At 47.2% G+C, this 996826-nt stretch overlaps 10 protein-coding genes and 2 long non-coding RNA genes across 35 annotated transcripts in view; 4 read left to right on the top strand and 8 right to left on the bottom strand.

Moving 5' to 3' along the window:
- Positions 1–22485, top strand: part of LOC116944422 (C-Jun-amino-terminal kinase-interacting protein 1-like) — a 40379-nt gene extending 17894 nt beyond the window's left edge. The window contains exons 6-13 of one of the 2 annotated variants that reach the window (XR_004403097.2): positions 620–689; positions 912–1081; positions 3540–3649; positions 4640–4786; positions 5906–5976; positions 6609–6707; positions 10331–10470; positions 21830–22485. Coding sequence is in view for 1 of the 2 variants with exons in the window: in XM_032958017.2 (XP_032813908.2) it covers positions 620–689; positions 912–1081; positions 3540–3649; positions 4640–4786; positions 5906–5976; positions 6609–6707; positions 10331–10403 (740 nt within the window). In the remaining variant the exon portion in view is untranslated. Of the gene's footprint in view, positions 1–619; positions 690–911; positions 1082–3539; positions 3650–4639; positions 4787–5905; positions 5977–6608; positions 6708–10330; positions 10927–21829 lie in introns of those variants that run through there. The other variant, XM_032958017.2, reaches the window with a different exon arrangement.
- Positions 22486–106148: 83663 nt separating this feature from the next.
- Positions 106149–225272, top strand: LOC116944474 (uncharacterized). Its single transcript, XR_004403106.2, has 3 exons — positions 106149–106560; positions 203272–203345; positions 224690–225272. It is a non-coding gene; the product is annotated as an uncharacterized LOC116944474 (long non-coding RNA).
- Positions 225273–225537: 265 nt separating this feature from the next.
- LOC116944325 (SH3 and multiple ankyrin repeat domains protein 2-like) lies at positions 225538–601242 on the top strand. Of its 4 annotated transcripts, XR_012942522.1 has the most exons (30): positions 225538–227536; positions 282380–282583; positions 291797–291865; positions 305431–305539; positions 306101–306252; positions 310557–310724; positions 346128–346244; positions 353707–353784; positions 364287–364353; positions 387951–388047; positions 392065–392276; positions 403703–403858; positions 405997–406507; positions 465929–466128; positions 508311–508421; positions 522806–522878; positions 550420–550502; positions 555409–555533; positions 571896–572031; positions 573877–573957; positions 574926–574963; positions 577665–577688; positions 578149–578247; positions 579365–579491; positions 581676–582917; positions 585709–585881; positions 587232–588928; positions 591245–591394; positions 593238–596215; positions 596456–601242. XR_012942522.1 is itself a non-coding variant. In XM_076068526.1 (29 exons), the coding sequence occupies exons 1-29, from the start codon at positions 226598–226600 to the stop codon at positions 594019–594021; spliced, it is 8022 nt and encodes a 2673-aa protein (XP_075924641.1). In that variant the 5' UTR covers positions 225538–226597; the 3' UTR covers positions 594022–601242. The 4 variants fall into 4 exon arrangements, 3 of the variants coding, with proteins under 3 accessions (XP_075924641.1, XP_075924642.1, XP_075924643.1); XM_076068526.1 differs by having other exon boundaries at positions 593238–601242; XM_076068527.1 differs by lacking the exon at positions 574926–574963 and having other exon boundaries at positions 578144–578247; positions 593238–601242.
- On the bottom strand, positions 406332–410991 carry LOC142925564 (uncharacterized). Its single transcript, XR_012942523.1, has 3 exons — positions 410832–410991; positions 406906–406980; positions 406332–406475 (listed from the first exon to the last, which is right to left on the bottom strand). It is a non-coding gene; the product is annotated as an uncharacterized LOC142925564 (long non-coding RNA).
- A 6661-nt stretch (positions 601243–607903) lies between the features above and the next one.
- LOC116944326 (cadherin-related family member 5-like) lies at positions 607904–662314 on the top strand. 18 transcript variants are annotated; one of them, XM_076068518.1, is made up of 25 exons: positions 607909–608403; positions 611417–611523; positions 612221–612235; positions 612442–612644; positions 613579–613638; positions 615866–615949; positions 617223–617306; positions 622130–622255; positions 626272–626460; positions 627144–627231; positions 629385–629485; positions 629888–630085; positions 631998–632120; positions 639032–639098; positions 646381–646705; positions 646967–647121; positions 653120–653164; positions 653749–653793; positions 655515–655559; positions 655968–656012; positions 656875–656919; positions 657332–657376; positions 658430–658474; positions 658669–658916; positions 659651–662314. In XM_076068518.1, exons 2-25 carry the CDS (start codon positions 611469–611471, stop codon positions 660182–660184), a joined length of 2970 nt encoding a protein of 989 aa, XP_075924633.1. In that variant the 5' UTR covers positions 607909–608403; positions 611417–611468; the 3' UTR covers positions 660185–662314. The 18 variants fall into 18 exon arrangements, with proteins under 18 accessions (XP_075924620.1, XP_075924624.1, XP_075924633.1 ...); XM_076068521.1 differs by having other exon boundaries at positions 607916–608403; positions 646967–647028; XM_076068520.1 differs by having other exon boundaries at positions 607919–608403; positions 646381–646459; positions 646766–647121.
- Positions 662315–672406: 10092 nt separating this feature from the next.
- Positions 672407–723280, bottom strand: CSTF3 (cleavage stimulation factor subunit 3). The gene is made up of 21 exons (XM_032958026.2): positions 722976–723280; positions 718650–718751; positions 704328–704423; positions 691198–691230; positions 690156–690253; positions 688536–688602; positions 688276–688310; positions 687441–687567; positions 686133–686210; positions 685172–685334; positions 684329–684438; positions 683067–683183; positions 681352–681426; positions 680697–680840; positions 679805–679907; positions 679102–679171; positions 678542–678737; positions 678223–678379; positions 676600–676694; positions 675340–675400; positions 672407–672785 (listed from the first exon to the last, which is right to left on the bottom strand). Exons 1-21 carry the CDS (start codon positions 723000–723002, stop codon positions 672460–672462), a joined length of 2280 nt encoding a protein of 759 aa, XP_032813917.2. The 5' UTR covers positions 723003–723280; the 3' UTR covers positions 672407–672459.
- Positions 723281–744957: 21677 nt separating this feature from the next.
- BCL2L14 (BCL2 like 14) lies at positions 744958–781011 on the bottom strand. Its single transcript, XM_032958035.2, has 10 exons — positions 780801–781011; positions 769113–769368; positions 767681–768016; positions 767087–767228; positions 765396–765680; positions 763760–763896; positions 761895–762263; positions 753928–754037; positions 749885–750280; positions 744958–748282 (listed from the first exon to the last, which is right to left on the bottom strand). The coding sequence occupies exons 1-10, from the start codon at positions 780837–780839 to the stop codon at positions 748235–748237; spliced, it is 2118 nt and encodes a 705-aa protein (XP_032813926.1). The 5' UTR covers positions 780840–781011; the 3' UTR covers positions 744958–748234.
- A 6994-nt stretch (positions 781012–788005) lies between these two features.
- On the bottom strand, positions 788006–797520 carry LOC142925563 (uncharacterized). Its single transcript, XM_076068504.1, has 7 exons — positions 797209–797520; positions 796253–796414; positions 795690–795812; positions 795105–795138; positions 793441–794132; positions 792167–792386; positions 788006–791156 (listed from the first exon to the last, which is right to left on the bottom strand). The coding sequence occupies exons 1-7, from the start codon at positions 797449–797451 to the stop codon at positions 790387–790389; spliced, it is 2244 nt and encodes a 747-aa protein (XP_075924619.1). The 5' UTR covers positions 797452–797520; the 3' UTR covers positions 788006–790386.
- Positions 797521–806581: 9061 nt separating this feature from the next.
- On the bottom strand, positions 806582–822341 carry LOC116944420 (uncharacterized). 2 transcript variants are annotated; one of them, XM_032958015.2, is made up of 10 exons: positions 822093–822341; positions 818130–818307; positions 817037–817358; positions 815799–816049; positions 814838–814999; positions 814275–814397; positions 813690–813723; positions 812026–812717; positions 810752–810971; positions 806582–809741 (listed from the first exon to the last, which is right to left on the bottom strand). In XM_032958015.2, the coding sequence occupies exons 2-10, from the start codon at positions 818259–818261 to the stop codon at positions 808966–808968; spliced, it is 2712 nt and encodes a 903-aa protein (XP_032813906.1). In that variant the 5' UTR covers positions 818262–818307; positions 822093–822341; the 3' UTR covers positions 806582–808965. The 2 variants fall into 2 exon arrangements, with proteins under 2 accessions (XP_032813906.1, XP_075924618.1); XM_076068503.1 differs by having other exon boundaries at positions 822167–822341.
- Positions 822342–853475: 31134 nt separating this feature from the next.
- On the bottom strand, positions 853476–861553 carry PMCH (pro-melanin concentrating hormone). Its single transcript, XM_076068502.1, has 3 exons — positions 860878–861553; positions 859513–859615; positions 853476–854958 (listed from the first exon to the last, which is right to left on the bottom strand). Exons 1-3 carry the CDS (start codon positions 861244–861246, stop codon positions 854909–854911), a joined length of 522 nt encoding a protein of 173 aa, XP_075924617.1. The 5' UTR covers positions 861247–861553; the 3' UTR covers positions 853476–854908.
- Positions 861554–879426: 17873 nt separating this feature from the next.
- On the bottom strand, positions 879427–922217 carry LOC116944465 (insulin-like growth factor 1). The gene is made up of 4 exons (XM_032958094.2): positions 922064–922217; positions 891800–891929; positions 881106–881254; positions 879427–879673 (listed from the first exon to the last, which is right to left on the bottom strand). The coding sequence occupies exons 1-4, from the start codon at positions 922109–922111 to the stop codon at positions 879458–879460; spliced, it is 543 nt and encodes a 180-aa protein (XP_032813985.2). The 5' UTR covers positions 922112–922217; the 3' UTR covers positions 879427–879457.
- Positions 922218–952841: 30624 nt separating this feature from the next.
- Positions 952842–989077, bottom strand: RIC8A (RIC8 guanine nucleotide exchange factor A). Of its 2 annotated transcripts, none has more exons than XM_032958038.2 (12): positions 988784–989077; positions 984742–984789; positions 984136–984327; positions 983334–983488; positions 979787–980288; positions 970682–970776; positions 970017–970167; positions 968499–968594; positions 963982–964126; positions 961825–961969; positions 960807–960926; positions 952842–960471 (listed from the first exon to the last, which is right to left on the bottom strand). In XM_032958038.2, the coding sequence occupies exons 1-12, from the start codon at positions 988874–988876 to the stop codon at positions 960354–960356; spliced, it is 1860 nt and encodes a 619-aa protein (XP_032813929.1). In that variant the 5' UTR covers positions 988877–989077; the 3' UTR covers positions 952842–960353. The 2 variants fall into 2 exon arrangements, with proteins under 2 accessions (XP_032813929.1, XP_032813927.1); XM_032958036.2 differs by having other exon boundaries at positions 979778–980288; positions 988784–989075.
- Positions 989078–996826: the final 7749 nt, after the last annotated feature.

The following is a 996826-nucleotide window of genomic DNA, read 5'->3' as shown; positions in this document are numbered from 1 at the left end:
AATTTTAATCAAAGCCGCATTGAGAGTGGAGCGGCTGCTATTTTTTCGCGGCGTTCAAAGATGGACAGAATCGGAACAGGAGTCTTTATTTATCCTGGAGAAATTTGACGAGCTGTGAAGCTCTTTTTCACACATGTCCGGTCGGGGGCACGGGGTCAGAAGGTTACAACGACGATGCACTGTGGGATTTATCTTAGAACACGCAGAATTATAATTATTCGACGATCTCACGTTCATCACGGCTACACACTTGGGGTGCAAATGATACGAACTTACTGTAGCAATCCATTGAAATTGGACATCATGGCGTAGCTCCTGGATGGAAAGTTCAAAGACAAGCCACAGTCGTGCGAGTGTGGCCATCCAACCCAAGCTATGGGCCGCACAGTAAAACCACTGTGGCCTGCACTCCTTCAGTGGTGGAGAAGGAACAGAAAAACGACACCGACTCTCAATCTCCCGAAGCCCCTCTTGGTCGTCGCCAGCAAGCCTCGGCATTTGGCATGCAGCTCCTGAACGTGTTTGCCACACGCAAGTTTAGAGCGCACCGGACTTCAAACCGTTGTGTTTCAGCGGCAAATGTGTTCTTGATATCGGCGTTTTGTATTTTTTTTCTCAGGGTCATTTGGATTCTTCTCGTGTACCATCGATGGAATTTGGAGAGAACAAACCCACAGAGCCGTGCACAAGTGAGCATGTTTCATGCGTCTTCTTACTGAAATACCGACATCGCGTGGAACTTGCAAAACCCCATCGGCGCCGATGCCGGTGGTTGCAATTCCACCGACCCCTATGGAACTGGAGGCCACAATCGCCGTTGAAGTTCCCGCAAAGTCGTAACCCATTTCATTGATCCCCCCGGAGTGAACGACTGTGATAAAGAGTCCTCGTGTGCGCGCGCTCCGTGGCAGGTTCCAGCCCAGGCATGTGGACGAGCTGGAGCTAGATTCGGACGACCCCGTGTTTGTTGAGGTGCGATCGGCCGATGGCTGGCTGACGGGGTACAACATGCGCACGGGCGAGCGCGGCATCTTCCCCTCGCTCTACACGCAGAGGGTGCACAAGGAGCCGGAGCTACTGCGTAAGACATTCCCAGCGGGCAATTTTCTTTTTTTATAGACTCAACACTGCACATAGACTCAACACTCACCATAGACTCAACACTCCCCATAGACTCAACACTGCACATACACTCAACACTGCCCATAGACTCACACCACCCATAGACTCACCACTGCCCATAGACTCAACACTGCACCATAGACTCACCACTGCCCATAGACTCAACACTGCCCATAGACTCAACACTGCCTATAGACTCAACACTATCCATAGACTCAACACTGCCCATAGTCTCAACACTGTCTATAGACTCAACACTCCTCATAGACTCAACACTGCCCATAGACTCAACACTGCCCATAGACTCACACCACCCATAGACTCAACACTGCCCGTAGACTCAACACTGCACCACAGACTCAACACTGCCCATAGACTCAACACTGCCCATAGACTCAACACTGCCTATAGACTCAACACTATCCATAGACTCAACACTGACCATAGTCTCAACACTGTCTATAGACTCAACACTCCTCATAGACTCAACACTGCCCATAGACTCAACACTGCACCACAGACTCAACACTGCCCATAGACTCAACACTGCCCATTGACTCAACACTGCCCATAGACTCACACCACCCATAGACTCAACACTGCCCATAGACTCAACACTGCCCATAGACTCAACACTGCCCATAGACTCACACCACCCATAGACTCAACACTGCCCGTAGACTCAACACTCCCCATAGACTCAACACTCCCCATAGACTCAGCACTGCCCATAGATTCAACATTGCCCATACACTCAACACTGCCCATAGACTCAACACTGCCCATAGACTCAACACTGCCCATAGACTTAACACTGATCATAGACTCAACACTCCCCATACACTCAACACTGTCCATAGACTCAACACTGTCCATAGACTCAACACTCCCCATAGACTCAACACTGCACCATAGACTCAACACTGCACCATAGACTTACACCACCCATAGACTCAACACTGTCCATAGACTCAACACTGCACCACAGACTCAACACTGCCCATAGACTCAACACTGCCCATTGACTCAACACTGCCCACAGACTCACACCACCCATAGACTCAACACTGCCCATAGACTCAACACTGCCCATAGACTCAACACTGCCCATGGACTCACACCACCCATAGACTCAACACTGCCCGTAGACTCAACACTCCCCATAGACTCAACACTCCCCATAGACTCAGCACTGCCCATAGATTCAACATTGCCCATACACTCAACACTGCCCATAGACTCAACACTGCCCATAGACTCAACACTGCCCATAGACTTAACACTGATCATAGACTCAACACTCCCCATACACTCAACACTGTCCATAGACTCAACACTGTCTATAGACTCAACACTCCCCATAGACTCAACACTGCACCATAGACTCAACACTGCACCATAGACTCAACACTGCACCATAGACTCACCCCACCCATAGACTCAACACTGTCCATAGACTCAACACTGTCCATAGACTCAACACCACCCTTAGACTCAACACTGCACCATAGACTCAACACTGCACTATAGACTCAACACTGCCCATAGACTCAACACTGCACCATAGACTCAACACTGCACCATAGACTCACACCACCCATAGACTCAACACTGTCCATAGACTCAACCCTGTCCATAGACTCAACACCACCCTTAGACTCAACACTGCACCATAGACTCAACACTGCACCATAGACTCGAACACTGCCCATAGACTCAACACTGCCCCTGTACATGAAGTAGTTCCCCTCCTTCACCTCCTTCCTTTCCTCTCTTAAAGCCTCACCTCTTCTCCGTCTCCCATTCCCTTCCTCTTCCCTCGCCCTCTCCACTCCGTCCCCGTCCCTCCGCTGCCCTTTCGTGATCCCCAAGGTCCCCCCTAGCGCTGTCACCCGTTCCTCGGCCCTTGAAGCACGCCCCTGCCATGCAAATTGTTTTAACGATGCAAACGTATGTTACTGAGCCGTGTGTGTGTGTGTAATTGAGCCATGTGTGTGTGTGTTATTGAGCCGTGTGTGTGTGTAGAATTGAGCCGTGTGTGTGTGTGTAGATTGAGCCGTGTGTCTGTGTGTAGAATTGAGCCGTGTGTGTGTGTAATTGAGCCGTGTGTGTGTGTAATTGAGCCATGTGTGTGTGTGTGTAATTGAGCCATGTGTGTGTGTGTTATTGAGCCGTGTGTGTGTGTGTAATTGAGCCATGTGTGTGTGTAATTGAGCCGTGTGTGTGTGTGTAATTGAGCCATGTGTGTGTGTAATTGAGCCGTGTGTGTGTGTAATTGAGCCATGTGTGTGTGTGTGTAATTGAGCCGTTTGTGTGTGTGTAAATGAGCCGTGTGTGTGTAATTGAGCCGTTTGTGTGTGTAAATGAGCCATGCGTGTGTGTGTGTAATTGAGCCGTGTTTGTGTGTGGCCTGCCAGCTCATAAGAAGCGGAGGGATTGGTTTGAGATCTTTGACCTCCAATTCCTGGGCTCGGTGGAGGTTCCTCATCACCAGGGCAACGACGTCCTCTATGCAGCCATGCAGAAGGTGAATGTTCGTCATCGTTGGTATTTCCATTGTCGTCATTGGCATTATCGATATGTTTCTCACACTCTTATGTAAACCTGATCTCAAAACGAATTGATTTGCATATTTGGTTGTAGATGTAGCGGTTGTATTCGCCATGGATACACGCCGTCTGCTTTACGGTGGACGTTGAAGATCACGTGACATCATTTGTACCGAGTAGGCCAGCGTGGGCTGGCGTCCCGGTAACAAATTCGCCAAATTCAATGAATACCCTCGCAAAGTTACTCAATGTGGATTACGCGCCGCATAATGGCTCCCTGCTGGCAGAATAACTCCGACTTGCAGCCCAGGTGCCGAGTCACGTTTGTTGCCGCACAGGGGCAGCTGCCACTGGGGATGCCCACCGGATTGTCGGAGACGAGATGCGATGTCAGGCGCCTTGGGTTGCCGAAGCATTGGAGTGTCAATAAAATCATGAGAAAAGTATTGTCATTATGTAGACTGTAAAGCACTATTTTTTGCTACCTTTCATCATCAAGGGAGATTGGCAACATCATTCTTGTCTATAGTGTCTGCTGCCTTACTCCAATTCTCGCCGCAGTGGTGAGATGTTAACTCCCTCGCCCAATGTGCAGGAGGACGTGGCTTCAATCCCGACCCTGATGCCTGCTGCTGTATATAAATCCCTGTGGTCGGGTGGATTTTTCTCCGGGTCCTCCGGTTTTTCCATCCACATTTATCATCGACACGCGTTCAGAGTACTTGCCTGCTCTACATTTCCACGTGACAATCCGCTTCCGTTGACCTATCATTTGTGATAGCCAGGTCCCTTCTGAAAACGAGCTACCATTCAGCTCAGTGGGCCTTACCCGGTAAAATAAAAAAAAATAGTTTCGAACAAAACTGCCCATCGTTAACGTTCCAAACACCCACCGTATGGCATGCCGGTTGCTACCAACGTCGTATCTTGCGGCCTCTCGTTTTGGACCTCTCTCTGACGACCGCCAGGTGGCTTCCAGCCGTCGCGCGGTTGCCGGACTCAAGCCGACGTTGCCGTGCTCGTTGGAGGTGGGCGCGCGAGGGCTCCGCCTCACGGTGACCGGCGCTCGGCATGCGCCGGCGCCGCAGCGCAACGGCTTCCACAAACACAAGCCGGTAAAAGCGGTGCCCGGCGGCCCTTCACCTCGTCGCGGCGCCCAGCGTGGCCAAGTAGCGGCTCAATTTCATCGCTCACGGCAAACCGCAGGGAGGCTGTCTCGGTGTGGCGATCGTCGTCATCGGACACGGACGGTCACCGCCACGGTGGCTAGGAGATGTTAACCACCTCGCCCGGTATACAGGAGGTCGTGGGTTCGATCCCGACCCTGACGCCTGCTGCTGTATATTTGGAGTTTGCGTGTCTCTCTCTCTCTTTCGGTGGTCGCGTGGATTTTTCTCTGGGTCCTGCGGTTTTTCCCACCACACTGAGAATCGACGTGGCTGCTGGTTATAAATTTCCACGCGATAAGCCGCCGCGTCGGGCTATCATTTGTGGCCAGGTCACTTCTGAGAAAGAGCTATATAGCTCAGTGGGGCCTTACCTGGTAAAATAAAAACCCACAACATTTACAATCCGAGTACAACGTTTCGCTGGTAATTGTAAGCAGCTTCATCAGGCGACTCGCCATCACACCAATGTGCTGAAGCAATAGCCAGTTGGCACGTTTTGTTCACATGGCAAAATTAATTGTGTCGGGTGTGGTGGTGGGTTAGCGACACATTTATACTCACGTGATCTAACCCCAAAAAAACATTTAGTATGAACAGGACTTCGAAGGGATGCCGCGGTGGCGATAAGTTAACTCCCATGCCTGGTATGCAGGGGGTCGTGGGTTCGATTCCGACCCTGATGCCTGCTGTATATTTGGAGTTTGCGTGTCTCTCCCCGCGGTCGTGTGGACTTTTCTCCGGGTCCTCCGGTTATTCCCTCCACATTTGGAATCGACGTACGTTGAGAGCATAACGAATTAATAGCGGTCGCAAAAGCCTTTGACGCGTTAAATAGGCCGCGTTCGTTCATTCGTTCGCCGCGTGACGACTTCATTCGCCGGCCGTGTCGGGGTGGAGGAGGGGCGCACGACGCGACGTTTCATACTCGCGCGGCGATCCGACCCCAAACAAGGAAATCGAGTACGAATCGCAACCGTCACCGCCGCCGCCGCTGCCGCCGTTGTTGTTGTTGTTGTTGTTTTGCTTGCATGCGATAGACTCGCGCGGCATGCGTGTCCCTTGCAGATCAAGAACTTCAGCCACTTTTTCCAGCTGAAGAATATTTCCTTCTGTGGTTTCCACCCCAAAAACCCATGGTAAGCAGGTGTACGTGCGCACATGCATAGCCCTGGAACAATTACAGGACAGTATCTAGATTGTGATAGAGGGCGTTCTCATGGTCTTAGGGATCTCAATGGCCAACGCCGGTGATGATTATTTGAACCGTTCCTGGGCATCCCCTACGTCGACTCAGCCTCAAATGAGTACCAATGTGTAAACATGGCCACTTGGGAGACAAAGGCGACCGGGCGTGATGCTGGCCACCCACCCACCTCGTGTGCTGTGCCAGCCCTCACAGGTGCTAATCTCGAACAGCACTTGCCCCAACAGTCTGTAAGGGCTATCGGGGGGGGGGGGGGAGGGAATCTTTATCTTTTGTGTCGGCACTGCTGCTTGTCAGTTTCCAGGGAAACCACGTAGGGGGTGGGGGGGGGGGGGCGGCGAAATCCTTTCGGTTGGCGTTGGTTTTTCGTTGCGAAGCTGAATGCGGAATATTGGCACGAGACGATTGCGAAGTGCCACACATTTCAAGGATTGTCAAAGAATGCTACCGGTTGACACGCGATTGGTGAAATGAATCACGCGGTCGTATTTCGATTAATCGATGGGGACAAATGCGCGCAAAGGAATTGAACGTACCGCATGCTTTGTGTGCGCTCTTGGGCAGCTACTTTGGGTTCATCTGCAAGCACCCGGCGGAAGGCAGGTTCGCGTGCCACGTGCTCGTCTCCACTCAGTCCACCAAGCCCATCGCAGAGTGCTTCGGGTAAGAGCCATACGCACTCATCGGGGTTCGCTGAGCTGCAAAGGGTGAGACGTCGAGAGGCAAAGGATGAGTCCGGTTTGCGAGGGCGACCTGGGGCGGTTGTCAGCTCCGCGCAGCCTGGGCGGAGGTGGCTTCCAACGTGGCTCGCCTGGAATCCAGCAGCCCTGTGGAGGCAGCAGCGGCGGCGGTGGCGGGGGTTGGTGATTCAAACGTGGATGGCGTGAAACTCCCTTAGGCCCGCTGAGCCATGCAGCTGTTTTTCAGATGTGACCTGGCCACAAATGACAGCTCAACGGAGCGGCTTATCGCTTGGAAATGTAAAGCAGCCAAATGCTCGTAAACGCTCATTGATTCGGAACGTGGAGGGAAAAACCGGACGGCCCGGAGAAAAATCCACGCGACCACGGGTAGAACATGCAACTCAAAATATAGAGGCGTCAGTCTTGGGATCGAGCCCACGACCTCCTGTACACTAGGCGAGTTAGTTAACATCTCGCCACCAAGAAGGCGGTACAGCAAACGTGTAGACATAATAGAGGTTTTTTTTTACGGTTTATATCGCGCAAATATAAATGTGTCGTTAAATCCGCCACCGCAGGAAATTCGTAAGGTTTGTCACGTAAACAGAACATGCCAATTACTTACTAGTACAGCACACCGGTGTGTTGGAGAGTAAACCCACAGCATTTACAATTCGAGTAACGTGACGTTTCACCAGTAATTACAACCAGCATCATCAGACGACAGCCAGAATGGTGGAGAAATCCTCCTGTTTCGGGCGGTGGTGGGTTTTTAACTACACATTGATATATACACGATCCAACCAAAAAAAAAAAACCCCTCTATCATAGATAATATTGGTCACGAAAGCGACCACCTTTTCCATCCGTATGGGATAGAGCGTTTCCCCATCATGCTCGTAGGTTTTCACCGGGTGCTCCGCTTTCCCCCCATACGTAAGCACTCGTTAATTGGGCAAAGCTTAGGCAATTGTTGGTAGCACCAGCTCATTGGCTGGCTGGCTGGCTGCTGCTGCTGCTGCCGCCTTCCCACGCATCTGTGATTCCTCCTGTGGGCGCCACGAATAAAAGCCATTGATGTTTTCCTTTCGTTTTGTTTTCGGTTCTTTGCTCAGTCCGCTTGTCCTGGCGAGGGTCACGGCGGATGCACGTTGAGCGGTGGCAGTCCAGACCTTCCTTTCCATGGCGACAGACTCCAGCACTACTACGCTATATATACTACTGCACTATACTGCACTACTATACACTACTACACTATACACTACACTACTTTACACTACTACACTATACACTACACTATACACTACACTATACACTACACTATATACTACACTATACACTACTACACTATACACTACACTACTTTACACTACTACACTATACACTACACTACTATATACTTCACTACTATACATTACTAGACACTACTACACTACACACTACACTACTTTACACTACTACACTATACACTACTATACACTACACTACTATATACTACACTACTATACATTACTAGACACTACTACACTACTACACTATACGCTACACAATACATTGCACTGCTATACACTACTACACTATACTATTATACAATATTACACACTACACTATACACTACACTACTACACACTACACTATACACTACTACACTACACTACTATATGCTACACTACTATATATTACTATACACTACTACACTATACGCTACACAATACACTGCACTACTATACACTACTACACTATACTATTATACACTACTACACACTACACTATACACTACTATACACTACACTATACACTACACTAGTATACACTACACTACTACACACTACACTATACACTACTACACTACTATACTGTACACTACACATTACTAAACGACACTACTATACAGTACACTATACACTGCTACACACTATACACTACACTATACACTACACTCTACACTACTATACACTACTACACTATACACTACTATACAATACACTATACACTACACTGTACACTACACTATTATACACTACACTACTACACTATACACTACTACACTATTATACACTACACTATACACTACACTATACACTTCACTACACTATACACTACACTATATACTACACTACTACACTATACACTACACTACTATACACTACACTATACACTACACTACTATACACTACACTACTATACACTACACTATACACTACGATACACAGACTCCAGCTCTTCCTGGGGAATTCTCAGGCGTTCCCAGGCCAGCCGAGCGACATTCGTCCCTGCCAGCGTGTCCTGGGGCCGGCCCCGGGGTCTTCGCCATTGATATTAATGTCTTAATGTTATGTTTGATCAGAAAAAGAGAAGGAGATTGATTAAATTGCAGTAAATAAAAGCCGTTCAGCATTGTGTTTGCTCCGTTAATAGTGATTTCAATGTATCAAGCGCCCTTAAACCACGTGCTTGTTTACAAACGTTGAAGACGCTTGTATTTATCATGGGACCATTTTGCCCGTATCAAAGTATGAAAAGTAAGAATAGGTTAGTGTAGGCCAATCGGTTTCAAAGACAATGCATATATTATCAGAGTTTGTTTGCATGCTCACTGCAAATACTCTGTGTGCTTAATGCAAACGTGATTCCTTGCAAAAAGGAATCTATTTGGTGTCCGAACATCTTAACACCTCTCGTTTCATCGCCAGAAGGTGTGAAACCCCTTATTGTTATTTTTCCATACGCTTGTATTTCCATGCAGCCCTTCAGTGTAAATCACTCTAAACGGCTCTCTGTAATATTGTTAAGAACTCCCAGAGGTGCAGCTGCCACGTGCTGTTAAATGTCAACGTGTCATCGTGTCTCTTTGCTCAGACGAGCCTTATGAATGTTAATGCCCCTTGACAAAATGAGGCGGTGCTATTTTGTTAAGGCGTCAGCCCATGCCTCAACATTTTTAAAAAAACGGAAAAATACCCACGGCGCATATTTCTGCGTAGTATTCAACAATTAATTGTTTTCTCTCCTTCATAAAAAAACAAAAACCGTTCCAACGGTGGAATTGTTAATTGGGCGCGTCGTAAGCGAGAGAACAGGGCTTGCTTGGTGGTGGCTTTGCTGCACGTTGGCTGTCTGTGATCCGGCACTGTGGATGGATGGAGGCAGCAGCAGCGAGGTGGTGGGGGGGGGGGTTGGTGGATCGCCGCTGCACACAGAAGTTGTGAAACTCCCTTTGCCGCGGGCGTCGAGGACGAGCCCACACCCTGGCTCGCTAGGGGAGGGGAGATTTAAAAAAAAAAGACATGCGACTCCACTTGTTCCACGGGTACGGTATCGAGTGTTGCTCCCTCGCACGCGTGGGTTTTCCACCCGCGCAGATTACACCTCATTATACGGAGGGCCCCAGGCCTTTGGGGAGACATTTGGAGCCCGCTCACCCTGTGCCCCCCCCCCCGCTCGTCTGTGTGGCTCCTCCTGGTGTCTCGCTCGCTCGCTCGCTCTCCATGTGAGCGAGCGAGCGTTGTGCGGCTGTGGCGGCACAGTGTTGCACGTTGAAATTGTTCATCGCTTGTATCGTCAAAGACTTAATTGTGTGCTTGTCTTTGCTTTGTGTTGCAGGAAAGCTTTTCAGCAGTTTTACCACGACTGTATGGATTACAACTGCCCGGTTGAAGATATTTTTCTGGAATGAAGCTACGTAGCGGTGTACTACCTGTGTGCAGTGCACTTATATCACCAGTGCACGAATTTTCTCCTAAGTAAGCCCAATTCGTGTATGCATTCATGTATTCATACGTGAAATTTAAGTTATTTATGCGAGGTATGTACGGCAATCGTGGCACGTGTTTACCGGTCAAAGCGGCAAAGAAGGTGTTATTGTGCATCGACAGATCATTTTATTTTACAATCAGGGAATATCGAGGAGCTCACTATACTAGCGTGTGGATATCTGCACACACCACCACATGTGCAGCCATATCAGAATACCTTTTTGGTGAATTTGATATTTGATTTTTTTTTACAGTGGGACATATCACATCAAATCTGTACACGCCTGTGTGTGGAACTCCTCAGCTTGGTGGGGTGACCAATGACCTTTGACTCTTCACAGGGCAGGATTTGAGGAGCAATTTGCAGTGCATGAACACGTGGTACCGGCATGCAAGGGGAGGGGGAATTAAATAATTTTACAGGGGACCGACCGGCGGAAGAGGGTGGGGGAAGAGGGGGGGGAGTGGGTGAGGCAAAGGGGGAAGTGGGTGGGGCAAGGGGAGAAAGTGGGTGGGGTAAGGGAGGAAGTGGATGAGGCAAGGGGGGAAAGTGGGTGGGGCAAGGGGAGGAAGTGGGTGGGGTAAGGGAGGAAGTGGATGAGGCAAGGGGGGAAGTGGGTGGGGCAAGGGGAGGAAGTGGGTGGGGTAAGGGAGGAAGTGGGTGGGGTGAGGGAGGAAGTGGATGAGGCAAGGGGGGAAGTGGGTGGGGCAAGGGGAGAAAGTGGGTGGGGTAAGGGAGGAAGTGGATGGGGCAAGGGGGGAAGTGGGTGGGGCAAGGGGAGGAAGTGGGTGGGGTAAGGGAGGAAGTGGGTGGGGTGAGGGAGGAAGTGGATGAGGCAAGGGGGGAAGTGGGTGGGGCAAGGGGAGAAAGTGGGTGGGGTAAGGGAGGAAGTGGATGAGGCAAGGGGGGAAGTGGGTGGGGCAAGGGGAGGAAGTGGGTGGGGTGAGGGAGGAAGTGGATGGGGCAAGGGGGGAAGTGGGTGGGGGCAAGGGGAGAAAGTGGGTGGGGTAAGGGAGGAAGTGGATGAGGCAAGGGGGGAAGTGGGTGGGGCAAGGGGAGGAAGTGGGTGGGGCAAGGGGGGAAGTGGGTGGGGCAAGGGAAGGAAGTGGGTGGGGCAAATGGGGGGGGGGGGGAGTCAGTATGGCAAGGGTTCTGGGAAGTGGGTGGGGCAAGGGGGGAAGTGGGTGGTTGCAAAGGGAGGAAGTGAGCAGGGCAAGAGGCATTATTGGACTGGGGCAGGAGGGACAGAGAGTGATGGTGGAAACACAAGTGATCTGAAGAGACTAGGCACAGGGAATAAGGGCACAGAGTAAGAGAATCAACAGAGCATCTAACCCAGCTAACAGATTGCTGTGACATGCTGTCCAGTGAGATTACAGCTGAACTTATAAACTCTCCAGTCCTTGAAAGCTTCAGGAATCTACAGCGCCTGTAATCCAGCACTGTCAGGGAGAGGGTTTGTGAATCGTGCAAACGTCGTGAAACTCCCTTCCTGTGGGCGTCAAAGTGCCATATTCTGGCTCGCCATCAGAAGGCAGTACAGCAAGTGGATTTAATCTCCATCTATTATCATCTGTATGGGGATCGAGTATGACCCCGTCGCACAAGGCGTGGCTTTTCTCTGGGTGCTCCGGTTTCTTCCACACTTGCATAATAATGATGATAAACACAACTCGTCAATAATTGGCTGAAAACCATCTTTAAAAAAAAAAAACTCAATGCAACAGCAGGAGCTTACTGCAAAAGAGTCTCTGTGACTCAGTCGCACCTCCGATTAACACAGTTGGCTACGTGTGGTGCGAAAGAAGTTCAACATACATACATAGAAATATATATATACCTTAACACGCATGCTGATGAATTTAGCAAGAGTTATAGAAACTATATGCGCGTCTATGGAACAAACAGCACACTGGTGAAGCGGCAGCTACACGCGTATTTGTGCACTGTGACGGCACTGATGCCACTGTGACGTCACAGTATTGGCACCGATGTCACAATGACGTCGCTGTGACGTCACTGCTGGGCCACGGAGCGCACGCGTGCGGCAGCCGCGCACATTTCACGGCAGGCGGTGGCATTTTGAACGCCGCCACTCGTCAGAATCATAATCTTTTATACTGGAGGAATCCGATGAGCTATGAGGCTCTTTTTCACAGATGTGCGGTACACTTCCCGTGACGTCGCAACACCGGGTAGAGAGAGGTTTTTTTTTTTAAATACCTGGGTTTTGAAATTCTGTCGGCTGTCGGGTGACGATCCTCTCGCCAATCCGCCCTCCTCGATCCCACCAGCTCTTCATCCCGAACTGTGTGTTGTCACATTCTATTGCGAAATGTCTTCAGTGTTTTTTGTTATTTTTAGTTTTTTCGGTAAAGTCACGTTGAAGGGAAACAACAAAATAATAAAAAAAAATATAAAAAAACAATAAAAAAAAATTCTCACGACGTTTTGACCATAACTCAAATGGTCGAAACGTCGTGAGAATTTTTTTATTGTTTATATATATTTTATTATTTTGTTGTTTCCCTTCAACGTGACTTTACCGAAAAAACTAAGAATATGAATTACTGCAGTCACGAAAGCTTTAAATCAAAATTTGTTTTTTTGTTGTTTATTTATTACAATATCCAGCATAGGAGGCGTCGAACGAAGCTCGGTTTGATTTTGTTTCTTTGCCAAAGCCTTCGTCTTTAACTCGGAACAGTTATTACAGTTTCTGCACAAAGCACAAATTCGGCCGAAGTTGGGAATCTTGCCGCTTTAGTTTGTTGTCCTTCCCCCGCACCTCCGACCAGCACGGTTGGCTACGTGCGGTGTGAGAGAAGCTCAACGTCAGACATCAGTACATACGTACATGCTCTCCATGTCTGCGGTGGAGCACTTAGTTCCTACCTCGCTGCTGAACCGGATAGAATTCAACTCAAGAGAAAGCGGTCGGTCGCGGGTGATTGATGATCCAGCACTGACCGACCCACCCCAGGGGAGTCACTCGCTCCGTGGTGGTCGGTCACCTCCCTATCGCTCTTCTATCACGACCGTGATGCTTCGCTCGTACCATTTCTCCACCCACGTTGATTCACCGCTCTGTCTCATCCGCAACAACACTTCCCTGCTTCTTCCCTTGTGCCCGCTGCACTCTGGGACTCGGCCCCATCATCCCTCACTGGGGGGGGGGGGGGGCGGTCGATAAAATAAACACCGCTTTTTTTGCGAGAAAGTCAACGGTGGCTAAAAACCTACGGAGAAACTCATGCCCCCGCCATCGGAATGGGGAATTTCCAACAGCGGCTCGTGGCTGAACAAAAAAAAAAGCTGGAGAGAGGAGCACCAATTCCTCAACGGTCATTTCATCCGAAAATCACTTTTAACCTTGACGTTGATGTTCACCCATTAAACACGGAACGTTGGGGCCAACGTTTAGAAACCGACATTGTCCCAACGGTGTACGTTTTACTTGACAGGTACGAATTGTTCTCTGGAGTGCAGTACTTGCCACAGAATTGTGTTAACACGACACGCACAATCATTGCCGTCCAATTAAAAGCCACCTTTTTAGCGCCGTTATTTCGCTATCCGTTTGGCCGCGTCACATTGGGGTTTGCATTTCGCTCGATTTGCGATGCCTCTCCGGCGGTCGACGTTCTGACGCAGCAGGAGGGTTTGTTTTCAGGGTGGCCCCGAGTGGAGACGCGACCCGGGGGCGCGTGCCAATCATGGCCCCCGCAGCAGCTCCGAACAAGGCAGGAGGGCGGGTCGCGCTCACCGCTTCCCGTTTCCCAGAAAACGAAAAATCACAGAATTACCTGCGCACTGGGAATCTGTGTCTATCCCCCCCACCCCCCCCCCCCCCGCTTTGTCGTGTCCCTCACCGAAAATGTACAAAAATAATAGAGGTATTTACCCACTCTAACCCAAAAAAACCTCTTATGGATAATATTTGTCGCGAGAGGGCTACTACTTCGTGCGATCTTGCAAAAGGGGGTGTGCGTCGCCCTCTTGCTGTCTTGTGCACGCATCGAGGCTACATCGTCGTCGTCATCAATCGCGCAACCGCTCAACATACTTTAAGATATTGTGTAAATTTGGCGACCACCGATAAATTAATTGACGGTGCTGCTGCGGCTGCGTTGGCAGTGGTGCGCAAAGCACAAGCAACAATGGCACAACAACAAAAACTCAACACATTCGTCAATAACACTACCTTGAACGGAAACAATATTAAGGCCTAAAGCTAAGGCCCACTGAGCTATACACCTCTTTTTTTCAGAAGCGACCTGGCCTCAAAGAAAGTGGCTTATCGTGTGGACATTTATAGCAGCCAAGTGCTCTAAGCGCGTGTTTCTAAATGTGGAGGGAAAAACTGGAGGACCCCGAGAAAGATCCACGTGACCACAGGGAGAGAGACACTGCAAACTCCAAATATACAGCAGGCGTCAGGGTTAGGATCGAAACCACAACCTCCTGTACACCAGACGAGGTAGTTAACATCTCACCACACCTGTAGAGCTCGGCTAAATTACACGTTCCTCGATAACACCGCGGGCCTAGAAAAGAAAACATACAACTAGGGTGACGTTTGGGGCAACGGTCCTTTTGCATAGCAAATAAATCCTGCAAATCATTGGGCTCCCCCAGAATGCAGTGCTGTGCCCACATTTGGAGTAATGTGCTGGTCAGCACTAAAACAAATCGTGCGTAACAAAAAATAAAAAAAATGCTTGCTTTTCAACGTTCCAGTTTTGCTAATGAACCAAATAAACTACAAAATTTTCCCCACGTGACAACATTAATTGATTGGCTTCTGTCCGTCGGGTGGTGCAGGGTTATTAGTTGAAAATTGGCATTCTACACAACACAGTGGTCGGAACCCAAAAGGAACGAGAGTAATTATGCGATCCACATGCTGGCAAAGTGGGACATATTTAAACCTGGCCTATCGCCCCCAGTTTTTGGAAAACTCCGGGAGAAGAAATGTCAGTAGGGACGTGAAACGGGCCTAAGCCTAACCCTCGGGATATTGGAATGATTCACGTGCGGCTCATATCTCTGCCAGTGCAGGCTGATAGATAAACCGTCGTATGCATGGCAAGGGCCCATGTCTACTGCCGCGGAAAGTTGACATCTTCCCGAGTTTAAAATCGGCAGATATGTGAAAACGTTTCTACAATAAAACGGTTCATGGCGAAGGACCCTGGCCTGGATAGAGCAACGCGAGTTCAATTTAGTTGCAATTCACATCCTGGAAAAATATATTTAAACCCTGCTGAAGGATCCGAGGGGTGGGGGGGGGGTTGTCTAGGTCCAAATTGTGGCTTAAATAGGAAGGTGCAAACCCATATTTTTGGAGTAAAGTGATGCGGTTGAACTCTTGTGAGATGGAGAGCAGAGGGAATAGAACGTAGGATAGGGCACAGGTAAAAGTGAACACAGGGACAGGAAGGGGCAGAGGGAACAAACAAGAAGAGAAGGAGGTGGAGGAACAGGTGTAGACAAGCCAAACTGCAGCAGCTGTAATATTTCGGGTCTTAAAGAGCCAGACTGAAACATACCAACGCAGGATCCGCCTGAAATCCATCTTAACTTGGGGAATCCTCTACGTGTGTCGTGTTGAACACGGAGGCACACCGTTGACTTGGAGGCAACACGTTTATTCTGACTCCAGTTGTAGTGTTGAACACGGAGGCACACACTTGACTTGGAGGCAACACGTTTATTACACAGCCCAACGGGGCTAACCACATACACGTACACACTCTAGAACCTTACAGAGTAACGACTCTACTTTAACCGGGTACCTACAAAACCGGGTCAGTCAGTAACAGCCTGACTGACCCACGATGCCGAGCGGACACCGAAGATTGGAGAGACGTGGCGCCGAGGGTTGATTCTAGAGAACAGTCAAGAATGCTCTCGAAACTGCCCCTTTATGCTCCTGGGCGTGGCCTCGCTCCGCCTTCGGCCACTTCGAGACCTTTCCCGAAGGATCTCGACCGAGCATCACGTGTCCCTCAAGCCCCCCTCGGGCCCCCTTCACTACCCGGTCACGTGTCATCTCGGGTTCACCCAGACTACCATGTCCTGACTTGCCCTCTCTCAGGCCGCCACCAGGACTATGTCCCCTAGGGCCCGTTCGCACGCCGTACTCACTCTGGCCCCAGAGAGAGAGAGTTCCAGACGCACAGCAGCACTCTTATGACAGTGCCTGGCGCTAACACAATAGTGACACCCTTAACGTCACTACACGCGTATAAAGTGCATGACATTATTCTTCTTTTCCGTGTCGTAAGAGACTGGTGGTAGGGTGGTGGGGGAGTTCCGCTGCTTCATTGGGCACTAACCCTACCTCACTGGATGTGCCGTGGTCCTCACCGTGTTTGCTTCTTGGCACTGCGATGGGCTGGCAACACGATGCCGTCGAGCCCAGAGGCCCTAGCTGCTCGATTAGAGTAACTTTGCTCGGATCTCTGCGGTGGGGGGGGGGGGGAAGGAAATGCCAAATATATGCCACATCTCTTTTATTTTTTTTGTTTACACATCTCCCAGACATCGGCGACAAGACGCAAAAGCGAATTGTACTCTGGGACACATTTACCCATATCTCTCTGTCTCTGCTTGCCACGTGGCTACACGTTTCCGGTTATTAAGAAGTCGAACGGCGGTTTACAAAAAAAAAAGGTTGCCCACATTCAGATCTGCAATGAGATTCGTGGTTTAAGTTCGCTTTTGCGTCCGCGGCTTTTGTCTTCAACTTGAGAAAAATGAGAAAGGGGAAGGCTGATTTTGTTTGTTAATGATCCCCGCAGGAGCTGCATGTGAATTAACCCGAGACGACAGGCATGCGATAGTATATGAGCATGAGCTGTATTGACGGTGTATATAACAGTAGGCTACTTCTTGTAACTGGCTGACTTCTTCCCGGTCTCATCTCGGTCCGTACGTTTCAGTCGTGTATTCAGTTGTATATCCCTGGCAGTTGCTTTTATATCGATGCCATTCTTCGTTGAAAATGCTCATCAATTCCATTTCACCAACTCTGGAGTCCGATATATTTTCACCAATGTGAACGTTTTACGCGCACCCGTAATTTAAGACTTGAAAACCAATTTTTGTTGTCCGGTTGGAATCAATTATTATCATTTGCTTTGATCAGTTCTTCATTTTATTTGAATTTAGAGTGTCGTCATGGAATTTGTTATTATCAGTTTTCTGTTTCGCAAAGATTTTAGCTCTACTCGTGCTCGTCGTTTTAATGTTATACGTATACAGCGCTTTGAGATACTTCAATATGAAAGGCGCTTTATAAAATATTATTATGTCAATGGGTGAGTAACTCACCTGCGCACGGAAGGAAGGATGTTCTGTTCTAAACGTTCATCATCGTCGCACCTCCTGGCTTTGACACTCCTCGTCTCATCAGAGCATCACCATGTTACTCTATGGTTTTTTTTCGGTAAAGTCACGTAGAAATAAGAAAAAAATAAAATTACATAATAGCATACGACGTTTCGATTGCAACACAAGCAATCATCATCAGGTAGAGGAAACACATAACCGCAGATATATATACAGACCCTAAGTAGAGGGAATTAACACAGATACACCAGGGGATACTTAGGGTCTGTATATATCTGCGGCTATGTGTTTCCTCTACCTGATGATGACTGCTTGTGTTGCAATCGAAACGTCGTATGCTATTATGTAATTTTATTGTTTTCTTATTTCTACGTGACTTTACCGAAAAAAAACAAAGAGTAATTCCTGCAGTCGCGAAAGCGCCAAATCGAGTTTCTTCACCATGCAAGCCACGGTAGTGCGATTGTGGCTGAACGACTTGGGGAAAAGATCTAATTGCGATTTTTCTGACATATTGCGATTTGATTTGCGATTACATTTTTTTTAAGTCAAGCATCAGTTCAAAATTCACTGTGTAATAATAAAATGTGATGGAGCATTACCACGCGATACCATCAAAATATGAACCGCTCTATTTATTCTAATGCAAGGATGAGAACTTAAAAGATATGAATTGCTTCCAACATGTATTTATTAAAATGTTTTAAGTGAAATAGAACAATCAAACATAGAACAATTGTTAAGTTAAATAAATAAAGTTATAATATTTTTTTTAAACAATTCCAATAAGAAAGTAACATTACTTTTTCAAATCGCAAAAAAAATCGCAGCCTTTGCGATTTGCTAATCGCATTGTCGTTTCAAATTGCGATATCGATTTGAAATCGATTAATCGTTCAGCCCTATCGTAAACCACTGCAGTCTGCGCTCCTTCAATGGAGGAGAAGGAGGAGGGATAGTAAAAAACGACGCGAACTCTCAACTCACAAAGCCCTCTCGTCGTGGCTCGCAGTGTATCTCGACATTGGCATCGAGCTCCTGAGCCGTTTTCGCCGCTGACGTACGCGGCGGTAGAACAGAATCATTTCAAGGATGCTTGGTGCTATAGCCACGGTGCTGCAAGATGACCCAGCGACGGCAGTGTTGAGTTTAACTCCCCTCGTTGGGATTTCTCCGGGGGTTACTCCAGCGTTCTCTTTCTCCCCGGTTAAGTACGGTCGGCTTTGTACGGCGCAAAAGAAGTTCAACGTACAACCGATATTCATGATACGTGCATACAAGTCAAACACTCACGGATGGCGTTGGCCGAATATCCCCAGCACAGGAGCCCTCCTGAATAAGAGTCTTAGAAAATCAGCGAGGCTTAATAAAGAATGAGAGATTCAGTGAGGATTTCCCGAGTCAACAATTGGGATAATTATTATTAATACTCAACGTGAGATCATCACTGTTTTCTTAGCTTAAACACGTGGCTTCACTGGTGCATTGTTTACAATGGCCACTCGGGTCACATTGGCTCGATTTTGACGTAAGGATAACCAAACGTACTTATTGTACCCATCCCACATTCTCATAGCCGTACTAATCAGTTTGAACGGATGGGATGGAGACTGGTGTTGACTGCGATGGCGAGATGTTAACTACCTCGCCTGGTATGCAGAAGGTCGTGGGTTCGATCCCGACCCTGACGCTCGCTGTATATTTGGAGTTTGCATGTTCTCTCCCTCCCCGTGGTCGCGTCGATTTTTTTTTTCCTGGTCCTCCGGTTTTTGCTCTCCACATTTAGAAACGTGCTTTTTACAGTATTTGGCTGCTATAAATTTCCACGTGATAAGCCACTTCGTTGAAGCTATCATCTGTGATCAGGTCGCTTCTGAAAAAATTATTATATTGCTCGGTGAGCTTTACCGGGTAAAATAAAAAAATTAGTTCATAGTTTAGACAAAAAAAATCACTGGTATGCACACATGAATGCCTTCTTTGGACCGTGACTCTCTATAAATGTATTAGACGCGGGCGGATTCTGCTTGCGTGCGCTCTCAAAAGCCACAGAAGCAGGATCATCACGAGCGTCAAATAAATATTCGGCACCGTTCGTCACAGCTACGAAAAATTTCATCGTAATCAACACTCTTCCTCGTATCCATAAAAAATATATATATATACGCCTGTAAAATAACCTAATCGAAAATGCTAAATTGAAGTACAGGGACTCTTCTACCTGTGAACATTCGACTTACGAACTTTCAGAGATACGAACAAACCTGTCCGTATGTACAGTTGCCTGGTCGGTCCGAGAGTCGTAAGTTCAACCGCCGCGCAATACATGGCGGTGGTGGCATCTACATCTACAGAACATGAAGAACCAGTGGCATCTACATCTACAGAACGTGAAGAACCAGTGGCATCTACATCTACAGAACGTGAAGAACCAGTGGCATCTACATCTACAGAACGTGAAGAACCAGTGGCATCTACATCTACAGAACGTGAAGAACCAGTGGCATCTACATCTACAGAACGTGAAGAACCAGTGGCATCTACATCTACAGAACGTGAAGAACCAGTGGCATCTACATCTACAGAACGTGAAGAACCAGTGGCATCTACATCTGCAGAACGTGAAGAACCAGTGGCATCTACATATACAGAACGTGAAGAACCAGTGGCATCTACATCTGCAGAACATGAAGAACCAGTGGCATCTACATCTGCAGAACATGAAGAACCAGTGGCATCTACATCTGCAGAACATGAAGAACCAGTGGCATCTACATCTACAGAACGTGAAGAACCAGTGGCATCTACATCTACAGAACGTGAAGAACCAGTGGCATCTACATCTACAGAACGTGAAGAACCAGTGGCATCTACATCTGCAGAACGTGAAGAACCAGTGGCATCTACATATACAGAACGTGAAGAACCAGTGGCATCTACATCTGCAGAACATGAAGAACCAGTGGCATCTACATCTGCAGAACATGAAGAACCAGTGGCATCTACATCTGCAGAACATGAAGAACCAGTGGCATCTACATCTGCAGAACATGAAGAACCAGTGGCATCTACATCTGCAGAACATGAAGAACCAGTGGCATCTACATCTCCAGAACGTGAAGAACCAGTGGCATCTACATCTGCAGAACATGAAGAACCAGTGGCATCTACATCTGCAGAACATGAAGAACCAGTGGCATCTACATCTGCAGAACATGAAGAACCAGTGGCATCTACATCTGCAGAACATGAAGAACCAGTGGCATCTACATCTACAGAACGTGAAGAACCAGTGGCATCTACATCTACAGAACGTGAAGAACCAGTGGCATCTACATCTGCAGAACATGAAGAACCAGTGGCATCTACATCTACAGAACATGAAGAACCAGTGGCATCTACATCTGCAGAACATGAAGAACCAGTGGCATCTACATCTACAGAACATGAAGAACCAGTGGCATCTACATCTACAGAACGTGAAGAACCAGTGGCATCTACATCTACAGGAGATTATACAACTTTTAAAGCCATTCCCCGTTGTTTCGTGTACATGCCGTACAACATGTTTGGAATCGACGGGAGTAAAGTTGGACTTATGAACAAATCGACTTATGAACATACCTCTGGAAACTAACCTCGTTCGTAAGTAGAGCAGTCCCTGTACGTCCCTTTTGGTAACCAGATTGTCTTCAGTTTAATCAGCGCTGGTTTGCTTAAATTTATATGTAAACCGTTGAAATGGAATTCGCATCGGTAATATGCCAGTGTATACGAAAAAAAACCCCGTTGCTGTTCATTATTTTCATTTTATTATGTTCACATTTCAATGTCATTGTGAATTTGGACCAGGACAGAAAGTTTGCTCACGCTTGCTTGACGTTATTAAAAACAATCTTCATTCGACACAGGGTGAGGGTGGTGGTGGTGGTGGTGGGGGGTGTGAATGACACCACATTTGTGCAACTTTGAATCCGCGCGCGCGTGCAGCGTGAAGAAGCGGCCACTCCTTTACCTCCACGTTCCCCGGGGGGCACTTTTTGTGTTTCGTCCAACATCGCGTTCGAGCCGGAAGCCAGTTGGTGACCGAGGAGGAGGAGGAGGATGGGGTATGATCGTTGAAGAGTCGTCGTGCGGTTTGATGTAGAAGGCCTCGTTAAAGAGTCCCTCCCGGCTTGATGTACAAGGCTCTCGAGGCTGTGCATATCGGTGGGTTTCCCTAAATGCTCCCCAGCTCTTCCAGATTGCAGAGAGTATCCGTCTTTTAATACTCGTCGGTTAATTGTCTGTGTGCTTAAAACGAAACAACAACAACAACAACGCAAAACCACCACAATTATTAAAAAAATAATTATGGAACACGCCATTGAACATGCCAAAATAGCTCTTCAAGTGGATTGTGTTTTTTTTATTTCAATTCTTTTTTTAAACTATATATATTTCACCCGTAAGTGAGAAGGATGAGGAAGAGGAATTACTTGCTCAGACGTTTTGAACATACACAAGGAAGCTTGCGTTACAGCTGTAATTATTCACTCCGTCCTCGGGGGTTTTCTCATGGATCTGGAAGAGCTGCACACACATTGTATGCGAACGCTCGTTGCTGTTTAAGTGGTTCAAATAAAGGCCTTCCTTTCTACACACAAGGGTTGGAGGTATATATTTTGTTCCAATGAGGTGGCATCGTTTTGTTCACACGAATGTTTAGAAACGACCTACTCTCACGAGGACACATAACTTTTTATTTTTTATTTTACCAGGTAGGGCCCACTGAGCTACATAGATTTGTTTTCTTCAGAAGCGACCTGGCCACAAATAATAGTTCAACGATGTGGCCTATCATGTGGACATTTATAGAGGCCAAATGCTCCAAGTGCGTGTCCACTATAAATGTGGAGGGAAAAACCGGAGGACCCGGAGGAAAATCCACGCGACCACAGAGAGAGAGAGAGAGACGCAAACTCCAAATATACAGGCGTCAGAGGCGGGATTGAACCCACGACCTCCTGTATACCAGGCGAGATATTTCACATCTCACCACCGTGGCTAGAAGGGAGGTAACGTATTCCTTATTATGTGTTGTGGCATCATTGGCACTGCCAGTGACGAATGACCTCTTGACGTTGAATACCTAGAGACCCTGCAGCCAGAAGTTCTACCTCCACCATTATGATGTTCTCAAACGAAAGGAAACAACTTATTTTCGGGAAATGCGAAAACATTGATATTCTACGCATGTGGTCAATGACTATATATATATTTTTAAACCAATTTCATGGTTTCGCGAATAATAAACAGTTGCCGAAATCATCCGGCCATGCATTATTCACGAGTATTTTTTATTATCATGTAGTGCCTGTGCACAATTCAAATGCGGCCGTAAAACAACAACAAAAAAGTGACGTCACGCATAATGACGAGGACCGTGACCAGTTGCGAGAACACGAACGAGATTCATAAATATTTTATCATGTCTTGTACGAAAGACATCGTTCCATATTCACCATCTATACACACACACACATATAGAAACTTCATCACGATGCCATGTTTGGCAGATAGCCCCGCAGTTGTCCACTGCTCATGTTGTCATTTGTTTCCACGTTCCTCTGCCTTGTGCCGATGTGCTCAAGGAGTGAACCATCTTTGTGGCACCGACCTCTTGTGACGCCGTCGCCGCCAAGCCGTTCTCTGCGAGGTCTTCCTCTCTTTCCGGTTCCTTACAATTTTTTTTCCCAAACATCACACTCTTCATTTTCCTGTTGTCTATTCTACATGTGCGTCCACATAGTGCCAGTTTCCATCACTTCCTGCATCATCAGGTCTTCTTCTACTACGTGCAACATTTGTTTTTTTCTGACTTCTACGTTGGTTGCTCTTTTGGGCCCAGTTTAGATCCGACCCCGACACCTGTGTGTTGGGAGTTTGCGTGTCTCTTTCCCCGTGGTCGCGTGGATTTTTCTCCACGTCCTCCGGTGTTTCCCTCCACATTTATAATGATCAGCATCACGCGTTTCGAGTATTTGGCTGCAATATATTTCCACATCGTGATAAGCCACTCCGCCGAGCTTTCATTTGTGGCCAGGTCACTTCTTAAAACAAGAGCTATGAAGCTCATTGCGCCGTACCAGTTACAATAAAACAAAATAGACGCGGTATCTTTCCGTACCAATACATTGCGAAAGCCATTCTGTCAGTGAGGCTTAATTACCGTGATATTTTTTGTCCCACAGCTCCCACCCCAGTGAGGGTTGGCTGGCCAAACAGCCCAAGGCCCGATGGTGTTGACAATGACCTCTGTATGACCTATTCGGCATAACTCATCACTTTTTGACCAATGAAATAATGTACGGGTAGTCCCCGACTTACGATGGTCCGACTTACGATATTTCGATCTTACGATGGCGATATGACAAAATTGTAAAATATTTTTTTTTATTTCGCGCGGCAGGCAAACGCAGCAGCGTACGAGGTACAATACTGTAACTTTATCATCGCCATCCTCCTCTTCCGACAACTAAGTTAATGTAGCCATCAACAACCTAAGATCGTTCCAAGTATGCAGACGACGGACAGAATCTTGGTGAGTACAGTAGACTATGATACGTTACGATACGTTCAATGCATGTATGATACATAGCTTTAGCGATTTCATTTTAGGGTTACCACGATACGATACATAAGTTCAATGCATGTTAAAAAATTTATAGCAGATAGGATTGTTTCCTGAAACAAAAACTTTCTATGAAATTGCAATTCATATAGGTAGGCTAAGAATTTACCTTGTTTTTAATTTAAATTTCACTGTGCAATACAGTATTGTAATTAGTAAATACATACAGTATATAGTTTATACTCAGATGCAAGTCTGAAATAATCATCACATTGTTCTTTTCGAGTAAACCAAAGCATCTTCTCAGCCTGCAGTACCCGACTGAGCCTTGTCTCGGCAATGTCCTTGTGCTGGAGGACGTCAGATAAGAGGATGTTTATCGGTTTATCCTGGAAATAGTTGTAAGCCCTTGAGCACACCCTAAGTCGTATTTACGTGCCACTTCGTGTGACGTTCGCCTTGTTAATTGCCTTGGCGAGTGGGTTGTTACCAACCCCTGTTTTTTTATGATGTGAACTTGCATCACAAACAGTGGCGATGTAAAACTACATTATCAGTGGCGTAGTAACTACATTATCAGTGGTGTAGTGACTACATTATCAGTGGTGTAGTAAACTACATTATCAGTGGTGTAGTAAACTACATTACCAGTGGCGTAGTAAACTACATTATCAGTGGTGTAGTGACTACATTATCAGTAGCGTAGTAAACTACATTATCAGTGGCGTAATAAATACATTATCAGTGTTGTAGTAACTACATTATTAGTGGCGTAGGAACTATATTATCAGTGGCGTAGTAACTACATTATCAGTGGCGTAGTAAACTACATTATCAGTGTTGTAGTAACTACATTATTAGTGGCGTAGGAACTATATTATCAGTGACGTAGTAACTACATTATCAGTGGCGTGGTAACTACATTATCAGTGGCGTAGTAAACTACATTTTCAGTGGCGTAGTAAACTACATTATCAGTGGTGTAGTAAACTACATTATCAGTGGTGTAGTAAACTACATTATCAGTGGTGTAGTGACTACATTATCAGTGGTGTAGTGACTACATTATCAGTGGCGTAGTAAACTACATTATCAGTGGAGTAGTGACTACATTATCAGTGGTGTAGTGACTACATTATCAGTGGCGTAGTAAACTACATTATCAGTGGCGTAGTAAACTACATTATCAGTGGTGTAGTAAACTACATTGTCAGTGGTGTAGTAACTACATTATCAGTGGTGTAGTGACTACATTATCAGTGGTGTAGTGACTACATTATCAGTGGTGTAGTGACTACATTATCAGTGGCGTAGTAAACTACATTAACAATGGCGTAGTAAACTACATTATCAGTGGTGTAGTAAACTACATTGTCAGTGGTGTAGTAACTACATTATCAGTGGTGTAGTAAACTACATTATCAGTGGTGTAGTAAACTACATTATCAGTGGCGTGGTAACTACATTATCAGTGGTGTAGTAAACTACATTATCAGTGGCGTAGTAAACTACATTATCAGTGGTGTAGTAAACTACATTATCAGTGGTGTAGTAAACTACATTATCAGTGGTGTAGTAAACTACATTATCAGTGGTGTAGTAAACTACATTATCAGTGGTGTAGTAAACTACATTATCAGTGGTGTAGTAAACTACATTATCAGTGGTGTAGTAAACTACATTATCAGTGGCGTAGTAAACTACATTATCAGTGGTGTAGTAAACTACATTATCAGTGGCGTAGTAAACTACATTATCAGTGGTGTAGTAAACTACATTATCAGTGGCGTAGTAAACTACATTATCAGTGGTGTAGTGACTACATTATCAGTGGCGTAGTAAACTACATTATCAGTGGCGTAGTAAACTACATTATCAGTGGCGTAGTAAACTACATTATCAGTGGTGTAGTAAACTACATTATCAGTGGCGTAGTAAACTACATTATCAGTGGCGTAGTAAACTACATTATAAGCTCAGAGGGGGTGCGGCAATCGGTCAAGTGGGGTCCCCAATATTTGATTTGTCTCGCTCAGTCGCACCAAGGCTATTCTAAATCCGCGGGTCCTCTTTCCCGAATCACGTCGTCGTTAACGCTCACGGTCTCGAACATTTAACGCTGTAGGGGGCGCTCCATCTTCACGGAATGCGGCCCACTCCAGCTCTGCAGTAGTAGTACCTCTTTTGCACAAACCCCCCCCCATTAAAACCGCGTTTTAAAAAAGTTATAGTTGTTTTTTTTTTACTTTTGTTGAAAGCAAATCTCGTGGTTATCAAGGGGGGGCCCAAATCGTAGCCTTGGTCACCAGGAGGGTGGGGGCAAGGCACTGTACCCCACGCAAGCTACGCTACTGCATTATCGACAAGACAATCCCTTTTATATGTTTAGTCAATATGGGAAGGAATCTGGTATCTGACCTCTTTCCTGTGTTGGCTGACTCGGTAGCACCAACGTTCTTCGAGAATGACGACGCGACCCGTGACGGAGCTTTTTGTAGCGTCACAATACCTCGCCGATCTCGTCGAGGAGCATAAAGCATCACCACCACGTGGCAGACACTCTGGGGTCATCCTCGCAGCAGCCGCGGCTTTTGGCTAAGCCGTCGGACAAAGGCGCAGGTGACCGCGGCGCTTTCGGATGCGCTTCTGCGGCCGTCTGGAACGCTCTTCCTTGCGACATTAGCAAGCCGCTGGAGCTATGCACTTTGAAATCATCTCGATTGGAAACTTTCTTGAGAACTGCTTTGGGTACTCTTTGGTTCTATTGGGTAAAGTCACGTAGGTAAAAAAGTAAAATAACAAAAATCACGACGTTTCGGCCACAACACAAGCGGCCTTCATCTTTTACCTACGTGACTTTACCCAATAGAACCAAAGAGTATGGATCCTTGCAGTCACGAAAGCTTTAAATCTAGAACTGCTGTTGGTGTTTAGTTTGTTTTCCCTTCCCCCGCACCTCCGATTAGCACGGTTGACCTACGTACGGCGCGAAAGAAGTTCAACGTACTGCATACAGTTTAACGCGTAGGCTTTCGCGACCAATATTATTCATAATAAAAAAAACCCAAAACATTTATTATGAGTACTACATACAGATGAGCATGAAGGCGGCGGTACTCATATCCTGTTCATAGCCCTGAGCCTGGCGGTGAGAATTCCACATTCCTATGTCGGGAGGGGGGGGGGTATATTCATAGTACAACCACTTTTGACTTCCCCCCACAAACGTCCACTTATTTGTATCGACCCCGAACGCGTGATGGGCTGAGTCAACGCCCCATCTATGAACCGACCTCTGCAGCCTTTCCGATGTGCGCTACCGCTGACCGACCTGGGCATAGACAATCAATATTTGAACCAGCCTTGATCGACTCCACCGATGGACGAAGGTCCTTCCCGCGCTGTGCCTTCTCAGAAGTCTCACAGTGCAGTCAAAACTAAACCCACGGTTGCTGAGCTCCAGCTGCCAACAAATTGGGTGCCACGGTGGCTAGGAGATGTTAGCTTCCTCGCCCGGTAAGCAGGAGGTCGTTGGTTCGATCCCGAACCTGACGCCTGCTGTATAATTGGAGTTTGCGATGTCTCTTTCTTTCATCATCATCACGGTGGCTATGAGATGTTGACTACCTCGCCTGGTATACAGGAGGTCGTGGGTTCGATCCCGACCCTGACGCCTGCTGTATGTTTGGAGTTTGGGTCTCTCTTTCATCATAATCACGGTGGCTAGGAGATGTTAACTACCTCGCCTGGTATACAGGAGGTCGTGGGTTCGATCCCGACCCTGACGCCTGCTGTATAATTGGAGTTTTCCAGTCCTCCCCGTGGTCGCGCGGATTTCTCTCCTATGGTCCTCCGGTTCTTTTCCCTCTACATCAGAATCAACGTCACGCGCTTAAGAGTATTTGGCTCCTGTAAATGTCCACGTGATAGGCGCACTTCGTTGAGCTATCATTTGCGATAGCCAAGTCGTTTCTGAAAAAAAGGGCTACATAGCTCAGTGGGGCCTTACCTGGTAAAATAAAAAAAAGTAGTTTAAATAGTTGAATTGCAACAGCTCCTCTCAGCAGCTCCACGGACAGCCACAAGAGGGCGCCATTTGATCCAGAGCTCACGCGGATCCGTTACACCTGCCCCCCAGATAACAGTGTTCCTGGGTAGTAAGTGTTATTTTCTGATTGCTTAAGCCTAAAAAGTATAGAAAATCGCTGTTATTCCCCACAAATTTTGCTTCTGTGACCAGGACAATGATATTTCGAAAATTACCTATTTTCAATGAGAAAACGTGGTGTGCATTTGTGTCTTTCATTCACGTAAAGTCCCGGTCACAAAAGAAAAGTTTGTGGGGAATAATAATATCAATTTTCTATACTTTTGAGGCATGAGCAATTAGAAAATAACACTTACTACCCAGGAACAAAAATCGTGTTACGTAGTGTAATTAATGCCCATCAAACCGGTAACCGGTTCACAGTTGTCCACCTGTGTTTCACGGCTGCCTGCCAAATCGACCTCTGTCCTCTTTATACGAAATATTTCACTGGTCAATGTTTTTTTTTTCATCATCTGAAGGAAAGCCCATCAAGAGTTCCCGACCGAACTGCAATTGCGATCCTCACGTCTTCGGTAACCACCAAAATTCCATCAAATCGAGCAAACGTGACCGCGGCCCGACTGACGGCATCACCGACGCAGAGGTATCAGTGCGGTGAGCAAAGCTTGCACAAAAACAGCGGCAGACGTCCCCGCCGTTGACATCTGCAGCCCAACAAATCGCGCTGCCGTCATCCACGACGAGGGAAGAATGGCAAGCCGATGTTACCCTGCTCGCCCCCCCCCCCAGGTCACAGCACCACGTCGTTGTTCCGGCTGCGAAGCAAAGAAAGGGCCACACTGTGGCGTTGTGAACGCGAAAGTGGCACAGCGGCGCGCGCATACAACGCACACACACACACAGCAACGTTCAATGCGTCCCGTTAACGTGACGGGTGATTTACCAGCGGCTGCATATTGGCAATCGTCGGTTGGCAATCGTCGATTGGTTCACGTCGTTGCGTCTCTTTGTGCATCTCACTGCCGCCGGCGTTCTTGTGAATTGCACGCTGCCTCTCATGGACGAGATGAGGCGTTATTTGAAGAGCTTCTTCCGTCGCTTAAAACAATGAAGCAAGTGAGGGAGCACGTGACAACTCGTCTTTTTTTAAAACGTCCGGGTGAGAGAGGCACACCGGGATGACGTACTCAAAACCCTCGCTCAAAACCGAGCCGTAGCAGCAAGCCGCTTTGCTGATTTCCATCGGCGGCTCTGAGCCAGTGATGGAGATGCCACATTCACTTGCCGGGGGTCGATCTTTCTGCAGGGACATTCGCACATTGCAGTTTGCTCATGGTGCGATAGCTCAGCGCAGCGGTCCCAACTGAGAATTCTAGACGTCGACCTTTTTCAATATTTTTTTTCCCTGACAGCAGAGCATCGTGCTTTGATATTGTATAGAAGAGAAACCGCATCACATTTTTATATATATTATATATTTTTTGGTGGCGGGAGGTCTTTGAACCCCTTTATACCGACTGTGGCTATCAACGTCAGGATGTCGGCAGCTCATGTCGAGAAGCGCAACCCTCCGTGTTAGGGAGCAGCGTGCGGAAGCATATCTCACCGGAACACTTCTGAGATCCTTTCACGCGACCTCAAATCCACACAATATATCGCGTAGGACAGTGGTTCTCACACCTGGGGGTGGGACACGCCACCCCCTGGGGTTGTACGAGATGCCCTTTCTGGGGGTGCGAAACGTGGGCCAGATTTTTTGTAAGGTGAATCATCGAATACACAAATTGAGCACGGGCACGTAAGTCCAACTTACTTTGTTTTATCAAAGCCCTCTGTATTTATTAACATTGTGAAAAAATAAATCTCCGTCGCCTGGTACGCAGGAGGTCGTGGTGGGCTCGATCCAGGTCCCAATCACGATGCCTGTTGTGTCTCTGGAGCTCGCCAAGTTCTCACTCTCCACACCCGTGGTGGTCGGGTGGGTGTTTTCTCCGGGTTCCTACGAGTGTTTTTTTCCTCCACATGTAGAAGCGTGCGTTTAGAGGATTTTGCTGCGACTCTGAACTCCCACGTGTGATGATATCAGCCAATTTGATGAGATATCGTGTGTGCCCAGGTCGTCTCTGAAAACGAGTTAAGAACTAGGTTAGTTTACAGAGCAAAGCCTCCTTAGATTTTGACTTAAAACTTTGGTGACTGCAGGAATTCATATTCTTGGTTCTTTCGGTAAAGTCACGTAAATATAAAAAGAAGAATAAAAAATAAAGTGAATAAAAATAATACAAGTAATAAATAAATAAACTAATGTCGACAGTAGCTACTGTGTCTACTGTCTACATTAGTGGTTTATTTTATTTTGATTTACTTTATTTGTATTATTTTTATTCTATCTACGTGACTTTACCGAAAGAACCAAGAATACAAAGCCTACTTAGCCACCACTTTCAGATTATTATTACCGAAGTTGCCCACGTTGCAAGATGATGGCAGCAGGGTTGAATCTATCAAGTCAAGAGCGGAAGGCTTTTCTATCTAATGGTATTCATTTAAGTAAAATAAATTGTATTGCTTTGTGTTCTGAATAACACCAGTGGTCGTATGGGGGGGGGGGGGGGTTTGGGTGTAAAAATAAATTCTCTGCCGAGACTTTGCAATTGTTATAATTGTGAGCTGACGTTGCCACAGAGACACGTGAACAGTTGAAATGCCAACTTTATATTAACACCGAAATTAGCATCTATAAAAGTGTTGCCCCCCCCCCCTTCACATCACTGCATCTTTTCGTATGTTTTTCTGAGCACGTAATTGCATTTAATGAATTGTCAGTTAATTGGTTGTTGACAAACACTTTAATATAGCAATTACAACAATAAAAATAACCCACTTGGATATTTCATTTGCATGTCTCTATGTAATACGATACTAATTTTCATATATTGATATATTACAAGTATTGGATTGGATTATAGGTTTATAGGGGCGATGCGATATTCCAGCATTCACTTCACCATTGCATAGTCACGTGTCCAACATTAAATTGCCTCATTGGTATTAATGGACATCACGCGTTTCACATTTACTATTTAAAGATGAGTAATGAGCTCATTAACATTCATACCAGCAACACCCATAATTGGTTGTCATTAAAGGCATTGGACACACATGTCGTGGATTCCACAGAGGCGCACACTCGAACTTGGAGGCAACACGTTTATTCTTAACACAACGGGGTAACCATATAACCACTTGACCAGATAACAATATAGAGAGGTAACCACCACGCGTAGCTACATAACCACTCGACGTGATAACTACATACTCGGACCAGGGCGGCTAACTCTGAAGACTTAGCCGGCGGATTCCATCTTCAGAGACGAACAGCCATGATCGCGCTCGGGAACTCGGCCTTTATGGGCTGCGGCGTGGCCAGGCTCCGCCCTTGGCCACGCCCCCTTCCAGATCCTTCACGGAGACTCTGGACCCACATCACGTGTCCCTCACACCTCCTCTTTGGCCCTCGTTACTACCTCATCCGGTCACGTGTATTCTTGGGTTCACTCAGACTACCATACGACCATGTTCTTTGGTTCTTTGGGTAAAGTCACGTAGGTACAGTGAGAGAAAAAAGTATTTGATCCCCTGTTGATTTTGTAAGTTTGCCCACTGACAAAGAAATGATCAGTCTGCAATTTTAATGGTAGGTTTATTTGAACAGTGAGAGACAGAATAACAACAAGAAAAATCCAGAAAAACACATGTCAAAAATGTTATAAATTGATTTGCATTTTAATGAGGGAAATAAGTATTTGACCCCCCTGCAAAACATGACTTAGTACTTGGTGGCAAAACCCTTGTTGACAATCACAGAGGTCAGACGTTTCTTGTAGTTGGCCACCAGGTTTGCACACATCTCAGGAGGGATATTGTCCCACTCCTCTTTGCAGATCTTCTCCAAGTCTTAAGGTTTCAAGGCTGATGTTTGGCAACTCGAACCTTCAGCTCCCTCCACAGATTTTCTATGGGATTAAGGTCTGGAGACTGGCTAGGCCGCTTCAGGACCTTAATGTGCTTCTTCTTGAGCCACTCCTTTGTTGCCTTGGCCGTGTGTTTTGGGTCATTGTCATGCTGGAATACCCATCCATGACCCATTTTCAATGCCCTGGCTGAGGGAAGGAGGTTCTCACCCAAAATTTGACGGTACATGGCCCTGTCCATCGTCCCTTTGATGCGGTGAAGTTGTCCTGTCCCCTTAGCAGAAAAACACCTCCAAAGCATAATGTTTCCACCTCCATGTTTGACGGTGGGGATGGTGCTCTTGGGGTCATAGGCAGCATTCCTCCTCCTCCAAACACAGCGAGTTGAGTTGATGCCAAAGAGCTCCATTTTGGTCTCATCTGACCACAACACTTTCACCCAGTTGTCCTCTGAATCATTCAGATGTTCATTGGCAAACTTCAGACGGGCATGTATATGTGCTTTCTTGAGCAGGGGGACCTTGCGGGCGCTGCAGGATTTTAGTCCTTCACAGCGTAGTGTGTTACCAATTGTTTTCTTGGTGACTATGGTCCCAGCTGCCTTGAGATCATTGACAAGATCCTCCCGTGTAGTTCTGGGCTGATTCCTCACCGTTCTCATCATCATTGCAACTCCACGAGGTGAGATCTTGCATGGAGCCCCAGGTCGAGGGAGATTGACAGTTATTTTGTGTTTCTTCCATTTACGAATACTCGCACCAACTGTTGTCACCTTCTCAACAAGCTGCTTGGCAATGGTCTTGTCGCCCATTCCAGCCTTGTGTAGGTCTACAATCTTGTCCCTGATATCCTTAGAGAGCTCTTTGGTCTTGGCCATGGTGGAGAGTTTGGAATCTGATTGATTGATTGCTTCTGCGGACAGGTGTCTTTTATACAGGTAACAAGCTGAGATTAAGAGCACTCCCTTTAAGAGTGTGCTCCTAATCTCAGCTCACTACCTATAAAAGACACCTGGGAGCCAGAAATCTTTCTGATTGAGAGGGGGTCAAATACTTATTTCCCTCATTAAAATGCAAATCAATTTATAACATTTTTGACATGCGTTTTTCTGGATTTTTGTTGTTATTCTGTCTCTCACTGTTCAAATAAACCTACCATTACAGTTATAGACTGATCGTTTCTTTGTCAGTGGGCAAACGTACAAAATCAGCAGGGGATCAAATACTTTTTTCCCTCACTGTATATGATTTGAAGCTTTCGTGACTGCAGGAATCCATACTCTTTGGTGTTTTCGGTAAAGGCTTCAAATCAAGACCAGACTACCATGTCAGAAGGAAAAAAACAACGAGGCTGAGACCGATTGATGTGGCACCTTACCACTTCTGATTTCGGGATAGCCTTTTTCAGACGACGCGGTCCCTACTTTCCCGTGGGCAGATAGCCTTACATAGCCACGAATTAATGCCGGCAGGGCCACGAAGTTTGCTGAAAGACGGCGGATCGCCAACGCAGTGAGGACGTTGACGAGTCGGGTGGCAGCGGAGATGAAAGCCCCCCCCCCCCCCGTTGGATCGTTATTTTATTTTTTGCCGTTTTCACCCTCTCCGTCGTATAGACTTCAACACGCGCGGCGAAACGTGTCGGTGCACCTGAAAGAGGAGGAAAGAAGCAAACTAAATCAATGTTCAAACGGAGCACAATTTACTCGGCGTGACGCGGGGAGAAAATAATCGTCGGGCGTTGCCGTGGAGAATGCACGCAGGAGAGGATAGTCACAATGCGCCTCCTTGACGCACACACACACAAACACGCATCATATATTAAAAAAACGTCTCTCGAACTAACTAAAATGTAAAACGTATTTCGACGCTTATTGATTACGTTGAGTCGTCTATTAATATACGTGTATACATTGTTGTTGTTGCTGCTGTTGTTGCTGCTGCGCTAAACACGGATCCCATAGTGTAGAGAGAAAGAGAGAGAAAGAGAGAGAGTCCTTGCCTGTAAGGTTGGCTGTTCATTTTGTTCAGGGCCCCTTAGAATTGTAATTTTTTTTCTCCCGTTCACTTCTAGGCGTTTGATGTCAACGTTTGAGTCGTGAAAAGGATGCCTTTGTCGACGGAGAGCGTGGGATTAGTATGTGAAACGTGCCACGTTTTATTTCCTTGTGATATTCGTATATATATAATGCGCATGTAACGAGTTTTTAAGGCTTCAAACCTGAACGAAAATCTTTTATTCTCAGCGGGTGCGGTACACGTTGCCGTGGCAACCCGCGTTGGCCTTGATGCTCGAGTCAAGCGCACGTGCTTCATTTGGCTCTTTAATTTTAATTCGTGCCGTTTTTTTTTTAAAAAATGAAGTATTATTTATACATTATTATTATTATGGCAACATAAACACTTTGCGAGGGGGGGGGGGGGGAAAGACGTTTGATTAGAATCCAGCGAATTGCCCTTTGTTTTTTTTACGATTCAAATAACATAAGCCAAATTTTCTTGCTGTGGTTTTCACACCTGATGATGATTGCTTGTGTTGCAGTCGAAACGTCGTGAGAATTGTATTGTTTTATATTTTTATTATTTTATTGTTTCCCTTCTACGTGACTTTAACGAAAGAACCAAGAATATGAATCCCTGCAGTCACGAAAGCTTTAAATCAAAATATAAGTCAGACTCGTTGAAGTAGACGCATATCAAAGCATATTCTCTTTATTATACAGCATGGAATATATATTGGTGTGCATTTTGATCTGTCAATTTCCTGCAATACACAGACTCCCCTCCACACACACACACACAGCATCTGTTGGCAAGTCTAGATGGTGACAGCATCATCATCATCATCCTTTATCAATGATCGTGATCATCTTTATCTCATCATCTTCATCCAGCATCATCATCATCACATCTTTAATCCAATATTAATCGCCGTTTTCTATTCACTATCGGATGAGGTTATTCCCCACGGCATTTCCCAACTGTCACGGTGAATCTCACTTCTTGTAAATGAAACGAGCTGGCCTTGACTTTCGTTCCACCGTCAGACTCAAGGCCACGTGGTTTTACAATCGGAGGTGGGTGATGAAGCGTGGTTGGTGGTGGTGGCGACCTTCCATCGTGACGTCTTGTTGCCTGGAATCAAAAACCTGTCGGCCCAAACCTTTGCGTGGTCCGCGAGTTGGTGGGTGGCTGGGTGCGGCCGCCACCCGGGGGGAGGCAACGTTGAGTCGTGGTGGCCCTCCACCACCCGTCAAAGTGCTTCCCCCGCACCTCCGATGAGCACGGTTGGCTACGTACGGTGCCAACGGGACCGTCCATTAATGACGTCACGCGATTTTTGACCGCCCCTCCCCCTCCTCGTCACACGGCGTCACAAATGTCTGACCCCCCCTCCCCCCCCCAGGTGCGTGACGTCAAACACCCCCTCAAATGTGACGTCACAAAGCTCTGCCCCTCCCCCACAAAAATAAAACAAGCGAAAAATCGCTTTAAACTATTGTCATTGTAGTGCGTATTTAATGTGGCGCTGCACTCTGATGTTGTAGGAGAAAACATTTATTTAAAAGTTTATTTAATGAAGTAGAACGTGTTGTCTATATTTATTTAAAGTTGCGCATTTTGATGTGACGTCACATTTCTAACCCCCCCCCCTCGTCACACATCGTCACAAATGTCTGACGTCATTCATGAACGGGTGGCAGTAGTAGTTGCGTTCCAGAAGAACGCCGCCTTATGGAAACATCGCGTTATTATAAATTCATATTTATTTTTATATAGGGTTAAAGCGCAGGTCCGCGACAGCGCGTGAGATGACTACGCAGGCTGAGCACAGAGTGAGGCGCGTTAGTAGCGTTCTGAAGCATCCAGCAGCATCCCAATGCCTTGTGCGATGCTACGCCGGGTCAGCCGCACGACCGCTTATTGCTACTCGCGCTGCGACGTAGTTACGTTCACTCGATCGCGTTATATCCACGTTATAACAAAAATATACTGTGTTCCCAAGTGCAGTAGAACCCCTAATAACGACGCTGATCGGTTCCACGAGACCGGTCGTTCAGTGATTTGGTCGTTAATCGAGTACAGGAAACACGTTAGGCTTAATTCGTTACAATAGCATCGAATGTTCGCATATTTCACCCAAACAACGTAATTTATAATGTTTAAACAATGGATATGAATCCATAAAAATACTAACAACGTTACAAACACATGGTATTAAAAGAAACATGGTTAATCAATGCATTCATTAACATGTACTGTACCTACAACAGCCCGTCGTTAACAGGGGAATGGTCGGTAAGAGAACACATTGGACTCTATGCAGGCCCCACTATACTATACACTACACTACTATACACTACACTATACACTAAACTATACACTACACTACTATACACTACACTATACACTACACTACTATACACTACACTATACACTACACTATACACTACACTATACACTACATTATACACTACACTACTATACACTACACTTCTATACGCTACACTACTATACACTACACTACTATACACTACACTATACACTACACTACTATATACTACACTTCTATACACTACACTATATACTACACTACTATACACTACACTACAATACACTACACTATACACTGCACTACTATACACTACACACTACACTATACACTACACTATACACTGCACTATACACTACACTACTATACACTACACTATACACTACACTACTATACACTACACACTGGGCTCTACTGTGGCCCGTCGTTAAGCGATTCGTCCTTACAGGGGTGGTCCTTAAGAGGGGTTCTACTCTACATTCTTCGCGTCACACATCCAATTCGCGTTATGAAAACAACAACAACAGCCGCATTATAGGAGAGCAGACTGTATGCGGCAACGCATTCACGCGGAGGAAGTGACTGCATGCGCATCCCACTGGGCGAAGGATGGAGCTGCATAGCGAGCGAAGGTGCCTCCCAAACTCCCAATGGCAGCGATTTCGCGAGTTCAGCAAGTGACTTCGTTGAACGCGATTTGTGTGTGTGTCTGCGTACGAACGTTGAACGTCCTTCGCACCGCACGCTGACAATCGTGCTAATCGGAGGTGCGGGAAAGGATGACAAACACGAACGGCTGTAGTCTCTGGTGTAGGCAAATCAGTAAAAAAAAACAATGCATATTCGATCAGAGCATGATTGTTTGCATTTTCACCACGAAACAATCAGCAGACTACCTGCTGGATCTCCTCACTGTTTCGACGAACAAATGCGACCTAAGGTCCTCGCTCATTTACCAGCTTCACATGCCTTATTGCCGTTCAAAAACCGGAGGAAGGGCCTTTGCTGTTGATGCCCCCAGGGTCTGGAATGCTATCGCCAATAAACTGCAACTTGAATCGCTACCTGTGAGATCTGCACTCAAAACGGCTCTTGAGGAGCTGTACACCCCTAGCTGCCACTGCTTATGCAGAGTGGCCTGAAATCAAATCTTGAGTTTCGATTAAAGTGTGCTGATCTTTAAAGGCGCATTGGAAATTTTTGATTCTCCTGCTGATACTCCTGCTGTTATGGAGTGACTCATGCTGCCAGCTATGGCTGCAAAAAGTTTGGTCGTACATGTTATGTACATGGTTTATTGTTAAATTTGAATCACAGTTCCTGTGATTACTGTTACATTGTTTTATATCTTTATTTTGGTTGATTTCGAAAACGTACGGTTAAGCCATGTTTTTTTTTTAAGTACGGAGTTAGCCTGATAACTTTAATCTAAATTGTCTTACGGTTGTTATCGTTCGACTTGCATCCCACTGGGATTTTTTTGCACACAGCGTTGATGTGCGGTGCTTTTTTTCTGGAAGATCTTGCTGGGTTTTTTCCCTGGGTGCTTCTGTTGCGCGTCGTCACTTTAAGATGTTCTTTGTTCACGGTTCTGTTTGTTGCGGTTGCACCCGAGTCAAGAGCCGCATGGCTCACAGGGCTATACCTAACGAATGAAACTGAAATAAGTACTCTGTGCGTGGTTAAAGCAGTAACTTGATTCCTTGCAAAATGTTTATATTTGGTTTTTGAGCATCTTAACACCTCCTGTTTTATTGCCAGAAAGGGTAAGAACTATTCTTGGTAAATGTTGTGGCTTTGTTCTCCAACACACCGGTGTGCTGTACTCGTAACGAATTGCCATGTTTTGTTTTTAATGACAAACCTTACGGATTGGCTGCATCGGGTGGTGGCGGGTTACGCGATTTAACCCCAAAAAAACCTGTATTATTTAAAAGTGCACATAGCTTCAGTGGCTTGTCTGGGCTCGCCCGCTTCGTCCCAACACACAACATTCGTTTAAACGACGGCAGTGGCCAAATATTCCCAACGCAAGACCCTCCTGAAACGGATCTAGACTCATAGAGATGCAGACAGAAGCTTCGCTGGATAAATACATCACATTATTATTATTATCATCATCAGCAGCAGCATGATCATAGTAATCATTGTTTATCGATGTCAAGTCATCAACCTCGAAATGTGATGGGAATCGCAGAGGGGAAGAATGGAACCTACAGATTAACGGAAGCTCTTCCCCGATGGCTTTGGACCCGTGGATCGGAGGAGGGGCAGATGAGAGATGTTCCATTATATACTTAGTCTTTCTGTTTGAATAATAATAATAAAAATGTGTAAATCAGCCCGCAAAACAATCGTCATCAGTGGCGCTATGGCATGTGTAGTGCAATAGCGCCGGCTGGTGGACAGCAGCGGCAACTGTGGTGGACAGACAGTACACACGCGCCGGTGAGCGTGACCACGGGGTGTGTTGGCAGAGCGGAGGAACTGGGGCAAGGGTCACGGAGGACCCCATCTGGAGGCCCCCGGAACCTGCTGCTAGCGGGTTCGAGAAGGGAATGCGCGGTCAGGGCGGAGCCAGGGCCGCGCTGGGAGCATAAAAGGAGCCGAGAGCGGGGAGCTCGGGGCTGCCGGTTCTGGGAGTGGACTCGTCGCCATCGTCGCTGCCGTCTCCGCTAGATGTTGCGCTACAAGATCGTCGTTGGCTATTTCAGTCGGCGCCTGTCAGTGTTAGACGGCTGGTGTTGCGTACAGGCTAGGCTGAGCTACCGTGGAGAGTGTGCGGACGAGACCGTGGAAGTTGTTTACTAAAGAAGGTGCCTCCTACAAACCTTGTCTCGGAATCGCTGACACTACACATGAAAAGGCGGAAAATAGTTGTTATTAACATCAACGGGGGAAAGACGAAGTGGCAACGACGTTAGAAATTAACTAGAGAGAGAGAAAAGCCCACTTTGAACAGATGTGTTTTGAGTCGGGATCGTTTTCCTCAAACAGTCGGAGGGACGCGTGCATGACACGTGGACGGCACGGATTAGTGAAGGGGGCTTCAATTTTTCCTGTCAATTTCGCCGAGACGCCTCTGATAGATGCCGTTTGATCAATTGCTTTTCACACACACAAATACACACACACACAAATACACACACACAAATACACACACACACAAATACACACACACAAATACACACACACAAATACACACACACACAAATGCACACACAAATACACACACACAAATGCACACACACACAAATACACACAAACACATACACACACAAATACACACACACAAATATACACACACACACAAATACACAAATATACAGCGACGGTGTGAGCTGTCGCAGCAACTGCTGTGTAGATATCGGAGAGAGACTATGGTGCGGAGCGTGTTGCGTGCGCGGCACGGTACGTGACCCCACCGGTGAATGAACGCTTGCTCCGTATGTCCTTCCCCCCACGGTCAAACCGGCGCTCATCACCCCGGTAAGGAGCCGTCACAACTTCTCGCGCTGCGTCGCTCCTGTGTGTTTCCCTCCGTTGCAATATTCTCCAATAATGTACCGTATTCACTTTTAGTGCGTGTTAAAAAATAACAACAACAACAACAACAATAAGAACGATACTCAACACATTCGGCAATAACGTGCACCGCAGCCTTAAAACAACAACAACATAGTAGGTACATTATGAGACCTCCTTTGCAAGTAACAAGATATAGGAATAGGTTTTACCCTTTTAACTGATAGTGCGCTGTTTATGAGTTGTACGCCTTTTGGCGTCTTCTGGTCCAACACCAGTGGAGACTAAAGGGCTCTAAAGAAAGCCGTCTCGGGTGTGGACCAATCAAATTCAAGGACAGTGCATATTATTATCAAAGTTGTCTTTTTTGTTTGCATTTTGACTGCTTGTGTTGTGGTTATTGCAAACATGATGCCTTGAATAAAGGTGTCAGTTTTTGTGCCAGTTAAACGGGTAAAACCTATTCCTATAACATAGTAGGTGACGCAAAGAAAGGCCATTGGCCCGAAACGTCGTCTTTTGTTTCCTTTTAAGGCCACAGTGGCATGGACGAATGTGTGGAGGTTTTGCTGTTGTTGTTATTTGTGCTTGTGCACCACCATTACTTAAATAATGATTATAGACTTGTTCAATTGATGATGATGATGGCAGTGGAAACGACATTTGCGCTCAATTTGATCGACACATTGGCCACGTATGAAGACTATCTTTGTAAACGTGACAATGCTGTCAGGTGGTGGGGGGTTATAACGGCAATAATTCTGGCGTTAAACCACGACCGCGACTACCACCGCCACTACTGCCACCATGTGGCCTAACAAACAAAAAACGAATTACGGATCGTAATAGTGCGCTGAATGCAAGGCCGTAATTATCATATATATTTAAATATGCTCAAAATGTCCCCCCCCCCCCAATATATTGCTATAAAATTGATTTCTGTTTATGTGATTGTGATTATGGTTATACTTTATAAATCCTTAATCTCTGCCATTACATACAATGAAACAAGAAAAGGTAAAAAAGAAAAACAGAGCAATGTAATACAATATACACTATTAGACATTATTGTAAAAAAATACTAAAAAGTCAATCCTATGTGTTAGTGAATTTTTTTATATTTTTGGCAGGAAATGTCAGGAAAATCTTGTCAAATTTTGATCTTTTTTTTCTGGGGGGGGGACCCCCAGCCACCCTGGAAGATTTGGTCCCCCTCCCAATGTTGACTCCATGGCTACGGCCTTGGCTGAATGCAAAGTGCTGCCGAGTCGGATGTCCATATCGTTATTCGCGAGCGTGCGATGCGCGATTTTGGTTATTAGCGAATCGCATCTGGAAGTCAACACGACTGCATAGAGAAAGAGAGATAGAAAGTGATGCGATGAAGTGATTAGATACATTATTGGTCATGTTCGTGAATTTAACATCTTATTTAGCTATTTTTTTTTTTCAATATAATTCATTTAAATGATAGGTTCCCGTAGGCCTATATAATTATCCGCGACATGTGCTGTTCACGAACGTATCTCTCGCCGATAATAACGAGGAAACGCTGCACGTAAATTAATGATTTGCCCCTCACGTCGTCTCCGTAGAGGGGCTGTCGTATGTGCGGACGCATCGCAGCAGCAGCAGCATCAGCGATGGATTCTAGCCGGCACCTCGTGCCACCGCCACCACCACGCAATGCCTCTGCACGCCCAAGCGCCGCATGCATAATCCGGTGGGGGATGCGTGCGTGCGTGCGTCTGTGTGTGCACGTGCGCGCGGATTGCATATTGCGCGCAGAGGAGCGAGTGGGTGGCGTGGGGCGTGCACAGAGAGGAGTGTGCGTCTGTGTGTCTGTGCGTGTGTGTGTGACTGTGTGTGTGTGTGTGTCGACTCAGCCTCAAATGAGTACCCAGGGCGCGGTGTGTGAACAGCGACACTTCGGGAGACAAAGGCGGCCCGGCGTGGTCCTGGCCACCCACTTCTTCCCCCCCACCGTGTGTGCCTTGCCGGCCTTTATATGCGCTACTTGCTCACAGCACTTGCCCCAATAGTCTCTCAAGGCTATAAGGGGATATTTATCTTTTGTGTCGGCACTGCTGCTTGTCAGTTTCCAGGGAAACCGCGTGGAGGGGGGGGGGATCCTTTCGTGTGTCAGGGGCGAAAACGTGGAGTGGTTGGCGTTGGGTTTTCGTTGCGAAGCTGAATACGGAATATTGGCACGAGACGATCGCGAATTGCCACACATATCAAGAATTGTTAAAGAATGCTACCGGGTTACACGTGATTGATTGATTGATGAATCAATTAATTGATTGATTTAATGTATTGACCGCTCGGTCGTATTTCAATTGATCGATAGGAGATTGCCTACGAAGGAATTGTACATGCCGTTCAGACGCGGCGTTCGAGTGCTTGCAGACGTATTAAGTGTGGACGTATTCATGAAGACACGTGACATATAGGGGACATTTTCAAAAGTCGCCAAGAGGGCCTGCTCAGCAACACTCGCTCTAATAATTTTAATGCCATTCCATGCAGATGCATCTTTTTATAATAATACATTCAACTCGTAACGCGCGCACCGTTCGCTCCCTCTCCTAGAGAGACTCTGTGGCACCAGGAGAAATGCAGCAGAATCTGGATATTTACTTATACTGCAGGAGAAATCCGATGAGCTACGAAGCTCTTTTCCACAGCTGTCTAGTAGGGGCACGGGATCAGAACGTTGCAACAACAAACAGTACAAAAACACGATAGGAGTGCAAAAGTATACGAAAGGTAAACAAATCACTTTAACCAAAAATACAAATAGAACTGAACTTTTTAATTTTTTTTACCAGATAAAGCCCACTGAGCTATTAGCTTATGGTTTCAGAAGCGACCTTGCCGCAGATGATAGATCAGCGAAGTGGTTCGTCATGTGGAAATTTATAGCAGGCAAATACTCTCAACGCATGTTACTAAATGTGGAAGGAAAAAACCGGAGGACCGGGAGAAAAATTCACGCGACCATGGGGAGAGGGACACTCAAATTCCAAATGTACAGCAGGTGTCGTGGTCGACATCGAACCCAACAATTCCTGCATACCAGGCGAGGTAGTTAACATCTCCTAGCCACTGATGATGATGTTGATTAGAGAGAGAGGCATGCAAACTCCAAATGTACAGCAGCCACCGTCAGGGTCGGATCGAACCTCGCTACTGCGGCTTCCTTAATTGGGACGAGACGTTTACGGTGTTACTGCCTGGGGAAGTAAGGGTTTTTTTTTCTAGTTCATTTACGTGAACTCCATACGAATAAACACACGGCAATATTTGCCGAATAAGTAGCCCGCGCGTGTTCATCAATTTAATTCGTGATGCTGGCTTTTAAAAAAATAAATATCATCGCGGTATTTTGAATGCGCGATCGTGAACGCTGCCTAACCTACTTACATTTCTCGGGGTGACGCCGGTCTCAGCCACCCTGCACGCCTGCCACGCGTGAACATTGAAATGTTCACCCAGCACAGCAACAAGCAGATGTTTCAACGCGATTTGAATTTCCTCCCGCAACATCGTACGCGTTTAGACGCAAGGTGCATTGAGCATATATAGCCAATTGTAATAATTGGCATCGCTGGTTGTTATTCAACTGCGCTTGCATCGCTCATCAGAATGAAGAGCTCTATTGCCCCGTCCACTGGCAGTCGTCAATTAAGCTTCAACAACTCGGCTTCCTACCCGATAGGTGCACGATCTGTGTATACGTGACAATTATATATAAATCATTGACTAAGTGTGATCTCTACGCGGGCCCAGTATGCCATACGTACACACGCATACATACGTAAAAATATACACGTTCACAGCCATGCTACCTGCATGCAGTAAGTAGCGTATATATACCACGTGTATGTACGCGGAACTTCTTTCGCACCGTACGGAAGCCAACCGTGCTGCTAATCTGATGGGCGATGTTACACGCAGCGTAGCGAGCGAGCGCATTCTTGTTGGCATGCATGCGTTCATTCATTCGCCAATTAACTCTGATTGGGGGAGCAAACAAAAAAACATCACATGTGTCCAACCCTGCCCATACATCAGTAGATCTCTGCTCGGCTGGTGACGTGTGCGTGCGTGCGTTTTCTTTTTTTTGTGCGGGGAACGGTAGCGTAGTGGTTAGCGCTACGCTGCGCTACGAACCCGGCGACCCGAGTTCGATTCCCGCTCACGGCCAACATCACTGACGATTATCTGAACCGGTCCTGGGCCTCCCCTAGGTCGGCTCGGCGTCAAATGAGTATCTGGTGCGGCGCGTAAACATCGCCACCGGGGAGACAAAGGCGACCAGGCGTGGTGCTGGCCACCCACCCCCTCGTGTGCCGTGACTGCCTTCGCATGTGCTCGCAAGGAGCACTTGCCCCAACAGTCTGTGAAGGCTATACGGGGGATCTTTGTCGTTTTTTTTAAGCACCCTATGAACTGCATACTGCACGTGATATAGGCGTGATTTAAGATTCTCGCTACGTCCGTGGCTGTGTGTGTGGGTAACACCCCGATCCCTGTAGGGAGTTCATGCTAACACAGCGTCGCCTAGTTACCGAGGCACACAAAGACACAGATCTCCAGTGCAGCGTTCACAGACTTCTGGGGCAAGTTCTGTTAGCGACAAGGCCGTAATTAAATATGCTCAAAATGCCCCCCCCCCCCCAATATATTGCTATAAAATAGATTTATGTTTATATGATTGTGGTTATGGTTGTACTTTATAAATCCCTAATCTCTGCCATTACATACAATGAAACAAGAAAATTTAAATAGAAAAAACAGAGCAATGTAATACAATATACACTATTAGACATTCTTGTAAAAAAGTAAATAAAAAGTCCATCCTATGTGTTAGTGATTTTTTGTTAATATTTAGGGCAGGGAATTAGTTTTTAAGTTTAGATTTTTTTCTGGGGGGGGGGGACCCCCAGACCCCCTGGAAGATTTCGTCCCCCCCAATGTTGACTCCATGGCTACGGCCTTGGTTAGCGAGCACCTTTGAAGTCAGGCACGGCATACGAGAGGGTGGGTGGTGAGCCCACCACGCCCGACCGCCTTTGTCTCCCGAAAAAGCGATTATTTTGCAAATCGCACCAGGTACTCATTTGAGGCTGAGTCGACGTAGGGGATGTCCAGTACGGGTTCAGATAGTCGTCGCTGGTGTTGGTGGCCGTGATCCGGAATCGAACTCTGGTGTTTGCGGAGCACGTAGCGCAAGCGCGCTAACCACTGCGCCACCGCTCCCCGCAAAGCGCCCCCTCCTCCTCCTCCTCCCACACAAACACACACGCGCAACCACGAAGAGGTGGACGACACACCACGTGGTACACGACGCAGCAGCAGAGTAGCCTCAACTGCGCGGTGATTAAACACGGGCGTGCCAACTCGGCGTCAGGATTTCACTCGAGCAAGATTTAGAAGTGATTGTTTTCACTCTCTTTAGAATCGCGTCTGTAATAAAATATATATATAAATACGAGCTTTTACGTATGCCACGTAACAAAGGTATGCGATGTGGTTTTAATAGAGTGTCGAGCAGATGAAACATTGAATCATCTCTGCGGTCGCAGCATGCACGGGATATCAGGGACAATGCGTACTGAACACCAGGGCATGAATAATCACACCGGGCACTGTACATAAGGGGCCGTCCATAAATGACGTCACGCACCTAGGGGGGGTGGGGGGGGGGTCAGACATTTGTGACGATGTGTGACGAGGGGGGGGGGTTTAGAAATGTGACGTCACGTGAAAATGCGCAACTTTAAATAAATATAGACAACACGTTCTACTTAATAAAATAGACATTTTAATACATGTTTTCTCCAACAACATCAGAGTGCAGCGCCACATTAAATACGCACTGCAGTGACAATAGTTTAAAGCGATATGAAGCATGTTTTATGTTTATTTTTTGGGGGGGGGTGGGCAGAGCTTTGTGACGTCATATTTGAGGTGGGGGTCTGACTTTTTGTGATGCCGTGTCAGAGGTCAAAAATCGTCCAAAATCGCGTGACGTCATTTATGGACGGCCCCTTAAGCGCCATAAATACCGTGTTCATTAATTCACCGCAAGTAAATTCTCGCACATAAGCAGACGAGGTTACGTCTCCCCTGACGTATCCGTCGCTTCTCGTGAAACAAATGAACACGGCATTCCTCGCACAACAGCTTCAGGTCGTGCATCAATGCAGCGGCAACAGCCAAATGAGGCGAACAATCCTCCCAACCGGGTGTCGAAACGGGGTCCGCGATTTTTTGTTTGTTCCTTCGCTCGTCTTGAATCCACGCTGCTGAAAGGACGACCTCGCCGGCTGAAGTGCTTCTGATGCCCCTTTAACTGAGGAGGAGGGCGGCGCCGAGATGGATAGGAGGTGGTAACTACCTCGCCCTGTGTACAGGAGGTCGTGGGTTCGATCCCGACCCTGACGCCTGCTATATTTGGAGTTTTCGTGTCTCTCTCATCATCATCACGGTGGCTAGGAGATGTCAACTACCTCGCCCTGTGTACAGGAGGTCGTGGGTTAGATCCCGACCCTGACGCCTGTTGTATATTTGGAGTTTGCGTCTCTCTCATCATCATCACGGTGGCTAGGAGATGTTAACTACCTCGCCGGGTATTCAGGAGGTCGTGGGTTTGATCCCGAACCTGACGCCTGCTGCTGTATATTTGGAGTTTGCGTGTCTCTCTCTCATCATCATCATCATCACGGTGGCTAGGAGCTGTTAACTACCTCGCACGGTATGCAGGAGGTCGTGGGTTCTATCCCGACCCTGACGCAGGGATTCATATTCTTGGTTCTTTCGGTAAAGTCGCGTAGAAGGGAAACAATAAAATAATACAAATATAAAACAATACAATTCTCACGACGTTTCGACTGCAACACAAGCAATCATCATCAGGTGTGATATAAACAAATTATGATTTTTATTTAGTGACTTGTTTACCATTTTCTTTATTTTGCACTCCTATCGTTTTTTTATATTATTGTTTGTAACTTGCTGACCCGCCCCGCGCTGGACATCTGTTAAAAATAACTTCATAGCCCATCTGTTTCCTCCAGTCCAACTATACAGATTCGGATTCTGATCTAGCTCCTGTGCATATTGCGCCTGCCGTCGGGCACAAGAATAGACCCGTCCGCTTATTGATCAGGTCTTGGACACTCTCCACACCGAGGCGAATGCTAATTGTGAGTTACAACAAAAACGTAAATAAAATAAAAAACGGCCGGGTCGAGTAAAGAAACACAACAGAAATAGATTCACAGACGCAGAGATGTAGATGTCAGCCGCCTTATCGTGTCATCAGCGTGCCGAGCCGAGTATTACCCCTTTGGGCAATTTGGCCCCATCGGAGGATGTTGCTTTCAATTTAGCGGCTGCACGTGGCCTACGTAAAAATCCCTGGAGCGGTTCCCGAACGCAAACACGAATACCGACACATGGACGCCTGTTAAAACACACACTCGCACACACACACACGTGTGTTCTCATTCACCCGCACCTCCGATAAAGCACCGTTGGCTACGTACGGCGCGAACGAAGTTCAACATCAGAATCAGAAAATGTATTTATATTGCAGGAATACGATGAGCTATGAAGCTCTTTTTCACAGATGTCCAGTAGGGGCAAGGGGTAAGAACGTGACAACAACACACGGTACAAAAACACGATAGCAGTGCACAGTACGGGAAAGGTAAACAAATCACCCAAACACATACAACGACAACACTAAATCATCCCCATCCTACCAGGCAGAGCCCACTGAGGCATGAACTTCTTTTTCAGAATCAACCTGGCCACAAGTGATAGCTCAACAAAGTGGCCCACCATTTGGACATTCGGAGCACCAAAATCATCGAAATCATCTCGATGCGTGTTTCTAAATGCTGTAGGGACAAAAAAATACCCGGAGGGAAAAAAAATCCACGCGACCACGGGGAGAAAAATGTGCAAACTCCAAACATACAAGCGTCATGGGTCGGGATCGAACCGCCGAACCTTCTGTATACCAGGCGAGGTAGCTAACATCTCACCACGCATTGACAGACCAGTGCTGACTGGTGACAGTCATTACCTAACGCTTTCCCGTTACAGGGACAGCCGTACGTTGCTCCGTGTGGTGGGCCATATGATCGATGGTTCATCTTCCTCGGCAATCCTTCGCAGTGCAGGATGATTGTCTGCCATCCTCGTGGGAAGGAAGCGAGAGTCTTGGGTGTTGATTCTCACGATCGGTGCCCCCTAGCGGCGCTTGCTGACATCTCTTCAATGGCACGCCACCATCAGACGTGAATTCGTGTATGCAGTAATCCAGTCAGTGCACAGGGGTGTCCGAAAACGAATATGCCAAAAATAACGTTGAAGAGTTTCATTGGCATTCGAAATGCCGACGTAAATGTAATATTATTCGGTTTGCATTTTCATTACATTGGTTCAATATTCTCGAATAATTTATACAATTCTACATTTCGTCCATCATTCACCATTATCAATCTGTTTCGGCGTTCAAACTCTGAGACACGATATTCCAACACAGTTGTAGGGATGGATGACACAGTAGCATCCGCGATACGATGTTTAAGTTCTTAAAGGTCCCTTGGTTTGCTCGTGTAGACTAAACTCATTAAAAAAAAAACCTCTAAGATAAAAATGTAATGGTGTTAAATCGGGTGAACGGGTGAACTTGTCATTTCACATACATTGTGAAAAGTAAAAAAAAAGCACCAATCAATGTTGACAACAAACTAAATCGTATAAGTCTAATGCATAGAGGCATATCTAATTTAAGAGTCTGCTTCTCGTTGATATACAACACCCCAGCAAAGAGCCACTCCACGGCCATTGGATTCATCGATTGCTCAACATCTGCGACGTCCAAAACAGAGCTTGTTTTTGGGTTAGATCGCGTTAAACCCGCCACCTCTCCACACAGCCGATTAGTGAGGTTTGTCACGTTAACAGAACGTGCCAATTCGTTACATTTACAGTCCCGAAGATTCGCCAGTAATTACAACTAGCATCATCAGGCAGACAGGCAGACCTGTAACGTGTCTGCCTGTAGCGACGGGCGTATGCAGTCGTAAAAGAGGGGGTGGGGATCAATATTCAGATTCTCTAACCCGGCCGCCCCAACTGTTCTCAGCCAACGTGGACATCAGCTTGTAAAAGTTTGCTGATCATCACTCTGCCACGTGAAAGAAAGAAGATGCATTTCGCAATCGAGGGATCTGATTAAGGTTATGAGGGTCCCTACGTCTAATTGGAGGGAAGATCCTAAGTGTGCACGGTGCAGGCATTACATATTTGCAAAAGTATATATATATTTTTAGGAATTCATCAATCATATTTATTTATTTTGCCGACGTAACATTTATCAATGTATTAGACTCAAGGCAAATTCACGGAACATGAATCGCTCGCTGCACTCTCTTTCTTCAAATGGTTCTCACCAACAACAACCCCCCGCCCAAGAAGTGACGAACGCGGCCTTTGCTGCGATTCAAAGACGATTGTTTTAAAAAAAAAAACGTTCACTTGGCCGCACACTACCGTCGCATCGTGGAAGTCCTACACGATCACCCTCGAACGAAGTTTCCTGAATGACTGTAAGCAAGAGATAACGGTTTGAGGGTGTCACGTATAATGCTTGGCGAACATTTGTGTTCTTTTAAGTCTCCACCGTCAATAAAGGCCGACTGCATTTCACGCACGCTTGACAATTTGTGATGCGCGGAGGTGCGAGAGGAGCCACGGACAAACGAGAAGGTAGCAGCTAGAGAGTGAATCGGTGTCAACAATTGCCCAAGCCCTGCAGTCGCCTTTACATTAAGATAGTTTTTTTTTTGCCAAGTAACGAGTATTTATGCATGCGGGAGGAATCCTGAGTGGCAGAGAAAAGCCGCGAGGGGACAACACTCTATCCCATACAGATGCAACAGATGGGAAGGAGATGAGTCCACACTTTGACTGGAGATGAGTCCACACTTTTACTGGAGATAAGTCCACACTTTAACTGGAGATTAATCCACACTTTGACTGTAGATTAGTCCACACTTTGACTGGAGATGAGTCCACACTTTGACTGGAGATAAGAACACACTTTAACTGGAGATAAGTCCACACTTTAACTGTAGATTAATCCACACTTTAACTGTAGATGAGTCCACACTTTAACTGTAGATTAGTCCACACTTTAACTGTAGATGAGTCCACACTTTAACTGTAGATTAATCCACACTTTAACTGGAGATGAGTCCACACTTTAACTGTAGAATAGTCCACACTTTAACTGTAGATGAGTCCACACTTTAACTGTAGAATAGTCCACACTTTAACTGTAGATTAGTCCACACTTTAACTGTAGAACAGTCCACACTTTGACTGTAGAATAGTCCACACTTTGACTGTAGAATAGTCCACACTTTAACTGGAGATGAGTCCACACTTTAACTGTGGATTAGTCCACACTTTAACTGTAGATGAGTCCACACTTTAACTTGAGATTAGTCCACACTTTAACTGTAGATTAGTTCACACTTTAACTGGAGATTAGTCCACACTTTGACTGTAGATTAGTCCACACTTTAACTGTAGATTAGTCCACACTTTAACTGTAGATTAGTACACACTTTAACTGTAGATTAGTCCACACTTTAACTGTAGATTAGTCCACACTTTAACTGTAGATTAGTCCACACTTTGACTGTAGATTAGTCCACACTTTGACTGGAGATGACTCCACACTTTAACTGTAGATTAGTCCACACTTTAACTGTAGATGAGTCCACACTTTGACTGGAGGTTAGTCCACACTTTGACTGTAGATTAGTCTACACTTTGACTGGAGATGAGTCCACAATTTAACTGTAGATCAGTCCACACTTTGACTGGAGATGAGTCCACACTTTAACTGGAGTTTAGTCCACACTTTAACTGTAGATTAGTCCACACTTTGACTGGAGATGAGTCCACAATTTGCTGCACCGCCTTCCGGCATGGGAGTTTTGCAACATGTGTGCAGTGGCCCAACCCTGGTTTGCCCAGTTAGGTGCCGAATCTCATTGAGAAGATGAAGTACACAGCTGTTCCATTTCCATTTATTTTCATTCATAGTTCCATTTCTTTGGTATAGCCCTGTGAGCCATTCGGCTCTTGAATCGGGTGCAACCGCAACAAACAAAAAACAAAAACACGAACAAGAAAAACATCTTAAAGTGATTATGTGTGACTGTGCAAACAGAAAATACAGGAAAAAAACATAAAAATATTCCTGAAATAGCACTGCATACCAACGCTGTGTGCAAAAATCCCAGTGGGATGCAAGTCAAACAACAACAACAACCACAAGACAACTAAGATTAAGGCCATCAGTCTAACTCCGTACTACAATAAACAAAAACATGGCCAAACCAAAAATACATTTTCAAAATCACCAAAATAAAGCCATAAATGCAATGTAACAGTGATCATAGGGACTGTGACCAATTTTTTTACAATAAACTACATAAATAACATGTAACACCAAACCCTAGAGCCATATTTTAGGCCACTGAATAGCAGTGGCAGCTAGGGGTGTACAACTCTCTAGAGCAGTTTTGAGTGAAGATCTCATAAGTAGTGATTCAAGTTGCAGTTTATTGGCAATAGCATTCCAGACCCTGGGGGCATCAATAGCAAAGGCCCTTCCTCCGGTTTTTGTACGGCAATAGGGAATGTGAAGCTGGTAAATGAGCGAAGACCTGAGGTCAAATTTGTTCTTTGAAACAGAGAGGTGATCCAGTAGGTAGTCTGCGGATTTTTTTGTAAGTACATCGTGAATAAATAAGATCTGGTGCACAAGCCGTCGAACATTAAGAGATGTTAATCTCACCAACCTCCAATCAAAACGATTTGAAATTTTTTTTTATTTTGACTAGGTAAGGCCCACTCAGCTACATAGTAGCTCTTTTTCATAAGCGACCTGGCCAAAAATGATAGCTCATCGAAGTGGCTTATCATCATCATCACGTTGAAATTAAAAACAGCAGCGAAATTATCCTAAACGCGTGATGTTGATTCTACATGTGTAGAGAAAAGCTGGAGGACCCGAAGAAAATTCCACGCAACCACGGCGAGACAGAGAAATGCAAAACTCCACAAATATACAGCAGGCGTGAGGATCGGATCGAACTGAAGGGGCTCCTGTATACCAGGCGAGGTAGTTAACATTTCGCCACCGTGGCACCATCAACTTGAGGAGGAAGAGGGGAGATGTCACGCGATGGTGAAGCCCATCACGTACATAAGTTGTACCCAATGTTCTTGATGGCTTGAGGCAGCTAATTATTTGAGAAAACAAGAAAGGCTGCTCACTCAGGAAAGTTCCCGAAACTTACCTTATATATTTTGGTTTAACACGTAGGCTTTCGCGACCAATATTATTCATAATAAAGGTTTTTGGTTTAGATCGCGCTATTTATCAATGTGTCGTAACCCTCCACCACCCGACACGGCCAAACAGTAAAAAATGTGTCACGTTTACAAAGGACAAATAGTTCACAACTTTAGCCCACCGGTGTGTTGAAGAATGAATCAACATCATTTTAAATTTGAGTACGACGTTTCGCTGGTAATTACATCCAGCTTCATCGGGCAATTCGCCAGAATGGTAAAGCCCTCACTTGTTCCCGGTCTTAATATATATTTTGTCATCTCCTTCTCTCGTGAGAGAAGGAGAGACAGCTTGGGTCGTGGTCTTCATCTAGCTGTGGATTGACCACGGACGGCGATGATGATTGATGAGGATCAATAATGATGATTTAATGATACCCCACATCGCGAGTGGGACCTCATCATGTTTAAAACAACGCGACAACAATGTCGCGTTGTTCCATCCAAGTGCACCCACGAGTAGAAAACGGCATCGCGGAAAACTGCCGACGAAAGCTGTCCAACGGAAGTCGTTCTTGATAATTGGCGTTGTTACGAAGAAGAGCGCTTTTGACGGACATAGCAGCGATGGACAATGCATAATAGCACATTCGCCAAAGGAAATCGTAGAAAGGTAACATTTTCATTTCATGCAATTTTCCCACTATTAGCTATTAGTTTCCAAGCTACTTTAAACACAATTACTGTCCTCTCTCTCTCTCTCTCTTTCTCTGCCCCTCTGCATCGTTTACATTCAAAGATGTTTATTTTCAATAAATATAATACACACCGCACGTGTATTCGAGTGGCTGTATTTATTAAATTAGATATTGTGCATTTTTCAGTAAACCCCCCCCCCCCCCCCACAAATAATACGCAGCTTAACAAAACAAATTTTTTAGAGGAGTTCACATTTTGCATGGCTTATGCATGCAGTGCCATGCTTTAATAACGCCACAAACACGATCGGAATTTGCTCCACCACCGGACAAGTAACAATGCAGTGGTCAATAGAGTCGATAGTCTTTGATCAGCACTACCTGTATGTTGTTTTGCGTGCAACACGCACGCACGCATGCACATTTCCAACTGGAATTAAGGCAAGCAAGAACAAAGACCCCCCCCCCCCGCCCCCCCCCCCCCCCGTGTAGCCTTAACAGACTGTTGGGGCAAGTGCTGTTAGCGAGTAGCACATATGAAGGCCGGCACGGCGCACGAGGGGTTGGTTGGCCAGAACCTTTGTATCCCCGGTGGCGATGTTTTTTTCCACACCGCACCAGGCACTCATTTGAGCTTGAGTCGACCTAGGGGGAGGCCTAGGACCGGTTCAGATCATCTTCACCGGTGTTGGTGGCCGTGAACGGGCAATAACACCCGGGTCACCAGGTGCTAATCGCTACACTACCATTCCCCACAAGCAAGCAAACACACACACACACACAGGTACACACACACTTAGAGACACATAAGTGCATTTGCGCACACAAGACGCGCTACTTTAATTGGTGCTTCAGCTGCCAGTTTACCCACAATGCATCTGACATCACAGCCAATTAGTAGGTAATTGGACACCCACTAAGTCCTCACCATCCCTCCCCGCCCCACGCCGCCTTTCTTCTCACTCACCAACCATATATAAACCCTTGAACAGCAGCTTCTGATTGTAAAAATACAAATACACTTATCGACATTTAAAAAAAAAATCGAACTCCGAGTGTGGTGATATCGTGTCCTTTTTTCCCTCAGGTGTCTGAGCGACGTAAATTTGTTTTATTTCTCAGCTGAAGTCATTGAAGAAAGGTGGGGGAATTAACATTTTAGTGTCGTGTTCTAATCACTTCGGTGCGCATAGTAACAGGAATGTCAGTCACCACGTAGATGCGTGCTCAAGTGAATACACCAGCCTCACAATTGTTAGAAAATCAATTTCGCTCCTCACATATATATATAAAAAAAAACATCGGATTCAACTGTAAGACACTTTTTTGTTACATTTAAATTCCATGAATTATTTAAGCCAGCTAGACATCACAGGGTAGTCTTGGACTTTATTGTTGCACGTTTGAGAGACGTGCGGCTATTGTTTGAGAGACGTAGGCTATTGTTTGAGAGACGTACGGCTATTGTCTGAGAGACGTACGGCTATTGTTTGAGACACGTACGGCTATTGTTTGAGACACGTATGGCTATTGTTTGAGAGACGTACGGATATTGTTTGAGAGACGTCCGGATATTGTTTAAGAGACGTAGGCTATTGTTTGAGACACGTCCGCCTAATGTTTGAGAGACGTATGGCTATTGTTTGAGACACGTAGGCTATTGTTTGAGAGACGTACGGCTATTGTTTGAGAGACGTACGGCTATTGTTTAGAGACGTACGGCTATTGTTTGAGAGACGTACGGCTATTGTTTGAGACACGTACGGCTATTGTTTGAGAGACGTAGGCTATTGTTTGAGACGCGTACGGCTATTGTTTGAGAGACGTACGGCTATTGTTTGAGACGTACGGCTATTGTTTGAGAGACGTACGGCTATTGTTTGAGGCACGTACGGCTATTGTTTGAGAGACGTACGGCTATTGTTTGAGACACGTACGGCTATTATTTTAGACATACGGCTATTGTTTGAAGCACGTACGGCTATTGTTTGAGAGACGTACGGCTATTGTTTGAGGCACGTACGGTTATTGTTTGAGAGACGTACGGCTATTCTTTGAGGCACGTACGGCTATTGTTTGAGAGACTTACGGATATTATTTGAGACGTACGGCTATTGTTTGAGGCACGTACGGCCATCATTGCGTTGTTTTCTCCCTCAATGGTGTTTCAATTTCCATCGCGGTTTTCGAAGTTATGTTTAAATAGAAAACAGCGCTACGAACCCGACGACCTGAGTTAGATTTCTGCTCACGGTCACCAACACCACTAAGGATTATCTGAATCGGTCATGGGCCCTCATTTAGATCGACTCAGCCTCAAATGAGTACCTGTTGTGATGTGTAACACATCACCACGAGGGAAACAAAGGTGGCCGGGGGTGGTGCTGACGACCCGCCCTGGTCGCGCATCGTGCCGGCCTTCATAGGTGCTGCTTGCTAGGAGCACTTGCCCCAACAGTCTGTTACAGGCCATACAACGTCTCTTTCTCTTTTTAAAAAAAACTAATACATAAACGACACAAAGTGTGAACGTCTGAAGATTCCATTTTTTGTTATTTGCGAGCTGTATGATTCGTGTTCGCGATATAATTGGAGAGCTACAACGTACGGCCACTGTTTAGCTGCATTTAAGGAGGGACGGGGGTCACGTTCATCTTTTGATGGGGTACATCCTCGCGGGCGAGGCGACAAGCCGAGTGGAAATGGGATCTTTTCGCACCGCTGTCGAACAATCCCAGGTGCCTCTGGCTCAAATTTCGCACCAAATTGGACTGATCCTGCAGCACCAGATTTCAGAGTGCCCTCTCCCCCTCATCCCCCCCCCGCCGCCCCCGCAACTGCTGCCCACCACCACAGCATGAAAGTGAGTCCCAGCATAATTATCCCTGAAAGCATTTCTGGTTCGCTCCAGCCTCTGCTTGCTTTGTCACGTGCTTTGCTCGGAGTTCGCCAGCGAGAGAGGAGGGAGGGAGGTGGGACTGCTTGATAAATCTTTTAGCTCAAAAAACCAGGCGTGTGTTCGGAGTGTGAATAATGTAGCGCTATCTGAACAGCGCGAGTGGGAGCCCGTAGGGGATGTCTGTGTGTGGGTGTATGCCCCATGAGATTTTGTGCTCGTGTGCTCGTGGACGCGTGTTTGTCAGTGGCTATTCGTGTACCCATGGGCATTGGTGTGTATGCGTGAGTGTGTGTGGGGAGCAGTGGTGTAGCGGATAGCGCTACGCTGCGCTGCGCTGCAAACCCGGCGACCCGAGTTCGATTCTCGCTCAAGGCCAACACCAGTGACGATTATCTGAATTGGTCCTGGGCCTCCCCTAGGTCGACTCAGCCTCAAATGAGTACCAGCCTTCATAGGTGATCGCTAACAGCACTTGCCCCGAGTAATTATTATACGGGAAATCTTTGCCTTTGTATGAAAATGAAAGTTTACGCGGATTAGTGCTACGATTGTGCATCGCGCGCTGCGATGTTGAGTGTATACGTTTTCCGAGTGCTTTAGAATGTGCACGCGTGGACACATCATGCGAGTATGGCATGCAGGTGCACACGAGTAGCAATTCTCGTAGTGTCTAATGTACAGCCATGCTCACGAGATAGCCTTGTGGATTATTGCACGTGCACTACAGTGCAAGCCTGGTATCCCTTGCTGCCTGTGATGTGAAATAATGATCGGCGTGCTTAATTACATAAGTGTGCCGCCCATGGCCGTGGTTTAATGCACACCACCCAGCATCTCGATTTGTCGTCAATGTTCAAAACAAGAGTTTGTGTCCTCGATTTTTTGTTTGTTTGTTAATACCCCCCCCCCCTCTCTCTCTCCCTCTCTTAATTTCCGTAATGCAGACAATATTTTCGATTCCATCGCTCGCGTCCGCCACTGCGTCCCGTCGAGGCTGGAAAGTCGCGTCTGGTCTGCGTCACGAGAGGCTCTCCCTTCTGCTGTATCCCGGCCATCTGGATTCAATGACTTTTCCCCGGCCCAAACCCATCCCGAACTAGCAGCTGTCGCGGCAACCTGACCCCCCCCCCCAACCCCCCTCTCCAATTCAGTTGCCACACGTGACTGGCGATACTCGCGCAATCCAAAACATCCACTTTCTCTGGCGCATCTGCGAATGCTTTCTCGAGCACGTGCCCGTCGGACGATCGACGTCTCTTACCCTCCGCTGCTCCTGCGAAATTAATTGCGTCTTCACTCTTTGGTTCTATTGGGTAAAGTCACGTAGGTGAAAATAAAATAACAAAAAAATCACGACGTTTCGGCCACAACACAAGCGGCCTTCATCAGGTGAAGGGACGAGACTGTCTGGAGGACAGCGCTACGTGACTTTACCCAATAGAACCAAAGAGTATGGATCCTAGCAGTCACGAAAGCTTTAAATCTAGAATTAATTGCATCTTCCCTATCCTTTTCATCGGCCCGAAATCTGCTGCTGGTTTTGCACGTGGCTACCTTTTGCGGTTTTTTTTTAAACCCGGATTTGGAGAATTCCTTTCAGCCTTAAACGTCATCCTTTTAACGGCAGAAGCTGACAATTGTACCCTCCCAAATCCTTCCCGTTCGTATTGCCTGTGTTGACGTAGAGCAGTGCGACTCGTTACAAGGCCCCGCTAGCCAACTGTCGGCTCCTGGTGGCCTTTATTGCAGACCCTGATGATACACAAAGTGAAAACACCACCCCCACCCCCCCCCCCCCATCATCATCATCATCATCGTGCTGCTGTCAAACCCCCAAACATTTCAAATGTGTGGCGGCCCTCACCAATGATGTCTTATCTGCGAAAATACCGTCCCTCCCCCCCCCACCCCCCACCTACGAAAATGAGCGAAGAACACGCATGTCGAACATCTATAATTTTACATCGAGGTGAATGAAGCCAGTTAATTGCGTCAGGAGTGGTGGAGTGTCTCAAAGCGACGATGACTCCCTCCTCTTTCGTATTTTTTTTCCCCCAATTCATATTCAAGGCTCGGTCCCCGGCAAAGCGAGGCCCAGGAAGTGCTGGGGACTGAGGACGCTGATGTCGCTTGGACAGGGCTCGGCCTGGGACAACTCGCACGACGTGCCGAAGACAAGAGCCCTCTGACCTGGGGGTGCCGTCCATATAAATGACGTCACGCGATTTTGGACGATTTTTGACCTCCCCGGCCCCCCCCCCCCCCACTCGTCACACGGCGTCACAAAAAGTCAGACCCCCCACCCCCCTCAAATATGACATCACAAAGCTCTGCCCCCCCCCCCCCCACCCTTCAAATCGCTTTAAACTATTGTCATTGTAGTGCGTATTTAACGTGGCGCTGCACTCTGATGTTGTAGGAGAAAACATTTATTAAAAAGTCTATTTAATTAAGTAGAACGTGTTGTCTATATTTATTTAAAGTTGCGCATTTGGATGTGACGTTACATTTATCAACCCCCCCCCCCCCCTGTCACACATCGTCGCAAATGTCTGACCCCCCCCCCCCCAGGTGCGTGACGTCATTTATGGACGGCCCCATAGGCAGTGGCGTAGTAACTACATTATCAGTGGCATAGTAACGACGTCATCGGTGACGTAGTAACGACATTATCAGTTGCGTAGTAACTACATCATCAGTGACGTATAACGACATTATCAGTGTAGTAACTACATCATCAGTGACGTAGTGACGACATCATCAGTGACGTAGTAACGACATCAGCTCAGGCGGGTGCGGCAATCGGTTAGGTGGGGGCCCCCCAATATTTGATTTGTCTCGCGTGGTCGCACCTAGAGGCTGTTTCTATATCGCGGCTCCTCTTGCCCTAATCACGTGGCGTCGTTACCCTCACGGTCTCGCAAATTTAACGCTGTAGGGGCCGCTCCGTCTCATGCAAAATGCAGCCCCACTACCAAATGAAATAATTTTCATTAAAAAAAACCATTCAAACCGCGTTTTAAATAAGTATTGTTGTTATTTGACACCGTTGTGGAAAACGTGTTATGGTGGTGGTTGTCAAAGGGGCCCCAACTCGTAGCTTAGGCCACAAAGGCCTAGGCTCGAGCAAGGATAGAGACGAAGATAGAGACGATGATGTAGACGAGGTTATAGACGAGGATTTAGAAGAGGTTATAGACGAGGTTATAGACGAGAATTTAGAGGAGGTTATAGACGAGGATTTTGAAGAGGATTTAGACGAGGTTATAGACGAGGATTTAGACGAAGAAAGGAAACGATTTGGTGTTGTCGCTGCATTGGCAGTGGTGCACACGGACGATCAGAATCTTTACTTAGACTGCAGGAGGAATCCGATGAGCCATGAAGCTCTTTCTCATTTCTTTTACAGATGGTCCAGCAGGGGCGGGTCGGTAAGTTACACCGGCAAACAACACAAAAAAACAAACCCCGATAGGAGTGCAAAATAGAGAAAATGGTAAGCAAGTCTCGAAATAAAAAAAACAATAATGAATACATTGATTCATTCTCTCTGGATTGGGCAGGGCAGCAACACCAACAACAAACAACAATAACAAATAGGCAGCATCAGCGAATGCTTCCACGTGCCCGGGGGATTGGGCAACCTGGAGCATTAGAGCTGCATGCGGGCGGCAATTCAAGGAACTGCTTCAGCGTGACGTGATTTATTAAGGACCCACCACCGCCGCGTCTTCATCACGTTGCATTGCGGCTTTTGAAATATTGAGGGTTTATTTTTTATTTTTTTATTACTGAATTCGAGCAAAAAAATTGGCGCTTCTTGTCATTTTGGTTTTGCCGACCCCCCGCTAATCGATAGACCCATCTCCAAATGATACCGGTGATAACAGGCGTCAGAGGGCTATGCCTAGCCACCGCTATCAACTTAATACAAAAAAAGACCAAAAGCTTAATTGTCCCAGCCAATGTCCGACCTAACAAACTTGCATCATCTGTACACAGTACAGACACCCCGAGTCCGTAGGGTGGCGTTGCCACCTGCCCGGGACATTTATCTGGGACAAATCCCGTACATTGGCGTCTGTGTTTTTTGTGGGTGGCAGAAATTGACTTGTGCCGAGATCTGCAGGGTGAGCGCCCATTTGTGATAATAGACAGACCAACAGCTGACCGAGAAGCACGTGGGCGTTTTGTCTTACGGTGGATGAAGGAGACAACGCGGCACTCTTTTGGTGCCAATGGCCCATCGTGATTACTGGGTCGTGCTGCTGCTGTCTCTTTACCCGATGCTTAGACGCAGCGAGCGCACAGGGTTATAAGTTGGGCACGGCGTAGCGCCAAAAGTGGGTGACATCATGACACCCACTGATCAAAAATAATAATAATAATACAACGCCGTCCATTGCCTCCAGCGACCCATCACGGAAGCCGCTTGGGCTGCCAGCTTTAACGTACCCGGAGTGCCTTAGCACGCAGCACTCTTCTAAAAATAATACTAATTACATATTTTGCTTATTAAAACCTCCAAAACAAAACCCAAAAATATACTCCCAAGTGTCCCCAGGTACTCCTCTGTTGCAGTATTTGTCTGTTGGTAAACCGACGGTGGATTGTTACTCTGACACACACAAACTGCCGTCCGTTTGTTTGCACGCATTTCAGCAAAAATAACTCTGGCATACATCCATTCGGGAATGCGCAATCAACTCGTCCCCGCGGGGTTGATACGCTCCCTTTCCTTGTTATGTAACGGGATGATAATGGCCCTATTTCCAAGCCTGTGACAATTGTTCCCCCACTCCAATGCAGCGTTATCGTCTCGTGCCTCTTCCTCTCGGCATCTGTCAGGCAGCCACCACCTCCTTTCAGCGTCTTGACAGCGGCTGCTACCAACGCCGGCACCACCGCCGCCTTAACAAGCTCCGGATGCTTCGACGTTTTCTACCTCCACCTAATTTCCCAGCTCGTCGGTATTCTGCCACCTTTTCCAGGCATTGCGATTTTACTTCCAACCCCCCCCCCCTTCACTCCCGACCACATCACACCTGGGCGTTTCTCGGCGACTTTGGCGAGCATCATGGCTCCTCCGTGTTCCAAATTATGGTTTAAAATTGTGGTTAAAATTGTTGTTAAAATCCCAACGCTTTGTACTTCGCTGCAGAATGCCCTCGGGCTGCTATCCTCGTTCTTGACTGCTTGCGGCCAAAATTTTTTTTTCCATCTAAATTTGTGGGGGGGGGGGGGGGGATAAATGTGTGTTCTGTCCGTCTCGGGGTCTCTTCAATTTCATCCACCTTGATCAGTGTCAAAAAGGAAGTGACATCTACGCTGTAATCTCTTGAATTTTGTCCCAGCAATTTAGCCCACTTTCTCTTTGTTCGCCCCCCCCCCCTTAGCATCGTTTCACATTTCTCACCTCACCTGTGACTCCCTCGCAAGGAAACATTCGCCACGGTGTCCTCCATTGCTGTAGGTACTTTGAACTTCTTCCCGCGCCGTGCATGGCCAACCGTGCAAATCGGAGGCGCGATTTCTGATCCCGCCCCCCGCGTTAAAGTTGTCAAGCGTGGGGGACAGTTTTCGCGAGATGACGATGATGATGATGATGATGTCAAAATTGACGTTTAATTGAGAATCGTCAATTTCAATTTGCCAGGGTGCAGCTTCGACCCAAATGTATTCGCTTGTTCGCTGCCCGGCATTGCGCGAAGCCGAAGTTAAATGGATGCAATAATGTTCCTTTAAACCGCGTCATCGTTCATGTTGTGCCATTCACTGCGGCGAAGTGGAAATAAATGTTGTCCCGTTGGTACTCGGCACACAAAGTTTTGTTGAAATTTGTTTTGGGAAATGTGTTTTGTTGATGTGGTGGGGGGGAGTGGGGAAGGGTTATGCGGTCGTCACGGCAACGTAATATCCAATATTTGGTCGCTCTGAGCTTCTTCCAAGACGACGGGACAGTGTCGAAAATTAAGCCAAAATGCCCTCGAGTGGGCCCACTTTATAGCTCCCTCAAGTAGAGGGTCCTCCCATCAGCAGTGGAATGAGCAAGTATCTATTGGATCCTTTCGTCAGTATCAAGATGATGAAAAAATAAGAATAGGCTTTACCCTATCAGGCAATAAAACAGGTGTTAGGGTGTTCAAATATCAAATAGATACCTATTGCGAGGCATTATTACTTGCGGCAAAACAGGTTAAAGCTTATTCTTATTTTCTCATCATTTTTATACTGGAAAAAAAATGTCCCATAGACTCACCAATGATGATTAAAGGCGAAACTGGAACAATCCGTCTTCATAAAGGCAACGCACTCACCACAGTTAAGCTGCTTTGTATTTCATAATTTATACTTAATTAAAAATAGATCACGATCTGTTTATATTTATTCGAAGAGCAATGCAGGTGCCCTTGCTTAGCCGATATCCCCTGGGATGGGAAACCAGGTGATAGGGGAGGTCAAAGGTCAGGCCTACCCGGCCTCGACTTTGTTGCTGATCAAAAGCGCGTGCCGTGAGGCAGTTTAATGGTTTGGTGGCGTGCACCCGAGGTTGCATTAGTCACCAAGATACGTTTGCACACTAGTGTGAAATAAGGCCGTAGCCATGGAGTCAATATTGGGGGGACCAAATCTTCCAGGGGGTCTGGGGGTCCCCCTCCAGGAAAAAAAAAAAATCGAAATTTGAAAAATCATTTCCTGCGTAAAATATTTTTTAAAATTCACCAACACATAGGATGGACTTTTGTTTTTTTACAATAATGTCTAATAGTGTATATTGTATTACATTGCTCTGTTTTTTTTTCTTTTTTACCTTTTCTTGTTTCATTGTATGTAATGGCAGAGATTAGGGATTTATAAAGTACAACCATAACCACAATCATATTAACAAAAATCCAAGCATTGTTACATGAAGACAAGTCCAGATTTTGTTCCCAAGGTTTAGCAAATTGTTGTTTTTATTAACATAGCAACGCAATAATTATTTTTTTAAAAAATATTTCTATAGCAATATATATATTATAATTACGGCCTTGGTGTGAAATTAAATAGGACATTGTCACAAGCGGCAAAGTTGCACCGTTTAACTGCAGCTTCAGGCAACGATAAGGGTTGCGGTCTTGGCCCTGTGTCGTCCGTGCTGTGTGACACCATGCGCATTCACCATCACACGTTGTCATCTTGCTCAACATTTGATGGTGGACGTAATGTTTTATTTACGTACGAAAATAAAAAAAAAGTCCGGCATTAGCGTTCCTCGCTGACATTACCGAGGAAAAATGCGCGCGACTGAATGTGACGAAGCATGCAAGAATGCATTCGATTGATTACAAGTTGACAGAACTTTGCATTGGTAAACGCGAAGGAGTTTCCGTTCGTGAGTGGTATCAGCATTGCACGGCATGCGTTTGCGGGGGGGCGGTTGAGGGGGGACGTTCCACAGACCATGTTTACTTTTATTTTATCTCACCAAGTAAGGCCCACTTCAGGTACGTAGCAGCAATTTTTTTTGCAGAAGCCACCTGGCTAACACGAATGATAGCTCACCGAAGTGACTTGCAATCGTGTGGACATTTGAACTTCATGGCGGGACACTGGGGGTCCCATAAGCCCCCGGCTCTCGCATAAACTTTATATTATAATCTTGATTTGAAGCTGTCGTGACTGCAGGAATCCATACTCTTTGGTTCTTTCGGTAAAGTCACGTAGGTAGAAAAAATATAATCGACCGCGACGTTTCGATCGCAACACAAGCAATCGTCATCAGGTGGGACAACCACAGCAAGAAACAACTGGTAAAGTAGGCCTACTTCAGCAGTTCAACACGTAGGCTTTCGCGACCAATATTATTCATAATAACGGTTTTTGGGTTAGATCGCGTTTATTTATAAATGTGTCGTAACCCTCCACCACCCGACACGGCCAATCAGCAAAAAAAGTGTCACGTTGACAAAAGACAAATAATGCACTACTTTAGCCCACCGGTGTGTTGAAGAGTGAATCCACATTTACAGTTTGAGTACGACGTTTCGCTGGTAAATACTTCCAGCATCATCGGGCAATTCGCCAGAATGGTAAAGCCCTCGCTTGCTCCCGGTTTTATATAGAGCAGCAGGGTGACGTCATCACTTAACTCATATCAGGTGCAGTGATTAGAGGCGGAGGGGGGGGGGTATTGTAATTATATAATCGATTAGTAATCAGTCATTGGTTATGATTAGTAATGAGTTGTAGATTAGTAATTCTTTAAATCAAAATGTAATGTGTATTATTTAATCATACGCTTCCAGGCCGCACTACTTCAGCAGTTGAGCTGAACAAGCGAATGCTTCAGCAGTAGGCCTACTCCAGCAATGTTTCTTGCTGTGGTTGTCTCACCTGATGACGATTGCTTGTGTTGCGATCGAAACGTCGAAATCTATTATTTTTCTACCTGCGTGACTTTACCGAAAGAACCAAAGAGTATTATATTATAATGTAAGCTCAAACGTTGCTCTTTTTCACCGATGGGTTTGAAGGACGGTGGCAAGTGTTGTCTTTGTTAAACTACGCCTTTAAAACTGAAAACTTCTTACCTGCAGTACCTCTATTTAATTACACTATCGAAAAAATAATTCACACCCCTCTGTCAATCATCGTGTTTCTCAGTTGTGGATTTGTTAACACACTTCGTAAACAGTACATAAAACAGTACGCGTTTTCAGGGGCGGAGCAAGGGGGGGGGGGGGGGTGACAGGGGTGACATTCTGCTGTATAAGTGTACGACACTCGGTCTGGCGGATTCCGTGCAACTGCATTGTCAGAGTGTGTCGCCAACCGATGGCGTCTAGTTCAACAGCCTGACTCTCTAATCATTCTTGAAATTTAAATTTGTTGAATGTCACCCCGGCCTTAAATCCTGGCTCCGCCCCTGCGCGTTGTCAATGCGCTGTTCATATTGTGACAAGCGTTTATACCAATGTTACTCTACAGAGCAGTGGGTCGCCGCTCCTCTTATCCGCATTGATACGAGCGGTATGTGGGGACGATGGCTTAACCGCAAAAAAGAAAAACCGATCTGCACAGATGCATACGGACAAGAGAAATATTATCAAACAGGAGGAATTAACGGTGTTAAATGTCTGCAGGTAATAGGATTGCCATCGATTGATCCTGCCTGCAGACATTGGTAGGTCACAAATAATAATGAAGATAAGAGAGCAGTTTCACAGTCAGGGTCGGGATCGGACCCACAACCTCCTCCATACCAGGCGAGGGAGATAACATCTCCTAGCCACTGATGATGATGAGAGAGAGAGAGAGACACGCAAACTCCAAATATACAGCAGGCACAGTCAGGGTCGGGATCGGACCCACAACCTCCTCCATACTAGGCGAGGGAGATAACATCTCCTAGCCACTGATGATGATGATGAGAGAGAGAGAGAGACACGCAAACTCCAAATATACAGCAGGCACAGTCAGCGTCGGGATCGGACCCACAACCTCCTCCATACCAGGCAAGGGAGATAACATCTCCTAGCCACTGATGATGATGATGAGAGAGAGAGACACGCAAACTCCAAATATACAGCAGGCACAGTCAGCGTCGGGATCGGACCCACAACCTCCTCCATACCAGGCGAGGGAGATAACATTTCATAGCCACCGTGGTGCCCCTTGTGACGGGGGAGCGGGTGTGTAGAGATGCAGCACTTCGCATTATTCCCAGCGCTCCCATCCATCTCAGCGCAGAAGAGTCAGGGGAGGATGCATTGCTCACTTTTCTCCGAAATCACCCCAGGATTTTCCGCCCCAACCCCAAACCTATTGTTTCTCACGCACGTGTGTTTGTTGTTGTTGTTACGGTCGTGTTAAGTCTCTTCGTTGAAAGGATAATCATTGGGTGAGTGCGATTCCCACCTACTGGCGCACAAAGACAAAGATCCCCCATGTAGACTGCATAGACTCTTGGGGCAAGTGCTGATTGCGAGCAGCTATTGCAGCGTTCTTTACTCATTTTCAGAGGTTGGGCGAGGGGGGGGGGGCACTTTCGCCGATAAGACACCATCAGTGTGAGTGAGGGCCTCCACACGTTTGAAACCATTGTTGGTTTGACAGCAGCACGATAATGATAATGATGGGGGGTGGTATTGCCACTTTTTGTGTCTAGTCGGTGGGGGTCCACACGTCAGGGACCGCACTAAAGGCCACCAGGAGCAGCTGGTGGTACAGCGGGGCCTTGCCATGAAGAACACTGTCAGCCAACACGGCACACGAGGCGGTGAGTGGGTGGGTGGCTCGGTGGCCAGCACCACGCCCGGCCGCCTTTGTCTCCCCAGTGGCGATGTTTTCACTCACCGCACCGGGTTCTCGTTTGAGGCTGAGTCGACCTAGGGGAGCCCCACGACCGGTTCAGATAGTCGTCACTGGTTCGTAGCACGGAACGCTGCACCAAAACTCCGGGCTGGGTTGAAGCTTAGCTTTGCTTCGCCTCACTCCACATCCACAGCTGTCAACGTATCCAAATTGACCCCCCCCCCCCCCCCCCGTATTCCTTTGCAGGCAGGGAAATTGAGTTTTCATGTCCATACGGCGAACATCCGTTTCAATACGGGTAATAAAAATACGTTTTGTCTATTTGTTTGTGTTTCTCCCTTGTGATCGGACTTTGTAGGATGAACGTTGAGATTTGTAAGGGGCACGGGGTGACCAATAAGGGTCTGAGTTGCTCTGTAATAATGTAGGGCACTGATACGCAAGGCTGGCACGGCCCGGTTTTATTCATTCGGGTTTTAATAGTTTTTTTTTATATATAAAACCGGAGCACCTGGATCCTGCCCAAATCCAGTTTTATTCGGTTTTCATTAAAGTTAAGTCGGGATTTCAGTCGCACGCACGCACCCATTAGCGGCGTTCGTGCCGGGGCCCCGGGCTCAGCATGCCAATGCGCGCTCCAGAATATCGCCATCAAACTGTTCAGCGTGGCCACGTCGACCGCCGCCGCTGCGTCTGAGCGAAACTTCTCGACGCTGGGATTGATCCATTCCAGGTTTTGACGAACGGCCTGGCGCCCAGCACAAGTCGAGAAGCTCGTCTTCATCGAGTCGAACCTCAACGCGGTTCCACGACTACCCGACGGCCGACGGCGACGGCCGGCGACGACGCCGCCGAGTCCAGCGGCGAGAGCGACGACGATGAAGACGACGCGGAGGCGGCGGACGACGAGGAGGAGCAGGATTGAAGTGTGCACGAGACGCCGATAATAAAAACAGGTTTTTTTGGCCATGTTTTTTTGTTTATTGTAGTACGGAGTTAGACTGATGGCCTTAATCTAAGTTTTCTTGTGGTTGTTGTTGTTTGACTTGCATCCCACTGGGATTTTTTGCACACAGCGTTGGTGTACGGTGCTTTTTCAGGAATATTTTGATGTTTTTTTTTCCTGGATTTTCTGTTCGCACAGTCACACATAGTCACTTTAAGATGTTTTTCTTGTTTATGTTTTTGTTTTGTTTGTTGCTGTTGCACCCGATTCAAGAGCCGACCGGCTCACAGGGCTATACCAAATAAATTAAACTATGAAAAATCGGCAAAATCAGGTTGAATCCCATTAAAACCAATAACCCGATTTGTCGGGCAAAAAAAAAATCGGGTATGCACATGGTGGACACGTAGCCGGCATCTAAGTAGCTGCAACGCTGCGCGCAACTCAACAAGACGAGCTCGCAACTGCGGTCGTCACCTCCCTCCTTGGACAAGTCCTCCACCACGCAGCTACGCAGCTTTCCGAGACGCGCTTTGCCATCCGCAGTGGGCAATTCGTGAAAATGTCCGGCTTGAACCTGAAGAAGTATCTCCTCGCGTTAATGACGGCGAGGGCAACGATTGGGAAGGAATGGGAGGAGATAAAAACAAATGCACAGGAGCGCGTTTTTTTTTCTGACCTCGCAGGAACACCTTCGTGCCTCATGCTACGCAATCAGGTTGGGGATATGCTTGCCGTGGCATGACACTTTTGGGAGTTTCAACAAAGGAAACAACAGGGACGTGTAAATGTAAATTGTAGTTGGAGAGAGAGAGAGAAAGAGATATTGTATGTGAAATGGCGAGTGTTTTGGTTGGATGCGTGGCGCGGTGTATCGGGTTCCATTGGTTTGTATGTATTGATCGGGTTAAATAGATTTTTTTGTTTGTTTGTGTATGCTTGCGTAGACGGCGGTTACAGACCGGGGCCTGGCGTTATGGGAAATAAGAATCAATTAGGGATGTCAGCCGTGGCAGTGTGCGAGTGATGTTCTCAGCTGACGAATCTGTTTACTTATGTGTGGCCAATTGATGATACGGCTGTTTACCAAAGTGTGGCAAACAGACTCTGAATGGATAGATTTAGTTTAGATGTTGTCGATTGGCAAAGTGTTGGTGGATAAAAAGAGGACTCTGGGTTGAAAGAGAGAGAAGGAGCATTTTCATTATTTTTTCTTTTAGGGGGCAGGGGGGGGGCAGAGATTTATGTTACAGTAGAACCCCTAATAACGACGGTGATTGGTTCCACGAGACCGGTCGTTCAGTGATTTGGTCGCTAAGCGAGTATAGGAAGCGCACGTTAAAGCCTGAATTCGTTCCGATAGCATCGAAAGTTACCACCTTTCACCCCCCCAAAAAACTTGCTTCATAATATTTAAACAGTGGATATTAATGCATAAAGAGACTAACAACGTTATAAACACATACTATTCAAAGAAACATGGCTAATAAATGCATTAATTGATATTTACTGTACCGACAACAACCCATCGTTAACAGTGGAATGGTCGGTAGGCGAACACATTGTGCTCTATGGAGGCACTACACTACTATACACTACACTATACACGACACTGCTATACACTACACTATACACTACACTACTATACACTACTATACACGACACTGCTATACACTACACTATACACTACACTACTATACACTACACTATACACTACACTACTATACACTACACTACTACACTGTACACTAATATACACGAAACTACCCACTACACTATACACTACACTACTATACACTACACTATATACTACACTACTATAACTACACTATACACTACACTACTATACACTATACACTACACTATATACTACACTGTACACTATTATACACGACACTATCCACTACACTATACACTACACTACTATACACTTCACTACTATACACTACACTAGTCACTACATTATACACTACACTGCTATACACTACACTATTCACTACACTATACACTACACTGCTATACACTACACTATAAACTACACTGTACACTACTATACACTACACTACTATACACTACACTATATACTACACTGTACACTACTATACACTACACTACTACACACTACACTATACACTACACTACTATAGACTACTCTACACTACACTTCTATACACTGCGGGGCCCGTAGCATACGTAGCTACACTGTACACTACTATACACTACACTATACACTACACTGCTATACACTACACTATATACTACACTGTACACTACTACACACTCCACTCTACTCTATACATTCGGCTCGATGGAGGCCCGTCCTTAAGCGTCGTAAGCAGGGGTGGTCGCACAGTGTTATCCACATACATGTTTGAGTTTTTGTCGTTGCTATCTTTGCTGGTGCGCTACTGCCATCGCCAATTAATGTGTGACTGTGGTGATGTATGGTAAAACAAGCTCCATGGCGAATATGGCGTGGAAGAGGCCCTAGCGGCAGCAGTGGATTTACAAAGCTCTGTTACACGGTCATGATTTGTCACGATGCCCGTCCTCCACAATGAGGGCAGCCTTTGGACTTTAGAGAAGATACAAATGTTGCTAATTGCTGTTTAATCTGTAAATCTATGGCAGCATTTGCACTGCTATCTTCAGCTTTCGTATGGCCGCTGATCATTGCTGAATTATCCTAGGAGCAAAGGTAGCTACGTATGTCGTAGCTACGGGCCCCGAACTGTCAAGGGCCCCGCGCTATAAATGCTTTCAAGCTCTCAATTCCGGTTCAGTAAATGCTGCACTTGCTCTATTACTATAGTACTATACCGCCTTAATTTTTTATGAACGACTGGGTGTTTAGGGTTAGCGATTTGTCGTTTTATCTGGCTGTATAGCCAATGGGAAAATACAATTACTTTACTATGCAATAAAAAAATGTGTGTTTTAATATTTACGTGTTTATTTTATTTATTTTATTTAGAGCCCCTTTATAACATCATGCTACAGGCCCCGCACTCGCTTAGTCCGGCACTGCCGCTGATGCGGATGCAAAGCAACAGCGACAATTTCACATTCCACCACTATAATAGACACTTAATGAGATCCATTTATCAGGAAGTATATGTAGACGTACACTTATTGTATCGTAACACCATAACACGTATAACTGAATCTCAGTCATATGTTGCAGTGTGGTATTTTCAGGTGAACGATGTCATGCAGATGTTTACTTGCACGCGTACAAAATGGCAACACCGAATGGTATTCACAATAACAATCACCATCATCAGAGGCCACGTAACCCAGTGTGGTCAGTAAAAGACAGCCTGATGCACCACTGCCCCAGCGACATGTCAATGCGTGTTTTAATATTTGATCTCCGTTGGGAATGAAACCAGAAATATTACAGAATTTTCCGCCTCGTATCCAATCTGAACACCTTTCAGCCAGCAGGACTGAATGAAACGCCTTTCCTGCACTGAAAACATCTTTATTATTGAGTGCTGGACAAACCTTATGCCGTTAAGTTTCATTTTTGTTTTATTAAATGTCATGTTTGTGTACCTCACATCTTGTTTCTCAGATGCTTCTGCCTGGATCAGGTAAATTCCTTTCATTGAAAGGTTAATGGGGTCCAGGAATGCATTGCTAAGTGGATCTTGCCTTGACCTCACAAGAACAAAACAATCCACAAATGCAATGTGCCAGCAACATTTTATACAGGAGTGCATTCAGTGGTAATACTGTTTGATTACAATTGAAGGATTCGTCTGTGACTCGATAGATACTATTATAATATAACTATGCATATGCAAATCTAAAAAAATGGTGATCAGAAGACATAAACTTAATTATCATCAGACCCCATGGTGTAAAGTGCAGTATCCAACATTATTATTGTCCACTGTAGCTTCCTGGCCTTTCCATATGTTTGCCATGAAGAAGGCCCATTGCCTGAAACGTCACCTATTATATATACACTGTTCCTTTTAAGGCCATACTATTATTGACTAATGTTGTTTGAGTTTACCGGTGGTACCTCGTGTGGCGAGTAGCCCAGTGGCGATCACATTGACCATAGAACCAATTTGCACAATTGAAACATTTTGAATTCTGCAGCGACAGTAATTTCTGAACCAAAAAACCATTGTCAAAGCCCACTTGCTCTGTGAGACCCTTTGGTATACAGTGAGGGGAAAAAAGTATTTGATCCCCTGCTGATTGTGTACGTTTGCCCACTGACAAAGAAATTATCAGTCTATAATTTTAATGGTAGGTTTATTTGAACATTGAGAGACAGAATAACAACAAAAAAATCCAGAAAAACATACTAAGTCGTGTTTTGCAGAGAGATCAAATACTTATTTCCCTCATTAAAATGCAAATCAATTTATAACATTTTTGACATGCGTTTTTCTGGGTTTTCTTGTTGTTATTCTCTCTCTCTCACTGTTCAAATAAACCTACCATTAAATTATAGACTGATCATTTATTTGTCAGTGGGCAAACGTACAAAATCAGCAGGGGATCAAATACTTTTTTTTCCCTCACTGTATTATCAACTATCAGAGGCAATAATGGATGCCAGTACCACAGCCAAAAACTTCAACTTAAAATAACCACAAATGCATTGCGAAAATTAAGGTTCCATGTGGAAAAATTGCGTCAGTAAGTCTCGAGGTGAAGACAGGGTGTTAGCGAGACTGGATGCAAAGACAAGGTGTCAGCAAGTCTGGAGGGTCTTGGTTGGGAATTTCCCCAGAGTGTCCTTGGTTCAGAAATTCCCCAGAGTTTCCAAAAGAGACAGCGGGGGGGGGGGGGAAATCCCCCCCGGAGAATCCACGAGGCTATAAGCAGGGCAAGAAGGGATATTCGGGGTTTGTGGAGAGGGAGTCGGGCCATCGTTGCTGTCTTCACGTCGTCACTGTCTTCAAGTCGTCGCGGTCTGCTCGGTGATACGATCTCCACGTCGGCGTTATCTCACGACGACGGGGTCCTAAGCTACGTTACGTCAAATGAAATGAACCTCTAAAGTTCGAGTCCGGAGTCATTACACACGCAATTGTATGGATATGCGTTTTTGATTCTGTCTGCTAAGACATTAATCATGAATCACAGTAGGTGTTCATCCGTACGGCTAAACAAAGGGAATTGCGCTAATCAGCTTTAAATTTACTTGTTATGCTCATATTTCTACAAATGTTAGCCATAGCACTAGTGCACAGTGATTTTTTATGATGACGAGGAACAGGTTTCTCACTCATTTTATCGTTCGATAATTGATTTTTTTTTTACCAACATCGAATTGCAGGCAGGGCAGGGAACCTTTAACCTATAAAGTTACGTCCACGATATTGTACCTTCAGAACTCCTTTATTCTGAAGCCTGACTTTGCTGCCACCTTTGTGAAGTTATTCAACCATATCCTGAAGTTTACATCCATTGGTTATGTTAACTCTCTCATCAGCGAACTTACGTTCATAACTTCATGTTTGTGCATTTATGCCAATCCAGTTTTCACAAAATGTCTTCTATGGTCACCATAATTAGCCTTGATGAGATGTATACTCTTTGGTTCTATTGGGTAAAGTCACGTAGGTGAAAATAAAATAACAAAAAATCACGACGTTTCAGCCACAACACAAGCGGCCTTCATCAGGTGAAGGGACGAGACTGTCTGGAGGACAGCGCTGGAGTGGAAGAAGCCACGCTTAGATCACGACCTTTAAGCTGTGTGAGAAGAAAAACACAAAGTGCCTTGACAAAGGAATTAGCATATAATTTAGCATTGAAATGGCTCATTGAAATAGCTAAGTTTCATGTCAGGGATCACATCCTTCACAGATGGGATCAACTTCTTTGGTTCTTTCGGTAAAGTCACGTAGAATGAGAATAAAATAATAAATTGATAAAATAAAATAACACAATAATATTCTCACGACGTTTCGGCCACAACACAAGCGGCCTTCATCAGGTGAAGGGACGAGACTGTCTGGAGGACAGTTTATTATTTTATTCTCATTCTACGTGACTTTACCGAAAGAACCAACAAAGATGAATCCTTGCAGTCACGAAAGCTTTAAATCGAAAGATGGGATCAAATCACGAATTTTATGTACTGTGTTAAATCGAAACTAGATCTTGTGTTTGCTCATGATTTTTTTAAAATCTTTTTAGTGATACCTGCTATGTATGGCAAGGTGATGGTTTTGATTGGGCCCTCAGATGGTTCTTTTCCAACGGTTGGGGTGATAGCTTTACGGATTGTGTAGTCTGAATATCCATTCATCTTGAGAGCTTGGTGTACGTGTTCCAGTTCACTGGCAAGGTGATGACGGTCGGAAATACATCGAGCTCTATGGTGTAGAGTTTTGATGAGGGAATTCTGGGATAGATGGTGGTGGGAGTCAGGTTTTAGGTAGGCATCCGTATGGGTGGCTTTCCTGTAGACAGAGTGTCCCATTGAGCCATCTGGTCTTTTTCGATTAAAACATCCAAGAATGGTAACTTGCCATCCCTTTCCACCTCCATGGTGAATTTGATGGCTGGGTGTATGGAGTTGATGTGGTTGAAGAATTGGTTCAGAGCTAGTCGGCCATGTGGCCAGATGACAAACGTGTCATCCACGTACCTCTTCCACAAGGACGAACGTAGAGTGGATGCCTGGATGGCATCTGTCTCAAAATTTCCATGAAAACATTGGCTACAACTGGAGATAAGGGAGAACCCATTGGGGTACCTTCAACTTGTTTGAAGAATGTTCCATTCCAGTTGAAGTAAGTGTTGGTGAGGCAGTGTCTCACAGGGCCGGTACATCAGCATTCAGTCCTTGTTGGACCAAATCCTCAATGATTGCAATGGTATCAAGCACAATTACTTTGGTAAACAAAGAGACCACATCGAAAGTAACGAGCAAATCACCTGGAGATAGTGAGATGTCCTTCATTAGCGATACCAAGTGAGCTGAGTTGAGTACAGCTGAGGTGGTCTTACCAGTGAATGGTTGTAAGGTCTCAGACAGAAATTGGGCCAGTTTGTAGGTGGGTGAGTCAATGGTGGAGACGATAGGACGAAGGGGTGTCCCATCTTTATGGATTTTTGGTAAGCCATACAATCTGGGTGGTCTAGCAGCAGAGGGTTTTAAGGAAAACCGCTTGGTTGGTTCGATTAAAGATGCCGAATCAGTGATATTGTTGGTTTTCGTAACGAGGCAGTTGGTGGGATCTCTTTCAATTTTGTTATAGCTACCATCATTAAGTAGGTCCTGAATTTTGTTATTGTATGTGGTTTTGTCCATGATAACTGTGGCATTGCCCTCGTCGGCTGAGAGGATGACGATGTCATCTCTCATTTTTAATTGAGAAAGCTCAAAGCGCTCATCTTTTACTGATGTTGCTAATAGGTGTCTTAGCGTTTTTGAGGATTGCAGCGATTTCCGATCTTGCCACGTCTGCAGGAATGTGTCCCAAACCCTTAAGGGCTACGTCGACCTGGTCAATTATATCATCAACTGGGATGTGTTTAGGGGTGACTGCGACATTCAACCCTTTGTTATTTTTTGCTATTTTCTTTGAACCTATCTACGTGACTTTCCCGAAAGACCCAAGAATATTAATTCCTGCAGTCACGAAAGCTTTAACTCAAGACTTCCATAAGAGGTTTTTGGGCTATATCGCGTACACATAAACGCGCCGTAAAAGTCGCCACCACTCTACGCAGCCGAACAGGAAGGTTTGTCACGTAAACAAAACGTGTCAACTCGCTACGAGTACACCACACCGGTGTTTTGGAGAGTAAAATTCACAACATTTACAATTCGTGTACGACGTCTCGCCAGTAATTCCAACTAGCATTCTCAGGCGACACAAAGAGTTGTGGATTCATCCTCCTGTTTTAGTATTAAATACAATGGATAAATGTGGTCGTCACTGGTGAGCCAATCAGGTGCGAAGGTCAGAGAAACGGGTTAATGTATGCATAGAAATTACAATGGATATTGCCGTGGATATCCATCGCGAAAGACTACGTGTTAAACTGCGTTGAACTTCTTTCGCACCGTACGTAGCCAAACGTGCCAATCGGAGGTTGGAAGTGGCAGAAGGATTGGAGTGAGGGGATGAGTTATGGTGCCATCATTGGCGTTGCTCTGAGTGGTCTCTTGAGCCCGCGTTTGGCATTACAATTTGCCTAGATCAAATTATCCGGTGGGGAATTCTAGAACATCGAATTAAAGCCGACATTGATGCATCATTGTATTATTGCGCGTAGCTGCAATAAAGTGAGAAATAAACCCGTTTTACACGAATAGAGAAATCCCCACGAGCACGCCTGGCATTTGAAAGATGCATAATTACATTTCATTTCTCTTACAATAATTATTAGGCAATGCCACTTGCCTGAGCGTGTGATTTTTCAGAGGAGTGCAGGGTATTGATTACATGCAAATTGTGCGATATACAATTGGATGGAGGCCCTAATAATAGGGGGGGGGCGGGGTGAGGGATGGGGGGCGGGGTGGGGGGGGAGCGGGGTGGGGGGCCTAATGCCCAGAGGCTGACACTATGATCTGAGTCTCACCATCTCTATGTATAATGCTAACATATACATCTTAAATAATTAATAGTTTTTTTCATTTCTCGTTCTTTATGTCTGTGTGTGTGCACTGTGTGCGTGTGTCTCGTGGTGGCGCAGCGGTTACTGCGTTGCGGACCAGGCGGCCCGAGGTCAATTCCAGCTTTCGATCAATAACAGCGGTGAATATTTGAACTCATTCTGGGTCTCCACCAGGTCGACTCAGCCTCAAACGTGTACCTGGTGGCAAAGGCGGCCGGGTGTGGTGGTGGCCACCCACTGCCTCGTGTGCCATGGCGGCCTTCATGAGTGCTGCTCGCTAATAATCCTTGCGCCCAACAGTGTTGTAAAATAAATGCAACACACGTGCAGTCTGTTAAGGATATCTTTGCTTTCGCCTGAGTGTGTGCGCGATTTGACCTAATTGTTTTCGACAGCACAAGCATGCGATTTAAAACACATTCTCTCTTTTTTTTACGTGGAGTGTGAGCCAGAATTGACTTTAAAAAAATTTTTATTGAAGAAAAAAACGGCACCTTTCAGAAAGTAGAGCTAATTCAAGGATTTGTTGCTCAGCGCGTAAAATTATGACGGTATTTTTTTTTTATCATACGTGGAGATGGGATGTGAGATTTCTCTTATTGGCTGATTGTGTTATTTGCTTAAATTATTATTGAACAAAAAATAATATATCATATATTTTTTGCTACCTACGTGATGACTTTACCGAAAGAACCAAAGAGCATGGATTCCCGCAGTCACGCAAAAAGCTTCAAATCAAGATTAAATTATTATTACTTTTAAATGTCCTCGAGACAGTCTTGTCCCTTCACCTGATGATGGTCGCTTGTGTTGTGGCCAAAACGTCGTGATTTTTGTTGTTTTATTTTTTACCTACGTGACTTTACCGAATAGAACCAAAGAGTGCAGTCACGAAAGCTTCAAATCTAGAATTACTTTAAAATGCTTCGGGCGTCCGACTGTTTGTTATGGTTTTACATCGTTGTAAGTTTCAGCGGAGGGGTTGTCTCCGTACCTAAATCAACTTATAAAATGGAAAAGAAAAGAAACGAATTTGATGTCCCGAAGACAATCGGACGTGTTCGTCCCAAATGTACTCCACCGCCGCATCGTTTTCCAATTTGAAATGAAATCCCTCTGTAATTAATTTCAAATCCCAGAAATGCTTAAATAGGCCCGTAACGACGGATCCAAGCCTCGCAAGTGGCGACGATGCGACGCCAAGAAAAAAACAAAAAAACGAAATGCATCGCCTTCGGGTAGAAACCTAATAAGTCACAACACAAATCCTGTAAACTCTTGTGTCCGTTCGTTAACACCGTTGTCTCCCGACGGACGCGCGCACTTCAGAAACCTAATTGTGATGTCGGTTCTTTTTCTTTTTTTTTTGGGCCGTGCAGTGCGATTAACGTTTACTCTCAGACGCAGAGCCGGTGACAAATTGCTTCTCTCGCTAACCGTTGCGGACCAGAGGTCACTCGATGAGATCTCCGAGGTAGCTCTGTAATGTCCTCTTCTGGCTGAACATCACTCGCATACGTAGAGCGTGCAAATTTGATTATTTTGTTGCTGCTGCTGCTGCGTTGGCAGTGGTGCACAATCAGGAATGCCGAGAGGGAATAACAACCCTCCTCGTATCCGTCAAGAGCACTGCCCACTTGTTTATTCTTGAAGGCAGTCTTGTTTGACGAAGGTGTCGTTCGGAACCGGACTTTACTGGAAGCGATCTCAGAGGGTTGCTCTGTGGAAGCCACTTTCACAGACCCCCCCCACCCGTTCTCTCGCACAGAGAGACTGCAGCGCTCTGTGCGAGAGATCCGAATGCGTGTTGCATTTTCCCACGTGACGCTGATTGGAACAATTGAGGCCAAATTTGTGGAAAATTACTAAACATTTCCCCCCCCCCCTTTGTAAACAAACAAACAATCAGTGTAAATCAATCAATCGGTGTTTATTGGTTACACGAAAAACACATTTAGCCCATTACCCATCTAGTTTGCAAGGGAGTGCATTGGTGCATCAGCACAGAACATGAACACAATTGCCATCAGAGCGTTCCATACGAAGGAACAGGCAACAACCGAACAAAAACGTGTCCGGGATGCAGTCAAAAAGAAGTGCTTACAGGACAAACACATACAAATAAAGCCTTACTGTTTCATCAATTTGACACTGGCAAAAAGGTCCCACAGATATCACCGCTCAACCCGAGCTATTCATAATTTGATACTTGCATTGCCTTTGTACTGTTCGATTTTTGGCGTTCCCTGGTCTGACACTGGTGAGACTCGACCACAAAGAAGGCTGTCTCTGGTGTAGGCCAATCCAATCAGTTTCAAAGACAACGTATGGATAATTTTCAGAGCACGTTTGTTCACATGTTTTGCCACAAGTACTGTGTGCGTGGTTCATGCAGACTTGATGCCTTGCAATCGGTGATCTATTTGGTGTTTGAACGTCTTCACACCGATACTCTTTGGTTATTTCGGTAAAGTCACGTAGGTAGAATAATAATAATAGATCACGACGTTTCGATCGCAACACAAGCAATCGTGATCAGGTGGGACAACCACAACAAGAAAAAACTGCTGAAGTAGTTTTTTTTCTTGCTGTGTTGCATTGCCAGAATGGGGCAAAGCCTATCCTTAATTTTTTCATCAATACTAACAATGTCCAGTGCAGCGATAGAGCGCTTAAAAATCAAAGGGCGATCCATATTCGCCCGAGCAGCTTCAGAACACCCGAGTCTGAAACCGAGGAAAAGGGAAGGTGAGTTCATCCAGATCTGGGGCCCGCTCGTGAGTTCATCCAGATCTGGGGCCCGCTCGTGAGTTCATCCAGATCTGGGGCCCGCTCGTGAGTTCATCCAGATCTGGGGCCCGCTCGTGAGTTCATCCAGATCTGGGGCCCGCTCGTGAGTTCATCCAGATCAGGGGCCCGCTCGTGAGTTCATCCAGATCTGGGGCCCGCTCGTGAGTTCATCCAGATCTGGGGCCCGCTCGTGAATGTCACTCCAGAGACCCCCCCCTCTTCCTTCCCCGAAGAAAAGGGATCTGACACAGTGACGTGCGGTGAGGTCAATGGCTGGGGAGGCACTGGCTAGTGTCAGAGCCAGATTCACACACTGAGGGGGGCGTGGCCTCACTGAGGGGGCGTGTCTAACACGCCCCCCTCAGTGAGGCAGATGTGATAGCTGCTTCCCCTGGTGCTTTTTCATTGCAGTTTCATGACGAGACCAGCGAGCCTAAATATCTCTATACACATACGTGACATACGTTACTTGGAGAATAGAAGGCGAGGACATGAAATGAAGAGGTCTACAAACATTACATTGGTGGCATTCTGAGATAGTAACAGGCACGCGCTTATTGCCCGCGTTCCATCCAGCTACTGAAGGGTTGCGCAATCAGAGGGGAGGCTGAGCTCGTCGCTGCCTCACCTCTCGTCTCTTCCTGTATTTGCAGCGGAGCTCCGCAAATTTGCCGATTCTGACTATAAAAATGATTGGATTCGTGCAGACATGACATTTATAACACAGATCAGTGGAAACATCTTAATATATTTATTTGATTTGATTATTATTTTTCTTTTCGTAACAGCTATTTTCGTTGGAGTATGACAGGTGAGGCTCCGCCTCCCCTGCCTCCCCTGACCACACGTCCCTGAATTCTGACGCAACGGACCACATAACGCTATGGTCCCACACGACCGCGTTGCTTGTCTGTCCGAGCCGCCTATCCCGCTATGCACCACTCACCTGTCGCGGAAGTTGAACACCCCCCCCTCTCGCCCCACGTGGTTGGACGCGGGTGAGCGAATAAAACGGCATAGCCACCACGGGGGAGGCATTTGGCGCTCAGCATTGCATTTCTTTGTTTTCATCAACTCTAGAGATTTAGGTTCGAAACGGTGGGTTGATCATTATCCATCTTTAGGCGATGGTTTCAGGAGCAAAGCAAATGTTTCTAAAAACAGAACAACAACCGCGTTTTCAAAAGAATATATATTTAAAAAAATGTATTGCAACTTTACAAACGGGACCGCATAATTGTGAATTCTTACAAGTTAGAAAAAGTACGAATATATTTTTATAACGCTACACGTATTTTTTTACTTTTTTATACCAGGTCAAAAGGCCATTTTACTCTCTCTCTCTCTCTCGTTAACCATTGCGAAGTTGGAAAGGACCTCTCAGATCCATTCTTACAGAATCCACCAAAATGAGCTTCGCCCTTCCTCTTGGCCCCCATCTTCAGCTTGTAACTCCATCCTCCACAGGCGCTCCGCCCGTCTCAACCTCCACTTTACAATTAAATAGACAACTCTTCCTTGCAATGTTCCATTCCCGAACAAGCTGCTTCCTCGTCTCCTGCCATGGAATTCCTCACATCACCTCCGATTGGCACGGTCCGCACCTCCAATTACCGCAGCTGGCTACGTACGGCGCTAAGGAAGTTCAACGTACACACATACCGAATGTCGCTGTGTACATACGAATGATGTTTGCCCTTCGATAGCTGCATCCTGTGTGCCAGTACAAATGTGTTGCATACGAGTGCGCGTGTGCGTCTGCCGTAGGCCATGCGGGATGGAGGAGGCAGCGACGCAATGGCCCCCGTCAGAATTGGCGAACTCCGCACTGCAGCGCAACGGGGATCCCGTTCTCTATACGGGTCAGGGAGGGCATCGTTTTTCCTGCGGCAGAGTCCCACCGCGGTCACTTTTAGGGCCACCCCCCCCCCCATCCCCCCTACCCCCCAAGCTAAGCACCGTCACCTTGGGTTCGACTTCGGTTTAAGGCAAACGCACGGGATGACACGCGGCTACCGGTGGTCAAAATGTGGCACATTTTCTTTTTCGGATACGTCTGCAGGAGTATGACAATGCGTGGGTTCATTTATGAGTATCGGCTCTCAGGGCTCACACATCAAGCACCGAATGGCACGCGTATGATTTGTGTGGTTTTTCCGTGCACAAATTAAACGCTGTTAGATTCGACTACTGAGAATGAGATAAAAAAAAACTCGACACACATTTGAAACAATGCAAATAAAGTAGAGAGAGTTGAGACGAAATTAATACATTAATAAATCAAATCACGACCCTGTATTGCAACGCTTTGTCGAAAAACACTCGTAAAAATTGCCTACCCATTTCTCTAAAATTGGCGTGAGGAGTGATGGCCGGAAAAGCCTACGTGAACCGCATCCCCGATTTTCGATATCGTACGCCAACACGGACATTACTCCTTTCCGCAAGCGCCAATCTCCTAACACTGAAGTTGATGGGCCCCCATTCAAGCAATGGCCAAAAAGCCCACTGGACGTAAAATAGTGGCAAAACTGTCCTCCATCAGGAACTCAAATTGCATTTCCTGCCCACTTGTGGAAGACCATTTTTTTTGTCTTTGCCATCACTATATACGCCATGGCGGGGCTACAGCAGAATCGAGCTCACTCATTGAGCGACGAATCTGTTTATGAAGGGCGACTCGGACGGTAGGTGACACCAGTCGAAAAGCGTTTCACAATCACAGGTTTAAACAACAACAAAACGAAAACCAAAAAAACTTTTTTTTAACCAGGTAAGGCCCCACTGAGCATACAGTAACGCTTTTTCAGAAGCGACCTGGCTCTCACAAATGACAGCTCAACGAAGTTGGCTTATCATCATCACGTGGAAACTTACAGCAGAAGCCAATAACTCTAAATGTGTGACGTGGATTCTAAATGTGGAGGGAAAAACCGGAGGACACAGAGAAAAATCCACGCAACCACGGAGAGAGAGAAAGAGAGACACGCAAAATTGAAATATACACGAGGTGTCACGGTTGGAATCAAACCCACGACCTCCTGTATACCAGGCGAGGTAGTTAACATCTCGCCACCGCGAGGCTTAGTTGTCAAGGTGAGCTTTCCAAGCATCAAGTTGATGGCAGCGATTAGGCGATGCAGCTCTTGTAGGCTTTGTTTTTTTTATCACAGGTGTCAATACGAACGAGAAATATGGAGGAGGTCGTTACGAATTTAAGGTCATAAAGTATTGAATGCAGGTCGTTGTGAAGAAGGTCAGTGGCCGTGGGTCATCGCGAGCCGGTGGGGCCTGGCCATACGCGATAGATAGAGAGGGGGTGAAATTAAAACAAAAAATAAACAACACTTTCCCGTCCATGTTAAAGTTCATTAACAGCGTACGATTTCACACGATTGCAACAAAGTGCAATTTCACAAAGGCCGCTGTACTCCAACTGGAACCAAGGAAGCCGGTGCACTAACGCCTGTTAAACACCCGCGAGCATTAGCGCAGGGGATTTGCAAGCACTCATTAATTGGCCCAATAACCCCTCCTTGTATAGAGCAGGAAGAGGGGGGGGTGGGGTCAGGCAACCTACCACTCTGGAGCCTTGTCGCGACTGCTCTTCAAGGGACTGCTCCGTGACACTTATCCACTGAGGGCCGCCACCTGCTCGTATTCACCACCACGATGCATTGCGGCCCTCGACGTATCGAGTCGTTTTACCGAATGGGAAATGTTTTTTTTTCCATAAGAATAATAATAATAATGGCTGTTCTCGTTATTTTCCTTTGCCGACCCCTGGGGATGGGAGGACCGCAACGAGCTTCGGCGACTTTTGACGGCGCCTGTCGCCGCCTTCCCAGCTCCTCGTCGTCGTCGATGGCAGCGGTGACGCGTTACAAGTTCAAGTTGTTGGGTTTTTTTTTCTTCCTAGAGCAGGGCCAAGGGCTCCTACCGCTTTCTGCGAAGCGATGGCACTGCTATGCAGAGACTCCTCCACTTAGACTTGTGAACAAGTAGAGATGTCCCTGTACGGTCATTTGGTGGATGGGGAAGAACGCCATGCCGAAGGGTAATGACGTCAAAGTAATTGGCTGCGATGGTCTCTAGACCTTGGATGAACACGCCGACCCATAAATACGCCTCTACTTACGAACGAGTTAAATTTCATAGGTCTGTTCGTAAGTCGATTTGTTCGTAAGTCCAACTTCACTCCTGTCGATTTGCAACATGTTGTACGCCATGTACACTAAACACGGGATATGGCTTTCAAAGTAGTATAATCTCCTGTAGATGTAGATGCCACCGGTTCTTCACGTTCTGCAGATGTAGATCCCACTGGTTCTTCATGTTCTGTATATGCAGATGCCATTGGTTCTTCACGTTCTGCAGATGTAGATGCCACTGGTTCTTCATGTTCTGCAGACGTAGATGCCCAAAGAATATGTAGATGCCACTGGTTCTTCATGTTCTGCGGATGTAGATGCCCCTGGTTCCTCACGTTCTGTAGATGTAGATACCCCTGGTTCTTCACGTTCTGTAGATGTAGATGCCCCTGGTTCTTCACGTTCTGTAGATGTAGATGCCACTAGTTCTTTACGTTCTGTAGATGTAGATGCTACTGGTTCTTCATGTTCTGCAGATGTAGATGCCAATTCTCTTTGGTACTCGTGTTTCCTCTCCACTCTCTTGAAAAACTCGGTCCGAACAGGCAACTGGACATATGAACATATTTGTTCGTATCTCTGAACGTTCGTAAGTCGAATGTCTGTAAGTAGAGGAGTCCCTGTACAGTCATTTGATGGATGCTGTAGCAATGGAGGTCTGGGTCCGGGAGAGGGAAGAACGCCATGCCGAAGGGTAAATGACGTCAAAGTATTTGGCTGTGATGGTCTCTTGACCTTGGTTGAACACACCAACCCATGAAGACCACTTTGTGGGGTTACTCTCTGTGGCTAATGCATTGCTTTTTAACCTTGATGATTGCAATAATTGAAAAATACAAGTGCAAACCCATTACTTTGTACATGCGGCTTGAGCACAGTCACATGGATTTAATGTTACCGACTTTAGCACGTTTTTAAAATGACATGGGAAGGTGTTAAAGGTTGGTGTATTTAATGTTTAATATATTTGGCTAAATTAAATATTAAACGCACTCAATCCAGCGCCTTCTCTGTTCTGCATAATTTTGTTGAAGAATTATTTGTTTTTATTCCAGATGTGTAGGTGCATGTCACAGTGATGAAAAAAAGATTTTTTTCTACTCAAATAAACTAATCTAAAATATAGATATTTTACAAGGCAAGGCCCGCAGAGAGATATATTTATTTTTAGAAGCGGCCTGGCCACACAATTAGAGATCAACGAAGTGGCTTATCGTGATGTGGACATTTATAGCAGCTAAATACTCTAAACGCATGATCGTGACTCTAATGTGGATGGAAATACCGGAGGACCCGGAGAAAACCAACACGACCACGGGGAAAACACGCAAACCCGAACGCACGACTTCCTGCATACCAAGCGAGGTAGTTAACATCTCGTCCAAATGACCGTTGAGGCAGTGCTTAAGCTCCTGATTACAGCTCTGAACCAGTGGTAGAACTTCCACATTCCTACATCAGTGGGGAGTCTATCCAAATAAATAAACTGTTGACTTTTCTGTTTGCATGTTCACCAGAAGTACTGTGTGTGTGGTTAATGCAGACACGATTCCTTGCAAAATATTTCAGTTTGGTGTTTTAACATCTTAACACCTCCTATTTCATTGCCAGAAAGGGTAACGCCTATTCTTATAAAGTGGATCTAATTTCAGTGTAACACGCAGTAGGAGGCTTTCACGACCAATATTATCCACAATAGAGGTTTGTGGGTTCGATCGCGTACATATAAATGTGTCGCTAAACCCGCCACCACCCGACAGCCAATTAGTAAGGTTTGTCACATAAAAACAAAACGTGCCAATTCGTTACTCGTGCAGCACACCAGTGTGTTGGAGACAAACCCCACAACATTTACAATTCGAATACGACATTTTGCCAGTAATAACTAGCATCATCAGAGGAACAGCTAGAGTTGTGTCGGGTGGTGGCGGGTTTTAACGACACATTTACGTGCTCTAACCTATAAACCTCTATTACGGTTGTAATTTTATCGACCCCACAGGAATGATGGGCTGAGTCAACCCCCAACATGATTTCAACTTGCATCCTTCCCACTGTGATCCACTCGCTCTACGCCTGAGCCACCAGACCAATACTACACTGAAAATAACAAATATACAATTTTTACCAGATGGTGCTCTCTCTCTCTCCATGTGTAAAATTAACAAGCTAAGAAAGGGTAAAACCTATTATTTTGAGCTAAGATCTGGTGTCCTTGCTCGGTTTATTAATACATATTGAATTTTGGAAGTGAATAACATCCACATTTGTTTTGTTAAATGATGTTTATATGTATGAGATGAAATAAGATTCGGTAAATATATTTACCTCACAAAACTCAGGCTGGATTAATTTGCAAATCAAATTTCGACACGATAATTTAACATAATCATGTTAACGATAATGTTGGATCCACGTGTACAATATTCATGAACAACGCAGTGGTTGCCCTCTGCCCTTGACATAGGAATGTGGCATTTTTACTCCTGGTTCAGGGCTGTAAATACCGATAAGTGAAAACCAATTTGAAAATTTAGTGAAAACTTCCACACGAGCAACGACATTGTTTTAATTATTACCAATATATTTAATTTTCCCAGAATATTTAAAAAGCGTTGCCATAATTTTTTCATACAATTTTATTTTCCTCTGATGTGACTTGGACGGCCCCTGCCCTGTCATTGCCGCAGCATTACATCCCAGAGAGGTTGAAAACTAAAAAGCCACTGAAAAAAAAACAACGATCTGGTCTGGTGGGATGAACTTGGCCGTTTTATATGTTTTTACACACCGAGTGTTGTGTCTGAGAGTATACAAAATGCGTCGCGTGCGCGCAGTAAAAGCTGTTTCTGATGGGATCACGAGTTGTATGCCTTCCAAAATAATTAATGTTTTTTGTGGGGTTAAAATAAAAAAAATGCATTCATTCGCTTATAAAATGCGCGAACTGTCGGTGTGTCTGAAAAGGAAAAGTTTCAATGCATCAGCACGGTTAGCCCTGGCAGTATTGCGACGAAAAGGGAGAAGACAAACAAACAAAAAAAACCCTAGGTCACTTGTAGACATTTTACAACATTCACAGCACGGGTTGCCTTTGCCAGGTTGCTTGCTTGCGATAGTTCCAACGTAATGGCAGGAAGAGCGATGAGACGTAGACATTATTCACACGATGGCACTCTGTTTTTAATGATAACTTTCGTGACTGCAGGCATTCATATTCTTTGGGTCTTTCGGTAAAGTCACGTAAATAGGTTCACAGAATATAACAAAAAAAACGACGACGTTTCGATCACAACACAAGCGATCGTCATCAGGAGCTGTCCCCCTGTTTTTTTTCCTCCTGATGACGATCGCTTGTAGTTGTGATCTAAACATCGTAGTTTTTTTCCATTATTATTTCCTTTGAACGTATCTACGTGACTTTACCGAAAGACCCAAAGAATATTCATATTTTAATAAAAATGTAATCTCAATTTTAAATAAATAAATAATGCAAGAAAGAAAGAAAAACCCACGACGTTTCGATCTCAACACAAGCGGTCTTCATCAGGAGGAGAGAAAAGAGGGGGCCAAGCCTCCAAATGCAACTGGGTTTCCAAAGTGAGTGGGCAGGGAACGAGAGTTGCAAGGAGGAGCGCTTTGCGGCGCAAACAGCATGGGCGGGGCAGCCAGTCAGCCAGTGGCAATGTAGGAGCAGACAATGGGGGGGGGGGTGGAAGGAGGTAGAGATAGGGGGAGAGAGAGGAGGGGGTAGAGATAGGGGGAGAGAGAGGGGGGTAGAGATAGGGGGACAGAGAGGGGGGGTAGAGATGGGGGGGGGGGGCATTGCACCTCGCTACACACATCCACACTGCTGACGGTAGAGGCTGACAAGAAAACACAAATCTAGTCGTGGCCCAAAGTGGTTGATGACATCCTTCCAATGATTGCTGGGTTTATAAATTGTGTCTGTGTCTGTATATATGGATCGCACCAACAGGTGATCTTGGACACGGGTGTGTCACGAGAGGCGCGTGCGATTGATTGATAAACATCTCGCAGACGTGTCGGAGGGGGGGCAAACAAAAATCTGTGGAACATGCGGAGAGGGAAAACCGTGAACTCGAAGGAGGGGAGGGAGGTGGGGGGGGGGGGGTGGTGTGTGTGGGAGTGTGACATTAACATCGATGCACGTGCCGATTCGAGACGGATTTCAACTGCACACGGAGGGGACTTACGACGACTTTGTCATCCAGTACGGAAGCTGTGAACCGACAGCGATTGCTGCTGCTGCTGCTGCTGCAAATAATGAATGCACACATTGGTGGTATGCATCCAATAAATCATTATGTTTACCGCCGAAGAATATCGGGGCGGGGGGGGGGGGATGGGGGGGGGGGGGTCGTGAGCCTTACTAAATAATGAAGAGGGGAGCCTTTTGGTTTGTTTTCGCCGAAAGATTATTTCCACTCGCCAATTAACGGACGCGAACTTGCAAGCGAACGCAGTCGCTCGTGATGAACCAGAGCTTGCACGTGGAAGTCCTCAGCGCGCGTGAAGTGTGTCACGTGAAAGACACAATGTCATTTGCGCTGCAGTGCACGTGTATCCTGTGCCTCGCGAGAGGGGTGAGCGAGCGAGCGAGCGGGCGAGTGAGCGAACGACACACAAAGACATGGATCCATCCCCCCGTGTAGCCTTTAACAGGCGGTTGGAGCAAGTGCTGCTTGCGAGCTTGGACATGTGTGGGAGTGTACGCGCGCGTGCGTGCGTGCGTGCTTGCGAACAGCAGCACCAATGAAGGCCGGCACGGCACTCGATGGGAGTAGGTGGCCAGAACCACGCCCGGCCGCCTTTGTCTCCCCAGTGGCGATGTTTACTACACACCGCACCAGGTAACTCATTTGAGGCTGAGTCAACAAGCACGCGCGCGCGTGCGTGGAGAGAGCTGGATAGAAAGAAGCGGAGTGGTGTGTGTGTGTGTGTATGAGATCGGGTGAGAGGGGATGTAGCGAAGAGGGGGGGGGGGTGAAAGAGCTGCAATGCTCCGAGAATGACTCATTTCCGAGCCGCAGAGCGTGCTGCTGTGTGCGTGCGTGGGTGTGCGCGTGTGTGTGCGTGCGTGGGTGTGCGTGTGTGTGTGCGCGTGTGTGTGCGCGTGTGTGTGTGCGTGGGTGTGCGTGTGTGTGTGCGTGTGTGTGTGCGCGCGTGTGTGTGTGCGCGCGTGTGTGTGTGTGTGTGTGCGTGGGTGTGCGTGTGTGTGTGCGCGTGTGTGTGCGTGGGTGTGCGTGTGTGTTTGTGCGTGTGTGTGCGTGGGTGTGCGTGTGTGTGCGTTGTGTGTGCGCGCGTGGGTGTGCGTGCATGTGCGCGTGTGCGTGGGTGTCTGTGCGCGCGTGTGTGCGCGTGCGTGTGTGCGTGTGTGCGCGCGCGTGTGTGCGTATTCTGAACGTACGTCGCTCGTTTGCTCGCGTTACACCACCGCTACATCGAAAATGTCTTGCACGTGGCTTTAATCGCGGAGCTGCGGACTCGTTTTGTTGTTGCTGCTGTTGCAAATGCAAGCGCATCGCGTGCTTGTGCACAGGTACGCACTTTGTGTTTATTATTATTATTTTAGTTCAACCGGCGCGTCTTGCTACGTGCAGTTATGGTGACTGCGTGTGCGCGCGCCCTTAATGTGTGCGCGCGCATGTCTGGGAAGCGGTGGTGGAGCGGTTAGCATCACGCTGTGCTACGAACCCGGCCACCCGGGTTCGATTCCCAGTATGCACGCCGCTCACGGCCACCAACACCGGTGACGATTATCTGAATCGGTCCTGGGCTTCTCCTAGGTCGACTCAGCCTCAAACGAGTGCCCGGTGCGATGTGAAAGCGTCGCCAATGGGGGAGACAAAGGCGGCCGGGCGTGGTGCTGGCCACCCACCCCCTCGTGTACCGTTCCGGCCTTCATAGGTGCTCGCTAACAGCACTTGCCCCAACAGTCTGTCAAGGCTATACGGGGGATCTTTTGTGTACGTGTGTCAGTGTGTGTGTGTGTGGGCGTGTGTCAGTGTGTGTACGTGTGTCAGTGTGTGTGTATGTGGGAGTGTGTGTGTGTGGGAGTGTGTGTGTGTGTGGGAGTGTGTGTGTGCTTATGTGGGAGTGTGTGTGTATGGGAGTGTGTGTGTGGGAGTGTGTTTATGTGGGAGTGTGTGTATGTGGGAGTGTGTGTGTGTGGGAGTGTGTGTTTATGTGGAAGTGTGTGTATGTGGGAGTGTGTGTGTATGGGAGTGTGTGTTTATGTGGGAGTGTGTGTGTATGGGAGTGTGTGTTTATGTGGGAGTGTGTGTGTATGGGAGTGTGTGTGTGTGGGAGTGTGTGTGTTTATGTGGGAGTGTGTGTGTTTATGTGGGAGTGTATGTATGTGGGAGTGTGTCTGTTTATGTGGGAGTGTGTGTATGTGTTTATGTGAGAGTGTGTGTGCGTATGTGGGAGTGTGTGTGTTTATGTAGGAGGGTGTGTGTTTATGTAGGAGTGTGTGTGTTTATGTGGGAGTGTGTGTTTATGTGGGAGTGTGTGTATGTGGGAGTGTGTGTGTTTATGTGGGAGTGTGTGTGTGTGGGAGTGTGTGTGTGTTTATGTGGGAGTGTGTGTGTATGGGAGTGTGTGTGTGTGGGAGTGTGTTTATGTGGGAGTGTGTGTATGTGGGAGTGTGTGTGTGTGGGAGTGTGTGTTTATGTGGGAGTGTGTGTATGTGGGAGTGTGTGTGTATGGGAGTGTGTGTTTATGTGGGAGTGTGTGTGTATGGGAGTGTGTGTTTATGTGGGAGTGTGTGTGTATGGGAGTGTGTGTGTGTGGGAGTGTGTGTGTTTATGTGGGAGTGTGTGTGTGTTTATGTGGGAGTGTGTGTATGTGGGAGTGTGTCTGTTTATGTGGGAGTGTGTGTATGTGTTTATGTGAGCGTGTGTGTGCGTATGTGGGAGTGTGTGTGTTTATGTAGGAGTGTGTGTGTTTATGTGGGAGTGTGTGTTTATGTGGGAGTGTGTGTATGTGGGAGTGTGTGTGTTTATGTGGGAGTGTGTGTATGTGGGAGTGTGTGTGTGTATGTGGGAGTGTGTGTGTGTGGGAGTGTGTGTATGTGGGAGTGTGTGTGTGTGGGAGTGTGTGTATGTGGGAGTGTGTGTATGTGGGAGTGTGTGTATGTGGCAGTGTGTGTGTGTGTATGTGGGAGTGTGTGTATGTGGGAGTGTGTGTGTGTGGGAGTGTGTGTGTGTGGGAGTGTGTGTGTGTGGGAGTGTGTGTGTGTGGGAGTGTGTGTGTGTGGGAGTGTGTGTGTGGGAGTGTGTGTGTGGGAGTGTGTGTGTGGGAGTGTGTGTGTGGGAGTGTGTGTGTGGGAGTGTGTGTGTGTGTTTATGTGGGAGTGTGTGTGTTTATGTGGGAGTGTGTGTATTTGGGAGTGTGTGTATGTGGGAGTGTGTGTTTATGTGGGAGTGTGTGTATGTGGGAGTGTGTGTGTATGTGGGAGTGTGTGTATGTGGGTGTGTGTGTATGTGGGAGTGTGTGTATGTGGGAGTGTGTGTATGTGGGAGTGTGTTTATGTGGGAGTATGTGTGTGTGTGTGTATGTGGAAGTGTGTGTGTGTATGTGGAAGTGTGTGTGTGTATGTGGGAGTGTGTTTATGTGGGAGTATGTGTGTGTGTGTGTGTATGTGGAAGTGTGTGTGTGTATGTGGAAGTGTGTGTGTGTATGTGGGAGTGTGTGTATGTGGGAGTGTGTGTATGTGGGAGTGTGTGTATGTGGGAGTGTGTGTATGTGGGAGTGTGTGTATGTGGGAGTATGAGTGTGTGTATGTGGGAGTGTGTGTTTATGTGGGAGTGTGTGTGTTTATGTGGGAGTGTGTGTGTTTATGTGGGAGTGTGTGTGTATGTGGGAGTGTGTGTATGTGGGAGTGTGTGTATGTGGGAGTGTGTGTATGTGGGAGTGTGTGTATGTGGGAGTGTGTGTATGTGGGAGTGTGTGTTTATGTGGGAGTGTATGTGGGAGTGTGTGTGTGTGTATGTGGGAGTGTGTGTGTGTGTATGTGGGAGTGTGTGTATGTGGGAGTGTGTGTATGTGGGAGTGTGTGTGTGTACGTGGGAGTGTGTGTGTGTACGTGGGAGTGTGTGTGTGTACGTGGGAGTGTGTGTGTGTATGTGGGAGTGTGTGTGTGTGTGTATGTGGGAGTGTGTGTGTGTGTATGTGGGAGTGTGTGTATGTGGGAGTGTGTGTGTGTGTGTATGTGGGAGTGTGTGTGTGTATGTGAGAGTGTGTGTATGTGGGAGTGCGTGTTTGTGGGAGTGTGTGTATGTGAGAGTGTGTGTATGTGGGAGTGTGTGTTTGTGGGAGTGTGTTTGTAACGGTTAGCGCGCTTCGCTACGAACCCGGCGGCCCGAGATCGATTCCCGCTCACGGCCGACACCGGTGACGATGGTCTGAACCGGTACCTGGGCCACCCTTAGGTCGACTCAGCCTCAAATTAGTACCTGGTGCGGTGTGTAAACATCGCCACTAGGGAGACAAAGGCGGTCGGGCGTGGGGCTGGCCACCAACCCCCTCGTGTGCTGTGCCGGCTTTCATAGGTGCTCGCTAACAGCACGTGACCCTGTTACAGGCTATACGGGGGATCTTTGTTTGTGTGTGTGTGTACATGTGGGAGTGTGTGTGTGTACGTGTGGGAGTGTGTGTGAATGTAGGGGTGTGTGTGTACGTATGTGTGTGTACGTGTGAGAGTGTGTGTGTGTGGCCTCAACGTGCACATAGCCTGGCACAAGCGTCGTGGTGACGTCACCGCCACTTAGTGGCGAATGGCGGTTGTTGTTGTGTGGGAGTGTGTGTGTGTGTGTTTAGTGTGTGTGAACGTGTGAGAGAGTGTGTGTGTATGTGGGAATGTTGGTGTGTGTGTAAGTGTAAGAGTGTGTTTGTGTTTATGTGGGAGTGTGTATGTTGAGTGTGTGTACGTGTGGGAGTGTGTGTGAACGTGTGAGAGAGTGTGTGTGTATGTGGGAATGTTGGTGTGTGTGTAAGTGTGAGAGTGTGTGTGTGTGTTTGTTTATGTGGGAGTGTGTGTGTGGGTGTGCGTACCTGTGGGAGTGTGTGTACGTGTGAGAGAGTGTGTGTGTGTGTATGTGGGAGTGTTGGTGTGTGTGTAACGCCACCCTCCCTCATCTCTGCCCGCTGCCTTTCCTGGTCTCAGACTCCGGATCGCCTTCAATACTTCCTCAGCAGATGGCACCTCAGCCAGCCACTCACAGGGGGTGACTTCATCCAATATTTGAGGCACCGCAGCCTCAGCAGGGTCATCCTCACTTTGTGCCACGATGTTTTCCTGGCTGAGGGATTTTCCCTCCCCCAGGACCTCACAGAAATGCTCAGCAAATCTGCGAACCTGTTCCTGGGGGTCGGAAATTGGATCGCCGTTTTTTCCCCTAATGATGGTAATAGGTGTGGCGCTGCAGGTTACTTTTTTGATGGAGTTAAATAGAGATTTGTGATCACGGGCCACTGAGGCAGACTCCATCTCCTCAGCAACCCGCGACCACCACCCATCCTTGCAGCGCCTCACGGCTCTCCGAACCTCCGAGCGAAGGCTGCGGTAAGCCTCCTCATTCTCTGACGTGGGACTCTGTAGCCGATGACAGTGGGCCTGTCGCTTTTTCTCAACCATCGTGAACAACTCCTCTGTCATCCAGGGTGTCTGGGGAGGTCTGGACCGCGTACCCAAAGCAGCCATTGCAGCTGCATGAGTCACAGTCCTAAACCTCGCCCATTTACCCTCGACATCAGGAGGATGCCCTGGTGGTCCCCCTTTTTAAGAAGGGGGACCGCACAGACTGTAACAACTACAGGGGCATCTCACTCCTCAGTGTGCCGGGAAAGGTCCTGGCAAGGATTATTCAGCATCGCCTTGCCAGGCACGCTGAGGAGAGGCTTGCGGAGCCCCAATGCGGTTTCAGGAAAGGGCGGTCCTGCACAGATGCCATATTTTCTGTCCGTCTGCTACAGCAGAGGTGTAGGGAATTCCAACAAGACCTACATCTCTGCTTTATTGACCTGGTCAAGGCCTATGATACCATCAGTAGGCCTGGGCTCTGGGTCGTTCTTCGTGCTTTTGGAGTACCTGACCCTCTGCTCACGATCATTAAGGACCTTCATGATGGTGAGCGGGCCCGGGTAAAACTACGTGGCCGGGAGTCAGAGCCATTCCCTGTACACCTTGGGGTGCGACAGGGATGTCCTCTGGCTCCCACATTATTTAACATCTATTTTGACCACGTAGTTCGTGAAGCCTTCAATAGCTGTACCGGGGGAATCTCCATATGGTACAGATATAATGGGAGGCTAATCGATGCCCGGGTGCGGTCAAGGGATGGCTCCCTATTGCTCAACCACGTTATGTATGCTGATGACTTGGTAATAGCTGCTCAGTCAGAGGAGGAGTTGGAGACGCTGCTGCTGAGACTGGAGCGTGCCACTAAGAGGTGGGGCCTTACCATCAGCCCCACCAAAACCAAGCACCTGCCTGGGTATTTTGTACCATCGGACACTCCACCCCCACAACTCCCAATCGGTGATGGGGCAGTTGTGGAGAGAGTGGAGAGTTTCCCATACCTGGGCAGTGTGCTTATGACTGGCACCAGTTTAACCGCAGAGGTCTCACTCCGAATCAGTCGAGCGGCAATATCTTTTCATCGGTTGCGTAACGCTGTGTGGAAGCTACCTGGTCTGTCGCTCCGCACTAAGCTTCAGGTCTTCTCGGCCACGGTCATTCCCTCCCTTCTCTACGCTTGCGAAACGTGGACCCCCCTAATGGAACATCTTCGCCGGTTAGAAACATTTAGGCTGGCCTGCCTACGATCCATCCTGGGTTTAACCAGACTGGATTGTGTGAGGAGCTCACAAATCCTTGAAAGATCTGGGCAGGGTCCCATCGGTGAGCTCCTCCGGCAGGCAAGGCTGCGATGGCTGGGTCATGTAGCCCGCATGCCCAGCCACCGCATGCCGAAACAGCTTTTGTTTGGCCGGATTGAGGGGGCTAAGCGGGCGCGGCACGGGCTAGAGAAGAGATGGAGTGATGTGGTACAGGAGGACGTGGAGCTGAGTGGACTTGCCGATGACTGGTACCAGCGGTGTCAAGATCGGCCTCTGTGGAGGAGGCTCGTGAAGGATGCTACTGGGCAGTTGGAGGCAGTCGCCCTCCAACAACAACGGAGGGCGGAGGAGCGACGCTCACAACAGCGAGCGGAGCGCCGGGTGGCTAAAGCACAGCAGGTTGGCACAGTAGGGGGCACAGGTGGTGCATCAGCCAGTCATCTCAGTCAGTCGACCCGTGGCACCTGGGTCTGCCCCGTGACCTCCTGCCAGCGGGCGTTCGACACTTCACGTGGCCTCAGGGTGCACATAGCCTGGCACAAGCGTCGTGGTGACGTCACCGCCACTTAGTGGCGAATGGCGGTTGTTATTTTGTGTGTGTAAGTGTGAGAGAGTGTGTGTGTATGTGGGAGTGTGTGTGTGTTGGTGTGTGTGTACGTGTGAGAGAGTGTGTTTTTATGTGGGAGTGTGTGGGTGTGCGTACCTGTGGGAGTGTGTGTGTACGTGTGAGAGAGTGTGTGTGTGAGTGTGTGGGAGTGTGGGTGTGTGTGTGTACCTGTGGGAGTGTGTGTGTACGTGTGAGAGAGTGTGTGTGTGTATGTGGGAGTGTGTGTGTTGGTGTGTGTGTACGTGTGAGAGAGAGTGTGTGTTTATGTGGGAGTGTGTGTGTGGGTGTGTGTACCTGTGGGAGTGTGTGTGTACGTGTGAGAGAGTGTGTGTGTGTATGTGGGAGTGTGGGTGTGTGTGTGTATGTATGTGGGAGTGTGGATGTGTGTGTGGGAGTGTGTGTGTTGGTGTGTGTGTACGTGTGAGAGAGAGTGTGTGTTTATGTGGGAGTGTGTGTGTGGGTGTGTGTACCTGTGGGAGTGTGTGTGTACGTGTGAGAGAGTGTGTGTGTGTGTATGTGGGAGTGTGGGTGTGTGTGTGTGGGAGTGTGTGTGTGTATGTGGGAGTGTGGGTGTGTGTGTGTGTGTGGGAGTGTGTGTGTTGGTGTGTGTGTACGTGTGAGAGAGAGAGTGTGGGTGTGTGTGTGTGGGAGTGTGTGTGTGTGTATGTGGGAGTGTGTGTGTGTGTGGGAGTGTGTGTATACGAGTGGGCGTTCTATGCCTAAACTTACCCCCACTGCACGGCATGCGCACACGCCAGAACATCCTCGCTTCTAACGTCCCCTAAACCCCAAATCCCTCTGCCCACACACACACACACACGCGTTGATATATAATAATATATAAAATAAATATAACATATATTCATGCGTGGAAGAGAGAGAAAAATATCTTTGCACACACAGTTGCTTTTGAGAGTTGCCCTCCTGTCTTTTCTTTCGTTCTGCAATACACCATGTGTATTTATTTTTGTATTCAATTCGCGAATGGTGTTATCTGGTATCCGTTTTAACCCTCCGCTGTCAAATTGAGCGTTTAGGATGATCGTGCATTAGCCGATGTCCGCGAAACGCCGGGGAGCGCACATGGATACATCCGTGTAGAGAGAAACACACACACAGGAGAGAGAGAGAGGAGAGCGACAGCATTTCTGGTCCGTTCACCAGCACATCTGAAGGAGGAGGAGGTGGAGGAGGTGGTGGAGGTAAGCCCAAGGCATCGGTGCAAGCCGTTGCTGCACGCTGCCGATGCTCACGCCAATAAGGCGCAAATGCTTTCTGGTCTCTCTCGCTTGCCGCTCGGCCGCTGTCGATGTGCACGGCGAGCGCCTTCTGGGGCTAAAGCCGTCAAACGAAGACGGTCGTGGCCACCGGCGTCGCGCGCGCTCTCTTTTCGGCCGTCTGGAATGCCGCCTCTTCCCTGCGAGAGAGTATGAAGCCGCTGGGGGCTATGCAAAAAAAAATGTGTGTTTTTTTTAATCATCTAGATTTCAGTGCAAAACTAATTTCTTTACGAATGCTTTTTTTTGTTGTCTTTTTTCCCCGTGCGCGTGCGTGCTCCGTTTGTTGTCCTCCTAACCCGCCCTCAACTCCCCGCTTGGTACGGTTGGCTGGGTACGGTGCGAAAGAAGTTCAACGTACAACCGCGTGACGGGCATGCGTCTCCCGCATGCACACCGTATGTGCGCGCCCGCCGAACTGTCGAAATATCAAAGCGACGTACACGCGAACAGCATTTTTTTGCGGACAAGAGGTGTCGAAAGGCTTAACGCTGCGTAATTAATCACCCGCCGTGCACCAATCGTTCGAAACGTTGCACTGGGTTGCCGTTCGTCTTGATATGTGCTGCGCGATGACGGTGATGTTGTTGTGCATTGCAATTAATCCTGTTGCATCTGGTGAAATGTGATGATGACGGTGCTGCTGCTGGTGGTGGTGATGATTTACGATACGCGCATTTTAATGTCGCCACGCACTTAGCCTACGCTGCGTACGTTGCGAAAGAAGTTCGAACTACATACGGCACGTGCGTGCGAGGGTTACGCGAAGCGTAGTCTGTGGGGGGGGGGGGGGGGGGGGTTAGGGCAGTCGGGTGAAACGTCGGGCGAGAAGTTCGGCGTGTGTGGAATGCCCTCCTCTGCCTTGTACGCAACAGCGTTGGGGATGAATGGGTTGATGGGGTTTTGCATGCCCCGTATGATGCGTGTGGGTTGTAAGCCAACTCCGCTCACAGCATCCAGGATGGTTCTCTACCCTCCCCCCCACCACCCACCCAGACCTTTACACTGGGAGCCCTGGCATCAACAGCGGCCTTTAACTTCGTCACGCAAAAGCATCGTTCAGAAACAAGGACAAAGATCCCACGGGTCGGGGTCATGAGGCTTTTTCGCGAGTCAAGGTTAACGTCGAGTCTGCGCTGTCGTCAGCGGTGGCACTGGAGGCGTTCGTGAGACTTATCAGACAGTAGCTTGCGGAGCTGGAGGAATTATAATGTTATAATATACCGTTTTACAAAGTGTGTTTTGGCTGTGATCCTCGCGCGAACCTTGTGTATTTTATACGGGCAAAGGATTTTGATACGCAATACTTTCCAAAGTGGAAACAGAGCCACGGTTATAGCGAGATATTTGAACATGGGAAATTATACTGCTCACACACTTTCATGTTTAGCGTTTAATTATTAAAGCGTGGGGATATGTCTACGGGGTATTGGCTTATGCTACATGCAGTGTGTCTATATAGCTACTGTATTATCTCTCTCGATATATATGTTTATATATATATACACGTGTATAGCATGTATACCGTGGGATGGAGTGGTGGCGCAGTGATCAGTTCACTCCGCTGTGAACCCCGGACGCCCACCAAGTCCGATCCTAAACCAGGGCTAACATCAGCTGCGAGTGATATCTGAAAAGGTCCTGACCCCATCCCACCCCTTCGCTGACCGGCGTGGTGAAGTATGGCCAAACAAGCCGAGGCCTACATTCAGCATCAGCATGTCAACGGCGCTGTCAAGGGGTAGCCCCTTTAACTTTCTCCATCGGCTCCCCCCCCCCGACCTCCCGTGCCAATCATCCCCGCACCTCACCACGTGTAGGTCACACTCACCAACTACCCCACTCACCCGATCACCTCTCGTCTGATCCTCTCGCCCGGTGCTCTTCACTCGCCTGACACCACTCACCGCTCACTTTACCTAGCACGTGGCAGTGGCCATTTTATTTGCGGACGCTCGCCTGACCCTCACTCTCACCGGACGATACTCGCCACTCACCTGGCACGCTACCCTCACCGCTCACCACTCACAACAGACGCCAGTCGCCAGTCTTGCACGGGACTGACGCCGCACCTGACACACCATCCACACCACCGTCCCCAATTCTTCAGACACTCACCAACAAAAACAAAGACGTAGGTCCCCCCGTATAGCCAGACTGTTGGGGCAAGTGCTGTGAGCGAGCAGCACCTACGAAGGCCGGCACTGCACACGAGGGGGGTGGGTGGCCAACGCCACGCCCGGCCGCCTTTGTCTCCCCCAGTGGTGATGTTTACGCACTACTCCCGGGTACTCATTTTTGGCCGAGTCTACATAGGGGATGACCCAGAACCGATTCATCGTTGGCCGCGACGCGGGATTCGAACTCGGCTCTCCGGGTTCGTAGCGCAGGCGCGCAAACCGCTGCACCACCGCTCCCCACCTACAACTGACCCACTCACTCGCCCACCCACCCACCCAGCCACGTGACAACGTGAGGCGTCCGGTCCCGCGGGCGTCTTCCCCCCAGCACGCCACAGCGAGGGCGAGTGGACACGGTGTGAGTGTCGCGATGAGACCAGCAGGGGGCGAGTCGCTCATTGCGCGAAGCGGACCGGTCAAACTGGTTTCTTTGACCTATTGCCAGTGGCGAAAAAACCAAAATGATAATAATAGTAAGTGTGATAAAAAAATCGAATTCGGTCAAAAAAAATAACGTCGATATTTCATGAGGCCGCAATGCTCGCGGTGAACACGAGACCACGACCCTTAATGCATCCTCGTCACGACGCCGGCTCTTTAAAGAGTCGCTGGTTGCCCGGAGTAAGTCAATGCGATTCGAGCCGAGACGAAACCCAACACTGCCTTTTAACTATATACGCGCGAAATATTTTTTTGTTTATGTCCATTGGCCAAGTTGTTGGGGGGCTGTCCATGAGGAGATGGCCAATTGCCAAGGGGACTGACGGACAGCTAAACGAACAAGATGACTGTATTGTATATAGCAGAGAAAAAAACCCCTGATTATTTCGTGATGCTGCTGCTGCTGTTGCGTGAGACAGTGGGTCACAAGCACAACTATAACAACCCCAAAACAATTCGTCAATAACACTGTGGCCTTAAAAGGAGAAATTATATAAAATCGGCGACGTTTTGGGTAATGGCCCTGCATAGGTCACAACATAAATGTTTTTTTTTAAACGATAAATGTTTTCCCTTAAAAAAAATATATCTGTGTTATTGACGAATACAAAGAAATCTGTGCACATACTATAGTGCAGCCCTTTCTATAGACGTGGTGAATCTTTACCACCAGCCACACCCTCCGATACAACGGGTCCACTTTATGCCGTGGCGACTTTGCCTCCTGCTTATTTTTTGGGGGCCAATTCCCTCTGCCATCAGCGTTCTTCCTCGCTTTTTTTTCCTTTCCCGTAACGGGGCTGGAATCTAACGGGTAGAGGGCCACGAAATAGCGTCAAGTCCAGCGATCGTGTCACGTGTCTAACGACAACATTATTCCTGGACCCCAAAGTGCCACTGCGGTCACCAATCACAAACCTTGGACGACGCAGTTACACCACTGCCCGCTTTCGCTGGCCGCACTGACATTGGCATCACGTGCCATTTTATATAGGGACTACTCTCTGTGGTGTTGTCTTGGTGTTGTCTGGGACTGTTTTATTGTTTTTTCTGCCTTTCCCAATCTTGATAAATCGGATTTATATAATTAATGCATATTACAGTATAAATGAAATGTCATATTTAAAACTACAGTATATCCCCCCCTAACACCGCCCCACTCCCCCCCCCCCCCCCGTTATGGCAAATTAGCAGGTGCAGCAGGAATAATCCTTATCAATAACAGTACCATAAGCCACCAACTCTTTCATGGAACATATATTACATCTGTCACTATGGTCAATTAATTAAAAGACCTGATGTGATGGACGGTTCTCGTGAGGTCACACAGAGCCTGGCGAGTGTGGATTTGTACCTTCAGTGTCATCACACAATCATCACACAATGTCGTGCTGCGGAACATATGAGCTGGTCGTGTGTGGTGATATACTATTTATATTATACTTTTTTTCGTTCATCAGGTAAGGCCCACTGAGCTGTATAGCCCTTTTTCACAATCGACCTGGCGATCACAAATTCATAGCACAATCAACTGGGTTATCGTCGTGTGGAAATTTATAGCAGCCAAATACTCTAAACGCACGTTTTTTTTTTCTAAATGTGAAGTGAAAAACCGGAGGAGCCGGAGAAAAAGTCCACGCGACAACGGGAAGAGAGACACGCATGCTTCAAATATACAGCAGGCGTCAGCGTCCAGATGGAACTGACGGCCTCCTGTATACCAGGCGAGGGAGTTAACATCTCTTCACCATAACTTATACAGGGTGGCCTAAAAGTCAGGACACATAGGGTTGTTTTATTTATTTGAACACTGGCATCAAAACATTTTTTTGTATTGTGTATGCTTTCAATTAATATAGTATCGGTTGGTTTCGTACGGTGCGAAAGAAGTTCAACATACGTACATACATAATACAATGTTTTTCTTCCTGTGGGAGTGTCACTGTAAATCCGTCACTTACAAAACTCTGACCAAGAAGAACCCGGAATTCATTAACAAAAAAAGTCGTAAATTACTTTCAAAACATAATTCATGCATCATGCATTCATGTTCATAGAAGTCAAATTTGAACATTTGTTAAAATAAATGAAAGAACCTCCGTGATTTGTCAAAATAAGCATAGTGACCCTATGTGTCCTGACTTTAGGGCCACCCTGTATATAAGAAGCCATCTCACGTAAATTGCTTAATTAGTTTTGTATTCCAATACTGTACCATATATTTTACTTTGAAATAATAACACGTCAAATAGTAACTAAGCCGTGTAACCAGATTGTTTTTTTTTCGTTTTCAAAATTGTATGCCAACGTTGGTTGCTTGAGGTTGAGGCAACGTTGGGTCAACGTCAACTAACGTTGGGCCAAACTTGGTTGCTTGAAGTTGAGGCAACATTGGGTCAACATCAACTAACGTTAGGCCAACCTTGGTTGCTTGACGTTGAGGCAATGTTGGGTCAACCAACGTTGGGTTAACGTTGGTTGATTGAGGTTGAGGCAATGTTGGGTCAACGTCAACCAAGGTTGACTCAACTTTTCCATGCTTTTCTGGGAGCTTACTTATTCACTTAAATTTCAGCTGTCATACTGTTGAGCAGTGGCTTCCTTTCATTGCCTAATGGATTTGTCCCCTTAACATCCTTTTAAGAGGTCATTTCTGAAATTAAGCCTCTGACAATATTCCCGAATCCAAAATCCAGACGGTTTTGCCTTCTTAGCATTCCTCCACCAACCTTCCCTCGCTCCTTGCGCATGTACGGTACGTTGGGCTCCTTTCGCACCACCGTGCGTAGTCAACCGTGCTCATCGGAGGTGCGGGGGGAAGCACAACAAACTAAAAACATAAAAAGAAATCCATTCTCAATCTAGATGACGATTTAAAAGTGCCATAGCTCCCAGCCGGCTTGCTGAATGTCGGGAGAAAGAGCAGTTCTGGACGGCCGCGGGAGCGCATCTGAAAGTGCGTGACGCAGTCACCGTCTTTGTTTCGACCGCTCGCCAAAAGCCGCCGCTGCGAGAAAGAGCCAAAGCATACACATTTTTGAGCCGGCGGGAGGCGAGACAATGCATCGGCATTCGTGTGTTGTGCACCCTTATGGTAAGTGACATTGAAATCATAGTCCTGAAGGATTTCGAGCCACCGAGAAAGCTGGCCGGACGGTTGGTCAACCCAGCAGAGCGTACTGTAATGCCAAATGATTAGATCGCACGGTAAAATGTTGACCATATAGGTACGGCCTGTATTGCTGAATGAAAAACACAATGGCCAGCAGCTCACGTCGGGTAACACAGTATCGTTGTTCAGCAGGAGACAAAACTCTGCTACCATAGGCAACGACCCTTTCAATGCCATCAACCCTTTGGGACAAGACACTGCTAATCCCCATATTGCTAGCGTCGGTGTCCAATACGAATGGTATAGAAAAATCGGGGTATGCCAGGGACGGTGCCGTCACGAGTGCGTTCCGCAAAGAATCGAATGCGGCCTGTTCCGCGTCCCCCCAATAAAACATCACCCCTTTGGACGTAACGGCATGAAGTGGTTTGGCAATCGTCGCGAAGCCAGCAACAAAACGGCGGTAATATGACGCAAAACCAATAAAACTGCGAAGATTGCCTGCAGATGTAAGGGTCGGCCATTGGCTAACGCATTTGGTTTTTTCAGGGTCGGTAGAAATTCCCGATGGCTGACTATGTGGCCCAAATAGTGCACAGACTCACGCAGAAAGTGACATTTCTGCGGTTTGAATTTTAAGTTAGCAGTCCGCATTTTATATATATTTTATTATTTTATTGTTTCCCTTTAACGTGACTTTACCGAAAGAGCTAAGAATATAATCGCTCAAGGTGTTCGCCGAACGTGCGGCTAAAGACGATGACGTCGTCGAGAAAAATGAGACATGAGTCCCACTGGAGCCCAGCGAGGAGCAGCTCCATGAGCCTCTGGTACGTTGCTGGGGCCAAGTGGAGACCCATGGGCAATCTATTAAACTCAAAAAGGCCCGGTGGTATCCGAAAAGCAGTCTTAGGTTTTGACGCCTCGTCGAGGGGAAGTTGCCAAAACCCCGACAGAAGGTCCAGAGTGGAGAAATAGTGCGTCCCTGCCAGGGCATCCAATGACTCGTCCATACGAGGGAGAGGGTAGGCATCAGCTACCGAGATTTTATTTAGGCGCTGAAAATCAAAGCAAAAACGAAGACTGCCATCGTCCTTTTTGACCAGCACTATTGGAGCACCCCAGAGACTAGTGGAAGGAGAAATGATATCGGCTTCCAGCATGTCATCCACTGCCGATTTAACATGCTGCTTCTCCGCCGGGCTAAGCTGAAACGGGTTTTGTCGAATAGGGGTGGCGTCATCAGTATTAATGTGGTGACACAGCAGCTTGGTGCAGCCAATATTGAATTTGGATTTACTGAATATATCAGAAAATTCTCGCAGAAGAGCACACAATTTTATTCGCTGCGAACCGGACAGAACACCCGTGTCTGCGCAGAGCGCGTCCAACCATTCCTCATCCAATTTGGAAGGAGGTTGAACCTGTGGCCTGTCAAGCACGTGTCCCCCGACGCCGGTGCCCAGGGGCGCCAGGGTCGCGTGAGCGAGCACAGTTCCTTGCGGAATGACGGTTGTGGACAATCCGACATTCAACAACTGCAAGAACGGCTCCCTGTCAGCTGCTACGAGGGTCTGTGTAGCCACCAAATCCAACCCTTTAACAGCTGTGTTCGACGGCCCCAGCAAAACGCCATGTGCCAAGGCGTCCGGGGCTAGCGGTTTCTTTAATCGCAAGGGCACGAGCATTTGTGCTGCTGGCGGAATACGTACTGTGCCGGTGACGAACGCCTGCACAGAGGCATTAGCCCTGTGTGGATGTGCGGGTGTGGGCAAGAACGTCATCCGACGGCCCAACGGGAGTTCGATACAACCTTGATCCACAAGGATTTTAATAGGCATTTTTGCGAGAAAGCCAGTACCTAACAAACACGGCACGGCGAGGGAGGAAGAGTCCAAAATGGACCTGCCAATTTAATGACTCTGCGAGGTGCGATTGGCCCCCAACATTCCAAGAATGCCCTTGGCTTCCACTTCTGGTGGAACCACGTGATTCCTCGGCGGGAAATTCAAAATGTCCGTCTTGGCCGATGGCGGGAACATCCGCCTGCGGCTGATCTAATCCGCCCGCAGCCTCCAAGTTGATTTCGTCAAGAATGGAGGCTGCAGCATGTAGAAGTTGGGCGAGACGGCTGTGTGCTGCCCGGAGTCCGTCCCCCATGGCAGGAGGAGTGATCGGCTGCTGAGCCGGTGGTTGTGCGGTTGGCAATGTGCCGGCATTTTCAACGGAGTTGGCGGTTCCCGCAGATGAATCAGAGTTTTCTCCATTCTGACCTCGCATGTGGGCTGAACTTCTTGTTTCCAATTTTCAACCACTTCTGACTCCAGTTGTAGTGTTTATAATGACGAATAAACTTCTTATGAGGCACACTCTGTTTATTGTAATTATTCTCTTACACAGTCCTTAACACACAAAGGGGTATATGGTCCCCTCACCCGATACCCTAAGAAGGTAAAGCCTCTGGACTTAGCGGGACTTACACACAGGTCTCTTGCTAACCTAAGGAGGTACAGCCTCCTGTCTTGGTGGGACTTACTCTCGAGTCTACCGCTATCCTAGAGTCTTCCGGCTGGGACCTAGGGGAGGCTATGTGACCCACCGCTGGCCCGGCGGGTCTTGACCACTGGATACGCCGAGCCTTAGCCCTCAGAAGGGCTGGAAGGCTGGGTCCAGGGTCCTGGCTATCTTCGGCCCGGGCTTCGGTTTTCGTGTAGGGAGAGAATTCCCTGCGCTCTGCGTGCTCACCCTTCTTATACCCGTTTGTGGCCAGGTCTAACCAATCCCACATTCACACGTGGATCTGTCTGATTGGTTCTTACCAAACTGTGGCTATGATCCACTTCACCTCGTCTGACCCCAACCGTTATTCACACAGAGGTAATCCTCCACTGCCCCTTTGATACCTAGTGGCAATGCAGGTTGCCGAACAGTGAGTAGTTAGCACCTCTACACGTGCATAGTAAAGTAATTGTATTTTTTTCATTTGCTATACAGCCAGATAATACGACATAGTCGCTAACCTTAAACACCCAGTCGTTCATAAAAGTTGAAAGCGGTATAGTACTATGGTAATAGAGCAAGTGCAGAATCACTGAACCGGAATTGATAGCTTGGAAGCATTTATAGCGCGGGGCCCTTGAAACTTCGGGGCCCGTATCGTACGTAGCTACTTGTGCTACTACGATAATCCGGCAGTGCCCCCCCCACCTCCCCCCATCTTCTCAACGTCCACGACCTGTGCTGAATAGGCGCGAGAGAGTTACGCCGAGCCAACCGAGAGGCGGCGGGTCTCGAACCATTCCCAAGTAGGGACGGCGCGGAGCGGGCGGGCGGGCGGGCAGTTCGGTGATCCTCCAGTGGTTTTTGGTTCTTGTTTACAAGTCTCATCTTTACCTCCATACTTATTAATGTCTCATCAGCAGCCAATTCTTTTTTTGTGGACGAATCTGTCTTTTCTTCCCCACCCCCCACCATGGTAACATAATTCTGAACTTCTCATGAATTAGTAGCTAAATAAAAAATATATATGCATCTTAATCCTGCATTTATGGAGCGATTCATATTTGCTTTATTGCGAAAATTGGTTGGGAAGCAGCTGCACCTGGACACGCACACTCTCATAACAATGAAGAGTCACGCCACGGATAATGATCACATCACATATATGTACAGACATACATATTTAAATATAGCAATATATTATTTATATAATGCACCTGTATTGCATGTTGAATAATTTGTTAATAAAACAGATTTGCAAAGCTACAAAGGGGAATGGGGTGTGCCTCTCGGCTACAAACATTATTAACCACAACGTTATACATTTTTCATAACATAGATTTATTTTAATATATTATATACAGCACAGTTACACGAGTATAATATTGCGCAATTCAATGATGTTTCGTAAAAACAATGTGCATGATTATTTATCATCATCTTTATTATTACCACCAGCCACTCTATTGATTGTCATCTTGAAATCCAAGCTGACATCTCCATGGCAGTATGAAGTGATTATTATAAAGTAAGGTTCCCGCTTAGCAAGAGAGGACAAAGGTTTTCAGTCCGTGAACTCCGCGGACAGTGACAATTCCATCAAGGGAAACGTGGAAAAAAAAACGTTCTCACTGGCCGTCGGTATGAACGTAAAGTTACAACTTTTAAACGCAACGCAAATAAAAGGAACATTATTCTCCAAAAGTATATGTTTTTTTTATGGACAAAACTATTCAGGTACACGAGCACAGAGGAATATGAAAGGGGGTTGACGCCGGCACAAATCCACACATTACGGATTACGGTGCAATGGCAGACCTGTCTTACACCGCATGTTTCAATAAACTCTACAACCCTTTGTGTCTTCCTAAGCGCTGACACCCCTGTAGTAGAAGAAGAGAAAAAGGGAGGTGGGAGGGTAGTGCCTAAATGCCCAAATGTAAACGCACGCATTTATTGCTGCCGTTGTTCAACTCACAAAAATGGATACGAAACTCGTAATTTTTTGTTCTCTCGCTGATCCCACGTTTACCTTAACCGAGTAACCAATGAATCTCAAAGGTGCAGCTGACGTTTCACGGCGAGCTTTAGATCTCATCGGATCCCTCCAGGATTTAATAAATATTCGGATGATATCGACTTGCATCCACCTCTCCACCCCCGCTCCATCACACGCGCTCCGAGTGGTTTCTTCCGAGAGCTCTGTCCGTCGTTCTGTCATCCCCCCCCCTTCCTCCTCCTCTCCCCCCACCACCAAATACCACGCGCTGCGAAGCCTCTTCGCCATAAGCGCGGCGCTGTGAGACCTCGATGAGCGAGCGAGCGAGTAAGCTAGCAGGTAAGCTCGCCGGCTAGCTACCGGTGGCTGTCGGTGGGTGGCCACACCGGCGGCTGTCGAACGTCGCTGCGCCCGGCTTGACGGAGCAGCTTGTGGAGAGCGTTGGTCTTCAATGCGCCAAAGGTGGGATGTGTGGTGGGTTCGTGGTGGTGGTGGTGGTGGGTGGAGGGGTAGCGCGCTCACATGCTCACAGCGGAGTAGCGTTGCGTGTGGTGCACGAGGGCACGTGAAGCCACACAAATGGCATTGCCAGTTTGACAGGGAGGCTGGAGAAATCCTCCCTGGTCTCGGTGCCTGTTTTGGAGGATTTATCCACGAGTCTGGCTGTGGCCTGATGATGCCGGTCGTAATTTTGCTGGCAAAAACGCCACGGTACACGAATTGTAAATGTTGTGGTGGGTTTACTCTCCAACACACAACCGGTGTGCTGTACTTGTAACGAATTGGCACGTTTTGTTTTACGTGACAAATCTTACTAATTGGCTGTGTCGGATGGTGGCGGGTTTAACGACACATTTATATTTACGCGATCTAACTTTAAAAAAAACCCCTCTATTATGAATAGCATTGTCTTCAGATTCACGAGACAGAGAGCAAGTGAGAGAGAGATAGAGTCCTGTGTTAATGCAATTCGTGGTCACAGAGCCAGACGACCATAAGGTGTGCCTGTTGTCGTTCTCATTGAGATATCGTACTTGACCGAGCGAAAGCCATTCAGATGTTGCTGATTACGTATCGTCGCTGAAAAGTGCTTAACGTAAAACTTTCTAACCTGGTGACGAGCCCATTGAGACCCTTGGCGCGACGGAGAGCCGGTTAAGAGTCGCCATCTCGTCCGGTCGGTGTACTGGAAAGGATAGAGAAATCGAGCCGCTGGAGGTGTCGTCGTCGATTTGCGATTGACGCGCTTTGTGTAAACCACGTGTCGCGAGCCATTGTGTTTTGGAGAACGTATCGCACGGCGAACTTCTTTCGCACCGTACGTATCCAACGGTGCTCATTGCCCTGTGATGACGTGTGTTATGTCCTGTCGTCGACGTCGTATAGCTTTCCCCGGTGAGGTCTGCTAGAGCCACGGTGACGACCGGCCAGTTGTTTGCTTCTTCTTCTTCTTCTGCGGAGTAAGCTGTGGTTGGATTTTGAGTACCGTACGTAGTATTTAATGTGGGCCCCCACGCTGGCGAGATGTTAACTGCCTCGCCCGGTGTACAGGAGGTCGTGAGTTCGATCCCGACCACTGACGCCCGCTGCTGTATATTTCGAGTTTACATGTTTCTCCCCGTGGTCGCGTTGATTCTTCTCCGGGTCCTCCGGTTTTCCCCTCTCTCTCTCTCTCTTCACATTAAGAAACAACACGCGTTTAGAGTAGTTGGCTGCTGCTGTAAATGTGCACGTGATGAAGCCACTTCGTTGAGCTATCGCTTGTGGCCAGGTCGCTTCTGAAGAGAGCAATGTAGCTCAGTGGAGCTTACCTGGCAAAATACAAACAGTTCATCTTCCTGGTTCTTTCGGTAAAGTCACGTAGAAGGGAAATAATAAAACAGAACCGAGAAGATGAATCCCTGCGGTCACGAAAGCTTTACATCGAAATACAAATGTTTTTTTAAAAATATATTTATAAATCGTGATCATAGTAACGATGTTTATGTAAAGCTGCGGGAGATTCGAGTGGTGGTTGAGGGTGCTGATACACGAATGGTTTGTCACGTACGTACGTAGAGCATCCTCCACATCGTACGTGGACGACCGTGCCCATCGGAGGTGCGAAATGTTCGGTGATGTCGTCGCGACGAGATGTGGGAGCGAGTGACAGAAGCGACGACAACCCTTTTGAAAAGTCTCCCGCGATGGGGAATTAAACTCGCGCGCGGCTCCAAGGGCGAAGTCGGAGTGGTGCTCAGAGCCATATTTGTTTTTTTTTGCTTTGTTCCGAAGGAGTCTGGTGCAGGTTATGCAAGAGGGTGGGCCCCAAATGTGAGGACACGTGGCGTTATTTCATTCATTTTGACACTGCCATTTTTTGTGTTTTTTGTTGTTGTTGTTGTTTAAGGTCATGTTTTATCGGTGGTCGTTATTCGCGCGTATCTTTATTCCTCGCGTGGGGAGAGCAACTCCAATTCGTCATTAGCAAAACTCGACCGAGAACGCCGAATGAATTGAGCCAATTAAACATTCATTAATGAATGTTCAAAGATCACGTCCGTAACGTAAAAAAGGCCTACATTAATTTCAAAAGATAATTAATGCGTCATACGTTCATTTTCACGGAGGTCAGCAAAATAACCCCTTGGGATTTGTTGAAAATGGTATCATAATCCTTATGTGTCCTGACTTTTGGGCCACCCTGTATATAAATAGACAAAGGAAAATCTACGATTGGGCAATTTGCACTTCAGACCCTTGGAGTGTGCGCGTGATGGAGGCCAATTACTTGATCCAGGGCATTGCTGCAACAATCAGCCGTTCGTTTGTATCGAGACTGGAGGCTAAGAGATGTTAACTCCCTCGCCTGGTGTACAGGAGATCGTGGGTTCGATCCCGATCCTGACGCCTGCTGCTGTATATTTGAAGTTTGCGTGTCTCTCTCTCTCGTCATCATCACGGTGGCTCGGAGATGTTAACTACCTCGCCTGGTATACAGGAGGTCGTGGGTTCGATCCCGACGCTGACGCCTGCTGCTGTATATTTGAAGTTTGCGTGTCTCTCTCTCTCTCTCTCTCACCATCATCACGGTGGCTAAGATATGTTAACTCCCTCGTCCGGTATGCAGGAGATTGTGGGTTCGATCCCGATCCTGACGCCTGCTGTACATTTGGAGTTTGCGTGTCTCTTTCCCTCTGCTGGTCGTGTGGATTTTTCTCCGGGTCCTCCTGGTTTTTCCCATCCACATTTAGAACGAACACGCGTTTACAGTATTCGGCTCCTATAAATGTCTACGCGTTCAACTACTTCATGGAGCTATCATTTATGAGAAGCAGGTCGCTTCTGAAAAGAGCTGTATAGCTCAGTGGGCCTTACCTGGTAAGTAAAACAAATTGTTTAGAGAGCATTTGAGTTAATTCCTGAGGGTCACAGACAAATACACCTCTTGGTGTCCTTTGTTACGTGGTTAAAGAGTTTTCGTTTCCTAAAACAACTGCTCGTGTCCATTACAATCCTTTAACAAAATAGGAAAACAATATTCCAACCTGAATGAAGAAAAGAAAAAAAGCAAGCAACTCTGTATATAATCGCTTGGAAGATGTCTTCCCACTCGCCATTGGATCTGAGATAATTAACTTGCTTCATTGTGGCTTTTGGAGGCCATTTCGATGACTTCGAATTGTAAGAATTCTAAAATATCACTTCGCACGACCTTGGGTGGGGCGCAACTTGCTGTGACACAATGTCTTATAAATATACTGGCTGTTGTTAAGGTGTTATTTTATTTTCCTTAAACTATCCCTTCTCCCTGGCTCCGCCCCCCCCCCCCTCTCTTACCTATATAGCCTCGTGATACAACCACCTCTTTTGCCCACTTCAGCAGCTGCTTCTTGCTGTGGTTGTCCCACCTGATGACGGACGCTTGTGTCGCGCCCGAAACGTCGTGATTTAATTTGTTATTATTTTATACCTACGTGACTTTGCCGAAAGATCCAAAGAGCATGTTATAATTAGATCTTAATTTTTCACTTGATATTTTTCCTGAAGCGCCGCAGGGCTGGCTTGCGTTCGAGATTATTGGGGTAAGGCACTACCACACGAGCCTACGAGGATCTGCCTATCCGTAATAATCCCATATGATTGTACCCTATTTTGAGATAATCCCATGGACGGGTTAATTCAAATTAGATGCGTGCACTCACCGTTGAAGTCAGCGTGGATTTCCGTTAATTACAATTATTCCAGGAACGGTGTTCCGGATTGTTCCGGCTGAAATGAACCGCTGGTTGTTAAGAGATTTGAGCATTTTAGCAGTCGGCTGTCGAGGCAAACGCAAACCGTGCAAACGATACACGGGGCAGCGCGGAAACAACACGGGTGGGATGGCGTAGATGACGCGAAAGTAATTAACTCGTGATTCATATCGACAACCGGCATCGTGCCAATCGACCAGTTCCTCGTACGTGGCGAAATAAGTCCAAACACGCGCCACAATTACCTCGTCGGGTGGATCGCTGCGATGTCTGCCGCGAGAATCAGTCCGTCCGGGACACGGGGACAAAACGATGCAGAATATTCACAGTTTAACACGTGGTAGTAGTAGTAGTAATAAGCACTACGTAAGAGGGCTTTCGCGACCAACGTTATCCATAATAGAGGGGGGGGGGGGGTTAGATCGCGTAAATTTAAATGTGTCGTTAAACCCGTCACCACCCGACGTAGCTAATTAGTAAGGTTTGCCACGTATTAAAAAAATAACAACTTGGGGGCCGTCCATAAATGACGTCACGCACCTAAGCGGGGGGGGGGGGTCAGACATTTGTGACGATGTGTGACGAGGGGGGTTGAGAAATGTGACGTCACATAAAAATGCGCAACTTTAAATGAATATAGAAAACACTGTCTACTTAATTAAATAGACTTTTTAATAAATGTTTCCTCCTACAACATCAGAGTGCAGCGCCACGTTAAATACGCACTACAATGACAATAGTTTAAAGCGATTTGAAGCATATTTGATTTTTTTGGGGGGGGGGAGGGCAGAGCTTTGTGACGTCATATTTGAGGGGGGGTCTGACTATTTGTGACGCCGTGTGACGAGGGGGGGGAGGGGCCAAAAAACGTCCAAAATCTCGTGACGTCATTTATGGACGGCCGCTTGTAAGTAACTTTAAATGGCACATTTTGCTTACGTGACGAGCCTTACGAATTGGCTGCTTCGTGAGGTGGTAGGGTTGAACGATGCATTTTTATTTTAACCCAAAGAAAACTCCCTCTTATTACGGACAGTATTCGCTCGTCGTACAGCCGACGCTGCACAATGAAAATCGCGTTTTTGTTTTTAAAGTTCAACACCGCGGACTTCCGGCGGTCACAACAATCCCGTCGCCCTTTCATAGGCTCTCTCACAGGTTCTATCTCTCTTACAGGTTCAATCTCTCTCAAAGGTTCTGTCTCTCTCACAGGTTATATCTCTCTTCACAGGTTATATCTCTCTCACAGGTTCTGTCTCTCTCACAGGTTCTATCTCTCTCACAGGTTCTGTCTCTCTCACAGGTTCTATCTCTCTCAGAGGTTCTGTCTCTCTCACAGGTTCTATCTCTCTCAGGTTCTGTCTCTCTCACAGGTTATATCTGTCACAGGTTCTATCTCTCTCACAGGTTCTATCTCTCTCACAGGTTCTGTCTCTCTCAGGTTCTGTCTCTCTCAGGTTCTATCTCTCTCACAGGTTCTGTCTCTCTCAGGTTCTATCTCTCTCACAGGTTCTATCTCTCTCACAGGTTCTATCTCTCTCACAGGTTCTATCTCTCTCACAGGTTCTATCTCTCACAGGTTCTGTCTCTCTCACAGGTTCTATCTCTCTCACAGGTTCTATCTCTCTCACAGGTTCTATCTCTCTCAGGTTCTATCTCTCTCACAGGTTCTATCTCTCTTACAGGTTCAATCTCTCTCAAAGGTTCTGTCTCTCTCACAGGTTATATCTCTCTTCACAGGTTCTATCTCTCTCACAGGTTCTATCTCTCTCACAAGTTCTATCTCTCTCACAGGTTCTGTCTCTCTCACAGGTTATATCTCTCTTCACAGGTTATATCTCTCTCACAGGTTCTGTCTCTCTCACAGGTTCTATCTCTCTCACAGGTTCTATCTCTCTCACAGGTTCTATCTCTCTCACAAGTTCTATCTCTCTCACAGGTTCTGTCTCTCTCACAGGTTATATCTCTCACAGGTTCTATCTCTCTCACAGGTTCTATCTCTCTCAGAGGTTCTGTTTCTCTCACAGGTTCTATCTCTCTCACAGGTTCTGTCTCTCTCACAGGTTCTGTCTCTCTCAGGTTCTGTCTCTCTCACAGGTTATATCTCTCTTCACAGATTATATCTCTCTCAGGTTCTATCTCTCTTCACAGGTTCTGTCTCTCTCACAGGTTCTATCTCTCTCACAGGTTCTGTCTCTCTCACAGGTTCTATCTCTCTCACAGGTTATATCTCTCTCACAGGTTCTGTCTCTCTCACAGGTTCTATCTCTCTCACAGGTTCTGTCTCTCTCAGGTTCTGTCTCTCTCAGGTTCTATCTCTCTCACAGGTTCTATCTCTCTCACAGGTTCTATCTCTCTCACAGGTTCTATCTCTCTCACAGGTTCTGTCTCTCTCAGGTTCTGTCTCTCTCAGGTTCTATCTCTCTCACAGGTTCTGTCTCTCTCACAGGTTCTATCTCTCTCAGAGGTTCTGTCTCTCTCACAGGTTCTATCTCTCTCAGGTTCTGTCTCTCTCACAGGTTATATCTCTCACAGGTTATATCTCTCACAGGTTCTGTCTCTCTCACAGGTTCTGTCTCTCTCACAGGTTCTATCTCTCTCACAGGTTCTATCTCTCTCACAGGTTCTATCTCTCTCACAGGTTTTATCTCTCTCACAGGTTCTATCTCTCTCAGAGGTTCTGCCTCTCTCACAGGTTCTATGTCTCTCACAGGTTCTGTCTCTCTCACAGGTTCTGTCTCTCTCACAGGTTCTGTCTCTCTCACAGGTTCTATCTCTCTCACAGGTTCTATCTCTCTCAGAGGTTCTGTCTCTCTCACAGGTTCTATCTCTCTCAGGTTCTGTCTCTCTCACAGGTTATATCTGTCACAGGTTCTATCTCTCTCACAGGTTCTATCTCTCTCACAGGTTCTGTCTCTCTCAGGTTCTGTCTCTCTCAGGTTCTATCTCTCTCACAGGTTCTGTCTCTCTCAGGTTCTATCTCTCTCACAGGTTCTATCTCTCTCACAGGTTCTATCTCTCTCACAGGTTCTATCTCTCTCACAGGTTCTATCTCTCACAGGTTCTGTCTCTCTCACAGGTTCTATCTCTCTCACAGGTTCTATCTCTCTCACAGGTTCTATCTCTCTCAGGTTCTATCTCTCTCACAGGTTCTATCTCTCTTACAGGTTCAATCTCTCTCAAAGGTTCTGTCTCTCTCACAGGTTATATCTCTCTTCACAGGTTCTATCTCTCTCACAGGTTCTATCTCTCTCACAAGTTCTATCTCTCTCACAGGTTCTGTCTCTCTCACAGGTTATATCTCTCTTCACAGGTTATATCTCTCTCACAGGTTCTGTCTCTCTCACAGGTTCTATCTCTCTCACAGGTTCTATCTCTCTCACAGGTTCTATCTCTCTCACAAGTTCTATCTCTCTCACAGGTTCTGTCTCTCTCACAGGTTATATCTCTCACAGGTTCTATCTCTCTCACAGGTTCTATCTCTCTCAGAGGTTCTGTTTCTCTCACAGGTTCTATCTCTCTCACAGGTTCTGTCTCTCTCACAGGTTCTGTCTCTCTCAGGTTCTGTCTCTCTCACAGGTTATATCTCTCTTCACAGATTATATCTCTCTCAGGTTCTATCTCTCTTCACAGGTTCTGTCTCTCTCACAGGTTCTATCTCTCTCACAGGTTCTGTCTCTCTCACAGGTTCTATCTCTCTCACAGGTTATATCTCTCTCACAGGTTCTGTCTCTCTCACAGGTTCTATCTCTCTCACAGGTTCTGTCTCTCTCAGGTTCTGTCTCTCTCAGGTTCTATCTCTCTCACAGGTTCTATCTCTCTCACAGGTTCTATCTCTCTCACAGGTTCTATCTCTCTCACAGGTTCTGTCTCTCTCAGGTTCTGTCTCTCTCAGGTTCTATCTCTCTCACAGGTTCTGTCTCTCTCACAGGTTCTATCTCTCTCAGAGGTTCTGTCTCTCTCACAGGTTCTATCTCTCTCAGGTTCTGTCTCTCTCACAGGTTATATCTCTCACAGGTTATATCTCTCACAGGTTCTGTCTCTCTCACAGGTTCTGTCTCTCTCACAGGTTCTATCTCTCTCACAGGTTCTATCTCTCTCACAGGTTCTATCTCTCTCACAGGTTTTATCTCTCTCACAGGTTCTATCTCTCTCACAGGTTTTATCTCTCTCACAGGTTCTATCTCTCTCAGAGGTCCTGCCTCTCTCACAGGTTCTATGTCTCTCTCAGGTTCTGTCTCTCTCAGGTTCTATCTCTCTCACAGGTTCTGTCTCTCTCACAGGTTCTATCTCTCTCAGAGGTTCTGTCTCTCTCACAGGTTCTATCTCTCTCAGGTTCTGTCTCTCTCACAGGTTATATCTCTCACAGGTTATATCTCTCACAGGTTCTGTCTCTCTCACAGGTTCTGTCTCTCTCACAGGTTCTATCTCTCTCACAGGTTCTATCTCTCTCACAGGTTCTATCTCTCTCACAGGTTTTATCTCTCTCACAGGTTCTATCTCTCTCAGAGGTTCTGCCTCTCTCACAGGTTCTATGTCTCTCACAGGTTCTGTCTCTCTCACAGGTTCTGTCTCTCTCACAGGTTCTGTCTCTCTCACAGGTTCTATCTCTCTCACAGGTTCTATCTCTCTCAGAGGTTCTGTCTCTCTCACAGGTTCTATCTCTCTCAGGTTCTGTCTCTCTCACAGGTTATATCTGTCACAGGTTCTATCTCTCTCACAGGTTCTATCTCTCTCACAGGTTCTGTCTCTCTCAGGTTCTGTCTCTCTCAGGTTCTATCTCTCTCACAGGTTCTGTCTCTCTCAGGTTCTATCTCTCTCACAGGTTCTATCTCTCTCACAGGTTCTATCTCTCTCACAGGTTCTATCTCTCTCACAGGTTCTATCTCTCACAGGTTCTGTCTCTCTCACAGGTTCTATCTCTCTCACAGGTTCTATCTCTCTCACAGGTTCTATCTCTCTCAGGTTCTATCTCTCTCACAGGTTCTATCTCTCTTACAGGTTCAATCTCTCTCAAAGGTTCTGTCTCTCTCACAGGTTATATCTCTCTTCACAGGTTCTATCTCTCTCACAGGTTCTATCTCTCTCACAAGTTCTATCTCTCTCACAGGTTCTGTCTCTCGCACAGGTTATATCTCTCTTCACAGGTTATATCTCTCTCACAGGTTCTGTCTCTCTCACAGGTTCTATCTCTCTCACAGGTTCTATCTCTCTCACAGGTTCTATCTCTCTCACAAGTTCTATCTCTCTCACAGGTTCTGTCTCTCTCACAGGTTATATCTCTCACAGGTTCTATCTCTCTCACAGGTTCTATCTCTCTCAGAGGTTCTGTTTCTCTCACAGGTTCTATCTCTCTCACAGGTTCTGTCTCTCTCACAGGTTCTGTCTCTCTCAGGTTCTGTCTCTCTCACAGGTTATATCTCTCTTCACAGATTATATCTCTCTCAGGTTCTATCTCTCTTCACAGGTTCTGTCTCTCTCACAGGTTCTATCTCTCTCACAGGTTCTGTCTCTCTCACAGGTTCTATCTCTCTCACAGGTTATATCTCTCTCACAGGTTCTGTCTCTCTCACAGGTTCTATCTCTCTCACAGGTTCTGTCTCTCTCAGGTTCTGTCTCTCTCAGGTTCTATCTCTCTCACAGGTTCTATCTCTCTCACAGGTTCTATCTCTCTCACAGGTTCTATCTCTCTCACAGGTTCTGTCTCTCTCAGGTTCTGTCTCTCTCAGGTTCTATCTCTCTCACAGGTTCTGTCTCTCTCACAGGTTCTATCTCTCTCAGAGGTTCTGTCTCTCTCACAGGTTCTATCTCTCTCAGGTTCTGTCTCTCTCACAGGTTATATCTCTCACAGGTTATATCTCTCACAGGTTCTGTCTCTCTCACAGGTTCTGTCTCTCTCACAGGTTCTATCTCTCTCACAGGTTCTATCTCTCTCACAGGTTCTATCTCTCTCACAGGTTTTATCTCTCTCACAGGTTCTATCTCTCTCACAGGTTTTATCTCTCTCACAGGTTCTATCTCTCTCAGAGGTCCTGCCTCTCTCACAGGTTCTATGTCTCTCACAGGTTCTGTCTCTCTCACAGGTTCTGTCTCTCTCACAGGTTCTGTCTCTCTCACAGGTTCTATCTCTCTCACAGGTTCTATCTCTCTCAGAGGTTCTGTCTCTCTCACAGGTTCTATCTCTCTCACAGGTTCTATCTCTCTCACAGGTTCTATCTCTCTCACAGGTTCTATCTCTCTCACAGGTTCTGTCTCTCTCACAGGTTCTATCTCTCTCACAGGTTCTGTCTCTCTCACAGGTTCTATGTCTCTTACAGGATCTATCTGTCACAGGTTATATCTCTCTCACAGGTTCTGTCTCTCTCACAGGTTATATCTGTCACAGGTTCTATCTCTCTCACAGGTTCTATCTCTCTCACAGGTTCTATCTCTCTCACAGGTTCTATCTCTCTCACAGGTTCTGTCTCTCTCAGGTTCTGTCTCTCTCAGGTTCTATCTCTCTCACAGGTTCTGTCTCTCTCACAGGTTCTATCTCTCTCAGAGGTTCTGTCTCTCTCACAGGTTCTATCTCTCTCAGGTTCTGTCTCTCTCACAGGTTATATCTCTCACAGGTTATATCTCTCACAGGTTCTGTCTCTCTCACAGGTTCTGTCTCTCTCACAGGTTCTATCTCTCTCACAGGTTCTATCTCTCTCACAGGTTCTATCTCTCTCACAGGTTTTATCTCTCTCACAGGTTCTATCTCTCTCAGAGGTCCTGCCTCTCTCACAGGTTCTATGTCTCTCACAGGTTATGTCTCTCTCACAGGTTCTGTCTCTCTCACAGGTTCTGTCTCTCTCACAGGTTCTATCTCTCTCACAGGTTCTATCTCTCTCAGAGGTTCTGTCTCTCTCACAGGTTCTATCTCTCTCACAGGTTCTATCTCTCTCACAGGTTCTATCTCTCTCACAGGTTCTATCTCTCTCACAGGTTCTGTCTCTCTCACAGGTTCTATCTCTCTCACAGGTTCTGTCTCTCTCACAGGTTCTATGTCTCTTACAGGATCTATCTGTCACAGGTTATATCTCTCTCACAGGTTCTGTCTCTCTCACAGGTTATATCTGTCACAGGTTCTATCTCTCTCACAGGTTCTATCTCTCTCACAGGTTCTATCTCTCTCACAGGTTCTGTCTCTCTTCACAGGTTCTGTCTCTCTCACAGGTTCTATCTCTGTCACAGGTTCTATCTCTCTCACAGGTTCTGTCTCTCTCACAGGTTCTATCTCTCTCACAGGTTCTAATATGACATCCCGGCTCATTGCTGCTATCGCAGTCGGACCCAGCTTTGCCTTGGCCACCCTGCAACACCCTGAGGAAGCCACTGAAGCCACTGAAGCTCACTGCACTTTTAAACCTCGACTGAACAAAACCAAAAACTCATCCCTACTCTTTGGTTCTTTCGGTAAAAGTCACGTAGGTATACAATAAATCACGACGTTTCGGGCGCAACACAAGCGTCCATCATCGGGCGTGCAGTTTATTTGTACTTGGCCCCGTCCGCACCGCGCCTCCGATGAGCGCACCTCTTAGGCTACGTACGGTGCAGAAGAAGTCCAACGTTCGGCCGTGCCCACAGCAAGTCCCCGCGTGAGTTAACTTCACTCCCCAGCGGCCGAATCGACTGCCGGTCGCGTCTCCCGAGCCGCCGTTCACGACGGGACACGCTCCGTGCAGCAGAGCGGCATCCCACCGGTTCCGCGAATGGGAACTCTGCATGATCTAAGTCGCTACGTGAAGTTGTGTTGTTTTGCATACACGTTTGCCGGCGACTTGGGGCAACGTGCAATTCCTTAAATGTGCGCTTTGCCTGGCACAAGCGTCGCTGGTGACAACACCGCCACCCGGTGTGGAATGGATGTTGTTGTTGTTTGTTGATATATTCTTTTAAAGTTTCACGTTTCGCCTATTGCGTTCGGTTTAAAGGCGACGAAATGCGCGTTGCGCGCGGAGGGAAGTCGCCTCCACGTGTGCCAGGGGTCGTGGAAGCTGGAGTCGTCAACGAGGATGAAAGAGGAAGACGCCTTCGACATTTCTGGCACATCGGGCCGATGAGGCTGGTTGCTGCAATCGCCGGCGTGCTGAACTGGCAACTGACTGCCACGTTTTGTTAACGTGACAAACCTAACTACATTGGCTGTGTCGGGTGGTGGCGGGTTTAACGACACGTTGATATGTACGCGATCTGACCCACAACACCACCCCCCCCCCCCCCTTTTATTACGGATAATATTGGTCGCGAAAGACTACGAAGCGTTCAGCTAAAATGTGAATGAGTCAGACAATGTGGAGCAGTTTGCTTGACCCCCCATGGTGAGGATTATATCTGAACCCTACCCTGGGCCTCCCCTAGGTCGGCTCAGCCTCAAGTGAGTACCTGGGAGCAATGTGTATAAACATCGCCACTCGGGAGAGGAAATCGGTCGGGCGTGGTGTTGGCCACTCACCACCTGCGTGGACTTTGCCGGCACTAAGGGGCCGTCCATAAATGACGTCACGCACCTGGGGGGGGGGGGGGGTGGGGAGGGTCAGACATTTGTGACGATGTGTGATGAGGGAGGGAGGGAGGGGGGGTGTTTGAGAAATGTGACGTAACATCAAAAATGCGCAACTTTAAATAAATATAGACAACACGTTCTACTTAATTAAATAGACTTTTTAATAAATGTTTTCTCCTACAACATCAGAGTGCAGCGCCACATTAAATACGCACTACGGTGACAATAGTTTAAAGCGATTTGAAGCGTGTTTTATTTTTTTAAAGCGGGGTCTGACTTTTTGCGACGCCGTGTGACGAGGGGGGTGGGGGGGGGGGTCAAAAATCGTCCAAAATCGCGTGACGTCATTTATGGACGGCCCCTTATCGCATCAGTCTGTTAAGGCTACACGGTGGATATTTGTCTTTGCATAACCCCCCAACCGAATCTACGTGCATCTCCCAGCGGGGGAAGGGAAATATTTAAACGTGCAGCCAATCTGGCAGGGTTCGCAATGTTCCTGCCGCTAATGTCACCTTATTTTGACTCCTCGCATTTTGGACCCTGCCAGTAAAATATCGGGGGGGTGGTGGGGGGGGGGAATGCTATATATGGCAACCTCATCAACATTCATTACAAAGCTCACGACGCGAGATCCATTGCCTCGTGTTGCACCCACAAGACACTCACAGACGCTCACTCATGGATATTAATGAGCCCATGGACAGAGATTAACCGTCGTTGACACTGTCTCCTGATGCCCCTGCTACACTCCAAATTTTCCGCCGTACCACTCACCGTCCCCAGCATCGAAGATCCAAGCGAATGAGAACACGTGGCGTAGATGTTAACTCCCTCGCCTGGTGGGCAGGAGGTCGTGGGTTCGATCCCGATCCCGACGCCTGCTGCTGTATATTTGGAGTTCGCGTGACCACAAATGATAGCTCAATGCAGTGGCTCATCGCGTGGAAATTTACAAGCAGCCAAATTATCTCACGGCGCGTGACGTCGATTTTAAATGTGGAGGGAAGAACCGGAGGACCCAGGAAAAAATCCACGCGACAACGGGGAGAGAGAGACACGCAAACTCCAAATACACAGGCATTAGGGTGGGGATCGAACCCACGACCTCCTGTACACCAGGCGAGGTAGTTCACACCTCGCCACTGAGACACCTAGTTTCGCCAACCTCCCCACCCTCCCCCTAAGCTCCTAAGCTCGAGGCCCCATAGCCAGGCTCACTGAATATCCTTGCACATCGGTACTCGCTCACCATGGACGTTGCCTCTCTGTTATCACTCTTTATGCCTAAACAAGCTCCTGTAAAGTTCGTAACGTAGGCGCGTTCTGGCTTCTCTTGCGCGCCTGCCACAACGCGGTCTCTGAAGCCAATGGCTGTTCGCGTTCTCCGCTCATCGCTCCGCTTTTCTCTCTCTCCTTTTTGTCTTTTTTGCCCGTGAGAAATGCGTCGCAGAAGTGCGCAACATATTAAAGTAATCAATATTGGCAGACGTTCGCTGCGAATGCGCGCACCCTAGGAGGTATATTACCGTAAAACTTGCCCGCAGTCTGCCGTGACGGCTATTTTCTCATCGCTGTTTTCATTAACGTGTTTTTTTTCCGGCCGTTTAGCCCGGCGGGCAGAGGCAGCTGAGTTCAACACCGGGTTTGAGTGCGGGGGGTTTAACTCGGCACAGCATTCCGTTCGGGATCGATACAATGAGTACCATTCGTTGGAGACTATAAAAACTATATACAAAAATATATTGTAACAGTTAAGGCCTACCGAGCTATCAAGCTCTTTTTAACAGAAGCAACCTGGCCACAAATGATAGCTCAACGAAGTGGCTTATCATCACGTGGACATTTAGGGCAGTAGCCACGAAGATTCTAAATGTGGAGGGAAAAACCGGAGGACCCGGAGAAAAATCCACGCGACCACGGGGAGAGAGACACGCAAATTCCAAATATACAGCAGGCGTCATGGTTGAGATTAAACCCACGACCGCAGGGGTGGAGCCAGGGGGGGTGACAGGGGTGACATTCTGCGTATAAGTGTACGACACTCGGTCTGGCGGACTCCGTGCAACTGCATTGTCAGAGTGTGTCGCCAACCGATGGCGTCTAGTTCAACAGCCTGACTCTCTAATCATTCTTGAAATTAAAATTTGTTGAATGTCACCCCGGCCTGAAATCCTGGCTCCGCCCCTGCAAGACCTGCTGTGCTATGGATGTCCTCTCCCCCCGCGCCATAGGAATGTGGAATTTCCACCACCGGCACAGGGCTGTCGACGGGAGATGAGCACTGCCTCCGTGTTCGTCTGAGAACCGCACCTCCGATTAAGCACGCGGTTGGCTACGTGCTTTGCAAAAGAAGTTCAACACACACACGTGCACAGAAGAGGAAGTCGCTGTGACGTTTAGACGTTTTCATTGCACAAATCGTTGCCTTACGCACAAACGTCTCGAACGTCCGTGAAACAAACCTCTCCACCACGAATAATCCCCACCCCCCCACCTCCCCCCCGTTTGTCCCTAAAGCAAATCAATTAGCCACTCATGGCCATGTTTATTCAACTATCCTTTGTGGGTCAGCTTCATAAAGAAGGGAGTGGAGAGGTTCAATACCAAGATAGGTTCATCCTGATGAGGTTTATTGAAGCTGAATCTCTCTAATCTTGCCATTTCCATTGAATGTGTAGCGGGAGACGTGGCTACATTAAAATAAAATAAACCACGAGGTGACAGCGATTTTATGATGAATATTACATTTATTTATTTATCCAGGAGAACCACACTGAGTTGTAGGACTTCGTTGCATCAGGGTCCTGCTACATTGCGTTTTCATTTCGAAGATGTTTTCAGACAATAAATGATGATGAGTTGTGCTTCTCGTACAAGTCGGGAGGAAACCGGAGCGCTCGGAGAAAACCCATGACTTGCGCGAGGGCGCAACGCTCTATCCCCTTAGAGGTGGAAACAGATGGCGATTGTTCCACTTGCCGTACTGCCTTCTTTGAGCGAGCCAGTGTCAGGATATGGCACCTCCATACCCACGGGATGGGAGTTTCCTAATATTCGTGTAGTGCACTCACCCTAGTTTGCCCAGAAAAGTGTTGAAACGACTTTAGAAGATCAGGTACACAGCTGTACATCTAACCAACCTGCCCTCATAACGATTTTTTTTTTACCAGGCAAGGCCCACTGAGCTGCATGTTAGCTCTTATTCAGAAGCGACATGGCTATCACAAATGATAGCTCAACGAAGTGGCTTATCGCGTGGGAATTTAAAGCAACCAAATATTGTGATATCGGTTCTAAATGTGGAGTGAAAACCCGGAGAACCCGGAGAAAAATCGACGCGACCACAGAGAAAGAGAGACACGCAAACTCCAATTATACAGCATGCATCTTCAGGGTCGGGATCGAACCCAGGACCTCCTGTACACCGGGCGAGGTAGTTAACATCTGATAGCCACGATGGCGTTGGGTGGAGATCGAACCCACGACCTCCTGCACACCGGGCGAGGCAGTTAACATCTCATAGCCACGAAGGCGTTGGGTGGAGATCGAACCCACGATCTCCTGTACACCAGGCGAGGTAGTTAACGTCTCATAGCCACGATGGCGTTGGGTGGAGATCGAACCCACGACCTCCTGTATCCCAGGTGAGGTAGTTAACATCTCATAGCCACGATGGCGTTGGGTGGAGATCGAACCCACGACCTCCTGTACACCAGGCGTAGTAGTTAACATCTCATAGCCACGATGGCGTTGGGTGGAGATCGAACCCACGACCTCCTGTATCCCAGGCGAGGTAGTAACATCTCATAGCCACGATGGCGTTGGGTGGAGATCGAACCCACGACCTCCTGTACCCCAGGCGAGGTAGTTAACATCTCATAGCCACGATGGCGTTGGGTGGAGATCGAACCCACGACCTCCTGTACCCCAGGCGAGGTAGTAAACATCTCATAGCCACGATGGCGTTGGGTGGAGATCGAACCCACGACCTCCTGTACCCCAGGCGAGGTAGTAACATCTCATAGCCACGATGGCGTTGGGTGGAGATCGAACCCACGACCTCCTGTACACCAGGCGAGGTAGTTAACATCTCATAGCCACGATGGCGTTGGGTGGAGATCGAACCCACGACCTCCTGTACACCAGGCGTGGTAGTTAACATCTCATAGCCACGATGGCGTTGGGTGGAGATCGAACCCACGACCTCCTGTACACCAGGCGTAGTAGTTAACATCTCATAGCCACGATGGCGTTGGGTGGAGATCGAACCCACGACCTCCTGTACCCCAGGCGAGGTAGTTAACATCTCATAGCCACGATGGCGTTGGGTGGAGATCGAACCCACGACCTCCTGTACCCCAGGCGAGGTAGTTAACATCTCATTGCCACGATGGCGTTGGGTGGAGATCGAACCCACGATCTCCTGTACCCCAGGCGAGGTAGTTAACATCTCATAGCCACGATGGCGTTGGGTGGAGATCGAACCCACGACCTCCTGTACCCCAGGTGAGGTAGTTAACATATCATAGCCACGATGGCGTTGGGTGGAGATCGAACCCACGACCTTCTGTACACCAGGCGAGGTATTTAACATCTCATAGCCACGATGGCGTTGGGTTGAGATCGAACCCACGACCTCTTGTACACCAGGTGAGGTAATTAACATCTCATAGCCACGATGGCGTTGGGTGGAGATCGAACCCACGACCTCCTGTACCCCAGGCGAGGTAGTTAACATCTCATAGCCACGATGGCGTTGGGTGAAGATCGAACCCACGACCTCCTGTACACCAGGCGTGGTAGTTAACATCTCATAACCACGATGGCGTTGGGTGGAGATCGATCCCACGACCTCCTGTACACCAGGCGAGGTAATTAACATATCATAGCCACGATGGCTTTGGGTGGAGATCGAACCCACGACCTTCTGTACCCCAGGCGAGGTAGTTAACATCTCATAGCCACGATGGCGTTGGGTGGAGATCGGACCCACGACCTCCTGTACCCCAGGCGAGGTATTTAACATCTCATAGCCACGATGGCGTTAGGTTGAGATCGAACCCACGACCTCCTGTACCCCAGGCGAGGTAGTTAACATCTCATAGCCACGATGGCGTTGGGTGGAGATCGAACCCACGACCTCCTGTACCCCAGGCGAGGCAGTTAACATCTCATAGCCACGATGGCGTTGGGTGGAGATCGAACCCACGACCTCTTGTACCCCAGGCGAGGTAGTTAACATCTCATAGCCACGATGGCGTTGGGTGGAGATCGAACCCACGACCTCCTGTACCCCAGGTGAGGTAGTTAACATCTCATAGCCACGATGGCGTTGGGTGGAGATCGAACCCACGACCTCCTGTACACCAAGCGTAGTAGTTAACATCTCATAGCCACGATCGCGTTGGGTGGACATCGAACCCACGACCTCCTGTACACCAGGCGTGGTAGTTAACATCTCATAGCCACGATGGCGTTGGGTGGAGATCGAACCCACGACCTCCTGTACACCAGGCGTGGTAGTTAACATATCATAGCCACGATGGCGTTGGGTGGAGATCAAACCCACGACCTCCTGTACCCCAGGCGAGGTAGTTAACATCTCATAGCCACGATGGCGTTGGGTGGAGATCGAACCCACGACCTCCTGTACCCCAGGCGAGGTAGTAAACATCTCATAGCCACGATGGCGTTGGGTGGAGATCGAACCCACGACCTCCTGTACCCCAGGCGAGGTAGTTAACATCTCATAGCCACGATGGCGTTGGGTGGAGATCGAACCCACGACCTCCTGTACCCCAGGCGAGGTAGTTAACATCTCATTGCCACGATGGCGTTGGGTGGAGATCGAACCCACGATCTCCTGTACCCCAGGCGAGGTAGTTAACATCTCATAGCCACGATGGCGTTGGGTGGAGATCGAACCCACGACCTCCTGTACCCCAGGTGAGGTAGTTAACATCTCATAGCCACGATGGCGTTGGGTATAGATCGAACCCACGACCTCCTGTACACCAGGCGAGGTAGTTAACATCTCGCCACCGTGGCTCGAGTGGAGGCCCCTTCTGCCGCCTCGACGTCCCACGTGATGTAATGGTTCGTTACACAGAAAATGCATAAAATATGAATAAGCAAACCGAATGAAGACTAAGAGCTCAATAAGGTCTGGGTCTTCCGGCACAATAAATTATACGACCCGCCTTATAGACTCGATGTCTCTTCGCTCTTTGCTCTTCGGTCTTTTTTTTTTGGTGAGTGGTGGGTGGGAAAATTTCACATTCGACAATGCCTCAATGACTGTTCATTGCAAAATATATATATGCTCTGGACTGATCCACTTATATTGTGATGTTGAGGGGTCGGCATGGCAACAGAAACAACTCGCACTCTGGCACCCATGGGCAACGCAATGCGGGGAATAGAACGAAGGGTGCAGCAGGTCTCTCGGGATGGCGAGCAAATTCATCCACATTGCACGTGGCCAGTAAAAATAAGGCATGTTAAAAAATTAAACAGAATAAAACCACTGGTATCCTTAGTTCAAAATGCAGCTGTTTGTGGCAACGTTGGTGCGCAATATCGTAGTAACATTGGTTTAAGATAAAAAATAAAAATGATGATCATGATCAATCCGCGGTAAAAAATCCTGTGAATTCCTTAATAGCGCGTGGATGCGTGGCCGTTATTGATCCCAGTGTGGTAGGGATGTGCTTCCGATTTTGCGGTCGATGCGAGAAAAAAAGATTTGGCCCAGTTGCGACGATTTGGACGGATCCCAAAAAACAAAAAAAACAGTTTTCGTCACTAACATGACATCACGTCCACTGTTTCCCCACCACAAACCCGTGTCACGTTTTTACAAGCGACGTCACTTTTTGTGAGCCTGAAGACAGAAATATACAACAATGTGAAATGAATTTGACAACAACGAAATATTTTGATTTAAAGCTTTCGTGACTGCAGTGATTCGTATTCTTGGTTCTTTCGGTAAAGTCACGTTGAAGGGAAACAATAAAATGATATATATATATAAAACAATACAATTCTCACGACGTTTCGACTGTAACGCAAACAGTCATCATCAGGTGTGATGTTTCCCTCGTCATATTCACGAAACGTCGTGAGAATTTTTTGTTTCATATATATTATTATTTTATTGTTTCCCTTCAACGTGACTTTACCGAACGAAATATTTGCTTGCCTTAGTCTTTTCTTACTTTACCACATTTGTCTTTTCTTACTTTACCACATTCGGATTTGCTGAAAACCTCCCCAAATAGTTGGCACAATTGGCCACGTGCCAACTTGATTTTCACATCCAAGGCCGGGGGGAATTCAAAATCAGAATATTGATTTATACTGGAGGAAGAATCCGATGAGCTAGCAAGCTCGTTTTCAGAGATGTCCACTGGGGGTGGGTCAGAACGTTACAACAACAAATAGTAAAAAAAAAAGATAGGAGGACAAAGTATAGCAAAGGTAAACAAAATGACTTTAAAAATATACAAATAAAACTAAAATTATATATTTTTATCTTACCGGTTAAAACCCACTGAGGTATTAACTTCTTGTTCAGAAACGACCTGGCCGCAAATGATAGCTCAACAAAGGGGCGCATAGTGTGGAAATTTATAGCAACAAAATAATCCAAGTAATCTAAATGCATGTTTTTTTCTGATGTGGAGGGAAAAACCGATGGACCCGGAGAAAAAAAATCCACATGACTACGGTGAGAACATTCAAACTCCAAATAGACAGGCGTGATCGCGTGGATTTTTCTCTGGGTCCTCCGGGTTTTCCCTCCAGATTGAGAATCAACATCACGCGTTTTGAGTATTTGGCTGCTATACATTTACACCTGGTAAACCACTTCGTTGAGCTTTCATTTGTGATAGCCACGTCGCTTCTGAAAAAAATGCTATACAGCTATCTTAACTGGTAAAATAATAAAAAACACGTTCATAGTTGTACAGCGTAGTATTAACCGGGGCTGCCTGTGGGGCATGAACTGCAACAAGGAGTAATAAACACACTACCGCTTGGCCACATCACTTCGTAAAATTAAAGTAACCCTGAATATTTATCATCACAAATTCTCATTCTATCTTCATTGAGTTTATATAGCGCCTTAATCAAGGCGCTTTACACAGAATTAACAATGGTACAACGTGTGTATGAAGCGGTGGAGGTGAGGTGACTGAAATAGATGAGAGGGAGCGATGGGGGCAAATCTGCGACGCGCGAATTCGGTGAAAGCCACATGGATGACGGTAAATGACGATTAATGGATTGGGCGAATGGGGAATGAGTGAAAGCCATGCAATGGGAATTTGACGAGGGAAACGTAATCGGTAGTGGTTTTGAGGGGGTGGTGGTGGTGGTGGTGGGTTTGTGGGGAGATTAAGAGGTCGTGGGGTGAGCAAGGGAAAATTAGTGAGTTTCGAGTGAGCAGCGGAAACTAGCGAGCGAAGGTGACCGCTTAATGTGTAGCGGGAAGTTTGTTCCGGTGAATGGGAGGGGGGCGAGAAGAGAGAGAGAGCGAGAGAGCGAGAGAGCGAAATCGTGGATTGAGCACAAGGAGGAACAGAGGGAAACGGCAGAGAGTCGTAGTCCACCACAAAAGCGCCGTGTGCTCATCGCGCGCGCGGTGAAAGCCGTTTGGAAATGACACTACCTCCAGTCTGTCTGTAAGCACGTCGAAACGGTGACACTCCAAAAGTAAAAGTAACAAAAAAATCACCTCAGGAAGCATGTGACAAAACGGGATTTCATTTTTTTTTTTTCATTTTTTAATGCGCTCGCAGAAATATCGACCGCAAACGTTCGCTAAGCGAACCGCTCACCGGAAAGCCCAAAAAGTGGCATCGGAGGATAACATTTCATTCGCGCGTTTTTTTTTTATTTTGCCACTGGACCTGCTCGTGATACACACTTCACAGCCAGGCGCACTTGGCTCAAAGTCTGCAATAGTATCAATCGATACTCTTTGGTTCTATTCGGTAAAGTCACGTAGGTAAAAAAAAAAACGAATAGAACCGAAGAGCATGGATCCTTGCAGTCACGAAAGCTTCAAATCGAGTATCAATCGATACTTCTCCAATATTTGTAAATCCCCAACCTCCCTCTCGAGTCTAGATCGTCCGTCTTCTCCCGGCCCTCGATATTCCCCCGCTCCCCGTCCCCCTCCCTCCCCCCCCACTCACCACCAATTATCAGCAGGCACGAGGCAATTGGCGAAAATCCATGACCCGCACACACACTCAGTTAGCACTGGCGCTGGCGAAGCTTCTCGTTACATTGATCCGAGTCATTTGCAGCGAAGTTCTCCGGGCATCTCCTCTGTTGCACGAGGGAGATGTCTGGCGGTGTGCGTGGAGGAGCTCGGGGTGGGGCATCGTTTGTGAAGCGGCGTGCGCGGCTGCAAACGGCCCGCCCTGGCAAAGCACCGAAATCCACACAAAAAAAGCAAGCTGTGCGAGATCTGTCGCGGCGCCCTCACTTCTCCGCGAACAGCCGCCCCTGTTCGGCAAAACTGATCGCGGGACTGTTATGGCCACACCCCCTCACCCTCCCTCACCCACCCCCCACTGGATGGATCGTGCACGACGTGGAGCCTAAATGTCCATCCCCGTGGAGGTGGTACAATGAAAATGCGCATCAACGCTGCACTGTCTGCAGCAGTTTACAGAGGCGATGTCCTTGAAAACAATTAAGACGAACGCGACCAACGCGTAATCATCACGGATGTGGACTTTTTCGTCCACGATGTAAACTTTTTCAAAAGCCTTTGATAAGATTTAAAATAGGTCTGCGCATTTGTCCTTAAAAAAGGGAAATATATAATAGGCGACGTTTCGGCCAATCGCCCTTCTTCCATGTATGTGCTCACAAGCACATACATGCAGATGCTCCCGGTTCGAGGCACGTGGCGGCCCTGGTTAACACCGCGGGTGCGGGAAGAGTGCAACGCATGCGCAGCGCATCGAACAGGTCCGAGCCTCGTGGCGAGATGGTGAATGTCGAGGCAAGTCGAGGGTTTGTCCTAGGGCTGAACAATTAATCGATTTCAAATCGAAAACGCAATTTGTTAACAATGCGATGATCAAATCGCAAAGGCTGCGATTTTTTTGCGATTTGAAAAGTCATATTTCTTATTCGAATTGTTTATTATTATTAAAAACTGTATTTATTTAACTTAACAATTGATCTATGTTTGATTGTTCTATTTCATTTTGATTTAAAGCTTTCGTTACTGCGGCGATTCATATTCTTGGTTCTTTCGGTAAAGTCACATAGAAGGGAAACAATAAAATAATAAAAATATAAAACAATAAAATTCTCACGGCGTTTCGACTGCAACACAAGCAATCGTAATCAGGTGAGAAAACCACCACACCTGATAACGATTGCTTGTTTTATATTCTTTTATTATTTTATTGTTTCCCTTCTACGTGACCTTACCGAAAGAACCAAGAATATGTTCTATTTCAATTAAAACATTTTAATAAACACATGTTGGAAGCGATTCATATATCTAAAGTTCTCATCCCTGCATGAGAATAGACAGAGCGTACTCTTTGGCTCTTTCGGTAAAGTCACGTAGGTCGGAAAAAATATCGATCACGACGTTTCGATCGCCACACGAGCAATCGTCTCTCTCCCGCCTGAGGACGATTGCTTGTGTGGCGATCAAAACGTCGTCATCTATTATTTGTGTCCGCCTACGTGACTTTACCGAAAGAGCCAAAGTCACAAAAGCTTCAAATCAAGAAATATATAGAGCGGTTCATATGTTTGATGATATCACGTGGTAATGCTCCATCACATGTTTTACATCCATTACACAGTGAATATTGAACTGAAGCTTGACTTTAAACAAATGTAATAGCAAATTAAATCGCAATATCTGTCAGAAAAATCACAGTGACATATCTCCCCCAAATCGTTCAGCCCTAGTTTGTCCGGCCATGACATTCCAAAACTGTTGTGAGGAGCGGTGGCGGTTAACGGCTAGCGCTACGCTGCGCTACGAACCCGGAGATCCCGAGTTCGATTCACGCTCACGGCCAACACCCCCTCAGCCCCCACCCGTGCCGGCGCCGGAGCGTGCTGCCAGATCAGCTGCCCACAGCGCCTTATTATGGCGCAACATCACCTCGGGGGCGTACATGTTTGTGAGGGGCGCACCTCTGGTTGGCAGCTTGCTTGCGGTCACGTGACGCACTTCAACCAATCCGTGCCGCGTTAATCACACAATGACAGAATCGCAGAATGACAGAATGACAGACCTGGGTGTTTATATATATTTTTAGCGCAGCTGCACAGTGCTCGCTCAATCTCGCAGCGCAGAAACGACTCCGAGGCGCGAGAAGGAACCGTGGACAAGCGGAAAGACAGCGGCCAGGCAGTGAGCCGGTGCAAACATTTCGCCCGAGCTCTGTAGTCCCCTACTTATGGAAGTGTTCTCGGCCAATTAATTCGTTTTCACCGCAGCCCTATTGTGACGGCCTTGCCCAATGAGAATGGCGCCCATACGGAATGCAATTGTGATTTGATAGGACCGATAATGACTGCCCCGCGTAAAATGTATCAAACAGATATATTAGCGAATCACAATAATTTACTGTTGCGTAATCGCCTACATTCGATAATGAAACGACTCAATCAAAATGCCACCGGGAACAATTGTCAGGTCATTAAAACACGTTTTATCATTTAAATTGAATTTAGGACGTTAGCCAAAGTTAGAATTCACGCGCGTATGTTGTACTTATTTCGCACCGTACGTAGCCAACCGTGCAAAAAAAAGACGTGGTCACCCGTTTGGTTATATATACATAAAAATGCATTTGTAGATATGATAAGCAGAGGTGCCCAGTTAAAGAACCGTAAAGGACATAACTCGTCGTTCACGTTGTGATAAGGCGATGTCATCTGACAGAGAAATTAAGCGGCTCCCTCGGCACAAAACTTCACGGCCAATTCAAAGATGCAGAAAAACTTAGAAAATTTGCACGTGAGACAAATCCCTGCTTCCAGATCTCATTCATTCCGAATAATTAAAAAATATATATTTACCAAAACAAAGAAATTCTGCTCAGGCTATCAAACGTGTGAACAAAGAATAACTTGTCAGAGCACTGAGGCAGGCATTACTGCCGAGGCCCTGGGTTCCAATGCGATTAGCCACCCACAGTTCAAAAAGTCAAAAAGACTTAACACATTCCTCAACAACACTGGGTGACCTAAAAAGGAAAAAAAATACGTAACAGGTGACATGTCTGGCAATGGGCCTCATTCATAGCGTATAAATACACCAGGTTCTCAAGTGTAGCGAGTTAATCAACTGAACTAACAACTACGTTTTATTTTAACCTGGTAAGGCCCATTGGTTTATATCGCTCTTTTTCAGAAGTGACTTGTCCGCAAATGATCGCCCAACGAAGTGGCTTATCGCGTGGAAATGTATAAGCAGCCAAATACTCTAAAACGCACGTTTCTAAATGTGGAGGGAAACCCCGAATGACCCGGAGCAGAAATCCACGCGACTACGGGAGATAACATGCAGACTCCAAATATACAGCTGCAGGCGTCAGGGTCGGAATAGAACCCACGACCTCCTGTATACCAGGCGAGGTAGTTAACATCTCGCCACCAACGACTGCACTCATAAACTCGTGTTACTAATCTTGATTTGCAGCTTTCGAGATTTGCAGGAATCCATACTCTTTGGTTCTTGCGGTAAAGTCACGTAGGTAGAAAAGCAAAAAAATAATAAATCACGACGTTTCGATCGCAATACAAGCCGTCGTCCTCAGGCGGAAAAAAATCATCCAGCAGTGGAACTGCTGAACCAGTTTCGTGTTATTAAATTGTTTATATTTCCCGCTTACATTTGGACGAACCCCAAACTCCGAGAATTCACAAAAACATCCGCTTTGCCGGCAAGCGACGAACATGACAGTGCTGGGAGAGAATGTTGGAAGGAGTTGGAGTGCTACCTAATGCGGGAACAGGAACCAATAAAGGGGGATATGGCTGTTGCCTGATGATGCTGGTTGTAATTGATGGCGAAACGTCGTACTCGTATTGTGAATGTTATATGGTTTACTCTCCAACACACCGGTGTGCTGTACTAGTAACGAATTCGCATGTTTTGCTTACGTGACAAACCTTAATAAATTGGCTGTGTCACGTGGTGGCGGGTATAACGACACATTTATATTGACGCGATCTGACCCAAAACACCCCCTCTTATTACCGACTCGCTTTACTGCCCGGCTTCGCCCGGCACTTTGATTCTTGCCTTGGATTAATTTTATATTCCCTTATATTTCACTGGAAAACCCTGAAAAAAATTGATGCTTGCAAGAAAGAAAAAAAATCCGAAACAAATCAATTTAACTAAATCGGATGTTTTCACTCATAGGGAATTAAACCTTAACCAGGCAACTCGAAGGGAATGACGTGGCGAGCTGAAAAAAGTCGATGTCCCTTAGAAATTCCAGACAGCAGAAGCTGCGCAAATTTCGTGACGTCAGAGCTCAGCGTTCGAGAGTTTTTGTTGCTTCACACAAACAGATGTATCTTCTGCTTTATATTTAAGAGCGAGCTGAAATTAGTCGCGTTGACTTAGAACATCGAGACAGCTGTGCCGCGCATTTGTGCGGGATACACGGCCCTACGCGGAGGGTTTGGGTGGGGGGGGGTGCGTGACGTCAGCAGGCACACTGCGTGACGCTTCCGCATGCGGGTGACATCACAGATGTGACGTCACCGCTCACTTGCCGTGCAAAATATATCCATTATTACTCGCCCCCCCCCCACCCAAATACAAAAGTCTATTTTTATACGTTTTGCATTGTTTACAGTCTGGAAGCTACCTACATGCCAAATTTAAAGTTTTTTGCATGTTGGGAAGTATGCTAAACATTTCGAACAGACACACATATTCACAAATTTCCCTTTTATATATATAGAAGATGGTCGCGAAAGCCTACGACGTGTTCAACTAAAATGTGAAGGAGTCAGACAATGTGGAGCAGTTTGCTTGACTCCCATGGTGAGGATTATATCTGAACCTATCCTGGGCCTCCCCTAGGTCGGCTCAGCCCGCTGTAAACCCTAAAAACCTCGAACCGAAAAACCTACATTATAGATTTGAAAATGTTCCTGCTTTTGTTCCATGGAGCCCACTGTAAACCCTCAAATTCCCCTGTCACGTGCTCGCTACCGTCGTATTGGCCTTTTTGGCTGGGTTTCCATAAAAAAAACAACGAGCTTCCACGCTCAATGGGGCCCTTACTCGACCTAGTCTGACGGACGGACTTATTTGAATCCCAGGAAAGCTTTAAACGCCGATATTGATGGATCCAAGTTTCACAAGTGGTGACGATGCGACGTGACAACGCATCATTGCCTTCGGGTATAAACCTGGTACGTCACAACACCAATCCTCTTTCGCTGTGTTCTCTCGTCAACGCTGTTGTCGCCCTATGGGGCAACTCGTACTTTTCAGAAACTCAATTAAAAAAAATAGCAGTTTTGCTCTGTGGCGCCGTGGACATTTTACTCCCGTATGCGGAGCGGGTTGAGAAGGTACTGTCACCTCAACCGTATGGACCAGAGGTCACTGAAATGGTACTCAGCGGCGGCTCTGTGTTGCATCTTTTGCAGCCCATTTCATTCTTCTTGACCTTCTTTTGCGTGGCTGATGGAGAGCAGCGTTTGTCCCTGCCATTATCGTTGTGTCTTCTCTCTCTCTGGCAGTGTAACTGCTGAAGTGTAACAGAGAGAGAGAGAGAGAGAAAAAAAACACTCCACTTATAATCAGAGCCAGGTTATCAAGGTAATTTCAAACAAGATGGATGGCCCAATAGCAATTTGTTTCGTGCAGAATAACTGAACTCACTCCCAGCTAAAGACCACGATCCGCATTGTTTATTATCTGTGTTGAGCTTCCTCATCATTTTTCATGTTTGATCAAGGAGCAGGGATTTGCAGTTTACTGGACGCTTAAATATCTCCTAGCCGCCTCATGCCATAGCTCATGCCAATCATTGCAATGACGAACTGTTGATTTATTTTGGCCGAGGGGACCCCCCCCCTCCGGGAGGCGACCCCCCCCCCCACCACGATCCCTCTCCCCCTACACCCCCGCCTGCCCCACGACCCCTCCCTCCAAGCCCCCCCCCTCCCCCAACGCTGCCCCCCCACGCCCCCCTCCCCCACGTCTCACCACCCCCCCCACGCCCCCCTCCCTCCCACGCCCTCCCTCCCCCCACGTCCCACCTCCCCCCACGCCCCCCTCCCCCCACGTCCCCCTCCATCCACGCCCCCGCATGACCCACGCCCCCACCACGATGGTAACTGCCCCTGTGCAGCACAGGGGCAATGTTGCTTCTGGTTATCGCAATGAAATCTATATTTATAGACTTTGTACATTTATTTTAAATATATTTAGCAACCTTTGTACCATGACGGCAGGTACACGTGGCGCACACCTGTCCCCCCCCCCCCCCCCCGGATGACATCGACGTCTCTCCGTGAACGGTTCGGACGTGAGACTGTGGATGATAAAAGCAACTTTACGGAACATTAACTCCCAATTCACCCAAGTGGGGAAAGATTTAAGTTAACCCAGCGGTAGCCCCCCCCCCCCATCTCCTTATGTCAGCGTTGATACCCCCGGGGTGTCTGAACTCTCTCGTTCTTTATTCCAGTTACTTGAGATTCTCTCGGTCTGCGTACAAACAGTGGGTGTGCTCGAGACTGCCTCGATGATTCTCATAGCTCGGCATTGCTTGGCGGTGCTCCGTCAGACGCCTCTTAAATTTTCGCCAAATTACTTCCAACGTGGGGCTTAACGATCGAGGAAGCGGGCCCACATTGAGCCCTCGCGCCTCCGATCCAGCACGGTTGGCTTCTGTGCTGTGCGAAAGAAGTTCAACGTATCCACTTGCGTGCGTTCGTGGATACACTTCAGATTGAACCCGACCGGACTTTCAGAGAAAATCCTGCAGGTCGTCACTGGGACGTGGCGTTTCCTCTGAAAATGCAACAGGGGAAGTTGACCGCGGTCCGGCACCTACTTGAAGTCCCACTTCAGAGTCAAGAGCCCAGAGCTAAATATGGGCACGAACTAGCGTCAGCGTCGCAGCAGTTTAATCAGGAGGCAAGGGAATTAAGAGCGATTATAAGCAAGAGATCCAATTCCCCAGAGAAGCAATGATGGAATGCACGCCACTATTTCAATTAATGAGATCACTTACGTCGTAATGGGGCAGTGCAATGGAAGTGGAGGAAGGGGCGAGGGGCTAGTGGAGGATGGGGGGGGGCTAGTGGGGGGCTAGTGGAGGATGGGGGGGGCTAGTGGGGGGCTAGTGGAGGATGGAGGGGCTAGTGGGGGGCTAGTGGAGGATGGGGGGGGACTAGTGGAGTATGGGGGGGCTAGTGGAGGATGGGGGGGGGCTAGTGGAGGATGGGGGGGCTAGTGGGGGGCTAATGGAGAAAGATTGACCATCATCACGCGAACTCCGGTTATCCTCGCAGCGGCTTCTGGCCAGTCATCCTACAAAGACGTGGTCAGCGCCTCGCGCGGCGCTTCCGGATGCGCCTCTGTGGCCATCTTTGGAACACCGCTCTTCCTTGCAATATTAGGAAGCCACTGCAGCGACGCACTTTTAAATCATCTAAATTGAAAACTAATTTCTTCAGAAACAACTGCTTTTTGTGTTTAGTTGGTTGTCCTTCCCCAGCACATTCAATTAGCATGGTTGGCTACGCACGGTGCGAAAGAAGTAAAACATACAACAACAACCGCCATTCGCCACTAAGTGGCGGTGACGTCACCACGACGCTTGTGCCAGGCCATGTGCACATTGAGGCCACGTGAAGTGTCGAATGCCCGCTGGCAGGAGGTCATGGGGCAGACCCAAGTGCCACGGGTCGACTGACTAAGATGATGCACCAACTGTGTCCCCTACTGTGCCAACCTGCTGTGCTTTAGCCACCCGGCGCTCCGCTTATTGTTGTGAGCGTCGCTCCTCCGCCCTCCGTTGTTGTTGGAGGGCGACTGCCTCCAACTGCCCAGTAGCATCCTTCACGAGCCTCCTCCACAGAGGCCGATCTTGACACCGCTGGTACCAGTCATCGGCAAGTCCACTCAGCTCCACGGCCTCCTATACCACATCACTCCATCTCCTCTCTAGCCCGTGCCACGCCCATTTAGCCTCCTCGATCCGGCCGAACAAAAACTGTTTCGGCATGCGGTGGCTGGGCATGCGGGCTACATGACCCAGCCACGCAACCTTGCCTGCCGGAGGAGCTCACCGATGGGACCTTGCCCAGATCTTTCAAGGATTTGTGAGCTCCTCACACAATCCAGCCTGGTTAAACCCAGGATGGATCGTATGCAGGCTAGCCTAAATGTTTCTAACCGGCGAAGATGGTCCATTAGGGGGGTCCACGTTTCGCAAGCGTAGAGAAGGGAGGGAATAACCGTGGCCGAGAAGACCTGAAGCTTAGTGCGGAGCGACAGACCAGGTAGCTTCCATACAGCGTCACGCAACCGATGAAAAGATATTGCCGCTCGACTGATTCGGAGTGAGACCTCTGCTGTTAAACTGGAGCCGGTCATAATCACACTGCCCAGGTATGGGAAACTCTCCACTCTCTACACAAATGCCCCATTACCGATTGGGAGTTGTGGGGGTGGAGTGTCCGATGGTACAAAATACCCAGGCAGGTGCTTAGTTTTGGTGGGGCTGATAGTAAGGCCCCATATCTTAGTGGCACGCTCCAGTCTCAGCAGCAGCGTCTCCAACTCCTCCTCTGAATGAGCAGCTATTACCAAATCATCGGCATACATAACGTGGTTGAGCAATAGGGAGCCATCCTTTGACCGCACCCGGGCATCGATCAGCCTCCCATTATATCTGTACCAAATGGAGATTTCCCCGGTACAGCTATTGAAGGCTTCACGAACTACGTGGTCAAAATAGATGTTAAATAATGTGGGAGCCAGAAGAAATCCCTGTCGCACCCCAAGGTGTACAGGGAATGGCTCTGACTCCCGGCCACGTAGTTTTACCCGGGCCCGCTCACCATCATGAAGGTCCTTAATGATCGTGAGCAGAGGGTCAGGGACTCCAAACGCACGGAAAACAACCCAGAGCCCAGGCCTACTGATGGTATCATAGGCTTTGACCAGGTCAATAAAGCAGAGTTGCAGGTTTTGCTGGAATTCCCTACACCTCTGCTGTAGCAGACGGACAGAAAATATGGCATCTGTGCAGGACCGCCCTTTCCTGAAACCACATTGGGGCTCCGCAAGCCTCTCCTCAGCATGCCTGGCAAGGCGATGTTGAATAATCCTTGCCAGGACCTTTCCCGGCACACTGAGGGGTGAGATTCCCCTGTAATTGTTACAGTCTGTCTGGTCGTCCTTCTTAAAGAGGGGGACCACCAGGGCATCCTTCCAATCCTGTGGAACCCGTCCAGTGGTCCAGACTGTTGTTATGATGTCATATAGGGCAATCTGTGCACAAACGCCACTCTCCCTCAGCATTTCGCTTGGGAGATCATCTCTGCCCGCTGCCTTTCCTGGTCTCCGACTCCGGATCGCCTTCAGTACTTCCTCAAAAGATGGCACCTCAGCCAGCTACTCACAGGGGGTGACTTCTTCCAATATTTGAGGCACCGCAGCCTCAGCAGGGTCATCCCCACTTTGTGCCACGATGTTTTCCTGGCTGAGGGTTTTTCCCTCCCCCAGGACCTCACAGAAATGCTCAGCAAATCTGCAAACCTGTTCCTGGGGGTCGGAGATTGGATCACCGTTTTTTCCCCTAATGATGGTAATAGGTGTGGTGCTGCAGGTTACTTTTTTGTTGGCGTTAAATAGAGATTTGTGATCGCGGGCCACTGAGGCAGACTCCGTCTCCTCAGCAACCTGCGACCACCACACATCCTTGCAGCACCTCACGGCTCTTCGAACCTCCGAGCGAGGCTGCGGTAAGCCTCCTCATTCTCTGACGTGGGATTCTGGAGCAGATGACAGTGGGCCTGTCGCTTTTTCTCAACTATCTTGAACACCTCCTCTGTCAGCCAGGGTCTCTGGGGAGGTCTGGACCGCGTACCCAAAGCAGCAGCCGAAGCAGCTTAATGAGTGACAGTCCTAAACCTCGCCCATTTCCCTCGACATCAGGAGGAGTGGGGGACGATGCCAACCCCAGCCGCAAGCGATGATGAAATTCTCGCTTGCAACTTTCATCAAATAACTGAGACCAGGCCACTTTAGGTTGGAATGGGGTCCTGGGTGTACACCCACCACCAGAGCGGAAGAATGGCAGACGCATCTTACAGATGACAAGTCGATGGTCATAGGGCAGATCAGCTCCACAGTAGGTCCTGAGGTCAAGGACATGGGCTCGCATCCGCTGGTACGTCACTATATAGTCCGGCAGATGTTCTTGCTTGGACCCGGCATGCATCCATGATGTTGTGTGGATGCGCCGATGCCGGAACAGCGTGTTGGTAATTACAAGCCCATGGGCTGCACAAAAATCTAGCAGCCTCCTACCGTTGTTATTGAGCTGATCTGGCCCATGTCCTCCAATCACTCCAGACCAGGTGCCAGCATCATGACCAACTCGGGCATTGAAGTCACCCAACAAGATGACTCTATCCCGAGGGGCCACTTTAGCCAGCACCTGTGACAGGAGGCCATAGAAGGCATCTGACTCATCGGCTTTGCCTGCATCCCTCCACGGATGTTCATCTTCGGTGGGGGCATAAGTAACCACGACCACCACTCCTCGCCTCCGGTTGATGGGAAGGTGAGCCCAAAGTAGCCTGGGGCTTACAGCTTCCCACACCTCACCGCCACGCTCCCACGCCCCCTTCATTCTTTTGTTCAAAAGAAGCATTGCCACACCCTGTTGTTTGGCAGTCTGCTGCCCCGAGTAAAGGACTGTCCACCCCTCATGGTGGCAGGAGCCAGAACCGGTCCACCGGACCTTCTGAATGCCACAGAGATCCAGGCGGTACCGGTCAAGCTCCCGACAAAGGAGTGGCAGCCTCTCCTCCGCAGTGATCGTTCGAACATTCCACATAGCCACACGAAGTGGCTTTTCGTTGTTTCTGGAGGAGCCCCGCGGGTTGAGATTCAATCTCCTGGCTCCGCCAATTGGGGTTTGGCCAGGAGAAGTCATAGACGCCTGTCCACCCGGGGCCTCTGGCACAAGCTTATTAGTTAGATATTTTAGACGTGGTTTTAGTGGTAAATTTTTGAAGGTGGAGGGGTTACCAGCCCCTTGCACCCGTCCAGAGCCCCCGTTTAGCCCCTGTGGTGGTCACAGACGCCATGAGAGGAGATGCCAATCAGAATTGGCCCTCCCCCCACAGCACTGTCCACGACAGAGTTGCCCGTCCGGCACCGCGAGGAGGTAAAACATACACATACATACAACCATTAAGCACGTACTGATACTCGCTGCTTGTATTGCGACCTATGTAGCTGTGATTGTATCTCAGATCTGTACTGTACATTATCCGTACCATTGCAAGAAAACCATGGATTAGCTTATTGGGCCCTTCCTGCTGAAATAAATAACATCTGAAAATCTGATTTTAAAATACCAGCTATTTTCACGGACATGCAATCGTAATGCGCAGTAGAGACACAATGATACATCTGGTAGAGAGCAATGTATTAGCATCTTCCAGCAAAAAACTAAATCGTATACCCCACCAAAAATCATATAGCCCAATTGTTGTCCTCTCCCCCGCACCTCCGATGAGCATGGTTGGCTACGTGCAGTGCGAACGAAAGTTTAACGTACGTACGTGCGTACAGAGAAGAAGAAAAAAACATAAATGGAGGACTTGCTAAATGTCACCCATGTGTCCGTCGCGGGCCGAAAAAAAGGGAAATATCCTGCCGGATTTTGAACATCGTCAATAAAAGTGGGATCAGCAGTTGGATCAAAACCATCGGCGGGGGACCTGTTGAACTAAACGCTTAGGTAGACGTGGGACTGCTCATTCATGGAATGATGCCTCCAATCCGTATGTATCCATTCTAAGAGAGACCAAAAAAATGACGTGACGAATAACAGGGTCTAAATGTTGATTTAAAGCTTTCGTGACTGCAGGGATTCATATTCTTGGTTCTTTCGGTAAAGTCACATAGAAGGGAAACAATAAAATAATAAAAATATAAAACAAAAAAATTATCACGTTTCGACTGCAACACAAGCAATCATCATCAGGTGTGAAAACCACAGCAAAAAAATTTGAAAAAAGTGGCGTTTCTTTTTTTTTACATTAGCACCACAGAGAGCGATTTGGCAGTTATTCAGATGGACGAGTCTATCTATGTTCGGAAAAGAGAAGGGGGGAGACGAAAATAATGGATGCAATCTGAAAGCCACCGTAAGCGTGAACAATCAATTAAGACCTGGAATGGTTTATCAAATCCTTCCAATGATTGCTAAGCCAGAATCCATTTTCTCGGTTAAAACTGTCTCTGTGTTTGTATATGTGGATAGCCTCAGACCGCATCCATTATTTTCGTCTCCCCCCTCCTCTTTTCCGAACATAGATGGACTCGTCCATCTGAAAAACTGCCAAATCGCTCTCAGTGGTGCTAACGTTAAAAAAAGAAATGCCACTTTTTTCAAATTTTCTTGCTGTGGTTTTCACCCCTGATGATAATTGCTTGTGTTGCAGTCGAAACGTCGTGAGAATTGTATTGTTTTATATTTTTATAATTGTATTGTTTCCCTTCTACGTGACTTTACCGAAAGAACCAATAATATGAATAACAGGGTCATTAGCCTCCTGTCACAGGTATATATATACATAAATGTTCATGAATATCATATAAAACGGAATAATGGTCAATTTGCAAGCCAACTTACCCACCTCATCGGGCTGGTGTTAGATTAGATTTATCTGTCATTTACCACGTGCAACTCTGTCAATTAGATTCCAGAAAATACAAACGGCTGTCAAATGACTAACGCCTGGATTTGTTTTTTTAAATTATTATTATTATACGGACGAAGTGAGCAATTGAAGTGGTTACCCGGAGGGCAGAGTGGCTCGGCTGTACCGCGAGCGGCTCGCAATGGAAAGCTTGCGAAGTTTAAATCCTGGGAAGGGGTTAGGGGTGGAGTGGGGACGGTGGAGGGTTGACTCAGAACATCATCCCAAGGAGGCGACGCTGCGGCCTTGACATTGTAAATCGAAGTCCTGGCTCCCCCGGCATCGCAGAGCGCGACTGGGCCGCTCGACGCTTGCTCGCATCATGGGGGAACCGGAGCCCGCTGTGGGCCTTCCACGTCGTTCCGGCCACGCGCCTTCAGCAGCAGAGCGAGCGGATCGCAATCAGAAGCCTGTGAGATCAAATCCTGGTTAGGGAGAGAGAGGTGAGGGGGGGGTGGGTGGGGAGTGAATCCATCAACCCTCCCGAGGTGGATAAAGTGGTTAAAATTTCGTAACGAAGTGAACAGTGGTTGTCCTCCATATAGACCCATCCCTCCGCCATAGGAATGTGGAATGTACGACGACTTCCACATTTTGACTCGATCATCCAAACTCCCACACACCAAGACCTCAATAAACGTAACGCGCACGCCTGATCAACGTGGCTTACGACACGTGGCAACTAGACGGCACCGAGAGCGGATCGGAAATTCGCAAGAGACACGCGCACACTGCACGTCACGTGCTTTTAGGGGAGACGTCAAATCCGCAGTGTTAATTAATAATCCCCCCAGGCAGGTGCATAAGTGTACGCAGAACAATATATACACGCCCTAATTAGATTTCTCCCTCAAGGAATAATGGTAATGACAATCACTGGGCACACCTTTTAACACATGCTAATTTGTAATTTTTTAATTTGCACAGAAAATATCTCCGAACACCCCCCCCCCCCGCCGCCGCGTCCTTCTCATTTAAAGTTGTGAATCGTGCCATTTTGTGTGGGTTCCTTTTTTTTACTTTTTGCCTCCATCAAATACCGCGCCGTCCTCGTTCGTAGCCAGGAGTGAACGCCCCCGACGCCCCTCAGGCCCTCGCATCGGGCCGTGACGGCCGCGTGCGCGGTGATGTCTGTCGCACTGCAGGAACCCCCCGGACACATCAACGTCGTTTTTTGCACGTGTCGACCACGCTAATCGCCTACCTTGGGAAGGAACGAAACAAGTAAAAAAAAAAACAGCAGCGAATTTAGATTTTTGACCCTGAGTTCGGGAGAGAGAAAAATAGGTTCTGAAAAGAAACGTTTCGCCAGTAAAATTAAAAAAATAAAAATTACTGGCGAAACGTCACGGTCTTCGAATTGTAAATTGTTGTGGGGTTACTCTCGAAAACACCAGTGTGCTGTACTAGTAACGAATTGGTATGTTTTGTTTACGTGACAAACCTTACTAATTTGCTGTGTCGGGTGGTGGTGAGTTTAATGACGCAATTATATGTACGCGATCTTACACAAAACATCTATCGTGGATAATGTTGGTCGTGAAAGCCCACGTGTTAAACTTTACCCTACATTGCGGGGATCACAAAAAAGATCTCCAAAATCTTGAATAAACACAAGATCCAGGTCCGATTCAACACATTACATGAAATCCGTGATCTGGTTCCGTCTGTAAAAGATGTGATTCCGGACATACAGTACCCTGGCGTCTACAAATTAAGTTGCCTCCGTGGTAGTAGTTACATTGGAGAAACCAAACAACATGTCTCGGACAGCATTCGTGAACACAAAGCAGACCTAAAACACGGTAGGACCAACACCTCGGCCGTTGCAGATCATTGTTGAAATTCAGTGGGCTCACATGACATTGACTTCTCCAAGACAGAGGTTCTTTGCAAGCCATCTGGCTAACATGAGAGATTCGTTCATGAGGCTATCCACATATACAAACACAGAGACAATTTCAACTGAGAAGATGGATTCTGGCTTAGCAATCATTGGGAGGATTTGATGAACCATTTCGGGTCTTAATTGATTGTTCACGCTTACGGTGGCTTTCAGACCGCATCCATTATTGTCGTCTCCCCCCTCCTCTTTTCCGAACATAGATGGACTCGTCCATCTGAATAACTGCCAAATCGCTCTCCGTGGTCCTAACGTTAAAATAACCGCCACTTTTTCAAATTTTCTTGCTGTAATTTTCACACCTGATGATGATTGCTTGTGTTGCAGTCAAAACGTCATGAGAATTTCATTGTTTTATATTTTTATTATTTTATTGTTTCCCTTCTACGTGACTTCACCGAAATAACCAAGAATATGAATCCCTGCAGTCACGAAAGCTTTTAATCAACATTTAAACAGCTACTTTCTATTTACGACCGAATTTACACAGCTCCCACCAGAAAGATGGTTTTCCTCGTAGAGATCCTCTCAAGTCTAATTTTGGAGGGAGAGAACAATTGCACTGCAGAATATTCCTAAAATATATCCTTTTGGTCTTTAAAAAAAAGGCCTACATCAATCGACTCCAAGGAATTATATATCTTTTCATCATAGTCTTTTAAACACATTCGTAACGACTGCTTAACGCCACGTGTACTGAATTGTGAAGGAAAGTGAAAACAACATTTGTACCGATGGTTGTCAGCAAACAAAAGCACGGAGAGAGATGACGAGGGTGTCGATGCGTAAAGGAGCAGCCCTGCAACTGCTCGCTGGCGCCACTGCTGGCAGAAGAGTCTCCAATCGAGGGAGCCACAGTGGCTGGGAGATGTTAACTACCCCGACCCTGACGCCTGCTGCTGTATATTTGGAGTTTGCGCGTCTCTCTCTCTCTTTCTCCTCGGTCGCGTGGATTTTTCTTCGGGTCCTCCGGTTTGTCCCCCAACATTTAGAATCGCCATCACAGTGTTTGGTTGCTCTTTGGTTCTGTCGGTAAAGTGACGTAGAAAATAAAATCAAATAATAATAGAATACGACGTTTCGGTTGCAACACAAGCAACCATCATCAGGAAAGAATGCACGATTAAACGCAGACACGGGTACAGCATAGGCAGACACACATGCAGAGAGAGAGAGACACACACACAAAGACACACCGAGCGAGACACACACCATGTCTGTGTATTTGGTTGCTTTAAATGTCCACGTGATAAGCGACGTAGTTGAGCTATCATTTGTGATAGCCTGGTCGCTTCGGAAAGAAAGCTACTATATAGCTCAGTGGGCCCTTACCCGGTCAATTTTTTGTTTTCATAGTTTTCATGGGAGGTTAGTGAAATGTAAAGATATGCCCCTCATTTTTCTAAAGGCCTTTCGGGAACGTATCTGGGCAAACAAGGGTCGGTGCATGACACGAAAGTTTCGAAACTCACTTGTCGTGGGTGTGGAGGTGCCGGACCCTTACCCTAGCTTGCCAGGGGAAGGCAGTGCAACAAAGTGTGGACTAATCTACAGTTAAAGTGTGGACTAATCTCCAGTCAAAGTGTGAACTAATCTCCAGTTAAAGTGTGGACTAATCTACAGTCAAAGAGTGGACTAATCTACAGTTAAAGTGTGGACTAATCTCCAGTTAAAGTGTGGACTAATCTACAGTTATAGTGTGGACTAATCTACAGTTACAGTGTGGACTAATCTCCAGTAAAAGTGTGGACTAATCTCCGGGCAAAGTGTGGACTAATCTACAGTTAAAGTGTGGACTAATCTACAGTCAAAGTGTGGACTAATCTACAGTTAAAGTGTGGACTAATCTACAGTTAAAGTGTGGACTAATCTCCAGTTAAAGTGTGGAGTCATCTCCAGTCAAAGTGTGGACTCATCTCCAGTTAAAGTGTGGACTAATCTACAGTTAAAGTTTGGACTAATCTACAGTTAAAGTGTGGACTCATCTCCAGTAAAAGTGTGGACTAATGTACAGTTAAAGTGTGACTAATCTCCAGTTAAAGTGTGGACTGATTTCCAGTCAAAGTGTGGACTAATGTACAGTTAAAGTGTGGACTAATCTACAGTTAAAGTGTGGACTAATCTACAGTTAAAGTCTGGACTAATGTACAGTTAAAGTGTGGACTAATCTCCAGTTAAAGTGTGGACTAATCTACAGTTAAAGTGTGGACTAATGTACAGTTAAAGTGTGGACTAATCTCCAGTTAAAGTGTGGACTCGTCTCCAGTCAAAGTGTGGACTGATCTACAGTTAAAGTGTGGACTCATCTACAGTCAAAGTGTGGACTAATCTACAGTCAAAGTGTGGACTAATCTACAGTCAAAGTGTGGATTAATCTACAGTCAAAGAGCGGACTAATCTCCAGTCAAAGTGTGGATTAATCTCCAGTCAAAGTGTGGGCTAATCTACAGTTAAAGTGTGGACTAATCTACAGTCAAAGTGCGGACTAATCTCCAGTTAAAGTGTGGACTGATCTCCAGTCAAAGTGTGGACTAATCTACAGTTAAAGTGTGGACTCATCTCCAGTCAAAGTGTGGACTAATCTCCAGTTAAAGTGTGGACTAATCTCCAGTTAAAGTGTGGACTAATCTACAGTTAAAGTGTGGACTAATCTACAGTTAAAGTGTGGACTCATCTCCAGTTAAAGTATGGACTAATCTACAGTTAAAGTATGGACTAATCTCCAGTTAAAGTGTGGACTAATCTACAGTTAAAGTGTGGACTAATCTCCAGTCAATGTGTGGACTAATCTACAGTTAAAGTGTGGACTCATCTCCAGTCAAAGTGTGGACTAATCTACAGTTAAAGTGTGGACTAATCTCCAGTTAAAGTATGGAGTCATCTCCAGTCAATGTGTGGACTAATCTACAGTTAAAGTTTGGACTAATTAACAGTTTAAGTGTGGACTCATCTCCAGTCAAAGTGTGGACTAATCTACAGTTAAAGTGTGGACTAATCTCTAGTTAAAGTGTGGACTAATCTACAGTTAAAGTGTGGACTAATCTCCAGGTAAAGTGTGGACTAATCTACAGTTAAAGTGTGGACTAATCTCCAGTTAAAGTGTGGACTAATCTCCAGGTAAAGTGTGGACTAATCTACAGTTAAAGTGTGGACTAATCTACAGTTAAAGTGTGGACTAATCTACAGTTACAGTGTGGACTAATCTCCAGTTAAAGTATGGACTAATCTCCAGTTAAAGTGTGGACTAATCTCCAGGTAAAGTGTGGACTAATCTACAGTTAAAGTGTGGACTAATCTACAGTTAAAATGTGGACTAATCTACAGTCAAAGTGTGGACTAATCTCCAGTCAAAGTGTGGACTAATCTCCAGTTAAAGTGTGGACTAATCTACAGTTAAAGAGTGGACTAATCTACAGTCAAAGTGTGGACTCATCTCCAGTTAAAGTGTGGACTAATCTACAGTTAAAGTGTGGACTAATCTACAGTTAAAGTGTGGACTGATCTCCAGTTAAAGTGTGGACTAATCTACAGTCAAAGTGTGGAATAATCTACAGTCAAAGTGTGGACTAATCTCCAGTTAAAGTGTGGACTAATCTACAGTTAAAGCATGGACTAATCTACAGTAAAAGATTGGACTAATCTCCAGAAAAAGTGTGGACTCATCTACAGTTAAAGTGTGGACTGATCTACAGTTAAAGTGTAGACTAAGCTACAGTTAAAGTGTGGACTAATCTACAGTTAAAGTGTAGACTAAGCTACAGTTAAAGTGTGGACTAATCTACAGTTAAAGTGTGGACTAATCTACAGTCAGAGTGTGGACTGATCTCCAGTAAAAGTGTGGATTCATCTACAGTTAAAGTGTGGACTCATCTCCAGTTAAAGTGTGGACTAATCTACAGTTAAAGTGTGGACTAATCTCTAGTCAAAGTGTGGACTAATCTACAATCAAAGTGTGGACTAATCTACAGTTAAAGTGTGGACTCATCTACAGTTAAAGTGTGGACTAATCTCCAGGCAAAGTGTGGACTAATCTACAGTTAAAGTGTGGACTAATCTCCAGTTAAAGTGTGGACTCATCTCCCGTCAAAGGGTGGACTAATCTACAGTTAAAGTGTAGACTAATCTACATTTAAAGTGTGGACTCATCTCCAGTTAAAGTGTGGACTCATCTCCAGTTCAAGTGTGGTCTCATCTCCAATCAAAGTGTGGACTCATCTCCAGTCAAAGTGTAGACTAATCTACAGTCAAAGTGTGGACTAATTTCCAGTTAAAGTGTGAACTAGTCTCCAGTCAAAGTGTGGACGAATCTCCATTTAAAGTGTGGACTAATCTACAGTCAAAGTATGGACTAATCCACAGTTAAAGTGTGGACTCATCTCCAGTAAAAGTGTGGACTAATTTACAGTCAAAGTGTGGACTAATATCCAGTCAAAGTGTGGACTCATCTCCAGTTAAAGTGTGGACTAATCTACAGTTAAAGTGTGGACTAATCTACAGTCAAAGTGTGGACTAACCTCCAGTCACAGTGTGGACTCATCTACAGTCAAAGTGTGGACTAATCTCCAGTTAAAGTGTGGACTAATCTACAGTTAAAGTTTGGACTAATCTCCAGTTAAAGTGTGGACTAATCTACCGTTATAGTGTGGACTAATCTCCAGTTAAAGTGTGGACTATTCTCCAGTTAAAGTGTGGACTAATCTCCAGTAAAAGTGTGGACTAATCTCCAGTCAAAGTGTGGACTCATCTCCAGTTAAAGTGTGGACTAATCTCCAGTTAAAGTGTGGACTAATCTACAGTTATAGTGTGGACTAATCTACAGTTACAGTGTGGACTAATCTCCAGTAAAAGTGTGGACTAATCTCCGGGCAAAGTGTGGACTAATCTACAGTTAAAGTGTGGACTAATCTACAGTCAAAGTGTGGACTAATGTACAGTTAAAGTGTGGACTAATCTACAGTTAAAGTGTGGACTAATCTCCAGTTAAAGTGTGGAGTCATCTCCAGTCAAAGTGTGGACTCATCTCCAGTTAAAGTGTGGACTAATCTACAGTTAAAGTTTGGACTAATCTACAGATTAAAGTGTGGACTCATCTCCAGTGAAAGTGTGGACTAATGTACAGTTAAAGTGTGACTAATCTCCAGTTAAAGTGTGGACTAATTTCCAGTCAAAGTGTGGACTAATGTACAGTTAAAGTGTGGACTAATCTACAGTTAAAGTGTGGACTAATCTACAGTTAAAGTGTGGACTAATGTACAGTTAAAGTGTGGACTAATCTCCAGTTAAAGTGTGTACTAATCTACAGTTAAAGTGTGGACTAATGTTCAGTTAAAGTGTGGACTAATCTCCAGTTAAAGTGTGGACTCGTCTCCAGTCAAAGTGTGGACTGATCTACAGTTAAAGTGTGGACTCATCTACAGTCAAAGTGTGGACTAATCTACAGTCAAAGTGTGGACTAATCTACAGTCAAAGTGTGGATTAATCTACAGTCAAAGTGCGGACTGATCTCCAGTCAAAGTGTGGATTAATCTCCAGTCAAAGTGTGGGCTAATCTACAGTTAAAGTGTGGACTAATCTACAGTCAAAGTGTAGACTAATCTCCAGTTAAAGTGTGGACTGATCTCCAGTCAAAGTGTGGACTAATCTACAGTTAAAGTGTGGACTCATCTCCAGTCAAAGTGTGGACTAATCTCCAGTTAAAGTGTGGACTAATCTCCGGTTAAAGTGTGGACTAATCTACAGTTAAAGTGTGGACTAATCTACAGTTAAAGTGTGGACTCATCTCCAGTTAAAGTATGGACTAATCTACAGTTAAAGTATGGACTAATCTCCAGTTAAAGTGTGGACTAATCTACAGTTAAAGTGTGGACTAATCTCCAGTCAAAGTGTGGACTAATCTACAGTTAAAGTGTGGACTCATCTCTAGTCAAAGTGTGAACTAATCTACAGTTAAAGTGTGGACTAATCTCCAGTTAAAGTATGGAGTCATCTCCAGTCAATGTGTGGACTAATCTACAGTTAAAGTTTGGACTAATTAACAGTTTAAGTGTGGACTCATCTCCAGTCAAAGTGTGGACTAATCTACAGTTAAAGTGTGGACTAATCTCCAGTTAAAGTGTGGACTAATCTACAGTTAAAGTGTGGACTAATCTCCAGGTAAAGTGTAGACTAATCTACAGTTAAAGTGTGGACTAATCTCCAGTTAAAGTGTGGACTAATCTCCAGGTAAAGTGTGGACTAATCTACAGTTAAAGTGTGGACTAATCTACAGTTATAGTGTGGACTAATCTCCAGTTAAAGTATGGACTAATCTCCAGTTAATCTCCAGGTAAAGTGTGGACTAATCTACAGTTAAAGTGTGGACTAATCTACAGTTAAAGTGTGGACTAATCTACAGTCAAAGTGTGGACTAATCTCCAGTCAAAGTGTGGACTAATCTCCAGTTAAAGTGTGGACTAATCTACAGTTAAAGTGTGGACTAATCTACAGTCAAAGTGTGGACTAATCTCCAGTCAAAGTGTGGACTAATCTCCAGTTAAAGTGTGGACTAATCTACAGTTAAAGTGTGGACTAATCTACAGTCAAAGTGTGGACTCATCTCCAGTTAAAGTGTGGACTAATCTCCAGTTAAAGTGTGGACTAATCTACAGTTAAAGCATGGACTAATCTACAGTAAAAGATTGGACTAATCTCCAGAAAAAGTGTGGACTCATCTACAGTTAAAGTGTGGACTGATCTCCAGTTAAAGTGTGGACTCATCTCCAGTTCAAGTGTGGTCTCATCTCCAATCAAAGTGTGGACTCATCTCCAGTCAAAGTGTAGACTAATCTACAGTCAAAGTGTGGACTAATCTCCAGTTAAAGTGTGAACTAGTCTCCAGTCAAAGTGTGGACGAATCTCCATTTAAAGTGTGGACTAATCTACAGTCAAAGTATGGACTATTCCACAGTTAAAGTGTGGACTCATCTCCAGTAAAAGTGTGGACTAATTTACAGTCAAAGTGTGGACTAATATCCAGTCAAAGTGTGGACTCATCTCCAGTTAAAGTGTGGACTAATCTACAGTTAAAGTGTGGACTAATCTACAGTCAAAGTGTGGACTAACCTCCAGTCACAGTGTGGACTCATCTACAGTCAAAGTGTGGACTAATCTCCAGTTAAAGTGTGGACTAATCTACAGTTAAAGTTTGGACTAATCTCCAGTTAAAGTGTGGACTAATCTACCGTTATAGTGTGGACTAATCTCCAGTTAAAGTGTGGACTATTCTCCAGTTAAAGTGTGGACTAATCTCCAGTAAAAGTGTGGACTAATCTCCAGTCAAAGTGTGGACTCATCTCCAGTTAAAGTGTGGACTAATCTCCAGTTAAAGTGTGGACTAATCTACAGTTATAGTGTGGACTAATCTACAGTTACAGTGTGGACTAATCTCCAGTAAAAGTGTGGACTAATCTCCGGGCAAAGTGTGGACTAATCTACAGTTAAAGTGTGGACTAATCTACAGTCAAAGTGTGGACTAATGTACAGTTAAAGTGTGGACTAATCTACAGTTAAAGTGTGGACTAATCTCCAGTTAAAGTGTGGAGTCATCTCCAGTCAAAGTGTGGACTCATCTCCAGTTAAAGTGTGGACTAATCTACAGTTAAAGTTTGGACTAATCTACAGATTAAAGTGTGGACTCATCTCCAGTGAAAGTGTGGACTAATGTACAGTTAAAGTGTGACTAATCTCCAGTTAAAGTGTGGACTAATTTCCAGTCAAAGTGTGGACTAATGTACAGTTAAAGTGTGGACTAATCTACAGTTAAAGTGTGGACTAATCTACAGTTAAAGTGTGGACTAATGTACAGTTAAAGTGTGGACTAATCTCCAGTTAAAGTGTGTACTAATCTACAGTTAAAGTGTGGACTAATGTTCAGTTAAAGTGTGGACTAATCTCCAGTTAAAGTGTGGACTCGTCTCCAGTCAAAGTGTGGACTGATCTACAGTTAAAGTGTGGACTCATCTACAGTCAAAGTGTGGACTAATCTACAGTCAAAGTGTGGACTAATCTACAGTCAAAGTGTGGATTAATCTACAGTCAAAGTGCGGACTAATCTCCAGTCAAAGTGTGGATTAATCTCCAGTCAAAGTGTGGGCTAATCTACAGTTAAAGTGTGGACTAATCTACAGTCAAAGTGTAGACTAATCTCCAGTTAAAGTGTGGACTGATCTCCAGTCAAAGTGTGGACTAATCTACAGTTAAAGTGTGGACTCATCTCCAGTCAAAGTGTGGACTAATCTCCAGTTAAAGTGTGGACTAATCTCCAGTTAAAGTGTGGACTAATCTACAGTTAAAGTGTGGACTAATCTACAGTTAAAGTGTGGACTCATCTCCAGTTAAAGTATGGACTAATCTACAGTTAAAGTATGGACTAATCTCCAGTTAAAGTGTGGACTAATCTACAGTTAAAGTGTGGACTAATCTCCAGTCAAAGTGTGGACTAATCTACAGTTAAAGTGTGGACTCATCTCTAGTCAAAGTGTGAACTAATCTACAGTTAAAGTGTGGACTAATCTCCAGTTAAAGTATGGAGTCATCTCCAGTCAATGTGTGGACTAATCTACAGTTAAAGTTTGGACTAATTAACAGTTTAAGTGTGGACTCATCTCCAGTCAAAGTGTGGACTAATCTACAGTTAAAGTGTGGACTAATCTCCAGTTAAAGTGTGGACTAATCTACAGTTAAAGTGTGGACTAATCTCCAGGTAAAGTGTAGACTAATCTACAGTTAAAGTGTGGACTAATCTCCAGTTAAAGTGTGGACTAATCTCCAGGTAAAGTGTGGACTAATCTACAGTTAAAGTGTGGACTAATCTACAGTTATAGTGTGGACTAATCTCCAGTGAAAGTATGGACTAATCTCCAGTTAATCTCCAGGTAAAGTGTGGACTAATCTACAGTTAAAGTGTGGACTAATCTACAGTTAAAGTGTGGACTAATCTACAGTCAAAGTGTGGACTAATCTCCAGTCAAAGTGTGGACTAATCTCCAGTTAAAGTGTGGACTAATCTACAGTTAAAGTGTGGACTAATCTACAGTCAAAGTGTGGACTAATCTCCAGTCAAAGTGTGGACTAATCTCCAGTTAAAGTGTGGACTAATCTACAGTTAAAGTGTGGACTAATCTACAGTCAAAGTGTGGACTCATCTCCAGTTAAAGTGTGGACTAATCTCCAGTTAAAGTGTGGACTAATCTACAGTTAAAGCATGGACTAATCTACAGTAAAAGATTGGACTAATCTCCAGAAAAAGTGTGGACTCATCTACAGTTAAAGTGTGGACTGATCTACAGTTAAAGTGTAGACTAAGCTACAGTTAAAGTGTGGACTAATCTACAGTTAAAGTGTAGACTAAGCTACAGTTAAAGTGTGGACTAATCTACAGTTAAAGTGTGGACTAATCTACAGTCAGAGTGTGGACTGATCTCCAGTAAAAGTGTGGATTCATCTACAGTTAAAGTGTGGACTCATCTCCAGTTAAAGTGTGGACTAATCTACAGTTAAAGTGTGGACTAATCTCCAGTCAAAGTGTGGACTAATCTACAATCAAAGTGTGGACTAATCTATAGTTAAAGTGTGGACTCATCTACAGTTAAAGTGTGGACTAATCTCCAGGCAAAGTGTGGACTAATCTACAGTTAAAGTGTGGACTAATATCCAGGCAAAGTGTGGACTCATCTCCAGTCAAAGTGTGGACTAATCTACAGTTAAAGTGTGGACTAATCTACAGTTAAAGTGTGGACTCATCTACAGTTAAAGTGTGGACTAATCTCCAGGCAAAGTGTGGACTAATCTACAGTTAAAGTGTGGACTAATATCCAGGCAAAGTGTGGACTCATCTCCAGTCAAAGTGTGGACTAATCTACAGTTAAAGTGTGGACTAATCTACAGTTAAAGTGTGGACTAATCTCCAGTTAAAATGTGGACTCATCTCCCGTCAAAGTGTGGGCTAATCTACAGTTAAAGTGTGGACTAATCTACAGTCAAAGTGCGGACTAATCTCCAGTTAAAGTGTGGACTGATCTCCAGTCAAAGTGTGGACTAATCTACAGTTAAAGTGTGGACTCATCTCCAGTCAAAGTGTGGACTAATCTCCAGTTAAAGTGTGGACTAATCTCCAGTTAAAGTGTGGACTTATCTACAGTTAAAGTGTGGACTAATCTACAGTTAAAGTGTGGACTCATCTCCAGTTAAAGTATGGACTAATCTACAGTTAAAGTATGGACTAATCTCCAGTTAAAGTGTGGACTAATCTACAGTTAAAGTGTGGACTAATCTCCAGAAAAAGTGTGGACTCATCTACAGTTAAAGTGTGGACTGATCTACAGTTAAAGTGTAGACTAAGCTACAGTTAAAGTGTGGACTAATCTACAGTTAAAGTGTAGACTAAGCTACAGTTAAAGTGTGGACTAATCTACAGTTAAAGTGTGGACTAATCTACAGTCAGAGTGTGGACTGATCTCCAGTAAAAGTGTGGATTCATCTACAGTTAAAGTGTGGACTCATCTCCAATTAAAGTGTGGACTAATCTACAGTTAAAGTGTGGACTAATCTCCAGTCAAAGTGTGGACTAATCTACAATCAAAGTGTGGACTAATCTACAGTTAAAGTGGGGACTCATCTACAGTTAAAGTGTGGACTAATCTCCAGGCAAAGTGTGGACTAATCTACAGTTAAAGTGTGGACTAATATCCAGGCAAAGTGTGGACTCATCTCCAGTCAAAGTGTGGACTAATCTACAGTTAAAGTGTGGACTAATCTACAGTTAAAGTGTGGACTAATCTCCAGTTAAAATGTGGACTCATCTCCCGTCAAAGTGTGGACTAATCTACAGTTAAAGTGTGGACTAATCTCCAGTTAAAGTGTGGACTCATCTCCCGTCAAAGGGTGGACTAATCTACAGTTAAAGTGTAGACTAATCTACATTTAAAGTGTGGACTCATCTCCAGTTAAAGTGTGGACTAATCTCCAGTTAAAGTGTGGACTAATCTACAGTTATAGTGTGGACTAATCTGCAGTTAAAGTATGGACTAATCTGCAGTTAAAGTATGGACTAATCTCCTGTCAAAGTGTGGACTTATCTCCAGTTAAAGTGTGGACTCATCTCCAGTTCAAGTGTGGTCTCATCTCCAATCAAAGTGTGGACTCATCTCCAGTCAAAGTGTGGACTAATCTACAGTCAAAGTGTGGACTAATCTCCAGTTAAAGTGTGAACTAATCTCCAGTCAAAGTGTGGACGAATCTCCATTTAAAGTGTGGACTAATCTACAGTCAAAGTATGGACTATTCCACAGTTAAAGTGTGGACTCATCTCCAGTAAAAGTGTGGACTAATCTACAATCAAAGTGTGGACTAATATCCAGTCAAAGTGTGGACTCATCTCCAGTTAAAGTGTGGACTAATCTACAGTTAAAGTGTGGACTAATCTACAGTTAAAGTGTGGACTAATCTACAGTTAAAGTGTGGACTAATCTACAGTCAAAGTGTGGACTAATCTCCAGTCAAAGTGTGGACTAATCTGCAGTTAAAGTGTGGACTGATCTACATTCAAAGTGTGGACTAATCTCCAGTCACAGTGTGGACTCATCTACAGTCAAAGTGTGGACTAATCTCCAGTTAAAGTGTGGACTAATCTACAGTTAAAGTTTGGACTAATCTCCAGTTAAAGTGTGGACTAATCTACCGTTATAGTGTGGACTAATCTCCAGTTAAAGTGTGGACTATTCTCCAGTTAAAGTGTGGACTAATCTCCAGTAAAAGTGTGGACTAATCTCCAGTCAAAGTGTGGACTCATCTCCAGTTAAAGTGTGGACTCATCTCCAGTCAAAATGTGGACTAATCTACAGTCAAAGTGTGGACTATTCTCCAGTTAAAGTGTGGACTAATCTCCAGTCAAAGTGTAGACTAATCTCCAGTTAAAGTGTGGACTAATCTACAGTCAAAGTGTGGACTAATGTACAGTTAAAGTGTGGACTAATCTACAGTTAAAGTGTGGACTAATCTCCAGTTAAAGTGTGGAGTCATCTCCAGTCAAAGTGTGGACTCATCTCCAGTTAAAGTGTGGACTAATCTACAGTTAAAGTTTGGACTAATCTACAGATTAAAGTGTGGACTCATCTCCAGTGAAAGTGTGGACTAATGTACAGTTAAAGTGTGACTAATCTCCAGTTAAAGTGTGGACTAATTTCCAGTCAAAGTGTGGACTAATGTACAGTTAAAGTGTGGACTAATCTACAGTTAAAGTGTGGACTAATCTACAGTTAAAGTGTGGACTAATGTACAGTTAAAGTGTGGACTAATCTCCAGTTAAAGTGTGTACTAATCTACAGTTAAAGTGTGGACTAATGTTCAGTTAAAGTGTGGACTAATCTCCAGTTAAAGTGTGGACTCGTCTCCAGTCAAAGTGTGGACTGATCTACAGTTAAAGTGTGGACTCATCTACAGTCAAAGTGTGGACTAATCTACAGTCAAAGTGTGGACTAATCTACAGTCAAAGTGTGGATTAATCTACAGTCAAAGTGCGGACTAATCTCCAGTCAAAGTGTGGATTAATCTCCAGTCAAAGTGTGGGCTAATCTACAGTTAAAGTGTGGACTAATCTACAGTCAAAGTGTAGACTAATCTCCAGTTAAAGTGTGGACTGATCTCCAGTCAAAGTGTGGACTAATCTACAGTTAAAGTGTGGACTCATCTCCAGTCAAAGTGTGGACTAATCTCCAGTTAAAGTGTGGACTAATCTCCAGTTAAAGTGTGGACTAATCTACAGTTAAAGTGTGGACTAATCTACAGTTAAAGTGTGGACTCATCTCCAGTTAAAGTATGGACTAATCTACAGTTAAAGTATGGACTAATCTCCAGTTAAAGTGTGGACTAATCTACAGTTAAAGTGTGGACTAATCTCCAGTCAAAGTGTGGACTAATCTACAGTTAAAGTGTGGACTCATCTCTAGTCAAAGTGTGAACTAATCTACAGTTAAAGTGTGGACTAATCTCCAGTTAAAGTATGGAGTCATCTCCAGTCAATGTGTGGACTAATCTACAGTTAAAGTTTGGACTAATTAACAGTTTAAGTGTGGACTCATCTCCAGTCAAAGTGTGGACTAATCTACAGTTAAAGTGTGGACTAATCTCCAGTTAAAGTGTGGACTAATCTACAGTTAAAGTGTGGACTAATCTCCAGGTAAAGTGTAGACTAATCTACAGTTAAAGTGTGGACTAATCTCCAGTTAAAGTGTGGACTAATCTCCAGGTAAAGTGTGGACTAATCTACAGTTAAAGTGTGGACTAATCTACAGTTATAGTGTGGACTAATCTCCAGTGAAAGTATGGACTAATCTCCAGTTAATCTCCAGGTAAAGTGTGGACTAATCTACAGTTAAAGTGTGGACTAATCTACAGTTAAAGTGTGGACTAATCTACAGTCAAAGTGTGGACTAATCTCCAGTCAAAGTGTGGACTAATCTCCAGTTAAAGTGTGGACTAATCTACAGTTAAAGTGTGGACTAATCTACAGTCAAAGTGTGGACTAATCTCCAGTCAAAGTGTGGACTAATCTCCAGTTAAAGTGTGGACTAATCTACAGTTAAAGTGTGGACTAATCTACAGTCAAAGTGTGGACTCATCTCCAGTTAAAGTGTGGACTAATCTCCAGTTAAAGTGTGGACTAATCTACAGTTAAAGCATGGACTAATCTACAGTAAAAGATTGGACTAATCTCCAGAAAAAGTGTGGACTCATCTACAGTTAAAGTGTGGACTGATCTACAGTTAAAGTGTAGACTAAGCTACAGTTAAAGTGTGGACTAATCTACAGTTAAAGTGTAGACTAAGCTACAGTTAAAGTGTGGACTAATCTACAGTTAAAGTGTGGACTAATCTACAGTCAGAGTGTGGACTGATCTCCAGTAAAAGTGTGGATTCATCTACAGTTAAAGTGTGGACTCATCTCCAGTTAAAGTGTGGACTAATCTACAGTTAAAGTGTGGACTAATCTCCAGTCAAAGTGTGGACTAATCTACAATCAAAGTGTGGACTAATCTATAGTTAAAGTGTGGACTCATCTACAGTTAAAGTGTGGACTAATCTCCAGGCAAAGTGTGGACTAATCTACAGTTAAAGTGTGGACTAATATCCAGGCAAAGTGTGGACTCATCTCCAGTCAAAGTGTGGACTAATCTACAGTTAAAGTGTGGACTAATCTACAGTTAAAGTGTGGACTCATCTACAGTTAAAGTGTGGACTAATCTCCAGGCAAAGTGTGGACTAATCTACAGTTAAAGTGTGGACTAATATCCAGGCAAAGTGTGGACTCATCTCCAGTCAAAGTGTGGACTAATCTACAGTTAAAGTGTGGACTAATCTACAGTTAAAGTGTGGACTAATCTCCAGTTAAAATGTGGACTCATCTCCCGTCAAAGTGTGGGCTAATCTACAGTTAAAGTGTGGACTAATCTACAGTCAAAGTGCGGACTAATCTCCAGTTAAAGTGTGGACTGATCTCCAGTCAAAGTGTGGACTAATCTACAGTTAAAGTGTGGACTCATCTCCAGTCAAAGTGTGGACTAATCTCCAGTTAAAGTGTGGACTAATCTCCAGTTAAAGTGTGGACTTATCTACAGTTAAAGTGTGGACTAATCTACAGTTAAAGTGTGGACTCATCTCCAGTTAAAGTATGGACTAATCTACAGTTAAAGTATGGACTAATCTCCAGTTAAAGTGTGGACTAATCTACAGTTAAAGTGTGGACTAATCTCCAGAAAAAGTGTGGACTCATCTACAGTTAAAGTGTGGACTGATCTACAGTTAAAGTGTAGACTAAGCTACAGTTAAAGTGTGGACTAATCTACAGTTAAAGTGTGGACTAATCTACAGTCAGAGTGTGGACTGATCTCCAGTAAAAGTGTGGATTCATCTACAGTTAAAGTGTGGACTCATCTCCAATTAAAGTGTGGACTAATCTACAGTTAAAGTGTGGACTAATCTCCAGTCAAAGTGTGGACTAATCTACAATCAAAGTGTGGACTAATCTACAGTTAAAGTGGGGACTCATCTACAGTTAAAGTGTGGACTAATCTCCAGTTAAAGTGTGGACTCATCTCCAGTTCAAGTGTGGTCTCATCTCCAATCAAAGTGTGGACTCATCTCCAGTCAAAGTGTGGACTAATCTACAGTCAAAGTGTGGACTAATCTCCAGTTAAAGTGTGAACTAATCTCCAGTCAAAGTGTGGACGAATCTCCATTTAAAGTGTGGACTAATCTACAGTCAAAGTATGGACTATTCCACAGTTAAAGTGTGGACTCATCTCCAGTAAAAGTGTGGACTAATCTACAATCAAAGTGTGGACTAATATCCAGTCAAAGTGTGGACTCATCTCCAGTTAAAGTGTGGACTAATCTACAGTTAAAGTGTGGACTAATCTACAGTTAAAGTGTGGACTAATCTACAGTTAAAGTGTGGACTAATCTACAGTCAAAGTGTGGACTAATCTCCAGTCAAAGTGTGGACTAATCTGCAGTTAAAGTGTGGACTGATCTACATTCAAAGTGTGGACTAATCTCCAGTCACAGTGTGGACTCATCTACAGTCAAAGTGTGGACTAATCTCCAGTTAAAGTGTGGACTAATCTACAGTTAAAGTTTGGACTAATCTCCAGTTAAAGTGTGGACTAATCTACCGTTATAGTGTGGACTAATCTCCAGTTAAAGTGTGGACTATTCTCCAGTTAAAGTGTGGACTAATCTCCAGTAAAAGTGTGGACTAATCTCCAGTCAAAGTGTGGACTCATCTCCAGTTAAAGTGTGGACTCATCTCCAGTCAAAATGTGGACTAATCTACAGTCAAAGTGTGGACTATTCTCCAGTTAAAGTGTGGACTAATCTCCAGTCAAAGTGTAGACTAATCTCCAGTTAAAGTGTGGACTAATCTACAGTCAAAGTGTGGACTAATCTCCAGTTAAAGTGTGGACTAATGTACAGTTATAGTGTAGACTAATCTACAGTTAAAGTGTGGACTGATCTCCAGTTAAAGTGTGGACTAATCTCCAGTCAAAGTGTGGACTCATCTCAAGTCAAAGTGTGGACTAATCTCCAGTTAAAGTGTGGACTAATCTACAGTAAAAGTGTGGACTCATCTCCAGTTAAAGTGTGGACTAATCTCCAGTCAAAGTGTGGACTCATCTCAAGTCAAAGTGTGGACTAATCTACAGTCAAAGTGTGGACTAATCTCCAGTTAAAGTGTGGAATTATCTCCAGTCAAAGTGTGGACTAATCTACAGTTATAGTGTGGACTGATCTACAGTTAAAGTGTGGATTAATCTACAGTTAAAGTGTGGACTAATCTACAGTTAAAATGTGGACTAATCTCCAGTAAAAGTGTTGACTATTCTCCAGTCAAAGTGTGGACTAATCTCCAGTTAAAGTGTGGACTAATCTGCAGTCAAAGTGTGGACTAATCTCCAGTTAAAGTGTGGACTAATCCACAGTCAAAGTGTGGACTAATCTACAGTTAAAGTGTGGACTAATCTCCAGTAAAAGTGTTGACTAATCTCCAGTCAAAGTGTGGACTAATCTACAATTAAAGTGTGGACTCATCTCCAGTCAAAATGTGGACTAATCTGCAGTCAAAGTGTGGACTAATCTCCAGTCAAAGTGTGGACTAGTCCACAGTCAATGTGTGGACTAATCTACAGTTAAAGTGTGGACTAATCTCCAGTTAAAGTGTGGACTAATCTCCAGTCAAAGTGTGGACTAATCTACAGTTAAAGTGTGGACTAATCTACAGTTAAAGTGTGGGCTAATCTCAAGTTAAAGTGTGGACTAATCTCCAGTTAAAGTGTGGACTAATCTACAGTTAAAGTGTGGACTAATCTACAGTTAAAGTGTGGACTCATCTCCAGTCAAAGTGTGGACTAATCTGCAGTCAAAGTGTGGACTCATCTCCAGTTAAAGTGTGGACTCATCTCCAGTAAAAGTGTGGACTAATCTACAGTCAAAGTGTGGACTAATATCCAGTCAAAGTGTGGACTCATCTCCAGTTAAAGTGTGGACTAATCTACAGTTAAAGTGTGGACTAATCTACAGTTAAAGTGTGGACTAATCTACAGTTAAAGTGTGGACTAACCTACAGTCAAAGTGTGGACTAATCTCCAGTCAAAGTGTGGACTAATCTGCAGTTAAAGTGTGGACTAATCTACAGTCAAAGTGTGGACTAACCTCCAGTCACAGTGTGGACTCATCTACAGTCAAAGTGTGGAATAATCTCCAGTTAAAGGGTGGACTAATCTACAGTTAAAGTTTGGACTAATCTCCAGTTAAAGTGTGGACTAATCTACCGTTATTGTGTGGACTAATCTCCAGTTAAAGTGTGGACTATTCTCCAGTTAAAGTGTGGACTAATCTCCAGTAAAAGTGTGGACTAATCTCCAGTCAAAGTGTGGACTCATCTCCAGTTAAAGTGTGGACTCATCTCCAGTCAAAGTGTGGACTAATCTACAGTCAAAGTGTGGACTAATCTCCAGTTAAAGTGTGGACTAATCTCCAGTCAATGTGTAGACTAATCTCCAGTTAAAGTGTGGACTAATCTACAGTCAAAGTGTGGACTAATCTCCAGTTAAAGTGTGGACTAATGTACAGTTATAGTGTAGACTAATCTACAGTTAAAGTGTGGACTGATCTCCAGTTAAAGTGTGGACTAATCTCCAGTCAAAGTGTAGACTAATCTCCAGTTAAAGTGTGGACTCATCTACAGTCAAAGTGTGGACTAATCTCCAGTTAAAGTGTGGACTAATGTACAGTTATAGTGTAGACTAATCTACAGTTAAAGTGTGGACTGATCTCCAGTTAAAGTGTGGACTAATCTCCAGTCAAAGTGTGGACTCATCTCAAGTCAAAGTGTGGACTAATCTCCAGTTAAAGTGTGGACTAATCTACAGTAAAAGTGTGGACTCATCTCCAGTTAAAGTGTGGACTAATCTCCAGTCAAAGTGTGGACTCATCTCAAGTCAAAGTGTGGACTAATCTACAGTCAAAGTGTGGACTAATCTCCAGTTAAAGTGTGGAATTATCTCCAGTCAAAGTGTGGACTAATCTACAGTTATAGTGTGGACTGATCTACAGTTAAAGTGTGGAGTAATCTACAGTTAAAGTGTGGACTAATCTACAGTTAAAATGTGGACTAGTCTCCAGTAAAAGTGTTGACTATTCTCCAGTCAAAGTGTGGACTAATCTCCAGTTAAAGTGTGGACTAATCTGCAGTCAAAGTGTGGACTAATCTCCAGTTAAAGTGTGGACTAATCCACAGTCAAAGTGTGGACTAATCTACAGTTAAAGTGTGGACTAATCTCCAGTAAAAGTGTTGACTAATCTCCAGTCAAAGTGTGGACTAATCTACAATTAAAGTGTGGACTCATCTCCAGTCAAAATGTGGACTAATCTGCAGTCAAAGTGTGGACTAATCTCCAGTCAAAGTGTGGACTAGTCCACAGTCAATGTGTGGACTAATCTACAGTTAAAGTGTGGACTAATCTCCAGTTAAAGTGTGGACTAATCTCCAGTCAAAGTGTGGACTAATCGACATTTAAAGTGTGGACTAATCTACAGTTAAAGTGTGGGCTAATCTCAAGTTAAAGTGTGGACTAATCTCCAGTTAAAGTGTGGACTAATCTACAGTTAAAGTGTGGACTAATCTACAGTTAAAGTGTGGACTCATCTCCAGTCAAAGTGTGGACTAATCTGCAGTCAAAGTGTGGACTCATCTCCAGTTAAAGTGTGGACTCATCTCCAGTAAAAGTGTGGACTAATCTACAGTCAAAGTGTGGACTAATATCCAGTCAAAGTGTGGACTCATCTCCAGTTAAAGTGTGGACTAATCTACAGTTAAAGTGTGGACTAGTCTACAGTTAAAGTGTGGACTAATCTACAGTTAAAGTGTGGACTAACCTACAGTCAAAGTGTGGACTAATCTCCAGTCAAAGTGTGGACTAATCTGCAGTTAAAGTGTGGACTAATCTACAGTCAAAGTGTGGACTAACCTCCAGTCACAGTGTGGACTCATCTACAGTCAAAGTGTGGACTAATCTCCAGTTAAAGTGTGGACTAATCTACAGTTAAAGTTTGGACTAATCTCCAGTTAAAGTGTGGACTAATCTACCGTTATTGTGTGGACTAATCTCCAGTTAAAGTGTGGACTATTCTCCAGTTAAAGTGTGGACTAATCTCCAGTAAAAGTGTGGACTAATCTCCAGTCAAAGTGTGGACTCATCTCCAGTTAAAGTGTGGACTCATCTCCAGTCAAAGTGTGGACTAATCTACAGTCAAAGTGTGGACTAATCTCCAGTTAAAGTGTGGACTAATCTCCAGTCAATGTGTAGACTAATCTCCAGTTAAAGTGTGGACTAATCTACAGTCAAAGTGTGGACTAATCTCCAGTTAAAGTGTGGACTAATGTACAGTCAAAGTGTGGACTAATCTCCAGTTAAAGTGTGGACTAATACACAGTCAAAGTGTGGACTAATCTACAGTTAAAGTGTGGACTAATCTCCAGTAAAAGTGTTGACTAATCTCCAGTCAAAGTGTGGACTAATCTACAATTAAAGTGTGGACTCATCTCCAGTCAAAATGTGGACTAATCTGCAGTCAAAGTGTGGACTAATCTCCAGTCAAAGTGTGGACTAGTCCACAGTCAATGTGTGGACTAATCTACAGTTAAAGTGTGGACTAATCTCCAGTTAAAGTGTGGACTAATCTCCAGTCAAAGTGTGGACTAATCTACATTTAAAGTGTGGACTAATCTACAGTTAAAGTGTGGGCTAATCTCAAGTTAAAGTGTGGACTAATCTCCAGTTAAAGTGTGGACTAATCTACAGTTAAAGTGTGGACTAATCTACAGTTAAAGTGTGAACTCATCTCCAGTCAAAGTGTGGACTAATCTGCAGTCAAAGTGTGGACTCATCTCCAGTTAAAGTGTGGACTCATCTCCAGTAAAAGTGTGGACTAATCTACAGTCAAAGTGTGGACTAATATCCAGTCAAAGTGTGGACTCATCTCCAGTTAAAGTGTGGACTAATCTACAGTTAAAGTGTGGACTAATCTACAGTTAAAGTGTGGACTAATCTACAGTTAAAGTGTGGACTAACCTACAGTCAAAGTGTGGACTAATCTCCAGTCAAAGTGTGGACTAATCTGCAGTTAAAGTGTGGACTAATCTACAGTCAAAGTGTGGACTAACCTCCAGTCACAGTGTGGACTCATCTACAGTCAAAGTGTGGACTAATCTCCAGTTAAAGTGTGGACTAATCTACAGTTAAAGTTTGGACTAATCTCCAGTTAAAGTGTGGACTAATCTACCGTTATTGTGTGGACTAATCTCCAGTTAAAGTGTGGACTATTCTCCAGTTAAAGTGTGGACTAATCTCCAGTAAAAGTGTGGACTAATCTCCAGTCAAAGTGTGGACTCATCTCCAGTTAAAGTGTGGACTCATCTCCAGTCAAAGTGTGGACTAATCTACAGTCAAAGTGTGGACTAATCTCCAGTTAAAGTGTGGACTAATCTCCAGTCAATGTGTAGACTAATCTCCAGTTAAAGTGTGGACTAATCTACAGTCAAAGTGTGGACTAATCTCCAGTTAAAGTGTGGACTAATGTACAGTTATAGTGTAGACTAATCTACAGTTAAAGTGTGGACTGATCTCCAGTTAAAGTGTGGACTAATCTCCAGTCAAAGTGTGGACTCATCTCCAGTCAAAGTGTGGACTAATCTACAGTCAAAGTGTGGACTAATCTCCAGTTAAAGTGTGAACTAATCTCCAGTCAAAGTGTGGACGAATCTCCATTTAAAGTGTGGACTAATCTACAGTCAAAGTATGGACTATTCCACAGTTAAAGTGTGGACTCATCTCCAGTAAAAGTGTGGACTAATCTACAGTCAAAGTGTGGACTAATATCCAATCAAAGTGTGGACTCATCTCCAGTTAAAGTGTGGACTAATCTACAGTTAAAGTGTGGACTAATCTACAGTTAAAGTGTGGACTAATCTACAGTTAAAGTGTGGACTAATCTACAGTCAAAGTGTGGACTAATCTCCAGTCAAAGTGTGGACTAATCTGCAGTTAAAGTGTGGACTGATCTACAGTCAAAGTGTGGACTAACCTCCAGTCACAGTGTGGACTCATCTACAGTCAAAGTGTGGACTAATCTCCAGTTAAAGTGTGGACTAATCTACAGTTAAAGTTTGGACTAATCTCCAGTTAAAGTGTGGACTAATCTACCGTTATAGTGTGGACTAATCTCCAGTTAAAGTGTGGACTATTCTCCAGTTAAAGTGTGGACTAATCTCCAGTAAAAGTGTGGACTAATCTCCAGTCAAAGTGTGGACTCATCTCCAGTTAAAGTGTGGACTCATCTCCAGTCAAAATGTGGACTAATCTACAGTCAAAGTGTGGACTATTCTCCAGTTAAAGTGTGGACTAATCTCCAGTCAAAGTGTAGACTAATCTCCAGTTAAAGTGTGGACTAATCTACAGTCAAAGTGTGGACTAATCTCCAGTTAAAGTGTGGACTAATGTACAGTTATAGTGTAGACTAATCTACAGTTAAAGTGTGGACTGATCTCCAGTTAAAGTGTGGACTAATCTCCAGTCAAAGTGTGGACTCATCTCAAGTCAAAGTGTGGACTAATCTCCAGTTAAAGTGTGGACTAATCTACAGTAAAAGTGTGGACTCATCTCCAGTTAAAGTGTGGACTAATCTCCAGTCAAAGTGTGGACTCATCTCAAGTCAAAGTGTGGACTAATCTACAGTCAAAGTGTGGACTAATCTCCAGTTAAAGTGTGGAATTATCTCCAGTCAAAGTGTGGACTAATCTACAGTTATAGTGTGGACTGATCTACAGTTAAAGTGTGGATTAATCTACAGTTAAAGTGTGGACTAATCTACAGTTAAAATGTGGACTAATCTCCAGTAAAAGTGTTGACTATTCTCCAGTCAAAGTGTGGACTAATCTCCAGTTAAAGTGTGGACTAATCTGCAGTCAAAGTGTGGACTAATCTCCAGTTAAAGTGTGGACTAATCCACAGTCAAAGTGTGGACTAATCTACAGTTAAAGTGTGGACTAATCTCCAGTAAAAGTGTTGACTAATCTCCAGTCAAAGTGTGGACTAATCTACAATTAAAGTGTGGACTCATCTCCAGTCAAAATGTGGACTAATCTGCAGTCAAAGTGTGGACTAATCTCCAGTCAAAGTGTGGACTAGTCCACAGTCAATGTGTGGACTAATCTACAGTTAAAGTGTGGACTAATCTCCAGTTAAAGTGTGGACTAATCTCCAGTCCAAGTGTGGACTAATCTACAGTTAAAGTGTGGACTAATCTACAGTTAAAGTGTGGGCAAATCTCAAGTTAAAGTGTGGACTGATCTCCAGTTAAAGTGTGGACTAATCTACAGTTAAAGTGTGGACTAATCTACAGTTAAAGTGTGGACTCATCTCCAGTCAAAGTGTGGACTAATCTGCAGTCAAAGTGTGGACTCATCTCCAGTTAAAGTGTGGACTCATCTCCAGTAAAAGTGTGGACTAATCTACAGTCAAAGTGTGGACTAATATCCAGTCAAAGTGTGGACTCATCTCCAGTTAAAGTGTGGACTAATCTACAGTTAAAGTGTGGACTAATCTACAGTTAAAGTGTGGACTAATCTACAGTTAAAGTGTGGACTAACCTACAGTCAAAGTGTGGACTAATCTCCAGTCAAAGTGTGGACTAATCTCCAGTTAAAGTGTGGACTAATCTACAGTTAAAGTTTGGACTAATCTCCAGTTAAAGTGTGGACTAATCTACCGTTATTGTGTGGACTAATCTCCAGTTAAAGTGTGGACTATTCTCCAGTTAAAGTGTGGACTAATCTCCAGTAAAAGTGTGGACTAATCTCCAGTCAAAGTGTGGACTCATCTCCAGTTAAAGTGTGGACTCATCTCCAGTCAAAGTGTGGACTAATCTACAGTCAAAGTGTGGACTAATCTCCAGTTAAAGTGTGGACTAATCTCCAGTCAATGTGTAGACTAATCTCCAGTTAAAGTGTGGACTAATCTACAGTCAAAGTGTGGACTAATCTCCAGTTAAAGTGTGGACTAATGTACAGTTATAGTGTAGACTAATCTACAGTTAAAGTGTGGACTGATCTCCAGTTAAAGTGTGGACTAATCTCCAGTCAAAGTGTGGACTCATCTCAAGTCAAAGTGTGGACTAATCTCCAGTTAAAGTGTGGACTAATCTACAGTAAAAGTGTGGACTCATCTCCAGTTAAAGTGTGGACTAATCTCAAGTCAAAGTGTGGACTAATCTACAGTAAAAGTGTGGACTAATCTCCAGTTAAAGTGTGGAATTATCTCCAGTCAAAGTGTGGACTAATCTACAGTTATAGTGTGGACTGATCTACAGTTAAACTGTGGATTAATCTACAGTTAAAGTGTGGACTAATCTACAGTTAAAATGTGGACTAATCTCCAGTAAAAGTGTTGACTATTCTCCAGTCAAAGTGTGGACTAATCTCCAGTTAAAGTGTGGACTAATCTGCAGTCAAAGTGTGGACTAATCTCCAGTTAAAGTGTGGACTAATCTCCAGTAAAAGTGTTGACTAATCTCCAGTCAAAGTGTGGACTAATCTACAATTAAAGTGTGGACTCATCTCCAGTCAAAATGTGGACTAATCTGCAGTCAAAGTGTGGACTAATCTCCAGTCAAAGTGTGGACTAGTCCACAGTCAATGTGTGGACTAATCTACAGTTAAAGTGTGGACTAATCTCCAGTTAAAGTGTGGACTAATCTCCAGTCAAAGTGTGGACTAATCTACAGTTAAAGTGTGGACTAATCTACAGTTAAAGTGTGGGCTAATCTCAAGTTAAAGTGTGGACTAATCTCCAGTTAAAGTGTGAACTAATCTACAGTTAAAGTGTGGACTAATCTACAGTTAAAGTGTGGACTCATCTCCAGTCAAAGTGTGGACTAATCTGCAGTCAAAGTGTGGACTCATCTCCAGTTAAAGTGTGGACTCATCTCCAGTCAAAGTGTGGCCTAATCCACAGTCAAAGTGTGGACTAATATACAGTTAAATTGTGGACTAATCTCCAGTTAAAGTGTGGACTAATCTCCAGTCAAAGTGTGGACTAATCTACAGTTAAAGTGTGGACTAATCTACAGTTAAAGTGTTGACTAATCTATAGTTAAAGTGTGGACTAACCTACAGTTAAAGTGTGGACTAATCTCCAGTTAAAGTGTGGACTCATCTCCAGTCAAAGTGTGGACTAATCGACAGTTAAAGTGTGGACTAATCTACAGTTAAAGTGTGGACTGATCTCCAGTTAAAGTGTGGGCTAATCTACAGTTAAAATGTGGACTAATCTCCAGTAAAAGTGTTGACTAATCTCCAGTCAAAGTGTGGACTAATCTCCAGTTAAAGTGTGGACTAATCTACAGTCAAAGTGTGGACTAATCTCCAGTTAAAGTGTGGAATTATCTCCAGTCAAAGTGTGGACTAATCTACAGTTATAGTGTGGACTGATCTACAGTTAAAGTGTGGACTAATCTACCGTTATTGTGTGGACTAATCTCCAGTTAAAGTGTGGACTATTCTCCAGTTAAAGTGTGGACTAATCTCCAGTAAAAGTGTGGACTAATCTCCAGTCAAAGTGTGGACTCATCTCCAGTTAAAGTGTGGACTCATCTCCAGTCAAAGTGTGGACTAATCTACAGTCAAAGTGTGGACTAATCTCCAGTTAAAGTGTGGACTAATCTCCAGTCAATGTGTAGACTAATCTCCAGTTAAAGTGTGGACTAATCTACAGTCAAAGTGTGGACTAATCTCCAGTTAAAGTGTGGACTAATGTACAGTTATAGTGTAGACTAATCTACAGTTAAAGTGTGGACTGATCTCCAGTTAAAGTGTGGACTAATCTCCAGTCAAAGTGTGGACTCATCTCCAGTCAAAGTGTGGACTAATCTACAGTCAAAGTGTGGACTAATCTCCAGTTAAAGTGTGAACTAATCTCCAGTCAAAGTGTGGACGAATCTCCATTTAAAGTGTGGACTAATCTACAGTCAAAGTATGGACTATTCCACAGTTAAAGTGTGGACTCATCTCCAGTAAAAGTGTGGACTAATCTACAGTCAAAGTGTGGACTAATATCCAATCAAAGTGTGGACTCATCTCCAGTTAAAGTGTGGACTAATCTACAGTTAAAGTGTGGACTAATCTACAGTTAAAGTGTGGACTAATCTACAGTTAAAGTGTGGACTAATCTACAGTCAAAGTGTGGACTAATCTCCAGTCAAAGTGTGGACTAATCTGCAGTTAAAGTGTGGACTGATCTACAGTCAAAGTGTGGACTAACCTCCAGTCACAGTGTGGACTCATCTACAGTCAAAGTGTGGACTAATCTCCAGTTAAAGTGTGGACTAATCTACAGTTAAAGTTTGGACTAATCTCCAGTTAAAGTGTGGACTAATCTACCGTTATAGTGTGGACTAATCTCCAGTTAAAGTGTGGACTATTCTCCAGTTAAAGTGTGGACTAATCTCCAGTAAAAGTGTGGACTAATCTCCAGTCAAAGTGTGGACTCATCTCCAGTTAAAGTGTGGACTCATCTCCAGTCAAAATGTGGACTAATCTACAGTCAAAGTGTGGACTATTCTCCAGTTAAAGTGTGGACTAATCTCCAGTCAAAGTGTAGACTAATCTCCAGTTAAAGTGTGGACTAATCTACAGTCAAAGTGTGGACTAATCTCCAGTTAAAGTGTGGACTAATGTACAGTTATAGTGTAGACTAATCTACAGTTAAAGTGTGGACTGATCTCCAGTTAAAGTGTGGACTAATCTCCAGTCAAAGTGTGGACTCATCTCAAGTCAAAGTGTGGACTAATCTCCAGTTAAAGTGTGGACTAATCTACAGTAAAAGTGTGGACTCATCTCCAGTTAAAGTGTGGACTAATCTCCAGTCAAAGTGTGGACTCATCTCAAGTCAAAGTGTGGACTAATCTACAGTCAAAGTGTGGACTAATCTCCAGTTAAAGTGTGGAATTATCTCCAGTCAAAGTGTGGACTAATCTACAGTTATAGTGTGGACTGATCTACAGTTAAAGTGTGGATTAATCTACAGTTAAAGTGTGGACTAATCTACAGTTAAAATGTGGACTAATCTCCAGTAAAAGTGTTGACTATTCTCCAGTCAAAGTGTGGACTAATCTCCAGTTAAAGTGTGGACTAATCTGCAGTCAAAGTGTGGACTAATCTCCAGTTAAAGTGTGGACTAATCCACAGTCAAAGTGTGGACTAATCTACAGTTAAAGTGTGGACTAATCTCCAGTAAAAGTGTTGACTAATCTCCAGTCAAAGTGTGGACTAATCTACAATTAAAGTGTGGACTCATCTCCAGTCAAAATGTGGACTAATCTGCAGTCAAAGTGTGGACTAATCTCCAGTCAAAGTGTGGACTAGTCCACAGTCAATGTGTGGACTAATCTACAGTTAAAGTGTGGACTAATCTCCAGTTAAAGTGTGGACTAATCTCCAGTCCAAGTGTGGACTAATCTACAGTTAAAGTGTGGACTAATCTACAGTTAAAGTGTGGGCAAATCTCAAGTTAAAGTGTGGACTGATCTCCAGTTAAAGTGTGGACTAATCTACAGTTAAAGTGTGGACTAATCTACAGTTAAAGTGTGGACTCATCTCCAGTCAAAGTGTGGACTAATCTGCAGTCAAAGTGTGGACTCATCTCCAGTTAAAGTGTGGACTCATCTCCAGTAAAAGTGTGGACTAATCTACAGTCAAAGTGTGGACTAATATCCAGTCAAAGTGTGGACTCATCTCCAGTTAAAGTGTGGACTAATCTACAGTTAAAGTGTGGACTAATCTACAGTTAAAGTGTGGACTAATCTACAGTTAAAGTGTGGACTAACCTACAGTCAAAGTGTGGACTAATCTCCAGTCAAAGTGTGGACTAATCTCCAGTTAAAGTGTGGACTAATCTACAGTTAAAGTTTGGACTAATCTCCAGTTAAAGTGTGGACTAATCTACCGTTATTGTGTGGACTAATCTCCAGTTAAAGTGTGGACTATTCTCCAGTTAAAGTGTGGACTAATCTCCAGTAAAAGTGTGGACTAATCTCCAGTCAAAGTGTGGACTCATCTCCAGTTAAAGTGTGGACTCATCTCCAGTCAAAGTGTGGACTAATCTACAGTCAAAGTGTGGACTAATCTCCAGTTAAAGTGTGGACTAATCTCCAGTCAATGTGTAGACTAATCTCCAGTTAAAGTGTGGACTAATCTACAGTCAAAGTGTGGACTAATCTCCAGTTAAAGTGTGGACTAATGTACAGTTATAGTGTAGACTAATCTACAGTTAAAGTGTGGACTGATCTCCAGTTAAAGTGTGGACTAATCTCCAGTCAAAGTGTGGACTCATCTCAAGTCAAAGTGTGGACTAATCTCCAGTTAAAGTGTGGACTAATCTACAGTAAAAGTGTGGACTCATCTCCAGTTAAAGTGTGGACTAATCTCAAGTCAAAGTGTGGACTAATCTACAGTAAAAGTGTGGACTAATCTCCAGTTAAAGTGTGGAATTATCTCCAGTCAAAGTGTGGACTAATCTACAGTTATAGTGTGGACTGATCTACAGTTAAACTGTGGATTAATCTACAGTTAAAGTGTGGACTAATCTACAGTTAAAATGTGGACTAATCTCCAGTAAAAGTGTTGACTATTCTCCAGTCAAAGTGTGGACTAATCTCCAGTTAAAGTGTGGACTAATCTGCAGTCAAAGTGTGGACTAATCTCCAGTTAAAGTGTGGACTAATCTCCAGTAAAAGTGTTGACTAATCTCCAGTCAAAGTGTGGACTAATCTACAATTAAAGTGTGGACTCATCTCCAGTCAAAATGTGGACTAATCTGCAGTCAAAGTGTGGACTAATCTCCAGTCAAAGTGTGGACTAGTCCACAGTCAATGTGTGGACTAATCTACAGTTAAAGTGTGGACTAATCTCCAGTTAAAGTGTGGACTAATCTCCAGTCAAAGTGTGGACTAATCTACAGTTAAAGTGTGGACTAATCTACAGTTAAAGTGTGGGCTAATCTCAAGTTAAAGTGTGGACTAATCTCCAGTTAAAGTGTGAACTAATCTACAGTTAAAGTGTGGACTAATCTACAGTTAAAGTGTGGACTCATCTCCAGTCAAAGTGTGGACTAATCTGCAGTCAAAGTGTGGACTCATCTCCAGTTAAAGTGTGGACTCATCTCCAGTCAAAGTGTGGCCTAATCCACAGTCAAAGTGTGGACTAATATACAGTTAAATTGTGGACTAATCTCCAGTTAAAGTGTGGACTAATCTCCAGTCAAAGTGTGGACTAATCTACAGTTAAAGTGTGGACTAATCTACAGTTAAAGTGTTGACTAATCTATAGTTAAAGTGTGGACTAACCTACAGTTAAAGTGTGGACTAATCTCCAGTTAAAGTGTGGACTCATCTCCAGTCAAAGTGTGGACTAATCGACAGTTAAAGTGTGGACTAATCTACAGTTAAAGTGTGGACTGATCTCCAGTTAAAGTGTGGGCTAATCTACAGTTAAAATGTGGACTAATCTCCAGTAAAAGTGTTGACTAATCTCCAGTCAAAGTGTGGACTAATCTCCAGTTAAAGTGTGGACTAATCTACAGTCAAAGTGTGGACTAATCTCCAGTTAAAGTGTGGAATTATCTCCAGTCAAAGTGTGGACTAATCTACAGTTATAGTGTGGACTGATCTACAGTTAAACTGTGGATTAATCTACAGTTAAAGTGTGGACTAATCTACAGTTAAAATGTGGACTAATCTCCAGTAAAAGTGTTGACTATTCTCCAGTCAAAGTGTGGACTAATCTCCAGTTAAAGTGTGGACTAATCTGCAGTCAAAGTGTGGACTAATCTCCAGTTAAAGTGTGGACTAATCTCCAGTAAAAGTGTTGACTAATCTCCAGTCAAAGTGTGGACTAATCTACAATTAAAGTGTGGACTCATCTCCAGTCAAAATGTGGACTAATCTGCAGTCAAAGTGTGGACTAATCTCCAGTCAAAGTGTGGACTAGTCCACAGTCAATGTGTGGACTAATCTACAGTTAAAGTGTGGACTAATCTCCAGTTAAAGTGTGGACTAATCTCCAGTTAAAGTGTGAACTAATCTACAGTTAAAGTGTGGACTAATCTACAGTTAAAGTGTGGACTCATCTCCAGTCAAAGTGTGGACTAATCTGCAGTCAAAGTGTGGACTCATCTCCAGTTAAAGTGTGGACTCATCTCCAGTCAAAGTGTGGCCTAATCCACAGTCAAAGTGTGGACTAATATACAGTTAAATTGTGGACTAATCTCCAGTTAAAGTGTGGACTAATCTCCAGTCAAAGTGTGGACTAATCTACAGTTAAAGTGTGGACTAATCTACAGTTAAAGTGTTGACTAATCTATAGTTAAAGTGTGGACTAACCTACAGTTAAAGTGTGGACTAATCTCCAGTTAAAGTGTGGACTCATCTCCAGTCAAAGTGTGGACTAATCGACAGTTAAAGTGTGGACTAATCTACAGTTAAAGTGTGGACTGATCTCCAGTTAAAGTGTGGGCTAATCTACAGTTAAAATGTGGACTAATCTCCAGTAAAAGTGTTGACTAATCTCCAGTCAAAGTGTGGACTAATCTCCAGTTAAAGTGTGAATTACTGCAGTCACGAAAGCTTTAAATCAAATTAAAAGTGTGGACTAATCTACAGTTAAAGTGTGGACTCATCTCCAGTCAAAGTGTGGACTATTCTCCAGTTAAAGTGTGGACTCATCTCCAGTCAAAGTGTGGACTAATCTACAGTTAAAGAGTGGACTCATCTCAAGTCAAAGTGTGGACTAATCTACAGTCAAAGTGTGGACTAATCTCCAGTTAAAGTGTGGACTTATCTCCAGTCAAAGTGTGGACTAATCTACAGTTAAAGTTTGGACTCATCTACAGTTATAGTGTGGACTAATCTACAGTTAAAATGAGGATTAATCTACAGTTAAAGTGTGGACTAATCTACAGTTAAAATGTGGACTAATCTCCAGTAAAAGTGTTGACTAATCTCCAGTCAAAGTGTGGACTAATCTACAGTTAAAGTGTGGACTAATCTACAGTTAAAGTATGGACTAATCTACAGTTAAAGTGTGGACTAATCTACAGTTAAAGTGTGGACTAATCTACAGTTAAAGTGTGGGCTAATCTCAATTTAAAGTGTGGACTCATCTCCAGTAAAAGTGTGGACTAATCTACAGTTAAAGTGTGGACTCATCTCCAGTCAAAGTGTGGACTATTCTCCAGTTAAAGTGTGGACTCATCTCAAGTCAAAGTGTGGACTAATCTACAGTCAAAGTGTGGACTCATCTCCAGTTAAAGTGTGGACTAATCTATAGTCAAAGTGTGGACTAATCTACAGTCAAAGTGTGGACTAATCTACATTCAAAGTGTGGACTGATCTCCAGTTAAAGTGTGGACTCATCTACATTTAAAGTGTGGACTAATCTACAGTCAAAGTGTGGACTAATCTCCAGTTAAAGTGTGGACTAATCCACAGTTAAAGTGTTGTCTAATCTACAGTTAAAGTGTGGACTAATCTACAGTTAAAGAGTGGACTAATCTCCAGTCAAAGTGTGGACTAATCTCCAGTTAAAGTGTGGACTAATCTCCAGTTAAAGTGTGGACTCATCTCCAGTTAAAGTGTGGACTAATCTACAGTCAAAGTGTGGACTAATCTCCAGTTAAAGTGTGGACTAATGTACAGTTATAGTGTAGACTAATCTACAGTTAAAGTGTGGACTGATCTCCAGTTAAAGTGTGGACTAATCTCCAGTCAAAGTGTGGACTCATCTCAAGTCAAAGTGTGGACTAATCTCCAGTTAAAGTGTGGACTAATCTACAGTAAAAGTGTGGACTCATCTCCAGTTAAAGTGTGGACTAATCTCAAGTCAAAGTGTGGACTAATCTACAGTCAAAGTGTGGACTAATCTCCAGTTAAAGTGTGGAATTATCTCCAGTCAAAGTGTGGACTAATCTACAGTTATAGTGTGGACTGATCTACAGTTAAAGTGTGGATTAATCTACAGTTAAAGTGTGGACTAATCTACAGTTAAAATGTGGACTAATCTCCAGTAAAAGTGTTGACTATTCTCCAGTCAAAGTGTGGACTAATCTCCAGTTAAAGTGTGGACTAATCTGCAGTCAAAGTGTGGACTAATCTCCAGTTAAAGTGTGGACTAATCTCCAGTAAAAGTGTTGACTAATCTCCAGTCAAAGTGTGGACTAATCTACAATTAAAGTGTGGACTCATCTCCAGTCAAAATGTGGACTAATCTGCAGTCAAAGTGTGGACTAATCTCCAGTCAAAGTGTGGACTAGTCCACAGTCAATGTGTGGACTAATCTACAGTTAAAGTGTGGACTAATCTCCAGTTAAAGTGTGGACTAATCTCCAGTCAAAGTGTGGACTAATCTACAGTTAAAGTGTGGACTAATCTACAGTTAAAGTGTGGGCTAATCTCAAGTTAAAGTGTGGACTAATCTCCAGTTAAAGTGTGAACTAATCTACAGTAAAGTGTGGACTAATCTACAGTTAAAGTGTGGACTCATCTCCAGTCAAAGTGTGGACTAATCTGCAGTCAAAGTGTGGACTCATCTCCAGTTAAAGTGTGGACTCATCTCCAGTCAAAGTGTGGCCTAATCCACAGTCAAAGTGTGGACTAATATACAGTTAAATTGTGGACTAATCTCCAGTTAAAGTGTGGACTAATCTCCAGTCAAAGTGTGGACTAATCTACAGTTAAAGTGTGGACTAATCTACAGTTAAAGTGTTGACTAATCTATAGTTAAAGTGTGGACTAACCTACAGTTAAAGTGTGGACTAATCTCCAGTTAAAGTGTGGACTCATCTCCAGTCAAAGTGTGGACTAATCTACAGTTAAAGTGTGGACTAATCTACAGTTAAAGTGTGGACTGATCTCCAGTTAAAGTGTGGGCTAATCTACAGTTAAAATGTGGACTAATCTCCAGTAAAAGTGTTGACTAATCTCCAGTCAAAGTGTGGACTAATCTCCAGTTAAAGTGTGAATTACTGCAGTCACGAAAGCTTTAAATCAAATTAAAAGTGTGGACTAATCTACAGTTAAAGTGTGGACTCATCTCCAGTCAAAGTGTGGACTATTCTCCAGTTAAAGTGTGGACTCATCTCCAGTCAAAGTGTGGACTAATCTACAGTTAAAGAGTGGACTCATCTCAAGTCAAAGTGTGGACTAATCTACAGTCAAAGTGTGGACTAATCTCCAGTTAAAGTGTGGACTTATCTCCAGTCAAAGTGTGGACTAATCTACAGTTAAAGTGTGGACTCATCTACAGTTATAGTGTGGACTAATCTACAGTTAAAATGAGGATTAATCTACAGTTAAAGTGTGGACTAATCTACAGTTAAAATGTGGACTAATCTCCAGTAAAAGTGTTGACTAATCTCCAGTCAAAGTGTGGACTAATCTACAGTTAAAGTGTGGACTAATCTACAGTTAAAGTATGGACTAATCTACAGTTAAAGAGTGGACTAATCTCCAGTCAAAGTGTGGACTAATCTCCAGTTAAAGTGTGGACTAATCTCCAGTTAAAGTGTGGACTCATCTCCAGTTAAAGTGTGGACTAATCTACAGTCAAAGTGTGGACTAATCTCCAGTTAAAGTGTGGACTAATGTACAGTTATAGTGTAGACTAATCTACAGTTAAAGTGTGGACTGATCTCCAGTTAAAGTGTGGACTAATCTCCAGTCAAAGTGTGGACTCATCTCAAGTCAAAGTGTGGACTAATCTCCAGTTAAAGTGTGGACTAATCTACAGTAAAAGTGTGGACTCATCTCCAGTTAAAGTGTGGACTAATCTCAAGTCAAAGTGTGGACTAATCTACAGTCAAAGTGTGGACTAATCTCCAGTTAAAGTGTGGAATTATCTCCAGTCAAAGTGTGGACTAATCTACAGTTATAGTGTGGACTGATCTACAGTTAAAGTGTGGATTAATCTACAGTTAAAGTGTGGACTAATCTACAGTTAAAATGTGGACTAATCTCCAGTAAAAGTGTTGACTATTCTCCAGTCAAAGTGTGGACTAATCTCCAGTTAAAGTGTGGACTAATCTGCAGTCAAAGTGTGGACTAATCTCCAGTTAAAGTGTGGACGAATCTCCAGTTAAAGTGTGGACTCATCTCCAGTTAAAGTGTGGACTAATCTACAGTCAAAGTGTGGACTAATCTCCAGTTAAAGTGTGGACTAATGTACAGTTATAGTGTAGACTAATCTACAGTTAAAGTGTGGACTGATCTCCAGTTAAAGTGTGGACTAATCTCCAGTCAAAGTGTGGACTCATCTCAAGTCAAAGTGTGGACTAATCTCCAGTTAAAGTGTGGACTAATCTACAGTAAAAGTGTGGACTCATCTCCAGTTAAAGTGTGGACTAATCTCAAGTCAAAGTGTGGACTAATCTACAGTCAAAGTGTGGACTAATCTCCAGTTAAAGTGTGGAATTATCTCCAGTCAAAGTGTGGACTAATCTACAGTTATAGTGTGGACTGATCTACAGTTAAAGTGTGGATTAATCTACAGTTAAAGTGTGGACTAATCTACAGTTAAAATGTGGACTAATCTCCAGTAAAAGTGTTGACTATTCTCCAGTCAAAGTGTGGACTAATCTCCAGTTAAAGTGTGGACTAATCTGCAGTCAAAGTGTGGACTAATCTCCAGTTAAAGTGTGGACTAATCTCCAGTAAAAGTGTTGACTAATCTCCAGTCAAAGTGTGGACTAATCTACATTTAAAGTGTGGACTCATCTCCAGTCAAAATGTGGACTAATCTGCAGTCAAAGTGTGGACTAATCTCCAGTCAAAGTGTGGACTAGTCCACAGTCAATGTGTGGACTAATCTACAGTTAAAGTGTGGACTAATCTCCAGTTAAAGTGTGGACTAATCTCCAGTCAAAGTGTGGACTAATCTACAGTTAAAGTGTGGACTAATCTACAGTTAAAGTGTGGGCTAATCTCAAGTTAAAGTGTGGACTAATCTCCAGTTAAAGTGTGAACTAATCTACAGTAAAGTGTGGACTAATCTACAGTTAAAGTGTGGACTCATCTCCAGTCAAAGTGTGGACTAATCTGCAGTCAAAGTGTGGACTCATCTCCAGTTAAAGTGTGGACTCATCTCCAGTCAAAGTGTGGCCTAACCTACAGTTAAAGTGTGGACTAATCTCCAGTTAAAGTGTGGACTCATCTCCAGTCAAAGTGTGGACTAATCTACAGTTAAAGTGTGGACTAATCTACAGTTAAAGTGTGGACTGATCTCCAGTTAAAGTGTGGGCTAATCTACAGTTAAAATGTGGACTAATCTCCAGTAAAAGTGTTGACTAATCTCCAGTCAAAGTGTGGACTAATCTCCAGTTAAAGTGTGAATTACTGCAGTCACGAAAGCTTTAAATCAAATTAAAAGTGTGGACTAATCTACAGTTAAAGTGTGGACTCATCTCCAGTCAAAGTGTGGACTATTCTCCAGTTAAAGTGTGGACTCATCTCCAGTCAAAGTGTGGACTAATCTACAGTTAAAGAGTGGACTCATCTCAAGTCAAAGTGTGGACTAATCTACAGTCAAAGTGTGGACTAATCTCCAGTTAAAGTGTGGACTTATCTCCAGTCAAAGTGTGGACTAATCTACAGTTAAAGTGTGGACTCATCTACAGTTATAGTGTGGACTAATCTACAGTTAAAATGAGGATTAATCTACAGTTAAAGTGTGGACTAATCTACAGTTAAAATGTGGACTAATCTCCAGTAAAAGTGTTGACTAATCTCCAGTCAAAGTGTGGACTAATCTACAGTTAAAGTGTGGACTAATCTACAGTTAAAGTATGGACTAATCTACAGTTAAAGAGTGGACTAATCTCCAGTCAAAGTGTGGACTAATCTCCAGTTAAAGTGTGGACTAATCTCCAGTTAAAGTGTGGACTCATCTCCAGTTAAAGTGTGGACTAATCTACAGTCAAAGTGTGGACTAATCTCCAGTTAAAGTATGGACTAATCTACAGTTAAAGAGTGGACTAATCTCCAGTCAAAGTGTGGACTAATCTCCAGTTAAAGTGTGGACTAATCTCCAGTTAAAGTGTGGACTCATCTCCAGTTAAAGTGTGGACTAATCTCCAGTCAAAGTGTGGACTAATCTACAGTTAAAGTGTGGACTAATCTACAGTTAAAGTATGGACTAATCTACAGTTAAAGTGTGGACTAATCTACAGTTAAAGTGTGGACTAATCTACAGTTAAAGTGTGGGCTAATCTCAATTTAAAGTGTGGACTCATCTCCAGTAAAAGTGTGGACTAATCTACAGTTAAAGTGTGGACTCATCTCCAGTCAAAGTGTGGACTATTCTCCAGTTAAAGTGTGGACTCATCTCAAGTCAAAGTGTGGACTAATCTACAGTCAAAGTGTGGACTCATCTCCAGTTAAAGTGTGGACTAATCTATAGTCAAAGTGTGGACTAATCTACAGTCAAAGTGTGGACTAATCTACATTCAAAGTGTGGACTGATCTCCAGTTAAAGTGTGGACTCATCTACATTTAAAGTGTGGACTAATCTACAGTCAAAGTGTGGACTAATCTCCAGTTAAAGTGTGGACTAATCCACAGTTAAAGTGTTGTCTAATCTACAGTTAAAGTGTGGACTAATCTACAGTTAAAGAGTGGACTAATCTCCAGTCAAAGTGTGGACTAATCTCCAGTTAAAGTGTGGACTAATCTCCAGTTAAAGTGTGGACTCATCTCCAGTTAAAGTGTGGACTAATCTACAGTCAAAGTGTGGACTAATCTCCAGTTAAAGTGTGGACTAATGTACAGTTATAGTGTAGACTAATCTACAGTTAAAGTGTGGACTGATCTCCAGTTAAAGTGTGGACTAATCTCCAGTCAAAGTGTGGACTCATCTCAAGTCAAAGTGTGGACTAATCTCCAGTTAAAGTGTGGACTAATCTACAGTAAAAGTGTGGACTCATCTCCAGTTAAAGTGTGGACTAATCTCAAGTCAAAGTGTGGACTAATCTACAGTCAAAGTGTGGACTAATCTCCAGTTAAAGTGTGGAATTATCTCCAGTCAAAGTGTGGACTAATCTACAGTTATAGTGTGGACTGATCTACAGTTAAAGTGTGGATTAATCTACAGTTAAAGTGTGGACTAATCTACAGTTAAAATGTGGACTAATCTCCAGTAAAAGTGTTGACTATTCTCCAGTCAAAGTGTGGACTAATCTCCAGTTAAAGTGTGGACTAATCTGCAGTCAAAGTGTGGACTAATCTCCAGTTAAAGTGTGGACTAATCTCCAGTAAAAGTGTTGACTAATCTCCAGTCAAAGTGTGGACTAATCTACAATTAAAGTGTGGACTCATCTCCAGTCAAAATGTGGACTAATCTGCAGTCAAAGTGTGGACTAATCTCCAGTCAAAGTGTGGACTAGTCCACAGTCAATGTGTGGACTAATCTACAGTTAAAGTGTGGACTAATCTCCAGTTAAAGTGTGGACTAATCTCCAGTCAAAGTGTGGACTAATCTACAGTTAAAGTGTGGACTAATCTACAGTTAAAGTGTGGGCTAATCTCAAGTTAAAGTGTGGACTAATCTCCAGTTAAAGTGTGAACTAATCTACAGTTAAAGTGTGGACTAATCTACAGTTAAAGTGTGGACTCATCTCCAGTCAAAGTGTGGACTAATCTGCAGTCAAAGTGTGGACTCATCTCCAGTTAAAGTGTGGACTCATCTCCAGTCAAAGTGTGGCCTAATCCACAGTCAAAGTGTGGACTAATATACAGTTAAATTGTGGACTAATCTCCAGTTAAAGTGTGGACTAATCTCCAGTCAAAGTGTGGACTAATCTACAGTTAAAGTGTGGACTAATCTACAGTTAAAGTGTTGACTAATCTATAGTTAAAGTGTGGACTAACCTACAGTTAAAGTGTGGACTAATCTCCAGTTAAAGTGTGGACTCATCTCCAGTCAAAGTGTGGACTAATCTACAGTTAAAGTGTGGACTAATCTACAGTTAAAGTGTGGACTGATCTCCAGTTAAAGTGTGGGCTAATCTACAGTTAAAATGTGGACTAATCTCCAGTAAAAGTGTTGACTAATCTCCAGTCAAAGTGTGGACTAATCTCCAGTTAAAGTGTGAATTACTGCAGTCACGAAAGCTTTAAATCAAATTAAAAGTGTGGACTAATCTACAGTTAAAGTGTGGACTCATCTCCAGTCAAAGTGTGGACTATTCTCCAGTTAAAGTGTGGACTCATCTCCAGTCAAAGTGTGGACTAATCTACAGTTAAAGAGTGGACTCATCTCAAGTCAAAGTGTGGACTAATCTACAGTCAAAGTGTGGACTAATCTCCAGTTAAAGTGTGGACTTATCTCCAGTCAAAGTGTGGACTAATCTACAGTTAAAGTGTGGACTCATCTACAGTTATAGTGTGGACTAATCTACAGTTAAAATGAGGATTAATCTACAGTTAAAGTGTGGACTAATCTACAGTTAAAATGTGGACTAATCTCCAGTAAAAGTGTTGACTAATCTCCAGTCAAAGTGTGGACTAATCTACAGTTAAAGTGTGGACTAATCTACAGTTAAAGTATGGACTAATCTACAGTTAAAGTGTGGACTAATCTACAGTTAAAGTGTGGACTAATCTACAGTTAAAGTGTGGGCTAATCTCAATTTAAAGTGTGGACTCATCTCCAGTAAAAGTGTGGACTAATCTACAGTTAAAGTGTGGACTCATCTCCAGTCAAAGTGTGGACTATTCTCCAGTTAAAGTGTGGACTCATCTCAAGTCAAAGTGTGGACTAATCTACAGTCAAAGTGTGGACTCATCTCCAGTTAAAGTGTGGACTAATCTATAGTCAAAGTGTGGACTAATCTACAGTCAAAGTGTGGACTAATCTACATTCAAAGTGTGGACTGATCTCCAGTTAAAGTGTGGACTCATCTACATTTAAAGTGTGGACTAATCTACAGTCAAAGTGTGGACTAATCTCCAGTTAAAGTGTGGACTAATCCACAGTTAAAGTGTTGTCTAATCTACAGTTAAAGTGTGGACTAATCTACAGTTAAAAAGTGGACTAATCTCCAGTCAAAGTGTGGACTAATCTCCAGTTAAAGTGTGGACTAATCTCCAGTTAAAGTGTGGACTCATCTCCAGTTAAAGTGTGGACTAATCTACAGTCAAAGTGTGGACTAATCTACAGTCAAAGTGTGGACTAATCTACAGTCAGAGTGTGGCCTAATCTACAGTCAAAGTGCGGACTAATCTCCAGTCAAAGTGTGGACTGATCTCCAGTTAGTGTGGACTAATCTACAGTTAAAGTGTGGACTAATCTACAGTCAAAGTGTGGACTAATCTGCAGTTAAAGTGTGGACTAATCTACAGTTAAAGAGTGGACTCATCTACAGTTAAAGTGTGGACTAATCTACAGTTAAAGTGTGGACTAATCTACAGTTAAAGAGTGGACTAATCTCCAGTTAAAGTGTGGACTAATCTACAGTTAATGTGTGGACTTATCTACAGTTAAAGTGTGGACTTATCTACAGTTAAAGTGTGGACTAATCTACAGTTAAAGTGTGGACTAATCTCCAGTAAAAGTGTGGACTCATCTACAGGTAAAGTGTGGACTGATCTCCTCCCATCTGTTGCATCTGTATGGGATAGAGTGTTTTCCACTGGCATGCGCGTCTTTTCCCTCCATATTTAGAATCAACGTCACGCGTTTAGAGTTTTTGGTAGCTATAAATCTCCACGTGATGATGAGCCACTTCGTTGAGCTATCATTTGTGATAGCCAGGTCATTTCTTAAAAAGAGCTACTAATGAAGCTCAGTGCCCCCTTACCTGGTCAAATAAAAAAATAGTTTGTTGAGTTCAGTACAGTTTATTTTGAAGTAGCCGGTGAGCTAAAAGTCGGGTTTCATCAATAAGTCGGGTGTCATCAATAAAAACACATCGCTTCCGTGACAGGCATAACACATCAGAGAAAAATACATTAATCAAACAAATTAATAAATAAAAACCGTAAGAAATCATAATTTCCATGTAAAATGTATATATTTTTTTATTAATTTTGAGCTACTCAAAAGATTAGGCATAAAAGTGCCAGTGGTGAAACACACCGTTTCCGAAGAAAGACGAAATTTTAATCTCTTACAACATTTTTTTTTACATAAAATATAAATGCGCCATCACCAACAACGACATTGCACCAAAGCAAAACACAGCATCGTTAAAAAAAAACAAAGAGAAGCGCAGAGTTAGGTTATCGCGTACCGCAAGCCGGCGAGGTCACCTCAGGGCCGTTGCTCACGAGAACCTTGAGAGGTTTGAAGCGAGTGGCTAATAATGGATGGTGCCATACAAGCCAAGAATGTGTTAATTTGTCACAAACTTAGCGAACGTACGAGACGGCGCTAACGATACGACCCCCCTCCCTGGCGGCAAAAGCTGTCCGCTCAGTCGAATGGCTTCGCCGCGAGAAGCCGCCCAAGTACAAGGGGCGAAGGGTCAAATGTTTATTGGGAGAATTAAAACGATTGCCATTTATTATTCCGCGCGTAAGGAGGTGGGGGGGGGGGGAGATGCGGGTGGTCTCGTACCAAGGGGAATCGAGTAAAGCAATGCAGTCGATGTCAAAGCGTTCCAGGTGACATCTTCATGGGCAATGGTGTTCATGGCCATCACGTGGCTGACCTTAGTCCTGTGGCCAAATCTGAATAAATTGTCCAATTGTGATGAGAATAGGTTTTCCCATTTTTTTTCTGGCAACAAAACAGGTGATAAGATGTTAAAAGGCCAAACTGAAACCTTTTACCAGGAATCATGTCTGCATTAACCACAATACTTGTGGTCAGAATGCAAACAAAAAACGTACTCTGATAATATATGCATTGTCTTTGAAAGTGATTAGTTCACACCAGAGACAGCTTTCTTTTGTGCCTCGTCTCAAACCGTGTTAGGCCAGAGGACGTCCTCTGTTTTGTTGCCAGAAAAACAGGTGAAAAACCTATTCTCATATTTTGGTACTGGCAAAGGAGGTCCCATGATGGGATATGATGGGTTGTGGAATTTTATTTTATTAACGTTCCGGATGGGTTCAAACAGCCTAGTTTCCATGGTAACAAGCTGGAACATGTAGATAACATGACTGCTTCATCAGCCGCTACAATGTCAGCTAAATGTAAAGATAACCTGATTTCAAAGTTCAACCTCCTTTCCAAGAAGAAACCAGATCCACACGTTAAAAAGTTAGACGTTGACAAGGTTGACAAGGTTGTCATTAATCCGAGTAATAGCCTAATTTTCGATGGTCAAAAGTCGGTTTTGGCTAAAGGATTGAACTTCGCAGTCACCCCCAAACACATACCAGTGGATGACATTATTTCCCAGGTCGATGTAGTTCTTAAGGGTTTGGGACACATCGCTGCAGACGTGACAAGATCTGAAATAGCTGCAACCCTCAAAAGCGCTAAGATACCAGTCAGCAACATCAGTAAGGATGAGCGCTTTGAGTTATCTCAATTGAAAAAGAGGGATGATATCGTCATCCTCTCAGCCGACAAGGGCAATGCCACGGTCATCATGGACAGAACCGTGTACAATAACAAAATTCAGGACCTACTTAATGACGGTAGCTACACAAAAATTTTAAGAGATCCCACCAACAGCCTCGTTACAAAAACGAACAGTATCATCACTGATTCAGCTTAATTAATTGAACAGACCAAACGGATGTCCTTAAAACCGTCTGCCGCTAAGCCACCCAGATTGTACGGCTTACCAAAAATCCATAACGAAGGTACACCCCTTCGTCCCATCGCCTCCACCATTGGCTCACCCACCTACAAACTGGCCCGATATCTGTCTGAGACCTTGCAGCCATTCACTGGTAAGACCACCTCTTCTGTACTAAACTCAGCTCACCTGGTATCGTCAATTAAAGACATCTCACTGTCCTCAGGTGATATGCTCGTCAGTTTCCATGTAGTTTCTTTGTTCACCAAAGTCCCTGTGCCCGATACCATTGCAATCATTGAATATTTGGTCCAACAAGGATTGAATGCTGATGTACCGACCCTGGTGAGAAACTGCCTCACCAATACATACTGCACCTGGAATGGAACATTCTACAAACAAACTGAAGGCACCCCAATGGGTTCTCCCTTATCTCCGGATGTAGAAAATATTTTCATGGAAAAATTTGAGACTGACGCCATCCAGGCATCCACTCTACGCCTGTCCTTGTGGAAGAGGTTTAATAACCATTGCTACAGTCTACATTATAAACTGTCAATACGCTTACCAACTTAAGAACCAGGCTACAGTCTACATTGTAGACTGCCAGTACGCTCACTTTATTATTTTATTATTTATTATTTTTTCATATCTACGTGACTTCACCGAAAGAACCAAAGAATAGTGGCAACCAATGTTTTCATGGCAACTGATATGGCAAGTAAAGTATTTAACTGTACTGATTTGGGAGCCAGAAACCAAAATATGACCATAAGACATTGAAGTTTTCATTAGACACGAAATTGTTATATATATGTCGGGTAAAAAATGGTAAGTTGACATTAACATTTTTTTTCATTGTCGCTGTGAAATATTTAACGGTTTTTTTGTGCACCCTTTTACTCTGAAAGGCAATAATTCCTTTGACATTGTGATATTTGGATTCCTGACACCGGAATTAGTGCCGCCGCATACATTGTATTATATTTCACGAGACATTCTCTCTGTATATTGTCATTTTATACAACCGCATATTTACGCATAAATTCTGGTTGCCGTGGAAACGGGGCGAAAATAATGGCAACGCTCATCATTAAGCAGGCTCGTGACTGTTGATGTGTACGTTTTAGTGTATGGTTCGCTACGCTTCAGTCAATCTCAGAAAATTTATCGATTTCATTTCTACATGATTATTGCAAACTTCACAACCATTTTTTTTAAAACCTACATATTTGGCATTTTTTTTCCTTCCAACTTTTCACCCCAAGCGAATGCTCCAATGTCTTTGACATGGCCAGGGGTAGGCAACCAGAATAACAAAAATATAAAAAAATAGAATTAGGTCAAAAACCCCTCAATATTAGTAATTATTTCCATGGACAAAATGCATGTGGTGCTTAACAAATAACGTCACGATGCAGCAGTTCTTAAAGAGCCCTAGGTTGCCGACTCCTGCCCATGGTAAACTGGACTTCCATGGTAAACCGGTCTCCCATGGTAAACTGGACACCCATGGTAAATTTGACTTCCATGGCAAACTGGACTCCCATGGTAAACTGGACTCCCATGGTAAATTGAACTTCCATGGCAAACTGGACTTCCAGAGGGTGGGCAACCAAAATAACAAGAAGAGGCACTGTTTATAATTCGGTATTAAAAAAAAAACTCAATATTTCAAAGCCGCACTGCACTCCTTAAAGAGCCGCCACATGCGGCTCCAAAGCCGGCTCCAGAGCCGCATGTGGACATGTCCATATTTAGATTTCTGGCCCTCCAGCTCCTACGTTTATCTAAGGGTGCCGCGGTGGTGAGATGTTAACTACCTCGCCTGGTATGCAGGATGTCGTGGCTTCTATTCCCACCCTGCTGCTGAATATTTGGAGTTCACGTATCTCTCTCTCTCCCCGTGTTCACGTGGATTTTCCTCCGGGTCCTCCGGTTTTTACCTCCAACATGCGTTTGGAGGATTTGGCTGCTATAAATGTCCACATGATAAGCCACTTTGTTGAGCCTTACCTGGTAAAATATGAATATTCTTTGGTTCTTTCGGTAAAGCCACGTAGATAGGTTCAAAGAAAATAACAAAAAATTACGACATTTCGATCACAACACAAGCGGTCGTCATTAGAAGAAAAAAGAGGGAGACAGCTTCTGATGACGATCGCTTGTGTTGTGATCGAAAGTCGTCGTTTTTTTGTTATATTCTGTGAACCTATCTACATGACTTTACCGAAAGACTCAAAGAATATGAATGCCTGCAATAAGGAAAGCTTTAAGTTTAGTTTTGAGACTTTATTTGGCAAGAGAAGAAGCATATTTGCTGTCCGTGTAGTCGTTTAGAATGCCAAGTGTGTCAGAATTTAATACGTTGGTTACCAAATGAGTTATGCTGTTTAAACCATCTAGAACATCAATTAACTTTCCACAACCATCACTTCCTGATTTGCCGACAAAGTTATCTTCGAAACGATATAGGTTGCTGAATGATAAAAAACGCTTTATCCTTTCTGGAGTAAATATAATATAGCTATGGTACCCTACAACTGCTGAACGTGAGCTATCACTGCTTTGGTGTTGACATTGTCCTTGTCCCGCCCGTCTTTTGGCGGCCTCTAGCCTAGCACAAGTGGAACAGTGCCTCAACGAGAAGGTTGTCTCTGGGGCAGGCCAATCAGCGGCAAGGACCGTGCACACATTATGAACGCAATTTAGTTTGCGGTGTTGTTACCACAGGTATGTGTAGTTAATGCAGATATTGATGCTTTGTAATTCGTGTCTTATTTGGTGTTTGGACATCCTAACACCTCCTGTATTTATGCCAGAAAAAGTAAAGCCTTTTTTTAAATCATTAAATCTCTCGATACTGGTAAAAGGGTACCAGAGCGATATAGGTTGTGTTTGGTTCCAAAGTGGAGAAATTTGACGCCCAGATGAGATCCTGGCAACTCCTCCGCTCGGCTTCCTTCTTCGAAGAGGCCGCAGCTCGCTGATCTCGTCAAGGAGCGTAAACCTTCACATGAACTCCGGTCATCCTCGCAGCAGCAGTAGCAGCAGCAGTAGCAGCAGCGGCTTTTGGCTAAGCCATCGAACAAAGACGGTCACCGGCGTCGCGCGCTTTCACGCGCGCTTCTGTGGCCGTCTGGAACGCTCTTCCTTTCGATATGAGCAAGCCACTGGAGCTGTGCACTTTTAAATCATCGTCTAGAATCAGGGGTCGGCAACCTATGGCTCGCGAGCCAGATGTGGCTCTTATCATGTTAAGATTTATCATGTTAAGAAATGTCAGCTAAGATTTATTTGCGAGCCAGGTGCAGTCATCAAAAGAGCCGCATCTGGCTGGCGAGCCATAGGTTGCCGACCCCTGGCAGATGATTGACGAACGAATTTCTTTGGAACTGCTTTTTGTGTTTAGTTTGTTTGTCCTTCCCCCGCACCTCCGATTAGCACGGCCGGCGATGGAGAGTGCGAAAGAAGCTCAACATATATGTACATCCATGCTTGCTCACGTGAACTCTTTATTAATAGGCTGGGTTGGGTGAAGAGGTGTGTACGACACACGTTTAACTTACGCGATCCGACCCCCCCCCCCCGAAAAATATATATCTATAATTATCAATCGGAATATCGGTCGTGTACGCCCACGTGCCAGAAATCCTGGCGCAAATCGAAGGTGGTGAAATATAAAACAAACAAACGAAAATTGCCGATCTTTATTTGGACAAATTTGCTCCAGCAAATTGCGCACTTCAGCTGGTGGTCGACAAACCTCTCGAGATGCCGGTGTCACGACGGCCGAGGGCAGTCGATGCGAATGCTTGTCGCAAGAGGTCACGCGTCTGGAGGCAATGGTCCTTCGCGAATGAACGAACGACCGACCTTCACTACAACCGCCGACGTGCATGCAGGAGGGCCTGTGCGAAGCAACCTGAGACCCACGAGGGACATTCAAGAGTGGAATTTGCACCGGAGGGTATTGGCACCGCCCCCCCCCCCCCCCCACCATAGCGTCACAAATTAATAGTTGACAAAAGCACGAGTACATCAATCTTGATTTGAACAGCGCTTTCGCTGTGTTTCTTCCAGGTTCAGCAGTTCCATTGCTGGATTATTATTTCCCGCCTGAGGACGACCGCTTGCGTTGCGATCGAAACGTCGTGATATATTATCTTGTATTTTATTTTATTTTTCTACCTACGTGACAATAACCGAAAGAATCAAAGAGCACGAGCGCATCATCAAGCGGTCAATCGGGAAATCTTCATTCGCGAAAATAGACCGCCTCAATGCGCTTTACATAAACTTGCAATGGGGGCCGTCCATAAATGACGTCACGCACCTGGGGGGGGAAGGGGGGGGGTGTCAGACATTTGTGACGATACTCTTTGGTTCTATTCGGTAAAGTCACGTAGGTAAAAAATAAAACCACAAAAATCACGACGTTTCGCCACAACACAAGCGGCCTTCGTCAGGTGAAGGGACCAGGCTGTCTCGAGGACAGCGCTGGAGTGGAACACAGCCAAGCTCAGACCGCGACCTTTAAGCTGTGTGAGAGTAATCAAGGTGCCTTGACAAAGGAATTAACATAAAAAATTGCATTTTAATAGGCGGACTTAGCATGATGAAAGGTAGGGAGGGGGTCGACCTGTGCAGGCTGGCGAGGGGGCACGGCAGCGTCCACATGCTGGTGGTGTGAAAAGGGGATTTTAAGAAGCTGCGAAAGTTTGGGGTACCACTATTTGAGAAATAAACTGTACCATTGAAAAATGAGTTTAATGTTTGGTTCGATTTAGAACATCTTTCCAAACAAATCTCTGATAAAACCCGTGGGTTTGCAAAGAACCTTGGTATCGGAGAACACTATATCGTGATCACCCACAGCGTTGTAACAGTGATCAGCTACGGCAGAAGAATTCGTTCTGCCGTGTTTCAAATCTGATTTGTGCTCGCGAATTCGGTCAGAGACACGTCGCTTCGTCTCCCCGATAAAGCAATCAGCGCAGGTACAACTCAATTTGTAAACCCCGGGGTACTGTAAGTCAGGAATGACATCCTTCACGGATGGGATCAGATCACGAATTTTGTGTACTGTATTGAACTCACGACGTGGCCGAAACATCGTGATTTTTGTTGTTTTATTTTTTTTATCTACGTGACTTTACCGAATAGAACCAAAGAGTATGGATCATTGCAGTCACGAAAGCTTCAAATCTAGAATTTGTGACGATGTGTGACGAGGGGGGGAGGGGGTTTGATAAATTTGACGTCACATCAAAATTTAAACAAATATAGACAACACGTTCTACTTAATTAAATAGACTTTCTAATACATGTTTTCTCCCACAACATCTGAGTGCAGCGCCACATTAAATACGCACTACAATGACAATAGTTTAAAGCGATTTGAAGCATGTTTTATTTTCAAAATGGAAATATAGTTGTGGGGGGGGGGCAGAGCTTTGTGACGTCATATTTAAGGGGGGTCTGACTTTTTGTGACACCGTGTGACGAGGGGGGGGGGGTCAAAAATCGTCCAAAATCGCGTGACGTCATTTATGGACGGCCCCAATACAAAGATAAATATTCGTAAAAAAATCGATACGTCGGTGCAAAATGGCGAGGACAACACACACATGCAAGTGCTGTCAGAAAGTGTAAACGCTTCGGAAATACAAAATGCCTAAAATCGGAATTTGCAAGTAACATGTGAATTACAGCAGCGTGGACACTTGGAGCATTCAACAAACATAATACGGCAACTGGGGAATGCAACATCATCGGAATTAACCGTATTGCTATTTTTACGTGGCACAGAACCAACTTCGCGGCTACACTTTCTACGCTGCCGTATGAACTTTGCAAACGAAATAGATCGTTGCGAGATTGTTGCAACAACAACAACAACCACAGACACCCGAATTGCGACTGAACCCGACTGGGATCTTACCCTGGCGTACGACTTGCGTTGGCCAATGTGCTGCTGCAACCTTGCGAGTCTGCGATCTTAACGTTGTGGCAATCGGAGTCCCCTGGTGCTGCGTTGCACGCGCGAGTTGGCTGCTCGCTCGCATCGTCTGGCCCGGGATGTGCCAGACAATGCGACAAATCGCTAACCTTATACACCCAGTCGTTCGTAAAAATTGAAGGCGGTACAGTGCTATAGTAATAGAGCACGTGTAGAATTAGTGAACCGGCATTGATAGCTTGAAAGCAATTCTAGCGCAAGGGCCCGTAGCAACATGTGTAGGTACTTTTGCTACTCGGGGAATCCGGCACTGGCTGTCAGGGGTGGCGAAAGAGGAAGGGGGGAAGGCGAGTGGAGTTAAAGAAAGATAGGACGACGTGAGGGCAGAGCGAAAGAGAGGAAAGCGAGCGGGAAGAGTCGGATGTGGAGAGGGAGTTTGTTCCAGTGTAAGGGGGGGGGGGTGTAGCAGAGAGAAGTAGCGAAATCGAGGTTGGGCGTAGGGTGGAGCAGGGACAGCAAGAAGATAAGTAGCTTGTGACCGGAGCGGGCGTGATGGGACATAGGAGGAAATTAGATAAGATCGGTAATGTGGTGGTGAGCAATTTCAATAGAGGGCGATGAAAGATCGGATGCCGGTGAAGTTGTTGAAGGAGAGCGGAGCAATGGGAGGTGACGGGGAGGTTAAAGACTTAAAGAGTTACATCATGGTTGACCTCATCATAATGATCATCAGCCATGATCAATCCACTGCTGGATGAAAGCCTCCCAAAGCTGCCACCAACTCCTAGTGCGGATGCCGCGACAACGATGTCTCGACGTAAAGAGGTCTGAAAAATAAATTGATCTGCAACAATTCATCAAAACAGTATCCCATTCGCTCGCTTCAGACCCGACAAAGGTTTTTCGGCTTCAAATGTTAATCCGAGGCAATTGCGTGATCACTGCAGGGAGACGTGAAACGCCGTCTCAGCCGTTTTTAGAACACGGCCGTCTTACATCTGATGCTCCGTTTGATGTCGCGTTTCGCTGTTTTACTCGCGAAAGCCCCGCTCGCGCGGAAGGGGCCGTCCATAAATGATGTCACGCGATTTTGGACGAATTTTGACCCTCCCCCCTCCCTAGGTGCGTGACGTCATTTATGGACGGCCCCCAACGCCAATTCCTCTGAAACTAAATTTCGATTTAAAGTTTTCGTGACTGCAATGATTCATCTTCTTTGGTTCTTTCGGTAAAGTCACGTAGAATGATAATAAAATAATAAATTGATAAAATAAAATAACACAATAATATTCTCACGACGTTTCGGCCACAACACAAGCGGCCTTCATCAGGTGAAGGGGGGCGAGACTGTCTGGTAGGACAGCGTTGGAGTGAAAGAGCCACGTTCAGATACGGCCTCAAATTTGAAGCTTAAAGGCCGTATCTGAACGTGGCTCTTTCACTCCAGCGCTGTCCTACCAGACAGTCTCGCCCCCTTTCACCTGATGAAGGCCGCTTGTGTTGTGGCCGAAACGTCCTCTGAAACTCTTCCTGCACCTCGCATATTTGGCACGAACATCGGGCTGGATGGTAACCGACGTTTTTCGTTTCATAAGGGGCCATCCATAAATGACGTCACGCACCTAGGGGGGGGGGATCAGACATTTGTGACGAGGGGGGGGGGGGTTGAGAAATGTGACGTCACATCAAGATACGCAACTTTAAATAAATATAGACAACACATTCTACTTAATCAAATAAACTTTTGAATAAATGTTTTCTCCTACAACATCAGAGTGCAGCGCCACGTTAAATACGCACTACAATGGCAACAGTTTAAAGCGATTTAAAGCATCTTCTTTGGTTCTTTTGGTAAAGTCACGTAGAATGAGAATAAAATAATAAAATAAAACAATAAAATTCTCGCGAAGTTTCGGCCACAACACAAGTGGCCTTCTTCAGGTGAAAGGACGCTCTGTCGTCCCGACAGGTTTGTTCCTTTCACCTGAAGGCCACTTGTGTTGTGACCGAAACGTCGTGAGAATTTCATTATTTTATTATTTTATTCTCATTCTACGTGGTGACTTTACCGAAATAGCCAAAGAAGATGAATCTTTGCAGTCACGAAAGCTTTAAATCGAGATTTGAAGCATGTTTTATTTTCAAAATGGAAATATGGATTTGGGGGGGGGGGAGGGCAGAGCTTTGTGACGTCATATTTGAGGGGGGGGTGGTCTGGCTTTTTGTGACGCCGTGTGACGAGGGTGGGGTGGGCGGTCAAAAATTGTCCAAAATCCCGTGACGTCATTTATGGACGGCCCCTAAATTCATTTGACAAATCCGTTGGGCTGCGCATTACGGCTAGAGACAATTAGGTGGTGGCTGACAGGATAATTACCACATTGAGAAAAGCTCATTAGAACCACTTACACAAGTGCACATACTCAGAGCCTCGGTGGTGGGAATACCGCGTTATCAATCTTGCCGTTGTCCAAATGCCTACATGACACGTTAAGAGGAAGTGTTTGTTTTAATTGCTGTCTGTAAAGTTTAAAGCAGATTACGATATTTGGAATGTTCAAATCCTCCCTAATAAGACAGCAGTTTAAAATTAGTCTTTTTTTCTGTTCTGCCACAAGCGTGCTGCTTCACTATCCGTTATTTGAAGGCCATAATCGTGGTAGCCGTGAAAGAATCCTGTGTGTGCATCTAAACAAGTGAAATTTAAGCGATTGTTGGTTGTTGTTTTTTTGCCAACGGAGGTTACACGTAAAGCGAATTAAATTTTCTTTTCCCGTGAACTCATCGTCGCAAAGTTGCAGCGACGTGAAAATTGAGTGGCAACTATTGGCGAACGGATCAGATATTAACATCTGACGTGTGTGTTAGATATTAACATCTGACTTGTGTGTTAGATGTTAACATCTGACTTGTGTGTTAGATATTAACATCTGACTTGTGTGTTAGATATTAACATCTGATTTGTGTGTTAGATGTTAACATCTGACTTGTGTTAGATATTAACATCTGACTTGTGTGTTAGATATTAACATCTGACTTGTGTGTTAGATATTAACATCTGACTTGTGTGTTAGATATTAACATCTGACTTGTGTGTTAGATATTAACATCTGACTTGTGTGTTAGATATTAACATCTGACTTTTGTGTTAGATATTAACATCTGACTTGTGTGTTAGATATTAACATCTGACTTGTGTGTTAGATATTAACATCTGACTTGTGTGTTAGATATTAACATCTGACTTGTGTGTTAGATATTAACATCTGACTTGTGTGTTAGATATTAACATCTGACTTGTGTGTTAGATATTAACATCTGACTTGTGTGTTAGATATTAACATCTGACTTGTGTGTTAGATATTAACATCTGACTTGTGTGTTAGATATTAACATCTGACTTGTGTGTTAGATATTAACATCTGACTTGTGCGTTAGATATTAACATCTGACTTGTGCGTTAGATATTAACATCTGACTTGTGCGATAGATATTAACATCTGACTTGTGTGTTAGATATTAACATCTGACTTGTGTGTTAGATATTAACATCTCACTTGTGTGTTAGATATTAACATCTGACTTGTGTGTTAGATATTAACATCTGACTTGTGTGTTAGAAATTAACATCTGACTTGTGTGTTAGATATTAACATCTGACTTGTGTGTTAGATATTAACATCTGACTTGTTTGTTAGATATTAACATCTGACTTGTATGTTAGATATTAACATCTGACTTGTGTGTTAGATATTAACATCTGACTTGTGTGTTAGATATTAACATCTGACTTGTGTGTTAGATATTAACATCTGACTTGTGTGTTAGATATTAACATCTAACTTGTGTGTTAGATATTAACATCTGACTTGTGTGTTAGATATTAACATCTGACTTGTGTGTTAGATATTAACATCTCACTTGTGTGTTAGATATTAACATCTGACTTGTGTGTTAGATTTTAACATCTGACTTTGTGTGTTAGATATTAACATCTGACTTGTGTGTTAGATATTAACATCTGACTTATGTGTTAGATATTGACATATGACGTGTGTGTTAGATGTTAACAAATGACGTGTAAGTTAGATATTAACATCTGACGTGTGTGTTAGATATTAACATCTGACTTGTGTGTTAGATATTAACATATGACGTGTAAGTTAGATGTTAACATCTGACGTGTGTGTTAGATGTTAACATCTGACTTGTGTGTTAGATATTAACATATGACGTGTGTGTTAGATGTTAACAAATGACGTGTAAGTTAGATATTAACATCTGACGTGTGTGTTAGATATTAACTTCTGACGTGTAAGTTAGATGTTAACATCTGACGTGTATGTTAGATATTAACATCTGACGTGTGTGTTAGATATTAACATATGACGTGTAAGTTAGATATTAACATATGACGTGTATGTTAGATATTAACATCTGACGTGTAAGTTAGATATTATCATCTGACATGTGTGTTAGATATTAACATCTGACGTGTATGTTAGATATCAACATCTGACGCGTGTGTTAGATATTAACTTCTGACGTGTGTGTGCGATATTAACATCTGACGTGTATGTTAGATATTAACATCTGACTTGTATGTTAGATATTAACATCTGACGTGTGTGTTAGATATTAACATCTGACGTGTATGTTAGATATTAACTTCTGACGTGTGTGTGAGATATTAACATCTGACGTGTATGTTAGATATTAACTTCTGACGTGTGTGTGAGATATTAACATCTGACGTGTATGTTAGATATTAACATCTGACGTGTGTGTTAGATATTAACTTCTGACGTGTAAGTTAGATATTAACATCTGACGTGTATGTCAGATATTAACATCTGACGTGTATGTTAGATATCAACATCTGACGTGTGTGTTAGATATTAACATCTGACTTATGTGTTAGATGTTAACATCTGACTTGTGCGTTAGATATTAACATCTGACTTGTGTGTTAGATATTAACATCTGACTTGTGTGTTAGATATTAACATCTGACTTGTGTGTTAGATATTAACATCTGACTTGTGTGCTAGATATTAACATCTGACTTGTGTGTTAGATATTAACATCTGACTTGTGTGTTAGATATTAACATCTGACTTGTGTGGTAGATATTAACATCTGACTTGTGTGTTAGATGTTAACATCTGACTTGTGTGTTAGATATTAACATCTGACTTGTGTGTTAGATATTAACATCTGACTTATGTGTTAGATATTGACATATGACGTGTGTGTTAGATGTTAACATCTGACTTGTGTGTTAGATGTTAACATCTGACGTGTATGTTAGATGTTAACATCTGACGTGTGTATTAGATGTTAACATCTGACGTGTAAGTTAGATGTTAACATCTGACGTGTAAGTTAGATATTAACATCTGACTTGTGTGTTAGATATTAACATCTGACGTGTGTGTTAGATGTTAACATCTGACGTGTAAGTTAGATGTTAACATCTGACGTGTGTGTTAGATATTAACATCTGACTTGTGTGTTAGATGTTAACATCTGACGTGTAAGTTAGATATTAACATCTGACTTGTGTGTTAGATGTTAACATCTGACTTGTGTGTTAGATAGTAACATCTGACGTGTAAGTTAGATATTAACATCTGACGTGTATGTTAGATATTAACATCTGACTTGTGTGTTAGATATTAACTTCTGACGTGTATGTTAGATATTAACTTCTGACATGTGTGTTAGATATTAACTTCTGACGTGTATGTTAGATATTAACTTCTGACGTGTGTTAGATATCAACATCTGACGTGTGTTAGATATGAACTTCTGAGATGTGTGTTAGATATTAACATCTGACGTGTATGTTAGATATCAACAACTGACGTGTATGTTAGATATTAACATCTGACGTGTATGTTAGATATTAACATCTGACGTGTATGTTAGATATTAACTTCTCACGTGTGTGTTAGATATTAACATCTGATATTAACATCTGAAGTGTAGTGCCTCTGTGGTGTAGGAGATTGATCCTTATCACCGGGCAGCTACTCAGATTGAGAAGACCAGGAACAGGACGAATGTCAGAATGCTCGTGGCTCGTAATTGATAAAATATATATTATTGGGTCGGATCACGTCGATAAAGTCTTCCCCTGAAACAAACGTGCTCATTTATTACTGCTGAAGTGGTAATATATTGGCACGGCTGAAGCGGTAAAATTTAGGGAAGTTTGTCGGTTGGGGGAGGGTGTACGACACACAATTTATTTACGCGACTCAGGAACAACAACGAATAATCGATTTCCGAATCCAGGGGCGGAGCCAGGATTTTGACTTTGGGGGGGCTGACTTCAATATTCTCAGATATCCAGTGTATGTTTTCCAATTGGCGCCACAAATGTATGAAACACATTTTATTGGATTTTAACGCGGAGTTTATTAATGGGTCGGAGCCGCTGATGTGGCTAATAAGTTCAATAAGTTCGAAAAGCTGCCGCTCAAGCAGCCTGCAGGGCAGCACACAAGGTGGCAGCCTGCAGGGCAGCACACAAGGTGGCAGCCTGCAGGGCAGCACGAGGTGGCAGCCTGCAGGGCAGCACAAGGTGGCAGGCTGCAGGGCAGCACACAAGGTGACAGCACAAGGGGACAGCCTGCAGGGCAGCACAGCACACAAGGTGGCAGCCTGCAGGGCAGCACACAAGGGGACAGCCTGCAGGGCAGCACACAAGGTGGCAGCCTGCAGGGCAGCACACAAGGTGACAGCCTGCAGGGCAGCACACAAGGTGGTAGCCTGCAGGGCAGCACACAAGGTGGTAGCCTGCAGGGCAGCACAAGGTGGCAGCCTGCAGGGCAGCACACAAGGTGGTAGCCTGCAGGGCAGCACACAAGGTGGTAGCCTGCAGGGCAGCACACGAGGTGGCAGCCTGCAGGGCAGTACAAGGTGGCAGCCTGCAGAATTTTGCAGCAGCCGGATATCCGGTTATCCCGATTTCCGACTTTCCCGAAATTTCAGCGGGAGCTGACCCCCCCCCAGCCCCCCCTGTGGCTCCGCCCCTGTCCGAATCACAATATACCGTCGCGAAAGCCCACGTGATAAATGCTAGCATGTCTGTTTATTTGAATTCTACGGCCAAATAGTGAAAATTATTAATTTCTGATTGATAGACAGATAGAAAGCAAGCTGTGTTAATATCTGGCGCGTTTCAGTTTGAAGATTAAAAAAATAATATTACTTTTTACACGAGCCGGTCCAAAGTGTACTTTTCTTGTTCTCAAATACGCTGTACTCTATTATTGTCTGTTTTTGTTGTTGTTACAGGTAACAGAGTTAATATTCCAATTCTAGATTTGAAGCTTTCGTGACTGCAAGGATTCATACTCTTTGGTTCTATTCGGTAAAGTCACGTAGGTAAAACAAATTAAAATAAATTGAAATAATACACAGCAAAAGACGGATTAATTCAGCTCCACACTCCACTAAAGTCCCCTACATGGCCCCTCCCACACCCCCCCTTCCCCCTCAACCTGTATTTAAGCTCGAGGTTCCCAGAACCTCACCACTTGGTGCAGCGATTTTGCTGTGACTGGTCCCACCTGAAGACGGAAGCTTGCTTTGCCTCCGAAACGTCGTGTTTTAATTGTTTATGTTATTTTATTTCAATTTATTTTGATTTGTTTTACCTACGTGACTTTACCGAATAGAACCAAAGAGTATTAATATTCCAACTTTGTTTCCCTTCCTTTCTCACGTATGCTGATACCATCTAGTGGTGAAGATGTCTACTGCTTGTTTTTCATATTCCAGCCACCGCTCAAAAGCAGCAGATTTGTTGAGATCATCACTCTGCTTCACGCACACGAACAGGAATCGTACAATAAGTCAAATAACCCGTGTAAATGTAAGTACGCATACATTTTTAAACAGTGCAAATTTGTAAATGTACTACGTCTTTTTTATATATTTTTATGGCGATTACTTTGATGTAGCTTGAATTTTAAATAGGTCGCCTTGCGTGCCTGCTGTCCTTGTATGCTATTCGGCAAGACCTTGGCAAAAGCCTTGGGATAATTGCTTATACGGAAGAATGCAAATGTTTATCTTGAGAGAGAGAAAAATGCTTTAATTAAATTAACGCAAAGTTCCATTTTTCTAGTTAGATATGGACTTTGAATCATTGTGGATTCTACGTTCGTACCAAAGTCGTCGCGTTTTTCTTTCAAATGTCACGCGTGCTACAAAGCTCGATGCATCTGTCAAATGAGCGGCGTTGGGTGGGAGAGTGGCTCTGCAATGACTAGACTGGGACCTGCCAAAGAAACGTGGAATTTCCACAACACAAGCAGTACGCCTTTTGGCGTCTTCTGGTCCAACACCAATGGAGACTAGGCTCTAAGAAAAGCTGTCTCGGGTGTGGACCAATCAAATTCAAGGACATTGCATATTATTATCAGAGTTGTCTTCTTTTTTGTTTGCATTTTGACTGCTTGTGTTGTGGTCATTGCAAACATGATGCCTTGAATAAAGGTGTCAGTTTTTGTGCCAGTTAAAAGGGTAAAGACAAAGATCCCCCGTATAGCCTTTACAGACTGTAGGGGGCAATTGCTGTTAGCGAGCACCTATAAAGGCCGGAACGGTACACGAGGGGGTGGGTGGCCAGCGCCACGCCCGACCGCCTTTGTCTCCCCAGTGGCGCTATTTACACACCGCACCAGGTACTCATTTGAGGCTGAGTCGACCTAGGGGAGGCCCACGACCGGTTCAAGATAATCGTCACTGGGTGTTGGCCGTGAGTGGGAATCGAACTCGGCTCGCCGGGTTCATAGCGCAGCGCGCTAACTGCTACACCACCACTCCCCACTACTGGACACACACACAGACAGACCCACACACAATATAAGAAGCACCACAGCGCTGCAACGCCGACTGCGTGACGTCAGCATACACGGCAAGTCCTCCGCTCAACGCGTGGTGTTCACGCAACGCGTTTCAGCTATAACGCAGTTCTCCCATTAGGGAACGTGCAGAGTCACCACCACCCACCAACACACGGAACACATTCCTGCGGAGGGAGCTGGTAGGAACGTTGGGTTGCTCGGTCAATGGCCAGGGCCAAAGGCGGCACCACGTGGTGTATTCCGCAAATATGCCCGACTGTGAAGGCAGGCACAAGCCGGCGTGAGTAGGTAAACGTTGAGTTTTATAAGGGCACCACGGGGTGACCAGCCCCTCCCCACCCAGCCCCACCCCCCACCCAGCCCCACCCTCCCCACCCTCCCCACCCAGCCCCTCCCTCCCCACCCAGCCCCTCCCTCCACACCCAGCCCCTCCCCACCCTCCCACCCCCCACCCAGCCCCACCCCTTCCATTTTTGGATGTACGACGGACGGACGGACACAATAATCCCCTGTGGGCTGGTGTAACCAGGAGGTTCCTACACAGTATAAATATTGGCATTTGTTCTGCTTCCTTTGAACGATATACAAATAAAAGGGCGTTTGCATTTCCGTCATTACTAAAACTTTCGATGTGTGGAATGAAACAATGCGCATTAAATGATGACCACGGCTATCTGAGCCGAGTGGCGAGGTGTTTATGCGCAATGCTTTGAAGGCTTGGCAAAGGCCCCAACGGTAGTTTATTTGAATATCTTTACTGAGAGTGCTTTGAGTGTACAGTGAGGGAAAAGAGCATTTGATCCCCTGCTGATTTTGTACGTTTTCCCACTGACAAAGAAATGATCAGTCTATACTTTTAATGGTAGGTTTATTTGAACAGTGAGAGACAGAATAACAACAAAAAAATCCAGAAAAACGCATGTCAAAAATGTTATAAATTGATTTGCATTTTAATGAGGGAAAAAAGTATTTGACCCCTCTGCAAAACATGACTTAGTACTTGGTGGCAAAACCCTTGTTGGCAATCACAGAGGTCAGACGTTTCTTGTAGTTGGCCACCAGGTCTGCACACATCTCAGGTGGGATTTTGTCCCACTCCTCTTTGCAGATCTTCTCCAAGTCATTAAGGTTTCGAGGCTGACGTTTGGCAACTCGAACCTTTAACATTTTTGACATGCATTTTTCTGGATTTTGTTGTTGTTATTCTGTCTCTCACTGTTCAATAAACCTACCATTAAAATTATAGACTGATAATTTCTTTGTCAGTGGGCAAACGGAGAAAATCAGCAGGGGATCAAATACTTTGTTCCCTCACTGTATCTCTGGGGTGTCGGACCGCGCGAGTTTTGTTAAATGTTGTGCGGATCGCTCGCCGACAACACACCACCGGCACGCTGCAGCAAAATAAGAAATATTTAAAAAAAACTTTTTTTAAACACGCTTTTATGAAATGTACTAGTAATGGCAGAACTCCACGACTCCAGGAAGTGGCCCCGAAGCTTGCCACAACGTAAGAAGACCGTGGGCAATTACAGCCAAACGTCAGTTGACCGTGGACAATTAGGCCCAAGCCGAAACATAACATATAAAAAAGAACGTTTACAAATATTTTTATTTTATTGTTTTATGATAGAATATGGTATTGTCATCAGTATGACATAAGTATACCAAGTTTGCAGTCGATGCCACATTGGGAAGTGGGTTTAAATTTAGTTACAGGATTTGTGAGTTAAATGAAAGCGTGTAATAATAATAAAAAAAACACCTCGGTGCGCATCGTTCACGCCACAATTTCATTCATTCGTCGTCCTCGCTTGCCTCCTGAGCTGAAACGCATCGCTGTAAAAACATCGCACGCACGCTGGCGGTCAAAGTGCCATCTCTGTCAGGGAAATTGGGGTTGAAACTGCGATTTAAAAGCCACGTGGCGAAGCAACAATACATCCATAGTAATATAAACGTATTGTTAAATCCGCCGCCACCCGATACAGCCAATTAGTAAGGTTTGTCACGTGAACAAAACGCGCCAATTCGTTACTGGTTCAGCACACACCCGGTGCGTTGCAGAGTAAACCCACCACAACATTGACAATTCGAGTGCCGCGACGTTTCGCCAGTAATTACAACAACAACCAGAATCATCAGGCGACAGTCAGAGTTGTGGAGAAATCCTCCTCCTGGTTCGTTCTTAAATAGACGTGGGGGGGGGGAGGGGTAAATGTGACGTCGTCACTTGTGAGCCAATCAGGTACGAAGGCCAGAGGTGGGGGGGGGGGGTTAATGTATGTCTATGAATTACAAAAACACTTTTTTCACGCGACAATTGCACCTACTCGTCACCGCTCGCATACGCACCATCTCAAGCACGCACGCGGGCGATCAAAGTGCCCTCTCTGTCAGGGAAATCGAGTTTGAAACAGCGATGGGGGGTGGGGGTGGGGAAGGCACATATACATGAAACGAAATCGAGCAGCTCTGGCAGGGCGCGACCATTCCCCCGTGGGACTCAAGGTTGCCCGATCACTAAGTGCGAGCACGTAAGCAGGTTTGTATTTTGGGGTTCAGTCGTTTATTCGAATGCATTGCTTTGTCCAGCGATAATAATAATAATATATCGGTGCGATTAAAAAATGCATCCCTTGTAACACGAAGGCGAAAATGTCACATTGTGTCGTTGTCAACGTTGTTTATGTTTCATTCACTGCACGCGCAATGCCGAAGCACGTTGTAGATTAGACAGTGTCTATACTCTTTCGTTTATGCTGGAGTCTAACGTCTATTACATGACAAAGACAGTATACTTTCATTTTATCTAGCATCGTTCGTGCTCATAGCATACCAAAGCGCTGGGCTATTAATTATATATGAGGACCACATTTCATTTTAGAGCCACTAAATGAGCCACGCAAATGAAAACCCCAACTACTCTTACCAATTTTTTTTTTAAAGAAATAGCACCCAAACAAAAAGCGCAAACAAACAACAAAAAGAAGCTATCACAACAAATAAACACAAATATGCCCCGTGCATATGCTCGGCTGTACATTGAGTTTCTCCAGCACGTATAACCTTGGCTTCCAGAAGGCCGGCCACGCTCCACAGGGCCCCTTCCCAATCTCGCCTGAACTTCGCGTGCCCGAATTTGTGGTGAAATCGGTAATTTCCTCACGTGACGTGCGTACTCGTGTTGTACACTGAACTTATTCCGCTCCGCACGTAGCCAACGGTGTTAACTGGAGGTGCCGTTAGGCATCGGCTGGCACCCGGTTCACTGCGGTGTCGTGAATACCCGCGATGCACTGCGCGCCCGTCATCACAACGTGACATACGTCCGATGGAAACATTTGTGCCGCGATGCGACGTTGCGGACAACTCCGGCCAGCGGGCCAGCGGGTATCGGAACACCGCCGCAGGTGTTGCGTCAACAATATTGAGGACGCCTTCCGTTCTTCCTCTTTCACTTTCCCCGCCCCCCCACCCCCCCTGCCCCACAGAGGGGTAACGGCCACAGCAGACCGAACGGAGTTTCATCGTGGCACGCACACATCGCAATGTTTTGGCGCTGATTACATTCGCAATGAGAAATGAAGCAATTTGTACGGCCGTGCATTTTGGTGATTGGGGGGGGGGGGGTGGTGGTGGGGTTGGTCGATTTTGTAATTGCAGTTAAACAATGCAGATATATCTTCTTCTTTGGTTCTTTCGGTAAAGTCACGTAGAATGAGAATAAAATAATAAATTGATAAAATAAAATAACACAATAATATTCTCACGACGTTTCGGCCACAACACAAGCGGCCTTCATCAGGTGAAGGAACGAGACTGTCTGGTAGGACAGCGCTGGAGCTTTAAATCGAAATTCAGATATATCTTATTCCGTTCCATTGACTCCCATGAAATGTGCAGGGATGTTTTCTTCTTCCATAGAGTAACTGTTTCAACTATTTCCTATTTTACCAGGTAAGAGCCACTCGGCGATATAGCTCTATTTCAGAAGCGATCTGGCCACAAGTGATAGCTGAGCAAAGTGGCTTATTGTCGCGTGGAAAATTGTATCTGCCAAATCCTCTAAAAGCACTATTCTAAATATGGAGGGGAAAAAACCCGGTGGAAATGGAGAAAAATCCACGCGACCACGGGGAGAACACGCAAACTCCAAATATACAGCAGCAGGCGTCAGGGTCGGGACCGAACCCACGACCTCCTGTACACCAGGCGATGGAGTTGACATCTCGCCTGGTCACACGTAAAGTTCAATTTCCGGACATAATCATTAATGCCATTTAAGAGAACGAACTTTCCCGAAGCCCTCTCGTGGCCAGCAGACCTCGACATTGGCATTTAAATTCTGAACATATTGCCATGCGCAAGAAAAGAATCGTAATAAATTGGAAAAAAAAGAATTTGGGGGGGATGAGTAAAGCTGCAGCAGTTATCAACCGGCTTTGTTATTTTCTGCACAATAGCTCATTCAGAAATGCATAGCTTCCCGAAGGATTTCTGCGAGTTCTTGTATTATTAATGAGTGTATTAGATGCGCTGAAATTGCTGTATCATTATTTTTAGTCCGTATGCATATATGTATAATCATTAAATGCGACTGTATCCGTGCGACTGATGCCATTACTGCACATTTTTTTGGTTTATGTCAATAAAAGAAGCTTTACAGTGGAAGAAGCTAAAATTATCATGAATTGTAATTTCGAATGATATGTTTGCAAGACTACGTGTTCCACATTTATTATTCCCATTATTTGGTGTTGTTTTTTTTATTGTCCCCCCCCAGTTGGTAACAGCGGTTTCAACGACAGCTGAGGAGTAGATTTGCCTCCCTCACTGACAAGTCCATCTCTCCACCAGGTAAGAGTCTGACTGCAGGGCAAATATACGTGTGTATGTACGTCGAATTTATTTCGCGCTGTGAGTAGGCAACCGTGCTAATCGGAGGTGCGGTGGGGAGGGGGAGGGGGGACAACAAAATAAACACAAAAGGGAGTTCACGAGAAATTCGTTTGCAATCTACACCGACGGTGGATGAACTTTAAGCACAAACAAGCGAAGCCAAAATTAAAATCCTTGCCTCGCATTTTAATGAAACAGATTATTTGGCGATGCTGCTGCTGGTGCGTTGGCAGTGATGCATAAGCACAGTTAACAAAGCAGCTCAACACAATCATCAACTATATTCTCGGTTCTTTCGGTAAAGACACGTAGATTTAAAAAAAACCAATAATAATAAAATAAAAATACAAATAATACAAATCGAAATAATAAATTGAAAATAATAAAGGCGAAAAATCACGATAAAAATTGTAAAATAAAGTTACAAGTAAAAAGAAAATAATAAAAGCAAAAGATCCTAGACGTTTCGATCGCAACACAAGCAGTCTTCATCAGGCGGAGAGAAAAAATAATCAACTAGCTCGTGGCTTTAATTTTTTCGTGAAAAATAATAGGCAACGTTTCTGGCAACGGGTCTTCTTCAAAGCACATAGATAAAGAAGAGCCATTGCCCAAACCGTCACCTGTTATATAGTTTGTAAGCCCACGGTGTCATGGACAAACGTGTTGTGATGTTTTTTTGTTGTTGTACATCACGTAATAATTCTGAAAGATATTTGGCAGGCAAATATAGTTCGCCGTATCGTTTTTTTGGCATTTTTAATTCGTAATTATAATATTTGTTTTGTGTGTGTTAGTGTGATGTCCTTCCCCGCACCTCCGATCAGCACGGTCGGCAACGTGCGGTGCGAAAGAAGTTCAACGGACGTACACACGTACATCTAGTTTCTCATTGTTTTCGTGTGCTTTGTGCCTTGGCTTTGTGGGGGAATCACTCAACACCACGAGAATGCGTTGGGAGAAAACAACGACAAAAGCGATGTGCCCAACGTTTCCCAACTTGCCAGAGATTGGTGTGGGTATGGCAGAGGCGTTAGAGCAAAAGCAACGACAAAGATGCCGCTATGCACAATTACTGCTAATTGACACGTCATTTTATTTTTTTGTTATATTCAAAAGCTTCAGTGCAACTTTCATGTTAAAGTCACACCTGTTTTTTTTTTTAAACTTGATCATAATTTAACATGTTTCCCGTGTGCATTCCTACTCAACTACCCACCCACACACACACACAAATGTGGGATTTAGCCACTTATTTAAAAAAAAACCGTATGATTAAAAGAGTAACCCTGGAAAATCCCAGGAATTTGAGCCAGGCAAGGTTGAAACGGAGAGAGGGAAAACACGTGGATTAGAGATCGTACGCCGGTGTGCGTCACGACATCGTCCAAACCTCGCGAGAAACCAAAGTGTGGCTGGGGCAGGAGGGGGTTGATGGACGATCGTCAAGAATTATAATAATGATGGTGTGGCAGCCAAGGCATTTAACGATATCTGAGAGGGCATCTGCCGAGGAGATGGAGCGATGAAAATAAGTTCACGTGCAGCCGGTGCTGAAAAATAGATTGTTCCATCGCAGGATCGTGACCGGTTGGCTGTGGCTTGGAGAGGCCTTCATCCAGCAATGGATTGATCATGGCCCATGATGATGATAATGATTATAAGAATAAATGATGGCTCGTCGTTGCCAATATAAAGGGTGTTTCAAAGAGATGGACCCAATTTCAAAGCAGTATATTTCACGATGAAACATGTTACAATTACACAAAAAGTTACAAACGGTATAATGAGCTATCAAATTTTATTAACCATTTTAAAAAAATGCTCTATGTGACCTCCACCTGCTGTACGGACAACATCCAGAGGATAGTTGAATTCGTCCCAAACGCCTCTCTTCTCATGTTTTCCTCTGAGGTGCGTGGTCGCCCTGTGCTCTTCCCCTTACATAAACTGCAGCCTGTTTCCTCAAATTGCAGCTACCAACGACGAATGCTCTTTGACATTGGCGGATCGATGCTAAAACGCCGTTGAAACGCACGCTGCACCGCAATTACGGATTCAGTGTTGCTGCACTGCAGAAGGCAAAACGCCCCTTGTGTTGCGGGGTTCACCGTCTTGCCAATGACTGAGGCTAGGGGCTGTTTGTGCGCTGGGAGAGGCATCTAGCGGTAATCATTTGAAACTCTATGCCCCGCCCTCTCTATGCCCCGCCCTTTCATGGGCGGTTCGTGGTTGCAGAGATAGAGCGATTTCAAGTCGGGTCCATCTTTTAAAAAAACAAACCTGTAGTACTTAGCTGCAATACAACAACAACAACAAAACCGAGATCGGTTTTGATTTTCAGATGATACGCATATTGGCTGTGTGCTCTGGGCCATGCCACAAGTTGAACGCTTCAATCAAGGGGAACAGGACGGTGATGTTTGTGGTGACATCACAAGAGCCATCGTTTCTCGAGTCACATCACAGAGGTGTGATTGCTAGGGGTGGAATGATGCATGAAGTCGTTCATGTTCATATTGTGTTAGATCATATACGTTGCATTGATTCCGCATCGTATGCATGTTGAACCTCTTTCGCACCATACGTAGCCAACCACGCTAAGGACAACAAACTGAACCCCAAAAAAAGCAGTTTTAAAGAAATTATTTTCAAATCTAGGTGATGATTTAAAAGTGCATATCTCCCGTGGCTTCGTATCGGAAGGAAGAACGTTCCAGACGTTCGCAGAAGCGTATGTGACTCTTCCTATGCCACTAGGAGCTACCGTTTAGCCGGGCGGTGGTGGCGATGCACGCCTGTAATACAGCACTACCATGGAGGCGAGAATCGGTGGATTATACATAAATGTTGCAAAACCCCATTTCCGTGGGCATTGGGGTGCCATACTCTGCCTTGCCAGGAGAAGGCGCTACAGCAAATGACGGACTTAGCTAGTATGTTCCTTCTTCATAATAAAGGTTTTTTTGTTGCGTTAGATCACGTAAGTATAAATGCGTCGTAACCGTCCACCACCCGACACAGCCAATTAGTAAGGGATTTGTCACGTAAACAAAACGCCAATTAGTTTACTACTTCAGCACACCGGTGTGTTGGAGAGTAAATCCACAACATTTACAATTTGAGCACTACGACCTTTCGCTCGTAAATAGTCTATTCTGGCAAATCGCCCGATGACGCTCGATGTAGTAAAGATCAGAATACCAGCGTGTGGAGGCGAAAACGTTTTTTATTTTTATCATCTCAAACTACAACCATTTTGGGCTAACCTTTTGAAGATGAGGAGAGGAAAAACGTTGCAGATGTACCCGACTGTAGCCAGAGAGAGAGAGGGAGGGAGGCCATTCAGCACACTCTGTGGCGCAGTCTTAGAAGCGATGCAAACACTTGCGCATGGCCACGCAACGGGAGGGGGGGGGTGGTAGAGTCAAGGATGTATAATTCATGGGGAAAGAGAAGAGAGAAGAGAAAGATTGGGAGATAAAAGGATGACAAAGGAAGGGGGAAAATGGCAGGAAAGGGTAAGGAGAGATGAGTATGGGGGAGGAAGGAGGCTACCCGGGGGTCTTGGCGCTCCCGCACGGAGCGGAGTCTGTTTTCACAGCGGGCGGTGGGGGGAGAGGGAAGGAGTTTCAGAGTGGGTGTGGCCACACAGAAGTCACGTGCTTTACGTGATGCTTGGTGATAAATGAGTGGCGATGAATAGAGTAGCCACGTCTGATCTTGTTTGAGGACGAAAGTGACCCCAAGCTTCTCTTCCCGCATAGTCGATATTTAATGACAATAAAAAAACGCAGCCTGCCAGAACATACTTTATTTGGCGAATGTGTTAAGGTTTTATTTTTTTTATTTTCACGAAACAATGATAAATCCGTTTCCACGTTTGTACGTGACCCACAGGGAAAACGTTCGGCATTGTCACGTCTTGCCACCTTAAATATAAACTAGTCCATACGTGAGAAAAGCCAACAAACCTTGAAGGGAGAAATTGCATGAGGGTGCTCAGGTGGTGGAATTACCTCTGGGTCCACCCAACCCTGAAAGAAGAGAGTCAATTTAATGCATACGCTTTCGCGACCAATATTATTCATGATCCATAATAGAGGTTTTTGGCTTGCATCGCGTTAATATAAATGTGTCGTTAAACCCGCCACCAACCCGACACAGCAAATTAGTAAGGGTTGTCATGTAAACAAAACATGCAAATTCGTAACGAGTTCAGCACACCGGTGTGTTGGAGAGTACACCCACAGCATTTACCATTAATCGCGAAAGCCTACGTGTGAAACTGTTAATGATAACGTTTTAAGTTAGGTTTGATCACGTACATGTGAATGTGTTGCTAACCCACCTCCACCCGACACGGCTAATTGGTAAGGTTTGTCACGTGAACAAAATGTGCCAATTAGTTACGACTTGTACATCCGATTAGCACGGTTGGCTGCGTCGGGTGCAAAAGAAGTTCAACGTACATACGTGCCTACCCGTGGTTGGCCAGCCCCTGGAGGTGTACGCGTGACATCTCCATCGGGGTACGGGAGACAATTCACGTTTGATCGGTGGTCGCATGGGTTTACTCAGCAGTGCTGCTCGGCACGCGTGCGCTGGCAATTCCCAAGCTATGGCCTCATCTGTTGCGTGGAATCCGGGTGAACCCGTGAGTTCGGATGCCTGGGTCTTCCTCGTCTTTTCCCACTCTCGCCTTCCATTTTATTTTTTTCGATTATTGTCCGCACATTCAAACGAATATAAACGCTCATCCGTTGCTCCTTTAGATCTCTCTTTATCCACACAAGGCTTCCAAAGAGAATGTGTCTTTTGTTAGTCAACCAACATTATTTTTCTCAGAGCTGGCATCATCATCATCATCATCCATGGGCAGATAGCCCCGTAGGTATTACTCTTTGGTTCTTTCGGTAAAGTTACGTAGAAAGAAAAAAAGAATTAATTAATATGCTATTATTAAAAAAAAAATCATAATATGATATAAAATTTGGATTTAAAGATTTCGTGACTGCAGGGATTCATATTCTTGGTTCTTTCGGTAAAGTCGCGTAGAAGGGAAACAATAAAATAATATTTTTTTATTATTTTATTGTTTCCCTTCTACGTGACTTTACCGAAAGAACCAAGAATATAATATGCTATTATTTCATTTATTTTTTTCTTTCTACGTGACTTTACCGAAAGAACCATAGAGTAATTCCTGCAGTCACGAAAGCTCCAAATCAAGCGCCGTAGGTGTCCACTGCACCTTTCGTAATTTGTTTTCACTTTCCTTTGTCTTGTGTTAATATGCTCAAGTATTGCAACATCTTTCTAACACTAATCTCGTATGTCTTCGTCGTCAAGCTCCGTTAGGTCTTCCTCTCTTTCCGGTCCCGTCCATTCTTTCGAACAGCACACTTTAATCTTCATGTTATCGTGCATCCTACACGTGTGTCCAAAGAGTGTCAGTTTCCTTCTCATCACTGCATACATCATCAGGTCGTCGTCTTCTTCTTCTTCTTCTGCCTCTTCCTCTTCTTCTTCTTCTATGTGCAACATTTTTCTTACTTTCACGTTGGCGTAAGCCAAATAAACCAAACAAACATGATTAAATGTTTGTTGTGCAGTCATTGGTGACTGGATACATCGATTTGCCACTATTTGAGAACCCCGTTTTAATCGAGGGTGTGTGCCTGGAATTGAACCCAGGTTTCCAGTGGTGTGCCGGCTCAGTGTTCTGACCCCCAGAGTCACCAAACCCGACCACCTCGTGCTAAATAATACAATTCCCACTTTGAAATATAATTTACAATCATTACCGGGACCGAGTCTTACGTCTTTAATTCCACATCCTCACATTATTGCAGAGTATTTTGATTTAAAGCTTTCGTGACTGCTGGGATTCATATATATTGCAGAGTAGTTGAATGCATCTTTTTTCATCAGCCAACCGAAAGGTTTGGTAATTTTTTGCGAAATCACATTTAACCCGTTATGACCACACTATCTTTCATAAACCAAATTGAGACTAAACGTCATTTAAAAAATGGAAACATTAACGTTCGTGATCCCTGTATTTTAAAATATCTACCTTTCCTCCCGTGCATCAGCCTCGTGTGGCGTTCTATTAATTATTTTTTTCTGATTTTTTTTAACTAAATCTTCATTCGTTACTCTTGATTATTTTAATTGGATTTGGCTGTCAGAAAAAAAAAACACCTGACTCTAATATATCTTCATCCAAGAGGCGTGTGTAGAGTACTCTCTAATCATTACAGAATTATGATCTTGTGTCACGAAAATGCCAAGAAGCTTTGATAAGTCTACTCACTGGAAATTCCCATCATCGTGACTGCCTAGGATTTCGTCTGTGGGCATTCTGGGAAATAATGTGAGAGACGATTATACGCGGTTGCTTCTCTCTTAGATCCACTTAATACATTTCGTCATCCTCAGAGGTCAATATTCCAAGGTCAATGAAAATTAATATGTTGAAGATCTTTCCGATGTCGACCGGTCAGGAGGGTTAACGTGTCACGGATGCCATCCGTTCTGATTCCAAGCGTAACATTTCTAGAAATCCTAAAAATAGACACTAACCCCTATGACGCGGCAGTGAGGTACAAAGCATCGGGCGTATCGCTGACGACCGGGACAAAGTGGTGGAACGTGCAGACTCCACCCAGCTACCACCCTGGATGCTACCGTGGAATGGCTTACAGCAGCGGTGGCCGACCTGTGACTTCACCACAAAGACCAAGAGCCAAAAAAGTGCCCATGACGTGACCACAAAGAGCCGAGTGTGCATATATAATAAGTGTGTGTGTGTTGACAGTTTTTGGCACTGGCACGGGAGACATTCGTCAATCGTTGCTACTACAGGGACTCCTCTACTTACGAACGAGTTCGGTTCCAGATGTCTTCATCATTAGACCTCCTTTGCCAGTACCAAAATATAATTATAGTGTTTTTCCCCCCCCCCATTTTTTTTCTGTCAACAAAACTGAAACCTTTTTACAAAGATTCATGTCTGCATTAACCACAATACTTGCAGTCAAAATGCAAAAAAAACCACACTCTGATAATATATGCATTGTCCTTGAAACTGATTGGTCCACACCAGAGACAGCTTTCTTTAGTACCTCGTCTCATTTGGTGCTCGACCAGATGACGCCAAAAGGCGTACAGCTCAAAGATAATGCACTATTAAAGTAATATAAAGTAATATATTTTGGTCTTGGCAAAGGAGGTCTAATGATGTAGATGCTTACCCTGAGCTCTAATTACTTTGATAGTGCATTGTGTGAAAACCAACGGCACCTGATGATGACTGCTTGTGTTGCAGTCGAAACGTCGTGATAATTTTATTGTTTTTTTAAATATTATATTATTTTATTGTTTCCCTTCAACGTGACTTTACCGAAAGAACCAAGAATATGAATCGCTGCAGTCACGAAAGCTTTAAATCAAAATTTTATTGGAAACTCGTCTGTTTGTGGGCCCCTCTTACATTTGTTTTACTATAGTATAGACTATTTTTTTTTATCAGGTAAGGCCCACTGAGCTATATAGCTCTTTTTCAGCAGCGACCTGGCCACAAATGATAGAGCAACAAAACTAGCGGTACCCAAAGACAATTCCACACGACCACGGGGAGAGAGATGCAAACTCCAAATATACGGCGGGCGTCGGGATGAAACCCACGCCCTCCTGTACACCAGGCGAGGTAGTTAACATCTCCCCACTATGGTCCGATGATGAAAATCCCGACCATTACACACAAACGCCATAACTAGGTGTTTTATCAAAATAATATTGTAGAAATTCAGAATACAACTACAGTATTCGTATATAGGCATCTGGAGGCAACGTTCATAATAAACACATTAATCCCGGTACGTCGCAATGTAGATCCAACCACGGCACTGTAGCTACTGCCATCATGGTGCTAAACAATATATTTGTGCTCGTGAGCGATAAAATATACAGTTATCCTCAAATGTGTTCATTGACTTTACAAAAAAAGCAGTTGACCGTGAAATTGTGTAATCTAGATAATTAGCCTGTGGATTCAACAACAACAAAAAAACTGTTTCGAAATGTGTGCCAGATAGCGCACAGTGTGCTACATTTGGCGGCTTGTCATTGGATTCCATTGTTCTTTGTAAAGGCGCAATTAAACGTAAAAAATATTGATACAATACTCTTTAATTATAGTTCAACAACGTTAGTGTAAAGTTACTTCATTCCAGCATACAACGCCCCCCTCTTTAATTCATCTCTAGTGTGCAGTCGTGCGATCGGCCTGACGTCACGAGACGAAGAAGCCTTTCGGATCTCTTGTTGGGCAGAGGGGTGCCACCCTTCGTGTCGAAAGAACGACCCACGGACAGTCCCGGATTATCGTAGTGGCAATAGTAGCTACTACACGTGTAGTAGCTACGGGCCCCGCGCTTTCAAGGGCCCCGCGCTATAAATGCTTTCAAGATATCAATTCCGGTTCAGCGATTCTGCACTTGCTCTATTGCTATAGTACTACACCGCCTTCAACTTTTTACGAACGACTGGGTGTTTAAGGTTAGCGATTCGTCGTATTATCTGGCTATATAGCACATGTAAAAAAATACAATTACTTTACTATGCAAGTAAAAAAAATTGTGTTTTAATATTTGCGTGTTTTTTTATTTATTTAGGGCCCTTTTATAACATGTGCTACAGGCCCAGCACTAGCTTAATCCGGCACTGCCCACGGAAGCGGATATCAGGGAGCTAGCCCCGAGATAAACGTCGCACACAGTCGAGGACAGCACTTGCCACCCTCTCTGCATACGACAGTGAGGAGGTTCCTCCCATGACTGTCAAGCCGATATTTTAATTCGTGGAGCTGGAATATTGCAAAAAGGTAGAAGGCATGATTTTATATTCATCTGCAAATATCGTTCAACGGGTTCAGATATCATTTTTTTAGAAATGGACATCAGTAAATCCATCACAAACGCATATCTCCAAAGTTATTACTGAATGCAAACACAACTACATTCTCAAAAAAATTACCCTGAAATGTCAAGAAACACAAACTTGGTTCAATTCAATGAAATATAAAGAGTGGATTTTATTTTTCAAACGTTGCTTCCTATTTAAATGCATTGTTTAGTCAGGGCTGTGCATTTCCAGTGTATTACAAATGTATTTTCAGCATCGCATTGCGAGTTGAAGAATTAATTGCGAAAGTCTCGTGTGTCAAGGGATGAGTGGGATTGTTAACTGGGGTGTCTCCCAACGAAATAATTCAAGTGACCCATTTAATCTTCACGTAGTTGGTGTGGCACCTTTTGCATATAGTCTGCCATGAGATTGTCATATGGCAACCAGGGCCGGATTAATGTTGTGTAGGCCCCTGGCCTGCAGGTACTGTTTAGGCCCCCAGTAATATTTTCAAAAGGGAATCAAAGTTAAAGGCAATTTAAATTTATTTTTTACAAGGCTAACAACAAATAAAATGCAGCATTCACAAACTCAGTAACTTTTCACTTCATCTCTGGAGGCCCCTCCAGCTGGCAGAGGCCCCCTGTGCTGCAGCCCCTAAAGCCCCTTGCCTTAAACCGGCTCTGATGGCAACGGAATGAAATATTTTTTAATTCTCAGAGCTTAAATTTCGCCAAAATTGAGCGCGAATCCAAATGTAATGGTGATTTGTGTGTGTGTGTAGTCGTTGGTGACGAGGCTAATACTATACACTCACAATAATTGGAAGTCCAGTTTTATATTGCGTGGCTCAAACCCAGATTTAAACCCAGGATCTCAGTGGTGCCTATTCCGTGCTATAACACTCTGAGTCACCAAATCAATTATTTTGTTCAGATTACAATTGAATGCCTCAGAGAGTACGTGCTGGGCTGGCATGAGTCAGCTCATACAACGGATAAAAATAAAATAATATAAATTATTGCTTTCGAATTCAATGCGTGTATCATGCGCTAGATATTAATTTATGAATCAATGCATAATTCCACCATTATTATTTTGAATATCTGAGTATTTTGGCTTGGTTATAATTCAGAATTTAGCAAATATATTCAAAACTAAAAACAAAAGATACAGTACATTTGATTTACTCTACAGAAATAAGTCATTATTTGTAGTGACTCCTGATAAATGGCTTGTCACTGGAACCTTTGCGCATATAATTGAGAAAACTTACATGTATAAATCTGCTCCAATAACAAGTTTCAGCAAACGCGATTCTGTCTTTCATTATATATTCCATCAAGGTCCTTAAAATCTTCTGATCTCCAACTGCTCAGCACTCTCAGGTCTAGGTTGCGTTCTTTTGGTGATCAGATTTTTGTTAGCGTGGCACCCAGGCTATGGAACGCCTTGCCACTAGCAATCAGGCAATCGGAGTCGATAGATATGTTCAAGTCTGCTTCGAAAACCCATCTCTTTAAAGCGACCTTTCCTCTTTAGTTTGGTTGGTTGTTTGTTTCCTAGGATAGAATGCCATTATAAATTAGAATAATTATTATTACGTTTAGTGTTCAAACAAGTCGAGCCAATATCAGCATCCTTTAAGATCAACAACCTTCGCGTTTACACTGCACGTAAATGTATTTTGTTTGTTTGGGATTAGAAAAAAATAATCGAAGATTAACAATCGTTTTTGTATTGTATCAGATCTCGCGTACGTAAACTAATGTGTCGTACACCCCCTCCACCTGACACGGCCGTTTAAGCCGTCACGTGATATGGCCAACGGATTACCACTTCCGCAGCACCGCCGAAAATGTTGTTGGCGAGCAATTTCACGACATTTTGAATGGGTATGACGTTTCACCGACAGTTACAAGTAGCATCGTCAGGCAGTAGCCAGAATTCTAGTGCCAGCTCTGGTGTTTTTTAACATTTTTTTTTTATTTTTCTACACTGACATTGTATCGCTTATTCGTATAATAGTAATTCGTACGAAAGTTAACACAATTAAGTTACATAACATGATGAGTTCAGCGAAGCGACTTGTGAGTGAGCAATGACATTCTATGTGTTTGTGTATGGCAGCAACAATGTGTTCAGGAGCTAGATGCCAATGTGGAGGTCTGCTGCTGCTAGCCACGACGAGAGGGCCTCGAGAGACATAAGACTTCGTATCGTTTTGCTACTCCTCCTCCATCGTTGAAGGAACGCAAACTTACAGTGGGTGTACTGTGCAGTCCCAATTTCGAGTGACATGACCACAATCCCATTACGGCTGCTCGTCTTTAATTTTCCACTCACGAAGGAGACGTTGCCCATCGGTTGTTAAAACTACGGACGATCTATCCCACTGTAGACCAAACTTGGACATAACTCTCCGTCAGCCTTGGTTTGTCACGAATAAGAACGTTTGAAGGAGCGCAGCCTGCAGTGTCCCCCCCCAACCCCCCCCCTCCCCCCAGGAGAATTTCTCCACAAATCTGGCTGACGCCTGATGAAGCTAGTCGTAATTACTGGCGAAACGTCATATTCAGATTGTAAATATTGTGTATTTGCTCTCCAACACACCGGTGTGCTGCTGTACTCGTAACGCATTGACACGTTCTATTTACCTTACTTTTGGCTGTGTCGGGTGGTGGTGGGTTTAACGACACATTTATATATTTACGCGATCTAACCCCAACAAAAAAACTATATTATGGATGATATTGGTCACGAAAGCCTACGTGTTAAACAGAATGCAGTGGGTTTACGACGTGGGCCCATAGTTTAGGTTGCATGGCCACAGTCGCACTACTCTGGCGTGTCTCTTGAACCCTTCCATTTGCGTCAATGGTGCGTCTGGCTCACTCCCAAGTGGCGGGTCACCTAAAGGACAACAAACTATACACACAAAAAAATCAGTTCTAAAGAAATGATTTTCCATGTAGATTGACAAGTCCACAGCTTCAGTGGCTTCTTAATATCGGAAGGAAGAGCGCTCCAGACGGCCGCGGAAACGCATCTGAAAGCGCGCGATGCATGTTAAGAAGCACACACAGAGCAACTCATCTGATAGAAGATTAATTGATCTTTGTGTTGCGATCGAAACGTTATTTTTGTTATTTTCTTTGAACCTATCTACGTGAAAAATCTTGACTTAAATCGTTCGTGACTGCCGGAATTCATATTCTTTGGGTCTTTCGGTAAAGCTACGTAGATAGATCAAAAAATAAAAAAGTAATAACAAAAAATAACAATATCACGACGTTTTGATCGCAACACAAGCAATCGTCATCAGGTGAGAAATATCGCGGGAGAGCTGCTGAGAATATATGGTGGGAGCGCTGCTAAGGTAAGGAGTTGTAAAGGTTTGGGATGGGTGTAGCCCAACGGTCAGTGGGAGGGGCTAGAGATGAAATTTGCATGTAAATGTAAGATCGGGTAAATCTTGACAAACGAAGCCTTGGGGGTGGCCATTGTATTGTGAGAGATTAGCATGTCAATGTAAGAGATTTGCTTGTCAATGTGAGCTCGGAGAGAGCTCGGCAAGAGCATCACCACATGGAGCTGGAAAAAAGATGGCAATCCGCCATTTACTAATACAGCTAAAGGTGGCTGTGTTAGTGAATGTAACTCAGAGAGTTGAAAATAACTGCTAACATAGGTATGTAGGGAGGGAACATCACAGCCAGTTATGACCTAAACTGATTGGTAATGTCCTTCCAATGATTGCTCAGTTTGTACCCATCTTCTCGGTTGCAATTGTGTCCTTGTTTATTTATCTGGATGGCTTCATGAACAAATCTTTGCTGATAGCCAGTGGGCTTCCAGAGTACCCTCGTATTGGCAAAATCAATTTCGTGTGTACCCACAGCGTTAAAATAATGATCAGCCATGGCTGAGGTATTAGTCCTGCCGTGTTTCAGATCTGCCTTATGTTCACGAACCTGGTCCGAGACATGTCGCTTAGTTTCCCCAGTGTAACAGCTGCCACAGACACAGCTTAGTTTGTAGACACTGGGGTATTGCATGTCAGGGATCACATCCTTCACAGATGGGATCAAATCACGAATTGTATGTACTGTGTTGAATCGTACCTGGATCTTGTGTTTGCTCATGATTTTGGAAATATTTTTGGTGACCCCTGCTATGTATTCCCAACGCTTGGGGTGATAGCTTTACGGATTGAGTAGTCTGAATATCCAATCTTCTTGAGGGCTTGGTGTACGTGCTTCAGTTCACTGGCTAGGTGGTGATGGTCAGAAATACATAGAGGTCTATGGTGTAGAGTTTTGATGAGGGAATTCTTCTGGGATGGATGGTGGTGGGAGTCAGGTTTTAGGTAGGCATCCGTATGGGTGGCTTTCCTGTAGACAGTGTCCCATTGAGCCATCTGGTCTCTTTTCGATTAAAACATCCAAGAATGGTAACTTGCCATCCTTTTCCACCTCCATCTATCTACGTGACTTTACCAAAAGACACAAAAATATGAATCCCTGCAGTCACGAAAGCTTTAAGTGAGTTGATTAATCTATCCATTGGAAGGAGGTGCAGTGGCATCTATAGCGACCGTTGTAATGTATTCGTAACATTTTACTCCCTCTGTTCCACATTTCTTGCACAGATCTCCAGTTTATTATCTTCATGTAGTCGTGCGTGAGATTTATAAGAATTTAACTGAGCATTGAAGGAATGGCTCTAAACTCAGTACTGTACCGCTGTGCCACTTACAATCTCAATTAACGTTACGACACGAGAAGTTATCTCATTCTCTATTGTGTCTGGCAATTTACCTATATTCGTGTAAAAAAACGCCTCTTTCCCGTTGTACGTGTTATGAAGAAGGCCCATTGTCAGGAAGCGTTGCCGATTTTTTTATTCTCTTTTAAGGGCCACGGTGTTCTTGACGACCGTGTTGAATTTGACACTGGTGCTTGCTGCACTACTGGCAACGAAGAAGCGCCTGCGAATAACTTGTTTACCCTTGTAGCGCAGTCACCTCTGCCTTTTCGCTTGATGGTGCCTGTTGTTCCAATCCATTTTTATGTTTGAATTACCGGTATCAATTGCTGGGTTTTTTTATACCCTCCTGCACGCTTGAGTTGCCTTATTGTGTCTGTATTTGTAAGACTGGTGAGACAGATGTGTAGGTACCCTCACCTGCAATGGTGCATTAATTTTACGACCTAGAACACAGCTGGAAGACGGGCGAATGGGGAGATTTCAATGAACACAATTTTCCAAGGATGTAGTTTGCTCAAGGATGATAGAAGGGTCTGGTGTTAACCTTTTCAGCAACAAACTCGATTTAAGTTCGTGGTCGTTTATATCCGTCGACACAAATAGCTTCACGCCATGTACATTAGTATTGACGTCCGCATGTATGTTGAACGTCTTTCGCACCGTACGTGGCCAACTGTGCTCATTGGAGGCGTGGAGGAAGGATATGAAATTTAACACAAAAATCCGTTTCTAAAGAAATTCGTTTTTAATCTAGATTTAAAAGTGCATAGCTCCAGTGGCTTCCTAATATTCGAAGGAAGAGCGTTCCAGACGGCCGCAGAAGCGCGTTTGAAAGCACGCGATGCTGTGACCGTGTTTGTTCGATGGCTAGCCAAAAGCCACTGCTGCGAGGATGACCCCGGAGTTTGCGCGACGGTTTATACTCCTTGCCGAGATCAGCAAGCTATTGTGGTTCACTTGACAACCTTATCTTGCCAATATTGTGCCGCCTCTGATGTACGAGTGAAAGTAATAAAAATGTATAACTCGACACCACCCACATAGCGTTCGCTGACTCTCGTAGAGAGAGTGAACGACTCGGAGGCGCGAGGGGTGAACCACAATCAGTTAGACAGCCACGTGGTGAGCCGGCGCCGACAATTCCCTAGCTCTGCTCTCCTCTATATATCAAGGAGTTATTCGCCAATCAATGAGTGCCCACGTGTGCAGTGGCGTAGTAAGGTACAGTATATTATTATGATAATTATCAGCTCAGGCGGTGCGGCAATTGGTCAGTTGGGACCCCGATATTTGATTTATCTCGCACGGTCGCACCCAGGCTATTATATATCGCGGCTCATCTTTCCATAATCACGTCGTTACGCTCACTGTCTCGAACATCTAACGCTGTAGGGGCGCTCCGTCTTCGCAAAATAAGTTTGTATTCCTTTACACTGTTGTTGAAACCATTATCTCATGGCGGTGGTTGTCGAGGGGGGCCCCCCCAACTCGTAGCTTTGGCCACCAGGGTGGGGGTGGGGGTGGGGGCAAGGCACCCTCTGCCTGCCCCCACGCTCGTTACGCCACTGCACGTGTGCGAGGGAGAAACACTCTATCCCCGCACGGACGACAGAGACGGGAGTCCACATCTTTTTTGCTGTACCGCCCTCTGCTGGCGAGCCATGGAATGGCGCCTCCTCGACGCGCACGGGAAGGGAGGCAGTGTCCCCAAAACACACACACACACACAATCGCTAAATAAACAATACAACCGTTTAAAACATCACGAGCCATTGGGTCAGATTATAACTGGCCGGTTTTTTTTCTTTCTTCTTTTTAAAACGTATCAGAATTTGAACGGATAAATGCAGATAAACCAGCAATTAAATTCCAAGCAGAACCCGGCAAACCATTAAAACATACTTAAGCAGCACGTTATAATGATCCCAGCGTAATGAGGCAGACTTTAACGGAGGACAGTCACTGTAGTTGCATTTGCTAAAAGCATTGTTGATTAGGTAAAACCATAAAATAAATGCAAATTGCGTGAAGAATTTCATGATGAAAATGTGCATTCAAACTGAAGGTGTACATATTATTTGGTTCTTTCGGTAAAGTCACGTAGATAGAAAAATAATAATAAAAAATAAAGTGAATAAAAATTATGACATCGTGGTTTTTATTTTTGATTTTTCAGGCTACAGTCTGCATTATAGACTGCCAATACGCTCACCAGCTTAAAACCAGGCTACAGTCTACATTTTAGACTGCCAATACGCTCACCGGCTTAAAACCAGGCTACAGTCTACATTATCGACTGCCAGTATACTCACCAAGGTTAAGAACCAGGCTACAGTCTACATTTTAGATTACAGGTACGCTCACCAAGGTTAAGAACCAGGCTACAGTCTACATTATCGACTGCCAGTACACTTTCTTTTTTATTCACTTTCTTTTTTATTATTATTTTTCTATCTACGTGACTTTACCGAAAGAACCATAGAATATGAATTCCTGCAGTCACGAAAGTTTTAAGTCAAAGTTTAAGGTGAAGATTTAAGAGTCCGCAGATGTGACTATAAGCATCGCGTCCGAAAGGCAAGATGTTGACACCGCCTCTTAACCCAACTGCAGCCAGTGGGGTTCAAAATCAAACAGATAATTTGCTGACACTGCGTTGGCAGCGGTGTACAAGTACAAATACTAATTCAAGAGATTCCTCAAAAACACGGTGGCCTTAAAACGAAAAATATATCATAGATAACGTTTTAGGAAATGGCCCTTCTTCACAGCACGTACAGAGAGAGAGAGGCCAGATAAGCCACTGCACAAACCGTCACCGATCAAACACGATTTATCTTAAGGCCACAGTGTCGACGATTGTCACGATCAGCATCTTCATTTAGACTGCGCGAGAAATCCGATGAGCTGCGAAGCTCTTTTCCACAGACGCCCAAAATGTGCAGTGCAGGGCCCGTGCAATAGGCTAACGTCAGATCACCAAGGCTTTCCTTCCAAGCATGACCTTCAAGCATTTCTCATCACGTCGGCGTCCGTAAAATGTTCCGCGTGCTCGTTCCACACCTCCACCTTGATTTGTTCCGCGACAAGCCGAGCCTGAGTTGAATGTGCATTTTTTTTGTTTTCCCCACCGCTGGCTTAGAATCAATGGTTACGAAAGGGACCGCTGCGGCGGGTCGGTCGGGCATAGCCGAGGCTCACATCTGCATCGACCCGGGCAAGAAAGTTTCTGCGACGAATGCCCGTCGTGCGGGTCGCGGCACGTGGTCGTGTTGGTGATATTGCGTATCTTAAGATGCGTACGTGTTGTTGTTGTTTGTATATTACTGTCACTGAGAGGCGTGTTCTCAATTGTGATGATTAGTTTAACAAAGGTGTGTATACATGTCCAAAAAACAGGCATAGATATGATATTTAGAATGATCCCAATTAAATGTTTTTTTTTAAAGTGATACCGTAGCCAGTGACGTCACTTCCGTGCCTTTCCTGCCTAAATAACGTCACAGTTACGATTTCTGACGTCACTTTTACAATGCGCGACGTTCTTTTGCTTACATTCAGATATTTTTTTTGTTATAACTTTATCATTTAAATGATAGTTTAACTTAAAATGCACTTATTACATGTGTAATCATTACATCTGCACAAACAGTGAACGTGATTAAAAAAGAAATGTTTTATCTATATTATGAGGTACATAACGATAAATAAAACCTGAAATTGACCCTAATTTTTTTTAAATCCAATATCCGATTAATGATAAACGAAACTTCATCCCAACTGTATACGTTATTATTTAAGTGAATAATTTATTGTTTAAAACCTCGTTTAGTCTTCCTTTATAATTTATTTTGCAAGACTGTTATGACTCGTCAATTATTTCGAGAGGTTTCCTCCTTGTAGATTTCGAAGCTGCAACGCTCTGTGGGACACAAAGACAAAGACCCCCCGTGTAGCCTGTAACAGACTGTAGGGGCAAGTGCTGTTAGCGAGCAGCACCTACGAAGGCCGGCACGGGCACACACGAGGGGGTGGGTGGCCAGCACCACGCCCGGCCGCCTTTGTCTCCCCAGTGGCGATGCTCTAACGCACCGCACCGGGTACTCATTCGAGGCTGAGTCGACCTAGGGGAGTCCCGGGATCGGTTCAAATATTCGCCACTCTTATTGGTCGTGAGCGGGAACCGAACTCGGATCGCACGTGTTTGTAGCGCGGCGCGCTAACCGCTGCACCACCGCTCCCCCCCCCACCCACGTGGTCAGAAGAGACCTGCCATTCCTCACAATGCAGGTGAATCTCGCTCGCGCTGCTGACAAGCTGCACTGTCAACCGCACAAACATCGTTAGAGGGTATCGGTCATTCAGTTTGCAGGCGTAGGTCATGGATTTAATATGTCTCTGCGGGCCGGTCTGTAAGTGTGGCGAAAGAAAACCCGAGGTGTCTGAGTTGGTGGGCTAGGCTGCTGCACAATGCCTGTCTGTGATCAGCACAGTGGAGGGAGCAGCTAGGGTTGGTGGGTCACCGCGCAGATGCTGTAACTTAACTCACTGAACTATGTTTATTTTACCAGGTAAGGCCCACGGAGCGATAGGGCTCTTTTTTTTTTAGAAGCGACCTTCCCAACAAATGATAGCTCAACAAAGTGGCCTATCATCACGTGGACATTCATAGCGGTCAAATATTCTGAACGCGTGATGTTTGATTCCAAATGTGGAGGGGTAAATCCAGAGGTCCCGGAGAAAACCCCACGGGAACACGGGGAGAACATGCAAACTCCAAATACACAGCAGCAGGCGTCAAGGGTTCCGGATCGAACCCACGACCTCCTGCGTACCAGGCGAGGGAGTGAACATCTCGCCACTGTGGCGCCCACTGTTGTACAACTCCCTTCCCGCGTGTGCGGTGGTGGGACCGTATATTGGCTCGCCAGAAATGATACCGTACAGCACATGTGAACTCATTACAGGACGTGTGAACTCCGTACAGCACGTGTGAACTTGTACAGCACGTGTGAACTTGTACAGCACGTGTGAACTTGTACAGTACGTGTGAACTTGTACAGTACGTGTGAACTCTGTACAGCACGTGTGAACTTGTACAGTACGTGTGAACTCTGTACAGCACGTGTGAACTTGTATAGTACGTGTGAACTCTGTACAGCACGTGTGAACTCTGTACAGCACGTGTGAACTTGTACAGCACGTGTGAACTCTGTACAGCACGTGTGAACTTGTACAGTACGTGTGAACTCTGTACAGCACGTGTGAACTCTGTACAGTACGTGTGAACTCTGTAGAGCACGTGTGAACTCGGTTGCAGCACGTGTGAACTTCCACCTCTTTCATCTGCGTGGGGATAGAGTGTTGGTCCCTCGCACGCATGAGGGGGTTTTTTCCCGATTTCTTCCCACCTGTAAACGCTAATGAAGAGTGCCGCGGTGGCTAGGAGATGTTGACTATCTCGCCTGGTATACAGGAGCTCGTGGGTTCGATCCCAACCCCGATGCCTGCTGCACATTTGAGATTGCATGTTCGCTCTCTGTCGCCCCTTGGTCGCGTAGGAATTTAACCCGGTAGCTCCGGGTTTTCCCTCCACATTTAGAATCAAAGTGTGTCTAGGGTTCTTTCGGTAAAGTCACGTAGAATGAGAATAAAATAATAAATTGATAAAATAAAATAACACAATAATAATAATATATCTCATTCTACGTGACTTTACCGAAAGAACCAAAGAAGATGAATCATTGCAGTCACGAAAGCTTTAAATCGAAATGTGTCTCGGGTGTTTGGCTGCTATAAATGTCCACGCGATAAGCCACTTCGTTGAGCTATCATTTGTGATAGCCAGATCGCTTCTGATTGGGCCTTACCTCGATTTGAGGTTTTCGTGACTGCAGGGATCCATACTGTTTGGTTCTTTCGGTAAAGTCTCGTAGGTATTTTAAAATAAAATACAATTATTTTATTTTACATCTACGTGACTTTACCGAAAGAACAAATACTGCACATTTATTTTATTTAAACTGGTAAATTTATTTTATTTTATACCGACGTGACTTTACCGAAAGAACCTTACCTCGTCAAAATGGAAAAAAAAAGTTTTCAGTTTAAAATGCTCCGTAACATCTACATACTTAGAGAACTGCAGAGCTTTGGAGGGGGGGGAGGGTGAGAGTTTGGTGGGGGCATACCGCCTGGCTTGCTACCTTTCCCACTCGCCAGTCGTTCGCCCTCGCCCCCTCTGAGTCGTTCTGCCTTCGAGAGCGAACGAACACCGCGCGGTAGTGCGTTGCAAGTCACAAGCGAATTATTTCGGGAAAACAATGAAACGCAAGGTGTGCCTTGCGTATTCCAACTTTACCATTCGTTGTGGGAGCAATTGCATGTTGGTCAACATTGCCACCTTCAAGGCAGTTCACAGGCTCCAAGTCGCGTTACGGGACATTAAAGTACGTTCATTACTGTCGAGTGCACATTAAACACCCCGTGACAGACGTCACTTACAGGATCAGGCCTTTTGTGTGTCAGTATTATATGACCTCTGGCTCAAATTGCAGAAATGCGAAACGTAATGATGTCATTGCTATCGAGCGTATCACGATTCGATCTAACAAGCGATAAGCCCTACCGAATTTCATCTATTTCACTCGGTCCCATATAATAGGGAAAAGTGAATTGAGAGAAGGAAAAAAAATGAATCTTGGGGGAGGTCCTCACTCAATTTCCCACTTGCCCGCCCAGGGACTGCACTCGAACACAGGATCTCATTGACATGCGCCTGTGCTGAGAAACATGGAAAGGGGCATTACTCCCGTGAGAGAAGCCTGCGTACTCAGCGGCATAATAGCACCTCACCCTTCACTGTTCCCGTGCCATTAAATATACGCCCGCACTCCTGTCCGCACACAGGCGTGCAGGGTGCACGTGACTTTGCTGCTTCATTGCACACTTTGTAAGCCAGCACTGAACTGGAGGGACGTCTCTCCCCCCCCACCACCCTACTTAGACGAGCAGCCTCGCGCGTTCTTAGGACGTAACCGTCCCTCCCTCCCTCCAGCCAGCCAGCCAGCAAAACTTTTTTTTCCTAACGTAGTAGCGTACCGTATGTGATCAGATATCGTACGACACACGGTCGGGGTGGAGGGTGGGTGGGAGGCGTGACGTCGGCACGCAGTTGTGACGTCACCGTCACTCACGAGCGCTTGGCAGCGCGCCAGCCAAGAATCAAGGCACGGAATCAGTCAGCAAAACGTTGTTGTTGTTGTCTAATATAGTACGATCATGAATAACCCCTGCGTAAAATTGGCCCTCGCCCTGCCTGGCTCACGCGGTGCTCCACCACGCGTGAGCACCGCGGGTAAAACGCGTGGTCGTGATTGTACGTGCGTGCGTGCGTGCGTTGAACTTCTTTCGCACCGTACGCACCCAACCGTGCTGGTCAGAGGTGCACGACGATGATGACAAAGCACGGGGCTCGCACGCGGTCGTGGCGAGCCGAGCGGCACCTCCCGTGTACAATGCAACTGCAATGCCTCTCTCTCTCTCCTCTCTCTCTCTCCTCTCTCTCTCCTCTATTTGTGTGTTTCCTTTCCTTGTCTGCGTTATGTGTTCCAATTCAGCGCTCGCTCTCGCAAGGAAGACTTTCAACTCTCGGGGTGTGTTATTATTTTATTTATTTTATTCTTTCACGGATACTTTGTGGGAAGAGAGTCGATATGGACGCTCTGTACATTTGACCGTGAAACGAGCGCCGTTTGTGTTGAGCTTCGTTTGCACAACCGCATCGAGAAAGACGCCGTACAACAGCAATAGAAGATTATCTCTCTCGAGAGAGAGAGAGGAAGAGAGAGGAAGAGAGGGGAAGAGAGAGGTGTCATGCAAGGAGAGATGGGAAAATGAAACACGACCAAGACTCCCAACAGGTTTCGCTAATCGCCTGCCCCCCCCCCTGCCCCCCCCCCCGATCGTCACTTCTGAACGCTGCACGTGGAGAGGAATCGCAGCGCGCGTGACGGTGACACGTAACACTAGGGACTGCGAAAGCGGGTGACAGGGAGCGTGCGGCGACGTGACTTGGCAGTAGCAGCAGTGGGAGCAGCAGCAGCAGCAGCAGTGGCAACAGCAGCAGCGGCGGCGGCAGCAGAAGCAGCAGTGGCAGCAGCAGCGGCGGCAGCAGCAGCAGTGGCAGCAGCAGCAGCAGTGGCAACAGCAGCAGCAGTGGCAACAGCAGCAGCGGCGGCGGCAGCAGCAGCAGTGGCAGCAGCAGCAGTGGCAGCAGTGACAGCAGCAGCAGCGGCGGCAGCAGCAGCAGTGGCAGCAGCAGCAGTAACAGCAGCAGCAGCAGTGGCAGCAGCAGCAGCAGTGGCAGCAGCAGCAGCGGCGGCAGCAGCAGCAGCAGTGGCAGCAGCAGCGGCGGCAGCAGCAGCAGTGGCAGCAGCAGCAGTGGCAGCAGTGACAGCAGCAGCAGTGACAGCAGCAGCAGCGGCGGCAGCAGCAGCAGTGGCAGCAGCAGCAGTAACAGCAGCAGCAGCAGTGGCAGCAGCAGCAGCAGTGGCAGCAGCAGCAGCGGCGGCAGCAGCAGAGGCAACGGTCGAACCCAAGGCAGTGTTGCCCACTTTAAAAAGAAAGAGCATCACCACCCCAGACAGGCAACTTAACGGAATCTCTGGAGATAAATGAGCATTGCGGCGCGGACAAAGCGAGAGTGAAAGAGGACGCGCGTCTCGTGCCGGGGAAGATTTTTATTTTATTTTCTTCGTTTGTTTGAAAACGCGACTATCATTTTGCCATCGAATAACTTGACAGACGAAAGAGGGAGAAGGCGAGAAGATTGGAGAAATGCTTCTTCTTAAGACAGGCGCCCCGACGAACGGAGGAAGCACATCAGCATCATCATCATCATTATCATCGTCGTCGTCATCATAACAACACACCCCAACGGCACTCAGTGACGCGCCAGCCATCCAGACTCACCGACACCCCAGCGAGCAGAAAGCAGCAGCAGCAGCTGCCGTCACCCCCACACAGAGTCCGCGCGCTACCTCGGACAGACCAGGGGACTGGCGGTGGGTGGGTGGCTGGGTTGGGGCCCCCGTTGTTGGAAGGTGGTTTGCGGACACGTGGCAAAGTGAACTGACGTTCGCGCGCGCAAAAAGGATTACGACGACATCGCCAACTCTCTCTCTCTACTCACCCCGCGCCCGCGCCCCCGCCGAGTGCGTACGAAGGCTGTTCAGAGAGGCGTGAAGTGGGGAGAGGGGGGGGGGGCAGTGCAGCGCCGTTTGGGAATACTTATCGGAGCACAAGTTGCAAAGAGGGGGCGGGGGGGGGTGGTGAAATCGTCACGGAGCATCACGCGCGACTCCGGCCGCATTTGTCTCCTTGAGAGACCGATGCTCGGGCAACGCGGGGGCGACTGATTGTATTTCTGTGGGGAAGCTCGATTGAGTCGACGAGTCGAGCGAGCCTGCCAAGGGGAGGAGGCGACAGAGGCACGCAACGCGGACAGGACGCGGCTTTTGCGAACGATGCCTGAATTTGCGCCCTCTACCGAGCGCGCGTGGAATGATCTTCACCACCACCATCATCATCTTCATCACCATCATCAAGATCGGCCGCACGCTCCCCGACGCGCCAGCGAGCCGCTGGCGGCCAGCGAGCCCCATCACAACCACCACCACCACCACCAGACTCACACGCAACAGCCGCAGAGAGCGAAGCAATCGCGACCGGCGAACCTGCAGCAAGAGAAACGTCAGCGCTGGTTGCACCACCACCACCAGCACCACCAGCAGCAGCAGAGTCAGCCAGCAGAGAGGGGGGAGGAGGAGGAGGAGGGAGAGGCTGAGAGCAGAGGCGGCTCGCCTCGCGGTTGCTCCAGCGAGATCGCGGAGTCAGATGGCGGGCAGGAGACGACTTGGGACGACACGGGAGATAGGGAGGGCCGAGTTGCTTTGGCTCAGAGCGACGGCAGAGACAGTCGCGCCGCGGCTGGAGAAAGGATTTCTGTTGCAGCAGCAGCAGCAGCAGCGGCGGCGGCGGCAGCTTCGGCCAGTGCACGGGGAGCTGAGGGCGACAGCGACGATCTGGGAAGCAGCATCGAGCAGCAGCAGCAGCAGCAGCACCGGAGCATTGAATTTGTGTCCACAGCCTCTCCGTCTTCGCCGACTGCAGGCGACTCGGCGACAACTGTTGCAGCGACTGCAGCAGCAGCAGCGGCAGCGGCAGCAGCAGCGGCGGCTGCGGCTGCGGCGTCGGCGACTCTGCCACCGGTGTGTGAAGACAGAGGTTTTGCCAGCCAGGGCCCGGCAAGACCGCAGCAGCAGCAGCAGCAGCGGAGGACCGTTCGGAGGGCACACTCGGCGGGCGAGAGAGCGACCGAAAGCTTCTGCTCGGAGTCACCCATGGAAGAATTAGACTACAATACGATGGTCATGCGGGTCGGCATACCAGACCTGCAGCAAATGGTAAGCGACATCGACTGCGCCTCGGGTTTTTTTTTTGTTTGTTGTTGCGCGCGTTCATGCCGTCCATGGTCATTCATTCGTTCGCTCGCTCGCTCGCGCCGCTCGCCAGCTCGCCAGCTCGCTTCTGCGTGCCATTATTCATTCGTCCCGTTCGATGCGTTTCGATAGCATGGAGATGTGAGATTTGAGTGCCGAGAGCGTCGAACGGAATTATTATCGCCTTTATTTTGTATTTATTTGGGATTTTTTTCTCCCTCTCTCTCTCCTAATTGTGAATGGATAAGGACCGGCGATTGCTGATTTGCGTGCGTGTGTATGCGCGCGCACGTAGGCACACACGCGCTGCACGCGTCTGTGTGTGCGTGCGTGTGTGTGTGCGTGTGCTCGCGCGTGTGTCTGCGTGTACCTGTGTCTTTATGTGTGTGTGCCCGCGCGTGCGTGTGTGTGTGTGTGCGTGTGTCTAGGTGTGTGCGTGCGCGCGCGCGTGTCTGTATGTGTGCGCATGTGCGTATGTGTGTGTGTGCACGCGTGTGTCTGTATGTGTGCGTATGTGCGTATGTGTGTGTGTGTGCACGTGCCTATGCGTGCGCGGCCGTCCGTGTGTATGTATGTGCGCGCGTCTGCATTCGTTCCTTGCCCACGATGTCTGCATTTGTTCTGCACCGCTGCGTGAACGGTGCAGCCTTACGCATCCGAGACGCGCGCGCGTGCGTGCGTGCGCGTGCGTGCGGGTGCGTCCTGCGTGTGCGCCGATCGCCGGTCGAGCGGTGTCCCTCTCTGCACGCTCGCACACCGTCCGCGCGCCGCGCTCAGCACTTTGCGCTCATTTGTGGTGGGGCCCTCGGGCGAATGAATTAAAGTGGCCGAGATCAGACGTACGCTACGTGCGTCTACGTGCGTACGTGCGTGCTTGCCCTTTGCTTTCGCCAGCCTCTCTCGAGCTTCCAGCTGTCATCGTACGTGTTGGGCTAGACTTTATTTTTTGGCGAATCCTGCATTTGATAACACGTGTGTGTATATATATATTCACACACAAAGACAAAGATCCCCCGTGTAGGCTAAAACATACTTTTGGGTGCAAGTGCTGTTAGCGAGCATCTGTGATGGCCGGCAACGGCACACGAGGGGATGGGTGGCCAGCACCACGCCCGACCGCCTTTGTCTCTCCAATGGCGATGGTTTACATACCCCATCCGGTGCTCATTTGAGGCTGAGTCAACCTAGAGGAGGCTCAGGACCAGTTTAGATAATCGTTAATCGAACCCGTGTAACGGGGGTTCGTAGCGCAGCGCGATAACCACCACACTACCGCTCCTCTATTTTGTATACATATTGCACGATACTCGTGTCGATTAACTGATGGATGAATTGATGTTCTGACATTGTCGGCGACGTAGCTTTCTATTTATATATATTAAAAAAAAACCTAGATTTACCGCGACACTCTCGTACCTGTCAACCCCTTATCAGATCCCCTACCTTATTGCAGACCAATTCAGACCTTATTGGTCACCCCGTGCCGCTAGACATCTCAACGTTTATACGACAAAGTCCCACCACAAGGGAGAAACACAAATAGACACATTATTTTTGTTGTTGTTGCCCGGATTGAAACGGCTGTACGCCGTATGGACCTTGAAAACTCGATTTCCCTGTACAAAGAATACGGGGTAAAACCGTATGGGTCGACAACGATGCACTCGAATAATTCCGCAAGCATTGAGCATGAGCCTAGCCCCCCACTCCCCCTACCATCCACAGCTGATTACATAACGCGGATGCCGTCCCTCGACAAAATTCGAAGTGGAGGGGGGGGGGGGGGGCTGGCGGGCGGGCGGGCGGGCGGGCGGGCGGGGGTAAGAAAAAAGGGTCGACTAATTTATGGACGCTGTATAAATCGGACGCGGAATACAAATCACCAGCCGAGTCGCGATCCACAGATTTTTGTTGGCGAGAGTAGCGCCTTCAGCCGTTATGCCGACGTGTTTAGTCAGCCTCCTCATTTGTGCACGATTTGAATTAAAAGCCACGCACGGTCGGAAGGGGGGGGGGGCCTGCCATGATGATATTTGGAACCAAAGGGCATGAATAAGATCTGCAAAATAGCGCCTTCTAAATAACCGTTTTTGCCGGATGTTGTTCCGTCATTCAGACAAAATCCCAAACGATTAAGCACTGTATTTGGAAACTGTCATAACCTCCTCAAGCCTCCACCACGAAGAGGACGATTTTCTCGATAATTTGTTCAAGAACTGTGGCGGTGATGTGTTGCGGTGAGGGGAGGGGAGGGTGGTGATGGTGGTGGTGGTGGTGAGTCGCGAAATGCCGCCGTCGATTCGGTACCACATTTTAGTTTTAAAATCTCTCGCACTTCACCGGGCCAACGATGCAACACTGCAACGCGGCTCGCCGTCGAGGTTACTGTATTGAGCTGAATGTTAAGCGACAACATTGGCAATCGCCTCACGTGTTCGCAACTTTTTTTTTCCCACCCTTCCTGTCCCTCCCTCTTCTCTGCCGCCACCGCTGTAACCAGTGCGGCTTGCACGCCGTGGCGAGGGCCCCCTCCTCCCCCTGCCTGCCTGTCTCCTTGCCTGCCCCTCTGGGCTCGACCGGCGCATTACGAAACGCTGACTTCTTTCGCACCGTACCTCGGCCGACAGTTCAAGCGGAGCGAAAACGGCGGTGGAATTTGTTGAGGGATGGGGTTTTTTTATTTGAAGGGGTTCTGGACCTGGCCTCGCCCGCCAGGGGTCAGTTGTGTGGGCATTGGTTCCACGTCAGCCTCGCCTACCAAACGCCCACAATAAACCCACACACGATTCTAATTATGGCAACAGAGATAATGCGTCGCCGTCTAAACACGCGCAGGTTTAACGGTGTCAAGGAAGAGATTTATCTGACGTCCCTCTAAGACCACGCCATGGTAACACCACGATGACCTTTTTTTTTGCGATGTATTGGCAGCTGCGGCCGTGCGCGCAGGACAGTGCAGCTACTCTCTAGAGCTCACTCACTCGGTGACGGGTTTGCAGCATTGCGTTCCGCCCGCTTTCGTTGGAAAATGAACGACAGTAAACTGAAACGCGTGTCAATGCTGCACTGAATTACGTAACGCGAACTGCTGTGTCGGGGAGCACGTAGATTTCCGTTGTCATTCATTCCGCGTGAGCCTCATTTGTGCGAGAGATAACACGTGCCTCCGAGCGTATGCTGGGTTCGTGGCTATAAGTCTATAACTCACACACATTTGCCCACGTTTGTTTGCAGAGTTCATGTTACGCTTCGCGTCTCAAGCAGAGAAAATGTGTCCCATAACGGGGAATTTTTTTTAATGGACCTGGGCATGTACGTGTGTTGATTCTTCTTCTTCTTCAGATGTACATTGATTATTGATTTCTTCGTCCCAACATTAACGTTTGCAATTTGTTCTTTGTGATAATGATTTTTTTTTTCCTCCCAGGTCTCCCTTGTTAAGGAGGCGGGTTGCCTTCATGGGGCTTTCTTGCTTTGAAATCACCATGCTTATTAAATGCACTCAGTCAGCCAGTGACCACATTGCATGCAGTGGCTTCCAATGCTGCTGTGTAGATATTTGCAACGCCTTTTACGAAGCGGGTTTCATTCTATAAATAGCACATTTTGACAAAATGGGAGAATATTTCAGTGGGGGGGGGGGGGGTTAAAAATGTTAAATTGTGAAACGTGCATCGCAGCAAGCAAGCATACGACTAACTAAATATATGTATAACAGACATAAATAAGTAATTTCAGAGTAATATTTTTTTGTAATCTTGGAAACCACAGTATCCGCTCACTCTCGGAGAGAAAGCATGAGTCAGAGGCGCGAGGAGCTGCAGACGAGCAGCCACACGAGATACCGTGCCAACAATTGCCCCAGCTCCGTGGTCTTACATATATTAAGGTGTTATCAGCACGTTCCCATCACCACAATGAAAATACCAATGGATCGTCCCGAACCGTGATTTCCAATAAAGGAACCCCCCCCCCCCCTGGGTAGGATTCGACTTTCGAATTTTCACATTGAGCTGTGGGCCATTGAGAAAATGCCACTGGCTCGCCTGATATTAAAAGAGCCATCCATGAACACTCTCAAAGTCATCGAGCCACATTCGTCAGACTTGAGGACTTTTGTGGCCTCCACTGACGAGACACTGAGAAGTTTAATTAGTGCAGTGTGTTGGCTTTGTCGCACACTGCTGGCCAATATCAGTCCAAGTATTTGTTTTGTTATCATAAAACACGCTGCGTGCCTATTTCTCACAATCTCCTGAGAGAGCACCTGGATGGGTCTCGTTGAGTTTTGGGCACACGGGGGCAAGCGTGACTCTGTGCCCCCGACCGTGTTTGTGGATTGCTCTGGCCTCTGGAATTAAGTTACCCCGGAGGAATTTGTTTCATGGGCCACATTCTGCCGATGCCTCAGAGGGATGTGGGCAACTCCAGGGCTATGCTCTGTTAATACAAATACAGCATACACTACGGTGCTGTTTTTAAGAACATTGATCCTATAAACCCATTAGTTTACAGGCTCAAATGTTCTTGCACTTCTCAAATGGCACGCGAGAGCGTTCCCGTTTATTCAGTTAATTTTGTATTACTCACATTTCATTACGACAACACGTAATTACTCCATATAAATACGCGGTTAAATGCACTGCAGTGTACATGATTAAGCAAACATTATTCGGTGACGTTGCTGCTGCTGCTGCTGCGTTGTTAGTGGTGCACAAAAACTGTTTGCACAACACAAAACTCGACACATTCGTCAACGACAGCGCCTTAAATGAAGAAACACCCCCCCCCCCCGCATCATTGTTTGAGGCTCTTCTTTATAGCACGTAAAGAGAGGCCAAGAGATACCGCGTTCATCAGGATTGGAGACAGCCCCTCGACACCACGGGGTTCTGATGAAAATTAAAGGATGAAATGATTTTCTGATGACAAGTTTTTGCTCGGTTTTTGTTTTTAAACGGGTACGTGAATAGTTACCTCAGAACAGGAGGAGCTATGTGGTAGGAACGCCGCGGTGGCGAGATGTTAACTACTTCGCCTGATATACAGGAGGTTGTGGGTAAGAACCCGACCATGAGGCCTGCTGTATATTTGGAGTTTGCGTCTCTCTCTCTCTCTCCCCGTGGTCGCGTGAATTTTTATCCGGTGCCTCCAGTTTTTTCCCTCCACATTTAGAATCAACGTGTGTTTAGAGTATTTGGCTGCTCTGAATTTCTAAACGATGATAATAAACAACTTAGTTGAGTCGCCAGGTCGCTTCTGAAAAAATAACTACGTAGCTCAGTGGGCCTTACCTGGTAAAATATTTTTTGTTTTTTTGTAACAGGCAAATCCCTCCACAAACAAAAAGTATTCATGAATAAAAATGTTTTGATACGGAATGTTAAATAATACCATTTAATATATTTTAAAAAAAAAGCTGCATAGAGATACAGCAGCTGTTTCTGATTGTTCACAAAGTGGTACTCATTTCACCTATCACTATGAATTAAGTCAAACCCTGGGCAGGATTAGAACCTGCCACCTCCTGTCTAAGAATCTCAATTTCATTCAACCCCCCCCAACCTTGCAGGTTGCTGAAGTACTGTACACGTGTAAAACCTCACTCATTCGTAAACACCCCCTTTGTGATCACAGTTCTTCTGCTGGAGATCAAGGGCAACATTTGTGAATGCAACGGATGATTGGACGTGTGAGAACCCCCTTCTGTCTGAGCTTTCACAAAGTGCCATGAAGTGTTTGGTCGGGGGAAGTCTCTTGAATAGACGTCTTGACGAAAGGGTCCGGGTGCTATCATCTCGGAGTCGTCACACCCGGACGTGATGTGACGATCTGCTGCCTGGGGTTGGTGCCTCAAAATGTTTCTTTCCTTCTTGGCGTTTCGTCTGATTAGCGGCAGTTCCCCTTTGGTCTGCTATTATTCCCTGGGCCCTCTTGGTTTTGTGTCTCTCGTCGTTTGGCTAACTGGTGACGAATTCGCATTATCCACAGATCAGTGACGTGCGGTGAGGTCAACGGCTGGGGAGGCACTGGCTAGTGTCAGAGCCAGATTCACACACTGCGGGGGGCGTGGCCTCAAGGAGGGGGCGTGGTCTCACTGAGGGAGGCGAGTTAGACACGTCCCCCTCAGTGAGGCAGATGTGATAGCTGCCTCCCCTGGTGCTTTTTCATTGCAGTTTCATGACGAGACCAGCGAGCCTAAATATCTTTATACACATACGTGACATAAGCTACTTGGAGTATGGAAGGCGAGGGCATGAAATGAAGGGGTCTACAAACATTACATTGGTGACATACTGAGATAGTAACAGGCACGCACTTATTGCCCGCGCTCCATCCAGTTACCGAGGGGTTGCGCAATCAGAGGGGAGGCTGAGCTCGTCGCTGCCTCACCTCTCGTCTCTTCCTGTATTTGCAGCGGAGCTCCGCAAATTTGGCGATTTTCACGATAAAAATTATTGGAATCGTACAGAAATAACATTTATAACACAGATCAGTGGAAAAATCTTAATATTTATTTTATTGATTATTCTTTTTTGTTTTTCTTTTCGTAACAGCTATTTTCATTGGAGTATGACAGGTGAGGCTCTGCCTCGCCCGCCTCCCCTGACCGCACGTCCCTGCTACAGATCGGATTTGTGTTGCTGCTGCTGATGCTTTGAATCCCCGAAGTTTGCAGACCACAAGGAGAAGACCGGCGACGCTTTTTTTTTACTTTCGGCAATAAATGATCCCGTTATCCGCAGGTAACGCGAGTTCGCGCTATTAACGTGCAAAATGACACGAAGGTGCCCGCGGGTGAACATAGGTGAACATAGGTGAACATAGGTGCTCCTCGATAGCAGCACTTGCCCCCCTCACCCCCCTCCCAGCAGTGCCGGATTATCCTTGTAGCAAAAGTATCTACACATGTAGTAGCTACTACACGTGTAGTAGCTATTACATGTGTAGTAGCTACTACACATGTAGTAGCTACGGGCCCCGCACTTCCAAGGCCCCCCGCGCTAAACGCTTTCAAGCTATCAATTCCGGTTCAGCGATTCTGCACTTGCTATATTACTATAGTACTACACCGCCTTCGACTTTGATGAACGATTGGGTGTTTAAGGTTATCGATTTGTCGTGTCATCTGGCTGTATAGCAAATGAAAAAAATGACAATTACTTAACTATGCAAGTAAAAAAAAATAAGTGTATGAATATTAACGGGTTTTTTTTTAAATTAGGTCTCCTTTATTGTAACATATGCTACAGGCCCCCGCACTAGCTTCATCCGGCACTGCCCGACAGTCTGCTAAGGCTATACGGAAGATCGTTGTCTTTTGCGCGTGCGAACATGTGGCTTCGTCGCGTGTTGAGCGCGCCGGGCGGTGGCACGGATGGCACGTGAGCGCTGGACGTCGCCGCAGGATCGTTCCGTGGACTTCGGTGGACGCGAGTGGCGATTGTCTGCGATTGCTGATAAGAGGGTGAAAACAAGACGGATCACGTGTTTTTTTTCTTGTATGGAGGGAGAGGGGGGGGAGGAGGTGTTAGGGTTAAGGTGGCACATGTAGGGTTCTGTGTTTGTTTGTGCGTGTGTGTGTGTGCCTGTGTGTGTGTGTGCGTGTGTGTGTGCGTGTGTGTGTGTGTGTGCGTGTGTGTGCGTGCGTGTGTGCGTGTGTTTGTGTGTGCGTGTGTGTGTGTGTGTGCGTGTGTTTGTGTGTGCGTGTGTTTGTGTGTGCGTGTGTGTGTGCGTGTGTGTGTGTGCGTGTGTGTGTGTGTTTGTGTGTGCGTGTGTGTGTGCGTGTGTGTGTGTATGTGTTTGTGTGTGCGTGTGTGTGTGTGCGTGTGTATGTGTGTGCGTGTGTGTGTGTGTGCGCGTGTGTGTGTGTGCGCGTGTGTGTGGCGTGCACCTTCCTTAATCTGCGCTATTAGCTTTGCTGTTAGGGCTGACCCAACACTTGGGTAGTCTAATGGGAATTGCAAATTGCGGTGGCTCGCAAAAAGGTCGGAAACACTCGGAAGGCTTTGCTCGCATCCGCGTTCATCGCATTCTGAATGGCGTAAGCCAGCCATGGGGCGGCGGGGTTGACGGATCACGGGAACATCCTCCTCCTGTTCTCTCTATTTTAAGTGTTCAGCAACGGCTTCTTATTATTATTTGCGATGGTGCAAGATAGTGGGTTCACGGTTGGGAGTGATTTATTTTTCATCTCCTTTAGTATGAATGTAATGGAGGCTTTGCGTCTCCATGGTGGGTTTGTTCCCATGGGTGACTCTTCCACATTTTGTGTCCTCTCAACATTGCAGATGAGAGGACAACATACTAAATGCATGACAATCATAAAGTACACACTCATAATACTTCATATTTACTTTCATATATACTTTGTATAACATCGTCAGATTCTGTGAGTAATCTCAGCGAGGCTCTCCCGGGTAAATAAAGAATCAGAATATGGATTTATGAAGGTCTTTTTCCACCCCCCCACACAGATGCCCAGTAGACATTTGTATTATTTTAATTAGTATTCTTACGAACCTTTGTAACATCTTCACGCTCATCGGCAATGGGCAGAGCCGAATACAACAAAATTATCCACGCCGAGGGTTTCGACCAGACTGCGAGAGACGACGGCCAATCATTTGGCGGGCGAGAATCAGGAACCTTGCGGGTGTCAGGGGGCTCCTTCCACTCCGGGTGTGGGACGCAGCGGTCAGCGCGCTGCACGGGGGCTGCGCTACGAACCCCGAGACCCGATTTCGATTCCCGCTCACGGCCACCAACACCGGTGACGATTATCTGAACCGGTCATGCGCCTCCACGTAGGTCGACTCGGCCTCAAATGAGTACCTGGTTGCGCTGGGTGAACACCGCCACTGGGGAGACAAAGGCGGTCGCGCGCGGTGCTGGCCACCCACCCCCCACCCCCCCCCCCCGCCCTCGTGTACCCGTGCCGGTCTTCATAGGTGCTACTCGCTAACAGCACTTGCCCCGATAGTCTGTCGAAGGCTATACGGGGGAGCTTTGTCTTTGTTCTACTCGAGCCCCCTGTCAGCGCTCGTGCCTACTGGTGGCCTCAATCCAGTGGTGTGGGAATTCCGAATATGGGTGGCAGGTGCCACGGCTTCCATCCGACAACAATCTTCGTCGACTTTCCACCGACTGTTGCTTCATACCGTGCACCCCGAAGGTGTGTGGGCTCGCTGCCCGCACCCCCCGTATCGATCCATGTAGTAGGTTGCAAAGAATCACTAACGGCGTGCTCTCAAGGTACGCGAAGTTGTCACTTACGACGTGTTTCCCAATTGTATGCCATTCGTGTTTGTCGGTGTCGTTGTACGTTCAGAACTCTCGCGTATCGCAGTTCCAACCCCCACCTCCCCCCCTCCCCCCCCGTGCTACCCTCTGGGAAAGTGGCATCACAGAACTACTCGTTAGGTCCCTTCGACTGCCTCTGATGCACACTGGGGGCAGGAGGGGGGGGGGGAGCAGCTGCTCTTCTCCAGAGATATTTTGGCACATGGCAGTCAAACCAATAATATTTTAGTCTTCAGAGCTGGAAACTGTGCCAACCTCAGTGAGCTCAGAATTTAATCAGGATTGTTTTTTTTTAACGTATAAGTCATCGGTGACTAGGATAACACCATCAACTGTGACTACGCTTGAGAATCCAGTTATACAGTGAGGGAAAAAAGTATTTGATCCCCTGCTGATTTTGTACATTTCCCCACTGTCAAAGAAATGATCAGTCTATAATTTTAATGGTAGGTTTATTTGAACAGTGAGAGACAGAATAACAACAAAAAATCCAGAAAAACGCATGTCAAAAATGTTATAAATTGATTTGCATTTTAATGAGGGAAATAAGTATTTGACCCCTCTGCAAAACATGACTTAGTACTTGGTGGCAAAACCCTTGTTGGCAATCACAGAGGTCAGACGTTTCTTGCAGTTGGCCTACACAAGGCTGGAATGGGCTACAAGACCATTGCCAAGCAGCTTGGTGAGAAGGTGACAACAGTTGGTGCGATTATTCGCAAATGGAAGAAACACAAAATGACTCTCAATCTCCCTTGGCCTGGGGCTCCATGCAAGATCTCACCTCGTGGAGTTGCAATGATCATGAGAACGGTGAGGAATCAGCCCAGAACTACACGAGAGGATCTTGTCAATGATCTCAAGGCAGCTGGGACCATAGTCACCAAGAAAACAATTGGTAACACTTCGATTTAAAGCTTTCGTGACCGCAATGATTCATCTTCTTTGGTTATTTCGGTAAAGTCACGTAGAATGAGAATAAAATAATAAATTGATAAAATAAAATAACACAATAATATTCTCACGACGTTTCGGCCACAACATCAGGTGAAGGGACGAGACTGTCTGGTAGGACAGCGCTGTATTTTTCTCCGGGCCCTCCGGGTTTTCCTTCCTCATTTAGAACGAACGTGCATTTTGAGTATTTGGCTGATAAGAAATGTCCACATGATAAGCCACATCCATCATTTGTGGTCAGGTCGCTTCTGAAAAAGAGCTATATGGCTCAGTGGGCCTTACCTGGTAAATTAAAAATAGTTTCGTTTTAATTTGTAAATACAAAGTTTTAATTTAATTTGGATTGCCGTATGCAGACCGGCAATGCTTCAGATTCCTTGTCAAAAGGTTACCTTAAGCTATATTCTCATCCTGAGCTTTAACGTCTGGACAGCGATGTAAGAAATCACCGAGGGATGCGGAGGGGATATTCTGTTGACCATCTGGCAGTGCTGTCGGAGGAGCACAGCGCCACTGGGGAAATCTGCAAAGTCTTCACCGGCCTTAAATGATATCCCATTAACATTTGATGTTGAAAAATAACTCTTACTTGACGCATATCCATACGAAGCAATATTGTATTTGAGTATGGCCAATTTTTGTCTTTTTTTTAAACTGCCCTATTTTTGGTACCATCATTTTATTTATGTAAATTTTATGAAACGTCCGATTTGATTGGCTTGTGAAGTTTGAAGCCGTTGCACAGATGGCTACGCGCCCGTGCCCGCATGCCAGTTGTGTGCCATGTGTACAAGCAGTCACCTTGTGTCATTTGCCAAGGGGGGCAGGGGGGAGGGGAGTGGGGGTTTGGGGGGGGGCAGGGGGCGGGTACACCAAAAGATATTACCAGTCCTGGTCTGGATACCTTCGGCGTATCGTTCGCCCGTGCCCTGCGTGGGAACATAACCGCGCTCTCGCGCGCTGCAAATGCGTCATTTCTGTTTGCTATTTTATGTTTTACGGAGGCCCGTTTAATCCAGTAAAGTCTTGAGGGCCTCGTTATTTCATTATTCTTCTTCTCAACTGTGAACGTCCCTGCCAAGCTGCGTTCAAATTGCCGGTTTACTACGGGGCACGGGCGGGCTGCCTTAAGTGACGGGTTAAATTTTGATTTAAAGCTTTCGTGACTGCAGGGGTTCATAGTCTTGGTTCTTTCGGTAAAGTCACGTGACTTTACCGAAAGAACCAAGACTATGACGAGACAAAGTCAGTTGCTGGAGGGACTTTACACGCGTCAGGCCTTTACTGTATTGGATTGAGGCAATTCGGTGACGAGTTCAAGGTCTCCGTCACCCGTGATGTGTTTTTTTTTTAAACCCGGCTTCCAAGAGTTAACCAAGTAGGGTTTTTTAAAATTTTATTTTGCCCGTGCATAATGCATCCAAGCCCTGTTATTATATATATATGTAAAACCATCATCCTGTGGGTGTTTGTGTGAATGTGAAAGAAGACTCTGGCCCTTATTCCACGGGCACCAGTCCACACCTTCCTTATCGCTCTCTCTCTCTACCGCAACGCCCCCAAACCAGCGCCTCCCGCTCCCTCGTTTCACCTCTTCCTGGCTCCGCACCTCGTCGCACTCCGTCTCCACCAATCATCGTCCTCTCTCATCCTCACCTGGCCTAACCGTCCCACCTGACGCTCAGTCAACCCCACAGCTCTATTCCCCTTCGAATGTTCCGGCCAATCGTCTTGCTCCCCGTGCCCTAACCGATCAGAGCGTGGAGTGTTTGCTCCAGCCTTCTTGATCACTCTGTCCCAGTGATCGGGTGGGATAATCACTACAAATACAGCGCGTGTCGTGCAGAAGTAGAATTAACATTTTATGTGACCCGAACATTAACAATGCAGGATATCTAAATCAGTTTGAGCATCCTCCCGTAGATCACGTGACTTCTGTGTGCCCCCCCCCCACTCTTAAATCCCTCCCACTTCACCGCCCGCTGTGAAAACAGACTCCGCTCTGTGCAGCAGCGCTGATGTTGCCTCTACCACCGCCATCCTCAACTCCCCTGACCCTTTGCTCCCGTTTCTCCGCCAAATTATTTCAGCCCTTTTCCTCTCCTTTCTCGTGCTGTCTCTCATCCCCTCTCTTCCCGCACCTCCGATTAGCACGGTGGGCTACGCACGGCACGAAAGAAGTGAATTCCCTTTTTCCGTTTCTTTCTTCTTTTGGAATCATTACATTCCATCGCGTGGCCAGGGGTACGGCAGTTGCTTGTTAACACTGGAACAAAGATTACACCCAATGGCAAGTTTCCTTGCATGCAAAGCATTGTTTTCTTGTCTTTTGAATCCAGAACATTAAAACAACGATTCAGTTACCTGCACAAGCTCCGCTTTATGAACAACAGTGAATGCAGTGATGTATTTGTGCAGGTAACCTAACCCTAACCCTTACCTGCACAAGCTCCGCTTTATGAACAACAGTGAATGCAGTGATGTGTTTTGCACTGAACGCCACTGAACCTAGTGCTGCAAAGACAGGCCGTGCTTGCAATTGTAAAAGACAAAGTCAAATATCCCCCGGGTTGCCTTCAGCAGACTTTTGGGGGGCAAGTGCTGTTAGCGAGCAGCACCTATGAAGGCCGGCACGGCACACACGAGGGGGTGGGGTGGCCAGCACCACGCCCGGCCGCCTTTGTCTCCCCAGTGACGATGCTTTTACACAATTCTCCAGGTACTAATTTGAGGCTGAGTCGACCTAGGCGAGGCCCAGGACCGGTTCAAATATTTTCCACCGTTATTGGTCTTGAGTGGGAGAATGGAACTCGGATCGTCGGGTTCGTTAACGCAGTGTGCTGACCGCCGCGCCACCGCTCCCCGCACTATGGGACGAAAAGATCCCCCTGTGTAGCCTGTAACAGATTGTTGAGGGCAAGCGCTGTTAGCGAGCAGCACACACGAAGGCCGGCACGACACACACGAGGGAGTAGGGTGGCCAGCACCACGCGCGGCGGCCTTTGTCTCCCCAGTGGCGATGCTCTTATACAACCGTGCCTGGCATTCGTTTTGAGCGCCTGGACGGGCTCAGATAACCGATCAGCGATGTTGACCGTGAGCGGGAATCGAACCAGGGTGCGCCGGGTTCGTTGGGAAACGCGCTCGCGGCTGCACTACGGCTCCTCACTGTGCGCACAGATACACCTGCAGGCACGGAAGACGACACAGCTGGAAGATACAGATGGATGTCGTGAAATGGGAATCAATATCGTAGGCAGAGTGTTTGACGCTAAAACTAAACCACTCAACATTTTTATTTTTATTTTACCCGGAAGGGCTCACTGAGCTATGTAGTAGCGCTTTTTTTTTCAGAAGCGACCTGGCCACAAAGGATAGCTCAACGAAGTGGCTTATCACGTGGGCATTTTTATCCGCCAACTAATCTAAATACTCTAAACGCGCGGCGTCGATTCCAAATGCGGAGTGAAAAAACGGCGGACCCAGAGAACAATCCACGCGACCACGGAGGGAGAGAGACATCGCAAACTCCAAATATACAGCAGCAGGCGTCAGGGTCGGGATCGAACCCACGACCTCCTGCTTACCGGGCGAGGTAGTTAACATCTCCTAGCCACCGTGATGATGATGAGAGACGCAAACTCCCAATATACAGCAGGCGTCAGGGTCAGGATCGAACCCACGACCCCCTGCGTACCAGGCGATGTAGTTAACATATCCTAGCCACCGTGATGATGATGAGAGAGAGACACGCAAACTCAAAATATACAGCAGGCGTCAGGGTCGGGATCTAACCCACGACCTCCTGCATACCGGGCGAGGTAGTTAACATCTCCTAGCCACCGTGATGATGATGAGAGACGCAAACTCCCAATATACAGCAAGCGTCAGGGTCAGGATCGAACCCACGACCCCCTGCGTACCAGGCGATGTAGTTAACATCTCCTAGCCACCGTGATGATGATGAGAGACGCAAACTCCAAAATATACAGCAGGCGTCAGGGTCGGGATCTAACCCACGACCTCCTGCATACCGGGCGAGCTAGTTAACATCTCCTGGCCACCGCGGCGCCCCATTGTGTGCGAGCCCGCAGCGAGGTGTTTCCTTGTTTAATAGAAACGTGCTGCACATAAACAACGAGGTGACACGGTGACTGACGAGCACTGCGGTGTGAAGGCGCTGTTCAGCGTTCTGAAGCCCGCCCACTCGTTCGCGGGCAGCTCCCCCACCTTTACCTAACTGCGACATCCAGCAGTAGAGTTTGCACCGGCTGCGCGTGTGTGTGTGTGTTCACGCGTTAATATACCCGTACCACGGAGATGTGAGCAATGCGCGCTTGTGTGTGTGTATGTGCGTGCTGGCTAACGGCACTTGCCCCAACAGTATGTTGAGGCTACACAAAGGGGAACCTTTGTCTTTGTTGCGCGCGCGCGCGCGCGCGTGCGTGCGTCGGAGCGGAGAGCCGAGTTCGACTCCCGCTCGTGGCCGACATGAGCGACGATTTTCTGAACCGGTTCTGGGCTTTCCCCTAGGTCGACTCAGCCTCAAATTGAGTACCTGGTTCGGAGACAAAGGCGGACGGGCGTGGTGCTGGCCAACCATCCGCCTGGTGTGCCGTGGCGGCCTTCATCGATGCTTGCTAATAGCACTTGTCACAAACGCATGTTAAAGGTTATCTGCGAGGGGGGTTCTTTATATTTGTGTTGAATATATAACCAGGTACTCGGCCTCCCCCTAGTTCGACTCAGCCTAGAATGAGTACCTGGCGCGGTGTGTTAACGTCGACACTGGGGAGATATAGGCGGCGCTGTGCCGGCCTTAAAAGGTGCTCGCCAAATTGTACTTTGCCCCAAGAGTCTGTCAAGGCTACACGGGGGATCTTTGTCTTTGTGAGCGCGTGTGTGTGTGGGGGGGGGGGGGTGGGGGTGGCTATGCGCATTCCCTCGCGGGCTTTTGCAGTGCGAAGCACTGTTACATAATGCGAACCTTGGAATAAGAAATGGCAATCGCTGTTAATGGAGTTGCTACGTGCAACGGGCTGCAGTTAGAGCTGCTCTCAGCTACAGGAGGCAGAGAGGAGGACCAGAATAGACCATTGGGGGGCCGTCCATAAATGACGTCACGCGATTTTGGACGAATTTTGATCCCCTCCCCCTTTCGTCACACGACGTCACAAAAAGTCAGACCCTCCATCAAATATGACGTCACAAAGCTCTGCCCCCCCCCGCCCCCTAAAAATAAAACATGCTTCAAATCGCTTTAAACTATTGATATTTTAGTGCGTATTTAATGTGGCGCTGCACTCTGATGTTGTAGGAGAAAACATTTATTAAAACGTCTATTTAATTAAGTAGAACGTGTTGTCTATATTTATTTAAAGTTGCGCATTTTAATGTGACGTCACGTTTCTCAAACACCCCCCCCCCCTCCCCATCGTCACACATCGTCACAAATGTCTGACCGCCCCCCCCCCCCCCTCTAGGTGCGTGACGTCATTTATGGACGGGCCCCTTGGGTCCCAGCTGGAATTAGTGCCGCCTAAAGTGAGCGAAACTTTTAGCCGTACGGACGCATTTATTTATTTATTTATTCATCGCCGTTAAAGAGTAACCTCGTTTGATGAGCCCGCTCATTTCAAACGGTTATTACGTGATTCACTTATAATTATTATTATCGGTCGCGTGACCAAATCGGAGCCACTGATGTTTTGTCAGCTCAGGTGGTTCACCGCCGAGTGAAATATCTGGCCTGGACTCATGGAACAATCTGTGTGTGCGTCGTGTGTGCAAGAGCGAAATGGTTAGGGCAGTGCGCTACGACCTCGTGCGATCCGAGTTTGATCCCCCGCTCACGACCAATAACAAGTGGCGGAAATTTAAAGCTGTCCCGAGCCTCCCCCTACGTCAACTCGGCCTTAAAAATGAGGACCTGGTGCGGTGTGTAAACATCAGCTCTTGGCGGGGGAGGGGGTGTTCGAAGGCGGCCGGGAGCGATGCTGGCGTGCACCATCCCGGCATTCATAGGTAATAGTCGCCTACAGCCAGAGCGGCTCCTAGGGTATATGGCGAATCTGGGTTACTGCCCCAGGCCCCGCGCTTCGACGTGGCGGTGTCAGATGTAAGGCTTCCGGTTTAGTTTGAAGGCCTCCGAGGGGCCCATACGGTGTGGAATTTCCCCCCCCCCCTGCCTGCATCACTTAAAATAAACTAAACTATTTATTTTATCAAATAAACTAAATTATTAAAGTTTGATTTAAAGCTTTCGTGACTGCAGTAATTCATATTCTTAGCTCTTTCGGTAAAGTCACGTTGACTTTACCGAAAGAGCTAAGAATATAAATTATTTATTTTATAAAATATACTGAACTATTTATTTTATTTTACCAGGTAAGGCCCACTTAGCTATATAGTTGTTTTTTTTGTTCAGAAGCGACCTGGCTATCAGCCAAATACTCTAAACACGTGATGTCCATTCTGAATGTGGAGGGGAAAGAGCTGCAGAAAAAATCCACGCGACCACGGGGAGAGAGACATGCAAACTCCAAATATACAGCAGCAGCAGCAGCAGGCATCAGGGTCAGGATCGAACCCACGACCTCCTGTACACCAGGCGAGGTAGTTGACATCTCCTAGCCACCGTGATTATGATGAGAGAGAGAGAGACACGCAAACTCCAAATATACAGCAGGCGTCGTCAGGGTCGGGATCGAACCCACGACCTCCTGTATACCAAGGGAGATAGTTAACATCCCCTAGCCACCGTGATGATGATGAGAGAGAGAGAGACACGCAAACTCCAAATATACAGCAGGCATCAGGGTCGGGATCGAACCCATGACCTCCTGTAAACCAGGCGAGGTAGTTAACATCTCCTAGCCACCGTGGCACTTGCCCCCAGCAGTCTTCTTTAAAAGGCTATACGGCAGTCCCTTGCCTTTGTTTGTGCACCTACCTCTGCCTGTAGTTTTAATTTAATTAACTTACGGTCCTCGTACAATTGTTTGGCAACAACCACCGATAAACGCTGCCCTGTGATACTGTTCCCCATGATGATGCACATGTGCAATTAATGTAAGATGTATATGGGCGTGGTAGGAGGGGTGGGTGGGGAAGGGAGGGGCTCATGCCCCAATGTGGAAGCACTGAGCCAGCACGAACTTGAGATCCTTGATGCTAATCCGTGTGGCAACCTGAGATTAAATAAGGCTCCCAAGGGTAGCGGAGTCATCTGGTCTCAGGCCTGTCACACAGGTGACTGCGCAAATAATAACAGATGAATAAATAGGCAACCTAAAGTTGGTTTCGTGTTGAATCTGGTTTTCCCTGGCTCTGAAGGCGCTTCGGAATGAGAATTGTTTATTTCGACTGGAGGAAATCTGATGAGCAATGAAGCTCTTTCTTTACACATGTCCAGTAGGGGGCAGTTAAGAACGTCACTACAAAAAAAACTATTCAAAACACGACAACAGTGCAAAGCACGGGAAAGGCAGACACATCACCATAAAACATACAATAAGCCCAGCAAACCACTGCACCTGCACAACGCGATGGCAGTCTGGAGACTCTCGCATATTCACTGTTCCAGCCAGGACATTCTCGTACAAGATATGTTTCTCCTTTTTGCAGTTCCATGACGGAAACATCTTTATTCTCAGCGCCTAAATTATCATCGCTCAATTGTTACATCCAGCTGCAGTGTGCATCAGAGGTATAGCCAATGGCTCGCAATCAGATAGGTCGCGAGTTCAAATCCTCATTTGGGGTTTGACTCGGCCCACCATCCCTCCCGAGGTCGATATTTTGTGGGCAAGTAACAATGGTTGTTGTATCGATAGACTCACTCCTGCCATCGGAATATGGAATTACCACCACCGACTAAGGGGCTGTTCCTGCTTCATTTGACCAGGAAATCACTCGTGACTTTTCATTCGGCTCAATAAACGGTGCATCAGTTCGATACTCCTCATCACTCCTAGCAGGGTCAATTCCACCTCAACCGCACGCCGTGACCTGGGCCGAGGGGTGTTTCATCTCCTCCCAAGACCTCACAGAAATGCTCAGCAAACCTGCAAACCTGTTGCTCTGCATCACCTACACTGAAATAGAATACGATTGTCAGCAATTGGCCGCTCAGCGTTAGCAGTCAGTTCAGTGTCAGCGAGTCGGTCAGTTTATTTCGGGTAAGGCCTATTGAAATAAAAATAAAAGCTCCCTTTCAACGGAGACCCGGCCAAAACGGCTGACACGGAAGGTCGCCTTAACCGCAACGGAGTTGTTGATGAGAGGTTATATAACGGACACAGGTAGGTGGGCTCGACGGGTAGGATTGATCAGAATTCGCGAAAGCTATATAAGCATCCCCAGTACCTCGAGGGGTGTGTGACTACGACAAGTGACTCATGCAATTATACACATTAACTATTGCTATGTTTATTGCACCGGGTAAGACCCACTGCGCTGCTGTAGAGCTCTTTATCAGAAGCGACCTGGCTATCACAAATTAGAGCTCAATGAAGCGGCTTAACGCGTGGAAATGCATCGCAGTCAAATGCCCTGAACGAGGGACTTTGATTATGAATGTGGAGGGAAAGAACGGAGGACCCGGAAAATAACCCACGCGACCACAGGGAGAGACACACGAACTCCAAATATTTCGCAGGTGGCGGGTTTGGGATCGAACCCACGACCTCCCGCAAACCAGGCGAGCAGTTAACATCTCACCACCGTCTGAAGTAAAATAAAATAAGGAGAGCGTGGCTCGGGCCCAATGAGACCTGATCGCATGGTGCTCATCAAAATCTAGAATCCAAGAAAGTTCCAACCAACCTCGATCGGTTTAACAATGCTATGGATCCAACCCAGATTGGTCTTTGATCCGATACTCGAATTTTTCTATTTTGATTATTGCGTAATGCTGTGCAGTGTTACTCAATTGCTTCGTGGAAAATCCCGCGGCCAACTTGCCGCTTATTGATATACGTTCCGAAATCAATCGAAATAATTGGATCGATGTCGCGCGTCCACGAGTAGATTTACGTGTGACGATTCCACGCAATGGGAGGGAAACTTCAACTGAGTCTTAAGGCTCATTTTCAAGAGGGGCCCTGCGCTGGGATGTTTTTTTTTTTTCCCCCGAGCAATTGTGTGTGGGAAGAGTTACCTGCGGGGGGGGGGGGGGGGGGGAGTGGGGGGGAACTAATTCGTGTGAGAGAATTTTAAAAAAGCACTCGGAGGCCTGCACCCGCTTGCTGTGCTGCTGTCTCCCGGGCAGCTCGCAGATTATTATCGGCTTTGGGCGTTTCTCAAAGTTGCACGATTCATCTTCTGGGTTTTTTCGGTAAAGTCACCACGTAGAATGGGAATAAAAATAATAATTAAAAATAATATCAGAATAGAATTCTCACGACGTTTCGGCCACAACACAAGTAGCCTTCCTCAGGTGAAGAAACAGGACTGTCCGGAAGACAGCGCTTGAGTGTTATTATTATTTTATTGTTTCCCTTCAACGTGACTTTACCGAAAGAGCTAAGAATATGTTATTATTGTTATTATTATTTTTTATTTTATTTTATTCCCATTCTACGTGGTGACTTTACCGAAAGAACCCAGAAGATGAATCCCTGCAGTCACGAAAGCTTTAAATCGAAATTTGCACGATTCTCTCGACTTTTTGTTTCCACGACGTTACTCCGCAGTACAGGTCGTCGAGTGCTCAGAAGAAGAAACAATCGAATCGCAAATCAAAATGAGGATTCTTGCAGGCGGCCAACTGTTTATTGTATCAGTAAAAAAAAAATCATGTGTTTGTCAATATGAGCCTGATCTCACAGCCACCACTATCGATGCTAATGTTCCGCAGTGGCAAAACAGGATCGATTAGAGAGTTGAATTGTGACACCTTGCAGACGCCGTAGGTTGTGCACGTTCAGCAATGTCAAAATACAACAAGAAAAAAGGGATCGATTCTCGAATTGCGTCTCGACATGTGTATCCAATATTGATTCTCACGCTCAACATTGGTAAAATAAATAAAGAAACAATATTGTTTCATCAATTGAGTTGTCGTTTTAAAAAAAATTAAATTATTTCATCTGACTCGATGATGTCTGGGTACAAATGACAATCCACGCTTAAGTTGGTCTGATTATTCGATCCGATTGTAAAAAACAATTTTTTATCCGATTACATTTTTTTATCCGATAAAAAAATCAACCCAATGGAAGGACCCTCGCAATGCCTCACACGAGGTCTCAGGCACTGCCACACAGGGCGATGCGGCCCGATTGTGTAATCCTAATTGAGTCACTTGCAGGTAAAATGTTTTCCGGCATTGAGATGTTTGGCCAAGCAAGACCGGCACACATTGATTCACGACTGGTTTATTTTTTCGTGGCGCGGGGGGGGCTTAGGTGTCTTAAAAAAAAGATAGCATAAGGTAGATATTCTCCCGTGCATTGAATGTGTATGAGTGTCACTGCTGCATATCCTTCGCCGGATAGAGGCAAATTTACGTGAATGTTAACAACGCGTTCAATGTACTCCTCATGTAATCGCCACTGCATAGCAGATTCTCGGCTGTTCTCGATTTTCCTATGAAGCCGCTTGGTGCTGAACAGCGGTTTAATTTTTTTTGGGGGGGGAGGTTATCAATCTGCCGGAAACACGATGGCGTTCGGATCCAAAGGGGACGTAACGAATGAATTATTTTAATCGTTGCGCAGTCTTTTTCTAAAATGTACATGAATTTTTTTTTTAAAAAGACGTTTTAAAAGGCATCATAGTTTACTTATAGTAGGGGGGGTCTCCAGATACCATCGCAGACAGCGCGCACAAACGTAAAACATATATGGCACGCGTTTGTTTTCCTCCTTATTCGTCTTCTTCTCTTGAGCGAAAGCACTCTCGAGAGCACCCCATGCTCATTCGTAATGCACGGCTCCTGGTTAGTGTCCGTGCGTGTGTTGTGTGCGCGCGTGTGCCTGCTTAGCGTGGCGGTGAGCGCTACGCTGCGCTACGAACCCGGCGTCCCCAGTTCGATTCGCGCTCAACGGCCACCTACACCGGTGACGATTATCTGAACCGATTCCTGGGCCTCCCCTAGGTCGACTCAGCCTCAAATTAGTACCCGGTGCGGTGCGTACACATCAACACTTGCCCCGACAGTCTGGTTAAGGCTACACGGGGGACCTTTGTCTCTGTTCCATTCCCGCTCACGAGCACCAACAGCGGTGACGATCATCTGAACCGGTCGTGGGCCTCCTTGCCCTAGGTCGACTCAGCCTCAAACGAGTACCGGGTGCGGTGTGTAGTCACCATCGCCACTGGGGAGACAAAGGCGTCCGGGCGTGGTGCCGGCCACCCCACACACCCATCCCCCCTTCCCATCCCCCCCATGTGCCGTTGTGGCACTTGGTAGCTCCTACTCGCTAACAGCACTTGCCCCGACAGTCTGGTTAAGGCTATACGGCGGAGAGGAGCGGGGTGGGGAGGGAATTTATCTTTGTCTTTGCCTGCTTAATAGCGACTGCGGGGGAGAATTCTGCCACTGTCAGATTTATTCGGCTGCACGCGTTGCGGCGGTCGAGCGAGCAAGCGCCGCAACAACCTCGTGCACAAGTCGACGCGTCCGCCCGTTCCGTTCAATTCCCAAGAACGGCAAAACATTTTTTTTTAATGAAATGGAATGGCGTGCAATTCGTTTCGCGTTCGTTTTTGTTTGTTTGTTTTATTTTTGCATTCACTGCGCGGGGATTATATATTTTTTTTTCGCAGGGAGTGTGCTTGCGGTCTTTTGCTGCTGCTGCTGTTGTCGTTTTCGTCGTTGTTGTCGACGCGCAATTACTCGGCGATTTAAATGTCGTACGTGTGTGCACGCGGATGAACCGCGCGCGCGCGTGCGTGTGCCCGTGTGTGTGTGTGTGCCGATGGGGCACCAGAAAATAAAAGGGCGTGCGATTGACGTTGGAAGAGCGTCGCATAGTGGAGCAGTAAGCGAGCAACGGCATTGTCGGACGTCGTCGTTACAGGCGACGTTGCTTGCCGTCGCTGTTAATTGTAATCATTCTTGTTGTAGAACGGTATGAGCGATCCACACGTTTTCTTACCGTGATATAAATTATTGGGATTGTCACCCACCTCATTTATGCACGTAGATTTTAACGACCGATGTCGTGATGAATAATCCGTTTATTTTTTTTTTTTAGTGAGATCATGTAGGTGCGATGTTAACCCCTCCACCCTCACTTAATTACCACTAAACTACGACGGAAATGTTTAATGAATAGGCTTGTGCCGGAGGCCCCGGGGGGACAGGCGTCTAATACGTCTCCTGGCCAAGCCCCATTTGGCGGAGCCAGAAGACTGAATCCTTACCCTCGGGCTCCTCCAGAAACAACAAAAAACCACGTGTGGCCACGTGGAATGTTCGAACGCTCACTGCGGAGAAGAGGTTGCCACTCCTCTGTCGGGAGCTGGACCGGTACCGCCTGGATCTCTGTGGTATTCAGGAGGTCCGGTGGACCGGCTCTGGCTCCTGCCACCATGAATGGTGGACAGTCCTCTACTCAGGGCAGAAGATTGCCAAACAATAGGGAGTGGCTCTTCTTCTGAAAAAATAATGAAGGGGTCGTGGGAGCGTGGCGGTGAGGCGTGGGATGCTGTAAGCCCCAGGCTACTTTGGGCTCGCCTTCCCATCAAGTGGAGGCGAGGAGTGGTGGTCATGGTTACGTATGCCCCCACCGAAGACGAACATCCGTGGAGGGATGCAGGCAAGCCGATGAGTCAGATGCCTTCTATGACATTCTGTCACAGGTGCTGGCTAAAGTGGCCCCTCGGGATAGAGTCATCTTGTTGGGTGGCTTCAATGCCCGAGTTGATCATGATGCTGGCACCTGGTCTGGAGTGATTGGAAGGCATGGGCCAGATCAGCTCAATAACAACGGCAGGAGGCTGCTAGATTTTTGTGCAACCCATAGGCTTGTAATTACCAACACGCTGTTCGGGCACCGGCGCATCCACACAACATCATGGACGCATGCCGGGTCCAAGCAATAACATCTGCTGGACTACATAGTGATGGAACAGCGGATGCGAGCCCATGTCCTTGATACCAGAACCTACCGTGGAGCTGATCTGCCCACTGATGATCAACTTGTCATCTGTAAGATGCACCTGCCATTCTTCCACTCCGGTGGTGGGTGTACACCCAGGACCATATTAAAACCCTTAGTGGCATGGTCTCAGCTAGCTGATGAAAGTTACAAGCAAGAATTTCATCATCGCTTGCAGCTGGGGTTGGCGTCGTCCCCCACTCCTCCTGATGTCGAGGAGAAATGGGCGAGGATTAGGACCGTGGCTCATGCAGCTGCAATGGCTGCTTTGGGTACACGGTCCAGACCTCCCCAGAGACCCTGGCTGACAGAGGAGGTGTTCAGGATGGTTGAGAAAAAGCGAAAGGCTCACTCTCTTCGGCTACAGCATCCCACGTCGGAGAATGAGGAGGCTTACCGCAGCCTTCGCTCGGAGGTTCAGAGAGCCATGAGGTGCTGCAAGGATGGGTGGTGGCCATGGGTTGCTGAGGAGATGGAGTCTGCCTCAATGGCCCACGATCACAAATCGCTCTTTAATTCCATCAAAAAAGTAACCTGCATTACCACACCTAGTACTAGCATTAGGGGATAGAACGGTGATCCAATCTCCGACCCCCAGGAACAGGTTTGCAGATTTGTTGAACATTTCTATGAGGTCCTGGGGGAGGGGAAATCCCTCAGCCTGGAAAACAACGTGGGGCAAAGTGGGGATCACCCTGCCGAGGCTGCGGTGCCTCAAATATTGGAAGAAGAAGTCACCCCCTGTGAGTGGTTGGCTGAGGTGCCTGCCATCTGTTCAGGAAGTACTGAAGGCGATCCAGAGTCTGAGACCAGGAAAGGCACCATGCAGAGATGATCTCCCAAGCGAAATGTTGAGGGAGTGTGGCGTTTGTGCACAGACTGCCCTACATGACAACATAACAACAGTCTGGACCACTTCCGCAGGATTGGAAGGATGCCCTCGCTGTCCCACTATTTAAGAAGGGGCATCTCACTCCTCAGTGTGCCGGGAAAGGTTCTGGCAAGGATTATTCAACATCGCCTTGCTAGGCACGCTGTGGAGAGGCTTGCGGAGCCCCATGCAGTTTTAGGAAAGGGTGGTCCTGCACAGATGCCATATTTTCTGTCTGTCTGCTACAGCAGAGGTGTAGGGAATTCCAACAAGACCTACATCTCTGCTTTGTTGACCTGGTCAAGGCCTATGATACCATCAATAGGCCTGAGCTCTGCGTTGTTTTTCATGCTTTCAGAGTCCCTGACCCTCTGCTCGCGATCATTAAGGACTTTCATGATGGTTAGCGGGCCCGGGTAAAACTACGTGGCCGGGAGTCGGAGCCATTCCCTGTACGCCTTGGGGTGCGACAGGGATGTCCTCTGGCTCCCACATTATTTACCATCTATTTCGACCACGTAGTTTGTGAAGCCTTCAATAGCTGTACAGGAGGAATTTCCATCTGGTACAGATACAATGAGAGACTGATCAATGCCCGGGTGCGGTCAAGGGATGGCTCCCTATTGCTCAACCATGTTATATATGCCGATGATCTGGTAGAAGAGATGATCTGGTAATTGCTGCTCACTCAGAGGAGGAGTTGGACATGCTGCTGCTGCTGAACCTGGAGCTTGCCACTAAGAGGTGGGGCCTTACCATCAGCCCACCAAAACTAAGCACCTGCCTGGGTATTTTGTACCATCGGATACTCCACCCCCACAACTCCCAATTGGTGATAGGGCAGTTGTGGAGATAGTGGAGAGTTTCCCATACCTGGGCAGTGTGCTCATGACCGGCTCCAGTTTAGAGCAGAGGTCTCACTCTGAATCAGTCGAGCGGCATTATCTTTTCATCAGTTGCGTAACGCTGTGTGGAAGCTACCTGGTCTGTCGCTCCGCACGAATCTTCAGGTCTTCTCAGCCACAGTCATTCCCTCCCTTCTCTATGGTTTGCGAAACGTGGGCCCCCCTAATGGAACATCTTCGCCGGTTAGAAACATTTTGGCTGGCCTGCCTACGATCCATCCTGGGTTTATCCAGGCTGGATTGTGTGCCATCGGTGAGCTCCTCCGGCAGGCAAGGCTGCGTTTGCTGGGTCATGTAGTCCGCATGCCCAGCTTCCGCATGCCTAAACAGCTTTTGTTTGGCCGGATCGAAGGGGCTTAACAGGAGCGGCACGGGCTAGAGAAGAGATGGAGTGATGTGGTACAGGAGGATGTGGAGCTGAGTGGACTTGCCGATGACTGGTACCAGCGGTGTCAGGATCGGCTTCTGTGGAGGAGGCTCGTGAAGGACGCTACTGTTGGAGGCAGTCGCCCTCCAACAACAACGGAGGGCGGAGGAGCGACGCTCACAACAACGAGCGGAGCGTCGGGTGGCTAAAGCACAGCAAGTTGGTACAGTAGGGGGCACAGGTGGTGCATCAGCCACTCATCTCAGTCAGTCGACCCGTGGCACCTGGGTCTGCCCCGTGACCTCCTGCCAGCGGGCGTTCGACACTCCACGTGGCCTCAAGGTGCACATAGCCTGGCACAAGCGTCGTGGTGACGTCACAACCACTTAGTGGCGGTTGTTGGTCGCGTCGATTTTTTTCGGGTCCTCCGGTTTCTCCCTCCACATTTGGAATCAACATCACGCGCTTAGAGTATTTGGCTGCTTATACGTTTCCATGTCATAATACACTTCGTTGAGCTATCATTTGTGATAGCCAGGTCGCTTCTGAAAAAGCTGCTATATAGCTCAGTGGCCTTTGCCTGGTAAAATAAAATAAATTCGTTTATTTTAGTTTAGTTGGAGTATTTGCCCACGACGTGAGGAATTGATTTTATTGGCTGTGTCAGGTGGTGGAAGATTATGGTAAAAAAGACGTAACTTACACGATCTAACCGCAAAAGAAAACAATTACGAATCATTAGCATAACCTCTTCATCGTGATTACCAAAATGACCGTGATCATTTGTTTTATTTTTACAACTATGATGTTATCCTACTGTGACATAATAGTCAACATTGTTTTTGAAACATTGAATAAAACGAATTAGCCCAATAAACAGGGCATAACACTCCCACAAATCTCATCTATGAACAGTCGGTAACCAAACTGACCTTTAAAACAATGGCACGGTGGATTTCACACACAGGAAAGTTTGTACGATGTTAATTGTTTCCCACAAACTGAAAAAAGTCGTGTCATTTGCTGTGCATCGTAAATAAGAATAACACTGTTTACTTTAAATTCCACGGGAGGATATTTAAAAGGTTTCTATCTCATTAGATGGAAATATACTTTAAAAGCACACGGTACTATTTTTATAACCTGAATACAAAATACAAGATCCACTTACATTTCAACGTAAAAAAAAATCGTGATTAATATAAAGTACACCCACGCATTGGGGCGCCACGGTTAACGAACTCGTCTGGTTCACAGGAGGGCGTGGGTTCGATCCCGACCTGACGCCTGTCTGTTTGGAGTTTGCGTATCTCTCTCTCTCCCCCCGTGGTAGCGTGGATTTTTCTCCTGGTCCTCGGATTTTCCCCTCCAGATTTAGAATCAACGCGAGTTTGGGGCCGTCCATAAATGACGTCACGCGATTTTGGACGATTTTTGACCCCCCCCCTCCCCTTCGTCACACGGCGTCACAAGAACTCAGACCCCCCCTCAAATATGACGTCACAAAGCTCTGCCCCCCCCCCCCCAAATATATAAACATGCTTCAAATCGCTTTAAACTATTGTCATTTTAGTGCGTATTTATTATGGCGCTGCACTCTGATGTAGGAGAAAACATTTATGAAAAAGTCTATTTAATTAAGTAGAACGTGTTGTCTATATTTATTTAAAGTTGCGCATTTTGATGTGACGTCACATTTCTCAACCCCCCCCCCCTCGTCACACATCGTCACAAATGTCTGACCCCCCCCCCCCCAGGTGCGTGACGTCATTTATGGACGGCCCCTTTAGAGAACTTTGGCTGGTATAAATGTCCACATGATGAGAAGCCACTTCGGTAAGCTGTCATTTTGTGGCCAGGTGGCTTCTGAAAAGGAGCTACATAGCTCAGTGGGCCTTGCCTGGTAAAATAAAAATAGCAGAAGACGTGGTATTGTCTCGTAACTATGTAACGTTACGCTCTGACCTTACTCAGACCGATGACCTGGCATAATTGGTTGCGATTTCCGCTGTGACGACGTACGAGTGATTCGCGCGCCGCTGATAAAAGTTAAGCTTCAATTTGATTAAGAGGCAGCTAAATCTCTGGTCCTTTTGAGTACAAAGACTCAACCCACTCACTCACTGTTCGCTTAAGCCGCGGAAGACATAACGGAGTATTATTCATTCATTGAATCAGGTCAGGCGTAGGTCACGCGCATATAATTACACAAACAAAAAAGCTTATTCCATGAGGCTTAGGGATTTGAAAAAGAATGGACGGTGTGCTGGCTGCTTTTTGTGACACGGCATGCAGACGTTGCCTTTTGTTACATCCTCTACTGCAATGGCTTAATGAGCAACACCAGCTATCAAATAGCAGTGCCTTCAACAAAGAATGTTTTCATCCTTTATGTATGTATGTTGAACTTCTTTAGCACCGTACGTAGGCAGGTGCGGGGAAAGACAACAATCTAAACATATCACAATAATTTAGTTTTTTTTTTTATATAGACTGAAAAGTGCATAGCTCCAGTAGCTTCCTATAATCGGGAGGAAGAGCGTTCCAGACGGCCGCAGAAGTGCATTTAAAGGCGTGTGATGCGGTCACCGTCTTCGTTCGATGGCGAGTCACAATCTGAAGCCCCTGTTATGAAAGAAAAGCAATGTGCTAATGACGGTTCGAACAGCTGATAAATGCCAACGCTCCAGTGAAACTTTGCAGCCTCAGGCTTGAGAAGGGCTGCTTTTCAGGTCATATGCCGTGCATGCAGGAGAGGAGACTTATCAATCCATCCCCTGTAAATCACGAGACATTTTTTTTTGGGGGGGGGGGCGGTGCGGGGGAACGCCTGGTGTAGGCAGCAGGGGGCTGGCCTATTGCCCACGTCTGTCGGAACCGGTGACTTAAATGTTTCTCGGGAAGCGGAAGCAAAACGGCAGCGGAACTGCTCTCTCGCGACGCATGCAAATGCGCCCCTGCAACTCTGCACATGGCAGAGCGATCCGCGGCGAGCGCGGACGTAGATTGGTGTTGGGGGTGCACAGCAGCAGCCAATAACGCTGAGAAATGTACCAACAAATCACCGTACCGCGTTCCCAGCACGTGGGGGAAGCGCATAATTCCGCGAGAGGAGGAGGGCATTTTCCGTAAACGTGGACGGCGGGTGGCGATTTGTGGTGCTCTTCGGCATGCCCATCGTCACACGTGCACGCAACCATGTTCGATCCACTGCTGGATGAAGGCTTTCCCGTCCCGCCAAACACCACCCCACCCCCTTCTCCTCCATACCCCATCTCACGATCTTGCGACCTTGGTCACCCCTGGGTCGTTGCTGCTCTGCCTGCCGAGGTTTACCGTGAGTCAGCTGCCATGAGCCTCGTGTCCTGTAGATACCTCGTTGGTTATCCCGATCGGGCCGCCAGGGCATCCATCAAATATTTCAGAACCGGTGATGTTGGTTCCCAGCAGTTATATATAAAAAAAAAAGTCATCCAATGTTGCCAGTTCACAACCGTGACCTCCCATCTCCCAACCACCCCATTCTGCTACCTCCGAAAAAAAATGTATTCGTCGGACCGGTCATCCCTGCCCCATCGCGCTATGCCCGATCACAGGCTCCGGGATCGCCCTTCACACCCTCATCGGCACAGGACACGGCCCAGCCTCTGCCAGGCCGATATCCTCATGGCCTGGGCACAGTGGCCGCCCCGTTCGCCGTATTACCTCGCACGGACGCTCAGCAAGTGAATTCGGGTCACACCTAAGAGGTGTGAGGCTTTTTTTTTGTTTGCGATCACGGATTCTCAGCAAGCCCATGACCAATTCCCCCCCCCCCCCCAACTCATCTGAACGGCTCGTCAAGTTTGCAAGTGGAGTCTGCGATAAATCTCGGGCACACGGGGACGTCGCCATCGCTGAGAGTTGCCCCCCTGAGCTCGCAGCCAGCTGGAAGGCCTGACCTCCCGCAGCCAGCCGGGGTTTCTGGGGACCTTTTGTGTTTGGATGTCAAGCTCTGCCGACACCTGATCCATGTCCCCTCGTCGTTAGGGAGAGTGGGGTTAGAGGGGGGTTGGAGGGAGGGGGGGGGGTCTGTGATGAACCGCACAGGTTTCATCGTCGTCAATTTGCGGTGTCTCTCTCTCTCTCCTCGTGGTCGCGTGGGGGGTTTTTATTTCTGACGTCACAAAGTCGGATGCGACACGGGGCCCAATCCGTAATCACCTCCACGCCCACCGGGATTCACCGCGGGTGGTGAGATGTTATCTCCCTCGCCTGGTATACAGGAGGCCGTTTGATTCGATCCCGACCCTGACGCCTGCTGCTGTATATTTGGAGTTTGCGTGTCTCTCTCCCAGTGGTCGCGTTGATTTTTCTACTGGACCCTCCGGGTTTTTTTCCCCTCCACGTTTAGAATCGACGCCGCGCGTTCAGAGTATTTAGATCAGTTGGCTACTGCTGTAAATGTCCACGTGATAAGCCGCTTTGTTGAGCTATCGCTTGTGGCCAGGTCGCTTCTGAAAAAAGAGCCGCATAACTCAGTGGGCATTACCTGGTAAAGTAAAAAAAAGAAGTGTTTTAGTTTATACTCTTTGGTTCTTTCGGTAAAGTCACGTAGGTTAAAAATAAAATAAATCACGACGTTTCGGGCGCAACACAAGCGTCCGTCATCAGGTGGGAAAGCTGATGATGGATGCTTGTGTTGCACCCGAAAGGTCGTCATTTGTTTTATTTTATTTCTGACTACGTGACTTTACCGAAAGAACCAAAGAGTATGGATTCCTGCAGTCAAGCAAGCTTCAAATCAAGATTTTTTTTTTGTTTAGTTTTTAATTTGTTAGCGCAGCGATCCAAGACACGCCCTGGTTTGTTGTCCCCGTAATTTTGAGGGTGCATTGCGCCGAGCTTGTTGTACGTTATCCGTCGTTATTATTGTTGTTGTTGTTGTTTCCGCCCCCCCCCCCTCCTTTTGAAATTCCCGCTGTATTCTGGGTCATTTAATGACGATTTAAAAAAATTGCTTTTAAAAATAATGAAATCCCACAAATGTATCAAAATGTTCTAACTCTGCTCTGTCTCTGATAGTAAAGCAGTGCCGTTGCGCACGAGACGTTAGCCCACCGTGTGCAAATGTCTAATAGTTTTAGTTTTAATGTTGTCTTCTTCTCATAAGTCAGTGGCAATGTATTTTACATCCGAATATTACAAGCCTTTATTGAATAAATCGCATTCTCTGTTTTAGCATGTTTGTGTTTCGTTTAAGCGATATACTCTTTATACGTGGGGCTAGTTTGGTTAGGCCTTCCTTTTTACATCTTATCACAGTTCTATCAATGACCTATTGTGTAAAATAACAATTGAGGAGATAACAAAATTAGCAGACGTATCTTTCACTTACGCGTCTCTCCAATGTAATGATTTTTTTTAAATACGTCTTAACACAACCCCATCAGCTGCGCGGCCTTCCTGCAGGGGCTGCATAAATTCAGAACTTGTGATTCATTACAAAGAGAACTTTGTAACCGGACCGGTTACGACAGAGGGCAACGTGTGAGGAGAGTACAGGCTCAATTTGTTGACCCTCAGAGGCAAGGTACTTTTTTCCCTGGGCTATGGGGCCTCGACTCGGTTGTAATACATAATTCAAAATAATCACGAGCGTCAGGTTCAGTTGATAGTGGATATCTTGTATAATAATGCATTATCCTTGCTTATTCTTCGAGTTTATATTCTATGGTTCTTTCGGTAATGTCACGACGTTTCGATCCTCAATACAAGTGCTTGTGTTGTGGATCGAAACGTCGTAATATTTTTAATCACTTTCTTTTCATTATTTTATTGTGATTATTTTTTTCTATCTACGTGACTTTACCGAAAGAACCATGGAAGATGTATTCCTGCAGTCACGAAAGATTTTTTTAAGTCAAAATGTATTCTTCAAGTCTTGTATATGAGTGCGTTACGTTGTAATACGCAGCACACAATCATCACATGTTACGTGTTCACAATAAATGTTTTTTGGGTTAGATCGCGTAGGTATGAATATGTCGTAACCCTCCACCATCCGACACAGCCAATTAGTAAGGGATTTGTTACGTAAATCAAACGCCAATTAGTTACTACTTCAGCCCACCGGTGTGTTGGAGAGTAAATCCACAACATTGACAATTTGATACTGGATGTAATTACCAGCGAAACGTCGTACTACTCAAATTGTAAACATTTTCTCTCCAACGTGGATTTTCTCTCCAACACACCGGTGGGCTGAAGTAGTAACTATTTGGCGTTTGATTTACGTCACAAATCCCTTACTAATTGGGTGTGTCGGGTGGTGGAGGGTTACGACACATTTACATTTACGCGATCTAACCCAAAAACCTTTATTATTAATAATATTGGTCGCGAAAGCCTCCTACGTGTTAAATGTTACATGTTATATTGGTTTGTGTCAAACTAGGACCCTTACATATTAGAGATGGGTCCTTGCCTACAAACATCCGGACATTCACCAGCACTGGTTTAAGCAAGCCTGACTGCTGATGAGACACTGCAAGTAAAAAAAAAACACATTTTAATATTTAATTTGAAGAGTTATGGGCAGGAGGCACAATGCCTGCTAATTTACATTCTAATACTGTACAGTATTTAAAATACATTCCCCTACTATATATGTACACTGCAGAGCCACAAACATTTGACTGCATTTGCGTTGGAATGTATAACGTGATAGTATATTCAAAAAAATCTGTTATGAGTTTTAAATGACCTGTTATTTCATGTCATTTTGAAAGATTATCACAATTTAGTGAAAATCTGTTTTGGGGGACATTTAGTTAGAAATTAAGGTGCAATAGAAATCCTCTTATCCCATCTCCCTATTATCCGTCAAACCTATTATCCACAGGAGCTGCAGGGTCCGTGAAAACTTCATATTACCCTCTTGAGATTATCCGTCAGCATTTGCGACTTTTCCCCAAAAAACGTCGCGGAAACAGCTTACGATTGATTACGCGAGATTATTGCGGTTAACACGATTCACGTGACAAATTGCTGCAAATTTGCTGCCGATTATCGGCGATTTCTCCCCACGGATAATTGGAGCAAGGTAGTGGATAACAGCCGAGGATAACAAGGATCGCGCAATATTAGCCCCCTTCATCATGATGGCCATAGTCACCCTGAGATGTACGTGTGTATATTCTTGGTTCTTTCGGTAACAATATTGTTTTATATATATTTTATTATTTTATTGTTTCCCTTCAACGTGACTTTACCGAAAGAACCAAGAATATGAATCACTGCAGTCACGAAAGCTTTAAATCAAAATGTACGTGTGTATTTTGAACTTCTTTCACACCGTACGTTGCCCCAACCGGGCTTGTCGCAGTAAACTGAACGCAAAAAAACAGTTCTAAAGAAATGACTTTGTCAATCTAGACGATTTCATAGTGTTATAGTTCCCAGTGGCTTCCTACTATCGGAAGCAAGAGCGGGCGTTCCAGACGGCCGCAGAAGCGCATCTGGAAGCGCCTGCGATGCGGTTGACCATCCTCGTTCGATGGAGCAGGCGGGTGACCATTCTGTTTCAAGCAGAGAGGAGCACATGGGGCCCGAATTCCTGTCGACTTTGTCTCCGCGATTTCGGGCCCGGATCCACAATTCTGATACAAATCCCCAGAGCCAATCGGCAGCCACAGGGGAGCGGTGAGCAGCATTCCGAGCGAGTGCGCGCTGATGCCATTCGGCAAGCTCGAAGGGGCAGAGCCGACCGGTTCAGGCTCCGTTCATATTGCACACGAATGCAAAGACGACGATCCACCTTCCTGTCAAACCCACAACAACCCCACCATCCGAATTGCCTTTTAACTGACCGCTTTTTTGGGGGGGGCAAGCGCTGTTAGCGAGCACGTGTGTAGGCCGGCACGTGCGTAGGCCGGCACGGCAGCACGAGTGGGTGGGTGGCCAACGCCACGCCCGGCCGCCTTTGTCTGGGTACTCATTTGAGGCTGAGTCGACCTAGGAGGTGGCCCGTGACCGGTGCAGATATTCGTCACCGGTGTTGGCCGTGAGCGGGAATCGAACTCGGGTCGCCGGATTTGTAGCGCAGCGTAGCGCTAACCGCTGCACCACCGCTCCCCACGATACACAACACACCAACAATCGCCGTTTGCCACTAAGTGACGGTGACGTCACCACGGCGCATGTGCCAGGCCAGGTGCACTTTGAGGCCACGTGAAACCGGAGACAACTGCCAATAGCACACACACGCAGGCTTAATGTGCGTGCGATAGTTGCTCTGCCCCTTCACCAAGTCTGCAGAATGGTCCAAAATTCAGCGGAATGACGGCCAAAATATTTACTCGAATTTAGCCCATGTGGTCTGAGCTTGCTTAGTGGTGGTGTCCGTTGACCGGAAGATGGAATATTATTGGTCCAGGCTTTCTTTAGAGGTGGAGGGCAATTGGTTGTGCTGGTGTGTGTGAGTGGTGGGACAATGCATTGCTTCATTAATTAATATCGATCCGTGAGCTCACAATATATATGCATCGAAGCATGCGTAAGAATAGAAAGTTAATTAATTAACATTGCCTCTTAAGTCACACGAGGTGCTACCGTTCACTGTCACGTTTGGGGAGGAAGAAAAAAACGAACTGACGGGATTCCTGAAATGAATCGCGACCTTTGAATGTGACAATTAATTAAAAATTTGCTGCGATGGCCGAGCAGTTTATTTTCATCCACCCTCCTATGTGGTAGCGGTGATGTACGGAATCATTCGACTGGCGGCAGCATCGTGCAATGATACTGTGGGAAGGCGACTTACCTCAGTGGGGGGGGGGGGGGGAGTTGAAAATGTAACGTGAGGCTGAAAATTGTGCAAATAAGGCATTGGAAGATGCATGCTTGGAATTACACTGAGAGACAGAACGAGGGATGAACACGTACTGCTTTACTTTTTTTTATTTAGATTTGACCCGGTAAAGGACACTGAGCACGTGTGGTAAATGATACGTTGGGCAAACAGGACGAATGATCAGCACGGGTCTAAAAGAACATCAGAGAAACATTACATACTCACAAATACAACTGCCAGCAGTAGCAGAACACGTGATTTTTGGGACTCGCTTCCCGACGAACTGCGTGCCGAGAAAAAAATGAAAACACTTTTAATATATTTGGGAAACTTCTAATATATTAGCTTTTCTTTTACCTGGCTGTTAATTCTTAAACTCAGAATTAGTAACGTGATGCGCTGCCGCTGGACACTGTTGTGAGCTTTTGTATTTCTCATTGCAAATGCACGAAGACATGGGGACTGTAGCGTGACCTGTATGCATATACTTGCATATGAGACCGTTCTTCGCAATCTATGCATCTACGTATGTTGAACTTCTTTCGCACCGTACGTAGCCATTCGCGCATATCGGAGGTGCGGGGGATGGACGGCAAACGAAACACAAAAAGCGGTTCTGACGAAATGAGTTTACAATCTGGATGATTTAAAAGTGCACAGCTCCGGTGACTTCCTAATATCGAAAGGGAAGAGCGTTCCAGACGGCCGCAGAAGTGCGTGTGAAGGCATCGCCCTGCGGTGACCGCCGTCTGTGTTCGATGGCTTAGCCAAAAGCCGCTGCCGCTGCTGCTGCTGCCGCTGCTGCGAGGATGAACCGGAGTGTCGCGTCACGGTGGTTTAATGCTCCTTGACGAGATCATCGAGGTATCGTGGTTCATCCGTGGCGATCCCACACATTGGTTATAGAATGACGCAGTCGCTGCAATTCCATTCAGAGTGTAATCCATCATTACAGCGGAGTCCAAGGGTGGTCACCTCACGTTGAGATCGATTGTTAATTAATAGTTTCGTGTTTGTAATCCCTTGCAAGCGTTTTAATGTGGCCGTGTCAGTTTATCATTAAAATATGAAAAAGTTGGAGGGGCGGGGTTGGGGGGGGGAGGGTGGTGGGGAGGGGTGGGGGTCCCCGCAATCCACCCCCACCACCTGCACCGCCCTTCCCTTCCACCTCGCCATCTGTCGTCCCCACCTGAAGTCTCATCTCTCGCAGAAAAAAAACATTTTTGGGGGGGGTGGTGTTTGAGAAGATAACGCGGCCCATCGTGCGATGATGGATCGCGGCCGCGCGTTAAATTTTCCCATTTGCTCGTTTAAAAAAAAAAACTCCGAAAAATCCTCATTTAATTGGGACCTGGGGTGGTTGGTGGGTGGGGGAGGGGGCTGACGCTGCCGTCGTTGTTGGCTGCGGAGTTGTAAGGTTTTACGTAACTGCTGGCAAGGCAAGAGCAGCGTGAGCGATGGAGGGGGTCCATTGCAAGTCACGCTGGGTGCCAACCTCTGCCTCTGAAATCCTCTTACGTCACAAGCGAAATGTGGCCTGCGCGGAGCTGTCAACCCATACGGTTTACCTCGTATTCTGGTGCAGGGAAATTTAGTTTTCAGGTCCATGCGGCGTACAGTCGTTTCAATACGGGCAAACACAAAATTTTTTGTCTATCTGTTTTTTTGTTTCTCCCCCCCGTGATGCGATTTTGTAGGATGAACGTTGAGATTTATAGCTGCACGGGGTGACTAATAAGGTCCTGAATTGGTCTGTAATAAGGTAGGGCACTGATAAGGGGTTGACAGGTACGCATGTTGAGGAGGGAAAGAGGTGGGGGGGGGGAATTGTTTCCGTAGCATGCATCAGAAACCACATCGCTAAAAGAGGGGTCTTCGCCGATGTTACCCAGAGGTTCGCCTGTTCGTTGGTTTTCAAGGGAACCTAGCCTCCCCTGACGAGATGCATCATTGTCGAAATCCGGTCCCGAGTTTGCTTGGGTTGAACCACGCTGCTGAAATGTCGCACTCCTAGAAGGCCTTGTGGTTGACAGAAAGTGTAAAAAATGTGTTTATATTATGTTTAAATAAGAGACGATATATTGTCTGTAAATTTTTATTGTTTCCAAAATGCGGCATTTATGGTTATTGCAGAACTCAGTTTATATATACAGTATATAATTAATATCTGAAATCATTTCTAATTACACATTAACTCACGACCCGCACAAGACATTCCCATTTACAAGAATGCAACGTTTATATTCATAGGACAACCAACAACACTATACATCGTAAGGCTACGGCTGCATCATTCCTTGACGCGGAACATCCGGTTTGCAAAGGGCTGTGCACGACGCGCGGCAAACGCCAAATGATCGCACGCGCAGTGCAAACGTTTCGTTGTTTGTTTTATATAGAATCTACGAATTGCTCATCGCGAGCTCGCACGTGCACATACAACGGCGGCGTCAAGGAGAAAGGACGAGAGACAGCCCAGGCCAGCGGTGGACTTAGCATCGGCGGCAGAGGCCGAACGCGTCGATTTAGAATAAGCCCGTCGGATGTTTATAATTTCGCCACGTGCGGTGAATTCTAGAGTTGAGTAATATTGCCAAATTGGGAACGAGGGCGAGAGAGACGCACCGATGCGACCGAGCGTGCCTTTATCCATCTTTGTAATCACAAAACTTGTTGTTGGGTGGTTTATTTTATTTTCTTATCATGAATCATTAAATGGGCGCGAGGCCACTCAGTGACCATGGAACCAAGGCACCGCAGGCGGGCGGGCGGGCGGGGGTGCTGCTTTTAAACACAACGTTGAATGGCAAATTATTTAAAAATATATGTTGGAAAGGGTAATTGTCCCACTTCAGTAAAGTAAAAAAAAAAGGCTTGGTTGGAGAAAAGTCAGATGGACCTTGTATGCCAAGAGAGCTTTGGCAAGAGATGAAATACGTTGGTTAAATTACCATCATCACATTTGAAGTAAAATGTCACCGCGTGCAGAGGTTGAGACGTGTGCCTTGCCGTCTCTTGCCGGGGAATTCGGGGATTCTTCGTTGGCCTATTAATATGAACTTGGCATATTTTATCAAATGGTTTTTATTACTTGTGAATATTTAGTTCTATTTAGGGCTCGATATGCTTGCATGTTTACAATGAATGTTACGTTCATGATCACCGACGAGGAATTCAGTCTGTGGAATTAATCGCGGCAGCTATCATCCTCTGTTGTGCGCGTTTTTTGTTTTACTCCCATAGCCCCCCCCCCCCCAACCTTCTCACGTTATGCGCAGAGTCACGGGTTCTGCAGAACAGTGTTCTCGTGACATGCATGCTAATGGCTTCCGTTGCCTTTTTTGAATGTCACGTGCGCACCACTACACCTTGAATGTCACGTGGGCACCACTGCACCTATCGAATGGAATTGTTGAAACTTAAGCGTCGTTTCCCTCGGAATGCCATCGCGCGCGCGTGTAAAAAAAAACATCAACCTTCGTTCTTTGCATATAAATATATAACAGAATGAATCCACGCATTATTGTTTACGGCCCACGCAGACAGTGATGTCCCTGGTAGTTTCCGCTAAAGCGAAGGCCCTGCTAATTATGCTTGCAGTGACTAAGGTGACATTACAGGTTATTGCTCAAATTGGAAGTCAAGATGCTAATTTTTTAACAAATCAAAATCGTTATTATTTGCCCCCCACCTCTGTTATGGACACAAATACACAGAACATCCTTTTGCTAGCGTTTGGTTAAACCGCGTCGTTCCTACCAGAGGTATATCCCATTTAAAAATATAGATTACAAGTATGTGTTAAAGTTTCATTCTACAAGTATTTTGGGGAATTTAGGGTTTTTTTCATGTTAACGATACATCACGCGGCTCTGCTACACACGAGAACCACTTATCTGCGTTCACGATTAACGTGGCAATTAACTCGGGGGAGCGGTGGTGCAGCAATTGGTCATATGCACGGTGACCTGTGACCTGTGAACCTGAGTGTCAATTCCCAAGCTACGGGCTAACAGTCGGCCGTGGGTCCGGCATCTCCGCAAAAAAAAAACCAGCGGTGACCGACGTGAGTTAAGTACGGCACAAACCCCGGCCACCACACAACCAAAGGTGTGAGAAGAAATTCATCCAGCGGCAGATTGACAACTGGCCGGCCGCAAGTGATTGGCTGCTATAGTCGCCGTCACTCTCAGTGGTGTGCGATAGCTTGTATGAAGTTTATTGTTCAATAAATTATAATGAAATCCCAGTGGCAGCGGACATCACTCATGGTTTCACTCATGCGCTGTTAATTTCTTGTTTTCTCGACTAAATAAATTGTACTTAATTTCAAGCGTAAAAGTGTTCTCCCGTCACTTGAAAGTAGCTTTTTTGTAAGTCGTGATAAATGCTAACCTTATACGTCTACAAACTACGGCTCGTGCTGTAATGAATATCGGCATGCCGATGCAACGTTAAAAACGTAAAAAAAACACAAATATTTGCTCGTTATTCCTGGATATGATAACATTTTGGCATGAAAAAGAAAAGGAACCGAAAGAAACAATTGGATGTTGTGTATATGTAATATATGTTGAACTTCTTCTTTGGTTCTTTCGGTAAAGTCACGTAGAATGAGAATACAATAATAAATTGATAAAATAAAATAACACAATAATATTCTCACGACGTTTCGGCCACAACACAAGCGGCCTTCATCAGGTGAAGGGACGAGACTGTCTGGTAGGACAGCGCTGGAGCGGCCGAAACGTCGTGAGAATATTATTGTGTTATTTTATTTTATCAATGTATTATTTTATTCTCATTCTACGTGACTTTACCGAAAGAACCAAAGAAGATGAATCATTGCAGTCACGAAAGCTTTAAATCGAAATTTTTGTTGAACTTCTTTCACACCGCACATGGCCAACCGTGCTAATCGGAGGTGTGGGGGAAAGACAAACAAAACACCAAAAAAGCGCGCCTGAAGAAATGGGGTTTCAATCTAGACCAGTTTAACGAGTAGGCTTTTCGCGACCAATATCATCCATAATAGCGTTTTTTTTTTGGGGGGGTCAAATATTTTATATTAGAAATATCTTATATTTACAATATATATTTATATATTATATTTAGATATTAAAGCGCATAGCTCCCAGTTGCTTCTTATTATCGGAAGTGGAAGAGCGTTCCAGACGGCCGCAGGAGCGCGTCCGAAAGCGCCGCGCGATGATGCGGTGACCGCCATCTTTGTTCGATGGCCAACCAAAAGCCGCCTCCACTGCCGCGTGGGTGAGCGGAGTTCGCGTGATGCACCCCGGACACTCCGGGAATTGGCGCCTGTGTTCGGGTTGCAGCAATTGATTTGTTAGAGAGATCTGGTGGTGGCATTGCACTTTATTGCAGCAAGCTCACACAGATTTGACAATGGACCTGGTACTGACTGAGAAATACATCTGCGTTTGGTCTGCATTGGGAAATGGGCGCGCACACTCTGGGGGGGTGGGGGTTTCTCCGTGAGAATCAAGTAAATGTTGTTCTAATTTCTTAGCACCAGCTCTAAAATTATGTAATGTTTTAACCAACATCTACTCAGCAGCCCACCCACCAAGTTTCCTAATAGATTACTGTGCTTAAAAATCAACAGTTAGCTTTTTACTCAGTTATTCACTTCGGGAAACAAGAGCTCACACTCGGAACTTGAGATTAACCATTCCACCATCATGAATGTGTGTTTTCTTTTTATAAGAATGGATAATTGTGATGTCCTCTCGACTAGAAGGGTACACTCTCATCTCGATGCACACGGCTGCGAAGATTAAACAGGCTGCTTCTATTCTCGCGTATGGCAGCAATACATTTAGGAGCTGAATGCTAAGGACAATGTCTTCTCATCACCGTGAGAGGGCTTCAGTCGAGAGGGCCACGTGTAGGCTTGCTACTTCTCTGTCGAATGAGCGCAGACTGCAGTGGTTGACTACAGAACCCCTCTTAAGACGAATCGCTTAACGACGGACCTCCATAGTGCCCAGTGTAAAGTGTACAGTAGTGTAGTGTATAGTGTAGTGTATAGTAGTATAGTGTAGTGTATAGTAGTATAGTGTAGTGTATAGTAGTATAGTGTATAGTAGTATAGTGTATAGTGTAGTGTATAGTAGTATAGTGTAGTGTATAGTGTAGTGTATAGTGTAGTGTATAGTAGTGTATAATGTAGTGTATAGTGTAGTATATAGTAGTGTAGTGTATAGTAGTGTATAGTGTAGTGTAGTATATAGTGTAGTGTATAGTAGTGTAGTGTATAGTAGTGTAGTGTATAGTGTAGTATATAGTAGTGTATAGTCGTGTATAGTAGTGTATAGTGTAGTTATTGTAGTGTAGTGTATAGTAGTGTAGTGTATAGTAGTGTAGTGTATAGTAGTGTAGTGTAAAGTGTAGTGTATAGTAGTGTAGTGTATAGTGTAGTGTATAGTAGTGTAGTGTATAGTGTAGTGTATAGTAGTGTAGTGTATAGTATAGTGTATAGTAGTGTAGTGTATAGTGTAATGTATGGTGTAGTGTATAGTAGTGTAGTGTATAGTGTAGTATATAGTAGTGTATAGTCGTGTATAGTAGTGTATAGTGTAGTTATAGTAGTGTCGCGCCTCCATAGAGCCCAATGTGTTCGCTTACCGACCATTCCGCTGTTAACGATGGGTTATTGTAGGTTCAGTAAATATTCATTAATGCATTGATTAACCATGTTTCTTTTAATAGTATGCGTTTATAACGTTGTTAGTATATTTATGTATTAATATCCATTGTTTAAATATGATAAACGTACGTTTTTGGGCGAAAAATGGTAACTGTCGATGCTATTGTAACGAATTCAGGCTTTTGCGTGTATTTCCTATATTCGCTTAACGACCAAATCACTGAACGGCCGGTTTCGTGGAACCAATCACTGAGAGGAGTTCTACTAAACTACATGGTCCATAGTGTGGGTTGCAGGGCCACAATCACTGAGAGGAGTTCTACTATACTCTATGGTCCATAGTGTGGGTTGCAATCGCGTGCCGTTAAATTTCCAATGACGAAAGAGCTCTGCTACAGCGGCCTGTTGATGTTCTGATGCGCTCGATGGTTACACCAACTGATGTCTTCGAGAAGGAGGAGGAATGTTTAAAACACACAATTCAGATGAGCATATCGTCCGTCAAAGTCTTCGTAAAACGGTTACGTGTCTGATCTGCACCACACAAAGTGCATCCATTCCACTCTCACAGCTCACCTTTTCATTTGAGACAGCGGTTCTTAAACGTTTACTGCAGCCTTGAATCCCTTTGGTTATCAATGGTTAAAAACAGGGGCGGAGCCAGGGGGGGGTGACAGGGGTGACATTCTGCGTATAAGTGTACGACACTCGGTCTGGTGGACTCCGTGCAACTGCATTGTCAGAGCGTGTCCGCCAACCGATGGCGTCTAGTTCAACAGCCTGATTTCATTCTTGAAATTAAAATTTGTTGAATGTCACCCCGGTTCTGAAATCCTGGCTCCGCCCCTGGTTAAAAAAAACGAATTATAATGTTAATAAATACAGAGGGTTTTGATGAAACAAAGTAAGTTGTACTAACGTTACCCGTGCTTAATTTGTGTTTTCAATGACTTACCTAAAAAAAACATTAATCTGGCCCACGTCTCGCACCACCAGAAAGGGCATCTCGCACCCCCAGGGGGTGCCGGCACCTCAGGCTAAGAAGAAGAAGAACCACTGATTTAAGAAGTAAATAATAATCATAACACTGAAGTCAATCTTGATTTGAAGCTTTCGTGACTGCAGGAATCCATACTCTTTGGTTCTTTCGTTAAAGTCACGTCGGTAGAAACAATAATAGATCACGATGTTTCGATCGCAACACAAGCGGCCGTCTTCAGGTGAGAGTAACAACAAGCGATAGTCCTCTCACCTGAAGCCGGTCGCCTGTTGTTGCGATCGAGACGTCGTGATCTATTCGTTGTTTGCTACCTACGTGACTTTACCGAAAGAACCAAAGAGTATAACACTGAAGTCCACAAATCTCTGGCAAAAAAAAAAAACACATCCTCGATAGCCAACCGACATTTGGCTAAAATTGGAAACTTCTGCCAATAAAAAAAAATCATTGCCAGGCCCTCGCCGGCACGGGCAGCCCCCCCGCCCCGCCCGCCCCTCCCTCTTCTCGCCGTTTATCGAAGCCCATCGACAATCATAGCGCGGGCCGTTTGGTCAACGCCGTTGCCGGGATTTCACGGCACGGTCCGTCTCCATCTCCGCTGTCGCGAGGGTGAAGGCCCTCTCTATTATTATTTTGCCTTTTTTTGTTTTGGTTGTCGGCACTTCATTACCACCGTGCCCCTGCTGGTCATCTGTTACGAAAAAAAGAAAGCCTCGCAGCTCGTCGTAATTCCTCCTACAGTCTAAATCAAGAGATTCTGATTCTCCATCTCTGACGTTAAGTTTTGTACATCAGTGGTGATATCCTTGTCTGTCACAACTGCGATTACAGGATTCACGTTTACATTTTGATGGTGATACGTTTTTTTCCGATATTCACCTCGACATGCTCTCTCTCTCTGTTTGTTGGACTCTTCTGATTTTACTCCATTGTTATGTACGTACGTTGAACTTCTTTCGCACCGTACGTAGCCAAACACACTAATCGGAGGTGCGGGGGAAGGACAACAAATTAAACACAACAACAAGTAGTTCTAGAGAAGTTATATTTCATTGCTTTCATTGTTTGCTTTTTTTGGAACCGGGTTGCAGATATATATTTGTAAAAAAAATAAAAATAACATTTAACTCTCGCTATCTTATTCCCATGCAAAGGAAGGCAATTCTACGATAATTCAATAATTCACAGTATTTTCCAGGGGTTGCTTTGCGAAGTTAATAACAAGATGTGTGGAGGACAGGAAGTGAATAAAATCAGTGGGTACTTGTGGGTAAAATCAGTAGGTGATAGCAAGAAGACGACGTAATTTTGTTTGTTTTTACACGTACAGATAGTTATATATTTATTTCTGTTTTCACTTTGCAAAACACTTGTTTACGCCCCTCCAGACATACAACACAGCAATGTAACTAAACGATGAAACAAAAACAACTTTACACAACGCTAACAATACGCCACGTGTTCTTTTTGTATTATTATTATTACTATTGATCAGGCATATGATACATATTCCCCGTCCCCCTCCCACAGAAATTGTATGCATTTTCATAATTGGGAATCAAGATTTTTTTAAACCCAATAATGTTTAATGTATTGTTGTCTCTATACTTTGCGGTTTTCTATTGTCCGTCTCGTTTGCTGCGTCCTGTATGTTTAATCTCTTAATGAAATGCTTATATACCTCCTCGAGGAGGTATATAAGCATTTCATTTCATATAAGCGTATAATTTATATGAATCTTAAATAATAGATTCTCAGACGCGTGATTGGATGAATGTGCTCGTGAGTCCATTAAATATTTACAAAACGGGTGATTATCTTGTATCCAATCTGAGAGCAAATATGGAGGAATGGAAAGACTTGAGGGGTTGCTTTGATGTGGTCACGTATTTTGTATTTTTTATTTAATTCATCGTTTGCTAAGCACAGCTCAAAAGGGCCCAAAGCGCCAAGTGGCCAGTCGCAAACAGCACGACCATGCAAGCGTGGTGGTTGAACGCAACGTGGATGATAAGAAGAAGAGACGGAAGTGTCTGGTAGGCCACGTTTCCCAACGTGTGTGGAGGACAGGAAGTGAATCTCGTGGGTAAATTCAGTGGATACTTGTGGGTAAAATCAGTGGGTACTTTTGGGTAAAATCAGTGAGTACTTGTGAGTGAAATCAGTGACTGATTGTGGGTTAAATACGTGGGTATTTGTGCGTAAAATCAGTGGGGAACTTGTGGGTAAAATCGGTGAGTACTTGTGAGTGAAATCAGTGACTGCTTGTGGGTTAAATACGTGGGTATTTGCGCGTACAATCAGTGGGGAACTTGTGGGTAAAATCGGTGAGTACTTGTGAGTGAAATCAGTGACTGCTTGTGGGTGAAATACGTGGGTATTTGCGTGTAAAATCAGTGGGGAACTTGTGGGTAAAATCAGTGAGTGCTTGTGAATGAAATCAGTGACTGCTTGTGGGTGAAATACGTAGGCATTTGCGCGTAAAATCAGTGGGGAACTTGTGGGCAAGAGGAGTCAAGTGGCAGATTCCTCATCCTAGGGGCTGTGTACCATCTGGAAATCGTCTCTCCTGCAATCATTATACATCCCCCTATTTTCTACAAGCATTTCATCATAAGAGGAGCTACTGGGAAAGTGGTAGCTAATGTGTTCTGTTATCTGTGTTTATATAATCGGATCGGCGAATAGTGCCTTCCCTATCAGCGCGTGTGGGTGTGATGCCATTGCACTTGCTCTGAAACGTTCTCTGTAGGCTCCGATCTGGAGATAATGGAGTCTGCGTGCATGATACTTCACAATCCACAGATCACTAAAAATTGTTGTGCCTGGTCGAAATTAGGGGCTGAACCGATGAGCGACGCATGTCGGAGTTCATAGAAAACCACAACGGTGTAAAATTCCAGAAGGCAAAATAGCGCACACACAATTGTCGCTTCGCCTTTATTTGAGGTGAAATGCTCACGGTGGTGTCAGGAACGACTCCTCGGCTTTTTACGAGTTGGTTGGACACTTTTGCGGTCGAAACACACGCGAAGAGTTGATCAAATACATCCCAAATCTCAAACCCCTCATTCACTCTATCAATCCGATGAGGGTAACGAGGCGGATGAGTGGCGACGATAAGACGGCCATTGTCTCGAGCTCCATCTCCAATCACTCTCCCCACGGCAACAGCGATCACGATAAAGACAAATACAGATGATCATCGATCAACGCTGCTCCCGTCGCCAGACCACACCTCGGGCGATGCTGTCGAGATGGCTTAGAGCAGGGGTGGGCAAATTTTTTTACTCGCTCGCGGGCCACAATGGGTTCTAAAATTTGACAGAGGGGCCAGGCCAGGAACAGATGGATGGAATGTTTGTGTGAACTAATATAAATGACATGTAAAAAACATTACGTGAAATTATTTGGCCTTTAACAGGTAGCAAAGCATTTATTTGCAAGGCAATTTAACAAATTGCACGAACATGAACAATACAAAAGCATGTCGTAACGTGACTGATCAAACATCATGGAAACATCTGAGGCCTGCGCCCAAACCAATGACCTCACTTGAACTTCTTTATTATCTACATTAACAGGTTAGAGCAGTCAGGCAGGCTGTGTGTCGGAGATTTGGCTCCAACCTCGCTGCAGAAACACATCATCACTTTCAGTTTCAGTGGGAAACAGTGTTGTTGATCTCCCATTTTTGCCAGTGCATCCAAGTCTGGAGTTATTTTGGTTGTGGCAATTCTCAGGATAGATCTGATGTGCTGATCCGTTAACTTTGGTCTGTGACGGCCCACAATGCATTGCGAGATCATGTGCCCTTTCGAGCCCTATACACCACACTCCCGGTCAAAGTGTGCCGTCTAATGGGGAAATGGGGGCATTACTGGAGAAAGGTAAAATTTATTTTAATAATAATATTTGGACAAGTTCGGCGGGCCGGATTAAAAAGCCCAACGGGCCGTATACGGCCCGGGGGCCGTACTTTGCCAATGTCTGGCTTAGAGGCTGGCGCTGGGTGTAGCAGCACAGAGGTCGATGACCACGTGGCGAGTGCGCGAAACGGCAAGACCACGCAGTGGCTTGTGGGTCGTGGGGGGAGTGTCAGTGTTCGACGCGAACGAGAGTTTGTTGTCCTGTCCCCAGCGCCTCCAATTAGCGCGAACTGGCTACGTACGGTGCGAAAGAAGTCCAAAATGCACGCGTGCAATAATATAATCGGTGTTGAAATGCGACCGTGTGTCTCTCTCTCACGACGCTGTGCGCAAGTGGCCAGTGCCGTCCATAGAGGGGGGAGTGCGGAGCTTGGGGAAGATCCCACCATGTGGGCCCCTCCACCCCCTTCCAATGCTTTCAAACTAAACCGGAATTATATCTGAAACCGAGGCACCGCAAAGTGTGGGCTCCGTGGCGGTCACCCAGATTCGTCGTGTACCCCTAGGGGGCGGCTCTGTGAGTGGCGGTCGGCCATTGGGGAAAAAGGCGAATTGTGGGGGAGCCGACGCAGGGGATGGGGTGAGATGGGGAAACGTGGCAGAAGGTCGACGGGGGCGGAGGGGGTGGCGATGCCGTGGCGCAACCTGGGGGTCAACAGTTAGCACCTCCGATTGGCGCGGTTGGCTACGCACGGTGCTAAAGAAGGTCAACGAATGTACGCACGTACACGCAACGAGTCGGCAAGAAGGCGAGCAGCAGCGACACGGTTTAGGAGCTTGGCATCAAGAAGCTCCAGGGATGCTGAGACCACCATAGGGCCTATCAAACCGGCAAGGCCCAGGGAAAGATGGGACTTGTTGAGGCCTGGCACCAATGCATGCCCTCGCAATGGCCCAGAGGTGGCCAGGTCCATGCATAGTCGACGCTGTTGAGACCCAACGCCAATGTATGTGTAGTGAGTCACTTCTGAGACACTATTTTAGGAGGCAACAACGTGCTTCTACACTATATCCCTTAGACACTATTCACACATGGGATAACTATTTATGGGTCAGAGCAGCTAACATACTGTTTGACCCACAATGCCGGAGATGGAGACGAAGACGTAGCACCTCGGGTTCCATTCCACCTGTAGCCAGCCCCAGGGCTCCCCTTTTATGCCCCTTAGCGTGGCCTGGCTCCGCCCTCGGCCACGCCCCCTTCTGAAACCTTCCAGGAGGTTCTGGGCCACCTTCCACGTGCCATCTGCCCGGCTTCGCCCATAACCACGCCCCCTTCTGGAACCTGCCAGAAGTTCCTGGGCCATGCTCCCCGTGTCCCCTCGGTCACCTTTGCCCTACCTCCCTCACCCCGGCCCATCACGTGCTTCGCCAGCCGGCCGAGGTGCCTTGTCCACACATGCCCCCCTCCGCCAGCAGCCAGAACCACACCCCCTAGTGACCCACTGCGTGACATTACATGCTGTGCTGGCTGCTACACCACATTCCCTAGCGCTACGCGCCATAGTGATCCATTCTATGTCACTACATATGTATGTCGAACTTCTTTCCCGACGTATGTAGTCAACTGTGCTCATCGGAGATGCGGTGGAAGGGCAACAAACTAAACACAAAAAGTGGTTGTAAAGAAATTAGTTTTCAATCTAGATTTAAAAGTGCATAGCTCCAGGTGGCTTCCTCATATTGGAAGATTATGTCCCAGGGAGCAGTGTAGGGTTGCCATCTGTCCGCGTTTGACCTGGATAGTCTGAGATTTGGTATTTGTTTTTTTTCTGGTGGCAGGAATTGATTTGTGTTGAAATTTGGGGGGCATTTGGTGGCTATTTTTGGTGAACTTTAGTGCAGTAAACTGCAGAGTTTTGGTACATCTAGGCTGACTGTGAAATGTATCTGGGTTTGGTCCGCAGTGGGAAAGGCAACAACCCTATGGTGCAGTGGCCAGTATTGCCCAGCATTGCCAAGGTCCCTGACGGCATTGCGATGCCACAGAATCGCGCCCAACGCTGGCGCACAATGATCTGGGTGCTTACGTAGGCACTGCTGGAGGATTTTTGTGAACATCGCACAACGTCACAGAGAACGGTGCACCGAATGTAAAGATTGATGCAAGCAGACTGACATCCATGACTAAAGTTTGCTTAGGGGGGGCCCCCTTGAATGCCAACTCCCAGGGGCCCTATCACGCCCAAAATCTGGCGCTGGTTTTCAGCGTTTAATTTACGTGAGACCAACGCACCTTGATATTGATCGTGAATTTACCGTGCGGAAGACTATCAACATTTTTTTTTATCCGAACTGGAACTATATAGATCGACGTAGTTCTTATTTTGGTGCATTTGAGATACGTTTAATTTAAAAATGATTATTTCTAAGTCACGACAATGAATGTGAGTGCCTTAATTCTGATAGGAAGGAACGAGGAAGCTTCTACATTTTTTTCCTGACATTAACACCGCTCAACGAATTAGCCCTGAACGAGGAAGCTTCTACAATTTTTTTCTTGACATTAACACCGCTCAACGAATTGGCCCTGAACGAGGAAGCTTCTACAATTCTTTTCTCTTGACATTAACACTGCTCAACGAATTGGCCCTGAATGAGGAAGCTTCTACAATTGTTTCTTGACATTAACGCCTCGAAATGTATTGGCCCGACACCAGCGCGTTTCCGATTCTTCCCCAACTCCAAAACCTTCTCCTTACCATGCCCCTCCGCCTCCTGCTGTTACTCTGACGCCTCCGCTGGGCAGCCTATCACTCCCGCATAACCCCTAGCTGGCATTACAGCAACAACAACAGTCACCATTCGCCACTAAGTGGCAGTGGCGTCACCACTGCGCATGTGCCAGGTCAGGTGCACTTTGAGGCCACGTGGCATTCCAGAACACACACACACACAGATAAGCAGATTCATGTGTGTGCCGTTTTGTCCGTCTGTCACAGTGTTCACTTTATACATATGAGTCACTCAGGGCCCAGTCAAGGCTCATTGTGACCGGAGGAATTCAGGAATCTTTGGAATTTAATTTATCTTCAGGACGACCGGTCTTTGACAAGAATCTAGACCAGTTCTGTGCATGGTAATCACAATGAGTGGTGTGCTCTCTGCTGGATACAGCGTCCTATTGCACACCGTGGTAACGAGAGGAAAACACCCAACTGCGGAGGTGAGTGCTGAGTACCCGGTGAATGAGTGCATAATAAGGAGTAAGTGTCTGTGAGTGCCGAGTGTCTGGCGAGTGCGAATGATGGGAGTTGAGTCTAAGACGAGTGTTCTGGGGAGTATTTTGGTGAGTGGCAGGCGAGTGAGAGTGGCGTGCGATGGGTGGTCACATTTCGCACGGGTGGTGGGAGTGAGTGTGTCCGAGTGTCAGCGAAGTCAGTGTTCAGCGAGGACCAGTTAAGTGAGTGTCACGTCAGCTCGTCCATGAGATGGGCTGCCTCATATACAGCAAAAGTCCTGGTTAGCCGGTACTCACAGTACAGAGCTCTAAACGAAACGATTTTTATTTAATTTTACCAGGTAAGGCCCCACGGTGCTCTGCAGCGCTTTTTTTCAGACGCCACCCGGCAATCACAATTTGTAGGCCAACGAAGTGGCTTATCATCACGTGGAAATGTATTGCAGCCAAATACTCTCAATGCACGTTTATAAATGTGGAGGGGAAAAAACCGGAGGACCCGGAGAAAAACCCACGCGACCATGGGAACAGATACGTGCAAACTCCACATACTGTATGCAGCAGGCGTCAGGGTTCGGGATCGAACCCAGGACTTCCTTCATACCAGGAGAGGTAATTAACATTTCGCCACCGTGCCGCCCCTTCACGTTTAGAAACTCGCTCCGGTCTGCTTAGCCATCATTTCTGGCTGGCGACGACCGCAACGCGGGATGCCAATTGCATCCGTGGCACTGGGAAAAAAAAAAAAAAAGGGTTGACAGCAGAAGCTGAGAGTTGGTGACCCCCCTCCCCCCTTCCTCCTCGAGACCATGCACCCCACTGTGGGGACCGACATTTTGGACAGCGTCGAGGACATGGTCACAATCCTCTAGAGTCTGGATGGTCGGGCCGGTGGTCCGATGCCCTCCGCCGGATCGCTGTTGCGGAGATGGCCCGGCATCGCTGACAGAGATATTGAGAGCCGCAATAGAGGTTTTTTTTGGGGTTAGGTCGTGTCAATATATATACACACGCGTCGTTAAACCCGGCACCCGCCCGAAACAACCAATTAGTAAGGTTTATCACGTCAACAAAATATGCCAATTTGTTACCGGTACAGCACACCGGTGTGTTGGAGAGTAAGCCCACAACATTTGCAATTCGAGTACTTGTGGGCTTACTCTTCAACACAACGGTGTGCTGTATTGGTAACGAAATGGCATACAGTAAAACCTGGGATTGCGAGTAACTTGGTCTGCGAGTGTTTTGCAAGACGAGCAATTTTTTTGAAATAAATATTAATTTGATAAACGAGCGAGGTCTTGCAATACGAGTAGTAACGTATACGCGCTTTGTCTGCCGAGCGTCACGTGATCACAACTGATATACGAGTGCTTTGATATACGAGTGCTTTGGATTACAAACACGTTTCCGGAACGAATTATGCTCGCAATCCAAGGTTTTACTGTATTTTTTTGTTTACGTCACAATACTCACTAATTGGCTGTGTTGGGTGGTGGTGAGTTTAAACTACACATTTATATTTACGGGATCTAACCCCAAAAAACTCTATTATGGATAATATCGTTTGCGAAAGCCTACATGTTAATATATTTGGAGTTTGCGTGTCTCTCTCTCTCCCCGTGGACGTATGGATTTTTTTCCCGGGTCCTCCGGTTTTTCCCTCCACATTTAGAAACATTGCATTGAGATTATTTTGTTGCTATTAATTTCCACGTGATCAGCTACTTTGTTGAGCTATCATTCGTGGCCAGGCTAGCTTCTGAAAAAAAAGTTAATACGCTCAGTGGGCTTTGTCTGGTAGGATGGGAGTGGTTTAGTTTTTTTTTATAGTTTTTGGGTGATTTGTTTGCCTTTCCTGTACTTTGCACTGCTATTGTGTTTTTGTACTGTTTGTTGTTGTGACGTTCTTACCCCTTGCTCCTACTGGACATCTGTGAAAAAAGAGCTTCATGGCTCATCGGATTCCTCCAGTATAAATACATATTCTGACTCTGATTCTGAGATCTGGGTGTACGAAACGTGTGTGGTGCCAATATTCTCTGTGCGGCGCCAAAGGCTTGGGACGATTGAAAATCAATACTGGAAACAAAACATCAACCCTGCGTGTGTGTGGCGGTTAGCGCTACAAACCCGGCCACCCGAGTTCGATTCCCGCTCACGGCCAACACCAGTGACGATTATCTGAACCGGTCCTGGGCCTCCCCTAGGTCGACTCAGCCTCAAATGAGCACCTGGTGTAGTGTGTAAACATCGCCACTGGGGAGACAAAGGCGGGCGGTCGGGCGTGGTGATGGCCACCCACTCCCTTGCGTGTCGTGCCTGCCTTCATAGGTGCTCGCTATACAGTGTGAGATGAACGTGTACAGCAGCGCAGTGTTTAAGCGATTCATCGTACAGCACACCGACACAATAAGTAGGTTTTCTCAGCCGCTTGGAAAATCCTCGTGTGTTTTTTTGTTCTGGATTGAGTGTTGAGCAATATCTTCTCTCAAGCTTTCGCCACGCAATATTGCTGCGGGTGTATTTACGATTTGAATTCTGGGGCGCCACGCTGGCGAGATGTTTACCGCCTTGCGTGGTTTACATGAGGTCATGGGGTCGATCCCGACCCTGATGATGCCTGTATATTTAAAGTTTTGCATGCTCCCCCCGTGGTCGCGTGGATTTTTCTCCGGGTCCCTCCGGATTTTTCCCTCCATATTTAGAAACATGCATTTTGAGTATTTGGCTGATTTACATCTCCAAATGATAAACGACTCGGTTGAGCTATCATTTGTGACCAGGTCGCTGCTGAAAAAGAGCTGTATAGCTTAGTGGGCCTTACCTGCTAAAAAAAAAGTTGATAGTTTTTAAATAGATTTAGGGTTCAACTGTATCAGATGCACTCGCATATTAAGTGTATCTTACACACTTTACGTAACACGCATTTTAAATAGTTTATACGTTATACCAACAAAAGACTGAATATGAATGTGGTGCTGACTGGGAAAATTATTGATAACAGAAGCTGGGGAAGACAGCGAATTAAGAACCAAATCAATGAGCAATTGTGTTAATCTGGGAGTAGTGTCTGTTGCAAAAGTTCTCGAGCAAATACCATGGGCAGAGTGGCACGGATGGAAGACCACAATCGCCAACATCTTTGAGAAAGGACACGGCACATGGAGAAATGCATTGTACAATGTTTACAATGTGTTCGTGCGCATTTTATTACGGGTTATACACTGCACATCATTTTTCTGCAGGATACTTAACGTAGATTGTTCTATCATGTTCATGATTTCTTGCATTGAATCTACTTTACTTTTTTATTAACCTACCCAGGTTTGGTTAAGTGGAAATTCCTGATAGCTGGTGGCAGCATATCCAGGGTTTTACCCTCTGTCTGTATATACCGCACATACAGTATATACAAAAAAGCTTCAGTTTTCAATCTGTCCTCATGACCGTTCGTCACATCTTTTACTCGAGTAAATTTCACGCTATAGACTCCAGCGAGGCCTCATTATGACCGAAAGAATACAGGGGAGCCGAGATTGATTCTGACCTATGTATGACATGACCTTTGGCCAGGGTAAAAAAAACTGCCGGTAACCACGTGATTTTCAAGAGCTGTGCATAGCCTGCTGGTTGCTGGTGCACCATTGCGTTTTGTGAATTCCACGCCTAGTTGCAAGGGATGCGAATTGGATTAAACCATTTCTGATTTAGGATTTTCAAATTCCAATTTCGAATGAATGTATAATTTTCTTTAGAGGGATTTTTTTTGGGATCGTTTTCATTATATCCTCTTGTAAAGTGTCATCGTGATAACAATAGCAGCAGAACCCGCTGGCATGTGACCCCGATTTTTTGTCTGGGGGGAAAAAGAAAATAAGGAAAAAAAGTGATGTATTAATTGACGACATCACGACCAGGTTCCAGATCAATCTAAAAAAAGCATTATGACAACACAATTTCGGATCATTCTACATTTGATATAGAGATTTTTGCATATTTTTTTCTGATCGATTAAAAAAATGTGCACAGATCTCTATACATTTCAAGCCAATAATAATAATTCGTCTGTGCGTGAGTTGGTCTCAGTTGCAGCAGAGGCCACATAAACTACCAGGATGAAACTACCCTAATATTTAAATGCCACCCCAATTTTCTTTTTTACTTTAGCTGCTGCGTTAATTTTTTTTCATGTTCCGGTGATATGGAATCATATTGCATGACCGGTATTATTTACGGAGAGGAGCGAAATGCATTTGGTCACCAGGTCGTGGAGGGTGGCTGGGCGGTCCGCAGAAATGTTTGCATCGGCTGAGCGTTCCGGCAGGCGACGCCTAACGTTTGAGAACCGCCGCCTTGGAGGGCATCCAGACAAACCGGCCGGACGTCGTGGAAGGGGGATTGAGAAGTGGCCACACACCCGCTCATGACTGCCGGGTGAACAGGGGCGGTGTACGGGAGCGGCGTTTAACTTCCCACCCCCCCGCCCCCCCGTGCGTCGCACAGGAGCACAGCACCCAGTGTACCAACAGCGCGTCCACCGCTGTCGCAAACGCGTCGATGGCAAATCAATCCATCCGACGAGGGGGCCAGTGTGGTGACGAAGCACATATTCGCCCGTGCCTACGTTTATTCATCCGCTCACCTCCACCCTGAAATACCTCGTTTGTGGGTCGCGCAATAATCCCGAAGGACCGTGTACTCATTCTCTGCGATATTGACGATTTCGTCTTTTGTGTTTGTTGTTGTTGCTGCTGCTTCTATGCTCAAGCATTTCCACGGATCTCCCGTGTGAACATAGCCGGGCAAACTGGCTAAACGGGACCACCACCATCATCGTCATCATCCGCGCGTAACAGATAAAAGTAACTCAGACGCTAAACCACGCTTGCCTTTTGAATCGTAACATGGTTCCAGCCACACTGTGCACGTCGGGGGGGAGCGGAGGGGTGGGGGCTGTGCTACTATTAAATATGATTAACTATTAACTATTTTTTATTTTACCGGGTAAGGGCCACTGAGCTATTTAGCTCTTTATTTGTAAGCGACCTGGCTATAGCAAATGTTAATTCAACGAACGTGGCTTATCGCTTGGAATGTATCGTGGCCAATTACTCCAAACACATCATGGGACCGACTTTGCCAGCAACAAAATATGAGAATAGGGTTTCCCCCTTTTTTCTGGCAACAAAACAGCCGTGTCAAGATGTTAAAACACAGAACTGAAACCTTTTACAAGGAATCATGTCTGCATTAACCACAATACTTGTGGTCACAATGCAAACAAACATACTCCCTGTAAAAGGTTCCAGTTTGGTGTTTTAGCATCCTAACACCTGGTTTGTTGCCAGAAAAAAATGGGAAAAACCTATTCTCATCCTCTAAACGCGTTGTTTCTAAACGCGTTGTTTCTAAAAGCGGAGGAGCCGGAGGAAACCCCGTGGTCTGGAATGAACCCACGACCTACTGCATACCAGGCGAGGGAGATAACATCTCCTAGCCACTGATGATGATGATGATGAGAGAGAGACACGTAAACTCCAAATACACAGCAGGCGTCCACGGTCTGGAATGAACCCACGAACCTCCTGCATACCAGGCGAGGGAGATAACCTCTCGCCAAAGCGGCACCCCAACTAACGCTTGCTTGTGTGTGTGTGTTTACCTTTCTCTGTCCCGTAGAAGTGCCTCAGATTCAACCCGAACGCGACCATCTGGGTGGCCAAGCAGCGCATTCTGTGCACGCTCACCCAGAGCCTGAAGGATGTCCTGAACTACGGCCTCTTCCAGCCGGCCTACAACGGGCGGGAGGGAAAGTTTCTGGACGAGGAGCGGCTGCTGCGCGAATACCCGCAGCCGGTGCACACGGGAATCCCGTACCTCGAGGTACGGAACTATTCCCCCTCCCCAACCCCCCCCCCCGCCACCGCTCCACTCCCCCCCCCCCCCCCCCCGTATCTTCCCCTCTCCCCCGCTCCGCCAACTCTCAATCAATCGATGCAATAAAGTAGGCATCGATGCAACTTTACAGCGGAACGGGAACGGTACAGGGGGCGTAGAAGCAACGAGGAACGACACATCGTTTGGGTCTTTCGGTCAAGTCACGTAGATAGGTTCGAAGAAAAAAAACTAAAAAAACTACGACGTTTCGATCGTAACACGAGCGGTCGTCATCATTTAAAAAATATATGTTATTTGAACCTATCTACGTGACTTTACCGAAAGACCCAAAGAATATGAATTCCCGTAGTCACGAAAGCCTTAAGTCAAGATTTAAGGACCGACACGTCACGAGGGTCGCCGTCAACGGTTGAGCGTTTAAAGGTCCAATGATGATAATTCGATTCTTGCGCGCGCTGGCAGCAAATGTGTCCAGGAGATAAGTGCCAATGTCGAGGAGCGATAGCCACGGCGGGAGGGCTTCAGGAGATAGTGCGTGTGGTTTAGCTATTCCCCCTCCATTGGAGGAGCGCAGACTCGCAGTGTGGGTTCCACTGTGTGGGTCCATAGGTTGGGTTGCATGGCCCAAATCGCACCACTGTGGCTCGCGCTGTCAATTTTCCGTTCGTGAAGGAGGTGTGCACGTTGGCCTGTTGATGTTCTGGTGCGCTTGATGGTTCCACCGGTGTCTTCGATGCATGATAATAATCATTAGCGTGGATAATTTTCCACATTTTTGGTATTCCCCGCTGGCATTCGTACAGCGCAAGGCCATCGCAAACGAAGGCACTGTGACACAGACGGAAGTTTCGCAGTCAGAGGGCGAAGTTGCTGTGTGTGTAAAATCACAATTGGGTTAATTTTTGTGGGTATTTTTTGGGGAGAGTGGGCGAATTTTATGCCGGCACACAACGTCGGGCCGCTCGCTCCGAATGTCACTGGGGGATCTTCAACCTACACCAGTCAAATTTTGATTTAAATCTTTCGTGACTGCAGGGATTCATATTCTTGGTTCTTTCGGTAAAGTCACCACGTAGAAGGGAAACGATAAAATAATAAAAAATATAATAAAATAATGATAAAATTATCACGATGTTTCGACTGCAACACAAGCAATCATCATCAGGTGTGAAAACCACAGCAAGAAAATTTGAAAAAAGTGGCGGTTATACTACACCAGTCAGTTAACGACCTAGCCTGGGTTCGATCCCGACCCTGACGATGCCTGCTGTATATTTGGAGTTCGCGTGTCTCTTTCTCCCCGTGGTCACGTGGATTTTTCTCCGACTCCTCCGGTGTTCCCCTCCACATTTAAAAGCGTGCGCTGTGGAGTATTCAGCTGCTAAATATTTCCACACGACGGTAATCCACTTCGTTCAGCTATCATTTGTGACACCTATAGGTGGCTTCCGCAAAAGGGCTACACAGTTCAGTGGGCCCTTGCTCTGGTAAAAGAACAACAACAAAAAAAGCTTAACGGTAGTTTAGTTAATGCACCTGGCAGTGATAACCAGATGAGCCTGCCGGATTCAAGCCACGAATCTCGGCAACAAGACGGCGAACGCCCTGACGCTGGGCCACGTCACCATGCATATCGCCTCAACGAAAACCGAGAAATGTCGCGTGTTCCTTTCAACGCACTCTGCGGTACTTTCTGTGCCGCTGTTTCAAAGAATGTCTTGTCCTTCAACGGCAGTTTTGTTCAAAGCATTAGCACCCAAAACGTTCAGGGAAAGTGAAAATGAGCGCATTGAATAAGCGCGCCCCCATGCTCCATTGCTCTGTGCGATTTAACATCCGAAAACGTAGAACGTTTAAGAGCAAGAAACTCGCTAAAGATGTAATTTATTTTACCCAGCGGGCAATCTGCTGGAGAGAATCATCGTCGGACACCGTAGTCGGAGGTTTAGTAAAAAAATAAACGGTACACACCATGTAGAATTGTCATCGGACGGGAGGGAACATTCGCCTATTTTTTATCGGCGTGTTTTTTTCCCTGTGACTCTTTCCTCCTGAGAGGACATTCATACCTACGCGATCTAATCCAAAAAACCTTTATTATGAACACGTAACATGTGATGATTGTGTGCTGCGTATTACAACGTAACGCACTCATATGCAAGACTTGAAGAATAAATTTTGACTTTAAAAACTTTCGTGGCTGCAGGAATTCATCTTCTACGGTTCTTTCGGTAAAGTCACGTAGGTAGAAAAATAAAACAAAATTAAAAAAAATATATATCACGACATGTCGCTCTCTCGCTAGTTCAGCAGTTCCACTGATGGATTATAATTTTTTTTCCGACTGAGGACGACCGCTTGTGTTGCGATCGAAACGTCGTGATTTATTTTATTTTATAACCTACGTGACTTTACCGAAAGAACCAAAGAGTTTGCCCTTTGTTGTTATTCCTCTCCTCCCTCCTCCCATTTCCCCCTCCACATCTAAATCTTCATATTTGCCGCGTTGCGTGAGATCCCTGCTTGGCTAGGGGCAAGCAGGAATGGATGGACCGCGTTATTTTTTTGACTACCCTGTTTCCGGAACTTGTCGGCCGCGCACCGTCGGGCTCGCAATTTTGTTGCCATAACAACAATAATAATAATACAAATAAAGGGAAAACCTCCACCAACTTTGCAGAAAAAGTAACCGCGTGCTCAACAGCGGCAAAAAAAAATAATAAACGCACGCACGCACGCAAATTTGTCGCGTGGCTATGACTGCCGCGACACTTTTCAGAGGCTGACGACGTTGGACCCCGTTCAGGCCGCGCTGTCGGCTGCACCGAGCTGCGGTTGACGCGCACGCATAGCCCGCAGCTGAGGCGTTGCGGCCACGCCTTGGGTTGGTGCAGAGTGGCCAGCAAGCACGCCTCCTGAGTCTCCGACCGTGGTTTATAGTTATTTACTTATTTAACGAACAAACAAAACGCAAGCAACGCGTTTATCAATAACAGTGGCCTTAAATAGGGAAAAAATGTTTTTTATATATAATAGGCGACGTTTCAAGCAATGGTTCTTCTGCATGTCCCCCCTTTCTCCGTGTGCAATTAAGAAAAGGGGACATTTCCCAAAACGTCACACATTATAACAGGTCCCTGCAGGGTGGGCTGGTAGGAACATTGGAATTTTGCGCAATTTTATTTTTACACCCCAACAGCACGAGATTTCACTTCGTTAAAGTATTGAAAGGGGACGGACGGACGGACACATTAATCTATTGCAGGCTGGTACACTCAGTTTACAACTTCGTTCCTACCAGTATTATCTCCCTCTCTTCAGGCCACACTCGTCTAAAACGAGGACGCCGCTGCCAAAACGCAGCATCGCCGAACGATTTACTTGAGCGCACATTTACGTGACACCGGGGCATCTTCTTCCTGTTTTCCCCATGCAAAATAAATGTGTGTTTACACACAATTCGGGGAGGCGGCGCGTGTGCTCTCGTGCTAACCACGCTCGCCCACTTGCTCGCGCGCGCGCACACACACACACACTCGATTTCACAATTAAGTGTCTCTCTACTCTCGTTGATTGCTCTGTCACGCGGCCCGTGGATTTACGCGGTGACGTCGTGCCAAGGAGCCAATCTCATCTTCGATCTTGAACGCCACACCCCGACTTCGATCACTTTCCTTATCCCTTCGCCGCGTGAGTGGTGGAGCTCCGCGGGAAGTGTTCGATCCATTTCTGATTTTGGCGGCGGGGGGGGCGCGGTGGGGGAGTCTTTAACAATGGGATTCGCCGCGGTGGCGAAATGTTAACGACCTCGCCTCGCATACAGGAGGTCGTGGGTTCTATTCCCTTGGTGGTCGCGTGGATTTTTCTCCGGGCCCTCAGTTAGAATCGACGTCACGCGTTTAGAGCATTTGGCTGCTGTAAATTTCCAAGTGGTGATGATAAGGCCATGTCGCTTCTGAAAACGACCTATATAGCTCAGTGGGCCTTACTTGGTAAAAAAGGTGTATGGTTAAAATAATTTTATAATTGCAGAGTGCCGCTTGCCAATTAACGATGTAAGCCGTCAGTTGACTACAATGCTAAACGCTGGTCGTCATACAAGGAAATGTGTAGAGCCCTACGTCTAATGTCAATACAAATTAATAATTTCCATGTTGTCGAGAGCTTATAGCCGCAATAACTTTTGTGGATCTATACACTATACAGTACAGCAGCTCTTATGTCGATGGTGGTGTGTATTTGGGTGGTCTTTATTTAATTTTAGATCACGGTCCTTAATTGGTCCCTATTTTTGATTTAAAGCTTTTGTGACTGCAAGGATTAATATTCTTGGTTCTTTCGGTAAAGGCACGTAGAAGGGATACAATAAAATAATAAAAATATAAAACAATAACATTCTCACGACGTTTCGACTGCAACACAAGCAATCATCATCAGGTGTGAAAACCACAACAAGAAAATGTGATTTTATTTGAAACCGCCACTTTTTTCAATTTTTCTTGCTGTGGTTTTCACACCTCATGATGATTGCTTGTGTTGCAGTCGAAACGTCGTGAGAATTTTACTGTTTTATATTTTATTATTGTATTGTTTCCCTTCTACGTGACTTTACCGAAAGAACCAAGAATATGGTCCTTACTTCTTTTAATTTTACTTAATTATTATTTTATTCTAGATCATGATCCTTACTTGGGACCATGATAGCGACCCCCTAAACACCTTTCGATTCGGTAAAAAAATATATATATATCCCTTTTATGCGTACGTTAACAACAAGAAACAATGCCATAACAAATCGTACTTTAAATTTTGATTTAAAGCTTTCGTGACTGCAGTAATTCATATTCTTAGTTTTTTCGGTAAAGTCACGTTGAAGAGAAACAACAAAATAATAAAATATATATTATTATTTTATGAATAAATCGTACTTTGACAATTAAGGACGGTGCGATCGTTTTACATTTCAAAAGGTCACAAAAGGGGGCATTGTGGTGTGACCACCACGGTCACATCCAATTCTTTAAAACAAATATCTTCCGCTTAACCAACCCGTTGCCAGTTTTAACAACAACCAAACACATACAGGGTGTTAAAAATTTGCAACAACACCACGAGGAACGTGCTGCCGCCTCCGGGGCTCTGGAGACCACCTGGAGAAGATTCCAGGCCATTAACATTGCATTTGTTATCACGTTACAGCGTATTATTTTCCGTTATTTTTCCATTAAAAACGATCGTCCCATATAAGTGTTAACATTTTTTTTGCACCACCCTGTAAATCCAATGTTTGTGCTATATGAAGATGGACCGTTGCCCGAAGCGTCGCCTACTTTACACATGTTCTCTCAAAGCCCACGGCTCTCCTGACGAATGCGTTTGAGTTTCTTTGATTCTGTTAACTGTGCTCGGGCACCACTGCCAACGCAGCAACAGCAGCAGCGTAGCGACCCATCGAATCATTTACCATTTTTAATGCCGACCATCACTTCTACGCTGCTGGAGCCCACCTCTCCATCACACTCTCAGATCCAGGCTTCAATGCGATCTCCCCTTCGATTTGGTTCTAATTTCCTCCAGCTGAAGGTGTTGCCAAGACGGAAGCGCTCCTCGGTTGGTGAAAAGGGTCCACACTCTCAGCACAGACCCCACTTTGAGCACGCACCGGCTACGAGACCCTGACATTATTACGCTGGCAGAGATTGTGCAAGAGTGTCGAGTTGGCATTGATCCCGAGCACTAATTCTCTTCCCACTTAATCTCACCTCTACGCATATCTGTGAAACACTCAAACCCTCAGACAGCAGTGAGATGGCCCGGGGTCAGAATCGGAACCAGAATATTTATTTATACTGGCAGAATCCGATGAGCTATAAAGCTCTTTTTCACAGCTGTCCAGTAGGGGCAGGTCAGAACGTTACAACAACAAACAGTACAAAAAAAACACGATGGGAGTGCAAAGTATAGGAAAGGTAAACAAATCACTTACAAATATATATACAAATAAAACGAAACAATTTTTCATCTTACCAGGTAAAGCCCACTGAACTATCAGCTTCTTTTGCAAAAGCGTCCTGGCCACAAAAGCTGGCTCAACGAAGTGGCTCATCATGTGGAAGTTTACAGCAGCAAAGTAATCTAAATAATATGTGAGCTGCACGTTGACACTTTTCGGTTTAATCTCCTTGTATGCGTATTGTATTTTCTCTGGATGCAATACACAAAAATGTATTGACCAAAGTGTACCAATGCAGGACCCTCCTGAAAATAGTGCAATTGAGATTCAGGAGAGTGTTTTTTTTTCCCCACAAGTCAATTACTGGATTTCTTAAATAACAAAATTGAAAGACAAAACAAAACCAAAGGTCCCCCGTATAGCCTGTAACAAACTGTTGGGGCAAGTGCTGTTAGCGGGCACCTATGAAAGGCTGGCACAGGACACGAGAGGGTGGGTGACCAACACCACGCCCGGCCGTCTTTGTCTCCCTCGTGGCGAAGTTTACACACCGCATTTTGAGGCTGAGTCGACCTAGGTGAGGCCCAGGACCGGTTCAGATAATCGTCACTGGTTCTTGGCCCGTGAGCGGGAATCGAACCCGGGTGGCCGTGTTCGTGGCGCAGCGTAGCGCTGACCGCGACACTACCGCTCCCCACGCGCAACGAATTGCATGGTTAATTGCCGTAAACTCTGCAACGTAAGGATCAAAGGCGGCATCATTTTTATTCTGCAATACACGCGGGGCCTCTTTGCATGCCCAAGTGATAATGATGACACGTTGTGCAAAAGTATTGCCGCAGACAGGCGTCGAGCCCACCGCTCGGCAAAGCTGCTCTGTCGGCGAAGAAGCTCCTGCTGCACCACGTGTGGACGTCAAAGTGGAAATTAGATGACAATATATCCGCAGTCGTTTTGTGTAAAAAAAAAATGTCTGAAAATATTCAAACTACCCAAACCATTTCCTCCGACACTTATAATTGCGCCCAGGGTCTGCTCGCCTTTACTTTACGGCCGGCGTGGTTCCTAAGTGGACTGCGCAGACCACTTTTTTTATATATCTGGGAAATGTCTGAGCCAGCGTTTGGAAACGTTATTGGAGCTCGTGTCACGCTGTTGCTCCTCCCTGGCTCGTAGGACGCTGAGTAATAGTTGACTCCTTCCCCGGTGTTTGCGGATGCCATTCGCGCAGTGGAAAACTCGTCCATCTCTTCATATAACCCACGGGGGGGTGCCACTAGCTTGTCTGCGGGGTGCCCTCGTCCGCGAGGCTTCCACTCTGATTTTTAGCAGTGGCCCATCGCGGTTCTCACCGCTTGTTGCGGAGGTTCGCGATTTTAATCCGGCAGGGCCCGCCCCTGGCCATTCCTGCGGCCTCTCTGTGTGCTAACCGTGAAAAAAATATATCTTTAAACCAAACACCACGCGCCCGTCCGCTTCACAGCGGCCGTTAAATATCCCCTGACGTCGTCACGAAAGACGAGTGGGCCGCAGTGTGCTGGCGTCGTGATCCACATTTTTCCAAAATTCGAAAGAAAAAAAAAACCGGCCCGCAGGAGTGCCCACACTTTGACCCACCGCACGGCCACCTGCCCAACGACCGCCAGTTGAAGCCGTGTACGCCGCTGGGTAGACAGAGAGCGACGGAGGGGATTGAAGGAACACACGCCACCGTTTCAACCGCCGCATTGGCGCGACGAGACGGCGACCTCTTTTGTTTGCACGGCGCAGCGGTGGCTAGGAGATGTTAACTCCATCGCCTGCTATGCAGGAGGTCGTGGGGTTCGATCCGGACCCTGATGCCTGCTGTATGTTTGGAGTTTGCGGTGTGTCTCTCTCTCTCTCTCCCATCATCATCACGATGGCTAGGAGATGTTAACTCCATCGCCTGCTATGTAGGAAGTCGTGGGGTTCGATCCGGACCCTGATGCCTGCTGTATGTTTGGAGTTTGCGGTGTGTGTCTCTCTCTCTCATCATCATCACGATGGCTAGGAGATGTTAACTCCATCGCCTGCTATGCAGGAGGTCGTGGGGTTCGATCCCGACCCTGACGCCCTCTATGTGTTTGGAGTTTGCGGTGTCTTTCTTTCTCCCCGTGGTCGCGTGGATTTTTCTATGGGGTCCTCCGGTTTTTTCCCTCCACATTTAGAATCAACATCAGGCGTTTTCGGTATTTGGCTGCTGAAAAAAAAGGTCACGTGATAAACCACTTCGTGAGAGTAGTCATTTGTGGTCAGGTGGCTTCTGAAAAAGAGCTCTATAGCTCAGTGGGCCCTTACCTGGTAGAAAATAAATAGATAAAACTGTTTATAGTTTTGGATCAGCATGTCCACTGTTCCATCCGTTACAACAGCAGCACCATCCCAGTGCCTAGACGTCACGACGCACGACCTTTGATCATCGTGCAGGGCTGTTGTGTATATGACATTTATTGGACCCGAAGTACCTTAAACATAAGGCGCATAAAATAATCAAATCAGTAGAAGTCCTTGTTCACGCCAACTATAACATCATTACATTACTGGTTTAGTGTCAAAAGCAACGCTCTCAAATACCTACAATTCAGCTTTAGCTAAGCACAACGAATTGGCAATCACAATTGATGATCATGCTGCCCGCAACAATGCTGACCCTTCGTGCCAGGCTCGCCATTCCACCCGTCACTCGCCTTGCCCACTCGCGCAGGGCTATACTTTAAAAATACGACAGCCTTGTGTCCGCGGTCCAGAGGTTCTTCATCCGCTCCGACCTCCTCTTGCGTTACGGCTGGCTGAATAGCAATCGCAAAGATCCATGTCCGAGTTTGAAAGCCGCGTGGCAGCTGCAGGTGAGGCTAATTGAACCGTCGTTGCTGCTGCTGCTGCTTCTGACTCCATTGAATCTTCAACACTAGCAGCGGGTTTACAATGTGGGTCCTGGGTTTTAGTTTGACAAGTTTGCTATTCCGGCCTCGCGTTGATGACGTTTAAAGTTCGCGTTTGGAAGAAGAAAAAAAACAACAACCCTTAAACGGGTGGACCCACGTGAAGGTTGTCAACTCTGACCCCTGTCCACGGGTAATCTGGTTGTCAAACACAGACTTGTTGTTGAAATGTTCACAACCATGCACGCTTCCACTGTTGCTGCTGCTACCCACGTCATACATGGGTGATGACATGCAACCGTCATGACATTCCGTGTAACATGCAAACCCCGTGTCTTGCAGTTCCGCTACAAGAGACGGCTGTACAGAAACTACATCGATGAAAGACAACTCTCGAAACTCCACACGAAGGTAAACATTCATTTGACGTTGAACACTTTCACGTTTTTACCTTCCCTGATTGCTCGTATAGCCAATGAGAATGTTGAGTACTAAAACATATATATGTATTCATGCGCTGTTGCTCAGCCATGTTTCATTCTAATTAGATCTGCACGGGATGTGTGTCCACATCCCAAGCCACGTTGCCAGCCTGAAGCTACATCTGTGTTTAACTTAACGCACGCACACGTGCACATGTTAGTTTCCGTCAGAACAGAAATTGCAACCATATATTGAGATTGGCACCTCTGGCAATGCCCCTTCCTCAAAGCACATGTTTATTGGCTTGTGGTGTTTTAGTAGGATGTGCTTTGAAAAAGGGCCATTACCTAAAACGTCACTTATTCAGAATCATAATCACAATATTTATTTATACTGGAGGAATCCGATGAGCGATAACACTCTTTTTCACAGATATCCAGCAGGGGTGGGTAAGATCGCTACAACAACAAACAATACAAATACTCTCGTATATTCTGTCATTTTGGGGGCAGTGTTAATGAAAGTGTTACGTTTCTTTGCTTGTTAATTGTGCACCAACTTGGAAAGAACTCACTGCCAATCCGAGACCACATCTATCAAGGCTTGGAGTGAGGTTTGCGGCACCGCGAATGCTCTAGCCCAGCGTTCTTCATGGCAAGGCCCCGCTGTACCACTGGCGGCCCTCCTGGTGGCCTTTAGTGCGGCCCCTCACTGCGGCCCCCCAACACAAGACGCAAATAGTGACAACACCAACCCCCCCCATCATCATCGTGCTGCTGCTGCTGTCAAACCCAACAATGGTTTCAAATGCGCGGCGGTCCTCACACTGCTGATGTCCTATCGGTGAAAGTGGCACTCCCCTGAAAATTAATGAAGAACACTGCACTGTATTATACGCTATACACTACGCCCCACACTACACTATACACTACACTATACACTACGCTTGACACTACACGATACACTACGCTGCACACTAAACCGGCGTTCTTCATTGCAAGGCCCATGGGCCACTCTCGGCCCTCCTGGTGGCCTTTAGTGCGGCCCGCTGACGTGTGACGCCTCCGACACAAGACACAAATAGTGACAACACCACCTACCACCATCATCATCATCGTCGTCATCATTGTCGTGCTGCTGTCAAACCCCCAACGATGGTTTCAAATGTGCGGCAGCCCTCACACTGACGATGTTTCATCGTCGGCGAAAGTGGCCTCCCCGCTGTGAAAATTAGTGAAGAACGCCGCTCTAGGTCACCTCCCCGTGGGCAAGGATACGTGGGGGGGGGGGGCCGTAGCTCCTTGCGGATTTATGGCAAGGTTTGTGCCTCGCGCCAAAGAGCCTCCCCATCGGGAAGTCGACAGCGTGGTGGCGCGCAAGGCCAGGAGCGAAGTAAGCAAAAGTGCCGGGCTCTAAGCAGCGTAAGTGGGGGACGGTGGAGGGGGTGGGGTGGGGGGGGCCTTGTGGAGTCACTAAGCAAAATGTATAGATAGACCGAAAATGCCAGCCAAAACTTAGATCCTAATAAACATATATATAAAAAAAGCCGATGGACGTTAAAATATCATTCATCTGCCTCATCTCCGTATTCATCTTCTTTGGTTCTTTCGGTAAAGTCACGTAGAATGAGAATAAAATAATAAAATAACACAATTCATCTCCGTATTGTTTGACCCTAACTCTAACCTTAGGTTTCTTCCGTCGAACTCGGTACATCGCGTCCCCTTGTCTGCACCTGTTTCCTTTCACCGCATCTCTATCTCATCCGTGTATCTCTCTCTTCCCTCATCTCATTACACCTCTATCGTTTGCCCGCATTTCTCCCATCTCGCTGCATCGCTATCTCTCGTCTATATCCCTTCTAGTTATCTCACGAGGGGTTTGTAAATTGAAACGGGCGGCGGTGGTGGGGAGGGGAGCGCTTGAGGATAGGGCCCTAAAATATATTTTTCCGCTTATCTTACATAGACTTATATAGCGCCTTAATCCAAGGCGATTTACAGCAATGATAACATTGTACATGCGGTGATAGTGGTTAAAATAAAGAGTGGGGGGTTATTATTAAAAGTGGAGGTGTGGTTATGGTGATAGGAGGACGGGTGGGAGTGGTTAAGGAGGAGTTGGAGTAGTGGTAGGGTTTGGGGTAGTAATTGGTGTTGGGGTAGTGATAGGGGTTGCGGTAGTGATAGGGGTTGGGGTAGTGGTAGGAGTTGGGGTAGTGGTAGGCGTTGGGGTAGTAATTGGGGTTGGGGTAGTGATAGGGGTTGGGGTAGTGATAGGGTTTGGGGTAGTGATAGGGGTTGGGGTAGTGATAGGGGTTGGGGTAGTGATAGGGGTTGGGGTAGTGATAGGGGTTGGGGTAGTGGTAGGGGTGGTGGTAGTTCTAGGGGTTGGGGTAGTAATTGGGGTTGGGGTAGTGGTAGGGGTTGGGGTAGTAGTAGGGGTTGCAGTAGTGATAGGGGTTGGGGTAGTGGTAGGGGTTGGGGTAGTGATAGGAGTTGGGGTAATGATAGGGGTTCGGATAGTGGTAGGGGTTGGGGTAGTGGTAGAGGTTGGGGTAGTGATAGGGGTTGGGGTAGTGATAGGGGTTGGGGTAGTTGTTGGGGTTGGGGTAGTGGTAGGGGTTGCGGTAGTGATAGCGGTTGGGGTAGTGATAGGGGTTGGCGTAGTGATAGGGGTTGGAGTAGTGGCAGGGGTTGGGGTAGTGGTAGGGGTTGGGGTAGTTATAGGGGTTGGAGTAGTGATAGGGGTTGGGGTAGTGATAGGGGTTGGGGTAGTGATAGGGGTTGGGGTAGTGATAGGGGTTGGGGTAGTAATAGGGGTTGGGGTAGTGATAGGGGTTGGGGTAGTGATAGGGGTTGGGGTAGTGATAGGGGTTGGGGTAGTAATAGGGGTAGTGATAGGGGTTGGGGTAGTGATAGGGGTAGGGGTAGTGATAGGGGTTGGGGTAGTGATAGGGGTAGGGGTAGTGATAGGGGTTGGGGTAGTGTTAGGGGTTGGGGTCGTGATAGGGGTAGTGATAGGGGTTGGGGTAGTTATAGGGGTTGGGGTAGTGATAGGGGTTGGGGTAGTGATTGGAGTTGGGGTAGTGATAAGAGTTGGGGTAGTGATAGGAGTTGGGGTAGTGATAGAGGTTGGGGTTGGGGTAGTGATAGGAGTAGGGGTAGTGATAGGAGTTGGGGTAGTGATAGGGGTTGGGGTAGTGATAGGGGTTGGGGTCGTGATAGGGGTTGGGGTAGTGATAGGGGTTGGGGTAGTGATAGGAGTTGGGGTAGTGATAGGAGTTGGGGTAGTGATAGAGGTTGGGGTTGGGGTAGTGATAGGAGTAGGGGTAGTGATAGGGGTTTGGGTCGTGATAGGGGTTGGGGTAGTGATAGAAGTTGGGGTAGTGATAGGAGTTGGGGTAGTGATAGGGGTTGGGGTAGTGATAGAGGTTGGGGTAGTGATAGGGGTTGGGGTAGTGATAGGAGTTGGGGTAGTGATAGGAGTTGGGGTAGTGATAGGGGTTGGGGTCGTGATAGGGGTTGGGGTAGTGATAGGAGTTGGGGTAGTGATAGGAGTTGGGGTTGGGGTCGTGATAGGTGTTGGGGTAGTGATAGGGGTTGGAGTAGTGATAGAGGTTGGGGTAGTGATAGGGGTTGGGGTCGTGATAGGGGTTGGGGTAGTGATAAGGGTTGGGGTAGTAATTGGGGTTGGGGTAGTGATAGGAGTTGGGGTAGTGATAGAATTTAGGGTAGTGATAGGAGTTGGGGTAGTGATAGGGGTTGGGGTTATGATAGAGGTTGGGGTAGTGATAGGAGTTGGGGTAGTGATTGGGGTTATGATAGGGGTAGTGATAGAGGTTGGGGTAGTGATAGGAGTTGGGGTAGTGATAGAGGTTGGGGTAGTGATAGGAGTTGGGGTAGTGATAGAGGTTGGGGTAGTGATAGGAGTTGGGGTAGTGATAGAGGTTGGGGTAGTGATATGAGTTGGGGTAGTGATAGAGGTTGGGGTAGTGATAGGAGTTGGGGTAGTGATTGGGGTTATGATAGGGGTAGTGATAGAGGTTGGGGTAGTGATAGGAGTTGGGGTAGTGATAGAGGTTGGGGTTGGGGTAGTGATAGGAGTAGGGGTAGTGATAGGAGTTGGGGTAGTGATAGGGGTTGGGGTAGTGATAGGGGTTGGGGTCGTGATAGGGGTTGGGGTAGTGATAGGGGTTGGGGTAGTGATAGGAGTTGGGGTAGTGATAGGAGTTGGGGTAGTGATAGAGGTTGGGGTTGGGGTAGTGATAGGAGTAGGGGTAGTGATAGGGGTTTGGGTCGTGATAGGGGTTGGGGTAGTGATAGAAGTTGGGGTAGTGATAGGAGTTGGGGTAGTGATAGGGGTTGGGGTAGTGATAGAGGTTGGGGTAGTGATAGAAGTTGGGGTAGTGATAGGAGTTGGGGTAGTGATAGGGGTTGGGGTAGTGATAGAGGTTGGGGTAGTGATAGGGGTTGGGGTAGTGATAGGAGTTGGGGTAGTGATAGGAATTGGGGTAGTGATAGGGGTTGGGGTCGTGATAGGGGTTGGGGTAGTGATAGGAGTTGGGGTAGTGATAGGAGTTGGGGTTGGGGTCGTGATAGGGGTTGGGGTAGTGATAGGGGTTGGAGTAGTGATAGAGGTTGGGGTAGTGATAGGGGTTGGGGTCGTGATAGGGGTTGGGGTAGTGATAAGGGTTGGGGTAGTAATTGGGGTTGGGGTAGTGATAGGAGTTGGGGTAGTGATAGAATTTGGGGTAGTGATAGGAGTTGGGGTAGTGATAGGGGTTGGGGTTATGATAGAGGTTGGGGTAGTGATAGGAGTTGGGGTAGTGATTGGGGTTATGATAGGGGTAGTGATAGAGGTTGGGGTAGTGATAGGAGTTGGGGTAGTGATAGAGGTTGGGGTAGTGATAGGAGTTGGGGTAGTGATAGAGGTTGGGGTAGTGATAGGAGTTGGGGTAGTGATAGAGGTTGGGGTAGTGATATGAGTTGGGGTAGTGATAGAGGTTGGGGTAGTGATAGGAGTTGGGGTAGTGATTGGGGTTATGATAGGGGTAGTGATAGAGGTTGGGGTAGTGATAGGAGTTGGGGTAGTGATAGAGGTTGGGGTAGTGATAGGAGTTGGGGTAGTGATTGGGGTTTTGATAGTGGTAGGGGTATGCCTGGTCGTAGCTGGGACGCAGAGGCATGGAGCAGGGACGAGCGGTCAGGGGAGGCAGAGCCTCACCTGACATACTCCAATGAAAATAGCTGTTACGAAAAAAAATGAAGATTTTTCCACTGATCTGTGTTATAAATGTAATTTCTGTATGATTGCAATTAATTTTTATCGTCAAAATCGCCAAATTTGCGGAGCTTCGCTGCAAATACAGGAAGAGACGAGAGGTGAGGCAGCGGCGAGCTCAGCCTCCCCTCTGATTGCGCAACCCCTCAGGCACTGAATGGAGCGCGGGCAATAAGCGCGTGCCTGTTACTATCTCTCTGTATGCCACCAATGTAATGATTACATTGGTCAGCAATGATTACATTACACATTACACCAATGGTGACATTGGTGACATGTTTTGACTATAACAATTTTTGGAATCATACAGAAATGACATTTATAACACAGATCAGTGTAAATATCTTCATTTTTATTTTATTATGTTTTTTCTTTTCGTAACAGCTATTTTCATTGGAGTATGACAGGTGAGGCTCTGCCTCCTCTGTCCGCACGTCCCTGGCATGGAGTGGCAGGATGATGGGCTGGAGAGAAGAGGTGGGTTTTAAGGGAGGAACAGAAGCAGATTGCAGTGAAGATCAGAATCAGTATTCATCCTGGGGAAATCCGATGAGCTATTAAGCTCTTTTTTCACAGATGTCCAGCAGGGAGCACGGGGTCAGAAAGTTACAACAACAAACAATTGCAACAACAAAAAAAACGATCGGAGTGCAAAGCATAGGAAAGGAACATACAAAACACAAACAAAAACAAATACGTAAAATAGATTAAGTATATCGCGGTCATATTGCATCAGTGCAGATAATGGCTTTGCAGGGGGAGAGTTGGTTCCAGCGACAGGGAGCAAGATAGGGCCCCAATGACAGCGGCTCCACCTCTGGGTATAGACTCGGGCTGAACGATTTGGGGGAAAATATCTAATTGCGATTTTTCTGACAGATATTGCGATTGCGATTTGATTTGCGATTACATTTGTTTAAGTCAAGCTTCAGTTCAATATTCAGTGTGTAATAGATTTAAAACACGTGATGGAGCATTACCACACAATACCATCAAAATATGAACTGTTCGATATATTCTAATGCAAGGATGAGAACTTAAAATATATGAATTGCTTCGAACATGTATTTATTGAAATGTTTTAATTGAAATAGAACAATCAAACATAGAACAATTGTTAAGTTAAATAAATAAAGCTATAATAATAATAATAAAAATTGCAATAAGAAAGTAATAGCACTTTTCAAATCGCTAAAAATCGCAGCCTTTGCGATTTACTAATCACATTGATTTAAATTGCGATTTCGATTTTAAATCGATTAATCGTTCAGACCGAGTCTAGACCCTGGGCGGCCACTGTGTGGGGTCGGCAACTGGTAGTAAAAATACAAAAAATAAAGAGCCACAATGCACTGCGGTGAACACGTGCACACGAGACCGACGGTGCCTGACAAAGAACGTCACACGGAGCGGGCAGCCCTCAATGAGCCGCGTGTTTTTTTTTTTTGCCGAGCCCCCTCTGCTACGGATAAACGGCAAGCAAGGGCTGTTGTTTAAACCGAGGGCGTTTTGTGGGTCGCACGCACAAACGCGTGGCCAGCACCTTGCAGCTGCACGTGTCACCAATAACCTTTACCCAGGAGAAAGCGGAGAGCCCGTCGAGACGAGCCTCTTTCGGAAAGAGAGACTTCGGCCGGACAATTTGCTTGCTTTAACGTTGGTTTAACAAAAAAAAACGTTTAAAATTGATCGTAACAAAAATGAACTCGAGAGCGAGAGAAAAAAAATCCCGCCGCATTTTGAAACGGCAATAAGCCAAAATGCGCCTCCCCCCTTCCGCGTCGTTTCGCGAACTCGTCGCCGCCTTATAACTATCGACACACCGCTACTGCCCGATTTGCGTCGCCTCAACCCCCCGCATACTTAAAACGTCGCTGACGGCATCGTAGTCTCCCCATCCTTTCACCGTGCCCCGTCGCCTCTCAGCCTTCGCCCCTCCAGCCCTGTAAATCGCTTCGATCGACGTCGTTTCAGATAGTCGTCGCCCCTTTCAGGAACGCATCCCTCCCGACGTTAACCGGGGTATCACCGCTTCTTAATTTCCTCTTCTTCTAATTCGTATGGCGAATGTTGATGTAGAGAAACAACAAATCTATTTTTCGACGCTCAGGCGGTTGAGCCGGATACTGACGTCAGGAACAGCGGAGTCTATCGCTGTAAAGGTGCCTCCTTTGTGTGTTTATTTCTCTAATCGGGCATCGAGTCCCTTACACGCTCCCGTCGTCTGCCCCGGTCGACCGCAGTAGCACGCTGCCGGAGACTTTGTGCGTGGGAAAATGTCGAGCTCGAACAGGACGGTATAATTTTTAGGCAGCTTCGCGAGCTGGTTACGATAATTCCACCCTGGCGCTTCTCCCTCCTTAATCCTTCTGTCACGATGGTTCCGCGCTGACATATTTTTTTTTACGTAGATTTATTTTTTTCATTTTTTTCCAGCTTTTTTTTTTCTTTGAACGTTAAGGCGCCGCGATAATTGGCCCAAATTTCTGGTATGAAAATACCAATGTTCCACATTCGTTAAATGGAATCTTTTTTTGGTGATGTCGAAGTCGCGAAATGATTCCGCATGCCGCACCACGCACGGACTCAATTCTCCATCAGACACAGCGGTTCCGTACTCTGGAATTCCTATCTGCACATTGCCAAACTATCATCACCGTCCCCTCAATAGCTTCAAGCGTAGACCACGGGTCAGCCTTATCTACATAATGACACCTTGCCGATATTAACTATGTTAACCTATTTGTATTTTTTATTTTTAAATTATGTCTTAAAGCTATTTTATATTCGATATTTATTCAATTTTATATACTTCAGCCCCTTGGTGTTAGTTAGACTTTTAACCCTTATTATTATAGTAAGACTTGTTTAAAACTTATTTAAGATTTTAGATTCCTATATGTTGAATGTATGCACCATCCTGCCAAAGTAAATTCCGTGTCGGTGTGAACTTTCATGGCGAATAAAACCCTTTCTGATTCTGATTCTGATGAGCAAAACTACCCAGGAGTGTCCTCCATGGAGCCTGACTCTCACACACACTCACACATAGGCACACACAAAAACAAACGTGTTTTCTTTTTTACACTGAGTTAAACATTTTGTTTAATTGTAATTAGTATGCTTCGTTTAATTGATTGATGAATTGATTTTGTATAGACGTTGTTCTTTTTGTGTGTGTGTGGTTTTCATGTGAGCCCTCGTGGGTTTCCAACCTCACCTGCACACCTTTTTTTAAATCTTTTTATTTGTACGAATAAACAATACAATAAAATAATCAATACAATAAAATAATACAATGCCTGCTAAAGTTAAAACATGCACGCTTTCGAAACGACCTTTGTCACCTTCACTTCTCTCATCGTGATCCCGACAATGCAGCGTCACCTTGATGTCATCATTAATTGTCTTACAGTTGTAACATTCACTATGTAACCCCACTGCAAAAGTTGTGTTCCCTCCAATGATCAATGCATGTGCGCCTGCGTCTCTGCTTGTAGTCTTAGGCGTGTGGTACAGGTTCCACGCCCTCATAATGGGGACAAGTTGTATATTTCATTACAGGACAACCACTGACTTTTTTTGCAAAGCGGCACTCATTGTATTCGCAACACAAAACTATGGACCGCAGAGCAAACCACCAACGGAGGAGGAGGAGGAGGGGCAAAACTGACGAGAGCTCTCTCCTGAAGCCCTCTCGTCAAGCCTAGCAGACCTCGACATTGCCATTTAGCTTGTGGACATATTGCAGCCATCATCCGCAAGGAAGAGAAGAAGAATATAATTGAGTCTGCTAACCCCAGGGGGATGACGGACTAGGTCATCCCCGGGCAGGGTATTAACTCGTAAACTTCCAAGTCCCGAGCCAAGCGATCATAACCCACTGGAACTACACAAGTCAAGCACAATGCGAAATGTCGCCACTCAGCTGAGAGCGGATGTTATATATGTTTCATTTTTTTCTGTTTTTCACCAGCCTGAGGTCGCAAGGGTATGATTTTATATTGCTAATTGTAATTGGCCGTCAGGGGGAATTGTATTGGTAAATTACAAACTTTGTTTATATATCGCTGTGATATTCAAACATGGCCTTAAGTTCCATTCTCCTGGAACTGCGCTATAATAATTTACATGTATTTGTAAGGCGTTTTCCACTAATGTTTAAAGTTACCTGTAGGGATAGGGAAGCGAAACGCTTGTCTTGTTAATGGGTGCTACTCGACGGGATGTTCCTTTAAACAGAAGTGGGTTTTTGTTTGTTGCCTCCGTGTTTAATTGTCGCACTTAGGTCACTGTTTTCACTGGTTACACCACCACACTCTCGTGGCAACTAAATTCTCACGATGTTTTTTTGTTGTTGTTGCATATTGCCCCCCAGATTAATTGTTGTTGCGTCCTGTTCTCCTTTCTCTTTGGTTCTATTCGGTAAAGTCACGTAGGTGACTTTACCGAATAAGCTTAAAGGTCGCGGTCTGAGCTTAGCTGTGTTCACTCCAGCGCTGTCCTCGAGACAGTCTGGTTCCTTCACCTGATGAAGGCCGCTTGTGTTGTGGCCGAAACGTTGTGATTTTTTGTTGTTTTATTTTTTACCTACGTGACTTTACCGAATAGAACCAAAGAGTATGGATCCTTGCAGTCACGGAAGCTTCAAATCCTGTTCTCCTCTCGGATCTCTGGCAGAGCGGTATAACCCTTCGTTGGTTTAACACCTTACTAGTAGTAAGCTCTCGCGACCAATATTATCCATAAAAGAGGCTTTTTTGAGTTAGATCGCGTAAAAATAAAATGTGTTGTTAAACCGGCCACCACCCGACACAGCCAATTAGTAAGGTCTGTCACGTTAACAAAACGTAACAATTCGTTATTAGCGCAGCACACCGGTGTGTTGGAGACTAAATCCCACAACATTCACAATTCGAGTACGACGTTTCGTCGGTAATTACAACGAGCATCATCAGGCAACAGCCAGAGTTCATTATTATGGAGAACCCTTCGTGTTAGAGACCAGCCCACCGAAGTATATATCGCAGAGCTCAATCTTGGCAGTGACCTTCTGGTCCGCACACACAGTGAAGGGCGGCAACTTGTCATACGTAAACTCGAACAAAACAACAGCATCATACGGAGGGAAATGGTTAAGAAAATATAAATATATGCAAAAGAAAGGATAAATTATACTTTCTTTCGGTGGGCACTTGGATACGTTGGTTTTGAGGGAGCCTACTTGAGCTCAACTCATGCTACAGATTGCACGATAATCGTGATTACAAGGAATTCAATATGTAACAAACAAAAAAGTAAAAATATTGATAGATCAATGTGATTGTAGTGCATTTGCTTTATTCTTCACTTGCAATGCCCGTCATAATTTCATTGATTTAGAGGCACAAATGTGAGCTTCTGTTCATATGTTGAGTAAAAACATTTCCACTCAGAGGATATAATTGGTTTGCCATGGCATTTTATGCTATTTTCTCTAATGCATTTATGAAACGTGTCATTTTAAAAATTTTGGCTGCTATTATATTGTCAGCACAACAACTGGGGTACATTATTACAAACGTAAATTTTTCATGAAATGTTTTATTTTTTTACTTTCTAATGGGCCGACTTGGAAATTTGGTATGTAATCGAGGTTGCAATGGGCAGTCTGTTAGTCAGTCTGTGTTAGCCGCTGAGGGCATGACTGGTTTATTCATTAATTCCTGTTGCTCTCTGCCCGATGCCTACTTTAACGCGGGCAATATCGGCACCTAGAATGAAGACTGGTCGACCGATGATTGATTGATAGGACTTCTGTGCAGGGTGGAAGAGGTCAGTGTACTAGGATGGCACTCGGGAAGATCGACTCAAATCGAATGGTACCGCCTTGACACCCACGGGAAGGGAGTTTGGCAACACGTGTGTGACCCGCCAACCCCTCGTCCTCCACAGCGCTGGATTACACCACAACCCCCAAGGCTACATGCGCGCATAGCCGTGCAAAGGAGAGGTGTCCATACGCCCTGATGGAGTGAGCGGCGGGTTAGCTGGTCATCGGGCAATGACTTGCGGAAATATTGTACATAATGAAGGTGTTTTTGTTTGGGGCTAGATCGCGTAAATATATAAATGTGACGTTAAAACCCGCCACCACCCGACACGGCCAACTAGTAAGGGTTGTCACGTAAACAGAACGTGGCCAATTCGTCACTAGTACAGCACACCGGCGTGTTGGAGAGCCAAGTCACAACATTTTCAATCTGAGTACGACGTTTCGCCAGTAATTACAACTGGCTTCATCAGGCGACACATTTATATACACATTTGTATATTTACGCGATCTAACCCAAAAATCTCTATTATAGATATTGGTCGCGAAAGCCTACGTGTTAAACGGAAATATTGCAGGTAATAATTATGACGTTAAATTGATTGTGAGCTGAAACACGGTGGAGGAATTTCCAGCCCTGGCTCAGATTGTGTAAACTGGAGGGTGGCGCACTGCCTCAATGCTCATTTGAGTAAAGAGATCACTTTGATCGACGCCCGTCAATAGGGAAAGATTGTCGATTGGATCCCCCGATCGTGGTTGTAAGGGACGGCAGTCGTTTTGGAGGACGGGTGTCGTGTAGCACACTGCTCCGCCATTGCTTGGCAGGAGGTGGGGGGAGGGGGATGTGTTCGCTAATTTTGGCGATGACATTGCAACGCACGGGGGCACCCACACCTTTCGGAGGTGTGCGTGCACGCGCACCTCGGGGGGGTGGGGGGGGGGGTTAATTTTCATCTAAAAATGTTTTTAAGTCAATCAGAAATAACGGAGGTGAATTTTTGCCACTTACCTCCTTTTTCAACATTACCAACAAAAATGTTTTAAGATTTCCTCCAAGGGGTTATTTTCTTTCTCATTCTCCGTGTTCTTGCTGCTGCTGCTGCTGATAGTAACAATAATGATCGGCGGATAATGAGATGATTCACAGGATTTCCCCCAACTCTGCAGATAATGAGATGATTCACGGGATTTCCCCCCAACTCTGCGGATAACGGGAATTGTCCGTAACGGGACCACGAAGGAGACGAGTTTAACTTTAGAGTATTTTGGGGAATTCAGCTCCTCTCTCACCCGTGCATCTGCTAATCTTCCCACCTCCACGCTTTCTCGCTGAGCCCACGAGACAGCAAACCCACCCTCCTGTTCTGACATCTGGGAAACCAGGCCACGATTAGGAGAGAACACGCTCGGGTCACAGTACCATCTTTAGCTTCCCACCGTCAGTGGCTGGGGTCGCCTTGAAGCTGTGATGCTGTGGACCCCTTGGAGAGTCTAATAAGAACCCTGACAAAATTAATTATTAAGGTCGTTGGTAAAAGGTGCAATGCAGGAGACCTCCGTGGGGTGAAAAAATTACATCCTGAAGCAGAACATTAGTGCCGGATACAATCACAGTTTGCAAATGTGATAACTGGGTAACTGTGATCGTTACCCGTGTATCGAGAGTTAAACTTTAATTTGCAATTTTATTGAGGTACTCTGCATCATCTTGGCAGGGTCTCGGACTGCTTTTTTTCTCTCGTTGTTTTGCCGCCAAGCTCACGTTCAGTGTTGACAGATCGGCAGGAAGTTATGCACTTGTGGAATTTGTACTTATATATTTTATTTATTTCAGTGATTTGCTTCAACTTTTCTCTATTTTGCACTCCCTGGCGTGTTTTTTTATTATTATTTGTTGTTTGTAACTCGCTGACCCCCGTGCCCCCCCCTCCCCCCTCGACTGGACATCTGTAAACAAAAAGAGCTTCATCACTCATCGGATTTCTCCTGCAGTCTAAATAAAGATTCTGATTCTGTTTGCTGTCAAGGGGCCGTCCATAAATGACGTCACGCACCTAGGGGGGGGGGATCAGACATTTGTGACGAGGGGGGGGGGGTTGAGAAATGTGACGTCACATCAAAATGCGCAACTTTAAATAAATATAGACAACACGTTCTACTTAATTAAATATACTTTTTGAGCAATGTTTTCTCCTACAACATCAGAGTGCAGCGCCACATCAAATACGCACTACAATGACAATAGTTTAAAGCGATTTTAAGCATTTTTTTTGGGGGGGAGGCAGAGCTTTGTGACGTCATATTTGAGGGGGGTCTGACTTTTTGTGACGCCGTGTGACGAAGTGGGGGGGGGGGGTCAAAAATCGTCAAAAATCGCGTGACGTCATTTATGGACGGCCCCCGAATATCTACGAGTGGTTGCGTCCGAATAATACAGCCGCGTTTGTTTCGGCAGGTGAACCTTCGGAAGTTCATGGGCTACGTACAACACCTGTCGATAGAGAAAATCAAGAAGATGGTTGACCGAGGACTGGACCCAAATTTTCACGACCCTGACAGTGGTGGTAAGTGATGGCGGTTGTTTTACGAGGTAAAATGCTCACCGAGGAACGATCTTATATGATGTGGAACGATTGCGACACGTCATGCAGGCAAGCGATACTCATCAATTAATTGCAATTGATGCACACTCTCGTCATCGCCATCACGAGCTTTGACCATCGTTCAGCTACTGCTGGACGTAGGCCTCACTAAGTCATCACCACTCCTGAACTATTTTTTCATTTTACCAGGTAAGGCCCACTGAGCTACAGTATATAGCTCTGTTTCAGAAGTGTCCCGGCCACAATAAATAGCTAAACAAAGTGGCTTATCGCGTGGAAATTTATATCAGCCAAACGCACCTTCATTCTTCTACTTATGTATGTTGAACTTCTTCCCCCCGTGCCTCCGATTAGCACGCTTGGCTACGTACGGTGCAAAAGAACTCTAAAGTCCTTGCATACACACGCGCACGCGAATTCCATCGTCTGCTCCGCGAATGCCGCGTCGAGATTTTTGTTGTTGTTGTTGACGTGCGTGTCCACCGCTGTTGTGTCCCCCCCCCGCCCACCCCACCGTGGCAGAGTCTCCGCTCACCCTCGCCGCACAGCTGTGCAACAGCTCGGACGCGATCCGCACCCTGAAGACCGGCGGCGCTCACCTGGACTACCGAGCACGCGACGGGCTGACGGCCCTCCACAAGGCCGCCAGGGCCACCAACCCCGTCGCTCTCATGGTACGGTTGGCGACGGTGCGGTCGCGAAGCGGGCCCTCTCGACGGTGGTAATTGGTAAGAAAGGTTTTTGGGTTAGATCGCGTTTATTTATAAATGTGTCGTAACCCTCCACCACCCGACACGGCCAATCAAGCGAGGGCTTTACCATTCTGGCGAATTGCCCGATGATGCTGGATGTATTTACCAGCGAAACGTCGTACTCAAACTGTAAATGTGGATTCACTCTTCAACACACCGGTGGGCTAAAGTAGTGAACTATTTTGTCTTTTTGTCAACGCGACACTTTTTTTGCTGATTGTCCGTGTCGGGTGGTGGAGGGTTACGACACATTTATAAATAAACGCGATCTAACCCAAAAACCTTTATTATGAATAATATTGGTCGCGAAAGCCTACGTGTTAAACTGGCGGTAATTGGGTTTACACGAAAGCGGTCGTTCAGCGATTCGGCCGTTAGGCGAGTACGGGGAAAGACACGTTGAAGGCTTCGTTCGTTCCGATAGCATCGCAAGTTGCCCCTTGTTCACCCGAAAAAAACGTACTTTATCATGTTTAAACAATGGATGTTAATTAAGAGAGAACATTTATGAACGCGTGTTAAAATAAACACCGTTAATCAACGCATTAATATTTACTGGGCCGACAGCAGCCCGTCATTAACAGGGCAATGGTCGGTAAGCGAACATATTGGGCTCTATGGAGGCACGACACTTATATACACTACACTATACACTACACTACTAGACACTACACTATATACTACACTACTATAAACTACACTACTATACACTACACTATACTACAATATACACTACACTATACACTACATTATTATACACTACACTACTATATACTACACTATACACTACGCTATACACTACACTATTATATACTACACTACTATATACTACACTATACACTACTATGTACTACTATACACTACACTACTCTACACTACTATACACTACACTACTCTACACTACTATACACTACACTATACACTACACATTAGACTCTATGGAGGCCCGTCGTTAAGCGATTAGTCGTTAACAGGGGTGGTCGTTGAGAGGGGTTCTGCTCTACGTACGTTCGAGAGAACAGCTGTGATGTTCCCGCGTGCGGTGGCTGTCACTGCGTTCAGGAGCTAAATGCCCATCAGAATCTGGATCTTTATTGAGACCGCGGCAGGAATCCCATTAGCTACGGAGCTCTTCGTCACAGACGTCCCGGTCGGACGGGCGGGTCGGCGAGTCAACGACGGCTACGCAATGCTAAAGTGGCGACGTCGAGCTCCGCTAGGCAACGCCGCCGAAGAAGGCTTCGGGAGAGGGCCCGCGCTAGATCGACGAGGGCCGGAGCTTGAAGGCACGTCAACTCCTTGGTACCAAAGCAAACTCATAGAAACGATGGCAGGTTGATCCGAACGTACATCCGGTAGCCCCTTAAGCGCCGACCGCACACCTCGGCGAAAGTGTCCCGGGAGTTCCCCGCGGCGTCCCTTCGAGGAATTCCGCGAAGCGGATCCGACGACGGGCTATCGTTTATCCCGCCGCGCTTCACGAAGCCTTGCGTGAGCGTTGCCCGCGACGCGGAGGCCTGTAACGGCGCGGAAATGAAGATGCCGCCGCTGCTGGGGGAGGAGGAGGAGGAGGTTTTTCAACTTGGGTGTGGGAAAACGGGTGCGCGGGGTGGCGTAGGTGAGCCCTTTGGATTCGGGCCGAACTATTAATCGATTCCATGTCGAAATCGTAATTTGAAGCAATGCGAGTAGCAAAAGGCAAAGGCTGCGTTTTTTTGCGATTTGAAAAGTCCTATTACTTTCTTATTGGAATGGTTTTATTTTTTATTACTATAACTTAATTTATTTAACTTAACAATTGTTTTATGTTTGATTGTTCTATTTCAATTAAAACATTTTAATAAATACACGTTGGAAGCAATTCATATATTTTAAGTTCTCATCCTTGCATTAGAATATATAGAGCGGTTCATATGGTGATGGTATCACGTGATAATGCTCCATCACATGTTTTAAATCTATTACACAGTGATTATTGGAATGAAAGCTTGACTTAAAAAAAAAGATTAATCGCAAATCAAATCGCAATGGCAGTATCTGTCAGAGAAATCGCAATTAGATATTTTCCCCAAATCGTTCAGCCCTAGTTAGGATGGTGACGCGCGGCGTGCGGGAGGGGAGAGTGAAGGGAGCGTTGCTTGCCCTCACATCTACAGCAACTCAATTTGGATGTTGCTCGTTGAACGTGACTCGATGAGGGAGAGAGAGGGACAACTCAAATGGCCGCGCGTCCACCCACCCCTACCTCGTGCGCCGTGCCCCGGACCTTCACAGACGCTACTCGCTATCAGCACTTGCCCCGACAGTCGGTTACAGGCTACACGGTGGGGGGGTAGGGGGTGGGATCTTTGTCTTTGTGTCGCTTCCTCCGACATGGCCCACCGCAGTTTGGCGGCGTTACATTGATTAAACGCTCATTCGGAAACCCAAAAAAAAACAGCGCCTGCGCGTTATTTACGCGTCTCTCAGGGTGCAAATGGGGTGTGAAATGAAGGCTCCGTGGGATTTTCGGCGACAACGGTGGCCACCTCTTTCTGGGTCCGCTTCCAACCCCCCACACCCCCGCTTCGTCCTGCGAGCACCGCACGAGGGAGTCGGCGCGGCGGGGCCGTTCACGAGTCGCTGCGACGTCTCGCTGCGGCTCGGTTCCCCTCGCCTTTTCGTAGTGATAATAATGATGATGACGACGATGACGACGATTACTTTCATGAGACGCCGTTCACGAAGCACCTTCGAAGCACCGCACAAGACAGCGGCGGTGGCGGCAGCAGATGCTCAGAATGACAATAACTCGCCGCCGAGAAGGTAAAAGGAACGCGTTGGACGCTCAAAGCCGTTTTGCCGCATTGCCTGAACGTTGAATCAACACGAGCTTTTAAAATGTCCACAGGCTCACGGATTCTGACATCTTGTGTGGCAGAGTTCCAGAGTCTGGAGGGGCTGTCACACAGGGAAAAAAAAAAATCTTGGCCTGCTCGCAGACCGAAGGCTTGACCCGGAGATCTGCCGCATCCCCCGATCTCAGAGCCCTTGAGGGGCTATTTAAGGGAGCATCGTTGATGAGGATGGCCTGACAGCCGTGTTTGTGTTTTCGAGCCCTGTGTTACGGTGGTGGGTGATGGGTGGCCAACTAAAGCGCCCAGTCTTCTTCTTCTTCCCCAGTGCTATCGCACCAGGTGCTCACTTAAGGCTGAATCAACCTAGTGGGGGGACGCTGTGGCCGTGAACGGGAATCGAACTCGCGTGTGCCAGATTGGTGGCGCAGCGCGCTAACCGTTGCGCCACCGCTCACCCACACTCCCCACACACACACATGAACACGCATGAACACGGCACTGCCACACATACAGGCAATGCAGGGAGAAAACTTGACTTCTCCTACGCACGGACAAGTGGTCCCATGTGGCTTACGCAAATTTGTCGTCGTGCACAACAAAATCTCACGGGTGGCGCTATGGTGAGAGCCGCGGGTGGAGCCACTTGTGTAGTTGACTCTAAATGTGGCAGGCAGCAGGATTTTTGTTGTTGTTGTCGTCAGGAATGGGGCATTTTACCCAGGCTGCAGTGACAATGGCCAACGCACAAGGGGTCCATGTCAACATCATCAGCGAGTAAAATGTAAGAATGGGTTTTAACCCCTTCCTGGCAATCAAACAGGAGGCGTTAAGATGTTCAAACACCATTTGCGTGGAATCAAGTCTGCAAAAACCACACGCAGCATTTGCGGTGAACATGCAAAACAAACGTGCTCTGATGATGAATGGCATTGTTTCTGAAACGGATTGGCCTACAACACAGGCAGCCTTCTTTATGGCCTAGTCTCGCCAGTGTCAGAACAGAGAACGCCAAAACGTAAACAGTACGATCAGCTTCTTTGTCTGGGAAGCGGTGGTGTCGCAGTTAGCGTTCCGCGCTACGAACCCGGCGACCCGAGTTCGATTCTCGCTCACGGCCAACGCCGGTGACGAGGATCTGAACCGGTCCTGGGCCTCCCCTAGGTCGACTCAGCCTCAAACGAGTACCCGGTGCGGTGTGTAAGCATCGCCTCTAGGGAGACAAAGGCGGCCGGGCGTGGTGCTGTCCACACCACGTGCCGGCCTTCGCACCACTTGCCCCAACAGTTTGTGTTACAGTCTTCACGGTGGGGTGGTGGGGTGGTGGTGGGGTGGTGGGAGGGTGGGAGGGTGGGGTGGAACCCTTTGTTTTTGGCGTCTGCGCATTCGCAGGCGCTGATGGACCTGGGAGCGTCGCCCGACTACAAGGACAACCACGGACTGACGGCGCTCTACCACACCGCGATGGTGGGAGGCGACCCCTACTGCTGCGAGCTGCTCTTGCACGAGCACGCGTCCATCGGCTGTACCGACGAGAACGGGTGGCACGAGATTCACCAGGTGCCCGATGCTCGCCACGCACGCATTCCCGACGTGGCTCGGGCGGCTTTGACCGTTGATTTTGAGGTTGCGGCGACCGCTCGGGTGTCGCACTCTCGACGCGCGAGCCACTTGCAATCAGATCTCGGGACACGAGATCTGATCTCCCCCCCCCCCCCCGCCGCCCATCTCACCACCACCACCACCGCCACCGCGGGGCCACAGCAAATCGGCGCTTCTCCGGTCGGCTGCGAGCGAGACTCGTGAAAGCGGGCCGACTGCTTGAAGATTTTCGATGTTAAATGTGGCTTTGGCGTCTCGGCCCAGGCGCGGTGGTCTCTTTAGCTCGGTTGGTTGGAACATTTCGATTGATGGGGCCTGACTTACGCGTGCAGCAACATGACTACGATTATTATTTTATGCGCAGGCTTTCTCGACCAATAAAATGGTATCGTGATTTTTGGGCCAGATAGCGTAGGCAGGTGTAGTGTCATTTTTTTTACGAACTATTTTTATTTTACCAGGTAAGGCCCACTATTGCACGAAAGCTTTAAATTTTGACTTAAAACTTTCGTGACTGCGGGAATTCATATTCTTTGGTTCTTTCGGTAAAGGCACGTAGATAGAAAACTAATCATAAAAATAAAGTGAATATTTTTTTTTAAATACTGTAGCCTGGTTCTAATCGGAGTGAGTGTACTGGCAATCTATAATGTAGACTGTAGCCTGGTTATTAAGTTTGGTGAGTGTACTGGCAGTCTATAATGTAGACTGTAGCCTGGTTATTAATCTGAGTGAGTGTACTGGCAGTCTATAATGTAGACTGTAGCAATGGTTATTAAACTGGGTGAGTGTACTGGCAGTCTATAATGTAGACTGTAGCCTGAAAAATAAAAATCATAAATAAATAAAGGAAAAAGCCACGACTTTTCGATCGCAACAAAAGCGGTCATCATGAGGATAAGGGGGGTTAGCCTCTAAAGGCAAACTGTTTATAAATGTTTGGAGATGGGCGTAGCCCAAGGGTCTCAGCAGCACCAGCAGCTGATGCCAATGCAGGAGAAAACAACGATACCTTCAGTGGGTCTACACCAATCAAAGAGCCGCCAGGCAATCACTGCACCCCGCTCCTCACACCCACACTGCTTACGGTGGAGGTTGATTGACAAGAAAACACAAGTCATGACCCAAAGTGGTTGATGACATCTTTTCAATGATTGCTGAGTTTATAACCATCCTCTCGGTTGAAATTGTGTCCGTGTCTGTATATACGGATAGCTTCATGAACGAATCTTTGTTGATAGCCAGTCGGCTTGCAAAGTACCATCGTCTCAGAGAAATCAATTTCGTGTGAGCCAGCCGCATTAAAATAATGATCAGCCATGGCAGAAGTATTGGTCCTACCGTGTTTCAAATCTGCCTTGTGCTCACGGACACGGTCCAAGACATGTCGCTTAGTTTCCCCAATGTAACTGCTGCCGCAAATACAGCTTAGTTTGTAGACGCCGGGATATTGCATGTCAGGAATCTTGTCCTTCACAGATGAGATCAGATCACAAATTTATGTAGTGTGTTAAATCGAACCTGAATCTTGTGTTTCATCGTGATTTTGGAAATATTTCGGTTACCCTTGCTATGTATGGCAAGGTGATGGTTTTGATTAGATCCTCAGATGGCTCCTTCCTCACGGTTGGGGTGATGGCTTTGCAGATTGTGTAGACGGAATATCCATTTGCCTTGAGAGCTTGGTGTACGTGTTTGAGTTCACTGGTTAGGTGTTCATGGTCGGAGATACACTGAGCCTTATGGTGTAGCGTTTTGATGAGGGAATTCTTCTGGGATGGATGGTGGTGGGAATCAGGTTTTAGGTAGGCATCAGTATGGGTTGCTTTCCTGTAGACAGAATGGCTCATTGAGCCATCTGGTCTCTTTTTGATTAGGACATCCAAGAAAGGTAGCATGCCATCCTTTTCTACCTCCGTGGTGAATTTGATGGCTGGGTGTATGGAATTGATGTGGTTGAGGAATTGGTCCAGAGCTGGTCGGCCATGTGGCCAGATGACAAACGTGTCATCCATGTACCTTTTCCACAAGGACGGACGTAGAGTGGATGCCTGGATGGCGTCCATCTCAAAATTTTCCATGAAAATATTGGCTACAACTGGAGATAAGGGAGAACCCATTGGGGTGCCTTCAGTTTGTTTGTAGAATGTTCCATTCCAGGTGAAGTATGTATTGGTGAGGCAGTGTCTCACCAGGGACGGTACATCAGCATTCAATCCTTGTTGGACCAAATCTTCAATGATTGCAATGGTATCGGGCACAGGAACTTTGGTGAACAAAGACACTACGTGGAAACTGACGAGAAAATCACCTGGGGACAGTGAGATGTCTTTAATTGACAATACCAGGTGAGCTGAGTTTAGTACAGAAGAGGTGGTCTTACCAATGAATGGCTGCAAGGTCTCAGACAGATATCGGGCCAGTTTGTAGGTGGGTGAGCCAATGGTGGAGACGATGGGACGAAGGGGTGTATCTTCTTCATGGAATTTTTGGTAAGCCATATAATCTGGGTAGTCTAGCAGTAGAAGGTTTTAAGGAAAACCGTTTGGTCTGTTCAATTAATGAAGCTGAATCAGTTATGATACTGTTCGTTTTGTAACGAGGCTGTTGGTGGGATCTCTTAAATTTTTTTGTGTAGCTACCATCATTAAGTAGGTCATGAATTTTGTGATTGTACACGGTACTGTCCATGATGACCGTGACATTGCCCTTGTCGGCTGAGAGGATGACGATATCTTCCCTCTTTTTCAATTGAGATAACTCAAAACGCTCATCCTTACTGATGTTGTTGACTGGTATCTTAGCGGTTTTGAGGGTTGCAGCGATTTCAGATCTTGTCACGTCTGCAGTGATGTGTCCCAAACCCTTAAGAGCTACATCGACCTGGGCAATAATGTCATCCACTGGTATGTGTTTGGGGGTGACTGCGAAGCTCAAGCCTTTAGCCAAAACCGACTTTACTCGGATTAATGACAACCTTGTCAACATCTTACTTTTTAATGTGTGGATCTGGTTTATTCTTGGAAAGGAGGTTGAACTGGGAAATCATCTTTACATTTAGCTGACATTGTAGCGGCTGATGAAGCAGTCATGTTATCTAAATGTTCCCAATCAGATGTGGACATTTTTTCTGTCAGTGTTAAGTGTGATTTCAAGAGTGTCTTGTCGACATGATCTAGTTCAATTCGGAGCAGTCTAATTCTCTCTGAGATCAGGGCCAAGCTAGCCCTAAACAAGATTCGTTTGGCATTGGAAGATGTGACGGCAGCAGAAGTCAGTGTGAATGAGGTCGGTATTACCTTCCAGTCGCGGCATCTCTTCAGAAATATGAGTGACTCGATCAGACGAGCTTTCGTGTCTCGGAGTTTGTTGAAAGATCTTATGGTTATGTGGAAACCCTCCCCGTAGAGGCGGTGAAATTTTGACTAAAAAACTTTTCGTGACTGCAGGAATTCATGTTATTTGGCTCTTTCGGTAAAGTCACCTAGATATAAAAATAAAAAAATAAAGTGAATACAAAATAATAATACTGTAGCCTGGTTCTTAATCGGAGTGAGTGTACTGGCAGTCTATAATATAGACTGTAGCAATGGTTTTCTCCTGCATTGGCATTGCTGCCCCGCCCATGCTGCTGGTGCTGCTGAGACACTTTGGCTACGCCCATCTCCAAACCTTTATAAACAGTTTGCCTTTAGAGGCTAACCCCCCTTATCCTCATGACGACCGCTTGTGTTGCGATCGAAACGTCGTGGCATTTTTTTTTCAGGCTACGGTCTACATTATAGACTGCCAGTACACTCACCGAGGTTAAGAACCAGGCTACAGTCTACATTATAGACTGCCAGTACACTCACCGAGGTTAAGAACCAGGCTACAGTCTACATTATAGACTGCCAGTACGCTCACCCAGAGTAATAACCTTTGCTACAGTCTACATTGTAGACTGCCAGTACACTCCGATTAAGAACCAGGCTACAGTATATATTTTTAATTCACTTTATTTTTATTATTATTTTTCTATCTATTTGACTTTACCGAAAGAAACAAAAAAAACTACATCGTTTTTTTTCAGAAGTTACCTGGCCACAAATGATAGCTCAACTTAGCAGCTTATCATGAGAAATTCATAGCAACCAAATACTCTAAACACATGTTTCAATATGTGGAGGGAAAAACCGGAGGGCCGGGAGAAAAATCAACACGACCAAGGGGAGAGAGAGACACGCAAACTCCAAATATACAGCAGCAGACGTCAGGCTCGGGAGCGAACCCACGACCTCCTGCACACCAGGCGAGGTAGTTAACATCTCCTAGCCACCGTGATGATGATGATGAGAGAGAGAGACACGCAAACTCCAAATATACAGCAGCAGGCGTCAGGCTCGGGAGCGAACCCACGACCTCCTGCATACCAGGCGAGGTAGTTAACATCTCGCCACCGTGACACTTCAATCCTACAAATTCTCCACCACAAAAGCTCAGCATATGAGAGACCTCAGCTGTTGTCACCAGCTGATGATGCCGGATGGAATCTCCATCATAAAACGTCGCACAAAATCGACGGAATTTTCGCTTTTGCCTGTCAGCATTCCTCAGGGTTTTTTTTTTTGCTGCGCTCAATGCTATGGCATGCAGAACACCGGCTCTTGGGTGCCGTTTCCTCAGCTGCTGTAGAAGCAGCAGCGCATTAACGTATGAGCACAAGGCCCTTGCTGTCAATCCGCTGCTGGATGGGGGACTCTCCAGGGCTGTGCAGGTTGTGTGGGGTGGGGTGGTTACTTTCATCATATTTCACCACGCTGTTCAGTGCAAGTCGATAACGGTGGGAGGCTTAGATGCAGGAGCCTTTGAAGTAGAAGTAAGTACAACAATTGATTGTTCTACTCTGCCTTCTGCTGCCCCATAAGATTGCCTCACAGCCTATAACACCCGTTTTGTTGTTGTTGTCGTTGTCGTTGTTTTCGCTGAGTACCGGGTGCAAACAATGCCAAGTGGCCAGCAAGAAATGGCACGATTTGAAGTTGTACTAAACCGGAGATGACACGCTCGCTCACGCGTGAGATGACACGCTTGCTCACGTGCAAGATGACACGCTTGGTCACGTGCGAGTTAACACGCTTGCTCACGCGTGAGATGACACGCTTGTGCACGAGATGACACGCTTGCTCACGCACGAGATGACACGCTTGCTCACGTGGGAGATGACACGCTTGCTCAGGCGTGAGATGACACGCTCGTGCACGAGATGACACGCTTCCTCACGTGGGAGATGACACGCTTGCTCACGTGGGAGATGATACCCTATCTCACAGGCGAGATGACACGCTCATGCGCAAGATGACACGCTTACTCACGCACGAGATGACACGCTTGGTCACGTGGGAGATGACACGCTTGGTCACGCGTGAGATGATACGCTACCTCACAGGCGAGATGACACGCTTACTCACGCACGAGATGACACGCTTGCTCACGTGGGAGATGACACGCTTGCTCACGCGTGAGATGATACGCTAGCTCACGTGGGAGATGACAAAATTGGTCACGCGCGAGATGACAAAATTGGTCACACGCGAGATGACATGGCTGCTCACACATGAGATGACACGCTTGCTCACGTGGGAGATGACACGCTTGCTCACGCGTGAGATGACACGCTTGCTCACGCACGAGATGACACGCTTGGTCACGTGTGAGATGACACGCTTGGTCACGTGTGAGATGACACGCTTGGTCACGCACGAGATGACACGCTTGCTCACGCGTGGCGGTGGTCGCCGGGTTGGAGCGCGCTCTCACCCTTCCCCCGAGTTTGTTTATTATTTAATTGCTATTTTTAGGTGGACCTCCCCAAGGGTGCTCAGCGGTGATTGGCATCCTGCGGCAGATGTAATCATACCATTTGGACGACGACATTTTTTTATTTTTAAATGGGGAGGGAGGGGGGTGGAGGAATATATTTTAATTTTTCGTGTCGACTGGAGGAGGCATCATTGCTCAATGGTTTTGCCGGTGTGTCCTTCCGGGGCCCGAATGTGCATTTATATTAGCGCTGTTACAAGGAGTCCCCTAGCCGGGTGGACTTTTTACGGTGGCGTCGCGACAGATTATACGCCCCCCCCCCCCCCCCCCGTACAGCGACCTGGTGCCCCCCGTGTGTGTTTGTGTGTTACGAAACCGCGCGCGCATCACGCACCCATTTTTTTCTTATGGCTGCACTACTTCACGTGAAGGACTTGGCAGCTGCGGAATTCATCGACGTAACCGATATTTAGAATGACAGCTTCCCCGAGACGATGCCACGGTGTAATGGTACATAGCGCAACTGGCTTGCGAGCCAGACGTCGCCTGTCCAACCTCCTGGCACGGCAGTTGAGCCACTGGTGCAAGTTACTTAAATCCATCCATCCTCTGTCCACCCATGAATTACAATACCTCGCTGATCTCAATCTAGATTTGAAGCTTTCGTGACTGGAGGAATCCATACTTTCCGGTTCTTTCGGTAAAGTCACGTAGGTATAAAACATTTTTTTTATAAAAAAAAAATCATGACGTTTCGATTGCAACACAAGCAATCATCATCGCTGATCTCATAAAGGAGCAGGAACCGTCACGGGAACTCCGGCCATCCTGGCAGCAGCGGCTTTTGGGCTCAGCCATCGAACAAAGACGGCCGCCGCGTCGCGCGCTTTTTCAGATGCGCTCCTGCGGCCGTCCGGAACGCTCTTCCGGCATTAGGTAGCCACTGGGAGCGATGCCCTTGAAAATCTAGACTGAAAAGTAATTTTTTTAGAAAATGCTTTTTTGTGTTTAGTTTGCTGTCCTTCCCGCTTTCCCTCGCAATTCCGGTCAGCACCGTGTGTGCGTATATTAAGCCGCGTTTGCGTTGTCGGTCCTGCGTTGGCCTCTCGTGTTGGCTATGCACGTGGCTCCCGCCGGTGATCTGGCATCGTGGATGCGGCGGCGGGCGCTGGTGGTTCGCAGGAACGTTGAGAAACTCCCACCCCCCCCCCCCCCGACAAGGAGGGGGCCTCGTGACCCCCCGGCTTCTGCCAGGAGAATGCGGTGCGGCAAAAGTGCGGACTTCCACCTTGCTCCGTCCATCTGGGAAAGAGTGTTTCCTTCCACCTCCTCGCGCGCGTCGGTTTTCTCCAAGCGCTCCGATTTCCTCACGCATGGAAACCGCTCGTCAACGCTTTCCCGTTTACACTTTCCCGTTCCGAAAGGCGTTTGCAAGTTGCGGGGTAGGGGGGGTTGTCCCGTTCACCGCCAAATCTCGGAACACGCAAGCGGTTCAGCGTTGATTTTATTTCGAGAGGCGAAGTGGCGCCGCTGTTTTCATGGACATTGCACTCACCGCGAAGAACCGTAGCGACACGACCACCGTAACTCTATGATAGCTGGCGCCAAACTGTGCCGCACGCCCTCCTGCATGGCCTTGTGGGAGCCTCGGGTACGTCTTCCGACCTGAAGACGTGCGTCATTGGAACGGAGTTCGGAAGAAAAATTGATAATGTGCACGTAGATGTACGTCGTCAGTTTTTCGTACATGTACGTCATCAGAATGGGAAAAGGGTTAATTGACCGATAACGCCTCAATGCATAGAGGACGGCAGAGCTTTGAGCCGTTGTTGGTGTCGGCTCACCGCCTGACCCCTGCCTTCCCGCTCATCCGTGGTTCCTTACCGCACTTCTGAGTCGTCCCTCTCTCTGTCGCTACGAGAGCGAGCGACTGCCGTGCGGCATGACGCAAGTTGACATCAACGTTGTCGCAGGCAATGTGGGGGACGCTGGGGAGGTGGCATTTTGACTCTTTCACGCCTGGCAGACGAGTCATTAACGTCGTTTTTTCGTTTTAAGGCCACAATTGCACGGCGTGGACGGCTGTTACATACACACGGCTTCTGTGTGCTGCAAACATTATTTGTTTGTTAATAATAATTCGAAGTCAATATTTTTTTGTTTGTTTAGTTTCCCCCCCCCCCCGTGTGTTTCAGAGAGCAACATAAACGTTTAACCGTAGAGTAGCAATTATGTCACGGCAGAATGTTTTCTTTTTTTTTGTTATCGGCAGACTGCAATGGGAACCCTGCCCTCCCACCCACCCGAGCCCCCCCCCCCGCCCACCCCCACCAGGCACGATGTGGATAAACTTGCCTCCTTCATGGGAATGTGGAATTTCCCGTGTGGGAAAGCGGCTAAAGACCGCCAACCATATTGGGCCCCGAGGATGATCGGAGATGATAGGTTAGCAGACACGGGGACTTTCGCCACATACTCTCAATATTATGACGAGAGCAGGGTCAGTGGAATTATATCTGAACGGCAGCAGGTGAGGGTCTCGTGTCAGCCGATTGGCGCTTGCTTGCCTGCCGCCCGTGAATTTACTAGCCCGGCCGAACACTTGAAGCGGTATAATGCATTAAATCCTCCTGTGTATTTTTCTGCCCGCACGTTACCATCTTATCCGTGTGACCCAATCATTAATATCGTTACTTCTCGGCGCATCTCCGTATTGTTTCCCACCGGCGCCTCTCCTTAACACGTTCCTCAATCACGGGGACACGGTCCCAGCTCTTCGCACGCCGGACTAATCTATTTTTGTTTTAGAGCTCTCCGCATGCCGCAAATGGGTTCCCGGGGGCATCTCTCTGTGCCGTACACATTTTCCGGGGTCCCGGCATCACATCCGCTCGTGTGGCCTCTTGTAATGGAAAGCCTGAGCTGTATAAATTTCAGGGACCCCGGGCCACTTGATGTTCACGTGACATCACCGTGTGCAGTGCGGCTTGTTGTTGAGCAGTCTTCGTTTGTTTTGGTTTCTTGGGGGGGGGGGGGGAGAGGGGGGTTTAGGCCGCGTGGTAGTTTTATTCCGAACTTCTTGATCAGCCGTTGACGAAAGAGGATTACCGCATCGCGCCCCATCAGATGCGCTTACGTGGCCGTCTGGAACGCCCTTGCTTACGACATTAGGAAGCCACTTGAGCTAGGCACCTTTAAATTATCACCTAGATTTAAAGCGAATTTATTTTTTGTGCTCAGTTTGTTGTCCTTAGCACGCTTGGCTACGGTGCGAAAGAAGTTCAATCATGCGTACAAATATACTGTGCGTGGGTGCTGGGTCTCAACAGCCTCGTCTATGCCTGGACCTGGTCACCTCTGGGCCATTGCGAGACCACGGATTGGTGCCAGGCCTCAACAAGTCCCGTCTTCCCTCGGGCCTTGCCAGTTTGCTGGGCCCTATGGTGGTCTCAGCATCCCTGGAGTTTCTTTGATGCCGAGCTCCTGAACCCTGTCACACGCTGCTGCTCGCCTTCTTGCCGAACCTGATTGCGTGTGTGTGCGTAGGTGCGCAGCAAACCGTGCTAGGACTAAGACTCACTGTGGATTTCCTGGGCAAATTATTTGCGCTCTTAGCTCATAACACTGACGGGCAATGTCCCCCCAAAGTTGCAAGCTGAGACTGCTAAGCCCACCATAGTAATTGCTGGTTGTTGTAATTTTCTCACCCGACTCTACTGGACATCTGTAAAAAGGAGCTTCATAGCTCGCTCATCGGATTCCTCCCGTCGAGATCAAGATTCAGATTCTAATGGGGAAGCAGAGGCAGCTCGAGAAACATCCCAAGGCAAGGGGCAGTCCAGAAATGTCAACTTTTTTTAAACAACCGTGCTCATCAGATCTTCAACGTACGTACAACTCCCCGACAGGATTGTCACAATTTGCAGAGACATTGTTATTATTATTATTTACACGCGCGCCAATGTAACGATCGTACCTGACCGACAAAGGCTCCTCTTCAGCCGGCGGCTCGCGACTTTTCACAGCCGGATTTAACATCGGCGTACGACGGCGTTGTCGCTTTCGCCGCTCCGGCGGTCTCTTCTCAAGTCGGCCGCCGCACAGCAAGCGGCAGGTGCCAACGCGCCCTGGACGTTCTCTACCAAGTGAAGCGAAGTGGGGGAGGAAGAAAGGAAGAAAACAATCATAATAATAATAATCGCGTGCAGCCCGCGTGGAATTCTGCAGCCGCGTTTGATTTCCACTGCGTTCCAAGCGGCGTGGCGACGCTACGTCACAGGTGACGTCACAGGTGACGCGACGTCGACGCGACGTCACAGGCGACGCTGCCCTGACGCGATGACGCAATCGGGATGGGAGTTTTTGCCAAGGGCGAAGGAATGTTCATTTTAGCGCTGCTTTTTTGTTGTTGTCGTTGTTGGTTTGTAACGATGCAGTCGCGGGGGGGGGGGCGGGGGGGGGAGGCTTCTGGTCGATTTGGCCGCCTGCACAAAAAGGAAATACCAACGCAGCTTCGTGCTGTTGTTCCGCCCGTCGAGTTATCGTGCCAAGCGCCGCCTCCGCCGCCTGTTACAGACGGACAACGCGGATGCATGAGTTGCTTACAAGCCGAGGGCGGACAGCGAGGTGCGAGTGTGTTGCCGTGGGCGCAGCGTTACGACGCGTCGGTGGATCAATTCCGGCGTCACTTCCGACCCCCGGTGTTCGAGTCGCTTCGACGAGGAGGGTTTCACTTTGGCAGACGTGGGGCACACGAATGTTCAAATCATATCAATCGTAGAGGCAATTCGTGCTTTATCACGTGCAAATCACGAGGCGGTGACATTTCGTCCTACAGCTCAGTAGCCAGCAGAGCATCGCTGTACTCCAACGCTACGCACGTAGTCTCCAAACAGGCCTCTTACGCGGCACGAGGTGGCGTTTGCCCGGCGGCCCGTGTACAGCGTGTTCGCCACATTCCATTTCATCTCATGAGTAGTCTTCTTCTTGCGTATGGCAACTTAGGAGCAACTGTGCGAGATTCGTGCATCAGGTATCCGCAGCTTCAGTGGTTTGTGTCGATTTGTTTCCATGGAAGATGGAAGCCGGGCAGTCTGGTGGTAGGCTCACTAATGAGCTGCGTGTAGTGAAAGCTGGTAAGATGTGGTGGTTGTGGACTCGCTGATGAGCTATGTGTAGAGGAAGCTGGGATGTGTGGTGGTGGTGGTGGGCTCACTGATGAGCTTTGTGTAGAGGAAGATGTGAAGTGTAGTGGCTGTGGGCTCGCTGATGAGCTGTGTGCAGAGGAACCTGGAAAGTGTGGTGGTGGGCTCGCTGTAGAAGAAGCGGGGAAGTGTGGTGGTTGTTGGCTCGCTGATGAACTGTGTGTAGAGGAAGATGTGAAGTGTAATGGCTGTGGGCTCGCTTATGAGCTGTGTGTAGAGAAAGCTGGGAAGTGTGGTGGTGGTGGACTCGCTGATGAGCTGTGTGTAGAGGAACCTGGAAAGTGTGGTGGTGGGCTCGCTGATGAGCTTTGTGTAGAGGAGGATGTGTGAAGTGTAGTGGCTGTGGGCTCACTGATGAGCTGTGTGTAGAGAATGCTGGGAAGTGGTGGTTGTGGGTTCACTGATGAGCTGTATGTCGAGGAAGCTGGGAAGTGGTGGTTGTGGACTCGCTGATGAGCTGTGTGTAGAGGAAGCTGGTGAATCTGATGGTTGTGGGCTCGCTAATGAGCTGTGTGTAGAGGAAGCTGGGAAGGGTGGTAGTGGGCTTGCTGATGAGCTGTGTGAATACAAAGACGGAAGCCGGGCTGCGTGTGGTGGTGGTGGCGGCGGGCTCACCGATGAGCCATGCGTAGATTGTTTTTCGAGTTCCGCTTTAAGCTGAGAAACGTGTTATCTGACTAGAACCGCATCAATGCGCTCCTTTACATTTGCATTGCCTTTCCCCCTTCAACAAAAAAAAATATTATAATAATTGGGCCAAGAGACTGGTCCTCCAGACCCTTTTCTGTTTCATCACGGGATGGATGCCTTCAGGAGGAGGGTAACATTTGGTCGTTGGGGGAGGCAGGTTAAATGTGAACGCAGAGGAAGGGGCAGAGAAGACGCGACTCGGGGCAGTTCACGTGCGGCTGCTCCGCGGAATACAAAGAGCGGTGCTGCCGCTGACGGCTCCTGCAGGACTCCCGCCCCCTCCATCGCCTCTCCTCCGTTTCACGGCCGTTGCCGCTGTTTCGCCGAATGCCTCGACCGCAGCGGCTGCAGTGTCTCCTATGTGTGTGTGTGTACGTGTGGGTGTGTGTACGTGTGTGTGTGTACGTGTGGGTGTGTGGGTGTACGTGTGTGTGTGTGTGTACGTGTGGGTGTGTGTACGTGTGGGTGTGTGTGTACGTGTGGGTGTGTGTACGTGTGGGTGTGTGGGTGTATGTGTGGTTGTGTGTGTACGTGCCGGACGGGTAACTCTGTCGTGGACAGTGCTGTGGGGAGAGGGCCAATTCCGATTGGCCCCTCCCCTCATGGCGTCTGTGACCACCACAGTGGCTAAACGGGGGCTCTGTACGGGTGCGAGGGGCTGGTAACCCCTCCACCTTCAAAAAATTACCACGAAACCACGAATTAAATATATAACTAATAAGCTTGTGCCGGAGGCCCCAGGGATACAGGCGTATATGACGTCTCCTGGCCAAACCCCAATTGGCGGAGCCAGGAGATTGAAACTCTACCCTCGGGGTTCCTCCAGAAACAACGCAAAGCCACTTTGTGTGGCCATGTGGAATGTTCGAACGCTCACTGCGGAGGAGAGGCTGCCACTCCTCTGTTGGGAGCTGGACCGGTACCGCCTGGATCTCTGTGGCATTCAGGAAGTCCGGTGGACCGGTTCTGGCTCCTGCCACCATGAGGGGTGGACAGGCCTCTACTCGGGGCAGCAGACTGCCAAACAACAGGGTGTGGCTCTTCTTTTGAACAAAAGAATGAAGGGTGCGTGGGAGCGTGGCGGTGAGGTGTGGGAAGCTGTAAGCCCCAGGCTACTTTGGGCTCGCCTTCCCATCAACCGGAGGCGAGGAGTGATGGTCGTGGTTACTTATGCCCCCACCGAAGACGAACATCCGTGGAGGGATGCAGGCAAAGCTGATGAGTCAGATGCCTTCTATAACCTCCTGTCACAGGTGCTGGCTAAAGTGGCCCCTCGGGATAGAGTCATCTTGTTGGGTGACTTCAATGCCCGAGTTGGTCATGATGCTGGCAACTGGTCTGGAGTGATTAGAGGGCATGGGCCAGATCAGCTCAATAACAACGGTAGGAGGCTGCTAGATTTTTGTGCAGCCCATGGGCTTGTAATTACCAACACGCTGTTCCGGCATCGGCGCATCCACACAACATCATGGATGCATGCCGGGTCCAAGTAAGAACAGCTGCTGGACTATATAGTGACGGACCAGCGGATGCGAGCCCATGTCCTTGATACCAGGACCTACCGTGGAACTGATCTGCCCTCTGACCATCGACTAGTCATCTGTAAGATGCGCCTGCCATTCTTCCACTCCGGTGGTGGGTGTACACCCAGAACCTCATTCCAACCTAAAGTGGCCTGGTCTCAGTTAGTTGATGAAAGTTGCAAGCGAGAATTTCATCATCGCTTGTGGCTGAGGTTGGCATCGTCCCCCACTCCTCCTGATGTTGAGGGTAAATGGGCAAGGTTTAGGACTGTGACTCATGCAGCTGCAATGGCTGCTTTGGGTACACGGTCCAGACCTCCCCAGAGACCCTGGCTGACAGAGGAGGTGTTCAGGATGGTTGAGCAAAGGCGACAGGCCCACTGTCATCGGCTACAGAATCCCATGTCAGAGGAGGAGGCTTACCGCAGCCTTCGCTCGGAGGTTCGGAGAGCTGTGAGGCGCTGCAAGGATGTGTGGTGGTCGCGGGTTGCTGAGGAGATGGAGTCTGCCTCAGTGGCCCGCGATCACAAATCTCTATTTAACGCCATCAAAAAAGTAACCTGCAGTGCCACACCTATTACCATCATTAGGGGAAAAAATGGTGTTCCAATCTCCGACCCCCAGGAACAGGTTTGCAGGTTTGCTGGGCATTTCTGTGAGGTCCTGGGGGAGGGGAAACCCCTCAGCCAGGAAAACATCGTGGCAAAAAGTGGGGATGACCCTGCTGAGGCTGCGGTGCCTCAAATATTGGAAGAAGTCACCCCCTGTGAGTGGCTGGCTGAGGTGCCATCTGTTGAGGAAGTACTGAAGGCGATCCGGAGTCTGAGACCAGGAAAGGCACCGGGCAGAGATGATCTCCCAAGCGAAATGCTGAGGGAGGGTGGCGTTTGTGCACAGACTGCCCTATATGACATCATAACAACAGTCTGGACCACTGGACGGGTTCCGCAGGATTGGAAGGATGCCCTGGTGGTCCCCCTCTTTAAGAAGGGGGACCGCACAGACTGTAACAACTACAGGGGCATCTCACTCCTCAGTGTGCCGGGAAAGGTCCTGGCAAGGATTATTCAACATCGCCTTGCCAGGCACGCTGAGGAGAGGCTTGCAGAGCCCCAATGAGTTATCAGGAAAGGGCGGTCCTGCACAGATGCCATATTTTCTGTCCGTCTGCTACAGCAGAGATCTAGGGAATTCCAAAAAGACCTACATCTCTGCTTTATTGACCTGGTCAAGGCCTATGATACCATCAGTAGGCCTGGGCTCTGGGTTGTTCTTAATGCTTTTGGAATCCCTGACCCCCTGCTCATGATCATTAGGGACCTTCATGATGGTGAGCGGGCCCGGGTAAAACTGCGTGGCCGGGAATCAGAGCCATTCCCTGTACACCTTGGGGTGCGACGGGGATGTCCTCTGGCTCCCACATTATTTAACATCTATTTTGACCACGTAGTTCGTGAAGCCTTCAATAGCTGTACCGGGGGAATCTCCACAAGGTGCAGATATAATGGGAGGCTGATCGATGCCCGGGTGCGATTAAGGGATGGCTCCCTATTGCTCAACCACGTTATGTATCCCGATGATTTGGTAATAGCTGCTCATTCAAAGGAGGGGTTGGAGACGCTGATGCTGAGACAGGAGCCTGCCACTAAGAGATGGGGCCTTACCATCAGCCCCACCAAAACTAAGCACCTGCCTGGGTATTTTTAGCATCGGACACTCCACCCCCACAACTCCCAATCGGTGATGGGCAGTTGTGGAGCAGTGTGTTTATGACCGGCTCCAGTTTAACAGCAGAGGTCTCACTCCGAATCAGTCGAGTGGCAATATCTTTTCATCGGTTGCGTAACGCTGTGTGAAAGTTTCCTGGTCTGTCGCTCCGCACTAAGCTTCAGGTCTTCTCGGCCACGGTCATTCCCTCCCTTCTCTACGCTTGCGAAACGTGGACCCCCCTAATGGAACATCTTCGCCGGTTAGAAACATTTAGGTTGGCCTGCCTACGATCCATCGTGGGTTTAACCAGGCTGGATTGTGTGAGGAGCTCACAAATCCTTGAAAGATCTGGGCACAGTCCCATCGGTGAGCTCCTCCGGCAGACAAGACTGCGTTGGCTGGGCCATGTAGCCCACATGCCCAGCCACCGCATGCCGAAACAGCTTTTGTTCGGCCGGATCAAGGGGGCTAAACGGGCGCGGCACGGGCTAGAGAAGGGATGGAATGACGTGGTGCAGGAGGACGTGGAGCTGAGTGGACTTGCCGATGACTGGTACCAGCGGTGTCAAGATCGGCCTCTGTGGAGGAGGCTCGTGAAGGACGCTACTGGGCAGTTGGAGGCAGTCGCCCTCCAACAACAACGGAGGGTGGAGGAGCGACGCTCACAACAACGAGCGGAGCGCCGGGTGGCTAAAGCACAGCAGGTTGGCACAGTAGGGGGCACAGGTGGTGCATCAGCCAGTCATCTCAGTCAGTCGACCCGTGGCACCTGGGTCTGCCCCGTGACCTCCTGCCAGCAGGCGTTCGACACTTCACGTGGCCTCAAGGTGCACATGGCCTGGCACAAGCGTCGTGGTGACGTCACCGCCACTTAGTGGCGAATGGCGGTTGTTGTTGTGTGTACGTGTGGGAGTGTGTGTGTGTACGTGTGGGAGTGTGTGTGTTGTGGGGAGCGATAGTGTAGCGGTTAGCGCACTGCGCTATGAACCTGGCGACCCGGGTTCGATTCCCGCTCACGGCCAACACCAGTGACGATTATCTGAACCGGTCCCGGGCCTCCCCTAGGTCGACTCAGCCTCAAATGAGTACCTGGTGCGGTGTGTAAACATCGCCACTAGGGAGACAAAGGCGGTCGGGCGTGGTGCTGGCCACCCACCCCCTCGTGTACCGTTCCGGCCTTCATAGGTGCTCGCTAACAGCACTTGCCCCTACAGTCTGTGAAGGCTATACGGAGGATCTTTGTCTTTGTCTTTTTGTGTGTGTGTGTGTACGTGTGGGAGTGTATGTGTGTACGTGTGGGAGTGTGTGTGTGTACGTCTGGGAGTGTGGGAGTGTGTGTGTGTACGTGTGGGAGTGTGTGTGTGTGGACGTGTGGGAGTGTGTGTACGTGTGGGAGTGTGTGTGTGTGTACGTCTGGGAGTGTGTGTGTGCACATGTGGGATTGTGTGTGTAGCGGTAAGCGCGCTGCGCTACAAACCTGGCGACCTTTTTCGATTCCCGTTCACTGCCGACACCAGTGTTGATTATCTGAACCGGTTCTGGGCCTAGGTCGACTCAGCCTCAAATGAGTACCTGGTACGGTGTGTAAACATCGCCACTAGGGAGACAAAGGCGGCCGGGCGTGGTGCTGGCCACCCACCACCTCGTGTGCCGTGCCGGCCTTCATCGGTGCTCGCGAACAGCACTTGCCCCAACAGTCTGTTAATGCTGCACGGGACATCTTTTTTTCTTTGCATGCATGTTGAACTTCTTTTGCACCGTACGTAGCCTGCCGTGCTAATTGGAGTGTGCGGGGGAAGGACAACGAACTACACGCACAAAAAGCAGTCTTTAAGAAATGTGTTTATCAATCTCGATGATGATTTTAAAGTGCATGGCCCTCAGTGGCTTCCTAATATCGTAAGGAAGAGCGTTCCAGACGGCCGCAGGGGCGCATCTGAAAGCGCCGCGCGATGCGGTGACCACCGCCGTCTTTGTCCAATGGCTTAGCCGAAGGCCGCTGCTGCTGCGACGATGATCCGGAGTGGCGTGTGACTGTTTATGCTCCCTGAGGAGATCAGCGAGCTATTGTGGTTCATCTGCGGCGAGCAGCACTTCGTGTGTAACGAGTGTGACCTTCTAACGCCTCGTTTAGCGTACCAACTGCAAATGACTTTGGCAGTGGCGCGTCTACGCATTGTGCGGAACTTCTGGCTAACGGCGGGATTCGGCACGATTGTGAAAACGAACGGTACGCGAATGAGGTCCCTGTGGGTTTCAAAATCATCCCTGCGCGAAACGACAAATTTGGCTTAACGTCGACAAAACACGTGGGGGTGCCTGCTATGTTCCATCTTCGTCTTCGCACACAGCTCATCAGCAAGCCCATGACCACACTTCCCAGTTTCCTCTACACACAGCTCATCAGCAGGCCCAGGACCACACTTCCCAGTTTCCCCTACGCACAGCTCATCAGCAGGCCCAGGACCACACTTCCCAGTTTCCCCTACGCACAGCTCATCAGCAGGCCCACGACCACACTTCCCAGTTTCGTCTCCTCTATTCACAGCTCATCAGCAGGCCCACGACCACACTTCCAAGTTTCCCCTCCTCTTCACACAGCTCATCAGCAGGCCCACGACCACATTTTTAAAATCTATGTTGAAAACTAATTTCTTTAGAACTGCTTTTTTGTGCTTTTAGTTTGTTGTTCTTCCCCCGCTGATTATCACGGTTCGCTACGTGCGGTGCGAAAGGGGCCGTCCATAAATGACGTCACGCACCTAGGGGGGGGGGGGGGTCAGGCATTTGTGACGATGTGTGACGAGGGAGAGGGGGGTTGAGAAATGTGACGTCACATCAAAATGCACAACTTTAAATAAATATAGACAACACGTTCTACTTAATCAAATAGACTTTTTAATAAATGTTTTCTCCTACAACATCAAAGTGCAGCGGCACATTAAATACGCACTACAATGACAATAGTGTAAAGCGATTTGAAGCATGTTTTATTTATTTTTGGGGGGGGGGGCAGCGCTTTGTGACGTCATATTAGAGGGGTGGTCTAACTTTTTGTGACGAGGGGGGAGGTGTAAAAAATCGTCCAAAATCGCGTGACGACATTTATGGACGACCCCAAAGGAGTTGAACGTGCGCACAGCACACATGTTGTGTGCACGTGGAACTCCGTACAACACACATGCGCGTAGGTTCTACGCGGCGTGGCATGGGCATGTCAAGTATGGCATTGCAAGACCACGATCATGACAGCGAGCAAGAGGATCAAGGTCTGTTGAACGTACTCTTTGGTTCTATTGGGTAAAGTCACGTAGGTGAAAATAAAATAACAAAAAATCACGACGTTTCGGCCACAACACAAGCGGCCTTCATCAGGTGAAAGGACCCGACTGTCTGGAGGACAGCGCTGGAGTGGGAGAAGCCACGCTCAGATCACGACCTTTAAGCTGTGTGAGAAGAAAAACACCAAGCGCCTTGACAAAGAAATTAGCATATAATTTAGCATTGAAATGGCTCATTGAAATAGCTAAGTTAAAGCATACACATCCGCAGAGGTACCCCTTGACAAAGGAATTAGCATAGAATTTAGCATTGAAATAGCTGAGTGATTAGCTTGTAACTGGTCACAGATCCTAGCAGTCACGAAAGCTTTAAATCTGTTTAACGTACCGTGACAAACACATTCCCTCCCGCCTGTCCGCCCGCGCCATCTATATACATATTGCTCTGCCACGCAGTGCTGTCACGAGAGGCGGCTTCGTCTTTTTTTTCTTTTTCCATAGAGCTCCGGACACAGAATTAACTAGCAGCAGCACGTTGCCGCAAAGTGCGCATTTTAGTTCAAGCACACGGGCGACTGGGATGAGCAACGTGCTCACACTTGCGGCCTGTCAGACCGCGGAAGCGGCCGGGTTTTTGTTGTTTTCCTTGAAAGGGTGTGTGCCATTAACGACGGGAACCAGAGTGACAATGATTAGGAATGAACCCTATTGCATTCATGGTCATGTGCATGCGCAATGCTGAACACTGGGGGAGCAAGCGGCCTGCTACACCGCGTGCTGGTCGCTTCGATGTAGAAATTCTACACCAGTGGGAGGCCAACCTTTAACAGGCCACGAGCCGAAAAGTACTCATGAGTTCTCTACAAGGAGCCAAGTATATATATGTGTGTGTGTGTATATATATTGACAGTTTTCAGCACAGCACGGGAGACATCCACTTTCAAAGACAATGCATATGTTATCAGAGCATGGGGCCAACACAACGGCCGACTTTTGTCCCCAGGACCGGTTCAAATAACCATTACCGGTGTTTGCCGTGAGCGGAAATCGAACTCGGGTCGCCGGATTCATAGCGAAGCGCGCTAATCACTACACTACCACTCCCCACAATAACACACGCACACATATATATTGGTGCTGCACACAGGGTTACAGGTGCGTGCAGCCATCTTCTCTAGGAGGGTATTCACGATTGCTGTTGTGAATCTTCCCCACTGAGTGATTTGCGGGACATTTTCAAATTTGTGAAAATTCGTCCGAGCGTCCTGAACGTCCACTATGAAGCTTGCGGCGCGTGGTTTTATGACGGCTAATTACAAATACACACACACACACACCGTAGTATTAACCAGGGCGGCCGCTGATTGACCGAACCGCGATCCCTTGCAACAAACGGCTGCTGAGCTGTGTCACTGCCCATTTGATGTTTCGCAGAGAAAACACGTCGAATGCGCTGAATATATTTATTGTTATTATGATTATAAATGTGAGACCTTGTTTAAAAAAGATCAACATTTCTGGACGACGTCTTTGCCTTGGGATGTTTCTCCAGCTGCCTCTGGGGAATCCGATGAGCTATGGAGATCTTCTTCACAGATGTCCAGTAGGGGGCCGGGTCAGCAAGTTACAACAACCAGCAATAACTATGGTGGGCTCAGCATTTGCAGCTTATAGCTTTAGTGTGATGTTTAAATATTTTTGTTAATACATATAATCATGTTGGGTAGACATTGCGTGTCAGTGTTGTGCGCGAGCAAACTGAAGCCCCACATTTCTGTATTCAGGAAATCTACACAGTCGTACGACTAGCACGGTGGGCTGTGTACGGTGCGAAACAAGTTTCGACAGACATACATTCAAGACGTGTTTAGCCAATGAATGATGATGATGAGTGTTGATGCAAGTTGGGAGGGAATCGGAGTACCCGGAGAAAAACCCACGCCTTGCGCGAGGGGGCAACACTCTACCCCCTGTGCACATGGAAACAGATGTCGATGAGTCCACTTGCTGTGCTGCCATCTCCTGGCGAGCAAGGTGTTTGGCTCCTCATCGACGCCTACGGGGAAAGGAGTTTGTGCGCGGTGACCCACCAACCCCCACGTGCCAAGTCAGGGGCCACGCGCGGAGGTCGCCACTGCCGACAAAACGGACTGCGAACATTTTTTGGTTGCGAGGCCGTCGTCGTTTCGTTGAAACACGAACAATCGCAGCGACACAATGTGGGGGTTGGGGGGGATGAGAGATGGGCTTATACCCCACTAACGTATGATACATTTGAGAAGCCCTATATTGACGGAGGAGGTAATAGGAGTTCGATAGGAACCAAATGATAACGTAAACGTCCCTCTAGAATGTTCTCCTTTGGAGCGCCATTTCTCATTAATGGCGTTTTGCCAACTGCAGGAGGTTTTTTTAGTTTTGTGTTATTTGTAGATATTTTTATTTTATTTTTCCCAGCCTGCTTTGTGGACAAGCCTCCGGGCAGTAGTTGTAGCAGTCTGATGGAGTATTGCTCCCTGAATGGCCGGGCTTCACGAGTGCACTGATAACGAAGCTACATCCCTCCGCTGATAGGGCGCACGAGAAAATTGCCACGTTCGCATTTTCGAAACAGTTGCTTTAAATGTAAAAAAAAATGAAAAATAAACGTTACTTGTTGCGTTGATAATGGCTTATTTAAAAAAAAAGAATTGCCGGATTGATGTCTTGAAAATGGAATAATACAGCTCTTTGTGGAATGTCCCCGTTTAAATAATGTATTTATTTATTGCGCTTTTTGCCAATTGAGGGGGGAAAAAAAACACCACACGGACAAACAAAAAACCCGCTTAGAGTCACCGGAAAAAAAGTTTAAATCCTGGCAATCTGCGCAATGAACAAAGGAAAATCAGCGTTTCCGAATTGGCTTGCTTCTATGTTCGCACCGCCTCGGTGTTTGGCGTGCATTGTGCTGCACCCAAAAGGCAAGATGATTTTACGTTAGCGGCGCAAAATCTGGGGCTCTAAAAGAAACACGCGCCGTGCCTTAAGAAGGTCGTTACGTAGAAGGGAAACAATAAAATAATACAAATGTAAAACAATAAAATTCTCACGACGTTTCGACTGCAACACAGGCAATCATCACCAGGTGTGAAAACCACAGCAAGAAAAAATTTGAAAAAAGTGGCATTTTTTTTTTTACGTGAAGAACCAAGAATATGAATCCCTGCAGTCACGAAAGCTTTAAATCAAAATTTAAGGTCGTTACTGTCAACATGCATCAATCTGGTGAGGTGTCCCCAATAAAGTGTACTTCCATGCCCAAGGAAGACTAAGAGGATAACCTGAGGGCCATAATACGCAATTATGCAAATGCTATTCTCCTGTTATTTTTACGAGATTTTTTTGTTTTGGTTTACAGCCCACGTTAAATGTACCATATGAAACGCACAACGCAAGTAACTCTAGAAGCAATAATGTATATTCCACCTTGTATGGCTCTAGCTCACGCTCAAACCTCTGTGACACCTCGCCATAGTTCCCTGTTTCACCGGTTCCTATTTCTTATTTCATTAGTTGGTTATTTCGGTAAAGTCACGTGGAAAGAGAAAAGAATAAATTAAATAATAGAATACGACGTTTCGATTGCAACACAAGCAATCATCATCAGGTACAAATGATAGAGAAAACAAACCTAGTAAACTTAAAATATAATGTAATGCAACACAGAGAGTCGGCCAACATAACAGTCAACACCCTACCTGGTTGATTACGTTCTTCCAAAGATTGCTACATTTAAGAGAGAGATAAAACACAGTACCCTATTTCGCCGGTTTTATTAATCCCATTCCCTTCAGCGGCCCTTTAGACAGCCGCTGTCACCCATTAAAAAAAGCACATTTTGACCCAACATATATTAAAACTCATTCATGCTTACGCGATCTAACTCCAAAAACCTTAATTACGAATAACATTGGTCGCGAAAGCCTGCTTACGTGTTAAACTGATATCTGCAAAACCACCATCGTTATCCTAACCTCATTTAGCTCAGAAATGTCTTGGAAATTTTATCATTTTCTCCCTTCCTTCGTACGGTGGCAGGACTCGCAAAGCATCGACACTCGCGTCGCAGCCTCTTTTTGTTGTATCGCCATTGATCCTCGCCTCCCCGTTACACCCCCGCCACGCGTATCTCCCAAGCCTGCCTGCACCACTGCAAACCGCTGCCGCCCATCCGCGTAACATCTTCGACGTATGATAACGTTTTGCCCCCACCGCTTCTGAACACCCCCAACCCACGTCGCGCCTTCGCCTGTGCAGCGCTCCCTCGATGGCTTCACGATATAATGCCCCCCTTACCCGCATGCAAAATGCTGATGCGAACATGGAGAGCCGAACACCCAGACATCGTTGGCCGCCGTCCTCTCAGTTCACGAGCCCTGAAGTGGCCACACTTTCGCACCTCCGTATTCTCTCTGTGGACCACGGACAACGATGCCGTGTAATTCAACTCGCATGAGCCGTTGTTCACTCGAACTCCGGGGCATCTTCAGAGCGGCTTCGCGGTCGCTTTCAGGTGCGCCTCTGCGGCCGTCTGGAACGCTCTCTCCTTCCGATATTAGGAAGCCGCCGGGAGCGATGCACTTTTGAATCTGCATTAAAAACGAATTTCTTTAGAACTGCTTTTAGTGTTCAGTTTGCTGTCTTTCCCCCGCACCTCCGATTAGTACGGTTGGCTACGACCGGTGAAAAAGAAGTGTAATATACGTACGAGTGCGTACGACTAAATTTGTGTTAGTTTAAGTGGTACAAATTTCTAGACCTTACTGCCTCCTGCTCTCTCTCTCTCAGTAACCATGTTAAGCCGCGTTTAATTACCCTAACCGTTTGCAAATATTCCATCTTCAGTTAGGCACGCTTACGCATTTCTCCTCGTTCTTCACTGTTGGACCCAGCTCCGCTGGCGCGAAGGGCCTCGCGTTTTTAATTACAGGATGCAAGTGACAAGAGACAGATCGAGGGAATCACAGCGGCCGATATTTACAGCAGAGGCTGATTTTTAATCAGAGGCTGATTTTTAATCAGCCGGAATAAACGGCAGACAAGAGAGGGAGAGAGCAAACGAAAAAAACAGCTTGGAAATTTTTAAAAAACGTGGCATTTGTTAAACATCAGCTGCTCTGTTAACATGTTTACGTGTTTCCGGTTAAATGTGATACACAGAGCGGTAGACTATTGAGATTATGTTGCTGCTATAAATGTCCAAATGATAAGGCCACTTTGTGGAGCTATCATTTGTGGCCTGGTCTCTTTTTTTAAACAAGTTAATACCTCCGTGGGCTTTGTTTGGCAGGATGGGGATGGTTTAGTGATGTATGTGTTTGTGTTTGGGTGATTTGTTTACCTTTCCTGTACTTTGCACGCCTATCGTGTTATTTTATATTGCTTGTTGCAACGTCTTTACCCGCGAGAAAGGGGCTGTCCATAAATGACGTCACGCGATTTTGGACGATTTTTGACCCCCCCTCCCCTTCGTTACACATCGTCACAAATGTCTGACCCCCCCCCCCAGGTGCGTGACGTCATTTATGGACGACCCCAAAGATCTTTATAGCTCATCGGATTCCTCCAGTATAAACACATATTCGGATTCTGAGGTGCTCCCTTTGCAACATACATGCATCTTTACGGTGACCGGTAAACCTTCTTCACTTCGGACAATGTTGACGTTGAGCGAGAAAGGGAGTTTGCGAGTGGTGGACTTGGCGAGCGTCAACTTCTCTTCCACCGCGTTTAACAAATCGCGAGATTCCCACCCCCGCCCGCCCGCCCCCATCTCTGGCGGCGTGTGATGGCCATCCGCTCGGAGGCGCGGCGTGGTCCCCGAAGACGCCTTCCCCCTTATTCTTTGGTTCTTTCGGTAAAGTCACGTAGATAGAAAAAAATAACAATAAAAATATAGGTATTCTTAGTTCTTTCGGTAAAGTCACGTTGAAGGGAAACAATAAAATAAAACAATATTTTATATATTTTTTATTATTTTATTGTTTCCCTTCAACGTGACTTTACCGAAAGAACTAAGAATATGAATTACTGCAGTCACAAAAGCTTTAAATCAAAAAAATATAGTTGTTATTATTATGATTTTTTTTTCTATCAACGTGACTTTACCGAAAGAACCAAAGAGTAGTGACGAAAGTTTGAAGTCAAAATGCCTTTCCCTTGTCCGCACCTTCATTAGCAGCCCCACCGCCGCGTTTCCCGTGCCTCGAGATGCTTCCTCGTCCGCGTCCTGCCCATTTTGTCAATGACAGCGCGCCCCGATTGAGTCCCGTCATCTCAACCCCCCCCCACCACCCCACGCCGAGGCTGGCGGTGACTGATTTAAATCGTGCCGCCCTTTAGCTGGTGAACGGCCGCGTGAAGATGACGGTGATGATGATGATGGCGGTGGTGGTGGTGCTTGTTGTGATGATCCCTCTGCCTTTGCGATGGGCGGACAGGGCGATTGCGATCATAATGGTCAGCCGAGTGCGGGTAGCGGTGTGTGTGTGTGTGTACCTGTGTGTGTGTGTACCTGTGTGTGTGTACCTGTGTGTGTATATACCTGTGTGTGTGTACCTGTGTGTGTGTACCTGTGTGTGTACCTGTGTGTGTGTGTACCTGTGTGTGTGTGTACCTGTGTGTGTGTGTATATACCTGTGTGTGTGTACCTGTGTGTGTACCTGTGTGTGTGTGTACCTGTGTGTGTGTACCTGTGTGTGTGTACCTGTGTGTGTGTACCTGTGTGTGTGTGTGTGTGTACCTGTGTGTGTGTACCTGTGTGTGTGTGCGTGGGGAGCGGTGGTGTAGCGGTTAGCGCTACGCTGCGCTACGAACCCGGCCACCCGAGTTCCATTCCCGTTCACGGCCAACACCGGTGCGACGATTATTTGAACCGGTCCTGGGCCTCCCCTAGGTCGACTCAGCCTCAAACAAGTACCTGGGTGCGGTGTGTAAACATCGCCACTAGGGAGACAAAGGCGATCGGGCGTGGTTTGCTGTCCACCCACCCCCTCGTGTACCGTTCCGGCCTTCATAGGCCGCTACTCGCTAACGGCACTTGCCCCAACAGTCTGTTAAGGCTACACGGGGGGGGGGGGGAATCTCTGGCTTTGTCTTGTGGGGGCAGGGAGGAGGAGGGGAGGGGGGTGAGCAGTCGCGCACACCTTTGTGCCCAGGTGTGGCATTGCCCTCCGACGGGCAATTATTTTATTTCGGCTGTATTAAAGCGCCCTTTCAAGTCTGATGTACTCTCGCTCTCTCTCTCTCCCTTCACACGTCGGAGCGGCAGTGGTGGCTGTTGCAAGTTGCGGAGGGGGGAGGGAAGTGGGCTGGCTTCGACCTCCCAAGGCGACAAATGGGTACAGTTAAACCGCTCCCGGTGTGACCAGGGAGTGTTGTTGCTGCCTCCATACGTCGATGGTTGTTGCGTCTATGCTTACCACGTGACATCCCGAGTAAAGCCCACAACATTAACAACACACCGGTGGGCTGAAAGTCGTAACTAATTGGCACGTTTTGTTTACGTGACAAACCTAACTGGCTGTGCCATGGCTGGTGGAGGGTTACGACGCATTTATACTTACGCGATATAACCCAAATACCTTTATTTTTGAATAATGTTGGTCGCTAAAGCCCTACGTGTTAAGCTGGTGTATATTGCAAAAATTACAACTAAATGGGCGATCAGAAAATAAAACTTGAGACACGCGGATTCTTTGACGAGCGTTCATGTTAAAACAGGGGGTGGGGAAGCTTTTTTCTGCCAAGGGCCATTTGGATATTTATATAACATCATTCGCGGGCCATACAAAATTATGAACTAAAAAATTAGCCTTGTTATATTTGGTCAAACATTTAATTAACTCGCCCCTAATGCGATGCGCTGGAACTGCTTCTCTTTGGTGAGGCGTGTGGTGATGTTAGCTGGTATTGACGATGTCGCTGCTACTCGCAACTGCTTTTCCACCTTTGCTCCTAGATTTGTTGAATTTCGAGTCCCGCCTGCGGTTGCCTTGGCAGGGCCAGAGACCAAATGATTTCGCGGACCTCATACGGCCCGCGGGCCGGGCGTTCCCCACCCCTGATGTACAATGTCATGCAATGGGACCATGATGAACTTCCTTTGCTCAACGAAACTAAACAATGTTTTACGTTACCAGATAAGGCCCACTGAGCTACATAGTAGCTCTTTTTCAGAAGCGACCTGGCTCCAAATGGTAGCTCAACGAAGGTGGCTTACCATCATCATGTGGACATTTATAGCAGCCAAATACTTTAAATGCGTGATGTTGATTGAAATGTGGAGGGAAAAACCGGAGGACCCGGAGAAAAATCCACGCGACCACTGGGAGAGAGAGAGAGAGAAAGACACCCAAACTCAAAATGCACAGCAGGCGTCAGGGGGCGGGATCGGATCCACGACCTCCTGCATTCTAGGCGAGGGAGATAACATCTCGTCACCGCGAATGTGAACCAAGGAGCTACTGCAGAGTCAAGGTCTTTACGAGGTGGCATGTGCAAATCACATTCAGGATGCATGACAAGGTCATCACTGTGGCTGGGGTGTCTGTGCAGTTCAGTTTCCAGTTTCATTTATTAGGTGTAACCCTGTGAGCCATGCGGCTCTTGACTCGGGTTCAACCGCAACAAAACAAAAACACGAACAAGAAACATCTGAAAGTGAATTTCGATTTAAAGCTTTCGTGACTGCAGGGATTCATTCTCTTGGTTCTTTCGGTAAAGTCACCACGTAGAATGGAAATAAAATAATAAAAATAAAACATAATAAAATAAAATGTTTTATTTCCATTCTACGTGGTGACTTTACCGAAAGAACCAAGAGGATCTTAAAGTGACTACACGCAACAGAAAAATCCTGGAAAAAAACAGCAAAGTCTTCCAGAATAAAAACACCGCATTTCAAAGCGGTGTGCAAAAATCCCAGTGGGATCCAAGTCAAACAATAACAACCATAAGACAATGTAGATTAAAGTTATCAGGCTAACTCTGTACTACAACAAACAAACATGTCTAAACAAAACGTTTTCAAAATCACCAAAATAAAGCTATAAAAACATTGTAACAGTGATCATAGGAACTGTGAGCCTGCACTGCTGAGATCCTGGATTAAAATGTCGGTAGCCATCGCAAGATTATCATAAAAATTATCAGAATGTTTAGTGTTATATATCCTTGAGACGTGCGTGCACCTCACAATCGCTGAGGGAAACCCCCCACAGACGAGCTGAAAGAGGCAGCAGCAGCCAAGCGGTGAGCGGGCGCTCGCAGCAGCATGCCCAAGATCTGCGGTCCTCTATCTACGAAGATGTTTTCGGCCATTTCATGAGTGGTTGGTTATGCGTGCGGGAGGAAACCGGAGCACTCGGGGAAACCCCCACGCGTGCGAGGGGGCAATACTCTATCCCACGGAGAAGGGACAGATGGATTATCATAGTCCGCACACTTTGCTGTACTCTACAGCCTTCTCATCGATGCCGATAGCATCTCGATTCCCATGGAAAGGGAGTTTCACAGCATTTGTGGCGATCCACCAACCCTCGCTTACACCGTACTGGAATTACCGGCGTGCACCACCAATAAAGAGGCTTTTTTTAATATCTTAACATGCTAACATCTCTGAAAAAAAATGTTTTTCATCAGTTTTGCTACGATGTGAGTGGGCATCTGTGTCCCTGGTGCTGCAAGGCCTTGAGCTATTATGAATCCCACGGTTTTGTGTTGGATTTGGCTGGTGGGAAACGGGAATGATTCAATAATGAAACAATGCTCACCTGAATTTTGATTTAAAGCTTTCGTGACTGCAGTAATTCATATTCTTAGTTTTTTCGGTAAAGTCACGTTGAAGAGAAACAACAAAATAACAAAATATATATAAAACAATAAAAATAAAAAAATAAAAAAAATAAAAAAAAAATTCTCACGACGTTTCGACCACAACTCAAACGGTCATCATCAGGTGTGTCGGTTTGCATAAATTTATTTAGAAAACGGCATATTTATTTATTTATTTATATAAAAAAAATAACGTTTGCGTCACGCGCAACGATTGGCTGTTTGCCAGGACTAGTCCATCTATTTTTTGAAAAGAGGAGGGGGGAGACGAAATTTGTTTTTATGTATGCTGTCTGAAAGCCACTGTAAGCGTGAACAATCAATCAAGAACTGAAATGATTTATCAAATCTTTCCAATGATTGCTAAGATAGAATCCATCTTCTCGGTTGAAATTGTCTCTGTGTTTGTATATGTGGATAGCCTCATGAACGAATCTCTCATGGAAGCCAGATGGCTTACAAAGAACCTCCGTCTTGGAAAAGTCAATGGCATGTGAGCCTACTGAATTAGAACAATGATCTGCTACGGCCGAGGTGTTGGTCCTACCGTGTTTAAGGTCTGCTTTATGTTCACGAATGCGGTCCGAGATATGGCGTTTGGTTTCTCCAATGTAACTACTACCACAGAGGCAACTTAGTTTGTAGACACCAGGGTATTGTATGTCCGGAATCACATCTTTTACAGACGGAACCAGATCACGGATTTTTATGTAATGTGTTGAAACGGACCTGGATCTTGTGTTTATTCAAGATTTTGGAGATCTTTTTTGTGATCCCAGCAATGTAGGGTAAAGTGATGGTTTTGAAAGGCTCCTCAAGAGGGTTCTTCTTCATGGTTTGAGTGATAGCTTTGCGGATTGTATAGTCGGAGTAACCATTAGCCCTAAGAGCTTGGTGTACGTGCTTGAGTTCACTGCTTATGTGTTCCTGGTCGGATATGCATTGGGCTCTATGATACAGAGTCTTGATGAGAAAATTCTTCTGTGATGGATGGTGGTGGGAATCCGGTTTCAGATAAGCATCCGTATGGGTAGCTTTCCTGTAGACAGAGTGGCTCATTGAACCATCAGGTCTCTTTTTATAGCTAACATTTTCATGGAGAAATTTGAGACTGACGCCATCCAGACTGCCACTCTGCGCCCAACCTTATGGAAGAGGTACGTGGATGACACTTTTGTCATCTGGCCACATGGCCGGCCTGCTCTAGACCAATTCTTCGACCACATCAATTCCATACACCCAGCCATCAGATTTACCATGGAAGTCGAAATAGATGGCAAGATACCTTTTTTGGATGTCCTAATTAAAAAGAGACCTGATGGTTCAATGAGCCACTCTGTCTACAGGAAAGCTACCCATACGGATGCTTATCTGAAACCGGATTCCCACCACCATCCATCACAGAAGAATTTTCTCATCAAGACTCTGTATCATAGAGCCCAATGCATATCCGACCAGGAACACATAAGCAGTGAACTCAAGCACGTACACCAAGCTCTTAGGGCTAATGGTTACTCCGACTATACAATCCGCAAAGCTATCACTCAAACCATGAAGAAGAACCCTCTTGAGGAGCCTTTCAAAACCATCACTTTACCCTACATTGCTGGGATCACAAAAAAGATCTCCAAAATCTTGAATAAACACAAGATCCAGGTCCGTTTCAACACATTACATAAAATCCGTGATCTGGTTCCGTCTGTAAAAGATGTGATTCCGGACATACAATACCCTGGTGTCTACAAACTAAGTTGCCTCTGTGGTAGTAGTTACATTGGAGAAACCAAACGCCATATCTCGGACCGCATTCGTGAACATAAAGCAGACCTTAAACACGGTAGGACCAACACCTCGGCCGTAGCAGATCATTGTTCTAATTCAGTAGGCTCACATGCCATTGACTTTTCCAAGACGGAGGTTCTTTGTAAGCCATCTGGCTTCCATGAGAGATTCGTTCATGAGGCTATCCACATATACAAACACAGAGACAATTTCAACCGAGAAGATGGATTCTATCTTAGCAATCATTGGAAAGATTTGATAAATCATTTCAGTTCTTGATTGATTGTTCACGCTTACAGTGGCTTTCAGACAGCATACATAAAAACAAATTTCGTCTCCCCCCTCCTCTTTTCAAAAAATAGATGGACTAGTCCTGGCAAACAGCCAATCGTTGCGCGTGACGCAAACGTTATTTTTATATAAATAAATAATAAATATGCCGTTTTCTAAATAAATTTATGCAAACCGACACACCTGATGATGACCGTTTGAGTTGTGGTCGAAACGTCGTGAGAATTTTTTTTTATTGTTTTATATATATTTTGTTATTTTGTTGTTTCTCTTCAACGTGACTTTACCGAAAAAACTAAGAATATAATGCTCACCTGGTTGGTAGGGTGGGTGGGGGGGCATTGGTTTTTCACGGCGTGCCCCGGTAATTGGCTCATCCTGCTGCTCGAGAATGGGGCCGTAGGCGCCAGAGAGGGGAGAAGAAGCCACGAAGCTTGGGCAGCAGCTGCTGGTGCTGATGGTGTTGCTAGTGCTTCATCTCCTGGTGGTGCTGATGGTGCTGGTGGTGCTGCTTCTGCTGATGGTGCTTCAGCTGCTGGTGGTGCTGATGGTGCTGGTGGTGCTGCTTCTGCTGATGGTGCTTCAGCTCCTGGTGGTGCTGATGGTGCTGGTGGTGCTGCTTCTGCTGATGGTGCTTCAGCTGCTGGTGGTGCTGATGGTGCTGGTGGTGCTGGTGGTGCTGCTTCTGCTGATGGTGCTTCAGCTGCTGGTGGTGCTGATGGTGCTGGTGGTGCTGGTGGTGCTGCTTCTGCTGATGGTGCTTCAGCTGCTGGTGATGCTGATGGTGCTGGTGCTGCTTCTGCTGCTGCTGATGGTGCTGATGGTGCGTGTGTTGCTGCTGCTGCTTCTGCTGCTGATTTTGCTGCTGCTGGTGCTGATGCTGCTCGTGCTGCTGCTTCTGCTGATTTAACTGCTGCTGCTTCTGCTGATTTAACTGCTGCTGCTGCTGATGCTGCTGATTCTGCTGCTGATTTTGCTGCTGCTAGTGTTTTTGATGCTGATGCTGCTGCTGCTGCTAATGCTGCTGCTGATGCTGCTGCTGATGCTGCTGCTGCTGATGCTGCTGCTGATGCTGCTGATGGTGATGCTGTTGTGCTGCTCATGGCGTTGCTAGTTGTGTTGTTGCTCCGGAGTCTGGGGGGCGGGGGGATCGATGATGATCAGTGTTCGGTGGCCGCGTTTATGGAGTTCGTCGTTATTTCTCGCTCAACAGAGTGGGCCGCGTGACATCCGCCACCTTTCACTCCCTGATAGTGTTGCTGTTAGTGCTGCTGCGTATGATGGTTCTGCTACTGATAGTGTTGCTGCAAGGACTGCTGCTGCTGCTGCGTATGATGATTATGTTGCTGCTGATAGTGCTGCTCCTACTGCTGGTGCTGCGTATGACGCTCCTGCCGCCGATAGTGCTGATGCTAGCGCTGCTGCGTGTGATGATGCTGCTGCCGATAGTGCTGCTGATGTGTATGATGCTGCTTTGCTAGTGCTGGTGCTGCGTATGACGCTGAGGCTGCTGCCGTTACGAGCCTCTGAGTTATCAAGAGTGCACAATGACTTGATTTGGGAGCTCACCTGGCGACGCGAAAAAAAACGACTTTTTTACAGATTAACATTTTCTCAGTAGCAGGGCATCTGAGAGCGTGACTGTCCTGGTGTGTGAATTTTTTAAAAAAGATAACTTGAAGGAATTTTAGAAACAATCCCCACGAAATCGCCTTCCATTGGCTGTCCTCTGACACATGGGCCTGCTCTGCTCTGGGCGAGTTCCTATTGGATGCGGTATTCTCTCGATATTCGCGAGGGATATTGGTTTCGGAGATGCCCATGATGAGCACGATAATAATGTTTGCCTACGAATATCGTGCGCGCAACGTTTGCAGATGCTTCTCAAGCTTCAAGAAGTTCTCTCTATCTCTCTCATCTCTCTATCTCATCACTTTTTCCCATCAGTTTCTCTATCATCGCTTTATCTTTCATATCTTTCGCATTACGATCTCATCACTTTATCTCTCATCACCTTCTCACCATTCACTTCATCTCATCACTTTATCTCTCATCTATGTATCTCTCATTACTATCTCATCACCATCTCATCACTTTCTCTCCCACCACTTTATCTCTCATCAATTGATCTCACTTCTCTCTCATCACCATTTCATCACTTTCTCTCTTACCACTTTTTCTATCATCTCTTTATCTCATCACTTTATCCAATCACTTTCTCTCTCACCACTTTCTCATCTCTTTATCGCATCACTTTATCACATCACTTTCTATGTCTCTCTCTCTCTCTCCACGCAGTCGTGGAAAATTCCAGATGCCAACAGCAGATCGGGAGTTCTCGAATAACGAGGGGACATTACTTAATTTCGAGACATTTTGGTCCGCCAGCTATGACCAGACCTACCACAACTCCTCATTCACCACTCCCTCCTGTTCACCTGTCACCATAACTACACCACCACTTTTAATAACAACCCCACTATTTATTATCTCAACCACCATCACCTTTCACGTACATTTTTTTAAAATATAATTGCTGTAAAACTCTTTAGAATAAGGGGTTATGAAACATTCGATATCGATTGAAATTAAATTTAGGAGGGGGAAAAAAAGTTGCTAGCAAAAAAAACCGTGCAAGCGATATCATCATCGGCATCGAGGAATTCTTCCAGGAAATAATCGGTTCCGCATCCGCCAGAGTCGTTACTTACATTTTTTTTTGGGGGGGGGGGGGGGGTGGCGAATTCATTCTGGCAACGGCAAAGAAGAAGGTGTTAAATAATAAATGTCCCTTTTCTCGGGGCCACATATTTTCCTCCCGTTGCTTTTACACGTCAAAAAAAAAAGAAGCCCCGTGGGTAATGGACGCGATTTGACAACATCTTGTGTGGGTATAAACACGGTTTAAAAAAAAAAATAGACGTTTTAAACGAGAGCTATATTAAAATATAAGTGCCTTTGCCTAATACTTATGTTCAGTGTCGGTGGGTTGCTGTCGAAATCCTCCTGGCTTTTTAGTAACGTGTTAGGTTTGGAACCCAATGTGATACAGCTGTGGATTTGATTTAGTGCGTTTGTTTCAAAGGCTTACACACGTACTGTGTCTATATAGAGCACTCTCGTATGTGATTGCCGTTCACTCGCTTTGGTCTGCCTTTGCACATATTCTAGTTAACACGCGATTCTTTCGTGAGGGAACAAAGAAATAAAGGTAGCAGCAGCTCCTTGACATTCCACGTGACTGCATTTGATGCCATCTGACAACGTTTTGCTATTTTTCGCACTTTCATACCATTAGCCCTCTACATTTATGTCAAAGATTGGCAATTATGCATACACCTTTCCACCTTCAATCTCATCTCACAACCTTCCATCACCTTCCCACCGCCTCGGCTCATTACTGACCGGTTCTTCTTCTTCTGTCTTTGCGCTCATCATTATTTATCGCATTCATCGGCCCCCTATTCCTGTACCCATCCTAAGCCTTTCCAGCCTGCCAAACCTTGCTTCCTCACTGGTTAATATACGTTTCACCACGGGCGTGAGCGCGTATCCTCCCGGCCCCTTTGGCCTCCTCGGTCCGGCGCAGTCCACACGCCCCAAACCGCACGCTCATTTCTCTGTCTCTGGAGACGTTATTTTCTGCGTAGTAACGAGCTTCTATTGGGTTAGACCGTCGCTTCGTGTGTAATGTCGAATAAAAATTAATTATAACCCTCCACCGCCTGACAGAGCCAATCGTCTTTGCAGCAGCAGCGGTGGCTTTTGGCCTAGCCTTCGAACAAAGATGGTCACCGCATCGCGCGCTTTCAGATGCGCTTCTGCGACCGTCTGGAACGCTCTTCCTTACGATATTATTAAATCAACCATTTTCTTTACAATTGCTTTTTGAGTTTAGTTTGTTGTCTTTCCCCCTCCAAACCGATTAACACGGTCGACTGCTTACGGTGTGAAAGAAGTTCAACATGCAGTACGTACATAAAATCAAGTTGTCACGTGGCAAAATGTTCGAATTTATTTGTTATTTTGGTCGGGAAACAGGCGGATTGTTGGAGAAGCAAGCAAAGCATCGACAACTTTGCCCGACGTTCTGCCCGACGTTCTGCCCGGATATTACGGGCCAGCGCCATCGGGTTTTTAGCGAAAGCTCCACTCTCCCGTTGTCACCTTCCTTGCTACGACTCCCCACTTGCAGCGGCAATAATCCGTGGTTATAATCATTCAACACGTTTAGCGCTCGCGCCGTTCTTATCGCGCGAGGCTACCGCGAAGGAAGCCGCTATTTTTCATAAGCCACAATCTGCCGACGCTACTGCTGCTGCTGCTGTATAATCCTAATTGAGTCATTTGGAGGTAATGTTTCAGCACTGGTACGTTTGCCCAACACCCGGGGTGTTGTATGTTTTTTCTTTCCTTTTTACCTAGCCGAGGAAACCAGAGAACCCTGGAGGATACTCAAGCAGAACAAGGGGGAGACCATACACACTCCGCAGAGTCGGGAATTAACATGCAGGACCTTCTTTAACAAACGCTACCAACAATACAATCTGTAACGCACACAATAATTCACGGACGTAAATGACATTGACTCTGAGGTGCGGAGACAAGCTCGGCGTCACTCGAAGGCTGGGCAAGAGAGGTTTGGGCCTTTAAAGTACCTCTTAAAAATCAGTAGGGATTGAACTTTGCTGCTGCTACTGCTGTGAATAGTCAGCAGCAGCAGCGGGACGATAATGAATCGTGATGATGGCCGCGTTCCAGACGGCGGGGTGCTGCCCCGGAAAAGCGACTCCGGGTAGTGACCAGGGCCCTGCTCCTTGGTGTAGAGAGGAGGAGGAGGATGCTGCTATGAGTCGCTCTGCTGCTACTGCAACTCTGCAGGAGAGTTCCACCGTGAGCTGTCGTGCAGGGCAACCAGAATGACTCTGGAGAGATGCGGGGGGCTGCGACAGAGAAATGACGCCTGATAGTGTCGGCCCTGCTCCTTGGTGTAGAGAGGAGGAGGAGCAGGAGGCTGCTGTGAGTCGCTCTGATGATGACGCTGCGGGGAAGGAGAGTTCCGTCGTGAGCTGGGGTGCAGGCTGACAGGAGCCAAGAGAGATATGTTGGAGGCATAAATGTCGTTACGACTGCGCTGCCATCCATGCCGGTCGTCCCGGTAACCGCTGTGCCACTTCCTTGTGCCGTTTGCCAACCCCGCAGGCTTGCCGCTACGGCCACGTGCAGCACCTGGAGCACCTGCTCTTCTACGGCGCAGACATGTTGGCGCAGAACGCCTCCGGGAACACCGCGCTGCACGTGTGTGCTCTGTATAACCAGGTGAGCGCAGCTCCCTCCTCTTCCCTCTTCATCCTCCATCCCCATCCTACCTCCTCATCCTCCATCTCCATCCCTATCCTACCTCCTCATCCTCCATCTCCATCCTCCATCCCCATCCACCATCCTCATCCTGCCTCCTCCATCCCCATCCTCCATCCCCATCCTGCATTTCCATCCTCCATCCCTATCCTCCATCCCCATCTTCCCTCCTTATCCTCTCTCCTCATCCTCTATCCCCATCCACCATCCTCATCCTCCATCCCCATCCTCCCTCCACATCCTCCATCCTCATCCTCCACCCCCATTTCTCTCTCCTCATTCTCCCTCCTCATCCTCCATCCCCATCCTCCATCCCCCATCCACCATCCTCACCCTGCCTCCTCATCCCCCTCCCTCACCACCCATCCCTCCTCTCCCTCCCTCCTCTCCCTCGCGTCCTCCACCACACAAACTGCACGGACTTCCCATCGTTAGAGATTCTGCTACAGGAACGCCGCAAGTGAACACAGCCAGATGTCTTTCTACCGAGTGGATTAATTTTTTTTAACTAATTTTAGCTCTCGATCGGCGTGGTGTTCCAAATGCGAAAAGAGGTGGAGGTCACGCACTGTGTTTAAATACGTACCAATGTCTCACATTACCAATGTACCAATGTGTCACATTGCTACATTGGTAATGTGAGACATTGACATTGGTCAGCGGATGAAACTGTTTTTCCCCCCCTCCAAAATGTCACTGAAATATGTCGCATCATGAAATCTAGAGAGAATCTATGGAACCTGTCGTAGACTTATAATTGTGAGCCATGAGTTAAAAGTCATGCAAAACCTGGTTGTGGCCTGATGATGCTAGTTATAATTACTGGCGAATTGTACGCGTTGTGGTTTAATCTTGATTTGAAGCTTTCGTGACTGCAGGAAACCATACTCTTTGGTTCTTTCGGTAAAGTCACGTAGGTAGATAAAAATAATAGGGGTAGCCCCCTCCCCTCTTTTTCACCTGAAGACGGTTGCTTGTGTTGCGATCGAAACGTCGTGATCTATTATTATTTCTACCTACGTGATTTTGTTTCCGTGACAAGCCCTTACAGAGGGCTTGTCACGGAAAACTGTGGTGGCCGGTTTAACGACACATTTAAATTTACGCGATCTTAACCCAAAAAAATAACCTCTTAGATCGTTTGCACCAATTGCTCCGGAACGCTTTAAAAAAAAACGTCGGCGTTTGTATTCGCGTGTGGCATCTTGGACGGCTCGTTGGAACGACCGCTCGATCGAGACACCGAGCTGGCACCGGTCACGGCACCCGGGTCAAGCTCCGGGTGGCATTGCAGGGTTCAAGAGCGTCGGCGCGACAAACACCGCAGGACTTGGTGCCGTCGCCATTTTGATTGATGCGCGAAAATGACATTTGCCGAAAGTTGGCTTTTTTTCCCCAATTGACCTGGCTGTACCACATCTCCCTCGTAGTGCAAAAGTAGCAGCAGGACAGAACAAGAGTACAAGTTTGGTTTTGTGCCTCCAAACGGGCACTTATTAACGTCAAGCGCGTGGGTCCGGGGCGGGCAGCAAGGTGCGTGGTCCAGTTGCAGTTTTAATCCAGGGGATTTAAGAAACTTGCGCCACTGTTTCAACTTCTAAGCTGGGGGATTGAATCAAACCGGCGACTTTTGGATCGCAAGTCCAGTCTGCTGACCGTTACACCGCGGTGGCAGCGTCCGTAATTGCTATTTGTTGCTCGAACCAAGGAAAGTTGTCCGTGGCTAGGAGATGTTACCTACCTCTCCTGGTATACAGGAGGTCGCCAGTTCGATCCCGACCCTGACGTCTGCTGCTGTGTGTTTGGAGTGTGCGTGGTTGCGTGGATTTTTCTCCGGGTCCTTCGGTTTTTCCCCACACATTTAGAAACTTGCGTTTTAGAGTATTTGGCTGCAATCCATTTGCACATGATAAGCCACTAAGTCGAGCTATGATTTGTGGCCAGGCCGCTTCTAAAAAAAATAGCTATATAGTTCAGTGGGCCCTACCTGCTAAAAACAAAAATAGTTTAATAATTTATTGACAAATCAGGTTTCGTTCAAATTCCATGACCCCTGTTATCAAATGGACATTATCTGTCTGCGAAAAACTCCAATTATCCATAGGATACATATCTCCTCCTGTTATTCACAGTTATTTGACGGATAAGAGGAGTCACCTGGAAGCGGATCATTATTAGAGTGCTCCGTAGAATGCGGCGGTTTGCTGTGGTCAGTGGAGTGAGAAGGGAGGCGAGGTATGGAGGCGGTGGGTGGGGAGACGAATGAGGAGCGATTTTGTTAATTCTAGATTTAAAGCTTTCGTGACTGCTAGGATCCATACTCTTTGGTTCTATTGGGTAAAGTCACATAGGTAAAAAATAAAATAACAAAATCACGACGTTTCGGCCACAATACAAGCGGCCTTCATCAGGTGAAGGGACGAGACTGTCTGGAGGACAGCGCTGGAGTGAAAAAAGCCACGCTCAGATCACGACCTTTAAGCTGTGTGAGAAGAAACAAAGCGCCTTGACAAAGGAATAAGCATATAATTTAGCATTGAAATGGCTCGTTGAAATAGCTAAGTTAAAGTATACACATCTGCAGAGGCACCCCTTGACAAAGGAATTAGCATAGAATTTAGCATTGAAATAGCTGAGTGATTAGCTTGTAACTGGTCACAGAAATAGCTATGTTAAAGTCAGAGCATATACATTCACCGAGGCACCTAGTACAAATCAAACAGGAGAATTTAGCGAAACACAACCACGGTCGGTCTATGCTAATTCCTTTGTCAAGGGGTTCCTCTGCGGATGTGTATGCTTTAACTTAGCTATTTCAATTAGCCATTTCAATGCTAAATTATATGCTAATTCCTTTGTCAAGGCGCTTTGTTTCTTCTCACACAGCTTAAAGGTCGTGATCTGAGCGTGGCTTTTTTCACTCCAGCGCTGTCCTCCAGACAGTCTCGTCCCTTCACCTGATGAAGGCCGCTTGTGTTGTGGCCAAAACGTCGTGATTTTTGTTATTTTATTTTTTACCTACGTGACTTTACCCAATAGAACCAAAGAGTAGCGATTTTGTTTATTCGCCCCACCGTATGAGCATCGTTTTTGTTTTCACTCCCGCCGCCTTCTTTGTTTGTTGTTGTTGTTATTTATAAACGACCAAGCGTACCTGCTGCGAATCCGGTGGATGCGGTTGCATAGTTGGTGCTGCTTGAGTCGAAATTGTTTGGTATTTATAGTGCTCGGTTCGCCCCTCCTTTGAAGGCATCTTTGCCCTTCGTCGTTAACCCCATTGCAATTCTGAGTTTGATGCATGGGCAGTGCGTGTGCGAGTGGATTAGAAACTCATTTCAGGCAGTGCCCCTGTATCAAGCGGTATTTTTGCGTACATGGCTACGCTCGCGTGCATTGCGTTTTTCATTTACTTACGCAGCAGTTGATACGATAAGGTCAGCCCCGTATGCAAGCGTGTACAATCAGTTATGTTGTATACGGCACAATACACGTACCTTTCTATCGGGCCATGAGCATAAGTATTGCCACTGAAATGAGATCAGTCAGTTCAGTCGATTGATTTCATGTAAGCCCCTTTGAGTTAAGAAGCTCGTGTTCAATGGCGACCCATCCAAATGTGACTGACACAGAAGCAGGCACGTTACACGGGAAGGGACGGTTTACAGGGGCTGCATCGCAAGGCTGGTACGATGGTAGCCGGCACGTTGCATGGGAACGGTTTACAGCGGCTGCATAGCACGGCTGATGTCAAGGTTTGTGCGGTTCCTGATGGGCTGCTCTAGCTCTTGGGCCCAATCCGGACCGTGGGCCCTGGTGCAATTTCACCGCCGCCGCTGCACGCTCGATGGCTATGCCAGCGAGGCTTTCGGGGACGTTGTTCAGTTTTGTTGTCGTCCACTGTGATTTGTGCGCTGTTTTTTTTTCTTCATTGTAGGAAAAAAAATTGCCCCCTTTGGTCCACTGTCGCCTGGTATCTCCACGGTAGGCCGCCGGGGGTTGTCAGAGGTCGGTGCATCTGCATCATGCACGGAGGATAACAAATCATTGGCAATGGGTGTTTTGTGTGTGGGTGTCACTGGCGTGAAAATAATAACGACACTGCGGGCGACGACTTTTCTCAATGAAAATTACTTGGCGGGTGCGATGTTACTCCGAATCAAGGCCGTAATTATAATATATATTGGGACACACACACCCCTCCCCCCCCCCATATTCAAATATGCTCAAAATGTCCCCCACAATGTATTGCTATAAAAAATAATTTGCTATGCTATGTAAATAAATAAATAAAAATGCTAAATCTTGGCCACAATATCTGGACTTGTCTTCATATAAATCAATGCATAGATTTCTGTTTATATGATTGTGGTTATGGTTGTACTTTATTAATCCCTAATATCTGCCATTACATACACTGAAACAATTAATGGTAAATAAGTAAAAGCAAAGCAATGTAATACAATACACAATTAGACATTATTGTAAAAAATAAAATAAAAAGTCCATCCCATGTGTTAGTGAATTTTTTAAATATTTTAAGCAGGAAATTAGTATTCAAATTTAGATATTTTTCTGGTTTGGGACCCCCAGACACCCTGGAAGATTTGGTCCCCCCTAATGTGGACTCCATGGCTACGGCCTTGCTCCGAATGGAAACCTGTTTTTGGGCACTTTGCCAACGATTCGTTGAGGGAGAACGGCAGGTTGCACACGTTTGCTATTGTTAGGGGGGGGGGGCATATTTAGATTTTGGCTAAGGGGCTCCTCCGCCCATCGCCACGTGATGTTCAAGCAGCGGAGATGACACGACTGCAAATGGAATCCCATTTTTTTTGGGGGGGGGGGGGGGGTGAGCAGGCGAGGCCGACGGGCGGAATGGGTGAACGGCAGGGAAACGTCTGTTGAGTTGCATAAAGGACACGAATGTCAACACGTTCATCGGCAACGCCGTGTCCTTAAAGGGGGGGGGAAGGAAGAAGAACTTGAAGAAGAAGAACTTGAAGAAGAAGAAGAAGAGGAAGAGGAGGAAGAAGAAGAAGAAGAATAAGAAGAGGAAGAGGAGGAAGAAGAAGAAGAAGAAGAAGAAGAAGAAGAAGAAGAAGAAGAGGAAGAAGAAGAAGAAGAAGAGGAAGAGGAGGAAGAAGAAGAAGAGGAAGAAGAAGAAGAAGAGGAAGAAGAAGAAGAAGAAGAAGAAGAAGAAGAAGAAGAAGAAGAAGAAGAAGAAGAAGAAGAAGAAGAGGAAGAAGAAGAAGAAGAGGAAGAAGAAGAGGAAGAGGAAGAGGAAGAGGAGGAAGAAGAAGAAGAAGAAGAGGAAGAGGAGGAAGAAGAAGAAGAAGAGGAAGAAGAAGAGGAAGAAGAAGGCTGACTCCCCTGTCAAGAAGAATAAGAAGACTAATGGGCTGAGGTGGTTGGAAGGTGACGGAAGGTTGTGAGATGAGATTGAAAGTGGAAAGGTGTTGTATGAACAATTGGCAATCTTTGACATAGCAGATAGCAAAACGTTGTCAGATGGCATCAAAATCGGTAATGTGCAATCTCAAGGAGCTGCTGCTGCTGCTACCTTATTTATTTTTCCCCTCCTCAAAAAGGCTGAGAGGCGACGGGGCACGGTGAAAGGAAGGGGCGACGACGATGCCGTCAGCGACGTTCCAGTGTGCGAGGGGTTTAGGCGACGCAAATCGGGCAGTAGCGGTGTGTCGATATTTATAAGGCGGCGACGAGTTCGCGAAACGACGCGGAAGGGGGGAGACGCGTATCGGGTTATTGCCGTTTATAAATGGAAGTGGGTTTTTTTTCTCGTCAATTTTAATTTTGTTTTGATCAATTTCAAACGTTTCAACCAACTTCAAAGCAAGCGTAACCCAGAGTGTGTTGGTTGGTGAAGGGGAGTTGCGTAGACCTGGTGGGGGTGGCATAGAAGCACAGTTCGACAATTTATGTTGCTACGCTGCCATCTGCTGCCCGCCACTAGCAGGGGAACGTGGGTCTGCGGATTGTTCATGTGCAGTAAAACATTGTTTTAATAATTTGAATTGAAAAAGCGCCCTTAAACAATCGTTCTCAGTGTTACTACTCCCCACACTGCGGACACGCCTGACCATCAACCCCTCGGCATTACAAAGACCAACATCTCCCATATAGCCTTCAACAAACTGTTGGGGCAAGGGCCGTTAGCTAGGAGCAACGCCTACGAAGGCCGGCACTGTGGCATGCGACGGGGGTGGGTGGCCAGCACCACGCACGGCCGCCTTTGTCTCCCCAGTGGCGGTGTTTACACATCGCACCGGGTGCTCATTTGAAGCTGAGTCGACCCAAGGGAGGCCCAGGACCGGTTCAGATCATCGTCACTGGTGTTGGTGGCCGTGAGCGGGAATCGAACTCGGCCCGCCGGGATCGCAGCGCAGTGCGCTAACCGCTGCGCCGCCGCTCCCCTCGCCCCCAGTAGCAGACGATTGCTCCGTGTCACCGTCGCGATATTAAAATCCCCACCCATCCTTCCATGTTATTTAAGATGGTCTCACCCTAATGCATTATTGCTGAAGAAGGCCTGTCAGAGGAAAGATCAGGATGTTCGTGTCATATAAATTAGATGTTTTGTTTGATTTGTTTTTATCTTCACATGACCTATTATTGTGTAAGGTCAACATAGCAGGAAGAACAGGTCAATGCTTCGGCGATGACCTTTGAACTGCGAGGTGTCTGTACGTCTGCGAATGATTTTATGCTGTGTGTATGAGCCTACGGGTCTCTATGTGAGTCTATAGGTATCTGTGAATATATGAGTTTCCGTGTCAGTTCATGGGTATCTGTGTGAGTCTATGAATATCTGTGTGAGTCTCTAGGTCTCAGTGTGAGTCTCTGGGGCTCAGTGTGAGTCTACGGCTGTACATGTCTCAGTATGTCTGTTTGAGTCTCTGGGTCTCTGTGTGAGTCTCTGGGTCTCTGTGTGAGTCTATGGGTCCACGGGTCTCAATGTGAGTCTATATGTCTGTGTGAGTCTATGGGTTTCTATGTGAGTCTCTGGGTCTATGGGTCTCAGTGTGAGTCTCTGAGTCTCTGTGTGAGTGGTGTTTTAGTCAGCCAGTAACTACCCACTGCTAGGTAAAGGCCTTCCCTCATTCTCTCCCCTTCTGTCCTCACCCGGGTTGCTCCTGTCCAGCTGTGGCCGACAAAGTCAGTGATGTCCTAAGCCCTCTTGTGGACTCTATGCAATAAAAACAAAAAAAATGAGTTGTATGCATTTAAATTCAAGCCGGTATGTTATTTAAAACAATAATAATGCCGTCAAAAAATCCTTTGGAATGTATGAAGATGTGGAAATACAAAGCACGGTGAGTCCGCGGGGGCAACGTTGAATTGACCGTTTGGAAATGCGGCGCCCTTATCGGCAACTCTCTCTTCCCTCTCTCCCCCCTCGCAATAGGAAAGCTGTGCACGTGTCCTCCTTTATCGGGGGATGAACAAGGAAATCAAAAACTACAGCAATCAGACTCCGTTCCAGGTGCGTGGCCGGTTCACATCTCAGACACAGAGTGCGTGGTGAATGCTGCTGCCGTTGTTGTTGTTGTCATCACAAAGCTTCCCACTGCTGCCCAAATACCTCTCCCATGTGTTTCCATTATTTTCTTTACTTCCAAATATTTTTAATTCTAAATTTTTTTTTTACCAGGTAAGACCCACTGAGATATGTAGCTTTTGTTTCAGAGGTGACCTGGCCATCACAGGATAGCTCTACCAAGTGGTTCTTCGTGTTGAAATGTAAAGCAGCAGCCACATACTCCGAGACGCATGCTGATTATGATTGTGGAGGTGGAAACCCGGAGGACCCGAAGGAAAATCCACACAACCACGGGGAGGGAGGCAACTCCAGATATACAGCAGGCATTCGTCAGGGTCGGGATCGAACCCACGACCTCCTGCGTACCAGGCGAGGTAGTTAACATCTCCTAGCCGCCGTGATGATGATGAGAGAGAGAGACACGCAAACTCCAACTATACAGCAGCAGGCATCGTCAGTGTCGGGATCGAACCCATGACCTCCTGCATACCAGGCGAGGTAGTTAACATCTCCTAGCCACCGTGATGATGATGAGAGAGAGACACGCAAACTCCAACTGTACAGCAGCAGGCATCGTCAGTGTCGGGATCGAACCCAGGACCTCCTGCGTACCAGGCGAGGTAGTTAACATCTCCTAGCCACCGTGATGATGATGAGAGAGAGACATGCAAATTCCAACTAAACAGCAGCAGGCATCGTCAGGGTCGGGATCGAACCCACGACCTCCTGCGTACCAGGCGAGGTAGTTAACATCTCCTAGCTGTGGTGGGTGCACCTCTCATAATAAGTGGTTCAACTTTCTGCTGTAGCCCATGGACTATATGTGGAATGCCGTCGATGTGGGGCAGGCCTTCATCCAGCAGTGCACAAACGATCGGGATTGTAGAAAGGAGACACTCTAGCAGCAATTCACAAGCACAGTGATGCGTATGAGACAGTGCACATTGGGTGCCACCACAACGAGATGTTAACTACTTCGCCTGGTACACAGAAGGCCGTGGGTTCGATCCTGAGCCTCATGATGCCTGTGTATATGGAGTTTGCATATTCTCCGTGTGGTCGCGTGGATTCTTGTCTGCCTCCTCCGGGTTTTCCCTCCACATTTAGAAACGTGATTTCGAGAGTATTTGGCTGCTATAAATTTCAACGCGATAAGCCACTTTGTTGGGCTATCACTTTGTGTTCTAGATTTGAAGCTTTCGTGACTGCTAGGATCCATACTCTTTGGTTCTATTGGGTAAAGTCACGTAGGTGAAAATAAAATAACAAAAAATCACGACGTTTCGGCCACAACACAAGCGGCCTTCATCAGGTGAAGGGACGAGACTGTCTGGAGGACAGCGCTGGAGTGAGAGAAGCCACGCTTAGATCACGACCTTTAAGCTTGTGATCGCGGCAGTCTCGTCCCTTCACCTGATGAAGGCCGCTTGTGTTGTGGCCGAAACGTCGTGATTTTTTGTTATTTTATTTTCACCTACGTGACTTTACCCAATAGAACCAAAGAGTACTATCACTTTGTGGCCAGGTCGCTTCTGACAAAGGGCTATACCTGGTAAAAAAAAATAAAAAAAATAGTTTACTTTAATAGTTTTAGTTTAGTCCAGCAACTATGCAAACGAAATAGCCGAACCAATTGAATTTGTAATTCGGGAGACAATTTAATGTTCTCATTCAAGGCGAAGGGGAATGCGTGCTGCCCACAGTGAAGTGTGATTAACTACAGCAGTGTGGCGTGAATGAAAATCCAGCTCGCCATCAAGGCCAATTGTGCATTTGATTTTCGGTTTGTATTTTGAATGTGTTAAAAAATAGCACCACGCCCGCGTTGCCTGTAGCGATTTAATTGCAATGCCTCGTGCGCGCGCGTGTGTGTGTGAGTGGTAGTGTAGTGCTCGCTAACAGCACTTGCCCCTACAGTCTGTTAAGGCTATACGGGGGGATCTTTGTAGTGGTTAGCGGGCTGCGCTACGAACCTGCCGACTCCCGCTCACGGCCAACACCAGTGACGATTATCCGAACCGGTCTTGGGCCTCTCCTAGGTCGACTCAGCCTCAAATAAGTACCCGGTGTGGTGTGTAAACGTCGCCACTGGGGAGACAAATGGCGGTCCGTCGGACGTGGTGCTGGCCACCCACCCCCTCATGTGCCGTGCCGGCCTTCAATAGGTGCTGCTCGCTAACAGCACTTGCCCCAACGGTCTGTTAAGCCTATACGGGGGATCTTTGTCTGTTGAGTGGCGTATGAGCGCGTCGACTTGAATGCGTTAGGAATTTGTATTTCTCCAAGCGCAAAGTTAATTGAGAACCAACATTTTAGTTTTTTATTGCTCGTGTTAATAATTAAAATTTACATATTTAATCTTGAAGCTGTTGGTGTTTATTAGACACGGTTGTATTTTATATAAGCATGTGTCCAAACATATTAAGAGTTGTCCGGCTGTATTATACTTCGAGGACTATTATAGTATTTAATTACCTTCACATTAAAATATTATATTTAGCGTCATTACACATTTCATACACACCATATAAATGCCACGAATGCAGAAATGCATTTACTTGCTTATCCGGTAAAAGGCGCGGTGAGTCGTAGAAGTACATTTGGGTTTTTTTTTCATTTAAAGATGTTTTGAGCCAATTCATGAATCTCATGGCGATTAGCCCGCTTGCCGTACCGCCTTCTCTTGGCGATGCAGGGGTATGACGGCTCCTCCTTGACACCCCACGGGAAGGGAGTTTCGCAACATCTGCAACGCGCGGTGATCCACCAACCCTAGCCGCTGCCTCCATCCACAAGTGCCGGATTACAGGCAGCCACGTGCAGTAGCGTAGCCACCGCCTCCCTGCAAACAACAACAAAAGCATTAATAGTAATAACAACAATCGCGCGGACCTATTTTTGACATCACAAATCAAATTTGTTTGCTCTAATTAACCCCGAATCTGAACCGTTTCCCCACAAGGAACGGATCCGATTAGAAACGAATGAGCGACGATAAAACAGGCTAATATTTGACCCTTGGTTTAATTTCGCAGTGCAATAATAACGCCGGCGAAAAAAATTGAATATGCCCTACATAAAATCGAACGTTACGGATAACTCTGCGGATGCACCGGCGCGACGGACCGCCTGACCGCTCACTGCGGATTTTGTCGATCCGCGATCGTTTTAAACCTCGCCTGCAAACGAGCCGGACCCGCAGCTCTGGAAACCCCGCGGCCAATCAAGGCGATTGAAAGGAGAACACTCGGCGGCCAAACCGACAATTAATGGCTGTGAGAAGATTTAATTTTCGGTTTCTTGTTAGCATTTCCGTAACATTCACGCGCGGGAGGCACAGAGGGCCCGATGATCAATTCGCCTCTGCGCAGCAACGGCAACGAGAAGGGGCTGCTGCGCTCGTCCAACGTTGATCGGACGTTGGCCATCCGACGTTGTCCCGACGCTGCTGCGCCTGTCCGCTGAAATGAAAGCGGGCGAAAGGGACGTCGGTAATTTCGGCGATGAGAAATCGACAGGCCAAAAGCTAGCACGTCCATTTGAGAAGTAATAATCATGATGACAGCAGTGCGGCGGGCCACAGAGGGGAGGTGCGAGTCGCAAGAGGGCAACCGCTGCCGAAGTGGAACGATGAAATTGGATCAGTTGATGTGCGGGCAAAAGCAAATGGGGAGCGCTCTGCGCATGCATGCGCATACAGTACGTACGTTGAACTTCCTTCGCACCGTACGTAGCCAACCGTGCTGATCGGAGGTGCGGGGGAAGGACGACAAACTATGGGTCTTCGCGTGATGAGCCTGTGGGTCTCTGCGTGAGTCTTTGTACGTACGTTGAACTTCTTTCGCACCGTACGTAGCCAACCGTGCTGATCGGAGGTGCGATTAGCAACGGTTGGGATGGCGATGGAAAAGGCTGAGAGGCCTTTCGTCCAGCGGGTAGAGCGACAGTTGCCGTCCGTAATGCCGTTTCTTTATTTATTTACTTACTCTGCCCGTACATTCCCATTTGTCCAAGGTAATGGAGGGTCGGGCCATCTCATTGCCCTCATAATAACAGCACACGGTTCTGCACCGCTGGGCACAGGCACCGATGGCACGGAGAGAAGGGAAGGCAGCTGACGTGGCGCAGGATGAGCCTCCGTTGTACATTACAACGACTTGTTCCGAGTCTGTTTACGACATCACATCGACGCCTCTATTTATGGAACGAAACTGGTGGACTTCTCCACAAAATCTGGCTGTCGCCTGATGAAGCCGGTTGTAATTACTGGCGAAACGTCGTGCTCGAGATTGTTAATGTTGTGGCTTGGCTCTCCAACACACCGGTGTGCTCTACTAGTGACGAATTGGCACGTTTTGTTTACGTGACAAACCTTACTAAATTGGCTGTGTCGGGTGGTGGTGGGTTTAACGACACATTCATATATATTTACGCGATCTAACCCAAAAAAAACCTGTGTTATGGAAGTCTATTTACGTTTGTTGTTTTAAACATAGCCGCCAATGTGCTGTGTGTACAGCTCACAAGCGATATTAAAGCGTGCGAGTAACGGATGATGATGATGATGAAAATGATGTTTTACTCTCTGGATTATGTAACAAAAAAATGTGTTTACGGTGTTGCATTATTATGTCAGTGCTGTACCAGTATAACTGCTTCGCGGGATTATGTTCATTAATGCTTCCGTCACAAGCTCGTAAACTCAGTCGGCTCTTGGCGGGTGGATGTTGCTACCTGTTAACGAATCCAGCTGCAGTTCAATGCAACATCTGATCTTTGTTTTCTTTAAGTTTTCCAGCTCACGGCATGCGGTTGTTGGGGAAACAAGAGCGACGTTTGTGATGCGAATTAGTTTAATCCCCTTACAAAAATAATTGAATTTTTTTTTATGAAAAAAAACACATTTGCATCTGCGCCCAATTTTCCCCGCCCATTTTCAAATCATCGCCTTGCTCGTGATTTTTAATTAACAAATTGTAACGTTGATTCATAATTGGTTTTGTTGTTGTTGTTGTTGTTTAGATCGTGCAGGTATAATTAACTATAACCCTGCACCAACCGACAGAGCCGATCGTTTGAAGTTGTCACGGCCTAATATGCAAATGTGTTTGGTTCATCAGTCGGACACACCTGAATGTCGAAAGGCGGCTCTCTCACGTGAGAGCTGAGAATGTGTTAAACAACCTGATGACGCTGGTCATAATTTCCAGTGAAACGTCGTAAAAACATTGTCAAAAAATTTGATGGCTTTTCAACACTCCTCACGCTTTTGCTGGTGAGCCAAATCAAGTGGCACATTTTGCCGACAGTGACAACTTGATTTGATCCATTATGTTGGGTGGTGGAGGGTTATACCCAAACATGTTCATGATACACCAACACAGTGATCTAACCCAAAAGAAACTAATCATGAATGATAATTTTGGTCGTATAAAATCAATCCGACCCTTAACTTACGGATGCCCATCAAGGTTTATCAAATGGCACCGCGGTGGCTAGGAGATGTTTCCTGCCTCGCCTGGTATGCAGGAGGTCGTAGGTTCGATCCCGACCCTGATGATGCCTGTATATTTGGAGTTTGCGTCTTTCTCTCCCCACGGTCGTGTGGATTTTTCTCCGGCTCCTCCGGTTTTTCCCTCCGCATTTAGAAACGTGCACTTACAGTGTTTGGCTGCTGTAAATTTCCACATGATATGCCACTTCATTGGGTTATCATTTGTGGCCAGGTCAATTCTTAAAAAGAGGTATATAGCTCAGTGGGCTTTACCTGGTAAAATAAATAAAAAAAGTTAATAGAGTGTACGAGGTGACTGCCATCATCGCAGACTATTGGGGTCATATGGTAGTGAGCGTGAGGTGCAGCAAAACGAAAGTCTAGCTAGTAACGTGGGTGTGTGTGTGCATGTGAGGAGTGGTGGCACCGCGGTTAGCGCACTGCACAACGAGCATGGCATCCTGAGTTAGATTCCTGTTCTCGACCCAATTTTGGTGACGAATATTCGAACTGGTCCTGGACCCTCCCCGAGGTCGACTCAGCCTTAAATGAGTACATGGTGCCGTGTTTTAACATCGCTACTTGAGAGACAAAGGCGGCAGGGCGTGGTGCTGGTCACCCACTCTATCGTGTACCGTGCCGGCCTACTCGCTAACAGCACTTGCCCCAACCGTCTGTTAAAGGCTAAACTGGAGATCTTTGGCTTTGTTTTGATGCGTCTCGTTGCTGTCCTGTTAACGGCGTTTTTTTGGTGAAATTGACTGTTTCATCTCATCCATTCTGTGTTCAACCACCACCGCCCTTCAGGTCAAATTACTTCTCTCTGCTGCTGCTGCTTCCCTCACATGGCCCGACTCTCGACACTCCCTCCCATTCATCCTCCGTCTTGCCAAGCTCTCGCAGCAATAATCTCGCTCGCGTAAACTCGTATCCACTACAACTTTGTCAGTGTTGTTTGTTGCTGGATTCTTGACGTTTTGTTGCCCGTGCCCAGGAAACTGTGTTCATAAAAAAAATGTTTTGTTCTTGTTGTCGTTGGGTTTCAGATTTTTTTTTTTAAACCACCAGATGCCCCTAGCATAATTCAGTGGATAGTAAAAATGCCAAATATTTCTAGACAGATTGGTGGCTGACCTGAGTTACTTTTGTGTGTTCCGTTGAAACCCCTTTTGATCCGACATCACTTATCCTACTGATGAACACAAGAAGGGACACAAGTGAATTTAGTAACAACGTTGCCATACAATTTGATCCACTGGTCTGCTCGTGACGTAAAACGCGTTTTCGTAACGCGACTCTTCCTGTGTGCCTACTGCACGCGGTGTTAATCCTCACCCAGACACCCAACTCTGACCTTTTCTCAATTGGCACAAGTCTCGTACATTAGCAGCACCGTTCAATGCATCTAGCAGTTCATTACAGTGCGTTGGGGAGAGCATCACAGCAACAGCTGTGCATTTTACCGCTTCCTTACATGTTCTGTGTTTGGTGTGCGAATGGCAAACGCTGCGTCTAACTGAATGAAGCATGAAGCCTTAGTTTATCAATGGGTTAGCGTTTGTAAAAAAAAAATAAAGTGAGAATTTGTGCAATAATGCTGTTTGCAGCAAAAAAATGTAATTACACTCTATTGTCATTACGACATTTAACATCGGGCGCAATGCTTGCGGAAAATGAAAATGCGTTCTGTGGCTTTAAAGTGCTATTCTTTTGGAGATGTTGTTCCTCAAACAATGATTTTTAATTTGATTTTAATCGCGGGCACATGGCTGCAATGTGATTGGCCCAAATGAGGTCACGTGGGTTTGACGGCTATGCAAAAAGGAAGATGGCAGCCATTTTTTGTTGGTGGTGGGAACGTTTGCTGATGATTTAATAAAACAACTGTTGATTGACATTCATAAAATCAATAGCACACTTCGCGACTGTAATTTTTAGGTAAAAAAAATAGGAACGTATTTTAGAAGAGCTTTTTTTTTTCAAAGCACAAGTGACCTCAGCTCCTTTTGATTTAAGTTAAGTTAGCTAATTGGGCTTAGCTTTGTTGGCAAGAGGAGCTGAAGATCAAGATTAAAAAAAAGTATACATGTCAAATGTCATTGATGCCGCCACACCTTGGCATTGGTTCTTTATCCCGAATATTGCAACTGTTGTGCAGTTGTCACATTATTACGACTACTACTACGACATGCTTACCCAGGGAAGCTTCAGTCATTCCCAAAACCTTTCAGGAGGATCCTGCCAATGTTATGTTGTTGCAGGAGGTGGCAATTGTTGCAATGTACGATCCCCAATCGAGTAACTTGCAGGTAATATTTCAGCATTGGGGTGTTTTGCCCAATATCAATTACATAAAATATATATTTTTTGTATCTTTGGGAGGAAACCGAAGAATCCTGAGGTAGCCCGTGCAGAAGAGGAGTGAGAACATTAACAAACAAAAACAACCACCACAGACAGGAGCCCGAAAATGGAATAAAACCCAGGCTCTTCTTGCTGTGAGGGACAAGTATTACCATTGTGCCGCCCTGGCACATGACAAAGGATCTACTCCCAGAGTTCTTCCGAATGGCTGATGTAGATGCAAAGCAACAGCCACAATTTCACATTCAGGTGGTCAAGCCAGATAAAGGCATCAGAATCAGCGGAGTAGTGTTTCATCGCCGTGACGTCACCTTCGTATTTGTGGATCCGGGGCATTGTGTACGTTGCATTTTCTGTTCTGGATGACCAAAGTCGTACACTACTGGAGAGTTTTTTTTTTATTGTCCATTTGTGCATCGGGTATCAGCAATCTGCCATGGTTTGTACGGATGCGGTTTAGGGTGGACCATGAGTTTCATGAAAGATGAAAACCAGGGATATTCTACTTTGGGTTTTTCACAAGGTGTTTTTTTTGTGAGCACTTTTGAACCCCCATTCATCTCTCCAAGCTTCATTGGGGATTGAACTCGCATCGTTGAAGGTTAAGCGCACTGGTGCAAAAGGGATTGGTGTGACTCCCACAGTATCACAGTATCTTAACTCTTAATTCTTCTCCTTGGTTGTTGGACAAATGGGTGGCCACACCATTGCCTGCCTTTGTAAATTTCCCACCTCTACTGCGCAACATTTCACACCGATCAGAACCTTATGTCCTCATTATATCTGCAATGCTATCGTTTCACATTCCGATCTGAATTTAAAATGTTGCGCACTCGACCTTGTTATTATATGTATTAAGTCGCGCGCCTATTATTCAAATGCAAAATATAAATTGTAGGCTCATTTCTTTCGAACTGCTTTTTGTGTGCTTAGTTCATTGTCTTTCCCTCCGCACCTCCAATTAGCACGGTTGGCTACGTACGGTGCGAAACTAGTTCAACGTACGTACATACATACAAACAAAACGCTTCTTTTGAGGTTTGTTTTTCTTGCCATCTACCTTTCTGGCCGGCAACACACCTCGCTCAAAGGCCTGTCCCTTGAGCAGCGATCATCATCGTTTTGTCTTTTTCAAAATGGTTTATGGAGTCCATCAATAAAATCCCACCCCATCCAGGGCAATGTCCCATGACCTCCGCATAACCCCTGTTACTGGCACCTGTGATTAAGGTGGAAAAGCTCAGTCCGTAACCACACCGGCATTAGCGGCAGGGTTTTTTTTATAAATCTCTACCACATTTTGCAGTCCACGTGCCGGAAAACGGAACAAAAGCTGCGTAATCCACGTGTCCCAAATGCTTCCTTAACAATTCCTGGATTCCATTTTGCTGTCCGTGCTATCCATGGACTCAGCGAACTAACATTTAAAAGCAGCAGCAGCGACGGCAGCAGGCACATTGACCCAAAAGGCGAATTGCATCACTCGGTATGTTTAAGCTACACCAGCATGTGAAGAGACGAATGAAACAATATCTAAGGTGTCGTCGTCACCCGGACACTACGGTTGTCCCACAAAATAAGACGGTTACCAAAAATAGACCCCCCCCCCCCCCCCCCAGCCTATTTGATGCTTCTTTGATTTCTTTCGATTTTAAATCTTGAAAAAGCCTCGACAAGTAATGAAGACTATTTACTTCGCTTGAGAGTCAAGGGAATTGATATTCCCCCACCTGTCACGCTTCGCTCTCACCCCTGTTTCAATCACCAGTTCCAGGACACCGTTTATGGCGTAATTAGCCTGAATAAAAAACACAACTCGCTGAAATATTGACCCGATCCCTCTCTCCCTTCGCCCAACATCTAATGGGATGGGTTTGGCCTAGCTCAGCCTGGTTCACACAGGATCAGTGGCATATTTTCAGGGTGGGATGGGTGGAGGGGGCTTACGGGGAAGTTCTAACCCCACCCCCCCCGTCCAAAATGATTTAATATAAGTCACGTGGGCGTCGAGTTAAAAACCGCGTGGTTTAGCGAAGCGTTGCTGTTCTTCAAGGTGACCATTTGCGTTGTGAAGTTTGAGCAAAACAAAACAAACCTGTTGCCATGTTGAATTTTTATTCGTAGTTGGTTTCTGATGACGAAATGTGCAGTGGACACCTCCGTGCTATCTGCCCATGGATCTTGATGATGATGACGATGATGATGGGTTACATAGATCATCGTGTGGGTTGTTAACTACTAGAACCCTCCATCGCCTGACAGAGCCGATACAATCAAGTTGCCCACGTGGGTAAATATGCCAAAATTGGTTTAGTTTTGCAGCAAAAACTGGAGGACTGTTGAAAAGCAAAGCGAAATTTCGACGACTTTTTGGTCTGACGCTTCGCTGGAAATTGCATCCAGCATCGTCTGGTGTTAACAAGTGCTCGGCTCTCACGTGGAGGGTTATAGTTGATAACAAAAAATATATATAAATCACATTTTACCTTCGCGATATAACCCGAAAGAAGAAGGTACGCAGTGTGAATCGAGACTTTCTTTTTGGGTCGTGTAAACCCACGCGCAAAATGTTGATCTCTCATTACAGGTGGCGATTATTGCTGGCAATTTTGAGCTGGCCGAAATTATAAAGAACCATAAACCGACGGATGTGGGTGAGTAACGCGCATTTTTAAGCCTACCCCCCCAGCCCCCTTTTTTTTCTAATCGCTTGATCGTGCGACTCCCGGCGAGCGAAATGCGCTGCTTACGAAAACGAGCAATCGTCAAGATCAGAATGACGACCCGTTTATATGGACGGTCATGTGTTATGATAATGAGCATATATATTTCAACAAACTAAAAAAATCACACCGTCGGAATAAGTTAATGTGGTTTTTTTTGCGTGATTCTTCATGTGTAGATTGAATTCATAATGTGCATGCTTAATGTATGTTGATTACCATATGAATAGCCCAACCGGAAATGGTATCCATTGTCATTTATATGCATACATTGATCCCCCCCCCCCCCCACCTCTGGCATTCGCACCTGATTAGCTCATAAGTAACGACATCACATTTATCCCCCGTCTATTTAAGACTGAAATGGGAGGATTTCTCCACAACTCTGGCTTTCGCCTGATGATGTTGGTTGTAATTACAGGCGAAACGTCACGGTGCTCAAATTGTAAATGTTGTAGGTTTACTCTCCAACACACCGGGTGTGTGCTGTACTAGTAACGAATTGGCACGTTTGATTTACGTGACAAACCTTACTTATTGGCTGTGCCAGGTAGTGGCGGGTTTAGCGACGCGTTTATATTTACGTGGTCTAACCAGAAAAAAACATCTTATTATCGATTAATCCGTACGTCTTTAATGTGTTTGGCATGAAAGTTGCAAGGTGGCGTAGAGGGCTACCAGCACTGAGCCTTCGCGACTAAACCACCCAGAGTTCTCGTTCTCGCTTTTTAAACGTTTAGAAAGTTGATCGTCTCTGCACGAATAGTTAACGTTCTGGTGTTCTACTTGAATTTGCTATCTTAACCAACGATGCCAACGAACTATGTTTTTTTATTCTACCTGGTGTAAGGCCCACTGAGCGATATAGCTCTTGTTCAGAAGCGACCTCGTGATCATAAATTCATAGCCCGATGAACTGGGTTATCGTCGCGTGGAAATGTATAGCAGCCAAATACTCTAAACGCATGTGTGGAAAACGGGTCGTCTTCCTAATGCCCGTCAAAAATATATATTTTAAGCCACCATATTAGCAGCAGAATTGTTAATGGTCAGGTGGAATTGATCAAGGAAGAGAAGAAAAGGACTCTTCTACCTTTTGACAACAATGCAAAGTGTTAAGATGTTGCATAACCGCTTTCAATACATGAATTGTGCAAGCGAGGTTAATATGTTTTCATTAGTATTCGTTAGTGATATTTACACTTCATTATGCCACAGATAATAGAGTGGCTTAAATTTTGATTTAAAGCTTTCGTGACTGCAGTAATTCATATTCTTAGTTTTTTCGGTAAAGTCACGTTGAAGAGAAACAACAAAATAATAAAATATATATAAAACAATAAAAAAATTCTCACGACGTTTCGACCATAACTCAAACGGTCGTCTTCAGGTGTGTTGGTTCGCATAAATTTATTTTTAAACGTCGTGAGAATTTTTTATTGTTTTATATATCTTTTATTATTTTGTTGTTTCTCTTCAACGTGACTTTACCGAAAAAACTAAGGATATAATAGAGTGGCTTGTTTAGCAAAATATTAAGATTTATTGCAATGCGCATTGTGTGAGGTTGGCCCTAACACCAAACTAACGCCAAGCTTACGCCGACCTAACCCAAGAGTTTAACAACAACAAAAACCTGCATGGCAGTGTACAGTGCTGGCGTGCTATCCCATATGGTATGTTATGTAACTGCAAACGTTACATGTCATACAATTCTACATGTTAATTATAATGACTCTACATCATGTCGACATAACTTTGTTAACAAACTACAATGAAAACAATATTTTTTATTTGTCTTGGTTATTAAAATTATGATATATTAATGCTTTGTGGGGGAAGTCCACAATTGGTTGACCGATGGATTGACCCTTCCCCCTGCCATAGCAATGTGGAATTTCTACCACTTGGCTCAAGGTTGTAAATAGAAGACGAGCACTGCCTCAATACTTATCTGAGCAGGAAATCGCTTTTGACTTTTGAATCGCAGATAGCCGGACATAATTATGGGTCCATATTTAATCCACTTGCAAATCTCTGAGCGAGATGAATGTTGGGTCCCCTGTACCTCACGGCATCACGGACAAGGTGCGGCCCGCTTTCGGGGGCTGTATCTTATCAGAAGGATTGTCCATTAGCTTTCCTCTTCTCTGTGGCTATCAGGAGCGTTTTTGGGAATTGTTTGGCGATGCTGCATTGGCAATGGTGCAAAAGGACAATGAACAAAAATAACTCATCAGGCCACATGGTCTTAAGTGCACTCTCAATCTCTTATTAACCCTGCCTCTCTGGCCTCTCTGTATACGTGCTATGAACAAGGGCCACTGCCAAAAACATCGCCGATTATACATGTTTTTTTTTTTCATTCAAGACAGTGTTGTCAGCGAGTATGTCGAGTTTCGTGTTTTATATAAAAAAAAATTTAACGGCTGCCCATCACTCCATCCGTTGGTTCTTTCTCCGCTGAGGGCAAAAATAACAGGGGGTCCTCCAACAGTAGCCACCAATGTGCCCGCGCTGTGCAAAATCCTGAGTTATCGGTATTTTGCGCTGCGCTTACCGTGCGCCGGTGTAGTAAACCATGCGCGTTAAGGGTTGCTCCGCAGCTAATTGCTCCATTACGTTATTCCTGCGAAGTGGAACAATTGCCGCTCCATAGCATTTGTCCGAGCTGAAGACCGAAGAAAAGGAAAGCATCCCCGTTAAAGTAATGAGACTGAGAGCCGAGGCGTTCACGTTTTATCTTACCGCAGTTGCTTTGGCTCCAATCGCAAAAAGGTTTGTTGTTGTTGCTGCAAATGAGGATGACGGATAAGATAATAGGCGGCATGTAATAAGAATGGGAAGAATTTGTCGAGAGCTCGATCCTATCACATCCATTAGGTACACATCCTATTGTAATAATATTCGCATTTTTTTATTATTAGTCCGCTCGTTTACCCAGGAAAACCTCAATGGGCCTCAATATCTTTTTTCATGAGGGTCCTACAACTTTAAAAGTGATTTATATTTTTTTAATGAGTTGCAAATATTGATTTGTTCTTATTTAAGTGATTTGTTTACCTGTCCTATACTTTGCACTCTTATCGTGCTTTAGTATTGTTTGTTGTTGCAACGTTCTGACCCCGTGCCCCGACTGGATATCTGTGAAAAAGAGCTTTATAGCTCATAGGATTCCTCCAGTGTAAATATTCTGATTATGATTCTGGTTTTGCAGTAGGGGGACATACTGCTGCTACGCGTAATCCCCATTGAGTAGGTTTTTTTAAGGTAATTTTGGCAGCATTTGGATGTTTGGCCAACACAAGTTACATTGTATGTGATTTCTTAGCTAAGAGCGAACCCAGAGGGAACCCGTGCAGAACAGGGGGAGAAGATACAAAACTCCATGCAGAAAGGCACCCGAGTTGGGAATCGAACCCAGCCGATGCTTGCTGTGAGGCACAAGTGATTAATGATAGCGCAATACAAATCAAGAGTTGGATAATATCCATAATATCTATAGTATGCTCAACTTATTACGCACCGTCCGTAGCCGACCGTGCTAATCAGAGGTTGCAGGAGGAAGGACAACGAACTAAACACAAAAAGCAGTTCTAAAGGAATGACTTTTCAATTGAGATGATTTGGAAATGCTTAGCACAGCGGCTTCCTACTCGCGAATGAGTACGATAGCCGAGGGTACTCTTCAGTACCCAAATGTTAGCATGGAAACAAATCTAAATGCAGTGGAACCCCTCTGAACGACCACCGCTGTTAACGACGAATCGCTTAACGACGGGACTCCATAGAGCCCAATGTGTCGTGTATAGTGTAGTATAGTAGTGTATAGTAGTGTAGAGTGTAGTGTATAGTAGTGTAGTGTATAGTGTAGTGTAGAGTAGAACCCCTTTGAACGACCACCGCTGTTAACGAAGAATCGCTTAACGACGGGACTCCATACAGCCGAATGTGTAATGTATAGTAGTATAGTGCATAGCGTAGTGTATAATAGTGTAGTGCATAGTGTAATGTATAGTATAGTGTATAGTAGTGTAGTGTATAGTATTGTAGAGTATAGAACTGTAGTGTATAGTGTAGTGTATAGTGTAGTGGATAGTGTAGTGTATAGTAGTGTAGTATATAGTGTAGTGTATAGTAGTGTAGTGTATAGTGTAGTGTATAGTAGTGTAGTATATAGTGTAGTGTATAGTAGTTTAGTGTATAGAAGTGTAGTGTACAGTAGTGTAGTGTATAGTGTAGTGTATAGTAGTGTAGTATATAGTGTAGTGTATAGTAGTGTAGTATATAGTGTAGTGTATAGTGTAGTGTATAGTAGTGTATAGTAGTGTAGTATATAGTGTAGTGTATAGTAGTGTAGTGTATAGTGTAGTGTATAGAAGTGTAGTGCCTCCATAGAGCCCAATGTGTTCTCTTACCAACCATTCCCCTGTTAACGATGGGCTGTTGTAGGTACAGTACATGTTAATACCATGTGTTTATAATGTTGTTAGTATATTTATGTATTAATATCCACCGTTTAAATATTATAAAGTACGTTTTTTTTGGGTGACAAGGGGTAACTTTCGATGCTATCGGAACGAATGAAGCCTTTAACGCGTCTTTCTATATAAGGACCAAATCACTGAACGACGGGTCTCGTGGAACCATTTAACGACGCCATGAGAGCTTCTACTGCATTCACACGCGCAATATTTAGCGCCTTAAATTCCTAACACGCGCACGGAGGTGCCACCCAACCCTCGCTGGCTCGCCTTCTCCTTGCGAGCCACAGTATGATGCGGCTCCTCCTTGACGCCCACGGGAAGGTAGTCCTCACCACACACCCGCGTGTGACCCACCAACCCCGGCTCGCCTGCTGCCTCCACGTGACATAGCCACCGCCGCCCGGCTAGACGCACGTGCTGGAGGATACCGTAGGTAGGAGCGCGTCCTCGTGATGTATCGCCGTTGTTGGAGCACTTGCGGGGGGTGGGGGTGGGGGTGGTGATGGAACGCGGGCGAGATGACGAGAATGTGGCTGCGTGGGAGGCAGCTGCCAGTGGCACGTAGCGGCGCATCGTGAGTGCGCGTGCGGTTTTCCCAAGTCTCGTGTGTTGCGATCTCTCCGCCATCCTTTTTGTCCCAGATATGAGATGGTGCAAAAGACGCGCCGCGCACCCACAGTAAAACACAGCGTTTGTTGAAGGGGGGGGGGGGGGGGGAAGCAATTTTATAGTGACAATGAAGCGTGATGTGCGCCCGAAGAATAACAATTAATAATAAAATAACACTTTAACAAGCAAACATAAATAACGCGGTTCGCCCAAGGTCAGTCATTGCTTCGTCAGGCCACGGGCTTTATTTATTTATTATAACTATTAATATTTATCTCGCCTCGAATGTGCACGCGCACTGACAGGCATACATGGTTTTAAAAGGCGCGTGCGTGTACGTGACGAGTGAGTGAGTGTGCGCGTGAGCGTGCAACGCTAACACCGTAAGTCACAGGTTGAGTACAACGCCTTCGAAAAATCGCCTTCCCGATTCTTACAAAATTTCACACGGGTAAAGTCCCCCTGGCACAAAGTAAAATAACGAAGCAAAAAGACCCATTTTATAAAATGCGATTTTAATACGGACTCTGTCATGCAAGATCCGTGCAACAGAATGGTATTTTTTTAAAGATTAATAAGAATGGCATTTCATTATAAATCTATTGTGAAACTAACTTAGCTCGGGCTATAATACTTTCATTTCTTTCTAGCATCGTCCATGCGCATAGCATCCCACAGCACTGGATATTAATATATATGAAGACCAAATTCCTATTTAGAGCCACGACCGAGCAAATGAAAACCCCTGACTACAATTACCAAGCAAAAATCTAGACAATGAATAAACAAAATAAGAAATGGCACCCAAACAAAAAGCGCAGAAACAACCAAAAACAAGGTATCAAAACGAATAAACACGTTGATGCCCCGTGCATATGCTCAGCTACACATTGAGTTTCTCCAGCACGTTTAACCTTGGCTTCCAGAAGGCCGGCCACGCTCCACAGGGCCCCTTCCCAATCTCGCCTGAACTTCCCGTGACCGCATTTGTGGTGAAATCAGTCATAGCCATACGTTGTGTGCGTACGTGTGCTGTACATTGAACTTCTTTCGCGTCGTGCGTAGCCAACGGTGTTAACCGCAGGTGCCGTTGGGCATCAGCTGGCAAGCGGTTCACTGCCATGTCGGAAACACCCACGATGCATTGCGCACCCATGACATCTCTTCACACAGCAGTTGCCAGATGTCGCCACTGCTATCCCACCAAGGATTCAGTGCTCCGTTATTCATTTCCTCGTTATCCAGAACAAAACAGTGCACGGTTAATTTGATCGATGCTCATACACAGATGTATTCGTCTGCATGTACACACTCCTCTTGTACAGGGCTGCCTTATACATACAAAAAAGAACATATCCATAGTAGATGCCCATCTTTCTCTGCATATGTCATAACATACACGGTTTGTTTTGAGGTTTTTGCAGTGCATACAAGCTAAAATCTGGGCAGCTTGAATCATAAATTATGCAATGTTTAATTGTTTCGCGCGTAAAAGAGAACGATTTTGCAGTCAAATTTAAGTGGTCACGATGCATCAAAACGTACGGCTCCTTTACTATCAGATGCGTTATGAGGACCTCTGGACTAGAGGAATCGGTCTTGCTTGGGAATGGAGAAGGTAGGAGAGAAGGATGTGGATGGACGACATCAACAACACCGCTGGCCTTACACACTGGCCCAGCTACGAGAGACAGCGAGAGGCGGGTGTGGATGGCAGAATCTGGTCGTGGATGTCACCAAAGGTCGTACTCGACCTGGCGGCATGGGGTGACAACGTGTAACAAGGTGGCTATGAGGTGGCAGGGCTTCTCAATATTTTGTCTTTGCTATCATTGAAGCATTAGGCCACAGACTGTACGAGACATTCTATTTGCCCTGTCGCGAAAATGCTGGTTGACATTGGGTTAGACTCGTCTCCTCCATGGGATTGTGGAATTTCCACCACCGTCTCTGGAACCCGCAACTGAGGTTAGCCAACCGCCCGTTTCGTAGCTTCGGCGTGGAAGATATTTCTGCGAGGCTCATTTGGTGTCGAGCAACACAAACAAACACACACACACACGCGCGCTCCACAACATTTCCCGAGAAGAACAAAAACGTAGTCTTCGCAGTCAATGGAAAATACCAGGTGCAGCAAGATGCAATTAACGTAATGCATCTGTGATCACAGACACCTGGCGGTGGGATGCACATTTGCATAACATAGAGTTAAGTTGAACATCATAATGAGCTTTAGGGGAGCGTGCATAATTTTTTTGTATGGCCAAGACAAGGGTTATGTAAGTCGTAGGGCCCACGTGCTTGTGTTGCGTTGTTTTTTTTAATCATTATTTCCCTCCAGTCTTTTTTTCCGAAATGCGTGCAACGCACGGGTGCGCGCTGAACTCTTTGCGAGTCGATTCGGCAAGGGGCCTGCAGGGAAGCGTATCGACACCACCGATGGATTCCGTGCGCGCTCTTGCACGCGCTCGCGCTGCAGCTATCTTTGGAGCGATCGACGCCGTTTGGTGTTTGATGTGGATCCCACCCAAGGAGCGTTACGGCTGGCTGGCACCCCGCGCCGAGCTACACCCCCAGCACATCTTCCTCTCCCGGGGGGGGTGCGGGTGGAGGAAGGGCGCCTCCGTTGAGGAGGCTCCGACTCGGTGGAGATTCGTTAGCGCCGTTAGAACTCGAGTGGCAAATTTAGTTCGACTGGAGGAATCCGATGAACTATGCATCTTTTTTTTAACATATGTCCGGTAGGGGACGGGTTAGACAATTACAACAACAAACAATACGAAAAACATGGTAGGAGTGCAAAGTATAGGAAAGGTAAGTAAATCACAATTTTTTTTATGTCACAGGTAGAGCTCGCTGAGCTATGTAGCTTATTTTTTCAGAAGCGACCTGGCTATCACAAATGATAGCTCAACGACGTGGCTTATCGCGTGGACATTTATTGCAGCCAAATAATCTAAATAATCTAAACACGTGTTTCTAAATGCAATGCTGCGATGTATGGCAATGCAATGCCCGTGGACAATGCAATACTGTATGGCGCAATGCAGTATAAAACTAATGCATTGCGGTGTTGGGATTCGGCATTGTTGAGTTGAAAAGAAAATGCTCTTTGGTATAATGCAGACTCTTAAAAAATATCTTCCGTGAAAGTGTTGGTTGGAAAAAAATAAAATGTAGATAATTACTTTGGCCCAGCCCAGAAAACGTCAATTACGAATCAAAATATTGGCGGTGAAAAAAAAAACGACATTTAAAGAGCAGATGGTCAAAATCGCATGCGCCCAACTAATTGAATGCTGCCATAACAGAAAACTCGCGATGGAATTCAGCATCAATGATATACAAACCGACCAAAATAACTTAAACGAGGAGCTTTCTGAAAAAGCTGCATCGTCCCAACCTTAACAATTTATCAAAGGAATAGGCCTACCAATTGGTCTGGAAGTGGTAAAGGGAATCGTGAGTTTTAATGAGTTTAAACATCGAGACGATTCCAATTGGTCGGGAACAAGATGAATCAAGTGCATACCCCATCTGTCTCACTGAGCTTGAATGCAATTAACGCTGTGGCAAACGCAGAGCAGAGTTCTTTGTTCGTGTAGAGGCGTCCGTTAGTATCAGTTACGCGATGAAAAACCTCGAGGCAGACCTAACCATTTAAGTCATTTCATATTCAACCAAGGCAACGATCATGACCGCTTCGTACTACGCTCTGTATTGGAGGAAATTACCCATCGGCTTTTCCTCGATTGGAACACGATGTCGAGCGGAGATTCACGGATGGGTCCTAAAGTTTCTCGCGAGACCGGTCCTGGAACCACGAAACTCTCTCCATCTCTGGAGGGCTGCTGCCTGATGGAGGAAGTGGCACCATTGAGTTCGCCTGATGGCCTCGATCCTCCCAGCTCGCGATGTCCACACATCAGCTTTTTTTTTAGATTCCCTTTCAGCGCGTCTTTGACAAATATAAAGATTCCCCCGTATAGCCCGTAACAGACTGTTGGGGCAAATGCTGTTAGCGAGCACCTATGAAGGCCGGCATGGCACACGAGGGGGTGGGTGGGCAGCACCACGCCCGGCCACTTTTGTTTCCCCAGTGGCGATGTTTACACACCGCAAGCAGGTGCTCATTTGAGGCCGACTCGACCTAGGGGAGGCCCAGGACCGGTTCAGATAATCGTCACTGGTGTTGGCCGTGAGCGGGAATCGAACTCGGGCGGCCGAGTTCATAGCGCAGCACAAACCGCGACACTGCCGCTCCCCACGCGGTCGAGGAAACACGACCGAGTTTCCTATAACAGCCCACGACAACCACGGGATCTCTGACCGTGGGTGAGCTGGGAGTCGAGGGGTATGATTGGGGAGACGGGAATCTGGAATCCGCACACAATGTCCGGTCCAGCGAAGTTGCCGCAATGAGGATCGTTGCCCCAATGCTGGCGACGTTGGATTCGGTGTCGACGCAGGCGTTAGTGCGGCGACCGTCCCACTTCATGCGAATGATCCTTCCGGAGGCGTCATTAGGTGGTTGGTACCTGTCCAGACTCTTGAAGTATTGCCCGTAGGTGACCCAGGTTTTGCATCCATCGAGGAGTGTAGGGATGACAACTAGATTATAGACCTGGATCTCGGTGTCCTTCCAGTGAGGTCATGAGCGGTGAAAACGCATCGGAGCAGTTTCCCAAAGGAAGCTCTTGCAGAATCGGGGTTTACAGAAGTGCGCAACTGTCCCTCGCCGGTGATCTGTGGTGAGTCATATGTAAGGCCTGTGGCAGGTTTATATAGCACCTTTGTCTTCTCGATGTAACATGAGAACCATAGGCTTCGGAAAAGCTTGTGCAAAGAGATGCAGTGTCGACTGAACGTCATTGTCCGTGTGCGTGAAGATGGCACAGAATATCAGTGTACTGAAGATCAGTAATGGATGCCCTGGGGGATTTTAGTCTTTGGGCGGAAACGATGAAGATTAAAAAGCCACCCATCCATCCTGTATTGGATGTCAATGGCAGTGGGCAGGCACTCTTTAATGAGGACCTATGATGGCTGCTAAGAAGATGGAGAACGGGGTTGGGGCAATAACGCATCGTTGCTTCACGCCAGTTTGGATAACGAATGAGTCCGACTCCAGGCCACTACAGAGGACAGTGGGCAGTCATCCGATCGTGAAGACGCCTTTAGGACCTTCATACATTCTAGAGAGAAGCCAAACCTGGCCAGCACTTTCCACGAGGGCTTCACAATTGACAGAGTCAGTGGCCTTCGTCGAACTCGATGAAGGCCACGCACGGGTCCTGATGTTGTTCCCCGACACATATTCCGGATGTGGCTGGGCAACGAAGATCGTGCCGCTATTCCCGTGGGAAATGTTCTGGAACCGGGCTGAGATTCAGGCAGAATTTCCGTGGCATGGGGGAAGTCATCCGCTTGAAGAGGATATTGTGGGTGAGAATTTTCCCTGCAGGGAACATGCCCCCCCGCCATAGGGATGTGGAAATCCCACCACTGACTCAGGGCTGTAAAGCAGGATGTGACCATAGGCCTCGGCAAGGTAAGGTTATTTACGCTTTTTACCAGGTAAAAGGGTAAAGGTAGCGTGGAAGAATTACCCGGTAGGGTAAAGGTAGCGTGAAGTATTACCAGGGAAATACCTTGTGTACCGCTCGCTAAAAGCTCCGTGGCGCAGTCCGTGGCCTCCATTTAAAATTGGAATCATTGAGAGTCTTCTATATGAATAAAGCGCTCTACCTCGCATTTACCTGTTATAACCCTTTTTCATGTGTAGTACCCCAGTAATTACCCTGTAATCGGGTAATTTGTATGGGGTAAGGGTCAAAGGTAGGGTAAAGGTCGACTCGTTGTTTTTACCTTTTACCTTGCCGGGGCCTATGTGAGCACCAATGCCTCAAGTCACTTGGATATGACCTTTTTGACCGATTTTTTTTTAAAGCAGGATATTGGTGAGCACTGTCGGCTGGGGAACAGACTTTGATAAACGGTGCTCTGGAGGTTTCCAGGTGGCTCAGAGGTCAGAGCAGTACTGGCCAAAGCCGCTGTGAACCCTGGCTTCAAATCTGGGGAAGCCATTTGTAGTTAAAACAAATTGAGTTCTCAAGCTCAGCGAGTTGATGATCTTGGCGTGATCACCAAAGTACCAAATGCGACCATAGTTTAAATACATTTTCATGTAACTTGGCAAAAAAAAGAATCAAACGAGAAATCTAAAATAACATCAGCTTTTATATTCTCGGTTCTTTCGGTGAAGTCACGTAGAAGGGAAACAATAAAATGATAAAAATATAAAACAATAAAATTATCACGACGTTTCGACTGCAACGCAAGCAATCATCATCAGGTGTGAAAACCACAGCTGTGCAGTCGAAACGTCGTGAGAATTTTATTGTTTTATATTTTTATTATTTTATTGTTTCCCTTCTACGTGACTTTACCGAAAGAACCAAGAATTTGAATCCGTGCAGTCACGAAAGATTTAAATCAAAACATCAGTTTTATTGACATGCAAACGAGCATGTATCTGTTGCAGGGTGTGCGTGATAGGGAATCGTCCCCTCCGCGTGGATAACAAGAGAAATCGGAAGCAATTCTGTGATATCCCATCCTGCGTGCCGTTCTCGCTCTATCTCCATATATATGTGTGTCTGTTCAAAATGTTTAGCGTACTTCCCAACATGCAACAAACTTGAAGTTTGCCATGTGGGTACTTTCCAGACTGTACACCATGCAAAAATTATTTTAAAAAAAATACACTTTTTGGGGGGGGGGGAGCTCAATAATGCATATTTGTTTTGCACGGCAAGTGAGCTGTGACGTCAAATCTGTCACGTGACCCGCGCATGTGGCAGCGTAACGCATTGTAGTGTAGTGGTTAGCGCGCCGCGCTACGAACCCGGCGACCCGAGTTCGATTCCCGCTCACGGCCACCACCGGTGACGATTATTTTTACCGGTCCTGGGCCTCCCCTAGGTTGACTCAGCATCAAACGAGTAACTGCTCTGCTGTGTGAACATCGCCACTGGGGAAACAAAGGCGGTGGGCGTGGTGAATCCAAGTCCCGGGCGAAGCCGGGTAGAACAGCTCGTATATATAAAATGGGGGTGATGCATTGCCCTGCAGGATTGTCTAACGGATGCTCCGTTTCAGAATACGACCCAAAGATAGCACAACTTGCAACAAAACTGTTCGAAAAGGCAAACAAATAAACGCTGTACACGCCTTCGGTGGTACCGTGGGTGTTTAAATAAATAAATATTCAGTGAATGCGCATTGTCGTATAAATTACTCACGAGTGCAGGGGTGGGAGATGGGATCCTGCCTCGCTTTATTTACTTGCCATCAGAGATGTCAGAGGCACTCAAACCTTGACCGTGTCACGCATGCAAATGAAATGAATGGCATCGGCACGTGTGAAATAAAAATAAGAACACTCCACGCGCGTAAAATGGCTTTTGCGTGCCCCTGAAATCTGCAGATGGGTTGGTCACATGTAAATGTTAGCGGTATTATCATCTCGTCTTTTAAGATACATCACTTAGCCATTGTTAATATTCACGTGATACGGCATTTAGCACCTTGAGTGTATTTCCACGAGAAAACATATAATAGGGCTTTTGTATTGATTTAATAAAGTAAAATAAACTAGTTGTTTAAAAGGGACTTTACGATTTCTGATGGCCAGTAAAATCTTGTCACGTGTGCAAGGAGGTGTAGGCATTCCCCGTGTTATCCAACGGCGAGCTTTTTGTGCAATGTTACGAGCATTAATCTTTGTTTAAATCATTTTAGGCAGCTTAACCTGCGGCGAATAGCTTTCCCTGAAAGCTCCACCGTATATTAATGCAGCGTCTGTTGTGTTTGGGAAGTCCTACGTGGGTTTTGCTACCTCTGTGAACTGTGTGTTGGTGTTAACGGTAGCGATTCTAACCCGGTGGTGTAACGGTTAGCGCTACGCTGCGCTACGAACCCGCGTACCCGAGTTCGATTCCCACTCACGGCCAACACCAGTGACGACTATCTGAACGGACCTCCCCCAGGTCGACTCAGCCTCAGTTGAGTACCGAGTGCGATGTGTAAAAACATTGCCACTCGGAAGACAAAGGCGGCCGGGCGTGGTGCTGGCCACCCACCCCCTAGTGTGCCGTTCTGGCCTTCATAGATGCTCGCTAACAGCACTTGCCCCAACAGTCTGTTAAGGCTAAATGGGTGGGATCTTTGTATTTGATTCTACCCCCTCGCGATCAAAACAATGATCACGATGCAGAATCTGCTAATCGATTTGAGAAACGAATATGCGTTTTAACATCGCGGCCGCTTGTGGCTGGAGGGATCGTGTGGACCCATATGTTGTGAATCGTCAACAAAATATATTATTACACGTGCCATTTAATTCGTGTATCGTGTGGCTTACGACTTTATCTAAATCGACAAATTGATGTGTCATTGCAAACCCATTATTTACTTACCGCGTACGGTACTGTGGCAATTACACGGGTTGCTGTTACTTCCTTTTGGGAATACGATCGGAAATAAAACTTTTTTTTTAAGTCTTAGGGTATTAAAAAAAAGCGCTCAACCTTACTACCGTAATTTATTTGTTCTCCAGCCGTTACCATTCAAGTAATCGCCTACCATGACTATTGCTCATCAGGCTGCGTGTGGGTCGGTGTGACTTCTCTGCGAGGGTTTGACCACCTCCAGAACTGGCACAATTTAATAGACTCCGCATCAGAACAAAAGCCCATCTTCACGTTGCACTGCGCAACGCGAGCTCAAATCAAGATTGAGCTCGAGTATATTTGACGTGAATGTCTCGCACTCAGAATCTTTATTTATGCCGCAGGAGGAATCCGATTAGCTATGAAGCTCTTTTCCACAGATGTCCAGTTGGGGCACGGGGTCAGAACGTGACAGGAACAAACAGCACACAAACACGATGTGAGTACAATGTATAGGAAAGGTAAGCAAATAACTAAAAACATACAAATTATGATTATTTTTTTTTACTATTTTTTACATTACCAGATGAAGCCCGCTGAGCTTTTTGTGCCTTTTTCAGAAGCAACCTGGCCACAAATGAGAGCTCAATAAAGTGGCTTACTATCACGTGGAAATGCATTGCACCCAAATAATCTAAATAATCGTAATGCAATAATGTCTCGAGAAATCAGGGACTGTAGAATTCCAAAGATGCTGTAACAAAATAAATAATCAAGACACTATAATGTTATACCTCTGGGTTGCATAAGTTAAAAAAAAATTTAATGTTCATTTTTTTACATGGAGGGATAGATTATTGGGAAAGAGCCGAATTTGCCGGCTTATTTATTTCGTTAATTTCAAAATGCTCCACAACCGATGCCATGGACGTTGTAGAGATACCGCGTGGTGCCTTCCTATCAGACATTACGTTGGTAGGAGTAGCTTTTGAATACTTGGCAGACAATGCCAACAATACTGAGGCTCAAACCCTTTTTTTGTCGACGATTTTAATCGGAGGTTATTACGTCGATTCAATGTTACCCTGTTTACAGATGGTTACATTCCCCATACTTACAATAGTTTTATTCCTACTTAAGTTCCCCACAAATCCAGAGAGTTATTAACAACATCAAAATCGGCTGTCTGATCATCTTGTTCCATTTACTCAGCCGATGTCTCGGCCCGTGATCAAGCGACTCCTCTGGTAGATGTCTAAAGGAAAAATACATAATAGTTTAAAAATACTTTTTTTAAAAACACGCTTAAATGAAATGTACTAGTAATGGCAGAACTCCATGACTCCAGGAAGTGGCCCCGAAGCTTGCCACAACGTAAGGGGCCCTTGGTCAATTACAGCCAACGTCAGTTGAGCGTGGACAATTAGACCAAAGCCGAAACATAACATATAAAAAATAATGTTTAAAAATACGTCTTTTTATGATAGAATATAGTATTGTCATCAGTATGACATAAGCATACCAAGTTTGCAGTCGATACCACATTGGGAAGTGGGTTAAAATTGAGCTACAAGATTTGAAGATACAACAACGACAACAACAACAGACAGAGTGAGTTAATAAAAACCGTGTAAAAATGAAAACGCCCTGTCGTGGATGGGCCGATTTACACAAAGATTGCTTGAAAAAAAAATCCTCCAGATTTTGAGCACGCTTATCGCAGATCTGCCCCAGGCCCGTCAAAGTGCCACTCGATAATCAAGGATCCGTGAGCTGGGACGAAGAGGGGGGGGGGGGGAGTGCTGCTGATGCGATGTCAGCTCATCACGATGCCCTCAGCCCACGCTGGCGTGAGAACGGCCGTGCCAGTAGGGGCCAGGGCCTCGTCACGTGCCTCGTAAGCGACTTGAGCGCCCCGTCACCACGGCGTGCGGTACGAGGTGTAGGATACGCGATGCCCTTTGCGTCCCGACGATGCCTTGCAATGACTCTGAGACACGAAGGTCAAATGTCATTTCTACTACTATTGTTATTATTGTAATTGTTCACAATAGAGGGGGGTTTTTTTTTCTGGGTTAGATCGCGTAAATATCTCAATGTGTCGTTAAAACCCCGCCACCACCCAACAGAGCCAACTAGTGAGGCTTTGCTCTCCAACACACAAGCGGTGTTACTGTACTCGTGACGAATTGGCCACGTTCTGTTTACGTGACGAACCTTACTAGTTGGCTGTGTCGGGTGGCGGCGGGTTTGAACGACACACTTATATAATTACGCGATCTAACCTAAAAAAAACCCTCTATTGTGGATGATATTGGCCGCGAAAGCCTCCTAGGTGTTACACTTTGATTTTTGTCGCTTCTGCCGCTGTTATCGCTGTCTCTGCTTATTTTCCCCTCTATTTTGCGCGCTCCCTCGCTCTTTATTTTACTTTTACTGCGCTCTGTATGCAACCACCGACTCTATTTGATTTTATTCTCTCACTGCTCTTTTTTTCAAATCTCCCACGGTAGTCTAAGACTAACACTCACCCTTTACGTATTTTAACCATCCTAACCCTGCATCGCGCGGCTTCAGATGCGCTTCTGCGGCTGTCTGGAACGCTCTTCAGATATTTATGAAATCACTTTTAAATCTAAATTTAAAACTTACTTCTCTGGCACTCCTTTTGTATTTAGCTTGTTGTCCTTCCCCCGCACCTCCGATGAGCATGGTTGGTTTGCGTACGGTGCGAAAGAAGTTCAACACACATACACGCATTATACGTGGACCTGAGAGCTATCGCCTGATAGATTTCGATGGTGTGAATTGTGACTGAACTGAAGTTGCATCTCCCCACCAAAAGGGAACGTCCTCTTGCTGGGATACTGAAGCTTTAAACAAATATATATAAAAAATATATATTTAAAAATAAAATATGCAGCCACATTAACTTGGGGAGAGACGCGATTTAGACATCGCAAGGACACATCGCTCGCATCCCGTCCCACAATCGAGGCAAACGCTCAGTCAGCATCTGCCGGTGAATGTGCGCGGTATGCTGTTTGGTGACAACCGCCCGGGCAGACGGAGGCCCAATCCGCATCCTTATGCCTCATTCGGCTTAATGTTGTCAAAGTGCCGCAGTGATCCGTGAAGTTTAAATGGACCTCTACCAAACGTTTGATTTTTCACTCTTCATGTCATAAACCGGCCAGGTTGCTCAGCGGCGGAGCCAGTGGCTCGCAATCGGAAAGGTTGCGAGTTCCAATGCTGGCTGGGGGTGGTTGACTCAGCCAATAATTTCTCGAGGGTCGAAAAAATGTGTACCGATTTGTGAGAAAGATAGACTCGCCCCCGCCATAGGAATGTGGATTTTCTGCCACTCGGCTTAGGGCTGCAAACCTTAGAGATGATGGCCGTTGCCTCGTTGCTCATTTGAACGGGAAAATTTCACTTTCACTCGACCGTCCGAAGGTATTCATGTGGGTAATCCAACCGATTCATGGAAATTCACACTCACGCGTTCGTCACTAGATTGGGTACATTCATCGGCGCCGAAAGGGTCTGCGTTGCCGTTGTGCGGACAGCATGCAAATATAATAATTCGAATGTATAATGCGCATTCCATCCTAGGATCACAATGCGCAATGCATGAAAATCAGGAAACAAAAGCAGAACCAGGGCAACCGACCAAACTCAATTGGGAAGGCCACTTTAAGGAGTTTTCAAAGCGGGCTTAAATATATCTACCGACTCCGATTACCTGATTTCAAGTGGCAAGGTGTTCCATAGCCTTATAGGTTAAATGTAGTTGCTGGCCTTTAGGCATGAAGCTTTTTTTCCCGCGAGCCAGAGGTATGTATTTAAATTCCCATAAAATTAATGGGTGGCAAATTACCCCGGCAGAAAAAAATAAGTCGAAATCCCTAAAAGCAAAGATTAAAATGAGGTCAGTGGAACAATGGCATTAATGACAGCACACCGTTAGAACAGACCAGTTGAAGACAATGTGACAATTAAAAAAAAACCAACAGATTAAAAAAAAATCTATTACATTTGTATTATGTTAATTTGATAAGTAAACGGAAGACGTCTTAAAATTTCGGCTGATTAATGCACCACAAAGATGAAAGCTGTAGCCGCTAAAGTTGAACGAGGATTTAGTGGGTTGTTTTTTTTTTACTTAATGACCTACCATCTGTCAAGTTAAACATTTATACTCACTCATTGCAATGTTTCCGCCGTCAAAGGGCACGCGCTAGGAGAGGAAATTAGCAACGGGCTGTCAAATGAGCGACTTCTGCCAGTGCGCTCGGGGTGGGTATTGCACTTTTCAGGTGAAATTCTTTGTTGCGACGGAGGCCCACGCTTCCCACGTCCGTGAGCAGTCTGACTGCGCTGTGCGGGCGCAAGTTATCACGGGGCGCGAGGCCGAGGTCCCAGCGTGCGAAAAACGCGGACACTTTCATCAGGAACCGAGGCAACCGTTGGGCAACTTTCCACGTGCCCGACCGTCACACGCCGTGACTTTGGAAGTCACGTGACTTTTCAACAAACAAAAAAACTCAAACGCGCTTGCACCCCTTAGCTCTACTGCACTGCACTCGCATGCGTTACTCTGTCAGACACTTCGCGTTATAATTTGTAACAGTCCAGTAATTGGTTCCCATCCGGCTAAGTATGCTGGACAGAGGTGATCGCTTTCACCCATTTGAATGAACGGTGACACTGAACGCAGAGAATCGTTGACCCTCTCTGACATTTGCATTTCGCAAAAGCAAAATCCAGGCCAATCGGCAATTGTTCCGTTATGCACATAGCATCCTTCCTATTCACACCAATGCATGCTGAGATATAAATCTAATTTCTGATTACAAATTTTTATTTTATTTTATATCGCCTAAGGCCCACTGAGCTGTGTGGCTCTTTTTCAGAAGCGTGATAAGCCACAACGAAGTGGCTTACCACGTGGACATTTATAACAACCAAGTGCTCTGAGCGCACGTTGATTCTAAATGTGGAAGGAAAAACCGGAGGACCCCGAGAAAAATCCACACCACCACGGGGAGAACACGCGGACTCCAAATATACAGGGTCAGGATCTCGAACCCACGACCTCCTGTATACCGGGACACGCAGATAACATTTCCCTACCATGGCGGCACAGATCATCTCGTCACGTCCATCTTCACACCCTTGCTTGATCACGTGACAGTGATTTATACGTCCACTTTTAGCGGAGCTCAGGACAGCTCAGACACTCCCCCCCCCCCCAATCTGCCTCGTGCTTTATTCCTAACGAGAGTCGCTCTGTTTATCACCGTGACCTTTACCCTAAATCTGGTGACATCTAATGGATAGACCTTACGTATGGGTGTATTCCTTAAAAAGAGAGGGTCCTTGCCTCTAACATCTGGCAGCTTACTAGCATTGATTGAGGCGGGCCTGACTCTGTTGACGAGACGCCGCATGTCGAAACGAGTCCCATCCAGCGTGTTTGCTTGCGCTGTATCAATGCTGCTGAAATAATGCACTCCCAGAAGGCCGTTGGACCGGTGGATTGCGATGTGATATGCAATTTGCACGAAGGACGCTGTACAACTCATTGTTTTTTTCGGTAAAGTCACGTATGTAGAAATACCATAAAATTATATTAAAATAAATCAATCACGACGTTTCGACCGCAACACAAGCGATCTTCATCAGGTGTAAAAAACAAATAGCGAGGGAGCGCATAGGGTGACATCAACGCAACGCATAGAGAGCGCCAAACTGCACGGAGGTAAATACAACAAGAAGATGAGAGACGAGAATTCAACAAACCTAAGAAAAAATTACGTGATGCAAAACCAGTCAGGCCAACAACACAGTTAGACACTTGCCTGGCGGACCACGAATTTCAGAAGAGTGCTAAATTCCGTGTTCATCCTCTGGATTGAACATACCAGCAGAGACAGAGTGAACAAATACGAGGTACAAGTCAGCAGAAATACATATACAGGGACACCAAGACGCAAGGAGAGGAAAGACGGACAGAGAAGCAAGGAAAAAGAAAAAGGGCCGGAGGGATGAACAGACAGAGGCCTTAAATAAGAAGTAGAGGTGGGTGGAGGGGCCGGAGAGAGAAGGCACGGCAGCAGAGGCGGGGGGGGGTGTTGCGGTCGAAACGTCGTCATTGATTTATTTTAATATAATTTTATGGTATTTCTACATACGTGACTTTACCGAAAAAAACAATGAGTAATTTATGCAGTCACGAAAGCTTTAATTCTAAATTGACGCTGTACAAAACTAAACATTGGAGCTGAAACTGAGGTTGGAGCCACGACGTTCCAGTGACACTGAGCTTGGCACCCCACATCAGAGTCACGGTCATTTATGTTTGTGAATTATTGTGTTACATATTACATTATTGGTATTGTTATTACAGGCAACTATAGAGGTAATTGTCGAGATCACTAGTGGGTGATTCCTGCAGATATTGTAATCGATATCGATACCTGGCCTTGGGGTCCATCTGATCCATCAAAATGCCAACACTGTTGGAGTCACAATGACACACGTTGAGATTTGAGACGCAACAGACGTCAGTGACAATGTACTGCCAACGATATTTGCAACGTCGGAAAGATTCAACACGTTTGCGGATACACGATGAGCACAAACATCTCATAAGCCATGGATATCGGCCAGTCAGAACAAAAGAACAAAGTAGTGCATTGATAGTACTGAACCCAACATCAGAGGCTCATACAAACTATACACATGGACCAGTAAAAAAAAAAAACCCTGTTCAGAAGAATCTTAAAATGAAGCGAAAATAGCCAAGAATTCAAAACATATCTGTTTTGTGCACGGAAAGTGGAATTGGAATGTCTGCATATTTAAAACGATACGTGACCTATGTAAATCGGTGGTTTCATTCATCTTAAACTGACAGTAAACCTTTCCGGGAGCATAGTAAAACAATACATATGCATGACGTTCGTATTTGTGAACAGGCAGTCTGAGATTGAAGCTCAGGGTGTGACATTCGCCAGAAGTTGAGCTTGTAATCATAGCCGGTTCTAGGTTCCTCAAGGGAGATGGGCGGGGGGGGGGGGGGGGGGGTAGCATTGTGATAGTAATCCAGAACATCTGTAAATGCAGCCTGTGATTAGCAGGAAAGCTGGTAAATAGTAACATTGTAATTTGTAAATACCGTTGTCGCGCTGTTGGTGAGCGTGTTGCGTGTTGTACGTGTGTAGACGTGCACGGTGCACACATGTGCAATGCGATGGAACAACCCAATGTTAACAGAGGAGACAAAACATGCTTGCCATTGTATATATTACGATGACGATGGTGTGCGTCAAACAACAACAACGAGGTTATAAGTTGAAGGTGCCACCCTGAAATCTGACTGCTAATGCCAACTTTAGAGAGCTCTGCCAGAGGGTGTTTTGGCCTACTCTTCCACGCCATTGGTATGTTGCTTGGCAGAGGTGTTAGTTCATAATGAAGGTTTTTGGGTTAGATCGCGTTATTTATAAATGTGTCGTAACCCTCCACCACCCGACACGGCCAAACAGCAAAAAATGTGTCACGTTTACAAAGGACAAATAGTTCACTACTTTAGCCCACCGGTGTGTTGAAGAGTGAATCAACATCATTTAAAATTTGAGTACGACGTTTCGCTGGTAATTACATCCAGCTTCATCGGGCAATTTGCCAGAATGGTGAGAACCCGCTGAGGCTCCGGGTGTCTTTTCCACGGATGACCCTCGGCCAACGATGGAGACAAAAAACAAAACTATTGGGTGAAGGGGCGCCAGCCTCACACCACCCCCACCGACACCTCCGATTAGCACGGTTGGCTACGTACTGTGCGAAAGAAGTTCAACATACACATGCACTACATGCGTACTACAAAACGCAACACTCACGTGAACGGTGAATGGCTAAACAGGAGGGGGGGGGGGGAGTTAAATGGAGATGGCATTGCAAAGAAAGCGGCGGTGGGTATTTTTTTTTTAAATAAACGGAGGTGATCGCCACTTTGATCGCATTGGTGTCAGAACCACCAGGCTTTTGACACCAAGGCCCTCTGCGGTACCGATCGCGACGACCTCCGACCCCGCCATCCGCCCAGGGGGAAGCATCTGCTACCGCTGCGGTCAAGCGCCAGTGAGTCGCAGAGAAGGTCCGATATTACCGGGGTGCCCGGCCCCAGCGATTCCCAAGAGAGCCCCGACCTCACCGCCCGGTGGTCTAGAGACAGTGTGCTATCATCTCCAGTCCCGGGGTGGCAGCGATACCTCGGGAAAGCCATGGGGCAACCGTGCGGGGCTGCCCCAGAGCAGTCTGGGAAGTAGCGCGAGTAAACTAAACTTCACCGGGGTAAGGCCCACTGAGCTATGTAGCTCTTTTTCAGAAGCGATGTTGCTATCAGAAATGATGGCTCGACGAAGTGGACATTTATTGCGGTCAAATACAATAAACTACAAATATACAGCAGCAGGCGTCAGGGTCGGGATCAAACCCGCGACCTCCTGTATACGAGGCGAGGTAGTTAACATCTCCGAGCCACCATGGCTCCCAAGCCCCACGGGGCCCCCTCCATACCAATAAATGCAATGAAGTGGTCATCGTCATCATTGCATGCATCATCAATATCATCAGTCTTTTGCTGTGGAATGTATTGATTATAAAGACTCGCAGCAGGCTTGTGGTGAGTAAACGGCAGTCAAATACCTTTCAAGCAGTCTTTATTCATACTTGAAATGCAGCACGGCACAAAATAAAAATGATTAAAATGTGAAATACAGTTACAGCCCGGAACAGATGGAACGTTGGATCAACGTTGGGCAAATTGTCCCTACGCTGTTCCAACCACATGCCCACATTGATTTCTTGAGAACTGCTTTTTGTGTTTAGTTTGTCGTCCTTCCAACCCACCTCCGATTGGCACGGTTGCCTACGTACGGTGCGAAAGAAGCTCAACGCACACGCACTACGTACGTGCATTGAAACCAACGTCGCATTGTCTGCTGGGAAATTGCTGGGAAACTGACGTATCGATGATCCCGTCACTTTGGGAAATTCCACTTCGTTTCGTGACAGAGTCATACCCCCGGCAGCCCCTTGCCAATCGCTCTATCCCAGGGTTATTAGGCGTGGAGCGACGTCAATCTTGACTGCGAACGGCCCTCCTAAAAAAATAACAACAACGACCTCCTTGCTTTGCCTCCGCACTGCGGGAAAAAAAAATAGGGCGTCTGATCGCAGGATAGGGTGAAGCGATCTGGGAGCTCGGGAAAAAAAACGATGACGGAAAAAGCGTCACGGGTGTAAAATGGGGAGGAGAAATACAAATATACTATATCAGAATATTATTTGCACTGGAGGAATCCGATGAGCTATGAAGCTCTTTTTCACAGATGTCCAGTTGGTGCGGATGCGAACGTCACAACAAACAAACAACACAAAACAACACGACAGGAGTGCAAAGTACAAGAAGGATTAAACAAATCACCCAAGCACGTGCAAATACAACACTCGACCAACCCCATCCTGCCAGACAAAGCCCACCGAGGTATCAACCTCCCGCTCAAAAGCGACCAGGCCACCACAAATGACACTTCAACAGGAGGGCAATGGGATGGGGGGGGGAAGCGTCGCGATGTGCGCCCAGAGGCTTGACGCCCCGAGTAGAAGGCCCCGACACCAGGTGGCTGTGATGCCGGCGGCGAGAGCTCGCAGGGCGGCGGGAGGTCTGCCCGTGGCTCGGTGGCACCGCCACCTCCGCGATGGTCGTTCCGATCGTCCTTCTGCCGCGATCCCGTTGCTAACCCCTCCCCCCCCCCACCCACGCCCGACCCCCTCCGATGACGTTGCCTGACGGCGGCGGGTTTGTCACGTCCGTCGTGCGTTGGACTTCTTTCGCGCCGTACGTAGAGCCAGCCGTGCTAGTCGGAGGTGCGTGACCACTGTTTTCCCGTGCTTTGCCCCCCCCCAGTGCCGTTCCAAGAGGTGCCCAGCTACTCGCGTCGCCGCTCCTACTTCTTCCCGGCGTCTGGCCCCCAGCCCCAGAGTGGCGGGATCACTGCCACCAGGTACCGGGGCTCACTGAACTTCACTCCACCTCACTTCACCTCACTCCACCTCACTGAACCTCACTCCACCTCACTGAACCTCACTGAACCTCACTGAACCTCACTGAACCTCACTGTACCTCACTCCACCTCACTCAACCTCACTCAACCTCACTCCACCTCACTCCACCTCACTCAACCTCACTCCACCTGACTAAACCTCACTGAACCTCACTCCACCTCACTGAACCTCACTGAACCTCACTCTACCTCACTGAACCTCACTGAACCTCACTCTACCTCACTCAACCTCACTGAACCTCACTCCACTTCACTGAACCTCACTGAACCTCACTCTACCTCACTCAACCTCACTGAACCTCACTCCACCTCACTCCACCTCACTCCAACTCACTGAACCTCACTCCACCTCACTCCACCTCACTGAACCTCATTGAACCTCACTCTACCTCACTGAACCTCACTGAACCTCACTCTACCTCACTCCACCTCACTCCACCTCACTGAACCTCACTGAACCTCACTCTACCTCACTCCACCTCACTCCACCTCACTGAACCTCACTGAACCTCACTCTACCTCACTCCACCTCACTCCACCTCACTGAGCCTCACTGAACCTCACTCTACCTCACTCCACCTCACTCCACCTCACTCAACCTCACTTAACCTCACTGAACCTCACCGGACATCGCCGACACCTCACCAAACCTCACTGAACCTCTCCCAACCTCACCGGGTCTCACCGACACCTCACCGAACCTCACCTAACCTCACTGAACCTCTCCCAACCTCACCGGGTCTCACCGACACCTCACCAAACCTCACCTAACCTCACTGAACCTCACCCAACCTCACCGGGTCTCACCGACACCTCACCGAACCTCGCCTAACCTCACTGAACCTCACCCAACCTCACCGGGTCTCACCGACACCTCACCGAACCTCGCCTAACCTCACTGAACCTCTCCCAACCTCACCGGGTCTCACCGACACCTCACCGAACTGAACACCCAACCTCACCGAACCTCGCCAAGCCTCGCGACCTCGTGCCCAGCTGCGGTGGCCACAACTGCGGGCACGTGTTTTGGCGCTCACGCCGTACAGCTCCCTCGACGTGCCTCGTTTGCCGCTGTTGGCGCGGCTCGTCGAGGACGAGAATCCGTCTCGCGGCAGAAAGAACGGAGCGTCGGACATCGTCCGATTGGACGGCGGGTCACGTTCGGCACTCACCGTCACGCTCGCAGCGATCCGCGAGAGGGGGGTTATCGCGGCACGGGACCGACGGTCACTCACTCATCGCGGGCCGTTACCGCATGACGGGTGACCTCTTTTTTTGCGGCGGCGTTCGCATCTGGACCACTGCTCCTCCTTGGCTGCCGTGCACCGGCGTCTCCAGGGATTTGTTTGAGCGACGGATCACGATGGTGGGGTCACCATGGGGCGGGGGGGGGAGGTGGCCATGGGGGGGGGAGTGATGACGAGGGAGGGGTCACCACGAGGGTGGAGGTGGGGCAACCACGGGGAGGGCGGCGCCATTCCTTTGAGCGCCGCGGTTCTCGCTTCGGACGTCGGCCGGCAAACCGAAGAGCACAAATTTGAAGAGCACAAATTTGAAGAGCACAAATCCGAAGAGCACAAATCTAATTTGCCGCAGGAGGCTTGCGCGTCGAGACGGGGCTACGCGTCCGCTGCGTGGCGCCACAGCCGTCTCCCCTCTCGAACCGAGCCCTCGAGCGCTTGGGGGGGGGGGAAGAGGAGGACGTGGGGGGGGGGGGTGACCGGTCGCAGATGACAAACGGCGACATCTGTGACGCAAGAGGAGGCGTCTTTGGCGTCGCTCGTGGGCCCGACTTTGGCTCGGCGTGTCGGCCCAAAAAATGTATCCCCCCCCCCCCACCGAGCCGGTGGTGGAAATTCCACATTTCCGTGGCGGGGACGAGTTTCTCTCGAAGGACATAAGCGCCGGGCGTGCCGACGCTTTTTGTCGCTCCGCTGCCAGATGACCGACCTTCCCACGGCCCGCGGCTGCGGGGCCGTGTGACCATACCTCACCACGCGCGCTGCTAAGCGCTGATTGGTGACAGGCAGGGTGCGTAGACGTGGGGCGACGGGGCCACAGTATGACAACCGGCGGGATGTTTCTGCACTGCTGTAGAACACAATAACAAGGTCACACACATGTGCCACTCGCTAATGGAGCTCGCAAGACCAATTGCTTATTTCAAACCCTGTGATTGCCATTGGACGCTCACAGTCCTATTGGGTTCACCTTACATTGAATAATTTGTAAAGTAGCCTAGGCCTAAATTATCAAATAAACAACGAGGGAGATGCATTGGGATTCACCAAATTGATTCCAGTCTCGCTTTATTTGTTCCCCTAATAAATTAGAGCTGGGTTCGGTTAATCAACCACCAATGGGTCTTGCTGCCGGTCAAAGTACGCAGCACGCTTTGTCGAAACGGTGGCCAAAAGCGAAAGAAAAATCCGCGTCGGGGCGATATGCGTTCGGATTAATCGCGTATCCATCGTAACGCTGCAGACGCGTCCATCCCATCGCAGAGCCACTGCAGAGGGGGAGGGCGGCTTCCTTCACTTCGAAGTGAGTGCTTTGCTGTTGTCGGAGCATCAGTTACGCGTGAGCTTCGCTTGCATCGGCAAGAAAAGCAAGAAAGAAGAATCTAATTTAAGGTTATAGCACGCTACGTACTGTATTAAACTCTCGGATGTTTAATTTCCTGACACAGCCACGATGACCAACCATCCCTCCCCCCCCCCCCCCCCCCCACTGCATGGACTCGTGAGCACCACGATATACAGTATCATCATATTCTTGGTTCTTTCGGTAAAGTCACGTAGAAGGGAAACAATAAAATAATAAAAATATAAAACAATACAATTCTCACGACGTTTCGACTGCAACACAAGCAATCATCATCAGGTGTGAAAACCACAGCAAGAAAATTTGAAATTTTCAAATTAAAGAGCAATTTGAAATTTTCAAATTTTCTTTGAAATTTTCTTTGAAATTTTCAAATTTTCTTGCTGTGATGAAGATTGCTTGTGTTACAGTCGAAACGTCGTGAGAATTGTATTGTTTTATATTTTTATTATTTTGTTGTTTCCCTTCTACGTGACTTTACCGAAAGAACCAACAACAAATAAATTCGTAAGGAGAAGGCGGGCGCATTTCCCCAAGTCAAGTGCTGCTGCACCCACGTGCGAGATGGATTCTCGTCCTCGGGCGCACTTGGGACGCGTTATTTTCTCGCCCCCCGGGCTTGCGGGTTTGTGTCGTTGTTGTGGAAATTAGACGTGAACAATGTCATATTGGTTTTCGGTTTCGCTCGACCGAGTGCGACGGATAGGGCAACGGCCGTGAGAAATGTCGCGTAATTATACTTGTTTTTTTTTTTCTTCGAAGTCGCTTGGCACGTTGTAAAATGCTTGCAACGTCCGTTGCCGTTGATCGATGCCCGGTGGCTATGTGGACACATACAGTTCTTTGTTGTCAATCCACTGCTGGATGAGGGCCACCCTCCCTGTCCCCCCCCCCCCCCCACACACACACCATTCTCATTGTAAGTTGCATCTCGCAACCTCCGATCTTGCCTCGAGATTCCTCCTTGTCGACCCAGACAACAGCGCCAAACGTCGCTTATGTGTTGCAGCTGCGGTCGTCTGGAATTCACTCCGTCTGTGACGCGCACCGTTTAGTCAGAATCCGAAGACTTAAAAAACAAAGTCTACCCAAGTTACATATCTACCACTCTAGGCCGCCCGGGTTGATGAAGGTGGGGAGCATAGATGTTGGAGCACGGTACAGTACAACAACGGTTTTTTTTTTGCTGCCCTGCCCTCTGCTGACAACGCAGCACCCCCCCCCCACCCCCCCCCCCCCACCACGTGCGCGTCGCGAGCTGAAGAATCGATCGATCGGACTCCTAACGGAGCAGTGCGACCGTTTCGCCGTTATCACGCCTCGTCTCTCTCTCTCTCGCTCTCTCTCTCTCAGGCCGAGTTACCAGCAGCAGCAGCTGGCGCTCGGCCGCGCCACAAGCGAGTGCAACCTGGCGGCGCGCTCGCCCCCGGACTGGCTGCTGCGCCACCAGCACTACTTTGGCCAGGGCGTGCCGTCATCGCAGCCGACCGTCCACATCTCCTGCCAGCCGACGACCATCGGCACCGTCCTGCCGGCGCACCACCCGCACGTCACCTTCTCCACCAGTGAGTCGCGACGGCAAACTGCTGCGACCGCGGGTCTGAGCGCCTCCGAGTCAACGTGTGCAAATGATGTGTAAATTGAACACGTGGTAATGCTTTCGCGACCAATATCACCCATAAAATGGGGTTTTTTTTTTGGGTTCAGATCGCGTAAGTATAAATGTGTCGCTGAACCCGGCAACACCCGACACAGCAAAATGTATTTTCTAACTACGTAACTTTACCGAAAGAACCAAAGAGTGTGGATTCCTGCAGTTACGAGGGCTTCAAATTAAGTTTAAATTGGTGAGGTTTGTCTCATAAACAGAAGGTGCCAAATTCGTTACTAGTACAGCACACCGGTGTGTTGGAGAGAAAATACACATTTGTGGATTTGTTCAATTCATGGATTTGCTCTCCACAAATACTGTTGATTTGCTCTCCAACACACCGGTGTGCTGTACTAGCTGCCAATTGGCATGTTCTGTTTATGTAACACACCTTACTAATTGCCTGTGTCGGGTGGTGGCGGGTTTAACGACACATTTGTATATTTACGCGATCTAACCGAAAAAACGCATATTTTGGATATGTAAATTGCATGTCTATTTTGTATTAAACTAATAGATCATCATCATCATCATGTGCATGCCCCTCGGGGTGTAGCTTTCCCTACGAGCCGCCACCAGGCAATCCTATCCTGCGCTAGCCGCCACGCTGAATTGCCAGCCAAGGCGGTGGTGTGGAAGATTATTTCAGGAGTCCGGTAGCCGTAGCTCCAATGCGAAGGGGCGCCTGTAACGGGGAAGCGCAGCCACAAGCTCCTCTTCGGATGCCTTGCGGTGGTGGACATGGGGCCCCGTGGACACCAGGGCAAGATTTCATGGGGAAAACATTTTGTAAAAAAAAAGCAAGCCCCTTGAAGGAATCAGTAAGCTCGGGGGGAATTCCAGGAGCGCACGGCCTCCGAAAGCGAGAAAGCTCATGGGATCGTGGAATTTTATGGGTGGTCAGCGACGACGACGAGGACGAGGACGACGACGACAAAACGCGATTTTCTGGCGAGTGTGTCGCGGCCGGCTCGCTGGCACGATTTGTACTTGTTCGGTTACGCAGCATCGTTATCGCGATTTGTCGTCACGAGTAATCGCTTTTTGCAGAAATTGTCCAGAGTGTGTTGTGTCTTCCCCGCCAACGATCGTGATTAGCTTACCTAATCCTCACGAAACAAAAAATTGAGCCCAGGAAAGCATCAGTAAGTGGATTATGCTAATGTTTGCTTCATTGACCTCGGTACAACAGGTCTACCCATCCAATGTGCCGGCAACGTGTTATTACTTTAATTTTAATACAAGTTCAACTGTTCATCAGGCCCCATGGTGTAAAGTGCATTCTCCTAATCTCTGATCTAATTACTTTTCTATGAAGAAACCGAATCGTCGCCGAATTATATTACATTTTTCCCTTTTCAAGCCACACTGTTATTGACAAATTTGTTGAGTTTTTGTTATCCGTGCTTATGCACCACTGCCAATGCAGTATCAACCAAATATAGTGTTTCCTTTCGTGGGTTGTGCAACAGTTTGCATTGCTGAGATCTATAGGTATATTTCACGACGTTCTGAAATTCCTATATATCGGCTCAGCTAACACGTGATACACTCGTAATGCTGCAGCGTTGTGGTACTGTTTCTGACATTCATAAATGGATTCAGCACAGGGCTTTCGCCAAATATCCCCCATTTTAGCGGCACATCTGATCAAAGCCCTAACTGGAGAAGCCTCCAAAAAGAATTAGATTACACCCGCTAAACCCGGCTGCTGTGATTGATGGATTTTTTTTCATTGATTCTCAGACGGTCCACAGAACAATGCAGGCCTCAACGTGTGTGAGTTGTAAACACCGTGGTTGTGGGTGGAAATGAAAACGACCGTGAAAAGACGACGGATGACAAGTGATCGCAAGGACCCCCCTCATGCTTTCTCGTCAAAAAAAAGCCATCCGCAGGCCATTAACAAAGTCAACAACACACTGTAATTAAGCCCCCACTGGTTTTTCTTCTTCCCTGAAACAACCTAGAGCGCGCATCGAAGTGAACAGTTTCAAACGCCTGTGGATCGATCCCCACCGATCTATTTTCTCCCGGTCCCAGACTGTGCCGCACCAGCTGTGTGCCTAGCTCATGGTCTCGTGGTGTGGGGGGCGGGGGCGCCCTGTTCGGAGCCCCTCGGTGTCACAATTACTCTGATAGCTCCATGCAAACCGCGGCGCGTCGCTATTGCGAACGCGCATCCTGAACGAGAGCGGCCACGCACCCTGGCACCGTGCGTCGTCGCGATTGGGGCACGCGGGGAGCAGGAAGGACCACGGGGAGACAAATGTCGATTGAAAACTCACTCCTTTAGAACTGCTTTTTTGCGTCTGATTTGTTGTCCTTACCCCCCCCGCCCCCCGCACCGCCACGCTTCCGATTTAGCACGGTTGGCTACGTACGGCGCCGAAAGAAGCTAAACTGTACATACACACACGTCGCAGGTGTATTAAAACCAGACGAAGAGGAACGCGCGTAGTTTGTAGTTTAACAGTGGACGTTAAAGATCCCCCCCTCCGCCTCCCCGCCATGGTGCGGTTCGCAAGAGCAGGCCGCTGCTGCGAGCCGGCATCACGGTTCCCCGAACCGGTGGAGACTTTTTTAACATTTTGACTCGCAAACGACTCGATTTGAATCTGCCGCAGAAAATCGTCGCTGCTCCCCCCCCCCCCCCAGCTCCCCCTCACTTCGAGAAGACATTTTGCAGGACCCTCCTGCAAAATTGAGTCGTCAAAACTCGGGGTGAGGCTTTTCTTTACGGTCAAAGCGTTAAGGACAAAAAAATAACAACAACCACTCTGCGTGGACATGGTGAAGCGGCTAAATTGAATTAATATGCGCCCGCAAAATTGTTCGGTTCACGTAAACATTTTACCGGCAGTGGAAGGATGCATCGTGCATTAATAAAGCGCAGATTAAATGTGCACAAGCCAGTGTTGTCGGTATGAGAAACCGTGTGACTTAGGGTGGGTGGAGGCCACTGGACTGACTGTCTGTTCTATACATTTCCACGTGATGAGCCACTTTCGTTGAGCTATCATTTGTGGCCGGGTCGCTTCTGAAAAATAATGGAATAGCTCAGTGGGCCTGTAGCTGGTAAGATAAAAAGTAGATTTTTTGTTTATATATTTTTTAAATGATTTACTTACCTTTCCTATACTTTGCACTCCGATCGTGTTTTTGTATTTTTTTTGTAATGTTCTGACCCACCTCTACTGGACATGTAAAAAAATATCTTTATCACTCATCGGATTCCTCCAGTATAAATACATATTCTGATCCTGGAGTAAGGGGCGGGCGGGGTGGAGGGGGTGGCTTGCCTTGCTTTACAATTTTACATAAGAAAGGAAAATAGTTCCAAACCTTGTCACAAGAACAGTTTTCATCATTTAGTGTGCAACACAAACTTGCCCTGCAATACATTCTCATTACAGATGAATTACATGCGAGTTATTTCTTGAAAATTAAACGTTTATTTTTAGTTGCTTCCAGGGCACATCGCTTCGCGAGCCGACGGATCAAACCTACGTGGTGTGTGCGTGTGTGTAAAGAGAGGCTTGCGTTGGTATCCAATACCCTCGGCTACAGCCCCTTCTCGCTTAGAGCGCTGTCTTTTTGATGCGTTTAAAGTTAACTCACAAACGTAGGCCATCGGCTGTCGACCAGCATGCCCCGGAGTCCGGTAGCTCCTGCCCAACATTTTATACATGTATATAAACCAAAAGCGGGGCTGCTTACGGCACTAATAGATATTTAATTGCACAATATACACTCACAGTACAAGCATCATTTACAGTGAGGGAAAAAGTATTTGATCCCCTGCTGATTTTGTACGTTTGCCCACTGACAAATAAATGATCAGTCTATAATTTTAATGGTAGGTTTATTTGAACAGTGAGAGACAGAATAACAACACAAAAAAACCAGAAAAACGCATGTCAAAAATGTTATAAATTGATTTGCATTTTAATGAGGGAAATAAGTATTTGACCCCTCTGCAAAACATGACTTAGTACTTGGTGGCAAAACCCTTGTTGGAAATCACAGAGGTCAGACGTTTCTTGTAGTTGGCCACCAGGTTTGCACACATCTCAGGAAGGATTTTGTCCCACTCCTCTTTGCAGATCTTCTCCAAGTCATTAAGGTTTCGAGGCTGACGTTTGGCAACTCGAACCTTCAGCTCCCTCCACAGATTTTCTATGGGATGAAGGTCTGGAGACTGGCTAGGCCACTCCAGGACCTTAATGTGCTTCTTCTTGAGCCACTCCTTTGTTGCCTTGGCCGAGTGTTTTGGGTCATTGTCATGCTGGAATACCCATCCACGACCCATTTTCAATGCCCTGGCTGAGGGAAGGAGGTTCTCTCCCAAGATTTGACGGTACATGGCCCCATCCATCGTCCCTTTGATGCGGTGAATTTGTCCTGTCCCCTTAGCAGAAAAACACCCCCAAAGCATGTTTCCACCTCCATGTTTGACGGTGGGGATGGGGTTCTTGGGGTCATAGGCAGCATTCCTCCTCCTCCAAATGCGTCGAGTTGATGCCAAAGCGCTCCACTTTGGTCTCATGTGACCACAACACTTTCACCCAGTTGTCCTCTGAATCATTCAGATGTTCATTGGCAAACTTCAGACGGGCATGTATATGTGCATTCTTCAGCAGGGGGACCTTGCGGGCACTGCAGGATTTCAGTCCTTCACGGCGTAGTGTGTTACCAATTGTTTTCTTGGTGACTATGGTCCCAGCTGCCTTGAGATCATTGACAAGATCCTCCCGTGTAGTTCTGGGCTGATTCCTCACCGTTCTCATGATCATTGCAACTCCACGAGGTGAGATCTTGCATGGAGCCCCAGGCCGAGGGAGATTGACAGTTCTTTTGTGTTTCTTCCATTTGTGAATAATCGCACCAACTGTTGTCACCTTATCACCAAGCTGCTTGGCAATGGTCTTGTAGCCCATTCCAGCCTTGTGTAGGTCTACAATCTTGTCCCTGACATCCTTGGAGAGCTCTTTGGTCTTGGCCATGGTGGAGAGTTTGGAATCTGCTTGATTGCTTCTGTGGACAGGTGTCTTTATACAGGTAACACGCTGAGATTAGGAGCACTCCCTTTAAGAATGTGCTCCTAATCTCAGCTCGTTACCTGTATAAAAGACACCTGGGAGCCAGAAATCTTTCTGATTGAGAGGGGGTCAAATACTTATTTCCCTCATTAAAATGCAAATCAATTGATAACATTTTTGACATGCGTTTTTCTGCATTTTGTTGTTGTTATTCTGTCTCTCACTGTTCAAATAAACCTACCATTAAAATTATAGACTGATCATTTCTTTGTCAGTGGGCAAACGTACAAAATCAGCAGGGGATCAAATACTTTTTTTCTCTCACTGTCGCAGCAGCAGGATGCGACTGTGGGAAATGGTGAGAATAAACTATGCGTAGGCAGTTGTTGTTTGCTCTCTTCATAAAAAAGCTGGAACAATCATTATAGACAGGTCATCATACGTAATTAACGTGCGGCGTTGTGGTGGGATGCTGTTGGCATGGATGAAGTTCTATGAAATTAAAATATTATTATAATTTGAGACAAAGAAGAGGAGTCGCCACTGAGTGACACAGAGGACGATCGTCATGGCAGGCCCGTTAATCACGAGCCCGAGGTGCACAGGGGTCGCTCCTGAGTCACTTCCTGAGCAAGGCAGGGCAGACGGTGGTGTGGACACAGCGGGGGGAGGTGATTCCACGTGGGAAAGGCGGCAGCAGCAGCGGAGGAGGAGGATTGCCCTCCCTCATTGTGCCCGGTTTCACCAGCAGCGTCGTCTCGTGGCCACGAGACGACGAGGGCTTCGTCGAGCAAACACGAGGGAGACGAGAGGTCCGAGTTTGGGTTCAGTTTGGTTGACCCAGGTGAGCACCTCGGGGGGCACAGGATAGAGTCTCCGTTCGCAGTCGAGACCCGGGTCACCGAGTTGACGAAGGCAAAATCAAACTGAGCTAGGCATGGGGCAAGTCCGTGAAGGAATTTATTTATTTACTTGTTAAAAATTAGTGCTTTTTTTCATCCATTCCTGATTGTAAGTGGAGCCAGAGTTGGGATTTTAGTGTCGGAGCGATTTCGTAATCCTTCGGGGGGGAACAATGCAATTCAGAAGTCTGGCTTGCCTGATTCCGAACCATTCGATATTAGCAGCGAGGATTTGGACGAAGACCGAGCTGCGTGTCATACGAGGGAGACGTTGCCAAGAGGGCATGAAAGACATCCCGTAACCTGTAGGAGGTGCGCCGAACCAATGCTGTTTCTGTGCCTTGACGTTGCAAGACAAGGCCCCAGGTTCTTGCGTTGCGAGCTGTTGCATCTGCGGAGGCAAACTAGAAAGTGTGCGAAATCCCTGCGCTGCGATTGACTCATTTTGGCAATCGTGCGTTCAAACCACAATGCTTGACTACACGGGGAAATCCCCATCAGCGATGAGTGTTGCACGCAACATTGTACAGCGGGGGTGTTGTTATGATTCCACGGCAGCGTTTTGACAGCTGCATTTGGCTTAATCCCTAAAAACAAATGCTTTTCTGAATTGGAATTTTCATGAACCTAGTAATAAGGCTAAACATTATGAATGTATTCTTTGGGTCTTTCGGTAAAGTCACGAAGATAGAAGAACAAATAATAATAAAATAATAAAAAATGAAAATAAAGTTAATACAAAATAATGAAAAAAATATCGCAACACACGCTTGTGTTGCGATTGAAACGTCGTGATATTTGTATTCTTTTTTATTCACTTTATTTTCATTTTTTTCTTTTGATTATTTTATTGTTATTATTTTTTCTATCTGCGTGACTTCACCGAAAAACCCAAAGAATATGAATTCCTGCAGTCACGAAAGCTTTAAGTCGAAATTATAAAGGTAATGATGTAATAATGCACTCCGTTATTGGACGCCGTTAGCTTTTGCAGCAAAATCTTGGCCGTGGGCCTTGCCAGTTCACGCAGCTTCCCGTGAGATCCGGACTGGTGACAGACCCAGCCACTGGCACACGCTACACTTCCTCCGTACGCCAATTAGTCACTTAAACATCTGTCCCTGTCACCTACAATCTGATATTTAGAGGTGGAGTTTTGGAATTTCGCCATAGCGGCGATTTGGAATGTTTGAATACAAAATATTTTGCTATTTTGTTTTGCATTTTGGAGGCGATTGTATTTTAAAACCGTTCCACATCGTTACATCTCTGCAGCGAAGTAAATTGTTGACCTACGTAAGAGTCGCTCTGCCTTGTTTATGCAGCCGAGAGATAAAAGTGAAGCAGTTGTGGTGCGTAATTTGCAAAGAAGGAGCGACCTTGTCTTTTGTTTTAACGAAGCCATTATCCAACGTCGACATTGAGTTATACAGCAGTTCTGCATTCAACTTCGTATCCGTCTGATAGAGGTGGCGATGCACCTTTCTGAAATTGCACAGCCGCCTTGCATTTGACTTCTGCTTTGGGAAGAGTTCGTGGTCGTCGTGAATGGAGGAGTAAATCCTCCAGTCCTTGAGTAATCCTTCTCCAGTCGCAACTCTTCGTGGCTGGAGGAGGAGTACATCCTCCAGTGTTCCCAACAGGGTTTGCTACGCTCTCACAACTCCCCTGGAACTCAATCGCGATTGTCATTTTTGACGTTACGCCAAAGAGAGGGACATTGAAAACGTCGCCTAATAATGATTTGCTTCCCTTTTAAAGGCCACGCGCGGCATTATTCACGACTTCCCGTCGGGAGCTTTTTATACTCAAAATCACAGAGCTGCTTGCTCTGTTGCCGACTGTTTAACGTGAACGGGCTGCAGGACAAAGGTGAGGTTAGAACCCATGGAAAAAATAAGTATTAGTTTCAGCATTACCTGGGGTGAAAATAAAATTTGGAAAAAATTAGGACTTTGAAATATAGCATGTTGTATGTTCGTTGGTTCATTCACAATCTGCTCGTCCTGGTGAGGGTCCTGGCGGCAGCAGCGTGTTGAGTAGTGGCGGTCCACACCTCCCTTTCCGTGGCGACAGACTCCAGCACTACTACACTATATACACTACACTATACTACACTATATACTACACAATTATACACTACACTACTATACACTACTACACTACTATACTATTACACTATACACTACACTACTATACACTACACTGCAATACACTACTGCACTATACACTACTATACACTACACTATACACTATTACACTATACACTACACTATACACTACTATTCACTACACTACTATACACTACACTGCTATACACTACTGTACATTACTATACACTACTACACTATACTACACTATACACAACACTACTTTCCACTACACTACTATACTATACACTACTGTACATTACTATACACTACTACACTACTCGACTACATTATGCTACACTATACACTACTATACACAGACTCTAGCTTTTCCTGGGGAATTCCCAGGCGTTCCCAGGCCAGCTGAGCGACATCGTCCCACCAGCGTGTCCAGGGCCGGCCCCGGGGTCTTCGCCCAGTGGGACGTTGCTGCCCGGTAGAGTTCCAGGGGGAGTCTACCGGGGGGCATACTTACTGGGTGCCTGAACCATCTCAACGGGCTCCTCTCGATCCAGAAGAGCAGTGGCTCAATGTAAAACTCGAATGGTTTCTCAGCTTTATCATTGGCGAAACATGAATTCGCTACAGCTATTTTAAATCACGTAATTAGATTAAATTAGTTGTCATAGCACAGATTTGAATGCCACTGATGGCGAAAGAGCATCCTTGTGGTCCCACAATGCACCACGTGTCGCTTCAATCATTGTAGCCCTCGTGATTAAAATCAGGAAACATTCTGAGAAATAGTTCGACATCAGTGCTGTGATTCTTTTTTTTTCTAATTGTGAATATCTCAGAACGTCGCAACAAAAACCACCCTTCAGGCCCAACTCTAGGCGATGCCGAGCATCTTGTCACTTTAAAATAAATTATGTTAAAATATTAAAACATTCTACTCGCTGATAATAATGTACACTGGCAATTGTCGAGCCTTGTGCAAGCTACACGTTGTTCAAAAAGCGGTGGGAGTTTATATACCTTTACACTTTTATACTTTTTTTTCGAATTTTCTTGCTGTGGTTTTCACATCTGATGATGATTGCTTGTGTTGCAGTCGAAACGTCATGATAATTTTATTGTTTTATATTTTTATTATTTTATTGTTTCCCTTCTACATGACTTTACCGAAAGAACCAACAATATGAATCCCTGCAGCCACGAAAGCTTTAAATCAAAATGTATTTATATTTGTTCATTTTTCGTGACTTGCTTACCTTTCCGTTGCTTTGCACTCCTATCGGGCGGTTGTTATTGTTTGTTATAACGTCCTGAACCCCGCCTATACTGGACATCTGTGAAAAAGAGCTTCAAAGCTCATCGGATTCCTCCTCCAGTATAAATAAAGAGTCTGATTCTGGCAGTGCTGGCATTCACTAATAATAATACTAACGCCAATTATTTACCGAGGAAAGCCTCACGGAGTCTCCAAACTCTCTGTAAGGAGCGTATTGGCCGTGTTTACCCAGCACCAGAAGGATACTGCATCTCAGCTGCACCCAAAGAGTGACAAACGTGGGAGTAAGAAAAATGTTGCACATAGAAGAAGAACACGACGACCTGATGATGCAGGCAGTGATGAGAAGGAAACTGACACCAGTGTAGGATGGACTATAATAGGAAGATGAAAAGTGTGCTGTTCGGAAAAAATGGAAGGAGCCGGAAAGAGGGGGAGACCTTACAGAGAACGTCTTGGCGACGGCGACGACATCACAAGAGATCGTTGCCACAAAGATTTGAAGCTTTCGAGACTTCAGGAATCTATACTCTTTGGTTATTTTGGTAAAGTCTACTTCGGCAGTTTTTTTTTCTCCTTGCTGTCGTTGTCCCACCTGATGACGATTGCTTGTGTTGCGTTCGAAACGTCGTGATCTATTATTATTTTTTGTTCTACCTACGTGACTTTAACGAAAGAAACAAAGAGTATGCCACAAAGATGTTGCACTACTTGAGCATATTGGCACGAGATAGTGCAAAGTGGACGAAATGTGCAGTGGACACCTACGGGGCTATCTGCCCATGGGTCGTGATGATGATGATGATGACCCAATAACAAAGCGTTAGGCACGTGGGACGAGACCGGAGTGCCCTGTAAAACCAGCACGCACTCGGCGGGGGGGGGTAACGCTCGGCACAGATGTCTCCTGACCAAACCTCACAGCTGCTTCACAGTTTCCATGTCAACGAGGGACACAAAACCGGGAAATATCACGGGAAGACAAATATCTGACAATACCACAAAGAGGGGAGAATGACATGGGAACACATTGTCTCCAAGCCTGTAACACAACTGACAACAACAAAAAACCACTGAACTTTTAATGCCCCAGGAAGAGAGTTTTCCCAAGACAGCAGCGACCTCAAAAAGCGGGAAAATTCTGGCTGGATAAAAATCCAGACAGGTGGCAACCCTGTGCCCAATGCCGACAACACCCGGGCAAGCCCCTGGCCATCTCCCAAACCGGGCTCGGCCCTCCTTAGCTTGCACAATCTGACGAGCGATTTGACAGTCGACATTAAGTCGCGCGGGCGGTGTGGGGTGGGGTGAGGTTATTTTGTGGGGCGCCACGATGGCGAGAAGATGTTAACTCCCTCGCCTGGTATGCAGGAGGTCGTGGCTTCGATCCTGAGCCTGACACCTGCTGTATTTTTGGATATTCTTGGTTCTTTCGGTAAAGTCACGTAGATAGAAAACAAATAAAAGTAAATTAAATAAAAAATGCATTTTTATTAACTTTTTTTTTATTTCTATCTACGTGACTTTCCCGAAAGAACCAATAATATGAATTCCTGCAGTCGCCAAAGTTTTAAGTAAAAATATGTATTTGGAGTTTGCACGTTCTCTTTCCCCGTGGTCACGTGGATTTTTCTCCGGGTCCTCCGGTTTTTCCCTCCACGTTTAAAATCGACGTCACGCGTTTAGTGCATTTGGCCGCTATGCATTTCCACGCGACGATGTTAAGCCACTCCATCGAGCCTTCGTTTGTGATAGCCAGCTCACTCCCGAAAAAGAGCTACAGAGCACAGTGGGGCCTTACCTGGTCAAATAAAAAAAAAAATACAGAGTTTGAAGTTCATTTTATGGAATTGACGTCTGAAAACAAAATGACTTTCATGTCTCTTCCCATCCCGCCCGCCCACACGCCCGCCCGCCCGCCCGCCCGCCCGCCCGCCCGCTCGCTCTTTCTCTCGCCGCCTCCGCCGCCGCCTCTGCCTCTGCCCCGCCCGCCGCGGGTCGCTCGCCCCCAGGCGGGTGCGGGCTGCAGCCTCACTACCTGCCGCACATGCACAGCGCGCCGCCGGGGCCGTGCGCGGGCGACGGCACGCTGAGGAGCACCAGCAGCTCGTGCGGCTCGCGCAGCCGCTCGCCCTCGTCGCACCGCCCGCGCGAAGCGTCCGCCTCAGGTGGGGGGAACCGCGTTCGCCCCCGCGAGAACCCTTGCGCGCCCCTTGTCCGCAGCGCGAGCGCAAGCAGGTCCTGTGTGAGCGGCGGCGGTGGGGGGGGGTGGGGAGGTAAAGGGGGAGGTGGGCGGGGTGGGGGGGGCGGCTTTGGTAGCGTTGCCGTCTGTTTTGAGGTACGGGGGCCTTTTGGTAGGGTTGGCACCTTTTTTGAGGTACGGGGATCGTTTAGTAGGGTTGCCGCCTTTTTTGGGGTACGGGGGCCTTTTGGTAGGGTTGCCACCTTTTTTGAGGTACAAAAAAGGTAAGAAAAAATACCCTGGGACGTGACTTCACCGAAAGAACCAAGAATATCCAAAAATACAGCAGGTGTCAGGCTCAGGATCTAACCCACGACCTCCTGCATACCGGGCGAGGGAGTTAACATCTCCTCGCCACCGTGGCGCCCCACAAAATGACCTCGCCCCACCCCACCCCGCCCGCGCGACTTCATGTCGACTGTCAAATCGCTCGCCTCACGTCGGGCAACTCCAATTGCCACCGCGGTAGCTCTGGTGTTGAGCCCCGTTATAGCAGCTCACCGCCCTGTCCCACTGTGCCACGGGGACGCCGGCCTTGTGCTTGGCTCTGGCTCTTGGCAGATCCGGGAAGGCACAACCAAAGACATAGACCCCCCGTATAGCCTTAATAGACTGTTGGGGCAATTTCTTTTAGTGAGCACCTTTGAAGGCCGGAACGGAACACGGGGGGGGGGGGGGGATGGGCAGCACCACATCGGACCGCATTTGTCTCCCCAGTGGCGATGTTTACACACCGCACCAGGTACTCATTTGAGGACCAGTACAGATAATCGTCACTGGGTGTTGGCTATGAGCGGCAATCGAACTCCTGGTCATCCGTAGCGCAACGCCACAATCGCTGCGCCACCGCTCCCCTACACTGCAATCACACACCACAACGACACACCACATCACCACCAGCAGCTCTGTCCGCCGGCTCTCCCCGCCAGCACGCGTGCACACGTACGCTGTACTTGAGTCTCGCCCGGACCTGCTGGATCGATTGAGCATGCTCCTTGCTTGCAATGTCCTCTGCCGCTTTGCTTCTTCACCTCTTAAAATTCACCGCACAAATGTCCTCCTCTGCACGCACAATCCTCTTTGTATGGTCCAGGTCCTGCGCCCCTTCATAGTCAGGGCTCTGGGGGAATGCGACCTCCATTATCCTAAACTGTGCCCTCTGTCTAGCGAGGTCTAAGCCTTGGCTGTGCTTGGTTATCTCAGCCTCTTGGACCCATAACTGGAGTTATTTTTATATATATAGACCCCTACATTAGTGTAGCCTCTAGATCTGGCCTACAATTTTCTGTCAGGGTCTGGCCCTTTTCCAACACTCAACCAGCCATTCGTGACTCATCCTTGGTTTTAAATTTAAAAGCTCAAGAGGTAAATACATTCTTTAAAAAATTACTGGCATTAATGTGCCATGCAAGTGACCTTACTTTGTTTCGTATCCACTGCGCCACACGCTTAGTATTCATTTCTTTCGCCGGCGAATGGCCACAAGTGTGAAGGAGTGAATACATTTCTAAAACTCGTAGGCAGTCTGTTGGCTGGGTCACCTTTCGCTGCGTGAGCAAGGACGAACCTGGGGAAACTAGGCCAGGTGACAACCCTAGCTGAGAGCCTGGGGGACACAAGCGGAGCAGCCTCTTGTCGTGAGTGGAAATTAAAGTGACGCGCCACTTTGTAACTTTGCGCTGCCGGTGCAATTGGAATTAAAAATGTAATTTCGTGGCCGAGGGTGTGAATTGCGGCCAGCGCATTGCACTGCAGTCGCGTGCAAACGTGGCGCTATTTCAAACCTCCGACGCAGCCGACGTCGCCAACAGCTGCTCGTGCGCGGGGAGAAGCTCTCTCGGGCGCTGTCCTCGGCCTGACGCGCCGCCAGAGCGACGCTGCGTCTCCAGCAATCGGAGGAGGAGGAGGAGGAGGAGAGCCGGGCCACCTGTGCCACTCGTCGCCCGCCTGCCAACGCGTCGCACGGACGGAGGAGACGCGACGGCAACGCCGCTCAAATAAGACGACGTGAACCGAGGGTTACGCCGGACCCCTTCTCTCCCCGCCCCCCTGCCACCCCGTCAGGAGCTGGCGCCGGGGTGGGCGGGACCGGCAGCACCGGTGGCAGCAGCGGCCGCTCCCCGACGCTGCAGCGCGGCGTCAGCCTGCGCTCCGCCACCGCTCTCGGCGCTTCTGGCTCCCGCTCGCCCAGCGGCTCCAGCCCCGTGGGCCGCACCGTCTCGGGCCCGGGCTCCGTGGCCGGCGGCGGCGGCGGCGGCGGCGTGGCCTCTGGCTCCAGCCCGGTGGGGAAGTCCGGCGGCGGCGGCGGCGGCGGCGGCGGCGGGCCCATCATGGCGGGGTCCGGGACGGCCCAGGGCAACGTCGCGCGGGGCTCGGCGGGCGGCGTGGGGGCCACGTTGGGAGGCACGCGCACCGCCTTCGTGACGGGCTCCGGGGCCAGCACCAGGGCCAGCTCCGGCTCGCTGGCGGGTGCGGGAGCCGGAGGAGGAGGAGGAGGAGCGGGCGGTCAGTTTGGAGACGGCAGCGCCGAAATGGAGGGGGACCTGCGGAGGCAACATCGCAAATTCAAACGCAGGTGAGATGCTGAAATGGGCGGGCGGGCGGTCGGGCGGGTGGGTGTGATGGGAAAGGGTGAGGAAATAGCTGGGGAACAAACAAGGGTTTTGGGTGAGGAGAGGAGTGACGGGAAGGAAGGGAAGAGGTGAAGACGTGAAGAGAGAGAGAGAGAGAAAGAGTTGACGGGCTATGAGGGAACTGGTGTGTGGTTAGGAGGCAGAGACTTGGTTCAAGCGTTAGGGAGGCAAACAGACTGGAATGGAAGCCGTGGCAAATGATAAGGGGAGGGATGCAGAAATGGAAAAAGTTGAAGCGAGTGACGGAAGAGCGCGTTTCGGTGAGAGCGGCGGGGAAACGCTGGGCAGATAAGGCGCAGGCCATTGATGCGATTTTCATTGTGTTAATCTCGGCGCGTACCGTCATTAAAAATGCGTTGAAGAGTCGCCCCCACATCGAAAGACCTTGACGCACGGGGGCAACCTTTTACTGCCTCTACCCACGCGACAACCAGAAGAAGAGAAAAAACGGGAGCGCAGAGAATGAATGCGTATTTTCTTTTTTTGTCAACGGTGTTCTGTCCGGATTGCTAACATGTCTTATCGACTCAGTAGGGTCCCCGGACGAAATGTGAACGCGGAATGCCGGTATCGGCAATCTGCCAAATCTGGCTAAAATACAGAAACCCCTGGCGGGGCGAGGTGGCTGGCGCTCACCTTTAATCTGGCTGCTCGGAGTTCCGCGGTTGGGGGTGTTAAGCCTTTTTCTGAGCTCGCGCGCTCGTCCACACCGAGTTACAGATCGGTCGATTGTGCGGCGTGTGATAAGCGGCACCCAGGCGCGAGGCATGAGAACAAAAGTCAAGGCAGTAGGGCCGACTGGGCGGGGTGGGGGGGGCTGCTGTAGATCCCCACGCTGGTGGGTGACACGATTCTTTTCTGGTGAAAAAGCAGACAACAGCTCCCTTCTCTAGGGTCGTTGAAGAGAGACCACTGCTGTGAAAGTGTCTCGACTCCCAGGCCCCCCTTGTCCTTAATATGCGTGCGTGCGTCCGTGCGTGCATGCCATAGTGTTCCTGACTAAGAGTTTCCACTCTACACGGACTGACGACGTCTCTTTGACCGCTTCATGGCCAGGCTAATTCAGAGAGACGGAAAAATATGAATGCAAGGGTTGTGCGATATCCATTTTTCACGATGTAACATAACATTTCTGAACTCGACAATTGTCGCGAATATTAGCCTCGTGTGATTTTACAATTGTATCTACCATCCCTCTGTGGGATTGTGTTTGTGCTTCGCAGCACTTCGGAATGAAAAGAGATGAATGTTCTTCATCAACAGTTCACTCCGCAACATGATCCTGCCATCAGTATGTTAATCATTGCAACTGTACAAGCTGTACTGCTTCTAATGGACATCACGATGCTGTCAGTCACACCATCAACAATCAAACCATTAAACAACCCAGTAAAATTAATGTCGTATGACCACGATGCCGCCAATTACTCCGAAAAAAACATTTTCCAAGGGCACTGATTGGACAGATAATATATTTTTTTGTTTCCAACTTTCATTATTTTCCTTCCGTCATTTCAGAAATACTTCAACAGGAAGTAACATTTTTGCATTGTTAAAATAAGCACCGATAATCACGATACGATGGTATTTTGCAGAACGGACGATACAATTACCGCGAATCTTATATTGCACGACACAACTCAGCATTACCACGTCTATCAATCACACGTAATTTCTGTCAAGGTGCCCTTCTTAAAATCGAGGCACCTGTGCATAAACAATGATCCTCCATGGTTTAGTCGGCAACCGTACCTTTTCAGGACATGCATAAAGTCCCTTGTCTGACGAGGAATGGAATTACACAGCGTGGGAGCCGTGTAAGCAGGGCCCCAGGCTAACCCCGAGGCTAAAAAGGGCCCTGGTGTCGGCAGGCCCTCCGTTCCACCTCGACGTAACAGCCGAGCGACGGTAGCCGTGGGCCATTGAAATCAACATTTTCTTTGATTTACGATTATCATCATGCGTGACTTTTGCCGCAGCTGAAGATGTGGAGGAGGGGGGGGGTGGTGGAAAATTTCGTTTTGTTTGAAGAAAAGTGTGTAAGTGGGTCAATTTATGTTTGATCAATTTACCTCGAGTCGAACGTGCTGATTTTTACGTAGGTATAGAAATGTTCGACGACTCCGTTTTGAGTTGTTGCAATATGTAATCCATATTTAGGCCCTTCTCTCCTATTATCCTTAGGCCCCCTTCATAGCCTTGATCCGGCCCTGCGTGTAAGCTAAGGAATGGGCCCCCAGAAGTGTGTAAGTCGCAGCCTGGGGATGTTGAGCGATCGCTCGTCGGCCGACCCAAGCGGTCGGCAGCGGCGGAAAGGAGAGCGGATATCTTCGAGGTTGCTGGGTGCGTCCTCGTGCAGGGCTTTACAGGTCAGGATCAAGGCCGGATTAAGATTTTGTAAGTCCCCTGGGCTACAGGCACTATGAGGCCCCCAGTAATATTTTCAAAGGGAAAACAAAGTTAAGGAAAAATAAATGTTATTTTTTACAAGGCTAACAACAAATACAAGTTCAGCATTTGCAAACGAAATCACTTTTCACTTCATCTCTGGAGGCCCTATAGCTGGCGGAGGCCCCCTGTGGCTGCGGCCACTAAAGCCGCCCCGTGCCTTAATCCGGCCCTGGTCAGGAGGCTGACCTTGTTGCGGCAAGCCTCGTGGAGGCCAGACAAGGGCAACGTTGAAAACCTAGCGGACTCTACAAGCGTTGTGTTTCGCACACCTAGTAGGCGCGCAGCGTACACGTTTGCGCTGCATCTAGCAGTAAATGTAAGTCACCACGGGGCAGTTGAAGCATTGGGTTTACGGCTCTTCCTTTGTAGCCGAACAGCTGATGGAGGCCGGCTCTCACATACGATGAACTGTTATTTATCCAGGTAAGGCCCACTGAGCTATATAGCTCTGTTTCAGGAGCGACTTGGCCACAAACGATAGCTCAACGAAGTGGCTTATCACGTGGACATTTATATCAGCCAAATACTCTCAATGCATGATTCTAAATGTGGAGGGAAAACCCCGGAGGACCCAGGCGAAAATTCCACGCTACCACGGGGAAAACACCGCAAGCTCCAAATATACAGCAGCACTAGGCGAGGTAGTTAACATCTCAACACCACCGTGATGATGATGATGAGAGAGAGAGAGACACGCAAGCTCCAAATATACAGCAGCAGCAGGCGTCATGGTCGGGATCGAACCCACGACCTCCTGTATACCAGGCGAGGTAGTTGACATCTCACCGCCGTGGCGCTATCATACCATAAAATCGTACACCCGACAAAATCACCCATCAGAGATTTGCCCGTATATGGAATAAAGTGGGCGTAGCTGTCCAATTCATTGGGCATTGTGGATCGCTAATTGGGATTAACTGTGATAGATTCCATTGAGTCGATCCATTAAAAAAAACATCGTGTTAATTGTAATGTGCGTGTTAATCGCCATGTCGATTCTTTGCACAATCGATCCGTGGATCGAGTAGTGATGTGACACGCCCCCCCTCCCTCCCCTTCGTGTGATTGGCTAATATCCGCGAGATCGGTGATTCCGTCGCAGTCCGCTTTAACTTTTACCACAGCGCCCCTGAGTTGCCATCCACGGCCCTATTTGTCTGAAACCGATTTCATTTTTTGACATCCGATCATCTGCTCCGCTCAAACCCAATTCAAAAGTATCTCATTTTCACCCACACATTTGGAGCCGTCTATATTTTTAACCCCTTGTTTCCCCGAGCCACGTGCATAATAATGTTTTATTTTTACACACTTTTATTTAACTCACTCTTGTCTTCTCTGGTTCTTTCGGTAAAGTCACGTAGAATGAGAATAAAATAATAAATTGAGAATTTAATTGTGTTATTTTATTTTTTCAATTTATTACCTTATTCTCATTCTACGTGACTTTACCGAAAGAACCAAAGAAGATGAATCCTTGCAGTCACGAAAGCTTTAAATCACTCTTGTCTGTTGTTGCTGCATCCTCAAATCTTGTAACTCAATTTTAACCCACTTCCCGATGTGGTATCGAGTGCAAACTCGATATACTTGTGTCATACTGATGACAATAGTATGAAAAAAAATGTAAAAACATTTTAAAACATTATTTTCTATAATGTTATGTTTCCCGCTTGGGTCTAATTGGCCACGTTATGGCAAGCTTCGGGGCCACTTCCTGGAGTCGTGGAGTTCTTACCTTACTACTAGTACGGTACATTTCATTAAAGTGTGTTTTAAAAAAAAAAATATTTTTAAATATTACTGATTACGGACCTTTGTCAATCCACTGCTGAACGAATGCCTCTCCGTGCCGTGTCGGTCACGAGGGCTGTTTGACCATACTTCGCCAAGCTGTTGAATGCGTGTTGAAGTGTATTGGAGGCTGGTTTGGATATCGGGCCGTCCATAAATGACGTCACGCACCTGGGGGGGGGGCGGGGTCAGACATTTGTGACGATGTGTGACGATGACAGGGGGGGGGGGGGAGGGGTTGAGAAATGTGACGTCACATCAAAATGCGCAACTTTAAATAAATATAGACAACACGTTCTACTTAATCAAATAGACTTTTTAATAAATGTTTTCTCCCACAACATCAGAGTGCAGCGCCACATTAAATACGCACTTCAATGACAATAGTTTAAAGCGATTTGAAGCATGTTTTATTTTTTGGGGGGGGGGGCAGAGCTTTATGACGTCATATTTGAGGGGGGGGGGTCTGACTTTTTGTGACGCCGTGTGTCAAAAATCGTCCAAAATCGCATGACGTCATTTATGGACCGCCCCAAACACCGAATGGAAACCTTTTGCAAGGAATAAAGTTCGCATTTAACCAGGCGCGGTCCTTGTGGCGAACATGCAAACAAACATTATCTGATAAATAACTGAGAGAGCCTTCTTTAGGGCCTAGTCTCGCCAGTGTCAGACCAGAGAGCGCATGCTTGGTTGCATCTTTGTCATCAGCCAGAGAGTTTAAAGTTGAAATTGCTGCCGGTCCCAATGTGGCTTAAATTGTTTCTAATTCAAAATAATTCAGAAGGAAATTGCTGAAATCCTGGGTTTGACGCTGGGCAGCCACCTGGTGGTTAAACGGGGTCAAGTGTTGAGAGTTGATGGTTTCAGCCTGGTCACCAGGGAATAGACAAAACACCAATTTAGGTATGTGGCTTGTCACATAATTTGGCATACTCCAGCTTTGAGAAGTTTAAACATTTTTGTTTCCATTGTGATGCAATGATGTGATCTTTACAAGACGTGAAACAGCGTGCCAGCCAATATGGTTAAAGGCTTACGAGTTGGCCTGTGGCTGCATCTGCAGACCTAACGCTATGCTGCCTGCTGCAAGTATTTGATTCGATGCTTCTATTACCTTCAATCAACGGGGAAGTTCAACGTCTGTAAGCCCTGCCCCTTCCGCTTTAGGACCCGGTCCTTCTTCTTTATGCTCCACCCTTTTTACTCCTAAGGACCTTACTACTTCCTGATTAGGCCCCACATCTTCCTGTTTCATCTCTGCCCCTTTCCTTTTTAGGCCCCGCCCCTTTTATTTGTTAAGCCCTGCCTCTTTATGTTTAGGCCCCGCCCCTTTTATTTGTTAAGCCCTGCCTCTTTATGTTTAGGTCCCGCCCCTTTCTCTAAACACAGGTTAGGGCGTGTTTGTGAAGTGGTGAGGATTGTGAGGAAGGTTTCGTGGGAGAGTGTGTGCCCTGAGCAGTAGGGAGCGGTGGCGCAGCGGTTAGCATGCTGCCCTACGAACCCGGCGACCCGACTTCGAATCCCGCTCAAGACCAAGAACAGTGGCGAATATCTGAACCGGTCCTGGGCCTCGCCTAGGTCGACTCAGCCTCAAATAGGTATCTGGTCTGGTGTGTAAACATCAAAACTGGGCGATACAAAAGCAACCGGGCGTGCCGTGCCGGCCTTCAAAGGTGCTCGCTAACAGCACTTGCCCCAACAGTCTGTTAAGGCTATATGGGGGATCTTTGTTTTTGCCCTCAGCAGTAGGTGGTGGTTGGCAGGGTCAGTAGAGGTAGGCATAGCTGAACGATAATGGCCCAAAATCTTAAATTGGAGCTATGAAATAATTATGTTGAAGAAAGTTTGTAAGTAATTCTATGATGTCATTCTCTGGGTGCCATTCATGTGGACATGAGATGAAGTGCTTGCTCGCCGTTCGACTTCCGAATGGAAATTTCTCCACCGAGGGCACGCTGGAATATAACCGAGACATGATGACCACAAATGTAATTGCTGCATTACAGTCTTCTGACAGAATCATAAATATCATGGAACTTGTCGTGATTTTAATTCCCATGTACTCTGGGAAAATAAATAGCCCGCGCTATTATATTCAATGTAACTTCAGTTGCAAGCTTTCATTAGGCATGAATGCCTTCTTTAATGTGTAATATAGAACTGCCCGTGACGCTGCATGTGACGTGAGACGCATGCTGAGTGTGTCGCAGGGCAGGGGTCGACAACCAAAACAACAAGAAAATAAATCTAATTCGGTAAAACACTCGATCTGTAAGAGGTTTTTTTTGGGTTAGATCGCGTAAATATAAATGTGACGTTAAACCCGCCAACACCCAACACAGCCAATTAGTAAGGTTTGTCACGCAAACAGAACGTGCCAATTCGTTACTAGATCAGCACACCGGTCCGTTTACAATCCCAATACGACGTTTCGCCGGTGATTACAATCAGCCTCATCAAGCGACAGCCGAATATGGTGGCGGGCTTAACGACACATTTATATTTACGCGATCTAAAACCCCCCAAAAAAACCCTCTATTATTTGGATGATATTGGTCGCGAAAGCCTACGTGTTAAAAACGCTCAGTACTTCAAGAGCCACAATGCACGTGGATACAAGACTGTGGTGGTCCTCAATAAACAACGTCACGAAGCAGTCTTTAAAGAGCCGCATGCGGCTCCGGAGCCGCAGATTGCTGACTCCTGCCCATGTTGAACTGGACTCGTATGGTAAATTGGACTCCCATGGCAAACTGGACTCCCATGGTAAATTGGACTCGCGTGATAAACTGCACTTCATGGTAAATTGGACTCGCATGGTAAATTGGGCTCCCATGGTAAACTGGACTCGCATGGTAAATTGGACTCCCATAGTGAACTGGACTTCCATGGTAAATTGGACTCCCATGGTAAACTGGACTCACATGGTAAATTGGACTCCCATGGTGAACTGAACTCCCATGGTGAACTGGACTCACATGGTAAACTGAACTCGCATGGTAAATTGGACTCCCATGGTGAACTGGACTTCCATGATGAACTGAACTCCCATGGTAAACTGGACTCCCATGGTAAACTGGACTTCCATGGTAAACTGGACTCCCATGGTAAATTGGACTCGCATGGTAAACTGGACTTCCATGGTAAATTGGACTCGCATGGTAAATTGGGCTCCCATGGTAAACTGGACTCGCATGGTAAATTGGACTCCCATAGTGAACTGGACTTCCATGGTAAATTGGACTCCCATGGTAAACTGGACTCACATGGTAAATTGGACTCCCATGGTGAACTGAACTCCCATGGTGAACTGGACTCACATGGTAAACTGGACTCGCATGGTAAATTGGACTCCCATGGTGAACTGGACTTCCATGATGAACTGAACTCCCATGGTAAACTGGACTTCCATGATGAACTGAACTCCCATGGTAAACTGGACTTCCATGGTAAACTGGACTCCCATGGTAAATTGGACTCGCATGGTAAACTGGACTTCCATGGTAAATTGGACTCGCATGGTAAATTGGGCTCCCATGGTAAACTGGACTCGCATGGTAAATTGGACTCCCATAGTGAACTGGACTTCCATGGTAAATTGGACTCCCATGGTAAACTGGACTCACATGGTAAATTGGACTCCCATGGTGAACTGAACTCCCATGGTGAACTGGACTCACATGGTAAACTGGACTCGCATGGTAAATTGGACTCCCATGGTGAACTGGACTTCCATGATGAACTGAACTCCCATGGTAAACTGGACTTCCATGATGAACTGAACTCCCATGGTAAACTGGACTTCCATGGTAAACTGGACTCCCATGGTAAATTGGACTCGCATGGTAAACTGGACTTCCATGGTAAATTGGACTCGCATGGTAAATTGGGCTCCCATGGTAAACTGGACTCGCATGGTAAATTGGACTCCCATAGTGAACTGGACTTCCATGGTAAATTGGACTCCCATGGTAAACTGGACTCACATGGTAAATTGGACTCCCATGGTGAACTGAACTCCCATGGTGAACTGGACTCACATGGTAAACTGGACTCGCATGGTAAATTGGACTCCCATGGTGAACTGGACTTCCATGGTGAACTGAACTCCCATGGTAAACTGGACTCCCATGGTAAACTGGACTTCCATGGTAAACTGGACTCCCATGGTAAACTGAACTCCCATGGTAAACTGGACTCCCACGGTAAACTGGACTCCCATGGTATATTGGACTCCCATGGTAAACTGGACTTCCATGGCCAGGGGGTGGACAACCAAAATAACAAGAAGAGCCATTTTTTTCGATTTATTTGAAAAAGAAAACCCTCAATATTTCAAATAGCCGCCAATGCAGTCCTTAAAGAGCCGCCGCAGGTTGGCGACCCCCTTGCTCTCAGGGGCAGGGGGCAGAGAGTGTCAAGAGCTCAGCGCTAGACACAACCTTCTGCTCAGAGGATATGAAAAGGGAATCTCTGGCCAAGCAGAGAACCCAAAGGCCAGTCAGCCAGCTTTGAATGACATTGTTGAATCAAAGAGGCCCGAGGGCAGAAGTAGATATTTCATCAAATAAAGATTTTGGGTGGCTGAAGAAAATAAATAGCGCGATTCGGGGAGTTACGAGAAGCCCTCAACGCGGTCCGTCGGTGGGAGCTTTAAAATTGTAAGCGTCCGTACAAAGGTTGACGGAATTACGAGGAGACGTCGGTGCCCAGCTAAGATGCATAAAGGAAATAAATTTGAATAGCATGTAGCTTCGCATTCGCTCTGGGATTACTGCCGCCCGTCAGATACACAACATGCACATGGCATTGGGATTTATTGGTGAGGTGCTTGATGCATGCCTGCCATTTGAAGAGGCTGCTGGGCTTATGCGGAGAGCACTCTTGACCCCACACTCCACACGCTCGCTGCCGATGATTCTGCTGCTGATGCTGCTTCATTGTGGAATCTTAAGCCAGCTGCCCGGCAGAAATCTGCAGAAGCGAGGAGGCCTTTAAAATATAAACTTTGTTCAAAAATTGAAGTACCACTTTATAAACTCACCACAGGGAGGTGCAAGCAGCCAGACGACTTTTGGGTAAGGCCACTTGATAATCTGGACAAATTTGTGCCGTTAAGAACCCTCCACTACCCGACAAAGTGGAGCAAATTCCTGTGCCACGTGTACAAGTGTTTGATGCGCCAATTATTATAAATTCAGCTCACTCACCGGTAAGTCGTAGAACAACCCTCACAACCGAAGCTTAGCCACAATTATACGCGATCTTTGGCATGAAAAAACAGCAACCATCATCAGGACCAGGTCGCGGAAGTCAGAATAAAATATCCAGGAAGTCAGACCAATCGTATTTAAACTGTTTACGTTTGATTGGATGTTCCTCTGAGACTCCAATTTAAGAAGCTGGGTCAGGTGACATGGTTATTCACGCTTCCTGGATTTTATTCTGACTTTCTGGATCTTGTCTTTTACGATGCTTGACGCATTTTTAAGTGAAACGTAGGACCCAATGGCTACATTTTGGTTGTGAAAATAGCTTTTAAATCTACGGGACAGCTGAAACAATAACAATTAAACGCTTGTTCACGAGACAATTTTATTTGTTTGGCTGTGACTGAGGCTGGAGAGCTTTAACGACACGAACTCGTTCTTTACATAATTCCTTTACTTAAAAACAAAGAAGTGGTAGAAATTGTTTTAACGTAAGACCTGCATTCGCGTTGATCCTCCAGTTATACTTGGCAGTAACCGTGTGCGTCTAACTTTCAATTCGATAAAGGTGCCGCTCTAGAGCAACTAAGTGCAAAACTAAGGGCCAGAGAGGAAGCTTAACCACCAAACATGGAGCCCCTTCACTACCGCTCCTCCAGTGGCCATTGATTCTTAAGAGCATTCACGAGGACATTTAGGCCTGGCCCTCCCATCCCCTACAGGGGTATCAGAGCTTAGGAAGCCACCAGGGTTGTACAGTTTATTGAAACAGTTTATTGAATACATGCCTTTTTAGACAGGCCTCCATTGCATTGCAATCCGTAATGTGCGTTTGTGCCGGTGTCACGCCCCTTTCATATCCCTCTTGCGGTCGTGTACCTGAATCGTTTTGCCCATAAAAAAATATACTTTTGGAAAGAGAGAGGGAAGAAAAAATCTAAAAAGATCCGCCGGCAACTGAAGCTTAGTTGAACAGCTTCTAAATACGCCACCTGTCTATTCGCTGCTCGGTCTTGAGAGTCGGGGGCACGGCTCGTATCCATTTGAAATAGAGAAACGAGGAAGCAGTGTTATGTGCTCTGCATTCGTTTGGGTGGGGAGGGGTCAGCTATTTTTGTCCTCCGATAGTGATACACGCAAAGTTGAGCGGAGCATCCCGGGACGCTTGAGGCAAAGATCAGAACTTCTCGTGAGCACTTGTCCTCTGAGGTTCCCAGGCGAGTCAAGAGTGGTAATTGCTTTGTAAATCTCGTTAAGAGCAATATCGAAAGCCAATAAGGGATGGGGGAAAGGAGTTCTAGTGCTGAATGACACCTCCCCCTCCTCCTCGCAAATGACCCAGATTATTTTGTGCACTCTGTCTTGGCCCGTGTGGTTATTCTTTCTTTACAAAGTAAGGCGTAATGCGGAAGGTTGAAAAGTAAACTTTAATCGTCATTCACTTTGGAAAGTTAGATTCGCTTCAATTTATTTTGAAGTACCCTGTGAGTTAAGAATCTCTTAAGTCGAGTTTCATCAATTAAAAACACGCCGTTTCCGTGGCAGACGTAACACATCAGATAAAAAATAAATTAATAATGCGAATGAATTTATATTTAAAAAAAGGAAAGATATAATTTCAAATATTAAATTCATGTTATAAAAGTGCAAGATTAGGCATATGAAGTGCCAGTGGTAAAACGCACCGTTTCCCAAGAAACACTACATTTAAATCAATTTTTTGTACTAAAACGCTTTCTTTCTAGAGAGAAAGGGATGTTTCGTCTTTTTTAATGAGCTTGAAAACTAAATTTAAAATTCTTCACCAGGAACGGAAGATGTGTGTGCCTGCGGATCACAGTTTGTTATTTAACAAAACAGGTATTTCGTGAAAATGAACGGGCCGAGGGAATTGTCAACTTCTGAAAGTATCCTAAACCAAGCCATGGGCCAACGATAAGCTTGAGTGCAGATTATTATTACTATTATTTGTTTCGTCAAAGTTTATGAGCTTGTATTTGTTTTGGCCATCCTTTGAACCACGGGATTTTAGTCAACGTATACATTCGTTCATAAATGCGTATCGTTTTTTTTTTGTAGCGTGGCTTAGGTTTCAGTGCAGAGGTCAATTCATGCGAACAAAGTAAACCCGGGCTGGATTGTGCGCGCAAGTCGAGAAGGCGGCCTTCGCTTTGCGCGCGTGGGAGCGTTGCTGCTAAGGTGCCGTTGTGGGGACAGGTCACCACCTGAAGGGTGGTGCCACTTGTCGGGATGAGGTGGCGGGTCTGTCGTGTCTCACTGCGTTCGTGTCGGCAGGCGCTACGTCAACCCCAACCTTGAACTGACAAGGAAAGTATCCCCGCCACACGGCAAAACAACCTCCATTCTAACGGCGCCACGTTGAACCGCGCACGAGCCGCTGAATTTGTGTTGAATTATTCATTTTAATTTATTTCCTTTGCAATTCTGACCATTATTGCACACCGCGGATAGTTAATCGTGCAACGACAGTGATAGAAATATGTATTTTTATGACTATGCACCGGCGTATCCTGCGTCTGGTTAACACTTTCTAAAGCATTTCGTGGTTTTAAAATACATAATAATAAAAAATGTAAACCTCAAAATGAAAATGTCCACGCTGATTTCACCCAAATGTTTTGTGGGGAGATAAATATAATGCGACTTGACAAGTCCCACCGAGAGAAAACTGTTACGCGGCAATACTTGGCATACGGGCGATGATTTAGTGATTCGCATTAATATCATCGTGTGATGTTTTAAAATCTATTTGGTGCCATAGAAGCAAGCGCTGGGACCTCTTACAATGAAAGCAAGTGGGCGTGAGAGCAAATTGCGTTCAAATTAATTCCTGTGTTCACGTTTATTACGGCAGAGATGCATTACACGAGGTTAATCATGAATATTAAACATAAAAAGAAAAAAAACTGTTATTAAGTTGCAATAATAATATTAAAATGGATAGTACAATTATTGCATAACGATAACAATCGTGGCATTGGAACCATATGGTCGGGATCTAAATACACATCTGCAAAACCCAATAATATAAACGATTGCGCGAAACAGGTTACACAAAACACGGTGCGTAATGTTTAAAAGCTTGACTGAAAATGTGAGGAATAAACATTTATTGAAATAAAAGAATAACCTATCCAGTTTATTCTAGATTTGAAGTTTTCGTGACTGCAAGGATCCATATTCTTTGGTTTTTTTCGGTAAAGTCACGTAGGTGAAAAAAATAATAAAATAAAAATAAAACAAAAAATGAATTAAATCACGACGTTTCCATTGCAACACAAGCAATCATCATCAGGTGTGACAACCACAGCAAGAAAAAAAATACAGTTTAATTACAGACAGTGTTCACTGCAGCAGCACAAATATGGAATTTAGATCAGACATCGGTATCAATAGGTTGCGCATGACAGAATCTGTCTCAACGCATTGGTTTTTTTTCGGCAGCATGAGAACTGATTTCCTCTCTGTCGCCAAGACGAGGGTGGCCACTTACCACCTGAGCAGGTGGCGAGCCAAGCGTGAGTTGTCTCCCTCCTGCCTGGAGCGGTTAAAATGAGACACGGGGGCCAGTGGACATCATCCTTGACGTCGACTTGGCAGCGTTAATTTAAATTCATTCGAAATGATGGGCCCAATATGCGCAATTTAATTTCACAATGACAAATTAAACATGCCTCGAGGACAGGGTTTGTTTAAATGAGCTCGAGCATGTGTTTGCGTGGAAATAGTAATTCTCTTCGCAGCCTGATGGGTTTGCTTCTTCAACTGCACTACTGTGGATCACCGTGTAGGAAGTGGAAATATTATCGCCGCAATTGATGGCCTCTGAATGTTTTTTTTTTGTTGCGAGAGAAAGAACGGACAGATACAAGTGTGCCTGAGGGGGAAAAAAGACAGAGTGGGCTTAGATGGTACAGGGGTTTTAGTGAGCTCACATCGACTGGCAGGCAGCTAGAATGGAAGAGGTGGAAAGCAGGCGAGGATTTTTGCATTTATTTTATAGACAAGAATATTATTCGGTTTGGAGAGCGGCGCTACGAGGACTTATAAATTTGTATAGCATTACAGGTTCGACATGCCGGCTACATTACAGGTTAGATATGCCGGCTACATTACAGGTTACATATGCCGGCTACATTACAGGTTACATATGCCGGCTACATTACAGGTTACATATGCCGACTCTCACACCACCGATTAGCACGGTTGGCTTCGTCAGATGCAAAAGAAGTCCATACTACTTAATAAAATGAATGATGGGGCTCAAGCTTATGCAAGAGTAGAAGGTGAGAAACCACAACGGTCTGTGTTGACTACAAGCATGGCCAGGATATAATCCAGCATAATATTCTACACGATAAACTGGAATTACTCTGTATGGATGATACAGATGTTGTTGAGGACACTGGCTGGGGTATTGCCGCTCTCTAAGACGCTGAGACTGGATACTAGGATACTGGATGCTAGGGCCTTACGTATGTGCCTTATGTTGACTGGATACCAGGGCCTTGTGTTGACTGGATACTTGGGTCTTATGTTGACTGGATACTTGGGTCTTATGTTGACTGGATACTAGGGCCTTATGTTGACTGATACTAGGGCCTTGTGTTGACTGATACTAAGGCCTTGTGTTGACTGATACTAGGGCCTTACGTTAACTGATACTAGGGCCTTATGTTGACTGGATACTGGGGCCTTATGTTGGCCTGATACTAGGGCCTTATGTTGACTGGATACCAGGGCCTTGTGTTGACTGGATACTGGGGCCTTGTTGGCCTGATACTAGGGCCTTACGTTGACTGGATACTAGGGCCTTATGTTGACTGGATACTGGGGCCTTATGTTGGCCAAATACTAGGGCCTTATGTTGACTGGATACTGGGGCCTTATGTTGACTGATACTAGGGACTTATGTTGACTGATACTAGGGCCTTATGTTGACTGGATACTAGGGCCTTATGTTGACTGGATACTAGGGCCTTATGTTGACTGATACTAGGGCCTTATGTTGACTGATACTAGGGCCTTATGTTGACTGGATACTCGGGCCTTATGTTGACTGGATACTAGGGTCTTATGTTGACTGGATACTAGGGCCTTGTGTTGACTGATACTAGGGCCTTATGTTGACTGGATACTAGGGCCTTATGTTGGCTGATTCTAAGGCCTTGTGTTGACTGATACTAGGGTATTATGTTGACTGATACTGGGTCTCATGTTGACTGGATATTAGGGCCTTATTTTAACTGGATACTAGGGTTTTATGTTGACCTTTCGAAAAAAAACTATAAATGCTCATTTATGAAAAAATAAGATCATGTTTTTACACTTTCTGGCAATAAAACAGGTGTTAGGATGTTCAAACACCAAATAGAGGCCCTTTGCAGGCAATAATTTGCGTTGTTGTGCAAAAGATAAATAACAAAATACACAAGCAGACTATTTGTCCCCTTCGTATAGCTGTCTCTCCACATTATAATATTTTAAAAAGTATTTCTTACAAAAACCCATTCGGCCCGCATGGCCGTTCTTCGAGTGCACAACGGAAGTACTCGTAATTGTAGAGGCGTTTGTTGTTCCACGGCCACAGAGGACAAGCGAACGTAGTGGTGGGGGGGGGGGGGGGGTTCGGGCTGGCATCCATTCTAGAAACGACTGTGGATCTATCCGGCCAGATGAGCTGGCCGTGGGGTGAGACATATACGTCCGGAAAGATTAGGCAACCAAAACAGGCAGAGTATCGGTATCCCAGATTAAATTGGGGTGGGGGGGGGGGCAATGTAAGAGAGCAGCAGAGTTTGGAGGTGACGCGATGATGTCATAGCCACTGCAGAGTCGTCTTTTGTATCGATTAATAGCAGCAGATTAAGGATGTAATTTTGGATGTTGTTATCCACTCAATTGTCTGTTCAGACACAGAGTGGATCTTGCCCGTTCCTCCTTTAGAGGAGTGAAGGAAGCAGCGGTGGCTGTGTGTTTTCGGCGTTGGTCAATGGTTTGGGATTCGTGGCCACAACACTCGCAGGCCGCCGAATCTTTGATGGTGCCATTGTTGGCATCGGGTGACCGCATCGGCCATGATTCGGTTGATGGTCGACCATTGGTGGCGTGGAAGGTTGAAACCGGGAGCTTCGACGGTAGGGTCCTGTACGAGATGTTTATTTTTGACGTCGGCCGCAGCCCAGACTTGCCTCCATCTCTCGCCTTATATTTGTATTTGTGGTGTGGAGTGAGGTTGTTTCTGTGATCCAGAGTATAGCTAAAGGACTCAACGATAACGTGTGGTGGCATCAAACGAATTGGCTGTGATGGCCTCTTGACCTTGAGTTTACTACAATATTGTCTGCCTGAACAGACCAGCTATTGATGTTCTTTCAGCGCAAAACACTGTGGTTTTTAAGTTTTAAAAATTCCATATTTGGGACATTGTGGTTTTTAAGTTAAAAAAAATCCATATTTGGGACATTGTTTTTTTTTTTGTGCCATTGGAACTCACCAGGCATCCCCGCAGCTGGTGGAATCACCTCTAGGCTGACGAAATGTCATCTCTTCACTTTGCCCTCCCGAGGGCTCAACCCGTCTCTCAGATGTACTGGCTCAGGAAATGCTTTCCCAAGGAAGTGGACGTTTTAATTAACTTTGCGTTTGATTGAGCGGGCAGGCGACGGAGCAAAGATTGGCCGCGCATTATCAGACGAGCGGCGTTATTATGCACATTTTGCATAAAGGCTGCCAACAACTGACATGTTCCGTTTGTTTTCTTGTTTAAATAAGAGGTTATAACGTTTCAGTTTCTATCCAGAACCAATTTTCAGACACTCGAACCTTTAAGCATGGACTAGGCGGGAATGTTGAGCCAAATATTATATATTTTGCAAATTATTGGTTTTACTGTTTTAAAAAAATTACCGACTATTTTTTTCCCTCTTTCCCCGCGACGATGCACAGGGAATGATGTGCCGCACCGAAAGCTGGCGTGCCCTCGTTCTGACGCGTAAAACCTGTCGAGGGACCCTGTCCAACGGCACCAAGCAGCAAGCCTGCACTTAATACCTAGGAGGTGTGCAACATGACTTTACATTTCGCTTCTTACGTTTAAAAAAACAAAAAAAACTTGATCGGTTTGTTTTTAGTTTTTTGGTCGACTTTTTGTAATCCTCTTTTTGCTTCCGTTCCACAACTCCGACAGTTTGCCCCTCTGCCGGGAGCCAGAGGGATATTTGTTTCAGCCGGAGCAAACGCAATCCCTGTCCAGGGAAGCCGCTCAGTCATGGTTCACAGTGACATTACCCTGCTTAAATTTCGATTCAAAGCTTTCGTGACTGCAAGGATTCATCTTCTTTGGTTCTTTCGGTAAAGTCACGTAGAATGAGAATAAAATAATAAATTGATAAAATAAAATAACACAATAATATTCTCACGACGTTTCGGCCACAACACAAGCGGCCTTCATCAGGTGAAGGGACGAGACTGTCTGGAGGACAGCGCTGGAGTGAGAAAGCCACGCTGAGATCACGACCTTTAAGCTGTGTGAGAAGAAACAAAGCGCCTTGACAAAGGAATTAGCATATAATTTAGCATTGAAATGGCTGAGTGATTAGTTTGTGACTGGTCACAGAAAAGGCTATGTTAAAGTTAAAGCATACACATCCCAAAGGCACCCCTTGACAAAGGAATTAGCATGGAATTTAGCATTGAAATAGCTAAGTTAAGTATACACATCCGCAGAGGCACCCCTTGACAAAGGAATTAGCATAGAATTTAGCATTGAAATAGCTAAGTTAAAGTATACACATCCGCAGAGGCACTCCTTGACAAAGGAATTAGCATAGAATTTAGCATTGAAATAGCTAAGTTAAAGTATACACATCCGCAGAGGCACTCCTTGACAAAGGAATTAGCATAGAATTTAGCATTGAAATAACTGAGTGATTAGCTTGTGACTGGTCACAGAAAAGGCTATGTTAAAGTCAGAGCATATACATTCACCAAGGCAGCTAGTACAAATCAAACAGGAGAATTTAGCATTGAAATAACTAGGCGAATTTAGCATTGAAATGGCTGAGTGATTAGCTTGTGACTGGTCACAGAAAAGGCTATGTTAAAGTTAAAGCATACGCATCCGCAGAGGCACCCCTTGACAAAGGAATTAGCATAGAATTGAGCATTGAAATAGCTAAGTTAAAGTACACACATCCGCAGAGGCACCCCTTGACAAAGGAATTAGCATAGAATTTAGCATTGACATAGCTAAGTTAAAGAAGATTACCCTGCTTGTTTATTCGGCGGCCATTGCTGAAAACAACATTACAACAATGTTTATTGGATATAGCTGCTCATGCCGAGTTTTAAATGCTCCGATACGTGCATTGTCTTTACACTGTTCGCCCTTTGGTGTTCTCTGGTCTGACAACTGGTGAGACAAGGTCATAAAGCTGTCTCTCGTGTAGGTCAGTCAGTTTCAAAGTCAATGCCTCAAGATATTATCAGGGCATGTTTGTTTGCATGTTTTGCCACAAGTACTGCGTGTGGTTAATGCAGACTTGATTCTTTGCAAAAGGTATCCATGTAGTGTTTGAACGTATTAACACCTGTTTTATTGCCAGAAAGGGTAAAATCTATTCTTATTTTTCAATGTTTGTTTGATTCACGAGTCCTCGTCTTAATTTATATTTTTGGTGCGTTTTATTTAATCAAGGCGCTTAACACAGTTTTACATAATAGAATGATTTAGAAGGCAGGCCGGTGCAAAGGGCTAAGGAAGAATTGACCGCGACAGAGGGGTTACTGAGGGGTCACGAAAGGGAGGAGGAGGGATGGGAAGGAGTGGAGAGGAGAGGAAAAGAATGGCCGATGGAGAAGAGGTGCAGCTTGAAGAGCGAAACGGGGAGGAGATTAGGGAGGGAGAACGCTTCATTGCGTGTGCAAATAAATGTGCTTTCATTCCACTGGGCTTTCATTTCACTGGGGAATGAAAGTTCATTGTGTTGGAGAGAAAAAAGCCACATTTATGCATGTGCACCACAGTGTCGTAGATGAAGCCATGGGTTATGAATGTATTTTATCATTCTTCCTCTGCCAGGGTTATGCGAGTTTATAAATCCAATTATATATAATTACACAGAGCCAATGTTGAATCTGGCTTCTAATTTTACTCGCGTAAATATACGTAAATTCACCCAATATTTCATTCGTCGTCTTCAAGCTCGTGGTATTTAGAAACCAATCTAAGAATTTATCCTTTAATCTTTGAGAATACATTTCTCAATTGTAAGGGGTACTTGTGAGCAGACCACAACTGTGCAGGGACAGCTTGTGGTCAGATCTGCTGCATTTGTGTAAGTCGGTGGTACTTAACCTTTACTGCGGCCTTGCACTCCTTTGATTCTCAGTCGTAAAACAAATTACAATGTTAATAAATGCATCGGGGTTTGATAAGACAACGTAAGTTGTGACTTACGTACGTGCCCGTGCTTAATTTGTGTTTTCGATTATTTCTTTTCCAAAACAATCTGGCCCTGTCTCGCACCCCCAGAAAGGGCATCTCGCACCCCCAGGGCGTGCGTGCACCCCAGGATAATAACCACTAATGTAAGTAATATATATGATTTTATATGTGAGAAACAAGGGGTGCACAATTTGGGTCTGTTGGCACAAAATCTGTTTCTTGCAGAATGGGATTAAATATGCGTTTTCTAAGATCCGAAATATCACGGCAGATAAATATGATCCCGATTGGCTGAGCTCTGTTACAGCATTCTCTCCACATCGCATGTTGACAATGAGATGATAAATAGTTTTTTTTAATTATTATTATTACTATTACTACGTAAGTTGATGTAAACTTAAGCTCACTGAGAAGGAACACCTGTTTCCTCCGGTAGAGATGAACACCGTTAAGATGCTGTGTCCCTGCTTGCAGATTGCCTCTTCAAGTTTTTGTTCCAGCGGTTAACAACATTTTGTTGTATAAATAGGAAGCAACACATGTCCTGTGAAGAAGGGCCATTGCCCGAAACGTCACCTATTTGATTTTTTTAGATATATTTTCCTTTCAAGGCCACAGTGTTATTGACGAATGTTTTGAGATTTTTTTGTTTGTTAATAGTGCTTCAGCACCGCTGCCAATGCAGCGTCACAAAATAATGTTTCGTCTGTACTTCAAGAGGGTCATACGGCAATGATGTCGAAATGATTACATCTTTTTTTTTTACTTTTACGCAGCAGCGTCACTCCTACAAATTGCATTTTAAAACGCTGAGGGGTTTTGTAACAAACACATTTTTCACGCACGAGAAAACCGCCGGCAAGCGGGAAGGGCAGCCACATCCGGTGCCGAAGATTGCCCCGACCTCCGTGATCCTACATTGGGAAGTTTTTAATCCCACATGTAAGAGTGCCCGGAGAAAGAGGTGGAGGTAACGCTCAATGCCCGTGCAGATTAAATTAATGATGGCAATCGGAGGCGGCATAGGAATCTGTAACACGCTGGCTGACGCTGACCGACTCGGCAACAGTAAGAGAGTCCGCAGAATTTTACTATCAAGATTTTTTTTTTTAATGACGACGTGATCTGATTTTGACTGAGCAAATAAGCAGACAATGCGCCCATTTCACGTGTCTTGTTTTTTTTTACCAAAAAAAGGCTGCTTTAGGTATCTTATCGGCCACACCACAGCCCTCTGCGAGTGCATCATTTCAGCAGAATTGGTTCAATGTGAGCAAAGCGCCGCTGACATTATGCGCTCCCAGAAGGCCATGCATCTTGATGGGATCTTTATAAGATACGCGATATTACAATCATAGGAGGGTTTTTCCCCTTTTTTCTGACAACAAAACTGAAACCTTTTTACAAGGATTCATGTTACTGCATTAACCACAATACCTGCAGTCAAAATGCAAACAAAAAACATACTATGATAATATATGCATTGTCCTTGAAACTGATTGGTCCACACCGAGGGACGGCTTTCTTTTGAGCCTCGACCCAATTGGTGCTCGACCAGAGGACGCCAAAAGGTGTACGCCATGAATCCTTGTAAAAAGGTTTCAGTTTTGTTGCCAGAAAAAAGGGGGAAAACCCTATTATTATATTTTGGTACTTGCAAAGGAGGTCTAATGATACGTGATATTTTTTTATATCGGGGGAAAGATGTGGGAAGCAGGCGTATCGTCAGCTCATTTCCTTATTTGTCTGCTCCACAGCAACGTTAACGATTATTTTGTGTAGATTTTTTGACTGGGTGACATCGATTCAAGTTGAATGAAACCTACCGAACTTTCTAAAAGTTGGGATGAAATGCGATTCTGATCGAAACGAATCGGACGTACCTCTATTGTAAACCACTCCCCGTGCTAGTTTTCACATTTTTGTTGTTGCACACGCTGTTCTTTTGCGTTTCTCTGGGTTTTCCGTACCGTAAGTGCTTTGTTTTGTGGACCACCTTTATACCTTGTCTCGTGTCTTGGGGGGGGCAATGAAATAACCTCACTTATTCACCATTTCACCTATTGTACCCTCATTCGCGACTGGACTGCAATGCAATGACACCAGCGGTAGGTTCACAGCTTGGCATCCAAATGATTTACTAAGGCCCCCTTAAGTGAATTCAGGAGTCTCCGGTCTCCCTCCCACGGTGGTTTTCCTGCATTATTATTTTTTTCCTCCCGGACAATAACCAAACATTTGCTCAAAGTCACCAATTCGTCGGAGCCTCATGAACAAATAAACGGGATCACTTTCATTCAACCGACTTATTTTAACCCTGTCCCTAAATATCGTTAGACGACCATCAACATTCAGTTTGTTATTCTTAGCTCTTTCGGTACAGTCACGTTGAAGGGAAACAATAAAATAATAAAATATATATAAAACAATAAAAATTCTCACGACGTTTCGACCATAACGCAAACGGTCATCATCAGGTGTGAAAAACCAACGGCGTAACGTCGTGAGAATTTTTATTGTTTTATATATATTTTATTATTTTATTGTTTCCCTTCAACGTGACTTTACCGAAAGAGCTAAGAATATGAATTACTGCAGTCACGAAAGCTTTAAATCAAAATTCAGTTTGTTGTCTTGCCCCCACCCCCCCCCGCCCGCACCTCCGATGAGCACTTACGTGCAACACACGTGCACCACGTAGGATAATGATTTGAAAGGAAGAATTTGGTTATTGCAAGTGGAGGCGTAGTTTTGATGGCATGAGAACAAGAGGGATTGTTGATGAGGGGTTGGAAATTGTGAGCTCGTAAGCAGAATCCCTTTCGCCTTCCGCACCCATTGAGCCTCAGCTTTTCACCGCTCCACTTAATGGCGATGCTAAGTTACGGGCATTAAGCTGTAAATGAATCCTCCTTTGGAGCCTTATTAAAGTGTAATTAATTAACTTGTGCGTATTTAGTGAATCGCTATTCAGTTATCGCAATGTTAACTGAGTTATGTTGACTGCATGGAAACATAATTATACAAGTAACAAAGTAACTAAGCGGACCATGCTACCTTTCATATATCCACCTCTCCACATGAAAGTAAAAGTATGGGCCTTTCTGGATTGCATCATTTCAGCAGCACTGATTCAAGACAAGCAACACTCTGGACCGGTTTCGACACAGTATTATCAGCAGTCAGGCTTATATTCTCCACAACGACGCGAACGATTGTTTTGAGCAAAAGACAAAAAGTGTGTTACTTTCACAATTGTTTAATTGTCTTCAGACATGTTTCTTTGCCCTCACAAGTTTCAACAATCTGACTTTCTCATGGGCAATACGCTCATTCTATAGTAGGGATATGAGAACCTGCTAGGTCTGGCAGGGGCTGAGAGGTTCACAACATCTGAAAGGTTGCGTACATTACAAAAACGACGTGGACGCCACCTACAGCATACGCTGCCAAATCATGTTTCATTTGTTTCTGCTGTCTTGTCGCCTTGAACAAATTATTTCTTCGTGTTATAAGGAACAGCCATCGTCTGAAATGTCACCTGGTAGTTAAACCAAACAAAAAAGGGCCACAGTTATTGACGAAAGTGTTACTTTATGTCTTGAAAAATTAGCTCCACGTATTCCAAAACATGATTATGGGCTCCTTCGGACCCTGTCAAACAATTTGCGAGGATACAAACTCATTCTAACGACAATGATAATCATAACAAAATCATATCGCAGAAGAAAAACCGAATTATATAAGCAACCGTCTTTGGCCCAATCTTGACCTTTAACTTCCAGTCCCCCAGTGGGGGGGGGGGGGCGGGTGCATCACTTGCAGAGGCCCCGCTGAAATTCCTCGGGGAGGCCCCTGGTCCTTGTCAGGGATAGTGAAATAAATCACCCATACATCCGTCTGTGTTCCGCTTATTCTGCCCGTGAGAGAGAATGCAATGGTGACATACCGTGAACGGATAGCGGCGCGGGTCCCAGGAGGTCAGAGTGAACGGATGGAGGAGGAGGATGAAATGGGTGGGAAGGAATCTGCGACGCCATCGTGTCACGGCTCTGTTCATGCTGGCTGTCACAGAGCCCAGCAGAGGCTGCCTGGCCTCCACGCAGAACCAGGGCCACTCGGCCGGTTCATCTCCCACCGTTGTGCCACGCACCCTCCACGTATCACAGCTTCGTGTTGCATCGATATCGCCCATCTCGGTTTTTTTTCCCCAGCGTTTTCGCCCTCGTTGAGGGGTATTACGTTGGCCGTGCTTATTTTAAATTTTGGCCACTTTTTCGTTCTAATAATCCCGCTTTTCAATTTGGGCAGGACTCCTTAATGTAAGCTCCCATTTTCATTCGCTCCATTGCTCCCCCCCACCGGGATATTAGCTCGTGGTGGAGGATTAATTCATGCCACGGTTGCTGGAGTCGCGTAATTACCGCCGGTTCCCAATTGCCACCACGCGATGGCCGATTTGCTGTCTCCAATGTTGTGTTCCGTCACAGCATACGCACGTGGGGAAGCCATTAAGTGTTACGTGCCCCCCCCCCATCCCCCAAACGTGACATTGGCAAACAGAGAGTTATCTTTTTGCCAATACAGTAAAAACCTTGGATTGCGAGTAACTTGGTCTGCGAGTGTTTTGCCAGACGAGCAAAAATTTAAAGTAAATATTAATTTGATAAACGAGCGAGGGTCCTGCAATACGAGTAGCACGTAAACGCTTTGTACTGCCGAGCGTCACGTGATCACAACTGATATAAGAGTGCTTTGATATATACGAGCGCTTTGGATTACAAACACGTTTCCGGAACGAATTATGCTCGCAATCCAAGGTTTTACTGTATCTAGAAAGAAGGGACCATTTGCCTGAAACGTCACATATCCCATATATTTTTTTGTCCTCGTTTTTGGGCAGGGATATTGATGAACGCGTTGGGATTTTTTTATTATTATTAGTGCTTTGTGCATCACTGCCAACGCAATAGGACGGACACACACACACACAAAAAACCTGTTTATCTTCGTACTGTCACTTTAAAAAAATTGAGCACCAAGATCTAGGACTGCAGTATAAATGGCAGTAATTTCTTCTGCTGCTGCTGCTGCTGCTCTTTGCCCCGCTCGCAGCGGGAATGTTAAACGTACGTGCAAGCGGCTGTGGCCGTCAACGGAGCCGGCCATCGGGCGGTGGGGAGGGGAGTGACTGGGACCACATCACCAATCGATGCGGTGACATTCATTACGTGAGACAGAAGCCAAATGAGCCAGAGTTTACCCCCCCCCCCCCCCACCACCTTGATTGCTTCTTGCCGGGGTCACGGTGTCAGAGGGAAGGAATCCCGGCACGTGTGTGGAAAGCAACAGAGTCCAGAGAGAGCGTATTTACCCCGTAAAAATCCCAGCATTCAATTTCCTTTTTTGCTGGGGTTGTTGGTGGTGGTGGGGGGGGGGTGACCCCTTTGTTTATGTATTGTCGATGGCGTCCGAGGTGCCCCTCACCCCCTTCCCTGCATCTCGGTGGTTGCAAGTTCGATGCACGCTTCGTCCGGCCCGGAGGTTCATGGGAGGGCAGTTAAAGAGTGAAACGCTGAACTCGGTGGGGCCACCTGTGATTTTGCACTCAGCGAAACGGTTAAGCTGCAAGGTACAGGAATCGCATTCATTCATTCGAGCCTTTTATTTATAACCCTGGGTGAGAGCCCATTGAGACTAAAAGTCTCATTTTTCAGGGAGACCTGCGTTCAAGTAGATTTGAGCGTGTACATTTAGCATCCCGTATTCCAAAAGTGACCGTCTCTTTTAATACAAAATTATACTTTGTGGCTGGGCGACTGATGGAAATGTTAACGATGTTCGAGAAGCGCTTAGAAAGCTAAAATGCGGCGTGAATATAATTAGGTCTGTGCTCGTGCTCTCATTTGAGGATTAGAGAGACAAAAAAATAAAACCAAAATGTCAAAGTTTGGGCCACTTAAAAATGGGTGCTAAATTTTGATCATTGTTTTTTTTTTATGGAAATCTATGCAAGATTGTATCCGGAGGGCTTGAGGTGGGATGAATCAAAACAGAGAATTCGATGTTTTAATCTAGAAACCTAAGTTTGTTTGTTATTATGGGCAAAACATGTTGAACATTTTTTTTTTAACGGGGGCCTATACAAGTTTGCATCCTTAGGTTTTTTGAAGGGTGCTGAATCGAAATATAAACTCTCCTTTAAAATTCCAAAAGCCAAAATCTTGAATTCTTGAATTCCCTCCTCCACGCCCCCCCTCCCGTCCTTTCCCACATCCACCCATGAAAAATTAAATCTTGACAAAAGTTGTGAAGATTGTTGCCATAACGAGATGGTGTGGATTGTTTAGACAACGATACAGTTGACAGACATAACGAGGGCAAAAATAATCCCACTACCAGTTAGTTACGGGTGATCTTATAGATATTACAAATCGCACGTGAAGTGAATGAAGGGTGCCCATTTGAATGATGTTCTATAAGGCCAACACCAGTGACGATTATCTGAACCGGTCCTGGGCCTCCCCTAGGTCAACTCAGCCAAAAATGAGTACTGGGAAAACAAAGGCGGTTGGGCGTGGTGCTGGCCACCTCACCCCCTCGTGTACTGTACCGGCCTTCATAGGTGCTTGCTAACAGCGCTTGCCCCAACAGTTTGTTACGGCTATAGGGGGGGTCTTTGTGTGTGCAGTTCTGTAGGTTTTCTTCAACCCATGGTCCATTTTCATGGAGTCAGCAGATATTCGTAGCAGTTGATGTAATACCCTGAGTTCACCAAAACAAATACAACTTTTTTTTTGCCATGAATAAAATACAATGCTCAATCTAAAATATACACACGGGGTTTTTAATTAACACGTAACTTTTTTGGGGCCCAAGATACGCTACTCACCCAAATGTATTATGTGTGTTGACAACAGAATGCATATTACAATAGTCGCAACCCGAAACTATAACTCTCTTTGTGATGAAATTATTACTTATTCATTAGCAGTTCTATTACAAAAACCTTCACATATCTGTCTCTCCACATTAAAAAATATATAAAACTCTTCCCGACACAATCCGTCAGCCGCACGGCCGTCTGGGAGTGCATAATTTCAGTGAAATTGGATCGTGTAAAAAAAAAAATCCGTTTTCATGCGGATAGACGGATAAATGCGTGGACGAGACGCGTTGCCTTCTTATTTAACTCGATAATTTATATTCGCCATATTGACGCCGATGATTATCCTGAGTGGTGTAATTTACAAAACCCCTTAGCTTTTTTCGAAGTTGGGCTGGCCCATAATCATTATACACACATACAAAGGGCAATCTCGAGTAAAAAAAAATCAAGACTTTTGAAAGCCCGTCGTGGAAATAATCCTTTTCCTATGCTTCAAATTAATGTACGCAGCACAGACTTTTTTTGTGTTTTTCACTCAAGCGCATACAACCAGCGGAGCACATTGATTTGCGCGGGCATTTAATTAATGGAACCAATGAGTGGAAAACGCCCTGGGTATCGTGCATGAGAGTGCATAGTCATGCGCTATTAGTAAGGCCACCTGGGTGCCTGCTGGTTAGCTGACTTCACTAAAGAGGGCAGAAGGGTTCAGTCTGTATGTCTGGTTCTCCCTTCCTAATTATATATTACATGCAATTAGACTCTATAAAGAATAAGAATACAGCTGTATCCTGGTATTCTGTAAGTATTCGGTCGGCAGTATTTCAGCTCTGAGTTACTGCGCATAGGTTAATTATTTATATACAAATATAAATATACCTCAATGTGAAGTAAACAATGCCACATTCGGCCTGGCAGTTACCGTGCTCTCTCATCAGCATGGGATCGTTTTGAATTTTTCATTGAGTTGTTTTCTCTTTTGCTGTGTGCATACAATTAAAAACAGAACAGGGGCAATACAATCAGACCACAATCATGGCCACTATCATCGCCAGCCGTGATTTATCCGCCGCTGCACGAAAGCTATCGCGTGTCGCGCATGTCCTGAGTGCATTTCGCTACATCGCTGACGATCGTTCCTCTCTCAGGCACGTCCCCCTCCTTTGTTCTGCTACTCCATCATCAGTCTTTAACATCGGCCATTGTCCATTGTCGCGACGTGTCCGTCCACGTTACCCTGGGCAGCCAAGAAGATGCCCCCTGCGTTTGACCTCTGACCCGTGCGTCCTATTGCTCTGTCTCAGTGCAATGCCACACGCGTACATTTCTCAGAAACACTTCGCCGTGCAAATGTTTTCATGCAGCAGGAGTAGCAATCTGTTGGGACGCAGTTTGCAGATTTGAAAAAGACTAATGACCACCAATTGCCACGATGGAGCACTTCTGTAGCATATGAAAAGGCATTTTGCTTGGTGGAAATGTGTGCAAATATATACACGTCACAAGCCAAATTCTCAAAAGTTAATATTTGGAACTGATCAAAAACCATTTGCATGGGTGTAACAGCTACACTGAGATCATATGAAGACAGTGAAGCAATACACATCACAGGTGGTTAGACAAGCAAGAGATAAGCTCCGATTATCACGGTTGGCTACATACGGTTCAAAGGAAGTTCAACGTACATGCGTACGTATTCTCTCATCAAATTCATTCGTGGCAAGATTCGTTCGAAGGTAATTTCCCAAAAATGTTTTTGATAAATGAAATACGAAGGCAATTTTTTTAAAATATATATTTATAAATGAATATTAATATTCACCACCTCACATTAGCCCACGACGTAGTCATTATCCCAACGAATGGAAATCAATGACGAGGGAAACATTTGTAAGAGTTAAATGTTAAGGACGCGTGACAACAATAAAAACAAAAATACACACACACACACACCGCAAACGGTAACGCGAGAGCGACCACGCAGAGTCGAGACGCATTTTCGTCTGCGAGAGAGCGGTGCGGGTCAAACAGCACGGTGGCTGAGATGAGCTCCCCTTCAGTTTAATTACGCGTGTTTATTTATCGAGCACCTGCGCAAGGCGCGTTCGCGCATCCTTCAGAGAGAGGGCCCTCGGCACGCAGCCCTGCACCCTTTTATTTATTCCGTTGTTTGTTTGCGTACACGGTACACGGCGTCTCAAAGCGCACGCGCCCGCTCGCCCGCCCGCCCGCCCGCTCGCGCCGTCGCTGAAGACCCTTTCGCGCGACGATCGAGAGCGATGGCGCTCCGCGTTTGCCGTGAGGCTTTTGAAAGCGGCAAGAGGATTCGCTAGCCGGCGTGTTGGCGGTGACGGCGATGATCATCGCCTGCTTCACGACGTATTTTGCTTCGATTCCGTCGCTTTTTGTCGGGCCAGGCGAGAACTTAAAGAGACCGGGACGAGTCTCATTTGCAAGAGTGACCTTGGGCATGAGTCTGCCAGTAGGGGGCGACACTTGCCACGGGTAAAACCGCAACTTTATTATTTGCGGTGTCGTCTTTGAACTTGGGTACACAACGGGTGGCCTACCTTTGCCAACGACACCAGGCGATATTTTGTTATGAGCATCGTTACGGTTTATATCACGCGTAGTACGAGCACGCTAATTGCTCACCGCCGCATCATTAGTCATCAGGGCGGCCGCTGGATCTGAACCGTAAACCTCTGCAACATGGTGGCGAGATGTTAACTAGCCTGGTATATACAGGAGGTCGTGGGTCCGATCCTGACTCTGACGCCTAATGTATATTTGGAGTGTGCGTGTCTCTCTCCCACGTGGTTGCGTGGAATCTTCTTCAGGCCCTCCGCGGTTTTTCCCCCCACATTTAGAATCAACATCGCGCGTTTAGAGCACTTGGCTGCTATACATTTCCACACGATGATGAATCACTTCGTTGCGCTATCATTCTTGGCCAGGTCGCTTCTTAAAAAGAGCTCTATAGCTCAGTGGGCTTTTACCTTGTGAAATAAAATAAAATGTAACAACGAGCAGCGAACGCGCTACCGCTGGGCCACATCAAGTGTGGCGATGCGTGCAGTGTTTGTTAATTCGCCACGCGCCCAGCGTGCTAATTGCACCGCGCTCTGTGGTGTGCGTGCGATTCCTGTGGGGAGCGGTGGTGTAGCGGTCAGCGCTACGCCGCGCTACGAACCCGGCCACCCGAGTTCGATCCCCGCTTACGGCAAACCCCGGCGACGATTATTTTAACCGGTCCTGGGGCGCGATGCTGACCACCCATCCCCACGTGTACCATTCCGGCCTTCGTAGGTGCTCGCTGGACAGCACTTGCCCGAACGGCAAGTTAAGGCTATACGGGGGGGGGGGGGGTGGGGGGGGATCGTCCCCTTTGTTTTCTGTCTTTGTTCCTGTGCGCTCGCTCACTGGGGGAAGGTTCGTCGGGGTGTTTTTTTTTTTGTGTTCTCCCAACCCCCCTCTTCGTTGAGACGTTGCCGGGGGACCGCAGCGTTCAGACCCAGCGGCCTGCTCGGAGGCCGTACACGCCCGTGCACGCGCGCGAGCGAGCGAACGAACGAACGCTTTTGAACAGAAATTGCCACGAGGCGTCGCAACGTGCAGGAGGGCGGTTCTCTCGCGTCCAGCAAGCGGTGCGCTAATGTGACGGAGCGCCGACGATTGAACGGCGTCATCTTGATTTTCCTAAGGTCCATTCTCGAGCCTTTCGTAAAATGTTTGCCTTTTGAGAATGACTTTTCTGCCGCTGTCTTGAGTATTTTGCTTTCATCCTGTTTAAACAGCTGGCTAAACGGTTGTTGTTGTTATCAGTGTTGCTACACTTCGTTTACCTAGGAAAGCCAAATAGGAGGGTCAGGGCTGAAGTTTAGCACTCGGTGGTGTAGTTGCTGTGTGCAATCCCCATAAAGGAATTTGAGAGAAAAAAATTCAGAATTTGGACAACGCCAGTTACATTGAAGGGTGTTTTTTGTTTGTTTGTTCTTGGCCATGGGAGGAAACCGGAGGAGAATCCATGCAGAGCAGGGGGAGAACATACAAACTCCACGCAGAAAGGCGTCCGAATCTGGAACCGAACCCATCACCTTCTTGCTGTGAGGCACAAGTGTTACCACTGCGCTAGACTGCTGCCCACACAGTCCCCCGACATACGTTCGGTGCTGCCTGAGCATTGTACAGCTCACGTCTCCAAAAGCTGGATCTCACTCTGTGTTATCATAGCTCCCTTTTTTTGTTGTTTAACAGGAGGCTTGTTAACAATCGAGGGTAATTTGGCGGTCCTTATTTTCCATTTTCTCCAGCTGCCCCTGCAATCGTTCCTGTCCTGCGCCGGATTCCGTCACATTCCTCACCTTGGCTTTTCACAACGTTTCCCTCGCAACCTTCCCCCACTCCCCTGCGCTCACGGTCCCGTCGCGTTGATTTCACCGACATTGAACGGCCCTGCCTGCCGCCTCACGCCAATGTCTCAGCCACAGCTGTTTTAAATCCTTCCCGTGGTATTTCTTGATGCGTGTCATAATTAACAGATTTGTCCCGGCAAAAGCCCCAGGCCGTCGAATTTTGTTATCATTTTACCTGCCCTAGATGCCATGTTAGCCGAGCACGACATATCCCCACTCATCAGATGCGGTGATTTAGTTGTGTACATACGGATCTCCCGGCTTTTTTAGGTTGAGATCGTCGTGTAGATATGATGCCATTTTTTTTCTACTATAACCCTCCCACCATCCGACAGGGCCATTCAAATCAAGCCGGCACGCCATCGGCAAATGTGCCAATCGATTTTGCGTGCTTATTCAGCAAAACCCAAGGAGTGCTGAAAAGCGAGCATAAATTTTGGCGATTTTGGCAACTAAACTATTTTAATTTGAGCAGGTAAGGCCCACTGAGCTATATAGCCCTTTTTCAGAGGCGACCTGGCACACAAACGATAGCTCAACGAAGTGGCTGATGTTAAAATTTTCAGCAGCCAAACACTCTAAACGCGTGACGTTGATTCTAAATGTGGAGGGGAAAACCCGGAGGACCCGGTGAACAATCCGCGCGACCACGGGGAAAGAGACGCCGCAAACTCCAAACATACAGCAGCAGCAGGCGTCAGGGTCGGGATCGAACCCACGCGCTCCTGTACACCAGGCGAGGTAGTCAACATCTCCTAGCCACCATGGCGCTGCTCTTGAGTTGAATCGTGAAACTGCTCCTGCAGTCTCGGTTGGTATGCCAGGTTCTCCAACTGCTGTGGCATCGCAATGCTTACACCGCCTCCCACCACCCCCGCCCCTCCACTGGCAGAACACTTGCGGGCCTTCTTGCCAATGGCAATCGTTAATCCCGTGTTACGCTGGTTATCCTTTATGAGACCTCCTTTGCCAGAAACAAGATATAGGAATAGGTTTTACCCTTTTAACTGGCACAAAAAACTGACACCTTTATTCAAGGCATCATGTTTGCAATGACCACAACACAAGCAGTCAAAATGCAAACAAAAAAGACAACTCTGATAATAATAATAATATGCACTGTCAGTGCATATTATTATTATCAGTGCATATTATTATTATCAGAGTTGTCTTTTTTGTTTGCATTTTGACTGCTTGTGTTGTGGTCATTGCAAACATGACGCCTTGAATAAAGGTGTCAGTTTTTGTGCCAGTTAAAAGGGTAAAACCTATTCCTATAGCTGGTTATCCTTTCGCTCGCTCTAACGGCGGCAGTGCCGTCGTCTTATTTCCAACGTGCCCCAGCGCTGCGCGTTAGGCTCGCAACGATTCACGCCCCCTCCTCAATGAGGTGCATCGCCTGGAACGCCGCACTTCCTTCCGATATTACGGAAGCCACTGGAGCTGTGCACTTTTAAGTGATCTTTTGTTGAAAACTCATTTCCTTCGAACTGCTTTTTGTGTCTAGTTTGTTGTCTTTCCCCCGCAACTCCAATTAGCACGGTTGGCTACGTACGGTGCGAAAGAAGTTCAACGTACAGTACATGACCGCAGAGATATTGAAAAGTATAGCCGACAGAAAGGGGTGGGGGCGTGGGGGGGAGGGGGGAGGGGGGTGCACGAGGTGTAATTAAGGCTGTGTGGAGCAGGGCACCATTTACGTTGAGATGTGAGAAGTTATTACCATATCATTACACGAGAAACGGGGATATTAAAGGAGTGTGGCGATAACTCGAGAGGGATAGTGAGCATTGGAGGGGGAGGTGTTCACCAGAGTTTTGCTGAATCGGATGAACAAGCAGGTGTCAACGGGGTTAGCGGTGTCCAGGTGGCCCAGGGGTCAGGGCACAGTGGCCGCCACCCCTGGGTTCAAATCTGGACGGCCACAAGCTGATTAGACCCAAGAACGCCCTAAAATGCGCCGTTTGCTGTGTCGCCTTTCGGGATTATTTGCTCTTACACCGTCGGGGCAAGTCCACAAAGGAAGCTGTCTCTGGTGTAGGCCAATCGCCTTCAAGGACAATGCGCGCATTATAAAAGCATGTTTGTTTGCATGTTTTACCACAGGCACGTGTGGTCAGTGCGCAGTTGATTCCCCGTAACAGGTGTCTTATTTGGTGTTTGGAACATCTTAACACCGCCTGTATCCTTGCTGGAAAGGGTGTAGCCAGTTGGGTTTTTTTTTATTTCATCATCCTCATACCGGTAAAAATTGGGTCCCATAGAAATAAACTGATTTCCCAGCTGGAGAGTGTTGATGGTCTCAGCCTGTTCACCAATGATTTGCAGCACAAATTAAACAAAAAGCGTCGTATTAAAGTAGTGTTTTCATGAAATGTCCAAGCGATTCCCGCCCTGAGAACTATCAATGGCACTTTGCCCGGCCTTGCGATGAACATCTCCTCCAGCGGGGCTTTGTGACAGTGCGCTGCCCCGGGTGTGCATGGGAGGCCTTTGAAGGGGATCTCAAAGGTAGTTCTGTGGTGTCAACTTCCGCAGGCCATTTTGTCACGTGGGCTTGTATGTATGTATGTATGAACGCAGAACTTCTTTCGTACCGTACGTAGCCAACCGTGCTAATCGGAGGTGCGGGGGAAGGACAACAAACTAAACGCAAAAAGCAGCTCTCCAGAAATTCGTCTTCAATCTAGATGATTTAACAGTGCATGGCTCCAGCGGCATCTTAACATCGGAAGGAAGAGCGTTCCAGATGGCCGCAGAAGCGCGCCTGAAAGAGCGGTGACCACCATCTTTGTTCGATGGCGAGCCAAAAGTCGCGGCCGCAGCGAGGATGACCACCGGAGTTTGCGTGATGGTTTATGCATCACCATCGTGAGAGTTTCATATGAACACGACCTTCTTTATCGCCCGACACGATACTGACAGCAAAAATGGAATAACATTTGGACATGAAAACTGAAAATACACTGGATTATTAAAAAAAAAAAAAATACTCTGAACAACTGAGAACAGAAAGTAACAAATTCAAGTAAAGGAAAAAAAAACAACCCCCAAGAAATATTTAATTTAATTATTAATAGAATAATTATGCAATGCAACGTGGCAGTTGATACCTTGTATAAATTAAAAACTGCCAATCACGCCTCGAATAAATTTTGATTTAAAGCTTTCGTGACTGCAGTAATTCATATTCTTAGCTCTTTCGGTAAAGTCACGTTGAAGGGAAACAATAAAATAATAAAATATATATATAAAACAATAAAAATATAAAAAAAATTCTCACGACGTTTCGACCATAACACAAACGGTCGTCATCAGGTGTGTCGGCCCGCATTAATTAATTATTATTTTTAAACGGTGTCCTTATTTTTTTATATTAAAAAAACGTCAGAGCCACGCGCAGCGATTTGGCAGTTTATTTAGAAGGACTTTACCGAAAGAGCTAAGAATACGCCTCGAATGTGAAGCTTCTGGTGACATGGTGGCACCTGGCCGCTGATCATCATCAACATCCATAATCTCTCCACCGCTGGAGAAAGGCATCCTCGTGCCTTTACCGTCACCCCTCGTGGTCATGAAACGGCAACCCATCTCGCTCCCTGTGCGTGGCGAGCTAATCCCTCGGTTATCCTCGCCGTTGCGTTCTCCTCATTTTGGCTGACATTCGATCACCGATCTCATCTGTCTGCCATCATCTCTTCGAGCGACGTGTGTCCTGCCAAAGTCAACTTACTTTTTTGTTATCACTGGTGAACGGCACAAAAAAAAAAGTCTCCCAATTTGTGTCGGTTTTCTGATCTGTGCGTTCCTTTTTTTCTCATCTCTCAGTGCAATCCCAGAATGCACCTCCCATGCATTTTTTTGTGCACTTTTAAGCTTTTGTTCCATTCTATTCTCTTTGTCATTGTCAATGTTCCCGAACCATAGCGTAGGAGGCAATATTATGCGCCAATTGAAATCTGTCTTATTTAGGCATGTCGGTACGTCGCTTTTCACGATCAAATCCAATTTTCCAGAGCGCTCCAAAGCTGCACGAGCTCACCTCTTTATTTTACCTTTTTCTTTCCCATTCCACCTTCAATAATTGCCCAAGGTAATGAATACTCTGCTGTGCTTTCCAGTGCTGTCCCTCCAATAATCATTTTATTTTGTTCATCAGAACAAAGCCATGACAGCTTTCAAATTCCCTCTCCCCGGACTGAGATTGAACGGCTCCCTACCATGAGTGGCGAGTGGAATGGAGGCACCCTGGGATCGAGTGCAATGTTCCAGCTGTGGCTGTGATGTCATTAGATGACGGAGGGATGGTGAGTCTTATGGCTCATGCATGAACTCATTTCTTCAGAGCTGCCTTTTGTGTTTAGTTCATTGTCCTTCACACGTAGCACAGTTGGCTACGTGTGGTGCGAACGAATTTAATACATACAGTGCATACGACTCAAGTGAGTTCTTGCTCAAATGAGCATTGAGGCTGGCGGTACTGATCTCCTCTTCATAGTCCTGAGCCACGGCGGTGGCAATTCCACATTCCTGTGGCGAGGGCGAGACTAACCTGATGACGACTGTTGACTTCCCCCATGAATTGGTATTAATTGTATCGACCCGGGAAGGATGATGGGCAGAGTTTTGTCTTACACTATGGTAAATTAGTGTGTGGGTTTAAATCAATGTGATTTGCTGTAATTATTGTAACTCGTGGGCGACTATAAACAAGAGGAGATGGACTGTAAGAACAACAACAACAAAACGTCAAATAAAATGTGGCTAAATTCCTGCTCTGAGAATCAAACATTCGTTTTACTGTCGTGTGACGAACATTACTTTCGTGCAAAGCAGGATGGGGAAGTACTGCCCTCTGCTCTGTGTGGACCAGAGACCACTTGAAGGGTGCTCAGAGTTAGCTCCTTGATGTCTACTTCAGTGGGCAAGTTTCTAACACAGAGAGAGAGAGTTGCACTGCTTTGTGAGAGATCCATAGAGCTACTTCGTCTCGTGGTGCAATGACGATGGCACCAGTCGGGATAATATTTGGAGGGGTGGGGGGGGGAAGGAACATTTTGTCTGAAAGAGGAGCTGGAAATATATGGGAGGAAGAGCTTAGCATCTTGTCGGCTTTAAACAGAGCCACGGGAAGCTATAGATTGTTAAGGGATTCCGGATAAGAGCGTGTCCTGTAAGAAGGCAGAAACGACATCGGAGCAATTTGAAGCAAAGATGGGTGTTTGAGTGGAGTTCACATTGTTGTCCATTGTGTTAAATGTCACTCTTGACATTCGCTATAGCTGTGTATTGGTGTAAAGACAGGAGGGAGGAATCATCTGGACCTGTGGAACTGGAACAATTCGCCCTTAATGACGAGCTGTATGGCTCAGCGAATGGGCTCTACTCAGGGAAATAAACTTTTGGAGAAGAGAAAAAAAACTTCAAGCGGTCAACACAGGGTTGTGAAGCGACACCTTCGCTAGGGCACTTCTACGGCTTTGACCTGCTGCTGATATCGATGCTGCTGGCCTTATAGTGAACGGGTGAGGGAGGCAGTGGTAATACGTGGTGCTGTTGTTGTTGCTGTTGTGCGGTCAGAGCTGGGAAACCATGGAATCGTGAACTGGGATGAAATTTGGATTTGTGGAAGGTTTTGTGAGCTAAAAAAAAAATCAGTATTTTTTTTGGTGGTGGTGGGAGGAGGGGGTCAATCTTCCACACTTGTCCGTCCCGTGCATCGACGATCAGCACGGCGCAAAAGAAATCCAACATACACTGGCTGGCTGGAACAATCGTGTGCTCAGGTAAACACGAACTCAGCTGATGTTAGGGACGGGGCGAGGGGAGGCTTCACGCCAGTGTGTGTGTGTGTTTGTTTTACAAAGCCAATTGCAAAGCTTGCGGAGATGCAGTAAAATCTCATAAAACCAGGGGCACATTTGGGGTAGAGCCTTTCAAGTGACGGAAATTCGACAAACAATAACATAATAGAAGACAACACTTACATTTGCATGTGGGCATTTGCATATAAGCGCATGCTTAATTGAAACAGGGACAGTTCGTTAACACGGAATCCGAATTAATTAAAATATATATCCTTCAATGTTTGCGATTTAATCAAGCACAGAAAATCACCACGGTCCAGTTAAAACCTGGCTTTGAATGGCCATGAAGCAGAGGTGGAAGGCCCAAGGGTAACTGGATGCGCGAGGCCAAAGAGATTCCGTGAAGAGCATTGATAGTATTATATTCTTGGTTCTTTCGGTAAAGTCACCACGTAGAAGGGAAACAATAAAATAATAAAAATATAAAACAATAAAATTTTCACGACGTTTCGACTGCAACACAAGCTAATCATCATCAGGTGTGAAAACTACAACAATATATTTTTTTGGTTTTCACACCTGATGATGATTGCTTGTGTTGCAGTCGAAACGTCGTGAGAATTTTATCGTTTTATATTTTTATTATTGTTTCCCTTCTACGTGGTGACTTTACCGAAAGAACCAAGAATATGAATCCCTGCAGTCACGAAAGCTTTAAATCAGCATTGATAGTATTTATTTTGTTTGATTGTAAAATAAGATGTCCAAATAAATGTATAAACATCTCACGGAGAAATCTCTCTTTGCATGGCATCCAAAGAGAGCGAACTCACCAACTTCCATACCACTGATAAACGAATCACATTAGAACCGCTGGTGCACATACGGCACGCCGTCTCCTGCCATGGAACAGCTCAATCGAATTCGAACAGTATTCCCATCAGAGAATGTTTTGTTCGTATAATAGCTGTAGATTTGTTGTTGTTGTTGTTTACTTATTTATTCCCGATATAATTTTCAGCGTCTGCCAAATTCCAGCTTACTCGATTCTGGCTTCGGAAGGCTGTGTTGTCACGTTGAGAGTAAGACCCGAATTACGGAAATCCGACTTTACGGAAATGCTCCCACGAATCGCGTATAAAAAAAATCAACATGCGGAATTTTATGTTTTGCGTTGGTTACGCAAGCGCAAATAGTGCAGCGCGGTGAGGTTGCGGATGAATTTCCGCGGAGCGAGGCGTAAGTCGGGCAGCCGAGCGAGGCGTAAGTCGGGCAGCCGCTTTCACCGAACCCGAACTTCATCCGCATTAATGGAAAGTGGATTTTTTTGTCGCGTTACATAATTATTTTGCGGGGTTTTTTTGCATTACGTAATCGACTGTTTTCTATGCTTAGAACTCGTTTTTTTATGTTTCTATTGCTAGTTTTCTTCATTTAAAGTTGATTTCATTAGTTACCTACCATGTGTACTTTATTTAACGCAATTACGCTTCAATTGTGTATGGTCTCAGCCAACAGCGATCGAAAAAGTTTAGGCCTAAGCCTCATGCACGGTAAACGAACATTCAGAAGTGACCACTTTCTGTCCACAATACATTTGAAAATGTTTCGTGGTATTAAGAAACAATTGGATACAATATGTGTTCCATTAGTTTGTATTTATGGGTAGTGTTCGGGTAGATATTGGATGAAATTATAGAATCGTAGGAAGCGCAGAGCGTATGTACGGCGGTACGATACGGGTAGCGATAGAAAACGGGAGGGTAGGCACAGCTATTTCCGGCTATGGGATTGTATTTTGATTTTGGGGGAAATTTGTTCAGTTTCCGACAAACGGAAAATTCGGGTTACGGATCATTCTCGGGAACCCAACCCTTCCGTAACCCACGGACTTGCCTGTATTTTGAACTTTTTTTCGCAGCGTACGTAGCCAACCGTGCTTCTCGGAGGTGCAGGGAAAGTACAACAAACTAAACACACGAAACAATTTAAAAAAAACAAAGCCTCTTTTTAAAAAAAGAAATCTGTATTTTGTTTTGATTGAACCGATTAAAAAAATATATATTGATATTCATTGAATGGGTATGTCATGAATGTCCTTTAATTGATGGAGAAGTCATCTCTTAGCATAAGGCCAGACGACGCTATAATATTTCCCCATGCACTGGCATCACTCTCAAATGTTCCTCTTGTTTGGCCCTTAGAAGGATCGACTACATTCGACAGTTTTCAAATGTCACTGCTGCACTCTGTATAGCACCATGCAAATGGTCATGTCACAATGATGAATCCTCCCGCCCCCCACCCCCCAATAGTGGATTGCTGGGCCTGATCACTGCACACATTGCCTCGAATGCAGAGAAAAAAGATGGATAGTGTTAAGCAGGCGATTGTTAATGGCATTCCCAAGACGACACATGTACAATGTTTCATCGGTTGCATTGAAAAGTTATTGAGGCAACATAAGTAGAGATTTCGTTTTTTGGGAGCATCCCTCTTAATAGTGGGGGGGGGGTGATTATTTTTGTTATGAAAATGGTGATTATTTTGGTGAAAGCCTGTGGTGGTGATTGTAGCGATGATCGCGAATGCGGTTTCGTGTAGTTCATGTGGGGAGCGGTGGTGTAGCGGTTAGCGCACTGCGCTATAAACTCGGCGACACGGGTTCGATTCCCGCTCACGGCCAACACCGGTGACGATTATCTGAACCGGGCCCGGACCTTCGCTAGGTCGACTCAGCCTCAAATGAGTACCCGGTGCGGTGTGTAAACATCGCCACTGGGGGAGACAAATGCGGCCGGGAGTGGTGCTGGTCACCCACCCCCTCGTGTGCCACAGTGCCGGCCTTCATAGGTGCTGCTCGCTAACAGCACTTGCCCCAACAGTGTTACAGGCTATAAAGGGGCTCTTTGTCTTTGGCAGTGTTCATGGTGTTATTTGTGATGGCGAGTGTACGTGATTGCTGTAATTGTGATGTTGTCTTGATGTATTTAAAGATGCCGGCAGTGAAGGAGGGAGAGTAATAATAGAAGTGTAATTCATCGTTATGATGCCTAGAAGATTTCGGGACCTACAGACTTAAGGGCCTTTGGGCTTCAATTCGAACCTATAAATTTGTAAAAGCTAAACTACTAAATAGACAATAACAATAAGGAATATATATTTTGGATTTCAAAAACAACGTATTAACCATTGTTAATGCTGTACCATGTTATAAAACGGTCCCCTAGTACTATATACATCGATAGGCCAACAGTGTTGTGTGCAGTGCAGTACTGAACATTATTCTTTTTGTTGACCGAAATTGATACAACGCTATTAAAATAATATTTTGTCATCTTTCATTCCTTCCTCTGCTTAAGTTGCATGACCTTTTGAAAAAGAAAAAAAACGCTCACCGACTTTCAACTACGTTGCGCAGCAGAGAGACATCGCTGTTTAAAATGTGCGTTCCTTGTCGTGTTGTAAGCTGCGTCGTAAGTAAAGTTCCTGCGTCGCAAATCGATCAACGGTGGCCTTATACAGGTACCACCTCTACTTATGAACATTCAACTTACGAACTTTCAGAGATACGAACAAACCTGTCCGTACGTACAGTTGCCAGTTCGGACCGAGAGTCGTAAGTTCAACCGCCGCGCAATACATGTCGGTGGTTCCATCTACATCTACAGAACGTGAAGAACCAAGAACCAGTGGCGTCTACATCTACAGGAGATTATACAACTTTTAAAGCCATTCCCCGTGTTTAGTGAGCATGCCGTACAACATGGTTGGAATCGACAGGAGTAATGTTGGACTTACGAACAAATCGACTTACGAACAGACATCTGGAACCTAACTCGTTCGTAAGTAGAGGCATCCTTGTACGTCCAACAGTGATTCCAAAACTGAATTCACATTTTAAATATATGGAACATCTGAGCCGATTCCTACAAATACCGCTTAGATGGCACCATTAACCCTGTTAGAATTCCATTCAATTTAACAAGTTGACCTGTGGGCTACATCTGCCGGCACGCAGGTGTTTGATTCTGTAATGCTTCCTTCCATTGCCTGAAATCAACAGAGAGGTTCAACTTAATGTTAGGCCCTGCCCCTTTCCCCTTGAGACCCCTTCCCTTCCAGATTGGGGGCCCCACCCCTTCCACTGTTTCCACTGCGCATTTCCTTTTTGAGACCCACTCCTGCAGATGTAGATGCCACTGGTTCTTCACGTTCTGTAGATGTAGATGCCGCTGGTTCATCACGTTCTGTAGATGTAGATGCCACACTGGTTCTTCATGTTCTGTAGATGTAGATGCCACTGGTTCATCACGTTCTGTAGATGTAGATGCCACACTGATTCTTCATGTTCTGTAGATGTAGATGCCACTGGTTCTTCACGTTCTGCAGATGTAGATGCCACTGGTTCTTCACGTTCTGCAGATGTAGATACGACTAGTTCTTCACGTTCTGCGGATGTAGATGCCACTGGTTCTTCACGTTCTGTATATGTAGATGCCACTGGTTCTTCTCGTTCTGCAGATATATATGCCACTGGTTCTTCACGTTCTGTAGATGCCACTGGTTCTTCATGTTCTGTAGATGCCACTGGTTCTTCACGTTCTGTAGATATAGATGCCACTGGTTATTCACGTTCTGTAGATGTAGATGCCACTGGTTCTTCATGTTCTGTAGATGTAGATGCCACTGGTTCTTCACTTTCTGTAGATGTAGATGCCACTGGTTCTTCATGTTCTGCAGATGGAGATACCACTGGTTCTTCACATTCTGGAGATGTAGAGGCCACTGGTTCTTCACGTTCTGTAGATGCCACTGGTTCTTTACGTTCTGTAGATGTAGATACCACTGGTTATTTACGTTCTGTAGATGTAGATGTCACTGGTTCTTCACGCTGTAGATGTAGATGCCACTGATTCTTCACGTTCTGTAGATGTAGAAGCCACTGGTTCTTCACATTCTGTAGATGTAGATGCCACTGGTTCTTCACGTTCTGTAGATGCCACTGGTTTTTCACGTTCTGTAGATGTAGATGTCACTGGTTCTTCATGTCCTGTAGATGTAGATGCCACTGGTTCTTCACGTTCTGCGGATGTAGATGCCACTGGTTCTTCATGTTCTGTGGATGTAGATGCCACTTGTTCTTCATATTCTGCAGATGTAGATGCCACTGGTTCTTTGTGTTCTGTAGATGTAGATGCCACTGGTTCTTCACGTTCTACAGATGTAGATGCTACTGGTTCTTCACGTTCTGTATATGTAGATACCACACTGGTTCATCACGTTCTGTAGATGTAGATGCCACACTGGTTCTTCATGTTCTGTAGATGTAGATGCCACTGGTTCTTTATGTTCTGTAGATGTAGATGCCACTGGTTCTTCACGTTCTACAGATGTAGATGCTACTGGTTCTTCACGTTCTGTATATGTAGATGCGACACTGGTTATTCACGTTCTGTAGATGTAGATGCGACACTGGTTCTTCACGTTCTGCAGATGTATATGCCACCACCGCCATCTATTTATTGCGCGGCGGTTGAACTTACGACTCTCGGTCCGAACAGGCAACTGGACATACGGACAGGTTTGTTCGTATCTCTCGTATGTCGAACGTTCGTAAATAGAGTCTTTGTAATGGTGATCTTTACTTGTCTATCAAAAAATTGCCACGCATCTTAATGGACGATTCATGAGTTTACATTCGAATGGATTTCTGAAAAAGCGATTACAGCGATAGCCTCTAGGTGGCATGAGTTACGAAATTATGCTTAGAAAATTTAACACGTAGGCTTTCGCGACCAATATCATCCATAATACAGGTTTTTTTTTTTCGTGGGTTAAATTGCGTAAATATAAATGTGTCGGTAAACCCGTCACCACCCGACACAGCCAATTAGTAAGGTTTGTCACGTAAACAAAACGCGCCAATTCGTTACTGGTATAGCACACCGGTGTGTTGGAGAGTAAACCCACATTTACAATCCAAGTTACGACGTTTCGCCGGTAATTACAACTAGCATCATCAGGCGGCAGTCAGCAGTATGCCCCAATGACTTTGTTTCGTTTAACTTTGACAATTATGAGCTCCTTAAGTGTAAAAGAATAATCATGCCTAAATCGGAAGCTATTTGGACAACGTGCACGTGGTTTTACAGCCACGCAGTAACGCTGACAAATAACAAATGCAACGTGTTGTTACGTGCAGTCGTGACATAAATAAAATATTTGTTTTAAGAAAAAACCAAAGAGGTGTGTTGGAGAGAAATCTGATCATTCAAATTGTAAATGTTGTGGATTTGCTGCCCAACACACCGATGTGCTGTACTAGTAACGAATTGGCACGTGCTGTTTACATGACAAACCTTGCTAATTGGTTGTGTCGGGTGGTGGCGGGGTTATATTTACGCGATCTAACCCAAAAGAAACCTGTATTATGGATGCTTATAAAAGATTGGGCACGTTCGCTGATGCGTTGGGTTAAACAAATTATTTGGCGATGCTGCTGCGTCTGCAGCAGTGCACAAGCGCACAAATAACAACAACAACAACAAACTCAACACATTCGTCAATAACACTGCCGTAAAAGGGACATCCAATAAGCGACGTGTCGGACAATGGCCCTTCTTCGTGTATGTGCTTTGACGGGTCATTGCCTGAAACGTCGCATGTTTTTTTTTCTCCTTATTTTAAGCCACTGTTAAAAACGATTGTCTTGCATTCTGTGCATTAGTTAAACATCTACACTTACCTTAAATGAGGATAGTGCATGCATCAAAACCGTGTGCGTGTGAAAACTGATTACTTACCAATCACGCACTCCAACGAGAACTCCTCTTATCAGTTACCCTGTCACCTGCAACCCCTGTTATCCGCGGGAGCCGTTGGGTTCCCGAAAATTCCTATAATTATCAGTAGCGCCACTCGTCCAATTATCCACAAGCATCTGTGTGTTTCCCATAGCTCATTGCAGAATAGTTTAAACTTTGTGTTTTACCAGGTTAGGCCCACTAAGCTATATAAGCTCTTTTTCAGAAGCGACCTGGCCACAAATGATAGCTCAGTGAAGTGGCTTATCACGTGGAAATGTATTGCAGCCAAATACTCTAAACGCGTGATGTTGATTACGAATGTGGAAGGGGAAAACCGGAGGACCCGGAGAAAAAAATCCACTCGACCACGGGGAGAATCTGCAAAGTCCAAATATACAGCAGGCATCAGGGTTGGCATCGAACCCACAACCTCCCGCATACCAGGCGAGGCAATTAACATCTCGCCACCGTGGCACCCATAAAATGCGCCAGTTTTCTCGGATAAACAGGAGGCTCACGGATCTATCCAATTACCCGCGGGTTTTCCACTATAATCGACATTCAAAATAGATAATGATGTTGTTGCAAGAGCAGCAGTGGACATAGCAGCAGATTTCAAAGGTCGCGACTCACCCCGTGGTACGCTCTTCCACATTCCGACGGCGTCCTTAGGAGCGAGCGTGTTGACCTCCAGAAGCCACGTGTTCGCTGGTGTGCAGGACACTGTCCATAAGGAAAGTGTCTGCTAGCACAGTTCGAAAGAAGTTCAACATACATACACACATAGTACAGCGTCTGTCTTAATGTAACTGCGCATATCTCTGTGTATCACGTGTCTTTATCGATAGATCTCCCCAGGTGTCTTTCTGCCTCTCGTTATGTCCCCCTGTGTCTCTGTCTTTCTCTGTGTATCTCTATATCTCTTCTGTATCTTCACGTGTCTCTGTATCTTCATCTCTATATCTGTATTTTCACGTGTATCTTCATCTGTGTATCATTGCCACACGCTACTGAATACAGAGGAGTTCTATGCACATTCTATGCTCATAACACATTTCGGCTCATGCAGCAAATAGAATCGCACACGGAACAAACAGGAAACAATATATTACAAGGAAAATATTGATTTTACAAATGAGATTGTGACCCCAAATCGTTACAGTTCATGAAATTATTGGAGCTGGGCGTGACGAGGCTGGGGGGGGGGGGTAGGATGAATGTATCATTACTTGCCTAGAAAATGCAGGGTGCTTCAAAAGAATGTGAACACTTCAGAGAATTTGCAACAATACCACGTGACATGTGCTGCTGCCTCCGGGCTCTGGAGTTGGAGAACACCTGGAGAAGATTCCAGGCCACGTGTTGACAACGATGGCGAACAAATGGGAGACTCTTTGACTTTTTGAACTATTAACATCACATTTGTTATCACGTTACAGTGTATTATCCGTTCTTTTCCCATTGAAAACGAGATACCTATATATAAGTGTTAACATGTATTTGAAGCACTCTGTACTGGCAATTCCACGTGGTACCGGTCTTTGATACTAAGAATGAAATCACAATTTTCCGGATTCGGGACGGTGGGAATGGTCCAGCACGAGTGATGACAAACATAGCGGGAGTGTCAACAGTGGTGGTTGTTGTTGTTGGTGGTTGTGGGGCAGATAAAGCACAGCAAGTTGGCACAGTAGGGGGCACAGGTGCCGCATCGGGCAGTTATCTCAGTTAACCCGTGGCACCCGGGTCTGTCCCGTGACCGCGTGCCAACGAGCCTTCGATACTTGACGTCGCCTCGAAGTGCACCTGGCCTGGCACAGGCGCCGTGGAGACGTCACCACGGCGGGTGTTGGTGGTGTTGGTGGTGGTGATCATACAAACGTCGATTGTGATGGTCATAATAATTGGTGCTAGCCATGACGGTCGTGGGCGACAGTTGTCAAGGCAATTACGGCGGTGGCAATGATCATTGATGGCATGGGAGTGCTTGCAATGGTTTTGCGGGTGTTGGGTCGGTGGGGGTGGTGGTGGTGGTGGTGATAGTGCTCACGGCCAACAGCAGCGACGGTTATCTGAGTCGGTCCGGGGTCTCCCCTAGGTCGACTCAGCCTCAAATGGCTACCTGGTGCGATGCGTAAACATCGCCGGGGGAGACAAAGGCGGTCGGGCGTGGGGCTGGCTATCCACCCCCTCGTGTGCCGTGTTGGCCTTCATAGAGTGCTACTCGCTAACAGCACTTGCCCCAACAGTCTGTTAAGGCTACACGGGGGATCTTTGTCTTTGGTGGTGATCGTGTTTGTGAGAGTAGTGACGTTGTGGTGCAACTTAGAGATGGAACGAGGTATCGTTTCATCAATATCGATTATAACATGCATCAAGTTACATGTGTAAAATTAGATGATTACCAAAAATCATATTTGTTTTATTTAGTGCTTTCATATTACTCCTGCAGTCACGAGGAGTGCCACCATTCATCACAATGCAAGGCAAATATATAGATTTTTGAATCAAATAAAAGTCCTCAATCGTGGTAATTCATCAAATCACCAGGGGTGTGAATCGTTTGGAATGAAGAGCTGGAGGAACTTTTAATTTCGTCACGGTTTGGTGAAATAAAAAGTTTTGTTTTAAAAAGAAAAAAAGGTAAGGAGAGAGAGAGGAGCGGAGAGGGAGGGAGACGGAAATATCGAGGCACGCACAGAAAGAAAACCTAGAAAACAGATCAACAGAAGACAGTGACGCTTGGGGGGGAGGAGAGAGATGAACAAAAAACTCTTTTAGCAGGTAAAACGCACGGAACTTTATCGCTCTGACTCAGAAGCGACCTGCCCGCCTATCGCAAACGACAGCTCAACGAAGTGGCTTTTCGCGTGGAAACTTACAGCAGCCATAAACTCTTCAGGCCTTTCGGTAAAGTCGAAAGAACCACAGCAAGAAGCAACCGCTGAAGTCGTTTCTTGCTGTGGTTGTCCCACCTGATGATGGGCGCTTGTGTTGCGCCCGAAACGTCGTGATTTAATTTATTTTGTTTTCTACCTACGTGACTTTACCGAAAGAACCAAAGAGTATGGATCCCCCTGCAGTCACGACAACTTTAAATCTAGATAGCAGCCAAATACTTCTAAACGCGTGTTTCAAAATGTGGAGGGGAAAAAACCGGAGGACCCGGAGAAAAATCCACGCCACCACGGGGATAGCCATGCAAACTGCAGATATACAGCAGCAGGCGTCGGTGGTCGAACCCACGACCTCCTGTATACCAAGCGAGCTAGTTAACATCTCGCCACCGTGGCGAGATAGGGGATAGACGCGGAGAAATACCGGGAGAGAGAGAGAGAGATGATGGGAAATGGGGTGACATGCAGAGGGCATCCAGTTTAGCACGTAGGGCTTTCGCAGGCAATATCCATTATAGAAGTGTTTTGGATCAAGTAAATATAAATGCGTCGTTAAATCCGCCACCACCTGACTCAGCCATTTGGTAAGGTTTGTCACGTAAACAAAACGTGCCAATTCGTTACGAGATCAGCACACCGGTGTGTTGGAGAGTGAACCCACAACATTTACAATTCGAGTACGACGTTTCGCCGGTAATTACAATCAGCCTCATCAGGCGACAGCCAAATTATGGTGGCGGGTTTAACGACACAATTATTTTTACGCGATCGAACCCAAAAAAAAATAAACCTCATGGATAATATTGTTCGCGAAAGCCTACGTGCTAAAAAAAAAACCCTCAATACGTCAACTTAAACAAAACGCGCAAATTCGTCACTGGTACAGCACACACCCGGTGTGTTACCATCCGCATGCACCTGAGGGATCCACATGGGATGCAGGATCTCTCAAAGCGTCGGGGGTTGCGGATGCGGCCGCAGCAGCAGCGGCAGCAGTGATGCAGCGGGCGTCGGCACGTGAGCCTCCCATAAGCCACGATCGCTCTTCCGCTGGCCCCATCAACTCGGGTGCCGCCACTGTTCACGTTTGAGCCTCCAGTTGTATTGTGTCTAACCAGGCGAGACCCCCGAGAGAGACCAGGAATATCGTCTGATTTGCAAGTGACTCTTGCGGGGGGGGCGGTGGGGGTGGGTGGGTCACCAACATCACAGAGGACCAAAACAAATGGAGTGAATTTCAGTGATAATAATATTTTTAAAAGTCCAGCAATGCTTGTCTGGTGGAGGGGTGGGGAGGAACGCCACCATGGGCCCATCTCCTTGCAAGGCTCTACCGGCCTGCTGTGCAACTCTCCCCCTCCCCCCACTCCCTAAGCCCCCTGCCCCCCACTAATCGCTGACCAGGCTGAAATCCTGAAATTCACTGCACTTGAGAACTCCGTGGGATCTCACTGTGGGTGGCTGAGATTCGACCACGGGAACCAAGCCCCACTGCATGCGCCGCACTGTGTGCACCGCCAGCCTGCACCACACTGCGTGCACCCCCAGCCTGCACCACACTGCGTGCACCCCCAGCCTGCACCACACTGCGTGCACCCCCAGCCTGCACCGCACTGTGTGCACCGCCAGCCTGCACCACACTGCGTGCACCCCCAGCCTGCACCACGCTGCGTGCACCCCCAGCCTGCACCACACTGTGTGCACCCCCAGCCTGCACCACACTGCGTGCACCCCCAGCCTGCACCACACTGCCTGCACCCCCAGCCTGCACCACACTGCGTGCACCCCCAGCCTGCACCACACTGCGTGCACCCCCAGCCTGCACCACACTGCCTGCACCCCCAGCCTGCACCGCACTGCGTGCACCCCCAGCCTGCACCACACTGCGTGCACCCCCAGCCTGCACCGCACTGCGTGCACCCCCAGCCTGCACCACACTGCCTGCACCCCCAGCCTGCACCACACTGCGTGCACCCCCAGCCTGCACCACACTGCCTGCACCCCCAGCCTGCACCGCACTGCGTGCACCCCCAGCCTGCACCACACTGCGTGCACCCCCAGCCTGCACCGCACTGCGTGCACCCCCAGCCTGCACCACACTGCGTGCACCCCCAGCCTGCACCACACTGCGTGCACCCCCAGCCTGCACCGCACTGCGTGCACCCCCAGCCTGCACCACACTGCGTGCACCCCCAGCCTGCACCACACTGCGTGCACCCCCAGCCTGCACCACACTGCGTGCACCCCCAGCCTGCACCGCACTGTGTGCACCGCCAGCCTGCACCGCACTGCGTGCACCCCCAGCCTGCACCGCACTGCGTGCACCTCCAGCCATGCCTTCGGTGGTTTCTGCGTCCGCGTGCAGCTGCGCTGGTTGGCGGACAGACGGGCGGGCGGAGCGCACAGTCAGAACTTGAAATGGGCAGCGAGAGGTCGTCGCAGGTGCGCCATTGGAAGCGGTTTGTTTTGTTCACAGGCTGGCAGCAGAGTGAAAGTGAGAGACAGCGGTGGGGGAGCTGTGTGGGGGGGGGGGGGGAGATGAAGCGAACGCGTTTTGCGCGGATGGCCGTTCATGTTCTGGCGCCAGCGTCTCGATTGGCAGGTTGGCACGAAGCGAGCACGGCTAGCTACTTACACATGCGTCGCGGCAGTCAGCTTGTCCCACAGAGGGCAGCCATGAATGCCGGATGCTTGTTCGTCAAGAGAGGGCAGCGCCATGCCGTTCACGTGATAGGCAGGGCAAACCGCGGGGTCTGGTGGCTGTTTAATGATTAATCAAGTCAGCATAATTCATGCCGGGTGATTAAATTGGGCTTCACTAACGAGACGTTTGGCTAAACAGACAGCTCGCCTCTGAATAGTTTTTTGGCGTCCAAAGAATTGGCATCTGGGTGCAGGCTGGCAGATAAATGACCCACCCTTAAATCTTGACTTAAAGCTTTCTTTCGTGACTGCAGGAATTAAAATCCTTTGGGTCTTTCGGTAAAGTCACGTAGATAGGTTGAAAGAAAATAGTTTTTTGTTATTTTATTATTTTCCCTGAACCTACCTACGTGACTTTACCGAAAGACCCAAAGAATTACCCACCCTTGTTTACATCGACATGATTTGGTTATCTGCGTGACGGCGAAGGGGTGTCTGTGTGTGTGCGTTTTAGTGCAGCGGTTAGCGCTGCGCTGCGTGACGATCCCGGTGACGCGAGGGCGACTCCCGCTCACGGCCAACACCGGAACCAATTATCTGAACCGGTCCTGGGCCTCCCCTAGGTCGACTCAGCCTCGATGAGTGCGACGTGTAAACATCGCCACTTGGGGGACAAAGGCGGCCGGGCGTGGTATGTTGGCCGCCCACCCCCTCGTATGCCACACTTTCGGCCTTCATAGGTGTTACTCGCTAACAAGCACTCGGCCCCAGCAGTCTGTTAAGGCTACGCGGGGGATCTTTGTCTTTGTTTTTCTCAAAGCAAGCCGAAGCCATCAGCATGCAGGAGGAGGCCGTGCTGGAGACAGTCTCAGCCAGCAACACCCCTCCCGTATGCCTCAACCCTTAAGTGTGCCCTACGGTCGCGTCGATTGTCAATATTTACATCTTAATGCAGTTTCAAGGAACATTTTCATCACGATGCGAAATGCGATTTGGACGGGCAATCTTAACCAACCCCCCCCCCCCCCTCTCCACCCCTAGCGAGCTAGAGGTCAATTTCTCAAAAGGACCTAAAGCGAGGTGCTCTTCCAACGAGGAGTAGGAAGAGGAAATATTTTTGCTGTTATTCTCCTCTTCTCTGCATCTGTACACATCATTCCCTGCGCTGTCTACAGAGAAGGGCGACGGCTCTTCTGGATTGCCGCATGCCGTCCGTCGCATAGCCCCTACCTCTTAACCCCCCCCCCTCCCTCCTTGGCTCCCATCTACCCTAATTCGGACTCGAGCTATCGCCGCTGTTGCTGCTGCTGCTGCTGCAGCTGCAGGATTGCGCCCTTCCGATGAATACTTGCGGTCGCTCGGAGGAGGGACGCATGATTATTTTGTGCTCACCCCCCCCCCCCCACTAACAACCCCCCCCCCCCCACCTTTCCCCGGCGGAAATATTCACAGTATTTACGCGAAACCGAATCGACGCATTTGCATGAGCGGGGGGGGGCTGCGCGAGCGAGCGTGGGTTTGCGGTCGAGCTCAACGTCCAAAGTGTTGTTTTTTTTTTTTAAACGCGACCTTATTATTATTCGTAGCGGATGCTTTTTGTAATCGATGATAATGATGATGATGGGCAATTGCGTGCGGGGCGAAGCTAAGAAGAAGAAGAAGGGAAACCGGATTTGTTTACAGACGACGCAGACGCGTCGCTCGCGAGCGGCGTGTGACGCACGACAGCGTGCAACATTGGGGGGGGGGAAAAGGCTCCCTGGCGGGTCGCGAATATATTGCCCATTACAGAGGACCGTGCTCGGTGGGAATATAGATTGTGGCATTAACGGGCCTCATTTGCATGCGTCGTCGTTAGGAGGGGCGAGGCTGCGTGTGGCCACCCGCGAACGAGCGAGCGAGGGGGCTTCCCTGCGATGGGACGCGGCTCGCACGCGGCCCCATGGTCATCCGGCGCGCGTGCGCAGCAGCGCGTCGCGCGGAACACACACGTGCAGCACGCGCGCACGCCTAGCACACGCACCTAGCACGCGCACGCCTAGCACGCGCGCACATCTAGCACACACACCGAGCACGCGCACACCTAGCACACACACACCTAGCACGCACACACACACACCTCGCACACACACACACACCTAGCACACACACACCTAGCATACACACACCTAGCACACACACACACCTAGCGCACACACACCTCGCACACACACACCTAGCACGCACACATCCTAGCACACACACCTAGCACACACACACACCTAGCACGCACACACACACCTAACACACACACACCTAGCACACACACCTAGCACGCACACACACCTAGCACACACACACCTAACACACACCTAGCACACACACACACCCAGCACACACACACCTAGCACACACACCTCGCACACACACACACCTAGCACACACACACCTAGCACACACACACCTAGCACGCACACACACCTCGCACACACACACACCTAGCACACACACCTAGCACACACACCTCGCACACACACACCGAGCACACACACACCTAGCACACACACACCTAGCACACACACACACCTAGCACGCACACATCCTAGCACAACAACAACCGCCATTCGCCACTAAGTGGCGGTGACGTCACCACGACGCTTGTGCCAGGCTATGTGCACCCTGAGGCCACGTGAAGTGTCGAACGCCCGCTGGCAGGAGGTCACGGGGCAGACCCAGGTGCCACGGGTCGACTGACTGAGATGACTGGCTGATGCACCACCTGTGCCCCCTACTGTGCCAACCTGCTGTGCTTTAGCCACCCGGCGCTCCGCTCGCTGTTGTGAGCGTCGCTCCTCCGCCCTCCGTTGTTGTTGGAGGGCGACTGCCTCCAACTGCCCAGTAGCATCCTTCACGAGCCTCCTCCACAGAGGCCGATCTTGACACCGCTGGTACCAGTCATCGGCAAGTCCACTCAGCTCCACGTCCTCCTGTACCACATCACTCCATCTCTTCTCTAGCCCGTGCCGCGCCCGCTTAGCCCCCTCAATCCGGCCAAACAAAAGCTGTTTCGGCATGCGGTGGCTGGGCATGCGGGCTACATGACCCAGCCATCGCAGCCTTGCCTGCCGGAGGAGCTCACCGATGGGACCCTGCCCAGATCTTTCAAGGATTTGTGAGCTCCTCACACAATCCAGTCTGGTTAAACCCAGGATGGATCGTAGGCAGGCCAGCCTAAATGTTTCTAACCGGCGAAGATGTTCCATTAGGGGGGTCCACGTTTCGCAAGCGTAGAGAAGGGAGGGAATGACCGTGGCCAAGAAGACCTGAAGCTTAGTGCGGAGCGACAGACCAGCTAGCTTCCACACAGCGTTACGCAACCGATGAAAAGATATTGCCGCTCGACTGATTCGGAGTGAGACCTCTGCTGTTAAACTGGAGCCAGTCATAAGCACACTGCCCAGGTATGGGAAACTCTCCACTCTCTCCACAACTGCCCCATCACCGATTGGGAGTTGTGGGGGTGGAGTGTCCGATGGTACAAAATACCCAGGCAGGTGCTTAGTTTTGGTGGGGCTGATGGTAAGGCCCCACCTCTTAGTGGCACGCTCCAGTCTCAGCAGCAGCGTCTCCAACTCCTCCTCTGACCGAGCAGCTATTACCAAGTCATCAGCATACATAACGTGGTTGAGCAATAGGGAGCCATCCCTTGACCGCACCCGGGCATCGATTAGCCTCCCATTATATCTGTACCATATGAAGATTCCCCCGGTACAGCTATTGAAGGCTTCACGAACTACGTGGTCAAAATAGATGTTAAATAATGTGGGAGCCAGAGGACATCCCTGTCGCACCCCAAGGTGTACAGGGAATGGCTCTGACTCCCGGCCACGTAGTTTTACCCGGGCCCGCTCACCATCATGAAGGTCCTTAATGATCGTGAGCAGCGGGTCAGGTACTCCAAAAGCACGAAGAACGACCCAGAGCCCAGGCCTACTGATGGTATCATAGGCCTTGACCAGGTCAATAAAGCAGAGATGTAGGTCTTGTTGGAATTCCCTACACCTCTGCTGTAGCAGACGGACAGAAAATATGGCATCTGTGCAGGACCGCCCTTTCCTGAAACCGCATTGGGGCTCCGCAAGCCTCTCCTCAGCGTGCCTGGCAAGGCGATGCTGAATAATCCTTGCCAGGACCTTTCCCGGCACACTGAGGAGTGAGATGCCCCTGTAGTTGTTACAGTCTGTGCGGTCCCCCTTCTTTAAAAGGGGGACCACCAGGGCATCCTTCCAATCCTGCGGAACCCGTCCAGTGGTCCAGACTGTTGTTATGATGTCATATAGGGCAGTCTGTGCACAAACGCCACCCTCCCTCAGCATTTCGCTTGGGAGATCATCTCTGCCCGCTGCCTTTCCTGGTCTCAGACTCCGGATCGCCTTCAATACTTCCTCAGCAGATGGCACCTCAGCCAGCCACTCACAGGGGGTGACTTCATCCAATATTTGAGGCACCGCAGCCTCAGCAGGGTCATCCTAACTTTGTGCCACGATGTTTTCCTGGCTGAGGGATTTTCCCTCCCCCAGGACCTCACAGAAATGCTCAGCAAATCTGCGAACCTGTTCCTGGGGGTCGGAAATTGGATCACCGTTTTTTCCCCTAATGATGGTAATAGGTGTGGCGCTGCAGGTTACTTTTTTGATGGAGTTAAATAGAGATTTGTGATCACGGGCCACTGAGGCAGACTCCATCTCCTCAGCAACCCGCGACCACCACCCATCCTTGCAGCGCCTCACGGCTCTCCGAACCTCCGAGCGAAGGCTGCGGTAAGCCTCCTCATTCTCTGACGTGGGATTCTGTAGCCGATGACAGTGGGCCTGTCGCTTTTTCTCAACCATCGTGAACAACTCCTCTGTCATCCAGGGTGTCTGGGGAGGTCTGGACCGCGTACCCAAAGCAGCCATTGCAGCTGCATGAGTCACAGTCCTAAACCTCGCCCATTTACCCTCGACATCAGGAGGAGTCGGGGACGATGCCAATCCCAGCCGCAAGCGATGATGAAATTCTCGCTTGCAACTTTCATCAGATAACTGAGACCAGGCCACTTTATGTTGGAATGGGGTCCTGGGTGTACACCCACCACCGGAGTGGAAGAATGGCAGGCGCATCTTACAGATGACTAGTCGATGGTCAGAGGGCAGATCAGCTCCACGGTAGGTCCTGGTGTCAAGGACATGGGCTCGCACACACACACACCTAGCACACACACATCCTAGCACACACACCCAGCACACACACCTCGCACACACACACCTAGCACACACACACTCCTAGCACACACACACCTAGCACGCACACATCCTAGCACATACACCTAGCACACACATCTAGCACACACACACACCTAGCACACACACACCTCGCACACACACACCTAGCACACACACACCTCGCATACACACACCTAGCACACACACCTAGCACACACACACACCTAGCACGCACACACCTAGCACACACACCTAGCACACACACACCTCGCATACACACACACCTAGCACACACACACACCTAGCACATACACACACACCTCGCACGCACACACCTAGCACACACACACCTAGCATGCACACACCTAGCACACACACACACCTAGCACACATACCTAGCACGCACACACCTCGCACACACACCTTGCACACACACACCGCGCGTGCACCCCTAACACCCATACACCCCGAACCAATACGAACCTAGAACACACAGACACACACCGCGCGCACACGCAAATTCGCCACTGTTAATGGTCGTGAGCGGGAATTAGAACTCAGCTGGGTTCGTAGCGCAGTGCGCTAATCACTACGCTGATATCGATCCCCACCCCGCGTACCCACACGCACACACCCCGCGCATCACACACCGCGAACCACACACGCACACACTCCGCGCAGCACACACACACACGCGCACCCACACACACACACGCGCACCCACACACACACACGCGCACCCACACACACACCGCGCAACACACGCACAAAGATCCCCCATATAGCCTTAACATACTGCTAGGGGCAAGTGCTGTTAGCGAGCACCTATGAAGGCCAGCAGGGCACACTACGGGATGGGTGGCCAACACCATGCCCGGCCGCCTTTGTCTCCCCAGTGGCGATTTTTACACATCGCATCGGGAACTCACACACCCCGCGCAACACACACACAGCCCGTAGACACCCCCCGCACATACACTAACCTATAGGCATTGCACACACGCACAGAACACAAAAGCACTTACGTTGATTTGCGACGAGCGCAGACAGAGAGAGAACTGTACTGTAGCCACGTTATGTCAACAACAACAAAATTCCGGGCAACAACAACAACGACGACATCGGACCAGACGAAGACGCCTCCCCAAACCTTGATGGACCCGCTCAGCAACAACAACGACAACAACGGACGACAACGCACGCATGGGGCGAACTGCGCCCATTGGTTCGTCGGGGGGGAGAGAGGGGGCAGGAGAGGGGGGGGGATGAGGAGAGGGGGCAGAGGGGGGAGGAAAGAAGGGGGGAAGGGGGGGAGAGGGAGGGAGGAGAAGAGGAGGCTGAGAGGGGAAGAGGGGGAAGAAGAGGGGGGGTGGAAGAGGGAGGGAAGAGATGGGGGGGGAGGAGTTAAATGAAGAAAAAGAACGAGACATCACGCACTCTCGTCACGTTTGCCATAACCTCTCACCCGCTCCAAAGACCGCGCACGTGAAGCGCCCCCACCCCCACCCCCCTCCGATTATCAACGTATGTGGTTCCTGCACGCGTGCTCAACCACTCGCTGCAGCGTTGACAAATATCCCCCATGTAGCCTTCGGCGGACTGTCGGGGCAAGTGCTCTGGCCAAACACCACGCCCGGCCGCCTTTGTCTCTCGCCAAATGCTCGATGTTTTACGCACCGCACCAGGTTGCTCGTTTAAGGCTGAGTCGACCTAGGGGGAGGCTCTGGAACCGCTTAAAATATTCGCTGGTTACTGGTGCTGTGAGCGGGAATCGAACGCGGGTCGCCGGGTTCGTCGCGCAGTGCGCCAACCACTGCACCACCGCTCCCCACTACCCGCTGTGTGTGTGAGTGACCTCATTCGTATCATTAGGACCTTTTTGCCAATATCAAAGTATGAAAATTAAGAATAGGTTTTGTTTGCATGCTCACCATAAGCACGTGCGATTAATGCAGTGCATGATTGCTCGCAACAAGAAGCTATCTGTTTGGCATTATAATAATCTTAACGCCTGCTCTTTTATTTCCCAGAAAAGGGTAAAACCGAGTCTTATTTTTCAGACCTGATTCGTTATTTGCGGAAGGCAGGTTCCGCTAGTTCGTGGCATCACAAGAACCCACTAAGCAATGGAACGTTGGGCTCGCGCTGGTTGGAACCGTCGATCATACAGCGTTGGCCCAACGTTTGGCCCAACAATCCATGTTGACTGGGCAGTACCATCAGCATCGACTTTCACCTTTACACGAAGGACTCCAAACCAGGCAATCTCAACCCCAAATATGTAAACAACAACAAACAACATCATCGTCACAACATAACAGTGCAGGCCGGAAAGCCGTACGTTTCGAACACCAACAGCAACACGTCAGACGTGCTGGTAACAAAAAGAACACAGCAGCCTCTGTGCGTTCTGCAAACAACAACAAAAACCATCAGCAAAAAAAATCCTGAAGAAGTGGCAAATTGCGCTCCTGTTATTTTCGGGTCACCATATAAACAAAAACATTCCAGAAAAATGTGACCGACTGTCACTCTCTTTACCCATGGTTCTTCATCTTTACTGCAGCCTTTGCACCCCTTTGATTCTCAATAGTTAAAATGTTTTCTTTATAAATGTTAATAAATACATAGGGGTTTGATGAAACAAAGTAAATTGTACTCACGTGCCCGTGCTCAATTTGTGTTTTTGATTAATCACCTTAAAAAAATCTGGCCACCTCTCGCACCCCCAGAAAGGGCATCTCGCACGCCCAGGGGGTGTCGTGAACCCCCCAGGTTAAGAAGAAGAACCACTGGTTTATTCTATAGCGTAGTGTATAGTGTAGTGTATAGTAGTGTATTATATAGCGTAGTGTATAGTGTCGTGTATAGTAGTGTAGTGTATAGTGTAGTGTATAGTGTAGTGTATGGTAGTGTATTATATAGCGTAGTGTATAGTGTCGTGTATAGTAGTGTAGTGTATAGTGTAGTGTATAGTGTAGTGTATGGTAGTGTAGTGGAAAGTGTCGTGTATAGTGTAGTGTATAGTAGTGTATTATATAGCGTAGTGTATAGTGTAGTGTATAGTAGTGTAGTGGAAAGTGCAGTGAGTCTTAACCTTTACTGCAGCCTGCACCCCTTTGGTTCTGAGTCGTTACCCAAATGTATAATGTTAATAAATACATAGGGGTTTGATGAAAACAATATTTGTACTTACGTGCCTGTGATTACTTCGATTATTCACCTTCTAAAATAATCTGGCCCATATCTCGCGCTCCCAGAAAGGGTATCTGGGGTGGCGTGCAGCCTAGGTTAAGAACCCACCGCTGTTTACCAACATGTAAAAAAATATATATACATCGACCACATCCTCAATGCGCGTTGCAATTGGCAACGCTTGGATGTGAATGGGACGCGGTTTTAACGCCGCATTTCCCATGAAGCGCGCGGGTACATTGACCCCGCATTGTTCATCCTCGGTGTGTCGCGATTTAGCCTCCATTCCCATGCAGCTCGCAACCCCCCATCGCTCACTCATTCGCAGCCACGCACACACGCAACACCGCAAAGACAAAGATACCCCCCGCCGCATAGCCTTCGCCAGACTGTTGGGGCAAGTGCCGTTTGCCGATCGCACGCGTTCAGGGCCGGAGCGGGCACACGAGATGTTGTGGAGTGGCCGACACGAAAGCCCTCACCGCCTTTGTCTCCCCCCACCCCCACCACCCCCAGCTCTGACGTTTTACACACCACACCGGCTACTATTAAAGGCCGAGTCGACCTAGGCGAGGCCCAAGGCGAGGTTCAGATATTCGTCGCTGGTGATGGTCGTGAGCGCGAATCGAACTCGCTCGGGTCTCCGCCGGGTTTCGCTGTGCGCTAAAACCACTGCACTACCGCTCCCCGGCCAAGCACACAGACAGCCGCACGCAACAGCAGCAGCAGCGCTCACACGCGCATCGCGCCTGAGGTCGCGCGAAGCGCCTCGTGATTCCACCGCTCCGTATCCTCCTTGCACGTGTGTGTGTGTACACGCCAGAGTGTCTGTGTGTGTGTGTGTACACACCAGTGTGTGTGTACACGGCAGTGTTAGCACGCCAGAGTGTGTGTACGCCTGTGAGCATGTGTGTGTGTGCACGCCAGAGTGTGTGTGTACACGCCAGAGTGTGTGTACGCCTGTGAGCATGTGTGTGTGTACGCCAGAGTGTGTGTGTGTGTGTACACGCCACCCACCCCCTCGTGTGCCACAGTGCCGGCCTTCACAGGTGCTACTCGCTAACAGCACTTGCCCCCAACAGTCCGCTAAGGCTACACGGGGGCTCTTTGTCTTTGTACTACACACACACACAGAGGGATTGGTGGTGGGGGGGAGGGGGGTGAGCGTCACAGAAGAGGCGGCCCACGCCACGCGCAGCAGTAAATCTGCGTGCGTGCCGCGGATCGAGATGCAAATCCGTGTCCCCCGTGCGAAACCTCACCCCGCCTACAACCTCCTTGCTCACCGCACGGGGGGGGGGCTCCTGCCACTTGCTCTCATCCTCTCCTTCCTTCTCTCTCCCCCACACACACCACACCACCATCTCTCCCAGTCTCAACCCCCCCCCCCTTTCCTCGCTCACCCCATCGCCTCGCTCCCCGCTCCTCGCTCGAGCGCGGAGTGCGTGAGAGAGGAGCGGCGAGCGGCGAGAATTCGGCTCCGTGGATACCCCGAGCCTCCGGATAGCCACGGGATTCGTTCCTCCCCCCCGCCACCCCCAACTCCAGTAGCGAGCAAAGCGACATTCGCACGGCAGCTGTCGATATTATTGTAATCGGTATAACATTTGTTGTTATTATAATCAACGACATCATTGCCATACACCGATGCGCTCTTCGGTGTAGAAGAAGAAGAATAGTAGCACCCATACCTCCCGGCGATTTACTTAGTCCGTCTGCTCGGCTTAAAAAAGAATAATAATATATTTTTGTTAAATAGATAAGAGTTGCGCGGGGTGGAGGGTGGGGGGGTTTAAGAAACGAGAGGAGAAAGCGATGCTGCTTTCCGAAACTGCGGTGGATGTTGCTGTTTCTGTCATCTGTACTGGAACCCATGTATCGCTCGTCAAGGGAGCTGTCATCCTCCGTAGCCATTCAGACGATTACGACGACATCACCACCGCCACCATCATCATCATCGTCGACCGCGGCGGCGGCGGCGTCTTCGTCATTCCCCTCGTCGGGCGTCGTTCTCAAGTCGTCCTTCTCGCAGGCCATAGCCAAGCAGCTGACGAAGCCTCCGTCGCGCAAGCACGTCTCCCTGCCGCCCCCCGAGTCTCTGTCCGCGCAGTCGCTCGCCGCGTCCGCCGCCAAGTCCAAGTCCCTGTCCGCGATCGCGTCCGCGTCGGCCGTAAAGAGGCGCTCGATCCTCAAATCCGTTTCGTACTCGGCCACATGGCAGCCACACGCGATGCCAAAGTCGGCGCCGCCGCAGCCGCAGCAGCCGCCGCCGCCGCCGCCGTCAAAGCGAACGTCCTTACGGGAATGTGGAATGAGCGCTTCTCGCGGCCGCGGCCTCGTGACGACCTATGTGTTTGTGCCCCCTCCTCCCGTGCACACCGCGGGACCGTCCCGACAACGGGACGACCCCACCACCGCCGCCGCAACTCTTCTCCTCCAACAACACCACCAACAACAACACCACAACAACAACAACCATCACGGCGTCGTCGGCGGCGACCTCCTCCTCCTCCACCGACGCCACCACGAACGGCTCAGCGCCAGCGTCATGTCCCGCAAGAGCGGCCTCGCCGCGTCGCTGGGAGGCGCGATCAGCCCGGGCTCCCTGCTGCTGTTGCAGGGGGCTCCCAAGAGGAAGCTCTACAGCGCCGTGCCGGGTCGCGCCTTCATCGCGGTCAAGTCGTACGCTCCCCTCGGAGACGGAGAGATCCAGCTGAATAAAGGCGAGAGGGTCAAAGGTGGGTTGCGTGTGCGTTGTGGCCTAACCCCCTGCTCACACCGCCCCACCACCTCACACCGCATTAATCTCCTTCCGACCCCCGCGTGCTTCCCCGGTCGGCTCTGCGACGGTGTTGAAGAGGGTCTGGGTGCGCGCGTGGGTGCGCGCGTTTGCTCGAAATGAATTGGCCTTCATAGGTGCTCGCTAACAGCACTTGCCTTCCCCCCCTCCCCACCAACCCTATAGTCCCGTTAAGGCTATACGGGGGATCTTTGTCATTGTTTTTATTGCGCTTGAAATTAGTGGGCGGCGGTGGCAGTGTGGCGGTTAGTGCGCTGCGCTATACGAGCCCGGCAACCAGGGTTCGATTCTCGCTCTCACGGTCAACGCCAGTGACGATTGTCTGAACCGGTCCTGGGCCACCCCTAGGTCGACTCTGCCTCAAATGAGTACCTGGTGCGATGGTGTAGTAAACATTGGCCACGAGGGAGACAAAGGCGGCCGGGCGTGGTGTTGGCCACCCACCCCCTAGCGTGCCGTGCCGGCCTTCATAGTTGCTACTCGCTAAAGAGCACTTGGCCCAAACGTCTGTTACATGCTGTACGGGGACGGGGGATCTTTGTGCTTCACATTAAGAAGGGGAAAAATAAACTTGGTAACTCTGCACGTGGCCAACTTAATAGTTGTGTTCTTTCAAGGAGGTGGACCCGACTCAATGCGGCGTTGACACCCGAGTTGATTGATGTTTTTGTATAATGAACCTTCCCCCACCCACCGCAGCTGGCCCACACAATTAACTTATTTTTCATAGATCGCGTAAATATATAAATGTGTCGTTGAACCCGCCGCCACCCCGACACGGCTAATCAGTAAGGTTTGCCACGTGAACGAAACGTGCCAATTCGTTACTAGTTCAGCACACACCCGCTGTGTTGGAGACTGAACCCACAACATCTACAATTTAAAAGTAACGAATTGGCATGATTTGTTTACGTGACAAGCCACAGTTGTAAATTAATCAATGTTGTGGGTTTACTCTCCAACACACCGGTGTGCTGAACTCGTAACGAACTGGCAGGTTTTGTTTACGTGATAAACCTTAATTCATTGGTTCTGTAGGGTGGTGACGGGTTTAACGACACATTTTTATTTACGCGATCTAACCCAAACAGAAACCTCTCATGGATAATATTGGTCGCGAAAGGCTACTGCGTGTTCAACTAATTAACTTATTGGCCATCTTCAATCCACTTACATCTAAGATACCACCCAACCCCCGACCCCCTCAATAAACAATACTGTAGCCTGTAGACAATTATTATTATTACTTCGTCGGTTATTTGGGGGGGGGGGGGAGGGGGGTTTCCAGGGCATCCCTCAAATAGCAATTAACCATTTGCAACAACAAACAAAAAGCCACCGTTAAATTAATTCACGAACAACCACTCGTTATTTGACGTCGTGCAAGCTAATGTCTGCCTTCGAAATAAATGCATTCTCGTCTTGGTCAAATGGTCGAATGCATCACCTGGGTGGTTATTTCCACCGATGGCGAAAGATAGATATATTCGGCACGTTTACGCCAAAAATATGACTGAAATTAACATTTGTCAGAATGTCAGGTGGTTTGTTTGTGTTACAGGCCACGGGAAATCAACTACATATATGTGATCAGCCTAGAGCATTCCAAGAAAATATGTGTGCATAATCCACCGTTACCCACAGCATTCCACAAACCTGCACGTTTGAAATGTTGCACGTTTCCAAATGCTGATGGTAGAGAAACCTTTCCTAAAATCGCCTGGCACCAGCCCCTCCCAGCGTTTCGCAGGCGCTCGGTGTGGATTGCCGCTTCACGGGACAGTGATAGACGGCGAAGGCTTGGGAAGGACTTCGTGCAACGGGTGGATCAGTTGTCGCCTCTGGCCGTCACCTGACGATGCTGGTTGTAATCACTGGCAAAACGTCGGACTCGAATTGTAAATGTTGTGGGTTTACTCTCCAACGCACCGGGTGTTGTGCTGTACTCGTAACGAATTGCCATGTTTTGCTTACGTGACAAACATTACCAATTGGCCGTGTCGGGTGGTGACGTGTTTTTTTTATCGACACGTTTATATATTTACGCGATCTAACCCAAAAAAACCTCGATTATAGTGGTGATGACGATGACGCTGATTATGTTTTACATTATCCTTCGTCTCACGAGCGATGGATCTCGCACGCAGCACGTTTGAAAATCGCATCTTAAACCGCGAGGCCACGATGAAAATTGAGTCCGCGTGTTCACACATTTTTTTCAAAGTCCCCTTTCCGATTCGTAATTTATACGGAGGCCTTCCGTGGCCGCAATTTCTTAAAACGTCCCCCCGCGCGCTTCGGGGGAGGAGGGGGGGACGTTGACACGGAATTTATTGGGAGCGGTTTAATTCACTTAAGGTTCCCTTATCAACAAGTTGATGGGGGGGGGGGGCCTCTCTGGTGCCGCGTTGTTTATTCTGATTGACCGCAGCATGACAAGGCGGATGAAATGTAAGGGCAGGGTCCCGAGGCAATAAAAAAAAGTGATCGTTGACCCGATTTTATTTTTTTTAAAGACACGTCACATAACTTTTCCGTTATCTTCCGCCATTGGAAATGCGAATGGTATGCCCCAATCCATAATAGAGGTTTTTTTGGGTTAGATCGCATATAGGGGCCTGTCCATAAATGACGTCACGCACCTAGGGGGGGGGGGGGTGGTCAGACATTTGTGACGATGTGTGATGAGGGAGGGGGGGGTTTGAGAAATGTGACCTCACATCAAAATGCACAACTTTAAATAAATACAGACAACACGTTTTACTTAATTAAATAGACTTTTTAATAAATGTTTTCTCCTACAACATCAGAGTGCAGCGCCACATTAAATACGCACTACAATGACAATAGTTTAAAGCGATTTGAAGCATGTAAAAAACAATTGTGGGGGGGGGGGGGCAGAGCTTTGTGACGTCATATTTGAAGGGGGGATCTGAGTTTTTGTGACGCCGTGTAACTCGGGGGGGAGGGGGGGGGGGTCAAAAATCGTCCAAAATCGCGTGACGTCATTTAATGATGGCCCCATATATTAATGTCGTTAAACCCGCCACCACCCGACAGCCAATTAGTAAGATCTGTCACGTAAACAAACATACCAATTCTTTACTAGTTCAGCACACGGGCGTGTTTGAGAGTAAACCCACAACATTTACAATTAGAGTACGACGTTTCGCCGGTAATTGCAACCAGCATCATCAGGCGACAGCCAGAGGTATGCCCCAATGACTGCGTTCATTTGAACTTTTATAATAACGAGCTCCTTAAGTTTAAAAAAAAATAATGCCAGAATAAGAAGGTATTTGGAAAACGTGCACGCGGTTTTGCAGTCACGCAGTAACGCTGCCAAATAACATAACTGCAACGTGGTGTTACGTACAGTCGATACATGAATAAAATGTTTTCAGAAAAACCGAAGAGGGAGCATCAAAATTCGGACAGCCACACACACGCGTTTCTTGCGTTGCTCTTGGCCCATCAACTGATGCGCGTTTACCACAGAACCCCCTCCGCCTCCCATAATCGATCATGCTCTATCCACTGCGGGATTAAGACCTTCCCAAGCCATTGCCATCTCCCACGGTCTGTGTACATGTTGAGCTTACGTACGTAGCCAACCGTGCTGATCCGGAGGAGGTGCCGGCGACTCATCCCGCTCATTCGTTCGTTCATTCATTCACGCGAGCTGATTTCATCGCTCCATCTCCGCCGGCGAACGTCCTCTCTCGCTCGCTTTCTCCGGCTGCCGCTGTCCGTCGTCGGCATTCGCCCACCGCCCGCCATCTCTGTCCACAGCCGGATAGAGGCCTCCTCGTGTCACCGCTGTCCCACGCGGTCGTGCCATGCCGTCACCCGGTCCTCTTCATTGCAAGGCCCCGCAGGCCACTGGTGGCCCCTGGTGGCCTTTAGTGCGGCACCCTGTACATGCGCCCCCCCCCTGACAATACACAAATGAAGCAATTGGCGGGACCCCGGGGTCCCGTCACTGCCCCGGGGTGGGAAAAACCGCATAGCGACACGAGTCTTGCTGCCTTACCGACAGCAACACAACTAGTGGTCAATCGATTGGCCTCGTCGAGAGCTACTCGGGGACACTAAGTTTCGTAAAAAGTTGAAAAATTACATAAACACGTTCAATTCACTGCCTGCGGGGGCGGCGGGCTCGCCTTGGCAAAGAAGCTGAGGATCTTAATTTTCTATTTAAAGCTTTCGTGACTGCGGGGATTCATCTTCTTGGTTCTTTCGGTAAAGTCGACGGCTGACCGGAGGGCGTCGTCGTCGCCGCGCGCGACCGCGGCGGACGCCCCCCGGGGCTTGCGTTTGGCCGGTGGGGTGGCGCCCATCGTGTTGATCGCCGCCTGCTGCTGCTGCTGCTGCTGGCGCTTGTTGGCGCGAGTCTGGGCGGGCCGCGCGTTGCTGTCGGGATCACAACTGAAAAATAATAATTACTGACCTGATTTTTGCGAGACCCCGGGGCCCCGCCAAATGGTTCAAGTGGTGAAATAACACCCCCCCATCGTCATAATCGTGCTGCTGTCAAATCCCCACTGGTTTCAAATGTGTGGCAGCCCCACTCACACTGATGATGTATTATCTGCGAAAGTGGCCCCCCTCTTAAAATTAGTGAAGTACACTGCCATGCGACCACGTGCGTGAGATAATCTCCTGCAACATCTTCTCGGGCGGCATCATCATCATCATCACCACCAGCCATGGTACAAGCACTGCACATTTCATCATTTGTTTTCACTTTCCTCTGTCTTGTGCCAATATGCTCTAAGTAGTGCACCATCTTTCTGGCACGAGTCTCTTATATCCTCGTCAAGCCATTCCTTGTTCCTTCCATTTTACGAACAAGACCCTTTAAATGTCCCTGTCGTTGTCCATCCTGCATGTGTGTCCAAAATAGTGCCACTTTCCTTCTCATCGCTGCCTGCATAAGCTCTTCTCGGGCGTCTTCTGCTTATTTTTGGCTGACATTCGATCACCAATCCCGAACTATCGACGATCAACGCCTTTCTGGCGATGCGCCCTGCAAAGAAGACCCGCTTACTTCTCTTGACGGCCAATATGATGTCCGTATCTTGTTTATGTCCTCCGATCAATTTGTCCCTCGGTGTAATTCCTCGCTTCTGGCAGCGATTGTTCCACCTTCTCTGTCGGTGTCCACGTTTCCGACCCACTTGCCACAGCAGGTAATACGCCAGTGATTTTCAAAAACATTCTCCCGTTGGCCAGTTTGCCTTTTTATCGTGACCGCGTGTACGTCGAACTTCTTTCGCGCCGTACGTCGCCAACCGTGCTAACCAGAGCTGGCGTGGGGTTTTTTTGTTTGTTTGTTTGTTATTTACCAAAATCGCTGAAATCTGTTCCTGTCCACTTTTTGTAACTTTCAAAATAACTGGCTCGCGTTGTACCCACCGCGATGTCTCTTCCAATTGTGTTCCTACTAACAGGCGTCCTTCGTCTGTTTGGCAAACCTGTTGTATTCAACTTTTTTTCTCGTTACCTATTTTTGTTTTCTTATGGAACTCGTCTGGTGCAGCCTTTTGTTTTATGTATTAAGTTCTCCAATCGTTTCCCAGCCCGGCTCGTATAAATGAGTACTGTATATGTATACTGTCTGTGTACTGTGTCTATGTACTGTGCATATACACTGTATAAGGGACCGTCCATAAATGACGTCACGCGATTTTGGGCGATTTTTGACCCCGCCCCCCTCCCCTCGTCACACGGCGTCACAAAAAGTCAGACCGCCCCTCAAATATGACGTCACAAAGCTCTGCTCCCGCACCCCCCTCCCAAAATTAAATATGCTTCAAATCGCTTTAAACTATTGTCATTGTAGTGCGTATTGAATGTGGCGCTGCACTCTGATGTTTTAGGAGAAAACATTTATTAGAAAGTATATTTGCTTAAGTAGAACGTGTTGTCTATATTTATTTAAAGTTGCGCATTTTGATGTGACGTCACATTTCTCAACCCCCCCCCCCCTCGTCACACATCGTCACAAATGTCTGACCCCCCCCCCCCCCCCCAAGTACGTGACGTCATTTATGGACGGCCCCGAAGCACTGTATATGCGAGCCGCAAATGTACTGTATGTGCGCTGCACGTGTACTGTATGCATACCGCACATGTACTGTATGTCCACTGTACACGTGGACTGTATGTATACCGTTTATGTACTGTACCATATTGTGTATGTGTGTGCTGTATGTGTACTGTATGTGTACCACGTACTTACTACGTGTGTACTGTATGTGTGCTGCATGTGTACTGTATGTGTGCTGTGTGTATGCTGTATATGTGTTGCGCACGTACCGCATGTATACTGTATATATACTGTGTACTGTATATGCGCTGTGTGTGTGTTGCGCATGTGCCGCATGTATACTGTACATGTACTGTGTGCGCGTCCTGTACACGCAGGCTGTGTACTGTATGCGCACCGCGCGTGTGCAGTGCATGTACTGTGTGCGCGTGCTGTGTGCGTGCTGTACGCGTACTGTATGTGCACGGTTTCGGATGGTTGCCTGCACGTGGCACCACGAATGTCACAAAGCAGAGCGAACAACGTCGCGTGGAGCCGACGCAGCCACTGCATTCGTCTGCCAATTGCTTTAGTTTGCTTGTACGCTCAATGGAGTTTGGTGCAATGATGCGACTCTGCTGGGTTATAGTTCACGGATGCTGCTCCTGGTCGTCGTTGATCGTCATTCTGCACTGCCTGGAGTTTCCGAGATATAATTCTTTGGCCTCAAACATGGTTCGAAAGCCTACGATTCGCGGTCGAATTCTGGGTTAGGCTACGTGACGATCTGGCGAAAAAAAGAGTTATGCTGTCCGAAAGACGCAAGTCAGCTATGGAGCATGACATTGGCTGTGTTCTTTGTTTTTTTCGGTAAAGCCACATAGGTAAAATAAAATAAATGATAACAACTAAATTAAATCACGACATTTCGGAGGCAACACAAGCTTCGGTCTTCAGGTGAAACAGTCACAGCAAAATATCTGTATCAAGTGAAGAGCTCTGAGACACCCGAGATTATATATAGGTTAGAAGGGGGGGGAGGAGCCAGGAAGGGACGTGGGTGGGGGGGAGGGCTAAGTTAAGCCGCCTTTTGTTATGCTGCAGGGGGTTCGGGGGAAGCGGTGGTGCACTGCACGAGAGCGAGTACAATCCACTGGAAGAAATGGAAATGGCTGTACAATTATAAGGCAGCTAAAGTTTGACTTGGTTGATGACATCTTTTCAATGGTTGCTCAATTTAAAAACATCCTTTCGGTTGAAGTTGTGTCTAAGTTTGTATATCTGGATGGCTTCATGGACAAATCTTTGGTAATAACCGGGAGGTTTGCATAGTACTTTGATATCGGAGAAAACAATGTCATGAGAACCCGCTGTGTTGAAACAATGATCAGCCACGGCCGAAGAATTTGTTCTGCCGTGTTTCAAATCTGATTTGTGCTCGCGAATTCGGTCAGAAATGTCGTTTCGTCTCCCCGATATAGCAGTCACCACAGGTACAGCTCAATTTGTAAACACTGGGGTACTGTAAGTCAGGAGTGACATCCTTTACGGATGGGATCAGATCACGGATTTTGTGTACTGTATTGAACCGGACCTGGATCTTGTGTTTGTTTAGAATTTTGGAAATCTTTTTGGTAACGCCTGCTATGTATGGCAGTGTGATGATTTTTATCGGAGTATCAGGTGGTTGTACTGTAGCTGTATGGTGGGAGACAGCTTGGCAGATAGTACGGTCAGAGTATCCGTTCATCTTGAGGGCCAGATGTACATGTTTTAATTCATTGGCCAGGTGGTGTTGGTCAAAAATGCAATGAGCCCTATGGTATAATGTTTTGATGAGATAATTATTTTGAGCCGGGTGGTGGTGGGAATCAGGCTTCAAGTAGGAATCTGTGTGGGTGGACTTCCTGTAAACAGAAAGTCCCAAAGAGCCATCAGTCCTCTCAAACAGAACATCCAAGAATGGCAGCTTGGCATCTTTCTCCACTTCCATGGTGAATTTGATGGATGGGTGTCTGGAATTGATGTGGTCTAGGAAATGGTTCAAAGCTGGGAGGCCATGTGGCCAAATGATGAAAGTGTCATCCACATATCTCTTCCACAGGGAAGGACGAAGGGTGGATGTCTGGATGGCGTCTGATAAAAATTTCTCCATGAAAATATTGGCTATCACTGGTGACAAGGGGGAACCCATAGGGGTACCCTCATTTTGTTTGTAGAAGGTACCATTCCAGGTAAAGTAAGTGTTGGTGAGGCAATGCCTGACCAGCGCAGGTACATCAGGGTTCAGTCCATGTTGGACCAAATCTTCAATTATTGTTATGGTGTCAGGCACTGGGAGCTTGGTGAACAGAGAGACCACATCAAAACTGACGAGGATATCGTCAGGAGATAGTACAATGTCCTTGACCATAGAAACCAATTGGGTTGTGTTAAGTACTGCTGAGGTGGTCTTGCCAGTGAAGGGAAGCAGAGTATACGATAAAAAATGGGCTAGCTTGTAGGTAGGGGAGTTGATCGTGGACACGATGGATCGCAGTGGGGTACCTTCTATATGGATCTTGGGAAGACCATAGAATCTGGGAGGTCTTGCAGCCGAGGGTTTTAGGGAGGGACGTTTGGTTGGTTCGATTAGGGAAGTCGAACTAGTGATGATCTTGTTGATTTTTATCGTTCAGCTGTTAGTAGGATCACCTTTAATTTTTGAGTAACTCCCATCATTGAGTAGGTCCTGGATTTTGTTGTTGTATGAATTTTTATCCATAATGACAGTGGCATTGCCCTTGTCGGCCGAAAGGATGACTATATCATCCCTCTTTTGTTAATTCGCGAGTTCAGAGCGTTCGTTTTTGCTAATGTTGCTAATAGGTTTCTTAGCATTCTTGAGAATAGTGGCTATTCCAGCTCTCGCAACGTCCGCTTGGATGTGTCCTATGCCTTTGAGGGCTACATCTACCTGAGAGATGACATCCTCTACTGGTATATGTTTAGGGGTGACAGCGAAATTTAGCCCTTTAGCCAGTACCGTTTTCAGATTGTCCGAAATCGGGATGTTACTCTGATTTATAACGATTTTGTTAACATCCAGTTTTGTGATGTGTGGTTCTGGCTTCTTCTTTGATAGGAGGTTGAATTTAGCGATCAGGTTAGCTTTGCATTTGGCTGACAGTGAATCAGCAGAGGCAGCAGTTATCTTGTCAACGTGGTTCCAATCAGAAGGGGAAATTTTGTGTGTTAACATTAAATGTGATTGTAAAAGAGTCTTGTCTAAACTATCGAGTTCAAATCGGAATACTCTTATTCTCTCTGAGATTAGTGATAGGCTAGCATTAAACAAAATCCGTTTAGAGTTCGGGGAGACGAAACGACATTTCTGACCGAATTCGCGAGCACAAATCAGATTTGAAACACGGCAGAACGAATTCTTCGGCCGTGGCTAATCATTGTTTCAACACAGCGGGTTCTCATGACATTGTTTTCTCCGATACCAAAGTACTATGCAAACCTCCCGGTTATTACCAAAGATTTGTCCATGAAGCCATCCAGATATACAAACACAGACACAACTTCAACCGAGAGGATGATTTTAAATTGAGCAACCATTGGAAAGATGTCATCAACCAAGTCAAACTTTAGCGGCCTTATAATTGTTACAGCCATTTCCATGTCTTCCAGTGGGTTGTACTCGCTCTCGTGCAGTGCACCACCGCTTCCCCCGAACCCCCTGCATCATAACAAAAGGCGGCTTAACTTAGCCCTCCCCCCACCCATGTCCCTTCCTGGCTCCTCTCCCCCCCTTAACCTGTATATAATCTCGGGTGTCTCAGAGCTCTTCACTTGATACAGATATTTTGCTGTGACTGTTCCAGCTGAAGACGGAAGCTTGTGTTGCCTCCGGAACGTCGTGATTTAATTTAGTTGTTTTCATTTATTTTATTTTACCTACGTGACTCTACCGGAAAACCAAAGAGTATGAATCCTTGCAGTCACGAAAGCTTCAAATCTAGAATTGGCTGTGTTATAAACCTGCGTCAATCGAATCCGTGAAAAAAAGATTTCCCTGGTTATTCACGAACTCGAACCTGCTATCCGCGACCCGCATCTGGAACTCTACACGGCTGCGTAGAGAGATAGAGAGAAATAAAGTGATGAGATAAAGTAATGAAAGATACATTGATGAGATATAAAGTGATGAGAGAGAGAGAAAGTGACGAGATAAAGTTACAAGATAAAGTTATGAAAGATAAAGTGATGAGAGAGAAAGTGATACCATCAGTGATGAGATAAAATTATGAGACATAAAGTGATGAGACAGAAAGCGATGAGATCGAGGGATGAGAGAGATAATGTATCGACGCTTGAGAAGCATCTGCAGACGTTGCCCGTACGATGTTCGTAGAGCCACTATCATTATCCGCGGAATTTGCTATTCACGGGCATCTCTGGAACGTATACCTTGCCTCGAATAACGAGGGAATAAATGCCACGAGAAAATTCCAACATGACAATGCCTGACAAATATAACAATAGTTTTTACCCTTTCTAGCAATAAAACTGGAGGTGTTAAGATGTTCAAACACCAAATGGAAACATTTTGCAAGGAACAGCAGTGCAGGCAGCAAAACCATGCAGTCTTCACACAACACGGCTGAGTGCGAAACGCACTCAGCATTTGTTGTGTGTTTTGCAACAGTAACAACAACAAAAGGCCGTCAACAGATGTTGAAGAAAGTGGCCCTCTTGCCATAGGACACCGTCAAAATAAACGTGAGTGCCCGTGACACCGACTGACTGAAACCCTACGTGTTCATTGTTTCCATGGCCCGAGTTGGAATATAACTAAGTTATTTGTGCCCGTGCTTTTTGTTTTGTTTTGTTAAATGCGCTCATTAACAATTAACAAAAACTACGTGGGGAAAGCATTGATGCGTCAGCCGATGTCACGCACCTACGTATGAAATATTAGAAAATAGGCGTTCGCTGTTTCTGACACTGGTGAGACGAGGCCGCAAAGAAGGCTGCATAGTCTCTGATGTAGGTAAATCAGTTCCAAAGACAACGCATATTTTATAATCAGAGCATGTTTATTTTCATGTTCTGGAGAACATGAAGGACAAATAGTTGTTGATAATGATAATCGATCAAATATGAACGTCAGGGATAAACAATTGAAGAGTTTTAATGGCGGTATTAAAAATAATGGGAAAAGCTGACATTTTGGGCCACCCTCTCACACCTGTCAACCCATACGGTTTACCCCGTATTCTTGTACAGGGAAATTGAGTTTTCAGGTCCATGCGGCGTACAGCCGTTTCAATTACGGGCGAAAAAAATTGGTTTGTCTATTTGTTTGTGTTTCTCCCTCGTGATGGGACTTTGCAGGATGAACGTTGTGATTTATAAGGGCACGGTGGTGACCAATAAGGTCTGAATTGGTCTGTAATAAGGTAGGCACCGATAAGGGATTGACAGTTATGCCCCCTGCATATGTATGTACAACGCACGAGGCTTGTACGAGGGAAGGAGGGAGGGAGGGGAATTAAATATGAATTTTGCATCAAAACACAATTTTCAGGCGGACTGCACCAGCACCCTCTAGTGACATTACACGAGCATGACTGCCTTTGCGTGCCCCGAATCGCTAATTTCGCGTAAACGTGGGTGGGTGGGTAGTGGTGGGGATTCGATGTGGTGGGCAGGAGGTTGGGGTAGGTGGAGGTTGGTGGGGGGGTTGGGTATATTTGGGCCCCGCGGTGGTGAGATGTTAACTACCTCGCCTGGTATGCAGGAGGTCGTGGGTTCGATCCCGACCCTGACGCCTGCTGTAGATTTGGAGTTTTGCTTGTCTCTATCCCAGTGGTCGCGTGGATTTTTCTCCAGGTCCTCCGGTTTTTCCCCTCCACACTTAGAAATCAACATCGCGCATTTATAGTTTTCGGCTTATATAAATTTCCAGACGATAAGCCACTTTGTTGAGCTTTCATTTATGGCCAGGTCGCTTCTGAAAAAGAGCTGTACAGCTCAGTGGATCTTACCTGATGAAATGAAAAATAGATTTAGTTCAGGCTCGGGATCGAACCCACGACCTCCTGTATACCAGGCGAGGTAGTTAACATCTCACCACCGCGGCGCCCCCATACATAAATACATAACGCATGAACGTCCTGGAATGTCAGTGCTGCCCTAAGGCCACGGGAGCCAGGGTTTGAGAACTGAAACCATTCGAGATTGTGGATGCGGTTACGCACGAGTCCACTTGTTGCATTGCGTTGGGTCTATAACGCTCCGGTTAAATATAACCTGTGCCACGTTGTTTGGGGTGAGCGAGGTGGGCGGGCGTGGGGTGTGGAGTGGGATTTAATCTTTAAGTGAAGAGCTGTGCGCACTGATCCAATTTCTACTCTCGGGCAGCTTTGGGAAGAAAAGCTGAGATGACGGTGAGTGAGGAGCTCTGGATACGCTTTGTAGGCTTTCTGCATGCAAATGACTTTATTCAGGCAGAAGGGCAATGTGAGCTTGAAGGTTATGGTATTCCAGGTACGATAAGCTGCTTAAGACCCACGAATGGCCTCGGGCTTGTGTGTCGTTAGCAGGAGTGACATAGCCAGGGCCCAGATAACCTCTCCGGATGCTCCCTCATTTGCAAGGCGCGAGGTTTTATTTTTTTTATTTTTGGCTCACGCATGCTTCCAGGCCATATTTTTGGGTGGCAGTGTCCTTTCGTCGAATCAGATCGTTGGTTCCATGGATATTTGGTCACTGCAGACTTCGGGTTTCTCGGAGACGCGAGGGAACGTTGATTTAACGCGTCCTCAGAAATACGTTCCTCAGGGTTCTCGCATTTCGCCTGGGAGAGTCCCCTCTCCTCGATGTTGAGTTGGGGGATCCCTTGTCCCTGGAGAAGAGAAGGGGCCGTCGCGGCGCCTCGGGTTGTTGGTGCTCTGGAGAGCGGCAGAAAGTCGATCGATAATTAATATAATCGACCTAGATTTGAAGTTTTCGTGACTGCAGGGATCCATACTCTTCGGTTCTTTCGGTAAAGTCACGTAGGTATAAAATAAAATAAATTAAATCACGACGTTGTGGCAACGCTCTCTCCCACTTCAGCAAAAAAAAATATTGCTGTGGGTTTCCCACCTGATGATGATTGCTTGTGTTGCAATCGAAACGTCGTGATTTAATATATTTTATACCTACGTGACTTTTACCGAAAGAACCAAATAGTAATATAGTCGACGTTCGCTCTCCGGGTTGACGACGATCATGATGACGATGATGGCATCGGCCGTGATTTCTTACTTGTCGGAGTGGGGCTCTGTGAAGGCTGCCTGCCATCTTCCACTCGCAGGCGCGAGTGATGTAATTTTGTTGGGGCTGTTACACTCCGGGGACATCACTGGATGCGTTCCCTCTCCCACCTTCGTGGGTTACGCGTTCACTACGGTGTGTTACGTGTTCACTACGGTGGGTTACATGTTCACTACGGTGTGTTACGTGTTCACTACGGTGTGTTACGTGTTCACTACGGTGGGTTACGTGTTCACTACGGTGGGTTACGTGTTCACGACGGTGGGTTACGTGTTCACTACGGTGGGTTATGTGTTCACTACGGTGGGTTACGTGTTCACTACAGTGGGTTACGTGTTCACTACGGTGGGTTACGTGTTCACTACGGTGGGTTACGTGTTCACTACGGTGTGTTACGTGTTCACTACGGTGGGTTACGTGTTCACTACGGTGTGTTACGTGTTCACTACAGTGGGTTACGTGTTCACTACGGTGGGTTACGTGTTCACTACGGTGGGTTACGTGTTCACTACGGTGGGTTACGTGTTCACTACGGTGGGTTACGTGTTCACTACGGTGTGTTACGTGTTCACTACGGTGGGTTACGTGTTCACTACGGTGTGTTACGTGTTCACTACGGTGGGTTACGTGTTCACTACGGTGGGTTACGTGTTCACTACGGTGGGTTACGTGTTCACTACAGTGGGTTACGTGTTCACTACGGTGTGTTACGTGTTCACTACGGTGGGTTACGTGTTCACTACGGTGGGTTACGTGTTCACTACGGTGGGTTACGTGTTCACTACGGTGTGTTACGTGTTCACTACGGTGGGTTACGTGTTCACTACGGTGGGTTACGTGTTCACTACGGTGGGTTACGTGTTCACTCCCGTGGAAAGGTCTGGGTCTGATAACACCCCGCTCGCGTCTTATCCTGATCACGCTGTAATCCAATTCCAATGCCCGCCAGTGGCGATCGAAATTTCCTTGGGCTTTGATTGATTGACAGCCAAATTACTTCTGTAATGTCATTTCGGCGATGTGAATTAACCGTAAAGTACTTCGCGCAATCTGCTCCTCCTTTGAGACTCTTTTCATGCCACGTCTGAGTAGCTTTGTCCACGTGTTTTGATGGCACCCGCCGCAATTAGGTATGGCACGAACACCCACACGCACTCAATCGCTGTTATTATTATTGCTACTGCTACTGCTGCGCACCGCCACATTTGAACAACGGCGGGAATCGCCGCGGCAGCGTTCTTGAAAATAGCGGAGAGCTTCAATCGGGAAGAGGAGGTTTGCGGTGTGAGCGATGCGGAGGAGGGCAGTGTCACTGAGACAAGAGAGCTGCGGGCAGATGGTGGGACAAAAAACAAGAGCAGGTTTTTATCCCTTTCTGGCAATAAAACGGGCAGTCGTGTTAAGATGTTCAAACATCAAATAGATACCTCTTGCAAGGAATCAAATTTTATCTAGATTTGAAGTTTTCGTGACTGCAGGGATCCATAACTCTTTGGTTCTTTCGGTAAAGTCACGTAGGTAGAAAACAAAATAAATTAAATAACGACGTTTAGATTGCAACACAAGCAATCATCATCAGGTGGGAAAACCACCTGATGATGAAAACCACCTTTGCTTGTGTTGCAATCGGAACATCGTGATTTATTTATTTTATATTTTTTCCTACGTGACTTTACCGAAAGAACCAAAGAGTATGAATCAAATTTGCATTAACCACACACAGTACCTGTTGTGAACGTGCAAACAGGCATGATCACCCCCGTCTCTGATTTGATCACTCCCCATCTCTGATTTGCTCACTCCCCATCTCTGATTTGATCACTCCCGTCTCTGATTTGATCACTCCCGTCTCTGATTTGATCACTCTCCGTATTTGATTTGATCACTCCCGTCTCTGATTTGATCACTCCCCGTCTCTGATTTGATCACTCCCGTCTCTGCGGTGGATGACTTTTCGGGTGTATTGCCTCCTTTTGTTTGCCACGTTAGTCTCGACCGCGGTAGAGAGATGTTAACGACCTCGCCTGGTATACAGGAGGTCGTGGGTTCGAGCCCAACCCTGACTCCTTTATATTTGGAGTTTGCGTGTTCTCCCCATCATCGCGTGGATTTTTCTCCAGGTCCTCCGGTTTTTAGTATTTCGCTTCTGCAAATTTCCACACGGTTCGCCAATTTGAAGAGAGAGTTATATCTCAGTGGGCCTTTACATGGAAAAAAAAACTGTTTAGTTTATAGTTTAGACCGTCGGTCATTACCCCTTCTTGCAACGTGCCCTGCGCACGCACGCACGCACGCAGTCCGCGTGGACGAGGCCTCCCACCAAACCCGTGTCTACACTCGATATTAGCAAGCCACTGGAAGCTTTAGCACTTTAAAATCATCTATAGATTGACAAACTAATTTATTTATAACTGCTTTCTTGTGTTTAGTTTGTCGTTCTTCCCCCCACCTCCGATAAGCATGGCTGGCTTCCGTACGGTGCGAAATAAGTTCAACACACATACGTACATGACACAGTGGGCAAATTGAGTCCGTAAGTCTTAAAACTTAAACTGTACTATTTTTATTTTTTGCAGCTTTGTCGCTTTTTTTAGAAACGATCTGGCCACAAATTATGGTTCATTGTGTGGAAATGTATCGCAGCCAAATACTCTGAACGCATGTTTCTTACGTGTGGAGGGAAAAATCCGGAGAAAAATCCACGCGACCACGTGGAGAGAGAGCGACACACAAACTCCAAATATACAGCAGCAGGCATCAGGGTCGGGATCGAACCGACGACCTCCTGCATACCAGGCGAGGTAGTTAACATCTCCTAGCCACCGTGATGATGATGATGATGATGATAGAGAGAGACACGCAAACTCCAAATATACAGCAGGCATCAGGGTCGGGATCGAACCGACGACCTCCTGCATACCAAACGAGGTAGTTAACATCTCCTAGCCACCGCGGCGCCCTTTACCCTACACATGCTGCACGTCCATCCCTTTACAATGACATAGCACGACACGGTACCACACGAGATTTTCAAACGAACGTTTCACATTCGGCAGTGCCGTGGCTTATGTGTAATCCTAAACTGATTAATTTGCGGTGGAATTGTTTCAATTTGGGCCACAAAGCGGGCCCACCTATGGAGCCACTCTTCCCTTTTCGAACGTCGCAGGATCTCTTTTCAGCATCCAGCGCGTATATGTATATATATATTTGTTATAAATACACTCGCGATATTATCCTCAGGGCGGCCGCGGGGTTCGAACCGCCGATTTCTGCAATAACCAAAGCGGCGAAACCGCGCTGCCGCTTAGCCGTGTAACCCCGCCCGGCCCGGGGCTTTTACACAAGCCTACCGGCGGGCATCGGCTTGGAGCGATTGCCAGGTCATCGTGTACCGCAGAACATTTTAAATGCCCCTGCAATTATGACATAAACATCCGAAGAAGAAGAACCGTTAGGATGGGGTTATAAACGTGAATGGTGTACGTGTGTACATTGAGCTTCTTCAACGCCGCATGTAGCCAACCACGCAAATCAGAGGCGCAGGTGTGAGATTAATTCTCCGGTAATGGTAACGTTTTTACAAAAAAATAGGCTGAGGCATAGCCCAGAATATGTTAAAGAGTCCAATTATAATCACTGTGTGTGGTTTGATAGTGATGTTATTGATACGGTGATATGATATCGGTTCGTTTTTGATGATCTCACGCCCTCCTATGAAACCGGGGCGTCTCGACACGTTTGAAAGGGCACCCCCAGTGGCAGCTGTCCCCTTGGAGACACGAGGTGACTCGGCACTTGGCCTGCAGGTGGGCATGAGTCTGCCAGTAGGGGTGGCGATGATAGCCACTATGTATGATCGCAATTGAGTTTCGCGCTTATTGAGACTAGCTACAGCAGGCGCTAGTGATTGTTTTGGTAACGACTAAGCTAGTGGTGGTGATGATCATGATGATGATGATGGCAATGATAATGAAGAATATAGGGTTTTCTTTTTTTTCTTTTCAGAGATAGGCTAATTTAGTCAAAGTATAAAACTGCAGCGTGAATAAATAAAGGGTTCCAAAGTGACATCGAGAAAGAGAAAGTGACAAACGCCATTTCAGCGCTCGGTTTATTTTTTTTTGTCGAAACGTTTATTAATCAGTGAATTCTCTCTCTCGCACACACGCATTGAGCCTTGTAGCAAAATAAAATTCCGTGTAAAAAATATATTATAATATCCTGCCATTCTCAATCTACCAAAGAATGAAGGTATCCCTACACCTGTTGGTCATGGTTTTTTATTTCCTTTTTGTGTTACCATACTTCACCACGCTGGTTAATAATGTGGATCGGGGATGGAGCATGGGGATACAGAGCCGGTTCCTGCGTCTCACTCGCCACTGATGTTAGCCGTGGCCAGGAATCGAACTCGTGCCACCGGGCTCATCGCAAAAGCACACTGAACACTGCCTCCATCCCAAGACTCCATATCTCATTTAAAGTATTCATTAGAATAAGGCAAATGGGAGTGCCATGGTTAGAAACAGGCACTGTTCTTTAATAGGGCCTCATTAGTGTCACGTTGTCATGTTTTATCACAATGCAATACTGCAAACCCTACCAACATACCGTGGGATAATGTCGTGCATTTCTCTTCGTGTGTTACACCTCTTGCCACTAACCATTTCACTTCTGCATCCAACTTGCATGCAGAAGTGGAAGCCATGCAGCATCGCGTGCTAGGCGGCATCAAAAGCCATGCAGCATCGTAAGGCATGTGGCATCGTAAGGCATGCGGCATCGTAAGGCATGCGGCATCGTAAGGCATGTGGCATCGTAAGGCATGTGGCATCGTAAGGCATGTGGCATCGTAAGGCATGCGGCATCGCGAGCCATGCAGCATTGGAAGCCTGGTAGCATCGGAAGGCTGTGGGAAACTTCCGACGGACTGTCACTTTCAACTCAAAGAACAAATCTTGTGTACGGTATAATGATAGACGGTCCTCATGTTAGAGCACTCGCGTTGAGATTGCAAGGTTGCAAATTGAAAACCCAGTCGGGAGTCAGACGACCAGGCCCTCATCTCTTTGAGGTCAACAAATACAGTGCCTCCTTCTGGGACTAGAGGCTATGCACACATGTTAGCATGCACTGTGGAGGCAGTGAGGGTCGGTCAATGGCGCACATGTTGCAAAACTCCCTTTCTGTGGACATCGAGGTGCCATCCTGTGGACGGTTAGAGTTTGGGCTGATATAAACTAAAACCTAAAACTATTTCTACATTTTACCAGGTAAGGCCCAGTTAGCTATAGAGTAGCTCTTATTCAGAAGCGACCTGGCTATCACAAATGATAGCCCAACGAAGTGGGCTTATCGTGTGGAAATGCCTAGCAGCCGAATACTCTAAACGCGTGACGTTGATTCTAAATGTGGAGGGAAAAACCGGAGGATCCAGAGAAAAAAATCCACGCGACCACGGGGAGAACACGCAAACTCCAAATAATTATCAGGCGTCAGCGTCAAAATTGAACTCACAACCTCCTGTATACCAGGCGAGTTATTTAACATCTCGCCACGGTGGCGCCTCATATAGCATCTGTCCCTTCTGTATGCGATGGGGTGTTTCCCCCTGGGACACGACGGTTAGCTCCAGGTCCTCCAGTTGCCACCTACGTTAATCAATTGGGTGAAAACATCATAATATGTAGGACTACAGAGCTTGGGCAATTGTTGGCCATTCCGAATCACCACCTGGCATGGCTGCCGTCCAGCCTGTCGTTGATTCCTCAGCGATTGTGAGATGCAATTTGCATGGACGACCGCTGCGTGAGACGAAGCATTATTATTTGTGGGGGATGTCTACCTCTGCCTCAAGGGGGACCAGTGGTTCCTATAGGATACATGCTCAGAGGGATGTCGGATTTAAACCAGGAAATATTACCTCTTTCCCCTCGTTCATTCGTCTCAATGCAGGAGGGAGACTTTCCCCTCGAATACGATCAGTCTCAATGGTCCGCCACTTAGCAATTCCAGGAGCCATTTCGAGAATATGCCCCTTCCCGCAATCATCATTCATGCTGCCACACCCAGGGCCGACGTCTGTTTTTCGATATTTTGACTCGGAAACAAAACCAAGTTGGCAAAAATCATATCTCGAGCGCCTGCTTTGAATTTCATATTTTCCCCGTGCAGCTTCCATTTCTTTCCGATGCCACAGTTCTGTTATTCGTCTTTTCTCGTGCACTGCAGCACCTTATCTTTGCATTATTTATGTCCTGTGCCGTTGCTTTGGCGGCTCGGAGCCACGCGTTCTGTGAACAGATTTTAAAAAAGCGAACTCCGTAAAATAATTTAAGAAAAAAAATAACCACTTTGATTTTTTTTTAGCCAGCCGTTTGAATGGGTGAATTGGAAAAAAAATACAAAAGCGCAGTGCCAAACAACGAATAAACTCTCACGGCCATTCATCAATGTGCGAGAGAATAACATTTTAATAGGTTTCTCGGAGGAGGGAGAGAAGAAAGAAAATAATACGTGAATTTGTACGAAAACACAATCTCAGCATAGCTTTTTTTTTTCCACCCGGGACCGCGAAAGATTAAATCCAGCATCAGTCATCCGTCACTCCCGTAAAGCCTGAGGTGTTGGGAGATATTTCAGAAAATCAAATTCGACGGGTCCTGGTTGGAAAATTGCCAACCTTTTGCTCCCGAGTTCGAGCGATGCAGTTGGAGTCCAGGTGTGACACCTGACCCTGCAACGCCGCTCCCCTACGGAAGCTACACCATTCGAGAGTGTGCGGCGTCGGTACATCGTGGCCACGGAAACGTTCGATCACGCGGATTGTGTGTGGCCTCGGTAATCAAATTCCAGTTAGGACATCAAACCGTAGGGGACTTATGCGACCGCCGTTTGCTGATGGTGCAAAACACGATGGGGTTATTTGTGAAGAATGATGATGGTGGTGGTGGTGGTGACGGTGACAATGACCGGTGGTGTTTATTATCGTACGCTCGTCTTGACGGTGGTGGTTTGAGTGCTATGTTTGGTTTTTGCAACGCAAGTCGATTGTGGGTTTTACCTCGACCTGCGACGGTAGTCACGAACGTCGGCTACGGACGGTTACGGCGTTTCAACGACGTTCGAGCGGAAAACGCCGTGCCACAGACAGACAAAGAAACAGCTGACCTATTTTTCTCACAGACACCGATTTATTTATAGGGTTTTCTCATTTAGATTTAATGCGGGGTCCTACGTTATGTATTTATTGCCCTTCCATTTTGATTGCGCTTCGTCAAAAATTTTACGGCGAAAATAATTGGCTTCCAGAAAACATGGCAAACAAGCTCGGTCATTGTTTTAAATTGCAAAGCAAATATTGCGCAGTTATTTAAAACAAATTTCGTTTTAAAGCATCGTTGATGGTATATTACGTGCCGTGCTTTGCCGTACAACATTCAGGGAGTGATTAGTTCTCCTGTTCGAGAGTATCAATTGGGGCTGGCGTCATTCCGTGCAATCAAATTGAGTGGGGAAATAAGTTGGTCTAAAAACGCGGTTTGATCCGCACGAATATTCGTCATCCAAAACAGTACAAGAATAATTACTATCAATGATGTGGGGCGACGCTGTCAAAATTAACAAGACTAAGTTGCATTTGGAGGCTTGCCCCTCCCCCCCCCTTTTCTCTCCGCCTGATGAAGACCGCTTGTGTTGCGATCGAAACGTCGTGGATCTATCTACGTGACTTTACCGAAAGAACCAAGAATATGTACATGGAGTGTTTTATATACGGTATACTCTGTACGTGGTCGATTTTTTTCCACATTGCGCAAATTACTTGATGCTTCTGCCACTGCATTGGCAGTGGTGCACGGGGGGCCACAACTAAGACATAAAAACCGAACACATTCGTCGACGACACTGTGTAGCCTTGAAATAAAATAACTAAATGAATATATAATCGGTGACGTTTTGGGTAATGGCCCTTCTTCATAGCACGTAAACAGAGAGGCTAGAGAGGTAGAGTTAGTCAGAGTTGGAGACTACACTAATTAACACCATGGGACGTAACGACAATTGCCGCTTAACAAAAAGACGTATTCTAATTACCATTTTTTTTTAATAAAGATAAAGATCCCCCATATAGCCTTAACAGACTGTCGGGGCAAGTGCTGTTAGCGAGCAGCACCTATGAAGGTCGGAACGGCGCACGAGGGGGTGGGTGGCCAGCACCACGCCCGACCGCCTTTGTCTCAACCAGTTTGCAATGTTTACACACCGCACCAGGTACTCATTTGAGGCTGAGTCGACCTAGGGGAGGCCCGGGACCGGTTCAGATAATCGTCACTGGGTGTTGGCCGCGAGCGGGAATCGAACTCGGGTCGCCGGGTTCATAGCGCAGCGCGCCAACCGCTACACCACCGCTAGGCGCATGAACAGTTACACTGCGAGCGACGTGTTCGTATTGTGCAGTAACAATGTTCGGCACTAAAATCCTCTTGTAACAAACACAAAAACGTCCAAGGTGTGCGCCAAAACGCAAACGGATGGTTTGCATCGCTCACCTCTCTTGGTGGCCCTAAAGCCCGGCGGTGAACAATTCCACGTTCGTAGGGTGAGCGAGCGAGGATCGTGCCTGACCCGGTAGCGGCAACCGCTCCTCCGAGAGCACCCACGAAGAAGTACCGACTTGATAACTCCCCCGGATGAATGATGGACCGATTCAATCACCGTGCCGGGATTTGAACCTGCGACCTTTTTAACTCAAGCCCGAGGTGTTCTGCCACAGTGGCACGCCGGATGACCCCCATTAGTCATCGGAGCGACAGGCAGCAGGAACACGCCCAAAAAAGGACTCGCCCGTATCAACATTTTACCAACACCTCTAATTTTGTGGCACGATCTTCCGCAGGCCAATTCCTCGGCTAGCAGTCGGCGACAAAACGCCGGGGGTGTTGCCATTGTCGTGAACTGCGCCGGTGACTTGTTAATCTTTCTTTCTTGCCTCTGGCATTGCAAATTCGGTGCAATTTTTGCCGTCAATTTCAGCTGAAATGCCGACAACGACGCGAGCCAAATTAGCCTCGAGAAAATAAAAAATGTTTTTTTTTTTTTAAAAAAGCAGGAGCGTTCTTCGGGTTGTCAGCAGGAACTTCCCCGCCGTCAACCTCGGGAATAAGCGGCTTGGGGGGGAGCTTGGGACGGGAGCGTGGCGGGAAGCTCATCGACGACCCTGTGGCATCATCAGCCTTCAAAGAGCTGCATGGCAGGAAATAGGCATCTCCGTGCCTGGGGAATGTTGCTCCGGGTGAACATTTGCAATGAATGTAGGGCACGTGCGCACACACACACACACACCTCAGATGTCCCCGTACAACTCGAGGAGTACCTTGCATGTTATCGATTTTAAAAAGTCCGGGCTCATAATTGAATTTCCTCAGATCCGCAAAACGTGTGGAGACGGCACGACTGAATGGAACGGACATCCACTTAACGGTGTGGCGAACGGAAGCTCCTTCCCGTTCGTTTTTGACAGCTTTGCATAACGTAACGCGATTCAGTCCTCGCCATTCTACTTGAACCGTGACTACCGTGAAATGCTGCGCAGATCTTTTATTGGGTTTACCGACACCAGTAAGACGACCACAGCAGACAATGGTGTCCCTAGCTCTTAAATCAGTGGTTGTTAACCCAGTGCCAGACTCTCCTAGTAGCAAAAGTAGCTACATATGTTGAAGTAGCTACTACATGCGTAGTAGCTACTACAACATGTGTAGTAGCTACTACAACATGTGTAGTATCTACTACATGTGTAGCAGCTACTACAACATGTGTAGTAGCTACTACAACGTGTAGTAGCTACTACAACATGTAGTAGCTACTACAACATGCGTAGTGCGGGGCCCGTAGCTACGGGCCCCGCACTTTCAAGGGCCCCGTGCTGAATGTTTTCAAGCTATTCAATTCTGGTTCAGTCATTCTGCACTTGCTCTATTACTATAGCTCTATACCGCCTTAAAATGTTATGAACGACTGGGTGTTTAAGTTTCGATTTAAAGCTTTCGTGACTGCAGGGTCCATCTTTTTGGTTCTTTCGGTAAAGTCACGTAGAAGGGAAATAATAAAATAATAAAATAATAAAGTATTTAGTTGTATTTTTATTATTTTATTATTTCCCTTCTACGTGACTTTACCAAAATAATTCAAGAAGATGGGTGTTTAAGGTTAGCGATTTGTCGCATTATCTGGCTGTATAGCAAATGAAAAAATGCAATTACTTTACTATGGAAGTAAAACATGTTTTATTTTTTTTATTTAGGGCCACTTTATAACATATGCTACAGGCCCCGCACTAGCTTAATCCGGCACTGTCTTAACCATTACTGCAGCCTTGCAACCCTTTGGCTCTCAATCGTAATTTTTTTTATAATGTTAATAAATACTTAGTAACCAAGTAGTTGTACTCACGTGCCCATGCTTAATTTTTCTTTTCGATTATTTACTTTCTAAAAAACCTGGCCAAGTCTCGCACCCCCAGGGGGTGCGTGCACCCCTGGTTAAGAACACTGGTGTAGTGTATAGTAGTGTAGTGTATATTAGTGTAGTGTATAGTAGTGTAGTGTATAGTAGTGTAGTGTATATTAGTGTAGTGTATAGTAGTGTAGTGTATAGTAGTGTATGTATAGTGTAGTGTATAGTGTAGTGTATAGTAGTGTAGTGTATATTAGTGTAGTGTATAGTAGTGTATAGTAGTGTAGTGTATATTAGTGTAGTGTATAGTAGTGTAGTGTATAGTAGTGTATGTATAGTGTAGTGTATAGTGTAGTGTATAGTAGTGTAGTGTATAGTAGTGTAGTGTATAGTAGTGTAGTGTATAGTAGTGTCGTGTATAGTGTAGTGTGTAGTAGTGTCGTGTATAGTGTAGTGTATAGTGTAGTGTATAGTGTAGTGTATAGTAGTGTCGTGTATAGTGTGTATAGTGTAGTGTATAGTGTTGTGTAGTGTATAGTGTAGTGTATAGTAGTGTAGTGTATAGTGTAGTGTATAGTAGTGTAGTGTATAGTAGTGTAGTGTATAGTAGTGTAGTGTATTGTAGTGTATAGTGTAGTGTATAGTGTAGTATAGTGTGTAGTAGTGTAGTGTATAGTAGTGTAGTGTATAGTAGTGTATAGTAGTGTAGTGTATAGTAGTGTAGTGTATAGTAGTGTAGTGTATAGTAGTATAGTGTGTAGTAGTGTAGTGTATAGTAGTGCAGTGTATAGTAGTATAGTGTATAGTAGTGTAGTGTATAGTAGTGTAGTGTATTGTAGTGTATAGTGTAGTGTATAGTGTAGTATAGTGTGTAGTAGTGTAGTGTATCGTAGTGTAGTGTATAGTAGTGTAGTGTAGTGTATAGTAGTGTATAGTAGTGTAGTGTATAGTAGTGTAGTGTATAGTGTAGTATATCGTAGTGTAGTGTATAGTAGTGTAGTGTATAGTAGTGTAGTGTATAGTAGTGTAGTGTATAGTAGTGTAGTGTATAGTAGTGTAGTGTATCGTAGTGTAGTGTATAGTAGTGTAGTGTATAGTAGTGTAGTGTATAGTAGTGTAGTGTATAGTGTAGTGTATAGTGTATAGTAGTGTAGTGTGTAGTAGTGTAGTGTATAGTAGTGTAGTGCATAGTAGTGTAGTGTATAGTAGTGTAGTGTATAGTGTAGTGTATAGTAGTGTAGTGTAGAGTAGTGTAGTGTATTGTAGTGTATAGTGTAGTGTATAGTAGTGTAGTGTATAGTAGTGTAGTGTATAGTAGTGTAGTGTATAGTAGTGTATAGTGTAGTGTAAAGTGTAGTGTATAGTAGTGTATAGTGTAGTGTAAAGTGTAGTGTATAGTAGTGTATAGTGTAGTGTATAGTAGTGTAGAGCAGTGTAGTGTATTGTAGTGTATAGTGTAGTGTATAGTAGTGTAGTGTATAGTAGTGTAGTGTATAGTGTAGTGCAGTGGGTCTTAACCTTTACTGCATCCTGCACCCTTTTGGTTCTCAATCATAATTGTTTTTTTATATTCAGAAATACAGAGGAGTTTGCTGAAACAAAGTAGTTGTACTCACGTGTCCGTGCCCTAATTTATTTCTTCCACAATTTACCTATAAAAACCTGGCCACGTCTCGCACCCCCAGAGAAGGCATCTCGCACCTCCAGGGGGTGCGTGCATGTGCACCCCAACCCCAGGTGAAGAAGAACCACTGCTGTGTAGCTGCCACTTCGGGTAGTCGGGCCTCAGCCGGGCGCCAGACGCTTGAGAGTGAAAGTATTTATTGATTACAATAGATGCCCGAGGTTTGCTGGGTGGCTCATGAATTAATGCACCGAGCCATTCCCTGTATTCTTTTTCCACGAAATCTATCCTCGACTAAACTATAAAAAAAAAATTACCAGGTAAGGCCCCCACTGAGCTATATAGCTCTTTTTTCAGAAGCGACCTGGCTATCACAAATGATAACTCAACAAAAGTGGGCTTATCACGTGGACATTTTTCGTAGACGAAAACTCTAAACCCGCGATGTTTATTCTAAATGTGTAGGGGGAAACCGGAGGACCCAGAGAAAAAAATCCACGCAACCATGAGGAGAGAGAGACACGCAAACTCCAAATATACAGCAGCAGGCGTTACGGTCGGGATCGAACCGACGACCTCCTGTATACCAGGCGAGGCAGTTAACATCTCATAGCCACCGTGATGATGATGAGAGAGCTAGAGACGCAAACTCCAAATATACAGCAGCAGGCATTGTCAGGGTCGGGATCGAACCGACGACCTCCTGCACACCAGGCGAGGCAGTTGACATCTCATAGCCACCGTGATGATGATAGAGAGAGCTAGAGACGCAAACTCCAAATATACAGCAGCAGGCATTGTCAGGGTCTGGATCGAACCGACGACCTCCTGCACACCAGGCGAGGCAGTTAACATCTCATAGCCACCGTGATGATGATGATGAGAGAGCTAGAGACGCAAACTCCAAATATACAGCAGCAGGCATTGTCAGGGTCGGGATCGAACCGACGACCTCCTGCACACCAGGAGAGGCAGTTAACATCTCATAGCCACCGTGATGTAGCCACGGGCACGACAGCTCGCCTGCGCATCGTTTCACGAGCGCCGCGTGACGTGACAACGGAAGTACGCGTAGCGAGCGTCACCTGCGTAACAACGCACGTACGTTGAACTTCTTTCTCGCTGTATGTAGCCAACGTCACGCACCTGGGGGGGGGGGGGTCAGACATTTGTGACGATGTGTGACGAGGGGAGGGGGGGGGTTTGAGAAATGTGACGTCACATCAAAATGCGCAACTTTAAATGAATATAGACAACACGTTCTGCTTAATTAAATAGACTATTTAATAAATGTTTTCTCCTACAATATCAGAGTGCAGCGCCACATTAAATACGCACTACAATGACAATAGTAGTTTAAAGCGATTTGAAGCATGTTTTCTTTTTGGGGGGGGGGGGGCAGAGCTTTGTGACGTCATATTTGAGGGAGGGGGGGTCTGACTTTTTCTGACGCCGTGTGACGAAGAGGGGGGGGGGCGGGGTCACAAATCGTCCAAAATCGCGCGACGTCATTTATGGACGGCCCCCCAACGGTGGCGGTGCAAAGAAACGAAGAGAGACGTGGCGTGACACAGGGGCGCCCGGTGGTCGTGAACACGCGCGAGAACACCGCTTGGGGTGGGGAGAATTCATTATTCGTGAGGGTCACGCACGCACAACGCAACGAATTAATCAGCGTGTTCGGCGCGGCGTTGAGTAAATGAACCCTGTCCCGAATAAACGGGAGTCAAAATCGTAATTAGCTCATTTATTTGTGTCCACTCCGTCCCACGCCGCACACGTGAACCCCGCGACGCACGTGGCGCGGATCGTTCTGCTCGTCACATCGTGTCCAAGCAGCAGCAGCAGCAGCAACAGCGAGGACAAACGCGCAGAAGAGCTGAACAAACGAATGCATATTCGTGGTTCTCTCGGTAAAGTCACGTAGAAGGGAAATAATAAAATAATGAAAATAAAACATATTCTTATATATTTTGTTATTTTGTTGTTTCTCTTCAACGTGACTTTACCGAAAAAACTAAGAATATGAATTACTGCAGTCACGAAAGCTTTAAATCAAAAAATAAAACATGATAACTTCTTCAGGTGGGACCCAGTCACAGCCAAAATCGCTGGCTGTGACTGGTCCCACCTGAAGACGGAAGCTTGAGTTGCCTCCGAAACGATTCATACCACAGAGTATGAATCCTTGCAGTCACGAAAGCCCCAAATCTAGAATGATAACTTCTCACGACGTTTCGGCCACAACGCAAGCAGCCGTCCTCAGGTGAAGAACAAAGCTGTCGAAAGGCACCTGAGAACGGCTGCTTGCGTTGTGGCCGAAACGTCGTGAGAAGTTTATTTTATAATGTTTTATTTTTATTATTTTATTATTTCCCTTCTACGTGGCTTTACCGAAAGAACCAAGAATATGAATCCCTGCAGTCACGAAAGCTTTAAATCGAAATTTAAGCGAATGCACTTCCATGCTCGGGTATGGGCAGGATCAAAAGTCTTATCCAAAGCTGCTCAAACTGCCTACACGACTTAAGTCCTTTATTTGTCATAACGATATGCGTAATACAGTGAAACTGCTCTCTTATCTTCATTATTATTTGTGACCTACCAATGTCTGCAGCCAGGATTCATCGATGACAATCCTATTACCTGCAGATATTTAACAGATGAGATGCGTTGCACCGTTAATTTCTCCTGTTTGATAATACTTCTCTTGTCCGTATGCATCTGTGCAGATAGGTTTTTTTGCGGTTAAGCCATAGTCCCCACATACCGCTCGTATCAATGCGGATAAGAGGAGCGGCGACCCACTGCTCTGTAGAGTAACATTGGTATAAACGCTTGTCACAATATGAACAGCGGATTGAAAACGCGTACTATTTTATGTACTGTTTACAAAGTGTGTTCACAAATCCACAACTGAGAAAGACGATGATTGACAGAGGGGTGTAAATTATTTTTTCGATAGTGTATTTAAATAGAGGTACTGCAGGTAAGAAGTTTTCAGTTTTAAAGGCGTAGTTTAACAAAGACAACACTTGCCACCGTCCTTCAAACCCATCGGTGAAAAAGAGCAACGTTTGTGTTTACATTATAATATAATACTCTTTGGTGCTTTCGGCAGTCACGTAGGTAGAAAAATAAAATACATGTAATAAAAAGTAAATATAAAATAAAATATTTTTTATCTGTATTTTTTCTACGTACGTGACTTTACCGAAAGAACCAAAGAGTATGGATTCCCGCAGTCACGAAAGCTTCAAATCAAGATTATAATATAAAGTTTATACGAGAGCCGGGGGCTTATGGGACCCCGGGTTCCCTCCATGAGGTTCAAATGCAGCGGTGAGCCACGCTTGGCCCCGCTCTGTTTTTGCAGTTGGCCACGTGATCTGCTCACTGTGACGTGTCATGTCATTCCACCCCCCGCCCCGTCCCCCCTACCCCCCGCTGCCCCCCCCCTCTCCAACATACACCCCAGAAATGTTATTAATTGGCACAATTTGCACTCGAAAAAATTTCAATTCAGTTCCGAATCGTGACATTTTTTTGTTCCATCCCCTTTGGATTATTCCTCTCGGTTGTTACATCTTTCTTTCGTGTTGGTCTGGCCGTGAGTTGCGTACATCGGCGTGCAATTAAGCATCACGTCTTGAATAGCCGATTTACGTTTATGTATTTTTAAAATCTCAATTTAAATTCTGGCTGTGCAAGAAGGAGCAGAGACGGGGGAGGGGAGAGTCTGTTCCCTCTGAAGTCTCCAACGCCGTTAGCCTTGCTCTCATTTACAAGGCGGTCAATCGCTGCATACTTGCCGGCCACTCCTCCATCTTCATTGCTTGCTGCCAGCTCATGCATTTCGATTACCTTTGCATTGCCGCGACCTGGAGAGTCTTGGCGTCGCTCGCGAAACTTCTTTGCGAATTCTCTTTTTTTATTTTATTTTTTACTTAAGAAACCCGCCGCTCCGCCACACGCGCTCACTCGCACGCGTGTGGCGGAGCGCGTTTGGCGGACACGCTCGCTCGCACGCGCTTTCCGAGGGATCGTTCGTCCGAATCTTGGTTGGTTGGGGGATGGGGGATGAACGCAGATCGATCAGCACTTCGGGGTTCCTCGATGATGAGATGACATCCTGCCAACAGCAAGTGGCGATTATCTGAATCGGTCCTGGTCCTCCCCCCTCGGTCGACTCGGCCTCAGATGAGTAGCTGGTGCGGTGTGTAAACGTCACCACCGGGGGGACAGAGGCGGCGGTGCGTGCCCCTGGCCATCCCCCCCCCCCCCCCCCCCCCCCCGTGCGCCGTGCCGGCCTTCGTAGACGATCGCCGACAGCACTTGCCCCAAATGTCTGTTCAGGCTATACTGAGGATCTTTTGTCTTTGTGCGTTCATCACTGACTCAGGACCATCGGTGCAGATTGATTCTGGCCATGGATCATTTGCGTTCGGGAGGGGCACCTTTTGGAGTTAAGTGAAAACCCGCTGCTCTGAACTCTGCTCTCAGTGGAGCGATGCTCCATTTGCCGCGATTGCCGGCGATGTAATTACGTTCGGCACGTTCGCTTTCACCTCTGCACTCTGCCAAGGCTGGGGAGAGTTTTGCTCAGCCCCGCACGGTTCCACGCCGGGCGGAGCGGAGAGGGGTCATTCCGCACCACCGATTGGCACGGTTGGCCACGTACGGTGCGAAAGAAGTTCAACATATATACATCCCATACCAAATCATCGGGGCAACCGTGAAAAGAAAAGAGCTGCATAGCTCATGGGGATTCCTCCTGTCCGAATAAAGATTCTGATTTGGGACCAAAGTTTCACATCTCGTGGTCAACTCTTTTGAGGTTAGAGTTGTCAAGGTTCGGTCTTTATCTTTGACCTCAGCCTCTTCAAAAGCCCGTACCTATGGGTCTCCAAGTGGCCTTGGAATGAACTTTAACGGTAATTTTAAAGACTCCAACAAGCTGTGCACTTTCCTCGCCGACAAAGCAAACATTCTCCTTCCTCCATATGGTCTATGGCCTCAAAACACAGGTCGACTTTGTATTGACGCCTCGTTGGACCAAGCCAAGTAACTAGCGAGGGGTTTAGGAATAGGTTTTCACCCTTTTAACTGGCACAAAAACTGACACCTTTATTCAAGGCATCATGTTTGCAATAACCACAACACAAGCAGTCAAAATGCAAACAAAAAAGACAACTCTGATAATAATATGCACTGTCCTTGAATTTGATTGGTCCAAACCCGAGACGCCTTTTGGCGTCTTCTGGTCCAACACCAATGGAGACTAGGCTCTAAGAAAAACCGTCTCGGGTGTGGACCAATCAAATTCAAGGACAGTGCATATTATTATCAGAGTTGTCTTTTTTGTTTGCATTTTGACTGCTTGTGTTGTGGTTATTGCAAACATGATGCCTTGAATAAAGGCGTCAGTTTTTGTGCCAGTTAAAAGGGTAAAACCTATTCCTATATCTTGTTACTGGCAAAGGAGGTCTCATGAAATAGCGAGGGGTTCTTGAGAGCTCCAGCAGTCGTGAAGAGAACTTTCACGTCTCAGCCGAATCGCAATTGTTTTACAACGCAACGCATGGGAAGAAGCCCTCTAATGGAAACAAGCAGGAGCTCGATCCCAACGCTGATGCCTGCTGCATATTTGGCGTGTGCAGTGTCTCTGTCTCTCTCTCTCGCTCCTCGTGGTCGCGTGGATTTTTTTCTCCGTGTCCTCCAGGTGTTTCCCTCCACGTTCGGAATCAACGTCACGCGTTTAGAGTACCTGGCTGCTCTACATTTCCACGCAATGAGCCACTTTGTTGAGCTATCATTTGTGATGGCCAGGTCGCGTCTGAAAAAGAAGCTACATGGCTCGGTGGGGCCTTATCAAGTAAAAGTAAAAATATTTTGTGCCAGTTAAAAGGGTAAAACCTATTCCTATATCTTGTTTCTGGCAAAGGAGGTCTCATAATGCAAATGCTCACCCCGAGCCCTCAATACTCTGATAGTGCGCTGTTTTTGAGTTGCACGCCTTTTGGCGTCTTCTGGTCCAACACCAATGGAGACTAGGCTCTAAGAAAGGCTGTCTCGGGTGTGGACCAATCAAGTTCAGGGACAGTGCATATTATTATCAGAGTTGTCTTTTTTGTTTGCATTTTGACTGCTTGTGTTGTGGTTATTGCAAACATGATGCCTTGAATAAAGGTGTCAGTTTTTATGCCAGTTAAAAGGGTAAAACCTATTCCTAAAAGTAAAAATAGTCTCATTTTAATTTTTGTTCATTTTCTTACCTTTCCTTCACTTCGCATCCCTGTCGTGTCTTTGCTGTTGCAACTATTGTGACTCCCCCTTTACTGGACATCTGTGAAAATACATATTCTGATTCTGAAGCGAGTGGACTCACAGCCCCGCCGACCCGCCCCCCCCCCCCACCCCGTGCCACTTCCGGTCAACAGATCAGCACGATTCCTCCCCAGTTGATGGAGGTCTAACTCAATCAGACGTAGATAAAGAAGTCGGACAGCTGTACAAGCTTGGGCGTTAAGTGCGCAGGCCTAATGAAGGTCGTGTCAATTACAGCATCGCCCGAGTCCCTGCGCCCAGAAGCTCCGCCGCTTTTATTCCACCATGCGAGGAGAGAGCAGAAGTTTGAGAAATGTTAATGTCTTATTCTTGGTTCTTTCGGTAAAGTCACGTTGAAGGGAAACAATAAAATAATAATATATATAAACAATACAATTCTCACGACTGCTTGTGTTGCAGTCGAAACGTCGTGAGAATTTTATTGTTTTATTGTTTCCCTTCAACGTGACTTTACCGAAAGAACCAAGAATATGAATCACTGCAGTCACGAAAGCTTTAAATCAAAATTTAAATGTTGATGCATTACGCTTAATGAGGAATTCCCCCTTACCCCCTCCCCATCTTCGCTGCCCCCCCCCCCCACTCCGCCTTCATCCTCCCCCCTTCGATGCGGGGTTTGTTAAGGGGGGGGGGCCCGTCAGGCAGGTCACCCTCACGGCGAGCTGATGAGTGGTGCAGGAGCCGGTGAGATCAGATCTTTCAGACGGGTGACAGAAAAGTTGATTGGTTCGGTCATGTCATGTCCACGGATAAATAAATAAATAACATGCTGTATGGGGGGGGGGGGGGCTGGAAAATGGTATTAGAATGTTAAAATCGATACGATCGTAATGAGAGACCTGTTACCGTTAGAAGGTGTGGCCGGGTTTGTTTGTTTTTTATCTCGGCCTTACCTTTTCGGCATTCGCGTTCGGCAAAAAATTATAAAATCCCAAACATCCAGGGCCAGAATATTTACAGCAGCATGGGAGCCCCAGAAGTCACGTGACTGCTCGGGCCCCCCCCCCTCGCCTGCGAGAGCACTTGGGCCACAGTGGGGGGGGGGGGGGGGTGAGGCAGGAATGGGGGGGGGGATCAGCCGAGGGAAAGGGAGATCTGACAACAACAACAGCAACAATAACAACCACCACCACAAACGGATGATGAAGCGACAGGCACAGAGAGAATGAGACAAAGAGGTACAGAGCGGTGATGCGGAGAGAAAGGGGGAGGAATACGGCGAGACGCATAAACGCGTCGAGAGACGGCGAGAAAGAGGCACGGCGGCTCGGACGCAGGCGGTCGCCGAGTGACGCGCGGAGGAAGGCAGAGTGACAGTGGGAGACATTCTTCGGCTGTCCACCGCAAACGGCTACGCGCGCGCCGGTGGGACGAGAGCCACCAGCGCTTGAGCGGAAGCATCGGCCGCACTGTGGGCAAGGAGTCGCTGCTTCGTCTGCTGAATGGGATTCGTGTTGTGGCGTAGCTGCTGCCGGCGTTGATGAAAGCGACAGGAAGGTTTTTTTTTCCCCCCCCTCCTCTTTTTATTCAGCCCTCTTGACCGAGTCGGCCACCACAGCCACTTCTCCACTGCTTACGATTGGCTTTGACATTTTCTGCCATGCGTCCACGTTAATATTGGCTGTCTTGAGGTGTCAATTTAAGGACGTCTTTGTAGCACAAGTGGGTCTTCACCCGGGGTGCACGCCACCCCCTTGGGGGTGCGAGATGCCGTTTCTGGGGGGTGCGAGACACGGGGCCAGATTTTTTTTTTAGAAGGTAAATCATCGAAAACACCAAATTAAGCACGGGCACGTGAGTACGACGACTTTGTTTAATCAAACGCCTATTTATTTATTAACATTGAACACTTTTTTTAACGATCGACTACCAAAGGGGTGCAGGCTACAGGGAAGTTCAAGACTCACTGACACAGAGGGAAGCGGAAGACTGAGGGGCATGGAGCCAGAGAGACAAGGCCACACGTAGAGAGACAATAGGGTTTCCCCCTTTTTTTCTGGCAACAAAACGGTTGTGTTGAGATGTCAAAACACCGAACTGAAACCTTGTACATGGAATCATGTCTGCATTAACCACATATACTCGTGGTCAGAATGCAAACACAATGCTTGTGGTCAGAATGCAAACAAAAAGCATACTCTGATAATATGATGCATTGTCCTTGCGACTGATTGGTCCTCTGGTCTAACACCGTTTGAGACGAGGCTCACAAGAAAGCTGTCTCTGGTGTGGACCAATCAGTTTCAAGGACAATGCATCATATATTATCAGAGTATGTTTTTTGTTTGCATTCTGACCACAAGCATTGCGCTTAATGCAGACATGGTTCCTTTTAAAAGGTTTCAGTTTGGTGTTTTAACATCTTAACACAGCTGTTTTGTTGCCAGAAAAAAAGGGGAAAAACCCTATTATGGTATTTTGGTACTGGCAAAGGAGGTCCCATGATGTAGAGAGACAAAGCGAGACAGAGCGAGAGGTACAGAGAGACAGAAACAAAGCGAGACAGATGGAGAGACAAAGAGACGGAGCATGTCCTGGGAGACTGAAGGAGACACACATTTCCCTCATGCTAATATTCAGGTTGTGCTGTACCCAACAGGGGTGCGATGATTTATCTCCTCTCAACATACATAGAATCGGTGCGATTCAGGGTCACAATTCAACGTGCTGATATTTTATTAAAAGATTTTTTTTTTATTTCAGTAACATCGTGAACCAAAAACAAAGCAGTTCCGCTTACAAAGCACAGAACAGCAGAGGACAGCAAACAGACCCCCTCCCCGAAAAAAAATAATCCGGGCAATCTGCTGCCAAACATGTTTCATACGTCCCACATTAGTCTGATTGCATTAGTGTTATTGAATTGGCAAATATGTGGGTTTCGAGCTAATAACAATATCCAAGACACGCGGTATATTAATCACAGTGTAGTATCTGCATACCTGTAAACCCATACGGTTTATCCTGGGAAATTGAGTAAAACATAAAATGTATCTATTTGGTTGTGTTTCTCCCTGGTGCTGGGAATTTATAGGACGAACGTTGAGATTTATAACGGGCACGGGATGACCAATAAGGTCTGAATTGGTCTGTAATAAGCTAGGGCACTGATAAGGGGTTGACAGGTATGTAGTGGTGAGTATACTAGTTGTGAGTCGAGTGGTGAGTGAACTAGTGGTGAGTGTCTATTTGTTTGTGTTTACTGCCTTGTGATGGGACTTTGTAGGATGAACGTAACGATGTTTAAGGGGAACGGGATGACCAATAAGGTCTGAATTGGTCTGTAATAAGCTAGGGCACTGATAAGGGGTTGGCAGGTATGTAGTGGTGAGTATACTAGTTGTGAGTCGAGTGGTGAGTGTGCTAGTGGTGAGTGTCTGTTTGTGTTTACTGCCTTGTGATGGGACTTTGTAGGATGAACGTAACGATGTATAAGGGGCACGGGGTGACCAATAAGTTCTGATTTGGTCTGTAATAAGCTAGGGCACTGATAAGGGGTTGACAGCGATGCATCGACTGCACATTTGCTCTGCAAACACGAAGAAGCAAAGAAAAAAGCCGCACGCTCTCAAAGGTGAATAAATAAATCACCCCGGATCACCTGACGAGGTCGGTCGGTCGGGCTCGCGCGTGACTACGCACGTTGGAAGCCGTCACCGCTATCGCGAGTTTGTGCGGGGGCGGTGTCGGGACGGAATTCGGTCGCCGCGGATGCAGCTTTGGAGTTTGCCCGTACGTGGTCGGGTTACTCGGGGACGCGTACGTACACACGTGCGTGCGTGCGTGCGTAGGTGCGTACGTGCGTGTGTATGTTGTATGCGTATGTTGTGGGGGAGCGGTAGTGCAGCGGTTTAGCGCCCTGTGCTATGTGCCCGTCGACCCGGGTTCGATTCCCGCTCACGGCCGACACCAAGTGACGATAATTATCTGAACCGGTCCTGGGCCTCCCCCCTAGGTCAACTCGGCCTCAAATGAGTACCTGGTATGGAATATAAAGATCCCCGCTCGGGAGACAAAGGCGGCCGGGCGCGGTGCTGGCCACCCACCCTCTCGTGCGGAGTGCCGGCCTTCATAGGTGCTACTCGCTAACAGCACTTTCCCCAAAAGTCTGTTATGGCTATATTGGGGATCTTTGTTTTTGTTTGCACGCTGAACTTCTTTCGCACCGTACGTAGCCAACCGTGCTAACCGGAAGTGCGGGGGAAGGACAACAAACTAAACGCGAAAAGCAGCTCTAAAGAATAAAGTTTTTTTTAATTTAGATTTAAAAGTGCATTGCTCCATTGGCTGCCTCAGATCGGAAGAGCGTTCCAGACGGCGCACCTGAGGGCGCGCGATGCGGTGACACGACGAGAGAGAGTATCTGCCGCATTCACAGCAGACCATGGTGCAGCAAACATGAGAAGAAGATCAATTATATCGCAAATGATCCCCTTCAACCTCATACGTGCGGTGAACCCACCAATTGCCTGTAGATGCAATAAGAGTGGCAATTTGTAACATCCCCCGCCGCACAATATTCCCTCGCCCTCGATTGGAAACAACGCAGCGCCGCGAGGAGGAACCACGGACGAGCAGGAACCGGCGCTACCGGCAATTGCCCAAGCTCTGCGGTCCTCTATATATTAACCCTTTCCCGTTCCGAGACGTCTGCAAGTTTGCAGGGTGCATGCGTCCCGTTCACCGCCGAATCGCGGAACGCGCAAAGCGGTTCGGAGTTACATTTTACTTAGAGGGGCGCGGCAGCGCCCGTCGTTTTTGAAGACGCCGCACTCGCCGCAGAGAACCGTAGCGACACGACCGCCGCTCTACGATAGCTGGCGCCAAACCGTGCCACATGGCCCTGTTGGGAGCCTCCGTAACGACACATTACGTCATCGGAATGGGAAAGGGGTTTAAAGGAATGTGGCGCCCGTTGTGTTGCCACGCACGCCCAACGTGCGTGATGACTCAGCGGCAAGAGGCACCCGACCTTAGAACGACCTCGAGTCATCGTTTGTTTTTGTTGTTGTTGTTGAGATTCTGAGAAGGGTTGACGATGTCGTAGAAACGTCGGGGGGTTGCGTGCCAGGCAAGTTTTTGGCGGGATCGGGTCTCCACACAGCACGTGGCTCCCAGGAGTTGCAGGAGTGGATGAGACTTAATCGATGGAATAAAAGACAACAACAACCACAACAACAAAAACCTACGGATAAAAAGGAACTGTGGGGTGATCGGATAAAATAAAGAAAAATCTCAACGCACGCTAGTTGAAAATCCGTGGATGAAATCAGACTCCCAAGGCGGAGAGCGAGTGGAAACTGAGCGTGATGTACGTCACGTGAGGTCCGAAGCATCGATTCCCCTTTGGCAAAATGGTGAATGTCGCGCCAGCCTCTATTGGGTTGAGAGGGGGGAGGAGCGGGTCACGTGATCCCATTACATGCAACGCCTACGAAATAGAAAAATCATCGATTCGTACGCGTGCAATTGGACGCGTACGCATCTTTTGAGATTAAGGATAATCAATACTCCCGGATGCGTCATTAAAAAAAAAAAACACCCCCCCCCCCAGGTACAGGTAAAAGAGTGCAAAGGCGCAGCCCCCCAGCACAATTGCTTGGCTCTCACGCCCACTGCTGGCGGAAGCGGTCCCACACGAGAGGGCGCACCGGAGCGGCGTTCTTTGGGGCTACTCGCGTACGGTTGGCCGGTGCCCACGCATTACCACCCCTCCCCCCACCCGTACGTGACCTGCTTGCCCATCGGCTAACTGTGGCGTTTAAACTTTAATCTTGCCGGGTGGACAAGGGGTAGTAGGGAGGGGCGCGGGGGGGGGTTCACGGAACTTTGTGTTTGGCTGCTGCTCTTAATGCCCACGTGGTGATAAGTCGCTTCGTTGAGCTGTCATTTGTGATGGCCAGGTCGCTTCTGAAATAGAGCTATGTAGCTCAGCGGGGCCTTACCTGGTAAACAAAATATATATATGGAATAAACTGCCGCAGCGAGAGATCGGTGACTTATGGATTGCAAGTCCAGCGCGCTGACAGTGACTACGGCGACAGCATCACAATCGATGCCCCAGTATCGACTACAAATAGATGGTCCTGAGTGACTGATGTATATTGTCACTTAAGTTTTAAAGCAATGATGGGAAACGCAGATGAGTTAGTGGGCCGCGTAAGCGTCCCTCCTTCACCTCGGTGGCTAGGAGATGTTAGCTACCTCGCCTGGTATGCAGGAAGCCGTCGGTTCGATCCCTACCGTGAAGCCTGCTGTATATTTGGAGTTTGCATGTTCTCCCCTTGGTCGTGTGGATTTTTCTCCGGGTCCTCCGGTTTTTCCCCTCCACATTTAGAAACACGCGCTTCGAGTATTTGGCTGCTATAAATGTCCACATGATGATAAGCCGCGGTGGCTAGATGTTAACTGCCTCGCCTGGTGTACAGGAGGTCGTGGGTTCGATCCCGACCCTGACGCCTGCTGCTGCTGTATATTTGGAGTTTGCGGCGTCTCTTTTCCCGTGGTCGCGCGGATTGTTCTCCGGGTCCTCTGGTTTTTCCCTCCACATTTAGAATCAACGTCACGCGTTTAGAGTATTTGGCTGCTGAAAATTTTAACATAAGCCACTTCGTTGAGCTATCGTTTGTGTGCCAGGTCGCCTCTGAAAAAGGGCTATATAAATCAGTGGGCCTTACCTGGTCAAATAAAACATTGTTTAGTTTAATGGTTTAATTTATATTATTCATAGTTTTAATAGTTTAGTTTCAGCAGGCCACAAGTTTGAAATCGTGCTTGTGCATTAATCGTGACCTCACGCAAAAGCCTAAATACACTTAAACCTGGCCACTGATGAATTTACATGAATGTACACTGATTTACAGAGCATCTCCATGCAATCACATCTCAAGATCCTGCGCAGAACAATGGAGCGAACACGGGCATCCTGGAGTCGAGGATACCGCTTCATTTACTTACTCAGTAGAGAAAACGGGATGGTCAAGTGGCAGCGAAAAAATTCGTGAACCGCACTCTCATCTTCGTTAGCGGCAGTGTTGATGATGCAGGTTGTGGGTTGTATTTTAAGGGAGCTACTGATGGGCTATGTGTTGCTAGGCCCAGGATATATGTCCATCCAGAATCAGAATCTGTATTTATCCTGGAGAAATCCGATGAGCTCTGAAGCTCAAACAATCCTGCAACTCCGATTAGCACAGTTGGCTATGTATGTATGCGAAAGAAGTGCAACACACGTACAAAAAAAACCCGATAGGAGCGCAAGGAATAGGGAAGGTAAGCAAATCATCCATCTGTTCATTGCAGTCCAAGGACACCTGACATGTTTTCATGAAATCGAAAAACAAAATCGAACTCAATCTACGCGAATCTCTATGAAACAACGTGGCCAGCTTGCCGTTAACAACGGCCACACGTTACTTAACCCCGTGGCAACAATTGTTCACGATGTCGGTTTTTTCTGACATTTAAAACGATCACAGTTACGGCTGGCGGATCAGCGCAATTACCGCGCACGCGTGTTAGGGTTGCGTGTTAGGGTTGCGTGTTAGGGTTGCGTGTTAGGGTTGCATGTTAGGGCTGCGTGTTAGGGTTGCGTGTTAGGATTGCGTGTTAGGGTTGCGTGTTAGGATTGCATGTTAGGGTTGCGTGTTAGGGTTGCGTGTTAGGATTGCGTGTTAGGGTTGCGTGTTATGGTTGCGTGTTAGGATTGTGCGCGAGCCGGTTTAATGTGCGCGAGTGTGTGCCACGTTGTTCCTTACTCACGTTCATTACGTAGACCCACGTTGTTCATTACATAGACCCACATTGTTCATTACGTAGACCCACATTGTTCATTACGTAGACCTGCATTGTTCATTACGTAGACCCTCGTTGTTCATTACGTAGACCCACATTGTTCATTACATAGACCCACATTGTTCATTGCATAGACCCACATTGTTCACTACGTAGACCCACATTGTTCATTATGTAGACCCGCATTGTTCATTACGTAGACCCGCATTGTTCATTACATAGACCCGCATTGTTCATTACATAGACCCGCATTGTTCATTACATAGACCCACATTGTTCATTACGTAGACCCACGTTGTTCATTACCTAGACCCGCATTGTTCATTACATAGACCCACGTTGTTCATTACGTAGACCCACGTTGTTCATTACCTAGACCCGCATTGTTCATTACATAGACCCACGTTATTCATTACGTAGACCCACATTGTTCATTACGTAGACCCACGTTGTTCATTACGTAGACCCACGTTGTTCATTACGTACACCCACGTTGTTCATTACGTAGACCCGCGTTCATTACGTAGACCCACGTTGTTCATTACGTAGACCCACGTTGTTCATTACGTAGACCCGCGTTCATTACGTAGACCCACGTTGTTCATTACGTAGACCCACGTTGTTCATTACGTAGACCCACGTTGTTCATTACGTAGACCCACATTGTTCATTACGTAGACCCACGTTGTTGATTACGTAGACCCACATTGTTCATTACGTAGACCCACGTTGTTCATTACGTACACCCACGTTGTTCATTACGTAGACCCGCGTTCATTACGTAGACCCGCGTTGTTGATTACGTAGACCCGCGTTGTTGATTACGTAGACCCACGTTGTTCATTATGTACACCCACGTTGTTCATTACGTAGACCCACGTTCTTTACGTAGACCCGCGTTCATTACGTAGACCCACGTTGTTCAGTACGTAGACCCGCATTGTTGATTACGTAGACCCACATTGTTCATTACGTAGACCCACATTGTTCATTACGTAGACCCGCGTTGTTGATTACGTAGACCTGCGTTGTTGATTACGTAGACCCGCGTTGTTGATTACGTAGACCAACGTTCGTCACGTGTGCTCCATGCAGCGGAATCACAGACTAAGCGGAGGCAGTGTTTATTGGATTGCCTTCGCCAGCTCCTTTAGATTTGTTCTTGCGCACCGCTGCCCACGCGATCGGTTAATTTTTCATTTTAATTTTTACACCACACAATGACGAGTTGCATGCCAAGAAGAAACATTCATTTTTATGAAATCATTTTTTTTCTTTTTAAACACAGCCGCTGCAGATTTGCGTGATATTTAATCAAGACTTTGTTTTAAAAAAAATGTCAAGATTTTGTTGAGTTGATAAATGTATTGGCAGTGGTGGTGCTAATACTGCGCATGTGAGGGCGGAGATCAGTTAACCCGTACAGTATCTTGCGCAGCAATAGTGGCCAGTAGGTGTGCACGTAGGTTGTTCAACTTATTTCGCACCGTACGTAGCCAACTGCGCTAATCGGATGTGCAGCGGAAGGACATCAAACTAAACACAAAAAGCAGCTCTATGGGAATGAGTTTTCAATCTTGATTTAAAAGTGCATATTTCCCAGTGGCTTGCTAATATCGGAAGAGCATTCCGGACGGCCGCAGGAGCGCATCTGAATTGCGCGCGATGCGGCGACCATCTTTGTTCGATGGCTTAGCCAAAAGCCGCCGCGAGGATGACCGGAGTTTGCGCGACGATTTATGTTCCGTGACGAGATCAGCGAGGCATTTTGGTTCATTTGCGGCAAGCACTTTGCGTGCAATGAGTGCGACCTCACAACGTGCCCGTTCGTCGACCGGAAGCCAACGCAGCTCGGCGAGCACTGGATGGGCACGGTCGGATCTGTACATAGGTGGGATGACCATAATCCCATGCCCCTCGATCTGCCGTCCTAGGCCTTGAGTGCGTTCGAGTCGGCGCCTCTTCAACGGCAAAGCCACGCAAACTCTCTCCTGAAGCCCTCTCGTCATGGCCAGCAGCAGCAGCAAATCTCGTAGAGTATCGCCACACACAGCAACAGAATTGCCCTCCGTAGCTTCTCCAACTCAACGCAATGTGCCAGCAGCATTGAACATTTTTTTTTACTTTCGATTGGGAGTTAATTTAGAAAAATACGTTTCGATTCTTGAATGGTTCGTCTGTTACTTAATATCCACTCTGAGGGAACTGTTTATATGCCCGGTGGAATAAGAGCCTCCAACTCTTACGAGCCACCTCTGGCCTTTTCGATGTGCCATGAAGATGGCCCATTGGCCCGAAAATGTTGCCTACGTATTTTTTTTTTATTTTCAGGCAACGGTGGTATTGTTGCGTGTGGCCGACACACCGTTGTACTTTCACGTGGGGTCAGGTGCGGAGATTCTTCTCACGTGGCTCAAGAAGGACTCGACTGTGCACCGGCGGACTCCTAACATCCCGCTGGCCAGGGCCCCCCCATCCCCCTCCGATCGTCACTCTTGACTCAGCGTGCTGCACCCTGACAACCCCCCCCCCCCGTGTGCTCCTGTTGTCATTGCAGTGCTGAGCATCGGTGAGGGAGGCTTCTGGGAGGGGACGGTGAAGGGACGCACCGGCTGGTTCCCCGCCGACTGCGTGGAGGAGATCCCCATCCGGCACGAGTCTCTGCAAGGTACGGACGCTCGGGGGAGAGGGGGGGGGAGGCGCCCGCCGCCTCTCGCGCCCGCGCTGGTTGAGTCGGCGACGCGCACACGAAGGCAAAGATCCCCAGTATAAGCCTGTGACGGACTGCTGGGGCAAGGGCTGTTAGCGAGTAGCACCTACGAAAGCCGACACGGCACACAACGGGGTGGGTGGCCAACACGACGCACGGCTGCCTTCGTCTCCCCGGTGGCGATGTTTTTACACACCGCACCCAGGTACCCATTTGAGACTTAGTTGACCTAGGGGAGAGGCGCAGGACCGGGAATCGAACTTGGGGCATAGCCGGGTTTGTAGCGCAGCGCGCTAACCGCTACATTACCACACACGCGCACGCATGCGCACAAACGCAATGCACAGGGGCTGTTTGGTGTAAATGATCGCTTTGGTATTGCATTCCCCTGGCGCAGAGAGATGGAGAGAGAAGGAGAAAATGATGGGATAAGAATAGGCTTTACCCTTTTCGGGCAGTAAAACAGTAGGCTATTTGGATGTTCAAGTAACAAATAGACACACCTATCGCAAGGCATCGAGTCTGCCACTTCCACGTTTGCCTGCACGGTTGAGACCAAGAGGCCCCTTGTGGCGACCGCCGGTGACGACGCTACATTTCGCCATCGCTTCTTCTGCCAATTCTTACCTTATTGTCTTACCTTATATTCACGGAGCACCTTAGCTCAAGCCGCGCTTTACACAACGTTTAAAGAGCATCAACAGGAACCGAGAGGTTTCGACGGACGGCAGGGCACAGCGCAAGGGCCGAAGAATGAGCGACCGTAACAGAGAGCACGTGGGGGTCAGGAAAGGGCTATAGGGGAGGGACGGGAAGGAGTGGAGGGGCGAGGGGAGCGAAGCGGAAGGGAACGGGCGATGGAGACCGTTTCCCCCCGATGTCTACTCCAACGGCAGCGTCTCACCGTCCTGTGGCTTTCGGGTGACCCTCTTGGGTCGCCGCCGACCTACGGACGGCGGCTCCAACGACTTTTCCGATAACCTCCCCTTCCTCCGTCCTGCACGCGTGCCCCCGCCGTGCATCGCAACGATCTGATCCCGATGATATCCACAACACAGTATGCATGCCGCATTTCATCACGAAACTTGCTCACCCCATCACGCCACAGAATTCCTCGCACCTTTGCCGGAGACGTTGCCCACGTGTTGTTCAACCGCCAGTGTCTCACCCACTTTCCGTCTGCTTTGCGGAGGTACCAGCTCTCCGATCCGCAGAGTAGCGCAGATATCAATCCTGCCTCGTGCTTTCCCTATCTCTTCACGCCAAGGCAGACTTGTGTAACTCTTCCCCAAGTGTCTTAACGTGAAGTGGGTCAGAACTTTTTTGGGCAAACTGGGAACAAGAAAGTGGGCATTATATCCAGGTGGGCTGCTGCTGCTGCTGCTGCTACTTCTGATGGAGTGGGGGCTGCCTTTGGGTGGGACAGACTTCAATGTCAACTTCAATCAAGCGGAAGTCGATTGCAGCTTAGAGGATAGTGGATGGAGAACGCACGAGGCGGTGGCGGGGCTGGGACACGGCGTGATGACGCGAGGGTTCGGGGCGGGGATGGGGAGCGGTAGGGTGGGGGGGGTGATGGAGTTTGAGTGGCTGGGAAGGAGGGAGTGGGAGGGGGGGGTGATGGATGGAGGGAAGAAGGGAGGGAGGGGGGCCAAAAAATATATTGTCCACTTAATTATTGATTTCGGTGACTTGCTTACCTTTCCTATACCTTTCACTCCTATCGATGTTGATGTTGTTTGTTGTTGTTGTTGTAACTTTGTGATCCGCCCCTACTGGACATCTACAAAATAAAAAAAATATCTTAATAGCTAAAAAAAAGAGGGAGGGGGCAGAGAAGGAAGGAGGGAGGGAGGGAAGGAGAGCAGAGCGTGAAATCTTTTGTGAAATCTTTCATTTAAAAAGGGGGTGGGTGGGGGGGTTAAAATAAAGTAAAGCATTAAAAAAACTACAAAAACGAAATGATGAACGATGCAAAGTGCCGACTACACCGAGCATCTTCTTGTTTCCTCTGATCGTAAAAAAGGAGGGAGGGAGGGAGGGAGGAAGGGAGGAAGAGAGGGAGGGAGGGAAGGCTGTAGAGAAGGAGGAAAGAGGGGAGGGAGGGTGGGAGGATGAGAGGGAGGGAGGCGTCACGAGGGAGCAGCACACGCGTGTGGCGTGGAAACGAAGTGCTCATCTCCCCCCCCCCCCACGTCCCTCCATGGCTCCACTGGATAACTGCTGCAGCCACACTCCTCGTTAGGTCTGCAACGATGCATGAGTTCGTTGGGCTAAAAATCGATCGCTACGCTTGAGACGCACGTCATCAAATTGTGCGTCTGTGTGCATAAGAATCCGTTATTTAAGATTAATTTACTTTTTTTTGTTGCAAATGTTATCTTCAGGCTAATGGAACTAACAAGACGGAACGAAAGGGGGGCAGAACTCACAAGGCAGACAAAATCACAAGCGAGATGGAAAAATCTAATTGATTTTCGCCCAGAAATGTTGACGGTTCATGAATTTACAGGGACGTTGAGCCGGAATCAAAATCTTTGCTTAGACTGGAGAAATCCGATGAGGTACAAAGCTCTTTTTCACAGATGCCCTTATTAAAGTCTGCCAAGCGCGAGTTCGCTTTTCTTACAGAGGTATTCGTCGCGGGCGTAGAAATCGAACTATTGCATAAAAAAATACCCAAATCGCGCGTTGTGTTTACCCTGACATTTAGCAGCGTTATTTTTACGCGTCGCATTTTAAACAATTGAACAAACGCGGCCCATCAATGGTCACCGTCGCTGGCCTCGTCTCCAACTAACCTCGTGACCTTTCCTGGCGTCACGGACGTCCAATAGTTCACGAACCGTATGGGAGCCTCGAGATGGAACCACGTTCCCCCTCGTCCTTCGATCACCTCGAGTGGCTCTCCCCCCCCCCCCCCTCACTCACCGCTCTCTCTGCTCTACCTCACACGCTCTCCACTCCTGCAACCCAAGGGCTTGCTGATGAAACTTTCCAGCCAGCCTGCCCTCAAGGGAAGGTCACTCCCCCTCTGTTCTCCCAGGAAATCTCTTCCACTGGCCATCCGCACCGCTGAGAGTTTCGCCGCGGTGGCTAGGAGATGTTAACTACCTCGCCTGCTATACAGGAGGTCGTGGGTTTGATCCCGACCCTGACTCCTATTGTATATTTAGAGTTTGTGTGTCGCTCTCTCTCTCCCCATGGTCGCGTGGATTTTTTTTCCTCCGGGTCCTCCGTTTTTTTCTCCAAATTTAGAATTAACGTCACACTTTTAGCGTATTTCGCCGCTATAAATGTCCACGTGATGAGCCACTTTTGTTGAGCTCTCATTTGTGATGGCCAAGTCGCTTCTGAAAAAGAGCTGTAGAGCTCAGCGGGCCTTACCTGGTAAAATAAAAAATAGTTAATAGTTTAATTTTTAATTTAAAGCTTTCGTGACCGCAGTAATTCATATTCTTAGCTCTTTCGGTAAAGTCATGTTGAAGGGAAACAATAAAATATATATAAAACATAATAAAGGTTTTTTTTTTTTTTTTTTTTTTTTTGGGTTAGATCGCGTTAATTTATAAATGTGTCGTAACCCTCCACCACCCGACACGGCCAATCAGCAAAAAAAGTGTCACGTTGACAAAAGACAAATAATTCACTACTTCAGCCCACCGGTGTGTTGAAGAGTTAATCCACATTTACAGTTTGAGTACGACGTTTCGCTGGTAAATACTTCCAGCATCATCGGGCAATTCGCCAGAATGGTAAAGCCCTCGCTTGCTCCCGGTTTTATATAGAGCAGCAGGGTGACGTCATCACTTAACTCATCAGGTGCAGTGATTAGAGGCGGAGGGGGGGGTAATGTAATTATATAATCGATTAGTAATCAGTCATTGGTTATGATTAGTAATGAGTTGTAGATTAGTAATTCTTTAAATCAAAATGTAATGTGTATTATTTAATAATACGCTTCCAGGCCGCACTAAGCCGGTAGCTGTCAGAGCGATTAAAGTTATTCTTGTTCCTCTCAATTTCAATGGATTCTCTAATTAGTCTTTGCCAGTAATAATTAGTTTTACACACCACTGCAGCATTGTCAAAATCAATTGAGTGTCCTTGTTGACAAGCATGTTCTGCCACTGCCGACAGTTGTGTTTGAGATAATTTAATATTTCTCTGATGTTCTTTTAGTCTTACGCTGATGTTACGTCCCGTCTGCCCAATGTAGCAGCTGCCACATGAACAATTAATCCGATATACACCTTCTGTTGATGGATTAACTCTTCAACACACCGGTGGGCTGAAGTAGTGAATTATTTGTCTTTTGTCAACGTGACACTTTTTTTGCTGATTGGCCGTGTCGGGTGGTGGAGGGTTACGACACATTTATAAATTAACGCGATCTAACCCAAAAAAAAAAAAAAAAAACCTTTATTATGAATAATATTGGTCGCGAAAGCCTACGTGTTAAACTGATATATAAAACAATAAAAAAATCTCACGACGTTTCGACCATAACACAAACGGTCGTCATCACACCTGATGACGACCGTTTGTGTCGTCATCACACCTGATGACGACCGTTTGTGTTATGGTCGAAACGTCGTGATAATTTTTTATTGTTTTATATATATTTTATTATTTTATTGTTTCCCTTCAACGTGACTTTACCGAAAGAGCTAAGAATAGTTAATAGTTTAATAGTTTTTTTTGTTGTTGAGATTCAGACTCAATGCTGTCTTTCTCTTCTCCTCAATGGCAGAGTGCCTCCCTTCTGGTTCAATATTTGTGTTTGGGGTTTCGGCCACGTGGCCGTAGTTTTGTGTCAAAATTATTCCCCTGAACCCTCCACCACCCGACGAGATTGTCACTTTCATTACGATTTCATACACGGCCAGAATATCGATCAAATTCTGACCGATAAAGCTCCCCTCTCCCACCGGCGGTGGGCTTCAGGCTTTTCCACGACCGAATTCATCATCGGCACGCCACGACGTCTTCCTTCGGACTGCTTTGAGCTTCACCAGGCCGTGAACTTGGGGGGGGGGGGGCCCGGGGGGGGGGGCCCCCGCTCCCAAATTTCGACCTTCGTCGCCTAACGACGCTCAATAGCGCCGCTACGTTGAGGATTAATGGAACTACCACGATTCCTGACCCCAAAAACAAACATGGGGTGTGGGGGGGGTCATTGGATTGGCTACGAAGAACGTGCGTTTTGAGACCGAGTATATATTTCTCTCTCTCGATGAAGTGTCCCCAATAACCTCAACTTTGTAATGCCATTTTCCCCTCGATCTCCCCCTGTGCCCTGTGGCATCCGTCTCTTTTCACTTCCCCTCTGACAATGGCCCAAGAGGAGGCATTACTCTTCCCCTATCTCCTAAAGACACCGTGCGTTGCCCTGTTTGTACTGAATCTTGAGACGCGGTCCAATTTAGATGCTAATGAAATCGGAACCGCCCCGTGTTTATTTGTGCGCGCGGCTCTCGTGATGGCACGTGCGGTAGGCACGAGCGTGCAGTTGACCGATTGACTGCAGGGCCAGGCGCTGCCGTCACATCCTCAGAGTGACAAATGCAAAGTTTCCGCCCAATTGAATGCTAGGGTGATGCTCATCTCCTTTGGCAGTCCTGAATGAGCCAGTGGTGTGAATCCCACATTGCGTTGAAGTGTTGGTCAAACAACCCCCCCCCCACCACGCACCTGTAAATGGTGTATGTCACGTGATGCGACGTGTTATCTGCGCGACGTGAAATCACTAGCGTTTGACTTGGATTTGGAGCAGTTTGTAGCCGATGCCAGGGCTGTTTCTCTACGACTTTTTTTATTTATTCCACTGAAAATCGCACCCTGCGAATGCGACACGGGCAAATGTCGTCTCGCAGTGTTGCCACCAAAGCCAAGGGGCACCATTGTGGATAGTGTGAAGATGACTCGGAGATTGTGAATGGATTAAAGTTTATTGGGATTTCCCGGTGGGTGGATGCATGAAGTAAGCCGATGGGTACAGCGAGGGTAATATCTGTATGTATGTTGAACTTCTTTCGCACCGTACGTAGCCAACCGTGCTAATCGAAGGTGTAATGGGTGGATAGTGGCCGGACTGGGCCTATGGCAGGCTTCAAGGAAGCGACGATGACAAAGAAGAGGACAACAATGATGATGATGATGATTTGGAGGAAAGGAGATGACAATGACGACGAGGAGAAGGGAGGAGGGAGGAGGCAGCAGCAGCGATAACAGTGACGACGATAATAACGACATGGATTAGAGGTCAGAAAAGGTCACGAGATTAGTGGAGACGAGGCCAATGATGGTGACCGTTGAAGTGACCATAGGCCGCATTTGTTCAATTATTTGATATTTGACGGAAAAAAACGATGCGAAATTTCTAGATAAACACAACTCGCGAGTTAGGGTTTTATAATAGTTACATTTCTACACACATGACGAATACTTCTGTAAGAAACGCGAACACGCACTTGGCAGACTTTAATATGGACATCTGTGAAACTTATGGACATCTGTGAAACTACTGCACATCTGTGAAAAAGAGCTTTATAGCTCATCGGATTCCCCCAGTATTAATACAAATTCTGATTCTGAATATTGCTATGACGTGACAGCAGCTCAGGTTCCCATGTGTCTCTCAACCTTGGTCTACTACTCATGTATTCCACGAGCTACACGTGCTCACTTTTCTGTTGGAATCTGTGCCGAAGAGGTGCCGAACATTCCAAAAGTTTACGAGTTGACTTGAGGTCAGCGCGAGGAACAGAATGACTGAGAAGGCCTGCCTGCCAAAGTCGATAAGCGGGGCTCCAGGGCACGTCCAGCATAATTGATCTCTCAATCCGTTTGCGGTTTTGGCAGTTTGAAGTTCTGGCAGTAAACCTTAAGCAATCATTTAGTCCTCCGTTATTTGATCAAAACACCTGCGATGTATATTTACAAACAATTCTGCCGGTGCGGGATTGTTTGCTGACGCCGAAGTAGGCCGGACGACGATTCCGTACAAATGCGCGACGGTAATGTCACAGCAGTCGGGCCTCCGTTCCCCCAGCATTAAGGTAGCACGCTGATGGCGAAAATCTTATCGGGAATTGTTTCCCTTCAAAAAATGTCACACTCGACTTTTTAATGTTAGGCTTCCTCTGAAGCACCCAACCTCAGGTCGATTTCCTTGTGGAAATGAGTGCACGATTATCACGGGGTCGTTATATTTAGCCACCAAGTTACGTCCAGCATCTATAAATGTGCACGTGCTTAGAAATGTTCCCAAGCCTATCTCGACCGTGCCTCGTGCAACCCTCTCTGTGGCATTTCTGTACCCTGGGGGGACATTGGTGGGAGGTTTGGTGGGGCGGGGGGGACGGAAGGATTTAATGAGTGGGCGACTGTAATTGGCAGTGACACTAAGTGTGCGCAATTGGTTTGGTAACAGACCAAGATCGGCGGGCAGTCAACGTCTGCTCGTGACAGTCGACCAAGGAGGTTGGCCGGCACCGGAGTGAGGTCCGGTTATCCGTTTAGCCGCCGCAAAATTGACATGAATTAGTAATCCCGTCAATATAAAGACCGCGGCATTCACAGTTTTTTTGCATGGCAAGTTTTTTTGTTGTTGTTCCATCGACGCAACGCGATAAATATCGACGCGAAGTTGCCGATGGAAATAGAGCGTGGCGCTCATTCGTCGTTTCTCTAAACGAGGCATGTTGTGCTGCCTATAAAAGCAGCGGCTTTTATGACAACTCTCTCTTGCGTCTCTCCTCTCTGAAGAAGGGCCACTGCCCAAAACGTCGCCTGTTGTACATCTGTTGTGCAGTACAACCACGCGGAGACGAAGACTACTATAAGGGCTGTTGCCGTTTATTAAAACACTCTCGCACTCGGCATCCCACACTCACACCAGTGTAGGTGCACTTTGTCTCAGTCCTTCACCTGGACACTGAATAACTATTTGGACCCTACCCTCGACTATCCTTTCGGCTCTCTCACTCGTCTGCCCGGAGCGGGGGATCAGCCAACACCGCTCCGCGACGAGGAGAGAGGCTCCACTCCAGCCGGTCCTTACCCTGGCCCCCAACGATGACCCCGCCCCCGTCACGGGGTCCCCCTTAAGAACCCTTTGGGCGGCTCCTCTCCCCAGCTCGGCCCCGCCCACGTTCCCGGAAGTGCTTTCCGAAAGCCCCTTGCGTAACGCGAGACGTGACGTCATCCTTGGCCCCGCACGACTCTCAACCCGCTCGCACCTCCTTCCGCTCGCGCACTCATTGGTTACTGACAATACTCCTCTACACACATCTGTATTCCTCTCTCGGGCGGTGTTATTTTGACGATTGGCTTCGGTTTTTGTTATTTTTTTGTTGCCCATGCACCACTGCCAATGCAGTATCGCCAAAAAATTAACAATATATACATTTCTCACACCCCAGGCCTCCTGGAAACAAAGTCACGGTTTTTCACTTAAGTAGTGTAAATATGGCCCTTGTTTTCGTATGGACTACACTATCCTTTGGAGTTAGCCTTTAAGGGTAGCTCCTTGAGTGACACCTTTGAACCATTTTGGGGGGGGGGAAATATTCAGCTGTGGTTCATTGATCGTAGTGTGGAGTTTGTGGGGGCTCGTTGGGGCTCAGTGTAGGGGTCACGTAGAGGGTGACGGACCACGCCCATAGAAATGGGAGAGCGGGAGGAGCTGCTGTATACCAGGCGAGGTTGTTAACCTTCTGAACCCAGATACCACCCCACTTTTCGGTGCTAAAGCGGTGCCACCTCAGGTGGCACCGCTTTAGCAGTTCCAATTTTTGCGCGGCCAACAACCGTGACTTGTGCAGTCAAACCGTTTGAAATGATTGGGGCTCTCAATAATTATCTCTTATTTGCCGTGTAAGTAAATCAGTGGGGGAACCGGATTAGCAAGGCGGGCTCCGTACGGTGGTGCGAATGAAGTTCCAGCGTACACGCGTGCGTCCATGTGCTCGCCAACTTGAGTGGTACTAATTCCTTCGACCTTGAGCCATGGACTACGAGGACCTAGTGGCAGCCCAGTCGCTCGGGGCCAAGTTCGCAACGGACCTGCCGCTTGACGCTATTTAGATGCATCCCCCCCCCCCCCCAATTCCACGCGCATAAACGCGGTGCCCGCGAACGCAAAGACACCCGAGGAGAAATGACAGGACACGCGACGAATGTAAATAAAATAGAGCGGCGTGTAAAAATAGCCCGTGGACGGCTACGGGGCCCGGCGGCGTCGGCGGAGTAACAGCAGCGCCACGCACGCGGCCGGCGTGTAAATTATAACCTTAATGGTGAGACGCTCCGCTCCACACCGCTCCGCTCCGTGCCGCTCCCCTTTTTCGTGTTTCATCGGTTCCTGCGGTGACGCGTCGCCGTTCTCAGGCCGCTTGTCCCGGTTGATAAACGATCCAATATCGAGGCAGTCCGCCAGTTCGGGCCGTGTTGTTTTGGTTTTTTTTGTGCTTGTGCGCTCGCGCGCGTTAGCAGGCCCAGGAGCGCGTTAACCTTTACCGCCCACGTTTTCACGCTTGGTCCGTGAAGGTCCCAGCGTGGTTAATTTATTAACAAAAAAACTTTTTTTTAAACAACTATAAACTATTTTTTTATTTTACCAGGTAAGGCCCCGCTGTTCTACGTGTCTCTTTTTCAGAAGCCAGCCGGCTATCGCAAATTATAGCTCAACGGGAGTGGCTTGTCTTCACGTGGAACATTTATAGCGGCCAAATACTCGAAACGCGTTGTGATGTTGATCTCTAAACGTGGAGGGAAAAATCGGAGGACCTGGAGAAAAATCCACACGACCACCGGGGGAGAGAGACACGCAAACTCCAAATATACAGCAGGTGTCAGGGTCGGGATCGAACCCACGACCTCCTGCACACCAGGCGATGTAGTTAACATCTCCTATCCACCGTGATGATGATGAGAGAGACACGCAAACTCCAAATATACAATAGGGGTCAGAGTCGGGATCGAACCCACGACCTCCTGTATACCGGGCGAGGTAGTTAACATCTCGCCAATGCGGTTCCATCCCTCCGCCTTTGCCGTGTACTTAATTATTTTTTCAACCGCCACCGTTACTAATAACAAAACAATTATTTTAGACGGCAGGGGGGAAGGGGGGGGTGCGGACTAATATGACGGCGAGCGTTGATTGAACGGTGGTGGCGAGGGGCGTGCGGGCGGGCGGGCGGGATGGGTGAACCGTTGTACACAGTAATGAATGCAGATTGTTATTTGTGCTGTCAGTCACGTGGCAGTGGTGGATTTCCATCAAGAGCTGTGGGCAAGGCGGCATGCTAAGACGCATTGCCTGCACGTTGTGCCCCCCTCCGCCTCCAGTAGAAATGTTGATGTTGCGTCTCACCAAGCCAGACCACTTCTCTTCGTCGCACCACGACGAACGGGGGCCGCCGTTTTGTAAAGGGGCGCGAACGCCTTTCCGAGAGTATCGGTCGTGAGCGGAGTAACCTTTGCCCATTTTTTATGAAGCAGAAAGGGCTGGGGAGGCCGCAGCCTTGGCACGGGAGAGGCCGTAACATCTCGGGACGTGGGAACTCATTGACGAGGTGCTCTCGTTTCGCTCCGAAATGCGCGAGCAACCCATCGTTTCCCAAGAGGCATTTGAGTCGGGAGGTTGGGGGTTGGGCGGCTGATGGGAAAACGTGGTCTCAAACGGTTAACGAAAGAAAATAAAATCTATAAAACGTTGCCTCTCAACCGGTGAGATTGATAGCGAGTCTAATGGAATTGGTTTAATTTTGTATTTGTGGCATTCGTTGGAGAATGCTTTACATTCCCGGCTTAGCTCTGCCAGTTATTGATGTAAAATTTACGTAGAAGCGGTTTGGTTGAAGCAAACGAGTGGCCGGTGGCGACCTGCGCGTTTAATGTAAGAATTAAAGATTAATGTGAGGTTCAATGCAAGATTGACCTTGTTTTCAGTAGTCATGGAATTCTTTAATTCCAATCAACCGAGTGGTTATTGCTTTTTGTGTACCACTGCGATGAATTGTCAACGCGTGATTGCAATCACCTTCACACCGCGCACGCCGATGGCTCGGAACGCTGCTGGAGATCGTTTAGATCCCGGGGAGCTACTCGCAGGACTCGATGCGAACGTTGTCCCCGGGAACTCTCACCGCGACCGCGGGAACTCCGATTAGCAGTGACGGATTATCATCCGAGACGAGTCGGATTTCAGCAAATGCGTACAATTTACCGTGTTGCGTTTCACCTCGATAATTCGGTTTTAGCTCGTCATCCTACCTTACTTTAATTATATGCAGTGCCCTAACTAAGGCCTTAACTAAGGCGCTGGACAGAGAATTAGCAATTGCCCAGTGAACCGGTATGATGACATAAAGACGAGTTTATGAGAAGAACAGGACAGTGCATGAATTAGACGATGATGAAAGTGACAGCGAGTGGATGATGATGATGATGATGTTGATGATTGAGTGTGATGGAGAGGGATGATGATTATGATGACGATGGTGTTGTTAACGATGGGGGAGGGAGGGGGAAGGGGAGTTTGGGGCGAGCAAGGTTAACGTGAATGAGCGTTTTAAGGGAAGAACGAAAAATGCCGAGTGAGGCCGATCGTATGACGTGTAAAATCGTCGAGCCCGTCTTTGAACAAGTGGAAGTGAAATGCGGACGAGGAGGAGCGAGGTGGAGAGTGAGAAAGAAAGGCGGCGGCCCACTCTCTTTTCCTTTGACTTGAAGAGACACCGTGTGGTCATGCGGCATCATCGCACGTCCCACGGATGCGTCTTCCCTCCCACGCGTTCATGGGGAGCGTCTCGTCGTGCGCTCTCAGCGAGGGGCGATGCACGGGGGTCTTGTCGGAAGTGGTGAGATGTTAACTACCTCGCCTGGTTTACAGGAGGTCGTGTGTTCGATCCCGACCATGACCCCTGCCTGCCTGCTGCTGTATATTTGGTGTTTGCGTGTCTCTCTCTCTCATCATCATCACGGTGGCTATGAGATGTTAACTACCTCGCCTGGTGTACAGGAGTTCGTGTGTTCGATCCCGACCGTGATGCCTGCTGCTGCTGTATATTTGGTGTTTGCGTGTCTCTCTCTCTCTCATCATCATCACGGTGGCTAGGAGATGTTAACTACCTCGCCTGGTGTACAGGAAGTCGTATGTTCGATCACGACCATGACGCCTGCTGCTGCTGTATATTTGGTGTTTGCGTGTCTCTCTCACCGTAGTCACGTGGATTTTTCTCCGTGTCCTCCGTTGTTTTTTTTTACCCTCCGCATTTAGAAACACGCGTTAAGAGCGTTTGGCTGCTGTACATTTCCACGTGATAAGCCCGCTTCGTTGAGCTGTCATTTGTGATAACCAGGTCGCTTCTGAAAAAAGAGCTACGTAGCTCAGTGGGCCTTACCTGGTAAAATAAAACATTGTTTAGTTTAATCCCACTGTGGGTTTTATTGGCAAATATCAACAAATCATCCGAGTGATTTAACACAACATAATCATTATAACCGTCGTCGTGGTGGAGAATATCAGCAACAAAGTAAATAAGCAGACAGAACGCCTCCTGCACCTTATCTGTCTCTCTCCGACAAAATATAAAAGTATATCTTTAGAGACCACATCAGCCGCACAGCAACCACCTGGGATCGTATAACTTCAGGTGCATTGGTTCTCATCACGAGCACAACTCTGGACTGGTTTAGACACTCATTGTCCCATCAGCAAAGTCAGGCATGCTTCAACTTATTTTGGTGAACTGCCCGATGTTTATTGGCACGCGCCCTCTTTGGTAGATATGGGTCCTAGTTGGGACGCAATATCCATAGAGTACGTGACACAACATAATCATGAGCGTTATTGTGGAGAATGTAAGTCACAAATTAAACGTGTAGACAATTACCGGTGCAGGCTTTGATTTTCTTTAACCAATGCTGCTGCGAGAATTCACTCCTAGAAGGCCGTGTGGCCAATTGGATGTGTAAAAATATATATTTTTTGTTTATTATGTAAAGAGACGGCTATGTTGAATATAGACTTACCTGGGAAACATGAAACGGTAGCCCAACTTTGGCTCAACAGTTCCAAGCAAGTGCAAACGTTGGACTAACGCTGGACCAACAGTTCCAACTATGGGTCAACGTTGGGCCAACGTTTGGCCAACGTTGGTCCAACGTTGGACCAACAGTTCCAGCTATGGGCCAACGTTGGACCAACATTGGGCCAAAATTAGGCCAACGTTGGGCCAACGTTGGACCAACAGTTCCAAGTATGGGCCAACATTGGGCCAATGTAGGTCCAACGTTGGGCCAACGGCCCATATTTGGGCCGAAAGTTCCAACCACGTGCAGACGTTGGGCCAAGGCTGGACCAACGGTTCCAACCATAGGCCAGCGTTGGGCCAACGGTTCCAACAGCAACGTCAACGTTGGCCCGACGTTGTTTTACTGGGTGGCGGGCTCGCTTCACTGTGCTTTGTAACATTGCGCGCCAATTTATTTATCCAATAAAGCCTCGCTGAGTCTCAGGACTATCTTTCCAGGAGAGAGGGGAGGGGGGGCCCTGCATTGCGATGTTAGTCCCGCAATGTTCACGATGCACTTGGCCTGTGGGAGGAAACCAGAATACCCGGAGAAAACGCGCCGTTACGAGACAGACGGACGGGGGAGGGGGGGGGGTAAATGTTTAAAGCTCCGCACAGATGGATTCAAGTGTCCATTGCTGGCCTTCAATCTTTCTGACCACCTCGCCGGCCCCTTACATCGCCTGGCATTTCCAGGGAGTCTCCCACAAAAGTACCTAACCCAGAAAAACATGCCCGACGTTTGCCCTACTGACTACCTAATAAAAACAGGATTGGAGCATAACTAATGCCTCCTCGTCTTCAAGAGTCTCCGGTCAATCTGCTCCGTCCCTGCCTCGCCGATCAGCGTGCGAGCGAGCCAGCTTCGACAGATCCGAGCCGACTCCGACCATGCTCCCGTGGCTCGCGCTGAACCCGCCGCTCGTGCCCGTCGCGTGCAAACCTCGCGCGCGATGCACGGCTTGGCGCAATCTCGTTGGGGGGGGGGTCTCCGGCCCAAACGCGCTGGAACCACGGCTGCAACAGACTCAAGAGCGGCGTCGTTGCTTCAGAGAGCCTACTTCGGATGTGCGATCGGCGCTCACTCGTGGATGGACCGCTACTCATAAGGGGCGCGCAATAACAAATGTCCTTACTTGCTTGCTCAACTTTGCTTGGCTCCTGAGATGGGAGGAGGAGGAGGAGGAGGAGGGAGGGAGGAGGCCCCGGCGCCTTAAGCTGCCGTTGCTTGACGATGCTGATGTCCTCTCGTTTCAGACACGCGGGAAGAGAGGGGAAGGCGACTTTTCAGGCACTACACGGTTGGTTCCTACGAAAGCATAGACCCCAGGTGAGTCGCCTCCTCCTACCTGTGCCACTCTGTCGGTGACGCAGCGCCGGTCAGAGCTACTGTTGGTGGTTGGTGGGGGGGGGGGGGCCCACACCGTTGGCAGTGTGGCTCGGCGGATCTCGCCTGGCAGTAAAAACAACGAAGAAAAGAGGGCCAAGTTACGTCGCTTTTACCCTCGCGATATTTTACGCCGCGTTGCCCGTTGCCTGTCCGCTAGGTGGCGCTAGCGCACCGTGAATTTAGCGAATGAACGTCGACAGCTTGTCGATGACTGCGGGTTTGGCAGTGGCGCACAACCACCAATATTAACAGCAGCAGCGCAATACAATGCGAAACAAATAATTCATGAAGAACAGCTGCGTGGCCTTAAAATATAAACGAAATATATGGCAGGCGACGTTTTTTTGGGGGGAAATGGTTCGTCTTCATGGCGCATGGGTAGAGAGGCCAGGGATAGTTGATGAGGGTTGGCGTCTCTCTCTCTCTCACTCTCTCTGCGCTTTACACCGCGAAACCTGCTGACAGTTACACTGGTGGACGCATCGACCTAACGGGAACATCTCCATGATGAATGTAAAATGAAAGACAGGGCACAGTAGTGCGACCGTGGCCGTCCCAACCAAAATTATGGACCACGGAGCAAACCCATAGATTGTCCCTCCCCCGCGCCTCCGATTAGCGTGCGTACGGTGCGAATGGAGTTCAACATACGTGCATGTAATAGAGATGCATATATACACATGGAGATACATGAACAACAGGCTACAGTAGTGTGACCGTGGCCACGAAACCCAAGCTCTGGGCCACAGAGTGAACCCACAGAGACACAGAGATACATAGAGACGCATAGAGATGCATGGCGCGACTTTAAAAGTGTGACCGTGGCCATGCAACCCAAAAACTATGGACCGTACACTAAACCCACAGTGGACACATAGACACATGGAGATACATAGACACACAGAGACACATACACACTCGTGAAGGAGATACACGCAGATAACATAAAAGACTAATGACCGCGGTGCAATTGTGGCCGTGAAATTAAAACTACGGACTGTGTAGCAAAGCCACTGTAGTCTGCACTCCTTCAACGGAGGAGGAACAGCGAAACGGCATGGACCCTCTCCCCTGAAGCCCTCTCGTCATGGCCAGGAGACATCGACGTTTGGCATTTAGCTCCTGTTTCAGTTCAGTTTCATTTATTTGGAATAACCCTGTGAGCCATTCGGCTCTTGATTCGGGTGCAACCGGATTACGGCACATTTATAAATAACGCGATCTAACCCAAAAACCTTTATTATGAACAATAAAATGACAAGATACATTTATAATTGACTGTACACGTAATTTACTGTACAGCTCCTGAACCCCATTTACATTGCCTCATCCTCCCAACACCCGACACCGTCAAGTCAACCGGGTCCATAATTTTAGCCTATTCCAATTTAATTGCAAGCGCATCACTTATTAAGGCCCTATTGTCACCGGAGCGATGCGGATTGCCGCATACCGCGGTGTTTACCACCGAGAGGTTAATCAAAGGAGACGCTCTTTAAATGTGTCCATCTGATGCGAACTTGATTAACCCTCCGTCCCAACTCGACAACAACGGCTGCGAGGAATTCGATTTGGCGAAGCTCCCTTGGACACAAAAATAAAAAAAAGCGACGTTCGCGTTGGCCTTCCGTCGCACCAATTCAGCTCGGCGAGAGAGGGGTTCGCGCTCCGCCGCCGCCGCTCGCCGCTTCGTCGATGTTTTAACGCCACGGCGCCACACACCGAAGCAGCCTCGTTCACGCGGACGTACGCCGGGCCGAAGTGATTTCGAAACGTATTATGCCATGCTGCACCCCACTGGCGGAGGATACATCACTCGACCATGTGACTGTAGCGGGGGCGGGGGGGGGTGGGTGAGGGGTGGGGGGATAAAAAAAAACTAAAATTGCTGATGTAGAGATTTGCAGCGGCCAATCAGGAGAGACCTTTATCCACAGCATTCCCGTCTACACCTTGCTCTGATTGAAATGCGCATCTGCCTTGAGCCACTTGTTCAAACCGGATCAGATTATATTCATGATGCGCGCGCTACAACGCCGGGTGAAAATGTTTGTGAATTTTTTTTTTTTAGCTCCCAAGAAACCCGGCCGTGCATTCATTTCGCCCAAAAATGTGAAAGTCTGATGAAAAATGTTTTTTATCGTGAAATATTTGTGCACGTTGCCTACGAAATGTGTCCTCCCCTGCCTGCAGTGACTGCCAAGGCTGTAACAAATTACTTTCTTCTGCTGCTGCTGCGTTGGCATTGGTGCACAAGCACAATTAACAACAACTCAACACATTCGTCATTAACTCTGCGGCCTTAGAAGGAACAACAAATATATATTTTTAAAAATTACATCGAGCAAGCGATGTTTCGGAGCAATAGCCCAAAACGTCACCAATTGTAGAATTTTTTTGCAGCCGCAATGTTACTGAGGGGCAGTAGCGGTTGACCCCTACGCGACCTGCTGGACCATCATGATTCTGGTTCCTGACACTGGTTGATTAACGCTTGCCTTTGTGATGCATTGTTAGCTCTATAGTCGAGCTACAATAAAATCTACGTTCTGTGTAACAAAATATAATCATTTCTAGATTTGAAGCTTTCGTGACTGCAAGGATCCATACTCTTTGGTTCTATTCGGTAAAGTCACGTAGGTAAAAAATAAAACAACAAAAGATGTTCTAAATCGAACCAAACATTAAACTAATTTTCAATGGTACAGTATCTTTTTTCAAGTAGTGGTACCCCAAACTTTCGTGCTTACCTTTTCTTCCCTTTCACACCTCCCCCCCTCGCTGACCTGCACATGTTCACTTTTCATCGTGCTAAGTCCGCCAATTAAATGCTAATTTATTATGCTAATTCCTTTGTCAAGGCACCTTGATTCCTCTCACACAGCTTAAAGGTCGCGGTCTGAGCTTAGCCGTGTTCACTCCAGCGCTGTCCTCGAGACAGTCTGGTCCCTTGACCTGATGAAGGCCGCTTGTGTTGTGGCCGAAACGTCGTGATTTTTGTTTTTTTATTTTTAACCTACGTGACTTTACCGAATAGAACCAAAGAGTATAAAATATAATCATATGTAAATTGAAAATAATCAGTTGCTGTACGTGGTATTCAACGCCTGTAATGTGATCATAACAATTGATTTTAAGTGCGTTATAAGTTTATTCATTACATCACGAGACAGTGTCCACGTTAAGCAACGATCACCCAACAAGACCCACCCCTCTGCCCTTCAACCTTTGCTTGACATTTAAGTGTGTACCGCTATAAAACTAAACGATGTTTATTTTATCAGGTAAGGCCCACTGAGCTATATAGCTCTTTTTCAGAAGTGACCTCGCCGCAAATGATAGCTTAGCGAAGTGGCTTATCATGTCGAAAACTATTGCAGCCAAATATTCTAAACGCACGTTGTTGATTCTAAATATGGGGTGGGGGGGGACCGGATGGTCCAAAGAAAGATCCACGCGACCACGGGGAGAAAAGGACACGCAAACTCAAAATATACAGGAGGCGTCATGGTCGGCTTCGAACCGACGACCTCCTGTATACCAGGCGAAGTAGTTAACATCTCTTAGCCACCATGGCACCCACCGCTCATTTACACGAGGACATGGATCGGGGCAAGGAGGTGTTAACGATCAAGAGAGTTGCTGGAAAATATAAAAAAAATATTTTAAAAAATACCCACAATGACGCCACCACACACATAGCTTAGCTGTGACGGTCAGCTGCGACAACCAAGACCCACCCCTCTGCCCTTCATCCTGCTTCCTGGTGCACTTCTGCGGCCGTCTGGAACGCTCTTCCTTCCAATATAACCTCGCAGTCACTGGGAAATAAACACCCGACACTTCGGGAAACCAATTTTAAACAAAATGCGATTTCCCTACCTCCTCTCACCGCACCGCGATAAACCGCGTGAGAATGACGAACGGGATTAGACTCGAAGGGGGGGGGGGGTGGGTTGGGGGGTACCCAGGAAGGTTCACTGGTGCGATTGGAACGACGCATGAAACGCGTTGGAAAAGGATACAAGATCAAACAAAAATTAATTGGGAGAGACGGGAGAAGACCGACACAAAAACGTGTGTGCGACCCCACCCGGGGGGTCCGACGAGCCCCCCAGACCCCTTCCAAGGTGGGGCCAGGGGGGATGCCCTGGCGGGGTCCCCAGGGGCCTCGGATTCTATCGTCGGCGCGCCCACCGCCGTCCACGACGGGCGCGAGCGGAGGGGATCGCGCGGGCCTCCCTCGCAGCAGGCACCCAACTCGGGCCGCAGACTCGGCTCGCCAACGTCGGGCCCCAGTTGCGACCGGTTTGGAGGTGGGGGGGGGGGCATGCGAGCTTCCGTCCCCCTACCGACGTGGCTTGCTGCTGCATGGTGGGATTACCCGAGGAGACATTGGCAGTGGCCTTAGCGTTTTCGCTTTTCGCGCGAGGTGGTGGGGGGAGAGGCCGGTTTGGGGGGGGGATGGGCAGCCATCTCTTTGAGAATCAGAATATTTATTTTCAATGGAGGAATCCGATGAGCTGTAAAGCTCTTTTTTCACAGATGTCCGGTAGTCACAGATGTCCAGAAGCGGTAGGCCTCCGTTTTGGGTCCAGTCCCGAGAGCCCCAACTCGCAGCAAACTCGGCTGGCTCCACGCGATGTCCGGTCATCCTCGCAACGGCGGCTTTTGGCTAAGCCGTCGAAGAAAGACGGTGGTCACCGCATCATCCTGCTTTCTGGTGCACTTCTGCGGCCGTCTGGAACGCTCTTCCTTCCAATATTGGGAAGCCACCGGTAGCTGTAGCACTATTAAATCGTTTAGATTTAAAACTAATTTCTTTAGAACTGCTTTTTGTGTTTAGTTTGTTGTTCTTCCCCCGCATCTCCGATTAGCACGGTTGGCTACGTACGTTCCGAAAAAAGTTCAACGTACGTACATACGCGACCATCAGGGGGAGCCGATGATGTCATCAGTACAATCTGGGTTCTCCAAGACCGCAAGTGGACTCATCGTTCTGTCCGAATGCAACCGGTTCTTGACCAGGTCACTGGAACCTTTAGGTTTCCCACTCAGAAAAATAAAACAATTCCTCGTTTGCGTTTTTTTTTTTGTTACGGCAGGCGAAAAGGCAAAGTTGCCTGCTGTGAGGTTTGACTCAATGAGTCAAACGACTCCGGGTTTTCAAGTGCAAAGAGAAATTCTCCGGATGCCATAGAGCAGTGTTCTTCACTAATTTTCAGAGGGGGTCGGGGGGGGGGAGGTCACTTTATCCGATAAGACATCAAATCAGCGTGAGGGCCGCCACGCATTTGAAACCATTGAGGGTTTGACAGCAGCACGATGACGATGGTGGGGGGTGTAGTCACTCTTTGTGTCTTGCCGGGGGGGCGGGGGGGGCCCACACGTCACTGGGCCGCACTAAAGGCCACCAGGGGCCGCCGGCGGCACGCGGGGCCTTGCGATGAAGACCGCTGCCTTAAGCGATGTTGTCAGTGGCAATGGAGGCCATGGTATAATATTTAAACGCGCGCCACCTACACGGGGTGGATCTGATTCTCTCAGTGGGCTCCTCGATTGGAGGATTCTGACCCTTGGGTTGTGCCTGCAGTGCCTCAGGTGGTCGCCCCCTCCAAGTTGAACGTTCCCATAGGAGAGCGTTGGCGGAGGTCATGAATGGCCCCGTGTTGTAGCTGGTCACTCCGAGCTGTGAATGCCCTGATAGTGGCATTGTCGATTTAAAGCTTTCGTGACTGCAAGGATTCATCTTCTTTGGTTCTTTCGGTAAAGTCACGTAGAATGAGAATAAAATAATAAATTAATAAAATAAGACAATAAAATCCTCACGACGTTTCGGCCACAACGCAAGCGGCCTTCCTCAGGTGAAGAAACAGGTCTATCCAGGAGACAGAGTCTGAGGGATCTGTCTCCTGGATAGACCTGTTTCTTCTGTTTCTTCACCTGAGGAAGGCCGCTTGTGTTGTGGCCGAAACGTCGTGAGAATTTTATTGTCTTATTTAATTGTATTATTGTATTCTCATTCTACGTGACTTTACCGAAAGAACCAAAGAAGTGGCATTGTCTTTGTGCTGTTCGCCTTTTGGCATTCTCTGGTCTAATACTTTGAGACTTGGCTCTAAAGAAAGCTGTCTCTGGTGCTGGCGTGGACCAATCAGCTTCAAAGGCAATGCATCACATATTTAACCAGAGCATATTTTTGTTTGCATGTTCACCACATGTACCGTGTGTGGTTAATGCAGACGGGATTCCTTGAAAAGGGATTCTGTTTAGGTGTTTTAACATCTTAACACAACTGTTTTATTGCCAGAGAGGGGAAACCCTCATTGTCGTGTCATCGTTGGTTACAGCACCGCCGAATAGCACGGTTGGCTACATACGGTGTGAAGGAAGTTCAACATGACGGTCGCTTGTGTTGTGATCGAAACGTCGTAGGTTTTTTTTATTCTATTCACTTTTATTGTTTCTATCTACGTGACTTTACCGAAAAGACCAAGAATATACGTCGATACATGCCTTTTGTGTTTAGTTTGTTGTCCTTCCCCCGCACCTCCGGTTAGCACGGTTGGCTACATTCCCCGTCCGTAAATACATCGCCGAACGCGCCGCAATGCAAAGTGGGAAATACAATACGCTCCTGCCGAATGCCAGTCCATGCCTCGGACCGCGATGATGTGTCTCCGATTTGCACACAAAGCCTGTTTGCCATCGTACACACCTGCTTTGCTCACCTGGACGTCCGCTCAGTCCTTCTCTCACCGACACCGCAGTGTGCGCTCGCTTAGAGTCTCCAAGTCAAAATGTCCTCCGCACATGCCCAGCTCTTCTTTACCCTCTGCCTGACAGTCCCGTTTAAAAAAAAAATGATTTCTCTCAAACGCGTTGCTTTCTGCTGCTTTAATCGCATTCATAAAAAACTCACCTTCCCAGGAATAGTCAATAACCGCCCCCGAGGCCTCTCCCAGAAGTAACGGCACCCTTGTAATCCCCCCGTTTTATATCAGGGTATAATATGAGATATTTCCAGTCCTGTTTGTAAGTGTTGCCTACTCAATGTCAGGGTACAATGTGAGATGATTCAAGTCCCGTTTCCAAGTGTTGCCTGCTCAATGTCAGGGTACAATGTGAGATGTTTCCAGTCCTGTTTGTAAGTGTTGCTTACCCAATGCAACTTTGATCGACCTGTTGAGTCTCTCCAGCTGATCAAGATCGCGTCAGCATTATCACTTTGCTGCTCACTGCTTCGTCACGATTTAGTTGCTTTACGAGTTGTCTTAGCGTTTTTTTCTTTCTCCACCTCTATTTTGTATGGCATTTTGAGAATGCTTTTCGTTTCCTGCTGCCATACGTGTCAACAAAATGTGTGGTTCCTCCCGGTTCCAAAAACCTGGCAGAATTATCCCCTTCAAAACCTCCCGGACTTTCTGGTAACCCTGTGTTAATCCTACCCGTAACGTATTCTAAAAACCTATATTGCTAGATCCCATCTCACCACTAAGGTCAATTACTGTAAAAAGAAATGTGTTTTAAAAAATGTGTTGCCGTTAGCATCATGCATTCCCCTCTGTCGCCCTTGGCAAATACTCAGTACTATCTTAAAAGGTTGCTTCCCTGCCTCACTCATGCGCATGAAACTGGACTCATAACCACGTCTCTCAGCCATCACCTCTTCCAGCAATGTGTCCTTCCTAAGCCCACTTACGTTCCTTCAAAGTTAATGTGATGTCTCTGCTCTGTGTTTGCTCCATGATCCTCGTTCTCCTCTTACTGTCTCTCGGTGCAATTCCTAACATCCAATCCAGAGAAGGATTTTAACAGCCCGCATTTTTTTGCTGATGAGCCTCTAGATTGTCAAAACCGGTCCAGAGTGTGCTTTCTGAAACAAATATAGATGGGACAATATTAATCTAGGTACCCCTTAGACAAATAGATACAAGTAATATTTCGACGTGGTGGAACAAATTCCTTGCATATTAAAGATTTAAGATCGGTGTTTTTAGGTGGTGGGTGACAATTGGAGATAAGAATGCCATTCCATGCGGTAGGAGGAGTTGGTGAAAGGTGTGACTGTCCAACATGCTGAGATATATTAGCCGCTGAAATCCGTCAGTTTTGCTACCCTCTTGGATCAAATGAAAAGATATTTTCACGAAAGCGCCAAAAACGTCTCGCTGGCATCGGCATCTTCCAGAGCTAACCCACGAATTGTTTCGAATGTCACGATTACTCCCTGCATTTATAACTGCGGTCACCTATACAACAGATTATACATTCATTTACCAATGCATTTTCATGAACAGCACAGTTTTGCATTTGTAAAAAAAAAAACGTAGTTCCATTACGCTTAGTAAAATGAATTGCAGCATTGGTACAAAAAAAACTGACGGTGTATAATAAACGCACTGTACATGCAGGTAATATATTTTAAGAAGATATATTTAATAAATATATCATATGGATAATTTAACGACGGCCTTGCTTTGTCTGCTTTTGAGCTGAAACAAAGCAAATTAACTTGCACGACCATTTTGGCCGCAGCCTCGGAAAAATATCTTGGAAATCGTTTTAGTCAGCAGAATTCGCTCCCATTCATCGTGGCTGCCAAGGTCAAAGGTTAAAGGTTGATAAGTCGCACTGACATTTTCTAGTATTCCTACTCGTTTAAGATACATGTGTGCACCCAACGCTGTACCGTATACTAAGAGCCTATAATTCGTATTACAACTCAGTCGAATCCGCAGACACGCACACGCAAACGCACACGCATCGTGCGATTCGACATTGAAAGGTTCCGCGGTAAACAATTTCAGAAACAACCATTCGGGTAGGGAAACACCGCGAGAATGCATGCAACCAAAACAAAAAAAAATATCGGAATGACTTAAAGCGTAAAGTGCGGTGCGTACATTTTTGTTTCGCGTGTGATGTGGTGGTGGTGTGCGTGTGCGTGCGTGCGTTTAATAGAGGTTACAGCGGCGGCGGCGGCACATGTGTGCGGCATAAATATGTGGTGGAGCTGCAGTGAACGCAAACCTGAGTGGAATTACAAGAAGGAGGTGGGGGAGAGGCTGGTCTCTGACGCAAAGCGAGCGCGCGATGCGCCGACAAATAGCGGCGGCGGAGTCGTCGTGCACGCGGGAGCCAACGGCGTGCCGTGACCACGTGTGTGTGTGTAGTCACTGCGGAATACGTGACCACGTGTGTGTAGTCACTGCAGTATACGTGACCCTGTGTGTGTGTGTGGTCACTGCAGTATACGTGACCACGTGTGTGTGTGTAGTCACTGCGGTATACGTGACCACGTGTGTGTGTGTAGTCACTGCGGAATACGTGACCCCGTGTGTGTGTGTGTAGTCACTGCAGTATACGTGACCACGTGTGTGTGTGGTCACTGCAGTATACGTGACCACGTGTGCGTGTGTAGTCACTGCGGTATACGTGACCACGTGTGTGTGTGTAGTCACTGCGGAATACGTGACCACGTGTGTGTGTAGTCACTGCAGTATACGTGACCCCGTGTGTGTGTGTAGTCACTGCAGTATACGTGACCCTGTGTGTGTGTAGTCACTGCAGTATACGTGACCCTGTGTGTGTGTGTAGTCACTGCAGTATACGTGACCCCCTGTGTGTGTGTAGTCACTGCAGTATACGTGACCCTGTGTGTGTGTAGTCACTGCGGTATACGTGACCCCCTGTGTGTGTGTAGTCACTGCAGTATACGTGACCGTGTGTGTAGTCACTGCAGTATACGTGACCCTATGTGTGTGTGTAGTCACTGCAGTATACGTGACCCTATGTGTGTGTGTAGTCACTGCATTATACGTGACCCTATGTGTGTGTGTAGTCACTGTAGTATACGTGACCCTATGTGTGTGTGTCGTCACTAGTATAGGTGACCCTGTGTGTGTGTAGTCACTGCAGTATACGTGACCGTGTGTGTGTGTGTAGTCACTGCGGAATACGTGACCGTGTGTGTGTGTAGTCACTGCAGTATACGTGACCGTGTGTGTGTGTAGTCACTGCAGTATACGTGACCACGTGTGTAGACACTGCAGTATATGTGACCCTGTGTGTGTGTAGTCACTGCAGTATACGTGACCCTGTGTGTGTAGTCACTGCAGTATACGTGACCGTGTGTGTAGTCACTTCAGTATATGTGACCGTGTGTGTGTGTAGTCACTGCAGTATACGTGACCGTGTGTGTGTGTAGTCACTGTAGTATAGGTGACCGTGTGTGTGTGTAGTCACTGTGGTATACGTGACCGTGTGTGTGTGTAGTCACTGCAGTATACGTGACCGTGTGTGTGTGTAGTCACTTCAGTATATGTGACCGTGTGTGTGTGTAGTCACTGCAGTATATGTGACCCTGTGTGTGTGTAGTCACTGCAGTATACGTGACCGTGTGTGTGTGTAGTCACTGCAGTATACGTGACCCTGTGTGTGTGTGTAGTCACTGCAGTATACGTGACCGTGTGTGTGTGTAGTCACTTCAGTATATGTGACCGTGTGTGTGTGTAGTCACTGCAGTATATGTGACCCTGTGTGTGTGTAGTCACTGCAGTATACGTGACCGTGTGTGTGTGTAGTCACTGCAGTATACGTGACCGTGTGTGTGTAGTCACTGCAGTATACGTGACCCCGTGTGTGTGTAGTCACTGCAGTATACGTGACCGTGTGTGTGTGTGGTCACTGCAGTATACGTGACCGTGTGTGTGTGTGTAGTCACTGCAGTATACGTGACCGTGTGTGTGTAGTCACTGCAGTATACGTGACCCTGTGTGTGTGTGTAGTCACTGCAGTATACGTGACCACGTGTGTGTGTGTAGTCACTGCGGTATACGTGAGCACGTGTGTGTGTGTAGTCACTGCAGTATACGTGACCCTGTGTGTGTGTGTAGTCACTGCAGTATACGTGACCGTGTGTGTGTGTAGTCACTTCAGTATATGTGACCGTGTGTGTGTGTGTGTAGTCACTGCAGTATATGTGACCCTGTGTGTGTGTAGTCACTGCAGTATACGTGACCGTGTGTGTGTAGACTCTGCAGTAACAGTCTGGACCACTGGACGGGTTCCGTAGGATTGGAAGGATGCCCTGGTGGCCCCCCTCTTTAAGAAGGGAGACTGTACAGACTGTAACAACTAGAGGGGCATCTCACTCCTCAGTGTGCCGGGAAAGGTCCTGGCAAGGATTATTCAACATCGCCTTGCTAGGCACGCTGAGTAGAGGCTTGCGGAGCCCCAAGTTGGTTTCAGGAAAGAGCAGTCCTGCACAGATGCCATATTTTCTGTCTGTCTGCTACAGCAGAGGTGTAGGGAATTCCAACAGGACCTACATCTCTGCTTTATTGACCTGGTCAAGGCCTATGGTACCATGAGTAGGCCTGGACTCTGGGTTGTTCTTCGTGCTTTTAGAGTCCCTGACCCTCTGCTCATGATAATTAAGGACCTTCATGATGGTGAGCGGGCCCGGGTAAAACTACGTGGCCGGGAGTCGGAGGCATTCCCTGTTCATCTTGGGATGCGACAGGGATGTCCTCTGGCTCCCACATTATTTACCATCTATTTCGACCACGTAGTTCGTGAAGCCTTCAATCGCTGTACCGGAGGAATTTCCATCTGGTACAGATACAATGGGAGGCTGATCGATGCCCGGGTGCGGTCAAGGGATGGTTCCCTATTGCTCAACCACGTTATGTATGCCGATGATCTGGTAATTGCTGCTCACTCAGAGGAGGAGTTGGAGGTGCTGCTGCTGAACCTGGAGCATGCCACTAAGAGGTGGGGCCTTACCATCAGCCCCACCAAAACTAAGCACCTGCCTGGGTATTTTGTACCATCGGACACTCCACCCCCACAACTCCCAATTGGTGATGGGGCAGTTGTGGAGAGAGTGGAGAGTTTTCCATACCTGGGCAGTGTGCGCATGACCGGCTCCGGTTTGACAGCAGAGGTCTCACTCTGAATCAGTCGAGCGGCATTATCTTTTCATCAGTTGCTTAACGCTGTGTGGAAGCTACCTGGTCTGTCGCTCCGCACGAAGCTTCAGGTCTTCTCGGCCACGGTCATTCCTTCCCTTCTCTACGCTTGCGAAACATGGACCCCCCTAATGGAACATCTTCGCCAGTTAGAAAGATTTAGGCTGGCCTGCCTACGATCGATCTTGGGTTTAACCAGGCTGGATTGTGTGAGGAGCTCACAAATCCTTGAAAGATCTTGGCAAAGTCCCATCAGTGAGCTCCTCCGGCAGGCAAGGCTGCGTTGGCTGGGCCATGTAGCCCGCATTTCCAGCCACCACATGCCTAAACAGCTTTTGTTCGGCTGGATCGAGGGGGCTAAACGGCCACGGCACGGGCTAGAGAAGAGATGGAGTGATGTGCTACAGGAGGATGTGGAGCTGAGTGGACATGCCGATAACTGGTACCAGCGATGCCAAGATCGGCCTCTGTGGAGGAGGCTCGTGAAGGACGCTACTGGGCAGTTGGAGGCAGTCGCCCTCCAACAACAACGGAGGGCAGAGGAGCGACGCTCACAACAACAAGCGGAGCGCCGGGTGGCTAAAGCACAGCAAGTTGGCACAGTAGGGGGCACAGGTGGTGCATCAGCCACTCATCTCAGTCAGTCGACCCGTGGCACCTGGTTCTGTTCCGTGACCTCGTGCCAGCGGGCGTTCGACACTTCACGTGGCCTCAACGTGCACATAGCCTGGCACAAGCGTCGTGGTGACGTCACCGCCACCCACTTAGTGGCGAATGGCGGTTGTTGTTGTACACTCACCGCAGTATACGTGACTACGTGTGTGTACTCACCCCAGTTTACGTGACCGCCGGGTTAGATTCCCGCTCATGGCCACCACCAGTGGACAGCGACAATAATCTGAACCGGTCCGGGGGCCTCCCCTAGGTCAACTCAGGCTCAACTAAGTACTTGGTGCCGCGTGTAGTAAAAACATCGCCACTCGGGAGAGACAAAGGCGGCCGGGCGTGGTTGCTGGCCACCGAACCCCCTCTCTCGCGTGCCGTGCCCTGCCCTTCATTGGAGCTACTCGTTAACAGCAACTTGTCCCAACACTCTGTTGAGGCTATACGGGGTAGGGATCTTTGTCTTTGTGTTGCGAGCATTGTGCATGCGCGTGCGCGCGTGTGGGGAGCGGTGGTGTAGCGGTTAGCGCGCTGCGCTACAAAGCCGACGGTCCGGGTTCGATTCCCGCTCACGGCCAACACCGGCAGAGACTATTATCCGAACCGGTACCTGGGCCTCCCCTGGGTCGACTCGGCCTCAAATGAGTACTCTGGTGCGGTGCGTAAAAAAACATCGCCACTGGGGGAGACAAAGGCGGCCGGGCGTGGTTGCTGGCCACCGACCCCCTCGTGTGCCGTTCCGGCCTTCGTAGGTGCTCGCTAACAGCACTTGCCCCTACAGTCTGTTAAGGCTATACGGGGGATCTTTGTCTTTGTGCGCGCGTGTGTGTGTGCGCGTGCGCACGCTGGCTCGTAGGCTACGTCTCTCCCACGTTCATTCATTCGTAGCAGCGAATTGGCGACGTATGCAGGAAGCCTGGAGGAGCAGGAGGAGGAGCAGGAGGCTTGTCAAGTCAACCCGTGCGCCTCCCACACTTAACCGTTGCCGTGCCGCGCGGCCTCGGTTGACACGCGGCCTCGTGTTTACAACGCGGCCGGATTTAAATGGATCCGCAGCCCTTTGTCCACTCCAGTGTCCTTCGTTTGCTGGTGGGCCCCTGGGTGGCCTTTCGTGCGGCCCACCGACAACAGGCAAATGGTGAAAACACCGCGCCCATCGTGCTGCTGTCTAACCTGCAATGGTTTCAAATGTGTGGCGTCCCGCACACTGATCATGTCTTGTCGGCGAAAGTGGCCTCCCCTTTGAAAATGTGTTAAAAGCATTGCAATGCGCAACACATTACACTATACACTACGTCACGCTATACACTACGCCACACACTACACTATACACTACACTACACACTACGCTACACTATACACTACGTTACACTACGCTACACGCTACGCTATACTATATACTACGTTACGCGAAACACTACGCTACACTACACACTACGCTACACTATACACTACGTTACACTACGCTACACTATACACACTAGACCAGCGCTCTCCATGGCAAGGCCCCGCTGTACCACTGGCGTCCCTGGTGGCCTTTAGTGCAACCCCCCCCCCCCCGACAAGACACAAAGAGTGACAACACCACCCATCATCATCATCATCGTGCTGCTGCTGCTGCTGTCAAACCCCCAACAATGGTTTAAAATGTGTGGTGGCCCTGATGGAAGTGTCCCCCCCCCCCACCAACTCTGAAAATTAGTGAAGTACACTGCTCTATCACATCCTGCTGTATACATATATTAAAAAAAAACATTCAATACGTTAATCAGGAATACTGCCTTAACAGAACTATATATATACAGTATACTGTAATGGGCGACGTTTCGGGCAATGGCCCTTCTTCCTAGCACACCGTTCGACCTATGTTAGGACGAAATGAGCAATGTTTTATTTCCCGAATCCGTATCTCCGTACGAATTAAAACTGTGTATATAGATGTGTTTACACAACCCATCATCAGCATAACTGCGTCGCGGGAAAGTGTGCACATAATATCGGCGGCGTTGCTTCAGGACGAGACGAGCAAAAGCGTGGGCAGGGTTCCCACGCGCGGGGTCTCATCAGCAGCGCCAAGAGACACGCTCGCTGGAAACTAATTGCTGGCGAACTGCGTAAAACATTAAAAAATTCACTTACACATAGGATGGACTTTTTATTATTTTTTTTACAATAATGTCTAATAGTGTATATTGTATTACATTGCTCTTTTCTTGTTTCATTGTATGTAATGGCAGAGATTAGGGATTTAAAAAGTACAACCATAACCACAATCATATAAAATATATCTATTTTATAGCAATATATTGGGGGGGAGGGGGACATTGTGAGCATATTTGAATATTGGGGGGGGGATGTGTCCCGCCCAATATATATTATAATTACGGCCTTGCGAGTACGTGACACCTGAAAATATAAACGAAGCAAATTAATTAGCTGACATTGGCGTACATTCCCCGTACCGCCACATTTAAACAGCCAAACAATTGACAGCGTAACATTTTTTTTGTGTTTAACGCATTCCAACGACTAACTTTAAGTTGCCAGTGTTGTTCCACGCACAATTATCGGCTAATGCGTGTTTAAGAGACCGTCCATAAATGACGTCACGCACCTAGCGGGCGGGGGTCAGACATTTATGACGATGTGTGACGAGGGGGGGGGGGGTTTGAGAAATGTGACGTCACATCAAAACGCGCAACTTAAAATAAATCCGTGACTTTACCGAAAGAACCAAAGAGCATGGATCCTTGCAGTCACGAAAACTTCAAATCTAGAAACAACACGTTCTACTTAATTAAATAGACTTTTTAATAAATGTTTTCTCCTACAACATCAGAGCGCCACATTAAATATGCACTACAATGATAATAGTTTAAGGCGATTTGAAGCATGTTTTATTTTAAAAATGGAAATATCCTTTTTTTTGGGGGGGGGGGCGGTAAGGCAGAGCTTTGTGACGTCATATTTGAGGGGGGGGGGGTCTGACTTTTTGTGACGCCGTGTGACGAGAGAGGGAGGGGGTTAAAAATCGTTCAAAATCGCGTGACGTCATTTATGGACGGCACCTAAGCAGTTCCGCATAATTTCGGCGGCATTGATTCAAAGACGAGCACAGGCTCTAAGAAAAGCCGTCTCGGGTGTGGACCAATCAAATTCAAGGACAGTGCATATTATTATCAGAGTTGTCTTTTTTTGTTGTTTGCATTTTGACTGCTTGTGTTGTGGTTATTGCGAACATGACGCCTTGAATAAAGGTGTCAGTTTTTGTGCCAGTTAAAAGGGTAAAACCTATTCCTAATGTTATGTCTTACTAACGTCACGGTGTCGTCGCTTCGACGTCTGTAGCGCACAATGTGAGGGTGTTGTGTGTGGGGGGGGGGGGCACAAATTATGAACTCCAGAGCGACCGCTGTTGTCTTTTGTTGTTGTTGTTGACGTTGCTGTGTCACCAGCCCCGTTTTCTACCCAGGAGGGAAACGTCCTTTTTTTTGTTTAAACCGTTAAACAATTTTTAAGGATTTAAAGCTTTCGTGACTGCAGGGATTCATATTCTTGGTTCTTTCGGTAAAGTCACGTAGAAGGGAAACAATAAAATAATATAAATATTAAACAATAAAATTTCTCACGACGTTTTAGGTAGGACCAACACCTCGGCCGTGGCAGATCACTGTTATAATTCAGTAGGCTCACATGACATTGACTTCTCCAAGACAGAGGTTCTTTGCAAGCCATCTGGCTACCATGAGAGATTCGTTCGTGAGGCTATCCACATATACAAACACAGAGAGAATTTCAACCGAGAATATGGATTCTGGCTTAGCAATCATTGGAAGGATTTGATAAACCATTTCGGGTCTTAATTGATTGTTCACGCTTACGGTGGCTTTCAGACCACATCCATTATTTTCGTCTCCCCCCTCCTCTTTTCCGAACATAGATGGACTCTTTTTCTATTTAAAGCTTTCGTGACTGCAGGGATTCATATTCTTGGTTCTTTCGGTAAAGTCACGTAGAAGGGAAACAATAAAATAATAAAAATATAAAACAATAAAATGCTCACATATATTGTTTTATATTTTTATTATTTTATTGTTTCCCTTCTACGTGACTTTACCGAAAGAACCAAGAACATAGATGGACTCGTCCATCTGAACAAACTGCCAAATCGCTCTCCGTGGTGCTAACGTAAAAAAATAACCGCCACTTTTTTCTAATTTTCTTGCTGTGGTTTTCACACCTGATGATGATTGCTTGTGTTGCAGTCGAAACGTCGTGAGAATTTTATTGTTTTATATTTTTATTATTTTATTGTTTCCCTTCTACGTGACTTTACCGAAAGAACCAAGAATATACATTTTAAGGAGTTTATTTTTTTCTCCTTTCAATTCCCATTTTCAGGACCCAAGTGTTAAAGTGATATTATAATGTAACCTTCAGCGACAATTTTGAGTCAAACAAAACAAAACCCATTGCGGCGGGCCGCGATTGGGGGGTGGGGGGTTGTGTGGAGGAGAGCAAATAAATTGGGGGGGGTGGGGGGTGATGTTAAGCTGTTGATTTGCTGCCGTGATTTTTAGATGGAAAGGAGAAAACCAAAAACCGCAAACTCGTAATGGTGGGTGTAATCAGCGACAATCCGGATTCATCGTAACGGCCACCCCCCCCCCCCCCTACGCATATACACGTGCTGATAATAACAATCATGTTGTTGTTGCTGGGTGAAGTGTTTGCATCGGCGTTATGCGTTGCGACTGTGAGCTATATCCGCTCCAGTTACACGACACCACGCTGGTCCTGCGTATGTCTTCCTTCCTCCTCGTCGGCAAGATGTGCGCCCAAGGCAGAATGCATATGCTCCTTCCGCCATCATCACGACAATACGCTGCTGCCCGTTAAAGTGTGTTGTAGTGCCAGTAGCCCTGCGCGATTGCAGGATATCACAGAAATGCTGCTTCTGCTGTATAGGTAGATGCACAGGCCTGGCTACTGTAGGTGTTACTGTATAGGTAGGTGCACAGGCCTGGCTACTGTAGGTATTACTGTATAGGTAGGTGCATAGACCTGGCTACTGTAGGTGTTACTGTAGGTGCACAGGCCTGGCTACTCTAGGTGTTACTGTATAGGTAGGTGCACAGGCCTGGCTACTGTAGGTGTTACTGTATAGGTAGATGCACAGGCCTGGCTACTGTAGGTGTTACTGTATAGGTAGATGCACAGGCCTGGCTACTGTAGGTGTTACTGTATAGGTAGGTGCACAGGCCTGGCTACTGTAGGTGTTACTGTATAGGTAGGTGCATAGACCTGGCTACTGTAGGTGTTACTGTAGGTGCACAGGCCTGGCTACTCTAGGTGTTACTGTATAGGTAGGTGCACAGGCCTGGCTACTGTAGGTGTTACTGTATAGGTAGATGCACAGGCCTGGCTACTGTAGGTGTTACTGTATAGGTAGATGCACAGGCCTGGCTACTGTAGGTGTTACTGTATAGGTAGGTGCACAGGCCTGGCTACTGTAGGTGTTACTGTATAGGTAGGTGCACAGGCCTGGCTACTGTAGGTGTTACTGTAGGTGCACAGGCCTGGCTACTGTAGGTGTTACTGTATAGGTAGATGCATAGACCTGGCTACTGTAGGTGTTACTGTATAGGTAGGTGCACAGGCCTGGCTACTGTAGGTGTTACTGTATAGGTAGGTGCACAGGCCTGGCTACTGTAGGTGTTACTGTATAGGTAGATGCACAGGCCTGGCTACTGTAGGTGTTACTGTACAGGTAGATGCACAGGCCTGGCTACTGTAGGTGTTACTGTAGGTGCACAGGCCTGGCTACTGTAGGTGTTACTGTATAGGTAGATGCACAGGCCTGGCTACTGTAGGTGTTACTGTATAGGTAGATGCACAGGCCTGGCTACTGTAGGTGTTACTGTATAGGTAGATGCACAGGCCTGGCTACTGTAGGTGTTACTGTATAGGTAGATGCACAGGCCTGGCTACTGTAGGTGTTACTGTATAGGTAGGTGCACAGGCCTGGCTACTGTAGGTGTTACTGTATAGGTAGATGCACAGGCCTGGCTACTGTAGGTGTTACTGTACAGGTAGATGCACAGGCCTGGCTACTGTAGGTGTTACTGTAGGTGCACAGGCCTGGCTACTGTAGGTGTTACTGTACAGGTAGATGCACAGGCCTGGCTACTGTAGGTGTTACTGTACAGGTAGATGCACAGGCCTGGCTACTGTAGGTGTTACTGTACAGGTAGATGCACAGGCCTGGCTACTGTAGGCGTTACTGTAGGTGCACAGGCCTGGCTACTGTAGGTGTTACTGTATAGGTAGATGCACAGGCCTGGCTACTGTAGGTGTTACTGTACAGGTAGATGCACAGGCCTGGCTACTGTAGGTGTTACTGTACAGGTAGATGCACAGGCCTGGCTACTGTAGGTGTTACTGTATAGGTAGATGCACAGGCCTGGCTACTGTAGGTGTTACTGTACAGGTAGATGCACAGGCCTGGCTACTGTAGGTGTTACTGTATAGGTAGGTGCACAGGCCTGGCTACTGTAGGTGTTACTGTAGGTGCACAGGCCTGGCTACTGTAGGTGTTACTGTATAGGTAGATGCACAGGCCTGACTACTGTAGGTGTTACTGTATAGGTAGATGCACAGGCCTGGCTACTGTAGGTATTACTGTATAGGTAGATGCACAGGCCTGGCTGCTGTATAGGTAGGCGGACAGGACCTGGCATCTGTGGCTGTGTATTGATAAGGCGGAAGCGTCACTGCATCTTCTCGACGCTTCCTGTCACCCTGCTTCCGACGTCGCCTCGGCGTTGCTTCCGCGGTAAAGCGATCAGGAATCCGCGGACGCTGCCCCGGGGGTTGTGAACAACACACCAGTGGCCCAGTGCCGGATTATCCCAGTAGCAAAAGTAGCTACATATGTAGTAGTCGCTACGGGCCCTGCACTTTCAAGCGCTAAATGCTTTCAAGTCCTCAATTCCAGTTCAGTGATTTTCGCACTTGCTCTATTACTATAGTACTACACTGCCTTCAACTGTTATGAACGACTGGGTGTTTAAGTTTAGCGATTTGTCGTATTATCTGGCTGTATAGAAAATGAAAAAATACCATTTCTTTCATATGCAAGTTAAAAATTGTTTTTTATGTTTTTTTTATTTAGAGCCCCTTTATAACATATGCTACAGGCCCCGCACTAGCTTCATCCGGCACTGCAGTGGCCGACCTAGGGGGGTGCTTGCGTGATGGGTTTATTGTTATTTCGGTGGGACGATGTTTAAAACAAAAAACAAAAGCCAGCCACGCAATCACCGACTGTCGGAGCGGATGTAGCAATTATATAGGGAACTAGCGGGAAGTACCCGGCGTTGCCCGGGCGAAAAAGACACACACACACATCGACTTACACACACACATATGCACTTACGCACACACATCCACTCACGCACACACATAGACTGGCACACACATGGACTTACACATGGACTTGCACACACACATCGATGTACACACACAAACACATCGACTTACACACACATGGACGCACACACACATCGACTTACACACATAACACACACATCGACTTACACACGCACATATCGACATACAGACACACAGCGACTTACACACATGGACTTAATCACACACATACATAGAGTCACACACACATCGACCTACACACACATATGGACTTACACAAAACACATATCGACTAACACACACACATGGACTCACACACATTTCGACGTACACACACACATCGACTGACACACATGGACCCACACACATAGACACATCCACTAACACAAACACATCGACTTAAACACACACATACATAGACTCACACGCACATGGAACTACGCACACACATATGGACTTAAACATATATGGACTAACACACACACATGGACTTACACACACATCGACTGACACACACACATCGACTTAAACACACACCGCACACACACACACATGGACGTACACAAACAGTGACTGTCACACACAAACACATTGACGCACACACACACGGATTCACACAGACACAACGCACACACATATATGGACTCACACGCACACATGGACGTAAAAACGCACACTCTAACTTTTATATAGACTAAATAAGTTTGTAAATAATAGTTTTCTATGTACAGTAAAACCTTGGATTGCGAGTAACTTGGTCTGCGAGTGTTTTGCAAGACGAGCAAATTTTTTTAATAAATTACTAATTTGATAAACGAGCGAGGTCTTGCAATACGAGTAGTAACGTATACGCTTTTGTCTGCCGAGCGTCACGTGATCACAACTGATATACGAGTGCTTTGATATACGAGCGCTTTGGACTACAAACACGTTTCCGGAACGAATTATGCTCCTCGCAATCCAAGGTTTTACTGTACGTGACTTTAGCGAAAGAAGCAAGGGAGAGGGGAGAAGCACGCGTACATAATCGACTACGAGGATGTTCAACCATTTTGGTGCAAACATTTGCCACAAGAGCGGCAAATAAATGAAAGGCAAGGAATACAAAACGAACCGAACCTACCTGTAACTATGAGCAGATGCGCTCCAATCAAGCGTCATTGACATAACGTCACTACTCAACCACCGTACTGAGGGGGCAAGTGTAAATATGATAGAATGAAGACGTAATAGCAATGAGTATATTTATTGGTTTGGCCCTTTCGCAGTAAGTGATATTACGTGGCTGGTTATGCCTCAAGAGTACAGAAAAAAGGCTATTCTTCCCCTCGAACCTGGTTTTTGTGAGCAGGATGGTGACATTTAGAAATTTACCTATTTTCAAAGAGAAAACGTGTGCATAAGTGTCATGCCGTCACAAATAGACGTTGCCGCTAAGGCAAAGATAGTGGTAGTCAGGGAGGAAAAATAGTGTTTCTTAGGGTAAAACATTGCTTAATCCCCGCCATTAAATGTAACCCGTGAAAGGCAATTTGTAATGGGTAAACAGTCATGGTATTTAATGTTTTAAGGGAGCTGTAAATCTGCGTTACCTTGCGCAGTGTCCACACGAAAGAGAATTCCCCCCTTGACCCCCACCGAACACGTGTGAGTTGGTAGGCCCCCCCCCCCCCCCACCGAACGCGTGTGAGTTGGTAGGGCCCCCCCCCCCCCCCACCGAACGCGTGTGAGTTGGTAGGGCCCTCCCCCCCCCCACCGAACGCGTGTGAGTTGGTAGGGCCCTCCCCCCCCCCCCACCGAACGCGTGTGAGTTGGTAGGGTCGAGCACGTGCTAGCTAATAAATAAATAACCAAAAACAGCACTAAATCGCTAATTAAACTACTTTAAAGGTGACGGACATGAAATCGTAATAGCGCTGGCTCAGCACGGGGCTCATGGCTTGTTACCTGGCTACTTTTTAAAACGTAAACCCCCACGGTTTGTGAGCGAAATCCTTCGCAAGTTGCGGCCACACACACACAGACAGACACAGACAAACAATGACATTTCTAGGTAAGAAAATAGATGGAGTTGGTTACCTGAAGGCATGAACAGTCGTGCGAGACAGAGGTGGTGGTGGTGGGGTTGGAGTGGCGTGGGGAACAAACCAGGCCAATCAGACTGCATATAAAATCATCAAAGCATATTTTGTTAGCCTGTTCACAAGTACAGAAAGGATACGTACTTGTGGTGAACATTCATACTACATTCCTCGCAAACGGTATCTTAACACCTATTTTATCGCCAGTAAGGGTAAAAACATACTCTCTTGTTTTTTCCCAGCCCAACTTGTGTGTGTTTATTATATATATAGATTTAACTATGTCTGCCGCGTGTCACTTAACGTGAACGGACATCATAAATAGGCGGCAGATTGCAAGATCATGAGTTGAGTTATTCACGAGGCATATATGTCCCCAGCTGTAAAATCTTATGGACTCTTCTGACACGGGTCTCTTACGCGTGCACCGTTTAATGTGTAGCGCGTGCTTAAACTGGTTGTCAAAGTTTATTTAGTGATCACTTTAAAAAAAGATATATATACTGTACTGTGTACAGCATATATCTAATTTTACAAAGTGCGTCTGGGTTTCCAGGCACTGCACCGCCGCGTATCGCGAGATTGTAGTCAGCAGAGCGGAGCAAATACAAAGATCACCCGCATAGACTCTCATAGACTGTTGGGGCAAGTGCTGGTAGCGAGCAGCACCTATGGGAGGAAGGGCCAGGATGGCACAAGGGGGCGGTGGTCTGGAAAGTACCACGCCCGGCCGCCTTTGTCTCCCCGGCGCTGATGTTTACACACCGCACTAGGTACCCATTTGAGGCTGAGTCGATCTAGGCGAGGCCCAGGACTGGTTGGCCGTGAGCGGGAATCGAACCGGGACCGCCAGGGTTCATAGCGCAACGTGCTAACCACTACACGCGTGTCGTCACCACACCTACGCCTCTATTTAAGAAATGAAAGAGGATTTTTCCACAAATCTGGCTGTCGCCTGATGAAGCTAGTTGTAATTACTGGCGAAACGTCGTACTCAGATTGTAAATGTTGTGGCTTTGCTCTCCGACAAACCGGCGTGCTGTACTAGTGACGAATTGGCACGTTCTTATTACGTGACAAACCTTACTAAATTGGCTGTGTCGGGTGGTGGCGGGTTTAACGACACATATTTACACGATCTAACCCCAAAAACACCTCTATTATGTATGTACCGTACATTTAACTTCTTTCGCACCATACGTCGCCGACCGAACCAACCGGAGGCATCGGCGAAATCGCAAGGCGCGGGAAAAGGTCGACGATTTTCATCGCTCAGTTCTCAAATTGTCGATTGCATTCCACGTGGTTGCTCTTCATCATTGCTTTGATTGCATTATTCCCCAATCTAATGTTGGGGTTAAAGAGCTCTTCTGCTGCTTCCAGCCTTGCCGGGATCTTCTTACGTGGTTTTGCTGAAATGTCATGACAGAATGAACGAGGGCCAGCTCATCTTAAGTTGTGTAAATAGCATGTTTATTAGGGGGTTTGTTTTTTTCTATCAATAATACACGCGCCTCCATCAAATGTTGCCTTTTTTAAGAGATTGCTGTGGGCGCATCGTCGCCCTAGAATGAGATATGCATAAACGGTAAAATCTCGATTACCTGATAACGGGGATAATTCAACATCACGGATAATCCAACAATACCCATATTCCGCTGAATACCAACCTTCGACCAATCGATCTCTCGCGAGCTCAGAAGACTCGGCCGACTAAGTGGATGATTGCAGAGCCACGCCAATCAAAAATCAATCAAACTCCGCCCCACTCTTGTAAAGATATGGCAACTGCTGTACTGTAGAGGCGATCACGTGGTTTCGGATGAACCGGAGCACCATTTGTTCGGTTTAAGCACGTGACTTGTAATACACATTTTCAAGAAAAACAATGTAGAACTTAATTCTATATTTGAAGCTTTCGTGACTGCAAGGATTCATACTCTTTTGTTTTTTTTTCGGTAAATTCACGTAGGTAAAATAAATGAAAACTAAATTAAATCACGACGTTTCGGAGGCAACACAAGCTTCCGTCTTCAGGTGGAAACCGTCACAGCAAAATTACTGACAGTTTCCACCTGAAGACGGAAGCTTGTGTTGCCTCCGAAACGTCGTGATTTAATGTAAAACTGTTTTTTTTTAGATCATTAATTCGGGCTCGAGGGATAATCCATGAGTTATTAATTCATGTCAAAATCTCAGGTTGCGCGGTTAATCCGCAAATCGGATAAACCGCAAGCGAATAATCAAGAGTCTACCGTCGGATGTATACTGTCTGTCTCTAACTGCGTGTGCCGCAATGGATGCTGAACCACCGTCGACCACGGGCCATGTCGGGGTCTTTCTTTTTTTACAATCCAGGAGTCTCCGGCATTCCGTGCTGCGTTTCACACACGCGCGCTTGCTTGCAAAGTTGCACTTATGAAAGGGTGAGCGGTGGTGTCAAAGCATCGGAACGTCACGGATGAGGCACCAACGTGACCGACGTTGCAACACTCCCCACCCATTGTTCACCGCTCATCTCATTCCACATTCGCTCTGCTCAATTCTCGAGATGCCCCGATAATGTAAACGATGCCCTCAGACTCCCTGCCCATCCCCTCCGCCCGCTCGTCCATCGCACGTGGACGGGGCGGGGGGGGGCTCTTGGCAAGCCCCTGCAGAGGGGACCCCCCCCACGTTGCGACTGCTAAAGCCGTGCCCGGCCAAGCCAGGCAGCTCACTCGCTGGCTTGGCTGCTCACGGCTACTTGCAGGGCCCGACCGCGAAACTCGCTGCAGCCACCGACGCTGCCGCCGCACGCCGCCGCTACTGCTAAAGGCCACGCCGTGGATATTGCAGCAGCCTCTACGTGAGAGAAATTAAGCATGGGCTGAGAATACAAATGAAAAGCGATGGATGCTGCTATCAGCCCCCCCCCTCCTCCTCCTCGCCCGTTATCAGCTCCGGCGGCAGCGTGAGCCGGCGCGATGATCACGACAATGATGATGATCACGACGACGATGATGATGATGATCACGACGACGATGATGATGATCACGACGACGACGACTTGGGGAGGGAGATGGAAATAATGACGGGACATTCCGCCAGGGTCGTCGCGTTTGGAAGGGGGGTGGCGGGAGGTGGTCCGGCGGACACTCGTTGAGTTATTCTTGCGTTGTCTTGTTGTAAGCGGCTGTCCCGCCGCCGCCGCTGCAGCCGCAGTGGCAGCAGCAGCAGCGGCAGCAGCGGCAAGACAAAGGGGGTAGAATAATGACCGGGGCCGTGAAAGTGCCGCATATGAGATAGCAGCAGCAGCAGCGCGTCTCGCTTCGTCTGTTGCTGCTGCTGCTGCTGCTCCCGCACACCCCACACGGCGGCGCGCACACCATCATCATCACCATCATCATCACCATCATCACCATCATCATCACCACCATCACACCATCATCACCACCATCATCATCACCATCACACCATCATCACCACCATCACCACCAACATCACCACCATCACCACCACAATCATCACCATCATTATCACCATCACACCATCATCACCATCATCATCATCACACCATCACCACCGTCATCACCATCATCATCACCACCACCATCATCGCCATCATCACACTATCACCACCACCATCATCACCACCATCACCACCATCACACCATCACCACCATCATCACCATCACACCATTACCGCCATCACACCATCATCACCATCACACCATTACCACCATCACACCATCATCACCATTACCACCATCACACCACCACCATCATCACCATCATCACCATCATCATCACCATCACCACCATCACACCATCACCACCACCATCATCACCACCACCACCATCACCACCACCACCATCATCACCATCACCACCATCATCATCACCATCATCACACCATCACCACCACCATCATCACCATAACCACCACCATCACCACCACCATCATCATCACATCATTACCGCCATCACACCATCACCATCACACCATCATCACACCATCACCACCATCACACCATCATCACCATTACCACCATCACACTATCACCACCATCATCACCATCACACCACCATCACCACCAACATCATCACCATCACCACCATTACTACCACCATCACACCATTACCGTCATCACACCATCACCATCATCACCATCACACCATTACCACCATCACACCATCATCACCATTACCACCATCACACCACCATCATCACCACCCCACCATTACCACCACCACCAACCCTACCATCATCACCATCACACCATTACCACCAACCCTACCATCATCACCATCACACCATTACCACCACCACCAACCCTACCATCATCACCATCATACCATTACCACCAACCCTACCATCATCACCATCACACCATTACCACCACCAACCCTACCACCATAACCACCACCATCACCACCCCACCACCACGACCCCACCATCATCACCACCACCCCCACCATCATCACCACCACCACCACCCCCACCCCACCATCACCAGCTCCACCGCGCAGCGTTTTCACATTCCGTGCGCCGCGCCTCGCCTCCGCCGCCTGTCTCGCCGCCTCTATTCCAGTTCTGCGCGTCCGTCGCTCCGTCTTGTCCCTCTATAGTCCCCCCACCACCACCAACACACCCTCGACCGGCCCTCCGTTGCCCCCCCCCCCATTCCGCCACCTTCCTCCCCACTCCGTCCCCCCGCGTGCAGTGCGCGCGCGCGCGCCTCCTCGCGTGTGCGTGCGCGCTGGCGCGTGCGTGCGGTGCGGTGCGCGCGTGTGTGTGGCGCGCGCGTGTGTGTGGCGCGCGCGTGTGTGTGTGTGCGTGTGTCCCAGCTTCGTTCTCCCGCTCGGCTCCCGCTTGCACGATCACCGCTTCTCACACACGAGAGAGAGAGAGGGAGGGAGGGAGAGGGAGAGCCGCAACCGCGTTCGACCGAGCGACAGCCGCGCAAAAGAAGAGAGAGGCCTCCTCCTCCTCCTCCTGCCCCCCCCCCCCCCCCATTTTTTTATTTTCTCCTCCGTAACGCCATGATCGCCTGCTCCGTCCTGCCGGACGCTGCCAAGTTGCTAGCTTCTCTGCAGGCCTCTGCTACCCCCGCCGGCAGTGACGGAGGCAGCGGCGGGCACCGCAGCCTCCGCCACTCATCCGCGGCCGGGGCAGCGGCACCGCCACGAAGAGGAGGAGGAGGAGGTGGAGGAGGAGGAGCGGGGCGCGATCCTCGCGTCGGCCCTCCGAGGAGGAGGAGGGGGGGGTCGAGCGCCGCGCGTTCGTCGGTCGTCCGTCGCCATGATCATGCGCTTTAAACGCGGCTGCCTCTGGGCTTCCACCCGCAGCGACTACGTGGTGGAGGAGAAGAGCGTGGTGCTGTGCAAGCGGGACAACGAAGGCTTCGGCTTCGTACTGCGCGGTGCTAAAGGTGGGCGACCCCCCCTCCCCACACACCCCTCCAACCCCCCCCCCTCCTCCTCCTCCTCCCTGCCCGCTTCGTTCGCATTTCCCTAACCCGTCCCCTCCTAAACCCTTCCTCCCACCTCCCCTCCGTCTCCCCACCCCTCTGCGTTCTCACCCTGCTTGAGCAATCGCTCCACACCCACCCCATCCCCACCTTGTCACCAGGTACGCACCTGGGGGGTGGGTGGCTGGCTGGGTGGGGTGTGTGGGCAGAGTTGGGGGGAGTTGGGGGGTGGGGGTGGTGGCTCTCCAAAGCGCACCTCCGATTAGCACGGGCGGGCCAACACGTGCGGTGCCAATTGAAAGTCCGGGATCCACGGCAAGAAACCACGGCACGCTCGATCCACCTCCGCCCATTGTCGGAAAACGTCGTTCTTCGAGCACGGCTCAAAATACGCCGCCCCAAATCCCGTGGTTAACGCACGCGCGAGGATTGCTAAACAATCGCTCCATGACCAGCACGTGACGCGAATGGAGCCCCCCCCACGTCGACGATTCAAACTCAGCGCTTCCCGCACACCGCCTGCCCCCCCCTCCATCTCGCGTGTCACGCTGCGTGCACACTCGTGGTCACGCCAGTCACACACACAGACAGAGTCCACACGTGTGCGAGAGATATCTCTTTTTTGGTGTTATCTTGAACGTAATCAGCGCTCTGCTGGGACGACGACGACGACGACACAGATTTCCCACCCACCCGTCCCTCCCTCGCCGGATAGCCATAGCGAACACTGCCGGTGGGAGGACAAAGCGCTGTGAGCGAACAGCAGCAGCAGCACCTATGATAAAGGCCATCAATGGCAAACGAGATTGGGTTGGTGGAGGGGGAGCACCTTTGTCTCCCTAGTGGCTATGTTTGTGTTGCACACACCGCACCGTTTACTCATTTGAGGCTGAGTCGACCTCGGGGGAGGCTCGGGACCGGTCCAGATCATTAATTTTCGCTGTGCACTGGTGGTGAGCGTAGCGCGCTAGCCGCTACACTACCAACCCCCCCCCAACTCACTACTCAGATGGAGCAGCCAAACTCGCCACGCACGCGTGGTCTCGGATCATAATCGCAACCAACGCTCAGGTGGAACACACAACGAGACACGCACGCGCGGAGATCTTCATGTGAATCAGCGCCGCATAAGTCGTCACGCACGCGGGGGCAGTCATCATCATACAAAGACAGCGATTCTCCCTCCGCCCCCCCCCCGGCCCCCGGCAGTATAGACTTAAGACTTCTGGTGGGCAAGTGCTGTTAGCGAGCACCAACCTATGAAGGCCGGCGCGACACGCGTGGCGTATGATGATGGGGCTTCTTGGCTCACCGACACCACGCCGTCATTCAAACCCCTCCGGCCGCCGCCTCTTGAATGTTAATCGGTGAGCCTAGCGAGCTGCTCGGGCACAAGTTTGTCGTGCCTCAAGCGTCGCGAATTCCTGCGGGCGTGCACCGGGAGAGCTGGGGGGAAAGCCGGCAGGCGGGACCGTAACCCAGGTGGAGGAGGAGGAGTGGTTTTTGGGTGGGGGGGGGGGGGTAAGGGGATGCTTCGTAAAACGACGTTTAACCAACGTGCTTTGAATATCATCGTTTGAATGAATAGCAAAGCCACGCGTTCGTCCAGCTGCTGCTGCTGCTTGCTGTGGAACGACACCGTTCTGACTGGCACACAGGCGCAATGTCACCTGCATTACATTTGCCAGACGAGAGGTTTTTTTTTTTTTATCAATTAGGTACTGCAATGCAGTATATGTGTTTTATATATACACACATATACACACACCCTGTGTATATGTGTGTAGAACATAGCCAGTGAACGTGGAACGTCGGCTCGACGTTGGCGTTGCTTTGCTGGGTACGTGGTGTGAACGCATTAATTTCACCTCCGCCTTAGCACGGTAAGGCTCCGTACGGTGGGAAAGAAGTTTAACATACGCGCGTGTGTGTGTGTGAATTGTGCACAGTACATTATTACCCCTTGTAAACAAGACGTGCATCCTGTACCGACAATACAGTACTCGGTATACATACAGTATATGCTTATAACCGCATCTACAGAATGTTGTAGTTTACGCATATTGTGTGTACTTTGCAGAGACACAGTTCTGTACTTGCCGTGTGCAGATTGCATAACGCTAACACGGCGTATACATCGCACGTGTTTGTAGCTTTACACGTTGGGGTTCAATTTGATCTGTCGACCAATATTCAGCTGTTTTATTTTTTTACCCGGCTCTCCGGGAGACCCAAGCAGGCCACGGCGGTGAGATGCAATACTCGACGTGGTGTACCGCGTTCCTGAAATATTTTAACCCTTAGCCAGTCCAGAGTCGGCTGCAATTTTTTTTTTAACCCGTTGCGTAAGACACGAATGCAAATGAAGGAAGGCATCGTCATCATCGTCATTCCTTGCAGTCCGGTGCCTTAGGTGTTACCACGCTCACATATTGGCGTCGACAAATCATTGCAACGTGCCCGTCCGTTCTACCGCACGATTTCATAATCAGGAGTCGTCTTCGTGTCCACCCCGGAGGAATCCGATGAGCTATAAAGCTCTCTTTTCGCACACATGTCCGGTATGGGGAGAAGCAATAGTGACGTCAACGTTGCTTTTGCCACGCGTCCGTTCGCCGGTGAGAATCTCAGCCTTTGTTACAAAGTGTGGTCGTGAACTGTTGAGGCCGAGTAAAAAATGGAACGTCGTTGTGCATAAGCTGTTTTACACGCGAGGTCGGGGCAATTGCCGCCCGGATATCGCTGTAGCGTTTGGCCGGTCAGCCGCTTCCAACGCGGGTTCGTGAACAGGATGTGACAGATTCTGTCATATGCAGGGTGCTTCGGAAAAAAAATGTCAACACTCGTATGGGACAATCGTTGTTTTTTACGTGAAAAAGAACGGTTGATACACTGTAACGTGATAACAAATGTGATGTTAATAGCTTCGATAAGTCAAAGAGTTCTCCCACTTGTTCGCTCGCCATCGTTGTCGACACGTGGCCTGGAATCTTCTCCAGGTGATCTCCAGAGCCCCGGAGGCAGCAGCACATTTCTTGTGGTGGTGGTGTTTTGGGAAATTGTCTGAAGTGTTAACATTTTTTTGAAGCACCCTGTAATTATGTCGTCCCGCTGTATTTTAACTTCAATGTCCTATGGTCTGGCATCTAGCAAAATGTTGCAATAGGTTTAAAAAAAGGTAACGATTGTGGCCGGCTTAAATTATTTTCAAATTCCTTTTTAAGCATTGCTGGTAAAACAAAAACAAAATTGTGCCCCGATGCGAAGACAAACTATGGTATAAATCATGGGACCTCCCTTGCCAGTATCAACATATTTGCATGTTCACCACAAGTACGTTACAGTAGACACGATTCGTTGGCAAAAGGTTTCTGTTTCTGTTTGGCGTTTTAACATCTTAACACCAGTTTTTATTTCCAGAAAGGGTAAAACCTATTCTGAAATTGTTCAAATCCTGTGTTTTTTGTGTTTATCTAATAAAAAAAGCATCCAAACCGAATATTTATATCCAGCTAGAAAATTATCCCATTTTTATCCTACCTAAGCAGGGGTTAAACTTGATGTGCTGGACTGTGCACCGCTGAAATACGTGTACGGTCCTGTATGTATAACACAGCGAAATTGAAGAGGAAATGAATGGGCTTCCAGCTATAGCTGTGACGATTGGTACACCCTGAATGAATGGAAATTGAACGACAGTGCACCCAAAAGATTACGTAATGTACTTTTTAGTCCTGAGGACGTGTTTAGCCTCTTCACTGCCATTGCTTTTTGATGTGAATTGTAACAAACGTTGCTTGTGTGGTTTCAAACAACACGTATTGGGTTTTTTACATTTAGGAGATGTTTTACAGCTAAGGGTGGAGGAAGGGGAGGCGTTAGGTGGATTTCCAGCATCATGCAAATAATTCAACGGGACATTTAATTAACACCTAATAACGTAACAACTCAATGTAATGTAATATTTCACAATTTATTTGCACTAAAAATGCACAAGTGCAGAGTTTAATCGCTTGCAGTGGTTATGAAGCTTTGCTGTGAAGGCCGAGCTTCAGTCGATGCGGATGGCAGGCTGAAGAGATTTTTCTGACAATCTTGAAAACTTGATTTTGTTTATAAATTAAGTAAAGCACATTCTATATTTATTAGCAACAACGAGACGCAGCCGACTCGTGGAATATGTTTGATGACCGAGTAGTCACTGAATACCGTACAACAGATTGGGATATCTATTTATAAATGCAAGTGCACAAACACATGCCACATATTCCTGCACATCACTGAACGGTGTTACTTTGGTTTACTTTTTGTAAATCCCATATATTTAGTTATCAATTTCGGCCAGCCCTCTGGCTTACCGTGAATTTACTCGCTTACTCGAGTCTGGCTTTGAGAGATTTGCGCTGTAGTCACACGACAATGACCCCAAGTTTGTTAAAAAATATATATTTTTGCTTCCCCAGAGAAGACTAACCGAGTCTTCTGCGGGAGGATCTGTCACCCTACTTTGGAATCAATAACAGAGGGGTTTTTATTATATTTTAATTCCATTTCGCAAGCTAGAGGAATGCCTGTTGACACCCTACAACGTGTAAGAGAGAAAGCAATGAGATAAAGAAAATGAGATATAAAGTGATGATGATTATTTACATATTTATTTAAGGCAATTTTCCTAGGCCAATATCGTTATGCGCGAAAACTTGGCTATTCACGAGCGTCTCCGGAACGTATCCCTCGCGAATAACGACGGTAAATACTCGGTGACGTCAACAAGTTATTCATAAACGTGGACGACGTCGATGTAAATGCGTGCCTTTTCCGAGCGATGTTGGTGAGCTGAGATGCTGTTGCCCGTGCTGGACTGTAGCGGACACACCCATCGAAGAATTCACCCCAACGCCAGCCTTCCCCGCGCTGCAGTACCTGGAGTCTGTGGATGACAGCGGCGTGGCGGCCAAGGCCGGCCTCAAGACCGGAGACTTCCTCATGGAGGTAGGGCCCAGGCCTGTGTGTGCGTAGCGTTCACAAGCGGGCCCCTTTCCCTTCTCTGCCGTCAGCTTTCCGCGACCATGAGGCCGAATGGAGTCAAGTCCACTCGTGTCTGTTCTGTGCTAATTTTCTTGAATGTATGTACGTTAGACTTCTTTCGCACCGTATGTAGCTAACCGCGCTAATCGGAGGTGCGGGGGGAAGGACGAAAAACTAAACACAAGAAGCAGTTCTAAAGAAATGAATTTTCAATTATGATTTAAAAGTGTATAAACGCCAGTGGCTTCCTAATATCGGAAGAAAGAGCGTTCCAGACGGCCGCAGAAGCGCATCTGAAAGAGCGCGGTACGGTGACCATCTTTTTCCGATGCTTCGCCAAAAGCCGCTGCTGTGAGGGATGTCCGGAGTTTGCGCGATGGTTTATGCTTCTTGACGAGATGCTTCACCTCTAAGCCTTTCTGTGTCCATGTCCTCCTTTGGTGTGTCGATCCAGCACAGGCTTGCTCTTCACTCTACCACTTGTCCCTTCGACTCTGGTGTGCGTTGCCATGTGTGTACCACCCTTTCCGGGTTTATTCCTGATCGATGCCCAAACGATTGCAAGCTTTCTTTTTTGTAACTTCCACAGCATCACAATGTCCTGCCCCGAGTTGTTTAATCAAGATCCTTACGTCAAATCTTCATTTGCGTTGTGACGATTATCAGAATGTGCTGGTGGTGTGATCTTTTTAATATAGTGCTTATCTGACACGTCTGTTTATTTATTTATTTAAAGTTAGACATTTTTAATGGGTGAACAGTTTGACGTAATAAAGATGAATTCTCACGTTTTCAGTAGCGGGCTGGGTAGTTGTATTTCTGGCTGTCCACTCAGGGTGCTGGGTAACGTTGCTGGTGGCGTGTCTGCACGTCGATATAAATCGGCGAGGCGTTGTACATACTGCACCTCTCACGTGGGTACAAATGCGAGATGCCTTTCTGTCGCGTTGTTTCAACTTGGCACTCGCGATTTCAGGCCGCTTGAGTGACATCGTTGCCAAGGTCCCACCTTGAAAATGAAGAGGGGAGGACCTTTACTCTCTCGTTTGGTCTGAATAAAAGATGTGCGTAATGCACGTAAGGCAGAGCGGCTCCCACGTTGCCAGATCTCAGCATCAAAGCAGGGGTGAGCGTAAAGGGTGCATGCATTGGACGGGTGACCACCTTGCAAATAAAAATAAATGTTAAAAACCACGCAGGTGTAGGACACCGCAAGTCTATGTCGTCAGCAGAAAAGGGAGTAGATTGTTGTGCCGTACGATACGCCGATGCCTCTGCTGCCTGCCTTCACCAAGCCTGGTTGGCCAGCGTGGTGAAGCGAGGCCCTCGACACACACACGGCATGGGAGGCCTTCTTCCAGCTGTGGATTTACAAAAGGAGCTGTATGTGCACGTACACACTAAACTAAAAAAACTCAACTATTGTTGATGTCACCAGGTAAGGCCTGCTGAGCTATACAGCTCTTTTATCAGAAGCGACCTGGCCGAAAAATGATATCTCAACGAAGTGGTGTATCACGTGCAAATTCATAGCAGCCAAATGCTCTACACACATGTTGTTTCTAAATGCGGAGGGAAAAACCGGAGCACTCGATGAAAAATCCACACGACCACGGGGAGAACATGCAAACTTCACATATGCATGCTTCAGGGTCGGGTCTCGAACCCATAACCTCCTGTATACCAGGCGATGGAGTTAACATCTCGCCACCGCTGCATCCCATACATACGTGGTCTACAATCCGCAACCCATGGTGATCTTGCTGGTGCTGCTGTACCCGCACACCTTGCGCGCCGCTACGGCCGGCACAGTTCCACCCAGGTCTCTGCGCCACAGACCCGGGAACCAGTAACCACCGGTGGTAGATGTCCGGGGATCCATCCTCGAGTCTGAGGCGGTTCCGCGATGGACTGAACTCGGTGTTGTTATTCCGAAGCGTTTAATGCTGTGTGTTGTACATAAGTGCGCGAGCGCGGTGACCTGGAATCAGAAAGAAGATTGCGCGGCAAACGAATGTACAAACTTATCATCACTGGTGTTCGAGGGATTAGAGCCAGGCTTGTGCTGCTTTTAAACCGACGCCTGTCATCCTTTTGAGCTGTTGGGAATTTTAAGGAAAACAGCGGGCTGCCGGCCCTCCTGGATATAATAACAACTAAAAATAAGTTGGCTTTCCTATTGCACTGGCTTGATTGGAGAAGGAATACTTTCACATTGGAATAATAGTGCACCTGGCATGAACGCTTCTCATCAACAGCCTCCTCCGGTGAACTCACACCTACATGATTAATCCGCACAGCAACACAGTTCTCCTCCAATTCATACATGTTATTTATTAATTTTAAAATAATTAATTTATGAGTAACCGACTGCAGCAATTACGACTTCGGGTCCAAAAGCAACAATCAGTGTAATTCCTTCCAAAATGGAACTCGCAGGTAAATGCGATTTAAGATTTTTGATTTAAAGCTTTCGTGACTGCAGGGATTCATATTCTTGGTTCTTTCGGTAAAGTCACGTAGAAGGGAAACAATAAAATATTTTATTTCGGTCAAGTCACGTAGAAAGGGAAACAATAAAATATTTTATTCATTAAACAATAAAATATTTTATTGTTTCCCTTCTACGTGACTTTACCGAAAGATCCAAGAATATGCGATTTAAGATGTTCAAATCGAGCAACAGCAACAATGTTTTTTTTTAATGCATTCTGTAACAAAACTAGCGATAATTGGTTTTTTACCCTTTTATCTGGCAACAAAACTGACACCTTTTTTACAAGGAGTCATGTTTACATTGACCACAATACCTGCGGTCGGAACACACGCAAAAAAACTCTGATAGTGTATGCACTGTCCTTGAAATTGATTGGTCCACACCCGAGACAGCTTTCTTTAGAGCCTCGTCTCACATGGTGTTGGACCAGAAGACACCAAAAGGCGCACATTATCAAGAGTTGTTTTTTTGTTTGCGTTCCGACCGCAGGTATTGTGGTCAATGTGAACAATGACTCCTTGTAAAAAAAGGTGTCAGTTTTGTTGCCAGATAAAAGGGTAAAAAAAACAATTATCATATTTTGTTACTGGCAAGTGAGGTTTCCAATGGTGTAAAAAAACTAGCGATTTAAATCCGATTCAAAACTAAGCTCTTCCCGTCGTACGCAAAAAACGCCGTGGCGTGGCGCAGGCGCTGGCTCGTTCGCTGGACTCCCAAAGCCGTGCCTATCCCTTCAGTCGCTCGAGCAGCTGATTGGCCGACGGCGCCTTCAATATGCAGAGGAGCGCAGAGCTTGGGCAATTTGCTGGCGTGCTCACCCGTCCGCGCTTCACGGTGGTTTCCTCCGCGCGAAGGGCGATCGGTTCGGTAAGCCCATCGTGTGGACATCTGTGAAAAAGAGCTTCACAGCTCATCGGATTTCTCCAGTCGAGACGTTCTGATTCCGACCCCTTGGCGTCGGCTTTTGCTGGGCTAAAGCGTCGGTTACTTCTACCTCTTGCAACGCTGTTGACGAGCGTGAAAAGAGGCGAAACCGTTCGCCTGCACTGACTCGAGCGCTGATTGGCCGACGGCGCCTTCAATATGCAGAGGAGCGCAGAGCTTGGGCAATTTGTTGGCGCTGGCTCATCGCGCGGCCGCTGCCTTCCCGCTTGTCAGCGGTTTCTCCTCGCACCTCAGAGTCGTTCTTTCTCAACGAGAGTGTGGGCGTTACAAGTTGATTTTATTGTTTGAAAAGAACCCAAGTAACTTACACGTACATTATTATTATTATCTATAAATATGATTTTCCCCACACCCTGACGAACCCCAGGGCTCCATGAGTGTGAACGCGTTGAGCGCGAGCCGTTGTTTTGCTTTCCTGTCTTTGTAAACGCAGTCTGTAACGCCGAATTATTCTCAGGAAAGCCTCGTCCCTTCAGTCGCTCGTAGCACAGAGCAGAGGCCGCGGAACTCCGCAGCAGCCGCAGTGACTTTTGTTGCTGACAGCCTTGGCCGGGGCGCTGGTTTGAAAACAACCGCACACCTCCGGTGAGCACGGTTAGGCTATGTGCGGGGCGAAAGAGGTTTAACGTGCGTACGTACACAGTGACCGGCCCCCGTGGAAGGAGGGGTGAATGGTAGTTAATATAGCGGATGAAGACCGCTTGTGTTGCGATCGAAACGTCGTGGGTTTTTTGCGTTTATTATTTTCAACTTGTTTTTATTGTTCATTTTTAATTGAATTTTACTATTTTTATTTTCTATCTACGTGACTTTAATGAAAGAACCAATAATTTCAGTTCTTTGCAGTCGCAAAAGTTTTAAGTCAAAACTTAAGAACGCAAAAGTACAACTTGATGATAATATTGCGTGATGGGCTTGCACCCTGACTGCGCATCGCGATGACTCTTTCCGGCAGCGTGAAGTCACGTACGTGCGTATGTTGAACTCCTTTCTCGACCATGCGTGGCCAACCGTTGCTAGTCGGAGTTGCTGTTGTAGCTGTGTTGGGTTGAGTTGTGTTGTGGGGTTCGTTGAGTTGGCTTGGGTTGAGTTCGTGTTGAGTTGTGTTTGGTTTAGTTGTGGGTTTGGTTGAGTTTTGTTGAGTTGTGTTGAGTTCAGTTAAGTCGTGTTGAGTTGTGTTTGGTTGGGTGGAGTTGACTTGTGTTGGGTTGGGTTTTGTTGGGTTGCGTTGGGTTGTGTTTGGTTTGTGTTGAGTTGTGTTGTGTCCTTTTGGGTTGGGTTGGGTCGTGTTGAGTTGTGTTGAATTTGTGTTGGGTTGTTTTGGGTTTGTGTGTTGGGTTGTTTTGGGTTGTGTGTTGAGTTGTGTTGGTTTGTGTTTGGTTGTAATCACTCAAACCTGCATCCAGTTGAGGAACTCGGCTGTCGTCAACGTTGTGTGCCACCTTTTCGTTTTTATTGAAAGTATTTCATACTTCATGTTCCCCTGCGGTTTTTAAACATGCCAATTCAAATAGTGTACGTTTTGAAGCACACAAGTCTTAGTGTTGCTATGTGTCATCATTGTCAATCACCGTGTAAATCAAGGTCAGCGTCAGAATCCTTATTTATCATGGAGAAATCCGATGAGCTGTTAAGCTCTTTTTACCGATATCCGGTAAGGGGCCGGGGTCGAGCTGTCTCGTGTGTGTGCTGTGCATTATCGCAAAGACTTGAACAGCCATGGCTTAGTCGAGATTAGAGATTAAAACTGGAAAGCGCAAAATTAACCCTCGGCAGTCCTTGGAAGCACAGCCATAAAACAACTTGTACGTGTAAAGAAAATGCACAACCTCGAGCCCCGCTATTGAGGTCACGAAACACTCGCCCCGAGGACTGGACAGGACCAGGTCGAGGAGATGAGAGCGTGGGTAATTTGGAGCACTGTGCTTTCTTGGTAAGGTGACTCGGGATGGGTTGTGAAATTCAAACTGTAGGCCCCCTTTTAATCCATGAGCCCCGACTCGATATGCAGTTGATCATCGATTATCCCGGCTCCTTCCAAAATTATCCAGCGGTCCCGGGCCGATCCGGCGAAACCGCTGCAAAGGCTGGAACCAGTCTGGCGATCATCAAATACATGGTTGTTGAAAGAAGAGCATAGTACGAGTTACATAACCCCATGCAGAGTCTTCGAGATTGGAGTGGTAAGTATAGAACAGTAAATACAGTAACTTTTTACATTAGGATATTTATTTTTCGCCGATTTGTATGTTTACCCATGCCAATTTGATGTAGTAAACACGTTTACAGCACACAAAAAACTCGCACACACAGCACCTGAAACAGAAACGTTCAACAATAATGTGAAAACACAAGCTATTTTAAATAACGATGATTAGTGATTATCCAGCGTTCTTGAAAATCCGGCGCCCTCTTCCTCCCAGATGCCGCCGGATGATCGATGATCGACAATATCACACTCGTCGGCACCTACCACCCTCGGTGGCATAACTTTCGTGATTCCAATTTCATGATGTGGCCCCATAATAGTGAATAATGCAATATCCACTTACAATCAGCGGGCTTATCAAGCAATGCACTCTGTTTGCCGTAAAAATAAATAGGTGCTACCAAGAGATGGTTACTCATTTCGTGTGCTCTGGCCCATGGACTGAGCTACCTAGAAGCTCTGCTCTGGCATCACATTTACCCCCGCAGACTAATCCAGGTTTAACTGCCCTCCACACTTTAGATGTCAGTGTTAGTTATATTGATATTACCACGATATTATTACTTTATCACCATTCTCACCTGCACGTATGCACTGTATGCTGAACTTCTCACTGTACGTAGCCAACCGTGCTAATCGGAGGTACGTATGTATCTTGTCGGAGATGCGTGGGAAAGGACAGCGAACTGAGCACAAAAAGCAGTTATAAAGAAATGAGTTTTCAATGTAGATTTAAACAATGCGCAGCTCCAGTGGCTCTCTAAAATCGTAAGGAAGAGCGTTCCAGACGGCCGCAGGAGTGCACCTGAAAGCGCGCAATGCCGTGCTGCGATGCGGTGCTGCATGTGTGTGTGTATTACGCTCGTGTCGCGGTTAAAGCGCTGCGCTACGAACCCTGCTACCCGAGTTCGATTCCCGCTCATGGCCAACACCAGCGACGATTATTTGAACCGGTCCTGGGCCTCCCCTAGGTCAACTCAGCCTCAAATGAGTACCCGGTGCGGTGTGTAAACATCGCCAGTAGGGAGACAAAGGCGGTCGGGCGTGGTGTTGGCCACCCACCCCCTCGTGTGCCGTGCCGGCCTTCATAGGTGCTCGCTAACAGCACTTGCCCCTACAGTTTGTTAAGGCTGTACGGGGGGATATTTGTCTTTTTTTTATTGCGCTACAACTCAGTCGACCCATGGCACCTGCTGGGTCTGCCCCGTGACCTCCTGCCAGCGGGCGTTCGACACTCCACGTGGCACTTAACGTGCACCTGGCCTGGCACAAGCGCCGTCGTGACATCACCGCCACTTAGTGGCGAACGGCGGTTGTTGTTGTCGAGCTACGAACCCGACGGCCCGAGTTCGAGAGAGAGGGAAGAGAGGTAGAAGAGAGAAGGAAGGAAGGACCAGAAGTGAGCTGCACAAAGTTGCAGTGTCCGTTTACACGGGGCGGCGGGGAGGGACTCTAAAATGAAACAAATTTTTTTTATTTTACCTGGTAAGGCCCATCACTGAGCTGCATAGTAGCTCTTTTTCAGAAGCGACCTGGCCCGCAAATAATAGCCCAACGAAATTGGCTTATCATCATGTGGAAGTTTAGAGTAGCCAAATACTCTAAACCGCATGTTTGAGTCTCAATGTGGAGGGGAAAGACCGGAGGGCCCAGAGGGAAAATCCACGCGACCACAGAGAGAGAGAGAGACACGCAAACTCCCAATATACAGGTATCAAGGTTGGGATCGAACCCACGATCTCCTGTATACCAGGCGAGGTAGTAAATATCTCGCCACCCTGACTCAGAGTCACGTGAAACTTGAGCTGATTGAGAGATGTAGTTTTGGCCCGGAGACAACATAATGTATGCAGTATTAGCCTTTCTTTGAGTAATTAATTTTTTAACGCTTTCCAGCTAACCTCGAAAGCGTCGATGCCTTCGCCCCGCTCGTCTCTCTACGTCTGTCGCGCGGGGGTTGGAGGAGGAGGGACGGGGGGGGGGGGTCACGTAACCTCCCGTTAAGATGATTTAACGTACACGAAGGGCCGGTATGAAAGTTGTGTAGCTCTAAGAGGCTTCCCCTGGAGAAAACGGGGCAAATTGATCAAAGGTTTCATCCAATAATATCTCAACTAAGCTTGCTTGACAGCGTTGATGCAATTGTCACTCACCGTTAATTACACGGGGGGGGAGGGGGGGGGGAGGGGGGTGGGGGAGCGCCTCTTCGGAAATTTGCGCGATATCGGACGCTATGGCTGACGGATGACATGGGAAGTGACTTGGGTGAAACTTGGGTGAAACTTGGGTCTCCCCTTGAGACCCCTACCCGGTGGTGTTGGGGGGGGGTGAGGGTTGCTGGGAGACTGGAGAGATGCGAGGGTGAAGAGATGGGGGAGGGCCCGGTTTACGTCGCCTGATTTCCCTCCCCGGGCGCTCCCCGTGCCTCTTTGGGAAGGGGAAGGAGGAGGGAAAGACCCTGGTGGGCCTAAGTCACTCTTCATCATATTCACGATCTATCCACTGTTGCATACGCGTGTTTTTCCTTCCCCGTTACTGCCTCGTTTGTATTATCATTCGTTCCATCTCTTGTCGAGGTTTGTTCCGTTATCCTCAGTGCATGTATTTGCATACAATCTGCACGACTAATAATCTCCCATGATGCAAAGCCTGTATCAGGAGTGTAAGAATTAATTTGATTTGATGACACGATGCGTATTCCTTGCTCAGAAAACTATCGACAGCAAGATTTTTTTGTTGTTGCAAAGGCAGCCCCCTTGAAAGCTTTAGTGCATGCTTGCGGTGGCCTTACAAAAACACAAAGAACGCGTTCAGTCAACAGCTCGGAAAGTCTCGCAGACAGATTTTCACACGCGGCGAACATCGGCCGATTTTAGACTGCGGCCACGGTTGTTTTTGACTTTGTTTGAGGAGCCGTGAAAGTCATTTCCCCGTGAGCCACTGGAAAATCAAATGTCAGGACGGACGTGGACAATGAGCGCCAATGTTTTCGCGTGACGCAATTTTCGTAATGTAACGAGGTGACTCCGATTGATTTTTTTCCCTTGCCCAGTTTTTCGTTTTTTACCAATCCCAATTGGTTCCCCAACTCGGAGGTTATTGCCGCGTGATACCCCAAGGTACGGTGATGATTCTAATTGATGTGGCAATAACAACATTTGTGATTTATAACTGACATTTTGGGTTGGATCGCGCGAGTAAAATGTGCGTCGTACGCAATTCTCCACCAGACAGGGCCAGTTAATAGAAGTTGTCACGTGATGAACAAAGAACCTGCCAATGTACGAGTGCTAAAGCAATACTCCTGTGTTTAAGAGCAATCTCACAACATTCAACAAATGAAGCGGTAATACATTTTGCCACAGTTTGTTCATCACGTGACAACTTTATGAATTGGCTATGTCGGCTGAAGGAAGGTGTGTATCAAAAGGGCTCGCATAACGCGCACGCATAATGTACGTTGACTCAGTAATCTCCCCACACACACACACACTTTGCGCAAGAGCACACTAAGCGTGGTCACCACATCTACGCCTCTACATAAGAAACGAAACAGGTGGACTTCTCCACAAATCTGGCTGTCGCCTGATGAAGCTGGTTGTAATTACCGGCGAAACGTCGTACTCAGATTGTAAATGTTGTGGCTTGGCTCTCCAACACACAAGCGGTGTTGCTGTACTAGTGACGAATTGGCCACGTTCTGTTTACGTGACAAACCCTTACTAGTTGGCTGTGTCGGGTGGTGGCGGGTTTTAACGACACAACATTTATATATTTACGCGATCTAACCCCCAAAAAAACCTCTACTAATGTGTATATTGTACACATTTTACTTTCATGTTAAATTTTACATTGGTATTTCATCTTACGTCCGTCTGGTGATGCAAAAGGGACACACGAGACAATATTACTCGACAAAAGTTGCCTGTTGTGCTTTCCTGCACCCCCGATTAGCACAGTCGGCCACACACGGTGCGAAAGAAGTTCAACATACATCATGTTTGAAGACGCGCTTCATACTTTTGCTACGTATCTGAAGCCAGGTTATTTTTTTTCCCACGATACGTAGTCATCGATCAGCAGAGGATAATTTTCAATCTTGGCTTAGGAGGGTAGTTACACAATCCTTTCTAAACTAAACTAAAACTTTATTTTTTATTTTTTTATCAGGCAAGGCCCACTGAGCTTTATAGTTTTTTTTTTCAGAAGTGACCTGGCCACAAATGATAGCGCAACGAAGTGGCTTATCACGTGGAAATCTAGAGCAGGCAAATACTCTAAACGCATGTTGATTCTAAATGTGGTGGGAAAAACTGGAGGACCCAGAGAAAAATCCACGCGACCACGGGGAGAACATGCAAACTCCAAATGTTACAGGTGTTAGGGTCGGGATCGAACCCACATAATACCACATCCGCATACATTCCAGCACCCGTGGCATTGCCTACAGTTTGATGCCAGGGTTCTTACAAGGGAAAATAAAGATGATATTTTGTTGCTCTCTTTTGATTATAAACGCGTCGTTTAATCAAATTAAAGATTTCAATCTATTCAAGCACGTTATCTTATTTTCACCAACGCTTTTCACCAGCAACCTTCAAGTCACAATATTTTTGTATCAAACACCCAGTCGCTTGGAAGTGTTTGCCGATGATATTTGAAACCCTCTTTTTTATTTATTTTTAAGCAGCTTTGCAAATTATCTGACCCGATGGCTTAAAAAGACAACGGCGGAATGGGCGTTTCCACTCACACTGGTTAAAGCCACTGCGGCGATGACAATCGACGCCAAATTGACGGAGGAAAGAAGCGTCCATTGATTGGCTCGTTCTAAACATCGCGTCCTCCTCCACCAACCCCAAGTTAAGACGCGAAATTACGTTTCGAGTCGGAAGCACTGCGCGATCGGAAACCGCCACGCGTTCGCTCCTGCGTTTATTTACGTGGCTTGAACAACCCAATTCGCCATTTACACCCCCCACCCCCCCTCGGCAGGCGGGATGCCACGGTGTTGTGAGATGTTAATTACCTCGCCTGGAATGCAGGAGGCTGTGGGTTCGATCCCGACCCTGACGCCTGCTGTATATTTGCGTGGATTTTTCTCCTGTTCCTCAGTTTTCCCCTCCACCTTTAGGAACAGCATCGTGCGTTCAGAGTATTCGGCTGCGATGAGGGCCCACTTCGTTGAGCTATCATTCGCGATGGCCAGGTCGCTTCTGAAAAAGAGCCGCGCCGCTCAGTGGGTGGTGCCTTACCTGGTAATATTACTAAAAAATTGTGAATTAAAAATCGGGTGGAAGGATGCTGCCTGCCTAACCTCCCTCCCCCCCCCCCCCCCTCGGCAACAAACAGCTGCTCCACGCTATGACGTTTCGCCGGTAATTACAACGAGCATCATCAGGCGAAACGTCGTACTCGAATTGTAAATGTTGTGGATTTTACTCTCCAACACGCCGGTGTGCTGTACGAGTAACGAATTGGCACGTTTTGTTTACGCGACAAAACTTTACTAATTGTCTGTGTCGGGTGGTGGCGGGTTTAACGACACATTTATATATTCACGCGATCTAACCCAAAAACCTCTATTATGGATAATATTGGTTGCGAAAGCCAACATGTTAAACTGCAAAAGACTTTTGGGGCAAGTGCTGTAAGCGAGCCAACATCACCTATAAAAATCCGGCACTGTGACACACGAGGGGGTGGGTGGCCAGCACCACGCCCGGCCGCCTTTGTCTCCCCAGTGGCGACGTTCGCACATCGCGCCAGGTACTCATTTGAGGCTGAGTCGACCTAGGGGAGGCCCAGGACCGGTTGAGACAATCGTCACTGGTGGTGTTGGCCGTGAGCGCGAAGCGAATTCGAGTCGTCGGGTTAGAAGCGCAGCGTAGCGCTAGGGGTCGACCATAAATGACGTCACGCACCTGGGGGGGTGGGGGGGGGTCAAACATTTGTGACGATGTGTGACGAGGGGGGGGGGGGTTGAGAAATGTGACGTCACATCAAAATGTGCAACTTTAAATAACTATAAATGACACGTTCTAATTAATTAAATAAGACTTTTTAATAAATGTTTTCTCCTACAACATCAGAGTGCAGCGCCACATTAAATATGCACTACAATGACAATAGTTTAAAGCGATTTGAAGCATATTCTTGGTTCTTTCGGTAAAGTCACGTAGAAGGGAAACAATAAAATAATAAAAATATAAAAAAATAAAATTATCACGACGTTTCGACTGCAACACAAGCAATCATCATCAGGTGTGAAAACCTTAGCAAGATTTTTTTTTCAAATTTTCTTGCTGTGGTTTTCACACCTGATGATGATTGCTTGTGTTGCAGTCGAAACGTCGCGATAATTTTATTGTTTTATATTTTTATTACTTTATTGTTTCCCTTCTACGTGACTTTACCGAAAGAACCAAGAATATGAATCCCTGCAGTCACGAAAGCTTTAAATCAAGATTTGAAGCATGTTTTATTTTTTGGGGAGCGGGGGGGGGGCAGAGCTTTGTGACGTCATATTTGAGGGGGGATCTAACTTTTTGTGACGCCGTGTGACGAAGGCGGGGGTCAAAAATCGTCCAAAATCGCGTGACGTCATTTATGGACGGCCCCCTAACCGCTACCACCACCGCTCCCCATAACCATCACCTCCCCTTCCCACCACCACCACCACCACACCGCTTCTCAACCCCCCCCCCCTCCCTCCCCTTCACCCAAACCCTCTGGCCGCCCGGCCCCATCCGTGCCGGTCGCCCCCTCTTGCTGTCATTCTCTGGCTGACAGCCCCGCCAGCCCACTTGGTGCCGCCGCGTTCCGGCAGGGCTTCGCCTCCTTTTTTAACCCCGGCGGGTGCCCTGCGTGCCTGCCTGCGACCCGCCGCTTGCCTCCGCGCCGCGAAGAGCCTCGCGGCTCGCGGAGGGATTTTTGCGTCGTCCGCGAAACGAGAAACGGCAACGCCGCGCGACACCAGCGTTGTCAACTCAGTTTCAAATGTTCGACCGGGGGAACGTCGCGTGGATGCTCAGTGTTGACGGAGCCCGAGTCGGGCCTTGAAGGTTGGGATTTCGTGCGTGGTTTTTTTTTTTTTAGCGGCAGGAGGAGGGGGTTAATAGCTTGGAGTAGTTGCCATGGCGATGCTCAGCTGTTGCTAGGAACCCGCCGTTGTCACGGCAACAGCGGAAGTGCTGCAAACCGTAAGAGGACGGCGTGATGTGACATTTGCGTGGTTTTCGTTCATTAGTGATGTAATTTGAATAGAGAAAAGACAGTGTGGGGTATTTTTCAAAGGTTGCATCGCACAAAAGCATTCGGCCGTAAAAGCGTCCAAAAATGTGTTTCGGTCAAAAGAAAATAATTGCGAAATGTCGTAAAGTATCAGTCCTGTTGTGAGCGTACACACACTGTGCGGAATGCCTCTGTTAAAGGCTGCGGCCTTGTGGCAGAAATACATTGTGATCACTAGCGACAGGGCCAGGAGGCTCGTTGAAACGGCATGCTTTTTCAATCATGAGCTTCAGTCTGTGGTGGCATTGGGTTTTGATTTGGGACGGCAGTGGTGTTAGCGGTGGCGGATGTGATGTGTGAAGCAGCGGTGCAGTGGTTTAGCGCACACGGGGTGGCACGGTGGCGAGATGTTAACGACCTCGCCTGGTATTATACACTTGGTCGTGGGTTCGATCCTGACCCTGACAACCCTGTATATTTTGAGTTTGCATGTTCTCCCCCTGGTCCCGTTTTTTTTTTTCCTCCAGGTCCTCCAATTTTTCCGTCCACATTTCATAAACACATCTATAGAGTTGGCTGTCCGCCTTTTGGCGTCCTCTGGTCTAACACCGTTTGAGGCGAGGCTCAAAAGAAAGCTGTCTCTGGTGTGGACCAATCAGTTTCAAGGACAATGCATCATATTATCAGAGTATGTTTTTTTGTTTGCATTTTGACCACAGGTATTGTGATTAATGCAGACATGATTCCTTGTAAAAGGTGTCATTTTGGTGTTTTAACAACTTAACACAACTGTTTTGTGGACAGATAAAAGGGGAAAACCCTATTCTCACGTCTTTAGAGTATTTGGCTGCTATACATTTCCACGTGATAAGCCACTTCATTGAGCGATCATATATGATAGCCAGGCCGCTTCTGTATAAAGAGCTACATAGCTCAGTGGGCCTTATCTGGCCAAATAAAACGTTTAGTTTAATTTAAGAGTCCCTCCCCGCCGCCCCGTGTAAACGGACACTGCAACTTTGTGCAGCTCACTTCTGGTCCTTCCTTCCTTCTCTCTTCTACCTCTCTTCCCTCTCTCTCGAACTCGGGCCGTCGGGTTCGTAGCTCGACAACAACAACAACAACAACCGGCCTTCGCCACTAAGCGGCGGTGATGTCACGACGGCGCTTGTGCCAGGCCAGGTGCACGTTAAGTGCCACGTGAAGTGTGAACCGAGATCAGATTCCTGCTGACAACCAACATCGGTGATGAATATCTGAATCGAATTCTGGGCCTTCCATAGATTGACTCACACCATAAATAAGTACCGGGTCCGCTATCTAAACATCAACATTGGTGTTTGGCCACCCTCCCCATCGTGCACCTTGCCGGATTTCACAGGTGCTCGCTCACAGGTGCGATGGTGTCGTTGCTAGCGGCGGTGCTGGTGGGGGCTGCTCTTCGCAACTATAACAATTATGACGATAGTGATCGGGTTGCTTCTAGTGAAGGTGTTGGTGGTGATGATGATGGTGGTCGTGGTGATGCGGTTATGGTGCTTGATTGTGTTGTTGATGGTACGTGTTGTGGTGGTGCTCTTGGTCGTGATATAATATCAATCAATCAGTACCGGCCCGCTTTTCCGAACTGAATCGAGTCGCAGGTTCAGCGACTCCACAAAGGCCTTCTTCCACCTGCCCTGTCCTCCGCCAGCGGCATTAACCGTGGCTCCCGGATCGCCGGTCTCTCCTTGGCCAGGCGCACCAGCACAATCGCGGGCAGCAATTTAATCATGACGGCTAATTGCTATGAAGAAGGACCATCACCCCAAAACGCCACCTCCTCTATATTCTGCCTTCAAAGGCAGTATTTATTGATGGAACGTGTTGAGGGTTTTGTTGATAATGATAGTGTTGAGGATGGTGATGGGTGAAGTTGCAGTTGTGTTTGTTGGTGATTGTTGATGGGGAGTGGTAGTGTAGCGGTTAGCGCGCTGCACTACGAACTCAACGAAACGAGTTCCATTCCCGCTCACAGCCAACACCAGTTCTGGACCTCACCTAGGTGGACTCAGCTTAAAATGAGTACCTGGTGCGATGTGTAAACATCGCCACTGGGGAGACAAAGGCGGCCGGGCGTGGTGTTGGCCACCAACCCCTCGTGTGCCATGCTAGCCTTCATAGGTCCTCACTAACAACACTTGCCCCAACGGTCTGTTAAGACTTTGCGGGGGATCTTTGTTTGGTGTTGTTGATGGTGCAATCTTGAGGTTGGTAAGTCACTCTCCATGTTGAGTTGTGAAGCAGATCCACAAACACCTTATGGGGGCACAGCGAGGGTTGCCGGGAATCGGCGCCCGTGTTCGGGTGGCAGCAGCAATTGTATTCTGTGTTGAACTCGATCCCAATAAGACTGCGCTAGTTTTGCTAATCGACCGAGCGCTGACTGAGGAATGCATCCGTGTTTGGCCTAAAGTGGTAAAGGTGGCAACCCTAGGCAAATCATGAAGTTCTGAAATTTGGGGAGGAGTGCTGCTGCTCCACATTCCTCGTCAAGGAGCATGAACCACCATCACGCAAACTCCGGTCCGTCCTCACAGCGGCAGCGGCTTTTGGCTCAAGCCGTCGAACAAAGACGGTGGTCACCGCATCGCGCGCTTTCGGATGCGCTTCTGCGGCCGTCTGGAACGCTCTTCCTTCCGATATTAGGTAGCCACCGGAGCTATGCACCTTTAAATCATCTAGATTGACGAGCTAATTTCTTTTGGAAACCGCTTTTTGTGTCCTTAGTTTGTTGTCCTTCCCCCCCGTGCCAACAATTGGCACGGTGGGTTGCGTACGGTGCGAAAGAAGTTCAGCAAACATAAATATCTGTGCATTACACCCACGACTGTGCACCCCTTCCCATGGCGTGTGTGCGGATACACAGTTGTCATGTGCACGGCTGCACCCATCGATGCCTGCCAGGCACAACAACGAGCGCGCGCGCGAGTGTGTGTGCGTGCGTGCGCCGCACGGGTAGACTTGGGCCGTGCGTTCTAATAGCGCGGTGTCCTTCACTAGTTTTCAGAGGCGGGGGGGGGGGGGGGGGTTGGGAGGGGGTGCCACTTCAGTCATCAGTGTGAGGGCCGTCACACGTTTGAAACCATTGAGGGGTTTGTGACAGCAGTACGATGATGATGATGATGACGATGATGGGGGGGGGGGAGGGGGGGGGGGTGTTTTCACCATTTGTGTCTTGTCGGGGGACCCTCACGTCCGGGTGCCGCACTAAAGGCCACCGCCAGTGCCCCCGCCGTGGTGGCCTTGCGAAGAAGAACACCGGGTCATCGCCTCTCTCGGGTTGGCTCATCCCGCGGGCCCTTCGTTACTCGCACAAGCGAGAGCTCGCGCCTCCTGCCCCTGTTGTCATTCCTTCTCCTCCTCCTCCTCCTCCTCCTCCCTCTCCTCCGCGGCGGGGCAGGTGAACGGCGAGAACATCATCAAGTGCGGCCACAAGCACGTGGTGGGGCTCATCCGCCAGGGCGGGAACAGCCTGGTGATGAAGGTGGTGTCGGTGAGCCGGCGCCCGGACCAGGAGGATGGCCTGCGCAGAAAAGGCGAGGGGCCCGGAGTGCAACATTTCTGTTGTGAACCGACGACGCGTTTCCTTGTCTGTCCTTCCGCCGCACCTCCGATTGGCACGGTTGGCTACTTACTGTGGTCAAGAAGTTCAACGTCCCACGTGAGTTCGATCGCGTCGCATTGCGCTGCGTTGAACCGACGTTTAGACGGAGTCGCCGCTGCCAATACCGCCTGGCAACACGGCAGCGTTTGCTCGACGGGGCCGACTCTGCCGATGAGACCCGGAAGGTCGGAAAAACCGGTCCAGAGTGTTTTTTTGCTTTTGCTTCGAGACAATTTGCTGCTGCTGCTGCTGGATAATGTTGGTGTGGAAAAGCGAACAGGCCGATGGGCTTAAAGCCGTTTTTTTCATTCGTATTTTGGGGGGAACGTATCGCTCGCCACTGACGTTGGCCTCCTGGCTCAGGCACGACGGACAGGTGATGAACGCCGTAATACAATAGAATTGTACACCCGACAAAATCACCTGTCAGAGATTTGCCCATATATGGAATAAAGTGGGCGTGGCTTTGGCCGAAGGGGTATCTCTTTGGCCATATATTGTGACTGCGGATCGTTAATCGAGATTAATTGATTCCGCTCGGTATATCCGTAATAAATTTCGATTTAAAGCTTTCGTGACTGCAAGGATTCATCTTCTTTGGTTCTTTCGGTAAAGTCACGTAGAATGAGAATAAAATAATAAATTGATAAAATAACACAATAATATTCTCACGACGTTTCGGCCACAACACAAGCGGCCTTCATCAGGTGAAGGGACGAGACTGTCTGGAGGACAGGCGCGCGTGCGTCTCTGCAAACGTTCACGACGGAGGCGGCCGTGGCGGCTGGCGGTCGCGCGGGAGGGCCTTGTTTTTTTTTGTTTTTTTACTTTTACGAGCCGAGCATTGAAGCCAAAAATGTTCAATTCCATCCATTTTTTATTCTCTTGACAAATGGCCCTGGGACCGTTAGGGATCGGGCGCTGCGCATTGCTCATTCATTAAGCGCACGCTCCGCCGCGCGACTGCTGCGATGTCGTGTGAAAGAGCACACTGGGGGTGGGGGGTGGTGTTCAGCGGGGGGGGGGGAGGAGGCCACTCTGCGTGCGCTTTGCTCGAGCGCAAGACGCCGTTTATGCAATCTATGGACGATACCGCGTCCGAGTAGTTTGAGGATTATTAACCCTGTTCCCATTCCGGGACGTCCGCCAAGTTTGCAGGATGCGGGTTTTCCGTTCACTGGCGAATCTCGGAATTGTGGCGAGCGCTTCAGCTTCGTTTTTATTGAGAGATGCGTAACGTCGTTGTTTTGAAAGACACTGCACTCACCGCAGAGAACTGTAGCGACACGACCGCACTCTATCATAAGCTGGCGCCAAACTGTGGCACACGCCCTCCTGCATGACCTAGCGGGAGCCTCGGTACCGATAAAACAATGGCGCAAGTTTCTTAATAAATCTCGATATTTATCACGACCCCACCCCACGTGGCCCATTAAAGGAGGCCATGGGTCCGATCCTGACCCAGAGACGCCTGTATATTTGGAGTTTGCATGTCTCTCTCCCTGCGGTCGTGTGGTTTTCTCTGGTTCCTCCGGTTTTCCCCTCCGCATTTAGAATCACGCTTTTAGGGTATTTAGCTGCTATAAATGTCCACGTGATAAGCCACTTCGTCAAGCTATGATTTGTGTGGCCGGGTCACTTCTGAAAATATCTACATAGCTCAGTGGGCCTCAACCTGTTAAAATAATTTATTTTTAGAGTTTCTAGTTGAATTAGTGCCACACTATCACAGCTCTCCCTCTCTCTCTCTCGCTGTCTCCTTGGTTTGGTTTATCAGCTCCCCCACTGCCAAAGAAGTCCCAAAGTGCCACGGTGTCGTTCCGCTCCAAGTCGATGACGGCCGAGCTGGAGGAAATTGGTGAGTGGCCTTCCGGCAGGGCCGCCGCCGCCGCCGGCGATGACGACGATGACGACGACGACAACGACGACGGCAGGGCGGTGGCGGCGGTGGAGTCCTCGCTCTAGAGAAGGGGCGACCTCGGGAGAGGCCACCGCCCCCCACCCCGCCGGCCAGGGAGTACGCGCCGGTGGCAAACCCCCAGCAAGCGGTAGCGGTTGCTGCCATAGCCCTGGGCCGTTAATTTGTTGTGCCCCAGGTTGTGCCCCCCCCAAACACCCTCACCCCCCCGATATACCCCCTGTTTCTGTTGAACACTTTAAAAAAGATTCCTTTTTGAAGTGAGGTGTGCCGTTAAACCGAAAATGTAAAAAAAAAAAATGGCTTCAAAGCTGCGTCACGTTGAATCACTGTGGGGCCCCTGGCCTTTTCCCGAACTAATTTTTGGGGTAAACAATGTGCACGGTAACTTGAGGGTTCCATCTTTGGTTTGCGACGCCCGCACTGGGAAAAGATGACACGCGGCGAGAAAGTGACCCCACCCCCCCCCACCCCCCACCCCGAGCTGTGTTCAACAACAAACCCAACCCGCCGCAGCCCTCGCACTAGGCCCAACCTCACGCTCTAACCCCCTGACTCGACCGATAACCCTAAAACCATGGCCGTAGCCTTGTCGCTTGAACCCCAAGGCTGTGTGCCAGGATATTCTCGATTGGCGAACGCATGCCCCACGATTTAAGAAAGGCGCCGCCGAATGGAGCGTGGGCACTGGCGACGATCCGTGTCACGTTTTTCACCACGTGTCATTTTTTCCCCCCCCGAACTGCGGCCGTCTAGAGAGGCGCCAAGCTGAGGGGGAAAACGGGGTGGGGGGGTGGGGGGGTGGGGGGGTCCCCCTTCAACCACGCACTGTGTGTGTGTGTTTGTGTGTGCTATATTTGTGCCACTGAAACAATTGCACCTTAACCGATGAATCTGTGACATTTTAGACCAAGTCTTGCAGCGATGTTTTTCATCACCCCTGGAGGTAAAGAGACTTGCAGTCACCAGGTTGCATAACATTTTTACTGTCGACGCTTTCGCTGTTTGCAACAACAACAAAAGACGGGCGTGAGGAAGTGGTCGCGCCTGTGCTCGAGATTTACACCCCGCGGACTTTGCCGGCATCCCGGCGCCTCTCTCCGGGCACCGCTTTGCGCTCGCGTTTGAACTTTTACTTTCCGTGCGCCTCGCGGCGGCCACGTTGATGGGCCTTGCCGCCCGCCTGCTGGCATCGCCCTCGTTCTCTCCCTGAACGAGATTCGTTAAGCGCGCCGAGGGTGGGGGGCGGGATCCGTTGCAAGCGGGACGCCGCGAGAGAAGGACCTCCCAGGAGTATTTGATGCGCGGGTGCCCGACGCTCAGCCCCGCGCAACGAAATTCCGTCAGGCCGGGCTTTTATCCAAATGGAGACGGAGAAAAGCCCGCTCACGAGCGGCGAACTTCCCGCCGCTTGATTTAATTTTATAACTTTTGAGAGATGATTCCACGTTCGCAGCGGTTGGGCTCCCCACCCCCCACCCCCTCCGCGGGATACAACGCCGGTTACTCCGATTGCGCGCCGTGCAGTAGCGCGCACGTCGCCCATCGGTGAACGTTCGTTCGAGGAAAACAAAAAAACTAAAGCGTGGGGAGTAAGGAGGGGCCAGATGCCTCGAAGTGGCCCTGGGTTCTCAGCTTCACCGGAACGGACGAGAGGAACTACATCCGTCGCTGAGGGCCCTCTGCCCGTGTAAACCTAGTCGCAGTGCAGCGGTGTTTGTCGGCCTTTAAACACGTGCCTTCATCGGAGGGGAGGGAGCGTTCAAGAGACAGCGGGCTCGTGTACATCGCTCTCTTAATTCCGAGGGCTGCCGACATTTTACGTGGGCCTGAATGACAGGACACGTCGCGTTACGTTTTGAGGGCTCACGGAAAAAAACGTCACTCTCGAGCGCAAAGCAAAGCCGCCCCCCCCCGCAGCCGTCCCGGCTAAACGGGATTTCCTCTCGGCGTCGCGCGTTCAATCGGACAAGCGGCGGCTGGCTCCTGTCCCGCCGCTCGCAGCGCGTTGATTGATGACCCCCCCCCCCCCCCCCGATTTAAGTGACTGTCCCGGAGCCACCCTATAGGTTCGCGCTGAGTCTGTCATTTTCACAAATCGCCCGCTTTTAAGCGACGTTATTAACGCGGAGTGGGGGGGGGGGGGGGGGGGTGCGTTGGTTGGGGGGAATTGTAAGCGTTATCTCCCTCCGGGGAAACATCGCAAACGTTGCAGTTCTTGCCAAAGCGCCGGCGCGCTCCCCAAATTGGCGACGGCGAGAACCCGGCACGTTAATCATAGAAAGGCAGCCTCGCCCGCTGGAGCCGTTTCTCTCTCTTCGCGACTGCGGCTGCCGCTCTCCTTGCGCGAAAAAAATAAAATAAACTCAAGTTAAACCCCGGGGCGTAACTAACGCAGCGCGGCATCCGCCGCACGGAGCAGGGCCGTTTAGTTCACGGCGCTGTGGTCGTTATCGTCGTCATCGTCGTCGTGTTCGTCAGAGGCGCGCCGCTGCGTGTGACCGTCCTGTCCGTGAATGCGCATCACCATCACACGCTCACTCACACACGCGCGCGGGTTAATAACAGGGCCGACGTGGCCCCTCTGTACAACGCGTCCCATCGCACACAAAGGCAAAGTTCCACCCCACCCCCCACCCCCCCCCCCGTATAGCCGAAACAGGCAATTGGAGCAAGTGCTGTTAGCGAGCACCTAATAAAAGACCGGCACGGCACACGAGGGGGTGGGTGGCCAGCACCACGCCAAACCACCTTTGTCTCCCGAGTGGCGATGTTGGCTACACACCGCACCGGGTACTCATTTGAGGCCGAGTTGACCTAGGGGGAGGCCCAGGACCGGTTCAGATAATCGTCGCCGGTGTTGGCCGTGAGCGGGAATCGAACTCGGTTCGCAGGGTTCGTAGCCCAGCGCGCCGACCGCTGCTCATCCGCTCCCATCGTACACGCACGTGCAAGCGTTCTGACCGTTATGAGATCACATGGGGGAAGACCGCGCATGCCTCTGCTACAACTGCAATTTTTTTTTGTTCAAACCGGAATTTTACGTCGACGTTTCCTCGACTTGAGTTGCGTGAACAGCAAAGCATGCGTGAGCTCAAAACCGTGTTTAACATCACAAGCATAGTCACGTCCCGCAGCATCGGTGCCACATTTACACTCGGCATCGTCCCTATCCGCTCGAGTTTGCGTGCACCCATGCGTGCGTGCATACCTACTTACATACACGAGACATGCGGTATATATTGTATACGTTTCCGCATGTATACATGTATACGGAGTTGATTATTGCATTGCGAAATTGTCACGAATTCTTTCCCCCCTTCTTGTTTCTGTTTTCTCCATTTGTCACCATCTCGCATTCCTCCGCCTCCTGTAAAATTCTCTCGCCACCCCCCCCCCCCCCGATTGACCTAAAACCAATGTGCAGTGGACAGAGGTGAGTCTCTTACATATTATTTTTTGTATCAGATGTGCATTTCCTCACCCACCCACCCCCCCACCCCCCCACCCCCCCCCTGCCCTCCTATATTTTACGCGTGATTTTTTTTATCACACATGAACACCGATCACTTTTTTCCTGCTTCCTGACCGTTCGTTTAAGGTTCACAAGATGTGTGTTCTGTCTCTTGTTTTTTGAAAAAAAAAAGCGGCTGGGAGGAAGAAGAAACAGGGTGAGTACTGCATTTGCTCTCAGTTGACGTTGCCCCCCGCCCTGTGCAATGTTCCAACAGAGACTCGGAGCTTAATGCACAAAGTGCACAAAACAGGATAAAATGCCAAGGTACTTCAGCATCACAAAATGGCTCGCATCTTAAACATTTATCGAGAACGCAGGGAAGGGGCGGGGGGGGGAGGGGGGCGCCAGGGGCTACCCCTTCGACCCTGCTCGGGCACAGTCGCTGCTGAATTGATCGTCACGTTGCGGGCTTATCCGACGCAGACACCCCACTCCCGTCCAGCCTCGCGCGGGAACTCTCCCCGCTTGGGCCCGGCAACGCCCTCGTCGGGACGTTGGTCATCCGGCGGCGTCGGCGTCGTCGTCACGACGACGACGACGACGCTTCGGCTTTCTCTCTTCCCGACTTCAGCTAACAGCTGACGTGGAATCTGCGCTTCTTTCTGACAGAAAAGGTGGAACAGGTGTTAGTTCACGAGGTCGCGGACTCTGAGCCGCCGATCGTACCCGCCACGGCACGGGCGCGCCCGCCCAGCCGCCTCTTCCCGCAGGAGGTACGTGCCCCCCACCGCCCCCGCCGCCCGGAACGGCGGGGGGCAATGGCTGTAGCGCGCGTGGCTGTGAAGCGCGGCGCTTTTTTTTCGTGTGCCACGAATGCCGAATGCGCAGAATTGTCATCGCGATGCTGCCGTGGTAAAGTATTTAGCGCACTGGGCTCACGACGATCCGGAGGTCAGCCGCTTTGATCTCTCCCGAGGGAGCGCCAGTTAGACACGAGCGGCAGCAGGAGTTGAGTACGGTGGCTCTGGGTGAAGATGCCCGCAGTGAGCAGTAGAGTAGAACCCCTCTTTAACGACGTTAATTAGTTCCACGGAGCCGGTCATTACGTGATTTGGTCGTTAAGCGAGTATAGGAAATGCACGTTAAAGGCTTCATTCCTTCCGATAGCATCGAAAGTTACACCTCTTTATAATATTTTAAAAATGCATATTAATACATATAAACACATAATATTCAAAGAAACATGGTTAATCAATGCATTCATTCATATTTACTGTACCTACAACAGCCCGTCGTTTACAGGGGAATGGTCGGTAAACAAATACATTGGGCTCTATAGAGACCCTACACTACTATACACTACACTATACACTACACTATACACTACTATACATTACACTATACACTACACTATACACTACACTACGATACACTACACTGTACACTACACTATACACTACTATACATTACACTATACACTGCACTATACACTACTCTACACTACACTATACACTACACATTGGGCTCTATGGAGGCCCATCGTTTCACGATAAGTCATTCACATTACACTACGATACACTACACTGTACACTACACTATACACTACACTATACACTACTATACATTACACTAGACACTGCACTATACACTACTCTACACTACACTATACACTACACATTGGGCTCTATGGAGGCCCATCGTTTCACGATAAGTCATTCACAGGGGTGGTCATTAAGAGGGGTTCTACTGTGCGTGGCAAGAACTTGCGAGAGAATGAATGTGTGGCCCGACCCCTGAAATTAGAAGCAACATGCTTGGGGCTGTGCGAGCGTCGGCGATGAATCCAGTTCAAACGCGTGTCGCCTTTCCCCGCTGTCTGTGGCTTCGCAGTGCCAGGTGCAGTACGGCTTTGACCTGATGGGGCCTGGGCAGGGCCCGTCGCCACCTCTGGGCCCGCCAGATCGGCCATTCATGCCGCTGCAGAGGCCCGGCGGGGCGTACGCCCACTCGCCCACGGGTAAGCGTGGCACCGTCGCACGCCTCTCCTCTCCGTCACATGCACTCTGACCAAAGACAAAGATTCCCCCCACCCCCCCCGCCCGTGTCAGCCTTTAACAGACCGTCTAGTCAAGTGCTGTTAGCGAGTAGCACCGATGAAGGCCAGCATGGCGCACGAGGGTGGTTGGGTGGCCAATACCATGCCCGGATGGACGCCTTTGTCTCCCCGGTGCCGATGATTACACACCACGTCAGGTGCCCATTTCGGGGCTGATTCGTCCTCGTTCGCGCCGCTGCTGGCGAGAAGGGCCTCCGCTTGAGGGAGCCCGTGGAGGCAATCGTGAAAGCGTCGTTGTAAGCGACCGGTAATAAGAGAACGCGCGACGACTCGATGGCACGCGCCCAGCGGCTCCGCGGTTGACCGAAGTCGAGCCGCTCGGGCCGCAGCGGACGGTCGCTGCGCACGAGCGCGTCCACCCAGCAACCGGTAATCCACGGCCGACGGCAGCGACGGACGGCCCTTGCGAGATTTCAAATTGAACGCCGCTACCGTCTTCAATGTAACACTGAATGTTGTTCTTTTGCCCCGGTTGGCATTTAGGTCGCAACCTATCTCTGGACTGTTTCCGCCTGGTTTAAGTGCCCTTGGGGCAGGGGCGGGGGGGGAGGCGCCGTCTGTGCAAAACGGCACAGACGGCGGTGGTGGTAGGTCGGTTTGGGATCTCTGGCGCATTCCGTGAGATTCCACCGTGAGATTCCAGGCCAGAGGATGGAGGTCTCTTACAGTGAGGGAAAGAAGTATTTGATCCCCTGCTGATTTTGTACGATTGCCCACTGACAAAGAAATGATCAGTCTATCATTTTAATGGTAGGTTTATTTGGACAGTGAGAGGCAGAATAACAACAGAAAAATCCAGAAAAACGCATGTCAAAAATGTTATAAATTTATTTGCATTTTAATGAGGGAAATAAGTATTTGACCCCCTCTCAATCACAAAGATTTCTGGCTCCCAAGTGTCTTTTATACAGGTAACGAGCTGAGATTAGGAGCACACTCTTAAAGGGAGTGCTCCTAACCTCAGCTTGTTACCTGTATAAAAGACACCTGTCCACAGAAGCAATCAATCAATCAGATTCCAAACTCTCCACCATGGCCAAGACCAAAGAGCTCTCCAAGGATGTCAGGTGTGAAAACCACAGCAAGAAAATTTGAAAAAAGTGGCGGTTTATTTAACGTTAGCACCACGGAGGTGTGTTGTGTTGCAGTCGGAACGTCGTGAGAATTTTATCGTTTTATATTTTTATTATTTTATTGTTTCCCTTCTACGTGACTTTACCGAAAGAACCAAGAATATAATATAGAATATAATATAGTATTCTTGGTTCTTTCGGTAAAGTCACGTAGGTAGAAAATAAAAAATTAAAATAAAATAATTTAAATAATAATAAAATAAAAATAATAAAAGCAAAAAACCCACGACGTTTCCATCGCAACACAAGCGGTCTCCTTTTTTGTTTTCTATCTACGTGACTTTACCGAAAAAACCAAGAATATTAATTCCTGCAGCCGCGAAACTAGTTCGACCAAACTCTCCAGAAGGGCCTCTCGTCGTGGCAAAGCGGCAGACCCTGACGTTGGCATTGCCAGTCGCAAGAATATAATCTGCTCAGGGTCAATGAGTAGAGTTACTTGGTGACACGGATCCCTGCCCAAACTCGTGGGAGGAGAATTTCCACCGCCTCACTGGCACCAGAGCCACCCAGCGGAAGGGAATGATGAGGGACACCATGTGTGACTTGTCTTGGGCACGGAGTTCCTCGTTGGACTCCTTTTGCGAGCGAGCGGTTGTCAGGCACCGGTCAGTCGTTTTGCACGTTGTTCATTTTCTTCCTTTGGATGTAAACCAGAAATAGCTAAAGCACGACATTTGATTATTTAAAAAAAAGAAACACACGCAATAAGCACGAGGACTTTCGTTGGCACAGCCGTTGCCGACACTTTTGTTAATTTTCCGCACCCCCGTTTAGCGCGGTTTTCTACGCACGGTGCGACAGAAGTTCAACATACGTACACACATTGCCGCCTTCTCCGCTCGTGCGCGCGCGCTCACTAACTACACTCGCCCCAACAGTCTGTTAAGGCTGTACTTCGGGGGTGGGGGGTGGGGGGGGATCTTCGTCTGTGTGCGCGCTCCGCGCGTAGGCATGACGGCCGACGGACGCTTCTACGGCTCCGCGGTGGACCTCCCCTCCCAGTTCAACCCCTCGCCGCCCCTGCAGCCGCAGTACGGCGACGGCGGCATGGTCACCCCCTCCTACTCGCCCGTCTTCTACTCCCCGCCGTCGCCCGCGGCGCCGGGCGAGTACCCGCCCATGCATTCCCCGCGGCGGCTCTACGAGGCGGCGCAGCTCTCGGCCCTGCGCCGGGAGCTGGAGATCGAGCCGGGGCTGCTGCACAGCCCGTTCCACGGCGCCCTCCACGGCTCGCTGCCCTCCCTGCACGCGCTGCAGCCGCTGCCGCCCTTCCTGGCGCCCACCGCCTCCGAGCCGCCCTTCATGTACGGGCCCTCCGCCCCAGCGCAGCCCAAGCCGGCGCGGCCGCCGCTCTTCGCGCAAGACGCCGAAGACCTGCCGGACATTTTCCTGACGCAGCAGCAGCAGCAGCAGCAACAGCAGCAGCAGCAGCAGGCGCTGCAGCAGTCGCAGCAGCTGCGGCAGGCGTTTGAGCTCGCGCAGTTCGGCTTCGCGCCGGAGAGCGAACAGTCCGTGGGGTATTTGGAGTCGTCGGCGTCCGCCTACTTTGCGGCGCCACCGGCGCCGGAGAGGCCGCGCAGGAGGAAAACGCCGCTGTTTGGCGGCCAGGAGTCGGCGGTCGTCCCCGCGCAAGAATTCTCCTTGGAGCAGCAGCAGCAGCAGCGGAAATACGAGCAGCAGCAGCAGCAGCAACAACAGCAGTTGCAGTTTGAGCAACAGCAGAGGCAGTTTGAGCAGCAGAGGCAGTTCGAGCAGCAGCAGAGGCACTTCGAGCAGCAGCAGAGGCACTTCGAGCAGCAGCGACAGTTCGAGGCGCAGCAGCAGCAAATGCAGTACGAGCAGCAGCGGCACTTCGAGGCCCAGCAGAAGCAGCAGCAGCAGCAGCAGCAACAGCAGCAGCAGCAGATGCAGCAGCAACAGCAGCAGCAGCAGCAACAGATGCAGTACGAGCAAATGCGGCAAATGGAGCTGAGGCACAAACGTCCCAAGACTCCGACGGAGCACGTCTACGCCAACGTGGGCGCCGGGGCGGCTGGCGCCGTCCTGGCCGTGCCGGGCAGCGGCACCGGCGCCACCGCCACGGCGAGCTCCCGCAAGAAGGCGCACCTCACCAAGCAGACCAAGATCGAGGGCAGCCCCGACAGGGCTGGGAGTGGCTCGCCGAACCCGCTGCCGACGATCATCATCAAGGGTAAGGGGAAGAGCGCATATTTTGGGCCTTTCTCTACGCACGCTGGCCCGGACGTCTTGGATTGCCATTATTTATTTATTTGCTACTACTACTACTACGTACACGACTCCAGGCAAGGCCCCACTGAGCTTCAGAGCTCATTTTAGGAAGCGACGCGGTCATCGCAAACGATAGCTCAAGGAAGCGGCTCATCGCACGGAAACGTGTAGATGGCCAAATGCTCTGAACACGCGACGTTGATTCTAAATGTGGAGGGGACAAAGCGGAGGACCCGGAGGGAAATCCGCGCGAACACCAAATGCACAGCAGGCGTCAGGGTCGGGATTGAACCCACGACCTCCTGCATACGAGGCGCGGTAGTTAAAAAGCTTGTCCAGCGTGCCAACCATTACACCATGTCAGCATTGTTCACATTTCGACCAAATTTGGACAAAATTCGGACCGTGACGCATAAGATTTCGTTTATGCCCACTGAGAAGCAGACGGTGCATATTTATCGTTAATGCAGCTGCAGGGAACTAATAACACGGGCAACCGCTGGATTAGTTTAACACGTAAGCTTTCGCGACCAATATCCATAATAGAGGTTTTTGTGTTAGATCGCGTAATAAGTATGTCATTAAACCTGCCACCACCCGACACAGCCATATAGTGAGGTTTGTCACGTAAGCAGAACATGCCAATTCGTTGCTAGTACAGTACACCGGTGTATTGGAGAGTAAACTCACAGGTTCTACAATTTGAGTACGACTTTTCGCCGGTAATTACAACCAGCATCATCAGGCGATAGCCAGCCCTCTGGATTGCAAGTGCAGTGTGCCAACTAACAAGACCTCCGCGGGTTTTCTTTTTGTTTTCAGACCCACACTGTATGCACGTACGTGTGTGTTGAACTTCTTTCGCACCGTACGTAGCCAACCGCGCTCATCGGAGGTGCGGGGGAAGGACAGCAAACTAATGCACAGAAAGCAGTTCTAAAGAAATGAGTTTTCATTCTAGATTATAAAGTGCTCGGCTCCAGTCGAAGGAGGTGCGTTCCAGACGGCCGCAGAAATGCATCTGAAAGCGCGCGATGCGGTGACCACCGTCATTGTTCGATGGCCAACAAAAAGCCGCTGCTGCTGCGAGGATGACCGGAGTTTGCGTGATGGTTTATGCTCCTTGGTGAGATCGGCGAGGTTTTGTGGTTCATTTGTGGCGAGCACCTTGTGTGTAATGAGTGCACCGATGTTTCTGTCACGGTGGGTTTTCTCATCATTGGACAGATGTTTTCTCATAATATCACAGCAGTGTCTGATTCAGCAATGCTCGGTTGCATTCAACTCATTCTCAACTTGTTAGGGACGCTGGAAAATGACAGACTCCAGTAATCCCCCGTTATTCGCGAGGGGTACATTCCGGAGATGCTCGTGAATAGCAAATTTCGCGGATAATGATGAATTATCCACGAAATAAATACGCAAATAATAAATGTCATCACTTTATCTCTCATCACTTCATCTCATCACTTTCTCGTGTCACATTCTGTCTCACCACTTTCTCTCTTGCCCCCTCCCTCTCTCTCGACGTAGCCAGGTAGAGTTCCAGGTGCGTTTCACGGATAGCCGAAATTGCGGGTAGCAAGTTGGCGAACGGCAAGGGAACACCGCACGTACGAACCTGCCCCCCCTCCCCCCCCACGTACACCCCTCGGTGTCCCCCCGTTGATGTTCGCCGCCTGTGAAACGGTGCCCTGCCGTGTGGCGGCGAGCACGAGGTGACCCTTTTTTATGCGCCCCGTAAAACGGACGATTTTCCGAGCCGCGGGCACGTTCGCACATCCATCGCCCGGCCACTTTGCACCGTCGATTATTTAATTCCTGCGGGGGCCACCTTTAATATTTTTGTTTCAAAAATTTTTCGTTACTTACGATTAATTTCCAAAGCGTGCATCATCCCCTATAAAGATCCCGCTAACACGATTCGCGAGAGTAAGCCACGGAATAAAAAGATAATATATATAGCGTTCTACAAATTAATCGGGAAGATAAAAATTCGTTGTGAAAGTTGCAGGTGTCGTCGATTGATGGGAAGAGGTTCCGAATTTCAATGCATCCTCACCTCCCTAAAGAAAAGCTAAGTAAAGGTGAATTAGATTTAGCATGGACCTGCCGACATACATACCAGTCACCTCTCTCTAACCCACTCACCACGGCCATCTCTCTCTAACTCACTCACCATGGCTGTCTCTCACTAACTCACTCACCACGGCTGTCTCTCTCTAACTCACTCACCACGGATGTCTTTCTCTAACTCACTCACCACGGCCATCTCTCTCTAACCCACTCACCACGGATGTCTCTCTTTAACTCACTCACCACGGCCATCTCTCTCTAACCCACTCACCACGGATGTCTCTCTCTAACCCACTCACCACGGCTGTCTCTCTAACTCACTCACCACGGCTGTCTCTCTCTCACCCACTCACCACGGCCATCTCTCTCTAACTCACTCACCACGGCTGTCTCTCTCTAACTCACTCACCATGGATGTCTCTCTCTAACACACTCACCACGGCTGTCTCTCTCTAACTCACTCACCACGGATGTCTCTCTCACTAACTCACTCACCATGGCTGTCTCTCTCTCTAACCGACTCACCCACAGCCGTCTCTCTCTCACCCACTCACCCACAGCTGTCTGTCTCTCTCCCGCTAACCCACAGCTGTCTCTCTCTCACCCACTCACCCACAGCTGTCTCTCTCTCACCCACTCACCCACGGCTGTCTCTCTCCGTGCCGTGCTGTCCCCAGAGCCCTCGACGAGCAGCAGTGGCCGAAGCAGCCAGGGCTCCAGCATGGAGTGCGAGACCCCAGGCCCTGAGCCCAAGGAGATGGAAATCCCCGAGGTGACCTTCAGCGGCCTGCAATCCGAGGCGGGGTCCGCCGCGCTGGGAGAGACCGCACCTCCCTCCGCGTCGTTCCAGGTGCGCGTTGCTTTTGCCGTGCGCGCTCCGTTGAGCGGTCGGCTACGTACGGAGCGAGGGGGGTGGGGGTGGGATGTCAGCGTGCACGCGCGTGACATTTCAGTGGCGCGGTGCTAAAACTTGTGCATCGCAGCAAGAAGGGCTTGAGCCTTTTGCGTTGTCTTCCCCGTTCCGCACGGGTTTCCTCCGGGTTCTCCGATTGCCTCGCGTAGATAAACAAACCTACAATCTAATTGGCGTTGGACCGAACATCCAAATTAAGCAGGACCCTCCTGCGGAGAGTTGTCGTACTAAGTGTGGCTTTCCTTAGTATTGATTATCATCATCATCATCACATCTATCACAGCAACCCACCCTCACATCCCCTCCTTGTAGTGGTAGCTGCAGCCGGTCTTCGTTTTTCCTGTTCGGTCTCAAGGTGGGATCACACTCGAACGGGGGTCAGGTGGCCCACAGATGCGGAGCGCTGGGAGCTCACACCGCTGACACATCCTGGGTTCGAAAACCAGGCAGCCGCCTGCGGTTAAATCGGCTTCTTAAGCGAGACCCACGGCAGAACTTACTGTAAACCCACGCCGGAATGTACCGCAAACAGGGTAAACAATATACGGTGTTTAAAAATACAAATAAAAAACGGTGCCAAAAAGAAAATCACGTGACAGACCTGCGTGCGCATAGCCCCAGACGTAACGGAGTTTCGCGAAAGCGTTCACAGCAGTCGTGGCAGAGTTGAGCCTGCAGCATGGCCTGAACACACACGTGGTTAGAGAGAGTGAATTTGGAATGTCAAGATTGGTTACTAGGATGTTCCAAAATTTCCAGATGCTATTGCTAAGTGCCCTCTTTCTACACCGCAGGCCATCAGCACTAAAAAACAATATTACATAAAATCACACCGAGCGCCGTATATTGGATCATTCTAAATCATTATGTTAATGACCTTCCAGCCGAGTAGTGCCTACAGTAAACACAGGATGTTGTCCCACGTCCGACCGCATAGCCGCGTGTGGGTCAATTCAAACCGCACGGAGCGAATTTAGCCTAGCCAATGGGTCGGCAGCGGACACGCGAAATCGCACCGACCGAAAACCCGCGTCGAGCGAGGGAAACCCGCGGTTTAGACTTTTTTTCAATTCCGACGCTGCGCGCGGCTTGGAATGGCGTCCCTCCGCCTCCGGCGGTTGTCCTCTGGACGAGACGTGGGAATCGATCGGCTCTGGCCGCCGTCTCCGCCGAGCCGCGCCGTCAGTCGAGCAGCCGGACGGCGGCAAGCCGGCGCGCGGCGACGAGCGGCGGCGGGCGTCCCGAGCGGCGATCGCGACGCGCGTGCTCACCGCCACCTCCCGGCAGGACCCCTTCTCGGCGGCGATCGCGTTCGCCGTGCACGAGAGGCAGCGGCGCATCGAGGAGCGCCACCGCTCCACGGGAGACCTCTCGCTGCTGTCGGGCGACCCCTCGCGCCAGCAGCGCCGCCCGCCCAAGCCCATCCTCAAGCACTCCAAGTCGGTGGACGAAGAGCACCTGGCGAGCAACATGCAGGCGCGCATGGCGGCGCCGCCGCCTCCGCCGCCGCTCCCGCAGCACATGCAGCAGCACATGCAGCAGCACATGCAGCAGCAGCAGCAGCAGATGCAGCAGCACATGCAGCAGCAGCAGCAGCCAATGGGCTCGCTCACGTACCTCTTCGGAGCGGCGAACGTCATCACTGGCCCGCCGGCCACCGGGCTTACGTTCGCACGGCCGGAGCAGAGGCAAGTGTCCATCGTGGTGCCCGGGCAGACTCACCACCCCCAGCCTCATCACCCACACCACCACCAACATCAGCCGCTCCACCACCACCACCACCACCCCACCGCCTTCGAGAGCAGGACGAGGAAGGAGCTGCCGCCCCTTCCGCCGCCCCGGAGTGTGGTGTGGGAGCTGCCTCCGTTGCAGCAGCAACAGCCGCTGATGCAGCAGGCTGTGATGCAGCAGCCGCTGATGCAGCACTCGATGCAGCAGCCGCTGATGCAGCACTCGATGCAACAGTCCATACAGCAGTCACTGATGCAGCAGCAGCAGCAGCAGCACGCGCCCAAATTTAGGAAAGAACCTCCGCCACCGCCGCAGACGGTGGTGGAGCGGAAGAGCGTCATCATCAACATCATGGACACGTCGCAGCAGAAGTCGGCCGGGCTGCTCATGGTGCACACCACGAGCGAAGACGGCGGTGGCGGCGTCGGCTCGGAGCTCGGCCACGACGTGGGAGTGGCCCCGGAGAGAGGCGTCGATCGGCGGAGCAAGAGGGGTGCCTCGTCGCCGATGGGCTCGAGTGAACTGCGGGCGGGCGGCAGCCCGCTGCAAATGTGCGTGCCGTCCCCGCCCGCGTCGCCCGGCGTCCCCCAGGAAGGGGAGTTCTCTGCCTTTGCCACCGAGACCATCCCACCTCCGCTGGAGTTCGCCAATGGCTTCGCCACTTCCATGCCTCAGCAGCAGCAGCAGCAGCAAGGTTCCCTGGACGCGAGGAGGCAGCAGCAGCAGCAGCATCAACATCTTCACCAACTTCATCAGCAGGGGCACAGAGGCGTGGGGAGCGAGTCGCTGGACTCGGGCCTGGAGGAGATCGAGTCGTCCCGGAGCGGGGCCAGCGAGCAGCCGGCCGAGACGACGAGCACCGTCTCCACCGTGTCGAGCATCTCCACGCTGTCGTCCGAAACGGGAGAGCCGCCCGACACGCACACCTCCTTCGCCGATGGCCAGCCGTGCCTGGTGCCCCACCACTACGGGCAGCAGCAGCAGCTGCAGCAGCAGCAGCAGCTGCAGCAGCAGCAGCAGCTGCTGCAGCAGCAGCAGCAGCAGCAGGACAAACCGCCCGTCCCTCCCAAACCCAAGCTCCGGCCGCCCGCGCTGCGGAGTTCCGTGGTGACGTTCAGCGAGCCGCTGCACAAGCAGGAGATGGGCGCCGCCGCCGCCGCGACGATGATGATGATGATGGCGCCGCCGCCGCCCGTGCCGCCGCCGCCGCCGCCGCCGCCCGTGGCCCCGCGCCCGAAGTCGTCGGTGCAGAGGTGAGGGCAGCGGGAGGAGCGGCCGTGGGAGCCGCGCGGTGCCACGCACGTCGGCGGTGCCACGCACGTCGGCGGTGCCACGCACGTCGGCGGTGCCACTTACGTCGGCGGTGCCACGCACGTCGGCGGTGCCACGCACGTCGGCGGTGCCGCTAGCCGCCACCCCCAACCCCGTGCCGTGCATAATTACTCAAATTTAAACATGTGCGCAGTAGCACCCCTCTTGACGACGGTAATCGGTTCTACGAAGCCGGTCGTTAAGCGATTCGGTCATTAAGCGAGTATAGGAAGCACACGTGATAGGCTTAATTGTTCCGGTAACATCGAAAGTGACCCTTTTTCGCCACAAAAAAGCGTACGTTATAATATTTAAACAATGGATATTCATACATAGAGATACTAACAGCATTATAAACACATAATATTAAAAGAAACATGGTTAATCAATGCATAAATTCATATTTGCTGTACCTACAACACCCCATTGTTAACAGGGGAATGGTCAGTAAGCGAACACATGGGGCTCTATGGAGGCACTACACTTCTATACACTACACTATACACTACACTATACTACTATACACTACACTATACACTACACTATACTACTATACACTACACTATACACTACACTATACACTACACTACTATAACTACACTGTACACTACACTATACTAATATACACAACACTACTATGCACTACACTGTATACTACACTACTATACACTGCACTACTATACACTACACTCTACACTATTATACACTACACTACTATACACTGCACTACTATACACTACACTCTACACTACTATACACTACACTACCATACACTACACTACTATACACTTCACTACTATACACTACACTATACACTACACTACTATACACTACACTACTATACACTACCCTACTATACACTACACTACTATATACTACACTACTATACACTACACTACTATACACTACACTACTACACACTACACTACTATACACTACACTACTATACACTACTATACACTACACTATACACTACCCTACTATACACTACACTATACACTACACATTCGGCTCTATGGAGGCCAGTCATTTAGCGATTAGTCGTCAGCAGGGGTGGCCGTTAAGAGGGGTTTTGCTGCAGATGTAAATTGTAGAGCGAGTATTACATGGGTAATGATATGAGTGCATGAATTCACAAAGCACCGCGTGCGCGGCGACCAAATCATTTGGATCCCGTGACGACGAAGTTACGGCGAAGGCAAGGTGCTGAGCTCATCGACGACCTGTGCTCGTTATTGTCGCCTCGGTGCCTCGGGCGTCTGCGTTGCGGTTCGATGCGGGGCGGTCGAACCTTCAGCGATCACCTACTTCACTCTCGCTCGGTTTCGTTCGACAAGTGAAGCCATTGGCGGGACCCCGGGGTCACCGTCACTGCCCCGGGGTGGGGAGAAACCGCGTAGCGACACGAGTCTTGCTGCCTTACCGACGACAAAACTAGTGGTCAATCGATTGGAATCGTCGAGAGCTACTCGGGGACACTAAGTTTCGTAAAAAGTTGAAAAATTACATAAACACGTTAAATTCACCGCCTGGGGGGGCGGCGGGCTCGCCTTGGCAAAGAAGCTGAGGGTCGACGGCTGACCGGAGGGCGTCGTCGCCGCCACGCGCGACCGCGGCGGACGCCCCCCGGGGCTTGCGTTTGGCCGGTGGGGTGGCGCCCATCGTGTTGATCGCCGCCTGCTGCTGCTGGCGCTTGTTGGCGCGAGTCTGGGCGGGCGGCGCGTCGCTGTCGGGATCACGAGTGGGCGGACTGAACAACAATAATAATTATTGACCTGATTTTTGCGGAACCCCGAGGTCCCGCCAAATGATTCAAGTATCCCCTTTGTCTGCTTCGGTGTAACGTCTGCTCCACATCTTCGCGCTCTCGTGCGACCCGCTTTGCTTTCGCCGTCACGTCTGTTCGCTTCCGTTGCTATCCATTTGCTTTATTTGTTTTGTTTGTTGTTGTTGTTGCCATTTTGGGGACCCGGGTCACCCTTGCAAATGAGACTCTGCCTCGCCTCTCGAGTTCTCAAACAAAGCGAACTTAAAACTTGGAAACGATGAATGTAACACTACGGCAGAACAAAGGCGGCGGACGGGCGTGGTTGGGCCGGCGACACCGCCTCATCCCGTGCCGTGCCGCCCTTCGTACAGGTGCTCGCAGTCACGGCTTACTCGCCCCCCCCAAAAACGGTGTTTTGAGGCTACCCGGGGGAATCGTTGACTTTTGTGTGCCTCTTGTGAACGCGACCTGCGCGCGGTGGCGAAACCAGGCTGTGGGAGGCGGAGACGTCGCTGGAGAGGGTCGAGGGTCACAAGGCCGCGCCGCTTGATGCCAAGACGAGCGTGATCAGCGAGCTGAGTTCACGGCTGCAGGAGATGAGCCGGGAGAGGCGAAGAGCCGCAGCCGAGCCGGTGGTCAGGTAAAACTAAAACACTTAAGGATAGTTGGGCCCAGACACGTTCATCGTAACGTGAAAACATATTCACTTGTGACGGGTATTTTTTTTTATATATATATATCTGGCACTGGGCGTCTGTGAAAAAGAGCTTCATAGCTCATCGGGTTCCTTCCAGTCTAAATAAAGATTCTGATTGTGGGGTAAATATGATATATAAATTACAATGGATAATAGGGGCTGCGTAGTCTCAAATTAAGGTGATTCACCTGATAGGGTCACAGTGATGACATCACTTTTACCTTTACTCTATTTAAAACCGAAACAGGAGGACTTCTTCACAATTCTGGCTAATCGCCTGATGAAGCTGGTTGTTGTCATCACCAGCGGAACGTCGTACTCAAATTGTAAATGTTGTGGGTTTTCTCTCCAACACACCGGTGTGCTGAAGCAGTAACTAATTAGCACGCTTTGTTTACGTGACAAACCTTACTGATTGGCTGTGTCGAGTGGTGGCGGGTTTAACTAGACCTTTATATTCACGCGACCTAACCCCAAAAAGCCTTCATCTACGACAGCTGGCGCCAAACTGTGCCACGCGCCCTCCCGCATGGCCTTGTGGGAGCCTCGGTACGTCTTCTGCCCTGGAAACGTTCCGAAAAAAGTTATTTCATTTGAATTTTTTTTTCCGCTCCAATAACGTACGCGTCATCAGAACATACACGTACGTCATCGGAATGGAATCGGGAGAAAACCTGGTGACGTGTACACATACGTCAAACGGAATGGGAAATGGTTTGGAAAAGGGAAATGCGAGAAACTGCTTCGACCGTTAAAACGTGCCCTCTAAAGAATTTATGGCACGAGAGTTTTTTTGGGGGGGGTTTGTGTGTTAACTCTTTGGTTCCATCGGTAAAGTGACGTAGAAAATCAAATCAAATGATAATAGAATACGACGCTTCGGTTGCAACACAAGCAACCGTCATCAGGTAAGAACGAACGATAAAACACAGACACAGGGACAGCATAGGCAGACACACATGCAGAGAGAGACACACACAAAGACACGTGTGTCTGCCTATGCTGTTCCCGTGTCTGTGTTTCATCACTCATTCTTACCTGATGACGGTTGCTTGTGTTGCAACCGAAACGTTGTATTCTACTATCATTTGATTTTATTTCCTACGTTACTTTACCGATGGAACCAAAGAGTAATTCCTGCAGTCACGAAAGCCTCGAATCTAGTCTGTGTGTTAACGTTCAGGCGTGCGCGAGCACAACGTTAAAAACCGAAGACCAAAAGGACGTGCATCCAACGTCGTTTGTGAGCGAGCGGGGTAACGGTTTACCGAGCGAAGCGCTTCGCCTTCACCTTGGCTCGGCGCGAGAGCGAGCGGCTCGCAACCGGAAAGGTTCCGGGGTTCAAATCCTCGTTGGCGGTTGACTCGTCCCATCGTCTTCCCCGGGGTCGACGCCACTTGTGGGGAGGGTCCCACGGTGCTTCTCCTCCGGATGTCTTCACCAGAGAAGCGTGGAATTTCCACCGCTGGCTCAGTGCTCCATACAAGGAGATGAGCACTGTCTCAATGCTCATTTGAGCGAGAACATGAGCTTTATCCCTATTGTCGGTAATAAGACAGCAAAATAATTGACATTGTACATTATCCAAAAACATCATTACAAAACTTAAATATGTGTATATGTACTTTGTAGAGCAGTATTACATAGGTAATGATAGACTGTATTAATGAACAAAGCACTGTATGTGCAGCAGACAAATCACCTCATGACGATGAGGTTACCACTTCAGTTCCTCGGCTTCTCTATCTAATCTCTCGCTTTGCTTGTTCATTCGTCTAAAACGCAGGCCCATCAGCAGCGCAGACAGGGCCCCAAGCATCACCTTCAACCTCCGACCGCAGCCAGCCGCGCAGGTCGGGAGGGCAACGCCCAGCCCCTCCGGCGGCGACCAATCGGAAAGCTTCGTGGGGGGACCCCAAGCGGCTGCCACCGCCGGCGGGGCCATCGCCCCCCCACCCGCTCTCACGCTTCCCCCCATGCCCGCCGTGCCGTCGCCCCTCATGCTGGCGCTCTCTCAACCGCCCGGGCTGCCCCCGCCGCCGCCGCTGCCGCCCCCGCTGAAGCCGCGCGCGCCGACCCCGACGCGGGAGGTCAAGTTCTCGATCTCGCCGCAGCACGCGTCGCCGCCGCTGCTGGGCCGGGCGGCGGCGGCGGCGGCGGCGGCGGCGGCGGCGCGCTCTCCCGGCCCGTCGCCGCCGCCGCCCCAGCTCCTGCAGCAGATGCAGCAGCCGCTGTCGGCTCCGTCTCTGCTGCAACAGCTGCAGCAGCCCTCCTCCTCCGTGTCGTCGCCGTCGCCCTCCCTGCTGCAGCAAATGCAGCCGCAGCAGCAACTGTCGCTGGGCATCCAGCCGTTCTCGCGCAAGCCCATCGAGCTGTGGAGCAAGTTCGACGTGGCGGACTGGCTGGACAGCCTCAGGTTGGGGGAGCACCGGGACAGCTTCCTGGAGAACGAGATCGACGGCACGCACCTTCCGTCGCTGCAGAAGGACGACCTTCTGGAGCTGGGGGTCACGCGGGTCGGCCATCGCATGAACATCGAGCGGGCGCTTCGGCAGCTCCTGGAGAGATAGTGTCACGCCCCCAGAGATGGTCCCCAAACACGCCCACGGTGAAATATGGTCAAACGCCGAATTGTTGATGAATTTTAAGAAAGAAAGAAAGAAAAATTCACAAACGGTACAACACTTATTGAAAACTAGTAATATATTTAACATTATCCATTAAATTATTACTTCTTTGGAATGACAGTACTACTGCATTTCCTCGTGCAATTATTTTAGGAAATTGACATCTGATTTTTTTTGTTTTAGATACTCGATTGGTGAAGTGGTTGATTAAGTCGCTTGCCTTTGATGCAGGTTTGGGAATGGTAAAAAAAAGTGTTCTTTGACTTTGCAAGAGGGATTTGTTTCGTTTGTTTTCCTGCAATCCACTTGTAAAGAAGTTTTAGGGGATGAAGATGGCATTACGTCACTTTAATCAACCAGTTCTTTGGTTACTTTTTTTTTTAAACGCAGACCGGGGAGAATTGTTGCTTCAGGAGACTGTGGACCCTGAGCAAAATGGCTCTGGTCCAGAGCCACTTTGGTTCTTGGAAGCAAACAGATTTGCGAGTCTGTATTTGTTTACTTTTTTAACGATTGCAGTTTACAGTTTATGTGGATCCGAAACAACAACAACAACAACAAAGATACCCCCCACATTTCTTTTTTAAAGCAAACTGGCATATTGGCAGGGATAGGGTTGAAATTGTTTTTTTTTTATTTTCAAGACATACACCATTTGGACAAGCGCCAAAGATGTGGAATTGCTGATAATAACAACAAAAAGTTGCAGGAAAATAACTCGATTTCTTAGATTGTACCAGAGGGTACTGTGGTTTGGTGCTGCCATTCCATTCTTAAGACAGGAGGCATTGCCATTAATGAGAAAATAAAATTTCGGGTATGTCATACCTAACAAAATACAAAACCGAGCTTACGTTGCAGAAATCCGACTTTTGACCTGAGCCACACGTAAAAAAAAAACTGCTGCAACCACGGTGCCAAGTTAAAATATAAACATATATATAAAAACAACAACTCAGCAGCATGAACATTTTTTGTAACTGCAATCAGATCAAAAAAATATTTTCTTACGTATTCGTTTGGCCTCGTTCGTATATATTTCCCCTCCCAATAATCGAGAGTTTTATTCTGACACGGGAACAATAAGAGAAAACAAACAAACAACACACACAATATGTAAACGAGCGTCCCGACGACGGGACACGAGCCGCAATTCGCATTCCGACGTCGATTGCGAGCGGCGTTAAAGGATTTGAGACGCGTGGCTCCTTTTCACACCGCGAGAAGCTATCTCAAGATTCTGAAGGATGTGCGGTGTCGCTGTCCAAGGTAGCTCGTTCGATGGCCACACACACACACATAAAAGAGACGGGGAGATATTTTGATGGTACATAGTAACATAGGTGCTTATCTTGTGCTATATATGCCTTCTATAATACCACAGTGCCCTCCAATGTTTTTAATCTATGACTTCAAAAATATAAAAGAAACAGCTGACAGTCCAAAAGAAAAGGTTATTTTTCTTAAACCTTTTTTGTGTCGCAAGTTTAGAAAGGGGGAAAAACAAAACCACGATGTTTTCACGTTAATGTCAAGTGTGTCACGTTGCTCAGTGCTTTTAAAATTTTACCGACAGAAAAACAACGAAGGGAGAATTTCGTCGGCGTAACGTTTTTCCCGACCCCCCCCCCCCCTTAACTGGAACGACCCCTAAAGGGGGTAGGGGGGGGTGGGCCTGCCGCATGTCCAAAAACGTCGTGTCAAAACAAAACACGGGCACGCTCTAGCGATCCCCATTTGACTTTTGAGGCGTTAAAAGAAATGACACTTTGGAATCCATGCCGCCTGACACAATTATTGAGGGAGTGGGTGGCCGTGGGGGGGGTGGGAGGGGGTCTTGGCACTGTTAAAACAGTATATCACCCCAAAAACAGTGGGTGCCTCTTCTTACGAACATTCGGCACACGTTTATTTTTTTAGATTGGGAGGGGGGGCGGCAGGAGAGGGGGGGGGGGCTGCGTGGACGCTGATGGGGTGACGGGGAAGGAGGGAGGATGGAGTGCTAATCTCACAACGAATCAAGAGAGAACTGAACAAGAGTGCTTCTAGAGTTTTTTTTTACTTTAGGGTGGTTACGTTATTTAAAATATGTATGCCAAATGCTTCATTTACTGGCCCCTACACCACTGCACATTTGGTTTTACAGTAAAACCTTGGATTGCGAGTAACTTGGTCTGCGAGTGTTTTGCAAGATGAGCAAATTTTTTAAATAAATATTAATTTGATAAACGAGCGAGGTCTTGCAATACGAGTAGTACGTATACACGCTTTGTACTGCCGAGCGTCACGTGATCACAACTGATATACGAGTGCTTTGATATACGAGTGCTTTGGATTACAAACACGTTTCCGGAACGAATTTTGCTCGCAATCCAAGGTTTTACTGGTATTATGGATGGAAAGGTAAAAATATTGGAATGTTCACATTAAATATACACACACGCATATATATATGACGATACTTGACAGACACAAATTGGTCTGAAAATGATGTAAAGGTTAATCAAAGTAACAGATATTTTTATATTTGATTTAAATATATTTAGTTTTAACGTATCTAGTTAAATGGTAACTATTTAACCTAAAAGGGCTGTGCATATTGATGAAACCCACAAATGCCATGTGAGTGTTATTTGTGGCCTATTTGCTTAATCGTTATCAAGGCCCACAAAAGTTACGGTTGATCGAAGTGTTTCCAGCTTGCACATTTTTGTCCACATCCGACGACGACGAAGACAACAACAACAACAATAATAACAAAGAATACGCTGTAACGTCTGACAACTCTTTTATCAACCGGACAAAAATATGTGAGAACCGGCTGCCCGGTAGCTTTTACGCACGTCTGTCAAATGTTTTGGTGAGGCGAGCGTGGAAACTTCAACTCGGGCACGCCGGGGCCCTGTGTGGAAGCCATTGCGCTGGCCTCGGGCCAGCCGTCTCTGACCTCGCGACTCCGGAGGTCACGGTGGCCAGAAAACCGTTGCCCCGGGTCTTTTATGCGCGGGGACGTAAGATATCAACCTTGCGGCCAAGACTTGAGGATGCTCGGCTCGCGAGAGTCTCCAGCTCCCTTTCAACTCATTTCCCCTGCCTTGCTGATGGGAAACGCCTGACGTTATTGAAGGCTGCTTAGCTGTTCAGCCAACATGGGTATATGTTCTCTTGTAAAGCATCGTCAGTGTATATTTTAATGGAAATCTGAAAAAGAATAATTAATCTTAATGGAACGTTAACAACAAAAAAGAGGAATACTGGAAAAAAAATCACACACACTTGGTTGAACAGCAAGCGAGAACGTTGATGTGCGATGTGTGTGTGTGCGTGTGCGTGCGTGCGTGCGCGTGTCACGGCATTGTCTCACCGTGGGGAGCGGTAGCGTAGCGATGAGCGCAACGCGCTATGAAACCCGGCGACCCGAGTTCGATTCCCGCTCACGCCCACCAACACCCAGTGACGGATTATCTGAACCGGTCCTGGGCCCTCCCCTAGGTCGACTCAGCCTCAAATGAGTACCTGGTGCGGTGTGTAAACATCGCCACTGGGGAGACAAAGGCGGTCGGGCGTGGTGTTGGCCATACCACTCTCCCTCGTGTGCCGTTCCGGCCTTCATAGGTGCTCGCTAACCACACTTGCCCCAAAAAGTCTGTTATGGCTATACGGGGGATCTTTGTCTTTGTCCCGGCGTTGTCTCACCGTACAGGGGGAGACAATGAGACTCCCAACATCGTCTGGACCGGCTTCCGCTTTTATAATGCTTCCGTCCACATAACCACAATGTATGTATAATAGTTATAGCCACTTTAGGTCCTCAAAACAAAGCCTCCATAGTAGCTATAGGATTTGTAAAGCTTATTTACTGTATTTACACTGCAATTAGCCACTGTACTGTACCTTGTATTGCATTGTGTTGATGAGAGAGAGAGAGAAAAAATGTATTTATTACTAATTAAGTGGAATATTAGAATACTACCATGATGACATATACCTCCATCAAATGCTGTCGGAACCAATCTAAATTTTAACACTTAGTGGAAATGTACCCTTTTCCCCCCGTTCCCTTTACCGTGTTTAAAAAAAACGACGAAATATTTACACCGCTTTCTTAATTCTGCGTCTTCACAGCATTACCAGTTGCAGTATTATTGCTTTATTAGCATCTTTAAAAGCGATTTTTTAAATTCGCCGTTATAGCGTCCGGGACCGTTGTGTTGATTCACGTTTCTTTCTTGGGGTGAGTAAAATGCAGTGGTTGTATGATAACGTTTTGAAGCTATGGGATTTAATGTATTTTTTTCTTTTGCATTGGAAATTATGCATTTTGCGTAATTATTTCTCAGAGTCGCTTAATGGGGCTCTCTGCGTTACACGATTTCCTTCTAATCAAAGTCATACCGACCACTTCGAATTTACTCGTTTGAACCTTTTAACTGCTTTGAGTGTATCTATCTGTGAAAGGTCGAGGCATTTTGTCGTGAAACGTAATTTTTTTTTCATCAATTGCTCTGGACTGATTCCGCTGAAATTGTGCCGACATGTCCATCACTTGACTCAAGCCTCCGAAATACGTTTTGTAGCAACATTATCAATGCTGTGGTCTTTCCTATAACCGAGTCGTGTCCATGGTGTGGTGGTTTGTGACTTGATGGGACACTGAGCGGCAGAGAGTTTTGCGGCGTTTTGTGGATGTCGCTGGCCATCGGAGGCCCGGGTCTGCCTTTGGTAACGCTACGTTTAGCCAGAGTATGGGAGACTTTCAGTTTGCAATGCAGGTAGTAGTGCAGGTTGGTTAACTCGGACTGGCTGGGGCCATTTCTTTCGGTATTGGAGGTGAGCCCTGAAAAAAACACACACACAAAGTTTCTGGCAGCGGTTGCAAGTGGAACTTCTGCATCCCTACTACAGGTGCCAATTATTAATGACCACGCGAAGGCAGTAGAGGCCTGAATAAACAACCACTTTGGAACTATGGAGAGGTGAACTTTGGAGTTGAAGCACAGGTGTTTGAGGCAGGTATAATGTCATATCATCACAGGTATACTTGATTTGCTTCTATGTCATTCGGAGACCTGGGGCATAATTAACATGTCGGCGAAAGGTATATTTTTTTCTAAATTTTGACAAAAAGTTTCCAATGTCTCCGTTATCAACGATGGGGACAAATTGGCAAGGCAAATTTGTGTCAGCTATTTCAGCAAGATGTGAACTTTGGGCTTTTTCTAGACAACTAGATAAAGCTTTTGGCCTTTTACTTGCAGTTCAAAGCGGAAGCAAGCAAGGAAATCCACGGTAGGAATGACAACTCTGAAGTTAGAATAGAAAGTGCCAAGGAAGCATTGTAGGCACAATCAGAAAGATATTTTTATGCCATGCGTTGGGGCACGTGTGTAGGGTGGAGAAGGAGAGATTACCAAGAGGAAACCCTAAAGCCAGAGCCGGTGGGATACTTTTAACAGAAGACATTTGAGGTCTGGTATTGACTGCACAACAGTTGTGGGATCCGTAAGAAGGAAGAGGTTGGAAAGGTTTGGGTGACATCAGTGTAATTGTCTGTGATGACCTCTTGACTTTGATACATTGTAGACGAAGCTTCGTTGGACATTGACAGAGCCAAACGCGTACGTCTAGCCAAACGTGCACAGAATAGCACCGGGCTTGGTCCAGACAGACTGCTCTTGCAGAGGCAGGCTTCTGTATTTTTCGCGAATGTCAGCATAATTTTGCTTTGTACTCGGGAGTTGGGGGACGTACTTGGAACGGTGAGCCCGTGCAGAGCTCCCACGGCATAGTTCCATAAAGCCATCAAATATCTGCATCATCACTTGAAAACAGAAACTTGAATCTCGTGTTATGTAATTCACTTAATACAAAATAACATTATATGGCCTCATGTGTTTCACCAGGGCTCATCCGCAGGAGGGATTTATTGGCAAAAAGCATCACCATGCCTATTTCATTTCACAGACGCTTGCGAACACCTTAAGCAATTGGTTCTGCTTGTAATAGGCAGTAGTTGACCGTAAAGTTACGGGGACAGAGTCTGTGGCGGTCGAGCAATGATTAGAACGGGGGTTTAAAGCTGGTCTGGAAGTATGATTTCCTTATTTTAAAAATCAACACGCCAAACCGAACTCTGCACAAGGTCCTATTTAGGTGGTGACGCCATATTTATTGTCTTGTATGCCAAAACCCGCGCTGGTTATAACGATTCGAAATGGATAATTGAACATACGGTGCCAATTAAAAGCTGTTTTAATGTGCCAAGCTTGAAGTCACATTCACGATGCAGTTAAAGGGCAAGACGTTACATTACCCTAAATGTTTGCATTTATCCGTTTCCGTTAGACTTTAATATCTCACATACGTTGGTAGGATTTTTTGCATGTTACGATTCAGTGACAATCAGGAACAAGTATACTATGAACTGGTTACGCATGCTCTTTAGAAAAAATAAAACAATAAAAAAAATGTTCAGTTCACGTAGGGAATTTAACACGACGACAAAATTTACACATCTACATGTATAAAGAGTGCCAAAATTTATCAACTTTATATTTAAAACGACACATTATTACTTGATAAAAAAAAACTATATTGTGAAAATATTGTGAATGTATACGTCATATTACGAAATGATGAATCTAGGAAGTGAGAAAACATTAGCTATAGATGTTGAAGCATCGCATTACCTAATACATTTGTTGTCATATACAGTATATTCGAACCGTTTTTGTATTCTGAAATCATTTTTAAAACAAAAAATAAATACCCTGTACATATCATTGAATCTAATTTAAGAGCTAATTTACAAACATTTACATGTATAAACGTGTACAAATCACGGGGAAAACTCATCATAATATATACCGAGGTTTAATATTTTTCTTGCCGGAGACGTTTGACTTGTTCATAGTCTCTTTTCATGTTTTTTCAGACTAGGCCTTGGAAGCCAAATAGAATTTTTCTACCAAAATAAAAAAAAGTTGTAAAACATTTACTTCATTTTTTCTCCATTTATTTAGTTTGATTTCACACTGGAAGAAAACAAAAATGCATTGCATGTTATTCCTCGGCCGGTGGACCTCACAGCTCGCCGGATCTGATCTTTGTTTTAAACCTGCATAAGTATATATGGTCTTCCAATAAAAACAAGAAAAACAAGGATTTGCCGAGTGCTGTGTTTTCATGGCGTAAACACCCATCAACATCATCCCCTCCACAAGTGAAAAATAAAAGACGCAAGTCACACTCTAGCGCGATTTTGTGGCGATGCAACCCAAAAGCTGTGGATCATTTCGTAGTCAAATGGAGGTAAAGCAAAGCTGCACAAACTATCACGAATGTCGTGGCTTCGATCCCGATCTCTGACGTCGCCTGTTGTATGGTTGGAGTCGGCGTGTTCTCCTCTCTCGCTGTGGGCGCGTGGATTCGTCACCATGTCCTCTGGGTTTTGCCCCCCCACATTTTAGAAACATGCGTTGACCTGTATTAACTTCATCAGGCGACAGACAGATTTGTGGAGAAATCCTCCTGTTTCGTTCCTTGAATAGAGGCGTAGATGTGATGACAACACTTTTAAATGTTTTGGCTTGGCTCTCCAACACACCGGCGTGCTGTACTAGTAACGAATTGGCACGTTCTGTTTACGTGACAAACATTACTAATTGGCCGTGTCGGGTGGTGGCCGGTTTAACGACGCATTTATATATTTACGCGATCTACCCCCCCCAAACCCCCCTCCCTATACTATGGACACAGTACTTTGTCTCAAGCCTCCGTCATCCAACGTGACCAGGGGGCTTCTCCTCCATCCTTAACCTCCACACGCTGACCGTCGTTCCGTCCGCGATTAATCTCACGCCATCTACTGGACACGCTCTCACAATTTTGATTTAAAGCTTTCGTGACTGCAGGGATTCATATTCTTGGTTCTTTCGGTAAAGTCACGTAGAAGGGAAACAATAAAATAATAAAAATATAAAACAATAAAATTCTCACGACGTTTCGACTGCAACACAAGCAATCATCATCAGGTGTGAAAACCACAACAAGAAAATTTAAAATAACCGCCACTTTTTTCAAATTTTCTTGTTGTGGTTTTCACACCTGATGATGATTGCTTGTGTTGCAGTCGAAACGTCGTGAGAATTTTATTGTTTTATATTTGTATTATTTTATCGTTTCCCTTCTACGTGACTTTACCGAAAGAACCAAGAATATACTCTCTCACAAGTCCACTCCTCCCAACCTGGGCATTTAAAACTATAAAAAAAATTTACCAGGTAAGGGCCACTGAGCTGTATTGTAGCTCCTTTTCAGAAGCGACCTGGCCACAAATGATAACTCAATGAGGCTGCTTATCACGTTGATTCTAAATGTGGAGGGGAAAACCCGGACGACCCGGAGGAACATCCACGCTACCACGGGAAGAGAGAGAGAGAGACGCAAACTTCAAATTTTCAGCAGCAGGCATCAGGGTCGGGATCGAACCCACGACCTCCTGCAAACCAGGCGAGGTAGTTAACATCTCCTAGCCACCGTGGCGTCCATGGTGGCTCCATAGGCCAGGGTAAGGGCATGAGCAACTGGTACTGTTCCCCAGGGAGGTGCAGTAAGCTTCGTGGTACGAAATTCCGGTACACAGGTGCCATAGAGTATTTGTGGTTGTAGCTTTTATGGGCCGTATAAAGGAGTTGGTATGACTAACGCTTTACCACCTCGGGTTTCCGTATCTGCTCTTAGACCCTACCTATGGTCACCCACTATGGGCTCGACTTAACATCTTCACATAATAAAAAAAAGAAACACGACTAAAACAACCATACCTGTCAAACCATATGGTTTAGCCGTATTCTTGTACAGGGAAATTGAGTTTTCAGGTCCATACGGCGTGTTTCTCCCTTGTGATGGGACGTTGTAGGATGAACGTTGAGATTTATAAGGGGCACGGGGTGACGAATACGGTCTAAGTTGGTCTGTAATAAGGTAGGGCATTGATAAGGGGTTGACAGCGATTTAGTGGTGAGTGTACTAGTGGTGAGTGTACTCGTGGTGAGTGTAGTGGTGAGTGTACTAGTGGTGAGTGTATGAGTGGTGAGTGTACGAGTGGTGAGTGTACTAGTGGTGAGTATAGTAGTGGCGATTGTCTATTTGTTTGTGTTTCTCTGTTGTGATGAGACTTTGTAGGATGGACTTTGAGATTTATAAGGGGCACGGTTCAGCAATGAGTTTAACACGTAGGCTTTCGCGACCAGTATTATTCATAATAAAGGTTTTTGGGTTAGATCGCGTTGTGTCGCAACCCTCCACCACCCGACACGGCCAATTTGTAAAAAAAATGTGCCACGTTGACAAAACACAAATAGTTCACGACTTTAACCCACTGGTGTGTTGAAGAGTGAATCCACAACATTTACAATTCGAGAACGACGTTTCGCTGGAAATTACATCCAGCATTATCGGGCGATTTGCCAGAATCGTATTTGATTTGCCTTTTTGTCAACGTGACACATTTTTTTACTGATTGGCCGTGTCGGGTGGTGGAGGGATGCGACACATTTATAAATAACGCGATCAAACCCAAAAACCTTTCTTATGAAGTGACCAATGAGGTCTGAATTAGTCTGTAATAAGGTAGGGCCCTACCTTGTTACAGACTACCTTAATACATACATATTACAGACATAATATAAGGGGTTGACAGGTTTGCAACTTGCTCCAGCTGCTGTTGCTGTTGTTAGCTACGGAGATAATGGGAACGTGATTGTGTGTCAGGGGTCGGAGTGGGATGGGTTGAACCGGTTAACATGCGGCTTCGGAACGGCATTGCGGGCGGATCTCTTTTAAAGGAAGTTTATTTGCCCAGGAAGACGTCCGTCTCGTATTCAGCACGTGCGAATTATTGAGATTGGGAGGGGATTTTTTCTTGTTTTACCGAGGAAAAACTTCTCTTCTGGCTATTTTGATTTGTCGACCCCGTTGGGTGCCGTCCATAAATAACATCACGCACCTAAGGGGGGGGGGGTCAGACATTTGTGACGATGTGTGACGAGGGGGGGGGGGGTTTGAGAAATGTGACGTCACGTAAAAATGCGCAACTTTAAATAAATATAGACAACACGTTGTACTTAAGTAAATAGACTTTTTAATAAATGTTTTCTCCTACAACATCAGAGTGCAGCGCCACATTAAATACGCGCTACAAGGACAATAGTTTAAAGCGATTTGAAGCATGTTTCATTTTTTTTGGGGGGGGGGGGGAGCAGAGCTTTGTGACGTCATATTTGAGGGAGGGCCTGACTTTTTATGACGCCGTGTAACGAGGGGCGGAGGGGTCAAAAATCGTCAAAAATCGCGTGACGTCATTTATGGACGGCCCTTTGGTTATGGCCCCCCCCAAAAAATGACGAAGACAATGAGTTAGCTGCCAAGCGGGTCACACCCGGCTCTCTGCGCGTACCGGTAGGACTATGGGTAGGTAGATCGATAAGCTGAGTCGAGGTAATCGATGAATCAACTCGGAATTACTATTGTCGTGTGTAGCGTTCAGTTGTTGGTTGTTTTTTTTTTCTTTTGCAAATCAATTTACCGTACGGTCTCGCCAAGAAAGGTCACACCAGGCTCTCTGCGAATATCGATAGGACTTTGGTTAGATCGATACGCTGGGGCGATGAGTCGAGGTAAGTCGATGAATCAACTGGTGATTAATTTAATCAATTTACTCGGTTCCCCCTTGAAAAGTGTCACAGAACGTCCACCTCTGGAAGCCTTCTCGAGGGCGAGAAACTCTCTCTGACAAGGCTCGGCGGCCAGCGAGCGAGCGTGGCGTGACGGGGTCATGATGCCCGTGATTATCGTCAAGCCCCGCTCGTCACCTCCCGTCCAGCGGCACAACTGGGGTGAGGGCGGTGGGGGAACCGGGGAATCCGTGAGGGGACTGGGGCAGATTCATGAACGACTACCAGAGAATCAGTGAGGGACTTGAGCCCATTCAACAACGAGTACCAGAGAATCCGTGAGGGACTAGGGCCCATTCACCAATGAGTTCCAGGGAATCCGTGAGGGACTTGGGCCCATTCACCAACGAGTACCAGGGAATCCGCGAGGGACTGTTTTCAGCCCTCTGTCAATCCACTGCTGGATGATTGCCTCCCAACACAGTTGCCGGACATGGGGATTATTTGGCCATACTTCACCATGCTGGTCAATAGCGGGTTGCTGAAAGGGGGCCGGGAGCAGGACTGGTTCCAGATATCTCTTTGCCACTGATGACAGCCGTGGAAAAAAATTGATTCGTTTTGCCAGGTTCGTATGCCAATGGGTTAACCACTGCGCCACCGCTCCCTTAAGAAACCATGTATTTTAATTAAAACTGACCGTTAACGTAAGTTATCGCGGGAACAACTATATCAATCTCAATATTTGTTTGGGATAGCTCAGATTAAAAGTTGTATTTTTAAACAAAATAAAAAAATATACTGTACCAGTTAAGTCAACAGTCTTTAATGAGGCAATTTATTTTGCTTGTTTAATCACAGGGTATTTGCCATACAATCTACCTCCAGTGTAGACTTTGATAAAGGCTCGTGAGTAGTTTGTGAACCCTTGACCACCTCTGCAAGTTGAGTGCTCAGCCAAAGACGGGAATGTTTGTTGCATTATAGTACACCCCTCTCTAGAACCGAGCCTGTGTATTTTGTCGTGGCATTAAAACTAAACAATGTTTTATTTCATAAAGGTAAGGCCCACCGAGCTATATAGCTCTTTTTTCAGAAGCGACCTGACCACAAGTGATAGCCCAGAGAAATGGCTTATCTGCCTTATCATCACGTGGAATTCTATAGTAGCCAAATACTCTAAACGCATGCTTTTCTACATGTGCAGGGAAAAATTCGGAGGACCTGGAGAAAAATCCACGCGAGCAAGCGAACTCCAAATATGGAACCCACGACCTCCTGCATACCAAGTGAAGGAATTAACATCTCACCACCACCAGGGGCGGAGCCAGGATTTTGACTTTGAATTTGGGGGGGGGGGCTGATTTCAATATTCTGAGATATCCAGTTTATGTTTTCCAATGGGCGCCACAAATGTATAAAACAAATTTTATTGGATTTGAACGCGGAGTTAATTAATAGATCGGAGCCGCTGATGTGGCTAATAAGTTCGATAAGTTCGAAAGGCTGCCGCTCAAGCAGCCTGCAGGGCAGTACACAAGGTGGCAGCCTGCAGGGCAGCACGAGGTGGCAGCCTGCAGGGCAGCACAAGGTGGCAGCACAAGGTGGCAGCCTGCAGGGCAGCCTGCAGGGCAGCACGAGGTGGCAGCCTGCAGGGCAGCACAAGGTGGCAGCACAAGGTGGCAGCCTGCAGGGCAGCCTGCAGGGCAGCACGAGGTGGCAGCCTGCAGGGCAGCACAAGGTGGCAGCCTGCAGGGCAGCACGAGGTGGCAGCCTGCAGGGCAGCACGAGGTGGCAGGCTGCAGGGCAGCACAAGGTGGCAGCCTGCAGGGCAGCACAAGGTGGCAGCCTGCAGGGCAGCACAAGGTGGCAGCCTGCAGGGCAGCACGAGGTGGCAGGCTGCAGCATTTTGCAGCAGCCGGATATCCGGTTATCCCGATTACCGACTTTCCCAAAATTTCAGGGGGGACTAAGCCCCCCCCCCAGCCCCCCCTGTGGCTCCACCCCTGACCACCACGATAATAAACTCGTGGGCTCACTGGCATTTTGCTGTAAAATGTCGCGGTTCACTCCCTTCATGAAGACTCCATCAACGCATCACAAGTCATGTCCGTTCAATACACCTCTGTCATTGCCACCACATTCTGCCACACATTCGTTCATGCAGAACTCCTGCACCCTCATCCTTCCATTAACGACTCAACACCCTTCTCCCTTCAGCCCACGATTAAAACCCACAAATAAGTCCTGATTTGTATTGTACACCTCCACCCCATTGTCTCGTCCAAACATTGTGAACAATGCTTAATATTGATTTTAAGCTTCCGTGACTGTAGGAATCCTTACTCTTTGGTTCTTTCGGTAAAGTCACGTAGGTAGAAAAAAAAATAGATTACGACGTTTCGATCGCAACGTAAGCAATCGTCATCAGGCGGATTACCTACGTGTCATGCTTAATATGCTTATGAAATAAAGTAAAAAAACTAATTCTGATGAACACAAAATATATCACAACATTTCACCAACTTCAGACGATGATGTCTGGTGATGTTAATGTCGAGCAAGCAAGCAGGCCGACCTTGTAAATGGGCATTCTCTTGCATTTTTTTTATCTTAAGCTTTAAGAATATTAGAGGAAGCAGAATTATTTTGGCCATTTTCAGCAGCAGCAGCTCCCGAATGATCATATTTGCGAATTGTCTTTGGCATATCACTCCGGCTATTTCTGAACCTACAGCATTCAGAATGTGCTGAGCCAATACCTTCAAATATAGCAAATAATTCAGTCACGGCAGCTTTAACCTGGCTGTCAACAAATTACTTTTCCTCTCAAAACGTATGTTTATGGAGCTTTGACATCAATAAATATTGAACATACATGCTATTAGTGTAGGAGTTAAGTTGAAGTTTGTGGACTGATTTCATTGTGAAACATTGATTTGGGGAGACGCAAATCTCAATCGTGGGTTGCTTGTTTTCATCCCTTTCACAAATTAAACGTGTTGTCAAAAGTTATCGTGAATAATGTATGTAATACTTTCAGTAACAGATCTTGGTGAACTTTTACTTAGTTAATCAGCGTCATCCCAAAGAGTTTGTGCGCATGATTGACACTTGACAGGAGATTGTAGTTGTATTCACTATTCAGATCACAGGCCACATCGCAGTGAATATTCACGTTTCCACCACTGGCTGTCCACAAACCGTAGAGATGTCCAACACTCGAGAGAAGGTGGGGGACGCACAGTGGCTCCGTTGCCACTGATATTTACGGCTATTTTCAATTGGTCAGTAAATGTCCATTGCTTGGGATTCCATTCAACGCGGTCTGCCATTCTTCATACAAAGCAGCTCTCACACAGACACGCCTGTGCAGAGGTCCTTGTCATCTGGTAAGCCCGCCCGGGTGTGAAACAACCTGAGATCTCTCAATCTGGTTAATTATTACTATGAAACGGCACACCGCTCGAAGCTGTAAATCCGACCTTAGTACTCTTGAACCCAAAATCTATCAGTTAACCGTTAACCATCTGCTTCAAAGAGCTTTAAAATTTACTTCCTTGTGCCACAAGGCCCATTTCTCTATAAACTGTGAAGACGGACTTTACTGAAAGAAGCTATTTGGATAATATCGTCAAATTCACTCGAGGTGAGTCTCTTCAGAAATCACTCTATATTTGATGTCGTAACGCGAGTGAATGATACTTCATATCGACAGCTATATTTGCATCGCATCTTTACACGTTTTCTTTTTACGAATGACTTGTTATCAACCTAGAAGCGCAACGCAACCGCAAGGGGTGGTAATCGCGTGCTAAAATAGCTAACGGCGTTGGTTGGATCAATGTACGTCGTGTATAAATCTTATACACTAAAATGCATGAATTAACAATGTTACGTGTCTGTCACATTGGTAAATATATACTGTATGTATGTTTGTTGAAATTCTTTCGCATTGTACGTAGCCAACCGTGTTAATTGGAGGTGCGGGGGAAGGACAATATTATATAGAATTTTTGGCATGACGTCTGCCGTCCAGTATTGTTTTTAATCCCAGAACTACAACGGCCAAAAAACTGTCCATAACCATCTATTTACAATATCCACATTTAGCTTTACCCACAATACCGTATTTTTTGTCATCGGGGTGCACGATTAATCCATTGTCCATGTACCGCATAACTCCCATTTTCCACAAATTGGCGGATAAGAGAAGTGACAAGATATCCCTGTTATTGGTTGGATTTTTACTGTCAGGGCCTCATCTTGTGTACTTGTGCAGTTCCCATTTACAAATAGCGCCCGTTTCACCAGTGGTGAAATTCCACATTCCTATGGCAGGTGCAATTGTATTTATGTAAGTCAAGCAACTGTTGGCTTCCCACAAAGTGGTAACTTATTTTGTCTTTTCTGGCTGGATGATGGACCTATTCGGCCCATCACATCGGGATTTGTGAGACAATCGGTCTGTCACAGCACCAGCCTATCGATGTTGCTTTTGTTAGAAGAGGAATGTGTGATCGCTCATTACACCTCGTCGTGCTGAAATAATTACGGATAACACGAATATAACACGAATTACTTTCGTCGGAGTCAAGAGTTAAAATGGCCGCATACCACTGAAAGAGTCGCGACACTTTCCATGCATTTTGCTATCATTGTACAAATTATAATCCTAATCATAGTCAACCAGAGGTTAGTGGGTGTAATCAAATGACGAAATTATATCAATATGTACAGTCCATTCACTCTTTTGCAATTTGACACAAATAAGAGGAATTAGGGTGAGGCCTAGAATTTAGGTTTGTGGTGAGAACATTCTGGAAGGTTGTGCGGAAGGTTAACTGCACGCGGCGCGCGTTTGATAAACTTACATTTACAGGGGCACATTATGGTCAGTGTTACATTTGTACTGAGGTGTTATTGGTAATAGTAGATGAGTTGTTACATAGAGCCTCAATATGCTGCCAGCTGTAGCAAACCCAAACATTTCCCATGCTTTATCCACACAGCGGAAATTACGTTTGAGTAAAATAAGTGAAAGAAAGGCTTTCGTTTTCTTAACATATCGGTGGATTTTGATACTAAGTCATCCTAGTAGTCTCAATTGGATTTTACCTCGTTAATAACGGTCATCAATCAAGCCTTCTTCTCATCCATAATATTGCAAACACGCGATTAAAGATAAAAGTAGAGTATGATTTTCTTCCCAATAACAGCAGAGCTCTCAAGCGTCACGCACCTGAGCATGACCCTCTGACAGAAACTCTGCTGAACCTCACACATGTGCGGGGCGTATTAATAGTTACGTAGTAAGCAACCAAAAGGCATAATACAGATCGCAAACGTGGTAACAGCACACGTTTACCAAAACCCCTGCTGTCCTCCCTGGTGACTTTTCAATCAGGTCTTAATTTGGGAAAAGAATCAGAATCGGTCCCCCATTCCCTTCCCTATCTTTCCCACGCTCCTACCCGACAGGGGAGGTTGGGTGCGTGGAGGGGTGCGAACACAAACACGGTAATACCCCGATTTACGTCGGGGATGTGTTCCTGAAAGGTGCGATGACGAATTTCTAAACGACGTCAATGAAAGCGGTTTAGAGGGTAGGTGCAGGCGAAGGCTGAGTGAAAGGCGACAGATACGAGAGGTGGATGGATGATGCTGTCGGCGACATTAAGCGTGGCTTGAGGTGACGCAAATCGGATAGCGGTGTTCATAATAAAGCGGCGACACATTTGTGAAACGGCGTCAAAGGGGAAGACGTAAACTCTGGGCTGTCTTACACATTAGCAGTATCAACTTGAGAGCTCCGTTAAAAGGATTAATATTGCACGATAATGGATCGGTATAATTTGTCCACGTAACATATCTCCATTACCACGTCTCACATGATCAGATGAACTCATTGATATCAAAGTGTACCGCATTATATGATTACCGCATATTCAACCCCGCCATCGGCTGTTTCTTGTTCCACCTTGTAAATTAAGAAGATGGTGGCCCAAAAGGTGGTAAACCAGCTCACAAGTGCAGCCAGGTTCTGAGAGTCGAATAATCGATTATGATCGAATCAGGGGGTTTCAGTCAGTCTTCTTTGGCTCAATTAACTTTTGAAACAGATTCATACAACAGTTAGTACTGCTGTATGAAGCTCAAGTTTCTAGTTCATACATGACTTTGCAGATGTAATTCAACATAACCTCCGGTCACTCTCTCACCATATTTCAATTGCATATTTGTAATTCTGTCATCGCTACTGCGCAGTCATTTCCCCATAAACGTCACCCACGATTCGTTCAACCAATGTCAAAGATGAATTTCAACAAACCTGCCGTTCACTTTAATCCACGTTGTGTTCAACCACCACATTGCAGGAGGGCACGTTTATATTCACCATTCTCTCCTTCACTGCTTGACTTTGAAACTCGCTTCCATGATCGATCTTTTGCTCAACTCCTATGATCTCCCTCAATTCCACAATCCAATGCGTCAGTTCGTAACTGACGTGCTATTTACACATTAGCTCCTGGTTGCTGGCCACTTTGCATTGTAGGCTGTTGGGCCTGCGCTCAGTGTCTGTGGTATTGAACAAGTGACTCACTGTGACGTGTGGTCACCTGGTGTTTGTTTGCTAAAAGGTGAAGCCCTCTACTTCCCAGGTGTTTTTGGCTGACAAGTTGCAAAGACGTTGGTGGGACCCTCCCAAACAAAATGGCACTCCGCCCGTGGGCCCTCTGTCTTCTATTTTCTTTAATGCTCTGGGCAGGTGAATTCGCACACTATATACATCTTATCACCACGCAGAGTTAGAAATGTTTTCAGCTCGCAGGTGGTATTTGAATTTGCTTTTATGTGTGTTTTTGTTGTTGTTTTTTTTGCACACAAATATAGCATACTAGGGGTTGTTGAACAACCATTTACGGCCTTCGGCCAGGAAAGTCATGAAACAAATTGCACACGAACGACGCATTCACGCAAGCACCCGATGCTCCATTTTGAAGTTTTAAAATGAAACGTCTTTGAATTGTATTATGTTTTCAATTAGATTATTGTATTTCTTCATTAAAAGCTTATATCATTTTACATCTGGAAGACTTAATTGAAAACTACATTTCGTGTGAATTTCCTCTCGTCGTTAAGTAAGATGGCCTTGCTTGGGGTTCGGTTCGATGCGGGACTTTCACCTGTTTGGGATTGCGGGATCGAGATAAGGCGACGTAGAGCTGCTGGCCGTGCGAGAAGACCGCCGTCTGCAGATCGATTCCAACGTAATCGAACGTCTTGTCCCTGCGGCTCTGTCGTTAATGCAGGGGGCACGTGTAGGTTTGCAGCGCCCCCTGCATGAAAACGACGGAAAAGGCAGTGTCCATTACAGATGGATAAAGTTGTGCGCTTACATAGTATAAGAGTACGAATGTTTAGTTTCAAATAAACAAATTATAATTTATGCTTTTGTTTTTCAGAAAATACGGATGCAGGTAAGACTCCTCTTTGTTACAACAAAATAAACGTGTAGATAAAAAAAGTTAAGTGTTAATCCTTTACCACGATCGTGTGATTTTCATCGGTTTGCGATACTGCTGTTACTCAATTATCATTGCTGTGTTCTGTAAATTCTTGCTCGGTTGTAAAATGCATTGTTACGTGATGCTAACTCTATGCTGTTTTTGTATTTCTCCATCAGTTCCCTGCAATTTTAACTTTCAACCTAATTCATCTATATTTAATGCGGAAGTCACTGAAAATTCAGAAAACAATTATGCATTTTTCAACATACCTGTTGAAGGAAATATAACAGAAATTGTTTTAGCCATCATACCAAATAATATTTTCACATTGCGAGATAAACAGCTGCAAGTGGCTAATAAAACAGCATTGGACAGAGAGGTAATCACAGTCACAAACATTACTGCAACTTAAAATCTGTTATTGCACATGCACCAAACAGCTTTCAAATACTGCCGGTCTCCAAACATTTGCGTCAAAACGGGTGAACCATATCGCGGGATCCTATAATATGCGGCGCACCATGGAGGTTAGACTGGAAATCCACAACAACTTTTCCACATATTCACACCTGTGCGGTGTGCTATGGATTTCTGCCATTAACTCGCTAAATAAATTACAAATTATAAGGGAAGTACAGCATTGACTTGTGGCTCCATTAATCCATGATAAATATCAGGATTATAGGAGACAATTTTTATTCTAAGACCCCAATGGAGCAGTGACCCCACAATTCACAGCAATTCCCATAATGCACTGGGAGGAAACCCCTAGCCTCAATAAGTTTACGGATTTTTTATTTGTTTTGGAGGGCGGCTGAAAACTATAATCCACGTAAAAAGTCGCAGTTTAAAGAGGCGAATTCCTCCTAAAATTGGTGAGACACTAACTTCGGAATTATTTCTATTTTTAGCGCGACAAGGCAAACTAATTTTCGTAGATTATTGGAGTGGCACGGCTAAAATCTCATGAAAATATGCAAAGTTTGAAAAAGGATTTTTGGAGTAACATTGCGGTACATAGCAGCTTACAGGCTTAACGAAACCCACCCACCCAACTCACAGAGGATTAATGGTTTATAATGTAATCATTGGTAACTATTAACGTACTGCATTTCAGAACTCAGGTTAATCACACGTGGCTTGCTGGCTTCAAATCCTCCTGAATTTAAGTGGTGCAAGCTGAGCTGAAGAAGAAGACTGTGACATTGGAGGCACCCAGCCACCTGACAATTAATATTATTTCAAATTACATGTTTAATTTAATACATCGGTTGCATTAAACTGCTATTTCTTTTTTTGTACAATTATAACAGACACTGGGAGAGACTGTTATTCTCGCGTTGACATGCAAATTTAATGATGTCGAAAATCGGGTAAGATATTTTACATACCTACATCACAGATGAACAATATATGTATTGATCACAGTTGTAATGTCTGCAGTGCTGAATCAAGCGCACCACATGCCCAGTCACTACATTGCAAAGCACCTTTTGTTTGACCGACTAATGGGGGGCAACATTAAAGCTGCACGGATTTGGAGCTGGGTTGACTTACCAATGATAGGTGCCAGTGGTGTCAAGATCACCTTCTGGAGAGAGGGCTCATGAAAAATGCTACAGGCCAGTTAGAGGCAGCCACCCTCCAGTAACAGGAAGGGCAGAGCAGGGACACTCACAACGACTAAAGTGTCGATCCACTAAAGCAGAGTAAGATGACATACCCGGGAATGCAGTGTTTGCATCTGCTGTCATATCAGTCAATTGACTTGTAACACTTGGGCCTATCCTGTGACCTGCCAGCGTGGTCTCACTTTACGTAGCCTCATAGTCAGTGCCGGACTAAGCTTGTGCGGGGTCTGTAAAAAATACAATTACTTTACTTGCACAGTAAAGTAATTGTATTTTTTCATTTGCTATACAGCCAGATAATACGACAAATCGCTAACCTTAAACACCCAGTCGTTCATAAAAGTCGAAGGCGGTATAGTACTATAGTAATAGAGCAAGTGCAGAATCACTGAACCAGAATTGATAGCTTGAAAGCAAATAGCGCATGGTCCCTTGAAAGTGCGGGGCCTGTAGCATATGTTACTTTTTCTGCGAGGATAATCCGGCACTGCTCATAGTGCACCTAGCCAGGCACAAGAGCTGTAGTAATGTCATTGGTGTGCAGTGTAGAACGCGGTGGATTAGTGGTTAGCGCACAGCGCTATGAATAGCGTGACCTGAGTTCAATTCCTACCCATGGTTGACATCAGTGGCTTGGGCGCAGGTTTTTAATGGGCTGTGGAAACCACTTTGGAAGAGGGGAGAGGAGATGAGTCGGTGTAAAGAATGGGGTATTTAAGGCAGGAGTGCTTGGGCTAGACCTGAATGAAGTATCTCAAAAAAGACTTGTGGGCATTTTAGGATATATTTATGACACAGATGCTAGGAAATAATTGGCAAGACAGTATATGTAATGAAGGGAACATGGCAGTTAAGTATTATAGATATAATCAGGCAAATAAGTTTTTGCTGGGTTAGGACATTTGTGTAGGATGGATGGGAGCTGGTGACCGAGATAAGATTTGGAATGAGGTTGGCGACCAAGGAGAAGACCTAAGACCAAATGGTCGGCAACTATTTTATGAAGATCCTTTCATTTTGAAATGTGACAAGTATAGATAATATTTAAGTGAAGTAGAAAGCTGATAATAACAATATCAATGACTACACTCTAAATTCCAATGATGTGAAAAACTATGATTGGAGTGAATAATAATCATTACAGAGCAATCCAATCAGGCGACAAAATAGGCTTTCAAATTTTAAGTTACGGGGAAAGCCTGTACAAACAGGTGAGTTTTAAGACACGATTTAAAAAGTGAAACAGACTCGGAATCCCTCATGGATCGAGGAAGGAGATTCCACAATCACGAGGCTGGCTGCAGAAGGCTGGATTTTCCTTTTTATCTTGATACTCGTAGATTAATCACTTTAAAATGAGCACACTGATAGGCATTGAATTTGTATATAGCGTATAAAGCAACATTACTGAGAAAATATAACACATTATATGATGATACTGCATTGGTAGGGGTGCATAAGCACAAATAACAAAACACTCAACACATTTGCCCAAAACACTGTGGCCTTAATATTTTCAATATATAACAGGTGACGTTTTGGGCAATGGCCCTTCTTGAGATATGTTTGCTATTAAGGCAGTGTTATTGATGAATGCATTCTAGTATTCTGAGCACATATAAGATGTTCAAAATTGTGGTCAGGATACCTTGAAGTTTCATATATGTATTATGCCCATCTTGAAGCTTCAATAAAGCCAAATTTAATCACTTTCCCTTTATGTTTTCTACCTTTTTCTTTACTGTATATTGATCGTTACATTTTGCTCTCTTACAAAACTGCGAGCTCAGAAAATAATTATTCAAATCAGAATATGTGGAGTGTGTCTTCAAACAGTGTAACCTACTTTAGCTGTTGAGAAAAAAAAAAAAATTTAAGAAAAATGTAACAATCATTTGTTGTTATACAAGTTATTGTTGATCAATCTTGTTTCCTTAAACATTCTAATTGCCTACTTTGACACTTTCAGGCTACTATTGCAGTAAATATTCTCGATGTCAATGAATTTGACCCAGAATTTCAAGGTACCCCTTACAAATGGAATATATCCGAGGTAAGTACAAGACGTAGTCGCACTCTTTGATCAGAAAATACTCATTAAATGTAAAAAAAAAGTTTAAAAAATGTGTGCCCAATGAGAGCAGCTGTGTTAATTGAGATACTTTGCAAAGTTAATTTGAAAAGAGCCATTTCCCAAAAACACATTCTCTATTTCACAAAGATGCACAGCTCATTGTCACAAGTTGAGCCCGTCATGGTTCAGTATCTGTATTTATAATCAGGGAATAGTTATCGCTATATAATGGAAATTTTTGGATATGTGTGTTCGAAATGTTTAGCATACTTCCCAACATGCTACAAACTTGAAATTTGGCATGCGGGTAGCTCCCATACTGTACACAATGTAAAAAGTATAAAAATAGACGTTTGTATATTTTTTTTGGGGGGGGGGGATGACCATGAAGTGTGTGACGTCAACCCGCAGTAAGACCTCTCTAACGCTGAGCTCTGACGTCATGAAATTTGCACAGCTTCTGCTGTCTGGAATTTCTAAGTGAACGCGACAATATAATCTATATTCGTTCATTGAATAAACTTAAAACTAGGACTAAACTATAAATTTCCGTGCGAAGAATATTGGTAAACCTAAAATTACAATAATATCTATAATTCTTAGACAACGCTAAATTGTTACACTTTTATATACAGGGTGGTCCAAAAGTCAGGACACATTGGGTTAGTTTATTTACTTTAACACTGGCATTGAAACATTTTAATTGTAAACATTTTATTTTGATATTTAATCTATTTTCGTTATTAATAGCTATTTGTCATCCTCTGGGGTCACCTCAAAATCCCATCGTTTACAAAACTGGACCGAGAACCCTGAATTGAGACAAAGCATAAATTTGCTAGAATAGTGCTGGATGTAATTACCAGAGAAACGTCGTACTCAAATTGTAAATGTTGTGGATTTACTCTCCAACACACCGATGGGCTGAAGTAGCATACTACACTACACTATACACTACACTATACACTATATTATACATGGCACTATACTAGTAACTAATTGGAACGTTTTGTTTACGTGACAACCCTTACTGGCTGTGTCGGGTGGTGGAGGGTTACGACACATTCATACTTATGCGATCTAACCCAAAAAAACCTTGATTATTAATAATATTAGTCGCGAGAGCTTTACGTGTTAACCTGGTTGAGAATAGTTTAAAGTAAAAACTGTGTAAAACCTATCAGGCACGATACACCTGGCTGAAATTACCAATATCATAATGAGTGAAACCTCTCACACCATATTCTTATAGTTTTCTTCAGTGTCAACGACGTTTCCTGTACCAGCAACGGACAAGGATAGAGGACAAATCACATACACCTTGGATGAATCAGTGGTAAGGCGATAAGGCAATAATACATTAAACGTTCAAAGTTGAAATGTATGACACTTGTAGTACAGAACTCTGTGTTGCAGACAACAGAACATTGAACCCCTCAACCTGCAACACCAAATCATCCAGAATGCCACCACCAGACTTCATTTTACAAGACCACAATCATTCCAATGCAGGTTTCCCTCGTTTTATGTGGGTTCTGTTTGTGTGATATTTCTACCCGAAATGAGCTATATGCGGTTTGAATTCACTCGGTCGGACGTGGGACAATATTATATGTACTCTATGCTCCATCTCGTGCAATGCATTGTAGGTGACTGTGCCATTTCACTTTGTGCGCCTTGTTTTTGAAACGCATCTACCATGTAAAGCGAGGGAAGCCTATACATTGGATCATGTCAGTGATAACATAATCTATGGGCTCACCCCTACCCACCTATATCTCATCTCACTCTACCACTCCCCATCACCTAGTCTCCATTCCAGTAACCTCAGGTGCCACGGTGGTGAGATGTTATCTCCTTCGCCTGGTATGCAGGCCGTGGGTTCGATCCCGAACCCTGACCCCTATATATTTGGAGTTGGCATGTTCTCCCCGTGGTCTTGTGGATTATTCTCCAGGTCCTCCGGGTTTCCTCTTCACATTTAGAATCAACATCACGCGTTTACAGTATATGGCTGCTATAAATGTCCACGTGATAAGCCACTTCATTGAGCAATGATTTGTGGGCAGGTCGCTTCTGAAATAAATATATATAGCTCAGTGAGCCTTACCTGGTTAAAAAAATAAGTTTACTCTTTGGTTCATTTGGTAAAGTCACGTAGGTATAAATTAAATCACGACGTTTCGGGCGCAACACAAGCGTCCGTCATCAGGTGGGACAACCACAGCAAGAAACAATTTCTGAGGTGGGCAAAAGGGCTGCCGTGACAAGAGGCTATATAGGTAAGAGAGGGGGGAGGAGCCAGGGAGGAGAGATAGAGAGGGGGGGTGTGGGGTAGGGGGAGTGGAGCGCTGCTTTAATTTATTTTGTTTTATACCTACGTGACTTTACCGAAAGAACCAAAGAGTATGGATCCCTGCAGTCACGAAATTTCAAATCTAGATGAAAATAAGTTTAGTTTATAGTTTAACCTAAAAGCCTCTTGTCAAAACCTCCAGTCAACTTCCATTCAGTCTCAGGTCACTCCTCGGCTGTTCCTGTTGTATACAATTCCCTCCTGCCAGCCTACGAATTGTAGAAACCCTTTCCTTGCTCATAGTCCAGTCTCAAGAATGTCCTGTCTCCTCTGCCGATGACTCTCTTCCTCTGTAACAAAAATTGTCTTCGTCTGCACCTTAACAATACTCATCTCTACCCTGCTAAGTAAGCCATCTGTTGCACCACCGATACGCACGGTTAGCTACGTACGGTGCGAAAGAAGTTCAACATACATACATTGCCTCTTATTATTTTTTCAAATCTACTCAGCCGTGTCAATGTGCATGCATGCCCCGACCATGTGCCCAGAGTTGGCGGTTCCACTTTGATTTTAAGCTTTCGTGACTGCAGGAATCCATACTCTTTGGTTCCTTCGGTAAAGTCACGTGACGGACGCTTGTGTCGCGCCCGAAACGTCGTGATTTATTTTATTTTATTCCTACGCGACTTTTACCGAAAGAACCAAAGAGTATACTTTACAAATGCAATCTGTATTCTGTAATTACTTTCAATGTAAATTACTGCAATGGTCTACGTACTTGTTTTAATAGAAAATAATATATATATACCGTAGTTCGACAATGTGGAAGCGATCACTTAGGTGTAAAACGATGAGTTTACGTTTGAGCATTCCACTGTCAGACCCGATGTAGCACTTCATTTCATGAAACGATGTGTTGATAGCACGGGATTTAAAGTACTGTAGAGCAATACCCCGGTTTTACGTCGGGGATGCATTCCTGAGCGACGCAACGGACATCCAAACGGCGTAATCCAAAGCAATTCACAGGGTAGCTTCATAGCTCGTCGGATTGCTACAGCTTAAATTAAGATTCTGATTCCGGAGGCGAAGGCCGAGAGGCGACGGACACGAGAGCGGACGGATGATGCTGCGAGCGACGTAAAGTGTGGACTGAGGCGACATGAATCGGGTCGTGGTATATTTTCTTTAATATGTAAAAAGCCAGAACCCTGATGTCACGCTAACGCCGCAACGCGCTCATTAATGATCATGAGCGGGTCACGTCACTCCGCATGGAGCACCACCCTCTCATTAATAATCATGAGTGGTTTACGTCACTCCACATGCCCCGCCCCCCTCATGGGTGACGTCACCCCACATGGTGCACCCCCCTCAATAATGAGCGGGTGACGTCATTCCACCTGGAGCACCCCTCCCTAATTAATAATCATGAGCTGGTGACATCACACCATATAGAACACCACCTCAATAATCATGAGCGGAACATGATTTCAGACGAGCTTTTTTTGCCCGTCCAAGGACGGGTGTATATTGCAGTAAATTTGAAATATTCAACAGAAAAATTGTTCAGCTCATGATTATTAATGAGGGGGGGGCGGGGGGTTGCCCCATGTAGAGTGACGTCACCCGCTAATGGTTATTGGGGAGGGGTGCGGCATGTGGAGTGACGTCACCCGCTCATGATTATTAATGAGGGGGGGGGGGGTGCGACATGTGGAGTGACGTCACCCGCTCATGATTATTAATGAGGGGGGGGGTGCGACATGTGTAGTGCGCTACCTTTTTGTGCGTTCGTGTAAATTTCCACACGGGCATGAATATTAATGAAGGGGGGGGGGGGCCTCTTTTGCAGTGACGTCACACACGGATGTAGCACTGTGCTGCGTAGATTTACTTTTTACCGTCACTTTCTGGAAAGAAATGTCATTTGAAGCGACTTTGTGGAATAGATTATTTATTTCAGTTCGACCTTCCTCTGTGTTAGTGTAAAAATCCACCCACTCATGAATATTAATTAAGGGGGGTGGGCCTCATGTGGAGTGACGTCACGCGTGGGGGGCTTATGTGGAGTGACGTCACGTGCGGGACACACATTCTTGGCCTATTATAGTTGTAATTAAATACTTCAGATTTACTGCAATCAACCCGTCCTTGGACAGGCTTTAGGCTAGTTATTGTTAGTAAAGCGACGGCGTTTTTGCGAAACGATGTAAAAAAAGGGGGGAGACGTAAATCAAGAGGTATTACGGAAAATGCATTTGCTGTGGTGATTACATTGGCCCCACGTGTCTAAAATTGGCATCGCTCAACTCATTGGGGGGAATCCGAAACGGCATCGGCGTGGCAGCTGCTCTACTACCAATGTGTGGACTAGCACGTGGACTGGGGAACGGAATTAGCAGAAACGCGCATACATTAATCAAGGGGAACGTGTGGGGGCTGATGCCGCCCTCCTCCTCTCCCCCCTCCTCCTCCGCCCCTTCTCGTCGAGCTGCCGCCGATCAAGTGATCGGCCTCCCCGCACCAGCGTCCTCTCTGTGGGACATGGCTAGTGGCTGGCTCCCCACCGCCTGGGGTTATCCCACACACTCCCCACGTACACCACCACGAATGCGGAGCTGGCTACGTGCGCTCGTGAACACACTGCGTAAAACGCACTGTGCAAACACGCACGCGGGCGGCTTTAACTCACCCCTCCCTCGCCCTATTAATCACGCGGCTGCACGAACATGATGGGAGCCGTTAATGAATTACTACCCGCGCTGCCTCACACACCCGCACGTACTCGCACCACACCTACGCTGTCCCCACCCGCACAGAAATCACACCACACGGATCCTCTGTGCTAAAGTTTATTAATGGCGCCAATACGCATTACCCAGAGGAGGAATATTTTGCAAAGAGAGCCTAGTGTAACTCTGCCTATAAACCCAGTTCCTCAAACGTTCTACCACATACCTCGTAGCTGTACTCACGGCGTTGCACGGACGCTGTGAGAGTCGGAAGGAGAAGGACGAGTGAAACCCTCGCTTATCACTGCCTCGTAGCAGCACTCGCGGGCATCACACGGATGCTGCGAGCGGCTCAAGGAGGCAGGACAGCAGGGGAGGGGTCTGGATCGCCTGGAGGTTGAAGACAACTCCCTTCACCGTCCCGGGGCACCTATCTTTATTCTCTACACTTCAAAGGCCCAGGGTGACGTCATACCGCGCGGCCAATCGGGCGCTTACCCGTGCTCACCGTCATCGTCCCTCTCCACCGTCTCTACCGTGGCCTACTCCCCTCACTTCAAAGGCCCAGGGTGGCATTGTACTGCGCAGCCAATCGCGTGCTCACCTGCGCCGTCTACATGGAGGGCCGCGGGGTCTGCTGCTGCCCTTCTGGCCTAATATTTCACCCTCCGCCTCTCCCAGTGTCGTGAGTAACTCAATGCGGTTGGCCCAGTGAATCTTTTCGTTCTGCGCCCATGCAAATCTTCAGCCAATTTAGGGGCACCGCAGTGTGACCTGTCCTGTGAGGGTCGGCCAATCTCCTGGCACCGGGAAACCGTGGGACTCTCCCTCTAGAGGCCCTTCGGATTAAAACCCGATGTGTCAGGCAACCCCCCATCAGGACACTACGTGGGTGCACTGTGTGTGTTTAGTGTGGGGGCCGGGAGGGGAGTGCGGCATTTGCGGAGTTTCTCCGTGGTAGTGGCACCACAAATGCCATCAAGCACTTTTGGAGCACTTAGTCCAGCTGAGGACTGTTGAAGCAACAGGGTGTGTTTGGAAACAAGGGTTTAACTTCAGAGGTCGGATTGGCGTTATCTGTTTGCAGTTCATATCTGATCATGTTCACTGTCTTTCATTCCACAGCCTGGTGTCGAATATTTCGAGGTTCCATTGCTCTTCAAGGGAGAAATTTCCCTCAATAAAACATTGAAGTATGAAGATCTGTACGCACGTAATCTGACGACCATTGCACTCATTGTGAAAGCTACGGTAAGAAAGTCCCTTGAATTAAATGTATCCCGAAAAGTTCAGTACATTTTATGTTTTCACGAAACTTATTTAATTAAGATTGAATGTGTATTTATTTCTTAGCTGAGGTACCCGGCGTTGAACGGAATAAATTAGTGGGTGCCAACATTAAGGGGCAGAAGCTAAATTGAGGAAAGGAAATATGATTAAGTTTAAGACATTGCATGAAGTTATTTTCTAAAATGTATTATCTGGCCATTCAAATGTATTTGACGTTAATGCAGGGATGTGGGTAAACCGCATTTGTGGTCTTTCCATTGGGCGCAAGTATGAAAAGGTTCCTGCTTGCACCAACCCTGGAGCGTGCTGCATAACTGCCCATGGGAGAAACCTAAAGTTAGCAGGTCAACTCGTGCAACCTGCAGCGACTGTCCTTGTGCCTTGTTAATGGACATTAACAAGGACAGCCCGACAGGAAACTGGAGTCGTTTGAACTCATAAGGAACATCATTTGGAATTAGTGGTAGGTCAGGAATAATGACATCGTCTTTTTTGGCACACTCTGTAATTAGTTTCCTCAATGACACGAGGAAGTCGATTTTTCACACACAGCCGAGTCCCGTTGCAGCACTTTGGAGGATCTAGATTCCTTAGCAGCATGATAGGGGAACCTTTCTCTAGGACTCGTTTGTGAGGTGGCATTCATGGTGGCTGCCAATGCATTGAGGAACTCTGTGGGATAATGGACTGCCTGGTCCGTTTCAAGAACATTGTCAATCGACATGTATGTCCGTTCTTGATCAGGTAGATGCTTGAGGATATTGTCATTAATAATGTTTACTGTATCATTTTTATGTGCAAGGATGGCTCTTTCACACAGCCACATTTGGCATCTTTCATGCATGATGAGGCACAGTTCAAAGTCCCACATGGACCATGCAGCATATGTTTGAACCCAATCTGGGAAAAGTGCTAGATCCTCATTTGCATTTTAAAGCTCGGCACTTATGCATGAGTCAATCTGGTTTGATCTGATCTGTTTCTTGAGCTAAGGAAAAATGCGTGCATGAGGCAGTCCCCTTTTTTGCCACTCAATCGAGTACACGTAGCAAGCGCACTTCACCAAAGACTTTAGCTTTGTTATGTTTCAGGAGTTTCATGAGGATTATGACATTTTGATGGAAAACTCTGTCCTCTAGTTCATTTCTATCTTCTGTCTTTTGACCAGGCAGGAACTCTGATTTTATTTCAGGGCAATTTGGATTGCATGTGAAGATGATGAACAGATCTGGAATGGCATAGTTTCTGACATATGTTGTGGCATCTTGGGTCCTCTCTTACATGTATCTGGGACCACTAGAAAAGGAGGATGGGTTGTCCAATGTTGTCTGGATTTCTATAATTGGCAATGGCATCTCTCAAGTGTTCATAAATCTCCAACCTAAGTTTGTTCTGGTAAAGTTTGAAATATAGAAGTCTCTCGCTTTTACTTTTTGCATACATATCAGACGTGTCTCTCTGGCTTCAGGTGTCTCAGCTGTCCTATACGTGGAGGCTCTTGTCCTGTCAGCATTTTGACGCGTTTGTGTGACTTCATGCGTGTCAGCTGCCCTGGAAGTCGAGGCATCTCAGATGCTCTATACGTTGAAGCTCTTGCTCTCTCAGCATCCAGACGTGACTGCCTAGTTGATGGGGTTTCAGTGGCTCTGGTTGTTGCGTCTCTAGTTTTTTGAGCTTTCAAATCAGAGGCGTCTTTCTTCAACTCGATTCCTGCCTCCTTCTTTCCTGTGAGGAGGAGCTAGGCCCCAATTTGGGATGTGTTTTGGGACCCATATTGTTTGTTGAATTGCTTCTTGAAAAAGGACCAAGGTTTTTCTGTCAGTATTGTTTAGTCATGAAGAGGACTGGAGGACTTTCGGAGCAGGGGAAGTTTTTGTGGTTGCTTGTGGGGTATATTAATCCAAACATATACCCATAGTTGGTATGGTTTGTTGTTTACCACTTAAACTTGTGTGCAGTTATTTCTATTATGCAGTTATTTCTGTTACGCAGTTCTCTCATTGTGGAATGCATCAACTTGTGTGCAGTTAGTTCTGTTCTGCGGTTGGTAATGCCTTATGGATCATCATCATTGAGACTGTATGTTCCTCCTGATTACCCTGGAGGGAATGCAACCACACTGAGACACAATGCATAGCAAGTTTTACTCCCTTGAATCAGTTGTGAGCATTGTGCGGCATTGAATAACCATTGTTGCATCCAGGGACCTTCCGGGGATGTCTGGGGTGCGGGCTAACAGCACGGTGACCCTACTATAGTTGTCCCTGACCACCCCCAAAAATTTCAGCTTCAAAACCCACAGATTTGGCCTTGCAGTCCTTCTCTGGGACCACAGAGACCACCAAGCGGAAAATGGAGAGCACTTTTTACATGAAATCAAGGGTGCCAAACCACTGTTTGTATAAAGTTTCTGAATATCTGGACTCGTTTGGTACTTTGTCTGTGGGCAGGGCAAAGAACCTCCCCCAATCCCCTCCCTGGATCCTGACGTGAAATCAGACATCACTTTTTTTATGAAACCAAGGATGCCCGAACAACTTTGCCCTCGTGAAGCTTTTTTTTAATATATATCTGGACTCCTTGGGCTACTTTGTTTAGTTGGCGGGACAAAAAACAACCCCTCCGATCCACCCCCTGAATCCAGAGCAGACCCTGACCTGCCCTAAGACCTGAAGGTGGTCATCCTTGACCACCCTGCGAAGGTTGCAACCGAAAAGTTTCCCAACCCACAGAGGGGGGCCCTGCAGACCCCACGGTTTTGGCCAAGTAACACGAGAGGTCGCTAACCAAAATCAAACGTTCCCAACTGGGTTCTGGAACCCCCAATCCGTTGTCCACACATTTTTAGGTGCCCGCGAACACCCATTTAGAAACCTAGTTGGGCGGCCGGAGGGGAGGGGGTGTGGTTAAACTAGCCTAAGACCTGAAGGTAAAACTCCTGGTTCACCCTGCAAAGGATTCACGTCTCTCTATCTTCAAAACGGTGTGAATGCATCCTGGCAAGCGAATATACAGACACACACACATCCTCCTTTGTTTATATAGATGTATTCCTTGCTAAAATATTTCAGCAGGAAAAAAGCCTGAAGATGGAACATCTCGTTTGCAAGGGTGTCCAGGGTATCAGTTGTCACGTCACAAACACGTACAGGAATCTCTAACTTATACAGTACACTTTCACACATTGAGAGTCATACCCAATCAAACACGTAATAAATGCATAAATAATTATATCTATTACACTGCCAATCCATTCAGAATGTACTCGAGCTGTAACATTTACACATGGTGTGGGAGTGTGCCTTAATTATCGCTGCCATATTGTAGTGTGACTGGGACAACATTCCATGTTAAAGCAGCTCGTTATTAGAATCAGGAGTGTGCCTGTGTGGATTTCTTTAACTCTTAGAGACAGTTACATTGTTATAACTTTGGAACAAAAGAACATAATTATTGTGGGGATGAACTACAATATGTGCTGTTGATAGACAGCTATGTGGAACCGTTCTTAATTAACTGCTCAATGTTGTCTGACTGAAGAGTGTCTACAACTGTGATGATGGTTAGAATCACCAGCGAAACATCACAGTACTTGAATTTGGGTTTACTCTCCAACACACCCGGTGTGTTGTACTAGTAACTCATTGGCACGTTTTATTAACGTGACAAGCCTCGCTAATTGACTGTGTCGGGTGGTGGTGAGTTAACGACGCATTTATATTGATGTGCTCTGACCCAAGAAAAAAACCTTCATTAACTGTGACGTGTTCATATTGTCTTCGAGAAATATTGAAAAAACAATTATGTTCATTTCACTCGGGACATTTGGTCAAACGCAAAACACCGTACAACTAAATCACACGCAATGGAACGTCAAGACGCCGGCTTGAAGTGACAGCAACTGAACACGGCGTGTTATCAAACGAGTTTACAGACCCTTCGTATGAACCTTCACAAATTGGGCTCCTTCGTTTCAGGACTCCAACCCGAGTAGAAACGCCACAGGCTACACGAATAGGACGAGCACCGCCACAGTCACCGTCTCCGTGATAGACCAAGATGATCAGCCACCAATCTTCCAGCCGAAGGTCTGCTCCACAGTGGCTGACAAACAGCTGTGCGTGAACGCAAAGTACTCAGCAACGGTCAGAGAGAATGTGATGGAGGTGAGTTGGCCCTTAACGCTCCCAACATGCAATTACATTTACCGGTTACAATGGAAAGTGAGGTTATTTTAATTGGCTATATGTGCACATTGCATATTCTATAAGACATTGTGTTTGGCGAAGTCTATGAATTAAATGTACAACTGCGTGATTTACAGCTTTAGTTTCAATGCAAGCACTTCCCCTTAATATTAACAATGGCAATATAATGTTTTGGCCACTTTCCAGTGTCATGGCTGAGAAACGATACAATGTACGAAGGTGACAATGGAAAAACAATCATAAACACATGGGAGACAATATCAGCAGATACACATAAATCAATTAATATTACCACAACATCCAGTCCTGTAAAAAAATCTATTTGAAACGTGTCCTGAGGTATTCAAGTGCCTTTCCTTTGAATTGCATTCTTCAGCACGAGTGGTGATTAAATGGCATATTCCTGGTAAACAGGAGCCTTGAGGTGACCCTAATAAATAGTAATCTGCCGTGTTGAGATCAGATTACCGGCGTGTTGAACTGTTTCCCAGCTGCGACAAAGCAAAGTGGTCAAAGGGATGTCATGGCTGCCCTGCATACGTGGCAGTGGGCAACTTAGTGCAGAAATACAATTCCACTCTAGAATGCTCCACAGTGTATCTTGACAGTTTTCACAGTCACTGAGGTCTCTTTACATCTAGGAAAGTATTGTCTTTGCTCCTGCACAAATCCGTGCGGAAGATGGCGATAAGGGAATCAACGCTATCATAAAGTACGCGCTTCTGTCTGGTAAGTGCTGTCCTGAAACATCACGTCCAATTTGGATTGCACAGTCAGACCACAAAGATGAATCATCGCGTTTTACACTTGTGTTACTTATTTCATAAAGCGTATCATGACCGTTAAAACGTTCAAACATTTGCACATGAAAGAGCTGTCTTCGGTGTAGTGGTGCTGTAATTTACCGAAGTATTCAGTAGACTCGGTAAAAGATAACTCTGACAGCGCTGAAGTCAAAGTCAGCTATATTTGTTGACATTTAAAAACGTTGCACAACTGTGTATCATGATGCAGGTTCTGCCATATTTTGTTATCGCGAGAAATGCTCAGGTGTGTTTAACCCCATATTTGCCAGTCTCCCTCACTACTCCACAGCCAAACCCGGCAGCAGTGTCACATGGCAAATATCCCCCCTCGAATCTCTCACTTCTCAAAGCTCCCCAAACCCATCCACGTGCTCACCTGACTTTTAGTCTTCCCAAGCACATGACGTAGAAATTGGACCCTTTGTAAGACACCAAACTCTCACTGGGCCATATCCACCATCTCCTCCCTGTCTCCTAGACCAGGGGTCGGCAAACTTTCGAAGCAGAAGAGCCATTTTTTAAATATTTTTTTTTATTTTTGTCTGACCAAACTAGTTCGAGAGCCGAATCATACGCAGAGCTACTTGTACACAAACACAGCAGGTATACAGCAGATGGCAAACACGCATTCTGACTTAAATAAACAAAATAGTGTTGATTTGAAGTTTTCGTGACTGCAGGAATCCTTACTCTTTGGTTCTTTTGGTAAAATCACGTATTTAGATACAGCGGTTCTACTGCTGTATCTTTCTACCTGATGACGAATGCTTGTGTTGCGATCGAAACGTCGTGATTTTTTTCCTACCTACGTGACTTTACCGAAAGAACCAAACAGTATAAACAAATTAGGTGATCAAAAGTCTATTTAGTTGTTTGCCCCTTAGTTATTATTTAACGATACAGTTTGACCGTGGTACATTACTGTTGTCGCCAAGACATTCCATAGTGACCCATTCCCTGCCATATTTCAGAAATTATCTTGACGTTAAATTATGTTTTAAGATTTAAAACAAATGTGTATAAACGGCTTCCCGCAATGGGGCAGCCAAAGAGCAACCGCATGCGGCTCCGTTGCCGCTAGTTGCTGACCCCCTGTCCTAAATCAATAGAAAACAGAAACGCGCCCCTCCTGTTAAGCCCTCATCGGGCCTTTTGAACTGTGATCACATTTGAACACCGTGCGAATCCAAACTGGATGTCTGGCCATCTTAAGTTAGCTTCGTTTGCTTTTGATTTGCACGAACTGCTAAAATGTGTGTCCGTATGTCATTGTACGTGCAAATGGTGGGGAGCGGTAGTGTAGTGATTCCCGCTCACGACCAACATCACCGGTCCTGGGCCTCCCCTAGGTCAGCTCGGCCTCAAATGAGTGCTTGGTGTTGTGTGTAAACTTGGCCACCTGGGAGACAAACGCAGCCGGGCGTGGTGCTTGCCACCCTGCTAACCTTCAGAGGTGCTCGCTAACAGAATTTGCCCAAGAGTCTGGTTAAGGCTGTACGTGGGATATTTGTTCAGTTTTTGTATGTGCCAGCACTGCATGGTTCGACTTTGATATCTGTTTCTGATTAAGTTGAAAAAGTGAGCTCGCTGCATTGCCTCTTATCTCTATACTAGGGATTGTTCGGGGACGCCTGTGGCGCCCCTCACAACCATTTACGTTCTTCGGCCAGGAATGTCACGAAAAAAATTGCACACGAACGACACATTCACGCAAGCACCCGATGCTCCGTTTTGAAGTTTTGAAATGAAACATATTTTGAATTGTATTATGTTTAGAATTAGATCATTGTATTTCTTCATTAAAAGCTTATATTATTTTACATCTGGAAGACTTCATTGAAAACCACATTTCGTGTGAATTTCTTCTCGCCCTTAAGTAGATGGCCTTGCTGGGGGTTTGGTTCGATGCGGACTTTCACCCGCCCCTCTATAGCCCCTGCCAAGCGTTGGTTGGCTGCTTGGTCCCGGTCACGTGACGCACTTCAACCAATCCATGCCGCGTTAGTCACAATGACAGAATCACAGATCTGGGTGTTTATATATTAGGATACTAACCTTGTGATGTTGTGTTTTTAGAAAATGATTTCTTTGAAATCGATGCAAGCAATGGACAAATACGCATGAAAGAAGTAGTGCCGAGCAAGACTCAGACACCTGAAATTAATTTGCAGATTGTGGTGTGTAAATATGGCATTATGTTCTTACATTTACCATGTTTTACATTCATTCCACAAAATAAGTCATGAATTCCTCCTCGTGGGGCATGATTTTTGTGGAATGTTTCACCGTATTTAAATCTGCTTACAAAGATTTGGGGGGGGGGGATATTTTTGGTTATATAACAATCTCATAAGATAGATAATGGTTATGCAACGCCACTATGTAACCATGAAGTCTAGACTTTGACCTGACTAAATATAAACAGTACCACTATATAAATTTTTTAAAGAATGTCTGCCATAAAAAAAAAGTCAAATAATCTAATAACATTGAAGTAGCATCCATTTTTGTGTGTTGCGCAAGTGCCGTAAACCGTCCGAACGAAATGAAGCATTCAAATAGAGTTTGTTTTTTCACAGGCATATCAAGATGACTTTCAAAAATTCACAACTACCACAGCCACCATTAAAGTGGTCACCAAAAATGAGAGTCACCCCGCGTTCCCTGAAGTGGAATACTGTGGCCATGTTCCCAACAACGCCGACGTCGTCTTTGCCACGATGTGCAACAGCCCAAACACCCTACAGCTGCAAGTCAACGATGCGGATTACGCCACTGTGAGTGGCACCTTACACCGGCGCGTGCTGCTACCAACATCCCAGACAACAGAAGGGATCTTATTTTTTTAACTTCTTTCGCACCCTACGTAGCCAACAGTGCTAATTGGCCGAAACGCCGTGAGAATATTATTGCGTTATTTTATTTTATCAATTTATTATTTTATTCTCATTCTACGTGACTTTACCGAAAGAACCAAAGAAGACACACAAAGCAGTTTTAAAGAAATTAAGTTTCCAATCTCGATTTAAAAGTGCATAGCTCCAGTGGCTTCCTAATATCGGAAGGAAGAGCGTTCCAGACGGGTGCTGAAGCGCATCTGAAAGCGCCACGCGATGCAGTGATCACCTTCTTTGTTCGATGATTGGCCAAAAGCTGCTGCTAGGATCACCGGCGTTCTCATGATGCTTTATGCTCCTTGACGAGAAGGACACAATTACCAAAATGCACTTCTTCTGAACTGGTTATTTCGCATAAAGCGTAAGGCTGAGAGGCTGTGCACATGCACATTTCTGTTTCTGTCTGACACTATGTTTACTGTGGGGATTTTCTCGTCATTACAGATTCAAACAAACATCCAAGGGAGTATTTTTTTTACATTAAAATCCCAAACCAAAACTTCTCTCATTGACAAAAACTACAAATAACTGGATACATTTGCTGCTGAACTCTTAATACTTTTGTAAATCATATAAATGGAAGTTTTTCCAAATTATTATTTTCACATACTGTACTTTGCAACCTCCCTACTGTCCACAAAACAATTGTGGATACAAGGAGAAAAACGTTAACGTGTGAAACTGATATAATTAATATAAGAAAAGGTTTTACCCTTTCTGCCAATCAAACAGCAGATGTTAAGATCTTAAAACACCAAACAGAAACCTTTTGTAAGGAATCGTGTCTGCATTAACCACACACACAGAACTTGTGGTGAACATGCAAACAGAAAAACGTGCTCTGTTAACATATGCAGTGCATGTTTTGATACTGGCAAGGGAGGTCTGAATGCCCTGATAGTGGCATTGTCTTTGTGCTGGTCGCCACCTTTGGCGTCCTCTGGTCTAACACCGTTTGAGGCTTGGCTCTGAAGAAAGCTGTCTCTGGTGTGGACCAATCAGTTGCAAAGGCAATGCATCATCATATTACCAGAGCATCTTCTTGGTTCTTTCGGTAAAGTCACCACGTAGAAGGGAAATAATAAAATAATAGATATAAAACATTTGATTTTTTTATTTAAAGCTTTCGTGACTGCAGTAATTCATATTCTTAGCTCTTTCGGTATAAAGTCACGTTATTATTTTATTGTTTCCCTTCAACGTGACTTTACCGAAAGAGCTAAGAATATAAAACATTTGATTTACTTTTATTATTTTATTATTTCCCTTCTACGTGGTGACTTTACCGAAAGAACCAAGAAGATGAATCCTTGCAGTCACGAAATGCTTCAAATCGAAATTTTACCAGAGCATGTTTTTTTGTTTGCATGTTCATCACAAGTATATGTGTGTGCGGTTAATTCAGACACGATTGCTTACAAAAAGGTTTCTGTTTGGTGTTTTAACATCAAAACACCTGCGTGTTATTGCCACAAAGAGGAAAATCTATTCTAAGATTATAATTTTTATACTGGCAAGGCAGGTTCCATGATGGTTATCGTTCGGTTGACTTTGCAGAAAGCAACATTTTTGGCCCATTTCCTGAAACGTCGCCTATTCTATTTGTCTTCCTTTTAAGGCCACGGTGTTATTGACAACTGTTTTGAGGTATCTGTTGAATTTGGGACGCACGAAATGTTGTCATGTTCCCATGAGCTTCCGTGTTACGATTCTAAACGTTGAGTAAGCTGATGGGTGCTATGACAATGGCTTGGAGATATGAAATTAAAACTCACAATGTTACCTTCTTCAGGGACATCCAATTGTTGAATACACGATTGTGGGAGCAGGCATGGAACACATCGAGATAAATCCGACTGGCTATGTCCTCGTTCGCAGCTCCAACCTCGACGCAGGCCAGCAGTACATGTTTGACGTAAGAACCCCCCCCCCCGCCAAATCTTGTGTGTGAATAAGTATATTAATCTAGATTTGCTAAGTATATTATAAGTATATTGTTTATATACTAAAGGGGTGGCAACCCGCGGCTACGGAATGCGTACACACATTAGATTACGTCACGACGCAGTCTGTAAAGAGCGACGTACGTTACGTCACGAAGCAGTCCGTGATTGTGAATGCGCACACACGTACATTACGTCACGAAGCAGTCCGTGATTGTGAATGCGCACACACGTACATTACGTCACGAAGCAGTCCGTGATTGTGAATGCGCACACACGTACATTACGTCACGAAGCAGTCCGTGATTGTGAATGCGCACACACATTACGTCACGAAGCAGTCCGTGATTGTGAATGCGCACACACATTACGTCACGAAGCAGTCCGTGATTGTGAATGCGCACACACATTACGTCACGATGCAGCCCGTGATTGTGAATGCGCACGCATTATGTCACGAAGCAGCCCGTGATTGTGAATGCGTACGCACGTACATTACGTCACGAAGCAGTGGACATTACATCACGAAGCAATGTTATCTAGTTTGTATTTTCTTGTTTATGATGTCTGTTATATATTTCTACATTGTATCAGTTTTTGTTTGTTTTATTAGTCTCGTAATTAATTTAGGATTTGTTCTTCCTATTAAGATGAATCTATGTATAATTGTTATTCACTTAATCATTATATTCCTAGTATATTTTTTGCATTATATTGGTAGGAACCTCCTAGTTACACCAGCCCACAGGGGATTATTGTGTCCGTCTGTCCGTCGTGCATCCAAAAATGTGAGGGGTGGGGCCGGGTGGGGAGGGGAGGGTGGGGAGGGGCTGGGTGGGGTGAGAGGAATGGGGCTGGGTGGGGAGGGGCTGATCACCCCGTGGTGCCCTTATAAAACTCAACGTTTAACCTACTCACGCCGGCTTGTGCCCGCCCTCACAGTCAGGCATATTTGCGGAATACACCACGTGGTGGTGCCGCCGTTGACCCTAGCCATTGACCGAGCAACCCAACGTTCCTACCAGCTCCCTCCGCAGCAGAATGTGTTTGCGTTCAAGTGTATTTGCACTGATACTCTTTCCTTTAGCCATAGGCTGAGGTTTTCCTCAGCTTCCTCTGCTAGACTAGTCCCACGAGCGCCTCCTTAGACCAGCTTCACTTTGCTTTGTCAAATGTATTACCAATCAGCCAGTGCAGACTAGGCCAGGAACATACTCTTTGGTTCTTTCGGTAAAGTCACGTAGGTATAACTTTACCGAAAGCTTCAAATCTAGATTAGGCCAGGAACAGTTGCTCATAAGCAGAACTTTCCAACGTTATCACAACTACGATTATCAAAACTACCCTTTCCCAGCATTATTTGTGATCATACTTTCATTTTGTTTACTAAGTTGCACTCAACATAAGCCAGCATTTGATTGCGCCCATTGTGAAAGTCGATACGTTACTGAATTAGTTATAATTCATATCAAGAACAAAGAATAGGCTTAATTTACTCAAGCAAGGCTCACTGAGGCCTGGGGTGATGTTTCAAGATGACCCTTCATTTGGCACGTTTCGGCATATCGATTAAAGAGTGTTAGGCATATGAGCGGAGCCAAAGTTCTCAGAAAACCACCTTTGTGAGGAGAAAACACTCAAATCTCCACACAGACGGTATCAAGATTCCATTGCTGTACTGTCATTACTTGACCACGTTGCAGCCTATTGCCTCCAACACCTGGTATTACCAGGCAGTCTCCTATCCAACTTGCTAACCAGGCTCAATGCTTGTTGCTTGCACATGCACAGGTAACCAAATATAGTTACATCATCTAAACTCGTAATTTATATGGGAAGTTACATTTCGATTTAAAGCTTTCGTGACTGCAGTAATCCATATTCTTAGCTCTTTCGGTAAAGTCACGTTGAAGGGAAACAATAAAATAATAAAAAATATATATAACAATAAAAATTCTCACGACGTTTCGACCATAACACAAACGGTTGTCAGGTGTGTCGGTCTGCATTAAATTATTTATTTCCGAACGGTGTATTTATTTAAAACCTGTCAGCGCCACGCGCAGTGATTTGGCAGTTTATTTAGAAGGACGAGTCCATCTATGTTCTGAAAAGAGGAGGGGGGAGACGAAAAATTAACGTATGCTGTCTGAAAGCCACTGTAAGCGTGAACAATCAATTAAGACCTGAAGTGGTTAATCAAATCTTTCCAATGATTGCTAAGCCAGAATCCATCTTCTCGATTGAAATTGTCTCTATGTTTGTATATGTGGATAGCCTCATGAACGAATCTCTCATGGTAGCCAGATGGCTTACAAAGAACCTCTGTCTTGGAAAAGTCAATGTCATGTGAGCCTACTGAATTATAACAATGATCTGCCATGGCCGAGGTGTTGGTCCTACCGTGTTTAAGGTCTGCTTTGTGTTCACGAATGCGGTCCGAGACATGGCGTTTGGTTTCTCCAATGTAACTACTACCACAGAGGCAACTTAGTTTGTAGACACCAGGGTACTGTATGTCCGGAATCACATCTTTTACAGACGGAACCAGATCACGGATTTATGTAATGTGTTGAAACGGACCTGGATCTTGTGTTTATTCAAGATTTTGGAGATATTTTTTATGATCCCCGCAATGTAGGGTAAAGTGATGGTTTTGAAAGGCTCCTCAAGAGGGTCCTTCTTCATGGTTTGAGTGATAGCTTTGCGGATTGTATAGTCGGAGTAACCATTAGCCTTAAGAGCTTGGTGTACGTGCTTGAGTTCACTGCCTATGTGTTCCTGGTCGGATATGCATTGGGCTCTATGGTACAGAGTCTTGATGAGAGAATTCTTCTGTGATGGATGGTGGTGGGAATCCGGTTTCAGATAAGCATCCTTATGGGTAGCTTTCCTGTAGACAGAGTGGCTCATTGAACCATCGGTTCTCTTTTTTATTAGGACATCTAAAAAAGGTAGCTTGCCATCTTTTTCGACTTCCATGGTAAATCTGATGGCTGGGTGTATGGAATTGATGTGGTCGAAGAATTGGTCTAGAGCAGGCCGGCCATGTGGCCAGATGACAAAAGTGTCATCCACGTACCTCTTTCATAAGGTTGGGCGCAGAGTGGCAGTCTGGATGGCATCAGTCTCAAATTTCTCCGTGAAAATGTTAGCTATAACCGGATATAGGGGGGAGCCCATTGGGGTGCCCTCAGTTTGTTTGTAGAAAGTTCCATTCCAAGTGAAGTATGTATTGGTTAAACAGTGTCTCACCAGGGGGGGTACCTCAGTGTTTAGTCCTTGATGAACCAAGTCTTCAATGATTGCGATGGTGTCAGGTACAGGAACCTTGGTGAATAAGGAAACTACATCAAAACTGACAAGCAGGTCGTCTGGGGTAGAATTTTGTACTGCAGAGGTGGTTTTTCCAGTGAAAGGACACAGGATTTCAGACAAAAAACGAGCCAGTTTGTAGGTGGGGGAGTTGATAGTAGAGACGATGGGACGAAGGGGTGTATCTACTTCATGTATTTTTGGTAAGCCGTATAATCTTGGTGGCCTGGCAGCAGAAAGTTTCAATGAAAACTGTTTAGATTGATCAATTAATGCGGTTGAATCAGAAATTATTTTGTTGGTTTGTGTGACGAGGCTGTTGGTGGGATCTCTTTTTATTTTTGTATAACTACCATCGTCGAATAATTATTTAATTTTGTTGTTGTATTCTATTTCATCCATGATGACAGTAGCATTGCCCTTGTCAGCTGAGAGGACTACAATATCCCTCTTTTTTAATTTATATAATTCAAAACGCTCATCTTTGCTGAGGTTGCTAGCTGGCATCTTAGCGTTTTTGAGGGTTGCAGCGATTTCAGATCTTGCTACGTCTGCAGCGATGTGACCCAGGCCCCTGAGAGCAACGTCTACTTGGGCAATTATATCATTAACTGGTATGTGTTTAGGTGTGACTGCAAAGTTTAGACCTTTAGCTAAAACGGATTTCAGACCATCGGAAATAGAACTGTTACTGCGATTAATTACGACTTTGTTAACGTCTAACTTTTTGGTGTGTGGGTCCGGTCTTTTGTTGAAGAGGAGGTTAAATTTGGAAATCAGGTTGTCCTTACATTTGGTCGACATAGTAGCAGCTGAAGAGGCAGTCATATTGTCTACATGTTCCCAATCCGATGTGGACATTATTGCCGTCAATGATAAGTGTGATTTGTAGAGTGTCTTGTCTAACTGATCTAGTTCGGTGCGTATAAGTCTGATTTTTTCTGAGATAAGAGCTAAGCTAGTTTTGAAAATAATTCGTTTCGCATTAGAAGAAGTTACAGCAGCAGAGGTCAGTGTAAATGCGATTGGTATTACCCCAGAGTCGCGGCATCTCTTCAGAAAGGTGAGAGACCCGATCAGCTGAGCCTTTTTATCCCGGAGTTTGTTGAAGGATCTTAAAGTTATGTGGAAACCCTCCCTGTAGAGGCGGTTAAATTTTGATTTAAAGCTTTCGTGACTGCAGTAATTCATATTCTTAGCTCTTTCGGTAAAGCCACGTTGAAGGGAAACAATAAAATAATAAATAAAAATATATAAAACAATAAAAATTCTCACGACGTTTCGACCATAACACAAACGGTCGTCATCAGGTGTGTCGGTTTGTATTAATTTAGTTATTTTTAAACGGTTTATTTATTTATAAAAACGTCAGCGACACGCGCAGTGATTTGGCAGTTTATTTAGAAGAACGAGTCCATCTATGTTCTGAAAAGAGGAGGGGGAAGACGAAAAATTTATGTATGCTGTCTGAAAGCCACTGTAAGCGTGAACAATCAATTAATACCTGAAATGGTTAATCAAATCTTTCCAATGATTGCTAAGCCAGAATCCATCTTCTCGGTTGAAATTGTCTCTGTGCTTGTATAGGCTATCCACATATACAAGCACAGAGAAAATTTCAACCAAGAAGATGGATTCTGGCTTAGCAATCATTGGAAAGATTTGATTAACCATTTCAGGTCTTAATTGATGGTTCACGCTTACAGTGGCTTTCAGACAGCATACATTAATTTTTCGTCTCCCCCCTCCTCTTTTCAGAACATAGATGGACTCGTCCTTCTAAATAAACTGCCAAATCGCTGCGCGTGGCGCTGACGTTTTTTATAAATAAATAAATGCACCGTTTTAAAATAAATAAATTAATGCGAAACCGCCACACCTGATGACGACCGTTTGTGTTATGGTCGAAACGTCGTGAGAATTTTTATTGTTTTATATATTTTTATTTATTATTTTATTGTTTCCCTTCAACGTGACTTTACCGAAAGAGCTAAGAATATGGGAAGCTTTAGGAATACGAGCAGCACCGCAGCACACAGCAATGCTGATTCCACAATGCAGTTTGTGATACATACATTTGTGAAATGCTAGGTCAGTGACGTTTTCTATCAATACTCCACACAGAACATAATCCCTGCAAGAGTCTCCAAGGGGCGCAGTCCGCACTGTGCAGAGAGAACGAATGTTATTCGGGGTTTAAACTAAACTTCTTGGTTCTTTCGGTAAAGTCACGTAGAATGGAAATAAAATAATAAAAATAAAACATTCTACGTGACTTTACCGAAAGAACAAAGAAGATGAATCCCTGCAGTCACGAAAGCTTTAAATCGAAATTTAAACTAAACTATTTTTGTTTTACCAGCTAAGGGCCACTGAGCTATATAGCTCGTTTTCAGAAGCGACCTGGCCACAAATTATAGCTCAACTAAGTGGCTTATCACGTGGAAATTGTATCTCAGCCAAATACTCTAAAATGCATGTTGATTCTAAATGAGAATCAAAATTTGTATTCGTACCGGAGGAATCCGATGAGCTGTGAAGCTATTTTTCACAGAAGTCCTGTAGGGGCGGGTCAGAAATTGAGTTTTGTGAAGCAGTATTGGTAACTGTTCTGTGGTTTAGTATTTGACTATCATTTTAGTCATTCAATTTATATATGTTTTGCTCCAAACCAATCAAAACCAACAATTATTCTAGAAGTAGTCTGTGTATTTCTTTATATTCTGTATTATTGAATCATTTCTGATTCACGTGAACTGTAAGAAAACCAAAGAACTGCGTTTGATAAATATTAGAAAATAGGACGAAAAAATAAGAATAGGTTTTACCCTTTCTGGCAATGAAACAGGTGTTAAGATGTTCAAACACCAAATAGAAATATCTTGTAAGGAATCAAGTGGTTAAACCTATTATTCTTTTTCATACTTTGATAATGGAGAAAGGTCCCGTGTTATAGCTGCTCATCCTGAGCTCTCAATGCTGTGATACGTGCATTGTGCTTGTACTGTCCGCATTTTGGTGTTCTCTGGTCTGACACTGGTGAGACTAGGCCATGAAGAAGGCTGTTCCTGGTGTAGGCCAATCAGTTTCAAAGACAATGCCCATACATTATCAAAGCATGTTTGTTTGCATGTTCACCACAAGCATGTGTCGTTAATGCAGGTTTGATTCCTTGCTAAAGGTTTCTATTTAGTTCTGAACATCTTAACTCCTGTTTTATTGCCAGAAAGGGTAAAACCTATTATTGATTTTTTTCATCATACTTTGATACTGGCAAAAAAGGTCCCATTAGACAATAGGTCCTACAATATTCCTGATCATAGATAACAGCCAATTTTTCCAGATCAGCTGGTCATTGCAGACGTTCCTTCACGTTTCCACTCGTGTACATTTCAACATTCGTTTAAACAAAATCAACTCAAAAGATGACACGTCCATGGCTTATACGGCCGAGTTTGAAATGAAAATCGACCACTCACACCATATCCGTCACAAGGTCTGGCTTTCCACACGTACGGATGCAAATTAATAATATTTTTTGATGTTTTACGTTACATTTTTCAAACAGATAGAAGCGAAGGATATTGAAAACGGTGACATTTCCACAACTCGCCTCACGATAAATGTGCAAGCCGGTGAGTCAACTCTTTCATGACATCTTCTTTTGAATTACTATTTGACATTTAGTTGTAGGCTCCACATTGTAAATGTGCTATGGTTATATTGGTATATTTTTTTTTATAAATAACTTGATGCATGTGTAGTGGCCTTATTGACGTCGGAGACTGTTCACTTGAGGCAACACGTATTTATTACAGACGCTTCAATTACAGTGGCGAATCTGATACTTGAAGAGGTAACGGCCTCTTCACCCGTACTCTATAGAGGGAATGTTCCCCGAGCTTTAGCCCACGCTAGCTCCCTGGTTCCCTCTATCCTGGTCCTCTCTCAGGAGGCTATCTGACCTGGCCCAGCTTCGGCACAGGTCCCGATCACCAGCCACACGAGCCCGGCCCTCAGAAGGACAGCGGGCCAAAGGAGTTCCAGGGTCTAGCTAGTCGATCTTCTTTCTTCACTGGCTCTTCGTCTTGCTTGAGTCGAACTGAACTCTCAGCTCTCCGGGTTCCACCTTTTATACTGTCCCTCACTGAGGGGTGGGGCTGGGAGGGATCACAGCGTCCCCCACAGCCCCCCAGGGTGGTCGCCATAGCGGACGTGTTTGTGGCCACCGCCCTACAACCGCGTGTCACCTTCCCGTAACACCTCTAGACATGCATCGCACGATATTTATAGACTATTCAGCCTGAAAAACAAGTGCAAACTAGTGATCACCAACAGTACGATTACCACGACAGGCAGCACCAGGACAAGCATTTCTAATGCCGCATTACCACGGGCAGTTTCCACTGCGCCGGTCCTCTTATTGCATGCACTGAAGGGGAAACAGACTTTGGCCCACCTCACAAAAGCACCGATAATCCACACGTGTGGATGTAAATGTGGGCGTGTTACCTCTAACCTTTTCGTCCATGGTCGCACCACCACCATCCACTTCCTACTCCACGTAAATCACCTTTGTATGCACGTTGAACTGCTTTCGCACAGTACGCAGCCAACCGTGCTAATCGGAGGTGCGGGGGAAGGACAACAAACTAAGCACAAAGAAAATCAGTTCTAAAGAAAGTAGTTAAGTGCATAGCTCCTATAGGCTTCCAAATATCGGAAGAGCGTTCCAGACGGCCGCAGAGGCGCATCTGAAAGCGCCGCGCGATGCTGGGGCAACAAGCTGGGTGAAATCTCAAGAGATTTTCTCAAGAGGCAGAGAACAAAGTACCTTGGACAGACAGGCGCAAGGAGGTGTCGCCCGCAAATATTTACCCCATCCGTTGAGATTGGCGCGTTGCCACCGAAACCTAATAACCCTATAAGTAAATGAATGCGAGACAGGATTATGTTTTGAAACCTCTTTAATGTTCACTGTGGAGCGCGCGCGGTGTAATGCGCGCGTGACATCGTCACGTACATGCTCATGATGCCATAAATGTCGAGTTGCGTGAACTCGTAGGCGGCAGGCGGATTTCTGAGGGTTTAGTGTTCAGCAATTGACCCTGGCACCTATTGTCTGCACCCCCCCCCCACACACCTGGACATTACGAGTGACTTGACAGCGTATGCTCAATAAACGTGCGAAAATAACTAGACATCCACCAATGTATGCGCCCTCCTTTTTAGGTCAGACAATGTCAACAGGCTTCTTAAAATAAAGATTTAAAGCAAACTAACAGAGGTCATGCATTTAGAATGTTGCTAGTTCTGAGAAGAGGCACCCAGATTTCATTTGAGACCAAGAATTGTGCAGGAGGCCTTCCGGTGGCTGAGTCTGCTAGTTTGGGACAAAGTAAAAACGGTGATTTAATGACGTTGTAAATGTTTGTTTTAGTTTTATAGCGGCAACAGCAAGCAAACAGTGAATCTATTGAGAGCATCCTGATGCTGTCAAAATATACTGTACCAAATCAAAGTGCACTGTAATGGTAGGCAAGCTTAGGATGAGTGGCATGTATTATAGAATTTATCAGGGCACATACTATATAAACACTGTTCCGTTTTAGTGTATAAACTAACAATTATGGTCACTTTCAGTAGGCATGTACCAAGCATCAATAATTTACGCCCTCAAATGTGACCTGGAGGGAAATGGAATGAATGGCAGAACGAATGAGACAGAGCTTACAAGACACTACAAACGAGACATTATAGGAGTCGCAAATTGAATTGTATCTCGAAGCACGTAGGTTTGTATGTTGAACTTCTTTAGCACCGTATGCAGCCAACTGTGTTCATCCAAGCACGACGATTAATCGCGTCACAGTAGCGTGGAGTTAATTATCAAAGGAGCAGCTTCTGCAATCTGGAGGACTGTTTATGGCAGGGGTGGGCAAGGTTTTTTCTGCCAAGGGCCATTTGGATATCTATAACATCATTCGCGGGCCATACAAAATTATCAACTTAAAAATGAGCCGGTTATATTTTGTCAAATATTTAATTAACTCACCCCTAATGCGACGGATGGAACTGCTTCTCTTTGGCGAGGCGTGTGACGTTAGCTGGTATTGACGATGTTGTTGCTACTCGCAACTGCTTTGCCACGTTTGCTCCTAGATTTATTGAATTTCGAGTCCCACCTGCGGTTGCCTTGGCATGGCCAGAGATTAAATGATTTCGCGGGCCTCATACGGCCCGCGGGCCGGACGTTCCCCACCCCTGGATTATGGTGATCGCTGGGCTGTTCAGGGGTTCCTTGCCTCGCTTTGTGACCTGTGGCCACACTTGTGGAAGTGGCTGGCGGTTGGGTTGCTATGTGTGTGATTGGAGGGGCGAGCCGGTTTGCTGGGGTATGCTGCAGCCCACACCCAGGGTGGTGTGGCGACTCCCCAGTGAGTGGGGTAATTGGAGAAACAGCTGGATTGAATAAAGGAATAATCGATTAAGGGAGAGCTCTCTGCTTATATTTTAAGCAGTTTTTTCGGATAAACCTTCTCCCCCCCCCCCCCCCACAACGCTTGCATTTGGTGTGCAGTGAGTGGGGTTGCTCTTATGCCCCGATGGGTTAGTGGTGGACTTCTCTCTTGGCACATATAAGGCTGGGCGTTTTGTCTAAATGGGCTGTTTTTTTAACCTCAGATTCGTTTAGGATCCTGATTTTTTTTATATAAGTTTACGTGCTGTTTATGGACATGTGTTGTTAATATTGGGAATTGAAGTGCATTTTATGGGGCGGACAAATGCCACCATGGGTGCAATTGTCATCACACCGGACTTGCAATCCAGAGGTCAGCCGGTTCGAGCTGTAGGTGTGGCGGGTTGAATGGAGACTCATTCACAGCACTGGAGGCAACACGTTTATTAACACTTAGCACAAAAGGGCTTAACGGCCCCTACACCAGGTTAGCTAAGGTGGTAACCCACCGAACTAGCTAACCTAACACACACGCCCCGACGTAACACCCTAGTCCTCTTCACGAGTCCGCGTTCCCAGGTGTTGCACCTCTTCAGGCTTGGGTGTAGCGTCTTCTACGTTATCATCAACCCCCTATCCCCCCCTGGGGGCGGTCCCGGCTTTTTATCCCCCATGCGGGGCTGGCTCCGCCCTCAGGCCCACCTCCTTTACGGACCCTCCAGCCAGGATCCCTCCACAGCACGGTGTCCCCTCGCCCCCCCCCCTCCCTCGGGGGGTCCTCGGGTAGGTCCCCCTTCCTGCCCCCTTCACTCTGGGCTGGGAGTGCATTTACCCCCAGCCCCGACAGGCAACCCCGCACACGGCGACATGCGATGATTCTCTACACAGGCATGGCGGTTGGAACAATGGGGCATGCTTCTTAAACCACCTCCGCCTCTGTCTTCCGAGCAGTATAAATGGGTGCACCACAGGTCGCGTGTGGCGGGGTAAAGTGTGGGTAACCCCTACATACTTTCAAGTTGCCTCGCAAGCTTGGAACAGTCCGCGGTGGAGGCGCTTCTGCCACAAGTGGCGCGAACAAGCAATTGCAGGGCTGCACCTTTAACTTCTTACTCTGGTTATAACGCAAAGGTTACCGAGAACCCTTGGTTTGGAAGGCTGCTCGTTATTGGTTAACACATTAGTGAGGAAACAACTACAGCGCTTATCAACAATGTATTTATCACCCACAGTGCACCAAGCCAGCACAAGTATTTTTTTTATTTCTTGGTATGAACAGCTCATGATTACCTATGATATAAATACACTGGCCATTATTTACATGTTGGCAGGAGTGCCATTTCTTCTGAATTGTGTTTCCCAAATGTATAATGTACAATATTATACGTAAAAATGTGAATATTTGACATTCCATTTTTATCAGGAAATTAGATGTCATGGCATTTGTAGAGTTAACATATTGACCTGTGCGCAGGTGTGATACATGCGTTAAAATTATTTGGCTGCTATAAATTTCCACGTGATAAGCCACTTCGTTGAGCTAGAATTTGTGGCCAGGTCGCTTCTAAAATTGGCTAAATAGCTCAGTGGGCTTTACCTGATATTAAAAAAAAACATAGTTTAGTGGTTATTTATTTTTAGTTATTTGCTTACCTTTCCTATACTTTGCACTCCTATCGTTTTTTTTAACAATGTTGTAACATCTGACCCGCCTCTCCTGGACATTTGTGAAAAATAGCTTCATAGTTCATCAGATTTATCCAGGATTTAATAAATATTCTGATTCTGATACCTGGTATATAGGTGCTTGTTCGTACAGTTACACATATTTATGGATGCACAAAGTCAGCGATATCGAGCCGATCCCCCTAGCAGTGAAAACGCTTGCCACTAAACTAGTTTGCTCCGACTCAGCGCTTCAACTCCGACATTCACTTGTTCATTGCTACAAGGATCTGCTACAACTTCCCATCTAATGGAGAGGTCGAAAACCTGGAGCTGTGAATGTCATAAATCTCACAAAACAGTGCAATATAGTGTACGTTCACTGATATATCGTACCATCAATTCGAAATATTACATTTTAAAGAAATCTCCTTGAACACCGCTCTTTTTGGTCATATTCCGTAAAATATTTTGGCTGGTCCACGGCTAAGGTTCCATACGGAGGTGTAAGCGCGGTGACCTTGTTGCTCGAGCAAACATATTTGCCCTGCGTGCGTGCGTGCGATGCCTGTTGTACGCCTCTGTTGTTAATGTCACAGCGAGTGAAATGTGACCCTGCGTGGGACAGCCACGGGCCTCGCTGGTGAAGTTCCAGTAGATTCGGATCGAGCAGGCTCAACCAAAAAAGTGTTGCGCAGGGGAAATGACTTCTGCTGAGTGTTTCTGTCGTCTTCCCAAGTGGAAATATCACCCAAGGGCACCCCTCAGCGAGGAACAAAAATATATCTATGAAATATACAATTTTTGGATCGGTCAGAAAGGAACTTGAAAGATTTTGATTCTATCTTAGCAATCATTGGAAAGATTTGATAAACCATTTCAGGTCTTAATTGATTGTTCACGCTTACAGTGGCTTTCAGACAGCATACATTAAACAAAATTTCGTCTCCCCCCTCCTCTTTTCAGAATATAGATGGACTAGTCCTAAATAAACGCCAAATCGCTGCGCGTGGCGCTAACGTTTTTTAAATAAATAAATGCACCGTTTAAAAATACATTTATGCAAACCAACACACCTGAAGACGACCGTTTGTGTTATGGTCGAAACGTCGTGAGAATTTATATTGTTTTATATATTTTTTATTATTTTGTTGTTTCCCTTCAACGTGACTTTACCGAAAGAACTAAGAATATAACTTGAAAGATGTTGTGAAACTTTCATGGGGTAAACCCCTTCCTGTATTGTGAAATAGACAATGCTGATGGTCGCACATAACTTTACAACAATGACGATGCATGCAATTCATGAAAACGGTACGCTTGATTTTTCAACGTTCGCTATTGGCTAATCATTCTCTAAAGCATAATACTTGTTTGTCTTTAGTCACTGTTTTTTACTGCTTTGAAGACTTTACTCTTACAGATAAATACAAAACAAAGATGCCTGTTCAAATAATTCACTTCACGTAACTGTGAGCACGATTAATACGAGGCGAGCACCTGCCAATTGAAACAGTAGCTTCAGATTATCCTGGATAAAGGGGCCTTGCACTTTCCTACAGCACTGCCCCAACAGTAGTGACTCATTTATCTTTGCAGTGAGTCGCAGATTTTCTGATTCACTACATCAGACTCAGACCCAGGTTTTATTTCGTCTGGTAAGGCCCAACTGAGACAAGCAGCTCTTTTGCAATAAACACCAGCCCCTATGCTTTGAACAATCACACAATATCATCAGTAGCTGATAGGTCACTGGGGAGGCCGTTTCAGGACAATAAAATAGCTTAGAGAGCATGACTCATCACGTTTTCGAAATAACACGTCTATCCACAATAAAACCAACACAGAAGGGGATTGTCCCACCATCATGGCAACATCAGTGCAGCTCATTTATTAATATACTGCGTATTGTATAATACGTCTCATTCATAGAGCTGTTATTTCACATTACACAATACAATTACTTCTCACACTTCTCACACAACCCATCAGCCGCATGGCCTTCTGGGAATGCATTATTGTCAGCAGCATTGATTCAGTAAAGTAAACTCTGGACTAGTTTCAATATACATGTCTCATCATCATAGGGCACCACGGTGTTGAGATGTTAACTACCTCGCCTGGTATACAAGAGGTTGTGGATTCGATCCAGATCTTGACGATGTCAATATATTTGGAGTCCACGTGCTGTCCCCAAAGTCGCGTGGATTTTTCTCCGGGTTCTCCGGTTTTTCCCTCCACAATTAGAATTAACATCCTTCTAAGAGTATTTTACTGCTATTCATTTCCACGTGATAAGCCATTTGTGGCCAGGTCACTTCTGTAAAAGGCTTATATAGCTTATCGCGCCTTACCTGGTAAAACAATATTTTTTTAAATAGTTTACTTTGTGGGATACTCCGTGTTGTTCTGCCCTAGATGCACCCAGAGCGGACCGTTTGTGATGCAATAATGCTGGCATAGTGCATTGAGTTCCCCACAGAACAGAATGTGTTCGGTTCAATAGTGCGGAATGATTCTGCCACTGTTACCCACAAAATGCAGCAATCATTCTGCAAAAGAACCACCCAAGAATTACGGCGTTTGCCTCTATGTAAATTGTGCCCAAAATTAGTGGTGCTGTCAGTCTCTCAAGACTCTCTTGCCAGGCAGAAGTGTGTGCCGCTTAAACAATTTTGTCGTTGAAATAAAAATCTGAAGCACGATTGACGAAACCTTTCAGGAGTCACGAAACACCAAGGAAGAGTTGCATTAATATTTAGCTGTTCTAAATCAACCATTTAATCTTGCAGAAACGACCACCGCTCCGACAACCACAAAGCCGCCGACCACAACAACTTCCGCGACAATCCCTGTTGTTACGACAACAAGGCACGTGACTGCTAACACCGGGAGTGCTATCACAAACCCGGGCGGTAATGCCTCGCCGACAACTCGACCTGGTGGCGGTGTCTCGCCAACGACCAGGCCTGGTGGTAATGTCTCGCCAACGACCAGGCCTGGTGGTAATGTCTCGCCAACGACCAGGCCTGGTGGTAATGTCTCGCCAACGACCAGGCCTGGTGGTAATCCCTCACCGACGACAAGACCTGGTGGCGATCTTACCACCACCACAAGGTCAGGAGGAGGCATCATCACTACCCCCAGAACTGATGGTCCTGTCTCCTCTTCCAACAGACCCGAAAGTGTGTCACCAGGAGGTGGTGTAACCCCTACCAGTAACCCAGCAGACATTCCCACAGGGCCTGGAATTAGCAAAGCGACCACGACTTTATCAACCAATCCTCAGCAGTCGACTGCGTCCAACTTGAGCAGGCCTACAGGAGGAACCACTGCCAAGACCACGCCTCATGGTGCTATTTCTTCTACCACTGCCAGGCCAGGAGGAACTGGAACAACAGTGAATGTGCCTGCAGGTTCAACTCCGCAAACTACCCAAGGTAGCCACAAACCTCCTACAACCATGTCCAAACCCGTAGGGTCATACTCCACCATGCCAAGTGTGCCTGGTCCACAATCGACAACAGCCGAAGGTAAATTGTCATCTACGACAGCTCACACCATGGGAGATGCAAATCCAATGACCCCGAAGTCTGATGGAAATAAATTAGTTGGTGATGCTGCATTAGTAGAGGTGCACAATTTACAAAAAAACTCGACACATTCATCAATAACACTGTGGCCTTAAAATTATAAATGTATATGGATAATAGGTGATGTTTTTGGGCAATGACCCTTCATACCACGGAAATAGAGGTCAGAGAGAGTGGATAATAACTATTCGGAGACTGCTCTTTACTTGATAAGAATTACATGTAAACATGTTCTTTGAAGACCAGTTTTTTAATTGGCCATATGAATAGTTACCTAACAGTAGCAAGTGAGTAATGGACAAACCCTTCAATAAAAAAAATCATTTATATTGAAAATAAAATTATAAAATGTTGCTGGTGCAGTGCATTGTGGGAATATTTATTCTTGAGGATGAAAACCTTAATATTAACCCATGATCAGTTTAGAGCCATAACGCTGATGCAATATTGTCTTCCCTGTTGTTCTGATACTGTTCAGCTGAAACGTAAGTGGTATCATAGTATCTTAATGCTACATTTAAATGTAGCCGTTCTAAGTGGCAGAGGAAGTTACCAAACCGGTAGAAAACACCTTTTGCCATCTCTGATTTTAAACTTGGTTCTTACGGTTATTCCAGACAAAAAAAAATCTAAAAAATTTTACAAAATGAAATTCATGGTTTAAAAGTTATAAAGAGGTCAAAATAAATATTATGCGTGGATAGCTCCTCCCAACCACAACAGAACCATGTACTAAAACACCTTGAGAGCGAGGCATTTGTGTTAGACGTAGTTTTATTGAAAATTGCATTGCTATTATAGAAATGCAGTAAAAAATACATTGGGAAAACAAAGTTAAACTTATGAATTAACCATAAGGCGAAACCACAACATTTTAAAATAAATTCCAAGGATAGGTCAAGGTCTCGGCTTATAATGTACAAAGTCACAGGAAAGTATTATTCTTATTTTCTGTAACAACAAAAAAACAACCCTACCCTACCATCTCCATTTAATAGAAATCTAAATAGTAGTCGGGTTACGAGTCCAGTAACTTGCTCACGCAAAAGTCACACGAGTCGATCACCCTCGATGTCTCCACAGTCTCCCATTCGTTTTCATGTCTTGATGCCAAAGCGTTTAGCCTCTCGAGGAAAATGAAGTAATAGTCGGGCATTCAACACTGAAAAGTGTTGTCAAGGGATACCCAAAGATTTCCTATCTATCTCTTGGAATTGAAACTGCTGCAATTTCACCACGGCTGACTTAGCTAAGTCTCCAGATTCTACAGAGATGTTCAGATGGAAGAAACAAATTCCCTCCTATTTGACTGCATCTTCTGCATTTTCTTCCTCCGCTTTGGATTCGCCTTCGCAGAAGAGAAAGTGTCTCATGCACTGAGAGGGAAGAGATTTGACGCTCGGGCCGGGAAAAGTGGATGAATCCGAGTTCCCAATGCCGACTTGAACATTTGTTCTCGATGATCGGCATTGATTATGATTTATTTTTCATATAAAAGAGATGTACGCTATGCTGTGGAGGCAGTATTTAAGAAAGAACACATTTTACGGTGTTCAAATATAACCATCAATCAGATGCTGCAGGCTTGTCTTTGCAGTCATTAACTTGACAGCTCCCACAATACCATCGCGAAGGGCCTTTGTCACGTGAAGTTGCAAACGAGTTCTATTCAGTGTCCAACTTGTGGTTCAGCTCCTGGTGTCAAAGATCAGTAGGATTGAACCAGTTATTGTATTGACTAGAAGAGTCATCACCAAAGTGGAGCAGATTTTCCTTCACTCTTGGAGAGGAGATGAGAGTGTCAGGCATTACACAGCTGATGCTGCTTTGAATGATCTCTGCAGAAACGTATTTGGAGCGGTAAACTAGATACGGTTAACTAACTATTTTTTTTATTTTACAAGATAAGGCGCGCTGAGCTATATAGCTCTTTTTTTCAGAAGCAACCTGGCCACAAATGATAGTTCAACGAAGTGGCTTAACCATGTGGAAATTTATAGCGGCCAAATACTTTTAATTTCCCAGGTGCCGCTTGGGAAATTAGCCAATGAAAAGGCTTGGACTTCTTCTTCTTGGTCTCAACGCCTCTGGCCTCACTCCCCTCCAACAAATCCAAAATGCTTCCACACGATTCACTTTCAATCTCCCCTTTAACTGTCACACGTCGCCTCTCCTCCTTCAACTCAACTGGCGTCCCGTTTACTACGCCGCTGTCTCTTCAAATACTCGACGTGAGCCTTTAAATCCCTTCATGGCCTTAGCCCACATCTTTGTAACTTTTGATTCCTGAACCTGATCAGCAGTCGAACGTGTACATTTTAAGGGGGGGGGTTTGCCTGGAACGACTGTAAGAACTGAGTATGGCGTGAATTGGAGATGGTAGGGGTTTCAATACAATTACTGTTTGGGAGATGTTGTCATGGAACTGATATCACTGTGCCAGTCGACGTTTATCCGTGCTCAGTGACCACGTAGATTTAAACATTGTATGCCAACCTACATAAGAAATATAAACTCATGGTAAGATATTAAAAGTCAGTGTGTTGAGGGTCAATCACGGACAGTAACCATGTAAGTTTAAGTACTGTATGTCAAAATATGGAAAAAAAATTACCACACTTGTCTAATGTATGCTTAGGGCATACAGATAAGATGCTAAAGGACACTTTTATTGATCAATCGATCACAGTTGATGGCATGTGTCGTGCTAAGTTGACCTAATTTACTGCTTTTAGTCCAGAATAATAGGGTGGAGCAAACCAGGCTCTTATTGACCATGCCTGCCGTGACCTGTGGTTACTTTGCGCTGGAGTGGAGTGTGCTCAGATCACACAGATCACACAGATCGGAAGCACAGTGTGCTGCCTATCTCTCACTCATCTAGGTTACACAGTTGCCCGATCGAGGCAGCTACAAAGAGACAACAGGAGGACCGCCGTGCAACAAGATGCAGTACCAAATCAGGAAGTCAAATATATGCCATAGAAAACCGCCCAGGTGTTAGCAGTAGGCCAAATGTTTGTACAAATAAATTAAGGCAGCGTCTTAAGTGACGGCAAAAAAAAACACATCACAACATCGTAATGGGAATATTTAATGCCAAAGTTAGTAAAAGTAACAGAGGTGCGAGGATTTCATGGAAATGCCGAGTGAGGAGAATGCATTTTAGAGTTCTTAGCCAACAGATACATAAAGACAATGAACACCTTTTTTCAGAATGAAGGAATCTCGACAATTCGCATAATAGAGGCCCCAAATAGTTACATTGAAAATAAACTTTACTTGTTTATAATCGACAAACACCACCTGCAGCGATTCCTTTTAACAGTCAGATTGCTAGTTTTGTTGATGAAGTCTAAAACTACAAACTAAAAAAACCCTGTATTGTGGATGATATTGGTCGCGAAAGCCTACGTGTTAAACTGAACTACACAATGGCCACACATTCAGTTATTTTGTCAGCTTGTGGTCTGGATAAGGCTGACAGCTTGTCTGCATGCAATGCACACACTTTTATGTGTGTTGTTAAATCTATTTGTTTCCTGCCTACGTCATGTTTTTTTCTCTTTTGTAGTAGATTTTCTCATCACGTACATAGTTTTTTGATGGAGTAACACTCCTTCTAGCAGTCAGATCAAGCAACTGAGATTCACAGTGCATGGCGTACGTCAGGTACTGCCCATACCTAGTATCTCTAAGGCAAGTGCTTAAAATATGTGCTCCAGAACTTGCACTCATTCTTAATTGGGTCTTCGATGTAGTAACCACAAGGTTCCAACAACTTGGAAATACAATCTCAGGTGTTGCCAGTCCCACGTAAGGGTAATCCATCTTTTTTAAAATTCATAATTATTCCCCTATCGCCTTGACTACATTGCTCCTCCTTCATCACCTCCTCCATCACTTGGAGCCATCATTTCTCCGTGACCATCGGTTGTGGATTCCGTAATGCACGATCTACGGGTTTTCCAGTGGCTTGATTTGGGGCGCAAAGCTGGAACATTTAGTAGGGTCTATGATCATAAACCTCGGTGTTTCTAAAGCATTTGACTGTATCTGGCATGCCACACGGCTGCAGTTGCCAAGCCACCATCATTTGGCATCCACTCTATTCTACAAGCTTGGACTTCAAGCTTTCTTAACTTTTTAATCTATAGCTCAATATATGCAGTAGTTGTTGATACATTTCCGCATTAACTCTGGCGTTCCGTCAAGAACATCTGTCCGGGTATGCAACGTTTAATTGTAGTCAGCTGTCACATTGACCAGCTGTGGTTAGAACAATGTGCTCGCAATTGGCAGGTTGCAAGTTCAAATATATATCCAAGAAAGACTTACCTAGTCTCTAGGATTTAAAGCTTTCGTGACTGCAGGGATTCATATTCTTGGTTCTTTCGGTAAAGTCACGTGACTTTAAAATAATTAAACATTTTTTAATGATTTTATTGTTTCCCTTCTACGTGACTTTACCGAAAGAACCAAGATTATAGTCTCTAGGAGTCTAGGCTCTTATTCAGGACAGCCCTGCATTGTAACGTATGGACGATTCGATTAACACGTGGTTTGGCTTGTGAGAAGAACCCGTAGAGTGCCTTGAGAAAAGAGCATGCATATGCGGGGAAAACGAAGCTCTGCGTGGCATTCAATAATAGATTCAATAATAGATTTTCACCGTTTCCTAAGGGCCAATGAGATGGGCACCATCCCGTACTCTGACACTTCAACTTGACTTTGCAGATGCAGCCGGGGGCTAAACATTGTACATTTTCACTTGTTTTTCTCGGTTGATATAGTCTCACATATGGATAAATGGTTGCTTGTAATGGTACTGTCGTGGAATGCGTCTGAAAAGAAAACACAAGTTGAGAGCCTCACTCCCGTTTGCTGATTCTCAACCGTTTACCCACCCTACGACATTGGCCCATTGCATTTATGCAATTTTTTTCTTAATCAAGTATTAAAGCTTTCGTGACTGCATGAAATTACTCATTGGTTTTTTCGGTAAAGCTATGTATGTAGAAATACAATAAAATTTGTTTTAATATAATTTTGTTGTATTTCTACATACATGACTTTACCGAAAAAACCAATGAGTAATTTTTATCTTGTGTATTTGACTTTATTGGCAGAGGGGAGACATTTAGAGATGTGGTATCATAAGTATATTAATTACCGGTGTTGAGCGTAGACATAAGCCATCGTAGATATGTCACCCGCATGCTTCGACTTATCGGGGCTTCTTGCGATTGACCACAATTACCTTAATTCACTGTCATTGCGAGTAAGTGATGGCATTTTTGTGGTCATGACTTTCACCATCCCGCACTGTTGACCAGCACGGTGAAGTATGGTCAAACAACCCCCAATCAATGACATCGGCATGAGGAGTCCTTTACCCATCAGTAGTTTGGTCAAAGGCTGCTGTTTAGTTTTAATCTGCGTTAACTTATCCCATTATGATATTGTTGTTTTACCCTAATTTAGAAGTGTGTTAATGTATTCATGCTTCCAGTTTACTTCCAGTCTACATCTTAAAATGTTGTTGGGGCATACATTTGAATACATATTTGCGTGCAGTGCTTCAAACGACTGTAAAACTACTTTTATTTCTTTCAAATCCTAAATGAATATATTTTAATTCCCAGAGAAACATAAAATTCCACCCCACCACTATTTAACGTATGGAACTCTCTTTTTTATTCTTATATTATCTGCTGGTTTAAGATGACTTGAGGTTTTAATAAGTTGCCAATGTTTCACCCACAATGTTCAAACTGTTGTGTTATTATAGTTCTTTAAGAATGCATGATACCTTAATGGGCACCCTGTAAAGGATTTAGACATGTCGCAGATTTTCAACACTCGTTATTATTTTTTTTGCCAGTGGCACAGGTGTTTGCGACTATTCAATAACTGTTTTATATTTGTTTCGGGAAAGGCTCCGATGGATCAACTGTGACCGGGCCACAGATAACTGCTGGAGGTAAATCACCCAATGCATCACCCACATCAACACAGAGCTCAAACAACACCTGGCCATGACTCAAGCTCAAGGTACAACGATAACAAAAGTAAAACGGCATTACTATTATTAAACTCCAGAACAAGTCTTAAGTGGCAACAAACTCTCTACGTGAGTAAACACTGGATTTCATACCTTCACTGGGATCGAATAGGTGGGGGTCTCACAGCCCCATCACAAAACCATGATGGATTTGTGGTAACTTGGGGAAGCCTTCATCAAGCAGCGGATAGATCCTGGCTGATGATCATCGTACAGCTATCGATTGTGGAATAAAGTTTTGCTGTGGCTTACGAAGGGGAGAGAGTTAGGGTATTTTTTTTTTCTCCATCGTTGGCAAATTTGAATGCTGTTATTTCAAACGGTGCATTTCAAACTACCGTCTTATTATAATTATTTGATACCGAATGCTATCTTTATGGACACCCTGCAGGTGACTTTGGACATGTGGCACATATTCAATGCGCATTATTATTATTAGTATTTTGCCAGTGGCACAGCTATTCGCAACTTGCAATGTTTGTCTTCTGTTTGCCGGGGTAAAGGTTCGGATAGACCAACAGTCACCGGGCCACAGCCAACCGCTGGAGGTAAATCACCGGGGCGTTATCGCCCGCACCAACACAGAGCTCAGACAACACCCAGGCCACAACACAAGCTCAAGTGTAAAAAAAAAAAACTTAATTATTACCCCAGAACAAACATTCAGCTCGGAGGACAGCTAAGCTGTGGATGTAAGACTAACTTTAAGTGGTAACAAACTCTTTACAGAAGTACACACTGAATTTACAATCTCTTTTCAGTGTGGGTCAGGCAGGTGGGAGTCTCACAGTCCACGAGGTTATGTTTCCAGTGGCATAGCAAATTCCAATATTTGATGGTGTCGGCGGTACCCCGGGGTACCAAATAATACAAAATGGGCCGAGGCAATTAAATATTTTATTTCTGCAACACTATTTTTTGTCCAGGGGTGTTACTTAACTCCGCGAGTGGGGTAACCAATCAATCCGACGTCAGTGCCACACTCCGCGATGTCGAAACGCAGAAGAGGACGATCGCGCCGAAACCCTGAACGCTCGCGGTACGTACCGTAGCGGTGCACCGTGCGCAGCTCGTCGAGATGAGTCGATTGCCGCATCGCCGACCATCAGCAGACTAAAAACGACCGCATCACGGACATTGTGCGAGAGCCTGGATAGTATGGTACCCCGGGGTACCGCCATAAGGTGAATTTGTTTTCTATTTGTCATGGTCAAGGTTCCGATAAACCTACTGTCACTCGGCCACATCCAACCGCTGAAGGTAATTAACCAAACAGATGATAATTTTGATGGTGACAACGCATGATGATGATGATGGCGATAACAAAGATAATGATGCGATGGTGACAGACCTGAAAACAATTGCAAAGATGGCATAATTATCAATAGAATGTAAATTTACATTGCATGTGACTGCATCTCAAAACGCCGTGCAGACACAACGGGCATCTTTATTGCGTAGAGAGAATCTGACAGTCATAGGAAAATGCAAATTTGGAACATCACATTGACTCTTAAGAAAGTAGGCTTTGACAGGACATATCATTTGATGTCCTCCCCCCGCACCTCCGATTAGCACGTTTGGCTACGTACTGTGCGAAAGAAGTGCAACATATATTCATACATGGACAGTGGTCCAGATTGATGGGATGAAGTTGCAGCCAAAGTAGAAAACACACAACCGAGAAGTAGACATGCAGCACAAGTCCATCACATTTTCTTGGTTCTTTCGGTAATGTCACGTAGACAGATAATAAAATTAAAATAAAAAAATAATAAAATTCTAGATTTGAAGCTTTCGTGACTGCAAGGATTCATAACCTTTGTTTTTTTTTTCGGTAAAGTCACGTAGGTAAAATAAAATAAATGAAAACAACGAAATTAAATCACGACGTTTCGGAGGCAACACAAGCTTCCGTCTCTCTTCACTTGATACAGCAAATTTGCTGTGACGGTTTCCACCTGAAGACGGAAGCTTGTGTTGCCTCCGAAACGTCGTGATTTAATTTAGTTGTTTTCATTTATTTCATTTTACCTACATGAATTTACCGAAAAAAACAAAGAGTATAAAATAAAAAAAAAATTGAAAATAATAAAAGCATCAAAACCCACGACGTTTTGATTGCAACACAAGCGGTCTTCATCAGGCGGAGAGAAATGAATTCCTGCAGTCACGAAAGTTTTAAGTAAAAAAAATGCTCGGCACACTTTATTTTGTTTCCAGTGGCACAGCAACTTCCAATATTTGTTTTCTATTTGGCATGGTCAAGGTTCCGATAGACCAACTGTGACCGGGCCACATCCAACCGTTGGAGGTAATTCAACAAAAATATCACCCACATCAACACAAAGCTCAGATAATACTCGGGAAACTACACAAATTCAAGGTAAAATTGTATATGTTTTAAAAACTGGTATTCATATTCATGCCCCAGAGAAAGCATTCATAGGTTTACATTTTGGGTGAGATGGATCAGCTAAGCTGTGATACGAACTTTAAATGGCCAAGGGACAACAAAACTCTCAGCATCAGGAACGCCGCTGCACTTAAAACTTCACTCTGGCAGATAGGTGGTGGAGTCTTAACAGCCCGTGATGAAGCTGGGGGAGCTAGACGGACTATGGCATCACGAAACCACGAGGGATGTCCACTTCATTTTATTTTCCTGGTGGCACGGATGTTTGCAACTTGGAATATTTGTGTTCTATTTGTCGCGGTAAAGGTTCCGATAGACCAACTGCCCCCGTGCCACAGCCAACCGCTGGAGGTAAACCACTAAATGCATCACCCACATCAACACAGAGCTCAGACAGCACCCGGCCATGACTCAAGCTCAAAGTACAACGATAACAAAAGTAAAGCAGCATTATTATTAAACTCCAGAACAAGCTTAAGTGGCAACAAACTGGATTTAATACCTTCACTGGGATCGAATATGTGGGGTGTCACAGCCCCATCACAAAACCATGAGGGATTTGCGGTAACTTGGGAAAGCCTTCATCGAGCAGCAGATAGATACTGGCTGATGATGATCGTACAGCTATCAATTTTGGAATAAAGTCTTGCTGTGGCTTACGAAGAGGAGAGACTTCGAGTTTTCGTTTTCCTATAGTTGGCAAATTTTTATGCTGTTCTTTCAACGGTGCATTTCGAAATACAGTCCTATTATAATTATTTGATACCGAAGGATAACTTTGATGAGATGAAATGGCAGCCAAAGCAGGAAACACAGCCGAGAAGATGACTCCTGTGGAGGGAGGGCAATGAGATGCATCACGACAACGCGAGGGATCTGCCATGGCTTGGGGAAGTATTCACCAAGTAGTGGATAGATCGTGGCCGATGATGATCACGCAGCTAGCTATCAATCGTGAAATATATTTTTTGCCGTGGCTCAGGAAGGGGCGTTAGAGTACTTTATTTTTTTATCGCTGGAAAGTTCGAACGCTGCACTTTCAACGGCACCGTTCAAACTGCTGTCTTAATTATAATTCGTTAAGAATGGAGCATACCGTAATTGGATGCCCTGTAGATGATTTAGACATGGAGCACATGTTCACCACACTTTAATTTTGTTTCCAGTGGCACAGCGACTTGTAATGTTTTATCTTTTATTTGTCACGGTCAAGGTTCCGACAGACCAACTGTCACCGGGCCACATCCAACCGATGGAGGTAATTAACCAAAAATATCACCCACATCAACACAAAGCTCATATAATACTCGGACAACAACACAAGGTCAAGGTAAAATTTGAAATATTTCAAAAAAACTTGTACCAATATTCATGCCCTAGAGCAAGCATTCGCAGGTCTTACATTTTGGGCGAGATGGATCAGCTAAGCCGTGAGACGAACTTTAAATGGCCAAGGTACAACAAAACTATGGACATCAGGAACGCCGCTGCACTTAAAATTTCAACTCCGTGGCAGACAGGTGGAGTCTTAACAGCCCGTGATTAGATTGTGGTACCATAATGGATTGTGGCATCACGAAGCCATGAGTGATGTGCACTTAATATTTTGACCAGTGGCACAGATGTCTGCAACTTGGAATATTTTTTGTTTTTTTTTTGTCACGATAAAGGTTCCAACAGACCAACTGCCCCTGACCCACGCCCAACCGCTGGAGGTAATTCACCAAACATAACGCCCCACATCAACACAAAGCTCTGATAATACTCGGGCAACAACACAAGCTTCAAGGTAAAATTTGATATATTTAAAAAAAAAACTTGCATTAATTTTCATGCCCCAGGGACAATCATTCCACTCACCGATTGACATGCCGGGTGAGATGGATCAGCTAAGCCAGGGCTCAGAAAACCTGCGGCTCCAGAGCTCCATGCGGCTCTTTAAGGAGTGCGGTGCAGCTCTTGAAATATTAAGGGGGTTTTTTTTTACCGAATTTGAAAAAAATGGCTCTTCCTGTTATATTTGGTTGCCGACCCCTGACCATGGATGTCCATATCACCATGGGAGTCCAGTTTACCATGGGAGTCCAGTTCACCGTGGAAGTCCATATTACCATGGGAGTCCAGTTTACCATGGGAGTCCAGTTCACCATGGGAGTCCAGTTCACCATGGAAGTCCAGTTCACCATGGGAGTCCAGTTCACCATGGAAGTTCAGTTTACCATGGAAGTCCATATTACCATGGGAGTCCAGTTTATCATGGGAGTCCAGTTAACCATGGCAGTCCAGTTTACCATGTGAGTCCAGTTTACCATGGAAGTCCAATTCACCATGGGAGTCCAGTTCACCATGGAAGTCCAGTTTACGATGGAAGTCCAGTTCACCATGGGCAGGAGTCGGCAACCTGCGGCTCAGGAGATGCATGTGGCTCATTAAGGACTGCTTTTTAACGTTATTTATTGAGGACCACCGTCTTGTATTCACATTGCCTGAGGTTGTTTTTTTCTGAAATCGAAAAAAAATGGCTCTTGTTATTTTGGCTGCCGAACCCTGAGCTAAGCTGTGAGACTAACTTTAAGTGGCCAAGGGACAACGCTACATTTCAAACTTCCCTTTGTGGCAGGCAGGTGGTCTTACAGCCCATGGTGAGACTGTAGGAGCTAGACGAACTATGGCATCATGACATTTCGAGGAATGGGTTACTTAATATTTTGACCAGTGGCACGGATGTTTGCAACTTGGATATTTTCTTTCCATTTGTTGCGGGAAAGGTTCTGACAGCCCAACTCTCCCTGACCCACGTCCGACCGCTGGAGGTAATTCACCAAACATAACGCCCACAATCACCACAAAGCTCTGATAATACTCGGACAGCAACACAAGCTCAAGGTACAATGATAGCCAAAGTAGAATAATGATTAAACTCCAGAACAAAATTTTATTTGCTGGATAGGCGACTTGAACTTTTGACCCGTGTATAACTGTCCATTCTGCTTTTCACCTCCAAAAGGACCAGAAAAAATCTACACGGCACAGGATATGGCCATCGTGGGTGGAGTCCTCGGTGCGCTTCTGGCGGTCGCACTTGGGGTTATCGGATTCCTCCTCTTTAAGGTGCTTTCCAAGCAAAAGAAGGCAGTCAAAATTGAGGACGATGCCAAATACGGCGGCGGTGGTGGTGATGATGATGGCGGCTATGCCAACAGCCGCAACGGAAGCGGACAGCAAGATGACATTTCCATCGCAGATATGGGAAGGGTGAGTTCAACTATCCATTTTTTTTCTCCACAGTCACAACCTGCGTGGGACAACAATCGTCTGCTACGACCACCCCAAGTCCGTTTCACCATGCCCTCAATGGAATACATTTAACTGCTGTCACTAAACCTAAGACCAGATCTGCACAGCAACGTTTATGAATGAGTAAAGCAAGTGACTTCCCTCACGGTGACGATGACTTCAAAGCATGTTGTCTCAAATGTGTGCTCTCCCGGTCGAGAAATTCATCATGCATTGGGTAGTAAACGATAATAGTTTAGCACAGTTGGTATTCTTGGAGTGAAAGTCTATCAGGAAGGTGCGATGTTTCACATACATAGTTTTCAGTTGTTTCACAGTATGAGATGATGCCACAACGTGCAATGCCAATTAAGTGAATATTCAGTCATATTTCAAATGTTGTAAAAAAAAATTGGACCATGACCACTAGCACACAAGGGCCCCGCTCGTTTCGAATGACGCCAGGAAATCTTTGACGTTCACTCCGAAGTAAACAGCGGCATATTTTACGGTGATTACACCCACGTTAATAACCAGGGCGTCCTGCCGGGAAATGAACCACATCACGGCAACCCTACTTCAAACCACCGCCTGCCCCGTCCGTTGAACGAACAGCGCGACGATCGAACCGTTACGACACGATAATTCGTTTTTCCACCCTCCCCCGCTCCGTGTCCACCTCCCCGCCCCCCCCCCCCCCCCGCCCTCCCCAGGATGACGATCCCAACATGGTGAACTATTACATCCACTTGCCTAAAGATCACATGCAGGACACGGACGTGGATCGCAGCAGCGGGTACAACTCGGTGTCGGGCAGGCCGACGACGCCGCTGCGGGACGCGGAGGAGGATCCGGCGCCGCAGCCGCAGCCGCGCGACAATCCGGCGTTCGCGGAGGACGCGGCCGCCGTCGCCGCCGCCGCCGCCGCCGCCGACGACGAGCAGGCCATCCACACCAAGTCCATCCTCGTGACGGTGAACAGCAACGAAAAGGCGGCCAACGACAAGGCCGGCTACAAGGCCGTGTGGTTCAAGGACGAGGTCATCCCCGACGGCGGCGAGGCAGCGGACGAGGCGGACGGCAGGGCCGGGGGGGTGAGGTTCGATGGCGAGCCGGCGGATGACGCGGAGGGGAAAGAGTCCTCCGGAGCAGCGGCTCCTGGCAGCGGTGGCCCCCACGGCTTGGATTCGAGCGCGATGCACACGGGAGGCGCGGTTGCAGAAGAAGATGAATTTGCCTTCCTGTAATCGAGTCTTTTTCCGAATTAAGGCTTTCAAGTTTTTTTCGTGAGCACTGTCGTTTTGCCTAGATTTTTAACTCGCATGTGTACGTTGGTGGTAAAGAAACATCTAAATTGTAAAAGAGAGTAAATGTGGGAATTATTTGAGTGGATTTTAATGGGATATGGGTTATCTTGGAATTGCGCAGACAGCCGTGGGAATATCGGAGTGGGGACTCAGGATATGCTCTCTCGGTAGGGACATTAAAAATGAACACCCAGCGTCTCACCCCTCTTACCTAGCCATGGTAAAAAGAATAGCGCACAATGCCAAATATTCCTTCCAACCTTTTGATCTCCTATTGGCCAAAACATTGTTTTGACCAACCCCTCGTAATAAAGACAACTGTGTAGTAGAATTCGGATTGCTAGGAACATAATACCTGCAACTGCACCACCACAAAGCCGCATCCAGTGGAGCTGGAGAGGTTAGGGACGCTGTCCATGCAGGAGTCACGACATTGTGCAGGAAGGCAATCCACGCTTTGCTGCTTGATCAGATCACAAAAGAACCGGGTTGTAGGTGAATTCCCAAACACCACTGTGAAAGGTAAAACACGAGGCCTGTGACATAAGGCACGCAGACATTTTCGATCACTGCTGGTGTTTTCAATCGGGGTTGGCATTTATCACCAACTGGGAGAAGATGTTAGCCGTGGTCAGCGTTGCAAATGTAGTCGATCAAGAGTCCACCTGTAGTTTAAGGGCGATGAAAGCTGCAGTTATTTTAATGTCACATTCTCTCAACAATATAGGCGGCATCTGGTTTAGATAAGACGGGCGCACGTGAATGAAACAAGTCCCCCGACACAAACTGCGAGTGTTGTTGGGGTTTAGCGGAGAGCTCCTGCCCCAAGTCCATCCAGCTGCTTGGGTACACACCACAGCAGAGGGGCATCCTCTGCCTGATGGAAGTGGTGACAGCCATGGGCAGGGTCACGAATCTCACGAGAGATATTTGAGGGGGCCCGAGAGCTGGGTTTGGATCCCGTTGGGAGGGTTTTTTTTTATTTTGTCTGGTGCCAGGTTTTTGTCCTCCACAAGCCACTACATGCACATTGATGGGTCATGCACCTCCAATCGGCATGGTTGGCTATGTACGGTGTGAAAGAAGTTCTACATACATACATGCACGACCACATTGGAAGCACATTCTCATTGAGAGAATGCCGCCATTATCAATCGATTACAATCCGACAAAGGGAAGAGCCACACGCTGGACGCCAACCGTGTTGACAACTTGTCTTTGCCAATATTGTTGTTATCGTGCCTGCATCTATCTTTTAAAACGTCAAATGTTCAACTCGCGGCCGAATATTAACCGCGTTAGAAATTGCGAGGCGCTTTTCCTCCACCTTACTGTTTTCTTAAACTCTGGAATCGATGGTAAATATTCATGTGAAGCAAGCACGTGGGGTTAGGGCTTCACGTGATCTGTATGTTATGATTAAAGTGAACTGTCGTTCAGCTGCCAATGTTGGTGCCCTTTTAACAGTCGAGTTTTTTCAGTTTTTATCTGCACCGAGACCAATTTAATAACCGTGGTTTTTATGAACACATTAATTCCACTTTAGTACGAACGCCCACGTGGAATTGAATGTGTGGCATCAATGTAATTATGTATAGTATATGCAACACACGTATATTATCTTAGAATAGAATGGTTCAGTTTCCTTATTTAATTTACATCACCGCGTTTCTCGGCACATCTTGGGCCTCTATGCTAACACGGTAAAAAACATTACAAGTGAGGATTAGGCTAAAGCCTCATCTTTTATGTGCTAATCAACAAATGTACTGTCTTCTTTGGTTCTTTCGGTAAAGTCACGTAGAATGAGAATAAAATAATAAATTGATCGTCCCTTCACCTGATGAAGGCCGCTTGTGTTGTGGCCGAAACGTCGTGAGAATATTATTGTGTTATTTTATTTTATCAATGTATTATTTTATTCTCATTCTACGTGACTTTACCGAAAGAACCAAAGAAGATGAATCCTTGCAGTCACGAAAGCTTTAAATCGAAATGTACTGTCAACAATTACATGCAATGATATTGTCTGTCTATTAAGTAATTAAACTTGTAAAATGTGTCTGTGAACTATGAATATTCTTGTTTAAAAGCAAACTAGACTTTTACTTCACACAGTGGGGCTGACCAGACACTCCTTTTATAGAATGAGTGAAACGCTCCCACATGCGACCCAATTGTAGCGTAACAATTCAAATCAGTTGTTAAGTTTAAAGACACATCCATCAATTCGTGCATCAACGAACCGATGTATTAGTATATCCAAATCGTGTGCAAAGAGGCATGGAGGAGATTGAATGCTTGAGATTGTGCTGAGAGACACAGGCACATACACGTCAGACGACATGCTCACGTTAAAGATATAATGTAGACTATAATAGAGCTTTTTGGGTTAGGTCGCGTAAATATGAATGTGTCGTTAAACCCGCCAACACCAGACAGCCAATTAGTAAGGTTTTCCACGTGAACAAAACGACGTGCCAATTCGTTGCTACTACAGCACACACCCGGTATGTTGGAGAGTAAACCCACCACAACGTTTACAATTCGAGTACCGCGACGTTCCGCCTGTAATTACAACAACAACCAGAATCATCAGGCGACAGACAGAGCTGCGGAGAAATCCTTCTGGCTCGTTCTTAAATAGACGGGGGGGGGGGGTGTTAATGTGATGTCGTCACTTGTGAGCCAATCAGGTGCGAAGACCAGAGGGAACGGGGGGGGGGTAATGTATGTGTAGTGGGTATTAAACTGGAGGAAGCTTACTCTGATGCAACACGTTTATTACAACCCCAACAGACTACAACACAAAAGGGTAAACGGCCCCTTTCACCCGATACTCTATGGAGGGGAGTCCCTCCGGGCTAGCTCGACTCTTACTGGCTATCACTACGCCTACACTGCTGGGGTTTGGGTCTTCTCTTGAGTCTTCACTGGTTATAAGCCGGAGCTCTCACTGGTACAAGCTCGAGCCGACCCTAGCCAGGGGTTCGGCTCTCTTCAGGGCTCCAGGTGAGGCTCTTCGGTTTTCGGCCGGACGATGACTGCCGGGACCGCTCAGGGACCTGTCTTATATACAGGGTCCCGGTTAACTCCGCCCCTAGCCACGCCTTCATTCCAGGACCTTCTCCAAGGGCCTGGAGAATGACATTACCCCCCCCCCCCCAGGGATTGCCTAGGGCCAATGGCCCGTCCAGCAGGGTTCAGTCTCCCTTCCGCTCCCTACTGGCACACGCTAGCACTGCCGGCTATAGGTCGTGGCGATCATGTTCAACCATGCCACTACATTTGCCTATAACTTACAATTGATATGCATTATTCATAGGGTAATCAAAATACGTAATGTGCGTGCACATTATGTACGGACGCACGCCACGCATGCCCAATCCTGCCGTTTTGTTGGGTGCAAGAAATCGCAATCCCTGTTATTGGCTGCTCACTGTTAATTAATTTTGGACTGTCGAAGCAAAGTGAGTTTGACCCCTACGGAGCCTGATGTGAAGCGAGCACACAAGGAGGGTCAAGGAGGAGGGGATTGGGTGCAAGGGGTAACCCCCCCTCCTCCGGGGATGGTCAGGAATTCAATGGCGATCTGGTTGATGAGTTTCTCTTCATTTTGGCATTAACCCACTCCCTCCTATCTTGATTTGAAGCTTTCGTGACCACAGGAATCCATACTCTTTGGTTCTTTCGGTAAAGTCACGTAGGTATAAAATTAATAGATCACGACGTTTCGATCGCAAACCCCCTCCTCCTCCACGCTCCCTCTATCCTAGGGGTCGGCAAACGAAATAACAAGAAGAGCCTCTTTTTTTCGACTTCTGGAAGAAAAAAAACTAAATATGAGAATCAGAATATGTATTGTATACTGGAGGAATCCGATGAGCTATAAAGCCCCTTTTCACACGTCCAGTCGGGGCACGGGGTAAGAATGGTACAACAAACAGTACAAAAACACGATCGGAGTGCAAAGTACAAGAAAAGTAATCAAATCACCCAAACAACTACAACTACAACACTAAATCATCCCCATCCTGCCAGACAAAGCCCACCGAGGTTATGGACTTATTGTTCAAAAGAGACCTGGCCACAAATCATAGCTCAACAAAGTGGCTTATCATTTAAACATTTATAGCATTAAAATAATCTAAATAATTCAATGCATTTTTCTAAATGTGGAGGGAAATACCGGAGGACCCGGAGGAAAAAAAAAACAAATAATACGTAAATATGCATGTATGATACAAGGCAAAACAAGATGAAAATTAAGAGACGATATAAATAAGAGGGTATACTGTACAGGGATTCCTCTACTTACGAACGAGTTAGGTTCCAGAGGTTTATTCATGTCGATTTGTTTATAAGTCCAAATTTACTCCTGAGGATTCCAAATATGTTGTACGGCGTGTACACTAAACACGGGAAATGTAAAAGTTTTATGATCTCATGCAGATGTAGATGCCCCTGGTTCTTCACGTTCTGCAGATATAGATGCCACTGGTTCTTCACGTTCTGTAGATGTAGATGCCACTGGTTCTTCACGTTCTACAGATGTAGATGCCACTGGTTCTTCATGTTCTGCAGATGTAGATGCCACTGGTTCTTCACGTTCTGTAGATGTAGATGCCACTGGTTCTTCACGTTCTACAGATGTAGATGCCACTGGTTCTTCATGTTCTGGAGATGTAGATGCCACTGGTTCATCACGTTCTGCAGATGTAGATGCCACTGGTTCTTCACGTTCTGTAGATGTAGATGCCACTGGTTCTTCACGTTCTACAGATGTAGATGCCACTGGTTCTTCGCGTTATGCAGATGTTGATGCCACTGGTTCTTCACGTTCTGCAGATGTAGATGCCACTGGTTCTTCACGGAGATGTAGATGCCACTGGTTCTTTACGTTCTACAGATGTAGATGCCTCTGGTTCTTCACGTTCTGTAGATGTAGATGCCACTGGTTCTTCACGTTCTACAGATGTAGATGCCACTGGTTCTTCATGTTCTGGAGATGTAGATGCCACTGGTTCTTCACGTTCTGTAGATGTAGATGCCACTGGTTCTTCACGTTCTGCAGATGTAGATGCTACTGGTTCTTCATGTTCTGGAGATGTAGATGCCACTGGTTCTTCACGTTCTGCAGATGTTGATGCCACTGGTTCTTCACGTTCTGCAGATGTAGATTCCACTGGTTCTTCACGGAGATGTAGATGCCACTGGTTCTTTACGTTCTACAGATGTAGATGACACTGGTTCTTCACGTTCTGTAGATGTAGACGCCACTGGTTCTTCACGTTCTACAGATGTAGATGCCACTGGTTCTTCATGTTCTGGAGATGTAGATGCCACTGGTTCTTCACGTTCTGTAGATGTAGATGCCACTGGTTCTTCACGTTCTGCAGATGTAGATGCTACTGGTTCTTCATGTTCTGGAGATGTAGATGCCACTGGTTCTTCACGTTCTGCAGATGTAGATGCCACTGGTTCTTCACGTTCTGTAGATGTAGATGCCACTGGTTCTTCACGTTCTGTAGATGTAGATGCCACTGGTTCTTCACGTTCTACAGATGTAGATGCCACTGGTTCTTCACGTTCTGTAGATGTAGATGCCACTGGTTCTTCACGTTCTACAGATGTAGATGCCACTGGTTCTTCACGTTCTGTAGATGTAGATGCCACTGGTTCTTCACGTTCTGTAGATGTAGATGCCACTGGTTCTTCACATTCTGCAGATGTAGATGCCACCACCACCATGTAATTACGCGGCAGTTGAACTTCCGACTCTCGGTCTGAACAGGCAACTGGACATACGGACAGGATTGTCCGTATCTCTGAAAGTTCGTAGATCGAATGTTCGTAAGTAGACTAGTTACAGTTCATGAGACAAAGAATGAAGTCATGACCTGGCATTTGTAATTGTGACAATCGTCAAATCTTCGAGGGGGAGACCCTGCTTACTGTCTAGGTTTACCCATTGTCAAAGTCTAACTGTGCAGTTTCCCATGGTGCATTCATTGAGTGAGTTGAACGTGAGTGAATTGTTAAGTGGTGGCCAGTGAATGGAGAATTTTTTCCCAGCACACTAACACATGCTATGTTGATGTATTCTTTGGAAACAAAATTATTTTGACGGACTGATTTGTATAACATTTTACAATGCTGGCTTTATTGGCCTGCTATTTGTACCCTATATGATGGGTTGCCATGGTATTGTGGGTTTTCTCCAGGAAACAATAGCCCCGAAGCATGGTTGCGAATGGTTGTGGTTTTGGACCCAGTGACTTAAACACGATCGTCCCTTGGTTGTGCCATCGGACAGTTGTGGGCATTTAAATTCACTCTGTGAAGTTGCCAGATGTCTCAGGAGGTCAGCGCCGAGTTGGTATCGCTGAAATCCAGAATTCGAACCCAGGCTATAGCCCGAGTTGACTGCCTTAGCCCAGTCCACTGCACACACAAACAAACCCATGACATAAAAATGATTTTTTCATGCGAAATTTGGTTAAATCTCTGCTGTCGAGTAGCAATGGTGAACCGCCAATGATCCCAAAGGGGCCGTCCATAAATGATGTCACGCGATTTTAGACGATTTTGACCCCCTCGTCACACGGCGTCACAAAAAGTCAGACCCCCCCCCCTCAAATATGACGTTACAAAGCTCTGCCCCCCCCCCAAAAAAAATATATAAAACATGCTTCAAATCACTTTAAACTATTAGCATTGTAGTGCGTTATTTAATATGGCGCTGCACTCTGATGTTGTAGGAGAAAACATTTATTAAAAAAGTCTATTTAATTAAGTAGAACGTGTTGTCTATATTTATTTAAAGTTGCGCATTTTGATGTGACGTCACATTTCTCAACCCCCCCCCGCCCCGTCACAAATCGTCACAAATGTCTGACCCCCCCCCCCCCACCAGGTGCGTGACGTCATTTATGGACGGCCCCAAAGGTTAGGGTTAGGGGGAGGCTTGCGAGCTCCTCGGCTCGGTCGAGTCATGGCGAGTGACGTTACGAGCGACCCACCCTGGCAGGAACCGACAACAGCGCCCAGTCGAGGGTGGGTCGAGCCAGGTGGGAGTGCAAACTCCATCCCAGGGTGCTCAACTTCCTGCAGCCACGGTCCGGTTCCCCCGACGTCGTCCTCTTTTTCTTCACGTCGGCCGAAAACCCACCACCAGCTACTGAGGTTCACGCGACGCACCACACCACGCATCACGCCCGCCCCCCAGTGAAGAACTGACAGTCAACCGACTCCTTCACGGTGCCATGGGTCGAGGGCAATCGCCTCCCCCACCCCCCGTGAACCCTGATAACCCAAGGTCATCGCCAAATTCAAGGGGGGACTGCTGTGCGAAACTTGTTTGACAATTTCTGACATCTGCACGACTGGCCTCTCCTCACCGATGTGCACGGTGGGGCTACGGCCGGTGCGAAGGAAGTTCAACGTAACGTACAAACAGGAGTGGTTCTGGTCTCCGTATTAACGTCTATCATACGGTACCTACAATAGTGCTGTTTGTTACTGGACGCCCGCTGTTCTGGACCTTTGGGGCCTGTGCTCAACAACCGCGATTAAAGAAAACAAACGCCGGGGTGGTCAATAATTTCCATTTATTTCGTTTTTAGTCAAATGTACAAGCCACGGTGTGGTGGATTCACGGGGTCCTAAATACATTAAAATCATAGCCGGTTCTAATTTAATTTGGCGCACGGGTCACTGCAAAAGCGCCAAACATTTCAGTGGTCTGGGCTGTCCGGTTCACGTGGCAATGTCACGTGGCTTCGGGAACCAGGCACAGTCCACCACATTTGCAAATGTCCTTCTCCCACTTGCACCTGAAACTGGCTCACACGTGGAACCTCGTGGACCATCCACCAGGCACGGGGCATCAAATATTCACATTGGCATCGCCTGCAATTTAGATACAGGGACATTTTTTTTTATTAAGCCACTTCAGAATACATTTTCAAGACGTGAAATGTAAGCCTCGGAGACACTATCTTGGTCTAAGGCATCCTACCTGAAGCAATGCACACGATCCTTGAATGTTTCCATGTATGTATTTCACTTTCACGCCCTAGTTAGTGTAACATGCACATCCACGTATAAACGTCCGCGGCGCGCTGGCATTACTGTACACATTTGTAAGTGGAAAAAGAATGACGTCCTGCTATATATTTAACAAAAGTATGAAAACATTTCCATTTTGTGGGAGGTTTTAGTTTTTTTTTTACATATACTTACAAAGCGGTGGTTGAAATGAGCCAACATATGACGGTAACACCACGCCGGCGCTTCTCATTGGAGCACAACGTGGATACCACCGAAACGGAACTCTTCAGAACTGGGGTCCTACTTCTACACCACGATGTTTCACCGCAGAGGGAAAGCGCCGGAGAACATGGCCAAGCAGGACAAATACGTTTCACACGGTGGGGACTTGCATACAGGGCGCTTCAAAAAAATGTTAACACTTTTTTTTTTACGGCATTTTCGTTTTTCATGGATAAAGAACGTGATAACAAATGTAACGTTAATAGCTTCAAAAAGTCAAAGGCTCCCACTTTCTCGTGGTGTTGTTGCAAATTCTCTGAAGTGTTAACGTTCTTTTGAAGCACCCTCTATTTGTATATTGTCAACTCCACGACAGAGGTTTTTGGGGTTAGGTTTTTAGGGTTAGATCGCATGAATATTGTGTCGTTAAGCCCGCCACCACCCGACACAGCCAATTAGTAAGGTTTTTCACTTGGATAAAACATGGCAATTCGTTACAAGTACAGCACACCGGTGTGTTGGGAGAGTAAACCCACAACATTTACAATTCGAGTACGACGCTTCACCAGTAATAACCACTAGCATCATCAGGCAACAGCCAGAGTTGCGGTCGCGAAAGCCTACGTGTTAAAACCGATTTTGACCACTGCTAAAAAAAAAAAAAATCCAAAACGACATATATAGAATGGTGCTGCTCATCGAACATGAAAGTTTTGGCAATGGAAATACGGCGACAAAACAAAAAAATGACAAATCTAACCGTGGCTCAACGTCGAAACATTCCACGCGAAACATCAAGTCGACATCGCTTGGCTGGCTAGGAACTGGTTCCCCCCCCCCAACTTTCAGGTGTGTGTGTGTGTGTGTCTTTTTTTGCGCGATTCGACACAGCGCGTCAATTCGGCGGCTGTCGCCGTCGGCCCTGCGTGTGGAGAGTCGCGTCAGAGAAAGCATCGAAGAGCGCGGCCGTCGCATTTTGACGCGCGCAAAAAAGTGAGGCGTGAAACAAACTAACAAAAAATGCGTTCGCGCCGTCTTATGTACACCTCTGCAACGCACGCAATAAAAACGCAGTTTGACTTACAGTGTCTCACACATTGATGTAAATTTATACAATGCATTTAAAAATATTTTTAGGGGTTTTTTTTTCTCCACCACCCCCCCCCCCCCCAACTCTTCCCATCATCAAGCATGATTTGTCAGTACATTCTCGTGCGGACTGCGTCGGGTCTGCGTGTTGAGAAGAGCAGAGTGCACGCGTTTAAGAGGTTCGTTTTTTCCATAAATATCAAGACCGTCCCTGAAGGGTGGAATTGACATTTCAGGAATTTGCTCCCCTTTGAACGACGTCCACAAAGGGGCAATTCCTCTAATAGCATCTCAATTCCATCGAAGATGATCCACAAACGGTGCACAGAGGGAACCCGTGACTGGCAGACTGCCCCAATTCCGAGCTCAACATCCTCGGCATCCGTTACCAGCAGTCGAGTCTCCCGCCCCCCACAAACCCACGGGAATGTGCAGAAAATATGAAGGTGAAATTGCACAGCTGGACAAAGGCCTCCCCCCCATCCCCCACCCCCCCCCCTTGCCACGTCGCTTGTGGAGGCCTCGATGCCATACTTCACCGGCACCGGCTCGGGATAACAGGGAGCGCAGATATTGGAAAATAGTACAGTACAATGGATTTTTCCTCACCAATCTCGACCAGCGGCGTAGCCACGCGAGAGCCTGCACCCGCATTCATGCCGTGGTCGCCCGTCCAAGCACTATTGACGCTGCTTAACTTCTGAAATATTAAAAGATCGGTCTCATGTCAGTTGATTTGGTCGAAGAGGTGAAAAATAGTTACACCATCATTTACCGACTGCTAGTAGCTCATGAAGAGGCTTGCACGTCCTCATTTAACGTAGATATAGAACAAATCGTTCATGATGTCGTGATATCTCGTACTTTTAATTTCCCACGTCGATGGGAAATTAAAAGAACGAGGACGGTGGTGCACGTTCCCACGCGGTGACATCACAAGCAGCCACTCTCAAGAGCCGTTGAGCGGCCTCTCCAACCCAAAATGCCACAAAAAACTTTACTCCAGCAGCATTGCTGAAGGCGTTAATGGGCCAGAGCTCTTTATCTGGAAAGATCCGATTGGCCTGCCGCGTGGCACAAAACATCACGTGCCGATTAACGTGCCCAAACTTTTTACGTCGGATCACCAAGTGAGCAACTCGATACGCAAGTTCGCATCCCGTTGGTACAAATCTAGGCCGTTGTGTCCCAGGTTGCCCAACACGAGATTGAGATTAAAAAAAATTAAGTACGGTGCTGTAGCCCTGCAGTGACGTTTAAAGTGACACCCACTAGAGAAGCTACGGCCATGATGATGAAATGATTTTTCTCTCGTTAGCAAAGCCACAAATTGATGTAAAGACAGCTTGAGACAGTCTGAGAAAACACCAACAAGAGCTAATTGCTTTTTTGTTTGCGATGCGTCCTCCTTTAAGTATTCATTTTTTTCAAAAGAGTTTTCAAATTTAACAAACGTAGCTCATCTCAGCAACTCGCATCTGGTCCCACGTTAACTCAGGACAGTGTCGGGCATGTCAATTCCTCAAGGCCTTTTTGTTGTTACAAACTGAACGCAAAGAATGTCACTCTCTTTCCCACGCGGCCGTGGAAAGTGAACTTTATAAAATAGCAAAAAATGAAGTCCATTTTGTTTGTATTCTCTTAGCTGTCATGTTATAGATGTTTAATTATCCACATTGCAAAAGAGTATTTGCAAGCACCGTAGCACGAAAGGCCTGGAGCAATCATGAGGGGCTCCCAATCGACACAGCAAAGAGAAAGACGCCCCGTATAGCCTTAACATAATGTTGGGGCAAGTGCTGTTCACGAACACCTATTAAGGCCGGAACGGCACACGAGGGGGTGGGTGGCCAACACCATGCACGGCCGCCTTTGTCTCCCTAGTGGCGATGTTTTACACACCGCACCAGGTACTCATTTCAGGCCGAGTCGATCTAGGGGAAAGCCCACAACCGGTTCAGGATAGTCCTGCACTCGTGTTGGCCGTGAGCGGGAATCGAATCCGGGTTGCTGGATTCGCAGCGCAGCGCGCTAACCGCTACACTACCGCTCCTCCTCCTCCAACACACACACACACATGCTCCACAGATTGCGCAATAACGCTGGCAGCGGCTAACACTACCGACGCCACCGGCATCGCCTGCCACCGCAGCGCCATCAGCGCCCCTTGTGCGTGGAGCATTGTCTTGGGACTATTGTAGACACAATGGACCACACCACAGGTACAATTAATAGGCCTAACCTGTACTGGTGTAAGCACATTGGACACATTTGGCAAGTCAGGATTATATATCGGTGGAAAGCCCGGGATGTACAGGTGCCAAACCCAGTCGAGTGGGGGGCAAGTTCAATGCTTTAAACGACATCACACCCAGTGCAGACTGGTAGCTGTATACGTCTGAGTAAGGCCTGTCAGCAGAGGTTGTATACCACGTCCCGATAGATGGCAAGTCTAGTCTGTGCAAGTGGCAAGCCCAATTTATACTTGCAGTCAGCTCAGTTTGTAAAGACAAACCCACAAAGACAGGTATTGAAAAGTGTTGGTAAGTTTAATGCATGCAACGGAGGCAACAGCAGTCTGTACAGGCGGCAAGCCCAATGTACACTGGTGGTGGACAAGCCCGGTGTGAATGGTAAACCCATCTTTACAGGTGGCAAGCCCAGTGTGCGAGTGCGCTGAGCGTGCTACGGGAAGGAGGGAGGGAGGGAGGGAGGGAGGGAGGGAGGGAGGGAGGGAGGGAGGGAGGGAGGGAGGGAGGGAGGGAGGGAGGGAGGGAGGGAGGGAGGGAGGGAGGGAGGGAGGGAGGGAGGGAGGGAGGGAGGGAGGGAGGGAGGGGAGGGGCGTAGCGGCACTATCGCACTTTCTTCTGCTGCCGCACGCGGTAAATGTCATGGGCGGGCGGGGTGGTAGAAGTCATCGCCCGTTTAGCGTTCACGGACGACGCCGAAGAGACGGAGGACGAGGACGCCGCTCCGCCCACCCTCGCCTTGTCGTCCTCCTCGTCCGAGTCGTCCGCCGCCGAGCGCTTCACCGCCCCCGACCTGCGCACGGGGTCGTGACCCCGGTGGGCGCCGCCGTCGGCGCTGCCGTTGTTCCCCTCGGCCGCCGACGCCGTGGCCGCGGCCGCCTCGGCCGCCGCGTGGCTCAGGGAGATGAGCTCGACCGCCTTTCCCACCGCTTGGTGTTGGGAAATCGTGAGGGGCGGGGAGGTGGGGGGAGAGAAGGGGGCATGTCGCACGGCTGAGCACCCGTCATTCAGCTTAACAGAGAAACTTCACAGAATATTTGCAGTCGGGCACACAAATATTATAGGGGAGCCACGGTGGCGAGATGTTAACTACCTCGCCTGGTATGCAGGAGGTCGTGGGTTCGATCTCTCTCCCTGTGGTGGTCGCGTGGATTTTTATCCTGGTTCTCCAGTTTTTTTCCCCTCCACATTAAGAATCGACGTGCGTTTCCAGTACTTTTGCTGCTATAAATTTCCAAATGACGTATAAACCGCTTCGTTGAGCCACCATTTGTGGCCAGGTCACTTCTGAAAAAGAGCTCCGTAACTCACTGGGGCCTTACCTGGTAAAATAAACAATTTAAATAGTCTAAGTTTTTTTAGAATGGCACCGCAAGCGAAATGTCATTCTCGAGAGACGTTTCGGAGTTCAGCTCCGTCCTGTCTGGAAGAGGCGGTGGGGGTAAGAGATTTACAACCGGTAAACAAAGTACATTGCGCCGAGGATCCTCCGATGTCAAAGGAGTTGCTGGCGGTTTAATAAAGCGTGAATTCTGAAAACTCGCTCAGGTATATTTTATTTTGGTTGCGGTGTCATGTAGCCTGAATAAAAAAATAATGTTTGGATTCGTTAATGTATGTACGTACGTTGAACCTCTTTCGCACCGTACGTAGCCAACCGTGCTGATCGGAGGCGTGGGGAAAGGACAACAAACTAAACACAAAAAGCAGTTCTAGATTATTTAAAAGTGCATAGCTCCCAGTGGCTTGCTAATATCGGAAGAGCGTTCCAGACGGCCGCAGAAGCGCATCTGAAAGTGCGCGATGCGGTGGCCGGCTTTTGTTCGATGGCTTAGCCAAAAACCGCTGCTGTGTGGACGACCGGAGTTCGCGTGATGACGGTGTACAGTGAGGGAAAAAAGTATTTGATCCCCTGCTGATTTTGTACGTTTATCAGCCTCTGCAAAACATGACTTAGTACTTGGTGGCAAAACCATTGTTGGCAATCACAGAGGTCAGACGTTTCTTGTAGTTGGCCACCAGGTTTGCACACATCTCAGGAGAGATTTTGTCCCACTCCTCTTTGCAGATCTTCTCCAAGTCATTAAGGTTTCGAGGCTGACGTTTGGCAACTCGAACCTTCAGCTCCCTCCACAGATTTTCTATGGGATTAAGGTCTGGAGACTGGCTAGGCCACTCCAGGACCTTAATGTGATTCTTCTTGAGCCACTCCTTTGTTGCCTTGGCCGTGTGTTTTGGGTCATTGTCATGCTGGAATACCCATCCACGACCCATTTTCAATGCCCTGGCTGAGGGAAGGAGGTTCTCACCCAAGCATTGACAGTACATGGCCCCGTCCATCGTCCCTTTGATGCGGTGAAGTTGTCCTGTCCCCTTAGCAGAAAAACACCCCCAAAGCATGTTTCCACCTGCATATTTAACGGTGGGGATGGTGTTCTTGGGGTCATAGGCAGCATTCCTCCTCTTCCAAACACGGCGAGTTGAGTTGATGCCAAAGAGCTCCATTTTGGTCTCATCTGACCACAACACTTTCACCCAGTTGTCCTCTAAATCATTCAGATGTTCATTGGCAAACTGCAGATGGGCATGTATATGTGCTTTCTTGAGCAGGGGGACCTTGCGGGCGCTGCAGGATTTCAGTCCTTCACGGCGTAGTGTGTTACCAATTGTTGTATTGGTGACTATGATCCCAGCTGCCTTGAGATCATTGACAAGATCCTCCCGTGTAGTTCTGGGCTGATTCCTCACCCTTCTCATGATCATTGCAACTCCACGAGGTGAGATCTTGCATGCAGCCCCAGGTCGAGGGAGATTGACAGTTCTTTTGTGTTTCTTCCATTTGCGAATAATCGCACCAACTGTTGTCACCTTCTCACCAAGCTGCTTGGCAATGGTCTTGTAGCCCATTCCAGCTTTGTGTAGGTCTACAATCTTGTCCCTGACATCCTTGGAGAGCTCTTTGGTCTTGGCCATGGTGAAGAGTTTGGAATCTGATTGATTGCTTCTGTGGACAGGTGTCTTTTATACAGGTAACAAACTGAGATTAGGAGCACTCCCTTTAAGAGTGTGCTCCTAATCTCAGCTCGTTACCTGTATAAAAGACACCTGGGAGCCAGAAATCTTTCTGATTGAGAGGGGGTCAAATACTTATTTCTCTCATTAAAATGCAAATCAATTTATAACATTTTTGACATGCGTTTTTCTGGATTTTTTTTGTTGTTATTCTGTCTCTCACTGTTCAAATAAACCTACCATTAAAATTATAGACTGATCATTTTTTTGTCAGTGAGCAAACGTACAAATTCAGCAGGGGATCAAATACTTTTTTCCCTCATAGTATGTTCCTTGACGAGATCAGCAAGGCATTGCGGTTCATTTGTGGCAAGCACTGTGTGTAATAATGCAATGTATGGATGGGTGTGGAGGCGCTTATGCATTTTCACTTCACGCAAACGCATCCCAACGTGCTCCCGCCATACATACTCTCCGGGAGCTTGAATTCCCTGAAGAGGTCGATCAGCTTGTCCACGTGCACGAACGGGCCCTGGAAACAAGCAAAGACGCACGCAGGGGGTCGAGTCAATGATCGTCCCTCTTGGCCAGGTAAGTTGTAAAAAGCCTGAAGAAAATAATAACCGCACTTTTAATAAAACAACCCCATACTACAAAACATGCGTTTAAGAGTTTTTGGCTGCTGATGTAAATTTCCGTGTGATGATAAGCCACTTCGTCGAGCTGTCCATTTGTGGTACCCAGGTCGCTTCTGAAAAATAGCTACTATATAGCTAAGTGAGCCATACCTAGTAAAATAAAAAAAATAGTTTTAGTTTGAAATGCAGCTATTAGGCTGGGGCACAATAAGAAATCACAAATGCATCAATGCTACAAATGTCCAGGTGTCTGGCTTAGCCATCCTTAAGCAGACAAACAAAACACCATCTCTCAAAGAATCTGAATCTTGATTTATCCTGGAGAAATCTGATGAGCTATGATGCTCTTTTTCACGGATGTTCTCCTGTCGCCATAACTACACCACCACTTTTAATAACAACTCCACTCTTTATTATCTCAACCACTATCATCTTAAGTACAACGCTATAATTGTTGTAAAGCGCCTTGGAATAAGGCGCTCCTGTATAGATCAAGTAGAGGTCCTTCCGCATAGCAGTGACGTAAGCGAACACTTGCACAATCATGTACGTATGTGGAATGTACAATATGCTGAACTTCTTTCGCACCATACGTCGCCAACCAATGGATAATCGGAGGTGCAATTTTGTCTTTACCTCCGCCTCCTCGTAATGAGGGGCGGTATAATCTAAAGCATCTCCTAACGAGGGGCGGTACAATCTAAAGCATCTCCTAACGAGGGGCGGTACAATCTAAAGCGTCTCCTAACGAGGGGCGGTACAATCTAAAGCATCTCCTAACGAGGGGCGGTACAATCTAAAGCATCTCCTAACGAGGGGCGGTACAATCTAAAGCATCTCCTAACGAGGGGCGGTACAATCTAAAGCATCTCTTAATGAGGGGCGGTACAATCTAAAGCATCTCTTAACGAGGGGCGGTACAATCTAAAGCATCTCTTAACGAGGGGCGGTACAATCTAAAGCATCTCCTAAAGAGGGGCGGTACAATCTAAAGCGTCCCCTAATGAGGGGCGGTACAATCTAAAGCATTGAACGAGGGGCGGTACAATCTAAAGCATCTCTTAAATCGGGGCGGTACAATCTAAAGCGTCACCTGGAAGCTTAAGGGGGGCGGACAAAGCTTCATGAGGTGCACGGCGGCGGGAGGCACGGGGAACACTCCTCCCGGAACAGGGTGCAGGCCAGGAGCTGCGGTGGGGAAGCACAGGGAAAGGGAAACCACAATCAGAGAGGGTCGCTACCGCGAGTCTTCGATTCCCACCGGGGGGAAGGACAACAAACTAAACGCAAAAAGCAGTTCTAAAGAAATTAGTTTTAAATCTAGATGATTTAAACTACATCGCTCCAGCGTCTTCAATCCCTGCCATTCAGCCCTCCCAATGCCGCACAGGTGCGTGGGCCCGAAATGCGTTCCGAGTTTACGCAGGTTGTGTGTGTGTACGTATGTTGAGCTTTTTAGCGCTGTACGTAGCCGACCGTGCTAATCGGAAGTGCGTGGAAGAACAACAAACTAAGCACAGCAACGGGCAGTTCTAAATAAAATAATTTTCAATCTAGATTGAAAAATGCATAGCTCCTATTGGCTTCCTAATATCGGAAGGAAGAGTGTTGCAGACGATCGCAGAAGTGCATCTGAAAGCGCGCGATGCAGTAAACCGTCTTTATTCGATGGCTTAGCCAAAAGCCGCTGCTGTGTGGATGACCGGAGTTCGCATGGTGATGGGTTTATGTGCCTTGATGAGATCAGCAAGGCATTGTGGTTCATATTCGGCAAGCACTTTGTGTGCAATGAGTGCGAAAATGTTGGTTTGAATGTTGGTGAAGTTGGTTTTCAGCCATTCTCTTGGTGGCGACCTTTGCTCTACACCCCAATTCATTTACAGCTGTTACAAACGTTATTTGTCATTTGCGCTTACTCATTTTCAGTTTTAAATCTCGTAGGTTTAGATGAAATATAATTACAGATTACAGGTTACTTTAACCATTGCAGGTCATTCAGTTTCAAGTGCCACCATTCATGATTTTACGAGACTAGAATCTCGGTGAGAGTCACGAACGTTTCCTGTGGCAAGAGGAGACCTTTTGATGATACTTGATATTCAAAAACTACCCACAACAGTCTCCACATGTGAATTAACTCTGTGGGTGCTTGAGGTACAATTTACAACTTCACTCTCTGCTGTCCGGATATGGAAATCATTCCCTATCACTGATTCTGGTCTCCAGGCCTTCAAATGCCGAGCGTATGGTACATCTCCTAACTTCACCATACGCCTGCAGTGAACCAACAATTATGCCGATTAGATGTACTAATATCTGATATGGCTGTTGTTCACAATTGCACCCAATATAAAAAATAAAGCAATGCATAGATCACCAGGCGGTTGCACAAAATGGAAATCGTCACACCCTCCCCCCCCCGTACGAAACGACTGCGGACAGAACACGCACCGCCAGGCCACTCGGAGACGCACGCACTCACACGCCCGCGAACACTCACACGGACGCACGCACTCACACGCCCGCGAACACTCACACGGACGCGCGCACTCACACGCCCGCGAACACTCACACGGACGCACGCACTCACATGCCCGCGAACACTCACACGGACGCACGCACTCACACGCCCGCGAACACTCACATGGATGCGCGCACTCACACGGACGCGAACACTCACACGGACGCACGCACTCGCACGCCCGCGAACACTCACGAGCCATGTGTCTTGGCTGAAACGGCGCCATCTGGTGGATGTTTGGCTTGGGGTATTCAGGCCTCCTCGTTACGTCCTCCTCCGAGGAGGTCGGCGCGGCCGACGGGACGGACACAGGGTCTGGCTGGGACGACGTCATCTTAGCGCGCGTTACGTCCTGTACGAGAGAGACAGAGACACGGAGTCAAACCAGGAGGGGAAAAAAAATCACGCTGCAAGGATGACCGGAGTTCGCATGCAGACTGCCTTGCGTGGGGATTTTTTTTGGGGGGGGGGGGGTGGGGGGGGGGGGGGTGGGGGGGGTGGGGGGTAGGGTCACCTTGTATCCCAGAGCCTTGAGCTCGGACGAAGAGCAGGGGTACAGGTCCATGAACTGGTAGCGGTCGACAAGCAGCGCCGTCTCCTTGCCATCGTACTCCTCGCGGAACGCGGTGAAGCGCCGCTTCTCCACCTTGAGGATGCTCGCCAGGTCGCCGATGCTGCTCTCGAAGCTCAGGAAGCGTGCCCAAATCTCGCTGGGGTCACGACGGCGGCGGCGTGGCGCGTCCACGTGGGAGGAGGAACGAGAGAGGGGGGCGGGCGAGAATGCGTAAGCTTCGTCCGGCACTGGTCTCAGGAAAGGCAGCGATTTAAACCGTGAAACTCAACGCGTAGCTTTGCACAGCCGATGGCACGATTCGTGTGTTGATTTCGAGGTTCTTCCACGGAAATGATCTGGGCCAAAATGTACGTTGCGATACCCTCTCCGCCACCCGACAAAGCCAAATGAATTAAATCAACAAGCGTTTAACCGGCCGATGATGCATTTTTCAGCTCACCCGTAAGTTGAAAAAAATTGCGATGATGGCAACGATTTTGGTGAGAGTGATGCCACACTACCTGGATTTTTCAGGCGGTAGGCTCCCAGACGTCAGCACTCGCTCGAACAGCACTCTGGTGTTGTTGTCCTCTGCAGGGGAAAAAATTATCAGTGTCAACACCGGTGTGCGAACTTCCCATTGACAGCGGTCACGGCCGTAATCATCATCGGTCACGGACAAAGTCATCATCGGTCACAGCCATAATAATAACAAAAATGATTCTTTTTTCATATGGCATGTGGCAACATGCCATACAAACTGTTGCTTACATGCCACAATTTACATTTGCAAGGCACAATTCATTCAGGGATCTCAGTGCGCTATTGACAATGTTGGGAAAGATACATTCCGCAAAGTCCAGAGTCCACTGAATCATACATGGGAAGTGTAGGCCAGGCCAAACAGTCAAGTTTTATTTTTGTGCGTCTATAGTCTCAAACTACAAAACTAGTACTCATCAATTCCAGAATGACATTGGGCTGGGATCAGTCAATCCCTCACTCCCATTTTAACTCACTGGCATCGCCTGCTCACGAAGGATTACGTTCATTTGGCAAACAGCAGGATTTGTTTTCGTTTTTGTAACGATTCAAAAATCACGCCGCTAGAATTTTTTGTTTTGTTTTTTTAACAATTCAAAAGTCACGCCACTTTTTCCGCGCCGTCCGTGTCAAAAGACGGGAAATGGTAAAACGCCGACCCCGGCACGGCTGCCCGCTCACCATTGAGATGCGAGAGGTAGTCAATGTACGCGAGGATATACTCGGGCGTGTCGCCATATTTCTTTAATCCCAACTCGAAAATCTTGAACGCGACCGCCTTGTCCTGTAAGCAGCAACAACAACAAACAAATAAACGTCAGGAACTGACTTGACAAAAAAAGTGTGAGTGCACGCATGCCTGTCAACTTAGAATCAGAATAGTTATTTATACTGGAGGAATCCAATGAGCTATAAAGCTAATTTTTCACAGATATCCAGTAGGGGCACGGGGTCAGAGCGTTACAACAACAATACAAAAACACAAAAGAAGTGCAAAGTATATGAAAGGTAAACAAATTACAAAAAAACACGTTTAATGTACAAATGATTTCACTGACATTAGGTTTCATGAATTTTTTGTAAGCTGTTACTATTGCTGTGATTATAATTTTTTAGCAAATGTATTAGTTTTATTTATACTTAATATTTAACTCGTATGCTTTACATGACGTTCATGGTTTTGATGTCTTAATGTATTAATTAATCGATTCCTTGATTTTATATTTTTACATATTTTCACGGCATCTGTAAAAAAAATTGAGACATTTAAGAAGGTTCACTATCATTGGACAATGATGTCGAAGGTATAGGATTATAATTAGGCCTTTCAAATCATTCCCTCCCTCCTCACTAACCGATGAAGTGTCAAACATTTAAGATCGCAATCCACCAACATTCGTGAACATTTGCGTTTGTTCAGTGAGCTGACTCGTTTTTCAAACGAACCAACAACAACAACCCCGTTTTGTTGAAAAACACTGAAAAAGTGGAAAACCCATCATCAAAAACCAGATTATTGATTCTGAAACATCCCAGGAGACCGGCGCCACCCTTTTTTTTTCCCCCAGCATGCCTTGCTGCAGTAGTACTCCATGAGGGCGGCCGCCACATAGACGTGGTGCCGCGTGCGAATGTCCTCGCGCGCCTTCTTGAACACGGTGCGGCCCGCCTTGATGCCTTCCGCGCGCCGCGCAAACTTCATGTACTGGATGTAGACCTAGGGGGGCAAACACCGTCGTGTGTAGCGCCGGGGAAAGAGATGACATGCGACTAAAAAAAACTAAACTTAATTTTATTTTAGCAGGAAAGGCCACCACTGAGCTATACAGTAGCTCTTTATTCAGAAGCGACCTGGCTATTACATAAATGATAGCTCAACGAAGTGGCTTACCACGTGGGCATTTATAGCAGCAGCCAAACACTCTAAACGCGTTGTGATGTTGATTCTAAACGTGGAGGGAAAAACCGGAGGACCCGGAGAAAAATCCACGCGACCACGGCGAGAGAGACACGCAAACTTCAAACATACAGCAGGCGTCAGGGTCTATATCGAGTCCACAACCTCCTGTATACCACGCGAGGTAGTTAACATCTCATTACAGTGGACACCTATGGGCTATCTACCCATGGATCGCGATGATGGTGTATTTTATTGACACGGAAGCAGCGCCGGTCCCAAGCCACCAGGTCGCGTGTTCGTGTGTGAGAATGCATCGGCGACAACTCACCAGCGTGGGGTCGATGTCCTCCACGGCGGCCAGGCGGCTGTAAATGCTGTGCACCTTTTCGTATTTCATGCGGCTCTGAGGGAGAAACAGAGGCGGGTGGGGGAGGTGGGCGCACACACTAGCATCAGGCCACGTAGGGGGCATACCCTTAGCACATTTGGTCTCAGGGTTGGGATCAAACCCACGAACTCCTGTACACCAGGCTAGGTGGTTAACATCTTGTCACCGTGGAGCCCCCCAGCAAGGCCCCGGTAGGGGGCGCCATCCCCTCGGCTATTTGCGCAGACGCTCCCCACTGGGCTCAGAGATGCTCTGCTGGTGGAGGACACAATCGTCAACAACGCAGCAGGCTCTTCATTATGCGTTCTAAGTGCACAACACATTTTCCCAGTTATGTATGTCCCACGGACATAACAGCTATATTCCACAGACATAACAGCTATATCCCACAGACATAACAGCTATGTCCCACAGACATAACAGCTATATCCCACAGACATAACAGCTATATCCCACAGACATAACAGCTATATCCCACAGACATAACAGCTATATCCCACAGACATAACAGCTATATCCCACAGACATAACAGCTATATCCCACAGACATAACAGCTATATCCCACAGACATAACAGCGATATCCCACAGACATAACAGCTATATCCCACAGACATAACAGCTATATCCCACAGACATAACAGCTATATCCCACATACATAACAGCTATATTCCACAGACATAACAGCTATATCCCACAGACATAACAGCTATATCCCACAGACATAACAGCTATATCCCACAGACATAACAGCTATATCCCACAGACATAACAGCTATATCCCACAGACATAACAGCTATATCCCACAGACATAACAGCTATATCCCACAGACATAACAGCTATATTCCACAGACATAACAGCTATATCCCAGACATAACAGCTATATCCCACAGACATAACAGCTATATCCCACAGACATAACAGCTATATCCCACAGACATAACAGCTATATCCCACAGACATAACAGCTATATTCCACAGACATAACAGCTATATCCCACAGACATAACAGCTATATCCCACAGACATAACAGCTATATCCCACAGACATAACAGCTATATCCCACAGACATAACAGCTATATCCCACAGACATAACAGCTATATCCCACAGACATAACAGCTATATCCCACAGACATAACAGCTATATTCCACACACATAACCCTCCCGCTGGCATCAATTGGGAGATGACACAATTCAAACCACTTAATAATGGCTGCTGAACCACGGTGTATGCCCTGTACGTATATATGCATGTTAAACTTCTTTCCCAGCGTACGAAGTGAACCGTGCCAATCAGAATTGCCGGTAAGGAAGACAAACGGTGAGACTGCGGATAACACAGAGATCCCCCGGATAGCCTTAGCAGACTGTTGGGGCAAGTGCTGTTAGCGAGTAGCACCTATGAAGGCCGGCACGGCGCACGAGGGGGTGGGTGGTCAGTACCACGCCCTACCGCCTTTGTCTCCCCAGTGGCGATGTTTTACACACCGCACCAGGTACCCATTTGAGGCCGAGTCGACCTAGGGGAGGCCCAGGACCGTTTCATATCATCGTCACTGGTGTTGGTGACCGTGAGCGGGAACCGAACCCGGGTCGCCGGGTTCGTAGCGCAGCGCGCTAACTGCCTACGCTACACACACACACACACCTCTTCGAAGTCTGCGTATGCGAAGTAGAGGAGCATGTTTTTGCGTAGCAGGGTGCTGATGGCACGCTCATAGATGGCGGCCGCCTCGTCGCTAAAGAGTTTCGAGTTGTTGATGTCCTGAGGCGGAAACAGAGGTGGCGGGAAAATCGGTTAAACTTTGGCAAGCGGGGTGAAGTTGCACGCACGCGTAATGGGTTCCGGAGACACTCGTCGAGGCGACTTCTTCATTCCGACACAGCACGCCCACAGTCCTTGTACAGCCTAGGGACACAGCCCACTTCTAGCGTGCCCGACACTGGCTACGCTCTCGGGTCCTCCGGCTACGATTACCCTAGGGGAGGCTACCTGAATCGACCCAGCCAAGGTGCGGGTCGAGACCTCTGGCTCCCTCGGGCCTCGCCCTTACAAGGGCGTCGGGCCTGGAGTCCCAGAGTCCCACCACCGGCCCGCACAGCGCCCCGGCCCTTGCAAGGACAGCGGGGCGAGGGGGTCCAGGGTCCTAAGCTGGCTGCTGCTCTTGATTCTTCGGCTGCGACTGGTCCCGAGCTTCTCGGGCGGTCCCCTTTCATGCCCCTTACCCATCGAGGGGTGGGGGCTGCGTGGGATCCTGGGACACCCCGCAGCCCCCCTCCACCACTGCCGGTAAGTGCGGCCCATCTACGACACCACACACGTGTGTTTGCCTGCCAGTGTACAAGTCAACATCGTTCTAGACGACGGATTGCCGAGGTAAATGCCATGGATGTGCATCTGCCTGTAAACTTTCTGTGTACAGCTACACCATGCTGATGAAACCCAAAAACGTAGAAGCTAAGGGTGCACTGACATTAAGAAATACAATTTTTACTGGCACGGGGAAGTAAGAACTTGATTGTTGCTTGCTACGCGCGCCCTCAATATATCCAGGCCAAAAGTCTTTCTGTGTGCGTGAAGGATGCTACTGGGCAGATGGAGGCAGTCGCCCCCTTCAGTAATAGGGCAGAGGAGCGATGCTCACAACGAGCGGAGCGCCGGGCGGCTAAAACAGAGCAAAAGTTGGCACAGTAGCGGGCACAGATAACGCATCTGCCAGTCATCTCAGTCAGTCAACCCATGGCACCTGGGTCTGTCCCGTGACCTCCTGCCAGCGAGCCATCGCCACTTCACGCGATCGCCTCAAAGTGCGCCTAGCTTGGCACAAGTGCCATGGTGACGTCGCCGCCACTTAGCGACGAACGGCGGCCATCGTTGTGGTTGTTGTGTCACACAGACAGGCCCCTTACCCCCTTCTCCGCGAGAAGCTTGCTCGAGTGCTCCAGGTACTGCGCCGCTTCGTACCAGATGTCGGGGTGGTGGCCGAGTACCAGCAGGCACTGCTCGTATGAAAACATCACTGCACACAAAACAAAGACAAAGATCCCCCCCACGTAGCCTTAATAGACTGTTGGGGGCAAGTGCTGCTAGCGAGCACCTATGAAGGCCGGAACGGCACATGAGGGGGCGAGGGTGGCCAGCACCACGCCCGGTCGCCTTTGTGTCCCCAGTGGCGATGTTTACACACCGCACCAGGTGCTCGCTTGAGGCTGAGTCGACCTAGGGGAAGCCCAAGACCGGTAAAGATAATCACTGGTGTGTTGGCCGTGAGGGGGAATCGAACTTGTGGCGCTAGGTTCGTAGCGCAGCGTGCTAACCACTACACACGCACGCACATACGGGCACATGCACGGGCGCGCACACGGTACACGAGAGGACACGGCCAACTGCAGTTCGTGGGCTATACGCGGGCTCACCACAGGTCGCACGCCCACAGCGGTGGAAAATAAACTCCAGAAACGGAAATCAAAACACAATTTCCAGGTCACGTAAGAATGAGCCAGCAATACTGGTTGTAATCCCAGACTTGCAAGTAACATGTTTCTATCTATTAACTGTGTGATGACTGCTCTTCCCTGGAGTATGGGCTGCTATACACATTTCCACGTGACGATAAGCCATTGCCTTGAACTATCATTTGTGATAGCCAGGTTTCTTCCTGAAGAAGAGCTACTATACAGTTCAGTGGTGGGCCTGACCTGGTAAAATAAAAATAGTTTAGTTGAATAGTTTAGTTGAGCAGCCTCCCTCACCGCGCTTGGTGAGCAGCGTCTGGTCCTCGGTGCGCAGGGGGTTGCCCTTCTCCCACTGGATGTAGCGCTTCCACAGCTCCACCTGGTGCGCCTCCTGCGGCGTGTTCTGGGGCGGCACCGACGGCGCATTCCTGTCCAGCCCCTTGGTCACGGTCTCATACTCCTGGTCGCGGGGGAAAAAGCACACGCACGCACACGCACACACATGCACACACACACACGCGCGCGCACGCACACACATGCACACACACGCACACACGCACGCACACACACACGCACACACGCGCACACACAGACACGCATACACACATGCACACACATGCACACACATGCACACACACACATACACGCACACACATACACGCACACAGACGCACGCGCACACACACGCACACACGCACACACACATGCACACACACGCACGCACACACACGCACACACACGCACACACACGCACACACGCACACACATGCACACACACGCGCGCACAGAAACGCACGCATGCAAAACGCGCAGCGGTAGCAGCGATTAATGAATGCGACGACAGCAGCGATGTAAAGACAACAAAAAAACTAGCATTTAGCATTCTTGGTTCTTTCAGTAACGTCACATAGAAGGGAAACAATAAAATAATAAAAATAAAAAAAACAATATAATTACTTTATTGTTTCCCTTCTACGTGACTTTACCGAAAGAACCAAGAATATGAATCCCTGCAGTCACGAAAGCTTTAAATCAAAATTTAGCTTGTAGTACTTACATTAAAGTCTGTTTCTCATAGGTGACTATCGACACGCTCCGGGTAGGGTAGAGGTGACAGCTCATCTGTACCATACCCAGAGCATGTCGGTGACCACCACATGATCAACACTCGCCGGCAATACGGCCAGCAAGTTACATGCACTGTAGATTTGTAGGTTTATTACTTCGTTAAATGCTTAGAATAGACCCCCAGACCCACCTTGGCGACGCGCCGTGCGTTCATGTAATCTCGGCTACGATCCTCGATCATCTTCTTGGCAAGGTGCACGTTAATGCCCTGCGCAAAGAACGCAAACGCGCGAAGGTCAAACCGTACCCGGCGCAGGTACAAGACTCCGAACAACGTCCTTCCCCCGCACCTCCGATTAGCAAGGTTGGCTACGTATGGTGCGAAAGAAGTTCAACATACATACGTACGTAACAAGAGCTGAAGAGTATGCAGAGAAGCGTGGAGAGAAACAGGAAGGGAACTTACACTCTGACAGGCAAATGCAAGTCGGAGACATCATGTTCACTTTTGAGAAAAAGTCGGTGGACTCGGGCAGCGCACACCGCCAGACAGAATTGATGCCCAACGGATGAGACTGGTGACAGCCAATGGCAGCTAACGGAGAGAATGCGCATCGAGCGAAGACGACACCCCAGGGGATGGGCGCTACAGTGGCTAAGAGATGTTAACTACCTCACCTGGTATACAGGAGGTTCGTGGGTTCGATCCCAACCCTGACGCCTGCTGTGTAATTGGAGTTTGCGTGCCTCTCTCCCCATGGTCATGTGGATTTTTCACCGGGTCCTCCGGTTTTTACCTCCACATTTAGAAACATGCGTTTAGAGTATTTGGCTGCTATAAATGCCCACGTGAAAAGCAACTTGTTGAGCTATCATTTGTGGCCAGGTCACTTCTGAAAAAGGGCTGTATAGCTCAGTGAGCCTTACCTGGTACAATGCTAAAACTAAAATCTAATCATATTTTTCATTGTGATCAGCTCGTGTACAGAAGCGAGACGCACTGCTGCATTGTGGGACCATGAAGGATGGTACTGACAGAGGCAGGCCTTCATCCAGCAGTTGATAAATAACACACCTGTCAACCCACACGGTTTAGCCGTATTCTTGTACAGGGAAATTGAGTTTTCAGGTCCATACGGCGTGCAGCCATTTCAAAACGGGCTAAGAAAATGCGTTTATTTGTTTGTGTTTCTCCCTTGTGATGGGACTTTGTAGGATTTATAAGGGCACACACAGGGTGACTAATAAGGTCTAAATTGGTCAGTAATAAGGCAGGCACTGATAAGAGATTGACAGGTATGAGATAATGGCTGCTGCTGCCGATGATGATGAGGACGAGATGACAGGATGAAATGAGTCAGCTGGTGGTCTCGACGGGCACAGCATCCCTTAACATGCGAAGGGTTTGCCGCTGCGTCTACTCTCTGATTAGCGCGGTTGGCTACGTACGGTGCGAGCAAACCTCAACGTACGTACATGCTCTCACTCGAAGCCTCACCTCCTCGTATTTGCTGTAGTCCCGCCACAGGTGCTCGATGTTGATCATGGGGTTGACGCATCCACGCTGGTAGACCCTGCGCACGGCCGTGATGCGCTGGTTCTCCGCGTACGAGCCCACCGCCTCCCTACACAAAGATAAAAGCCCTTCAGAGACTGCACCGGGGAAAGTGCTGTTAGCGAGCACCGATTAAGGCCGGCACTCAGGGCCGTCCAAAGGGGAGGGGGGTGCGCAGCCTGGGACAAATCACAGCGTGTGGGCCGCCCCCACCGACGCTTTGAAACTAAACCGGAAGAATTACATTTGAGACCACCGTGACGTCGAAGCACGGGCCCCCCCCCCCCCCAAGGCGCGGGGCCCAGGGCAGCCGCCCAGATTCCCGGTACCCTAGGGACCCCTCGGCCGACACGGCACACGAGGTGGTGCGTGGCCAACACCACGCCCGGCCGCTTTTGTCCGACCCAGTGCTGATGTTTCTCGCACTGCGAGTCAGGTGCTGACGCGAGGCTGAATCGACCTAGAGGAGGCCCAAGACCGGTTCAGAAAATCACCTCTGATGTTAGCCACGGCCGGGACTCGAACTCGGCGTGCCGGGATGGCAGTGCGCTATATACTGCACTTCCACTTCCAACCGCATGTAAATCCTCACACACGTGCAAAACAAGTGGTGTAATTATTCGAACATCTACCACGTCACTTAAGTGGCGGTTACATGACCCTTGAGCTTGTGCCAGACTAGATGCACTTTGAGTGCCATGTTAAGCAGCCTTGCAGGAGAGACCCAAAGGCTTTAATAGACGGACCTTGGCAAATAATATTTCGTAAAAGTACTTACACTCCCTTAAGGAAGCTGATGTAGTCAACCCAGATCTAAAAAGGAGAAACAATAAAACACTGGAATTAACGTCAGGTTTGCAATTGCAGTCCAAACACAATGATAACGCCAAGTGAATGTCGATTTATAACGACACGAGGCTGCGCTGTTTCCTGCACGGCATCTTGATATGCGGTAACATTTATACAATTTACTTCAACCGATAAGCCGTGGGGGGGAAGAGGGGGGGTTGAGGTGGGGGGGGTGGGTGGGTGCCTTACTGGGTAAGACATGATGTCCATTCCAATCTTGTCCAGGGCAAAGTCATAGGCCTGAGCCATCTTCTCTCTAAGGCGAGGAGGGAAGCAGGGGGGGAGGGGGGTGGCGGGGAGGTTGAGAATAATTGTAACGTCCGTGCCCGGAGGTATCGCGTTTGCGGTGTCAAGGCTACGTGCAAGAATCAGAACATTTATACTGGAGGAATCCGATGAGCTACTAAGGTCTATTTCACAGGCGTCCGGCAAGCGATACGGCACAAACCGCACGTTCTTTCCGGTTAGCGCAGTGGTAGCGAGCTTGCTTTATAAACAACAGTTCTCTGAGCTACATCCATTCATCGGAGCTCATCCTGTGACTAGAAAGCCAATCTCTCTAGGTCAGTGGTTCTCAAGGCGTGGACTCCGGGCACCACAGGGTGGTCCGTGACGGTCCTCCGGGTGGGTCCACGGGGGCTGCGATGCAAACGCAGGTTGATCCGGACAATAACGAAGACGTTTATTACACCTTTTGTTTCGGACATTAAATGAATATTTTTTCTTACGATGTTTAATTTTAAAATTACGTTAGGCAAACTACCCTGACCCTAAGATCTAGATTCCACCCCTAAAAAAAAACCTTATAGCTGAGTTATAAAATGTTTCGGACATTAAATGAATATTTTTACTTACGATGTTTAATTTTAAAATTACGTTAGGCAAACTACCCTGACCCTAAGATCTAGATGCCACCCCTAAAAAAAAAAAACCTTATAGCTGAGTTATAAAAAAATATATGTTCTGGTCAATACGAATCAATTTGTAAGAGTGGTATTTAGAGAGGCGAATGCGTTTTGTCACCAGGGGTGGAGGGCGGCTGGGTGGTCCGCGGAAATGTTTGCTTCGACTGAGTGTCCACGGGCCAAAACAAAGTTTGAGAACCGCCGCTCTAACGCTAAGGCTTGGTTGGGCTAAAAGGGAGTATTGGTCACTTGACACCAAAAGGCACGTCATTTAAATTTCAGCGGCTCTCTCGCGACCACTCCGTAACACGTGGAGCGAAAGAACCCAGCCTACAGCGGCAGCCACAATGCACGATAAATAAAATGAGCGCGAATGTACGTACATAGCCAACCGTGCTAATCGCAGAGGTGCGGGGGAAGGAAAACAAATTAAATACAAAAAGTAGTTCTAAAGATATGATTTTTCAATCTTGATTTAGCGGTGCGTAGCTCCCAGCGGCTTCCTAGAATAAAACAGTAGTGCTATGGCCATGTGTACGTATCCCTCTACTACTTCCTGTCCGCATCCTTAAAACCTTAACCAACTTCCCCCTTCCTAACCTTGTCCCCTCCCTTTCAACATCCTCCCTTGCCACCCATTCCCCTTCCTAACCTCGCCCCTCCCTTTGCCTATGATCACCCCTCTTCCTTGCCATCCCTTCCCCTCCCCAACACTCAAACCCCATCCCTATTCCCCACCAGCCAACAACTAACGCACCATTTATAATTCTTGTAAAGCGCTTTGACAAAACACGCTCTATAAACTCCTAGAAAAGATACGATGCACGGGAGACAGGGTGTGTGTGTGTGGGGGGCCGGGAGCGAGTTTAAGAAACCGTGAAAACAATCCGGCGGAGAGGCTCACTTGAAACTGGGCAGCTTTCCCTTGGTGTCGCGCACGTAGGTGAGGTAGCATTTCCACAAATCGATGTGCAGAACCTTCATGAGACATCGCTGGAACAGCTGCTCCACACAAGATAGCGGAGCCCCAGCGTTAGCGTTGGGCAGCGTTTCTCGGCGAGGGCACGGTCGCCGTCGGCGAGCGTGCCACTCGATCCGGCCACAAAGCGGCGTGGTGGGGGAGGGTACCACGGCGCGTAGTAGTCCAGTCGCAGGCATTTGTTGACCACGCACGCGCGCAACAACAACAACAACCGCCGCCATTCGGCAAGAAGTGGCGGCGACGTCACCACGGCGCCTGCGCCAGGCCATGCGCACGTTAAGGCCACGTGAAGTGTCGAACGCCCACTGGCAGGTCATGGGACAGACCCAGGTGCCATGGGTTGACTCACTGGGATGACTGGCCCGTTGCACCACCTGTGCCCCCTACTGTACCACACATGCGCACACAACACTGGGCAGACTAACACACACACGCATATGCTCCACAAGCTCACGTTTGGATGTAGTGGACTAAAGGATGCCCGCACCAAACACTTTTCACCACCGAAACCATTTTTGCCACGCACTGCTGATGTGATGTTACACCTTTAGGAATCTAAATCCCAAGGGCTAGCCTAATGATCAGTAGTTTTATCAGAGGCATTCTGTACGAAGTTGAAGACTGGATTCATTGTGGCTCAACCCTGCCTGATGTGAACAGGAATTCACTATCAAGTGATAAGTAAATGTGCGCCAATGTTATTGCGCGTAAATGTAATTTTAATCCAGTATTTTTTTTACATTTTATTATTTCCAGTATGCGGGACATCCCCCGTAGCCAGAAAATAACTCGAATTAGTCCGGCTTCGACAGGATTTATAATCATAGCGAGGGTTCCCCCCCCAGGAAAACAACGATCGGTCGCGTTAATAACAACCGGCAAAGCAGCGAAATTCACAGCTCGTCGGTCTGGGCATTCCCCCCCCCCCACCCCGACCCATCACAACGGTTGTCACGCAGCTTACCTTCTCTACTCTGTCAAAGTGTTTGGATTTTATCTGGAACGCAGCACAAGAGGGGAAAAGCATCGCAAAGTCATTTCTGCAGCACAGTACGGGCAAAAGAAACTAGGTGACGCACGTTGCGCGCGAGCACACACACACACACATCGGGGGAAATCGACATGAAATGAACGCGAGCACGACGGTACATTCGGGACTCACGCATCGCTCGCATTTCACGTGCAACGTCGCAAACTGAATTCAATTAACGTGCACCTACAATAAGTCACCGGGTTTTCACGCAGATTTATTTAAAGGTATGCACAAACTCACACGCCGTCGAGATTCACAACATTTCTGAATTAACTCAACACACTCGTCAACAACAAGGCGGGTCTTAAAAGAAAAACGGCAGTGTATATGATGGGCGACGTTTTGGGCAATGGGCCTTCTTCATAACGCATGGCATTTACGAAAGTATTAATTTCTGTAGTATATGCAAAAATGGGCCACCGATGTGCTATGAATAAGTCGGCATCAGTTGTGTTTCACGAATGCATACGCTGCACATCACACGAGTTGTAATGTTATGTACGCCACCAAAATAAACATGGATATGAAAACACCAATATATAGCTTCATACAACATAGGCCAGTATTATTCACGAGTTAAAAAGGTCCAGTTTCTATATTCAAGTCTTGAAATTAATCAATCATACACCAAACATCTCAGTGGACATATAATCAAGTCCCATACTAGTCAAGCTTCATAGTCATCGTGTGCGTGCAGACCACGCTGAAAATAAAAATTAAAGAGCGCTGTTCCGCGTGCAGTCGAGCAGCAGCATAGTGGTTCGCAGACTTCCCGCGCCTCCGTTTAAGCCCGGTTGTCCACGTAGGGTGGCGAAGGAAGTTCAACGTACGTACACTTCTCTTCTATGGACCCGATGACCCCGAGTTCATTCCTTGGCTCAGCCCACCGTCAGCGTCGAGTGATATCTGATCTGGCCATTGGCTTCCAGCGTGGCGAGGTATGGTTAAACAACTCCCATAACTCGCATTGGTGTGGCGGAGGTCTTCGTACAGCAGTGGACTGACAAAGTGGCTGAATTATTAATCAGTTTTAATCACCATTGTTAATTTTATTTTCCGTTGATGCTACTAGACGGCATCTTACATGTATATACAGTACGATAATATGAATCATTTGGCGGGACCACGGGGTCCCGCAAAAACCAGGTCAATAATAATTATTATTTTTCAGTCCGCCCACTCGAGATCTCGACAGCAACGCGCCGCCCGCCCAGACTCGCGTCAACAAGCTGGCGCTTGTTGACGCGAGTCTGGGCTTGCGTTTGGCCACCCCACCGGCCCAAACGCAAGCCCGGGCGTCCGCCGCAGTCGCGCGCGGTGACAACGCCCTCCGTCAGCCGTCGATCCTTAGCTTCTTTGCCAAGGCGAGCCCGCCGCCCCCAGGCAGTGAATTGAACGTGTTTATGTAATTTTTCAACTGTTTACGAAACTTAGTGTCCCCGAGTAGCTCTCGACGAGGCCAATCGATTGACCACTAGTTGTGTTGTCGGTAAGGCAGCAAGACTCGTGTCGCTACGCGGTTTTTCCCACCCCGGGGCAGTGATGGGACCCCGGGGTCCCTCCAATTGCTTCATATATTCCAATTTGTTTAGGAAACATGTCAGCTCTTGAGAAAATAACTTCTTGTCTCAATACTCTTTGGTTCTTTCGGTAAAGTCACGTAGATACTTAGTCGTTTTCATTTATTTTTGTATTTGCTACCTACGTGACTTTACCGAAAGAACCAATGAGTATGGATTCCTGCAGTCACGAAAGCTTCGAATCAAGATTCTTGTCTCAAGTGTGAGGCGTCGTGATGGATGTGTAATGCGTAATTAAATTGTGCCAGTCAGATTTCACCAAAGAATAAAATAAACAACTTTTATTTTAAGGTAAGGCCGACACCGAGCTACATAGCTCTTTTTCAGAAGCGAACTGGCTATCACAATTGCTGGCGCAATGAATTGGCTTATCACGTGGAAATTTATAGTAAGCTAAATAATACTATAAACGCGCGATGTTGATTCTAAATGTGGAGGGAAAAAACAGAGGCACCGGAAAAAATCCACGCGGCCACGATGAGAGAGACATGCACACCACAAATATACAGCAGGCGTCAGCGTCGGGATCAAACCCACATCCTCCTGCGTACTAGGCGAGCCAGTTAACATCTCGCCACCACGGCACCCCCAGAGACACGATGCACACATTGAACTTAAACTATATACAACCAATCAAACTACATTTTCAAGGGTTATGGAAAAGATAATGCAATCTAAGACGAGATTTGAAATGCGACCCATTCTCTTTTTCCCCAAGCCACGTCTGATTCGAACAGCCGAGAGGAAGAAGTGGCGTGCGTGAATGCGTGATGTCAGCGTCATGCGAGACGAGCGCGCAGAAGGATGTCGCCTACAGAGCGGAATCGACGGAGATCTCATTCCTCGTGTTAAAAACGCTGCCGACACATGCGTCAAAACAACGCTGCCCAAAAAAGGAACACTACACAACAGGTGCTGTTTCGGGTAACGAACCTCCTTCAGAGCACACCAGAGACGTCGTGTCGTTATGGACGTTGTGTTTTTTGACATCTTTAACAGAGTTCCTTAATGTATGCTTTTGTTGCCTTACATCTCTACAACCGTTGCACGGCTACATTCAACGACACGGGTTTGACAACGTAGGCCTTTGCCTAATACGCTGTAGAGTGCGGTAATTAAACAAATGCACACCCCCTTTTCCACCCACTGCTGAATGAAGTTCTCCCCCCTTTGTCACGCCTGTCATGGAAGTTGTTTTCCCATACTTCACTGCGCTAGCCAGCACAGGTTGAACGTGAAGAGCCAAGATGACCTGTTCAGATACCGCTCGCCCACTGATGTTAACCGTGGCCATGAACCTAAACCCATGATGCCGGGTTGTTCGTACGGTCGGTCGCCGACACGCTCCGGATGAGGTACAGATTAGCACGGTTGGCTACGCACGGACGCGAAAGGAGTTCAACATACGTACATGCAGATGCCGAGCGTGTCGATGACCACCCAAGAAAAAACAGATTTAACACAAGTGCTAAAATGAATTTCACAGCGCGGCCCTTTATGAACCAATGCGCCAACGTCCCCGCCCGACTGTCCTCCAAAACGTCCCGTTAACAGCGCGATCGGCGCAATCGTTACGTCGCACCGCAGACAAATTCTCGTTGCAACCCAGCTCCTCCTTGGTTAACAAAGAAGCCTCCGGTGCCGGCTAAGCGAGGGCAGCGTTAATTTCATGCGGTAGCCGTCCGATGGAATGGGATCCATGGCCAGGGTGGTTGAGCCAGAGCCACACAATGCCATAGTAATTCGAGACTGGCTCGTCGACCGACGATCGGTGCGGTTGAGCGCGACGGTACGCAGAGCGATACCGAGCGACGACAGAGCAACACTGCTGGCAACAGCTGCTCTGCGCCAAGTGTGGGATGGGGCTTTCCTGAAGGCGGAGCGATCACACCCGAGCAAACAGTTGCAAGCAACTGGGGTTGCATGCAACTGAATCGCTCTCGTGACTGAGCGTCTCCAAAACCAGTTAAGCGATCAGTTGTGCAATTGGATTGCTCGCAGTAAAGACGAGACTCTAACTGCAAGCATCGTACTACTGTTCAGCGACTTGTAGCGCCATGCTTCAAAACCATGTGACGCTTGGCGAAATACGGTTCTTACAATCCTGATGCAGGTGGGGGGGGGAGCGGTAGCTAGCTAACCAGAAAGAGAGCAGGTGTTGGTTGTGAGGGGCACGGCAAAGACGCACGACAAGGCAGCTGCAGCCAACAAAGTTGCGCGATGTCGAGAGCGATTGGGTTGCGTGACCGATCCCGGGGCTTGGAGCAGCCCTCCACGCAACCAACGGACGGCATCTTTAAGACACCATCAGGCAGCGTAAAGGCAACAAAAGGGGTTTTTGTTTTTGTTAGATCGCGTAAATGTGTCGTTAAACCCGCCACCACCCGTCATACCCAATTAGTAAGGTTTGTCACGTAAACAAAACGCGCAAATTAGTTACTCGTACAGCACACTGATGTGTTGGGAAAGAAAACCCACAACGTTTACAATTCGAGTATGACTTTTCTCTGGTGATTACAACAACCTCATCAGGCGATAGACAGAACTTTTAGAAAGTCCTTCCGTATTGGCCTTAAATAGGGGGGGGTAAAGGCGATGTCATCACTGTGAGCCTTTCAGATGCGATGACCTGAGGGGAGTTAATGTTGTCATAGAAGTTACAATGGATCGCGTACAGCTGAGAAAATGAAGTACCTATTGTTTGGCTGGGTTATGGTTTCACGACACATTTATATTTACGCAATCTAACACAAAAAAATAACTTATGGACATTGTTGGCGAAAACCTGCGTGTTGAAGTGTAAAGGCGACCATAAAGGGGCCCCGAGAGAAAATGTTTCCGCTCGGTGGCGCTGCACAGCGGAGCAATAATGACTGCTCCACCGGTTCTCCCCCCCCCCCCGAGACGAAACCAGAGCTGTTCCCCCTCGTGTGAAATAAAGAGTGGCCAGTGTAATGTTACTTTTTTTACTGGCATTTTTAAAAACGGGGACCGGTGGTCAAAACTGCACTTCATGGTGAACCCAAAAAAGCCGTCATCACGGAAGTATTCAACGCCGATCCAATCGCAGCTCTAATTTGGCGATAGTAAAAAGGTGATGCTTATATCCCGTTACCCACGGCAATTATTCTTGCACGCAAGATGAAGCCATCCATTTAGTAGGTACGCAAAAATCTGACGAAACTTAACCCCTCCCGCCCTCCCTGTACGCACGCGTACTTTTTACAACCCCACCTGCGTACATACGCTTGACGCACCCCCTCCAGCCCCCCCGCCCCAAATCCTATAGAACGGCCGATATTAAATCCACGCAGAAACGATAAAGGATTAATAATATTAACGTGTTTAAGCAAACAGATAGTCCACCACCGCTGCATTATCGAGGCTTCACCCCCCCCCTGTTTTCTATGCGTACGTACATTGTCAGTAGACCCCCCAAACGCAAGTGTACGCATTTGGGTTAACCCCCCTCCATGCGTACGTACTAAATGGATGGCCCCTATCCCACATGCAGCACGATGTTTCCTGAACATCTTTAATCCGTCAGTCCTGAGATTACAACTGTAGTTGTTTGCTTAATTGCTTGGATAAGGCAACGTCAAGACTTTTCCGTTTTCGCGTTTGTGTTCCGCAGTAAGATGCGAAAAATGATATTATACAATTGCTTGTAAAACTCCCCGCACCTCCGATTATCACGGTTGTCTAACGCGTGTTGCGAAAGAAGTTCAACATGTTTCTCTAGCTATCTTGGTAGATGCAAAACATTATCGCTGGCCATAACCCAGGAAACAGGCCTGAACCCCTCAGCCCCCCGCCCCCTCTCCACTTACAAATCAATGAACCGTCACGGTTCAAGAATCAATTATTTTACACCATGGTGCATCGTAGCACTTCTGGAAGCTGCAGGTCACGTGAACCAAATATTTTACGCAAATTGTAAATACCTGTACACGATTCTCAAGTGCAGCTCGAAGCACGTATCATTTTAAAAAAATCGCAGAGGTTAAGGAAACCGATCATCGTGCGTAAATGTCGCACAAATAGCGCGTATCCTAACAAAAAATGCGCAAGTTAACAAAAATGGTGACCCTTAAAAATCCTGACATTAACCTTTATAGCCCCTTACCTGCACGCGAGAGCAGACAGCAGAAACAATTACCACCATTAAAGTAAAGTGATAAAAAGAAATACGTTGTTGTTAATCCGGCTTGTATTGTTGCCAAGAAAACAGGAATATGTTCCTGTTTAACTGGTATAACAGCACTATAAATCCTGTTTCCCTTTTTTAAAATGCATAACCTTGAAATCATAACCATTCACAGGAGTAACACAGTACAAGCTTGACTCAACACGTTGCCAAATGTTTTCGCCCCATTTTTGGCCCGAAGATAAAACGTACCAATGCCTATTCCCAACAGAGTAAAAAGTTTTGGCCATAAAAAAGATGCAAATCTGGCTCCATGTCTGTCGCAGTCATCTACTCATCTACAAATTCCCCAGATTAAACAGCCAAATTGCAACAATGTAATGAATTGTGGATTTAAGTGTATTCTGTGAATGACATTAGTCCTATTTATGTAGACAATGGTGGCTTAATCTAATTCTCGTAGTGTTAGAGAAGGGTTGGTAAAGCTGACCTTTTCGCAAACGTAACTGGGAGTCTTTGCTTATGAACAAATCTAAGAAAATCCGGAAAGTTTGGCCACCATAAATAAATTATGGCCCGGAGATTGATTGGCTTCGCATAATGTAAAGTTGTAACTTTCCTGAAAAGTCTCACCCTAAACACTTAAAAGGCAGATAAAGCCCACACACATTTCTTAGTATTTAAACAAGTGTCCCGAAAAAAGTCTTTCAATAATTGTGCAATTTAAGTTGGTTAGACTTCCATAGAAATTTCAGTGCACAGGTATATTTGCTTTTCACTCCAGATTTTGCTGCTTAATAACATACATATCGTAAAAGAGCAGCGATCTGCTATATTTTTGTCCTCTGAAGGTGAAAACTATGGAAGGGTTAAGTAATATTTTGAGAACTATATTATAACCTTTACAAAAATGTGGATTCTACCAGTTGTGATTAAAAAGCAAGTGGTAGGTCAGTTGATGGTTCAACTCCAATGTCGCTTGAGTTAAGAGGTAGACTACAGATCGCAATTGGGTTATATTCGCTAAAAGTGGGGTGCTTGCTTGTTCACCATATGCCCGCCGCATATCTTTGCAGAAGAGATAACGCAAACATTATAAATTATATTCAGACTGCATGTACTCCGAACCAGAGATATTCCATGCCTTCTTGTGCCGTTATCCAGCAAATGGTAATTATTCTTTTACATTGGAAAACAATTAAATTAACCATGACCAAAGTCATCCCTCAAGTGAAGATTGCCCGGTAATTGGCTTCTATGAAGATACATTAAGCCGAACACATCACTAGGCTTGGCCAAATTTGCCTGCATCACTTACTACAGGGCGTAGACTCCCATCACGAGGAAGCAATGCCCGTCAAAAGGTTTGTCCTCAAATACACGGATTCCTATCTGTAAATTATCTTACCACTGACACCCTCCCATCACATCCTTGTGGATGAGGCGTTATACACTTGTTGATGAAGACTACGCTCGAGCTGACATATTGGACTAGAAGTTTCTAAACGCCAATAAAGACAGCCCAACCATTTGATCTCATCTCATCTCATTATATACCGCCTTAATCCAGTGCTTCAGAACAATTATAACATTGTACGTAAGATGACCGTGGTTAAAATTAAGAGTGGGGATGTAAAAAGTGGTGTAGTTATGGTTATGACAGTTAGGAAAGGTGTGAGTGGTTAAGGAGGGGTTGGAGTAGTGATAGGGATTGGGGTAGTCATAGGGCTAGTGATAGGGGTAGTGATCGGGGTTGGGGTAGTGATAGGGTTAGTACTAGGCATTGGGGTAGTGATAGGGTTTGGGGTAAACCTGGTTGTAGCTAGAGGGTAACAGTAAGCTGGGCAAGGGAGTGATAGGGTTTGGGGTAAACCTGGTTGTAGCTAGAGGGTAACAGTAAGCTGGGCAAGGGAGAAGAGATGATGGGGGTTGTTTGAACGAAGGAATGGAAGCCGGTTGTTAGAGTGAAGGTGATTGTTTTATGTGCTGCAGTGGAAGTTGGTTCCAGTGAAGGGGAGCAAGAAAAGAGCGAGAGAGTGAGACTGGGCACAGGGCAAGTGATGTGCAGATAGCGACGGTAGAGATCGTAAGCCGATCAATTTTCACAATTTGGATGTTAATTAGAAATGTTTAAACAGTAAGAAATGTTTTAGGGAGCACATGGATTACAAACGGCGAGCTAAAAGATAAACACGAGGACATGTGGCTTAAGAGGAGTCAAAGTGGACGGCGTTCGCGGTCACGCGGAAAAGAGAACGCTGCTCGTGCAAGCCGACTTAAAAAAGAGTCATGCTGACGTAATTTTGCGACGATATGGCTTGCAAAACTTTAAACCCGAGACACACTGTAGAGTCGTGACAGCGGTACAAAACGTACATAATTTGCGTAATAACGTACTGCGATTTAAATCTAAAAATTAATACCGCCCCCCCCCATCTAACAAAAACATAGCAGCCTCCTCTCTCTACACGTGCCGTGTCCTCTCTCAAAGACGTCGGCGATCGTGGCCTTCCTTCCCTTCAGCTCTCTCCACAATATTTACTCAAAATACTTCCATCGGATGCTCCGAGTTGCATCCAATTATTCAAATTTCTCACGTAACTTGATTCGCCGGCTTCTTGTACCTATACATTTCCCAGTCAGAACATGAGATCCATGGCTGCGTTCGTGAGATAATAGAATTTAAATCAACAAAGCAGCCACATAACCTGGCTGCTTCTGGAATAACTTAATGGTGGTGCAGTTGCAAAAAATTATTCTCCAATTATACAATCTCAACAGGCCTGTCAGTTGAGGTTAATACATTTACCGAAATAAGATTAACTTTAAAACAAAGAATCACATTCCTGTGAGAAGTAATTTTGCTGCAATAAATAATCCTCCCACGAGGATGCAAGCAGGCCGGATTAAGGTTCTTGTAGGCCCGAGGCACTCGTTTCTACAGTTGGTAATGCTGCCCCACCTCCCCCACCAATGTTACAACTGCCGCTGTTACGCGCACAAAAACGCCTCGTCTTCCCTTGCACTGCTACTCTCTATCGAGAACGACATTGTACGAAATTCACAATTTGACGATGTTATTTGCTAATTACGCAATTTAAAAAAAATCACGAAAAGTTAATCTCCAGTGTTAATTTCTCACACCTTGTGAAAAAAAAACGACTGACATTGACATGACCGTCTCTGTATATACAGTAAGCATATCCTTGCTATATAAATATATTTATTCAAGATATCTGTGCTAATTTGAAGCTTTCGTGACTGCAGGAATCCATACTCTTTGGTTCTTTAGGTAAAGTCACGTAAGAACCAGAGAGTATATCCTTGTTACATATTTTTATCCTACAACCAAAAAAAGACATGGTCACATTTTCTTTCGAAGGCCCCTTTAGTTTTTGTAGACCCGGGGCACAGTGAAAACTGTGCCTATTCTATAAATAAAGACCTTCCTCTGTACGTCTCAAAAACCTCTCGGGCACTTCCGGACGAGGTACAAAACTGAAATTTGGTACATGTGTAGCATTTAAGACGCAAACAGGACGAATCTCAAAATCCGAGATTTTTTATTTTAAGGCCCCTAAATCTCGATTTTTAAGTGCCCCATAAACATGCTTGTGCATGTCATTCAGACACCGTTCAAAATAAGATTGCGTTTTTTTCGTTTGATAGGAGCATTAAACAGCAAGCACAATTAAAGTGAGAACCATTGTTCGATATTGTTTTTGAGATATTTCGGATTCAAGCGGTTTTTAAGTCAAAAATACATATTTTATGTTCATATTGGAATAATTCCAATACGGTTAAAGAGCTCCCCATCATAGAGTATTAACTACATTAATTTTTGTTCTAATACAAAAATGGAATCTTTAAATTTATTGGTTTCTGATGGGTACATCATTAAATATAAGTTGAATAAAGTCAACAATGGATTTTTTTTGCAAAAAAATAAAAAAAATGTGGAGTATCTGATCATAGATAAAAATGGTAAGAAATAATATTGAGAAAAATTACATATTGAAAATTTTGCCTGGCGAAGACAGGCTTTTATTATGAATTAGTTGCGTACGATCTAGATCCACGCATTTTCTCGATGTTCCCTTGTACACATTCTCTAAGGCGGATTTGTCACTCCGAGTTGAATTTTGCATTTTACTTTGCATTGAAATGTCACCGTTTCCTCATTACACACTCAAATGTACCCGGGAGGTGCACCACCCACCATCCCAGACTGCACTTTAGACCCTAACAACCACATGTCAATAATACGCGAGCAGACAGAAAAGTGTCATCACGGGGCCTTTGTGCAACAGCCTACAAAGAGAAATAGCTGATAAAGCTTCAGAACTCTTTGTTTTAGAGGCAGAGACAAACGAGGGGGGGGGGGGGTTAGCTTCATATTAGCACACCAAATGAACCCTCAAGAGCTTTGAATGGCAAGGCCGTGCCTGCACGTTCCACCAGCAGACTTGCAAAGTTTCAGAGAACCTGTTTATATCTCAGATAGGTAGGCTAAATATAAAAAAATATCGAGCTTTGAGTTTACTTATCCGCCAATGGGTAGTAATTTCCATGGTGTTATTTTTCGGCATTACCTCACCATCACATTACAAATGGGCGCACACAAACAGTATCACTGAAAGTTCCCAATCGTAGTCACAGCCATTCCTGTGCAGGTGCATGAACACACAACCACAAAGTGTCTGTATCCATACATACATGAGTGCATACATCCACACTTCCACACACACAAATGCATGCACACACACACACACACCCAAAGATCCCCGTATAGCCTTTACAGACTGTTGGGGCAAGTAAACTAAACTAACTTTTTCAGAAGCGACCTGGCCACATGATAGCTCAACAAAGCGGCTTATCATGTGGACATGTACAGCAGCCACATACCCTAAACGCATGTTTCTAAATGCGGAGGGAAAAACCAGAAGACCCGGAAAAAACCACATGACCATGGGGACAACATGCAAACTCCAAATATAAAGGCGTCAGGGTCAGGATCGAACAAACATACTCCTGCATACCAGGCGAGGCAATATCTCGCCACCATGGCGCGGTGTTAACTGCTTGTTAGCAAGCACCAATGAAGGCTGGTACGGTACACGAGGAGGTGGGTAGTCAGCACCACGCCCAGTCGCCTTTGTCTCCCCAGTGGTGATATTTATACACCGTACCAGGTACTAATTTGAGGCTGAGTCGACCTAGTGGAGGCCCAAGACCAGTTCAGTTAATCGTCACCGGTGTTGGCTGTGAGCGCATGAATATGCGCACACAATTACACTCTACAACATACCCCAGTCATACTGCCACACGCAAGTGCATTTAACAGCATGCACGCAAGCCAAGTACATTCAAGTGCAGTTTCACAAGCACACGCAACGATTCGTACATGATCATGCCACTTCGTTTGCCACGACACAAACCCACACTAGCGCATGCACACGCACATTTTTATTCATGTTCATTGCTGTTTTTATGTATTTTTCATTCATCCAAACTCACTCACTAAACTCTTAAACTTTTCTGTGAAGCGTGTTGATACGTTGCTGTGTTTGGATGCAATTTAAATTAAGATTGTGACCCATGACACACGCTCATACATTATTCCACATACTATGCGCACCGCACATACACCAGTGTATTTTCAAACGCAAACTTATTCATACATGCATCCATTGCCATACCCAAGTGCATATATTTGCAGACAACATCAATCATGCATACACATATGCACACTAATTATATTCATTCAATTGTGCATGCCCATTCTTATACTGCTCTTCACTCATGATTGCATGCACACGCATACAAAAGCCCAAACACACACACACACACCAATAGGCACACGTAATATTGTATCTGCAAAATATTGCAAAACACAAACGTGTTCACACATACACGAGACAAGAGTTTAAATTATACTAATTCTACATAACATGGTATACAAATATACTTAATAACATGATCTACAAATAACCCTCAATTCACGACGGCTATCGGCAGCAGCAACAGCAGCCACCCTGTCGTATGCATCACTGACCTGAGCAAACCGAATGCATTAACTAAAACATGTTTTAACGCTATCACGTGACTCACAGCAAAGATTTTTCCAAAACAGTCATCACTTAAAAAAGTTATTTTAGACATTGTCAACTAAACAACACACACGAACATATTTTAGAAGCAAACGTAAATGGTTTAAGAGATTAGATAAAAGTTGCACTTTAAATAAACACGAAGCGAAAGCTCGCTCTGGGTATTGAGGACAAGGAAACACTTGTGTGGGATAAGATGTACTATTGAAATATATTATAAATAAAAGGACACTTTAGCCCAAAAATAAATTGACACAGGAGTCAGGAAATTCAGACAACCACAAGTGAATAAAAGTCAGGGCCACACAGCCAGACGTTAATATACACATTTTAATGTTGTTGCAACTCCAACATGCAACAAACATTTCTTTGCAATATGATTGCTTGATATATTAAAAAAAGTATTTTCAATACCCACCACGTACGATTTTTTAAAAATAATAATATATATCGCTAAACCCAATCACCGACAACATACCATATTTTCTCTTATTTGGTAAACATTACAGTTTATTTTCAAGGGTATATTTTGTTCGGTCGACTTGAATCATATTCACACAATTTGATATAATTTCACCGTTTTTCACGCTAACCGTAAGCTATGATTTAAAAACGTGAGGATTCCTATTTTTTGGCACGGCAGACCAGGTTTTCTTGCAGACTCAGCGGCAACAACAGAAACGCAGCGTGGCCGTCCCCACCGCAGTGCAAGAAAACGCTGAAAGGGAATATGTTGAAGATACTCACAAGAGTGAATATGAAAGTACGTAGCCAAACGGCACGGTCGTACGGCCCACGGCTTAACGTGGCTGTGGGTGACTGGGTTTTTTTTTATAATACCTGCGTTTACAATAGGGGAGGGAAAATTGGTTAAAATTGCCATGTAAAAAAAAACATTGCCAGTGTCGGCAACTTGCATTCGACAAACGTAAAATAACTTTGTCAGTTTTTTTTTAATTCTGCGATGTGTAAACAAACAAAAACTTGACTAAATTGTCATTTTCGCGACAACACTGCGTGTTGCAACAGCAAGGCAGCAAGATGCAAATAAAGCGTCCGTGAACGCATAATTACAGAGCCAGACAATGTACAAATAATAATTTAAGTATATGGCGTTTTTTTGTTAAAAGTGATGTTATATGCATTGTCCATTTATAACGTTATCCTCAAGTGATAACACTGGTAAAGAAATTAAAAATAAAAAAAATGTAAAAAGATAGTAACCTCTGCCTCTATGTAGGTCTTCCAGTATCGACCAGAATTGGTGAATTGGTTAACGAGCCGCTCCAGGATGCGCCGGGCCTTGTCGGGAACTTGATTCTGTGGGATTGGGTCAGAAGCGGACGGGGAAAGGGCAGAAACACAGACACACGCACACGCTCGTAAAAAGGCAGCAACAAAGCCCGACACTCGCCCCACAGTTCCACACACCGCGGAGCAGATTGTCGCGGCTATGTCAAGCTGAATTTACGTTGCGGTCGCAATGCTAGGTATTGATAGAACTGAAGCATTCAAAACGAATAGAACAACATTTCTAAAAGTGTATGTATGTAGAACTTAATTTGCAACGTGCGTAGCCAACCGTGATAATCGGAGGTGAGGGAGGGGGGGGAAGGACAAACTAAATACAAAAAAAATGTTCTAAAGAAATTAGTCCATGTAATAAGCTCATATCATACGCAGTGCATCTCCTGCAATGTATCAACTTCTGATCAGTAAGTTGCAGACATGGGAAGTGTCAATATATATGGACCGACAAAAAAATTAAGATGAAATTGTTAGAGATAAAATTATGATTGCGCATAAGCGTGACGGCGGGAATCCCAGAGAAAAAAAAACAAATCACCATAAGGTATCCCATGATATAGCCGTGCTCTGATACGTGTGGCATTGTCTTTGTACTGTTCGCCTTTTGGCGTTGTTCTCTGGTCTGACAATGGTGAGACTAGGCCATAACGAAGCCCGTCTCTGGTGTAGGCCAATCAGTTTCAAAGACAATGCCATATAAACTCTTTGTTTTTTTCGGTAAAGTCACGTAGATAAAACAAAATCAAAATAAAACAACCAAATAAATCACGACGTTTCGGAGGCAACACAAGCTTCCGTCTTCAGGTGGAACAGTCACAGCAAGGGAGCTGCATCAAGTGGTGAGCTCTGAGACCCTCGAGCTTATATACAGGTTAAGGTGGGGGGAGGAGCTAAGCAGGGAACGACGACGAGGCCAAGTTAATCCGTCTTTTGTTATGTTGTCGTGATTTGATTTAGTTGTTTTCTTTTATTTTGATTTTGTTTTATCTACGTGGCTTTACCGAAAAAAAACAAAGAGCATGAATCCCTGCAGTCACGAAAGCTTCAAATTTAGAGACAATGCCATATATTAACAGAGCATGTTTGTTTGCATGTTCACCACAAGTACTGTGTGTGGTGAGTACAGATTTGATTTCTTGCAAACGTTTCTATTTGATGTTTCAACATCGTAACACCTCCTGTTTTACTGCCATAAAGGGCAAAAACTATTCTTATTTTTCAATAGAGGTGCTCCACCTTATCCATTCCACTACAGAATAATGTAAAATACATAAATTGTGACAATTGTAATGTCATCAAAAATGAAGTGTATCGTGAAAATATATATTTCGGAAAACCATGTTGTTGGTTATTATCTCTAATCCTTCAAATAAAAGTCAAATGTACGCACTTGTGAATATTTATGTTGTAAATAAAAGTCAAATGTATATAATAAACATTTTACTTACAATGAACACACCAAACTCAACATTTTTTTATGGAACCAATTGATGATTGAGAGAATTTCAGTATTTTTAAGAAAATACCTTTATAATAAACTGGAAATCAATTCTAAATTTATATACAGCAGATGTTCGCGAGTGGCTAAAAATTTAAATGTCACAATCACCTTGGTACACTTCCTCAGTGTATTTTATCGAAACCAACCGAACATCGATGTCCGACACAAGTCCTCCTATCCGCAATAACGCGGTGAGTCGTAAGAGTGTGTGGATATAAGAAGCTTTTGTTCTCAGATTACTTAGAATTTAAAATTATCAGCCTGCTGTGTAACTGAAACGACAACATAAATATACACAAGTGCGTGAAACAATTCACTCTCCCCATGACTATTCGATGACTTCGCAATTTCAGGGTCATGATTCGATTGAAGAACCATTTCAACGAAAGGTTAGTGTCTCTAACGGCTGCAGGGATTATGTTTAATGACACAATAAAAGCTATTTTTACATTTGCAATTTTTCTGAATGCATTAAGAACTTTAAGAATCAATATAAATAAATGTGTCAGTTAATTATTCTAGCCCTTGTAGTGATATTAACAAAAAATGGCATATCTTTGTTTACAACGGATGAGGTTGAGTGGCTCAATAGAAACCAAACTATGAAAAAATTGTTTAACTATTAAAATATTTTATTATTTACCAGGGAAGACCCACTGAGCTATATAGCTCTTTTTCATAAGCAAGTGGTTTATCATGTGGAAATGCATAGCAGCTAAATACTCTAAACGCACGTTTCTCAAAAGAGACCTGGCCACAAATGATAGCTCCATAAAGTGGCTTACCATGTGGACATTCGTAGCATCAAAATAATCTAAATAATCTCAATGCAAATTTCTAAATGTGGAGAGAAAAACGCGGAGGACCTGGAGAAAAATCCACACTACGGGGAAAACATGCAAACTCCAAATATACAGCAGGTGTCAGGATCGGGATCGAACCCACGACCTCCTGTATACCAGGCGAGGTAGTTAACATCTCGCCACCGTGGCACCCTAGACCACCATGACCGCCTCGATATCGCAAGGGCAAGTGGTTCTCCTTTGTGGCCTGCAATTATACCAGGAAACGTTCCCTTGACATGTAGTCTCTGTTCAATATTTTCCTTCATCATTCTTATTGAGACGTGTAATGGGCATGAGGATATATTGGGGGGCCCCCTCTTGTAGCCAGGCACCAAAGCTGAAGATTTTGGGGAAGCCTCAATTTTGATTGGGTTATATTTAATTTTGTTTATTTATCACAACTTAAGCCACCGCCCCCGCAACCCAGATCCAATTCTACATACCCCTCACGGGAGAGCAGGTAAAACTCTTTGAGAGCAAACTGAGTGCTCCTCTTAACCCTGTCAAGAAACATAACTCATCCGTATTCCCCAGTGCTGTCCAACAAAAGTTTGAAGCTACGTTGTGAAATAACACCTCTTTCGTTTTTTTTAGGCTTCAACTTCCTTTAAGGTATTTAATCAAAAGCCAAAAAAACATTCTCTATTTATTTTATTTTCATACGAGGCGTATGCTCCTGCAAAGTCGATAAAAGCCCATTGCATCGTACGGGGAGCCACAAAAGATTCAATGAGAGGAGAGCATCTGCAATTTAATGTGAACCTGATGCTGCATCCCATTAGGGTCAAATCGGCAGATGAGTGGGGCAGTGTTGCACGGACCACAGCAAACTGCCCTTGCCGCTCGAATTCTCGTGTTTTTGCCAGATACTAATTTTAAGACCTAAGCAACAATGGGAGACACCATTAGGATAATTTGTATTGCCTGTTAATGCCAAAGGCTCACAGAACCAGTTTAATTAACCACATTGTGAATAACACAGGCCTGCAATTTTTTAGACGTCATCTGCTTCAGAGATTACATGTGCTGTTTATTATGGATTTTGATGTGCTGAATTTAAATATGGCAATTAAAACAACCGATTGGCTACTGTTTAAAGTTTTTACAATTTACGTCTATGTAGTGTAGATAGAGTTTTCCTCAAATTGTAAACCTAGGTCTTTTCATGTGTTTATGGTTGCTTTACATGATAACATGTCACCCCTGTTCTGTTCATGTAACACTTAAAAAAATCAGCAAAAAGATTAGAAATAAAATGTATGATGAAACAAAAGGAAAAAAAATAATTACGTATATATAAGTACATAGTTTAGTCCATATTCAGTGTCCACTCGGCGCTTCTTGACTTGTCTCTTGTATTCATTACATGGAGCATCTCTTGCCACTGCCCAGCAATAAGTCTGCAAGCATTGATGGGCTCCATTTGCCCTGATAGCGTTTCTCCATTTTTGCAATGTCCCGGTGAAATCGCTCGCCATGCTCATCGTTCAATGCTCCGCATTTCCGTGGGAAAAAAATCTATGAGAGTGCAAAAAATGTATCTTTAGTGACATGTTGCAACCAAGGCTTTTGTATGCCTTGAGGTGTCCCACCAACTCCCTGTAGTTGTCTGCCTTGTTGTTTCCGAGAAAATTTGTTGCCACTAACTGGAAGGCGTTCCATGTCCTTTTCCTTGCCACGCAGTGCACTGTCAAATGCATCACCTCTAAGAAGTTTACTAATCTGAGGACCAACATAGACACCTACCTTTATATAAGCGTCACTTAACCTTGGAAATTTTCCACGGAGGTACTTGACAGCTGCTTGTGTTTTCTCCATTGCTTTGACAAAGTTCTTCATCATTCAAGGGTGATTCAGTGGTGGATGCTCAACACTTTTCCTCCCAGGATCCAATGAATGTCAATCTATCTTGATGTAGTGGGAATCTCTCGCGCGACTATCCCATTCGCAGAGAAAACAGCAGTATTTTGTGTATCCAGTCTGCAGACCAAGCAAGAGAGCAACCTTCAAATCGCCACAAAGCTGCCACTGATGTTGGTCATAGTTTGTTTCATGTTGTCATAGGTATCCTTCATATGGACTGCATGACCAACTGTAATTTATGGCAAAACAGCTTTAAGACCCATCTTCAGTGAATCAATGAAGTCTCCACTCATCTGGATAATGAACTATGTTGAGGGCTGCCATTACACCATTGATGTTGTTTCAGGCTACAAGATCACCTTCCATGAAGAATGGAAGATGATCCTTTTGACGGTCACGGAACATAAAAACCCTAACATCACCTGCCAGGAGATTCGACTGCTGCAGTCTGGAGCCCAACAGTACTGCCTTACTCTTGGGTAGTTTCAAATCCCTGACAAGGTCTTTCAGTTCAGCTTGTGTTATGAGGTGTGGTTCAGAGGAAGAGGATGGGAGAAAATCTGGATCATTTGACCTTGATGGTTCAGGACCAGAAGTTTCAACCTCATCCTTGTCTGACTCAAGTGAGAATGATTCTGGTGCATCAGGAACCGGCAGCCCTTCTCCATTGGGTTACTGGGTGTATAGCTGATGGAATGTTTGGATAATGCAGTCCACTTTTTCTTTTTTGACACACCTTTCCCAATTAGAGGCGCCATACAAAAGTAACAATTGCTGATATGATGTTGGCTCTCCCCAAATCATTGGCACTGCAAAAGGTATAGATTTCCTTTTCCTGTTCAACCACTGGCAAAGATTTGTTGCACAAGTGTTGAATAGCATGTGGGGCCCACATCCTGTCCTGATCTCCAATATTGCAGCCAAAATAAAGGTGATAGGCTTTCTTAACCATAGTTCAACTGCGCATTTATGATGCAAAAGTCACTTCACTACAAACATAGCATAAGTTATCGGCTTTGTTCACACAAGTACGAGGCATCTGCTTACAACGGCTAAAAAGGTGTCCCTTCGCAAAATCAAACACTGACAAATAAGGGAGCACGACACTGCATGATTTCTAGAGCTGATATAGGGCAATTTGTTCAGCAGAGGGATGTAAGGCTAGTTAAGATTGCATCATCCATGACTTCAAGGAATAGCATGATGCAATTCATATCATGTATGATGCAATACCAGGTTCAGATTGCATCATTCATTGTTTTGCTCAAAAAAAAGTATTTTCTAAACCCAGTCATAGATTTATTCATAGATCCAGTCAAAGATGTATTTAATAATTTGTAGTTTAAATTGAGATCCCTTCCCTTTATAACTCACTTATTCTCTGCAATTCCCAAGTCAAGGGTCGTATATACTGACCCAGTAGCATATCTTGCAAACTAGAGCCAATCAATAATTTAAGCATCATTTTCATTCTCAGTGACCCAGAATTAGTAAAGTTGGACAATTATTTTGGAAGCATTTTGGCTGTAGACCAGTGTTATCTGAAGAGACAGCCAGCATCAAAAACAGCATAGCTATCGGGAACCACCTGTGGTGACACACATCGTGCACATTATACGCGTGGGAAAGCACCCACGCGCACTTTCAATACTTGTGTCCCATATACAATCCGTGCGAACTGTGGTGTTTCCTTCGTCCTCCTCACTCCAGTACCAAGGGACACGGCACCGACAACCACTTCAATGTTTGCCCCATCTCTACCCCAAAATGCGCGGCGAAGGAACAGCTCTGGCTCCTACCCTCACGCCTAATCCATTAAAGTAGCATCGATTGTCTTCGGCCTTGCCTGCTACATCCTAGTCACCCCTCTCTCCAAACTCCCATGGCATGCCCTCCCCTCTACCACCCTGGGGGGGGGGGGGACTTTCGCCAATAAGACATCAGTGCGAGGGTCCGCCAGACATTTGAAACCATTAGGGGTTTTACAGAAGCACGATGATGGGGGGGTGTTTCACTTTTGTGTATTGGGAGCCGGACGTCAGGGGGTGCACTAAAGGCCACCAACGGCCCGTGGGGCCATGCAAGGAACAACAGTGGCCTATACCCTCTGTCCCCCCACCCCAATGATTTGATCAATTATCAACATTTGTAGCGATTCGATTTAAAACAAATGCATGTCTAATTACGTCTAGTTTGCATCGATTCTATTTCACTCAATTAGTCCAAATGTAACATTAATTGCAAACAGGTTGCACAAACCATAATTGCTCAATTCTTATATGCCTTATTTTATCAGCATATCGTGGGCATACCTACAATAATTCATTAATCGATGCAAGCACCCAGTGACCAACCATTAAAGGCCCCATCTTCAACTAGGCAGATACATGTGTAAGGTCCAGGCCTGAAGGATGAGGTGTGACATATTAAAGTGCAATTTTAGACAAAGCTTGACTTAACCATGGTTTAGGTCAGGCTGTGATTTGGAAGTTACAATATTAATATTTAGTAATTTCTCACATTCTCAGCTATATGAAGGTTTCCCCAAGTCGTCGCGATGCTGTGACAATCCATCTCGCTACTACACATGAGATCATCTTATATCACTTCATCTCCATGGTGGTAATTTTCTTGGGCACACTCCCTCCTTTGGCTGTGCTTCCATCAGTTTCACCAACAGCTACCATCCCTTCTACAAGTGATGTACTGCCCAAACCCACTGTATTTCCTTCACAATCAATGCATTTTAACTTGCATGTTCTCTTAATCCTGTTGCTCCATCTGGCTTTCAGTATCAATCCAAGCACACACACTTCTCTATGCCTCTTTACACACTTTAAAGCTTGTTAATTTTCCTTTGTCAGTGTCTATTTGTCTAATCCATGTCACCAAGTCTTTCTGGGAATGGAAACAGGGTCGTGAGATTCAGGAGCACTGTGGATCGTTGCCCAGTTAATATTAAGGCTCTCAAATCACAACTTAGTCGGCAGGTGGCTGAGCAAGGTGTGCGACGATGTAAGAGGGCAACGACCCCCCGTAGCCCGTGCCTATTTGACAGGACTGCATCTCATGTCAGTCCACTATTTAACAAGACGACTCGTTTGACCGATTTTTGGGATGCAACAAAATGGACTGTCACGGTGAAACTTATCATCTCTGACATGGGTTCAGTCCATTCTTGGCAGCTATGCATTGAAATTATTATATGAAACAGGGGGAGAAAAATGCAAACTTTTTTTTTGTATAAAACTGGTCACGAGACAAAATCTGGCTGCAACGTAGAGGTGTGAAATTTAAATAAAATGAGGACATTTTCACTGTACAGTTACATAAATGTGACTCTTACAATCTTAATGCTTTGACCTTAAGGCAGAAAATTAATCGTCAACTGTGATCACCACTAAAGGTGAAAACAGTCAGGGATATGTTTTTAAACTTTATCTGTAATTATTTTAACTACAAATGAAACTAAAATAATAAGTAAACGGTAGGTAGATTTTATAAGGCAATATGTGGGGGCGTGAGAAATAAGCAACAGCTGTGATAGACTGTTGTCAGGTCACCTAATTTGAGGTCTCCCAACGCTCAAAAATGTTCGGGTAACCATCCTGGTCAGCTTCCGGGAGCTTTACACCAATTTTAGATTTGTAATGTACCTATAATGTAACAAACGTCTCAGAGCTACGCAAGTTAAATGCTGAGTGAAGCAATTATTTATAGGGGTTTTTTTTTCGAAGCATTCAGGTAAGTATATTCTTGGTTCTTTCGGTAAAGTCACGTAGAAGGGAAACAATAAAGTAATAAAAATATAAAACAATAAAATTATCACGACGTTTCGACTGCAACACAAGCAATCATCATCAGGTGTGAAAACCACAAGAACATTTTAAAAAAGTGGCGGTTATTTTTAACGTTAGCACCATGGAGAGAGTTTTGACAGTTTGTTCAGATGGACGAGTCCATCTATGTTCGGAAAAGAGGAGGGGGGAGACGAAGAATAATGGATGCGGTCTGACAGCCACCATAAGCGTGAACAATCAATTTAGACCCGAAATTGTTTATCAAATCCTTCCAATGATTGCTAAGCCAGAATCCATCTTCTCGGTTGAATTTGTCTCTGTGTTTGTATATGTGGATAGACTCATGAACGAATCTCTCATGGTAGCCTGATGACTTGCAAAGAACCTCTGTCTTGGAGAAGTCAATGTCATGTGAACCTACTGAATTATAACAATGATCTGCCACAGCCGAGGTGTTGGTCCTACCGTGTTTCAGGTCTGCTTTGTGTTCACGAATGCGGTCCGAGACATGTCATTTGGTTTCTCCAATATAACTACTACCACAGAGGCAACTTAGTTTGTAGACGCCAGGGTACTGTATGTCCGGAATCACATCTTTTACAGACGGAACCAGATGACGGATTTTATGTAATGTGTTGAATCGGACCTGGATCTTGTGTTTATTCAAGATTTTGGATATCTTTTTTGTGATCCTCGCAATGTAGGGTAAAGTCATGGGTTTGAAAGGCTCCTTTGCCAGCCATCTGGCTACCATGAGAGATTCATTCATGAGGTCATCCACTTATACAGACAATTTCAACCGAGAAGATGGATTCTGGCTGAGCAATCATTGGAAGGATTTGATAAACCATTTTGGGTCTTAATTGATTGATCACGCTTAAGGTGGCTTTCAGACCGAATCCATTATTTTTCGTCTCCCCCCTCTTCTTTTCCGAGCATAGATGGACTCATCCATCTGAACAAACTGTCACATTCTCTCCGTGGTGCTAACGTTAAAAAAAACCGCCACTTTTTTAAAATGTTGTTGTGGTTTTCACACCTGATGATGATTGCTTGTGTTGCAGTCGAAGCTTCGTGAGAATTTGATTGTTTCATATTTTTATTGTTTCCCTTCTACGTGACTTTACCAAAAGAACCAAGAATATGAATCCCTGCAGTCGCGAAAGCTTTAAATCAAAATTTATTCAGGTAAGTTTCCCTTTTTTATGCTAGACCAGAACATAAATCCCAAAACTGAATTAAAATTTCCTGCCCAATTTGAGTGACACGTCTCGGTCAACATTTAGCCAGGAGAACAAAGACTCTGGTCCAGGGCCAATCTTGGTTAAACATTGGACCGTTTGATAAGGTGGTGTTTGTGTACGGGAGGTGACTTCATAACGGTAAAGACAATATTGTGCAGGTGTACAGAAAAGTGGAGGGAATTTCTAGTGTAAATATTTTTTTTTTACCAGGTAAGGCCCACCGAGATGTATGGCTCTTTTTCAGAAGCGACCTGGCCACAAATGATAGCTCAACGAAGTTGGCTTATCGCGTTGAAATGTATGGCACAAAAAGACTCTAAATCTGCATTATGTTGATTCTTAGTATGGAGGGAAAAACCAGAGGACTGGGAAAAAATCTATGCAACCACGGGGAGAGCGAGACACACAAACACCAAATATACAGGCATCAGGGTTGGGATCGAACCCACAACCTCCTGTGTACCAGGCAAGGTAGTTAACATCTTGCCACCGTGGCCACCCGGTAAGGCGGGGGATGCTCATAGCAGGGAAGTTGAACCCAATCTTTGGAGAAAATCAATGAAACTTCAAGGCAGGGTTAAGTTTATTTAAAAAAGAGCAGCTGTGCAAACCAATGTAGAGTGCGCACCCAAGTGACCTTAGCCTCACCCAAATGCATCCAAAGGCTAAAAAAGCCTTCGTTTGGCCTCGAGGTCTTAGCCATTTTTACCGAACCCTAATCATCATTTCGTAGTTTAGCTCTTCTAATCTCAATTTTGTGCACAGGCAAAGCCCATCTAGCCGCACTAACACCAGGGGGCCCATTTGTGACTAATTTACAAGATTACCCTTTTGGGGGAAGAGTCCAAGATTTATTGTGTAATCTTACAACCGCATTCACATGCATGCTAATGCACCATGGCTGTGACAAATAACCACCTTAAAGCACAAAGTGTTAATTCTAAAAATTTTACTTGACAAAAAATTGCATGCATTTTGGCAACACAACTGATACAAGACTTAATGTTTTTATTCTACAATAACAAAAAAGAGCTGTAGAGTCAAAAAATGCTTATAAACAGTGGATGGGACAAATAGAAAAGTTTCCCGTCTAAAAAAAGATTAACTGAAGACAAAAATCCATATACTCTGTGATTCGTGAATAACGAGACATACTAAAAAAATATTAATTTGGGTACACGTGCAGCCCTTTTGTCAAACAACTTCTGAATGAGGGCCTCCCTATGCAGTGCAACGCTGGTAGGAATGGCTTGAAGGTGGACACAGCATAGACATGTTGAAGGACAGCACAACAGATTTTACACCGCTGCCCTCTGACTATCCACCGTGCAACCCAGCAAATATGAAGTAATATTTAAGTCCAGTATAGTGTCAAGAGTACGCCTGCCTAAGTTGGGGTTCTCTATACGATAGATAAAAAATGTAAGTGTATATAAAATGAAAAAATGTACAGAAATGTTAAATAAATCATCTGTATATGATAAATCCTGGACTTGCTTCTTCCGCGGGCGATACAGTTACACACCCTCAAATCCACATTCGCGTGATGTCGGGGGGGGGGCAATTTGACTCCTTACTTCACGCCCCGTGCGTGTAGCTAAAGTACGAGTCACAATTGTAAGTATGAATCGGGGGGGGGGATCAGTTGCGTATGAGCTGGATCCACGTACTCTCAGCCTGCGTACTCCGAGACTTTACTGTACATTGTATTAAATATGCATAGTATTGTATTCATAAACATTGTAAAGTGCTCCAAATATTAATGACATCATGCAAGCATTATCTAATGCTTGCACGATGACATTCTTCATCATCTTATGCAGCACGTGATTGCAGGCTGCTCTAACGAATCATTCACGATGCGTAAATTCATAGTTTAGGCTTCGGTGCTCCTCGGGACTGATTTTGGGGTCTCCTCGGGCAGGTGAGGAGTCTGTTTTACATTAGTGCAGTCTCCAAGTAAAAATTGAAACATTTGAGACCAAGACTATGGCAGTAGGCCTTGCTGTTGCTGAGCCAATCAAGGTACAGATAAATATACAGGTGACCCCCGAATTATGACTGCTCGACTTGCGACCTCCCGCCTTTTACGACCTTACGACCTTCCCTTCCTTGTAGTAAGACCCCCCCCCCCCACAGTAACTCGTATGACCGCCTTATGAGCACTACCGACGCCAAGTCGACTGATGGCGCTGCTTTGGTCTTCCACCATATGCATATGTACAGTATAGCCTGACAGTCTGCAGCTGCGCCTCGAGTGAATGCATACCTTTCACAATGTGCTTCATTTTTGTGAATTTTCTTCAAATTTTGAAAAAAGTTCACCTTCCGCAATGTCTGAGAAGAGTAAATGTGATGCACGTGCAGAAAAGTTCTTAAGAATTTTTAAATGTGTTTTTTACTGAATACATGTTTCTAAAGGTTATGTTAAGTTATCATAAATGCTGTAGGTGCGGAGGTCGCCTGTTTAACATCTTCAGCAAATGTATTTGTTATTTGGCAGATGGAGGAAATAAAAATTACAGGGTATGTGTATTAAACGTGGAATTTAGAATACCTACTGTGATGCAATCACGTGATAATGTTGTGGCTTGACTCTCCAACACATCGGTCTAATGTAGTGACAAATTGGCATGTTCTGTTTACGTGACAACCCTTACTAGATGGCCGTGTCGGGTGGTGGCGGGTTTTAACGACACATTTATATATTTACGCGATCTAACCCCAAAAAAAAAATTATATACGTGATAATGGAATTACGATATCATTGACATATTTAATGAGGTCAAAATATGCATTCCTGAGCACCAATCTGTCATGCTAACATGTCATAGATGAAAACTGAAAGGCGTCAACCTTTTATCCATATATTATAATTTGTGTCAGGGCCTATAGATCAAAATGCCTTCTAAATATACATCCTGAAGAATTTCCTGAGAAGTCAAATGGCAAACAAAAGCTCAATTCACAATTTTGCCATCCCCACTTAAAATGTGCAATGCTGCTGTAAAATTGCCTATTCTTCAGAATTACCCTGTTACTTATTTTCTCCATAATGATCAAAAATAATATTATATATATAGATTATTTACATGTGTTTGGGTTCATAGAACAATTCCCTTTTCCACGTGTCCTGAACATACAGAAAACAAAACGAATAACTAGCATTGCTTGTATCATGTATTATTTAAGACCAAACACAACACTTCAGAAAGATGAGAGAGCAGCAATGACGTGACGTCTCAGTACAGACGAATGCTTCGTGGTGCCTTTAGTGGCCATCGCATGATAAAACAGCTTAATTATGACAGGCTTATTTAGGAGTCTGGCATCATCTCCCTCAACCTTGGCTGTTCTTCTTCTTGATTTTTCTGTGTGCCCAGCCGCCACCCTCCTCTGCTCCGGAGGAGAGGCTGGGTAACATGCTAATTCATATGTTAATTCCGCCCACACAGCTTAAAAGACGCGGTCCATGCTTGGCAGTGTTCACTCAAGCGCTGTCTTCTGGACAGTCCCGTTTCTTCACCTGAAGAAGGCTACTTGTGTTGTGGCCAAAACGTCATGAGAATTTTATTTTATTGTTTTTTTTCTTCCATTCTACGTGACTTTACCGAAAGAACCAAGAAGATCTCCCTCAATTGTATGAGAAAATGTAACAAACATCAAAGTGTTTGTGTGACTGAATGTCAACCCCATGCTTCCTGATGCGACGTTACACCAGGAACAGGGCAGTCCTTAACAGCTTTCCCATTCCAATGACGTATGCGTACAGCTACGTCATCAGTTTTACTCTTCCGTTTCCGTTCTGATGACATACGTGTACAGAATCAGTAGTAAAACTAAAATAAATGTACTTTATCGATACATATTCAGGTTGGAAGATGTACCGAGGATCCCACAAGGCCACGCAGGAGGGCGTGTGGCACAGTTTGACACCAACTATCAGAGTGCGGTCGTGTCGCTACAGTTCTATGCGGTGAGTACAATGTTTTTAAAAACAGCGCTACTACGCCTCTCCAAAAAAATTTACACTAAACCACATGCGCGTTCCAAGATTCAGCAACGAACGGGACCCACTCTGCAATTTGCAAACATCTCAGAAGGGGAAAAGGTTCAGAGATACGCAAGACCAAATGTGTGGCCTTTAAGGGACCGAGGCAGCGCTCAAATTTTGTAGGTCTTCTGAGTTGTTTGATGCGGCAAGCTGTTTGTGTAGCCAAAACCAACACACACACGTGTTTTTTTTTTAATTGAGTTGTGATCCGAGTAACATGGACTGTGGATCATACCATCTCAGTTTCCATATCGTGGATGAGGATTTGTTATCCGAAACGTTTGAAATGCATTTCTGCCACCATTTTAAGCTTTGACCAAGAATAGTAAAATCTGGAAAAACTATTGAGATGTATTCATAACACAATGTGAATTATCATAACCCAGGACATTTTACTACGTTTCCATAAACTAAAGCAGCCTAATAATGAAGGCAAAAAATCAATCCGGGTCACACTGCTGCGGATGATATAACTTGCAAACTTTTAGCGCCCTCATCGGAAACAATACATCATTGCAAAAGGTTACTCAGATACAGAAAACACATGGCCACACTATGTGGATGATTGATTGATCAATAAGAAGCCCATATATAATCTGATGAGCGTACATATCAAAACATAATACCAAAGCGTACACAAATACGTGAAGCACATTTAGGCCACAAAGTACTGCACGGAAAGCCCATATTTCTCTTTGTTGCATGCACTTGCACTTGAGTCCGACATTGGCAAACAGCTATATGCGTGATCTTTAAATTTTGTGTGCTTTTGCAACATAGCAACCGTCACCAAAAACAAGATGGCTCGGTGTATATACTTACCAATACATGCATGGTATTAGGTATTTCCCCATTCATGACTTGTGGCCTAAACGTGTCACATGTTAGCCCGAATTCATTAATAGGTGAGGGGTTTAAATTGAATGTGAACCTGCGCCTCTCGGATGAGCACGCTCCATGCTTCGATGTCAAACGGGTTGTCCTCAAGTTTTCGCTCTGCTTTCTTCACTTTCTCTGGAACGTACTCCTGTGCCTGATGCACATGCACACGCGCACACACACACATACGTACGGTTAAATTGGATGATTGCCTGGGTAGGCTGATAAGACAGTGGAGTAATCACACAGGTCAAACATTTATACTGTAATATATGAGAAGACTAACAAGTAATACATTCCATATTTTGAGTAAATAACTGTTGAGGAATTATCCAATCCTATAAACGAATGGTCCAATCACCTGACCGGTTGTGTTTAAAATTATCAATTCTAAACCAATCTTACCTTAAAAGAACTTTCATAAAGCCGCGAAGAATGCAAAATGGCAATTGAAATTCAAACACTCTAAAAAGAACAAAAATGGCAGAACCTACTTTGTCATGAAGCAAACGCTTGCTGTAAACAGAAACGTATTTCGCAAACTTCGGTACTCATACCAGTTAAAATGACTACAGAAGACAACTCCATTCATTGCCATTGTTAGAAGCTTCAAAGTGTAAAAGCATAAAACCCCACAGCTGTGTAATCAGTCATTCAAAAAGTTTGTGTTTCTCAAATATTTAACTATCACATAATCCAACTACATGAAAAAATAAGATATTTGCACGAGGGGAAAATATTTTTCATACTATATTGGAAACAAGTTTCGCTGTCTGGATATCCTGTCCGCCTGGCTGGATTCCCAACTGACTGGATTCTCGGCCCCAGTGCACGATGATGATGGCTCACTTACAATTTAACAATCTTTGAAATAGCGTATTCAACCAGACCATGCGTTAATTGTGTTTTAACCGACCGTCTGTGTTGCTTTATATAGTTTCCAAATTTTGCTAAACCCTGTTTGATTTAGTGTGATGCTCTGTCTCTCTGTATCCCCTGGTATATCTGTGTTAATTCCCTCTACTTCAGGTCTGTATATATCTGCGGTTGTTTCCTCTACCTGATGATTGCTTGTGTTGCAATCGAAACGTCGTGTATTATGTAATTTTATTTTTTCTCATTTCTACGTGACTTTACCGAAAAAACAAAGATTGAGAGTGAAATGGCATTAACCGGAGGACAAAGAAAGCAAAATCTAAAACAGAGTGAGAGAAAACGGGACAGGGAAGAGGTTGAGACGGCAAAGAAATGTGGAAATAAGGTGAGCAAGGATGAGGTGGGAGAAACGGGGAGTGAGGTAGTGGGAAAGAAAGAGGGTGAGGCAGAGGAAGGAGAGATAGTGAGGGAGGGCGAGGTAGCAGAGGGAAGAGAGAAAGAGACAAAATGGGAAATTGAGATAAATTGAGATACACAGTACAAAGGCAAGAAAAATGTGGAGGCAGGGCTCTACATAAGATAAAAAAAGGCTTTGCTGGCTGGAACAGACGATCATGTGAAAAGGATGTGGCTTGCTCGTTTATCGAATTGCTAAACTGGGTTGCCAGTAAATGGACCGATGTTATGTTGGACTTCTTTCGCACCGTATGTAGCCAACCGTGCTAATCGGAGGTGAATCAAGGGCAATAGCTTACAGAGCAAATTTAGAACCAGGAATAATATCGTGGTGCCCTTATGACACAAAAATAACACATTCATCAATAACTGCCTTAAATGTCTGTGCTACAAAGGGCCATTGCCCAAAACGTCGCCTATATCTTTTTATTTGGTCCAAAAGAAAAAAATATATAGACGTTTTAAGGCAGTGTTATTGATGAATGTGGAGTTCCATTGTTGTGCTTGTGCACCACACTTCCTTTACATTGGAAGGATCAACTTTACAGGTTTTTTTTTACACCAACTACAGAGATGAGTAAAGTTCAAGCATTAACACTTTCAACCTTGGTTGAAAAGCATTAAAAAAAATTTACCGGCCACACCAACGCCATGAAATGAGACGAAAGATGGTTTCTTATTTTCCCCAGTGCTGCGGCTAAATTCAGCACGTATCAACATTCCGAAGCAACATTACATAAATACATTAACACGAGGACCTTTAAACTCAATTCTTCCAAGCAACATTTATAGTTTTGATTTAAAGCTTTCGTGACTGCAGTAATTCATATTCTTAGCTCTTTAGGTAAAGTCACGTTGAAGGGAAACAATAAAATAATAAAATATATATAACAATAAAAATTCGGTCATCATCACCTGATGATGACCGTTTGTTATGGTCGAAACGTCGTGAGAATTTTTATTGTTTTTATATATATTTTATTGTTTCCCTTCAACGTGACTTTACCGAAAGAGCTAAGAATATGAACATTTATAGTATTGACAAGGTATGATCTCATCGTGATGCAATAGGGACTTAGTTGCTAAACGTGGGAATGCAGTGACAAAGCTACACAACTACACACCAAGGATTTTCTTGATTACAGATTGTCACATCACACATTTGCTCACATCATACACATCACACGCATGTGATCATCACTTCACAAGCATGTGATCATCACTTCATAAATATTTGATGTCACAGTTGGTCCCACCACACACATGGTCATCACATCACACACGGTCATCACGTCACACACATTTGGTCGCGTGAAGATCAACCATGACTAAGGAAGTCACGGGACCCATTTCCATCATTAATCATCATTTTTATTAGCAATGTACCATTCACAAGCCTCATTGAAAAAAATCCAACATTTATATTACATGAACCGGCAATGTGCTTTCCAAGACTAAAACACATTAATAGTAAAACCAATGGTTTAACTGCAAAAACAACTCAAAGGTGTGGTCATATATTTGAAGCTTATTCATATTCTTTGGGTCTTTCGGTAACGAAAACTTTAAGTCAATATTTATATTTGAAGCTTTCGTCAATAACAGAAATAGGCAAAACTTGGACCAAACATCCACTGGAAACAAAGCCACCGTGGAAGGTGAAACTCAACCTAACAGAGTTATTTAAACACCTGTCGGTTGCATAAACTATCTTAATGGTAATCCCTTTGTTCGAAAAAGGGAAATGTCCCCATAAGGAGTGTTATGCAATGGTCCACTAGGCTCACTCCGAGCCGTTTTACTTCATCAACAATTATTTAACTGGCTGACTTTATGCGGCTTTTGACCACCCTTTAAATAAAACGTTTCTTTCATTTGGCATGGAATTACATCCACTCAACGCAAAGCTAACACGTAGCAACACCATTAAGCAACGGCATTTTGCGGCGACCAATGCGAACATACGTTGAGAAAATCACGTTGGTTATTAAAACTGCTTTAAGTTAAATACTGTATAAACATGGGATCATGCATACATGCATACTGTACAGTACTTCAGAGCAGAGATCGCAGGAATGGACACGCTTAATCACTAGACTTAGAATGTATTTCGTGGTGCCACTCTAGAAGTTGATGATTAAAAAATAGTGCATTGTGCTTATTGCGGTGCGTTTTATTGCAGTGTGGCATGGTGCGTCTCACTTAATTATATTGCAGTGCACAACAGTGCTGGAGCACGGTGAACCTAAACAAATTGGACCTTAATGAGGTATACCGTATATTGTGGTCCTGTGTATTGTATAGGTTGTATTGTGGAACTCGAATATGTGCCATTGTATTACGGTAAACTGTAGAACACTGCAGTTACAAGTATGCTGCAGTAATGTCTAATGCAATGCACGGTCTGTGGTTGTGGCCACGATGCGTATGCCCCCTGTATGTTTGGAACGGTGAGACGCGGCGACATTTAGACATTTCTACAAAGACGAAGGGTATAGTTTTAAGTATAATCAGCTTAAAGTGGCCTTCACGTATGCACCACTCCACAATTATTATTAACACAGTAGTTGTTGTTTTTTAGGCCCGAACGGCCAGGTAACAAACAGCACCATCAAAGTCGCAGGGTCATTAAGGGTTAGTGGACACGTTCATTCAATTGCGCAAGGTTAGAAGCGCTTTCCATTAAAACCTTTTTTTAAAAAAATACACACACACTCCCCCGCAGTCTAATCTAACCGCCGTTCGGCCTCATTTGTTGTTGTTGTCCCGTCTCCCTCAGTATCTTTTTTTCTCTAGAACACGTGGACGACACTCTGGGATTTCGTATTCACGGCCGAGCGAGAATCCCGCGCGGAGTGAAAAACGAGGCCCGGGTCGCCTCGACTCGACCTATCCTCCGGCAAACATCGACAAAACCCTCCCCCCCCCAACCCACCCACCCACCCCCCAACTCCCAGAGCACTTTTTTCCACATCGCCGCCCTTAACCAAAACGCGCCCACGGCGATTAGCAAGATCCGTAACGACGCCCTTCGTTGCATCCGTACCTGCTCTGCGTTGCCTTCGGAGGCCATGGGCTCGCTCGCACGCGCCGAGCGGCGGCTGAGGGTGGCCGCGATGGCGACGTGAGGCGGTGGGTTTAACAAAACAAACAAACAAAAAACGCGTTGCCCGCCCGTCGATACGACCAAGTGGCGCTAACCACGACGACGACGACGACAAGATGATAACGATGACAATAATAACGAATAAAAAAACAACAGACGAAGCTGGCGCTGCTCCCTCAACTCGCCGCTCCAAAGATGGCGCTCCCCCTGCCACCCCCCCCCTCCCTCCGTTAACGCCCGCACTGCGCACGCGCGCTCCCCGCGACCTTCTCGATTGGCCGAGCCGCCGTCACGTGAGCAAACTGCCAGGTCCCCTCGGCCAATAGCGAGATGATTAATTGTGGAGTGGGGGGGGGGCGAGAGGGTTGGCGGAGAAGGGGGCGGGGTAAGAGGGCTGGGGGAGGGGTGGGGGGCGGGGTCGGGGTCGGGGGTGACCTCGGCGCATGCGCAGTGAGGCTATGTTGGAGTCACGGCGGGGTTACGTGAGTTTCTTGGGCTTCAACCACACGTGTGACCAACACCCAGGTCGGCTTTCGCGACCAAAATGTTACCCACGGCACTGCGGTTTGTTTTTTGTTGTTGTTCGTATGTGTGTGTGTGTTAGATCGCGTAAATATACAACGCGTCGTTAAACCCGCCACCACCAACCCCGGACACAGACAATCGATTCGGGATTGTCACATTAACGAAACGTGACAATTGGTTTACCGACATGGGACCTGCTTTGCCAGTACCAAAATATGATAATAGGTTTTTTTTGCCCCCCCCCCTTTTTCTGGCAAGCAAAAAAAACTTTTCACAAGGAATCATTGTCTGCATTAACCACAATACTTGTGGTCAGAATGCAAACAAAAAAAACACACCGATAATATATGTGTAGTTAGAGTAACACGCGCATACAGGGGAAACTGGTAAAGACGCGCGAGTGATGGGCAGTTGGGGTCATGTCGGGCCGGCCAGGTGCGGCGGCGGGGTACGGTGAGGTAATGACGGGCCAATTAAGCTGGGGAGCGATGGACGGCTGTGATTGGCTGAGGTTGTTGTCAAGGGCAAGGGTGGCGCCGGAACGTCTGGGAATAGAGGAGGCAGGCAACAGGTGCAGGAGGACGCTGGGCGTCGGGGGGGGGCACGTGGCTAATTCATTGGTGAGTAATGAGACCGGGGTTATAAGGGGGAGACGGGAAGACAGAGGGGAGTTGTGATTAGGGCTGGAACGACGCAGGTGGGAGAGAACGGGGAGAAGACATAGGAGACGGAGCAGCTAGCAGTGGAGAGAGACAAGCGGAGACGAGCAGAGAGAGAGTACAGAGGGAAGCGGAGACACAGAGAGACAGGGACAGATAGACGGAGCAAGACGGCGAGAGACAAGGACGGCAAGTGAGACAGAGAGATACAGAGGGAGATCAGCGGAGTGAGACAGAGAGAGACGGAGAGAGAGTACAGAGGGAAGCGGAGACAGAGAGAGACGGGGAGAGATAACCAGTGAGACGTAGAGAGACGGAGAGGGACGGAGACAGCGAGCGACGGAGGGAGACGGAGAAAGACAGCGGAGGAAGCGGAGCGAGCGAGATGGGCAGAGTGCGGCGAGCGAGCCGTGGCAATCAGAGGAACTGTGGAGTTATCGACGGAATGCGGAAATAATAATAATAGGGTTTTTCCCCTTTTTTCTGGCAACAAAACTGAAACCTTTTTACAAGGATTCATGCCTGCATTAACCACAATACCTGCAGTCAAAATGCAAACAAAAAACATACTATGATAATATATGCATTGTCCTTTAAACTGATTGGTCCACACTAAGGGACGGCTTTCTTTTGAGCCTCGACCCAATTGTTGCTCGACCACATGACGCCAGAAGGCGTACAGCTCAAAGACAATGCACTATCAAAGTAATGAGGGCTCGGAGTGAGCATCTACATCATTAGACCTCCTTTGCCAGTACCAAAATGTAATAAAAAGGAGAAAAACCCTATTATTACATTTTGGTACTGGCAAAGGAGGTCTAATGATAGGGATGGAATGCGGAGAGTTGTAAATAAAGTGGTGTCAGACAAAAGAACAAAGTTGTCAGAGTGAAGTCTACCACTACATATGCATTGTCCTTGAAACTTATTGGTCCACACCAGAGACAGCTTTCTTTTGAGCCTCGTCTCAAATGGTGTTAGACCAGAGGACGCCAAAAGGCGTTCAGCACAAAGACAACTCCATTTACAAACAGCTGTGGGGGTGGCCATCCTTGTCCACTTCCATGTGGCGATAGCTCTTGCCGAGCTCTCTCCGAGTTTACATCTACAAGCAAATCTCCTACATTGACATGCCAATCTCTCACAATACAATGGCCACCTCCACAGCTTCATTTGTCAAGATTTACCCGATCTTGCATTTACATGCAAATCTCATCTCTAGCCCCTCCCACTGACCCTTGGGCTACACCCATTCCCAAACCTTGACAACTCCTTACCTTAGCAGCACTCCCACCATATATTCTCACCTGATGACGATTGCTTGTGTTGCGATCGAAACGTTATTCTTTTTTATTATTTGATCTATCTACGTGGCTTTACCGAAAGACCCAAAGAAGACTACTGGCGAGTTAGGATATACCTCACAAAATGGACAATTGCTTAAGATATCAATGTGTCGTTATTCATAACATTTATTTTCTCTGTTGAAACAAAATTCAACAAGTGTGTAGTATAGCAGTAGCCAAAAAGGTTGAGAACCACTGCTCGATAAAGTCTATATCTGTGTAGTTTCAGTTTTATTTATTTCAGTTTATTTATTTTGGTATAGCCCTGTGAGCCATTCGGCTCTTGAATCGGGGGCAACCACAACAAACATAGTGGTGACTGTTGGACAGCAGCAGCAACTACAGGTGGGCACTTGGCCCACATGCCGCGGGTGTGCCGGCAGGGCGGAGGAACTGGGGCAAGGGTCATGCTAGACCTCGTGTGGAAGCCCCTGGAACCCTATAGAGGGTTCGAGAAGGGAGGCACGGCTAGGGCGGAGCCAAGCCACGCCGAGGGGAATACAAGCACAAGAGGTTTTTTGGGTTAGATCACGTAAATATATAAATGTGTCGTTAAAACCTGGCACCACCCGACACAGCCAACTAGTAAGGGTTATCACGTAAAGAGAACATGCCAATTCGTCACTTGTACAGCACACCGGTATTTTGGAGCCAAGCCACAACATTTACAATCCAAGGACGACGTTTCGCCAGTAATTACAATTAGCTTCATCAGGGGACAGGCACAAATCTGAGAGGAAGGACAAGATCAAAGGGCTAGCATGATGCACATGCATAATACACATTGACTCATTAATCCCCCCCCCACTTTGCGCAAGAGCGCAGAAATGTGGCCACCACATCTACGCCTTTAAGGAAAAGTTAGACTTCTCCACAAATCTGGCTGTCGTCTGAGGAAGCTAGTTGTAACTACTGGCGAAACGTTGTACTCGGATTGTAAATGTTGTGGCTTGGCTCTCCAACACACCAGTGTGCTGTACTAGTGACGAATTGCATGTTCTGTTTACGTGACAACCCTTACAAGTTGGCTGTTTCGGGTGGTGGCGGGTTTTAACTACACATTTATATATTTACGCGATCTAGCCCAAAGAACCTCTATTATGGATGACATTGGTCACGAAAGCCTACGTGTTAAGCCTGGTACATCCCGAGCTGCTCCGAGCTGGCTTGGCACGGCACGGCTTCTGCAGTGGAAAAACATCCTGGTGCATCCCGAGCTGGCTTGGCACGGCACCTGCAGTGCAAAAACAGCCTGGTGCATCCCGAGCTGGCTTGGCACGGCACCTGCAGTGCAAAACAGCCTGGTGCATCCTGAGCCGCCCCGAGCTGGCTTGGCACGGCTTCTGCAGTGGAAAAACCTGCTACCACCTGAGCCACCCTGAGCTGGCTTGACAAGGCACTGATGTGTCGATGTCCTCAGTCTTAAATGTAGTGCATAAAAATGACCACACGACGTGCACGCTTTAGCTTTTATTTTGACTGCTTCGACACATGAACAGACCGCACAAATGTGTTTATTTTTAATTTTTGTACAAATCCGGATTGCTCCATAACACCATGACACAATGTGCTGTTACTATACAGTGCACAAACACATTCGAGTACTGAATTAAAACGCCATTTATAGACCTTGCTCGTCTCTGTATAAATAACGATGTTGTTTTGGAAACAGGACAATAAATAACGACACCTAAGAGCCCCTTCTGAATCTGAGAATCGTAAGTCATTTTGTGTGCCAGTTGGTTTTGTAAAATGAGCAGGTCTGAGATCCACTTGACAAGGAGCAGCTGCTATTTCCAACATCTGCGATTGCCTGTACCTCCGATTGGCACGGTTGGCTACATATGGTACCAAAGAAGTTCAACAAACATACATCTCAGGCATGGCTCAATTGTAATTGGTTGAAGCTATGCCTCCCATGCGTCACGTGCCATTGCAACGACACGAGTTAAGGCTGCTTTCGAAAAAAAAAAGCATTCATAAGGTATCCCTGTATTGTATTTGGAAATATTCCATGATACCAAGACTGAAAATGTCTTGTTAAAGAAGAACATAACGGCTAATCCACTCGGCGATGGGCCACTCAGTTTTTTTCATGGGAGCATTCATGTTTAAGAGGAAAATCATGAGCACGCAGCTTACAACGCAATTTTTTTTGACAGGAAATCCTCAACAATTACAAAAGCATTATTTTAAAACACGATTGTTCGCTGCCCTTAAAACAGACATCTTTCATGAGCAGTATTTTTTAAATACACTTTTAACTATTAACCTCCCACTTAAACAAAATTATGGCATTGATAGACGGTTGACCATTATTCATTTTAAGATCGCAAACATTTTTTTAAATAGCTAACGAAGTCAGTACCCGGTCATCTTTGGCTCACCACTAAAAAAAAGCATAAAACTCAAAATCGCTTTCAATGAATTCCCCTTTTGAACTTTTACACATGGCCAGCAATGCCAGGAATAACATTTGGCTCACTGGAATCACCAAAGTGCAACGACCACACAAAGTCTAAATTTTTTCAATTGGTGGTATCAAAATCCACCCAGACCTGTGCTTTTTTTTCAGTAACCCACCAGGAAAGCAGCTTATAGTATTGCCACTGAAACATCTGCACCATTCGTACAAGCAGTCAAATGGCACGAAACAAGCAGCGGGAAACGAGGAAGCACAATTTACGAGGACCCTGTAAGACCAAAAAGGCATATTCATCAAGACTAATTCACAGCTTCCCAAGGGCAGCTAATCCCATCTTGCAGGAACTTTCCAGGTGCATTTTGTTCTGCCTTTCATCTTCGTCACTCGTATAAATGCTCATCAGAAACGATTGTCTGCAACAACAAAAAAACGCAAAAAAATTACACCATCACTGCAGCTTCCGCAAAACATGTTTAAACAATGTCAGCAAACAAGCACATTGACTTATACTGGTAGGAACCTCCTGGTTACACCAGACCACAGGGGATTATTGTGTCCGTCCGTCGTGCATCCAAAAATGGGAGGGGTGGCGCTGGGTGGAGAGGGGAGGGTGGGGAGGGAGGGGCTGGGTGGGGAGGGGAGGGGCAGGGGTGGGGCTGGTCACCCCGTGGTGACCTTATAAAACTCGTTTAACCTACTCCCGCCGGCTTGTGCCCGCCCTCACAGTCGGGCATATTTGCGGAATGCACCACGTGGTGTCGCCGTTGACCCTGGCCATTGACCGAGCAACCCAACGTTCCTACCAGCTCCCTCCGCAGGAATGTGTTAAATATAACACTGTCCAGCTTTGCTTACAAAAATCCAATGGACTCTGCTATTATCCGTGCTTACATTATATTTAACTGTTGGTTCTTTCGGTAAAGTCACGTAGAAGGGAAATAATAAAATAATACAAATAAAACAATAAAATTATCACATTTCGATTGCAACACAAGCAATCATCATCAGGTGTGAAAACCACAGCAAGAAAATTTGAAAAAAGTGGCGTTTTTTTGTTAACGTTAGCACCATTTGCCCTGATATCGTTTCTCCATTGTTGCAATGTCCTAGTGAAGTCGCTAGCCATGCTCTTTGCTCACTGCTCCGCAGTTCGGTGGGAAAAATCTAGATGAGAGTGCAAAAAATTGATCCTTTGGGACATGTTGCAACCAATGCTTTTGTATGCCTTGAGGTTTTCCACTAACTCCCTGTAGTTGTCTGCCTTGATATTTCCAAGAAAATGTGTTGCCACTAACTGGAAGGCTTTCTATGCCGTCTTTTCCTTGCCACGCAGTGCACTGTCAAATGCATCATCTCGAAGAAGTTAACGAATCTGAGGACCATCTTAGTTTCACTTAACTTTGGACATTTTCCACGGAGGTACTTGAAAGCTGCTTGTGTTTTGTCCATGGCTTTGACAAAGTTCTTCATCAGACTCAGCTTGATATCTAAAGGTGGTAATAAAATCTTCCTTGATTCAACAAGTGGTGGATGCTAAACACTTTTCTCTTCCCAGGCTTCAATGACTGCCGGAGTGGCCAATCTATCTTGATGAAGTTTAATTTGAGATCCTTTCCCTTTATATAACTCACTTATCCTCCGCCATTTCCAAGTCAAGGGTCGTATATACTGACTCAGTAGCATATCTTGAAAACTAGAGCCAATCGACAATTTTAAGCATAATTTTCATTCTCAATGACCAAGAATTAGTCAAGTTTGACTACATTGATTTCGGAAGCATTTTGGCTGTAGACCAGTGTTATCTGTGACCCCCAATTGATCCAAATACACTCCTATTGGTATGCTTTCATGGATAAGAGAAGTCACATGGAAAATTCATCCGATTATCCACTTTTATCCGTGGATAAGAAGCACACCCAGGAAGCAATTATTGCATCTTATCCCGAGTTTTTGTTCGCAGCCGTGGAAAAATTAATCCGATCATCATTACGCAAGCACCACTCACCCAGCCTCCAAGCTCCTTGAGGTAGAATGCGGCGGCGTTGAACACCCGGCTCACCGTCTCCACCATGCCTTGTGCCTCAATCATGGTCCTGCGCATCAACTGGATCGTGGCCATCGCCTGCGCCTGCTGCATTGAGCACGATTGCCCATTGTCCACCAGCAACGACACCGATTGTTGTACAGCATTGCGCATCACGCCCACCAAAGCCTGCAACGCACACATGCCTCCTGACTATTGGTCAAACTTAAAAAGACAGCGATTTCCTGCTAAAGTAAGCAATGAAGCGATGCTTCTCTCCCCATTACAGCCCTGAGCCAGTGGTGTTCATTCCACACTTCTATGATGGGGGCGAGACAATCCATAGGACAATCGCTGTTGTTCTCCCCACAAAACAGTACTTATTTTATAGACCCGCCCCAGAAGGATGATGGGTTGAATCAACCACCAACCAGGATTTACACTAGCAACAATTTCAAGGCCTACACAAGTAGCCGGGCATTGATGATGATACGGCAGCAACACTGGGCTTCGTCACTCACCCATTCAACGGGTCTCTCACATGCCCAGTAGGAGCGAGTGTGTGCAGGCAGGCGTGGTGGTGAAGGTAGTACACACACCTCTTTTGTGGAGGCCTTGACGATGCCACACATAAGGTCCTGCATCTGTTCAGGGGAGACCGTCATCGTCCACTTGTCCCCAATGTTCCTGAGAAGTTGTGCGGCTTCCTTTATCAATTTTTCTTGTTCTTACATGGCAAAACCAGATACACACAGATACATTTGTGCAGCACATAACTACAAGTGCAATAAATAAAAATGAAACAACAAAAGTTTGTTTACAATTTTTGATTTGACCTATTGACACCGACGCAAATCTGCCTACTTTTGCAAATAACATGACACAGAGAGAACCACGTTCGCATCTCGTCTGGCAGTTCTTCCCATCCTTGAACGGAGGTGCCCGAGGGACGTCACCAATAAAAAGTGGACGAAAGGAAACGTTTTCCAATACGTGGTAGAACCAAGATTAATTGAATCGCAGTTGTTGAATGATCCATCCTTCCCCACAAAGCTCTCCTCTGCTCTGCAAAGGGCAGCTGCGTGGCTGCAAAATTGCGGGTGCAACAGTGTAGCTGCATAACTGTCACTGCAACAGCGCGGCCGCACAATGCTATCCACGGACCCACGGATGTTATCCAAGGACCCACGGATGTTATCCACGGACCCACGGATGTTATCCATGGCACGGGATCGAAGCGAGATCGTCAGGCTTTACAGAGAGGTGCGCTAAATCGCGGCACCGCCGCCACTTCTCCCACTGTAGGCACAAAGTAGTTTTGCCTGTGCATGCAATCTCTGCTTGTGTCTTCTTGTTTGCTCAACCAGTAAAGTTATCCTTGCGCAAACAGGCTCGTGCTTCCGTAACACAGCGTATCCATCCCCTTGCGCTGAAGGTTTACATTATTGTAGTTGCTGAAAAGGCGTTTTTTTAAGTCAAAGCCCAGTCAAGAGGCCTTGCCAACCGATTCCACGGCACCTCGCCATCTGTTAGATCCTGCAACTCTTACAAAGTTTACACCTTTGAAGTCCAACCCCCTCGCATCACACAACTGGGTACTGAGGTTTTTCCCTTCTCCCTGTCCAAGCTCTGGGTGCCGATCAAGTGCACGTCTTATTATTCTGCACGCGTCCTTCCTGAACACGTGCCACACCCATCCCAACCTCCGCTCATTGTATCCCACAATGCTTTCTTGCCACGTGCCATTCTGAACTTTCCATTTCCACAACTCTGCTCTGCCATAAAATTCCTCGAAGCAAATCAACCGTTTCCATTCATGATATCATCGGTGCTCGTGCCGGCCTAGGTGCTCTTTGAGGCCATGTCGATCGGTGCAGACTGGCTGGCACGTCACAGATAATACCTCGACGCTATGGGTGAACAAATTAGGGTGGTATCGTCGATCGTCAGGTCGCCTGTGGTGGGATAAAGTGTGGGCGACTCCCAAGTTGTCCGGCCAACGTTAGAAGAAATTGTCAACGTACCCTCGGAGGGCTCGCGAGGCCTCACTCCAATGGAGTCCCTTCTGCCGGCAGTGGCATGAGCAAGCTATGTGCAGGGCTGGACCCTAACCTTTGCCTTTTACCTAATGGTGGCTGGCATACACGGCCATGCTGTGTATGCCAGAGACCCTATATATCCAAAGTTCAGAAGCTTCTGCTTCATTTGCTTTCGTCGTTAAAGTCCAATTAAATGACCTGTACAGTAGATGCGGACATTACTTCTGCCTCAAACACCCACCTCTTTTGGATGGCACAGCGGCCCAGACTAATGAAAGCAAGGGGGAGGCGGGGGGAGGGGGAATGCTTCCAACCACGTACTTTCATCATTCTTTTTTGTAAGGGTGTGTGGTGGGTGGCGATATGCACTCGGTCACCAACTCCGCATCTTTTGCACCGCACAGGGAAGCGTGCCGCATGCACAGACAATTGAATGGCGCGATGGCGAATTCCGGCGAGCGTTCAAAAACAGCCACGCGTCGCGAGCGGCTTACCTCGAGCAAAACACTTGTGCAGCGAGTCTGTTGCAGCTACGAGGCTTTGGAAATGTGGATGGTGTGCCTCTCTCAAACCGGTAGGTCCGTGGATTAGCGTTTGGCAGTTGCACTTTATGAGGCTGCAGGATATCAGAGGGGAGGCTTTCCACTCGAGTTGCTGCGATATACTTTTTCACAACACGACACACTCCGATATATCCTATTTCACAATAAAGGCACTCAACTCAATATCGATTTCCAATAGATTTGCACCCTAATGACATTGCACGGTTTTTTTTTTTCCTATTATTTTTTTATGCTTTCCCTACTTTCTGGCAAGAGTAAAAACGGTTGAAGTTTTTTTTTTTTTCCCCGACGACTGCAGTTCAACAAACTGAAACCTGCCGCATGCAGTGCTCATCATTGCGCTATACAACGCTCACAATTGCGCACTCTAACAGTGGTCGAAATTTTGAACTTGTAACGCACCGCTGCACCGTATTAATTCGCCCACCCGCGAAGATAGCAACTCACTCAGGGGGTGCGCCAAGGAGGAACCACAATGGCTGAGCCAGGATTTTCAGGTGGGGGGGGCGGGGGGGGGGGCAACCCCTCCAGCAATGAAAAATGATAGAGGAGTTGTTAGCAAGTAAGGACTTGTCCCTTGCTTTTTATGCGACGCGTGTGCGGCGATGGCGCAACCATCAACCGAGGGTCGAGTTCGAACCGCGTTGTGTGATCGGCACCGCGCTCGCTGAAGGTGTTGATGCCTTCAGGGAAGTCGTGGACTGTATACGCAACTGCGCACAATTCTGTGAGTCACTTATAACCGCTTTGCTGTTACTTATTGCCAATTATGGACTCAGATTTTTCGATTTAAAGCTTTTCTGACTGCAAGGATTCATCTTCTTTGGTTCTTTCGGTAAAGTCACGTAGAATGAGAACACAATAAAATTCTCACGACGTTTCGGCCACAACACAAGTGGCCTTCTTCAGGTGAAAGTAACAAACCTGTCGGGACGACAGAGCTTCAATGAACGTTGTTAAGATTCGTAGCGTCTTTTAAGCTGGTTTAGAGAAGTGACTCAGACTATTGTCCTATCATCTCATAGAGTCCCTGGCACGTAATAATATGCTACACAGTGGCAGTGGGGGTCGCAAAATGACGATTTGTTACTAATAAATCCCAATTATCCGTTCGAAATTAGGGATTTCGATCGGATCATTGTGGGGGGGGGGGGGGGGGCACGTGCCACCCCACCTCCCCCCCCCACTGGCTCTGCCAGTGATGAAACCAGCGACAAGGGGGAAAGACAGCAGCCATGCTGTGAGCTGGTTATACCGGGACTTTAAATGTTATTTTTGTCGCTCTCTCGTAAACAAAGTCTGACACTCGTGTCAGCAAGTCCAGGACAGAGTCACAGGTGCTTTCCACTAGATAAGACCTGCTCGGTGTTTGGGTTACAGCTTACTTGAAGAGACAGTAATGGGGTACAAAAATTGAGTTACCACACAGGTCAGGGAGTTCAAGTCTTAACAACGCAGCCTCCAAAAGTTACTTTCTTGAGTTCAACTCCTGGTTGGGGATTGACTCGGCCCATCATCCACCTGGGGTCGATAAAAATCAGTACCACTTTGAGTGCTGCTGCACAATGTTATCCACGGAAACCACTTGTGTTATCCATGGCACGTGATCCAACCGAGATCGTCAGGCTTTACATGCAGACTCCACATATACAGGCGTCAAAGTCGGGATCGTAACCAAGACCTCCTGTACACCAGGCGAGGTAGTGAGCATCTCGCCACAGTGCCGTACAAGCTACGAATTCCCTTGACATTGCCAATCAACAAATACTATCTGCAAATATTTGACAACCTGTGAATAACAGCAGTGTGTGGGTGTACAGGGGACACGCGAACGGAGGTATTGGGCAGAGTCGCTGCTGGGTGTGATGAACTCTCGGTGCCGAGTCACGCGGTCCGAGCAGTACTGCGTCACTACGTGGAAATAAACGCGATGGATGGGAAACAACGTGCTGGGTGGGGGCTTCACCAACCGCACTCACCCTCTCACCCCTCTCCAACCCCATTCCACTCACCAACCACAAACACCCTCTCACCCCTCTCCAACCCCATTCCACTCACCAACCACAAACACCCTCTCACCCCTCTCCAACCCCATTCCACTCACCAACCACAAACACCCTCTCACCCCTCTCCAACCCCATTCCACTCACCAACCACAAACACCCTCTCACCCCTCTCCAACCCCATTCCACTCACCAACCACAAACACCCTCTCACCCCTCTCCAACCCCATTCCACTCACCAACCACAAACACCCTCTCACCCCTCTCCAACCCCATTCCACTCACCAACCACAAACACCCTCTCACCCCTCTCCAACCCCATTCCACTCACCAACCACAAACACCCTCTCACCCCTCTCCAACCCCATTCCACTCACCAACCACAAACACCCTCTCACCCCTCTCCAACCCCATTCCACTCACCAACCACAAACACCCTCTCACCCCTCTCCAACCCCATTCCACTCACCAACCACAAACACCCTCACCCACTCCACTCACCAACCCCACTCACCTCACCCACTCACCAACCCCACTCGCCCTCTCCAACCCCATTCCACTCACCAACCACAAACACCCTCACCCACTCCACTCACCAACCACAAACACCCTCACCCACTCCACTCACCAACCACAAACACCCTCACCCACTCCACTCACCAACCACAAACACCCTCACCCACTCCACTCACCAACCACAAACACCCTCACCCACTCCACTCACCAACCACAAACACCCTCACCCATTCCACTCACCAACCACAAACACCCTCACCCACTCCACTCACCAACCCCACTCACCCACTCCGCTCACCCACTCGCCAACCCCACTCGCGAACCAACCAACCGCACTCACCCTCTCACCCACCGCACTCGCCCTCTCACCCCTCTCCAACCCCATTCCACTCACCAACCACAAACACCCTCACCCACTCCACTCACCAACCCCACCTTACCCTCTCTCATCCACTCCACTCACCAACCCCACTCACCCACTCCGCTCACCCTCTCACCAACCCCACCTCGCGAACCCACCAACCCCACTCACCCTCTCAATAAATCCCCTCGTGAGCTCCTCACCAACCCCGCTCACCTGCTCACCAACCACTCTAGGTAAGGGATGGTCAGGCTCCTCCAGCACGCAAGGAGTATGGGTATGAGGAGCGGCTGCTGTTTATGGCATGAAGCAGGATTTCCCCCCAGCATAGTCAGCATAGTTTAGACGTGAATGAATTTACAGTTTCTCGGGGCATTTTAAAAAAGTGAACAATGATCTCCATAGGACCTTAACCTACGTGTCCCGTGGTCGAGTCTCGTGACCATGTCTTCATGTCTGGTGGCTGTGTCTCTTAATTTTTATGTGCTATGAAGAAGGACCATTGCCCGGAACGTCGCCTATTAGTTTTCCTTTCAAGGCAGTGTTATTGATTAACACGTCGAGGTTGTTTTTGTTTGTTTCGTTATTTGCGCAAGTGCACCGCCGCCGCAAACCCATCAGCATCGCCAAATAAAATCTCTTAACAGTCAGCATCCATAATAAGAGGTCATTTTTGGGGGGTAAGATCGCGTAAATCCGCCACCACCCCACAGCCGATCGGTAAGGGTTTGTCACGAACAAAACGTGCGAGTTCGTTACTAGTACAGCACTAAACGGTGTGTTGAACGGTAAACCCACAACAGTGACAATTTCGAGTGCCACGTTTCGCCAAAAATTACCACCAGCATCATCAGGCGACAGCCAGATTTGTCATTTGCATTTTGACACCAATCCGTGACGGGTGCACGTAGGCGATACTTCATCAGAGCGTCAGAACGGGCAGACCCGACCTCAACTTTTAAATCTTCTCTCAACATTAACGCCGCCATAATGCCGTGACGCGCATCTCAAATTGCGAGTTTGCTCGGTTTCAAACGGGGTGAGAAGTCGAGAGACCAGGACGACGAGTCCCATTTGCGAGAGTAGCCCTGGGGTTTTCGTGTGCGAGTCACGGGGTGGGGGGGGGCGAAGATCGATGCGGATAAGTCCCCAATTGAGCGGGGAAAATTTGCGGCGTCATGTAAAAATTTGGACCGGGAAGCGGGCATCAGGGGGCCTTCTTTGACATCCACTTTGAAGCAGGCGGCCGCTGGATTCGCAACCGTGAACCTCTGTAACAAGGGTCCTATAAGCGGGGATTCGTCCACTGGGCCACCGTCACCCATCGATTCGTATCTACCGCTGCAGGGTGCCTACTGCTACTCCTGGCGACTGTAACCCTGCCGGGGGGGGATCTTAAATTAGTGGGGCAGTGAGTGGCTCGCAATCAGAAGGTTGCGAGTTCAAATCCGGGTTGGGTGGGAGTTGACTTGGCCCAGGGGGGGTCGGCAACCAAAACAACAAGAGGAGGCATTTTTTTCGAATTCGGTAAAAAAAAAGAACCTCAATATTTCAAGAGCCCTAACGCAGTCCCTTAATGAGCCGCATGCAGCTCCGGAGCCGCAGATTGCCGACCCCTGCTCATGGTGAACTGGACTCCCATGGTGAACTGGACTCCCATGGTGAACTGGACTCCCATGGTGAACTGGACTCCCATGGTGAACTGGATTCCCATTTTCGTGGTTCTTTCGGTAAAGTCACGTAGAAGGGAAACAATAAAATAATAAAAATTATAAAACAATATTTTATTGTTCACCCTTCTACGTGACTTTACTGAAAGAACCATGAATATGAATCCCTGCAGTCACGAAAGCTTTAAATCAACATTTGGAATCCCATTGTAAAATGGCCTCCCATGGTGAACTGGACTCCCGTGGTGAACTGGACTCCCGTGGTGAACTGGACTCCCGTGGTGAACTGGACTCCCAAGGTCAAGGGTCGGTAACCAAAATAACAAGAGGAGCCATTTGTTCGAATTTCAAGAGCCGCACTTACACTCCTTAAAGAGCCACCGCACGCGGCTCCGCAGCCGCAGGTTGGCCGACCCCCGACTTAGCCCATCATCACTTTCGGAGTGGATAAACAACAACGAGCACCACTTTGTTCGAGAACATCAACAGGTTGTCCTAGGGAGAGGCTCGCCCCTGCCACGGGAATGTAGAGATGCCACCAAGGAGGAGAAGAAGACGACCACAGACAGCCACAATGTTCATTCTGAGCATGGGCATCACGCTCGACTTTAAAAGGCTTCACAAGAACGAAGCTTTAACGACTCGAGTTGGAGAGATAAACTATTTCAAGGGTATATTCTTAGTTTTTTCGGTAAAGTCACGTTGAAGAGAAACAACAAAATAACAAAATATATATAAAACAATAAAAAATTCTCACGACGTTTCGACCATAACTCAAACGGTCATCATCAGGTGTGTCGGTTTGCATAAATTTATTTTGAAAACGGCATATTTATTTATATAAGAATATGAATTACTGCAGTCACGAAAGCTTTAAATCAAAATTTATTTCAAGGGTGTTTTTATTTTACTAGGTAAGGGCCCACTGAGCTGTATAGCAGCTCTTTTCTTCAGAAGCGACCAGGTCACAAATGATAGATCAACGAAATGGCTTATCGTGACGTGGATACGTATGGCAGCCACAAACTCTAAACGCGTGATGTTGATTCTAAATGTGGAGGGGGGAAAAACCAGGAGGACTCGGAGAAAAATCCACGCGACCACGGGGAGAGAGAGAGAGAGACATCGCAAACTCAAAATATACAGCAGCAGGCGTCTGGGTCGGGATCAATCCCACGTCCTCCTGTACACCAGACGAGGTAGTTAACATCTCAACACCACCGTGATGATGATGAGAGAGACACGCAAACTCCAAATATACAGCAGCAGGCGTCAGGGTCTGGATCTTACCCACGACCTCCTGTACACCAGGTGAGGTAGTTAACATCTCCTAGCGACCGTGATGATGATGAGAGAGAGAGACATCGCAAACTCCAAATACACAGCAGCAGCAGCAGGCGTCAGGGTCTGGATCAAACCCACGACCTCCTGTACACCACGCGAGGTAGTTAACACCGAGACAGGAGGGCGAGAGAGTCGTCGTTGTCGTCGTCGCCCCGAGGTACACGCCAGTGGCCTACCTGGGGAGGTCTCGCTACCAAACGTGGGCCCGTCCGCGTCCAGCAGCTCATCGTCGGACAGCGAGGTCAGCGAGGTGGGGGAGGTCGCAGCGGCCACCCCGTTGCGGCTCGAGGCGTCCCGGGGGCCGTCGCGGTGCCGCAGCTTCTCCACAGAGTCGTGGCTCAGCTCGGGGCACAGGGCCAGGTACTCGAGCAGCAAGCGGTGCTCGTTCGTCAACTCGGTCTTCATGGCGCTGGTCCCTCACCCCTCCTACCCCTCTCTCTCCTGCCCTGCTCGATCCTCCTCCGCGCGCACTAACACCACCACCACCACCAGCACCAATCAGCACTACCAGCAGCAGCAGCACCACCAATCAGCACTACCAGCAGCACCAACACCAATCAGCACTACCAGCAGCAGCAGCACCACCAATCAGCACTACCAGCAGCACCAACACCAATCAGCACTACCAGCAGCAGCACCACCACCAACACCAATCAGCACTACCAGCAGCACCAACACCAATCAGCACTACCAGCAGCACCAACACCAATCAGCACTACCAGCAGCACCAACACCAATCAGCACTAGCAGTAGCACCACCACCAACACCAATCAGCACTACCAGCAGCAGCACCACCACCAATCAGCACCACCACCACCACCTCGCCCTCTCTCTTCACCCAAACGCCGAACTTCCTTTCCCGACTTCAGTTTCGGTGCGCGCAGACTTCGCGGTGTCCCGCGCACGCTGTCCCGAGTGCTGCGCCGTGCTGCGCCGTGCTGCCTTCAACACCACCGTCCCGTTCGCAGTCGTGTGGCTTCGTGTGTACCGCGCTGACCTCGTCTGTACAGTACTCAACAAAGTGAGTCCCCCCCCACCCCTCCAACACCACCACCACCACACCACCACCACTCCACACGCACAGTGCTGAGCACCACTTTCGCAATGCGGCAGTGGCAACGCCGCTTCGCATTTATAGCCACGTGGCTGTTACCACCCCTACCCACCCACCCCCTGTGCCCCCGCCCACCCACACCCCCGTGCCCCCACCCACCCATCCCACGTGCCCTCACCCACCCATCCCCCGTGCCCCCACCCACCCATCCCCCGTGCCCCCACCCACCCAACCCCCACCCACCCACCCCCCGTGCCCCCACCCACCCACCCCCCGTGCCCCCACCCACCCATCCCCCGTGCCCCCACCCACCCATCCCCCGTGCCCCCACCCACCCATCCCCCGTGCCCCCACCTGACCCTGACCCCTGCTGTATATTTGGAGTTTGCGTGTCTCTTTTTTATTTTCATCATCATCACGGTGGCTAGGAGATGTTAACAACCTCGCCTGGTATGCAGGAGGTCGTGGCTTAGATCCCGACCCTGATGCCTGCTGCTGCTGCTGTATATTTGGAGTTTGTTCGTGTCTCTCTCCCCGTGGTCGCGTGTTTTTCTTTTCTCTCCGGGCCCTGATGGTTTTCCCCTCCACATTTAGAACTCAACATCAGGCGTTCAGATTATTTGGCTGCGATTCATTTTCCAAACGACGATGAGCCACTTCGTTGAGCTATATCGTTTGTGGTGGCCAGGTCGCTTCTGAGAGAGAGAGAGCCTTACCCGGTAAACAAAACAAATTGTTACCCTTTTCACTTTCCTGACTGCAGGAATTCATATCCTTCCTTTCTTTCTAGTTACCTGTGCCACTGCAAACGCAGCAGGTGGATCAATCACAAAAGCACTGAATCCTCTTAACACGTGCACTCCGCTCGCATGTCTGTGACCCGCGTGTGTCATGCCTCTCTCGTTTGCACTCCAGTGACCTCCTTTGTACCGTCTCGTCTGCGCTGTCGAATCTAGTTTGTGTCGTCTGTCTCGTTTGGACTGTCCCTTCCCGTTTGTGTTGTCCGTCTCGTCTGTAATGCCTCCTCCCGCGAAGCCGGGGGTGCTTGTGGTGGTGGGGGTGCTTGTGGTGGTCGGGGTGCTTGTGGTGGTCGGGGTGCTTGTGGTGGTGGGGGCGCCAGTGGTGGTGGGGGTGCTTGTGGTGGTGGGGGTACTTGTGATGGGGGTGCTTGTGGTGGTGGGGGTGCTTGTGGTGGTCGGGGTGCTTGTGGTTGTGGGGGTACTTGTGGTGGTGGGGGTGCTTGTGGTGGGGGTGCTTGTGGTGGTGGGGGTGCTTGTGGTGGTGGGGGTGCTTGTGGTGGGGGTGCTTGTGTTGGTGGGGGCGCTTGTGTTGGTGGGGGCGCTAGTGGTGGTGGGGGCGCCAGTGGTGGTGGGGGTGCTTGTGGTGGCGTGCGCGCTTGTGGTGGTGGTGGTGGGGGTATTTGTGGTAATAAAAATGCTTGTGGTGGTCGGGTTACTTATGAAGGGCGTCTACAGCTGGCGTGCCGAGCACCCGGCAAGGATCGAGGCCGAGGCGAGACCGGGGCAGGCCCGTGCCGCGTGCCCGTCACGTCCCCGCAGGGCACCGCTTAAGTCGCCTTCTGCGTTCCAGAAGTTTCTCCCCTGCGCTCGCCACGTGCCCAGATGGCGCAACTCACGGAGAAGAGACACGGGGTGCGACCTCCGCCCTCCCCAGCCGCCGCCTGTCGCTGCGTTTCAACCCAGCGGTTGAAACATTCCCAGATGTCCATTGGAGTCCCCAAGCATCATCGCACGCCTCTTTAAAAGGACTCCTCTACTTACGAACGAGTTAGGTTCCAGAGGTCTGTTTAACACGCAGTTGGCTTTCGCGACCAATATCATCCATAATATAGGGGGGTTTTTTGGTTAGATCGCGAAAATATATAAATGTGTCATTAAACCCGCCACCACCGGCACAGCCTATTAGTAAGGGTTGTCATTTAAACAGAACATGCCAATTCGTTACTTGTACAGCACACTGGTGTGTCGGAGAGGAAATTCACAACATTTACAATCTATGTACGACGTTTCGCCAGTAAATACAATGAGCATCATCAGGCGAACAGCCAAAAAAACTATTATTCCAGAGGTCTGTGCGTAAGTCCAACTTTACTCATGTCGACTCCAAACATGTTGTACGGCATGTACATGAAACACGTGTAATGACGACTTGACACACTTGTCTTGAGATGGTTTCTTTATTGAAGAGACACGTTTACTCGAACAGGTCGGAGACCCCCACTGCAACATCCCCGAGTCTCCCGCGCATCTCCCTTATATACGGACGGAGGCCACGACCCCCTTCCCAAACCTTCTCGCTGGCTCCAGATCGCTGGTTCTCGACCGCTCGCTCTACCAGCAGACTCTACCGTCCTCTTCCGTCACCTGTCCACGCTTATATTCTCAATCATTCCCGTAGCCATTAGTCTCTTCACACTGTAGGCTGACTCCCCTGTCATTACCTCCCGTGGCCACTAGGCCATTCGCACTGCAGGCTGACTCCCCTGTCATTACCTGCCGTGGCCACTAGTCCACTCACCCCGCAGGTTGACTCTACTGTCGTTACACACGGGGAGTGGCTTTAAAAGTTGTATACTCTCCTATAGATGTAAATGCCACTGGTTCTTCACGTTCTGTAGATGTAAATGTCACTGGTTCTTCACATTCTGCAGATGTAGATGTCACTGGTTCTTCACGTTCTGTAGATGTAGATGCCACTGGTTCTTCACGTTCTGTAGATGTAGATGCCACTGGTTCTTCACGTTCTGTAGATGTATATGTCACTGGTTCTTCACGTTCTGTAGATGTAAATGCCACTGGTTCTTCACATTCTGCAGATGTCACTGGTTCTTCACGTTCTGTAGATGTAGATGCCACTGGTTCTTCACGTTCTACAGATGTAGATGCCATCACCACCGTCTATTGCGCGGTGGTTGAACTTACGACTCTCGCTTCGAACAGGCAACTGGACATATGGGACAGGTTTGTGTGTATCTCTGAAAATTCGTAAGTCGAATGTTCGTACGTAGAGGAGTCTCTGTATTGTCTTTGATATTCCTTCTCGAAGATATTGGTGTAAGCCATGGTAAGTATATTGAACATTTTTCGCACCTTACGTGCTGATTGGAGGTGCGGGGGAAAGACAAGAAATGTCGCACACAAAAAACAACTCCTATGCAATGAGTTTTCAATCTAGATTGTTTTTTTTTCAGAATCAACCGCATTGGAACATCAACAACAGGCCGACTGCTGCTGCTGCACCGCATCTCCTTCACAAATGGCAACATTTAAAACAAGCTGCCACCCCCCCCCCCCCCCCAAGTCGTGCCATTGTGGCCGTGCGACCCAAATTATGGACCGCAACTTAAACCCACCGCGGTGTGCGCTCCTCCAACGAGAGGAGTAAGAACGACGACGCAAACTTTCCCTCCCGAAAGCCCCCTTCGGCGTGGCTCAGCTGAGCTCAAACATTGGCAATTGGCTCCCGAACACGTCGTCGTCGTTGTTACACCGTGCTGCCAATGTGCAAGAATGAGAATCAAAACGCACGCTGCCGAGACTGCATTTGCGCGCCCGCGGTCCAATGATCCGTGGGTGGAGCCGGGGTGGAAGACGGGGAGGTTTGCGCACCGTGCATCACGAGATCCGCTGGGTAAGGAGACCGACTCGTGCCTTCATTTCAAAGAGGGTGTTCCCAGTGGTGGTGGTTGTGGCTATTTATCCTTTACTGCAAGCATCAGGCATGGTGCATTTCAAAACACACGCACACAAGACACGTGTACAACAACAACAACAAAAAGGACACGGCCTTTGTGCATTGTGCCAATATCGTTCATGAGCAGTTTGCGTGTGGTCCTCCATTCATAGGTCGCCATCAACATTATAAGTGAGATTTTAGTGGCCAATTGACGGCAGTGAGTGATAGAGAGATTGGCGTCTGTAGAACTGCCTGCCAGTCAGCTAGTAACATCTGCTCACATTTATTTTCTGGCGACCAAAATCAAGAAAATCCAAAATGTAGTCCTTCCGAAGCTGATGTTTTTTGCACACACAGGCTGAGTGTCTTTACGAGTGTAGTGAGCGACTTCTGAGACACGTCGAGTAGAAGGCGCCTTATTTATTAAGAGCACACTTGGCGATACATTGTGTAACGCAGCTAAACATAGGCGATCCAAACACGTAGCCCCATCTCCGGCTTCGCTACGCAAGCTTGTTCGACCAGCACCAGCGACGGCGACGGAGAGAGTCTTCCAGAAGATCAGCCACGTGGTCGGAGACGAAGAGATGACGTTGAGCAGCGACGCAGCCAGGACCCAGGACCCGTAACAGCCACGAACCTCTGGTTCGGTCCCTCTTATATCTGTCCCGGCGCGGTCAAGCTCCACCTCTGGCCACGCCCCCTTTCCAGAACCTTCGAGCTTGTTCCCGGAGCTTCTCGACTGACTCCGCCTTTCACCTTTACCCCAGATATGCCCCCCTTATAATAAGGCATTATGTAATGCAGCTATGACCGTAGTTACCACTCCCGGCCGACCGGTGTCACCCTGTCATTACACAAGTGTTCTTCACGTGCTTTTATGGTTTTCCAGTCTGCACTCTTGTTCTGCTACAATAGGGTTTTATCGTCATCGTTTACAGATTTGACGTATGTATCCTGAGCTTCTTTCGCACCGTACTATATGAAGGTGCGGGGGAAGGACAACAAACTAAACGCAAAAAGCAATTATAAAGAAACGAGTTTTCAATTTAGATTTTAAAGTGCATAGCTCCAGTGGCTCGGAAGGCAAGAGCGTTCCAGACGGCCGCAAAAGCGCATCTGAAAGTGCGCGAAGCGGTGAGCATCTTCATTGTTTTTTAGCGTTAACTTTGTTTACTATATGAAATTTCCATAAATAAACGTACACAGACGAAAATAAATATAGTTTTTTTTAATTACTGTATTTACTGTACCGTATTTACCACTCCAATCCCGAAGACTCTATATGGGGTGACGTATATACGTGCAGTATTTTCATTGCTTAAGCTGTATGTACGCAGTGTGTAATGCGGCGATTATATTTGACATTGAAATCAAGCGTAGCTACTTTTTTTTGTCTGTCACGCACACACGGTGCCGATCGCCGGACCGTGCCACAGCCTTTGGAACGGCTTAGCCGGATCGGCCCGTGACCACCGCATAATCGCTGTGTCGGTCAATCGATGATCGGCTGGATGTGAACTATAGGCATTGTCACGGTTTCCGAGACCAGGCTTTGGTGTCTTTCATTCTCAAGTGACGGACCCGCAATGAATCCGTAGATTGAGCGACGAGAGACTTTGGTGTGGGCCTTTTGATATTCGCTCGTCGCGCCTCCAAATTCTCGCCGTCAACTCCGGGAAAAAAAAGCACGACAGTTTGTCATTTGTACGCGATGCATTTTAATTGGAAATGCTGTACACATCCCGTACTTGTGCCTCCGAATCAGAAGGCATTTTTTTTAATATGTTATTTTTTATAAAAGCATGAAAAATTATAATCGTAAAAAAAACACATTCACCATCAATCACCACCCACTCCTCTTCAACATGCTCACATTTTCAAGTGTAAAACATAGCAATGACATTCTCACCCATTTGTCACCCGTGTTGAATCCATTGGCTAAGTACAAACTAAGTTAAACATTCGATATTAAACGTTACTAGTTTTTTTTACTTTTCAAATAAACGAAAAGTCTTCATCCCTGAAAATGTAATTATCTTGTATTCAATTTGCTATTCACTTGCATAGATGCTATTAGAGTAGGGCAAGATGTGATGAAGAATGATGCTCTAGTTTTATATATGAGGTGGATGGAGGTTGAACGTGTACTCCAAGCCATTCATCCACTATTCTGGTAGCAAGAGCACAGCTGTCAACCCATACGGTTTACGCCATATTCTTGTACAGGGAAATCGAGTTTGCAGGCCATACGGCGTGCAGCCCTTGTGATGGGACTTTGTAGGAAAAACATTGAGATTCATAAGGGGCACGTGGTGACCAATAAGGTCTGAATTGGTCTGTAATAAGGCAGGGCACTGATAAGGGGTTGACAGCTATGCAACAGGGCATCCTTATCAAACTGTACTCGGTAAGGGGGTCAAACACCTTTGACGACTTCAACACACTTCACACATGTAAAACAGATCGCATATTCAGCTCAACAATTTCGCGACTACCTCATTAATGCCAACACACACTTCACGCCAATGCAGTAAAACGCATTGCGATTGCACACGCGTAGCATCTCAGCGTCGTGTGTTGTTCGCGTCGCGTGAAAGCGGCCCTGGAAGCTGTTGCCGTGTTTGCTTGCCCGACCAAAGTTGGACTGACATTCGCGTGTAGTCGAGTCTCTTTAACCGTAACGCGCGTCAGTTTCGCCGTCGTACGCGATTGGCTCGCTGCGTGAACTTTGTGTGGGGGGGGGGGGGAAATAAATGAACATTTAAAAAAGAAAATTCCTTCCTCAGGGTTATTAAAGCACGTGTAAAGTTCATTTTTGCTAGTTGCCTTTTCCGTTGTTTGGTTCTAACATTCGTACCATAAACATCGTAATCCAGTTTTAACATTTACAAACACTTGCACGATTACCCAATACACAAAAGTGGAACCCTCATGCATTGATAACCGAGGAGAGAAATATTTTAACAAGCCCACACAATTAAAGCTAATTAAATATGCATCACCCATTGTGGGATAAAAGTCATCGGTTAAGTTTGAGCGAACTTGACGACTTAATAATAAAGCTGACAGCCCTTCAAGAAGTATGCTGAGAAACACGTTAACCAACGTTTCGGGATGTTTCGCCTCACTGTTGCGAATTAACCCGAAATGGCGGTGGCTACGTTCCCAATTATACTCCTGAAAATTGAACCAACATGTGGTCGTATTTAAATAACGCTTTGATAAAACAGCGAAAATCACAATACAATTGGAGGCATTTCCCATGACCGCGTTCGCCATGGCGGTGGGGGGAAAGAAAATAGAAACGTAAAAACGCTCCACTCATTAATGGATTCGGGCGGGCGAGAACGCTGGTCTCGTCGACCACCGGAGGTGATGGATAAATCACAGCCTCAGTGCCACAGAAACCGACGTCCGATTGTCACTTTTGAGGTCTTTTGTCGCAGCCTCAACGTAAAACAACAACAACAAAAACGACCGACAGCGGCGTCGGCGTCGCAGAGTTCGCAAACTCATTGCTCCGTGCAATACAGCATCATTTTAAAATTACATTACGCCCATATGCCACGTACAAACGCATTCAAACATTATGTTCAGTAGTAAACAGTATATTAAGGCACGGACGACTAATAGCACGGAAGATCCCAACAACGTTCAAAACACAGGCTGTATGCGTTTTTTTTACGAGTTTCAGTGGCATGATCCGCAAAAAGTCGTGGTGCATTCACAGTGTCCCGTTGAAAACCATTTCAAGTAAAAAGGCCTCTGTCCCTGCGGCAGTTTTTTCCTTTAGGAAAATGAAATCGACGTAAGAATTCCCACAAACGCACCGTGGACATCACCGAGGGCGCGGCAACTCGGTACGCTGCGTGTTCGCGCTGGTCGGAATTAACTTGAACTTTTTTAGGAAAAAACATGGCTTCCCCGTAAATGTACAAAGAAAATTAAAAAATACAAATTCTTGGTTATTTCGGCAAAGTCACGTAGAAGGGAAACAATAAAATAATAAAAACATAAAACTTTACCGAAAGAGCCAAGAATATGAATCCCTGCAGTCGCGAAAGCTTTAAATCAAAATTTTAAAAATACAAGTTTGATAAACTTTGGGTCATTCCCTTGGAGCATTATGTAGGAGCCTTGGCATAAAAAAATGCACCCAAGTGAACACCAAATTCGATTAGAATTATCTAAAAAAATAAATCATCACAGCAGCAGGTTAATTTGCATTAAAATATTTTTTTTGGGGGGGGGGGTCCTCTCTCATCACATCTGGTCAATGTGTAGCATAACTGTGAAGCGCGTCCCATCACTTAAGAATTTTGTCAACGCTCGGCACCGCCATGGCCGGCGGCTCACTCGCACGCGGCATCGGCACTCGGGAGCGACACACGGCTGTTCTCTTCGAACGCGGCGGTGGGTCGCGTTTCCTGAGGAACACCGCGCGTTATGGAAAAATCTCGCGTTATAATAACTAAACATACGTCAGAGGCTAAAGCACGGTTCGCGACAACGTGTGGAGATGCGTACGCAGGCTGAGCAAAGACTTGAGGATCGTGGGTAGCATCTAGAAGCATCCAGCAGCATCCCGCCCTGTTTAGATGCTACGCCGAGGCAGCCGCACAGCCGCTTATTCCAACCTCGCGTTATATCCAATTCGCATTCCGCGTTGTGAAAAAGTGTTCCCGAGTACATTCATCACGTTATATCCAATTCACGTCGTGAAAACAACACGCGTTCATAGGAGAACAGACTGGATGTTCATCGCTGACCATTGCAAGAACGGCACTGTGGGTGCGTTGAAAACATGTGGGGACATCAAGGTGCCAAGCATCTGACCTCAGTGTTCCCGTCACCAGTGATACATTTTCCCTCCGATAAAGGCATGCATACATACAGTGCACAACCAAACACCTGACTCCCCCTCCTCTTTTCGTAACTACATTAGTGTTTTCATCCCACTTGTCAAAAACTTCAGTCGACTTCGAACTCCGAGACACTGTCGGGATCCAAAATGTTGTGCTGCGGGGAAGAAAGAGATTTTTTAAAAATTATTATTCGTTTACAACTTTTCACACCGGTTGGCAATGTAGCACGTTCAAATTGTGATCAACACCAACTTGGTCCATTCCGCTGGGCCGCTGACATTAGCATCGTTTATTCTGGAAGCATCGCAACAGGAATTACTAATGTGAGCCAAGTGTGTGTGTGTCCCGCGCGTGACGTCACTCCACGAGCCCCCCCCCCCCCCCTCATTAATAATCATGAGCGGGTAACGTCACTACACGTTGCACGCCTCCCCAATAACAATTAGCGGGTCACGTCACTCCACATGGGGCAACCCCCCCCCCCCCTTTAATAATTAATCATAAGCTGAACAATTTTTCTATTGAATATTTTAGATTTACTGTAATATATACCCATCCTTGGACGGGCAAACAAGCTAGTGTAAGAATAATTCTACTGTGTCTGCGACTACGTGACAAAAATGTGAAGGGTGCATTACTAATGAGAAATAACGCTAAGTACAGTAAAAAACCTGGGATTGCGAGCATAATTCGTTCCGGAAACGTGTTTGTAATCCAAAGCGCTCGTATATATCAAAGCACTCGCATATCAGTTGTGATCACGTGACGCTCGGCAGACAAAAGCGTATACGTTACTACTCGTATTGCAAGACCCTCGCTCGTTTATCAAATTAATATTTACTTAAAATTTTTGCTCGTCTTGAAAAACACTCGCAGACCAAATTACTCGCAATCCAAGGTTTTACTGAAGCACCAATGTACAATATATCGACACCGACAACGTACCTCCCACAAAAATAAGATGTCCTAGTTATGGACTAGTTGATGAACTTGCTACCAGAGTCATTGAGAGTGAGATCCATTATTCAGCTGACAGGTGGACGTATTATTTGTGTTATTTACGCTTGGTTACCCAGGAAAGCCTGTTAAATGTTCCCCCAGTGGAGGAGAATAATTGCTATAAAGTTTATTGAGTAATTTGTGGGGCTTTTATTTAGTTGCTTAGCAAGTTTGGACCATGGCACCGGCACGGCATTGCCCTACAAACAATAAAAAAAATCCTCATCCCTGAAAATGTAATTTTCTTGTATTAAATTTGCTATTCACTTTGCCCAATGCTATTGGAGTTGGGCGAGATGTGAAGAATAATGTTCCAGTTATATTTTTGGGAATCGGGTTAAGCAATTCAAGAAGGTGCGAGGCAGATGCCCGAGTTTGATTCCTGCTCACGACCAACACCAGTGACGATTACTTAAACCGGCCCTGGCCCTCCCCTAGGTCGACTCACCCTCAAATGAGCACCTGGTGCAATGTGTGAACATTGCCACTGGGGAGATAAAGGCGGTCGGGCGTGGTGTTGGCCACCCACCCCCCTTGATCGCTAACAGCACTTGCTCCAGCATCCTGTTAAGGCTACACGGTGGATATACGCCGGATCTTTACGGCTGTCCTGACTTTTGGGCCACCCTGCACGTGCCGTGGGGGGGTGTGGGGGGGGCGGTGGAGGGGGCGTCTCAATAATTGACATCGATAAATACTTTCTAGACGTTGGTCGTACTCGAGTGTGCGCGTGCGTGCGTGCGTGCACATGGCTCACCCAGCCGCCCTGCTTCATAATCCACGGCGAAAACCTCTCCTCCAGGTACTGAGCTCCAAAGCCCATGATCCTCGTCACCGCCCGCTGGTTTATTCCAGCCATCCTCTTGGTCAGGTCCATCGCCAAGGCGATCTGCAACACCTCCGGCGGCCGCACCGATGCGTCGCTACCGGGCGTCGGCTGCTGGGCCACCACCGGGGTGACGACGCTCGAATCGGCGACGTCCGCGGCGGGAAATTTGTTGGGAGTGGCGGCGGCGGCGGCGGCGCGAACATGGACTGGGCGACAGGCCTCCGGGCTGGGGGTGGTGTCCTGCGTCTCGGCCGTGATGTACGCGTTGATGAATTTGCAGAAAAAGATGTAGGAAATTCCGCGCAGGTCCACGTCCTGTTGGATCTGCAACGGTAGTCGTCGTAGGGAAAGAGAGAAGTGGGATTTTATTACGATTGTCACGGTTTAAATGTTGCCAACGCAATGGGAGTTGAGTGCCGCCCGCTCCCATTGTCCCGCACCTCCGATTAGCGCGGTCGGCTACGTACGTTGCAAAGGAATTTCAACGTACGTATATTGTTCCCATATCACCCCCTCCGAGTACATTCGTTTCATGGGCTATAAAATTAGTGCATTCCGAGTGAAGCATTGAGGGTGAAGAGGGCACAAAGGAGAGGGTGTTCCGTTCTGAGTGGCAGCACAAATACATGGCAAATTCCTGAGGTTGTATCACCAGCTTTCATCTGCATGCATGCATGTTGAACTTCTTTCGCACCGCACGTAGCCAACCGTGGTAATTCGGAGGTGCGGGCGAAGGCCAACAAACCGAACAGAAAATTCGGTTCTAAAGGAACGTCTTTTAAAATATGGATATAAAAATGCATAGCTCCAGTGGCTCCCTAATATCGGAAGAGCGTTCCAGACGGCTGCAGAAGCGCATCTGAAAGTGGTGCGCGACTGCCGTGACCGTCTTTGTTCGGTGGCTTAGCCAAAAGCCGCTGCCGCGAGGATGAACCGGAGTGTCGCGCGATTGTTTACGGTCCTTGACGAGATCAGCAAGGTTATTGAGATTCATTTGTGGCAAGCACTTTTGTGTGTAACGAGTGCGACTTTATAACGCATAAATTCGGAAAAACCGGAAACCTGAAACCCTTCAAGGGTGTCTTGCGTAACGACGTTCCTGTGCCGTCTTCAGCTCTCCTCGAGTGAGTCTTTGCTGTGCGCTCATCTACCGAGCAAACGCCGAAATTCCGCTCGACCACATTATGCAGATAACCACAGTCTTTTTTTTCTCCCGTGTATTTACGCGTGACTGAGCCATCATTCGTAATGAACAAGAAAACCGATTCGTCCTTTCATGCGGCTCTATGGTTTATGTGCTTTACTTTTGGATTTGGCTTTGACGTGCCTTAAAAATAAAATAAAAAAGAGATGTATAACTGGCGAAGTTTTAGGCTGTGGCCCTACTTCATAGCACATAAAACCTACGTACGCCCATGGAAAGGAGGTTTAATAAAACTAAACTGTTTTTTATTTGACCAGGTAAGGCCCACTGATCTATGTAGCTCTTATTTCAGAAGCGACCTGGCCATCACAAATGATAGCTCAACGAAGTGGCTTCTCAAGTGTAAATCTATAGCAGCCAAATGCTCGAAACGCGTGATGTCGATTCTAAATGTGGAGGGGAAAAAAAACGGAGGACTTGGAGAAAACTCCACGCGACCACGGGGAGAGAGACACTGCAAACTCCAAATATACAGCAGCAGGCGTCAGGGTCGGGATCATATCCACGACCTCCTGTATACCTCGTGAGGTAGTTAACATCTCCTAGCCACTGTGATGATGATGATGATGAGAGAGAGACACGCAAACTCCAAATACACAGCAGCCGTCAGGGTCGGGATCTTACCCACGACCTCCTGTATACCAGGCGAGGTAGTTAACATCTTGCCACGGTGGCGAGATGTTAACAAAGCTAAATTAGACAATGTTTATTCTGCGACTTTCACCGTCGTTGAGATTGTTGGGTGCTGCGTTCCCTGCCAATTTGCTCGCCAGCACAATCGTGAAATTGCCTCGCGTGTGATTCTACAAAGTTTTTTTCTGGGTTACATATTTAAAAAGGTCTCATCACATGCCGGTTATTGTCGGAAATGTTGAGTCGCTGCACCGATTGATTGACCTAGGGTTGGCGGGCTTGTAACAGCGCGCTAAAACCGCTCCACAACCTCCCCAACCCACCCACCTGGGTGCACACACATACACACCTTTATATATTTATAAAGCATTCCTGCACTGTATCCACCCGAGCTCGGTTAAGAAACTGGTTTACCAACACTGACCAATCATTCCTGTTTACCCACATTCATTGCCCCATTTTTTTCACCAACGCCCTTCACATTTACACAATCCTCTGCACCATGTGCTGCTGTCTGTCTTGAAGTTTTGTATACGATGATAATGAAGATTTGCATACGATTATAATGAATATAAATATAATGTGGGTACGTGTCAGCTTTTGGGACTTGAGCTAAGGCACCGCCAAAACAACGGCCTACTATTGTCCATATTTACAGCTTACGAGTTCGAAACGTTCACTATTACAATACGTAAATCGCGAGCGTCATTGTGGAGAATACACGTAACAAAAATAAAGAGGCAGAATATAATACGACCTCATCATGTATCATGTCGTACGAAGGAGGCAATGTCACAGCGGTACACTCCACTACTCCGGCGGAAAATTCACTTGCTCAACAACCACCTCAAATGTTAAATTGTGGCCGTCGCTCTCCATAAACATGAACCATGAAACAAAGAAGGCCCGAACCAATACATTGTGGCCGAAACGTCGTGATTTTTGTTATTTTATTTTTTACCTACGTGACTTTACCCAATAGAACCAAAGAGTACGGATCCTAGCAGTCACGAAAGCTTTAAATCTAGAACATTACATATGGTCGCACTCATTACACACAAAAGCACTTGCCACCAATGAACCTTTCTAATCTGGTCGAGCATAAACCACCATCACCACGCGACACTCCGTCATCCTCGCAGCGGTGGCGGCTTTTGGCTAAAGCCATCGAACAAAGACGGTCACCTGCATCGTGCAGCGCTACCAGAAGCGCTTCTGCGGCCCTCTGGAACGCTCCTGCCTTCCAATATGAGGAAGCCACCGGAGCTATGCACTTTTAAATCCGACAGGTTGAGAACTCGTTTCTCCAGAACTGCTTTTTGGCGTTTAGTTTGTTGCCCTTCGCCCGCACCTCCGATCAGCACGGTGCGAAAGAAGTTCACCATATGTAGGTCAAATGTGTAAACGATGACGGTAAAAGCCCATTGTGACGGAAGAAGAGCGCAGGCTGTAAAACCATGAAAGCACGTGACTAACACGTGCAAAAAAAACACTCAGCCTGCGTGTGTGTTGTGCAAAAAAAAACTATCAGCTTCGGAAGGACTTGCATTTGGGCTCTTCTTGACTTAGGCCGCCACAAAATAAATGCGAGCAGATGTGACCAACTGATCGGCAGGCAGCCCCTACGGATGCCCATCTCTATCGCTCACTGCCGTCAATCGGCCACTATATTCTCAGTTATATTTCGATGGTCACCGATGAATGGAGGGCCGCACAGAAACCGCTCCTGAAAGATATCAGCACAGAACATAGAAACGCGTGCATCCATGTTGAATTTCTTTCGTACAGTGTGAAAGTTCAATGTGCATACACACGTTCTTGTAGCTGCAATAGAATTTGTTGTTAAATGCGACGTAATTTACAGAATTGAATCCAAACTCTACGCATTACATGGCATTCGATGGTGTTGAGTTTTCACGGTGATCCTCACACAGTCATGGTCATCGAGGGCCGGAGTGCAGATCGACTTCTCACGACATCGCATTCATAATACGGTGTGGGCGATAACAACCGCCCCTCCGCGCACGACAGAGCAGTTGAGGAGCTGAGAGCGACGACGACCGGCGGGAGCCACGCGTGTGTGCGCTGGAACACTCGTGCCGCGGGAGAACGTGCGAGGGATCTGCGTGCGTGCCTGCTTTTCGAGGGCGTCGCCGCTTAATCCGAGCAGGGTCACGAGCTCCGCGATCAGCTCCGTCTCGTTTTGCAGCTCCGTCTCTTTCGCCGTCGCCGCCGCCGCCAAGCCTGCGCAAAGACGCACGCGAAAAGATGAACGCACACGCAAAGCACACGCAAAGCACACGCAAAGCACACGAACGCACACGCAAAGCACACGCAAAGCACACGAACGCACACGAACGCACACGCAAAGCACACGAACGCACACGCAAAGCACACGCAAAGCACACGAATGCACACGCAAAGCACACAAACGCACACGCAAAGCACACACAAAGCACACAAACGCACACGCAAAGCACGAACGCACACGCAAAGCACACGCAAAGCACGAACGTAACGGATGCGTTGGGGCGAGATGGCCGTGCGAGTACAACGCCAATGTCAGAATCTGAATATTTATTTAGACTGGGGGAGGACTCTGATAAGCTATGAAGTTTATTGTTCACAGATGTCCAGTAGGGGCAAGGGGTAAGAACGTTACAACAACAACAAACAACACACAACAACGCGATAACAGTGCAAAGTACAAGAACGGTTAACAAATCACCCAAACAAAAACAAACACTAAACCATTCCCAATCCTGCCAGACAAAGCCCACTGGGGTATTGACTTATTGTTCAAAAGAGACCTGGCCACAAATGATAGCTCCACAAAGTGGCTTATCATTTGGACATTCGTAGCATCACAATAATCGAAATCATCTCAATGCACATTTCTAAATGTGGAGAGAAAAACGCGGAGGACCCGGAGAAAATCCCACGCGGCAACAAGGAGAACATGCAAACTCCAAATATACAGCAGGTGTCAGGGTCGAGATCAAACCCACGACCTCCTGCATACCGGGCGAGGTAGTTAACATCTCCTAGCCACCGTGATGATGATGAAAGAGAGAGAGAGAGACATGCAAACTCCAAATATACAGCAGACGTCAGGGTCGGGATCAAACCCACGACCTTCTGCATACCGGGTGAGGTAGTTAACATCTCCTAGCCACCGTGATGATGATGAAAGAGAGAGAGAGAGACACGCAAACTCCAAATATACAGTAGGCGTCACGGTCGGGATCAAACCCCTGACCTCCTGCATACCTGACACGGACAAATAGATTGTCTTGTCTTGTATTTTCATATTTTTAGAGTGCCTTTACTCAAGGCATAGATTTAAAAAACCCTTATGAAAAAAGAATAATTTAGATGGCATGCAAGGGCTGAGGCTAGAAGGGTACTTATGGGTTACAGGAGGGTAGGGGAGGGACGGGAAGGAGTGGAGGGGCGAGGGGAGGGATGAGAATGGGCAGTAGAGAAGAGGTGAGGCTTTCAAAGAGGAACTAAAAGAGGTTAGGGAGGGACTGCTTCGTGTACAGGGGCAGTGTTGAGTCAATGGGTAGTGTTCAGTCTATGGGCAGTGCTGAGTCTATGAGCAGTGTTGAGTCTATGGGTGATGTTGAGTCTATAGGCAGTGTTGAGTATGGTGCAGTGTTGAGTCTCTGGGCAGTGTTGAGTCTCTGGATAGTGTTGAGTCTATGGGTCAGTGTTGAGTCTATGGGCAATGTTGAGGCAATGGGCAGTGTTAAGTCTATGGGTAGTGTTGAGTCTATGGGCAGTATTGAGTCTATGGGCAGTATTGAGTCTATGGGCAGTGTTCAGTCTATGGGCAGTGTTGAGTCTATGGTGCAGTGTTGAGTCTATGGATAGTGTTGAGTCTATGGGCAGTGTTGAGTCTATGGGCAGTGTTGAGTCTATGGGCAGTGTTGAGTCTATGGGCAGTGTTGAGTCTATGGGCAGTGTTGAGTCTATGGGCAGTGTTGAGTCTATGGGCTGTGTGAGTCTGTGGGCAGTGTTGAGTCTCTGGTGCAGTGTTGAGTCTATGGGCAGTGTTGAGTCTATGGGCAGTGAGTCTATGGGCAGTTGAGTCTATGGACAGTGTTGAGTCTATGGGCAGTGTTGAGTCTATGGGCAGTGTTGAGTCTATGGGCAGTGTTGAGTCTATGGGCAGTGTTGAGTCTATGGGCAGTGTTGAGTCTATGGGCAGTGTTGAGTCTATGGGCTGTGTGAGTCTGTGGGCAGTGTTGAGTCTCTGGTGCAGTGTTGAGTCTATGGGCAGTGTTGAGTCTATGGGCAGTGAGTCTATGGGCAGTTGAGTCTATGAGCAGTGTTGAGTCTATGGTGCAGTGTTGAGTCTCTGGGCAGTGTTAAGTCTCTGGACAGTGTTGAGTCTCTGGACAGTGTTGAGTCTATGGGTAGTGTTGAGTCTATGGACAGTGTTGAGTCTATGGGCAGTGTTGAGTCTATGGGCAGTGTTGAGTCTATGGTGCAGTGTTGAGTCTATGGGCAGTGTTGAGTCTATGGGCAGTGTTGAGTCTCTGGACAGTGTTGAGTCTCTGGACAGTGTTGAGTCTATGGGTAGTGTTGAGTCTATGGACAGTGTTGAGTCTATGGGCAGTGTTGAGTACAGTGCAGTCTTGAGTCTATGAGCAGTTTTGAGTCTATGGTGCAGTGTTGAGTCTATGGGCAGTGTTGAGTCTCTGGACAGTTTTGAGTCTATGGGCAGTGTTGAGTTTATGAGCAGTGTTGAGTCTATGGTGCAGTGTTGAGTCTATGGGCAGTGTTGAGTCTATGGTGCAGTGTTGAGTCTATGGGCAGTGTTGAGTCATTGGGCTGTGTGAGTCTGTGGGCAGTGTTGAGTCTATGGTGCAGTGTTGAGTCTATGGGCAGTGTTGAGTCATTGGGCTGTGTGAGTCTGTGGGCAGTGTTGAGTCTATGGTGCAGTGTTGAGTCTCTGGGCAGTGTTGAGTCTATAGGCAGTATTCAGTCGATGGCCAATGTTGAGTATATTGCAGTCTTGAGTCTATGAGCAGTGTTGAGGCTATTGTGCAGTGTTGAGTCTGGGCAGTGTTAAGTCTCTGGACAGTATTCTTAGTTTTTTTCGGTAAAGTCACGTTGAAGAGAAACAACAAAATAACAAAATATATATAAAACAATAAAAAATTCTCACGACGTTTCGACCATAACTCAAACGGTCATCATCAGGTGTGTCGGTTTGCATAAATTTATTTTTAAAACGGCACATTTTTTTATTTATAAAAAAAAACGTTGGCGTCACGCGCAGCGATTGGCAGTTTGCCCAGGACTAGTCCATCTATTTTTTTTTAAAGAGGAGGGGGGAGACGAAATTTTTTATAATGTATGCTGTCTGAAAGCCACTGTAAGCGTGAACAATCAATCAAGAACTGAAATGATTTATCAAATCTTTCCAATGATTGCTAAGATAGAATCCATCTTCTCGGTTGAAATTGTCTCTGTGCTTGTATATGTGGATAGCCTCATGAACGAATCTCTCATGGAAGCCAGATGGCTTACAAAGAACCTCCGTCTTGGAAAAGTCAATGGCATGTGAGCCTACTGAATTAGAACAATGATCTGCTACGGCCGAGGTGTTGGTCCTACCGTGTTTAAGGTCTGCTTTATGTTCACGAATGCGGTCCGAGACATGGCGTTTGGTTTCTCCAATGTAACTACTACCACAGAGGCAACTTAGTTTGTAGACACCAGGGTATTGTATGTCCGGAATCACATCTTTTACAGACGGAACCAGATCACGGATTTTATGTAATGTGTTGAAACGGACCTGGATCTTGTGTTTATTCAAGATTTTGGAGATCTTTTTTGTGATCCCAGCAATGTAGGGTAAAGTGATGGTTTTGAAAGGCTCCTCAAGAGGGTTCTTCTTCATGGTTTGAGTGATAGCTTTGCGGATTGTATAGTCGGAGTAACCATTAGCCCTAAGAGCTTGGTGTACGTGCTTGAGTTCACTGCTTATGTGTTCCTGGTCGGATATGCATTGGGCTCTATGATACAGAGTCTTGATGAGAGAATTCTTCTGTGATGGATGGTGGTGGGAATCCGGTTTCAGATAAGCATCCGTATGGGTAGCTTTCCTGTAGACAGAGTGGCTCATTGAACCATCAGGTCTCTTTTTAATTAGGACATCCAAAAAAGGTATCTTGCCATCTATTTCGACTTCCATGGTAAATCTGATGGCTGGGTGTATGGAATTGATGTGGTCGAAGAATTGGTCTAGAGCAGGCCGGCCATGTGGCCAGATGACAAAAGTGTCATCCACGTACCTCTTCCATAAGGTTGGGCGCAGAGTGGCAGTCTGGATGGCGTCAGTCTCAAATTTCTCCATGAAAATGTTAGCTATAACTGGAGAAAGGGGGGAGCCCATTGGGGTGCCCTCAGTTTGTTTGTAGAAAGTTCCATTCCAAGTGAAGTATGTATTGGTTAAACAGTGTCTCACCAGGGGGGGTACCTCAGTGTTTAGTCCTTGATGAACCAAGTCTTCAATGATTGCAATGGTGTCAGGTACAGGAACCTTGGTGAATAAGGAAACTACATCAAAACTGACAAGCAGGTCGTCTGGGGACAGGGAAATACCCTTGATTGTTGATACCAGGTGAGTAGAATTTTGTACCGCAGAGGTGGTCTTTCCAGTGAAAGGACGCAGGATTTCAAACAAAAAACGAGCTAGTTTGTAGGTGGGGGAGCTGATAGTAGAGACTATGGGACGAAGAGGTGTATCAACTTTATGTATTTTTGGTAAGCCGTATAATCTTGGTGGCCTGGCAGCAGAAGGTTTCAACGAAAACTGTTTAGATTGATCAATTAATGCGGTTGAATCAGAAATTATTTTGCTGGTTTGTGTGACGAGGCTGTTGGTGGGATCTCTTTTTATTTTTGTATAACTACCATCGTTGAGTAATTCTTTAATTTTGTTGTTGTATTCTATTTTATCCATGATGACAGTAGCATTGCCTTTGTCAGCTGAGAGAACTACAATATCATTCCTCTTTTTTAATTTATATAATTCAAAACGCTCATCTTTGCTGAGGTTGCTAGCTGGCATCTTAGCGTTTTTGAGGGTTGCAGCGATTTCAGATCTTGCTACGTCTGCAGCGATGTGACCCAGGCCCCTGAGAGCAACGTCTACTTGGGCAATTATATCATTAACTGGTATGTGTTTAGGTGTGACTGCAAAGTTTAGACCTTTAGCTAAAACGGATTTCAGACCATCGGAAATAGAACTGTTACTGCGATTAATTACGACTTTATTAACGTCTAACTTTTTGGTGTGTGATGATGACCGTTTGAGTTATGGTCGAAACGTCGTGAGAATTTTTTATTGTTTTATATATATTTTGTTATTTTGTTGTTTCTCTTCAACGTGACTTTACCGAAAAAACTAAGAAAATGAATTACTGCAGTCACGAAAGCTTTAAATCAAAATTTTCTCTGGACAGTGTTGAGTCTATGGGCAGTGTTGAGTCTATGAGCAGTGTTGAGTCTATGGTGAAGTGTTGAGTCTCTGGGCAGTGTTGAGTCTCTGGACAGTGTTGAGTCTCTGGACAGTGTTGAGTCTCTGGACAGTGTTGAGTCTATGGGCGGTCTGTATTTTAAAATTTCATAATTAACTTGCAATTTAGCAATCTTTGAAATAGCGGAATCAACCAGACTATGCGTTAATTGTGTTTTGACCGACCGTATGTGTTGCTTTATATGGTTTCCAAATTTTGCTAAACCCTGTTCGTCTGGTATGATTCTCTCTCTGTGTCCCCTGTTGTATCTGTGTTAGTTCCCCCTACTTGGGTTTCTGTATATACATCTGGGGTTATGTGTTTCCTCTCTCTCGTAAATTTAGCTCTTCTGTAGCTGATGATGGCTGCTTGTGTTGCAACCAAAACGTTGTACGCTATTATGTTATTTTATTATTTCTTATGTATACGTGACTTTACCGAGAAAAAAAACAAAGATTAATTCCTGCAATAACAAAAGTTTTGAATCAAGTATATGGGCAGTGTTGAGTCTATGGGCAGTGCTGAGTCTATGGGCAGTGCTGAGTCTATGGGCGGTGCTGAGTCTATGGGCGGTGCTGAGTCTATGGGCGGTGCTGAGTCTATGGGCGGTGCTGCTCAACGTACAGGGGAAATTGATTCCAGTGGAGTGACGCAAGGAGGGGGAAGGAGCACACACGGGGATTGGGCGCAGGGAGAAGGAGGGACAGAGACAGAGAGGAGATTGGAAATGAAGAGGATGAGAGGTGACGTGGAAGGAGACGGAGGGAGGCAAAATGAGGTGAACGAACACAAAGAATTTGTTTCGTTTGCTGCAGCACACTGGTACGTTGGAGAGCGATCCGCAAGCGTTGTGACAATTCCTCTCCCAACACCGAATCGGCTGGCGGGCGCCGCGCTCATTTACGGACATGCGCGCGTGCGCACACACACACAGTAACACACACACACAGTAACACACACACACAGTAACACACACACACACACAGTAACACACACACACAGTAACACACACACACAGTAACACACACACACACACACAGTAACACACACACACACACACAGTAACACACACACACACACAGTAACACACACACACACACAGTAACACACACACAGTAACACACACACAGTAACACACACACAGTAACACACACACACATACACACACAGTAACACCACACACACACACACAGCAACACTGCACGCGCACACACACACAGCAACACCGCACGCACACACACACAGCAACACACACACACACACAGCAACACACACACACACACAGCAACACACACACACACAGCAACACACACACACACAGCAACACACACACACACAGCAACACACACACACACAGCAACACACACACAGACAGCAACACACACACAGACAGCAACACACACACAGACAGCAACACACACACACACAGCAACACACACACACACAGCAACACACACACACACAGCAACACACACACACACAGCAACACACACAGCAACACACACACACAGACAGCAACACACACACACACAGCAACACACACACACAGTAACACACACACACAGCAACACACACTGACAGCAACACACACACAGCAACACACACACACACAGCAACACACACACAGACAGCAACACACACACACACAGCAACACACACACACACAGCAACACACACACAGACAGCAACACACACACACACACACAGCAACACACACACACACAGCAACACACACAGACAGCAACACACACACACAGCAACACACACACAGACAGCAACACCGGAACACCGCGCACACACAGACAGCAACACACACACAGACAGCAACACACACACACACAGCAACACCGCGCACACACACACAGCAACACCACGCACACACACAGCAACACCGCACACACACACACACAGCAACACCACACACACACACAGCAACACCACACACACACACACAACACCGCACACACACACAACACCGCACACACACACAGCAACACACCGCGCACACACACACACACAACACCATACACACACACAGCAACACCACACACACACAGCAACACCGCGCACACACACACACACAGCAACACCGTGCACGCACACACACACACACAGTAACACCGCGCACACACACACACAGCAACACTGCGCACACACACACACACAGCAACACCGCGCACACACACACACACAGCAACACCGCGCACACACACACACACACACAGCAACACCACACACACACAGCAACACCGCACACACACACACACACCACACACACACACACTGCAACACCGCACACACACACACACACAGCAACACCGCACACACACACACACCACACACACACACACCGCAACACCGCACACACACACACACAGCAACACCGCACACACACACACACCACACACCGCAACACCGCACACACACACACACAGCAACACCACACACACACACACACAGCAACACCGCGCACACACACACACACACACCACCGCACACACACACAGCAACACCGCGCACACACACACACACACCACCGCGCACACACACAACACCGGGCACTGACCGGCAGCTGCTTTGTGGTCCGTCTTTGACACCTTGCCACAATCACTCGCCAACGCGCGCGACAGCGTCCTGCCCTGCGACTGTCTGGGATCCTCGACGGACTGCACGAGCGTGCGGTCGCCGTACCGCAATTCCCCCTGGATTGTTTGGTCGGAGGCTCCCCCCACGATGCGTACGGGGCCGGAGAGCTGTGGGCCAGGATCGAGCGTGCTCCTCCGCTCCTCGACGGGAGTGCCCGGCGGGTGTCCGGGCACCCCACCGGATTCTAGGTGCCGGGACTGTGCCGTGTACAGCTCGTTTGCCAGACGCTCCAGCTGCCGCGTCACTTTCTCGTCGATTTCGGGCTTCTCGATGTCAACCGTTTCCTGGGCTGATTGCGCGCACACAGATAAACACACACGCATCAGATACGTATATACCCCACCGAAGGATCATAACCTTATCGTGGTGGTTTGTGTGTTCTATATACACACACAGATATACACAACAACTTCCATTCGCCACCAAGTGGCGGGGACGTCAGCACGGCGCTTGTGCCAGGCTATATGCACGATGAGGCCACGTGAAGTGTTGCCCTTTGCCAGGTCACGGGACAGACCCAGGTGGCATGGTTCGACTGACTGAGATGACTGAGATGGACAGGCCGATGCACCACCTGTGCCCTCCACTGTGCCAACTTTCTGTGTCTTAGCCGCCCGGCGCTCCGTTCGTTGTTGTGAGCGTCGCTCCTCTGCCCTACGTTGTTGCTGGAGGGCGACTGCCTCCAACTGCTCAGTAGCGTCCTCCAAAGAGGCCGATCTTGACACTGCTGGTACCGGTCATCGGCAAGTCCACTCAGCTCCACGTCCTCCTGTACCACATCACTCCATCTCTTCTCTAGCCCGTGCTGCGCCCATTTAGCCCCCTCTATCTGGCCGAACAAAAGCTTTTTAAGGCATGTGGTTAGGCATGCGGGCTACATTACCCAGTCAATGCAGCTTTGCCTGCCGGAGGAGCTCACTGATGAGACTTTGTCCAGATCTTTCAAGGATTTGTGAGCTCCTCACACAATCCAGCCTGGTTAAACCCAGGATGGATCGTTGGCCGGTCAGCCTTATTATTTCTAACCGGTGAAGATGTTCCATTAGGGGGGGTCCACGTTTCGCAAGCATAGAGGAGGGCATGACCGTGGCCAAGAAGACCCGAAGCTTCGTGTGGAGCGACAGACCAGGGAGCTTCCACACAGCGTTACGCAGCCGATGAAAATATAATGCCGCTCGACTGACTCGGAGTTAGACCTCTGCTGTCAAAATGGAGCCGGTCATGAGCACATTGCCCAGGTATGGAAAGCTTTCCACTCTCTCCACAACTGCCCCATCACCAACTGGGGCTTGTGGGAGTGGAGATAAAAACACACACACATATATATACACACGCACAGATAAATGATAAAGTGTATCAGCGGTTTATCTATGGGCATTTTTTGGCAGTATCAAAATGATGAAAAAAATAATAGGCGTCATCCTTCCTGGCAATAAGACAAGAGGCGTCAAGGTGTTCAATCACCAAAGAGAAACCCATTGCCCGGCAGCAAGTCGGCATTAACCACACGCACTTGTGGCAAAACATGGGAACAACATATAAGACTATGGGCATAGTCTTTGAAACTGATTGGCCTACACCAGAGACAACAGCCTTCTTTAGGGCCTAGTCTCATCAGCCAGTGCCAGACCACAGAGAACGCCAAAAGCCGAACAATATACAAAGACGGTACAAGTGTCAGAGGATTTATAGCTCGGGTCGAGCAGCTATCTCTTCGGAAGAGTATTTTGACAAGAGACACGGGGGGGGGGGGGGGGGGGGGTGGGTGGGAGGTGTGCCCTTTACCAGCGCTTTGCCCCTTCTTCTTGCTGGGCCGGAAGATGTTCTTAAGCGGCAGCGTGGACGGCCGAGGGGACGTCGGGGCGGGCTCGCCCGAGGCAACGGCCGCTTTGGATTTCCTTCTCATTGAGAAGAATCCGATCCTGTGAAAAGTTTTGCACGGCGCGCGTGACCACCTCCGCCTCTCGTTCCAACTCCGCAGGCCCCCGGCCCCCATCGAAACGACTATCAACCGAATCGGGGAACCGGGCCGCGTGGCTGACGCGGCCACCTCATGGCACTGGCGCCGTCAAAGATTCGGCGGCCTGCGAGTGTTGCGGCCACGAATGCCAAACCATCGACCCACGTCGTAAACACCCAGCAGCCGCCGCTGCTGCCTTCACTCTTTTAAAGGAGGAACGGATGAGATCCACTCTGCTTCTGAACAGACGAATAAGTGGATAACAACATCGAAAATCTCCACAAATCTGATTAAGCTAGTTGTAATTACTGGCGAATCGTCATACTCAGATTGTGTAAATGTTGTGGCTTGGTTCTCCAACACACCGGTGTGCTGTACTCGGACGAATTGGCCATGTTCTGTTTACGTGACAACCCTTACTAGTTGGCTGTGTCGGGTGGTGACGGGTTTAACGACACATTTACGTTTACGCGATCTAACCCAAAAACCTCTATTGCAGTCGCAGAAGTTAAACGAATGGATGAGCTGTTTATTGTGCACGTGGGAGGAAACCGGAGGAGCCCGAAAAAAACCCTCGAGCACAGTGGACCCAATTGACGCAGAATGGCAATTTGGTCCACTTGCTACACCGCCATCTCCCGCTGATCCAGGGAGCTGTTGGCTCCTAGACGCCCACCGGAAAAGACTTAGCGACATTTTGCCCCAACCCTATCTCGCGTCTCTTATTTCTTATTACGTCCCATCTTGGCCCCTGCGTTCACGATCTGTTATCCCTCACTACGCGTCCCCAGCCCACCCCCCGTGCTCAGTCACGTTTCCGCTACTTTTCCCTCCTTGGCTCCCCTCCATTTGGCATAAACTTCCACTTCACATCAAAACAGGCAACTTCACTCACCAGTTTTCGTTCCTCCCTTAAGACTCATCTTTTTTTAATAGCGTATCCCTCTACTGCTTCCTGTCCCCATCTTTAAAACCTCAACCATCCTCCACCTTCAGCCTCCTAAACCTCGCCCCTCGCTTTCTCTCTCATCAACCTCCCCCCGAAGCTCAAACCCAATCCCTTTTCCCCATCAGCCAAGACTAATGTAGTATTTTTTCATTCTTGTAAAAGGCTTTGACGAAAGCCCTCTATAAAATCCTAGGCAGGATGAGGGTTTGTTCTGCGATCCACCAACTCTCGCTGCCTCCACAGTGCCGGATTACAGGTGTGTGTCGTTCCACCTGCCACACCGGGAGATTGAACCGACGAACCTCCGTACTGCAAGTCCAGCGTGCCAACCACTCCACCGTGGTGGCAGCATTCAATACAGCAACATAGACTCGGACAATAACCGCTACTCAACTCCAGCCTTTGCCCCCTTGATCACCGAATTCAGAATTAGTCTTTATAGCCCGGAGGAATCCCAATGAGCTGCGAAGTGCTCCGTCGCAGATGTCCGGCAGAGATCTCTCGAGCCTCACCCTCGCCACTTGGTTTTGCCGCTGTGACCGACGGTGCCGGTGCCGCTCACGGGCAGCTGCGGCGTGGCAGGCTGTGGCGGACTCCTCCTCCGCTCCTCCTCTTCCGCCTCGTCCTCCGCCTCGTCCTCCGCCTCGCCGAGGGGCACCCCCCCCCGGTGAGCCCGACCCCTCAGCATCTCCTCGTCACGGTCGGACCAACCCTGCGTCACCATCATGTCCGCCGATTCCTCCTCCTCCTCCTTCTTCTTCTTCCTCTTCTTCTTGCCGTGCTTGATACTTTCCCAGCTACGGGAGGACACGAGCGAAAACTGCCACCTTCGTCCGATCGAACGCCGTCGCGTTCGCCAAGGCTCGTGCCAACGGGACACGATCAACAAGAGACGGCTGTTGTACTAAGCGTGTGACAACCCGCTGGCGATACTCATCGAAGGTAAATACACTGCAAAGCTTGCCTTGCTTAAACAGTTACTGTTGGAAAACTGTCATCCAAATGGTGCATTGACTCTACAGACCCTTTATATTTTTGGTCGCATTGTTTCGCCACGCATGATTGTTACCGAACTTCGTAACTATAATGGGCACGATCACCATCAACGGCACAACTGTTACCACCGTCACCAAGTCAAGAGCACCGTCGTAATTATCGTGGTGGCCCAACGTATGAATTCAAATTCGCCAACGTGACTTCTTTGCTCTCGCTTCTGCGTCCGCCAAAAATTGCGCGCGCATAAGAATCTATGGACTCTAAATTAACTTCAAGCGGCATGCGAATGATATGCGAGCGTCGCACCTGAGGGCTTTGATGACACGAGCAAAAAAAACCTTCAAGCAAGGCAATCGTGCGCGAGCGTTGGGTTTCCGCAGCGCTTTCCCACACATGCGCGGATCCCTTTCCGTAGTCCTCGCAAGGGTTTAACAATCAGCAGCGACTGCTACAGAATCGCAATCATAACAATTACTCATACTGGAGGAATCCGATGAGCTGTGAAGCTCTCGTTCACAGATGGCCACATATGAAAGCTCAACAAAGTGGCCCCCAATCGTTTAGACATTTAAAGCATCAAGATAATCTAAATAATCTCAATGCATGTTCTAAATATGGTGGGAAAAAACAGGAGGGCCCAGAGATTAAAAATCCATGCGAACACGGGGAGAGAGAGAGAGAGACATGCAAACTCAAAAATATACTTGGAACAGCATGACGAGATGACGACCAGCTGTCATACGCCTGGTGACATCATCGCAACAGGATAGCGGGGGGGGGGGGGGGAGGTGTGCTCGTATTGTCTGGCAAAGGTGAATCTTGAAATTATCGTTGGATTTCCGTAGTCAGGATATTCAGGGAAATCTTTTAGTCAAATCTACCGGGTTTTTCTAAATAGCAAGACAGCTTTTTTTTTCAAACTTTGTTCACACTGGATCGTCTTTATGTGGGTTATCTTCGACGGATTGACAGGGCAAGCGCATTCACACTTTCGACCTTCGTTGGAATCGATGAACAGTTATACGATGCGCACGCCTTAACAAACTCTAACACGCGAGCGTAACGATCGATCGCAATCATTAAAACGTTACAAAGCCCATCTCGCGGCGCCCAAACAATTCGCTCTGGCGACCTCCGAACTCCTGACCCTCCCAGACAACCGTCAACTATTGACCCCCCCCACCCCCACCCCTGCCCCACCACGAACCGGATGAGCTTTTTGAATCGCGTTTTGAATCCGTGCTTTTTCTCCTCGGCATTGTTGATCCTCTCGTGCGTCTCCATCCAATCGGGGTCCACCTCCACGCAATCGCGATGCGCCGAGCTCGTCATGGACCCGCTATTGGTGCCTGCAACGTCGTCGTCGCATTCGCCGGTCACAACCGATTAGGTCGCACTTACAAGGTCACGCTCGTTGCACACACACACACAAAACGCTTGCCACAAACGAACCACGATGCCTTGCCGATCTCGACAAGGAGCAGAAACCATCATCACCACGAACTCCGGTCATCCTCACAGCCGGCGGCTTTTGGTTAAGCCGTCGAAAACAGACGGTCACTGCATCGCACGCTTTCAGACGCGCCTCCGAGGACGTCTGGAACGTTCTTCCTTCCGGTATTCGGAAGCAACTGGAGCTGTGCACTTTTAAAACTGGATTAAAAACGTATTTCTTTAGAACTGCTTTTTTTGTTCAGTTTGTTGTCCTTCCCTGCACCTCCGATTAGCACGGTTGGCTACGTACGTTGCGAAAGAAGTTAAAAATACACACACGCGGGTGAAAGCAACACCAGACACTGACCGGCAGGTACTTTGTGGTCCTTCCTCGGCACCCTGCTGCCATCCTTCGCCGACGCGTGTGACAGCGTCCTGTCCGGCGATGGGGTGGGCTTCGCGACACGTTCCACTCGCGTGTGTGCGAGTGGCTCGCCCGGCGATGGGCCAGGCTCAGGCGTGATCCTCCACCCCTCGATGGGAGTTCCTGGCAGGGGTCTGGGCACCCCATCGGGCGACACCCAGGAGTCCACGTCGTGAGACTGTGCTGTGCGCAGCTGATGCTGATTTGCCAAACGCTCCAGCTGCCGCGCCACCTTCTCGTAGAATTCGTCTTTCCGCTCGACGTCCACCGTGTCCTGGACTGATTGTGTATACACACACACACACAAACACTCAATCCCAGGGCAGGGCCGACTCACTACACCTCGCGGAGGATTGCTCCGCTGAACAAAATAGTTCCACGGTTCAGTTTTGCAAGTGCGAGTTCGCGTTTTAAGTCAATGTTGAAAAATATATATTTCATGGAAGGCCGGTTTCCTAAGTTGGGTGTCCGTAAATCGGGGTCTGCCTCTATTCACAATTTCTCATATAAAAGGACGTTTGTGGTATGAGCCTCGCACAGAGACATTTAAACCTTCCCAGTATCAACCGAACGATCAATACTTCTCTTTAATATAGCGCTCTTCACAATACAATTCGTTAGGGAGCACAGGACGTTATTACATCAAGACAATTTTGAGATGGACAAACCAGTAAGAAGTGTCCAGGGTACAAAACATTAAATGCATATTTATCCCGATTTTCAAAACCGCAGCACATTCCTTAAATCAGACGGGTGTTCATGGTGCACTTCACATGAACACAGGGTCGAACGGCACACGCTGCACCATGAACGCACCCTAGACGCTGCAGACACCGGACTGAGAATCCTGACACTCGGACTATGAACCCATAAACCTAGGCCACGAACCCACAAAGCTGGACTTGCAAACCCAATAAACCCGCACCATGGAAAACACAAACGTGGACCAGCGAGCGCAAAAGCGACGTCCACTTTCAAGTCAAACTTTATCCTCCCATTAAGCAACGGTTGGCTATGTACGACGCAAAAGAAGTTCAACACGCGTATGTACACCCTGTCGTTTATTTCCGAATTCGGCTCCTTAGCAACTGGTGTAGTCAAAAGATGATCGCACTCAGGATGGCCTTTTAAGAATAAAATAATAATGACAACCGTGGGAAGAGCCACAAAGCACGGCCTCACTCCCACTCGCACCATACTTCCGCCTCACGGTCCTAAAACGGCGGGAACAACAAGTTTGAACGCGACGACCAAATGCAAAAAGTTTATCGACAGTCCTATCCTCCGGGACTTCTCCCGCAAGCCAGAAACAGCACAGCTGGGTTACCGTAACCGGTGGCGATCGGAGAGCGCACACGCCGCTGGCGCCGCCCACCTCTTTTGACGACGGAGCCATTGCCCTGCCGCCGGTGATGGCGCCGTTGGTGCCGGTGGTTGTAATCCGAGTGGTAGCAGCCACCGACGCGACCGACCGCCGTCTCCTCGGGCGCGCTCAGGCTGCGACGCAGGAACATCTCGAGCACCTTCTTGGTCTCGTCCTTAAACGACAGGATGCTGTCCCCCTGGCCACCGGGCTCGCCGGTGTTACTGCCGCCGCCGCCGCCGCCACCTCTATCGTCCTCCATGGCTGTCTGCGCGAGGGGAGGGAGTGGCAGGGCGATGCGACGCGATGGTACGTTGTGCGCGCGCGTGCGTTGAAATTCCTCCGCACCGTACGTAGCCAACCGTGCTAAATCGGAGGTGCGGGGGGCAGGGAAGGACGACAAACTAAACTAAACACAAAAAGCAGTTGTCGAAGAACTGGCGCGCTAATGCGTCCATGCAGCGTCTCGCCGCGCATTATTCCGCGCAGGGGCGGGGAATGCAATTGTTTCCCAATGCAATAATGGGGCACTTGTGCGATAAGTCACCCACACGGAGTCACCGGGGGTTTGATGCCTGTAGACAGGAGGCGTCGTACTACTTCGTAGGTTTTAGCAGTTTGCGTGGGGTAAAGCTCTCGCCACACGCTTACGGGGGTTGCGCCCGCATGCTGCTGTCGACCCCACGTCTGACCTTTCGCTCGTGCTGGCAGCTTCTTAAAAAAACTAAAAAATTATAAACGCAACCCTGCTCTACGCAACTGACATCCTGCACACACTAGTCTACACGCATGCCTGTGCAATTGATTGTGTACCGTTAAAGTAGGGTTTACTCTGGTTCAAAGTATATCGGTTAGGCGCTGGACTTCAAAATCAATCAGCATCTTTACTTAGACCGGAGGAATCCGATGAGCTATGAACCTCCTTTTAACACACGCCCCGGTACATAAACGACCGGACCTGTACACATTTACTATGACGCTACGCCGCGGGCATCCCCGACACCTGTAACCACGGCGACTCAAGCCGGAAACACGACCGCCGTTCACGGTCGCTCGCTCAAGTCGCCAACAGAGACGCCGTGAAGGGGGGGGGGGGTGCCGACAAATAGCTCGAACGAAATAATGGCCCGAGCACGGGGCACTTTTAACCGTGAACCCGATGACAATCATTTTCAACTTGTAACGCGCCGCACGGCGTTCAAGCGTGTGGTTAATGCGGGCCCGATTCCTCACAAAAGGTTTCTATTTGTTGTTTGAACATTTTTTTTCACCTGAAGACGACTACTTGTGTTGCGATCGAAACGTCGTGATTTTTTTATATTTTTTTATTTTTCTATCTATCTACGTGACTTTACCGAAAGACCCAAAGAGTATCTTGACGCCTGTTTTATTGCCAGGAAGGGTCAAAACCGATTCTTATTTTTGTATACTTGTTGTTGTTGTTTAAGATTGGTCCAAAAGTAACGACTTTGCAGGAATTTGTATCGCCTACATTAAACAATTTAAATAAGCAGGACAAGAAGCATCTAGAACATGATCCATCTTTCTACAGAACACATATACAAGTTTTTTTTACACATCTCATCAGCCACACAGCATTCTGGGGGCAGCGTTTGCTCAACACGAGAAAACGGCCCCATAACTACGACCCACATCGACCAGACAGAGAGAGGTATCCTTTACCTATAACCATTTGGCTAGGTGACCTGCAGTGAGATTGAATCAAAGCCTGACTGCTGATGAGACCCTGAACTTCTAAAACCCGGTCCAGAGTTTGCCCGTTTCCTTTTATGGCCACAGTGTTATTGACGAATTAGCTGCCTATAATATTAATGCTGTAGTGATAATGAATCACAGCACTGCAATAAGGACTAGAAGTGCTAGAGACCATAATAGCCCTAACAGTACAGCAGTGACAATAATAATGACACTGCGTATCAATGCAGCATTGTGACAATAGCATCGTAACAATCCACCACTGCCGTGAGTCTTGAGTCCGGCGCCTACCCCAATCCATATTACACATGCCAATGTCGCCTGCGATAGAGGAAGCCATCGGTGAACGTTACAGCAGAATGGGAGCGGTACGGGGGTGGGGGGGTGTCATAGAGCTGGACAAGTCTTGCCCTTGCCGTGGATCGAAGTGCTACAGAATGTGCCCCAGGATTGGAGGGAGATGCGGTGTTGCAGGTAGACAGGGGGCATAAACCCTGCACTTTGAGAAACACGCGCTTAGATTATAGTGGCTGCTATAAGTTTCCACGTGTTAAGCCACTTCGTTGAGCTGTCATTTGTGGCCAGGTCGCTTCTGTGAAAGAAGATAATAACTCCGTGGGCTTTACCTGATAAAATAACAAAAATTGTTTCGTTTTATTTGTACATATTTGTTTAGTGATGTGCTTACCTTTCCTGCACTTTGCACTCCTATCGTGATTTTGTACTGTTTGTTGTTGTCAAAGTTCCGACCCGTGCACCCTTACTGGACAGCTATGAAAATACGGGCAACAAAAATGTTGCCCGTACTGAAACTGCTGTAAGGACCCGAAAACACAACTTCCCCGTACAAGAATACGGAGGCAAGCCGGATTTCCAGCACCGCTTTATCCTGGCACCAATCACATCATCTCACACTCATCCTCGGTCTCCGTCAATCACTCCTCCTGCACTCCTCCTCCCACCACCCGTCACAGGAGATGTTTCCCCAAACCTCTGTCCTGGGCCCCCTTCTCTTCTCTTTCTCCTCTCTACACCCCCCTCCCCCTCTCGAGACACTCACCGCCTCCTCCTTTTAACTTCTCCAGATCTTCTTCCCCGCCTTCACTCCGGGACCTCTCTCGCGTCGTCAGCCCGCACCTAGCCGCCCTTCAGCCTCGGATGTCGCCACACCCTCCTCCTTGCCATCAACCCCTCTGAAACCAACCCAGGTTTCTCTTTATTCCCCCCACCCCGCTGCTTTTTCCCCTCCACCCACCCACCCACACCCCCACCACCTTCCCACCCCATCTCGCTGAACCCCTTGGTCCCCCTCTCTGCCCACAACCTTGGCGTCCTATTCGAATCCTCCCTCCCTGTACCCTCGCCTCTCAACATCTCCGCCATCGCCCGCCGCCCCCATTGTTTCCACCTTTTGTCACCATTCCCAAAATTCGCCCTCCCATCCCACAGCCCACCGCCGAACGACTAAATACACTCGCTCATCTTCCCTCGGTTGGACTGCCGTAATTCTCTCCCCCCTAACTCGGTCTCCCAGCCATAACACATTCATTCCACTACAACAGATCCAAAATGCGTCTTCACGTTTCATCTACCAACATAGCACCGCCGGCACCTCCGCCCCCCTTTCCTATGGAAATTCCCCAGGCCTGCCCCCCCCCCCCCCGTCTACTACCGGCAGGGCCGGATCATGGTCCCGTGAGGCCCCTGGGCACGTGTCTTTTAGAGACCCCTCCCTGCCCGCTTTCCTATATTGGTGTCTTTCTTGCCTTCCTCCTCGCAAAATCATCCACTAGATCGTCAAGGTCTGAATCTATTGACATAAGTGACAATGAGCTGAGACGTGTTTGGCACATGCTGCTCTGCAGCTCATTTTTAATTCTGCCTAAAAGGGAAAATGTCCGCTCACCCTGGCAGTTTGCCACTGGCAAAGTTAGAAAAATCCCAAGTGCCACGAAAACAGTGGGGAACACTGACAGCAGATTAAGTGCCTGCAACGTCTCAGGCAATTTAGTTGGGCACTTCTCACCCTCAGAGTCAGACATGAACGACTTGAATTGGATGAGTTCGTTGGCAAAGTTCATGTCCAGGTCTGATCGATATGCAGTGGAGAGTGCCTTTACCTTTTCCACTATGACATCAGGAATCGTTCCACCACATTCCTGCTGCTGTTAACAAACCGGAATATGAACGTCAATTGGTCAACATGTAACAGGTCTGGGGTGGAGTCAACAATTATTGAAACATATTTGGCATCCCGAAACTCATCTGCTATTGTTTGGAGTGTTTTTTGACCCATTGGCTCAACGAGTTCTTCACATATTGCCGATGACAAATAGGACACCGTGCCTTTTCCTTTTCCGCCAAACGTTTTAATATGTTCAGCTAAGAATGGGTCAAATTGTGATAGCATTCTAGGATGCCAAGGAAATTACCGTTATGGGTAGACACATCTCCCCTAAACGCAAGTCCTCTTTCAACCAAGAACTTGATCACTGCTAAAGTCTTTTCAAAATGTCCCTCCAGTATTTACGTTCCTCATCAAGTTGCTGCATGAGATCTGCATCTATAGCACTGCCCTTTGTCCGCCGGTGCAAGGCAAGCATGCATGATCTGTGTTCTGCACTCTTTTTGCGTTCCCCTATTCTTTCAGAGTGCTTCCTGTCACTAAACCCCTGACTAAAAACATCGATCTTGCTGGATAACAGTTTGTGCATGCAAAACAGTAACACACAACCTTAAGAGGGTGAGTACAGTAGCCACTGTCTTGAAACCGTTTGCCCATTTCGCAATATACAGTTCAGAAGTTCATTGTTGAAACTTCTAGTCTTTCCACCAAGCGCTCTATCTCGGACTGAAGCTGGGTAGTTTTCACCGTGGTTTTGGAAGGGGGACTGCTCCTCTTTCAATAAGTACTGACCTAACGATGTCACTGGAAATGCTTTGCCATAATGCAGGGTTAGTGACCGCATAGCACCAGGAATGGCTTGGTTGCTGATTTGATTATTGTAAACTGCCCAACTGCTCCTGAGGTGGAAATGATGGTTCTTGTATACCATTAGCTGTTGAGGGTTTGCTTTCAAAGAATGGCTCTGGGGGAATGACAACATTACTGAAACTGAAATAGTGCTAGTTCCTTCCTCACAGCTTACAAGTGCTGCCGTCATCATTATTACTATCAGAAGTTCTCAACAAACGACGAGCGCTCAGTCTCACTAGCTGGATTTTTAGTGCAGCTAAGTTGGTTGTAAGCGCAGCTAGCTGGCAAAAATGACAGCTAGCGATTGAAATTTCTGTTAACAAGCTGAATCATATGGGCAGCTAACTAGGGAAATTGGGCAGCTAGCTAAAATAAATGGATAGCTAGTTACGGTAAGTCAAATAACGAATGGCTTGCCATAATATGACGCCCTTCAAACTGTCCTGTTATGCAGAATGAACTGACTTGTTGGTGAATATCGTATCACAGCGTATTGTAGCGTGCCAACCAGTGGCTCAGTTGTACAGAAGCACTGCACTCTCCGAGAGGCTCTCGTTTTCAGCATGCGCTGTGTGTGTGCACCAAGGGGTCTGGGGGGCCCTAGTGATCAGCTTACTCTTTAAACACCCAGGGGTCTGGGGGGCCCTAGTGGTCAGCTCACTCTTTAAACACCGAGGGGTCTGGGGGGCCCTAGTGGTCAGCTCACTCTTTAAACACCCAGGGGTCTGGGGGGCCCTAGTGTTCAGCTCACTCTTTAAACACCCAGGGGTCTGGGGGGCCCTAGTGATCAGCTCACTCTTTAAACACCGAGGGTTCTGGGGGGCCCTAGTGGTCAGCTCACTCTTTAAACACCGAGGGTTCTGGGGGGCCCTAGTGGTCAGCTCACTCTTTAAACACCCAGGGGTCTGGGGGGCCCTAGTGTTCAGCTCACTCTTTAAACACCCAGGGGTCTGGGGGGCCCTAGTGTTCAGCTCACTCTTTAAACACCCAGGGGTCTGGGGGGCCCTAGTGATCAGCTCACTCTTTAAACACCCAGGGGTCTGGGGGGCCCTAGTGTTCAGCTCACTCTTTAAACACCCAGGGGTCTGGGGGGCCCTAGTGGTCAGCTCACTCTTTAAACACCCAGGGGTCTGGGGGGCCCTAGTGGTCAGCTCACTCTTTAAACACCCAGGGGTCTGGGGGTCAGCTCACTCTTTAAACACCCAGGGGTCTGGGGGGCCCTAGTGGTCAGCTCACTCTTTAAACACCCAGGGGTCTGGGGGTCAGCTCACTCTTTAAACACCCAGGGGTCTGGGGGGCCCTAGTGGTCAGCTCACTCTTTAAACACCCAGGGGCCTGGGGGGCCCTAGTGGTCAGCTCACTCTTTAAACACCCAGGGGTCTGGGGGGCCCTAGTGGTCAGCTCACTCTTTAAACACCCAGGGGTCTGGGGGGCCCTAGTGGTCAGCTCACTCTTTAAACACCCAGGGGTCTGGGGGGCCCTAGTGTTCAGCTCACTCTTTAAACACCGAGGGGTCTGGGGGGCCCTAGTGGTCAGCTCACTCTTTAAACACCCAGGGGTCTGGGGGGCCCTAGAGGTCAGCTCACTCTTTAAACACCCAGGGGTCTGGGGGTCAGCTTGTGCTGTGCGCACTGAGGGCCCTGGCGTTCAACTTCCTTCGGAAATCTTGAGGCTTGGAGGGAGGCCCCCTGGCAGTCCGAGGCCCCCGGGGTACTGGCCGCACAGGCCCGGCCCATAATCCAGCCTTGATATTTAGCCTACCGATGTCTATTCAAGCTCCTCACGCTGCTATTTAAATCTCTTCACGGCCCTTGTCCCCTAACCTTACCTCGCTTCCCCCGTCTCGTTCCGTGCCCCCCCCCCCTCCATTCCCGCCCCGCCACGCTCTCAATCTCTCCCCACTACCCCCCCACACCCATCCCGTCTCTTTGTGCACAGTCCCACCGTCTCCGCTCCTTATTCCCCACTGGAACAAACTTCCCTCCACGTCAAGCAGCGAGACGCACCCTGCTACCTGTCGAGTCTCCGCTCCTCACTCAAGACCCCCCCCCCCCAAATCTCTCTCCCCCCTGGCCCCCCATTCCTTCCCTACAGCCCCCCCCCCCCCGCCGTAATGCCCCATATCCACTCACCTCCCTCTCCGTACCACCCCCCCGTCCCCCCCCCCCCCCATTATTCACCTCATCGCTCTTTAGCTACCCTCATTGTGTAACAACCCCCCCTGGGTAGAGAGCGTCCCCTTGGATCAGGGGTGGGGGGCCGTATGAGGCCCGCGGGCCGTATGAGGCCCCCACGAAATCATTTGGGTCTCTGGCCCTGCCAAGGCAACCCGCAGGCGGGACTCGAAACTCAACAAATCTAGGAGAGCAAATCTGGAAAAAGCAGTTGCGAGTAGCAGCAACATCGTCAATAGCCGGCTAACATCATCAATACCAGCTAACATCATCAATACCAGCTAACATCATCAATACCAGCTAACATCATCAATACCAGCTAACATCGTCAATACCAGCTAACATCGTCAATACCAGCTAATATCGTCAATACCAGCTAACATCATCAATACCAGCTAACATCGTCAATACTAGCTAACATCGTCAATAGCCGGCTAACATCATCAATACCAGCTAACATCGTCAATACTAGCTAACATCATCAATACCAGCTAACATCGTCAATACCAGCTAACATCGTCAATACCAGCTAACATCATCAATACCAGCTAACATCATCAATACTAGCTAACATCATCAATACCAGCTAACATCATCAATACCAGCTAACATCGTCAATACCAGCTAACATCGTCAATACCAGCTAACATCATCAATACCAGCTAACATCATCAATACCAGCTAACATCATCAATACCAGCTAACATCAATACTAGCTAACATCATCAATACCAGCTAACATCGTCAATACCAGCTAAAATCATCAATACCAGCTAACATCGTCAATACCAGCTAACATCATCAATACCAGCTAACATCAATACCAGCTAACATCAATACCAGCTAACATCAATACCAGCTAACATCGTCAATACCAGCTAACATCATCAATACCAGCTAACATCGTCAATACCAGCTAACATCGTCAATACCAGCTAACATCGTCAATACCAGCTAACATCGTCAATACCAGCTAACATCGTCAATATCAGCTAACATCGTCAATACCAGCTAACATCATCAATACCAGCTAACATCATCAATACCAGCTAACATCGTCAATACCAGCTAACATCGTCAATACCAGCTAACATCATCAACACCAGCTAACATCATCAATACCAGCTAACATCGTCAATACCAGCTAACATCATCAATACCAGCTAACATCGTCAATACCAACTAACATCATCAATACCAGCTAACATCATCAATACCAACTAACTATCATCAATACCAGCTAACATCGTCAATACCAGCTAACATCGTCAATACCAGCTAACATCATCAATACCAGCTAACATCATCAATACCAGCTAACATCGTCAATAGCCAGCTAACATCATCAATACCAGCTAACATCGTCAATACCAGCTAACATCGTCAATAGCAGCTAACATCATCAATACCAGCTAACATCAATACCAGCTAACATCATCAATACCAGCTAACATCATCAATACCAGCTAACATCATCAATACCAGCTAACATCATCAATACCAGCTAACATCGTCAATACCAGCTAACATCATCAATACCAGCTAACATCGTCAATAGCCAGCTAACATCGTCAATACTAGGTAACATCATCAATACCAGCTAACATCGTCAATACCAGCTAACATCATCAATACTAGCTAACATCATCAATACCAGCTAACATCGTCAATACCAGCTAACATCATCAATACCAGCTAACATAATCAATACCAGCTAACATTGTCAATACCAGCTAACATCGTCAATACCAGCTAACATCGTCAATACCAGCTAACATCGTCAATACCAGCTAACATCAATACAAGCTAACATCGTCAATAGCCAGCTAACATCATCAATATCAGCTAACATCGTCAATACCAGCTAACATCATCAATACCAGCTAACATCGTCAATACCAGCTAACATCGTCAATAGCCAGCTAACATCGTCAATACCAGCTAACATCATCAATACCAGCTAACATCGTCAATAGCTAGCTAACATCATCAATACCAGCTAACATCATCAATACAAGCTAACATCGTCAATACCAGCTAACATCACCAATACCAGCTAACATCATCAATACAAGCTAACATAATCAATACCAGCTAACATCGTCAATACCAGCTAACATCGTCAATACCAGCTAATATCGTCAATACCAGCTAACATCATCAATAGCGAGCTAACATCGTCAATACCAGCTAACATCGTCAATACCAGCAAACATCGTCAATACCAGCTAACATCGTCAATACCAGCTAACATCGTCAATACCAGCTAACATCATCAATAGCAGCTAACATCATCAATACCAGTTAACATCGTCAATACCAGCTAACATCGTCAATACTAGCTAACATCATCAACACCAGCTAACATCGTCAATACCAGCTAACATCGTCAATACTAGCTAACATCATCAATACTAGCTAACATCATCAATACAAGCTAACATCGTCAATACCAGCTAACATCACCAATACCAGCTAACATCATCAATACCAGCTAACATCATCAATACCAGCTAACATCGTCAATACCAGCTAACATCATCAATAGCAGCTAACATCGGCAATACCAGCTAACATCGTCAATACCAGCTAACATCATCAATACCAGCTAACATCGTCAATACCAGCTAACATCAATACCAGCTAACATCGTCAATACTAGCTAACATCATCAATAGCAGCTAACATCATCAATAGCAGCTAACATAATCAATACCAGCTAACATCATCAATACCAGCTAACATCGTCAATAGCCAGCTAACATCATCAATACTAGCTAACATCACCAATACCAGCTAACATCGTCAATACCAGCTAGCATCATCAATACCAGCTAGCATCATCAATACCAGCTAACATCATCAATACCAGCTACCATCATCAATAGCCGGCTAACATCATCAATACCAGCTAACATCGTCAATACTAGCTAACATCATCAATACCAGCTAACATCGTCAATACCAGCTAACATCATCAATACCAGCTAACATCAATACCAGCTAACATCATCAATACTAGCTAACATCATCAATACCAGCTAACATCATCAATACCAGCTAACATCATCAATACCAGCTAACATCACCAATACCAGCTAACATCGTCAATACCAGCTAACATCATCAATACCAGCTAACATCGTCAATACCAGCTAACATCACCAATACCAGCTAACATCGTCAATACCAGCTAACATCATCAATACCAGCTAACATCATCAATACCAGCTAACATCATCAATACCAGCTAACATCGTCAATAGCCAGCTAACATCGTCAATAGCCAGCTAACATCGTCAATACCAGCTAACATCATCAATACCAGCTAACATCATCAATAGCCGGCTAACATCATCAATACCAGCTAACATCATCAATACCAGCTAACATCATCAATACCTGCTAACATCATCAATACCAGCTAACATCATCAATACCAGCTAACATCATCAATACCAGCTAACATCATCAATACCTGCTAACATCGTCAATACCAGCTAACATCATCAATACCAGCTAACATCATCAATACCAGCTAACATCGTCAATACCAGCTAACATCGTCAATACCAGCTAACATCATCAATACCAGCTAACATCATCAATACTAGCTAACATCATCAATACCAGCTAACATCATCAATACCAGCTAACATCGTCAATACCAGCTAACATCATCAATACCAGCTAACATCATCAATACCAGCTAACATCATCAATACCAGCTAACATCGTCAATACCAGCTAATATCGTCAATACCAGCTAACATCGTCAATACCAGCTAACATCGTCAATACCAGCTAACATCGTCAATACCAGCTAACATCGTCAACACCAGCTAACATCGTCAATACCAGCTAACATCGTCAATACCAGCTAACATCGTCAATACCAGCTAACATCGTCAATACCAGCTAACATCATCAATACCAGCTAACATCATCAATACCAACTAACATCGTCAATACCAGCTAACATCATCAATACCAGCTAACATCATCAATACCAGCTAACATCATCAATACCAGCTAACATCATCAATACCAGCTAACATCATCAATACCAGCTAACATCGTCAATACCAGCTAACATCGTCAATAGCAGCTAACATCATTACCAGCTAACATCAATACCAGCTAACATCATCAATACCAGCTAACATCGTCAATAGCCAGCTAACATCGTCAATACCAGCTAACATCATCAATACCAGCTAACATCATCAATACCAGCTAACATCGTCAATACCAGCTAACATCATCAATACCAGCTAACATCATCAATACCAGCTAACATCGTCAATACCAGCTAACATCATCAATACCAGCTAACACCATCACACGCCTCGCCAAAGATAAGCAGTTCCAGCCCGTCGCATTAGGGAGGCGAGTTAATTAAATGTTTGACCGATTATAACAAGGCTAATTTGTACGTTGATAATTTTGCATGGCACCGCGAACGACGTTTTATAAATATCCAAATGGCCCTTGGCAGATATAAAAAAAGCTTCCCCGCCCCTGCCGTGGATGGATGAAAGGCACCGCACGTAAATATGCGGGCCAGCTGCAGTCCGCACTGAGCCCGCGACCACCGCCGGCAATCCAAAGGGATTGCACCTCGACCGTAAACACACAAACAGCACCCCCCCCAATAGTCCGAGCGTGTTGAGAACAAAAAGCCCCCCACGATTCTAGATCGGGTGGTGGAGACGGGGTGGGTGGGTGGGTGCCGGAGATGTGCCTACACCCGGAGTGTTCTAAAGGTGGCGTGATAACGAAACGTCGCTCTCGCCTGAACTGTTTCTGCTATTGCTGCTGCTGCTTGCGTACCTGTGTTTGACTCTCAGCCTCCGTGGGCACGAGAACCATCGGAGGAAGGAGCAGGAGGAAGAGGGAGGATGAAGGGAAGATGAAGGGAGGAGCGGCTGGAACCGCGGCGCGGACCGGGCGATGGTGGCCCGCGAGCGGCGCTCTCCGACTGCCGACTTCCTCGAAGCGGATGGGCCGCCTCTCAGCTTCCGCGTGTACAGACAGCGGGGGAGGGGCCTTGCTAGCCCCCCTCCTTAGCCCCTCCCACCCTCATCCTCCCCCCCCCCCATCCTTCCCCCTCCTTCCTCCCCCCCTTCCTCCACCCCTATCCTCCCTCCTTCCCCCACCCCTATCCTCCCTCCTCCCCCTCCATCCCCCTCCTTCCTCCCCACCCCATCCTTCCCCCTCCTTCCTCCTCCTCCACCTCCTCCACCCCCTCCTCCTCCCCCTCCCCTTCGATCACAACACGATTGTTCGTGTTGTGATCGAAGCTTCGTAGGTTTTTGTTTGTTATTTTCGTTTAACCTATCTACGTGACTTTACCGAAAGTCCCAGGGGAAATGGGTGATCGTTCTTTTAAGGAAGCGTTATTGACGAACATTAGCTAAGGATAAGGCACAGACTCTCCCCCTCTCCACTCACACCCCCCCCGCCCCCCCCATTGTATAAGGTCGCATTCATTACACACAAAGTGCTTGCCACAGATGCACCACCACAATACCTCGCTGTTCTCGTCGAAGGAGCATGCACCCATCAACCACGCGAACTCCGGTTCGTTCTCGCAACAGCAGCGGCTTTTGGGCTCAGCTATCGAACAAAGACGGTGGTGGTCAAAGCATCACCGTCGTCATCATCGTCGTCATCATCATCACCGTCATCATCACCGTCATCATCATCGTCATCACCATCATCGTCATCATCATCGTCATCATCATCGCCATCATCGTAATCATTATCGTCATCATCACCATCATCATCGTCGTCATCATCACTATCATCATCGTCGTCATCATCACCATCATCATTGTCGTCATCATCACCAGTATCATCGTCGTCATCATCGTCATCATCGTCGTCATCATCGTCATCATCACCATCATCGTCATCATCGTCATCATCATCATCATCGTCGTCATCATCACTATCATCATCGTCATCATCGCCATCATCATCGTCATCATCGCCATCATCATCATCACCATCAACGTCATCATCACCATCATCACCATCATCATCATCGTCGTCATCATCATCGTCATCATCACCATAATCGTCGTCATCATCACCATCATCATCGTCGTCATCATCATCATCGTCATCATCACCATCATCATCATCGTCGTCATCATCACCAGTATCATCGTCGTCATCATCACCATCATCGTCATCATCGTCATCATCACCATCATCATCGTCGTCATCACCATCATCATCCTCATCATCACCATCATCATCGTCGTCATCATCACCAGTATCATCGTCGTCATCATCGTTATCATCATCGTCGTCATCATCGTCATCATCATCGTCATCATTATCGTCGTCATCATCATCACCATCATCGTCATCATCACCATCATCATCATCGTCATCATCACCATCATGACCGTCGTCATCATCATCATCATCGTCGTCATCATCACCATCATCATCGTCGTCATCATCACCATAATCGTCGTCATCATCACCATCATCATCGTCGTCATCATCGTCATCATCATCGTCATCATCGCCATCATCATCACAATCGTCGTCATCATCATCGTCATCATCACCATCATCATCGTCGTCATCATCGTCACCATCGTCATCATCATCATCATCGTCGTCATCATCGTCGTCATCATCATCATCGTTACCATCATTATCGTCATCATCACCATCATCATCGTCGTCATCATCGTCATCACCATCATTATTGTCGTGATCATCATCATTATCGTCGTCATCATCGTCATCATCATCATCATCGCGCGGCGCTTTCAGATGCGCCTCTGCGGCCGTTTGGAACGTTCTCCTTTCCGATATTAGGAAGCCACTGGGAGCTATTCGCTTTTAAAACATCGTCTAGATTAACATTTCTTTAGATCTGATATTTGTCTTTAGTTTGTTGTCCTTCCCCCGCACCTCTGATTAGCACGGCTGTCTACGTACGGTGCTAAAGAAGTTAAACATACAAACATACCAACATCATCATCACCAACAGCTTCTGCGGCCATCTAGAACGCTCTTCCTTCCGACAGCCGGAAGCCACTGGGAGCTTCAGCACTATGAACTCATCTTAGATTGTAAACTAATTTCTATAGAACTGCTTTTTGTGCTTAGTCTGTTGTCCTTCCCCCGCGATTAGAACGGTTGGCTACGTACGGTGCAAAAGAATCTCGACGTACATACATTGCAGCTGCTTATGATAACAATGAAGACACGTTCGCCTTATAAGGCAGTGTTATTGAGGCATGTGTCACGATTCATGTTGTTGTTACTATAATAGGTAAGAGACTCCCGACACAACTGGTTATTCAACTACCTCTACAAAGTCAAAATTACTGACGTTGCTCTCCATCAACAGCAGATTCACGAAGACGGCAAGGCGAAGGCGCAGCCCTGTAATGTACTCGCTCACGCACACCGTTGGTGGAAGGGCCACCACTCGCTGCCGAGAGGAAGCTCCGTCCTTCTCATGAAGAGGACAAACGTTAATTCTAGATTTGAAGTTTTCTTGACTGCAAGGATCCATACTCTTTGGTTATTTCGGTAAAGTCACGTAGGTATAAAAAATAAATAAAATAAACAAAATTGAAAACAACTAAATTAAATCACGACGTTTCGGATGAAGGAAGCTTGTGTGTTGTCTGCGAAACGTCGTGATTTAATTGAGTTGTTTTCAATTCTGTTTTATTTATTTTTTTACCTACGTGACTTTACCGAAATAACCAAAGAGTAAGGACAAACGTTGGCCCCACTCTCCCACGCTCTTAACCATTAAAAAAGCAGTGTTCACGTTTGTTCGTGAAATTAGTGATGAATATATTCGTCAATGAAGTGGTGGAGTGTTTGTTGTTGTTGTTGTTGAGGTAACGAAAACTATGAGTGGAGGAAAATCATTCAACTTGGTTGGGACTAATAAAGTATTAAAGCTTTCGTGACTGCATAAAATTACTCATTGGTTTTTTTCGGTAAAGTCACTTATGTAGAAATACAATAAAATTATATTAAAACAAAAAAACAATCACGACGTTTCGATCACAACGCAAGCGATCTTCATCAGGTGTCAAGAACAAATCACGGAGGTAAATGCAACAAAAAAGATGAGAGACGAGAATTCAACAAACTTGAAAAAAACATTATGTGAAGCACATCCAGTCAAGCCAACAACACAGTTAGACACTTCCTGGCGGACCACGAATTTCAGAAGTGTCTTACTGTGTTGTTGGCCTTGGTTGGGACTACCCACCAAACACAAGAGCGTGGATACGCCGAGACACCCAGGGTGCTTAAAAAATGTTCTAACACGTCTGAGAATATCACAAGAAATGTGCTCATCTTCTTTGGTTCTTTCGGTAAAGTCACGTAGAATGAGAATAAAATAATAAATTGATAAAATAAAATAACACAATAATATTCTCGCGACGTATCGGCCACAACACAAGCGGCCTTCATCACGCTTGTGTTGTGGCCGAAACGTCGTGAGAATATTATTGTGTTATTTTATTTTATCAATTTATTATTTTATTCTCATTCTACGTGACTTTACCGAAAGAACCAAAGAAGATGAATCCTTGCAGTCACGAAAGCTTTAAATCGAAAAGAAATGTGCTGCTGCCTCCGGGCTTTGGAGCGTATTATTCATCTAAAAGATAGTCCCATGAAAGTGTTAATATTTTTTTGAAGCACCCTGTATTAACGACTGTAGTTTAAATGAAAACGCACACCCGGTAAGGTTATTCGAGCTGCACAGTAAAACCCTGGCTAGCTGGACTGAGAGTTCGCTACAGAGCCCCTTCCAGAGGAGGTATTTGGCCTGCTTTTCCATGCCCATAGTCTCACGTAATTGTGAATGAAATTAAGTGACGAAAATATTGGTCGAAAAAGTTTTGGTTGAGTTAATGATGGATGACGAGCGGACGAAAATCATGAATCGGCTACGACTTACCTTAACCCGAGTATTGTCTCATGGCGAGACAAAATTAATTACTTTTAAATGAAGACGTAAAGAGAATTCAGTTACGTTATTAGATTGTAGGATAACCCCCCATCCCATCACATACAGCAATAATATTGCCCCAAAGAATTACAAGTATATATTTTATACCTACGTGACTTTACCAAAAGAACCAAAGAGTATGGATCCCTGCAGTCACGAAAACTTCAAATCTAGATTAGAGTATTGAAGAGGACGATGATTTGGCCTCTTCCTCATTTACTTGGGTAAACGTTGCCATTGAATGTGCTCTTCGGGCTCATTCTGACTGGAATTTTGGGGTTTCATTCAATATTATCTACGCAGAATCCGTGACTATGCTCAATAAACGGTTGACCAAAACGTTCATCGCAAGGAGTGCAGTGCACTGCCTGATATAACATGCAAAGTGCAGTATTCCCTCATTATTCGCGAGCGATACGTTCCGGAGATGCTCGTGCATAGCAAATTTCGCGGATATTGGCCTAGGAAAACCTATATTTTTTGACACACTACCTTAAATAAATAAATACATAAGCTTAATCTATCATCACATTATCTCGCATCACTTTCTCTCTCGATTGCAGGCATGTATAGTTCCAGATGCGATTCGCGGACAGCCAACATCGCAGACTGCAAGTTCGTGAATAACGAGGGGATATCGCAGTAAACCTCTGTGCCCTTTCACCACCGGTACATCCTGCATGACACTTCAATCGTCAGCCAGAAGCGATTGGTGTCTGGCGAGGATCGAGTTCAGGGACGTGCGGTCAGGGGAGGCAGGGGAGGCAGAGCCTCACCTGTCATACTCCAATGAAAATAGCTGTTACAAAAAGTAAAAAAAAATAGAATAATTAAATAAAATAAATATTAAGATTTTTCCACTGATCTGTGCTATAAATGTTATTTCTGTACGATTCCAATCATTTTTATCGTCAAAACCGCCAAATTTGCGGAGCTCTGCTGCAAATACTGGAAGAGACGAGAGGTGAGGCAGCGACGAGCTCAGCCTCCCCTCTGATTGCGCAACCCCTCAGTAACTGGATGGTGCAGGGGCAATAAGCGCGTGCCTGTTACTATCTCAGTGTGTCACCAATGTAATGTTTGTAGACCCCTTCATTTCATGCCCTCGCCTTCCATACTCCAGGTAACTTATTTCACGTATGTGTATACAGATATATAGGCTCGCTGGTCTCGTCATGAAACTGCAATGAAAAAGCACCAGGGGAGGCAGCTATCACATCTGCCTCACTGAGGGGGGCGTGTCAGACACGCCCCCTTCAGTGAGATCACGCCCCCGCAGTGAGGCCACGCCCCCCTCAGTGTGTAAATCTGGCTCTAATACGAGCCAGCGCCTCCCCAGCCATTGACCTCACCGCACGTCACTGGTCGAGATATGTGGCCAACACGGAAATGATGATGGGTGGGGAACGTACGATGTCTGTAGGATGGATCGCCCTTCAGTAATATTGCACTAATATATGTAAGACAGTTCTACCCGGTGAGACAATTAGAACAGTGGTGCTTATCCTGGGGTGCACGCACCCCCTAAGGGGTGCGAGATGCCCTTTCTGGGGGTGCAAAACATGACCACATTTCTTCAGTAGGCAAATGATCGGAATACAAATTAAGCACGGGAACATAAGTATAACTACATTTTGATTTAAAGCTTTCGTGACTGCAGTAATTCATATTCTTAGTTCTTTCGGTAAAGTCACGTTGAAGGGAAACAATAAAATATATATATAACAATAAAAATTCTCACGTTTCGACCATAACACAAACGGTCGTCATCAGGTGTGTCGGTTTGCATAAATTTATTTATTTTTAAACGGTGTATTTATTTAACCGACACACCTGATGACGACCGTTTGTGTTATGGTCGAAACGTCGTGAGAATTTTCATTGTTATATATATTTTATTATTTTATTGTTTCCCTTCAACGTGACTTTACCGAAAGAACTAAGAATAAGAAGTATAACTAGTTTGGTGCATCAAACCGATGTATTTATTTACTACTATGAGCCAAGAATGTCTGTGCGTCCCGCGCGTGACGTCACTCCACGTCGGCCAGCCCCCCTCATTAATAATCATTAACTGGTTACGTCCTCCACATGGACCCCCCACCCCCTCTCATTAATAATCATGAGTGGGGACGTCACTCCACGTGGAGCACCCCCTCATTAATAATCATGAGCAGGTGACGTCACTCCACATCGAACAGCCCCCACATTAATAATCATGAACAGGTGACGTCCTTACTCTTTGGTTCTATTCGGTAAAGTCACGTAGGTAAAAAAAAATCACGTTTCGGCCACAACACAAGTGGCCTTCATCAGGTGAAGGGACCAACCTGTCCAGAGGACAGCGTTGGAGTGAAAAAGTCAAGCGCAGGTCGCCTCCTTTAAGCTGTGAGTGGGTAAACAGAAAAGACGCCTTGACAAAGGAATTAGCATACAATGTAAAGCTGTGCAAGCTCGCAAATAGCATCAAAAATACATTAGCACCACCGTGAGAGTTTTTTTTACCTACGTGACTTTACCCAATAGAACCAAAGAGTATGGATCCTTGCAGTCACGAAAGCTTCAAATCTAGATGTGACGTCCTCCAAATGGACACCCCCCTCCATTCATAATAATTAGCGGGTGACATCACTCCACATGGGTGGGGGGCGAGGCGCCTCTTCCCCCCTCCTCGGCGTCAACTTAACCAGTAAAGGTTAAGAACCACTGCACGAGATAGTGCTTTGACAGATGGCGGTGTTGCTGACGCTTTAAACATTTTCACACAAATTTGTTTTTATCACCCAACGAGCTTCAACTTCATGTTGGACACTTTACAGACTTGTCACTCCAAGGCTACCACAATTTTTGTGCTGCACGTTTTTTTGACACCAATTTACCCAATATTTTTGAGAATTAAAAGAATTCCTCACAAATGGGAAATTCACATTCATCAAAACGTTGCATGCAAGCCAACAGCAACAACGTGAACCGTCGTAGAGAGTGCACAAGAAAATAATGACCAAAAAAAAACACACAAATATAGTGTACCCATTATTGTTTATTGATCACCAATTGAGACCCAAGTATATTGAAGATGTTTAAAGGAAATTCAATCTGTAACATGATAACGCAGGACACATCACGAACAGGGATTACGGACGGTGAAGAAAAATAATCAAATGGCAGCCAAGGAACGGAATGCATCCAAGGGGACTTCAGCCGAGAAGCTGCAGCAATGAAAGCAGTTTGTGCGCAAGTGCTGGATTAGAGGGCGCGGTAGCAGAGGCAAGCGATCTTGAAGGTAAATTTGGTCGAAATGGGCAGGCAATGAAGGGCACGAAGGATGGACATGGAGTGAGGACGAGGGTTGCGGGGGCCGTGGACAACTCGGGCAATGTGATTTTGGAGGCGTTGCAGCTTATTTTGGTTGCTTAGAGTGGACCGGACGAGGACTGAGTTACAAGAGTCAAGCCACGACCCAACGATGCTGCAGGCGAGAGTATTCGCGATGTTGGAGGTGATGAGCGGACGAAGATGGCGGAGGGCCCCGAGGTGGTAGTTGCAGGACTTGAGTACGAGGTTGACATGGGTGTCAAAGGAGAGTGTGGGATCCAGAGTGACGCCGAGAAATCTCAGATGGTCGGAGAACGGAACGAATGAATCGGTGATTGAGATTCCCGAGGAGAGTGGGAGTGTTGGCAAGTCAATGGTTGAGTGGGAGTGTTGGCAAGTCAATGGTTGATTGGGTCGTTCCCGGGCAGTTGAAATTGCCGGTAAGCACGAACCCATGGGATGGAATGAGAATGGAGGACAAAAGTTCCGATAGCACTATGTAACACAATTTTTGTTCCTGCGTACTAAGTGTTATTTCGAAATTGCTTATGCCTAAAAAGTGACTATAGCCAGTTGGGGAAAAGCATCCGGACAGCCAGAGTGATCATGGCCAGGACGGACTCCAAGCCCGGACGCCACTTGCCCTGCACGGAGGTAGTGGAAGTCCGGATCCATAGACGGTTGGGCCGCGCCCAATTCACGCCGACCACAACTGGGCAGCGGTGGTGCTGGCAGCGCACGGGCTGCACGGGGACAATAGATGCCGGCAGCCAGGGAAAAGCACCCGGGCCAGGACAGACCCAAAACCCGGACGCCGAGGCCAGCAGCCTCGTGCGGCCGAGAAAATAATAAAATGGTACCACCGAACTCAGCGTGCCACCTGGTTGTGCCAGGTCAGGCAGGACAATGGGATCCCGAAAAACAAAGCATGGAATCGTGCCTCAAGACATGGTAACTGTGTAAGGCGGACACCATGGCCTGCTCATAAGGCTAAGCGGCTTAGCGACTGATCAATTTTGCCCGGGTTTTCTCTAGGATGAGTCTTGAACAGCAACACAACCTCATAACCGAATTTTAATTACACTGGATTATCTTAATGAAGCCACGAAACAGACACACAAATAGAGCGGGGGAATATATTAACTCTTTAAACCTAAATATGTGTTTAAATAAAAACACTCTCACAACCAAGTAGTTATCCAATTGACTAAAACTGATTCGCGGTAAATACCAAATAATTTAACCCTTGACCAAGCTGCACACAAGCCTACAGTACTTAAGACGTGGTTTCCTTGACCAGGTGGAGAATTTGCATCGGTGGAATTGGTCAGCCTCGACAAGTTAAACACAAGCCACCCATTTAAATTTAGATTTAAAGCTTTCGTGACTGCAGTAATTCATATTCTTAGTTCTTTGGGTAAAGTCACGTTGAAGGGAAACAACAAAATAATAAAATATATATAAAACAATAAAAATTCTCACGACGTTTCGACCATAACACCTGAAGACGACCGTTTGTGTTATGGTCGAAACGTCGTGAGAATTTTTATTTTTTTATATATATTTTATTATTTAGTTGTTTCCCTTCAACGTGACTTTACCGAAAGATCTGAGAATATGAATACAAGCCACCCAATTCAAAACAAGGGGCGTGCAATGGTTTTCTTCATCCCCAATGTGTTGCGGTTTAAAAGCTTTATAAATAATTTTGAATGGGGAAAAAGTACTATCAAATACAGAAATTCGAGTTGGCATGCGTGCTTAGTTGCCGTTAAAAACTGCCCGATGAATGTACACCGCCCTTTGGCAATTCACTGCTGGTTGAAGGCATCCCCATGCTGTGTTGTGTCATATGGATTGCTTAACCATACTTCACCATGCCGATCATGGCGAGTTGATTATACGGGACCAGTTCATGTACTGCTCACCAAATGACGCTAACCATTTCCAGGAACTAAACTCAACTCACCGGGTTTGTGGGGCGACGACGCGAACACTGTGCCAGGACAGGCGAGTCGCCGCAGATCTAAAATCGTGTACGGTAATGAAAGCCCAACGATTATTGAAAAGTACAAACTGCGCCGCCGCCTAGAAGCCCGGCACGCCTGCGTGCAGCGTGTCGAGCAGCGTCCAGTTTACACTATTCATGTCCAACATTGAATCGGTCCAGTTCTCCTCCAGCTGGGGCAGGCTCAGTTCATGCAGAATCTTCTCAAAGCTGTCCTCGCCACATGTCCAGCTCGCTCCATCCACACCACGGCTGGCCTCCTCCGCAGCCTCCGCCACACCCAATGCCGCCGGTTCCCCCCCACCACTGCCCACACAGGTGCTCGTCCCGGCTCCCCCTGCACCGCTGTGCTCGGGCACCATCGCCGCCACCTCCGCTGCGGCGTCCGCATCTGCCAACGCGAAGCCGCCAATCCCTTCGCTGTCGTTCCCCACGTCGGCGTCGTCGTCCTCCACCTTAACCAACACTATATCCAACGGCACTGATGGTGCAGCGGCAGAGGTCGTTTTTCTCTCTGCAACGCAACCGGCTTTTATCGGGGTGAATGACAAACTGACTCTGGGCACGCGGTCCCCCCTTGCGCGCATCGTCCACGAGCTTGGTGTGACGCCTCTCAGCCGGTGCGGGGTGCAAGGGGAGTGGTGGTAGGCCATCGCGGCGGTGCCTGGGCTAAACGGCGAGGAGGAGAATGGCAGCGGTGGCGGAGCGAAAGGGGGGCTCCACGGGGAGAGTAGGCACGTGGGTGGCTCCGTCAGGTGGCACGGCGTTGAAGTGGTCAGGCTGAACCTCCGCGTCGGGGTGGCAAACAGCGCCAAGTCTGCGCAGTCCGCGGCTTGTTGTCCATCAGGGTCTGCACGCGAGAGGAGATGGCGCAATCAGTCGGACGTGCCTTCTTGAACGGTAATCCTTATGCTCACAGGAGACCATGTGAACATTAAATTGAATACAGTAGAACCCCTCTTAAAGACCACCATAGAGCTCAGTGTGTAGTGTATAGTGTAGTGTATAGTAGTGTGGTGCATTGTGTAGTGTATAGTAGTGTAGTGTGTAGTATATAGTAGTGTAGTGTGTAGTATATAGTAGTGTAGTGTATAGTAGTGTAGTGTATTGTGTAGTGTATAGTAGTGTAGTGTATAGTAGTGTAGTGTATAGTAGTGTAGTATATAGAGTAGTGTAGTGTATAGAGTAGTGTAGTGTATAGTGTAGTGTATAGTAGCGTAGTGTATAGTAGTGTCGTGTATAATAGTGTAGTGTAGTGTAAAGTGTCGTGTATAGTATTTGAAAGCTAATTTTGATACAATTCATACATGTAAGATTACCATTCTACAATTAATATCTGAAAACAATTTTTATACAATCGATATATGAAAGCAAAATGTTACGCGCGTCAAACATATCGTTTAAGTAAAAGTTAGGCGAAAGATTGTTGAACATTATGTTTGGGTTTAAGATTAAGCTTTGGTTGAGGGTAGAGAGTATGACCTAAGGTTTGGGTTGGAATGTTAGAGATGTTTGGGTTTAGGTTAAGGAATGATGGTTGAGGTTTGGATTGTGGATAAAACTAAAATTTTGGCTCGGCAATGGATTACAACTCAGGATAATTATTAAGATAGATCCTGCCGGATTGTGACGAGGTTACTGCGCTCAATTCACAATCTGCAGATACTAGCTAGTCTTTGGTGACTAAGAGTGGCTGTGGATTTGGGACAGGATTATAGTTGAGCATGTAATGTGTTTGATCCGTAGCTGCGTTGCTAAGCATCGACACCTCCCCATTAACGCGCTTGGCTACGTGCGGCGCGAAAGAAGTTACACATACACACACACATACAAGAGGCTGGTCGCGCAGCCAATTTTTACCTCCCCAGTCGCTTCCAGAGGAATCTTTGACCACAGACTCCTCCATAAACATTAACTCTGACGCGGGTGTAAGATGCTGGTGCACAAGGCTCTGCTTGCGCCAGTGACCCGGCTTCCGCCTGCACTTTGGGGTACGGTAGAGCGCTCGCTTCTTTGGAGTAAAGGCAAGACTCTCGCCTTTACTGACCACTTCGCCCTGTTGCCAGGTGCACGCCGGCAACTGTGGATAAAAGGAAAACGCATTTTAAAAAAATACAGGGGAAATAACTTAACGTCACCGCACGGATTCCCGAAGTCTATCATTATACACAATCACACTACCGGACTGAAAACTAATTCCCTTCGAAATTGCTCATTGTGTTTAGTTTGTTGACCTTCCCCCGCACCTCCGATCAGCACGGTTGGCTTTGTACGGTGCGGAACAAGCTCAACGTACGTACGCACATACAAGCTCACAAAGTGAAAAAAATCACCCATGCCAGTGACTCTACAATCCCACACACTCATGAGGCTATTGTCACGACAACAGTGGCGGTATAGATCACGACGGCAGTGGTGATGAAGACAATGTAGGTGATGAAGATGTCAAAGCACACAGGTAGTCCCCGACTTACGACGGAGATGCGTTACGACGACCCCATCGTAAGTCGAAAATATCGTAAGTCGAAAATGGCCTTACCTACCCAGGAGTCTTAAAGAATGTTGATAATTTAGCAAAACAGAGCAATTTACAGTACCGTACTGTATAAACTATATAGTGTATGTATTTATTAATTACAATAATGTATTGCACAGTAAAATGTAAAGTAAAAAACAAGGTAAATTCTTAGCCTACCTATATGAATTGCAATTTCATTGAAAGTTTTTTCAGGAAACAATCCTATCTGCTATAAAAAACTTTTAACATGCATTGAACGTATGTATCGTATCGTGGTAACCCTAAAATGAAATCGCTAAAGCTATTTATCGTACATGCATTGAACGTATCGTAACATATCATATTCTACTGTACTCACCAAGATTCTGTCCGTCGTCTGCATACTTGAACGATGCTAGGTTGTTGATGGCTACATTAACTTAGTTGTCGGAAGAGGAGGATGGCAATGATAAAGTTACAGTATCGTACCTCGTACGCTGCTGCGTTTGCCTGCCGCGCGAAATTAAAAATATTTGACAATTTTGTCATATCGCTATCGCCATCGTAAGGTCGAAATATCGTAAGTCGGACCATCGTAAGTCGGAGACCAGCTGTATTTCGAAGGGATGCCTCTCACCGTAGCTGTTAAGCCTTGCGTCGACCGGGCTGACGTGCTGGAGGCCAGGCACTCGTGCACCCTCTGTAGCGTCGGCTTCTCGTCCTCCTCCTTCGTCATTTGTAGTTGTCGCACATTCTGCGGCTGTCGCACCAAATGCTCCTTCACTTGTTGCTCTTGCTGCACAACTTGCAGCACACTCTCATCCCGTACAATCCACTTATGCACCGTTTCCTGCTGCTCCTCCTTCACCGGTTGCTGATGCCGCTGCTGTATCTGCCGTGGCTGCAGTATCTGTGCCACCATTTGCTGTTGCATTACAATCTGCGGCTGCTGTTGCTCCTCCTGCTGCTTCGTCATTTTTGCTGGCGCTGTGGACATGGGTTTAGCCTTCACGGCACGGTCTAACACCGTTGCAACCTGCTGCTCCTGCTTTATGGCAGCAGCAACAAGCGTGGGCTGAATAAAGTGCAATGAGGAAGGCTGTTGCTCCTCCTGCTGCTTCGTCATTTTTGCTGGCGCTGTGGACATGGGTTTAGCCTTCACGGCACGGTCTAACACCGTTGCAACCTGCTGCTCCTGCTTTATGGCAGCAGCAACAACAAGCGTGGGCTGAATAAAGTGCAATGAGGAAGGCGTCAGCAGGAGGCTGATGGGCTGTGGCACGGGTGGGCGAGGCAACAGAGGCTGGACCCGTCGAGCTGACGATGGTGCTGGGATTCCATACGCACGCACAGACACACAACAGATCCACTGCACGTGAGCACAGAGGTTGTACGGACAAGGCCAGCATCGTGTATTATAACCCACCATGGGAGCCTTTATCAATTAAAGGGGCACCATGGTGGCAAGATGATATCATCCTCGCCTGGTATGCTGGGGGTCGGGGGTTCGATCCCGACCCTAACGCCTGTAAATTTGGAGTTTGCATGTTCTCCCTGTGGTCACGTGGATTTTTCTCCGGGTCCTCCGGTTTTTCCCTCCACATTTAGAAACATGAATGAGATTACATAGATTATATTGGTGCTCTAAATGTCCAAATGATGGGCCACTTTGTTGAGCTATTATTTGTGGCCAGGTTGCTTCTGAAAAATAAGTTCATACCTCAGTGGGCTTTGCCTGGTAGGATGGGGATGGTTTAGTTGCATTTGTTTATGTTTGGGTGATTCATTTACCTTTCTTGTACTTTGCGCTACTATCGTGTTTTTGTACTGTTTGTTGTTGTAACGTTCTTACCCCTTGCCCCTACTGGACATCTGTGGAAATGAGCTTAATAGCTCATGGGATTCCTCCAGTATGAATACATATTCTGATCATGAATGAGCACAAACAACAGACAGCCTCTTCTAAGGGATCAATGCATGATCAATTGAAAGAAATAGTTAAGAAACCTCTTCTTGGTTCTTTCGGTAAAGTCACGTAGAAGGGAAATAAGAAAAATAAAACATAATAGAATAAAATTCTCACGACGTTTCGGCCACAACACAAGCAGCCGTCCTCTGTGTTGTGGCCGAAACGTCGTGAGAATTAAATTCTATTACGTGTTATTTTTATTATTTCCCTTCTACGTGACTTTACCGAAAGAACCAAGAAGATGAATCCCTGCAGTCACGAAAGCTTTAAATCGAAAGTTAAGAAACCGTTGAAGAAATGGTGTACGAGAGGCGAGGTAACAATTGGCATACCTATGAGTGCACTGTGGTTCGCTTGCGATGTATCCTGCAACACATGGGAGCCATGTGGCTCGATTATTCATTCACTTAGAACCAGGGGATATAAGCAGAAATGTCAAACATCTAAATGCAACCCAAGATAAAACATTACACGAGAAGGAAAATAACAAGTGTGCCACACATCAATCGTCTATTCCAAGCAGGGGTTGCATCGAGTGAAGTGTGGCCAGAGTTTGGCTACAATATAGCGGCACACAAACGCTCACATTTCTACACGTTCACACTCTCACACGCACACTCTTTCAGCACCCCAAGGCTGTGAACGAATGGCTTATCAATATTCTTTATGTAATGATGCGAGATGCAATAAATGCATAATTAATCCTGGCCCTGGCTCTGCTTGGCTCCCAGCAAGATTCAAATGTCTTGTGAGGCCAGCGTAGCACGGTTTGGTTCATGGCGTGACAAATAACCAGTGGGGAAAAAAATCACCCATAGTTTTGAGGGTCCCATGTTGGCTCGGCTTGGATGTGCTAGTGTAAAAGGGGAATAAAACAGGTTACGTGCGGTTTGGACAAAGCCAAGCATCTGTCTTACTCTAATCGAAGCGTGCCGCCTGTGCGTACTCTCATTGGACACAGTCCAGAAGGACTCCTTGCTTCCTGGCACTGTCTCGCGCACAAACATGGTGTGCAGCGACAGGTTGTGTCGGATTGAATTCTGTGGGCAGAGCAGGTGACAGGGGAAAAACAGTGAGTAAAGGCAAACACTTAAACTACAAAAACAAAACTTGACCTGCAAAATTAAGCTAAAAACTATTTTTATTGTACCAGGTAAGGCCCGCTGAGCTATATAGCTTATTTCAGAATCGACCAGGCCACAAATGATAGCTCAACGAAGTGGCTATCATGTGGAAATGTATTGCATCCAAATACTCTAAAAGTACATTGTTTATAAATGTGGAGGGAAAAACCAGAGGACCCGGGAAAAAATCCACGCGACTATGGGGAAAGAGACATGCGAACTCCAAATATACAGGCGTCATGGTCAGGATTGAACCCACGTACTCCTGTATACCAGGCGAGGTAATTAACATCTCACCACCGTGGTACCCATTTTCATTTATTTAATTTACCCGAACATCACAAAGCGAGCGTTACCCTCCATCCGGGCCGTGCTGAATGTCTGAAGTACGGGAAGCGGTGTGCAATCCAGGCATAGATCTCACGCAGACTCATTCGCCCATTGCTGCTGCTGTTGATCGCAAACTGGATCATGGCCATGTAAGAGAAGAGCGGCCGCTCCAGGTTCGAGTGGTTATCCTGATCAACCCAACACCGGGAGGGAGAGGGGGGAAGGAAACAAGAAAACCCAAAACGCACATTTCAGTAATAATATCAATAATTTCAAACCAGGTAAATGTGCACTCATATTTCATAATAATCTTTAGCAATAGAAATGTCTGATAGCAATGATTGACTTTGAGTTGAAAGTAAGTTGAAAACTACAAAAAAAGCGCCACGAGTTTTGAATGTTTGCGCGTGCCAATCAGTGCATTCATTTCTAAAATGTAACTTGAAAAAAGCATGTCAGTGGAGGTGGGTCATTTCCCTGATTAGAGAATCAGCTAAGCAACTTGGTAAACTCCCATATATTTAATACTAGCTTTACTACCCGGCTTCGCCCGGGACTTGGATTCTTGTCTTGGATTAATACACGGCCTACGCGGAGGGTGGGGGTGCGTGACGTCAGCAGGCACACTGCGTCACGCTACCGCATGCATGGTGACATCACCGCTCACTTGCCGTGCAAAATATATCCATTATTGCGCCCCCCCCCCCCCCCAAATACAAAAGTCTATTTTGATATTTTTTGCATTGTGTACAGTCTGGAAGCTACCCACATGCCAAATTTCAAGTTTGTTGCATGTTGGGAAGTATGCTAAACATTTCAAACGGACACACATATTCCCAAATTTCCCTTTTATATATATAGATTTTGATATCAAACATAAACATATGGCAATGGTCGATTCATGGATGTCATGACATGAACAGCACATGCATTCAAACAATAACTTTGACTTGTTAAATTCTACTATAAATCATGACCCCACCTTTTTATTGTCTTGTTGTTTTTTGCTGTTGGCAGTGGCAGCATCGGTGGCCTCGGTGAAAACACAGCTCTCCACGCCCCTGTCCTTTTTGTCGCTAGCCACCTTTGCTCTACTGCAAGAGCTCAGACTCTGCTCCTGCTTTATTGTCCTGTCCACCGCGGGGTGGCTTTCGGCAACACCGGGCAGCAGACGCTCCCCCTCGAGTCGACCCAGCCACTGTATGCTGGTTAGGCTTTTGTTCATCACGGCACCTTCGACATTGAACCACGAAAGTTATCAAAGAAAAACCTGACACAGTATACGTTTGAATCTTGCTAACTGTGACAGTTGAATACACATCCTTTTCACATGATCGTCTGTTCCAGCCAGCAAAGCCTTTTTGTTATCTTATGTAGAGCCCTGCCTCCACATTTTTCTTGCCTTTGTACTGTGTATCTCAATTTATCTCAATTTCCCATTTTGTCTCTTTCTCTCTTCCCTCTGCTACCTCGCCCTCCCTCACTATCTCTCCTTCCTCTGCCTCACCCTCTTCCTTTCCCACTACCTCACTCCCTGTTTCTCCCACCTCACCCTTGCTCACCTTATTTCCACATTTCTTTGCCGTCTCAACCTCTTCCCTGTCCCGTTTTCCCTCACTCTGTTTTAGATTTTGCTTTCTTTGTCCTCCGATTAATGCCATTTCACTCTCAATCTTTGTTTTTTCGGTAAAGTCACGTAGAAATAAGAAAAAAATAAAATGACATAATACACGACGTTTCGATTGCAACACAAGCAATCATCAGGTAGAGGAAACAACCGCAGATATATACAGACCTGAAGTAGAGGGAATTAACACAGATATACCAGGGGATACAGAGAGACAGAGCATCACACTAAATCAAACGGTTTAGCAAAATTTGGAAACTATATAAAGCAACACAGACGGTCGGTTAAAACACAATTAACGCATGGTCTGGTTGAATACGCTATTTCAAAGATTGTTAAATTGTAAGTGAGCCATCATCATCGTGCACTGGGGCCGAGAATCCAGTCAGTTGGGAATCCAGCCAGGCGGACAGGATATCCAGACAGCAAAACTTGTTTCCAATATAGTATGAAAATATTTTCCCCTCGTGCAAATATCTTATTTTTTCATGTGGTTGGATTATGTGATAGTTAAATATTTGAGAAACACAAACTTTTTGAATGACTGATTACACAGCTGTGAGGTTTTATGCTTTTACACTTTGAAGCTTCTAACAATGGCAATGAATGGAGTTGTCTTCTGTAGTCATTTTAACTGGTATGAGTACCGAAGTTTGCGAAATACGTTTCTGTTTACAGCAAGCGTTTGCTTCATGACAAAGTAGGTTCTGCCATTTTTGTTCTTTTTAGAGTGTTTGAATTTCAATTGCCATTTTGCATTCTTCGCGGCTTTATGAAAGTTCTTTTAAGGTAAGATTGGTTTAGAATTGATAATTTTAAACACAACCGGTCAGGTGATTGGACCATTCGTTTATAGGATTGGATAATTCCTCAACAGTTATTTACTCAAAATATGGAATGTATTACTTGTTAGTCTTCTCATATATTACAGTATAAATGTTTGACCTGTGTGATTACTCCACTGTCTTATCAGCCTACCCAGGCAATCATCCAATTTAACCGTACGTATGTGTGTGTGTGTGCGCGTGTGCATGTGCATCAGGCACAGGAGTACGTTCCAGAGAAAGTGAAGAAAGCAGAGCGAAAACTTGAGGACAACCCGTTTGACATCGAAGCATGGAGCGTGCTCATCCGAGAGGCGCAGGTTCACATTCAATTTAAACCCCTCACCTATTAATGAATTCGGGCTAACATGTGACACGTTTAGGCCACAAGTCATGAATGGGGAAATACCTAATACCATGCATGTATTGGTAAGTATATACACCGAGCCATCTTGTTTTTGGTGACGGTTGCTATGTTGCAAAAGCACACAAAATTTAAAGGTCACGCGTATAGCTGTTTGCCAATGTCGGACTCAAGTGCAAGTGCATGCAACAAAGAGAAATATGGGCTTTCCGTGCAGTACTTTGTGGCCTAAATGTGCTTCACGTATTTGTGTACGCTTTGGTATTATGTTTTGATATGTACGCTCATCAGATTATATATGGGCTTCTTATTGATCAATCAATCATCCACATAGTGTGGCCATGTGTTTTCTGTATCTGAGTAACCTTTTGCAATGATGTATTGTTTCCGATGAGGGCGCTAAAAGTTTGCAAGTTATATCATCCGCAGCAGTGTGACCCGGATTGATTTTTTGCCTTCATTATTAGGCTGCTTTAGTTTATGGAAACGTAGTAAAATGTCCTGGGTTATGATAATTCACATTGTGTTATGAATACATCTCAATAGTTTTTCCAGATTTTACTATTCTTGGTCAAAGCTTAAAATGGTGGCAGAAATGCATTTCAAACGTTTCGGATAACAAATCCTCATCCACGATATGGAAACTGAGATGGTATGATCCACAGTCCATGTTACTCGGATCACAACTCAATTAAAAAAAAAACACGTGTGTGTTGGTTTTGGCTACACAAACAGCTTGCCGCATCAAACAACTCAGAAGACCTACAAAATTTGAGCGCTGCCTCGGTCCCTTAAAGGCCACACATTTGGTCTTGCGTATCTCTGAACCTTTTCCCCTTCTGAGATGTTTGCAAATTGCAGAGTGGGTCCCGTTCGTTGCTGAATCTTGGAACGCGCATGTGGTTTAGTGTAAATTTTTTTGGAGAGGCGTAGTAGCGCTGTTTTTAAAAACATTGTACTCACCGCATAGAACTGTAGCGACACGACCGCACTCTGATAGTTGGTGTCAAACTGTGCCACACGCCCTCCTGCGTGGCCTTGTGGGATCCTCGGTACATCTTCCAACCTGAATATGTATCGATAAAGTACATTTATTTTAGTTTTACTACTGATTCTGTACACGTATGTCATCAGAACGGAAACGGAAGAGTAAAACTGATGACGTAGCTGTACGCATACGTCATTGGAATGGGAAAGCTGTTAAGGACTGCCCTGTTCCTGGTGTAACGTCGCATCAGGAAGCATGGGGTTGACATTCAGTCACACAAACACTTTGATGTTTGTTACATTTTCTCATACAATTGAGGGAGATCTTCTTGGTTCTTTCGGTAAAGTCACGTAGAATGGAAGAAAAAAAACAATAAAATAAAATTCTCATGACGTTTTGGCCACAACACAAGTAGCCTTCTTCAGGTGAAGAAACGGGACTGTCCAGAAGACAGCGCTTGAGTGAACACTGCCAAGCATGGACCGCGTCTTTTAAGCTGTGTGGGCGGAATTAACATATGAATTAGCATGTTACCCAGCCTCTCCTCCGGAGCAGAGGAGGGTGGCGGCTGGGCACACAGAAAAATCAAGAAGAAGAACAGCCAAGGTTGAGGGAGATGATGCCAGACTCCTAAATAAGCCTGTCATAATTAAGCTGTTTTATCATGCGATGGCCACTAAAGGCACCACGAAGCATTCGTCTGTACTGAGACGTCACGTCATTGCTGCTCTCTCATCTTTCTGAAGTGTTGTGTTTGGTCTTAAATAATACATGATACAAGCAATGCTAGTTATTCGTTTTGTTTTCTGTATGTTCAGGACACGTGGAAAAGGGAATTGTTCTATGAACCCAAACACATGTAAATAATCTATATATATAATATTATTTTTGATCATTATGGAGAAAATAAGTAACAGGGTAATTCTGAAGAATAGGCAATTTTACAGCAGCATTGCACATTTTAAGTGGGGATGGCAAAATTGTGAATTGAGCTTTTGTTTGCCATTTGACTTCTCAGGAAATTCTTCAGGATGTATATTTAGAAGGCATTTTGATCTATAGGCCCTGACACAAATTATAATATATGGATAAAAGGTTGACGCCTTTCAGTTTTCATCTATGACATGTTAGCATGACAGATTGGTGCTCAGGAATGCATATTTTGACCTCATTAAATATGTCAATGATATCGTAATTCCATTATCACGTATATAATTTTTTTTTGGGGTTAGATCGCGTAAATATATAAATGTGTCGTTAAAACCCGCCACCACCCGACACGGCCATCTAGTAAGGGTTGTCACGTAAACAGAACATGCCAATTTGTCACTACATTAGACCGATGTGTTGGAGAGTCAAGCCACAACATTATCACGTGATTGCATCACAGTAGGTATTCTAAATTCCACGTTTAATACACATACCCTGTAATTTTTATTTCCTCCATCTGCCAAATAACAAATACATTTGCTGAAGATGTTAAACAGGCGACCTCCGCACCTACAGCATTTATGATAACTTAACATAACCTTTAGAAACATGTATTCAGTAAAAAACACATTTAAAAATTCTTAAGAACTTTTCTGCACGTGCATCACATTTACTCTTCTCAGACATTGCGGAAGGTGAACTTTTTTCAAAATTTGAAGAAAATTCACAAAAATGAAGCACATTGTGAAAGGTATGCATTCACTCGAGGCGCAGCTGCAGACTGTCAGGCTATACTGTACATATGCATATGGTGGAAGACCAAAGCAGCGCCATCAGTCGACTTGGCGTCGGTAGTGCTCATAAGGCGGTCATACGAGTTACTGTGGGGGGGGGGGTCTTACTACAAGGAAGGGAAGGTCGTAAGGTCGTAAAAGGCGGGAGGTCGCAAGTCGAGCAGTCATAATTCGGGGGTCACCTGTATATTTATCTGTACCTTGATTGGCTCAGCAACAGCAAGGCCTACTGCCATAGTCTTGGTCTCAAATGTTTCAATTTTTACTTGGAGACTGCACTAATGTAAAACAGACTCCTCACCTGCCCGAGGAGACCCCAAAATCAGTCCCGAGGAGCACCGAAGCCTAAACTATGAATTTACGCATCGTGAATGATTCGTTAGAGCAGCCTGCAATCACGTGCTGCATAAGATGATGAAGAATGTCATCGTGCAAGCATTAGATAATGCTTGCATGATGTCATTAATATTTGGAGCACTTTACAATGTTTATGAATACAATACTATGCATATTTAATACAATGTACAGTAAAGTCTCGGAGTACGCAGGCTGAGAGTACGTGGATCCAGCTCATACGCAACTGATCCCCCCCCCCGATTCATACTTACAATTGTGACTCGTACTTTAGCTACACGCACGGGGCGTGAAGTAAGGAGTCAAATTGCCCCCCCCCCGACATCACGCGAATGTGGATTTGAGGGTGTGTAACTGTATCGCCCGCGGAAGAAGCAAGTCCAGGATTTATCATATACAGATGATTTATTTAACATTTCTGTACATTTTTTCATTTTATATACACTTACATTTTTTATCTATCGTATAGAGAACCCCAACTTAGGCAGGCGTACTCTTGACACTATACTGGACTTAAATATTACTTCATATTTGCTGGGTTGCACGGTGGATAGTCAGAGGGCAGCGGTGTAAAATCTGTTGTGCTGTCCTTCAACATGTCTATGCTGTGTCCACCTTCAAGCCATTCCTACCAGCGTTGCACTGCATAGGGAGGCCCTCATTCAGAAGTTGTTTGACAAAAGGGCTGCACGTGTACCCAAATTAATATTTTTTTAGTATGTCTCGTTATTCACGAATCACAGAGTATATGGATTTTTGTCTTCAGTTAATCTTTTTTTAGACGGGAAACTTTTCTATTTGTCCCATCCACTGTTTATAAGCATTTTTTGACTCTACAGCTCTTTTTTGTTATTGTAGAATATTGTAGAATAAATGTTATTGTAGAATAAATGAAAACGCACACCCGGTAAGGTTATTCGAGCTGCACAGTAAAACCCTGGCTAGCTGGACTGAGAGTTCGCTACAGAGCCCCTTCCAGAGGAGGTATTTGGCCTGCTTTTCCATGCCCATAGTCTCACGTAATTGTGAATGAAATTAAGTGACGAAAATATTGGTCGACAAAGTTTTGGTTGAGTTAATGATGAATGACAAGCGGACGAAAATCATGAATCGGCTACGACTTACCTTAACCCGAGTATTGTCTCATGGCGAGAAAAAATTAATTACTTTTAAATGAAGACGTAAAAAGAATTCAGCTACGTTATTAGATTGTAGGATAACCCCCCTCCCATCAGATACAGCAATAATATTGCCCCAAAGAATTACAAGTATATTTTTATACCTACGTGACTTTACCGAAAGAACCAAAGAGTATGGATCCCTGCAGTCACGAAAACTTCAAATCTAGATTAGAGTATTGAAGAGGACGATGATTTGGCCTCTTCCTCATTTACTTGTGTAAACGTTGCCATTGAATGTGCTCTTCGGGCTCATTCTGACTGGAATTTTGGGGTTTCATTCAATATTATCTACGCAGAATCCGTGACTATGCTCAATAAACGGTTGACCAAAACGTTCATCGCAAGGAGTGCAGTGCACCGCCTGATATAACATGCAAAGTGCAGTATTCCCTCATTATTCGCGAGCGATACGTTCCGGAGATGCTCGTGCATAGCAAATTTCGCGCATATTGGCCTAGGGAAACCTATATTTTTTGACACACTACCTTAAATAAATAAATACATAAGCTTAATCTATCATCACATTACCTCGCATCACTTTCTCTCTCGATTACAAGTCATGTCTAGTTCCAGATGCGATTCGCGGATAGCCAACATCGCAGACTGCAAGTTCGTGAATAACGAGGGGATATCGCAGTAAACCTCTGTGCCCTTTCACCACCGGTACATCCTGCATGACACTTCAATCGTCAGCCAGAAGCGATTGGTGTCTGGCGAGGATCGAGTTCAGGGACGTGCGGTCAGGGGAGGCAGGGGAGGCAGAGCCTCACCTGTCATACTCCCATGAAAATAGCCGTTACAAAAAGTTAAAAAAATAGAATAATCAAATAAAATTAATATTCAGATTTTTCCACTGATCTGTGTTATGAATGTAATTTCTGTACGATTCCAATCATTTTTTTAATCGTCAAAACCGGCAAATTTGCGGAGCTCCGCTGCAAATACTGGAAGAGACGAGAGGTGAGGCAGCGACGAGCTCAGCCTCCCCTCTGATTGCTCAACCCCTCAGTAACTGGATGGTGCAGGGGCAATAAGCGCGTGCCTGTTACTATCTCTCTGTGTGTCACCAATGTAATGTTTGTAGAACCCTTCATTACATGTCCTCACCTTCCATACTCCAGGTAACTTATTTCACGTATATGTATAAAGATATATAGGCTCGCTGGTCTCGTCATGAAACTGCAATGAAAAAGCACCAGGGGAGGCAGCTATCACATCTGCCTCACTGAGGGAGGCGTGTCTGACACGCCCCCCTTCAGTGAGATCACGCCCCCGCAGTGAGGCCACGCCCCCCTCAGTGTGTAAATCTGGCTCTAATACGAGCCAGCGCCTCCCCAGCCATTGACCTCACCGCACGTCACTGGTCGAGTTGTGTGGCCAACACGGAAATGATGATGGGTGGGGAACGTACGATGTCTGTAGGATGGATCGCCCTTCAGTAATATTGCACTAATATATGTAAGACAGTTCTACCCGGTGAGACAATTAGAACAGTGGTGCTTATCCTGGGGTGCACGCACCCCGTAAGGGGTGCGAGATGCCCTTTCTGGGGGTGCAAAACATGACCACATTTCTTCAGTAGGCAAATGATCGGAATACAAATTAAGCACGGGAACAGAAGTATAACTAAATTTTGATTTAAAGCTTTCGTGACTGCAGTAATTCATATTCTTAGTTCTTTCGGTAAAGTCACGTTGAAGGGAAACAATAAAATAATAAAAAATATATAAAACAATAAAAATTCTCACGTTTCGACCATAACACAAACGGTCGTCATCAGGTGTGTCGGTTTGCATACATTTATTTATTTTTAAACGGTGTATTTATTTAACCGACACACCTGATGACGACCGTTTGTGTTATGGTCGGAACGTCGTGAGAATTTTCATTGTTATATATATATTTTATTATTTTATTGTTTCCCTTCAACGTGACTTTACCGAAAGAACTAAGAATAAGAAGTATAACTAGTTTGGTTCATCAAACCGATGTATTTATTTACTACTATGAGCCAAGAATGTCTGTGTGTCCCGCGCGTGACGTCACTCCACGTCGGCCAGCCCCCCTCATTATTAATCATTAACTGGTCACGTCCTCCACATGGACCCCCACCCCCTCTCATTAATAATCATGAGTGGGGACGTCACTCCACGTGGAGCACCCCCTCATTAATAATCATGAGCAGGTGACGTCACTCCACATCGAACAGCCCCTACATTAATAATCATGAACAGGTGACGTCCTTACTCTTTGGTTCTATTCGGTAAAGTCACGTAGGTAAAAAAAAATCACGACGTATCGGCCACAACACAAGTGGCCTTCATCAGGTGAAGGGACCAACCTGTCCAGAGGACAGCGTTGGAGTGAAAAAAGGTCAAGCGCAGGTCGCCTCCTTTAAGCTGTGAGTGGGTAAACAGAAAAAACGCCTTGACAAAGGAATTAGCATAAAATGTAAAGCTGTGCAAGCTCGCAAATAGCATCAAAAATACATTAGCACTACCGTGAGTTTTTTTTACCTACGTGACTTCACCCAATAGAACCAAAGAGTATGGATCCTTGCAGTCACGAAAGCTTCAAATCTAGATGTGACGTCCTCCAAATGGACACCCCCCTCCATTCATAATAATTAGCGGCTGACGTCACTCCACATGGGTGGGGGGCGAGGCGCCTCCTCCCCCCTCCTCGGCGTCAACTTACAACCCTCACTACTCCGTAACGCTGAGACATAGAAGTAAAAAGGACGCCACGATGAACAAGGGATTATAACCTTTAAATGAAATAAGTCTGTGTCACCGCGGCCTTACAAATTGCACACGAATTGATGCAGTGAATATCACGTCGCGGTCTGCGTTTCGCTTGCACGTTTCAGAGTTACTGCAATACACCCGTCCTTGGACGGGCAAAAGGCTCGTTAACATATATTTGTTTACGATTTAGAACCTAAGGGGTGCAAGGCTGCAGTAAAGGTTAAGAACCACTGCACGAGATAGAGCTTTGACAGATGGCGGTGTTGCTGACGCTTTAAACATTTTCACACAAATTTGTTTTTATCACCCAACGAGCGTCAACTTCATGCTGGACACTTTACAGACTTGTCACTCCAAGGCTACCACAATTTTTGTGTTGCACGTTTTTTTGGCACCAATTGACCCAATCTTTTTGAGAATTAAAAGAATTCCTCACAAGTGGGAAATTCACATTCACCAAAACGTTGCATGCAAGCCAACAGCAACAACGTGAACCGTCGCAGAGAGTGCACAAGAAAATAATGACCAAAAAAAACCACACAAATATAGTGTACCCATTATTGTTTATTGATCACCAATTGAGACCCAAGTATATTGAAGATGTTTAAAGGAAATTCAATCTGTAACATGATAACGCAGGACACATCACGAACAGGGATTACGGACGGTGAAGAAAAATAATCAAATGGCAGCCAAGGAACGGAATGCATCCAAGGGGACTTCAGCCGAGAAGCTGCAGCAATGAAATCAGTTTGTGCGCAAGTGCTGGATTAGAAGGCGCGGTAGCAGAGGCAAGCGATCTTGAAGGTAAATTTGGTTGAAATGGGCAAGCAATGAAGGGCACGAAGGATGGACATGGAGTCAGGACGAGGGTTGCGGGGGCCGTGGACAACTCGGGCAATGTGATTTTGGAGGCGTTGCAGCTTATTTTGGTTGCTTAGAGTGGACCGGACGAGGACTGAGTTACAAGAGTCAAGCCACGACCCAACGATGCTGCAGGCGAGAGTATTCGCGATGTTGGAGGTGATGAGCGGACGAAGATGGCGGAGGGCCCCGAGGTGGTAGTTGCAGGACTTGAGTACGAGGTTGACATGGGTGTCAAAGGAGAGTGTGGGATCCAGAGTGACGCCAAGAAATCTCAGATGGTCGGAGAACGGAACGAATGAATCGGTGATTGAGATTCCCGAGGAGAGTGGGAGTGTTGGCAAGTCAATGGTTGAGTGGGAGTGTTGGCAAGTCAATGGTTGATTGGGTCGTTCCCGGGCAGTTGAAATTGCCGGTAAGCACGAACCCATCGGGTGGAATGAGAATGGAGGACAAAAGGTCCGATAGCACTATGTAACACAATTTTTGTTCCTGCGTACTAAGTGTTATTTCGAAATTGCTTATGCCTAAAAAGTGACTATAGCCAGTTGGGGAAAAGCATCCGGACAGCCAGAGTGATCATGGCCAGGACGGACTCCAAGCCCGGACGCCACTTGCCCTGCACGGAGGTAGTGGAAGTCCGGATCCATAGACGGTTGGGCCGCGCCCAATTCACGCCGACCACAACTGGGCAGCGGTGGGTGCTGGCAGCGCACGGGCTGCACGCCGACAATAGATGCCGGCAGCCAGGGAAAAGCACCCGGGCCAGGACAGACCCAAAACCCGGACGCCGAGGCCAGCAGCCTCGTGCGGCCGAGAAAATAATAAAATGGTACCACCGAGCTCAGCGTGCCACCTGGTTGTGCCAGGTCAGGCAGGACAATGGGATCCCGAAAAACAAAGCATGGACTCGTGCCTCAAGACATGGTAACTGTGTAAGGCGGACACTATGGCCTGCTCATAAGGCTAAGCGGCTTAGCGACTGATCAATTTTGCCCGGGTTTTCTCTAGGATGAGTCTTGAACAGCAACACAACCTCATAACCGAATTTTAATTACACTGGATTATCTTAATGAAGCCACGAAACAGACACACAAATAGAGCGGGGGAATATATTAACTCTTTAAACCTAAAAATGTGTTTAAATAAAAACACTCTCACAACCAAGTAGTTATCCAATTGACTAAAACTGATTCGCGGTAAATACCAAACAATTTAACCCTTGACCAAGCTGCACACAAGCCTACAGTACTTAAGACGTGGTTTCCTTGACCAGGTGGAGAATTTGCATCGGTGGAATTGGTCAGCCTCGACAAGTTAAACACAAGCCACCCATTTAAATTTAGATTTAAAGCTTTCGTGACTGCAGTAATTCATATTCTTAGTTCTTTGGGTAAAGTCACGTTGAAGGGAAACAACAAAATAATAAAAAATATATAAACAATAAAAATTCTCACGACGTTTCGACCATAACACCTGAAGACGACCGTTTGTGTTATGGTCGAAACGTCGTGAGACTTTTTTTATTGTTTTATATATATTTTATTATTTTGTTGTTTCCCTTCAACGTGACTTTACCGAAAGAACTAAGAATATGAATACAAGCCACCCAATTCAAAACAAGGGGCGTGCAATGGTTTTCTTCATCCCCAATGTGTTGCGGTTTAAAAGCTTTATAAATAATTTTGAATGGGGAAAAACGTACTATCAAATACAGAAATTCGAGTTGGCATGCGTGCTTAGTTGCCCTTAAAAACTGCCCGATGAATGTACACCGCCCTTTGGCAATTCACTGCTGGTTGAAGGCATCCCCATGCTGTGTTGTGTCATATGGATTGCTTAACCATACTTCACCATGCCGATCATGGCGAGTTGATTATACGGGACCAGTTCATGTACTGCTCACCAAATGACGCTAACCATTTCCAGGAACTAAACTCAACTCACCGGGTTTGTGGGGCGACGACGCGAACACTGTGCCAGGACAGGCGAGTCGCCGCAGATCTAAAATCGTGTACGGTAATGAAAGCCCAACGATTATTGAAAAGTACAAACTGCGCCGCCGCCTAGAAGCCCGGCACGCCTGCGTGCAGTGTGTCGAGCAGCGTCCAGTTTACACTATTCATGTCCAACATTGAATCGGTCCAGTTCTCCTCCAGCTGGGGCAGGCTCAGTTCATGCAGAATCTTCTCAAAGCTGTCCTCGCCACATGTCCAGCTCGCTCCATCCACACCACGGCTGGCCTCCTCCGCAGCCTCCGCCACACCCAATGCCGCCGGTTCCCCCCCACCACTGCCCACACAGGTGCTCGTCCCGGCTCCCCCTGCACCGCTGTGCTCGGGCACCATCGCCGCCACCTCCGCTGCGGCGTCCGCATCTGCCAACGCGAAGCCGCCAATCCCTTCGCTGTCGTTCCCCACGTCGGCGTCGTCGTCGTCGTCCTCCACCTTAACCAACACTATATCCAACGGCACTGATGGTGCAGCGGCAGAGGTCGTTTTTCGCTCTGCAACGCAACTGGCTTTTATCGGGGTGAATGACAAACTGACTCTGGGCACGCGGTCCCCCCTTGCGCGCATCGTCCACGAGCTTGGTGTGACGCCTCTCAGCCGGTGCGGGGTGCAAGGGGAGTGGTGGTAGGCCATCGCGGCGGTGCCTGGGCTAAACGGCGAGGAGGAGAATGGCAGCGGTGGCGGAGCGAAAGGGGGGCTCCACGGGGAGAGTAGGCACGTGGGTGGCTCCGTCAGTTGGCACGGCGTCGAAGTGGTCAGGCTGAACCTCCGCGTCGGGGTGGCAAACAGCGCCAAGTCTGCGCAGTCCGCGGCTTGTTGTCCATCAGGGTCTGCACGCGAGAGGAGATGGCGCAATCAGTCGGACGTGCCTTCTTGAACGGTAATCCTTATGCTCACAGGAGACCATGTGAACATTAAATTGAATACAGTAGAACCCCTCTTAAAGACCACCATAGAGCTCAGTGTGTAGTGTATAGTGTAGTGTATAGTAGTGTGGTGCATTGTGTAGTGTATAGTAGTGTAGTGTGTAGTATATAGTAGTGTAGTGTGTAGTATATAGTAGTGTAGTGTATAGTAGTGTAGTGTATTGTGTAGTGTATAGTAGTGTAGTGTATAGTAGTGTAGTGTATAGTAGTGTAGTATATAGAGTAGTGTAGTGTATAGAGTAGTGTAGTGTATAGTGTAGTGTATAGTAGCGTAGTGTATAGTAGTGTCGTGTATAATAGTGTAGTGTAGTGTAAAGTGTCGTGTATAGTATTTGAAAGCTAATTTTGATACAATTCATACATGTAAGATTACCATTCTACAATTAATATCTGAAAACAATTTTTATACAATCGATATATGAAAGCAAAATGTTACGCGCGTCAAACATATCGTTTAAGTAAAAGTTAGGCGAAAGATTGTTGAACATTATGTTTGGGTTTAAGATTAAGCTTTGGTTGAGGGTAGAGAGTATGACCTAAGGTTTGGGTTGGAATGTTAGAGATGTTTGGGTTTAGGTTAAGGAATGATGGTTGAGGTTTGGATTGTGGATAAAACTAAAATTTTGGCTCGGCAATGGATTACAACTCAGGATAATTATTAAGATAGATCCTGCCGGATTGTGACGAGGTTACTGCGCTCAATTCACAATCTGCAGATACTAGCTAGTCTTTGGTGACTAAGAGTGGCTGTGGATTTGGGACAGGATTATAGTTGAGCATGTAATGTGTTTGATCCGTAGCTGCGTTGCTAAGCATCGACACCTCCCCATTAACGCGCTTGGCTACGTGCGGCGCGAAAGAAGTTACACATACACACACACATACAAGAGGCTGGTCGCGCAGCCAATTTTTACCTCCCCAGTCGCTTCCAGAGGAATCTTTGACCACAGACTCCTCCATAAACATTAACTCTGACGCGGGTGTAAGATGCTGGTGCACAAGGCTCTGCTTGCGCCAGTGACCCGGCTTCCGCCTGCACTTTGGGGTACGGTAGAGCGCTCGCTTCTTTGGAGTAAAGGCAAGACTCTCGCCTTTACTGACCACTTCGCCCTGTTGCCAGGTGCACGCCGGCAACTGTGGATAAAAGGAAAACGCATTTTAAAAAAATACAGGGGAAATAACTTAACGTCACCGCACGGATTCCCGAAGTCTATCATTATACACAATCACACTACCGGACTGAAAACTAATTCCCTTCGAAATTGCTCATTGTGTTTAGTTTGTTGACCTTCCCCCGCACCTCCGATCAGCACGGTTGGCTTTGTACGGTGCGGAACAAGCTCAACGTACGTACGCACATACAAGCTCACAAAGTGAAAAAAATCACCCATGCCAGTGACTCTACAATCCCACACACTCATGAGGCTATTGTCACGACAACAGTGGCGGTATAGATCACGACGGCAGTGGTGATGAAGACAATGTAGGTGATGAAGATGTCAAAGCACACAGGTAGTCCCCGACTTACGACGGAGATGCGTTACGACGACCCCATCGTAAGTCGAAAATATCGTAAGTCGAAAATGGCCTTACCTACCCAGGAGTCTTAAAGAATGTTGATAATTTAGCAAAACAGAGCAATTTACAGTACCGTACTGTATAAACTATATAGTGTATGTATTTATTAATTACAATAATGTATTGCACAGTAAAATGTAAAGTAAAAAACAAGGTAAATTCTTAGCCTACCTATATGAATTGCAATTTCATTGAAAGTTTTTTCAGGAAACAATCCTATCTGCTATAAAAAACTTTTAACATGCATTGAACGTATGTATCGTATCGTGGTAACCCTAAAATGAAATCGCTAAAGCTATTTATCGTACATGCATTGAACGTATCGTAACATATCATATTCTACTGTACTCACCAAGATTCTGTCCGTCGTCTGCATACTTGAACGATGCTAGGTTGTTGATGGCTACATTAACTTAGTTGTCGGAAGAGGAGGATGGCAATGATAAAGTTACAGTATCGTACCTCGTACGCTGCTGCGTTTGCCTGCCGCGCGAAATTAAAAATATTTGACAATTTTGTCATATCGCTATCGCCATCGTAAGGTCGAAATATCGTAAGTCGGACCATCGTAAGTCGGAGACCAGCTGTATTTCGAAGGGATGCCTCTCACCGTAGCTGTTAAGCCTTGCGTCGACCGGGCTGACGTGCTGGAGGCCAGGCACTCGTGCACCCTCTGTAGCGTCGGCTTCTCGTCCTCCTCCTTCGTCATTTGTAGTTGTCGCACATTCTGCGGCTGTCGCACCAAATGCTCCTTCACTTGTTGCTCTTGCTGCACAACTTGCAGCACACTCTCATCCCGTACAATCCACTTATGCACCGTTTCCTGCTGCTCCTCCTTCACCGGTTGCTGATGCCGCTGCTGTATCTGCCGTGGCTGCAGTATCTGTGCCACCATTTGCTGTTGCATTACAATCTGCGGCTGCTGTTGCTCCTCCTGCTGCTTCGTCATTTTTGCTGGCGCTGTGGACATGGGTTTAGCCTTCACGGCACGGTCTAACACCGTTGCAACCTGCTGCTCCTGCTTTATGGCAGCAGCAACAAGCGTGGGCTGAATAAAGTGCAATGAGGAAGGCTGTTGCTCCTCCTGCTGCTTCGTCATTTTTGCTGGCGCTGTGGACATGGGTTTAGCCTTCACGGCACGGTCTAACACCGTTGCAACCTGCTGCTCCTGCTTTATGGCAGCAGCAACAACAAGCGTGGGCTGAATAAAGTGCAATGAGGAAGGCGTCAGCAGGAGGCTGATGGGCTGTGGCACGGGTGGGCGAGGCAACAGAGGCTGGACCCGTCGAGCTGACGATGGTGCTGGGATTCCATACGCACGCACAGACACACAACAGATCCACTGCACGTGAGCACAGAGGTTGTACGGACAAGGCCAGCATCGTGTATTATAACCCACCATGGGAGCCTTTATCAATTAAAGGGGCACCATGGTGGCAAGATGATATCATCCTCGCCTGGTATGCTGGGGGTCGGGGGTTCGATCCCGACCCTAACGCCTGTAAATTTGGAGTTTGCATGTTCTCCCTGTGGTCACGTGGATTTTTCTCCGGGTCCTCCGGTTTTTCCCTCCACATTTAGAAACATGAATGAGATTACATAGATTATATTGGTGCTCTAAATGTCCAAATGATGGGCCACTTTGTTGAGCTATTATTTGTGGCCAGGTTGCTTCTGAAAAATAAGTTCATACCTCAGTGGGCTTTGCCTGGTAGGATGGGGATGGTTTAGTTGCATTTGTTTATGTTTGGGTGATTCATTTACCTTTCTTGTACTTTGCGCTACTATCGTGTTTTTGTACTGTTTGTTGTTGTAACGTTCTTACCCCTTGCCCCTACTGGACATCTGTGGAAATGAGCTTAATAGCTCATGGGATTCCTCCAGTATGAATACATATTCTGATCATGAATGAGCACAAACAACAGACAGCCTCTTCTAAGGGATCAATGCATGATCAATTGAAAGAAATAGTTAAGAAACCTCTTCTTGGTTCTTTCGGTAAAGTCACGTAGAAGGGAAATAAGAAAAATAAAACATAATAGAATAAAATTCTCACGACGTTTCGGCCACAACACAAGCAGCCGTCCTCTGTGTTGTGGCCGAAACGTCGTGAGAATTAAATTCTATTACGTGTTATTTTTATTATTTCCCTTCTACGTGACTTTACCGAAAGAACCAAGAAGATGAATCCCTGCAGTCACGAAAGCTTTAAATCGAAAGTTAAGAAACCGTTGAAGAAATGGTGTACGAGAGGCGAGGTAACAATTGGCATACCTATGAGTGCACTGTGGTTCGCTTGCGATGTATCCTGCAACACATGGGAGCCATGTGGCTCGATTATTCATTCACTTAGAACCAGGGGATATAAGCAGAAATGTCAAACATCTAAATGCAACCCAAGATAAAACATTACACGAGAAGGAAAATAACAAGTGTGCCACACATCAATCGTCTATTCCAAGCAGGGGTTGCATCGAGTGAAGTGTGGCCAGAGTTTGGCTACAATATAGCGGCACACAAACGCTCACATTTCTACACGTTCACACTCTCACACGCACACTCTTTCAGCACCCCAAGGCTGTGAACGAATGGCTTATCAATATTCTTTATGTAATGATGCGAGATGCAATAAATGCATAATTAATCCTGGCCCTGGCTCTGCTTGGCTCCCAGCAAGATTCAAATGTCTTGTGAGGCCAGCGTAGCACGGTTTGGTTCATGGCGTGACAAATAACCAGTGGGGAAAAAAATCACCCATAGTTTTGAGGGTCCCATGTTGGCTCGGCTTGGATGTGCTAGTGTAAAAGGGGAATAAAACAGGTTACGTGCGGTTTGGACAAAGCCAAGCATCTGTCTTACTCTAATCGAAGCGTGCCGCCTGTGCGTACTCTCATTGGACACAGTCCAGAAGGACTCCTTGCTTCCTGGCACTGTCTCGCGCACAAACATGGTGTGCAGCGACAGGTTGTGTCGGATTGAATTCTGTGGGCAGAGCAGGTGACAGGGGAAAAACAGTGAGTAAAGGCAAACACTTAAACTACAAAAACAAAACTTGACCTGCAAAATTAAGCTAAAAACTATTTTTATTGTACCAGGTAAGGCCCGCTGAGCTATATAGCTTATTTCAGAATCGACCAGGCCACAAATGATAGCTCAACGAAGTGGCTATCATGTGGAAATGTATTGCATCCAAATACTCTAAAAGTACATTGTTTATAAATGTGGAGGGAAAAACCAGAGGACCCGGGAAAAAATCCACGCGACTATGGGGAAAGAGACATGCGAACTCCAAATATACAGGCGTCATGGTCAGGATTGAACCCACGTACTCCTGTATACCAGGCGAGGTAATTAACATCTCACCACCGTGGTACCCATTTTCATTTATTTAATTTACCCGAACATCACAAAGCGAGCGTTACCCTCCATCCGGGCCGTGCTGAATGTCTGAAGTACGGGAAGCGGTGTGCAATCCAGGCATAGATCTCACGCAGACTCATTCGCCCATTGCTGCTGCTGTTGATCGCAAACTGGATCATGGCCATGTAAGAGAAGAGCGGCCGCTCCAGGTTCGAGTGGTTATCCTGATCAACCCAACACCGGGAGGGAGAGGGGGGAAGGAAACAAGAAAACCCAAAACGCACATTTCAGTAATAATATCAATAATTTCAAACCAGGTAAATGTGCACTCATATTTCATAATAATCTTTAGCAATAGAAATGTCTGATAGCAATGATTGACTTTGAGTTGAAAGTAAGTTGAAAACTACAAAAAAAGCGCCACGAGTTTTGAATGTTTGCGCGTGCCAATCAGTGCATTCATTTCTAAAATGTAACTTGAAAAAAGCATGTCAGTGGAGGTGGGTCATTTCCCTGATTAGAGAATCAGCTAAGCAACTTAGTAAACTCCCATATATTTAATACTAGCTTTACTACCCGGCTTCGCCCGGGACTTGGATTCTTGTCTTGGATTAATACACGGCCTACGCGGAGGGTGGGGGTGCGTGACGTCAGCAGGCACACTGCGTCACGCTACCGCATGCATGGTGACATCACCGCTCACTTGCCGTGCAAAATATATCCATTATTGCGCCCCCCCCCCCCCCCCCCCCAAATACAAAAGTCTATTTTGATATTTTTTGCATTGTGTACAGTCTGGAAGCTACCCACATGCCAAATTTCAAGTTTGTTGCATGTTGGGAAGTATGCTAAACATTTCAAATGGACACACATATTCCCAAATTTCCCTTTTATATATATAGATTTTGATATCAAACATAAACATATGGCAATGGTCGATTCATGGATGTCATGACATGAACAGCACATGCATTCAAACAATAACTTTGACTTGTTAAATTCTACTATAAATCATGACCCCACCTTTTTATTGTCTTGTTGTTTTTTGCTGTTGGCAGTGGCAGCATCGGTGGCCTCGGTGAAAACACAGCTCTCCACGCCCCTGTCCTTTTTGTCGCTAGCCACCTTTGCTCTACCGCAAGAGCTCAGACTCTGCTCCTGCTTTATTGTCCTGTCCACCGCGGGGTGGCTTTCGGCAACACCGGGCAGCAGACGCTCCCCCTCGAGTCGACCCAGCCACTGTATGCTGGTTAGGCTTTTGTTCATCACGGCACCTTCGACATTGAACCACGAAAGTTATCAAAGAAACACCTGACACAGTATACGTTTGAATCTTGCTAACTGTGACAGTTGAATATGAACCTTATGGCGGGACCCCGGGGTCCAGAATAAACGGAAGTGAAAAATCGTAATTAATTATTTTAATTTTGGCGACTCCATCCCGCCGCGCACATAAACGCCGCGACCCACCTGGCGCGGATCATTCTGTTGTCGTGTCGTCCAAGCCCAGCGAGGACGAATGCGCAGAAGAAACAAAATTTAGATTAGCGCATCGTGTAGAGCTCGTCAAGAGGAATAGATTGCCATATTGTTCGCCTTCAACAGACATAAAATGACGTCGCAACGCAGTTTATGCAAGCCGGGGGCTTATGGGTCCCCGGGGTCCCCACATGAGGTTCATATAATCATCATTATCTTTAACCATGATTACATTTTGTCGTGATCTAGTGATACTGTAATTTTATCATTATCTGCAACGTGCCTGACATTTTCCATCGCCAAAAATAATCTCTCACCAATTAGACTGGCTTCAAGAGGTTTTACTACATTTTCGTGAGAAATTCAACTAGAAAAAAATCAACTGTAACCGACTCGAGTTGGAGACACTGTTGGTGGTGCATTTTATGTTAACTTGTATAATCAAACATCAGTTCAATGTTCAATCGACCTTTCAAAACTGTCCAAGGTTAAAAATCAAATGAACTGATAAACTCTGCCGGTGAGACTTGCATTGATTAACTCTCAGCGCCAGGTAACTAATGAAACTGCACCTTCCCCTCAATCACAGTCGATCTGTTTGCATTTACGGCTGCTGACTAACCCACTAGCAGGTACCCAAATTCGTTTCCAAGGCTAATATGAATCTCAGCAAGTTCTCATCTGCACCTCCGATAAGCACGGATGCCTACGTACGCCGCAAAAGAAGCTCAACATACACACATCTGGATCACTAAAATATAACAACCGGCATTATGACACACCTTTCTCGATGCCTGCACCACAATTTCCCACAGCCGCCGTCCCAAAGGCACGCGTTGGCAACTTCGGCACCGCAACAGAGCTCCCGGCGTGGTCGGCGTACTGCATCGAGCACGCGGTTGAGGGTGCCATGTTTTCCTTTCCAGGAAAGTAGGTGCGGCCTGCGTGGCGCAGCGCAGGAGGGTGTTCGAGGAGGATGGCCTTGCGCCGCGGTGGATTCAAGCCGGCGCCGCTGCAGTCTTGTTCCTTGCGGTTGTGCTGCCGACGCCGCGCGGACTCCGCCAGACCGCAATGTGCGCTTGCAACCGTCGCCACTATCGGCACCTGTGCCAGAACACAGACATTCCTCTTACGCTTTGTTAAGTTCGGCAGGCTACGGTTGTGGTACAATCCTAAATGACGTCAAGGGTGCAGACGGGTGTCGGAGCTATTGTGTAACTCTCACCCTCGACGAAAGTTGTTGCTAGGGATTACGTCTTCAATCCGTGTGCTTCAACTGGTCTGGGATTGAGGTATCTTTATATTATTGATTATATTAATATTATTGTTATTAATAATTTATTTTGGAATATATTATGTAATTGTATTCATTATTGTTGGTTATGATCGACTTGTAGTTCTGACCACTCATTAAATTTCTCAAACATTTTTGACACTCAATGACCAAACTCTCATACTTGCTCAGTTATGACAAATCTCGAATCATACTTAGAATATTACTATGTCATAAGTTGTTCTGTATTCTGGCTTCTGGTGACCATGACTGTATCAGGATCTAATGCTCTAGAGTTTGGATGCCATTATGTAAATTATATGTTGCATTTAAAGACAAACTCCGTAACAGCTGCAAAAGAATGTTGAACTCATTTCGCACCATACGTCGCCAACTGTTATAATCGGAGATGCGAGGGAATCACAACAAAAAAAAGCAGTTCAAAAGAAATTCGCTTTCAATTCAGATAAAAAAATGCATAGCTCCAGCGGCTTCCTAATATCGAAAGGACGAGCATTTCAGACGGCCGCAGAAGCGCATCTGAAAGCGCGCGACGCAGTGACCGTCTTTGAATATCTGACTTTTGAGGGATATACCAATACCTGGGAGCCAGCCGTGGCAATGTCGTCTCGCATGCCCCCCTGCAGCAGGGCCCCCTTGGACGGTGGGCATTGCTCCCCATCGTGCGGCCGCTTCCGCCTAAGAATGAGCGGCCGTGGGCGCCCCCTGTCCATCGCCGCTGCTTTCCACGTGGGGTTTCAGGGCTGCGATTTGCTGGTGCTGTTAGAACAGGTGGTAAAAAGAGTCACGTGGGTTTTATAAGTGGCTTTAACGGTTCATAACCCTCATGTCGGGGGGGGGGGGGGGAGAAACATTCTAGTAGAAGCACTTTAATCAAACTCTAAAATTAAAAACACCCTCCACTCGAGGCAGTCTATAACTGTTTTAAATGTTTTGAGGAACTTTTTCAACCAAGTTTTACATGTTTACACCTGATGAAGGCCACTTGTGCTGTGGCCGAAACGTCGTGATTTTTGTTATTTTATTTTTTACCTACGTGACGTTACAGAATAGAACCAAAGAGTATGAATGGTTTAGTTAAATCTTCTGAAATTTAAGTGCACAAACCACCATGCCGGGAGAATGAATTGAACCGGTGACACGTGGATTAAAAGTCCTGTATGTGCTAACCATAACTCTGTTTCTCAGTTAAACGGGTAGCATTTCACGTACAGCGAGGGAAAAAAGTATTTGATCCCCAGCTGATTTTGTACGTTTGCCCACTAACAAAAAAATGATCTGTCTATAATTTTAATGGTAGGTTTGTTTTAACAGTGAGAGACAGAATAACAAAAACAAAATCCAGAAAAACGCATGTCAAAAATGTTATAAATTGATTTGCATTTTAATGAGGGAAATAAGTACCTGTCCACAGAAGCAATCAATCAATCAGATTCAAAACTCTCCACCATGGCCAAGACCAAAGAGCTTTCCAAGGATGTCAGGGACAAGATTGTAGACCTACACAAGGCTGGAATGGGCTACAAGACCACTGCCAAGCAGCTTGGTGAGAAGGTGACAACAGTTGGTGCGATTATTCGCAAATGGAAGAAACACAAAAGAACTGTCAATCTCCCTTGGTCTGGGGCTCCATGCAAGATCTCACCTCGTGGAGTTGCAATGATCATGAGAACGGTGAGGAATCAGCCCACAACTACACGGGAGGATCTTGCAAATGATCTCAAGGTAGCTGGGACCATAGTCACCAAGAAAACAATTGGTAACACACTACGCCGTGAAGGACTGAAATCCTGCAGCGCCCGCAAGGTCCCCCTGCTCAAGAAAGCACATATACATGCCCGTCTGAAGTTTGCCAATGAACATCTGAATGATTCAGAGGACAACTGGGTGAAAGTGTTGTGGTCAGATGAGACCAAAATGGAGCTCTTTGGCATCAACTCAACTCGCCGTGTTTGGAGGAGGAATGCTGTCTATGACCCCAAGAACACCATCCCCACCGTCAAACATGGAGGTGGAAACATTATGCTTTGGGGGTGTTTTTCTGCTAAGGGGACAGGACAACTTCACCGCATCAAAGGGACGATAGACGGGGCCATGTACTGTCAAATCTTGGGTGAGAACCTCCTTCCCTCAGCCAGGGAATTGAAAATGGGTCGTGGATGGGTATTCCAGCATGACAATGACCCAAAACACACGGCCAAGGCAACAAAGGAGTGGCTCAAGAAGAAGCACATTAAGGTCCTGGAGTAGCCTAGCCAGTCTCCAGACCTTAATACCATAGAAAATCTGTGGAGGGAGCTGAAGGTTCGAGTTGTCAAACGTCAGCCTCGAAACCTTAATGACTTGGAGATCTGCAAAGAGGAGTGGGACAAAATCCCTCCTGAAATGTGTGCAAATCTGGTGGCCAACTTCAAGAAACGTCTGACCTCTGTGATTGCCAACAAGGGTTTTGCCACCAAGTACTAAGTCATGTTTTGCAGAGGGGTCAAATACTTATTTCCCTCATTAAAATGCAAACCAATTTATAACATTTTTGACATGCGTTTTTCTTGATTTTGTTGTTGTTATTCTGTCTCTCACTGTTCAAATAAACCTACCATTAAAATTATAGACTGATCATTTCTTTGTCAGTGGGCAAACGTACAAAATCAGCAGGGGATCAAATACTTTTTTCCCTCACTGTATATTGCCATTCATATTTATACGTGCGGAAATCATTGTACGGTTTTTACTGGGGGTTTTTTATGCGGCCATAAAGTCATAAAAAAAGAGATGTTAACCACCCGATTAGAATGAGACCCAAATTAAGCCAGTACACATGGGCAGCTGCACAAGCACCTATATGAATGCCTGAAATATTAATTCAGCATCTGCCCCTCTTAGTTGATTAATTTATATTTTTTCATGTCCTCACGAACTTCAAAGAATGGGTAACCAAACTGCAACTTTTATGTGCCAGGCACATCAGTCACCTGCAAGGTATGTATGTTGAATCTATTTCGCACCGTGCCAGCAACAGTAGAGATGTAGCAAGGGCCAAGGTATCACACCCGACCTTTTGACTACGATCTGATCACAAAGTGGTTGAGGATTATAATATGCCAATCAGGCTGTCTCTTCTCACCAGGGACTATTGCTCCTGATGAATGAGACGTATCAACGAACCCTAGAGGTGTCCTCTCGGGTATGCTTTGAACTTGTTTGGGAGTATTTGGCTGCTATACATTTCCACGTGATAAACCACTTCGCCGAGTATCATTATTTGTGGCCACGTCGCTTCTGAAAAAAGAGCTATATATAGCTAAGTGGGCCTTACCTGGTAATATTTAAAAAAAAAACTTTCATAGTTTTAATTTCACCATCACAGCCAACACCATTCCCTCGTAGGATGGGGAGGGTTAAAGTTGCAGAGTGGGTGACAGCCCAGGGTTGTTGACTATTTCTCCGACGCTCATGACCACCCAAGTGCAGGCGCTCCAATTTTTGCCGAGTCCTTACAAGACGAGCACGTGTTGGCATTGACAGCTTCTGCACGCACTTCACCGGGTACTCTTTTAGGCCGAGTATTAAGAGTTATTGCGAGGAATCTAAGCTGAGCAGACTTGTAGAGCAGGCATAATTAATATGACACTAATGCAAAGATATTCACTGTATAAACACCCCTCCGTATATATAGACGATAAGGTAAGCGAGTATAGTACCCATTGATGCCGGTAATAGTGGTTAACAACATCACACAGAGCCGCTTGAGCAACCCGTCTCTTAAACTACTGTTATATAAACTGACAGTACTAACCAATGTAACTACAGTGCTTACTATATCGTGGATAAAGTACACTTTATAGAGTGCGTGTCTCCGTAGCTCTCACCACGCAAAGATAAACTCGGGGTTACGGTGAAACCGATTTGACTCATCGTAAAACCTGCTTAAAGAGACGTAACAACACTACGCATCTTGCAACAAATCTGTTCACCGCTTGCAACTAGTCAACAGCAGGCCGCGATAAAGCCACTTCGGTTCACGGACGTCACACTGGACATGTGGTGGGTGGGAAGAGCTTCACAGCTCATCGGATTTCCCCTCCAGTCTAAATATTCTGATAAACCCGACGCAGTATCGGCTCGTATGGTGAGTATTTTATTATGTTAAAAAAACCACACACACACACGAATAACTGCGAGAACATCGCCACAACCACCGGGGTGACACGCGCGGCGTTCCGTTTACATCCGCTGGCAGTCGAGGGAAGGTGCCAAAACATCCACTCGTTCGCGTCTGCGCTCCTTCAACGTAGCAGCAACACAACGACAAGAATAACAGCAGCGGCGGCAGCGGCGGCAGCGGCAGCAGCGGCGGCGGCGGCAAACCCCGTCTCCCCCGCCTGCCTGACAGCCCACGGCGCATGAAACGAGCCGCGGCGAGGGCCAAAAGCCCGCCGGGTTGCGTTGTCGCGCACACGACGGCCGGTCACGCAAACGACGGCCTTCGCCACAGGGGAAGGGGGGGTGGTGAGCACGTTACTCTTCTAAGAGGTTACATTTACCGAAGGCATTCAATTCGGGGTGTTCGACAGTCGCTGACGGAGAAAAGTCGCCCGGCTCGCCTCCATCAACTCACCCACAATTCAAATTCCGCGACCGTTAACCGATGGTCCAATCGGGCGCGAGCTCGGGATCACGTGGCATCGCAGGCGGCCAATAGGGAACACTCCCCAACCGCCGTGTACCCCTCTGTCATCGCACGAGTACGGAGTCGCTATTGGACGTCGAAGCGGCTGTCGGTGGTCACGTGGCGGGAAATCGTCTGCGCATGCGCACAAGATGACACCCCCTGCCCCCTCCCTCCTCCCAAACGGTCATCATCAGGTCACCTGAGGTCACCTGATGATGACCGTTTGTGTTATGGTCGAAACGTCGTGAGAATTTTTATTGTTTTATATATATCTTTTATTTTATGGTTTCCCTTCAACGTGACTTTACCGAAAGAACTAAGAATATGAATTACTGCAGTCACGAAAGCTTTAAATAAAAATATAATATTTTTTGATTTAAAGCTTTGGTGACTGCAGGGATTAATATTCTTGGTTCTTTCGGTAAAGTCACGTTGAAGGGAAACAATAAAATAAAAAAATATAAAACAATACAATTCTCACGACGTTTCCCTTCTACGTGACTTTAACGAAAGAACCAAGAATATAAATATAATATATATAAAAACTAGATTCGAAACTTTCGTGACTGCAGGAATTATTACTCTTTGGTTCTTTCGGTAAAATCACTTAGAAAGAAAATAAATTAAATAATAATAGAATACGACGTTTCGATTGCAACACAAGCAACCATCATCAGGTACGAATGAATGAGAAAATAAACCTAGTAAACTTAGATTTAAAGCTTTCGTGACTGCAGGGATTCATATTCTTGAAACGTCGTGAGAATTTTATCGTTTTATATTTTTATTATTTTATTGTTTCCCTTCTACGTGACTTTACCGAAAGAACCAAGAATATGAAACCTAGCAAAAACTTAGAAATATAATGCAATACAACCCAGAGACTGTTAAATTTGAGAGAGAGACAAAACACAGACACGGAGACACAGACAGACACAAGGGGCCGTCCATAAATGACGTCACGCACCTGGGGGGGTCAGACATTTTTCGGTAAAGTCACGTAGAAATAAAATAAATAATATAATACGACGTTTCTATGTGTGTGTCCCTCTCTGTCTCTCTCTCTACTTAGGGGCCGTCTATAAATGACGTCACGCGATTTTGGACGATTTTTGACCCCCCCCCCTCCTTGTCACACGGCGTCACAAAAGTCAAACCCCCCATCAAATATGACGTCACAAAGCTCTGCCCCCCCCCTCAAAAAATATAAAACATGCTTCAAATCGCTTTAAACTATTGTCATTGTAGTGCGTATTTAATGTGGCGCTGCACTCTAATGTTGTAGGAGCAAACATTTATTAAAAAGTCTATTTAATTAAGTGGAACGTGTTGTCTATATTTATTTAAAGTTGCGCATTTTGATGTGACGTCACATTTCTCAAACCCCCCCCTCCTCTCGTCACACATCGTCACAAATGTCTGACCCCTCCCCCCCCCAGGTGCGTGACGTCATTTATGGACGGCCCCTTGTGTGTCTGTGTGTCTCCGTGTCTGTGTTTTGTCTCTCTCTTCCAAATTTAGCATTCTTTGGAAGAACGTAAATCAACCAGGTAGGGTGTCGACTGTTGTGTTAGCCTCCCTCGGTTGTGTTGCAATGGAAACGTCGTATTCTATTATTTAATTTATTTTCTTTCCACGTGACTTTTTCCACGTAGATAGAACAAATAATACAAATAAGGTTATTATTTAATGTTATTATTTTATGTTATTATTTGTATTATTCGTTCTATCTTACGGGGCTTTACCGATCGACCCGAAGAATATGAATTCCTGCAGTCACCAAAGCTTTAAGTCAATATTTAAACAGAATATGTATTCATGATGAGAGTTATTTTGAATTAGATCGCGTAAATATATAAATGTGTCATTAAAACCCGCCACCACCCGACACAGCCAACTAGTAAGGGTTGTCACGTAAACAGAACGTGGCCAATTCGTCACTTGTACAGCAACACCGCTTGTGTGTTGGAGAGCCAAGCCACAACATTTACAATCTGAGTACGACGTTTCGCCAGTAATTACAACCAGCTTCATCAGGCGACAGCCAGATTTGTGGAGAAGTCCACCTGTTTCGTTCCTTATGTAGAGGCGTAGATGTGTTGACCACGCTTAGTGCGCTCTTGCACCACGTAGGGGGGATTAATGAGGCAACGTACATTATGCATGTGCATTATGCGAGCCCTTTGATCTTGTCTTTCCTGTATATTGTGTTTATTAAAGTAGCCCTACCAACGGTAATCCCTATTGAAGTACGCTGCCCTTTGTAGGAATGCATTTAAACAATTTATTATTTGATGATTCGCTTCCACGCAGCACTAAGGAGGTAGCTATCCGAACGGTTAAAGTTATTTTTATTTCTTTCAAATTCGATGGATTCTCTAATTAGTCTTGGCCAGTCGTAGCTAGTCTTGCACAGAACTTCAACATTATCAAAATCAATTGAGTGTCCTTGTTGGCACGTGTGTTCTGCTACTGCTGACAGATGTATTTGGGAATATTTAACATTTCTCTGATGTTCTTTTAGTCTCGTGCTGATCATTCGTCCACTTTTATCACTCCCTCTAAACTGTAACTTTGTGACTCGCCCCTACTGGACATCTGTGTAAAAGAGCTTCATAGCTCATCGGATTCCTCCTGCAGGCGAAATAAATATTCGGATGCTCGCACGTTTTGCTTTTGAGAAGTTGTGTTCCTCATCATTACAAATTTTGCACAAAAAAGAAGGGTCATTGCCTGAAACGTCACCTGCAAATTTATTTCCTTCTAGGAAATTGCCATTGACAAAATTGTCAAGTTTTGTAATTTGTGCTTGTGTACCACTGCCAAAAATGTGATTTTCTAATTTGTAACAAGTCTACATCGATAATATTTGGCATTTGAATTAACAAAAAAATTACATTGTCAAAAAAAAATTGGAATGTGTTGAGTTTTTATCACATTACAACGCAACGTGCCCGAATATAAACTTAAATGTGCTCTGCTCTCTCATTTACGATGAAATCGCACCAGATGGCGCTGTAATGCAAAGAGCCTTACAATTTTAGAACAACCATTCCTACACACTTCATGCAACTCAATCTAGGAATATGCCTGAACCAAGATGTTGTTGCTGTGTGTTTAGTAATTGTCGATGTCAATCATCAAACCAATCGCGAGAGGGTTAAACTCCTCTGGTTAACCGGTGTCCGTGTGATCCTGCAATTTACAAAATCAGAATATTTATTTATACAGCAGGAATCCGATGAGCTATAAAGCTCTTTTTCACAGACGTCCAGGAGGGGGCGGGTAAGAACGTTACAACAACAAACGGTACAGAAACACGATAGGAGCGCAAAGTACAAGAAAGGTGAACAAATCACCCAAACAAATACAAATACAACACTATAAACAATCCTCTTCCTACCAGGCACACTTAACACCGCTGCGTATTGCACGGTACGACCAAAGGAGTGCTCTGAAAATCATCCCCAGCCAAGGTGAAATTCTGTGGCTTATAGATCAAAATTGTAAAAGCCATAATCATAACCTAAAAAAATCACTTCAGGCCTGATACCCATACGTTTCAAACTACACACAAACGTGTAGTAAAATGACTCACATACATTATGCAAACATCCACCAACAGTTCTGGAATAGCTGCGTTGTGTTCTGCTTATCTGAGGTTGTCATCAAATACATTTGGGTAATTGTGACCGACTGACAGGCCCAGAGGTGAAATGTCAGGACACAACTGGAGCTATGCACGTTTAAATCTCGATTGAAAACGCAATTCTTTAGAACTGCCTTTTTGTGTTTACTTTGTTGTCCTTCCCCCCGCACCTCCGATGAGCACGTTTGGCTACGTACGGTACGAAAAAAGTCCAACATGCACATTTATATACAGCCCGCTCGCCAATGACTGCACATCACTGCTGCGCTGGATAACAACGGAGGACTTCGTCTCACTGCACGGTAGCGACCGAACATTCAGAACATTGGGGGGAAAAAAAACAATCTTTCGTAAGTAAAATGAATTGTCCACAGTTTGTTGATGAGGCTTAAGAGGAGTTTAAATCGATTCGGGATTTGCCTTGTATAATCACAGACTACCGTTGGTGTTGATGGGTTCATGCCAATGTTTTTGTTGGCTCTTAGACGCTACTTTCGTGACTGGCTTACTAAAGTAAACAAAACTAGAGCGACCAAAAGCCAGGTGAGCCCACCTTGATCCAGCAAGTGTCTTTAAAACAACACTTAGCACGATATACTGTAATTGATTATTTCAAGTAGGACCCTGGGCGGAGTCTGGGGGCACGGGTGGGGGGCAACGTCCCCTAAAACTGGACATCTTTATTACTAATTTTTCAGTAGTTTACAATTAATATTTAAAATGCATTAAATATATGCACCCGCGATTCTTAATGTGAGGGACAAGGCGAACTCCTGCCCCCCCCCCCCCCCCCCCAAATATAGAAGAAACCCCATTATTTTGTCAGGGGCATGTATCATCCAGGTATTCCTCGTACAAGATACTGCATACGCTACTTCAGAATTGATAGATATACGGATATAGTTTCATGAGTTTATTTAAGACGTCAATTCCTCGTTATGATCAATCTTCTGGAAACCCAGCATTCATTCACCTTTGCTCTATCCAGTCAGCACTCTAATCATTGAACACTTATAAATAGACAAACACGTGACCTAGTAACACACCAGTCTCAATTAAGCACAACTATTTTTTTCCCTCCCCACAGCATTTCACGTTTAGTGTGTCACCATTTCCAAGTTATCCATTGGCTAAAAAAAGAAGAAACTTAAAGGGAGCTCGCTGCCGTGAACCAATTACGAGGCTGGGAAAATTAGAGTGACTATTCGTAGCGGTTTGCGGGAAGGTGCATTCAAAGTTCAAAGTTCGAAAAGTGAAACATGTTGAATTTGTGGTTTAATCTCACGCGTTGTAATCATTAACGGTTTCCAAAAAAAGTAACCTCGGATCAAACTCCAAAATCTAATCTCAAAAGTGATTGATGGCTATCTTTGTTTTTTTTGCATATGCTTAAGAAAAAGGGCAAATACGGCTTAGTGAAAATGTATCCTCAGGCTCAATTAAAACGTTATTTATGTATAATCAGTAGGCAGCCCTCATAGAGCCTTCACCTGTTGTCGGCCTTCCAAACTGGTGGCCGGATTAGACTATTCACAAGTAAGCCTGGAACGTTGAGCCAACGTTAAGCCAACGTTGGTCCTACAGTTCTAACCACATGCCAGCCCAACGTTGCATGTTTACCGGGCTGTTGCTGTGCATATTGAAACCCTCCCTTGAGTTTGCATGCAACCCTGGGAATTGTCTGTATGTTGCTGTGAGCTGTAAATATCTTTCACCTTGGCGCGTGTGTGATGCTGAATCCGACCTTCACGTAAAAATACCCCAGTAAACAAAAAAAAGTGGAAAATCGCGCACGATAAGCGCAAAAAAATGTGCTAATCTATGTCGTGCGCCTCAACTGATGAAATAGGAACGTGTTTTACAGTAGTTGTGTAACTTTAAATATATTTCCAACAAAACATTCTGGTAATCTTTAATTAACTCGGTCAAATGAAACTGTTTTTTTACTGTATATAATACTTTTTTTTCTCCAAAACAATAATGGGGAAAACTCCAGTGGCCAAAGTACATCAATTATTTAACAATAGACGTTTGGGGAATGCCGCATTTACAAAGTCGGACATTTGGGTTTTTGCCACAGTGAGATGATTTCATAACATCGTTAAGATCCGCTTGAAAGGGCACGGATGGCCATGCTTTTGTAACTAAATGACCCACGAAAAAATTCCAGACGACGTAGACAAAAGTCGCCTGACAAATGAGGTTCCTTGTTAATTGAAAACCGCTACAAATTGAGTTTCAATTGGACATTCTAACCGTGTATTTGTTTGGGGGTGCTCTCTCTCTCTCTGAGCTGTGACACTGACACGAGGGTGGGGTGGTGCTCATCTCTGCTGGCTGCCCAGAGATAATGGTGGAATTCCACGTTCCTATGACAGGCGCCAGTCCATCCGCAGCAGAAAAACAATGTGTGTCTCTCAATCGAATTGCATGGTTGATGTCCAAGAATTCACCGCAATGATTACAGTATCTTTTGAATAAATCGGTTGTATTCAAAACAAATACGGTAGCTTACACTAATAATGATGATAATGTTTATACTGCGTATTTTGTATTTCACGGGCAGTTATGTTCCGGGAAGCAGTCTCATGTCAACATTGGGGAATGACCGTGGAATAAACAATACATATTTAATATACAAAACGTGGTTTTCTGGGTCATTCATATGAATTCATCACTCAACTTGTTTTTAGCTAAACGAAGCCAAAGCACATTTGTGTGCATTGTGTGATCGTGATGAAGTCCCAAGAGGAAAGGATCAAGAATCTCGTGGAATCTTTGGTGGGAGCCTGGGGATGTAATTCGAAAAAGAAAAAACCCCGCTGTGGTGCTGGCAACAGTCGAAACGTAATGTTGTCGTGATAGAATTGGTATTTTGGTCTTAGGTTTGAAGCTTTCGTGACTGCAAGGATTCATACTCTTTGTTTTTTCGGTAAAGTCACGTAGGTAGAATTAAACAAAATAAAAGAAAACAACTAAATTTAGTATTTTGGTCTTAGATTTGAAGCTTTCGTGACTGCAAGGATTCATACTCTTTGTTTTTTTTTCGGTAAAGTCACGTAGGTAGAATAAAACAAAATAAAACAACTAAATTTAGTTGTTTTCTTTACCGAAAAAACCAAAGAGTATTTTGGTATTGCGGCAGAGTGGCCCCCAGCAATCGATTCCTAACAGCAACAGAGAAAATGAAGGAAACGCTATATATCCGTATTCCAGTGCCATAAACACGTGCGCATTAGCCAAGGGGGCCACCTATTTCCAGCGATGAAAAACATATTCGAGCACCCCTTTGTCTGCACCTCTCTCTCTCTCTGGCCACAGTGTGCTAATAATGTCGAGGGTCGAAGTTCGAAACGGCGATCTTTGTCATAGTTTCCATTTTTTTAATGTTTGCCCACGAAGCTTGCGGTGGGGGGGGGTGGCGGGAATAAGCAGAACATTTTTTTGCGTCGATTCAAAAAAATTGCAAGAGAAAAAGTTTCAGGGCAAGCAAAAAAAAAGGGGGCAGGATGATTCGCTGAGATTTCTCAGCCAATCGGAAACGACGATGTGCCCACGTCACATTTTTACAATGCCCCGGCTGGGATCATTAGCGAGCTGTGTATAGCAACAGTTGACAATTATCCTTAATAAGGCGGAAAAAAAACTACGAGAATAAACCCCCCCCCCCCCCAGTAGTTTCCACGGTGGTTGATCGGTTTGCTCTGCTTTGTGTCGAAACTGCGAAGCGTTAAAGGTGTTGTGCATCTACTGGAACTCATCGTTTACCTGGGGTCTCAACATTTTAGTGATACTTTTGTAATGGTATACAACGATAAAGTTGCGGGCCCTTTGTCAATCCACTGGTGATTAAATGCACCCCCCCCCCGCCACGCTGTGTCTATACTTCACCACGCTCGTCACTGCGGGTTGATGATAGAGGGGAGGAGGAGGGGTGCCCCATATATCAGTTCGGATATCACTTCCCGGTGAACGTGCCAAAGTTGACCCCCACGTTCGCACGCGGTTGGGATCCACGTGTGTTGACCCCAACGTTCGCACGCGGTTGGGATCCACGTGTGTTGACCCCAACGTTCGCACGCGGTTGGGATCCACGTGTGTTGACCCCCACATTCGTACCCGGTTGGGATCCACGTGTGTTGACCCCATCGTTCGCACGCGGTTGGGATCCACGTGTGTTGACCCCCACATTCGTACCCGGTTGGGATCCACGTGTGTTGACCCCCACATTCGTGCCCGGTTGGGATCCACGTGTGTTGACCCCAACGTTCGCACGCGGTTGGGATCCACGTGTGTTGACGCCAATGTTGCAAGTTGACTGGGTCGCCACACATAAGTGCGGTGATCGCTAAAAACCACCGTGCCACCGCTCCACGCAACCCCAGCCTCGATTGTCATAGGCACTTGAACATAGGCATGTATGTGGAACTTCTTTTGTACCATTCGTAGCCCACCGTGTCAATCGGAGATGCGGGGGGGCAAGGACAACAAACTAAACACAAAAAAAGCAGCTCTAAAGAAAGACGTTTTCAATCGAGATGATTTAAAAGTACACACTGTGGCTTCCTAATGTCTGAAGGAAGAGCATTGTTGACGATTGCGGTGACCGTCTTTGCGCAAATCGCTTAGCCCAAAAAAGATGCCACAGCGAGGATGCACCGGAGTTCGTGGTGATGGATGTATGCTCCTTGGCAAGGTTTTGTGGTGGTTTCATCTGTGGCAAGCACTTTGCGTGTAAATGAGTGCGACAACATTATTGCAGGGGCCGGGTGCCCTGCAAATTGACTTGGGAACGTGGTATGTGGTCCCTAAACAACAACAACAACAACAACCCCAATTCGGTTCGAGACGGGGGACTCTCGCCCCATCACCCACCCGCACCACAAAGGAGAAAAAAAAATGGGGTCAAGCAATTTGAATTAGGTTGGGGTGTTTTCGCATTTTCTCTCTTTGCCGCCCATCCTCCTCCCCCCTCCGTTCCCTTCTGTGGGCAATGATTTGCGCGTGAGCGCCGCTTTTGCCTGTTTTGTGCGACTTTTTTTGGCGGCTCGCGTTTCCCCACCCCGCCGCCCCACTCCGCTTTGCGCGCCGCGAAAAATGTGAGCGCAGCGCGAAACGTGGCACGTGGCTGTCACCTGCGGCCCGCCCGCTCAACGGGTTCAACTCAGCACCGCGCGTCTCTTCGGCAGGAGCAAGTGGGCAGAGGGAAGGAGGGAAGCTGGGAGGTGGGAGGAAAGGGGGTTGAGTAACCCCACCCAGCTCCTCGGCAGCGGTAGCAGGAGACGGAGGCGTGCGACAGGCGACGCTGTTGCCCGTACAGATGGAACGGGCGGAGGTGACACAACGTGGTTTTGCCGTACCGCCCAGGGTATTCGTGACTCCTTCTCTCCGACGCCAGCGGGGTGAAGGGAGTCGCGCCACATTTGTGTGATCCACCAAGCCTGTCTGCTGCTTCCACAGTGCTGGATTAGAGGCAGACACGTGCGTAGCCACCACCACCACCCGCCCGGCTAACTTACGCAATGTCTCCAACACATATCCGTATCATATACATAGCCCAAACGGCAATGGATACCCATATTCATATGCTTTCATTAATCCTCCCCGCACACTTCGCTCAAGAAGAGCGCACAAGTGACGTCATCACATCTACGCCTCTATAAATCTGGCTGTCGCCTGATGAAGCCAGTTGTAATTACTGGCGAAACGTCGTACTCAGATTGTAAATGTTGTGGCTTTGCACTCCAACACACCGGTGTGCTGTAGTAGTGACGAATTGGCACGTTCTGTTTACGTGACAAACCTTACTAATTGGCTGTGTCGGGTGGTGGCGGGTTTAACAACACATTGATATATTTACGCGATCTAATCCGCCCCAAAAAACCCTGTATTATAGGCATATCGCTCTCTTCACGTAACAATGCTAGTGCATGTATTTATTTATTTATTTAAACAATCCGTCAGCCCCACGGCCTTCTGGGAGTAAATCATTTCAGGAGGATTTGGCTTCACATACGAGCTGAAAGTCTGGAATCGATGTCTTCAGAAATAAAATCACGCAAATGCCAGTAGCATCGGTATTTAGAAAGTAGAGATCCACTGTGCCTTCGTTGTGGCAATTAGATTCAAGATTCGACTCTTTAAGTCTCGTTTGGAAAGTAAGTCCATTATTAGAACCAAAGTAGAGCCCATGGAGGCCGTGTGCATGCGTTGTCATCATCATCATCTTCTTCTTCTTCTTAAACACGCACCATTCAACGCACGTATGGTAAGCATTGATATCGATATATCTCAATCGATCAATATCCCTGACTTCAGCGAGAGCGAGCGGTGGTGGAGAAGCGAATGGAGCTGCTTCCTTGCCTCCCCTCGCCAAAAAAACAAATTAATCAGGAATACGATCGGGTTCTCGTCTGGTTTAATAAAATAGCATGAACTCAGCGAACGCATTCGGTTACTGTTCGCGTACGTACACTCGGAGTTATTTATTTAAACTGGAGAAATCCGATGAGCTATGAAGCTCTTTGTTGCCGATATTCAGTAGTTTGACGGATATATAAGTTTGTACAGATTTACACGCAGCTACATGTATCCCCTCGATCATGACCGGACAGTTGGTCGGCTTCGCTGTTCTCTGTGAACGTATATCCTCACGCACACCTGGACGCGTGGATACGCCGGTAATTATCAACGACGAGCCAATAGCTTGATGCGAGACACCCATTTGAGAAGGAACCTTCGTTAATTCACCACGGGGCGCGTGCCTCGTTAACCTCGCGTGACTTCGACCAAAAACTCAACACTCGGTAAAGGTTTCCGGCATCGCAAAGCAGTCGGGAATCGTTTTAGACTCCGGGCAGCTGTGGCCAATGCACCGAGGGCGGCGGATCGTCCAATTCGGGTGGATTCTCAACGGGGCCTCGCAATTCACGGGAAAGCTCTGACCAACAATTTCCCGGGTGCAGTGCCGGATGAAACGAGTGCGGGGCCTGTAGCATATGTTATAAAGGGGCCCTAAATTAATAAAAAAACACATGAATGGTAAAAAAAAATACTCCCATAGTAAAGTTATTGTATTTTTTTTTCATTTTCTATACAGCCAGATAATACAACAAATCGCTAACCTTGAACACCCAGTCGTTCGTAAAAGTTGAAGGCGGTATAGTACTATAGTAATAGAGCAAGTGCAGAATGAATTGAAAGCTTGGGAGCATTTAGCGCGGGGCCCTTGAAAGTGCAGGGCCCTTAGCATGTGTAGCTACTTTTGCTACCAGGATAATCCGGCACTGCCCGCATGGATTATACCCCGCCCGTGGTGTTCTGCAGCCGTAAAGTAACTTGCGCGCCACCCACAGTGTGAATTCTGAGTCGAGGATTTGTTTTATTGTTCATCTCTCCATCGGCCCGGAGCGCAAAAAAAAGTGTTGTGAGCTAAAATGATGTTCGTGTTTGTTTCCGATTTGTCCTGAGATGCAACGACCACAGTATTTTTTGGCGACCCTTTCCCCTGTATCGTGATCTTATTTTATCTTCACTTGAAGCTTTCGTGACTGCAGGAATCCATACTCTTTGGTTCTTTCGGTAAAGTCACGTAGGTTGAAAAATAAAATAAATCACGACGTTTCGGGCGCAGTGCCGAGCCAGCGATCCTGACCTCGGCGTTCGAGGACTGGATCGCACTACGCGGCCCGTCGAATGTTCGTGAGATCCAGCAAACTCCGCGCCTCCCTGCACGTGTCTTTTTTTCCGTGCAGCCTTCGAGGCAAACAGAAGGGATCGGGAAGATGATTTTTTTTGGGGGGGGGGTGGGGGGGGGTGGCACGAAACAAGAGAACGTCTCTTTCGTGCCAAGTAAGCCCAAAAAAAATAAGATTGTACCCAGGAGAAGAAGAGGAATGAGACCCCCGGTGACGCAGGCAGCGATGACACATTGCGTCGGATGGATAACAACGGGGGAAATGTAAAGTGTTTTGGATCAGAAATATGAAAGGAACCGGAACTAAAGGAAGACCTAACGGAGAATGGCTTGACGACGACATGAGAGATTGGTGCCAGAAAGATGTGTGGCCGCCACTGGAGCACATTGGCACTACGAGACAGAGAGGAAAGTGGAAACAAAGTGACGGAATGCGCAGTGGTCACCTACGGGGCTACCTGCACCCACGAATCGCGACGACGACGATGATGAACCTCTCAGCTCAGATGATCAAGCGGCGAAGGCTATGCACGTGGCTGCACGTGGCCGCTGCCTCTGATCCGGAACGGTGGAGGCAATAGCGAGGATTGATGGATCTCCGCACACACACATGTCGTCAAATTCCCTTGCCGTGGGCGTTGAGGAGGTGCCATCCTACCCTGGTTCGCCAGGAGAAGGCGGCACGGCAAGTGGACTAATCGCCATCGCTATCAATCTAAACGGGGATTGAGTGTTGCCCCCTCGTGCAAGGCGTGGGGTGTTCGCTGGGTGCTCCGGTTTCCTCCCCGCTCGTATGATAATAATAATAATGATAAACGCAACTCATTATTAATTAGCTCAGAACGTCTTAAAATAAATAAACCCAATGCAGCAGCGGGACCCTCTTGAAAAAGTGTCGTACGATCGAGTGTGTACCTCTCCTTGATAAATAAGTAAAATGTAATTATTGCTGCGTGTGGGGGGGGGAGACACAGCGAGCGAACGCACTAAGTGAATGTTTTCTCTCGCCACGCATCTGCCCAACACACACACACACACCCCGAGTCCACGATTCTCAACCCTGGTCCCTGTGAGCTCCCCCCTCTCACCCCCAGCCCCCTCCGGCTTGGCACACACAGGCCAGGAGATTAAGAGGGAGACGCGCTGTTTGGTTTGACATGTCACTCCAGTTCGCCGAGTTTGACTTTCCCGTGAACAGATAAGACCACACAGCTTGCATATTTCCTATTACCACAAGCGGCCGAGTCTCTCTCTCTCTCTCTCGTTTTGCGTCTTTCTTTTGGTAGAGTTTGTTGGTTGGCGAGGGAGAAAGAGTGGAGAGGGAAGTGACCTGTCGTTCATACATCGATCCTTTGGCTCGTTCTTTGTTCAACCAATACACTGGCTCACACACGAATTGATCTCGTTTACGAATTCTCTCGTTCGCGCGTTCTCGAGTTCACTCGTTTTCTTATCCACTCATCTAATGCGCTCATTCCGCAATTCACTCATTCTCGCTTTGTGTGTATGTCTGTACGTATGTTCAACTTAATTCGCACCGTCCGTAGCCAACCGTGCTTCATTGCAGTTGCGGGGGAAGGACAACAAACTGAACAACTCTCATTCACTCCATTCTCTCATTCACTCCATTCTATAATTAAATCCATTCTCTCATTCCCTTCATTCTCTCATTCACTCCATTCTCTCAGCCACTTATTCTCTCATTCACTCCATTCTCTCATTCACTCCATTCTATAATTCACTCCATTATCTCAATCACTCCATTATCTCATTCACTCCATTCTCTCATTGACTCCATTCTATAATTCACTCCATTCTATCATTCACTTAATTATCTCATTCACTCCATTCTCTCAGCCACTGAGTGGATTCTCTAAATCTCTAAATCCACTCATTCTCGCTCCCACTCATTAACCCTCCCATCCGTTCACGTTTTAAACTCACGGTGGTGGCGAGTTGCTTCGCACGCTGCCGCACAAAAATGCGGCGAGCCGAATTCGATTCCCCGGCCGCGGTCAACATCGAAAATTGTCTTCCACCGCTCCTGGTGAATTCCCGAGGTCCAACTCGGACTCGAAGCGAGAAACGTGCAGCGATGTGCAATCAACGGTGCAGTGCTGGGGATGACACGGACATACACGGTCCCCCCCCCCACCCCCGTCACCTACTTTAGCACGGTGCTGGTCTTAATAGGTGCTCGCTAACAGCGATTGCCGCAACGGGGGTTGGGAGTCTTTGTATTTGTGTGTGTGTGTGGTGTGGGGAGCGGTGGCGCAGCGGTTAGCGCTACGCTGTGCTTCGAACCCGGCGTCCCGAGTTCGATTGCCCGCTCACGGTCAACACCGGTGACGTTTACCTCAACCGGTCCTGAGCCTCTCCTAGGTCGGCTCAGCCTCAAATGAGTACCTGGTGCGATGCGTAATCATCGCCATTGGGGAGACAAAGGCGGCCGGGCGCGTTTGCTGGCCACCCACCCCCTCGCATGCCGTGCCGGTCTTCATAGGTGCTACTCGCTCACAGCTCTTGCCCCAACAGTCTGCTGCAAGCTACACGGGGGATCTTTGTCGTTGTGATGTGGAGAGCGGTGGCGGAGTGGTTAGCACCATGCGCTACGAACCTCGGTGACTAGAGTTCCATTCACGATTTACGGAAGAGAGTATCTGAACCTGTCGGGGGTGGGTGGGGGGGGGGGGCGGCGGGCTTCGGGCTTCCCCTACGTCGACTCAGCCTCAAATGACTGCGTGTCACGGTGCGTATGAAACAGCAAGCACTTTGGGGAGAAAACAAAAGCGGCCGGGCGTGGTGTTTGGCCACTCCGCCTCAGCCGTGTGGCCTGTGCCGAGCTGGCTCGCTAACAGCACTTGCCCGAACGGTCTGCCGAGGTTTATACGGGTGACCTTTGTCCCTGCCTTTGTGTTAACGAGTAAGCGAATATCCACGTGTGCGCGCGCGTGCGTGTGTGTGCGCGTGCGTGCGCAGTGTCCACAGGGCTGGGACATCAGAAGGATAATAATCCTCTGTGTGCGGCACGGGTCCAGCCCGCAATGACATTTCCCCACTTTCAAGTTGTTTCCCTTTTGTTCACAATGTCCCACCCCAAAAGTCCCCACCACCACCACCACCCCCTTCTGCCCCACAATCCATTAGTGTTTGCTTTAAACCTTTTGCCGCGCGCCGAAGACTTCGCTACGTGGAACTTTGTAAACGCAACAATTTGTAAAGATCCTCGTGCATAAATAGCGCTCATTCTTCTATTATTGCGCACGATGGCGGCAGCAGCAATGCGGTTCAGGAGCTAAGTGCCAATGTCGAGGTCTTTTCAGCTGCTGGCCACGACGAGAGGGCTTCATCAGAGCCAGAGAGAGAGAGTTCGTGTCGCCGCTCCTCCTCCTCCTCCCCCGTTGAAGGAGAGCAGATCGCAGTGGGGTTACTATACGGGCCCCGTAGTTTGGTTTGCATGGCCACAATCGCGCTCCTTCGGGTTGCCTTGAATGTACCTCCGTGAGCTTCTCTGTGTATCTCGATGCGTCTCATGCGTTTCATTGCGTCTCATTGTGTCTCTATAATATCTGTGTGTGTGTGTATACGGGGTTACTATATATGGTCCATAGTCTGGGTTGCATGGCCACAATCGCGCTCTCGGAGCTTGTCATTAATTTCACATTTAACGAAAGGGATGCCGGTGGAAATATGTAAATACAATAAGAATAAAAACGATTTTGCGCGGTGGGGATGAAACCGGAGGCACCTCAGCATGAAACAAAACCCAACAACAATAACAACAACACTCATGACACAGGAACGGGACAACGTTCCGTACAGATGGGTTCCCAAATCCCCACCCGCTGTACCGCCATTCCCTCGCCACCTCGCAGCCCACTGTAGCTTGGATGTGTCCCAGATGCTTAACGTGATCCGCGCCCTCCAAAGTTTGACGACGACGACGTTGATGATGATGGGGTGTGGTGTTTTCACTCTTTGTGTCTTGTCGGGGGGCCGCGCTAAAGTCCACCAGGGGGCACGTGGGGCTTGCAATGAAGAGTACTGGTGTAGTGTGTAGTGTAGTGTATAGTGTAGCGTAGTGTATAGTGTAGTGTATAGTGTAGTGTACTATATAGTGTAGTGTATAGTGTGTAGATCAGTGTATAGTGTAGTGTGTAGCGTAGTGTAGTGTATAGTGTAGCGCAGTGTAGAGTGTAGTGCGTAGTGTAGTGTATAGTGTAGTGTGTAGCGTAGTGTATAGTGTAGCGTAGTGTATAGTGTAGTGCATAGTGTAGTATATAGTGTAGTGTATAGTGTGTAAATCAGTGTATAGTGTAGTGTGTAGCGCAGTGTATAGTGTAGTGTGTAGCGTAGTGTAGTGTATAGTGTAGCGCAGTGTAGTGTGTAGCGTAGTGTATAGTGTAGTGTAGTATATAGTGTAGTGTATAGTGTGTAGCTCAGTGTATAGTGTAGTGTACTATATAGTGTAGTTTTTAGTGTAGTGTGTAGCGCAATGTAAAGTGAAGTGTGTTTAGAAGGTAAATCATCGAAACACGACCCACGTAAATTACAACTTACTTCGTTTCATCAAACCCCTGCGTATTTATCAACATCGTGCATTTTTTGGTCACAATTGAGAACCAAAGGGGGTGCGAGGCTGCAGATGAAGGTGAAGAACCGCTGATGTCGACTCATTGGCCTTGTAAAAGTCCTCTCTTGCCGCTTGCGTGTAACCGGGGGGAGTGGTGGTGCAGCGGTGAGCGCCACGCTGCGCTGCGAACCCGGCGACCCGAGTTCGATTGCCGCTCACGGCCACCAACACCCAGTGACGATTATCTGAACCGGTCCTGGGCCTCCCCCTAGGTTGACTCAGCCTAAAATGAGCAGCTGGTGCGGTGCGTAAACATCGCCACCGGGGAGACAAAGGCGGCCGGGCGTGGTTGCTGGCCACCAACACCCCCCACCCCCCTCGTGTGTGCCGTGTCGCACCTTCCCAGCTGCTACTCGCTAGCAGCACTTGCCCCAACGCTCTGTTCACAGGCTACACGGGGGACCTTTGTCTTTGGTGCCCGCGGGTGACTTTGTGACGCTCGACGGCGGCACCACAGCGACCCCTATGGACGCGGTCACCGCTAGAGCCATCGTGGAGAGGGAGGTGAGGTGGGTGTGGTTGGTAGGGGTGTGGTGTGGTGGGTGGTGGGTGTGGTGGGTGGGGTGTGGTGGGTGGTGAGGGTGGTGTGGTGGGTGGTGGGTGTGGTGGGTGGGGGTGGGGGTGTGGTGGGTGGGGTGTGGTGGGTGGTGGGTGGGGGTGTGGTGGGTGGGGGTGGGGGTGTGGTGGGTGGGGTGTGGTGGGTGGTGAGGGTGGTGTGGTGGGTGGTGGGTGTGGTGGGTGGGGGTGTGGTGGGTGGGGTGTGGTGGGTGGTGGGTGGGGGTGTGGTGGGTGGTGGGTGTGGTGGGTGGGTGTGGTGGGTGGGTGTGGGGTGTGGTGGGTGTGGTGGGTGGGTGTGGTGGGTGGGTGTGGGGTGTGGTGGGTGGGGTGTGGTGGGTGGGTGGTGGGTGGGGTGTGGTGGGTGGGGGTGTGGTGGGTGGTGGGTGTGGTGGGTGGGTGTGGTGGGTGGGTGTGTGGTGTGGTGGGTGGGATGTGGTGGGTGGGTGGGGGTGGTGTGGTGGGTGGTGGGTGTGGTGGGTGTGAGGTGTGGTGGGTGTGGGGTGTGGTGGGTGGGTGGGGGTGGTGTGGTGGGTGGTGGGTGTGGTGGGTGTGAGGTGTGGTGGGTGGTGGGTGTGGTGGGTGGGTGTGGTGGGTGGGTGGAGGTGTGGTGGGTGGGTGTGGTGGGTGGTGGGTGTGGGGTGTGGTGGGTGTGGTGGGTGCTGGGTGGGTGTGGTGGGTGTGGGGTGTGGTGGGTGGGTGTGGTGGGTGGGTGTGGGGTGAGCGTGGGTGGGTGTGTGGTGAGGGTGGGTGTGGGGTGTGGTGGGTGGGGGTAGGACAGGTACCCCCCCCCCTATTTTTATTTGTTTTTACGCAAGTTTGCTGTCATCTCTACAATTTGTAGATATAAAAACTAACACGTAAATAATGAGAGTGCTGCGGATAGTACAGTAAGGGGAAAAAGTATTTGATCCCCTGCTGATTTTGTACGTTTGCTCACTGACAAAGAAATGAGCAGTCTATAATTTTAATGGTAGGTTTATTTGAACAGTGAGAGACAGAATAACAACAAAAAATCCAGAAAAACGCATGTCAAAAATGTTATAAATTGGTTTGCATTTTAATGAGGGAAATAAGTATTTGACCCCTCTGCAAAACATGACTTAGTACTTGGTGGCAAAACCCTTGTTGGCAATCACAGAGGTCAGACGTTTCTTGTAGTTGGCCACCAGGTTTGCACACATCTCAGGAGGGATTTTGTCCCACTCCTCTTTGCAGATCTTCTCCAAGTCATTAAGGTTTCGAGGCTGACGTTTGGCAACTCAAACCTTCAGCTCCCTCCACAGATTTTATATGGGATTAAGGTCTGGAGACTGGCTAGGCCACTCCAGGACCTTAATGTGCTTCTTCTTGAGCCACTCCTTTGTTGCCTTGGCCGTGTGTTTTGGGTCATTGTCATGCTGGAATACCCATCCACGACCCATTTTCAATGCCCTGGCTGAGGGAAGGAGGTTCTCACCCAAGATTTGACGGTACATGGCCCCGTCCATCGTCCCTTTGATGCGGTGAAGTTGTCCTGTCCCCTTAGCAGAAAAACACCCCCAAAGCATAATGTTTCAACCTCCATGTTTGACGGTGGGGATGGTGTTCTTGGGGTCATAGACAGCATTCCTCCTCCTCCAAACACGGCGAGTTGAGTTGATGCCAAAGAGCTCCATTTTGGTCTCATCTGACCACAACACTTTCACCCAGTTGTCCTCTGAATCATTCAGATGTTCATTGGCAAACTTCAGACGGGCATGTATATGTGCTTTCTTGAGCAGGGGGACCTTGCAGGCGCTGCAGGATTTCAGTCCTTCACGGCGTAGTGTGTTACCAATTGTTTTCTTGGTGACTATGGTCCCAGCTACCTTGAGATCATTGGCAAGATCCTCCCGTGTAGTTCTGGGCTGATTCCTCACCGTTCTCATGATCATTGCCACTCCACGAGGTGAGATCTTGCATGGAGCCCCAGGCCGAGGGAGATTAACAGTTCTTTTGTGTTTCTTCCATTTGCGAATAATCGCACCAACTGTTGTCACCTTCTCACCAAGCTGCTTGGCAATGGTCTTGTAGCCCATTCCAGCCTTGTGTAGGTCTACAATCTTGTCCCTGACATCTTTGGAGAGCTCTTTGGTCTTGGCCATGGTGGAGAGTTTGGAATCTTATTGATTGATTGCTTCTGTGGACAGGTGTCTTTTATACAGGTAACAAGCTGAGATTATGAGCACTCCCTTTAAGAGTGTGCTCCTAATCTCAGCTCGTTACCTGTATAAAAGACACCTGGGAGCCAGAAATATTTCTGATTGAGAGGGGGTCAAATACTTGTTTCCCTCATTAAAATGCAAACCAATTTATAACATTTTTGACATGCGTTTTTCTGGATTTTGTTGTTGTTATTCTGTCCCTCACTGTTCAAATAAACCTACCATTAAAATTATGGACTGATCATTTCTTTGTCAGTGGGAAAACGTACAAAATCAGCATGGGATCAAATACTTTTTTCCCTCACTGTATGCATCACGTCGTGACCTAACTCGTCCTGTCTCCGTGTCTCTGTGTGTATCTCTGTGTGTGTCTCTCTCCGTGTCTGTCTCCATGTCTCAGTGTGTATGTGTGTGGGGAGCGGTGGTGTAGCGGTTAGCGTGCTGTGTTACAAACCTGGCGACCCGAGTTAGATTCCCGCTCACGGTCGTGGGCCTCCCTTAGGTCGACTCAGTCTCAAATGAGTACCTGGTGCGGTGTGTAAACATTGTCACGAGGGAGACAAAGGCGGTCGGGCGTGGTGCTGGCCACCCACCCCCTCGTGTGCCCTGCTGGCCTTCATAGGTGCTCGCTAACAGCACTTGCCCCAACAGTCTGTTGAGGCTATACGAGGTGGCTTTGTCTTTGTGTGTCTCAGTGTGTGTCTCAGTGTGTGTCTCAGTGTGTGTCTCAGTGTGTGTCTCAGTGTGTGTCTCAGTGTGTGTCTCAGTGTGTGTCTCAGTGTGTGTCTCAGTGTGTGGCTCAGTGTGTGTTTTCTTGGCTGTCTCCATGTCTCTCGTGTCCAGACTTCTGCACCTTGCTCTGCTCGAAAGGGCCCCTTGTCACGCCCTCCCCTCTGTTCATCATCGCCTCCCGAAAACCTAAAAATCCATTCGTTCCGCCAATGGCTTGGCCGTGTGTACGTGTGTATGTTGAACTTCTTTCGCACCGTACGTTGGCAGCCGTGCTAATCGGCCGTCCTTACTTCTCCGAGCCACCCGGACGGGGAGCGTGGTTTTCATAACGCGATGAATGTACTGGACAACACTTTCCTTATAACGAATTGTATATAACGCGATCGAGTGAACAAAACTACATTGCACGAGGTAGGAATGAGCGGTTGTGCCTCGGCGTAGCGTCTCACAGGGCGGGATGCTGCTGGATGCTTCGAGATGCTACCCGCGTCATCGCAGCCCGTGTTTTACCCCTAATTATATTTATTATAACGCAATTTTCCCATAACGCGGTGTTCTTCAGGAATGCAACTGTCGCCGCGTTATAGGAGAAGAGAGCGTAGTTGGTACATGTGGAATATTCACCACTAGCCTAGTGGTCAGTTGCATAACAACGCTCTTCCTTACGATAATAGGAAGCCACTCGTGCTATGTACTTTTAAATAACCTACATTGACAAGCTAGAACCGCTTTTTGTTTTTAATGTTTGTCGTTCTTCCCAGCACGATTGGCTACGTACGGTGCGAAAGAAGTTCAGCACACATACATGCACGCAGAACGCACCTTAAGTGGACATCTCCACTCAATTTCGAATGGGGCATCTGAGTGAAATGTTTCGCTTAAGTTGTTTGATGCATCCGACCGCTGAGAGCTGACCCCAACGATCCTTGAAGCATGTTTTACAATTCCTCCCCCCCTCCTAACTTTCTAGGGCAAAGTGACGAGCAACTTCACCAGTTACATTCAAATAGGTTGGGGGTGGGAGTTTGGTGTAATCTACTTGCCTCGAATAAAACAAAACGCAGTTAAACTTAAAAAAAAACGTGCTTTGAAGATGTTTTCAACAACAACAAAAACCCTGTTATGTAGATATACATGCTTATAACGCTTTTTTTTATTTTGACAATAAAAAAACAGCTCGTTGGTGGTGAGTCTCAGTCTGGGGCTTTGTCGCCTACCTGCTTTTAAATATAAAGGATGCAACAGCAGCAACAACAAAGACAAAGATCCCCCATATAGCCTTAACAGACTGTAGGGGCAAGTGCTGTTAGCGAGCACCTATGAAGGCCGGCACGGCACACGAGGGGGTGGGTGGCCAGCACCACGCCCGGCCGCCTTTGTCTCGCCAGTGGCGATGTCTTACACACCGCACCAGGTACTCATTTGAGGCTGAGTCGACCTAGTGGAGGCCCAGGACCGGTTCAGATAATCGTCGCCGGTGTTGGTGGCCTGTGAGCGGGAATCGAACCCGGGTGGGCCAGCTTCGTAGCGCACCGCGCTAACCGCTACACTGCCGCTCCCCAACAACAATACCAACAACAACAACAACAACCATTGTTTTCCTGCCCTCCCGTCGCAGCCGATTTGAAATTTCAATGGACCTTCACCTGATTAAACAATGGCCCATTGAAGATACTTGTGTGTGCGCAGAGCTCTCTTGAGAGATACGAGAGAGAGAGAGAGAAATAAGGGGGGCAGGGTGGCATGGTTGGGGGATGAGGGCTGATAAGTAGCATTCGATGGGGGGAAACAATGGCCTTGCCACGACCATTTTGACGTGGCGTCGAATGTGACCATTTTTTGTCGTTGATTGCTTTTTTTTGGTTGTTGTTGAAGTAATCAAGGCGGGTGTCGTCCAACATTCTAAAACTCCCGATGCTGGGCACAGGGCAACGTCTCTCGAGCCAAGATCTGGCTGGGAATGCAGAGTAGGGGAGTGAGGGAGATGGGGGGGGGGCGGTGGCAGGGCGACAAAAAGAGGTCGCGCCTAACCCGGACTTCAACTCAGCCCACACCCGTGAGGCTACACACAAGACAAAGATCCCCCATGTAGCCTTAAAAGACTGTTGGGGCAAGTGCTGTTAGCGAGTAGCACCTATGAAGGCCCGGCACGGGGGGGGGGGTGGCCACCGCCACCACGCCCGGACCGCCTTTGTCTGCCCAGTGGCGATGTTTTACACACCGCACCCGGGTACTCGTTTGAGGCTGAGTCGCCCTAGGGGAGGCCCAAGACCGGTTCAGATAATTGCCACCGGTGTTGGTGGCCGTGAGCGGCAATGGAACTCGGGTGGCCGGGTTCTTAGCGCAGCGTGGCGCTAACCGCTGCACCACCGCTCCCCGCTAAACAGACACACACCGCCCTTGCATGGAATCGGCAACAAGGCGACAAGGACGCACTGTGACAATTGGCACTCATGCCCGTCATCTGTGTCGGTGCTGTTCCAGAGGCAATTCCACGTTCCTATGGCGTGGACCAGCGCAATATTGATCGTCGGTCACAAACAAATCCGCTGGCCGGGGTTGAAGGGCTCTCCAAGCCACTGCAGTCTGTGGCGGTTCGTCACGCGACGTCACCGCTCCGTGATGTGAACATGACAAGCACTGTTGAAGTACTCGCTGATCGTTGCCACCGAGCGTGACGCACTCTCACGCATGACCCCAGAGGCATTGAACTCTGGTGGGGGAGCTCGTGAATCTGCCCAGCTAAAGTGGCCCCTTTCGGAGCCGTGGTTGCGCTGTGCGCAGTTATGAAGGGCACGTGAGTGCCATCGAGGGACACAAATACGTATCTATACTGGAGGAATCCGATGAGCTATGAAGCTCTTTTTTTCTTTCTTTAAAGATGTGCAGTGGAGGTGGTGGGTGGAGACACACGGGGTGAGAACGTTGCAGCAACAACAAACAGTGCAACGACACGAGTAGGAGTCCGAAGTATAAGGCAAGGTAAGCGTATCGCTAAAGCGACACCCAATGAAACTATTGTCATTTTAGCAGGTAAATCCCACCGAGCTTTGAGCGTCGGTGGGATTTAGCTGCGTGAGATCGAGGCGATGTTTGCGCGTGACATTGCTGCACAACAGCGTGCGGCTGATTGATTCTCACTCGCGTCAACAAACACAAATCGATGGAAGATCGAACGTGGAATTTAGTCATTTTTTGTGTGTGGAATGTTTTTCTTCTTCTTCGAGTTGTCCAAATGAAGGCAATGTTGCGTCATTATTTTTTCGTTTACAGAAACTTTATCAAATTTCACTCCTGTGCTCTGAAAGGAAAACGAAATGCGGTGATGTTTTTTTTTTAAACAATGGTCAGCCTTCGTGGCAGAGAGTTTCCGCCATCTCTCTGCAGCAATAATAATACTAATTATTAAAATAATACTAATTATTATCATTCTGCAATGGATGTTGATGCCTGCTAATGAAGCGAGGCCATGGAACAGAAACCACGACCTATCATGAATTTTTTCCCCCCACTCATACTTTTAGGTAGCGGAGTGGTTCATTGACTTGTGTTGTAAAGTTTAGTTTTTAGTTTATTTTGGTTTGTGCTTTGTTTCACCAGTGCCCGAAGCAGGCTCACCATTTTCCCCGTCTAAATTGTAACGAGACTACATAATACAAGGAGGGGGGGGGGGGGTGTGGGAGGGGGTACAGTATTTAAATAATAATAGTAGTAATAATAAATTACATTGTACAAAAGTCGAATTGAAATGCTGCCCGGATTTTCAGGGTGCACGTTTACGCCCTAGGGGGCTTTGGTGGCGCCTCGATTGTTCCTTGAAATTCTCAGAAAGATGCCGCCACTGTTGCGGCTGCTCCTTCACCGCGACAAAGCCTCGTGCGAGCGAGGCCTGCAAATTGCATGCCCCCTGATCTCCTCGTCTGCCTCTCGCCATCTCCCGCTTCTCCCCCCCCCCTCTCTCTCTCATACATGTTTTGTAAAAAAAAAACTACTTTTTTTTTTGAATCCTCGGTGAAATTCTCGCCCTTTTAGTTGAATTCTCTCGGCCGCGCCCGTTTCATGCCCCGCTCTTTAAATGCGTTCGACATCGCAGACTGCGGGGGTGGGGGGGGGGTTGGAAGAGCGGATTAAGAGAGGTTGCCGGTGGTGGTTGTGGCGGTTGTGGTGGTTGGTGGTGGCGGTGGCGGTGGTGGTGGCGGTGGTGGTGGCGGTGGTGGTGGCGGTGGTGGTGGCGGTGGTGGTGGCGGTGGTGGTGGCGGTGGTGGTGGCGGTGGTGGTGGCGGTTAGCGCACTGCGCTACGAAACCTGGCTACCCGGGTTCGATTCCCGCTCACGGCCAACACCACCAGTGACGATCACGTGAACCGGTCCTGGGCCTCCCCTAAGTCGACTCAGCTTCAAATTGAGTACCTGGTGCGATTGCCTAAACATCGCCACTGGGGGAGACAAAGGCGGCCGGGCGTGGTGTTGGCCACCCACCCCCTCGTACCGGCCTTCATAGGTGCTACTCGCTAACAGCATGTGCCCCAACAGTCTGTTACAGCTACACGGGGGATCTTTGTCTCTGGTGGCGACGAGACAGCGAGGGGGTGGACATTGTGAGCCAGACGCACCACCGCCACCACCGCCACCATCACGACCCCGCCTCTCTACAGTCTTCAGCCGCACGCGGCTGCGACGCGACCCAACTCCCTCCAACGCGCCCCCCCCCCGCCCGGCCATCCAGCAGTAGATAGGGAATGGCTCATGTTGATGTAGGGCTACATAGAGGGCGGAGGAATTGCGAAAGCAGCGTTCACCGCGCCGCTTGCACGGTGAACGTTAGAAGATCAGAACGCACGTGGCGTCATTCGTGAAGCTTGAGACATTGGGCGCCCGGGTGTCCGTCCATGAGCCGTTACAACAACAAAAACAATCCAAGCCGGTCCATTTATAGATACCCCACTGGTTTATAATGACCCTCACCCCCCCCCCCCCTTCTCTTCTCAGCTTCGTGAACGCAATGGCTCTGCATATCTTACGGAGGCGACGAAGGTTAAAGATTCAATGAAGTATGTTGAGATTGGTAGCGGACACGTGCAGGTTTTTTTATTTATTAAAACGCGTGTTTTTTTCTTCCTACAATCTCCCCCTTTTTATTTTTAACACGGCATTTATAGATGGATCGACCCTGCTTATTTTTTTTAATTCAAAATGTATTCCCTTGAATACCGAGACCATCCGGTCGCCTTCTCAGAATTGAAAGTTAAAGGAATCTGCCTTGGGTCCAATAAAGGAGGCTGAGTTGAATACATTGTTAGATAAGATCACTATGATGATAATCGTATTATTATGATAAGTGAATGCATCATATCACAGATCTCAAAGCGCTGTTCAGGACACAGCAGCAGCAGCAGCAGACACTCAGCATAAACATAAGATTATAAATACTTTTTAAATAATAAATGACGAAAAGAACTGAAAGTTTAATAGGCGGAAGCGTACAAATACGTTTCAAGACGCAGTTTTTAAATGCCCACAGACTGAGAGAGATCCCTGATACCTCGTGGAAGAGGTATCAAGTTCCATAGCCTGGGGGCGACACGGCAAAAAGGCTCGGTCACCCATAGACCGAAACCACAAACGAAGGTTTATTCCCCTCGTCTTGGCCGTGGAAGTTGGTTGACCATACTTCACCACGCCGGTCAATGTGTCCTGATCGGAATCACAGTCTTTATTTATCCTGAAGGAATCCGATGAGCTATTAAGCTCTTTTTCACAGATGTCCATCACAGATGATGAGAGATGGGTGATGGGGGGATGTGGGGGGGAGAGACTCATCAGGACCGGTTCAGATATCACTTGCCGTCGATGTCAGCCGTCGTTCAGGAATCAGACTTACATTGGTGGTGCGTTCATCACAATGCCACTGCACCAGCCTAATATTGAAAACAATAACATTCGCCAACGTGTATATTGTTCACGAATGTCATCGTATGGCATTGTGAGAAGCAAACATTTGTTATTTTTTTATTGTTAACGATCGTCAGAGATGAACGTAAAGGTGTCCCTCATCCAGTCCAACGGTGTGGTTGACGCAGTGTGGATTTAAGCGACACCTCAAGGATGGAGCCATTAGTCGGCGACCTGCTTGGAATGGTTTTGATTTCTCAGCGGTCGCGGTCGGGCGATTCCTTTGATCGCGTTCGAGCGCGGTTCAGCGTGGTCCACGGTCGTCGTGCAAGAGAGAATCCCGGCGATTCCACCGTCGGATCGTGAATGATGTTTTTGTTTGCGTGCCGTACGAGGGATTCAGGAGCGATGCACGCGGAATCGAAGTGTCGTATGAATCAGCGGTCCCCAACCTTTTTGGCCACCATGGACCGGTTTCGTGGAAAACAATTTTTTTCACGGACCGGTGGGGGGGGGGTTATCAGAAGCTCTCCAGCGACGTTTGTTTGTTACTCATTGTGGCTACTAGGGGTTAGAGCTTGCGGGCTTACCAACACTGTGACTGAGACAAGCGCGCAGTGCGGGAAAGAGGCGCGGAAGGAAGTGGTGAATAATAAAATAATGGGGGCAGGCCACGTGCGGACTCACCGATCTCACCTCCTGCTACTGTGCGGCCTGGTTCCTAACAGGCCACGGACCGGTAACCGGTCCGCGGCTACGGGGGTTGGGGACCTCCCGGTATAAGTTTATTGCAGTTGCTAATGATCGGCTCTGGTCTCGCTAAGTACCCCCCCCACCCCCGCTGCGCACGATTCTATGGGCACACGGAGCGGCGTGACAGAGAGAACGACCACAGAGAGATACGGACATGGTCTCTTGATTCGAACCGGACAGATGGAGGTGAACAGACCTCCCGCGTGAGATCTATTGACGCTCATTATGTCAGGTGCTCTCGAACACGTGAGTTCGGTGCTCGGCCACGGCTAGCGTCAGTGGCGAGCGTTGACTGAACTTGTTCTGTCCTCTCCCCACTCCCTCCCCCGGCTCTGCCCAACCTGTCCCCTTCGCCATCTCATGTTGACCGGCGTGGAGAAGTATGGACAAATAACCTTCTGTAAGAATGGGTTTTACGCTTTGGAGCCGTCCATAAATGACGTCACGCACCTAGGGGGGGGGGGGTCAGACATTTGTGACGATGTGTGACGAGGGGGGGGGGCGTTTGAAAAATGTGACGTCACATCAAAATGCACAACTTTAAATAAATATAGACAACACGTTCTAATTAATTAAATAGACGTTTTAATAAATGTTTTCTCCTCCAACATCAGAGTGCAGCGCCACGTTAAATACGCACTACAATGACAATAGTTTAAAGCGATTTGAAGCATGTTTTATATATATTTTTGGGGGGGGGGTAAAGCTTTGTGGTGATGTCATATTCGAGGGGGGGTCTAACTTTTTGTGACTCCGTGTGACGAGGGGGGGGAGGGGGTAAAAAATCGTCCAAAATCGCGTGACGTCATTTATGGACGGCCCCTTTCTGGCAACATGTTTTCTTTTGTTTGCAAGGTCACCACAATTCTAGATTTGAAGCTTTCGTGACTGCAAGGATCCATACTCTTTGGTTCTATTCGGTAAAGTCACGTAGGTAAAAAAGAAAACAACAAAAATCACGACGTTTCGGCCACAAGTTCACCACAAGTATGCGTGGTTCATGCAGACACGATTCCTTGCAAAAGTTTTCAGTTTGGTGTTTCAACATCTTAACACAACTGTTTTAATGCCAGAAAGGGTAAAACATATTCTTATATTTTGATACTTGCAAGGGAGGTCCCGTGAAATAACCTTTTGTCATCGCACACAGCGTAGGAGAGGCGTTCATCCAGCAGTGGATTGACAAAGGGCTGCAGAAATGCAATGCGCGAACAAACGAAGTTAACTATTTTCTTTTCTTTTACAAGTTAAGGCCCTTTGAGCTGTATAGCTCTTTTTTCAGAAGCGACCTGGCCATTACTAATGATAGCGTAGTGGTGTTGTGGGAAGGTAACACACAATATGGGAAGGTGACACACAGCCACACCTTGGTGGCTACAACCACGTCCGCTATAGCTCCGCCCTCAGTGGTGTATGGGTATAAAGGGCGGGGAGCCAGAGAGCTCGGGGCAGTGTGTTGGGGTCAAGAACGAAGAACCAATGAAGTAGGAAGGCCGGCTAGATAGACCCTGGGACTTCCCTGACCGCTGTCCTTTTAAGGGCCGGCAGGGCAAGCCGGTGGTCCGGCCCCAGAGCCTCAGAGCCGGAGCCCTTTTAAGGGTCGGTCTGGTTGGTGGGGTGCCGTGACCTGTGCCATGACCAGGGCCAGATCAGATAGCCTCCTCTAGCTGGAGGAACTGGGAGCACAGGAATTAGGCTGGACAGCCTAGGGGGTGTCCCAGCGTGTATACGGGTGAAGGGACCATTACCCCTTCCAGTGTAACCCTTGCTAAGTTGAATAAACAGTGCTACCTCTACTCCACCGTCTCCGTGTTCCATGAACCCACTACAATAGCACGACGAAGCGACGACTTGTCACCATCGTGTGGAAATGTATAGCAGCCAAATACTCTAAATGCGTGATGTTGATTCTAAATGTGGAGGGGAAAAACCAGGGGATGCAGAGAAAAATCCACGTGAGAGAGAGAGAGACACGCAAACTCCAAATGTACAGCAGCAGGCGTCAGGGTCAGGATCGAACCCACGACCTCCTGTATACCAGGTGAGGTAGTTAACATCTCCTAGCCACCGTGATGATGATGATGATGAGAGAGAGACACGCAAACTCCATATATACAACAGCAGGCGTCAGGGTCGGGATCGAACCCAGGACCTCCTGTATACCAGTCGAGGTAGTTAACATTGGTGAATCCATACTCCTTGGTTCTTTCGGTGAAGTCACGTAGGAAGAAAAATAAAACAAACAATTATATTTTTGATTTAAAGCTTTCGTGACTGCAGTAATTCATATTCTTAGCTCTTTCGGTAAAGTCACGTTGAAGGGAAACAATAAAGTAATAAAATATATAAAACAATAAAAATTCTCACGACGTTTCGACCATAACACAAACGGTCGTCATCAGGTGTGCCGGTCAGCATTAATTTATTTATTTCTAAACGGTGTATTTATTTATTTATAAAAAAAACGTCAGCGCCACGCGCAGCGCGCAGCGATTTGGCAGTTTATTTAGAAGGACTAGTCCATCTATGTTCTGAGAAGAGGAGGGGGGAGACGAAAAATTAATGTATGCTGTCTGAAAGCCACTGTAAGCGTGAATAATCAATTAAGACCTGAAATGGTTAATCAAATCTTTCCAATGATTGCTAAGCCAGAATCCATCTTCTCGGTTGAAATTGTCTCAGTGCTTGTATAGGCTATCCACATATACAAGCACAGAGACAATTTCAACCGAGAAGATGGATTCTGGCTTAGCAATCATTGGAACGATTTGATTAACCATTTCAGGTCTTTATTGATTGTTCACGCTTACAGTGGCTTTCAGACAGCATACATTAATTTTTCGTCTCTCCCCTCCTCTTTTCAGAACATAGATAGACTCGCCCTTCTAAATAAAGTGCCAAATCACTGCGCGTGGCGCTGACGTTTTTTTAATAAATAAATGCGCCGTTTGAAAATAAATAAATTAATGCGAACCGACACACCTGATGACGACCGTTTGTGTTATGGTCGAAACGTCGTGATAATTTTTTTATTGTTTTATATATATTTTATTATTTTATTGTTTCCCTTCAACGTGACTTTACCGAAAGAGCTAATAATATGAATTACTGCAGTCACGAAAGCTTTAAATCAAAACAATTATATATCACGACGTTTCGATCGCAACACAAGCGGTCGTCATCAGGCTTGTGTTGCGATCGAAACGTCGTGATTTTTTAAAATGTAATTACATTTTTATACCTACGTGACTTCACCGAAAGAACCAAAGAGTATGGATTCCTGCAGTCACGAAAGCTTCCAATCAAGATTGGTGAATATCCTTCGTTTGCGACAATTTACTTATTCAATTAGCATATACAAAGACAAACTCATTGTTCAAGACACGTGAGGGTTCTGGATTTTGATAACAAGTGTTTTTATTTTGATTTAAAGCTTTCGTGACTGCAGTAATTCATAATCTTAGTTTTTTCGGTAAAGTCACGTTGAAGGGAAACAACAAAATAATAAAATCATTGGAAAGATTTGATAAACCATTTCAGGTCTTAATTGATTGTTCACGCTTACAGTGGCTTTCAGACAGCATACATTATAAAAAATTTCGTCTCCCTCCTCCTCTTTTCAGAATATAGATGGACTAGTCCTGGGTAAACTGCCAAATCGTTGCGCGTGGCGCTAACGTTTTTATAAATAAATAAATGCGCCGTTTAAAAATACATTTATGCAAACCAACACACCTGAAGACGACCGTTTGAGTTATGGTCGAAACGTCGTGAGAATTTTTTAATTGTTTTATATATATATTTTATTATTTTGTTGTTTCCCTTCAACGTGACTTCACCGAAAAAACTAAGAATAAGTGTATTTATATTTTTAAATCCCCACTCCAGGACAAACGGCCGGTGTTCTGGCGGGGCTCGTGAGCACGTGGACGAGGTGAGCACGTGGACGAGGTGAGCACGTGGACGAGGGGAATATGTCCGGAGAACTCTGCCGTTTAAACGGAGGAGGTTGAATGCCGCAATGGCCACTGGACCCCTCCGACCGCCTTAGCGGAGGGGGAAACTCAACATTTCAAACCCAAGTCAGACGATGAAACGAGCACGCTCATCGCACGTTGTAAATGCCACGTGCGCTGGGAAGAGAGAGAGAGAGAGAGAAAAAAAAACAGGGCAAACAAACACCGAGAGTGACACGGGGCTATTTCAGGCCAGCGGACATCTGCAGGGGGCATCCCAGGTAAAGCGGCCAGGTCCTGCGAGGTCACGGCGGGCTGGTGCAGCCTCCTTTCTGGTCGTTTGAGGTCGTCACCGTAATTACGTCACCCTCAGGGCACGCGGCCCTCTATCGCGAGATAACGCGGTGGGGGGGGGGGGGAGGACTGCGGTGCCGTCACTGGGAGCATTTGCGGGAAGAAGGGCAGCACGGATGGCGGCGGATTTCGTGCTGGCTCGCCGCTGCGATGCTACCTTGCCACTTACTTAATTTTATTTTTGTCAGCTAAGGCCCACTTGAGCTGCGTAGCTTTTTTTTATTTCTTTCAGAAGCGAGCTAGCTATCACAAATGATAGCCCAACGAAAGTGGCGTATCATCACGTGGAAAATTCAGAGCGGCCAAAGACTCTAAAAGCGTGGTTTCTAAACGTGGAGGGACAAACCGGAGGACTCGGAGGAAAATCAACGCGACCATGGGAAAAGAGACACGACGGACTCCAAATATACAGCAGCAGCAGCAGGCGCCAGGGTCGGGTCCGAAACCCACGACCTCCTGCATACCAGGCGAGGTAGTGAACATCTCTGAGCCACTGTGATGATGATGAGAGACGCAAACTTCAAAAATACAACAGCAGGCATCAGGGTCGGGATCGAACCGACGACCTCCTGTATACCAGGCGAGGTAGTTAACATCTCGCCCCTGGCAACAGACACCAACGCAGTCCCTGTGAGAGTTTGTTTGTTGCGCTCATCCACGGTGCACTTTCCCGCAAACTCAAATTTTCTTCCAAATTGTATTTTTCCTCCGCTCACCTTTGACGTCCGGTGTATTATTATTATTTCCTCGAGAGAGCATGCCCCTTTGGTATGTAAACATGACTATGTCCTCGCGAATATGAATGGCCAAAGTTGCACGACGCTGTAGTGAATACAAGGAGCACCGATGTATTTTTAAAACTTGTTTTATTTCGAGATAAAACAACAACAGCGACAGCGAAGACCAACAACGTGCCAGGCTACCCCGAAAATGCATCCCGATGAACTTTATTAATTAATTAACGTCAGCCTATTGAAATTCCGCTTCCTCCCCCCTTTAACTGTTGTTGCTATTTTTGTTTGTTTGTAATGTCGCTAACCCAGGACATGCGACGCAAACGACAGTTGTCTGGACGGCGTTTGTCACGGCGCTTCACGTTTCAAGACGGAACGGAACACGCAAAAGGGGAGAGAGAAGTTGTTCTGCCAAACAAGCGATCGATAGGTCGCGCTCGCACGTGTCACTCGGCACCGTCGACGAACGGCGGCACGACGACGTCACTCGCACTGGCACATGACGTCACACACACTGGCACACGACGTCACACACTGGCACACGACGTCACATACACTGGCACACGACGTCACACACACTGGCACACAGTGTCACACACACTGGCACACGACGTCACACACACTGGCACACAATGTCACACACACTGGCACACGACGTCACACACACTGGCACACGACGTCACACACACTGGCACACAATGTCACTCAACACTGCCACACGATGTCACACACACTGGCACACGATGTCACCCACACTGGCACACGATGTCACACACACTGGCACATGACGTCACACACACTGGCACACAATGTCACTCGCACTGCCACACGACGTCCACACACTGGCACACGATGTCACGCACACTGGCACACAATGCAACACACACTGGCACATGACGTCACATACACTGGCACACAATGTCACTCGCACTGGCACACGACGCCACACACACTGGCACACGATGTCACACACACTGGCACACGACGTCACTCGCACTGCCACACGATGTCACCCACACTGGCACACGATGTCACACACACTGCCACACGACGTCACTCGCACTGCCACACGATGTCACCCACACTGGCACACGATGTCACACACACTGGCACACGATGTCACTCAACACTGCCACACGATGTCACCCACACTGGCACACGATGTCACACACACTGCCACACGACGTCACTCGCACTGCCACACGACGTCACACACACTGGCACACGATGTCACCCAACACTGGCACACGACGTCACACACACTGGCACACTGACGTCACACACACTGCCACACGACGTCACTCGCACTGCCACACAACGTCACACACACTGGAACACGACGTCACACACACTGGCACACGACGTCACCCAACACTGGCACACGACGTCACTCGCACTGCCACACAACGTCACACACACTGGCACACGATGTCACCCAACACTGGCACACGACGTCACACACACTGGTGGAGGCAGTGGCACTGAACAGGGGTACAGGAAGCGTCGCTGCGTCGTGGATGGGCATCGGATGTCCGTGGGTGCGTGGCTTCATGTCTGCCAGCACGGGCGGTAGACGCGGCCAAGCATGCAGCGCGTTTCTGAAAGAAGGGAAAGAAAAAATGATCATGAAGCAGAGAAGATGAAACGAAACAAGAACAAAAACCGGTCACGTGTGGGGCGCGCGTGGCTTCGGGATTGGTCGGTCGGGGCAGTAGGCAGGACGCTGGGTTCGTTCGATGCATTTTACACGTGGAGTAGTAGTGTAGTAGTAGTGTAGTAGTAATACGTGTACACGTTTAGTAGTAGTGTAGTAGTAGTAATAGTGTACACGTGGAGTAGTAGTGTAGTAGTAATAGTGTAGTAATAGTGTACACGTGTAGTAGTAGTGTAGTAGTAGTAATAGTGTACACGTGCAGTAGTAGTGTAGTAGTGTAGTAGTAATAGTGTACACGTGTAGTAGTAGTGTAGTAGTAGTAATAGTGTACACGTGCAGTAGTAGTGTAGTAGTAATAGTGTACACGTGTAGTAGTAGTGTAGTAATAGTGTACACGTGTAGTAGTAGTAGTGTAAACGTGTAGTAGTAGTGTAGTAGTAGTAATAGTGTACACGTGCAGTAGTAGTGTAGTAGTAATAGTGTACACGTGTAGTAGTGTAATAGTAATGTAGTAGTAGTTATAGTTTACACGTGTAGTAGTAGTAGTGTAGTAGTAGTAATAGTGTACACGTGTAGTAGTAGTAGTGTAGTAGTAGTGTACACGTGTAGTAGTGTAGTAGTAGTATAGTAGTGTAATAGTAGTGTAGTGATGGTAGCATCACTACTGTGTACACACGCACACGTGTGACGTCACTATGGGGGGGAATTGTAATATGTATTATTTAATAATACGCTTCCAAGCCGCACTAAGCCTATAGCTATCAGGGGAAAACACATACTAATTAACGGATTACTAATGTAGCATATAATCACAATAAGACACATTCCAACTAATTACTAATCTACAACTCATTACTAATCATAACCATTGACTGATTACCAATCGATTATATAATTACTGCACCTGAAATGAGTAAAATGTTGACGTCACCCTGCTGCTCTATTTAAGACCGGGAGCAAGTGAGGGCTTTACCATTCTGGCCAATTGCCCGATGATGCTGGATGTAATTACCAGCGAAACGTCGTATTGAACTGTAAATGTTGTGGATTCCCTCTTCAACACACCGGTGGGCTAAAGTAGTGAACTAATTGTCTTTTGTAAACGTGACACTTTTTTTGCTGATTGGCCGTGTCGGGTGGTGGAGGGTTACGACACATTTATAAATAACGCGATCTCACCCAAAAACCGTTATTATGAATAATATTGTTCGCGAAAGCCTACGTGTTAAACAGTAATACTGTTCGTGTATTTTATTAAGGCGTCTTCCGTGAATATTTCAAGGCGCCCTTGTGGAAAATACGGATAAGGCAGAGGGAGAAGCTAAATAGAATTAACTGACTTCAGAACACGCGTCGGTTTAACACGAAGGCTTTCGCGACCAATATTATCCATAATAGAGAGGGGGGTGGGGGGTTTGGGTGGGGGTTTAAATCGTGCAATTTGCAAATCACTTATATATATTTTATTTATCATTAGGATGGTTGGCCAACACCAGTTAAAAAAAAAGAAATGTGTCGCTATGGGAGGAAACGGGAGAACCACAAGGAACCCCGTGGAGAGCGTGGGGGAGGGAGACAAAGGCGGCCGGGCGTGGTGCTGGCCACCCAACCCACTCCGCGTGGCCGTGCCGGACTTCACAGGTGCTCGCTAGCAGCAACACTTGCCCCCGACGGACTGTCAGGGGCAGAGGGGGGCAACCCGTCCAGCAATGAAAAATGATAGAGGAGTTGTTAGTAATAAGTAAGGACTTGTTAGTAAGTAAGGAGTTGTTAGTGATAAGTAAGGACTTGTTAGTAAGTAAGGAGTTGTTAGTAAGTAAGGAGTTGTTAGTAATAAGTAAGGAGTTGTTAGTAAGTAAGGAGTTGTTAGTAAGTAAGGAGTTGTTAGTAATAAGTAAGGAGTTGTTAGTAAGTAAGGAGTTGTTAGTAAGTAATGAGTTGTTAGTAATAAGTAAGGACTTGTTAGTAATAAGTAAGGAGTTGTTAGTAATAAGTAAGGAGTTGTTAGTAATAAGTAAGGAGTTGTTAGTAATAAGTAAGGAGTTGTTAGTAAGTAAGGAGTTGTTAGTAATAAGTAAGGAGTTAGTAATAAGTAAGGAGTTGTTAGTAATAAGTAAGGACTTGTTAGTAATAAGTAAGGAGTTGTTAGTAATAAGTAAGGACTTGTTAGTAAGTAAGGAGTTGTTAGTAAGTAAGGAGTTGTTAGTAATAAGTAAGGAGTTGTTAGTAAGTAAGGAGTTGTTAGTAAGTAATGAGTTGTTAGTAATAAGTAAGGACTTGTTAGTAAGTAAGTAAGGAGTTGTTAGTAATAAGTAAGGAGTTGTTAGTAATAAGTAAGGAGTTGTTAGTAATAAGTAAGGACTTGTTAGTAAGTAAGGAGTTGTTAGTAATAAGTAAGGACTTGTTAGTAAGTAAGGACTTGTTAGTAAGTAAGGAGTTGTTAGTAATAAGTAAGGAGTTGTTAGTAAGTAAGGAGTTGTTAGTAAGTAATGAGTTAGTAATAAGTAAGGACTTGTTAGTAAGTAAGTAAGGAGTTGTTAGTAATAAGTAAGGAGTTGTTAGTAATAAGTAAGGAGTTGTTAGTAATAAGTAAGGAGTTGCTAGTAAGTAAGGAGTTGTTAGTAATAAGTAAGGAGTTGTTAGTAATAAGTAAGGACTTGTTAGTAATAAGTAAGGACTTGTTAGTAAGTAAGGAGTTGTTAGTAAGTAAAGAGTTGTTAGTAATAAGTAAGGAGTTGTTAGTAAGTAAGGAGTTGTTAGTAAGTAATGAGTTGTTAGTAATAAGTAAGGACTTGTTAGTAAGTAAGTAAGGAGTTGTTAGTAATAAGTAAGGAGTTGTTAGTAATAAGTAAGGAGTTGTTAGTAATAAGTAAGGACTTGTTAGTAAGTAAGGACTTGTTAGTAATAAGTAAGGAGTTGTTAGTAATAAGTAAGGAGTTGTTAGTAAGTAAGGACTTGTTAGTAAGTAAGGAGTTGTTAGTAATAAGTAAGGACTTGTTAGTAAGTAAGGAGTTGTTAGTAATAAGTAAGGAGTAGTTAGTAATAAGTAATGAGTTGTTAGTAGTAAGTAAGGACTTGTTAGTAAGTAATGAGTTGTTAGTAAGTAATGAGTTGCTAGTAATAAGTAAGGAGTTGTTAGTAAGTAAGGAGTTGTTAGTAAGTAAGGAGTTGTTAGTAAGTAAGGAGTTGTTAGTAATAAGCAAGGACTTGTTAGTAAGTAAGGAGTTGTTAGTAATAAGTAAGGAGTTGTTAGTAATAAGTAAGGACTTGTTAGTAAGTAAGGAGTTGTTAGTAATAAGCAAGGACTTGTTAGTAAGTAAGGAGTTGTTAGTAATAAGTAAGGACTTGTTAGTAATAAGTAAGGACTTGTTAGTAAGTAAGGAGTTGTTAGTAATAAGCAAGGACTTGTTAGTAAGTAAGGAGTTGTTAGTAATAAGTAAGGAGTTAGTAATAAGTAAGGACTTGTTAGTAAGTAATGAGTTGTTAGTAAGTAATGAGTTGCTAGTAATAAGTAAGGAGTTGTTAGTAAGTAAGGAGTTGTTAGTAATAAGTAATGAGTTGTTAGTAAGTAAGGAGTTGTTAGTAATAAGTAAGGAGTTGTTAGTAATAAGTAAGGAGTTGTTAGTAAGTAAGGAGTTGTTAGTAAGTAATGAGTTGTTAGTAATAAGTAATGAGTTGTTAGTAAGTAAGGAGTTGTTAGTAATAAGTAAGGACTTGTTAGTAAGTAAGGAGTTGTTAGTAATAAGTAAGGACTTGTTAGTAAGTAAGGAGTTGTTAGCAAGTAATGAGTTGTTAGTAATAAGTAAGGAGTTGTTAGTAAGTAATGAGTTGTTAGTAAGTAATGAGTTCTTAGTAAGTAATGAGTTGTTAGTACTAAGTAATGAGTTGTTAGTAAGTAATGAGTTGTTAGTAATAAGGAGTAGTTAGTAATAAGTAAGGAGTTGTTAGTAAGTAATGAGTTGTTAGTAATAAGGACTTGTTAGTAAGTAAGGAGTTGTTAGTAATAAGCAAGGACTTGTCCCTTGCTTTTTATTCGACACGTGTGCGGCGATGTCGAGGTGTCGAGTTCGAACCGCGTGGTGTGATCGATGTCGAGGTGGCGAGTTCGAACTGCGTGGTGTGATCGATGGCGAGGTGGCGAGTTCGAACCGCGTGGTGTGATCGATGGCGAGGTGTCGAGTTCGAACCGCGTGGTGTGATCGGCACCGCGCTCGCTGAAGGTGTCGATGCCTTCAGGCAAGTCGTGGACTCTGTAGACGCAACTGCGCACAATTCTGAGTCACTTATAACTGCTCTGCCGTTACCTACTGCCAATTATGAACTCGGACTATTGTCCTGTCATCTCGTAGAGTCCCTGGCACGTAATAATATGCTACGCAGTGGCAGTGGGTGGTCGCACAATGCCGATATATTACTGATAAACCCCAATGATCCGATCGAAATTAGGGATTGTCTCAGGTTGACGGTGGACTGGCAGTCCGTGTGTGTGGTTACGCACTGTCGTCCCGTTTGCCGAACAGCGAGCGGAGCCTCGCGTGCAGGAAACGAGAGTCGAGCAGAGGGAGCTGGGCCACGTGCAGGGATGGGTCCACCATCAGGTCCTGAAAACAACAAAGGCGGTGCAACAGGGGCAGTGTTGAGTCTATGGTGCAGTGTTGAGTCTATGGGCAGTGTTGAGTCTATGGGTGGTGTGAGTCTATGGGCAGTGTTCAGTCTATGGGCAGTGTTCAGTCTATGGGCAGTGCTGAGTCTATGGGTGGTGTGAGTCTATGGGTGGTGTGAGTCTATGGGCAGTGTTGAGTCTATGGGCAGTGTTGAGTCTATGGGGAGTGTTGAGTCTATGGGCAGTGTTGAGTCTATGGGTGGTGTGAGTCTATGGGCAGTGTTGAGTCTATGGGCAGTGTTGAGTCTATGGGCAGTGTTGAGGCTATGGGCAGTGTTGAGTCTATGGGCAGTGTTGAGTCTATGGTGCAGTGTTGAGTCGATGGGCAGTGTGAGTCTATGGGTGGTGTGAGTCTATGGTGCAGTGTTGAGTCTATGGGCAGTGTTGAGTCTATGGGCAGTGTTGAGTCTATGGGTGGTGTGAGTCTAATGGGCAGTGTTGAGTCTATGGGCAGTGTTGAGTCTATGGGCAGTGTTGAGGCTATGGGCAGTGTTGAGTCTATGGTGCAGTGTTGAGTCTATGGTGCAGTGTTGAGTCTATGAGCAGTATTGAGTCTTTGGGCAGTGTTCAGTCTATGGGCAATGTTGAGTCTATGGGCAGTGTTGAGTCTATGGGCTGTGTTGAGTCTATGGGCAGTGTTGAGTCTATGGTGCCGTGTTGAATCTATGGAGAGTGTTGAGTCTATGGGCAGTGTTGAGTCTATGGGGAGTGTTGAGTCTATCTACAACATTTCATCATACTTCAGGTTGTGGTGATGATCAGGACGATGATGGTTTGCATGATGATGATATAGTGGTTGTTGGTGGTGGTAGGGATAGTGGTGATATGTTGATGGTTTGATGATATTGTGTGGTGGTGGAGTTGGTGGTGGTGTTCGTGATGACAAAAACAAAGTGAAGAATGAGGGTGGTTGCGGTAAGACCTGATGATGATGATGATGACGATAGCTGACGATGACATTGATGATGTTGTTTGCGGACTTGACCACGGATCTAATGAGAAGATGACAATGGCAATGATGATAATGGATCTGATGACGATGAATGACGCGAGTACGACGATGGATGTAATGACATGATTAATGATGATTTCGATGACAAAGATGCTGAAAGGCTCATCGATGATGACAATGACGACGATGACGATGAGAGTGGCATAGATGATGATGATGATGATGACGGTCGTGATGATGTTTCTTACGGGCTGTTCGGCTTGTCGGAAATGCTCCTCTTCCACCAGGATGTCTGGAAGGGAACCAACTTGGCCGAGCGGATCTCCACGCGAGCCGAGCGCTAATGCCGAGCCGGCGGCGGCTTCGGTTCCGCTCTCAAACTCGGACTCCGACTGGGGCGCGGGACCGGGTTCGACTCCGGCATTGGAGGCGGAGGCCGACCAGCCCAGGAAGGGCTCTGAATCGACCCATGCCGGAGAGGAACCCGAGCGGGCTCGACTCCTGGTTTGCATCAGGGCACCAAAGTCCCGGCTCGGACTGGCTCCTCGCCGTGACGCCGAGGCCGAGACGGCGAGCAAGGAGAGAGAGATGCTGCAGAGGGTCGTGATTCGGAACATCTTTTTTTTTTTGCAAACTCGCCACCGCTTCGTTATACTGGCTCGTTGCACGATGCCCTATGCTGCTCGGGCAACCACGGACTCCTTCCGTTCAAATAGACTATATTCGCGTCAGAGAGGTTGGTCGCGATGTAGCTACGGGGCTCGATGCTCCCTACAGGCGTTTGTTGGCTAAATCGCAGGAAGACCGAACTGGTTGCTTGGCCTGATGACGAGTGGCGTCTATATATATGCGTTGTATATACATATACACTCTACTGCTCCCGTTAACAAACCAACAAAGAAATCCCACCGACGTGCAAAGACAAAAGACACGAATTACCTGCCTGAGTTACAAAGGCTCTCAGCGTGTGGTGGCGTGCTACCCGCTAACCTTTCTTATTCAGTCGCTAATAAAATATATATATTTTTTACGGCCACACGCTGATATATATTTTTTTGCGTCCACGCGCTAACAAAAATAAAAATTCATTTCCTGAGTCGTGATTAGTGCCACCATTGGGGGATTTTATTTTTCGTTGAATAATCTCCGGCTGGTAGCGGCCTCTGTGGGGGTCCGAGATGAATGGACGCTCCTCTCGAAATGGATTTGTGTTTGAGTGGCGTCGAAGCTCGATTCATGGGAGGGCTACCGACGGGGGATTAGCTCCCAAGTGCACACCTGTGCGTGTGCGCACGCCTTTGGCGGTGATAACTCAGGGTGTATCTTCATCTTGTCCCCTCAGTGTCTCCCTCACGTCCCCTCAGTGTCTCCCTCACGTCCTCTCAGTGTCTCCCTCACGTCCCCTCAGTGTCTCCCTCACGTCCCCTCAGTGTCTCCCTCTTGTCCTCTCAGTGTCTCTCCTCACGTCCCCTCAGTGTCTCCCTCACGTCCTCTCAGTGTCTCCCTCACGTCCTCTCAATGTCTCTCCTCACGTCCCCTCAGTGTCTCTCCTCACGTCCCCTCAGTGTCTCCCTCACGTCCCCTCAGTGTCTCCCTCACGTCCCCTCAGTGTCTCCCTCTTGTCCTCTCAGTGTCTCCCTCACGTCCCCTCAGTATCTCCCTCATGTCCCCTCAGTATCTCCCTCACGCCCTCTCAGTGTCTCCCTCTTGTCCTCTCAGTGTCTCCCTCACGTCCCCTCAGTGTCTCCCTCACGTCCTCTCAGTGTCTCCCTCACGTCCCCTCAGTGTCTCCCTCACGTCTCCTCAGTGTCTCCCTCTTGTCCCCTCAGTGTCTCCCTCACGTCCCCTCAGTGTCAGTGTCTCCCTCACGTCCCCTCAGTGTCTCCCTCACGTCCTCTCAATGTCTCCCTCACGTCCTCTCAGTGTCTCCCTCACGTCCTCTCAGTGTCTCCCTCACGTCCCCTCAGTGTCTCCCTCACGTCCCCTCAGTGTCTCCCTCACGTCCCCTCAGTGTCTCCCTCACGTCCCCTCAGTGTCTCCCTCACGTCCCCTCAGTGTCTCCCTCACGTCCCCTCAGTGTCTCCCTCACGTCCCCTCAGTGTCTCCCTCACGTCCCCTCAGTGTCTCCCTCACGTCCCCTCAGTGTCTCCCTCACGTCCCCTCAGTGTCTCCCTCACGTCCCCTCAGTGTCTCCCTCACGTCCCCTCAGTGTCTCCCTCTTGTCCCCTCAGTGTCTCCCTCACGTCCCCTCAGTGTCTCCCTCACGTCCCCTCAGTGTCTCCCTCACGTCCCCTCAGTGTCTCCCTCACGTCCCCTCAGTGTCTCCCTCACGTCCCCTCAGTGTCTCCCTCACGTCCCCTCAGTGTCTCCCTCACGTCCCCTCAGTGTCTCCCTCACGTCCCCTCAGTGTCTCCCTCTTGTCCCCTCAGTGTCTCCCTCACGTCCCCTCAGTGTCTCCCTCACGTCCCCTCAGTGTCTCCCTCACGTCCCCTCAGTGTCTCCCTCACGTCCTCTCAGTGTCTCCGTCTTGTCCTCTCAATGTCTCCCTCATGTCCCCTCAGTGTCTCCCTCACGTCCCCTCAGTGTCTCCCTCACGTCCCCTCAGTGTCTCCCTCACGTCCTCTCAGTGTCTCCCTCACGTCCTCTCAGTGTCTCCCTCACGTCCTCTCAGTGTCTCCCTCACGTCTCCTCAGTGTCTCCCTCACGTCCTCTCAATGTCTCTCTCCTCACGTCCCCTCAGTGTCTCCCTCACGTCCCCTCAGTGTCTCCCTCACGTCTCCTCAGTGTCTCCCTCTTGTCCCCTCAGTGTCTCCCTCACGTCCTCTCAGTGTCTCCCTCACGTCCTCTCAATGTCTCTCTCCTCACCTCCCCTCAGTGTCTCCCTCACGTCCTCTCAGTGTCTCCCTCACGTCCCCTCAGTGTCTCCCTCACGTCCCCTCAGTGTCTCTCCTCACGTCCCCTCAGTGTCTCTCCTCACGTCCCCTCAGTATCTCCCTCTTGTCCCCTCAGTGTCTCCCTCACGTCCTCTCAGTGTCTCCCTCACGTCCCCTCAGTGTCTCCCTCACGTCCCCTCAGTGTCTCCCTCTTGTCCCCTCAGTGTCTCCCTCACGTCCTCTCAGTGTCTCCCTTACGTCCCCTCAGTGTCTCTCCTCACGTCCCCTCAGTGTCTCTCCTCACGTCCCCTCAGTGTCTCTCCTCACGTCCCCTCAGTGTCTCCCTCTTGTCCCCTCAGTGTCTCCCTCACGTCCCCTCAGTGTCTCCCTCACGTCCCCTCAGTGTCTCCCTCACGTCCCCTCAGTGTCTCCCTCACGTCCTCTCAGTGTCTCCCTCACGTCCCCTCAGTGTCTCCCTCACGTCCTCTCAGTGTCTCCCTCTTGTCCTCTCAATGTCTCCCTCACGTCCCCTCAGTGTCTCCCTCACGTCCCCTCAGTGTCTCTCCTCACGTCCCCTCAGTATCTCCCTCTTGTCCCCTCAGTGTCTCCCTCACGTCCTCTCAGTGTCTCCCTCACGTCCCCTCAGTGTCTCCCTCACGTCCCCTCAGTGTCTCCCTCTTGTCCCCTCAGTGTCTCCCTCACGTCCTCTCAGTGTCTCCCTTACGTCCCCTCAGTGTCTCTCCTCACGTCCCCTCAGTGTCTCTCCTCACGTCCCCTCAGTGTCTCTCCTCACGTCCCCTCAGTGTCTCCCTCTTGTCCCCTCAGTGTCTCCCTCACGTCCCCTCAGTGTCTCCCTCACGTCCCCTCAGTGTCTCCCTCACGTCCCCTCAGTGTCTCCCTCACGTCCTCTCAGTGTCTCCCTCACGTCCCCTCAGTGTCTCCCTCACGTCCTCTCAGTGTCTCCCTCTTGTCCTCTCAATGTCTCCCTCACGTCCCCTCAGTGTCTCCCTCACGTCCCCTCAGTGTCTCTCCTCACGTCCCCTCAGTGTCTCCCGCGTGTTCACCCAGCGTTCTTCGTCCCCATCCTCTCCGAGCCGCCTGCCCCTGTTGTGTTTCGCATTAAGCACGAGATGAAAGCCACGAGTCCTTAGGTGGGATGCGACCCGTGAGTAACGTCAGACCGCCCGCTGGACCCTCCACCTCCGTCCCCGTGGGTTAATCTCCCCTCTCCGCACCCCCCCTTCCCCCCGCTATAATTAAGCCCCAAGCCACAGCCACCCACCCCGGCTTGCTTCCTCGGTGATCCGCGGGCGATTCACGCCCCGACAAATGTGTAAGGGCCCAGCAGCGGGGAGCCCTGACACTGAGTGTCGTCGTCGTGGTCGTCGTCGGAAATTGTCACCGCGTCCGGTGCGTCACCCAAGCCACGATAGCACGTCGACGTTAACGCCATTGTGAGCTGGAGTTCTCCACGTCCAGCGGACGCGTTCATTCATCCGCTGCTGGATGAATGTCTCACACGCGCCTTTGTCGGTCCGCGCGCTTTGCCGCGCGCCCGTCGGCGCGAGGGGGTGCGGTGAAGGGAAGGTGTGAAAACGCAAGTAGTTGATGGCTGACGTTTCGGGCAATGGGTCATTTTTCGCAGCACTCTTACCAGGCCCGGGAGGTAGGGTCGAGACGTCTTCGACATACGGAGATTTCGTTGTTGTCGCTGTCTTCAAAGTCAAACAGATTATTTGGCGATTGCTGCGTCGACAGTCGGTGCACAAGCACACGTGTCTCTTGCAAGCGCTTCGCGAGATTCATATGAGCCAGTTCCTGTGTGTGTGTGTGTTTAGCTTTGAGATAAACTAAACTAAGATATTTTTTTTAATTTTACCAGGCAAGGCTCACTTAGACATATAGCTCTTTCTCCGGAGCGACCTGGCCACAAACGATAACTCAACGAAGTGGCCAGACACATGCTCTAAACGCATGTTGATTCTAAATGTGGAGGGAAAACCCAGAAGACCCGTACCCGTAGAAAAATCCACGCGACCACGGGGAGAACATGCAAACTCCAAATATACAGCAGGCGTCAGGGTCGGGATCGAACCCACGACCTCCTGCATACCAGGCGAGGGAGTTAACATCTCCTGGCCACCGTAGCACCCACGAGTTTCGCCTTTGCATCGCAACGTGTCGACGTGCAGCAATCGTTTTAAAGCAATGCAGTTAAGGATGCGTGTCGTGCCTAAGCGGGACCCACCGGCTTGGATAGCCATTGGAAATAAATTAGACTTCTGCCCCGCTGACTTGTGTCAAGTGATGACTCTGACACGTGACGAGGTAAATGTTTCACTCTTGATTCTTGAAGAGTTAAGGTTAAATTTAGTGAGGGTTTTACGTGAGGTGTGAATCTATGACAATTATTTTTGGGGCCCTTCATCCCAGGAGAGCATCACTGTGAAGCTCACGGATTTTCCATGAGGGTCGTTCTTCATTGGTCGGATGCCATGGTTGGCTAGGAGATGTTAACTACCTCGCCTGGTATGCAGGAGGTCGTGGGTTCGATCCTGACCCTGACGCCTGCTGTATATTTGGAGTTTGCGTGTCTCTCTCTCATCATCATCACGGTGGCTAGGAGATGTTAACTACCTCGCCTGGTATGCAGGAGGTCGTGGGTTCGATCCTGACCCTGACGCCTGCTGTATATTTGGAGTTTGCGTGTCTCTCTCATCATCACGGTGGCCAGGAGATGTTAACTACCTCGCCTGGTGTACAGGAGGTCGTGTGTTCGATCCCTACCATGACGCCTGCTGCTGTTGTATATTTGGAGTTTGCGCGTCTCTCTCTCTCTCATCATTATCACGGTGGCCAGGAGATGTTAACTACCTCGCCTGGTGTACAGGAGGTCGTTTTTTCAGTTTCAGTTTTATTGATTTTGGTATAGCCCTGTGAGCCATTTGGCTCTTGAATCGGGTGCAACCACAACAATCCTGACGCCTGTTGCTGTATATTTGGAGTTTGCGAACGAACCGCAGGCGGGCGGGGAGGCAGCGGCGGCCACGCAATGAGCCGGAGTCCAACGGCTGCCCAAGTTCGGCGGCCCTCCACCACATTGAGGGTGCTATCGGACAAGCAACGAGCGTTTTTTTTTTTTTACGAATGCGCAGAGACGTGCGGCGCTCTGCGTGCGGGTCGTTATGCAACCTTCTCGCGGAGGAGCTCGAAGCGGCGATTGATTATGAACTCGCACGGGATTTCTTGTCTTCGATTAATCGCCACCGGTGCGGTCTGGGCCACAACAACAACAACAACAAAATTACTTTCCCGTAAAAAAAAAAAACGTTGACTTTGAATTATCACTAGCGACGTTGTGGATAATATATAAATTGTTAAAAAAATCATTGTAATAAGCAGTGGACAATATCTCCTTCACATATAATCCATCTTTCCACGTAAAAATAAAAAAAATCTCACACAACAACCAATGGGGCCCCCCACAGCCTTCTCCGGGAGTGAATAATTTCGGCAAAACGAGCAACGCTCCGGATCGATTTAGACACACAGCGGACTCGTCTCATTCTGCTGACGAATCAATGCTGGTGAAATACACGCACCCCCTTGCACGCATTACAATAATAACAAGAACCGCAAAAGTCATACATACATTCATTCATTAAAATAAAGACAACGATCCCCCCCCCCCCCTATAGCCTTCACAGACTGTTAGGGCAAGTGCTGTTAGCGAGCACCTATGAAGGCCAAAACGGCACACGAGGGGGTGGGTGGCCAGCACCTCGCCCGGCCGCCTTTGCCTCCCCATTTGCGATGTTTACACACCGCACCAACCAGGTACTCATTTGAGGCCGAGTCGACTTAGGGGAGGTCCAGGACCGTTTCAGATAATCGCTATCACTGGTGTTGGCCGCGAGCGGGAATCGAACTCTGGTCGCCGGGGTTCGTCGCGCAGCGTAACGCTGACCACTGCCTACAAAGACAAAGACCCCCCGTATAGCCTTGACAGACTGTTGGGGGCAAGTGCTGTTCGCGAGTAGCATCACCTATGAAGACCGGCACGGGTGCACGAGGGGGATGGGGTGGACAACAAACCACGCCCGGTTGTCTTTGATCTATTGAAGCGGGAAAAATGTCACACGCGTCCATCCTCAACAAACAATTTGTTTACTTGCGCCTATATTCTGTCGTCTGTACGTTGAACTTCTTTGGCACCGTACGTGGCCAACTGTGCGAATCGGAGAGCCGTCCTCTCTCACGACGAGGGCGAGCGAGCAACCGTGCGGTGGCAACGTCGCAAGTTTAAAGCTTGCGTCTTGAGAGTACGCGCTCGAATTCATCACAATAATTATTCCCGTAATGATCCTTGCTCGAGTCGCACACGCGTTCGACAATTCGTGAAGAAAAACAAAAAAAAAGATGGAATTGAACGAAAAAATATTCGGCCTCCAGAGGCCCGCGCGTAACGAACGCCTCGCTCCTAATCGAGGAAATGGGCCAAGAGAAGGCCGCATCCATGCGGACGATGGCCCAGTGAAGGATGTCCCCAGCGCAGGTCATTTGAATCCCAGGCGGGATGCTTGTACGGGGGGGGGGGGGGGGGCACTGAGTGATTGTTGCTTTGCGTTGGGATGGGACGCGTGGATTTGTCTGTGGGTCCTCCGTTTTGTCCCCCCCTCCACATGTAGAATCAACATCACGCGTTTTGAGTATTCGGCTGCAATAAATGTCTGCACGACTGTAAGCCGCTTCCCTTGAGCTATCTTTTGTGGGCCAGCTATCCTTCTGAAAATTATTTACGCGGCTCAGTGGGCTTTACCAGCTAGGATAAAACGTAACTCAAATGATAATTTCTGCTCTACATGCTATGACATCACAGTGTGTGCTATGCGTCAAGGGTGATGTCACCCCCGGGAGGGAGTTGAACTTGCACGCACGTTGAACTTCTTTCACACCGCACCGTAGCCAGCCAACCGTAGGCAATCGGGGGTGAACCGTGGCGCGTGGGAGGCAGTAAGAGCGCACAGCAAACTCGACGTAGTATCAATGTCACGCGGCTTGCATCTTATTGCAGGAAACTCGACGTGACACGGCCAACTGCAACCTCGCGCATCACGGTCCACCCCCGATTGCCTACAGTTGGCTGGCTACGGTGCGGTGTGAAAGAAGTTCAACGTGCGTGCAAGTTCAACTCCCTCCCGGGGGTGACATCACCCTTGACGCATAGCACACACTGTGATGTCATAGCATGTAGAGCAGAAATTATCATTTTAGTCACTTTTTATCCTACCAGGTAAAGCCCACTGAGCAACGTAAATATTTTTCAGAAGCATAGCTGGCCACAAAAGATAGCTCAAGGAAGCGGCTTATCGTCGTGTGGACATTTATTGCAGCCCAATACTCAAAACGCGTGATGTTGATTCTACATGTGGAGGAAAAAGACCGGAGGACGAGGACCCAGAGACAAATCCACGAGAGAGAGAGACGCAAAACTCCAATTATACAGCAGGAGCAGGCGTCAGGTCAGGATCGAAGCCACGACCTCCTGCACACCAGGCGAGGTAGTTAACATCTAGCCACCGTGATGATGATGAGAGACACGCAAACCCCAAATATACAGCAGGCGTCAGGGTCGGGATTGAACCCACGATCTCCTGCTTACCCGGCGAGGTAGTTAACATCTCCTAGCCACCGTGATGATGGTGAGAGACACGCAAACCCCAAATATACAGCAGGCGTCAGGGTCGGGATCGAACCCACGATCTCCTGCTTACCCGGCGAAGTAGTTAACATCTCCTAGCCACCGTGATGATGAGAGACACGCAAACCCCAAATATACAGCAGGCGTCAGGGTCGGGATCGAACCCACGATCTCCTGCTTACCCGGCGAAGTAGTTAACATCTCCTAGCCACCGTGATGATGATGAGAGACACGCAAACCCCAAATATACAGCAGGCGGCAGGGTCGGGATCGAACCCACGATCTCCTGCTTACCCGGCGAAGTAGTTAACATCTCCTAGCCACCGTGATGATGATGAGAGACACGCAAACCCCAAATATACAGCAGGCGTCAGGGTCGGGATCGAACCCACGATCTCCTGCTTACCCGGTGAAGTAGTTAACATCTCCTAGCCACCGTGGCGCCCCTACATTGAGGTTGTTGAGTCAGATGAACGCGTCAGGAGTGATGGAGGGAGGTTTTTGCTGCTGCTGCAATGATGATGATGCCTCCTCCTCCTCCGTCTTTGTGAATCGAGACACTGAGTCTGTTGTGACAAGTTCCATCGTCCCCGCTCTGTGCGGTGACCATGCACCGTCACCGCACTCTGACTTGGTGGTGGTTATTTGTTAAGGACAATCCCCGTCTCGTATTAACATTGCATTGCGGGCTCTTGAAATATTGATAGGTTTTTTTCCCATCGAATTCGAAAAAAGAAATATTTTCTCGGTTTTTTTGGTTCCGACCCCTGGACTAGAGACGAGACAGTGTTTAATCTCCCACTTGTGCATCATCATCATCACCATCATCATCATTAATTATCCACATCATCATCATTAAGTATCCACACCATCATCATCATTAAGTATCCAGACCATCATCATTAAGTATCCACACCACCATCATCATTAAGAATCCACACCATCATCATTAAGTATCCACACCATCATCATCATTAAGTATCCACACCACCATCATCATCATTAAGTATCCACACCATCATCATTAAGTATCCACACCACCACCATCATCATCATAATTAAGAATCCACACCACCATCATCATCATCATTAAGTATCCACATCATCATTAAGAAGCCACACCATCATCATCATTAAGTATCCACACCATCATCATTAAATATCCACACCATCATCATCATTAAGAATCCACACCATCATCATTAAGTATCCACACCATCATCATCATCATTAAGTATCCACACCACCATCATCATCATTAAGTATCCACACCATCATCATCATTAAGTATCCACACCATCATCATCATTAAGAATCCACACCACCACCATCATCATCATAATTAAGAATCCACACCACCATCATCATCATTAAGTATCCACACCATCATCATCATTAAGAAGCCACACCATCATCATCATCATTAAGTATCCACACCATCATCATCATTAAGTATCCACACCATCATCATAATTAAGAATCCACACCACCATCATCATAATTAAGAATCCACACCACCATCATCATTAAGTATTCACACCATCATCATCATTAAGAATCCACACCACCATCATCCTCATTAAGAATCCACACCAGATGACATTGGCGAAGGTTAGGCGCGCGGGTTCAGAAAGGTGCTTTGTGGCGCCACTTTGAGTGGCGGTGAGGGGAGTGATTGAGCTTCTCCCGGTGGATAAGGGAGAGAGACGTAACGTTTGCACGGCACTGTTGAGAAAAGGGCAATGGCCCGAAACGTCGCCTCATGATACGTTTTTCCCCTTTTTAAGGGCACAAGTGTCATTGACGAATGTGTTGAGTTTTGTTTGTCTGTTGTTCTTATTGAGTTTAACACGTAGGAGGCTTTCACGACCAATATTGTCGCCTGATGCGGCTGGTTGTAATTACCGGCGAAACGTCGTACTTGAATGGTGAATGTTGTGGGGGTTTACTGTCCAACACACCGGGTGCGTGCTGTACTAGTAACGAGTTTGTCACGTTTTGTTCACGTGACAGACCTTACTGGCTGTGTCGGGTGGTGGAGGGTTTAACAACACATTTATATTTACTCGATCTAACCCCCCCAAAAAAAACCCCTCTATTATGTTGTTATTTGTGCTTTGTGCACCACCGCTCCATAATGCAGCAGCACCACCACCAAATAATTCGTTCATAATTACCGTTTATTTTCTTTCGAAAGCACGACAAAAAAACAACGTATTTCTTTATTTGCGTGTGTGTCAGTTTACAACGTTAATAAAAACGCTTTTTTTTTACAAAAAAAATATCACAATCATTTCGTTTACAGTGTTTGTGTATTCACAACGACGACGGCGGCGCATGTATTGTCATGCGCAAAAGCGTGAGATTGCTACCGTGTCTACGAAGACGAACAAAGACAAAGAACCCCCCCGTGTAGCCTGTAACAGACTGTTGGGGCAAGTGCTGTTAGCGAGCACCTATGAAGGCCGGCGCGGCACGCGAGGGGGTGGGTGGCCAACACCACGCCCGGCCGCCTTTGTCTCCCCAGTGGCGATGTTTACACACCGCACCAGGTACTCATTTGAGGCTGAGTCGACCTAGGGGAGGCCCGAGACCAATTCAAATAATCGTCACCGATGTTGGCCGTGAGCGGGAATCAAACCCGGGTCGCCGGGTTCGTAGCGCGGTACGCTAACCGCTACACTGCCGCTCCCCACACGAAGACTAACACACACACACACACAGGCGCACACACTCAACGGCAGGCCACTCTGGTGGCGCATCGCACGAGGCCCCAACGTGACCCCCACTCCCCACGTGGGCGTCATCCCCCCACTGCGGGCAGGGCACCACGCGGGCTAGTGCAGGGGATTGCGCAAACGTGTGTGGGCGCGTGTGCACGTGTTTGTTTTGACGCGTGTAAATCCGCGGGCACACATTGATCTCAAGTTTAACTTTCAGGATTTATAGGTTGCGGCGGGAGCGGGGGGGGGGGGGCGGGCTGAGGGGTTGACCCGACAGTACGATAACACACTTAGTCCACGGTGCCAGAGTAGAAATTGGTATCACCTACGGCAGGGGGTGGGGATATTTATAACATCATCCGCGGGCCATACAAAATTATCAACTTAAAAATTAGCCTGTTATATTTGGTCAAGCATTTAATCAACTCACCCCTAATGTGACTGCTTTTCCAGGTTTGCTCCTAGATTTATTGAATTTCGAGTCCCGCCTGCGGTTGCCTTGGCATGGTCGGAGACCAAATGATTTCGCGGGCCTCATACGGGCCGGACGTTCCCCACCCCTGACCTAAGGTAACGACAATTTAGTTATTTTCCGATCAATATGCACGGTCAATAAAAGCGAATTCCCCGAAAACGCCTCTCGTTTCAGGTGGCTATCACATATTTCGCTGCAAATTTAGAAATTGTAACCGCTGCGGTGATTCGACCTCAGGTGGTAGGGACAAGTGAAATATGTGGTCTGGGGTAATGGACTATGTGAACCAGGTTCAGGTTCACAATTCCTGCCCGTGCACACAACGTACGGAGTTCCATTCGCTGGGCAACTGTTTCTGCGTCTCCTGTATAACCTTTGACCTTTGACGGGCTGTTGGGGCAAGCGGTTTTAGGGGATTCATTTCAATAAGGTCCGCACAGCTCACGAATTATCAGTAACCACGGCCAGCAACGTTTGTCTCCCCACTACGGAGTTTAAACGCTGCGCCAGCTACTCATACAAGGCTAGGGAAGGTCCATATGGCTAATTGAAGATCATTTCTACCTTTCGTACCACAGTGCCATGAACCACGATGCCATGACTCCACATAGTGCTTGACGCACACGCACACACACCCGTGTGTGTATAACGGTGGCAGATTAAACCATTCCACACTTTTCTTTGGGAGACTGCAGTCCGTGATTCTCATGTATATATTCATCATAATCCTTATCCCGATGTCAATCCACTGCTGGATGATGGGGTTATTTCACCGACACAAAATTATTTAAACATTTAACATTTTATTTTACCACTGAGCTGTACAGCTCTTTTTCAAAAGTGACACGGCCACAAATTATAGCTCAACGAAGTGGCTTATTATGTGGAAAATTATAGCAGCCAAATACTCTAAACGCATGTTGATTATAAATGTGGAGGGAAAAACTGGAAGACCCGGAGAAAAATCCGCACGACCGCAGAGAGAGAGAGACATGCAAACTCCAAATATACGTGTGTCATGGTTGGGATCGAATCATCGACCTCCTGTATACCAGACGAGGTAGTTAACATCTCGCCATCTCACTCCAACGTTGGTGAAGGCAGAGCCCAAGGACCGGTTCAAGTATCGTTGGTTTCAGCCGGGAATTGAATTCAGGTCGCCAGATCTCAGAGCGAACCGCTATACCACCGCTCCACCCACGTATACTCATACGTACATAGCATGTTGGTGTCATGAATACACGTATGAATGCACATGTATCCATACGGAATATGTACACGCGTGTACACACATATACACATGCATGTAATGTATCCAACGCAATGTGTGTGTGTGCATATTGCACGCAACGGGTGTGCGCGCACACGCGCCATGCAGTATAAACTTTTGGATGCGCTCGCGGTCAGTACGCACCGCATGTGTCAACACGTGCGGTGCGTACCGAGTGTGTGTGAACACGCGCGGTGCGTACCGAGTGTGTGTCAACACGCGCGGTGCGTACCGAGTGTGTGTGAACACGCGCCGCGCGTACCGAGTGTGTGTGTGAACAGAGACAGAGGACGAGCGGCAAGTGGTCCACGTCCGCCTTCCGAAAACGTCGAACGGGCTACCGCCGACCGCGGAAATTGTCCACGGCGTTCAGCGTGGGGGCCGATGCCGCGGGAACAAAGCCACCGCCAGGTGGGTAGGTTGCAAGTGGAGGTTCCTCGTGAATTTCTCACCGCTTTTTTTAGTTTTTAACTCCCCCCAGCAGGGAGAGAGAGAGCGACAGAGAGCGAGAGAAAGAGCGTCGGAGGCCGTTTGACTGCGAGAAGGGCTGCGTGCAGATGCAGCACTTGTCGTAGTTAAAAAAGAGAGCGAGAGTGAGAGAAGGAGAGCGAGAGAGAGCGAGAGCGACATGGAGTAGGAAGAGAGGGAGTACAGAGAGAGGGGGGGGCAGAGAGGGGGGGTAGAGAGAGAGGGAAGGGGTAAGGAGAGCAGAGCGAGAAATATTTTGTTAAATCTTTCATTTAAAAAAGGGGGGGGGGGGGGTGACATAAAGCAAAGCATTAAAAAAAACCGAAATGATGAACGAAGCAAAGTGCCGACTACACCGAGCATCTTCTCGTTTCCTCTGATCGTAAAAAAACAAGAGAGCGACAGAGAGAGAGAGAATGCCGAGCGGCGCGAACAGCGTGAACAGTGGCTCGTGTCCGGCCACTTCCTTTTTTTTCCGCGGCCGCTTCAAAATGACGGGAAATACCGATAATGTTGCTTTTGGCCAAGCTTAACGGGCCCCAATAACGTGGAAGTGGCGACTCCACGTTGCGTGTTTTTCAGCGGTAGGCTTGGCAGCGGCGAGCTTCGCTGGCGAGTCCTGGTGAGTCATAATGAGAACGAAACTGGTCCACGTGTTGCTGCTGCTGCTGCCAGTTCGGTCAAATTAACCTTTTGGCGGAACCCCGGGGTACCATAGTACCCCGGCTCTCGCATAATGTCCGCAATGCAGTCATTTTTAGTCTGTTGATGGTCGGCGATGGGACAATCGACTCATCTCGACGAGCTGTACACGATGCACTATTCAGAGTTGAATTTTTCGATAACGGATGTTGTTATGCTGATGTTTGGCGTTTCGACATCGCGGAGTGGCACTGATTTCGGATCGATTGGTTACCCCCAGTTCGCGGAGGTACGTAACACCCCTGGAAAAAAAATAGTGTCTCGGAAATAAAAAAATGTAATTGCCTCGGCCAATTTTGCATTATTTCGTACCCCAGGGTACCGCCATATTAAATCTACCAGGTGCAAGCCGCCACTGATCACTGAGCTGCTCTATAGTAGCCCCCCTTTTTTTCTTCTTTCGGAAGTGACCTGGCTATCGCAGAGGACGGCTCAGCGAAGTGCCTTAATCTGCCGCGTGGTAAAAATGTCAAGCCGGACAAATTTGCTCCGAACGCGCGACGTCGATTCTGAACGTGGACGGGGGGGGGGAGGGGGGGGGGTGGGAAACCAGGAGGACCCGGAGAAAAATCTACGCGACCACGGGGGAGCGAGAGCACGCAACCTCCAAATACACAGCAGGCGTCAGGGTCGGGATCGAGCCCGCGACCTCCTGTATACCAGGCGAGGTAGTTAACATCTCCTAGCCACCGTGACGACACACTGCAGGCGGACCACAGGGGCGAGCGGAATGTGGCCACAGAGCGGAACCCAGGATTCCCCCACTTTTCCCTCGCCGGCTCCCCTCCCCCGGCCCCACACCGTTGCTTTCCATCGGGGGAGTACGGAGATCGCAACCGGCGAAGTTGTGACCGCAACGCGAGGCAGCGCGGTCGTCATCGGCGCTGGGTGGAGGGTGCCCTCCCCCCACCCCCCACCCCCCCACCCCCGCAGTGTAGTCTGTCCGTCCAGGGGTAAATGGCAACTCCGTGCGTAAAAAAACAAATGCGCGATCTTGCGCCTTCGCTTCACGCGAGTGTTGACGCTGACAAAGCGGACGAACGCATCCAACTCGTCTCCATCGCGCGCGAGCGCCGGGACAGCGAGCGCCGGGACAGCGAGCGCCGGGACAGCGAGCGCCGGGACAGCGAGCGCCGGGACGGCGAGCGTGCTGACTACGTATTATCCACGGCACGCACCGCGAACCGGTGCAGGGTCGGTATAAATCCGCGGAAGCACCACCCAGTGGTGGATAAATGCACCGAGAAACCAAAAATCTCGACAAGCCACCGCGACTTACCAATATATACACATAGAGAGCCTGCAAATGTGCACTCTCGCAGCGAGTACATGCACGCGCGCGCACACACACACCATGTATACGCACGCGCACACGTGCAAGATAACACTTTCTCAAGCGCCACCCCTCTTGGCCCCTTGTCTGCAACGGCCCCGACATTCGCCAAAGGCGGGAGAGGGGTGGGGGGGGCCTCGCACCCTCCCCAATATTCTCCACTCGAATACAAAATTAACGAAGCTGCCGTTAACGCATTGCACGCGTGGGGGATGGTGGGGGAATCGAGGTATGAGGCATCGAGAAACCCCACCGTACGCGGAAACGAATTTCTCGCGGTGGACTTCTTCCGCACCGTGCGCAGCCAACCGTGCTGATCGGAGGCGCGTACGGAAGCCCACTATGCACCATTTCATGTTTTACACGTGTGTGTTCATGTGTACCCGCGCGCTTGCACACACAAAGACAAAGATCCCCCGTAGAGCCTGTAACAACAGACTGTTGGGGCGAGCGCCGTTAGCGAGCACCTATGAAGGCCGGTACGGCATCACGAGGGGGTGGGTGGCCAACACCACGCCCGGCCGCATTTGTCTCCATAGTGGCGATGTTTTACACACCGAACCAGGTACTCATTTGAGGCTGAGCCTACCTAGGGGAGGCCCAGAGGACCAGTTCAGAATAATCGTCGCTGGTGTTGGCCACGAGCGGGAATCGAACTCACGTCGTCGGGTTTCTCAGCGGAGCGCGGACCCCGCTGCACTACCGCTCCCAACGCGTGCAGACACACGCATTGCTCACACACACGCATACACGCACACACGCAAACGTGCGCGCGAGCATAATACCAAGGGTATGAGAACGCGCCATCGCAGCGGTGGTACGCTACACACATTTGGTATTCCTTTGAACGAAAAAAATCCCCCCCCAAAATCATCCCCTTTAAGAACTCCAATTCTTTCACATATTGTCAAGATTCACACAAATACCCTTTATTCTCATGACAAACGGCAGAATAAATAAGACGTTGTGTGCGCGTGCATTGCAGAATATTTTGGGGTCTTATTTTTTAATAACATAGTGCACCCAAGTAGCTTCCCCGCCTCCTCCTCCTCCACACTCGTCGTGAGCAATACGTCTAACCACCCCCCCCCCTAAAAATAAGACAAAAAGAAACAGTACTCAGCCCTTGTCATATTTTTTTTCAAGTTTCAAGTAGCAAAAACAAAATTGGAACTCACGGCGCCCATCACCGTCGATTGCTGAGGAGCACAACGATTTGCACGATAATAAAATTTAAAGTGGCAGTTTAAAAAAACAAAACTAAAATTAAGTTCGACTCGTCCCCGACTAGACAAAAAAGTGAAATGGTCATTAACTCCCCCACCCCACCCCACCGCACCCCACCCACCCCACCCCACCCCCGCTTCGTTAAAATCCAAATCGCAGCTCTTTCTTCAATCGTTAAACACGAACACATCTCGCTGCAACACACAAGAGGCTCGTTCGTAGTTTATATATATATAAAATAACGTGTTTTAAATCGCCGCATTCTTAGAAAGCACACGTGATAGCGAGCCTCGATCTTTCTCGCTTGCCAAAAGAGACGATGTCGTCAAATGGGCTCCTCTCACTCGGGCTATGAATCGGAAAACGAATTATCGAAACGATTTAAAGCACAGAGAGAGAGAGAGCGAGCGCTTAATGAATGTCATCACTAGCAATGCTTCTTGACTCCGCCAGAGCGACTCCCCCCACCCCCCCCCGCCGCCCGCCTCTTACGGATAACTTTTTTAGTCCCGACACAAACCGTGCTTGGCCTCAACCGCATCAAAGCAGCGGAAGGGCAGCACGTCCGTGCGTGTCGCAGCCAGGAGACGGGGACAGGGGGCGAGCGAGCGAGAGAGCGAGCGAGAGGCACGGATTTGGGTTTTGGGGGGGGGTGTCGACTCCAAAGCGCACGCGGTGCGTCTGCCACGGGGAGCCGAGCGTGAAACGCGGAGGCGCCAATTTCATTTCGGTGCTAGCACGCGGTGGGCGGGGCTTTACGCGACCGCCCAAAATATCGTTCGGCAGAGGAGGCACTTGGGGTCGGATCGGTGAAATGATAAAATGCGTCGTTAAACACGCGCCGCCACCCGACGCACAGCCAAATTGGTAAGGTTCTTCACGTGAAACTAAACATGCCGGAAGAATCGGCACGTGTTGTTGACGTTAAGAAACCTTGCCAATTGGCTGTGCCGGGTGGCGGCGGGTTTTAACGACGCATTTATATTTTTTTACGCGATCTATCCCCCGAAAGCCTCGATTGCGGACAATTTCGTTCCCGTCAAAAATTCGTGTAATAATTGTTTAACAATTCGAAGCTCGCTTTTCCCATCCCCATCCCTCCTTTTTTGCTTCATTTTTTGCCGTCCGTTAGTGAGCGAGAACGCGCCGCCGTGTTGGCGAGCATCGACGGGGCAGCCTAACGCGCCCAGGAGCGCGATCGAGCGCACAGGAGCACGCGGACGAGCGAACGAACGCGACGCAAAACGCAGTTTGACGCACGCGTCCGCGGAGGGCGCGGATCGCGTCTCGCGACGGCGATGTTCTCTCCTTCGTATTTTTCTTGGTTTTTTTGTTTTTTGTGAAAAAATAAAATAAGACGTATAATAATTAAAAAACAAAAAAACCAACTAATTCAAGTTTCCCCCCCGACCCACCCACCTCCCACCCACAGCCGCCTCCCCCCCGCCTCCCTCCACCTCTTTCGAAGCAGATGCAGCAGCTGCGGCTGGCGCTAACAGGTCGCGCGCGATGGGCAGCGGCAGGCAGGCAGGCAGACAGGCAGGCGAGCAGGGCGGGAGGGGCGAGCGGAGCAGGGAGTTCATTGTAATGTCGATCCGACCCGGGTGGTTCCATTTCCCAGCGCGAACCTCCTCCTCCTCCTGCTCCTCCTGCTCCTCCTGCTCCTTCTTCTTCCTTCCTTCGTCACGCTCCACCCGCCCCAATCGAAATTGTCCATTTTCAAGGAGAAACATCGGTCGGGCGTCGGTGGTCGATCGGCGTTCTCCGACGTCGGGAAGCCGACGGCCTCCTCCGTGCGGCACGGGCACCCCCACACGTGCCCGCCAGCCCAGCCCAGCCCAGCCCCCCACCCCCTCGACCTCCTCTCCGCGTGACTCCACGAGAAGCCGCTTACCCACATGGTGGGCCGAAAAACAGCGGAGGACGTTCTTAGGATTTCTGCTATTTTTATTTATTTATTTACGTTTGTTGTTGTTGTTGTTTTGTGTTTTCCCGAAAGAACATTTTTTTTTGTTTTTACTTAAACGTATTTTGTGGGGGTTTTTTTTTTGTTTGTTTACGGCGTACTGGGCAGAGTCATGAGTGGCCGGTGCGTAACGTCATCCGCTACGCCCTCGGAACGCTTTCCTTGGGAGTCGTCGCGATGGTGCGGCTGCTGCGGCTGCTGCTGCGGCTGCTGCTGCTGCTGCTGCTGAGGAGTAACGAAACGTGCAGCAGCAGAGTCCTTCCGCGACCACACGTAGTGCGCCGTGAGAGGGCTCGTCAGGAAGTCCTGCCGGGTGACACGCGGACGTTACGCGCGGTCACAACACAAGTGGCGTAAACTGCGCTGCGCCCAAGTTCAACCGTGAGCTGTTTTTTTATTTGAGCAGGTGGAGGCCCACTCGACGCTCACCGCTGGTGGCCCTAGAGAGCACCCCCCCCCGCCCGCCCGCCCGCCGCAGAGAGGTGGACTTTGGTCTACTCTTCCACGCTGGCCGCAGGAGGTGCGGAGTAATCACGTTTTGCTGAAACCGCACGAGGCCTTGCCGATCATTGACTCACCCCGTTGTTACTTGTCCCTGACACTGCTGAGTGGACAATTCTCGCAACGAAAGATGGAATTTAAAACTTTTTTTTTGAACAAAAAATGTTGGGTTGAATATTTTTGACGGGTAACGACGTGAAACATTCGATGATGATGATGATGGCAATGCTATGAAACAATACTTTTCACATTTCATATTTAAGTAAGAAAACAAATAGCTGTCACAAAAAATGCATCTGAATGGCCTTCTTGTGAACTCTAGCGCTGAAGTGGACTTGCTTAGTCACGTGATAAGAAACAATACTCTTTGGTTATTTCGGTAAAGTCACGTAGATGGAAAATTTATAGATCACGACGTCTTCCTCTCTCACCTGAAGACGGTCGATTGTGTTGCGACCGTAACGTAGTGATCTATTAATTTTATACCGACGTGACTTTACCGAAAGAACCAAAGAGTATGGATTCCTGCAGTCACGAAAAGCTTCAAATCAAGATCGATAAGAAATAAATGAAATTACTCGTCCGTGTGCAGTTGGGACTGACGGAGCAAAGGTGTCACCTGCCTTCTGCCGGACAAGTCTTCAGTTTCCCATACCACACAGAATATCTGCCTCATCAGACGATCTCGTTCGTCTTAGTACGCATGTTGAACTTCTTCCGCACCGTACGTAGCCAAATTGGAGGTGCTCACCAATCGGGGCTCACCAAAAAGCGCTTGCCCCAACAGATCATTAAGGCTATATCGGGGGGATCTTTACCTTTGTGTATTTGCTTGCTTGCGAGTGTGGGTTCTCGACGAGTATTAGCATCCTGCTAAGATCCTGGAACTTAACATGACGTTAATTTCTACCCATTCACACCGGTTACACCTGGACCTCACCTGCACCTCCCTCTCAGGTCAATTCAGCAGAATTGCCAAGTCCCTGGTGCGGTGGGCGAGCATCAGACGTTGGGTGGGGCCCAGGGAAGGTTTTGGTGATACGATTCTATGCCGTGTTGGACTCAAGAAGATCTCGTTGGTTCCAGAAGAGGAGCTCGCTAACGACAGATCACCTCACTGCCGGCCTCCACAGGGGCGCTCGCCAGAAAGCACTTGCCCCCCCCCCCACCAACAGATCGCGAAGGCTATCCGGGGGGGGGGTATGTTTATCTTTGCCTTTGCGTGCGTGCTCCTCACCGCGTGCACGTCGCGCTCGTGCTTGGCGGAGCGCGTGGGCCGCGCGCAGTACTGCTCCAGCTGCATGAGCGAGCAGGAACGGAAGCAGCACTCCTCCACGATGCCGCCCGCACGCCGGCCCAGCCCGCCCCGGTGCCCGCTCGGTCGCACTGCACCGAGAGAGACGGAGACAGAGATGATGATGTCACCCACCGCGCGCACGAACAACAGTCAACAACAATCAACAACAACAGCAGCAGCAGAAGCAACAACAACAACGACCAGCGGCCATTCGCCGCTAAGTGGCGGTGACATCACCACGGCGCCTGTTCGCGTTGAGGCCGCGTGAAGTGTCGAACGCCCGCTGGCAGGAGGTCACGGGACAGCAGACCCAGCAGGTGCCACGGGTCGACTGACTGACTGAGATGGACAGGCCGATGCACCACCTGTGTCCCCTACTGTGCCAACTTGCTGTGCTTTATCCGCCCGGCGCTGCGCTCGTTGTTGTGAGCGTCGTTCCTCTGCCCTCCGTTGTTGCTGGAGGGCGACTGCCTCCAACTGCCCAGTAGCGTCCTTCATGAGCCTCCTCCACAGAGGCCGATCTTGACACCGCTGGTACCAGTCATCGGCAAGTCCACTCAGCTCCACGTCCTCCTGTACCACATCACTCCATCTCTTCTCTAGCCTGTGCCGCACCTGTTTAGCCCCCTCGATCAGGCCGAACAAAAGCTCTTTCGGCATGCGGTGGCTGGGCTTGCGGGCTACATGACCCAGCCAACGCAGCCTTGCCTGCCGGAGGAGCTCACCGATGGAACTGTGACCAGCTCTTTCAAGGATTTGTGAGCTCCTCACACAAATACACCCAGGTTAAACCCAGGATGGATCGTAGGCACCAACACACACACGCACGCACGAGTTCGTTCACGGAGCACGGCCTGTCTTTATGCACAGCCTCTCGTATTGTATGCTGAACTTCTTTCGCACCGTACACTAGCCAACCGTGCTCATCCGAGGTACGGGGGTAAGGACAACAAAACTAAACACGTGCGGGGCAGTGGGGAGGGGGAGACTCGAGAACGCAGAAGAAGGAAATGAATAGACGTGTGTAATATGAACACGTGGAGGAACATGCCCTTCACAAACAGTGGCAAATATATTATTGGTTCTTTCGGTAAAGTCACGTAGAAGGGAAACAATAAAATAATAAAAATATAAAACAATACAATTCTCACGACGTTTCGACTGCAACACTGTGTTGCAGTCGAAACGTCGTGAGAATATGAATCCCCGCAGTCACGAAAGCTTTCAATCAAAAATTGAACAGTGGCAAGTTATCTTCTTTGGTTCTTTCGGTAAAGTCACGTAGAATGATAATAAAATAATAAATTGATAAAATAAAATAACAAATAAAATAACACAATAAGTGGCAAGTTAGCAGCAGTAGCAGCGCGTAGAACAGCGTGCTTCATGGCAAGGCCTCGCTGTACCACTGGCGGCCCTCCTGGTGGCCTTTAGTGCGGCCCCTGACGTACGGCCACCCCGACACAAGACACAAAGAGTGACAACACCAACCCCCACCATCATCCTCGTGCTGTTGTAAAACTCCAAACAATGGTTTCAAATGTGTGGCTACCCGCACACTGACGATGTCTTATCTGCCAAAAGTGGTACCCCCCCTCTCTGAAAATGGGTGAAGAACACTGCACTACACTATGCACTACGCTACACACCACACCGTACACTACACTATGCACTACGCTACACACCACATTGTGCACTACACTATGCACTACACTACTATACACTACACTATACACTACACTATACACTACGCTACACACCAACACCGTACACTACAGTATACACTACACTACTATACACTACACTATACACCACGCTACACACCACGCCGTACACTACACTATACACTACTATACACTACACTGTACATTACACTATACACTACGCTACACACCACACCGTACACTACACTATACACTACGCTACACACCACACCGTACACTACACTATACACTACGCTACACACCACACCGTACACTACACTGTGCACTACGCTACACACTACAATATACACCACGCTACACACCACACCACACCATACACTACACTATACACCACGCTACACACTACACTATGCTACACACTACACTGTGCACTACGCTACACACTACACTACGCACTACAATATACACCACGCTACACACCACACCGTACACTACACTATACACTACTATACACTACACCGTACATTACACTATACACTACGCTACACACCACACCGTACACTACACTATACACCACGCTACACACTACACTATGCTACACACTACACTGTGCACTACGCTACACACTACACTACCCACTACAATATACACCACGCTACACACCACACCGTACACTACACTATACACCACTATACACTACACCGTACACTACACTATACACTACGCTACACACCACACCATACACTACACTATACACTACGCTACACACCACACCGTACACTACACTATACACTACGCTACACACCACACCGTACACTACACTATACACCACGCTACACACTACACTATGCTACACACTACACTGTGCACTACGCTACACACTACACTACGCACTACAATATACACCACGCTACACACCACACCGTACACTACACTATACACTACTATACACTACACCGTACATTACACTATACACTACGCTACACACCACACCGTACACTACACTATACACCGCGCTACACACTACACTATGCTACACACTACACTGTGCACTACGCTACACACTACACTACGCACTACAATATACACCACGCTACACACCACACCGTACACTACACTATACACTACTATACACTACACCGTACATTACACTATACACTACGCTACACACCACACCGTACACTACACTATACACCACGCTACACACTACACTATGCTACACACTACACTGTGCACTACGCTACACACTACACTACCCACTACAATATACACCACGCTACACACCACACCGTACACTACACTATACACTACTATACACTACACCGTACATTACACTATACACTACGCTACACACCACACCGTACACTACACTATACACCACGCTACACACTACACTATGCTACACACTACACTGTGCACTACGCTACACACTACACTACGCACTACAATATACACCACGCTACACACCACACCGTACACTACACTATACACTACTATACACTACACCGTACATTACACTATACACTACGCTACACACCACACCGTACACTACACTATACACCGCGCTACACACTACACTATGCTACACACTACACTGTGCACTACGCTACACACTACACTACGCACTACAATATACACCACGCTACACACCACACTGAATGTGTGGCGGCCCCTCACTCACACTGATGGTGTCTTATCGTCGGCGATAGTGGCACCTCCCCCCACCCCCCCCCCCCCTGACAATGAGTGAAGAACACTGGTGGAGGGGCGGGGCGGGCGGCATTCGCGCGCGCACGGGGGCACGGACACACGTGGCACTTCTGGTCCTGTGTGCACGTGACGTTGCGCCGAGGGCTTAATGAATAACCACATAGACCCGTCGCGTATGCGCCGATGCACTGAAGCCAACTCTGTTTGTCCTTTCGTTGTCGTAATATTGACTTAACCCAGCCTGCGCGGTCCGAAACCCCCTGCGTTTTGTTCGCCCCCCTCCCCCTCACCTCATCATCCTCCTCATCATCATCATCCACAGAGGCTCAGCGTAGCCAATCTCTTTTTTTGTGCATGGTCAGCGAAAGAGACAGCTCACCGTCATGCCTGGCACGAACCCCCCACACCACCCCCGACCCCCCCCCCCCCCACCTGCTGTACCCATCTGCGCACAGCCCGTTTTATTAATCCACTGCTGGATGACACCCCTCCCCCCACCACGATCTATGCCGTGCGGGTCACGCGGGTCATTCGACCACACTTTTCCCCAGTAAACATGGAAATGTTGGGCCAAACATTGCCACGCGGTTGGAACCACTGAATCAACCTTGGGTCAACCTTGGCCCAAGCTCTCCACGTTTTACTGGGTTGTCTAAAATATTTTTTTTTGTATTTTACCAGGTAAGGCCCACTGAGATACAGTGAGGGAAAAAAGTATTTGATCCCCTGCTGATTTTGTACGTTTGCCCATTGACAAAGAAATGATCAGTCTATAATTTTAATGGTAGGTTTATTCGAACAGTGAGAGACAGAAAAACAACAAACAAAATCCAGAAAAACGCCTGTCAAAAATGTTATAAATTGATTTGCATTTTAATGAGGGAAATAAGTATTTGACCCCCTCTCAATCAGAAAGATTCTGGCTCCCAGGTTTCTTTTATACAGGTAACGAGCTGAGATTAGGAGCACACTCTTAAAGGGAGTGCTCCTAATTTCAGCGTATTACCTGTATAAAAGACACCTGTCCACAGAAGCAATCAATCAATCAGATTCCAAACTCTCCACCATGTCCAAGACCAAAGAGGGACAAGATTGTAGATCTATACAAGGCTGGAATGGGCTACAAGACCATTGCCAAGCTGCTTGGTGAGAAGGTGACAACAGTTGGTGCGATTATTGGCAAATGGAAGAAACACAAAATAACTGTCAATCTCCGTCGGCGTGGGGCTCCATGCAAGATCTCACCTCGTGGAGTTGCAATGATCATGAGAACGGTGAGGAATCAGCCCAGAACTACACGGGAGGATCTTGTCAATGATCTCAAGGCAGCTGGGACCATAGTCACCAAGAAAACAATTGGTAACACACTATGCCGTGAATGACTGAAATCCTGCAGCGCCCACAAGGTCCCCCTGCTCAAGAAAGCACATATACATGCCCATCTGAAGTTTGCCAATGAACATCTGAATGGTTCAGAGGACAACTGGGTGAAAGTGTTGTGGTCAGATGAGACCAAAATGGAGCTCTTTGGCATCAACTCAACTCGCCGTGTTTGGAGGAGGAGGAATGCTGCCTATGACCCCAAGAACACCATCCCCACCGTCAAACATGGAGGTGGAAACATTATGCTTTGGGGGTGTTTTTCTGCTAAGGGGACAGGACAACTTCACCGCATCAAAGGGACGATGGACGGGGCCATGTACCGTCAAATCTTGGGTGAGAACCTCCTTCCCTCAGCCAGGGCATTGAAAATGGGTCGTGGATGGGTATTCCAGCATGACAATGACCCGAAACACACGGCCAAGGCAACAAAGGAGTGGCTCATGAAGAAGCACATTAAGGTCCTGGAGTGGCCTAGCCAGTCTCCAGACCTTAATCCCATAGAAAATCTGTGGAGGGAGCTGAAGGTTCGAGTTGCCAAACGTCAGCCTCGAAACCTTAATGACTTGGAGAAGATCTGCAAAGAGGAGTGGGACAAAATCCCTCCTGAGATGTGTGCAAACCTGGTGGCCGACTACAAGAAACGTCTGACCTCTGTGATTGCCAACAAAGGTTTTGCCACCAAGTACTAAGTCATGTTTTGCAGAGGGGTCAAATATTTATTTCCCTCATTAAAATGCAAATAATTTTATAACATTTTTGACATGCGTTTTTCTGGATTTTGTTGTTATTCTGTCTCTCACTGTTCAAATAAACCTACCATTAAAATTATAGACTCATCATTTCTTTGTCAGTGGGCAAACGTACAAAATCAGCAGGGGATCAAATATTTTTTTCCCTCACTGTATATTGCTCCTTTTTAGATGCGACCTGGCCGCAAATGATAGCTCAACGAAGTGGCTTATCACTTGGAGATGTATAGCAAAAACCGGAGGACCCGGAGAAAAATCCACACCACAGGGAGAGAGACATGCAAACTCCAAATATACAGGCATCAGGATCGGGATCAAACCCACGAACTCCTGGGTACCAGGCGAGGTTGGTCACATCTCCTTGCCACCGTGGTGCTCAAAATTGTACAAGATAATAACGGCACATCCATAATCCTCCCCTGAAACAGAGACACCGTCTCTCGTTGAGGCAGCTATTACATAAAACAAATTAGACGTCATGAATTGATCACACTTGCTGGACTCTAACCACTGTCATAATTTTAGATTTGAAGCTTTCGTGACTTCAATGATTCATACTCTTTGTTTTTTTCGGTAAAGTCATGTAGGTAAAAAATAAAATAAATGAAAACTAAATAAAGTCACTAGTTTAGGTTTCATTTTTTTACCTACGTGAATTTACCGAAAAAAACAGAGTATGTCTTAATTTTATTTTGTCAAGAGCCCCACCACCCCCACCCCGTTTGGAATACTACATCGACTACAAATGTAAATTATTATAATAATATGCCACACAGGAGAGTTCTTGGGCGGTTAAGAACTTTGATTTGAGTGTGTGCAATATCTTACATGCCTGCATGTGCCACGGTTCTTTTTGTGCTGATTGTTTTTTATTTGCTGCGTTGCTGATTTTCTATTTTATCTGCTTAGATTTGTTTTGTCATTTTGGTGACCTCCCCCCGCCGCCCCGCACGCCCCACCGCTCCAGTTCAACAAAATAAACTCTAAAATGTAAACGAATAGAGAATGTTGAGGCCATCATCCAGCAGTGGATCGACCATCGGGGCCGTGCGCGTGCATTTTCGTTCGTTTCTCGCATTGCTAAAAATGGCGATCTCAGACCACAATTCGCGCGCGCGCGCACGCACACACGCACGAAACAAAATATATAAAAGTCAACATTCCAAAAGAGCAGAACACTCCAAAACCACGTTCATTGTCCAGAGAATGAAAACAAATGGTCTTGTGGCCACTTGGCACGTACGCGGGTCACGTTACAACCGAGCAGCCCGTTGATAATGAACGAACATGATCACGCAACGAACTTTTGTTGTATCAACAATAGATTACTTAATATGAATAAAAAAAAATAACACTAATAAACGCATAAGTAAAGAAATGGAGAGAGAGAGAGAGAGGGGGGGAGAGAAAAGCAAAAAAAAGATAAACCCACGAAACATTTGTTTATCAGAAAAAAAAACAAAAAAAACGGTTGTGCACGAGATAAAGTGAGATATTGAGACAGAATCTGCCAAGTCAGCCGGTAGTGTGTGAGCTGTTGCCCAAAAGAAGCCCTGTTTACTGCCCGCCTCCCGTGCCCCGTGGCAACTTCCACCCTTGGCCCCTTCCTCCCCCCTCTCCTCACCGCAGCCTCTGCCTTTTCCTCTTGACCCTACAAACCCCCTCCATAGATCCACCAGCAAGCCCCCCACCCACACACCCACACTTCCCCCCCCCCACCTCCCCGACTCACCTCTCAAATCAACTGGTGACCCGGGTAGGTAAACACGGGTGTACGCTCACCAAATTTTTTTTTTTTTAAATGACGGACAGGCCTTTCAGGGCAATCCGTGACCGTGCGTGTCTGTGGGTACGTGCCTTTTCCTCAAAGGAGTACCTGGGTGCGGTGTGTAGTAAACATCGCCACTGGGGGAGACAAAGGCGGCCGAGCGTGGCGCTGGCCACCCACCCCCTCGTGTGCCGTGCCCGCCTTCATAGGTGATACTCGCTAACAACACTTGCCCAAACAGTCTCTTAAGGTTACAAGGGGGATCTTTGTCTTTGCCTCTGAGGAGCGGTAGTGAAGCGGTTAGCGCTACGCCGCGCTACGAACCGTGGAGACCTGGGTTCGATTCCCGCTCATGGTCAATACCCGGTGACGATTATCTCAACTGTACCTGGGCCTGAACTAGGTCGACTCAGCCTCAAATGAGTACCTGGTGCGGTGTGTGGTAAACATCGCCACTCGGGAGACGAAGGCGGCCGGGCGTGGTGCTGGCCACCCACCCCGTCGCGTGCCGTGTCGTTCTTAATAGGTGCTGCTCGCTAACAGCACTTGTCCCTACGGTCTGTTAAGGCTATAGGGGGATCTTTATCTGTGCATTTGTGTGTTTGCGTATTCGTGAGGGTGGGCGCTTGACGAGTTTAGTATTAGCATCCTGCTAAGATCCTGAAACTCAACATGACGTTAATTTCTGCCCATTCACACCGGTTACACCTGGACGTCACCTGCACCTCCCTCTCAGGTGTGGTGGGCGAGCATCAGACGTTTGGGCCAGGGAAGGTTTCTAGCGATACAGCGCAATTTTATGCCGTGTTGGCCTCAAGAGGATCTCGTCGGTTCCAGAAGAGGAGCTCGCTATCCCGCTAAAAAATAACCTTCATTATTACACTGTGTAACTCATTTTTGTTGGTTCCTGGGTAGTAAGTGTTATTTCCTAATTGCGTATGCCTCAAAAGTACAGAAAATGGCTATTATTCCCCACAAACTTCACTTTTGTAAACAGGACAGTGATGTTTTCAAATTTACTTTTTTTCCAGAACATTCCAGATAGATTCAGTACAGAGTAAACTTGGAGTACCTTCTAGAACATTCGAGAATTTTCCAGTAATATAAATAGTAGTATAAATACAGGGGCCTTAAGCCCACCAGTTTAGTTAGTTCCAGCTGCCGAAGTGGATAAATATCTGCATTTTTCTGAAATGGCATCAAGAGGCTGCAAGCATCTGGCAGACGCATTTTGCTATGTCTGCGGCCAATTTATCAAGACAATAGCGAAAAAGTAGTCTGTGGAAGCATCTTCTAAGATGTGTGAGGCCTACAAGGCATATTTCGCCATGCCTGTCGGAGGTCAAGACAAACCCTGGGCACCTCATTTCACCTGCGAGCAATGCAAAAAAACTCTGAAAGGTAAGATGGACAATTGTTGCACGGAATTTGAGGTTATAAAGTTAATAAAAAAAAATTATTGGTAAAGTTTTCAATTTTTAAATGTTTTACAATTTTCAATGTTATTGAAAAAATATATCATACATGAAAAATGTTGCGAGGATCTCTTACACATTAGTCATGGGTGAAATAAATGTATTTTTGTAGGATGGTACTGAGAGGAAAAGAGAGCCATGAAGTTCGCTATCCCAAGAATTTGGCGGGAACCCACTGACCACTCAAGCAACTGCTACTTCTGAATGGTGGACCCTTCCAAACGTCGGACTGGCAAGAATGCACCTGCTATCACGTATCCGGACCTTAATTCATCCATCACCCCGGTGCCACACTGCCATGAGCTCCCCATACCCACTTGTCTGGAGAGAAAGAGCCGTCTTTAGAAGAGAGCAGCAAGTCAGAGAGAGAGGAAGACGTTGTAGATCCAGATGACAATTTAAGAGGTGGAGCTGAGGAGAGAAACCCATACTACCCCAACCAAAAAAACATCAACGACTTGATCAGAGATCTTGGTCTCACCAAGTCCAATGCTGACGTCTAGGCTCAAGCAGTGGAACTTGTTGGATGAAAGTGTGCAAGTCGCAGATTAGAGGAAGCGTCACCAACCTTTATGCAGCTTCTTCACCCATCAAGATGGGCTCTGCTTCTGACACAATGTGACCAGTCTGTTGGGGGCAATCGCAATCGCCTGTAACCAGAATGAGTGGCACCTCTTCATTGATAGCTCATCCAAGAGCCTCAAAGCCGTGCTGCTCCATAATGGTAACAAGTACCCGTCTCTTCCCCTGGTTCACTCGGTGCACCTCAAGGAGGATTTCAACAGCATCAAGACCTTGCTGGACGCCTTGAACTATGATGAGTATGGCTGGGAGGTCATCGGAGACTTAAAAATGGTGCCATTCTTGATGGATCTCCATGGCAGTTTTACCAAGTTTCCCTGATATCTTTGCCTTTGGGACAGCAGGGACACCAAGGCGCACTACCACAGGCAGGACTGGCCACAGCGGACCGAGTTCTCTGTGGGGAGGAACAACATCAAGTGGGAGCCACTGGTGGACCCCCGGAAGGTGCTGATGCCAACACTGCACATCAAATTGGGCATTATGAAACAATTTGTCAGAGCTGTAGATAAGGTGTCGGCAGCCTTCAAGTACCTTCAAGACTTCTTTCTTAAGCTATCTGAGGCAAAGGTCAAAGCCGGTGTCTTCATCAGGCCACAGATAAATAAGATCCTGGAGTGCAAGAATTCCCCAAGAAGCTCGCTAGTAAGGAGAAAGCTGCTTGGAACAGCTTTGTCGCAGTGGTTCGTGGCTTCCTGGGCAATCACAAGGTCGAAAACTACGTGGAGCTGGTTGAGACTCTGGTGAAGAACTGCGGCACAATGGGCTGTAGGATGTCCATCAAAGTCCATATCCTTGATGCTCATCTTGATAAATTCAAGGAGAACATGGGGGCGTACTTGGAGGAGCAAGGCGAGCGCTTCCACCAGGATATACCGGACTTTGAACGCTGCTACCAAGAACAGTAGAACGAGAACATGATGGGAGACGACATATGGGGGCTGATTCGTGAAAGTGATTTACAGTATAATCATAAATCTAGAAAAACTACTCGCTTCTAAATCTTTTGTAGTCATTTTTGTATAAAGTTAGTATGAATACATGTTAATTTTGATTCATATGTTGTTTTTTTCTGACTTAATGTGAACGAAAAGACACAAATTTGCCCGTTTTCTCCTTTAAAATAGGTACATTTCAAAATATCACTGCCCCGGTCACAAAAGCAAAGTGTGTGTGGAATATTAGCCATTTTCTATACTTTTTAGGCATAAGCAATTACGAAATAACAGTCCGTGTAAGCTGTACGGTTGTGGGGGGTGGGGGGGATGTTTGTCTTTGTGTGTCGTCATCGCGCGCCACGTACCCACGTAGAATCCATCGGGGCCGCACACGAACTGCAGCGTGTCCACCAGCTCAGAGCCGCAGAGCGTCTCGGCCGAGCAGCGTTCACTCCACAGCGTGCACAGCGTGCACAGCGCGAGCCACAGCAGAGCCTGCACGGAGAGACGATCGGCGATGGGTAAGGGGAAGGCAGGAGGGTGGGGGGGGGAGTTGGGGGACTACAACAACCAGAACCTGGGACTCGCGGGCAAAAGACGAGCGCCGAAGGAGACGACGCGTGAAAAGTCGATGCGTTTATTGTCAGAGCGATGTTTGTCTTTTCAAAAAAGGCTATGAAAATAAAATACGCATATTGTCTATGACAAAATGCATATTGTCAGAGGCATGCTTGACTTTGAAAAGACAATGAGAGTATGAAATCTTGGTTTTAAGCTTTCGTGACTGCAGCAATTCATATTCTTTGGGTCTTTCGGTAATTATAGATTTGAAGCTTTCGTGACTGCAAGGACTCATACTCTTTGGTTTTTTCGGTAAAGTCACGTAGGTAAAATAAAATAAATGAAAACAAATAAATTAAGTCACGACGTTTGAGAGGCAACACAAGCTTCCGTCTTCAGGTGGAACAGTCACAGCAAAAATAGCTGTATCGGTAATGCCACGTAGATATAAAAATAATAAAAATAATAATTACAAAATCATGACGTTTCGATCGCAACACAAGCAATCGTCATCAGGTGAAAGCCTCTGAAGCAGGAAAGAATATTCTTTGCAGCTTCAGCCAATGAGTGTATTGTCAGAGGCATGTTTGTTTGCACGTTCACTGACGAGTACTGTGTGTGGTTAATGCAGTACTCAGTTCTTTGCAAATTGTATCTATTTGGTGTTTGAACATCATAACGCCTCCTTAATAGAGGTTTTTTTTTGGGTTACACTTCCTGTTTCATTCTTTATCCACTCGGCTAACACTCCGTATGCCTTGAAACGGCGCAACAACTTTAAACAATACAACTGAAGCACCTGCTGCCTATTTTGTTCAAACACAAAAGTGTTGCTTTTTATTTGTTTGCTCGTTATTTAAACTGCAATTCTTCACGTGTACGTTTAGCGATGTAGTGGCGCTTCGGGTGGCAGACTTGTGCCAAAAAGGCGCCACACACATTCACTGGAAATAAATTCAAACTTGAATTCGAAGAAGACATCAAAAGGTTATTCCTCGACAGCGAAAAGACGCGATGCCGACCCGGGGGATCGGGCCCCCTCCCATCATGCCCTCTGGCACCGTTCTTCATTGCACGGCCCCGTGAGGCACTGGTGGCCCCTGGTGGCCTTTAGTGAGGACCCCTAACGTGCGGCCACCCCGACACAAGACACAAAGATTGAAAAACACCTCCCCACCCACCCCATCATCATCATCGTGCTGCTGTCAAGCCCCCAACGCTTTCAAATACGTGGCGGCAACCTCACCCACACTGATGATGTCTTATCGGTGCAAGTGTGCTCCCCTTCCCCCACCCACTGCCGGCGTGCGTGCACCTTCCTACTCCGCCGAGCTTCTCCTCGGGGTCACAGCCCCTCTCCCCCACGCGTCTGGCCCTGTCCGCGTGCTTGCTAGAAGCAGACAAAGCAGTCGTATTCTCTTTGTCCTTTGCGCTGGTCGTGGAAAATGGAGGCCTGCTGCGGCGAGTTGAAGGCAATAATCATAACTAAAACGTGAAAATTCGGTGTGATGTCAGAGCGAGTAGCCCGCACGGTGCATGTATGTGTGCGTTGAGCTTCTTTCGCACCGTGAGTAGCCAACTATGCCTCCCGATTCATTGCCACGGAGGTGGGGTTGGTGGCTCATATTGGGATCAAACGCTTCAGACACACACACACACACCCGCCAGGGATAAACGTGGTGCATGTATAGAAGGCAAGGACAACACGTAGGTTGCGTGTCTATGTGCGTGGCGCGCCACGGTGGCTAGGAGATGTTAACTACCTCGCCTGGTATGCAGGAGGTCGTGGGTTCTGATCCTGACCCTGACACCTGCTGCTGCTGTATATTTCGAGTTTGCGTGTCTCCCTCTCTCTATCATCATCATCATCACGATGCCTATGAGATGTTAACTACCTCGCCTGGTATGCAGGAGGTCGTGGGTTCTGATCCTGACCCTGACACCTGCTGCTGCTGTATATTTCGAGTTCGCGTGTTCTCTCCGTGGACTTTTCACCGGGCCCTCCAGAGTTTCCCCTCCACATTTAAAACCAACATCACGCGTTTGGAGCATTCGACTGCTATAAATTTCCACGTGACGATGAGCCAAACTTCGTTGAGCCATAGTTTGTGATGGCCGGGTCGCTTCTGAAAAAGAGCTACACAACTCAAATGTTGACTTAAAACTTTCGTGACTGCAGGAATTCATATTCTTGGTTCTTTCGGTAAAGTCACGTAGATAGAAAATAAAAAATACAAAAAAAACCCACGACGCTTCGCCTCTTTTCTCTCCGCCTGATGAAGACCGCTTGTGTTGCGATCGAAACGTCGTGTGTTTTTTTTACTTTTTATTTTCTATCTACGTAACTTTACCGAAAGAACCAAGAATAAGCTACACATCTCAGTGGGGCCTTAACCTGGTCAAATAAAAATAAAATGTACATAAGATGCAGTGGGGTGTTTGTTTTCTCGCGCGCGCGCGTGTGTGTGGGGGAGGGTTGTACCTTTGCCCGGTACGAGGACAGCGTACTCCGACAAGTAAAACATATCCTGCCAAACCTCGCCAGCAAAGGGGCAGGAGACAGAGGTAACACTCTCGCAGGACGAACCCCCCCCCCCCCCCCCCCAATAACCTACGCTGCAATGTGAACTGCATACGCCATCTGGCCAATGGTTGCAGCCGAATTCGTAATAAGTGGTGATTTAGAGATTTAAATTGTGAACAAATATATGTACTGGCAGCAACGTATGCTTAAGCTGTAAAGCAAATAATCCCAACGCTATACACACAGACGAGCACCCACACAGACACACACACACATAGACACACACACGCGTGTGCACCCAAAGAAGTCGACTTAGCTGCATACATACAAGCAACCCAATGGACATCCCAATGTTTCACCCAGCACATATTTACAATCGTCCTATTGGCAACCCGTCACGGAGAACATTTCCTTTCGGAACTCTCAGCGGCAGTGATTTATGCCAGAAGTTAAACTTAAAAAAAAAAAAAACTTACAAATAGTATATTTTACCAGCTAAGACCCACTGAACTATGTAGCTATTTATTCAGAAGCGACCAGACCGCAAATGATGGCTCAACGAAGTGGCCTATCATGCCTGTACGTATGCTGAACTTCTCTCGCACCGTACGTAGCCAACCGTGCTAATCGGAGCAGTTCTAGAGAAATGAGTTGACAATCCAGACGACGATTTCAAAGCGCACACAGCTCCAGTCGCTTCCTAATGTCGGAAGGAAGAGCGGCGCTCCAGACGGCCGCCGAAGCGCGTCCAAAGGCACGCGGTGCGGTGACCTCCGTCTTTGTCCGATGGCTTTGGGGCCGTCCATAAATGACGTCACGCGATTTTGGACGATTTTTGCGTAACAAATAGTTAACAACCCCCCCTCAAATATGACGTCACAAAGCTCTGCCCCGCCCCCCCCCCCCCCCAAAAAAAATGTAAAACATGCTTCAAATCGCTTTAAACTATTGTCATTGTAGTGCGTATTTAATGAGGCGCTGCACTCTGATGTTGTAGGAGAAAACATTTATTAAAAAGTCTATTTAATTAAGTATAACGTGTTGTCTATATGTATTTAAAGTTGCGCATTTTGATGTGACGTCACATTTCTCACCAACCCCCCCCCCCCCCTCGTCACACATCGTCACAAATGTCTGACCGCCCCCCCCCCCCGAGGTGCGTGACGTCATTTATGGACGGTCCCTTAGCCAAAGGCAGCGAGGGTGAACCAGAGTTTGTCGTGATGGTGGGTTTTACGCTCCTTGAGAATGTTGCAAAGACGTTGTTGCCTCACCCTCAGCTGGACAAAAGCAGAATACTGTGCGAAATAAGTTCAACATACATACGTACATGCGTACATACATACCTGCCCCGCGATATTTTTTGAGTTAATAGAGCAACACCATTTTTCTCCCCCAGTGTATAGGTTACACGGTGGTCCTTGACAATGAACGATTTCCTGCATTTGGGCAGGCGGTGTGTGTGGTGTGTGTGTGCCCGTGGCCGGATCTGGATTGATGACCGGTGGTTTAATTTAGCTGTGCAATGATTTATACGTCTGGAATCTACCTGGCCTGCCATTCATTATCAAGTCTTCCTCCTGTTTCCTTCCTTAAATAGAGGGGTAGACGTGAGCCGACACTTGTGAGCCCTTCACGCACGAAGGGGAGAGATTTCTCCACAAATCTGGCTGTCCGCCTGATGATGCTGGTTGTAATAACTGGCGAAAAGTCGTACTCAGATCGTAAACGTCGTGGATTTTCTCTCCAACACACCGGTGTGCTGTACGAGCAACGAATTGGCCACGTTCCGTTCACGTGACACAAAACCTCGCTAATTGGCCGTGCCGGTGTTGGTGGCGAGTTTATCGACACATTTATATATTTACGCGATCTAACCCCAAAAAAATCCTCTATCATGGATATCAAGTCTTATTTTCTCTATGCTTGCAAAATATTTTCCACCACTCCAGAACACCCCCCCCCCCCACACACACTGCACGATGCACAAGCACCTGCTGTTCGCGTGAACATTTTTGGCATACTCGCCTAGAGATCTAACTTGGACTCGTCCACGTTGGATTGCGTGAAAACAATCTGACAAATACTTCTCCTTCAAACATTTGGACAGCGTTGCCCATCAGTGGTGGTGGTGGTGGCGGTGGTGGTGGGGGCCTTGATCTGGCATGCTCCAGATGCTGTTGGCTCAGTTTGAGAGCTCACCGCACACCCACCAACCGCGCACGATGTCCAATCAGCTTTCTTTTATTTGGCTAGATAAGTGCTAAACAAACACAGCGGCAGGTTAAATAAGACGGAGGGGAGGGGGCGGCGGGTGGCGGATGACATCATGACGGAAGACCTTGAACTGAGTGGACTTTTGTCGATGGCCGATTCCAGCAATTGTCAGGATCGGTACCCCTCGCGTGGGAGGAGGAGGCTCACGTTGTGGCTGGGTAGCTGGCTGGTGGCAGGAACGGCTTAAAGCAAGGCAAAGAGAGTAATTCCTGCAGTCGCGAAAGCGCCAAATCAAGCAAGGAAGGTTGGCCACGCCGGATCTGCCACTCACGCCAGACCGTTAAAGCCTCACGGCTTGAGGAGGGTCTGTTTATCACGCAGGCTCTCGCGGGCACATATTGTCCGTACTGGAGGTGTGTGTTCGTAATTACTGGCGAAACGTCGTTACTCGAATTGTAAATGTTGTGGGTTTTACTCTGCTGTACTGGTAACGAATTGGCACGTTTTGATCACGTGACAAGCCTTACTAATTGTCTGTGTCGGGTGGTGGCGGGGTTTAACGTTCGCATTAATATTTACGCGATGAAACCCAAAAACCTTTATTATGAACCCGAGGGTCTTCTAACCCACGACCTTCCACGGGGGGGGGGGGGGGGGAGGGGGGGCATTGCCATCCTCTCGTGGCCTCGAAGTGCACCTAGCCTGGCACCAGCATCGCGATGCTGCTGCCACCAAGTGTGCTTCTCGTGTGCGAAATGCGTCAATGCATTTGATCCGGTCGTAGTCTACGCACGCAACGCTGTGGATGCTCTTTGGGCCACGTGACGCGCCCGTCGAACGCGGCGTGTGTAACAGGGTGAAGCGACCTCCCCCACTCTCGCGCGTGCGTTGCGCGTTGGTTTTGGTGCACGGCCAGCGGGCACGGAGAGATTCCACGTTTCCCCCCAGGAGGGAAACCAAACAAGGGGAGGAGAAGACGAAGAAGAAGATTAAGAAGAAGAAAAATGAGAAGATCAAGTTGAAGAAGAAGCAGATGATGAAGAAAAAGAAGATGAAGAAAAATAAGGTGAAGAAGAAGATGAAAAGGAAGAAGATGAAGAAAAATAAGAAGATCAAGAAGAAGATGAAGAAGAAGTCGAAGAAGAAGATGAAGAAAAAGAGGAAGATGAAGAAGTCGAAGAAGAAGAATAAGAAGATGAAGAAAAGGAAGAAGAAGTTGAAGAAGAAGAAGAAGAAGAAGAAGAAGAAGAAGAAGAAGAAGAAGAAGAAGAAGAAGAAGAGGAAGAGGAAGAAGAGGAAGAAGAAGAGGAAGAACAAGAGAAAGAGGAAGAAGAAGAGGAAGAAGAAGAGGAAGAAGAAGAAGAGGAAGAAGAGGAAGAGGAAGAAGAGGAAGAAGAAGAGGAAGAAGAAGAGAAAGAGGAAGAAGAAGAGGAAGAAGAAGAAGAAGAAGAGGAAGAAGAAGAAGAAGAGGAGGAAGAAGATGAATAAGAAGAAAATGAAGAAGTCAAAGAAGAATAAGAAGATGAAGAAGGTGAAGAAGTTGAAGAAGAAGAAGAAGAAGCGAGCACCGCTACCAGTGATCATCGCCAAAGCATCTCCTAGCGATACTGCCGCTCCGTCGACCGTGACCCGAACCCCGACCCGCACGACGATGCCAGGGCGGCCCACGATCCGAACCGCGACCCCGCAGCCGACCCGGTGACACACGCCGCTACACCCCGGAGTGCGGAGCGGTGGCGCAGCGGTTGCGCACGCTTCTACGACGACCACTACGAGACCGTTATTTGAATTACCCCTGGTACCACCCGGCCACCTGAGTTCGATTCCCCGACCCCACGGTTTATAATCGGTGGTAAGTGATATATTCGAATCGGGTTTAATGCCGCGGTGGCGAGATGTTAACTACCTCGCCTGGTATACAGAGGTCGTGGTTTCAATCTCAACCATGACGATGCCTCCTGTATATTTGGAGTTTGCGTCTCTCTTTCTATCATCATCACGGTGGCTAGGAGATGTTAACTACCTCGCCTGGTATACAGAGGTCGTGGTTTCAATCTCAACCATGACGATGCCTCCTGTATATTTGGAGTTTGCGTCTCTCTTTCTATCATCATCACGGTGGCTAGGAGATGTTAACTACCTCGCCTGGTATACAGGAGGTCGTGGGTTCGATCTCGACCATGGCAATGCCTGCTGCTGTATATTTGGAGTTTGCGGTGTCTCTCTCTTTCTCTCTCCCCCCGTGGTCGCGTGGATTTTCCTCCGGGTCCTCCGGGTTTTCCCCTCCACATTAAGCATCAAAGTCACGCGTTTGGAGTGTTTGGCTGTGATACATTTCCACGTGATATGCCGCTTCATTTGGGCTGTCGCCTGTGATAGCCGGGTCGCTTCTGAAAAAGAGCTGTGTGGAGCTCAGTGGGCCCTTTGTGACCTCCACCGACACCAATCCTCAGTGACCGGCGGGGTGAAGTATGGTTAAACGACTCCACCGACCGTGAGACAGCACTGGGGGGAAGACCAGCATGCGTCAGTGAATTTAGCAAGGGATATAGATGAGTCTACGCAGTCTCTACAATGAATGTACCGTAAATAATAATATTCACGATATCGTTCATACTCCAGCGTGCTTTGATGAGAAAAATCCTGTTGATGTAATCTCTGGACAATGATTTTACTGGTCGAATAAAAACACTGCAACTTAAATTATTTTCACTTCGTTTGCCATTGAAATCAACAAGTGTGGATCCCCACCCCCCTGCCACACACACACACAAAGCACGTCTCACTACAGAACTCTCTCGCGAAGATTTACGGACCGCGTGCGACAAACCCAGCTAAATTAAAATGTGCAGATCAACGCAGGGCGCATCAATTGGGGGGGGGGGGGAGGGGGGGGAGACACAGCGTGCTTCAAAAGAATGTTAACACTTACATGGGACTATCGTTTTGAATGGAAAACGAACGGAGAATAATTCACTGTAACGTGATAACAAATGTAATGTCAATAGCTGCAAAAAGTCAAAGAGTCTCTACTTGTTTCTCCATCGTTGTCAACGCGTGCCCGGAATCTTCCCCCGGTGGTCATGCAGAGCCCGGAGGGCGCATCGCTCGTGGCGGTGTTGCAAATTCTCAGAAGTGTTAACATTTTTTTGCTTGTTGTTAAAGCACCCCGCATTTACACGACCCGCGTCATGCGGGCCACGGTGAGAGGGGCCTCGAGGGCAATTTCCCCGCGGACTTTGTGCCAACGTTGCGGCGTCGTCGGTCGCGCAACCGAGACAGTGACACGGAAAGAATCGCCGTCTTTCATTCATTTAATGTATTAGGTAATAACCCTGTGAGCCATGCGGCTCTTGACTCGGGTGCAACCGCAACAAAACAAAAACACGAACAAAGAACATCTCAAAGTGATTTACGTGCAACAGAAAAAAATCCTGGAAGAAAAAAAACCCAGGAAAGTTTTCCAGAAAAAAAAAACCACCGCATTTGTGTGTGTTTTCGTCCGCCGTTCGTCGCCGTTCTCGGCCGTGCTCTATCCACTGTTGCGTGGAAAATAAAGCCGTGCCCCCCGACTGCCCGGGGTGGGGGAGAGGGGGGGGGGGTTATTCTGCTGCACGGTGCCGGCACCTCCGCGTTACGCGCGGCTTGAGCTACGCACGGTGCGACAAGCGACGAGTTCTGCGTAACGCGAACCGGGCGACGGTAGCCACGTGAGAGGTGATTGGCAGATGTCCGAGTCGGGGCGCGTGCTTGAGTTTGTTTGTTTTTGTTAGTTTTTTTGTTTGTGTTTGTTTTTGTTTGTTTGTGTTTGTGTTTATTTTTTGTTTGTTAATTTTTGTGTTTGTTTGTTGTTTGTTTTTGTTTGTTTTCTTTGGGTCATTCGGTAAATTCACGTCGATAAAAAAACACAATAAAATAACAAAAATAAAAATGCAAATTAAGTGAATGATTTTTTTTAATTGTTATCCTTTTTTCTATCTACGTGACTTTACCGAAAGACCCAAAGAATACGAATTCCTGCGTTCACGAAAACTTTAAGTCAATATTAGTTTTGGTTTGTTTGCCTTAAAAGTGTGGACGCAACAACAACAAAAATACTTGGGACGTAATTGTAACGGCGCGAGTCTATGCGTACGTTTGAACTCCCAATTGTGTATTTTAATTCCCAATTGTGTATTCAGAAAGTTACTTCACTCGGATTCAACGAAGGCGGTGGGAGGGAGGGGTAGTCAACATTCGTCTGCTCCGTGCTCCAGTGAATTATACTCCCGGCCAAAGACAGACAGAGAGAGAGAGACACACACACACAGAGGGAGACGTACACTGAATCCGCCTGCTGTTATTATTGACACCGCACGTGCGTGCGTGCGTTCAAGAGCATCGCGTGCGAATCTCTGATTCGAAGGGGATGAGGGGGGGGGGCACCCCACAATTGTGCGTGCTCGCGTGCGTTTGATCAAACAGGGGGCGGGGGGGGGGTGAAGGCATAAAGAGAGTGGGAAAGCGCCCCCCCCCCCTCCCACGCGCTCGCCCCGCATCGAATGTATGGAGGCATCAACGCGGGGATGACTTGAGAATATTTGAAGGCAGGGCGCTGTTGATCATAAAGGCCTTTGTTCAATTCCAGGAACGCGACGTGGGGTGAAACGCTTTGCCCCCTAACTCCCGCACGACAGAAGCTGCTTTCCAGCGGAACGTATACAGCTGCCGTGCGTGTGCGTGGTGCTGGCCACCCACTCCCTCGTGTGCCCGTGCCGGCCCTTCATAGGTGCTCGCTAACAGCACTTGCCCCAACGGTCTGTTACGGGCTACACAGGGGATCTTTGTCTTAGTGTAGCGGTTAACGCGTTGCGCTAGGAGCCCGACGACCCGAGTTCGATTCCAGGCTCACGGCCACCGAAACAACCAGCGACGATCATCCGCACCGGTCCTGGGCCTCCCCTAGGTTGACTCAGCCTAAAATTATTACCTGGTTCGGTGTGTTGTAAAACACCGCCACTGGTGTTGGCCACTCACCCTCCTCGTGTCCGCAAGCTTCTCTGCGCTCCGAACCCGGTGACCCGAGTTTGATTCTCGCTCACGGCTAAACATCGCTGACGATGCTACCCCTGGGTCGGTTCGGCCTTAAATGGGCACCTGACGAAGTGTGTATAAAACATCAGCACTGGGGGAGACAAAGGCGGCCGGGCGTGGTGCTGGACACCCACCCCCTCGTGTGCCGTGCCGTGGCGGCCTTCGAAGGTGTTCGCTAACAGCACTCGCCCCCACGGTCTACTGAGACTATACGGGGGACCATTGCCTTTACGTGTGCGCATGCATACATACTTAAGCTTGGGCACATTTTACAGACACACAACAACAACAACAAGAACGCATTCACTTCGTGGAGAGACGGGCGCATTGAGGACCGTGTCGGGGAATGCATTTCACAAGAGACAAATTTTGCCATGGAAAAGGTGGCACAGTCGGTCAGCGGGCATTTTCACTTACGAATCCCGGCCAACTTGGTTTTTGACCCCGGCCCATGGTCATCGGCAATCGTCTGTGGCGAGCGACGTCGGAACCGATCTTCGCACGCCGCACCGGACACCGCCTCGGAGGCCAACCCGCGACGAGCGACGCGGCCAGGCGCGGATCAAACAACGGCTGCCACAACGGACGAGGCCACGGTCTGCAACCCCCAACATTCGATTGGCTGGCGGAGCAAAGCAGTCGATTGGCCGGCAGGGCAACGTAAATGTTTGTAAATTAAATAAAGATAACGACGACGATGACGACGCAACGCGTTCGCTACCTGCATGCGCGCTCTCGATTACGCACTCGAAGCCGAGTTTTGCACCTCGGGATTAAAGCGGTGGGCTTTACGTGCGGTGCGGAATTATGGTTCAACATGCAATGCATCTTTAAAGCGCAGGACCAAATTGACGCGCTCAGCCCGCCGACCCTGTAATTTCGCACCGGATTTAGAGTCGCGGCTTCTTGGCGGACGGGTGAAGTGACACGCAACTCTCGATTGATCTCAACCTAGTCGTAAACTTCCGCACACTTTTAGACCGCAGCAGCAGCATGTCTCGTCGGTTGGGATAAGATTTGTTTTTTTCTAATGAGCTCTTCACGGTGGCAGCAGGAGCATCGACGTTCCGTTCCTCGGCTCTGTTTGCTCCCCTGCTGCCACGGAGGAGCAACGCGCTGCCAGATGCAAACGCGGACCACGCTCACCTCAATGTTCCTCGGCCTGCAGGGAGGCCCGCGATGTTGAACTTGGCTTTTGTCAACGCCGTCCAAGGTGGCTTTTTGTTTTTTTGTGCCCGTAGCATCAGAGGTGGCTAATCGTGTCCGCGCTGTGCATGTCATAGAAACTTTAGCGCGGCACATAATTAACTGCGGCCTTCCGACGGGCACGCATCCATCGCAAGTATGATGGAGGCTGTTGACTTAAACAAAATATTCGCCGCGGTTATTTTGCACGTACAGCGTCGTTTCACCCGATGTAATTTAAACATGTCCATTGGCCCTGCGTGTCGGGCAAAGGGAGCCATTGTTTACCATAATTACAAGGGGGATGCTGGTTTATTAAACGATTGTTCGCAGTTTTAAACCGCGGGTAATGTTCTAACCGCGATGCTGTGAAAAGTATTTCTTTTTTGTTTTTGTTCGTGCTTCTGCGAGCAACAACAGTCTTGCAAACCCGGTCGTTCGTGCCAACTATCCTCACAATGCGCCCCCCTCTGCCAAGCACGCCGTGTCTGCTGATATAAAGTTGGCCTTAAAGGTCATCTTGTTTATCTCTCTCGCACGCTTGGTGGCCCTGCGTCGTCTGCAGGTAAACTGTGGGCTCACGGAAGAAATGGGCCACCGCGGTGGCGGGATGTTATTTCTCTCGCCCGGTACGCAGGGGGTATCGTCGGTTCGATCCCGACCCTGATGCATGCTGTATATCTGGAGGTTGCGTGTCTCTCTCTCTCTCCCCGTGGTCGCGTGGATTTTTCTCCGTGGTCCTCCGGTTCCCCTCCAAGCCACAAACACACATTTAGAATCAATATAAACACGCGTTTTAGAGTATTTGGCTGCTGTACATTTCCACGCGATAAGCCACCTCGCTGAGCGATCATTTGTGGCCAAAAAGCGGGCACTGAAGACGCATCCGGCATCAGGAAGCCACTGGAACGATGCACTTTTTAATCAAGATTTAACACTTAATTATTCACAACTGCATTTTTTGTGTTCGGGTTGCTGTCCTTCCCCACTGCACCTCCGATGAGCAACGGTCGGCTACGTACGGTGCAAAAGAAGTCCAACATACATAACCATACGTCGCGCATTTCACTTGGCATTCAATCCGCACGAAGCTGGCAGCCACCGACATTCAAACCCAACATTCCTTCCAAACGACGAGACACTTTTATCATCAGCTGGGAAAAGAATGTGCGGATTGAGACCACGGGGCCAGTAAGTTCACCTCGGATAGGGTTGCATCTGCTTCAAACAATAGGTAGCGGGTAAATGCGCAGCCCTGCAACTGCTCGGCTCACGCCACTGCTGGCGGAAGGTCCCTCCACTCTAGAGTGAGCTCCAGAGAGTTCCCTCTAGTGCTGAGGGCTATTTGGCCTACTCTTCAACGATGGTCAGACGCCTTGGAAGAGGTGGAAGCACCTGCCGCACTCCACCCCCGCACGCCGTGACCTCGCGGACCAATGACATCTGGTGGAGGCACTTACTTTACACACCGTTGGGTGGAACAAGGGCGAAGAGAGATTTAAGAAACTTGCCACATTGTTTCAACCGCCGCGCCCGGAGATCGAAGAGGCAACCTATGGAATTTCGAGTCCAGCGTGCTCGCCATTGCATTGCCCCGTGAGCAACTGGCATCCCCTTGGTGGCCATTAGTGCCCCCCCCAGACAAGACACAAAGAGTGACAACACCCCCCCCCCCCATCATCATCATTGTCGTGCTGCTGTCAAACCCCCAATGGTTTCACAACGTTTGGCGGCTCTCACACTGACGATGTCTTATCGGCAAAAGTGCTAGCCCGCCCCCCCTACCCCACTCCTCTGAAAATGGAGTGAAGAACACTGCTTTTGCACAGTGGCAACGTCAAGCAAAATTGAGACCGATTGTCAAACAAGCTTAAGTTCATTTGATTTGTTACGCGTGATGGAGGTCCCCGTTTTAGCTATTATCACTTTTTTTTTTTACACGGGAGATTCGTGGTGCCGCGTGACCACAGGCATCAGCAGCAACACAAACAGAAAACGTATATATGGTCAGAAAACGAGTACGGGATGGCCCGAACGGAATAGGGTTGGTATTTAGGAGGTCGTGGGTTCGACTGCCGACTCTGACGCCTGTTGTATATTTGGAATAATGTTTTTTTGGGTTAGATCGCGTAAATATATAAATGTGTCGTTAAACACGCCACCACCCGACACAGCCAACTAGTAAGGTTTGTCACGTACACAGAACGTGGCCAATTCGTCACTAGTTCAGCACGCTGGTGTGTTGGAGAGCAAATCCACAACATTGACAACCTGAGTACGACGTTTCGCCGGTAATTACAACTAGCTTCATCAGGCGACAGCCTATCTTAACCATATATTATGGATGCTATTGGTCGCGAAAGCCTACGTGTTGAAGTGTATATTTTGAGTTTGTGTGTCTCTCTCTCCCCGTGGTTGGTTTTGTCCCCCCCTGCACATTTAGAATCGCCGTGCGTTCAGAGCATTCTGCTGCGATGGATTTCTATAATTGAGCTATCATTTGCGGCGTATGTGGCTTATGAAAAATGAAGAGCGTTACAGCTCAGTGGGTATCACCTGGTGAAGTAAAACGAATGTAGTTGAGTTAATATCACAGGAAAGTGCAGCCACGTTGTAGAAAAAACAGAGGCAAAGACATGAACAGTGGTGTGTGTGTGTGTCCGCGGAGAGACTGGCTCCTGCGACAGGAACGTAAATAACAAAACAATAATTCTAGATTTGTGACTGCAATGATCCCTACACTTTGGTTATTTCGGTAAAGTCACGTAGGTAAAAAAAAAATAAAGTTAACCAAATAAAATAAAGTTAATCAAATCACTATTTGATTAACTTTTTTTTTACCTACGTGACTTTACCGAAAGAACAAAACAACAATTCTAGATTTGAAGTTTTCGTGATTGCAAAGTTAATCAAATAGTGATTTGAATAGTGATTTGATTAACTTCATTTTATTTATATACCTACGTGACTTTACCGAAAGGACAAAACAACACTTGAACCGGCTGGCTCATCAAGGCTGCCACATCGAAAGAGAGCACGACTCAGTGGGCGGACACACCTTGGCATTCATGCTCGTTGTTGTCATCGTCATTGTCGTTAACATATCGTCACACACGGGAAGCGGTAATGGCAGTTGCATGCAAATCCAACTAACAACAACAACATCATCAACTAACAAATACCCCCAGCACATTCGTCAACCTAAAATTTGTGTGATCTTAAAAGACAAAACAATTATACAATCGGCAACACTGCGGCTAATGGCCCTCATTCATACACGCTATGGAAAAAAATACCGTTGCCTATTTTATATTCTTATATATTAATATATGTTAATATATATTTTTTATAAGGTGCGGCCTTATGTCTCAGAGGGGATGAAGAGGATTAAGTAACTTAACTATTCTTACAATAAAGACAAAGATCCCCCGTATAACCTTAACAGACTGTTGGGGAAAGTGCGGTTAGCGAGTAGCGCCTATGAAGGCCGGCACGGCACACGAGGGGGTGGGTGGCCAGCACCACGCCCGACCGCCTTTGTCTCCCCCGTGGCGATGTTTTTACGCACCATGGCACCAGGTACTCATTCACGCTGAGTCGACCTAGGGGGAGGCCCAGTAACCGGTTCAGATCCTAGCCACCGGTGTTGGTGGCCGTGAGCGGGAAATCGAACTCGGGTCGCCGGGTTCGTAGCGCAGCGTGCTAACCGCTACACTACCGCTCCCCACACAGACACACGCACAGACACACACAGACACAGACACACACACACAGACACACGCACAGACACACACAGCGACAAACGCGTTGAGTTTTGTTTCACATCAATGGTGCGTGCGCGCACCAGAGCCAGTGCAGCAGTCCAATTAGATAGCGCGACCCCCTGCAGAAAGCATGAAAACCTTGGGTCTGTTGACAAGACTCGCAAACAGATGGCATCTCCATCTCCTCCTCCTCCCTCCCTCCCTCCTCCTCATCCCTCTTGCAGTGCCCTCGCCTCTGAGAAGCCCCGAAAGCTGGCAACAGGGGAGGGCTCCCTTCCCCTTAGCTGTCTCTTGGCCAGTTGGCCAGGAGGCAGCAGCGCCGCTAAGAGAAGCAAGCAACCCTGGATTGGTCGGGGGGTTGTGTGGGCATCACCACCACCACCACCAACCATCACCACCACCAGGCAGTCGCCTTATGCTGGGCTCACAGAAATGGGCTATGAACCCAGGCGGAGACAACGCAACCCCCCCCCCCCGAGCCCCCGAGGCCCACATCGCCGCACAGACGTTTTGTTACTTTGAAAATTGGGACAAAAGTTGACTTATTTATTCCCTCCCCCCGCTCACCCTCGCCGCCCCCGCCGCAATCCCCGTCTCTCTCTCGTTTTTTTTTTACAAACATTCTTGAACGACAAGGGTCGCGGGATGTACTGCCAATTGAACCAAATCTTTAATTACTTAGGAATGATGGGGGGGGGGGGGGGTGTTGGGGCTTTGGAGCAAGGGGTGGGGTGGTGGTGGGTTGGAGGGGGGGTCGTTGGGTTTGAGAGAGGGGTGGGTGGAGTTGGGGTACAAGAACAATCATTACGTCCGCTCAGACAAAGATCCCCCGTGTAGCCTTCGACAGACTGCTGGGGCAAGTGCTGTCAGCGAGCGGCGTCTACGAAGGCCGGCACGGGCGCACGCCTTTGTCTCCCCCAGCGCTCGTGTTGGTTAAGTTACACACCGAAGGCTGAGTCGACCTAGGGGAAGGCGCTGGACCGGTGGACTCCAACGTGGTGGGCGGCGGTGGCCGGGTTCGTGGCGAGGCGCGCTAAGCCGCTCCGCGCGATGTCGAAACGCGCGAGCGGCGTGACAAGACACAGCGAGGCTTAGCCACGGGAAGAATGACGAGAAGTGGGGGGGTGGGAGCCGTGGTGGTGGTGGTGGGGGGGTCAGGTGGGTGGGTGCGTGGGGAGAGATTGGGGGGCGTGATGGGCTCTGTTTGTGAGCTTCAGTTTCAAGACGGAGTGGGCTACCCTCTGTGACCCCGGCCCAGCCGAGTCCCGGGTGGGCCGGGGTGTGGGGCGTGCGAACCGGCCGGGGTCATCGGGTCACCGAGGCGACAAGGGGCCCTGCCCCCTGTCCCTCTCCCTGGATCACCCACTAAGCCCCCCCCCCCCTCCTCCCGCCCCCTCCTCTGCCCTCCCCCTCATCTGGACGAGAAACGGCGTCAATTTTGATTTGAAGCTTGCGTGACTGCAAGGAATCCATAGTCTTTGGTTCTTTCGGTAAAGTCACGCAGAAAAAAACGGCGTCTCCCCACGAAACCATCACGGACATCCGCTCGACACCGAGCAAAGGAGACCGTCCCACAGAGCACGCTTGTTTTTTGTGAGCGAGTGGATTTCTACTCCCCAATGGGGACATTGTGACCCTCCTATTTTAAGTTCTCCACCCTCCCCCCCCCCCCCCCCCCGGCATTCAGGGTCGGAGCGAAAGTCAGGATTAATTGTTGTGGGTGGTTGCAAGGATTGAAGCTTTGGCATTTCGGGGTTTGAAGCTTAGGATTATAGCTGCTGAGTCGGCGCGGTCACTTAGACCGGAGCCGAAGGCTGCAATGCAATTTGTGTCTCAGAGTCAGGTGGCGGTGTGCGGCTCGGGGTGAGGGTTGGAGTCGTAATCGCATCTCGCCCACAGAGGCGAGCAGGTTGTCCAAATGCATTGCAAACAGTTACACGTCTTGCTACTCAATCTCACCGCGGGCTCCATCATCATCAGCAACAGCATTATCATGATAAGCAGCAGCATCAACAGGAGCAGCATCATCAGCAGCACCATTATCATCAGCAACTATATCATCATCAGCAGCAGCATGATCATCATCATCAGCAACATTATCATCATCATCATCAGCAGCAGCACCATTATCAACAACTATATCATCAGCAGCACCATTATCATCATCAGCAGCAGCACCATTATCATCATCAGCAGCAGCATTATCGTCATCATCAGCAGCAGCATTATCATCATCAGCAGCAGCATTATCATCATCAGCAGCATTATCATCATCATCAGCAACAGCATCATCATTATCAGCAGCATTATCCTCATCATCAGCAGCATTATTATCATCATCATCAACAGCATTATCATCATCAGCAGCATCATTATCATCATCAGCAGCATCATCATCAGTAGCAGCATCATCATCATCAGAGCATTATTATCATCAGCAGCATCATCATCAGTAGCAGCATCATCATCATCAGCAGCAGCATTATTATCATCATCAGCAGCAGCAGCATCATCACCAGCAGCATTATTGTCATCAATAGCAGCATCATCATCAGCAGCAGCATTATTTTCATCATCATCATCATCAGCAGCAGCAGCAGCATTATTATCATCAGCAGCAGCATCATCATCTGCAGCAGCATCATCAGCAGCAGCATCATCAGCAGCAGCATTATTTTCATCATCATCAGCAGCAGCATCATCATCATCATCAGCAGCAGCATTATTTTCATCAGCAGCAGCATCATCATCATCAGCAGCAGCATTATTTTCATCAGCAGCAGCAGCATCATCGTCAGCAGCAGCAGCATTATTTTCATCATCATCAGCAGCAGCAGCATCATCATCAGCAGCAGCAGCATTATTTTCATCATCAGCAGCAGCATCATCATCAGCAGCAGCATTATTTTCATCATCATCAGCAGCAGCATTATTATCATCAGCAGCAGCATCATCATCTGCAGCAGCATCATCAGCAGCAGCATCATCAGCAGCAGCATTATTTTCATCATCATCAGCAGCAGCATCATCATCATCATCAGCAGCAGCATTATTTTCATCAGCAGCAGCATCATCATCATCAGCAGCAGCATTATTTTCATCAGCAGCAGCAGCATCATCGTCAGCAGCAGCATTATTTTCATCATCATCAGCAGCAGCAGCATCATCATCAGCAGCAGCATTATTTTCATCATCAGCAGCAGCATCATCATCAGCAGCAGCATTATTTTCATCATCAGCAGCAGCATCATCATCAGCAGCAGCATTATTTTCATCATCAGCAGCATCATCATCAGCAGCAGCTAGAGCGCTGCTCCCCCCCACCCCGACGTCGCCGCTCGCCCCGGCCCTGCCCTGGCCGAGTTGTTGGCACTGGCTCCGAGCCGCCTGGGTTATATAAGACGGGGGGCAAGGGGGTGTAGGGGGGGGCAGGGGGGGGTGAGAGGGAGGAGGTGGGGGGGGGCACCCTCCGCCCCAGTCGCTTTGTAGTGCAGAGGAAATTGTCAGAAAATTCCGAGATGTGTGGCAGCGCTCTGGGGATTTGTCTGTCGAGCAGTGACGCCGGAGTTTGAGACACGGTGGAGTGGATTGGGGGGGGGCACGGAGGAGAGGAGGGGGGGCACACGTAGGGGGGGGGCATCTACGCTATGGCAGCTTCGGTTAGCTACGGTTGGTTACGTGCGGTGCGAAAGAAGTTCACTTCTGCAGAGAGAACGCGGCGGCAATGTGAGGCGCGTTGCGCGAGGTTTCTGAATCGAACCGCTCAGCTCATGATGATTATATTATTATTATTATTCCCGCGCCAGGTAGAGAGACAGACGGAGAGACAGGGAGAGACATAGAGAGACAGAGAGACAGAGCAAGAGACAGAGAGAGACAGAGCGAGAAACAGAGAGACAGAGCAAGAGACAGAGAGACACAGAGAGAGAGCAAGAGACAGAGAGTCAGATAGACAGAGCGCGAGAGAGAGAGACAGAGCGAGAGACAGAGAGACAGATAGACAGAGCGAGAGAGTCAGAGAGACAGAGCAAGAGACAGAGAGTCAGATAGACAGAGCGAGAGAGAGAGAGAGACAGAGCGAGAGACAGAGAGAGAGACAGAGCAAGAGACAGAGAGTCAGATAGACAGAGCGAGAGAGAGAGACAGAGTGAGAGACAGAGCGAGAGACAGAGAGAGAGACAGAGCAAAAGACAGAGAGTCAGATAGACAGAGAGAGAGAGAGAGACAGAGCAAAAGACAGAGAGTCAGAGCGAGAGAGTCTGAGAGACAGAGCAAGAGACAGAGAGTCAGATGGACAGAGCGAGAAAGTCAGAGAGACAGAGCAAAAGACAGAGAGAGACAGAGAAGACAGAGAGTCAGAGAGACAGAGCGAGAGAGAGAGAGGGACAGAGTGAGAGACAGAGCGAGAGAGAGACAGAGCGAGAGACAGAGAGACAGAGAGAGACAGAGCAAGAGACAGTCAGATAGACAGAGCGAGAGAGTCAGAGAGACAGAGCGAGAGAGAGAGACAGAGCAAGAGACAGAGAGAGAGACAGAGCAAGAGACAGAGAGTCAGAGAGAGAGCAAGAGACAGAGAGACAGAGAGAGAGAGCAAGAGACAGAGAGACAGATAGACAGAGCGAGAGAATCAGAGAGACAGAGCGAGAGAGAGAGACAGAGACAGACAGACAGAGAGATTTTTAAACCACTTTTATTGCCGCCAGCAGCAACAGCACTGGAGACGATTCCGATATGAAAGAGACAGAGCGAAAGAGACGACATAGCAGGCGGCATTATTTATTTGTGCGAAGTGGCCACAGCGGACGGCGGCGGCGAGCGAGTGGCGAGCCAACAAAACAGGAATCCAGTCCGGGCACAACGTCTCCTGGTGTGGCGGCACGGGTCACTGCTTCTGCGTTCAGTGTTTGCGTGAGGTCGGGGAGGGGGGGGGGTGCTAAATCCACCCTACCACCCCCCCCTCCTCCTCCTCCTCTCGCAACATTTTTTTTGGGTTTGTTGTTACGTTATCAGCGTGCTGCGTACGCCTCTGGATTTAAGTCGCCAAAGTTGTTCCACGGTGCCACCGAATCATCTCTGGACAGAGTCCGGTTTTTTTTTTCTTTAAAAAAAAGTGACACTTCACCGCGCGGTGAAGTATAGTCAAACGCACTGTAACAGACTGCTGGGGCAAGTGAAGTGCTGTTAGCGAGCAGCACCTATGAAGAGGCCTGCACGCGAAGGGAAGTGGGTGGTCAGCACCACGCCCGGCCGCCTTTGTCTCCCCAGTGGCGATGTTTACTACACACCACACCCAGGTACTCATTTGAGTCCGAGTCGACCGAGGGGAGGGCCAGGACCGGTTCGACTCCGTGAGTGGGAGTCGATCTCGGGTCGCCGGGTTCGTAGCGCTGCGCGCTAACCGGTGCACAGCTGCGGTGTGTACACACTCACACAGCATACACACACACACAACATACACACAGCATGCACACACACAGCATGCACACACACACAGCATGCACACACACACAACGTGCATGCACACACACACAGCATGCACACACACACAGCATGCACACACAACGTGCATGCACACACACAACGTGCATGCACACACACACAGCATGCACACACAGCATGCATGCACACACACACAGCATGCACACACAACGTGCACACACACAACGTGCACACACACAACGTGCACACACACAACGTGCACACACACAGCGTGCACACACACAGCGTGCACGCACACGCACACACAGCATGCAAAACACGCAGCGTGCACACACACATACACACAGCGTGCACACACAGCGTGCACACATACATACATACACACATACATACACACATACATACACACACACATACATACACACACACATACACACATACACACATACACACACACATACATACACACATACATACACACATACACACATACATACACACATACATACACACATACATACACACATACACACATATACACACATACATACACATATACACACATACATACACATATACACACATACATACATACACACATACATACACACATACATACACACATACATACATACAAAGATCCCCCTTATAGCCTTGACAGACTGTAGGGGCAAGTGCTGTTCGCGAGCACCTATGAAAGCCGGCACGGCACACGAGGGGGTGGGTGGCCAACACCACGCCCGGTCGCCTTTGTCTCCCTAGTGGCAATGTTTACACACCGCACCAACCAGGTACTCATTTGAGGCTGAGTCGACCTAGGGGAGCCCCTGGACCGGTTCAGATAATCGTCACTGGTGTTGACCGTGAGCAGGAATCGAACCCGGGTCGTTGGGTTCATAGCGCAGCGCGCTAACCGCTACAAAACCGCTCCCCACAGCACACTTACTCCCACACACCTGTGCAAACACCGTGTTAGCGAGCACCTATTGTTGATGCCATGCAGTCAACGCACTGCGACTACGGAGCCAGTAACCCGAGTTCAATTCGCGACCACGGTGATGAATTCACGCTCGCAACGAGTGACATTTGAGCCGGTCTGACAAATCTCGGCGAAGTGGGCACAGGTCAACAGGCGTCAAGGCGGACACGCTTCGTCGTCATTGCAGAGTTTTGACAAAGGGCTGCATGTTAATAATAATGATTATTAGAACAAACAAAAAAACAATACAAAGATCCCTCGTATAGGCTCAGCAGACGTTTGGGGCAGGTGCTGTCAGCGAAGGCCCGGCACGACGCACGAGGGGGTGGGTGGCCAACACCACGCCCGGCCGCCTTTGTCTCCTCTAGTGGCGATGTTTACTACACATCGCACCAGGATACTCATTCGAGGCCGAGCCGACCTAGGGGAGGCACAGGACCGGTGCAGACAAATCGCCACCGGTGTTGGCCTCGAGCGGGATTCGATCTCGGCCCGCCGCGTTCGTAGCGTCGCGTAGCGCTCACCGCTCCACAACCGCGTCCCTACAATTATCATCATCACCACCACCGCCACCACCGCCATCACCGCCACCACGGTGATTCCACGTATGCACGGTCACAGTCCACGCTTGGCTGCGCTAAACCCCTGGGCAAGCGTGCCAGGTGAGCCCCCCTCCTGCCACGCGCGCTACGCGGCACGCGGCTCTCCCGTGCTCCCCTGAAACAATTGCACCGAAACCCAGGACACCACCCCCACCCAACCCCAGCCTCAACTCCCCCCCCCCCCCCCCCATATTTTTTTTCCAGTGAGGTGAATGGGGGGGGGGGTCCCCATTGACTTAATCTGCCTGCCCCCGCTACAACCTCACACCGCCCCCTCCCCCTCTCGTCGCTCCTGTCACATCCCCGCTGGTGCCTCCAACAGCACGGCCGCCTGTAAGGGGTGAGGAGGTTCACATCCACTGGCTGGACATTATTTAGATTTCTTTTGACTGAATCCGGTGAAAGTCCGTTCAGAGTTTATGTGCAGTTATATCAAATGGAGTCACTGGATACGCCATTTCCTTCGCACCGTACGTAGCCAAAACTAAACACAAAAAGCAGTTCTCAAGAAAATAGCTTTCAGTTTTAGATTTAAAAGTGCGTAGCTCCAGTAAGGGCTTCCTACTGACGGGAGAGCGTTCCAGACGGCCCCGGAAGCGCATCTGAAAGCGCGCAATGCAGTATGTGCGTAACGTTGAACTTCTTTCGCACCGTACGTAGTCAATCGAGTTGGTTTAAAAGTGCATCGCTCCCAGTGGCTTCCAAATATCGAAAGGAAGAAGAGCGTTCCAGACGGCCGCAGAAGCTCACGTTGTCTCGTCTGTAGAGTGGCTCACAGCAGCCTTGCCTGGCGGGGGAGTCCCCCCCCCCTTCTTTGTTAGATGGTTTAGAAACAAATTTTGATTTAAAGCTTTCGTGACTGCAGGGATTCATATTCTTGGTTCTTTCGGTAAAGTCACGTAGAAGGGAAACAATAAAATAATAAATAATAAAACAATTAAATTCTCACGGCGTTTCGACTGCAACACAAGCAATCATCATCAGGTGTGAAAACCACAGCTGTTTAAAAGATGTTCGCCACGGGACTGGATGGGTTGGCCAGAGCTGGCACCGCTGAGAGCCGAGGTTCATATCCAGACAGCCGCCTGCGATTAGACCAGGGGCTCAGCTGTAGTGCGTTGATGGTTAGCACGGTCGGCTACGTACGGTGCGAAAGAAGTTAAACATACATACATGGTCTCAGCCGGGTCACCAATAACCGCACTTAAACAAATCCCATCCCAGGACATAACATTTTGTTCTGCACTCAATTTGGCAAAATTCCAGCTCTGATAATGCAAACACATCACTTTGACTGTCACGTGACGAGCATTCGTCTATTGCAGGGTGGGTGGGTGGGGAAGAGTGCTGACGCCCTCACTTTGTGGATCAGAGGTCACGTGAAGGGATCTCAAAACGTAGTTCTGCGATATCCGCTTCTGCGGGCTGTTCTCGTATTGACAAGTGACTTATTTGCAAGCGGGAAAAAAAACACACGGGAGAAGACCTCGCCTCGCATATGAAGACGAAGAAGAAATAAATAACACATTTTAAAGGCGGGGTTTACAACCAATTTGCTGTACTGCCATCTGCTGGCCACCAAAGCCCAGCGAGGTTGGCAGTTCTCGTAAATCTCTACGTGTTCCACCAACGCGTTAAGCTAGTGGTTCTTATTCTTAACCAGGGGGTGCACGCCACCCTTTCTGGGGGTGCGTGGGGGTGCGAGACACGGGGCCAGATTTTTTTTGAAAGGTAAATCATCGAAAACACAAATTAAGCACGGGCACGTGAGTACAAATAGTTGTTTCATCAAACCCCTATGTATGTATTCACATTACACATTTTGTGATGGTTCAGAACCAAAGGGGTGCTAGGCTGCAGCAATAGTTAAGAACGGCTGGCTTTAAGCCATCAATAATAACGCCACGGGACAGCTTGCCCCTGGCTCTTATCGGCAGAGGAAAGTGTTCCGCAGAGCGCCAAAGATGCGAGAGAAACCGCGCGCTGGGTGGGTGTCGAACCCGGACGCTGGTAACTCTTCTGCGCAAGGGAACCCCTCGAATAGCGCAAAGGACGATCCTTTGGCGGCGCGTTGGCAAGCGACGCACGCAGAGAGCGTGGATAACGTCGAGAACAATCGCTGACGCATCCGCCAAATAATTAATGACAAAGCGTGGCCTTACAAAAGGAGTAAGGATACACACCACCTCGGGGGTGTGCCAAGCGACGCTTCTTTGTAGCGCAGCAGGAGGGCCATTGCCCGAAACGTCGCATATTATATATCTTTTTTTCGTTTGAGGCCACGCAGTATTATTGACAAATAGCGTTGGATTTTGTTTTGCTTTTTGTTATTACAGGGTCATGTGATCGTAATTATGATAATAATTTAGGTGTTAGTACCCGCCACAGAGCGCTGTGCGTGCACAGGAGGGCATTGCGTGCGAAGTGACTTGGGGAGAGGACAGAATCACGACATTTATTAACTTTATTCTGGAGGAATCCGACGAGCTGTGAAGCTCTTTTTCACAGAAGTCCAGTCGAACGACTGGAGAGACAAGATTAGAGAAACTAAGAGAGAGAGGGCAAGAGATGATGGCTTTTTTATTTAAACAGTTGGGTATGTAATGTACGTGTTTACGTTCAATTTCTTTCGCACCGTACGTAGCCAACCGTGCTAATCGGAGGTGCGGGGCGGGGTGGAAGGGCAACAAAGCAAACACAAAAAGGAGTTCTAAAGAAATGAGTTTTCGATCGAGATTGTTTCACAGTGCGTAGTTCCAGTGGCTTCCTAGTGTACACAGCGTGTGTGTGTGCGATGTGTGTGTATGTGCGATGTGTGTGTATGCGGTGTGTGTGTCTGGTGTGTGTGGTGTGTGCGTGTGGTGTGTGTGCGGTGTGTGTGCGATGTGTGTGTGTGCGGTGTGTGTGTGTGTGTGGTGTGTGTGTGTGCGGTGTGTGTGTGCGGTGTGTGTGTGCTGTGTGTGTGTGCGGTGTGTGTGTGTGTGCTGTGTGTTTTCGGTGTGTGTGTGCGTGTGTGCTGTGTGTGTGCGGTGTGTGTGGTTTGTGTGCGTGTGTGTGTGTGCGGTGTGTGTGTGTGCTGTGTGTGTGTGTGCGGTGTGTGTGTGTGCACTGTAGCGGTTTAGCGCGCTGTGCTATGAACCCGGCGACCCAGGTTCGCGTCCCGCTCACGGCCAACACCGGTGACGATTATCTGAACCGGTCCTGGGCCTCCCCTAGGTCGACTCAGCCTCAAATGAGTACCTGGTTGCGGTGTGTAAACATCGCTACTGGGGAGACAAAGGCGGTCGGGCGTGGTGCTTGCCACCCACCCCCTCGTGTACCATTGCGGCCTTCATAGGTGCTTGCTGACAGCACTTGCCCCTACAGTCTGCTAAGGCTTTATGGGGGATCTTTGTCTTCGTGCTTTTTACGTTTCGTGTTTCTTGGGACACGGTGTGCTTCACTACTGCCACTTTTTGTGCCTGAATCTTGCACTTTTCTTTTTAAAATTCCTTAATTGGTTCAAAACTTTTAAAAGCTAAATATTAGATTTGAAATTCTATGATTTCTTGCCTTTGAAAAGAAAAAAAAATAATTTGTGTTAATCATTAATTCTTCTTCCTCGGACTTTGTTGCAGTCTGTCACGGTCCGTGTGAGTTTAATAATTTATGTATTTATGAAACCCCGACTTTCAGAGCTTCTTAGCTCACAGGCTACTTTATAATAAATTGAAACAAGCGCGCGGTGTACAGCTGTATGCTAATCACGGCGGTTCGGCAGACAGCGGGAAGGGAGCCGATGGTGTGTGTGTGTGTGCGTTCGCGATTTGGCTGGGTGGGATTAAAGGCTAAAAAAAAAAAGCACGCGGACTGAGACTTCCATACAAAACGTGGCTTTTTTTTCCTCCAACGTTTTTCTTTTTACAAAAGGGCGTTGTACATTTTACACATTGCTTCGCCCAGACACGGGGGCATCGCACAGAGGGCGCGTTCGGGTAACTTTGCCTCGGCGGTCTTCTTCGTCTTCGTCCTCTTCTTGTCGTACGGCTGACGATGTAGATGCAGGGCAACAAACTACAATTTCACATTTCAGGCGGTGACTCAAGCCCAGCCAACCGCGTCAGGAGCAGTAGCGCAGGAGTAGTGAATCATCATTGATCATCGGCTGTGATGTCTCCCTCGTATCTGTGGATCGGGGCTTTGTTGCGTCGTTATCCGTTACACTGCGGTCAGTGCTGAGTCTACGGACTTCAGTGCTGAGTCTATGGACTTCAGTGCTGAGTCTACGGACTTCAGTGCTGAGTCTATGGACTTCAGTGCTGAGTCTATGGACTTCAGTGCTGAGTCTATGGACTTCAGTGTTGAGTCTATGGACTTCAGTGCTGAGTCTATGGACTTCAGTCCTGAGTCTACGGACTTCAGTGCTGAGTCTATGGACTTCAGTGCTGAGTCTATGGACTTCAGTGTTGAGTCTATGGACTTCAGTGCTGAGTCTATGGACTTTAGTGTTGAGTCTATGGACGTCAGAGCTGAGTCTATGGACTGCAGTGCTGAGTCTATGGACTTCAGTGCTGAGTCTATGGACTTCAGTGCTGAGTCTATGGACTTCAGTGCTGAGTCTATGGACTGCAGTGCTGAGTCTATGGACTGCAGTGCTGAGTCTATGGACTTCAGTGCTGAGTCTACGGACTTCAGTGCTGAGTCTATGGACTTCAGTGCTGAGTCTATGGACTTCAGTGCTGAGTCTATGGACTTCAGTGCTGAGTCTATGGGCAGTGCTGAGTCTATGGGCAGTGCTGAGTCTATGGACTTCAGTGCTGAGTCTATGGACTTCAGTGCTGAGTCTATGGACTTCAGTGCTGAGTCCATGGGCAGTGCTGAGTCTATGGACTTCAGTGCTGAGTCCATGGGCAGTGCTGAGTCCAAGTTCTTCCATACGGATGCAGAGCAGCAACTACAATTTCACATTCAGGTGGTCAAGTCCAGATAACCAGCGGAGTGCATCATCATCATCTTCGCTGTGATGTCTCCCTCGTATTTGTGGATCGGGGAATTATAGCATCGTTAAACGTTTCACTACCACGGTCTGTCCTGGATGACCACAGTCGCACCACCACTTACGACTGGAGAGCTGTTTCGCCAGCATCTGCCGTGGTTTGCGCAGTGGATGCGGTTTAGGGTGGACCGTCAGCTTCGTGGAAGATGGAACCCAGAGGGATCTTCTGCGTTGGGTCTCTCACAAGGCTCCGTGGTGTCTGCGGTGTCTTGGGAAGGCAGGCAGAAGCGGACGGTGGCGATGTCGTTCTGAATTGAAGTAAAATAATCACGGGCAGGAAGGAGGGAGCAGTGGCGCAGTGATTAGCGCACTGGGTTGACCACCCGGCCACACGAATTAGATTCCTGGGCGATGGCAAACCCCGCGAGTGGCGAGCTCTCGCTGAAAGATGTCCCCATGCTCCTCTCGTTCACCGAACACGCATTGACCAGCGTGGTGAAGTATGGTCAAACAACCCCCCATCAGCCACCCCCATTCCCCCCCACTTCCGGGATGTGAACTGATTGACCGGCGTGACCGGGGGAGGCCCTCGTCCAGCAGTGAAATTGACGAAGGGGAGGTGGCGGCGGGGGGGGGGGGGGTGCTGCAAAATATGATTGTTGTTAATTTTATACTAACACGATGAAATACAAGAGGGCTCTCACACGTTTAACGGAGTCTGCAGAAGAGAGGAGGACGACCGCTGTTCGCACAAATATTGTTGGAGAGAAATCGGTTCATGTTGGTATTGTGCTCTGTTCGTATGAACGCGGCGGGCGGGCAGGCGGGCGGGCGGGCGGGCGGGCGGGGGGAGTAAGGAAAGAGGGGGGGGGGGGTAGGGGGGTTCGGGGCATTTTTGGACAGGAACAGATAAACTATGAATTCCATGAACCTCGAGACAAAACGTTTCCTTTTCCGTAGCGCCGGGCGCTATCGAGCGAGACGCGAGCCTCGAGACGAGCGGCTTGGCCTCGTGCTGCGGGCGCGGAATGAGCTGCGACGGAACGGCGCATGGACAGCGCGGAGCGTCCAGACGCCGGGTCCCAGCGGGAGAGAGAGGCTCGCCACGTGCGGGAGAAACTTCGCTTGCTCCCTCGGGCAGCCCCTGCCAGTGTGGGGTGGGGGCGGGGGGGGGGCTCATCGGGCGCCTGGGTACCGCCTCCTTAGGGGGAGGCAATAGACACCGGTGGTGGGTTCGGAGCGGTGGCGCAACGGTTAGCGTCACTGCAAGTGTCGGAAGGCGGCTCGGCCGAGTTGGATCGTCGGTCACGGATAAATAAACGCCAGTGGCGTGTTGTGATATCGCAACCGGTCATTTGCACCCCCTTCCTCCCCCCCCCCCATCTCCCGTCTAGGGTACATGAACTCGCATTGACCAGCGTGGTGAAGTATGGTCAACTAACCCATGGTTTGACACGGCTTGGAGGGATTGTCATGCAAAAGGGGTCGTAAGTTATTATTCGTGTTATACCATCAGACCAATGGGGGGAGGTTGCTTTCTTCTTCTTCACATGCGCAGGTGGAAACTCATGGTGACAGCACATTGTACACCTCGTCTTGAGATGTCAACGGGTGTACACGTGCTGATGTGAAACCAAGCGTAAGAGGGCATTATCTCTTGCCTTACAGCTGTTGCCTTGGACCAGTTTGATCCACACAGCGCACAGGCACGCACGCAGACACACGCGCGCGGCGCAGTATCGATTTGGTAGGGCAACTATTTACAGAGAAGACCCATGACCCGGATCGACTGATAGAGTCTCCGATAAGGCGACCCTCGTCAAAACCGCGGCACGCGAACATTCTTGTTATCAATGTAAGACTCCCTTAATAGGCCGTCACACACGGGTGCTGCTGTAATTACCAACTAAATACTCGTTATTTATCTTACCGGGTAAGGCCCCACTGAGCTGCTGTGTAAGTCGCTCTTTTTTCAGAAGCGACCTGGCCATCACAAATGATGGCTCAGCGAAGTGGGCTTATCATTGTCAAGTGGAAATTTACAGCGGCTAAAATACTCTAAACCGCGTGTCGATTCTAAATGTGGAGGGAAAAAACCGGAGGACCCTGAGAAAAATCCACGCGGCCACGGGGAGAGAGAGAGAGACGCAAACTCAAAATATCCAGCAGGCGTCAGTGTCGAGATCTAACCCACGACCTCGTGTATACCATGCGAGGCAGTTAACATCTCCTCGCCACCGTGGCCACACCCCCCCCAACCCCACATTTAATAGGCTCAAGCTCAATTATATCGGGTTTTTTTTGTGTACGCCTCTTCGGCAGAAGCATAATCTGGTGATGTGCAAATCCCAACAGAGCGCGCGACCCACGTGTCTCGCACCGGTGCCGTCGCTGGACGCTCGAGGGACGCTCACGGCACAGAGCGAGGGTCCTCGTCTAGGGGGCGAGCGATGTAGGAGTGGGTGCCGTGCCCTGCTCCCCCTCCACCCTGCCCTCTCCACTCCCGACACATTCACCAACTTCACACTGACCAGCGTGCTAAAGTATGCTCACACACACACAACACAACCCCTGCAGTAACTGACACGGGGCCTTGGAGGATGGAAGGGGGTAGGAGGGTTTGATCAAGCAGTGGATTGATAAAGGCTCTGTAAAAAAAATCACCGAGGCACTCGCACAATATGCCACTCGGAGGTGTGGGGGGGGGGGCGTTGGTCGGTGACCCCCCCCTTCCGATAAAAAGGATGGGGGGGGGAGAATGTTGCCCCGTTTTAGAAGGAGCCCGGTGCAAAGGGGACCCTCTTGGGGTCTGCGTGAGACGCTAGGGGGTCCTTCACAATCGAAGGGGACCCGATGAGCAGATGCGTGCATGGCACAAAACTAACAACAACAAAAACAACAACATGAAAAGTTTTCTCATGGCACGAAGACCCCCCCCCATCCTCCCCCCCCCCCACCCTGAGGCCACCCTTCAATGCCTCTTTATCTGAACTCCTCCTCGTTGGAGGGAGCCGTCTCCGTTGCAAGAAGACGGAGACGCTCTTGGAGATACTCCCGTGTCGGACGGGAGAGAGAGAGAGAGGGAGAGAGCAGAGCGTGCAATCTTTTGTGAAATCTTTCATTTAAAAAAGGGGGGAGGGGGGGGCACATAAAGCAAAGCATTGCAAAAAAAAAACCCCGAAATGATGAACGAAGCAAAGTGCCGACTACACCGGAGCATCTTCTCGTCTCCTCTGAGCGAGAGTAAGCCAGGATGGCGGCTGGGGTTTTGGGTCGTGGTGGGTCACGGTGGGGGGTCACCTGTCCTCACCTGGCTGAGGTGATGCAGACGCGGCTGGCGGCTTGAGTGGAGGCCCATGGTGACGCTACTGCTGCTGCTGCTGTTGCCGTGATCGCGGTGACGGAAAGAACGGCAAAGCGCGCCGTTGCTCCCTCTCCTTGCGGACTTTCAGCGCGGGGGGGAGAGAGAGGCGGATCTAAGTTTGGCACCGCGCGTTTTATCCCCGTGCACCAAGGGGGGGGGGGGGTAGGGGGGGGGGTGTTTGCAGCAGCAGCAGCAGCAGGAGGGGGAGGAGGAGGAGGAGCGGGTTGGGCCAGAGAGGGTGAGGATGGTTTGAGGGAGGGGTTCGCGTGGCTGTGGGAGGAGAGTGGTGGTAGGGGGGGTGGTGGTGGTTGAGGGTTTCAAGGGAAGTTTAGACGACTGTTAGTTTGGACGCTTTTGTGAGTTTCGTGCGTGTCTGTGGACGCGGTTGTGTAGCGGTTTGCGCGCTGCGCTACAAACCTGGCGACCCAAGTTCGATTACCCGGTGACGATTATCTGAACCGGTCCTGGGCCTCCTCCCCTAGGTCGATTCAGACTCAAATGAGTACCTGGGTGCGGTGCGTAAAAACATCGCCACTGGGGAGACAAAGGCGGCCGGGCGCGGTGCTGGCCACCCACCCCCTCGTGTGCCGTGCCGGCCTTCATCGGTGCTCGCTAAGAGCACTTGCTCATACAGTCTGATAAGGCTACACGGGGGATCTTTGTCTTGGTGTGCGCGTGGGTCGACTCAGCCTGAGCACTTGGTGCGGCGTAGTGAACGTCACCACTAAGGGAGACAAAGGCGGCCGGGCGTGGTGGTGGCCACCCACGCCCTCGTGCCGGCCTTCACGGGATGCCACTCGCTAAGGGCGCTTGCAACCAACAGTCCGTTAAGGCTGTACGGGGGATCTTTGCCTTTGTGTGCGCGCGTGTTTGTGCGAGTTGGGCGGAGCGGTGGGCGCAGTGGTTAGCGCACCTGCAGCTCCGAAACCCGGCGGCCTGCCTGAATTCGATTCCCACTCCGAGGCTTGGCCAATATCAGTGGCCAGCCATGTACATATGTGTGTGTGTGTCTCGCTTAAGTCGACTCAGCCTCAAAAAGTTGGTAACCTGGTGCGACGTGTAAAGAATCACAACTGGGGAGACAAAGGCGGCCGGGCATGGCTCTGGCCACATCATTGCCTTGCTGCGCTTCGCTGCCTTTCACAAAGGCGCTGGTCCATTCATAAAAGCGCTCGTCCCATCTAGAGTCTACGTAGACTGTACTCTGCGATCTTGTCTTCATGCGTGTTTGTGTGTCTGTGTGTTTGTGTGTCTGTGTGTTTGTGTGTCTGTGTGGTTGTGTGTTTGTGTGTCTGTGTGTTTGTGTGTCTGTGTGTTTGTGTGTCTGTGTGTTTGTGCATTTGTGTGACTGTGTCTGTGTATTTGTGTCTGTGTGTCTGTGTGTTTGTGTGTCTGTGTGTCTGTGTGTTTGTGTGTCTGTGTGTTTGTGTGTCTGTGTGTTTGTGCATTTGTGTGACTGTGTCTGTGTATTTGTGTCTGTGTGTCTGTGTGTTTGTGTGTCTGTGTGTCTGTGTGTTTGTGTGTCTGTGTGTTTGTGTGTCTGTGTGTTTGTGTGTCTGTGTGAATGTGTGTTTGTGTGTCTGTGTGTTTGTGTGAATGTGTCTGTGTGTTTGTGCATTTGTGTGACTATGTGTTTGTGTCTGTGTGTCTGTGTGTTTGTGTGTCTGTGTGTTTGTGTGTCTGTGTGTTTGTGTGTCTGTGTGTTTGTGTGTCTGTGTGAATGTGTGTTTGTGTGTCTGTGTTTGTGCATTTGTGTGACTATGTGTCTGTGTATTTGTGTCTGTGTGTTTGTGTGTTTGTGTGTATGTGTGTCTGTGTGTTTGTGCATTTGTGTGTTTGTGTGTCTGTGTGTTTGTGTGTCTGTGTGTTTATGTGTCTGTGTGTTTGTGTGTCTGTGTGTTTGTGCGTCTGTGTGTTTGTGTGTTTGTGTGTCTGTGTGTTCGTGTGTCTGGTCGTCTGTGTGTTTGTGTTTCTGTGTGTTTGTGTGACTGCGTGTCTGTGTGTCTGTGTGTTTGTGTGTCTGTGTGTTTGTGTGTCTGTGTGTTTGTGTTTGTGTGACTGTGTGTTTGTGTGTTTGTGTGACTGTGTGTTTGTGTGTTTGCGTGGCTGTGTGTGTGTTTGTGTGTCTGTGTGTTTGTGTGTCTGTGTGTTTGTGTGTTTGTGTGTCTGTGTGTTTGTGTGTCTGGTCGTCTGTGTGTTTGTGTTTCTGTGTGTTTGTGTGACTACGTGTCTGTGTGTCTGTGTGTTTGTGTGTCTGTGTGTTTGTGTGTCTGTGTGTTTGTGTTTGTGTGACTGTGTGTTTGTGTGTCTGTGTGTTTATGTGTCTGTGTTTTTGTGTGTGTGGCTGTGTGTGTTTGTGTGTCTGTGTGTTTGTGTGTCTGTGTGTTTGTGTGTTTTTATGTCTGTGTGTCTGTGTGTTTGCGTGTCTGTGTGTTTGTGTGACTGTGTGTTTGTGTTTCTGTGTGTCTGTGTGTCTGTGTGTTTGTGTGGCTGTGTGTTTGTGTGTCTGTGTGTTTGTGTGTTTGTGTGTCTGTGTGTTTGTGTGTTTGTGTGTCTGTGTGTTTGTGTGTCTGTGTGTTTGTGTGTTTGTGTGTCTGGTCGTCTGTGTGTCTGTGTTTCTGTGTGTTTGTGTGACTGCGTGTCTGTGTGTCTGTGTGTCTGTGTGTTTGTGTGTCTGTGTGTTTGTGTGTCTGTGTGTTTGTGTTTGTGTGACTGTGTGTTTGTGTGTTTGTGTGACTGTGTGTTTGTGTGTTTGCGTGGCTGTGTGTGTGTGTGTCTGTGTGTTTGTGTGTCTGTGTGTTTGTGTGTCTGTGTGTTTGTGTGTCTGTGTGTTTGTGTGTCTGTGTGTTTGTGTGTATGTGTGTTTGTGTGTCTGTGTTTGTGTGTTTGTGTGTCTGTGTGTTTGTGCATTTGTGTGACTATGTGTCTGTGTCTGTGTGTCTGTGTGTTTGTGTGTCTGTGTGTTTGTGTGTCTGTGTGTTTGTGTGTTTGTGTGTCTGTGTGTTTGTGTGTCTGTGTGTTTGTGTGTCTGTGTGTTTGTGTGTCTGTGTTTGTGTATTTGTGTGTCTGTGTGTTTGTGCATTTGTGTGACTATGTGTCTGTGTCTGTGTGTCTGTGTGTCTGTGTGTTTGTGTGTTTGTGTGTCTGTGTGTCTGTGTGTTTATGTGTTTGTGTGTTTGTGTCTGTGTGTCTGTGTGTTTGTGTGTCTGTGTGTCTGTGTGTTTGTGTGTCTGTGTGTTTGTGTGTCTGTGTATCTGTGTGAATGTGTGTTTGTGTGTCTCTGTGTTTGTGTGAATGTGTGTTTGTGTGTCTGTGTGTTTGTGCATTTGTGTGACTATGTGGCTGTGTATTTGTGTCTGTGTGTCTGTGTGTCTGTGTGTTTGTGTGTCTGTGTGTTTGTGTGTCTGTGTGTTTGTGTGTCTGTGTGAATGTGTGTTTGTGTGTCTGTGTGTTTGTGCATTTGTGTGACTATGTGTCTGTGTATTTGTGTCTGTGTGTCTGTGTGTCTGTGTGTTTGTGTGTCTGTGTGTTTGTGTGTCTGTGTGTTTGTGTGTCTGTGTGTTTGTGTGTCTGTGTGAATGTGTGTTTGTGTGTTTGTGCATTTGTGTGACTATGTGTCTGTGTATTTGTGTCTGTGTGTCTGTGTGTTTGTGTGTTTGTGTGTCTGTGTGTTTGTGTGTATGTGTGTCTGTGTGTTTGTGTGTCTGTGTGTTTGTGTGTTTGTGTGTCTGTGTGTTTGTGCATTTGTGTGTCTGTGTGTCTGTGTGTTTATGTGTCTGTGTGTTTGTGTCTGTGTGTTTGTGTGTCTGTGTGTTTGTGTGTTTGTGTGTCTGTTCGTGTGTGTGTCTGTGTGTTTGTCTTTCTGTGTGTGTGTGACTGCGTGTCTGTGTGTCTGTGTGTTTGTGTGTCTGTGTGTTTATGTGTCTGTGTGTCTGTGTGTTTGTGTGACTGTGTGTTTGTGTGTTTGTGTGACTGTGTGTTTGTGTGTTTGCGTGGCTGTGTGTGTGTGTTTGTGTGTCTGTGTGTTTGTGTGTCTGTGTGTTTGTGTTTGTGTGACTGTGTGTTTGTGTGTTTGTGTTACTGTGTTTGTGTGTTTGCGTGGCTGTGTGTGTGTGTTTGTGTGTCTGTTTGTATGTGTGTCTGTTTGTTTGCGTGTCAGTGTGTTTGTGTGTCTGTGTGTTTGTGTGACTGTGTGTTTGTGTGTTTGTGTGTCTGTGTGTTTGTGTGACTATGTGTTTTGTGTTTGGGTGTCTGTGTGTTTGTGTGACTGTGTGTTTGTGTGACTGTGTGTTTGTGTGACTGCGTGTCTGTGTGTCTGTGTGTTTGTGTGTCTGTGTGTTTGTGTGTCTGTGTGTTTGTGTTTGTGTGACTGTGTGTTTGTGTGTTTGTGTGACTGTGTGTTTGTGTGTTTGCGTGGCTGTGTGTGTGTTTGTGTGTCTGTGTGTTTGTGTGTCTGGTCGTCTGTGTGTTTGTGTTTCTGTGTGTTTGTGTGACTACGTGTCTGTGTGTCTGTGTGTTTGTGTGTCTGTGTGTTTGTGTGTCTGTGTGTTTGTGTTTGTGTGACTGTGTGTTTGTGTGTCTGTGTGTTTATGTGTCTGTGTTTTTGTGTGTGTGGCTGTGTGTGTTTGTGTGTCTGTGTGTTTGTGTGTCTGTGTGTTTGTGTGTTTTTATGTCTGTGTGTCTGTGTGTTTGCGTGTCTGTGTGTTTGTGTGACTGTGTGTTTGTGTTTCTGTGTGTCTGTGTGTCTGTGTGTTTGTGTGGCTGTGTGTTTGTGTGTCTGTGTGTTTGTGTGTTTGTGTGTCTGTGTGTTTGTGTGTTTGTGTGTCTGTGTGTTTGTGTGTCTGTGTGTTTGTGTGTTTGTGTGTCTGGTCGTCTGTGTGTCTGTGTTTCTGTGTGTTTGTGTGACTGCGTGTCTGTGTGTCTGTGTGTCTGTGTGTTTGTGTGTCTGTGTGTTTGTGTGTCTGTGTGTTTGTGTTTGTGTGACTGTGTGTTTGTGTGTTTGTGTGACTGTGTGTTTGTGTGTTTGCGTGGCTGTGTGTGTGTGTGTCTGTGTGTTTGTGTGTCTGTGTGTTTGTGTGTCTGTGTGTTTGTGTGTCTGTGTGTTTGTGTGTCTGTGTGTTTGTGTGTATGTGTGTTTGTGTGTCTGTGTTTGTGTGTTTGTGTGTCTGTGTGTTTGTGCATTTGTGTGACTATGTGTCTGTGTCTGTGTGTCTGTGTGTTTGTGTGTTTGTGTGTCTGTGTGTTTGTGTGTCTGTGTGTTTGTGTGTTTGTGTGTCTGTGTGTTTGTGTGTCTGTGTGTTTGTGTGTCTGTGTGTTTGTGTGTCTGTGTTTGTGTATTTGTGTGTCTGTGTGTTTGTGCATTTGTGTGACTATGTGTCTGTGTCTGTGTGTCTGTGTGTCTGTGTGTTTGTGTGTTTGTGTGTCTGTGTGTCTGTGTGTTTATGTGTTTGTGTGTTTGTGTCTGTGTGTCTGTGTGTTTGTGTGTCTGTGTGTCTGTGTGTTTGTGTGTCTGTGTGTTTGTGTGTCTGTGTATCTGTGTGAATGTGTGTTTGTGTGTCTCTGTGTTTGTGTGAATGTGTGTTTGTGTGTCTGTGTGTTTGTGCATTTGTGTGACTATGTGGCTGTGTATTTGTGTCTGTGTGTCTGTGTGTCTGTGTGTTTGTGTGTCTGTGTGTTTGTGTGTCTGTGTGTTTGTGTGTCTGTGTGAATGTGTGTTTGTGTGTCTGTGTGTTTGTGCATTTGTGTGACTATGTGTCTGTGTATTTGTGTCTGTGTGTCTGTGTGTCTGTGTGTTTGTGTGTCTGTGTGTTTGTGTGTCTGTGTGTTTGTGTGTCTGTGTGTTTGTGTGTCTGTGTGAATGTGTGTTTGTGTGTTTGTGCATTTGTGTGACTATGTGTCTGTGTATTTGTGTCTGTGTGTCTGTGTGTTTGTGTGTTTGTGTGTCTGTGTGTTTGTGTGTATGTGTGTCTGTGTGTTTGTGTGTCTGTGTGTTTGTGTGTTTGTGTGTCTGTGTGTTTGTGCATTTGTGTGTCTGTGTGTTTATGTGTCTGTGTGTTTGTGTCTGTGTGTTTGTGTGTCTGTGTGTTTGTGTGTTTGTGTGTCTGTTCGTGTGTGTGTCTGTGTGTTTGTCTTTCTGTGTGTGTGTGACTGCGTGTCTGTGTGTCTGTGTGTTTGTGTGTCTGTGTGTTTATGTGTCTGTGTGTCTGTGTGTTTGTGTGACTGTGTGTTTGTGTGTTTGTGTGACTGTGTGTTTGTGTGTTTGCGTGGCTGTGTGTGTGTGTTTGTGTGTCTGTGTGTTTGTGTGTCTGTGTGTTTGTGTTTGTGTGACTGTGTGTTTGTGTGTTTGTGTTACTGTGTTTGTGTGTTTGCGTGGCTGTGTGTGTGTGTTTGTGTGTCTGTTTGTATGTGTGTCTGTTTGTTTGCGTGTCAGTGTGTTTGTGTGTCTGTGTGTTTGTGTGACTGTGTGTTTGTGTGTTTGTGTGTCTGTGTGTTTGTGTGACTATGTGTTTTGTGTTTGGGTGTCTGTGTGTTTGTGTGACTGTGTGTTTGTGTGACTGTGTGTCTGTGTGTTTGTGTGTTTGTGTGTCTGTATGTTTGTGTGTCTGTGTGTATGTATGACTGTGTGTGTTTGTGTGTCTGTGTGTTTGTGTGTCTGTGTTTGTGTGACTGTGTGTTTGTGTGTTTGTGTGACTGTGTGTTTGTGTGTCTGTTTGTCTGTGTGTTAGTACGCACGGAGAACGGTGGCACAGTGGTTAGCGCACTTGGCTACGAACCCGGCGAACTCGAGTTCGATTCCCGCTCACGGCCCACACCGGCGACGATTATCTGAACCGGTCCTGGGCCTCCTCCCCTAGGTCGACTGATGTGGTGTGTAAAGAAAGATAAAGGCGGCCGTGCGTGGTTCTGGCCACCCACCCCCTCGTGTGCCACAGTGCCAGCCTGCAAATGTGCTCGCTAACAGCACTTGCCCCAACAGCCTGTTAAGGCTATACGGGGAGGGTTATTTGTCTTTGTTTATTTGCGTGTTATCGAGGAGCAGTAATGTAGTGGCTCGCGCGCTGGGCCAATGTGCAGGAAAAGGTGAGATGGATGATGAGGAGTTCTTCATCCAGCAGTGGACACACAATGACTGATGTATGATGATCGTGATGACGATCACAACAATGGAATATATTTGGGTTAATCTCGAGACGTGGGTTAATCTCGAGACGTATACGTGATTAGTATCATTGTTATTTTGTCTCAAGAGGACCCTACAACAATTTGGGGGATGCTCGTTCCACGCCTCTCTCATCCGATGCGTTCTTCTTCTGCTCGCACTCGTGGCGGGACACGTCGGAAGAGAGGCGGATAAAAAAGAAATTCCTACCGCGCTGGGAGGAGGATTCGCTCACAAATCAACCCACTTGCTGCACTGCCATCTTCTGGCCGCGTCGCAGTTCCACGCCGAACACTGCCGTGATCCACCTACCCTTTGCCTGGAGGACCAGACCCCCCCACACGTCTCAACCACGTGGTCGGTAACCGCACGCGTGAGATTTTTACGCGAATTGACATCCAACCCCCCCCCCCCTCCCTAACCGGGAGCGCAACGATTTCCCAAACGGCTGTCCTGGCGCAACCAAACGTCTAACCCCGTGTTTGCAAATGACTCCACCCCCCCTCTCCCCCATTCATAAACAAAAAAAATATACAACTCGTTCCACGCCGCACGCACCCGATGCTTGTTAAACACGTCACGCGCTAAGCAATGAACGCAATGAAAGCTGTCCGTGTTAATAAACTCGAATCAAAGTACAAATGAGATATATATGTCGGTGTGTGTCTGTGTGTGCGTACACAATTGCATAGCGCGCGACGCGGGGGGGTGGGGAGGGGGCGTTTAACAATCATCGGGCGCGTGCAGCGCGGAACGCGTTCATTTCAATCCGCTGCAAAACGCGGAGGAGACGTGGCGTGGTGGCGCGTCGCGAGCAATGGAGTTGGGGAAACAACGCCGTGGCGTGCCGCTCTTCGTCGCAAGGCCACGTGGGCCACTGGCGGCCCCTTGTGGCCTTCAGTGCGGCCCCTTAACCCCGACACGAGACACAAAGCGTGAACAACAACACCACCACCACCCCCGTCGTCATCATCGTCGTGCTGCTGTCAAACCCCACAACAGTGGTTTCAAATGTGCGGCGTATCTCACTCACACCAATGATGTCTTCTCGGCGAAAGTGGCCACCCCCTCTGAAAATTACTGAAGAACACTGCGCTCCACCAAGGCTGTAATTAAAATAAATATTGGGGGGGGGGACACATTCCCCCCCCCCCCAATATTCAAATATGTTCAAAATGCCCCCCCCCCCCAGTATATTGCTATAATTTTTTTTTAATAATTGCGATGCTATGTAAATAAAAACAACAATTTGCTAAATCTTGGCCACAATATCTGGACTTGTCTTCATATAACAACGCATAGATGTATGTTAATATGATTCTGGTTATGGTTGTACTTTATTAATCTCTAATCTATGCCATTACATCCTATGAAACAAGAAAAGGTAAAAAAGAAAAAAAACAGAGCAATGTAATACAATATACACTATTAGACATTATTGTAAAAATAATAATTTTAACAGTCCATCCTATGTGTTAGTGATTTTTTTTATATTTTAGGCAGGATATGAGTTTTCAAATTTAGATTTTTTTTCTGGGGGGTGACCCCCAGACCCCCTAGAAGATTTGGTCCTCCTCAATGTTGACTCTATGGCTACGACCTTGCGCTACACAATACATTACTCTACACTACGCTATACACTACGCTACACACTACACTACACACGACGCTACGACGAGGCGATGTGAGCATTTTTGCCGATCGTTCACGTCGCTCCGGCTCTCAATCCCGCCGTGCGCATGCGAGTTAATTCGGCGATGCTTGCGTGCAACGATCACCAAATAACAACCACCACACAACAACAAAAATAACAACAACAAAAAACACGTTCGTAAATTGTTGTGTGTGTGTGTGGCGTAGCGGTCAGCGCGCTGCACTGCAAACCCGGTGACTCAACCCGAGTTCGATTCCCGCTCACGGCCAACACCACCAGTGACGATTATCTGAACTTGTCATGGGTTTCCCCTAGGTCGACTCAGCCTCAAATGAGTGCCTGGTGCGGTGTGTAAACATCGCCACTGGGGAGACAAAGGCGACCGGGCGTGGTGTTGGCCACCCACCCCTCTCGTGTGCCGTGCCGGCCTTCATAGGCGCTCGCTAACAGCACTTGCCCCTTCAGTTTGTTACAGGCTATACGGGGGATCTTTGTCTTTTGAAAAAAAGGAATGCAATGTTTAATAGTCGACGTTTTGGGGCCTTTATTCACAGCACATACGTGCGATGAATAAGGGGCATTGCCAGAAACGTCGCCGAAACGTTATTTCCTTTTAAGGCTACGTGGTGTATTTTCGTCGAAGGAAAGAATGAAGTCACATGAATTAACACAGCGAGACGTCGAAGGAAAGAATGAAGTCAAATGAATGAATGAAGACAGCGAGACGTCAAACGCGCGTGGGCCACAATTCAGCGCGGTCGGCTACGCACGGTGCGAAATAAGTTCAACACGCGTACTCGGACAAAGCGAGCTCGTCTTGATGGGGGCAGCGATTCCGAGTGGAACGGGGAAACCGCGCACTTGCCTGGCAAAGGCAAGGCGACGAGATCCTTTGCCAGACGAGTCCCGAGTGCACGCAGAGGAATCAGCTCACCCCTTCCTCCCATTTCTCGTTCGATTCAAACAAACAAAAAAGATCCAATGCGTTCGCGTGGCGTCACCGCCGCAGAGGCCACGCGAACGCCACTCGGAATGCGTTCCCTGTCACGGATGCGTTTGCTCTCTTGACCGCGCGTACGTTTATAAAAGTACACGCGGGTGAGTTGTTCTTGCGGGCACAGCCGCGATGGAGTTCGCTCGGGGGGGGGGGGGATGGGGGGAGGGTGAAGCCAGGGGCGGAGCCATAGGGGAGGCTGGGGGGGGGGCTCGGGCCCCCCTGAAATTTTGGGAAAGTTGGTAATCGGGATAACCGGATATCCGGCTGCTGCAAAATGCTGCAGGCTGCCACCTCGTGCTGCCCTGCAGGCTGCCACCTCGTGCTGCCCTGCAGGCTGCCACCTTGTGTGCTGTCCTGCAGGCTGCCACCTTGTGTGCTGCCCTGCAGGCTACCACCTTGTGTGCTGCCCTGCAGGCTGCCACCTCGTGTTGCCCTGCAGGCTGCCATCTCGTGTTGCCCTGCAGGCTGCCACCTTGTGTGCTGCCCTGCAGGCTACCACCTTGTGTGCTGCCCTGCAGGCTGTCACCTTGTGTGCTGCCACCTCGTGCTGCCCTGCAGGCTGCCACCTCGTGCTGCCCTGCAGGCTGCTTGAGCGGCAGCCTTTTGAACTTATCGAACTTATTAGCCACATCAGCGGCTCCGACCTATTAATAAACTCCGCGTTCAATCCAATAAAATGTGTTTCATACATTTGTGGCGCCCATTGGAAAACATAAACACTGGCTATCTCAGAATATTGAAATCAGCCCCCCCCCCCCAAAGTCAAAATCCTGGCTCCGCCCCTGGGTGAAGCCCACCAAATTGGTCAACGTTGAGGCATAGACTTTGCTGAGCTGCAATGATGGGAGGTGTGGGGTGGGTGTGTGTCGTTTTTATTTTATTTCGGAGAGCGCGACGTTTGACTGCGACAAGTGCCTCTCGAGTAGAGACTGCAGGGCACACGGCGCGAGATTACTCGCTGAGCGACACGGCTGGGGAGACAAGGCTGGTCGCGCACAAAAGGTTCCCGTTATTTTATTGTTTTGCATCGGCTCGCGTGGGCGAGAAATCCACATCAATACACGATACACCACATATATTCATATGGCTTGATGCTGGCAAGAAAGGTCCCATGTTGTAGCTGCTCATCCCGAGATATAAATGGCCTGACGGTGGCATTGTCTTTGTGCTGTTCGCCTTTTGGCGTCCTCTGGTCTAACACTTTGAGACTGGACTCAAAAGAAAGCGGTCTCTGGTGCGCACTCATCAATTTCAAAGACGATGCATCGTTTACTACCAGAAGCATGTTTTTTTTTTGCGTGTTCACCATACGTACAGCGTGTGGTTAATGCAGACAGGATTCCTTTGCGAAAGGAATTCTGTTTGGTCACCGGCGCTCTTGACTGGGGGCAAATTTAGACTTCTTGCCCACCGTACACGTGCGATGGCACCGAGAGGGAATGCACGAGGTCGCCTCTGACGATCACCATCAGCGAGGGCGCCGTTCGCGCTGCACCCACTAGGACACTTGCTGCCAAACAGCTCGTCGCGGTCAAAATCCGCGGACATCGAGGCGAAAGTTCTCACTCGGATTATTTTGGAGCCGCGCCAGTGACCCGGCCACTTCGCCGGCACGGGAACCTTTGAACGCGTCCCTCAAAACCTAACCTGCACCCCACCAAATCTTCAGAGCCCCCGAGACAACGCTACCCCGTATAGCCTTGACAGACTGTTTTTTTTTTTAGCGAGCACCTATGAAGGCCGGAACGGCACACGAGGCGGTGGGTGGCCTGCAACCCACGCCCGACCGCCTTTGTCTCCCCAGTGGCGACGTTTACGGCACACCACACCGGGTATTCATTTGAGGCTGAGTCGACTTTAGGGGATGCCCGGGACCGGTTCATAGCGCGGCGTAGCTGCTAACCGCTAACCACCACCGCTCCCCACAAGTCCACCCCGGGACCTTCTCTCCACCGTGGTGGGTAGGGGCGAAGAGGGGTGGGGGGGGGGGGAGTAGAGGGGGGTGGATGGGGGGAGGTAGAAGCCTGCGCCTGCTAACTTTCTATCAGGCTGGAGTTGTTTGTTTTTAAATAAATAAATAGAAGTGCCCCACGCACAAACAAGGCGCTGATCGCTAATTCAGGAGGAGATTTTGCAAAGATCACGGAGGGATTCGGTTCGGTGTGCGTGTGTGTGTGTCGTGGTAGGGGTTGAGTATGTGCGTGTGTGTGTCGTGTTAAGGGTTTGGGTATGTGGGATATGTGTGTGTGTGTGTCGTCGTAGGGGGTTGGGTATGTGCGATGTGTGTGGTGCAAGCGAGGATGTGTGCTCGCTTATGCGTGTGAGCGTGTGTGTGTGTGCTTTTGTGTGTGCATGCACGGGTGTGTGTGCGTGTGCTAGTGTGTGAGTGTGTTAGTGCCTTTGTACGTGCATTGTTGTGTGTGCGTGTGTTTCGTGCATGGGCGTGTGTGTGTGCGTGCATTTGGGAATGTGTTTGCGTGCGTGCAACGGTGTGTGTGTGTGTCTTTGTGTGTTTAGGGGAATGTGTGTGCTTGTGTGTGTGTGTGCGCGTTGGTGTGTGCACGGTAGAATGTGTGTGTGCTCGTGTGTATGCATGGGAATGTGTGTGTGTGTGTACATGTGGGATATGTGTGTGCGTGTGTGACCCGGGTTCGATTCTCGCTCACGACCAACACCAGCGGCGATTATCTGAACCAATTCTGAGCCTCTCCTAGGTCGACTCAGCCTCAAACGAGCACCTGGTGCGATGCGTAAACATCGCCATTAGGGAGACAAAGGCGGCCGGGCGTGGTGTTGGCCACCCATCCGTTCCGCGTGCCGTGCCGGCCTTCGTAAGTGCTCGCTAAGGGCACCTGACCCTACAGTCTGTCAAGACTCTACGGGTGGATCTTTGTGTGTATGGGAGAATGTGGATGTTATACGGGATGCAAACGCGTGTGGATATGAGCCAACGTGTAGCCCCCCCCCCCTCCAAATGATGTGCGCTGTATGTGTGAGTGTGCTTTTTTATCTGTGTGGGGAGCGGTGGCGCAGTGGTGAGCACACTGCGCGGCAGCACCCGGCGATCCGAGTTCGACTCCCACTCTCGAACAACACCGGTGACGAATATTTGACTCGTTCTTGGGCCTCCCCTAGGTCGACTCAGCCTTAAATGAGTCTCTGGTGCTGTGTGTAAAACAGCACAGGGGAGACAAAGGCGGCCGGGCGTGGTGCCGGTCACCCCACCCCCTCGCGTGTTCGCTAATCGGACTGGCCCCAACAACAGCCTATATGGTCAGCACGGTGAAATCTGTATTTGTATTTAAATCTACAAACCATCGATTGTCTATACCCAAAGAATATAAGCTCTCTCCTAAGTTTACCCAGCCTTTAAATATTGTAGTTACACGGTGCATGTGCGTGCACGCGTACGCTTTGCGCACTCAACAAAACTTAGCGGGGGAAGACAAAGGCGGCCGGGCATGCGCGTGCGCGCTGCGGGCTTCCAAAGCTGTTGTTTGTGCTGCGCAGTCCACGACAGATGCTCGCCAAAAGCCATTTGCTAGCAACAGTGTAAGCAGTCTAAAATGGGATCTGTATCTTTGTCCCGTTGTGTGTGTTGGGTCGTACGTGTGTGCGTGCGTGCCTGTGTGCGTGTGTGTGTGTTCGTGTGTTCGTGTGTCCGTGTGGGCGTGCGTGTGTGTGCGTGCGTGATTGTGTGCGTGATTGTGTGCGTGTGTGTGTGCGTGTGTGTGCGTGCTTGTGTGTGCGTGCGTGCGTGTGCGTGTGTGTGTGCGTGCGTGATTGTGTGCGTGTGTGTGTGTGCGTGTGCGTGCTTGTGTGTGTGTGCGTGTGTGTGTGCGTGCGTGATTGTGTGCGTGTGTGCGTGTGGGTGCGTGCGTGCATGTGTGCGTGCGTGCATGTGTGCGTGTGTGATTGTTTGCGTGTGCGTGTGTGTGCGTGTGCGTGTGTGTGCGTGCGTGTGTGCGTGCATGCGTGGGTGCGTGTGCGTGCGTGCATGCGTGCGTGTGCATGTGTGATTGTTTGCGTGTGTGTGCGTGTGCGTGTGTGCGTGCATGCGTGGGTGCGTGCGTGTGTGCGTGCGTGTGTGTGTATGTGCGTGCGTGTGTGCGTGTGTGCTGCGTCACTGTGGGGAGCAGTGACGCATCGGTTGGCCCGCTGCGCCGCGAAACCCGGCAGCCCGGTTGGATTCCCGAACACGGCCACCAAGAGCGGTGCACCGAGTACTCGTTAGAGGCTGAGTCGACCTCGTAGGGGGGGGAGGGGGCGGCATCGGACCGGTTCACATCGTCGCCACTGTTATTGGTCGCGGGCGGGAATCGAACTGGCGTAGCAGGGGTTTGCGGCGCAGTTGCTCACTGCAAGTGTCATGCGTACACAGACGCGCAGCTTTTACTCCCAAAGCTAAAGCCGACAAGGGAGTGCCCTAACCGCCGCGCCACCGCTCCACACAGACAGCAGAAGACCAAAGACAAAGATCCCCCGAGTAGCTTTACCAGACTGTTGGGGCAAGTGCTGTTAGCGAGCACCTATGAAGGCCGGCACGGCATACGAGGGGGTGGGTGGCCAGCACCACGCCCGGCCGCCTTTGTCTCCCGAGTGGCGATGTTTTTACGCACCGCACCAGGTACTGTTTTGTTGCTGAGTCGACTCAGGGGAGGCCCAGGAGCGGTTCAGATAATCGTCACTGATGTTGGCCGTGAGCAGGAATAGAACTCGGGTCGCCAGGTTCGTAGCGCAGCGCGATAACCGCTACGCTACCGCTTCCCCAAACACAGACAGCACGCACACTGACACACAAAGATCCCCCATATAGCCTTAACAGACTGTAGGGGCAAGTGCTGTTAGCGAGCACCTATGAAGGCCGGAACGGTACACGAGGGGGTGGGTGGCCAGCACCACGCCCAACCGCTGTTGTCTCCCTAGTGGCAATGTTTACACACCGCACCAGGTACTCATTTGAAGCTGAGTCGACCTAGGGGAGGCCCGGGACCGGTTCAGATAATCGTCACTGGTGTTGGCCGTGAGCGGGAATCGAACCCGGGTCGCCAGGTTCATAGTGCAGCGCGCTAACCGCTACACTGACACACACACTGACACACTGACACACAAGCACACTGACACACACGCACACTGACACACACACACACGCACACTGACACACTGACACACAAGCACACTGACACACACGCACACTGACACACACACACACTGACACATACACACTGACACACACACTGACACACACTGACACACACACACTGACACATACACACTGACACACACACACTGACACACACTGACACACACACTGACACACACACACTGACACACACACACACTGACACACACACACACACTGACACACACACACACACTGACACACACACACTGACACACACTGACACACACACACACTGACACACACACACTGACACACACACACTGACACACACACACACACGGACACACACTGACACACACTGACACACACACACACTGACACACACACACTGACACACACTGACACACACACACTGATACACACACACGCAGACAAAGCCAACGGTTCCGCGTACGCAGAAGGATTTTGGAGCAAACGAACAAATGTCTATGAATGTTGGAACGGCGCACGAGCGCGTGACGTGGCACGATCCACGCCCGGCCGCCTTTGTATCCGCGGCCCTGATGTTAGCACGCGCCTGCATCCTCGCATCAGCAGCGGCAGCTGCAGCGGCGGCGGCGGCTTTTGTCTCAGTAAATCGAGCAAAGACGTCGGCCACTGCATCGCACGCGTTCAAATGCGCTTCTGCGGCCGTCTGGAACGCGCTTCCTTCCAACATTAGGAAGCCAATGGGGACTTCGCACTGTTAAATAATCTGAGATTGACAAACTCATTTCTTGAGAACTGCTTTTCGGCTGTTTCGTTTGTTGACCTTCCCCGACACCTCCGATGAGCGCGGTTGCCTACGTAGGACGTTCAACATGCGCACGGACACGCGTACGTGCATGACTCGCACATGCGGTCAGCACGAACACGCATGCCCGCCCGCATGAGGTCAGCTCGAACACGCGGTGACACCACGAACCCGGTGACCCGCGGCACTTCACTGCTGGCCCACGCACACGGGCCCCTCGCCCAGCCTACGTCTTGTGGCTAAATCCGCCAGTGACCTCTCCCCCCCCCCCCACCTCTCTGTGTGTGTCAGTGTGTGTGTGTGTCAGTGTGTGTGTGTGTCAGTGTGTGTGTGTGTCAGTGTGTGTGTGTGTGTCAGTGTGTGTGTCAGTGTGTGTGTCAGTGTGTGTGTGTGTGTGTCAGTGTGTGTGTCAGTGTGTGTGTGTGTCAGTGTGTGTGTGTCAGTGTGTGTGTGTCAGTGTGTGTGTCAGTGTGTGTGTGTCAGTGTGTGTGTGTGTGTCAGTGTGTGTGTCAGTGTGTGTGTGTCAGTGTGTCAGGGTGTGTGTGTGTGTGTGTGTCAGTGTGTGTGTGTGTCAGTGTGTGTGTGTCAGTGTGTGTGTCAGTGTGTGTGTCAGTGTGTGTGTGTCAGTGTGCGTGTGTGTGTGTCAGTGTGCGCTCACCATCAGGACCTTCATGATGGTGAGCGGGCCCGGGTAAAACTACGTGGCCGGGAGTCAGAGCCATTCCCTGTACACCTTGGGGTGCGACAGGGATGTCCTCTGGCTCCACCATTATTTAGCATCTATTTTGACCACGTAGTTCGTGAAGCCTTCAATAGCTGTACCGGGGGAATCTCCATATGGTACAGATATAATGGGAGGCTGATCGACGCCCGGGTGCGGTCAAGGGATGGCTCCCTATTGCTCAACCACGTTATGTATGCTGATGATTTGGTAATAGCTGCTCATTCAGAGGAGGAGTTGGAGACGCTGCTGCTGAGACTGGAGCGTGCCACTAAGAGGCGGGGCCTTACCATCAGCCCCACCAAAACTAAGCACCTGCCAGGGTATGTTGTACCATCGGACACTCCACCCCCACAACTCCCAATCGGTGATAGGGCAGTTGTGGAGAGAGTGGAGAGTTTCTCATACCTGGGCAGTGTGCTTATGACTGGCTCCAGTTTAACAGCAGAGGTCTCACTCCGAATCAGTCGAGCGGCAATATCTTTTCATCGGTTGCGTAACGCTGTGTGGAAGCTACCTGGTCTGTCGCTCCGCACTAAGCTTCAGGTCTTCTCGGCCACGGTCATTCCCTCCCTTCTCTACGCTTGCGAAACGTGGACCCCCCTAATGGAACATCTTCGCCGGTTAGAAACATTTAGGCTGGCCTGCCGACGATCCATCCTGGGTTTAACCAGGCTGGATTGTGTGAGGAGCTCACAAATCTTTGAAAGATCTGGGCAAGGTCCCATCGGTGAGCCCCTCCGGCAGGCAAGGCTGCGTTGGCTGGGTCATGTAGCCCGCATGCCCAGCCACCGCATGCCGAAACAGCTTTTGTTCGGCCGGATCGAGGGGGCTAAACGGGCGCGGTACGGGCTAGAGAAGAGATGGAGTGATGTGGTACAGGAGGACGTGGAGCTGAGTGGATTTGCCGATGACTGGTACCAGCGGTGTCAAGATCGGCCTCTGTGGAGGAGGCTCGTGAAGGACGCTACTGGGCAATTGGAGGCAGTCGCCCTCCAACAACAACGGAGGGCGGAGGAGCGACACTCAGAACAACGAGCGGAGCGCCGGGTGGCTAAAGCACAGCAGGTTGGCACAGTAGGGGGCACAGGTGGTGCATCAGCCAGTCATCTCAGTCAGTCGACCCGTGGCACCTGGGTCTGCCCAGTGACCTCCTGCCAGCGGGCGTTCGACACTTCACGTGGCCTCACGGTGCACATAGCCTGGCACAAGCGTCGTGGTGACGTCACCGCCACTTAGTGGCGAATGGCGGTTGTTGTTGTTGTTGTCAGTGTGTGTGTCCGTGTGTGTGTGTCTGTGTGTGTTTGTGTGTGTGTCTATATCTTTATCTTTGTGTCTGTGTGTGTCTGTGTTTGTCTGTGTGTGTTTGTCTGTGTGTGCGTCTGTGTGTGTGTGTACGTGTGTGTGTGTCTCTGTGTGTGTGTGTACGTGTGTGTGTGTCGGTGGGGAGCGATAGTGTAGCGGTTAGCGCGCTGCGCTATGAACCTGGCGACCCGGGTTCGATTCCCGCTCACGGCCAACACCAGTGACGATTATCTGAACCGGTCCCGGGCCTCCCCTAGGTCGACTCAGCCTCAAATGAGTACCTGGTGCGGTGTGTAAACATTGTCACTAGGGAGACAAAGGCGGTCGGGCGTGGTGCTGGCCCCCACCCCCTCGTGTACCGTTCCGGCCTTCATAGGTGCTCGCTAACAGCACTTGCCCCTACAGTCTGTTAAGGCTATACGGGGGATCTTTATCTTTGTTTTGTATATGTATCAGTGTGTGTGTGTCAGTGTGTGTGTGTGCGTGTGTGTGTTTGGGGGGGGGGGGGAGCAGGCAGGCACCCCCTGCCTGCTCCCCCCAAACACTGACACACACACTGACACACACACACTGATACAAACTCTCGTTCCGCCACTGGTCTACGCAAGGTTGGAAGCTTGGGGGATCCTCTTCGGAGAATGTGCAACGCTCATCGGCTCACGCACGCGAGTAGGCTCTCAGTGATGGCGAGCCGCGATGTCAAAGGGCACCGCCACGCCGGTGTAGTGGCGACGAGGCATTACCTTTTGAAAATTTCAAAGACAAAGGGCCCACGGCTGTCATCCCGTACGGTTGAACTCCGTAATTCCTGTGCAGGGAAACTGAGTTTTCAGGTCCACGCCGCGTACAGCCGTTTCAATACGGGCAATAAAATGTTGTTTTCTCTAATTTGTTTGTGTTTCTCCCTTGTGATGATGGGACTTTGTAGGATTAACTTGAGATTTATAAGGGGCACGGGGTGACCAATGAGGTCTGAATTGGTCTGTAATAATGTAGGGCACTGATAAGGGGTCGATAGGTGTGTAGTGGTGAGTATACTAGTGGTGAGTATAAGAGTGGGTGTACTAGTGGTGAGTCTAGTGGTGAGTGTACTCGTGGTGAGTGTACTAGTGGTGAGTGTAGTAGTGGCGATTGTCTATTTGTCCAATTATGTCTGAATTTGTCTGTAATAAGGTAGGGCACTGATAAGGGGTTGACAGCTATGAAGGTCCCCCCGTGTCGCCTTTTAACAGACTGTTGGGGGCAAGTTCTGTTAGCGAAGAGTAGCAGCACCCAAGAAGGCCGCCAGGACACACGAGGGAGTTACGTGGCCAGCACCACGCCCGGCCGCCTTTGTCCGCGAGTGGCGATGTTTCGCACATAGTTTCATAGTTCATAGTTACATTTATTTTGGTATAGCCCTGTGAGCCATTCGGCTCTTCAATCGGGTGCAATCGCAACAAACAAAAAACATGAACAAGAAAAAAACATCTTAAAGTGACTATGTGACTGTGTAAACAGAAAATCCAGGAAAAAAACATCAAAATATTCCTGAAATTGCACCGTACACCAACGCTGTGTGCAAAAATCCCAGTGGGATGCAAGTCAAAATAACAACAACAACAACCACAAGGCAACTAAGATTTAAGCCATCAGTCTAACTCCGTACTACAATAAACAAAAACATAGCCAAACCAAAAAAACGTTTTCGAAATGACCAAAATAAAAGCCATTAATGCAATGTAACATCGCACCGGGTACTCATTTAGGGGGAGGCCACTGGATCGGTTCAGATAATCGTCACCGATGCTGGCCGTGAGCGAGAATTGGGTGGAGCGTTGCCTGTGTGTGCGTGAGGGGAGCGGTGGTGCAGCGGTTAGCGCCACGCTGCGCTACGAACCCGGCGACCCCAGCTCGATTCCCGCTTACGGCCAATACCACCAGCGACGATTATCTGAACCGGTCCTGTGCCTTCCCTAGGTCTACTCAGTCTCAAATGGATACGTGGTGCAGTGTGTAAAAATCATCGCCACTGGGGAGACAAAGGCGGCCGGGCGTGGTGTTGACCACCCACCCCCCTCGCGTGCCGTGCGGGCCTTCATAGGTGCTCGCCAACAGCACTTGCCCCAACAGTCTGTTAAAGCTATACGGGGGATCTTTGTCTTTATGCGTGCGTGTCTGTAGGCGCGTGCGAGTGCGTGTCTTTGTCGAGTGGGCGGTCGAGCGTGGTGCTGGCCACCCACTCCCATACGTTCCGTTCTGGCCTTCATAGGTGCTACTCGCTAACAGCACTTGCCCCAACAGTGTGTTACAGGCTACACGGGGGATCTTTGTCTCGTGGGGAGCGGTAGTGAAGCAGTTAGCTCGCTGTGCTAAGACCCGCGCTCCACCCGAGTTCGATTCCCGCTCACGGCCACCACCAGTGACTATTATCTGAACCGGTCATGGGGCCTCCCCTAGATCTATTCAGCCTCAAATGAGTAGCTGGTGCGGTGTGTGGTAAACATCGCCACTAGGGAGACAAAGGCGGCCGTGCGTGGTGCCGGCCACCCACCCCCTCGTGTGCCGTGCCGGCCTTCATAGGTGCTCGCTAACGACACTTGCTCCAACAGTATGTTGAAGCTATACGGGGGATCTTTGTCTTTTGTCTTCTGCTGTCTGTGTGGAGCCCGCTAATAACAGCACTTGCCCCAACAGTCTGTTGAAGCTATACGGGGGATCTTTGTCTTTTGTCTTCTGCTGTCTGTGTGGAGCCCGCTAATAACAGCACCTGCCCCAACAGTCTGTTGAAGCTATACGGGGGATCTTTGTCTTTTGTCTTCTGCTGTCTGTGTGGAGCCCGCTAATAACAGCACCTGCCCCAACAGTCTGTTGAAGCTATACGGGGGATCTTTGTCTTTTGTCTTCTGCTGTCTGTGTGGAGCCCGCTAATAACAGCACTTGCCCCAACAGTCTGTTGAAGCTATACGGGGGATCTTTGTCTTTTGTCTTCTGCTGTCTGTGTGGAGCCCGCTAATAACAGCACCTGCCCCAACAGTCTGTTGAAGCTATACGGGGGATCTTTGTCTTTTGTCTTCTGCTGTCTGTGTGGAGCCCGCTAATAACAGCACCTGCCCCAACAGTCTGTTGAAGCTATACGGAGGTGAGGGGGGTCGTGGGGGGAGGGATCTATCTTTGTCTTCGTCTGTGCGTGCCAGCTCGCAGCCAAGAGATAAGGGGAGCGTTGGAGGCGCATCCGGTTCTCTTTAAACGCTTCCCGACACACACAAGAGAGCGAGTGCAGTCGGTATGTGGGGCCGGCTGGAACCAACCAGGCAGCTCCTCGCATCGCGACATCAAACCCCGCGGAGCCAGCCGGAGCCGGAGCCCGCTCGAGGAAGCCGCCCGCCATCAACAGGCGGGGGGGGGGGGGGGAGTCGAGGGGCGGGGGGGGGGGAGTCGAGGGGCGGGGGGAGTCGAGGGGCGGAGGGGGGCGATTGTATCACTAAAAATATGGGGAGGGAGGGGGGAGCAAGGGGGGGGCAAGGTGGGGGGGGGTACGGGGGGCGGGGAGGTGCAGGGGGGCAGGGGGGGGCAAGGCGGGGGTAGGGGGGGCGGGGAGGTGCAGGGGGGGCAAGGTGGGGGGGCAAGGGGGGGGCAAGGCGGGGGGGGTAGGGGGGGCGGGGAGGTGCAGGGGGGCAGGGGGGGCAAGGGGGGGCAAGGCGGGAGGGGGGGGCAAGGCGGGGGGGGGTCCCATTGACGTTGTGCCAGCCAAGGGAAAGCCGATACGAGCCCTGAGTGTTGCAGCAGAGGAGCCTGCACTGGAATGTGCGGACAATTGCTTTGTGTGTACGGATGTTGAACTTCTTTCGCACCGTACGTAGCCAACCGCCGCGCTAATCGGGGGGGGGGGGGGTAAGGACAACAAATTAAAACAGAAAAAGCAGTTCGAAAGGCGTGAGTTTTCAATTCAGAGTTCAGAGTGCATCGCTCCTTGACAATATCGGAAGCAAGAGCGTTCCAGACGGCCGCAGAAGCGCATCTGAAAGCGCGCGACGCGATGACCGCCGCCTTTGTACGACGGTTCGCCACGAGCCGCCGCCGCCGCTACTGCTGCGATGATGACCGCGGTTCGCGCGATGGTTCATTGCTTCCTGGACGAGATCGGCCACGCGTTGTGGTGCGAGGCGAAGCTTCGTTCGTGGCGAGCGCTCGGCGATGCCTAAATTAAGAGCGCCCTCGACTGGAGAGATCAAAGTCGCCAGCGTTGTGTGAGAACATTTTCTTGTTTTTTTGTGCACGACAAATCGGTGACTTTGCCCCGAGCGAAGGCGACGTCAGGTCACGGTCGGAGAGGAAGAGGAGGATTGAAAAGTCCAGTAGGTCACATAGAAAGGTTCAAAGAAAATAACAAAAAAATAAGTAATATTTTAAAAAACTTAAAAAAAAAAACACGTTTTATTGAAATGTGCTAGTAATGTAAGAACTCTACGACTCCAGGAAGTAGCCCCGAAGCTTGCCACAACGTAAGGGGCCGTGGCCAATTACAGCCAACGTCAGTTGAGCGTGGACAATTAGACCCAAGCAGAAACATAACATTTAAAAATGAATGTTTAAACATATTATTTTATTGTTTTATGATAGAATATAGTATTGCCATCAGTATGACATAAGTATACCAAGTTTGCAGTCGATACCACATTGGGAAGTGGGTTTAAATTGAGTTACAAGATTTGAGGATACAACGACAACAACAGACAGAGCGAGTTAAAAGAAAGCGTGAAAAAACTACGACGTTTCGATCACAAGTCGCTTGAGTCGTGATCGAAGCGTCGTTTGAGTTGTGATCGAAACGTCGTGGTTTTTAAAAAATTGTTTTGTTATTTTCTTTGAACCTATCTACGTGACTTTACCGAAAGACCCAAAGAATATGAATTCCTGCAGTCACGAAAGCTTTAAGTCAAGAGTTTACTGTCCAGCCCAGTAGAGTTGGAGGATTGCGTGAATGGGGAGAGTCGGAAAGGGTGGGGGGGGGGGGGTGATTGCGAAATTCATTTTCATCCGACGATACCAAAGTGGGAAATAAAAAAACATTGGGCCTAAAAACCCCCAAAATCTGTTTCCCCCCCCCCCCCCCCATTCCAAACAACTCATCCCGAATAAAATATCCATGCGAACGCGTGAGTCGCCGCATTTGAGTCGCTTGATCACTCAAGCCCGAGCACGAGTCCACTCAACGCTCGTTCACATCACCAATCTTGCACCAGGAGTTTTCCCGGCACAAATTCGCCACGCAGACCATCGCGGTCCATTTAAACACGGTGGGGGGGGGGTGGGGGGTACCTTACTACGTTACACACGCAGATTGACATCAGAGCAATGATGCACGGACACGTGTAGCCACACCATGATGTATGCGTATGTTGAACTTCTTTCGCACCATACGTATCCAACCGTGCGGGAAAATCGGGAGATGATGTGGCGCGATCAGGGTCTTCATCCAGCAGTGGATTACAACAAAGGGGCTGGTACGCGTGACATCGCTCGCTCACCTCAATGCTGGCGGAAAGGGCCTCCACGAGGCTCTCGAGGGTATTTGGCCTACTCTTCCACGCTGCCCAGAAGTCTTAGACGAGGCGGTGGGAGTACCCACACTTGACCCCACCACGCGCGACTGTGTTGCCACCGGTTTCTCGACTTCTGGAAGGGTGGATGGACAGAGACGGGGCCGGGGAGGCCACGAAAAAGGCCGTCTCTGGTGTAGGCCAATCAGTTCCACAGACAATGTCACGAGTAATGTGCGGTGAATGCAGTACTTGGTGCCTTGCGAAAGATAACAATAGGTTTTTTTTGCCCTTTCTTCTGCCAACAAAACTGAAACCTTTTTTTAAAAGGAATCCTGTTTACATTAGCCTAGTCCCCATACGGTGTTGGACCAGATGATGCGTTTTGGCGTCATCTGACCTACTAAGTAATTCTAGGCGCTGCAAAACCTACAGCTGACCTCGTAAGGCGCAAAAAGAATTGTCTCTCGAGACACAAAGGCCTATGATGATGATGATGGTCGAACTAGGCTCGAAAGAAAGCTGTCTCTGGTGTGGACCAATCAGTTTCAAGGACAATGCCAATATATTATCAGTGTGTTCTTTTGTTTGCATTCTGACCGCAGGTATTATGGTTAATGTAGACATGATGCCTTGTAAAAAGGTTTCAGTTTTGTTGCCAGAAAAAAGGGTAAATAAAAACCTATTGTATTTTGGTACTGGCAAAGGAGGCCTCATGATGTAAATGCCTTGCGAAAGGTATCTGTTTGGTGCCCGAACATCTTAACACCTGCTCTATGATTGCCAGAAAGGGCATAAAAGCCACACACTTCGTGTGTCCGTGCAGTCACCGCCTCCATCAACGGCAAATGGATTTCAGTCTGCACCGTGATTGGCTGCGTCACCAGAGCCAGACTATGGACCCCCCGTGATTAGATCCGGCACTGCCCCGCTGCATCGCGGATTCACGGGCAAATCATCTCACACATCCGCCGAGCCTCTAAAAGAGACGATTGATTTGGCTTAATAACTTAATCAGGCATCGGGCGGCCTTTAATTCACACTAAATGTCCACTTCACCTCATTACATGCAAGCTTTATCCATCTGAGGGCATTGAAATCAGTAAATGTTTTTAAACGACATCTTAAAACAAACATTTTTATATTGGCTTTTAATTAGGATGGCCTGATTCTGTGCGTATTATGGCTTTTTTTATTAAACTTTTAGTTCATTATAGTGTTACGTCTTTTTTATGTATTCATCTTATTGTTATTTAAATTGCGTCAGTCGCTTTGAAATTTGTCTTGTAAAGAAAGCACTTTGTGTTGCATTTTATGCAGGAATTTTGCTATACAAGTAAAATTGACTTCGGGTTGATTGGCACAAATACCGAAAGCCCATCTGTGAATAGTTCGGCCCTCTGCGTTGGTGGGGATGGGTGGTGGGGGGGAGACAGAAGAAAACGATAGAATGACAAGAAGCAGTAAATAAAACATTGAAAAATGGTGTTACAGCAATATCTCTGATTGCCAGTGCAATCTACGGAAGAGTTCAAGGCAGAACTGCCATCGCATCATAGAAACGCAGCTCGCTCTAAACTTTGTTTAATTGCATCAGGTAAGGTCCACCCACTGAGCTCTGTCCAGAGCTCTTTCTTTTCAGAAGCGACGTGGTCATCACAAATGATAGCTCAACGAAGTGGCCGCATCATTATCATCATCACCACGTGGAAATGGAGAGTAGCCAAATTAGAGGCCGAACGAAATTGGGTTTCGGTTTCGGCGCCGAAAGTTGGCAAATGGCCACTTTCGGCATACTTTTGGTTTCGGCCGAAAGTAAATTTTTAACTTTCGGTCTAGTTTCGGTTTCTGCCGAAATCAGAAATTCAGTTTCGGTCGGCCTCTAAGCCAAATACTTCTAAAATGCATGATTCCGATTCTAAATGTGGAGGGAAAAACCGGAGGATCCGGCGAAAAAACCCCGTGACCAAGGGGAGAGAAAGAGAGAGAGAGACGTGCAAACTCCACATATACAGCAGCAGGCGTAAGGGTCAGGATTGAACTCACGACCTCCTCTGTACCAGGCGAGGTAGTGAACATCTCGCCATCGCGGCGGATAACGTCGCCATACGATAGACGGTTTAAGAGTTCTGAAGTGTAATTCCAATCGTGACTACTGTAGATATCCGCAATAAATATATACCACCAGTTAACTGTTACAATTAACATGGGGGCTCTTCGACAATCGGAAAAAAGGGATTATATTTCACTAGGGCCAGGGGCGGAGCCAGGATTTTCAGCCCGGGGTGACATTCAACAAATGTTAATTTCAAGAATGATTGAATGAGAAATCGGCTATACCCCACGCCATCGGTTGGCGACACACTCTGGCAATGCAGTTGCACGAAGTCCGCCAGACCGACTGTCGTACACTTATACGCAGAATGTTTCAGATTTTCGATTTTTAATTTTTTTTCGGGGGTGACAATTGTCTACCCTGTCACCCCCCTGGCTCCGCCCCTGACTAGGGCGCGGACGAGTGGTGCAGGCCGGCAGTAGCATGTGGTGAGTAATGTTCCAGAGCACGCTCACCCATCCACAAACTCCTCCGCCGCTCTGCTGCGTATAAAAAGGCCCAGCGATCCCGACACTCTGCAGGGCTGGTAGAGGATCACAGACTGAATTATGCTTGTTTTATTATGTATATATATATCTCTTTTTTTAGCCCGGGTAAGAATAATCGAATCTCACGGGTTTTTTTTTGTTTCCCAGGAGGGGTCCACCGCCAAAAGTTGTCCGCAACCATTTGCCGTTTCATTTCAATTGAACGATTTGCAGCTTAAAATGTTGTATTCTTCTTCTTCGTCTTCCACTCTCTCTCCAAACTGTGGGTCAATTTGACGTCCGGCACACAATGGCCCACTCCCTACGAGTGACGTCGCGAAATCTCTGCGTCACACGTGCCACGTGCCCTCTCTGCTCGCTCTCTCCCTCTTCCAAATTGACGCACCAATCGGCATTAGTGGCAGGGCGGCCCACTGCAAAATCGAACCAGGGAACGCGGCGCGCTGGGCAAAACATCACCAAACCAGAGTGGAACAGTAACGAACATCCACTGACCACTACCCCCCCCCCCCCCGAATGTGGCAATCCTAGCTGACCCCCTGCCCGCCAGCACCCTCGGCCTCGGCGTTCACACCAAACAGGACAGCTTCACCACAAACAACCACATAAACACCCAAAGACAAAGATCCCCCGTATAGCCTGAAACAGACTGTTGGGGCAAATGCTGTTAGCGAGCACCTATGAAGGCCGGCAAAGCACACGAGGGGGTGGGTGGTCAGCACCACGCCCGGCCGCTTTTATCTCCCCCAGTGGCGATGTTTACACACCGCACTCAGGTACTAATTTGAGGCCGAGTCGACCTAGGGGAGGCCCACGACCGGTTCAGATAATATCATCGTTATCGGTGTTGGCCGTGAGCGGGAATCGAACTCGGGGGGCCGGGTTCGGACCGCAGCGCGCTAACCGCTACACCACCGCTCCCCCCATTGGCCACTAAGTGACGGTGACGTCACCACGGCGCCCGTGCCAGGCCAGGTGCACTTTGAGGCCACGTGAAGTGTCGATCGCTCGCTGACATGTCTCGGGACAGACCCTGAAGGTGCCATGGGTTGGTTGACTGAGATGGACTCTGTTGGATGCACCACCAGCCGTACCCCCTGCTGTGTCAACTTGCTGCGTTTTATCCGCCCTGCGCTCCGCTCGTTGTTGTATCCCCATAACCCCCCCCCCTCCCACCACACACACACACGATATTCATTGAGCCATCGGGAGGATGAGGTTTTCTCTTCCCTTTCAATTGTCACTCATTAAATGGAGCCGTGCGAAAACACAAGCTGTTGCCAATTATTAGCATTTTTTTTCCTCTCTCTCGCTCTCTGTCACAAATAACGAAAACGACGATTCCCTTCCCACTCGTGTCAAACCAGTTGACGACTTCGCTCGCTCGCTCGCTCGCGTGCACGCGCTCAACATCGCAAGCATTTCGCATTGCCCTGAACGCCTGGGAGTGCATGGATAACGGCATTGCTCGGGGTGGAAAGAGCACGTGTGTACGTCCAACTTCTTTCGCACCGTACGTAGCCAACCGTGCCAATCGTTAGGCGCGGCGGAAGAACAACAAACACAAAAAAAAACACACACACAGCGCTGTCCTCCAGACAGTCTCGTTCCCTTCACCTGATGAAGGCCGCTTGTGTTGTGGCCGAAACGTCGTGAGAATATTATTGTGTTATTTTATTTTATCAATTTATTATTTTATTCTCATTCTACGTGACTTTACCGAAAGAACCAAAGAAGACACAAAAAGCAGCTCTGAAGAAATTCGTGTTCAACTTAAGACGATTTAAAAGTTGTACTTCTCTCCAAGTGGCTTGCTAATATCGGAAGGGAAGAGCGTTCCAGACGGCCGCAGAAGCGCATCTGAAAGCGCGCGACGCGGTGAAACACCGTCTTTTTGTGCGGTGGCTTGGCAGCCAAACGCCGTTGCTGTGCGGACGACCGGAATTTTTGCGCGATGATGGTTTTATGCTTCTTGACGGGATCAGCGGCGGGGTGTTGTGGTTTGCACCAACATTAACACACAGGAGGTAACGCGAGCCCGGCAAGCCACTGAGATTCGTGGTAGCTTGCCAAAAAAAAAGATCAAGAAGAGCGAGAAGGGGAAGAAGAAGAACTAAATACTCACGATATTCACCCAGGAATGTCCTTAACGCTCGTGACGTCACTCAACGTCGACCAGTCCCCCCTCATTAATCATCATGAACAGGTGACGTCCTCCACATGGACCCGCCCCTCATTAATAATCATAAGCGGGTGACGTCACTCCACAGCGAACAGGCCCCCTCATTAATAATCATGAACAGGTGACGTCCTCCACATGGACCCGCCCTTCATTAATAATCATAAGCGGGTGACATCACTCCACATAGAACAGGCCCCCTCATTAATAATCATGAACAGGTGACGTCCTCCACATGGACCCGCCCCTCATTAATAATCATAAGCGGGTGACGTCACTCCACATAGAACAGGCCCCCTCATTAATAATCATGAACAGGTGACGTCCTCCAAATGGACACCCCCCCCCCTCCATTCATAATAATTAGCGGCTGACGTCACTCCACATGGGGGGGGGGGGGGTGAGGCGCCTCCTCCCCCCTCGTCGGCGTCAACTGACAACCCTCACTACAAAGGCAGAACCCTCACGTCACGTGATCTCCGTGACGCTGTTGCTGAGACATCAAAGTAAAAAGGACGTCACGATGAACAAGGGATTATAACCTTAAAATTAAATAAGTCTGTGTCACCGCGCCGTTACAAATTGCACAACGAATTGATGCAATGAATACATAACGTCGCGCTCTGTGCTTTTCGCTCGCAAGTTTCAGATTTACTGCAATGCACCCGTCATTGGACGGGGCAAAAGGCTCGTTGACGTTGAAAATAAATTGAATGCGAGAAGCCTCTAAAGAGGCTGCAATTGGCGTGTTGTCCAATCCCGACGAGCAAGCAGACTGGACATTATTAAAAAGCGAGTTCGCCAAAGCTTCCGTCACCCGACGAGGTCAAAGAGAGCCCCGACTTCATTCCTCGAATATTTTCTTTGTATTTTTGAAGAATGCGCACACTCGCCATCACGCTGGCTGGCCAATGAGAAACGCCGAGGGCAAAGTCAAAACACCGGGAGCTTTTATTGCAGGGGACACGTCGTTGTTGTCGTTGTTGTTGTTGCGCGTACAGGCTCAGTGGGGAGGAGGTTGGCGATCATCAACAGGTAAAGAGTCGCGCCAGTGAAGCGCTTTCAGCCGAATGCCGGGGGTTTACAAACAACAACAAAGCCTCCTCCCCGGCAAACACACACACACACTGTGGTGCTCATAAAGCAAAGGTAGAGGAAGGACGATTGTCAATACTCTGCCCGTAGGATAGCGCAAACGACGCGACTCTCTGTCCGCACAGTTTGGCGAAGTGGAATGGAATCCCGAGAGATTGTTTTTAGCTTTCTGCTTCGGAAGCTAACCCCCCCCCCCCCCTCCTTTACAGGCATCGATCCAGGTACCTCGCATTGTTTCTCGTCGAGACGAGAGGCCTCGCGATGTTGCAGGGGAATTAGCAAAAGCGGCACAATACACAAGGTTGCTTCAAAACAATGTGAACATTTCAGAGAATCGGCAACAGCGCCGCGAGTAATGCGCCCTCCGGGCTCTGGAGACCACCTGGAGAAGATTCCAGGCCACGCGTTGACGATGATGGTGAACAAGGGGGGGGGGACCCTTTGACTGTTTGAAGCTATTAACATTACATTTGTTATCATGTTAATGTATTATTATCCGTTCTTTCTCCATTAAAAACGATAGTCCTATAAAAACTGTCAACATTTTTTTGCAGCACCCTGCATATATCCTGGAGGGAAGAGGGCCCACAGCCAACAACAATAACGCCTTTGAGCGAATGGAGGTGGATAAGTCGAAGGGATTGCGTCGAGAGGAAGATAGAGGACAGGTCCAGAATGGAAATGTATTTGTGCAAAAGTTGAACAGATGTCGTCTCAGCAGAGCGCACGACACTTGAAAATGCTCAAGGCGAGTGAAGCTTACACGGCAAGGCCGTGCAATGAAGTGGAGGAGGAAAATTAAGTCAGAGAGAGTGAGCGCTTGGTGCAGAGTTCCTTTGTCAGGAGGGTCCCGCATTGGGAAACTGGAGTGGCCTGGTGAAAAGCCACATATACAGAACATGGGGTGATGCGGCCAAAGGTTCGCACAGTTAGAATCAAGCATACATAACCGTACCCATCTCTTGATTTAAAGCTTTCGTGACTGCAGGGATTCATATTCTTGGTTCTTTCGGTAAAGTCACGTAGAAGGGAAAAATGAAATAATAAAACAATAAAAATTTCACGTTTCGACTGCAAGACCAGCAATCATCATCAGGAGTTGTGGTTTTCACACCTGATGATTGCTTGTGTTGCAGTCGAAACGTCGTGATAATTTTGTTTTATATTTTTATTATTTTATTGTTTCCCTTCTACGTGACTTTACCGAAAGAACCAAGAAAACGTACCCATCGCATGAAAAAATTCGAACTGTAATCCTTGCTTATTCAATCCGCCCAAATTAGCAACCTAGATGCAACGATGAATTATGAAACTGCATTAAATGCGGTCGTAGAGAATAAACCACCTATTGCAGGTGATTGGTAAAGGCGCAATACAAGATAATTCCAACGCTTTTAGGTATTAATTAGGAAGCCCCACCTGGACACGAGTGTCAGTTTTGACTGGATGTCTTAAGATTTGTTTTTAGGAACACGGGCGCATTTTTTAATTTCTCAACATAACCGTGCATGTCGATTGCGCTGTTTCACGAAATGAAGCAAGCAGGAAAGTAAAAAGCATACACGACACATTGTTCACTGAAAAGGGGAAAGATATAAACCTTTAATAGTCCAACTGCAATTCGGGAGCAGTCAAAAAGTTATGACGCTACTATAACTGTGCACTAAATCATTCCGAGGCTGTATATATATATTTTTACCCGTTAATAGCACTAAACAATGTACGAATAGGGTTCGTCGTACTGAAAACAGGTATAAATTAATGCAAATACTCAAATACATTTGAATTACACGACTATATAACAGGTAAAACGACATCAAAACCTTCGAGTAGTTGTATTCCATTGCAGCATTGTGTATGATAATGGAAGTCGTATGTAACGCACAAGTCACATGCCACGGGATTATCCACAATTAAGCGGACTGGAGCTTGTATAGATAAGCGGTTATCGATTCTGCAAAAGCAAAACAAGACTCATATGCACGCTTTTATCATCTCCAGTGGCTTACACTCACCACAAATAAAATGTGGCCTGTGCTGTGCTTCCATGCCGTGTTCTACTAATTGCTTTATGCCACCAGATGCTTGGAAAATTCCAGTTCTAAAACGAAATGCTCTTTGGATTTACCGGGCGATGCAGAATGATGAGAGACTTGGATGTGGTGTTCTTCCATGCCATGTCTGTTGTGCACCACCATCCTGCACCACTTCTGACAGCCGAATAATTTATGTTAATAGAGATAGACAATTCCCCCAATATAAAAAAAAATCAATGTGAAAAATAAAGCTAGACTTTTAATTATTGTTTTTAAATTGAGTACGGACGTCCAGATTGCAGCAATGTTTTCATCCATTGCTGCTAACGCATTCCCAAGTGTCAAGTTAATAGATTTTTTTCTCCATACAAATTTATTCCAGTTTAACACGTAGGCTTTCGCGACCAATATCATCCATAATGCAAGTTTTTTTTTGGGGGGTTAGATCGCTTTGCTCTCCAACACACCGGTGTGCTGTACTAGTAACGAATTGGCACGTTCTGTTTACGTGACAAACCTTCCTAAATTGGCTCTCGGATGGTGGCGGGTTTAACGACACATTTATAAATGTATTCCATTTGTGCCAAAGGGCATATCACGAGATGAAATCCATTCGGGAAATCTTTCAGTCCGCCAACCTGATTGGCGGCCAACAGCTCGCGGAAGTGAATTTTCTTTTTCCCAGGACATCCGGACGATCCTTCGAGTAGCCTTTTCCGTCCATAGCACAGAAAGCCCCGCTATGGGATTAACACGCGACTGTTGAACCGATATACCGCTTAAGAATGCTTAAGAGCTGGAACGTGGCCGAATCGAAGGATCGCAGCGACACAACGTTTTAGCCGAGTTGGTGAAGCCACTTTTCAACAGGGGGAAATCACAAAACGGTAACTCGGCAGAATCGTTGATAAACATCAGGTAGCAGGAGGGGGGGGGGGGGTAACTTGCAAAAGGTGGATCATGCTGAACAGTAGGATAAGTCTAGAAGAGGTTGAAATAAAAGAAACAACTGCATCCTTCCAAGAAAGCAGGAGGAGTGCAGCATCGATGCTGAGACAGAGAGTTTACCGATACTTAAAGGAAATGAATAGGAACCAAATCTGGGTGGAGAAGACAACATTTGCTACGTGACTGGAAATCGGATATATATTTTTTTATACCACTACATGAAGGATAATGTTTGCGGTAGCTGTGGACGGGCGGAGCGGTTGTCGCAGGCAAGCGTTATCACCACAACTTTACTCGATTGAACAAACAGGCGGGCGGAAATGTGACTACGTCAAAAGCGGCGCGTTTGGGGGTTCGATGGGTTTGGAGCCCGGAGGAGTTGCAGCGAGTTTATCGGGCAACGTTGGGAGGTGAGGACCCCTGCAACTCTCCGTGCACACGTGTTCTCGTCGGGAAGTTTCCGCGAATAATAGCAAGCTCCAAAACGACCCTTTTCCATTGCGGCTGCAAACGTTGACATCGATCTTTTAAATCGAGAAACAAAATGTACCGCGAGTCTCACTACAATATTTGCCGCAACTTTTAAAAAGCAAACGAAGTTTTTTTTTCTTTCTTTTCTCGGCTGCGCTTGAAAAGAGCGCACCTCCGGTTAGCACGGTATTCTACGTACGGTGCGAAAGAAGTTAAACGTACGCACTTCACAAGCGATGCCCTTAGCCCCAGTATTCTTCACTGCAAGGCCCCGCGGGACACTGGTGGCCCCTGGTGGACTTTAGGGGCCATCCATTTAGCACGTACGCACGCATGGAGGGGAGAGGGGGGGGTTAACCTAAATGCGTACGCTTGCGTATGGGGGGTCTACTGACAATGTACGTGCGCATGAGAAATGGGGGGGGGGGGGGTAAAACCTCGATAAACAGGTCCCTGCAGGGTGGGCTGGTAGGAACATTGGAATTTTTTTTACACCCAACAGCACGAGATTTCACTTCGTTAAAGTATTGAAAGGGGACGGACGGACGGACACATTAATCTATTGCAGGCTGGTACACTCAGTTTACAACTTCGTTCCTACCAGTATAATTTGTCTACATTGGCCTTCAAATGAGTTAGATAGTCCGGCGGTGGACTGTTTGCTTAAACACGTTAATATTATGAATCCTTGATCGTTTCTGTGTGGATTAAATATCGGCCGTTCTATAGGATTCTGGGGGGGGGGGGGGGGGGGGGGTGGTGCGTCAGGCGTACATACGCAGGTGTGGGGAGGGGTGTAAAAAGTCCGCGTGCGTACAGGGCGGGGGGGAGGGATCAAGTTTTGACAGATTTTTGCGTACCTACTAAATGGATTGTCCCTTAGTGCAGCTCCTGACAATACACAACACGTGACAACACCCCCCCCCCATCATCATCGTGCTGCTGTCAAAACCCCAATGGTTTAAATGTGACGGCACTCACACAACTGATGATGTCTTATGGGCGAACGTGTCCCCCCCCCACCACTCTCTGAAAATGAGTGAAGAACATTGCCTTAGCACAATGAGCTTGAATGTTGACAAAGTTGTTACCATACTCATTGATTCTTTCGGTAAAGTTACGTATGTAGAAATACAATTTTTAAAAATTTAATTTTATTTCTACATACGTGACTTTACCGAAATAACCAATGAGTATTGTAATTCCAGCAGTCACGAAAGCTTCAATCCTAGATTAAAGTTGTTACCCTTTATTGTATTTTGTTACATCTTCCTTTGTATCAGCTGTCAACACTGCCATGTTCTGGATTGTCACACGACCTTTGTGCTGTGAACATTCATATTACTTGCCCGAATTGCCTCATTTTATTATTCAAGCATATCACCAATTTCTTTTTTTATTTTACGTTTAGAGATAACTGTGCGGTTATCGTTAACGCTTTATGAACCGTAAACTAGAAATGACGATCTTGATTTGAAGCTTTCGTGACTGCAGGAATCCTTACTCTGGTTCTTTCGTTAAAGTCACGTAGGTAGAAAATAAAAGAAATCACGACGTTTCGGGGGCGCAACACAAGCGTCCGTGATGACGTCATCACGGACGCTTGTGTTGACGTCATCACGGACGCTTGTGTTGCGCCCCCGAAACGTCGTGATTTATTTTATTTTCTACCTACGTGACTTTACCGAAAGAACCAAAGAGTATAGAAATGACGACTTATTTACTTTCACAATAGCAACAAGCTCGTATTGTATCATGACAGATCTGAATGGTTTGAGCGAAAGGGCTGATTATATGTTCGACGGGGGGGGAGAAGGGGCAAATGTTGTTACAGTGTTCACTGTTGTGCTCAACCATGTGCTCATTGGCCAATGGATCGGCAGCAGAATATCCAGGAATCACAATGAATCTCCTACAATTCTAGATTTAAAGCTTTCGTGACTGCTAGGATCCATACTCTTTGGTTCTATTGGGTAAAGTCACGTAGGTGAAAATAAAATAACAAAAAAATTAACAAAAAATCACGACGTTTCGGCCACAACACAAGCGGCCTTCATCAGGTGAAGGGACGAGACTGTCTGGAGGACAGTCTGGAGGACAGACTGTCTCGTCCCTTCAGCTGATGAAGGCCGCTTGTGTTGTGGCCGAAACGTCGTGATTTTTTGTTAAAATGTTTTTTTTCACCTACGTGACTTTACCCAATAGAACCAAAGAGTATGAATCTCCTACACCTGAGCCTGGAGGTTTGTGTATGATGCAGGTTCCTTAGCTACGGCTTTTGGCTGGAACATTGAACGTTATTGGCCTTTTTAAGTACTGGGACCTTAGGCTCAGCTTTGCAACAACAACAAAAACACAAAATAATGAGCATCATTGTTGTGCACTATACGCAACAAAATACAGGAGCAATGTCTCCTTTGGTTTCGAGACATATATATGAAGGAGTCATTGTCCGCTTATCTATTTTGCAAAAAAAAAAAACAAGTTGTTGCCAGTGGCGAGGGTTGGGTTCGAGCACCTTTATCGCATTCTAAAAAAAATTGAAAATGCAGGTGGCCAAGGAAAATCACGTGGAGAGTTTGTTATGAACTCCATAATCCAAGGAACGTGTACTCGGGGGGGGGGAACTGTACGGTTATCAGACAGGTGTTTTGAGACGGCAGCAATGACTGTGAATTTACGGGTCCATGAGAAAAAGCAGCTTCTGGTACCGACGAATGTGACGTGCACGCTCAAGGTCGCTGCAAATTTGTATGACAGTAAAAGGGGGGGGGGGGGCATACACGCCTTACAAACGTAATCAGGAAGAGGAGGTTAATGTGGATGTAAACAGGAAGAGGATGGGAAAGGGCAGGTTACCAAAACAACCATTAGTGTTGGCACTAAAGAGAGTTGGTCACCCACCCAAGGGGAAGGGCTGGAGCCAGATAGTTGGGATATTGCAACGGCAAGACTTTTGAGGTCATGTGTGTTTACTGCAGACCAGTCGAGTGATCTAGGTAACTGGACTGCACAGTCACGAGTTTTGGAGCTGTTATATTGAACTGTTTTGAGTAGACTCGCTTTAGATCTCTGAACAGAGCTGGAATGGATAAAACATTATATATCCACAAGCTTTGCGTTTCATGTAGGGTGGATTTTTTTGCCATCGCTAATTAGCAAATGTACGGCAATAACAAAAGCGTCGAGATCATTAAGAAAATCCATGCACTTCGTGCAAACGTTGTCTCGTTTGCATGTATTTCTGTAGAACTTCTTTCGCATCGCACGCAGCCAGCCATGCCAATCGGAGGTGCGGGAAGACACAAAACAAGAAAGCCACACTTGTACCCCCTCCCTACACAAAATGGGTGTCTACAATTACGTAAAGCCACATCAAGAGTCGAAGAGGAATGCACCCTTAAGAGCCCCAAAAGGTTTGGCTTGCGCTTGCAAAAAACAGACATCTTCCCAACAACCGCCAACTAGGTTTTTTGACAAACGGAGCTGACACGGGTATCGTTTCGCCCACTGCGGCATTTCTCTAAAGTTAAAACACCAGCAGTCAGAATGTATTTGGCGAGGCATAATATGCCAACCCACACACATCGTGCCATTTCCAGGTATTAAGCAGAAACCTTGTTTGGGAACATGCTTTGTTGACCTTGGGAATATAGGTTTTCTCTAGAACTGCTTTGTGTGTCGAGTTTGGTGTCCTTCCCCCGCACCTCCGATGAGCACGGTCGGCTACATACGGCACGAAAGAAGTTCCACATACATACAAGGGGATGCACCAAGTCTGTGGAACATTATTCCTATCCACATCAGGAACTGTCGGTTCTTTTAAATCGAGCCTAAAAAACAAATTTTATTCGATGGATTTTCTTGCTGGTTGATTGTATTTCATGGATATTGTGACTTATACGTTCAACCAGATTTTATTAGCGTTTCTCTGGGTTCCACCAATTAGGTATCAAAGTTCCGATTTTGGTTTGATCTTTTGTTTTATTGTATTCGGATTGGGTTTTTACTGGTCAGTGTTTTATTTTAATATTATTTTCATTCAACTTTTTTACCTCCCACGTACAGCGCTTTTGAGATTATAGCAATCCCTCGACAACAGCGGGGGTTCGGTTCCTGGAAAATTCCGCGGTAGGTAAATGCCGCTGATGGTGAAGTACAGGGCCTATGGGAAGTAATAGGGGGTTAGAGGAAACCATTACTGTGGTCAGACTAGTCGTAGCTTAACTACGTTGCCTGTTAATTCAATAAACACCAAATAAAATACAGTACATTACACAAAATCATAAATAAATATCACGTTTACAGATCTTTAATATTCACGATGATGATGGTGACGATGACCATGAGATGATGGGGGGGGGCTGGTTGGAGGAGGGGGCTCAGCCCACCCCTCCCCCTCTTGCTCGGGGCCACTGACGCAGCACTCTCACCACCACCACCACCACCACGATTAAGAGCAAATTTAACCCTTTCCAGAAATCGGGGAAAAAAATATAACTTTATCGGTAATGCAATAACGATGTCAGGCTGTGATGCAGTGAGATACACGCGTCACGTGAATTCCTCAACACCGTGATCACCCGTGGATACTCAAATGTCCAGACCGTGGCTGGTAAACGATGGGTATCCAGAAGTAAATCCGCGTATACTCGAAAAACCTCGCGGTTGGTAAATTCGCAGTTGGCAAGGGATTACTGTACTCATTTGAAAAGCGCTTAGTCAAACTGAGCTTATTATCACTCTTGTAAGCGATCACTATTGAGACGGGAGACAAACATGGGTGCGCCATGGTGGAGAGCTGTTAACTCCCTCGCCTGGTATACAGGCCTGGGTTCGATCCAGACCCTGACGCCAGTGGTACAAAAAAAAGACGTAGTTCTATGGTGGGGGCAAGTCTATCCTTTGGACAATTACTATTGACTTTCCACAAATTGGTAACCAATTTATTGACCCCAGAGGGATAATCGGATGGGTCAACATACATCGGGTACATCATGACAGAAACCACCGCCTGGAATTTAATGTTGATGTGCATCTCCTGATTACATCTTAGCTAGATATTGAGAAACCTGGGCTGGGTAGTTAGCTACGTGCAGACTAGTGTTTAGCCTTTATTAGGGACAAAGTCTGGAACCGAGTTAGAACTACGTAATGGATAAGAGACAGCACGAGGAGTCATGGGTTGTGCTGGAGCTAAAGCTACTGTTAAGTCAAAACTAGAGCATATGGTCAGAGTTATGGTTAAATAAATATATCATGTTAATGGCCAGGGTTAAGAATGAAGCAATTTGGGGGTGAAGGTTGGCAAAATAGGGTGAGCATTATGTATAGACAGTCTTCACTGCCATTTAAGATGCACATCTGTGTTTTTTGGGCTGATGTTAAAGTTAGCGATAGCCATTGTTCACGATCAGGAAGTAGGAGATTTTTCATGGCTGGGCCCATATTTCACCGAACGCTTCAGACAGAAGTCAGTGCGAGGGGCTGCGCGGTGGAGTGGCATGGATATATTTAGTTTCAGTGGTAGTGATCAACAGTGCAAGAAAGCCGAGTAATGCGTTGTGCCCTAAAGGAGTCAGATTTGGTTTAAGTTTCGGGTAATGGAACGTTCGCATGTGACGTGATCAGTCCGAGTCTGAGTCTGAATTGTTGGAATGTGGAGGACTTGAGTTTTGCATGGTTTCCTCCAGGGGTGCCAACTTCCCATCCACACCCACACCCATGGGCTGGATGATCTGCTCCCTGCAAGGCCACACAAAGATGTACATCATCACATCAACACCACACCGACATTACCACTACAACACCAAACACTGCTCCGTGTACCCTTTTTCCACTGAGATATCCGAGCCATGCCAACGTGGGGCCCTCATGGCACAAGCGGTTTTCCACTGGCTATTTGCCATGCAAAAGCCAGAACCAAACCATGCTATGCTGGCCATAAAAGATAACTCAGTCAAGACGGACCAAATCATGACCATTGTTTGTAGCATGGGGGCTGGTGGCAGGAAATGCGTGCAGTTACATGGCCTGGTGCGTGCCGTTGTAAAGCCTTGTGTGCACAAGAAAGCCCTTACCGTGAGAGTTTGTCAAACATGCTGACGAGTTTCATAGCTTCATGTTCCTTCTGCTCATCAGTCATCCCCTCCATGGGGTTGGGGAGTTTTTCTTCCACACGTCCCGTTATGGGGTTGATGCTGCCACACGTGTCGCAGAGAAATCAGAAAGAACCGCCACGTAGCTTTTTACAGACTGCTGGGGACAAGCGCTGTGTGAGCACCTATCGAGACTGCCGCGACGCACAAACATACGGTGTGGTCAGCACCATGCCTTTGTCTCCCCGGGTGGTAATGTTTACACACCGGACCAGGTACTCATTTTTAAGGCTAAGTCGACCTAGGGGAGGCCAAGGACCGGTTCAGAAAACCATTACCGGTGTTGGTGTTGGCTACGAGTGGCAATCGAATTCGAATCGCCGGGGGTTCGTAGCGCAGCGTACTAACAATTGCATTCCCGCTCCCCGCCCTTCCGCTCGCAACACGCACAAGTATGGAATATCAATGCATTTTCTGCCGGAATTATGTACAATTACCACTTTTAAAATACAATCACTCTGGGTATGTGTGTGCAAAGTTGAATGAGTGCAAAGACAAAGATCCCCCCTCCCACCTCCCCCCATTTAGCCTTTTCAGGCTGTTAGTGAGCACCTATGAAGGCCAGTATGGCACACAAGAGAGTGGAGTGGCCAGAACCACACTATCGTAGCACCAACGTAGGGGGTTAGCGCAATGTGCTACGAACAACAACGGGTTAAGGCTCCCCCGACCATGGCGAACGTCAGTGGCGAATATCTGAGCCAGTCCTGGGCCTCACCTCGGTTGACTCAACCTTCAATGAGTACCTGGTGCCATGTATAAACATCAGCAATGGGGAGGGCAAAGGTAATGAGGGGGGGGGGGGCATGGAAATGATCCTGGCCACCACCCCACCCTGGTGTGGTGTGCCAGCCTCCATAGATGTGCTCGCTAACAGCAATCGACTGGAGGGGAATGTGGGAGGGAGATATTTGTCTCTGTGTTTCATGCGCTGCTGTACTTGGGCTTCGCTTGCCGGTACTCCTCTGTGTCTGAATCGGAGTCGTCCGAGTAGTGGCCCTCGCCCCGTCCGCCGGCCATGAGCCCCCGCGCCGCCAGCAGGCCCGCTGCATTCCCATAGCCAGTGTACTTGACAAAGCGTGCCACTGCAGAGGAACAACAACACCACCGCCACCACCGCTTTTACCTTCACAGCACAGGTATCAAAACCAAAACTAAACTAAACTTTTTTTATTTTAGCAGGTAAGACCCACTTGAGCTGTATAGCTCTTTTCAGAAGCGACCTGGCCACAAACGATAACTCAACTAAGCAGCTTATGTGGAAATTTATAGCATACAAGTACTCTAAACGTACGTCGATTTTACATGTAGAAGGAAAAACCGGAGGACCGGAGAAAAATCCACACGACCACGGGGAGATCATGCAAACTCCAAATATACAGGCGTCAGGGTCGGGATCAAACCCATGCCCCTCCTGTATACAAGGCGAGGTGATTAACATCTCGCCACTCCACAGCAGCAGCAGCAAGAATATTAACAGCATCTTCAACAGCAGCAGCAAAGACAGCAACATTAAACGTGTATTGTAGTTGGGAAATGTAAATAAAATGGTATGTAATTTTTAAAAGAAGCAGATTATTTCAGGGGTGGCCTCCAGTCCGAACTGTATCATGTCACGTTTCATATTTCGGTTGGCATTGTCGTCGACAGCCAATACCAACAAGAGAAGTGCCAGAAACAACGCCAACATGAACATAAGTAGCCACTGTATCCATCAACAACAGGGCAGATAACAACATCAACACCAACCTCGCTATCAAAACAATACCAACATTATATATATAAAAAAAAATCAAAAGCATACTTATCATTAACACGTTAAAAATGTCAACTGAACCCATGATTCTAACAGAAGCATTTGCCTTCATCACCAACGGCACCATCAAACCTAGCAACAGCAGTAACATCATAAGTTGTCTTGATACAAAGCTACATTTACATGCGAAATTAATTCACACTGTATGCATAAAGTGACATTAAACTGCGGCGATACATTCAAGAGAAGCATTATCAACATCACCATGACCGTCAACAGACGCATCAAAGAACATTACCTCCAGCAATCTTTTCAACATCACCGATAAATGCTCAATCCTGTTATCCGTGACAGTGTTTGCAAACGGGGTTTACGTGGATAAAAAAAATTTCGTAGCTAAGAGGAGTTTCCCCCGCGCATCGTCTGCTGAAATAATAATTCGAAACCACTTAACTCCCCAGGTGTCTCTGTGCTGCTGCGTCACACATACAGCAACAACTTGGGCAACCCGGCAAACGTTGCACGGCCTCAACGTGAACACCAAACTTAACACGCGCGAAGGTTTTCACAGCCAACATTTCGCACTTGGCTCGTGAGCTAGGTCACGCAATGATCTAACATCGCATCGCGTTCCAAAAACGGCCCACTTCGATCGATCGACTATGGCGCGTCGTCAGCAAGGGACCCGTTTGCGTCAAAACGGGTGACCACTCGCGACAGCAATCGCAAAAAAGTGCCCTTGCTATCTTACACCGGTGTCGAGTTATTTGTTTGATCCACGGATCATGGGGGGGGGGGGGGGGCGACTAAGAGGGCGGCGCCATTTCTTTGAGGGTCACGGTCCGCTTCGCTTCGAACGTCGACCGCCAAACGAAGTGCGCAACTTGCTGCAGGGGTTTGCGCGTCATAAGACGGGGCGACGTGTCCTCAATGCGACAGCCGTCTCTCCCTCGAGCTAATGTAATTCTCGGATTTTGGTGTTTGACGTGGTCTCAAACAAAGCATCGCATCCAGTTGCTAAATTTGGCTGCTGACGATTGTTCTTCAACCCACCGGTGAGCCGAAACAACAATCATCGCGCCCGCGTTATACGCTTGTGCACCTGACAAGTGAATTTGTTCGCCTGTGTCAGGTGGTGGAAGGTTCTCAACGGCACAAACTGCCTCGGACCACGGTGTGGCCCAACCCAAAAAAAAAATCAATTGTGAATTATAAGCAACAGGCATGATTAATTCCCACATTCGTCACAATCGCCCTGCCAGGCGCAGGCTCACTTCGTGTTGCCGCGACGCGGAGTGGGAGGTGTGGCGTGGTGCTCCTTGCAGGGTGCAAGCATCCTACCACTCTCTTTGCACAGCACGAAGAGGAACTCTGCAGCACAGTGCTTGACGTCGGTGTCGATGTGAGTCATGAGACGCACCAGCTTGTTCCTCAGCGTGTTGCCCACCTCCGGCCGATTTGTGACATCCTTCAATGGGGGCAGCACCTGGATTGGCACGAACAAAACGTCAACAAACATCGCCACCTCAGTAGATTGTCCCTAGCATAGAATGACATACTGTGCATACAAACTAAACTATAACTATTTCTTATTTTACCAGGTAAGGCCCACAGTGCAGATCTTTTTCAGAAGCGATCTGGCCACGAATGATAGCTCAACGAAGTGGCTTATCACGAGGAAATTTATAGCAGCCAAATACTCGCACATTTAGAAATCTGGAGGGACAAACCGAAGGACCCGGAGAAAAATCCACACGACCACGGGGAGAACACGCAAACTCCAAATATGCAGGCGTCGGGGTCGAGATCGGAATCGAACCCACGACCTCCTGCATACCAGGCGAGGTAGTTAACATCTTGCACACTGTGGCGCCCTCTGTGCTGTTGCTGAAGAATGCATAGTAATATTGACAAGCAACAAGGTGAAGGTGGAGTCACAAGCATGCCGGCCCAGTCACCATCACCTCCACGGCAATGCGTCGTAGATCGCGGTGAAGTATGTTCACCAGCGAGATAAACCATGTCCATTTGGAACTCTCACAGGCAGCAGTGCACCACGCCATGTCGGGAAATCGACTCTGGAAGGTGACATCATTGGGCTACTTCCGAGACCCTTATTAAGGGACCACTTAGCCACACTGCGTATGCTTGCGCTCTGTCAAGTGGCCCGCCATCGATGTTCGTCGTGTTTGCAGTCAAATTGAAATGCTTAACTCTCAGAGATGGACTTTGCCATATTAAGTGAAAAAACCCACATGTACGATGGTGGTCATTTTGTTGTACAGTCCAGCTCATTGCTCTCTCACCTCTGGGCCGCCCAGTCAATTATTTGTTTTTTTACCGAGTGGACATAGAAGCGATCAGGTATCGATACCAAACAACACGGATGTTTATGGTTAGGAATCGGATATGCGTTGCTGCGATTGTAACAGAGTGCACCCAGGCACATCTACACACATATAATATCACACGAGCACATTGTACGCGCAATTTAACGGGGAACCAAAAGTTCAAATGCTCAGATTACTTGTTGATAGTGCAATACAAAGGAATTTATAAATTAAAACTAACAAAAATATTTCTGGTAGCTAACTGCCCCTGCCACCCCCCCCCCTCCCACGCAACCCTCCACAATCTCACCGTGCCACCGCTGTCACTGTTGCCATCATTATTATCATTGGCGTGTAAAGGCAGTTCGACCCCCCCAGTGACACTCTTCATGTTACCCAGCAGGAACGATAGCTAATACCCCTGGTGTGCTTTAGCACACAACCTGACGTATCAGCAAGAAATATGCATGCATTTCACTTTAAAACGAGCGCTTAATTTGACTATCGGGGAGTTAAAAGAAAGAAATATATTTTTTAATGTCACCAGGTAAGGCCCACTGAACTATTTGCTCTTTTTCAGAAGCGACCTGGCCACAAATGATAGGCGAACGAAGTGGCTTATCGCGTGGACATTTATAGCAGCCAAATACTCTAAACGCGTGTTTCTAAACGTGGAGGAAAAAAAAAAAGAGAGGACCCAGAGAAAAATCCACACGACCACGAGAACAGGCAAACTCCAAATATACAGCAGCAGGCGTCAGGGTCGGGTTAGAACCCACGGCCTCATGCACACCAGGCGAGGGAGATAACATCTCGTACCCACCGCGGCACTTCGTAATTGCGCCATTCATAAAAATGCCTCAAGCCAAGGTGGAACGAACCACCACATTTATCATTCGGAAGCCCCACTGAAAACAGAAACAAGGTCCTGCGCTGCCAGAATTGGTCACTCGCAATTGGCTTCGTATTAAGCAGGATCTCCTGCATTAGGCAGCGTTGACAATGTCTGTACAATCAAGTACATGCATCATGAAAAGCACTGGCATCTGAGCCAATACGGTGTGAGACATATATTGAAATGCGCAAACCAAACTGGTAGATATTTTATCAGCACATTGAGGGCCGAGTCTCCATCTAAGATGTCCCAGTGTGCCTGTACAGCCAGCCTTCCGTCAGAATCTGCGATGTGTCATCAAGACATAAGAACTAATTCTTTGGCTATTGCACGTTGCATAAAAAAAAATTGCGCAGCCTCCTGCCAATTTATCATGGCTATGGGTGGTGATGTCGCAGCTTAGGAGTGTCTTTCTTCCTGAACCGGAACTGAAGGGTGTGGAGGATTAATCTACTGTTAGCCGTGTGTTTTTTAACAGCTTCCCACCAGAATCCCTCTACAAATCAAATGTCCGCTCACCCAACCCCAACCCACGAGGCATAAATTGCACGACCAAGGCCACTGGTTTCTATCATCGGTTCTATGGACCGCGATGATTCTATGAAACCCAATGTGCAAGCCCTAACTTAAAGAGTTTTTTTACGTGACTGATACTCCAGAATGTGACCTTTGCCTTCTGTACCTATGGACATCACTAACTTGTTGCGTTAGTGATCACAGAACACGATTGGGTGATCAGACCACTGAACCGTTTCGCTTTTGGAGAAACTCCATAGCCTCAACCGCACAAAAGGTGCTGCGAGTTTTCTCATATCGTTCTTCCTGGTGGCTTTTGGAAGGCAGACCACCGTGGGGCCACAAGCCGGCAGCCTACGAGTATCGTGTCAAATCCTCCCATGGCACGGGGAAGTGTGCAGCTGTGCTGGCCTCTTGCCGAGAGGCCGATGGAACATCTCTTCAGCACTGACAGGTTTACCACGGAGCACGTGGGTTTGGCGACCCTCTCTATGCTAGTGCCCATGCGCCAATCGCGGGTATTGAAAGGCAGGAACGCGACAGCATGGCTGCACCTGGTGATATCATGTTATCTCAGGCATATGATGAAGGGCATAGGTTTCCTCTGACAAAGATAACAAACATGGAAACTGGCCAACCATCTCAATGCCAGCACCCCTCAGAAAGGGAGTTTTGAGATCTAGGAAGGACATCTTTGATAAACAAGTGAAATTATAGACTTAAAGCTTTAGTGACTGCAGGAATTCCTATTCTTTGGGTCTTTCGGTAAAGTAACGTAGACTTCAAATAAAATAAAAAAAACTAAGACGTTTCAATCGCAACACAAGCGGTCGTCTTCAGGAAAAGGGGGGTTAGTTTCCAAGGCAAACTGAAATTAGAATTTGTCACCCCATGCACGATGACCAATCATATCATTAGTACATACGGTAATATGCGCTATTTTAAGAGTGCAAGCCTATCGCTAAAGCGAGATGTTCCATAAACATGGCCTGCAGTAGTTTTGCAGTAGGGGGAGATGATTGTTACATGTTCCTCCAATCGAGTCATATTGCGGGTAACCTTTCAAATGTATCAAATGCGCACCATGACACTTTCACATGTGGCCTACTCACATATGGCCTACACAGATGCAGTGTCCAGGCTGAACTTGTTACCCACAGCACACCGTTGCTTGACATCGCTGTAAACAAGAGGCAATCTCAGTGCGTGTCAAAGCATCAGAGATTAACCCTTTCCCATTCTGAGAAGTCTGCAAGTTGCAGGGTGCGTGTCCCGTTCACCACTAAATCCTGGAACGCACAAGCGGCTAAGTGTTAATTTTATTTAGAGCGACTTAGCGCCGTTGTTTTTAAAGACACTGTACTCACTCGAGAGAACCGTAGCGACACGACCACACTCCATGATAGCTGGTGCCAAACTGTGCCACATGCCCCCCCCGCATGGCTTTGTGGGAGCCTCTTTATCGGTATATCTTCAGGTCGGAAGACGTACCGAGGGCTTCCACAAGGCCATGCGGTGGTAGTGCTTAAGGGGGCTCGCAATTTGAATCCAGCATACTGCCCTGGTTATTTGTTAGCGCTTCTCAGTGGACGTTTAAGATCCCTTGACATCATTATGAAGGCCATTGTTTGCGCAAACTACCCGCAAATTACTGGAGTGCAATTACATGTGGTAATCCATAATAGGTTTTATGGGCTGGATCGTGTAAATATAAATGTGTCGTTAAACCCACCAATTAGTAAGGTTTGTCACGTTAAAAAAACATGCCAATTTGTTACTAGTTCAGCACACACCTGGTGTGTTGGAGAGTAAACCCACAATATTTATAACTCGAGTACCATGACTGTTCCACCGGTATTTACAAACAGCCTCATCAGGTGACAGCCAGAGTTGTGGAGAAATCCTCCTGTTTCGGTTTTAGAGGGATAAATGTGATGTCGTCACTTGTAACACCGTCCCTGCTGTGAAACCATTGCAGACCACCGTCTGTGGAACAAAGCGCCTTCGCGAGCACCCTGCGCTATTAGAATGCCGTGAATATCAAATGCACTCAACTATAATCCATCCGATTGTTAACCGGAAAGAAAAGAAAAAAAACACACACACAACACCCTCACCCGGTTGCGGAGAAACTTGCGCATGTCACTGTGCTGCCGGGAACACTCAGTGAGCAGATTGACAACTGGCGTGAGGTTCTCTTTCAAACGATGGCCCTGGAAGACGGAAATAAAAGGGACACGAAGGCAGCCAGGACATTCGTAGCCATTCATCAGCATACACAAGTGTAAGCAAAATACCCCACAAACACCACCTGTCGCCACAAGTCAGGCCACCATTCTCACGAACGAACGAACGAACAAACGGGGTGGTCCAATTATAAACACCCCACCCGATTTAAAATACACCCTCTTACTTAAATCTTCTCAACACGCGATTGAATACCTTGAAAGCGATGGCTTCATATATCTTACGGAGGCGAGCGTTGAAAGGTTTAATGCGTGTTGAGATCAGTGGCACACTGGCAGCAGAGGCTTTGAAATGAAATGTTCTCAATAATCTCCACCTGTTTTTTGTTTGAGGGGTCTCTAGAATAAAATCATCCTTTATTGTTTATACGTGAAGAAAACTCACACAATCGGTGGTGGAAAGTCGGATTCAAAGTGGCAACTTTCCAAGGCGCACTTCGCATATCGCGCGACAACCTGCACGTTAATAGCGATGAACACAAACGTAATTGACCATCACTGTGATTGAGAAATTTTAATTACGAGCACAACCGTGAGAAAGATGCAGCAATTCACGTCGTTTCACATTACTGCTCCAGAGAGCTTCCCGCAAAAAGTAAAAAAAAAATTGTGGTAAAATCTGGACATTGATCGCTTTTATAATTTAAAAGGGGCTCCAAATGTCTCTTTACCCTCTTCACACTCCGGTGTGAGAAACTAGGTTGAGCAGTAATTGCTCCGCTCTAACGCCATCAGTGCCGAGGAATTATCAGTGTGTACCCCCTTAAGTGTTGTGTTCATTGCACCCGCTGAATAATTAACTCAACTAGAGACTGTCCTTGCCTGAACTGTGTCTTCTGCGCTCGGTAAGGGCCTTTATCTCGCGTCAAATTTTGTTTAGCGGTGAGGGACACGAAACCAAATATTTGAAAAATCCCACCAGGAAGTGGCTTCACACAGCCAGACAGGAATCCTACACATTTCTGGAATGGTAGCACAACAGCAAAAAGAACCAGAATGGTGCTGGTACACAACCTATTATATGTAACCGTTACGGTATTACAGTAATTTAAGTTTACGTATTTTTGTTGCGGCACGCACTTGGTGTGACGAGAAGCCACCCGTGGATGTTGCTGCACAGCAAATTTTTATTACTGGAAATTTAATACAATTTAATATTTGGACACGCACTGTTTTCGATTTCTTATGTAACGTGGTTGTTTTCGCTCTAACTTTAATTTGTTTTTTTTTGCTAATTGCACCAATAGTTGTACTTAAAAAACATTTTTTAAAAATTGCTCTTGTCATTTTAGTGACCCAGGTTCACTCTTGCAAATGAGACTTATCCTAGTTTTTTTTAGCTCTTTCCAGCTTAAAATGAGTCTTGTTAACACTATTAGCCACGCTCACCCGGTCGAGGCGTTTCTCCATGAAGCCCAGCAGGGCCACCGGCACGTCCATGTTGCGCCCATTGTACTCTGCCGAGCCGGGCCGCACGGGGGGTGACAGCAGCTCCTCCAGCGAAGAGGGTGGCAGGTTCGTCAGGAGGTTCACTGTATGCCTACGGTCATAATTATATAATTTAGTTTGAAAAGTAATTTCTTTAGAACTACTTTTGTTTTCAGTTTGTTGTCCTTCCCCCGCACCTACGATTAGCACTGTTGGTTACGTACGGTGCGCGAAAGAAGTCCATTGTACGTCAATACAAGGAGATGGATTCTCAAGCTGTAACCGCTGCCGCACAACAGTGTGAGAACGAGCTCCCTTTCCGCTCAAGGTTTGTGATGCCTTTCTCCTTATTCACTCCGCTTCCTTCTCACCCTTGACTTATATACATATCTTTAAATGTTCAGCAAACTTGTTGCTGTACGTAACTTTCGTTTGCATATAATGCGCAAAACTGTAAAAAAAATCTCCGAGGGAAGATAATATTCTTGTAACACAAACGTAACAGTAAACCTTAACGGACACCTTATTTAATTGTTACCGATAACCAGATCGTATGGCAAACGCAATTCGTGCATGCACAAGCAGCCACGCATAATCGCAAAGACGATGAAGGAAAGATGACGAACCCATGGAATTCCTCCGTCCGGTCCTCCCCATCTGCAGTGGCCATGAGGCAGCGACGAAGAATCGAGACGAGGCCGCAATACTGTGCGGCGTCCTCCTGCAAAATCGGGCACACCAGGGGGCAGATCCATACACACACACACACACAAAGACAAATATCGCCCATATAGCCTTGACGGACTGTTGGGGCAAGTGCTGTTAGCGAGCGCCTATTAAGGCCGGAACGGCACACGAGGGGGTGGGGTGGCCAGCACCACGGTCGGTCCACCTTTGTCTCCCCAGTGGCGATGTTTAGACACCGCACCAGGTACTCATTTGAGGCCGAGTAGACCTAGGGGAGGCCCAGGACCGGTTCAGACAATCGTCACTGGTGTTGGCCATGAGCGGGAATCGAACTCGGCTCACCGGGTTCGTAGCGCTGTGCGCTAACCGCGACACTACACACACACACCAGGACAATCCACGTTGGGCTGTTAGGGTATACACACACAGAGACGCGAGTGCACTAGTTTGGGCATGCGTGCGCACACACACACATTTTTGGGCAACGCATGCAAATGGTAGAATTACCAATGATAAGCACAAGGTCAAGAATCAAGACATGAGCTGCGAGGGTTTTAGAGCAATGCACTCAAAGGCCACCAAGCCAATGGACGCAAACAACCATAATTTGCCACTAAGTGGCAGTGACGTGACTACAGCACTTTCTCCAGGATAGGCGCACTTTGAGGCCACTTGGGGGTCATTGAAGGCTAGCTTCCGAAAGTTGATGGAAAAGACACGTGTGTTTAAGTATTTCCGAAACTCAGTCAAGGGCTGCCGATGTTCTTTGCCTCCTTAGTAACACTCATTAATACCAAACCCCTGATATACCTGAATGGCTTATCTGACCACTGATGTATGGTAGGTCATCTCATGTGGTATGGAAGCATGGGAATCTTTTCTTTCTCTGAGAAAGCTGGAACACACCTCCTCTATTCGCAAGGGCCTGCAGTGAACTTGGACCTGGTATACACGACTGATGCAGCCACAGAGGTGGCAGTTCAAAGACTTTTCAGCTTGAAATGATAAAGTTCTTATTTTCAGCATTTAACAGCGAGGCAAGAGCGGGCTACTGCAGGCTTCAATTGGGTAGCTGCATGGTTGCCGACTCCCACAATTGAAGAACATCGGGCACAGATAACAAACCGATCGTCGGTACACAGATGGCATATGCACAAAGACAAAGATCCTCCGTATAGCCTTTCAACAGACTATTGTGGGGCAAGTGCTTTTAGCGATCACCTATTAAGGCCGGCACGGCACACGAGGGGGTGGGTGACCAGCCCCACGCCCGGCCGCCTTTGTCTCCCTAGTGGCGATGCTTACCACACACCGCACCAGGAAATCATTTGAGGCCGAGTTGATTGAGAGGAAGCCCAACTCATTCGAGGCCGTGAGTGGGAATCGAACTCAGGTCACCGGATTCGTAGCGCAGGTTGAGTCGACCTAGGGGAGGTCCGACTCATTTGTGGCCATGAGCAGGAATCGAACTCCAGGTCACCGGGTACATATCACAGCGCGCTAGCCACGACACCACCGCTCCCCACTGGCATATTCACAAATGCACACAGTCAGTACGCGTGCAAACACCTACAATGGGGCATTGCGGTTTACTCTTTCCAGTTCAGTTCAAATGCGAAACCAGATAGAGGTCAAAATCCACAATTTCATGCATTCCTTAGCTGGAAGTTCACATCAGCATGGCTAAAACTGCATCGCCCTGTATTATTCAATAATTGAACACAGACAGCTCTGCATAAAATGACGCAAAAAAACCCCCCACAGCAGCCAGTAAAAGCTGACATCCAGAAATAGTTTAAATTAATTAATAAATAGTCGGGCTTGCGAAGCCACACGGGGTGAATGGCGTGTTCGTGTTTAAGTTGCTAAAGTTCTTATCGTCTTGCGTGCTTAGACTTGTGCTCTGCAATCTGCCGCTGACCCAACTACACGCCTCATTTAGAGAGCCGCCAGGACTTGATATCTGTAAGATATGCATCGCGCTCCATGCATCTCACTCTGTTCAGTAGCCCTTATGAGATGCACCACTTGTTTTGCAAGGGAATGACGAAGGGTGGTGGCCATGGTCCCAAAAAATGTGACGATGTTGCGTTGGTAATGGTGCACAAAGCACAATTAACAAAACAAGCTCAACGCATTAATCTGTAACGTAAACTAGATCATCGATTATCCGGCAGCTTGGGAGGGCGGGAGGGGGTGCCGAATTTTTTTTTAAAACGTCGGATAACCGCATAACTATTAAAGGAGCTTATTTTTGTAGGTGTTGTGCACGTGTTTTGTGTTTTAAATGTGTTTACTATATGAAATTTGCATAAATAAACAAAGACAAAAATAAATTCCAAATGTAAAAAGTTGCCGTATTTACTGTACCGTACTTACAGTGAGGGATCAAAAGTATTTGATCCTCTGCTGATTTTGTACGTTTGCCCACTGACAAAGAAATGATCAGTCTATAATTATAATGGTAGGTTAATTTGAACAGCTAGAGACAGAATAACAACAAGAAAATCCAGAAAAAGCATGTCAAAAATGTTATAAATTGATTTGCATTTTAATGAGGGAAATAAGAATTTGACCCCCTCTCAATCAGAAAGATTTCTGGCTCCCAGGTGTCTTTTATACAGGTAACGAGCTGAGATTAGGAGCACACTCTTAAAGGAAGTGCTCCTAATCTCAGCTTGTTACCTGTATAAAAGACACCTGTCCACAGAAGCAATCAATCAATCAATCAGATTCCAAACTCTCCACCATGGCCAAGACCAACGAGCTCTCCAAGGATGTCAGGGACAAGATTGTAGACCTACACAAGGCTGGAATGGGTTACAAGACCATTGCCAAGTAGCTTGGTGAGGTGACAACAGTTGGTGCGATTATTCGCAAATGGAAGAAACACAAAGAACTGTCAATCTCCCTCGGCCTGGGGTTCCATGCAAGATCTCACCTCGTGGAGTTGCAATAATCATGAGAACGGTGAGGAATCAGCCCAGAACTACGCGGGAGGATCTTGTCAATGATCTCAAGGCAGCTGGGACCATAGTCACCAAGAAAACAATTGGTAACACTATGCCGTGATGGACTGAAATCCTGCAGCGCCCGCAAGGTCCCCCTGCTCAAGAAAGCACATATACATGCCCGTCTGAAGTTTGCCAATGAACATCTGAATGATTCAGAGGACAACTGGGTGAAAGTGTTGTGGTCAGATGAGACCAAAATGGAGCTCTTTGGCATCAACTTAACTCGCCGTGTTTGGAGGAGGAATGCTGTCTATGACCCCAAGAACACCATCCCCACCGTCAAACATGGAGGTGGACACATTATGCTTTGGGGGTGTTTTTCTACTAAGGGGACAGGACAACTTCACCGCAACAAAGGGACGATGGACGGGGCCATGTACCGTCAAATCTTGGGTGAGAACCTCCTTCCCTCAGCCAGGGCATTGAAAATGGGTCGTGGATGGGTATTCCAGCATGACAATGACCCAACACACACGGCCAAGGCAACAAAGGAGTGGCTCAAGAAGAAGCACATTAAGGTCCTGGAGTGGCCTAGCCAGTCTCCAGACCTTAATCCCATAGAAAATCTGTGGAGGGAGCTGAAGGTTCGAGTTGCCAAACGTCAGCCTCAAAACCTTAATGACTTGGAGAAGATCTGCAAAGAGGAGTGGGACAAAATCCCTCCTGAGATGTGTGCAAACCTGGTGGCCAACTACAAGAAACGTCTGACCTCTGTGATTGCCAATAAGGGTTTTGCCACCAAGTACTAAGTCATGTTTTGCAGAGGGGTCAAATACTTATTTCCCTCATGAAAATGCAAATCAATTCATAACATTTTTGACATGCGTTTTTTCTGAATTTTGTTGATGTTATTCTGTCTCTCACTGTTCAAATAAACCAACCATTAAAATTATAGACTGATCATTTCTTTAGTCAGTGGGCAAACGTACAAAATCAGCAGGGGATCAAATACATTTTTCCCTCACTGTACCACTCCAATTGTAAACTCTGCATGGGGTGATGTACGCAGTACGTTGCTTTTGTTTCAACGACCGCATATTTGACGATCGCCGAACTTATGCGAACGCCGAATTACGCAACGCTTTTTCGCCGAATCGCAGTTCTTATTTTTCTATTTTCATCCCTGTAGGTGTTAAGTCATGAAAAATGTATGTACGTGCAGTATTTCACTGCTCAAGTTGAAGGTCGTGTATGTGCTGTATATATTTGACACCGAAATCAAGCATAGCTACTTTTTTCGTCACGCACATGGTGCCGAACCCCGGGACTGGTGAACAGCCTTTGGAGCAGTTTTGCCGGGTCAGATCGGGACTGCCGCATAATGTTGGAAGCCAGATAATCGCACGCCGGATAATCGATGATCAACTGTATATTTCCTTTGATGACAATGTTTGTAATTTTCATGGGCAGGATATCAAGGCGCAGCCGAGGTATGAAGAGTATCCAGTACGGGGGCATGGAAGTGGCTTTGCTGCTTTTTGCAGTTGACGTACTCTTTTGCCTCGTCAATCTGTGATCTCCAGCATGCACTTGAACGGTTTGATGCCGAGTGTCACGAGTGATGCAAGTGGGAGCGGGAGATCGGCTGGCGGATCGGTGCTGCGTCCGCAGTGTTGAGTGCACCGTACCATTCCCTGGTAGTGAAGCGGGACCTGAGTTCTCAAACAAAGCTCACGGTTTACAGGTCGATCCACATTCCCACCCTCACCTATGGTCATGAGCTTTGGGTAATGACCGAAAGGATGAGATCGCAGGTACAAGGGGTCGAAATGAGGTTTCTCCGCAGGGTTGCCGGGCTCACTCTCCTTGATCGGGTGAGGAGCTCAGTAATCCGCAAGAGCCTCAGTCGAGTCGCTGCTCCTCCGGATCGAGAGGAGCCAGTTGAGATGGTTCAGGCACCCAGTAAGTATGCCCCCCGGTAGACTCGCCCTGGAACTCTACCGGGCAGCACGTCCCACTGGGCGAAGACCCCGGGGCCGGCCCAGGACACGCTGGGGGGGATGACGTCGCACAGCTGGCCTGGGAACGCCTGGGAATTCCCCAAGAAGAGCTAGAGTGTGTATAGTAGTGCATAGTGTATCGTGTAGTGTGTAGTGTAGTGTCAAGTGTAGTGTATAGCTTAGTAGCGTATAGTGTAGTAGTGCTGGACTCTGTCGCCAGGGAAAGCGAGGTCAGGACCGCCACTACTCAACATGCTGCTGCCGCCGCGACCCTCACCAGGACAAGCGGATTGAGAAACGAACGAACAAACGAATGGCAGTGTTATTGACCAGTGCGTTGCACTTTTTGTTATATGTGAGAGGTAGGCGACCGGGCAGCTGCGGGACCGTTCACATCATCCACATTCACTCACTGGGGAACGCAGAGACTGTTGGCCAATCATTCACCTCAAAGCCACCATTCCTGCACTCATAACACAGCTTCGTTTTTGTCTTCTCCCGTTTACGCGAATTCTCAAATAACTACCGTCTAAAAAAGTGTTAGTTCGTGTGAATGGCATCAATTTCAAACAGGAGCCTGTTGGATATGTTTTTAGGTTTCCCATTCAGACGTAGAATACCCCCTAGACAGTTATGTTTTGATCAGTTTTTTTTTAATACATCTGAACCCATCTGTTTTGGGAGTTTCAAGCTGTTGTGCATGCCAGGTTTGGTGATATCGTTTGTTGTGTACACGTTGACGGCTGGTTTGAATTTAGTTCAATTACTGAACCTTGTAAACAAAATCTGCAAGTGAAGTGGCAATCATGAAGCACTCTCAGAAATAACTCTAAAATCGGGTACACACAAGTCAATGTCTGCCCTCTGCTGGACAACACAGTCTTCTTCTTTCGGATTGACTGATATAGATGCAGAGCAATGACAACAATTTCACATCCCGGTAGTCAAGCCAGAAAACCACATCCGGAGCAGTGGAGTGTATCGCTGTGATGTCTCCTTCGTATTTGTGGATTGGGCATTGGATGAACACAGTCGCACATTGGAGGGTTTTTAATTGTCCATTTGTGCATCAGGTAGTCGCATCTGCGATGGTTTGTACGGATGTGGTTTAGGGTGGACCATGAGCTTCGTGGAAGATACACTATGTAACATAATTTTTGTTCCTGGGTAGTAAGTGTTATTTCCTAATTGCTTATGCCTAAAAAGTATAGAAAATGGCTATTATTCCCCACAAACTTCGCTTTTATGACCAGGATAGTGATATTTTGAAATTGACCTATTTTCAATGAGAAAACGGGCGAATTTGTCTTTTCGTTCACATTGAGTCATAAAAAAACATATGAATCAAAATTAACATGTATTTATACCAAAGTAATACAAAAATAACTACAAAAGATTTAGAAGCGAGTAGTTTTTTCTAGATTTACGATTAAACTGTAAATCACTTTCACGAATCAGCCCCCAAATGTAGTCTCCCATCATGTTCTCGTTTTACTGTCCTTGGTAGCGGCATTCCAAGTCCAGTATATCCTGGTGGAAGCGCTCGCCTTGCTCCTCCAAGTACGCTCCCATATAATCCTTGAATTTATCAAGATGACCATCAAGGATACGGTCTTTGAGGGACATCCTACAGCCCATTGTGCCATAGTTCTTCACCAGTCTCAACCAGCTCCACATAGTTTTCGACCTTGTGATCCCCCAGGAAGCCACGAACTACTGCGACAAAGCTGTTGCAAGCCGCTTTCTCCTTACTAGCGAGCTTCTTGGGGAATTCATTGCACTCCAGGATCTTCTTTATCTGTGGTCTAACGAAGATACCGGCTTTGACCTTCGCCTCAGACAGCTTAGGGAAGAAGTCTTGAAAGCACTTCAAGGCTGCCGACTCCTTATCTAAAGCTCTGACAAATTGTTTCATAATGCCCAATTTGATGTGCAGTGGAGGCATCAGCACCTTCCGGGGGGTCCACTAGTGGCTCCCACTTGACGTTCTTCTCCACAGAGAACTGGGTCCGCCGTGGCCAGTCCTGCCAGTGGTAGTGCGCCTTGGTGTCCCTCCTGTCCCAAAGGCAAAGATAGCAGGGAAACTTGGTAAAACCGCCTTGGAAACCCATCAGGAATTCCACCATTTTGAAGTCTCCGATGAACTCCCAGGCATACTCATCATACTTCAAGGCATCCAGCAAGGTCTTGATGCTGTTGTAATACTCTATGAGGGGCACTGAGTGAGCCAGGGGAAGAGTCGGTTACTTGTTACCATTATGGAGCAGCACGGCTTTGAGGTTCCTGGATGAGCTGTCAATGAAGAGGCGCCACTCATTCTGGTTACAAGCGATTCCGATTGCCTCGAACAGACTGGTCATATTGTGGCAGAAGCAGAGCCCATCTTGATGGGTGAAGAATCTGCAAAAAGGATGGTGACGCTTCCTCTGATATGCGACTTGCACACTTTCATCCAACAAGTTCCACTGCTTGAGCCTAGACGTCAGCATTGGACTTGGTGAGACCAAGATCTCTGATCAAGTCATTGATGTCTTTTTGGTTTGGGTAGTATGGGTTTTTCTCCTCAGCTCCACCTCTGAAATTGTCATCTGGATAAACGTCTTCCTCGCTCTCTGACTTGCTGCTCTCTTCTAAAGACGGCTGCTCTCTCTTTGGAGGAGTGGGTACGGGGAGCTCATGGCAGTGTGGCACCAGGGCGATGGATGTCGATCCGGATACATGAAAGCAGGTGCATTCTTGCCAGTCCGACGTTTGGAAGGGTCCACCATGCAGAAGTAGCAGTTGGCTTGAGTGGTTAGTGCGTTCCCGCCAAATTCTTGGGATAGCGAACTTCATGGCTCTATTTTCCCCTACAAAAATACATTTATTTCCCCCATGACTAATGTGTAAGAGATTCTCGCAGCATTTTTCATATATATTTTTAAAAGAACATTTAAATTTGTAAAAAAATTTAAAATTTTTTTTTTACAATTTTCTAAATTTTAACTAATTTATAACATAAAATTCCGAGCAACAATTGTCCATCTTACCTTCCAGAGTTTTTCGCATTGCTCGCAGGTGAAATGAGGTGCCCAGGGTTTGTCTTGATCCCCGACAGGCATGCCAAAATATGCGGTGCAGGCCTCACACATCTGAGCAGATCCTTAAACAGAGTACTTTTTCGCTATTGTCTTGATAAATTGGCCGCAGACATAGCAAAATGCGTCTGCCGGATGCTTGCAGCCTCTTGATGCAATCTCGGAAAAATGCAGATATGTATCCACATCGGCAGCTGGAACTAAACTGAACTGGTGGGCTTAAGGCCCCTGTATTTATACTATTTATTTTACTGGAAAGTTCTATAATGTTCGAGAAGTTACTCCAAGTTTACTCAGCACTGAATCTATCTGGAATGTTCTGGAAAATAGGTAAATTTCAAAATATCAGACCTGGTCACAAAAGCAAAATTTGTGGGGAATAATAGCCATTTTCTGTACTTTTGAGGCATAAGCAATTAGGAAATAAAACTTACTACCCAGGAACAAAAAATAAACAATTGTAGCCAAATCTGCAAAGCAATCTAAATAATAAGCATTTTTTTCCTGGGAGAACTGCTCATAGATCACTCCACCACTCTCAACAAATGCGGTGTCATTTGAAAGGTTATGACATGAACCACAGAATAATTTGATACGTTGAGTCTGTACATCACATCAGAAAGCACGGATTGGCTCAGTGCCAGAGCAAAATCTTCTCTCGAGCTACTATCATGGTCAAAACTAATTTTATCCGTAATTCAACTAAACCCGTATATCCTCCAAAGTCGGGTGGCTTTCCCAGAGAGTAATATTTCGGGATAATAGGAAAACAGCAACTCTACTGAAATGGATTAGTGATTAAGATAATGGACGTAACGTTCCATAGAGAACCGAATGATGGCAGTAACAAGAGGCAGGGTGACAGGACCAAACGTATAATCTACAATAGTTTCAGGGTAGAATTCATAACCCACCGATATAGGGGGGGGTCAAGTGCCCGACCAAGTGACACACATAAGAGGGCTGAACCTGACCACGTACGTACAAAGGTGGCACCCACTCACCTCATCTACCTTTCTGCGGCTGCAGTCGTAGGTGACGTTGAAGAGAATCTTGAGAATCTCCATGGCCCTCTCCACGTCTTGCCGGGACAGGTGGCAGTTAGTTCCATACAACGGCGCGCCCTCTTCATCCCCGAGCCCAACCTCTTCGCTTCCTCCTCTGTCATCGCTGCTAGCTGCGGCCGGAGAGCTCGCTGACGCAGAGCAGGGCGGCGGCGTTTGCGGCAGCAGCGCGGCCGTCTCGTGGATATCGCGCAGGCTCATCCCGTTGCCCACAGCCGTCGCCGATGACGACGACGACGACGACGACGACGACGACGAGGCGGAGGAAGGGCAGGAGTTGCTCAGCGGGGGCGACAGGGTGCAGGGCTCGGGCGGGTCGAGCGAGGGCGGCGCCAGCATGGACTCGAGGGCCTCGGTGAGGAGGGCGAGGCCGCGCAGCTCGCGAGAGACGCGCGCTCGCACGCCCAGCCGCAGCGCCGTGATCAGGAAGAGGAGGCGCAGGTCGAAGAACCTGCGAGCGCCGACGGCGCGAGTCACGTCGCCGCGTGCCCGGTTGTCAACGAACATTTTTAATCTTTATTTTGTTTCATATTTTCTCGTGATGCGTCTACGTTGAACTTCTTTCGGACCGTGCGCAGCCAACCTTGCTAATCGGAGGTGCGGTTAGTGGTCTCTGACTAGGGTCGGATGCTGGCCACACCACCCCATAGTACTATGTGGCAGACCTTAATAGGTACGCATTTGTGGAGCACACCTGTAATCGAGCACTCTGGAGGCGTGGGTTGGCAGATCGCACAGTTTCGTGATATTCCCAAACTCGCTGGGCTGCGAGGTTATCGTTTGCTGTGTTTTTTACAGGGTATAGCTCAAGAGCAGTTGTTCTTAACCTGGGGTGCACGCACCCTCTATGAATGCGAGATGCCCTTTCTGAAGGTAAGTCATCGGAACACAAATTAAGCACGGGCACACAAGTACAACAACTACTTTGTATCAGCAAACCCAATGTATTTATTAACATTATAACTTGTTTTACGATTGAGAACCAAAGGGGTGCAAGGTTGCAGTAAAGGTTAGGAACCACTGCCCGAGAGCAAGTGGATTAATTTCCATCCGCAATTCTACCCCTGTACGGGTATGGAGTGTTACCCCTCCATCTCCGGGTACTCCGGTTTTCTCTCACATGTATACACACTCGTTAAGGGAACTGGCCAAACGACATCCAAACATGGGGGCCCCAGTGCTTTGGCAAACGTTCGCACCGGTTCTGGCTGCATTCCCACTTTTCCGTTACAAATTTGTGTAAATGTTTTGTTTTAATTTTATTCGCAGCGTAGGTAAATTAGCAACTGTGATGGTGTCCTCAATGTCTGAACGTTGTACTCCCTCTTTTTGAGAGCCAGATATTTTCAACCCAAGTTCTGTCGACGCCACTCATAAGCAAATACACCTGACACTTTCCACAAGGCGAGACTTGAAAGCTTGAAAAAGCAAGGTCAACAGTAACACAAACAGGGTTGATAAGCTCTTGTGAACTGCATTAGTGCTAAAGCAGCATGCTTCTCTGCACTTGAGCATTAATGAGGCTGAGGTGTTTCATATAACGATTCCAGGTCCAATCTCTCAACAAAATGTGTTTTCAGCCAATGCATTAGTACATGTGGGAGGAAACCAGAGCACCCGGGGAAAACATACAGATGGAACAGATGTAGTTTAACACGTAGGCTTTCACAAATCTGGCTGTCGCCTAATGAAGCTTGTTGCAATTACTGGCAAAACGTCGTACTCCAGATTGTAAATGTTGTGGATTTACTCTCCGACACATCGGTGTGCTGTATTAGTAACGCATTAGCATGTTCTGTTTACGTGACAAACCTTACTAAATGGCTGTCGGGTGGTGGCGGGGGGTTTATATTTATGCGATTATTCCCAAAAAACCCTCTATTATGGAATAGACGTAGATGAATGCATCTGTGTAATCCACCAACCCTTGCTGCGTCTAGTGCTGAATTATTGATGAGTGCCACCACCGCCTGGTAAAGGGAGTCCTAACCATTCATTAATTTAGTGACATTGAAAATGGATTGTACAGTAGTTTATGTTCTGTGGTAATATAAAACAAATTACAAATCATAAACCCAGAGAGTCACGTACATGCACATATTTGCAATTTTTTATACTGTGTTTGGTTAAAAAAAATACACTGACGTCGTCGTTGTTAGCATTGTGGAACTTTTATCAGTCGCAGCCTTGACGTGACCACATCCCTGCACGCGTGCCAATGTGTTGTGCAATTTTAGCTGGAAAAAAAAGACACCATCTACTCACAAAAAAATTATTGTATGGCTTGGCAGCACCCATAGTCACCATACGTTCTCACGAGGCCGTACAGAGACGCCTTCTCTGGAAAGCCACCCCACCTCGACTGTCCTCCTGTGGGGCGCCACGGTGCCTCGGAGATGTTAACTACCTCGCCTGGTATACAGGAGGTCGTGGGTTCGATCCCAACCGACGACGCCTGCTGAAAATTTGGAGTTTTGCATGTGTCTCTCCCCTGGGTCGCGTGGATTTTTCTCCGGGTCCTCTGGTTTTTTTCCCTCCACATTTGTCATCATGCGTTTTAGAATGTATGACTGCTATACATTTCCACGTGATAAGCCGCTTCAATGAACGTTCATTAGTGATGGCCAGGTCGCTTCTGAAAAAATAAGAGCTACTATAAACCTCAGTGGTGGATGTTACCTGGTAAAATAAAATACAAATGTAGAGGGAGTTGAGTTTCAATAATGCAATGGCAGCTCTGCCTTGAGCTCTTCTGTAGATTGCACTGGCAAGCAGAGATATTGCTGTAACACCAGTTTACAATGTTTTATTTACTACTTCTTGTCATTCTATCGTTTTCTTCTCTCTCCCCCCACCACCTACCCCCGCCAACGCAGAGGGCCTAACTATTCACAGAGGGGCCCTCAGCATTTGTGCGAATAGACAAAGCTTGCATGTATTACGTGAACTAAACATTTAGTGTGCATAAAGGACCACCTGAAGGATGATTATGAGAAACATTTGGCGAGAGAGTGGAAGTTGTTGTTGTGGCATCATATTTCGAGATATGGTGTCATGTTACCCATGAGTCTTGCTTCACCCCTGTATCCAGTCAGATAGCAAACTGGGATGTAACAAGAAGGCATGAAACAATGATACAACAAACTGTCAAGATTAGATCTAGTAATCGATTATCTTATGGTTATATTTTTTTTCGACTTACATTTGGTCTCGTTCACTCCATTGCCGTCGATCTAATGTTAGGATTCAATAAATATAACTTTCATGTAGTGCGTCACCTCATACAGGCAATATTTGGTTATTATAACAGTAATCGTTAATCGGTAAACCGTTACCTGCCTATTGCCATCGTCAGCCTGTAACTTCCCCACTTACTAGTTTACTGTGGAGCAGCAAGATATGTTCAGAATCAGAATCCGATGAGCCATGAAGCTCTTTTTCACAGATGTTCAGAGTGCAAGTTCCAGTGCGTGCGTGCGTGCGTGCGCATTCTTACCGGACGTCGTGCGTGAGCGCGGCAGACATCTTCAGCCGGCTGACAATTCCGGACTCGAGACGCAGCTCCTCCGAGTAGCGCTGTGCAGCGGGGCTGTTGAACACCACGTTACACAGGCATTTCAGCGCCTCCGTCATGGTATCTGTGTCTGGTAGCTGAAACCAAGGATGGGAGACAGAAGTTGCCCGGATCCGAAAGTAACCACCGTCGTCATCATCATCACTGCGATAAGACATCATCAGTCACCATCATCGGGCATTGTTTGAGACCTGTGTCTAATAATATTTTTTTGGCTCTTTTTTTCTAATTTGGGCATCGCCCGATGATGCTGGATGTAATTACCAGCGAAACGTCGTACTACTCAAATTGTAAATGTTGTGGATTTACTCTCCAACACACCGGTGGGCTGAAGTGGTAACTAATTGGCGTTTTGTTTACGTGACAAATCCCTTACTAATTGGCAGGTTGGGTAGTGGAGGGTTACGACACATTTATACTTACGCGATCTAAGCCAAAAACCTTGATTACGAATAATATTGGTCGCGAAAGCCTCGATGTTAAACCGTTCTTTTCTAGATTTAAAGCTTTCGTGACTGCTAGGATCCATACTCTTTGGTTCTATTGGGTAAAGTCACGTAGGTAAAAAATTAAATAACAAAAATCACGACGTTTCGGCCACAACACAAGTGGCCTTCATCAGGTGAAGGGACGAGACTGTCTGGAGGACAGCGCTGGAGTGAAAACCGTTCTTTTGTTTGTTACATTTTTAGGGAGTGTCGTGTGAGGCGGTGGGAGTCACCACCTCGCACACGGACGCGGTGGGAGAGTACGTGAGGCCCGCGTGGCGCGCCAGCACACCAAGGCCTTGCTCGGTGGCGAGCGATCCCAGCGCCGTCTTGTCGCGCGACAACACGCGCAGGCTCTCGAGGGCGCTTGCTTGGCAAGCCGGCTGAACGTCTCGGCGTAGGAAGCAGAGCACCGCCTCACACAGCGTCTACTCACGCACACAAAAAGACAAAGAATCCCCCCACCTGTTATAGCCGTACAGACTCTTGGGTCACGTTCTGCGAGAGAGGACGTATTAAGGCCAGCAAGGCGCACGGGGTGACGCGGCAAAAACCATGAGCAGCCACCTTTTGTAGTCATAGTAATGCCATACTGTACTACAAAAACATTAATGTAAAAAATTACAGCGCCATATTTAACGAGATTGGAATATATTAACATTCATTGCTTGTTGTTTAAGACCTGTGTCTAATAATATTCTTTTGGCTCTTTTTAAAATTTGGGATTTCAAAGAATATCACCTTTAAGTGTGAAATGTAAATTGTAAGTATGCAAGACACTCCCACCTGCAACAAATCATTGCAATGATGTAAAAGTGTATATTGTTTTAGTGTATCCTCACCTCCCGCAAATCTTTGTCACTTTCAGAAAACATGAACGTCTGTGAATGCTGGAAGGAGAAAAGAAAACAAAGTCAATAAATGAGCCGTTGACGTTCATGAGTAAAGTTGATCTCACTTGCTCCACCTCCACGGTGGATGTGTTCTTGGGCGTTCCCTCAATTTACTGCCACTGTGCCATCGGTCTCTACTGGACATCTGTGAAAAAGAGCTTTATAGCTTATTGTATTCCTCCAGTATAAGTATAAATACATATTCTGCTTCTGTCTTGACCGCTGACCACGATACCCTCGTGCAAATTTTTCCTGTGCCCAAGCCCACTTGCTTTCCTTGAAATTCAACGCGAGGGTCTCTAACTCACGTTTGTGCTCTAATCCATGCGTTCCTCTCAGTCTCTCGGTGTTATTCCAACAATTGCACTTGCCCGAGCTTCTTTGCGCACTTGTCAGCTTTTGGTCCATTTTGTGTTAATGGCCATTAACGTGATCCATATATCGCAGCAGGTAATATATATTGATTTCAAATGCTCTTCTTTGAACACACCACTGCTCTCTTCAACCTCTTCATCTTGATCCCAGTCCTGCTTCCATGACTGCCCTATAAATTCCAGGTTATAGGTGTATTCCAGTTCTGTCCCTCCAAAATAAATCAATTGGTTAGCCAACTTGTTGTACAATATTCGTCTTTTGCGCCCATTTATCTTGAGCCTCCACAGTGCAACCTTCTGAATTAAGATGTTCAATCATCGAGTTAGGACATTCACATTGCAATGCTGTAATACAGGGTGTTCCAAAAAGATGGACCCAATTTCAAAGCAGTATATTTCACGATGGCAACATGTTACAATTAGACAAAAAGTTACAAACGGTTTAATGAGTTATCAAGTTTTACTAACCATTTTTATAAATGCTGTATGTGCCCTCCACCTGCTGTATGGACAAAATCGAGCCCATAGTTGAATTCGTGCCAAATGCCTCTCTTCTCACGTTTTCCTCTGAGGTGCGTGATCGCCCAGTGCTCTTCCCCTTACATAAACAGCCACGTGTCCTCAAATTGTCACTACCAACGACGAACGCTCTTTGACATTGGCGGATCAATGCCAAAACACCGTTGAAACGCACGCTGCACCGTAATTATGGATTCAGTCTTGCTGAACTGCAGAATGCAAAACGCCCCTTGTGTTGCGGGGGTCACCATCTTGCGAATGACTGAGGCTAGGGGCTGTTTGTGCGCTGGGAAAGGCATCTAGCGGTAATCATTTGAAACTCTATGCCCCGCCCTTTTCAAGTGGTAAGAGTTTCATTCATGGGCAGTTCGTGGTTGCAGAGATACAGCGATTTCAAATCGGGTCCATCTTTTTAAAACACCCTGTACATACATCATCAACAAATCAAAGATGTTAATGTTTTCTCCATTTATATATACACGCATTTATTTACCTATAATATTCAGAAAATATAAATAAAACATATGTCATTGCCAAAATATGTCATTGTCCAATTCCCTTTCAAAAATGTATAATTATTACATTCTTCAAAAAATCCCAGTGTAGTGGTTCCATTTTAGAAAAAAATATTATTTTGTTTCCATATATTGAATTATACTTGACATTTTGTTATATTGTAAGGTGATGTTAATAATGAACATGGTGAATAACTTTGATTTGTGCAGAGTTGTTTAACATTCATTAAAAAAAACATCATTATTAACCACAGCTTCTCAAACAAACATGGCATTTAAATGTACCACGTGACATTATTATGCTCCGGTAGCATGAAGCACAAGAAAAACGGTACAATTTTATTGCATGCAACTTCGTCTCATTACATATATATTTAAATCACCGGCTGTGAACATGGTGCAATCCATGTGCCCTGCACAATATTTGCAGATCCACTCCAGGAAGGGATGCTCCCTGCAAGAGCATGGCATCAAGCTGCATGACCCAAACCACGCCCAGAGCCTGTGCTGCCACCCAGAAAGCCCTTACGTAAGCCACAGACAGCACAAAACATGGCAGCACACGGCTGTTGGCAGCTGTTAAAATAATTGTCTTGCAAGCGTTAAGGCCCTACCGTTTAAGACACCAGCAAATTTTAAGTCGTTATGCCTTGGCACAATAAGTGCAAAACACGGCTGCGCTGAAAAACATCGTTACAATCAATTGGTAGCCCAAACCCTACCATGAACCCTTTGTTTCCCATGCGTAGCTATGGCACGCCCATTAATGCACCCAATACCAAGCCCTATGGGGCTCCAAAACCTACTGTGATTGGCATCAGCAGCAGTAATAACCAGAGCAGAATTTTCTCTGCAGCTCCAGCATCGAGGTCATTGAGTGAAGGGACATGGGGATTGTCTTGCTCTAGAGTGCTTGGCATTACACAGGTGCCACTGTACAATCCCCTTAGCAGTTAAACACAAGCATTAATAAGCCGCTCCATGCGGATTGCAATGTGGCCATCTAAATATATCCCTGAATTTAACTACAATATTATGCCCACAGCACAGCCTGGAACAATGCATGCAGAATATTGTATCCATTATACAATAGTGACAGCTAGTTATTAATTCATTATCATGACATAATCACTCCACCGCTGGATGAAGGCCTCCCCAAGTCGTCACCAATTTCGCTCACAATAAAACCCGAATCAACCTCATACCTGCACACGAGATTTCATCGTTCCATCTCCTCTCGGGTGATCGTCCTCTCCCCCCTATACTCCTCCCTTCTATCATCATTCCTTCAAACAATGCGTATGTCCCAGTTCCGCACTTACTGCCCAATGTTCTCAAAACCATGTGATCCTCTTTTTGGTCTCTCAATGTAGTTAATTGTGCACTTTTCAGTTTATTTCATACCATTTTTTATTAATCATGTTTGTGGTATTTTTTTTATTGCCGAGGCATTATATTTGGTTATCCAACACAGAAATTAATCCTGAACATGTATTGCAATATTATAACAATGCACAATACATTTATTTTAACATCTTACTATTGAGGCATGCTAGATACAAGACATTCAACAGAATCAATTTGCAGCTATCACAATCTGCATTTGAATTATGCATAGTTTAACTGCCCCGAATAATTACTGTATCGCCATAATTGCGCCATTAAAGCACCAAGTAGTGATTAATGTTATCAAGACCACGTTTTTAAATAAAATTCAACCGAGGCACACACCTGTAACACAGCTCTTAGGAGGCGATCGGTTGATTAATCACTAAGGGCATATGAAAAACGTCTACACACCGGCTGGGTCGCTTAGTGGCCAGTCGTGGCAGTATACAAAGTGCTCAAGGACCCAAATGGTCTTCTGTGGGGTTTCTCTGGTGCTCATGTTACTATATCCCACGTGGCAAAACCCGTTATTTTAAGATTAATTTGCCAATCATTGTATCCGACTTCATAGGAAGGGTTTCATCAATGTGTGTTAGTATAAACCGGTTATGTAACATGGTTCTTATAAAAAAATTTAACTTTTGTATGCATGTTACTTGCGCAGTATTCGTATTGTTACACGGTGGGTATTGTATTTTGCATTTAGTATTATTATGCATTTGTATATAGCGTACTGTTATTTATAATGTTCATCTACAAGTTAGATTTGTGTATGTTGCCGGTGGCTCAGAGGACAGAGCCACGTGTGTCGTAAGACCCTCCGCCACCCAACGGCGAACGTCGGGGGTAGGCGCAGGGGGCGTGGTAGCCTTCAATCCAGCTCATTAACCTTTACTGTAGCTTCGCACCCCACTTTGGCTCTCGATCGTAAACATTTTTTTTTAATGTCAATAAACACATAGGGGTTTGATGAAACGAAGTTGTTGTACCTTACGTTGTCCGTGCTAAATTTGTGCGTTTCGATTATTCACCTTCTAGCAACAATACAACAAAAAACCCCGGCCACGTCTCGCACCCCAGGGAGGAAGCGTGCACCCCCCCCCCCCCAGGATGAGAAGAACCCCTGGGATAGAGACAACGGTCGACGCTCAGTAAGGGATGAATGCGAGTGGAGTGAGAACGCCGCTGCCTCACCGCGCAGTTGAATCCCTGCAGCGCCTTGAGGACCGCGTTCTGATCGCCGCCTTTCACCACCTCCACCACCGCATCAAGCTCCGAAGCTTGCATTGTTGTCTTCGCTGCTGCTGCTCCTGCTAATCTATAACGATGTTGTTGTTCTTGTTGTTATTAAGTGCCTGTTGTTGTTGTTGTTAACCGAGGCGCGCTGAGCGGGCGCGCGAAATCAGCGCGGTGCCGCCTTCTCTTGCAGTCTATTTACACCGGAAGTGAACCCAGCACCCACTTCCGGTTCAAAGCTGACCCCTCCCACTGCCGCCGCCGCCGCTTCCCCCAAACGCTGCGATGACCCGGAAATACCTTCTTCGGTTCTTTCGGTAAAGTCACCGCGTAGAATGAGAATTAAACATTAAAACAAAATAAGACAATAAAATACTCACGACGTTTCGGCCACAACACAAGTAGCCTTCTTCGGGTGAAGGAACAGAACTGCCGCAACGTCATATTCAAGTTTTAAATCGAAAATTAACCCGAAACGTCGTGGAGCGAACGTGAGAATTTTATTGTCTTATTTTGTTTTTATTGTTTTATTCTCATTCTACGCGGTGACTTTGCCGAAAGAACCGAGAAGATGAATCCTTGCGGTCGCGAAAGTTTTAAATCGAAAATTAACCCGGAAATAGTTCCCGGTTTTATTCAAATTAGTCTGGGTTTAAGAGGAGGGGGGAGGAATAGAGGGGGGGTGTTGGGGGAGGGAGGGGTGTTGGGGGAGAGAGGGGAGGGGTGTTGGGGGATAGAGGGGAGGGGTGTTGGGGGAGAGAGGGGAGGGGTGTTGGGGGATAGAGGGGAGGGGTGTTGGGGAAGAGAGGGGAGGGGTGTTGGGGGAGAGAGGGGAGGGGTGTTGGGGGATAGAGGGGAGGGGTGTTGGGGGAGAGAGGGGAGGGGTGTTGGGGGATAGAGGGGAGGGGTGTTGGGGGATAGAGGGGGAGGGGTGTTGGGGGGAGAGAGGGGAGGGGTGTTGGGGGAGAGAGGGGAGGGGTGTTGGGGGAGAGAGGGGAGGGGTGTTGGGGGAGAGAGGGGAGGGATGTTGGGGGAGAGAGGGGAGGGGTGTTGGGGGAGAGAGGGGAGGGGTGTTGGGGGAGAGAGGGGAGGGGTGTTGGGGAAGAGAGGGGAGGGGTGTTGGGGAAGAGAGGGGGAGGGGTGTTGGGGGAGAGAGGGGAGGGATGTTGGGGGAGAGAGGGGAGGGGTGTTGGGGGATAGAGGGGAGGGGTGTTGGGGGAGAGAGGGGAGGGGTGTTGGGGGATAGAGGGGAGGGGTGTTGGGGGATAGAGGGGGAGGGGTGTTGGGGGGAGAGAGGGGAGGGGTGTTGGGGGAGAGAGGGGAGGGGTGTTGGGGGATAGAGGGGGAGGGGTGTTGGGGGAGAGAGGGGAGGGGTGTTGGGGGAGAGAGGGGAGGGGTGTTGGGGTAGAGAGGGGAGGGGTGTTGGGGGAGAGAGGGGAGGGGTGTTGGGGGAGAGAGGGGAGGGGTGTTGTACAGCCATTTCCATTACTCTCAGTAGGTTGTATGTCAAACTTTAGCTGCCTTATAATTGTACAGCCATTTCCATTGCTTTCTAACAAATGTGTTTGTACTCGCTCCCGTGTAGCACGCCATCGCTCCCCCCGAACCCCCTGCAGGATAACAAAAGGCGGCTTAACTTAGCCCCCCACCCCCCTTAACCTGTATATAATCCCGGTCGTCTCAAGAGCTCCACACTTGGCACAGCTATTCTGCTGTGACTGTTCCACCTGAAGGCGGAAGCTTGTGTTGCCTCCTAAACGTCGTGATTTAATTTAGGGGTTTTGGGGGATACTGTGATGCTTGTTCCGGCTAAGTCCACATTGTTTCGTCCGAAAAATGTTTCACGAGAAACGAAACATTGAACTTACAAACTTTCAGAGATACGAACAAACGTGTCCGTATGTCGAGTTGATTGTTCGGACCTAGAGTCGTAAGTTCAACCGCCACGCAATAGACGGCGGTGGTGGCATCTACAACTGCAGAACGTGAAGAACCAGTGGCATCTACATCTGCAGAACGTGAAGAACCAGTGGCATCTACATCTGCAGAACGTGAAGAACCAGTGGCATCTACATCTGGAGAACGTGAAGAACCAGTGGCATCTACATCTGCAGAACGTGAAGAACCAGTGGCATCTACATCTACAGAACGTGAAGAACCAGTGGCATCTACATCTGCAGAACGTGAAGAACCAGTGGCATCTACATCATCAGAACGTGAAGAACCAGTGGCATCTACATCTCCAGAACGTGAAGAACCAGTGGCATCTACATCTACAGAACGTGAAGAACCAGTGGCATCTACATCTGCAGAACGTGAAGAACCAGTGGCATCTACATCTACAGAACGTGAAGAATCAGTGGCATCTACATCTGCAGAACGTGAAGAACCAGTGGCATCTACATCTACAGAACGTGAAGAACCAGTGGTATCTACATCTGCAGAAAGTGAAGAACCAGTGGCATCTATATCTGCAGAACGTGAAGAACCAGTGGCATCTATATCTGCAGAACGTGAAGAACCAGTGGCATCTACATCTACAAATTTTAAAGCCATTTCCCGTGTTTAGTGTACATGCCGTACAACGTTTGGAATCGACAGGAGTAAAGTTGGACTTACGAAGGAATCGACTTACGAACAAACCTCTTCGAACATAACTCGTTCGTAAGTAGAGGCTTCCCTGTACACACGTACGTACAAACAAGTGGGGCAGTTTGTTCCACTGGGTGGCGCTAGTATGCCATGGCTGATGTTCACTGCAAGTATATTTCACCATGGTGAAATGAAAGTGTTTTTAATTTACACTTCTCTCGTGTACACGTGCACAATTAAGGCAGTTCCTTAATTCCAACTCCACATGTTAACACCGTCGTTCGAATTTTTATTTCGCAATTTCCGTAATTCTGCACATTGTGACCGAAAAATCTTTAAACGAGATTTACAAATATCACCAAGGTGCCTCTCCTTGGAGGCCCATTGTTACAACTCGACGTTTTTTAAAAAATCGGTGTTTTTTCTTTCATTGCCGGTAACCGCATGACGACTGCTTAAATCGATGACCCATTCGAGCAGTAAACATTGATTTTAACCGAGAAGCTACGTTTAGCGATCGCGGCGGCCATGGCCTGGCAGCCCCGTGATTGCCATTCTGTCGCAGAGGTGAACGGTTCCAATCGAGCGGCCGCCCCTGATTAATTACTGCGGTGTGTTACAACCGTAATAATACCACGTGCCGTCTGCTTCACTCACGGTGGACGTTAAAGATCCCCTGACGTCAATCGCGCCCCCTCCCCCCCCCCGCCCCGTGTTCGTCGATGAATGCCCCAGGTTACTCTTGTGGTGTAATGGTTGGACCTAGAAACGTGCGTTCAGCGTTATTTGGCTGCTCTAAATTTCCACGTGATGATAAGCCACTTCGTTGAGCTATCATGTGTGGCCAGGTCCAGGGGCGGAGCCAGGATTTCAGGCCGGGGTGACATTCAACAAATTTAAATTTCAAGAATGATTAGAGAGTCAGGCTGTTGAACTAGACGCCATCGGTTGGCGACACACTGACAATGCAGTTGCACGGAGTCCGCCAGACCGAGTGTCGTACACTTATACGCAGAATGTCACCCCTGTCACCCCCCCTGGCTCCGCCCCTGGCCCAGGTCGCTTCTGAAAAAGAGCTAAGAGTTCAGTGGGCCTTACCTGGTATTTTTTTTTGTTAAGTTGAATTGAATTTTGTTAAGAAATATTGTTTCCGAACGCACGTGCACATTATGCAGCGCATTACACGTTTACGAATAGTCCTGAATATGTATTACTGCTTACGCCTTCCTGTTAACATGAAGCCAATTGGGCTCCTAGCGACTGGATAAACGCGTGCGCGTTGTCCAATCCCCTGATCGAATCGTCATCGCCAGGCACATTCACTCAGTCGGTCCCATCATCCAATCTGATCTTGATTTCTTTTAGAATCATTCACAATTTGAAAATGAACCAATTGTGCATCCCGACGTAATGCCCCTTTGATCGCAGGTTCTATGGCAGAGGCACTGCAACTATCCGGTTGTGTTCAAAACTTTAAGGTCAAATCAAGTCCATCGTCTCTCTCTTTGGGTGAAGACGAGTGTCACTGTCGGAGATCAAGTGGGCATTCTTTCGGAGACTGATTACTTCACAGTGATGTGCACTTGCGCCATCAGCCCAGGAAGTACCAACAGAGATCATCTTCATCCTCAACTTGTTTGAGCACGGAGACACTTTGACTCTGACCTCAACGATTATATCAATAAGTGTCAATTCCTTTCGGGATGCAGAGAGGACGTACGACCAAAACACATTTTAATATAACTACGCATTAACAATAATGCGCAGAAGCATAACGCTTTTATCCCAATGCGATTCATTTTTAAATGAAAAATACATGGCAAGATTATTTTAAATGGCTCGCCAGGGCATCCTAGTAACGATGCTCATCACGCCAATCCCATTTCTCCAACACCACTCAAGCACGGAGTTCACTCCCACAATGTGTTATTGGGGTTTGTTTTTGCTTCAGAAGTTGACTAAATTGCCCTTTGCGTTGTCGTCAGGATATTGTTTTGGATTTATTTTTGGGGCAACATACTGGCAGACGAGTCTTTTTTTTAAAAAAACGCAATTAATAAAAAAAGAAAACCGAATCAGTGCATGTAGGTTTATTTTTATTCAATATGAAAAAAATCAAAGCACTTTCTAAAGTATTGTCAAATGGCAAAAAACAACGTTTAACAAACCAACGATGTACACGACTTTAATGGACACGGAACTTTTTTTTCTAGCCATTTTTTTTGGTTTGAAATTCTACGAAATCCAACTTTAGATTATTCACGGTCGTAAACGAATTTAGTGACTTTTGTGTAAAACGGTAAATTTATAATTTTTGCGACATTCTAATAATAGTTGGTCACATACAACTTCACTGGACTAATCTCTATTGTGTGCCAACAGTACCTACGTTTATAGAAGTTATGCATTTACGTAGCTACTCATTACTCAGAATAGACTGTATACCAGGTCATTTCAAATAATGGTAACGTTTTATCTGTAATCAGGATTACACGTTGCATACACATGCTTATGGATCATCTTGTCCATGCTGTGAAAACATGGTACGCAGAATAGCGTCTCTCGTCACCAGGCTTTAAAGCACACGTGTTGTTTACATCGACTTTCAGGGTACACGTTGGGCTGACACGTGCTTGACATCTTCACCTGTCTGTGGGCTTTTCAATGGGCACACGGAGCACTTGTTAGGATTTGACTTTTTTTCTTTTACGGAGCCGAATGTAAGATGCCATGGATGGGCTTGCTCTTCCCGCGTGTGCTCATTTAAAGTGTGTAAATTTCCATTCTGTCACCCCGGCCTTTTTTCTCCCTTTTCTCAAGAATGTTGGGGCCTTAATTCTGATCGTCTAATTTTTGTTTATTTATTTTTTACCGCCCTGTGAATGTTGCGCCGGAAAATGCGACAGCGTGAATGCCACACGTGGAACGCGCAGCATTCCAGGGCGCCACTTCCCAAACGCAGATCTACTACGGTGTGTGCAAGCACCACGCAATGTCAATTCACGGTAGCCTTGATAAAGCGGCTCCAGTCCACAGTGGGGGGGGGGGGGGGGGGGTACAAACAACAGCGTGCAATTCACAACGGCAAAATTCTACTCCACCTGTAATGCAGCTGATGGGAAAACCAAATGAGTTAAATTGGTGGATTAAACAAACAGAAGAATCCTTGCCGCTGGGTCCCACCTTGTCCGAGAGGGTCTATTGGATGTGTGATAACACGTCATTGCATGCTTGTGAAAGAATGGGAGAATTACTGGGTTTTAAAGTGAGCGCAAGATGCACGGGGACGCGTGTCTTGCGAAGGTGCAAAGACGCCGAAAGGCAAGCCAAGCCCAGAGTGGTGAAACATCCTTTTGGGTGCGTTTGAAATACATTTGCACTTAAAACTTAGCTAATTTTAAGGCCAGCAATTCTGTATTCTTGGATTATATGTGAAGTTAATTTAATCTATATTACGATTAGCATACATTCATTCAATATGATGTGGCTCTATCACTTAGTACAGGTCGATATATTTTAATGTTTTGTATGAGCTATTACCATTAATGCCTTCTTATACTAAACAACATGACTCCCTCTGCAGCCTCGATGTCACAAGCAGTTTCACAGATGACAGAAACTATAAAAGCGAAGTCACTCATCAAAAACTCTGCAAGATGGAAATCCTGAACTTTACATAAGAAACTTTACGTAAGAAACCCCACTGTACAATTGTAAAAAAAAAGTGGTAAAAATCACAAGTAAAATATTCAAACTAAATGAAAATTGTTTCAGGCTGAAAATACTCTACCACGAATTAATTTACCGAACGTTGCCTTATAAGCAAAGCGTACCAAATAAACCGACATTCTGGACGAGTGCCATTTTTTCTGAGCAGAAAAACAGATTTGGCGGAAGATTATAATTGACATTAAGAGACCGACTACCTTTTTTTTCTTTTAGATTAAAAATATATTGTAAAAAAAAACGACAGTTGTCACATTCTCCAAAATGAGGAAACAGGTCACCCAAAAAAGTTCCACGAGCAAATACCGTAACAGTTACAAATTGTCCATGAAACAAAAAATTCGAATATACCTAAACGGCGATGTAAGTGCATTCTGGAAGAGACATGAATGAAATTGGCATGTAAACAACTCATATGTGTGAAAGCAGATGGGGGGTGGCAGGAGGGGGGGGTGTCTCACAAAGCATCTCATAGTTCACACCCAAGCGGAGGAGTCTAATCGAGACGACGTGTCTCTCCGTGTGGTCCTGGATGGGGGAGTTGATTGGATCTTCCGACCGTTGGTCAAAAAGCCATCGGCTAGAAGGGTGCGTCGTTTCTGGCCCGACACTCTCACAACGTGTTTACAGGCCAACCAACGCGAAGTTTAATATATATACTGTACACTTGTACATATACACATGCAATCATATATTCTATAACGCAATAAAAATAGAATAATGGCAACGGATTTTGTTTAAGCAAGCTGATATATTTACAACGGCATGCATACCCAGAATTAAAATATTGGGATTTGTTTGACGAGTGGCTATTTATTTGTTACAACTTCTGGTCTCATTAAGCTATTACCTGGCTGTAAAAGTCATGCAAGTCAAGAGGAAGTGCTTCTTTACCCCGAGCGTAGTGGTTAGGAGATGTTAACTACCTCGCCTGGTATGCAGGTGGTCGTGGGATCGATGACGACCCTGACGCCTGCTGTATATTTGGAGTTTGCGATGTCTCCCTCTCTCTACCCGTGGTCGCGTGGATTTTTCTCCGAGTCCCCCCCCCCGTCATTTCCCTCAACATTTAGAAACAACATCACGCGTCTAGAATATGCGGCTGCTATAACTTTCCACACGGTAAGCAAAATTCGCTGAGCTATCAATTGTGATGGCAAGGTCGCTGCTGAAAAATTTTTTGTATAGCTCAATGGGCATTACCTGGTCAACTAAAGAACAGTTCAGTTTAGTTTTTTACAGTGCCCATATAAAAAAAAATTAGGCATCACTCTGATCTCCATCACGCTGATCTCCATCACGCTTTCTTTACTCCAGGGAGTAGTGTGATACAACGCAGGTTTTGTCCTTTGGGGCTGTGACGTGGCAATGATCCACTGGTCCAAGTCGTGAGCTACTGGCTTTAAACATGTCCCCAAGGTGGCTCTGCTGGAAAAAGATTATATAAATGTGTCACCGACACTTCTGTCTTAGGAGCAAGAAGCCGAGGTCATTAAGATAATACAGCTCAAAGGACTCTCTCCTGGTTAAAGCAAAGGACAATGGTGATAACAATGCAGACCACTGTTGCGGTGTATACATTTAAATCACTACTGTCTGCTGGTGATGCTTTAAATGACACTCGTTGAGGTATGTGACCCGTGGATTAGACAGTTTAAAGAAGCAAGTGCTGCCCGTTCTTTG

Source organism: Petromyzon marinus, chromosome 21, assembly GCF_048934315.1.
Source record: "Petromyzon marinus isolate PM22_M1 ecotype Great Lakes invasive population chromosome 21, UKy_Petmar_22M1.pri1.0, whole genome shotgun sequence".
Classification (NCBI taxonomy): Eukaryota; Metazoa; Chordata; class Hyperoartia; order Petromyzontiformes; family Petromyzontidae; genus Petromyzon; species Petromyzon marinus.
Note: the sequence above shows the minus strand (reverse complement) of the source record. Positions and strands in the feature narration are given on the sequence as shown.

Bases quoted from the DNA above. Each gene is read 5' to 3' on its own strand.
- LOC116944326 (XM_076068505.1), top strand. From the start codon at position 611,469: ATGGCACTCCGCCCGTGGGCCCTCTGTCTTCTATTTTCTTTAATGCTC. The intron at 615,950-617,222 runs GTAAGTACAAGA...ATATTCTTATAG, and splicing joins ACAAATGGAATATATCCGAG to TTTTCTTCAGTGTCAACGAC. The intron at 632,121-639,031 runs GTAAGAACCCCC...TTTTTCAAACAG, and splicing joins GCCAGCAGTACATGTTTGAC to ATAGAAGCGAAGGATATTGA.
- BCL2L14 (XM_032958035.2), bottom strand. From the start codon at position 780,839: ATGGTTCTCGTGCCCACGGAGGCTGAGAGTCAAACACAG. The intron at 767,229-767,680 runs GTCAGTGTCTGG...ACGACGTTGCAG, and splicing joins GGACCACAAAGTACCTGCCG to GCACCAATAGCGGGTCCATG. The intron at 765,681-767,086 runs GTTCGTGGTGGG...GTCCTCCCGTAG, and splicing joins CGATTCAAAAAGCTCATCCG to CTGGGAAAGTATCAAGCACG.
- LOC116944465 (XM_032958094.2), bottom strand. From the start codon at position 922,111: ATGGGCCTCCACTCAAGCCGCCAGCCGCGTCTGCATCACCTCAGCCAG. The intron at 891,930-922,063 runs GTGAGGACAGGT...CTCTCCGTGCAG, and splicing joins GTCTGCATCACCTCAGCCAG to GCTCTGCTGTGGCTCGCGCT. The intron at 881,255-891,799 runs GTACGTGGCGCG...CTCTCGGTGCAG, and splicing joins CCCCGATGGATTCTACGTGG to TGCGACCGAGCGGGCACCGG.
- LOC142925563 (XM_076068504.1), bottom strand. From the start codon at position 797,451: ATGAACAAAAGCCTAACCAGCATACAGTGGCTGGGTCGACTCGAGGGG. The intron at 796,415-797,208 runs GTGGGGTCATGA...TGGGTTGATCAG, and splicing joins AACAACAAGACAATAAAAAG to GATAACCACTCGAACCTGGA. The intron at 795,139-795,689 runs GTAAGACAGATG...CATGTGTTGCAG, and splicing joins GGCGGCACGCTTCGATTAGA to GATACATCGCAAGCGAACCA.
- CSTF3 (XM_032958026.2), bottom strand. From the start codon at position 723,002: ATGGCCTCCGAAGGCAACGCAGAGCAG. The intron at 688,603-690,155 runs GTGAGCCTCTCC...TCCTCGCCTTAG, and splicing joins GGAAAGCTGCCCAGTTTCAA to AGAGAAGATGGCTCAGGCCT. The intron at 681,427-683,066 runs GTGTGTGTGTGT...TTTCTCCCTCAG, and splicing joins CATACGCAGACTTCGAAGAG to AGCCGCATGAAATACGAAAA.
- RIC8A (XM_032958036.2), bottom strand. From the start codon at position 988,876: ATGCAAGCTTCGGAGCTTGATGCGGTGGTGGAGGTGGTGAAAGGCGGC. The intron at 984,790-988,783 runs GTGAGGCAGCGG...TTCTCCTTCCAG, and splicing joins TGCAGGGATTCAACTGCGCG to CATTCACAGACGTTCATGTT. The intron at 984,328-984,741 runs GTGAGGATACAC...GTGCGTGAGTAG, and splicing joins GTGACAAAGATTTGCGGGAG to ACGCTGTGTGAGGCGGTGCT.
- LOC116944325 (XM_076068526.1), top strand. From the start codon at position 226,598: ATGCCTGAATTTGCGCCCTCTACCGAGCGCGCGTGGAATGATCTTCAC. The intron at 522,879-550,419 runs GTGAGTCGCCTC...TTCCACCCGCAG, and splicing joins TACGAAAGCATAGACCCCAG to CGACTACGTGGTGGAGGAGA. The intron at 591,395-593,237 runs GTAAAACTAAAA...TCTAAAACGCAG, and splicing joins GCAGCCGAGCCGGTGGTCAG to GCCCATCAGCAGCGCAGACA.
- PMCH (XM_076068502.1), bottom strand. From the start codon at position 861,246: ATGTTCCGAATCACGACCCTCTGCAGCATCTCTCTCTCCTTGCTCGCC. The intron at 859,616-860,877 runs GTAAGAAACATC...TGTTGTTTTCAG, and splicing joins TCCGACAAGCCGAACAGCCC to GACCTGATGGTGGACCCATC. The intron at 854,959-859,512 runs GTGCGTAACCAC...CCCTTCTTTCAG, and splicing joins GTTCGGCAAACGGGACGACA to AAACGCGCTGCATGCTTGGC.
- LOC116944420 (XM_032958015.2), bottom strand. From the start codon at position 818,261: ATGGACAGGGGGCGCCCACGGCCGCTCATTCTTAGGCGGAAGCGGCCG. The intron at 817,359-818,129 runs GTATTGGTATAT...GTTCTGGCACAG, and splicing joins TTGCCACGGCTGGCTCCCAG to GTGCCGATAGTGGCGACGGT. The intron at 813,724-814,274 runs GTAAGACAGATG...CATGTGTTGCAG, and splicing joins GGCGGCACGCTTCGATTAGA to GATACATCGCAAGCGAACCA.